The sequence below is a fragment of the Staurois parvus genome, unplaced genomic scaffold (genome assembly GCF_062004578.1).
Source record: "Staurois parvus isolate SC_StPar_1 unplaced genomic scaffold, SC_StPar_1.0 ptg000256l, whole genome shotgun sequence".
NCBI lineage: Eukaryota > Metazoa > Chordata > Amphibia > Anura > Ranidae > Staurois > Staurois parvus.
Window position 1 is genome coordinate 1 of NW_028318052.1, and position 987,500 is coordinate 987,500.

Sequence of the window (987,500 nt, forward strand, 5' to 3'; positions counted from 1 at the left end):
GGGCAGTGACATGGGGGGGCATATGTGGAGGACAGTGACATGTGGGGGGCCAATGAGGTGGGGACTGACATGGGAGGACAGTGACATGAGGGAGAGAAAACCATGAGGAGGACAGTGACGTGGGGGGGTCAGTTACATGGGGGACCGTAACATGGGGGGGGGGGGTCAGTGACATGGGTGGGACATGTGACATTGGAGGGGGGGTAGTGACATGGGGAGGACAGTGACACAAGGGGGTGGGGTCAGTGACATGGGGAACCGTGACATGGGGAGGACAGTAACATATGGGGGGGGGGGGGGGGGTCAGTGACATGGGGAGGACAGTGACATGAGGGGGGGGGGGAAGTGACATGTAGGGGGGGTCAGTGACATGGGGAGGACAGTGACCTGGGTGGGGCTGACATAGGGAGGACAGTGACACGAGGGGGGGCACTGAGAGAGGACAGTGACATAAGGGGGGGGGCAGTGACATGTGGGGGCCTGACATAGGGAGGACAGTGACAAGTGCTGGGGTCAGTGACATGGGGAGGACGTGACATGAGGAAGACACTGACATGTGAAGGGGTTCAGTGACATGAGGGGGCATGACATGCAGAGGACAGTGACATGTGGGGGGGGGGACTGACATGGGAGGACAGTGACATGTGGGGGAGGAATGACATGGGGAGGACAGTGACATGTGGGGGGGGGGGGGCCTGACATGGGGAGGACAGTGACATGTGGGGGGGTCAGTGACATGTGTGGGGGTCAGTGACATGGGGGGGGCGCGACATTTGGAGGGGAGGGTCAGTGACATGGGGAGGACAGTAACACGTGGGGGGGGGGCTGACATGGGGAGGACAGTGACATTTGCGGGGGAGGTCAGTGACGGGGGGGGGACAGTGACATGTGGGGGGCCAGTGACATAAGGAGGGGGGGACTGACATGGGAGGAAAGTGAAATGTGGGAGGGGGACAGTGACATGGGAGGAAAGTGAAATGTGGGAGGGGGTCAGTGACGTGCTGGGGTCAGTGACGTGCTGGGGTCAGTGACGTGCTGGGGTCAGTGACGTGCTGGGGTCAGTGACGTGCTGGGGTCAGTGACGTGCTGGGGTCAGTGACGTGCTGGGGTCAGTGACGTGCTGGGGTCAGTGACGTGCTGGGGTCAGTGACGTGCTGGGGTCAGTGACGTGCTGGGGTCAGTGACGTGCTGGGGTCAGTGACGTGCTGGGGTCAGTGACGTGCTGGGGGAGCGTGACATGGGGGAGCGTGACATGGGGGAGCGTGACATGGGGGAGCGTGACATGGGGGAGCGTGACATGGGGATAGACACTGACGTGGGGGGGTTCAGTGACATGGGGCGGCCATATGTTGGGGGGGGCAGTGACATGGGGGGGCATATGTGGAGGACAGTGACATGTGGGGGGCCAATGAGGTGGGGACTGACATGGGAGGACAGTGACATGAGGGGGAGAAAACCATGAGGAGGACAGTGACGTGGGGGGGTCAGTTACATGGGGGACCGTAACATGGGGGGGGGTCAGTGACATGGGTGGGACATGTGACATTGGAGGGGGGGTAGTGACATGGGGAGGACAGTGACACAAGGGGGTGGGGTCAGTGACATGGGGAACCGTGACATGGGGAGGACAGTAACATATGGGGGGGGGGGGGTCAGTGACATGGGGAGGACAGTGACATGAGGGGGGGGGGGAAGTGACATGTAGGGGGGGTCAGTGACATGGGGAGGACAGTGACCTGGGTGGGGCTGACATAGGGAGGACAGTGACACGAGGGGGGGCACTGAGAGAGGACAGTGACATAAGGGGGGGGGCAGTGACATGTGGGGGCCTGACATAGGGAGGACAGTGACAAGTGCTGGGGTCAGTGACATGGGGAGGACGTGACATGAGGAAGACACTGACATGTGAAGGGGTTCAGTGACATGAGGGGGCATGACATGCAGAGGACAGTGACATGTGGGGGGGGGGGACTGACATGGGAGGACAGTGACATGTGGGGGAGGAATGACATGGGGAGGACAGTGACATGTGGGGGAGGAATGACATGGGGAGGACAGTGACATGTGGGGGGGGGGGGCCTGACATGGGGAGGACAGTGACATGTGGGGGGGTCAGTGACATGGGGGGGCCGCGACATGGGGAGGATAGTGACATGTGTGGGGGTCAGTGACATGGGGGGGGCGCGACATTTGGAGGGGAGGGTCAGTGACATGGGGAGGACAGTAACACGTGGGGGGGGGGGCTGACATGGGGAGCACAGTGACATTGGAGGGGGGGCACTGACATGGAGAGAACAGTGACATGAGGGGAAGGCCTGACATGGGGAGGACAGTGACATTTGCGGGGGAGGTCAGTGACGGGGGGAGGACAGTGACATGGGGAGGACAGTGACATGGGGAGGACAGTGACATGGGGAGGACAGTGACATGGGGAGGACAGTGACATGGGGAGGACAGTGACATGGGGAGGACAGTGACATGGGGAGGACAGTGACATGTGCTGGGGTCAGTGACATGGGGAGGACAGTGACATTTGGGGGGGGGGGGGTTAGTGACATGGGGAGGACAGTGACATGAGGGGGAAAAGTGACATGGGGAGGACAGTTACGTGTGGGGTTCAGTGATATGGGGGGGTCGTGACATGGGGAAGACACTGACATGTGGGGGCCATAACATGTGGGGGGCCTGACATGGGGAGGACAGTGACAACATGTGGTGGGGTCAGTGACAAGGGGGGCTGTGACATGCGGAGGACAGTGACATGCGGGAGGACAGTGACGTGTGGGAGGACAGTGACGTGTGGGGAGGACAGTGACGTGTGGGGAGGACAGCGACGTGTGGGGAGGACAGCGACGTGTGGGGAGGACAGCGACGTGTGGGGAGGACAGCGACGTGTGGGGAGGACAGCGACGTGTGGGGAGGACAGCGACGTGGGGGGAGGACAGCGACGTGGGGGGAGGACAGCGACGTGGGGGGAGGACAGCGACGTGGGGGGAGGACAGCGACGTGGGGGGAGGACAGCGACGTGGGGGGAGGACAGCGACGTGGGGGGAGGACAGCGACGTGGGGGGAGGACAGCGACGTGGGGGGGAGGACAGCGACGTGGGGGGGAGGACAGCGACGTGGGGGGGAGGACAGCGACGTGGGGGGGAGGACAGCGACGTGGGGGGGAGGACAGCGACGTGGGGGGGGGGTTCAGTGACGTGGGGGGGGGGTCAGTGACGTGGGGGGGGGGGGGACAGTGACATGTGGGGGGACAGTGACATGTGGGGGGACAGTGACATGTGGGGGGACAGTGACATGTGGGGGGACAGTGACATGTGGGGGGACAGTGACATGTGGGGGGACAGTGACATGTGGGGGGACAGTGACATGTGGGGGGACAGTGACATGTGGTACGGTCAGTGACATGTGGTACGGTCAGTGACATGTGGTACGGTCAGTGACATGTGGTACGGTCAGTGACATGTGGTACGGTCAGTGACATAGGGGGCAGTGACATGGGGAGGACAGTGACATGTGCTGGGGTCAGTGACATGGGGAGGACAGTGACATGTGTAGGGGTCAGTGACATGGGGAAGACACTGACATGTGGGGGGGGGGGGGTTCAGTGACATGGGGCGGCCATAAAATGTGGGGGGTGGGGGGGCAGTGACATGGGGGGGCATGACATGTGAAGGACAGTGACATGAGGGGAGGGGACTGACATGGGAGGACAGTGACATGTAGGGAGGACAGTGACAAGAGGGGGGCCGGTGACGTGCTGGGGTCAGTGACATGGGGAGGACGGTGACGTGCTGGGGTCAGTGACATGGGGAGGACGGTGACGTGCTGGGGTCAGTGACATGGGGAGGACGGTGACGTGCTGGGGTCAGTGACATGGGGAGGACGGTGACGTGCTGGGGTCAGTGACATGGGGAGGACGGTGACGTGCTGGGGTCAGTGACATGGGGAGGACGGTGACGTGCTGGGGTCAGTGACATGGGGAGGACAGTGACAAGAGGGGGAGGGTCAGTGACATGGGAAGGACAGTGACAAGAGGGGGAGGGTCAGTGACATGGGGAGGACAGTGACAAGAGGGGGAGGGTCAGTGACATGGGGAGGACAGTGACAAGAGGGGGAGGGTCAGTGACATGGGGAGGACAGTGACAAGAGGGGGAGGGTCAGTGACATGGGGAGGACAGTGACAAGAGGGGGAGGGTCAGTGACATGGGGAGGACAGTGACAAGAGGGGGAGGGTCAGTGACATGGGGAGGACAGTGACAAGAGGGGGAGGGTCAGTGACATGGGGAGGACAGTGACAAGAGGGGGAGGGTCAGTGACATGGGGAGGACAGTGACATGGGGAGGGGAAGTGACATGTGTGGGGGTCAGTGACATGGGGGGGCCGCGACATGGGGAGGACAGTGACATGAGGACAGTGACATGTGGGGGGGTCAGTGACATGAGGACAGTGACATGGGGAGGATAGTGACGTGGGGGGGCATTGACCTGGGCGGGGGGCTGACATAGGGAGGACAGTGACATTTGGGGGAGCAGTGGCATGGGGAGGACAGTGACACTTTTGAAGGACAATGACACGGGGGTCAATGGCATGGTGAGGACAGTGACATTGGAGGGGGACCATGACATGGGGACAGTGACCAGGGAGGGCATTGACCTGGGAGGGTCTGACATGGGGGAGGACAGTGACATGAGGGGGGCAGTGACATGGGGAGGACAGTGATATTTGGGGGGGGGGCAGTGACATGGGGAGGACAGTGACATTTGGGGGGGGTCAGTGACATGGGGAGGACAGTAACCTGGAGGGCATTGACCTGGGGGGCTGACATGGAGAGGACAGTGACATGAGGGGGGGCACTGATAGGGAGAGGACAGTGACATAGGAGGGCCTGACATGGGGAGGACAGTGACATTGAGGGGGGCAGTGATGCCCCCCCCTCCCCCCACATCACTGTCCTACCCAAGTCATGGCCACCCCCCCAATGTCACTGTCCTCCCCATGTCAGGCCCTCCCATATCACTGCCCCCCCTCATGTCGCTGTCCTCCCCATGTCAGTGCCCCCCCCCCCCATTCCACTGTTCTCTCCATGTCAGTGCCCCCCCCCCCTCATGTCACTGCCCCCCCATGTCATTGTCCTCCCAAAGTGTCACTGTCCTCCCCATGTCACTGTCCTGCCCCATGTTAGACCCCCCCCCCCAGGTCAATGACCCCCCGGTCACTGTCCTCCCCATGTCATGGTCCCCCTCCAATGTCACTGTCCTCCCCATGTCAGTGCCCCCATCGTGTCACTGCCCCCCAATGTCATTGTCCTCTCCATGCCAGCCCCCCCCCCAGGTCACTGTCCTCCCCATGTCACTGACCCCCCCCCACGTCACTGTCCTCATGTCAGTGACCCCCCCACGTCATGGTCCCCCCTCATGTCACTGACCCCCACACGTCACTGACCCCCACACGTCACTGTCCTCCCAATGTCACTTGCCCCCCCATGTCACTGACCCCACCAAGTCAGCCCCCCCCCCCCCGTCACTGTCCTCCCCATGTCATTCCCCCCCTCATGTCACTGTCCTTCCATGTCAGTCCCCCCCCCCCATGTCACTGTCCTCCACATGTCATGCCCCCCCATGTCACTGAACCCCCCACGTCAGTGTCCTCCCCACGTCAGTGTCCTCCCCCCCCCCCCTCATGTCATGGCCCTCCATGCCACTTCCCCCCCCTCATGTCACTGACCCCAGCACATGTCACTGTCCTCCCCATGTCACTGACCCCAGCACATGTCACTGACCCCAGCACATGTCACTGACCCCAGCACATGTCACTGACCCCAGCACATGTCACTGACCCCAGCACATGTCACTGTCCTCCCCATGTCACTGACCCCAGCACATGTCACTGTCCTCCCCATGTCACTGTCCTCTCCACGTCACTGTCCTCCCCCCCCCTCATGTCACTGTCCTCCCCAAATGCCACCCCCCCCCCATGTCACCGTCCCCCCCTCATGTCACTGTCCTCCCCATGTCACTGTCCTCTCCACGTCATTGTCCTCCCATGTCAGTCCTTCCACCCCTCATGTCACTGACCCCAGCACATGTCACTGTCCTCCCCATGTCATTCCCCCCCTCATGTCACTGTCCTCTCCACGTCACTGTCCTCCCATGTCAGTCCCCCCCCCCCCTCATGTCACTGTCCTCCCCAAATGTCACCCCCCCCATGTCACCGTCCTCCCCATGTCATGGTCCCCCTCCAATGTCACTGCACCCCAAATGTCACTGTCCTCCTCATGTAATGGTCCCCCTCCAATGTCACTGCACCCCAAATGTCACTGTCCTCCCCATGTCACAACCCCCCCATGTAACTGTCCTCTCTCCGATCCACGATGCTCCCCAATACGCATCTTTGATCCATCTTGCTGGAGCATCGGTGGCTAGTGATCCGCGGTGTGTGTAAGTGTAGTCAGCGGTGCAGTAGAAAAAGGGTTAACTGTGACAGCTCTGTGCTATGGTTGTTGATCGGCTTCTTATGCCTGAAACCATGACATGCACAGTTGCTTCAAGGGAGACAGATCTTGCCGCTACACCGGCAGCTCTCACAATTCACACCGGATCCAGGCTTACCGTAGCTTTACTGATGAGGAAAACCGACTCCTGACTAGCCAGTGATAACTCCGGGTCAGACTTCATTAACGCTTTCACCCGCGACAACGGCAACTTCACCAGCTTCGGTACCGGGGCTGCGGCACAGTCGGACTTCTCACCCGCATGTTTGTCACTTAGGTCAGCTTCAGAAGTGTCTGCATGCTTTACAGCGGAATCTAACACTACTGTCTCTTCCTCAGCTGCCATCATATAACCTCAAATACACATTCCAGCGCCGGGAAACTCCTTCCAATCACTAGTGAGAAAACCTTGCTACACGCGCCGAACGAGGATGACGTTGAAAGCGCGCGCCAAACTGGTGTGTTTACAAGGTGCTGTCCGGAAGGTGTTGCTAACACGTGATCTAGGCTATGTTGTCATATATCGGCAGAAGGAAGGATTAGTTCGCTAAACTGTCTCTGTTTTATTTCTTCTTATTTTCTCATCCAAACATTCAATTTATATTTCAAAATATTGTGTAGGTGTAGAACGTTTTTCATACTTATTTACATTTGACTTCTGAGTATATATATAATATATATATATTATTTTGCATAGTTCCAGTGGTGTAGCTTTTGCCTAATGTAAGAATGCATTTTCCATACTTGTGGGTTCCCTGTGGAAGAGGAGGATCACTGTAGCACTGCAGCTACTACAGTGATCGCTTGTCTTCTGGATCCAACACTGACCATCTGCCTCGCTACATTGAAACCAACCACAGGGGTGTTACAGAACAATAAATGCAAGGCATTCTCTAATTGAATGAGGTGAGATTGTGAAATCATCGCTTTATCTCTCCACCCTAACCAGTCAGAGAATTCCTTGTGAATGGCACCCCTGACAAGCAAGCAACCCCCCTATGCCAGGGCCGCCACTCAATATGGGACCCAGAAGACAGCAGTGATCACTGTAGTAGCGGAGACTGCTACAGTAATTTCCAGTTTCCACAGGTATGATATAGGTATATTTTCATTAGCCCAAATTTAATATAGCACCATTTTGCACAGACCAGCCCCAATCCTCTTCAGATCCCCTCCGGCACTCCTGGCTCCTCCTCCTTGAGCAGTGCCCCCAGGGAAGCCACTCACCCTGAAGGCACCTCTGTGTGTTCGTCCCCAAGCTGCTGTTCTCTCCTCATTGGCTCACTGGCTGTGATTGACAGCCAATAGGCTCCTACTGCTGTCTCAGCCAATGATGAGGGAGAGGATCGCTGGATCAGAGAGGGCTCAGGTAAGGATCAAGAGGTGGGGGCTGCTATACACAGAAGGTTTTTTACTTTCAGGTATAGAATGCATGAAGGTAAAAAACCTTTAGCCTTTAGAACCATTTTAACTGCATTCCCACCCCCCTATAGCAGATATACTGGAAAATGCTATATAAACGTGATTTTGCTTCTCCCGGTATTCGCGGCCGCGACTGTCAATCACCGGGTTCCAGACAGTCAGTACTCACCAGCGGCGGGTGAATGCCAAGCATTGTAAACAAAACAGTTCTGCTCCTTGTCAGCTCGTGCAGACTGCTTTGCAAGGCTGTACATAGCACAGCCATGCAAAGCACTGTGCTTACAGCGAAGCACAAACACACAGCCCCTAGTAAAACAGCACACAGTTAACCCTTTGATTGCCCCACATGTTAACCCCTTCCTGCCCAGTGTCATTAGTATAGTGTTGGTGCTTTTTATTAGCACTGATCACTATTGGTGTCATTGGGGATGTCAGTGACACCACGTTAGTTCCCCCCCCGTGTCAGAATGCCTACCGCAATCCCGCTATAAGTTGCTAATCGCAGCCATTAGTAGTAAAAATTAAAAATAAAAAAATCACAGTATATATACCGCCATTTGTAAATGTTTTAAACTTTAATGTAAACCAATTTACACGTATTGGGATTTTTTTTTCTAGCAAAGACATGTCGTAGAATACATTTTGGCCTAAAATTATGACGAAATTTGATTTTGTAAATTTTTTTACTGGACATGTTTAATATGTTTTTTTTCTCAAAATTGTCAGTATTTTTTTTTTATAGCACAAGAAATAAAAACCGCACAGGTGATCAAATACCACCGAAAGAAAGCTCTATTCTTGGGAAAAAAAGGACATAAATTTCATTTTGGTGCAGCGTTGCATGACAGCGCAATTGTCAGTTAAAATAATGCAGCGCTGTAATGCAAAAAATGGCCTGGTCAGGAAGAGGGATAAATCCTCAGGAATGCAAGTAGTTAAAGCAGAACTAACCCCATTGATTTAACCACTTCCAGACCGGACACTTTTACCCCCTTCCTTACCAGGGCAATTTTCAGCTTTTAGCGCTATCACACTTTAAATGACAATTGCGCGGTCATGCAACACTGTACCAAAATGAATTTTTTACCATTTTTTTGAGATAGATAAAGCTTTATTTTGGTGGTATTTATTCACCACTGGGATTTGTATTTTTTTTGCTATGTAAATGAAATGGCCAAAAAATTTGAAAAAAAGTGTTTTTTTTTATAAAATTTTGCAAATAAATAATATTTCATCATAAATCTTAGCCAAAATTTATTCCGTTATCTTTTTAGTAAAAAAAAAAATCCAAATTAGTTTATAAGCAAAAATTATAATTTTTAAACATTTTTTTTTACATTTTTATTTTATTTTTTTATATTATTATTTTTTATTTTATTTTATTTTTTTTTACATACTGTCACCCTAGCAGTACAGTGTCACCATGGTGACACTGTACTACTTGTGAGGGGTGATGAAGATTTTTTTTTTTTTTTTTACACTGATTGCTTTTACACCCATATAGGATATAAAAGCAATCATTTCTCTTTCTCTCTGTGTGCATTCTTGCACTCATTGAGAAGAACTGAGTGAGCTGTGATTGGTCACAGCTTGTCACATGGTACAAGGCTTTTGTGAATAGCCTTGTACCATGTGACCTCTGTGATCATTCACAGATTTCACACGTAGTAAGCAATGATGTCAGAAGTGACATCTTGCTTACTACTTTGCATGTGATCACTGATTGGCCAATCAGTGATCACATGATCGGGACCTCGTACAGAGGTCCCGTCTGACGATCGGTGTTTCACTGTGTCCGGAGGACACAGCGGGCACCGGATCGCGGTGCTGCACGCTCCCAGGGAGCGCGCACAAGCAGGGTGCGGGGAGGCCGTTTATAGACGGCCACCCGACCCTGCAGTGCCACCGTCCGGCCGTTTATATACAACGGACGGTCGGGAAGTGGTTAACATTGCCGGGAATGTTAACTGTCACATTTGCTTGTGCTTTCAACCTGTCAAACCATCAAATGGCTGGTGTCATAACTGATCACGTGCAGCACCATGGCAGTTGCAGATCAAACAGAAGCTTAGATGGCAGCCTCCTTGGGTGCAAAGGATAGGAGGGTTTAGTTCCACTTTAAGCTCCTTTATAGTCAGTGGAGCAGCTGTGGATTACTTTAGCCTGCTCAATGTTTCACAGGCTGCTGGTATGATTATTTCTGACTGCATTCAGGAGAATACTAGAATCACAGTGGGAGGAAAGACAGAAGGGCAGCCTGACTATCTATGGGGACTCAGCCAATCCCTGGGAAGGTGTTCTCATATCAGGTACGTGGTGAAGACTGGAATGTTAGGGAGGCCTCTCTTAAACCTCCTGCCCAACACTGCTGAAAGTGGAGAAAGAGAGTGCGAGGGCAAATAGTGGCAGGAGTGCCGAAGTAGCTGGTTGGTGATGTTCACTCTGTAGGTGGTTAGAGCTAGTAGTCACAGTCTTCGGAATGGGACGCAGGAGCAGCTTGGCACCAGAACCGAAGATGAAAATAAGACAAGAAGGCAGCAAGGGACTGAATTGGTAGGCAGAGCAAGTCCAGGAGGTAGGTCAAGGTCAGTAACAGCCGGGCAAAGCGGTACAGAAACAGCAGGCAAAGGCAAGTCCAGTAAACAGGCCGAAGTCAGAGTAATCAGGTGAGCAGAGTTTAAGCAGGAGCAGGAGTGAAGTCCAAGGGCAAGCCAGGTCATACACAGATAAGCAGGCACAGCGGATCAGGTCACAGGAACTAGCTGAAGACCATTCAAGAACTGTTCATAATGACAGACCAGTTTAAACAGGTCATTGGGTGCAAAGTGTGCACGCTAATTGGAATGCGCGCGTGCTCGCTTGCATATCGATGAACTGGAACAGCACATCTTTTGCTTCTTTGCTCATGAGTATGAGCACATGAGCAATGCATACGAATATGAGCATAAGCCTGTACTGGTTTTATGTTGCTAGGAATTCGGTTTCCCTTACCTTGCCCCCCCCCCCAACGGGCAGCCTCAGGATGCCCATCTGAGACATCTTTGCAGTGCGGGCTTGGAAAAACGTTCTCACCAGTCTTGGGGCATGAGCATTGCCTTCTGGCTCCCATGAGTTTTTCTCAAGACTATAACAATTCCACTTGATTAAACACTGAATGAGGCTTTTCCTTCTACAATCTACAATAAAATTATATAGGATCAGCAACAAGGTGAAGATGAATTATAGAAAGTTTTATTCAGATTCGGAGTAAAAATAGTTCCAGAATGCAAACAACACTAACGTGTTTCAGTCAAACAAGACCTTACTCATTGTTGTCATTGTTTGACTGAAACGCATAAGTGTTGCTTGCATTCTGGAGCTATATTAACTCCGCAGCTGAATAAAACTTTCTACAATTTTTTTTCACTTTGTTGCTGATCCTATATGATTTGATTTACTAGTTCATCGGATGTAAACCACAGGAGTCGCACAGTGAGAGATACACTCTTTATGGAAAACATGCTATGAGGGTTGAAGCTCCTATTCCTTAACCATGTCTCAGTTTTAAGAGCTTTCCAGAGTTCTTTCCAGAATTTGGATGTAAACTGAACTCCTCGGTCAGAGATTATATGTGCATATGTGTGCACATATACTCACTCCTGCTCACAACAGTACGAGCACCTGCAGATCCGCGCCTGCGCATTCGTGTATGAGCCAGCATGATCCTGACATTGCCCTCCCTCTTCGGACAGCCTCCGAATGCCCGATTGGATTTTTTTCTGAAGATGACTGTGGAAGAAGGCATGAATAAGTTCTTTGGCATGGACATTTTGTTCAGGTTCCCAGGAGTTCTCTAGACTGTACCCCCTCCATTTATAAGCTATTGCAACTGGTTCCTCCTTTTTTTGCAGTCCACAATGGCTTCCACCTCATATTCCTCATCCCCATTAACAATTACATGTTCAGGTGGGCCAGATCTTCTATTTGGAAAAGGGTCTGAGACTGCAGACTTTAACAGCGATACATGAAATACTGGGTGAATTTTGAACGATTCTGGTAAAGATAATTCATAAGACACTTCATTGAGCTTCCTCCTTACCGAGAATGGACCCACGAATTTAGGTGCAAGCTTCTTCGATAGACAGGCTAGCTTAACATTTGCCATGGACAGCCATCCCCTATCGCCAGGCTGAAGAACCAGTTCCCCCCTTCTTCTTTTGTCAAAATCTTTTTTATTGCCTGCTTGTGCCTTAGTCACAGCTTCTTGCAGCAACTTGTTATTGCGGCTGAGGAAATCCACGGTGCTCTGAACAGCTGGGACCGTAGTTTCTGGAACAAGATCAGGCAAGAAAGATGGATGGAAACCATAGTTGTCAAAAAGGGGGACTGTCCTGTGGCTGACTGGCGTTGTTATAGGCCAATTCCGCCAAGGGTAACAGTGAAACCCAATCATCCTGGATGAATGAAGTAAAGCACCTAATGTACTGTTCGAGAATCTGATTGGTCCTCTCAGTTTGCCTATTAGTCTGTGGATGATAGGCAGAAGATAAGAAAAGCTTGATTTTCAAGACCTCGCACAGGGCTCTCCAAAATTTTGAAAGCATTTGGACTCTCCGATCTGAGGCAGACTTCACAGGGTCCCTGTGAATATTAACAATTTCTTTGACAAAACCCATGCAGTCTACATGGCCGAGGGCATATTCTTCAGAGGAAGGAAATGAGCCATTTTAGACAGCTGATCCACAACCACAGAGATGGAAGTGCATCCTGCAGATGGCGGAAGCTCCACTATGAAGTCCATGGAGATCATCCTGCAAGGTCTGTCCGGAACTGGCAAAGGTAAGCCCCAGGCTCGGCTTCTGGCACTCTTGTTTCGGGTACAGGTGGCACAAGCATTGACCTACTCTTTACAGTTCTTTTACAGATTCAGCCACCAGAACTTGCACTTTACCAGTTCAAGGGTCTTGTGGATTCCAAAGTGGCCTGCCAAGGCATGGTCGTGACAAAGCCCCAGAACAGCTACCCAAATCTCTTCTGGCACAAAAACCTTATCCTCCTTCCACAACATCCGTTCCCTAGCCTCCAAAGTGAGTCCGTGAGGGCCGGGAATATTCAAGGAAGTTTGCTTCTAGATGAAAGATGAGCTTGCAGCAACAGGAAGTTACCAGCAGACAGAATAGTATCTGGCACTTATGGTTCCTTGGGATCCTTGAACATGCGGGAAAGCACATCCGGCTTAACATTCTTTGATGCAGGCCTGTGGGTAATGTCTAATACAAATCTTGAAAATAATAATGTCCACCTAGCTTGGTGTGGCTTCAAATGTTTGGCAGCCCTTAGGTATTCAAGGTTTTTATGATCAGTGTAGATGAGTATTGGATGGGCTGCAAATATCTCCATTAACTCAAGGGCAGCTTTGATGGCAAGAAGCTCCCAATCCCCCACATCATAGTTCCTCTCTGCTGGTGTGAGTTTGCAAGAAAAGAAAGCCACTGAATCAAGTTCTTGAGCCCCTGATGTTGAGAAACCACTGCCCCTACTGCAGTCTCTGATGCATCTACAGGATGTAAGGCAGAGTGCTATCCAGATGACTTAAAATAGGGACTGAGGTAAAAAGTCCTTTTAGGGTTTCAAAGGCAACCTGTGCCTCAGGAGTCCAATGGTCAGCTGTGTAATGGGGGAAATTATAGCAGAGAATCCCCTGATGAATCTCCTGTAGCAAACTCCACAAAGTGCTGCACCCCCTTTTTTCTGTGGGTGCAGGCCAATCCAGAATGGCACAGACATTCTGTGGGTCCATCTTATTTCCTAGAAATTACTAAACCCAGGAACTGAATGCTCTGCCACTCGAATTCACACTTCTTGGGTTTAGCATATAGTCAGTGTTGTCGAACTATGTAAGGACGATGTGGAGGAACGATGTTAGCTCCCCTTTTACTGAACACATCCAGGTATTCACAATAGGCCTTGGGCACCATCTGATGTGTCTCGTCAGAGTCAATTCAAAACAGGGTCACTGGCGGAGTAAGGGGTTCAGACAGACAGTGTTCTTGGCAGTAAGTCGATTCAATTTGCAGATTATGCACCTGCAGTCATGGTAGCCCCAAAATGACAGGAAACCGGAGAAGAAATAGCATTCAGACTTAACAGTTCTTTGTGTTTAGTGTGAGTGATAATGAGTAATGGTAGCGTCTCTTGAGTTACAAGTCCTGATTAAATGCAAGAACCATCGGCTAGGTATACCGAAAGTCTTTGGCTGTAGCGGAATATGCTGCTCTGCTGGGAAGGCCAGGTCAGTAAAGCAACTACAGGCCCTAGAGTCAATAATGGCGGTCACTCAAATTGCTCCTCCTGGAAGCTGAAACGAGATTGGGAGAGCCAGGTCAGTTGCACTGGCAATCAGGAGGGGCTGGTTAGTAGCACCTGGCTGTAGGCACACATCACTGCAGAGCAGACTAGCCGCAGGTGGCACAGCAGAGCAGGCTGGTAGCAGGCAGGCTGAGAGTGGGCAGATAACACAGTGGAGCAGGCTGATAGCAGGTGGAGCAGAATGCAGGGGCAGATGGGCCAGATCGGTAACAGATGGGCAGGTCAAGCATAGACGACATGCAGGAGAGAAGTCAGGTCACAGGCCAATGTCAGCAGCAGTGAGGCAGATCAGGAAGATACCGTAGGCAGAGACAGAATCCAAGAAGCAAGCTGAGGTCAGTGCAGGTAGTGTTCAAGCGAGGTCAGGACAAGCCAGGTCAATCAGGGGTATCAATACAGGAACATAGGGAGAGCTGCAGATCAGACAGTAATTCACTAGTGCAACTGCTACACTTATATTACGCCAATAGGCACCAGAATTAGCCAATGCGCATTTCCATTCACGCACGCCCATGCATGCGCATATTGGGATAGCAAAAAACATGAGATTCGCTATAGAAGACAGAATGGTGGACCCAGAAGGGCGATTTTTGTTGTTGAGGGGGAAATTATATGAAATGGAATGTACACACAAATATTTACAGTCCAAATAAGAACCCAATCATGTTTTTAGAGGACACGTTAAGGAAATGGATAGATTTTAAGAAAGATAACTTGATTGTGGCAGGGGACTTTAACTTTTGCATGGATCCTAAGTTCTATACATCATCACATGTACAGAGGGATGGAGGTAGACGTTTAAGACAAATAAAAAAAAAATTACATCAATACCAATTGGTAGATACATGGAGAATAAAACTTTTTGGTGCTGACGATTATTTGTTTATATTCTAGGCTGGATTATATGATGATAGAACATAGATTATTGGAGTCATTGATTAAATCCAATATCGTGGTTACATCATTGTCAGATCAATGAGGCTGAAAGTGAGGAATGAACAAAATAAAATGTATGCATGGAAACCAAATGGAACACTCATACAAGATCAGGAGACGGAAGTAAGAAAACAAAAAGAAATAAAACAATATTTTCAACTAAATGAAATGGAAGAAGTTTTGATTGCTAGGGTTTTGGAAGCCCATAAGGCAGGGCTTAAAATTTCAAGTCTAGACCTACTAGCCAGGCACAAACCTTACTCTCCACCAGTTGCCCCACCCAACCTCGCCCAGGTCTGCCTCCAACCCCACCCCCCGGCCCGTTCCCCAACCCCACCCCCAACCACACCCCTTTAAAGCTTATGAAATTAAATTTTTCTTTAGAATAAAGAATTTAAAATATAAAAAACTGCAATTATACCATAGCTTTTATATGTCAATTTAAACATAGCGTTTGCAAATGGCGGTATAGATACTGGAATTGTTTTCTTTTAATTTTATTTTTACTAGTAATGTAGTAATGGCGGCGATCAGTGACCTATAGCGGGACTGCGGCGGCATTCTGACAATGGGGGGGAACTGACTTGGTGTCACTGAGCCACAGTGACACCAATACAGTGATCAGTGTTAATAAAAAGCACTGATACTGTACTAATGGCACTGGGCAGGAAGGGGTTAATGGGGGCGATCAAAGGGTTAACTGTGTGCTGTGTGTGTTTTATTATGGGGCTGTGTGTGTGCTTTCCACTGTAAGCACACTGCTTTGTATGGCTCTGCTATGCTGACAGGGGAGAGATCTGTGTGCTTTACATACAGGTCTCTCCCTCGTCTGTAATATTTGGCAATCACCATGTGCCGGCGAGTAATCACCGGCCGGGACCCGGTGATTGACAGGGAATGGTGCCGCAGGTAGGGCGCGCGTGCGGCCCATACATGCTCCCTACCCGGAAACAAAAAATCACATATATATACACGTGATTTTGCGCACTCCTGCTGCCCTGTAGCAGGATTTCTGCTATAGGGTGGCAGGAAAGTGGTTAAATTACACTATTAAACTTTTTATTCAGAAGTTACAAAAATAAATAGTAACAACAACAATGTAAACGTAAAAGGAAAATACGTGCTTTACATTAATAGGGACACCAACGCTGAGACACTAATTCCCCTAGTGATACCAAAGCTGAGGCACCATTCCTCCCACTGACACCAACAATGGGGCACTATTCCTCCCACTGACACCAACAATGAGGCACTATTCCTCCCACTGACACCAACGATGGAGTACTATTCCTCCCACTGACACCAACAACGGGGCACTGTTCCTCCCACTGACACCAAAAATGGGGCACTATTCCTCCCACTGACACCAACAATGGGGCACTATTCCTTCCACTGATGCCAATGATGATGCACTATTCCTAACACTGACACCAACGATGTGGCACTATTTCTCCCACTGACACCAACAGTGGGACACTATTTCTCCCACTGACGCCAATGACGTGGCATCATTCCTCCCACTGACACCAATGACATGGCATCCGTCCTCCCAATGACACCAATGACGTGGCACCATTCCTCCCACTAACACCAATGATGCGGCACCATTCCTCCCATTGACACCAAGCATGGGGCATTGTCCCTTTTACTGATACCGATGATAGGGTACAATTCAACCACTGATACAAATGCTGAGTCCCCACACAATGATGGTGTGTCCTGGCACAAAGATCCACAGTTCGGGGCCCTGGAGAGGTTCTTTCTTGTGTTGTCAGTGGCTGTCATCCATCCGAGTGGAGTGTCCTCCGTCCTTTCCCCGAGTACCTGGGCTCCTCATCCCTCCTTCAGCTCCAGGAACAGCAGTGCCATGCGGGGTGAAATGTTAGGGTCCTGGCATCCGATTCTCAGGATCAAAGTAGCCACTGCATGCCAAGTCACACCCATCTTGACCCTGTACACCGGAGTGGAGCCCACCCACTGCTCTAGAATTGGTCAGAGAGTCAGTGCAACTCATGGCCCCACCCGCTCCTTCCTCTCTGTGGAATAATATACAGCCCAGCATGCCGCTGCCTGTCTCCTGTCTTGTGCAGAGTGTCAGCACACACTCGCCCCCACATTATTTCCACTCGCCAAATGCGAGCAGGCGAGTGGAAATTTCAAGGCCTGCCATACGGCGTATATAAGAGGTATCTTGATTTCCATAGGAGCGGAAAAAAAGAAAACACGGCGAAAAAAGATAAAAACAATAATAGAAGAATTATATGAATTAGAACAAATATATAACAAAAGAATGGAGACTGTAATACAACAAAAGATAATATTAAAGAAAGAATTAAGTAGTCTGATGGAACAGGAGACAAACAAAGCCTTTAATATGGTGCTGAGAGAAAGATATCAATGGGGAAATAAAATCAGGAAACTATTTGGCAAGGATGGTAAGGAAAAAGAAATCAGTAAATTATATAGAAAATATCAGAGATAAAACTGGAGAAATAGTATATTCAACCAAAACAATTGCTAGTATATTCCAAAAATATTATAGCTCTCTTTATGTGGTAACCTCAAAGAATTCAAGAGAATTGGAGGAGGTTAGAAACAAAAAAATCCAGACATATTTAGAGAATGTGGCACTACCTAAATTAGAAGAAAAACTGGCAATGTTAGATAGACCAATAACACAAGAAGAGGTGCTTGAAGCTCTCAGGAGCACACAAGGAGGGAGACAACCGGGGGCCAGATGGATATACTATAAGATATAGAAAGTTTAAAGAACAATTAATCCCAAAAATGTGTGCATATATGAATGCATTAGGAGAGGGAATGCAAATAAGGAAAGAATCTCTGCTGGCACATATAACAATCATTCCTAACCACTTGAGCTTCTGAGGATTTACCCCCCTTAATGACCAGGCCTCTTTTTGCTACTTATATATTTCTCAAATGCAAAGGATGGAATGGATGGAATTCTACAAGCTAAGGAGATTTGTATCAAGCCCTGTTTTTGGATATATAGGGTAATTATCCATCTAGCACATGAGTTGGAGATCATTTTTGGGTTGGGGATGTGTGTAGGATCACTGATATATTAAGTGTGGTGTCACAAAGTTGCAGTGTTGCAAGTTTCACAGATTCACATAGTGGATGTGATATGTGTGTGTTTCACTGGTTATATATTTGGTGACACAGAGATCTAAAAATATATGTGTATATGTTGATATTCACATAGAGAGTAATTTTTTTTTTTTTTGTGTGTTTTGGAGTGTTTCACGAGTATTGCATGGAGCACTGTAAAGGGCACGTGTGTTTTTATTACCAAAAAGATATGACACTATGTTAAGTTTTTTCTTTTTGAGGTATATGGGCATCAGAATTTGCGGGTGTTGAGAAAAAGAATTTTTTTCGTGGAAAAGAAGAAAAAAAAGACTTTATTGAACATTTGTTTATATGAGTGGGGTTTGCCTTGATATTTGGGATATTTATATGGTTTTATTTAAAAGAAAAGTCTTTATATATAATCTTTTTGCTACTTGGCGCTGCACTAATTCAACTGATAATTGTGCGGTCATGCAATGCTGCACCTAAACGAAATTTATGTCCTTTTTTTCACACAAATAGAGCTTTCTTTCAGTGGTATTTGATCACCTATGCGCTTTTTATTTTTCACGCTATAAACAAAAAAAGACCAAATATTTTGAAGAAAAACAATATTTTTTCCTTTCAGCTATACAAAATATATAGTAAACTCAAAGTTAGTTATAAATTTAGGCCAAAATGTATTCTGCTACATGTTTTTGGTAAAAAAATCCCAATAAGTGTATATTGATTGCTTTGTTTGAAAGTTATAGCATCTACAAACTATGGTATAGATACTGAAATTTACGCCATTTTTTTGCTATACAGCGCTGTGCTAGTTTAACGGACAATTGCACGATCATGCAATATGGTACATAAATTAAATTTATGTCCTTTTTTTAACACAAATAGTGCATTCTTTTGGTGGTATTTGATCACCTGTGTACTTTTTATTTTTGGCGCTATAACCAGAAAAATTTTGAAGAAAGCTTTTTTTGAAAAAAACAATATTTTCTTATTTTGGTCATAAAAAATATCTAAAAAAACTAAAATTTCGTCATAAATTTAGGCCAAAATGTATTCTGCTACATGTTTTTGGTTAAAAAAAATCCCAATAGGTGTATATTGATTGCTTTTTGTGAAAGTTATAGCATCTACAAACTATGGTATAGATAATGGAATTTACATAGCTTTTAACTTTCTGACTGCCCATCACAGTTCTTGAGGTGCTAAAATACCAGGATAGTACAAACACCCTCAAATGACCCCTTTTCAGAAATTAGACACCCTAAGCTATCTGCTGAGAGGCATATTGAGTCCATGGAAGATTTATTTTTTTTCCACAAGTTTCTGGAAAATGACAAAAACTATTTTTTTTTAACACAAAGTTGTCATTTAAATGATTTATTTCTCGCAAAAGCCATGGGTATATGTGGAATTACACCCCAAAATACATTCTGCTACTTCTATTGAGTATGGGGATACCACATGTGTGAGACTTTTTGGGAGCCTAGCCACATACAGGAGCCTGAAATCCAATGACCACTTTGAAAGCCTGAAGGTGCGTAACTTCCTCATTACACTTCCTCACTACCTATCACAGTTTCGAAGGCCCTGACATGCCAGGATAGCCCCAAACCCCCCAAATGACCCCTTTCTGGAAAGTATACACCCCAAGAAATTTAAAAAGAGGCATGGTGAGTATTTTGCAGATCTAATTTTTCTCACAAGGTTTTGAAATATAAAAAAAATAGAAAAAATATGTTTTTGTTTTTTTTCTTCATTTTCCAAAAACTTGTGGCAACAAATGAGATCTGCAAAATACTTACCGTGCCTCTTATCAAATTCCTTGGAGTGTCTACTTTCTTAAAAGGGGTAATTTGGGGGGTTAGGTGCTATCCTGGCATTTCAGGGCCTCGGAAACTGTGATAGGTAGTCTGGAAGTGTAATGAGGAAATAAAGCCCTTTAAAAGCCTGAAGGTGCTTATTGGATTTTGGGGTCCTGTACTTGGCTAGACTGCCAAAAAGTCTCTCACATGCGGTACCCCCATACTCGGGAGAAATAGCAAAATGTATTTTGGGGAGTAATTCCACATATACTCATGGCATGTGTGAGCAATATATCATTTAAGTGACAATTTTGTGTAAAAAAAATATATATATATTTATTTTTGTCATTTTCCAAAAACTTGTGGTAAAAAAATAAATTCTTCTATTTATTCAACATTCCTCTCAAATAGTTTGGGGTGACTACTTTCCAAAAAGGGGTCGTTTTGGGGGGTGGGGGCGTTTTATGCCCATCATTAGAAGTTTATGCCACACATCATTCATTCACTCTTCTAACCCTTAAGACCAAGCCTTTTTGTTCACATGAAAAAAATCAGTATTTTTTGCTAGGAAATTAATTTAAACCCCCAAAGATTATATATTTTTTTAAAGCAGACACCCTAGTAAATAAAATAGTGGGTACTACAATTTTTTATGCCACATAGTACTTGCGCAGCGATTTTTCAAAGGCAATTTTTTACTTTTAATGCACAAAAACACAATATATTGGCCAATTTTTTGGTAAAATATAAAGGATAATGGTATGCCGAGTAAATAGATACCAAACATGACATGCTTTAAAACTGCACATGCCCCGTGCAATGGCGACAAACTGCAAACATTTTTAATATCCATAGGCAGCGCTTTAAAAGCCTTTAAAAACTACCATTTTAGATTTACAGAGGAGGTCTAGTGTTAGAATTACTGCCCTTGATCTGACATTCACGGCAATACCTCACATGTATGGTGCAACCGCTGCTTACATAACGGCACAGGGTCAAGGCTTGTGCACACAGGTGTGCGCGCATGGGAGGGGCAATTATTTTATTTTTTCTTTAGTTATTTTGATTTTTTTAAAATTATTTTTACATTGTACCTTTCATTTTTTTTTTTAATCACTTTTAATGCTATAACAGGGAATGCAAATAACCCCTATAACTTCAATGGGCATTGTCATATTCTTTTTTGAGAAATCTGGGGTCTATCAGACTCTGGATATCTCCTCTACCCTTACATTATCTAATCAAACCAAAATCGGTGTGATCAGATGCTTTCCCAATTTACAAATGGCGCTGTTTATATCCTGCGAAACTGAAGTGATGAAATGCTTGTAGCTTCCGAATTCTTAGACTATAGAGATGACTGGCACCATTCTGGTCTCCAATCAGCTCTATGGTCAGCTGGCAGAAACACCGGCTGCATTCTCAGGTTCCCCTGATGGCACGGGACTGCCCGAGAAGGCCGTAGAAGGCAGCGGGGGAGGGGGGACATCATCTCCCACTGCTTGTAAAAGCATTCTTGCAGCTAATTAGCCACTAGGATTGCATTTACATGAAAGCCGATCGCCGGCTGAAAAAAACGATACCAGGATGATGCCTGCAGCTGTAGGCATCATCCTGGTATAACCATTCAAATCCAGTGATGTACCAGTACATCGCTGGTCCTTGTTGGTTATATATGCTATGTTCTTTTTTTTTTTTTGTATCCAGCCTGTGGAATGAATGAAAAAATGAGAAGAAATCTCTGCCAGAAAAAGTGTGTGGTATGCCCACCATTAGAATATACCGCCCTGCATCCACCCACTTCTAATGGTGGGCACACATTAAGTCATACTTTGCCACAAGTACCAGTTCCAAGATTGAATAAATGTCTAAATAGTGGCACACTTGAATAAAAATTGTCCACGTATAAGTGGTACCCCATATGGAGAAATGATGACACCAAGTCCCAAACTATCTTGCCACTGCTCCCCACGTAGTCTGGGCATCCGGGCGGGCTCCACGTGACTATCTTTTCCCTCAAAAAATCGAAACTTATAAGTATAGCCTGTTGTCCTCTCACAGGTCTTGACCCCATATCTGGCACGCTTGCAGGGGAGAAATTGTTTGAATGCAAGACGGCCAGAAAAATTAATGAGGGACTCCTCAACGCAGATGTTTTGCTGGGGAGTATAGACATCTGCAAATTTTAGGTTAAGGTGATTTGTGAGGGGCTGAATTTTGTGGAGCCGGTCAAATTCAGGGTTACCCCAAGGATGACAGAGTGTATTGTCGTTGAAATGCATAAAACACATTATACTCTCATATCTATGCCTGGCCATGGCAGCAGAGAACACGGCATATGATGAATCGGGTCTGCGGACCAATACAACAGCAATTGATTTCTTTTATTAATGCCCATGTTGAGAGTTAGGCCCAAAAAAAATGTAAATTTGAAAACCGTAATGAGTTTCCATGCAAATGGTCTGGCAAGGTTTGAATTTGGGTTGGCGGCAATAAATTGTTGTGCATATACACTGCTTTGATCCACAATCAACGCATACAGATATTCCGTGAAAAACAGCTTCAAAAATCAAGGAGGTATGTGAAAAACCAAGATGTACTAGACCGCTGGTACTCGCCAGTTCACCAAAAGGTAGAGCGGCACTAGTACTGGCACTCTGCTGCATATGAGAGTCATCAAAATTTACCGGCAAGTGCTAACAGAGATCAGGCCTGATTCTGTGAACACTGCGGTTTTGTGTGCAATGTATCAAGTGCCAGTGACCTACTGACACTGCACTTGCTGGGGGAGAAGGGGGGGTAAGCGTAGGGGCTAAACGCAGGTGTTGGCAGGTGCAGGGGCTGATCCCGCTAATGCTGCGTTTTTGGGGACGCTATACTAATGTGAACGCTGGTATAGTGCTGACCTGATCAAAGATATTGACCCGTTCAGACACTATACTAGCAATGGAGGTTTATTGTACATGAGCGTGCTCCTGGCAATCAAGGGGTTAAATGTGATGACTGGTGTACTGACGGGCAATCTGACGCTATCTGGGAGGGGTGTGAAAACCACGGGAGCGCAAATCACGTATATATATATATATATATATATATATATATATGTGATTTTGCGTATCCATGCCGCCCTGTAGCAGTATTTCTGCTGTAGGGTGGTCAGGAGGCGGTTACAGAAGAGGTTTGTGTTACGGCGCTGCGTTACTTTAACTGACAATTGCACCGTCATGCAACACTGCACCCAAATTAAATTTACATCCTTTTTTCCCACAAATTGACCTTTCTTTCGGTGGTATTTGATCGCCTGTGCGGTTTTAATTTTTTGCACTAAAAAAAAAAGGCTGACAATTTTGAGAAAAAAAAACAATATTTTGGTCTTTTTGCTATAAAACATGTCCAGTAGAAAAAATAAAAAAATCAAATTGTGTCACAAATTTCATCCAAAATGCATTCTGCGACATGTCTTTGCTAAAAAAAAATCCCAATACGTGTAAATTAATTGGTTTACATGAAAGTTATAGCATTTACAAATGGCGGGAAAGCTACTGGGATTATTTTTTTTATACTAATAATGGCGGCGATCAGCGACATATGGCGGCGATCAGCGACTTATGGCAGGACTGCAGCGGACATTTTGACACTGGGGGGGAACTGGCTTGGGGTCACTGACATCCCCAGTGACACCAATACAGTGACCAGTGAAAAAAAACCCACTGACACTGTACTAATGGCACTGGGGAGGAAGGGGTTAACATTTTTTTTCACTGAAAGGGTTAGGGGAGTGTTTTACTAGGGGGCGGGGGGGGTGCTGGACGGGCGGGGGGGGGGGTCAGGCTGATCGGGAGAGATAAACTCTTCTCTCCCTCTTCAGCTTGTCAGGAGCTGACAGGCAACTGACAGATAGCAGGGCTGTGTGTAAACAATGCAGCCCTGCTCTCTGTCAGCGATTACCGCTAATCGCGGGGAAACGGGCGGTAATGACCCGCCGTGACCCGGTGGCTGAGACCCGCTGCTGACACTCGTGGGACAGGTAGGGCGGGCGCGCGCCCCCTACCTGTTTTGCAAAACTACATTTTAAAACGTGGTTTTGCCCAGCCGTGCCGCCCTGCAAACGTACTAATGCAGTGGCTGGGGCTGAAGCGGCTAAAGAAGGTAAATATCTATCTCAATGTGCCAGCTATAGACCAATAGCATTATTGAATATAGATACAAAACTGTATGCAAAGGTTATTGCTAATAGGATGAAAGACCCAATGCCAGAATGGATTCATATAGATCAATTGGGGTTTTTTATTGGGAAGAGAAGGAAGAGATAATGGTCTGAGGTCATTGCTATTGCTACAGAAAAGCTTACTTCTGTCAATAGACGCTGAAAAAGCATTTGACACGGTAGACTGGAGATTTATGATGAGCACTTTCGAAGTGATAGGACTAGGACCAAAAATGATTAAGGGGATAAAATCTTTATATAGTTACCCTTCTGCAGCGGTAAAAGTTAATGGCTCATTGTCAGATCCCTTTGACACAGGGGCGTATTTACCACATGGCAAACAAGTCACTTGCCTAGGGCAGCAGTATTCAGGGGGGCAGCACCTCCCCCCAGAAGAAGGGATGAAAGCAGGGACACGCTTGCCTTTGGAACCAGGCAGGATCTGAGAGAGGCTGCAGGCTGCTTGATGGTGTATGTAGAGCCTGACTATCGTTCCTGGGGATGTCCAGAGCTGTGAAGATGAGTGTCTTTTTCTCTATCGCCAAGGAAGGGGGGAAGTGGAAGGCTCTCCTGGGTGGGGGGCAGGGGTGTTGTTGGTAAATGTCAACATTGTCAGGTTCTCTCTGCGGCAGGGGGAAGGGGGGGTGATGTTGGTCGGTGTCCGTGGGGGCAGACGATTTTTGTGTTGCCTAGTGTGATGGTGCGTGGCGTCAGACCCCAGCCCTTCTCACCAACTCGTGACCGTAGGACCAGCCGATCTCACACCGCGCTGTCACTTGCGTAACAATGCCACACTGCACAAAGATTTTCCAGCTCGCGGGACCACAATCTATGTGCCAACAGCCTGAGAGCGATTGTTACTGGGTCAGGTTAATTACGCAATTAACCCGTCACACTGCCACCACTACCTTTTTACAGAGAAGGAGGAAACTCACAAATCTTAGCAGTAACACTATGATATTAGTATAAGCATCTGTAATACATACTGTCACCACAGACAGATGTATTCAGAGGATTATTACATACAGTAGCACTCTTCAGAGACAAGGATTCTTTAGTTTGCATTAAAAGCTTTAGAGACAGTTCAACACTTTTCAGAAAATAGGATTTATTACTAAAAAGGTCAAAATGGTGCAATTAAAATATTTACAGAAAAAGATGTAACAAAGATATAAAGAGAGCAATAAAACAACAGAGAAATAAAAGAAAGAAGTTCAGAAGGCAGAATACTTGCAAAAGTCCTTGGTTTGAGCACAGTCCAATTGTCCGAGCAAAAGGCTGCTTTGGCTCTCAAGTCTCTTAGATGTTTCCTGATCAATGTTAAAGGAGAGCTCCTTTTTTCTCCAGGCTGTCAGTTTTTTTTCTATAATCTCAAAGGGGTGTCTCCTGAGAACAAATGGCCAATCATCCCGTTTGGGGATGGGTGTTACGCGGTAACCAAGGTTATGACCAAATCCCTTACAATTTCATACTACGGTCAATAACCTTCAATAGGTACAGGTAGCATCCTAGCAACTGGCAGATTACTATTTAGAATTATATTCCAAAAGCAAAGGTACCAAACATAACATATCCTTGCCACTCAGGATAAAGGAAATTGCTTTCTACTCTCTTGTAGGTGCTAACATAGGGATGTAAGGTCTCATGTGACTCATATTAAAATGACCTATCCAAATATACAGTATACTAATGGCCTAACAGGTCATGACTGACTGAGTTATTGTTTTACGATCGGGCAGAGGAAAGTGGTTTTCAAGCAGACCCCCTGGAACCAGACTAATTAGTGGTTTACAGCCATGGAGCTCATCTAGCTGTGTTTTATTTAGGATAAAAGGCCCTTTTGACCTCCGTTCACTTACAGCCTCACATTCCATTCAAAAGGGAGGAGGGAGGACAGGAGAGACAACATGGCTGTGACCTAACAAGATGGCTGTCATGTACAGCATCCATGCCTCTATTGTGCACAATCGTCACACCTAGGGCAGCACAAAACCTAAATACGCTACTGCTTTCACATGTACAATGGAACAAGACAAGGATGCCCACTCAGGTTTAATTTGAGGGTATGTATATCCAAATTGGAGGAAGGCTTTAGGAATTACAGCTCTTAAGAGTAGCCATCCTCCCTTTTTCAAAGGATCAAAAGTAATTGCACAATTGAATCAAAAGCTGTTTCATGGCCAGGTGTGGGCTACTCCATTATTTCTTCATCAATAAGCAGGTAAAAGGTCTGGAGTTGATTCTAAGTGTGGTACTTGCATTTGGAATCTATTGCTATGAACCTATATCATGCGTTCAAAGGAGCTGTCCATGCAGGTGAAACAGGCCATTGTAAGGCTTCAAAAATGAAACAATTCCATCAGAGAGATAGCAGCAACATTAGGAGTGGCCAAATCAACAATTTGGTACGTTCTGAGGAAAGAAGAACACACTGGCGAGCTCAGCAACATAAAAAAAATGGACGTCCACGGAAGACAACAGTGCTAGATGATCGCAGGATCCTCTCTATGGTAAAGAAAAACCCATTCACAAAATCCAGACAAGTGAAGGACACTCTCCAGGAGGTGGGCATATCATTGTTAAAGAAGATACCTGATCACGTTTTGAAAACGTGTGTGTGACACGAAACGCGTCAGGGAGGTGCCCCCACACTGTCTGGACATACCATTTAGCTGCCCCATGTTCCTGTGACCTTTATTGTAAGTGTGATTTTTTTCATTTGAAATTACTACTGAATAAATACAATACTACACTATCCAAGCTTCTGGCCTGTGGCTCTCTTTTTTGGAGGGAGCCCGGGTTTTTTGAAGGTGCCTGGTTCCTCTTGGTCTCCTGTGTGTTGCTGGCTGGCTTGCTGGATTCATCTTCCTATTGGCTGATGTATATTTCTGGAATCATCGTCCTGCTGTCCTGGGAACATGACATCTAGTGGCGAGAGATCAGATGACATCATCCCCTCCAGTGGCTTCATTTCAGAGTACCAGGAGTAGGTCTTAATTACTCCATGCTCCATGTGCTGAGACATCTGGTTAGTGCAAGCTATTATTCAGCATTTTCAACACAAGAGTCACGAACTTTCCTCTGGTTTTCCAACCCTGGATGCACCACAGAAGTCACGAGTTTAACATGCTTTTTATTTAATTTACAATTTATTATGAATTCCGTTATATTGAATTCTAAATTAATTCAGTTTCATGATATGTGATCAGGTTTCTTTGATATATGATATCTGATTTATGAGCGCTGCATATTTCTATGACATACTATCTGAAGTTTTTTTGAGGTTTACTTTCTATGCCAGCAGCTCAACTAATTATCTCGATAACCTACACACTCATCCACTTGACTAATTACTAGACACCTAGCGCTGTTGCACCTCATATTATTATATCATTGTTAAAGTCTAAAATCAAGAGAAGACTTCATGAGAGCAAATACAGAGGGTTCACCACAAGGTGCAAACCATTCATAAGCCTAAAGAATAGAAAAGCCAGATTAGACTTTGCCAAAAAACATCTAAGAAAGAAAGATCAGTTCTGGAAAAGCGTACTTTGGACAGATGAAACTAAGATAAATCTGTACCAGAATGACGAGAAGAAAAAAGTGTGGAGAAGTCTTGGAACAACTCATGATCCAAAGCACACAACATCATCTGTAAAACATGGTGGAGGCAGTGTGATGGCATGGGCATGCATGGCTTCCAGTGGCACTGGGTCATTGGTGTTTATTGATGATGTGACAGAAGACAGAAGCAGCCGAATGAATTCTGCAGTGTTTAGAGAGATACTGTCAGCCCAGATTCAGCCAAATGCAGCAAAGTTGATTGGACAGCGCTTCACAGTACAGATGGACAATGATCCAAAACACACTGCAAAAGCAACCCAGGAGCTTTTGAAGGAAAAGAAGTGGAATATTCTGCAATGGCCGAGTCAATCACCTGATCTCAACCCAACTGAGCATGCATTTCACTTGCTGAAGACAAAACTAAAGAAAGAAAGACCCACAAATAACAACTGAAGACAGCTGCAGTTAGAGCCTGGTAAAGCACCAGAAAGGAGGAAACCCAGTCTTTGGTAATGTCCATGGATTCCAGACTTCAGTTGACTTCATTGCCAGTAAAGGATTCTCAACAAAATATTAAAAATTAATATTTTATTTATGATTATATTAATATGTCAAATTACATTTGAGCCCCTGAAAATGGAGGGACTGTGTATAAAAATAGTTGCAGTTCCTAAAATTTGTACTTGATATTTATGTTCAACCCTTTGAATTAAAGCTGAAAGTCTGCACTTCAGATTCATTTGGATTGTTTCTTTTTAATTTATTCTGGTGGCATACAGAGCCAAAAGTATGAAAATTGTGCCTGTGTCCAAATGTATATGGACCTAACTGTATATGCCTTCAATTTTCTTCCAAAAATACGTGTGTCACCTCCTGTGTTGTTTAAATACCTACGTGTATCCACCACTGTTCAATCTTGCACTCACCTCACCTGTCTTCTAACAGGTCATGAGTACTTGTTTCCCTTAAATGTGGTCGTTAGGTCTGCTCCTCTCTTATATTCGGACTCCCCTTTCTTCAATATTTCATCTTAGGTCCACTCAGTGTCATACTTTGAATCCTTAGTAGCCTAGCCCTTTAAATGTGCGATCCATGTTTCTGAATTTCATGATCTTCTTCTGTGCCATCCCTTGCATAGATATACTGAAAAATTAATAAAGGGTGTTGTAGCCTTCTTCACATATGCGGCACTTTGAAAAAAAATATGCTGCCCTTTTAATGGACAATCTGGCAAATGGAAACAGGAAACATAATCCTGTTTGAATGGCAGTTACTCAGTCATGCAATACTGTACCCAAATGAAATTTTTGCAATTTTTTGAGCCAGGTAGAGCTTTCTTTTGGTGGTGTTTAACCACCACTGGGTTTTTATTTTTTGCTATATAAATGAAAAAAATACTGAAAGTTTTAACCACTAGCCTACAGGGCACTTATACCCCCTTCCTGCCCAGGCCAATTTCCAGCTTGCAGCGCTGTTGCACTTTGAATGACAATTGCGCGGTCATGCAACACTGTTCCCAAATGAAATTTTTATTATTTTTTTGTGACAGATAGAGCTTTATTTTGGTGGTATTTAATCACCTCTGGATTTTTTATTTTTTCTTACACAAACCAAAAACCACAGAAAATTTTGAAAAAATTTTTTTTTCCCTAGTTTTTGTTATAAACGTTTATAAATAAGTGATTTTTCTCCTTCACTGATGTCCGCTAATGAACTGCAGTGATGGGCACTGATATGCTGCACTAATGGACACTGATAGGTGGCACTGATGGGCACTTAGGAGGAGGCACTGGTGGGTGCCACTGGTGGGCATTGACAGGCATCACTGATGGGCGCTGAAAGGCAGCACTCATATATGGCACTGATAGGTGGCACTGTTAGGTGGCACTGACTGGCACTGTTAGGCGGCACTAATAGGCAGCACTGATGCACACTGATAGGCGGCACTGTGGAATACAAAAAACATGCAGCACCTGATCACGAAGGGTAATAAAATCACATAGAAAATGTAGGTAGTGAGTCCCATAAAATAGTACTATAGTACTACACTATGGGAATCTTCCCTGTTTGGCTCATTTATTGCAAGCCACCCCCCCCCCCCCCCCGTTAAGGCAAACCTTGGTGACTCTTGCATTACCTGTGTGCCTGGTTCCCCCTGCTGGTGAGAGAGTGTATTCCTGGTGCCTGGAGACCCTGATGGTGTGCTACCTGCCTAGCTGACGCTTGCCAGATGACCCCCATTGTTTCCAGTTCCCAGATGCTGATGACCAGGAGTTGGTCTTGATTTACTCAAACAAATGCGTATTAATTTGCGCTTTCTGGTTAGTGCAATCTACACTCATTACTCTAATAACACCATGGTCGCGGATTGTTACCATTTACTGTTACTGAAGTTTGCTGTACATCTTATTGTCATCACTATATGCACTTTATCACGTCAAGTTGGGACGTTCTCACGTGTCATTATTTGCAACGCTACCGAGCGTTTATTCATATCTATGGTTATTGAAGCCGTTTTGATAATTCAATATTATTCACTTTAATATTTTATGGGACTCACGACCTACATTTTCTATGTGATTTTATTACCCTTCCTGATCAGTGCTGCATGTTTTTTGTATTTCATGGTTTTATAGAAGGTTTTAGAGGTTTTTACCTTTCATGTCAGTAGCTTTATGCTCATATTCATTTTATTTTATCCAGCGCTCGTTTAATTTGTATGATTAATTAATTTGATTAATTAATTTGATTTGTATGATAGGCGGCACTGATTGGCACTGATAGGCGGCACTGACTGGCACTGATAGGTGGCACTGACTGGCACTGATGGGTGACACTGAAAGGCAGCTCAGATGGGCACTGATATGTGGCATTGATGTGGCACTGAAATGTGGCACTGGCAGGTGGCATGGATGAGCACTGAGAGCTGGCACTGATGGACACAGACAGGTGGTGCTGCTGGTCTACACAGATCATCAGGGCACACTGATCATCAGTGCTCTGATGATCTGTGTACATGTCTCCTCCGAGAAATGCTGATTACCGGCTCTCCTCTCCTCACGAGCTGTCATTGTGACAGCTCATGGGGAGAGAAATGCCGATAACCGGCATTTCCTTGTTTACATGTGATCAGGTGTGATTGGACACAGCTGATCACATGACCGAGCTGACATCTTTGGCTCTTTCCGTGGATCGCTGATCCGCTGTGTCACAGCGCACCGCCGATCGCAGCGCGGTGAGAATGGGAGGACGTCATATGACGTCCTCCCAGAATGAGAGAACCACCTTGCATCCGTCATATTACTATATGGCGGGCGGGAGGTGATTAAAAAAAATGCTTCAAAAATAATGGCTTCATTCATGATGCCATCCATTGTATACTAGTGCCTAGCTGTGAATGGTCACAGCTAATCACATGCACATGTCATGTGATTAGCTGTGACCAAATCACAGCTAAGCACAAAAAAAAAAAAAAAAAGCTGAATGAATCGATTTCATTCAGGTAAATGCTTGCTTATAGCAAAGTACCGTATTTTTCGCTCCATAAGACGCACCTGACCATAAGACGCACCTAGGTTTTAGTGGTGAAAAACAAGAAAAAAAAATATTCTGAACCAATGGACTGCAGACACAGTACAGGGGATGACCAGAGACTGCGGACACAGTACATGAGATGACCAGAGACTGCGGACACAGTACAGGAGATGACCAGAGACTGCGGACACAGTACAGGAGATGACTAGAGACTGCAGAAACAGTACAGGAGATGACCAGAGACTGCGGACACAGTACAGGAGATGACCAGAGACTGCGGACACAGTACAGGAGATGACCAGAGACTGCAGAAACAGTGCAGGAGATGACCAGAGACTGCGGACACAGTACAGGAGATGACCAGAGACTGCAGACATAGTACAGGAGATGACCAGAGACTGCAGAAACAGTACAGGAGATGACCAGAGACTGCGGACACAGTACAGGAGATGACCAGAGACTGCGGACATAGTGCAGATGACCAGAGACTGCGGACACAGTACAGGGAATGACCAGAGACTGCGGACACAGTACAGGAGATGACCAGAGACTGCGGACATAGTACAGGAGATGACCAGAGACTGCGGACATAGTACAGGAGATGACCAGAGACTGCGGACACAGTACAGGGGATGACCAGAGACTGCGGACACAGTGCAGGAGATGACCAGAGACTGCGGACACAGTACAGGGAATGACCAGAGACTGCGGACAGTGCAGGGAATGACCAGAGACTGCGGACAGTGCAGGGAATGACCAGAGACTGCAGACAGTGCAGGGGATGACCAGAGACTGCGGACACAGTGCAGGGAATGACCAGAGACTGCGGACACAGTACAGGGATGACCAGAGACTGCAGACAGTGCAGGGAATGACCAGAGACTGCGGACAGTGCAGGAGATGACCAGAGACTGCTGACCTTTGGGAAGGGAGGGGGAGCGGTTACCTGAATTTGACAGGTACCCGCTCCCACTTCCGCGGAGTTGCCTTTCCTCTTCTTCCCGGGCCGGCTTCTGTGACAGCCGGGTGCCCACTGCGCAGGTGCGAGAAGCGCTTCGCTTTGTGAATGGCCCGGCGCCTTCTGGGACCCTTCATGTGTCCCAGAAGACACCGGATTATTCACAAAGCGCAGCACATGCGCAGTGGGCACCCGGCTGTCACAGAAGCCAGCGCGGGAAGACTGTGCAGCGCTGGAGCGAGGAACAGGTAAGGCCCTGCAGGAGACAACAGCTGAGCGGCCGGCCCGGTATTCTGACATGGTGGCCGCAAAAATACCGGACCGGCCGCTTTATATTCGCTCCATAAGACGCACTGACATTTTCCCCCCTTTTTGGGGGGGGAAAAAGTGCGTCTTATGGTGCGAAAAATACGGTAATTCTTTGCTATAAGCAAATTGTGTAAGAAAAAAAAAATACTGATCACTTCCCCAAAGTAGTACAATGTTACTATGGTAACATTGTACTACTTTGGTCATAGTAAAATATGAAAAAAATAAAAATAAATATAATAAAAAAATAAAAAAAAATTTAAAAAAAAAATATATTTTTTTTTTCATACTGTCACCAGTCAGTGTCCCTGTTCACCGCCATGCCAGTTATATGATGACGCTGTACTGCACTGGTGACAGTATGTAAAAAAAAAAAATAGTGAAAATAATTTTTTTAATTTTTTAATTTTCCGAAAAATTATGACAAAAAAAATACAACTTCAAAAAACTCGTCATGCCTCTTATGAAGTACGTCGGACTGTCTACTCTGCAATAAGGGGTCATTTGGGGGATATCTGTACTGTTCTGACATTCTTGGACCTCAAGAAATTAGATTGGCTGTCAGTACTTCAGGATTGATCAATATTCAGATCTATACCATAGTTTGTGAACTCTATAACTTTCCTACAAACTAAAAAATACATCCTAATTTGGGTTATTTTCACCAAAGACATGTAGCAGAATACATCTCGGCCTAAATTTATGAAGAACAATTATTTATTTGTAAACTTTTATAACAGAAACAAAGAAAAATGTGTTTTTTTTTCAAAATTTTTGGTCTTTTTTTGTTAATTTAGCAAAAAATAAAAACCCCAGCGGTGATTAAATACCACCAAAAGAAGCTCTAGTTGTGTGAAGAAAATGATAAAATTTTAGTTTGGGTACAGTGTTGTATGACCGCGCAATTGTCATTCAAAGTGTGAGAGCGCTGAAACCTGAAAAATGGCCTGGGCAGGAAGGTGTAAAATTGCACGGTATTGAAACGGTTAAAAACCAAAAATAGTTGTAGTTTGTTTTGTTGTTGTTGAGTTACTGTTCAATTGTTACAGTTTTACTGTTTTATTGTCAACCATTGCTGTTTTCTTTGCAGGAATGCCATTCAGCTGCAGCACCGACCTGTTTATTCTGACAGCAACAGGGTCTTGCTCTCAGAACATGCATAAGTAAGTGTGTGCAGCGCTGTTGGATGAGATTTGTCATCTGCAGTTAAAAACGAGCCTATATGCCCAAATATGGGGCCCTAGGGTGGCCAGTGGGCGGATGGCCCCTATGCTTTGGCATATATAATTTATAATATTTTTTGGCACATATTTCAATAAAAAAGTTGTTTTATTGTTACTGTTTTATTGTTAACCATTGCTGTTTTCTTTGAAGGAATGCCATTCAGCTGCAGCACTGACCTGTTATTTCTGACAGCAACAGGGGGTCCTGCTCTCAGAATATACATAAGTAAGTGTGTGCAGTGCTGTTGGATGAGATTTTTCATCTACAGTTCAAAAAGAGCATATGTGCCCAAGCATGGTTGCCTCGGGTGGCCAGTGGGTAGATGGCCCCTATGCTTCGGTATATATTTTTAAAAACATTTTGGAACAGAGATTTCTTCATCCACATCAACCGATGTGAATAGTGGAATCTGTTATGTTCTTTTATTTCCTGACAAATGTGTGCCCGCCATTAGAAGTGGGTGGATTCAGGGTGGTATATTCTAATGGTGGACATACCACACACTTTTTCTGAGATTTCACAGGCTGCATAAAAAAGGAACATAGCATATATACCCAACAAGGACCAGCGACGTACTGGTACATCACTGGAATCTGAGTGGTTATACCAGGATGATGCCTGCAGCTGGAGGCATTCTTTTTTTCAGCTGGCGATTGGCTTTCATGGAAAAGCAATCATAGTGGCTAATTAGCTGCACAATTGCTTTTACAAGCTTCAGGAAAATATGCCCTCCCACTGCCTTTTACGGCCTTCTCGGGCAGTCCCGTGCCATCAGGGGAACCTGAGAATGCAGTCGGTGTTTCTGCCAGCTAGTCGCCATTGCAGTGTGTGTACAGTTTTAAAGCATGTCATGTTTGGTATCTATATACTCTTTTATATTTTACTAAATTGGTCAATATATTGAGATTTTGTGCATTAAAAGTAAAAAAAAGTGTATTTTTTCCAAAAAAATTGCATTTGAAAAATTGCTGCACAAGTACTATGTGATATAAAAAATTGCAGCACCTACTATTTTATTCACAAGTGTGTCTGCTTTAAAAATATATATATAATGTTTGGGGGCTCAAAGTAATTTCCTAGCAAAGAATATTGATTTTTTCATGTGAACAAAAAGTGTCAGAAAAGGCTTGGTCTTCAGGTGCTTAGAAGAGTGAGTGATATGTGGCATAAACCTCTGATGCTGGGCATAAAATCCCCCCCTCCCCACCAAAGACCACTTTTTGGAAAGTAGACACCCCAAACTATTTGCTGAGAGGCATGTTGAGTCAAAAGAAGAATTCATTTTTTTACCACAAGCTTCTGGAAAATGACAAAAAAAACTAAATTGTCATTTAAAAGATTTATTGCTCACACATGCCACAGGTATATGTGAAATTACTCCCTAAAATACATTCTGCTACTTCTCCCAAATATGAGGATACCACATGTGAGAGACTTTTTGGCAGTCTAGCTGCATACAGGACCCCAAAATCCAATAAGCACCTTCAGGCCCAAGGAATTTGATAAGAAGCATCATGAGTATTTTGCAGATCTCGTTTGTTGCCACAAAATTTTGGAAAATGAAGAAAGAAAACAAAAACATATTTTTTCTTTTCTTTTTTTATTTTCAAACCTTGTGAGAAAAAATTAGATCTGCAAAATACTCACCATGCCTCTTTTTAAATTCCTTGGGGTGTCTACTTTCCAAAAATGGGTCATTTGGAGGAGGTTTGGTGCTATCCTGGCATTTCAGGGCCTCTGAAATTGTGATAGGTAGTGAGGAAGTTATGCATGTTTAGGCTTTCAAAGTGGTCATTGGATTTTGGGCTCCTGTATATGGCTAGGCTCCCAAAAAGTCTCACACATGTGGTATCCCCATACTCAGTAGAAGTAGCAGAATGTATTTTAGGGTGTAATTCCACCTATACCCATGGCATGTGTGAGCAATATATCATTTAAGTGACAACTTTGTGTAAATAAACTACATTTTTGGTCATTTTCCAAAAACTTGTGGGGAAAAAATAAATCTTCCATGGACTCAGCATGCCTCTCAGCAGATAGCTTAGGAAGTCTACTTTCGGAAAAGGGGTCATTTGGGGGTGTTTGTACTGTCCTGGTATTTTAGCACCTCAAGAAATGTGATAGGAAGTCAGAAAGTAAAAGTTGTTTAAATTCCAGTATCTATACTATAGTTTGTAGATGCTATAACTTTCACACAAACCAATTAATATGCAGTTATTGGGATTTTTTTTACCAAAGACATGTAGTAAAATACTTTTTGGCCTAAATTTATGATGAAATTTTTGTTTTTTGGATATTTTTTATGACAGAAATGAGAAAATGTTGTTTTTTTTTCAAAATTTTCTGTCTTTCTTTGTTTATAGCGCAAAAAATCCCCCCAGAGGTGATCAAATACCACCAAAAGAAATCTCTATTTGTGTGAAAAAAAGGACATAAATTTAATTTATGAACAGTATTGCATGGCCACGCAATTGTCAGTTAAACTAGCACAGTGCTGTATAGCAAACAATGGTGTAAATTCCAATATTTATACCACCATTTGTAGATGCTATAACTTTTACACAAACCAATTAATACACACCTATTGGGATTTGTTTTTACAAAAGACATATAGCAAAATAAATTTTGGCATAAATTTATGATGAAATTTGAGTTTATTGGATAAATTTTATGACAAATGAGAAAATATAATTTTTTTTCAAAATTGTCGGTCTTTTTTTTGTTTATAGCACAAAAGAAAAAACCCAGAGGTGATCAAATACCACCAAAAGAAAGCTCTATTTGTGAGAAAAAAAGGACATAAATTTCATTTATGTACACTATTGAATGACCACACAATTGTCAGTTAAACTAGTGCAGCACTGTATAGGAGAAAAGGCGTAAATTGCAGTATCTATACCAGTGTTTCTCAATCTTCTTCCAGTAAGGGCGCCTTTGAAAAGTTTTTTCAGTCACGAGGCACCCCTGTCCAGGGCTTGGTTCACGTTACTGTGTGTTGCGGAACGCACGTGAAATTGCGCTCATTCCTGACACGCAGACAAATTCTCTGCTCTTTAGGGGTACCCCCATACATTGGCAAATGCGGGGTGTTTTTGGTGTGATGCAATTTTAAAACTAAGGTCAGGAACGGCGTTCCCTGCATTTCTACGGGTAAGGCAGCCCATTGAAATGAATGGGCTGCCCTACACACAGCCACACAGATGTGAACCAAGGGCCTGTTCACCTGTGAGGTTGGAGGGTGGTAAAACCACACAATTGAGCTGCTTTTACCACCCCCAACTGCTCCCCCATTAGCTGCCGAAGCACCAGCTGGGGGAATACACATGCTGTTGCCGCAGCTGGAAGTATACCTCCAGGTGACTGGGGTTGAACTACAACCACCCCGCAACTGTGTGCGCATTGCACACAGTTGTGGTGTGGTGGAAACTCCTAAATTGTAAGCTCCAAGGAGCAGGGCCCTCAAATCCCTCTTGTATTGAACTGTATTGTTGCTGTATTGTCTCCCGTTATATTGTAAAGTGCTGAGCAAACTGTTGGCACTATATAAATCCTGTATAATAATAATAATAACTGCAGGTAATGCGCACAAAAGACTCCGTGCTGCACCCACACTGTGGCCAAACTGCAGCAGGACAACATGTAAGCAGAATACAAAATAAAAAGAAGTGCAGTATAAAATTTTAGAAAGTAATGAAAACCACATAGCAAAAATAAAAAATAATAATAATAAAATATATATATTTTACCAACATACGGAACGGGGGCGTACCTGCACCGTCAGGATTCATGGCATTCGTGTAGTGTCAGGGAGCGAGGAGCCAGACACACAAGGAGGTGCAATTAAAGGTAGGTTTATTAATATACAAATAAGACAAGAGTCTATGCAAGTCCAACAGCGGAAATCTTAGTCAAAGCCAGGGTCAAGAACCAGGAAGAATCGTCGCCAGAGTCGGGATCAGGAGCCAGGAAGAATGGTCACCAGAGCCGGGATCAGGAGCCAGGAAGAATGGTCGCCAGAGCCGGGATCAGGAGCCAGGAGGAGTCTTAGCCAAAGTCGAGTCGGTATCCAGGAAAGCAATGAGTAGCTAAACAGGAGCTGGCTGTTGTGCAACAGACAGGACACGAATGCAATGGACAGCCACAAACAGCAGACTTATATGTGATAAGCCGCCACCTCCTGGGGGAGGAGCCGCAGAGGGCTGAAAGCATAAAGGATCCCACAATGCTTTGCAGACACCTAAGATGGATGCCAGCACATGGAGCAACACAAGGTCAGAGGAAAGGTAGGACCTTGACAAAGCCACAGGTAACATGCACGAAAAACATGGGTACCCTGCGCTGCACCCACACTTTGGCCAAACTGCAGCAGGGCAATTTGCATGAAGCATACAAAATAAGTGCAGCACAACATTAGAAAGTAATGAAAACCTCAACCTCAGTAATGAATCACCATCATAGTGTGTACCTCCCAGAGCTCAAATGCAGTGTACCAAAGAAAAGCTGTCTTTTTCTGCCCTCTCACACACCAGCATGTGCCGCCTCAGCTGCCGACAGAAGAGCACCGAAGAAAAGCTGTGTTTTTCTGCCCTCTCACATGCCAGCATGTGCTGTTTCAGCCTCAGCTGCCGACAGAAGAGATCGTCCACCGCAGCTAGAGCAGGTTTCTTACTGCACTCCCAGAAAGCCACGTGGGACGTGATGATGTCATCAGCTGCCAGGACGCGGGCGGGGTGCCCCCAGAGCTTCCTGTGTGCCACGGCACCCTGGTTGAGAAACGTTGATCTATACCATAGTTTGCAGACGATATAATGTTTACACAAAGCAATTAATATACACTTATTGGGATTTATTTTACCAAAGACATGTAGCAGAACACATTTTGGCCTAAATTTATGACTAATTTTGAGTTTTCTATATATTTTTTTATAGCCAAAAGTAAAAAATATCATTTTTTTTCAAAATGTTCGGTCTGTTTTTGTTTAGAGCGCAAAAAATAAAAACACAGGTGATCAACTACCAGTGAAAGAAAGCTCTATTTGTGTGAAAAAAGGAAATGAATTTTGTTTGGGAACAGTATTGCATGACTGCGCAATTACCATTTGAAATAGCTCAGTGCCGAATAGCAAAAAAAGGCCTGGTCGGGGGGGTTAATCCTCTGGAGGGCAACATAAGGTTGCTGCGTGCACCATAAAAGGGTTTCACTCCACCGTAAATAGTGCACCAATAGATAGATAAGCAACCCACAAACCTTCACTATAAAATAATAATAACGTTCAAAACATAAAGTCCAGAGTGGTAAGATGATCCATGAGTACCACCAAATTATGTCTAATTATCTCTGTGCACCAATATCTTCTATAACTGATCATCAGTGCTGCTCATTCATACACCTCCCATAAACAATATATGCTCATCTCCAGACTAGACCCTGTTGGCTAGTCAAGGGTCACATGTGCTTTTTCCCTCTTCACGGCCTACAAATAGGATGATTCCAGATTCACTCCACCACAGATGGCTCTCACTGTTCTACAAATCCTCCACTCACATAAGAAGCATTACTTCATTCATGAAAAATAAATAGGGATTGACAGTGTACAGTAAAAACATTTATTCAATATGTAAAATGACACTCACATGTCAGTGCACACACAGTGCTATGTACAGAGCATATCAAACAAAGGCAGCTCTCTGTCTCTCCTCCACTACCGACATCAAGGTGGCTGCCGACTGACCCCGCTCCACTCCTATACATGTTACACCCAATTAACAGGCATCCTCAATAGCCTACAAAGAGTTAATACTGTTGATGACTTAATATGGTAATCATAAACCTCTTCAAACCTCTTCTTAAATCTGTGATATCTCGTCTCTTTACCCTGACTAAGATATTAAACAATTTGGAGAATCAGTCTCAACAGAAAAACCTCAGAGTAGTGGGCTTTCATGATGATGTTTACCCCTCAAACCTGGGTCTCTTTGGGTGGTTTAGAATGGAAAGATGACATTGCTTCGGCCTCCACTGAACGATAACAACCAGTCAAGAATGGTTATTGTCTGATTGAGTACAAATACTATTTTTACGACTATACAACCAATAGAACACAATGAAACCTTGTAACCTGGAGACACAAACGCTTTTTATTTGCTGACTATTGTGCTGTATCTTAGCAACTTATGTAAAAGAGGGGGAAATTGAAATATGCCCAATGGTAACACAACATCCTTCACATCCCTGGAAGTGGCAATGAAGGAAGTAGCCACCTTGGCAGAAGATCCTTCTGTCGCCCAGCCTAAAGCCTCCGACTCTCCTGACAAGTTCTATGCCCAGATAGCTGAATCCACACAGTTCTGATGCTTCTCAGATATGGGCCATACAAGAATACAAGAAACTCTAGCAACACAGAGAGACATGATCCCAGCTGTTTGGTAATACACCTACTGATCTATGCTTCCCATAATGAAAAAAAGAGTAAAATAAAAAGGGGAAAATGTATCAGAACTAAAGCATGCAGAATCTGGAACAGCTGTGCATAGTATCTAACGTTTATTTTCAGTCCATTCAGATTCCAGTCAAGCTGGTGAATTTTGGGGAGGTGCATGGTTATCTCCAGGTAGAAGTTTACTTAAATCCCAGTAAAAATCATAGCTTACAGTGCAGGGGTTACATTTTTGTTTATGTCTAGGGGACTGGGAAAAGCAGTTTCACTTATCTGTTCCTCCGTTCCTGCAGGCTACTCCATGTTGCAAGACTGGTCTCTGCAGCCTCTTCTCTGCTGCACTCCCAACAGTGGGATGCCCTCTGTGATGTTATCAAGACCAATGCAAGGCCTATAGCTTGCACTGGATGTGAGGACGCTGAGGAACAGTCCACTATCAAAGCATAGGGGAGTGTGATCTGGGGGATCAGGTATATAAAACTGCTTTCCCCGTTCCTTGGATGCAGCCCCACGGAGGATGTTTACGTTTACCGAAATTGGACTTTAAGGAGTGAAAAAATCTACCTGAAGATGACAATCCACCACCCCAAAAATCACCAGTTCAACCAGAATCTGAATGGACCTAACTAATTACTTTGATCCCTTTTCTGTTCAGTGCACCGAGGCTCTCAATTGCAGTGTTTCCAGTAAGGCCCATTAGAGGGAGCCAAAGGATAGTTTGTGTTTTTCAATACTGTTACTATTTGCTTCTCAAGACATACACTGTAAGTAGTCCATGCTTCCCATTTGTTTCAGATTTTATTTTTTCTCAGGTTGTTTTTAACTGTTAGTTATTTACAGCATTTTATACTCTTGACCAGTCATTTTGTTTCCAAAGAATAACTTTTCTCTTTGCTTTGTGTCTTCATCTCCACTTTACCTTTTTGCTTCCACTGCAGACTCTCAGGAACATAAACCTTCCAATCTACTCAATGAATACCTGGACTCTCCATACACCACTATTTTTTACTGACCATGATGGTAAACTCCATTACTATTTACATAGCTCAGCAACCACTGAGATCTCATACATCTGTAACGCTACCCCCATTGGAGCCACTTGAAAGATGCCCAGGATTTTTTCCCATTATTATATACCACAATGTGCCATGCTTCACTTAAAACTATAATTATACATCAGTTGCCATTACTTATGTTTTTTATATCAAAAATTTAAACAATATTGTGAAATATGAAAAAATAAAGAAATAAGAGTGAAATAGTAAAAAGCAGTGTCAATATCCAATAGCAGTGTCCATATGTTTAACAAAAAAAGTCCATATATGAAATTTCCTCAGAATTGCATTGTTCACTTTAAAATGCAGTAACTCATGCTTCCAAAATAAAATATTATGTGCAGAAAAACTTGCATAGACGTGCCCCCCCCCCCCCCATCGGTTGTGCTCTCACCTCAGGTATATAACCAAACCGTTAAGTGAGGTCACATAATGCTTGTGTTCCTTTAAATGTTCCAAATTATGGATGAGATGATATCCTGCTGTTTGGGGTGCTTCTCCACTCAAACAATAATCTTCCCTGCCATGGTGGTTAATATAGAAGAATGAATCAAATCATAGTGTATTATCCTTTAAAATGCCTTTTTATTAATATAAGTAATACACTCACATATACTCTTTGTATAAAACCGCTTTGTTCACAAAATGTTTCCTCCAGAACTTTTTCCTAGAATTCCCTAAAAATTGCCAGCTGGTGTCAGTGTGGTACTTTCAAGCATTGTGACATCAAAGCCCCTGATTCATTTCCTCCTGATGAAGCCACATGACCGATGGCGTAACATGTAGGGGAGGGGCTTTTACAGGGAAATTTCATATATGGACTTTTTTTGTTAATCATATGGACATTGCTATTGGATATTGACACTGCTTTTTACTATTTCACTCTTATTTATTTATTTTTTCATATTTCACAATATTGTTTACATTTTTGATATGCAACATAAGTAATGGCAACTGATGTATAATTATAGCTTTAAGTGAAGTGCGGCACATTGTGGTATATAATATTGATTTAGCACTCTAGTATGAGTATGTGTTAGGTGCAGGCGATTCACCATTAGCACTCAAATAGCAGCTCAGAAGTTTCACATTTTTTTTAATTCTTTTTCATTAGTTGCCCCACAGCCAGTTACACAGTTCCAGTCACTCTTCAGGCTTATGAACCAGTCTAGGGGTATTTTTTTGATACTTTAATTAAACTGGATAGGTGAACTGAACTGGATAGGTAGAGAGTAACTGTAGGATACTGCAGTATCTCCTAGTAATGAAATTGAGGACACTACTCTTCCACTTAGAAATATGAGCATGAATTCTTGCTTGCAGCATATATTGGACTGAGCTTTTCAGGAACATTATAATAGTGCATTCCCTTTAGGTAGAACTGACTAGGCTGACTGTATTGCAAGAGGTATAGCAGCAGCGCACAGTCTCAGGGATCTCTCACACAGGTCTGTACTCACTAACGTTCTTAAATAATTGGCTACCTCCTTCCAATATCTTCCAGACTCTTTTTTCAATTATACCAGACTAGATCCCCAATGAGAGGAATCCTCTTGGTCAGCTTCAGCAAAGTAGCTGTACAATGGCCAACAGGGCTGGGACCTTAATGCACAGCAAAAAAGTAGAAGCACATACTGACTGCCCAGGAGGGCAGCATACCCTATAGGCTTTACTTACCCTCTCCAGGACAAGACAAGACTGTTGAAAGTCTCAAACTATGTATATAGTTTAGCTTCCTGGCGGACTCCTGCACATCTGTTAAGACTAAGATCCAAACATGCCCATGCCCATCCCTATGGCTTCTCCTACATACTGATATCAAAATCTATTCCAAAACAAGGTTATTACATATTCTTCCAAAAACTAAAAGCACCAGACCAGGGGAGGGTAGGCAAGCCCCAGATGGAATATGCCTTTACTGCTTCTCTATTTGGACACTAGAAAAGTATTTGATTAAGTACACTGGGGATTCATAAACTAAAGGCAGCAAATGCAGTACCTTCCTTCCACTGCTCCAGTCCCTTGCTGGTGCTGTCATCTTCTTCTGTGTGCTAATTTTCAGCCATCTTCAGTGTGTGGCACAGGATGATGTCTTTCCTGTGCATGTGTGGGAGGCCATCTTTCGAGCACACAGTGTGTGGGCCAACTGCTGTAAGCTGAGCTGCACATACACAGCTCAGTATACATGCAGGGAATTGCTAAGAGCATGCATGTAGGTGAATTGTATGTGTCTTCTTCAATAAAAAAAGCTGCCTTCATGAATTGGCAAGTAAATCTGTCTGTCACTTATTTCTACTACTTCCCACCTCCCATACTTTATTTCTTTTTCTTTCCTTCCCTGCTGCATCTTATTTGCTTTTCTTTCGAGATTCTGCACCAAAGTTTTACCTAATCTACCGTTTGTTGGTACTCATCGTCTATCTGTCTACTACCTTGTTTTTGTATAACATTCCACACCTTACTGCAATGCGCTATGTTATTTCTCCAATTGTCAGTATACTTGAAAATCAATAAAAAAGATTGTGCAATAACAAAACCTACCTGCTCCCAGTGAATAACAGGAGAACTTTAGTTCCGCTTCAAGAGCTGCCTCACAAATTTGTTTTTTTATAGATGGATTGTGATAATTGTGAGCACAGATTGGACGCGAACAACCAGTTTGTTAAAGATCTTCCATCTTGTGTCATACTCTGCAAATATCATTTGCTCTCCCTCCAGCCCCCTCCCCTTGCAAGGAATGTAGTCTGTGTGTGTACTGAGTTCAGGAGTGGACGGCACACAGCTGGATATGCTTCATGGTTGTAAACCCAATTAGCTGGTTCCAGGATGTCTGTCAGGCTCTTGCTTTGGCCTGGTCATAAAGCTATAAATCAGTCTGTCACTGGACATGAAAAGCATTCCAGAATGGCAGTAAAACATACATCCCACTTGAAACCACTGTTTCATATAATTTCATAAATACCGGCAGGAACAAGGTACAATAAAACAAAGCATATATTCAGATAGGTCAGTTTAATACGAGTCACCTGACACCTTACTCCCCTATGTGGCACCTACACGAGAGTAGAAAGCAATATGTCTTTATCTGGAATGGTAAGATATGTCATATTTGATGTCTGGACGTTCAGGATATCATTCTGCATATTAATCTACCAGTGGCTAGGCTGCTACATGTAACTAGTGAAGGTTATTGACCATGGTATAAACATGAGAGGGATTTGGTCATACCCGGTGTCCCCGCCTAAACACCCCTCCCCAAAGAGGCGATTGGTTCTCTGCTTTAAGGAGACACCCTGCTGGGTTCCTAGAAAAGAGGCTGTCATGCCTGGAGAATGATGAAGAGATTCTCCCTTTTAACATCAGGAACCAACTGTGGGAGAAAAGGCACCCTTTTGTTCGGACACTTGAACCAGGATTTCTGCAGGTATCCTACCTTCTTAAACTTCTTTCTGTTATCTCTCTGTTGTGTTGCTCTCTCTCTCTCTATATATATATATATATATATATATATATTTGTTACTTCTTTTCTGTAAATATTTTTATTGCACCATTTTGACCTTTTTAGTAATAAATCCTATTTTCTGAAAAGTGTTGAACTGTTTCTAAAGCTCTTTAATGCAAACTAAGAATCCCTGTCTCTGAAGAGTGCTACTGTGTGTTTTAAAACCTCTGGATACATCTGTCTGCGGTGACACTGTGTATACAGACGCTTATTCAAACATCATAGTGTTACTGCTAAGATTTGTGAGTTTCCTCCTTCTCTGTAAAAAGGTGGTGGTGGCAGTATGAAGGGTTAATTGCGTAATTAACCTGACCCAGTAACAATCGCTCTCAGGCTGTTGGCACATAGATTGTGGTCCAGTGAGCTGGAAAATCTTTGTGCAGGGTTCAGCTGAGAGTTACGTAAGTGGCAGAGTGGTTTTAGATTGGCTAGTCCCTCAGTCACAAGTTGGTGAGAAGGGCTGGGGTCTGACACCACGCCCGTCACATATTGGGTGGCAGTGTGCTTGGAATAGTTGGCATTAGAGCATTCAGTGCATTGTTAGGAATTAGCTCTGCACTGAAGGATTGTAACCTTTGTGGAAAAAGTCCTTAGAGACAAGCGGTGCATATTTTTTTTTATATATACAGTTGCAAGAAAAAGTATGTGAACCCCTTGGGATTACGTGGAGTTTTGCATGAATTGGGCATAAAATGTGCTCTGAACGTCATCTAAGTCACAACAATAGAAGAACACAGTCTGCTGAACATAATACTACACAAACATTAGATGTTGCCATGGTTTAATTGCACATAACATGTAAACATTCACAGTGCAGGGAGGAAAAAGTATGTGAACCTTTGGACTTAATAACTGGTTGACCCTCCTTTGGCAGCAATAACCTCAACCAAACGTTTCCTGTAGTTGCAGATCAGACCTGCACAACGATCTGGAGTAATTTTGGACCACTCCTCTTCACAAAACTGTTTCACTGTAGCAATATTCTTGGGATGTCTGGTGTGAATCGCTCTCTTAAGGTCATGCCACAGCATTTCAATCGGGTTGAGGTCAGGACTCTGACTGGGCCACTCCAGAAGGCGTATTCTGTGCTGTTGCAGCCATTGTTTTGTTGAATTACTTGTATGCTTTGGGTCATTGTCCTGTTGCATCACCCATCCTCTGCGGAGCTTCAGTTGGCGGACAGATGGTTGTACGTTTTCCTGCAAAATGTCTTGATAAACTCTGGAATTCATTTTCCCATCAATGACAACAGTCCATCCAGGACCAGAGGCAGCAAAGCAGCCCCAAACCATGATGCTCCCTCCGCCATGTTTTACAGTGGGGATGAGGTTTTGATGTTGGTGTGCTGTGCCTTTTTTTCTCCACACATAGTGTTGTGTGTTCTTCCCAAACAACTCAATCTTGGTTTCATCTGTCCACAGTATATTTTGCCAGTAGTGCTGTGGAACATCCAGGTGCTCTTTTGCAAACTTCAAACATGCTGCAATATTCTTTTTGGACAGCAATGGCTTCCTCCGTGGTGTCCTCCCATGTACTCCATTCTTGTTTAATGTTTTCCTTATTGTAGATGTGTCAACAAAAATGTTAGCATGTGCCAGAGATTTCTGTAGGTCTTTAGCTGACACTCTGGGATTCTTATTTACCTCATGCAGCATTCTGCGCTGTGCTCTTGCAGTCATTGTTACGGGATGACCGCTCCTAGGGAGAGTAGCAACAGTGCTAAACTTTCTCCATTTGTAGACAGTCTGTCTTACCGTGGGCACATGAACATCAAGGCTTTTGGAGATACTTTTGTAACCCTTTCCAGCTTCATGCAAGTCAACAATTCTTGATCGTAGGTCTTCTGAGAGCTCTTTTCTGCAAGGCATGGTTCACATCAGAAAGTGCTTCTTGAAACCAGTAAACCCAAAACAGGTGTGTGTTTTTTAAGGGCAGGACATCTGTCAGCAACACATCCAATATCATCACACTGATTGGAGTCAAGGTTGCCTCACTGCTGGCTCCAATTAGCTCTGGGAGAAGTCATTAAGCTAGGGCCTCACATACTTTTTCCTCCCTGCACTGTGAATGTTTACATGTTATGTGCAATTAAACTATGGCAACATCTAATGTTTGTGTAGTATTATGTTCAGCAGACTGTGTTCTTCTATTGTTGTGCCTTAGATGACGTTCAGAGCACATTTTATGCCCAATTCATGCAAAACTCCACGTAATCCCAAAGGGTTCACATACTTTTTCTTGCAACTGTATATATATAGAGAGAGAGAGAGACACATATAACAACAGCTCCTTCCTTTTTCTGCTTTCTATTCTACATTTTCTTGCAATTATGCCTGATTTAGCAGAATACAAGAAAATGAACAAAAATGATTTAAATACTGAATGTGAGGCACGGGGAATTGACGTTGGTGGCAAAACTCGTGAAAATTGGATTCGTGACCTACAGGAGCATGATATCCGGGCAGACCAGAACTCGGGGAACTTTAAAATGAAGTGGCTCAGATATGGCCTCGCAGGATGGGCATACAGAGACTGACACTGGAGTATCACCAAATGTTACCTTCACACCACAGCCTGAGCAGGCCAACACTGGAGTGCCCGTAACCAGCAGAGACTCTCCTTAGATGCAGGAAGCCCTGAAACGCATCCTGGAGGCAGATCCTCTGGCATACCTGCAGTTCATGGAACGCCAGGGTGAGAGAGAGGCTGCGGAACGCCAGGCAGCGGCTGACCGAAAGGCAGCGCAGAGGGAAGCTGATTGTCAGCACGAACTGGAGATGGCTAGGCTCCAGCAGCAGCGACAGGCGCAGAACCTCGGGTCCCTACAGCACAGAGACGCCTTTCCGGCCGTGGGCACAGCAGCCAAGTTTCCAGTGATGGAAAAAGAGAGTGACATTGACATGTATTTACTGTCATTTGAAAAAACTTGACGCCAGTACCATCTGCCCCAAGCACAATCGGCTCGGTAACTGACACCAGGGCTACGAGGCAAGGTCCTGGATGCATTTGTTGAATTGCCAGAGGAGTAGGATGACAATTGTGAAGTTCTAAAAGAAGCCATTGTCTGGAAGTACCAGCTGACCTCGGAAGTGTACTGCAAGCGGTTTAGGTCCTTGCAAAAGTGACATAGGGACTCTTACACGGATGTGGTAAGTTGCTTATGCACCACATTCCGGCAGTGTACCAGAGGACTGAAAGCTGACTCCTATGAGTCCCTGGAGGATCTCATGATACGAGATCAACTACTGCACCTCTGTCTGGCAGACATCAGACAGTTTGTATTGGAGAGAGAACCCGCATCTGCCAAAGCTGCAGCAGACCTGGCCGACACCTATGTCCACACGTGGGTGTCTGACCATCGCAAGGCTCCTCTGACCAGCTGGAAAGGAGGGAAATCACCCATAGCAACCCCTCCTACGCCGGTGAGTCAAGCTTTCCATCACCCAACACCTGCAGTACTTGGGGCCAAGCCATTCCTGACTGACAACTGCAGATGTTACACCTGTGGGAAATCCGGACATCTCAGGACGCAGTGTCCCGAGCAGAAGAAGATGACATCACCGGGCCAACTGGTCTGCAACTCTTCCTCCATGCTGTTTGTCAATGGGAAACCTCGGGAACCAGCACCAACCTACAGCCAGTCATAGTCGGCAACCGGACCGTAACTGGTTTCTGTGACACCGCAGCCGAAGTCACCTTAGTCCGACCAGAGGTGATAGAGGAAAAGGACATCATCCCAGAGAAGTTCCTTACCCTCACCGGAGTGGGGGAAACTCGTTCCCGCATACTCCGTGCCTATGTGTTCATTGATTGGGGTGTAGGAAGGGGGATGAGGGAGGTGGGAGTCTCGGATGAAATCCCCACAGCCGTCCTATTGGGTGCTAATCTAGGCATTCTTATCTCCTACTATGCACCTGCTAAGAACACCCCGGATGCCCCCCTGGAACTCTCTGGACATACCAAGGTACTGTGTGCAGATGTTGGGGTGATATCTGGGCAACCTATGGATGGACAGAGGGAGGAGGCTGGGAGTGGAGTGGGGTTGCAGAGTCCTCCATTACCTGGAGCAGGAAAGGAGATCCCCTTGCAGGGGAAGGTAATGAACTCCTGTGTCACTAATGTTACAAATGTACATAAGGATGATAATGATGATATTGATAATGATGATGATAATAATGATGCATTACCAATATTAGTGGTCACCCGCAGTGCTGCAAGGGCGGATGAAGCACAGGCTCTGGTCTCAGAACAGCAGGAGGATATCTCTGACCCCTCCCCTTGTTCTGACCCAGTGGACTCTGCCTCCATTGAGTCTCAGCAGCTGTCATTGTTTGCTACAGGACCGCTGGCTGGGACTTGTAGTTCCACCTTCAAGGCAGTCTGCAGACAGACCAGACCCTAGAGCAGCTCAGAAGTCTGGTTAATCGCCCCCCTGCAGAGAATGACAAACAAAAGGTTTACTGGGGCCAAAGAAGGCTGTATAGGGAGGGCTTGCCCACTGAGGGGAGCAGGGCTGACATTGGTAAGAGACAGCTTGTTGTGCCTAATCAATTTAGAGGAGAGCTGCTGAAAGTAGCTCACGAACTTCCCTTAGCAGGGCACCTGGGGATCACTAAGACCAGGGCTCGATTAGTTCACAACTTTTACTGGCCTACCATGCTCACTGACATAGCCGATTACTGTCGGTCCTTTGTGTCAGGGATCGCGGCAGCGCGCGGGTCTGCGCAGGCGCAGAACGCCCATACATTGTAACCGGCAAGCGCTAGGACCTAGACAGCCACGGTAACGGCCGCGAATGCGCACTCGCGATCGCGGACGCGTGCCTGGCACCAATGACAGTGCAGGGCGCACTATTTAAACCAGCCCTACACAGACTCTGTTCCTGCTCGTTTTGCCTGCTGATTGACCTTGTTGATGACCCTGCTTGATCCTGACCTTGCTGACCATCTCTTGCTCTGACCCCTGGCTCATTTGACTACTCTCCTGCATACCCCTGATTATCTGACCTCCTGTTACTGGACCTGGCATGTGACCCCACTACTCTCTGTCTGCTGCTCTGTACCATTTTGTCTCCGCTGTTACCGACCCGGCCCGTCTGACTACGCTACACTACCCTGCCATCCATCCGACCATCCATCCTGCACGAATCCGGTCACTGCTGCCCAGGTATATCCGCATCTTCACATCAGGCTCTCTTCCAGTACATACCTCTGGCGGTTCCCTCTACCATGGGCGGGTGCACTCAGGGGTCGCGACCTGGTCACAGTCTGCTCCAAGTCCATCCCCACCATCAGGGGCCCTGGTGAATAAGCAGACTGGAACTTAGACCCCGCGCCCTGGGGAATTCTGTCCTGTGGGTTGCTAGAGATACCATCAGGCAGTACATGACAGAACCATACGGCCATGACTGAGCCTGGAAGAGACCGTCCCCGCTGGATGATATATGCCAACATCTGGCGGCGCTTACCCAAGCCATCAAAACGCTACAGGAGGGTTACACACACCTCGAAAGTCGTATCCAGCATCTACATCCCAGCATACGGTTACTCCATCTTCGACCGGAGACCCCTCGGAACCTCCTGCCAGAGCAGTGGTCTCGATACCCCCACCTGAACCCTGCGTACCGTTGCCAGAATGTTTCAATGGGGATCGAGGGAAATTCAGGGCATTTCGCAATGCGTGCCAACTATATTTTGATCTGCAGCCGCGGACATTCTCTACAGAATCCGTGAAAGTGGGGTTCATTATCTCCCTACTGATGAACCCCAGGGTTGGGCCCACCGACTAATGGAGACCCGCAATCTGCATCTGGAGTCGGTAACAGCATTTTTTAATGCGATGGCAGTATTATACGATGACCCGCAGCGGGAAGCATCAGCCGAAATGGCCCTGTATACACTCAGACAGGGTCGCCGAGCAGCGGAGGAATACGCTTCTGAGTTCAAACGCTGGATGGGGGATACCCAATGGAATGATGCAGCCCTGTGTCACCAATTCAACATGGGCTTATCCGAGTCACTCAAGGATGAGCTAGCCAGAGTGGGCCTACCCGATACCCTAGAAAACCTCATAACTCTGGCCATCCAGATCGAACGCAGGTTGCGGGAACGTAGACTAGAAAAGTCCAGCCAGGGTCAGAGACCAACATGGGTACTACCTCGTGTTCCAGTCCAGTCTTCTCCTGTTGGAAATCGGAACTCGGAAACTGACGACATACCTGAACCCATGCAATTAGAATTGACACGACGATCATTAACGTTTGAGGAACACCAGAGACGTCGGGTTAACAATTTCTGTCTCTACTGCGGAGAAGCAGGTCATGTGGTACGTTCCTGCCCAGCGAAACTGAGTAAGTGTGCCTCTGTTTTTTCCACTGTGTCTCCCACCTGTCCCAATAATTCAAACTACTTTGCCGTGCCTATTTCTTTCCAGCTTCCCGGAAGGACCATGTCAGCGACGGCAATCGTTGATTCAAGAGCTTGTAGTTGCTTCATAGATATAGACTTTGCAACTCGACAACAGATCCCCCTACAGACAAGGGAATGTGGGTTGAATATCTTCCTGGCCGATTGGTCGTGCATTAAATCGGGGTTGGTAGATAGGGAGACCCCACCTGTCTGCACTACGGTGGCTGACCACCATCGGGAATTCCTTTGCCTGCATTGCATCCCCTCTATTTCCAATTATTCTGGGGTTTCCCTGGTTGCGTGCACATGATCCCCAGATTAATTGGAAGACCGGGTCAATTCAGTTTCGATATCACTACTGCCAGGAGCATTGCTATTCCAAGGCTTCCTCAATTCCACAGTCCCTCCTATGTATGGACAAGGACGCAGAACTAACCCAAGTCATTCCCCCGGCCTACCACAGCTACCTCAATGTGTTTAGTAAACGAGGGGCATAAATTCTCCCTCCACATCGAACTTATGACTGCCCAATCGACCTTCTACCGGGATCTGAGATTCCTTTCGGGTGAACATTCCCTTTATCTGAGCAGGAGCTGGGGGTATTAAAGGAATATATAGATGAAAACCTCCAAAAGGGTTTCATTCGCCCCTCCACGTCACCAGCCGGAGCCGGAATCTTTTTTGTAGAAAAGAAGGACAAATCCTTAAGGCCCCGCATGGACTATCGGGAGTTAAACAAGATAACGGTGAAAAATCGCTACCCACTTCCTTTGGTTCCTAAGCTATTCCAAAGGCTGAAATCGGCAGTGGTTTTTACCAAGTTAGATTTTAGGGGTGCTTATAATTTAGTCCACATAAGGGAGAGGGATGAGTGGAAGACTGCATTTCACACCAGGTTTGGGCACTTTGAGTACCTGGTCATGCCTTTCGGACTATGAAATGCACCAGCCACATTTCAGCACTTTATAAACGATGTGTTCAGAGATTATTTAGACATCTTTGTTGTCATCTACTTAGATGATATCCTAATCTTCTCCTCCTCCCTGGAAACACATAGAGGTCATGTCAGGAACGTGTTGGAGCGACTTCGCCAAAACAGGGGTTGTATGCCAAGGCAGACAAATGTAGCTTTGAACAGCACAGCATTGCCTTCTTGGGGCTGATTATCTCCACCACGGGAGTTGCAATGGACCCCCAGAAAATCTCTGCAATTTTGGAATGGCCAGTACCCACTGATAAAAAAGGTGTTCAACGGTTCATTGGCTTCGCCAACTTCTATAGGAAGTTCATTAGGAACTTTTCGGGTCTCGTGTCCCCCATTACCCAGCTCACCAAGCAGGGGGTTCGCTTCTGGTGAACACCTGATGCACAGGCGGCATTTGAAGCCCTGAAGAAATTATTTACCACAGCCCCTGTTCTAAGCCACCCAGATTCCTCTTTAACCTATATATTGGAGGTGGATGCGTCTGAGAACGCAGTGGGGGCAGTCTTGTCCCAGAGAAGGGGTACCAAAGAACTCATGCACCCAGTAGCCTTTTCTAGAAAACTCACGTTAGCAGAGAGGAACTATGACATTGGAGATCGAGAACTCTTGGCAATCAAGACGGCACTGGAGGAGTAGAGGTACCTGCTAGAGGGGACTACGCATCCGATCTTAATTTTCACGGACCATAAGAATTTAGAATACTTGAGGACGGCTAAGTACCTGAGACCACGTTAGGCCAGATGGGCACTATTCTTCTCCAGATTTGTGTTCCATATAACTTATAGACCTGGATCCAAGAACACAAAGCCTAATGCTCTCTCGCGCATGTTCAAGGACCCTGAAGAGGTCCCTAAACCAGACACCATTCTGTCTACTGGAAATTTACTCGCCCTCCAATCCGAACTACGGTCCAAATTACAGACTGCATCTGTAGGAATGCCAAATCCACCCAGGGTTTCCCTGCAGAACAAGGAAGGAATTTTTTGGAAAGAGGGACAGATCGTGGTACCCGAGGAGGTCCGTACCTTGGTCCTGGGCTACTGCCATGATCATCCATTGGCAGGTCATTTTGGAGCATGTAAGACTTTAGAATTATTACAGCGCATGTTCTGGTGGCCGAGTATGTTCAAAGATTGCGAATTATACGTGAAAACTTGCGCCATTTGTCAGAGCAACAAGCCCACCAGAAACAAGGCCTGGGGTTTACTACGACCTTTACCCATACCTGACAGGCCATGGAGAATGATCTCCATGGACTTTGTAGTGGAGCTCCCACCTTCTCAAGATCACACGGCATTGTGATTGTGGATCGCCTTTCAAAAATGGCCCATTTTTTACCATTAAGAAACACGCCCTCGGCTCTTGAGATGGCACAAATCTTTGTGAAGGAAGTTGTAAGACTCCATGGGATTCCGGAAGATATTGTCTCAGACCGGGGGGTCCAGTTCACTTTGAAGTTTTGGAAAGCTCTATGTGAAGTCTTAGGAATCAAACTTTCTTTCTCATCCACATACCATCCACAGACGAATGGGCAAACCAGACATTGGAACAGTATCTCAGATGCTATACCTCGCTTCTCCAGGATGATTGGCTGACGCTCCTGCCTTTAGCCGAATTCACCTACAATAAACGCAAGTCATTCTGCTACCAGACAATCCCCATTTTTTGCTAATTATGGGTTCCATCCCACGTTTCTGCCTGATCCCAGAAAGTTTGGTTCCCGCTACACAAGACATGCTAAATTTTTTTTCTTCCAACAACAAGGTGTTACAAGAAGCAATTGCAAAGGCCCAGGAGGATAATAAAAGGGCTTTTGACAGAAGAAGAAGAGGCAAACTAATCCTGCAACCGGGGGACCAGGTCTGGTTAGCTACGACTAATCTAAAAATGTTATGCCCATCAAGGAAATTGGGACCGAAGTTTATGGGTCCATTCCAGGTGAAATGGAAAATTAATGAAGTCGCTTATGAGCTCACACTTCCCGAATCCCTTAAGATACACCCAGTTTTTCACGTGTCATTGTTAAAACCGGCAACACCGGATCCCTTTCCAGACAGGATGTCCAGACCCCTGGAGGCCGTGACCATTGACGAAGAAGAGGAATTTGAAGTGGAGGCAATCTTGGATTGTAGAAAGAGGGGAGGCCAGAAGCAATTCCTTATTAAATGGAAGGGTTATGGTCCAGAGGAGAATTCATGGAAACCAGCCTAAAACATTCATGCCTCTAGACTAGTCCAAGAATTTTTCCGCAGCCACCCACAGAGGAGAAATCAGTTGGGCATCCGGAGGATGCCCATGGGGGGGGGGGGCAATGTCAGGGATCGCGGCAGTGTGCGGGTATGCGCATGCATAGAACGCCGATACACTCTAACCGGCGGGCGTTAGGACCTAGGCAGCCACGGCAGCAGCCACGCACCAATGACAGTGCAGGGCGCACTATTTAAACCAGCCCTACACAGACTCAAATTGCCGTATGGTCTACATTATCTGTTCCTGCTCGTTTTGCCTGCTGATTGACCTTGTTGACGACCCTGCTTGATCCTGACCTTGCTGACCATCTCCTGCTCTGACCCCTGCCTCGTTTGATTACTCTCCTGCATACCCCTGATTATCGGACCTCCTGTTACTGGACCTGGCGTGTGACCCGACTACTCTCTGTCTGCTGCTCTGTACCGTTCTGTCTCCGCTGTTACCGACCCTGCCCGTCTGACTACACTACACTACCCTGCCATCCATCCGACCATCCATCCTGCATGGATCCGTTTACTGCTGCCCAGGTATATCCGCCACTTCACATCAGGCTTTCTTCCAGTACATACCTCTGGCAGTTCCCTCTACCACGAGCGGGTGCACTCAGGGGCCGTGACCTGGTCACAGTCTGCTCCAAGCCCATCCCCACCATCAGGGGCCCTGGTGAATAAGCAGACTGGGACTTCAGCCCTCCAAATCAACCCCGACCTTACCCCCACTTAGTTACATGGGCTGGAGAGAGTACTGGCAGTATATGGGGGCAGGTTTATTGGGAAGCCTGGAAGAACACACCTAGCTGTCCACAAAGTGGATACAGGGGCCCATCCCCCTATTAAACAATCAGCCTATCACGTCTCTTTGGAGGTGCTGACTGATATGAAAAAGGAGGTTGAGGAAATGTTGCAGCTGGGGGTGATTCAGAAGTCTCACAGTGCCTGGGCATCCCCTGTCGTCCTGGTCCCCAAAAAGGATCAGACGACCAGGTTCTGTGTGGACTACAGGAAGTTGAACGCCATCACCACTGCAGACGCCTACCCCATGCCCCGGATCGATGAATTGTTAGACATCCTGGCGGCTGCCCGCTATATCACAATCATGGATCTGAGCAGGGGGTACTGGCAAATTCCTTTGGAGCCTGAGGATCGGGAAACGTCTGCCTTCATCACCCCATTCGGCTTGTTCAAATTCACGGTCATGCTATTTGGGATAAAGAATGCCCCAGCTACCTTCCAGAGAGTCATGAATGATTTGCTGGAGGGGCTGGAACCCTTTGCAGTAGCCTACCTGGATGACATCACCGTGTTCAGCCCCACCTGGGAAGAACATCTGGTGCATCTGTCACAGGTTCTGGACAAACTGACAGCCACCGATCTGACCGTCAAACCCAGTAAGTGTCAGATAGGCATGACGGATGTCCAGTATTTGGGACACCAGGTAGGAGGAGGAACCCTGAGGCCCAAGACAGAGAAGGTGGAGGCCATCCTGGCCTGGCCTACCCCGCAAACCAAGAAACAGGTCATGTCATTCCTGGGGACAGCCGGTTACTGTAGGAAGTTTGTATGTAACTATAGTAGCCTGGCAAAACCTTTGGCTGACCTAACCAAGAAGAAACTACCCAAGGTGGTGTCTTGGACACCCGATTGTGAGAAGGCATTTCAGGCCTTGAAAGAGGCACTGGCCAGCACCCCTGTGCTACAGGCTCCAGACTTCACCCGCCGTTTTCTAGTGCAGAGGGATGCCTCTGCATATGGACTGAGTACAGTCCTGAGCCAGGTGGATGGTGCAGTAGAGGAACATCCCATCCTCTACCTGAGCCAGAAGCTGCTTCCCAGGGAGGTAGCCTACGCCATGATCGAAAGAGTGTCTTGTGATCTTGTGGGCTCTCCAGAAGTTGCAAATATATCTTTATGGGCGGCACTTCACAGTGATCACCGATCACAATCCTCTGAGCTGCTTAAATCATGTTGCTGGGGAGAATGGCAAACTACTTCGGTGGAGCCTAATTCTTCAGCACGAATTCACCATACAGCATAAGAAGGGCAGCACCCATGGCAATGCTGATGGATTATCGAAACAGGTCAAGCCAGCAGAAGTCAGTTGCATCAGGAGGGAGATTGCAGTTCCCTCCCATGCAACCACCTGAGAGGGGAGGTGTGATAATTGCATGCACAGATTGGACGCGAACAACCATTTTGTTAAAGATCTACCATCTTGTATCATACTCTGCAAATATCATTCTCTCTCCCTTCAGCCCCCTCCCCTTGCAAGAAATGTGGTCTGTGTGTATGCGGACTTCAGGAGTGCACAGGGCACAGCTGGATATGCTTCAGGGTTGTAAACCCAATTAGCTGGTTCCAGGATGTCTGCCAGGCTCTTGCCTTGGCCTGGTTGTAAAGCTATAAATCAGTCCGTCACTGGACATGAAAAGTATTCCAGAATGGCAGTAAAACATACATACATCCTTTAGATTGTAAGCTCCATGAGCAGGGCCCTTCTATTCCTTCTGTACTGAAATGTATTGTAATTGTACTGTCTCCCTTATATTGTAAAGCGCTGCGCAAACTGTTGGTGCTATATAAATCCTGTATAATAATAATAATACATCCCACTTGAAACCACTTTTTCATACAATTTCATAAACCCCATCAGGAACAAGGTACAATAAAACAAAGCATATATTTAGATAGGTCAGTTTAATACAAGTCACCTGACACCTTATGTGGCACCTACACGAGAGTAGAAAGCAATATGTCTTTATCTGAAACGGTAATATATGTCATATTTGATGTCTGGACGTTCAGGATATCATTCTGCATATTAATCTACCAGTGGCTAGGCTACTGCATGTACCTAGTGAAGGTTATTGACTATGGTATAAATGCGCGAGGGATTTGGTCATAGCCGGGGTCCCCGCCTAAACACCCCTCCCCAGGCGATTGGTTCTCTGCTTTAAGGAGACACCCTGCTGGGTTCCTAGAAAAGAGGCTGTCATGCCTGGAGAATGATGAAGAGATTCTCCCTTTTAATAACAGGAACCAACTTTGGGAGAAAAGGCACCCTTTTGTTCAGACATTTGAACGCTGCTTAAACCAGGATTTCTGTAGGTATCCTACCTTCTTAAACTTCTATCTGTTATCTCTCTGTTGTGTCATTGCTCTCTCTATTTATATATATACAGTCAGGTCCATAAATATTGGGACATTGACACAATTCTAACATTTTTGGCTCTGTACACCACCACAATGGATTTGAAATGAAACAAACAAGATGTGCTTTAACTGCAGACTGTCAGCTTTAATTTGATGGTATTTACATCCATATCAGGTGAACGGTGTAGGAATTACAACAGTTTGCATATGTGCCTCCCACTTATTAAGGGACCAAAAGTAATGGGACAGAATAATAATCATAAATCAAACTTTCACTTTTTAATACTTGGTTGCAAATCCTTTGCAGTCAATTACAGCCTGAAGTCTGGAACGCATAGACATCACCAGATGCTGGGTTTCATCCCTGGTGATGCTCTGCCAGTCCTCTACTGCAACTGTCTTCAGTTCCTGCTTATTCTTGGGGCATTTTCCCTTCAGTTTTGTCATCAGCAAGTGAAATGCATGCTCAATCGGATTCAGGTCAGGTGATTGACTTGGCCATTGCATAACATTCCACTTCTTTCCCTTAAAAAACTCTTTGGTTGCTTTTGCAGTATGCTTTGGGTCATTGTCTATCTGCACTGTGAAGCGGCATCCAATGAGTTCTGAAGCATTTGGCTGAATATGAGCAGATAATATTGCCCAAAACACTTCAGAATTCATCCTGCTGCTTTTGTCAGCAGTCACATCAATAAATACAAGAGAACCAGTTCCATTGGCAGCCATACATGCCCACGCCATGACACTACCACCACCATGCTTCACTGATGAGGTGGTATGCTTAGGATCATGAGCAGTTCCTTTCCTTCTCCATACTCTTCTCTTCCCATCACTCTGGTACAAGTTGATCTCGGTCTCATCTGTCCATAGGATGTTGTTCCAGAACTGTGAAGGCTTTTTTAGATGTCGTTTGGCAAACTCTAATCTGGCCTTCCTGTTTTTGAGGCTCACCAATGGTTTACATCTTGTGGTGAACCCTCTGTATTCACTCTGGTGAAGTCTTCTCTGGATTGTTGACTTTGACACACATACACCTACCTCCTGGAGAGTGTTCTTGATCTGGCCAACTGTTGTGAAGGGTGTTTTCTTCACCAGGGAAAGAATTCTTCGGTCATCCACCACAGTTGTTTTCCGTGGTCTTCCGGGTCTTTTGGTGTTGCTGAGCTCACCAGTGCGTTCCTTCTTTTTAAGAATGTTCCAAACAGTTGTTTTGGCCACGCCTAATGTTTTTGCTATCTCTCTGATGAGTTTGTTTTGTTTTTTTAGCCTAATGATGGCTTGCTTCACTGATAGTGACTAGAGATGAGCGAATTATTCAAAAATTCGATTCGGCTGATTCGCCGAATTTCAGGAAGAAATTCAATTCGATGCGAATTTATTCGCTACGAAGTTAATTTATAAAAAGGGTTTCTAGGCTTCAGAGAGCCTTTAAATTAGTGCAGAACACTGTACCTTTAATTTAAATGCCCTTGGAGATGAGGAAGGAGAAGGAGAAGGATGAGAAGAAGGAGAAGGAGAAGGATGACAAGAAGGAGAAGGAGAAGGATGACAAGAAGGAGAAGGAGAAGGATGAGAAGAAGGAGAAGGAGAAGGATGAGAAGAAGGAGAAGGAGAAGGATGAGAAGAAGGAGAAGGAGAAGGATGAGAAGAAGGAGAAGGAGAAGGATGAGAAGAAGGAGAAGGATGAGAAGAAGGAGAAGGAGAAGGATGAGAAGAAGGAGAAGGAGGAGAAGGATGAGAAATAGGAGAAGGATGAGAAGAAGGAGAAGGAGAAGGATGAGAAGAAGGAGAAGGATGAGAAGAAGGAGAAGGATGAGAAGAAGGATGAGAAGAAGAATGAGAAGAAGGAGAAGGATGAGAAAAAGGATGAGAAGAAGGAGAAGGATGAGAAGAAGAAGGATGAGAAGAAGGAGAAGGATGAGAAGAAGGAGAAGGATGAGAAGAAGGAGAAGGATGAGAAGAAGGAGAAGGATGAGAAGAAGGAGAAGGATGAGAAGAGGAAGAAGGATGAGAAGAAGAAGAAGGATAAGAAGAAGAAGAAGGATAAGAAGAAGAAGAAGGATAAGAAGAAGAAGAAGAAGGATGAGAAGAAGAAGAAGGATGAGAAGAAGGAGAATTCCAAGCCGGCAAAAAGTGTATCTGCAGAGCTCCGCTATTTCTTAGCGGAGCTCTGCAGATACACTTAGCGGAGCTCTGAAGATACACTTTTTGCCGGCTTGGAATTCTTCTTATTTTCATCCTACTTCTTCTTCTTCTTCTTCATCCTCATCCTCATCCTCTTCTTCTTCTGAGGATGAGGATGAGGATGAAGAAGAAGAAGTAGGATGAAAATAAGAAGAATTCCAAGCCGGCAAAAAGTGTATCTGCAGAGCTCCGCTAAGTGTATCTGCAGAGCTCCGCTGTTTCTGACAGTTCTGTGACATTCCCGCCATACAGCGGTTGAAACATTGTATCTATTTGTTTCCATAAATGGAAACAAATAGATACAATGTTTCAACCGCTGTATGGAGGGAATGTCACAGAACTGTCAGAAATAGCGGAGCTCTGCAGATACACTTAGCGGAGCTCTGCAGATAGATACAGCGGTTGAAACATAGGCTATGTTTCAACCGCTGTATGGAGTGAATGTCACAGAACTAACAGAAATAGGCTATTTCTGACAGTTCTCTGACATTCACTCCATACAGCGGTTGAAACATAGCCTATGTTTCAACCGCTGTATCTATCTGCAGAGCTCCGCTAAGTGTATCTGCAGAGCTCCGCTATTTCTGACAGTTCTGTGACATTCCCTCCATACAGCGGTTGAAACATTGTATCTATTTGTTTCCATTTATGGAAACAAATAGATACAATGTTTCAACCGCTGTATGGAGTGAATGTCACAGAACTGTCAGAAATAGGCTATTTCTGACAGTTCTGTGACATTCACTCCATACAGCGGTTGAAACATTGTATCTATTTGTTTCCATAAATGGAAACAAATAGATACAATGTTTCAACCGCTGTATGGAGGGAATGTCACAGAACTGTCAGAAATAGCCTATTTCTGACAGTTCTGTGACATTCACTCCACACAGCGGTTTCAACTGCTGTATGGAGGGAATGTCACAGAACTGTCAGAAATAGCCTATTTCTGACAGTTCTGTGACATTCACTCCATACAGCGGTTGAAACCGCTGTGACAGTTCTGTGACATTCCCTCCATACAGCGGTTTCAACCGCTGTATGGAGGGAATGTCACAGAACTGTCAGAAATAGCCTATTTCTGACAGTTCTGTGACATTCCCTCCATACAGCGGTTTCAACCGCTGTATGGAGGGAATGTCACAGAACTGTCAGAAATAGCCTATTTCTGACAGTTCTGTGACATTCACTCCATACAGCGGTTTCAACCGCTGTATGGAGGGAATGTCACAGAACTGTCAGAAATAGCCTATTTCTGACAGTTCTGTGACATTCACTCCATACAGCAGTTGAAACATTGTATCTATTTGTTTCCATAAATGGAAACAAATAGATACAATGTTTCAACCGCTGTATGGAGGGAATGTCACAGAACTGTCAGAAATAGCCTATTTCTGACAGTTCTGTGACATTCACTCCATACAGCGGTTGAAACATTGTATCTATTTGTGGAAACAAATAGATACAATGTTTCAACCGCTGTATGGAGGGAATGTCACAGAACTGTCAGAAATAGCGGAGCTCTGCAGATACACTTAGCCGAGCTCTGCAGATAGATACAGCGGTTGAAACATAGGCTATGTTTCAACCGCTGTATGGAGTGAATGTCACTGTTATGATCCGCCAGGCGGAGCCTTCCGGCTGCCAACTGATAGACCAACCCAGAGCGTGGGGTCCAAGCCCGGGCTGTGCCTTCACCAGGGCCCCTGATGGTGGGGATGGACTTGAAACAGTCCCGGGCCAGGTCACGACCTCTGGGCGGGCCCACCAGCGGCTGGGAAGGCCTCCGGGGATGCGTGTAGGTACCGGGAGAGCCAGATATGAGGCGGATGACGGCCCCAGCAGGGTGGCACGGATAGTGGTTCCGTGGGGGGTAAGCGGGGTACCAAATCAGCGGGCAAGGAGTAGTCAGGTCACATGCAGGGTCAGCCAGGTAAATCAGTCCGTAGAATAGTCAGGATATCCGAGTCAAAACGCAGGAGCAGGCAGAGTAGTCAGGACAAGCCGGGTCAAACACAGGGGCAGGCAGCGTAGTCAGGGTCGAAAACAGGGTCACAGAACAGGAGCAGGTATCCAGGATCACATAAGACCTTGCGGCAATGGGTGACAGTGCAGGGCATCTTTAAATAGTGCGCCCTGCACTGTCATTGGCTGGCTGGGACGCGCCCCCGGCTGTCATTGGACGCCTGAGGCGCGCCCTCGACTCTCTACTGCGCATGCACGGCGTCCTGTCAGCCGCGGCTCGCCGCCAGTGCGCATGCACGGGGGGACGGCGCCGTGATGCAGGATTCCGGCGCCGTGATCCCTGACACTGCCCCCCCCCAATGGGCACCCTCCGGGAGCCCCACTGATCTCTCCACCGCGGGTGTCCACGAAAAAATTCCCGGATGAGCCGGGGAGCGTGAATGTTCTGGGCGGGTTCCCATGAGTTCTCCTCAGGGCCATAACCCTTCCATTTTATCAGGAACTGGGTCTGGTTCCCCCTCCGTCGGCAACTGAGGATAGTCTCCACTTCGTATTCCTCCTGGTCATCTACGGAGATTGCCTCGGGAGGTCTGGACTCACGGTCCGGGAAAGGATCCGGTCTGGATGGCTTCAGGAGAGACACATGGAACACAGGATGTACCCTGAAGGTCTGCGGAAGCTCAAGCTCGTAGGCCACCTTGTTGACTACACGCTTTACCGGAAATGGGCCAATGTACTTGGGTCCCAGCTTCCTCGAAGGATGCAGCATCTTCAAGTTGGTCGTTGACAGCCATACCCGATCCCCTGGTTGAAGCAGTAATTCTCCTCTTCTTTTCCTGTCGAACGCCCTCTTACTGTCCCCTTGGGCTTTGGCGATGGCTTCCTGAATTGTCTTGTTATTGACAGAGAAGAAGTTTAAGACGTCCTGAGATGCCGGTACCGGGTTTTCAGGCATCAGGTCAGGGAGAAATGTGGGATGATACCCGTAATTGGCGAAGAACGGGGATTGCCCCGTTGCAGAGTGACTCGAGTTGTTGTACGCGAATTCTGCGGACAGCAACAACGTCAACCAGTCATCCTGAAGGTAGGACGTGTAACATCGCAGGTATTGTTCCAGCGTTTGGTTGGTCCTCTCGGTTTGGCCGTTGGTCTGTGGGTGGTAGGCGGATGAAAGCGACAGCTTGATTCCTAGTGCTTTACACAAGGAGTTCCAGAACCTGGAGGTGAATTGGACTCCCCGATCTGACACTATATCTTCGGGGACCCCATGAAGCCTGACTACTTCCTTAATGAAGATCCGTGCCGTTTCAGGTGCCGATGGGGTTTTCTCCAGGGGTATAAAATGTGCCATCTTTGAGAAGCGGTCCACGACCACCATTATTGCTGTGTAGCCTTGGGATGGTGGGAGTTCGACCACAAAGTCCATGGCAATCATTTGCCAGGCCCGCTTGGGTATTGGTAATGGACGTAACAATCCCCATGCCCGGCTCCTGGAGGGCTTGTTCCTTTGACAGGTGGAGCAGGTCTGGACGTAACGCTCGCAGTCCTTATTCATGTTCGGCCACCAGAACGAGCGCCGTAGTAGTTCCAGAGTTTTCGCAACCCCGAAGTGACCTGCCATTCGATGGTCGTGGCAGTGCCCTAGGACCAGGGTTCGCACCTCTTCTGGGACCATGATCCGGTCTTCCTTCCAAAACAGCCCGCCGTGGTTCAGGAGGGGTGACCCCGACGGAACTGGTAGTCCTGTAGAAGCGTCGAGGAGTCTGGAACGAAGTTCTGTTTGTAGAGCAAGGAAACTTCCGGAAGGTAAGATGGTGTCAGGTGCCACTGTGTCATCGGGGTCCTCAAACATGCGGGACAGAGCGTCTGGTTTTGTGTTCTTAGTACCGGGTCGGTACGTAATATGGAGAGTGAATCGCGAGAAGAAAAGAGCCCATCTTGCCTGGCGAGGTCTCAGTCGTTTCGCTGTTCTTAAATATTCCAGGTTCTTGTGATCTGTGAAGACTAGGATTGGGTGTGTGGCTCCTTCCAGTAAGTACCTCCATTCTTCTAGAGCGGATTTGATGGCCAGGAGCTCCCGATCTCCAATGTCATAGTTACGTTCAGCCGGCGTCAACTTCCTGGAGAAGAACGCCACGGGGTGCAGTAGTTCCTTGGTTCCATTTCTTTGGGACAGAACCGCTCCTACCGCGTTCTCAGAGGCATCCACTTCCAAGACATATGGGAGGGAAGTATCCGGATGGCAGAGGATGGGCGCAGACGTGAATAATTTTTTGAGCTTCTCGAATGCCGTCTGGGCTTCGGAAGTCCACTTAAAACGGACCCCTTGTTTCGTCAGTTGCGTGATCGGGGAGACCAGACCGGAGAAGTTCCTAACAAACTTTCTATAAAAATTGGAAAAGCCGATGAAACGCTGTACCCCCTTTTTGTTGGCGGGTATTGGCCAATCTAAGATCGCCGTGACTTTCTGGGGATCCATCGCGACCCCCGCGGAAGAGAGAACCAGTCCCAAGAACGTGATTTCGCGCTGTTCGAAACAGCACTTTTCTGCCTTGGCGTATAGCCCGTGTTGACGCAACCGTTCTAATACCCGTACTACGTGACCTCAATGAACCTCCAGTGAAGGGGAGAAAATTAGGATGTCATCCAAATAAACTACTACAAAGACATCGAGGAAATCACGAAAAACATCGTTGATGAAATGCTGGAAGGTTGCCGGTGCATTACAGAGCCCGAATGGCATCACTAGATATTCGTAGTGACCGAATCTCGTACGGAAGGCCGTCTTCCACTCATCCCCCTCCCTGATACGGACAAGGTTATAGGCCCCCCGCAGGTCTAGTTTAGTGAATATCATTGCCGATTTTAATCTCTGGAGGAGCTCGGGGACTAACGGTAAGGGATAACGGTTCTTTACCGTTATCTTGTTTAGATCACGGTAGTCTATGCAGGGCCGTAACGATTTGTCCTTCTTCTCTACGAAGAACAGCCCGGCCCCGGCTGGGGATGTGGAAGGACGAATAAACCCCTTCCGCAGGTTCTCGTCAATATATTCCCTCAGTACACCCGATTCCGTTTCTGACAAGGGAAAGATCCGGCCGAACGAGATCTCAGATCCGGGTAGGAGGTCTATAGGACAATCGTAAGAACGGTGTGGGGGAAGAACGTCAGCCCCTCGCTTACTGAAAACGTCCAAGAAGTCATGGTAGGCCGGGGGAATAGTCTGGGATAGATTGGCATCACCGTCCAAGCACAGGAGGAACCGGGGACCCACGGATCCCGTGACCTGGCAGTGATTCAAACAGTAGGGTGACCTAAATTGAATCGTCCCCCTTTCCCAGTCAACCTGGGGGTTATGGGCCCGCAGCCAAGGGAGCCCCAGAATGACTGGAAATAGGGGTGATGCGATGGCATCCAAACGGAGGAACTCCTGGTGATGGTCTGCTATTGTGGTAAAAATGGGTGGTGTCTCCTGGTCCACCACCCCTGATTTTATACTGGAGCCGTCTGCCAAGAAGATGTTGAACCCCCTTTCTTTGGTCTGCAGTGGTATTTTTTGCCGGTGGGCAAAAGTCAGGTCGACAAAGCAACTACAAGCTCCAGAGTCAACGATTGCGGTCACCGATAGTGTTCTTCCCGGGAGCTGCAAAGACACAGGTATGGCCAGGTAATTGGACTGATCATCCCTTCCTGCGGGTAAGGTAAAAGAAAAGGAAGCGGACTTACTCATCTTTGCAGGACAGGAGCGCACCTGGTGACCAGCTTCCCCGCAGTACAGGCATAGGTTCAGCGATCGTCTCCTTTGACGTTCCTCAACCGACAAGTGGGAACGGGCCAGTCCCAGCTGCATGGGTTCCGGGTTGTCCCCCGATTCCGTGCCTCGGGGATGGTTCCCTGGGGTTGGAGCTGTGTCTCTCGGTGGGATCCATGCCACCCTTTGACCCTGGCTGCTCCTTTCCAGCCGACATTCCCTTAACCTACGGTCAATCTGGATGGCCAACTCAATCAGTCTTTCCAGGGAGTCTGGTAGGCCTACTCGTGCTAGTTCGTCCTTGAGAGACTCAGACAGCCCGATGCGGAACTGGTGACATAAGGCCGCATCGTTCCATCTGGTGTCTCCCATGCATCGCCTAAAGTCGGACGCGTATTCTTCGGCTGCCCGGCGGCCTTGCCGCAGAGAGTATAGGGTAGCCTCTGCGGAGGCAGCCCGCTGAGGGTCGTCATACAATACTGCCATGGCCTGAAAGAACTTGGTCACGGAGTCAAGCTGGGGGTCACGCCTCTCCATCAGACGGTGAGCCCAATCCTGGGGCTCATCCTGAAGGAGAGAGACTATAAACCCCACCCTGACGGTCTCGGAGGAGAATGTGCGGGGCTGCAAGTCAAAATATAGTGTGCAAGCATTCCGGAAGGCTCGGAAGCGGCTCCGGTCACCACGGAACCGTTCCGGCAGGGGAACGCGGGGCTCAGGAGCTAAGGGTGTGGCAACCGCTCCGGATGTCGGGGTAGCGGGAGGTTCCACAGACGGGGGACTCTGAGCAGGGGGAGTCTGGGGGGCTAATGTCTCCATGCGGTCTTCCAGTCGGGCGCAGCGACTGTGGAAGTTCTGGAAGGCCTGGGTCAAAGTTGCCAGGTGCTGGCAAATATCCTCTAGGGACGCCGGTCCACCTCCTGGCTCTGTCATGGCCGCAAGGTACTGTTATGATCCGCCAGGCGGAGCCTTCCGGCTGCCAACTGATAGACCAACCCAGAGCGTGGGGTCCAAGCCCGGGCTGTGCCTTCACCAGGGCCCCTGATGGTGGGGATGGACTTGAAACAGTCCTGGGCCAGGTCACGACCTCTGGGCGGGCCCACCAGCGGCTGGGAAGGCCTCCGGGGATGCGTGTAGGTACCGGGAGAGCCAGATATGAGGCGGATGACGGCCCCAGCAGGGTGGCACGGATAGTGGTTCCGTGGGGGGTAAGCGGGGTACCAAATCAGCGGGCAAGGAGTAGTCAGGTCACATGCAGGGTCAGCCAGGTAAATCAGTCCGTAGAATAGTCAGGATATCCGAGTCAAAATGCAGGAGCAGGCAGAGTAGTCAGGACAAGCCGGGTCAAACACAGGGGCAGGCAGCGTAGTCAGGGTCGAAAACAGGGTCACAGAACAGGAGCAGGTATCCAGGATCACATAAGACCTTGCGGCAATGGGTGACAGTGCAGGGCATCTTTAAATAGTGCGCCCTGCACTGTCATTGGCTGGCTGAGACGCGCCCCCGGCTGTCATTGGACGCCTGAGGCGCGCCCTCGACTCTCTACTGCGCATGCGTGGCGTCCTGTCAGCCGCGGCTCGCCGCCAGTGCGCATGCGCGGGGGGACGGCGCCGTGATGCAGGATTCCGGCGCCGTGATCCCTGACAGTCACAGAACTGACAGAAATAGGCTATTTCTGACAGTTCTCTGACATTCACTCCATACAGTGGTTGAAACATAGCCTATGTTTCAACCGCTGTATCTATCTGCAGAGCTCCGCTATTTCTGACAGTTCTGTGACATTCCCTCCATACAGCGGTTGAAACATTGTATCTATTTGTTTCCATTTATGGAAACAAATAGATACAATGTTTCAACCGCTGTATGGAGTGAATGTCACAGAACTGTCAGAAATAGGCTATTTCTGACAGTTCTGTGACATTCCCTCCATACAGCGGTTGAAACCGCTGTATGGAGGGAATGTCACAGAACTATCAGAAATAGCCTATTTCTGACAGTTCTGTGACATTCACTCCATACAGCGGTTTCAACCGCTGTATGGAGGGAATGTCACAGAAGTCAGAAATAGCCTATTTCTGACAGTTCTGTGACATTCACTCCATACAGCGGTTGAAACATTGTATCTATTTGTTTCCATAAATGGAAACAAATAGATACAATGTTTCAACCGCTGTATGGAGGGAATGTCACAGAACTGTCAGAAATAGCGGAGCTCTGCAGATACACTTAGCGGAGCTCTGCAGATAGATACAGCGGTTGAAACATAGGCTATGTTTCAACCGCTGTATGGAGTGAATGTCACAGAACTGACAGAAATAGGCTATTTCTGACAGTTCTCTGACATTCACTCCATACAGCGGTTGAAACATAGCCTATGTTTCAACCGCTGTATCTATCTGCAGAGCTCCGCTAAGTGTATCTGCAGAGCTCCGCTATTTCTGACAGTTCTGTGACATTCCCTCCATACAGCGGTTGAAACATTGTATCTATTTGTTTCCATTTATGGAAACAAATAGATACAATGTTTCAGCCACTGTATGGAGTGAATGTCACAGAACTGTCAGAAATAGGCTATTTCTGACAGTTCTGTGACATTCCCTCCATACAGCGGTTGAAACCGCTGTATGGAGGGAATGTCACAGAACTGTCAGAAATAGCGGAGCTCTCTGCAGGGACACTTTTGCCGGCTGATCGGGAAAAATCCGATTCGCGCACCCGAAGTAGGCAAATATTCGGATTCGACGCGAATCAAATTTTTCCTGAAATTCGTATCGAATTCCACTTCGCCTGGTTCGATTCGCTCATCTCTAATAGTGACAGCTCTTTGGATCTCATCTTGAGAGTTGACAGCAACAGATTCCAAATGCAAATAGCACACTTGAAATTAACTCTGGACCTTTTATCTGCTCATTGTAAATGGGATAATGAGGTAATAACACACACCTGGCCATGGAACAGCTGAGAAGCCAATTGTCCCATTACTTTTGGTCCCTTAACAAGTGGGAAGCACATATGCAAACTGTTGTAATTCCTACACCGTTCACCTGATTTGGATGTAAATACCCTCAAATTAAAGCTGACAGTCTGCAGTTAAAGCACATCTTGTTCGTTTCATTTCAAATCCATTGTGGTGGTGTACAGAGCCAAAAATGTTAGAATTGTGTCAATGTCCCAATATTTATGGACCTGACTGTATATATATTTGTTACATCTTTTCTGTAAATATTTTTATTGCACCATTTTGACCTTATTTACAGAAAAAGATGTAGCCAATATATATATAAATACAGAGAGCAATAACACAGCAAAGAGATAACAGAAAGAAGTTTAGAGAGGTAGAGTACTTACCAAAAGTCCTGGGTTAAGCAGATCAAGTTTCAGAGCAAAAGGTTACCAGCTCCCAAGTTGGTTCCGATATTAAAAGGGAGAATTCTTCAACTTTCTGCTCCAAGCATAACAGCCTTTTTCTAGGAACTCAGCAGGGTGTCTCCTTACAGCAGAGAACCAATCGCCTCATTTGGGGAGGGTTGTTGAACGCGGGGAACTCAGGCTATGACCAAATCCCTCACAAGTTATACTATGGTCAATAACCTTCCCTAGGTACATGTAGCAGCCTAACCACTAGTAGATTAATATGCAGAACGATATTCTGAACGTCCAGACATCAAATATGGCATAGTTCACTATTCCAGCTAGAACTATATGGCTTTCTGCTCTCCTGTAGACTTCAACTAGGGGTGTAAGATATCAGACGACTCGCATTAAACTGAGCTATCTGAATATATGCTTGGTTTCCTGGTAATAATTTCCCATCTCCAGATATAAAATTATATGGAAAAGTGGGTTTTAAATGTGATGTCTGTTTTACTGCTAGCTGGAATGTCTTTTGAAGTCCAGTGGAGGACTGGTTTATGGCTTTACGATTATCTCAGATTGAGAAGCTAACAGACACCCGGGCACCGGCTAATTTGGGATTTATAACCATGAAGCTGTCCCGCTGTGCCTGATTGCCTGTGCACTTCTGAATCCAGCACACAGGGACCATGTGTCACTCAACAGAGAGGGAGGGGGGAAGCTGATTTGGAGTAGAAATGATACAAAATGGAGGCCCTTTGGCAAAATGGAGGTTCTCATCCATCTCTGCACGTACAATTGCTACACTGACCCCTCCAACGCCCTAATAGGGATACAAAATCTCAATACCTGGTTCCACTCAACTTTGTACTACAAAATGAATGACAAGTCCAAAATACTAAGGGGGATATTTACTAAACTGCAGAGTGCAAAATCTGGGTCAACTCTTCATAGAAACAAATCAGCTTAACACCCTGGTCACATCGCGTGCGACTTGGCATGTGATTTGCATGTGATTTGCATCTGTGTCAGATGTCTTGCAATTCTCACCTGAAATCGGCATCTCACCTGACTTTGAAATCGACTTCACTGTAAGTCGCACGATTTCAAAGTCGGGCTTGATGTGACCTGGGGGTCAAGGTTTCATTGCTAGAGCTTGATTGAACAAGCTGAAGTTAGAAACTGGCTATAATACAGAGCTGAACCAGATTCTGAGTGGACCAGTGTTAGTAAAGCTACCCCTAAAAGTCTCCATATCCCTTCTGCGTTGAAGGATAACCGATCACAAAAGTTTCCATATACTTGGAAACCTGCTCTCATAAACGTTCTAGGTATACAGTACAAATTTCAGCTTTCACCTCCCATCTAGATTATTTGAATTTCAAACCATCTTCACATTCCTTATCCCAAGAACTTAAGTGACCTAAAACCCCATGAATTCTCCAGAGCAGACAAAATAACATATCTTAAAGTAGAATTCCATGTTTCAAGCCACTTCATATAGTTTGTTCTAGTGGCACTGTGTTCTGACAATACCATGGGCAATTTTCCATCTGCTGCTGGAATTAAAGAGAGTTGGGCTGAGTGGTTCCCTGCCATTCAAGAGGAACATTGAATTTTTTACAATGAATAGATGGCTTCCTCTGAAAGGCTGATGGAGAGGCGGACAGATGATATCACAATTTCCACCTTGACCAGTCAGAGATCTCTTTAGTTCCAGAAGCAGACTCGAAAGTCACCCATACTGCTGCTGGAACACAGTGCCACTTATTGTACATAACTAATGCTACTACACTGCATTACAGTACACACAGTGGCCACATTGTTTAGTAATGGTTATAGCTAGTTTAGGTCAGCGTGGCCCAAAAATATTAAAGGAACACTTTGAAAACACATCAGATTTCAATGGGGAAAAATATCATGCTGCATATATATACTTATATGGACTGGGTAATGTGTTAGGACTGTAAGGATGCCCCATCATTTGATGGAAATGAAAATTAGCAATCTTTAGAGGACTGAGTTCAAAGACACCCGAAAATCAAAGTGAAAAAATGATGCAGCAGGCTAGTCCATTTTTGCTGAAATTTCACTGCAGCAACTCAAAATGGTACTCAGTAGTTTGTATGGCCCCAAAATGCTTGTATGCATGCCTGAAAATGTGGGGGCATGCTACTAATGAGAGGATGGATGATGTCCTGGGGTATTTCCTCCCCAATCAGGAACAGGGCATCACTGAGCTCCTGAACAGTCTGAGGTGGAACCTGGTGGCATCGGATGGACCGAAACATGATATCCCGGAGGTGTTCTATTGGATTTAGGTCAGACGAGCGTGGGGGCCATTCAATGGTATCAATTCCTTCATCCTCCGGGAACTGCCTGCATACTCTCGCCAACATGAGGCTGGTCATTGTTGTGATCTAGGAGGAACCCAGGATCCAGTGCACCAGTGTAGAGTCTGACAATGGGTCCAAGGATTTCATTCCAATACCTAATGGCAGTCAGGGTGCCATTGTCTAGTCTGTGGAGGTCCGTGCGTCCCTCCATGGATATGCCTCCCCAGAACATCACTGACCCACCATCAAAACAGTCATGCTGAACAATGTTACAGGTAGCATAATCTTCTCCATGGCTTCTCCAGACCCTTTCACCTCTGTCACATGTGCTCAGGGTGAGCCTGGTCTCATCTGTGAAAAGCACAGGGTGCCAGTGGCAAACCTGCTAATTCAGGTGTTCAATGGAAAATGCCAATTGAGCTAAATGGTGCTGGGCAGTGAGCACAGGGCCCACTAGAGGACGTTGGGCCCTCAGGCCACCCTCATGAAGTCTGTTTCTGATTGTTTGGTCAGAGACATTCACACCAGTGGCCTGCTGGAGGTCATTTTATAGGGCTCTAGCAGTGCTCATCCTGTTCCTCCTTGCACAAAGAAGCAGATACTGGTCCTGCTGATGGGTTAAAGACCTTCTACGGCCCTGTCCAGATCTCCTAGAGTAACTGTCTCCTGGAATCTCCTCCAAGCTCTTGAGACTGTGCTGGGAGACACAGCAAACCTTGTGGCAATGGCACATATTGGTGTGCCATCCTGGAGTAGTTGGACTGCCTGTGCAACCTCTGTAGGGTCCAGGTATTGCCTCATGCTACCATTAGTGACACTGACCCTAGCCAAATGCAAAACTAGTGAAAAAATGAGTAGGGAAAAAAAAGTCAGTTGTCTCCACCTGCAAAACCATTCCTGTTTTGGGGATTGTCTCATTGTTGCCCATCGAGTGCACCTTTAATTTTATTAACACCAAAGCAGCTGAAACTGATTAACAACCCCCTCTGCTACTTAACTGACCAGATCAATATCCCAGGAGTTTCACTGACTTGATGCTATACTCTGATTAAAAAGTTTTCATTTAATTTTTTTAGCAGTGTATTTAAAGTGAATTGAAACATGGAATTTTTTTTTTATATTTATTTAAAGATATTCAAGAATTTACAGCAGGGGTCTCTAAACATTCTAAACAAAGGGCCAGTTTACCATACCAAACTTAAGGGGGGCTGGACTGTGCCCAGTGGGAGTGAACAATGTCCCATCTTTTGTTCCCCATCGTTGTCAGTTGGAGAAATAATGCCTCCTCATTGGTGTCAGTAAAAGGAAAAGTGCCTGATTGTTGGTGTCAATAGGAATGATAGTGCCCTATGGTTGATGTCAGAGGCAGGAATTATGCCCGATTATTGATGTCAGTGGGAGGAAAAATGCCTCAAGGGCCAAATATAGGAAAGCAAAAGGCCACATCCAGCCCCCGGGCCACAGTTTGGAGACTACTGATTTATAGAATGTCAAACAATACAGTGTTTCTGTGCCATCAAAAATTCAACAGACTAAAGGAAAATACTAAACAACTACAGTGAAGGAAATAAGTATTATCATATCCGCTGCTAATTTTGAATGTTTGCCCACTCACAAAGAAATGATTAGTCTAAAAATCGAATGGTAGGTGTATTGTAACACAGACAGAATAGCAACAAAAAATTCAAAAGAAATGCATGTCTAACAAATTATGCACCGATTTGCATGTTCATGAGGGAAATAAATATTTGATCCCCTATCATTCAGCAGGATTTCTGGCTACCAGGTGTCTTTCATACAGGTAACAAGCTGAGATTAGAAACAGTCTCTTAAAGGGAATGCTGCTAAACTCACTTTGTTACCTGTATAAAAGACACATGTCCACAGGATTAATCAAACAATCAGATTCCAAACTCTCCACCATGGCAAAGACCAAAGAGCTGTCCAAGGATGTCAGGGACAAGATTGTAGACCTACACAAGGCTGGACTGGGGCTACCAAACTATCGCCAAGCAGCTTGGTGAGAAGGTGACAACAGTTGGTGCAATCATTCGCAAATGGAATAAACACAAAACAACTGTCAGTCTCCCTAGGTTTGGTGCACCATGCAAGATCTCACCTCATGGAGTGTCAATGATCATGAGAACAATGAGGAAGCATCCCAGAACTACATGTGAGGATCTTGTCAATGATCTCCAGGCAGCTGGGACTTTGGGTGGGGGACCCATGGAACCCAGCTCACTTTAGAGGTGGGGAGACCCCTGTCTCAGCTCTCCATATCCCTCTTATGTATAAATCAACCTGTGCCTGTTAGGGGTACAGGGTGATCTGTCCTAATATTGTGTGGGATTTGTCTCAGACTGTGTAGACGTGTTTAGGAGATAGGTGGGGGTTGTTGATTGTTTAATGTTATGTGGCTGCATCCCATTGTTCTATTGTTTGTCTGGTGTGGGAACAAACTATTATGGGATGTATGTGTTTATGTGTATTAGCTTAGTGGGGGGGGGGGTCTCCAGCAGCCCTCCCTCCTGATGGGACTGTCTGCTGGTGTGAAGTTTGAATACTTGTGTGTCTCGTTACTAAATGTAGATTACCCTGCCCTGTGTCATGATGCAGGGAGGGGGGGATTGTCCCCTGAGTGTATATATCTTGTATCTGTGTTCAAATATAGAGTCTACCTCCTGGTTTACTTCAAGACTGGTGTTGTCTAGTTTTGTATGGTCAGCTGACATGTCTGTTGTCGGTGTTCGGACGGGGAAGCGGTATTCTAATGGAAGTACTCAAGCGCAGTCTGGGTCAGTTCTGTTACAGTCACCAACAAAACAATTGGTAACACACTACACCAACAAGGATTAAAAACCTGCAGTGCCCGCAAGGTCCCTCTGCTCAAGAAAGCACATGTCCAGGCCCATCTAAAGTTTGCCACTGAACATCTGAATGATGCAGAGGAGGACTGGTTGAAAGTGTTTTGGTCAGATGAGACCAAAATCGAGCTCTTTGGCATCAACTCAACTCGCCATGTTTGGAGGAGGAGGAATGCTGTCTATGACCCCAAGAACATCATCCCAACTGTCAAACATGGTGGTGGAAACATTCTGCTTTTGGGGTGTTTTTCTGCTAAGGGGACAGGACAACTGCACCACATCAAAAGGGACAATGGACGGGGCAATGTACCATCAAATCTTGGGTGAGAACCTTCTTCCCTCAGCCAGGGCATTAAAAATGGGTCGTGGATGGATGTTCCAGCATGATAATGACCCAAAACACATGGCCAAGGCAACAAAGGAGTGGCTCAAGAAGAAGCACATTAAGGTCCTGGAGTGGCCTAGCCAGTCTCCAGACCTTAATCCGATTGAAAATCTGTGGAGGGAGTTGAAAGTTCAAGTTGCCAAACGTCAGCCACCAAACCTTAATGACTTGGAGAGGATCTGCCAAGAGGAGTGGGCCAAAATCCTGAGATGTGTGCAAACCTGGTGGCCAACTTCAGGAAATGTCTGACCTCTGTGATTTCCAACAAGGGATTTACCACCAAGTAGTAAGTCATGTTTGTGAAGGGGATCAAATACTTATTTCCCTCATGAACATGCAAATCAGTACATAATTTTTTAGATAAGCATTTTTTGAATTTTGTGTTGCTAGTCTGTCTCTCACTGTTACAATACACCTACCATTAGATTTTTAGACTGATTTCTTTGTGAGTGGGCAAACATTCAAAATCAGCAAGAGATCAAATACTTATTTCCTTCACTGTAAGTAAGACAGCAATGTCTGACAATACAATGCTTGTATCAAAACTTCTGGGTATCCAACCTTGAGGGCTGTGGGTTTTAAATGCCCAAACGATACTCTAGAATGTAGGTGGAGGTACGACAAACCAGAAGTACATGTCGGAGCAGATCAAGGTTTCACCGTACGTAAAGGCTACGAGCCAGGGTAATGTGCATCCAGGATTTTAAGGTGTACATGAATGAATAAGTTAAGGGGGGAGGAGAGAGAAAGAAGACAAAAAAATAAATAAATAGGGGGTGGGGGGGGGAGGGGGAAGGGAATTGGTTGAGAAAGGGGGGAGGCAGGTACTTTAAGGTAGGTGGGGGGAGGAAGGGGAGGGAAATCCAGCAGGGTTACATGTAATGCAAGTACACGTATCACCATTGGGATATCCATGGCAGAGCAGTAGCTCATATGTATTGGGAGTATTCATTGGAGAAACTAAACTGATCCCAGTAAAACCAACTGGTCCGATGTTCTTCCAATTGTTCTCAGATGGCAGGAGGTCAGATGTTCCATGTGTTGCATGTCATTCACTCTCGCAAACCATTGGGCTCTGGTCGTCGGAGAATGTTGCTTCCACATGGCCAGGATAAAGGCTCTGGCTGTGTTGAGGAGGTGTTTAAGCAGGGATTTATGATATTTTTTCCTAGACAAAGGGGTCAGATTGAGGGGGACCACTGCAGGATCATACAAAAGAGAAAGGTTCTGTGTAAAGTGCAGGACTTGCTGCCAAAATGGGCGGATATCAGGGAATTCCCAAAAAATAAGAAGGCGCGTGCCTGAATGGGCTCCGCATCGCCAACAGCGATCGAACATTTGTGGGAACACTTTGGTCAATGCCACCGGGGTCCTGTACCATTGGGCTATGATTTTATAAGTTTTCTCTTGATATTTGCTGCATAACGTAGATTGCGAAGAAGAGGATCTGATCTTTTTGTGCTTCAGAAAATGTGGTTTGTAGGTCTCCTTCCCATTTCCCAAGGAACGGGGGGTCAGTACTAGCATGTAGTGCCAGTAAGTGTTGGTCCGTTTCCCAGGCAAAGTTCCTCAAACTGAGTTAGGGTTCTCTGAAAGAGATGTGGTTTGGGTAGTGTGCATAGAAAATGTGATATCTGAAGGGCCATCCAGTGGTTCAGATGCTGGTGACCTGAATTGATGAAGAGATTGGTACTTGGTATACATCCTGTTGTTCGAAGAACGAAAGATGCATGCAGTAGCCCCTGAAGGGCTTGGTCATTGAAGCCAAGGTCCAAAAGACCAGGGTGAGATGCAGGCTGGCCTATACAGTAATTGGTGTCATCAGGGAAACACTATAATGACACGTGTTTGTGTCAGTAGGTAAGTAGAGGCTTGCAGACCTTTCATGTTTGGTTTGTGTGTTTGAGAAAAGGTTCTAGGGTAAACACAAAGAGGAGAGGTGAAAGAGGGCAACCCTGTCTAGTGCCATTAGAAACTACAAAAGGGCCGGAGTTAAAGTCATTTACCCGGACGGTAGCAGATGAAACTTGGAATTCTACATTATGAAGCTAGCACTTCCTGATCTATTTTATACATTTCAAACTATAGCCATTTCCCTAACATCTATATGCTTAACTTCCATACAACACATCTTCACCCAATATTTCAGGAACACAAAACATCCTAGATGTGCATTCTCCATAATCTCAGGACACAAACATATGGGAAGCATGGGACTTCCAAATATCCACTATTACAAAAAGGCAGCCTTACTCGATCTTTAACACACAAACTACAGTTGATTATGGGAATTTCCCTTTTGCCAAACAGAAACCCAGAACACTACTCAGAACTACCAAATCGGGTAAATTTGGTAGATAAATCTCCTTGACAATCCAACTATTCAGGCGACTCTTTAAATCTGGTCCAAAATTTCTATTTGATTTCCCAAATCAAATTTGAGATCCCAAATTAATTATAAAACTTATACCTCCAATAGAGATCTAAGGCCATTTCATCCCAAACCTCAACTTGCAGTAATGGAGAATTATTGGCATCACCTCTCTAAAACTTATTTCATTGACATTCCTTAAAATCTTTGACACTTTCTAAAACTAGTTCAGGGTACCCCTAGCAAAAACCTACCAGATCGGATAGTACCTAAATTCCGTTAACAATTTTTTCAGTGATCCCTTTCATCACACTGAAGGGCTCTCCATTTGTTTTACACATTGCTACGCAATAACCAGGCTTCTTTCACACCCTCCATGATGTACAATAAGAGGTAGAACTGGGGTACCAATTCACAGAAGTCACATGGATGAATGCTGTTTCTATAACATATACAGTGTTGCACTGTAAAAATCACCGGGGACAAGTGGTGATCCACACATGGAACATGACATCCTATAAACTATCCAAGTTTGATCCCGTCACTGCCGGAGAATCTGTTGGTCCAACGGCTCATTTTCCCACTTTCTTTGGTCCTCACTGAACCAAATAATTTACCTCATACAGCAGTATATGAAATCTCCATAATGCCTGTGCATCCTACCCCTCATCTCACTCTTTTACATTTGAGAACACTTTCCACCTGATAGACCTATTATTGTCCAATACTATTAGTGATTGAATTGAATATTTTCAGATTGTGCAATAATGTACACTTTCCAGAATTGTTGGATTGTTATTAACAATTTAAATCTAAAATGTGCTATGGAAAGGATGGTAGCTTTCAAAAATGACTTCTGTATAAAATTTTATTACCTTTGGCCTGCATGGTCAGACAATCCTAAATGCAATATTTAATTTGGCACATTATCGTGCCTATTCAACTTATTTGACGTGTTGTTATTTGTTACTCTTGTTCTGGTCAATGTTCTGTGACTTCATTCTTAGCACTTTATGATCATTTTTTCTCTTTCCTTCTCCTCCTTCCCCTCTCCTTTTCTTCCCCCACTTCTCTTTCCCCTACTCCTCAAGGTTACTATGCTCCATGTCAAGAATTGTTTTATATGTTGCTTACCAATACCATATGTAAGCATTCATATTATGATAAAGTAGACATTGTAATCCTTTATTTCTCCTTCTCAAATCATCCCAAAAAGAACAATTAAATCATAAAATTAAGAAATATACATTAGAGTGTAATTTCTTAGCTGAAAAAAAGCCCCCCAAATATTGTAATGCTTATGAGCATAGTATTTCAGTATGTGTATTAGGTCCCATTCTGAAAAGGGCCCAACCAGCCACTTTAAAAATCAAGAAACCTCGTTCACACAGGTCGGATCCAGTTTTGCTTAGCAGGGAATCCGTCAGCTGATCCCCTGCTGAGCTGATAGGAGCTCTCAGATGAAAGGTTTGTGTCTGTTCCGTTTATGCAGAGCAGACATGGACACAGCCTGCTCTCCTCTAATGACAGTCGGATGTAAACAGACCAGCTGTCATTAAATATTTATAAAAGTGTAATTTATTAGCTGAATAAAACCCCTAAATATTGTAGTGCCTTTGTGCACAGTATTTATTCACTATGTCCTATTTTAAACAGTTTAATATCAGCCATTTTAGAATCAAGAAATATACATTGGAGTGTAATTTTTGTTACTGAAAAAAAAATCTCAAAATATTGTAGTGCGCAATTTTAAAACAGTGTGATTGACTGCCTGGCACCCCACCTGAGTGCCTCTGCCAAACGGTGCCCCCTGCCTTCAAACCCTTCACGTAGACTGATAGCTAATACCAGCCATTTACCCCAAGCATTATACACAGACAAGATGTTGAAGTAAAAAACCAAAGGAAAAACTTTATTGAACAGAAATACAGGTTTTTATACACTTCAAAAATAGGGGCAGTCAGCACAATAACAATAAAAACAAATATTACACATTGGGGTAAACATACCACATTTGTTAGGGAACAAGGTGATATTACCACCAGACTAATCACATCAGGAGGATTAGAAAACAATCCGAAACAATAGGTTACTCAATTAACAATTGGAATTCACACCTAGGAGGCACACAATGGGGAAATTACACAATGGGAGAAGGGAGAAAGACACTTCACACTTGGATAGGATAGACAAACACAGGTACACATTATAACAGTAAACACATAACACCTTAATAAACAGATTACACATAACAGCAGGAAACCCCAGCATCAAGTTGTCTGAGTGTCAGGAATGGACTTGCCAGTAATGGTGGGACTCACCTGCCTTGTGGGCTGCAGTACCAGGGCTGGCCAGCGGGTGCTCTCAGCAATCAGAGACTCAACCCTGCAGCCAGCCAAACACCTGAAGCTGATTATGCAGGTGTATTTAAGGGATGGCCAGACCTGCAGTCTGTGCCTTGGTGTGTGTTTGTCTATGGGCCCCTGTATCGTGTTACCTGCATTCCTGTTCCTGTTCCTGCCTGACTCGTTGCTGACCCTGCCTGGTCCTGACCTGTGCTGACTTCTCCTGTTTTATCCCTGGCTTGTGACCCCGACCATTCTCTGCCTGACCCCCTGTACCTACCTGCCCGTTAGTTGCTGTACCCGGCTCGTGACCTGACTACTCTCTGCCTGCTCCTCCTGTTCCTACCTGCCCGATTATTATTGACCCGGCCTGCCTGACTACGCTTGCATTGTATGTCTTGTTATCTGTGGGTGGTTTGGTTTGGTTCGTTTGCACTGTGTTTATGTTTTAGTATTGCACTGCGTTTTGTATTGTTAGTGTTAATAAATTGTATTGTCTATAACATATCTGAAGCCTGCGTTTCCCTGTGTCAGTTCACATACCTCTGGTCATACCCGGAGCCCTGACACTGAGCCAATTATATTCTTCTGCTTTGAGTCTCTGAGTCGGGAAGGTGGGGGGGCACTGAAGCAGTCAATGCTGGTTTGGGCTGTTTATTCTATACCACAACAAAACACAGAAGCCCCAATCTGTATCGGAGTCCTCCGGTTCTCAGAGTCTGTGTGTTTCAGAGGGGACATGGACCTGATTCCAAAGTAAAACTACTCCAAAAGGCCCCCCAGACACACGCCTCCAAAGAATAGAGTCCTCTCAAAGCTAGGGGGCCATAGTCAGCAGGCAAGAGGCTAGCCTGCAGTCCCATTCAAAAGCCCCTGTCCCAGTTGGGTCTGTCACACTCAGCATTAATCACTTGTACTAGTGCAACATATTGAACGAGACTTACACAGTGTAAGAATTTTGCAGAAAAAAAACCCAAAATACTGTATTGTCTATGTGCACTGTATTGAATCCAGTGGCATATAATCCATAGGTGCAAAGTGTGCAGTAAACATGGGCCCTGAGATAGATGGAACCCACTGTGTTCTGACCCAATCTGCACCCATGGATGAGTGGGGGGAGCCAGTGATGTAATTCACTGGAGCCCAGGACAAAAAAATCTCCCATGCCTGGGAGAGAGAGTTATCTGAGGCACTGATGTGAAGTCTGTGAATTTAGGGAGGGAAGGGAACAGTTCAGATGACCTGAAGGGGGGCCTGATAAGACTGAGAAAGACTGAGAAAGAAGGGGGGTGGCTGGGAGAATTTAGGATGGAGAGGGCTGGGAAGACTGAGTATGGGGGGACTGAGAAAATTGAGTATGGGGGGGACTGAGAAAATTGAGTATGGGAGGATTGAGAAAATGGAGTATGGAGGGGACTGAGAAGACTGAGGATGGAGGGGACTGAGAAGACTGAGGATGGAGGGGACTGAGAAGACTGAGGATGGAGGGGACCGAGAAGACTGAGTATGGGGCAGACCGAGAAGACTGAGGATGGGGGGCTGTGAAGACTGAGGATGGGGGGCTAAGAAGGCTTAGGATGGGGGGCTAAGAAGGCTTAGGATGGGGGCTGTGAAGCCTGAAGATGGGGGGGCTGTAAAGCCTGAGGATGAGGGGGCTGTGAAGCCTGAGGATGGGGGGTGGCTGTGAAGCCTGAGGATGGGGCGGACTGTTAAGGCTTTCTCAGTTCTGCACTATATACAGTTGCAAGAAAAAGTATGTGAACCCCTTGGGATTACGTGGAGTTTTGCATGAATTGGGCATAAAATGTGCTCTGAACATCATCTAAGTCACAATAGAAGAACACAGTCTGCTGAACATAATACTACACAAACATTAGATGTTGCCATGGTTTAATTGCACATAACATGTAAACATTCACAGTGCAGGGAGGAAAAAGTATGTGAGGCCCTAGCTTAATGACTTCTCTCAGAGCTAATTGGAGCCAGGAGTGAGCCAACCTTGACACCAATCAGTGTGATGATATTGGATGTGTTGCTGACAGCTTTCCTGCCCTTAAAAAACACACATCTGTTTTGGGTTTACTGGTTTCAAGAAGCACTGTCTGATGTGAACCATGCCTCGCAGAAAAGAGCTCTCAGAAGACCTACGACCAAGAATTGTTGACTTGCATGTAGCTGGAAATGGTTACAAAAGTATCTCCAAAAGCCTTGATGTTCATGTGTCCACGGTAAGACAGACTGTCTGTTACGATCCACCTGGCGGTACCTCTGGCAGTCCACCAGACAGGATTTCCCAGAGCGTGGAGTCTAAGTCCTGGTCTACTTGTTCACCAGGGCCCCTGATGGTGGGGATGGACTTGGAGCAGACCAGGACCAGGTCATGACCTCTGGGTACTCCTACCCATGGCAGAGGGGTCCGCCGGGGGATCTCCACAGGGGGAGAGCCTGATGTGAAGGGGCCAACAGACCTGAGCGGAGTGGATGGATGGATGTTTGGTAGTCAGACAGGCCAGGTCGTTACCGTGGGAGCAGCGAGGTACAGGACAGCAGGCAGGGGAGAGTCGGGTCACACGCAGGGTCAATACCAGAGTTGTCAATCCAAAGGGAAATCCAAGAGAGAGGTCAGGCAAGCCAGGGGTCAGGATAGGAGAAGGCAGCAAGTCAAGGCAATCCGGGTCAGCGATCAGGCAGTACACACAGGAATCAGAGCAAGGGGACACAGGGAAACCTAACGGCAATCAGTGACAGCGCAGGGCATCTTTAAATACCACGCCCTGCGCTGTCATTGGTGCCCAGTGTGCACCCGCATGCGCGAGCTTCCTTCTGCCGCGGTCGGCCGGGACCTAGTGCCCGTATCCTGGCGCGACCCGGCAAAACTGCGCATGCACCAGATCAGATGCCGCGGCGGACCCTGACACTGTCTACAAATGGAGAAAGTTTAGCACTGTTACTACTCTCCCTAGGCGTGGTCGTCCTGTAAAAATGACTGCAAGAGCACAGCGCAGAATGCTGCATGAGGTAAAGAAGAATCCCAGAGTGTCAGCTAAAGACCTACAGAAATCTCTGGCACATGCTAACATTTTTGTTGACACATCTACAATAAGGAAAACATTAAACAAGAATGGAGAACATGGGAGGACACCACGGAGGAAGCCATTGCTGTCCAAAAAGAATATTGCAGCACATTTGAAGTTTGTAAAAGAGCACCTGGATGTTCCACAGCACTACTGGCAAAATATACTGTGGACAGATGAAACCAAGATTGATTTGTTTGGGAAGAACACACAACACTATGTGTGGAGAAAAAAAGGCACAGCACACCAACATCAAAACCTCATCCCCACTGTAAAACATGGCGGAGGGAGCATCATGGTTTGGGACTGCTTTGCTGCCTCAGGGCCTGGACGGATTGTTGTCATTGATGGGAAAATGAATTCCAGAGTTTATCAAGACATTTTGCAGGAAAACGTACGACCATCTGTCCGCCAACTGAAGCTCCGCAGAGGATGGGTGATGCAACAGGACAATGACCCAAAGCATACAAGTAATTCAACAAAACAATGGCTGCAACAGCACAGAATATACCTTCTGGAGTGGCCCAGTCAGAGTCCTGACCTCAACACGATTGAAATGCTGTGGCATGACCTTAAGAGAGCGATTCACACCAGACATCCCAAGAATATTGCTACACTGAAACAGTTTTGTGAAGAGGAGTGGTCCAAAATTACTCCAGATCGTTGTGCAGGTCTGATCGGCAACTACAGGAAACGTTTGGTTGAGGTTATTGCTGCCAAAGGAGGGTCAACCAGTTATTAAGTCCAAAGGTTCACATACTTTTTCCTCCCTGCACTGTGAATGTTTACATGTTATGTGCAATTAAACCATGGCAACATCTAATGTTTGTGTAGTATTATGTTCAGCAGACTGTGTTCTTCTATTGTTGTGACTTTCAGAGCACATTTTATGCCCAATTCATGCAAAACTCTACGTAATCCCAAGGGGTTCACATACTTTTCTTGCAACTGTACACTATATTGTACATTACATACTTCTCATGAAAGTGTTAATTGTCTAAACAGTTGCTGGTAGTTGAGCAGTCCAAGACTATTCTAGTGAAGTTATTCTGTAAGGTAGGCTCAGATAAAGTGTTAACTCTCTGACTATTTTCAGTGTACACAAAATCATATGTAATGGAAGTGTTTTATTTTTTACAAAATGATCATGCTGAGCTTTATACATGTCTGAGACTCATGCTTGTAGCACTGCAATCTAATTTTATGGGTACAAGAAGGCTTTAGTTTTAGATAACCATGCCCCTTTAAGCCCTTCCCACTTTTAATGCAATTTGGCAACACTCACCATTTGCCTTTGCGCTCTACACGTGTCGCATTGCTACTCCAGTTAAGGTTCCTAATCATGCCCCAGGTCTCTTGCAAACTAAGCAACACTCCAGCCACAATGAATACCATGCCCACTCTTCACCCCAGTGCATTAAGCATGCCATTTTTTTTAACAAGCAATGGGGTCCGTTTATGATCTTACACACAGGCCCACTGATTTCATAATACGCCCCTGATTGAATGACTTGTACTAGGCAACATATTGAACAAGACCCACAGCAGCCATTTTAAAATAAAGAAAATCTACATTAGGGTGTAATTTATTCACTGATGAAAGCCTCAAAGGATTGTACTGCCCATTTCCACAGCATTTACATACTTTGACTAAGTATTTTGTGAACAAGACCCACTATTCTGAATGAAGAAGTCAAGTTAAGACTATGTATTTCACTGAGTGCTGGTTCGCAGATTGGATGCAGTTTGCACTGCATTCAATTTGTATGATGTGAAAAAACATTGCTTCCTTTGGTGCCTGTTCATATATGTCCTGTGCACTGGTGGTGCAGATTCAGTATGGTTTGAAAAAGAGTCATGTACAATTTCTGTGATGTGCCTTCAGGTTCAGGTGCGAATTACAGGCTATTGACTTCTATGGGAACAGTTTCCTGACTGTATATATGTGAACAGGATAAAATCCTGAGCTAATCCTGTCCTGAACCTGATGTAAACCTGACATGAACCGCTGAACAACCACTGTATCAATTAGCTGTGAAACCTGAGCTTCATTCCGCACCACACATGTGTGAATTAGCTCTGAAAGTTCCCAAAATATTGTGGTTGGTAGGTGCACAGTCTTGCAATATTTAACTAGTATTCTTTGTAATTAGCACCCAAACATTTATTTTTAAAACAATAACCCAGCATGAGAGTATACTGTATCTAATTCACTGAAAAACTTCCCCCAAATATTGTAGAGAATAAGTTTACAGTCTTCACAAACTTTGACTGGGCCTGCTGTTTGAATAGGAATCACATCAGCTATTTTAAAATCAGAAAATCTACATGAGTGTCTTTTTTTTATTTTTCTAAATCAGTCCCCAAGTAATTGTAGTGGGCACATGCATAGTATTTAATAACTATTACTAGGCCTCATTTTAAACAGGACCCACACCAGTCATTTTAACAAGATATCAAAAATTAAGTGTAACGGTTTCACTAAAAAAAGTCCCTAAAACATAGTAGTGCCTATGCTCACAGCTAGATTTTAGTGATGAAACCAACATTAAATGTTCATAATTTCACAGAAAAAAAAAACTCTCCATTATAATTACATAGTTAGTCTGGCTGAAAAAAGACAAAAGTCCATCCACTTCAACCATAAAAAAAAAAGTTATAATCCTACACCCACAGTTGATCCAGAGGAAGGCAAAAAACCCAGCAAATCATGATTCAATTTGCACCTGCAAGGGAAAAAATTCCTTCCTGATCCCACGAGAGCCAATCAGAAATTCCCTGGATCAACTTTACCTATAAATGCTAGTAAGCAGTTATATTCTGTTTATCCAAGAAAGAATCCAGGCCTTTTTTAAAGCAATCCACTGAGCTGGCCAGAACCAACTCTTGAGGGATTCTATTCCACATTTTCACAGCTCTTTCTGTGAAGAAACCTTTCCGTATTTGGAGATTAAATCTATTTTCCTCCAGACGTAAAGAGTGCCCCCTTGTCCTCTGTGATGACCTCAGGGTGAATAGCTCTACACCGAGTATACTATATGAACCACTGATGTATTTATACATGTTGATTATATCCCCACTTAATCTCCTCTTCTCAAAAGAGAATAAATTCAGTTTCTCTAATCCTTCCTCATAGCTGAGCTCCTCCATGTCTCATATCAGTTTGGTTGCCCTTCTCTGTACTTTCTCCAGTTCCCCAATGTTTTTTTTGTGAATTGGTGCCCAAAACTGAACTGCATATTCCAGATGAGGTCTTAATAATGATTTGTACAGGGGTAATATGATATCTCTCTCTCTGGAGTCTATACCTCTTTTAATACAAGAGAGGATTTTGCTCACTTTAGAAACTGCAGCTTGGATGCCATTATTAAGCTTATGATCTACCAGAACTCCCAGATCCTTCTCCACCATTGATTCCTCCAGGTGTACTCCCCCTAGTATGTATGATGCATGCATATTCTTAGCCCCCAAGTGTATAACCTTACATTTATCAACATTAAACCTCATTTTCCACATAGTTGCCCAATTAAACAGTGCATTGAGGTCGGCTTGTAAGTTGAAGACATCCTGTAAGGATGTTATTCTACTGCACAGCTTGGTGTCATCTGCAAAGACTAATATGGTATTTGTAATCCCAGACCCTAAATCATTTGTAAATATATTAAAAATTAAAGTGTCCCAACACTGAACCTTGGAGTACACCACAGTAAAAAATAATAGTAGGTGGAGATCCTCCTGCGCTGCTGAGAGTGAAGGAATAATGATATAAGCAGCCAACACCCTATCCTATACCTAAATCAGGACAATGCAATATAATAAATATATGCTAATGGCAAGAGTAGCACAATAATTTTCTCCTTATACGGGTGCTCCTTCCCCAATACAATATTGCAATATGGAGGATCTTTGTTTTGTCCTTATATGATTCCTACATGGTCTTTACGTATTGGTAAGCCTATGGTCACCTGCACATGGAAGAGGAGCTGGAAGGGAAGGAGAGATCAATCAGGGGCTGTGATATCTAACCTAGCTGGAGATTGTGGGCAGGATCCAGGGAGATCTGAAGTGTTTTGACCCTTGTAGGGTCGCAGCAGGAAGGTGAGCGGGCATGCTGGCCATTTAGGATTTACACTCACCGCTTGCACTAACACTGGAGCACCCGTATAAGGAGAAAATTATTGTGTTACTCTTGCCATTAGCATGTATGATGGTACTATATGGACATTTATGCTTCCCACTTGATTTATAACAAATGTGAATGGTACACTGAGCACTTGTTTGCAATATATATCCCTGTATAGCAGCGGTTCTCAACCTGTGGGTCGTGACCCCTTTGGGGGTCGAACGACCATTTCACAGGGGTCGCCTAAGACCATCGGAAAACACATATTTCCGATGGTCTTAGGAACCGAGACACCGCTCCTCTGTCTCAGGCGATGTGTGGGTGGGATGATATGCTGCCCCTGTCACCTGGCCACACCTCCGGGATCACTCAACAGCTACGCCTCCTCGCCGCTGATTGGCCACCGGAACTGTAGCTCAGGAGAGGCACACAGGCAGCCAATCACCGGCGAGGAGGTGGAGCTTGGAGAGGAGGAGCCGAGCGGCAGCGCGCGTAGATCAAAGAAGATCGAGGGAGCTGCCGGAGCAAGTGAAGAGGAGAGCGGCCAGAGAAGGAAGACAGCTGACAGGTAAGTGCAAATTTTGCTGCTGCAGCCAGGTATGCAGGCTGTAGATGGGAGAGGGAGAGAGCGAGCCCAGGCTGGAGCAGGGGTCAGCAAGGTAAGTATCATTGGTGTCAGTGGGAGGAATAGTGCCCCATCATTGGTGTCACTAATACCAACGATGGGGCACTATTTCTGCCACACATACACCAACGATGGGGCACTATTCCTCCCCCCACTGACACCAACGATGGGGCACTATTCCTCCCCCCACTGACACCAACGATGGGGCACTATTCCTCCCCCCACTGACACCAACGATGGGGCACTATTCCTCCCCCCACTGACACCAACGATGGGGCACTATTCCTGCCACTGACACCAAGAATGGGGCACTATTCCTCCCCCCACCGACAACAACGATGGGACACTATTTCCCCCCCCCCACTGACACCAATGATGGGGCACTATTCCTGCCACTGACACCAAGAATGGGGCACTATTCCTGCCACTGACACTATGCTGTTACACAGTTAATATTTATGTTAATGTACATGAGAATTCATATAGTTTATTCTTTGTACCAGCAGAACTTCAGCAGAACTGACCAGGACTGATGCACTAAACCAACAAAGGGATCTTGCAGTGAAAAATGCTAAGTTTATAGCAGAACTCCGCATTACTCAACTGCAGGAGACCAGATCTCACAGATCCACCTCAACCAAGCGCACTACACTTTCTTCTAGATCCTCTTGCTCCAGAAGTTCTACGTTAAGCTAATAGAGGCTCGCGCTGATGCTGAATCAAAAAAGGCGCAAGGCTCTTTTACCAGAAAGCAAGCAGAGATGGAAGCTAAAAGCAAAGCTCAACAAGCAGAGATGATGGCTCAGCAAGCAGAGATGGAGGCTCAAACAAAGCTCTCCAAGCTCAAATGGCTTCTCAACAAGCAGAGATGATAGCTCAACAAGCAGAGGCAGATTCCCAAATAAAGATTCTGCAGATGGAAGGGGAGGAAGCAGCTTCCCTAGCAAGGCTGAAAGTCCTTGAACAAGCAATGGGACAAAGTACTAATTCAGACTGCCTTATTCCAGTAGAACTGGAAGATCCAGTTGAACGTACCAGTGAATACGTATTAAAGCATAACATTTGCGAAGATACAGAGTCATCTCCTGTACCTCCTACTAACAACACTGTTCTGACTCTCAACACAGAGACCTCTCAGCTCCATATGCCTAAGCCTCTTCAAATCTACAACACAAGTACATCTATGCAGCAAACCACATCAACTCCTGCCAACAACAAGGTGACTTGCAGTGACAAGTTTCAGCTCAAGCCACAGCCAGCACAAGCCTTAGAGACTACACCACAGTTAAACGCTCATGCAACATCATTTTACCCTGGTAAACCTCACCCTACATCACCAGAGAACTTTCACACCCAAGGGGTTCCACAAGTTACTTTGGCACCAAAGAGTGAGAGATCAGACTTGAATGACTTTGCCAGATATATGATTCGCCGTGAGCTCATTAACACCAGCCTCTCAAGGTTTGACGACTGTCCAGAGAGCTACAGGGCCTGGAGATCAACCTTCAAGGCTGCTATTGCTGATCTCAACCTTACTACTAAGGAAGAACTTGATTTGCTCATAAAGTGGCTGGGACCAGAATCTGCAGATCGTGTTAAAAGACTGAGAACAGTACATGTTGACCACCCAGACGCAGGTCTTGTTGCTGCATGGGCAAGACTTGAGCAAGCCTATGGCAGCTCTGAAGCCATAGAGAGTTCTCTATTCAAGAGACTGCAAAACTTCCCAAAAATAGGAAACAAAGACTATCGCAAGCTCCAAGATCTAAGTGACCTCCTCATGGAGCTAGAGTTGGCAAAGACAGACCCATGTCTATCTGGACTAAGCTTCCTGGACACCGCTCATGGTGTCAACCCAGTGGTGTCTAAACTGCCATACGGCCTGCAAGAGAAATGGGCACAACAGGGCTCAAGGTACAAAAGAGACTATAATGTTTCCTTTCCTCCATTCTTATACTTTTGCAGGTTCATTAGTGATCAAGCCTGGACGACAAACGATCCCAGCTTCAGTGAACCAAACTTGCCTGCTTCATCCTCATCAAGGTATGATAACACAGCAGCTAAACGTAGAGACTGTACTAGAGCAATATCTGTTAACAGGACAGACATCTCACCCTCCACAACCTCACCTACTGACCAAGGCATTATGGATGCCAGAGATAAAGACCCTGATCGTCAGTGTCCTATTCACAAGAAGCCTCACCCTCTTAAGAAATGTCGTGGGCTTAGGGCAAAGACTTTACAAGAGCGCAGGGAGATTCTCCAGAAACTTGGAATATGCTACAAGTGCTGTGCTTCTTATAACCACTTTGCTAAAGACTGTAAAGTTGTCATCAAGTGCACAGAATGCGGTAGCGACAGACATGTTATAGCCATGCATCCTACTCCACTTCCAGACAACCCGCAGTAGCTACCTACCTCAACCCCTGTCTTAAATTATGGCGGGGAGCAACAAAGTCATGCTCTAGCCAAAAGTAATGTTTCTTCTTCACGCACAGAAGTCTGTGGAGAGGGACTGGATCACAAATGCTGTGCCAAGATATGCCTAGTCAAGATATACCCAAGGGATCATCCTGAGGAAGCTGCTAGGATGTATGCCATAATAGATGAACAGAGCAACAGATCCCTGGTTAAGCCTAAATTCTTTGAGATCTTTGGCTTAGAAGGTCACGCCACACCGTATACTCTCAGAACCTGTTCTGGTCGTGTAGAGACCTTTGGCAGAAGGGTCGATGGATTCATGGTCTCTCATATTAAGGATGGAGAAGGCATACCCCTCCCAACATTAGTTGAGTGTGATCAGATACCAGATGAAAGAGGAGAGATTCCTACTCCAGAAGCTGCATATCATCATCCTCACTTAAGGCACCTTGCTGATGAGATTCCTGCGATGGACAAGAGTGCTGAAATCTTGGTCCTGCTAGGAAGAGACATTCTCAGAGTACATAAAGTACGCGACCAATGCGATGGACCTAACTATGCCCCTTATGCACAAAGACTTGACCTAGGCTGGGTAATAGTGGGCAATGTATGCCTGGACAGAATGTCATCTCAGATCCACTCCTTCAAAACTTACATGTTGGGAAATGGACGTGCATCCCACTTCAAACAGTGCCCTCACCATTATGAAGTAAAGGAGAAGCCTCTTGACATCATCCAAGTACCTGATGTTACTCCTGTTCTTTGTGATGACAACCTAGGTACCACAGTGTTTTGTACTACAAATGATGACAACAAAATAGCCTTGTCAGTCGAAGATAGAGAGTTCGTCAAAATAATGGACGAAGAATTCTTCCAGGATGAGTCTAACAGCTGGATCGCACCATTACCTCTTCGTGCTGCAAGGGCCACACTCCCAACCAATCGTGAACAGGCTCTATCCAGATTCAACTCACTTCAACGAACACTAAAGAACAGGCCTGAAATGAAGGAACATTTCATCGCTTTTATGAAAAGGATCTTTGACAATAATCACGCCAAACCAGAGCCACCACTTCAAAGACACGATGAGTGCTGGTACCTGCCTTTCTTTGGAGTGTATCATCCACGTAAGCCAAAACAAATCAGGGTAGTATTTGACTCCAGTGCCAAGCATCAAGGCATATCCACGAACGATGTTCTTCTCACTGGCCCGAATCTAACCAACAACCTTGTAGGTATACTTATGAGATTTAGAAGAGAACCAGTTGCCATAACTGCTGATATTGAGCAAATGTTTCATTGCTTCATTGTACGTGAAGACCATAGGAACCTCTTAAGGTTTCTGTGGCACCGTAACAACAACATGGACAATGAGATAATTGAATACCGCATGAAGGTACATGTTTTTGAAAATAGTCCCTCACCCGCTGTTGCAACATATGGTTTACGAAGGACTGCCCTTGATGGAGAAAAGGAGTATGGTGCGGATGCTCGACACTTCGTTGAGAGAGACTTTTATGTTGACGATGGACTTAGGTCTTTACCTACAGACGAAGAAGCCATAGACCTGCTCCAAAGGACACAAGGTATGCTTTCCGAGGCTAACCTCAGACTACACAAGATTGCCTTGAATAGTGTCGCTGTTATGAAAGCCTTTCAACCTGGCGATCATGCCACTGGGTTTAAAGATTTAAATCTTGGGATGGACATGCCACCTGTACAGAGAAGTCTGGGCCTATGGTGGGACTTATTAAAAGATACCTTCGGCTTTCAAGTCGGCTCTGCAGACAAACCACCACCAAGCGTGGTGTTCTGTCTGTGGTGAACAGCTTATACGATCCATTGGAATTTGTGGCTCCCATCACCATACAAGGTAAAGCCTTACTTAGACAGTTCTCAGAGTCTATAAAAGATTGGGATGCTCTGCTGCCTATAGACAAGCTTCCAAAGTGGGAGTCCTGGAAACAATCTCTACATGCCTTAGATGGAATCAGTATACCACGCTGTTACACCTCAGCTTCCCTTGCTACAAGTCAGGGAAAAGAGCTTCACATCTTCTCAGAAGCATCTGCCATAATCAATTCAAGACCACTTGTTCCAGTTTCTACAGATCCAGAGACCCCAACTATCCTTACCCCAGCTACTCTACTTACCCAGAAGCTTGGGTCCGTTCCTGTTCCACCTGGAAACTTTAAAGCGGGAAATCTGTGCTATGACCAGTGGAAGCGAGTACAACACCTCTCCAACTGCTTCTGGAATCGTTGGAGAATGGAGTATATTTCTACTCTGCAAGGACGCAGAAAATGGCAACGCCTGAACCCTAACATTAAAGTTGGAGATCTCGTTCTGCTGAAGGACCAGCAAGCTGAAAGAATTGAGTGGCCTATGGGACTCATTGTAAAGAGCATTCCTAGTGATGACGGCAAGGTACGCAAGGTGGAGGTGAAAGTTGCAAGACAAGGGACTGTAAAGACTTTCAGCAGACCTATCACGGAACTTGTTCTGCTCTTGCCATTTGGAGAATGAACTTGCTTGCGTATGCTGCTGGATCCAACCTGTGACTTCAAGAAGGAAGTGTCTTGAAGTTTAATTGATACAACTTGAGGCCTTACATTATAATTGTTGCACTATATGCATGTTCTCTTTTTTATGTCTTTCAGGTCTTCAAGACATCAAGCAAATTGCACTGTTGTTTATTTGCAATTGTATAACTACCGTTATGGTTTAAATAGTGACATTTACAATGCCAGACGGGGAGTATGCTGTTACACAGTTAATATTTATGTTAACCACTTGCCTACCAGGCACTTATACCCCCTTCCTTACCAGGCCAATTTTCAGCTTTCAGCGCTGCCGCACTTTGATTGACAATTGTGCGGTCATGCAACATTGTACCCATATGAAATTTTGATCATTTTTTTCTCACAAATAGAGCTTTCTTTTGGTGGTATTTAATCGCCACTGGGCACTTTACTTTTTGCGCTATAAATTAAAAAAAGTGCAAAAAATTTGAAAAAAAAAAAAAGTTTATTTGTTTCTTTTATAAAATTTTTCAAACAGGTATTTTTTCTTCTTCACTGATTTGCGTTGATGAGGCGGCACTGATGGGCACTGATAGGCGGCACTGATGGGCACTGATAGGCAGCACTAAAGGGCACTGATAGGCAGTACTAATGAGGTGGCACGGATATGCGGCACTGATATGCAGCACTGATAGGTGACACTGATTATGGGTACTGATAGACGGCACTGACTGGCATCACTTCTGGGCACTGACTGGCGGCACTGACTGGCACAACCCCTGGGCACTGACTGGTGGCACTGACTGGCAGCACTGCTGGGCTGCACTGGTGGGCGGCACTGGTGGGCAGCACTGGTGGGTGGGCACAGGTGGGTGGCACTGGTGGGCACAGGTGGGTGGCACTGGTGGGCACAGGTGGGTGGGCACAGGTGGGTGGCACTGCTGGCACATGTAGGTGGCACTTCTGGGCACAGGTAGGTGGCACTGCAGAGTGGCACAGGTGGGGGCACTGCTGGGCACAGGTGGGTGCACTGCTGGGCATGGGTGGGCGGGGCTAGTGGGTGCACTGCTGGGCGGAACTTGCGGGTGTCACTGCTGGGCACCGATCATCAGGGCACTGATCATCAGTGCCCTGATGATCGGTGCCGATCCCCACTCTGACAACTGCCGGTTCTCGGCAGTACTTTCCTCACGATCTGACAGCGTGAGGAAAGTGCAGCCGAGAACCGGCACTTGCATTTTCCTGTGATCAGCGTGTCATTGGACACCGCTGATCACGTGGTAAAAGGCCGGTGGGATCGGCCTTTCACCATATCTCGTGATCAGCTGTGTCCGTAGGACACAGCGATCACGGAGATCGCCGGGTGCGCACCCCCTGGGGCGCGCAGGAGAGCGCGTTCTGGGAGGACGTCATATGATGTCCACCCAGAACTAGCCGGCCGCGGTGCAGCCGTCATTCGGCTATGCGCGGTCGGCAAGAGGTTAATGTACATGAGAATTCATATAGTTTATTCTTTGTACCATTTCCTATGGACATTTCTATAGTTAGTTATGCTGCCATCCAGTGGCCTTATTTGGTAATGCATTTGTTTTATATTACCTCCCTGAGATCTATGACACAGTTCCTTTGTATATGAAGCTCCTCCCTTCTTCTTGAGTACAGCACTTCCTGTGTCATGGAGGCAGCTAACAGACCACATGTAACAGGGACACATGTATTCTGCATAGTACGCTACAGAAAGTATCATCTTTTGACAGCATAATACTGGAAACCATTCATTCTGCTGTATCCTGTTTCACATGTACAGAATAAAGCAACTTCTGGATGAACACAGTATTGGTGAGTTCAAGCTATCTGATAAGGATTGTCCACAGTGATTATATCTGCTTATACAGGCTAGGCATAGAGATCTCACAAGGGATAAATTGCTATCACAACAATCTGAGTCAGAATAGACACCAAGAATGGGGCACTATTCCTCCCCCCACCGACACCAACTATGGTACACTATTTCCCCCCCCCCACTGACACCAATGATGGGGCACTATTCTCCCCCCAACCCCAATGATGGGGCACTATTCCCCCCCCTGACCCCAATGATGGGGCACTATTCCCCCCCTGACCCCAATGATGGGGCACTATTCCCCCCTCCACCACACTGACATCAATGATGGGGCACTATTCCTCCCACTGACACCAATGATGGGGCACTATTCCTCCCACTGACACCAATGATGGGGCACTATTCCTCCCACTGACACCAATGATGGGGCACTATTCCTCCCACTGACACCAATGATGGGGCACTATTCCTCCCACTGACACCAATGATGGGACACTATTCCTCTCACTGACACCAATGATGGGGCACTGTTCCCCCCACTGACACCAATGATGGGGCACTATTCCCCCCACTGACACCAATGATGGGGCACTATTCCCCCCACTGACACCAACGATGGGACACTATTCCTCCCACTGACACCAATGATGGGGCACTATTCCTCCCACTGACATCAGTGATGGGGCACTACTCCTTCCACTGACACCAATGATGTGGCACTAGTCCTCCCACTGCAAAATTACAGTTATGAAGTAGCAACGAAAATAATTTTATGGTTGGGGGTCACCACAACATGAGGAACTGTATTAAGGGGTCGCGGCATTAGAAAGGTTGAGAACCACTGCTGTATAGGGACCCACTTTCCTTTTTTTTTGTGCATATCACACCTGAATATTGGGGATTGGTCCCAGTGAGGGACAGGTTTAAGTCACGCGTTTGGGTCCTATTGGACCGCATGTTTTTCTTCTGCACCTTTTATGACCTAATAGATCCTGGCAGATCTTACGCACCTGTACGTTTTATAACTGTATATGCGTTTATGTTTATTGATCTGTATCCACTGATTTTATAATTATTTGTATGTGTAAAAATAGCGCTGCACCATTCTGTTTATTATATTGGGGTACACCACTGACAACCCTAGACCATTCAGAGTATGAATCATTAACCACTACTCTCTGAATACAATCTTGTAGCCAGTTTTCTAACCATTTACATATTGATTGTTCCAAGCCTGTAGACTTTACGTTACACATTAGCCATGTGTGGGGAACTGTGTCAAACGATTTTGCAAAATCCAAGTATACCATGTCCACTGCCACCCCTCTGTCCAAGGTTTTGCTCACCTCCAATAATGTATTGCATTATACTGAAAACGGAGGAAAAAGGAAGAGTGAGTGTCTGTAAGTCTGGGAGGAAAAGATTGTTCACTTTCTCAAGAAGGAGAGACCATTTACCTCATATTTATCCCTTAAAGCGAAAAGTGCATCTAAACCTAATAACATTTGTTCTTGGGTCCATTTCTGGAGGTGAGCGCAGTGTTATTTAAGTAATGGGAGTAATGTTTGCATGAAGATGGCTAATGTAGATTCAATTAATCACGTATGGGAAGAAGATGCATGTGCTGCACCAAGGAGGATTTGTTTGGACTGTCACAGATTGATTGAATTGAACTACTTGCTTTACTGTCACTCATTAATTACTATTTATTGTATTATATAACACTTGAGGTTGTATTTCCATTTAATATTTTAGCACATGCGTTTATGTTACATGCATTTATGATTTAGTTTAGATGTGAAGGGAGCACCGCATATATCTTTTTAATTTTAATTTATATTAAGTGTGGGAACACACATTGATGTGAGCTGCACCTGATCACAAATTTTTCACCAGTTTTCTAACACATTTACACTTTAGATATATTGGGTAGCGCAGACGTCACATTGCACTATAGATTTGTCTATTAGGAATGTATGAACCATTCTCTCTTTGTACTGTAGAACACATGGATTTGGTCACATGTGTCTTTTTAACTTTTGTATAATAAAATCTGAATTTTTTATTATATATATTTTTGTACTATCACTTTTCACTGATATGCCCTCGAAAAAAGTCCTTTGTGCTAAACAAAACCTTATTCTATGGAATATAGGATGTGGGAACATGTGGTACAGAACTTCTTTTTTCCATGTATTCTAAATGAGGTCTAACTAAAGAGCTAATAAAAAAATTAAGTGGCACCAAACCCAACCAAACTGTGAACAAAAATAAAAAAAATATATATAAAAACAAATATAGGCAGCTGCCCCTTTAAGTGAAACGACACTTTACATAAATGTGCAATTGATAAAAATAGGCGCTCACCAAAATAATTATACAAAATAAATATGAAACAACATAACATAAGTAGAAAATACTGTGTCACAAAAAAAGTGAAATCCAAAATCCTAAAAGTCATTCTAATGTGACGGTCCAACTTGTGTCTCTTTCAATTCAAAATTGTGTTCCACCCCCATGTACGGCTAAAGTGGGAACTCACCAGATCAACTCAGCCAACAAAGTAGCCAGCAAGCTTGTAAACACAGATCCTGTATGCCTTGGGTAGGATGCATAGTCCTGCATAATCCTTCAACCTCCTCCAATCACATGATATTGACCACCTTCTCCATTCAAAGTGTCCCAGAAAAAGGCCAAGGAAAATAATCATAGTGCAGCAAATTCTAGATTCTAGAGCACCAACCCAAACAGCTCACTAGGGGAGTCTCTCCCTCTACACTGCCATTCGTCTTGTGGTCGGCGTGCATTCCAATGCCCGGAAGTGATGTCAGAGGAAGCGGAAGTTTGTACGACTCAAGTCTCAATGCATTTTGTGCATTGCTTTTCTTCAGTAAGCTCAACTAACGCTAAGTAAAGATCTTTCTATAGCTTTCCTTTCCCTTCCTCTGGGGAGTGGAGGATTGCATAAGAAACATTTTTAATTGGCATGAAATTAGTAAAAACATCCACTTGACTATGATAATCCACTTCCCCAAAAGTTACCAGCTCAAATGGAATCTGAATGGACCTAACAAATAAAACTGATCCCCTTTCTATTCACTGCATTGAGGCTCTCACATTGCACTATTTCCAATAAGGCCCACTAGAGGGAACCAAATAATAGTATGTGTTTTTCATTTCAATATTTTTTATTGAATTGTGAGATGTAAAAAATTATTGCATAGTTATGCCCTGGTATTACCAGTTTCCGTTAGGGAAAAGGGAAGTGTCGAAATCTGCAGAGGAGGAGTAGCATTTAGGAAAGGAAGGGGTAAAAGGGGGTAAAGACGGAAAGCGAGGAGGGGACTAGATAGGGGTACTGCTTTAGTTTTGTTGTCATTAAGCTTTCCATTCCTAAACTGGCACATATTCAGGGTGCATATGGGAAAAAAGTAGGAAATTAGATATTTTATGTAGGCGTATAATCCAGATGTTTGGTTGTAAATACAGGAAAGAAAAAAGAATCGAAGAAGAAAAGGCATAGCACAGGGGCCCCCACAACAGAATTCCTCATAAAGCTATTAAACTTGGTGGTATTTAACCCATGGGTCCCATATCTTGAGGAATTTGTCATGTGTAATTGTGAGGACACAGCTTTTCATTAATACAAATGTCATTAATGTGGTTTCTAGCCTAAGAAAATAATGTGAACCATTTTTTCCCTGTCCAAGCTATTGACAGTGTGGAGGCCAAAAAATAAAGGCGGCCATTTAAATTGAGTTTTAGTGAAGGTTGGAGGTTTGAAATGTAGTAGGGCTAGCCAGGTGTCTTTGGCGATCTGGGTATTGAATAATTTATTCAAAAGAGTAAAGACCCTGGTCCAGAAATGGCTTTGCATCAAGTAGGTCAACCAAATGTAAAGAACATCTCCAACAGTCTGACAACCTCTAAAGCAAAAGCCTGAATGCTCGGTATATATGTGGGTGAGTCTGAAAAGTAGTAAGTGCCATCTGGTTAAATCCTTGAATGATGATTGAAGAGTAGTAACGTTGATAGTACAGGTAGCCATAACAGACCAAGTTTCTTGCCAATCATGAATAGAATGCATGAAGATAAAAACCTTCAGCCTTTAGAACCACTTTAATTGAATAAGCTGAAGTTAAAAGCCGATTGGCTACCATACACAGCTGCACCAGATTTTGCACCCTCCGGTTTTAGTAAATCAACCCCATTAAGTTTAGATGATAAGGGTGTATAATTACAGATGTGTTCCAAAGTGGTTACATGTGTGGAAAGGTCTTTGTCCTGTATGAGTAACATAATTTAGTGTTTGAGTTGCAAGTACCTAAAAAATTCTGAGGAAGGGGCTTTGAATTCTTTTTGACAGTGAACCACACAACATTGAAACATTTTCAAGGTGAAGCCTTATGTTGTCCACTAAATGAAGGCAGTGGGGGATTCAAGTCCCTGTATGAGTGGGAGAGATATGGTGATATCAGCTTACTAGAGTACCTATATCTCATTGGGGGGCTCATTGTATGTGTTCTTAAACTGGGTGGGGTCCAGGGTAATGCTGAAAACTGGCCAGTTCAGCAAGGACCTGGCAGGCATTCTGTCAGTATGTACAGCTGTCTGTACGAAAGAAGGCGCTCTAACCACCAGCTTTTGTTGAAGGCTCATTCTGAAAAACCAGCATCTAATCAGTGCTTGCAGCCAATGACTACAAGTGCTAATCAGTGTATTCTGGAGTCTCCCTGTCAGAATACAAGGGCACAGCAGGGGAGATCGCCACACAAACATCACTTGTGTTTGTACGCTGATATGGTAGTTTAATTTTGTTCAGTCCGCTGGATTGAACAAAAAAAAATGGCAGCGTGTACCAGGATTAAGACTTTCAAATTAACAGATGGAAAATGAGTGGCCTCTAGGTCCACCCAAAGAGGTGCCTCATTAGCCATGTATAATGCAAAGAGATTTTGTAAAGGTTTAAAGTAGAACTATAGGCAAAACTTTTTTTTCATCTTGGATAGATCAAGGGAGGATTATAACCCCTGTCATATTTTTTTTTTTTGACATCTGTGTCCCATTGTGGAGATTTCCCCTCACATCCTGTCCCATAGCCAAACAGGAAGTGGGAGGAAATCCCTGCAAATTAAAGAAAATTCCTTGGGGACCCCTAGGTCACCAGAACTAGTGTCCCCATTGGAAGATTTCCCCTCTATTACATTTCTGGGGGCAACCCAAAATTTGGGATTCTTTTTACTTTCACTTTCAATTATGACGGTAAACAGGAGAGATAGAGAGCGTGAATCTCCTTAACTGGGGCACAGACAGATTTAAAAACTGATAAGTGTTTTAATACCTCTCCACTCTATCAGAAACAAAGAAAAAAAAAGTTTTTCCTTTAGCTATACTTTAATGGCAGATGAGGAGGGTACGGAATTGGTAGAAGAGTTTTGATAGCATGTTAATTTTGATAGAGTTAATTCTTCCATTCCTAGAGTTATCATGTTGAGTCTCAGATGTTATTTGGGTTTTTAAAGTATGAATGATTGGGATGTATAGATCAGAAGAGTTGGAAGTTAGTTTGATGCCTAGGTATTCCAGTTGTTTGTCAGTCCAAGTGAAACTGAAAGTAGATTTAAGCATTTCAAGTGTTGAATTGGGCAAGGAGGCATCGAGGGCAAGTGATTTTCCTCATTTATGGATAGGCTGGAGACCTGGGAGAATACATTTAGGATGGATAGTAAGTTAGATAAGGATGTAAAAGGTTGGGTTAAGGTTAATAATAAAAATTATAACTCTGCGCTCAGAAAAAGCAATCAATAAATCACTGTGCAGACATAAAAAGGAAGATTAATGAAAATTGATGAATTAAAGAACAGGTAAATACAGTAAACGAATGAAAAAATTAAAAAGTTGGAAGCAGCACTCATTTATACCCAATACAAGAAACATTAATGTTGTGCTACCCCTTTAAATTAAATATATCAATCATCAAGAAGCAATATTGAATCAATAAATCAGCACACCAACATCACAGTGAATAGTAAATAGAAAATAAAGACAAACATATAATCTGGGGAGTGAAAAAAGTTCAATCAGCACTTGTCAAGCGAAAAAACTCCTTGTGCAGATCCGCTCTTCAAGCGTGCTGAATTCTGTGCACCACCACCATGGGTTAAAAAGCCTCTAACCCAAGATATATGACACCTTAACAGCCAAAGTCATAAGCAGTACTGAATATACCATGAAGGTAAATATGGCCAGCTTGATATTGATCACAGATACTGAAAACGTTATGTAGATGAACTTGGCCAGCTTGGTACTTGGCCAAGCTGGTCACAGCCTAGACCTCAAGCACTTCCACAATATGTGTAAGCAGCAGGAGACATGAATAAACAAAGACTAGTGGATAAAGTAATGTATGTGCGATGGCCTGACCTCAGGCCATGAATGCTTGGGTTTAGTCTAAATAAGATGTGCCAGGGCTCCACACCTAATACAAATAGAATTGGGGAGAGAGGATGGCCTTGTCAAGTTCCCCTTTCTATGGGAAAGGGAGTGAAATAATAAAATATTTGACACTGGATGAAGGATGGCAATAAATAGACTTCAGCCTGGAGTGATTTCTGAACCGCCACTTCAGTAATATATAATGCATATAATCCCAAGAGGTAGAGTTGAAAGTTTTGTGTATGTTTAATGATAACAGTATTCCCTGGAGTTTGTGTTGCATTTGTTGTATCAGGTGGGTGACCGTGCAAGTATTGTTGGGAGCCTGCCTATTGGAAACAAAGCCCAACTGGTCTTTGTGAATGAGAGTGGTAAGAAAAGCATTCAATTTAGTGGATAGTACCTTGGATAGTAATTTAATACCTACATACAGTAGAGAGATAGGTCTAACGTTATGTGGGTCTAGGAGGTCTTTACATGGTTTCAGTAGCCAGGAGTTTGGGGTATTTCTTGTAGTACAGGACCGAGAAGCCATTGGGCCCTCAAGCTTTTGAAGGTTTGAGAGACCTAAAGTGGAACTTTAGCTAAAAAAAATGTAATGCAGAAGAGACATGCTTTGTTTCCTCTGCATTAAAGATACTCACCTGCCTGTTCTCTCCTGTACAGTGAACTGTGCATGTGCAGCTCACTGTAGAAATTCAGCAATACTGAAGCTGACTGCTCTGCTATGCATTTGTAGGAGTGACATCACCCTCACACGGCCAATGAAAGTGGCTGGCAGTTGAGACCCAGAAGCTGCCCAAAGATGTCAGGGAGTTCCAGGACACTGTGTTGCTAGATCCAAGGTGAGTATACTTCCGCTTTCATATCAAAAACATTTTCAGGAATTGTGATGTCAGAGGAGACGAATATCTTTAAATAGCTGGTCTAACAAAGTGCGTAGGAAAGGTGAAGGTTTTTTGTACAAAACAGATAGTGACTCCTTTTTTAAGATGCTACACAAATTGAATAATCAGATTATTACTTTACATTCCAACTATGGAAGGGAGTGTTGCATTCTTACCACTATAATAATAAAGAACCAGTTTGAAAATGGACGAGAGGTGGTTGAATCTCACTGTGTATCTTTTTTTACAGACCTAAGATTAAATCATTTTCTCCCAAGGTTGGAGTCACCAATCAAAGACCTATATATCTTAATCATATATCCTCTTAAGCGTCTCTTCTCCAGGGAGATGTGCAGTCCTTCCTTATAACTGTGGTCCTTCAGCCCCTTTATTAGCTTTGTTACCCTTTTCTAGACTCTCTCTAGTTCAAGCACATCCTTCCTGATGATTGGTGACCGCACTGGACAGCATACTCAAAATGTGGCTGAACCAGAGTTTTGTAAAGAGGTAGAATTATAGGTTTATCTCTTGAGCAAATACCTGTTTAATACATGCTATTAGCCTGCTAGCCTTGCTTGCTGTAAATTGACATGCTATTGTTGAGTCTGTCATCTATATGACCCCCAAATCCTTTTCCATCCTAAATTGCCCCAGAGGTTTCCCATATAGCTGCCCACCCCTTTAGTCTATGTACGTCCTCTTGTAAAGTTCCTGTATCCTGCTGCTAAGTTATTGCCATGCTTAGCTTTGTATCATAAGTTAACTCTAAGATCAAACTATTTATTCCAACCTTTAGATCATTTATGAACAAGCTAAACAGAATGGGTTCCAAGACAGAGCCCTGGGGTACCTTTCTTACAACTCTAGATCATTCAGAAAGTAAGCCATTAATCAATAATCTCTGGACAGGATCCAGCAAACAATTTTCTCTCCTGGCACACCTGGCACATATGTTATCAATGACAAAAGACCCTAATTTATGAATTCAGCATTTGTGGGGTACTGCATCAAATGCCTTTGCAAGCTCCAGATAAACTACATTCACAAGTCTTCATCTGTCCAAATGCAAATTATCTCCTCATATTTTCAATATTAAAAGATTGGTCTGGCAAGAACAGTTTTTCATAAAACCATGCTGGTTGCTACTAATGATACTATTTTCATCAGCAAATTCTTGGATATAGTCCCTCACCTACTCCTTCCAATAATGTACATACTATTGATGTTAGGCTGACTAGTCTTTAGTTTCCAGGTACAGTATACATCTTGGCCCTTTTTTTAATATTGATACCATGTTTGCTTTTTGCCAATCAGCGAGTACCATTCCAGTCAGTAAGCTATCTTAAAAAGAAGGAATAATGGTCTGGCAACAACATGGCTAGGTTCTTTGAGAACCTGGGGTGTAAGTCATCCAGTTCTGGTGAATTATTTACATGAGTTTTTCTAGTCAATTTTGGTTTCTGTCAGCCACACAGATACATTCAATATACTGTTATTCACATCCCTGCCTTGTTTGTCATACCCCTCCTTTTCATTGAAATAAACTAAGGAGAAGACTCAGCAGCATTCCCAGAATTGATCTTGAGGGGGCGTGGCCATGAGCGGCATGTGAACTGACTCATTTTTCCTGATGATCATCTTGCTTTGCTCCAGTTCCCAGACCTGCAGACCCTTTCTTTTGGTCCCTGGCAGTTTTCTACCACTGTGCCTACCTACAATATCTCCCAGAAGTGAGTCCACCCCTCACATTTTTGTCAATATTTTATTCTATCTTTTCATGTGACAACACTGAAGAAATGACACTTTGCTACAATGTAAAGTAGTGAATGTACAGCTTGTATAACAGTGTAAATTTGCTGTCCCCTCAAAATAACTCAACACACAGCCATTCATGTCTAAACCGCTGGCAACAAAAGTGAGTACATCCCTAAGTGAAAATGTCCAAATTGGTCCCAAAGTGTCAATATTTTCTGTGTCCAGCATTATTTTCCAGCTCTGCCTTAACACTCTTGGGCATGGAGTTCACCAGGTTGCCACTGAAGTCCTCTTCCACTCCTCCATGATGACATCACGGAGCTGGTGAATGTTAGCGTCCTTGCGCTCCTCCACCTTCCATTTGAGGATGCCCCACAGATGCTCACTAGGGTTTGGTCTGGAGACATGCTTGGCCAGTCCATCACATTTACCATCAGCTTCTTTGTCAAGGCAGTGGTCGTCTTGGGGGTGTTTTGGGGTCGTTAGCATGTTAGAATACTGCCCTGCGGCCCAGTCTCCAAAGGGAGGGGATTATGCTCTGCTTCAATATGTCACAGTTGGCAAGCATTGTTCCCTCAATGAACTGTAGCTCCCCAGTGCCTGCAGCACTCATGCAGCCCCAGACCATAACACTCCCACCACCATGCTTGACTGTATGCAAGACACAATTGTCTTTGTACTCCTCACCTGGTTGCCTCCACACATGCTTGGCACCATCTGAACCAAATCAGTTTATCTTGGTCTCATCAGACCACAGGACATGGTTACAGTAATCCATGTCCTTCGTCTGCTTGTCTTCAGCAAAATGTTTGCAAGCTTTCTTGTGCATCATCTTTTGAAGAGGCAAACAGCCATGCAGACTAATTTGATGCAGTGTGCGATGTATGGTCTGAGCACTGACAGGCTGATCCCCCACCCTTTCAACCTCTGCAGCAGTGCTGGCAGCACTCATACATCTATTTTCTAAAGACAACCTCTGGATATGACACTGAGCATGTGCACTCAACTTCTTTGGCTGACCATGGCGAGGCCTGTTCTGAGTGGAACCTGTTGTGTTAAACCACTGTATTGTCTTGGCCACCGTGCTGCAGCTCAGTTTCAGTTTCTTGGCAATCTTCTTATAGCCTAGGCCATCTTTATGTAGAGCAACAATTCTTTTTTTCAGATCCTTAAAGAGTCCTTTGCCATGAAGTGCCATGTTGAACTTCCAGTGACCAGTATGAGAGAGTGAGAGCGATAACACCAAATTTAACACACCTGCGTTACACCATTTACACCTGAGACCTTGTAACATTAACGAGTCACATGACACCGGGGAGGGAAAATGGCTAATTGGGCCCAATTTGGACATTTTCACTTAGGGGTGTACTCACTTTTGTTGCCAGCGGTTTAGACAAGAATGGCTGTGTGTTGAGTTATTTTGAAGGGACAGAAAATTTACACGGTTTTACAAGCTGTACACTCACTACTTTACATTGTAGCAAAGTGTCATTTCTTCTGTGTTGTTATATGAAAAGATAGAATAAAATATTGACAAAAATGTGAGGGGTGGACTCACTTCTTGGATATTCTGTATCTGCTCGAACACCATGGTGGCCTGCAAAAACAAGGACGCCCCGCAGTCTGGGAGTCTACATGGCACTGTGGCAGCCCTTCCACAGCGCACTCATCGTGGTTTGGAGAAGCTGAAAGAAACGGTCAGTAAGCAAACCAAACCCCCTAAAGCCTCTTGCAAACTGCCTCAGGACATGCAGTTTTATGCCCAAAAGCTACCGCTCCCATCAGAACAGCTTGGGGAGGCCGACACTGAACGGGCCCCGGAGCTATCTGATACTGAGTAGGGGGGCTGAATGTGCTTCAGGCCTGGTTTCCATTATTGGCCAGTTAGATCCTCACCAGGAGGACATAGTGGAAGGAAAGGCAGGGGGCGAGCAGCCCACTCTGGCTGAAATTCTACGGACGGTCCATAAATGCACGGCCTCAGTTAATACTTTGAAGGATCATTTTGGTGGGCTGAAAGAAGACGTAAACACCAAGTAATATCACATGGATGGGTAAAGCCCATTCCATGAGACAAGTGGTTAATTGGACAGCAAACGAGACCGGGGTGGACTGAAAACTCATGGGGCCCCCGGGCAATTGGGGATCATGGGGCCCCTGTGTCCTCACCCATATTCAAACCACACCTAAAAAAACCTATGAAAGGTACCAGGGGCATCTCATGGGGCCCCCTACTGACCCCGGGCAGTGCCTGAGTTCCCAAATGGTCAGTCAGCCCCTGAACGAGACTTGTATCAGACTGTAATAAATAAATAACTATATTTATATAATATTAGCAAATCATTTGCAGTAACATAAAAAAACTAACACACAGTGTTCAGCAATCACATGTAGACATACACAACTTAAATTTAAAAAACATGTCAACTGAGGACATCCGGACGTCAATAATGGTATATGTGTATATAAGTCTTGCGGAAACGCAACCCAAATTGGGTATACAGTATTACGTTATCAATAAATAAACATTAGAGCTCTACAAGAGTATCATGCATACATATTTACACCCCTGGGCCCACCTAAATACAAGTGCACGGATGTAATGAAACAAGAGAGTTGAGATCTCGGATACGTAATGTACAAGCATAGCTTCATCAGGATTATGTGTAGGTGGCACCATTACTCCTTTTAAATGTTGGTTTGTCCCACCTCTCTCTACACTATATTGTTCTCTTAACGTGACATTGAGTTTTTAATACCTGACCAGGTAAACAATACAATGTTATTCAAACCTAAATCATTGAGTAAAAAATCAAGTGGATATAATTTCTAGGTTCTTCAAATGCGGAGGATATAATTATAGCATACATCATCCTCTAATATTGATTTCACTGTTTATATTGGAGAAAAATTAAAATACCAATTCTGATTCTCAACAGCAAATAAAGAATATATTGCATACAGCCTATTCTTCTTAAAATACCTGAAGATTCAGTTCGGTATTAAGGCCAAGTGGAGCCAGTAATCTCAATTTATAGATCCACCATTTTTCTTTTTTAACTAACACCATATTGAAATCACCTCGTCTCTGAGATAGTTTCAGAGTAAAAATGCCCTTAGTTTTCATTCCTTCTGGGCTACCTTAATGGAATTTTTTAAAATGTTTAGCAAGTGTTTTTTCCTGATTTTTAGGGTTCCTATTTTTAATTTCTCATAGATGTGCTCCTATTCTGATTTTCAATTGTCTCTTAAGTCTTACCAATATAGATTTTATTACAATGACCGGTGATCATATACAGTTGCAAGAAAAAGTATGTGAACCCCTTGGGATTACGTGGAGTTTTGCATGAATTGGGCATAAAATGTGCTCTGAACGTCATCTAAGTCACAACAATAGAAGAACACAGTCTGCTGAACATAATACTACACAAACATTAGATGTTGCCATGGTTTAATTGCACATAACATGTAAACATTCACAGTGCAGGGAGGAAAAAGTATGTGAGGCCCTAGCTTAATGACTTCTCCCAGAGCTAATTGGAGCCAGGAGTGAGCCAACTTTGACTCCAGTCAGTGTGAGGATATTGGATGTGTTGCTGACAGCTGTCCTGCCCTTAAAAAACACACACCTGTTTTGGGTTTACTGGTTTCAAGAAGCACTGTCTGATGTGAACCATGCCTCACAGAAAAGAGCTCTCAGAAGACCTACGATCAATTGTTGACTTGCATGAAGCTGGAAAGGGTTACAAAAGTATCTCCAAAAGCCTTGATGTTCATGTGTCCACGGTAAGACAGACTTTCTACAAATGGAGAACGTTTAGCACTGTTGCTACTCTCCCTAGGCATGGTCGTCCTGTAAAAATGACTGCAAGAGCACAGCGCAGAATGCTGCATGAGGTAAAGAAGAATCCCAGAGTGTCAGCTAAAGACCTACAGAAATCTCTGGCACATGCTAACATTTTTGTTGACACATCTACAATAAGGAAAACATTAAACAAGAATGGAGTACATGGGAGGACACCACGGAGGAAGCCATTGCTGTCCAAAAAGAATATTGCAGCATGTTTGAAGTTTGCAAAAGAGCACCTGGATGTTCCACAGCACTACTGGCAAAATATACTGTGGACAGATGAAACCAAGATTGAGTTATTTGGAAGAACACACAACACTATGTTTGGAGAAAAAAAGGCACAGCACACCAACATCAAAACCTCATCCCCACTGTAAAACGTGGCGGAGGGAGCATCATGGTTTGGGGCTGCTTTGCTGCCTCAGGTCCTGGACGGATTGTTGTCATTGATGGGAAAATGAATTCCAGAGTTTATCAAGACATTTTGCAGGAAAATGTACGACCATCTGTCCGCCAACTGAAGCTCCGCAGAGGATGGGTGATGCAACAGGACGATGACCCAAAGCATACAAGTAATTCAACAAAACAATGGCTGCAACAGCACAGAATATGCCTTCTGGAGTGGCCCAGTCAGAGTCCTGACCTCAACCCGATTGAAATGCTGTGGCATGACCTTAAGAGAGCGATTCACACCAGACATCCCAAGAATATTGCTACACTGAAACAGTTTCGTGAAGAGGAGTGGTCCAAAATTACTCCAGATCATTGTGCAGGTCTGATCTGCAACTACAGGAAACGTTTGGTTGAGGTTATTGCTGCAAAAGGAGAGTCAACCAGTTATTAAGTCCAAAGGTTCACATACTTTTTCCTCCCTGCACTGTAAATGTTTACATGTTATGTGCAATTAAACCATGGCAACATTTAATGTTTGTGTAGTATTATGTTCAGCAGACTGTGTTCTTCTATTGTTGTGACTTGGATGACGTTCAGAGCACATTTTATACCCAATTCATGCAAAACTCCACGTAATCCCAAGGGGTTCACATACTTTTTCTTGCAACTGTAGATCACCCTACTGGTAAAGCAAATGATTAGATCTCTGATTTGAAAGGTATTTTCCCTTTTTGAATCCGGAAAGATGTTAGTCCAATCCACATATTGGCAAATATGACACTTCCAACATGGGTACATTCCTCTTGTCCTAGGGTGGTCAGAACACTGTGTGTTACTTTTTTGATGCTACTACAAATGATTTTGCTATTACTGAATAAATATAGTTTTTTATTTATTACAATTTGATACAAGTCTCATTTGCTGTCCAATTACCAAATGTGTCATGGAATGGGCTTTACCCATCCATGTAATATTTCTTGGTTTTTGATCTGGTTTATGGTTTAGACGGCAACACTTTTAAAGTGAGGAGTGTTGTGGACCTTTTGAATTATGTCTCAAAAACATGACTTTATCAAGACATAACATTATATGACAAGCAGATCAGTATAGCCGGATGCTAAGAGTTAATTTTGTCTTGGTTGAACCCTCGAAGGATCCTAGTTAAGAAATGGATAGAATGGGGGAAGTGAGACTTTTCCAAGACAATAAGACTGTTTGGACTGTCAACAAGTACTATTTGTATATTGAGGTTGAGAAGAATGCATACACAAAAAGTCAAACAGATAGCCAGATAGGACTTCGACTTTCAAACATTTTAACAATAATGAGATGGGAACTCAACTGGTTGGAAGTTTACCCAAACCTTGTAGAGTGTGATAAACCAACAGACCTCTGAAACTATCACAATATACTATTGTCCACTAAGGGTGAAAGCATTAACAGTTGTTTACCATGATTCCAATACAAGAGCCAGGCAAACAGAGAGTTTTTCCCTACACATAGAAAATGTTGGTTCTAAAACAAAGAAGTGAAATTCAGGACATTTAAGTCTAAAAATTAACTGTATATAATCACAAAGATATACTACAAAAACATATTATAAATGAGATGTTATAGGTTTTACACACCACTAAATATTCAGCAATGGGAACTATATATCACTAACTTGAGTATTGAGATGATGGAAAGTAAGATGTATTACAAACTAGCATTAGTTACATGTCTTATCAGGAAACAAACAGGATGGTATTTCAAGAAGGAATAACTGAATATACACCTATATTCCATGGTCCCTATTTAGAATATTATAGGTATGATCACTTATATCTGGAAAAAGACGTATATTTGATCCCTGAAATTACCTTAAGATTCCACCCAAGGTATGAGTCATCTCAAATACTCAAATTGTTCTATGATACATGACCGCCACCTGGCGGGCAGGTGAGAAATAGCTTATGTACACACATTTCTCAACTAGCCAATCAAGAAGCCTGGTGGGAAGGTATCTTAGAACAATGGATTAGTGGATATAAAAGCCCTTGTACCTTTAAGAAAAAAAAGACCTCATCAAGAAAAAACTCATCAGAAGAAAAGACCTCAGCAAAAGAAAACCGGACTGTAGAAAGACCTGATTCTGAATAACTACTCTTCAATACTTTCAAACTTCCTAAAACTTTACTAAATTTCTAAACCTCTATCCTTATAACTTCCTACATTCTCCCATACTAAATATCTATCACTTGCCCTATAATATCATTTCTAAAGGCGTTCCACTGCCAGCTAAATCCACGGGAGAGTTGCCTAGTCTGAATGCCGGGTGCGGTGAGATTGTTTATTTGATTTTATATTACCTATTTTCTCTGTTGTGTGGAATCATAAAATTACCTTAGTGTATCACAACAATATTGGGTAGTTAGATATATGTAGAGAGATCCTGTTTTACTGTTAAAAATTGTTTGTTGCCATATTATAATTTTTTTTTCATATTTCATAATTTATTGAATATTAATAATCAGAGTATAAAATATCAAGGGCTAGCTTCTTGCAATCCTATGGCCACGGCTTGTGAGAATATAACCTTTGAGATACTCGAAATTATTAATTATTAATAAATTTAATAAATAATCAGATCATTTAAAAAATTGTGATATTGATGTAATTAGTTAGAAACCTTATTATTGTATATTACATTGGTAGGGTATATTTTTGATTGTGTGTACCAATATTCATTTATCACCAGTCTTTTGCGTTTTGTGTTAATATATATATAATTTTTGTACATAAATAAATTTTTATATTTATCTATTATAAGGCAAATTTTGTGTGTATGGTACGAAATCATATTGGCTAAAAGAATTCAAGGTATAATAATAAGTGGTGATCAAATTATCAAGGTGTCCAAATTATTGGTTTACTAAATATTTGCCGTATTTTAACGGCTGGAGGCACTGTAATATTTCATCTAAGGGAAAGGGACACGCCCTTTATAAATAAAATATATCCTTACATAAACCACCACAGGAGGCAATAAGTGAATGTTCCTATTTTTCCCTCATTTTTTCTGTTAAAATATGAAAAAATTAGCTATAATCTGCTAGGATCTGCAAAAAATAAGGGAGAGGACTCCTTTCTCCAAAAGACTGCCTGGCTTGCCAAAGCCACCGACATGTGGGCTGAGGACATCTAAAATCGCCTAAGGCGTAACAATGTTCGTATCATAGGGCTACCGGAGAAGGCGGAAGGGAAAACCCCCATTGATTTTGTGAAGCGATGACGGCTTGATATTTCTGGCAAAAAGGCGTTTACATCTCTATATGTGGTGGAGCAAGCTCACTGAGTTCCTCCAAGGCCTATGCAACCTGGCCATCCACAGCGAACCATGTTTGTGCACCTGTTCAACTACTGGAAATCATCCTGTGGCTAGCCCAAGAACGTCAGAACATACAATTTATTGGGGTGAAGATCTCATTTTACCTGGATTTCTCAGCTGAAGTTCAGAGGAACTGTGCCAAATTCTCAGCTGTTAAACAAGGCCTGCAGAAGTTACTGGCCCCCTATGCCATGCTTTACCCTGCTAAGTTTTGTATCATAGCAAGGGGCAAGGCTAACTTTTTTGAGAAAGCTGAAAAGGCCTCCGCTTGGCTTGATGCAAATGAACATTTATTCTACCCAGTCCATAGACCAGAGGTGGAAGTGGATTGAGCAGACTGGTTCTTCTAGCCATCTGCCTCACCAACTATGAAGAGATTGAAGTATCAATGTTTTGCTTCTGTCTACAGGACTTCCTGGGAACACTTAATTACTGCTTTTCTTAAAGAGAGCAACAGAAAGGCTATTGGTCTGCAAGCTTGCTATTTCTACTTCATCCAGTCTTTCCTTGCAGAAAAAAATGTGATGCCAGCAGCTGGAGAGACCTGTTGTCCTCCATAATGATGTTTACTGTTGGTTCTATGGTATTCTCTGTTGGTGTGCCTTAGGCAGTGCTTGGGAGGCATGGGCCCATGTATTCACAGCTGTTCAACCAGGATTCCCAGCATTGGCCAACTATTCAAGTTAGGGAGCAGTAGAGATCCCATATTGTTTGAATATTGAATCTTTTTTCCAGAGTACCACATCCTTTGCATCTTAGTTTTTTAGAGATCTTATCTACGAAGCAGTTGCATCTACTTGGAACTCCTTAAGCTATCTTCCCCTCAGCCACCATGCTGACCTCATCAAGGTCCACTAGGATTACCCAGATTATTCCATATCTATGCCACCAAAATGGTGACAGTATCTGTTGTTTCCTGGAACGTCAGAGGACTGCATGACCCTCTTAAGCACACTATGATGTCTACCTCAGTGCGCAAACACTTACTCGACATATGTGTTTTACAAGAGACTTACCTTATACAGGACTGTGTCTCATGATTGAATTTTGCTTGGGTGGGAAAGGCGTATCACTCCACTCACACCCCATATTTCAGGGGTGTGAGTGCCTTGATACACAGTTCACTTGATTTTCAGGAGGTTGATTGCTCCATAGATGCAGAGGATAGTTATGTATTCCTGGTTTGCTGTTTATATACCTTGAAATGTATATTAGCATTTGTCTACGTTCCTCCACATACAGCAGTGTCATCTTGCGTGCCTTTTTGTCATACCAGCTGGGCTACACCCATGTTGAACAGAGGCACATCAGGGATTTCAATTGCTAACTAAACCCTGCATTAGACAAACGTCCCCCCATCCATGGGGAGCAGTGCCTGCCCAACAGCATTGTTTAAATTTTTGAAGGAGGTGGGATGGGTTGATCCCAGTGGGAAGGCATTTCTCGTGTTTTTCTAAAACCCCCTCCTCATTATCCAGGGTATGTCTGTGCTCCTTGATGGCTGAATGCTATGTTTCAGATATCACTTATAACCTTAGGGGCATTTCTGATCACTCGCCATTACTAATAGGCCTTATGGTTCAGCTTTTATCCACCCTGCCTAGGGCTCCCTGGAAGCTTAATGCATTTTGGCTCCACCATTTCCCACGATAACATCATTACTGAAATTTTTGCATTGGGGATATTCATGCTGATCACCCCAATAAAGGTATTGTTTTTAAAACTTTCAAAGCCTTCCTTCGGGAGTCTTCATTTCAGAGGTCCAGGCCATTAAACGGGGCACTGCAGCCCAAGGGGAACAGGCAGAACATATTGGATATATGAAATGAATTCTTTAAAACCTAATGGTTTAAATATAAGACATCGATTTGAACTTTATCACAAATTTTTAACGTTATATTTTGTTTTCTAGTTGAGGAACTCATAGTTAGAGTTTCATATGCTATTAACCTGTTGCCGACCAGCCACTGTATTAAAACGGTGGCAAGGTGGCACGGATGCGCAAAATCACGTTTTTAAACATGTCCCGCGCTCCCGAGGTTTTCACAGGTTATCCTGTCCTGTGTTGACAGTTACACAGGACAGGATATGATGTCATTCTTCTCTGCCTGGGCACATTCCGTTCCAGACAGAGAAGAAGACATGCAAATTGTGAGTACAAAGCACTACACTTTCAGTTAAACACACCCAGGACACATTTAACCCCCTGATCGCCCCCCCTTAACCCCTTCACTGCCCTGTCACCAGTGTCATTTATTACAGTGAACAGATTTTTACTGATCACTGTATTAGTGTCACTGGTGACTTCCGATAGTGTTAGCATCAGTTAGCGCCCCTCCCAGATAGCGTCAGATTGCCCTAGTACACAAGTAATCACATTTGACCCCTTGATTGGCAGGAACACACTCACTTGCACACTAAACCTCCATTGCTAGTATAGTGTCTGATTGGATCAATATCTTTGATCAGATCAGCGCTATACCAGCGTTCACATTACTATAGTATCCCCAAAAACGCAGCGTTAGCGTGATCAACCACTACACCTGCCAGCACCTGCGTTTAGCCCCTATGCCCCCCCCTTCTCCCCCAGCAAGTGCAGTGTCAGTAGATAACTGTCACTTGATACATTACACACAAAACCGCAGTGTTCACAGAATCAGGCCTGATCTCTGTTAGCACTTGTCGGTAAATTTTTTGTAGCGGTTCAAGCAGTCCCTGACAGCCAGGCGCTCTTTTTCCCGAGAGTAGCACTAGGTACCTAAAAATTTAGTGGCCAAAATGTCCAAGCAATGGTACACTAGTGAAGAGGCCTACAGGATTCTGAGCTTGTCAGGTGAGAGTGAAGGGGAAGACTCCCTGACAGAATCAGGCTCAGAATACGAACCTGTAGACAGCAGCGGCACCCTGACAGATAGCAAAGACGACGGAGAAGAGGTCCCTGCTAAGATCAGGCATACCCGACCCCATTTCCAGGTTGCTGAGGTGGTACAAACGCATGATGACTCTCATATGCAGCAGAGTGGCAGTACTAGTGCCGCACTACCTTATGGTGAACTGGCGAGCACCAGCGGCCTAGTACGTCCTGGTCTTATACATACCAGCACTGCAGTATCACTTGGTGACGTGGCGAGTCCCATAAGTGCAGTACAAGCTGGTGCGTGGCGAGCACAAATAGTGTCCCGTGGCCACCAAGAATTCGCAGACAGGCCCGTAGAGCCCCTAGTATCCTCCCGGATGTGTTTGCAAATCCTGATTGGCAGCCCACAAATTCTGAAGCACACTTCCCCCATTCACTGCCCAACCCGGAATTCAGGTGGAAACAGCAAATTTAAATACTCCCCTTAATTTTTTTTAGCTGTTTTTCACAGATGATCTTTATGCATTGATTGTGGATCAAAGCAATTTATATGCACGACAATTTATCGCCGCCAACCCAAATTCAAACCTTGCCAGACCATTCGCATGGAAACCCATTACGGTTTCCGAATTTAAAGTTTTTTTGGGCCTAACCCTCAACATGGGCATTAATAAAAAAATGAATTGCGGTCGTATTGGTCCACAGACCCGCTTGTTCACATGTCCATGTTCTCTGCTGCCATGGCCAGGCATAGATATGAGACGATATTGCGTTTTATGCACTTCAACGACAACACACTCAGTCGTCCTCGGTGTGACCCTGAATTTGACCGGCTCCACAAAATTCGGCCCCTCGTAAATCACTTTAACCAAACATTTGCAGATATGTATACTCCCCATAAAAAAATCTGCATCAATGAGTCCCTCATTCAATTTTCTGGCCGCCTTGCAATCAAACAGTATATCCCCAGCAAGCGTGCCAGATATGGGATCAAGATGTATAAGACCTGTGAGAGGGCAACAGGCTATACATGTAAGTTTCGGATTTACGAGGGAAGAGATAGTCATGTGGAGCCCCCCGGATGCCCAGACTACATGGGAAGCAGTGGCAAGATAGTTTGGGACTTTGTGTCATCCTTTTTCCATATGGGGTACCACTTATACGTGGACAATTTTTATTCAAGTGTGACATTATTTAGACATTTGTTCAATCTGGAATTTGTGCATGTGGCACTGTGCGACCTAATCGCCAGCGCTTCCCCCAACGGCTTGTAAATACCCGTCTTAGAAAGGGGGAAAAGGTCTGCTTGAGAAACGAAGAATTGCTTGCAGTGAAGTGGAAGGACAAACGGGATGTTTACCTCCTGTCTTCCATTCACGCAGATACGACCATACAGATTGCCACGGCAGCTGGTGCTGTTGAGAAGCCCCTCTGTGTCCATGATTATAACCTTAACATGGGAGGGGTGGACTACAACGACCAGATGATGAAGCCGTACTTAGTTTCCCGAAAAGCCAGGCGCTTGTACAAAAAAAAGTGTCTGTTTATTTATTTCAATTGGCTTTATATAACGCTTTTGTTCTCTACAAAGCAACTGGACATAATGAATCCTACCTAAAATTCCAGTTAGAGATCATCAGGGCCCTTTTGTATCCAGAAGGTGCTATGCCCCAAACCCCCAACCCAGATGCAGTTAGCCGGCTGCTTGAGAGGCATTTTCCTGATGCCATTCCTGGTACCCCAACCCAAAGAAGACCCCAAAAAAGATGTCATGTCTGTAGCAGACATGGAATTAGGCGTGACAGCCATTTTTGTTGTCCCTCCTGTCCTGACCAACCTGGCCTCTGCGTCAAGGGCTGCTTCCGCCTCTACATACACTAGTGGACTATTAGTATAGGGTACAGCACAGCACAGTTCAGGGCACATTTACACAGGGTCTCAAGAGATGTTAGGTAGTCAGGAAACTGGCTATCGCATTTGGAGAGACCCTACCATCTGTTTTTAACATGTTAAAAGTTTGAAAAAAAAAAGTTGAAAAAATAAATAAATAAAAAGTACAAATCCCCAAAAAAATTAAAAAATTTAAAAACCAAACATAGTTATAGTTTTTTTTTGTTGTTGTCATTTTTGTTATTGTTCTACTTTTACTGTTTTTTTGTTACTGTTTTATTGTTAACCTTTGCTGTTTGCAGGAATGCTTTCAGCTGCAGCACAGGAACTTGCTCTCAGAATATACATAAATCAGTGTGGGCAGCGCTGTCGGATGAGATTTTTCACCTGCAGTTAAAAAAAGAGCATATATGCCAAGGCATGGGGGGCTGGGGTGGCCAGTGGGTGGATGGCCCCTATGCTTCGGCATATATTTTTTATATTTGTTGGCACATTTCATGTGTGCCCACCATTAGAAGTGGGTGGATGAAGGGAGGTTTTCTAATGGTGGGCATACCACCACACACTTTTCCTTGAAGAGATATTACATTTATAAAGTTTTTTATTGCGTTACTATTTTATTGTTACCATTGTTGATTTCTTTGCAGGAATGTCAAACTGCAGCACTGACTTGTTTATTCTGACAGCAATAGGGTCTTGCTCTGAGAATAGACATAAGTAGGTGTGTGCAGTGCTGTTGGATGACATTTTTGATCCGCAGTTAAAAAAAAGAGCATATATGCCGAAGCATGGGGGCCTGGGGTGGCCAGTGGGTGGATGGCCCCTATGCTTCGGCATATATATTTTATATTTGTTGGCACATTTCATGTGTGCCCACCGTTAGAAGTGGGTGGATGCAGGGAGGTATTCTAATGGTGGGCATACCACACACTTTTTTCGGCAGAGATTTCTTCTCTTTTTTTCCCATTCAGCCCACAGGCTGCATAAAGAAAAAAAGAACATAGCATATATACCCAACAAGGACCAGCGACGTACTGGTACATCACTGGACTTTGAATGGTTATACCAGGGTGATGCCTGCAGCTGCAGGTATCATCTTGGTATTGTTTGTTTCAGCCGGCGATAGGCTTTCATGTAAAAGCAATTCTAGTGGCTAATTCGCTGCAGAATTGCTTTTACAAGCAGCAAGAGAAAATGCCCCCCGCCCCCGCCTTCCACGGCCTTCTCGGGCAGTCCCGTGCCATCAGGGAAACCTGAGAATGCAACCGGTGTTTCTGCCAGCTGATCATAGAGCTGATTGGAGACCGGAATGGTGCCAATCATCTCTATACCAAATTAAAAAAATAAAAAGCGCCACTTACAAAAAACACCAAAATGTCAGCAGCATATCCCACCCAAAATACATTTTGGCAACAATAATCCTAATTAAAAAGGTATGCGCTAATAACAAACTTATACAAAGGTGTATATCATCATCCAAAAAACATTAGTGTTTTAAATAAATAATTATAGTGTCCAAACATAAATTAGTGTCCAAAATATATATATATATCTTCAGTGACTTGAACCAATTGTGAAAAATCCACCACCAAAGAAGATTAAATGAACTCACCAGAGCTAATGGCTGGTCAGATTATAAACCAGCAACAGCGCTTGTGCTCTGGGAGCAATGAACCCGATGTCCAAATAGATATGGTGATGTTTCAAATACTTCCAGATAATAATAATAATCACAGACAAACAACTTTGCAGCCCAAGCTCTTGTGATGAACTTCTCCACTCTTTCTCATACCTCCATGAGAGCATGCAGTACACTCAGGGACAAAAAAGAGAACATAATGGTGCAATATGTTTTTTTCATTTATCTCTTTAATAAAAAAGGTATAAGGAAACTCACAAACAAGGTGTCCAACAGACACCAGCTTCAATCACAAAAAAGGGTTGAGATACAGTTAACGCTCACCGCGGATCTCTCCCATACAGCACAGAACAGCAAGGCTCTCTAACGTCCACATCGAGTAGGCTACGCCCAACCGGTTTCATTACACCGACGTCATCAAGGGGCGGATTGAGAAGAGGAGCTTAAGGGGGAGGTATGATCAACATGTATAAAAACATCAATGGTTCATATAGGGAACTCGGTATAGAGTTATTCACCTTGAGGTCATAACAGAGAACAAGGGGGCACTCTTTACGTCTGGAGCAAAAAGAGATTTAATCTCCAAATACGGAAAGGTTTCTTTATGGTAAGAGCTGTGATAAATGTGGAATAGACTCCCTCAAGTGTTGGTTCTGGCCAGATCTGTGGATTGCTTTAAAAAAAAAAACTGGATTCTTTCCTAGATACACATAATATCACTGGTTACTAACATTTATAAGTAAAGTTGATCCATGGAATATCCGATTGCCTCTTGAGGGATCAGGAAGGAATTGTTTTCCCCTGCAGGAGCAAATTGGATCATGGTTTGCTGGGGGGGGGTTTGCCTTCCTCTGGATCAACTGTGGGTTTAGAATTATGACCGTTTTTTTTTTTGGTTGAACTGGATGTACTTTGGTCTTTTTTCAGCTAGACTAACTATGTATCTATGATATGGCATAACACATCTCCACTATATTTTCTCAGATGGCACCCTTTTCAGGGCTCCGAAAGCTGTTTAGTCTCCATCAAACAATGCAGTTTTATTATCTACAACTTCAGCATGCTGTACAGACACAACAGGGTGTGGATATTTGGGTGCAATCACCCACCCCCATACTTAATTACATGTATGAGGTACTGTCTTGAACTCGCTCCCCATACTCCTGGAGTCTATGGGAGGCTATTCAAGCAGATAACCTTCTCTGCATACACAATAATAGACGGTTCTAAACTTGTCTGTACTTTATTGGCACGTTGCAGATAAATGGTAAAACTATAACAAGAAAGATAATATGCAATCACTATACGATAAACATAACATAGAAAAAATAACACTCGGTATAGCTATACTCCTCTACTATACAATCCTAGATACCTATAGCAGAGAAAAAGGGACATTAATTACCTCCGATGCCGTCAGATGCAAAGAGATAGTTTGGTTGCTTCTCTCATGTAGAGAATCATGGTTTCCTATGAGGTGGTTTACTTCCTGTAGTTCACTTCCTGTATTGTGGAAGAAGTAATGACCTTTACATCACATCATGGCCTAGCTAAATAACACAGCTCTACATATGCTGATGTTTAGTCAGTAGGTGGCATAAGAGAACAGTTAACTAATCTGTAAATAAAACATGACTACAAATCAAATGCAAAACAACATATAATTATTATACAGGTCAATCTTGATCTTGAAGTCCTTGGAAGGGAATATATTCTGGGGACAGGACACTCCCCGTCTGGCGTTATCCAACGCCACTGACATCGTCGTTGGGCACCAGTAATATCAGGTCTGATATTGGTCTGAGGAACAGTCTGACTTCACCCTGTTTGGAAGTCTTAACTTTGTGTCAAGGTCCTACCTTTCCTCAGAGATTGTGTTGCTCCATGTGCTGGCATCCATCTTAAGTTCCTGCAAAGCATGGTGGGAGCCTTTATGCTTTCAGGCCTCTGCGGCTCCTCCTCCAGGAGGGTGTGGCTGATCACATTTAAGCCTGCTGTCTGCAGTTGCTCTTTGCATTCGTGTCCTGTATGTTTCATTGCCGCAAGCTCTTGTTCAGCTCTCGTTGCTCTACTGGAAACCGACCCGGCTTTGACAAGACATTTCTCTGCCTTATCCCATTACCTGACCTCCCGTTGCTGAACCTGGCCCATGACCTGAGTATTCTTGTCTATCGTCTTGTACGGTTTGCTCCGTTGTTATCGACCCGGCCTGTCTGACCGCGCTATACGTTTTCCATCTGGCTCTCACCAGCTGTACGCCATTGGCGGCAGTCGTTACCACAGCTGGGGTTACTCGGGGGCCGCGACCTGGTCTCAGGCTGCGTCAAGGCCATCCCCATCATCAGGGGCCCTGGTGAAGTGCAGCCTGGGGCTTAGACTCCGCGCCCGAGGGACTCTGGTCTGTGAGCAGCGGCTGTCGTCATTCGTTGCGTGACCTTACCATTAGGCCTGCCTGCCCATTCCACCGCTCCTGCCCTGACACTTTGACCTTCCTGACATGTCCATCTTTGCTTAGGAACGTCTGGGTGATAAGTCCCAAAGGCCAGTCATTCCTGCGTGTTTGGCAGTCTTTAACAAGTACCACATCGCCTTGTTTCAAGTCAGGTTTGGAAACTTGCCACTTCTTTCTGGGTTGTAGGGTTTGAAGGTACCGTTTCTTCCACCTGTCCCAAAAGGTGTTAGCTAGGCATTGCACCTGTCTCCATTGGCGTTTGAAGAGATGTTTTGTAGTAAACTCTCCATGTGGGGCACTGACCGTGCCAGTTTTTTGAGTAAGTAGAGTAGCCAGGGTCAACAGCATTGGGTCCTCTGGATCGGTTGAAACCGGAACCAACGGTCTTGCATTTATAATGGCTGAGACTTCAGCCATAAAGGTTGTCAAGCACTCATGAGAGAGTCTGGCATTTCCCATTTGTAGGAAAATAGAGTCCAGAATCTTGCGGGCTACATCTATCATCCTTTCCCAAACACCGCCCATGTGGGAAGAATGAGGAGGGTTGAATGTCCAGGCACATCCTTGTCCATTGAGATATCTTTCCACACTGTTATTGTCTAGATTGGAAAGGATCTGGAATTCTTTGACTGCTCCAAGGAAATTAGTGCCTCTGTCGGAGTGGATGTGTTTAACAGGACCTCTGATGGCAATAAAATGTCTGAGAGCATTGATAAAGCTGGAAGTGTTCATCGATTCAATCAACTCTATGTGAACAGCTCGAATGGTCAAACAAGTAAATATAACTGCCCAGCATTTGCTGCTGGCGTGACCTCCTCTGCTTTGTCATGTAGTAACAGACCAAGGACCAAACACATCAAGGCCCACATTTGTAAAGGGAGGTAGTAAGTCTGTCAGATGGAAGGTCAGTCATCTTTTATTATTTATTTATTTATTTATTTATTTATTTATTGAGTTTATATAGCGCCAAAGGGTTTGCTCAGCGCTGTACAATAGAGGGGGGACAATACATGAAACAGTACAGTAACATCAAACAGCACACAAGGGGTAAGAGGGCCCTACTCTTTCGAGCTTACAATCTAGGAGGGAGGGGGTAGAGGTACAGGAGGAAATGGCTGTGGGGGATGGAGTGGAAGGAGGAGGGAAGGGCAGCGGCTGTTAGGTGAGGGTGGGGTAGGCTTCCCTGAAGAGGTGGGTTTTCAGGGAGCGCCTGAAGGTGAGGAGGGAAGGTGACAGTCTGATGGGTTGGGGTAGTGAGTTCCAGAGGATGGGGGAGGACCTGGAGAAGTCTTGCAGTCGTGCGTGGGAGGAGGAGACCAGGGAGCAAGATAGAAGGAGGTCCTGTGAAGAGCGAAGGGTACGGGTAGGGTGGTACCTGGGAATCAGGTCGGTGAGGTAGTTAGGGGCAGTGTTGTGAATGGCTTTATAGGTCAGAGTGAGCAGTTTGAATTTAATGCGTTGGGCAATGGGGAGCCAGTGGAGGGAGAGGCAGAGGGGGGTGGCAGAGGTGGAGCGGCTGGTGAGGTGGATGAGTCTGGCAGCTGAGTTCAGGATGGTCTGAAGCGGGGTGAGTTTGCACTGGGGTAGGCCGGTGAGGAGGGAGTTGCAGTAGTCAAGGCGTGAGATAATCAGGGAGTGAACGAGTAGTTTAGTGGTGTCTGGGGTAAGGAAGGAGCGTATCTTGGAGATGTTCCGGAGGTGGAGCCTGCATGAGTTTGTGAGAGATTTGATATGAGGTTGAAAGGAAAGGTTTGAGTCCAGAATGACGCCAAGGACCTTGGCTTGCGGGGCGGGATTGATGGTGGTGTTGTTGGTAGTGATGGAAAGGATGGGGGGGGGGGCACGGGAAGGGGGAAAGACGAGAAGCTCGGTTTTGGAGAGGTTGAGTTTGAGGAAATGGAGCGACATCCAGTCAGAGATGTCGTTTAGGAGGTGAGTGATGCGGGCGGAGAATGTGGGGGTGAGGTGAGGGGTGGATAGGTAGATTTGAGTATCATCAGCATAGAGGTGGTAGTTGAAGCCGTGGGAGTGTATGAGTTTGCCAAGGGAGGAGGTGTAGATGGAGAAGAGAAGGGGTCCAAGGACAGAGCCCTGGGGGACCCCAACAGAGAGGGGGAGGGAAGAGGAGGTGGCGCCGTTGTAGCAAACGCTGAAGGAGCGTTGGGATAGGTAGGAGGAGAACCAGGAGAGAGCGGTGTCTCTGATGCCAAGGGAGAGTAGTTTATTAAGGAGGAGGGGGTGGTCGACTGTGTCAAAGGCCGCAGAGAGGTCTAGGAGAAGGAGGACAGAGTAGTCGCCTTTGGCTTTGGCGGTTAGTAGATCGTTGGTGATTTTGAGGAGGGCAGTTTCGGTGGAGTGTAGGGGACGGAAGCCGGACTGTAGTGGGTCAAGGAGGTTGTTGTCAGTTAGGTGGGCGCTTAGGCGATCGTAGACCAAGCGCTCAAGGAGCTTGGACGTGAGTGGCAGCAGGGAAATTGGTCTGAGGTTGTTGAGGTCAGTGGGGTCCAGGGAGGGCTTTTTGAGTATGGGGGTGATGTGCGCATGTTTTAGGGGGGAGGGGAAGACGCCAGTAGCGAGGGAGAGATTGAAGATGTGGGTAAGGGAGCGGATGAGGGAAGAGGGGGGTGACCGGAGGAGTTGGGAGGGGATAGGGTCCAGGGGGCAGGTAGTGAGGCGGGCTTCTGAGAAGACTCTGGTGGCTTCCTCAGTGGTAGTAGGGCTGAAGGAGTGCAGTGATGGGGGGGTTACGGTAGGCAGGGCCTTGGGTGTGGTGGGGGGCAGTGCCGTTGCAAGGTCAGAGGAGGGGAGAGATGAGAGGATGATGGAAGGGGGGAGGCTAGATGGGGAGGTAGACTGCAAGTTGACTATGTCCTTGCGGATTGCGTCAATCTTGCTATGGAGATGAGTGGCAATCTCGTGGGCGGTAAGTGAGGTACTGAGTGGAGGAGGGGGGGGAGAGAGCAGGGAGTTGAAGGTGGAGAAGAGTCGGCGAGGGCAGTTTGAGAGGGTGTTGATCAGGTCAACGAAGTAGGCCTGCTTGGCGGCGTGGAGGGAGGAGGTGTAGGTGAGGAAGGCAGATTTGTAGAGGGAGAATGCATGAGGGGACCTGGTTTTGCGCCATAGTCTCTCCAGCGCACGACTGCGACGTTTGAGGCATTTAGTGTGGTCGTTCTGCCATGGTTGGAGCGGTCTGGGTTTGATGTTGCGTGTGGTTAGGGGTGCCAGAGAGTCTAGGGTGGCTGATAGTGAGTCGTTGTACGCGGTGGTGGCTAGGTCAGGACATGACAGTGGAAGGATGCTGTCGTGCAAGCGGTCGGCAGCCGAGTGGAGGGGGGCCGGGTGCAGGTTGCGGAGGTTGCGGCTGGTGATGGTTTGGCGCACTGGGGGGGGGGAGTTAGGGGAAGGGGAGATGGAGAACGTGAGGAGGTGGTGGTCGGAGAGAGGGAAGGGGGTGTTAGTGAAGTGGTTAAGGGTACAGAGGCGGGAGAAGACGAGGTCCAGGGTGTTCCCATTGATGTGGGTGGAGGATTGAGTGTGTTGTGTGAGCGCGAAGGAGGTGGTTAAGTGGAGGAGTCGAGAGGTAGCTGGGGTGTTGTCGTTGATGGGGATGTTGAAGTCCCCGAGGATGATGGTCGGTAGCTCAGAGGAGAGGAAGAAGGGAAGCCAGGCGGCGAAGTCATCCAGGAAGCGGGCTATGGATCCGGGGGGCCTGTAGATCACTGCGATCCTTAAGGGGGTGGGTGAGAAGAGCCGGATGCAGTGAGCCTCGAAGGAGGAGAAGGTTAGGGAGGGGGGGTTAGGGAGGACCTGGAAGGTGCTCAGCGGTGATAGGAGCATGCCGACACCACCACCTTTGTGACCGCTCAGTCTTGGTGAATGGGACCAGATGAGACCTCCATGAGAGAGTGCCGCAGGGGAGGTAGAGTCGGTGGCCTGTACCCAGGTTTCGGTGATGGCTAGGAGGTTGAGGGAGCGGGAGATAAAGAGGTCATGGATGGCAGTTAGTTTGTTGCAAACCGAGCGGGCGTTCAGAAGTGCAACCGAGAGAGGGGGGATGGATGTGGGGAGGAGGTGCACAGGTATGAGGTTGAGGGGGTTGCGGCGGCTGGCGGGAGCAGGGGGGTCCCTGGAGGGGGGGAGAGGTGGTGAGGGGCCAGGGTTCGGGGAGATGTCCCCAGCGGATAGGAGAAGGAGAAGGGTGAGGAGGGTGGCATGGGAATGGGAGGTGCAGGAGCGTGTGGGTCTGGTAGTGGTGGCACGTGGGTCGACCGAGGAGTGGAGTACCAGGAGGAGGTGGTGAGTGCCGTAGTGGGGAGAGGGCAGAAGTGAAGGGGCAATGTAGAGCCGTTTTGGGGGGGTGGGCGGGTAGAGGGAGGCGATTTTTGGGATGGAGGAGAGGAAAACGAGGAGGAGAAGTGCAGGTGGCATGCTGGGGTGAGTGCAGTGCTGTTCGGGTCAGGGGAGGTGAAGGGATACGGGTCAGGGCGAGGTGATGTGGAGAGTCTATATCACCGTGGAGGAGTCCACTAGAGTCCTTCTGTAGGGGGAGAGTGGGAGTAGAGTCCAGCAGCTGGCTGGCTGCAATCTGTGGGTGCAGTATGCTGGCGTCCGAGGGGGCATCAGTGGGTCTGGTGGATCGGCGAGTGGAGGGGACGTAGGGTGCGATGTTGGGGGGCGTTGGCAGGCAAGGCGTCTGGTGATGCTGGCGGCTCGGTGACTGGAGATTCGCTGGGTGGTCCGGGTCCGGGAGATTCGCTGGGCGACGTCTCGATTCGCTGGGCGACGTCTCGATTCGCTGGGCGACGTCTCGATTCGCTGGGTGGTCCGGGTGTTGGGTGACCAGAGGTGGTAGCTGGGTGCCCGGTAGCTGGGTGCTGGGTGTCCAGGGGTGGTAGCTGGGTACCCGGTAGCTGGGTGCTGGGTGTCCAGGGGTGTTAGCTGGGAGCTTAGACTTCGAGTTGCCAAGCAAAGGCCAAGAGATGGGAAGGACGGGAGAATCCTCATCAACAATGCATTGCAATATCTGGAACGGCGTTAAAGACCCATGGTTTTTCGGAATCCCCTCGATGCAGGTAGCGGAGGTGCGGCGTTGTCCTGGAAAGGTTCCTGGTCTGGGGCTGGCTGGTGCAGGGTGGCCCGCAGGGTGCTGGGAGGCCTGAAGCAGTTCCCATGCAGGGTGGCCGGGTGCGAGCAGCTGGGTGCCCCGAGGTGGCGGCTGGGTGCCGGGTGGTCTGGGGTGGTCCCAGAGCTAGGGAGGGCTCCAGGGAGACCGTGAGGCCATGCCGGTTCCTGGTGGTCCAGGGTGATCAGCAAGGACCCAGGGCTGATGGGGAGGGCCCTGGGCAGGCAGGCAGGTCGGCGGGACCCGGTGGGCAGAGCGGTGACGGTCCGGGTAGATGTCCGGCGATCCGGTCCGATCGCGGCTCGGCCGCGGCCAAAATCGAGGCCGCGGCTTCGGGTGCGCGGGTAGGCCGCGATTTCCGGGGCTCCGGGAAAAGGTCCAGAAGTGGTCCCTGGTGGTCAGGCTGGGCCGGGAGTGTCTTAGGGGCCCCGCTGGGTTCCGCTGCGGCCCGGATGGCAGCGGATTGGGGCTAGGAGCGCAGGAGCTCCTAAAGCGTGTCTGCTCCCGCCGCCATCTTGGGTTTGTACAAGTCCATGACGCTTGCGGCAGGCGACACAATTAAAGATACACCTGTTCACACCTCTTTTTGCTCCTACTACCCACAGTCCAGCAGCTCTCAAAGCTCCTTCCGTGAATAACTGGCCTTGGTGTTTTACTTGACTGTGGTAGTGCTGTACAAGCAGAGCAGTGACATGATGGTGAGCTGGAAAAATCAGAGGGCGTTTCTCATTGTAATCTAAACTTGCTCTCTTAAGACAACCTCCTATCCTTAACAGGCCATTGCTATCAAGAAATGGATCGAGTCTCCTTGGGACACTGTCTTTAGAGGTTGGCTTTTTGCTGTTAATATAGTCAATTTCCTTAACAAAGTCTCTTGTTGCACAATACGGATGATCAGATGTTTTGATTGCTCTAGATTGGTCACTGTGTAAGCATTTTTACAGTGGTGCCAGCCTTTGCAGTCAGTTTCTATTTCAAAGGAACGAGCTATATGTGATAAGCAAGCGATGGCTCTAATAAGTGATCTTCATGTAGAAAACCTGCTAAATCGATGAGATCTGAGCTGGCGGAGTGAAGTCACTGTGACTAATGTAGACACTTGTGGACGGACCTCTGCATCCTCGTTTGCATCTATCAAGCAGAAGGCATCAGAATCAGAAGTGCTGTGTTCTGAGTTGTACAGAAATGCAGGGCCTGTGAACCACGTTGTATCCTTAAGACGGTTGGCTAGAATGGCACTGGTTGCTAAGTCTGCACGATTGTGGTTGGTTGATACAAAGTGGCACTGTTTTGGATGTGTGGATCTCCTAATCTGCAACACCCTGTTACTGACATAGACATAGAAGCATCTGGTTTCATTGTAGATGTACACCAGGACTACTTTACTATCTGTGTAGAACTCAGTGTCTTTGATTTCTAGGCCCATCTCTCTAGTTATCATGTCAGCTAGCTCCACGGCTAACACTGCAGCACAAACTTCTTGCCTATGTATTGTGTGTTCTGGGAGTGGGGCAAGTTTCGCTTTTCCCATAACAAAACCTATATGGTAATGTCCTGTGATGTCCTTAGTCTTAAGGTAAGCTACTGCAGCAATTGCCTTGACGGAAGCATCACAAAAAACACAAAGTCTTTGGCTTTGGACCTCTGTACTCAGTACATAAGCATATGAGCGAGGAACCTGGAGGTTAGACAAGGCTGTTAAGGAATTTATTCACTCTGTCCACTGATCTCTTTTTTCAGGGGGAAGTGGGTCTTCCCAGTTCACTGTCTTTTGAGTCAAGTCTCTTAGAAGTGCCTTACCTTCAATGGTGACTGGAGCTGCAAATCCCGGAGGATCATACAAACTGCTTATGGTTGACAGAACACCTCAAAGGGTTTTTTTTCTTGACTAACATGGAAGGTTAAGGAGTCTGATTTTAAGTCCCAGAGCAGTCCAAGGCTACGTTGCATTGGGAGAGAATCAGAACTGAAGTCTAAGTCTTTGAGCTCACTGGAGTGATCTTGAGAGGGGAAGGCCTCCATCAATTTTATGCTGTTAGAAACGATCTTGTGGAGCCTCAAGTTAGAACAGGCTAGCATCTCCTGTGTTCTCTTGAGGAGACTGATAGCTGCTTCATTGGTAGGTAGAGATTTTAGGCAGTCGTCTACATAGAAGTCCTGTTCTACTAAGTGTTTCACGTCCAACCCGTAAGTTGACTCACCTTCACAAGCCGAATGTCTGAGTCCGTAGATGGCCACTGCAGAGGAAGGGCTGTTCCCAAATATGTGGACTTCCATGCGGTATTCCACAATCTCGTTGGAAGGGTCGTTGTCTCTAAACCAGAAAACAGTGGAACATCTGCTGGATGTCCGCCATGAATGCAACATAGTCTTTGCGGAAATGGAGGAGTACTCTATGAGTCTGTTCAGGTCTGGGCCTGAGAGAAGGACATCATTTAATGACACTCCTTTTTCTTTAGAGCTAGAGTCGAACACCACTCTAATCTGTCCTGGTTTCTTAGGGTGGTATACCCCGAATATGGGTAAGTAGCAACACTCCTCGTTGTCTTTAAGAGCAGAGCTAACTCTGCGTGGTTGTTTTCAAATACCTTGCCCATGAAAGTAACAAAGTGGTCCTTCATTTCTGGTTTTCTCAGAAAATTATGTTTGAGGGAGACAAAACGCTTAAAGAACTTGTTCCCTGTTTTTAGGCATACGTTGTCAATGAGGCCTAAACGGGGGAGAGGCGACCCAATTAATTGACTCTCCCTTGGCTCTCTCTTTTTCCATCATTTGCAGGAAGAGTCCGTCTTCAAGAGACATTGCTGCCTGTTGGTCTTCCTTTGTTCTGTGGAAAACTGTACATCCTAGGTGGTCTGGGTCATTATCACAGGCATGGCCATCTCTGTCTAGGTCTACAGAGGCACAGGGCATGTGAGTACTACCTGGCAGTTCCTTTATGACAAAGCTGTTGTGACACGGTTGAAAAAGGGAAGGACATCCTTTTTTAAGTATGTTAGTGAACATGCTATTGACCGTGGGGGGGCTTACACATACTTCCTAGGCAAACGTTCCCTATGATGACCCACCCAAGGTCAAGTCTCTGTGCTAAAGGAGCGTTGTCGGGACCCTCAATTTGTTCCCTTACTTTGTGGACCTGCAAGATGTCTCTCCCTAGGAGCAGTATCACCTGACCTTGTTCATCATATTTTGGCAAGAAATGGGCTATGCGCTTCAGATGAGGTTGGTGAATTGCTCTGTCTGATGTAGGAATCTCTGTTCTGTTGTCTGGAACCTGGTTGCACTCAATTAGAGTGGGTAAAGGTAGGCAAGTCTGACCATCTAAGGATTCTACAAAGAAGGCTGTAGCTCTCCTCCCCGCTGTCTCAACAGTACCTGCACAAGTCTTTAGGGAGTAGGGGAAGCCAGAACCAGTAATGCCAAAGGTGTCAAAGAATGTAGATCTGGCTAGAGATGAGTTGCTTTGATTGTCTAGGAGTGCACACATCTTAACAGCTTTGTTCTTGTGGCCCTTTGGATACACTTTAATGAGACAGACCTTTGAACAGGACCTTCTACCTGCAGGATCTTTGCATTCCTCAGTACACTGTGAGGTAACTGCTGAGGTGCTGGAACCAATTACTTTTTGCTCCCCGCCGTGCTCGTTGGTATCGCTAGCTGGCTGGACGGACCAAGGAGCAGGACTAGGATGAAATGCTGAGTTGTGGTTTTTGCTGTCACGCTCAGTGCATTATACACTAACCTTGCAGTCTCTGGTGAAGTGTGATGTGGCAAGCAGCACTTGAAGCAGATGTGGTTCTCTTTTAGGAAAGCTTTGCGATCTTCTAGAGATATCTCCCTGGAGGATCTGCATTTCGGAAGAGGATGCAACTTCCTGTGTAGAGGACACTGCTTGCTAGGATCTCTGACTTTGCCCTCTGGGCAAGTTGGGTGACTTGTTGGAAAGATCTGTAGGACAAATGTTAGTCTTGTGTACTGTCACCGGCATCCTGTGTTGTTTGAGGCTAGGAGGTGTGGCTTGTGGCAGTGTAAAGTCAAAGCTGGGGTCATTCAAGATCTTCACTTGCTCTGAAACAAAGTCTTTAAACACTTCAAATGGTGGGAATGGTAGCTGGAACATTTTCTTATGCCTGGAACCATATGTTACCAATTTCTGTTGTAAGTCATAAGGAAGCTTCAAAACTAAGGGTTTAATCCCTCTGGCTGCGTCCAAGGTGGCAAGGCCTGGCAGGTCTCCTTCAGCTTTGGCAAATAGTAGTTCCTCTAACAAGTCAGCTAGTTCTCTGAGTTTATGATAGCTCTTGCTTGGTATTCTGGGAAAGTCATCAATCCTCTTAGACAGTGCATTCTCTATTGCCTCTGTTGAGCCATAGCACTCTTTTAATCTGCTCCAGATCTTTTTGAGCCCAGTGTCTGGATTTTTTATGTTAATGCTCCTGATCCTACTAGCGTGTTCAGCAGAGTCTTTCCCAAGCCATTGGACTACGAGGTCTAGCTCCTCGGTGTGGGACACGTCTAGACCCTTTAGAGCATTTTGAAAGGATGACCTTTACAAGTCCCTTGGCGATCAGGTCACGTCTAGCAAAGAACTTAGCACAGTTCAATATAGCTTGGTTGGCATTAGAGCATGCTGGCAATTCACTGCTGCAATGAGAGTGTGGTGTGTGATCGTACCTGTCAAGGAGGTTCTGCTTTGGGTCAGCCTGTCTCATACCGTTTTGGGGTAGAAGGGTTGTTCTGACACTGGTATGGAGGTTGAGAGTCATGGCGTGCAGAGAAGTAGGCTTGATCTGTTACATACTAACGAGAGTTCTCCTGCTTGCAGCACTGAGGATTTTGGTTGTTTTTATGCTCTGTTACTTGCAGAGTCTGGCTTTGTCAGGAATGGATTCAGCACTGGTGGTGGGACTCTCCTGCCGTGTGGGCTGCAGTACCAGAGCTGACCAGCGGGTGCTCTCAGCACTGGTGGTGGGACTCTCCTGCCGTGTGGGCTGCAGTACCAGAGCTGACCAGCGGGTGCTCTCAGCACTGGTGGTGGGACTCTCCTGCCGTGTGGGCTGCAGTACCAGAGCTGACCAGCGGGTGCTCTTAGCAGCCAGAAGCTCACAATCAGCCAAACCTGGGGCTGATTACAGAAAGGTGTATATAAGGCATGACCAGGTCTGTGCTCTGGGCCTTGGTGTATGTTTCCCCATGAGCCCCTATATCCTGTTCCTAGTTCCTGTGAGAAGATACCTTGTTGCCGACCCTGTCTGATCCCTGTTGACCGTCTCCTGTTCTGACTACTGGCTCATCCCTGACCATCCTTCTGCCTGATCCTCTGTACTGCGCTGTCCGTGAGTTACTGAACCCGGCTTGTGACCTTGACCATTCTCTGCCTGCTCCTTTGATACCTTGCTGCCCGCACGTTGCTGACTTGGCCCGTCTGACCACGCTCACTACTCTGCCTTCCATCCATCCTGCATGGATCCAGCCGTACCTGCACATACCTCTGGCGGATCCCTCTATCACTAGCAGGTGTACTCAGGGGCCGCGACCTGGTTCCTGTCTGCTCCAAGTCCATCCCCACCATCAGGGGCCCTGGTGAATAGCAGACTGGGACTTAGACTCCGCGCCCTGGGGAATCCTGCCCTGAGGACCGCTAGAGGTACCACCAGGCAGTCGTTACAGAACCCTACGGCCGGCCTGACCATTCCACCTCTCCAGCCCTGACTACGCCTGTGTTCCTGCACCTCCTAAGATTAGTGGAAGGTTAGTTTGCTCACTGTGCGTTTATATATATATATATATTTCGGGTGGCTAATAATAACCTGTATTATACTATACCTGAAACCTGCGTTTCCCTGTGTCAGTCCACACCTTTCTGGTCATTCCGTGATTCCTGACAGGCTTGTTTCTCTGAGGACATTGTCTGTTTCCTGTGGTAAGGGAGTGTCGCTGGTTGGTCTGAAGTGGATTGCGAGGGATCTGGCTCTCCTTGATCAGGACCAAGAACATTGCTGCGGTCGCTGCATTCACTACTGAGCTTTATGGCTGCTTCTAGGGTTTCTGCTTCAACCATGGCAGCTGCAGCTTCCTTTTCTGCAGTGAGTTTCTCCAGTGTCACTTTTAGGTGTGCTTGTTCAAGGTTCAAAGAGATTCCTTGTGACTTGTTCTGCTTCTAGGCGTGCCTTTTCTAACTTCAACTGCATTTCTTGTGCGGTGAAGGCAGCCCATGTCTTTGCTGCTTCAGCTTTTGTGCGTGCGATGGCGGCCGCATCACTGGCTGACACCGACTTGGCGGAACCAAAAACTTGTGATCTCGTTTTGCGTGAAGATGAGTGGCTGCGTGACATGGCTGCTTAACTGTGCAGCAACTTGTGGGAGCTGTATGCGTGTAGCTGCAGTCTCTCTGTGTTGCTTGGCTGTATGGAAGTGGCTGTAAAGTCGATTGCAGGCTCTCTGCAGACTGTAGCTCTTCTGTGTAGCCAATCCTTTTCTCACTCTGCATTAGCCGGAGTTTTACTGTCTTGAACTCGCTCCCTCTATGGGAGGCTATTCAAGCAGATAACCTTCTCTGCATACACAATAATAGACGGTTCTAAACTTGTCTGTACTTTATTGGCACGTTGCAGATAAATGGTAAAACTATAACAAGAAAGATAATATGCAATCACTATACGATAAACATAACATAGATAAAATAACACTCAGCATAGCTATACTCCTCTACTATACAATCCTAGCTACCTATAGCAGAGAAAAAGGAACATTAATTACCTCCAATGCCGTCAGATGGAAAGAGATAGTTTGGTTGCTTCTCTATTGTAGAGAATCATGGTTTCCTATGAGGTGGTTCACTTCCTGTATTGTGGAAGAAGTGATGACCTTTACATCACATCCTGGCTAGCTAAATAACACAGCTCTACATATACTGATGTTTAGCCAGTAGGTGGCATAAGAGAACAGTTAACTAATCTGTAAATAAAACATGACTACAAATCAAATGCAAGACAACATATAATTTTTATACAGGTCAATCTTGATCTTGAAGTCCTTAGAAGGGAATGTATTCTGGGGACAGGACAGGTACACTAATATAAAGGATTTATATCACAATGTTACTCCATGCTACTGAATATTTTTCTTAACTATTATCCTCTTAGAGTTGCTTCCAGTTGGGAAAAAGATGTGGGGGCTTTTAAGGAGGAACAGTGGGATGAGGCTCTTTTAGCAGTCCAGCAATGCTCCTTAAATGTGGCTCAATGGCTTACACAATTATATTTGCTTTTGAGAGTGCACTATACACCTGCAAAATTATTTTGCATGGAAATGAAGGACAGTGTCAGGGCAGGAACGATGGAATGGGCAGGCAGGCCTATGGTAAGGTCACGCAGCGACTGACAACAGCCACTACCCGCAGACCAGAGTCCCTCAGGGTGCGGAGTCTAAGCCCCAGGCTACCCTTCACCAGAGCCCCTGATGGTGGGGATGGACTTGATACAGCCTGAGACCAGGCCGCGGCCCCCCGAGTAACCCCAGCTGCGATAATGACTGCCGCCAATGGCGTACAGCTGGTGGGAGCTAGATGGGAACACGTGTAGCATAGTCAGACAGGCTGGGTCAATAACAACGGAGCAGACAGTATTAGACGGTAGGCAAAGAATACTCAGGTCACGGGCCAGGTTCAGCAACGGGAGGTCAGGTAAAGGGTTAAAGCAGCGAATAGTCTTGTCCAAACCGAGTCAGTAACCAGGAGAGCAACGAGAACAGAACAAGAGCTTTCGACAAGGGAACATACAGAACACGAATGCAGAGAGCACTTGCAGACAGCAGGCTTAAATGTGATCAACCACACCTTTCTGAGGAGGAGCCGCAGAAGCCTGAAGGCATAAAGGTTCCCCCCATGCTTTGCAGAAACCTAAGATGGATGCCAGCACATGGAGATGCACAAGCTCTGAGGAAAGGTAGGACCTTGACAGTACCTCCTCCTCAGGGGTCCCTCCCCCTCCCCCTCCGTGACTCAACAAAAGGTTTCTGAGGAAATCGGGCATGAAAAGCGCGGAGGAGGGCAGGAGCATGAACATCCATGGAAGGAACCCAGGAACGTTCCTCGGGACCATAACCACACCAATGAACCAGGAACTGCACCCGACCGCGGACCAGCCGAGAATCAAAGATGCGGCTCACCTCATATTCCTCATGACCATCAACCCGGATAGGACGAGGCCGAAGCGGAGAGGCAGTAAAAGCGATTACAGACCAGAGGTTTCAACAGGGATACGTGGAAGACATTGGAGATACGCATCCCAGGAGGAAGAGCAAGGGCATAGGCAACCGGGTTCACCCTCTCGAGAATGCGGAAAGAACCAACAAAATGAGGGGCCAGTTTCAGTGCGGGCACCCGAAGATTGAGATTGCGAGTGGACAACCACACCCGATCAGTGACCTGGTATGAAGGAGCGGGCAACCGTCTATGATCAGCCTGGAGCTTCTGGTGCTGTGCTGAGTCCTTCAAGGACCTCTGGATCTGACCCCACGAGGAGCGCAGGGCAGCCAGGTGGTTATCCACAACCGGAATGTCCTGTGGCGAGAACAACTCAGGCAATACAGCGGGTTGGAACCCATAGTTGGCCATGAAGGGGGACATCCCGGAGGAGGAGTTGACAGCCGAGTTCCTCGCAAACTCTGCCCATGGCAGGAGATCGACCCAATTGCCCTGATGATCCGATATGTAGCAACAAAGGAATTGTTCCAGGACCTGGTTGGAACGCTAAGTAGCCCCATTGGACTGCGGGTGGTAGGCCGAAGAGAAGGAAAGCGCGATACCCAACTGGGAGCAGAAGGCGCGCCAGCACCTGGACACAAACTGGCTCCCATGTTCCGAGACAATCACCTTGGGCAACCCATGTAAGCGGAAGATCTCCCTGGCGAAAACCGTAGCCAGTTCTTGCTCAGTCGGCAGTTTTTTGAACGGGACACAATGGCACATTTTGGAGAAACGATCAATGACCATAAAAATGACCGTATGGCCTTGAGACGCAGGAAGGTCCACAATAAAATCCATGCCCAGGTGTGACCAGGGACGCTCCCCATTGGGAATGGGTTACAGAAGACCCAATGGAAGATGCCGAGGAGATTTATTCTGGGCACAGACAGAACATGCCGCTACATATGAGGCGATGTCAGAACGGAGAGATGGCCACCAGAATAACCGAGAAACGACTCAGGACAACTGGTTCCTACCAGGATGACCGGCAGTCTTGGAATTATGGTAGGTACGCAGCAAGCGGGTACGCAATCCCTCAGGTACGAAACATCTTCCAGCCGGTCTCTCAGGGGGAGCGTTAGTTTGAGCCGCCAAAATCTGCTCCCCAATGGGTGAAGTCAGGTTGGTACGAATGGCAGCCAGGATCTGGTTTGGAGGAATAACCGAGGTCGGCTCAGTGTCCTCCCTGGACAGCTCAGAGTATTGCCGCGACAAGGCATCAGCCCTGACATTCTTGGAGCCAGGCAAATAGGAGACCACATAGTTAAAACGTGACAAGAACAGAGCCCATCTGGCCTGACGGAGCGTCAACCTCTTAGCCTCAGAGAGATACGTCAAGTTCTTGTGGTCAGTGAGAATGAGAACCGGAACCACAGAACCCTCAAGCAGGTGCCTCCATTCCTTGAGAGCCAGAATAATGGCCAACAACTTCCTGTCTCCAATCTGGTAGTTGCAAGCTTCCTGGAGTAGAACCCACAAGGAAGTAGGGGTCCCTTGGGTGACCGACGCTGAGACAAGAGGACATCTACTCCTGTCTCAGATGCATCAACCTCGAGGACAAAAGGCAACCCAGGATTGGGATGAGACAGAATCGGGGCCGAAGCGAAGGCGGATTTCAGAGCCTCGAAAGCTGAGATGGCCTCGGGTGGCCACTTGTGAGGATTACTGCCCTTCTTGGTCAGATCTGAGAGAGGCTTGGCTAGCGTGGAGAAGTTCCTGATAAACTTCCGATAATAGTTGGCGAATCCCAAAAAGCGCTGAATGGACCGAAGACCACTGGGACGAGGCCACTGCAGAACCGCCGAAACCTTCTCAGGGTCCATGGAAAAACCCACCGCGGAAATGATGTAGCCCAAAAAGGCAACCTGGGATCGGTGAAATTCACACTTCTCGAGCTTACAGAAGAGCTCGTTCTCACGCAACCGTTGCAGCACCCGCTTGACATCCTGGATGTGAGACTCCATAGACGCAGAGTAAACCAGGATGTCGTCCAAGTAAACCACCACGCACTGCTGCAACAAGTCACGAAAGACATCATTAATAAACTCCTGAAAGACCGTGGGTGCGTTACACAACCCAAAGGGCATAACCAGGTATTCATAGTGGCCGGTTCTGGTGTTGAACGCGGTCTTCCACTCGTCGCCCTCCTTGATCCGTACGAGGTTGTAGGCAGCCCTAAGGTTGAGTTTAGTAAAGACCGTTGCTCCCTTTTGGCGGTCAAACAACTCGGTAATCAACGGAATAGGATAAGTATTTTTAATCGTGATTCGATTGAGGCCCCTAAAATCAATGCAAGGTCTCAAATCACCGCCCTTCTTTTTTACGACAAAAAAACCCAGCTCCTGCTGGAAAAGTAGACTTGCGAATGTGCCCCCGGGAAAGCGCATCTGCAACGTACTCCTCCATGGCCTGATTCTCTGCCACCGAAAGAGGATACACCCTGCCATGCGGAGGAGTGGCACCGGGTTGTAAGGTTATGGCGCAATCGTATGGACGATGAGGAGGCAGAGCACCGGCGTGCACCTTGTCAAACACGTCCAGGTACTCCCCATATTCAGTGGGCAACACAGAGTCCGAGGAGGTGCACAACACCTTAACCGGACCACGGATGCAACCGGCCCCACACTGTGGTGACCATGAGAGAATCTCGGCCGATCGCCAATCAAAGGTCGGATTGTGCTTCTGAAGCCAGGGATAGCCCAAAACCACGGAGTAGTGTGGAGAAGCAATTACCTGGAAACAGGCCAACTCCCTGTGTTTTTTTTTTTAAATTTAAATATTTATTAAATTTTTCATATTAATACAAAAACCCAAAAAGGGAAATAATTCTCATACAAGTAGACACTTGTATAACATTTCTACCTTTCCCTTACTAAGAACTCTTTTCCTTCCCGTCCCACTACCCCCCCCCCTCCCGCCCCTCCTCCCCCTCTGCAGACTCTAACCCTTTCTAATCTCTTGAGGCTTATTAATTTTTTTGCTAACATCCTAGTTCATATCTTCCTATATTTCTCTTTCAATCCTGCTCTTTCCCACTTTTCCCATCTCCTGGAATAAACTCCCATCCTATCTTCTTGCATATGGTATGATCTTTCCATTCTACCTATCTGGTTTACTCTATTAATCCAGTCTACCTCCTTCGGTACCTCAGCTTTCCGCCAAAACTTGGGTATCAACCCTTTCGCCGCATTCAAGAAGTACCAAATACCTGAATCTTTATATTTATTTACAGATGTCTCCACATTGTGTAGGAGGCACGTCGTTGGGTCTAACCCTATGTCAATTTCAGTTATTTCTTCAATTAATTTAACTATTATCTTCCAAAAAGCCTGGATTTTCGGACATTCCCACCATATGTGAAACACCGTGCCTATCTCTCCACATCCTCTCCAACACATATTTGAGTTTTCCCCATTCATCTTGTGCTCTACCCTCGGTGTAATGTGCCATCGTGTCACACACTTATAATTAACCTCAACCTCTCTCATACTAACATTATCGTGTATCAATCTAAACATCTTTCTCTGTCTATCTTCATCAAACCCAACTCCCATATCCCTTTCCCATTTTGCCATAAAAATTAACTTTGTGTTTGTGTCTAATTCAGTGAGTATTCTATACACTTTTGAGATACTGTGCTTCCCATCCCTTCGTGTCTCTAACAACCTTTCAAACATATTCCACTCCTGTTTTATTCTCAGGGGTTTCGGTAGATTTCCAATAAAACTTTTCAATTGATATTTCCACTCATCTATTCTAATAAAAATATCTCCCTTCTTCTCTATTAACTCTTTAAGTGATCTCAATTCTCCCTCCACCAAAACATCTCTCAATTGGGTATCCTCCTTTCTAAACCATCTCCCTGATATCTTATTCTTTCCCGGGGGGAAGTACTCAGTATTTGTGAGAGGCATTAATATAGAATTAAATTCCCATTTCATGTTTTTGTGTAAATTGTCCCATACCCTAAAGACATTTAAAGTATAGATACTTGTGCTTTCTTTAATTCCCCTGAACTGTGGTGGAACCCATATCATCTGACTCAATCTATTGCCGCTAAGATCATTTTCAATTGTTACCCAACTTTTCCCCTTATGGTTAAATGTCCAGTCATATATTCTTGCTAAAACCACTGCTTTATAGTATCTCTTGACATCTGGTAGGCCCAATCCCCCTTTCTCTTTAGTCCTACTCAATGTTTCATATGCTATTCTAGGTTTTTTATTCTTCCAAATATATCTTGTTAACATTTTTTTCATTATCTTAAAGAAGGCTGCTGGAATTTTAATTGGTACCATTTGAAATCTATACAGTATTTTAGGCATAATTACCATTTTGACTAGGTTTATACGTCCTATCCAGGATGGATTTCCTCCTTCTAGTCTTTTTAAATCTTCCCTGATCTCATTTATCAAAGAGATATAGTTTAATCTATACAAATGCTTAGATGAGGCAGTGAGTTTTATTCCTAGGTATTTTATCTCTTTTTCTCTCCATATAAAGGGGAATTCTTTTTGTAGTTTTTCTTTTTCATTCTTTGGTATATTAATATTCAGGATCTCTGTTTTCGTTGGATTAATTTTTAAATTTGATAGTTCACCATACTCCTTCAGAATCTTCATTATATTTGGGAGAGTTATTCGGGGATTCCCCACATAGAACAATAAGTCGTCCGCAAAGGCCGCTACTCTATGTTCTATGAATTCCCTTTACCGATCCACTATTTCTTATTATTGACAACAGAGGTTCGAGTGACAATACATATAGCAGAGGGGACAGTGGACAGCCCTGTCTTGTACCATTAGACATTCCGATGGGTTCTGATCTCTCCCCATTTACCGTGATAATTGCAGTAGGCTCCCTATATAATTTACTTATCCACTCTCGCATTCTATCACCTATCCCCAGCACTTTTAAGTTGTCCATCATAAAGCCCCAGTCCACTCTATCAAATGCCTTTTCTGCATCAATTGACAAGAGCACCACCGGGGCTTTCCCTTTTTCTACTTTTCTGAATAAGCATCAGGGTTCTCAAGCCGTTATCTCTACCTTCTCTCCCCGGTACAAAGCCCACCTGGTCTCCATGGATCCATTCAGGCATCAGATCCCTCAACCTGTTTGCTAACACCTTTGCATACAGTTTAGTGTCTGCGTTCAATAATGAGATAGGTCTATAGCTGGAGCACTGAGATGGATCTTTTCCCTCCTTGTGAATAAGTACTACATGGGCCTGTAGGGATTCTCTCCTCACTTCCATCCCACCTCCCAGAGCATTCATATATTTCTCCAACTTGGGTAGCAGTACTTCACTAAATTTCTTATAGTACTTAACTGTATATCCATCCGGGCCTGGGCTTTTTCCCCCCCCCCTGTGCTTCTTAATGCTATTTTAATTTCTTCCTGGGAGATTTCTGCATCTAGGGAGTTCAACTGTGCTTCACTTAGTTTTGGTAATCCCGCATTTTTTAAGTATGTCATCTTTTTTTCATTAATTCCCTCTTGGGCTTCTTTTAGGGGGCCTTGGGGGCTAATATTATATAACTTTTTGTAATACTCCGTAAACACTTTAATAATCTCTTTATTTGAGTGGACCAACTCCCCCTTTGAACTTTTTATCTTTTCTATATAGTTCCTATTTTTCTTTTTATTCAAAGCTCTCATTAAATATCTTCCTGGTCTGTCTCCCCATCTATATCTCTCGTTCAAAACCCTGTTGTATACTCTTCTCTTCATCCATCAACCTCTCTAGCTCATCTTTTTTATCCGATAACCTCTGTCTCGTATCTTTTGTTATTTTCTTCTTATGGATCTGCTCCAAGTCCAATATTTCTTTTAAGAGCCCACTGACCCTCTCTCTTTCCTTTTTCTTCCTTGCTCCTGCCGCAATCAAGATTCCTCTTATGAATACCTTATGGCTTTCCCAGACTGTAGCTATCGATACTTCCTCTGTTTCGTTCTCCTTAAAGTATACCTTAATCTCTTTCTCGATTTTCTGAACTACATCCTCATCCAGAAGAAGACCCTCATTTAACCTCCACCCTAATCCTCCCGTCCACCTTCTTCCCCATCCCATTTTCATTACAACCGGGGCATGGTCCAAGAACGTCCTTGTCTCTATGTCAATTTTAAACAGATGATCTAAAGGTTGATGGTCTATTAAGATGTAATCTAATCTCGAGTATATCTCATGTGCATTAGAGAAGAAGGTATAGTCTCTGTCTTTCATATGCTTTATTCTCCAAGTGTCCACTAGTTGATATTCATGCATCACTTTTTTCAGAGCTCTCAGAGACCTACTCCCCTCTCTTTGCACAGAAGAGGTATTATCCTTTTGTGGGTCCATACAGAAATTTAGGTCTCCAGCTACTATCAGGCGCCCTGTTTTAAATTCCATTAATTTTTTGAGCAGACCCTTCATATACATCTCCGGGTTTTTATTAGGGCAGTATATATTGGTTAAAGTACACTCAATCCCCTGGAGTCTACCTTTTAAGAATAAAAACCTCCCCTCAGGGTCGGTTCTTCTATCCTCCAGCTCAAATCTCATATTCTTTGCAAAACCTATTGCAACCCCTTTTGCTCTTTTAATTGGAGGATCTGCATAGTACCATGTTGGGTAGTGTTTGGATTTCAATTTCACGTTTTACCTCTATCTCAAAATGCGTCTCCTGTAAAAATACCACTGACGTAGCCCTATGATGTAACTCATTAAACAACCTAAATCTCTTCCCTGGACAACTCAACCCGTTCACATTATAGGTTATAAACTGTATTTCTTCCATCATTCCCAATTAACTCCATCTCTCTTCCAGATTGCCTCTTCCTCTTTATCCCTTCTGTCATGCAGAGTATTGACCCAATACCTCCTCCCCTCCCTCCCACCCAACTCTCGTCCCCTCCCTCCCCCCTTTCCCCCCACCCCTTTTTAGGCTTGTAAAGTGCCTACTAATCATTTGTGGGATCATTCCCACCCTTGATTTAAGACTTTGGGGTTGACCTCCGCCCATGGGCGGCTCACCTCTCCTCCATCCTCCCCAGTTTACCTCTCTCTAAAAATTTGAAAAAAAAAAGATGAAATCAGTCCAGAAGAAATACCCTATTTTCAGAAGGGGGTGGGTGGGAAATGAGGAGAGTGGAAGGGAGAGAAAAAAAAAAAAAAAATTTGAGTCTCTATTTCTCCCCTCCCTCTCTCCCCCGCCCCAAACCGCCCCCTCTTCCTCCCCTAACCCGCAGCCAGTCCTCTTTTCTTATATCTTCTAATTCTCCTTTTTTCTTCTTCCCATCCTTCTATTTCCATTCTTTGCAAGTCCAATCTCTCACAAAAGACTCTCCGTTCCTCTGGAAATCTCAGATAGGCTGTGACTCCGTTTCTCCATCCAATTAGGCATTCTGGGGTTCCCCATCTATACTGCACCTTCTGCTTTCTCATTTGTTCCAATAAAGGTCTCAAGGATCTTCTTCTCCATAGGGTCTCTGATGTTAAGTCCGCATAGATTTGGATATCTAAATCTCTATATTTAATTATTGATCTTCCTTTAATCTTCCTCCAAATCTTATCTTTGTCCCCAGATTTTTGAAATTGAACAACTGTATCCCTCGGTCTCTCCTTCCCCATGATCTGTTTGAACTTTCCTGTTCTGAACACTCCATCCAGATTAATCACTTCTGATTCCGCTCTACCCATTATGGAGTTTAGAATTTTACTAACTAGTTCATACAGTGATTCCCCTTTTACAGACTCTGGGATTCCTCGTACCCTAAGATTACTCCTTCTTTCTTTATTCTCTTGAACCTCCATCCTATAAAGAAGTTTTTTCTGAATAAAGTCCATATTTATTATCTTCCTTTCTAGTTTAACAATGGTTTGGGCCTGATTTTTAACTTTCTCCTCTGTTTCCTCCACTCTCAGCAACAGGTGCCCCAAATCATTCCGAATAGATGTTATTTCTTGCTTTATCATTTTCTCCAGACTTTGAAACATTTCTGTCATCTCTTTTTTATTTGGTACATGTAGTTCACCCTCAGGTTTGTTTTTCTCCAGCCTTTCCACCGTTTGTTGACTACAGCTGCTATTCATGTCCAGTGATAATCTAGGGTTACTTCCCAGACTGATTTCCATTTCACCTTTTTCACTAGTATCTTGGGGCCTTTCTGGAGTACTATTTCTGTCAGGGATCCCCTCGATCCCCGCCGCGTTGGTCCCGGCGCAGGCGCAGTATGCCGCCCGGCGCAGGGACTCGAGCACTGGTTCCGGGCCGGCCGCGGCGTTCGAGTTCGCGCATGCGCAGTAGAAGCCGCGGCCGCCCGCTGGGCACCAATGGCAGCGCAGGGCGGGATATTTAAACGACCCTGAGCTGTCATTCAGTGCCTTCTGGTCTTTCCTGCATCCTGAATCCTGTGAACCTGTACCCTGTAAGTTATTGACCCGGATTGTACCTGACCTTGCTGTTTTCTCCTATTCTGACCCTTGCTTTGCCTGACCTCTCTCCTGAATGCCCCCTATTGGATTTGACCTGCTGTTGCTGACCTGGCGTGTGACCCGACCATTCTATGCCCGCTGCCTTGTACCTTGCCGCCCTCTCTGTTACCGACCCGGCCCGTCTGACCTTGCTCATCCATCCATCCCGTGCAGCGGGGTCTTCTGACCTCCTCACATCAGACTCTTCCCCGTGGGAGCCCCTTGCGCATACTACTACCACTGACGGGCGCACCCAGTAGCCACGACCTGGTCTCAGGAAGCTCCAAGTCCATCCCCACCATCAGGGGCTCTGGTGAACAAGCACCCTGGGACTTAGACTCCGTGCGCTGGGGACGCCTATTCAGTGGAGTGCTAGTAGTACCGCCGGGCGGTCCCTTACAGTACCAGAAGGCCATGACTGAGTCTAGAGGAGGTCCCTCTCCGCTGGAGGAGATCTGCAGGCACCTGTCCAATTTGACACAGACCGTATCGGCCCTGCAGGATAGATGTCAGCGGATTGAAACTCAATTCCAGGCCTGCACTATATCCGCTCCCGCCCCACAGGCCGCGGTCACCACATCTCCAGCTGTAGCAGCCCCTGTGCTGGTGTCTGGGGCATCCGCACCACTCCCGGCGGCCGACCCCAGAGTACCCTTACCGGAACGTTTCCACGGGGACCACACACGTTTTAGATCATTCCGCGAGTCCTGCCTCCTCTATTTTGAGCTACAACCCCGAACCTTCGTGACTGAATCCGTGAAGGTGGGGTTCGTCATCTCCCTCCTGCAGGGTGAACCCCAAGACTGGGCCCATCGATTACGGGGAAAAAACGACCCTCACCTCAGTTCGGTTGACAGTTTTTTTTGATGCTATGGCCATCCTTTATGATGACCCACAGCGGGCAGCTTCTGCTGAAGCTACTCTGTACACGCTCCGGCAAGGCCACCGAGCGGCGGAGGAGTACGCAGCTGATTTTAGGCGATGGATGGGGGATACTCGCTGGAACGAGTTCGCACTCCTGCATCAGTTCCGTATTGGCCTATCAGATGGCCTGAAAGACGAGCTCGCCCGGGTGGAGGTACCTGAGACTTTAGAGGACTTAATAGCACTGACCATCAAAATTGACCGTAGACTGCGGGAACGCAGGTTTGAGAGGTCCGGCCAGGGTCATGGAAATCCCTGGGGATCATTTCAGGGTCCCAGTCAAACATCTAGGCCAGTCGTCCAAAACCGGCCACCTGGAGACAACCCCGAACCCATGCAGCTCGGCCTGGCACGGCCTAAACTATCCCCAGAGGAACATCTGCGCAGACGATCCCAGAACCTGTGCCTCTATTGTGGCGAAGCTGGTCATATGGCGCGTTCCTGCCCGCAGAAGCTGAGTAAGTGCACCTCTTCTTCCTTATCCATTGGCAATGTTGGCCCATCCCAATACTTAGTGGTACCCCTTTCCTTTCAGCTTCCAGAAAGGACCGTGGAAGTATCGGCCATAATTGACTCTGGGGCATGCAGCTGCTTCGTGGATATTAATTTTGCTCACCAGCAGGGTATTCCCCTTCAATTGAAACAGAAGGGGTTCAATATTTATTTGGCCGACGGTTCCCGACTAAAATCGGGAGTAGTGAACCAGGAATCCCCTCCATCACCACTGTCATTGCCGGCCAGCACCAGGAATTCCTCCGCCTGGATGCTATAGCTTCACCCCTCTTCCCAGTCATTCTGGGGCTCCCATGGTTACGGGCCCATAACCCCCAGATTGACTGGGAGACCGGAGTAATCACGTTCCCTTCCCCATACTGTCGGATATACTGCCGCACTTCGGGCCCGGGGGCCCCCCAAATCCTCCTGTGCTCTGAGGGGGAAGCGGAACTAAAACAAGTAATCCCTGCGGTCTACCATGGGTTTTTAGACGTATTCAGCAAACGGGGAGCTGATACTCTACCCCCCCACCGCCCTTATGACTGCCCAATTGACCTGTTACCCGGCTCAGAAATTCCTTTTGGGTGAATCTTCCCCCTTTCAGAGCCCGAATTGGGGGCCCTAAAGGAATATATCGAGGACAGCCTCCAGAAGGGGTTCATCCGTCACTCCACCTCACCGGCGGGGGTGAGAATCTTCTTTGTTGAAAAGAAGGACAAAACCTTAAGGCCATGTATCGATTACAGGGAATTGAACAGGGTCACGATAAAAAACCGTTACCCACTACCATTAGTACCTGAGCTGTTCCAAAGTTTAAAGTCAGCAGTGGTTTTTACCAAGCTGGATCTGAGGGGGGCGTACAACTTGATTCGCATAAGGGAGGGGGACGAGTGGAAGACTGCCTTCCGCACCCGCTTCGGTCATTTTGAATATCTGGTCATGCCGTTCGGGTTGTGCAATGCTCCGGCCACTTTTCAACACTTTGTAAATGATATTTTTAGGGACTTTCTGGATGTCTTCGTGATCGTTTATTTAGACGACATTCTGATTTTCTCCCCGTCTTTGGGGGAACACAGAATACATGTAGCAAAAGTATTGGGGCGGTTGCGGCAGCATGGGTTGTACGCCAAGGCAGAAAAATGTTGTTTTGAACAATCCAGCATTGCCTTCTTGGGCCTGATTATCTCCACCGCGGGGGTCGCGATGGATCCCCAGAAGGTCGCTGCAATACTGGATTGGCCTGAACCCACAGATAGGAAAGGCGTCCAACGATTCATCGGCTTTGCAAATTTTTACCGGAAGTTCATCAAGAACTTCTCGGGTCTGGTCTCCCCCATTACTCAGCTAACCAAGCTGGGAACCCGATTCAGATGGACACCAGAAGCGCAGGGAGCTTTCGAAGTCTTAAAGAAGCTGTTCACTTCGGCACCCATTTTGGGTCACCCAGACGCCGCTCTGCCCTATATCGTGGAGGTAGATGCATCGGAGAATGAGGTAGGCTCCATCCTCTCCCAACGAAAAGGCACCAAGGAACTGCTCCACCCTGTAGCGTTCTTCTCACGGAAGCTGACCCCAGCGGAGAAGAACTATGATATCGGTGATCGAGAGCTACTAGCGATCAAAACGGCGTTAGAGGAATGGAGGTACCTGCTGGAAGGTGCGGTGCACCCCATCTTAATATTTACTGACCACAAGAACCTAGAGTATCTGAGAACCGCCAAGCGTCTACGCCCGCGACAGGCGAGATGGGCACTATTCTTTTCGAGATTCAACTTCCATATTACGTACCGGCCGGGATCAAAGAACACTAAGCCGGATGCGTTATCACGGATGTACGAAGACGCCAAGGAGACCCCAGTACCTGACACCATCCTGTCCTCGGGTAACTTCTTGGTCCTTCAGTCGGATCTTCGTTCCAGGCTAATGGAGGCATCCACAAACTTCTCTACCCCAGGCGGAGGGCCGCTCCGGAACAAGGGGGGACTCCTATGGAGGGATGACCGAATTGTGGTGCCGGAAGAAACCCGAACCCTGGTCTTGGGGCATTGCCACGACCACCCAATGGCGGGGCACTTTGGCCCAGAAAAGACCCTGGAACTTCTCCGACGCTCATTCTGGTGGCCAGACATGGCTAAGGATTGTAAGGGCTATGTCAGGTCCTGTGTCACCTGCCAGAAGAACAAGCCAGCAAGAAACAAGGTTTGGGGTCTGCTGCGACCCTTACCTATTCCTGAACGGCCTTGGCAAAAGATCTCACTAGACTTTATAGTCGAGCTTCCGCCATCCCGAGACCACACGGCAATCCTGGTAGTCGTGGACCGCTTGTCCAAGATGGCCCACTTCATCCCGTTGAAGAAAACCCCCTCGGCGGCCGAGACCGCGCAAGTCTTCATTCGTGAGATAGTCAGGTTGCATGGGGTCCCTGAAGACATTGTCTCGGACCGAGGGGTCCAGTTCACGTCCAGATTCTGGAGGGCACTGTGCAAAGCCCTGGACATCAAGTTATCTCTCTCCTCTGCGTTCCACCCTCAAACTAACGGTCAAACCAAAAGGACCAATCAGACCTTGGAGCAATACTTAAGATGCTATACCTCGTTTACTCAAGATGACTGGCTGCCACTTCTTCCTTTAGCGGAATTTGCGTATAACAACGCCCGCCACTCAGCAACAGGGCAGTCCCCGTTCTTTGCCAACTATGGCTTTCACCCAGTCTTCCTCCCGGATTTGGTGTCGGAATGCCCAGTACCTGCAACACAAGATGTGGTAACGTTCTTCGCTGCGAACAATAAGAAGCTTCAAGTGGCCATCAGTCGGGCCCAGGAAGACTACAGGAAAGCATTCAACAGGAAACGGAGAGGAGATCTGGTATTGCGGCCTGGGGAGAAGGTTTGGCTGGCGACGTCCAATCTAAAGATGCTTTGCCCGTCAAAGAAATTGGGACCCAAATTTATAGGCCCCTTCTGCATTAAACGGATGGTTAACGAAGTAGCCTACGAACTCGCCCTCCCTGACACGCTCAAGATCCACCCGGTCTTTCATGTGTCCCTTCTGAAGCCTGTGGTCCCAGATGCCTTCCCTGACCGGGAATCTAGACCCCCGGAAGCGGTAACGATCGAAGGAGAAGAAGAGTTCGAGGTTGAAACAATCCTGAAGTGTCGAAGGAGGGGAGGCCAGACCCAATTCCTTATCAAATGGAAGGGCTATGGTCCTGAGGACAATTCTTGGGAACCAGCCCATAATGTCCATGCACCCAGACTTGTCCGGAGGTTCTTTCGCGATCACCCGTGGTGGAGAGATCGGGTGGGCATCCGGAGGTTGCCCGTAGGGGGGGGGCAATGTCAGGGATCCCCTCGATCCCCGCCGCGTTGGTCCCGGCGCAGTATGCCGCCCGGCGCAGGGACTCGAGCACTGGTTCCGGGCCGGCCGCGGCGTTCGAGTTCGCGCATGCGCAGTAGAAGCCGCGGCCGCCCGCTGGGCACCAATGGCAGCGCAGGGCGGGATATTTAAACGACCCTGAGCTGTCATTCAGTGCCTTCTGGTCTTTCCTGCATCCTGAATCCTGTGAACCTGTACCCTGTAAGTTATTGACCCGGATTGTACCTGACCTTGCTGTTTTCTCCTATTCTGACCCTTGCTTTGCCTGACCTCTCTCCTGAATGCCCCCTATTGGATTTGACCTGCTGTTGCTGACCTGGCGTGTGACCCGACCATTCTATGCCCGCTGCCTTGTACCTTGCCGCCCTCTCTGTTACCGACCCGGCCCGTCTGACCTTGCTCATCCATCCCGTGCAGCGGGGTCTTCTGACCTCCTCACATCAGACTCTTCCCCGTGGGAACCCCTTGCGCATACTACTACCACTGACGGGCGCACCCAGTAGCCACGACCTGGTCTCAGGAAGCTCCAAGTCCATCCCCACCATCAGGGGCTCTGGTGAACAAGCACCCTGGGACTTAGACTCCGTGCGCTGGGGACGCCTATTCAGTGGAGTGCTAGTAGTACCGCCGGGCGGTCCCTTACAATTTCCTTGAGTAGTATATTTCTTGATCGTTCCCATTTGGGACCCTTTGAGCCCTGCTCCTTTAATTCCTTTATTCTTCATGTCCTCTATGGGTCTTGTTTTCTTCTATGATCCCTTATACAAATGTAAGTCATATGTCTATGGCTTGTTAACCCAGCCTTGCCTTGCTATTTTTCCTTTTATTTTACTTTTCTGTATCTCCTTATTCCTCTTCTCTTCTCCACCTCTTCTTGATCCTTGGGAATCCCCCCTCCTCTCTTTCACCTTTTTCCTCCCCTCTGCCACAGGAGATTATAGTACACACACAATATTCCAGTATGTAAAAAGCCCCAGCCGCTCTCACTCACCCGTCTCTTTACTTGTAAGAGGCTCTGGTCGTCGGGTAGAGGGCTTTTCTCAGTCCTAGGGGGATTCCTCCGGGTCTCCTTTGGCTTTTCGGTCACTTGGAGGTCATCACAAGGCTACAGGCTGCTTCTCCTAATTTTCCAGGGTCCAGGGCCAGTCTGCGCGCCGGGGAACAAGGCCAGGAGTGAGCCGGCACTTCCCTCTCTGCTCGGGATGCCGGCCGGTCACACCTCCTCCCAGAGATCCTCCGCGGCTTGTCACATGGTCCCGCCGCGTCTCCTCGTCTCCCGGCTAACCCGGCTCCTGCCTCTCTTCACGGGCCACTCACCTCCCCTGCTCTCCGGCCTCTCCTGCTCGGCCCACCTAACTCCGGTGAGTCTGCCCCTTCATTTTTTTGTTTCCGAGGGTCCCTGGGAAGGATGGAAAGCGGAGCCTAGCAGAGTGCTAGTGCCTCACGCTCTCCTCGGCCGCCATGTTCGGGCTCCTCCCCCGAGGCCAACTCCCTGTGAAGAGCCCCAATAGCTACTTCCACCGGCAGGGTCTCGTGGGTAACCTGCGGCGGTTGCAAGGGCCTGCCATCTATCACCTCGAGGACCAGTGGAGTAACTCGAGCCTGCAGAGGAATGGAGTACTGGGCAACAAACGAACTGTCCATAGACAACCCGCCAGCCCCAGCTCTCTCTGAGCCTGGTGTCTGTCAGGAATGGACTTGCCAGTAATGGTGGGACTCACCTACCTTTGGGCTGCAGTACCGGGGCTGGCCAGCGGGTGCTCCCAGCAATCAGAGACTCAACCCTGCAGCCAGCCAAACACCTGAACCTGATTATGCAGGTGTATTTAAGGGATGGCCAGACCTGCAGTCTGGGCCTTGGTGTGTGTTTTTCCTGGGCCCCTGTATCTGATCCGGACCTCTGCTGACTTCTTCTGTTTTATCCCTGGCTTGTGACCCCGACCATTCTCTGCCTGACCCCCTGTACCTACCTGCCCGATAGTTGCTGTACCCGGCTCGTAACCTGACTACTCTCTGCCTGCTCCTCCTGTTCGATTGTTATTGACCCGGCCTGCCTGACGACGCTTGCATTGTATGTATTGTTATCTGTGGGTGGTTTGGTTCGTTTGCACTGTGTTATGTTTTAATATTGCACTGCGTTTATGTATTCTTAGTGTTAATAAATTATATTGTTTATAACATATCTGAAGCCTGCGTTTCCCTGCATCAGTTCACATACCTCTGGTCATACCCTGGAGCCCTAACAGTGTCAATCAAGATTAGGAAGGAGATGAGTGCCTCTAGCTCCACAGGCAGTTCTTTGGCTGCAATCTCGTCCTTCAACGCTTCTGAGAGACCATGAGAGAAAGCAGCCACCAGAGCCTCATTGTTCCAACCCATCTCTGCCGCCAGGGTACGAAATTCGATGGCGTACTCGGCAACGGTTCGTGAACCCTGATGCATGGACATGAGCAGCTTGGCAGCAGAAGTGGAGCGAGCAGGCACGTCGAATACCGTACGGAAGGAGGCAACGAAACGGGCAAACTCGTGAATCACCGGGTGCAGATGCATGAAGGTAAAAAAAAACCTTCTTGAGGTGAGGAGGGAGTATGGACGTGGCTGAGTAATGCTCTATGTGTCAGTGGTCACGCAGAGGGCAACTCGGGAGCAAGCTGGGGGAAGGAGCCAGGAGAACTGGTGGGAGACAAAACCATTGCACAGAAGTGGTAAGTAGGACATGTTTGTTACCTAAACAAAAACTACCACGTTCTAAAGTTTGCCCACTGCTCATCCATAGCGAGTAAATACCAGGAATTGGGGCACAAGATTCTTGTTGGCGAGCAGTGCTGGGACTAGGGGTGTGTAGGCGGGGGAGGAAGTAATCTCCAGTATGGCTATCAATAAAGCAGCTTCCTTCCTTTCACCCACCCCTCCCTTCCTTCCTTTCTCCCTCCCTTTCTTCCTCCCTCCCTTCCTTCCACCCATCCCTATCTTCCTTCCTCCAAACCATCCCTTCCTCCCTTCATTCCTCCTTTCCAGCCACCCCTCCCTTCCTTCCTTCCACCCACCCCTCCCTTTCTTCCACCAACCCCTTCCTTCCTTCCACTCCTCCCTCAGTTCCCTTCACCCACCACTTCCTTCCTTCATTCCTTCCTTCCATCCATCCGTCCACCCACCCCTCTCTTCCATTCATCCATCCCTTCCTTCATTTCTTCCATCCACCCTCCCTTCGTTCCATGCACCCTTGTTTCCTTCCACGCACACCTTCCTCTCTTCTTGCCAACCACCCCTCCTTTCCTTCATTCCAAATACCACTGCCTTCCTTCCTTCCACCCAGCCCTTCCTTCTTTTCTTCCATCCAATACTTCATTCCACCACTCCCTTCCTTCATTCCACCCACCCAACCACCCCTTCCTTCATTCCACCCACCAGTTCCTTCCACACTTCCATCCCTTCCTTCCACCCACCCACCCTTCCCTTCCTTATTTCCACCCACCTCTCCCTTCCTCCCTTCCGTCCACCCAAGCCTTCCTTCCGCCCTTGCATCTACCACTCCCTTCCTCTCTTCCTTCCTTACCACCCACCCCTCCTCCTTCCTTCCTCCCACCCCTCCCTTCCACCCACCCTTTGCTTCCTTCCTCCCACCCCTCATTCCTCCCTCTCTTCCACCCACCCCTCCCTTCCTTCTTTCCACCCACTCCCTTCCTTCCTTCCTCCCTTCCCTTCCTTCTCCCACCTCTCCTTCCCTCCCTTCCACCCATACCTCCCTTCGTCCTCCCACCCCTCCCTTCCTTCCTTCCACCCACCCTTCCTTCCACCCTTCCCTTCCTTTCCTCCTTTCCATCCACCCCTTCCTTTCCACCCACCCTGCCTTCCTTCCACCCACTCCTTCCTTCCTTCCAACCACTCCTTCCTTCCAACCACTCCATCCTTCCCTTCTCCCTTCCTTCCACCCCTTCCTTCCTTCCATCCACCAACCCTTCCTTCCTTCCATCCACCAACCCTTCCTTCCTTCCAACAACCCCTTCCATCCTTCCTTCCTTCCACCCACCCTTCATTCCAATTACCCCTCCCTTCCTTCCTTCCACCTACCCCTCCCTTCCATACTTCCACCCACCCTCCCTTCCTGCCTTCCATCCACCCCTCCCTTTTATCCACCCACCCACCGTTCCTTCCTTCCTTCTTTCTTTCCAACCACCCCGTCCTTCCTTCCTTCCTTCCACCCACCTCTCCCTCCCTTACTGCTACTCGATCCTCCCTTCCTATCTTCCTGCATTCCACCCACCCCTTCCTTCATTCCACCAACCCCTGCCTTCCTTCCTTACACCCACTCCTCCCTTCCTTCCCTCCACTCATCCCTCCCTCCCTTCCTTCCACCCACCCACCCCTCCCTTCCTTCCACCCCTCCCTCCCTTCCACTCACCCCTTCCTTCCACCCACTCCTCCCTTCCTTCCTTCCACCTACCCCTCCGTGCATCCTACCACTCTTCTTTCCACCAACCCTTCCTTACACTTACCCCTCCTTTCCTTTCTTCCACCCACCCCTCCCTTCCTTCCATCTACCCCGTCCTCTCTTCCCTCCACCCTTTCCTTCCTTAATTACTTCCAACTCTTCCTTCCACCCCTCCCTTCCTTCTTTCCTTCCTTCAACCCATCCTTCCTTCTTTCCAACCATCCCTCCCTTGCCACCTTCCACCCACCTTTCCTTCCATTTACCTATCCCTTACTTCCATCCATCCCTTCCTTCCTTCCACTCACCCTTCCTTCCACCCCCCTCCCTTCCTTACACTCAGACCCTCCCTTCCTTCCACGCATCAACCCCTTCCTTCTTTCCCTCTACCCACCCCTCCCTCCTTTCTTCCACCCACCACTCCCTTCCTTCCATTCACTCCTTCCTTTCTTCCTCTCACCCTTCCTTCCACACACCCATCCCTCCCTCCCTTCCTTCCTTCCACCCACCCATCTCTCCCTTACTTTCTCCCACACTGTCCTTCCTTCCAACCACCCTTCCATCCACTTACCCTTCCCTTCCTTCCATCCACCCCTTCCTTCCACAAACCCATCCCTTCCTTTCATCCATCCATCCACCCTTCCCTCTCTTCCTCACACCCACCACTCCCTTTCTTCCACCCACCCACCCCTTCCTTCCATCCACCCCTTCCTTCCTTCACTCCTGCTTTCCTTCCATCAAGCCACCCCTCCCTTCCTTCCACCCACCCCTACCTTCCTCCCTTACTTCCACACACCCCTCCCTCCATTTTGTCCACCCACCCTCCTTTCCTTCCACTCACCCCTCCCTCCCTTCTTTCCACCCACCCCTCCCTCCCTCCCTTCCTTCTACCCACCCACCTTTCCCTTCCTTCCACCCACTACTCCATTCCTCCCTTCCACCGACCCACTCCTCCTTCCCTTACTTCCTTCCTTCCACCCACCCCTCTCTTCCTTCCACCCACCTCTTCCTTCCTTCCTTCCTTCCACCCTTCCTTCCCTTCCTTCCACCCACCCACCCCTCCCTTTCTCCCTTCCTTCCTTCCTTCCTTCCACCCATCACTTCCTTCCTCCCTTTAAACCTTCCACCCACCCTTCCCTTCCTTCCACCCACACCTCCCTTCCTTCTTTCCTCCCAGTCCTCCCTTCCTTCGTTCCTTCCACCCACCTCTCCCTTCCTTCTTCCCATCTCTTCCTTCCTCCCTCCCTTCCAACCATCCCTCCCTTTGTCCTCTCACCCCTCCCTCCCTATCTTCCACCAACCCCTTTCTTCCTTTCATTCTTCCACCCTTCCTTCCACCCACCCCTCCCATCCTCCCTTCCTTCCACCCAACCTTCCTTCCTCCCTTTCTTCAACCCACCCCTCCCTTCCTCCCTCCCTCCCTTCCTTCCACCCACCACTCCCTTCCTTCCTCCCACCCCTCCCTTCGTCCCGTCCACCCACCCCTTGTTCCCTTACTGCTACCCAATCCTCCCTATCTTCCTTCCACCCACCCCTTCCTTCCACCCACCCCTTCCTTCCACCCACCCCTTCCTTCCTTCAACCCACCTCTCCCTTCCACCCACGCCTGCCTTACTTCCACCCACCCCTGCCATCCTGACTTACACCCACCCCTCCAATTCCTTCCCTCCACTCATCCCTCCCTCCCTTTCCTTCCACTCACCCCTCCCTTCCTTCCTTCCACCCCTCCCTTCCACCCACCCCTTGCTTCCATCCACCGACCCCCTCCCTTCCGTCCTTCCTTACACCCACCCCTCCATTCATCCTTCCATCCACCCACACTTCCTTCAAACCACACCTTCCTTCCATTCTTCCTTCCACCAACCCATCCTTCCACTTACCCCTCCCTTCCATCCACCCCTTCCTTTCTTTCATCCACCCCTTCCTTCCATCCATCCACCCATTCCTTCCTTCCTTCCACCCCTCCCTTCCTTGCAGTCACCCCTCCCTTCCTTCCATCCATCCACTCCTTCCTTTCTTCCCTCCACCCCTTTCTTCCTTAATTCCTTCCAGCCCTTCCTTCCACCCGCCCACCCCTCCTATTCTGCCTTCCACCCACCCCTCCCTTCTTTCTTCCCACCCCTCCCTGCCTCTCTTCCTTCTTCCAACCCCTCCCTTCTTTCCTTCCACCCACCAATCCCATTCTTCCACCCACTTCTCCCATCCCTTCTTCCACCCACCCCTCCCTTTCTTCCACACCCACCTCTCCATTCCTTCCACCTCTCCCTTCCTTCCTTCCAGCTACCCCTTCCTTCTTTCCACCCACCCCTCCCTTCCTGCCACCCACCTTTCTCTTCCTTCATTCCACCCCTCCCTTCCTCCCTTCCACACACCCTTCCCTTCCTTCCTTCCTCCCTTCCTTCCTCCCTTTTTTATTTCCACCCACCCCTCCCTTCCTCCCTCCGTTCCTTCCACCAACCCCTCCCTTCCTTCCTCTTCCCTCCTTCCCTTCCTTCAACCCACCCCTCCCTTCCACCCACCTCTCCCTTCCTTACTTCGACCCACCCCTTCCTTCATTCCAACCCTTCCATCCTCCCTTTCTCCTTTCACCCACCCCTCTCTTCCTTTCTTGCTTCCACATATTCTCCCCCTTTCTCCCTTCCACCCACCCCTCCATACTTTCCTTCCACACACCCCACCCTTCCTTACAACCCTCCCTTCCTTCCACCCACCCCTCCTTTTCTTCCTTCCTTCCACCCACCCCTCCTTTTCTTCCTTCCTTCCACCCACCCCTCCTTTTCTTCCTTCCTTCCACCCATCCCTCCTTTTCTTCCTTCCTTCCACCCATCCCTCCTTTTCTTCCTTCCTTCCACCCACCCCTCCTTTTCTTCCTTCCTTCCACCCACGCTCCCTTCCTTCCACCCACCCCTTCCTTTCTTCCTTCTACCCCTCCCTTCCTTCCTGCAACCCACTCCTTCTTTCCTTTCAACCACCCCTCCCTTTTCTTCCACCCACCCCTCCAATCCTTCCTTCCGTCCACCCACCCCTCCCTTCCTTCCGTCCACCCACCCCTCCCTTCCTTCCTTCCACCCACCCTTCCGTCCCTTCCTTCCACCCACCCCTCCCTTCCTTCCTTCCATCCACCCACCCCTCATTTACATTTCTCCTCCCACCCCTCCATGCCTCCCTTCCTTTCTCCCACCCCTCTGTTCTTTCCTTCCACCCACCCCTCCCTTCCTTCCACTCCTCCCTCCCTTCCTTCCACCTACCTCTTCTTCCTTCCTTTTACCCACCCCTTTCTTCTTTCCACCCACCCCCTCCCTTCCTTCCTTTCATCCACCCCTCCCTTCCTTCCATCCACCCTTCCCTTCCTCTTTCTTAATTCCTTCCACCCCTCCCTCTCTTCCTTCCTCTCACCCTGTCAGGGATCACGGCGCCGGAATCCTGCATCACGGCGCCGTCCCCCCGCGCATGCGCACTGGCGGCGAGCCGCGGCTGACAGGACGCCGCGCATGCGCAGTAGAGAGTCGGGGGCGCGCCTCAGGCGTCCAATGACAGCCGGGGGCGCGTCCCAGCCAGCCAATGACAGTGCAGGGCGCACTATTTAAAGATGCCCTGCACTGTCACCCATGGCCGCAAGGTCTTATGTGATCCTGGATACCTGCTCCTGTTCTGTGACCCTGTTTTCAACCCTGACTACGCTGCCTGCCCCTGTGTTTGACCCGGCTTGTCCTGACTACTCTGCCTGCTCCTGCGTTTTGACTTGGATATCCTGACTATTCTACGGACTGATTTACCTGGCTGACCCTGCATGTGACCTGACTACTCCTTGCCCGCTGATTTGGTACCCCGCTTACCCCCCACGGAACCACTATCCGTGCCCCCTGCTGGGGCCGTCATCCGCCTCATATCTGGCTCTCCCGGTACCTACACGCATCCCCGGAGGCCTTCCCAGCCGCTGGTGGGCCCGCCCAGAGGTCGTGACCTGGCCCGGGACTGTTTCAAGTCCATCCCCACCATCAGGGGCCCTGGTGAAGGCACAGCCCGGGCTTAGACCCCACGCTCTGGGTTGGTCTATCAGTTGGCAGCCGGAAGGCTCCGCCTGGTGGATCATAACACACCCCTTCCTTCCTTCCACCCACCCTTCCATCCACCCCTCTCTTCCTTCCTCTCACCCCTCTCTTCCTTCCTCTCACCCCTCTCTTCCTTCCTTCCATCCACCCCTCCCTTCCACCCACCCCTCTCTTCCTCCCTTCCACCCACCCCTCCCTTCCTCCCTTTCTTCTTTCCACCCACCCCTCTTCCTTCCTTCCTTCCACCAGCCCCTGCCTTCCTTCCACCCATCCCACCCTTTCTTCCATCCACCCACCCTTCCCTTATTTCCTTCCACCCACCCTTTTTTCCTTCCACCCACCCCTCCCTTTCTTCCTTCCTTCCACCCTCCCCCTTCCTTCCACCCACCCCTCTCTTCCTCCCTTACACATACCCGTCCCTTCCTTCCTTACACCCACCCCTCCCTTCCTCTTTTTCTTCCTTCCACCAACCTCTCTCTTCCTTCCTTACACCCACCCCTCCCTTCCTTCCACTCACTCACCCCTCCCTTCCTTACACCCCTCCCTCCCTTCCTTCCACTCAACCCTTCCTTCCACCCACTCCTTCTTTCCTTCCACCACTTCCTTCCTTGCTCCCACCCCTCCCTTCCTTCCACCCACCCTTCCTTCCTCCCACCCCTCCCCTCCCTTCCTTCCACCTACCCCTTTCTTCCTTCCACCCACCCCTCCCTCCCTTACTTCCTATCACCTACCGCTTCCTCCCTTCCACCCACCCCTCTCTTCATTCCTTCCACCCACCCTTCCTTCAATTCCTTCCACTCCTCCCCCTCTTCCTTCTGTCCACCCACCCCTCCTTCCTTCCTTCCACCCACCCTTCTCTCCCTTCCGTCCTCCCACCCCTCCCTTCCTTCCATCCACCCACCCCTCATTTACATTTCTCCTCCCACCCCTCCATGACTCCCTTCCTTTCTCTCACCCCTCTGTTCTTTCCTTCCACCCACCCCTCCCTTTCTTCCACCCACCCATCCCTTCCTTCCACCCCTCCCTCCCTTCCTTCCACCTACCTCTTCTTCCTTCCTTCTTTCCTTCTTTCCTGAAAATAGCAGAAATTTAGATGTGATTTCCTTTTGGAAATATCTTACCAAAAAAATCTGAATTATATCTTAGTGCAAGAATTCTCCATCCACATCGATCAATGTGCATGAAGAAATCTCTGCCAGAGAAATGTGAAAATAAATTTATGCAGAGCATAGGAGCCATTGGCATATACCATGCTCCTAATGCTGGGCATGCAAGTTCCTTTTTTTTTTTACTGCAAATGGAGAAATCACCCCCTGCAGTGCTGCAGACACTGAAGTATATATACTGAGAGCACAACCCTGATGCTGTCAGAATACACAGATCAGTGCTGCAGCTGCTTGACATTACTGCAAAGCAAACAACAACAGTTAACAACAGTTGGCGAAGCTAGGCATTCTTTCACCTAGGGCAAAGACAAAGTTTGGCATCCCCACCCAAGATAGTAGTTCTCCATCCACACACTCTCAGCCCCCTGCTCAAAAGGGTTACTAACCCCCCCACAGATTTATTTTACTGACAAAACAGGGGAAATATACTAACACAGAGTATTTATTGGTGACGTTCTAAAATATGTTTGAAACTCCTATTGAAAATTAACCAATCAATGTTTAAACAATATAAATACATTGTAAATATTAACAATAGCCATAACAAGTTATCTTCCTAGCTTAACATTTAAAAAGTCAAACAGTGTAAAAATGTGAGCATGGCTAGGAGTATAAAAACCTGGGGCACCTCACATGGAACATAAAGACCAGGGAACAGTGGGTCTGACAAGAGGGGAAAAATAGAGAACGTGAGAGGGGGGGATGAGAAAGTAGAGGGGAAGGGAGGTAGGAATAAAGTTAATGGGGGGAGAGAGTGAGATACGGGGGGGGGGGGGATAGAGAAAGGAGTGAGGGGGGAGAAGATAAGAGGGAAAGCGAGGAGACAGAGGGAGAGAGGAGAGCGAGAAACAGAGAAGAGTGAGACAGAAGCAAAGACAGATTAACGCAGCAAAAGTGACAGAGAGAGAGAGGCAGAGAAAAAGGCAGACAGAGAAAGTGGCAGAGAAAGAGAACCTAACAGATTCCTCCATCCACATTGATCATTGTGTATGAAAAAATCTCTGACAGAGAAAAGTGAGAAAAATATATGCCAAGCATAGAAGCTACCGGCATATACCATGATCCTAATGCTGGACTTACACATTCTTTGTTTAACTACAGATAGAGAAATGTCCCCCTGCAGTGCTGCAGGCACTGACATATATGTATACTGAGAGCAGCACCCTGATGCTGTTAGAATACACTGATCAGTGCTGCAGCTGATTGGTGTTCCTGCAAAGCAAACAACAGTTGAAAAAGCTAGGCGTTCTTTCACCCAGGGTAAAGACTCAGTTTGGCACTCCCCCCCCACCCAAGAGAGAAGATCTTCATCCACACAAGCCCAGCCAGAGACGGAGAGAAGCAAAAAGGGATTAAGGAAGAGAAAGACACAGAGGGAGAGGGGCAGAAAAAAAGAGAGAGGGGGCAGAGAAAAAGACAGACACAGACAGAGAGGCAAAGAAAGAGACAGAGGGGGGGAGAGAGAGAGAGGAGCAGAAAGAGGCAGAGAAAGAGAGAGATAGGCAGAGGAAGAGAGGCAGAAAACAAAAAGAGACAGAGAGAGAGAGGCAGAGAAAGAGACAGAGAAGCAGAGAAAGAGAGAGAGGGACAGAGAAAGAGACAGCGAGAGAGAGACACACAGAGAGAAAGGAAGAGAAAAAGACACAGAGAGAGTAGCAAAGAAAGAGACACCGAGAGATAAAGGCAGAGAAAGAGACAGAGAGATGGGGCAGAGAAAGATAAAGAAAGAGGCAGAGAAAGAGAGCGAGATCCTTACATTAAATATCTCTTCCCTGTTCTTGAAATTACTAGCTAAATCAATGAATCTCACTCTCCTCCCAACTCAGCTCCTTCCCTCCCTCCCCCAGGCAGCTCAGCATCTTCTCCAGCCCATCTCTGAAATTCTCTTCTTGATCAAACCTGGCGGGCTTGGCAAGGGGGCAGGTTACACCAGTGCCCACTGGCTCAAGAGGCAGCAGGAGGGAGATCAGCTGTAGTTAACCCCTCGGTTTCTCCCTCCTAGTAATGCTGTCTGGCTGCTGCTGTTCCTATACAATTTTGGGCTGATTCCTTCCTGCCACTTCTACTGTTGGAGCGATTTACTGACAGTTTACTTTTCTTATGCAGGGACAGTTGTAAAATTTTCTGATTTTTACAAGCTGTTAGTGAATTTATGGACAGCAAAAGGAAGGGGAATAGGAGAGGCAGCATGTGGGAGCAGCATTTACTAGAACCCATCGACAGTGTTTTCCTCCTGCTGCAACTAAATGCCAGTGGGAGGGAGAGGAAGTGAAGCTGACTGTCAACTGCTGCAAGAGGAAAACACTGCTGATGGGTTCTAGTAAATGCCGCCTCGACCACTGCTGCCCCTCCTGTCCATATGTGACAGAGATGGTGGTGCCCCTCTCATTTCAAGCACATGTCCAACTCCCTCCCAGTTTCTGCCCTGCTTAACAATAACAAACTGTAACAATAGAACATTAACTCAATAACACAACTTTTTTCTTTTACTTTTTTTCAACTTCTTTTGTAATTTAATTCTTTAGAACCAAACCCTTTCCAGCCTTTTATTTTAGGGTCTCTTAAATTGTAATAGGCAGTTTTCTGACTAACTAATATCTTTAAAGACCCTTTGTATGCAAAATTGTGTGAACCTCCATAATGTGCCGTGCTGTAACCTAGACTAATGGTTCACTATGGTGTGGTAGCGACAGAAGCAGTCCTTGATGTAGAGGCCAGGTTGGTCAGGACAGGAGGGACAAAAAAAACTTGTGTCACACCTTATTCCATGTTTACCACAGACATAACATTTTTTTAGGATGACCTTTGTGTTGGGGTAGATTGGAGGACATCTGGAAAATGCCTCTCATGCAACCAGCTAAATGCATCTGGATTTGGGTTGTGGGCCACATCACTTTCTGGAGACAAAACAGCTGAGATGATCAATGCCTGATATTTTAGGAAGCATCCATTTCTTCCAGTAGCTTGGTAAACAACAAACGAAGTTGACAAGTATTATTGAAAAAAATATTTGAAATAAATATATAGACAATTTTTTGTATTAGTGTCTAGATATGCAGGAGGTTAAATACGGCTTCATTATTTGGTCTTTGAAGTCGACCATATTTAGATTATAATGGTGGATGCAGAGAGGCTTTTTCAACGACACCAAACAACATGAGACATCGTGTCTGGGTGAATCTAAGAGAGGATGAATCCATCACGTCGGTCCTTCCATTTTACTGCTAGTAGTTTTTCATTCCACAAGCAGGCTTTCTCCCCCTTTCCAAGTGGGGTGTTAACAAACTGTTGGGGAAAGCAGGGGTGCCACAGCATCCAATTTCTTTATTGAACAAACGTCATGCTTGCATAAAAGTTGTCCATGTACACATGGTACCCCATATGGAACAAAGATGACAGCAAGTCCTGCATCTTACAACTGCTCCTCATGTAGTCTGGGTATCCCAGGCTCCACTAAACTGTCTTTTCCCTCATAAATTCTAAAGCGGTATGCATAGTCTGTGGCCCTCTCCCAGAGCTTATATATTTTTAACCCCATATCTGGTACGCTTGCTGAAGGAGATATTGCTTTATTACAAGCCTGCCAGTAAAGGACTTGTCTATGCAGATGTTTTGTTGGGGCATATACATGTCTGTAAATTTCTGGGACAGGTAATTTTATGTGGAGCAAATAGTCAGGGTCACATCGGCAGTGACAGGGGTTTTTGTCACGGAAATACATAAAATGCATTATTATCTCGTATCTTTTCCTGGCCTTTGCATCAGAGAACATGGGCATATGATGAATCGGGTCTGTGGACCAATATGACCACAATTACCATTTTATCATTTTTTTTTAATAAAAAAAATAGGTGTACAGCAATTATGGAGAATTTTTTGCTGCTGCTGGAAAACAAAATAAATACAAAAATTCAGAAAGCAAAACAGAAAAAAAAGGGAAAGACTGCTGACGCAGAAGGAGGAACACTTTCGATAAAGAAGGGGGAACAGCAATTATAGCCAAACTATTTTTGCTGCTGCTCTGGCAAAAAAGATAAAATAACCTACAATTGAAAAAAAGAAGACAAAAGAAAAAACAAAACAAACCCACTGCTGACTCAGAAGGAGGAACAGCAGTTATGCCCTAAATATTTTAAGTACTGCTGCGGAAAAAAAATTCAATTCAATTTAAAAAAAACAGCAAACAAATAAAGGAAACCACTGCTGATGCAGAAGGAGGAACACCTGCAGCACAGAAGGGGGAGCACTAAAGATGCAGCAACAAAATCTGATGCTACAAAGAACACCCCCAAAAAACTGAGAAAAAAAATGGGAACAGCGGTGACTCAGAAGAGCCATAAAAAAACACTGACGCTTCACTGCTCTTCACAACACCGCACTACACTGACTACACTACATTGTCTCCTAACACACCACTAATTACACTAAACGCCACCAACACACTATACAAGGCTGCTGATATGAGACTTTAGCCTATCATGGCTCTCACAGTGAATTTAGCTGTGACTGGCCAAAGCATTGCACCTGACCTGTGGTCAGGTGCATTGCTTTGGCCAATCACAATGCGCAGTGCATTGCTGGGCGTGTTGGGAGAACAGCCCGCTGAATGCCCCTTACTATTCATGTGTTCACCGCACACACAAACACCTGATGTTCAAATCAAACTTATGTTCGACTTGAACATCAAGAACACCACTACTGAATGTTGATGTACACCACTAACAACCTTAGACCGTTCAGAGTATGAATCATTAACCACTACTCTCGAATAATGGTCTTTTAGCCAGTTTTCTATCCATTTACATACTGAATTTTCAAAGAATTTACAAATAGCCATGTGTGAGCAAACGCTTTGACTAAATCCAAGTATATACTGTATACTATGTCCACAAGCACACATTTGTCTACAGAGTTCAGCTCTTTAGGGACTCTGAGTGCAACTATATTCCTATACTTTTACAGTCTTCTAGATATATGTAATCTTTTTTAATATGTATCATCATATTGTATTTGTAATAAACTTATTCTGGTTTTATATATAAATGTCTCATGGTGTGTCTATAAAGTCCATATATATTTGGAAGCGGTTGGAGAGTAGTTGTCTCCCTCGGGTCCTCTTTTCCTTTGTTGTTCTCTGAAAATGTAAATGAACCCTTACTGTTCTGAGCCCCCTATAGAGCTGCTTTCTCACTGATGTGCTACAGTTTACCTGTGCATCTGCGACTTTCCTGGGTTAGCTGCGCTTTGCCATAGACTTCTATTACATCCTGCAGGTGTGGTGCACTTTCTGAAAACGCACCAAAACTCCTGCATTCAAAAGTTTTGGTGCACTTTCACAGAGTGCACCAAAGCCACAGGATATAATAGAAGTATATGGCTGTAAATATAATAGAAGTCTATGGCTAAGCGCAGCAAACCCGCAGGAAACTATATCAATGCCGACATTAAAGATTATTGCAGACATCAGAAAAATGGAATATCTAACCGCTTTACATGCCGATTCTATAATCGTATTTGAAGCAGTATGGAACCCATGGGACACTTACATCTGTGCTCAACCTGCTCAAAATGTACGGGTTTGATTATCCTTCCACTGTTGTTTTATTGACATTGTATGTTTTTTTTTTCTCATGTTATCATCATCGATGAGCCTTTCTTTTTTTTCTCCTTTCCTTAAATTTCATGTATGTATGTACATGTGAAAACGTAATAAAAATGTTAATTACAAAAAAACCCGCAGGAAAGCTGCACTGCACCCGCGGTGTGGATAAACTGCAGCACATCAGTGTGAAAGCAGCTCTATACTATTATGCCCAGTGTATTGCTTCACACTGACCTGAAGATCTCTTCTTTCCTGCTGCTGGCACTACTCTGGAGACCACTAGCAGGGATAAGAGGTGGAGTGCAATTGGTATCACTCCGCATGGGACAGGAGCCAGCACTACAGAGGAGACTTCGGCTTATGTGACTCGCTCCCTACTACAGCTCCAACTTTACAAGTAGTTCCTCTACACTGCACTCTGTTTGATGCTCTGGGTAGAAGGGGTCAGCAAGCCTAGACCATGATCTACCAGATTGCGATCTACAGGTCGCTGACACCCATTTAAGCCTACTTAATGCCCATGGGAATACCTTTTGCAGACATTCCCATTTCTGTTATGTGCTCTTTAATGACAACATTCCCTCCCAGTCTAAATCTTGGAGAGCTGCTGTCAGAGATATGTGGCCTGACACAGGGAATATCAGGCTTTAGGAGTGATGTAGATAATATAATTTATTGTGAGATACACCAATATACAAAACGCACCGTGCAAACAAAAACCAAATAACCAAAACCTTCACCCAATATATATATATATATATATGTACAGAAATACAAGCGTAGTAAGGACTAGCCGGGGTGATACATTGGAGAGGTAGAATAGTCAGGCTGGCCGTGTCAGAAGAGTAGGCAAGCAGATAGTCAAAGGGAAAGCTGGGTCGGTGCAGGCGAAGTTCAATTGTTGTCAGAGTCAACAGAGTGCCCGCCCTACCCGTCCCGCCGATCTCGGCAGCGGGTGTCCTTCACCAGGTCACGACCAGTCATTACCCGCCGGGTCCCGACGATTACCGGCAATCACTGACAGAAAGCACAACTGCAGTGTTTACACTGCAGCTCTGCTATCTGTCAGTTCCAAGCACACGCTGATCGTGAGAGAAGAGTTTATCTTGGGATCAGCGTGTTCCCGTGAAGCGCACACCCCCACCCCCTAGTAAAACACTCCCCGTACACAGTTAACCCTTTCATTACCAAAACAATTTTAACCCCTTCCTGCCCAGTGCCATTAGTACAGTGTCAGTGTTTTTTTTTTTTGCACTGATCACTGTATTGGTGTCACTGAGAATGTCAGTGACCCCAAGTCAGTTCCCCCTCAGTGTCAAAATGTCCACCGCAGTCCCGCCATATGTCGCTGATCACTGTCATAAATCGCTGATCACCGCCATAAGTCGCTGATCGCCGCCATTATTAGTATAATAAAAAAAAAAATACCAGTATCTTTCCTGCCATTTGTAGACACTATAACTTTCACGTAAACCAATTAATTTACACATATTGGGATTTTTTTTTAAAATAAAAAATGCACAGGCGATTAAATACTATCGAAAGAAAGCTCAATTTGTGGGAAAAAAATGATGTAAATTTAATTTGGGTGCAGTGTTGCATGACCGCGCAATTGTCAGTTAAAGTAACGCAGCGAGGTAACAGAAACCGCTTCTGTAACCGCTTCCTGACCGCCCTATAGCAGAAATACTGCAACAGGGCGGTACGGGTGTGCAAAATCGTATATATATATATATATATATATATACACGTGATTCACGCTCCTCCCAGATAGCGTCAGATTGCCCATCAGTACACCAGTCATCACATTTAACCCCTTGATTGCCAGGAGCACGCTCATGCACAATGAACCTCCATTTCTAGTATAGTGTCTGAACGGGTCAATATCTTTGATCAGATCAGCACTATACCAGCGTTCACATTAGTATAGCGTCCCCAAAATGCATAGTTAGCGGGATCAGCCCCGGCACCTGCCAGCACTTGCGTTTAGCCCCTATGCTTACCCCCCCTTCTCCCCCAGCAAGTGCAGTGTCAGTAGGTCACTGTCACTTGATACATTGCACACAAAACCGCAGTGTTCACAGAATCAGGCCTGATCTCTGTTAGCACTTGCCGGTAAATTTTGATGACTCTCATATGAAGCAGAGTGCCAGTACTAGTGCCGCTCTACCTTTTGGTGAACTGGCGAGTACCAGCGGTCTAGTTCATCCTGGTCTTTCACATACCTCCTTGATTTTTGGAGCTGTTTTTCACGGAATATCTGTATGCGTTGATTGTGGATCAAAGCAATTTACATGCACAACAATTTAACCCAAATTCAGACCTTGCCAGACCATTCGCATAGAAACTCATTACGGTTTTCGAATTTACATTTTTTTGGGCCTAACCCTCAACATGGGCATTACTAAAAGAAATTAATTGCGGTTGTATTGGTCCACAGACCCGATTCATCATATCCCATGTTCTCTGCTGCCATGGCCAGGCATAGATATGAGAGTGTTTTAGTCAAGGACTGAAATCGTCCGCTGCTTATCTGTTCCTGTCCTAATTTATGACGCTAGCTTTGGAATGTGCGCACATTGGAAGAGACTCACGCTGACACACAAGTTCAGTCTATGAACACTTCTAGTTTATTATAATGAGAAAGTGAGCTTATATATGCAAAATGATGCAAGAGTCATGTGAGAACAGCATAAGCATTATATTAGTCTTTGATTGGTCATTTCCACATGAAAACAATCTCCGTCATGGTATAGGTGTGATCTTCCAGGCCTTATCTCATAGGAAAACAACATTCCTTTGTTACAAGTTGGCACGGTGGGAGGGGGGCAGTGTGTGTGAGCAGACATTTCTTAAGCAAAGATTTCTTATAGTACCACAAAGCCCAGCAGGCAGAAAATATTCACACAACATATGTATTAAAGTATAAAAGTAAATATTTATAAAACTTATAGAAATAGCGTATATATATCTATATTCAATAGGAAACGAAACAGGCATTTTACCAAATCCATCACAGTCCCCCCTTAAAATGACTATTTTTACTCTGTCCCTATAAGACCTCGCTCATCTGTCCTTATGTACCTTGGAACTCTTTTATGCTGTACGTTAGACAGGTGATGACTATTTCATCACCTCCCTTGCCACAGACTTTGTACATAAGGAAGTCAGATGCTATCCCTCCAAAATTGTGAGATTACTATTGGCGGAGAGGGACTGTAATGGGGTATAAGGTTTTTCTTCATCTACCATATGGAGATCCTCTTGCTCCTGGTTCAGGAAGGTAGGTGTTCTGTTGTCTACAGCTTTGCTCATCAATTTCCTCACACATGGTATAACACAGCATACAACCAGGGCCAGGAGAATCAGAATTATTAATACAGTTACCCCTATTTGGGCAAGTATCTTTTGCCACCCACTCATCCAACTGAAATATTGATTCCACAAGTCTGTGATCCCTGAATTCTTTTTCAACTCAACTGACAGGTCTTCTAATTTCTTTATAGCCAGAGTAACCTTACCATTCGGGCCAGTATTGTCAGGAATATATGTACAACATGTTCCGGTTCCTTCTATCATTTTACAGACACCTCCTTTTTCTGCTAAAATCATGTCCAGAGCCATTCTATTCTGGAATGTCATGTAGGATGTAGGGGCTAGCTGGTCAACGATTCCTTGAAGGGCATCCCTGGTGTAATTCACAAACCTCTGTTGGTTGTAGTACATGTAATTTATCTAATCTACATTTTTATTAACAGTTATCATGGGAATCAGGGATTCAAAGCCTGCTTTACTTGGTCTCTGGCTTTAAATTTATTAGGCACCCCCCTTGGGACTCCAATGGCATCTATATACACGTCGGTCAAAACTGCCACTAGGAGCTTTTCGCTTCCTCCTACCACCAGGCATTGGGTCATGAGTATTTTCTGCTAGGATGTGGAGAGGCATAATGGCCTTTGCAAGAGCATACTCACCAGTCCAAATCCCTTCCAATCTGATTCTTTTGGTCCCCAGTAATCATCCATGACACATATGTATACCTGGTCACTACTACTGGAACATGCTCGTTGTGTCAAGATCATATGGATTATGGTCATAGCACCACATGGGATCTATACTACAGAAATCAAAGGTGAAAATAGCTACATGAGTGTTGGATGAGTTGTACCACAATATAGTGGTGTCACCTATTCAGTGATATCCACCTGTTGAGCCTCTGTCAGACTTATAAGAAAAAGGATATACAACATAGTTGTCATGGTGTAGATGACGCCTTTCCCTCAGGGTTTGGGACTTTCTTGCATTGGGAGGCGTGTATCCAAGTGTTATTCCCGGCCACCTTGTCAGAAGTGGCTGTGGTCAGCAGAACTTGGAATGGACCATCATATCTTGGCTCAAGGGAATGTTTCCTCATAAATGTCTTTACTAATACCCAATCTCCAGGTAATAGGCTGTGAGTTCCTGTATCTGACTCAGGATCTGGAATGGAGAAAACACTTGGACATAGATACGGGTTAATTCACGTGATAATACAGTCACATAATCAGTTAACACATTAGACTGTAATTACAACTGTTGTGGAAAATAACAACCAAGTCTGGGGGCTGAGCTAAACAAAATCTCATAAGGGGATAGGGAGTGTTCTCCCCTTGGTGTGTATCTGACACTAAATAGGGCAATAAACAGACTGTGTGGCCAACTCATGCCAGTCTTTTGGGCCATTTTTAGCATTCTGGCTTTCAGAGTGTCATTCATTCTTTCTACTTTTCCACTACTTTGGGGGTATGGAACGCCAGAGTGACTCCTAATGCCGCCTATATTCCTTTGGTTACTGAAGCTGTGAAGGCGGGGCCCTGGTCACTCTCTATCACCTCTGGAAGCCCATATCTGCATACAACCTCAGTGAGGAGTTTCTTCGCAGTTGTTTTAGCAGTCATGTTAATTACAGCAAAGGCCTCTGGCCAACTGGAAAACATGTCCAACACCACTAGAGTGTACTCAACCGCCCACTCTTTGGCATATGGATATGATCAATTTGTATCCTTTGAAAAGGGTATAGGGGTTTGGCCAAGTGTTTCTGTGGTGTCTTCTCTGTGCATCCCGGATTGCATTCTGCACAGATGGCACATGTTCTGCAAAAATTGTTCGTCAATGTGGCGATTCCAGGCGCTATATAGTACTTGTTGATGAGAGAGTTCATGAGGCTCTTTGACAGATGGGCTGCTCCTTGTGCCCACTGGACTACAGCTGGAAACATATTCTTGGGTAAACAAAACCTCTTGTTGCACTCAAACAGACCGTCTTTGAGAATAGCTCCTCTCCGTCTCCAGCTCTCTTTTTCTTCTGGACTTGCTGCTTCTTGGAGTTCCTTGAGGTAGTTTCTGTCCACAGGTAAGGTCTGTAAGGTGAATATTGGTTCCCACTCTCCGGTCACCTCTCCTTCCATTTCTGGTGGTCCCATGGGCGCTCGTTTTGCCGCCAAATCTGCCAGATTATTGCCTTTGGCTTCTGAGGAGTTTATTTTCCCATGAGCTTTTACCTTCAGCATGGCCACTTGAATGGGTAGAAGGAGTGCTTCCAGCAGTCGTCCAATGGCTGCTCCATGTCTTATGGACGTACCTGCCGCAGTCATAAATCCTCTTGCCTTCCATATGGGTCCAAAGTCATGGGCCACCCCAAAGGCATATCTGGAGTCTGTGTAGATATTGGCCCTTTTTCCTTCCATCATCTGGCATGCTGTTGTGAGTGCTTGAAGTTCAGCTCCCTGTGCAGATATTGCTGGCGATAGGGCTCTTGCCTGTAGGACTGTGTCTGCAGTAGTGACTGCAAATCCTGTATAATATTTGCCTCCATCGTCTGCATATCTGGAACCATCAACAAACAAGGTGAAGTCTGGGTCCTGCAGAGGTGTTTCACTCACTGTGGGAAGATGGAAGGTTTCCATTTTCATCACTTCAAGACAATTATGAGGCTCAGTGGCTCCATTATCATCTCCACTTTCTTCATTACCTTCATTACCCCCCTCAGCAATTGGGAGGAGAGTGGCCGGATTCAGGGTTTGGCAACGTAGGAGAGTGACGTTATCAGGAAGTTGGAGGGAACACTGTAGTCTAAGATGCCTCGCTGTGGACAAATGTTTAGGTTGGACTTGGTTTAAAATGGCAGCAATGTCATGCGGCGCCAGAAGAACAAGTTCATGTCCCAGTACGATATCAGAGGTCTTATCCAGCAGAGCTTGAGCAGCGAAAACTGCACGCAGACATGACGGTGCTCCTCTAGCCACTGGGTCTAAACGGCATGAGTAGTAGCCTATGGGTCGTAGGTGGTCGCCATGGGACTGGGCCAATACTCCTGTGGCATGGCCTTGGCGTTCAGACACGAACAGTTTGAAAGGTTTCTCGTAGTCTGGTAGACCTAGGGCTGGGGCTGAAGAAAGTAAGCATTTTAGAGCCAAAAAGTTGGAGGCGGCCTCTTCGGACAGATGGAAGGGCTCAGCCTTGAGAGCATCGTAGAGTGGTTGCATAAACCAAGATGCATCAGGAATCCATGACCTACAGTAGGATATGAGGCCAAGAAAGGCATGGAGTGGCTTCTGGCCTAGCGGCAGTGGCAGATTTTGGATGGCCTTAACTCTTTCCTCCGTAAGATGTCTTGTTCCATGTGAGAGGCAGTGGCCCAAGAATACGACTGTTGTAGAGCACCAATGCAACTTCGGTTTAGAAGCCTTACAGCCTTGGTGTGCCAAATAACATAGTAAACTCTCCGAGGCTTCTTTAGCCGTGGGCAGGTCATCAGCACAGAGGAGAAGGTCATCCACATATTGAAGAAGGACCACTGCTGAATGTTCCTTTTGCCACGTGTCCAGTATGGTGGTCATGGCCTTGGCAAACTGGCTCGGAGAATTTTGCGCCCCTTGTGGCATAACTGCCCAGGTGTATTGCTTCCCCTCATGGGTAAAAGCGAAGAGGTATCTGCAGGAAGGATGCAAGGGAACGCTGAAGAATGCATTTGCCAGGTCCACCATGGTGAAATACTTTGCTGTTGGAGGTACCCCTGTGAGTAAAGTGTGGGGATTTGGAACGATAGGTGTCTCTAGGACAGTGGCTTCATTCACTGCTCGGAGGTCTCGTACCATCCTGTACTTCTCTGGTTCTCCTTTGGGTGTCTTCTTTTTTATCCAGAACAAAAGTGTATTACATGGAGAGGTACAAGGTATGAGTGCACCATTTGCCACAAGGGACTTGACCTGCTTCGAAATGGCCTTGGATTGCGCTGGTTTCAGTGAGTACCGTGGTTTCCTGGGTAGGGGAGCTCCAGGCTTCAGTTCCACCATAATTGGGGGTACCTTTTAAACATCCAATATCTTCAGGTCCTGTGGACCATAGACAACTTGGGATTCTGCTCAGCACATCCGGTGTTACGTAGAATGTACCACTGACTTGTAAGACCGGACACACTGGGTAGAGGCGGCTCACTCGAGGCGTTGGCCTTCCAGTTGTCTAATTTGGTGTACCAATATGGCCGCCTCCGGGAAGTGTACTGGGCTGGGCAGGAAGGGACAAAGAAGGTGCAGCAAGATGGCTGCCATCAGGAAGTGTACTGGGCTGGGCAGGAAGGGACAAAGAAGGTGCAGCAAGCTGGCTGCCATCAGGAAGTGTACTGGGCTGGGCAGGAAGGGACAAAGCAGGTACAGCAAGATGGCTGCCATCAGGAAGTGTACTGGGCTGGGCAGGACTGTTCCTGGCCTCCTTTGTTCTGGATTCTATCATCATAGGGTGGTGGTTTTAGCACACTTCCATTTTCAATTTTATGATACACATACATTATACAATCGCCATTTTATTGAATTTCTTCCAACCATCCTTCTTTATGCAACACTTTTGCAGTTTTTTTTTTTTTTTTTTATACCTCCTTATCTTTAATTCCACATACTTTTCCTCTTCTCTCTCTGCAACCAGGTCACGTGCTAACATTCCTTTCTAGGGGTCTTATCAGCGTCTGACCCATCTCCTCCCCCCTGCTCTGTCCTTCCTAACAGAAATCTAAGACACTTCACAGGCTGCTGTCCAAACTTTCCTTAACCCTTAACAAACCCCAACCTTCTGTTATAAATGGCAAACATTAACTTACAGACACACATTTAGGACATAACATAGCAGTCTATCTTGGTGGGCTATGAGTACAGATCACTGAGTAAATCTTCGTAACCCACACAAACACGGTTACGGCACCCGCTGTCACACTACCGTGACGCGTACCTGACACCTCCTCTCTTGTGGTCAACACACAAGGTTACCACACACCCAAGAAAAATTATGTGTCAAAACCCTCAGTAGGTCCACTCCTCTTCCACCTCAAGACTGATACATAAAAACACACAACAGAGACCCAGGTAATAGATAAGCACATGCAGGTATATTTAAATAAACTCCGGGCAAGCAAGGTTACCTGCCTTTAGTGACTTTTAGCAGCCGTACTAGGCACAGGTATGAATCAACAACAAAGACAGGATAAGCAATGGTAAGATAGCAAAATATATCTTAGCATGCTCCAGAGGTGATCAATCTCCATCCCGTCCAGTTTGACTGACACTTAATGCCCTTTCAGGTCGGCTGGCTGCAGGTTCATTACTCAGAGTTCCCGGGTTTCTTGGCACCAGTTGTTTTAGTCAAGGACTGAAATCGTCCGCTGCTTATCTGTTCCTGTCCTAATTTATGACGCTAGCTTTGGAATGTGCGCACATTGGAAGAGACTCACGCTGACACACAAGTTCAGTCTATGAACACTTCTAGTTTATTATAATGAGAAAGTGAGCTTATATATGCAAAATGATGCAAGAGTCATGTGAGAACAGCATAAGCATTATATTAGTCTTTGATTGGTCATTTCCACACGAAAACAATCTCCGTCATGGTATAGGTGTGATCTTCTTCCAGGCCTTATCTCATAGGAAAACAACATTCCTTTGTTACAAGTTGGCACGGTGGGAGGGGGGCAGTGTGTGTGAGCAGACATTTCTTAAGCAAAGATTTCTTATAGTACCACAAAGCCCAGCAGGCAGAAAATATTCACACAACATATGTATTAAAGTATAAAAGTAAATATTTATAAAACTTATAGAAATAGCGTATATATATATATATATATATATATTCAATAGGAAACGAAATAGGCATTTTACCAAATCCATCACAAGAGTATAATGTGTTTTACGCATTTCAATGACAATACACTTTGTCATCCTCGGGGTAACCCTGCATTTGACCGGCTCGACAAAATTCAGTCCCTCACAAATCACCTTAACCAAAAATTTGCAGATGTCTATACTCCCCAGCAAAACATCTGCGTTGATGAGTCCCTCATTAATTTTTCTGGCCGCCTTGCATTCAAACAATTTCTCCCCTGCAAGCGTGCCAGATATGGGGTTAAGATGTAGAAGACCTGTGAGAGGACAACAGGCTATACTTATAAGTTTCGGATTTACGAGGGAAAAGATAGTCACATGGAGCCCCCTGGATGCCCAGACTACATGGGGAGCAGTGGCAAGATAGTTTGGGACTCGGTGTCATCCTTTTTCCATATGGGGTACCACTTATACGTGGACAATTTTTATTCAAGCGTGCCACTATTTAGACATTTGTTCAATCTTGGAACTGGCGTTTGTGGCAAAGTGTGTCCTAATGTGTGCATACCACACACTTTTTCTGGCAGAGATTTCTTCTAATTTTTTCATTCAGTCCACAGGCTGCATACAAAAAAAAAAAAAGAACATAGCATATATAACCAACAAGGACCAGCGATGTACTGGTACATCATTGGACTTGAATGGTTATACCAGGATGATGCCTACAGCTGCAGGCATCATCCTAGTATCGTTTTTTTCAGGCAGCGAACGGCTTTCATGTAAAAGCAATCCTAGTGGCTAATTAGCTGCAGAATTGCTTTTACAAGCAGCGGGAGATGATGCCCCCCCTCCCCCGCTGCTTTCCACTGCCTTCTTGGGCAGTCTCGTGCCATCGGGGGAACCTGAGAATGCAGCCGGTGTTTCTGCCAGCTGACCATAGAGCTGTTTGGAGACCATAGTGGTGCCAAGCATCTCTATAGTCTAAGAAGTCGGAAGCTACAAGCATTTCATCACTTCAGTTTCGCAGGATATAAACAGCGCCATTTGTAAATTGGGAAAGCATCTGATCATACCGATTTTGGTTTGATTAGATAATGTAAGGACAGAGGAGATATCTAGAGTCTGATAGACCTCATATTTCTCAAAAAACAATATATGACAATGCCCAATGAAGGTATAGGGGATATAGGGGACATTTGCATTCCCTGTTATAGCATTAAAAGTGCTCAAAAAAAAAAATGAAAGGTACAATGTAAAAATAATTTTAAAAAATCAACATAACTAAAAAAAATCGTCCCTCCCATGCATGCACACCTGTGTGCACAAGCCTTGACCCTGTGCCGGTATGTAAACAGTGGTTTCACCATGCATGTGAGGTATTGCCATGAACGTCAGATCAAGGGCAGTAATTCTAACACTAGACCTCCTCTGTAAATCTAAAATTGTAGCTAAAATGGTAGCTTTTAAAGGCTTTTAAAGCGTTGCCTATGGATATTAAAAATGTTTGCAGTTTGTTGCCATTGCACGGGGCATGCACAGTTTTAAAGCATGTCAAGTTTGGTATCTATCTACTCGGCATACCATTATCTTTTATATGTTACCCAATAATTGGCCAATATATCGTGTTTTTGTGCATTAAAAGTAAAAAAAGTGTATTTTTTTCAAAAAATTTGCATTTGAAAAATCGCTGCACGAGTACTATGTGCCATAAAAAATTGTAGTACCCACCATTTTATTCACTAGGGTGTCTGCTTTAAAAAAATATATAATGTTTGGGGGTTTAAATTTTTTTTCATGTGAACAAAAAGTGTCAGAAAAGGCTTGGTCTTCAAGTGGTTAGAAGAGTGAGTGATGTGTGGCATAAACTTCTAATGCTGAGCATAGAATGCCCCCACCTCCCAAAATGACCCCTTTTTGGAAAGTAGACATCCCAAACTATTTGCTAAGAGGCATGTTGAATCAATAGAAGAATTTATTTTTTTACCACAAGTTTTTGGAAAATGACTAAAAAAAAATTTTTTTTTTTTACACAAAATGATTTACTGCTTACACATGCCATGGGTATATGTGGAATTACTCCCCAAAATACATTCTGCTACTTCTCCCGAGTATGGGGGTACCACATGTGAGAGATGTTTTGGCAGTCTAGCCAAGTACAGGACCCCAAAATCCAATAAGCACCTTCAGGCTTTATTTCCTCATTACACTTCCTGACTACCTATCACAGTTTCGGAGGCCCTGAAATGCCAGGAAAGCACCAAACCTCTCCAAATGACCCCTTTTTGGAAAGTAGACACCCCAAGGAATTTGATAAGAAGCACAGTAAGTATTTTGAAGATCTCATTTGTTGCCACAAGTTTTTGGAAAATGAAGAAAAAATACAAAAACATATTTTTTCTATTCTTATTTTATATTTCAAAACCTTGTGAGAAAAAATGAGATCTGCAAAATACTCATCATGCCTCTTTTTAAATTCCTTGGGGTGTCTATTTTCCAGAAAGGGGTCATTTGGGGGGGTTTGGTGCTATCCTGGCATGTCAGGGCCTTCGAAACTATGATAGGTAGTGAGGAAGTGTAATGAGGAAGTTACGTACGTTCAGGCTTTCAAAGTGGTCATTGGATTTCAGGCTCCTGTATGTGGCTAGGCTCCCAAAAAGTCTCACACACGTGGTATCCCCATACTTGGCAGAAGCAGCAGAATGTATTTTGGGGTGTAATTCCACATATACCCATGGCTTGTGCAGGAAAAAAAATCATTTAAATGACAACTTTGTGTAAAAAAAAAAAAAAGTTTTTGTCATTTTCCAGAAAATTTTTGAAAAAAAATAAATCTTCCATGGACTCAATATGCCTTTCAGCAGATAGCTTAGGGTCTCTACTTTCCGAAAAGGGGTCATTTGAGGGTGTTTGTACTATCCTGGTATTTTAGCACCTCAAGAAATGTGATGGGCAGTCAGAAAGTGTCAGGGCCGGAGCGGGGCAATGGACAGGCAGGCCTTATGGTAAAGTCACGCACCGACTGACGACAGCCACCACCCACAGTCCCTCAGGGCGTGGAGTCTAAGCCCCAGGCTGCTTTTCACCAGGGCCCCCGATGGTGGGGATGGACTTGAGACCAGGTCGCGACTCCCGAGTAACCCCAGCTGCGGTAACGGCTGCCGCCAATGGCGTATAGCTAGTGAGAGCCAGATGGGAAGACGTATAGCGTGGTCGGACAGGCCGGGTCGATAACAGCGGAACAGACAGTACAAGATAGTAGGCAAGAATACTCAGGTCATGGGCCAGGTTCAGCAACAGGAGGTCAGGTAATGGGACAAGGCAGAGAAATGTCTTGTCAAAGCCGGGTCGGTTTCCAGTAGAGCAACGAGAGCTGAACAAGAGCTTGCGGCAATGAAACATACAGGACACGAATGCAAAGAGCAGCTGCAGACAGCAGGCTTAAATGTGATCAGCCACACCCTCCTGGAGGAGGAGCTGCAGAGGACTGAAAGCATAAAGGCTCCCACCTTGCTTTGCAGAAACCTAAGATGGATGCCAGCACATTGAGCAGCAAGCTCTGAGGAAAGGTAGGACCTTGAAAGAAAGTAAAAGCTGTGTAAATTCCATTATCTATACCATAGTTTGTAGACGCTATAACTTTCACACAAAGCAATAAATATACACTTACTGGGATTTTTTTAACCAAAAACATGTAGCAGAATACATTTTGGCCTAAATTTATTACGAAATTTTAGGTTTTTTGGGATATTTTTTATGACCAAAATGAGAAAATAGTTTTTTTTCAAAAAACATTTTTTCTTCAAAACTTTTTCTCGTTATAGCGCCAAAAATAAAAAGTGCACAGGTGATCAAATACCACCAAAAGAAAGCTCTATTTGTGTGAAAAAAAGGACATAAATTTCATTTATATACCGTATTGCATGACTGCGCAATTGTCCGTTAAACTAGCACAGCGCTGTATAGCAAAAGAAAAGTGTCGTAAATTGCAGTATCTATACCAGCAATGGGCAAACTACGGCCCGCGGGCCGTATACGGCCCGGCGGACCTTTTAATCCGGCCCGCGGAGCATTATACTGTCAGGATGGCTGTCAGGATGTGTGTAGGCGGGGCAGCGTGACGAACGCGAGGGGAGCTAGGCTCCTCTCACAGTCCGCCCTGAAGACCGTTGTAGCATGAAAATCTGTCTCCTATGAGGATCTGTCCCCCTCGACGTATCTGCGCATGTGCCGGAGATCGCCGATCGGCTGCTAATGCCTGAAACTGGCACATGCGCAGATACGTCGAGGGGGACAGATCCTCATAGGAGACAGATTTTCATGCTACACTGGAACGGCGCGGGAACACGGCGAGAGGAACGCGCGGAGCAAAGGTAAGTGAATTGACACAGGGGGGACTTAATATGGGGGATGAATTACTATATGGGGGATGAATTACTATGGGGGATGAATTACTATATGGGGGATGAATTACTATATGGGGGATGAATTACTATGGGGGATGAATTACTACATGGGGGATGAATTACTATGGGGGATGAATTACTATATGGCGGATGAATTACTACATGGGGGATGAATTACTATGGGGGATGAATTACTATATGGGGGATGAATTACTATATGGGGGATGAATTACTATGGGGGATGAATTACTATATGGGGGATGAATTACTATATGGGGGATGAATTACTATGGGAGATGAATTACTATATGGGGGATTAATTACTATATGGGGGATGAATTACTATGGGGGATATGAATTACTATATGGGGGATATGAATTACTATAGGGGGGATGAATTACTATATGGGGGATGAATTACTATGGGGGATAAATTACTATGGGGGATGAATTGCTATATGGGGGATGAATTATTATGGGGGATGAATTACTATGGGGGATGAATTACTATATGGGGGATGAATTACTATATGGGGGATGAATTACTATGGGGGATTAATTACTATATGGGGGATGAATTACTATGGGGGATGAATTACTATATGGGGGATGAATTACTATAGGGGGGATGAATTACTATGGGGGATGAATTACTATGGGGGATGAATTACTATATGGGGGATGAATTACTATGGGGGATGAATTACTATATGGGGGATGAATTACTATGGGGGATGAATTACTACATGGGGGATGAATTACTATGGGGGATGAATTACTATATGGGGGATGAATTACTATGGGGGATGAATTACTATATGGGGGATGAATTACTATGGGGGATGAATTACTATGGGGGATGAATTACTATATGGGGGATGAATTACTATGGGGGATATGAATTACTATATGGGGGATGAATTACTATAGGGGGGATGAATTACTATATGGGGGATGAATTACTATGGGGGATGAATTACTATATGGGGGATGAATTACTATATGGGGGATGAATTACTATGGGGGATGAAATACTATATGGGGGATTAATTACTATATGGGGGATGAATTACTATGGGGATGAATTACTATATGGGGGATGAATTACTATAGGGGGAATTAATTACTATGGGGGATGAATTACTATGGGGGATGAATTACTATATGGGGGATGAATTACTATGGGGGATGAATTACTATATGGGGGATGAATTACTATGGGAGATGAATTACTATATGGGGGATGAATTACTATATGGGGGATGAATTACTATGGGGGATGAATTACTATATGGGGGATGAATTACTATGGGGGATGAATTACTATATGGGGGATGAATTACTATATGGGGGATGAATTACTATGGGGGATGAATTACTATATGGGGGATGAATTACTATGGGGGATGAATTACTATATGGGGGATGAATTACTATGGGGGATGAATTACTATATGGGGGATGAATTACTATGGGGGATGAATTACTATATGGGGGATGAATTACTATATGGGGGAGTAATTACTATGCTTACTATGGGGGAATATTACTATACTTACTATGGATGACACATACACATCATTCATCTACTCTTGGTCCGGCCCCCGGGTCCAATATATGAACCCATTGCGGCCCTCAAGTCAAAAAGTTTGCCCACCCCTGATCTATACCATAGTTTGTAGACGCTATAACTTTCACACAAAGCAATCAAAATATACTTTTTGGGATTTCTTTTTACCAAAAACGTAGCAGAATACATTTTGGCCTAAATTTATAACTAACTTTGAGTTTACTATATATTTTTTATAGCTGAAAGTAAAAAATATTGTTTTTCTTAAAAATTTTGTGGTCTTTTTTTGTTTATAGCGTGAAAAATAAAAAGCGCACAGGTGATCAAATACCACTGAAAGAAAGCTCTATTTTTGTGAAAAAAGGATGTAAATTTCGTTTGGGTACAGCATTGCATGACCAGTAGCAAAAAGAGGCCTGGTCAGGAAGGGTGGTAAATCCTCAGGAGGGCAAGTAGTTAAGTACACCTCTTGCAATCAGCCTCAGGTGATAGCTTGATTGCAGGAGGGGAGATCCTGGCTGCTGAAAGGCACCTGCTGGTAAGTCCCGGTACTGCAGCCCATAGAGCAGATGAGCCACAGCACCATCAGCAGTGAGCCCTTTCCTGACAGCTGCCCTCAGCCTTGGAAAAGTGTTTTTATCTTTCCAGTATGTGTTTGTTGTTTACAGCTTGTATTAAATTAGATCATGTTATAGTCACTGGTACCCAGATGTTCCCTTATATAAACATTAGTAATAAGCTCTTCATTGTTTGAGATTAATACAGCCAGCAGACCATCATCTAGTCATTGCCAGTACTCCAGTCAATTTCAAGGAAGGTAAAAATGCTCATTATTATCACTGTCCAAGCTCTTGCAGCCTTTTCTATCTGTGCAAGGAACTTAAAGCGGCGTTCCACTCACGCTGTCAAAAAATAAAAGTCAGCAACTACAAAAACTGTAGCTGCTGACTTTTAAAAAACACACACTCACTTGTCCCTCAATCCCGCGGTGTTTCCCCTGCAGCCCGTTTTACCAGCTGTCTTCTCTCCCTGGGCGACGTCATCTTCAGTGTGGGTACCCAGCTGTGACAGCTTGCGGCTTCACAGCATGTGCGAGTAGCGCTGCGCTTCACAGCCGGGTACCCCCTGCGCATGTGCGAGTAGCGCTGCGCTTCCTGAAGTCTTCTGGGACCTGTCACGTGTCCCAAAAGTAACTACAGGGAGAGAGGAAGGGAGGACACCTTCCACTTCTGATCGCCTAGGCGATAGGAGCGGAAGTCGGAGCGTGTACCTGTCAAATTCAGGTACCCGCTCCCCCCCCCCCCCGCCCCCCAAAGGTGCCAATTCTTAATGGGGAGCTGGGGACCAGTCTTTAAAGCAGAACTTCCCCTTTTGGGTGGAGCTCCACTTTAATTGTCACCTCCTCACTAACACTGGGTGGCCTGTAGCAAACTGCAATAATAACTGAAGTACGCACATCCAGATGCAGTTCCACCCATAATGCTTCAGCATCATCACATTCTCCATCAACAAGGTCCCCATGCAGTTGGTATGTAGTTGCGAAGTGATTACTGTAGGGACAGAATCCTAGATAGGGACAGTATACTTTGTTTTAGGGAGAGGTTCTTGATAAGGAGAGACAGACTAGGGACATCGCTGCAAACTCTTGAAATCCCAGGAGTCCTGTACTGAGACTTAGAACGCAACTGTCAGGGAAAGCACATATTTATGAGCAGGTGCAGGATGCCTGTTAGGTCTGCTCTTGGCCATTTAGCGGGGTCGCATTGGCGCCAGGCAGGCTAGTTAAACTGCCCTAGTTCCTTGTGTGAGTGCCGTTTGGTCTAATACGATCCCTAGCATATGTGCATCTGTTCCTGTGTTGCTCTTCTGTTGCCAGCCTGAGCTGCACCTGACTCCACCTAAACGCTGCCCGCACTGACCCCTGGCTTGACTCCTGACTACTCTTCTGCCTGCCGCTTATGTCTGATCTGCCTGCTAGTTGCCAACCCGGACAGTCTGACCTTGCCTTTATCCCGCTCCCTGTACCTTAACCAGCTGAGCCCTGCCTGTCTCCAGCTTCTGCTCTTCTGCCTTTGTTCTTGTGTATGGTGTAGTTGATACCACATTTCTTTGAACTGTTAAGCCAAGTACCTTGTCACTGATACTTCTTTTGTTGTCTATTTACTTACAGTGTAAACAAATAATATTTGTGCCATTTATCTTGGTCTCTTTGTGCCATGCTTCTACATTTGGTACCAATCCATTGGTCCATGCCAACATATTAATAGCCCAATCATGTGAAGAATGAAGCCAAGATTCAGCAATACCAATTAAATCATAATTCTCTTCGTGCACCAAATCTTACATCTCTCCTATTTTGCTTGGCAGATTTCTGGCAATGTTGAACAAACAATTTAATTCATTGTCACATTTTGCACATTTGTTTTACTTATCTTTTTTAGTATTACAAATAGTATTATATTTGCCATTGGTTGTATGAAAAATGGGAAATGCCTTATCATCTGTCATAACCCTCTTCCTCCATTCCACCCTTCATTAATGTCTGACCCCTGACTGACTTGCCTGCCCTATTATGTTCTAATTCACCCTCTCACCGCAATCCTAGTTTAAATACTCATCTAGCCTTCCCATAAACCTCTCCTCCAGCACAGCAGACCTCCTTCCATTTAGGTTCAAATCATCTTTAGCATATACACCCTAATTATGGGAGTAACATGTGAACGTATACTTTAAGACTTTTAGGGTTTTGTCGTGGAAGTAGCGTGTGGGAGAAATTTGATGAGTTTCAGAACAAGCCAGATAGCCCCTGCAGGGAAATAGGAGTGAATAGCTGGGAATTTAGAAGGAATAAAAAAAATAAGCAAGGACTAAGGGATAACAAAAAGTGATATATTTCTGCAGTCACATATGATTGTAATGCACAAGGGCATCAAATAAAATAGAGGGGGCAGAGGGAACTGGTGATGAACAGGAGTAAGGTGAGTATAAATATGTGTTTCTGGTTAGGGAATGGTTAAAAAAAACAACAAAAAAAACTAAATAAAAAAGTATCAACAGAACAATATCTGTAAACTTTTTTTTTTTTATTTGTAATATTTTTGGGGATTAGATGACGTAGGCCTCAGGGTGTTAAAGCAGCAACGGAGTGTAACTCATGGTATTTCAGGTTTCAATGTAGATAACCAAGGATGGATGAGCTATATGTCAAGGTCCTACCTTTTCCCAGAGGTTTTGTTACTCCATGTGCTAGCATCCATCTTGGATTTCTGCTGAGCATGATGGGAATCTTTTATGCCTTCAGGTCTCTGAGGTCCATCCCCCAGAGGGGTGTGGCTGAGTACATATAAGCCTGGGATCTGCACATGCTCTTTGCACTTGTGTCTTGTGTCTTGGTCTTGCTACAGCTCTGTGTATACGCTCGTGACTCTTCTGGTATTCTGACTCGGCTTGTACTAAGACCATTCTCTGTGTTTCCCTTTGATCTGACCTTCCGTTGCTGAACCCGGTCCGTGACCTGTGATTCTCTGTCTACTGTTCTGTACTGTTTTGTCCCGTTGTTATTGACCCGGCTTGTCTGACTACGCTATTGTCATTCTCACCAGCTACACGCCATTGGCGGCGGCCATTACCGCAGCTGGGGTGTCTCGGGGGCCGCGACCTGGTCCCTGGTTGCGTCAAGTCCATCCCCACCATCAGGGGCCCTGGTGAAGGGCAGCCTGGGACTTAGACTCCGCGCCCTGAGGGACTTCAGTCTGTTGGTGGTGGTTGTCGTCAGCCAGTGCGTTACCCTGCCACTAGGCCTACCTGTCCGTTCCACAGCCCTGCCCTGACACTATATAAGAACAGGAACATGAAAGAGTATAAAACCTTTCAAGGACATTCAGATAGTTTGTTATTCAATATTATTCTATGCTGCTCATTTTTTGGGGATTTTATTTTTTAGTTGTTTATATTCTATTCCTGAACAGTTGAATTTCTGCCAAATACTTACTTTTCTCTATGCTTTTTGCTCTCATATCCACCTGACCTTTTCCCCTCCATTGCAGACTCTCGAGAGTATGAGCCTCTCAACCTACTCCACAAATACCTAGGCTCTCTATACGCCACTACTTGTTAACTGCCTGTGAATGTAAACTCCCTTCTTATGACATAGATAATGTCAGAAATTATGTTACTATATTACTTACCGTTAACCAAAGTATTCTCAGAAGGCATGCTATAAGATTAGGGTTGCCACCTGTCCAGATTTTACCCGTACAGTCCTGGATTTGAATGATGTGTACGGGTATCCATCTGCCTGAGATCCGGACACATTATTCTGAATGGATTGTGCCGCAAACGTCGGCAGGGTCATACTAACCTGGGACAAGTCTGCTCTGCATTTCACAGTGTCCCGCTTGTCCATCTCATGAATGTCTCCCCTCCCCGCTGTCAGCCCATCTCACTTCCAGCAGAAGAGAACGAAGCGGCCTTCTCTTTGGCTCTGTTTACACACAAAGGAGGAGGGACAAGCGCTGATCTGAGGTCTATAGAAAGATTATTATACTCTGTAGATCGACAGGGGAGGAAGACAGAGTGGCTGGGAAGGGGAACAAGTTAAAAAAGATGTAGTTTTCGTGGAGTGATTGGAGGGTGGGGGGCTAAGTGTATATGTGCTGATGGGGTGCTTTGGCAGGGAAGAGGACTTATGCTAGAAGTGTGGGTTTGAATCTGCCCCCCCCTTCTAGCACAAGCCCTCTCCCCTCCCAAAGCACCCCTTCCAGCACATATCTGAACCCAGGGGGGGACTGACAACTCATGGGGCCCCTGGGCAAAAGGGGATCATGGGGCCCCTGTGTCCTTGCCAAAACTCAAAAAAGCCTATAAAAAAGGTACCAGGGGCATCTCATGGGGCCCCCTACTGACCCGAGTTTCCAAATGGTCAGTCCACCCCTGACTGAACCCCCCCGCTAGCACTCTTCCTTCCAAAGCTCCCCCCAGCACACATCCAATTCCCCCTGCTAGCAGTAGCCCTCTCCCCTCCTAAAGTGCCCCCCAGTACATATTCCACCCCCCCATCCCCCATGCTAGCACTAGTCCTGTTTCCACACAAAGCACCCACCCATCACATATCAAACCCCCACCACTAGCACTCTCCCCTGTGAAAGCACCCCCTAGCACATATCTTCCCCACCTCCCCCAAATCAAAGAGATGCCCGCTGCCACAGAGGAGATGATCATGGCATCTGGAACCCAGGCACCCGAAGAGAGGCAGGGCATTTGCCCCAGCTGCCCTCGCTAGCGCCCTCTTGCTGGGCAAGTTAGAGGAGCCAAGTACCAAAACTTGTTCCAGGTCTCATCCAGCCTGGATTCATGGGACGCTGGGATTTTGTTCAAATCTCAGGAAAGGCCCATGAAAATCAGGATGGTTGGTAGAAACCAATTTGCATTAGAAGGGGGAGAGGATTTGTGTTTGGAGGGAAGAGTTTGTATTGGGAGGGGGGATTTGGGATGGAAGTGGGGTACCCAGAGGGAATACGTGTCTGTTTGATGCATAAATTACTATTCCTGGATCTGTCAGTGAGAGTGTCAGCCTGGAGTTTTGAATACATAAGCTAGTATGATCTCTATAGCTAGAGATCAGTTTGGTCCAATAAGAGGCTTGCCAATTTTTAAGGAGCACTTTTTGAAGACTGAAGCACTTTATTGGAAGTATTCCTTAGCATTGAGCACTTTTCTTCACATTGGATGTGGGGACTTTCATTTATATATCTGAATAGGGCAGCACAGTTTTAAATGGTTAGCACTTCTACCTTGCAGTACTAGGGTCGTTGGTTCAAATCCCATCCATGGCACCACCTGCCTGGAGTTTGCATGTTCTCCCTGTGTCTGCATGGGTTTCCTCCACGTTTTCTGCTTTCTTTCCACACTCCAAAGACATGCTGGTAGGTTAATTGGATCCTGTCTACATTGGCCCTAGTATGTGTATGTATGAATATAAGTAGAGATGAGCGAAGAAATGAAAAATTCGATTCGACTGATTCGGCGAATTCGTGGACAATATTCGATTCGAGTCGAATAAATTCGCTGTGAATTTAACTTAAAAAAGGGTGTTTCTAGGCTTCAGAGAGACTTAATATTAGTGCAGAACACTGTACCTTTAATTTAAATGCCCTTGGAGTCTGCTGGGGAAGAGAAATAATACTGTCTGTCAGTATGACATGCAGATGAGTGCCGTCGATCTTAGAATCACTGCACACTTCACTCCTTTGGCCAGTCACGGGGCCAAAACCAGTGTTTGGAGCCACAGTGTGGCGGTGGAGGCAGCAGCAATGGGAGGCCATACAGCAACCTATGACAAAATGGAAACCAGCAGGAGCGTGAGGAGACCTGAAAGTGGCACATGGCAGAGTGGGAGCAATGGGAGGCGGTACAGGGACCCAGGTCACACTGTGGGCCCAGCAGCAGCGTGACCAGGCGGTACGGGGGCCCATGGCCGATATGGGGCTTGGTGGCACCTATGGAAGGCCTGTAATCTGCCAGCAACCTATGACAAAATGGACAACCGCAGGAGTGTGAGGAGATTTCAAAGTGGCACATGGCAGAGTGGAAGCAATGGGAGGCCGTACAGGGACCCAGGTCACACTGTGGGCTCAGCAGCAGCGTGACCAGGAGGTACGGGGGCCCATGGTCGATATGGGGCCTGGCGGCACCTATGGAAGGCCGCTAATCTGCCAGCAACCTATGACAAAATGGACAACCGCAGGAGTGTGAGGAGATTTCAAAGAGGTACATGGCAGAGTGGAAGCAATGGGAGGCCGTACAGGGACCCAGGTCACACTGTGGGACCAGCATCAGCGTGAACAGGCGGTACGGGGGCCCATGGCCGATTTGACCTCATTCATCCCATAGTCCTGCCGACTCACGAATAGCGTGGCCTCCTCAAAGGGCCTGAGCAAGCGCAGGTGTCACACATGAGCTGACAATGGCTGACATCTAAGTTACACAGGGAGTACCTTTATCCGCTTTTAACATCAGGAAATCTGTGATGGCCTTTAGCTGTTCGTAAAGGCGGTCTAACATATGTAGGGTTGAATTACACCTTGTTGCAACGTCACAGCATGAGGAGTCGGTACGGGGGCCCATGGCAGATTACATGTCTGGCAGCAGCAATGGGAGGCCCGTAATCTGCCAGCACCCTATGTCAAAAAATTAAACACACCAGCAGTGTGAAGAGACCTGAAAGTGGCACATGGCAGCAGAGTGTGGCGATGGAGACAGCAGCAATGGGAGGCCGTACAGGGACCCATGAGAGACTCTGGACTTGGCAGCAGCATGAGGAGGCGGTATATAGGGGCCCATGGCAGATTAGGGGCCTGGCAGCAGCTATGTGAGGCCCGTAATCTGCCTGCACCCTATGTCAAAAAATTAAACACACCAGCAGTGTGAAGAGACCTGAAAGTGGCACATGGCAGCAGAGTGTGGCGATGGAGACAGCAGCAATGGGAGGCCGTACAGGGACCCATGAGAGACTCTAGACTTGGCAGCAGCATGAGGAGGCGGTATATAGGGGCCCATGGCAGATTAGGGGCCTGGCAGCAGCTATGTGAGGCCCGTAATCTGCCTGCACCCTATGTCAAAAAATTAAACACACCAGCAGTGTGAAGAGACCTGAAAGTGGCACATGGCAGCAGAGTGTGGCGATGGAGACAGCAGCAATGGGAGGCCGTACAGGGACCCATGAGAGACTCTGGACTTGGCAGCAGCATGAGGAGGCGGTATATAGGGGCCCATGGCAGATTAGGGGCCTGGCAGCAGCTATGTGAGGCCCGTAATCTGCCTGCACCCTATGTCAAAAAATTAAACACACCAGCAGTGTGAAGAGACCTGAAAGTGGCACATGGCAGCAGAGTGTGGCGATGGAGACAGCAGCAATGGGAGGCCGTACAGGGACCCATGAGAGACTCTAGACTTGGCAGCAGCATGAGGAGGCGGTATATAGGGGCCCATGGCAGATTAGGGGCCTGGCAGCAGCTATGTGAGGCCCGTAATCTGCCTGCACCCTATGTCAAAAAATTAAACACACCAGCAGTGTGAAGAGACCTGAAAGTGGCACATGGCAGCAGAGTGTGGCGATGGAGACAGCAGCAATGGGAGGCCGTACAGGGACCCATGAGAGACTCTGGACTTGGCAGCAGCATGAGGAGGCGGTATATAGGGGCCCATGGCAGATTAGGGGCCTGGCAGCAGCTATGTGAGGCCCGTAATCTGCCTGCACCCTATGTCAAAAAATTAAACACACCAGCAGTGTGAAGAGACCTGAAAGTGGCACATGGCAGCAGAGTGTGGCGATGGAGACAGCAGCAATGGGAGGCCGTACAGGGACCCATGAGAGACTCTGGACTTGGCAGCAGCATGAGGAGGCGGTATATAGGGGCCCATGGCAGATTAGGGGCCTGGCAGCAGCTATGTGAGGCCCGTAATCTGCCTGCACCCTATGTCAAAAAATTAAACACACCAGCAGTGTGAAGAGACCTGAAAGTGGCACATGGCAGCAGAGTGTGGCGATGGAGACAGCAGCAATGGGAGGCCATACAGGGACCCATGAGAGACTCTAGACTTGGCAGCAGCATGAGGAGGCGGTATATAGGGGCCCATGGCAGATTAGGGGCCTGGCAGCAGCTATGTGAGGCCCGTAATCTGCCTGCACCCTATGTCAAAAAATTAAACACACCAGCAGTGTGAAGAGACCTGAAAGTGGCACATGGCAGCAGAGTGTGGCGATGGAGACAGCAGCAATGGGAGGCCGTACAGGGACCCATGAGAGACTCTGGACTTGGCAGCAGCATGAGGAGGCGGTATATAGGGGCCCATGGCAGATTAGGGGCCTGGCAGCAGCTATGTGAGGCCCGTAATCTGCCTGCACCCTATGTCAAAAAATTAAACACACCAGCAGTGTGAAGAGACCTGAAAGTGGCACATGGCAGCAGAGTGTGGCGATGGAGACAGCAGCAATGGGAGGCCGTACAGGGACCCATGAGAGACTCTAGACTTGGCAGCAGCATGAGGAGGCGGTATATAGGGGCCCATGGCAGATTAGGGGCCTGGCAGCAGCTATGTGAGGCCCGTAATCTGCCTGCACCCTATGTCAAAAAATTAAACACACCAGCAGTGTGAAGAGACCTGAAAGTGGCACATGGCAGCAGAGTGTGGCGATGGAGACAGCAGCAATGGGAGGCCGTACAGGGACCCATGAGAGACTCTAGACTTGGCAGCAGCATGAGGAGGCGGTATATAGGGGCCCATGGCAGATTAGGGGCCTGGCAGCAGCTATGTGAGGCCCGTAATCTGCCTGCACCCTATGTCAAAAAATTAAACACACCAGCAGTGTGAAGAGACCTGAAAGTGGCACATGGCAGCAGAGTGTGGCGATGGAGACAGCAGCAATGGGAGGCCGTACAGGGACCCATGAGAGACTCTAGACTTGGCAGCAGCATGAGGAGGCGGTATATAGGGGCCCATGGCAGATTAGGGGCCTGGCAGCAGCTATGTGAGGCCCGTAATCTGCCTGCACCCTATGTCAAAAAATTAAACACACCAGCAGTGTGAAGAGACCTGAAAGTGGCACATGGCAGCAGAGTGTGGCGATGGAGACAGCAGCAATGGGAGGCCGTACAGGGACCCATGAGAGACTCTGGACCTAGCAGCAGCATGAGGAGGCGGTATATAGGGGCCTATGGCAGATTAGGGGCCTGGCAGCAGCTATAGGAGGCCCGTAATCTGCCAGCACCCTATGTCAAAAAATTAAACACACCAGCAGTGTGAGGAGACCTGAAAGTGGCACATGTTTGAGGCATGATTCATGGCGGATTTAGTCAGTTGTGTCAGGAACTGGTGGTTTGAAATCCAGACTAATCCACGCCTGATTCATTTTCACAAACGTGAGTCTCTCCACACTTTGGGTGGACAGTCGTGTCCTCCGCGGAGTTACAATACCTCCTGCCGCACTAAACACGCGCTCCGATGCCACGCTACTGGCCGGGCATGACAGCCTTTCAAGGGCAAATTCAGCTAGTTGGGGCCAAAGGTCAAGTTTCGTTGCCCAGTAGTCAAGGGGATTGTCTACCTCGGTTGGCAGGGTGCTGTCCAAGTAGGCCCAAGCCTGTTGTTTGAGCTCCTGCTCCAGGTCCACCTGATGCTGCTGCTGCTGCTGCGGCTGGTTAGTAGTTTCCTCACTGCGCTGGTGAAGAAAGCTACTCATCATCGACTGCAGACTGAGGCAGCCGCTGCTGGTGGAGCTGCCACTGCTCCTACCACCCCACCCCTCCCCTGCTGCCATGCCAGCGGAACGCGAGCGCACAGGGCCCACAGTGTCTGAGGATGGACGTTGGCGCACAAAGGCAGAGACCAACTGACTACATAGGTGGTTTTTATAGTACGTAATTTTGGCCTCCCTCTCAGCAGGTGTGAAAAAGGCCACCATTTTGGACCGGTAGCGAGGGTCCAACAAGGTGGACAGCCAAAAGTCATCCCTCTGTCTGATGGTTATTATTCGGCTGTCGCTACGCAAGCAACCGAGCATGCTATGGGCCATTTGTGCCAAGGAATGCGAGGGACTCCCTGCCTCCATCTCCACAGCATACTGCCACGGTGCGTCTGGGTCCTCTGTCTCCTCCTCCTCCTCCTCTACCAGATGCTCCTGCTCCTCCACTCCTGTCCGCTGAGTGGAAAAACCACCCATTTCACTCAATAATTCCTGAGCACAAATGTCCTCCTCTACCTCCTCCTCTTCTTCCTGTCCTGCCCCCACAGGGGTCATGTGGCGTTGAGATCTGTGCGCCACGTCTACCGCACCCTGACCAGCCATTGTTAACAGCATTTGTTCCAGGACGTGCAACAGAGGAATGACGTCGTTCATCCCATAGTCCTGCCGACTCACGAATAGCGTGGCCTCCTCAAAGGGCCTGAGCAAGCGGCAGGTGTCACGCATGAGCTGCCAATGGCTGACATCTAAGTTACACAGGGGAGTACCTTTATCCGCTTGTAACATCAGGAAATCGGTGATGGCCTTTCGCTGCTCGTAAAGGCGGTCTAACATGTGTAGGGTTGAATTCCACCTTGTTGCAACGTCGCAGATCAGGCGATGCTGTGGAATTCCGTTCTGCCGCTGCAGCTCAATGAGGGTGTTCTTTGCGGTGTAGGAATGGCTGAAATGCATGCACAGTTTACGTGACATTTTAAGGATGTCTTGCAGTGGGATGGTGGATTTTAGGAACCGCTTGACAACCAGATTGAACACGTGAGCCATGCATGGCGCATGGCACAACCTTCCTTGACGCAGAGCAGACACCATGTTCTTTCCGTTGTCAGTCAACATGGTTCCGATTTTTAGTTTGCGCGGAGACAGCCATCTGTCGATTTCTCTGTTCATTACACTCAGCAGTTCCTCCCCTGTGTGACTACGTTCGCCAAGGCATACCAGGTGCAGCACAGCGTGACACCGTTGCGCCCTGCACATGTGATATGCCGGTCGGGTAATGGGACTTGGCACGGGGGTGGCGGCTGAGGACACGGCGGAAAAAGAGGTGGTAGAGGCGGACATGCTTGCTGGACCAAGGACGTGCAAACGTGGAGGCAAAAGCGTCGTGACCTGTCCAAGTTGCTGGTGCGGCTGTGCCGGCACCACGTTCACCCAGTGGGCCGTAAATGACATGTACTGTCCCTGACCGTAGTTACAGCTCCACACGTCGGCGCTGCCGTGCACTTTGGCAGAGACCGACATGCTCAAAGACTGGCCCACCATCTCTTCTACATGTGAATGCAGGGCTGGCACTGCCTTTTGGGCAAAGAAATGACGGCTTGGCACTCTCCACCGCGGCGCGGCACAAGCCATCATTTCTCGGAAAGGTGCTGAGTCCACCAGTTGGAAAGGGAGGGACTGCAGCACCAGCAACTTGGACAGGAGGACGTTCAGCTTTTGCACCGTCGGGTGCGTGCTCGCAAACTGTTGTCTCTTGGATACGGATTCCAAGAAAGACTGTTGACGGAATCCGAGAAGAGGAGTAGCAGGAGAAGGAGCATCTGAACGAGCGGAAGATGCCAACGAGCGACAACTCCCCTCAGCAGAGGTGTTGGAGCCTTGACTGGCTGATAGAGGGCGATTGACGACGTCGGGTGACGGAGCAAGTAACGGAGCGGGTGATGGAGCGGGGGCTGGGGCAGGCAGAACCGCCGTATGTTTATCACGGTTTTCCCAGGCCACCGAATGGTGACGCTGCATATGCTGACGCAACGCTGTAGTCCCAACATGGGCCCCCTGGCCACGCTTGCATTTCTGGCCACATAGTCGACATACGGCTACGTTTACTTCCTCGGGCGGCTTGAGGAAAAATTGCCACACCACCGAGTAGGAAACTTTGCCCCCGCTACTCTTCACTGGCTGACTGCTACTTCCTCCGTGCGCACCGGCACCACTACTGGCCGTGGTGGTAGGCTGCAGTGGAGCTGGTGCTCTACTCCGTGGACGTTTGGCTCCACTGACACTGATGCGACCCTGCTGCTGTCTCCTGGGCAACCCACCGACTGTTTTGCTCGCTGCCAAGCTGCCACCCTCTTCTCCTGATGATGCGGAAGAAATTGCCTGATGACGACGAGGCTGCCAAGTGCGATCAACCTCCTCATCATCAAGTAGGGTCTCCGCCTCACTACTAGCCCCCTCGGCTGCGTCTGGGTCAGGAGACAGACCTGTCTCTAGACCGGCTACCGAGCCACTCTCCTCACCAGTACTTGTTCGCTTGGCTGCTGAAAAGGCCGATGTCTCCCCCCGTTCCTGACCGCCCTCTGTTAGCTCTTCCTCACTGTACAGTGGGGCTGAGCCCACAGCATGCGATACTTCGCTTGGTGAGGGAACAGCAAAGGACAGGGGCAGGTAGAGGACACGTGATTTCAGTGGGCTTGCTCCCGGGCCATGCCAACTAACGGTTGTGTCTGACGTACCCACCGACCGTTGGCTGTAGGTGTCAGAGGTGACCTGGGAAGAGGAAGACGACCGAGCCAACCAATCAATGACGGCAGGGTTGTCGGTGGAGACACGACCGCTGGATGACACCGGGAGCACTGGCCTCTGGCTGCGAATACTGCTGCCTCGACCCCTTCCTCTGCTGCCACGTCTGCTCGCTCCTAAAACATTGCCTCCTCTGCCACTCCTCTGCATGTTGTCTGACATACTATTTAATTCAACGATTAGGTGTCCCTGAGTAACAATTCTCTGGCACTCAGTAACAATTCTGTCTGTCCCTGAGTATGAATTCTGTGGCCCTGAGTAACAATTCTGTGTCTGTGCGAGTAACAATTCTGTGTCTGTGCAAGTAACAATTTTGTGTCTGTGCGAGTAACAATTCTCTGGCACTCAGTAACAATTCTGTCTGTCCCTGAGTAAAAATTCTCTGGCACTCAGTAACAATTCTGTCTGTCCCTGAGTAACAATTCTCTGGCACTCAGTAACAATTCTGTCTGTCCCTGAGTATGAATTCTGTGGCCCTGAGTAACAATTCTGTGTCTGTGCGAGTAACAATTCTGTGTCTGTGCAAGTAACAATTTTGTGTCTGTGCGAGTAACAATTCTCTGGCACTCAGTAACAATTCTGTCTGTCCCTGAGTAACAATTCTCTGGCACTCAGTAACAATTCTGTCTGTCCCTAAGTAACAATTCTCTGGCACTCAGTAACAATTCTGTCTGTCCCTGAGTATGAATTCTGTGGCCCTGAGTAACAATTCTGTGTCTGTGCGAGTAACAATTCTGTGTCTGTGCAAGTAACAATTTTGTGTCTGTGCGAGTAACAATTCTCTGGCACTCAGTAACAATTCTGTCTGTCCCTGAGTAACAATTCTCTGGCACTCAGTAACAATTCTGTCTGTCCCTGAGTAACAATTCTCTGGCACTCAGTAACAATTCTGTCTGTCCCTGAGTATGAATTCTGTGGCCCTGAGTAACAATTCTGTGTCTGTGCGAGTAACAATTCTGTGTCTGTGCAAGTAACAATTTTGTGTCTGTGCGAGTAACAATTCTCTGGCACTCAGTAACAATTCTGTCTGTCCCTGAGTAACAATTCTCTGGCACTCAGTAACAATTCTGTCTGTCCCTGAGTAACAATTCTCTGGCACTCAGTAACAATTCTGTCTGTCCCTGAGTAACAATTCTCTGGCACTCAGTAACAATTCTGTGTCTGTGCGAGTAACAATTCTGTGTCTGTGCAAGTAACAATTTTGTGTCTGTGCGAGTAACAATTCTCTGGCACTCAGTAACAATTCTGTCTGTCCCTGAGTAACAATTCTCTGGCACTCAGTAACAATTCTGTCTGTCCCTGAGTAACAATTCTCTGGCACTCAGTAACAATTCTGTCTGTCCCTGAGTATGAATTCTGTGGCCCTGAGTAACAATTCTGTGTCTGTGCGAGTAACAATTCTGTGTCTGTGCAAGTAACAATTTTGTGTCTGTGCGAGTAACAATTCTCTGGCACTCAGTAACAATTCTGTCTGTCCCTGAGTAACAATTCTCTGGCACTCAGTAACAATTCTGTCTGTCCCTGAGTAACAATTCTCTGGCACTCAGTAACAATTCTGTCTGTCCCTGAGTATGAATTCTGTGGCCCTGAGTAACAATTCTGTGTCTGTGCGAGTAACAATTCTGTGTCTGTGCAAGTAACAATTTTGTGTCTGTGCGAGTAACAATTCTCTGGCACTCAGTAACAATTCTGTCTGTCCCTGAGTAACAATTCTCTGGCACTCAGTAACAATTCTGTCTGTCCCTGAGTAACAATTCTCTGGCACTCAGTAACAATTCTGTCTGTCCCTGAGTAACAATTCTCTGGCACTCAGTAACAATTCTGTCTGTCCCTGAGTATGAATTCTGTGGCCCTGAGTAACAATTCTGTCTGTGCGAGTAACAATTCTGTGTCTGTGCAAGTAACAATTTTGTGTCTGTGCGAGTAACAATTCTCTGGCACTCAGTAACAATTCTGTCTGTCCCTGAGTAACAATTCTCTGGCACTCAGTAACAATTCTGTCTGTCCCTGAGTAACAATTCTCTGGCACTCAGTAACAATTCTGTCTGTCCCTGAGTAACAATTCTCTGGCACTCAGTAACAATTCTGTCTGTCCCTGAGTAACAATTCTGTCTGTCCCTGAGTATGAATTCTGTGGCCCTGAGTAAGAATTCTCTGGCACTCAGTAACAATTCTGTCTGTCCCTGAGTAACAATTCTCTGGCACTCAGTAACAATTCTGTCTGTCCCTGAGTAAAAATTCTGTGGCCCTAATAACGTTTCTGTGGCCCTAAGTAACAATTCTCTGGCACTGAGTGAAAATTCTGTCTGTCCCTGAGTATGAATTCTGTGGCCCTAACTAGCGTTTCTTTGTCCCTAAATAACGATTCTGTGGCCCTCATTAACAAGTCTGTGTCCCTGAGTAATGGTTCTCTGTCCCTAAGTAACTTCTCTCTGTCCCCAATTCTCGTTTCTGTGGCCCTAACTCTGTCCCTGTCCCTAGTACAGAGCGGTCTGCCTCTGTTCAATGACTGCAGGCAAATGAAGATTTCCAAAATGGCCGCTATATATACCTCGACCATTACACAGTGCTGGCTGGCTGGCTGCTGATTGGCTGATGCGATCACATGTCGTTGAGGAATGCATTATGGGGCAGCGCGCCTTGTCTGCGCGCCTTCCCCGACATCCCCGCTCCGTCGCCGCACATGTCAGCCGCCATTTTCGGAAAAATTTCGATTCGCGCGTCCGAATTAGGCTGTTTTTCGGATTCGGCACGAATCGAAATTTTTCCGATATTCGACTCGAATTCCACTTCGGATACTTCGATTCGCTCATCTCTAAATATAAGTTATGGACCTTAGATTGTACCCTCCTTGAGGGTTAGGGACTGATGTGAATGTACAATATATACTGTATATGTAAAGCGCTGTGTAAATTTGACAGCACTATATAAGTACCTATAAGAAATAAATATTTTGTATTGATTTGAATGAAGTTTGATGCTACACATATTTGTAAATGTATATGAATTGCGGATTATTTGCTTTTGTACAGACGATTTACAGTATGTATGGATATTTAAAGTGAACAGCACACTGTTTTATTTTGCGGGAGAAATTATTTTTGCTGGGGGGGGAGGTTGAACATAAAAATGAGTGCTGGATTTTTTCTTTTTGTGAGAGGAGTGGGGATTTTTGATGAAAGGGTAAAGTAGGGGAAAGTATTGCTCAAGGAGGGAATTTTGCACTCTTCCTACCCCTACACTGTGCTTTATACATCCCTGACTCCTGCATTCTGTACAATAATTATTCCTGACCTCTGCATTCCATGCATAATTTGGCCACACTGTTCGGAACAGTGCACTAAGCTACATTACTAGTCTCCTTGGTTCACCCAAAAGTGTCCTAGGTCTTTTACAATCTTATAGTGTATACTCCAAAAAAAAAATGCTCTGCGCTGCTAAAATGTTCAGGTTTGGCTTGAAAAAAAGTTGCCAACCCTATATAAGAGTTGATCATAAGTATTGGAGCCAGTCAAGGATGGCACCTTTCCTCAGTTAATTTTGCATCGGTTGTGGGGCCTTTCCATGAACACATTAGATTCTTCCCACACATCAAAGACATAGAGCTACATGGCTACACCCAGGGGCGGACTGACAACTCATGGGGCCCCCGGGCAATAGGGGATCATGGGGCCCCTGTGTCCTGGCTACACCCCAAAAATTAGCATGTTCACTGACAATGTAATCCTTATAATATCTGACCCCTCCAACTCCCCACCAGAGATACAAAGTTCAAACTGTTTTTACAAAACCTGCTGCATTGAGTGAAAACTTTTACATTTTTTATGTTTAGCTATGTTTATAGCCATGCTTAGTTATGATAGTCCCAATGGCAGTTCTTGTCCTCTGAGAAGCAGAGGCGGACATTGCACTTGCTGAAAAGTGTGTTGGTATATCCTTTACCACAGTGTCTGCAGCATCCTCTACTTGTTTTTATAGGGAAATGTCCATACATGTTTTTGCAAATGTCTTTTGGTGGATGTACAGTTGACCTTTTGTCTGGGGTGCCATTTTAAGGACTCCCTTTCTCTGTGGATGGTCTCTTCCTGTTATCTAAGGGGCTCCCTATCTGCAGAATTGAGCTCCCATGGATTAAACATGGTCGCCCTCTCTTTGGTTTTATGACAGTTGTGCTGACTAGGATAAGAGAGGATGCTAACTCACTTCTCTGCCTTTTGGCTAAGATCAAGTGTAGTATCTGTTCTTATCAGTGTCCAGTAGGGGTGCTCCACCATCATTCCTGCTTGCAGGGATGATTGGTTGTATAGTACTCCTGCTGGAAGGATGGGGGTCCTGATGGTTGGTACAGGCTGGAACAGAAACCAAGGCCCCCACATGCAGTTGGGGCCCGGGAGTAATTCTCCCTGGAAAACCTGGTTTGAACGGATCTACCTTGTCTGGCTAGGGGATGGGGGGGCAGAGAGTCCGCAGAACAGTGCCCCCTGAGAGTGGTCGCCTCAGGGGTGCTCTTAGTAACACATGGGGGTGGGATCCCAAGTGTGAAACGTGCACATGGTCACTGTTCTAAACACTTTTTCTGCACTGCACCTTTTAGGGCTAGGCCTTTTGGCTAAGTCCAGGGCAATTTTTATGCTACGGGCCTCAGAGCCTAGCCAGTGCACAATTGCACGGCCACTTTTTTATTTTTACTTATGTATTTAATTTATTTTTTCTCCCATGTTTTGTCACTTTTCACATGTGTGTTTTTTTCCTCACGGATTGTAGGGTGTGGGTCCTCGGGCCTAAACCTGAAGTCTAGGGGGAGGATGTGTGGCCTTTTGGTTCCTTCCTCTCCTGTCCTAGGGTGGCTTCTCTTCGGGAGAGCCCCCTGACTAAGTACTTGGTGGCTGGTTTAGGCTAGCCACAAGGAAAGGGGTCCGCCAGGCCTTTTGGCTAGTTGGACCACATGGGAACCTTAGTCACTGTCAGAAGCTTCGTGCCCCGGGGGATCAGGGTAGAGGTCCTACCCCTTCGGGGGGTGGACAAAGCACACCCCTAAGTGCACTTTTTTGTGTTGGTTTTGCACTAGAACGTTTTTTGTTCACTTATGGGTTTTCGTTTTTCACACTTCCGCGGACTTGAAAAAAAAAAAAAAAAGAGGATGCTAACTAGGCTGGAAACATTCAGTGCTTTGCAGTCCCGTTTGTACAGCAGCCATGCATTGATCATAGCTAGGATGATGGTGTGCCAGAAGATGTAAATGTACCAGCAGGCGTTCAAAGGAAACATATTTTGCTGCAAATGAGTCCAACATATCCACACCCCCCATGAATTTGTTCTAGACACCCACAATGTAAGGCCTCTGAACTTCAACATATCTTTTGGTGGCTTTGTTCCATCGTTGAATCTTTTCCACAGGTTCTTGCCCAGCAAAAGGATGATGCAACTGTAACCTCCCTGTTGTCATACCATTTCACTGCACAGATGTTGTGGCTCACCCCCACTCTGACATCAAATCTTCCTCTGCCCTTTTTCTTTAGGCTTTTCTCACCATCAAGGTTACAGTTGGGAAGGAGTACCTGTGTGGCTGTTCCAGTGCAATTAATTCCCTGGTCAAGCAGCTTAGCAATCAGTGGGATGCTGGTGAAATAGTTGTCTGCATAGATTTTGTAGTTGTGACCTTGTGGAAATGTGGAGGCCAGGTTCATCACAACATCTCCTGACAATCCAAGTTCAGATATAGCACATATTCCATTCACACTGCCTTGGTACACATCACAGCCACACAGTATGCCAGAGATGCCTGTCCTTACCTACACCTTGAACCCCCATGGATGTGTCTTGCCACACATGTATTGCTTGATGCTGCTAAATTTCCTCCTAAAAGGAATCATCATTTCATCCACAGAGTTGTGTTCTTCTGATCCCAACTGCAGGCATTTCTCCCTGAATGCAAGAATCTCAGACACTGCCAAATTGTTTACAAAATGTAATGATTGCAAGAGAGACTGGAATCTGTTCTGTGATATCACATCTGAAACTGGTGTAGTTCGTGTCTGTTTCCTCATAAATATGGACTTCAGCTATTTGAACTAGTCCCATCTTCAGATACATGCCAATCATTTGTTCTATTTCCTTTGTGTTGGTATTTATTGATGCTCCTTTTCTAAGAACGGAGGGGCAGTCATTTGTTTTTTTATGTTCCTTTTCCATTTCACAGGCAATTTCACATTCTTCTTCATCACTTATATCACTGTGCTCTGAGTCCAACTCAAAGGCACTGTCCCCATTTTGGATGGCATCAATAACATTAAAAACATTGTAGACATTTCCCTTTGCTGGTGGCATTCTAAGATGGAAATAAACACTAATAGATTTCCAGGCTAAACAATCTCAATGTAAATTAATGCAATTCACACCTATACTACCTCCACAGGCAAATTCTGCTACTCCTTTAACCCAACCTTGTAAAATTGCAACACAGACATAACAAGCTCTAAATCTAATATTATCAATGCATTCAACAGTACCTTAATATATGCATGATCTAGACATGTTATTAATCACAGAAAAAATATTTCAGGCAGTTTACTTACTTTAATTATCCTTTCAAGTCCAGTTGTGCACTTCAAGAAAGGTTCACAGGTTGCCTGACTTCATGTCCAGGTAAACAGGCCTATTTACATATTTTACCATCCATTTGCAGTGCTAGGCTGGACAATAGGACCTACTAATTATGTAAATTTGGCCTTTAGGTGAAAAAAATGTGGGTTAATTTTAGATGAATAAAATTTATGTTGTAATATTACCACATAGGGCCTTACTGGGTTAAGCACATACAGTTGCAAGAAAAAGTATGTGAACCCCTTGGGATTACGTGGAGTTTTGTATGAATTGGGAATAAAATGTGCTCTGAACGTCATCTAAGTCACAACAATAGAAGAACACAGTCTGCTGAACATAATACTACACAAACATTAGATGTTACCATGGTTTAATTGCACATAACATGTAAACATTCACAGTGCAGGGAGGAAAAAGTATGTGAACCTTTGGACTTAATAACTGGTTGACCCTCCTTTGGCAGCAATAATCTCAACCAAACGTTTCCTGTAGTTGCAGATCAGACCTGCACAATAATCTGGAGTAATTTTGGACCACTCCTCTTCACAAAACTGTTTCAGTGTAGCAATATTCTTGGGATGTCTGGTGTGAATCGCTCTCTTAAGGTCATGCCACAGCATTTCAATCGGGTTGAGGTCAGGACTCTGACTGGGCCACTCCAGAAGGCATATTCTGTGCTGTTGCAGCCATTGTTTTGTTGAATTACTTGTATGCTTTGGGTCATTGTCCTGTTGCATCACCCATCCTCTGCGGAGCTTCAGTTGGCGGACAGATGGTTGTACGTTTTCCTGCAAAATGTCTTGATAAACTCTGGAATTCATTTTCCCATCAATGACAACAATCCGTCCAGGCCCTGAGGCAGCAAAGCAGCCCCAAACCATGATGCTCCCTCCGCCATGTTTTACAGTGGGGATGAGGTTTTGATGTTGGTGTGCTGTGCCTTTTTTCTCCACACATAGTGTTGTGTGTTCTTCCCAAATAATTCAATCTTGGTTTCATCTGTCCACAGTATATTTTGCCAGTAGTGCTGTGGAACATCCAGGTGCTCTTTTGCAAACTTCAAACGTGCTGCAATATTCTTTTTGGACAGCAATGGCTTCCTCCGTGGTGTCCTCCCATGTACTCCATTCTTGTTTAATGTTTTCCTTATTGTAGAGGTGTCAACAAAAATGTTAGCATGTGCCAGAGATTTCTGTAGGTCTTTAGCTGACACTCTGGGATTCTTCTTTACCTCATGCAGCATTCTGCGCTGTGCTCTTGCAGTCATTTTTACAGGATGACCACGCCTAGGGAGAGTAGCAACAGTGCTAAACGTTCTCCATTTGTAGACAGTCTGTCTTACCGTGGACACATGAACATCAAGGCTTTTGGAGATACTTTTGTAACCCTTTCCAGCTTCATGCAAGTCAACAATTCTTGATCGTAGGTCTTCTGAGAGCTCTTTTCTGCGAGGCATGGTTCACATCAGACAGTGCTTCTTGAAACCAGTAAACCCAAAACAGGTGTGTGTTTTTTAAGGGCAGGACAGTGGTCAGAAACACATCCAATATCATCACACTGATTGGAGTCAAGGTTGGCTCACTCCTGGCTCCAATGAGCTCTGGGAGAAGTCATTAAGCTAGGGCCTCACATACTTTTTCCTCCCTGCACTGTGAATGTTTACATGTTATGTGCAATTAAACCATGACAACATCTAATGTTTGTGTAGTATTATGTTCAGCAGACTGTGTTCTTCTATTGTTGTGACTTAGATGACGTTCAGAGCACATTTTATGCCCAATTCATGTAAAACTCCACGTAATCCCAAGGGGTTCACATACTTTTTCTTGCAACTGTACTCACATCAACTTTCTGGGTATACAAATCAAGATCTCAAATGAAACATAAAACGTATACCTCCAATAGAGATCGTAGGCCATTTTATCCCCAAACTTAGCTTATAGTCATGGAAAATTCTTGGGAGCACCTCTTTCTAAAACCTTTTTACCCTACTTTTATTAAAAATGTTAATACTTTCCAAAGTGTCTTCAGAGTACCTACACTGAATTTTACCAATACTTACAACTTCAAACACTGCATTCTAACAAAATCCTACCAGTTCTGATAGTAGCCAATTCCATGGTCTCGTTTTTAAAAAATAATAAATGCACATTTTTGCAGGAAAAAATATGAATATTATTTTTTTCACAGGAGCTCTTAAAGCATTGCACTTATGATCAGTGAATCATGGGTATAATGTCAGACTTCTGCAAACTCTTCCTCCAGCATTCAGACTTTCAGTTGCAGATCTAGAGGAAGTGTCAATGGTCTACGAGTGTGTCGATTACCACACTCGCATTCCACTGAGAACTACAAGTCTGTCTGTGATCATTTATTCACAGATCTCTGTGAATGAATGATATGGCTGTGTGGACAGAGCTGTCAAATTGACAGCTGCTGTGGAGGAGAAGGTAAAGGTGGAGTTCGCCTTTAATAATTTTAATCATCCTTTACATTACACAGGTACTTTCCTTTTTTACAGATTGCTAAGCAATAATTTATTCAGAAGCTCCATGATTCCAAATGGAAGGTGCTACTGGCGAACCAATTCACAGACACTGCATGGAAGAACATTATTAGTAAAAAATATGTAGTGTCTCACTGTACAAACCACTGGGAACTCAAACAAAGTGTGATCCATGCATGGAACATGGCATTCTTTGCCAGTTGCCGCCTGGCCTATAGCCAGATGGTGGCCGGGTGAACAGCTTGTCCCTCCATATGTCAGTTCAGGAAGGCGCATTGCATATGCCCGCAGAGCCGCACTGCAGCGAGATCTGTCACCGGCCGTGTACCTCGGACACGGCCGATGACAGATCTGTGTTCCGGCCCTGTTGCCAGTACCATGTGACCTGCTGTGACCAATCACAGCAGGTCACATGACAGTTGTATACAATGAATGGCTTCCTTTCATGCCATCCATTGTATACAAGTGTATCTAGCTATGAATGGTCACAGCTAGAGATGAGCGAATCGAACTAGGCGAAGTGGAATTCGTTTCGAATATTAGGAAAATTTCGATTCGCGCCGAATCCGAAAATTAGCAGACTTCGGATGCGCGAATCGAAATTTTTCCTAAAATGGCGGCGACATGTGCGGCGACGGAGCAGGGATGTCTGGGAAGGTGCACAGACAAGGCGCGCTGACCCATAATGCATTCATTCATGACATGTGATCGCATTAGCCAATCAGCAGCCAGCCAGCACTGTGTAATGGTCGAGCTATAAATGGCGGCCATTTTAGAATTCTCCATTTGCCTCCAGTCATTCAACAGAGGCAGACCTGGCTGTATTGAGGGAGAGAGTTAGGGCCACAGAATCGTTACTTAGGGACACAGAAACGTTAGTTAGGGACACAGAAACGTTACTTAGGGCCACAGAAACGTTACTTAGGGCCACAGAAACTTTACTTAGGGACACAGAAACGTTACTTAGGGACACAGAAACGTTACTTAGGGCCACAGAATCGTTACTTAGGGCCACAGAAACGTTACTTAGGGCCACAGAAACGTTACTTAGGGCCACAGAATCGTTACTTAGGGCCACAGAAACGTTACTTAGGGCCACAGAAACGTTACTTAGGGCCACAGAATTGTTACTTAGGGACAGACACAGAATTGTTACTGAGGGACACAGAATTGTTACTGAGGGCCACAGAACCGTTACTTAGGGCCACAGAATCGTTACTTAGGGCCACAGAAACGTTACTTAGGGTCACAGAATTGTTACTTAGGGACAGACACAGAATTGTTACTGAGGGCCACAGAATTGTTACTGAGGGCCACAGAACTGTTACTTAGGGCCACAGAACCGTTACTTAGGGCCACAGAAACGTTACTTAGGGACACAGAATTGTTACTTAGGGACAGACACAGAATTGTTACTCAGGGACACAGAATTGTTACTGAGGGCCACAGAACCGTTACTTAGGGCCACAGAATCGTTACTTAGGGCCACAGAAACGTTACTTAGGGTCACAGAATTGTTACTTAGGGACAGACACAGAATTGTTACTCAGGGACACAGAATTGTTACTGAGGGCCACAGAACCGTTACTTAGGGCCACAGAAACGTTACTTAGGGACACAGAATTGTTACTCAGGGACAGACACAGAATTGTTACTGAGGGACACAGAATTGTTACTGAGGGACACCGAACCGTTACTTAGGGCCACAGAAACGTTACTTAGGGCCACAGAATTGTTACTTAGGGACAGACACAGAATTGTTACTGAGGGACACAGAATTGTTACTGAGGGCCACAGAACTGTTACTTAGGGCCACAGAAACGTTACTTAGGGACACAGAATTGTTACTCAGGGACAGACACAGAATTGTTACTGAGGGACACAGAATTGTTACTGAGGGACACAGAACCGTTACTTAGGGCCACAGAAACGTTACTTAGGGCCACAGAAACGTTACTTAGGGCTACAGAAACGTTACTTAGGGCCACAGAATCGTTACTTAGGGACACAGAAACGTTACTTAGGGACACAGAAACGTTACTTAGGGCCACAGAATTGTTACTTAGGGACAGACACAGAATTGTTACTGAGGGACACAGAACTGTTACTGAGGGCCACAGAACCGTTACTTAGGGCCACAGAAACGTTACTTAGGGACACAGAATTGTTACTCAGGGACAGACACAGAATTGTTACTGAGGGATACAGAATTGTTACTGAGGGACACAGAACCGTTACTTAGGGCCACAGAAACGTTACTTAGGGCTACAGAAACGTTACTTAGGGCCACAGAATGTTACTTAGGGCCACAGAAACGTTACTTAGGGCCACAGAAACGTTACTTAGGGCCACAGAATTGTTACTTAGGGACAGACACAGAATTGTTACTGAGGGACACAGATTTGTTACTGAGTGCCACAGAACCGTTACTTAGGGCCACAGAAACATTACTTAGGGACACAGAATTGTTACTCAGGGACAGACACAGAATTGTTACTGAGGGACACAGAATTGTTACTAAGGGCCACAGAACTGTTACTTAGGGCCACAGAAACGTTACTTAGGGACACAGAATTGTTACTCAGGGACAGACACAGAATTGTTACTGAGGGACACAGATTTGTTACTGAGGGCCACAGAACCGTTACTTAGGGCCACAGAAACGTTACTTAGGGACACAGAATTGTTACTCAGGGACAGACACAGAATTGTTACTGAGGGATACAGAATTGTTACTGAGGGACACAGAACCGTTACTTAGGGCCACAGAAACGTTACTTAGGGCCACAGAAACGTTACTTAGGGCTACAGAAACGTTACTTAGGGCCACAGAATCGTTACTTAGGGCCACAGAAAGGTTACTTAGGGCCACAGAAACGTTACTTAGGGCCACAGAATTGTTACTTAGGGACAGACACAGAATTGTTACTGAGGGACACAGATTTGTTACTGAGGGCCACAGAACCGTTACTTAGGGCCACAGAAACGTTACTTAGGGACACAGAATTGTTACTCAGGGACAGACACAGAATTGTTACTGAGGGACACAGAATTGTTACTGAGGGCCACAGAACCGTTACTTAGGGCCACAGAAACGTTACTTAGGGACACAGAATTGTTACTCAGGGACAGACACAGAATTGTTACTGAGGGACACAGATTTGTTACTGAGGGCCACAGAACCGTTACTTAGGGCCACAGAAACGTTACTTAGGGACACAGAATTGTTACTCAGGAACAGACACAGAATTGTTACTGAGGGATACAGAATTGTTACTGAGGGACACAGAACCGTTACTTAGGGCCACAGAAACGTTACTTAGGGCCACAGAAACGTTACTTAGGGCCACAGAAACGTTACTTAGGGCTACAGAAACGTTACTTAGGGCCACAGAATCGTTACTTAGGGCCACAGAAACGTTACTTAGGGCCACAGAATTGTTACTTAGGGACAGACACAGAATTGTTACTGAGGGACACAGATTTGTTACTGAGGGCCACAGAACCGTTACTTAGGGCCACAGAAACGTTACTTAGGGACACAGAATTGTTACTCAGGGACAGACACAGAATTGTTACTGAGGGACACAGAATTGTTACTGAGGGACACAGAACCGTTACTTAGGGCCACAGAAACGTTACTTAGGGCCACAGAAACGTTACTTAGGGACACAGAATTGTTACTGAGGGACACAGAATTGTTACTGAGGGACACAGAATTGTTACTCAGGGACAGACACAGAATTGTTACTCAGGGACAGACACAGAATTGTTACTGAGGGACACAGAATTGTTACTGAGGGACACAGAATTGTTACTGAGGGACACAGAATTGTTACTCAGCGAGAGACACAGAATTGTTACTCAGGGACAGACACAGAATTGTTACTGAGGGACACAGAATTGTTACTGAGGGATACAGAATTGTTACTCAGGGACACAGAATTTTTACTCAGGGACACAGAATTGTTACTGAGGGACACAGAATTGTTACTGAGGGACACAGAATTGTTACTCAGGGACACAGAATTGTTACTCAGGGACAGACACAGAATTGTTACTCAGGGACACAGAATCGTTTAATTAAAGAGTATGTCAGACAACATGCAAAGGAGTGGCAGAGGAGGCAATGTTTTAGGAGCGAGCAGACGTGGCAGCAGAGGAAGGGGTCGAGGCAGCACTAGTCGCAGCCAGAGGCCAGTGCTCCCGGTGTCATCCAGCGGTCGTGTCTCCACCGACAACCCTGCCATCATCGATTGGTTGGCTCGGTCGTCTTCCTCTTCCCAGGTCACCTCTGACACCTACAGCCAACGGTCGGTGGGTACGTCAGACACAACCGTTAGTTGGCATGGCCCGGGAGCAAGCCCACTGAAATCACGTGTCCTCAACCTGCCCCTGTCCTTTGGTGTTCCCTCACCAAGCGAAGTATCGCATGCTGTACAGTGAGGAAGAGCTAACAGAGGGCGGTCAGGAACGGGGGGAGACATCCGCCTCTTCAGCAGCCAGGCGAAGAAGTAGTGGCGAGGAGAGTGGCTCGGTAGCCGGTCTAGAGACAAGTCTGTCTCCTGACCCACACGCAGCCGAGGGGGCTAGTAGTGAGGCGGAGACCCTAATTGATGATGATGAGGCTGATCGCACTTGGCAGCCTCGTCGTCATCAGGCTATTGCTTCCGCATCATCAGGAGAAGAGGGTGGCAGCTTGGCAGCGAGCAAAACAGTCGGTGGGTTGCCCAGGAGGCAGCAGGGTCGCAGCAGTGTCAGTGGAGGCAAACGGCCACGGAGTAGAGCACCAGCTCCACTGCAGCCTACCACCACGGCCAGTAGTGGTGCCGGTGTGCACGGAGGAAGCAGCAGTCAGCCAGTGAGGAGTATCGGGGGCAAAGTTTCCTACTCGGCGGTGTGGCAATTTTTTGTCAAGCCGCCCGAGGAAGTAAACGTAGCCGTATGTCGACTATGTTGCCAGAAAGTCAAGCGTGGCCAGGGGGCCCATGTTGGGACTACAGCGTTGCGTCAGCATATGCAGCGTCGCCATTTGGTGGCCTGGGAAAACCGTGATAAAGATACGGCGGTTCTGCCTGCCCCAGCCCCCGCTGCATCACCCGCTCCGTTACTTGCTCCGTCACCCGACGTCAATCGCCCTCTATCAGCCAGTCAAGGCTCCAACACCTCTGCTGAGGGGAGTTGTCGCTCGTTGGCATCTTCCGCTCGTTCAGATGCTCCTTCTCCTGCTACTCCTCTTCACGGATTCCGTCAGCAGTCTTTCTTGGAATCCGTTTCCAAGAGACAACAGTTTGCGAGCACGCACCCGACGGTGCAAAAGCTGAACGTCCTCCTGTCCAAGTTGCTGGTGCTGCAGTCCCTCCCTTTCCAAGTGGTGGACTCAGCACATTTCCGAGAAATGATGGCTTGTGCCGCGCCGCGGTGGAGAGTGCCAAGCCGTCATTTCTTCGCCAAAAAGGCAGTGCCAGCCCTGCATTCACATGTAGAAGAGATGGTGGGCCAGTCTTTGAGCATGTCGGTCTCTGCCAAAGTGCACGGCAGCGCCGACGTGTGGAGCTGTAACTACGGTCAGGGACAGTACATGTCATTTACGGCCCACTGGGTGAACGTGGTGCCGTCACAGCCGCACCAGCAACTTGGACAGGTCACGCCGCTTTTGCCTCCACGTTTGCACGTCCTTGGTCCACAAAAGATGTCCGCCTCTACCACCTCTTCTTCCGCCGTGTCCTCAGCCGCCACCCCCGTGCCAAGTCCCATTACCCGACCGGCATATCACATGTGCAGGGCGCAACGGTGTCACGCTGTGCTGCACCTGGTATGCCTTGGCGAACGTAGTCACACAGGGGAGGAACTTCTCAGTGTAATGAACAGAGAAATCGACAGATGGCTGTCTCCGCGCAAACTGAAAATCGGAACCATGTTGACCGACAACGGAAAGAACATGGTGTCTGCTCTGCGTCAAGGAAGGTTGTGCCATGCGCCATGCATGGCTCACGTGTTCAATCTGGTTGTCAAGCGGTTCCTAAAATCCACCATCCCACTGCAAGACATCCTTAAAATGTCACATAAACTTTGCATGCATTTCAGCCATTCCTACACCGCAAAGCACACCCTCCTTGAGCTGCAGCGGCAGAACGGAATTCCACAGCATCGCCTGATCTGCGACGTTGCAACAAGGTGGAATTCAACCCTACATATGTTAGACCGCCTTTACGAACAGCGAAAGGCCATCACCGATTTCCTGATGTTACAAGCGGATAAAGGTACTCCCCTGTGTAACTTAGATGTCAGCCATTGGCAGCTCATGCGTTACACCTGCCGCTTGCTCAGGCCCTTTGAGGAGGCCACGCTATTCGTGAGTCGGCAGGACTATGGGATGAACGACGTCATTCCTCTGTTGCACGTCCTGGAACAAATGCTGTTAACAATGGCTGGTCAGGGTGCGGTAGACGTGGCGCACAGATCTCAACGCCACATGACCCCTGTGGGGGCAGGACAGGAAGAAGAGGAGGAGGTAGAGGAGGACATTGGTGCTCAGGAATTATTGAGTGAAATGGGTGTTTTTTCCACTCAGCGGACAGGAGTGGAGGAGCAGGAGCATCTGGTAGAGGAGGAGGAGGAGGAGACAGAGGACCCAGACGCACCGTGGCAGTATGCTGTGGAGATGGAGGCAGGGAGTCCCTCGCATTCCTTGGCACAAATGGCCCATAGCATGCTCGGTTGCTTGCGTAGCGACAGCCGAATAATAACCATCAGACAGAGGGATGACTTTTGGCTGTCCACCTTGTTGGACCCTCGCTACCGTTCAAAAATGGTGGCCGTTTTCACACCTGCTGAGAGGGAGGCCAAAATAAAGTACTATAAAAACCACCTATGTAGTCAGTTGGTCTCTGCCTTTCTGCGCCAACGTCCATCCTCAGACACTGTGGGCCCTGTGCGCTCGCGTTCCGCTGCCATGGCAGCAGGGGAGGGGTGGGGTGGTAGGAGCAGTGGCAGCTCCACCAGCAGCGGCTGCCTCAGTCTGCAGTCGATGATGAGTAGCTTTCTTCACCAGCACAGTGAGGAAACTACTAACCAGCCGCAGCAGCAGCAGCATCAGGTGGACCTGGAGCAGGACCTCAAACAACAGGCTTGGGCCTACTTGGACAGCACCCTGCCAACCGAGGTAGACAATCCCCTTGACTACTGGGCAACGAAACTTGACCTTTGGCCCCAACTAGCTGAATTTGCCCTTGAAAGGCTGTCATGCCCGGCCAGTAGCGTGGCATCGGAGCGCGTGTTTAGTGCGGCAGGAGGTATTGTAACTCCGCGGAGTTATATTTAGTAATAACCTAGCCGTTCAAGCCGCTCACTGAACACCTCGGGAATTGCTTTGTATATCTGTCGCCTTAGGGGCCGCTGTCTGGCGACATAATTTTTTGTCACTGTGTAGACATCTATTTATAGGCCGATGTTTGGCCACAAAAATATATTTAGTAATAACCTAGCCGTTCAAGCCGCTCCCTGAACACCTCGGGAATTGCTTTGTATATCTGTCGCCTTAGAGGCCGCTGTCTGAACAGCTCATGAATTGCTTTCTATATGTGTCGCCTTTGAGGCCGCTGGCTGGACAGCTGATGAATTGATTTGTATATATGTACTTATTGTCCGCTGTCCGGACAGCTCATGAATTACTTTTTGTATATAGCCTTCCAAACCACTCTCAGAATAAGTCATGATATTCATGCTGTGTATAGCCTTATAGGCCAATGGTCAATCAAGTCATGATTGTTATAGTGTGTATAGCCTTATAGGCCGCTGTCTTTACAACTTTATAATTCCATGCAGTATATAGCCCTATCGGCCACTTTCTGGCATCCAGTTGCTGTAGCCCCCATCACCACACTGTGCCACGGGCCCCTGTACCGCCTTCTCATACTGCTGCCAGATCCATCCTCTGCCATGTGCGTCTTTGTCGTCTGCTCACACTGCTGGGTTCCAGTTTTAAACCTAGGCCTGTGTATGGCTTCCGAATACTGCTGCCTCCACCGCCACCCTGCGCCATGTGCCTCTGTCGTCTGCTCACGCTGCTGACGGCTTCCGCTTTTTAACCTAGGCCTGTGTATGGCTTCCGAATACTGCTGCCTCCACCGCCACCCTGCGCCATGTGCCTCTGTCGTCTGCTCACGCTGCTGACGGCTTCCGCTTTTTAAACTAGTCCTGTGTATGTCTTCTGAATACTGCTGCCTCCACCGCCACCCTGCGCCATGTGCCACTTTCGGGTCTCCTCACACTGCTGCCAGGTCCATACTGATTCATGGCCCCCTGTACCGGCTCCTCATGAACGTGGTTCAGCGGGTTTGCATCACTTAACGGCAAATCGTTGACAAATGCTGGGACGTTCAGTGTTGTGCGCATTAAGCCAGACACCAAAGGGCAGCACAGACCTGTTATTACTCGCTCAAGCATGGCTGAACAAAACCAGTCTCTACCACAAATTGGACCCAGACCTGCCCAGGGTCTCGTAACTAGATTGCACGGAGGAGTAGAGTCCGTTATCGGAATTAAATAGACAAAACGCCACACCAAAAAGAGTGGCCATTTCCAACACTTATTCCAGAAAGAGGAACAACCCGTTTCATATACGGCCCATAGACGTTTCACGTCTGCCACATTCAGTCGATTTAAGACGCAAGCTCCACTTCCTGTGGTCCCTGACCGTCGATATACCTTTAAGTGTCAGCTTTGAAGCTATATTCCCTCCGGAGCACTGACACTGGTGCACTTCCATCAACATGCCTTTAAGTTTCAGTTTTCAACCATATTCCCCACAGAAGCCAAACTCTTGGGTATCCCAGAAGCTGCTCAGCGGGTCAGGGCAATAAAGCTCCCGGTTCGCAGGTTGTTCCGTCTTATGGATGGAAGTACGACGGTATATGATCTTCTTCGCACCCACGGCATTACCTCATAAAATTTCTGCATTGCATCTGCAATCACAACGCTGACTTCCCGGATCGCCACTCAGCCATTGGACTCTTGATAGTCGTCTCCCCACACTGCTGCTGGGGGAACTTTTTAACCTAGGCCTGTGTATGGCCTTCAATTGAAGCTGCTTCCGCTCCGCCACTCTGCCATTGGACTCTTGATAGTCGTCTCCCCACGCTGCTGCTGGGGGGACTTTTTAACATAGGCCTCTGTATGGCCTTTAATTGAAGCTGCTTACGCTCCGCCACTCTGCTATGGGCCTCTTGGGTATCCCAGAAGCTGCTCAGCGGGTCAGGGCAATAAAGCTCCCGGTTCGCAGGTTGTTCCGTCTTATGGATGGAAGTACGACGGTATATGATCTTCTTCGCACCCACGGCATCACCTCATAGAATCTCTGCATTGCATCTGCAATCACAACGCTGACTTCCCGGATCGCCACTCAGCCATTGGACTCTTGATAGTCGTCTCCCCACACTGCTGCTGGGGGGACTTTTTAACCTAGGCCTGTGTATGGCCTTCAATTGAAGCTGCTTCCGCTCCGCCACTCTGCCATTGGACTCTTGATAGTCGTCTCCCCACGCTGCTGCTGGGGGGACTTTTTAACATAGGCCTCTGTATGGCCTTTAATTGAAGCTGCTTACGCTCCGCCACTCTGCCATTGGCCTCTTGGGTATCCCAGAAGCTGCTCAGCGGGTCAGGGCAATAAAGCTCCCGGTTCGCAGGTTGTTCCGTCTTATGGATGGAAGTACGACGGTATATGATCTTCTTCGCACCCACGGCATCACCTCATAGAATCTCTGCATTGCATCTGCAATCACAACGCTGACTTCCCGGATCGCCACTCAGCCATTGGACTCTTGATAGTCGTCTCCCCACACTGCTGCTGGGGGGACTTTTTAACCTAGGCCTGTGTATGGCCTTCAATTGAAGCTGCTTCCGCTCCGCCACTCTGCCATTGGACTCTTGATAGTCGTCTCCCCACGCTGCTGCTGGGGGGACTTTTTAACATAGGCCTCTGTATGGCCTTTAATTGAAGCTGCTTACGCTCCGCCACTCTGCCATGGGCCTCTTGGGTATCCCAGAAGCTGCTCAGCGGGTCAGGGCAATAAAGCTCCCGGTTCGCAGGTTGTTCCGTCTTATGGATGGAAGTACGACGGTATATGATCTTCTTCGCACCCACGGCATTACTTCGTAGAATTTCTGCATTGCATCTGCAATCACAACGCTGACTTCCCGGATTGCCACTCAGCCATTGGACTCTTGATAGTCGTCTCCCCACACTGCTGCTGGGGGGACTTTTTAACCTAGGCCTGTGTATGGCCTTCAATTGAAGCTGCTTCCGCTCCGCCACTCTGCCATTGGACTCTTGATAGTTGTCTCCCCACGCTGCTGCTGGGGGGACTTTTTAACCTAGGCCTGTGTATGGCCTTCAATTGAAGCTGCTTCTGCTCCGCCACTCTGCCATTGGACTCTTGATAGTCGTCTCCCCACACTGCTGCTGGGGGGACTTTTTAACATAGGCCTCTGTATGGCCTTCAATTTAAGCTGCTTACGCTTTGCCACTCTGCCATGGGCCCCTGTACCGCCTCCTCTTGCTGCTGCCAGGTCCAGAGTGTGTCATGGGTCCCTGTACGGCCTCCCATTGCTGCTGACTTCATCGCCAGACTCTGCCATGTGCCACTTTCAGGTCTCCTTACACTGTTGGTGGGTTCCATTTTGTGATAGGGTGCTGTATGGCCTTCCATTGCTGCTGCCTCCACCACCACCCTGCGCCATGTGCCTCTGTCGTCTGCTCACGCTGCTGACGGCTTCCGCTTTTTAACCGAGGCCTGTGTTTGGCTTCCGAATACTGCTGCATCCACCGCCACCCTGCGCCATGTGTCTCTGTCGTCTGCTCACGCTGCTGACGGCTTCCGCTTTTTAACCTAGGCCTGTGTATGGCTTCAGAATAATGCTGCCTACACCGCCACCCTGCGCCATGTGCCTCTGTCGTCTGCTCACGCTGCTGCCAGGTCCATACTGATTCATGGCCCCCTGTACCGGCTCCTCATGAACGTGGTTCAGCGGGTTTGCATCACTTAACGGCAAATCGTTGACAAACGCTGGGACGTTCAGTGTTGTGCGCATTAAGCCAGACACCAAAGGGCAGCACAGACCTGTTATTACTCGCTCAAGCATGGCTGAACAAAACCAGTCTCTACCACAAATTGGACCCTTACCTGCCCAGGGTCTCGTAAGTAGATTGCACGGAGAAGTAGAGTTCGTTATTGGAATTAACTGTGAGGGACTTTTAAACCTAGGCCTGTGTATGGCCTTCAATTGAAGCTGCTTCTGCTCCGCCACTCTGCCATTGGACTCTTGATAGTCGTCTCCCCACGCTGCTGCTGGGGGGACTTTTTAACATAGGCCTCTGTATGGCCTTCAATTTTAGCTGCTTACGCTCCGCCACTCTGCCATGGGCCCCTTTACCGCCTCCTCATGCTGCTGCCAGGCCCGTAATCTGCCATGGGCCCCCGTACCGACTCCTCATGCTGCTGCCAGGCCCTTAATCTGTCATGGGCCCCTGTACCGCCTCCTCATGCTGCTGCCAGGTCCAGAGTGTGTCATGGGTCCCTGTACGGCCTCCCATTGCTGCTGTCTCCATCGCCACACTCTGCCATGTGCCACTTTCAGGTCTCCTCACACTGCTGGTGGGTTCCATTTTGTCATAGGGTGCTGTATGGCCTCCCATTGCTGCTGCCTCCACCGCCACACTGTGGCTCCACACTCTGGTTTTGGCCCCGTGACTGCCCAAATGAGTGAAGTGTGCGGTGATTCTAAGATCGACGGCACTCATCTGCATGTCATACTGACTGACAGTATTATTTCTCTTCCCCAGCAGACTCCAAGGGCATTTAAATTAAAGGTACAGTGTTCTGCACTAATATAAAGGCTCTCTGAAGCCTAGAAACACCCTTTTTATAAGTTAAATTCGCAGCGAATATATTCGGCTCGAAGCGAATTTATTCGGCGAATTCGGCGAATCAGCCGAACCAAATTTTTGAATAATTCGCTCATCTCTAATTGTATGCATCCGACGATCAGTCTAATGTTAATAACACACCAATTTTAAAATTGTTTCTACTATTGTATTTATAAGCTGCACTTTTTAAGGTATTATGTATTATTTACCATCTATATACATTTTATATTTATCTATTTTAATGTTATTAATTTTATGGTTGTATTTATCTGGATGACCATTGATTAATTATTGCACTTTGTTGACACCCGGGCCCCTCCCCCCTGCCCCGGACAGCCCAACCCATTTGGGAGGGTCCTATTTTAGTCTGTGGGCATAAATGGGAGCATACACTCTCAGTCCAGTCAGCTCTGAGGAAGAAGGCATGACCTTCGAAACGCGTCAGCTGGACTGAGTACCTATACCCATGATGGGATTCGCGCTGGCCTCTTACCTTTGAAGTCCGTGGGTGGACTTACATGCCTATTTTTATTCGCTGTTTGTGAGTACTTTTCCTTCATTTAATAAATTTTCGTTACTGAGGTAATGCACAAGGTTGGTGCGCTTCTTGTTGTTTCACCACCAGTTCATTTGCCAGCTTTCTTGGGTCCCACTGAAAAATTTGACTTGTATCATGTTTGTGCATGCTACCTCTCAGCTCACATTTTCAGGATTATTGGACAATATTATTTACTTGAATGTACAATACTCTGTGGAAAGGATGGTAGCTTTAAAAATTACTTCTATATTTAATATTATTACCTTTGGTCTGCATGTTTAGAAATGCAATATTCATAAATCCAATATTTAATTTGGCACACTATTGTGCATATTCAACTTATTTGACTGGTTGTTATTGTTGTGGTTGTTCTGGCCAATGTTCTTTGACCTTATTCTTAGCACTTTGTTATGTTCTTGTCTCTTTCTCTCTCTTCCCTCCCATCTCCCTCTTATCTAACTTCCCTCTCCCCTACCAATCGTTACTATGCAACCCTCTCAAAAAGTTAGATTTTTCATGAACTATCACTCCCTGAAATTTCACATAATTTCTTTCTTATGTGCCTGAATCTGTATTATCATATTATATGTTGCTTCCCTATGACATACAGTATGTAAACATATGATTTTAAAGTAAACACTGTAACCCTTTATTCATCCTTCTAAAAATGATTTAAAAAAAGAAAAATTAAACATTACATTTTACTGTAATTTATTTGCTTAAAAAAGTTCTCAAAATATTGCAGTGGTACAGTATCTAATCTCTTGTACTAGGTCCCATTTTGACCAGGATCTCCGGCAGCCATTTTAAAATCAAGAAATCAACTTTGGAACATAATATATTCGCTGAAAAAAGGTCAAAACATTTTGTGGTGCCTAAATTCACAGTATTAAATACCATATTTTTGGCTCCATAAGACACATTTTTTTCCCCCCAAAAAATGGGGGGAAATGTCTGTGCATCTTATGCAGCGAATATGGACCAGTCAGCCCAGTATTCCCCCATCGCCACCGCCATGTTAGAATACCGGGCCTGCCACTCGGGTGTTCTGTGGCAGCGGCAGGCAGGGCCCAAAGCAGCTGCTCCTTAAAGTGGAGTGGAGAAGCTATGGACTTTTTCCTCTTTTGTATGAGCTTGTTGCTATGGACATTCTCCAATTTCAGGTTTGGGCAGCGCCGCTTCTAATTATTTCACCTTTGTCCTTCTATGCACCACTAGAGGCAGTTAGCTCATGAACACACAGCCTATGCACTGCCATTATAGGGCCAGAATTCATTTGCAATTTCTTTTGTAAACCAGTGTTCATTGTGAATAAAGAGAATGTGATGTATATGTGAAGAAACCAAACTACAGTAAGATGGAACTTTATTCAACAAGAAGTTGTTGGTGTAATTTACTGAGAGGAATGTCTTTTACTAGTGTAACCTTGGTGTATCTAGTGAACCTCACACTGGGAGCCAAGCCATGCAATCCTACAGGTTGAACAGCCTTGCGCTGTTACAGGACATTGTACAAGGGAAAATTATCTGAGTTAAGTACATCAGTACTCTGGAGGTGGAAGCTAGTGACAGTGCCCCTTGTTGGAGATGGGAGGACAGGTGCACTTTAACTCCCTCACCTCATGGTTAGACATGCTATATTGGGATCCACTGTGGCAAAGGGTCCACCTAGGCACTAGTACTGGGTGGTCATGGAGCAAGGTCTTGCAACAAGTGTAGATGTTGAGATGACTTCATTACACAAGTGCGTATGGAGTTCATGTAATAAGTGTCTGTGTACATGTACGAAAGAATGGCGAGGTACAAGGTATGCTCTGTGCCCCCATCCTGTAACAGGTTACTCACCTTGGAGAAGAAAAGGAGGAAGAGGAGATTATAGTATCTATTGGTCTAAGGAGGGAACTGAAGTGTGAACAATTAATTATGTGGCTGTTGGTTTCAGACCTGCCCTAGAGGGCGAACTCTCAGTGTCAAATGAGCATCGACCTTCTACAACCTTATTTATGTATTTATTTATTTCAGGTCCTTATACCTTGGTTGCCCTTCTCTGCACTCTCTTTAGTTCTCCAACATCCTTTTTATAAACTGATGCCCAAAACTGAACTGCATATTCCAGATGAGGTGTTACTAATGATTTGTAAAAAAAATATTCTCTCTCTCTCTCTTTCTCTCTCACCATTGACTCCCCCAGTTATTCTCATTCTATGTAGTAGAATGTATGATGCTTGCATGTTTTTAGCCCCCCAGTGCATAACATTTGTGATATACATTGGCCATACATTATACAATTTTCTTGTACGATATTCCTTTAGATTTACCAAAACCATATAATATGAGGTCAAACTTAAACACTTTCAACTTGTATGCAATCAGACAGGCCCTTGCACTAAATAGTTGAAGGTAAATCTAAAGGAAATTGAACAAAAAAATTGTATAGTGTTTTGCCAGCTGTAGTCCTTTCAACTGCAACAGCTTGCTGCATGGGTCCATGCCCTGGCCTCTCGATAGTGAATTTCTTGACATGCCAAGCTTTCTCAGACCCCCAAAGCTCTTTGAAGTCTCCAAATTTCAGAACCAAATATGTAAATACCAAAATCCGGAGATAAAAACACATCCGCTCAAAATCAATATTCCGGAATCCCGCACTCTGTATTCATGCAAACCATGTGTCCCTTTTGCCTACTTTTACACAGTGGCAGGGCCTCACACTATCACACTAATATTACATTGAGTTCAGCTTGTAAGGAAGGTATTCTACTACATACAGTAGCTTAGTTTAATTTGCAAACACAGAAAAGGTACTTTTAATTCCAAACTCTATATAATTTTTAAATATATAAAGTAAAAACTCCATTCTAATTTGAGAGAAAAATCAACACAGAAATTCCCCCCCAAAATGTACAAATATATGGCACTGTTGGCATGATACACCTGGCTTGGCTCCCCCTCAGCTGACATTGCTACACGTTTGCAAATTTAATACCTTTTGAGATTGTTCTATGTTAATGTATGGTGCTTTTCACCTGTAACAATGTCTAATCTTGAATTACCACTGCTTTGTCACCCCTCAGACTCTTTGATTTCTGCCTGTTCTGCATATTGTATATTATGATTGTGTTGAGTAGAGAGCCATCTATTGGGTGTTCACTGCAACTGCACCTGTTCTTATTATTCCCCTTCAACAAGAACAGGAAGTATTCATTAAAATAAAGATTTCCTATCTACCATTGCAGTTCCAATTTAGCTTCCAGAAGAATACCAGTGAAGGCCTTCTTCCTCCCTTTGATGCACATATGCCTGTAAATTGTTCCATTGTGTTTATAAGTCACATACATAGCTAGATCACATTTACATGTTTTCAGTGTGATTTGTAGGTAGTGGTTTGCAAGAAATGTATTCATTGCATACATTTGTGAGAGACATGTATACAAATATATTGCAATTTCAGTTTATGTGATTGTTTTGCAGTTTTACAGAACTATTCACAGAACTAAAAACAGTTTTGGAATGAAACACAACGCTGCTTCTGTCAGTTTTGTTAGCTCCTGACTAACTATTAGTAGGACAGAGTAAAAAAGCATCTGTATACAGGCGAAGACAGAGGAGCTTCATAGTAAAAAGGCATATGTATACAGGCGAAGATAGAGAAGCTTCATAGTAAAAAGTTATCTGTATACAGGCAAAGACAGAGGAGCTTCACAGTAAAAAGAGAACTGTATACAGGCAAAGACAGAGGAGTTTACCAGTGAAAAGGTGTCTGTATACAGATGAAGATAGAGAAGCTTCACAGTAAAAAAAAAACATACGTATACAGGAGCTTCATTTGAAAGTGAAAGAATCCACATGAAAACTGCATTTGGAACTATACTCCACTTTAGTTCATACATCATGGATCTATCTAGAAGTGTGGACATTCCACATCAAACTTCAGAGACCCGGTCTCACATGTCTGGCTCCAGATATTCAGTGCATTCCAGCAGATCTTGAGTCACTCTGCAGGCCTCAGAGCGAGAGCAAAGGCGGAAGAAGTGTGCAGAGGTGTTATACGCTTAAAAAGAAGCTGACTTGATGAAGCAGAATTAGGAGCCAACTCCTTGCAGCAGAAAAGCAGAGCTAGAAGCTAGTATGCATGTGCTGCAGACTCAAAGGGCGGCAGCAGCAGCAGCAGCAGCAGCAGCAGCATCAGCATCAGCAGAAGCTGTGGTATACAAAACTATGGTTGGTTCAGAAGGAGATCCGCTCTAAGATCTTGAGGAAATAGTAGCTCACGATTCAGTGAAAAGGACTTAGGAATAGTTACAGAACCATGCTCTAGACCAAGTTATGGCAAAGTATGCTTTTTTCAAGCCTATCTTCAACATATTCCCACAGTTTCCTGATTTGACATACCGAAAGCCCTCTCCAGATATGTACTGCCTGTGCTGTCCCCCACTTTCCACATTAACTCTGAAGCTGTCCCAACACCAAGGGTACACTTTCAAGAAAACAAAGACAATGTTAACCCTTAGCATCCATCACTTGACATAGGTTATCATTTATCCTCCTTCAAAAATGGCCCATTAGGATCCTCAAGGACAACTGATCTAGCAAAGCACCTAATTCGGCAAGAATTAGTGAGCACCAGGCTACTAACATTTGATGATTACCCGAGAACCACTGGGCATTGAAGGCATCGTTCTAAGGTATCATCAGAGATCTCAGTCTTATGGCTGGAGAGGAGCTACTATAGATCTGCTAACAAAGTGGCTCAGACCATAGTCCTCTTGACAAGCCAAGAGAGTCAAGTCTGCACACATTCACAATCCAGCTGCTGGGGTTAAAATGGTATGGCAGAGATTAGAGGACTGTTATGGCAGCCCTGAAGCTATTGAGAATTCTCTGTTGATGAAACTAGAAAACTTCCCTAAAATCTATAACAACGGCAGCCTAAGGAAAATGTCAGATCTCCCACTAGACAGACTTTCAACAGCCCCCCCATTCTCATATGTAGGTCTTGATATATAATCAGGCCTTGGAATATAACATCTTGTCATACTAGGGCACACTCTGCAAAGAGTAAGAGATGGGCTGTGATGTTTACTTGTTTAAGTACTAGAGCAGTTCATTTGAAAGTGCTTGAATCAATGTAATCTTCAAGCTTCATTGTTGCCTTGAGAAGATCCCTGTCCCTCCATGGACCAGTGAAGCAATTCTGATGTGACAAAGGAACAAACTTTGTAGGAGCCTGCAAGGAACTCCAAACAGACTCAAAGATACTGAGATCCAGAATTACCTTCTAGGTCAGAAATGCACTTGGACCTTCAGTTCCCCCCACTTACCCCATATGGAAGGAGTGTGGAAAAGAATGATTGGCATAGCTAGACGTATTCTAGACTCCATGTTGGTGCAAAACAAAAACACTCGATTGTTGCATGAAGTCCTTACTACATTGTTGGCCAAAGTTGCAGTCTTAATTAATGCAAGGCCATTGGTTTCCATCTCAACAGACCTGAAATTGTTATGTCAGCAATGCTCTTGACTCAGAAGGCTTGTGCAACATCAGCACCACATGGTGAGTTCACTTTAAAAGATCTTTACATGTGTCAGTGGAAGCAGGTTCAGAACCTTGCTGATACATTCTGGAAATGCTGGAAGAAAGAGTATCTGTCAACCCCCCCCCCCCCCCCCAAACAAATAGAAAGTGGAAAGGGGAGAAACTAAAAAAAGAGGAGAAACCAAAGTTCAAGTAGGAGACCTTGTTTTGTTGAAAGACTCTCCAGCAAAGAGCAATGTTTGGCCAATGTGTCTTATTATGAAAGCTACAGACAAAAGATATAAAAAAAACCCTTCCGAATTTCTATTATGAAAGCTATTCCCAGTGGTGATGGTAAAGTTCGCAAAGTAGAGGTTAAAATCATAAATTAGGAGATTGCTAAAGTATACCTCTGACCTGTCACAGATTTAGTGGTCCTTTTCAAGAAAAAAGAGTTACCTAGTTAAACATTACAGTAATTGAAAGATATATAATAGTGGTATATGTTTATACCAGGCGGAGAGCGTTCTGTATGTCATCATTGTGTTGAGTAGGCAGCATCTATTAATAAAATAGGGAGTGCAGCGCTACAAAAAGTGATAAACAGGTTGAACCTATCTTCAGCAGATAAATAAATAAATAGCAATAAATGTCCAATAAGCAATATCAGGTAAGGTGAATAGTCCAAAAATTGTGGGCGACTTCGATCAATGCCGGTATGATCCTAGTATCCTGATGTAGAGATATAGATAGATTGCCTACTGACCAGAAGTGCAATCTCAATGCGCATGTCAAGATCACATGTAGCCTGGGGTCCTGGGTGGATACTGCCTGGTAATGCAATCCTCTGATGGTCACTCAGTGGCGTGTGATAAGGATACCAGTCTGGTCATAACGTACTTACTCTTCAAGTCTGCACAGATGCCTGGAATGCTGGGGCTGAGTTGTGGAGGCTCAGTGCCAGGTATAGAGAATAAAGGTGCTCATAGTGTAGTATTGATTAAAAGGTTTATTAAATCGAATTAAGCAGAATATACACACATGACAATGACTGTGGGTAGTGGTAGAAAGCTGCTTGTAGATAATGATAAAAGCACCTAAAAAGCACTGACCAGTAGAAATCAAAGGGTGGCCGCCGGACCTCCTGATCCGACGGCGTGACGTCAAGGCGTGCAAGGGCTCCTCCTAGACGCGTTCCGTGTAAACACACGTCTGCTGTAGGGGTGATGCCATGCAGGCCGGACGTCACATTGCTCATATATATAGTGAAAAAACGCGTCCAAATGCGCCAGCGCCATCTTGCCGAAGATCTGCGTACTGCGCATGCGCGAGCGCCATATTTGTGGTGATTTTTCCCAATTCTAAAATGGCCGCCGCGCATCCCACTGCGCATGCACGAGTGTTCCGGCCGCCATTTTGTTGGTTAGGAAGTCATGTGAGAGCGAGCCAAACGGCCACCATTTTCTTGAAGATGGGGAAGCATAACATTGTGCCTTGTACTCGGCTGAGATAAATTGGAAATCTAACCCCAGGCATAATTTCCCAGCCTAACAGAGGGTACTATAAGTGACGGGTAAGGTATGAAATACCCCAGGACGTGTAGGTAAATGCGCATGCGCAGGAAACACGGTCGCCATTTTACTGGTGTTTCCTGCAAACCTAACACAGGCTTGTTGGCAATGTTAAGTAGATATCACAAATGATACAAATTGGTGCATTTTCTTAAAAGTAGGATATTTTAACAAATAAAGTGTAAATAAAAGGTTACACAATCATATAATAAAACATAATAAAATCTAGTATAGCGGCCACAGTATTATGGCACATAATAAAAACAAGTGATAATAGAAAAAGTGCATAAAAGAAAGATCAGTATAACCATAGGCTATATCAATAAATATACAGTCAGGTCCATAAATATTGGGACATCGACACAATTCTAACATTTTTGGCTCTATACACCACCACAATGGATTTGAAATGAAACGAACAAGATGTGCTTTAACTGCAGACTGTCAGCTTTAATTTGAGGGTATTTACATCCAAATCAGGTGAACAGTGTAGGAATTACAACAGTTTGCATATGTGCCTCCCACTTGTTAAGGGACCAAAAGTAATGGGACAGAATAATAATCATAAATCAAACTTTCACTTTTTAATACTTGGTTGCAAATCCTTTGCAGTCAATGACAGTCTGAAGTTTGGAACGCATAGACATCACCAGACGCTGGGTTTCATCCCTGGTGATGCTCTGCCAGGCCTCTACTGCAACTGTCTTCAGTTCCTGCTTGTTCTTGGGGCATTTTCCCTCCAGTTTTGTCTTCAGCAAGTGAAATGCATGCTCAATCGGATTCAGGTCAGCTGATTGACTTGGCCATTGCATAACATTCCACTTCTTTCCCTTAAAAAACTCTTTGGTTGCTTTTGCAGTATGTTTTGGGTCATTGTCCATCTGCACTGTGAAGCGGAGTCCAATGAGTTGTGAAGCATTTGGCTGAATGTGAGCAGATAATATTGCCCGAAACACTTCAGAATTCATCCTGCTGCTTTTGTCAGCAGTCACATCATCAATACATACAAGAGAACCAGTTCCAGTGGCAGCCATACATGCCCACGCCATGACACTACCACCACCATGCTTCACTGATGAGGTGGTATGCTTAGGATCATGAGCAGTTCCTTTCCTGCTCCATACTCTTCTCTTCCCATCACTCTGGTACAAGTTGATCTCGGTCTCATCTGTCCATAGTATGTTGTTCCAGAACTGTGAAGGCTTTTTTAGATGTCGTTTGGCAAACTCTAATCTGGCCTTCCTGTTTTTGAGGCTCACCAATGGTTTACATCTTGTGGTGATCCCTCTGTATTCACTCTGGTGAAGTCTTCTCTTGATTGTTGACTTTGACACACATACACCTACCTCCTGGAGAGTGTTCTTGATCTGGCCAACTGTTGCATAGGGTGTTTTCTTCACCAGGGAAAGAATTCTTCGGTCATCCACCACAGTTGTTTTCCGTGGTCTCTTGGGTCTTTTGGTGTTGCTGAGCTCACCGGTGCCTTCCTTCTTTTTAAGAATGTTCCAAACAGTTGTTTTGGCTACGCCTAATGTTTTTGCTATCTCTCTGATGGGTTTGTTTTGTTTTTTCAGCCTAATGATGGCTTGCTTCACTGATAGTGACAGCTCTTTGGATTTCATCTTGAGAGTTGACCGCAACAGATTCCAAATGCAAATAGCACACTTGAAATGAACTCTGGACCTTTTATCTGCTCATTGTAATTGGGATAATGAGGGAATAACACACATCTGGCCATGGAACAGCTGAGAAGCCAATTGTCCCATTACTTTTGGTCCCTTAAAAAGTGGGAGGCACATATGCAAACTGTTGTAATTCCTACACTGTTCACCTGATTTGGATGTAAATACCCTCAAATTAAAGTTGACAGTCTGCAGTTAAAGCACATCTTGTTCGTTTCATTTCAAATCCATTGTGGTGGTGTATAGAGCCAAAAATATTAGAATTGTGTTGATGTCCCAATATTTATGGACCTGACTGTATATGCCAAACGCAATATATTCTATTAGATGGTCCTAATGTCATGCTACCAGGTATATAGTCTAACCATGTGTAGGGGTAGGGGTTCAGCTGTTATCGATGAAGCAGTTTAAATCTAATTCCACGTTGTGGCGCATTTGGGCGCATTTTTTCACTATATATATGAGCAATGTGACGTCCGGCCTGCACGGCATCACCCGTACAGCAGACGTGTGTTTACACAAAACGCGTCTAGGAGGAGCCCTTGCACGCCTTGATGTCACACCGCCGGATCAGGAGGTCCGGCGGCCACCCTTTGATTTCTACTGATCAGTGCTTTTTAGGTGCTTTTATCATTATCTACAAGCAGCTTCCTACCACTACCCACAGTCATTGACATGTGTGTATATTCTGCTTAATTCGATTTAATAAACCTTTTAATCAATACTACACTATGAGCACCTTTATTCTCTATACCTGGCACTGAGCCTCCACACCTCAGCCCCAGCTCTCCAGGCATCTGTGCAGACTTGAAGAGTAAGTACGTTATGACCAGACCGGTATCCTTATCACACGCCACTGAATGACCACCAGAGGATTGCATTACCAGGCAGTATCCACCCAGGACCCCAGGCTACATGTGATCTTGACATGCGCATTGAGATTGCGCTTCTGGTGAGTAGGCAATCTATCTATATCTCTACATCAGGATACTAGGATCATACCGGCATTGATCGAAGTCGCCCACAATTTTTGGACTATTCACCTTACCTGATATTGCTTATTGGACATTTATTGCTATTTATTTATCTGCTGAAGATAGGTTCAACCTGTTTATCACTTTTTGTAGCGCTGCACTCCCTATTTTATTGATTTACACAGAAAGGTTTGTGGTTCCTTTTTAGTGCAATAGCCGCTTTTCAGAGTGCGCTCACTAACCTACATACAAACAGGGAGCATCTATTGGGGGTTCACTGCAATTGCACCCTTATCAATAAAGAACAGGAAGTGTCTCTTTGTTAAAATAAAGATTTCCCATCCACCATTGCAACCATTCAGCTTCTAGAAGAACAGTGAAGGTCTCCTCTATTCCCTCTTTGATACACATATGCCTGTAAGTTCTTTAATTGTGTTTGTTAAAATCACATGCATACATAGATCGCATTTCAATGTATTCAATGTGATTTGTAGGTAGCTGTTTGCAAAAAATGTATTCATTGTATGCATTTGTAAAAAGACATGTACAAGCATATTGTAACTTCAGTTTATGTGATTGTATTGTACTTTTACAGAACTATTCACAGAAGTAAATTCAGTTTAGGAATGAAACACAACGCTGCTAGCTGTCAGCTAACTGTTAGTAGGACAGCATAATGCTTGTGCAGAAATATTACTTAGGCAACAATAATAGCTGGCTGTGTTTATGCCCCCTGGTCACTGGCTCTAGGGTCACGCAGAAAGTATGTTGGTTGGACTTTTTTTTTTTTATGAGGATAGCTGTCCCTGGATGATTGATAGCAATACCAACAGAAGAGATCTGACAAGAATGGAAAAAGTCTTTGGGGATATTTACCAAAGGCAGACTGTGTACTTTGCAAGTGCACTTGAACTCTTCAAGTGCAGTTGCTCCAGAACTTAGTAAACGAGGAGAGGCTGTGCTAACTTCCATCACATAATCATGTGCAAACAAATTTTCCTTGCATGTGACTGGGTATTCTTTGCAAAATAAAGCTTCATCTCATTTACTAACAACTGTGCTTGCAAAGTGCACAGTCTATTTGCCATTAGCAAATCCACCCCAGTAAGTCCTAGGTGTCAAAGGCATTTGTCCAGTATGGTTTGATTAGGGGCAGCTCCACCAAATGTGTCATGTTAATACCTTGGCTTTCTCACTGCTGACAGATGTAGGCATTCTGTGGAAGCATTTTATGTAAGATTTGTGGTCAACTATACCAATAGAAAAGTATCTTGACGTTTCTCTCTTATGATAGCTAGCTATTCTAAGTTTGTATATAAGTGTGAAGATTTCCCATTTGTGCAATGTAGTGAGAGTGATTAGTTTAAATCTGAATCGGTAAAAAAATTGTACAGTGTAGAAATGAGGTGAGTAGATCTCAAATCTTGGAGGCATAGATTTTCTAAAGGATCCAGAGTCAGATGTAAGTGATATTAGTAAGTGACTTCTGTTGCCAGGGAGATTGCAGAGAGTTTAGCAGAGAAGCAAAAGAGCAGTCCACGCCTGGTAAAAACTCCAGGTTTCCTAGCAGTGGGTCATAGAATCCATGCAAAAAGAGAGATTGTTTTTTAAGGAGGGAGTCCCAGACCTTAAAGTGGTTCCACAGACAAAACATTTTTTACTTTAATGCATTCCTTGCATTAAAGTAAAAAATGTCCCAGTAGCAGTATTGCCCCCTCAGAATGAGAGAACCACCTTGCGTCTGTCATATTACTATATGGCGGGCGGGAGGTGGTTAAAAAAAATGCATTTTCCTAGTTTTTGTTATAGAATTATGCACATAAAAAATATGTCTTCATAAATTTAGGCCAGGTGTATTCTGCTACCTTTTTTTGGTATAAAAACAAAAAACAACCCAAATCAAAGTGTAATAATTAGTCTTTGTTAAAGTTTTAAAGTCTGCAAACTATGGTAAATACAGGTGAAACTCGAAAAATTAGAATATTGTGCAAAAGTTTTTATTTCAGTAATGCAACTTAAAAGGTGAAACTAATATATGAGATAAACTCATTACATGCAAAGCAAGATAGTTCAAGCCGTGATTTGTCATAATTGTGATGATTATGGCTTACAACTCATGAAAACCCCAAATCCACAGTCTCAGAAAATTAGAATATTGTGAAAAGGTGCAATATTCTAGGCTCAAAGTGTCCCACTCTAATCAGATAATTAAGCCATAACACCTGCAAAGGGTTCCTGAGCCTTTAAATGGTCTCTCAGTCTGGTTCAGTAGGAATCACAATCATGGGAAAGACTGCTTGAAGTCCAGAACAGACAAGAACCGTGCTGCCAATCAGTGCCACCTATCAGTGCCAGTCAGTGCCGCCTATCAGTGCGCATCAGTGCCAGTCAGTGCCGCCTAACAGTGCCATATATCAGTGTCATGTATCAGTGCTGCCTTTCAGTGCCCATCAGTGATGCCTGTCAATGCCCATCAGTGCAACCTATCAGTGTCCATCAGTGCAGCCTATCAGTGCCTATCACTGCAGCCTCATTAGTGCACATCAGTGAAGGAGAAAAATCACTTATTTACAAAACTGTATAACAAAAACTAAGAAAAACATTTTTTTTTCAAAATTTTCAGTGGTTTTTGGTTTGTTTAAGAAAAAATAAAAATCCCAGGAGGTGATTAAATACCACCAAAAGAAAGCACTATCTGTCTCAAACAAATTATAAAAATTTCATATGGGTATAGTGTTGCATGAGCACGCAATTGTCATTCGAATTGTGACAGCGCTGAAAGCTGGAAATTGGCCTGGGCAGGAAGGGGGTATAAGTGCCCTGTTGGCTAGTGGTTAAGATAACAAGGTAATACATATATTGTTTATTAAGGAAAAACAAGCCTTTCTTTCCGTGATATTGCCTTATGACAGTGATTTTTTTTTTCTCTCTCTTCACTTAAATCGTTTTACATTTGAACAGATAAGCGTTTTCAGTTCTCAAAACTATTGAGATCACAAAGCTCCAGCATCTATGTGTGTCATGAGTCAAGTGAAACAGAAACATTCCAAATGTTGTTCCCAACATCTTCAGAGGGTTTGGTCCAGCAGTTTGAGGTGATTGTAGCCACATTAGTGCACAGCAGTTCACAATTGAGAGCCCGGGATACCTTGATAGTCAGCTTAGGGAACAATCTTGATTCTCTGATTTGTGGAGCTTATGAGTTCCTCCATCAGTGTGATTTAATTGATATTAATGAGCCACAGGCTGACAGAGTAATGGTTTGTTTCCAATATAACTTAATACGTCTGTGCTGAGTAAATGCATTGCTAGTATAGCGCTACCCACTTGACAGCCGCTGGTCTTGGGTCCCCCTTATTTCCTACACAGCCAGGCAATACGCATTTTCCTACTTGTATCCAGAAACATAGAAACAGTCTATTAGCTTGGTTTTTAAAATGTATTAGGGAGTTAAACTTGGATAGGGTAAAGGGATTATGGGATGCCCAACTTGATTGAAGAATAACAAAATGAGGACAATTTCCTTCTCTGGAATATTGAAAAATTACACACATTTGACTGTGTTCAAGCCAGGACCACAACAGTCTTTAGTCTTCCCGTTCTAGGAATTTTGTGTCCCTGAGTAGACACAACTTGAAGGAGCTCTTGGTCCCCTTAGTGAACAAAATACCAGCCCACCTGGTTACGGTATCTGATCACAGGGCAAGGGATTTGATAAGTACTAAACTGTCCCCTGAAGACTTGCCAGGTACCTGCATCTAGAAGATTTCTCCCTTATAGACCCTGGGGGTGTAGAAGTCCTCAAAATGTCCTTGTCCTGCAGCTGGGATTAGAACTGCTTTCAGGCCTTCCGCCGGGCTGGTTCTTCTCCAGGTTATGCAGGCTGTCCTTACCCAGTGGGCTGCAGGGTAGTGGAACTCGCTCCTTCAGCTTTCCTCCAGCTTGGAGGCAGAACCCCCCATCTCCGAGGCCCCCCTCACAGGCTACACAGCAGCACTTTAATTCTCCATCTTCCACCTGACTCCCCTGCTGGCCAGGCTCTGGGCCAGTCTGCCACACTGCCAGTCCTCCTGACTGGGATTAGTCAGACTCTCATAAATATGCAGATCAGCCCCTCCTCACCTTTGCCTACTGACTTCTAGAAGCGTCTCCAAGGTTCTAGAGCAGGGGGAGGTACCAGAAAACTGACCTGTAGAGCCCTCCAGCTTAACCTGAAATAACCTTCTGTCTAAACCCAGGCTTCTAGCAAGCCTCTAACTACACTCAACAAACTATGTACACAAGAGGGGGCTACATCATTAAAAGTTTGTAGCGCTTCAATAACATAGGGGTTACATACAGGAGGAAGGTAGCAGCATCATTTGAACATCATTTGTATCCCATCTCTTGGGTTTTACATGAAATATATGCTCTGTGGGTCATTTGTATAATTATTTTCTTGTTGATCGGTGAAGGTGGTATTTAGGTCACTCTCCCATTTAGTAAGGTTCTCCAGTGGTGGAGAGTGATTTGGGTAAGCTGCTATACTGTGTGACTGTGAAAGGCTATGTGGAATCGTCTCCTTGGATAAGCAATGTTTTTCAAACTCTGTAGAGGTTTGGAAAGAGATCAATTTGCCCATTTGTAGACCACAAAGTGATTTAATTGCATCACTTTCTACATTGGAAGGGGGTTTCAAGCATTGCTTTGGATTTCCCACAGTCAACCCCGTGTGAAAACTTGGTACTCAAAATTGTTGCTGTTGTAGAAAGAAACAACCCATCATGCATGCCTGGGGAAAAATGTGGGTGGGAGATGGAGTGTGTAGTTGTCCTAAGCAACATTCGGGCCATATGCATCGCTTGTGATATTTGTACACATCAGGTAAACCAATCCCCCCCAAGGTCTGGTCAAAAGTAGTTGGTTGATCCTATGCACTTTACTAGCCAATAGAAATCTCCCAAATGCACTTCTGATTTTTTAAGGAAGTCTCGGGATACATAATGGAAAAGTCTGGAAAAAGTATAAGTGCCAGGGCAGCATGTTCATCTTGAGTGCAGCAGTCCTCCTGAACCAGGATATCAGTTTTGTAGACCACTTAGAGCAGTCCCTCCTAACATGAGCCAAATATTGTGAGGAAGACCCCCAGGTATCTGAGTTCTTTCAGGGTCAATTTGAATGGGAAATGTACCCATAAATTGTCAAAGATCAACCGAGGTAAATTGACGTTCATGGCTTCCAATTTTTTTAGGTTTACTTTAAAATTAAAGAGCATGCTACAGGTCTGGAATTCTATCTATGGACTAGGAAGGAAAATTGGGGGTTCAGTGATAAAAAAAAAAACCAATAAATTGTCTGCATAACCATCTGCCTTGTGTTCTCCCAGTTTTGTAGGGATCTTCCTAATATTTGGATTGCCTCTGATCCACCCCAAAAGGGCCCCCAATGTTATTATAAAGATAACTGGGGACAAGGGGGATCCCTCGCTAGTACCAATATGAAGTTCAAAATGTTCAGACACCATCGGGCAAGAATAGGTTGCATCTATCCACTTGAGGAAATTCTCCCCTCAGACCAAGGAATTTAAATACCGCCTTCATGAAGGAACAGTCTACGAGATCAAACACATTTTTTTTGCAGCGGTTGAGAGCAACATAATCGGTGTTGCCTTAGAGTGGGAAACCTGGCTCTACCAACAACTGATTCTATTTCGTTTCTCTTGCAAACCCTGAGTGAAACCTAGGGAGAAGAACTATACAGCTGCCTGTAGAAATCTCTAAACCATCACGCAATATCAGTGGTGGTATGTAATAATCCCCAGGGGCGTATTTTCCACAAGGCAAGCAAGGTGTTTGCCTAGGGTGGCACTTTCCAGGGGGGTGGCGCAGCGGTGCCACCGCCCCCCCCCTTTCCCACAGAAGGCACACTTCTGTGGGAAAGGGACAAGGGCTGTTGTGTCTTACCTGACACCAAAACTCCATGTCCCACTTCGATCTGGTCCACGAGGAGCTGCTGGAGGATGTCCAGTCTGGTGTCTTCACCTCCCTGGATCTTGGATCGTGATGTGGGCAGGATGACATGCAGCCCCTCTCATCTGGCCACACCCCCAGGATCACTCGGCACGCTAAGGCAGCCTGTCCCTCTCTCTCCAAGCTCCGCCTTCTCGCCGGTGATTGGCTGCCGGATCTGTAGCTCAGGGAAAGCACACAGGCGGTCAATCACCGGTGAGGAGGTGAAACTTGGAGAGGAGGAGCCGAGCAGCAGCGAGAAGATTGAAGAAGCTGATCGAAGAGAGGGACCAGCCAGAGCCGGTGAAGAGAATGAGAGCGGCTGGAGAAGGAAGACAGCTGATCGGTAAGGTAAGTGTCTGTGCAGCCGGGATCTGGGCAGAGCAGATGGTGCTGCTGCTGCAGCCAGTTATGCTGGCTGTGGATGGGAGAGGGAGGGAGCCCGGGCTGGAGCAGGGGTCAGCAATGTAAGCATCATTGGTGTCAGTGGGAGTAATAGTACCCCATCATTAGTGTCAGTGCCCCATCATTAGTGCAATGTGTGAGGAATAGTGCCCCATCATTAATGTCACTGACACCAATGATGGGGCACTACTCCCCCCACTGACACCAATGATGGGGCACTATTCTCCCCACTGACACCAATGATGGGGCAATATTCCTCCTTCCACTGACACCAATTATAGGACACTATTACCTCCACTGACAGCAATGATAGGGCACTATTCCTCCTTCCACTGACAGCAGTGATGGGGCGCTATTCCTCCCACTGACATTAATGATGGGACGCTATTCCTCCCACTGACACCAATGATTTTACACTATTCCCCCCCACTGACACCAATGATGTGGCACTATTCCTCCTTCCACTGACACCAATGATGGGGCACTATTCCTCCTTCCACTGACAGCAGTGATGGGACACTATTCCTCCCACTGACACCAGTGATGAGGCACTATTCCTCCCACTGACACCAGTGATGGGGCACTATTCCTCCCACTGACACCAGTAATGGGGCACTATTCTTCCACTGACACCAGTGATGGGGCACTATTCCTCCCACTGACACCAGTGATGGGGCACTATTCCTCCCACTGACACCAGTCATGGGGCACTATTCCTCCCACTGACACCAGTCATGGGGCACTATTCCTCCCACTGACACCAGTCATGGGGCACTATTCCTCCCACTGACACCAGTCATGGGGCACTATTCCTCCCACTGACACCAGTGATGGGGCACTATTCCTTCCACTGACATCAATGATGGGGCACTATTCCTTCCAGTGATATGTGATGGGGCACTATTCTTCCACTGACACCAATGATGGGGCACTATTCCTCCAGATGACACCGATAATGGAATAAAATAAGAGGTGTAGCTCTAATAGGAAGAGGTGCAGTGTAATTAGGAAGGTTGGAGTTTACAGATGAAGGGGTGGATCTTAAACAGGAAGGGGTGGGATAAATTTAGATAGGGGGATTCCAATTTTAGTCTTGCCTAGGGCAGCACAAAACCATAATACACCACTGATAATCCCCCAACTGGAATCAATAAGATCAAGCCCTCAACTCACTCAGTGCATTTGATAAAAGCCTATCCAGTTTATTCTCTCATTCGTAGAACCTTTGCCATTCTCTAGTAAGGGTTACTTTGAGTTTGTGGAGGAATAGTTTGGTTAGTCTGTCTCAGAGTATGTAAAGTTCAGAAACAACAGGAACGGTCAGAGGTCTTTTATGCATAGTTTCCAGCCTGTTTTGTGCATTCATTTTTGAACTGGGACCCCTGTGAGATTGCTATTCCCCTAATGACACATTTGTGTGTCTCCCAGATTGTCATCAGTAATGAGGTGGTATCATTGGGAGCCAGGAAAAATGCCCTGATCTCAGGTTCCACCAAATACTTTATTTCAGGTTCTTGCAGTAAGGACTCATTTAATCGCCACACTTTGCATGAGTAAGTGTGAAGAATAATATCTGAACATACTGTACCAGAGAATGAACTGACAGAGTATGGGTGACTCTGACTGAGGTGGCTTGCACTTAGGGTAAATCAGAGTGCTTGAGCAAAAATCTATTCGAGAATATAACCCATGTGGTGTTGAGTAGTATGAACAATCTCTTTCTTTACTGTGGAGCAGGTGCCAGGCATTTATAATCTGTTAGTTGTGTAAGGCTTGCTAAAAACATAGCAGGAATGCACAACAAAGATGTGAGGTGGAGCAGGAGACATCTAACAAGGGACCTGGTGCTACATTAATGCAGTAGTAAAGTCTGATTTTTTACTTGTACCTACAGGTAAGCCTGTAATAAGGCTTACCTGTTGGTATAGTGAATATCTCCTAAACATGCACCCTTTTTGGAGATATCACCTATAGGAAACGGCCACCCCCATCTGTTCTATGATTTTTGAATACCCAATTGACTGTGGTGTCCGTTTATGACACAGAGAATAGCTGCGATTCAACAGATCTCAGCTATTCTCTGGTCATTCACAGTTTATGACACTCAGGAGAACATGTCAGCCCTTCTCTGGAGATCTGTGTTCTCCCTCCAGATTCTCCAGCTCAGAGCTGGAGAATCAGAGGGACCGAAAACTAAGCAGAGATAATTTACCTCTGTTTAGTAAACTGATCTTTTACTGTAATCTCGAGAGATTATAGTAAAATGAGCCGTTTTTCAGAGTTTGTAGACCGTTATCCAGCGTTTGGAGACCGTTCTCCCTTCGTTCGGAGAACTGCTTCATAAACTGCATTCACAGGAGAACTGTGTTCTCCGAGAATGCCGGAGAACTGAGCAGCGATCTATTACCGCTGGTTCACAAACGGACACCTATGTGTGATATAAGTATGTTCACCCACTTACAACTCCTGGCAAAAAGTAAGAAACCACCACTCTTGGAAAATGTTCATTCAATTGTTTGTGTAGAAAAAAAAAACAATCAAACACATGTCTCAAAACTATTTTTATTTAACATTTCAACCTTCTGGCTTTCAGAAACACTTAAAAGAAGGAAAAAAAAAAAGAAAACTAGTCAATTTTCAACTGTTTTTGCAGATCAAGCAGAGGAAATAAATATGACTCAATTCTGAGGAAAATATTATGGAATCACCATGTACTTTGCAGTTCTAAAACAAACATCTGCATCAGATTACACCTGCTAATTAGTCTGCAGTTAAAAAAACAGTGCTTGCACACCTTTTGTGAGCTGTTGCTCCAAGCTGATTGACATGAATCATGGCTCCAACATGAGAGATGTCAGTTGAAACAAAGGGAGAGGATTCTAAAACTTCTTCAAGAACGGAAATCATCATGGAATGTTGCAAACGATGTTGGTTGTTCCCAGTCAGCTGTGTCTAAATTTTGGACCAAGTACAAATAATATGGGAAGGTTGTAAAAGGAAAGCGTACTGATAGACTAAGGAAGACATCAAAGTGTCAAGATAGAAAACTGAAAGCAATATGGCTTGAAAACAGAAAATGCACAACAAAACAAATGGGCAGAAACTGGAGTCAATGTTTGTGACCCAACTGTAAGACATCGCCTAAAGGAAATGGGATTTACATACAGAAAAGCCAAACAAAAACCATCATTAACACCTAAAAAAAAGAAAAAACAAGGTTACAGTGGGCTAAAGAAAAGCAATCATGGACTGTGAATGACTGGATGAAAGTGATATTCAGTGATGAATCACAAATCTGCATTGGGCAGGGTGATCATGCTGGAACTTTTGTTTGGTGCCCTTCCAATGAAATATATAAAGATGCCTGCCTGAAAAAAACATGCAAATTTACACAATCATTGATGATATGGGGTTTGCATGTCAGGTATAGGTACGGGGGAGATGACAGTCATAAATCTTCAATAAATGTACAAGTTTATATTGATTTTGGACACTTCTTTTCCATCAATTGAAAGGATGTTTGGTGATGATGACATTATTTTTCAGAATGATATTCCATCTTGCCATTGGGCTAAAGCTGTGAAAACTTTCCATCAAGAAAGATATATAGGCCCTGATTTACTAAGAATTGAGTCTACCAGCAGACGCTGAACATTCAGGCAGACTCAATTCAATCAATGAAGACCTGCCATTCTTCAGAAAGGCGTCTAGCAAGCTCATTGAAAAGAGTCTACTTTGTAGACTCTTTTCTGTTCATAAATACGGAATCACGTCAGCACATTTCTAGATGCAATGCCAGATATGTTCGCTAGGTGGCGCACAACCGCGGGCTTTGTCCCGTTGGCGTTTATCTGTTTGCATATGAGAATACTTATAATTTAAAATAAAAACTACATCTATATTAAATTTTTTTTTTTTTTTGGTTGCTGTTTCTCCAAAAATGATCGGACAGCTAATGCATTTCCTAATGAATGTCATACATTCTATTTTCAAATGTCAAACATTTTCACACTTATAGCTCAAAAAATTGGGAATGTCTAGTTCTAAGTTCCCAATATAATTATATATCTTCATTCTCTTTAATCATGTAACTATTCTACATTCCAGTTCAAACTCTGTCTCCTAGAGTGGCTTAGTGGTTAGAACTCAGAACTGACAGCACTTCCTTCTATTTATATTTCATTACAACTTTGTTTCTCTTCTTTTAGGCTACGTTCACACTAGCTTTGTCAGCAGGCGTCAGACAGGCATTTGGGAAGCATTTTTAACGCTTCTCAAATGCCTGTGAAAATTCTGCACATGGCAGCACACAGTGCTGTTCACACTGAAGCATTAGTGTTGCGTCGCGGCAAAACTGGTGCCTCTTGTTGAGTCAGGAAGAGTTGGAGCCTTCACAAAACCAAAAAATAGATTTGCAAATTACCACTAAACACTCCTAACTACACTCCCATCCACTAACACTCCCCACTACCACTTCCGGGTGTGTGCAAACGTCCTTCTGCAAACATCATGACAGCTGCTCTAGCGCCTCCTCCAACAGCCATCTTGGCGTTTATTTGTGCACCATAGCAATTTTCCACGTGGCTCCATTGTGTATATGACATTTGCAAATATGTTTGCAGTTCTATTGTTCTATTGTGGATTTGGCATTGGTGAATATATGTTTGCCAGTAAAGGCCCAAAGTCAACATAAATTGGGGGCCTAATTTATTACTGTTAAGAGGATTGTAGAAAAAGAATAGCTAGCAGCACATTTTACACAACCTATTCATTGGCACATAACATCGTCTTGTGGTGCAATAGGGGGCTTTTGGTTTGTTAGTTTGGACATACTTGCATATGTGCACTCTAACAACCTAGATTTTGGCATATTATATAAGTGTTAGGGGTGCTAGTATATTGAACTTGAACATGAAATAACCCCCCCCAAAAAAATATACATAGTCCAAATGTTTATTGATCAAATACATATTCCACATTTATTTGGACAGCAGCAACAAGTAGGTAGTCAGTTTTTTGGTGGGAAAAAAAAGCAGGATTGATGCTGCTAAAATAGAACAGTCCTGCTCATAAGAGCTTACAATCTAAAAGATTATACTTCTAATGACTTGTGCTTTCACAGGTTACAGCAGGAAACAAATGGTTAATATGAATCACTTAGTAGGATCATCTATTATTATTATTATACAGTATTTATATAGTGCCAGAAGGTTTGCTCAGCGTTGTACATTATAGTTGGGGACAGAACATGAGACAATACAGTAACAAAACAGTACACCCACAAAACAGGCTGCAGATTAAAATAGCAATATAAAAATACATACGTGCCAAAATAACAAACACGTCCCCAAATCCCCCACACATACATTTTATATATTTACATCAGGTTTGTCCGAAAACTGCATTTCAGTATAAATAAGCAAGCAAACTATACTCAAGTGCAGATCTGGAAGAGGATATATGTGTATAGACGCTGGAAAAGCGTTTAGTTCTTGACTGTCATGGATTCCTTTAAAAAACAATTTTTTACACATTTAAAAATTTTTTTGAAATGTAAGATATTGTTTAAAGTGAAGTCCCAATATTTGTGAAGGCAAATTTCAATGTGAACATGTCTCTGCAGTAACTTTTCATTGGGTTAGACGTGCTTCTTAGCACGTCTGCTTTCTTAGACTGATTCCTAGATTGTGCCTGGTTAGTAAATTCGATTTCGTGTCTACTTGTTGACGCTTTCTTTAGTAAATGTCTTTGCTGTCTAAAAGTAGACTGTCGCTATTGAAAAGTAGACGTTAGTCCACGGAAATGCGCCTAGGCACATTAGTTATTCAGGGCCATAATGTCAATGGCATGGCCTGCAAATAGTCCGGACCTCAATCCAATTGAAAATCTATGGTGGAAATGAAAGAAAACCGTCCATGACAAGGCTCCAACCTGCAAAGCTGATCTGGTAACTGCAATAAGAGAAAGTTGGATTGATGAAGAATACTGTTTGTCGATAGTTAAATCCATGCCTTAGAGAATTCAAGTTGTTATAAAAGCTGTAAGTGGTGCAACAAAGTACTAGTGGTATACTGTAGTGTTTATCTTTTCATGATTCCATAATATTTTCCTCAGAACTGAGTGATTCCATATTTTTTTTCCCCTGCTTGATCTGCAAAAATAGTTGCGACTAACTACAGTTTTCTTTTTTTTTTCTTTTTTATTTTTTAAGTGTTCCTTAACCGCTTCCCCTCCGCCCTATAGCAGAACTACTGCTACAGGGCGGCAGGGGTGCGAAAAATCATATATATACGTGATTTTGCATTTCCGGGTAGGAAACCCGTGCCGCCATTTGCATCCTAAGCTGTCAATCACCGGGTCCTGGCCAGTGATTACTTGCCGGACATGTTTAATAGCAAAAAGTAAAAAATATTGTTTTTTTTTCTCAAAATTGTCCGGTCTTTTTTGTTTATAGCGCAAAAAATAAAAACCATACAGGTGATCCAATACCACCGAAAGAAAGCTCAATTTGTGGGAAAAAAAAGGACATAAACTGAATTTGGGTGCAACGTTGAATGACCGTGCAATTATCAGTTAAAGTAACGCAGCGCTATATCGCAAGAAATGGCCTGGTCAGGAAAGGGGGTAAATCCTCAAGAGGGTAAGTGGTTAAAGCCAGAAGGTTGGAATGTAAAATGAAAATAGTTTTGAGGCATGTCTGTGATTAATTGTTTTTTTTTTTTACACAATTAAACAATGGAATGAACATTGAGTGGTGATTACATACTTTTGGTAGAGGTTGTAGATTCTGTATCAGCACCAGTGCTAAGGTAGGCAACAGGGGCGGACTGACCATTTGGAAACTTGGGCACTGCCCGAGAGCCCAGGCTCAGTAAGGGGCCCCATGAGATGCCCCTGGTACCTTTTTCATAGGCTTTTTTGAGTTTGGGCAAGGAGACGGGCCCCATGATCCCCTGTTGCCCGGGGGCCCCATGAGTGGTCAGTCCGCCCCAGTAGGCAATCAGGTACCAAAAATTGCTTAGGGTGATCATTTTCCCTAAACGATTCACTTGTAAGATTGTTATGTTAGATCTCTCTCCACATGATCTCAAATGATGCTCAAAAGAAGGTGTGATTAGAGAACAATAAAGTAAAAAAGAACACAACAAGAAAAAAGGAATCTTAAGAAAAATGGGTTGACAAATGCAACCCCTTAGTTTACATTGGGATTGTAGGTTAAATAGCTTCAAACCTACAATGAACTGGTGGAGTGGCTTATGTGGGAAAACCAAAATCAATCGCAATAGAGCCTTGGAGACATCACTAATCATAGAATGCTGAAGAAATCAACTAACACAAAAGAAACTAGCAAGTCGGTATAGGCCCCATCAAACTGGAAACAGACGCATTTTATAACATTGTGTGGATTAACAGAGCTGTGTCAAATGGCTGGTGTCCTGGAGGCTTCCCATTACACATCTGCAACCCTCTCCAAGTGAAACAAAACAGGACTGATTTAGGCTATGAGATATACAGCCACTTCTCCCCCTTAGGGCATAACCAGCCTAGAGAAGGGATCCCCAGGTCATTCCAGAAATAAACAGGAAGCAATCATGGCTCCCATAAGGCTTAATAGGCAAAAATGATCAAGGATTGCATATACATAAGAAAACAATAACAGCCTGAAAGTGACATTTTTAACCACTTAAGTCAGCACTATAGCAGTTTTACTGCTACAAGACAGACTCCCTGCGCAAAACCAAGTATATTTACGTGATCCGCGCTCCTGTAGCATTCCTGAGCCGTGGGCACGAGCCCACAGCCCACACCCACCAGCCCGTTGGTGCTGTGATTCGGTACAGCACCAAACACTCACAAGATCTAGGCCAATGATGTTTGGCCTGGACCTGCTGATTGAGTGTACCGAATCAGAACTCAGCCTTTGCCTGTGTTTACAGAATGGGCAGGATCAGCCGTGACACCTGCAAGCACTTGTGTTTAGTCCCTCTGACACCCCCCCCAACCTCAGCAAATGCAGTGTCAGTAGATCACTGTTACTTAATACATTGCACACAAAAATGCAGAGTCAGCAAGATCAGGCCTGATCTCTGCTAGCACTAGCAGGTAAAAAATTTTTTGTACCGGTTCAAGCACTCCCTGACAGCCAGGTGCTCTTTTTCCTGTGAGTCACACTAGGTACTGTGAGAACTAACATCAAATGTAGAGCTTTTACAGCACACAGCCACTCGCTTTCTTCTTTGTTAAGGGCCTTCTAGTCCAATTTTATTTAAAGTAAAGTTCCATAGAATAGGTTTCCCATGCAGGGGTATCCACCATCAATACAACTGAAACAAATATTCAGCCTCCTGGCTCTCTCAGATATACAGCCCTTGCTGCTCTGGCTCCCACCTCTCCTGGGCAGTGACCTCCTGTCTCCTGGGGTGGAGCCCAGAACCATGGTTAGGCCTCTAGAAAAAGGCCTGCACACACCTGTGCAATTAGTGTGCTGGCTGTTCATAAAACATGGACCCAGGATTGGAGACTTCATCCCTCCCAAATCACTTTGAAATCTCCGGGCCCCAGGTCCCAAAACGGGCTTTACATACTACAGAGGAAACTGACAAACCAGTTTCCTCTGCATTAAGCAAACTGCCTGGAGCCCCTCAACCTGTATAGTTGAGTATCCTGGGCTATAACTTTGCTTTAGACCGTGGCAGGATACCGTACTGCCACAGTACCTATAAATTTAATGGCCAAAATGTCCAATGAAAGGTACTCTAGTGAAGAGGCCTACAGGATTCCAAGTATGTCAGATGAGAACAAAGGGGAAGCCTCAATGACAGAATCAGGCTCAGAATATGAACCTGTAGAGAGTAGCAGCACCTTTACAGATAGCTCAGACAATGGAGTAGAGGTCCCTGCTAAGGTCAGGCTTACCTGACCTCATTCCCAGGTTGCTGAGGTTTTAGCAGAGTGCCAGCACTAGTGCCGCATTACCTTTTCGTGAACTGGTGAGCTCCAGCGGCCTAGTACACCCTGGTCTTTTAATACCAGCACTGGTATCAGTTGGTGATGTGGCGAATCCCATAAGTGCAGTACAAGCTGGTGCAGTGGCTAGCACAAGTAGTGTCCCGCAGTCATCAAGAATTCAAACACAGGCCCATAGAGCCCATAGTGTCCTTCCAGATGTACTTGCAAATCCTGCTTGGCAGCTTACAAATACTTCCCCCATTCACTGCCCAACCCAGAATTCAGGTGGCAAGAGCAAATATAACTACTCCCCTTGATTTTTTGGAGCTGTTTTTCACAGATAATTTGTATCATTTGATTGTGGACCAAAGCAATTTATACTCACAGCAATATATCGCCGCCAATCTAAATTCAAACCTTGCCAGACCATTATTTGCATGGAAATCTATTTCGGTTTCTGAATGTAAAGTCGTTTTGGCCCTAACCCTCAACATGGGCATTACTATAAAGATTCAGTTGCGGTCATATTGGTCAACACCCCTGATTCATCATATGCCCGTGTTCACTGTATCTATGCCTGGCCATGGCAGCAGAGAAGGAAATAAGTATTTGATCCCCTGCTGATTTTGACTGTTTGCCCACTCACAAAGAAATGACCAGTCTGAAAATTGAATGGTACAGTAGGTGTATTGTAACACTGAGAGACAGAATAGCAAAAAAAAATTCAAAAGAAATGCATGTCTAACAAATTATGCACTGATTTGCATGTTCATGAGGGAAATAAGTATTTGAACCCCTGTCATTCAGCAAACTTCGGCCCTTTGTAAATCACCTTAACCTAAAATTTGCAGATGTCTAGACTCCCCAGCAAAACACCTGCGTTGATGAGTTCCTCATTTATTTTTCTGGCCGCCTTGCATTCAAACATTTTCTCCCCAGCAAGCGCGCCACATATGGGGTCAAGATGTATAAGACCTGTTTGAGGGTAACAGGCTATACATATAAGTTTCGGATTTACAAGGGAAATGATAGTCACGTGGAGCCCCCCTGATGCCCAGACTTCATGGGGAGCAGTGGCAAGATAGTTTGGCACTTGGTGTCATCCTTTTTCCATATGGGGTACCACTTATACATGGACAATTTTTATTCAAGTGTGCCACTATGTAGACATTTGTACATTCTTGGAATTGGCGCATGTGGCACCGTGCGACCTAATCGCCGGGGCTTCCCCCAACGGCTTGTAAATATCTGACTTAGAAAAGAGGAAGAAGCCTGCTTGAGAAATGAAGATTTCATTTAGCTGCAGCACCGACTTGTTTATTCTGACTGCAACAGGGTTTTGCTCTCAGAATATACATAAATAGGTGTGCGCAGTGCTGTTGGATAAGATTTTTCATCCGCTGTTAAAAAAAAGAGCATATATGTTGAAGCATGGGGGCCTGGGGTGGCCAGTGGGTGGATGGCCCCTATGATTCGGGCATATATTTTATAATATTTTTTGGTTCATTTCATGTGTGCCCACCATTACAAGTGCTTGGATGCAGGTTGGTATATTCTAATGGTGGGCATACCACACAGTTTTTCTGGCAGAGATTTCTTCTCTTTTTTTCATTCAGCCCACGGTCTGCATAAAAAAAAAAGAACATAGCATATACACCCAACAAGGACCAGCAATGTACTGGTACATTATTGGACTTTGAGTGGTTATACCAGGATGATGTCTGCAGCTGCAGGCATCATCCTGGTATCGTTTTTTAAGCCGGCAATCGGCTTTCATGTAAAAGCAATCCTAAAGGCTAATTAGCTGCAGGATTGCTTTTACAAGCAGTGGGAGAAGATCCCCCCCCCTCCTTCCACGGCCTTCTCAGGCAGTTCCGTGCCATTGGGGGAACCTGAGAATGAAGCTGGTGTTTCAGCTAGCTGACCATAGAGCTGATTGGAGACCAGAATGGTGGCAATCATCTCTATAGTCTAAGAAATCGGAAGCCACAAGCATTTCATCACTTCAGTTTCACAGGATATACACAGCACCATTTGTAAATTGGGAAAGCATTTGATCACACCAATCTTGATGAGATTAGATAATGTAAGGGCAGAGGAGATATCTAGAGTCTGATAGACCCCAGATTTCTCAAAAAACAATATATGACAATGCCTATTGAAGTTATAGGGGCTACTTGAATTTCCTTTGACAGCATTAAAAGTGATTAAAAAAAATGAAAGGGACTGTGTAAAAATTTTAAAAATCAAAATAAGTTTTAAAAAAATAAAGCACCCTTGCCCCCCCCCCCCCCGCGCACACCTGTGTGTGCGAGCGTTGACCCTGTGCCAGTATGTAAACAGCGGTTGCACCATGCATGTGAGGTATTGCTGTGAACGTCAGATCAAGGGCAGTAATTCTAGCACTAGACCTCCTCTATAAATCTAAAACGAAAGCTTGTAAAGGCTTTTAAAGCAGTTTGCCACCATTGCATGGGGCATGCGCAGTTTTAAAGCATGTCATGTTTGGTATCTATTTACTTTGCATACCATCATCTTTTATAGTTTACCAAATAGTTGGGCAATATATTGTGTTTTTGTGCATTAAAAGTAAAAAAGTGTATCTTTGTAAAACAATTTGCGTTTGAAAAATCGCTGCGCGAGTACTATTTGACATAAAAAATTGCAACACCCACCATTTTATTCACTAGGGTGTCTGCTTTAAAAAAATATATATAATGTTTGGGGGTTAAAAGTAACAAAAAAATACTAATTCTTTTCACGTGAACAAAAAGTGCCAGAAAAGGCTTAGTCTTCAGGTGGTTGGAAGAGTGAGTGATGTGTGGCGTAAACTTCTAATGCTGAGCATATAATGCCCCCACTCCCCAAAATGACCACTTTTTGGAAAGTAGACACCGCAAACTATTTGCTGAGAGTCATGTTGAGTCAATAGAAGAATTTATTTTTTTAACACAAGTTTTTGGAAAATGACAAAAAAAATAAATAATTTTTTTTTGTTACACAAAATTGTCACTAAAATTATTTATTGCTCACGCATGCCATGGGTATATGTGGAATTACTCCCAAAAATACCACGTTAGAGACTTTTTGGCAGTCTAGCCAATTTCAGGACCCCAAAATCCAATAAGCACCTTCAGGCTTTTAAATGGCTTTATTTCCTCATTACACTTCCTGACTACCTATCACAGTTTCTGAGGCCCTGAAATGCCAGGATAGCACCAAATCCCACAAAATTACCCCTTTTTGGAAAGTAGACACCCCAAGGAAATTGATAAGAAGCATGGTGAGTATTTTGTAGATCTCATTTGTTGCCAGAAGTGTTTGGAAAATGAAGAAAGAAAAAAACATATTTTTTCTTTTCTTTTTTACATTTCAAAACCTTGTGAGAAAAAAAAGAGATCTGCAAAATACTCACCATGCATCTTTTTAGATTCCTTGGGGTGTCTACTTTCCAAAGGGGGGTTGGTGCTATCCTGACATTTCAGAGCCTCCGAAACTGTGATAGGTAGTGCGGAAGTGAAATGAGGAAGTTACACACCTTCAGGCTTTCAAAGTGGTCATTGGATTTCAGGCTCCTGTATGTGGCTAGGCTCCCAAAACGTTTCACACATGTGGCATCCCCATACTCGGTAGAAGTAGCAGAATGTATTTTGGTGTGTAATTCCACATATACCCATGGCTTGTGTGAGCAATATATCACCTTCGATTGTACACCCCTTGAGGGTTAGGGACTGATGTGAATGTACAATATATATGTGTAAAGCGCTACGTAAATTGATGGTGCTATATAAGTACCTGAAATAAATTTAAATGACAACTTTGTGTAAAAAAAAAAAGTTTTGTCATTTTTTCCAAAAACTTGTGGAAAAAAAATAAATCTTCCATGGACTCAATATGCCTCTCAGCAGATAGCTTGGGGTGTCTACTGTTGGAAAAGGGGTCATTTAGGGGTGTTTGTACTATCCTGGTATTTTAGCACCTCAAGAAATGTGATAGGCAGTCAGAACGTAAAAGCTGTGTAAATTCCATTATCTATACCATAGTTTGTACATGCTATAACTTTCACACAAAGCAATCAATATGCACTTTTTTTTTATACACTTTTTTTTACCAAAAACATGTAGAATACAATATATTGGGGGTTTTTTTTTCAAAATTTTCAGGCTTTTTTTGTTTATAGTCGAAAAATAAAAAGCGCACAGGTGACCAAATACCACCGAAAGAAAGCTCTATTTGTGTGAAAAAAAGACATAAATTTAATTTATGAACAGCATTGCATGACCGCGCAATTGTCAGTTAAACTAGTGCAGCGCTGTATAGCAAAAATGGCGTAAATTGTAGTATCTAGACCATAGTTTGTAGGCGCTATAACTTTCACACAAAGCAATCAATATACACTTATTGTGATTTTTTTTTTTTTTTATAACCAAAAACATATAGCAGAATACACTTTGGCCTAAATTTAGGACTAAGGGGTCATGCACACTGCAGCTGATAAACTGACATTCAGGAGCTGTTCAGTGTTTTTTTTCCAGCAGCCCCTGAACTCGCCTTAATGTTTTTTCCTATGTGTCCACGTACACATGTTCAATTACAGTTGTTTACAGGCATTTGAGTTTACAGTCATTTTTTTGAACACAAAAAACTTGCGTTCAGCAGTCAATTTTATCAAACGTAAAATGCTTGTAAACGCGGCAAATTGTGTTTATAAGCGTTTGCGTTTGAAAATTTGTTTTAACTCTTCCAGTTCCCGATGCTGTACAGAGACTTTTTTCATCATGACAAATGCATGCAAAGCATTTTTAAGGTACTCAGATGGACAAAACACTGAACACAGGATGTTCCTAGCAAGCTTGTCACACATGACCAATTCACACCTCAGACCTCTCCCACCCTTGAAAACAAAACATATGTTAATGACCTGTCACACCTCAAATTCCTCATGAAGACCCCCTGCCAGGTGGCCTTAATGATTCACTCCACCAGACACCTTTCCCACACTTGGAAACAAAAGAAATGTTAATGAGCAACTCACGCCTAAGCTAATCTCAACACATACTGCTCTCTCTGCTTCTATTTTCTGTATTTCTCTGAAACAGTCTGAAATAGTTAATAATTTACCACTTTTCAGTGCACTCTGGGCATTTGGGAGGTTCTCCTGTGCTTATCTTTAAAAAAACCCTTCTAAACGCAAATGCGCATAAACGCACATAAACACGTTATGAAAACGTGGCTAAACAGACTTTTTAACCTACGTTTTCCAGCAGTCAGTTTCCATCATTCAGAAGTGTCCCGTGTACATGGGGCTTAACTTTCAGTTTACTCTATATTTTTTATAGCCGAAAGTAAAAAATATTGTTTTTGGTTTTTTTTTTCCAAATTTTCGAACAATAAAAAGCGCACAGGTGATCAAATACCACTGAAAACTGTATTTGTGTGAAAAAAGGACGTAAATTTTGTTTGGGCACAGCATTGCATGACCACGCAATTACCAGTTGAAATAGTGCAGCGCCGAATAGCAAAAAAAAGGCATGGTCAGGAAGGGGGGTAAATCCTCAGGAGGGTAAGTGGTTACCATAGTTTTATTACATGGTGTTACACCCAGTAAGGTAATATTCACGCAAGAGTTTATGTGTGGCTGCCTGCATGAATCAGTAGATTCCTGCTGGTGGTTGTAAACACTGCCATTACTGGGGTTGATTTAATAAAGGCAAATAGACTGTGCACTTTGCAAGTGCAGGTGCACTCATTTTCCCCAGAGCTTATTGAATGTGGTGAAGCTCTGCTGATTTCCATCATCCAATCCTGTACAAGCAAAAATGCTGTTTTTTTGTTTCCTTTCACCTAATTGGGTATTCTTTACAAAAGTGAAGCTTTACCACATTCACTAAGTTTGGGGCAAAATGAGTGCAACTACACTTGCAAAGTGCATCGTTTATTTGGCTTTAGTGAATCAACCCCCCTGTGTGCAAACAGCTGCAGGTGTCAGTGGCGGTTGTCAGATGTGTACTCTGTACAAATCAATGTCTGGCACCGGGTGCTATTCACATGTACCCATTCGTCTGACCAGTTACATGAAAATACCAACCCTGGACGCAGTCAGTGTGCGTCCAGTATCAGTGTTTATGGGTAGTTTTGGCCACACAGAAACTGGCCGTAGGTAATTAGGCACTTTGCATGCGGCCATCGCAAAAACTGATGCCACCTCTGAACGCAATTCCCATGTGAATGTAGCCTAAGTCTGTTGTTTTTCATCTTCCTTTAAAATAGTGCCCAACTGTTCCTGATTTGGAGGTACTGTCCCTCTGCCTCTGTTTCCTCCTCATTTGTTCCTCTTTTCAGATCTTTTGGATCTGATGTATAGACCTTAACACCTCATTCTCACCTAGCGTATTTGAAAAGTGCACTTTTTGTGCATGTTTTTTCAATGGGCTGCCCTATGTGCAACAAATGATGGCAAAGTAGCTCATGGAGCTTTTGCCATGCTCATGTCTGCAAGTTTTTTGCTGTGTCTTGCTGCGATTGTTGGACTTTTTTGCGCACAGTAAAATGCAGGCTTGCTTCCCACATTTGGAGTGTCATTGACAATTATTTGCACTGCGTGAGCATCATCTGTATTTCATGTGTTTTGGGACTGCACGTGAAAATGAGAATTTCTACGCTCGCTATTGGACAAGTGGCAGAATGGTCTCCACTCCTGGTTCTGGAAGAGTAACATAGTTGAAATGTCTATTTTACCAAAATGTTTATGTTTGTGTTATGTACCTTTTATAGTGAGTCTGACGTGAAGAGTAAGGCCTCTCGTACAGCTCCGGCTCGAGGGCTACTGGTAGTGAAACAGCAGCTACAGGAGCACAGTGAGGTATGAGTGCCTGTGATCAGTCCAGTTGTCCATGTGTCAGTAGTAGTCAGCAGGCTGATGTAGCAGCAGGACAGGCTGATGGCAGATGACCTGGCATGGAGCTTAGCTGGCAGCAGACTGTGGGTGTGCAGCAGGAAGCAGGATCCAAATGTGGACTTGAAAGTCTGAATAGCTGCAGCAGGCGGGATGAGAAGATGCAAAGTCAGATGACTTTGGCACTTTTTGTTTGCTGATATCTAAAAAGAGTCGGAAATCTGAGTGGAGAGTGAAAACAGTTTTACTTTTGACTGATGGTGATTGCTGGTGCTTGTACTTGTTTTATTTTATTCAATGGGTCTTTTACTTTTTAAAATCACTTTTTCTGTCACTTTTTAAATAGTATTTTTTTTCTTCCTTTCCTTGCCTTCCTTCAGTCTGCTAATTAAGGGGAGCGGTTAATTGGTCACAGGTGCTCCAGGTATTATATAACTTGCTGTAGAGCTCACTCTTAGCTTGCTCATCCTTGAGCTTACCTGTATTTTTCTTGCTGGACCTTTGATCAAGTGGACATTTGATAAAGTGGAGTTTAAAAACCGGAGTGGAAAATAGGAGATTATATCAGGAGTCTACTAACCTGTAAGTGACAACATTTCCTAGTAGAAATATTAACCACTTTACAACTGCTCTTATAGCCAAATGATGGCTACAGCGTGGTTGTCCAGTTCTGAGAGGGCATCATATGATGCCCTCCCACTGCCCCGGTGATTTCCGTGATCGCTTTGTCCTATGGGCACAGCTGATCACGTGATGTGGTAAAACGCCAATCACAGTGGCCTTTTACCACGTGATCAGCCGTGTCCAATGACACAGCAGATCACCGGTAAATGCAGTTGTCGTTTATCGGCTGCACTTTCCTCATGCTGTCACAGCATGAGGAAAGTACTGCCAATAACTGGCAAATGTCAGAGGACGGATCGGCACCGATCATCAGGGCGCTGATGATCAGTGTCCTGATGATCAGTGCCCAGCAGTGCCACCCAGCAGTGCTGCCCACAAGTACCCAGCAGTGCTGCCCACAAGTGCCCAGCAGTGCCACCCACCTGTGCCCATCAGTGCCGCCCAGCAGTGCCACCCACCTGTGCCCATCAGTGCCGCCCAGCAGTGCCACCCACCTGTGCCCATCAGTGCCGCCCAGCAGTGCCACCCACCTGTGCCCATCAGTGTTGCCCAGCAGTGCCAGCCATCAGTGCCCATCAGTACCGCCAATCAGTGCCCAGCAGTGACATCAGTCGGTGCCATCAGTGCCCATCAATGTTGCATATCAGTGCAGCATCATCAGTGCTGCCCATCAGTGCTGTCTATCAGTGCCCATCAGTGCTGCCTATCAGTGCAGCCTCATCAATCAACATCAGTGAAGGTGAAAAATTACCTGTTTGCAAAATTTTATAAGAAACTTTTTTTTTTAATTTTTTGCTTTTTTTTTGCTTATAGGCCAAAAAATAAAACACCCAGCAGCAAGTAAATACCACCAAAAGAAATCTCTATTTGTGTGAAAAAAATTATAAAATGTCATATGGGTACAGTGTTGCATGACCGCGCAATTGTCATTCAAAAGTGCAACAGCACTGAAAGCTGAAAATTGGCTCGGGCAGGAAGGGGGTATAAGTGCTCAGTAGGCAAGTGGTTAATATTGTAACTGGGATTTGAGTGCTAGCAGGGTTGAAGGTTTTGTGCAGTGCACAGTGTGCCACATGTATGTAACACTGGAGCAAAAGCTCCAGGATGGATACCACTGCAACAGATGTGAGCAGGTTGCCCTTCTGGAAGCTCGCATTAAAGATCTGGAGGAGCAAGTTGCAACACTGGGCAGAACCGACAACCTTGAAAGGGGTCTTCTGCTCCCTAAGCAGGTAGCTAATTGGATTGATGTGGAGGGTGGAGGGGCTAATCAGGATTATCGGGTAGGAAGATGGGTTACTGTAGCGAGAGGGAGTAGTAGGGGCTCACAGAAAAGGAAGGCCGGCCCTGGGTTTGTGCACCCAAACAGATTTGCCAACTTGGGTGGAGATGTGGGGGTGGCAAGCTCAGGGATGGCAGCCCTGGATGTCATTGCTTTCCCTAACAGTCGAGGGGGCAGACTATCTGGGAGGGGTGGTGAGGGTAGTGCAGGAAAGCCTAGACAGTTGGTGTTAATAGGGGATTCTATAATCAGAAGGGCTGATAGAATAATTTGTCGCCAGGATCACCTCAACCAAATGGTTTTCTGTCTCCCTGGTGCCAGGGTTCGGCATGTGGTGGACCGGGTTGATAAATTACTGGGAGGGGCTGGGCATAACCCAGCTGTCTTAGTCCATGTTGGAACCAATGACAGAATACATGGAAGGTGGAGGCTCCTTAAGAATCAATTTAAAGAACTAGGCTGCACGTTGAAGGGAAGGACCTCCAAGGTGATATTTTCTGAAACATTACCTGTGCCATGCGCAACTCAGGAAAGACAGGGGGAGATTAGAGAACTAAATGCATGGTTAAAGACCTGGTGTAAAATGGAAGGATTTGGGTTTCTAGAGCACTGGGCTGACTTTTCATTGGTGTGCAACCTATATGCTAGAGATGGTTTGCGCCTAAATGGAAGGGGGTCTGCTGTAATGGGGTATAGGTTTATAGGGAGGCTGGAGGAGTATTTAAAGTAGGATCAAGGGGGAAGGGAGAATTCGATTATAATGGGGTAGACAGATCAGACGGGTCAGTTCTTATTGGTGGATGGAATGGGGGAGGGCTATGGCAGATAAGAAGCTTCCCATGTTACAATCATTGGAACTGGTACCATTTGTATGAAAATAAAAAATATGCAAAATACGCGCACACAAGGTGTCAACAAATTAAAGTGTTTGATCACCATTGCCAGAAGTCTGCCAAGCAAAATAGGTGAGTTGGAAGCTTTGGTGCATGAACAGAACTTTGATTTAATTGGTATTGCTGTGATACGAGTGTGACAAGTTTGTATAAGAGTGAATGTATAGATTATAATTGAACACTTGGTTTCCTTATTACCGGAATAACAGGTTATTACAGTTCTTGGTTTTGCACTGTTACAGGTATAACAGGTTATTACAGTTCAGATTCGTTTGTGCAGAAGGGAATGAAACTTGTTTTATCTGGAATTAAGATAAAATTGTTATGAGATGGGGCACACCGTGAGAACAAACAACTGAGCATGAACCCATGCCATGTTCACACGCTGGAACTTATCTACTGCGCAGATACACACGTGAAATAACAATTTTGTCTTATAAGAAGGGGGGATTTCTGAGGAGAAAACGGGACTTAATCTTGGTGCGACAGACGTGTCTTGCGGTGTTTTCTCCCAGTTTCCTCCTCGCTGATTGCTGGAAGTCCCCCAATCAAGGCGAAGGGTGATGCTACAATATCCGGTGATGTATTGATGCTTACTCTTTATGATTTATTCTATATATGATTAGCTATAACCTGTAATAGGAAATATTAAATATCAATAAATATACTTTTTTTATTTTACCTAAAAAGACTTAGTCTTTGCCTATCTAGTATGATAGTGAGTGAGTTGCAGACTTAATTTTGAGCAGGTAAAACATAAATTGGCGTAGTCGGCAGGATTATTTGGGGAAAATGTTGTTGTTTTAAAGTATTTTGCTTTGGGATTTTCAGCGGAGACCTCTTTTGCGCAGAGGAGTCTTCGTGCAAAATCTTGCCAATTGGCTTTTTGCCAATAAGGTTCAAATGTTTATAGAAGGACAGCAGAATGTGATATTGAAAAATTAAGAACAGAAATTGAAAGTGAGCATTCAGATGTTTTATTTGAACCTGTTGGCACTTTGCCAAAAGTTTTGAATTAGTATATTTTTGACATCGATGTTAAGAGAGGGATGGGACTTGGGGAGGTTCAACTAGTAAAAGAGGGGAACCTCTGGCCAGAGTCACACCCATTTGGCATTTTGCCAAAAATTTTGAAACACATAACTACTATCCCCGTTTAAAAGAACTAACAATGTTTAGGAAGAAGAATAAAGATAAAAGTGAGGAAAAAGTGGAGGTACCTGGCTGGACCAAGGCTCCATATAATATTGTTGTTAGAGAATTAGTTATACAGGGTTTGGCTGAATCATGGGAGAGTAAACTAAAAGAGGCAGAACCCCTTGATGTTGTAAATGTACTCAAGGGGGTCCCTGTAAAGACAGGTGATGCAGTGGCTTTAGGCCGGAGGGGCTGGATATTAGCATCCACCTATCGAAAGGTTCATAAAAGGTTGCAGAAGTTACAAAAAGCTTTTCATCAGGCAGAGCAAAGGATGATAGAATCAGAAGGGAAAATGGTGGTATTGCAGTGTAACCAAAAATTATTGAAGGATAAACTGGAGCATTATCAGAATATTGCAGAGAAGGCTGCAGTAAAAGTTGCCCAAAATAAATACAGAAAGAGGAAGGGAAGAGTTAATAAGAGTAAGGTTCATAAAGCAATAGCCTCTGCATCAGTGGATTGGAATTCTGATAAGTGGGATGCTGATGTGTGGGATTCTTTATCTAAGGATGATTGGGATAATTGCCCCAGAGGACCAAAGGCTGGGAAATCCATCCGGCCAAAATACAAGATCCGTCTCAGGTAGTGAAATTCCTGGGGATACAGTGGAATAAGGGGCACAGAGAGAGCTTGCCCAAAGCAAGAAAAGAGAAAAAAAAATGTGAAATATCTTAGTAAATGGACAAAGTGTTATGATTTGGATGCATCATTAGACAATGATTATTGTGTTAGGTTATGTAGGAGAATTAAAACTGAAGCCGGCACTAAAAACATAGGAAACAGGTGCTCATGAATGAAATGAAAACAGAACAAATGGGTATAGCATTGACCGAGTTGTGTGAGTTCACTACTGACTATGAGTGTTGTATATGAATACATAACATATCTGTTTAGACCCCAGACTGCTATGAAGTCATAGAGAACCATAGAGACCTGGTAAATGGTTTATAAGCTTGATGGTTTAAAAAAAAAAGTAGAAATGCTGATTTTGTTTTTTTTTTACTAACATTCGTATTCTATGTTGCTAAACTTTGTATGTGCATTTGTAACATGTTTTTAAAGAATCCGGATTTAACTATATTGATAAGAATGAGAGAAGTGTTTAATAAGAATGGAATGGATGTGTATGTTGTTGAGAAAGATACATAGTAAGAAAGTGTGGGAAAAAGAGGTGTGGCAGGACTTTGTTTAATTGTCAAGCAGACACTGCTGCAGCCATATCCAAAACATCAGATGCAGAAAGAGAAGCTGAAATTCAGGAAACATGGCTGCAGGGTACAGCCCTTTGGGCTCATTAAAAAAAAGTGGACATTTTGGAGAAAAGGCCATTTACAGGTGGGCACAAGTGAGAGGCATACCTCTGACGTTAGACATTATTAAGCAAACAATAGCACAATGTCCAGTATGTCAACAAACCCAAAAGAGGGAGGTTCCATATACTGTGATGGGACATATAGGGAGAGGACAGCTACCTGGACAGATTTGGCAGATGGATTTCATTGGGCCTCTCCCAGAAAGCCAAAGATGTAAGTATGTATGCACAGCAGTAGACACATTTTCAGGATTAATGATTGGTTTCCCTTGTCAGTCTGCCACTCAATGGAGTACATTGAGAACTTTGGAAAATATCACACAGTATTATGGTACTCCCCTACAGATTCAGACTGACAATGGATCTCATTTCACAGGACAACAGGTAAAGGAATATGCGAAGGAGCATAATATTGAATGGATATATCATATACCTTATTACCCACAAGCTGCAGGGTTTGTGGAAAGAATGAACGGATTACTAAAATCCACTTTGAAGAAGATGACAGGAACAGAATCCTATGGACAATGGAGGGATAATTTAACAGAAGCTTTACAGATAATAAATAATAGGCCCATTACCGATTCCATGACACCTCTGATGCGGATGTTAACCCCTAATTTGAGCATTAGGGCAGCAAAAGTTGAAACTATAATATATTGGAAACTGAATAAAGAAGCTCAGACACCCTACCGAGGAACACCCACATCAGCTGGTCTGGATCTTTATTCGATAGACATGATTGTTATAGGACCAGCAAAGGTAAGTACCATCCCTACTGGAATAGGTTGTAAGATACCTGACAATCATTTTGGACAGATATCAACTAGGTCTAGTTTTGCACTTAGAGGAGCCGTAGTCATCGGAGGAGTGATTGACTCGGATTATCAGGGGGAAATAAAAGGTAATTATTATCAACCTAGGAGGAGAATCCTTGACTTTCAGCAAGGGAGAAAGGATGGCACAGTTGCAGTTAATACCCATATACCTGGCCCAACCGGAGGAAGGGCAGGCTCCAACCGAATTGACAGTGCGGTGGGGATAAAGGATTCGGATCCACCAACACAGTCAATGTAGGTGTCAGGAATGGACTGGCCAGCAATGGTGGGACTCACCTGCCTTATGAACTGCAGTACCAGGGCTGGCCAGCGGGTGCTCCCAGCAATCAGAGACTCAACCTTGCAGCCAGTCAAACACCTGGAACTGATTATACTGGTGTATTTAAGGGATGCCTGATCTGACCTCTGCTGACTTCTCCTGCTCTGACCCCGGCTCGTTCCTGACCATCCCTCTGCCTGACCCTCTGTACCACGCTGCCTGCTACCTGCTGAACCTGGCTTGTGACCCCGACCATTCTCCGCTTGCTCCCCCTGTACCTACCTGCCCGATTGATATTGACCCAGCCTGCCTGACGACGCTTGCATTGTATGTACTGTTATCTGTGGGTGGTTTGGTTCGTTTGCACTATGTTATGTTTTAGTATTGCACTGCGTTTATGTTTGTATTGTTAGTCTTTACTAAATTATATTGTTTATAACATATCTGAAGTCTGCGTTTCCCTGCGTCAGTCACACACCTCTGGTCATACCCGGGAGCCCTGACATTACACCAAGGCCAATCCTGACCAGAAGTGGCTGCACAGGGAAGCCATCTTGGTTTGTTGATGGGAAGGATGGATCTTGATGAGGTTGTGTATTTATATCTGCTAGTGTTTGATGACAGGGAGTATGCTTATCAGACTCTGAAGGAGTATCCCCGGGATGAACTGCTAGAATGTATACGGCTCGCTCATGTTCTAGTAGATCAGGGCACAGAATTCTCTGAGGTGCAGCCACTGATTCAGATTTGTGCGGAGTTGGTTTCATCTGGTACCCCCGAATGCAGGGATGAATTTTTGCCGCCATTTAGTGCCGACCAGGTAGAGTCCCTGGTATGGTTATTAGAGGATGATGTGGATTGCTTCTTGGAGCATTATGCTGCATGTTCACCACAGGTACTAAGAGATTGTATAAACGCAGTGCAGTCTTTGGTCAGACAGGCTTTGTGTAAGCTCAGCTTTGTTCAACCCATACTGCAGACATGGACAGATTTGTTGCACCCAGCCTCAGTCAGCTTACAAAAACCCAGTCCTGCTTCTAACCTATTTCCTCAAAGCTCTATTCCTGCATTCCCAACAGCTCCTCCTGCCCTGCTATCTACCGCATGTCAGTACCCTGTTCCCACTCGCTGCACCTATCCTGCCTTTAACCCTGTAAAAAAGCCCTCTGTAGCAACTGCTCCCTCCTCTGTTCCATCCTCCAGCTCTTCTCTGTCTCCAGCTGCTCCATTCGTTTGCAGACCTGCGTTTACTTGCAGTGCTCCAGTAGTTAAAACCAGAAAAAAGCGAAAATTCTTTCCAACCAGTACCATCCTGCCAGTATCCAAACCGGAGAACCTGCCTTCCGTGGTTCAGCCTGGTGCCTCGGCACCCGCACTTCAGCCTGATGCCTGTACCCGGCCGGATGCCTGTCTTCAGCCGGATGCCTGTCTTCAGCCGGATGCCTGTCTTCAGCCGGATGCCTGTCTTCAGCCGGATGCCTGTCTTCAGCCGGATGCCTGTCTTCAGCCGGATGCCTGTCTTCAGCCGGATGCCTCCACTCAGCCGGATGCCTCCACTCAGCCGGATGCCTCCACTCAGCCGGATGCCTCTACCCAGCATGATGAACTGATCCAGCCTGATGATCCTATTAGGCCAGTTGACTCGATGCCCGCTGCTGATCCAGATGATCCGGTACCTGATCCGGTGCCCGCTGTCGTGCCAATTGACTCTGAGCCCGCTGTCGTACCTGGTGACTCGGTGCCCACTGCCTTGCCAGATGACGGAGTGCCCGCTGGCGAGCCAAATGACCTGATGCCTGGTGACCCAGTTCCCGCTGTCATACCTGGTGACCTGATGCCCGCTGTCGAGCCAGACGATCCAATGCCTGGTGACCCGGTGCCAACTGCCTTGCCAGATGATGCGGTGCCCGCTGACAAGCCAAATGACCTGATGCCTGGTGACCCAGTGCCCGCTGTCATACCTGGTGACCCGATGCCCGCTGTCGAGCCAGACAATCCGGTACCTGATGACCCGGTGCCAATTGACTCAGAGCCCACTGTCGTGCCTGGTGACTTGGTGCCCACTGTCTTGCCAGATGACGCGGTGCCCGCTGTTGAGCCAAATGACCCGATGCCTGGTGACCCGATGTCGCTGTCCAGCCAGACGATCCAATGTCTGACCCAGTGCCCGCGGTCATACCAGTTGACTCGGAGCCCACTGCCTTGCTAGATGACGCGGTGCCCGCTGTCGAGCCAAATGACCTGATGCCTGGTGACCCGATGCCCGCTGTCCAGCCAGACGATCCAATGTCTGACCCAGTGCCAGCGGTCATGCCAGTTGACTCGGAGCCCACTGTCGTACCTGGTGACTCGGTGCCCGCCGCTCCGCCTGGGGGCCCGAGACCTGTCGCTCCGCCTGGGGGTCCGGCGCCCGTCGCTCCGCCTGGGGGCCCGAGACCTGTCGCTCCGCCTGGGGGTCCGGCGCCCGCCGCTCCGCCTGGGGATCAGGCACTCGCCGCTCCGCCTGGGGGCCTGAGACCTGTCGCTCCACCTGGGGGCCTAAGACCTGTCGCTTTGCCTGGGGGCCTGAGACCCGCCGCTCCGCCTGGGGGTCCGGCGCCCGCCGCTATGCCTGGGGGCCTGAGACCTGTCGCTCCGCCTGGGGGTCCGGCGCCCGCCGCTCCGCCTGGGGGCCCGAGACCTGTCGCTCCGCCTGGGGGTCCGGCGCCCGCCGCTCCGCCTGGGGGTCCGGCGCCCGCCGCTCCACCTGGGGGTCCGGCGCCCGCCGCTCCGCCTGGGGGTCCGGCGCCCGCCGCTCCGTCTGGGGGCCCGAGACCTGTCGCTCCGCCTGGGGGCCCGAGACCTGTTCGCTCCGCCTGGGGGTCCGGCGCCCGCCGCTCCGCCTGGGGGCCCGAGACCTGTTGCTCCGCCTGGGGTCCGGCGCCTGTCGCTCCGCCTGGGGTCCCGAGACCTGTCGCTCCGCCTGGGGGCCCGAGACCTGTCGCTCCACCTGGGGGCCCGGCGCCCACCGCTCCGCCTGGGGGCCCGAGACCTGTCGCTCCGCCTGGGGGTCCGGCGCCCGCCGCTCCGCCTGCGGGCCCGAGACCTGTCGCTCCGCCTGGGGGTCCGGCGCCCGCCGCTCCGCCTGGGGGCCCGAGACCTGTCGCTCCGCCTGGGGGCCCGAGACCTGTCGCTCCGCCTGGGGGTCCGGCGCCCGCCGCTCCGCCTGGGGGCCCGATGCCCGTCGCCCCCGCCTGGGGGCCCGATGCCCGTTGCCCCCGCCTGGGGGCCCGATGCCAATCGCCCCCGCCTGGGGGCCCGGTGCCCGTGGCCCCTCCTGGGGGCCCGGTGCCCGTCGCCCCTCCTGGGGGCCCGGTGCCCGTCGCCCCTCCTGGGGGCCCGGTGCCCGTCGCCCCGCCTGGGGGCCCAGTGCCCGCTGCTTCGCCTGGTAATCCAATGTGCCTCTGCCCGGAGTCCAGCCCGATGTGCCTCTGCCCGGAGTCCAGCCCGGAGTGCCGCTGCCCTTTGTGCCGCTGCCCGGAGTCCTGCCCGGTGTGCCAGTCTTTGATATCCCGCCGGTTACCAGACCCGGGCGGTGGAACATTTTGCCCAGCTAGGACTGTTTGGAGCGTCCTGAGGCCGCTCCTTGAGGGGGGGGGTACTGTCAGGAATGGACTGGCCAGCAATGGTGGGACTCACCTGCCTTATGAGCTGCAGTACCAGGGCTGGCCAGCGGGTGCTCCCAGCAATCAGAGACTCAACCTTGCAGCCAGTCAAACACCTGGAACTGATTATACTGGTGTATTTAAGGGATGGCCAGACCTGCAGACTCTGCCTTGGTGTGTGTTTTTCCTGGGCCCTGTATCCTGTTCCTGCATCCTGTTCCTGTTCCTGTCTTGTTGCTGACCCTGCCTGATCTGACCTCTGCTGACTTCTCCTGCTCTGACCCCGGCTCGTTCCTGACCATCCCTCTGCCTGACCCTCTGTACCACGCTGCCTGCTACCTGCTGAACCTGGCTTGTGACCCCGACCATTCTCCGCTTGCTCCCCCTGTACCTACCTGCCCGATTGATATTGACCCAGCCTGCCTGATGACGCTTGCACTGTATGTACTGTTATCTGTGGGTGGTTTGGTTTGGTTCGTTTGCACTATGTTATGTTTTAGTATTGCACTGCGTTTATGTTTGTATTGTTAGTGTCAATAAATTATATTGTTTATAACATATCTGAAGTCTGCGTTTCCCTGCGTCAGTCACACACCTCTGGTCATACCCGGGAGCCCTGACAGTAGGAGCCAAAATATGGGTACAAGATGTGAAAGGTGTGCCTGCCCCTGCATAAGTAATAGCAGTTGGCAAGGACCGAACCCTGCTAATCATGAAACCTGGGATAGAAAAATGGGAATATGTTTCTCAGGAAAAATGTTATTTGAGAGAATAGAGCTGAAATTTGTTTCTGATTACAGATCAAGCTAAAACATGTTATCGTTTTTGGAATCCTTGGTATCGGGTGGTCGGCCACTTTATCTGTTGAAGCCTGGACACCAGGAACTAAAGTAACTGACACTCATCAAAGTAAGGTGGGGTGGAGATGGAAAAACTCAACTAAAAACTGGCAACAGGATTCTTTTTCTTGTCCTGCTAATCAAGCTTGCAATATTTTGAATATTACCTTCGATGGAAGTATGTGAGCTGGGGCTCCTGACCCAGCCAGAAGCGGATACTGTCCGACGTATGCATTGCATAAAGACAATAGAAAAGTGAATATAACGGCTCGAGTGAATGTTAGTTGTTGCCAACAATCTTCTCTCTTCCTTTTCCACAATAAGACTGTTCAAGACATTTTGTATAAGAACTGTACTAAGCACGGAACTAACTTTCTTTTTTATTTAAATGAGACTGAGGTGGTGACGTGTGCCAACAGCACAATCATACAAAGTAGAATTTGGTGGGCACAACATCTGGTTTTTGTTAACATTAATATGTCTCGTATTGATTCGGGTCATATCAAAAGACTCACATCTATTTGTGAAAAAGTGGGGCAACATACCCAAAAGACTATAATACATGCTCAAATTGTTTTTCCACGGTGTATGAACTGTCCAAAGTCTGCACATACTAAACGGGCATGGTAGGATACCATGCTTGGAGGTTATGGGATATTAACAGGGACTTTGAATGGTTTTGATATAGAAACATTAGCCAATAGATTACATAATGCTGGTAGCAAATTAAATGATGCTTTAACATTATAAGTTAGATGGATGCTGTCAGGGCTCCCGGGTATGACCAGAGGTGTGTGACTGACGCAGGGAAACGCAGGCTTCAGATAAGTTATAAACAATATAATTTATTAAAGACTAACAATACAAACATAAACGCAGTGCAATACTAAAACATAACACAGTGCAAACGAACCAAACCAAACCACCCACAGATAACAAAACATACAATGCAAGCGTCGTCAGGCAGGAGAATGGTCAGACAAAGCCAGGGATCAGAGCAGGAGAATGGTCAGACAAAGCCAGGGATCAGAGCAGGAGAATGGTCAGACAAGCCAGGGATTAGAGCAGGGTCAGCAATGAATCAGACAGGAGCAGGAACAGGAACAGGGTAGCAGGAACAGGATACAGGGCCCAGGAGAAACACACACCAAGGCAGAGTCTGCAGGTCTGGCCATCCCTTAAATACACCAGTATAAGCAGTTTCAGGTGTTTGGCTGGCTGCAAGGTTGAGTCTGTGATTGCTGGGAGCACCCGCTGGCCAGCCCTGGTACTGCAGCCCATAAGGCAGGTGAGTCCCACCATTGCTGGCCAGTCCATTCCTGACAGTACCCCCCCCTCAAGGAGCGGCCTCAGGACGCTCCAAACAGTCCTAGCTGGGCAAAATGTTCCACCGCCCGGGTCTGGTAACTGGCGGGATATCAAAGACTGGCACACCGGGCAGGACTCCGGGCAGCGGCACACCGGGCAGGACTCCGGGCAGAGGCCCATCGGGCAGAGGCACACCGGGCAGAGGCACATCGGGCTGGACTCCGGGCAGAGGCACATCGGGCTGGACTCCGGGCAGAGGCACATCGGGCTGGACTCCGGGCAGAGGCACATCGGGCTGGACTCCGGGCAGAGGCACATCGGATCACCAGGCGAAGCAGCAGGCAGCGGGCCACCAGGCGGAGCAGCGGGCCACCAGGCGGAGCAGCAGGCAGCGGGCCCCCAGGTGGGGCGACAGGCATCGGGCCCCCAGGCGGGCGACAGGCATCGGGCCCCCAGGCGGAGCGGCGGGCGCCGGGCCCCCAGGAGGGGCGACGGGCATCGGGCCCCCAGGTGGGGCGGCGGGCGCCGGACCCCCAGACGGAGCGACAGGTCTCGGTCCCCCAGGCAGAGCGACAGGTCTCAGGCCCCCAGGCGGAGCGACAGGTCTCGGGCCCCCAGGCGGAGCGGCGGGCGCCGGGCCCCCAGGCGGAGCGACAGGTCTCGGGCCCCCAGGCGGAGCGACAGGTCTCGGGCCCCCAGGCGGAGCGACAGGTCTCAGGCCCCCAGGCGGAGCGGCGGGCGCCGGACCCCCAGGCGGAGCGACGGGCGCCGGACCCCAGGCAGAGCGACAGGTCTCGGGCCCCCAGGCGGAGCGGCGGGCGCCGGACCCCCAGGCGGAGCGACAGGTCTCGGGCCCCCAGGCGGAGCGACAGGTCTCGGGCCCCCAGGCGGAGCGACAGGTCTCGGGCCCCCAGGCGGAGCGACAGGTCTCAGGCCCCCAGGCGGAGCGGCGGGCGCCGGACCCCCAGGCGGAGCGACGGGCGCCGGACCCCAGGCGGAGCGACAGGTCTCAGGCCCCCAGGCGGAGCGACAGGTCTCAGGCCCCCAGGCGGAGCGGCGGGCGCCAGACCCCCAGGCGGAGCGACAGGTCTCGGGCCCCCAGGCGGAGCGGCGGGCACCAAGTCACCAGGCACGACAGTGGGCTCCGAATCAACTGGCATGACCGCTGGCACTGGGTCAGACATTGGATCGTCTGGCTGGACAGCGGGCATCGGGTCACCAGGCATCGGGTCATTTGGCTCGACAGCGGGCACCGCGTCATCTGGCAAGGCAGTGGGCTCCGAGTCAACTGGTATGACCGCGGGCACTGGGTCAGGCATTGGATCGTCTGGCTGGACAGCGGGCATCGGGTCACCAGGCATCGGGTCATTTGGCTCAACAGCGGGCAAAGCGTCATCTGGCAAGACAGTGGGCACCAAGTCACCAGGCACGACAGTGGGCTCTGAGTCAATTGGCACCGGGTAATCAGGTACCGGATTGTCTGGCTCGACAGCGGGCATCGGGTCACCAGGTATGACAGCGGGCACTGGGTCACCAGGCATCAGGTCATTTGGCTCGCCAGCGGGCACCGCGTCATCTGGCAAGGCAGTGGGCACCGAGTCACCAGGTACGACAGCGGGCTCAAAGTCAATTGGCACGACAGCGGGCACCGGATCAGGTACCGGATCATCTGGATCAGCAGCGGGCATCGAGTCAACTGGCCTAATAGGATCATCAGGCTGGATCAGTTCATCATGCTGGGTAGAGGCATCAGGCTGAGTGGAGGCATCAGGCTGAGTAGAGGCATCAGGCTGAGTAGAGGCATCAGGCTGAGTAGAGGCATCAGGCTGAGTAGAGGCATCCGGCTGAGTAGAGGCATCAGGCTGAGTAGAGGCATCCGGCTGAGTAGAGGCATCCGGCTGAGTAGAGGCATCCGGCTGAGTAGAGGCATCCGGCTGAAGAGAGGCATCCGGCTGAAGAGAGGCATCCGGCTGAAGAGAGGCATCAGGCCGGGTACAGGCATAAGGCCGGATACAGGCATCAGGCTGGGTACAGACCTCAGGCTGAAGTGCGGGTGCCGAGGCACCAGACTGAACCACGGAAGGCAGGTTCTCCGGTTTGGATACTGGCAGGATGGTATTGGTTGGAAAGAATTTTCGCTTTTTTCTGGTTTTAACTACTGGAGCACTGCAAGTAAACGCAGGTCTGCAAACGAATGGAGCAGCTGGAGACAGAGAAGAGCTGGAGGATGGAACAGAGGAGGGAGCTGTTGCTACAGAGGGCTTTTTTACAGGGTTAAAGGCAGGATAGGTGCAGCGAGTGGGAACAGGGTACTGACATGCGGTAGATAGCAGGGCAGGAGGAGCTGTTGGGAATGCAGGAATAGAGCTTTGAGGAAATAGATTAGAAGCAGGACTGGGTTTTTGTAAGCTGACTGAGGCTGGGTGCAACAAATCTGTCCATGTCTGCAGTATGGGTTGAACAAAGCTGAGCTTACACAAAGCCTGTCTGACCAAAGACTGCACTGCGTTTATACAATCTCGTAGTATCTGTGGTGAACATGCAGCATAATGCTCCAGAAAGTAATCCACATCATCCTCTAATAACCATACCAGGGACTCTACCTGGTCGGCACTAAATGGCGGCAAAAATTCATCCCTGCATTCGGGGGTACCAGATGAAACCAACTCCGCACAAACCTGAATCAATGGCTGCACCTCAGAGAATTCTGTGCCCTGATCTACTAGAACATGAGCGAGCCGTATACATTCTAGCAGTTCATCCCTGGGATACTCTTTCAGAGTCTGATAAGCATACTCTCTGTCAAACACTAGCAGATATAAATACACAACCTCATCAAGATCCATCCTTCCCATCAACAAACCAAGATGGCTTCCCTGTGCAGCCACTTCTGGTCAGGATTGGCCTTGGTGTAATGTCAGGGCTCCCGGGTATGACCAGAGGTTTGTGACTGACGCAGGGAAACGCAGGCTTCAGATAAGTTATAAACAATATAATTTATTAAAGACTAACAATACAAACATAAACGCAGTGCAATACTAAAACATAACACAGTGCAAACGAACCAAACCAAACCACCCACAGATAACAAAACATACAATGCAAGCGTCGTCAGGCAGGCCGGGATCAACAACAGGAGGTGAGAACGTATAGGGTTAAGCAGGAGAATGGTCAGACAAAGCCAGGGATCAGAGCAGGAGAATGGTCAGACAAAGCCAGGGATCAGAGCAGGAGAATGGTCAGACAAAGCCAGGGATCAGAGCAGGAGAATGGTCAGACAAAGCCAGGGATCAGAGCAGGAGAATGGTCAGACAAAGCCAGGGATCAGAGCAGGGTCAGCAACGAATCAGACAGGAGCAGGAACAGGAACAGGATACAGGGCCCAGGAGAAACACACACCAAGGCAGAGTCTGCAGGTCTGGCCATCCCTTAAATACACCAGTATAAGCAGTTTCAGGTGTTTGGCTGGCTGCAAGGTTGAGTCTGTGATTGCTGGGAGCACCCGCTGGCCAGCCCTGGTACTGCAGCCCATAAGGCAGGTGAGTCCCACCATTGCTGGCCAGTCCATTCCTGACAGATGCCCACTATATGGCAGCCAGTGTAGATACTATAATGGCCGATTTATAAGCTGTTTCTAATATATTCAATTATGGTTTTGATTAAAATTTTGCTAATTTTGTAAATTGGACAGTATGTTCACTGCAAACTATATATCAACAATAACAGAAAGGAGTTTTTCAGGCCATGCTGATGGCCGGAAATGAACAAATATGGAGGACCGTGTTTAATCAATCGATTGATCCAAAGTTTTGGGTACATTTGGAATCTCAGAAGATGGTTTGCAATGACACATTCTGTTCGGGAACAATCCATATGTATAATGTGACCAAATCTAGTGAAATGTGCAAATTTGTGGTAATGCCTTTGATTCTAGGAGTTCCCAGAGATTTACATTATTGGGCTCCAGAATTTTATGGCACATGTGGATGGTGAAAATAGAATGCATGATCTTTCCTTCTGTGATAATACTTTAGAGGGAAAGATATGTAAGTTGCTGTCTGCTGTATATGAACATTGTTTATTGCAAAATACTGTAAATATTTGTAAATGAACAATTTTATTTTTGACATATAAATATATGATTGAAATTGCACCCCAAACTGTCTGTATGATCACAAACGTGCCCGCCGTACCGAATATGCAAGTCCCCTTTTCAGGGTGTGTAAGTAATATGACAACAGTACACTGGGAAAATGAAATTTTTATTTTAAAAGCAGACACTGAAGTGGATGTACAGACATATTGGAGACATATTAGTTTAGAAGTGCCTAATTGGGATTTTAGCCTATTAAAGTTGGAAAAGATTATTAGCCAATCATCTGAAGTTAAGAAACATATATTAAATTGCTAAACAAATCAATTGCATTGCATATACAGTTGTGTCCAAAATTATTCAACCCCCAATGCTGTAAAGGGGTTTAGGGACTATAGTGTACATTTGGAATTGTATTCAGAATCAAATCCTACAAGGACGTTGTAACTACCCAAATGCAACTAAAATGACATCAATTGTTTATGTAATACAGTAGTAAATGGTTCTTATGTGGTTTCTTCATTGCCACAATTATTCAACCCCTTAAAGACTACCACTCTGAAGAACAGAGGTTCATACAGGTGCTTTCCATCAGGTATTGAAAACACCTGTGGATGTCACCGAGCAGCAATCAAGCATAATAAGCACCAATTAGGCAGCTTTAAAATGACTGTGATACTCAGCTCCTTCTAGACATTTACTGGTGTGGTTACAAACATGGTGAAGGCAAGAGAATGGTCCAGGAAGACAAGAGAAGAGGTGATTTCTCTTCACAGGAAGGGCAATGGCTATAAGAAGATTGCAAAGATGTTAAACATACCAAGAGACACCTTAGGAAGCATCATTCGCAAATTCAAGGCAAAGGGCACTGTTGAAACGCTACCTGGTCGTGGCAGAAAGAAGATGCTGACTTCGACTGCTGTGCGCTACCTGAAGCGTAGAGTGGAGAGAAGTCCCCGTGTGACTGCTGAGGAACTGAGAAAAGATTTGTCAGATGTGGGTACAGAAGTTTCAGCCCAGACAATAAGACGCACACTGCGTAATGAAGGCCTCCGTGCCAGAACTCCCAGGCGTACCCCCTTGCTGTCTCCAAAGAATAAGAAGAGTCGACTGCAGTATGCCAAAAGCCATGTGGACAAACCACAAAAGTTGTGGGATAGTGTTCTGTGGACTGATGAAACAAAATTAGAACTGTTTGGGCCCATGGATCAACGCTATGTTTGGAGGAGGAAGAACAAGGCCTATGATGAAAAGAACACCTTGCCTACTGTGAAGCATGGTGGAGGGTCAATCATGCTTTGGGGCTGTTTTGCTTCTGCAGGTACAGGGAAGCTTCAGCGTGTGCAAGGTACCATGAATTCTCTTCAGTACCAGGAGATATTGGATGGAAACGTGATGCAGTCCGTCACACACCTGAGGCTTGGGAGACGTTGGACCTTTCAACAGGACAATGATCCCAAGCATACCTCCAAGTCCACTAGAGCATGGTTGCAGAGGAAAGGCTGGAACATTTTGGAGTGGCCATCGCAGTCACCAGACTTAAATCCGATTGAGAACCTCTGGTGGGACTTAAAGAAAGCAGTTGCAGTGCGCAAGCCTAAGAATGTGACTGAACTGGAGGCCTTTGCCCATGAAGAATGGGCGAAGATACCCGTAGATCGCTGCAAGACACTTGTGTCAAGCTATGCTTCACGTTTAAAAGCTGTTATAACTGTAAAAGGATGCTGTACTAAGTACTAAGATTGAATGTCACTTGGGGGTTGAATAAAACTGATAATGCTGTGAGCACAGAAAAGACATTTGTGGTTATTTCATTATAACTGTTATGTTATATTTGTCTGACCTACAAGTGCCTCTTTAATGTAAATGTAAGCAAGATGACTGAATGATCAAAAGCAATGTCAAACTGGCCAAAACACTCAATTTCAGTGGGGGTTGAATAATTTTGGACACAACTGTAATAGGGACTACTATTGTTAAAGATAAGCTTGTCAAGGTGGGCTCTAGCATAGCTGATGCAACTTCCAACCATTGGTGGGATTTATTTACTGGTTATTCTCCTTCTGCAACACGAGTCTTGAATTTTCTGATACACCCTGTATTGGTTATGTCTATTGTGGTAATTCTATTATCACTTTGGAATTGTTTCATGGCTTATAAATTGTTTTGTAAAAAACCAAGAGTATTGATGGTGACATATGGAACCTAAGTGTTCAATTAAGGACCGATTGTGATACGAGTGTGACAAGTTTGTATAAGAGTGAATGTATAGATTATAATTGAACACTTGGTTTCCTTATTACCGGAATAACAGGTTATTACAGTTCTTGGTTTTGCACTGTTACAGGTATAACAGGTTATTACAGTTCAGATTCGTTTGTGCAGAAGGGAATGAAACTTGTTTTATCTGGAATTAAGATAAAATTGTTATGAGATGGGGCACACCGTGAGAACAAACAACTGAGCATGAACCCATGCCATGTTCACACGCTGGAACTTATCTACTGCGCAGATACACACGTGAAATAACAATTTTGTCTTATAAGAAGGGGGGATTTCTGAGGAGAAAACGGGACTTAATCTTGGTGCGACAGACGTGTCTTGCGGTGTTTTCTCCCGGTTTCCTCCTCGCTGATTGCTGGAAGTCCCCCCAATCAAGGCGAAGGGTGATGCTACATTATCCGGTGATGTATTGATGCTTACTCTTTATGATTTATTCTATATATGATTAGCTATAACCTGTAATAGGAAATATTAAATATCAATAAATATACTTTTTTTATTTTACCTAAAAAGACTTAGTCTTTGCCTATCTAGTATGATAGTGAGTGAGTTGCAGACTTAATTTTGAGCAGGTAAAACAATTGCTGAATCTTGGCTTCATTCTTCACATGACTGAGCTATTAATATTCCTGGCTCTCTTTTGGAGAGACAGGGTAAAAAGGAAAAGTAGTGGTGTCTGTCTCTATGTGAGAAGTATCTCAGAGCAAGTGTGAAAGAGGACTTGGTTGATGGAGAGTGTGATGAGGCTGAAGCTTTATGAGTGGAACTGCACATGGTGGTGCGTACTACAAAGGTAATCATTGGAGTTTTATAGGCCTCCCAGTGTTAATGAGGAGGTGGAGACTCAGCTCCTTGAACAGATTGAAAGGGCTTCAAGGACTGGAACAGTGATAATAATGGGGGATTTTAACTACCCAGAAATTGATTGGAGTAATGGTACTGCAGGAACAGTTAAAGGGCAAAAAGTTATGAACCTACTACAGGACAAGTTTATGGTATAGTTCATAGAGGCTCCAATTAGAAATGCTCTGCTGGACCTGGCAATCTCAACCCATTCAGAGCTTATTACGAATGTCCATATGAAAGAACATTTGGGTAGCAGTGACCATAACATGATTTCATTTATTGTTAGTTGAAAACAGTAAGCACATACGGGAAAAATAAAAATGCTCAATTTTAAGAGGGCTAATTTTCCAAGACTGAGAGCTGCTTTCCAAGACTTAGACTGGGAGGGAATATTGGCATCGATGAACACAACAGAAATGGGAATTCTTCTAAAAGACTTTATGTGAACACACTGCAAAATATATTCCCATGGGCAGCAAGTTTAAAAGGCTAAAACGTAAACCTATATGGCTTACGGCCAAAGTTAAAAAAGCTATAGATAATAAGAAAAGAGCTTTTATTAATTATAAAAATGAAGGAACGCTATCATAGTTTAAACATTACAAAGAATAGAACATAATATGCAAAAATGAAATAAAGGCCGCAAAAATTGAAAACGAACGACAGATTGCAACAGATAGCAGGACAAACCCCCCAAAATTTCAAATATATTAATAGTAAAAAGGTCAGGACCAAGCATGTAGGCCCTTTACAAAATAATCTAGAGTGCGTGACTTGGGACAAAAAGAAGGCAAATTTATTAAATACCTTCTTCAGCTCTGTGTATAAAAAGGAGTATGGGGGAGATCTTTTCCATAATGGGCATGGTATTGACACAGCTCCAGATGATCCACATTGGCTCACAATTGATATGATCCAGAAATATTTAGACAGAAAAAAAGTAGAATAAAGCACCTGGACCGGATGGCATACACCCATGGGTCCTTGGAGAATTGAACTCTGTCATTTCAAATCCATTGTTTCTAATTTTTAGGGACTCTTTAATGACTGGTATAGTACAACTGGATTGACGGAAGGCCAATGTGGTAACAACATTTAAAAAGGGGTCAAAATCTTTACTAAGTATAGACCTGTTAGTTTAACATCTATAGTTTGGAAGATACTGGAGAGTTTAATAAAAGACCACATAGATGAGTTCTTGCTGGGAAAAAATATATCAAGCATCAGAAAGCATGGATTCATGAAAGACAGAAGTTGTCAAACAAATCTGATTTCTTTTTATGAGGGGGTGAGCAAAACCTTGGACAGAGGGGTGGCGGTGGACGTGGTATACTTGGATTTTGCAATAGTGTTTTCCAGATTTCCCCACACATAGCTTGTGTGTAAGGTAAAGTCTACAGGCTTGGAAAAATCCGTATGTAAATGGATAGAAAACTGGCTAAAAGATCGTATTCCGAGAGTAGTGGTTAATGATTCATACTCTGAATGGTCTAGGGTTGTTAGTGTTGTACCACAAGGTTCAGTGTTGGGACCCTTATTTTTTAATATATCTATAAACAATATAGGGTCTGGTATTAAAAATTCCAATTCTAGGTGAGAAGAGAGTCTCTACCAGGTTCTATACATATATCATTCCCACTTGCAGGTGGGGGGGTCACTCCGTCTGCTGAGGGGTCTTGAGCAAAGAGCCAATCACCACACGTATAAAAATTCCAATTCGGTCTTTGCAGATTACACCAAGCTTTATAGTGGAATAATGTCCTTACAGGATGTCTCCAATTTACAAGTCGACCTCAATGTACTGTTTAATTGGGCAACTATGTGGCAAATGAGATTTAATGTTGATAAATGTAAGGTTATACACTTGGGGGCTAAGAATATGAATGCATCATACATACTAGGGGGAGTAGAACTGGGGGAATCAATGGTGAAGGATTAGAGAGTTCTGGTAGATCACAATCTCAATAATGGCATGCAATGTCAAGCTGCAGTTTTTATAGTGAGCAAAATCCTCTCTTGTATTAAAAGAGGTATAGACTCCCGAGAGAGAGATATAATTTTACCCCTGTACATATCATTAGTAATGCCTCATCTGGAATATGCAGTTCAATTTTGGGCACCAATTCACAAAAAGAACATTGGGGAACTGGAGAAAGTGCAGAGAAAGGCAACCAAACTGATAAGAGGTATGGAGGAGCTCAGCTATGATTACAGGAACTGAATTTATTCTCTCTTGAGAAGAGGAGATTAAGGGGGGATATGATCAACATGTAAAAATACATCAGTGGTTCATATGGTGAACTCGGTGTAGAGTTATTAACCTTGAGGTCATCACAGAGGACAAGGGGACACTCTTTACGTCTGGAGGAGAAGAAATTTAATCCCTAAACACGGAAAGGTTTCTTCACAGTAAGATCTGTGAAAATGTGGAATAGACTCCCTCAAGAGTTGGTTCTGGCCAGCTCTGTGGATTGCTTTAAAAAAGGCCTGGATTCTTTCTTGGATACACAGAATATAACTGGTCACTAACATTTATATGTAAAGTTGATCCAGGGAATATCTGATTGCCTCTCGGGGGGGAGGGGGGGAATCAGGAAGGAATGTTTTCCCCTGCAAGAGCAAATTAGATCATGCTTTGCTGGTTTTTTTGCCTTCCTCTGGATCAACTGTGGGTATAGGAGTATAACTTTTTTTTCTATGGTTGAACTGGATAACTTTTTGTCTTTTTTCAGCCAAACGAACTATGTAACTATGAGCCAGGTTGGTAATAGTTGGGCAGATCAGGCATAGACTGTAGGCAGCAGAATAGTTGGGTCACAGGCCGCGGAGGATTAATCAGACAGGAACAGGAGGCAGAAGAAGAATACAAAGACAAGCTGGGGTCAGGGCAGGTAGCAGACAAGCAGAGGTCAGGAACAAGACGGATCAGTATTAGCGGTCAGGCACAAGAATACAGAACAACACACAGAAACTTTAGACCAAACAGCAATGAGATAATACTGCAGCCTGTTTAAATGGCCCATTTGGAGCCAGCATTAGTGACTGGCATGCTCCTGAATTCACGAGTGTGTTCGCACGTGCGTGCGCCTATGCCTATGTCCCTGCACATTGGCCTGGTCAGTTGCTGTCTGCGCATGTGCATATTTATGCCCCATGAATTTTCACCTGTATTATGGGCAAGCCTTCCCTGACAATCTTTCAACCGTTACCCATCTTGTTGCCCTCCACTTATTTTTAAAAAGTCCATACCCTTCTTACCAAATTTATTTGAATGAACAAAAAGCCTTGCCTCTGCTGCTGCCTTCTGACTTTCCTTTAAACAATTTGGGGGTCTGGCGATCTCAGAACTTCATAAATACTATCAGGCAATGCACCTTTGGCCACCTCATTGATTGGTGTCATCATGTGGAGATTAAACTTTGACCGTGTCTAGACAAGACTCAAAGCTCTTCACTGCTCTGCCGCTTGCTCTGGTGCTACAGAGACCTTCCACCGACTCTGAGGATATTTCCATTGGTGGGAACCACTGCACATATCTGTTTTCAAGTGTTTATGACAACTGACCTGCCCTCTGTGCATTCTCTGTTATTCCCCATCCTGGGTAATCCAGCCTTTGTTCCAGGCCATCAAGACAGCACTTTCAGATTGTTGTCCTCTACCGGTCGATTCCAGGCCTCTCACTTTTTAGTGCCCAGAGAATGGCCTTCTATTTTCTGTCTAACAGATCCAAGGGGATCTTTCCGCTTAGATTCCTGGAGGATGGGTCAGTTGCACCACTTTTTATGTCTTTTTGGGAGCCTAGCCACATACAGGAGCTCAGCACTTCCCTCTAGTGGAACAAATCCCCATAAAGTCTGAACCTTGGACAAATGTATCGTCCATCCAGGACGCAACCAGGTGATTTCACCTGCCTACTGTCACATACCCCCCCCTCTTGTTTCAACCTTGGGGTTGTAACACCAGTAACCAGGCAGGCATGAACCCGGGATAAAGCATCCACATTTCCTATCTGAACACCAGGGCGATGCTTTACCATGAAGGTAAATTCTTGTAGGGCCAGAAACCACCTATTTACCCTTCCTTTGGTCTCCTTATTTTGAGCCATCCATTTCAAGTGAGTGTGATCCGTGATCAGGTCAAAATGTCTGCCTAGCAGATAGTACCGAAGGGAATCTAGGGCCCACTTTACCGCTAAACACTCCTTCTCAATCGTGGCGTAATTTTCCTCGTGAGATTTTAGCTTTCTGCTAAGGTAAATTACCGGGTGCTCCTCCCCCTTCCAAACCTGGGACAGCACTGCTCCTAAGCCAACAATGGATGCATCTGTCTGGACCACAAAGTCTTTTGAGAACTCTGGTGAGTATAGCACTGGCTGGCTACATAAGGCCCTTTTTAAAGACTGGAAGGCTGCTTCAGCCTCTGGGGACCATTTAACCATGACCGACTCCTTCCCTTTTGTCAGGTTGGTTAGGGGCACTGCCAGAGAAGCAAAATGGGGGAATCGCCGATAGTTGCCAGCAATTCCTAGAAAAGCCCGTACCTGCTTCTTGTTGTTTGGGCGTGGCCAACTCTGTATGGCTTTAACTTTGTTGATCTGGGGTTTTATTACTCCTCTCCCAATAGTGTACCCAAGGTACTTGGCCTCTTCCTGTCCAATAGTACACTTCTTTGGGTTGGCCGTAAACCCAGCTTTCTGTATTGAGTCTAGTACAGCCTGAACTTTTGGTAAATGTGAGGCCCAATCTGTGCTATAGACAATCACATCATCCAGGTAAGCTGAAGCATACTTCTGATGGGGGCGAAGAATTTGATCCATTTTGCGCTGAAAGGTGGCCGGTGCATTCTGTAACCCGAACGGCATTCTTCTGTACTGGAATGACCCGTCCAGGGTTACAAATGCAGTCTTCTCCTTTGCTGACTTAGCTAAGGGAATCTGCCAATAATCTTTTGTCAAATCGAGCATTGTCATGTACCGGGCTGCTCCCAGTCGGTCGATTAGTTCATCTATCCTTGGCATGGGGTAGGTGTCAAATTTTGTAACTTTAACTGTCGAAAGTCGTTACAAAATCGCCAGCTCCCATCTGGTTTGGGCACCAATACTATGGGGCTGGATCAGTCACTCTGGGACTCCTCTATCACCCCCAAATCCAGCATTCTCCGTACTCCCCCACGTATTGCCTCCCGCCGGGCCTCTGGGATTCTATAGGGTTTTAGTTTTACCCTTTTACCCAATGGGGTGATAATGTCATGCTCCACCCCCAAGGTTTGTCCCGGCAGCTCAGAAAAAAACGTCTGTGTTGCGGAGCACAAACTCTTTAGCTTCCTGTTTTTGAGTTGTAGACAGCGTGACTGCTATTCCAACCTCCGGAACCAAGCAGTCAGATGGTGCTGGTGGCAAAGCCTCAGCAACTAGGGATTCCCTGTCCCTCCAGGCCTTTAACAGATTAATGTGGTAGATCTGTTCAGGTTTTCACCTTCCTGGTTGTCTGACCCTGTAATTCACCTCGCTCACTCTCTCAATTACCTCATATGGGCCATGCCATTTGGCCAGGAATTTGCTTTCAACTGTAGGGATTAGCACTAGCACTCTATCTCCTTCGGCAAACGACCTGCCTGGGCCCCCCGATTGTACACCCTCTGCTGCGCTAACTGTGCTTGGGCCAAATGTTCCTTTACGATAGGCATTACCTGGGCAATTCTATCTTGCATTTGAGCGACGTGCTCAATCACACTCCGGTGGGGAGAACTCCCACTTTCCCAAGTTTCCTTGGCAATATCTAACAGTCCCCTTGGGTGTCTCCCATAGAGCAACTCAAAAGGTGAAAACCCTGTAGAGGACTGGGGTACCTCCCGGATGGCAAACATCAAATAGGGTATTAAATAATCCCAACCCTTTCCATCCTTATCTACCACCTTCTTTAGCATTTGTTTCAGGGTTTTGTTGAACCTTTCAACCAACCCGTTGGTTTGGGGATGATACATAGAGGTGCGCAATTGTTTTACCTTGAACAGTTTGCACAGCTCTTTCATCACCCGGGACATAAAGGGGGTTCCCTGGTCCGTAAGCAGTTCCTTCGAAATACCCACTTGGCTGAAAACGAGAAATAGCTCCTTAGCTATCATCTTGGCAGAGGTATTTCGGAGCGGAATTGCCTCTGGATAGCGGGTGGCATAGTCGAGTATGACCAACATGTACTGATGCCCCCTAGCGGACTTCACTAGCGGACCTACCAAATCCATTGCAATCTTTTCAAAAGGGACCTCAATGATGGGAAAAGGTACAAGTGGACTACGGAAATGGGGCATAGGGGCCGACTTCTGACACACAGGGCAAGAGTAACAGTAATTTTCTATCTCCTTAATGACCCCAGGCCACTAGAACCGCTGCAATACTCTTTCCCGTGTTTTCTCTGCCCCCAAATGACCCCCAAGGATGTGTCCATGGGCCAACTCCAACACAAACTTCCTGTAAGGTTTGGGCACCTCCAGTTGCTCAATGGTTTCTTCTGCCCCTTGAGCGACTCGATAGAGTAGGTCCCTTTCCACAAGGAAGTATGGATAAGCACAAGTTTTCTCGGGGCTCACTAGTTCGCCATCTAGTTTTACCACATTTTCCCATGCTGTTATCAGTGTGGGGTCTTTCAACTGTTCGGTGGCAAAATTTTCCCTATGCACCTCTAAGTCTGAAAACTCATCTGAAGAGGCGGGTGTGGCAAACTTGCTCATCCTTGTTGGAGCGGAGTCCCCCTTTACACTCTGCTTTTCAGTGTTCTATCTGTTTATCTGAGGCATTTTCAAATCACTCCTCACATCCCCCCTGCATTCCTGTGAGGCAGACTTTATCTCCTGGCAAATGGTGTGAGACAACCAGGAAGACATGAGAAGTGGAGCCATCCAGTCTGAATGAGGTGTCATTTTTATCACCCAAAACTATGTAAGCCCACTCATTATCAAACCAACCAGAATAAGTGCACAGTCCTCAGGTCAACTGTATGGTTCATATCACGGGATATGAGCTAGTAATTTAGTGTAGAGTTCCCCAATGACCACTCCCAAAATGGGTAGTCAGAGCCCCCCTTCCCCTGAGAGGGACCCTTGAAGACTTTTAAGTGAGTTAGAGAAACTCTCACACACACACACACAGGGATCTCCCAGCAACATCGTAACAAGGGGAGATCAAAGAAGCTTTCTGCTCACAACTTGAATTTGCTAAAACCAGGCAAGGCAAGTAACTTATCCTGTATTTTCCCGCTATTCTATGTTTGCTGTGTCTTTGTATACATATATATATTTTTGTGATATCTCTTTGTACATATTTATTTTGCATCCAACGCTTTTAGTAATAAATCTTTCTTTCTGAAAGTGTTAAACTGTTTCTAAGCGCTTACTTGCAATTCACGAATCCCTGCCTTTGAAGAGACGCTACTGTTTGTATATCTCTGTATAGCAGGTCCGCGGGCCGTGCTATATAGACCAATATTTCAATCATTATAGTGTATATTTAGTAACGGGAGTTTCCCAGTCTCCGACAAATGTGGTGGTGGCAGTATAGGGTTAGTTGCGTAACTAACCTGACCCAGTAACAAGCGCATCCAGGCTGCAGGCACCAATTGTAGTCCATTAGCTGGGCAATCGCTGTGTAGGGTGCAGCTGGGTGGGGCCTTGTTACGCGCGTCACACCGCGGTTTTGGATCGGCCGGCCCTTCGGTCATGAGTTTGGTGAGAAGGTCTGGGGTCTGACGCCGTGGGCGTGACGTATTACTGTTAGTCGCGGCTGTGCGATTGTCGCCTGTTGGTGGCGGCGACCGCGGGTCGTGACATATTGGTGGCAGCGTACGTGGGATAATTGCAGTAAGAGCTTCAGTGCAGTGTTAAAAGTTGGCTCTGCACTGAAGGATTGTAACCTTTGTGGAAACAGTCCTTAGAAAACAAGCGGTGCATATTTTATTTTATATATATGTGTGTATAGAGAGACACATAGCAACAGCTCCTTCTTTTCCTACGTTTTTCTTCTATCTTTGCTTGCAATTATGCCTGGTGAAGCAGATTATGAGAAAATGAGCAAAGCTGATTTGAAAGTTGAATGTGCCTCACGAGGATTGGACGTCGGTCGCAAAACTCGTGAAGATTTGATTAGTGATCTAGTGGAGTATGATATCTGAGCAAATCAGAACTCGGGGGAACTTGAACATGGAGAGGTTCCCATTACCCACATTGCCAGTGGTTCAGAGACAGCCTCACAGGATGGGCATACAGAGACTGACACTGGAGGATCACCAAAGGTTAACGTCACACCACCGCCTGAGTGCGCTAGCAACGTGGTGCCGGTAACCAGCAGAGACTCTTCTCAGATGCAGGAGGCCCTAAAACGCCTCCTGGAGACAGATTTGGAGGCATACCTGCGGTTCATGGAACGCCAAGCAGCGGCTGACAGAGAAACTGCAGAGCGCCAAGCAGCGGCTGACAGAGAAGCTGCCGAACGCCGGGCTGACAGAGAAACTGCGGAACGCCAAGCTGAGAGAGAGGCGGTGCAGAGGGAAGCTGATCGTCGGCACGAGATGGAGATGGCAAGGCTCCAGCAGCGACCGGGTCAGAACCTCGGGTCCCTAGATCACAGGGACGGCACTCTTTCCGTGGGCGCAGCCAAGTTTCCCGCAATGGAAAAGGACAGTGACATTGACACGTACTTACTGTCCTTTGAAAAAACGTGCCGTCAGTACCATGTGCCCCAAGCTCAATGGGTTCGGTACCTGACACCAGGGCTACAAGGCAAGGCCCTGGAAGCGTTTGTTGAATTGCCAGAGGGGCAAGATGATGACTATGAACGTTTAAAAAATGCCATTATCCGGAAGTACCAGATGACCCCGGAAGTGTACCGCAAGCGGTTCAGGTCCATGCAGAAAGGACCTGGGGACTCTTACACGGATGTGGCAAGTCGCTTACGTACCACATTCCGACAGTGGACTAAGGGACTGAAAGTTGATTCTTATGAATCTTTGGAGGATCTCATGATCAGAGATCAACTCTTGCACAGTTGTCCAGCAGACGTCAGACAGTTTGTCTTGGAGAGGGAGCCAGCATCTACTACAGCTGCAGCAGACCTGGCAGATACCTTCGTCCACACGCGAGTGCCTGAACCTCGCAAAGCTCCTCCGAACAGCTGGAAAGGGGGGAAGTCGTCCCTAGCAACCTCTCCTACTTCGGTGAGTCAAGCTTCACCTCCGCCCAACCCTGCAGCGCTTGGAGCCAAGCCATTCCTACCTGACACCCGCAGATGTTTCACCTGTGGGAAAGCCGGACATCTCAGGACGCAGTGTCCTGAGCAGAAGCAGATGACATCATCTGGCCAGCCGGCCAGCAACTCTTCTTCTGTGCTGTTCGTTCGCAGGAAGATGCGGGTAAACCCCGCCAACTTGCAGCCCGTTACCGTGGGCAACCGGTCTGCAACTGGTTTCCGGGACACCGGGGCAGACGTCACTTTGATCCGACCAGAGCTGATTGAGCCACAGAACCTCATCCCAGGAAAGTTCCTGACCCTCACAGGAGTTGGGGGGACCCGTTCACGCACACCCTGTGCAAAGGTATTCCTAGATTGGGGTGCGGGGAGGGGGATGAGGGAGGTGGGGGTCTCGGATAAACTGCCCACCCCTGTTTTGTTGGGTGCTGACCTAGGCACTCTTGTTTCATATTACGCCCCTGCCGAGAAGACCCGGAAGGGCCCCCTGGAACTCTCTGGACAAGCCAAGGAACTGTGGACAGATATTGGGGTAATGTCTGGGCCACCGGTGGATGGACAGAGGGTGGGGGCTGGGAATGGTGTGGGGCTGCAGGAGTCTCCATTAGCTGGAGAACCAGAAGAAATCCCCTGGCCTGGGGAGGTATTGGACTCATGTGTCCCTGATATTATGAACATGACTGTTGAGGATCGTTGTGGTGACACTGAGGGTGATCTTACTAATGTTAGAAACATTGGGAATACAGTCTGGAATGTCAGTAATAATATCAGTAGCATTGATAGGAATGTCGGTAATAACATCAGTAGCATTGATAGGAATGTCATGGGTCATATCAGTAGCATTGATAGGAATGTCATGGGTCATATCAGTAGCATTGATGGTAATGTCATTGATAATGTTTGTATTGTTGACGACAATGTTGGTAATGCTAACAATGAGATTTGTGATGAAACAAAGGATGCGTTTTCAGTGTTGGGGGCTGAGGTACAGTCTCTGGAGGCTGAGCAAGGGGATTGTCTGGATAGGTCTGTCCCTTGCCCAGGCTCAGAAGATTGTGCCTTGATAAGTGCCCAGCCGTTGGCCTTGCATAGGACTAGGCAGCTGGCTGAGACTTATAGTTCCACGCCTCAGGCAGCACTGAAAAGCGATTCCCAAAGGAGCTTCAGAGGCCCGCTAACTGTGAGTTGCCCTACTAAGGAAGGCACACCACAGCTGGCTGGGACTTGCAGTTCCCCACTTCAGGCAGCCCTGAAAAGTGAGTCCCAAAGGACCTTCAGAGGTAAGCTGGCTGGGACTTGCAGTTTCACACTTCAGGCAGCCCTGAAAAGTGAGTCTCAAAGGACCTTCAGAGATAAGCTAACTGAGCTTTGTAGTCCCACAGGGAAGACTGCTCTGGAAAGCCATTCAGATGGAAATTTTATTCCAGGGCTAGGTGTGAGCCCCCCTGCTGGGGAGAGTAAACAAACGAGCAAGGAGGCTAGAATGACTGGCCTAGTCAGTGGGGGCTGGGAGCCTGAAAGCCTGTCAGTTAATTTCACTTGTCAAGGTGTGTTCACAGGCAGACAGACAGAGGTCAGAGGCAGCAGGCCTGGATTACAAGTGGAAGGAAGGTTGATGCTTGGGTTACAGAGAGAGGGCCTCCGGGCCCAGACCCAATCACCCTTCCCTAGCACTCGGGGTCCGGAGCAGCTGCCCAGGCCTCTGATAGATGGTGTCTGGATTCAGAAGGTGCCAGCTGATTGGGCCACAGAGGCAAAGGGAATGGCACAGTCAGGAATCCAGGGATCAGCTAGAGTCTGGGCAGTCCTAATGGTCGCGGTCCTCCAGCAGGATACGATGACCAGGCTTTCTGAGAGCCTTGGGAAACTGAACACCAGCCCTGGGTTTGTGGCATACCCCATGCCCAGGAGCCATGAGGCAATGGAGCATCCGGAAGGTGCCTACTGTTTTGCCATCATGGGCCTGAGCAAGGAGCCTGGGCCACCATCTCTAACCCAGCAAGCTCCAGACGAGCCAGCCTTCACTACCCCATGTGGCTTGCCTGAATCCTTGGGAAAGCTAGTTGGGGTTGAGAAGGCACTGACAGCCACTCCTGTGGTCAGGAGTGGCCCGCAATGCACAGTGGACCTGGGTGCCGTTGTCCACTGTAGGGGCCTCGCGGTGCTCAGCCCTGTCTGGGAAGAGCCACTTGCGCCCCTGTCACTAGGCGGGAACAAACCGCCTGTGCCCAGTCCGACAGCCCAGAAGGGTAACTGTCAGAGGGGCATGTCAGTGGTTCAGTTTAGGAACCCATCAGTAAGAAGAGACCCCCAGAGGTCTGGGCGTGGGGAGACTGAGGCAGTTGAGGCCTGGTCTGCTCCCCAGGCCAAAAAGCAGGTTACGTCAGTCGCGGGTACAGCTGGCTACGGTAAGACGCCTGGATGCGAGGATCATGGCTCCGCTGGACCTGTGACTGACCTGGCAGACAGGAAACTGGAGGAACTGGTATCCTGGATGCTAGCAGGTAACGAGGATTGTCCATCTTGGATGAAGGTACCTGTGGACACCACTGGAAGGCGAGGCCCAGAATTCGCCTGTCCGGTTCCGGTGCCCACAGGCGCTACTACCTTCAGGCCAGATGTAGTCCTAAGCCTGAGGAAGAAGGTAGGAGAGGGAAATCTTCTTCTCTACCTCGACAAGAAGCTACATATTAATATGGTAGCAAAGGACACCCCTGAGCCAAAGTGTTTTGTGAACAGGTGGGCACCCCGGCAGTTGCCACGGGATTCGGATAGCTACAGCCGACTGGTACCCACCCGTGACCACTCACTTGGTCGGCCCAGCAGTGCTGCTGGAGAGAACGGCTTCCTGTTCAGACGGAATTTGGTCCTCCCGCAGTACAGCGGTACCAGGACGTCCCAAGAGGAACCTCTGGACAGAGGTCGGTTGCGTCAGGAGAGAACTTGTAGCTCACTCCTTGGCAACCACTTAAGGGGGAGGTGTGGCAAACTTGCTCATCCTTGTTGGAGCGGAGTCCCCCTTTACACTCTGCTTTTCAGTGTTCTATCTGTTTATCTGAGGCATTTTCAAATCACTCCTCACATCCCCCCTGCATTCCTGTGAGGCAGACTTTATCTCCTGGCAAATGGTGTGAGACAACCAGGAAGACATGAGAAGTGGAGCCATCCAGTCTGAATGAGGTGTCATTTTTATCACCCAAAACTATGTAAGCCCACTCATTATCAAACCAACCAGAATAAGTGCACAGTCCTCAGGTCAACTGTATGGTTCATATCACGGGATATGAGCTAGTAATTTAGTGTAGAGTTCCCCAATGACCACTCCCAAAATGGGTAGTCAGAGCCCCCCTTCCCCTGAGAGGGACCCTTGAAGACTTTTAAGTGAGTTAGAGAAACTCTCACACACACACACACACACACACACAGGGATCTCCCAGCAACATCGTAACAAGGGGAGATCAAAGAAGCTTTCTGCTCACAACTTGAATTTGCTAAAACCAGGCAAGGCAAGTAACTTATCCTGTATTTTCCCGCTATTCTATGTTTGCTGTGTCTTTGTATACATATATATATTTTTGTGATATCTCTTTGTACATATTTATTTTGCATCCAACGCTTTTAGTAATAAATCTTTCTTTCTGAAAGTGTTAAACTGTTTCTAAGCGCTTACTTGCAATTCACGAATCCCTGCCTTTGAAGAGACGCTACTGTTTGTATATCTCTGTATAGCAGGTCCGCGGGCCGTGCTATATAGACCAATATTTCAATCATTATAGTGTATATTTAGTAACGGGAGTTTCCCAGTCTCCGACAAATGTGGTGGTGGCAGTATAGGGTTAGTTGCGTAACTAACCTGACCCAGTAACAAGCGCATCCAGGCTACAGGCACCGATTGTAGTCCATTAGCTGGGCAATCGCTGTGTAGGGTGCAGCTGGGTGGGGCCTTGTTACGCGCGTCACACCGCGGTTTTGGATCGGCCGGCCCTTCGGTCATGAGTTTGGTGAGAAGGTCTGGGGTCTGACGCCGTGGGCGTGACGTATTACTGTTAGTCGCGGCTGTGCGATTGTCGCCTGTTGGTGGCAGCGACCGCGGGTCGTGACAGCGGGCTCCTCCCCAGTTCCTTGGGTCTCCCCGGCTAGTACCGACAAGGGAACTTGGGAGAGCCCTCACCACACTCAGACGATTTCTGGGATTCATCTTCCTGGTCTGCAGGGGAGACAGTGGGGGGGTCAGGACAATCCGAGTTCCCAGAATTTTGGAAAATCCCTCCCCACAATGGCATGATGTGGTAAGTGAGGCACCAATCCTACCTGATGAGACAGGTTACCTTTGGGGGTCTCAAAAAACACGGTTGCCATGGAATACTCCCTGGTGTCCCCATGCACACAAATAACAGCCACCTTTTTACACCCGGGGACCTCTGTAGTGACTATCTCCTCTCTTATCAAGGTTACCAGGCTACCTGAATCCAGCAACACAACAACATTCTGTCCATTAACAGTCATTTTACACAAATGTTTCTTGGTGCCCAGGCTGGCAGTGCATACCACTGTCGCAAACAGAGACTGACGTCTGTCCCTCAGAAAGTCACACTGCATAGGCTCATCCACCAGTGGGCAATTTGCTGCAATATGTCCCTCTTGCCGGCAGCGGTAACAAATAACCTTTTTCGCCACCTCTTGTGGCCTTGACCTTCCTGGCCGCTCTTGCCAGACATTGGGTAATACTCCCACCCTCTCACTCTCTCCACCCTCACCCCTTGGAATCATCTTACCCGCTGCTGGGGATGGTCTGGTCTTAGGGTGGAAAGTCCATGAGTCTCTGGAAGAGGAGGAGGTCAGGTTCTCCGTAGCCAAGTATCTCTCCACGAGATCCACAAGCTTGTCTGCTGTCTCTGGGTCTCCATGGCTGACCCACTTTTGAATGGCATTAGGCAGAGACCTTAGGAACCGATCCATAACGACACGTTCCACAATTTTTGGGGCGGGCAAAGTCTCTGGCTGCAGCCACTTCCTGCTCAGGTGAATGAGATCATACATCTGTGACCTGGGAGGTTTCCCAAGCCGAAAAGTCCAATTATGCACACGCTGAGCACGGACAGCAAGGGTAACACCCAATCGTGCCAAAATTTCTGCTTTCAGCACATCATAGTCTTTGGCTTGGTCTGGCTCCAGGTCATAATAAGCTTTTTGCGACTCCCCAGTTAATAATGGGGCCATCAATCCAGCCCACTGTTCTTTAGGCCACTTTTCCCTTTCAGCAGTCCTTTCAAATGTGGTTAGAAACACCTCAGGATCATCATCTCCAGTCATTTTTGGCAATAAACGGCCCACAAAAAATGATGGTGTTTTACCAGAATCATCACCAGCCTCAGTCTGCTGACTCTGCTGGAGCTGCTTCATGACGGCCTCCAGGACTTTCTGCTGGGCTACAATGCTCTGCTGGAGACTTGCATTAGTCTGTTGCTGATTGGCATTTGCCTGCTGTTGATTGGCATTTGCCAGAGCCAGCTGTCTTATTATCTCCTCCATGCTGGCCTTTATTTACCACGAACTGCTCGCATCCTCCACCATATGTAAAGGGATTAGCTCGGCAGTGGGTGTGTGTGACCCCCTGGATGGGTGCACACCACAAAAAGACAGACACAGTACAACAACAGTGGAGGTGAAAAAACAAAAAGGTGCAGTTTATTTACAATATGTACAGAAAATGTCAAACCAAAAAGAAACATAAAATTAAATCCTGGCCAACTTGGCTACTTACTGTACCAACAGCTTTCCCTAGCTACCCACTAGGTACAGCCTGATGCTATACCTAGTTGCCAGTAGTTGGAGGCTAGCCACACAGGCTTTTGTCTCCCTGCACACAGATAGGATGTTGCTCCCCAGTCAGTTCAGGCACATATCTGGTTCCAGGTTGGAGCAACTCCCTAAGCAAGCTGGGAAGTTTTATACCAGCCTTAATGATTCCAGTACCTTCAGCTGGGCTCTTTACCTCAGTGCTGAAGGACTCAGCACTTCCCTCTAGTGGAACAAATCCCCATAAATTCTGAACCTTGGACAAATGTATCGTCCATCCAGGACGCAACCAGGTGATTTCACCTGCCTACTGTCACATTGCACATAAAGTTACAATAAAATTATAGTGGTCTTCAGTGAAAAACCGCTAGAAAAAGTCAAGGGAGGTTGTTAAGTTGGCTGTTTCCACCTGAACCCTGGGCTGGGCTGTGAATGAGGGGATAATGGGTGCTCCTGAATCTGGGGGCAGCCAATTAGAGTTTGCAAGCACCTCTGGAAGAACACTATGAGCACCACGGGCCTGTTCTCAAATTCTTGGTTGTGGGACACTACTATTGCTAGCCACGTTACTAGCTTGTACTGCATTTCTGGCGGTCACCACTTCGGCATGAAATACTGCAGTGCTGGTGTCGAAAAAGCCAGGATGTACTAGGTCACTGGTGCTTGCCAGATCACCAAAGTGCAGTGCTAGTACTGGTACTGTGTCTGAGAATGACTATGCATCTCTAAATAAATATTCCCTTAATAGTTCATCATTAATTGTGCAAAAATAGATGAATAAATAAAAAATGAAAAAATACATATGCCAGAGGTTGAAAAAATATATAAATATATATAAGTGTCAGAAATAATTCATATAATACATATACTAAAAACGTTCAAAAAGTTCATTTAAAATGCAAACATGCAGTTCTTATAACAAGTGGGTCCACAAGTGCTGTAGTGCCAATAAACTGTTCAAAAGTGACTTTCCACTTGGCAAGAGTTGTTTATATTCAAAATAGGATGACAGTATCATCATTTGGACTTTGTCTGATAATTGTCTTTCTCAGCTGGTGAGTACACTGAGTGCAAAGGGTGAGGACACATAGTAATTACTAAAGAATCTGGATGGCACTTTTGAACAGTTTTTTTTAACTACAGCACAGTTATTTTAAACGCACGTTTGCACTATGTATGATATTTTGGGACTTTTTTAGTATATGGAATATATGAATTATTTTTTACATATACACTATATTGCCAAAAGTATTGGGATGCCTGCCTTTACACGCACATGAACTTTAATAGCATCCCAGTATTAGTTCGTACGGTTCAACAATGAGTTGGACCACCCTTTACAGCTATAACAGCTTCAACTCTTCTGGGAAGGCTGTCCATGAGTTTTAGGAGTGTGTCTATGGGAATGTTTGACAATTCTTCCAGAAGGGCATTTGTGAGGTCAGGCACTGATGTTGGATGAGAAGGCCTAGCTCACAGTATCTGCCCTAATTCATCCCAAGGCCAGGACTCTTGCAAGCCAGTTAAGTTCCTCCACCCCAAACTCTAACATCCATGTCTTTATGAACCTTGCTTTGTGCACTGGTGCATAGTCATGTTGGAACAGGAAGGGGCCATCCCCAAACTGTTCCCACAAAGTTGGAAGCACACAATTGTCCAAAATGTCTTGGTATGCTGACACCCTAAGAGTTTCCTTCACTAGAACTAAGGGGCCAAGCCCAACCTCTGAAAAACAACCCCACACCATAATCCGCCCTACTCTACACTTGGCACAGTGCAGTCAGGGATGTACCGTTCTTCTGGCAACCGCCAAACCAAGACACGTCCATCGAATTTCCAGACAGAGAAGCGTGATTCATCACTCCAGAGAACACATCTCCACTGCTCTAGAGTCCAGTGGTGGCATGCTTTACACCACTGCATACAATGCTTTGCATTGTACTTGGGGATATCAGGCTTGGATGCAGCTGCTCAGCCAGGGAAATCCTTTCCATGAAGCTCTCTACGCACTGTTATTGTGGTAATCTGAAGGCCATATGAATTTTGGAGGTCTTTAGCTATTTAGTGACTTCTGCACACTGTACGCTTCAGCATGCACTCACCCCGCTCTGTTATTTTACGTGGCCTACCAGTGTTGTTCCCAGTTGCATCCGCTTTGTCATAATACTCCTAACAGTTGACCGTGGAATATTTTAGTAGCAAGGAAATTTCACGGATGGACTTATTGCATGGGTGGCAACCTATCACGTTACCACACTTGAATTCACTAAGCTCCTGGGAGCAACCCATTCTTTCACAAATGTTTGTAGAAGCAGTCTGCATGCCTAAGTGCTTGATTTTATACACCTGTGGCCATGCAGGTGATTGGAACACCTGAATCCAATGATTTGGGGTCTCCCAATACTTTTGGTAATATATATATATACATCTATTTTTGCACCATTAACCACTTACCCTCCTGAGGATTTACCCCCATTCCTGACCAGGCCTTTTTTTTGTAATTCGGCGCTGCGCTATTTCAACTAGTAATTCCACGGTCATGCAATGCTGTACCCAAACAAAATTTATGTATTTTTTTTTTTTTACCCAGCTTTCTTTTGGTGGTACTTGATCACCTGTGTGCTTTTTATTTTTTGCACTATAAACAAAAAAAAAATCTATAGTAAACTCAAAGTTAGTCATAAATTTAAGCCAAAATTTATTCTGTTACATGTCTTTGGTAAAAAAATCCCAATAAGTGTATATTGATTGCTGGTATAGATACTGCAATTTACGCCATCATTTGCTATACAGCGCTGCACTAGTTTAACTGACAATTGTGCGGTCATTCAATACTGTACATAAATTAAATTTATATCCTTTTTTTCACACAAATAGCGCTTTCTTTTGGTGGCATTTGATCACCTGTGGGGTTTTTTTTTGGGCAATAGACAAAAAAAGAGAACATTTTAAAAAAAATGATATTTTCTAATTTCTGTTATAAAAAATACCCTATAAACTCAAATTTCTCCATACATGTCTTTGGTTAAAAAATCCCAATAACTGCATATTAATTGGCTTGTGTGAAAGTTGTAGCGTCTACAAATGGCAGTATAGATATTGGAATTTACGTCACTTTTTGCTATACAGCGCTGCGCTAGTTTAACTGACAATTGTGCGGTCATGCAATACTGTACATAAATGAAATTTATGTCCTTTTTTCACACAAATAGAGCTTTCTTTTGGTGGTACTTGATCACCTGTGGGTTTTTATTTCTTTGCACTATAGACAAAAAAAAGAACATTTTGAAAAAAAACATATTTTCTCATTTCTGTTATAAAAAAAATATTCTATAAACTCAAATTTATCCATACATTTAGGCCAAAATGTATTTTGCTACATGTTTTTGGTAAAAAATACCAATAACTGCATATTAATTGGTTTGTGTGAAAGTTATAGCATCTACAAACTATGGTACAGATACTGGAATTTACACAGCTTTTACTTTCTGACTGCCTATCACATTTCTTGAGGTGCTAAAATGCCAGGACAGTAAAAACATCCCCAAATGACCCCTTTTCGGAAAGTAGACACCATAAGCTATCTGCTGAGAGGCATGTTGAGTCCATGGAAGATTTATTTTTTTCCACAAGCTTTTGGAAAATGACTACAATTTTTTTTTTTTACACAAAGTTGTCACTCAAATGATATATTGCTCACACATGCCATAGGTATATGTGAAATTACACCCCAAAATACATTCTGCTACTTCTACCGAGTATGGGTATACCACATGTGTGAGACAAATTTATATCCTGCGAAACTGAAGTGATTAAATGCTCATAGCTTTCGATTCCTTAGATTCCTCTATAGATGATTTGCGTGGAGATTCCGGTCTCCAATCAGCTCTATGATCAGCTGGCAGAAACACCGGCTGCATTCTCAGTTTCCCTCGATGGCACGGGACTGCCCAAGAAGGCAGTGGAAGGCAGCAGGGGAGGGGGGTATCTTCTCCCACTGCTTGTAAAAGCAATCCTGCAGCTAATTAGCCACTAGGATTGCTTTTACTTGAAAGCCAATCGCCAGCTGAAAAAACGATACCAGGATGATGCCTTCAGCTGTAGGCATCATCCTGGTATTATCACTCAAAGTCCAGCGATGTATCAGTTGAGTATATATGCTATGTTCTTTTTTTTTATGCAGACTGTGGGCTGAATAAAAATAAGAGAAATCTCTGCCAGAAAAAGTGTTTGGTATGCACACCATTAGAATATACCGCCCTGCATCCACCCACTTCTAATGGTGGGTACACATGAAATGTTCATTTTTTGTCGTTCAGCCCATGGGCAGATTCCTGTATTCACATTGATCGATGTGAATGAATAAATCTCTGCCAAACATTTTTTAAAAATAAATGCCGAAGCATAGGGGCCCTCCACCCACTCCAGGCTCCCATGCTTGGGCATATATGCTCTTTTTTTTAACTGCGGATGAAAAATCTCATCCAACAGCGCTTCACACACTGACTTATGTATATTGAGAGCAAGACCCTGTTGCTGTCAGAATAAACAGATTGGTGCTGCAGCTGAATGGCATTTCCTGCAAAGAAAACAGCAGTGGTTAACAATAAAACAGTAACAGTAAAACCGTAACAGTATAACAGTAACTCTTAAGTATGGCTTCATCATCTGGTCTTTGAAGTCCACCCCTCTCATATTAAGGTTATAGTCGTGGACACAGAGGGGCTTCTCAACACCAGCTGCCGTGGCAATTTGGATGGTCGTGTCTGCGTGAATAGAAGACAGGAAGAAGACATCCTGTTTGTCCTTCCGCTTCACTGCGAGCAATTCCTCATTTCTGGAGCAGGCTTTTTCCCCCCTTCTAAGATGGGTCGCGCAGTGCAACATACGCCAATTCCAAGATTGTACAAATGTCTAAATAGTGGCACACTTGAATAAAACTTGTCCGTTTAAGTGGTACCCCATATGGAAAAAGGATGACACCAAGTCACAAACTATCTTGCCACTGCCCCACTATCTTGATGCCCCATGTAGTCTGGGCATCAAGGGTCCTTCACGTGATCTTTTCCCTCATAAATCTGAAACTTACATGTATAGCCTGTTTCCCTCTCACAGGTCTTATACATCTTGACCCCATATCTGGCATGCTTGCTGGGGAGAAATTGTTTGAATGCAAGGCAGCCATAAAAATGAAGGAGGGACTCATCAACACAGATGTTTTACTGGGGAGTATAAACATCTGCAAATTTCTGGTTAAGGTGATTTATGAGGGGCCGAATTTTGTGGAGCCGGTCAAATTCAGGGTTACCACAAGGACGACCGAGTGAATTGTCATGCATAAATCGCATTATATTCTCATATCTTTGCCTTGCCATGGCAGCAGGGAACACGGGCATATGATGAATTAGGTCTGTGAACCAATACAATCGCAATTAATTTTTTTTAGCAATGCCCATGTTGAGGGTTAGGCCCCAAAAAAACGTAAAATTCGTAAACTGTAATGGGTTTCCATGCAAATGGTCTGGCAAGGTTTGAATTTGGGTTGGCGGTGATAAACTGTTGTGCATATAAATTGCTTTGATCCACAATCCATGTATAAAGATCTTCTGTGAAAAACAGCTCCAAAAAAATCAAGGGGGATAGTTAATTTGCTGTTTCCACCTGAATTCCGTGTTGGGCAGTGAATGGGGGAAGTACAGGTGCTGCAGAATTTGTGGGCTGCTGTGACGGGAGTCACTTTGGGTGGGGGGCTCATGGAACCCAGCTTACTTTGTAGAGGTTGGGAGACCCCTGTCTCAGCTTCCCATATCCCTCTTATGCGCAAGTCACCCTGTGTCTCTTAGGGGCACAGGATGACCAATGGATGCTGAGAATGCGGTTGGAACTACTTCAGATGGGACATTAATATTTATCAGCCATATGAAGACTATTCCTGGTTGTTGATTCAGAACTAGACATGTGACTTGTAGGAGCCGGACCCTCTGCTCTATAGTGAGATCCTAATTCATCAAACCATTGTCTAGGTGTGAATTCCCATTCACCTTTTGTTTAGGTCACCCAGATAGCTAACCTAATTAACTTATTGTTTAGAGTGTTAAGTCTATTTCTGTATATAGCTGCATTTGCATATGATCATGTGATCAGTCTCAGTGTGTATTGTATAAAAAGCCCCTTTGAGTTTAAAATAGAGTTCCATGTTCAGACAGACTGGTGTCATCTAGTCTTGTATGGTCGGCTGTGGTGTCTGTTGTCGGTGTTCGGACAGGGAAGCGGTATTCTAACGGAAGTACGGAAGCACAGTCTGCGTCGGCTCCGTTACAGCTGCCAATCAGGATTTGCAAGCACATCCGGAAGGACACCATGGGCACTACAGGCCTGTGTGTGAATTCTTGATGGCTGTGGGACACTACTTGTGCTCTCCACAACACCAGCTTGTACTACACTTATGGGACTCGCCATGTCACCAAGGGATACTGCAGTGCTCTATGTATAAGACCAGGATGTACTAGGCCGCTGGTGCTCGCCAGTTCACTAAAAGGTAGAGTGGCATTAGTACTGGCACTCTGCTGCATATGAGAATCATCATGAGATTGTAACATCTCAGCAACCTGCGAATGGGGTCGGGTATGCCTGACCTTAGCAGGGACCTCTTCTCCATCATTTGAGCTATCTGTCAGGGTGCCGCTGCTGTCTACAGATTTGTATTCTGAGGTTGATTGTGTCAGTGAGTCTTCCCCTGCGCTCTCATCTGATATGCTCAGAATCCTGTAGGCCTCTTCGCTAGAGTACCTTTCCATTGACATTTTGGCCACTAAATTTATAGGTACCTAGTGCAACTCACGAAAAAGAGCACCTGGGTGTCAGGGACTGTTGAACCGCTACAAAAAAATTTACTGGGAAGTGCTAGCGGAGATCAGGCCTGATTCTGCGACCACTGCGGTTTTGTGTGTAATGTATCAAGTGACAGTGATCTACTGACACTGCACTTGCTGGGGGAGAGGGGGGTTAAGTGTAGGGGCTAAACACAGGTGCCAGGGCTGATCCCGCTAACACTGCATTTTTGGGGACACTATACTAATGTGAATGCTGGTATAGTGCTGATCTGATCAAAGATATTGATCCGTTCAGACACTATACTAGCAACGGAGGTTTATTGTGTATGTGAGCATGTTCCTGGCAATCAAGGGGTTAAATGTGATTACTGGTGTACTGATGGGCAATCTGACATTATCTGGGAGGGACGCTAACTGATACTAATGCTATCTGAAGTCGCCAGTGACAATAATACAGTGATCAGTAAAAAAAATCTGTACAGTGTACTAATGATACTGGTGATAGGGCAGTGAAGGGCTTAACTAGGGGGCGATCAGGGGGTTAAATGTGTCCTAGAGTGTTCTGTGTAAGTGTGCTGTTTTACTCACGTGTGTCTGCTTTTTTCTCTGGGTCGGAATATGCCCAGAGAGAGAAGATTTCATCAATTCCTGTACCTGTGTAGGTGAAAAAACAGGTATAGGAAGATCTGTGATAGGGCAGGAATCGATCATCCGATTCATCACTGGCCTAAATCGGATGATTGATTCCGTGGTCACCGAATCACAGCAACCACAGGTCAGCAGGCGCGTGTGCCCCAGACCCGCAATCACCGCGGGAGCGCGAATCATATATATATAGAGAGAGAGAGATAGTGTGTGTTTGTGTGTATATATATATATATATATATACAGGTGAAACTCGAAAAATTAGAATATCATGCAAAAGTTCATTTATTTCAGTAATGCAACTTAAAAGGTGAAACTAATATATGAGATACTCATTACATGCAAAGCAAGATAGTTCAAGCTGTGATTTGTCATAATTGTGATGATTATAGCTTACAGCTCATGAAAACCCCAAATCCACAATCTCAGAAAATTAGAATATTACATGCAATCAATAAAACAAGGATTGTACATAGAACAATATCGGACCTCTGAAAAGTATAAGCATGCATATGTACTCAGTACTTGGTTTGGGCCCCTTTTGCAGCAATTGCTGCCTCAATGCAGCGTGGCATGGACGCTATCAGCTTGCGGCACTGCTGAGGTGTTATGGAAGACCAGGATGCTTCAATAGCGGCCTTCAGCTCTTCTGCATTGTTCGGTCTCATGTCTCTCATCTTTCTTTTGGCAATGCCCCATAGATTCTCTATGGGGTTCAGGTCAGGCGAGTTTGCTGGCCAATCAAGCACAGTAATCCCACGGTCATTGATCCAGGTTTTGGTGCTTTTGGCAGTGTGGGCAGGTGCCAAGTACTGCTGGAAAATGAAGTCTGCATCCCCATAAAGCTTGTCTGTGGAAGAAAGCATGAAGTGCTCCATAATCTTCTGGTAGACAGCTGTGTTGACCCTGGACTTAATGAAGCACAGTGGATCAACACCAGCAGATGACATGGCTCCCCAAATCAACACAGACTGTGGAAACTTCACACTGGACTTCAAGCATCTTGCAGTGTGTGCCTTTCCATTCTTCATCCATACTCTGGGTCCTTGGTTTCCAAATGAGATGCAAAAGTTGCTCTCATCAGAAAAGAAGACTTTGGACCACTGAGCAACAGACCAGGTCTGTTTTTCTTTAGCCCAGGTAAGACACTTCTGACAATGTTTGTTGTTCAGGAGTGGCTTGAAAAGAGGAATACGACATTTGAAGCCCATGTTCAGGATCCGGCTGTGTGTGGTGGCTCTTGATGCATTGACTCCAGTCCACTTCTTGTGAAAGTCCCCAACACTTTTGAATGGCCTTTTCCTGACTATCCTCTCCAGGCTGCGGTCATCCCTGCTGCTTGTGCACCTTTTTCTTCCACACTTTTCCCTTCCACATAACTTTCTATTAATGTGCTTTGATACAGCACTTTGGGAACATCCAACTTCTTTTGCAATTACCTTTTGAGGCTTTCCCTCCTTATGGAGGGTGTCAATGATGGTGTCAGGTCAGCAGCCCTTCCCATGATTGTGATTCCTACTGAACCAGACTGAGAGACCATTTAAAGGCTCAGGAACCCTTTGCAGGTGTTATGGCTTAATTAGCTGATTAGAGTGGGACACTTTGAGCCTAGAATATTGCACCTTTTCACAATATTCTAATTTTCTGAGATTGTGGATTTGGGGTTTTCATGAGCTGTAAGCCATAATCATCACAATTATGACAAATCACGGCTTGAACTATCTTGCTTTGCATGTAATGAGTCTATTTCATATATTAATTTCACCTTTTAAGTTGCATTGCTGAAATAAATGAACTTTTGCACAATATTCTAATTTTTCGAGTTTCGTGTGTGTGTGTGTGTGTGTGTGTGTGTGTGTATTGTGGCAGTGCAGTGTCCTGCCACGGTCAAACTCAAGTCGAAAACCCTGGATTCTCAACCAGGCAGGTTGAGGGGCTCCAGAGAGTTAATGTATTGCAGAGGAAACTGACTTTTCAGTTTCCTCATTTATTCAGTAAGTTTGTTTTGGGATCTGGAGCCTGGAGATTTCGAAGAGATCTGGGAGGGATGAAATCTCCAATCCGGGGTCCATGTTTTGAGAACCCCCAGCACACTGATTGCACAGGTGTGTGCAGACCTTTTTGTAGAGGCCTAACCATAGTTCTGGGCTCCACCCCAGCAGTTAGGAGTCAGGCGGACTCCACCCCGGCAGACAGGAAGTCTCTGCCGTGGAGTCAGGTGGGCTACACCTAGGAGAGGTGGAAGCCAAAAGCAGCAAGGGGCTGCTACAGAATAGCTGTGTGCTAAAGGTTCGCTGGGTGCCAAAAGAACCTTTTGGGAAGAGTCTGCAGGAGGCAGACTTAAAACAGGGTACAAGCCAGGAGGCTGAATATTGATTTGCTTGATGATGGATACCCCTGCGTGGGAAGCATTTTTGTTGTTTGAACTTTCTTAAATAAAAGTGGGCAAAAAAGCCCTGAAAAGAAAGCGAGTTGCTGTGTGTTTTGAAGAAGAGCTCTACCACTTGAAGCGAGTTCCCACATATGGTGGAGGATGCCGTGGGCAGAACTAGAGATCCCAGCAAGGAAGTAAGTTTATGTGTTGAACTGTGTTTGGTGCATGACTCTGCACTATCAGTGTGTGCAGGTGAGGAGATCCTGCAAGAGAAAAGGAACTTGCCTTAAAGAGACAGTGCTCCATTGTGTACCTGGACTGTGCAAAAGTGTTGTGGAGTGACTGCAAAGATGGGGCGGTCAAAACTCAAAAAAGAAGCAAGCTTTTCTGAAATGAGAGACAGAGCCCTGTTGCTGGAGGGGTTATTACCACCAGAACAAGCCCCATACATGGCTGCACAGAGTTTGCCACAGTGGGAAGTGCATGCTGTTGTCCCTGGCAATGCTGGTGAAAGGAAACCAGTTTTCTGTGTGCAGAGTACTAAGCCTGAAAGAGGATGCAGTGTTGGAAGTTCGGCCAAGATACTGCCGCAAGAGCGCTGTTTGCGGTGCAGTGAATGGGGGCACACTGTCTCCAAGTGCCCTTTATCCCAGCTTCCAGTACAAGGTGACAGAACCAGACAAAGGTCTGGGTATGCAATTGGGAAGCCTGCTTGGAGTTCCAGGAAGGAGCAGCAGGCTGCCTCAAAGTTTCAGGAGAATGTGGTTGCCCATAGCAACACGTGTGACTTCAGGCCTGCGGACCCTGTGAGAGAAGTGTCGTCTGCAGAGGATTGTGGCAACGCGGAGATGAGAGTTCAGCGCATTTGGAGGAACCCACAAAGTTCAGCTGGGAGAGTGCCATCTCCCATAGCAACAGGAGAAAACCTGACAACCAGGAGAAGGGGCTACAAGGGAGATGAGGTTCCATATCCCAAGAAGGTTATCTGTGGAACCATACCCTGCCTGGAATGTGGTCAGTTTGGGCATGGTATCTTTACCTGCCCCAGATTATGGAATACCACTGATGAGGGTGCTACTGGGCAAAAGTCTTCATCTGCAAGCCCAGGTTTGTGTTTAAAAATTTTGGCAGCCACCTCTAGCAACAGTGAGGAAGTACCTGTTGTGCCTGCAGGGGGTGCCAAGGAGTCAGAAGTGCCTGCCACAGTATCATCCTGTAGCTGCATGGATGAACTGGCTGGCCAAAGCCAAGCAGAGGAGATGACCGAAAGGATCCAGATTCCACGCACTCAAGTGAAGGTGAAGCCTGTTACAGTGGTGGGTAAGACTGGTACTGTTGAGATAAATGTGAGAGATACTGATGCACTGATTGAGACTGACTTTGAGACTCTCTGCTATAAATTTGGGATACTCCCAGTTGGGAAACCCACTGCTGTTGATTGTGAGAAAGACTTGCCTCTGTATAATGCTTTTAGTGGGGAGGCAACTGTTAAAAATATCAATGTGAAGAGTACTGATATTGGGGTTGCACCAATGTCATATAAACAGAATGCTGAATTAAATGTAGTAGGGGTGACCACTAAGCAGGATGTGTTATCTCCCCTAGCAACGGTGGTTAAGGTAACCCAGGATAATTATGATGTTGCTCTGGTGGACCAGACTGTATCTGAGTTGAGTGATGAGAATTTGTTATTTCAGTGTGGCAATGGTGAGTCTAAAAGGTATGAACATATTCATAATGATGGGTTAATGCAATCCACTAATGCAAAGGTTTTTGTAGTGAATGACACGCCACTAGGTCACAGTGGTGAGAGTAGGAAATTGCAACCTGTTGTGCCTAGAAAAGGAGTCTCCCATTGTGATATGGATAATGAAGATATAGGTAATGGGTGTGATACAGAGCCACTCTGTCCCTCTGTGTCTCCTTCAGCGGTTGGAGTGGTGCTGCGTAGTACCTCTGATGGGATCACAGGGACGATGGACTGGGACAGATGGGCAACAAGCTTGTTGGCATTAATAAAAGATACCTCTGTTGCCAACAATGAAGTGGACACAACTTCTGCTGTGCTGAATAGAGGGACTGTGGAGCAGTTATTAGTCCAGGGCGCTCCTATCACTGCCAAAATTAACCCACCGCTGGTAAGAGGCACCATTGAGGATAAACGCTCAGCAGAAGTTTTGCCCACAGCCCATAAAATAGTTAATGGTGTAGTATACCAAATTGATATCCATAGAGAAGATGTGGAAGAGCTCATTGACACTGAGCCTCAGAGTATTTGGGTGAATCCCACACCTGGTTACGGTCTGGGAGAGCCCCAGGTTATTGTGTTGGGTACCTCCAGCCAAGAGGAAGCCTCGTTAAGAAGCACCACCTCTGAGGCATCAGTAAATGAGTGTCTCCATGTCCCCAGGAAGGTCTTATGTGTGGAATCAGGCTGTCTTTTTATAACAGACCTGCTGAAGGAAATGTTAGCCTTCTGGAGTGTACAGCCGGTGTATACCATACTGTCTCTTCCATGTTCGGGAGAGCTGGTACAGTGGAGTCCCGCTAATCGGAGCTGGGTATTACAGGCTATACAAAACAAAGATGGTCAATATAGGAATTCTGTGATACCATCCTTGTTGGTGATGGTGAAAATTGTCTTTCAGTGCATTGCTGGGTTGCTTCATAGCAGTAATCTGTATGAGAGGCACACCAGAGTACTGTTGGACAGGACAGAGGTTTGGGCAGAAGTGCCGGAAGACGCATGTAAATGTGATGTGGTTGGGGTCGTCTACCCAAATGCAGAATTGTGTAAGGAAGGTCACTCTGGAAAAGTTTTCCAAAGGTCCACTAAACGCCCAAGTTATAAGAATGAAAGGTCTAAGGGAAATGGCCCAAAGCTTAACGAGGGGATGTTAAAAGAGTTTGATGCCACAATAAAAGAGCCCATGTCTGTTACTAAAGGGTTTAAAAATCTATCCCCTGTAAAAGTAAATGAAGCAAAAAGGGATGGTCCAGAGGAATTTGAGAGAGCACGTTGTAATATGACAGGTACCAGGCATTTAAAGCTTAGGAGTCAACCCCAGATTACAAAGGGTACTGAGATTTGTAAACCCCCTAGTGGTAAAAGGACTAGCATAGTCTTAAGAAAATTAGAAAGACCGCGCTTTTGGAAGTGCACTCGTAAAAAGGCACGGGGAAGTAGTAGAGCCCAAGTTAGGGGAGACAGGGGAAGTCACCTCTTGGGGCAGGGAGTAGTGTCTCCCTTAGATGAAAATGAAGTCAGCCAGAATTGGACCTTTACAGGTGATAGTCGGCACAGAAGGGCTAAAGGACGGGTTTTAGGTTTGTGTGTTCTGCCCCCTACGGGGTCAAAACAAAGGGGGGGGGATATGTGGCAGTGCGGTGTCCTGCCACGGTCAAACTCAAGTCGAAAACCCTGGATTCTCAACCAGGCAGGTTGAGGGGCTCCAGAGAGTTAATGTATTGCAGAGGAAACTGACTTTTCGGTTTCCTCATTTATTCAGTAAGTTTGTTTTGGGATCTGGAGCCTGGAGATTTCGAAGAGATCTGGGAGGGATGAAATCTCCAATCCGGGGTCCATGTTTTGAGAACCCCCAGCACACTGATTGCACAGGTGTGTGCAGACCTTTTTGTAGAGGCCTAACCATAGTTCTGGGCTCCACCCCAGCAGTTAGGAGTCAGGCGGACTCCACCCCGGCAGACAGGAAGTCTCTGCCGTGGAGTCAGGTGGGCTACACCTAGGAGAGGTGGAAGCCAAAAGCAGCAAGGGGCTGCTACAGAATAGCTGTGTGCTAAAGGTTCGCTGGGTGCCAAAAGAACCTTTTGGGAAGAGTCTGCAGGAGGCAGACTTAAAACAGGGTACAAGCCAGGAGGCTGAATATTGATTTGCTTGATGATGGATACCCCTGCGTGGGAAGCATTTTTGTTGTTTGAACTTTCTTAAATAAAAGTGGGCAAAAAAGCCCTGAAAAGAAAGCGAGTTGCTGTGTGTTTTGAAGAAGAGCTCTACCACTTGAAGCGAGTTCCCACAATATATATATATATATATATATGCACCTGTGCCACCTTGCAGCAGTAATTCTGCTATAGGGTGGCGCGGAAGCAATTTAATTATTTTTTCACTGATTTACTGAGTGTGTAGTAATCCCCGGCCACATATAGTGCAGTTACACTTTATATTACATACACAAACTTTTCACTCTTTAGTAACTGCAGCTTATAACCGTTCTATTCACATTTTTCCAGGTGGTGCAGATTTCTGTATTTGTATATTGTTTTTTAAAAATTGGAGGGTTATCAAGGCTTTAAAAGTGCCTAAGTAGTGTTGGCTGGCTTCACTCCACGAATGAAAAAAGCTCATGGAGGAAGATCCGGTCAGATTCTGTGTGTAATGTTTGTAAACACAGGGGATCTGTGTACTGTGATTGGTCACAGCCAATCAGCAGGTTTACAGCTGAAATCACTGGCTGTTGATGAGAGACTTGTGCTGTGACCTATAACAGCACAGTTTGGTAGGGGGAGTGTGTTGTGCCTGACAAGCTGGGTTGTGGGCATAACATACAGTTAGCCTATCCATTAGTACATGTACTGTGGGCGGTCCAGAAGCAGTTAAAAAAAATAAAACAGCTTGCAGGTCTCCTCCTGGGGTCTGGTAAGGATTGGGGTGTCTTGTTTACATTCAGCTGTCAGTGAGGAAAGCCCTGCTGACAGCAAGGATGAGCCATGGTTGTTATGACGCTGGCGGGTGCTGGCTCCTCACAATCAATGCAAAAAATGCAATCCATGTAAAAATGAACCGTTGTCTGTTTACATCTGTTAAGGTTCACTTCTGTTTGTTTAACCCCTTCCTGTTTTACCCTGGCATCCCCTTTAAAAGTTCTTAACACCCAAGGGAGCGAGAAGGATTGGCAATCATGTGACCACTGTGATTGGCACAATGGTCGGAAGCCAGTCCCACCAGCTACCGATGTTTTCTCGAGACCAAGAGTCATGTTTGGCAGCTCAATCTTTGTGTTGGGAGGGGCTCCCAGAACAAAAACATTGCCCACCCAGCGACACATATGTGCAGTGTGTGGTCGTTACAGCCCAGCTTTTTCAGATTTTTGCCACCACATATACTGGGGTGTAAAAGGGGTTAAAAAGGAAACAATTGAGACCTGTTCCTTTTTTTAAAAAAAAGGACCTGAATGGATGCAAATGTAAACTGATTATCATCTGTATAAGTTCGTTTTCCCATAGGAGTGCAGGAATGCATTGCTGTACTTTTTTTATTTGTCAATGGATGGATGAAAAACGGCCAGACGGAACACCCCTGTAAAAGGGGCCTAAAAAAACAGACCTGAATGGACACAGATGTCATCAGATGTAAACATGGTTATCTGTTTACATCTGCCCACCCATAGACATACATTGTGGTTCAGTCTAGATCTTTCTGAAAAACTGACAGACAGAAGTAACTGAGAAAAAACAAATCACGTGGGTTTAACCAATCGTTTTTTGAGTATCAGTTCTGCATGGATAATGTTTCTTGCAGCATTACACAAATGCGTAATTTGCCTTCATACTTTAGGCTAGGTTCAGATCTATTCTGGTTGCAATTTGTCTGTTTTTCATTTGCGTTGTGCAGTGCATTTTTACTCCTGCGTGTTTTATGGATTTTTTTCTTTTTTTGGGGGGGGGGGGGGGTTCAATTTCGTTGGACAATAGGAAAAAGACACTGGTATGGTGTCACAGGATGTCAGGTAGCATTTTAACTTCCTGATTCCTGCCTATAACCTTTGCATGCTGCAAATCTGTCACCATCATGGCTGCAATCTCCTTATTACTTGCAATTGCGACATTGACAGCTGCAGTCATGCAGGAAGAGGAAGAAGAGGAACAGAGGAGAAGATGCAGATATTGGATACATCTGGTGATAGCCAATAGACAGCAGAGATGACAATTTTGGATCACATATAATGATCAGAGAGCACATGAGGACAAATTTCTCCAATACACACGGATGTCTACAAAAAGGTGAGCACAAGTTTTTTGAACTTTTATTGTAGGTGCATATGTTTGTTGTAACCTCCCTCTCCCCCTTCCTTATTTTTTTTTTGTCTTATGCTTTCTTGGTTTGTGTTTCTTCTCTTTTTTTTCTTCTAACTTTTTTTTTTTTTTTTTATCAGTAACAGTTTTTTTTTTCTAAACAGTTTTGATGAATTGCTGGGTCTACTCAGCGGCAAGCTGGAGCGACAAAACACCTTTTTCCGGGACTGCATCCTACCAGTAGAAAGGCTGATGATCACATTAAGTGTTCATACTCTAAACTGTACAAGTAATAATAATGTATTTTGAAGTACAAAAAAAATTAGTTTTTTACATAAAGTTTTTTTCAATAAAATAGTAACATGCAATTAAACTGTAACAAATTTTTCTGTAATTTTTTAGGGAAAAGAAATACAATACAATACTCTGCAAAGTGCGGTGGTACTGAAGCATGATAGCGATATTAGCGATAGTGATAGTGGTGCCTGATAATTTGGCCATACAGGAATTTGGTAAGCACCATGCATGGAGAATGACACATAAAAAGAATGAGGTGGTGTCTGCTGGGGCAAGCTTGTGGGTGGGGGAGGGTTGGCAGTGGGTATAAAGGAGGTTGGGCACTGCATCATTACAATTCCCATCTCCTCATCTTTCAAGAGGAATTTGATCAACAAAGGGAACTAGTGTGTTTACATACTGCTGGGACAGACATTTGATTTTTAAATAGAGCTACCAGCTCATTAAATGTATCCAGCATCCTTCATTGTCAGGTTTTGGGATCCCAGCGATAGAAGCACGTAACATGTCCTGTGGGAGAACATGTCCCTCTAGTATGGTGTTGAAGGAGGACACAAAATGAGATGCTGCAAAAAAAAGATTCCAGTACCAATAGTTGGTTCGTATTGGGAAGGTAGATGCTTGCTCGGGTAAATGTTTGAGAATTAAACATCCCTTTCAGAAGAACCTGCCCTCTGGATCTCGTTACTCATCAAGGAACTGCCAGGACAGGGTTTTTGCTATAACAATGCTCGTTCCTTTGGATTTAGAGGTTGAGGATGGGCAATGGTAGACCGATGGAAAATATTTATTGGTATGTTTTGTGACCTTGTCAGCTCAAAAGTGGGTCTCTTGGAGGAAGGCTACATACACTCTATTTCTCCAGAATTCATCAAGACAGCTGGTATGCTTCTCAAGAGAATTCAACCTCTTAACATTCCAGGAAAGGAATTTAGGGGCCATCGTGGCAAAGGGAGAGTAACTGGGTTTGCCTTCTCGCTATGCTAGGGGACAGAAAATAAGGAGAGTTGGTGGGGACAGAAGAGTGTAGAGAAGAGAGAGAGAAAGAAGGGGGGGACCCCCTTTAGAGATGAAAAGAGGGAGAGAAGAAAGAGAGGGAAGGAAAAGAGAGAAACATCTACAAAGGTTCCCAAAAGGAAAGCTACTGACACCAGGGCAGAGTGACCCAAGTGTGGGGGGTGGAAAGGCACAAACAGGTACAGAGTCCCAGCTGTTTGGACTCCCTATAACAGCAATAACCAAGATTCAGTGATCCAGCATAATAGGCAAAAAACACATTACATGAAAGACAAAGTTAACCTTTTAACGCTATGTAACTGAGTGTATATATATATATATATATACAGTTGTGTTCAAAATAATAGCAGTCAGACATCACTAACCTGCTCAATCACTGTTTTTGGTAGAAATGATATTTCTACATGGCAAATAATTTACTAGCAGGTGTAGTAGAGTAATAGAAATCCAACAGACCCAACAGTCATGACATGCATGCTGCTGATTCTGTGTAATTGAATCACTAATTGAAAGGGGCATGTTCAAAATAATAGCAGAGTGGAGTTCTATTAGTGAGGTCATTCATTCTTTGAAAAACAGGTGACAATTATTGCCCTTATTTAAGGAAGGAAGGCAGCAAATGTTGTACATGCTGGTTACAGTGCATTTCTCTCTAAAATTCTGAGGTAAATGGGTCGTTCCAGAATTTGTTCAGAAGAACAGCGTACCTTGATTAAAAAGTTGATTGGAGAGGGGAAAACATATAAGGAAGTGTAGAAAATGATAGGCTGCTTAGCTAAAATGATCGCAAATGCTTTAAAATGGCAACCAAAACCTGAAAGACGTGGAAGAAAGTGGAAAAACTACCATTCGAATGGAGAGAAGAATAGCCAAAATGGCAAGTACTCAGCCAACAATCAGCTCCAGGAAGATCAAAGAAGGTCTAAAGTTACCTGTGAGTACTGTTACAATTAGAAGACTAAACATCAGACCCCGACCGCTCCAGCCTTGGCAGACTGATCACACCAAAACTCTCAAACGACACAGTCATGCCCTGGAGCGACTATGGCTCAGAACCAGATCCCAACAAGCCTTCACCCGCTATAAATCTGCCTACCACACCTACACCTCCTCCCTCCACGCTGCCAAACAAGCCTACTTCCTAACCCTCATCAAGACCCTCTCCTCCAATCCTCGCCGACTCTTCTCCACCTTTAACGCTCTACTCTCTCCACCCCCACCTCCACCCAGCACATCACTCACTGCCCTTGAGATTGCCAATCACTTTAAAAACAAAACTGACACAATTCGCAAGGACATTGCCGTTGCTCAAACTCCCTCCAAACCCGTCTCCTGTCACACAGCTACACCCTTATTGCCCCTCTCCCTCAACCTCACCACTGCTCTGACCTCCACCCCACCTGACATTCCTCACAATGTAGCCCCCTCAACACTCCACACCCTCGACTTTACTACCATCGAGGAGGTCACCAAGATCCTCTCTGATGCCCGCCTCACCACCTGCCCCCTCGACCCTATCCCCTCACAACTCCTAGGACCTCCCTCCCCCTCCATCCTACGTTCCCTCACCCACATCTTTAATCTCTCCCTCTCTTCTGGCACATTCCCCTCCCCTCTGAAGCACGCGCACATCACTCCCATACTTAAAAAGCCCTCCCTGGACCCCAATGACCTGAACAACCTCAGACCCATCTCCCTGCTCCCATTCACATCCAAACTCCTCGAGCGCTTAGTCTACAATCGCCTAAGCTGTCACCTCAATGACAACAACCTCCTCGATCCTCTCCAGTCTGGCTTCCGTCCCCTACACTCCACCGAAACTGCCTTACTCAAACTCTCCAACGACCTCCTAACCGCCAAAGCTAACGGCCACTACTTAGTGCTCCTACTACTTGATCTCTCCGTGGCCTTCGACACAGTCGACCACCCCCTCCTCCTCAAAAAACTACACTCTCTCGGCCTCAGAGATTCCGCTCTCTCCTGGCTCTCGTCCTACCTATCACAACGCTCCTTCAGCATTACCTATAACACTACCACCTCCCCCTCACTCCCCCTTTCTGTTGGGGTCCCTCAAGGCTCCGTCCTTGGGCCCCTTCTCTTCTCCATCTACACCTCCTCCCTTGGCCAACTCATACACTCTCACGGCTTCAACTACCACCTCTATGCCGACGACACACAAATCTATCTCTCAACCCCTCGCCTCACCCCCGCAATCTCCGCCCGAATCACAAACCTACTAAACGACATATCAGAATGGATGTCACTCCACTTCCTTAAACTGAACCTCTCCAAAACTGAGCTCCTAGTCTTCCCCCCAGCCCGCACACCACCCCCTGCTGACTTCTCCATCACGTCCAACAATGCCACTATCAGGCCCACCCCGCAGGCCAGAGTACTTGGGGTCATTCTGGACTCCAACCTATCCTTCCAGCCCCATGTCCAATCACTAACTAACTCATGCAGACTCCACCTCTGTAACATCGCCAAAATCCGCACGTTCCTAACCCCAGAAACCACTAAACAGTTCATCCACTCCCTCATCATATCACGACTCGATTACTGCAACTCCCTCCTCACTGGCCTGCCCCGCCACAGGCTATCCCCGCTTCAGTCAATCCTGAATATGGCAGCCAGACTCATTCACCTTACCAACCACTCCGTTTCCACCACCGCCCTCTGCCATTCCCTCCTTTGGCTTCTGATTGCACAACGGTCAAATTCAAAATCCTAACACTGACATACAAAGTTGTCCATCATACTGTCCCAAACTACATCACCGACCTAATATCCAAGTACCACCCATCACGCACACTCCGCTCCTCTCAAGACCTCCTTCTCTCTAGTTCCCTGGTCTCCTCCTCCCATGCCCGCCTCCAGGATTTCTCCATCCTCTGGAACTCCCTACCCCAATCCATCAGACTATCACCTACTCTCCTCTCATTTAGGCGCACCCTGAAAACCCACCTCTTCAGGGAAGCCTACCCCACCCCCTGCTAATTGCCGATCTCCTCCTGTCAGGGATCTCCTCGATCCCCGCGCAGGCGCAGTGCACTGCCATGTGCAAGGACATAGGCACTAGGTTCGCGCATGCGCAGTAGAAGCCGCGGCCGCCCGCTGGGCACCAATGGCAGCACAGGGCGGGATATTTAAATGACCCTGAGCTGTCATTCAGTGCCTTCTGGTCTTTCCTGCATCCTGTGATTCTGCGAACCTGTACCCTGTAAGTTATTGACCCGGATTGTACCTGACCTTGCTGTTTTCTCCTATTCTGACCCTTGCTTTGCCTGACCTCTCTCCTGGATGCCCCCTATTAGATTTGACCTGCTGTTGCTGACCTGACATGTGACCCGACCATTCTCTGCCCGCTGCCTTGTACCTTACCGTCCTCTCTGTTACCGACCCGGCCCGTCTGACCTTGCTCATCCATCCATCCATCCGCCCATCCCTCGCAGTGGGGTCTTCTGACCTCCTCAAATCAGACTCTTTCCCATGGGAGCCCTTGGCGCATACCGCTACCACTGACGGACGCACCCAGTAGCCACGACCTGGTCTTGGGGGGGTTCCAAGTCCATCCCCACCATCAGGGGCCCTGGTGAACAAGCACCCTGGGACTTAGACTCCGTGCGCTGGGGACGCCTATTCAGTGGAGTGCTAGTGGTACCGTCGGGCGGTCCCTTACAGTACCAGAAGGCCATGACTGAGTCTAGAGGAGGGCCCTCGCTGCTTGAGGAGATCTGCAGGCACCTGTCTAATTTGACACAGGCCGTATCGGCCCTGCAGGACAGATGTCTGCAGATTGAGAATCAGTTCCAGACCTGCACTATATCCGTTCCTGCCCCACAGGCCGCGGTCCCCGCACCCCCGGCCGTAGCAGCCCCTGTGCCGGCTTCTGGGGCTTCCGCACCACTCCCAGCAGCCGAACCCTGAGTACCCTTACCTGAACATTTCCACGGGGACCGCACACGCTTCAGGTCGTTCCGTGAGTCCTGTCTTCTCTATTTTGAGTTACAACCACGGACCTTTGTGACTGAATCTGTGAAGGTGGGGTTCGTCATCTCCCTCCTGCAGGGTGAACCCCAAGACTGGGCCCACCGACTGCGGGGAAAAAATGACCCTCACCTTAGTTCGGTTGACAATTTTTTTGACGCAATGGCCATCCTATACGATGACCCACAGCGGGCAGCTTCTGCTGAAGCTACTTTGTACACGCTCCGGCAAGGCCGTTGAGCGGCGGAGGAGTACGCATCTGAGTTTAGGCGCTGGATGGGGTACACACACTGGAACGAGTTTGCACTCCTGCATCAGTTCCGTATAGGCCTATCAGAAGGCCTGAAAAATGAGCTCGCCCGGGTAGAGGTGCCTGAGACTTTAGAGGACTTAATCGCGCTGACCATTAAGATTGACCGTAGACTGCGGGAACGCAGGTTTGAGAGGTCCGGTCAGGGTCATGGAAATCCCTGGGGGTCATTTCAAGGTCCCAGTCAAGCAACGAGGCCAAACTTCCAGAACCGGCCACCTGGAGATATCCCTGAACCTATGCAACTCGGCCTGGCACGGCCTAAACTATCTCCAGAGGAACACCAGCGCAGACGATCCCAGAACCTGTGCCTCTACTGTGGTGAAGCTGGTCATATGGTACGATCCTGCCCGCAGAAACTGAGTAAGTGCACCTCTTCTTCCTTGTCCATTGGCAATGTTAGTCCATCCCAATACTTAGTGGTGCCCCTTTCCTTTCAGCTTCCAGAAAGGACCGTGGAGATATCGGCCATAGTTGATTCGGGGGCATGCAGCTGCTTCTTGGACATTAATTTTGCTCACCAGCAGGGTATTCCCCTTCAATTGAAACAGAAGGGGTTCAATATTTATTTGGCCGACGGTTCCCGGATAAAATCGGGGGTAGTGAACCAGGAAACCCCCTCCATCGCCACTGTCATTGCCGGCCAGCACCAGGAACTCCTCCGCCTGGATGCTATAGCTTCACCCCTTTTCCCAGTCATTTTGGGGCTCCCATGGTTATGGGCTCATAACCCCCAAATTGACTGGGAGACCGGAGTAATCTCGTTCCCTTCCCCATACTGTCAGGTATACTACCGCACTTCAGGCCCGGGGGTCCCCCAAATCCTCCTGTGCTCTGAGGGGGAAGCTGAATTAAAACAAGTAATCCCTGCAGCCTACCATGAGTTTCTGGATGTGTTCAGCAAACGGGGAGCCGATACTCTACCCCCCCACCGCCCATATGACTGTCCCGTTGACCTGTTACCCGGTTCAGAAATTCCTTTTGGGCGAATCTTCCCCCTGTCGGAGCTCGAATTGGGGGCCTCGAAGGAATATATCGAGGACAGCCTCCAGAAGGGGTTCATCCGCCCTTCCACTTCACCGGCGGGGGCGGGAATTTTCTTTGTCGAAAAAAAGGACAAAACCTTAAGGCCGTGTATCGATTACCGGGAGTTGAACAGAGTCACAATAAAGAACCGTTACCCACTGCCGTTAGTACCGGAGTTATTCCAAAGTTTAAAAGCAGCAGTGGTTTTTACAAAGCTGGATTTGAGGGGAGCGTACAACTTGGTTCGCATAAGGGAGGGGGACGAGTGGAAGACGGCATTCCGCACCCGCTTCGGCCACTTTGAATATTTGGTCATGCCGTTCCGGTTGCGCAATGCCCCGGCCACATTTCAACACTTTGTGAATGATATTTTTAGGGACTTCCTGGATGTCTTTGTTATCGTCTATTTAGACGATATTTTGATTTTCTCCCCTTCTTTGGGGGAACAGAGAATACATGCAGCGAGGGTATTGGGGCGATTGCGGCAGCATGGGTTGTACGCCAAGGCAGAGAAATGTTGTTTCAATCAATCCAGCATTACTTTCTTGGGCCTGATTATCTCCACTGCGGGGGTCGCGATGGATCCTCAGAAAGTCGCTGCAATACTGGATTGGCCTGAACCCACGGACAGGAAAGGCGTCCAACGATTTATCGGTTTTGCAAATTTTTACCGGAAGTTCATCAAGAACTTCTCGGGTCTGGTCTCCCCCATTAATTCAGCTAACCAAGCTGGGAACCCAGTTCAGATGGACACCAGAGGCCCAGGAAGCTTTTGAAGCCTTGAAGAAGCTATTCACCTTGGCACCCATTTTGGGTCACCCAGACGCCGCCCTGCCCTACATCTTGGAGGTGGATGCATCGGAGAATGCAGTAGGTTCCATCCTCTCCCAGCGGAAAGGCACCAAGGAATTGCTCCATCCTGTAGCATTCTTCTCACGGAAGCTTACCCCAGCGGAGAAGAATTATGATATCAGTGATCGAGAACTACTGGCGATCAAAACGGCGTTAGAGGAATGGAGGTACCTGCTGGAAGGCGCTGTGCACCCCATCTTAATATTTACTGACCACAAAAACCTGGAATATCTGAGAACCGCCAAGCGTCTACGCCCGCGACAGGCAAGATGGGCACTATTCTTTTCAAGCTTCAACTTCCACATTACATACCGGCCTGGATCAAAGAACACTAAGCCAGATGCGTTATCACGTATGTACGAGGACGCCAAGGAGATCCCAGTGCCCGACACCATCCTGTCCTCGGGTAACTTCTTGGCCCTTCAGTCGGACCTTCGTTCCAAGATAATGGAGGCATCCACAACCGTCTCTACCTCAGTCGGAGGGCTCCTCCAGAACAAGAGGGGACTCCTATGGAGGGAAGATCGGATTGTGGTGCCGGAGGAAGCCCGAACCCTGGTTTTGGGGCATTGCCATGACCACCCGATGGCGGGGCACTTTGGCCCAGAAAAGACCCTGGAACTTCTCCGACGCTCCTTCTGGTGGCCGGACATGGCTAAAGATTGTAAGGGCTATGTAAGGTCCTGTATCACCTGCCAGAAGAACAAGCCATCAAGAAACAAAGTTTGGGGTCTGCTGCGACCCTTACCGATTCCTGAACGACCTTGGCAAAAGATCTCGTTAGACTTTATAGTCGAGCTTCCGCCATCGCTAGACCACACAGCAATCCTGGTGGTCGTGGATCGCTTGTCCAAGATGGCCCACTTCATCTCGTTGAAGAAAACCCCCTCGGCAGCCGAGACTGCGCGAGTCTTCATTCGTGAGGTGGTAAGGCTGCATGGGGTCCCCGAAGACATTGTCTCGGACCGGGGGGTCCAGTTCACGTCAAGATTTTGGAGAGCACTGTGCAAAGCCCTGGACATCAAATTATCCCTCTCCTCTGCATTCCACCCTCAAACTAACGGTCAAACCGAAAGGACCAATCAGACCCTGGAGCAATACTTGCGGTGCTACACTTCGTTTACTCAAGATGACTGGATGCCACTTTTACCCCTAGCGGAATTCACGTACAACAACGCTCGCCATTCAGCGACGGGACAGTCCCCGTTCTTTGCCAACTATGGTTCTCACCCCATCTTCCTCCCGGATTTGGTCTCGGAATGCCCAGTACCAGCAACGCAAGATATGGTAACGTTTTTCTCCACGAACAATAAGAAGCTTCAAGAGGCCATCAGTCGGGCCCAGGAGGACTACAGGAAGGCATTCAACAGGAAACGGAGGGGAGATCTGGTGTTGCGGCCTGGGGAGAAGGTTTGGCTAGCGACGTCCAATTTAAAGATGCTTTGCCCGTCGAAGAAATTGGGACCCAAATTCATAGGCCCTTTTTGCATTAAACGGATGGTCAATGAAGTGGCCTACAAACTCGTCCTTCCTGACACACTCAAGATCCACCCAGTCTTCCATGTGTCCCTGCTGAAGCCAGTGATCCCAGATGCCTTCCCTGACCGAGAATCTAGACCCCCGGAAGCCATAACGGTCGAGGGAGAAGAAGAATTTGAGGTAGAAACAATCCTGAAGTACCGAAGGAGGGGGGGCCAGACCCAATTCCTTATCAAATGGAAGGGCTATGGCCCTGAGGACAATTCTTGGGAGCCAGCCCATAATGTCCATGCACCCAGACTTGTCCGGAGGTTTTTTCGCGATCACCCGTGGTGGAGAGATCGGGTGGGCATCCGGAGGTTGCCCGTAGGGGGGGGCAATGTCAGGGATCTCCTCGATCCCCGCCGCGATGGTCCCGGCGCAGCGCAGTGCACCGCCCTGTGCAGGCACATGGGCACTAGGTCCGGGCCGGCCGTGGCGTTTGAGTTCGCGCATGCGCAGTAGAAGCCGTGGCCGCCCGCTGGGCACCAATGGCAGCGCAGGGCGGGATATTTAAATGGCCCTTAGCTGTCATTCAGTGCCTTCTGGTCTTTCCTGCATCCTGTGATTCTGCGAACCTGTACCCTGTAAGTGATTGTACCTGACCTTGCTGTTTTCTCCTATTCTGACCCTTGCTTTTCCTGACCTCTCTCCTGGATGCCCCCTATTAGATTTGACCTGCTGTTGCTGACCTGGCGTGTGACCCGACCATTCTCTGCCCGCTGCCTTGTACCTTACCGTCCTCTCTGTTACCGACCCGGCCCGTCTGACCTTGCTCATCCATCCATCCATCCGCCCATCCCTCGCAGTGGGGTCTTCTGACCTCCTCACATCAGACTCTTTCCCGTGGGAGCCCTTGGCGCATACCACTACCACTGACGGACGCACCCAGTAGCCACGACCTAGTCTCGGGGGGTTCCAAGTCCATCCCCACCATCAGGGGCCCTGGTGAACAAGCACCCTGGACTTAGACTCCTTGCACTGGGGACGCCTATTCAGTGGAGTGCTAGTGGTATCGTCGGGCGGTCCCTTACACCTCCACTCTTCCTACCACTCCATCCCCCACAGCTATCTCCTCCTGTACCACTATCCCCTCCCTCCTAGATTGTAAGCTCGAAGGAGCAGGGCCCTCGAACCCCTCGTGTATCACATTGTATTGTTATGGTACTGTCGCATGTTCTGTCTCCCTTTGTAATGTACAGCGCTGAGTGAACTGTTGGCGCTTTATAAATACTGTATAATAATAATAATTAGAAGACACCTATGTGAAGCCAAGCTATCTGCAAGAAGCCCCCGCAAAGTCCCACTGTTGAAAAAAAGACGTGCTGAAGAGGTTACAGTTTGCCAAAGAGCACATTGACTGGTCTAAAGAGAAATGGCGCAACATTTTGTGGACTGATGAAAGTAAGATTTTTCTTTTTGGATCTAGTGACTGGAGACAGTTTGTCAGACAACCCCCAAACACTGAATTCAAGCCACAGTACACTGTGAAGACAGTGAAGCATGGTTGCGCAAGCATCATGATATGGGGATGTTTCTCATACTACAGTGTTAGGCCTATTTATTGCATACCAGGGATCATGGATCAGTTTGAATCCATCAGAATACTTGAAGAGGGGGGCGTGTCCAAGATGGCGTCGTGAGCGGACGTCTTCCTCTGAGCTCCGGCATCCTGAATCCCCATCCGCCGCCATCGAAAGAAAAGCGGCCATCAGCTGAGGATCCCCCGCTGCCCGGACCTTGTTTGAAGCCTGGGGAGGGGTGCTGAACTGTTCTGCTCTTTCCCCGAGCATCCGGGGCGCTGGGCGATTTGCGGCCTACCGCGGCGTGTGAAGCCGTGGTGTTTCCTGAATCCGCGGCCGGGGGGGATCGCCGCCGCTGCTGAACCACCGCACCACCGCTCTGCCCATCCGACTCAGGAGACAGATCAGCTGCTGGGACAGGCTGAGGGAGTCCCCCTGATTCTCCTGGTGGCCCTGTAGCTGGTACCATATCCCACAGCAGTCCAGAGAGATACTGGGGATCTGTATAAGGGCAGGAGTGATGCTGGATGGGTGAAGAGGCTTTTTTTGTTGATCCCCTCCCCATGTGGACAAATCAGGGGTGCCTGGGGTATCGTTTGGCAGCCAATATAAAACCTGCATACCCGGCCTTGCTGCTATAGCCATCTACATTTCACTGGCTGCAGCGCCAGGAGTTGGCCCCTGAGATTCCCATGGAACGTCTGGAGTTTGACCGTATCCACAGAGCTCTAGCACCCAAGCCTACAGACGGTCCTCCCAGAGACATTATTATTAAATTCCACTTTTACCGCACTAAAGAACGGAGATTCTTTAGAGATTCTTCATTCTGCTGACATAAAGTACAGATGGGGCTTCCCTTTCAAGCTCACATTCTCCTATCAAGGCCATCAATGCCAGGCCTCCTCACCAGCGGATCTTCGACGTCACTTTCGGGAGCTTAACCTGGAACTGCCGCAATCCCAGAGTGAAGAGACTTCAATTCCTATGCGTCTTCGAAATTCCTAGTCTTCGCGTAAATCTCCTCCTAGTCAAAGTGGTTCCCAGGCTCTTCGATCCCTACAAGCCCAGCGCTTTCAGGAAGTCTCCGCGACTTGATGTTTAGTGGCTGGCCGCCAGTTTATAGCTTCGTTGCGTGCGGATTTTTGCTGCCACTTTCTAGATTTGACTCTAGATTTGATCAGGGATTTCATACCTTTGGGTGTTTTGTCTCTTCCAATCCGGAGTGGATGTTAGTATTCTCTGCACTGATTGGTTGAGATATCCATAGCCCTGCGAGTTTCGAATTGCTCATTCATAGGTGTATTAGCCTAAGTTGTTTGTATAATGTTCTTTATATTCTATATTATTGCCGAGTTGTTCCGGTGGACGATCGTGTCCCCCTCCGAGCTGGCTAGCGGTCTGGTTTTTTTTTTTTGTCCCGCTCGCTACCTATCCTCTATGTGGGTGATTTACCCATAGTTGATTATTATAATGTTTAAATCAATCTCAATGCTTCAAAGATATCTTGTCTGTATATCAGATGTCTTCTTGTTTTCTCCTTTCTTTTTCGTTTCTTTCTTCTTGTCTCTTGCTATGTGTATTTCAGGCTAATGACACCACTAAACAGAGAGGCGTCTTGGTCGCCTTTCATAGTAAAACTCTGTTTGTGTGAGGCGTATTGCTGATCCCAATGGCAAATACCTTCTGCTTCAGGGCACGATTAATGGCATAGATGTTACCATACTGTCCTACTACGCTCCCAACGTTAATCCTAGACCTTTTCTGTCACATTTATGTTCACTCTTGGCTACACATCAACAGGGTACGCTTTTGATGGCAGGGGATTCAAATTTAGTACTAAATCCTACCTTGGATAAATATCCAGCGGAGCGTTCTGACCCTTCCGCGTCAGCGAAGTCCTTTGTACGTGCGTTTTAGATACCCATGATTTAGTAGATTTATGGCATGAATTTCATCCTCGGGGGAAAGACTATACTTACTATTCACACCCTCATCATTCTCATTCCAGAATTGATCATGCTTTCGTTTCACGTAAACACCTCCCTTTAGTTCGCTCTATTTCTATTTTAACGGTCCCATGGTCAGATCATGATCCTATTTTGGTGGTCTGTCGATCTCTCCTATATAGGCCGGCCTTCTCCTCATGGATAATGAATGACTCTTTGCTTTCGCTGAAGGAAATTCAGGCGGAACTACATCGTAAATCTCAGGAATATTTCCAATTAAACTCGGGCTCTGTCTCTTATTCAGTAACAGTTTGGGAAGCGTACAAGGCAGTTCTTAGGGGACATATTATCCAAATAGCTTCAAGGCGAAAGAAGGAAAGACAGTTTAAACAGCGTCAGTTGGAATCGAAGCTAGCCTCTGCGTCGACCCAATTTTAAACAGTTGCCTTCCCCGTCGAATCGTAGACTGTTGGATCAGGCTCGTTTGGAATTGGATCTTTGCTTAACGGATGAGGCTGAGCGCTCCTTACGTTGGACTCGCCAGAAGTAGTATAGTAAAGGAAACAAACCGGACTCTATGTTGGCCCGTAGATTGCGTTCTTTCGCGCAGCATCCCAAACCGATATCTTTACGTACTCATCACAATACCCTTACGAGCAATCCTGTGGCGGTTTTGGAGGAGTTCCGGTATCGACTAGCTAAACTTTACTCTGATCCTACCTGGGCTGATCCTCAGTCCATTTCTGACTTTTTATCCCGTCTGCCCCTGCCAACTTTAACGTCGGCGTATAGGGACTTGATGGACCGTAATATTCAAGTATCTGAGGTTTTGCAATGCATAGCAGACCTGAAAACGGGTAAGCACCCAGGTCCTGATGGATACACAGCACTATACTATAAGAAATTAGCTGATGTTCTCGCTCCTCACCTTGCCGCTGTGTTTAACGCGGTGAAGGGAGGTTCAAATTTTTCCTCGGATGCTTTAACTGCTAATGTGGTTATGATCCCTAAACCGGATCGAGATCACTCTTCCTGGGCAAATTATAGGCCTATCTCTCTCATCAATATTGACATGAAGATTCTTACTAAGATTTTGGCTACTCGATTGAACTCCTTCCTTTCTCGCCTGATCAAAAAGGACCAGGTGGGATTTGTTCCCCATAGGCAGGCCGGAGACGCTATCAGACGTATTTTACAACTGCAACATCTTGCCCATACTCGTAAACTCGATATGATGCTCTTATCCTTAGACATCAACAAGGCCTTTGACACTCTATCTTGCCCATACCTCCTATCGGTCCTTCACCGCTTTGGCTTTGGTCCTTCGTTCCTACGATGGATCTCTTTGCTATACACATCCCCTCAAGCGAAGCTTAGATACTATGGATTTGATTCCTCTACGTTTTCGATTGCCAGAGGTACTAGACAAGGCTGCCCGCTTTCCCCTTTGCTTTTTATTTTAGCCTTGGAACCGTTGGCTGAAGCCATTCGTATGCATCCTGATATTAAGGGGATTGATGTGGCGGGCTCCCATCATAAATTGTCTTTGTTTGCAGACGACATACTGTTGTCAATCTCGAACCCGGGGGTTACGTTGCCCAATTTGCTCGCGGTCCTCGATTCTTTTGCGATCCTTTCAGGCCTACATGTCAACCCTGCTAAATCCAGGGCTATGTCAGTTACCATTCCACCATCACTTTTGACTACTTTGAAACAAACATTCGCTTTTCAATGGCTTTCGGCCTTGCCATATTTAGGAATTAAGCTTACCCCGACATATGACGGACTGTATCAGGATAATTTTCCCGCTGTCTTTCATGAGCTGACTGAGCTATTGTCCTCCTGGTCTCATTTCCAAATTTCTTGGTTTGGCAGAATTAATGCAATCCGTATGACCTATCTTCCGAAACTATTGTACCTATTTCGTGTTTTGCCGGTTCCAGTACCTTCGCATATATTGCGTATCCACCAGCGAAAACTTTTGTCCTTTATTTGGGGTTCTTCTCGACCCAGAATTAGCAAACATATCCTATTTGCACGACGGAGTATGGGAGGGTTGTCGGTTCCAAATCTCCAGTCTTACTATTTGGCAGCTAACATTGCCCCCCTAGCTCATGTTCATGCATCTCACCACTTCCCCCTGTGGGCTGTGGTAGATATGATGGACTCCCACCCGATACCACTCTCCTCTCTGCCATGGCTTCCTATCTCTCAACGTCCATCTACTCTTAGCCCGACGCTGACGTTTTCGCTATGTCTTTGGGATTCTATCAAATATTCCGCTGGCCTCATTTCTTCTCACCTGCCGTTGTTACGTCTATTGCATAACCCATTATTTTCTCCAGGTAAGGACAATCTCAAACAGTTTGCCTGGTGGCAGACACATGGTTTTTATGATATTCACTTGCTTCTAACTCCCACTAGAATAATTACCTTTGAAACTTTGCGGTCTTCTTATAACATTCCTCTACGAGAACACTTTGGCTACCTCCAACTTCACCACTTTATTAATACATTAATACGCACGCATTCGGGACCTTATCGTTTGTCCCCCTTTGAAAGTCAGTGCAGACATAGACCTCATGCCCCGGCTTTGATTTCCTTGATTTATTCTTCCATTATATCTTATAGAACTCCTCCGCTTAGTTCCTATCACCAGCGTTGGCAGTCTGAATTAGGGGGGATTTTGAATCAACAGGATTGGCAGACCATGACCCAAGCACTATCTAAGTGTTCTAGGAAGGTCATTATCCTTGAGATTGCCTACAAAATTCTTTAACGATGGTACTATACGCCTGCCCGTCTAGCTAGTTTTATCCCTACGTATTCCCCGGTTTGTTTTCGGGGATGCCAACAATTGGGTACCATGGCCCACATCTGGTGGACTTGCCCTAACGTAAGCAGATTATGGATTAGGGTGTATGCCCTCCTTCGCACTATGCTTCACACAGACATTAAGCGTAATCCGTATGAAGCGCTTGTATTTAAACCATTGGAGGGCCTCCTCCGTTCTGAACGGCAGCTGGCATCACACTTATCTGTGGCAACGAAGTTGACAATTGCAAGAGCTTGGAAAACTCCTCTTCTTAGTTTTGAAGCTGTCAAAAACCGGATGAATTTCATAATGGTTAATGAAAATTTGACGGCCATATTGTTGGATACCCATACAAAATTTCTGCAGGTATGGCGTCCCTGGCTGGATATATCTCAACCTTCGAGATTCGACCAGTCCCTTCTTTCGATATGAGGATGGATTCTGCCGTGATCACCTCGGAGCCCCTCTCGGGTTTGTTTTTGTTTTGTTTTTTGTTGTTGTTGTCCGTGTCTTTCTACTGTTTGTCCAAACTGTTCTTAATCATATTTTACGGATTGAGTTTACTGTTTTATGTGCTACATCTGTAATACTATCTATGTATCCTAGACTTCTTTATGTACCTAAGGTTTGGAACATGTGCCATTCTTCGGAAGGGCCTCTTTTCGTACCTGTCCTGTCTTCTGTAATGTTGATGCAGCAAAACTCTCTTTTGAGCTTACATTATTATTGACCCACAAAGGTTTGCCAATAGTTCCTCACCAACTCCCTCCCTCATCCTTTTTTGTTTATGAAGCACGTATGTAAATCTTTCAACTTATGCCTCTATCAGTGCATGACTTGAATTGGCTTCCAGTTATCTGGTACAATTTATATTTGTTGGTCATTGAATCTGTGATCCGAATGTTTGTTTATCTTTGCTTCATCTACAATAAAACTCTTTGTAAAAGAAAAGAATACTTGAAGAGGTCATGCTGCCTTATGCTGAAGAGGAAATGCCCTTGAAATTGGTGTTCCAACAAGACAACGACCCCAAACACACCAGTAAACGTGCAACATCTTGGTTCCAGACCAACAAGATTGACATTATGGAGTGGCCAGCCCAATCCCCGGATCTTAATCCAATAGAAAACTTGTGGGGTGACATCAAAAATGCAGTTTCTGAGGCAAAACCAAGAAATAGAGAAGAACTGTGGAATGTAGTCCAATCATCCTGGGCTGGAATACCTGTTCACAGGTGCCAGAAGTTGGTTGACTCCATGCAACACAGATGTACAGCAGTTCTCAGAAACAGTGCTTATACAACTAAATATTAAGTGATTCAAAGGAAAGCAAAATCTTCAATCATTTTTCAGTTTATATAGTGAATGTTTGAGTTTGTAAAGAAGAATACAAACACTGCTATTTTTTTTGAACAGTCTAATATTCACTTTTCTTCAATTTTTTTTTTAGAGGAACAACACAAATTTGATATATTTTTCTTCATGTTTTGATTTGGAATAGAATGTGTAGTGTTCCCAATGCATTTGTGTGTATGGAAATAAAAGCTATTAGAAGGATTTTGAGCTTTATTCACTTTTTTCAACACACTGCTATTATTTTGAACACAACAGGTACGCACACAGTCGAACCCACTTGCAGATGCACACTCAAACGTGGTCTAGCACTCACACGACCTTCCATCTGGGTGAACAGAAAAAGACCCATGGGGGTTTATTTACTAAAGCTGGAGAGTCCAAAATCAGACTCCCTTCTGCATAGAAACCAATCAGCTTCTAACTTCAGCTTGTTCAATGAAGCTTTGGCAATGAAACCTGGAAGCTGATTGGTTTCTATGCAGAAGGGAGTCTGATTTTGGACTCTCCAGCTTTAGTAAATAAACCCCATGTTGTCATACACGTCTTACCAAGTATGGAAATCAGAATCAATACTTAGTAAATACAGTATTTACTGGACAGAAAGGAAAAGCCTCTCCATTGCCACGGGGGTCTAGTGTCCACATGCTCGTCCCACGGAGCAAAGGAAGTCCAGATGATGGTGAAGGAGAGAACTCTCTCCCCTTCCAGCAGGCGGGATAACGTAGTGGCAGTTCCGGTATGTCCAACCCTCCAGGCAGAGGGTGGACGCCCAAGCATGTCACTGTTCCTCTAAAGAGGTCAGTGTACAGCCAGATGTGGAAGTACCTCAGCTGGCCATGGGACAGGTGCGTGGACAAAGACATGTAGGAGGAGAGCCGCCCCCCTCAGATGTGATTAAAACCCTGAACCAATTTTAGGGTTCCTCCACAAAACCCTAATAGGTGTACGAAGGGGACCTGATGACCCAGAATAGGCAACAAATGGCAGCCAGTTATAAAACAGTAGAACAGTTTTATAAATGATGCAGGAGAGTTCAATCAGTAGCCTCTACAGCCCCCACTGGGTGCTGCGGGGCTGATACCATGCGGGCCTGCAAGGGGGGGCCTGACACTGCAGATTCTGGGGTACTGACATTAGTAACCAATTGGGTACATGAATTGCGTCCACCTCAGCAAAGGTAAACAAATCTGGTATTTCCAATGGATGGCGTAGGGGAAAAGTATGCGTGCCCTTCCGGACCACAAGGTGGAGTAGATTGCCCCATTTGTAAGTGAGTCCATGTTCCCCAAGACCATCAAGAAGTGGTTTAAGTGTCCTGCGCATCATCAGAGTTTTCCTAGAAATGTCTAGGTGGATAGCTGCACCATCGAACTCCAGAATGCCTACTTGCTAGACCCGCTGTAGAATTTTTTACTTAAGGGTGAATGAATGGAGACAGCATAAAACATCCCTGGGTCTATCAGGGGAAGAGATCTGCTGGCCCAAGGTACGGTGGACCCAGTCAATGACAATGTGAGTGTTGCGTGGGTGGTCCAGATAACGGTTGAAGATGGCAGTTACCATTGAGCGTAATTTTGACTGTAGAATGGATTCGGGGATCCCCTACAGTCTAATGTTTTGTCTGCGGCTGCAATTTTCAAGGTCATCTAATAATAGCTGCAGCTGTAGGACTTGGTCTGTGAGCTCACTGTTGGAGGTCTGTACAGTGTGGGACACGGAGCCCTGTCCCTGCTCCAGCCCTGCAACCCTAGTATCCAAGGAGGCCATCTCCTGTTTAAGGCAATGAATCTCTCCTCTCATGGCAGCTTCCATTCTAGCAGCTAGGGACTCAAAATCTGATCTTGTAGGCAACTGTTGTAAAAATGCCCAGAGTTTGTGTTTCGTTTCCCCCCTCAGGGAAGGCCCTGGAGATTGAGGAGTAAAAACTGGGTTACTCACTGAGTCCTGGTGTGGGGTCCAGTCTCCTGGAGCTTGCATCCACTGCCGGGGCTGGGCCATTGAGGTCACCTCCATGACCCCCTAAAGTAGAGGGAGAGACCGTGCGTCCCAAGCCCAGTAAGCCCTCCTCTGCATCAGTAGAGACTGCCAGGGAGCATGGGAGGTAGGGAGAGAGGTCACTGAGAGGAGAGAATAGTGGAGAGAGGAGAGAATAATAATAGAAGTAATCGTCTGGGGGCCGTTGGGATGGTCTGTGTGCGTCCGTGGCCTCCTCTGTATGTAGAGCCGCAAGGCGAGCCAGCGCCATTTTTGAGATTGCTGGGGTGGAGACTGCCTGGAGTTGTGGCTTCAGGTAGGTAGTCCATGGCACAACAGGCAGTGGCAGAGCGATGCACCGGCTTTCTGGGCTTCCGGGGACCCAGCTAGTACCAGTAATGTGGGGGTAATGTGACGGTAATGTGACAAAGTTTACCCCCTACCAATCTCAGGGTCCTCTGCACATGCCTGAGATTGGTAGGGGGTAAAATTTGTTGCACCAGACCCACTTCTTGCTTGCCATTCCATATGCAACTGTCCATTGTAGGAGCCTTTTGCGCTCCGCCATCTTGTATGCAACACTTTAACTGCAAAACATAAAAATGTTTTTTTCTTTTTAATTTCAGATACCTTGCAACAGGAGATTAGCCAGTCCACATGTTCATTTTATGGTGGGGACATCAACTGCAAGCTATATTGTTTGTGACACCTGCTCTGTCATATGGGAGGACATATGTGATGTAGTCTTCAAGAAACCAACAGCGGAAAAAATGGAGCAACATAGCTGCTGTGTTCCAAAACTGCTGTAATTTCCCAAATTGCCTGGGTGCGATACAAGGGAAACACATTCACATAATAAAGGCAGTAGCTAGTGGCAGCAGTTTTTATAGCTACAGTAAAAAAAATTTTTTCATTTGTGTTATTTGCAGTGGCACATGCTAATTATCGTTTCACTTACAGAAATACTGAGTCTTATAGGAGCAGCTCAGACTTGAGTATTTTCTCACACTCCTTATTTGGCCAGATGCTTCAAAACAATGACCTGGGACTTCCACCAGCCTGCTACCAGAAACAAGGGGTCTTGCTCTACCATATGTATTTGTAGGTGATGAGGCATTCACCCTCAATGAACATCTGCTAAGGCCCTTTACCAGTCGCTTCTTGGATGCTTAACTATCGCCTCGCTAGGGCCTGTAGAGTTATGGAGTGTGCTTTTGGCATCCTTGATAATAAATGGTGTGCAATAAAAGCTGTTAAAGCAGCATGTGCCCTGCATGATTTTATTCTGGAATGGGATGGATTTTAGTTGGAGGGCACAATTACTTATAACATGGTAAGTGCAGATTTACCAGCACCTCAGGGCAGCAGGAGTAGTGTCGCTATCAGAGGTGCATTCTGTGTCTATTTCATGTCTCCAAATAGTCATATGCCATGTCAACTTGAGGATATTTAGTATTTTTGGTCAACTACATACATCTTTGAATACAAAAATACTGCTATGTAATTTTCCTTAATTGCTGTGGAGGGTTCTGAACATTATTATTGTTCACAACCCTGTATGATCATTTATGTATTATAAAGTTGGTTCTTATGGTAAACAATTTTTTTTTTTTGGGAGAAATTAAGATAATGAAAAAATATTTAGTATATTTTGGTATTTTTTTTGCTAATCTAAAAAAAAAAATATACAGCAAACACGAGCTAAAAAGCTGAAACCAGATAATACAGATAGTGCTCACTTTTGTTTTCTTTCTGTCTCTTACTTAAGGAATTCCATTTAGAATAGAATTTTGCAATTTTCACCCATCTCTAATGCTGCTTTGACTTGTTCTTATGTTCTGGGTCGGCAGAGCTGTACAGATAATTCCGGGGCCTCACCAGCTGTATGGGCACCTCTGTTTTCACCATGTTGCCCTGTCTTGGATCCAATTTCCTGGTTTGCAAGGCAGCATGGGAAGTCTGTTGTCAAAGGGAGGTGTTAGTAGTGAAGCATGTAAAAAACACAAAACGCAGCAAAAACGTGTCAAAAGTGCATGCAAAACACAGGACTTGCGTTTTATATGAGGTTCCATTGAAGTCTGATAGACCAAAAATGCAAACTACTGCGGGAAAAGAAGTCCCTGACCATTTTCAAAACATGCATAGATGTGAACGTGATACCTAGGAAATCATGGCATGCACTGTGGTGCTGCATGACGCATAAAAAAAGCACAGGTGTGAACCTGGCCTTATACAAAAAGGTGTCTCTTTTTATCATCACAGAAAGTTGGGAGGTATGCTTTAACACAACAAGCTGTCCAGAAAAGGTAGCAGTTAGAGGATTGAGACAAATCATACTGACTGGGGTTCTTACAATGGTCATCTTTTTCATTTATGTAAAGATCTTATATCAAACTAACTGTAACTGCTTAAAAAGTGTAACGTCCATCTAAATCTACTGATCTAACAATACTCTCTCCACTGATTGACAATGCTGCGGTCCAAGGGTGAATCCAAAGATACAGTGGAGGAGTGAATGTAGCCATTCTAAGACAGGTGGTGTGTTAATGGCTGATCACCAGCTTAAAATAAAGGAATAAAAGCCTGAAAAAATGTAAACTAATGCTGCCACCACACTCACTGATAGGTAATCTGCATTATATTTCATTTTTGCTTTTGGGTTTAGTTGTGCTTTAATAGTTTCCCAAAACAGTTACATTCAAGGCATGCTGTGAATTATAACTGTTACAGTTGCTTGTGCTCTCAACTTAACTGTCAAGCCATCAAATGGCTGGTGTCACCAATGTGCAGCACCATGGGAACAGTAGATCAAACAGAAACTAAGATGGCAGTTTCCTTGGCTACATAGGATAGCAGGGTTTAGTTCCACTGTAATGGATTTAAATATTAGATATGCAAATCCAACATTTCATATTCCTGATATGTGCCTGCTGTATCATGTACTTGTATGAAAAAGTTTCCTGTTCTCTTTGCATTGCTTCCTTTGTGTGAAATCCTTGATATCCTGCCAGGCCCTCTGCTTCTATCTAGCAGAAGCCAGAAGACATATATATACATTATATTGCCAAAAGTGTAGGGACACCGCTTTATATCATTGGATTCAGGTGTTCCAATCACCTCCATGGCCATAGGTGTATAAAATCAAGCACTTAGGTATGCAGACTGCTTCTACAAACATTTGTGAAAGAAGGTTGCAGTACCTATGCAATAAGTCCATTCGTGACATTTCCTTGCTACTAAATATTCCATGATCAACTGTTAGTGGTATTCTAACAAAGTGGAAGCAACTGGGAACAACAGGAACTCAAAGTGGTAGGCCACATAAAATGACAGGGCAGGGTCAGCGCATGCTGCAGCGCAAAGTGCACAGAAGTTGCCAACTGTCTACAGGATCAATAGCTAAAGACCTCCTACGAGATGGCACATTGCACCGAACGTGGAACACAGGATGAGTGGGGAAAATACTCCAGAGTGCTGGAGGGGATGTGGAAAGATAGGTACCTTATATCATTTATGGTGGGAGTGCCCAATGATACAAGCCTTCTGGGAGAAAATAGTTCAATTAATTGAGACAATCACTGGGATAAAAATAGGATTGAACCCAGAGGTGTGTCTACTACATAGTACAGATTTATCAGTAAATAGATATAAGGACTCTGGTGTATGGCATTACCTGAATGCGGCAAAAGGTCTGATTCCTAGGTTTTGGCATAGACCAGAGACGCCGAGGGAGGAGGATTGGGTAGAGAGAACAAATCAGATATGTAAGATGGAGAAATTATATTATACGCAAGAAGACAAGATGGGGCTATTCTATAAGAAGTGGAGAAAATGGGAAGATTTTGTAGCGAAATCAACGAAGTAGTAATGTGTAAGAGGAGGAAGAATTTGTATATACTATTTAGGAAATGAGTCAATAGAATTATGCAGAGTGGGAGGGTTTATTAATGGGAAATGTGGGTACCCTGAGGTGGGTGGTGGGGTTTTAGACAGGGGCCGGGAAGGTAAAGGGAATAAATTATAAGTAATTAAGGGTTTGGAAAATGATTTTTGTATATGAAAATAATGAAGAAATGTGTATATTACATGGAAAATAAATAAATATTTAAATTAAAAAAAAAAAAAAAAAAAAAAAAGCTAAAGACCTCCCAAATTCGTGTGGCCTTCAGATTAGCACAACCACAGTGTGTAGAGAACTTCATGGAATGAGTTTCCATGTCTGAGTAGCTACATCCAAGCCTTACATCACCAAGTGCAATGCAAAGCATCGGATGCAGTGGTGTAAGCCACGCCGCCACTGTACTCTAGAGCAGTGGAGATGTGTTCTCTGTACTGACGATTCACGCCTCTCTGTCTGGCAATCTGATGGATGTATCTGGGTTTAGCAGTTGCCAGGAGAACGGTACATGCCTGATAGCATTGTGCCAAGTGTAAGGTTTGGTGGAAGGCGGATTATGGGGTTTTTCAGGGGTTGGGCTTGACCCCTTAGTTCCAGTGAAGGGAACTTTTAAGGCATCAGCATACCAAGAAATCTTGGACAATTTCATGCTCCCAACTTTGTGGGAACAGTTTGGGGATGGCCCCATCCTGTTACAACATGACTGCACAACCAGTGCACAAAGCAAGGACCATAAAGACATGGATGAGTGAGTTTGGGGTGGAAGAACTTGACTGGCCTGCAAGAAGTCCTGACCTCAACCCAATAGAACAACTTTGGGATGAAATAGATCGGCGACTGTGGGCCAGGCCTTCTTATCCAACATCAGTGTCTGACCTCACAAATGCGCTTCTGGAAGAATGGTCAAACATTGCCACAGACACACTCCTAAACCTTGTGGACAGCCTTCCCAGAAGAGTTGAAGCTGTTATAGCTGCAAAGGGTGGGCCAACTCAATAATTGAACCCTACGAACTAAGGCTGGGATGCCATTAAAGTTCATATGGGTGTAAAAGCAGGTGTCTCAATACTTTGGGCAATATAGTGTATACAGGAGCATCTCAATATATTAGAATATCATCAAAAAGTTAATTTATTTCACTAATTCAAAAAGTGAAACTCATATGTTATATACAGTCAGGTCCATAAATATTGGGACATCGACACAATTCTAACATTTTTGGCTCTATACACCACCACAATGGATTTGAAATGAAACAAACAAGATGTGCTTTAACTGCAGACTGTCAGTTTTAATTTGAGGGTATTTACATCCAAATCAGGTGAACGGTGTAGGAATTACAACAGTTTGCATATGTGCCTCCCACTTGTTAAGGGATCAAAAGTAATGGGACAATTGGCTTCTCAGCTGTTCCATGGCCAGGTGTGTTATTCCCTCATTATCCCAATTACAATGAGTAGATAAAAGGTCCAGAGTTAATTTCAAGTGTGCTATTTGCATTTGGAATCTGTTGCTGTAAACTCTCAAGATGAGATCCAAAGAGCTGTCACTATCAGTGAAGCAAGCCATCATTAGGGTGAAAATACAACACAAACCCATCAGAGAGATAGCAAAAACATTAGGCGTGGCCAAAACAACTGTTTGGAACATTCTTAAAAAGAAGGAACGAACCGGTGAGCTCAGCAACACCAAAAGACCTGGAAGACCACGGAAAACAACTGTGGTGGATGACTGAAGAATTCTTTCCCTGGTGAAGAAAACACCCTTCACAACAGTTGGCCAGATCAAGAACACTCTCCAGGAGGTAGGTGTATGTGTGTCAAAGTCAACAATCAAGAGAAGATTTCACCAGAGTGAATACAGAGGGTTCACCACAAGATGGAAACCATTGGTGAGCCTCAAAAACAGGAAGGCCAGATTAGAGTTTGCCAAACGACATCTAAAAAAGCCTTCACAGTTCTGGAACAACATCCTATGGACAGATGAGACCAAGATCAACTTGTACCAGAGTGATGGGAAGAGAAGAGTATGGAGAAGGAAAGGAACTGCTCATGAACCTAAGCATACCACCTCATCAGTGAAGCATGGTGGTGGTAAGGTCATAGCGTGGGCATGTATGGCTGCCAATGAAACTGGTTCTCTTGTATTTATTGATGATGTAACTGCTGACAAAAGCAGCAGGATGAATTCTGAACTGTTTCAGGCAAAATTATCTGCTCATATTCAGCCAAATGCTTCAGAACTCATTGGACGCCGCTTCACAGTGTAGATGGACAATGACCCAAAGCATACTGCAAAAGCAAAGAGTTTTTTAAGGGAAAGAAGTGGAATGTTATGCAATGGCCAAGTCAATCACCTGACCTGAATCTGATTGAGCATGCATTTCACTTGCTGAAGACAAAACTGAAGGGAAAATGCCCCAAGAACAAGCAGGAACTGAAGACAGTTGCAGTAGAGGCCTGGCAGAGCATCACCAGGGATGAAACCCAGCGTCTGGTGATGTCTATGCGTTCCAGACTTCAGGCTGTAATTGACTGCAAAGGATTTGCAACCAAGTATTAAAAAGTGAAAGTGTGATTTATGATTATTATTCTGTCCCATTACTTTTGATCCCTAAACAAGTGGGAGGCAATTATGCAAACTGTTGTAATTCCTACACCGTTCACCTGATTTGGATGTAAATACCCTCAAATTAAAGCTGACAGTCTGCAGTTAAAGCACATCTTGTTCATTTCATTTCAAATACATTGTGGTGGTGTATAGAGCCAAAAATGTTAGAATTGTGCCGATGTCCCAATATTTATGGACCTGACTGTACATTCATTACACACAGTGATATATTTCAAGCATTTCTTTTAATTTTAATGATTATGGCTTACAGCAAGTGAGAACTCAAAATTCAGTATGTCAAAAAATTATCATATTGTGAAAAAGTTCAATATTGTAGACTTATGAGGGTAGATTTACTTAAACTGGTGCAGAGTCTGGTGCATCTGTACATAGTAATAAATCAGCTTCCAAGTTTTATTATATTATAGAATCTGATTGGTTACAATGTACAGCTGCACCAGATTCTGTCTGTGCCAGCTTTAATAAATCTTCCCCATGGTGTCCCACTCTAATCAACTAATTAACCCAAAACACCTGTAAAGGTTTCCTGAGCCTTTAAATGGTCTCTCAGTCTGGTTCAGTAGGTTACACAATCATGGGGAAGACTGTTGACTTGACACCCTCCACAAGGAAGGTAAGTCACAAAAGGTCGCTAAAGAAGCTGTCTGTTCACAGAGTGCTGTATCCAAGCATAGTAATGGAAAGTTGAGTGGAAGGAAAAAGTGTGGCAGAAAAAGGTGAACAATGAACAAGGATAACCGCAGTCTTGAAAGGATTGTGAAGTAAAGGCCATTCAACAATTTGGGGGAGATTCACAAAGAGTGGACTATGGCTTGGGTCAGTTCTTCAAGGGCCACCACACACAGATGTATCCAGGACATGGGCTACAACTGTCACATTCCTTGTTGCAAGCCACTAATGAACCAGAGACAACATCACAAGCTTCTTACCTGGGCTAAGGAGAAAAAAGACTGAACTGTTGCTAAGTAGTCCAGTGTCCTATTTTCAGATAAAAGTACATTTTGCATTTCATTTTGAAATCAAGATGCCATAGTCTGAATGAAGAGTGAAGAGGCACAGAATCCAAGTTGCACGAGGTCCAGTGTGAAGTTTCCACAGTCAGTGATGATTTGGGGAGCCATGTCATCTCCTGGTGTTGGTCCATTGTGTTTTATCAAGTTCAAAGTCAGCGCAGCCCTCTTATCACGAAATTCTAGAGCACTTCATGCTTCCCTCTGCTGACCAGTATTATGGAGATGCTTATTTCATTTTCCAGCAAGACTTGGTACCTGCCCACACTGCCAAAAGTACCAATACCTGGTTTAATGATCATGGTATCACTGTGCTTGATTGGCCAGCAAACTCGCTTGACCTAAACCCCATAGAGAATCTGTGGGACATTGTCAAGAGGAAGATGAGAGACACCAGACCCAGCAATGCAGAGGAGCTGAGGGCCACTATCAAAGAAACCTGGGCTTTCATAACACCTCAGCAGTGCGACAGGCTGATCGCCTCGATGTCACGCCGCATTCATGCTGTAATTCATGCAAAAAAAGCCCGACCAAGTATTGAGTGCGTACTATACTGTACATGGATATACTTTTCAGTAAGCCAACATTACTAGCTGTAAGCCATAATCATCAAAATTAAAAAGAAAGAAATACTTGAAATATATCACTTTATATGCAATGAATATATATAATATATTGGTTTCACTTTTTAAATTGAATTACTGAAATAAATTAACTTTTTGATGATATTCTAATGTACAGAGATGCATTTGTATATATACAGTATATATAAAAATAAAAAAATAATGATGTAATGATGGCCAATCAATACAGGACAGTACAGATGTTCCCCAAATTACCCCTTTTTTGTAAAGTAGCTAGTCCAAGGTATTTAGTAACAAGCATGGTAAGGTTTTTGAAGTTGTACTGTTTTTTGTCATAATTTTTTTGAAAATGAAAAAAACATTCTCTCCATTTTTTTTTACTATCACCAGTGCAGTACAGCATCATTATATACCTTGTGTGGCAGTGATCAGGGACACTGACTGGTGTGATCAATATTTGATGAATTTCATTGCTATAAGCATTTTACTGAATGAAATTGATTCATTCAGTTTTTGTTTGTTCTGATTAGCTGTGATTGGCCACAGCTAATCACATGGCACAGATGGGCTGTGATTGGCGCAGTCTGAACCATGTGGTCATGTGACCAATCATAGCTACCAACACAATGGATGACATGAAAGGAAGCCATCCATTGTTTACAACTGTCATGTGACCTGCTGTGATTGGTCACATGGTACCAGCAGTGGGCCAGTACACTGTTCAGTCATCCACAGCTGGTGACAGATCTTGCCACAGCGTGGCCCCATCATATGATGTCCACCTGGATCAATGAAAGTATTGTCCAGCTTTCATTCTGCTATAGGCTGGGCAGGAACAGGATCTTAGAGACTCTGTGCTACTTTAACCCCTCTGGTGCTAGGGAGTCAGGTGCAGATCTAGCTAAAGGGAACTCCGGCTGGTGTTCCTGAAGAACTTTGTCCACTTAATCTCCTGCCTAAAGGGACTCTGCTTTAGTTGGTACTACTAGAACTACTGCCTTAACCTCCCTAGCGGTATTCCCGAGTGTAGCTCGGGGTAGAGTTTCAGTACCAAAAGCGGTAACCCTGAGCTACACTCAGGCTTACCATGCAGCGTTTGCATAGGGAGTCCCTGCAGCGCTTACCTTGTCCTTCGCTCCCGTGATGCGTCCCCGGCCATCTCCTCCGGCCGATGCCGGCATCCGTGTTCCGGTCCCTGTGATGTTGGGACGTACGGGCGCCGGAACCGGCGGCAAATTTGAAATTTTTTAAAAATTAGATTTTTTTTAAAATGATTATTACATAGTAAAACATTGCTGTTTCAAAGCATTTCACATACATTCTGTCCCGAGTGCTTTGTCCTGTGCCCTGCCTGCATTTTTACTGTTCTTTCTGCCTGGAAACTTAGAAAAGTCCATGGCGTCCAAAAAGTGTCCCTTTATGTCAAAAGCGGTTTTAGACCAGCTAGAGAACAGCGATAGTAAATCAGAACTACTTGCAGAATTGAGTGATAATGATTCGTGGGGGAAATTCATCATCAGACACTGAAAACGATTCTGCAACTTTGCTCAGTGATGTGTGAATTTGGCGCTATATTTCAAATTTCAGTGTTTTTGGTTTGATTATATTATTTAATTAAATTTATTATTATATTATTATTTTTTATGATTATTTATTAAATTATAATTTATGATTTTGTGTTTCAAGTTTTATCATATCCGGAATGTTTACTAGACTCTTGTTCGGACAGATTTCAGTAAGTTATTCCTAAATTACAGGCCTACAATAAAAACAAATACATATTTCCATGCAAAAAAATGGTACCGCTTTCAGCACCAAAAATCTGAACTAATCAGACTGCTAGGGAGGTTAAAGATGAATTCTACTGTTTGTTTCAAGCACAGATTTCGGCATTTATTATTTCAGGTACTTATATAGTGCCGTCAATTTACGTAGCACTTTACATATATATTGTACATTTACATCCATCCCTAACCCTCAAGGGGTGTACAATCTAAGGTCCCTAACTCACATTCATACATACACATATTAGGGCCAATGTAGACAGGATCCAATTAACCTACCAGCATGTCTTCGTCATAACTTATCTGGAAGAATACCTAAAGTCCTCAACGGTACATAGTTCTTGTTTTTGGAGTATCCCACCTAATTCCCTATCCAAGTTCTCTAAAATAAAAATAACATCTATAGACCAGTCATTGCAGAAACATGTGAATGAGCCTTTGTGCCTGGCTGTGGGGCAAAGCTTTTGGGGGAAATTTGGACAGTACTCCTGCAGCTCCGAGAGTAGCGCTACCAGGGTCGGACTGACAACTCATGGGCAATAGGGGATCATGGAACCCCTCTGTCCTTGCCCAAACTCAAAAAAGCCTATGAAAAAGGTACCAGGGGCATCTCATGGGGCCCCCTAGTGACCCCGGGCCCTCGGGCAGTGCCCGAGTTTCCAAATGGTCAGTCCGCCCCTGAGCGCTACATATATTTTCACAGTGGTAAAACCTTGTACTGCCTCATGATTGGGGAGTTGATAGGAGGGCCAGTTACTAAAGACCGGGAGCACGCTCTCAGCAGCCATGGACGTGTATGTGCGGCACGTGGGCACTAATGCCCCCCTCCTTGCCGACGCTTTATGTGAGCGGTAAGAGGTTATACCCCAAAAGCACCAAAGCCGTTTGATGGTGTTGGCCCGGTGACTAGCCTTCTCAGGAAGCCAGCAATCATCACATGTCCTAATATCATCCAATCATCGAAGCTGTATGTTTTTTCTGGCCTTAGGGCTCCTTGAAATGTTGGCACAGTGAGCTGTGACAATAAGCCGCTTTTCTTTGCTCGGTTCTCCCACACACTGGTAATAAATCAGCAAATAAATGGATCCATGTGAACATGCATTCCCCTCGTCATGTTCCACCTAGCCTGCGGCACCACAAAAATCGCCACAATGGCCCCTGGGTGCGGATGACAGGTCTCATCATCTAACGGTGATGTAGTCACCATGGCACCGCCTTGGCAATGACAGGCTCCGCCCCGCTTGGTAAAAGACAGGCACACACCATCTGAGCGGAGAAGGACTGCAACAACAGGGGTAAACAGCGCTCGGCTCGCCAGCTTGATTGTACGCAGAGGGAGCCCTGAGAGAACCGCTCCCTGCCAGACACCGCCTCGGCCGCGCACGCTCCGCCCCTCCCGTTATTCTCTGCTGGGTCATCGCCTTAGGCACGGTATTTCCGGTGACCGTGCACCTCGCTCGGATGATTGATTGATGTTCGGAGAGCGGACCGCGGCTCCTTCTTCTTCCCCCCGATGCTGCCGGTGAGAAATGAGACTAGCGCAATAGGGACTGTATAGGTTGTGGCCAATTCGGTAACGGTGGCTGCTTGGTGACCAGCTCACGACAATGGCTGGCTTGTGATGGAGACTTCTTTTCTTCCCTTCACTCCTTCCTCGCTTCATATGTCTGTTCTTATGATGTAATGGTTAGCGGATTGGGCTGGGAAAGGGAGGTCAGAGCGGTGCCATTTATATATTTATTTAGCTGTGCCTTTCCATTGGAATAGCAGCCACATTGAGCAGGGCAGTGGTGCAGTCTACCTGAGCCTGGCTGCAGGAATACAATGCTTCCATATAGGAGCCGCTCACTAGTCATTATTGCATAGTCATAGATTTCTTTTTTATTGGGGGGGGGGGGGGGGCAGTGGTTGCATTGTGCTGTGCGTTGACAGATTTTTTTTCCAAGTGCATCATTTGTGGGTTTTCCCTTTTTTTTTTTTTTTTGTAACGCCCATACCGTTGATATAACATACTCTAAAATCTGATTTTGCTTGCCGCTGTCACTTTCTGGCAATGGAGAATGGAAAGCACTGCTGTCGCTCTTTGTAAGAGAGAGAAAACCTGTTAGGTCTGATTGGCTCAAATTAAAAGAAAGCTGTACGGTAGACAAAATCGATGCTAAAAGAAAAAAAAAATGACAGATTATAATGACACAGTACTGATTCCTCCTCTCCAATTACATGTTAACCTTGACCTAAAGAGTATGCCACCTGGATCATGAGAACAATTCGAATTTCATTTTAGACATGAATGAATTGGAGTACAAATGGATAGAGGAAGCAATTAAACAACTGATTGAAAAAAAATGCTTTGCTTGGAGGTGATTCTAGTAGAGAATACAGCTTCTTGTACTCTTGAGTGGTATCCTCATCACCCACTCTGTAAGACCATCTGTTGTTCTGCTGGGGGAGGGAAGTGAATAGCTGATAATTCTGGATAGCTGCATTCCTCCTACCAGTGAATGGGAGGGGGAGAAAACCATTAGAAACATCTCCATTGTAGGCCGCAAACAGAAAGGGAGCACTACACCTTTCAATCTGCACCGTACAGTCTTTTATGCCTTTTCCGTGTAGCGCAGGCTTCGATATTTTAGGGGGAAATTTGGACAGCTGGAATTGTTTATAAAATATATTCTTGTTCAGTTATATGCATTAAAGCATATGGAAGGGTTGCTTGAAGATCTCTAGTTTTATTAGTTAAATGTTTTGATTGTATTACATTGGATTTTTCTAGATATATGGGTGTAATAACCCACAATCCCAGAATAAAGCATGATTTGTAGATAATGGCAGTTGGCATTGTAAACAATAGATGAAGAACCCCACGGTTGGATGGTATAGTCCATGTATGATGTCATTGATGCTTTAATGCAAGTCTATTTCAACCTGTTACTCAATCCATGCAGCATCAAGATTATCATCTATATAAAGTTATACTGTGTGTGTGTTTGTATATGTAATATATATATATATAATTTTTTTTAGGGTTAAAGTGGTTATAAACACAATTTTTATTTTCTTTAAAAAATAACAAACAGGTTCATACTCACCTGATCTGTACAATGGAATTGAACAGAGCGGGCCCGAACCTCCTCTTCTCAGGTTCCCAGATGGTGCTCCTGGCTTCTCCCCTCTGTTCAGTGCCCCCATAGGAAGCTGCTTCCTACTTTGTCACTTGTGCGGGTTCGCTCCCAAGCTCTGCTGTCTGCATCCATTGACACAGACAGCAGGACTCAGCCCCCCCCACTGCCTGGTTACTGGTTTTGTTTACCAGCGGGAGCTGATGGCTCCCAGTGCCCCAGCAAAGCCTGTGAGACCCAAAACTGAGGGGAGAGAAGAGCTGTAGACGTGCACAGCGCTGGATCGAAGGTAAGTAAAAGTGGTCGGGGGGGGGGGGTGAAGGGGGATACTGATGCCTAAACATTTTTTACCTTAATGCAAGAAATGCATTGAGGTAAAATATGGTTAGGCTTTATAACCATTTTAAAGTAGATCTTCACGTTCCCTACCCCCCCATTTTTGTAACCCCCACTTAGCTGGTTGCAGGTCCTGATCATTTAGGGTACTCGCCCGCCAAGCAGATCCAGCATTATCCTGCTAAGATCTGCTTCTTTTTCCCTCGATTCTTCTGTGACGCCATCAGTAAGCTGCTGCCTCTTCCAGGTTAAGCCACCTAGCGCCCATTCTCTTCCTTTCCCAATGAAGGACTATGTATCCTGGGATGTGTGAAGTACATATCCCAGGAGGTGGAGAGAGCAAAGTACACGTCATTCGCTTAGGCGAATGATGTGAATGGGGAGGCTGGCCAAGGCTTTGTAAAAATAAATAAATAAAAGACAAAAAAAAAACCACGCCGGATTTCTGCAGTGGAGGGGAGGAGGGGTGTATGGGAGGCAACATGCCTTGGAGGGTAAAGATCTGCTTTAAAGAAGAATTCCAGGTAGGGATACCTATGCCTGTACCATACCTGTGGAATCACGTGAAGCTAGATATCACTGTATTAGATACCACTACTCCAGCGATCTCTTTTAGCTGCCAGGTCCTGTGCAGAGCTGCTGCACTGCTGTATTGTGAACTCAGGAGGTCACCTGCTCGGCACAGGCGCCATTCATGGATCACTTTGCATTTTCTCAATGGATGCAAAACGTTCTGTAGACGAGATGGAGAGGTAGGGTGGAAATGTCATGCTCTCCACCTCATTCAATCAGAGAATGTTTTTCATTTATTGAGAAAATGGAAAGCAGTGCTGTATGGTGCCTGTGCCCAGCAGCTCACCTCTTGTGTTCATGATGCAGCTGTTCAGCACGAGATCCCGAAGCAAGTGGCAATCACTGGATTAGTGGTGTCTACTACAGTGATTTCCATCTTCTAGAGGGATCCCATAGGTATGGTACAGTTTTGTTCAAAATAATAGCAGTCAGACATCACTAACCTGATCAATCACTGTTTTTGGTAGAAATGATATTTCTACATGGCAAATAATTTACTAGCAGGTGTAGTAGAGTAATAGAAATCCAACAGACCCAACAGTCATGACATGCATGCTGCTGATTCTGTATAATTGAATCACTAATTGAAAGGGGCATGTTCAAAATAATAGCAGTGTGGAGTTCTGTTAGTGAGGTCATTCATTCTTTGAAAAATAGGTGGCAATTATTGCCCTTATTTAAGGAAGGAAGGTAGCAAATGTTCTACATGCTGGTTACAGTGCATTTCTCTCTGAAATTCTGAGGAAAATGGGTCGTTACAGACATTGTTCAGAAGAACAGCGTACCTTGATTAAAAGTTGATTGAAGAGGGGAAAACATATAGAAGTGCAGAAAATGATAGGCTGCTCAGCTAAAATGATTGCAAATACTTTAAAATGGCAACCAAAACCTGAAAGACGTGGAAGAAAGCAAAAAACTACCATTCGAATGGATAGAAGAATAGCCAAAATGGCAAGGACTCAGCCAACAATCAGCTCCAGGAAGATCAAAGAAGGTGAAAAGTTACCTGTGAGTACTGTTACAATTAGAAGACGCCTATGTGAAGCCAAGCTATCTGCAAGAAGCCCCCGCAAAGTCCCACTGTTGAAAAAAAGACGTGTGCTGAAGAGGTTACAATTTGCCAAAGAGCACATTGACTGGCCTAAAGAGAAATGGCGCAACATTTTGTGGACTGATGAAAGTAAGATTGTTCTTTTTGGGTCTAGTGGCCGGAGACAGTTTGTCAGACGACCCCCAAACACTGAATTCAAGCCACAGTACACTGTGAAGACAGTGAAGCATGGTTGCGCAAGCATCATGATATGGGGATGTTTCTCATACTACGGTGTTGGGCCTATTTATCGCATACCAGGGATCATGGATCAGTTTGAATACATCAGAATACTTGAAGAGGTCATGCTGCCTTATGCTGAAGAAGAAATGCCCTTGAAATGGGTGTTCTAACATGACAACGACCCCAAACACACCAGTAAACGTGCAACATCTTGGTTCCAGACCAACAAAATTGACGTTATGGAGGGGCCAGCCCAATCCCCGGATCTTAATCCAATAGAAAACTTGTGGGGTGACATCAAAAATGCAGTTTCTGAGGCAAAACCAAGAAATAGAGAAGAACTGTGGAATGTAGTCCAATCATCCTGGGCTGGAATACCTGTTCACAGGTGCTAGAAGTTGGTTGACTCCATGCAACATAGATGTACAGCAGTTCTCAGAAACAGTGCTTATACAACTAAATATTAAGTGATTCAAAGGAAAGCAAAATCTTTAAACATTTTTCAGTTTATATAGTGAATGTTTGAGTTTGTAAAGAAGAATACAAACACTGCTATTTTTATGAACAGTCTAATATTCACTTTTCTTCAATTTTTTTAGAGGAACAACACAAATTTGATATATTTTTCTTCATGTTTTGATTTGGAATAGAATGTGTAGTGTTCCCAATGCATTTGTGTGTATGGAAATAAAAGCTATTAGAAGGATTTTGAGCTTTATTCACTTTTTTCAACACACTGCTATTATTTTGAACACAACTGTATATGCATAGTTACATTGTTCCAAGCAGGACCAATCTAACTAAGCAAAAATATCCATATTTGTAATTCTTCTTTAATGGCTCAAGTTTTCTTGGACAAGATCTATAAATGATAAGAAAAGGGTAGTATTTGAGTCAGCTTTTTTTGATCCTTACTTGGCAAACTTGTTAAGATTTTCTATAGCTTGAGGAAATCCTGAGATTTAAAAAGACATGTTTATAAATGACTTACAGTTGAATTCCAGGTATGGATTTTATAATATAGTAACATTGGTCCAGCTTCAACCAGTGGACATATATATATGCATGCCATAGCTGTGGGATCTGTGTGGAAACTGGAAATCACTGTAGTCTCTGCTACTGCAGTGATCATTGCTGTCTTCTGGACTCTGTGCCAGGTGGCTCCCCTGCTGCATAGTAACCAAAGGTTTGTCTGCTCAGCACGGGCACAGAACACCTTGCATTTTTTTCAGTGAATTTAAAGTGCTACCTGATCAAAATGGAAAGGTGGAGAATACCCCAACTCAGAGTCCAATCAGAGACCACCCTGCATTTGCTGAAAATAAATGCAAGGCACACTGGTGGCAGAGCGTGTAAACCTCTGTATTCTATTTGCAGTAGGGCACAAGAAGACAGCAGGCATCACTTTCCTAGTCCCATTGGGAAGTTTTTCCTTAATTTCTTGTCTCGAGACACAAGAAGTAAGGTGGGGCTCTTTAAAGTAAGGAAGATCATATCTTAAACAGTTGTCATCAGAGCAAGAGTCATCATTGGAAAATCTAGCCTCTGTTTCTGTTATGTGACAACTCAAAATTTGTGATTTTTTTTTTTTTCTTCCTTTGCATCCCAATGTCAGCAGTCACCAGGGTAAAGAGAATATCCACCACAGGTAAATGTGCAGCAATAAAAATGTGACGGAGCCTATTTCTTTTCCACACACCATCCACAATGGGGCAGAAAAGTTGACTTTAGATATGTATGTTAAAGCAGAACTCCAGGCAAAATTTGTATTTTGCCATGCAGTGGGGCTGTGCCTCCACTGTATGGGTTAACCGCTCGTTTTGTCCAGGGGCATAAGGAAAAGCTATACTTACCCAATCCTCTGATCCTCCAGAATACAGCACTCTCCTACATCCAGAGGTGGATTATTCCTGTTGTCCTCATGTCCAGAGCCGCCTATGGGTGTGATGACATCAGGAACAGTCCATTCACAAACCGCTAGCGTGTGGGGGGCAGGAACAGCGGGGACCAGTCCTGCGCTCGGAGGATCGGTGGATTATTTAAGTATATATCTGCAATCCCCTAGATGAAATGAGCAGTTAACCCATGCAGTGTGGGTACAGACCCATGGCATGGAAAAATACACATTTTGCCTGGAGTAGCTCTTTAACCATTTTACAACAGTGCTATAGCTGAATGACGGCTACAGCGCGATTGTCCAGTTCCGGGAGGGTGTCATATGACGGCCTCCCAGAACGCACCCTCCCATGCACCCCCAATGGTGTGCACCCGGCGATCTTCATGATTGCTGTGTCCTACGGACACAGCTGATCACGTGATGTAAAAGGCCAATCCCAGTGGCCTTTTACCACGTGATCAGCTGTGTCCAATGACATAGCAGATCACTGTGTAAATACAGTTGCCGGTTATCGGCTGCACTTTTCAGCGTGAGGAAAGTACTGCCGATAACCGGCAGCTATCAGAGAACAGATCGGCACTGATCATCAGGGCACTGATGATCAGTGCCCTTATGATCAGTGCCCAGCAGTGCCACCCACCTGTGCCCATCAGTGCCCCCCACCTGTTCCCACCTGTGCCCAACAGTGCCACCCACCTGTTCCCAGCAGTGCCCACCAACAGTGCCCAGCAGTGCCGCCCATTAGTGCTGCATATCAGTGCCACCTATCAGTGCCCATCATCAGTGCTGCCTATCCGTGCCACCTTATCAGTGCCCATCAATGCTGCCTATCAGTGCCCATCAGTATTGCCTATCAGTGCAGCCTCATCAAAGCACATCAGTGAAGGAGAAAAATTACCTGTTTGCAAAATTTTATAATAGAAACAAAGAAAAACTTTTTTTTCACATTTTTTTTTGCTCTCTTTTTTTGTTTTATAGTGCTAAAAATAAAGCACCCAGTGGCGATTAAATACCACCAAAACAAAACGTCAATTTGTGTGAAAAAAAAAATATAAATTTCATATGGGTACAATATTGCATGACCGCGCAATTGTCATTCAAAATGCGATAGCGCTGAAAGCTGAAAATTGGCCTGGGCAGGAAGGGGTATAAGTGCCCAGTAGGCAAGTGGTTAAACTTTTTTTTGCTGCTGGACCAATTTTTCAAATTTTTTTGATGGTAAAATGCTTCAAAAATGACAAGGCTCCCAAAACTGTACAGTGGGAAAAAAATGTATTTGATCCCCTGCAGATTTTGTAAATTTACCAATTTACAAAGAAATGAAGGGTCTATAATTTTTATGATAGGTGTATTTTAAATGATAGACATGGAATATCAACCAAAAATCCAGAAAAAACACATGATACAAATGTTATAAATTGAGTTGCAGTTCAGTGAGTAAAATAAATATTTGGTCCCCAAGCAAAACATGACTTAGTACTTGGTGGAGAACCCCTTGTTGGCAAGCACAGAGGTAAGACGTTTCTTGTAGTTGGTTACCAGGTTTGCACACATCTCAGGAGAGATTTTGGTCCACTCTTCTTTACAGATTTTCTCTAAATCCTTAAGGTTTCTTGGCTGTCACTTGGCAACCTAAAGTTTCAGTTCCCTCCATAAATTTTCCATAGTATTAAGTTCTGGGGACTGACTAGGCCACTCCGTGACCTTAATGTGCTTCTTCTTAAGCCGCCCCTTTGTTGCCTTGGCAGTATGTTTTGGGTCATTGTCATACTGAAAGACCCATCCAAGATCCTTCTTCAGTGTTCTGGCTGAGGGAAGAAGGTTCTCATACAAGATTTTACAATACATGGCCCCGTCCATTGGCCCCATGCGGCAAAGCCGGCCTGTACCTTTTAGCAGAGAAACAGCCCCAAAGCATAAAGTTTCTACCTCCATGCTTGACTGTAGGGATGGTGTTCTTAGGGTCATAGTCAGCATTTTTCTTCCTCCAAACACGGCGTGTCGAGTTAATGCCAAAGAGGTCAATTTTTGACCACAGCACTTTCTTCCAATCCTTCTCCGAATCATTAGGTGTACATTGGCAAACTTCAGATGGGCCTGTACATGTGTCTTCTTGAGGAGGGGGACCTTGTGGGCACTGCAGGATTTCAATCCATAGCGGCTTATTGTGTTGCCATTGGTTTATTTGGTGACTGTTGTCTCAACTGCCTTGAAATCATACATAAGCTCCTGTAGTTCTGGGCTGATCCCTCACTTTTCTCATGATCATCCTTGCCCCATGAAGCAAAATTTTGCATGGAGCTCCAGATTTAGGGCGATTGATGATTGTTTTGTATTTCTTCCATTTGCAAATAATCACTCCAACAGTTGTCTCCTCTCCAAGCTTCTTGCTGATGGTCTTGTAGCCTATTCCAGCCTTATGCAGATCTACAATCTTAAGCAAAAAAACACTTCAAAAAAGTATTCCAGTGGCGCATAAATCAATTGTCAGTGTAAAAAATTACTTGTTTTATATATATATATATATATATATATATATATATATATTATATTTTCCACATAAAAAATATTAATGGTATAACAATAAATAATTGATGATATTCCAAACGAAAAGTCCAAATAACTCAGTCCATAAAACAATCACCCCGTGAAAAAACTTGTACAAAAATATATACATATATAAATGTGTGGTGCTCCCCTCTCAGGTGTGCACTCACCAAAAAGTGTTGCGTCCCACTCTCATGGTTGGCACAGTAAGCTTTCATTGACAATCTTTCAAGGACTAAATCAGATCATTTGTGATATTTTATGCTCCTTAATCTTGAGACAATGGAATCCCAGGACAAATGCTTCCAAACTCCAGCACACAAATTTCTCCTCCCAATGCTCCACACTCCAATCATCCCAATCACTTGTTCTGATCTCACTGGCTACGACTGGATCCAGGACAATCCCTCCAGAGAAGAACCTGTGTGTTGGGAGATCCGTTGATGAAGGTACAAAGTTAGGAGAACTAGTGAAGAAAGTCCAGCATCCTCCACACAATAGAGGCAACACTTTTTGGACTGAGTTATTTGTTTTTTTCGTTTGGAATATTATTAATTATTGTTACACAATTAATATTTTTTATGTGGAAAATATTATATATATATATTTTTTTTTATAAGGAATTTTTTACACTGACAATTGATTTATGCGCCACCGGAATACTTTTTTTAAGTGTTTATTTGCTTATGTTTATTATATTTTAAAGTGGCAGCATAGTGGTTTATACACATATATAGTTAGTCTGGCTGAAAAAAGACAAAAGTCCATCCAGTTCAACCATAGAAAAAAAAAAGTTATAATCCAATACCCACAGTTGATCCAGAGGAAGGCAAAAAACCCCCATCAAAGCACGATCCAATTTGCTCCTGCTGGGAACAAAATTCCTTCCTGATCCCCCGAGAGGCAATCGACTATTCCCTGGATCAACTTTACCTATAAATGTTAGTATCCAGTTATATTCTGTGTATCCAAGAAAGAATCCAGGCCTTTTTTGAAGCAATCCACTGAGCTGGCCAGAACCAACTTTTGAGGGAGACTATTCCTCATTTTCACAGCTCTCAATGTGAAGAAACCTTTCCGTGTTTGGAGATTAAATTTCTTTTCCTCCAGATGTAAAGAGTGCCCCCTTGTCTTCTGTGATGACCTCAGGGTGAATAGCTCTACACCGAATTCACTATATGAACCACTGATGTATTTATACATGTTGATATTCCCCCTTATTTTCCTCTTCTCAAGAGAGAATAAATTCAGTTCCTCTAATCTTTCCTCATAGTTGATCTCCTCCATGCCTCGTATCAGTTTAGTTGCCCTTCCTTGTACTTTCTCCAGTTCCCCAATGCTCTTTTTGTGAATTGGTGCCCAAAACTGAACTGCATATTCCAGATGAGGCATTACTAATGATTTGTACAGGGGTAATATGATATCTCTCTCTCTCTGGAGTTTATACCTCTTTTAATACAAGAGAGGATTTTGCTCGCTTTAGAAACCGCAGCTTGGCATTGCATGCCATTATTAAGCTTGTGATCTACCAGAACTCCCAGATCCTTCTCCACCATTGATTCCCCCAGTTGTACTCCCCCTAGTATGTATGATGCATGCATATTCTTAGCCCCCAAGTGCATAACCTTACATTTATCAACATTAAACCTCATTTGCCACATAGTTGCCCAATTAAACAGTGCATTGAGGTCGGCTTGTAAGTTGAAGACATCCTGTAAGGACGTTATTCCACTGCAAAGCTTGGTGTCATCTGCAAAGACTGAAATGGGATTTTTAATCTCAGACCCTATATTGTTTATAAATATATTAAAAAGTAAGGGTCCGAACACTGAACCTTGGGGTACACCACAGATAACCCTAGACCATTCAGAGTATGAATCATTAACCACTACTCTTTGAATATGATCTTTTAGCCAGTTTTCTATTTATTTACATACAGATTTTTCCAAGCCCGTAGACTTTACCGTACACATAAGTCGTGTGTGGGGAACTGTGTCAAAACGCTTTTGCAAAATCCAAGTATACCACGTCCACCTCCACCCCTCTGTCCAAGGTTTTGCTCACCCCCTCATAAAAAGAAATTAGATTTGTTTGACAACTTCTGTCTTTCATGAATCCATGCTTTCTGTTGCTTAAAATATTTTTTTCCAGCAAGAACTCATCTATGTGGTCTTTTATTAAACTCTCCAGTATCTTCCCAACTATAGAATTTAAACTAACAGGTCTATAATTACTTAGTAAAGATTTTGACCCCTTTTTAAATATTGGCACCGCATTGGCCTTACGCCAATCCAGTGGTACTATGCCAGTCATTAAAGAGTCCCTAAAAATTAGAAACAATGGCTTTGAAATGACAGAGCTCAATTCTTTAAGGACCCGTGGGTGTATGCCCAATTGATCATATCAATTGTGAGCCAATGTGGATCATCTGGAGCTGTGTCAATACAATGCCCATTATGGACAAGAGCTCCCCCATGCTCCTTTGTCTACACAGATATAGTAGTGATAAACTATTAATTATATACACATTTAGCACAGTTTGGTCTTATACCTTCACTATTTTCATATTTTAGATCTACAATATTGTCCCTGACGTCCTTTGACAGCTCTTTGGTCTTGCCCATGGTGGTACCCAAGAAAGAGATTTTGTGGACAGGTGTCTTTTATACACATAACAATTTGTTGTTAGGAGCACCTTCCTAAATTGACAGGACTAATCTGTGGGCCACATGAGCGCATAGCCAGTCTGTGGGAGCCAGAATTATTGATGCTTGGTAGGGAATCAAATACTTATTTTACTCACTGAACTGCAGCTCATTTTATAACATTTGTATCATGTGTGTTTTTTTCTGGATTTTTGGTTGATATTCTGTCTCGATCATTCCAAATACACCTATGATAAAAATTGTAGACCGTTCATTTCTTTGTAAGTGGGCTCAAATACATATTTTTTCTATTGTAAATTTTTTGAAAGCAGAGGTTCTGCAAAATGTAAAGATATTTAAATATGAATTCATTAAATTTATAGCTTCTGTACAAATACACAAAAAAATGATTTCAGTACAATCAAACACAATATAATTTCCAACTTTTTTTCTGGATAATGAGACAGTATCAAATGTGTAAATACTTAATATGTTATGTTTTAAAATTGCATGCACCCACAACTACAAAAAGCTACAGTATTATACCCAAAACTTGTACAGTATGTAGGTGACGCTTTAAAAAAAACTTTACAGCTCATCAGTTTAGAATAAAGTGGATGTTAAGGTAGAAAGTTTTTACCTTTTATGCATTCTATGTATGAAGGCTGTGTGCTGCTCCTCCTAATACTCACCTGAGCCCCCTCTCGATTCAGTGATGTACACAGGAGCCTTGGCTGTCCCGAGTCTTTCTCTTCTCAATGTGTCAATCACAGCCAGTAAGCCAATGAGGAGAGAGGGAGCTCAATATGTGTTAATATGTGTTATAGACGCATAGGACGGGCTTGGGAGTGATCACACACCAGTTCCCCAAACAGCAAGTGGCTTGCTATTTGGGGAACTGGTCAAAAGGGGGGGGGGGGGGCAGGAGTACTGGCAGGGGACCAGAGAAGAAGAGAATCGGAATTGCACAGAGCAGGTAAGTGTAACATGTTTGTTATTTAAGTCCTGGGTCACACTGGATGCGAATTGGCATGTAATTTGCATGCTATGCGATTTGAAAATCACATGCCAAGTCGCACCCTATTGTCTGCAATTAGAGCAGTCATATCGGTTTCGTTTCGACTTTGTTGGAGCCGCACCGATTTCTAAGGTAGTGCAAGCACTACTTTTGGTGCGATTTGCATAGACATCTGTGTCAGAAGGCTTGCAAATCGTACCTGAAATCGACATGCCACCCGACTTTGAAATCGTGTGACTTCACTGTAAGTCGCACGATTTCAAAGTCGGGTTTGAGGTGACCATAATGTAAAACAACAAAAAAAACCTTAAGTATCTCTACCTATAAATGTTTGCCCTAAAACTATCCTTCCCTGTTTGCTGTGTGTGGCTTTACCTAATGTGTATTGTGCAATCGGTGTTTCTATATGCAAAATTATGCCCAAGGTGTGTGCAAATTTTATGTGTGTGTGTAGACGGGGGGGGTTTCTTAAACATTTAATTTTTTTTTGTTTTATTACTTTTTTCGCTTAATATATATTTCAAGGTGCTGACAAATGTGGGTGACAGGTACTCTTTTGAGTCATCAGAGGTCTGGCCATTGTGGTTCCTCCTAATCCCTAGTCACAGCAAGACACATTAGTGATGTAGGGTCTGCCTGGAGGACCCACAGTGCCCAGCGGGGGGGGGGGACATGCTTCTCCACAAACCTGGAATAGGACCGATGCTGGAAAACTGGCTACAGAGGAAAGTTTCTGCAAACAGGCCACTAAACAGGAAAGTTTAAAGGTGTTTTCATTAAAGGATAGCGCTACTGAAAATTTTAAACCCCTTGACAGGGTGGCTTTAAGCAGATATTTGTGCTGATCTGTGCTATTCACAATTAGTGCCTTCCAACCAGCTTTTTATTAAAAAAAACAATCAAACTGATTGAATGCAGCCATCACTTTTAATTTCTTACATTCTTCAACAAGGACAATGAGATGATTTTAAAGTAGATGTAACGCTAAATTGGGGGTCCCCGAACTCTTCAGCTCATTGACCCTTTCATGATGTTTCAAATATACATCAACCCCCCAAACATGGATTGTATAGAAATTATTTAATAAAATATACTTTAATAACTGTGCTACAGATATTCATCTTGGGAAAGCAGTTGGCATTTCATCTTAATAGCAGCTGCCATTATGGTTCTAACAATGCTGAATTTTTAATAAATGCACAGCACTCAGTTCTTTGGCACATCTCCTATTGCTGTGGGTTTACTCCATGGCCTGGCTCTCCAGGAGGGTGAACACATCCATACAGTATATCCCTTCTGGAAGAGAAAGGCACACTGGTAAAGAATAGGCCAGGAGCCTTCCCTTTAGAAGTAGGGACTGGCGTAAAGCTTTACAGAGCCCAAAAAAGATGAATTGTTCCAAATCAACCTTCCTTTTTTTTTGAACAACTATTATCTCTTTAAGGTGGGTTTTCTGAAGTTTGCTAAATATATCGTCCGAATCCTTTGCCTGTGTTGCTGCCTGGTGTTGATGACCTGTGGTCCAGCATTGCTGTCCATGCAAATGCTAACTAGTCACCTCTTCATGGTGTCACTGCGCTGCTGCATTCTTCTAGCGCTTCAGAGGATGCCAGCTCTGCACAGTCAGTAGGCAGTGTACACAGGACTGTATGTCTCTGCAGGAAAGGAGATAAAAGACTTGTGAACTTAGGTTTTCTTTTTACCTAGCTTGGAGATTAGTTATGGGTGGGTGTTATGCCTGGAATTCAGCATTAATGTGTTAAAGCATATACAGCCATGGACAAAGTTGTTGGAACCCTTCCACGAAATAAGAAAAATGCATAATTTTCTCAGAAATAACTTTAACTTGACAAGAGTAACTGGCTTCAATCTTTGCTTATTCTATGCTTAAAATAACAATGAGACTTTGCTTTTGATTTTAGATTAACCACTTGCACTCTAGAGGATTTACCCCCCTTAATGACCAGGCCTCTTTTTGCTACTCGGCGCTGCACTAATTTAACTGATAATCGCGCGGTCATGCAATGCTGCACCTAAATGAAATTTACATCCTTTTTTCACACAAATAGAGCTTTCCTGTGCGCTTTTAATTTTTCGCGCTATAAACAAAAAAAGACCAAAAATTTTGAAGAAAATCAATATTTTTTACTTTCGGCTATAAAAAATTTATAGTAAACTTGAAAAAAAACAACATTTTCTCATTTGTGTCATAAAAAATATCCAAAAAAACTAAAATTTCGTCATAAATTTAGGCCAAAATGTATTCTGCTCCATGTCCTCGCTAAAAAAAAATGCCAATACGTGTAAATTATTTGATTTATGTGAAAGTTATAACATTTACAAATGGCGGTATAGATACTGGATTTTTTTTTATACTAATAATAGTGGCGATTAGCGACTCATGGCGGGACTGCGGGACTGCCACGGACATTCTGACATGGGGGGGGGAACTGACTTGGGGTCACTGGGGACATCCCCAGTGACACCAATACAGTGATCAATGCAAAAAAAAAAAAACACTTCACACTGTACTAATGGCACTGGGGAGGAAGGGGTTAACTTTTGGAGATAATCAAAGGGTTAATTGTGTGAGGGGAGTGTTTTACTATGGGGCGGGGGTGTGTACCTCTCTGTTACACACTGTTCCGGAAGGCTGTAATTAGCGATCCCAGAACAGTGTGCTGAAAGCTGATAGGGAGGAATGCTCCATTGAAAACAATGCAGCCTTCCTCTCTGCCAGTGATTGCCGGCAATCGCTGGGCTCCGGCGGGTAATCACCAGCCGGGACCCGGTGGTTGACACTCGTGACCGCGATCGGTGCTGCAGGTAGGGCGATCGCGTGTGCCCCCTAACCCCGGAATGCAGAATCACGTTTATATACATGATCCTGCGCACAGGGGCCGCCTTGTAGCAGTATATGTACTGCGGGCGGTCCCCTAGTGGTTAAACAGAATATTTCACAGAAAAAAAGAAAATAGACCACAGGATAGCCAAAATAATGAAAACCTTAATCTAATATTTAGTTAGGCAGCACAGTGGCTAAATGGTTAGCACTTCCGCCTGGCAGTACTAGGTATGTTGGTTCAAATCCCAACCACGGCACCACCTGCCTGGAGTTTGTATGTTCTCCCTCTGTCTGCGTGGGTTTTCTTCGGGCACTCCAGTTTCCTCCTACACTCCAAAGACATGCTTGAAGGTGAACTGGATCCTTTCTAAATTGGCCCTAGTATATGTATGTATGAATATGAGTTAGGGACCTTAGAGTGTATGCCCCTTGAGGGTTAGGGACTGATGTGAATGTACAATACCTGTATAGTTGCACAATACTTAGGCTGGCCATACATTATACAATTTTCTGCCAAATTTCCTTTAGATTTACCTTCAACTATGTAGTGCAAGGACCTGCCTTATTGGATACAATTGAGAATGTTGTTTAGGTTTGGCCTCATATATTATATGGTTTTTGGTAAATATAAAGCAAAGTTCTCAAGAAAATTGTATAATGTATGGCCAGCCTTAGAGGTAATCACAACAACTGTTGTAGCTCTCAATATGATTTCTGACCTTACAACATGTATTTTGTCCCACTCTTGAGCAATATTCTCTAATTAGGTTTGAGGGATGCCCTCTTACTACCACATGTTTTAGCTCTTGCCATAGTCCAATGATTTGTTCTTAGCCATTCTTGGGTGCTTTTAGCTGTTTGTTTTAGGTCATTATGCAGTTGGATGACCCATGACCTGTGATTTAGACAGATCTTTCTGATAGTAGGTAGTATGTTTTGCTCCAGAATTCCTTGATAGTTGTGAGATTCTATTGTGCCTGGCACAGATTCAAGGTACACTGTGCTAGATGCAACAAGACAGCCCAAATACATAACCAAGCCTCCTCCATTTTTCACATTTTTCTTCTTCTAAAGCTTAAATTTTTCATCTGTGAATATAGAGCTGATGTGACTTGCCAGTTTTGTCTCTTGTGTCTATTTTCCCAGAAGCATTGTGGATTGTCTGTATGCAAATTAGTAAATTCAGTCTGGCTTTTTTATGTTTTTCTTTTGGTAGTGGAGTCCTCCTGGGTTTTCTTTTGTCCACTGTCTGTCAATAAAAGAGATGAATGGTGTGAATCTCTTTAGTGTTTTACCTTGGCACTTTGTCTACCATTCAAACTATCTTGTTCAATTAGAGTTTGATTTTCCTCTTATGGCCAAGTCCAGGGAGATTGGCTACACTCCCATGGAACCTAAACTTTTTGACAATATTTGCAGCTGTATCCTCTATCTATGACATGCAGGTCTATAATTTTCTTTTTGGTCCCCTCAGACAGCTCTATACTGTTTGATATCATTGTGTGCACCACACTGAACAAGGACCAGAGAAAGCAAACAGGGAAGTGACTACTTTTCGCCATTTAAATTTTCTGCATGACCAATTGCCAGTTTGAAGACGTGTGATTCTCATGAAAACTGATATTTTGAAATAACTTCATTGTGATCCAATTTTTTATATAATCTTTTTTAGGTGTTTTAAAAAAATCAGTCCAGGCCATTTAGAATATCTTTGTGCAGTCAGCAATAATCTATTTTTGCACTTCCTTTTGTTTTTCTTTTTCCTGGGCTGTTTCTCTTAGCATTAAATGTTCTGGTGTTATTAGGGAATGTTACATTCACCGTGTAAAAGAGAACCTAAATATCATAAAATAACATTTCATATACATTAAAAACATTTGCAAAGTGCATTTGTGACTTTTTCACAAATACTGCTACTACAAATTGTGTATAAATAGAACCCAAAGTGTTAGTAGTAGGTTGCCTTGATCTGTTTGGTTTTTGTGTGAATGTGGTGGAAATTTCTTCAAATTTGTCTTATGTGGCCATAGTTAAAGTGGACATATAGTCTAAGGATAGGTTCACACCTATGTAGTTTACGTTTGAGCCATTTCTGCATTGCGTTTTGCGTTTTTGCATGTGCGTTTTTGCCACGTTTTTGATGCAGTTTGCAGGGTTTTTTTTTTTTTTGTTGCTGGGCAGATTTAAAAACGCATCAACAGATTCTGTTCCTCCATCAGACTCATGGCTGGATTCTATACCCCTTCCTGCTCTAACACCTTCTCAGATTGCCTCTCTTAATGCCCCCTGTACTTTAGAGGAAATAACATGTGCGATAAGCGCGCTAAAACGCTCTACTGCACCGGGTCCTGATGGATTTACCGCTAGCTATTATAAACATTTTGCCTCTACGTTGGCTCCATATTTGATAACTTTATTTAATGATGTTTTACAGGGGGGTAAGTTCCCCGAGGAGATGTTGTTGGCTAACTTGTTTCTAATACCCAAACCACAGAAAGACCACTGTTTGCCACAAAACTATAGACCAATCTCAGTAATGAATAACGATCTGAAGATATTTAGCCGTATTTTGGCAAACAGGTTGGCCCCTATCATCTCCTCTTTGGTTTCTCCAGACTAGTCGGGTTTTATCCCCGACAGATTTATTACTGATAACATTCGTCTCACTCTAAATGTTATTCAAGACGCCAATTTACATTCCAAAGAGGTTCTGTTGATGAGTTTGGACATAAACAAGGCCTTTGACAGTGTTCTTTGGCCCTACTTGTTCTCCTTGCTACAGAAAATGGGCTTCAGTGATGGGTTTTTGGCTGGTATACACGCCCTATACGACTCTCCTAAAACAAGAATAAGGCTTCCTGGCTGTAACTCTGACTTTTTTACATTGGGTAGAGGTACCCGTCAGGGTTGCCCTCTTTCACCCCTTTTGTTTGCGCTGGTGTTGGAACCTTTGGCATTGGCGATCAAATCACATTCGGATATTTCTGGCTATTCATTATTAGTTTCACATTTTAAGCTGAACATGTATGCTGATGATGTTATGCTTTTTATTACTAACCCGTTGACTTCTTTGCCTAATTTGTGTGCCGTATTGAACGATTTTGCTAAAGTGTCAGGTCTCACTGTTAATTTTACCAAATCAGAGATTATGCCTATTAATGTTCCTGACTCCCTCAGTGCATCTCTCCGTAGTTCTTTCCCATTTCGCTGGGCCAAGGACAGGATATCCTATCTGGGGATTAATCTCACTCCCAGATACTCGGATATGTTTACAGCTAATTATCCACCATGTGTGTCACGTCTCTCTACTCAACTGAAGATTTGGCATGGTTATCATATCTCCTTTCTGGGTAGAGTCACGGCGGTTAAAATGAATATTTTGCCCAAACTGCTTTATCTTTTTAGAGCACTTCCAATTCCGGTCTCAAAAATGTTTTTGGATCACTTTCAGCGGACTATTAACAATTTTATTTGGGGAAATAAGCATTCACGTTTTGCCTCATCCATTTTGTATCGCTCACAACAAACGGGAGGTCTCGGTCTCCCCAGCTTTTGGCTATATTACCTCTCATGAGTACCTTCGTTATAGACAGATTAGGCACTTTTTTAATGCGCACTTTGGCCTTACCCCATCTTCTCCAATTTCCTTTTTTGAATGTATCAGCCGTGACTCTCCCAGAGGTAGGGGTCTTATTTCAGATCTTTATCACCAATTTTTGATCTGTCTTTTTCATGCTCCCCCTTTGTACAGACGAAAATGGGAGGAGGATTGTGGTATCACTTTTTCAGATGAGGATTGGGATTCCATGGTGGATAATATATGCAAGAGCTCTAGATCTCTTTCGGTTCGTGAGACGGCCCTTAAAGTTTTAACCAGATGGTATTATACCCCGTCAAGACTACATGTATTGTTTCCACAAACGTCCCCTTTATGTTTCCGGGGCTGTGGCCGCACAGGTACTTTGGTTCATGTATTTTGGGATTGCCCGGACATATCTTTGATCTAGCGTAAGATATCTGAGGTGGCTACCTCACTGTCGGGCACCCCGATGCGATTGTCCATACAGACCTGTTTATTGGGGGCCCATATCCCAGGGGTCTCAGATGCCAATCTGAGATTGATACATACATTATGTATTGCCACTTTATGGTCTATTGCCTTACATTGGAGGTCCAATGCTGTGCCCTTGGACTCTGTTCTACACAGAATTGATACTGTAATGCTCATGGACCGCATTCATTATACCCTACTGGATAAGATGCACTTATACGATAAAAAATGGGAGTCATGGAGAGATTGTAGACATTTATTGCATGCTTAACAACATTCCCAGTAAAAGCTGGCTGACATATACTGTTGATAGATGTATCACTCAACCTACTTTATCGTTTACGCATTTCATGCACTCGTAACTTCCTCTTTTCTTTCATCTTCTTTTTTATGTTAATACAATTTTATGTAATGTACTTTTCAAAAATGCCTTGTTTTTGTTGACAATATCACTTTAAAAATGTGCTGTTGTTTTACTGTCTACTCATGTACAATAAAATCGTTTGTAAACAAAAAAAAAAAACGCATCAACAATGCTGCAAAAACGCATCAAAAACACACTACATGCTTTTTTGCAGCTTTTCCATTGACGTCTGTAGAACCAAAAACGCAAATTGCTGTGATTGCAACACGCAGGTTTTCGGTGTCATTATTTTCAATGGCACCATAAAACTTGGTGCGGTTTTGCCGTGATTGTCATGTGCCAAATCGCATCACGTGAAGTCCCGGGCTCTGACAACCCATGCTACGCTAAAAAAAAACCCGGCTCCTAACTTTTTTAGCCGCCTCCTAGATTCAAAGTAAATTTGTCAAGCCCTGAATTAAGCAATTGGTGGCATTGCTGGTGTGTGGTTGTTTGTCTCTTCCGTAGTATGCTTGAGGACCAGACAGCTCCTTTTTGGCCTGGCACCCATTTCTCATATACAGATGAATACTAATTCAGGTTACATCAGTTTACATCAATTTACACATCCATCTTCAGTTCAGTTTACTTCAGTTTGACCTTCATTTCAGCTGAGTTCACATGCGTTTTTGAATCCTTTTTTTTAGTTGTTGCAGAAACCAACTGCAGGTGATAAGTAGGGATGCACCGATATATCAGCGACTGAAACATGTCGATCGAAAATAACGTTATCGGCATTTTGTGGATAGCGATGCCGATACATGCAAAGTCGTGTCTAGACTTTCATGAAAATATGCCCCCTAGTGACTTCAATGCAAAATCGCGTCTCATAGACTTATGTGCAGATTCGTGTCCCCATTGAGTTCAATGCAAAATTCCCCCTAGTTACTTCAGTGCAAAATTGCCAGCCACATTAATTTAATTATATTTAAACATTTTTTTTAAAAACTGTCCATTTTGGTGTTCGGCCAAGTGCATCCTAATATTTTGGTGTTGCGCCAGTGTTTTTGTTTTGGTGCACTACTAGTGACAAGTATAAATGAAAAATGTTTCTTGTCTAAAATAGACATTAAATGAATGGCATCCATTTCCATCTGTTCAAATTGATTGAAATGGTGGACACTTACTCGTTCCTTTTAAAAAACAGGGCTGAACGGACATGGATATAAATGGATGATCATCCATTTACATGCGCCCGCCCATAGACATACATTGTGGTTCAGTTTGAATCTGTCTGAAGAACTGACAGACGAATCTAAACTGAACCCCTGTGTGAAAGGGCCCTATATCAAACTGGTAGAAAGAGTTTGTCACAAATTATGTGAAAAGTAGCAGAAACCTATTTATCTTGGTACCACAAATGTATTGTGATAGTGTTACTTTATATTATTGCCTCTTCTAATTTGTCACCTATTTCCAAACCGTTATTCTGGTGATGAAGGGATCATGTTTCTGGTTACCTAAAATTAAATCTGTAAATTAGGAGTTTGAAAAAACTTTGTGTGGTATTTTGTATACGCAGACTAGAAAGGTCAGCAGTGCATGCAGTTATAATATAGTCAGATTATAGATCGCATTCTAGCCTCTTTTTTCTAGATTTTGAAAAAAAAAGACTAGAGATCAGGACTCCTATCAGTAATTTATTTCCTAATATTATTTCCTATAATTAATTTAAAGCATTCAGATTGTATTCAGGCCCCCTTTACTTTTTTCAGTTTTGTTATGTTGAAGCCATATACTAAGGTTGTTTAAATTCAAACTTTTTCTCATTAATCTACACTCAGTACCCCATAATGACAAAGCAAAAACAGAATTTTAGAAATGTCTGAATTTATTTAAAAAAATGAAATATCACACTGGCATAAGTATTCAGACCCTTCGCAAAAACACTTGTAATTTAGCTCAGGTGCCTCCCATATCTCGTTGCTAAGATTGCTACACCTTGATTACAGTCCACCTCTGGTAAATGAAATTGATTGGACATGATTTGGAAAGGCACACCCCTCTCTATAAAAGGCCTCACAGCTGACAATGCATACTGTATCAGGAAAAAAAAAAGCCATGAGGTCAAAGGAATTGCCTGCAGAGCTCAGAGACAGTATTATTGCAAGGCACAGATCTGGGGAAGGCTACAAAAAAATGCTGCTGCACTGAAGGTTCCCAAGAGTACAGTGGACTCCACAATTCCGAAATGGAAAAGTTTGGCACAACCAAGACTCTTCCAAGAGCTAGCCCCCTGGCTAAACTAAGCAATCGATCCAGAGATCCTGTATGGAGATATGACAAAGCATTTGCAAACTCCAAGCGGGCTTTCATATACAGTATTGTGCACTGAGGAGAGGCTTCCATCTAGCCACTCTGCACTAAAGCCCAGATTGGTGGATGGCTGCAGTGATCGTTGTCCTTCTGGAACTTTGTCCCACTTCCACACAGGATCTCTGGAGCTCAGGCAGAGTGACCATCATGTTCTTGGTGACCTGTCTTACTAAGGCTCTTCTCCCCCGATTGCTCAGTTTGGCCGGTGGACCAGCTCTTGGAAGAGTCCTGGTTGTACCAAACATCTTCCATTTGAGAATTATGGAGGCCACTGTGCTCTTGGGAATCTTCAGTAAAGCAGAATTTTTTGTAGCCTTCCCCAGATCAGTGCCTTGCAATAATCCTATCTCTGAGGTCTGCAGGCAGTTTCTTTGACCTCATGGCTTTTGCTCTGATAACGTATGCATTGCCAGCTTTAAAGCTTTTTTTAGAGAGGGGTGTGGCTTTCCAAATCATGTCCAATCAATTTATTTTACCATAGGTGGACTCCAATCAAGGTGTAGAAACATCTCAGCAATGATTAAGAGAAATGGGAGGCACCTTAACTAAATGTCAAGTATGTCCATTTCATCCACTGTGTGCACAAGTATTAGGCAAGTATTTTGACCAAATCATCATTTCTTTGCATATTGTCCAGCTCCAAACTGTATAAACTTGAATGCTCATTGAATTTAAGCATATCAGGTGATGTATATTTATGTAATGAGGGAGGATGTGGCCTAAGGAGATTAACACCCTCTATCCAGTGTGCATAATTATTAGGCATCTTCTTTTCCTCAGGCAAAATTGGCCAAAAAAGAGATTTAACTGACTCTGAAAACTCAAAAATTTTAAAACGTGAGGGATGCAGCACTTTTGAAATTGCTAAAATATTGGGGCATGATCACAGAACCATCAAACGTTTTGTTGCAAATAGTCAGGGTCGCAAGAAACGTGTTGAGAAAAAAAGATGCAAATTAACTGCCTAAAATTTGAGAAGAATAAAACGTGAAGCTGCCAGGAACCCTTTATCCTCCACTGTTGTAATATTCCAGAACTTCAACCTACCTGGAGTGCTTAGAAGTACAAGGTGTTCAGTGCTCAGAGAGGTGGCCAAGGTAAGAAAGGCTGAAACCCGACCACCACTGAACAAGACAGATAAGTTGAAATGTCACGACTGGGCCAGGAAATATCTTAAGACAGATTTTTCAAAGGTTTTATGGACTGATGAGATGAGAGTGATTCTTGGTGGACCAGATGGATGGGCCCTTGGCTGGTTCAGTAACGGGCACAGAGCTCCACTTCGACTCCAATAAGGTGGAGGTGGGGTACTGGTATTGGCTGGTATTATTAAAGATGAGTTAGTTGGACCTTTTCAGGTTGAATTTGGACTCAAAATCAACTCCCAGACCTACTGCCAGTTTTTAGAAGACACTTTCTTAAAGCAGTGGTACAGGAAAAAGTCTGCATCTTTCAAGATATTTATGTAGGACAATGCTCCATCGCATGCATCAAAGTACTCCATTGTGTGGCTAGCCAGTAAAGGCCTTGAAGATGAAAGAATAATGACATGGTCCCCTTCCTCACCTGACCTAAACCCTACTGAGAACTTGCGGTCCCTTTAAACGGTACGTTTATGGTGAAGGAAAACAGTACACCTCTCTGAACAGTGTCTGGGAGGCTGTGGTTGCTGCTGCACAGAAAGTAGATCGTCAACAGATTAAGAAACTAACAGACTCCATGAAGGAAGGGCAGCTATATTGGTCACTGATAGATAGATATATATATATATATATATATATATATATATATATATATATATACACAGTGGGGATCGAAAGTTTGGGCACCCCAGCTAAAAATTTGTATTAATGTGCATAAAGAAGCCAAGGAAAGATGGAAAAATCTCCAAAAGGCATCAAATTACAGATTAGACATTCTTATAATATGTCAACAAAAGTTAGATTTTATTTCCATCATTTACACTTTCAAAATAACAGAAAACAAAAAAGTGGCGTCTGCAAAAGTTTGGGCACCCTGCAGAATTTATAGCATGCACTGCCCCCTTTGCAAAGCTGAGACCTGCCAGTGTTATGGATTGTTCTCAATCATCGTCTGGGAAGACCAGGCGATGTCAATCTCAAAGGTTTTAAATGCCCAGACTCATCTGACCTTGCCCCAACAATCAGCACCATGGGTTCTTCTATGCAGTTGTCTAGAAAACTGAAACTGAAAATAGTTGACGCTCACAAAGCTGGAGAAGGCTATAAGAAGAGAGCAAAGCGTTTTCAGATGTCAATATCCTCTGTTCGGAATGTAATTAAGAAATGGCAGTCATCAGGAACAGTGGAAGTTAAAGCAACATCTGGAAGACCAAGAAAAATATCAGACAGAACAGCTCGCAGGATTGTGAGAAAAACAATTCAAAACCCACGTTTGACTGCACGATCCCTCCAGAAAGATCTGGCAGACACTGGAGTTGTGGTACACTATTCCACTATAAAGAGATACTTGTACAAATATGGTCTTCATGGAAGAGTCATCAGAAGAAAACCTCTTCTACGTCCTCACCACAAAAATCATCATTTGAACTTTGAAAATGAACATATAGACAAGCCTGATTCATTTTGGAAACAAGTTCTGTGGACCGATGAGGTTAAAATTTAACTTTTTGGCCGGAATGAGCAAAGGTACGTTTGGAGAAGAAGGGGCACAGAATTTAATGAAAAGAACCTCTGTCCAACTGTTAAGCATGGGGTTGGATCAATCATGCTTTGGGGTTGTGTTGCAGCCAGTGGCACAGGGAACATCTCACGAGTAGAAGGAAAAATGGATTCAATAAAATTTCAGCAAATTTTGGATGGTAACTTGATGCCATCTGTGAAAAAGCTGAAGTTAAAGAAAGGATGGCTTCTACAAATGGATAATGATCCTAAACACACCTCGAAATCCACGGGGGATTACATCAAGGGGCGTAAACTGAACGTTTTGCCATGGCCTTCACAATCTCCTGACCTCAACATAATTGAAAATCTATGGATAGACCTTAAAAGAGCAGTGCGTGACAGACAGCCCAGAAATCCCAAAGAACTGGAAGACTTTTGTAAGGAAGAATGGGCAAAGATACCTCAAACAAGAATTGAAAGACTCTTGGCTGGCTACAAAAAGCGTTTACAAGCTGTGATACTTGCCAAAGGGGGCAGTACAAGATATTAACTCTGCAGGGTGCCCAAACTTTTGCAGACGCCATTTTTTTGTTTTCTGTTATTTTGAAAGTGTAAATGATGGAAATAAAATCTAACTTTTGTTGACATATTATAAGAATGTCTAATCTGTAATTTGATGCCTTTTGGAGATTTTTCCATCTTTCCTTGGCTTCTTTATGCACATTAATACAAATTTTTAGCTGGGGTGCCCAAACTTTCGATCCCCACTGTAGATATAGATAGATATAGAGAGAGAGAGAGAGAGAATTATTATAACTTTTTTTTTTGTCAGAAATGTTTATTTGTACATTTTGAGTTGCTTGTTTATTATTCTCACTTTACTGATGAAAATAAACAAGTGAGATGGGGAAACTTTGTTTTTCATTTAGTTGCATAATAATTCTGCACACTAATAGTTGCCCAATATTTGTGCACACATAGATATTCTCCTAAGAAAGCTAAAACCTGACTTTTTTACTTTATTAAATATTCAGGCTTGAGGTTTATTAACATTTTGGATTGACTGAGAGCACTGTAGTTGTTCAAGAATTAAATTAATTCTCATAAATACAACTTGCCTAATAATTGTGCACACAGTGTATTTCAGGTTTTTATTTTTAGTAATTTTACAGACATTTCTAAAATTCTGTTTTCGCTTTGTCATTATGGGGTACTGAGTGTAGATTAAAGAGAAAAACAATGTAAACAATCATAGTATCAGGTTGCAACATAGCTACATTTACAAAAGTAAAGGGGGTCTGAATACTTTCTGAATGCACTGTACAGTATAATACCACAGTAGTGGTATGCTCCCACTAGAAAATATAAATATACAAAAATGCCCCAATGTTTTTGGGGATATCTCTTGTGTGGATTAACCACTTCCAGTCCGGACACTTTTACCCCCTTCCTGATCAGGGCAATTTTCAGCTTTCAGCGCTATCACACTTTGAATGACAATTGCTCAGTCATGCAACACTGTACCCATATGAATTTTTTACCATTTTTTTGAGAATGCGGGGATCGGATGCGGGGATAGCCTGCGGCGAGGCAGGCCAGTGAGGAGGGAGTTGCAGTAATTGAGTCGTGATATGATGAGGGAGTGGATGAGCTGTTTAGTGGTTTCTGGGGTTAGGAACGTGCGGATTTTGGCTATGTTGCGGAGGTGGAGTCTGCATGAGTTAGTTAATGATTGAACTTGGCTGGAAGGATAGGTTGGAGTCCAGAATGACACCAAGTACTCTGGCCTGCGGGGCGGGTTTGATGGTGGCGTTGTTGGACGTGATGGAGAAGTCAGTAGGGGGTGGTGTGCGGGCTGGGGGGAAGACAAGAAACTCGGTTTTGGAGAGGTTCAGTTTAAGGAAGTGGAGCGACATCCAGTCTGATATGTCGCTCAATAGGTTTGCGATTCGGGCGGAGACTGAGGGGGTGAGGTGGGGGGTTGAGAGATAGATTTGTGTGTCGTCGGCATAGAGGTGGTAGTTGAAGCCCTGAGAGTGCATGAGTTGGCCAAGGGAGGAGGCATAGATGGAGAAGAGAAGGGGCCCGAGGACGGAGCCTTGAGGGACCCGAACAGAGAGGGGGAGTGAGGGGGAGGTGGTAGCGTTATAGGTAACGCTGAAAGAGCATTGTGACAGGTAGGATGAGAGCCAGGAGAGAGCGGAATCTCTGAGGCCAAGGGAGTGTAGTTTATTGAGGAGGAAGGGGTGGTCGACGGTGTCGAAGGCCGCAGAGAGGTCAAGGAGTAGGAGCACTGAGTAGTGGCCATTAGCTTTGGCGGTTAGCAGGTCGTTGGAGAGTTTGAGTAAGGCAGTTTCGGTGGAGTGTAGGGGACGGAAGCCAGACTGTAGGGGATCGAGGAGGTTGTTGTCGTTGAGGTGAGAGCTTAGGCGGCTGTAGACTAAGTGCTCGAGGAGTTTGGATGTGAATGTGAGCAGGGAGATGGGTCTGAGGTTGTCCGGGTCATTGGGGTCTAGAGAGGGCTTTTTAAGTATGGGGGTGATGTGTGCATGCTTCAGAGGGGAGGGGAATGTGCCGGAGGTGAGGGAGAGATTAAAGATGTGGGTGAGGGAGCAAAGGATGGAGGGGGAGGGAGGTCGTAGGAGTTGTGAAGGGATAGGGTCGAAGGGGCAGGTAGTGAGGCGGCCATCAGAGAGGACCTTGGAGACTTCCTCGATGGTAGTAAGGTCGAAGGTGTGGAGTGTTGAGGGGGCTTCAGTATGAGGAATGTAGGGTGGGGTGGAAGTGAAGGTCAGCAGTGGTGGGGCCATGGGAAAGGGGTGATGAGGAGTTAGCTGTGTGAGAGGGGATGGGGTTGGAGGGAGTTTGAGCAGTGACCAAGTCCCTGCGGGTTGTGTCGAAGGAGAGGGGTGATGAGGGGGTAGCTGTGTGAGAGGGGACGGGTTGTGAACGAGTGTGAGTTGCGGCGATGTCCTTGCGAATTGTGTCAATCTTGTTTTTGAAGTGATTGGCAATCTCAAGGGCGGTGAGTGAGGTGCTGGGTGGAGGTGGAGAGAGTAGGGAGTTAAAGGTGGAGAAGAGTCGGCGAGGATGGGAGGAGAGGGCCTTGAAGAGGGTCAGGAAGTAGGCTTTTTTGGCTGCGTGGAGGGAAGAGGTGTAGGTGTGGAAGGCAGATTTGTAGCGGGTGAAGGCTTGTTGGGATTTGGTTTTGCGCCATATAGTTATATAGTATATATATATATATATAGTAGTATAGTTTAGTTTATCTTTGATAAATATAAATGCACATAAATGAGAGCCATCTAAAAACATACCAAAACCTCCCATGTGGAGCATAGCTACAGAGTAATACCAAACATCTGTAATATTTATCTGGATTGTATGTCTAGTACGTTCTCTAAAAATACCAGCATCTTTCAATTGTACTTTTGGGAGCTGATATGGATAGAACAGGATAAAAAAAGCCTGGTGACCTCATAACATTGGATGTTACTTTTTTTGTGTATGTGTGTGTGTTTTGCATTAAAATGCATTTTTTCCCCCTGAAAATGTGTTTGATATACAGTTGAGCATCATAAATTGTTAAGCAATGTGCAAAATTTTTTTTTTTTTTAAAATACGGAAATCAAGCTGCTGAAATAGCAGGTATTTGGCTACTGGAACAAGCATTGCTGAAATAAAGCCAATTAACTACTAAAATGAGTACATAAAAACTAAAAAGTACTAAAAGACAGAGACTAAACTGCTGAAATACTGCTAAATGGCTACTGAAATACAAAGAACAAATAAGAGGCCAATATACTAAAATAAGCAATTGTGCTAAGAACCCAAGCTGTTATGTGTTACTCATTTTAAATTTCACGTTTTCGCTGTCTGGAGTGTTTTGCTATTCCTGTCACTCTCTTGTGAAACCTGACAATGGAATAGAAGGTTTGTGTAGTTAATGAGGGAAAGGTATCTTTAGAATTTATAATCAAAGAGCAAGAGGGTCTGATTTGAAGTCGGTTTGCTAGAAAACGTTATGACAAATCAGAGCAGGTCAAGGTAAGCGCACGTAGGTGAGGAATATAATTCTAAACTAAACCAATGTCTTGTATACAACTTTAGTAGCCAGTTTGGTTGTGCTCACATAACGTATTGAGGTAAACTTAAGCCAGCCATCCATGGATTGAAATTCGACTTGGATACAATCAGCCTGCCCATACATGGTTTGAATCTTGATAGGTTCCTGCTGAACCTGTCGAGATTCGATCCATGTATGGTCAGACTGATTGTAACCAAGTCAATCCATCGATCAGCTTAGGTACAGTCAGTGTGCTGGATTTGTTTACTTGCGATTACTGTTAGTGGCTATAGCCGTTAGCAGTAATCCTTGTATTCTGCCGACCAAAAAAGCAGCACACATTAGCTTTGCAGTCAGTGTTAATGAAGGAATCGAGCGATTTTCTTTCCTTTCACCTGTGGTGGAAGGATAGTAGAACGAATCACCTATGGGCTGCATTACGTAAAAATGCAGACATGCTGCATTTTTATGAAACACACCTGTATGGTATGAATAAAGCACATAAAAAAACTTTTTTTTTATGTGTCCTTGCATTGACCAGTGCATAATAACACACTTCAACTGACATGGTGTGAACAAGCCTTAAAGGTGGCTGTGCCACTCCTCTTTTGTACCTATGGAGAATCAGCATAGCAACCCTTGGTCAGCAGCAGTGTCAGTATGTTTTTAGATGGACTAATACACTAATTGATTTAAGAGATTAAAAATTTCAAGCCTGACTTCATTAAATACTTTTAGGCAGTTATTTTTTTTCCTTTTGAGATAATTAAGTTTAAATATATGTATAAAAGCTAGCCATCTGATTTGGATAAAGTCAATCATTTTGTTACCCAACACCTTTGATTTTTCAATAGATGGATATTGGCTAAGGGGTGGCCAACAGGACCTGGTCACACAATGTATGGCCAGCTGTAACGCTCAAACTGCATCTATTGTTGGACTTCTTGGTCTGATAATGGAAATTGAAAAATAAGAATAAGACTTACTATGAGGATCAATAGGTAATATATTTATTTTTTTTTCCCATTGATCCACTTTACATGTGTTTTCCAGATCATTGATTCAAGAACATTCTAAAACCAGCCAGGCAACTAGTGTTGTCAACTGTGATAGACTTCATATCCCTTAAATTGCAGGTTTACTTTAAGCCAGTGTTAGGATATCCAAGGTTCCTATGTAGAAGAGCAGGAGCCAGACTCAGTAAGCAGATCCAGTTTGCAATGAAGTTGATGGATTAAAAGGGTGCCATTGTTTTTACTTGTACCATCTTGAGCATCACCTCCTGGCAGCTGCCTACCTTGACCCTGATGAGGCTCCAGATCCCTTAAGAGTGTTTGAGTGAGCTCAGGAAAAGCCACTGCCTGTGCAGACAGGGTGGGGTTAATGTGACCTCCTAAGTTTGCATCCACACACTACACTCACCAACTGACGGTCTGTAGCCCCACCATGTCAGCGCTGCCCAATGGCCTTCTAGCTCCTCAGTGAAGCCACTGCTGGGGAATAGAAGTCTGCTGGAATGATGGCAGAGCCCTAGTTGAGAAACCCTTTCCTTATGTTTTGTTAGACTGACAACTCTGTTGCACTGAAATTCCAAGCAGTGTTGTCAGCCCTAACGGTGTTCTCCCTTGTCAAACTTCAGAATACTCTTCCTCATTCAGGACACCTCCATAATATAGGGCTTGGCAGGGCTTACAAACTACTTGGGATTTCAGTGCAGCAGAGGCAGTGTTGTTGACTCACTACAGACAAATAAAAGTTCTTCAGATTTCTTTCAGGATCAACAGGGTTTTCAGTACTTGCAGAATTATTAAAGAAAACTTTGCTTTAAAGACGCAAGCATTTGTTTTGTCCAAGCATATACAGTACTTTATGTTAAAAAATATGTTCGCATAGCAGATAACAAATTACAGCAAGTATTGGATTCGTTTGGCAGTTGTTGGTGAAATGAACGGGTGGATGTTTGGGAAAAGGATAAAGAGACTTTTTATTGCCCTGACGTAGAGCAACATTGAATCTACTGCTCAAGCATTTGGAATATGTGTTTGCTCTGACAATCTCTCTGTGGATGTGTGTGCACTTTATATGTCAGTAAATATTTTTACTACATTTCCATGCAGACCAAGCTGTCCAGCAAAAGTGACAGTTTCTGTGTTACATGGGTTGGGACAACCCATATAAAACTGCTAGGGATGCTTGCAATGGTCACCTTTTACTCATATTGTTCAAATCTTTTTTCCAAATAAAGAAATGTAATCAGTCACTACTTAAAGTGGTTCTAAAGCCAAGACATTTTTTACTGTAATGCATACCCTGCATTAAAGTGTTACTAAACCCACAACAGTAAAATCAGTCTGTATATGCAGTAAAGCATACTCACTGTGGAATCGAAGGGGTTAATCTTGTGCATTGTTTAAAAATGCTGTTGGAGCCTGAACTTTCTAGCCTCCCCTTCTTCCAGTGTCTCCTTCTTATTTCCTGATAAGACATATCATGCGGAGAAACTCTGCACATGCTTAGTTTAGTGTGTATTACTAAAGAGTTTTTTTTTTCTTTTCTTGGGAGGGTGCATGTGATCAGCACAAAGCCAATCAGCACTGTCCAGACAGGTCAGTGGTTTTGCATCCTCCTAGAGCAGAAAGAAAACTCCTCCTACAAGCTTTATCATGTGCTCTGCTGGACACTGATAGAAGTCAGAAGACTGCTCTAACTGCTGATGAGAAAAGGTATTTAGCTGTTTATATTTACTAAAATAATTGCATTCCCATGTTCTGTGTTCTGTGGGAGACCAGATATAGTGAGTGTAGAGTCCTGGGTTTAAGGAAAAAATGTCCCACTAGCAGTATCGCCCCCTCACTCCCTAAATACTTGACTCCTCAGGTTCGGGCCCTCTGTTCAATTCTGTTTTACAGAGCAGGTAATTATAACATGTTTGTTATTTTAAGAAAAAAGAAAATCCCTTATAGTTACATAGTCTGGCTGAAAAAAGACAAAAGTCCATCCAGTTCAACCATTTAAAAAAAAAAAAGTTATAATCCTATACCCACAGTTGATCCAGAGGAAGGCAAAAAAACCCAGCCATGCATGATCCAATTTGCTCCTGCAGGGAAACAATTTCCTTCCTCATCCCCCTAGAGGCAATCGGATATTCCCTGGATCAACTTTACCTATAAATTATAGTATCCAGTTATATTCTGTGTATCTAAGAAAGAATCCAGGTCTTTTTTCAAGCAATCCACTGAGCTGGCCAGAACCAACTCTTGAAAGAGTCTTATAACTACTTTAAAACTGTTAACTGGAGATAGACTGTAATTTGTCACTTACTGGGCACTTTTACCCTCTTCCTGCCCAGGCGAAATTTCAGCTTTCAGTGCTCTCACATTTTGAATGACAGTTACTCAGTCATGCAACACTTTACCCAAACTAAATTTTTTAAATGTTTGAGACATATAGAGCTATCTTTTGTTGGTATTTAGTCATAACTGTTTTTTTTTTTGCGAAATAAATGAAAAAGTACCGAAAAGTTTGAAAATAAAACCTGTTTTTCTTAGTTTCTATTACAAGTTTTTGCAAATAAGTAGTTTTTCTTCATAAAGTTTGGCCAGCATATATACTGATACATTTCTTTGGTAAAAATAACACAAATCAGTATATGTTATTTGGTCTGTGTGAAAGTTAGAGTCTACAAGCTATGGTATGTATCATTGAAAATTGATCGTTCCTGTTGTTCTGACTGCCTATCTAATTTCTTGAGGCCCTAAAATGCCAGGACAGTGCAAATACCCCCCCAAATGACCCTTTTTGAAAAGTAGACAGTTCAAGGTATTTATTAAGAGGAATGGTGAGTTTGTTGAAGTTGTAATTTTTTTCACACAAATTCTTTGGAAAATAAAGATATTAAATAAAATCAAATAATATTTCTCTCACGCGGCATAGGCATACTTGCAGTTAAACCCCAAAATACATTCTGCTACTCCTCCTGAGTATGGCGATACCACACGTGTGAGATTTTTTTCACAGCCTGGCCATGTAGAGAGGTCCAACATGCAAGCAACACCTTCAGGTGTTCTGGGGCCATACTGTAAATTGCACATCAAATTTCCTGACTACTTATCACACTTGTGAAGGCCCAGAAGCACCAGGGCAGTGGAAACACCCACAAAATTATCATATTTTGGAAAGCAAACACCCAAATGTATTTTCTTTTTTTTTTTTTTTTTAATAAATATTTATTGATTTTCCAACATACAAAATATACAGCCTTATTCTCTTAAAAACATAGAAACACTAACACTTTTAAATATGTTCCTCTTGCTCCAATTTCATCCCTACCCTCCCAAACACCCCACCCTAAAACCCCTATCTATCCATCCCCCCTTCCCCCACCCCTCCCCCTCTATCCCCCCCCTCCCCCACTCTGCATTTATCTACCTCCCTCACATAAGAGTAAAGGTATACTCTGAACATGGTATACATGGAGGTATAGGGTAAAAATGCTTAATTTAAAATGCTTCCCATTTGTTCCATCTCTCATAATATCTCCCCATCATATCTTCGTTCATATGGTGAAGTTCCTCCATCCTACGTATACTGTCTACTTTGTCCACCCAGTCCTCTACTCTCGGCACCTCCTGCTTCCAAAACTTGGGAATCAGACCCTTCGCTGCATTCAGATAGTACCAAATACCAGATTCTTTATATTTATTCACTGAAAACTCTGTACTATGGAGAAGACATATCTCTGGCTCTAATCTCAAATCTACTTCAGAAATCATCCGAATCAGAAACACTATTTTCTCCCAGAATTTTTGTATTTTAGGACACTCCCACCATATATGGAACATCGTACCTCTCCCTCCACACCCCCACCAGCACAATGGTGAATTCTCCCCACACACCCTATGTGCCACACTTGGTGTGATATACCATCTAACTAAACATTGATAATTCAATTCCACCTCCCGCATACTAACATTTCTGTGTATTAATCTATAAATCTTTTTCTGCTTATACTCATCTAAAACTACATCTATATCCCTTTCCCATTTCTCTATATATAGGCTTTTTATTTGTGTCTATTTCCGTGAGAATTTTATACATTTTAGTGACTCCATGTTTCCCATCACCCCGCATTTCCAATAATCTTTCAAACAGGTTCCAATCTTTTTTAGATCTCAGTGGTTCGGTAATTTCCCCAAAAAATGTTTCAATTGACAATAATGCCACTCACCTATCCTTATAAAAACCTCTCCCCTTTCCAAATCCTTAAATGCACTCAATTCCACCCCCATCACTATATCCCTTAACTGTGCATCTTCCTTCCTAATCCATTTTCCTGCCATATCTTCCCTACCCGGAGGGAAAAACTCTGTATTCCTAATTGGCATTAATAGTGAGTTAAATTTCCAACCCATCTTTTTGTGCAACTTATACCAAACTCTCAAAACATTTAAAGTGTACACACTTATACTATCTAATAAACCTCTATGCTGAGTGGGGACCCATATAATCCTACATAAATTTGCTCCACTTAATACATTTTCCATTTTGACCCAGCTTTTCCCTTTTAAATTATGTGTCCAATCAAAAATTCTCAACATTATTACCGAGTTATAATACCTTTTAAAATCTGGCACTCCCAGTCCCCCCTTTTCTTTCTTTATTTCTACACAACATTTCATAACTTAATCTAGGTTTTCTCTTTCTCCATATATATCTTGTTATCATGTTTTTAATTATTTTAAAATAAACCCCTGGAAGTTTAATTGGAATCATTTGAAATTTTTGTAAGATTTTAGGAACAATTACCATTTTTATCAAGTTTACACGTCCTATCCATGATGGGTTACCTCCTTCTAATTTCCTTAGTTCCCCCTTAGTTTCATTTAACAATGGGATATAATTTAATTTATATAAATTCTTATATGAATCAGTGAGTATTATCCCCAAATATTTTAATTCTTTTTCTTTCCAGATAAAGGGAAATTCCTGTTGTATCCTATCTTTCTCTCCTTTGGGAAGGTTTATATTCAAAATGTCAGTTTTCGTTGGGTTAATTTTCAAGTTTGATAACTCCCCATATTCCTTCAATGTTTTCATTAGATTTGGTAGTGTAATCCTGGGATTCCCTGCATAAAATAACAAGTCATCCACATAAGCAGCCACCTTATGTTCTGTATCTCCTACCCATATTCCCTTTATGTCTATATTCTTCTTAACTGCAGACAGCAAGGGTTCCAATGACAAAACATACAACAATGGAGACAAAGGACATCCTTGTCTCGTCCCATTTGACATCCCAAAAGCCTCTGAAATATCCCCATTAACCTTAATAACTGCCGAGGGCCCACTGTACAACTTTCTTATCCACTCTCTCATTCTAACCCCCAACCCCAGAATCTCTAGAGTCTCCATCATGAATCCCCAATCAATTCTATCAAACGCCTTTTCAGCATCGATTGAAAGTACTACCGCTGGGGTTTTCTCTTTTCTACTCTTATGTATAAGTAATAAAGATCTGAACCCATTGTCCCTACCCGCTCTCCCTGGGACAAATCCCACCTGATCCTCATGTATCCACTCAGGCATTAGATCTTTCAATCTATTTGCCAATACCTTTGCGTATAACTTAGTATCTGTGTTCAGCAATGAAATCGGTCTATAACTTGAACACTGGGTGATATCCTTCCCCTCTCTATGGATAAGAACCACATGTGCCTGTAGGGATTCTTGCCTCATTTCCATCTCACCCCCCAGGGCATTCATATATGTCTTCGACTTGGGTACTAATAATTCTTTATATTTTTTAGAATACCTCACGGTATATCCATCTGGGCCTGGACTTTTCCCCACCTTGGTACTCTTCAATGCTGCCTGTATTTCTTCTTGTGTTATTTCTATTTCTAACGATTCCAGTTGTATTTTACTTAATTTTGGCAATCCTGCATTTTTTTATATAGGTCTGTTTTTTTTTCTATATTCCCTACTCCATCGTTACTTATAAGGTTATGGGGGGCAATATTATACAACTTAAAGATAAATATACTAATAGTGCCGCGCTCCTATATAAATTAACTGTAATAGTTTGTGTTATGATTTCCAAATCAATTGATAAACAAAATCAATAAATTAAAATATAACATATAAAATATAATATATGATGCAGGAATTGATCATCTATTGCCTATAACATCATATAAAAATGATAAAACATAACTGTGCTTGTGATCATTTGTGAAATATAATGGTGAGCAGAAATCAATAAATATGTGCTCATAAAAAGTCCTCTTCCAATGTAAATTGCAATGGTGAAATACTACTCCCACAATCCAAGTGCAGTGTGGTCTTAATATGCGCTCACCTTAAGTTTTGCCTAACTAAATAGGCAAAACTGGCTTTTTGTCCTTACAGGACTGATGAAATAATCCTCCTGTATGGGGTTTTCCAAATGGCAAATAAATGGTTGTAATTGGATCTTAATCCACCTGGGGTCTCTGCAGTGAATGTGACTGATGCTTGTCAGGAATGGATGGATGGATAGATATCTCCCTTTTTCCCCTCCAGGGATCTCCTTCCTCCTGTATCAATCTCTCTCCAGTGTATCACGGATGGATAACATAAGAGAAAAAGAAACCATGGTGCCGTATCCTTGCGCACCGTCCTCCCGTCTGGATAAGTATTTCCACAAACATTTGAACTTGATTATTTCTAGACTTTAAAAAATGGCTTGCATCTATTTGGCTTGGGCAAAGGAGGAGGGAGGAGAGAGGAGGAGGAGGATTTGACATCTATGGCTGCAACATTGTATCTATTTGTTTCTGAATAAAAACATCTGTATCCGAAATGGATACAAATAGATACAATGTTGCAGCCACTATAAATGTCAAAGAAATAGCCGAGCTCTCTACAGAGACACTTTTTGCCGGCTGTAGACGGGATGAAAATCGGCCGATTTTTTTTTTTTTTTACCGTTCCTGGTGAAATTTAAAAACAGTTTAACTACTTGCTTTCCAGAGGATTTACCCTCCTTTCTGACCAGGCCATTTTTTGCATTATGGCACTGCGTTATTTTAACTGACAATTGTACGGTCATGCAACGCTGCTCCCAGATTAAATTTGCGTCCTTTTTTTCCCCACGAATTGAGCTTTCTTTCGGTGGTATTTGATTGCCTGTGCAATTTTTTCCAGTAAAAAATTTTTAAAGAAAACTTTTGTCATAAATTTAGGCCAAAATGTATTCTGCTACATGTCTTTGCTAAAAAATAATCCCAATACGTGTAAATTAATTGGTTTACGTGAAAGTTATAGTGTTTACAAATTGCGGTATAGATACTGGGATTTTTTTTCCTTCTAGTAATGGTGGCGATCAGCAACTTTTAGCGGGACTGCGGCTGGCATTCTGACACTGGGGGGAAAAAACTTGATGTCACTGACATCCCCAGTGACACCAATACAGTGATCAGTGCTAAAAAAACTGCACTACTGGCGCTGGCCAGGAAGGGGTTAATGTGAGGGGTGATCAAAGGGTTAATTGCGTGTAGGGCGTGTTTTACTAGGGGGTGGGGGGGGTGTTCTTCACTGTAAGCACACTGAACGGGATGGCTGTGCCCAAGCTGACAGGGAGGAAGACTAAACAAAACAGTCTTCCTACCCACCAGTGATTGTAGGTAATCACCGGCTGGGACCCGGTGATCCGTGGCTGCGAATAGCGGCGCAGGTAGGGCACGCGTTCCCTACCCGGAAATGCAAAATCGTGTATATATACACGTGATTCTGTGTACCCGTGGCACCGTGTAGCAGTATATCTGCTATACGGCGGTGGGTAAGTGGTTAAAACAAGTAAATATGATATACTTTCCTATCAATTTACTGCTAGTAGCATAAAGATTCAAAATAGTCAATGTTGACTGAGAGGGTGAAGTTCCACTTTTAAGTAAAAAACCTTCTGTGTGCAGTTCTCCCCCACAGCCCCCCCTTTATACTCACCTGAGCCGATCTCAATCCAGCAATGTGCTCTCTTGGCTCTCTCCCTTCTCATTGGCTCAGAGGCAGCAGTGGGAACTATTGTCTCCTGCTGCTGTCAGTCACAGCCATTGAGGATTGGGGGAGTGGCTGAGCTGGACTGTGTGTGTCAATGGAGACACAAAACACAGCTTGGGAGCAAGCCCACATGGGTGCCATTTATAGCAAGCAGCTTGCCATGGGGGCATTCAGCAGGAGGGAGGAGCAAGGATTGCTGGCAGGGGACCCAAGAACAGGATAGGGGCTTCTCTGGGGAAAACCATTGCACAGATCAAGTAATTATGACATGTTTGTAGGGGTGCACCGAAATTTCGGTGGCCGAACCGTTTCAGCCTAAAATACCCCTATCGGCCGCTGGGTAAAAAAAATCACCAATACAGGTGCTGAAAAAAACCCACCCCCTCGCTGCTGGTCGCTGCTGCCACCGGCCGCCGTTTGGTAGTTCTCAGCTTTACCATTGAACGATCCCGGCATTGGGCATAGAGATTAGTGAAGGAAAGATGACCTCCATTCATCTCTATGCCCTTGGAGGACCGGAGCGATGTCACTTGTTTCCAGCCAATTTTTTTTTTTTTTAAAAGCACTAGATCAATGCTCTTTTTGATCTAATGCTTTACATTGCAGAGGGGAGATGTGGGGTCTTATTGACCCCACATCTCTCCATAAAGAGGACCTGTCACTAATTATTTCTATCACAAGAGATGCATGAATTCCTTGTGAGAAGAATAAAAGTGATTACATTTTTTTTAAAGGGACAATGCAAAAAAAAAAAAAAAAATTGTTTAACATGCCCCTGTCCCCCCGTGCTAGCACGTAGTGGCGAACGCATACGTAGGCCATGCCCACATATGTAAACGGTGTTCAAACCACACACGTGAGGTATCGCCATGAACGTCGGAGCAACAGCAATAATTCTAGCACTAGACCTCCTCTGTAATGTTACACTGCTAACCTGTAGACATTTTTAAAGCATCACCCATGGAGATTTTTAAGTACCGCAGTGTGACGCCATTCCACGAGCATGCACAGTTTTAAAGTGTGACATGTTGAGTATCTATTTACTCGCTGTCACCTCCTCTTTCATATTTTACAAAACAATTGGGGTATATATATATTTTTTTTTTTCAATCGAAGTGTATTTTTTTTAATAAAAATATATATTCATTTTTAAAAACTGTGCATTTCGGTTTTCGGCCAAGTGCATTTTGAACTTTTGGTACCAGAATTTTCATTTCGGTGCACCACTACATATTTGTTTAAAAAAAAAAATCACTTTAAGGCCTTGGTGCCCAACCTGCAGTTTTTTGGCACTTATTTTGTGCCTAAACCCCTTAAAATAACTTTCATTTTAAGAGATGTGGGGAGCACAACGATTTGGAAGCATTGTTTTGTAAAGGAACTGTAGTATTGTTGACCTCTAGCAGTTTCATATAACATTTCCAGTCTGACCATCTCCTGTGGCATGTCAGTCGCCTTTGACCATCTGTTGTTTCATGGTTCCAGCTTGACAGTTTTTTGTTATATATATACAAAAAATGCAGCACTATTAATATATCATGAATGGTAATGATGAGACACAGTCCAGTAAAAGGTGCTCGTTGATTCCCGGTGCAAATGATAGAAATGCGCACTAACCAGAAGCGTATAGGTAATATGCATGTGAATAAATATCCTGTGTCGACACGAAAAGCGGCAGCGGAGCGGTCACGTGACGTTATTGCTTTTTCCCTGGGCCCTTCTGACAGCAGTCACCTGTAACAGCCCTGAGTGATTCCTGTGTCAGCTCCTGAGAGGGGGAACTATATCTTGGTAGAGATTTCTCTGACCTGCTGGACCACATCTTCACCACACGTGGGCGCTTGATCTTCATTCTTTCCAGCTATTCCAGAAAGGAGAGGGGAATCAGACCAGAAAGGAGAGGGGAATCTTCAGGATATTTATTCACATGCGTATTACCTATACACTTCTGGTTAGTGCGCATTTCTATCATTTGCACCGGGAATCAACGAGCACCTTTTACTGGACTGTGTCTCATCATTACCATTCATGATATATTAATAGCGCTGCATTTTTTGTATATATGTATTTCTTGGGACTTTTATGCGTTTTCCTCGAATGTTCAGCTGCTAATTATTGAGAGCACTCACTATATTTTTACAATTTTCCTTATCAGTTTTTTGTTATGTTCACAAAATATTATGTGTAGCACTTTCGTAATGCCAAGGGCCACACTGAATCCCCCCCATATCAAAGTTAACCACCACTGGTTTAAGATATTTGTAAGAAAATGCAAACTCCAGAGTGTCCATTTTTTCATTGAATAATGTTTTTGGTTTCTTTTATGAGAATGGACAATATGGATCATAGAAGGCATATTTGCCTTTTATGGGCTAAACATATTTGTGTCTTTTCTCTTTTATGCATAATGTGCAAAATAATTTTTTAGTATATGCACATAAGAATGACCTTAGTTGCCTATGCATGGAATACAATGTGCATAGCTCAATTTATTTTGTTGCTAAGCAACACTACATAGCGTAACCCAGCCAACCAAGCTTAGTTCTGGGAATATGATTTCTGTCACTGGCATTGTGTTTGTGGGTAATTTAAAGGCTGATATTGCTTCAGGAGCAGCAGAATCTGGAGCTTTCAGCCTTTTAGGTGACTGAAGATAGAGGTGTCTGTTGCACAGCAGTGCTACTGTTTTAGGGCTCATTCCCTCTGTTGCTCAGCCCCATAGAGTGTGGAGAGCCATTTATTTTCTCTGCATGCATGCAGGCAGCACATACAAGTGAATGGGAGTGCATCGTCTCTACACACAGCTGTGTTTCTCGAGTATGCAGGGAGGATGGATGCACTTCAACTCACACTACTCTGGTAAAAAAAAAAAATCTTAAAGTGATTCTAAAGCTTTATTGTTTTTTAAAGAAAAAAATAACAAACATGTCTATACTTACCTGCTGTGTGCAGTGGTTTTGCACACAGCAGCCTGGATCCTCCTCTTCTCCGGTCCCCTGCTGGCTCTCCTATCGGGTTCCCCCACAGCAAGCAGCTTGCTATGGGGGCACCCACTGCTCCGTGTGTCCATGCACACACGGAGCCTCGGCTCGGCCCCACCCCTTCTTTTTTTTCATTGGTTCACTGGCTGTGATTGACAGCAGTGGGAGCCAATGGCTCCTGCTTCTGTCTCATCCAATGAGAAGCGGGAGTCCTGGAGTAGTTTTGGAGAGACAGGGTAAATAGGAAAGGTGGTGGTGTATGTCTCTATGTGAGAAGTGATCTCAGAGCGAGTGTGAAAGAGGACCTAGTTGATGGAGAGTGTGATGAGACTGAAGTATTATGGGTGGAACTGCACATGGGGGTGCATACTACAAAGGTAATCATTGGAGTTTGTTATAGGCCTCCCAGTGTTAATGAGGAAGTGGTGACTTAGCTTCTTGCACAATTCGAAAGGGGAGAAATGGATACCCTTAGCAAGATCAAGTCTGCGTCAGTCTCTGTTGCGCACATTTGTGACACTAACATTTATAGGTAAAGTCGATCCAGGGAATATCCGATTGCCTGAGCAATATCTGAGAAAATGGGATCATGCTTTGATGGTTTTTTTTGCCTTCCTCTGGATCAACTGTGGGTATAGGATTATAACTTTTTTTTTTTTTTTAATGGTTGAACTGGATGGACATTTGTCTTTTTTCAGCAAGACGAACTATGTAACTTCGTAATAGCGGAGACTCCAGTGCACATAGCTGGATTGAGAGGGGGCTTAGGTGAGTATTAGGGGGGACTGGGGGGATGCTGCACACAGAAGGTTTTTTACCTTTATGCATAGAATGCATGAAGGTAAAAAACCTTGAGCCTTTAGAACCACTTTACGTATATATTCAAACAATTACCTTTTATTGCTCTCAGCCTCCTCCACATTTTTTTTTTTTTTTGCTGCTATGGTCAAACTTCCTGTGGAAAGGTGACTAGATTTGGGGTCCCGATGTATGTAGAAATACAGCCACGCACTATTGCATGCTACCAAGATGGACTAGGGACTATGAACTATGAATCATGGGATTTGTAGTGTGCATACAGCAATGCTCAGCTAATGTGCACTGCTCATTCCAAACAAATATTCAGGAGCTCATGGAGGATGCTACAGAAGGAAAGAAAAAACACAGTAAGAAATGATTTACTTAAGAAAAGATTACAGTGCCATTATGTAGTGGAGGTGTAGAGATTATTTTGGTGAACAAGGACATTGTTTATTGTCTTTTAAAGTAGATCTAAATTCAGTTATCACAATCTTATAGCTGTAAAATGTTAAATGTCAGTTCAGATTTGTTCCCAGTTTTTTCAAATTTGCATCTTTTATTAAAGGAATCCATGGTGATTCCTATTCAGTCATATTTGGTTGTAGGGAGACAGCTTTCTGTCTTCCGGTTGTTCTCCTGCATTGCCACCCTGTCATATGCACACCTGTAGGAAATTCCAAACAGCCAACACACATTGCCCAGCTATGGTCCATTATTGACAGCCAGTCCAGTGCATGTGAGTGCATGTACACAGGAAGTGCCTAAAAGGCATGGGGAGTTTTGCAGCTTTGAAATAAGGGGAAAAACCCTTGAAACATGTTCTTATTCTTTAGAAGTTTTTTCAACTACATGCCTAGTGGGGCAATTTTTAAATATTTCATATACATGTTAAAATCTGCATTTGTTTCGTAAGAACATTTTTTAGAACTGCCAAATATCATATTTTTTTGAAAGTATAGGCCCTGGAAAATAAAATGATGGCTTTTGCAATTCTTTATGCCACAGGATATGTACGTAGCTGTTTATCAAATGCAAATTTTCAGGAAACAATACACCTAATTGAATTTTAGTGCACACAAACATTATATAATACCCATTTTTTGGTAAAATATAAAAGATGATGTTGTGTGAAATAAATAAATATCAAACATGTCAAGTTTTCAAAACTGTGTACACCTGTGAAATGGTGACAAACTACAGTACCTAAAATTTACAGGTTGTAAATTTAGAGTTGAACATGAGTTATGGTGCTAGATTTATTACTGTCACTCTGACATTTGTGGTGACACCTCACATCTCCTATGTGGACAGCTGACTCGACCGCTTACCTGTAGTCCTGGTCTCCCCAGTGGATTGGGAGAGCAAGGAGAGAAAGGTAGTACACTGCAGGGGGTGGGGGCAGCTTCGGAGTGCTGTAAAAGCAAGTGATCCCTCTTGCAAGCCTTTTGCAGGAAAGCTAATCGCTGGCTGGCTAAAACTGTACCATGATCCTGGTATAACTGACTGCTAGCTGCCCAGGCTGTATATATACGTATGCTGGACAGCAAGTGGTTAAGGAACGCAGGGTCAGGAGGAATTTTAACTGCTTTCCTGGCACCCTATAGCAGATATACAGCTACAGGGCGGTAGGGGTGCGCAAAATCACGTGTATATATATACGTGATTTTGCATATCCGGGTGGGGGCATGCGTGAGCCCCTACCTACGCTGCTATTCGCAGGTCCCGGCCTGTGATTATTCACTGGCACCCAGTGATCGAGGAGCAATACTGATGGAGGGAGGGAACTGTATGTAAACAATACAGTTCTCTCCCCTGTCAGCTCCTGCACACTGCTTTGCATGGCTTTGAATAGCAGAGCCATGCAACGCAGTGTGCTTACAGTGAAAGACACTAACACAGCCCATAGTTAACCCTTTCATTGCCCCACATATTAACTCCTTCATGCCCAGTGCCATTAGTACAGTATCAGTGCTTTTGTTTAGCAATGATTACTGTATTGGTGTCACTGGGGATGTCAGTGACACCAAGTCAGTTCCCCTCAGTGTCAGAATGTCCGCCGCAGTCCCGCAGTCCTGCTATAAGTTGCTGATCTCTGCCATTACTAGTAAAAATAAAAAAAAAATCCCAGTATATATACTGCCATTTGTAAACTCTATAGCTTTCACATAAACCAATTTACATGTATTAGGATTTTGTTTTTAGCAAAGACATGTAGCAGAATACATTTTGGTCTAAATTTATGACGAAATTTGATTTTTTTTCTAAATTTTTTTACTGGACATGTTTAATAGCAAAAAGTCAAAAATATTGTTTTTCTTCTCAAAATTGTCTTTTTATTTTTTTCAATATAGCGCAAAAAATAAACGCACAGGTGATTATTATTATTATTATTATACAGGATTTATATAGTGCCAACAGTTTGCTCAGCGCTTTATATGATCAAATACCACCGAAAGAAAGCTCTATTCGTGGGAAAAAAAGGACATAAATTTCATTTGGGTGCAGCACTGCATGACCACGCAATTGACAGCTAAAGTAATGCAAAAAATGGCCTGGTCAGAAAAGTGGATAAATCCTTTGGAGGGCAAGTGGTTCAGACAACTGAAAACCAGTATGCCATTATGTTTCAGTTTTTTGCTAGTGTCCTAGGAGAATAGTCTTTTTTTTTTTTTTTGTATCCCTGAGACAAAAGAAAAGCTATTTCTGTGCTCAAAGAGCTGTGAGAGCTCATTATGCTGATTTCCAGATCAGATGATCTTTGACAGTGGAGGTTGTACCTGGCCTTGATGAAAACATGGGGCTTGTCTGTAATGTGACCTTCAAGTGCTTGGTTCTGCTTGTGACACTCTCCAGGTACCTAGTGTTCTGTTTTATTAGCTGTAGAGACCTTTCTAGGTTTAGGACCCAGATGCACCCAAGGGCATAATCCTGTTCCTGAGTACTGCCTTGGGAGTGTGCCCACCAGAGGAGTGAAGACGGTCTGAAATGCAACTTAATCAGTGGGCCCTGCATTTGGACTTTCCATTACCTTGCTGCTGTGTCTGTTTGCTGCAGGACGCGCTCTGGACCACCACTGCATTTGATAGTGGGGATTGCCCCCTTTTTTGTGGATCCCGGCGAGTATACTTTGTTTTTTGCTGTAGTGTAAGAGGTTAACATTCTGCTTATTTTGTGCTGCGACATTTTGTGTGTGTCACCAGCACTCTAACTGTACAGTCATTGTAACATTTTTCAAATGTGATGCACACACTAAGGAGTAAGCTACTTGGTCTGCTGCTGTATCCACTGTGGGGTTGATGCTGTGGAGATTCTGTGCTTTGAGACAATAGGGGGATTTACTAAAACTGGTGTACATAGAATCTGGTAAGGTTGTGCATAGTAACCATTCAGCATTTAGGTTTTATTAAGGCTCAACTCAACAAACTAAAGTTAGAAGTGGATTGGTTACTATGCACAGCTGCACCAAATTTAGTGTGCACCAGTTTTAGTAAATATCCCGTAATATCTGTGTTGCAACCACTTTCTGGTAATACTGTGGTTTTGTGCTTTAAAATCTGTCGCACACGTCCATTCGCATGCTTGCCCCTTCTGGGAAATTCAGCAAGTAAGCAGTATGATGGAGTTCACATGCTCTTCAGAGTCTTTTCTAGCATTACTCAGAGTGATTCCCTCTTCCGTGTTATCCAGGGAAAAATGTCAGCTTTTATGCACAAGACCACTGCCGTTATAGCCGACTCAAAACACAGGGGCCGCAAGCATAATTCTACACATTCTCCCTCAGACTGATTTGTCCGCAGCTGCTTTTGCACACTTGGCTGCAGAAGACAAGTGTAACATTTTTAATGATTTTGTACCTGAGGTTGTTAAGTCTACTGACATAACTTCTAGTCTCTAAGATACCATTTTGTTTTTGACACATACATACATGTCCCTGTGTTTGAATTCTCTAAGATTATTAGTCTGTGCTCCTTTAAAAACTCACCAACCTGTCAAAACCTTACTGGCATACTTGTTACTGCATCCTGTTTTGTATGGTGACTGGTCTACTGGCAATCTATTTCGCCTCTCAAGTGTTTTGCTGAGCAATATTGAAAAGGCATTTATTAAAGCGGCAGTAAACCGCATCCAAAAAAAAAAAAAAAAAACTCTGCAAGGTAAAGGCATAATGTGCTAGTATGCATTGCATACTAGCACATTATGAAGGACTTACCTTGAAACAGCTCCCCAGGTCTTCCATCTTCACCCGTTCTTCCTTCCGGGTTTATAAGCTCTGGTTGGCTGACTGGCCACGGCTTAGTGCTCTGAAGGAACGGTACGGATATGCCATTCCTTCGGAGCACATGCGTCAGCTATCAAAAAGGGCTAATATCTCCTAAACGCTTCACATTTAGGAGATATTCAATTTTACCTACAGGTAAGCTTTATTATAAGCTTACCTGTAGGTAAAATTATTAAAGAAGAGTTTACTACCACTTTAAGAAGTAGGCCTTTCCCATTGTAGACCCTGCCATATTTTTCGCTTAGCAAAACATTTACCATTCCAGTTAAGGACATTGCATTGTTTAAGGACCCAGTAAACAAAAGACTAAAATCCCTTTACATACTCTTGTTCCCCCTGATAGTCCCTGCCAGTCAATTTGGATCCTGTATCTTCAGAAATAGGCACTGGAATTGATACATCATTTGGAATACCTAAGTTTATTTCTACATATTGCTCAGTACCATATGCCAAATCCAACTCCAGACTTGCATTTCAACATTCTGGCTGCATGGGACAAGAAAGTACAGTCTCATGATTTACCAGTGGTTCTGACACCCAGGACCATGTTGGCCCTGGCCTGGTGGCTTATGAATCTGGACTTGGAGTTGAGGAAATCCTTCCATCCATTGGTCTAGAAATTTCCCATAATAGACGCCAGCTTTGTCACCAGAGGAAACTCATTTGTCAATTAATATACTAGAGCTATAAAGAATTTGGTTGGCCATTTAATGCTAAACTTTGATTGCAAGGTTAACCAGTCAAGAGTCAGTTAAACAATGCCACAACATTGAAAAATATCAAAAGTCTCACTGCTCAAAAAGAACGCATCCTGGTTCTGCCCTGGGCAAAACTTTGTCCCAGCACTGTCCATCGTACAAATTTCAGGTGTGGATAATTGACAAGCAGACTTCCTCATTCAACAGCAATTGAACTCAGGGTAATGGTCTTTCCACCTGGAAATATTTTAGGACCTCTGCTACAGGTGGGGAAGGCTGGACATGGGCCTCTTGGCTTCCATATTTAACAACAAGGTAAGTAACTTCGTCTCCAGGTCCAGGGATCCCCTAGCCATTGTAGTGAATATTTTGGTGACTCCATAGGATCAGTTCAGCCTGAACTACACCTTTACTTTGTCTGTAGAGTTGAGAAGGATGGTATTCCAGTGATATCCATAGCACAAAACTAGCCAAGGAGGGTGTGCTTGGGCCTCATTAAGCTTTTGACAGACTCTGTTTACTCCCAAATCCTTTGATGCAGGGATTGTTTTACCACCCTGCTTCATAGTCGCTGGCTTTGACAGGCATGGCTGTTGAAACCCAGGTACTAAAGGGTAGGGGCATATTGAATTCTGTTGATCCTTTGATGTTCAAAGTTAGGAGCTTTACCTCTTGCAAGGTCCTCCATCCTACTTGAAAAGCGTATTTCTTATAGTGTGAGGCAAGAAGTTTAATTCCACAAAATGCTCTGGAATGAATGCTGACCTTTCTCTAGTCTGGTCTGGCTCTAGCCTAGAACAACATTCTACTTAGCATACAATCAAAGGTCAGAACACAGCTCTCTTTAAAAGACTGCTTGCCTCTCATTCTTTTGACTTGTACAAGGTGTAGCTCACATAGTTCCACCTGTGACTTTGGGGTATATTAACCTGGTTTTGTTGGCTCTTCAAAAATTACTTTTGAAACCAATGTAGATATTCTTCTGTTGACACAACGTTGCCTTCCTTATTGCCTTCACCTCTTTGAGGCAAGTTTATGTGGGGTTAACTGACTGCAGGGATTGGGGGAAGAGCATGGTACCCTGGCAGTCTGTACATGCAAGGTTAACTGGCTGTAGGGCGGAGAGAGAGTGTCAGCGCTGGTGGCCTTGTCCTGTAGGTCTCCTTATTTAGTCTTGCACAATGATAAGTTGGTGCTTCCTCTGTGTCCTTCCTTTCTTCCTTCCAAAGGTGATGTCTAATATTCATTTGAATGATGACATTGCCCTGTCTTCCCTATGTCTGCGCCCCTCACATCCTAAGGACGTCAGGTATATCTGTCTGCTACAGCTTCCTTTCAGATATCGGATATTCTTTGTGTGGTCACGGACTGGCCGAGAAAGGCCTGGCAGCCTCCTCTGACCCCATTTCTAGGTGGATCAGACATATGGTGGTTCAGGATTACATTAAGGGTCTTATTTCTCTATTCCATGTTACGGCACATTCTACCAGGACGATTAGTGCCTCCCTGGGCGTTCCAACATCAGACTTCTGTGTCTCAAGTTTATAAGGTGGCTACCTGGTTGTCTGTGCATACATTCACAAGGTTTTATGAAGAGAATGTTTTTGCATTTTCAGATGCTTCCTTTGGCTGGAAAGTTTTTCAAGCAGTTGTTTTAGGTTTTCTGTTTCTGTTCATGGGTGTTTCCTTTTGGGTGATTTTTTACCTGTTTGCCTGTTGGGAGCATGTTGTCTGTTTTGACTCCTATTTCCCACCACTCTGTTTTGGATTGTCCCTATGGTCGAGAATAAGAAGAAGCTGTGTCCGTCAATGAACTCAGAGAAAGAGATTTTACCGTAATGAAAAATTCAGTTTTTAGGCCTCATTCACGCTGGCACTGTCTCAAACCTGCATTTTATGTGTTGAGAACATTTCTAAATACATATAAATGCATGTAATGACATATCAATGGTGTCATTCACACTGTGTTTTACTTGCAGTTTGATGTGATCAGTTAAGCTGCCTTTAACCACCTTCTGCCCGCCATATAGTACAATGACGGGCGCAAAGTGGTTCTCTCGTTCTGATAGGACGTCATATGACGTCCTTCCATTCTCACCGCGCATGCATGGCTCAGGGAGCGCGCAGCGAGGCGATCGCCAGTGCGCTGTGTCCCTCGGATCACATGTAAACACGGAAATGCCGGTTATCGGCATTTCTCTCCTCTCGAGCTGTCACGCTGACAGCTCGAGAGGAGAGCCAGTAATCGGCTTTCCGCGGAGGGGAACTGTACACTGATCATCAGGGCACTGATGATCAGTGTGCCCTGATGATCAGTGTGGCCCCAGATGTGCCACCTGTCAGTGTCCATCAGTGCCAGCAGTCAGTGCTCATCAGTGCCATGTGCCAGTGCCCATCAGTGCCACATATCAGTGCATACCAGTGCACATCAATGCCAAATATCAGTGACCATCGGAGCTGCCTTTCAATGTCACCGATCAGTGCCACCTATCAATGCCAATCAGTGCACCTATCAGTGCTGCCTATCAGTGCGCGTCAGTGCCGCCTATCAGTGCCAGTCAGTGCTGCCTAACAGTGCCATATATCAGTGTCACGTATCAGTGCTGCCTTTCAGTGCCCATCAGTGATGCCTGTCAATGCCCATCAGTGCCTCTTCATCAGTGCCCATCAGTGCCACCTATCAGTGTCCATCAGTGCAGCCTATCAGTGCCCATCACTGCAGCCTCATTAGCGCACATCAGTGAAGGAGAAAAATCACTTTACAAAATTGTATAACAAAAACTAAGAAAAAACGTTTTCTTTCCAAAATTTTCAGTGGTTTTTGGTTTGTTTAAGAAAAAATAAAAATCCAAGAGGTGATTAAATACCACCAAAAGAAAGCTCTGTCTCAAAAAAATGATAAACATTTCATATGGGTACAGTTTTGCATGACCGCACAATTGTCATTCAAAGTGTGACAGCGCTGAAAGCTGGAAATTGGCCTGGGCAGGAAGGGGGTATAAGTGCCCTGTAGGCTAGTGGTTAAAGAAAATAGAATTATCTGTGTGTGGATCACACTAGACACTCTAGATCAGCGGTTCTCAACCTGAGGGTCACGACCCCTTTGGGGGTCGAACGACCATTTCCCAGGGGTCGCCTAAGACCATCGGAAAACACATATTTCCGATGGTCTTAGGAACCGAGACACCGCTGCTCTGTCTCGCGATCTGTGGGCGGGATGATATGCTGCCCCTGTAACCTGGCCACACCTCCGGGATCACTCAACAGCTCCGCCTCCTCGCCGCTGATTGGCCACCGGAACTGTAGCTCAGGAGAGGCACACAGGCGGCCAATCACCGGCGAGGAGGTGGAGCTTGGAGACGAGGAGCCGCGCGGCAGTGCGCGCAGATCGAAGAAGATCGAGGGAGCTGCAGGACCGAGTGAAGAGGAGAGCGGCCAGAGAAGGAAGACAGCTGACAGGTAAGTGCAAATTTTGCTTCTGCAGGCTGTAGATGGGAGAGGGAGAGAGCGAGCCCAGGCTGGAGCAGGGGTCAGCAAGGTAAGTATCATTGGTGTCAGTGGGAGGAATAGTGCCCCATCATTTGTGTCACTAATACCAACGATGGGGCACTATTCCTCCCCCCACTGACACCAACGATGGGGCACTATTCCTCCCCCCACTGACACCAATGATAGGCACTATTCCTCCCCCCACTGACACCAACGATGGGGCACTATTCCTCCCCCCACTGACACCAACGATGGGGCACTATTCCTCCCCCCACTGACACCAACGATGGGGCACTATTCCTCCCCCCACTGACACCAACGATGGGGCACTATTCCTCCCCCCACTGACACCAACGATGGGGCACTATTCCTCCCCCCACTGACACCAACGATGGGGCACTATTCCTCCCCCCACTGACACCAACGATGGGGCACTATTCCTCCCCCCACTGACACCAACGATGGGGCACTATTCCTCCCCCCACTGACACCAACGATGGGGCACTATTCCTCCCCCCACTGACACCAACGATGGGGCACTATTCCTCCCCCCCCTGACACCAACGATGGGGCACTATTCCTCCCACTGCAAAATTACAGTTCTGAAGTAGCAACGAAAATAATTTTATGGTTGGGGGTCACCACAACATGAGGAACTGTATTAAGGGGTCGCGGCGTTAGAAAGGTTGAGAACCACTGCTCTAGATGCAGCTAAACCTTACTAAACATACATAAACGGGGCTAAGCCTAAACCTCTAAATGCTGGAAAAAAGTCACTTGAGAAGCATAAAAGTTGTTGATACTTCCCAGATGACTTCTCCTGTGTTTAGAAAAGCTAAACGCTGGATACAAATCTAGACCATGATAGACTTGCCCACCTGGGGATTTACCCCCCTTAATCACCAGGCCTTTTTTTGCTATTCGGCACTGCACTATTTCAACTGGTAATTGCATGGTCATGCAATTCTGTACCCAATGAAATCTGTCCTTTCCCCCCCCCCCACACAAATAGAGTTTTCTTTTGGTGGAATTTGATCACCTGTGCACTTTTTATTTTTTGCGCTATAAACAAAAAAAGACTGAAAATTCTGAGAAAAATAAATATATATTTTATAGTTTCGGATATAAAAATTATATAGTAAACTCAAAGTTAGTCATAAATTTAGGCCAACATGTATTCTGCTACATGTTTTTGGTAACAAAAATCCCAATAGGTGTATTTTGATTGCTTTGTGTGAAAGTTATAGCGTCTACAAACTATGGTATAGATACTGCAATTTACGCCATTTTTTGCTATACAGCGCTGCACTAGTTTAATTGACAATTGCACGGTCATGCAATACTGTACTTGAATTAAATTTATGTCCTTTTTTTTTTTTTACACAAATAGAGCTTTCTTTTGGTGGAATTTGATCACCTGTACGCTTTTTATTTTTCGCGCTATAAACAAAAAAAGACCGAACATTTTGAAAAAAAACAATATTTTCTGTCATAACAAAAAATACAAACTCAAATTTCGTCATAAATTTAGCCAAAATGTATTCTGGTACATGTGTTTTTGTAAAAAAAAATACTCCCAATAAGTGTGTATTGATTGCTTTGTGTGAAAGTTATAACATCTACAAACTATAGTATAGATTATGGAATTTACACAGCTTTTACTTTCTGAGTGCCTTTCTTGAGGTGCTAAAATGCCAGGAGAATACAAACAACCCCAAATGACCCCTTTTTGGAAAGTAGGCACCCTAACCTTCTGCTGCTGAGAGGCATATTGAGTCCATGGAAGATTTTTATTTTTTCCACAAGTTTCTGGAAAATGACAAAAATGTATTTATTTATTTTTTTTTACACAAAGTTGTCACTTAAATCATATATTGCTCACACAAGCCCTGGGTATATGTGGAATTACACCCCAAAATACATTCTGCCACTTCTACCGAGTATGGGGATACCACATGTGTGAGACTTTTTGGGAGCCTAGCCACATACAGTAGCCTGAAATCCAATGACCACTTTGAAAGCCTGAAGTTGCGTAACTTTCTCATTTCACTTCCTCACTACCTATCACAGTTTTGGAGGCCCTGAAATGCCAGGATAGCACCAAACCCCCCCAAATGAGCCCTTTTTGGAAAGTAGACACCCCAAGGAATTTAAAAAGAGGCATGGTGAGTATTTTGCAGATCTAATTTTTTCTCACAAGGTTTTGAAATATAAAAAAAGAAAAGAAAAAATGTTTTTGTTTTCTTTAATTTTCCAAAAACTTGTGGCAACAAACAAGAAGCATGGTGAGTATTTTGCATATCTCATCAAATTCCTTTGGGTGTCTACTTTCCAAAACAAAAGGGTCATGGGGAGGGGGGTGCTATCCTTGCATTTCAGGGCCTCCAAAACTGTGATAGGTAGTCAGGAAGTGTAATGAGCCCTTTAAAAGCCTGAAGGTGCTTATTGGATTTGGGGTCCTGTACTTGGCTAGACTGCCAAAAAGTCTCTCAAACGTGGTATCCCCATATTCGGGAGAAGTAGCAGAATGTATTTTGGGGAGTAATTCCACATATACCCATGGCATGTGTGAGCAATAAATAATTTAAATGACAAATTGTGTAAAGAAAAAACAATTTTTTTGTCATTTTTCAAAAACTTGTGGTAAAAAAATAAATTCTTCTTTTGACCCAGCATGCCTCTCACCAAATAGTTTGGGGTGTCTACTTTCCAAAAAGGGGCCATTTTATGCCCAGCATTAAAAGTTTATGCCACACAGCACTCACTCTTCTAAACACCTGAAGAACAAGCCTTTTCTGACACTTTTTTTTCACATGGCAATTACTTTGAACCCCCAAACATTATAGATTTTTTGTAAAGTAGACACCCTAGTGAATAAAATGGTGGGTGCTGAAATTTTTTATGTCACATAGCACTCGCGCAGCAATTTTTCAAATGCAGATTTTAGGAAAGAAATACACTTTTTTTTACTTTTAATGCACAAAAACACAATATATTGGCCAATTATTTGATACCAAACATGACATGCTTTAAAATTGCACATGCCCCTTGCAATGGCAACAAACTGCATACATTTTTAATATCCATAGGCAACGCTTTAAAAGCCTTTACAAGCTACGATTTTAGATTTACAGAGGAGGTCTGGTGCTAGAATTACTGTCCTTGATCTGACGTTTGCGGCGATACCTCACATGCATGCTTGAACCGCTGTTTACATACTGGCACAGGTGCTTTTTTTTTTTTTTTAAGTTATTTTGATTTTTTAAAATTATTTTTACACTGTCCCTTTCATTTTTTTTTAGCACTTTTAATGCTATCACAGGGAATGCAAATATCCCCTATAACTTCAATGGGCATTGTCATATAATCTTTTTTTTAGAAATCAGACTCTGGATATCTCCTCTGCGTTATCTAATATCACCAAGATCAGTGTGATCAGATGCTCTCCCAATTTACAAATGGTGCTGTTTATATCCTGCGAAATTGAAGTGATGAAATGCTCATAGCTTCCAATTTCTTAGACTATAGCGAGGATTGCCACCATTCTGGTCTCCAATCAGCTATATGGTCAGCTGGCAGAAACACCGCGTGCATTCTCAGGTTCCCCCGATGACTGCCCGAGAAGGCCGTGGAAGGCAGCGGGAGAGGGGGGGGCATCTTCTCCCACTGTTTGTAAAAGCAATCTTGCAGCTAATTAGCCACTAGGATTGCTTTTACATGAAAGCCAATCGCCGGCTGAATAAAATGAAAAATGCAGCTGCAGGCATCATCCTGGTATAATCGCTCCAGTCCAGTGATGTACCAGTACATTGCTGGTCCTTGTTGGGTGTATATGCTATGTTCTTTTTTTTTTTTTTGTTTGCTTAATGTAGCCTGTGGGCTGAATGAAAAAAAGAGAAGAAATATCTGCCAGAAAAAGTGTGTGGTATGCCCACCACTAGAGTATACCACCCTGCATCCACCCACTTCTAATGGTGGGCACACATGAAATGTGCCAAAAAATATTATAAAATATATATGCCGAAGCATAGGGGCCATCCACCCACTGGCCACCCCAGGCCCCCATACTTCGACATATGTGCTCTTTTCTAACTGTAGAAGAAAAATCTCATCCAACAGCGCTTAACACACTGACTTATTGATATTCTGAGAGCAAGCTCCTGTTGCTGTCAGAATAAACAGGTTGGTACTACAGGTTGGTGCTGCAGCTTAATTGCATTCCTGCAAAGAAAACAGCAATGGTTAACAATAAAACAGTAAAATTTTAACAGTAGAACAGTAACTACAATGACAACAAAAAAAATAACTATTTTTGGTTTTTAAAATTTTACATTTTTGGGGGATATTAAACTTTAACTTTTTAAAACAGATTGTAGGGTCTCGCAAAATATGATAGCCAGTTTCCTGAGCTTTCGAGACCCTGTGTAAATATGTGCCCTGAACTGAGCAGAGGCAGAGAGCAGGCTGGCTTGGACAGAATGGACAAAAAAAAGCAGGTGTCACGCCTAATTCCATCTCTGCTACAGACACAAAAATTTTTTGGGGTGTTCTTTGAGTTGGGGTACCAGGAATGGCACCAGGAAAATGCCTTTCATGTAGCCGTCTAACTGCATCTGGGTTGGGGGTTTGGGCCACAGCACCTTCTGGATACAACGGGGCCGTGATGATCTCTTCCTGGAATTTTAGGAAGGATCCACTTCGGTTGCTTTGTAAAGCACAAAAAGCATTATATAGAGCAAATAGAAATAAACAGACACTTTTTTATACCAGCGCCTGACTTTTCGGGAAACTAAGTATGGCTTCATCATCTAGTCGTTGAAGTCCACCCCTCCCATGTTAAGGTTACAGTCATAGACATAGAGGGGCTTCTCAACACCAGCTGATGTGGCAATTTGGATGGTTGTATCTGTGTGAATGGAAGACAGGACGAAAACATCCCGTTTGTCCTTCCACTTCCCTGCAAGCAATTCCTCATTTCTCAAGCAGGCTTTTCCCCCTTTCTAAGACAGGTATTTACAAGCCGTTGGAGGAAGCCCCGGCGATTAAGTTGCAGGTTGCCACATGCACCAATTCCAAGATTGTACAAATGTCTAAATAGTGACACGCTTGAATAAAACTTGTCCACGTATAAGTGGTACCCCATATGGAAAAAGGATGACACCAAGTCCCAAACTACCTTGCCACTGCTCCCTATGTAGTCTTATATGTACAGCCTGTTGCCCTCTCACAGGTCTTATACATCTTGACTCCATATCTGGCACGCTTGCTGGGGAGAAATTGTTTAAATGCAAGGCTGCCAGAAAAATGAATGAGGGACTTATCAACGCAGATGTTTTGCTGGGGAGTATAGATATCTGCAAATTTTTGGTTAAGGTGATTTACAAGGGGCCGAATTTTGTGGAGCCAGTCAAATTCAGGGTCACCCAAAGGATGACAGAGTGTGTTGTCATTGAAATGCATAAAACGCATTATATTCTCATATCTATGCCTGGCCATGGCAGCAGAGAACACGGGCATATGAAGAATCGGGTCTGTGGACCCAAACAACCGCAATTCATTTTTTTTTTATTGTAATGCCCATGTTGAGGGTTAAGCCCAAAAAAACTTTAAATTCGTAAACCATAATGGGTTTCCATGCGAATGGTATGGCAAGGTTTGAATTTGGGTTGGTGGCGATAAACTTGTGAATATAAATTGCTTTGATCCACAATCAATGTATACAGATCTTCTGTGAAAAACTGCTCCAGAAAATCAAGGGGAGTATTTAAATTTGCTGTTTCCACCTCAAATTCCGGCTTGGGCAGTGAATGGGGGAAGTACAGGTGATGCAGAATTTGTGGGCTGCCAATCGGTATTTGCAAGCACATCTGGAAGGATACTATGGGCTCTATGGGCCTGTGTGTGAATTCTTGGTGGCTACGGGACACTACTTGTGCTCGCCACCGCATCAGCTTGTACTGCACTTATGGGACTCGCCACATCACCAAGTGATACTGCACTGCTAGTATGTGAAAGACCAATATGTACTAGGCCGCTGGTGCTCGCCAGTTCACCAAAAGGTAGAGCAGCACTAGTACTGGCACTCTGCTGCATATGAGCGTCACCATGCATTTGTAACATCTCAGCAACCTGGAAATGGGGTCGGGTATGCCTGGTCTTAGCAGGGACCTCTTCCTCATGGTCTGAGCTATCTGTCAGGGTGCCGCTGCTGTCTACAGTTTCGTATTCTGAGGCTGATTGTGTCAGTGAATCTTCCCCTTCGCTCTCACCTGACATGCTAAGAATCCTGTAGGCCTCTTCACTCGAGTACCTTTCCATTGACATTTTGGCCACTAAATGTATAAGTACCTACTGCAACTCACGAAAAAGAGCACCTGGCTGTTAGTGACTGTTTGAACTGCTACAAAAAAAATGTATCAGCAAGTGCTAACAGAGATCGGGCCTGATTCTGCAACACTGCGGTTTTGTGTGTAATGTATCAAGTGAAAGTGATCTACTGACACTGCACTTGCTGGGTGAGAATTGGGGGGGGCGGGGGGTAAGCATAGGGCTAAATATAGGTGCTGGCACGTGCAGGGGCTGATCCTGCCAACGCTGCGTTTTTGGGGACACTACACTAATGTGAACGTTGGTATAGTGCTGATCTGATCAAAGATATTGATCCGTTCAGACACTATACTAGCAATGGAGGTTTATTGTGGATGTGAGAGTGTTCATGGCAATCAAGGGGTTAAATGTGATTATTGGTGTACTGATGGGCAATCTGATGCTATCTGGGAGGTTCGCTAACGCTATCTGAAGTCGCCGGCGACACTAATACAGTGATCAGCAAAAAATATGTACACTGTACTAATGACACTGGTGACGGGGCAGTGAAGGGGTTAACTGGGGAGGGTGCTCAAGGGTTTGAATGCGTCCTAAAGTGTTCTAACTGTGAAAAGTGTTCTGTTTTACTCACGTGTCTTGATTTTTCTCTCTCTGGGACGGAATGTGCCCAGAGAGAGATTATCACTTCCTTTACCTGTGTACCTGTAAAAACAGATACAGGAAGATCCCTGATAGGGATCGATCATCTGATTTAGGCCGACCATCACTGGTCTAAATCGGATGATTGATCCCTTGGGGATCAAATCATGGCACCCGCGGGTCGGGTCATGGGTACATATATACAGTTGTGTTCAAAATAATAGCAGTCAGACATCACTAACCTGATCAATCACTGTTTTTGGTAGAAATTATATTTCTACATGGCAAATAATTTACTAGCAGGTGTAGTAGAGTAAAAGAAATCCAACAGACCCAACAGTCATGACATGCATGCTGCTGATTCTGTGTAATTGAATCACTAATTGAAAGGGGGCATGTTCAAAATAATAGCAGTGTGGAGTTCTATTAGTGAGGTCATTCATTTTTTGAAAAACAGGTGACAATTATTGCCCTTATTTAAGGAAGGAAGGCAGCAAATGTTGTACATGCTGGTTACAGTGCATTTCTCTCTGAAATTCTGAGGAAAATGGGTCTTTCCAGACATTGTTCAGAAGAACAGAGTACCTTGCTTAAAAAGTTGATTGGAGAGGGGAAAACATAAAGAAGTGCAGAAAATGATAGGCTGCTCAGCTAAAATGATCGCAAATGCTTTAAAATGGCAACCAAAACCTGAAAGACGTGGAAGAAAGTGAAAAACTACCATTCGAATGGAGAGAAGAATAGCCAAAATGGCAAGGACTCAGCCAACAATCAGCTCCAGTAAGATCAAAGAAGGTCTAAGTTACCTGTGAGTACTGTTACAATTAGAAGACGCCTATGTGAAGCCAAGCTATCTGCAAGAAGCCCCCGCAAAGTCCCACTGTTGAAAAAAAAGACATGTGCTGAAGAGGTTACAATTTGCCAAAGAGCACATTGACTGGCCTAAAGAGAAATGGCGCAACATTTTGTGGACTGATGAAAGTAAGATTGTGCTTTTTGGGTCTAGTGGCCGGAGACAGTTTGTCAGATGACCGCCAAACACTGAATTCAAGCCACAGTACGCTGTGAAGACAGTGAAGCATGGTTGTGCAAGCATCATGATATGGGGATATTTCTCATACTACGGCGTTGGGCCTATTTATCGCATACCAGGGATCATGGATTAGTTTGAATACATCAGAATACTTGAAGAGGTCATGCTGCATTATGCTGAAGAGGAAATGCCCTTGAAATGGTTGCTCCAACAAGACAACAACCCCAAACACACCAGTAAACGTGCAACATCTTGGTTCCAGACCAACAAGATTGACGTTATGGAGTGGCCAGCCCAATCCCCAGATCTTAATCCAATAGAAAACGTGTGGGGTGACATCAAAAATGCAGTTTCTGAGGCAAAACCAAGAAATAGAGAAGAACTGTGGAATGTAGTCCAATCATCCTGGGCTGGAATACCTGTTCACAGGTGCCAGAAGTTGGTTGACTCCATGCAACACAGATATACAGCAGTTCTCAGAAACAGTGCTTATACAACTAAATATTAAGTGATTCAAAGGAAAGCAAAATCTTCAAACATTTTTCAGTTTATATAGTGAATGTTTGAGTTTGTAAAGAAGAATACAAACACTGCTATTTTTTTGAACAGTCTAATATTCACTTTTCTTCAATTTTTTTAGAGGAACAACACAAATTTGATATATTTTTCTTCATGTTTTGATTTGGAATAGAATGTGTAGTGTTCCCAATGCATTTGTGTGTATGGAAATAAAAGCTATTAGAAGGATTTTGAGCTTTATTCACTTTTTTCAACACACTGCTATTATTTTGAACACAACTGTGCGTATATATATATATTTATTTATTCCTGGTATAGGGAGGCATGGAAGCGGTTAAATCCATCTCCAGATGGTATATGGTCCCAGCCTTTTTACCACACCATTTACCTAACTCTTCCAGCACCTGCTTTCTAGGCTGCTCACTCGCAGGGGATGTACTGCACACATGGTGACCACCATGTGATCACCATAGATTTATTGCAAAAACTTGGAAACAACAGTTAGTATCCTCCGGGGAAGTCAATTGTTGCATAGACAATTAAAAAAAAAAAAAAAAAAAAAAAAATCTTCATTTATAAAATAAAGTATCCAACAAACTGCTTCAAAATAGAAACAGTAGCTTTGTCTTTATGTTACGAGAAGAACATAACAGACGTGCAAATATAACAATATAAACATCTACATAATGCCAGTATAAGACTACAAATCGAAAATGCTCAGGTATTCCAAGTGGGAAACACAGGGGTGTGGAGGATACCCTGTATACTTGCTGATAGCAGCGTGAGTCATTGGAATGGAGGCAGAATATGGATCATTAAAAGGAACAAGAAGCTTGTTACAAAACTGCCTGGGATAAGGCTGCCTTCCAGGGGCTGTATACAAGTTTTTTATTGAATGATAAGAGAAAGAGGGGAAAATAAAGAGGATGCAGAGGGAGAAAAGAAGAAGAAAAAAGGGGATGGGGAGGAGGGGGTTTGCAATGCTGGCATATGCAGGACCATAGACCATTTTTGTATTAGTGGACAGCTTACTAGCATTCTCCTGCACACACATAGGAAATTCTTAAAATTCTGGGCCTCGTGGATACAATATGCTCACCCCTCTATGCCCTACTATAGGCATTGAAAGCCCTGAGTTTCTGGCTGGGGTGTCCTTGACGTCCTTCTGTTTTCCTCTTCTTTCAATTCTGTTCTATTACCTTTCCTTTTCATTTTCTCTTGCCCTCTTCCTGTTCTGGGCGGTCTTGGCTACTATATTTTTTGACTATCCTCTGTGCAGGGCTCAACTCTCATATCTTATCAAATTGTGTCTCCTTTTTTTTTTTTTTTTTCAAATTGATAATTTTTCTGTAGTGTACAGTAACAAATCTCTTACTATGTAACTTTGGTGTTTTTTCTGTCCTCCCCTCCTGTTTAGTGCTAGTTAGTTTAGTCCTAGCTAGTCCCTCTCAATTTCTTTCATGTTCCCTCAGTCAGTATTAGTACTTTACAGAGATAGGGCTTGGGAAATTCATTGTCTTTTTTACAACTCAAAATGCTAGAAAAACATCCTCTGTACTGTAATTAGTAGTGGTGCACCGAAATGAAAATTCTGGTATCGAAAATTAAAATTAAAAAAATGCACTTGGCCGAAAACCGAAATGCGCAGTTTTTAAAAATTAATATGTATATTTTTGGAAAAAAATACACTGATTAAAAAAAACAAAAAAAATTAAAATATACCCCAATTGTTTTTGTAAAATATGAAAGAGGATGTTACGGCAAGCAAATAGACACCCAACATGTCACGCTTTAAATTGCGCACGCTCATGGAATGGCGTGAAACTGCGGTACTTAAAAATCTGCACGGGTGATGCTTTAAAAATTTCCTTGTGTGTGGTTTGAACACCATTTACATATGTGGGCATGGCCTACGTATGCGTTCACCATACGTTTGTTTGCACTGTCCCTTTTAAAAAAAAATGTAATCACTTTTTTCTTATCAAAAGAAATGCATGCATCCCTTGTGATAGAAATAATTAGTGACAGGTCCTCTTTATGGAGAGATATGGGGTCAATAATACCCCACATCTCTCCTATATAATGTAAATCATTGGATCAGAAAAAAAAAAAAGCATTGATCTAGTGCTTTAAATAAAAATAAAAAAAAAAATGACTGGAATGGGCCAGAAGACAGAAGCAGCTGGATGAATTCTGCAGTGTTTAGAGAGATACTGTCAGCCCAGATTCAGCCAAATGCAGCAAAGTTGATTGGACGGCGCTTCACAGTACAGACGGACAATGATCCAAAACACATTGCAAAAGCAACCCTGGAGCTTTTGAAGGAAAAGAAGTGGAATATTCTGCAATGGCTGAGTCAATCACTTGATCTCAACCCAATTGAGAATGCATTTCACTTGCTGAAGGCAAAACTAAAAGGCAGAAAGACCCACAAACAAAGAACAACTGAAGATATCTGCAGTAGAGCCTGGCAAAGCATCAGCATCAATTATTTATAATTATAGTCATGTGTCCAATTACTTTTGGTCCCTTGAAAAATTGAGGATAGCTACTCTTAAGAGCTGTAATTCCTAAACCCTTCCTCCAATTTGGATGTACATACTCTCAAATTAAACCTGAGAGTGTGCACTTTCAGCCCATATCCATTATATACAGTTGCAAGAAAAAGTATGTGAACCCCTTGGGATTACGTGGAGTTTTGCATGAATTGGGCATAAAATGTGCTCTGAACGTCATCTAAGTCACAACAATAGAAGAACACAGTCTGCTGAACATAATACTACACACACATTAGATGTTGCCATGGTTTAATTGCACATAACATGTAAACATTCACAGTGCAGGGAGGAAAAAGTATGTGAACCTTTGGACTTATTAACTGGTTGACCCTCCTTTGGCAGCAATAACCTCAACCAAACGTTTCCTGTGGTTGCAGATCAGACCTGCACAACGATCTGGAGTCATTTTGGACCACTCCTCTTTACAAAACTGTTTCAGTGTAGCAATATTCTTGGGATGTCTGGTGTGAATCGCTCTCTTAAGGTCATGCCACAGCATTTCAATGGGGTTGAGGTCAGGACTCTGACTGGGCCACTCCAGAAGGCGTGTTCTGTGCTGTTGCAGCCATTGTTTTGTTGAATTACTTGTATGCTTTGGGTCATTGTCCTGTTGCATCACCCATCCTCTGCGGAGCTTCAGTTGACGGACAGATGGTCGTATGTTTTCCTGCTAAATGTCTTGATAAACTCTGGAATTTATTTTCCCATCAATGACAACAATATGTCCAGGCCCTAAGGCAGCAAAGCAGCCCCAAACCATGATGCTCCCTCCGCCATGTTTCACAGTGGGGGTGAGGTTTTGATGTTGGTGTGCTGTGCCTTTTTTTCTCCACACATAGTGTTGTGTGTTCTTCCCAAACAACTCAATCTTGGTTTCATCTGTCCACAGTATATTTTGCCAGCAGTGCTGTGGAACATCCAGGTGCTCTTTTGCAAACTTCAAACGTGCTGCAATCTTCTTTTTGGACAGCAATGGCTTCCTCCGTGGTGTCCTCCCATGTACTCCATTCTTGTTTAATGTTTTCCTTATTGTAGATGTGTCAACAAAAATGTTAGCATGTGCCAGAGATTTCTGTAGGTCTTTAGCGGACACTCTGGGATTCTTCTTTACCTCATGCAGCATTCTGCGCTGTGCTCTTGCAGTCATTTTTACAGGACGACCACGCCTAGGGAGAGTAGCAACAGTGCTAAACTTTCTCCATTTGTAGACAGTCTGTCTTACCGTGGACACATGAACATCAAGGCTTTTGGAGATACTTTTGTAACCCTTTACAGCTTCATGCAAGTCAACAATTCTTGATGGTAGGTCTTCTGAGAGCTCTTTTCTGCGAGGCATGGTTCACATCAGACAGTGCTTCTTGAAACCAGTAAATCCAAAACAGGTGTGTGTTTAAGGGCAGGAAAGCTGTCAGCAACACATACAATATCATCACACTGATTGGAGTCAAGGTTGGCTCACTCCTGGCTCCAATTAGCTCTGGGAGAAGTCATTAAGCTAGGGCCTCACATACTTTTTCCTCCCTGCACTGTGAATGTTTACATGTTATGTGCAATTAAACCATGGCAACATCTAATGTTTGTGTAATATTATGTTCAGCAAACTGTGTTCTTCTATTGTTGTGACTTAGATGACGTTCAGAGCACATTTTATGCCCAATTCATGCAAAACTCCACGTAATCCCAAGGGGTTCACATACTTTTTCTTGCAACTGTAACTATAGTTTGAATTTGTTTTGGTAAAGCCCTGAAAAAATCTAAAATTATGCCTGTGTCCAAATATACAGTATATGGACCTAACTGTACTTCCCAGATGACTTCTGCTTTCAGAAAAACTAAACTCGGATGCACCAGTGTGAATGGGCCTGGCCCCCAGCCGTCTGCTCAGAAGCTGGTTTGACAGTTCTGAAATATGTAAGGGGCCATCACGTATGTGAGCACGCCCCCATGTGCCGTTAGTGACCAGCATGCCCCGGTCAATGATGTCACACCGGTGATGTCACCGGGTGGCCCCACCCCTTACATATTTAAGAACTGTCAAACCAACTTCTGAGTAGTAGGCCGGGGGCCAGTGTCGGTAGCAGAGCTTTTTTTTTTTTCCTTTTTGGACTGGTAAGGTTTGAGCTGGGGGGGGGGAAGTGTGGCGCTTGCGCTCGCTTCCCCCCCCGCCCCTTTACTGACCTGCTAGGCTGCATGCTCGGATAAGGGTCTGGTGTGGATTTTGGGGGAGAATCCTCACACTTTTTTTTTTTTTTTTTTTTTTTTGTGGGGCTTCCCCTTCTCCTCAAACCCACGCCATTTTTAAAAATTATTTTTAATTGCCACCAATTCTCTCTTTTACATTCAGCTGGCAATGGGAATCCTGCTGACAGCTGAAACATGATGCATGCCTTTTGTACTGAATTTACTATTTTTCTGTGCATTCTGGGCATTTGGGAGGGTCTCCTGAAGTTATCTTTTTAAACCGCTTCTAAACACAAATGTGCATAAACGCAGCTAAACTGACGTTTTTTACCCTGCGTTTTCCAGCAGTCAGTTTCCAACGTTCAGAAGAGTTTTCCAAACTCCCCGTGTACATGAGCCCTAACAAGTCCAATATCCCCACCCTTGTCTGCCTAGATTCATACAAGCTTGCATCTGTCATGAATATCTTTCATCACAGTAGAAGAAAGGAACTCCACATGTAGAACATTGGAGACATGAGACAATACTTCAGAGGGGCTGTGGTTTGTCTAGAGAAAGAAATGACCAGTCCCATTTGAAAGATTATCTGTAAGGTCCTTCTTAAATGTTGCACACATGCTGGAGGGCAACTTCTGCCATCCTTGTATTCAGAATCCACCCTAGATACTCCAGAAATGGTGGTTTTTGAAAGGAAGTGAGTTGACTGATGATGGCTATCAGACTGAGGACATCTGATGGCCAAAAAAAGTACTGAGGGGAAATCATAACCTTGAAGGTGTATATTACAGCAATAGCTGGTTTTGTCATTTTATCTTTAATAGGGTATTCATTTTTCTTATTTTATTTATTTTTTGCTGGAGATCTGCTTTACGGTTACAGCTGGAGCATGCAGAACAAAAATTCCACGTAAGCGAATTGCTCACCATAATTTGTCCTCTGTTGTCCAGGCAATTAAACTCAGAATGGCACAATATAGCGAGTTGAGTGACTCCCAGGGGGGTATGCAGCGTTGCTAGTGGTAACCGATGTTCTATGACAGGATTTAAACAGTGTTGCTACTGGTAACAGTGTAACTCCACAGGGGCTGTATCAGAATTCCTCCTCTCCTCCACAGGCAGTAAAGCAAGTATTGGCATAAATATAGAGACAAAAATGGATATCCCATAGTGTAAAACCATAAAGCTTTTAATATTGGGGAAATGTAAAAATACAACTCACAAGCAAAGTGCCCATAACCTGGTACTCAGTGTATTGCTTGTGAATGGAAACCAAGATGGCCGCCGCGTTTCAGCGTGCGTTCAAAAGGGGGCGGAAGTGACGCCCATGGAAACTGATGTGAACTTGTGTCTCTGCAAGTGAAATCTGCAGTGTTTTCCTATCAGTTCTTATGTACGTATATAAATTCGTGCAGCGCTAAAATAATAAAACAAATCACAAAATGAATAATGTCCTGATATGAGTCAATTAAATAGCAATATATAATGTTAAATACAATCAATGAATAAATTATACTCCTGAAATATTAAAATTAATAAAAAGATATAAATTAATATAATAGAGGCCCAAAGTGACACGGTTATTCCCGGTAGTGTATCAATCAACAAAAATTCTGTAAATGGCAACAAGTAGATAAAATGCACACTCACCAGATGCGCAAAGATAATGCACAATGTATAAATCAATGGAGGTCTGTCCGGAATCCTTCTTTAAGGTGTTGCAGGAAAAACAGCTCAGGATAGGTGAATATCATCAAAGTGGCGTTATATCCGGAAGTCACACCTCCGCCCTCCTACCGACAAGTCTCAGCATCCACAGGTATACCCATATGTACATATGGTGTGAAGATCTCTAAGAATCTATCACTACGGCAGCAACAGATTCCTAAACAATTACTGTTAATCGCCGGGTCCTGGCCAGCGTTTCATGGCCGGGACTCTTATCGGCAGAGCAGCTGACAGGGGAGAGATCTGAATGTAAACAACACAGATCTCTATCCTGTTGGCGAAGATGTGCTGCTTGTAGCTGATTGTCGCCTTTACTAGTATAAAAATAAATAAATAAAAATTCCATTATATATACCGCCATTTGTAAATGCTAGAACTTTCATGCAAACCAAATAATATACACTTGCGATTTTATTATTTTTACCAAAGACATGAAGCAGAATACATTTTGGCCTAAATTTATGAAGAAATTTTATTTTTGAAATTTTTTAGTAATATGTTTTATAGCACAAAAAATAAAAAACCCAGTGAAGATCAAATACTATCAAAAGAAAGCTGTATTTGTGTGAAAAATTTTTTTTTAAATTTAATTTGTGTACAGTGTTGCATGACCACGCAATTGTCAGCTGAATTAGCATAGAGCCCTATAGCAAAAAATAGCCTGTCTATACGGCGAGGCCACCCTTTAGGGATTCCCCCGTTCACATCTGGTGTTTTGTGATCTTGGGCAGAAGCGTTGCGATTCTGACCGCGATCCCAAAACGCACCACAATAAACAAAATGCACCATGCGTATTCAGGTGCCATTCGTTTTCAATAGCACCTAAATTTGGTGTGGTTTTGGCATGATATATCACTGATGCATCGTGCGGAAAACCGCGACGCATGAAGCTTGTCGCAAAAAGAAGCTCCTGCTCCTTCTTGGTTGACACGCTTTGCATGTGGGGGTTTGTCACGATTGCTGTGCAACAGTCGTGGCAAAACCTCACTGTGTTTAAGTGCTGTTGAAAATTAATGTCACCTGAACACTTGTGGTGCGTTTTGTCATTATTGTAGTGCAATTTGGGATCGTGATAAGAATCGCAGCTATTCTGCCCGAGATCACAAAACGCCAGATGTAAAGGGGCCTAATAGTCTAGAGCAGCTTTTCTTAACCCAAATGTTATGGAATCCTAGGGTTCCTCTAAAGATTGCTTGGGGTTCCTTGAGCAATAGGCAATTTTTGTCTGTCAGATAAGTTACCACTGACAACTATAATCTTCTTAGCTATCTAGAAGGAAGGTACTCTTCCCAATGACCGCAAATGTAATGTTTCCAGCTACCATCAAACTATTGTACAGTGAGCTGTAGATATAGTATTTATTAGCAGGACTTCCCTGAGCCAGGAAAGTTATTTCAAGTTCTCCTCCATGTTAAAAAAATTTAAGTGAAACTTTAGTCAGAAGATTAAGTCCTGCTAGATCACTTCAGGCTGGTCCCTTTTGCAGTTATAGCAAAGTAAAAAATTTAAAACAAGTACCTATACTGTTTAAAATCCAGTAATACATTGTCTCACCCTGATCTGCTCATGCTTAGTTGCTCTCTGTGTTTAGGCACTGCTGAATTTGTAGAGGCCGATCTGCTGACAGCCTAAAGATTTACTGCTGCTCCGGGGCTCTGGTCTTCAACAAAATGGCAGCCGCCAGTAAGAAGAAACAGGAACAATGCGGGAGGCAGTTTATTATTGTGGAATGTATGTTCCTTGCTCAGTGAAGCTCAATTTAGCAGCATTGTCTGACCCCAAACCCCCCTCATGCAGAATCAAAATTTCTGTAAGGTCTCATGCACCCAGTCAGTGAGAGGCTGAAAATATGATGGACGTTAAATTTTGGTCATTTTTTTGTGGCCGGGTACTGCATACAGCCTGCCATTCAAGTAAAATGTGCATGTAGTCTGCTAACACCAGTGCTTCTTTTCTGTTTACTTATACCTGTGCGTATGATGTATTTCCTGAACGCAAACTTTAATATGCATTTCCAAAACTTCTGTGCATCAGCATTTACATGATTACATCATGTACAGCTATTTAGTTATTTGGCAGGTTGTATATGGCACCTACTATTCCTTGGGTGTGGAAAATGACAGGAATCATATGTTTTCAGTCTCTTATCGTACGTGTTCCCGAAGCCATAGCCCAAGTTCACACCAAAAGTGACATTGAAATCGTGAACTTGAAGTAGCGATCTGAAATCCGTGGACCCGGTGCAATTTTATACATGGGTTGCCTGACATCTGTGTGATTTCTTGCACAGATGTCAATGCAAGTTGCACGTTATATCGCCGAAAATAGTGCAGGAACTATTTTCAAAATCAGCGTGACTCCGACGGACACCGTTTTCTGCGGTTCCATTGCTGACTTGTCATTCGAATTGAAACTGTCAAATCACATGACAAGTCGCACCAGTGTGAATCGGGGCTAAGTGTTGGAAGAGAGAAAGGTGGTTTATATGTGATAGTCTGTGCCTCTCTATCCTCCTCCACTGCACACACACCTGAGTGTTTAATTGGGCTTTAACCCATGAACAGTTATCAGCCCACGCTTATTACTTCCTCGTCCCCCAGTCCCAGCACATGTGTTTTTTCCTCAGCATCCAGTTTCCAGCCCATGTATGTAAATACCTAAGAGCAAGTATAAAACGTACAGTTGCAAGAAAAAGTATGTGAACCCCTTGGGATTACGTGGAGTTTTGCATGAATTGGGCATAAAATGTGCTCTAAACGTCATCTAAGTCACAACAATAGAAGAACACAGTCTGCTGAACATAATACTACACAAACATTAGATGTTGCCATGGTTTAATTGCACATAACTTGTAAACATTCACAGGGAGGAAAAAGTATGTGAACCTTTGGACTTAATAACTGGTTGACCCTCATTTGGCAGCAATAACCTCAACCAAACGTTTCCTGTAGTTGCAGATCAGACCTGCACAACGATCGAGTAATTTTGGACCACTCCTCTTCACAAAACTGTTTCAGTGTAGCAATATTCTTGGGATGTCTGGTGAGAATCGCTCTCTTAAGGTCATGCCACAGCATTTCAATCGGGTTGAGGTCAGGACTCTGACTGGGCCACTCCAGAAGGTATATTCTGTGCTGTTGCAACCATTGTTTTGTTGAATTACTTGTATGCTTTGGGTCATTGTCCTGCTGCATCACCCATCCTCTGCGGAGCTTCAGTTGGTGGACAGATGGTCGTACGTTTTTCTGCAAAATGTTTTGATAAACTCTGGAATTCATTTTCCCATCAATGACAACAATCCGTCCAGGCCCTGAGGCAGTAAAGCAGCCCCAAACCATGATGCTCCCTCCGCCATGTTTTACAGTGGGGATGAGGTTTTGATGTTGGTGTGCTGTGCCTTTTTTTCTCCACACATAGTGTTGTGTGTTCTTCCCAAACAACTCAATCTTGGTTTCATCTGTCCACAGTATATTTTGCCAGTAGTGCTGTGGAACATCCAGGTGTTCTTTTGCAAACTTCAAACGTGCTGCAATATTCTTTTTGGACAGCAATGGCTTCCTCCGTGGTGTCCTCCCATGTACTCTAATCTTGTTTAATGTTTTCCTTATTGTACATGTGTCAACAAAAATGTTAGCATGTGCCAGAGATTTCTGTAGGTCTTTAGCTGACACTCTGGGATTCTTCTTTACCTCATGCAGCGTTCTGTGCTGTGCTCTTGCAGTCATTTTTACAGGACGACCGCGCCTAGGGAGAGTAGCAACAGTGCTAAACTTTCTCCATTTGTAGACAGTCTGTCTCACCGTGGATACATGAACATCAAGACTTTTAGAGATACTTTTGTAACCCTTTTCAGCTTCATGCAAGTCAACAATTCTTGATCATAGGTCTTCTGAGAGCTCTTTTCTGCGAGGCATGGTTCACATCAGACAGTGCTTCTTGAAACCAGTAAACCCAAAACAGGTGTGTGTTTTTTAAGGGCAGGACAGCTGTCAGCAACACATCCAATATCATCACACTGATTGGAGTCAAGGTTGGCTCACTCCTGGCTCCAATTAGCTCTGGGAGAAGTCATTAAGCTAGGGCCTCACATACTTTTTCCTCCCTGCACTGTGAATGCTTACATGATATGTGCAATTAAACCATGGCAACATCTAATGTTTGTGTAGTATTATGTTCAGCAGACTTTGTTCTCGTATTGTTGTGACTTAGATGACGTTCAGAGCACATTTTATGCCCAATTTATGCAAAACGCCACGTAATCCCAAGGGGTTCACATACATTTTCTTGCAACTGTATGTGCATTCATTCTTCAGAAGCCAGTACCTAGCCCATGTGCATTTACTCCTTTCAGGGTAAAGGCAACTGCTTCCTGTCACCAGCACATGCTTTATTCACTCAGCACCCAGTCTCCAGAACATGTGCAGTTGAATTTTACATTTATTCAGGGCACCATGCTACATTTTAATCTCACCTCCTTTGTCACTGATCTATTTGTGATCTCAACTGCACTACTCCATTTTCTGTTTAACCTCCCTAGCGGTCTGATTATGTCCATATTTCTGTGCTGAAAGTGGTACATTTTTTTGCATGGAAATATGTATTTTTTTTATTGCAGGCCTGTATTTTTTAGGAATAATTCACTGAAATCTGTCCGAACAAGAGTCTAGTAAACATCCCAGGTATGTTAAAATTTGAAACATGAAATCATAAATTATAATATAATAAACAATCATAAAAAATAATTAATAATACATTTAATTCAATAATATAATCAAACCAAAAACACTGAAATTTGAAATATAGCACATCACTGAGCAAAGTCGCAGAATCGTTTTCAGTGTCTGATGACGAATTTCCCCACGAATCATTATAACTCAATTCTGCAAGTAGTTCTAATTTACTATCGCTGTTCTCTAGCTGGTCTAAAACCGCTTTTGACCTAAAGGGATGCTTTTTGGACGCCATGGACGTTTCTCAGTTTCCAGGCAGAAAGAACGGTAAAAATGCAGGCAGTGCACAGGACAAAGCACTAGGGACATAATGTATGTGAAATGGTTAGATACAGTAATGTTTTACTATGTTATTTTAGTGTTTTTGGTGAATGTCACTTTGTGTCATTTTCAAATTTCCCGCCAGTTCCATCCCCTGTATGTCCCGATGTCACAGGGGATGGAACCCAGATGACAGATGCTGGCATCTGCCGGAGGACATTACAGGGGACACTGCAGGAGGGACATCGCGGGAGCGTCGGACAAGGTAAGTGATCGAGGGATCCTGGAGCAGAAACCCATGGAAAGCTCGAGTGTAGCTCGGGGTTACCGCTTGTGGTACTGAAACTTTACCCCGAGCTACACTCGGGAATACCGCCAGAGAGGCTACACCACAAGAAAGCTCTTAACTTCTATGTCTACAGCATTGTCTTTGCTTATACCCCTTTTCATTTTTGGTGTCTTCAACCTTCATTGTCCCAAATGTCACAGTCCTCCATTTAATTCTCCTAAACATCTTCATAGTTTGTGGGGCTGTTGAACTGTTCCATGCCACCTCCTTTGTCCTAACCATGAATGGGGCAAGGTTTCTGGCCTCTGACTTTGATCTTTGTTTCTCCTCTGTAACATTCTTACAACGTCCGTTTTGTGAATCGGTGCCAAAAGGCTTCATGGGCTCACATTACTCTGTCATTCCCTTGTATTGTTATGACTATATTTGTGAGTGATTTTTCAGACCAGAAGTCACAGCACAAGGAGCTAATGCACGGTGCACCAGTTTACATATGCTAACAAGGAACATACTATTAGAAGAGAGTGACCAAGAGATGAACTTGGGTGAAAAGTCAAGATAGCAGAGCGGTATACCCTAACTATGATAAAGTATTGAGAATGTGTCTGGAGCTGCTTCAAACATGTGAGCAGCTATGAGCAGCAGTTAAGCCATGACTGTGCATTAGATCCTTCTATGGCCTGTTTCACATAGACTTCAGCTTGTGTGAACAGCAAGCTTTGACAAAGCATATTCAGCAGCAAGCCTTGTGTGAGTGTTGATTGCCACTCTAAAATAAACTGCTAGCAGGCTTCAGTGGACTTTCAGCAAGCTTCAAGAAGCGCTGAAACCTGCTAGCAACTTGTTTACAACCACTTGCTTACAGGGCACTTATACCCCCTTCATGCCCAGGCCAATTTTCAGCTTTCAGCACTGCCATACTTTGAATGACAACAGGCATACAACACTGCACCCATATGACATTTTTATCATTTTTTGAGACAGATAGAGCTTTCTTTTGGTGGTATTTTTCACCTCCTCGGTTTTTGATTTTTTGCTAAACAAACCAAAAACAGAAAATGTTTTAAAAAAAAGTTTTTTTCTTAGTTTTTGTTATAAAATTTTGTAAATAAGTGATTGTTCTCCTGCACTGATGTGCGCTAATGGGGCTGCACTGATGGGCACTGATAGGTGGCACTGATGAGGCACTGGTAGGTGGCACTGATGAGGAGGCACTGGTAGGTGGCACTGATGGGCATTGACATGCATCACTGATGGGCACTGAAAGGCAGTACTCATATATGGCACTGATGGACACTGTTAGGCGGCACTGATTGGCAGCATTGATAGGTGGCACTGAAAGGCAGCTCAGATGGGCACTGATATGTGGCATTGATGAGCACTAGTAGGCACAGATATGTGGCATTGATGTGGCTCTGATGGGCACTTGCAGGTGGCATTGATGGACACTGACAGCTGGCACTGCTGGGGCTACACTGATCATCAGGGCACACTGATCATCAGTGCCCTGATGATCAGTGTACATGTCCCCTCTGAGGAATGCCGATTACCGGCTCTCCTCACGAGCTGTCAGCGTGACAGCTCGTTAGGAGAGAAATGCTGATAACTGGCATTTCCTTATTTACATGGGATCAGCTGTGATAAGACACAGCTGATCACATGACCGAGCCGACATCTTCGGCTCTTTTCGTTGATCGGTGATCTGCTGTGTCCGCCCCCCCGGAACCGCGTACTCGCCGTGAGAGTGGGAGGACATCATATGAAGTCCTCCCAGAATGAGAGAGCCGCCTTGCGCCCATCATTTCCTTATATGGCGGGCGGGAGACAGTTAAAGTGGCAATCAGCACTCCCATCAGGATCTGTGTTCAGCGTTTACAAACTGGAGCTGAATGGTACTTTAAAAGCTTCAATAAAGCTTGCTGAAAGCTCTGCCTTTACTTTATCAAAGCCAGTTGTTCACACTCTTGTTATTCAAGCTGAAGCCCCTGTAAAGCAGGCCTAACAGAAGAAGAAAAAAAAAAAAGAGTGCCACAGTTCAATAAAAGTTTGTCGATTTAAAATTGAAGCAATATACAAAAAAAGGAAACCGTTAAAAAAATGTAACTAATGGTAATTAATGCAACCACCACATATAAAAAAAAAAAGCTGTAATATATTAAACTTTTGTTTTTGTGTTTAATACTGCTTGAAATCTTTAATTGTTATTAATGAAGCCTCCAGCCTGCATGTGATGCAATGTGATCAATCAGATTTTACGTGACAGCTAGGTTGCCCAAAAACTTAACAAAACACAGATTTAAGAACCAGCAGAACATTTTGGCTGTTGGCTGACAAAGAAAAGGATGTTTATTAAAGTGATACTAAAGGTTCAGATTTTTTTACAAAAAAACAACACGCGTGTTTATACCTACTTGCTCTGTACAATGGTTTTTTCACAGTGTAGCCCTGATCATCCTCTTCTTGGGTTTCCCTCCGGTGCTCCTGGCCCCTCCCCCCCACTGAGTGCCCCCCAGAGCAAGCTGCTTGCACCGGAGGGACTCGCGCATGCTCGCTTACAATCAAGCCCATAAGACACACAGAGGACGGCTTGGTCCCATACTCCCTCTTCCTCCTCACTGACTGTGATTGAAGTAAACCCACCTTTGGTAACTTTTACCTACAAGTAAGCCTTTAACCACTTCAATACCAGGCACTTTTACCCCCTTCCTGCCCAGGTCAATTTTCAGGTTTCAGCGCTCAAACTTTAAACGACAATTGCACGGTCATGCAACACTGTACCCAAACTAAAATTTTATAATTTTGTTCACACAACCAGAGCTTTCTTTTGGTGGTTTTTAATCACCGCTGGGGTTTTTATTTTTTGCTAAATTAACAAAAAAAAAAAGACCAAAAATTTTGAAAAAAACACACACGTTTTTCTTTGTTTCTGTTATAAAAGTTTGCAAATAAATAATTGTTCTTCATAAATTTAGGTCAAGATGTATTCTGCTACATGTCTTTGGTGAAAAATAACCCAAATCAGTATTTATTATTTAGTCTGCAGGAAAGAGTTATATATCTAAAAATTGATCAATCCTGAAGTACTGACGGCCAATCTAATTTCTTGAGGCCCAGAAATGTCAGAACAGTACAGATATCCCCCAAATGACCCTTTTTGCAAAGTAGACAGTCCAATGTATTTCATAAGAGGCATGGCGAGTTTTTCAAAAATATAATTTTTTTTTGTCATAATTTTTCGGAAAATGAAGAAATTAAAAAAAAAATTCAAATTTTTTTTTTCTTACATACTGTCACCAGTGCAGTACAGCGTCATCATATAACTTGTGTGGTGATGATCAGGGACACTGACTGGTGACTGTACTACTTTGGAGAAGTGAGCAGTATTTTTTTTTTTTTCTTTTTTTTACACAATTTGATTGCATATAGCAAAAAATTTCTTTGCTACAAGCAATCATTTAACTGAATGAAATCGATTCATCAAGGGGTTTTTTTGTGATTTAGTTGTGATTGGCGACAGCTAAATCACATGACACAGATGGGCTGTGAATGGCCCAGCCTGTGCATGTGATCGTTGTGACCATTCACAGCTATTCACACTAGTATGCAATGGATGGCATGAAACAAAGCCATCCATTGTATACAACTGTCATGTGACCTGCAGTGATTGGTTACAGTAGGTCACATGGCACTGGCAGCGGGGCCGGTACACAGATCTGTCATTGGCCGTGTCCGAGGTACACAGCCGGTGACAGATCTTGCCACAGCGCAGCCCTGTGGACATGCGCCAAGTGCGATCCGGGAAGAACATCATATGATGCACTACCGGAGGGACGAGAGGTTCACCCGGTCATCATTTTACTATAGGCTGGGCGGAAAGTGGTTAATAAGGCTTACCTGTAGGTACTGTAAATATCTCCTAAACATGCACCGTTTAGGAGATATTTACTGTAGAAGCGCCGATGATATCACTGACACAGGCGCACTGCACTACTATCCATTGAGAGAGCCATACCAAGGCTGAAACTCCCTTTCACAACGACATCGCGGCTCAAGCAATCACATGGCCGCAGCTTGCAAACCCGGAAAGAAGACTGAGTGAAGTTGGAAGCCTTGGTGAGCTGTGACAGTGCTCCGCTGGAGGGCTTCATTTTCAGGTAAGTCTTTCATAATATGCAATGCATACTAGCACATTGAGCTCTTAACTTGCAGGGAGAATATTTTTTAGAATTTTTTTGGGGTGGTTTAGTACCGCTTTAAAAGGTACAGTTAGGTCCATATATATTTGGACACAGACACAATTATAGTCCAATTACTTTTGGTCCCTTGAAAAAGGGGGGGTGACTACTCTTTGAGCTGTAATTCCTAAACCCTTCCTCCAATTTGGATGTACATACTCTCAAATTAAACCTGAGAGTGTGCACTTTTAGCCCATATCCAGTATACAACTATAGCTTGAATTTGTTTTGGTAAATACCTCAAAAATCTAAAAATGTATGCCTGTGTCCAAATATATATGGACCTAACTGTATCTGCAGCATGGGGCTGGGCAGATTGTTTGCTTTTTGAATTTTAACCAATGCATGAATGAGTAATTGGGTTCTTAGGAAAAGCCAACACATTCCCGAAATGTGTTGGATTTTCCTGAAAACCTTGCAAATAAGAAACTGCAGTTAAACTGCTTCTGGATTTCTGAAACTTTGTGGCACTCATCTTGAAAGTTATGAGCTCATCCGTGTGATACTTGTCCTTCTTGTACATGCACATGCTGGACGCAGAGAAAGAAAATAGCTTAATTACTTAACCTGCAGTAGAAAAAAGGTTTCACTCCCAAAACCATTGCACAGAGCAGGTAAGTATGACATGTTTTTATTTAAAAAAAAAAAAAAAAAAAAAATGAACTTTTACAATCACTTTATTGGTTTCATTATATTATTTTTATTTGCACCTGGTAATCTTTTCATGTCATACCTCTTAGGGGTGACGACATACGCACTGTACTCTGTAGTGTATCTATGAAGTAACAAAATTGTTGCCTCAGGAAAGAGACTACAGAATACCTTTCCTTCTACATACCATAGAGGGAAGGTGTTTTGTGCTCCAGAAAAATAGCTGGGAACAGTGTAACTGTTAAGAGTGCAGCACAGGCAGTTCACAAAATTTCTAGCAGGACCAAAAGGTTTTTTTTTTAATTTATCTTTAACAGATATAACAAAATTGCATATTTAACAGACCAAATAGGAGAAACAAAGACATTTATTGTTAGGGTTTATATACAGTCAGGTCCATAAATATTGGGACATCGACACAATTCTAAAATTTTTGGCTCTATACACCACCACAATCGATTTGAAATGAAATGAACAAGTTGTGCTTTAACTGCAGACTGTCAGCTTTAATTTGAGGGTATTTACATCCAAATCAGGTGAACGGTGTAGGAATTACAACAGTTTGCATATGTGCCTCCCACTTGGTAAGGGACCAAAAGTAATGGGACAATTGGCTTCTCAGCTGTTCTATGGCCAGGTGTGTGTTATTCCCTCATTATCCCAATTACAATGAGCAGATAAAAGGTCCAGAGTTAATTTCAAGTGTGCTATTTGCATTTGGAATCTGTTGCTGTCAACTCTCAAGATGAGATCCAAAGAGCTGTCACTATCAGTGAAGCAAGCCATCATTAGGCTGAAAAAACAAAACAAGCCCATCAGAGAGATAGCAAAAACATTAGGCGTGGCCAAAACAACTGTTTGGAACATTCTTAAAAAGAAGGAACGCACCGGTGAGCTCAGCAACACCAAAAGACCCGGAAGACCACGGAAAACAACTGTGGTGGATGAGCGAAGAATTCTTTCCCTGGTAAAGAAAACACCCTTCACAACAGTTGGCCAGATCAAGAACACTCTCCAGGAGGTAGGTGTATGTGTGTCAAAGTCAACAATCAAGAGGAGACTTCACCAGAGTGAATACAGAGGGTTCACCACAAGATGTAAACCATTGGTGAGCCTCAAAAACAGGAAGGCCAGATTAGAGTTTGCCAAACGACATCTAAAAAAGCCTTCACAGTTCTGGAACAACATCCTATGGACAGATGAGACCGAGATCAACTTGTACCAGAGTGATGGGAAGAGAAGAGTATGGAGAAGGAAAGGAACTGCTCATGATCCTAAGCATACCACCTCATCAGTGAAGCATGGTGGTGGTAGTGTCATGGCGTGGGCATGTATGGCTGCCAATGGAACTGCTTCTCTTGTATTTATTGATGATGTGACTGCTGACAAAAGCAGCAGGATGAATTGTGAAGTGTTTCGGGAATATTATCTGCTCATATTCAGCCAAATGCTTCACAACTCATTGGATGCCGCTTCACAGTGCAGATGGACAATGACCCAAAGCAGACTGCAAAAGCAACCAAAGAGTTTTTTAAGGGAAAGAAGTGGAATGTTCTGCAATGACCAAGTCAATCACCTGACCTGAATCCGATTGAGCATGCATTTCACTTGCTGAAGACAAAACTGAAGGGAAAATGCCCCAAGAACAAGCAGGAACTGAAGACAGTTGCAGTAGAGGCCTGGCAGAGCATCACCAGGGATGAAACCCAGCGTCTGGTGATGTCTATGCGTTCCAGACTTAAGGCTGTAATTGACTGCAAAGGATTTGCAACCAAGTATTAAAAAGTGAAAGTTTGATTTATGATTATTATTCTGTCCCATTACTTTTGGTCCCTTACCAAGTGGGAGGCACATATGCAAACTGTTGTAATTCCTACACCGTTCACCTGATTTGGATATAAATACCCTCAAATTAAAGCTGACAGTCTGCAGTTAAAGCACATCTTGTTCGTTTTATTTCAAATCCATTGTGGTGGTGTATAGAGCCAAAAATGTTAGAATTGTGTCAATGTCCCAATATTTATGGACCTGACTGTAACCTTCAGAGCGGTATTAAACCCAAAACCAATGTATAGCAGCTTAGCAATAATTAGATGCGGTGGCTGCATTAATTTTCTTTTATCTTTTTCTTTTTAACCCTCTGTCTCATCTGGGGATCTGACCAGTGACACACCTCCTGTATTAGGGTGCCTCCACTCTGGATGGAGGAGCAAAGTATCAGGGTAAGCCGCGCCATTCATTCAGCCTTGGCGGCTGTCGGTTTGTAGTTCTCAATGAACTACAATGGCGCTGTGATTCTTCCTGTTAGTATTTTTGCCTGCCCGTACATCAGATATACTGATAGATCTGCATTAGACCTGCATAGCACGAGCTATCTGCTGATCGCTGGTGCAATGCTTCACAGGCTTCTGCAACCAAAAATAATAAATTCACATTTTGTTTTTACCTGCAAAAAAAATGTGCATTTATTATTGGTCAATAGGTGAACTTATCCTTTAAGCTGGCCATACTTGGATTGAAGTTCAGCTGGATCAGAAGGGACCAGCCTAATTATGATCTATGATCAACTTTAGTACAACTCCCCTGTCTGATTTTTGCTGCTCGAGCAGTGCCTGATCAGTGTATTCTGACAGTGGGGTAGTTTTGGGTACGGTATTGTAATTTTTTTGTTGTTTCTCAGAGCATACACTTTTGCAGCTTGGAATATTTGGTATCTATTTATAAAACAAAGTTGGACATTATATTGTGTTCCTGTGCAATAAAATTAACTTTAATGTATTACACAAACAGAAATAGGTGCATCGCTCAAAAAATGTATATTATATTAAAGTGCAATACTCAAAATATTATCGATATGGAGATATTAAATACAAGTGATAACACAGAAGTGAATAAAGCTCTGCAATGAGCGCAATTAAACAACTGCAGCTGTGAAAGTCATTAAACAAAAAAGTGTTCATACGATGGTGAGGGTCTGACAAACACCGGTCAGAAAATTGTGCTGCACACTAATCCTATTGCATAGGTGGTATCAAATTATTCCATGTGACATTTATCCGTGCAGGGAATTGATAAAAAAAAGCGCACTCACCAGATGCGCATAGTAAAAGCGCAATGTGTTAAATCATATTGACCAATGATCTTCAGGAAGCCCCCTTTAACCTTTTTCCAGTGATACCAAACTAGATCTTCAGTAGACAGTCCTTCAGTCAGCTCCTTGTAGATTCAGCATCCAGGCCCATAAGGTCACCCATCTGAGGCCCTTCATGAGGGCCTAAAATCAGGGCACTGATAATCAGTTCCCTTATCAGTCCAGATGTCTCCGTTTGACAGTTGCCGATTATTGGCAGTACTTTCCTCATGCTGTGACAGCATGAGGAAAGTACTGCCAATAATCGGCAAGTGTATTTACATGGTGCTCAGCTGTGATTGGACACAGCTGATCACGTGGTAAAAGGCTGCTGTAATTGGCCTTTTACCATGTCATGTGATCAGCTGTGTCCAAAGGACACCGCTATCACCAACAGCGCCGAGGGCACATTCTGGGAGAAACGTCATATGACGCCCTCCCATAACTGGACGACTGCGCTGTAGCCATCATTTTGCTATAGCTCGATAGGGAAGTGGTTAAAAGAGAAGTTCAGTTTTCTGGAAAAGAAAAATTATACTCACCTAGGTGAATGCAGAATCGAGCCAATGTGGCATTTGTCCCCTACCACTTCTAAGACCAAGAACTGAGCAATAAAAGACTGTTGATTGCTCAGTTCTCAACCAGTGACTGTCAATCACGGATTTTCTGCTCTGATTCTCCAGCGCTTACTGGAGCACCAGGCTGTGAATGGGGTGGGAGTGGCTGGCTCAGTCTCCCAGTGGCTTACTGAGATGCTGAGCCAGCTTCCTGTCCAGGCTTCTGGGTGGATCCTGGCTGTAAAGTCGGGATCAGTCCAGAGCCTGGACCGGCTCAACGACGAGTCTTAGGAGTGCAGAACGGACTGCACTCCTATGATCCATACGAGAAGTATAGCCAAAAGAGCTTTGGCCATCCTTTAAACTATAAGCCAGTCTGCCACTACTTTATTAGCAGACACCGTAGCACAGGTTAACCCTTTCAGAAATTGAAAACCAATTAAAATATAAGAGCTTAATAACTCTGATGTGAGGAGAAAGATGGAATGAAGGAGGAAGTTTTGCTGTTCAGCATAGAAAAAGGAAGAAAACTGGGAAAAATTCCAAACAGCACATTAATTTCAAATAAAACACCCTTTAAACTGTGACTCCTGATGCATATTCCCCCCTCCCCCTCAGTAAGAAAAAGGATTCTCTCAAAATTTTAACATAGGGGGCATTACTAATCAGCAAGGTGTGTTTTTGAGCCAAAATGTGTCAATACTCAGTACCGACACCTCCCAACACCTGCTCTCTATCAGTTTACAGCACAGCGAAAAGCTGGGCCAAGCAATGGGCGGCGAGCAGCTGAGCCAACCAGTGGCAGGGGAGAAGCTGAGCCAATTATGATGAGGCAAGTGGCCTGGCCAGCAAATAATGGAAGCAGTGGCTTTGCAGAGAGCTGTTGCTGGATTGGAACAGATTGAGTGTATGGCTGAATATGGGTAAGTGTGAGCACAGTTCTGGTGTGTGTGTGTCCCTAACCACCATTACACACAGGTCTGCTGTCATATAAGCACTTACAGTTCCAATGTCAGCTGTGAATCCCCTGTGATGACAGCATGGATGAGTCATGGTTGTCAGGTTGCCGGCAGGTGCCAGCTCCTTAACAACCAACCAATGACTCATCCCTGCTGTTGACAGCAGGGAGGAGTAGTGAATAGATTACGTTAACTTTTGCATTCATTTTTCCATCTATTTTTGCCTTGGTTGTTAGGATGCTGGTTCCTAACAACCAATGCAAAAATAGATAGAAAAATGAATGCAAAAGCTAATGTAGTCGGTTTACATCTGTTTATGTCCGCTTCCTTTTTTTTTTTTTTTTTTTTTTTAAAGGGAACATTAATAGAGACTTATTTCATTTAACGAAAAAAACGACCTGAACAGATGCGCATGGAAATGGATGACTATCCAAATGCCCATAGAAATGCATTGCTGTCCATTTTTTATCTATTAGCTGATAGATGATAAATGGAGGACAGATAGAACGCCTGCGGTAAATGATCCAAAACTCAAGGAAGTGATAGATTTTAAACAATGTAGTCTGCCACTGCTTGATTAGCAGACTTCTAAGCACAAATTCACTCTCAGTGCTGGAATCAGGCCTAAAAATCATTTAAGTGTTAAGAGCTTAATTACCCAGTTATGTGAGGAAGATGGAAAGGAATAAAGAAAGAAATTGTGCTGGCCAGTACACAAGAAAATCGAAAACAAAAAAGGAAAGTCCAAAGAGCACAGGGATTAAGCAAGTAACACCCATTAAACTGTGACTTGTCATAGTATTCCAAAAGGATTCCCTTTGTATGAGTTCTGTCACAGTCACTGGGAAAATGTGGAACTCAGTCAATGACCATACCTCTAAATTCATGAATCCATTGTTAAGCTTGAACAGATTGAACTGCTAGAAGTGTATTAGGTATTCTAGTAAATGTTCTCAGGTGCCACCCTTATGCCGGTCCTGTCCTCTTGATACAGTGGTCTTTCTATTATAGACCAATGAACATGGATATTTAAAAATATACACAAATTAAAATACTCTCAGATATGATAAACATGTCCAGTGTGCAGATAACGCAACGGATGGAAACTGATGCTCAGATTTCACTTTCAGAGACAGTTTACTTCAGTTTTGATGAACGCTCCAATGAGTTTTATACACATTGCAGATTCCTGAGCAGAAAAAATCTGCACGTGATACCAATGTAGTGGTTTGAATAGGGCACATAGAGAACAATTGATTTTGTTGTTTCCTTGCAGAATGTGTGCAGAAAAACTGACGCCTCTGCACCATGGTGTGAACTAGCCCTTAAAGTGGTTGTAAACCCTTACACATATCCAGTGAAGTGACTGGCCTCAGGTGATACACAGAGATGAAACAATTTCTCCTACATACAGTAAGTTGTACCTGTTTATTTGTAGTATTCTCTTCTCTACATCCGTTCAAAGTGCAAAATTCACACAGGAGCTGTCAGCTCACAAACGCTGGGGGTGGAAAGCTGCATCAGTGTTACACGTTACATCAGCCAGGAGAGCTCTGAGAGCTGGGTGGAGGGAAGAGACACCCCCCCCCCCATTTACAAAGCTTGCAGGAACAGAGCTGAAGTTGTCAGTCAGTTGGAGGTCCCTCCCCTGTCACCATTTTTCACTTGATGCCAGAAAACCTTGTCAGGAATGATTCATGCTCTTAGCAGAGGAGCAAAGCAGTAGACAGAAATGACGCTCTGTTTGAGACACGAACACACTATAGAGGAATATGCTTTGTTCATACAGTATTTCATGCCTAAGGTTTACAACCACTTTAAATTTTCAACAAGTTGGCGAGGATATGCACTAGAAAGAGAAGATGAGGAGGATATGCACTAGACAAATATAAAAGTGTGTTCCTGTAAGTGGGTTTAGAGTATAAATTAGTAACTAGTGATCTATCTTCACAAGCAGACACAGCTATATCCAAAGAAGTGATAATTAAGCTAGAAGAATTTGGACTAAACTCGTGGGAAAAATGGAATTCAATAATTGTACAAAGTCTTCAATGCCAGAGAGATATAAAGAACACGAATGTATCAGAACCACAAATGTACATGGTCACAGTACATTGGCAAATTATAGATGCACTTTTCTTCAAGATAGCCCGAGAAAAGTTTGGCAAAAGAAGGGCCATCTGAGCTACCCATGGAGGGCTAAGGATCTGATCCCCCTATTCCTGTCCAGTATGGATGAGATCGATCAGGATAACAGTAGGACTGAAGCCATTTCCTATGCTGCACAGGGAGCCAGTGCTCTTATGCCCAGACTGATAGTGGAGCATGGGCTACAACATTTAATTTAGTGGTTTCAGCCTGGGTTCAGGACCAGGGGTGGGGACCTTATTTACCACAGTTCACTGCACCTGCTCAACTACAGGTTCCAGCCCTGCCTGCAGGAGCTTGGTCCTGTACAGCTTCAGGGTCCCTCACAAGGGTACAGTGTCTCTTGGCTCCTACTCCTTTGCACAACAGTGATCCATACACCTTACCTGGGTTCTTCTGCAGCTTGCCTGGTGCAGGAGGCTTTCCCCTCCCCCTCCCATGGTGATTTGGTTTTTTGACTTTGTCCTTGAGGCAGGCGTACTATTTGAGGAGCAGGTTGCCGGAAAAAAAATCGCTTTCATTTCAGATCAAAATAAGGTGCCTTCAGCTGAAATGTTCGTCCAAAATCAGGGATATCATTGCTGTAATTATTGATGCTGTATGCTCTTGGTCTCTTTACAGTTGCCCAAGCCTGCTAGGACCTTTCCAAACCAGCTACTCCTAAAGCCCATTTTGTATGGTGACAGGCCTCACACTGAGAAACTCTTTGCTCTTCCGAAGTGTTTTGCTCAGCAATATCAAGTTGAGGAAAGCTTCATGCAAAAATTGACAGTCCCTGCATCAGTTTCCCTGACCCTTGCTGTCTGGACTAAGGTCATGGGCCAAGACCTTAGCTCTATCTTAAGAGATCCTTTTGTACACAAACAGCTAGAGCTTTTACCTGTGGCCTTACACTACTGTGTGAACACCTTGGCGGATACGCCCCACCAGATTTCCAGGATCAGCCTTCTCCCTATTCATGTACACTCACCAGCCACTTTATTAGGTACACCTTTCTAGTTCTTACATAGTTACAGAGTTAGTCTGGCTGAAAAAAGTCCATCCAGTTCAACCATTAATTAAAAAAAAAAAAAAAAAAAGAAGAAGGGGTATGATCCTATACCCACAGTTGATCCAGAAGAAGGCAAAAAACCCCAGCAAAGCATGATGCAATTTGGTCCTGCAGGGAAAAAAAAATCCTTCCTGATCCCTCGTGAGGCAATCGGATATTCCCTGGATCAACTTTACCTATAAATGTTAGTATCCAGTTATGTTCTGTGTATCTAAGAAAGAATCCAGGCCTTTTTTAAAGCAATCCACTGAGCTGGCCAGAACCAACTCTTGAGGAAGTCTATTCCACATTTTCACAGCACTCACTGTGAAGAAACCTTTCTGTGTTTGGAGATTACATTTCTTTTCCTCCAGACGTAAAGAGTGCCCCCTTGTCCTCTGTGATGACCTCAGGGTGAATAGCTTACACCAAGTTCACTATATGAACCACTGATATATTTATACATGTTGATCATATCTCCTCTTAATCTCCTCTTCTCGAGAGAATAAATTCAGTTCCTCTAATATTTCCTCATAGCTGAGCTCCTCCATGCCTCTTATCAGTTTGGTTGCCCTTCTCTGTACTTTCTCCAGTTCCCCAATGTTCTTTTTGTGAATTGGTGCCAAAAACTGAACTGCATATTCCACATAAGATGTTACTAATGATTTGTACAGGGGTAAAATTATATCTCTCTCTCTCTGGAGTCTATACCTCTTTTAATACAAGAGAGGATTTTGATCGCTTTAGAAACTGCAGCTTGGTACTGTATGCCATTATTGAGCTTGTGATCTACCAGAACTCCCAGATGCTTCTCGACCATTGATTCCCCAATTGTGCCCCCCTAGTATGTATGATGTTGGTTTCTGGGTTGGACCCTCCCTTTGCCTTCAGAACTGCCTTAATTTTTTGTGGCATAGATTCAACAAGGTGTTGGAAACATTCCTCAGAGATTTGGGCCCATATTGACATGATAGCATCACAGTTGCTGCAGATTTGTCAGCTGTACATCCATGATGCAAATTTACTGTTCCACCACATCCCAAAGATGCCCCATTGGATTGAGATCTGGTGACTGTGGCAGCCATTGGAGTACAGTGAACTCATTGTCAGGTTTAAGGAACCAATAGAATAAAAAAGTGAGCGCTCTCAATAAAAGCAGCTATAGCACTACAGGTAACCAAATAAAACCTCAGTCATAAATATAGATAGAAGTTCAGCGCTAATAAATTAATAATATTAATGTCCGTATAAATATATAAGTAAGTTGGAAAAAATAATAAATAAATAGTTCTTAAGGTGACAATCTGTGCATATAGTGTCAACTGCAGCGATACTTCAGTGCTTGTGCTTTGAAACAGTGGGGTAAGAATACGCACTCACCAGATGCGTAATGGAAATACACATTTAAATCAATCTACAGAGGTCCCCTTTAAGGAAGCGGATTAAGCCAGGCAAAGGATTATCCTCCCTCTGGGTGGTGTGTGGTACATCAGGTACTTCTTGGTAGTAGGGGATCCAGTCAGCCAGAGGTCCCCTTTACGGGATGGATGGGAGTAGCAGCCTGTATGACAGGAACTCCCTCTGGATTCTGCAGTGGATCAGGTTCTGAGTTGGGCTCTAGAAAATCAATGGCTCCGCATGGGAGACATACAAAAGATGCCCATAGTGTAGTAGGTAATAAAAAGCCTTTTATTCCAGAAGAATTGATATAAAATACAATCAGATAGATGAGGTATATCAGCAGCAAAAAACCGGACTAATCGTCCATAAGCAAGATGGCCGCCGAACCTTCATGAAGCTTTGGCGGTGTGACGTCACGGCTTATTGGCTCCTTCTTACGCGTTTCATGCCATGCACGTCTTCAGAGGGAATGACAATACCGCCATGACATACGCCATCTAAATTTATAGCGAAGATGGCGCATGCGCATTACGCCGGCGCCATCTTGTTGGAGATAGAAAAGTGAACGTGCGCATCCGCGGGCGCCATTTTGCCATGGATATTCAGGAAGATGACAATGTCACATCGAGGGAGAATACATATTGTACTCGTAAACTGCTAAATATCAAGAATAATCCAACAATGACATTTAGATTTAATCAATAGTATTAATACTATCAATACTATTAATACTGGTGTATGATTATGTGACAATTAATAATTGTGGTACAATTCTCAAATGGTCATCGAGTACATTGTGAAGTACATCGTGGATATACTGTATTATGGGTAAAAAAGGAATAAGCCACAGTTGTGTGAACCAGGGCATAATATGTATATAAAAAGGTAATAATTAAATCCTTACACCCTGTTCCAAATTATTATGCAAATGATATTTCTCTCATTTACCTAAATAATTGATGTAAATAACAGCATAATTCTCATGTTATCAACTATTAAGAGTACAATTCACATTTTATTGAACAAACCTCCTAATGATAACAGTATTTTTTTTAAACATAAAAAACTTACAATGCACTGTTCCAAATTATTACGCACAGTAAGTTTCAAAACACTTTATAGGTTGTAAAGAACTGAAAATTGTCATTTGTTGTGTTTGCAGCATATTTACTGAAATCAAAAGCTATTTCAATCAAACTTTTAACAACATTTTAACTTTTTAAACATTTTAACAGGTCACGTTACATTTTAACATAGGACCCCTTATTTGATGAACTTGTGAGTTTTTGGACAGTTTCTGCTTGAATTTGTTTGCAAGATGTCAGAATAGCCTCCCAGAGCTGCTGTTTGGATGTAAACTGCCTCCCACCCTCATAGATCTTTTGCTTGAGTATGCTCCAAAGGTTCTCAATAGGATTGAGGTCAGGGGAGGATGGAGGCCACACCATGACTTTCTCTCCTTTTATCCCCATAGCAGCCATTGATGCAGAGGTATTCTTTGCAGCATGAGATGGTGCATTGTCATGCATGAAGATGATTTTATTATGGAAAGCATAGTTCTTCCTCCTGTACCAGGGAAGAAAGTGGTCAGTCATAAACTCCACATACTTTGCAGAGGTCATTTTTACACCTTCGGGGACCCTAAAGGGGACGACCAACTCTGTTCCCACGATTCCGGCCCAAAACATGACTCCACCACCGCCTTGCTGACATCACAGCCTTGTTGGAACAGGGTGGCTGTCCACCAACCATCCACTACTCCATCCATCTGGCCCATCCAGGGTTGCACGGCACTCATCAGTGAACAGGACTGTTTGAAAATTAGTCTTCATGTATTTTTCTGCCCAATGCAGATGTTTCTGCTTGTGAGCATTGATTAGTGGTGGCCGAATAGAAGGTTTATGCACAGTTGCAAGACTCTGGAGGACTCTACACCTTGATGTCCGTTGGACTCCAGAGGCACCAGCAGCTTCAGATATCTGTTTGCTGCTATGTAATGGTATTTTAGCAGCTGCTCTCTTGATCCGATGCATGGATCTGGCAGAAATCTTCCTCAATGTGCCTTTATCTGCACAGACCCGTCTGTGCTCTGAATCAGCCACAAATCTCTTATTAGTGCGATGATCACGCTTAAGTTTTCGTGAAATATCTAATGTTTTCATACCTCGTCCAAGGCATTGAACTATTTCACTCTTTTCGGCAGCAGAGAGATCCTTTTACTTCCCCATATTGCTTGAAAATGGTGCTCTGCTTAATAATGTGGAACACCCTCCTTTAGTAGTTTTTCCTTAAATTGGGCTCACCGGCCAATCTAATTATCACAGGTGTCAGAGATTGTTTTCAGTGGTCAAAAGAGCCCTGAGACACAATGCCATCCATGAGTTAAACTGAAAAACAAAATATTTAATCTTTGTGACACTTAAATAGAATTTGCATAATAATTTGGAATATAGGGGGTATATATACAAACATCAAGGAATCTCATAATAAAGATTACATTTACGGATTCCTGATGATAATAAACATTATTAAAAGCAAAGTGACAAAACAATATATAAATAAAAATCAAAACCCATATATGGTAAAAATTGAATTAAAATCCATGGCAAAAAATACCCATATAATCATGTAAAACACATAATAAATAGCAATCAAAATAGTATTAATAATAATAATGGAATAGTATAACCTCAAAATAGAATACACAAAAATCCATAAAAACATACCAAAATTAAAAACATATTATAATCAACATATAGACTAAAAAATTTAAAATATTAAACTCAGCATAAAGACTAAAAACAAGATAAAAGAGCAAATGCTGGGATAATAAACCCTATTCTTAAATATGGTGTAGACTCAGATAGGAATAAAATATATAAACTGCAAAATGTCTAGAGGTGCAATGGTAAGTAAAATATATATATAAACCATATTAAACCGGTAATACCATAGATGGATGGACAGATCTAGCTGTTATCAAAACAATTTACATCCACTTCAGTATTGTGTCCAGCAGGGTATAAGGTACCTAATTCGAAAATTATTTAGGCTTCAAGCTGTGAAACAGCCCTTTTCTTGTGTGTGCCCCTCCAATGTGGGGTTACAATATCAATACCCACAAACTTGAGTGTGGAGGGGTCTTTATTGTGAAAGCGCCTATAGTGCTTGGGCAGTGAATGTTCTTTGTAGCCCCTTTTAATATTATACACGTTCGCGAAGCCGGTCTCTCAATCTTCTAGTTGTGCGTCCTACGTATTGCTTGTGACAAGGACATTCAAGCAAATATACTACATACTGGCTGTAACATGAAATAAATTTAATCGTTGTTGTTATAAGATGTACCTGTATTATGGAATGTATAAGAAGTGATTTTCTGTTTTCTAGTATTTTTTATACAGATAACACACTTATTACATGGGTAAAATCCTTTTAGGTTAGAAAATACGGAAACATTTTCAAGTGGGTTGACCACATTAGGTGCTATTTGATTCCTAAGAGCAGTAGCCTTCCGAAATATAATTTCTGGTTTATCAGATAAGATTTGTGACAAAATTGGATCCGTTTTCAAGATCCCCCAATTATTTTTAATGATTTTACTAACAGCTCTGTGTTGAGTAGAAAAAGTAGTAACAAAAGGGCATACTCTCTTCTGCACCTGTTTAGTATTGTTCCCGAGCAAATCATCCCTGTTCATATCTGCCACCATATTAAGAGTTATCTAAAATTCTTTCATCATAGCCCCTTTTCCAAAAATATCTGCTTGAGGATCAGGGCCTGTGAGTGATACGTATTTAAATCTGTACAGTTCCTCCCGAACCTCATAAATTGGCCTTTAGGGATATTGGCCAGCCACGACGGGTGGTGACAACTATCTACCGGTATGTAACTGTTACGGTCTGTTTTGAAATATGATTTAGTAACCTTTCCATTATGATTCATAAGGGTTAAGTCAAGAAAATTAATCTCTTGTGTACTGTAACTGTATGAAAGATTAATATTAAGGTTATTGTTTAATATACCAAAGAAATTGATCAGTGCCTGTTCTTCACCATCCAAAAGGAGAAAAACATCATCTATATACCTTTTGTATAAGATTAATTCAGGCCAGTCTCTAGCATAGAGAAGATCCTCGTCCCAGTGTGCCATGAAGAGGTTGACAAAACTGGGGGCACATTTGGCCCCCATTGCTACGCCTTTAGTCTGCAGATAGTATTTATTATCAAACCAGAAATTGTTTTTATTCATGGCAAATTGCAGAAAATCCAGTATGAAACTTTTTTGTAGTAATGGTAATGTGCTATTGTTGGGGAGGTAAAAATCAGCTGCCTGTATCCCATCAATGTGGTTAATGTTGCTGTACAGTGATGCTGTGTCAGCGGTGACCAAGAATGTAGTGGGTAATATGGTAATGTCCTTTATCACATTAAGTACCTACTTGTTGTCCCGTAGGTAGGATGGGGTCTGTAATACAAGCAGCTGTAGAAAGTAATCAATATATTCACCAATTTTTGAGCATAGGGAACCTATCCCACTTACAATTGGTCGTCCTGGGGGTTTAATAGGGTCCTTGTGTATTTTCGGTAAAATATATAAAACCGGCAATCTAGGTGCTATAGGACACCTCTTTCTTATTAATGATTTTGCTGTCATAACCGGTTTTTATAATGGCTTTCAAAGAACGTTTAAAACTAGGAAGAGGGTCTTTAGATAATGGAGAATAAGTGGTGGTATCACTGAGAATGTTATATACCTCAGCCATATAGTCCGATTTACTAAGGATAACCACTCCACCACCTTTATCAGCAGGCCTGATAACTATATCCTTCTTCTCCAGAAGTGATTTGACAGCATTATCAGAGGACGAAGTATGGTATGAGCGCTTAATCGGTATATTCAGGTCTTTTAAGACCATTACCTTGAAAAGGCCCACATATGAGTGTGCTTGCGGTGGTGGATTAACTACTTGCCCTCCTGAGGATTTACCCCCCTTAATGACCAGGCCTCTTTTTGCTACTCGGCACTGCACTAATTCAACTGATAATTGCGCGGTCATGCAATGCTGCACCCAAACGAAATTTACGTCCTTTTTTTCACACAATTAGAGCTTTCTTTCGGTGGTATTTGATCACCTGTGCGCTTTATTTTTCACGCTATAAACAAAAAAAAAAAAAAGACCAAAAATTTGGAAGAAAAAAAATATTTTTTACTTTCAGCTATAAAAAATATATAGTAAACGCAAAGTTAGTTATAAATTTAGGCCAAAATGTATTCTGCTACATATTTTTGGTAAAAAAAAAATCCCAATAAGTGTATATTGATTGCTTTGTGTGAAAGTTATAGCATCTACAAACTATGGTATAGATACTGCAATTTACACCATTTTTTTTCTATACTGCGCTGCGCTACTTTAAACGGACAATTGTGCGGTCATGCAATACGGTACATAAATTAAATTTACCTCATTTTTTTCCCACAAATTGAGCTTTCTTTCGGTGATATTTGATCGCCTGTGCGTTTTTTATTTTTTGCGTTATAAAAGAAAAAAAAAAAAGGCTGACAATTTTGAGGAAAAAAAACAAACAAACAATATTTTGGACTTTTTGCTATAAAACAACATGTCCAGTAAAAAAAAAAAAATTTAAAAATCAAATTTAGTCATAAATTTCTGCCAAAATGTATTCTGCGACATGTCTTTGCTATAACTTTCACATAAACCAATTAATTGGGTTTTTTTTTTAGCATTTACAAATGGCGGGAAAGATACTGGGATTTAAAAAATTTTTTTATACTAATAATGGCGGCGATCAGCGACTTATGGCGGCAATCAGTGACTTATGGCGGCGAACTGACTTGGGGTCACTGGGTGGGGGGGAACTGACTTGGGGTCACTGACATCCCCAGTGACACCAATACAGTGATCAGTGAAAAAGAAAAAAAAAACACTAACACTGTACTAATGGCACTGGGGAGGAAGGGGTTAACTTTATTATTCAGTGAAAGGGTTAACTGTGTGAGGGGAGTGTTTTACTAGGGGGCGGGGGTGTGTACTGCACTGAGACATACTGATTCGGACAGATAAACTCTTCTGTCCCGATCAGCGTGTCAGGAGCTGTCAGGGAACTGAAAAAAAACACAGCTACTGCAGCTGTGCTCTCTGTCAGTGATTGCCGCTAATCGCCGGGACATAGCCGGTAACGACCGGCTGTGACCCGGCGACTGACATCCGCAGCAGTGATCGGCGGGACAGGTAGGGCGGCAGCACGCCTCACGCGCGCCCCCTACCTGTTTTGAAAACACACGTTTTAAACGTGGTTTTGCCCAGCCCTGCCGCTGTATTTCTACAGTGGCTGGGCGGCATGGGGTTAAAACTGGAGGCATTACGTAGATTGGAGTGGGTGACGTTACTGGCAATTATCTCATGCACAATAGGATTATTCACAAAATATGTTTTGATTGATAACTGTCTGGCAAACTTATGGACGTCGATGTAAGCTTGAAACTTGTTCAGTTTGTTTCTAGGAGCATATTTAAGGCCCTTATCCAGTAAGTTAAGTTCATGTTGGGTGAGGTCATTATTACTGAGATTAAAGATGCCTTCCCAGTTACAGTCTTCTCTTTTTCATAGTGTTCATTAATCCTCCTTCCTCCTTTCTTGCCTCTATGATGTCGCTTCATTTTCATATCCTTCCTTCGCCTAAAAAATGAGCCTGAGCATTATTTCCATTGTGTTGATAATGGTTATTGGTGCTAATCATTCTGGGTGTGGAAGGGGGAGCATGGTAATATGATCTGTCTTGAGGACCCATTGGGGTATGTTATAAGCTTGGTATGATAGCTCTCTATTCATTCGAGGAGAGGCATATTGTGTTAGAAATTCTTAAAATGATTTTTAGGTGCAGGTCTGCTTTGTTGATTAGAATGATAGGAACCATTGTGATTTGGCCTATATTGATAGCCAGATGCATGAGAACCTCCACGTGTATTGTCTTCACCAGGATGCCTGGACCCAATATTAGCATCCGATAGATGTGTCAAAGGGTCAAACCTAACAGGCAAATTGTAATTCCTGTTCTTAAATGGCTTAGCTGGGGATCTAGAGTAACCATTGGATAATGCTGATTTATGTTGGGGTAAATAGGGTTTAGGCCTCTGAGGTAAGATGCCCGGATTAGGAATAGATTCATGTTAAGGATCATCTTTAGTTTTCTGCCAGCTAAAAACAAGGACCAAGTTTGAGATGATTTGAGCTTTGTGACATGGTGCATTATCCTGCTGGAAGTAGCCATCAGAAGATGGGTACACTGTAGTCATAAAGGGATAGACATGGTCAGCAACAATACTCAGGTAGGCCGTGGCATTTAAATGATGCTCATTAGGGTACTAAGGTGCTCAAAAGTGTGCGGAGAAAATATTCCCTACACCATCACCACCAGCCTGAACCATTGATACAAGACAGGATGGATCCATGCTTTCATGTTGTTTATGCCAAATTCTGACCCTACCATCTGAATGTCGCAGCTTAAATTGAGACTCCTCAAACCAGAAACATTTTTCCAGTCTTCTATTGTCCCATTTTGGTGAGCCTGTGTGAATTGTAGCCTCCATTTCCTGTTCTTAGATGACAGGAGTGATACCTGGTGTAGTCTTCTGCTGCTGTAGCCCATCTGTTTCAAGGTTCGATGTGTTGTGCTCTTCAGAGATGGTATTCTGCATACCTTGTTTGTAACGAGTGGTTATTTGAGTTACTGTTGCCTTTCTACCATCTCAAATCAGTCTGCCAATTCTCCTCTGACATCAACAAGTAATTTTTCGTCCACACAACTGCCGCTCACTGGATATTTTCTCTTTTTCGGACCATTCTCTATATTCCCTAGAGATGGTTGTATGTTAAAATACCAGTAGATCAGCGGTTTTTTAAATACTCAGACCAGCCCTTCTGGCACCAACAACCATGCCATGGTCAAAGTCACTTAAATCCCCTTTCTTCCCCATTCTGATGCTGTTTAAACTTCAGCAAATCGTCTTCACCACATCTAGATGCCTAAATGCATTGAGTTGCTGTCATGTGATTGGCTGATTAGCAATTTTTGTTTCCAAGGAGTTGAACAGGTGTACCTAATATAGTTTATATAGGACTCTTTGGCTCAAATGCTGGTCAGATGACCTCTGGAGCAAGAAACAATTCGAGTGTCTGCCCTTTGAAGGAGAACATCTGTTTGGTCTCTGCTTGGATGACTAAATCAAATAAATTACAGGGGGAAGAATACTGTTTTGCTCCTGAAAAAAAGGCTCATGCTTCTGCAGGCAGATCTTCTACCCCTTTTCCTCTCATCTCTCTCAGGCCTCCAGCTGCAATCTGAAGTCTGATAAAAACTTTTGTTGGAATATGCAGTCCACCAATGCCTAGTACACGATAGGAAAATCGGATGACAAAAATCGCTTTCGGATGGACCACAAGATAATCTGATTGTTAGTATTCAGCTTTCAGCAGCTGATTATGACAGTTCATGCAACAATATTCGAAGGGGCAGGCACAAATTTTTTTTTCGTACAATAACAGAGTGAACGATTTTTGTTTAGTCAGTACAGTATTCGTTAAAAAAATTGCGAGACCTTGCATACTCGGAAACGAAAGAACACGTTACAATACAATACATTACTTCCAAAGTTGTATTCTGTCCTTTGAGATTTTTTGTAACTTTAGTAATTCTTCATTTTCTTTCATTTTTTGAGACTAGCATACAAAAAAACCCCCAAAAAAAACCAAACAAAAAAAACAAAAAAAAAAGAGGATGTCCATTGGTCTGATATTCTTATTGTGTGTACTAAGAATAATGAAGTGATAAAGCGAGCGCTAAACTTAATTGATGGAATAAGCAGCTGAACACACTAAAAGGTGAACCACAATGACTTCAGATAACAGAGTAAATATTGGTGCAGCGCTAAAAGTTGAACAAAAAGCCTAATGTATGTCTTATAGACGCATGTATGAAATAAATGCGTTATGCATATATATATATATATATATATATATATATAGTAAACATGAATAGTAACAAAAGTACACTGGAGGTGAACGAATGAATTAGTGTGTGAATGTTCATGAAAAACGCATGATCATGACATGCGTAGAAGTATTATAATGTCCAAATATCGTAAGATCAAGTGCAATCTTCAAATAACTTGTATGGAGTCCCAAAATGTTATTTCTCCTTGGGATGATGTATTAAATATACAGAGTGCGCACTTACCAGATACGCTAATTGAAAGCGCGTTGTATATTCCTGGTGTACAGGGGTTCCTTAAGTATGGATAAAGGTGCAGCCTGGGGGTGGATGATCTTCCTCAAAGTGCTGAGGTACGATGGTCCGTATAGATAGCTCAACCTCTTCAGGAGGAGCCCTTGTAAGCCGTTGACGTCAAGCCGTCGGATCACGGGGATCCGATGGCCACTTCATATTTCCAGCTGGTCAGTTGTTCATGTGTATTACATATGTGACTCTTATTGTGGCACTTTCATATATACTGCAGTTCCTTTTGTACGTTTTTTTAAAGATAACTTTTAATATTACCAATAAAGCACCTTCATAATACTACACTATGGGATATTCCTAATGTTTGCTCTGCATTGAGCACCTAAAATCCCCCAGCACCATTTCCAGTTGTTGTTCCAGCACCCTGAAGAGTTTGAGCTATCTATACGGACCATCGTACCTCAGCACTTTGAGGAAGATCATCCACCCCCAGGCTGCCCCTTTATCCATACTTGAGGGACCCCTGTACACCAGGAATATACAACGCGCTTTCAATTAGTATTATTTAGTCTGTAGGAAAGTTATAGAGTTCACAAACTATGGTATAGATCTGAAAATTGATCAATCCTGAAGTACTGACAGCCAATCTAATTTCGTGAGGTCCAAGAATGTCAGAACAGTACAGATATCCTCCAAATGACCCCTTTTTGTAAAGTAGACAGTCAGACGTACTTCATAAGAGGAATGGCGAGTTTTTTGAAGTTGTATTTTTGTTATAATTTTTCGGAAAATGAAAAAATTAAAAAAATTATTTTCACTATTTTTTTTTTTTGTGCATACTGTCACCAGTGCAGTACTGCATCATCATATAACTGGCATGGCAGTGAACAGGGACACTGACTGGTGACAGTATGAAAAAAATATATATATATATTTTTTTTCTTTTTTTTTTTCTTTTTAATTTATTACATTTTTTTAAAGATTTTTTTTCAGATTGTACTATGACCAAAGTAGTACAATGTTACCATAGTAATATTGTACTACTTTGGGGAAGTGATCAGTATTTTTTTTTTTTTCACACAATTTGCTTATAGCAAAGAATTACTTTGCTATAAGCAAGCATTTACCTGAATGACATCGATTCATTCAAGTTTTTTTTTTTTTGTGCTTAGCTGTGATTTGGCCACAGCTAATCACATGACATGTGCATGTGACCTGCTGTGACCATTCACAGCTAGACACTAGTATAAAATGGATGGCATGAATGAAGCCATCCATTGTATACAACTGTCATGTGACCTGCTGTGATTGGTCACAGCAGGTCACATGGTACCGGCAACAGGGGCCGGTACTCAGATCTGTCATCGGCCGTGTCCAAGGTACACGGCCGGTGACAGATTGCGCCGCTGCGCGGCTCTGCAACCACGCAAACTGCGCATGTGCGGTAGGACGCCAAATGGCGTACACCCCGGAAAGCTAATGCATTTTTGCGGCCGCCAAACGGCTATAGACCAGGCGGCAAATGGTTAAATTCAATGTAGGTCTTCACACTGGTCCGTTGCGCTTCCCTTGTGGTGTTAAAAATCCTGTTTGCCACATTTTTGGTGCATATTTGGCGAGTTTAAAAAAAACAAAAAAACAAAAAACCACACCAAAGACGCACCTCCCCATTGAAATGCGTTGAACACACATCAAAGATGCATATGTTGCGCTTTTGATGAATATTGCGTTTTTAGTCTGCCCAGCAACAAGTTGGCAAAAAAACCCATTAAAAAAGTAATGCATCAAAAGCGCAATGAGAAATGGACAAAAACGCAAACTGCATTGGTGTGAACCAGACCTGAAATGCATTGAAAACACATCAAAAACACACGTGTTGTCTTTTTGATGAGTTTTGCATTTTTAATCTACCCAGCAAAAAGTTGGCCAAACAACATTTTTTAAAAAAAAACGCACAGCATCAAAAACAGCTAAAAAATGTGAGCGCAAAAATGCAAAACTTCAAAATGGACAAAACACAAACTGCATTGGCATGAACCAGGCCTGCAATGCATTGAAAACACATTACAAATGCACATCTTTTTTGTTTTTGATGACTTTTACATTTTTAATCTGCCCAGGAACAAGTTGGCCAAAAAGAAAAAAACCCTGCAAAATGCATTAAAAAATGCTTCAAAAGTGCAAAACGCACTGCAAAACAGACAGAATGCAAACGGCATTGATGTGAACCAGGCCTCAAATGCATTGAAAACCCATACAAAATGCACGTATTACGTTTTGATGTATTTTTTGAGTCACATGACCTGTGAAAAAAGAACCCTAAATATAATATCGTGGGCAATATCATAGGCAAGAATCGCAGGTAAAATCGTATGTTTTCAGTGGCCATTATTGACACTGATAACACTATTTTCGGCTGATGCATTTCGGCTGCCGATGTTTGGTGCATCCCTAAATGATATACTCTGATCTCTTGAGTAAATACCATTTTTCATGCATACTCATAGTCTGCTAATTTTGCTTGCTGCAACTTGGCAGTGCATGCTATTTTGAGCCTGTGATCGACTAAGACCTTTATCCTTTATGGGCCAATATGCTCTGACCTTGCCTTTTTTACTGTTAACATTTAAAAATTTGGGTGATATGGTATATTACACCTAGTGTGGCACAAACAATGATCAGAAGTTTCTCCTTTATGTTGGAGGGGGTGTGGGACTAAGGTAACAATGGCACATATATGGTGGGAATGTCCTAAAATACAGAAGTTTTGGCAAGAAATAATCCAATGGGTTTGTTTATTCCATAAATCTGAGATTTCAGTGACACAATATAAAACTAGGGTGTTATATCATCTAATTAACATGGCCAAAGGACTTATTCCCAAATTCTGGCAAGTCCAAGAGCCCCCAAAAATAAAGGATTGCATAAATAGAGTTGAAATATATATATATATATATATATATATATATATATATATATATATATATAAGATGGAGGATTTTCTATCATATGGAGGAAGATAAAATGGAAAAATTCAGAAAAGGGTGGAGTGGATAGTACGATTTTAGAACATCCAAAAGATATCTGGAAAAATATAGGAGGAACTAGAAGTAAAGAAAATGGAATATGGGCAGGTGGAAATTTAATGGGGAGGGGTGGAAAGATGGTGGGAGGGGAAGGGAATATGTAAATTTATGTGAAAACTTGTATTTAATTGTTTGCTATAATGTTGATTTTTGTAGTGAAAAATTAATAAAAGATATAGTAAAATTTTTTTTAAAAAATGTTAGTTTTTTTTTTTTTTAACTCCTCTGCTATGTGTCTTGAAGTTTGTTTTAGCCACCCTGATCCTGCTCTTTTATTATCGCATTCTTTGTAGTGTTGGAATGTCGATAAAGCGTTATATTCTTTAACCACTTGCTAACTTCCCTGTATCAGTTTTACTTATTTTGTATCTCCGGGTGGGGGCGCACTTTGTCCCACCAGTGCTGTCATTGGCTCCTGTAGGTGTCAATCACCATGTCCCTGCCAGCGATTCATGGCCGGGACTCGGTGGTCGGCAGAGCAGCTGTCAGGAGATAGATCTGTGAGTATAAACAACGGGAGATAAAAAAACAGCTAGTCCCCTAGTAAAACAGCACACAGTGCACCGTTTAATCACCCCCTAACACACAGTTAACCGATTGATCACCCCAGATGTTAACCCCTTCTTGCCCTTTGTCATTAATACAGTGTCAATGCTTTTTAGTAGCACTGATCACTGTATTAGTGTCATTGGAGATGTCCATGGCAGTTAGTAGCTCCCACCCAGTACCAGTTAGTGTCAGAATGCCTGCCATACTACCGTCGTCACGCTGATTGCCGCCATTACTAGTATAAAAATAATTAAAAATTGCATTACATATAATGCCATTAGTAGACACTAAAATTTTCACGCAAGCCAATTAATATATACTTACTGAGATTTTTGTTTACTAAAGACGTAGCAGAATACATTTTGGCCTAAAATTATGAAAGTGTTTTATTTTTTTATTGGATATGTTTTATGGCAAGATAAAAATTATTGTGTTTTAAAAAAAGTGGTCTTTTTTCACTTATAACGCAAAAAATAAAAAACCCAGTGATGATCAAATACCACCAAAAGAAAGCTCTATTTGTGTGAAAAAATGATATAAATTATATAAATTTCATTTGTGTACAGTATTGCATGACCGCTCCATTGTCAGTTAAAGTAGTGCAGTGTTGTATAGCAAAAAATGATCTGGTCATGAAAGGGGGTAAGTCTCTCGAAGGGCAAGTGGTTAGCCACTTAACATCCGCCCTATAGCAGTATTACTGCTATAGGGTGGCATTCCTGTGCAAAATCACGTGTATATGGACGTTATTTTGCACTTCCGCCACATGGGAGCGCGCATACGCCACTGGAGGATCTCTGGAAGGTGCTGTGAAATGTCACAGCACAACCAATCTACAAGCCCCTGCAAGGAATTGGTCGCTGGCACCTTCAGATTGTCGGTAAGGGAGAAAGAACAGAGCTGTATCTAGGTTTACATGGGTGGAGTCATGAATGGTGTGCCTCTGAAGAGCTGAGAACACGATCCATAACTTCTCCTAATAAAATCACCACCTAGTGTACACCAAGCACATAGATAAGCACACATTTAACCCTTTGATCACCCTAGATGTTAACCCCTTCTCAACCAGTGTCATTAGTACAGTAATTAAATGTATATTTTTAGCATTGATCACTATATTAGTGTCACTGGTTCCCACAAAGTGTCAGTTAGTGTAAAAATCTCAGCCACAATATCACCGCCCCACTATAAGTCGCTGATCGCTGCCATTACTAATATAAAAAAAAAATTAAATTAATTCCAGTATATGTACCATAGTTTATAGCCACTAAAACATTTGCTCAAACTAATAAAAAAAAATTATATACAGTGAAGGAAATAAGTATTTGATCCCCTGCTGATTTTGAATGTTTGCCAACTCACAAAGAAATCAGTCTAAAAATCGAGTAGCAACAAAAAATTCAAAAGAAATGCATGTCTAACAAATGATGCATTGATTTGCATGTTCATGAGGGAAATAAGTATTTGATCCCCTTCACAAAACATGACTTAGTACTTGGTGGCAAATCCCTTGTTGGCAATCACAGAGGTCAGATGTTTCCTGTAGTTGGCCACTAGATATGTACACATCTCAGGAGGGATTCTGGCCCACTCCTCTTGGCAGATCCTCTCCAAGTCTTTAAGGTTTAGTGGCTGACATTTGGCAACTGAAACGTTCAGCTCCCTCCACAGATTTTCAATCGGATTAAGGTCTGAAGACTGGCTAGGCCACTCCAGGACCTTAATGTGCTTCTTCTTGAGCCACTCCTTTGTTGCCTTAGCCATGTGTTTTGGGTCATTGTCATGCTGGAACACCCATCCACGACCCATTTTCAATGCCCTGGCTGAGGGAAGAAGGTTCTCACCCAAGATTTGATGATACATTGCCCTGTCCATTGTCCCTTTGATGCAGTGCAGTTGTCCTGTCCCCTTAGCAGAAAAACACCCTCAAAGCAGAATGTTTCCACCACCATGTTTGACAGTTGGGACGGTGTTCTTGGGGTCATAGGCAGTATTCCTCCTCCTCCAAACACAGCGAGTTGAGTTGATGCCAAAGAGCTCGATTTTGGTCTCATCTGACCACAACACTTTCAACCAGTCCTCCTCTGCATCATTCAGATGTTCAGTGGCAAACTTCAGACGGGCCTGGATATGTGCTCTCTTGAGCAGAGGGACCTTGCGGGCACTGCAGGATTTCAATCCTTGTCGGCGTAGTGGGTTACCAATTGTTTTCTTGGTGACTGTGGTCCCAGCTGCCTGGAGATCATTAACAAGATCCTCACATGTAGTTCTGGGATGATTCCTCACTGCTCTCATGATCATTGACACTCCACGAGGTGAGATCTTGCATGGTGCACCAGACCTAGGGAGACTGACAGTTGTTTTGTGTTTCTTCCATTTGCGAATGATTGCACCAACTGTTGTCACCTTCTCACCAAACCGTTTGGCGATAATTTGGTAGCCCAGTCCAGCCTTGTATAGTTCTACAATCTTGTCCCTAACTTCCTTGGACAGCTCCTTGGTCTTTGCCATGATGGAGAGTTTGGAAGCTGATTGTTTGATTGCTCCTGTGGACAGGTGTCTTTTATACAGGTAGCAAGATTAGCAGCACTCCCTTTAGTAGACTTCTTCTAATCTCAGCTTGTTACCTGTATGAAAGACACCTGCTATCCAGAAATCCTGTTGAATGATAGGGGATCAAATACTTATTTCCTTCATGAACATGCAGATCAGTGCATAGTTTGTTAGACATGCATTTCTTTAGAATTTTTTGTTGCTATTCTCACAAACTATGCACTGATTTGCATGTTCATGAAGGAAATAAGTATTTGATCTCATTATTATGCCCTTTTACACTAGAATTTAGCCACCCAGGTTTAACTTTAGTTCTTTTATACAAGTTGCCCATTGGTATACACTGGTTAATGCCATTATGTAATATGTTCTTAAAGTGTTACTAAACCTACAACAGTAAAATCAGCCTGTATATGCAGTAAAGCATGCTTGTTATACTCACTGTGGAACCTAAGGGGTTAATGCTCCATATTGTATAAAAAGGCTGGTTTGGTCCTTCCTTCTCTGATCATCCCCTTATCTACGGTCCCCAATCCATCTCCTGATAGTACAGAGCCCTAGGAGCCACTCTGCACGTGCTCAGTTTGTTTTTTATTTCTAGAGTTTTTTTTTTTGGGGGGGGGGGGGGTGCCTATGATCAGCACAGGGCCAATCAGTACTGTCCAGACAGGTGATCAGGGGTTATGCAGCCTCATAGGACAGTCAGAGCAGAATGATAACTCCTTCTTCAAGCTTTAATCAGTGCTCTGCTGGACACTGATGGAAATCACAAGGCTGCTATATATACTGCTGATGAGAAAAGGCATTTAGCAGTTTATATTTATTAAAATAATTGCATTTCTATGTTGTGTGTACTGTGGGAGACCAGATATAGTGACTGCAGGGTCCAGGGTTTAGTAACACTTTAAAGGACTCCCATTTATCCTCAGTGTTCTTTGTTTCTAGAATTTGATTCCATTTATTGTCATGTAGTATGGAGGGCAGTTTAGTAAAGTTGACCCTTGACCTGACTTTTACCCCCGACCCAAACACTAACCTAGACCAAAACGTTAATCTAATTATTATTATTTTTTTTTTTTAACACACTTTTTTTTTCTCTAAAAAGGACAGAGAGAGATGCAGTGTATCTCTCTCCTTCATTCAGAGAGATAAAACCACGGGGCAGGCTTCACAGTGACTGATCACTGTGGTAGCCAATCAGAGGCTATCACAGTGATCAGGTGACCCAGAATCGGGAGTTTCGGTGCCCGACCATTACCAAGAGGCCCTGGGTTCTCAGCGAGACCCCAGTCTCGAAGACAAAATTAGCAAAAAAAGCCCAGTCCAGTGAGGCCGCATATTTGTGTACCGTAGGTGTGAAGGGGTTAAGTTTTCCCTTCCACATCTGCAAAAAGATCTATTTGATTTGTAATTAGTAGGTCTAGCAGAGCATTTTCTAGTTGGGGCATCCACCAATAGACATATGAAATTGTCTTGCTAGACATTTAAGAAATGATGAACCTTAGGTGACTGAGTAGCTCCATCTGCCTGGTCAGTATCTGGATAAGTGAAGTTCCCTATGATAATCACATTGCCCTGCCTCGCCACCATTTCTAACTTCATCCTTCAGGTTAGGGGGCCTGTAGCATATACCCACTATTCATTTTTGGTTTGTTTCTTCCCTTTGAAGCTCTGGACACAAGGATTCCACTTCCTCCCCTGCCCACAGATGTGAACAGGCAGCATAGGAAAAGTGTCTCCTGAAAAATCATACAGGTGTTTAGGAGCTAAAACTAGAAGATATTTTTGCTGCATTAGAAGTGACAAGGCAAACATGTCACAAAACAATTCTGTAATCTGCAGTAAGGCTAGGTTCACACTATGTCGGTTTCCCTGCTGCTGTGTTTGCATGATCTCAGCAGCTCATTCACTTGAATGGGCTGCTCACCTGGAAAAAGCACGAAAAATTTCCTGCGCCTTTTCCAAAATCACAGCGCAGGGAAACCACATATTGTTATGCGGTTCCCAGAATGGGAAAGCACGCTGCAATTTCCGATGCATGAGTTTTACATGCAATCCCGCCCCGGTAGAAGTGTAAACCTAGCCTTAATAGATGTAACATAATAAGTTGGTAGCAAAGTAAGTTACATTGGATTTTGACTGTAATAAGCTGTCCTAAAAGCTGGAGCTGCTGGTACAGGCTTCTGCTGACAGATCACGACTTTGGCTGTCAAGCTCACAGATGGTGCCGGTGGGGAAGTTCATGAGCAGGGAGAACATTTAAGCTAAATAGATTTGGATAGTTTTCTCAGTTCTCATTAATGCCTTTTATTCAATCTAGATGGAAGTATTACAGGTGGCGAGATCACTGCCTGGGTTCATTAGCTGTATTGCTAGTAAGTAAATCATCTGAGGTTTTTACAAGAGGTCATAACTGTTACTTTCTGAAAGTGTGTCTGTGTGTGTAAATGTATATACAGTGGGGATCGAAGGTTTTGGCACCCCAGCTAAAAATTTGTATTAATGTGCATAAAGAAGCCAAGGAAAGATGGAAAAATCTCCAAAAGGCATCAAATTACAGATTAGACATTCTTATAATATGGCAACAAAAGTTAGATTTTATTTCCATCATTTACACTTTCAAAATAACAGAAAACAAAAAAATGGCGTCTGCAAAAGTTTGGGCACCCTTGCCCCAACAATCAGCACCATGGGTTCTTCTAAGCAGTTGTCTAGAAAACTGAAACTGAAAATAGTTGACGCTCACAAAGCTGGAGAAGGCTATAAGAAGATAGCAAAGCGTTTTCAGATGTCAATATCCTCTGTTCGGAATGTCATTAAGAAATGGCAGTCATCAGGAACAGTGGAAGTTAAAGCAAGATCTGGAAGACCAAGAAAAATATCAGACAGAACAGCTCGCAGGATTGTGAAAAACAATTCAAAACCCACGTTTGACTGCACGATCCCTCCAGAAAGATCTGGCAGACACTGGAGTTGTGGTACACTATTCCACTATAAAGAGATACTTGTACAAATATGGTCTTCATGGAAGAGTCATCAGAAAACCTCTTCTACGTCCTCAACACAAAAATCATCGTTTGAACTTTGCACATGAACATATAGACAAGCCTGATGCATTTTGGAAACAAGTTCTGTGGACCGATGAGGTTAAAATTGAACTTTTTGGCCGGAATGAGCAAAGGTACGTTTGGAGAAGAAGGGGCACAGAATTTAATGAAAAGAACCTCTGTCCAACTGTTAAGCATGGGGTTGGATCAATCATGCTTTGGGGTTGTGTTGCAGCCAGTGGCACAGGGAACATCTCACGAGTAGAAGGAAAAATGGATTCAATAAAATTTCAGAAAATTTTGGATGGTAACTTGATGCTATCTGCGAAAAAGCTGAAGTTAAAGAGAGGATGGCTTCTACAAATGGATAATGACCCTAAAAACACCTCGAAATCCACGGGGGATTACATCAAGAGGCGTAAACTGAAGGTTTTGCCATGGCCTTCACAATCTCCTGACCTCAACATAATTGAAAATCTATGGATAGACCTTAAAAGAGCAGTGCGTGACAGACAGCCCAGAAATCTCAAAGAACTGGAAGACTTTTGTAAGGAAGAATGGGCAAAGATACCTCAAACAAGAATTGAAAGACTCTTGGCTGGCTACAATCCGTAATTTGATGCCTTTTGGAGATTTTTCCATCTTTCCTTGGCTTCTTTATGCACATTAATACAAATTTTTAGCTGGGGTGCCCGAACCTTCGATCCCCACTGTGTGTGTAATATATATATATGTATATATATATATATATATATATATCTCTATATCTATATCTCTCTCACACACATTAAAGATCACATGGGCAGCTAAATTGTAGTGTGGGTAATGTGTGTGAATCACTCGCTTGGCCGTACATATTTGAAACTGCATTTACAAGTAATACCTTACACTTTGTAGTTAAATAACAGCCAACATTTTGTACTTTGTTTTTTTCCTACAGATGCTGCTGCCAGTTTGAGCCCAGGCTATAGTAGTTGCAAGATCCAGGGAGTAACGAGCTGTTTGACCATGAGCGGTTCTGGCGTGGTGCTGTTTGTGTGTTTTGTTAGCCATCTTTTCTCTGGACTCAGGGCAGATGGTAAGTAAATAAACTGAAACAGTATGCTGAATGCTACCATTACAGCTTCATAGAACATTCTACTTTTAGGTAATTTATACTGGTGTGCTTTTACCATTGTATTTCCAGGATGACAAATGTACATGAAAACTGTTCATCATTTAACCCTTTGTAACTGTTCACACTGCAGGTGTGCTGTACTTTGAAAAGTCCTACATGTTACATCTTTGGTGGTTTTTCAAAAGCACATGAAAAAGGACCTTCCATGTAAGTCAATGGGAACACATCAAAAGCAATTCAGGGTGAAAGGGCTGTTATACAGAAAAAATTTAAAGATGAATTCCCAACACCCTTCCCACTCCTCTGACCCCCAGTGCACTTATCTGCCACCCACATTATTATACTTCATTTATATAACACCAACAGTTTGCACAGCACTTTACAATATGAGGGCAGACAGGTACAGTTATAACACAATTCAATATAGGAGGAATCAGAGGGCCCTGCTTGTTAGAGCTTATAATCTAAAAGTGCCGAGCAATGTCTAGCGTGTATTGGTCAGCAAAGTCATGTGATAGTGCTTACCAACGTGGGGCTTCTTTTCTGTCCCAGAAGTAAAAAGAATCTTATTGGACAGCAAGATCACATGACTTGACAAATTACTGCTGGCATTATGGAGTTGTGTACAGATTGGTACACCAGCTGACATGGATGGTGGAAGATTGTTGGCACTGGAGGTATTCATCTTTAATTTTTTGGCATAAAGGTGGAAATACCCTTTCATTTTTCTGATATGAATTGTATTGTATAAGGCAGATGTCAGTTTGAATTTACTGTTCACTGCCCCCCAAAATACAGTGCCTCTTCCTTAAAGGATAAGTTCACATTTTGGAACATTTTAGGTGTTCCACCCGTAGTTAGGATGGAACATGGTACGTACAACATGTTCCAGCTCCGGCAGCCAGTTCCACCTATCACCCCCTCATTGTGACAGCAGGCGTGGGATCTTCTGCCTGCACCGGTTGTCACAATTCAATAGCAGTGCGGCCATGCAAGGCTTTGCCCACATGGCCACATCATTCATTCACTGTTTCCTGTGAAAGCATGAACTACAACTGCCATCAGCCATTGCTGCTAATGGCTTGTAGTTCTAAATGGACTGTGATGTCGCTGATGAGCACTCTCATAGTTCATTCACAAGCCCTGCAGCTGCAACAGTCAGCCTGTATGAAGGTACGGGCTGAAAGCTGCAGGGCTCGTCTGCATAAGCCTTGACATTGCACCCTTGATCCAGTGATCACGAGTGCAATGCTTTCCAGGCTCCTTAGGAAAAAAAATAAATGCACATTTTTTTCCTGCAAAAATAGGGGCATTTAAATTTTTCCTAATAGGTTAACTTTTCTTTAAAGTCCAACTCTTGACACAGCAAAAAAAGAAAAAAAAAAACAAAACACTACAAGGGTTAGTTTTTTCTGTACCTGGATTTGAGCTTTAAGGTGTAGGAAAACTGTTGAATCTTTACCTGTAGAATGTGCGCACCTATGTTGGGCCATTTATTTGTTGAGCGGTTACATGGTCTCCCCAATGTAGACCTTTATGTCTAAAGCAGAGTACAGTCCTTTGGGCAAAACCTCCTTCCCTGGTTATGTAAGCACTCTGTTTGAAAGGTACTTTATCCACTTGTCCATATTGGGATGTTTCACTATCATCCTTTCCTTTCTCTTCCAAGCTAAAGCCTAATCTACGGCTATTATTGTAAATACTTTGTTTGGGCCAAGCCCAGGGGTGGACTGGGCCAGGGGACAGGAGGGCAGTTACCCTCTGGGCCGCTCTGATGTCCTGCAAAAACGCCGCACCAGGGGAAGGGTCCAAGATGGCGCCGGAGCTGGTGCTGCAATTGCTGAGCTCTGCTTCTGCACCAAGGATCAGACACTTCTGAAGCACAATACACCTGCCGGTCACTCTGCATAGGCTTTCACAGCCTCTCTACTAATCTTGGTGCCTTAAGGCTGTTTCTTGGCGCTGCACGCCAGTAAGCAGAGCCGGCACAGGCAGAGGTGAGAGCGTGCATGTATCTGATCACAGTGAGTCGGAAGCTCACATACAGAACTCCGCTCTCTCCCTGCGCTCCATCTGAACCTCAATACGACTATTACATGAAGCTTTCTGGCATTCCACAGGGCTCCTGACTATTATAACAACAAAAGACCCAAATGGGCATCTGTTTTGCTGCATTATATGAGACCTCCAGCAATATTATGGTTTTTAAATTTAATGTGTCACACATTACATCTATTTCATGTACTTTCTAAATATATTTGCAGAATCAAAAATCACGATTGTCAAGGTTGCATAACAATACTTTAATGTAAAGCAGGTGAGTATATAAATACACATAAGCATTCCCATAATATTCTCAAGCCCAGTTGTTGACAAGCAGATTAATTGGCATTATCTATAACACAGGCGCCCAGATCCCTTGCTATTGCTACTCCTCACCACCGGACTCTTACATTAAAAAAAAAAAAAAAGTCAAGTCCCTGGAAGCCAAAGACGCAGTAAACCGGAATCGGTGCAACAGTCTTCTTCTTTTGGGCTTGCCGGAGGGGGCTGAGAGCGCGGATCCAACTGCTTTCACTGAGAGGCTGCTAAAAACCTCAACTCTAATCAGTGCACCAGATTGTATGTAAGATTTGTATCTGCCAGTGTGTGGTCCACCAGCTGGATTGGAGTGGAGTCTCCATCTGGTGGTGGCCAAAAAGTAGTGCGGGCTGTGGAAGGATATCACGGCTGATCTTATATACGGTTTTATATATTCAAAGTGGAGTCCCCTTTATTCCCTCTTACCCCCAAGTCACGGCCGCATGTGTGCGCCTCGGTTAGCTAGTCGCTGTGGGCGTGGCGTGTGGTGGATCCGTGACACCCTGTCTCTCAGAAAGAGGACATAGCCAGGAATATTAATGGCCCAGTAATGTGAAGAATGAAGCCAAGATTCAGCAGTACCAATTAAATCATAGTTCTGTTCATGCCCCAAACCTTTTAACTCACCTATTTTGCTTGGCAGACTTCCGGCATTGGTGAACAAACACTTTAATTCATTGACACTTTGTGCACACACATTTTGCATATTTTTTATTGTCGTACAAATGGTACCAATTCCAGTGGTTGTTTGCAACCTGGGAACCTTATCTGCCATAGCCCTCCCCCCATCTTTTCCCATTCCACCCACCAATAAGAACTGACCCCTGTCTGATCTGTCTACCCTGTTATAATCTAATTCTCCCTCCCCCCTTGATCCTAGTTTAAATACTCCTCCAGTCTCCCCATAAACCTCTTCCCCTAGCACAGCAGACACCCTTCCATTTAGGTGCAAACCATCTCTAGCATATAGGTTGCACCCCAATGAAAATTCAGCCCAGTGCTCTAGAAACTCAAATCTTTCCCTCTTACACCAGGTCTTTAGCCATGCTCTTAGTTCTCTAATCTCCCCGTCTTTCTGAGTTGTGCACGGCACAGGTAATATTTCAGAGAATATCACCTTGGAGGTCCTTCCCTTCAACTTGCAGCCTAGTTCTTTTAAATTGATTCTTAAAGGAGCCTCCACCTTCCATGTATTCTGTCATTGGTTCCAACATGGACTAAGACAGCTTCGTCATGCCCAGCCCCTCCCAGTAGTTTATCAACCCGGTCCACCACATGCCGAACCCTGGCACCAGGGAGACAGCAAACCATTCGGTTGAGGCGATGCTGGCGACAAATTATTCTATCAGTTCTTCTGATTTATACAACCCCCTACTACCACTCACTGTCTAGGCCTTCCTGCACTACCCTCACCACCCCTCCCAGATGGTCTGACCTCCTGGCCATTAGGGATAGCAGTGACATCCAGGGCTGCCACCCCTGAGCTTGCCACCCCCACATCTTCACCTAACCTGGCAAATTTGTTTGGGTGCACAAACCCAGAGCTGGCATTCCTTTTCTGTGAGCCCTACCACTCCCTCTTGTTACAATAACCCATCTTCCTACCCAATAATTAGCCCCTCCATCCTGCATATCAATCCCATTAGCTACAGTTGTGACCAAAATTATTCAACCCCCACTGAAATTGAGTGTTTTGGCCAGTTTGACATTGCTTTTGATCATTCAGTCATCTTGCTTACATTTACATTAAAGAGGCACTTGTAGGTCAGACAAATATAACATAACAGTTATAATGAAATAACCACAAATGTCTTTTCTGTGCTCACAGCATTATCAGTTTTATTCAACCCCCAAGTGACATTCAATCTTAGTACTTAGTACAGCATCCTTTTACAGTTATAACAGCTTTTAAACGTGAAGCATAGCTTGACACAAGTGTCTTGCAGCGATCTACGGGTATCTTCGCCCATTCTTCATGGGCAAAGGCCTCCAGTTCAGTCACATTCTTAGGCTTGCGCACTGCAACTGCTTTCTTTAAGTCCCACCAGAGGTTCTCAATCGGATTTAAGTCTGGTGACTGCGATGGCCACTCCAAAATGTTCCAGCCTTTCCTCTGCAACCATGCTCTAGTGGACTTGGAGGTATGCTTGGGATCATTGTCCTGTTGAAAGGTCCAACGTCTCCCAAGCCTCAGGTGTGTGACGGACTGCATCACGTTTCCATCCAATATCTCCTGGTACTGAAGAGAATTCATGGTACCTTGCACACGCTGAAGCTTCCCTGTACCTGCAGAAGCAAAACAGCCCCAAAGCATGATTGACCCTCCACCATGCTTCACAGTAGGCAAGGTGTTCTTTTCATCATAGGCCTTGTTCTTCCTCCTCCAAACATAGCGTTGATCCATGGGCCCAAACAGTTCTAATTTTGTTTCATCAGTCCACAGAACACTATCCCACAACTTTTGTGGTTTGTCCACATGGCTTTTGGCATACTGCAGTCGACTCTTCTTATTCTTTGGAGACAGCAAGGGGGTACGCCTGGGAGTTCTGGCACGGAGGCCTTCATTACGCAGTGTGCGTCTTATTGTCTGGGCTGAAACTTCTGTACCCACATCTGACAAATCTTTTCTCAGTTCCTCAGCAGTCACACGGGGACTTCTCTCCACTCTACGCTTCAGGTAGCGCACAGCAGTCGAAGTCAGCATCTTCTTTCTGCCACGACCAGGTAGCGTTTCAACAGTGCCCTTTGCCTTGAATTTGCGAATGATGCTTCCTAAGGTGTCTCTTGGTATGTTTAACATCTTTGCAATCTTCTTATAGCCATTGCCCTTCCTGTGAAGAGAAATCACCTCTTCTCTTGTCTTCCTGGACCATTCTCTTGCCTTCACCATGTTTGTAACCACACCAGTAAATGTCTAGAAGGAGCTGAGTATCACAGTCATTTTAAAGCTGCCTAATTGGTGCTTATTATGCTTGATTGCTGCTCGGTGACATCCACAGGTGTTTTCAATACCTGATGGAAAGCACCTGTATGAACCTCTGTTCTTCAGAGTGGTAGTCTTTAAGGGGTTGAATAATTGTGGCAATGAAGAAACCACATAAGAACCATTTACTACTGTATTACATAAACAATTGATGTCATTTTAGTTGCATTTGGGTAGTTACAACGTCCTTGTAGGATTTGATTCTGAATACAATTCCAAATGTACACTATAGTCCCTAAACCCCTTTACAGCATTGGGGGTTGAATAATTTTGGTCACAACTGTACCTGCTTAGAGAGCAGAAGACCCCTTTCAAGGTTGTCGGTTCTGCCCAGTGTTGCAGCTTGCTCCTCCAGACCTCTTCCAGAAGGGCAACCCGCTCACATCTGTCGCAGCGGTATCCATCCTGGAGCTGTTGCCCCATTGTTGCATACATGCGGCACACTGTGCACTGCACAAAACCTTCAACATCACTAGCACTCATTTCCCAGTTACAATATTACTAATAGGAAATATCAGTTGTCACAAGTTAGTAGACTCCTGTTATAATCTCCTGTTTTCCACTCTGGTTTTTTCACTCTGCTTGTCAAAGGTCCAGCAAGCAAAATACAGGCAAGCTCAGAGTGAGCTCTACAGAAAGTTATATACTACCTGTAGCACGTGTGACCAATTAACCCCTCCCCTTAATTAGCACACTGAAGGAAGGAAAGGATGAGAAAAAAAATTCTATTTAAAAAGTGACATAAAAAGTGATTTAAAAAAGTAAAAGCTTTTAGCAAGACCCAAAGAAAAAAATAACAACTACAAGCGCCAGCAATCACGAGCTGTCAAACGTAAAACTGTTTTTCACTCTCCACTCAAATTTACCACTCTTTAGCTGTCAGCCAGCAAAAAGTGCCAGTGTCTTCGACCGCCTATCTCTGCAAACAATTACTATTAGAAACTTTTGCCACTTTAATCCTTCTCTTTTTTACTCTGCAGCTGACCACCTCTATGACAAAAGTCTCTCCTCTGTCCTGCAATGACCTGGTCACTTCTGACTGTCACTCTCATCCACACTGGACTCGCTTGCTCCTCACAGTACATGAAGTATCATGCCCCGACCATTACAACCTTGGCAGACTGAGGATACAAGAAATCTTAAAAGACATAGCTGTGCACTGGATTGATTGTGGCGTAAAACCAAATCCCAGCAGGCATTCCCCCTATATAAATCTGCCTTCTTAAAATACAATTCCTCCATCCATGATGCCAAACAAGCCTACTTTGTCACTCTCACCAATACTCTGTTGTCAAGTCCTTCTCATCTCTTCTCTACTTTTAACTCTCTACTTTCTCCACCCTCACCTCTACCCAGCAACGTTTTCACTGCTTCCAATATTGCAAATCACTTTAAACACAAGATTGATGCAATTTGTGGGGGCACATCCACTGCACAGATCTCTATCCCAGTTAACATACCCAGTACAAAACCATCCTCAGCAGTTTACTCTTTTGATCTTGCTGCTACCGAAGAAGTTACTAAAGTTTTCTCAGAAGCCCGACTTACCACCTGTCCGCTGGACCTTGTATCACAAAACTACTACAGTCACCCTGCTCTTCCATCCTATGCTTCCTAGCTCACATCTTCAATCTTTCCCTCTCTATTGGCACCTTCCCCTCTGCTCTAAAACATGCGCTGATCACCCACATACTTAAAAAGCCATCACTGGACCCCACCAGCTTGAACAACTTAAAGTGTTACTAAACCCACAACAGTAAAATCTGTCTGTATATGCAGTAAAGCATGCTTGTTATACTCACTGTGAAACCTAAGGGGTTATGCCTCCAGATTGTGTAAAAAGGATGTTTGATCCTGTCTTCTCTGATCCTCCCCTTCTTCCAGTGTCTCATAAAAATCTCCTGATAGAACAGAGACTCGGGGGCAAGCTGCTCATGCACAGTTTGGTGTGTATTGCTAGATAGTTTTTTTTTTTTTTCTTTGGGAGAGTGCACAGGGCCAGTCAACACTCTCCAGACAGAGGTCAGGCATCCTGCATCCTCCTACAGGAGAAAGAAAACTCCTCCTACAAGCTGTAACCAATGCTCTGCTGGACACTGATAGAAGTCACAAGACTGGTCTAACTGCTGATGAAAAAAGGTATTTAGCAGTTTATATATACTAAAATAATTACATTTCCATGTTCTCTGTACTGTGGGAGACCAGATATAGTGAATGCAGGTTCCTGAATGCTTCACACCTTTAATGAAATTGCAAATATAACATAGATCAGGATTGTAGTCAAAACAAAAGCCAGGGTTTGGATGCCAGAGCGGGTTATCAGACGAGCCAGAGTAAGGAAACCAAAACTCGAGCCAAAAAATTAGGAATAGGAATCGGAAGAGAAGTCAGTCAGACCGAGTTGTACACAGGAACACACTGGAGATCATAGACCACGCAAAGGTAAGGAAGAAAGGGTTGGCTGTAGGTAACTGGTAATTAACTGACATCTGAGCAGCTTCTGAGCACTAAAAGAAAAGAGCTGTTCGTTAAGTAGCAGGAGCCCAGCACAATGTTAACTATAACTCTGTCTTCTAGTCTCCACTTCTTCTTTCTGTAGCTTTCTTTTCCCCAAGGTTCTGTCCTCAGACCTCTCCTCTTCTCCATCTACAGCTTCTCCCTTGGTCACTTGATAAACTCCCATGGCTTCCAGTTTGATCTCTATGCCGATGACACACAAATCTACCTTTCTACTCCTCACCTCTCCTAAGACTCATTCGGTCTCCTCTTGCATTACTAACTTATTAAATGACATATCAGCATGGATGTCTCACCACTTCCTTAAACTCAATCTTTCTAAAACTGAGCCCATGCCCCCTCCCCTGACTTTTCCATCAAGATCAATGATACAACCTGTGACAATCTCGGCGTCAGACACCCAGCCCTTCTCACCAACTTGTGACCGAAGGACTAGCCAATCTGAAACCGCGCTATCACGTGCGTAACAATGCCACGCTCAGCTGCACCCTGCACAAAGATTTTCCAGCTAATGGACCACAATCTATGTACCTGCAGCCTGAGAGCAATTGTTACTGGGTCAGGTTAATTACACAATTAACCCTTCACACTGCCACCACCGCATTTTTGTAGAGAAAAGGAGGAAACTCGCCTATATTAGCAATACCACTATGATGTTTGAATAATCGTCTGTATACCACTGTCACCACAGGCAGAGGTATATAGAGGTTTACAACACACAGTAGCGCTCTTCAGAGACAGGGATTCTTAGTTTGCATTAAAGAGCTTTAGAAACAGTTCAACACTTTTCAGATAATAGGATTTATTACTTAAAAGGTCAAAAGGGTGCAATAACAATATTTATAGAAAAAGATGTAGCCAATAAATGTATATGTATGTGTATATATATATATATATATATATATATATATATATATAAATACAGAGAGCAATAACTCAGCAAATAGATAACAGAAGTTTTAGAGTGGTAGAGTACTTGCCAAAAGTCCTGGGTTAAGCAGATCAAGTTTCAGAGCAAAAGGGTGCCGTTCTCCCAAGTTGGTTCCGATGTTAAAAGGGAGATTTCTTCAACTCACCTCACTGCTCCAAGCATAACAGCCTTTTTCTAGGAACTCAGCAGGGTGTCTCCTTACAGCAGAGAACCAATCGCCTCATTTGGGGAGGGGTGTTGTAGACGGGGGACTCAGCCTAGAACCAAAATCCCTCACAAGTTATACCAGGGCAATAACCTTCCCTAGGTACATGTAACATGCAGAATCATCTGCTGAACGTCTAGATATCAAACATGCCATATTTGACTATTCCAGCTAGAACTATATGGCTTTCTGCTCTCCTGTAGACTTCCACTAAGGGTGTAAGATATCAGACGACTCGCATTAAACTGAGCTATCCGAATATATGTTTTATGTCTATGTAATTATTTCATACCTTAAGATATAAAATTATATGGAAAAGTGGGTTTTAAATGTGAGGTCTGTTTTACGGCTAGCTGGAATGTCTCTGAAGCCCAGTGAAGGACTGGTTTATGGTTTTACGATTATCTCAGATTGAGAAGCTAACAGACACCGGGGCACCAGCTAATTTGGGTTTATAACCATGAAGCTGTCCAGCTGGGGCCTGATGCCTTTTGAACTCAGCATACACACACAGACCACATTCCTGAGGAGGGGGATTGGAGGGAGAGAGAGATACAAGATGGAGGGTCTTGAGCAAGATGGATGACTGCGTCCATCTCTGTACGTACGATTGCTAAACAACCATCAGTCTCTCCCCTCATGCCAGGGTACTAGTTGTAATCCTGGACTTGGACTCGGACCTGTCCTTTCAGCCGCAAATCCAATCACTGTCCAAATCTTGAAGACTTCACCTCTGTAACATCTCCAAACTATGCCTCTTTTTAACCATTGAAACCACTAAGCTACTTATTTACTCATGTGTTATCTCTCACCCTAACTATTGTAACTTTCTTCTCATTGGCCTACCTCTAAGTAGGCTATCCTCTCTTCAGTCTATCATGAATGCTGCTGACAGACTCATCCTCCTAACCAACCGTTCAGTGTCCGCCACTCCTCTCTGTCAATCTCTCCACTGGCTTCCCATTGTGCAATGAATAAAATTCAAAACATTAACAATAACATACAAACCCATTTACAACTCTGCCCTGAGTTACATTACCAGTATTGTCTCCAGGTATCCCAAACTTGTCCTCTCCGCTCCTCCCAAGACCCCCTGCTCTCTAGCTCACTTGTCTCCTCCTCCCACGCTCGTCTCCAGGACTTATCCAGAGCCTATTCCATCCTCTGCAACTCCCTACCTCAATCTGTCTGCCTATCTTTTACTCTGTCCACTTTTAGGCAATCCATGAAAACTCATTTCTTCAGGGAAGCCTATCCTGCCTTCAGCTAATAACCAAATCCTTGATCTCTCCCGTCAGTTCATCCCTTACAGTTTTTACCTTTTGATCCATCAGCTCCTCCCTATTAGATTGCAAGCTCCCAGGAGCAGGACCCTCCTAAATCTCTTGTTATTTTTGCTATATTCTCTCATTTTATATTGTAAAGCGCTGTGAAAACTGTTAGCACTATATAAATCCTGTATAGTAATAATTTCTTATGAAGCACTAAATTCCCTTCCAGGTTTCTGCAAATGTCCGCAGAACAATTCAGTTGATCCAGACTTTCAGCTGGGTGATCAAGCTCAAAAACCTGCTCTCCAGTCTTTTCTTTGCCAGGAATACTTGGATCTGATCATGGACACATTGCAAGCAAAGGTTTTCCTTCTAAAGAAAAAAAAAAGCTCTTTACCAGAGCTCAGATTCAGGAATTGAGGTCAATGATATGCCTCTGTGAGGTTTCCATGAAAGTTTTGGGCTTCATGGTAGCCTTCTTTGTGGATGTTCCATTCAACCTCAAACAAGCTTCTCCTTCTACCTTTTATTGACCTACCAATGCTCTTGTCCAGCGAAGCAAAGCATTTCTTAGCTTAATGGATCTCTAGCCTGTCCATACCAATGGGGAAGTCTTTTCTTCCTTGGAAAGAAATGGAAAATGAAAACAGATGCCAGTCTTTCAGGCTGGGGAGCAGCTGCATTCTGTCTGTAAACCCCTTTGTTGTTGGGCGTCTTGTTGGATAAACAATTGCGTAAATAATTTGCGATATAAAATAATTTTGTTTGCCAGTATTTTTACATACATTACACAAGGCATTTGCTTTCAGAAAATATGTTTGGGTATTTTAAAGTACTATTCTAGCAAAAATGGTGGATTTCCACAATTAAAAAAGTAAACCTGGTAGGTAAGCGGTTAAAGATGGTAATTTATCTTTACCTCCACCTACTTGTAACTTTATCGTAACAGGAGAATGGTCAGAGATAGACATAACCTCTATGTTGGAGCCTATGAATGTCTCCAACTGTCTATGCTCTATCATTATATAATCGAGTCTTGAATACGAACCATACACATGAGAGAAGAAGGTGTAATCTCTTTCTCTTGGATGATTTACTCTCCATACATCTGCCAAATGATGTTTATATAATAACTTCTTTAATGATTTCAATTTCCTGTCCTCTTCTCTCGTTGTACATGATGACGCATCCCACTGAGGATCTAAACACAAATTAAAGTCCTCCGCCACGACCAAATACCCCTTTTTAAATTCAGCATGTTTCCTTAGCACGCCCTCTAAGAACTTGGCTGGATTTTTATTTGGACAATAAATATTAGCCAATGTGTATTCCTTTCCTTGTAACTTTCCACTGATAAACAGAAACCGACCCTCAGGGTCTTCCTTTCTGTCCTCCAGGGAGGACAGAACGGTTAACGGTTTTTGAAAACCCAATTGATACTCCTTTGGCCCCATTTACTGATGAATCAGCATAGTACCACATTTGATGATACTTGATGTATTTCGAGTTAAATGGGTTTCTTGAAGGAATATTACATCTATTGAATATTGCTGAACTTCCCTGGGTATCTTGTGACTTTTTTGGGGGAGTTTAACCCTTTCACGTTATAGGTCATAAACTAAATCAAACTCATTTCTATTATAGTTGTTTTGTCCTACTAACTTTCCTCACAGGATAAGAGATACAGACAGTTTATAATGTGGAACTTCTTCCCCCTCCCTATCCCATTCCCTCCCACCCATCCTTCCCTCCCTCCAACCCGCCTCCCACCTTTTCCCCTCCTGGCCTACATTAAGCCTTGGAAACTGACGAGGGAAATCCCTACTAACGATTCCTAGTTTAGGGTGAAACTCGAAACATGACCACCTCCCCTTCACCTAGACTGATGACATTCCTAGTTTGAAGGCAGCCATATGCTAAGCCTCCAGGTCCTCCAACCTGCTCTGTCAACAATGTCCCCCCCCCTCCCCCCCGTTAATCCAACTCGGGGGGTGAAGACCAATGAGAAACACCGGGACCCTGGGGAGGCCCAGTGAGGCCAAGGGAGAGAAGAAAAAAAAAGGAGGGTAAAAACAAACCCCTCTACTCTCTCCCCTAGCCCCCTCAGCGCCGCGTCCCCCTAATTCTTCTTCCTAGGTATCTGTTGCCACCTTCCTGGGCCCTGTCCTTCCTTCTCCCTAGCCCCTTCTGACCATCCCTCAATATTCACTCTCTGTATATCTAATTTTTCACAAAAGTCATTATATTCTTCTGGGAATCTCAGCCTTGCTGATCTTCCTTCTTTCCACCCGACTAAGCAGGCTGGGAAACCCCAGTTGTATCAAACTTTTTTCTCTCTCATATGGTTTAACAATGGTTTTAAGGATTTCCTCCTCGCCATTGTCTCTGGGGAAATATCGGCAAAGATTTGTATGACTGTTTCTTCATATCTTATTTCAATGAGGTCCCGCAACCCTTTCCATATCCGATCTCTGTCTCCTATGTCCTGGAATCTAGCAATCACATCTCTGGGACTTTCTACTGGAATTCCCTTTGGCCATCTAACTCTATACACTTTGTTCATTTTGAAATGATCCATCTTCGGTCTTCCCATTATTGGGTTACAGATTTTTTCTCATTTTCCCCAATAAGTCCTCTTCCTGCCCTCTTTCTTTTGGTAAACCTCTGATCCGTAAGTTGTTCCTTCTGTTGCAGTTCTTTTGGTCCTCCACTTTTAAATAGTAACTCTCTCTGTTCTATCCACCTCTCCTCTGCTTTCACTTCTAAGTTCTTAATTTGTTGTGCATATTCCTCTTGTTTTTCTCTTTATTTCTTCCAATCGAGTTACTATATGACCCAGGTCACTATGGAGAGTCCCGATCTCCTTTTTCACAACCATCTCCAATTTTGCAAACATTTCTATCAGATCATTTTTTAAGAGTGGTTGAGCTAAAAACCCTTCCTGTTCCACCTTTCTTTTTTCTCCTGTACTTTCCATACTTGGACTTTCTTTATCTTGGTTCTCTTCCAAATTACCAAATGACAGTCTAGATTGGTCTCCATCAAGATTAATGGGTCTTTCACGGTAATTCTCTTGGGTTTGCGACGCTGGGCATTTTTTTTTCTTGTACGGGCACTTTTTTTTTTATCGCTGAAGAATTCGCACTTGATTGGGGGTTTTAGAGCCACCCCCTTTAGTTGGTCTGCTTCTAATTTTTTCTTAGAACTTTACCTTTTATTTACCTCTTTACCTAAAGGTGAAAACACACTGCAGCCCGTATAGTCCTCTTTACCTTTCCCGCACAACAAATCGCTAGATAGTCTCTTTTGCGCCTTAAGGAAACAGTACTGCATAAACTTTAATACAGAATAGTGAAATGATGGATGACCCCACTGGACCCCTCTGTTTTATTGTCTCTTCTTCAGACAGCAAACACTTAGTATATTGGTATGTTGTAGAAAAGTGACAGTTCATAAACATATTTTACATAGTCTTGCTGCAACTCACCCTCCTCTTCGACCTGCTCCTGTGTTGCTGTCTCCTCCACTCTAAGGTCCCCGATGTTATCTGCACTTCAATGCTAGCAGGGTCCCCTTCAGATCCTGGGTCTTGGGGCCACTGTTGTTCTCTCCCACAGTGGGCTTTGGAGAAGCTATTATGGGTGCACGGTGTGGGTCTGTGAGGGGGATAGTGGGGCTCTATGGGTTATTTGCGTCCAGGGGGACACTGAGCTCCGGTCCTGCTGCTGCTTATTCCCGGGTGCTTCCAGGTTGTAGTGCTTCCACCGCTCAGGCAGTCCCCGAACACCTACGGGTCCCTCCGAAGTCTTGAAGTCCCCACCTTTCTCCGTCCTTCTGCCCTCACTCACCGCCAGTCCCCCGCCGGCTTCACAGAGTACCGGGGACCAGCCGGACACACCGCTCCCACACCTCCGTTGTACCAAGGCTCTGGTCCACCGATCACCCTCAGGCACGCTCCACTCCAGGTCCAGGCAAGGTTTCTTCAACCTAGGGCTTACACATACTAGCAGGCTGGCGTCCGGTGCTCCTAAGCCATGCTGCTTACGGCTCCATGTTGGGGCTCCCCCCCTCTTGGAGATTAAATGAAACGCTTATACAGGACCCCAAAGTAGAGAAAAGGTTGAAGCTGGAAATCAACAATTCTTTGAGTTTAATGAGACCAATGACGTATCTGCGGCAACAGTCTGGGAGACACACAAAACTTATATTAGGGGAATATTGATCTCTTCCACTCATAGAGTTACATGAAGTGTTATTTTAAATAAAGATTTTAAAAAAAGAACAAGTACTGCAATGAGTTTTAACAATGTATAACAACATACACACTGTACAGCAGCATGTGCATAACGCACGTCCTAACAATTAACTACTTCACAAACTCATGTTGACACATATGCTTTCATATAGTAAGAAATAATTAAAATCTTGTGTTTATTAAATACCACCAATAGAAAACTCTATCTGTCTAATAAGAGTAATTAGCTGTCTATCACAACCCTGGAAACTGGAAAATGGCCTGGAAGGGAAGGAGGTGTAATATGATGCTTTTAATGTAGGTAAAGCAGTTTGAAACCCAAATATATTGCAGCTTACAAATCAATAGATGTAGTGGTTGCATTTGGGTTTTTTTTTAGGCCTTTTCCCTCTGTTTTCACCTGGTAATCAAGCCAGTAACATACCACCTGTATTAGAGGGCCCCCACCCTAGATTAATGAGCACAGGGGGCACAGCAGAGAGCAGCACTGTAATGCAGGCCATAGATGGGTCGAAAATCGGCCGATTTTTCGGCCGAAAATAAAATCGGCCGATTTTCGGATCGTTAGTGGGCTATTTGTTCGGCCGTTTTTCGGTATTTTGGCCGTGTTTTTTTTTATCGGTGAAGTTGGAAAAAAAATCGGCCGATTTTGCCGATCGGCCGATTTTCGCGGCAATAATGGGCAAATCGGCCGATTTTTTACCGATAAAAAATCTGAGCATGAGCAGTGACCTGCAAGAGGAAGACAAAAAGAAGAGGAAGAAGAAGAGGATGAAGATGATGATGAAGAAGAGGATGACGATGAAGAAGAAGAGGATGATGATGATGATGATGAAGAAGAGGATGATGATGATGAAGAAGAAGAGGATGATGATGATGAAGAAGAGGGTGATGAAGAAGAAGAAGAGGATGATGATGATGAAGAAGTAGAAGAAGAAGAGGATGATGATGAAGAAGTAGAAGAAGAAGAGGATGATGATGAAGAAGTAGTAGAAGAAGAGGATGATGATGATGAAGAAGAAGAAGAGGATGATGATGATGAAGAAGAAGAAGAAGAGGAGGATGATGATGAAGAAGAAGAGGATGATGAAGAAGAAGAAGAGGATGATGAAGAAGAAGAGGATGATGATGAAGAAGAAGAGGATGATGATGAAGAAGAGGAAGAGAAGTAGAAGAAGAAGAGGATCATGATGAAGAAGAGGAAGTAGAAGAAGAGGATGAAGAAGAAGAGGATGATGATGATGAAGAAGTAGAAGAAGAAGAGGATGATGATGAAGAAGTAGAAGAAGAAGAGGATGATGATGAAGAAGTAGTAGAAGAAGAGGATGATGATGATGAAGAAGAAGAAGAGGATGATGATGATGAAGAAGAAGAAGAAGAGGAGGATGATGATGAAGAAGAAGAGGATGATGAAGAAGAAGAAGAGGATGATGAAGAAGAAGAGGATGATGATGAAGAAAAAGAGGATGATGATGAAGAAGAGGAAGAGAAGTAGAAGAAGAAGAGGATCATGATGAAGAAGAGGAAGTAGAAGAAGAGGATGAAGAAGAAGAGGATGATGATGAAGAAGAAGTAGAAGAAGAAGAAGAAGAGGAGGATGATGATGAAGAAGAGGATGATGATGATGAAGAGGATGATGATGATGATGATGATGAAGAAGAAGAGGATGATGAAGAAAAAGAAGAAGAGGAGGATGATGATGAAGAAGAAGATGAGTATGATGATGAAGAAGAAGAAGAGGATGATGAAGAAGAAGAAGAAGAGGATGATGATGATGAAGAAGAAGAGGATGATGATGATGAAGAAGAAGAAGAGGATGATGATGAAGAAGGAGAAGAAGAAGGATGAAAAATAAGAGGAATTCCAGTCCGGCAAAAAGTGTCCCTGCAGAGAGCTCTGCTATTTCTTTGACAGTTCCTTGACATTTATAGCGGTTGCAACAATGTATCTATTTGTTTCAGAATAAAAACATCTGTATCCTAAATGGATACAAATAGATACATTGTTGCAACCTCTGTAAATGTCAAGGAACTGTCAAAGAAATAGCAGAGCTCTCTGCAGGGACACTTTTTGCCGGCTGTAGACGGGATGAAAATCGGCCGATTTTTTTCACCATTGGTGGTAACGTCGGCCGCTTGAACGACCGATTTTTTGTTTTTTAAAAGAAAAATCGGCCGTTTTTCTCCCCGTCTATGGCCTGCATTAGTCTGTGGGAAATGGTAGTGTTAAATGTACTAGCAGACTTAGATACAATAACAGGTTGAAGCAAAATTCCAGCTAATAAAAGCAATTACAGCAAACAGGTTTTTTTCCTTTTGGAAATATATAAAAGCTGACCATTGTAAGCACCCCTGTCAGTGTTAAATGATTTGTCTCATCACACATCTGGAGGAAAGCTTGTTCTTTGAAAAAAAAGAACAGGTTTACCGGCCAGATCACCAGATGAAAATAGAGGAAAGAGAGCCTAAAAAAGAAAACTAATGCAGACATTACATCTAAGAATTGGTAAGGTGTTTCCAAGAGGACAGATAGCAGTGTGTAGGAGTTCATTCTAAGGGTCAACTATGCATATGAAGGCAATCTTAACTTGGCCAATCAACCTGCAGGATCCTTGCTGCTGTAAATGGTACACTCATGTACAACATACAGTATATATGAATACATGAAAACAGGCAAAAAACAGTTGCTTTGCTCACTGCTAACCTTTACTAATGACTGTTGGGTGTCAGTCCAAATGCAGGTTGGTGCCTTTACGTCAGCTCTGTTAACATGGACATATTGACTTTAAATGAACTTCTTAGCTAATGCCTTGCAATATATAGAGGTTATATACATGTTAAGTCTTTTTGAATGTATTTGTGATGTTTTTGATAATAGTATAAATATATATATATATATGTATGTATTTTTTTTAAGGTTCCCCAGAATTCATCAAAAAGCCCACAGATGAAATTGGTGTTTCGGGGGGTGTGGCTTCTTTTGTATGTCAGGCTACAGGTGATCCAAAGCCTCGAGTCACGTGGAACAAACGAGGCAAGAAAGTGAACTCCCAACGTTTTGAGGTAAAAATACCATGTCTACTTACTTTACATTACATTACTAATTTACAAAACAGTTTTTTGTTCCCTGAATTTCTTTACATTAAGCATTTTGGAAATGTCTCTAAATCATGTAACTTTATCAAGTTGACATTTTAAGTCACACTTCAACACAAAAAAGTGTTAAAGACAAATATATAAATGCTAAAATACAAGAAGATACATTTGAGGACTGAGTAACATTTTATGCCCTGTTACTTATAAGCACTAAAAATATTTCAACACCTTCGTAGTAAATGTATTTTTTTTTTGGGTGCAAACCCAAGAAAACCTAAGAGTACCCTAAGGGGTGGTGGACCAACCCCATGGATTAAACTTGGTCATTGGTCTGCTCGAGGACTAAGTGTAAAAATATATTTTTTTAATTATGCTTGTTATATATGTATTTTTAGGTGTGATAATAAAAAGCTGATTTTTATATACATGCTATTGGCTGTTATTGTGGTACCTAAAAAAACAAAAAAAACAAATCTGCTATTTCCACTTGTTGGTTATAAAAAAGTAGAAAAAGTAATATTCCACTCTTCATTAGTGTGGGCTTACCTAAAATACAGTGCCTATGGAATGTTTAGTCTTTACCAGGATCACAGTGTCATAGCAAGCCAGGGAAGATTTTCATGCACAAAAATCTTAGCTGTTGACCCACCAAAAAAAAAATGTATCCTAATCATTGAGTACAGGACACAGGCAGAGTATTCATAGACCCTGGGTTATAGGCCCTCAGGTGTGAATGATATAAAAACTCCTGCACTACCTCTAAAATTGTGAGACAAAATCCAAAAATATCGATGGCTGCAGCTGTTGTCATGTTTTCCCACACCAAAGAAATATATACAAATTAAACTCAGCACAATCAAAACATATGTAATCCCAAAGACCGAATAAAATCATGTGACTAGATAAAAATGCCATACAAATATTTTTCATCCACAACTTTTTTAATATATATTTATTATGCCAAAAAATAAGTCAGCAGCTACAAAAACTGTAGCTGCTGGCTTTTAAAAAACAGCCACTTACTTTTCCCTCGGTCCTGCTGTGCGTCCCCCGCAGCCCGTTTCACTGGCCGTCCTGTATTCTAGGAGGCTGGCATCTTCAGTGTGGGCACCCGGCTGTGATAGCTTGCGGTTTCACAGCCCGGTACCCACTGCACATGCGCGAGTAGCGCTGTGCTTCATGAATGGCCCTGTAGTCTTCTAGGACCTGTCACGTGTCCCAAAAGACTACAGGGAGGGAGGACACCTTCTGCTTCCGATCGCCTAGACGATCGGACCTGAAGTGGGAGCGGGTACCTGTCAAATTCGGGTACCCTCCCCCCCCCAAAGGTGCCAATCCTTAATGGGGAGCGGGGGAGCAGTCCTTAAAGCGGAACTGCACAGATGTGGATGTTTATATTTGTAAAGTAGTAGGTGTTTGGATTTGGCTCTTTATATCTAATGATGACATACATATACTGTAGATTCGTTTTTCAAGTCACATGCATTTAATTTTTATGCAGATGAAAAGCATTTGTATGAAGTTATTTATGTAGTCACATGACTTGATTTGGTCTGTAGGATTTTGATTGCGCGGAGTTTAATTTGTATATGTTATACCTTCAGGTGATTGGACACTGGCAAACCTTTTGAGGACACACTTCCTGGGCGCCTTCCTTATAACCCTACTCCACTTTGTGAGCCCTCAGTTTTTTGCTAGTGTTCTACAGTGAGGGGCCTCCACTCCCTTACAGAGAAATCACTCTTAGCTTAACTAGTTTATTATTTGATCTGGATTTAATTAACTCTTAAATCAGCTCTTCACTGTCTTCTAATGTCACAGTAGAAGCAGTGCATCCAGACTGGTGCAACCTTGATAAAGTTTTGGGAGCTGTTCCTGGTCCCTGTGCCAAGGGGTCATTCTGCAATGTTGCTTTGGGCACTGGATCCTGCACAAAACCGTGGTCCATTCCTATGGAATGAAGACCCTTTCAGGTGTATGTCCACAGTGATTGGCGAATCCTGAACTCTATATAGGGCCCAGCGTCGTAGACAAGTAAGACAGGGTTACCTTGTATCTCAGACCTTTACAACTTTACAATGTAAACCGTTCTAAATTGGTGCGAAAACTCAACCACTCAGAGCATAGTCTCAGGTGGATTAGCAGCTGTTACATTACACCACTAGTTGCACACTTTACTGCCACTTCCACCTACAACCCTTATAAGGTACTCAAGTACTTACTCCTGCCTTTTTGCAATGAGGGCTTTGCTACAGGACAGTCTGCACCCAGGTTGCTGCGTACTCTTTGTGGAGATGCTTGCCCTATATTCTGTACCCTACTTTGTGTGTACCGCACAGGGGATCATCCTTACTAGTAGCCATTAGTGATCTCCCGGTGTGTCACTTCTTGTTCCTGTTTAGTGACCCAAAGTATGGTTTTCACGCACTTACAGTCTGCTGTAAACCCAGGCTTGCATTCCAGCAGCCATTTACCGTGCTTCAGACATGGCAGAGCCTCTTACTAGCATTATATTTACATGTGTCATACACTCCACATGTTTTTACACGCATCAATTTATATACAGTGCTCAGCATAAATGAGTACACCCCTTTTTAAAAAGTAAGATTTTAATCAATATGCCACTGAACACAAGAACAATTTCGAAAATGTTGACAATACTGAGTTTTATAGAACATTTGTTTAGCTCATTACATGAATGTAAAGTTAATAATATAACTTATAAATTTTGTATGACCTCCATAATTTATATGGACAGCACTAAGTCTTCTAGGCATGGAATGAACAAGTTGGCAACATATTGCAACTTCTATCTTTTTCCAACCTTCAAGAACGACCTCTTTTAGAGCTTGGATGCTAGATGAAGAGTGATGCTCAACTTGTCTCTTCAGAATTCCCCATAAGTGCTCGACTGTATTCAGATCAGGAGACATACTTGGCCACTGAATCACTTTTGCCTTGTTCTTCAGAAATACAACAGTGGCCTTCGATGTGTGTTTTGGATCATTGTCATGTTGGAAAAGTGCACGCCGACTAAAGAGCACGGAATGAGGATAGCATCTTCTCTGTCAATATAGAATGCTACATCTGTAAATTCATGACACCATCAATGAAATTCAGCTCCCTGACACCAGCAGCACTCATGCAGCCCCACAGAAGGACACTGCTATCACCATGTTTCACTGTAGGCACTGTGCATTTTTCTTTGTACTCCTCACCTTTGCGACGCCATACAGTTTTGAAGCTATCAGTTCCAAAACACTTATCTTGGTCTCATCACTCCTTAGTACAGAGTCCCAGTAGTCTTCTTCTTTTTCAGCAAGTGCTCTGGCAAATACTAGGTGGCTTTTTTGTTCATGGGATTTAAGAGAGGCTTCGTTCATGGATGACACCCATGCATGCCATTCCTCTGCAGTGTACGTTATATTGTGTCACGGGAAACAATCACCCCAGTTTGGCTTTCTACTTCTGTAGCCAACTGCAGTGAACTTGCATGGCGATTTTCTTCAACCCTTCTCACCAGAAGATGCCCCGTTGAGGTGTTAACTTCTGTGGACGGCCTGGACGTCTCTGTGAGATGTTTGCAGTTCCATCTTTGATACATTTTTGTATCACTTTTGCTACAGTATTCTGACTGATAAGTAACAAGCCTTGCCAATCTTCTTGTAGCCTTCACTTTTCTTGTGTAAATAAATTATTTTCTTTCTCAGGCCTTGTGACATTTCTCTTCCATGTGGTGCCATTGCTGACAGCATGAAATGGGAAGGGGTTTTCTTTGTTAAGTAACGCCCTTTTATAATCAGCTGTCTGCTGGACACCTGTTTAGTGAATAATTAGGCTCATCTGTAGTTGAATTCTTGTTAATTAGGATTTTGTTGTCTAAAATTTAGCTTTGTTCCTAAGACTTTCATTGGGGTGTATTCATTTTTGAAACATGGTCTTGAATGAATGTGTTAGGAAAAATACTTTTTTGTGTGTGCAAATCTTGTTTGCAATCAATGGCCCGCATTTGTGGGAGTATTTTGTATTATAGTGTTTCATAGAAAATGTTGATTCTTAAAAGAAAGGAAAGGTTTTCTGACAAATCTGTTGGGGTGTACTCATTTATGCTGAGCACTGGATATATGGGCATATCATTGAATGATGTGATGTGGACCCCCACAGGAGACACAATGGATTAAGAAACTGGGGGCAGCCACCATTTATGAGGCATGACATGTATCCCTACTTTTATGTATTTTGTTTATATTTTTAATATATGTATTATTAGGACCATTTTATGATCTTTTATTGATAACATGCAAACATTTTGATGGTTAATTTTATGTAAAAATAGCAGGTGATCCGGATGGTTGTCTTTTCATTGTTGTCATTATTATTGTAGTTGACTTTTGATCCTGTCTGAGGCTGCATAGCTGCCTCTTCCTGTGGGTGTCACCAACTGTACTGTGCATATACAGTATATATGGCAGTGGTTGTAGCAATCGTACCCACAGAGATGGACGTGGTTCAACCATTTTGCTTCAACCTCCATCTTGGCAAAGGATCATCCATCCTGTACAAATATACCTCTCCTCATCCCCCTCCCTCTCTGAGAGCCACACAGTGACATATGGTCGGTGTGTGTGTTGGAAGTGTCACAGGCAGGCCAGAGCACAGCAGGTAGCTCCGAGCTATAAAACCACTCTGAGCTGGGTGCCGGGGCGGTCTAAGAAACTGTGCAATCTGGCACCTTGTAAAAGGATAACCCAAGCCTTCCCCTGAGTTCAAAGACATTCCAGGGGAGTCATAAACTAGATACCACTTTTAAAATCCATTTTCCCCCTATGTCTCATATCTTGGAATATGAGAGACTTACATAAAAACCATGCATATCTTCAGATTGCTCACGATCAGACAAACCGTTTGATATGTCACACTCCTTGGCTGGAATATAAAGAAAAGCAGAAAATTACATCTCTTGAACCATTCAAGTATGTATGTCATGTTTCATATCTAACCGTTCCTCAGATGCGTCTGCATATTAATCTAACAGCGGGTGGAATGTTACTTGTGCCTAGGAAAAGTTATGAGCCAAAATGTAAGCTAAGAGAGATTTTGGTTCTAGCTTGGGTCTCCGCCTAGACACCCCTCCCCAAATGAGGGATTGGTCCTTGGCTTCAGAGACACCTCCTGCTGGGGGACTACAAAATAGGCTGTCAGGCCTATTTGAACCAACTCAGAACCAACTTGGGAGACGGTGCCCTTTTGCTCTGAAACTTGATCTGCTTAACCCAGGACATTTGGCAAGTACTCTACCTCTCTAAACTTCTTTCTGTTACCTCTGTGCTGTGTTATTGCTCTCTGTGTATTTATATATATTGGTTACATCTTTTTTCTGTAAATATTGTTATTGCACCCTTTTGACCTTTTAGTAATAAATCTTTCTTTCTGAAAGTGTTGAACTGTTTCTATAGCTCTTTAATGCAACTTACAAATTCCTGCTGCTGAAGAGCGCTACTATGTGTGTTTAACCCTCTGTATAACCTGTCTGCGGTGATAGTGGTATACAGACGATTATCCAATCATCCTAGTGCTATTGCTGATATTGCCGAGTTTCTCTGTACAAAAAGGAGGTGGTGGCAGTGTGAAGGGTTAATTATGTAATTAACCTGACCCAGTATCAATTGCACTCAGGCTGCCGGTAGATCGATTTGTGGTCCATTAGCTGGAAAATTGTTGTGCAGGGTGCAGCTAGGCGGGGCATTGTTACGCACGTGACATTGCGATTTTAGATTGAATAGTCCTTCGGTCACAAGTTTGGTGAGAAGTTTCAGGGTCTGACGCCATGATCGTCACAGTTGTGCTGATGGGTTTAGCTTTGAAGAAGGCAGTGCGTCCCGCAAAATGCGCAAGCTTGCCACCGCAGCTTCACTGTGTGTTTGCACATATTCCCACACTGGATTGAGTTTTAGTGTCATACAACACCTCTATACATTTATTTTTGTGAGCATCCATTTGTTTCTATGGTTTGTTTTATACAATAAACCTTCAGTAATGCACTAGGCGTGTGCACCCTCCTGTGTGCTCTTTTACTGGTAGCTATGATGGAAACTAGGCAAAAGAGCCACAGCAAAAACTTAGGTGAGCATTAGCTCTGCTAAAGGCCTGCACATCACTCAACCTCAGAGTGACAAGGCTTCCCTTGTAATGGAGCAGGACTTTAACACCAGTGTCTGCATCTGACTCTGGTTCCATCTCAGGCATGCAACAAGTGGCCTACCTGACGAAGGCAGGTTTTCTGCAACTATGTCACAATTTCTCAGACAGCTAACTTTAATATAGTCATTTCTGTTGAGGGCACCAAAATAGTAGCCCCTTCTCTAGCTCCTCTGTCTCTGTCTGAGTTAGATCCTGATATACCTGGCCTAGAGAAGGTGGGCAATGAAAACACAATGAAGAGGACCCGGAGGCAGTGTTAGAGCAAGTTGAGGAAGGTTTCTTCCCTCCCCCCCGTCATCTATACAACTGAAGTTGCAATATGCTTGGCATGTTTTCACACTTGATTTTCCTCTGTCTTTACCTGTTCATGAACAAACATAATAGGCAATCTATGATGATTGGGTTAATGCAAAAAATATTTTCACTGCTAAAATCTAGTGGAAAAAGAGTTCAGTAATAAATGGTCCTTATGGTAGTTCATTCTGTCATCTCAGTTTGTACCAATTCCTTCATTCAAGGATTCTTTAGATAGGAAGTTCAAGATACTCTTAAAACCGTTGTATTTGTTTTAATAAAGAACAAGCATGGTATGCTGACCTGCCCTGTGCAATAGTATTGCACAGAGCAGCCTGGAACTTCCTCTTCTGGGGTCCCCCACCAGCATTCTTGGGTCCTCTTCTCTGTGTGCCACCATAGAAATTAGAGGTGCACCAAAATTTTGGTGGCCGAAATGTTTCATCCGAAAACACTGATATAGGTGCCGAAAATAACCCCGCCCGCTCACTGCTGCCACCCCTCACCGCTGCTCGGCAGTTCTTGGCCTTACCTGAGAAACCACCGAACGATTCCTGCGCAGGGCATAGAAATTAGTGAAGGAAAGATGGCCTCCACTCATCTCTATGCCCTTGGAGAACAGAAGCGATGTCAAAAAGGCCATTTTTTTGTTCTAATGCCTGGTGGCCCGCTGCCTGCCGCTCCGCCTGGGGGCCCGCTGCCTGCCGCCCCGCCTGGGGGCCCGGTGCCCGGTGCCCGCCGCTCCACCTGGGGCCCAGTGCCCGCCGCTCTGCCTGGTTCCCCGGTGCCTGCCGCCCAGCCTGGTTGCCCGGTGCCTGCCCCCCTGCCTGGTTGCCCGGTGCCTGCCGCTCCGCCTGGTGGCCAGGTGCCTGCTGCTCCGCCTGGTGGCCCGGCGCCCGCTGCTCCGCCTGGTGATCCGGCGTCCAGCCCGACGTGCCTCCGTCCGGTGCCCAGCCCAAAGTACCTCCGTCCGGTACCCAGCCCAAAGTGCCTCCGTCCGGTGCCCAGCCCGATGTGCCAGTCTTTGATATCCCGCCAGTCACCGGACCCGGGCGGTGGAACATTTTGCCCAGCTAGGACTGGTTGGAGCGTCCTGAGGCCGCTCCTTGAGGGGGGGCGGTACTGTCAGGAATGGACTTGCCAATAGTGGTGGGACTCACCTGCCTTGTGGGCTGCAGTACCAGGGCTGGCCAGCGGGTGCTCTCAACAACCAGAGGTTCACTTCGGCAATTAGCCATCACCTGGGGCTGATTGCAAGTGGTGTATTTAAGGGATGGCCAGACCTGCAGTCTGTGCCTTGGTGTGTGTTTTTCCATGGGCCCCTGTATCTTGTAACCTGCATTCCTGTTCCTGTTTCTGCCTGACTTGTTGCCGACCCTGCCTGATCCTGACCTCTGCTGACTTCTCCTGTTTGATCCCTGGCTTGTGACCCTGACCATTCTCTCCGCCTGCTCCTCCTGTACCTACCTGCCCGATAGTTATCGACCCGGCCTGCCTGACTACGTTGTGCTCTATATGTGTATGTACCTGTGTATCTATATCAGTTTAGGTTTGGGTTTGTTTCACCTTGTTGTATGTATTTGTTTTAGCTTGGGGTTTGGTGCACTGCGTTTATATTTGTATTGTTAGTCCTTAATAAATTGTCTTATTTATACCATATCTGAAGCCTGCGTTTCCCTGTGTCAGTACACACACCTCTGGTCATACCTGGAGCCCTGACACACGACGAGTTGTGTTTCTACCAAACAGTTCTATTTTGGTTTCATCTGACCATATGACATTCTCCCAATCCTCTTCTGGATCATCCAAATGCTCTCTAGCAAACTTCAGACGGGCCCGGACATGTACTGGCTTAAGCAGGGGGACACGTCTGGCACTGCAGGATCTGAGTCCCTGGCGGCGTAGTGTGTTACTGATGGTAGCCTTTGTTACGTTGGTCCCAGCTCTCTGCAGGTCATTCACTAGGTTCCCCTGTGTGGTCCTGGGATTTTTGCTCATCGTTCTTGTGATCATTTTGACCCCACGGGGTGAGATCTTGCGTGGAGCCCCAGATCGAGGGAGATTATCAGTGGTCTTGTATGTCTTCCATTTTCTAATTATTGCTCCCACAGTTGATTTGGTCACACCAAGCTGCTTGCCTATTGCAGATTCAGTCTTCCCAGCCTGGTGCAGGTCTACAATTTTGTTTCTGGTGTCCTTCGACAGCTCTTTGGTCTTCACCATAGTGGAGTTTGGAGTGTGACTGTTTGAGGTTGTGGACAGGTGTCTTTTATACTGATAACAAATTCAAACAGGTGCCATTGATACAGGTAATGAGTGCAGGACAGAGGAGCCTTTTAAAGAAGAAGGTACAGGTCTATGAGAGCCAGAAATCTTGCTTGTTTGTATGTGACCAAATACTTATTTTCCACCATAATTTGCAAATAAATTCTTTCCAAATTGGCCAATGTGATTGTCTGGATTTTTTTTTCTCATTTTGTCTCTAATAGTTGAGGTCTACCTATGATGCCAATTACAGGCCTCTCTCATCTTTTTAAGTGGGAGAACTTGCACAATTGGTGGCTGACTAAATACCCTTTTGCCCCACTGTAGTAATAGGCCAAAGTAAATTCAAAAATCGCTAATAAAGCAATTTAAATCGAATTCCACCTTTTGGCACTTGGGTCTGCATGGAAAAAATCCATCTTGATTCAGCTTGGCTAAGCGTTTGGACCTTATTACTACCTCTCCAATGCCGTTTATATTTTTTTATTTCGCAAAAGGTCAGGGAAGAGGGATTCTTGTTATGGTGTGTGGAGAAGTGTCTGGACAGGTTATGTTTGGGGAAACCTTTTTTGATGTTCTGAACATGTTACCTTAACCATTTCCATAACGGTCTTTGTCCTACCAATGTATTGTAATCCACACTTGCATTGTAATGCATAAATCACCCCTTCTGTTCTGCAAGACATAAAATCCTTAACCTGGAATAATGCCCCATTGCTGTGGGCAGAAAACTTTTTACGCTTAAAATTTTGTCCCATTGTGGCCTTACAGGTGTAACATTTTTTACATGGGAAAAAGCCTTTTTGGTCTAAGAATGTAATACTTTTGTGTGCTACTGGAGGATCTAAAATATTTTTGATTAATTTCGTTCTTAGTGTTGGAGCTCTTCTATAGATACACTTAGGTTTTTCTGGTAGTAGATCTGATAATGTTTGATCAGCTTTGAGTAAAGACTAATGTTTTCTAAAAACTTTTTCAACTTTTTGTAAAGTACATTAAAATCCAAAATAATAGCTAGCTGATCGTAAAAATCCACTTTTATCTTGTCGCTCAGCAGTGTACTTCGATCCATGCTGGTAAGCTCTTGTATTATCCCTTCGACTTTGTCCTGTTGGTATCCCTTATCAAGAAAGCGTTGACCAATAATTTTAATTTGTTCCATATAATCTTCTTTGGAGGAACAGTTCCTCCTAAGTCTGACACTTCCTTTGGGTATATTCAAGAGCCATGGGGGATAATGACACCTATCAACTGGGATATACCCGTTCCTGTCCACTCCTTTAAAAAACATTTTCGTCTTGATGTATCCTTCTTTTATAAGGCTAATGAGGTGCAGAAAGTTTATCTGTGCATTATTGTATTCCCAAGAGAATCTAATATTTTTATTATTATCATTCGGTTTATTAAAAAAATTTAATAAATCCCCCTCTGCACCTTCCCAGACTTTAAAAACATTATCTATGTATCTTTTATATAGTACTAACCCTTTTGGGGTGTGTTGGTAAACTGCCTCTCTCTCCCAGTGTGCAATGAATAAATTTGCAACACTTGGGGCGAAGAGTGCTCCCATAGCAACACCCTTGATTTGACGGTAAAAGGCTTTATTGTGCCAGAAATAGTTGTGCGTCGGACAAAAGTTCAAGCATTCAATCAAAAATTTCCTCTGGGTCCATTTGAGGTTCCCAAGTGTTCTCAACCCCCAGCTGGTTGCTTCTATGGCGTCATCATGACCAATAATGGTATAAAGTGATGATACATCCACACACGCCACAAACATTGAAGACGGTTTTCCCTGTATATCCCCCAATAGCTGAATTAGATGTTTGGTAGCTCTCAAATATGAACAAGTATTCTTAACCAATGGTTGTAAAAATGTATCTATGTACTGGCCTAATCTAGCAAGAACCGATTGTATCCCATTGACAATTGGGCATCCAGGTATGTTCGTAGGATTTTTATGAATATTTGGTACTGTATAAATTACAGGGATTCTACATGTGTTTGGAACCACAATTCTGGATTCCTTATTAGCAGACCGTTATTAGATCCTGTCTTAACTAACATATCAAGCTCTTTTTAATACTTAGTAGTAGGATCTTTACGTAGTTTCTGATAAGTTTCTGTGTCATTGAGTTGTCCTTCTAATTCTTTCAAATAGTACCCCTGGACAAAACAACAATTCCTTCTCCCTTGTCAGCTGGTCTAACTACTATATCTTGTCTTTTGGTTAGTTTTTTTATACCTAATTCTATTTTACTGTTTGGTTTGAGTTTAGAGATAAGCAGATCATGGTTAACCATTTTTTTTTAAAACTTCTACCTGACTGTTATTAGAAACTTGTGGGTTAAAAAGCGATTTGTTACGCATGTGATGTAAGCAGTCTCACTGCTTGGAGCACTCTTAATCATGCTTTTAGCCCCGAGTAATCCTAAGAAATATTTCTTAATATTTAATCTCCTAATATACTTCTGGGTGTCAACATAGATATCAAATTTATTTGCAGGTTTTGGTGGAGCATATTTGAGGCCTTTGTCTAACACCATGAGTTCCCCTACCGTAAGGTCAGATCCACTCAGGTTAAACACCCCTTCTCCTATCACTCTCTTTTCCTTTTTGGTCTTCCGTCCTGCTCTACATCCCCTCCTCTTTGGGATCAAGCAACCAGGATTGTGTAACGAGTGATTGGAATTTCAGTTGTAAACGTAGGTTGTTTTTGGGAGGAGGTTTACCCTCCTGTGTAAGTTTGTCAAGAGGAAGAAGAGTAGATTGAAATCTCCGCCTATCACCAAATAAGTATGGGTAAAGGTAGATCCTTTAGACAGCACTGTCCTTTGAAAGGAGATTTGTTGTGTTTTGGAAGTGTACAGTATTACATAACATAATTGTGTTCGATCCCCATTGACCGTGGAGAATGATGTATCTACCCTTTTGATCAAGGATGGTAGTGGTGGGAATAAAGAACCTTATATTTTTCATGAAAATTGCTATCCCTGCCTTTTCTCTTGCTTGTTAGATGGCTGAATATTTTCTTGGGAAGCGTTTGTGTATAAAATTGAAGCTGCTCTGCAGAGTAAAGTGGATGTCTTGCAGGAAGACAATATTGAGATCAAAAGTTTTACTTTCCCCCAAGGTTAATCATTGCTAAGTGTTTGAGTTTAGTCCCTTAACGTTAATGGATATAAATGTGTAATGTTTATGAAACTCCATCTTGTAATGCATGTGTGGTTTGGATGCTGTGTGATATATGAGAGTTCAGGCTTATCTAGTTGGTTTCTTGATTGAGTTGGTGAAGGTTGGGAAGAGAATGCAGTGAACATTTCACCTCAGAAGAGAACTAGAGAGGTCTGACAAGATGGGGTGTAAGGAACGATGATAGTGGGAGCAGGTACTGAAAAAAAATAGGGGAAACAAGATAAAACATAACCAAGGATGGATGGAAAGGATGAAGAGGTTAAAGCTGCATATGCATAGAGATGGGGGAATGATGGTTAATGTGCTTTAAAGAACCTCTAGGTACAATTAAAATATGTGATTTAGGAATATTTTTGGATCAGTAATTAGGAGTTTCTAGGGTCGTCCCAACTGGTGTTGTAATATGGGGTATGGTGGACTCAGAGAAAAAAAATCTAGAAAACATTCTTTCCTGACAGACTCCATGGCAGCATATGTATGGATTAGCTCTGCCCTCTCCTCTCCTATAGAACCCCACTCCCATAAATCTTTGCTCTTCCGAGGCTGTGTTCCTTTTTTTGTCCTCCTCCTATGAACCTAGCGCAGAACGAGCAAGGGACGCGCGCCTCTACAAGCCAGACCGCGAATTCAAGAGAAGATGGAGGAGAAGCTGGTCATCCAAGGGCTCGACCTCTGGAGGTCATGAGGCTACAAAGTCCTTTTGAGATTGGACCTGCTCAGGCAGGCCAGGTTGGGGCACGCCTTTGCCATTTTATGGCGTGTCTGGACAGCTTCAATCCAGGACTTCTGGGCCGTCAGCACTGTATATTCAGGGCATGCTTGGGCTTTCAAGAGCCCACCTCATTTCAAGTTCATCCCTGCAGCTCTGCCACATTCCATAGGGCCTGGTGCGTCCAGAGGGGGTGACTGCACACTCAACCAGAAGTGTGTCTACGTAATGGGCAGCTTCCTGGCATGTCGCCCCTGAGATGATCTGCAGAGCAGCCTCATGGTCCTCAATAAACTCTTTTATGGCTCATTACTGTGTAGAGCCTGCTTCCTTATCCTCTGTTAATTTTGGTTTGAAAGCCCTGTCAGTTGATGGGGCAAATTAATGTCTTTGTTTGAGTAACTGCCCACCCGTGTGTGTTTGGCTAGTTATTTCCCATATGTATGCTGCCATTGAGTCTGTCAGGAAAATAGAAAATTTCCTATAAAATACTTACCGTAATTTTCCTTTTCTGATGGACTCCATGGCAGCAGGAGTACCCTCCCAATGCTATGAGTAGGCTAGTTATGGAGCACGGCCTCTGGCGAGGAGCAAAGATTTATGGGAGTGGGGTCCTATAGGAGAGGGCAAAGCTAACACAGGGATGTTGAATTCTTATCGCCGCAGGGCAGGTAAATTTTTTTCTTTCTACCTTTAGCGCTGCTGCAGGCAAGCACCTATCAGGTGGAAGCATTCGGGTGGTAGCGCTGCCGCCGATTGCTTCCACACAGTGCCAGCTTCTCCCCTCTCCGTGAGGTCTCCCGGGCTCCGCTTGCCCATCTGGGGGCCTGGGACCCACTCATCGCCATTGGCTACAGGGGAGGGAGGAGAGCAGACGTGTCCGTTCCCCTCCCTTTGGGAGGTTTGGGAAAACCGTTTTCTCCAAGCCAAGATGGAGGTGCATGTTAGTAGTGGGAGGGAGCTAAGACTCAGGGGTCACCAGGTGTCTGCTAGTAAAAGGAGGTGTAAATTATTAGAGTGTGTAAGTGTAGTCTTGATATCTATCTGCAGTATATCCTGATGTATTTGGAACCCGTGCCTGAGAGGGACTAGCTGTGAGGCATGAAAGTAGTCTTCAATGTCTGGGAGTACGAAGCCACCTGCTCTTCTGTGTTTGATAAGATGGTGGTAGGCACAGTGTACTAATTTTCCCTTCCAAAGAAAGGTTGCCATTAAGATTTTAAGTGTAGAAATATATAGAAGTTGGTGGAATCGGTAAGGTACGGAAAATATAATAGAATTTGCATTTTGAATGTTGCTAGTCTCCCAGCCCATGATAACTCAGTTTAGGTAAAATGTTGTGTCTTGCTGTATTGTTGCAATGAGAGGTTTATTATTGGTTTCTGCTAGTTTAGTGGTAAAAGATGTTAAATTGATTCCCAAGTATGGGATGCTGTGTTCCACCCATGTGTAAGGTAATTGCGAGAGCAGGTATTTGCGTGTTTCCTTATGAATGCCAAGGTCTAATATTAAGGACTTTGCAAAATTTACTTTATAGTAAGATGCAGTGCTAAAATTTTGTAAAGCTTGATGGGCAAAGTTTGCCAGATTTCTGGTGAGTACATAAGGGTGAAGGTCCCACAGAAGAGGTGTCACCGCTGGATTGTTGTTGTATAACTCACAGCTCATAACGTTATTACATGATTCACTTGTATTTTGTAATTGCATATTGCTATATACAATTTACATGTAGCATTTGTAGCCCTGCACATTCTTTTTATTGGTTCTACAAAGTAATGACTCAGTAATGATATTTATTTGTAAAAAAATTTAGAAAACCATTTATCATTTTCCTTCCACTTCACAATTATGTGCCACTTTGTGTTGATAGATCACATAAAATCCCAATAAAATACATTCATGTTTTTGGTTGTAACATGAGAAAATTTGGAGAAAATTTCAAGGGGTATGAATACTTTTTCAAGGCACAGTAAGGAGTGAAGCTAGAATAAGGATTACATTGTCAGGAAAGAGCTTTATCAGATGTGATCTGCTGTTAAATTTGAACCTAGAGATGTGGGGATGAGATCGAATAGTTTCGGCTAGAGATTCAATCATTAACTCCTTTCTGCCCGGCTTATTGTAAGATGATGGCTGAGTGGGATCCCTATTATCCTGGGAGGACATGTATGATGTCTTCTCAGGATTGCGCCTCTCATGTGCCCCACGTGCCATGCTCTGGCAACACTGTCAGTTGATTGTTGTGACAAATCACAGCGATCACATGACAGTTGTAAACAATGAATGACTTCCTTTCATGCAATTAATTGCTTACAACTGTGACACTAGCTGTAATTGGTCAGTACAGACTGGGCCAATCACAGCCAATATGTAGCATGTGATCAGCTGTGGCCAATCAATCGGTTTCATTCAGTAAAAATGCTTGCTTATACCAATGAAATTCGTTGGTATAAGCAATCATAATGTGTGAGAAAAAAAAAATTCCTGATCACTTGCCCAGAGTAGTACTGTGTTACTATGGTAACATTGTATTGCTCTGGTCACAGGCGTAGAAAAAAAATCATAAAAAAAAAATGTAAAAAAAATTTTTTTGCTTTTCTTTACATACTGTTGACAGTTGTTTCCCTGATAACCACTGCACCAGTTACAGGTGAAACTTGAAAAATTAGAATATCGTGCAAAATTTGATTTATATCAGTAATGCAACTTAAAAGGTGAAACTAATATATGAGATAGACTCATTACATGCAAGGAAGATAGTTCAAGCTGTGATTTGTCATAATTGTGATGATTATGGCTTACAGCTCATGAAAACCCCAAATCCAAAATCTCAGAAAATTAGAATATTGTGAAAAGGTGCAATATTCTACGCTCAAAGTGTCCCACTCTAATCAGCTAATTAAGCCTTAACACCTGCGAAGGGTTTAAATGGTCTCTCAGTCTGGTTCAGTAGGAATCACAATCATGGGAAAGACTGCTGACCTGACAGTTGTGCAGAAAACCATCATTGACACCCTCCATAAGGAGGGAAAGCCTTAAAGGGTAATTGCAAAAGAAGTTGGATGTTCCCAAAGTGCTGTATCAAAGCACATTAATAGAAAGTTATGTGGAAGGGAAACGTGTGGAAGAAAAAGGTGCACAAGCAGCAGTTATGACCGCAGCCTAGAGAGGATTGTCAGGAAAAGGCCAATCAAAAGTGTTGGGGACTTTAACAAGGAGTGGACTGAGGCTGGAGTCAGTGCATCAAGAGCCACCACACACAGATGGATCCTGGACATGGGCTTCAATTGTTGTATATGTTGTCAAGCCGCTCCTGAAAAACAAACAACGTCAGAAGCGTCTTACCTGGGCTAAAGAAAAACAGACCTGGTCTGTTGCTCAGTGGTCCAAAGTCATCTTTTCTGATGAGAGCAACTTTTGCATCTCATTTGGAAACCAAGGACCCAGAGTATGGAGGAAGAATGAAGAGGCACACACTGCAAGATGCTTGAAGTCCAGTGTGAAGTTTCCACAGTCTGTATTGATTTAGGGAGCCATGGTATCTGCTGGTGTTGGTCCACTGTTCTTCATTAAGTCCAGGGTCAACGCAGCCATCTACCAGGAGATTTTGGAGCACTTCATGCTTCCTTCCACAGACGAGCTTTATGGGGATGCTGACTTCATTTTCCAGCAGTACTTGGCACCTGCCCACACTGCCAAAAGCACCAAAACCTGGTTCAATGACCGTGGGATTACTGTGCTTGATTGGCCAGCAAACTCGCCTGACCTGAACCCCATAGAGAATCTATGGGGCATTGCCAAGAGAAAGATGAGAGACATGAGACCGAACAATGCAGAAGAGCTGAAGGCCGCTATTGAAGCATCCTGGTCTTCCATAACACCTCAGCAGTGCCACAGGCTGATAGCTTCCATGCCACGCTGCATTGAGACAGTAATTGCTGCAAAAGGGGCCCAAACCAAGTACTGAGTACATATGCATGCTTATACACTTTTCAGAGGTCCGATATTGTTCTATGTACAATCCTTTTATTGATTGCATGTAATATTCTAATTTTCTGAGACTGTGGATTTGGGGTTTTCATGAGCTGTATGCCTTAATCATCACAATTATGACAAATCACAGCTTGAACTATCTTGCTTTACATGTAATGAGTCTATCTCATCAATTAGTTTCACCTTTTAAGTTGCATTACTGAAATAAATGAACTTTTGCACGATATTCTAATTTTTCGAGTTTCACCTGTGTATGATGAATCTGTGACATGGACATTGACATGACATTATGAAAACATTTTTTCCTTCTCTTTATTTTCTACAAAATGATGACAAAAAATTACAACTTCAAAAAACTCGCCATGCCTGTTACTAAATACCGCAGACTGTCTGTCTACTTTCCTAAAAAGCGGTCATTTGGGGGGGGGTATTTGTACTGTCATGGCGTTTTTGGGCATCAAGAATGAGGCTGTGAGTACATCATGATTTATCGCTTTTTAGATATATACACCATAGTTTGAGTACTCTATAACTTTCTTAACAACTAAATAATAAACACTGATTTGAGTTATTTTTACCAAAGAAATGTAGCAGAATACATTTGGCCTAAATTTGTGTAGAAAGATGATTGATTTGCAAACTTATAAAGAAACGAAGAAAAAACGCATTTTTTTTCAAAATGTTTGGTCTTTTTTCATTTATAACAGAAAAATTAAAAAAACCCTAGTGGTGATTAAAAACCATCAAAATAAATCTCTATTTATGTTAAAAAAACGGAGTTGAAAACAGGAGATTATAAAAGGAGTCTACTAACCTGTAAGTGACAACGGATATTTCCTGTTAATATTGTAACTGGGATATGAGTGCTAGCAGGGTTGAAGCTTTTGTGCAGTGCAGTGTGCCGCATGTATGCAGCAATGGAGCAACAGATCCAGGATGGATACCGCTGCGACAGATGTGAGTGGGTTGCCCTTCTGAAAGCTCGCGTTAAGAGGTCTGGAGGAGCAAGCTGCAACACTGGGCAGAACCGACAACCTTGAAAGGGGTCTTCTGCTCTCTAAGCAGGTAGCTAATGGGATTGATATGGAGGATGGAGGGGCTAATTATTGGGTAGGAAGATGGGTTATTGTAACAAGAGGGAGTGGTAGGGCTCACAGAAAAGGAATGCCAGCTCTGGGTTTGTGCACCCAAACAAATTTGCCAGGTTAGGTGAAGATGTGGGGGTGGCAAGCTCAGGGGTGACAGCCCTGGATGTCACTGCTATCCCTAACAGCCGGGAGGGCAGACCATCTGGGAGGGGTGGTGAGAGTAGTGCAGGAATGCCTAGACAGTGAGTGGTAGTAGGTGGTTCTATAATCAAAAGGACTGGTAGAGTGTTGCCAGGATCGCTTCAACCGAATGGTTTGCTGTCTCCCTGATGCCAGGGTTCGGCATGTGGTGCACCAGGTTGATAAATTACTGGGAGAGGCTGGGCATGACCCAGCTGTCGTAGTCCATGTTGGAACCAATGACAGAATACATGGAAGGTGGAGGCTCCTTAAGAAACAATTTAAAGAACTAGGCTGCACGTTGAAGGGAAGGACCTCCAAGGTGATATTCTCTGAAATATTACCTGTGCCATGCCCAACTCAGAAAAGACAGGGAGAGATTAGAGAACTAAATGTATGGCTAAAGACCTGGTGTAAGAGGGAAAGATTTGGGTTTCTAGAGCACTAGGCTGACTTTTCATTGGGGTACAACTTATATGCTAGAGATGGTTTGCACCTAAATGGAAGGGGGTCTGCTGTGCTGGGGGAGAGGTTTATAGGAAGGCTGGAGGAGTATTTAAACTAGAATCGAGCGGTTAGGGAGAATTAGATTATAATGGGGTAGACAGATCAGACAGGTGTCACTACTTATTGGTGGGTGGAATGGGGAAAGATGGGGGAGGGCTATGGCAGATGATATGAAGGTTCCCATGTTACAAACAACCATTGTAATTGGTACTATTTGTATGAAAATAAAAAATATGCAAAATACATGTGCACAAAGTGTTTGTTTACCAATGCCAGAAGTCTGCCAAGCAAAATAGATGAGTTGGGAGCTTTGGTGCATGAATAGAACTATGATTTATTTGGGATTGCTGAATCTTGGCTTCATTCTTCACATGACTGGGCCATTAATATTTCTGGCTATGTCCTCTTTCGGAGAGAGGGTAAATAGGAAAGGTGGTGGTGTCTGTCTCTATGTGGGAAGTGATCTCAGAGCGAGTGTGAAAGAGGACCTAGTTGATGGAGAGTGTAATGAGGCTTAAGCATTATGGGTGGAACTGCACATGGGGGTGCATACTACAAAGGTAATCATTGGAGTTTGTTATAGGCCTGCCATTGTTAATGAGGTGGTGGAGACTCAGCTCCTTGCACAGATCAAAAGGGCTGCAAGGGCTGGGACAGTGATAATAATGGGGGATTTTAACTACCCGGATATTGATTGGAGTAATGGTACTGCAGGAACAGTTAAAGGGCGAAAATGTTTAAACCTACTACAGGACAATTTTATGGTACAGTTCATAGAGGCCCCAACTAGGAATGATGCTGTGCTGGTCCTGGTAATCTCAAACCATGCAGAGCTTATTACGAATGTCCATATAAAAGAACATCTGGGTAGCAGTAGCCATAACATGATTTCATTTATTGTTAGCTGTAAACAGCAAGCACATACGGGAAAAATAAAAATGCTCAATTTTAAGAGTGCTAATTTTCCAAGGCTGAGAGCTGCTCTCTAAGACTTAGACTGGAAGGGAATATTGGAATCAATGAACACAACACAGAAATGGGAGTTCTTAAAAAAAAACTGTATGTGAACACACTGCAAAATATATTCCCATGGGCAACATGTTTAAAAGGCTAAAAATCAAACCTATGTGGTTTACGACCAAAGTTAAAAAAGCTATAGATAATAAGAAAATAGCTTTTATTAAATATAAAAATGAAGGACCAACCCTAAAAAATTATTTAAATATATTAATAGTAAAAAGGACTGGTCCGAGTATGTAGGCCCTTTACAAAACAATCTAGAGTGGTTGACTGGGGACAAAGAGAAAGCAAATTTATTAAATATCTTCTGTGTATACAAAGGAGCATGGGGGAGCTCTTGTCCATAATGGGCATGGTATTGACACAGCTCCAGATGATCCACATTGGCTCACAGTTGATATGATCCAAAAACATTTAGACAAAATAAAGGTGAATAAAGCACCTGGACTGGATGGCATACACCCACGGGTCCTTAAATAATTGAGCTCTGTCATATCAAAGCCATTGTTTCTAATTTTTAAGGACTCTTTAATGACTGGCATCTTACCACTGGATTGGCGGAAGGCCAATGTGGTGCCCATATTTAAAAAGCGGTCAAAACCTTTACCAAGTAATTATAGACCTGTTAGTTTAACTTCTGTAGTTGGGAAGATAGTGGAGAGTTTAACTTCTGTAGATGGGAAGATACTGGAAAGTTTAAAAAAAGACCACATAGATGAGTTCTTGCTGGAAAAAAAGATTTTAAGCAACAGACAGCATAGATTCGTGAAAGAAGTTGTTAAACAAATTGATTTCTTTTTATGAGGAGGTGGGCAAAACCTTGGACAGAGGGGTGGCGGTGGACTTGGTATACTTGGATTTTGCAAAAGTGTTTTTTTTTTATTATTTAAATATTTATTAAATTTTTCACATAAATACATATTACACTTATAATCACATAAAACCAACAAATAACTTTTATTCATTTCTATTCTCATTTTCCCATTCCCTCCCCACTTCCCTCCTCCCCCCTCCTTCCCCGTCACCTACCTTACAATACTTTCACCCCTTCTAATTAGAAACAAGAGAGATATTCTTACTATATAATCTATCCACTTCTATTCAATTTTAACTTGAACTCCTCCCACTTATTCCATCTCGGGTAATATGGTCCCATCCTATCTTCTTGCATATAGATCATTTTTTCCATCCTACAAATCTGATCGACTCTCTCCACCCAGTCCTCCTCCCTCGGCACTTCTACTTTCCGCCAAAACTTGGGTATTAACCCTTTTGCTGCATTTAGATAGTACCAAATACCCGTCTCCTTATATTTGTTCACAGAATACTCCGAACAATGAAAGAGACAAGTCGCTGGTTCCAAACCAACATCGATTTCAGTTATCCTCCTAATTAAATTCACTATCTCCTTCCAGAATACTTGGATTTTTGGGCACCCCCACCATACATGATACAACGTGCCACTCTCTCCACATCCTCTCCAACACCACCGTGATTTCTCACCATTCATCTTTTTTTCCACTTCCGGTGTGATATGCGACCTTGTCAAGCACTTATAATTAATTTCCACCTCTATCATGGATATGTTCTCGTGAACTAATCTAAATATTTTCCTCTGTTTATCCTCCTCAATCTCCACTCCCAAATCTCTTTCCCAATTAACTATGTACTTTGGCTTTGTATTTGTGTCTAACTCTGTGAGAATCTTATATATCTTTGCTGTTCCGTGTCTCCCATCTCCCCTTGATTCAAGCAGTCTCTCAAACAAATTCCACTCTTTTCTTGATCTTAGGGGTTTTGGGAGGTTCCTAATAAAGTGATTCAATTGGTGATATCTCCATTCATCTATCTTAGTGAAAACTTCTCCACCCTCCTTTTCCAAATCCTTAAGTGACTTCAATTCCCCCTCCACCATTATGTCTCTCAACTGGGCGTTTTCCTTCTTAATCCATTTTCCTACAGTCTTCTCCTGCCCAGGAGGGAAAAATGTTGTGTTCCTCAATGGCATTAATTGTGAGTTAAACTCCCATCCCATTTGTTTGTGCATAACATCCCAAACTCTCATAACATTCAAAGTGTACAAACTAGTGTTATCATCTAATTCTCTATATTGTGCTGGAACCCATACAACTTCCTTCAATATCCTTCCACTCAGTGTATTTTCAATTTTAACCCAACTCTTCCCACCTGGGTTGTGTGTCCAATCAAATATTCTTGACAAAATACTGCTTTATAGTATCTTTTAAAGTCTGGCACTCCCATGCCCCCCCTCTCTTTAGATCTACTTAAAACTTCATAAGATATTCTAGGTTTATTATTCCTCCATATATATCTTGTTATCATTTTTTTAATTATCTTAAAGTAGGCCTCCGGGAGTTTGATGGGAATCATTTGAAATTTATATAGGATTTTAGGTATGATTATAATTTTTATCAAGTTTATGCGCCCTATCCAAGTCGGGATTCCTCCTCCCATTTTCCTTACTTCTAACTTTATCTCGTTTAGTAGTGCCATATAGTTTAGTTTATATAAATTCTGATATGAGTTCATAGGTTTTATTCCTAAATATTTTAACTCTGTTCTTCCATTTAAAAGGAAATTTTCTTTCTACGTTTTCTCTTTCACTATTTGAGAGATTAATATTCAGAATCTCCGTCTTAGTTATATTGATTTTCAAGTTTGATAGTTCCCCATATTCCCTCAAACATTTCATTAAATTTGGGAGTGTTATTCTGGGATTTCCCACATAAAACAAGAGATCATCCGCAAAAGCAGCCACCTTATGTTCTCTATCACCTATCTGAATACCCTTGATATCCACATTCAACCTAATTGTAGACAATAGAGACTCAAAGGACAAGACATACAGTAATGGAGACAACGGGCACCCCTGTCTTGTACCATTTGACATTCCCAAAGGGTCAGACCTCTCCCTATTTACCATTATTACTGCTGAAGGTACATTGTACAACTTTTTTATCCACTCTCTCATCCTGACACCTATCCCAAGAACCTCTAAAGTATCTATCATGAAGCCCCAGCTTACTCTGTCAAATGCCTTTTCAGCATCAATCGACATCACCACTACTGGGTCCTTCCCTTTTCTACTATTCTGGATGAGCAATAGGGATCTCATCCCATTATCCCTGCCTTCTCTTCCTGAAACAAAGCCCACCTGGTCTTCATGTATCCAATCGGGCATCAAATCCCTCAACCTGTTTGCCAATACCTTTGCATATAACTTGGTATCCGTATTCAATAGTGAGATAGGTCTATAACTTGCACACTGGGATTCATCCTTTCCTTCTTTATGAATCAATACCACATGAGCCTGTAGGGATTCCCGCCTCATCTCCATCTCTCCCCCCAATGCATTCATATATATCTTCATTTTAGGTATCAACAATTCATTATATCTTTTATAATATCTCACCGTATAGCCATCTGGTCCTGGGCTTTTCCCAGACTTAGAGCTTTTCAGTGCTATTTTTATTTCTTCTTGCGTAATCTCTGAGTCTAAAAACTTCATTTGTACTTCACTAAGTTTTGGCAATCCTGCATTTTTTAAATATGTCTATCTTTTCTCTCTTTTTAACTCTCCCAGCTTATTTGTATTGTCATGTGGGGTGATATTGTACAAGTTACTGTAATATTCTCTAAACACCTTAACGATATCTTTAGTTGAATGTACCAATTCTCCCTTGGGGTTTTTTATTTTTTCAATATAATTCCTATTCTTCTTTTTCCTCAGATCTCTCATTAGTACTTTCCTGGTTTCTCTCCCCATTTATATCTCTCACTTAGGACTTTATTAAAAACGCTTCTTTTTTCCTCTTCCATTAATAACTCTAGTTCTTCTTTCTTTTTTTTATTTCCTGATTTGTCTCTTTTGTTATTCTATTTTTATGTATCTGTTCAAGTTCAAATAATTCCTTTAAAGGTCCATTCATATTTCTCCTTTTTTATTTCTAACCCCAATTGCAATAAGTATGCCTCGTATGTAGGCCTTATGCACCTCCCATACTGTAGCGATTGACACTTCTCCTGTATCATTCTCCTCAAAAAATCTCTTAATCTCTTCCTCTATCTTCTTATCAGTCTCTTGATCCAGGAGAAGTGCTTCATTCAACTTCCACGTCAAACCTCCCGTCTTCAGCCTACCCCATCCTATTTTCATTATGACAGGACCATGATCCGAAATCACCCCAACCTCTACATTTACTTTAACCACATATTCAATGAGTCGATGTTCTATTAATATATAATCCAATCTTGAATACATTTTTTGTGCATTTGAGAAGAAGGTATAATCTCTATCTTTCAAGTGCTTAATTCTCCAGGTATCTACCAATTGGCACTCCTGTATTGTTTTCTTCAATTGTCTCAGAGACCTACCCACCTCTCTCTGCACATTTGAAGATGAATCCATCTGCGGGTCCATACAAACATTAAATCTCCAGCCACTATCAAATAGCCTCTTTTAAAATCCGTCAACTTTGTTAAAATACCTTTCAAAAATATCTCTTGTTTCTTATTTGGACAGTAATATTAGCTACAGTACACTCGATCTCTTGCAATTTACCCCTTAAGAACAAAAATCTTCCCTCAGGGTCTGTTTCTCTCCCCTCCAACTCGAACCTTATATTCTTCGCAAACCCTATTGCAATTCCCTTTGCTCTTTTAATTGGGGAATCTGCATAGTACCAGGTTGGGTAATGCCTAGATTTCAGCCTAACTTTTGGTTCCATCTCTAAATGTGTCTCCTGCAAGAATACCACGGCTGATGATCTATGCTGTAACTCCTTGAATAATCTAAATCTTTTCCCAGTTCAATTTAAGCCATTTACATTATAAGTTATAAATTGAATTTCCTCCATCTTTCTTCTATATTTTTCCTTTTTTTTCCCCCTCTTTTTCTCTTCCTCCCTCCCCTCTCTTATTTCTTTTTACTTTTATATCTCCTCCCTCCATGTAGAGTGGTGACTTTACTACCCCCCCTTCCTCTCCCCCCTCCCCTCCCCTCCCCCCTCCCATACCTCTACCCCACCCAATCTTCTCCCCCCCCCCTCTTTTAAGGCTTCCAATATGCCTACTAATCATTTGTGGGAAATCCCACCTTAGATTTTAATCCTGGGGGAGTAACTCCGTCCATGGACGTCTCACCCTCTGTCCACCCTCCCCAGTGGCCCCCATGATATCTATTTAACTCAATAATTTTCCATCGGTTTCTCAAGTCAGTGTTCTAGCGGGGATATCACAAGGAAGTTAAGGCCAGCTGAAGGGAGAGAGAGAGAAAAAAAAAGGGACCCCCTCTCTCCCCCTTCCCTCCTCTCCCCTACCTTCCCCCTCTAACAGTCTGCCAGTCCTCTTTTCTTATAGTTCTAAGTTCTCTATCTTCTTCTTCCCATCCAGCTATTTCCATTCTTTGCAGTTCAAGCCTATCACAGAAGTTTCTCATGTCCTCTGGGAATCTCAAATACACAGTAACTCCATTTTTCCATCCTATTAGGCATTCCGGGATCCCCCATCTATAGTGCACATTTTGCTTTCTCATCTGCTCTAGCAGGGGTTTTAAAGATCTCCTCCTCCATAAAGTCTCTGGTGTTAAATCTGCAAATATCTGAATGTCCATTTCTCCATACTTAATTGTTGTTCTTCCTTTTATTTTCCTCCAAATTTCTTCTTTATCCTTAAAGTTATAAAATTTAACAATTATATCTCTCGGCCTTTCCTTCTCAGTACTTTGTTGGAGTTTTCCTGTTCTAAACATTCCTTCTATTTTAGTTCCTTCCATATCAGATCTATCCGTTATGGAGTTTAGGATTTTACATACTGCCTCATGCAATATTTCTCCCTTTGGATTCTCTGGGACCCCTCGTATCCTGATATTTCTCCTCCGATCTCTATTTTCTTGTATCTCCACCTTGTCTGAGGTTTCTCCATGTTAGCTATCTTCTTTTCTAATTTGGAGATGTCCTGGGCCTGATTTTTAACTTTCTCCTCTGTTTCTTCTACTCTCATTAACAACTGCCCAAGATCATTCCGAATATTAACCACTTCTTGCTTTATTGTTTTCTCTAGATCTTTGAACATTACTGCCATCTCTTTTTTATTCGGTACTTGTAGTTCTTTATCGATCTCCACGGTTCCTGATGTTTGATGATTGCTAGTATTCAGGCCCAATGATAGTCTAGGACTATTTTCCAGACTAAAATCTACTTCCCCTTTTCCATTTATGCCTTGGTACCTTTCTGGAGTCACATTTCCTTGGGACGTATATTTTTTAATTGTGCCAGTTTGGGACCCTTTAAGCCCACTTCCTTTTGCGCTTTTATTTTTCATATCTTCTGTAGGTCTTATGCTCCTTCATATACTCGGAATAGATGAGGATTAAATATATTTCTATACAGGATTCAACCTTATCAGGCTAATTGTCCTTTAATTTTCCTTTCAACAATCCTCTTCTCCTTTCCTCTCCTTCGTATACCCTGGGAATCCCCCTTTTTCTCCTTCCACCTCTGCCTTCTCACACAATACCATATATCATTTGCCACAAATCAAGCCTCGGCGCATCTCACTCACCCTCCTCATGCTTCTCTTCTTGCGAGACAGCTGCAGCCCCATATAGCAGTCCTTTCGTTGGCTCAGCAGGTCATATCTCCTGGGGGACTCCTCCGGGTATTTTCCGGTTATCACTGGATAGTTCCTCCTTGTCCTTGAGTACAGGCCAGGCAGCTTTCCGGGGAACGCCGGCCGGCTTTCTCGCTTCCCAGCACTCCTCTTCGGCCGACCACGTGGTCATGCCGTGCCCCCCCCCGTCTCCTGGCAACCTGATTCACTGACTCCGCCGGGCACCATACAAGCCCGGTTCCATCTCTCACCCCTGGTCCGTCGCTTCTGAGGACTAGCAAAGATCCTCCGGGACCCCTCATGCAGAGGTAGGTCCCACCTCTCCGATTTCCCGCATCACAGGGGTTCCTGGGGAGGACAAACAGTGGAGCTCGTCCGAGAGCTCCTACATCGAGCCCTCCTCAGCCGCCATGGTCAGGCTCCTCCCCACCACAGTCCCTTGCAAAAGTGTTTGACACAGTTCCCCACACACAGATAATCTGTAAAGTCTACAGGCTTGGAAAAATCCATATGTAAATTGATAGAAAACTGGCTAAAAGATCGTAGTCAGATAGTAGTGGTTAATGATTCATACTCTGCATGGTCTAGGGTCGTCAGTGGTATACCCCAAGGTTCAGTGTTGGGACCCTTACTTTTTAATATATTTATAAACGATATAGGGTCTGGGATTAATAATATAATTTCAGTCTTTGCCGATGACACCAAGCTGTGTAGTAGAATATCGTCCTCACAGGAGGTCTCCAATTTATAAATTGACCTCAATGCACTGTGTAATTGGGCAACTATGTGGCAATGAGGTTTAATGTTGATAAATGTAAGGTTATGCACTTGGGGGCTAAGAATATGCATGCATCATACATACTAGGCCCTCTGTTTCCTCTTGTACCAAATTGTATTGTAACTGTAATGTCTACCTTCATTTTGTAAAGCGCTGCACAAACTGTTGGCACTATATAAATCCTGTATAATAATAATAATAAATACTAGGGGGGAGTACAACTGGGGAATCAATGGTGGAGAAGGATCTTGGGAGTTCTGTTAGATCACAAGCTTAATAATGGCATGCAATGTCAAGCTGCTGTTTATAAAGCGAGCAAAATCCTCTCATGTATTAAAAGGAGGTATAGACTCCAGAGAGAGAGATATATATTTTTACTCCTGGACAAATCATTAGTAAGACCTCATCTGGAATATGCAATTTAATTTTGGTTACCAATTCACAAAAAGAACATTGGGGAACTGGAGAAAGTACAGAGAAGGGCAACCAAACTGATAAGAGGTATGGAGGAGCTCAGCTATGAGGAAAGATTAGAGGAACTGAATTTATTCTTATTATTATTCATAATTATTATTATGATTACCGTATTTGCCGGCGTATAAGACGACTTTTTACCCCTTAAAAATCTTCTCAAAAGTCGGGGGTCGTCTTATAAGCTGGTATACGGCATACTGACACTTTTTAGGGGGGCGGCGCGTTGCCGCCGCCGCCCCCCCCTTCCCCCAATGGAAGGGACACTAAGTACAGGGGTGGGCAGCGGCTGTTTCTTACCTGGTTCCGGTCCCACGACGATCCGGTCCAGGAAGCGCGGCTGCGCCTTCAGTTCAGTCACTGGATGTTCGTGCGGCTGCTCGGCTCCGCCTCCTCACCAGTGATTGGCCGCCAGAACTGTAGCTCAGGAAAGGCACACAGGCGGCCAATCACCGGCGAGGGGGTGGAGCCGAGCGGCCCCGCGAAAATCGAGTGCAGGACCAGCAGGTAAGTGGTCAGTGTAGAGGTGCTGCTGCAACCACATATGCTGGCTGCAGCAGCACCATACGAGAACAGGGTCAGCAAGTGTCAGTGGGAGGAATAGTGCCCCATCATTGGTGTCACTGATACCAATGATGGAGCACTATTCCTCCCACTGATACCAATGATGGGGCACTATTCCTCCCACTGACACCAACGATGGGGCACTATTTCTCCCACTGACACCAACGATGGGGCACTATTCCTCCCCCCCACTGACACCAATGATGGGGCACTATTCCCCCCCCCCACTGACACCAACGATGGGGCACTATTCCTCCCCCCCACTGACATCAACGATGGGGCACTATTCCCCCCCCCCCCACTGACACCAATGATGGGGCACTATTCCACCCCCCACTGACACCAATGATGGGACACCATTCCTCCCACTGACACCAATGTTGGGACACCATTCCTCCTACTGACACCAATGATGGGGCACTATTCCCCCCACTAATACTAATGATGGGGCACTATTCCTGCCACTAATGCCAATGATGGGGCACTATTCCTGCCACTGATACCAATGATGGGGCACTATTCCTGCCACTGATACCAATGATGGGGCACTATTCCTGCCACTGATACCAATGATGGGGCACTATTCCTGCCACTGGTGTGCATTGGAAGAGGGGTAGTCTTATACGGCGAGTATAGCTCAAACACTAAATTTTAGCAGGAAAAGTAGGGGGGTCGTCTTATACGCCCAGTCGTCTTATACGCCGGCAAATACGGTAACTGTGGGTGTAGGATTATAACTTTTTTTTTTATGGTTGAAGTGGATGGACTTTTGTCTTTTTTCAGCCAGACTATGTAACTATATGAAAAAATGATAACCATTTTGTGGGGTACAATATTAGATGACTGCGCAATTGCCATTCAAAGTGCAACAGTGCTGAAAGGTGAAAATTGGCCTGGGCAGGAAGGGGGCAAAAGTGTCCGGTAGGCAGGTGGTTAAGTTGAATATCTATGGGGATGTAGGGGGCATCCCTGATGGGTAATGTTGGAGATAGGGAAGGGCTTGGAAAGAATTATTATTATACAGGATTTATATAGCGCCAACAGTTTGCTCAGCGCTTTACAATATAATGGGAGACAATACAGCAACAATACAGTTCAATACAAGAGGGATATGAGGGCCCTGCTCCTTGGAGCTTACAATCTAGGAGGGAGGGGCTAGTGGTACAAAAGGTAGTAACTGTGGGGGATGGACTGGTTCGAAGAGTAGAAGATTCGATTATTAGCTGAGGGCAGGATAGGCTTCCCTGAAGAGATAGGTTTTCAGAGATCGCCTAAAAGTGAGCAGAGCAGGCGATAGTCTGATAAATTGGAGTAGAGAGTTCCAGAGGATGGGGGAAGCGCTGGAGAAGTCCTGGAAACGAGCATGGGAGGAGGAGACAAGGGAGCTAGAGAGTAGGAGGTCTTGCGAGGAGTGGAGAGTACGGTTTGGGTGGTATTTGGAGACAAGATCGGTGATGTAATTTGGGGCAGAGTTATAAATGGCTTTATATGTTATTGTTAATGTTTTGAATTTTATCCGTTGGGCAATGGGAAGCCAGTGGTGGGATTAGCAACGGGGTGGCAGATACAGAACGATTAGTAAGGTGGATGAGTCTGGCAGCAGCATTCATGATAGACTGAAGAGGTGATAGCCTGCGATTAGGTAGGCCAATGAGGAGGAAGTTACAATAGTCAAGGCGAGATATAACAAGGGAGTGAATAAGTTGCTTAGTGGTTTCCGAGGTTAGGAACGGCCATATCTTGGAGATGTTGCGGAGGTGAAGTCTACAAGATTTGGACAATGATTGGATTTGGGGGTGAAATGACAGATGGGAGTCTAGGATTAAACCTAGTACCCTGGCATGAGGGGAGGGACTGATGATTGTGTTATTGATCTTGATGGAGAAGTCAGGGGAGGGGGCACGGGATGGGGGGAATAAGAGCTCAGTTTTGGAAAGATTGAGTTTGAGAAAGTGGAGTGACATCCATGCCGATATATCACTTAGTAGGTTAGTAATGCGAGAGGAGACTGAAGGGGTGAGGTGAGGGGTAGAAAGATAGATTTGTGTGTCATTAGCATAGAGATGGTACCTAAAGCCTTGGGAGTTTATCAAGTGGCCAAGGGAGGAGGTGTAGATGGAGAAGAGAAGAGGTCCAAGGACAGAACCTTGAGGGACTCCTACAGAAAGAGGGAGTCCTACAGAAAGAGGAGGAGGCAGCGTTATAGGTAACGCTGAAGGAGCGCTGCGATAGGTAGGAGGAGAACCAGGAGAGAGCAGAATCTTGGAGGCCAAGAGAGTGGAGTTTTTTGAGGAGGAGGGGATGGTCAACCATATCAAAAGCCGCAGGGAGGTCAAGTAGTAAGAGTACGGAATAGTGGCCATTGATTTTAGCAGTTAGTAGATCATTAGTGAGTTTTAGTAGGGCATTTTCAGTGGAGTGTAGTGAGCGAAAGCCAGACTATAAAGAGTCAAGAAGGTTGTTGTCAGTGAGGTAGGAGCTCAGGCGATTGTAGACTAAGCGTTCTAGGAGTTTAGAGGTAAATGGCAGCAGGGAGATGCGTCTTAAGTTGTTCAGGTTGGTGGGGTCCAGGGAGGACTTTTTAAGTATGGGAGTGATGTGTGCATGCTTTAGAGCGGAGGGGAAGGCACCGTTAGAGAGGGAGAGATTGAAGATGTGAGTGAGGGAGCATAGGATGGAAGAAGAGGGTGACCGTAGTAGTTGTTAGGGGACAAGATCAAGGGGGCAGGTAGTGAGACGGGCTTCTGTGAAAAAACCTTAGTGACCTCTTCGGTAGTAGCAAGGTCAAAAGAGGAAAGTGTTGAGGGAGGTTTAGTATAAGGTATGCTAAGTGGGATGGATGTCTGTGCAGTGGAGATGCCCCTACGAAATGCATCAATCTTGTTTTTGAAATGATTTGCAATCTCGTGAGCAGTGAGTGAGGTACTGGGTGGAGGTGGAGAAAGTAGAGAGTTAAAAGTAGAGAAGAGACGACGAGATCTGGATGACAAGGTATTAATAAGAGTGACAAAGTAGGCTTGTTTGGCAGCATGAAGGGAGGAATTGTATGTTAAGAAAGCAGATTTATATAGGGTGAATGCTTGTTGAGATTTGGTTTTACGCCACAATCGCTCCAGCGCATGACTATGTCGCTTAAGATTTCTGGTGTCGTCAGTCTGCCAAGGTTGTAATGATCGGGGCCTGATGCTTCGTGTTGTTAAAGGAGCAAGTGAGTCTAATGTGGATGAAAGTGAACTGTTGTTGACAGAAGTGGCCAGGTCAGGGCAGGATAGGGGAGATATTCTGTCATAGAGTTGGTCAGTTGCAGAGTGGAAAGGAGCAGGGTTAAAGTTGTGAAGGTTTCTGTGGGTAATTGTTTGCTGCTTGGTGATGAGATTGTGATCAGAAAGAGGAAAGGGGGTGTTTGTGAGGTTGTAGGGAGTGCAAAGATGGGAGAAAACAAGGTCTAATGTATTCCCATCAGAGTGAGTGGAGGACTGTATACATTGTGCTAATGCAAAAGATGAGTTTATGTTGAAGAGTTGGGAAGTAGCTGGGTTGTTGACATTAATACGGATGTTAAAATCTCAGAGAATGATAGTGGGTAGTTCAGGAGGAGAGAAAGTAGGGTAGCCAGGTGGAGAAATCATCAAGAAAGCGTGACACCGGTCCAGGAGGCCCATAGATCACTGCAATCCTCAGAGAAAATGAGAGAAAACAGCCGAATGCAGTGAGTCTCGAAAGAAGAGAAGGATAGAGAGGGAGGGTTAGGGAGGACTTGAAAGGTGCTGAGTGGGGATAGAAGCAAACCAACCCCTCCTCCTTTCCGACCACTGGGTCTGAGTGAGTGGGTCCAGAGGAGGCCTCCATGGGAAAGTGCTGCAGGAGAAGAAGAATCTGCTGCTTGAAGCCAGGTTTCTGTAATTGCTAGTAGGTTAAGGGAGTGGGAGACTAAAAGGTCATGGACAGAGGTGAGCTTATTACAGACAGAGCGGGCATTCTAGAGTGCACATGAAAAAGGGAGGGTGGATTTTGGGAGCACGGGGACGGATATTAAATTGAGGGGATTGCGGCTATTCCTGGAAAAAAGAGGATGCCTGGTGTGGGGGTGAGATACTGGAGGACCAGGGTTTGGGGAGATATCCCCAGAGGTTAGGAGAAGAAGAAAGGTGAGGAAAGTAACATGGGAGCAGGATGTACACGAGTGCACATGCCTTCCAGTCCTGGTGTTTGGGTCAACAGGAGAGTAAAGTATCAGCAGGAGGTGATGAGAGCAGTAGTAGGGAGATGGTAGCAGAGAGGGTGAGATGTACAAGTTTTGGGGTGGAGCAGAAGGGTAAAGAAATGAGATTTTGGGAACGCAGGATAGTAATATGAAAAGGAGGAGTAGAGGGGACATATTAAAAGGTACACGGAGTGGGACTCAGACTTGTAGGAGATGTTTCCCAGGGTGTTTGCTTGCAGTCTGTCCAGCGTGCAGCAGAGTTTCTTGTTGTTGTATCTTCCTGCTGCTTGAGTTATCCTGCTTTAGTTAAACTGCTGTGTTCAACTTAAACAAGACCAGATGTAAAGACTTGAGTAGAGGGGTTAGAATAAACAGCTAAGATTGCTGAAATCGGTCCCTCAAAGCCAAATTTGGATAATATTGCAGACATGTATCCCCAGTGTACATGATCAAATGCCTTCTCATATATGGATAGAAGGAGAGAAGGAGCTTGGCATGTTTCTGTATGATGAATGATGCAAATTTTTCTTCTAGTGGCATGAGAAGCCTGCCTACTCTTGATAAAGCCTATCTGGTCTGCTTTGGTTAAAGTGGGTAATATGTTCATAAGCCTTATAGCCAGGAGTTTTGCATAGACTTCGCTGTCAGAGCTGAGTAGTGAGATTGGGCAAATGTTCACAGGGGTATTGGGATCTTTTCCTGGTTTAGGGAGGTTCATCACGTGTGCTGCTAGCATTTCTGAGGGAAATGAGGCAGTCTCAGTCACTCTAGTATTGTAGGAAGACAATTGTAGGTAGGGATTAACCGTTTCAATACCGTGCAATTTTATACCTTCCTGCCCAGGCCAGTTTTCAGGTTTCAGCGCTCTCACACTTTGAATGACAATTGCGCGGTCATACAACATTGTACCCAAACTAAAATTTGATCATTTTCTTCACACAACTAGAGCTTTCTTTTGGTGGTATTTAATCACCGCTGGGGTTTTTATTTTTTGCTAAATTAACAAAAAAAGACCAAAAATTTTGAAAAAAAAACACATTTTTCTTTGTTTCTGTTATAAAAGTTTACAAATAAATAATTGTTCTTCATAAATTTAGGCTGAGATGTATTCTGCTACATGTCTTTGGTGAAAATAACCCAAATTAGGATGTATTTTTTAGTTTGTAGGAAAGTTATAGAGTTCACAAACTATGGTATAGATCTGAATATTGATCAATCCTGAAGTACTGACAGCCAATCTAATATCTTGAGGTCCAAGAATGTCAGAACAGTACAGATATCCCCCAAATGACCCCTTTTTGCAGAGTAGACAGTCCGACGTACTTCATAAGAGACATGGCGAGTTTTTTGAAGTTGTATTTTTTTGTCATAATTTTTCGGAAAATGAAAAAATTAAAAAAATTATTTTCACTATTTTTTTTTTTACATACTGTCATCAGTGCAGTACAGCGTCATCATATAACTGGCATGGCGGTGAACAGCGACACTGACTGGTGACAGTATGAAAAAAATATATATATATATTTTTTTTAATTTTTTTTAATTTTTTTATTATATTTAATTTTTTATTACATTTTTTTTTTTTTTTAAGATTTTTTTCATATTTTACTATGACCAAAATAGTACAATGTTGCCATAGTAACATTGTACTACTTTGGGGAAGTGATCAGTATTTTTTTTTTTTTACACAATTTGCTTATAGCAAAGAATTACTTTGCTATAAGCAAGCATTTACCTGAATGAAATCGATTCATTCAGCTTTTTTTTTTTTTTTTTTTTGTGCTTAGCTGTGATTTGGTCACAGCTAATCACATGACATGTGCATGTGATTAGCTGTGACCATTCACAGCTAGGCACTAGTATACAATGGATGGCATCATGAATGAAGCCATCCATTGTATACAACTGTCATGTGACCTGCTGTGATTGGTCACGGCAGGTCACATGGTACCGGCAACGGGAGCCGGTACTCGGATCTGTCATCGGCCGTGTCCGAGGTGCACGGGCGGTGACAGATCGCACTGCTGCGTTGCTCTGCAACCGCGCAAACCGCGCATGTGCGGGAGCACGCCAAATGGCGTGCACCCGGAAAGCTGCAGCGCTTTTCAAGCTGCCAAACGGCCATTGGTCGGGCGGCTAATGGTTAAGAAGGTCTTTAAATGTTTTGAAATATTTGTTATTGTAATGGAAATGCTGGGTGTAATAACTAAAAGCAAGTCATATACACACACACAATCGACAGGTAGTCACACACAAGTACTTTTAACCAGCTTTTGCACCATTAAATATTCTATGCATGTGAAAGACCCTCTACCATATGAACACCTGCACTGGCACATCATAGCATTCACCTGGCACTCCAAGAAATAACAGAATCCAACTGCAATATTCTTGCACTGTCAAAACCTTTTATGATCACACGACACACAGGAGGATATATCTTATAGGCATCACGATCTGCAGAATAACACACACCAATAATAATGTGAGCATTACAGCATGTAATAGACACATTATTTGACAGCGTCACAGAATGGAATTAAATATATTACCAAAGCTATGTGAAGGTGGAAAGGACAAATCCCATCGGAAGCATACTGCCCAGGGGGTCACGGGGAAGCCGTAAAACACGACCAATTGATGAGCCTATATAGCCTTGGCAAGAGTCCCAGCGTCAAAGCGTCCTCGTCAGCTAGGGGGCTCCCCATCGATCCCGTTTAAACTCCCAGCTTTTAAACCATTTTCCTGCCAGATTTCCCAAAGTGCCACACCCACTCTAAGAGGAGCTAGCAGGTTCCCTGAGGATAACAGTGTCATGCCCAGCCCAGTCAACATCATTATCTAAAAAGTCACACGTTTGCTTCAGATGAGCTTCTTATCTACCCTATACTCAGAGATTTCTAACTTCTCATGCAAGTAGACATCTTTAAACAGATTCTTATCTTCTAATGTGACATTACTAGAGGTCATAAACACATTCAATCCCACAAACAAGTTCTTATCTTACTATAAGCAGTCTAATATCTTGTGACTCTGTTCCTTTAGCTTAGAGAAATGACAACAGTCATTTCCCATGCTCCTGGCATTTGGGCAACAATGCTTTATTGTAAAAATTACCCAAGAAACAAAGGGTTCAAGGCCAACACATTTCATAGGCACTACAGTTAGTTAGACTGTCAGGGCCTGTTGACTTTCCCATAGGTCAATGGTCTTGCCTATTTCCTCTGAAGTGAATGGGGTGTTAAGAAATTCTGGTCGAAAGGCAGTTGGTGTAGGGAGATTTACAGTAGTTTTCCTAGAAATTGTTGGATATCAGTCTGTGAGGGCTGGGACGTGTGACATGTGAATATCAGTTTTTAAATTATATTATTAAATCGTAATAATTGGCAAAAGCATCTGAAATTAACCTGGGGGTTCACAAATTTTTCATTGGTGGCAGAATGGATAATAAAAGGTATTCTTGTCTTTGTCCTCTGTTCCCACAATCTGTTTGCAAGGGATTAGCTTGCTCTGTTATAGGCATGGTAGTTCATTTTTAAGTGGCGTAAGTATTTGTTTTGATGTTCGCACAGCAACCTTCTCATTTTATTCCGTAAATTCAACAGATCTGTTTCTGTATTATGAGATGGAAAGGTTTTGTTTTGAGCATCTAAGGAGTGTATCTCCACTATAAGAGCATTGACTTTGGCTGGGTTTTTTTTTTTGGCTCTGGATCCCAACTGAAATAGCAAGCCTCTCACATATTCCTTATGGGTGTTCCAGAGCACAAATGCATTGGTTTCAGGAAGGTTGTTGTGTGAAAATAAATCCTGAACCTTTTTGTTAAGGATTGTTTGAGATTCGGGGTTTTGGAGTATGGAATTGTTACAACACCATATAAACACAACTGGACAGCTAGTGGAAGTGTTCTCTTCCACTATCATTATAAAAATAGCAGCATAGTCTGACCATCTGATGTCCGATATGGTGGAGGACACTTTCTGTAACAGCCGATTATCAACCAGAAATATACATGTGTATGAATTATGCCTCTGGGACAAATAGGTGAAATCACGTTCATTTGCATGATGGCAGTGCCACACATCATGGACATCTTCTGTGTGCCAAAGTCTCCCTAAGGAGGGAGAGTGGCCTTTCATTTGCGAGGAGGGGTCCATTACTGGGTCCGCTACAAGATTAAAATTTCCTCAAATAACTAGGTTTCCCTGTCGCACCTTTGAGATTTTACCAAACAATTTACACATTTATCTCATTTTGTGTGTTTAGGACATAAACTTTGACTAAGGTATAAGTACAATTATTGATGGTACAAATGAGTGTGATATATCTATCCTATTGATCTAAGATTGATTCTGTTAAAGAAAAGGATACCAAGTCCTTTATAGCAAACATTCCCCCCTCCCCTTTTTCGCAGGGATTAAGGCTAGAAATATATGTGGATAGTTATTGAATGAACAGTATGAAGTGAGATCCTTTTGGAAATGAATTTCTTGCACAGCAATTAAGTCAGCTTTGTTGGAGATTGCTTTTTTCCAAAGCAAGTGTCATTTTGTCAGGTGGTTTAGGCCTTAGACATTTAAGGACATTATTTTAACCACTTGCCGCCCTGCCACTGTAGAAATACGGCGGCAGGGCGGCACTGGCAGGCAAAACCACGTTTTAAAACGTGTTTTGTAAATAGATAGGGGGCGCGCGCTAGGCGCGCCGCCGCCCTGTCTGTCCCGTCAATCACCGCCGCGGATGTCAGTCGCCAGGTCACAGCCGGTCCTTAGCGGCTGTTTCCCGGCGATCGGCGGTAAGCAGTGACAGAGAACACAGCTGCAGTAGCTGTGCTGTCTGTCACTTCCTTGTTAGCTCGAGGACGAGCTGATCGAGACAGAAGAGTTTCTCTCTCTCGATCAGCCTTGTCCCGCCCAGCACACACCCTCGCCCCATAGTAAAACACTCCCCATCACTCAGATATCCCTTCCCTGCAAAATGAAGTTAACCCCTTCCTCCCCAGTGCCATTAGTACAGTGTCAGTGTTTTTCTTTTTGCACTGATCACTGTATTAGTGTTTTTGGGGGTGCCAGTGACCCCAAGTCAGTACCCCCCAATGTCAGAATGTCCGCCGCAGTCCCGCCATAAGTCGCTGGTCGCTGCCATAAGTCCCTGATCGCCGCCATAATTCACTGATTGCCGCCATTATTAGTATAAAAAAAAACCTAAAAATCCCAGTATCTTTCCCGCCATTTGTAAACGATATAACGTTCATGTAAACCAATTAATTTACACGTATTGGTTTTTTTTTTTTAGCAAAGACATGTCGCAGAATGCATTTTGGCAGAAATTTATGACTAAATTTGATTTTTGCATTCTTTTTTTACTGGACATGTTTTATAGCAAAACGTCCAAAATATTGTTTTTTTTTTCCTCAAAATTGTCAGCATTTTTTTTATAGCGCAAAAAATAAAAACCGCACAGGCGATCAAATACCACCGAAAGAGAGCTCAATTTGTGGGGAAAAAAAGGATGTAAATTTCATTTATGCACCATATTGCATGACCGCGCAATTGTCCGTTAAACTAGCGCAGCGCTGTATAGCAGAAAAATGGCGTAAGTTGCAGTATTTATACCATAGTTTGTAGATGCTATAACTTCCACACAAAGCAATCAATATACACTCATTGGGATTTTTTTTTACCAAAAACATGTAGCAGAATACATATTGTTTTTCTTCAAAATTTTTGGCCTTTTTTTGTTTATAGTGTGAAAAATAAAAAGCGCACAGAGGATCAAATACCACCGAAAGAAAGCTCTATTTGTGTGAAAAAAAAGACGTAAATTTCGTTTGGGTGCAGCATTGCATGACTGTGCAATTATCAGTTGAATTAGTACAGCGCCAAGTAGCAAAAAGAGGCCTGGTCATTAAGGGGGGTAAATCCTCTGGAGCTCAAGTGGTTAAGTACCAAGTTGATGGTGCTGGCTCATGTTTAAGGCGATAAAGATCTGGAAGAAAAGGCATCTGATGATCCTGAGATAGGCAGATGGCAAGGTGGTGCTAGCAATTAGAAAGGGAAGGAGCACATTGTGATCCTGAGGAAATGGTATTGTATATTAGCTCGGAATATTTTGCGTACATAACCAGAACAAAGTACAGAAGCGAACAAACATGACAGACATAGTCCAGATGAGCTTGGACCCCAAGTAGACCAGACAGGGCAATACTTGCTCCTGACTGAAATAGGCTTCTCCAACAATAGAGAAAACATGCAAAAAAAAACTGCTGTCAACCAGAAGCTATAAAAAACAAAGGTAAAAAAAAGGGGTTAATCAAGAAGGTGCAGTAATCACTGCGAAAAATGTGTAGGGTATTGGGTATCGAGGAAAGTACTCCTGTCTCCACAGTTCCATATCGGGAACTCGGCTGTACAGTAGAGTTGTGGCTTCTAGGATTTCCTTGAAGATGGAGATTTTTTTGGACATTATTTGCCAATACAGATCTACATGACCAGACATTTGGCATGGAGGCCGACCTTGGTGTTACTGCATCTCAGGGTATGATACCCCATGGTTTGAAGAGCTTGAGTCCCTCATCCAAGGTGGTGATTAAGTGTGACTTGCCCCTGTGGGTTACATTCAGATTTGCTGGATACTTCCATTTGTATACAGGTTTGCTGTTTTGTAGTGTTTTAGTAAGGGTATTCAGATTTTGTCTGAGCTGTAGAGTAAATTAAGAGAAGTCCGGAAGGACCTGAAGATTAGTGACCTGTGCTGGAAGTTGATCTACTAGGCAGAAGACTTCCAGTATTTTCTTTTACCTGAAAAAATGTGCACATAAGAGAGCACCTCTGGGGGAAGAAAAGATGTTTTTGGGATTCTATGCACCCTATCAATAGTAAGAGCAGCTGATGTAAGCTTTGGTATCACCACCCAGAATAATTCCTGGACAAAGTGGGGCAGTTGTCCCTGTATAGATTCTGGTTTTCCTCTGATCTTTAAATTACGGCCTGGTGAGATGTGTGGGAGTCAACTGCTGCATTGAAAGATGACAATCTCGTACATTTTATCTTCTATATTTCCCATGCCCCCTAACTCCTTTATGTCAGCTTTAAACTGGTGAAGAGATGAAATAATGTCATTATGAGGAGGCGCTTAGGGACATTAAAGAGGTTTTAAAGCCTCGAGGATTTTTACCTTAATGCATTCTATGCATTAAGGTAAAAAACCTTCTCTGCTGCAGGATCCCCCCAGCCCCCCCTTATTCTTACCTGAGCTCGATCCGATCCAGTGACATGCACAATAGCAGCGGCTCTCTACGCTGTCTCCCTTCTCATTGGACAGATTGATAGCAGCGGGAGCCATTGGCTCCCTGTCCTGTTAATCAACTCCAGTGACGAGGCAGCAGGGTGCTGGGCCGAGTCCCGCTGTCTCTGTCAATGAACGTAGCAGCGGGGCTCAAGAACGAACACGCTCAAGTTCCAGCATAGGACGCAGCTTCCTGTGGGGTAACTGGGCAGAGAGGAGGAGCCTGGAGTACCAGCGGGTGTAGGTTTGGGGCTGCTCGCTGCAATTCCATTGCACAGAGCAAGTTGTTAGATGTTTGTTATTTAAAAAAAAAATCCTTTACAACTGCTTTAACATGTGTTTTAAGGTTGTATCAGATACTGGTTGCTCTTTAGTTTGGGAGGCTGCTATTGGATTGGGCCTTGTGGTACTAGGTTGCTATTTAAGCATAGAATTGCTCACCTCCATCAGGGGATCACCATCTAATTCTTCAGCTGAGTCCCGTCTAGGTCTTGATTTGGCGGGGCTGTGAGTGGGTGGGGTAGATTTATTGCAGGGTGTCCACCCCGGTCCCATGCTTAGCTCTCTGTCTGGCTGTAATGCTGAGGCAGCTGCTAGATGTTCTGGGATCTCCTTGAGGCGAGTGCTTTTGTTCATTTTATTGTAGTCTGGGTTGCATGGTCGGAAAGAAACTAGGGAGTATCTTCACTGGCGCTTGTTCTTGCCGGCGTCACCACATACCCTAGGAGAGAGCAGAGGTTTGGATGTCCAAGGAGTTGTGGATTAGGGCTTTAGAAGAGCTGGAGGCAGCAGTGGCTGTAGGTTTGCCCAGGAGCAGAGCAGAGCTGTGGAGATAAGTGGCCATCTTGTCAAGCGGTCGCCATTCGCCCCTTAATTAATTTCAATGGCCAGCTTAATTTATTTCTTCCGGCCAATGAAATTATATAACAGGCAAACCATTGGTGCTGCTAAATGTGTCTGAACACACCTAAACCCCTTACACACTTTTACAAGTGTTAATTTTATTCCAAATTGCTGCTGTTAGGAGGAAAGGCTTCGAGGAGAGTTGAGAAAAAGACCTGTGTGCATGAGGCCTAAAAGGGGAAAAAAAAAACTTTGTTTATAAAATAACACTGCTGTATAATATTGCAACTGAAACTGATATGACACACAGTGCATCACTCCAAAATAATTAAAGCTTTTAAACAAACAAACAAACAAACAAACAAGGGTCTAGTCAAGGTTTCTGTTAAAACAAGTTAATTTTACAAACATCACAAATAGTACACAACTGTTATTCAATGGCTTTTTTTGTGTAAGAGCAAACAAAGCTCAACCGAGGTATACTTTTCAGACATATAATCTAGCTGCCAAAATAAGAATGTTAAGTGACAGGCTTAAGAAAATAGACTAACATTTTCTCTCTCACATATATTTAATCATTGTGATGCATGTACCAAACTCTGTCTGCCTGTTCTTTTGGCATTAAAAAACATGGCGTGCTTTAGGACATTGCATAAAAAATCCATCCTCCTTATAATACCCCCTTTTATGAAAAGTTCTGCTTTCTAAAATGGTGGAAAAAATGTGATCTTTAGATGGCTATTTTTTAGCATGAGTTTTTATTTAAAGAGTTGAAGATAGCACTTTTTAAATTAGTAATATTATACCTATTTACGTGTAGATTTATCTTTCCATCTTAAAAATAAAATTTCCAAATCTGGATTGCTTGTTCTGTTTAAGACACATGCATACAGTGCCCAAAGAAACATTTTACTCTACCATCCATTAGATCATCAATAGAATTATTAGGTTCAAGCATTACTGTATAATTTGTAAATAATTAAAATACCATCACCTTTTTGGACCCTTTCTCCGACAGAGCCTTATTTGCACAAGTTTAAAAAAATCATTTTAGGCCTGAAGATAAAGCCCCCATATTTTCAGACCGCAGACACCCTAAAGAATGAAATCATGGTAGGTCCAGATTTTTATGTCATAAGGTATTAACGCAACTGTTTTTCAAGCACAGAAGTTAAAGAAAAATACAATAAGGTTAATTTTAGTGCACACAAACGCAATATATTACCCAGTTTTTGGTAAAAATGTAAAGTATAAAAACCTCATAAAATATGAGGTTGCACTGAGTAAATAGATATCCCCAACAGCACCAGAAGAGTTCAGCACCGGGAAGAGTATTTGGCAGCCCTGCAGTGAAGATTTCTACAGAAACCAGCAGCTTGCATATAATGGGGCATACTTTCATTACAGGTATGTAATGTAACTAAAGCTGTAGAGGAAACTTTGATTTTAATCTACATTACACCTGCCAGACAGCACAGGTACATCTCAACTCCAGTACATTTAAAACTTTGTCAAAGACCCACCCCAGTTACCTGATAGCACAGCAAAGGAGTAGCAGCAAACTGATCAGGTTACCCTTTACACTTCTGTAAGCATGTTGCTAGTATGAGATTCAAAGCAAGTGATACTGGCTGCATTTGTGTTTACCTTCTTTCCCTCCCTTCCCCTACTTCTGGTAATCAATGAATTCATGCTGTCAAAAGTTTTCATTCATTTCAAACCTTGTGCCACAAAAACTGGTAAGCTTGATTGCAATCTAAGAGTATTAAGAAAATATTTAATGAATATAGAATATTTATTAATACATTATCTGAATACTTTGTATTTCTGTTTCTCTCCACAGACCATAGAATTTGATGAAGGTGCTGGTGCAGTTCTTCGTATTCAACCTCTTAGAACGCCGAGAGATGAAAACGTATATGAATGTGTTGCCCATAACAGTAATGGTGAAGCTACAGTTAGTGCCAAACTCACAGTCCTAAGAGGTAAACAACCATGTCGATTAAAATCATTTGCCCCCTAACAAACATCTGTTTATACTGTATAAGAGAGGCATTTTGGTTAATAGAAAAAGAGAAGAGTTTAAGCTGAGTAATTTGAAAAGTCCAGTGCCAAGCACTTTCTCTTCCTTGTACTAGAAGAATCCATTAAAACAGCATTTTTGGATTTTATTTTTTGTGTCTAAACAAATAGTTTCAGTTTAATCAAATAGTTTCCTCCTAAATGGAATTTATTAAAAGCCTGGAGCCATGCTTTTCTTGGCTTGGGTGACCAGAATACATTAATAATAGTAATATTAATAACAACTATCATTATAACATTATACTTCATTTTCTCCAACTGAGATACTATAATGCCCAACAAAAAATGTATTTTTAATGCATTTTTAATAAAACAGCTTATATATTAAGGCGTGCTTTGTACTTTGTTCAGGCCCTTTCAGCATTACTTGGCTGATTATCCTCTCCTGTTACTCCCCAAATCCTAATCTAAAAGCCTACGAATTTTACAGTTGCGTGCCTAGGTTTACATACCTCTGGCAGAATTTGCAAAATGTTACTATATATTATTACATATTGTGTGTAATATAAGGCCACCTATCAGCACAATTCATAGATCCCTAGGTCCCAGCCTTTTATAGAACATGGACACAGGAATACATTTCAGAAGACCCCTATGGAATTTACTGGTACTAACTTTACATATATGTAATCAAACCACCAATTATTTTCACTGGTAAAAAATGCATATATTTATACAATTAAAATTACAAAATGCTTGAAGTGTTACTAAACCCAGGCCCCTGCATTCACTCCATCTGGTCTTCCGCAGTACACAAAACATGGAAATGCAATTATTTTAGTAACTGTAAACTGTTAAATACCTTTTCTCATCAGCAGTCAGAGCAGTCTTGTGACTTCTATCAGTGTACAGCCAAGCACTGGTTAAAGCTTGTAGGAGGAGTTTTTATTCTGCTCTAGGAGGACATAGAACCCCTGATTTATGTCTGGACAGTGCTGATTGGCCCTGTGCTGATCACATGCACTCTCCCAAGAAACAAAAAAAACCTGTCTAGCGATACACACCAAACTGAGCATGTGCAAAGTGTCTTCACACGATATGTCTTATCAGGAGATAAGAGGGGGACACTGCAAGAAGGGGAGGATCAGAGAAGTCAGAATCAAACAGCATTTTTACACAACGCAGAGGGTTAACCCCTTAGGTTCCGTAGTGAGTATATCAAGCATGCTTTACTGCATATACAGACAGATTTTTACTGTTGTGGGTTTAGTAACACTTTAAATAGATAATACATTGTTCCAGTGACTAACCCCCCCCATAGGGGGAGAAACAAGAAGACAAACTAAAGGGATACTAGCCCCCAATACCCGTGGGTATATACCATCCGGTCCAGGTGCTTTATTCACCTTTATACTGTCTATATATTTTTGGATCATATCAACTGTGAGCCAATGTGGATCATCTGGAGCTGTGTCAATACCATGCCCATTATGGACAAGAGCTCCCCCATGCTCCTTTGTATACACAGAGCTGAAGAAGGTATTAAATAAATTTGCCTTCTCTTTGTCCCCAGTCACCCACTCTAGATTATGATGTAAAGGGCCTACATGCTCGGACCGGACCTTTTTACTATTAATATATTTGAAGAATTTTTTGGGGTTGGTCCTGCCATCTTTTGCAATCTGTCGTTCGTTTTCAATTTTTGAGGCCTTTATTTCTTTTTTGCATATTCTGTTATACTTTTTGTAATGTTTAAACGATGATAGCGTTCCTTCATTTTTATATTGAATAAAATCTCTTTTCTTATTATCTATAGCCTTTTTAACTTTGGCTATAAGCCGCATGGGTTTTATTTTTAGCCTTTTAAACTTGTTGCCCATGGGAATATATTTTGCAGTGTGTTCACACACAGTCTTTTTGAAGAACTCCCATTTCTGTGTTGTGTTCATCAATGCCAATATTCCCTCCCAGTCTAAGTCTTGGAGAGCAGCTCTCAGCCTTGGAGAATTAGCTCTCTTGAAATTGAGCAGTGTTATTTTTCCCGTATGTGCTTGCTGTTTGTAGCTAACAGTAAATGAAATCATGTTATGGTCACTGCTACTCAGATGTTCTTTTATATGGACATTTGTAATAAGCTCTGCATGGTTTGAGATTACCAGGTCCAGCAAAGCATCATTCCTAGTAGGGGCCTCTATGAACTGTACCATAGCACGTGGGGCAGAGCTGCAAAACTCTCAGTTCCCATAACTGACATTCAAGTATGAACATTGTGCATACTGCAGTACTATATACTAGACAAAATGCATAGGATGAGGTAGTGAGCACAGTGTTACTGAAAGGAATAACTGCCCACTATAGTACTGTCATATACGTTACCATAGCCACCAAGTATCCCTTTCATAACTAGAAAAAGCAACCCTCAAAAAAGAACTACATAGCATTTTCAAGGTACCAAACAAATACTGTATATAAAACTAGTTAATTTTATTTGTACACCGATAAAAAGTCATAATGGCATAAAATACCCTGTCATTCGGATACGAAGAGATACATCTAGACCGGGGTAGGCAGCCTTAAAGAAGTGGAGATCTACCCGAATATCATGGGAGAAGTCAAAGATCACCAGGCACAGTGTCGCCTCCTCACATCTGATTTAAACCTCTAATTGTTATACTACTATTTTGCAATCATGTGCATTGCACGGCAATCATAGGTTTAAATCAGGTGGTGAGGAGGCAACATATTGCTTCCTCACCACCTGTCAGGCACACTCAGATCATTTTTCAGAGGAGCAGTAGTGCCTGATGAACTTATGAATGAGCCCTTAGTTGCATTCAGCAGTGGCACTCTTAGGACTCATTCGCAGGTAAAGCTGGGGGGGGGGGGGTAAAACCCTGCAGTTGAGTCACGTTTTTACTCGCTGAGGGAGCAGCCAAAGTTGTACACATGCTGCAGCGTGAATAAAACCCCCTGTTGCTTTTGGTGGGTGCTACCACCTGCCAATCATGACCATTTAAGTAAATGGGACCAATGTGCAAGTGCCCTGCAGCTGTTTGCTTCTGCGGGGTCCAAGGGGTTAAAGCAGGTGATGAGAAAGCAACACAGTGCTGCCTGCTTTAACTCCTTGTTTGCTATCAGGGCACTTGCAGAGCAGCCTCATTAACTTGAATGGATATTCTTGGCAGGTGCTACACCCTCCAACCATGACAGAATGTATAACTCCTGCTGTGGCATGTGTACACCTATGGCCACTGCAGCTAAAGAGCTAAAAGGGTGTGTGATTGGGGTGTGGGTAGTAAAAACACAACTTAATTGTGGGGTTTTACTACCCCCCTTCCTCCCAAATCCATTATCCCATTTCATAATTGGCATAAAGCTTTCCTTTCAGCTGCGATCCAAGATTTCAAGATAATGTGAGCAATGCAATGAACCAAACTGTACGTTATATTTAGTATAGATAATACCTAGTATCCCATCAAAGTTGTGACAGTTCATAGATAATCACATACTAGTTTAGATCTCAGTATGGGCTAAGCCCTCTTGTGGTGTGCAGTATTCTGTACAATCCCTGTACAATCAGGAGATAATCTCCTGAACACTACAATTGTAGTCACCATTCTGCTGAAAATTCACAGCAGCTTAATTTAAGCAAGAAGGGGGGTTTGGGGGGGGGGAGCCTTCCCGGGCTGGTAAAGTACAAAATACAAGACGCTGGCAGTCATTTCATGTAGAAAGATCCAAAGTCGATGGGTTGACTTGAGTATAATCCTCCTGCCCATACATAAATCGCAATTTGGCCAGTCCCTGTTGAACCAGCTGAACTTTGATCCATGTATGCCCGGTTTTACACTCCCTTCAGCCAGTAGACATAATACTCACAGATTAGTGTCTTTCCTATCATCTTCCTGCTTTCATTAAGGAGTGCACACCCAAAACTTAAGACAAAGGGGAATCCTCTCTATCCACCCTCACTAATTGTAATGCCCATTGGCACAATCAGACTCCGACTCATACGTCGCACAAGATGTTATATGCATGTGATGACATCTTTACGCTTATGCGGTAATATCTGGCGGAGCCGGGAATTTTTCAGTTTTAATTGTATAAATCAGTGAAGATCATTCATGGTTTCATTACACATGTGGAAAATTGGTTCCTGAGGAGTTTCCTTAAATGTATTCCTGTGTTTTGTAAAATGTTAGCCATTTTTGCGGCAACAACGCAAAAAAACAGCCATTTACAATACACCACGTAGCACCCAGAAAAGCCTCAAAACTCCTGGAACATTTGAAGTGATGAGAACAAAATTAATCTGAAGGGAAGCACACCACCCCTACCATGAAGCATGGAGGTGAAACAGTTTGGAATGGGAGTAAGCTACAGTGGCACAGGCATTTTAGTCCAAATGAATGGCAAGATGGATGCTGAATATAATACGAAAATATTGGATTAATATTGAATTTATGAGCCAGGAGCTGTGCATGGCGTGCATATGGACTTTCCAACATCCTGATGGTGATGCAAATCAGATATGCAGTTCATGTGAGACAACCAGATAATTTACAGCTCCACTCGCATCTATCATACAAGAGAGCAAACCATCATTGATGCTGAAGGGTTAATACACAATATCAGGAATTAGAGGTATTCAAACTTTTGAACAGGACCAATTTATTATTTATTGGATCACATTCAATTAAAAAAAGAAATGTGTTTGGGTCTAATTATTCATTCAAAAAATTAGACACATCTTGCAAAATTTGCCAGTGCTATCAACTGATTAGCACAACTGTATACCTAGTGGTGATATGGCCTACAAATCTGAACCAGCTGTATTAAAAATAATTCCACGTATGAATACTTAGTTACATTGGTCGAGCCTGAAAAAGGTTAAAACACTAATGGGATTGAGTACTGCATTACTAGGCAGAGTGTTGCACACACACTCCCCACTCTTGTTTCTGCCATTCAGCCTAAGGTAACATCTTCCTGCCACTGCTTCTAATTGAGATATGCAGTTCAACCTTGGTTACTCCTTGCCACTACCTTTTTTATTATTATTATACAGGAGTTATATAGCGCCAACAGTTTGCTCAGCGCTTTACAATATAACGGGAGACAATACAGCAACAATACAGTTCAATACAAGAGGGATAGGAGGGCCCTGCTCCTCGCTTACAAGCTACCTGTAGGCACTTGGTCACCTCTGGCTGTCTGAATCTCTTCTGCTGCCAGCAGCCAGGTTATGAGGACTCCACGCATTCAGCCCTCCTGGTGTCCTGAGCAAAGTTGTCTCGCTGTATTTGGTCCCTCTAATTCAGGATCCGCTAACAGTTCTGGGGCAGCCTGCGGTGATCTTTCCCAAGGATCTGACACTGAAAACCTGAACTGCTGTCCACTTCTTGAATATCTACATGCCTCAGGGCCTTCATTAGCTCTTTCAGGTGTGGTGTCCTCCTCTGTTCTATCTTTTTAGGATTTCACCACAGTTATGCAGTATGTCTCAAATTGCAACTTTAATTGCTGAGGCTTTAATTGTTCCTTCATTGCCTCCTTGCAAAATCATTATCTAATCTGCTTGCAACCTCTGAGCCTCCTACTGCAGAGGCTTTGTCTGATGAGTCTCAGAATCCTTGACAGATGTTGCCCTGAGGAGTCGCAAGCAGCTGCCCTTGCTCCCAGGTTTAGAGAAACCTTTTAGGCACCTATTGTTGCACACCACCTTAAAAATGGAATGACAGCCTGTTGATTCTTTTTTTTTCAAAGTCTTTATTTTCAAAAAGTATGCAGTCAGAGAGACAAGTGTGACATAAAGAAGACTTTACACTTTGGCATATTAAAAAATAAAGTAGTTGAAGACTCCATGTAAATACTGGCTAAATAGTGACAGGTAGATATAATAAACTCCATATCTAAAGGAATAGCTGTAACGTGAATGTAGAGTCTAACTCCTGCTGTGCTACTTGATTTTCCATAAAATCAAGGGAGAAAAAAAAATTAGGGGGAATTAAAAGGGGGGAGGAAATCAAGAGACAACCTATAGATTCTACTAGCATTGCCACCTGTCTAGAATCCCTTAGAGGTCCTAAGACCACTAAAACCTTTCTGAAGCACCTGTTACACGTAGGCATTCTTTATGAAGACTGGGAGACTCCTGGTCACACCTCCCTATATTCATTTGAGGAGTCTTTAGTTAGGAAGTAAGTCTTTTCAATATTGATCCAACAGTTTCCCATCTTAGGCCTGGTTCACACCAATGCTTTTTTATTGCTTTTTACAGAAACAGACTACAGTCCATTTAACAGGGTTTCCTATGGGGCATCTATGCGTTTTACACAACTACGAGGCTGTTTTGAGGCCTAGAGCCTTCTTCCTTCTTACAGTGGTTTTGGTCCTTCACCTTACACCAGGACATTGTGCTTCCATACCTCTTATGAGGTTTCAGTACATCAGAAGGAGATTTCCCTTTGTCTGGACATAGTTCATGTTGTGTGTGTCTAGCTCGTAGCCACTGCTTCCATTAGAAATACTGACTCTCTTTGTTATTTCTGTTTGTCCCATGGGGGAAAACCAACTTCCCGCTCCACCATTTCTTACTGGTTTAGGAAGCCCCAAGTTCTGTTTTGTTTTGTAGCCCTGTTTAAATTTGTTAAATTTGAACAAATATATTTTCCTTTGTTGCATCAAATATTTGTTTGACCAGCATTCTCCTCCTATCTATCGCAGCGCTCCTTCAGTGTTACCTATAACGCTGCCACCTCCTCCTCACTCCCTCTCTCTGTAAGGGTCCCCCAAGGTTCTGTCCTTGGACCCCATCTCTTCTCCATCTACACCTCCTCCCTTGGTCACTTGATAAACTCCCACGGCTTCAACTACCATCTCTATGCTGATGACACACAAATCTATCTGTCTACCCCTCACCTCACCCCTTCAGTTTCCACTCGCATCGCTAGCCTACTAAGCAACATAACGGCTTGGATGTCACTCCACTTCCTCAAACTCAACCTCTCCAAAACTGAGCTCCTAGTATTCCCCCCTGCCCGCGCCACCCCCACTGACTTCACCATAAATATCGCTAACACCGTCTTCAGTCCATCCCCTCACGCCAGGGTATTAGGTGTAATCCTAGACTCCCATCTGCCCTTCCAGCCCCAGATCCAATTGCTGACAAAATCATGTAGACTTCACCTCCGCAACATCTCCAAGATACGACCGTTCCTAAACCCCGGAAACCACTAAGCAACTTATTCACTCCCTTGTCATATCATGCCTTTGACTACTGTAACTCCCTCCTCATTGGCCTACCTCATCGTAGACTATCCCCCCTCCAGTCTATCATGAACGCTGTTGCCAGACTCATCCACCGCACTAACCGTTCCGTATCTGCCTCCCCTCTTTGCCAATCCCTCCACTGGCTCCCAGTTGTCCAACGGATAAAATTCAAAACTCTAACAATGACATATAAAGCCATCCACAACACTGCCCCAACTTACATAACCGATCTTATCTCTAAATATCACCCAAACCGTACATTCCGCTCCTCGCAAGACCTCTTACTCTCTAGCTCCCTCATCTCCTCCTCCCATGCTCGTCTCCAAGACTTCTCCAGGGCGTCACCCATCCTCTGGAACTCCCTACCCAAATCTATCAGATTACTGGCGATCACTGAAAACCTCTCTTCAGGGAAGCCTATCCTGCCCTATGCTAATTCTGGAATCTTCTACTCTTCCAACCATTCCATCCCCCACAGTGACTACCTACTGTACCATTCACCCCGCCCTACTAGATTGTAAGCTCCAAGGAGCAGGGCCCTCAAATCCCTCTTGTATCGAACTGTATTGTTACTGTATTGTCTCCCACTATAATGTAAAGCGCTGAGCAAATCGTTGACGCTATATAAATCCTGTATAATAATAATAATTAAAGCTGAACTCCAGCCTTTCCTTCAGTGTTGCTCAGTTACAGTATACAGGCTCCCCTCTTGTAGGGAAGTTGCTTAGTTTGATTTCACTGCATACTGTGAGATTTTAACACTGTGTATTAGAAGCAAATCAAATAGAGCCTAGCTCATTTCCTGGCTGGAGGTGGTCTAGCATCTAGACCTTTCCGCTACAGCCTTACGGTCCCTGGCTCGCACGTTTCAATAATTGGATTTTAATTCTTTCAACCATGGAGGCTCAACATCACATGTGGGTGTTACCTAGGGAAGTTTGCATGCATGTACATTCTGCCATGGAAATAGCACTCCTCCACACTGACATCTTTCTATCAAGCCATTTTCATTTTTACAACTCCTCCCATGAGCAAGCTTATTGCTTGCATTAGGACTGAGGGCTCTTGTGAGGATTGCTGAGGAAGGGTGCTGTGATTATTTCAGGAAGCTACCTCTACCAGCTATGGTCTGCCTGCATTCCATACAGAAGTACAGAGATACAGTAGTGATGTTACTTGGTCCAAAATAATTTTTGGGATAAAACAGGTTTTGGTTAAAAATGTCTTTAGAATGTTAATGGGGTGGGGACAGAAAAGACAAGCATATAAGAAGATTAAACCTCATTTTTAAACATGAAATTCATGTATCTGTTGAAGATAAATTTATATATTTATATTTTCTTCTTTCCAATATTGAATGATCTAGCTTTGATGAGTTTTTGTATTGTCTGCTTAATGATTTTTGTGTGCAGAGGATCAGCTTCCTCCTGGCTTTCCCAATATTGATATGGGCCCCCAGCTTAAGGTTGTAGAACGTACAAGAACAGCTACTATGTTGTGTGCAGCTAGTGGAAATCCAGATCCTGAAATCACGTGGTTTAAAGACTTCCTTCCAGTAGATCCTGCTGCCAGTAATGGAAGAATCAAACAACTAAGATCAGGTAAGGGAGGAAACAAAGTTAATGGGGGAAAAAATTCAGATGTCTAAATGGCTGTAAACAAACACTCCTGTAACAGGCATGTGCATATGTGTGTGTATATATATATAAAATCTATCATGGTGGAGTAATGCAAGCTAAAACTGTTAACCTTTACCCCAGACCCACAACATTTTTATGGGTCAATAACTATACACACGCTAAACCCACTGCATTTTTTTTTCAGGCATTTTAAATGCAATCAAATGGAATCACATACGTCAAAAGTAAATAAAGTTTGCAAAGTAAATAAAAATTCAAATTAAATAAAATTTTATTTGTTAAAAGTTAATTCTTTATAGAACCACAATATTGTGTCATTTTAGAATCCACAATGAGAAATAATTGCCTACACTTAATAGACAAGAGGATTCTCTGCAACATTTATTTTTTACAAGTGTAAGTTTTAGTGTTGAGTAGATGCAGCTAGTTCAAACCATCTGCTACCTTACTATGTTTCTCAGTTTACTTGCAAGATTTCCATGCCAAGGTTCCTGGCTTTACCTCCTGTTACACTCTCACTTTTCCATTGTAACCCCCCCCCCCCCCCCCCACAATGTCCTTCTTCAAGTCAATGAGAATGTGAAGAGATGTCTTGCAGCAAAAATAGGTGCCATTTTGATGCTCAGTGCACTCAGATCATTTACTGTGTCTTACACCATACTGTCTTTGAATAAATCTCTTTATATTTTCTGCCATTCTTCTGTAACAATTAACCATTTTTAGGAGAGCGGCTATACCTCCAATTAGTACATGCCTATAATGCAAAAACTGTCATATGCCCACACCAAAAAAAAAAAAAATAATAATTATATAATATACATATGTAAATACACACACTATATGATCAAAAGTTTGTGGACACCTGGTAATCTCACATACAATATATGGCAAAAATGATGTGATACCCCCTTTTGAGTGCAGGTGTTTCCAATGAAGGTTCTTGTTAATGTTACAGCATACAAACAAATATTAAACAACTGTGTACTTCCAACCTTCTGATGATAGGATTAGGATGAGACTGTGCCTAAAAGTCAAGTCCAAAATTATATGGTTTGATGAGTTTGGGGTAGAAGAACCTGAGTTGCCTTCACAGAGCCTTGACCTCAGCACTATTGAAAATCTTTGGAATATACTCAAATGCCTATTGCATGCCATACCTTCCCGTTCAACATCAGTACTAGACCTCATAAGTGCTCTTTTTACTAAATGAGCCAAATTCCCACAGACACCCTTTCCAATGGAACCTGTTACAGCCTCAGAGTGTTGTTCAGCTGTGTATCAATGCTCATGGTTTTGGAATGGGATGTTTGTAGGTGTGATGGTCAGGTGTACACAAACTTTTGATCATATAGTAAGTATACACACACACACACACATATAAGTATTTGATCCCCTGCTGATTTTGAATGTTTGCAAATGATCAGTCTAAAAATCAATTGGTAGGTGTATTGTAAAACTGAAAGATAGAATAGCAACAAAAAACTCAAAAGAAATGCATGTCTAACAAATTATGCACCGATTTGCATGTTCATGAGGGAAATAAGTATTTGATCCCTTCACAAAACATGACTTCGTACTTGGTGGCAAATCCCTTGTTGGCAATCACAGAGGTCAGACGTTTCCTGTAGTTGGCCACCAGGTTTGCACACATATCATGAGGGATTTCGACCCACTCCTCTTGGCAGATCCTCTCCAAGTCATTAAGGTTTGGTGGCTGACATTTGGCAACTCGAACTTTCAGCTCCCTCCACAGATTTTTCAAATCGGATTAAGGTCTGGAGACTGGCTAGGCCACCCCAGGGCCTTAATGTGCTTCTTCTTGAGCCACTCCATTGTTGCCTTTACTATGTGTTTTGGGTCATTGTCATGCATTTTCAATGCCCTGGCTGACGGAAGAAGGTTCTCACCCAAGATTTGATGGTACATTGCCCCGTCCATCGTCCCTTTGATGTGGTGCAGTTGTCCTGTCCCCTTAGCAGAAAAACACCCCCAAAGCAGAATGTTTCCAGCACCATGTTTGACAGTTGGAATGGTGTTCTTGGGGTCATAGGCAGCATTCCTCCTCCAAACACAGCGAGTTGAGTTGATGCCAAAGAACTCGATTTTGGTCTCATCTGAGCACAACACTTTCAACCAGTCCTCCTCTGTATCATTCAGATGTTCAGTGGCAAACTTCAGACGGGCCTGGACATGTGCTTTAAGCAGAGGGACATTGCGGGCACTGCAGGATTTCAATCCTTGTCGGTGTAGTGTGTTACCAATTGTTTTCTTGGAGACTGTGGTCCCAGCTGCCTGGAGATCATTGACAAGATCCTCACATGTAGTTCTGGGACGATTCCTCACTGTTCTCATGATCATTGACAATCCACAAGGGGAGATCTTGCATGGTGCACCAGACCTAGAGAGACTGACAGTTGTTTTGTGTTTCTTCCATTTGCGAATGATTGCACCAACTGTTGTCACCTTCTCACCAAGCTGCTTGGCGATAGTTTTGTAGCCCAGTCCAGCCTTGTGTAGGTCTACAATCTTTCCCTGACATCTTTGGACAGCTCTTTGATCTTTGCCATGGTGGAGAGTTTGGAATCTGATTGTTTGATTGATCCTGTGGACAGGTGTCTTTTATACAGGTAACAAAATGAGATTAGCAGTACTCCCTTTAAGAGACTGCTTCTAATCTCAGCTTGTTACCTGTATGAAAGACACCTGGTAGCCAGAAATCCTGCTGAATGATAGAGGATCAAATACTTATTTCCCTTATGAACATGCAAATCAGTGCATAATTTATTAGACATGCATTTCTTTTGAATTTTTTGTTGCTACTCTGTCTCTCAGTGTTACAATACACCTACCATTCGATTTCTTTTCTTTTCTTTCTTTGAGAGAGGGCAAACATTCAAAGTCAGCAGGGGATCAAATATTTATTTCCTTCACTATATCTATATATATCTATATATATATAGATATATTTATAAAGTACATGTAAACCCTCTCTAAATGACATTTAGTTTACTAAACCATGATATATCATGGAGAAGGATCATGTATTTATTGAGAAAAAAAATACCATTTTCACATTTTACTTCACACACTTACATGATCTCCTCTAGTTTCTTTAGAGCTAATTACTGTCTGCATGTATGCACTCTAGCGACTGCTGCTTTGCCTCTCTGAGATAGTATGTTACAGGATGACAACACAGGGGAACAATTGAGAGATAGGAACAGAGCGTTATCACCCTGTAACAAGAAGTGCCTCAACTGGCAGAATTAATAGGTTCTTTTTTAGGGAAAGCAGCAGATTTAAGGATATTCAAAATTATTTTTTAAATAACTTTACCATGTTAGAACTTGAGTGGTTTACATTTGCTATAATTTTTTAAGTTTTCTTTTCTTTTTCTAAATCCATATTGTTTATCCCTCTCAACCAAGTATTGTACTGTATCTTTATATTTGTATTTTATGTTAATTAGAATGAACATATGACTGGGCTTTGGACATTCTACTATTTTCATATTCTTAAAGTGATACTAAAGTCTTGTGTTTTTTGTTTTTTTTTTAATAACAAACATGTCATACTTACCTGCTCTGTGCAGTGGTTTTGCACAGAGCAGCCTGGATCCTCCTTTTCTTGGGTCCCTCACAAGCGCTCCTGGCCCCTCCCTACTGTCTGGTGCCCCCACAGCAAGCAGCTTGCTATGAGGGCACCTGAGCAGGCGTGCTCCCGAGCCATGGATCTTCGTGTCCATTCACACTGCCTCTTCCTGCCCCCTCCCTCTTCTGATTGGCTCACTGGGTGGGCTTGACAGCAGTGGTAGCCAATGGCTCCCGCTGCTGCCTGAGCTGGGTCAAGAATGAGAGTCCCCATAGAATCAAGGCTCTCTTGGACTTCACTGAATCGGAATGAGGCTCAGGTAAGTGTTGGGGGGGCTGCTACACACAGAAGGTTTTTTATTTTCATGCATAGAATGAAGGTAAAAAACCTTGAGCCTTTAGAACCACTTTAAGTGGCAAATGATCTTTAAAACATGCCATGACTAGCTGCATGCATTGTGTAGTGCTTGATCTTGGTTTACAGGACATTACAAGGTTGGCCCGTAGCTGAAAGATGGAGCTGGGGAGCTAAAGTTGCTGAGAAACCAGTTATTTCAGAATCTGACTACATTGCCACTGTTTTGAATTTGAGAATGAATTGCTTCACAAAGCATGCAGTTGCAGGCCAGCAAGGACATTTTTAATGGTTATTTACTGCTTGTTAAGACAATGCAAATACTTGAATGTCTATAGCCGGTCCATAGGTTTAGGTGATCTATATAGTTGTGTTATATTTAGAATGCTTCTCCTTCTAATAACCACTCTGTGTGAGCAGTATTGCACTTGTCATACTGCTATGTTTTATATATTTAGAATGCTACTTTCTTATATTAAACGTCATTCTCCCTTCCCATATAGTGCTGGTGGTGTAGTGTTGCTCCAAATGAAAATTATAAGTGTTGTTTTCCTTGCTTGCTTGTTGCTGTCTTTATCTAATGCTGCTGTGCCAGTATTAAAAATTTTAGATTGTCTGCCTCCTGCTCTAATACTGCTACTGCTAAATGTCTATGCCTCTTCCCTACACCCCAAACAAGAATGTTTTATAGTTTAATAATTTCATTATTATTTTCTTACTTATCTGCTTCCCATGCACTTTTGCAGATAATGCTGTTTACCTTTTGGAAATTATGAGCTATATATAGTTCTCTTGTTTTTTTTCTTCTAGGGTAAACGTTTTGTGACCCATTTGGAAACTTTGTGTTATATACAACAATGAATCTAAATCTGTTTAAAATCAAATAGGTTTACTAATTTGCTTGTGAACTGTTTAAGAAGCAATTTTTTTCTGTTATCTATTGGAGCATTGTTTTTTAATATACAGTAATACCTCGGTTCTCCTGGCTCTCGTCCTATCTATCACAAGGCTTCTTCAGCGTTACCTATAACGCTACCACCTCCCCCTCACTCCCCCTCGCTGTTGGGGGTCCCTCAAGGCTCTGTCCTCGGGCCCCTTCTCTTCATCTACACCTCCTCCTTGGGCCAACTCATACACTCTCACAGCTTCATCTACCACCTCTACGCAAATCTCTCTCGACCCCTCGCCTCACCCCCTCAGTCTCCACCCGAATCACAAGCCTACTGAACGACATATCAGATTGGATGTCACTCCACTTCCTTAAACTGAACCTCTCCAAAACCGAGCTCCTAGTCTTCCCCCAGACCGCAGACCACCCCCAACTGACTTCTCCATCATGTCCAACAATGCCACCAGCAGGCCCGCCCCGCAAGCCAGAGTACTAGGTGTCATTCTAGACTCCAATCTATCTTTCCTGCCCCAAGTCCATTCACTAACAAACTCATGCAGACTCCACCTCCGCAACATTGCCAAAATACGCACGTTCCTAACCCCAGAAACCACTAAGCAGCTGATCCACTCCCTCATCATATCACGACTCGATTACTGCAACTCCCTCCTCACTGGCCTGCCTCGCCACAGACTATCCCCGCTTCAATCGATCCTGAATACGGCAGCCAGACTCATCCACCTTACCAACTGCTCCGTTTCCGCCACCCCCCTCTCCCAATCCCTCCACTGGCTTCCGATTGCCCAACGGATCAAATTCAAAATCCTAACATTGACGTACAAAGCTGTCCATAACTCTGCCCCAAACTACATCACCGACCTAATATCCAAATACCACCCAAAACGCACCCTCCGCTCCTCACAAGACCTCCTCTCTAGTTCCCTAGTCTCCTCCTCCCATGCCTGCCTCCAGGACATCACCCATACTCTGGAACTCCCTACCCCAATCCATCAGACTATCACCTACTCTCCTCTCCTTTAGGCGCACCCTGAAAACCCACCTCTTCAGGGAAGCCTACCCCACCCCCTGCTAATTCCCTCCCTCCTCCACTCTTCCTACCACTCCTTCCCCCACAGCTATTTCCTCATGTACCACTAGCCCCTCCCTCCTAGATTGTAAGCTCCAAGGAGCAGGGCCCTCGAACCCCTCGTGTATTGCATTGTATTGTTATTGTTCTGTCGCATGTTCTGTCTCCCATTGTAATGTACAGCGCTGAGCGAACTGTTGGCGCTTTATAAATACTGTATAATAAATCATAATAATAATAACAACAATAATAGCCGGCAATTAAAAAAAATTATTTAAAAAACAGCATGAGGTCCCCCCTCCCATACCAAGCCCTTCGGGTCTGGTATGGTTTTGAGGGGGAACTACCACGCCAAAAATAAAAAAAAAAGTGTGGGGGTCCCCCCCAAAATCCATACCAGACCCTTATCCGAGCATGCAGCCCGGCAGGTCAGGAAAGGGGGGGGGAGAGCAAGCGCCCCCCCCCCCCTCATGAACCATACCAGGCCACATTCCCTCAACGTGGGGGGGGGGGTTCTTTGGGGTAGAGTGGGCTCCCCCCCAAAGCACCTTGTCCCCATGTTGATGGGGACAATGGCCTCTTCCCCACAACCCTGGCCGGTGGTTGTGGGGGTCTGCGGGCAGGGGGCTTATTGGAATCTGGAAGCCCCCTTTAACAAGGGGGCCCCCAGATCCCGCCCCCCCATGAGTATGGGGTATGTGGTATCACTACTCATTCACAGAAAACAAAAAGTGTAGTGTGAAAAAAGACAGGACATGGTCTTTGACAAGTCCTTTATTAAAAGAAAAAAAAAAAAGAAGTCCCCCCAAACGTCAGTCAAGATGCCCGCTGTCACCACCGCTGCCACCGCCAACCCGAAAATAAACTTTAAAAAAGGCTCTGCTCCCGACGATGGCTTCCAGCCTTCTGCCTGCTCCGGTGATTTGACAGTTCTAAAATATGTAAGGGGCGGGGCCACCCGGGGACTTCACGCATGTGACCCTACAACATTTGACATCAATGTCACATGGGTTGGGGTCACTCGGGTGACCATACTCATTCACATGGGGGGGCTGGGATCTGGAGGGACCCCTTGTTAAAGGGGGCTTCCAGATTCTGATAAGCCCCCTGTCCACAGACCTCCACAACCACCGGCCAGGGTTGTGGGGAAGAGGCCCTTGTCCCCATCAACACGGGGACAAGGTGCTTTTGCTCGCCCCTCCCCCTTTCCTGACCTGCATGCTCGGATAAGGGTCTGGTATGGATTTTGGGGGCAACCCCCACCCCATTTAAAAATTTTGGCGCGGTAGTTCCCCTCAAAATCTATACCAGACCCGAAGGACTTGGTATGGATGGGAGGGGGACCCCACGCCGTTTTTTCAATTTATTATGGTGCTGCTTTTTAAATGTAATTACCACTTTTTTTTCTTCACTATAGCTCAGAAATTCAGCTGTCACTTTCCCCCCAGCTAAAAGAAAAAATTCTCTTAGTTTATTTCCAGGAGTTAAGAGAAACAATGTTTTCTCTTAGTTTCTTAGAAGAAACAAAGTTTGTTAACTCTGTGGAAAGTGACAGCTAATTCTGTGAGCTATAGTGAAGAAAAAAAAAAAAGCCGGTAATTGCATTTAAAAATCAGTACTGACATACACTTCGTATTGCGAAAAAAAAAAATCGTAAAAAAAGCGTAAACCGAGGCATTATTTTCAATAGATTTTTCATTCATAAACCGAAAATTACGTTAACTGAGTAGTTTGTAAACCCAGGTATTACGGTATAGTTATTAAGCATTAGGACTCTACAGGATATATGCCTCTTTACCAAATATTGATACCTACATCTCTATTTTAATTCTATGAATCAAACACCAAAAGTTGGGACTTCAGTGGTATGTAGTTCAGTTGCAACAAAACACCATTCAGATATAAAATGATTGTGTTTTACTGAACAAGACTAAACTTGTTCATGCAAGAACTTGTTTGATTATTGATTGTTATTGACAGATGTGCTGTGCCTTTATTGCCATATTGGCTACAACTGCAGTTCCAGAGTCTTGCATTAGAACCAGCTAGTGGCCATAGCTCCTCCTCAATACCAGCTGGGGTGGCTGATATTTATATCGCTGAATTTGACTAAAACCATTAACTATTCAACCTCTTCACCTACAGTATCTCACAGAAGTGAGTACACCCCTCACATTTTTGTAAATGTGTGCAGCTTGTATAACAGTGTAAATTTGCTGTCTCCTCAAAATAACTCACACTCATTAATGTCTAAACCGCTGGCAACAAAAGTGAGTACACCTCTAAGTGAAAATGTGCAACCTGGGCCCAAAGTGTCAATATTTTGTGTGGCCACCATTATTTTCTAGCACTGCGTTAGCCCTCTTGGGCATGGAGTTCACCAGAGCTCTACAGGTTGCCACTGGAGTCCTCTTCCACATGACGACATTACAGAGCTAGTGGATGTTAGAGACCTTGCGTTCTTCCACCTTCCGTTTGAGGAAGCCCCACAGATGCTGAATAGGGTTTCCTCAGGGTAGACTATTTACTCTAATATTTTTTATCTTTTTAAATGAGTCATGATGATTTTTGGTCACTAGGGGGAGCTGTACATTATTCACAATTAAAATACAGGGTATTTAAGCAGCCTTCACTGTCTCCTCCCTATTCTGAAGAAGTCTGCACTGATTGGCGGACGAAACGTGTCAATGTAACGTACTGACATCACACCCGGAAGCAAGGTCCCACGTGGACAATACCATGGACTGTTGAGAGCAGCCATGTTACTGCGCCATGCGATATGCCTCATGATCTGGCGGGAACTCTGCATGAGGAACAACTTGTAATATGAGGTCAGATCATTACCCTAACGGGAACTGTGTGGAAAACTCACTCTATATTTACAACATGAAAATCAAGTCTTAACAGGCTGATAATCTATTTCCTTGGAAACAGCTAGGTCATTAGCCAATATAACGGTGGTGAGTGTGGTGCATTGTCAAACATTGTTAATTGTTGCACACCTCGTCTGAGGTTTTGCAATTTATTCTCAGCATGGAATTTTCTTCTTGCACTACAAATGGACATACCCATTCCTTTTTTCAACCTGCATTTTATGATCATGATTATGCATATCTAAGCTATATACTTGGCTAATTTTTTGTCTCACTGCAACTATTGTGCATGTATGATATATATGTTCACAACACCAAGCCTTGTGATATACGGCTGAATTTTGGCTACCCTTGCTAATATGTTGCTGTATATCTCAAACCAGTCAATAGTGAATACCACAAGAAATATTCAAATGTTGCAATCCGGATTGCTTGTTTTTCATTGTTTTTAATGCGTATTCAGTGATTGTACTTGTCACCATCCACAGATATTACCTTTTTCTCCCTAAAAAGGGAATAATAAAAATGTGATTTTACATATAAGCTAAATTGCTTGGGTGTTTATTACCTACTTTGGTGGTAGGCTCATGGCAACTACTACTCCTTTTGCTCAATAGGGTTTAGGTCTGGAGACATGCTTGGCCAGTCTGTCACCTTTACCTTCAGCTTCTTTAGCAAGGCAGTGGTCGTCTTGGATGTATGTTTTGGGATCATTATGTTGAAATACTGCTCTGCGGCCCAGTCTCCGAAGGGGGTGATCATGGTCTGTTTCAGTATTTCACAGTACATCTTGGCATTCATGGTTCCCTCAATGAACTGTAGCTCCCCAGTGTCAGCAGCACTCATGCAGCCCCAGACCATGACACTCCCACCACCATGCTTGACTGTAGGCAAGACACACTTGTCTTTGTACTCCTCATCTGGTCACCACCACACACGCTTGACACCATCTGAACCAAATAAGTTTATCTTGGTCTCATCAGACCACAAGACATGGTTCCAGTAATCCATGTCCTTAGTCTGCTTGTCTTCAGCAAACTGTTTGCAGGCTTTCTTGTGCATCATCTTTAGAAGAGGCTTCCTTCTGGGATTACAGCCATGCAGACCAATTTGATGCACTGTGCGGTCTGAGTACTAACAGGCTGACCCCCCCCACTCCTTCAACCTCTACAGCAATGCTGTCAGCACTCATACATCTATTTCCCAAAGACAACCTCTGGATATGATGCTGAGCACGTGCGCTCAACTTCTTTGGTCGACCATGGCATGGTCTGTTCTGAGTGTAAGCTGTCCTGTTAAACCTCTGTATGGTCTTGGCCACCGTGCTGCAGCTCAGTTTCAGGGTCTTGGCAATCTTCTTATAGCCTAGGCCATCTTTATGTAGAGCAACAATTCTTTTTTTCAGATCCTTAGAGAGTTCTTTGCCATGAGGTGCCATGTTGAACTTCCAGTGACCAGTATGAGAGAGTGAGAGCGATAACACCAAATTTAACACTCCTGCTCCCCATTCACACCTAAGACCTTGTGACACTAACGAGTCACATGACATCCGAGAGGGAAAATGTCTAATTGGGCCCAATTTGGACATTTTTACTTAGGGGTGTACTCACTTTTGTTGCCAGTGGATTAGACATTAATGGCTGTGTGTTGAGTTATTTTTATGGGACAGCAAATGTACACTGTTATACAAGCTGTACACTCACTACTTTACAGTGTAGCAAAGTGTAATTTCTTCAGTGTTGTCACATGAAAAGATATAATAAAATATTTACAGAAATATGAGGGGTGTACTCACTTTTGTGAGATACTGTATATATATTTTCTCTACCTGTTTTGCAGGGAACTGGATGGGGAGTTCCTTCTCTTTTGAAAAAGCTGAAATAAATGTCTCTGCGACCATGTCTGTATGTCTGAAGAAGTGGACATAATATTCCAATAAAACACATAAGTATACTATATTAAACAAAATGTTCAAGATATATGAAATTATGTTTGGAGAAAGATTTCAAATTTATGCACATTCATCCATTTGTATACACAATATGAATGGAAGCATGTTGCCTAAAAGCAAGTGTAAATACAAATAATGTTTTGTTGCAATAGAACTAAATACCATTAAAGTCACACTTCTCATAGATTGCTCTATAAAGTATAAGATAATCCATAGATTTAGTTCTTCTATAGTAACTTACAAACGCTTATTGCATTTCAGTGGTTAAAGAAAGTGCTAGTTTTTACAGTGCTTGCCCTTACTGGATCCAACTCGGTGATCCTCTTCTCTTAACTTTCTCAGCTTAATATAAAATTCACAGCTTCTGCTAGGGGCTGCCAAGAGTTTTGCCTGGTGTATTTAGAATATATGCCTAGAGACTTTGTCATCATCTAAAAAGAAATAGCAGATAAAGGCACAGAAAAATCAGATTAAAAAAAATGTTTACTTCATGTTTTTCCTTTCCATAGACAATTTTTTTTATTCACTTGTGAATGTATGTGCCTTTGAACTTGCTAGGGAATTTGACCATTACAGGAAGTTGATTTCCTAGTACAGCCACAGTTGCTTTCTTCCTGCCTTGTAATAGGGCTCTCCTCTTCTGGGTGTGTCTGACTGTCTATGTTGGCCCAGCTCCCCAATCAGTCCCCCCCACCTCTCTATGTGACCTTTTTGTTTTGCTAACAGGCAATTTGTGAAGGTGTATAAGCTAAAGTGTCACTTAGCTGCTGAAATCACATTCAAGATGGTCACACTCAGTAACTGTCTCAGGCCTTTTGAATGTCAACAATAGTGATGTTTTTACAGGCATATACCATATGCATAAATCATGTAAATTGCACATATAGCCTTTTGGGAAGAACTCTTTTCGTGAATGGACTGGCGACAGGGATTCTTAAAATACCAGAGAGGTACTCTTATACCTAAAGCACATTTAAACTCAAAACAAAAATAAAATGTGTTGCTGCTTACCAGTCCCTAGATGTAGGGGCTGCATTTGTTTTCCTTTTTGTCAATTTTTTCCTTTTATGTTCAACTTGTAACCCTATGAATAATGCACTTCTGTCCCTTTGTGTCTAAACTCATTTCTTCTCTGTATCTTTAAAAGCCGCAATTATTAACATGCAAGTTGGACTTCATAAATTTCTGCCTTTGTCTTCATTAAATGGTGGAACTAGTAGTTTGCACAAGAAATATAAGGATGTTTGTGTTATCTTTTCATCTTACCAGAAGTCACAAGTACATTGCATTTCTGGCAAGAGCAGCAGAAATGATCTGTACTTGCTGAAAATGTTCTTAGCTTGGGAAAAAAAAAAAAAATCCGTTCTCAGATGTTCTTTCAGTGCATTAATGACAATATCTTTTCTTAATTTATTTTTTTTATTTTAAATATGAGTTGTGTTTAAGTATAAGCGCACTTCTAAAACCTCCTTAACTTAAATCCAGGCATTTTCATCTCCAGAAAGTTTCCAGATATCAGAACTGGTAATCTGATTCCTTTTCTCCTGCTGGTCGCTGAGAGCTTTACTGTAACGTCTAAAGCCAGCCATAGACGGTTCCTGTTAAACCGGCTGAGATTTGAACATGTATGGGAAGGCTGATTGATCAACTTGGTTACAACCATCCTGCCAGATTTTACATGCAACCATTGCTAGCACCTAATATAGCTACTAGCAGTAATCACTGCATTCTCCCAGCAGGAACAGCCCTCCCTGGCCCCCTGCCGAGAGAACACAATGACTCCACAGAAGGGATTCCCCCATTAACACTGATGAGAGAATCAACCTGTGGTTGCAGGAAAGAAAATTGCTCCATTTATGGCTGGCCTAAGACTCCTTTACTTTTACTTTTATTTACTGATTAACTCATCTGCAAAGGTCTCCTCTACCTATGCATTGTACTCCAGTGGGACTTCCAGTGCTGATGAGGTCTATTAAGCTAAAATGTGATGGTCCATTGATTGGCGATTTTCCCAGAAAAGACTGCATGATATGTTGAACATCCAATGGGTATAATGTTCAGTGAGCACAACTCCATCCAATGTTTTTTTCATTTTAAATTATATAGAGTGGGGAAAAAATACAATATCTATGAGGTTTATAGTTCTGTCTGTGACCTTTTTACGGAGACATTTTCACTTACATCGTGTGACACCCATACAAAATGGTGGGTTTGGTCATTATTTGGACAGAAAGATATGGGGCTCCATTCAATAAAGCAGATCACATGCGGTATTTAGGTGTCCGGACACATTTTTCATAAATATCGCATATGATCCTGAAGTTGTCAATTCACTAATCACTAGAGATTCAGTAAAAACCGCATAAAATGGTTAAAGTCAATTCACAGAAGGAAATAATTTAATGTATGCAGTAATTAAGTAGTGGTCCAGACATGCGGTATTTTAGGAATTTAAAAATATATTAGCAAATTTTGAGTACTCTGCCATTTTGGATCAGTTCTGTGAACAGTAATGCATAGAAACCTACTGTACATATTGAAAACACAGAATCATTGGGATTGATTTATAACTAAATGAAGTTCTAAGTATAACTAAAGGAAATTTTGTTTTCAGTTTTGGATAGAGTAGAGGTGGATAAGAACACCTGTCAGGTTTTTTTTTCTTGTCTGTGCCCCCTAGGGAGATTCACCCTTTCTAATTGTCCTGTTTACCATTATTGTTGCTAGTAAAAGTAAAAGAAAATAACAAATTTTGGGTTGTCCCCAGAATAGTAATAGAAGAGACACATTTTCCAGTGGGGACACTGATTCTGGTGACTTGGGGGGGGGAGGGGGGGAGGGGGCAAAAGGGATTCCTTTAATAGCATTTCCTCTCACTTTATATTTTGTCTATGGGACAGGAAGTGAAAGTAAATCTTCCAAATGGGACACAGATGGCAAAAAAAATAAAAAATAAACCCTTACAGAGCTTATAAATCTCCCTTATTCTATCCAAGATGGAAAAACGTGCCTAATTTTCTACTTTAGAGCAAATATACTGTGCACTTTGCAAGTTGCTCCAGAGCTTAGTAAATGTGACAAAGCTTCACTTTACAAAGAATACCCAATCACATGCAAGAAAAAAAAACTGCATTTTTGCTTGCACATGACTGGATGATGAAAGTCAGCAGAGCTCCCCCACATTTACTAAGCTCTGGAGCACCTTCACTTGCAAAGTGCTCAATCTATGTGATTTTAGTAAATCCACCCCATTACTTTTACTAAATCCACCCCATCACATCTAGTAAGATCTATCTATTTGTCACAGTCTGGGTCAGGTTCAGAGACCAGTTGCTACAGCAGTGTAAGGCTTACCTGAAACCAGTAGGATAGGTACACCAGTGGGTCTGCTTGAAAGTGTAACTAAAGACACAACTTTCTTTTTCATTCTGAATAGAGTAATGGAGTGTTCGAACCCCTGTCTGTTTTTTTTTTAGTCATCTGTGTCCTGTTAGGGAGATTTCCCTGTACTTCCTCTTCCATTGCCAAAACAGTAAGTGAGAATAAATCCCTGCAAATTAAGGCAATTCCCTTGCGGTCCCCCAGGTCACCAGAACTAGTATCCCCATTGGAAGATTTCCCCTCTCTTACTTTTCTGGGGACAACCCAAAATTTGGAATTTTCTTTAAATTTCAATATCATTGATAATGATATACAGGTCAAATAGAGTGAATCTCCCTAATGGGGACAAGCAGCAATACAAACTTAATAGGTATAACAGTTAATAGGTTAACAGTATAAACAAATCACACACATATAAATACCCTTCTTCCACCAATAGAAAAGACAAGGTTGTAGAAGGGTATTTATATGTATGTGATTTTTTTTTTTTAATACTATTTTCATTCAATATTTGACATTTAGAAAGATATTTTGTATCTACTTAATTTAACTTGTTTTTGATGCACCACGTATGTCCGGTACAAAGCAGCAGGAAGCTGGTATTCTGGTCACTTTCTTTTCTTTTCTATTTATACATATGCTGCAGGGACTGCACTGACCTAGCGAGTTAGCAGATTTCTATGATGTAAACCATTTTATCTCTTTATAAGCAATAAAAACAGACAGGCATTCTAAATCTTAACCACTGTATCCATTCCACTGGATATCGCATGAGATAAAATACCGTAGGGTTTCATGAGATAAATACTGCATATTTTGGAAAAATACCATATGTGGTATTTTAGAAGCTTTTTTTTGTGGATGCCAAAAAAACTTTTTGAAAAGCGCTCAGTGGTATTTTACTGCATTCTTTAAAGCAGTAGATACTGCTTCATGAATGGAGCCCATGACCATCAAAAAGAAGTTTGTCAAAAGTGCTAACCTATCCTTATGTGCCAAAAAAAATTGTTTTCTCTGTATTCCCTTTGGAGAGATTTCCTCTTACTTCCTGTATATCTCCCCAGTAGTGATACAGATGAAAATGAAATGGAAAACCTGGAAGAGGCTCTAACTCTCTTTTGCTCTATCCAAAAAAAAAAAAATGTGTTGGCTGGAGTTGAGCTTTAAAAGCTTGCTATACAAAAATCCAGGGAATATCAGATTGCCTCCTGGAGAATCAGGAAGGAATTTTTTCACCTGCAGGAGCAAATTGGGTCATGCTTTGCTGGGTCTTTTGCCTTCCTCTGGATCAACTGTGGGTATAAGGATATAACTTTTTTTTTTTTTTGGTTGAACTGGATGGACTTTTGTCTTTTTTCAGTCAGACTAACTGATGTAACTATATGTAAAAATTACATTTACCCAGAATTTTTTTTTTCCTTTTAGAAAGGGTTGTTTTGATACATCTCCCAGGATGTATTGTCTGAATTCTCCCTATGTATACTTTGTTCTTACATTTCTTTTTCAATTAACGGGTAGTGCACTTGTACAGAGCAGTGGCCTACTGGTTAGCACTTTGCAGCACTGAAGTCCTTTGTGTGAGTCCTGGTTAGGAGTCAGGACACTGTCTGCATGGAGTTTGCATGTTCTCCCTGCATTGGGTTGTTTTCCTCTGGGTACTCTGGTTTCCTCACATTACAAAGACATGCTGGTAGGTTAATTGGCTCCTGTCTAAAATTGGTCTGAATGATATTCTACTGAGCACATCCATGATGGCTTCCTTGCCATCTGCCCCAATGCAGATAAAATAAATTTGAGTCCCTAGGGAGAAAAACTCTATATAAATCACTTCTGTGGAATCAGCTTTACAATGACTAAAGACCAGACAATAGTGACAACAGTGTTGAAAACATAGTAATTATATGTACAGTATTCGCTGAAAAACACTGATGACTTTGTTCTTGGTTTGATGAATATCTATTTCTTCAAAACATATAAAGTGGTTTTACAGTGCTAAATAAAAATTCTAACAACAATTGTAACCATTTAGCAAAGTAAAACTGGGTTGTTTCTTTCCCACAACTCTATTTTGTTTTTTACCAGGTCCAGTAACTGATTGTGCTTTCAGGTGAAATGGGTCTTGCAGAACAACTGTTTTAATACTATATATGGCTTTATTCCCCTAGTACATTGTATATAGCTGTGTAAAACTATGAACAACAGTGGCAGAAAGCTTAATTGATGTAGCTGTCATAAATCACTATATCTTTTGTTTGCCACTCAATGAAAGGTTATGCATGTACCACAGTGCTGAAAACTGATTTTTTCTAGAAAGCCTATGAGCAGTATTGTCTCAGGCTTTGGCCTGTCAAACAGTATGGGTTAGTGCCGGTCCACATATATGCGGATTGGATGCGGTTTGAACCGCATCCAATCTTTATGACATGTGAAATAACATTGCTTCCTATGGTGCCTGCTCACATATGTCCAGTGCACTGACAATGTGAATTGAAAAAAAGTCCTGTACGATTTCTGAGCAGTGCGGTCCGGTTCAGGTGCAGATTACAGGCTATTGACTTCTATGGGAACCGTTTCTAAACCGCACATGTGAACAGGATAAAATCCTGACCTGAACCTGTCCTGAACCACTGAACAACTACTGTGTCAATTAGCTGTGAAACCTGAGCTTCAGTCCACAAAACGCATGTGTGAATCCACACTAAGGATAATTACTGTTGTGGAAAACTCCTTCAAAGCATATCTATGATCAAAATGCAAAATCACATATTCATGTGCACATTGTATTTGATTATTTCTAGCCTACTCCTATTAATCAAAAGGAGTTAGAAAACTCACTTTGTGAAGATCCCCACACATAAACTACCTATTCCCTTTGCCATGTTGTTCCACATGACTGTGTCACAGAGTTCACAGATGTGCAAAAACTAAAGATAGACAGTAGCCCTCACAAAAATTAGACTATAAGTGATACCATAGATAGATAATAAAATATTGCCCACAGCATAATTCAAAAACTAATATTCATATTGAATAATAAAGTCCAGCAGAATGAATGCATCTGAATGAATGAAGTCCCCAATCACCATGTTCGTGTAGAATAAAAGATGAAATGACTAAATCTTCATTAACTAACTATAAAAGTGCTCCCCCATGTGCGGAAATGATATCAGAGAAGGACCAGATGTGATGTCAGCAACTCAGCCAATGCATTTCACATTTAACGCATCCTCAGGAAGCACCAGAGAGCTGAGCCCCTGACATTACATCTGGTCCTTCTCCGAAGTTATTTCCGGTCTAGAATGCACGCCAGCTCCATGGTTATGAGTGGTGGTGTGAAAGAAAGGATCCCTCTATTGAGCTGTTTGCATTGGTGCCCCTATTGGCATCTGTTTCTTGTAAGTTCATCTAGTTTTTACTTTCTAACTCCTCTTTGGTGAATGAGTGGTGAGTGAGGAATTCATCTGAGCACATAGGGGAATACTTTTATAGTTAACGAAGATTGTGTCACTTCAGCTTTTATTCTACAAGAACACGGTGATTGGGGACTATATGCATTCATTATCTTGAACTTTATCATTGAATGTGCATTTTTTTAAATTATTACACTGTTGGCAATATTTTATTATCCATCTATGATATCACTTATATAAGTCTAATTTCTGTGAAAGGCTAGCCCCTATCCTCTATTTTTTTCACAGATTGAAAGTGTTTTTACACCTAAAGGGGCAGCTGACTTTTATATTTATATATTCTCCACATTTGTTTTGCATTTTTTTTATATATTTTGACAATTATGGGATGGTGCCCTCTTATGATTATTAGACAGAATTCACAGAGACTGCACTCTGAACTACAGAGGTGCTGGAAAGAGGAAATTTAGGATGTGGTGTCAGTACAGAAATCACACCTTTTGAGGCAGGAAGGTACCATGGGATATATAGCATGGGGAAAGTTGCAAAGCAAACGGGGAATCCAGGAAGTTGTGGAAAAAGATTGCCAGCAGACAGGCAGAACAATGCTGATGCTATAAAATGAAAGTGTTGTGACCATAGATTTCCTTTGAGTCTTCTTTCCTGTTCAGTTAGAAAGACATGCTGTAGTAGAAGTTTGTTTTTGTACCAAATATGTTAAAAGTAAAAGGAAACACCTTTTAGTTTTGCATAAAAATGTCCAAAGAGATCCTGAAACCATGAGCAGTGTGTACTTCTTAATGTTTTGTTGGCTTTATTTAGAGCAGTGGTCTCCAAACTGTGGCCCGGGGGCCGGATGTGGCCCCTTGCTTGCCTTTATCTGACCCTTGGGACACTATTCCACCAACTGACACCAATGCTGGAGCACCAATCCCCCCTATGGACACCATTAATGGGGCACTATTCTTCTAACTAAGATCAACAATGGGGCACTATTTTTCTCATTGATGTCAATATTGGGACACTATTCCTCCCATTAAAACCAATAATGGGGTGCTGATGCCAGGGCATTTTCTGCTTCCACTGGCCATAGTCCGGCCCCCCTAAAGCCTGAAGGACAGTAAACTGGCCCTTTGCTTGGAAAGTTGGGAGACCCCTGATCTAGAGTCATGACCCCTGTCATTCACCTAAAGCAGTTCCTGATGCTAGCTTAGTGGCCTCTGGCTTGGCTGGCAAAAGGTTCCATTGAGCAAAATGGCTCTGTACACTCCAGTTTACTTTGCTGTGTCACATTGCCCCAAACAATGTGTGCTCTTTGTCAGACTATACAGATGTGTTGATTTTGATTGTTCTTCCTGGCTTGAGTGAATTCAAAAGCCAGAGAGCATAGCACTTTATGTGCAAGCACTGGTTATGCTTCTTTATCCTGTACCATTATAAACAAAGCCTCATTCATTTAAAATAACAGTCAATATTTGCTTAACAGTGTAATTATTTCAGTTGTTAAATTAGCCCCTTGGTTACCGCAAAATGACATTTTAAGTCCAAATGTAAAATCCTTTTCATATGAAAATGTTAAATGATAAGTTCACCTTTATACACATTTCTCAAAAGGTCCTCATGTATCTCAGTGTCCCCAATATAATAAAATGATGTTCTCCATGTGTGTATAACAAGTTTAGCAGCATCAATATGCAGTTGGTGTTCATGTTTTCTTTATTATTATTAGTATTGTTAGTAAGTATAGTATTCAGTTTTATTTATACTGACTGCACAATCTTTGCTCCTTTACTGAAACAATTGCTGAGTTGTAAGGGACAGTGGGCTGCAATGGTAGAAAAGGAGGCTGTGTGTGCTGGTTGGTTGATTTCCGGGGCTGTGCTTCCAGAGCAGAGTGTGAGGACAATGGTATCAGCAGCTGAAGAGGTGGGGATTATTTTGCTGAGCACAGCATTTTGTATTTCAATATTTTTATCAATTTTTAAACAGTTAAAGACAGGAGTAACAAATCATGTCCATGCAGGGGCTATCAATTGCACATAAAAAAATAGAAAAAACTGTGCTCTAACACCAACAGAGCAAAAGGTGCGCCCACGCAGGGGCTATGAATGGCACATAAATGACAAAAACATTAGTATAACACTGACAGTAACTCAAACTAAAGGCAGCTATCCACTGCCACAACAAAAACAAACAAAAAAATAAAAAGGATGAGTACAAAAGAAAAAAAATAACAAAACCAAGAGCAGGGGTCCGAGAACACCAATACCTAACATCACATCCCCAGACTAGCCGGGGGGGAGCGTGGGAAAGGCATTTTGCAACCACGGCTCCCATATTTTCAAGAATTTACACAGTGAGTTGTTGCAGATACTTGACATCTTTTCATTGAGCATCATAATGGTCATACGGTCCCGCACCCCCTGAAGAGGGACAAACGGGCTCTTCCAGGCATGAGAAATCGTTCTAGTGGCCGACAAAAACAAATAGGAAGCCAACTTCTGCTGATGAGCCAAGAGGCCCGGTATGGGACAATGAAGCAAAGCATACCGGTTCAGGTTCGCCTGGGCCAAATGCGCCGGAACCCAATACCAACAAAACAATACTTTGTATGCCGCCTCCAACATGGTCGTATTAAATGACCAGGCCCTATTCCAGTCCTCCAGATCCACAACTGGTAGCACAGCATTTTAATATATTGGGGACACTGTGGTGCTTGGCGTTTTTTTTTTGGTTTTGTTTGTTTTGTTTTTTTAGAAATGTGTATAAAGGTGAATGTACCATGTAATTAATCTTGCACCAGAGATCTACGAATGTGCAACTATGTATGTTCATTTTTCTCAGAACTGTCAGTCAGAAAACTTAAAACTGAAGTATACCATTGCAGCTGAGGTCTTGGTTCTAAACTTCAAAAAATTCTTTGTATTAAAGGGTTAAACAAACTTGCAATTCTATATATCTGTCTGTCAACCTATTTAGACAGATTTACTATTAACTTGTGAATCCCTTGATCACATTCATGGTAAGCCTTAGTTAAGAGCTCAATCTTGCTGCCAAATTTTAGTAACACTTTGAAGAGCATAGCAAACGTTGGCTAGACAAATAGAAAAAATGGCTCCCCGTGGAGTAAATTATTTAACCCTTTTCCTGCTATCAGCATCACTACTATGCTGGTGGCAATGTGCACAGATTCATGGCCACAATAGCTGCCATGAGTTTGTTTTATTTTTTTGTGCAGACTGCAGGCTATATTGTAGAAGAGATTTTGCTGCTGCAAAACTTACCACTTACCTTATGGTCCTTTTTATGTGACCAACCATTCAGGCACCCCTCTTTTGGGTCCCTGGGCTCACCTGCTTATCCTGGGAGCCAAAAACCTAAACAATACACATCAGGATGGCGAGTGGGGGGAAATTGAGGAACATCTAGTTCTCTGTCTCTTCTGTGAAGTGTGAACCGAGAAGTGCTCAACTCTGACCACTTCGGGGTTGAGTTGCCTGTTCCCAGGTAGGGAAATGTAAAATATGTAAAATAGCTGATTGAGGATCTGAGTGCAAGAGAGGCATTAATTTATTGTGATAGCAATAAAGTAAAGAGGAAAAAGTGCCAAATTTTGTGTGTGTGTGTGTATGTATGTGTGTGTGTGTGTGTGTATATATATATATATATATATATATATATATATATATATATATATACACACACACACACAGTGAGGAAAATAAGTATTTGATCCCCTGCTGATTTTGAATGTTTGCCCACTCACAAAGAAATGTTCAGCCTAAAAATGGCAGATGTATTGTTGCATTGTAACACTGAGAGACAGAATAGCAACAAAAAATTCAAAAGAAATGCATGTCTAACAAATGATGCACTGATTTGCATGTTCATGAGGGAAATAAGTATTTGATCCCCTTCACAAAACATGACTTAGTACTTGGTGGCAAATCTCTTGTTGGCAATTACAGAGGTCAGACGTTTCCTGTAGTTGGCCACCAGGTTTGCACACATCTCCGGAGGGATTTTGGCCCACTCCTCTTGCAGATCCTCTCCAAGTCATTAAGGTTTGGTGGCTGACATTTGGCAACTCAAACTTTCAGCTCCCTCCACAGATTTTCAATCGGATTAAGGTCTGGAGACTGGCTGAGCCACTCCAGGACCTTAATGTGCTTCTTCTTGAGCCACTCGTTTGTTGCCTTGGCCGTGTGTTTTGGGTCATTGTCATGCTGGAACACCCATTCACGACCCATTGAGGGAAGAAGGTTCTCAACCAAGATTTGACGGTACATTGCCCCGTCCATCGTCCCTTTGATGCAGGGCAGTTTTCCTGTCCCCATAGCAGAAAAACACCCCCAAAGCAGAATGTTTCCAGCACCATGTTTGACAGTTGGGATGGTGTTCTTGGGGTCATAGACAGCATTCCTCCTCCTCCAAACACGGCGAGTTAAAGCCAAAGAGCTCAATTTTGGTCTCATCTGACCACAACACTTTCAACCAGTCCTCCTCTGCATCATTCAGATATTCAGTGGCCAACTTCAGATGGGCCTGGACATGTTCTTTCTTGAGCAGAGGGACCTTGCAGGCACTGCAGGATTTCAATCCTTGTCGGTGTAGTGTGTTACCAATTGTTTTTTTGGTGACTGTGGTCCCAGCTGCCTGGAGATCATTGACAAGATCCTCACGTGTAGTTCTGGGCTGATTCCTCAGTGTTCTCATGATCATTGACACTCCACGAGGTGAGATCTTGCATGGTGCACTAGACCTAGGGAGACTGACAGTTGTTTTGTGTTTCTTCCATTTACGAATGATTGCACCAACTGTTGTAACCTTCTCACCAAACTGCTTGGCGATAGTTTTGTAGCCCAGTCCAGCCTTGTGTAGGTTTACAATCTTGTCCCTGACATCCTTGGAGAGCACTTTGGTCTTTGCCATGGTGGAGAGTTTGAAATCTGTTTGATTGCTCCTGTGGACAGGTGTCTTTTATACAGGTAACAAAATGAGATTAGTAGCACTCCCTTTAAGAGACTGCTTCTAATCTCAGCTTGATACCTTTATGAAAGACACTTGGTAGCCAAAAATCCTGCTGAATGATAGGGGATCAAATACTTATTTCCACCAGACACATGCAAATCAGTGCATCATTTGTTAGACATGCATTTTTTTTTTAATTTTTTGTTGCTATTCTGTCTCTCGATGTTGCAATACACCTACAATTCGATTTATTAGACTGATCATTTCTTTGTGAGTGGGCAAACATTCAAAAACAGCAGGGAAGCAAATACTTATTTGCTTCATGGTGTGTGTGTGTATATATATATATATATATATATATATATATACAGTTGTGACCAAAATTATTCAACCCCCACTGAAATTGAGTGTTTTGGCCAGTTTGACATTGCTTTTGATCATTCAGTCATCTTGCTTACATTTACATTAAAGAGGCACTTGTAGGTCAGACAAATATAACATAACAGTTATAATGAAATAACCACAAATGTCTTTTCTGTGCTCACAGCATTATCAGTTTTATTCAACCCCCAAGTGACATTCAATCTTAGTACTTAGTACAGCATCCTTTTACAGTTATAACAGCTTTTAAACGTGAAGCATAGCTTGACACAAGTGTCTTGCAGCGATCTACGGGTATCTTCGCCCATTCTTCATGGGCAAAGGCCTCCAGTTCAGTCACATTCTTAGGCTTGCGCACTGCAACTGCTTTCTTTAAGTCCCACCAGAGGTTCTCAATCGGATTTAAGTCTGGTGACTGCGATGGCCACTCCAAAATGTTCCAGCCTTTCCTCTGCAACCATGCTCTAGTGGACTTGGAGGTATGCTTGGGATCATTGTCCTGTTGAAAGGTCCAACGTCTCCCAAGCCTCAGGTGTGTGACGGACTGCATCACGTTTCCATCCAATATCTCCTGGTACTGAAGAGAATTCATGGTACCTTGCACACGCTGAAGCTTCCCTGTACCTGCAGAAGCAAAACAGCCCCAAAGCATGATTGACCCTCCACCATGCTTCACAGTAGGCAAGGTGTTCTTTTCATCAAAGGCCTTGTTCTTCCTCCTCCAAACATAGCGTTGATCCATGGGCCCAAACAGTTCTAATTTTGTTTCATCAGTCCACAGAACACTATCCCACAACTTTTGTGGTTTGTCCACATGGCTTTTGGCATACTCTTCTTATTCTTTGGAGACAGCAAGGGGGTACGCCTGGGAGTTCTGGCACGGAGGCCTTCATTACGCAGTGTGCGTCTTATTGTCTGGGCTGAAACTTCTGTACCCACATCTGACAAATCTTTTCTCAGTTCCTCAGCAGTCACACGGGGACTTCTCTCCACTCTACGCTTCAGGTAGCGCACAGCAGTCGAAGTCAGCATCTTCTTTCTGCCACGACCAGGTAGCGTTTCAACAGTGCCCTTTGCCTTGAATTTGCGAATGATGCTTCCTAAGGTGTCTCTTGGTATGTTTAACATCTTTGCAATCTTCTTATAGCCATTGCCCTTCCTGTGAAGAGAAATCACCTCTTCTCTTGTCTTCCTGGACCATTCTCTTGCCTTCACCATGTTTGTAACCACACCAGTAAATGTCTAGAAGGAGCTGAGTATCACAGTCATTTTAAAGCTGCCTAATTGGTGCTTATTATGCTTGATTGCTGCTCGGTGACATCCACAGGTGTTTTCAATACCTGATGGAAAGCACCTGTATGAACCTCTGTTCTTCAGAGTGGTAGTCTTTAAGGGGTTGAATAATTGTGGCAATGAAGAAACCACATAAGAACCATTTACTACTGTATTACATAAACAATTGATGTCATTTTAGTTGCATTTGGGTAGTTACAACGTCCTTGTAGGATTTGATTCTGAATACAATTCCAAATGTACACTATAGTCCCTAAACCCCTTTACAGCATTGGGGGTTGAATAATTTTGGTCACAACTGTATATATATATATATAGATAGATATAGATAGATAGATAGATAGATAGATAGATAGATAGATAGATAGATAGATATCATTGGATTCAGGTGTTCTAATCACCTCCATGGCTACATGTGTATAAAATCAAGCACCTAGGCATGCAGACTGCTTCTACAAACATTTCTGAAAGAATGGGTCGCTCTCAGGAGCTCAGTGAATTCCAGCGTGGTACCATGATGCCACCTGTGCAATAAGTCCATCTGTGCATTTTCCTTTCTACTAAATATTCCACGCTCAACTGTTAGTGATATTATAACAAAGTGGAAGCAACTGGCAACAGCATCAACTCTGCCACAAAGTGGTAAGCCAAGTAAAATGACAGAGCTCTGTAGCGCACAGTGCGCAGAAGTTGCCAACTGTCTGCAGAGTCAATAGCTAAAGACAAACTTTGTGTGGCCTTCAGATTAGCACAACAGTGCGTAGAGAGCTTAATGGAATGGGTTTCCATGGGTGAGCAGCTGCATCCAAGCCTTACATCACCAAGTGCAATGCAAAGCGTCAGATGCAGTGGTGGAAAGCACACCGCTACTGGACTCTAGAGCAGTGTTCTCTGTAATGACGAATTACGCTTCTTTGTCTGGCAATCCAATTGATTTGATTTGGTTTGGCAGTTGCCAGGAGAACAGTACTTGCCTGACTGCATTTTGCCAAGTGTAAAGTTCCAGGGAAGGGAAGCATACCAAGACATTTTGGATAATGCCATACTTCCAACTTTGTGGAAACAGTTTGGGATGGCTCCTTCCTGTTCCAACATGACTGCGGACCAGTGCACAAAGCAAAGTCCATAAAGACATGGATGAGCGAGTTTGGGATGGAGGAACTTGCACTGAAAGTGAAAGTAAAAGAACATCACATATTTTGGGCTGTCCCCAGAAAAGTAATGGAGGGGAAATCTTCCAATGGGGACACTAGTTTTAGTGACCTGGGGGCCCCCAAAGAAATCCCTTAATTTGCTGGGATTTCCTCTCACTTCCTGATTGGTGATGGAACAGGAAGTGAGGGGAAATGTCCAAAATGAGACACAAAGGGCAAAAAAAAATCTGACAGGGATTATAACCCTCCCTTGCTCTATCAAAAATAAAAAAAAGTTTTTCCTTTAGTTCTGCTTTAATTAGAGATCTTGTGAGGTGGTTCACGTAATTATAATCTCCTCCTAATTCCCCATAACACTGCTTTCTCTATATATACTGTATGAGGTGTGACAATTTAATTCCCAAAATGGACTGTAAAAAGAAAATCTCAAACACCTCCGCATTCTTCAAAAGATCAGATGAAAGTTAAAGACAGTGTTTTCTCTGATCATCTGTCAAGATTTGAGGTGCTACCTTTGCAAAACTTTCTCATTCCCAAATCCTCCGTTAGAATCTGCCATACTGTTTCTCTGTGCATGTTCAATTCTTCTGCCATAATTCGCACACTCAATCTTCGATCTGAGTGTACGTGTCTACATTTGCATCTGTTCTTTGCATTTTGTGGCTGACTTCTTACATCATCTTGGACATCTTCCTGTCCCTCCTTAAAACACCTAATTCATTCAAAAACAACTGATTTCTTCATGGAGTGTTCACCATAAGACTGTTGTTACAGTTTCACTCATACTTTTGCCAATTTTTACGCAAAATGTGATCTTAATTTGCTGGTCCAGATTCTTGTCATTCATTTTACGCCAACAGTACAACACACGCACTGGTGTTATGTCTTCTAATACTCTGTATAGACTCAGTTAACTGGTCTGCAACCCAGGCGAGTGCAAGTTAGAATATGTCAGAACATGCTTGAATGTGAATGGCTGTGTGACTTACCACCATAGTGCTTACACTGCAGGCATTTCGGGCAACAAATTGTCACACCTCGTATACCATTTCCCCCCCCCAAATGCTTAAGGTGTTGCATCGATGAATAAGGAACTTAAACAAAAAAAAAATATATATATATATATATATCTATATATATATATACTGTATAAATATATACACATACATATACAGCAGGTAAAATAACTACTGTACACATCACCATTTTTCTCAGTAAATATATTTTCAAAGGTGCTATTGACATGAAATTTTCACCATGTGTCGGTAACAACCCATGCATCCCACACATACATACATTTCTTTGTATGTGTAGGTTGCATGGGTTGTTGCTGACACGTGGTGAAAATTTAATGAGAAAAATGGTGACATGTTCAATACTTATTTTACTTGTTGTGTGTGTATGTATGTGTGTGTGTATGTATGTATGTGTGTATATATATATACAGTCAGGTCCATAAATATTGGGACATCGATACAATTCTAACATTTTTGGCTCTATACACCACCACAATGGATTAGAAATGAAACGAACAAGATGTGCTTTAACTGCAGATTGTCAGCTTTAATTTGAGGGTATTTACATCCAAATCAGGTGAACGGTGTAGGAATTACAACAGTTTGCATATAGTGCCTCCCACTTGTTAAGGGACCAAAAGTAATGGGAAAGAATAATAATCATAAATCAAACTTTCACTTTTTAATACTTGGTTGCAAATCCTTTGCAGTCAATTACAGCTTGAAGTCTGGGATGCATAGACATCACTAGACGCTGGGTTTCATCCCTGGTGATGCTCTGCCAGGCCTCTACTGCAACTGTCTTCAGTTCCTGCTTGTTCTTGGGGCATTTTCCCTTCAGTTTTGTCTTCAGCAAGTGAAATGCATGCTCAATCGTATTCAGGTCAGGTGATTGACTTGGCCATTGCATAACATTCCACTTCTTTCCCTTAAAAAAACTCTTTGGTTGCTTTTGCAGTATGCTTTGGGTCATTGTCCATCTGCACTGTGAAGCGGCGTCCAATGAGTTCTGAAGTATTTGGCTGAATATGAGCAGATAATATTGCCCGAAACACTTCAGAATTCATCCTGCTGCTTTTGTCAGCAGTCACATCATCAATAAATACAAGAGAACCAGTTCCATTGGCAGCCATACATGCCCACGCCATGACACTACCACCACCATGCTTCACTGATGAGGTGGTATGCTTAGGATCATGAGCAGTTCCTTTCCTTCTCCATACTCTTCTCTTCCCATCACTCTGGTACAAGTTGATCTTGGTCTCATCTTTCCATAGGATGTTGTTCCAGAACTGTGAAGGCTTTTTTAGATGTCGTTTGGCAAACTCTAATCTGGCCTTCCTGTTTTTGAGGCTCACCAATGGTTTACATCTTGTGGTGAACCCTCTTTATTCACTCTGGTGAAGTCTTCTCCTGATTGTTGACTTTGACACACATACACCTACCTCCTGGAGAGTGTTCTTGATCTGGCCAACTGTTGTGAAGGGTGTTTTCTTCCCCAGGGAAAGAATTCTTCAGTCATCCACCACAGTTGTTTTCCGTGGTCTTCCGGGTCTTTTGGTGTTGCTGAGCTCACCTGTGCGTTCCTTCTTTTTAAGAATGTTCCAAACAGTTGTTTTGGCCACGCTTAATGTTTTTGCTATCTCTCTGATGGGTTTGTTTTGTTTTTCAGCCTAATGATGGCTTGCTTCACTGATAGTGACAGCTCTTTGGATCTCATCTTGAGAGTTGACAGCAACAGATTCCAAATGCAAATAGCACACTTGAAATGAACTCTGGACCTTTTATCTGCTCATTGTAATTGGGGATAATGAGGGAATAACACAGACCTGGCCATGGAACAGCTAAGAAGCCAATTGTCCCATTACTTTTGGTCCCTTACAAGTCGGAGGCACATATGCAAACTGTTGTAATTCCTACACCGTTCACCTGATTTGGATGTAAATACCCTCAAATTAAAGCTGACAGTCTGCAGTTAAAGTACATATTGTTCTTTTCATTTCAAATCCATTGTGGTGGTGTATAGAGCCAAAAATGTTAGAATTGTGTCGATGTCCCAATATTTATGGACCTGACTGTATATATACACAGTCATGGCCAAAAATATTTCCTTCCCTACATATCTTTCAGATAATTCACTACTTTGCCCTGAAAATTGTTGCAATTACGAATGTTTAGACATTTTCATGTTTACTTATTTTGTTTGTATTGGTATGACGCAAAAAGGTAGAGAAACAAAAATCCAAATCTGACATGTTCCATGCAGAATCCCAAAAATTGACCGGACAAAATAATTGGCACCCCCAAATTAACCACTTCAATACCAGGCACTTTTACCCCTTCCTGCCCAGGCCAATTTTCAGGTTACAGCGCTCTCACACTTTGAATGACAATTGCGCGGTCATGCAGCACTGTACCCAAACTAAAATTTTATCATTTTGTTCACACAACTAGAGCTTTCTTTTGGTGATATTTAATCACCACTGGGGCTTTTATTTTTTGCTAAATTAACAAAAAAACTGAAAATTTTGAAATGAAAGTTTTTCTTTGTTTCTGTTATAAAAGTTTGCAAATAAATAATTGTTCTACATAAATTTAGGTCAAGATATATTCTGCTAATTTCTTTTTGTCATAATTTTTTGGAAAATGAAGAAATGAAAAAAAAAAGTCACAATTTGTTTTTTACATACTGTCACCAGTGCAGTACAGTGTCATTATATAATTGGTGTGGTGGTGATCAGGGACACTGACTGGTGACAGTACGAAAAAGAAAGAATTATAATTTGTTTTCAATTTCTTTTATTACTATTTTTTTATTACATTTTTTCTCTTTTTTTAAGATTTTTTTTTCATATTGCACTATGCCCAAAGTAGTATATATAGTAACATTGTACTACTTTGGGGAAGTGATCAGTATTTTTTTTTTTTTACACAATTTGATTATAGCAAAGAATTTCTTTGCTATAAGCAAGCATTTAAAGCGGCGTTCCACTCAATCTGTTAAAAAATAAAAGTCATCAGCTACAAAAACTGTAGCTGCTGACTTTTAAAAAACAGCCACTCACCTGTCCTTCGGTCCCGCGGTGTGTCCCCCACAGCCTGGTTCACCAGCCGACCTGTATCCCTGGAGGCCGGCATCTTCAGTGTGGGCACTGGGCATGCGCGAGTAGCGCTGTGCTTCATGAATGGTCCTGTAGTCTTCTGGGACCTGTCACGTGTCCCAAAAGACTACACGGAGGGAGGACACCTTCCGTTTCCGATCGCCTAGGCCAGGGGTGGACAACTGTGGCCCTCCAGCTGTTGATGAACTATAAGTCCCATCATGCCTCTGCCTTTGGGAGTCATGCTTGTAACTGTCAGTTTTGCAATGCCTCATGGGACTTGTAGTTCTACAACAGCTGGAGGACCTCAGTTGCCCACCACTGGCCTAGGCGATTGGATCGGAAGTGGGAGCAGGTACCTGTCAAATTTGGGTACCCTCTCCCCCCCCGCCCCCCAAAGGTGCCAATCCTTAATGGGGAACGGGGTAGCAGTCCTTAAAGCAGAACTTCCCCTTTTGGGTGGAGCTCCACTTTAACAGAATGAAATCGATTCATTCAGGTTTTTTTGTTGTGATTAGCTGTGATTGGCCATGGCTAATCTCATGACACAGATGGGCTGTGATTGGCCCAGCCTGTGCATGTGATCGCTGTGACCATTCACAGCTAGACACACTTGCATACAATGGATGGCATGAAAAGATGCCATCCATTGTATACAACTGTCATGTTACCTGCTGTGATTGGTCACAGCAGGTCACATGGTACTGGCAACGGGGCCAGTACACAAATCTGTCATCAGCCGTGTCCGAGGTACACGACCGGTGACAGATCTCGCCAAAGCGCAGACCTGCGGGCATGTGCGATCCGGAGGGACGAAGTGTTCGCCCAGCCATTTGGCCATAGGCTGGGCGGCAACTGGTTAATATTTGGTAACACACCCCTTGGAAAAAATAACTGAAATAAATTGCTTCCTGTAACCATTAATGAGTTTCTTACACCTCTCTACTGGAATTTTTTTACCACTCTTCTTTCGCCAACTGCTCCAGGTCTCTCAGATTGGAAGGGTTCCTTTTTCCAGCTGCTGTTTTGAGATCTCTCCAACTGTGCTCTATGGGATTGAGTTCTGGACTCATTGCTGGCCAATTCAGTACTCTCCACCTCTTTGTCTTAAACCATTTCTGGGTGCTTTTTGACGTGTACTTTGGGTCATTGTCTTTGTAAGACAAATGACCTGTGACGGAGAATCAAATTTCTGGCACTGGACCCTACATTGCACCTCAGAATTCTTTGGTAGTCTTCAGATTTCATAATGCCATGCACACGGTCAAGGCTAGTGCCTGAAGCAGCAAAGCAACCCCAAAACATCAGTGAACCTCCACCATGTTTGGCTGTAGGGACTGTATTCTTTTCTTTAAAGGCCTCATTTCTTTTCTGAAAACCGTAGAATGGGGGGTTTTACCAAAGATTATAATTTTTGTTTCAGTTGTTCACAGCACATTCTCCCAAAAGGATTTTGGCTTATTCAGGTATGTTTTGGCAAACTCCAATCTGTGGGGTCCTCCTGGGTCTCCTACCATAGCACCCTTTTCTTTCAGATGGTGACGTATAGTGCAAGCTGACACAGTTGTACCCTGTGCCTGAAGGTCAGCTTGAATTTGTCTGGAAGTTGATCGAGGTTCTTTATCCACCTCGAACAATCCTTTGTTGCAATCTTTGATCACTTTTTCTCTTTCATCCATGTCCAGGGAGATTAGGTACAGTGCCATTGGCTGTAAACCTCTTGACAGTGTTGTGAACAGTGGACACAGAAACATTAAGATCTCTGGAGATGGACTTGTAAACTGAGATTGTCCATGCTTTTCCACAATTTTTGTTCTCAAATCCTCAGACAATTCTTCGCTTCTCTCCATGCTCCATATGGCATACAGAGACACAACGGAAAGGTTGAATCAGTTTTTTCATCATTTTAACTGGTTGCTGGTGTTATTTCTATATTGTCAGCACCTGTTAATTGATACAGGTGAGTTTAATTACAAATTACAGGAGCATCGTAAACTTGGAATGCAATTATTTCTTACAATTTCGAGAAAGTGGAAATCATTTTGTCCAGTCCATTTTTGGATTTTTACGTGAAATATGTCAGATTTGGCTTTTTGTTTCTCCACTTTTTTGTGTAATACCAATACAAACAAAAAAAATAAACATAAGAATGGCTAAACATTTGATATTGCAACAATTTTCTGGGCAAAGTGGTACATTATCTGAAAGGAATGCGGCGTTGACAATATTTTTGGCCATGACTATATATATTATTTCCAGAAAATAGATGAGAAACAATAAAAACCACAGTTAAGCAAAAATGTAAACAGTGTTACTTTTTTACGCCCAAACAGACACCTTAGAGCAGTAGTCATAACTGTAGCACCTCAAACGCAGAGAGGTATACCTGGGATACCAAACAAGAGCCGGGGACACAGGAACATTAGTGAAAAATATGTATATCCTAAAAGAGTAAATTTAGCCATCTTATCAACCTAAATTTGGTAACCTTTTATTTAAATGCAGATGAAATGTATTATTAATTAGGGAAAAGCAAACATCTCTTTACCATACCATCTCCTGTAATTTTTTTTATAATGTGTCTCTATTCCAGTAAATGTATATTTATCTTTTGGATGAAGTTAGTATTTATATTGAGTTCTATAAATTACAAAAACACGAATCGCAATCTCAACCAAGACATCACCATATATCAGCACATTTATATACACTTAGTTTATAATTAGTAATGATAATATTCTTTCTTTAAATGTACCAGCCTCCAATATGCTTGGAAAGGATATGTGCATTTAATCACCCTTTACAAAATTAAAGGAAAGTGTGGACTGCATTGAGCATTGAATGGTAAAACACTTCATTGAAGTTATGAAGATTAGTGGATGCTCTGCAATAATTAAAATGCAAGCAGTTGTCTAGCAGATCTAATTTCTCTTTTTTCTGCAGCTATCTGAGAAATGTACTGGCCATGTTACAGTTTGTAGCCTTCTGGGCTCCACTATTCCACTCCCTGAAGTACAAGGGGACCAGCAATTCCCCTTCATAATCCCCCCCCTCCCCCCGGTTCGGTATTCATGCTCACTCCGAGGACGCATGTGCCATCCACAAGGTTGCGGCACATGCTCATAAGGGCTGCATTGTAGATCGGCCACCTTGGTGGAAGAACATGCCCAGAATCTTGCGGATATGCTGATATAGGATGATATTTTAGTTAAGATTGATATGTATTTTTCTCTTTTGTAGAACACCAGATAGATACTAACTTCATCTAGAAGATAACTATACCATCTAATTAATGCTTATTAATGGAATAGAGATATATCTTTCCCTGGCATCCTCAAAATTCTTATAGGAGATGGTAAAACTACTTTTGATTTTTTTTAAATTAAATAATGCATTATTACAATAGTTTGTCCTGGGTGTGTGCAGTTTTGAGTTTTGACATATTTCTGTATCTATTCAGTGTAGATTTTATGGTGTTTATGTGCACCAAAATTTTTTCATTGAAAATACAGTTTTGATACAAAGCAATGCAAATATTGTGCAACAATTAAAAAGTGCAATTTTATTCTACAGGGTCTCTGTCTGCTTTCAGGAAATTTATATTTTTGGGGGGTGTTTAAATAATCCTCAGGCCTAAAATGTGCATTTTAATATGTGTAAAAAAAAAAAGAAGAAAGAAAAGGCTCTGGCAGTGAGTGTTAGCATTTATTAGTAATCCATTTCACATGCTTGCAATTGTCCTTTTCCCTTTACTCAATTGCTCACTACAAGATGCTACTTGTGTATCTAGTTCCTTAAGGAGTCATTTGTTGTTCCATTTGTTTAGCAACACCCAGTGAATAAATGGCTGGCAATTTTATTAGCTGGATTACGCAACCACTTATTTCCTTTGTAGCTACCTTTTTAAAGGCAAATTCCACCTTTTTCAAAAATGTAATAGATGCACCAACATTGATTTAAAAAACTGCATCTCTTGTATGTTTGCATTGGAGTTTGTAGAGCATTCCAACTGAGATCAGTAGATCAGTGTACAGGCTCCTGCAGGTGCAGTTTCCTGCCCCAGGTCTGTACCAAGGTACAATACTTCAGTGAACTGCTGGAAGCAAATAATGCACTATTGAATGGAGGACATGGCAGTATGGTCGGAGCCATGAACAGCCATGCTGAATTCAAAACTAAACAGAAGCATGCAGGGTGAAGCATACTCCGATTCTGGTAAATTTGGGAGGGGGTGGGGCACATTAGTATGATTCATGTTACACCCTAAGTAAGGTGGAATTGGGCTTTAGGGGGATTGCCAGCAAGTAGTTAATCCCTAATAACAAATGAGTAAAATAGCTAGTGTGTCTCCTTTCTGTTAGCACATAAATTTTCCCTCCTGCCTTAACTATAGATGCAGCCTTGCTTTTAAGATGTAGCAGAAGTCTCTTGACTGGTGTTTACAAAACAGTAGAATTCTACTGCAAAGTATTTTTGTTTATTATTTTAAAACCTATGTTTAGAAAAACAAAATCAGTACAAGGGACATTGCTATCAGTGTGATATGTCCCTTGTGCTGCGGTCTCTTGGATTATTAGATATCCTAACTCCTTTACTCCCCCCACCACCACCACCGCTGTACTTACCCTTTTTTGCCCTCCGGATTTGCTGTTAGAAACTGTACTATCACTTCTATGGACGAAAGGTGCTTTATGAATGGGGGATGATTAAAAGATCCACCTCCTCTGTTCATAGATCATGTTTCATTTATAGAAGTATGTATGGGGCAGGCATAGTCAGGTACTCTTGATGAATGCCTGTCTCAGCTCGCTTTTCTCTCCAGAAAATGTGTTGGGGGGAGGAAATCGGATTGGGGAAATTTCTGCTAAACCAGAAAACAGCACCAGAAGGGACAAATTATCCTGATGGTAAGTAATGTCCCTTGTGCCTTTTTTTTTCTTTTTTACACAATTTAGGATTTAAAGGTCTCTTATAATTTTTTTTAAAGCTAAACTATTATAAAACAGTGTTATTTCAGGATTTATATCATTAGTACAACAACATAGTTTATGTAAAAAAAAGTGTACATTTCTCAAAATGTAATTTTATATTAAAGAACACAGTGTATGTGTTTAATAATTTTTATTATTTTATTGCCTACTCTTTATATTGTACCAGAGAAATGGTTAACAAACTTTTTCTTTTCCTTTGTTTTACTCTTTTTAACACTCAGAGACCTTTGGTAAGTTGGTGAATAAACTAAAGACCCAAGTAAAGCAGATATGCCCTAACTAATTCTAACAAGCTTTGATAACGCATGCTTTGCATATAATACTAACATCTGTAATGGCTGCAATACTGAAGCAAATAAAACCCCCTTTTAACTAACATAATAACATACCTCATTAAATAAACTCTTTTCTACCCTCTTCCCAACGTATTTAAAATGTTTCTTTATCTGCACAACTGAAAACACAATTTGGTGGAACTTCTTCCAGTTGCTGGTTTACTAAATTTTTTTCCCTAGCTGTCATGTTTTTAAGTTTCTTTGCTGAAAGGGTTGTATTTACATAATTGTATTACACTGGGACTTCCGTATAACTGCAAAAAAAGGTGTAGGTTTTTATTGAATTATCCATAGCCATTGGCTTTAGGTGATCATCGTTCAATCTAGTTGGAGCAAGTAACCATTATAGGTACCTACTATATCAAATCAGCCCTCCCTGAGCAATTGATGTCTGGAGAATAGTTAACCTGTTGTGTTTGATTTTCCTGACCTATTGCTACTGTTTTCTGTAGATAAAGGGGCAATGATGTATTCTCCTTTCATAGACATTCACACAGCTTTCATATCTATGTACTTGTCGTTAACAACAAAAAAAGAAAATACTGGTTTACCTTTAGTACAATCAGTTATGATTGATTTTTGCTCTTTTCAGTTTTTTGCTGGAACTTTTGAATAAAGCTCCTAGTTTTTAGGCTAGCAAGAGGTTTAAGTAGGCATCTCTGGAAATGTACTGAATCTGAAATGCTCTCAAGTTATTTTGTTTAGGGCTTAGCAAGCATGTTCCTAGCAGTACATAGATTTCTGACATTTATTACAAAAATGTGAAATGCGTTTATTTTTAGCCATTCATGTGATGGTGACATATTCAGCAATGCATTACAGAGAACACTGTTCACATTTGTCCATATCCCAGTCAAATTAACCATTTGTCCCCACCACAGCTGGGAATAGTGAATAAAGAATAAGGCTACGTTCACACTAGCCTTGTGTGCAGGCGGCAGAGAGGCATTTGGGAAGCGTTTTTACCGCTTCCCAAACGCCTCTGCCAATTCTGCACATTACAGCACATGGTGCTGTTCTAACAGGAGCGTTTGCGTCGCGTGGCGTTGCGCCGTTAGTACAGCACATGGTGCTGTTCTAACAGGAGCGTTTGTAGTAAATTTCATTCAATTAAATGCTTGCTTATAGCAAATAAATTCTTTGCCATAAGCAATCATATCGTGTAAAAAAAAAAAAAAATACTGATCACTTCCCCAAAGTAGTACAATGTTACTATGGTAACATTATACTACTTTGGTCATAGTGTAATATGAAAAGAAAATCGTAAAAAAAGTAATTTTTTTAGTAATTTTTTAGTACAGCACATGGTGCTGTTCTAACAGGAGCGTTTGCGTCGCGTGGCGTTGCGCCGCGTCAAAACGGACGCCTCTGGTCGAGTCAGGAGGCTTTGAAGCCTCCTATTCTCGTCTATGGTGCCGCTCCGCAAACGCCCGGCCGGCGTTTGCAGTGCGGTTGCGGGGTGTTTGCGGAGCGGTAACACCACTCAAATGCATTATAGGCGTTTGTGGGGCGTTATTAACGCTCGGCAAACGCCTAGCAACCGCCGCTAAACCGCGCATGCGGCGTTTGCGGAGCGTTTGCGGAGCGTTTGCAGAGCGTTTGCCGAGCGTTAAAAACGCTCCGCAAACACCGGACCAACGCTTACCAAACGCTATAGGGGAGTTTGGCAAGCGTTGGCAAAACAGCCTAGTGTGAACGAGCCCTAAGACAGTTAGTTGAGATAGCTTTTATTCACCTAAAGGTACATTCCAGGCTAAATTAAGTCTTAAGATATACAAGCTACCAGCTAAGTATTTTTTTTTCATCGAAGCATTGCTGTATTTGTACCCCACTCCCATTTTTTGCAGTTTGGATTATCTGAAAATACATGTTTCTCATACAGAAAAGGAATTGACAAACACATCATCATCCTTGTGTTAAAAGTCAGTACTACCTAGTTTGTTACCTAGTTTGTTACAGCCACTGATTAAATTTTGATTGGTTTACAGGAAGCAGAATGAAGAAGTAAAAACAACATAGGCTTCAAGAAGTGTATTTGTAGTGATCCTGTTAGCACACAGTCACTTAGTATGTTGAAGCCCAGCTCTAGGAAAATATATAAAAAGTCCCTTGCAGTTAGGCTGCAAGGGTTAATTACTTTTTTTTTTCTAGTGGAGAAGAGAAACACTTACCTGATCCTCCTCCTCCCTAGCAGATAGTGCTCCCCACACTTTGGCAGTGGACTGTCCTTCGGCATCAACATGTCCACTGCAGGGCTATGGACTCTGCTTTGGTCTTGATGACCTCAAGATTCTAGACCACTAGAGTGTGGGAAAGAGGAGGCTGTGGGGACTGATCTAGCAGTGGAGAAGAGCAGAGAACTGATAAGAAAATAATTTGTTCCCCTAGACCTAAATGTGCAATTAACCCTTACAGGTGCAGCACCACATTTTTTTTTTCAATTGCCTGGAGTTGTGCTTTAATGCATATTTGAGATATGAGAAGAAGCAATATACTTTCCTTTGTGGTGGCTTGTTTGTTGAGAATCTACCTTTTTGCTTCTTTCTGACCACTGCTAGTATTTCCACATTTTCAGTTGCATGGCATAGCTGCTCCCCCTCTGCATGCTGTGGTTTCTTCCAACAGCTCATACTTCACTAGAAGACTTATGAGCAGGTATGAGGAACCACTGCTGCAAAAGGAGAAAGGAGGATCTGACCCATCTTTCTGGTCCAATGCTCGCAGCACAGCTAGGTAAAACTGAGGAGGCAGCATATTAACAAATGGGGCTCAGGAATGGTAACTATATTGCTTCTTCTATGCTTAAACCACTTTAGTACCAGCCTGTAATACCACTTCATCACGTGGCCATTTTTCAGCTTTCAGTGCTGTGATAATTTGACAGTTACTCAGTCATGCAACACTTTACCCAAATGGACTATTTTTTGATTCAGATACTTTCTTTTGATAATATTTACCAAACATTATTTTAGCCCATTTAGGGAGTAGACACGCCAAAGTAATCTCACTTTTTGCCACTTTTTTTTTTGAAATGGAGAAATATGCTTGCTAGCTGGGAGGTGGTTAAAACATGCAATTTGGTAATGATGCACTAGATGCAGTGCATGATTAATGAACAGGTCATCCATAGAGGGAGGAGGAGGTGAAGGGGTTAATTTACAGGTCACACACAGTGGGAGGATGGTGATTAGGTGGTTAATGTGCAGGATAAGAAAGCTGAAAGGTTAATATGGAAGTCATATAGAGATAGGATGAAAATGGAAGGGGGGGGGGGGTGATAGGGTTTAAAAAAATGATCCCAGATAATTCACATTCCTCAACATGAATCTGCTGCTGATCCCTTCATTCATTTAAACGTCATCACTAAATTCTCCTTCCTCCTCTTCCTCTGTTGTGAGAGTAATGGGAGTGCTCTCAAATGCAACAATCACAGCAGTCACAACAATCTGCTCTGTACTTTGTGTCTATGAGTCCTCTGAGGGTGACTCAGATCACAGCCATTCATGGACACAGTCATACTCTCCGAGCGTAAACGTCCAAGGTAATTTAATGATAAAATTGATTCATAGCAGAATAAAATCAATGCATTTTGGGGGCCAAACGCTCCCCTCCTTCATCAGGGCTACAAACAAGTGCAAAGGTCATAAATCTAAAGATAAAAGGTCATAAGTACAAAAACAATAATACAGATTAAAAAAATGAATACAAATGCAAAGGGTATATACCCATTTGTATGTAATATCTGATTTCAGAAATCAGCAGAATCAAAGATAATAATATGTTACATACAGTCATACGCCAGAGGTCACAGCACTTCATTAGTAAACAGTAAAAAAGAATAATAAGCAATATGTAAATAAAATTATGACAGTATTACATTTAATATGTACACTGCTCAAAAAAATTGAAGTAACACTTTGAAAACACATCAGATCTCAATGGGAAAAAAAATCATACTGGATATCTATACTGTTATGGACTGGGTAATGTGTTAGGAATGTAAGGATGCCCCAATTGATCAACCTACAGAGGACTGATTTCAAAGACACCACGAAAATCAAAGTGAAAAAATGATGCAGAAGGCTAGTCCATTTTGCTGAAATTTCATTGCAGCAACTCAAAATGATATTCAGTAGTTTGTATGGCCCCCACGTGCTTGTATGCATGCCTGACAACATCGGGTATGTTCCTAATGAAACTGCTCCTGGACAGTTTGAGGTGCAACCTAGCAGTGTCAGATGGACTGAAACATGATATCCCAGAGATGTTCTTTTGGATTTAGGTCAGGCGAGCTTAGGGACCATTCAATGGTATAAATTCTTTCATCCTCCAGGAACTGCCTGCATACTCTCGCTACATGAAGCCGGGCATTGGCGTGCACCAGGAGAAACCCAGGACCCACTGCACCAGCGTAGGATCTGACAATGGGTCCAAGGATTTCATCCCGATATCTAATGGCATCAGGGCGCCATTGTCTAGCCTGTAGAGGTCTGTGCATCCCTCCATGTATATGCCTCCCCAGACCATCACTGACCCACCACCAAAACGGTCATGCTGAACGATGTTACAGGCTGCATAACATTCTCTGTCTATCACATGTGCTCAGTGTGAACCTGCTCTTATCTGTGAAAAGCACAGGGCGCCAGTGGCGGACCTTCCAATTCTGATGTTCAAAGGCAAATGCCAATCGATTTCTATGGTGCCGGGCAGTGAGCACAGTGCCCAACTAGAGGACGTCAGGCCTTCATGGCCACCCTCATGAAGTCTGTTTCTGATTGTTTGGTCAGAGACATTCACACCAGCGGCCTGTTGAAGGTCATTTTGTAGGGCTCTAGCAGTGCTCATCCTGTTCCTCCTTGCACAAAGGAGCAGATACCGATCCTGCTGATGGGTTAAGAACCTTCTACGGCCCTGTCCAGCTCTCCTAGAGTAACTGCCTGTCTCCTGGGATCTCCTATATATTCTCTTGAGACTGTGATGGGAGACACAGCAAACCTTCTGGCAATGGCATGTATTGATGTGCCATCCTAGAGGAGTTGGACTGCCTGTGCAACCTCTGTTGGGTTCAGGTGTCGCCTTATGCTACCAGTAGTGACACTGACCCTAGCCAAATGCAAAACTTGTGAAAAACAGTCAGAAAAGATGAGTAGGGAAAAAAATGTCAGTGGCCTCCACCTGTAAAACCATTCCTGTTTTGGGGGTCGTCTCATTGCTGCCCATCAGTGCACCTGTTGTTAATTTCATTAACACCAAAGCAGCTGAAACTGGTTAACAGCTCCCTCTGCTACATACCTGACTAGATCAATATCCCAGGAGTTTAATTTACTTGATGCTATACTCTGATTAAAAGTGTTCTTTTAATTTATTTGAGCAGTGTACTATAAACAGTCTGTCAATGGAATTAAATTAATTGTTAGGTCTAGAACGGGAGTAGTCAACGTTTTGAGCTCAGTGTGCTGAAAAATATTTCAAAGAATTTGAGAGTGCCAGTCAACTTTACAATCTCAATCACGAAAAGACATTTCTATAAAAAATTCTGTAAACTACTTGAATAATAATAAGAAATTAATATTAAGCTTTCAAAGATCAATGCTAAGTGGTGAAGTAAATGGTAACTTTTCCAAGTGATTAGAAGTCAAGAATATTGGTTCAATACTCCTTTGAGTCCTAATTTCTGGACCTTCACACCTCAGATCAGGCCCAATTTCTGCAGCTTCAGTTCTCAAATGAGCCCCAGTGAATGCACATTTACCCCTCAGATTAGCCCCACTTTCTGAACCTTCACACTTCAGATCAGGCCTGATTTCCACACCTTCAGATCTTAGATCAGACCTGTTTTCTGCATCTTCAGATCTCATGTGAGCCCTAGTGCATGCACTTTCACACTTCAGATCAGGCCAGTCTGGGTTTTCTAAAAGAAATAGTTACCAAACCCTGTACTAAAAGTAGTAGTTTCTGCTATTGGGAACTACTACTTTAAAACAGGGTTTGGTAACTGCTACTTTGTAACTTATATTGGTTCTAAAGTTGTAGTTCCCAATACCTTTTCAACCAGTTAGCTGCATCCCAAAACAAGAACCGAGATAGAGCAGCTAAAATGGGTCCTCTTTAATGCTGCTGCTGAGGAAAGGGACTGGCCTTACGGTGTGAGCAGGCACACTGACAAGGAAGGCTCAGGCTAAAAGTTGCAGTCCTGCAATTACCTGTTCAAAGCCAGAGCACAACAGCAGGCAGCCTGGGATGTCAGACTTCACACTGCTTCAGGATCAATGCAGGCACAGAGTGAAGTGGCTGGGAGCCGAAGTTGGCAGGTGGGAACTGAGGCTGGTGGGAACCACTCTTCCTGTTTTCTATGCAGGTGGGCAGGAGCTAAGTGGGTGGGCGTGAACTGTGGCCAGCAGTAACCAAAACTGCTTTCTCTGTAGGTTGGCGGAAGCTATGCAGGTGGGTTGGAACTGTGGCCAGTGGGAAGTCAAGGAAGTCACCAGGGGAAAAGGCAAAATCTCCTACCTCAAAAAACCTCTCCTCCTTAGTCTAACCTCTCCTCCTTAGTCTAAAGAGAGTTCCCATTGTTTCTTAGTCCTCTACTGTCAAGCCCTAAAGCAAGTCCTCCTCACAATGAGGGGTGCCCCACTTGTCAGAGTAGGGGGACATCTGTTGGCCTTTGCTGTCATTTGTTCTCAGGACATTTCAGAGCATTGAGTCCTGAACACTGTATTCAAGGGCTACAAACTGGAATTTTGATCTATGCTTCCCCCTCACTTCAGGTTTCAAACTTGCCAACATCTCCACAGAAATTGTCACATCTTCACATTGCTCTAGTGCAGCTCCTTTCCTAAGGGGCCATTGTCTTTTTCTTAAAAGAAGAGAGGTTTCAGGGTTTCTTTTATAACCTGTTCACTGTCCCCATTGCAAAGGGGCCTCTATAGCACACTAAAGATTCTAAAAACCTTCCTACAAAATTTCCATATTGAATGCAACATTTGACATTATATCCCTCTATCCAGGTGACCTTCTTTGCTCTGTAGACATCAAAGATTTTGTGTATCCACATCTTCCCAGTCATCATTGCTGTCTGTGTTTTTCTTTGGGCACGCAACATTACTAATTTGTTGCCCCCTCTATTGAACTGTCCATTACACCTTCTTCACAAAGGTGCTAGCCCCTGTTTTTGCTTTGCTTTAGGCTCAGAACAATCACCATAGGGACAGCATTCTTACAGTGAAGGAAAAAAGTATTTGATCCCCTGCTGATTTTGAATGTTTGCCCACTCACAAAGAAATGATCAGTCTAAAAATCGAATGGTAGGTGTATTGTAACACTGAGAGACAAATTCAAAATATCAAACAATTCATGTCTAACAGATTATGCACTGATTTGCTTGTTCATGAGGGAAATAAGTATTTGATCCCCTTCACAAAACATGACTTAGTACTTGGTGGCAAATCCCTTGTTGGCAATCACAGAGGTCAAACGTTGCCTGTAGTTGGCCACCAAGTTTGCACACATCTCAGGAGGGGTTTTGGCCCACTCCTCTTGGCAGATCCTCTCCAAGTCATTAAGGTTTGGTGTCTGACGTTTGGCAACTCGAACTTTCAGCTCCCTCCACCGATTTTCAATCGGATTAAGGTCTGGAGGCTGGCTAGGTCACTCCAGGACCTTAATGTGCTTCTTCTTGAGCCAACTCTTTGTTGCCTTGACCATGTGTTTTGGGGCATTCCCATGCCCCGTCCATCATCCCTTTTGATGCAATGCAGTTGTCCTGTCCCCTTAGCAGAAAAACACCCCCAAAGCATAATGTTTCCAGGACCATGTTTGACAGTTGGAATGGTGTTCTTGGGGTCATAGGCAGGACATGTGCTTTCTTGAGCAGAGGGACCTTTTGCGCACTGCAGGATTTCAATCCTTGTCTGCATAGTGTGTTACTAGTTGTTTTCTTGGTGACTGTGGTCCTACCTGCCTGGAGATTATTGACAAGATCCTCACGTGCAGTTCTGGAATGATTCCTGTTCTCATGATCATTGACACTCCATTAGGTGAGATCTTGCATGGTGCACCAGACCTAGGGAGACTGACAGTTGTTTTGTGTTTCTTCCATTTGCGAATGATGCACCAACTGTTGTCACCTTCTCACCAAGCTGCTTGGCAATTAGTTTTGTAGCCTAGTCCAGCCTTGTGTAGGTCTACAATCTTGACCCTGACATCCTTGGACAGCTCTTTGGTCTTTGCCATGATGGAGAGTTTGGAATCTGATTGTTTGATTGCTCCTATGGACAGGTGTCTTTTATACAGGTAACAAAATGAGATTAGCAGCACTCCCTTTAAGAGACTTCTTCTATAATCTCAGCTTTTTACCTGCACGAAAGACACCTGGTAGCCAGAAATCCTGCTGAATGATAGGGGATCAAATACTTATTTCCCTCATGAACATGCAAATCAGTGCATCATTTGTTAGACATGCATTTCTTTTGAATTTGTTGTTGCTATTCTGTCTCTCATTGTTACAATACACCTACCATTCGATTTTTAGACTGATCAATTCTTTGTGAGTGGCAAACATTCAAAATCAGCAGGGGATCAAATACTTATTTCCTTCACTGTATGTGGGAACAGTTGACTCTGTGTGCCAATATTCAAGAGATTGTGGCAAGCCCTACAGAGGTTCAGGTATATCCACAATCTCTGGAACTCCTTGCTGCAACAACTTTCTTGCTTGGAATATCTGGGCCCGGTCTTAGGCAGAGCACTTTTCAAGGTTTTACTACGCTTCAACAAGCTCCAGCCTCTTTGCTTTCACATTCGGACTCTGCAGTCCAGGAGCCAACCAACCCCCTGCTTTTGTATGAAGGCCTTGGGCCTAATGGTGTTTTCCTTCAAGAGAGTTCCTTTATGCCGAATTTCATTCTAGATGGTTGCAACTCAACATTTTGGCAGCATGAGACAAGAGTGTGCAGTCTCTGGATTAACCTATATGGCCATATACCACTGGCCAGCAGAACCACATTTGCCCTGTCATGGTGGGCCACAAGTTCCTTACTCTCAAATGTTTGGAAAGTGCTTATGACCCTCTTGATACATGAGACTTGATGATCAAAGCAAGCTTGACTCCTAATTGATATTCTAGAAGCAGAGTGAATTACATGTCCCTTCAAAGCTTGATTTATTGTCTTAGAGGTTATATGACTAGTCCAACAGCACCATGGCAGTGGCTTACATTAATCACCTGTGAGACCCCAGAAGTCTTGCAGCTCAGAGAGAAGCTGATCTGATTCTGGCAGGGGCAAAACTTCACGTTTCAGCCCTGACTGCCATGCAGATTCTAGGTGTAGAAAACTGGCAGGCAGATTTCTTGAGACAACATATGGACTCTGTAGAATGGTCCCTTCACCCAAAGGTGTTTTTAAGACCTCTGTTGCAGGAGGGGAATGCCAGGCATGGACCTCCTGGCTTCCAGGTTCAGCAGGAGATTGAATGGGCTTGTCTCTCTGTGATTGATGTAGTGGATAATCTGGTGACTTCATGGGATCAATTCAACCTACCTACTTTGAAGTCTCGAGATAGAAGGTATTCTGGTCATTCTTATTACAGCAAACTGGCCCATGATGATGGGGTATTCTGACATTGTACGAATCCCCTCTAAACCCATCCAGATTGTCTAGATCTTCTATCCCAAGGACTGCTTTGCCACCCCTAGTCATTGCCTTTAACAGCTTGGCTATGGAAGCCAAGGCTCCGGGGGACTGGAACTCCTCATATTTGATCATCCCTATGCTCCTAAAATCTAGAAAATCAACCTTTCACAAATTCTTACACTGGACTTGGAAAGCATATTTCTTTTGCAGCAGCATGAGGGAGTTCCTTTTCAGGAAGAGATTAATCTCAGTGAGATGAATCCTGTCTTTTCGCCATTCTGGTCTGGATGGGTGTTTAGCCTCAAGTTCCATCAAGGGATAAATCTCGGCCTTAGTTCTTTGTTTTGCATAAGCCCCTTGCTTCTCTCTCTTTAGTAAAGGCCTTCATACAGGTTCACATTCTTCCTCCTGTACATTCTCCAGTGACTGCACGGGATCTCAGCCTGATTCTGTCGGCTCTTCAAAGACCACCCTTTGAACTTTTTGGTGATATCCATCTGTCTATCTTTACTTGCAAAGTTGCCTTTTTCATGCCACAACTTCTAAAAGGTGAGTTTATGAGTTGGCAGTCTTAACCTGTAAAGAACCATTTCTTGTGTTATTTAAGCACAACGTTGTTTTGCATCAGCCTATCCAGCACTAATTGCGGTGGGGCAAGCCCAGGTATTCCAAATGGTAAGAAAGCTACACTGGGCAATTTGGTGCTCTTTCAGTAATAAGGAGTTGACATAATCTACCCATTTCTGTCTAGTCGGGGGGGGGGGGGGGGGGATAGGGGGGTTAGATTCTAGCCAGAAATGGGCAATTAACTTCCTCGCAAGGTACAGCAGTCTCAGAATCATTATATAAACCCTGGGTTCATAGAGCTCAACATCCAAGGCTCCCAGCAATCAAATCAGTGGGTCTTGCGAATTGTCTGTTGAGCCACCAAGGAGATTGTTTGTAAAACTTCACTCCAATATCTAATCAGTTTTTGGAAGCGACATATCATATGGATAAAATCTCCCCCATGTACATTACATTTAGGGCAATCTATGGAATCCCATCTACCCCACTGAAATAACTTTGCAGGGGTTCTATAAACCCTATGAAGGATGAACAATTGAGTGAGTTTTGTGAGAGGCCAAGAGGGAAATAACAGGTACCGATTCTAAGGCTGCTTCCCAAGTATCACTCGGAATTTCACCCAAGTCCTGCGTCCAATGTCGTCTACAGTTTAGATTTGTGGGGTCTTGAATAGTGGCCAGAAGAGCAGGATAAATGCGAGATATCTCCCGTTTAATAGTGGCTAGAGTAACCTCTGACACCAATGGAGAGTCAGCTAAGGTAAAAACTGATATGACAGATTGTGCCTGCAGCACATGCCTAACCTTGACATATTGATAACATTGTTTATGTACCAATGCAAAGTCAGATTATAGATCCGGAAAGGATTTCAGTATGTTACCAGAGTATAGTTGTGCTACATTATTTATCCCTTTCTCCTTTGAATCCTGAAATCCCGTCAGCTTGGCCAATTCAATATTTGACGGGTTGTTCCACAGAGGGGTACTACATAGATAACCTGACACATTGCCAGAGCTTCTGCAAGAGTTCTGCAGTAGGGGAGTGAGGTGGGAGGGATGGGAGAGCCATTCAAAAGTAGGAGAGAGCAGTTAAGTCAGGTTGTGAGGAGGTTATTGAACCGACAACTGGGTCCACACTGCCCAGTATATCCCTAACTGTGAGTTGTTGGAACGGAGTTGCCCCCTCAGACACTGCCATACTGTATGGTAGATAATCTAATCCTGGCCTGTTGTTTTTTCCAAATCAGAGCTCAGATTTGTGTTTCTATTCGCTGGAACCATTTCCTGGTAATCTAGGCTGGGCAGTTGTGAAAAATATATAGTAGTTGTAGGGCCCATACCATTTTGATTAAATTTACTCTCCCCACCAGCAAGAGAAGAAGTTTGCACCAGCTGGTACATTTCAATGCAGGCTTTTGTAACAATGAGAGAAGGTTCAGTTGCAAGTATTGCTGCGGGCCAGGAGTGACCACCCCCAGATATTTAAAGGAGGTAACTATCTAAATTTGTGTAGTGCATGAGGGCAGAGGATGAACTATGATTTCTAACGTCATAAGGACCGACTTTTTCCAATTTACTCTAAATCCTGAGTATACCCTAAACTCTTCAATGAGAGACATTACAGCCTGCAGTGAGTTTGTTGTATCACTGAGATATAGCAGCATGTCTTTGGCATACAGTGAGATTTTTTTCCACCAGAGATTCACTAATGAACCCTGTAATATCCAGAGAGTGAAGAACCAGTGTGGCCAGGGGTTCCACTGCAAGGGCGAACAAAAGTGAGCGACAGCGGGCACCCCTTTCTTGTCCCCCTCTGCTGCCGAAAGTTCTCCGAAAAAGATCATTATTGACACGCAATCTAGCCATAGAGACTGCATATAATGTGCATACCAAATTAATTAATCGATCACTTAGCCCAAATCTATGCAATACTGACCAGAGGTAGGGCCACTCAGCACTGTCAAAAGCTTTCGCTTCGTCTAGCGAGAGACTGGTCCTACCCCCAGGATTGTCCACTGGCATCTGTAGGTTGACAAAGAGTCAGCGGATATTATTAGCCATGGCTCTAGAGGGAATAAAACCCAACTGATCACTGTGTATAAATTTACCAATAACTTTAACCAATCTAGAAGCCAGAATACAAGAGCTTAACATCAGTATGTAAAAGCGATAAGGGACGATACGAGTCCTGGAGTTGCTTATCTTTTCCGGGCTTAAGTAACATTATTATGATGGCGTCATTCATAGAGGGTAAACAACCTGTGTCAGCCGCCTCATGCAAAACCTTTAATAAAGCGGGAAGAAGTACTTACCCATATTTACTATAGACTATGGAGGACAGGTCATCTGACCCAAGAGATTTATTACTAGGGGCTACAGACAAGACTTCAATCAATTCCTCCATCTTAATAGGTGAATTTAATGCATCACGCTGTGTTTCAGAAAACTGTGGATAAGAGCATCTGTCCAAAAAGCTATCTAAGGCCGGGGGGGGGGGGGGTTTAATGCACAGGGAGGAATACATTGTTGCATAGAACTGGTAGAAAACATGTAGTTTGTCCTCCCAGGAACTGCAGACCCTGCCAACAGGATTGCTTAAAATATTTATGGTAGATGGTTCTTGTTGAGCTATAGCCACCACAGTTAGCAGGTGACCCGTATCACTCCCTCTCTTCAAAATAATTCTGTTTTAGGAAATAACATCTCTTATCAGCAGCATATAGTACCACAGAATTATATAATTTTTGAGCCTCCAACCAGCTTTTGTGGATCACAGATTTCGGATCACCAATCAAGCCAGCTTCTTTCTGTGGGACATCTAGCTTACAGTGTCTTACCACTTTTTCAATTTATGTTTAATTGTTAAAATATCCCAAATGATCAAGCCTCGTAGGTGCGCCTTAAGGGCATCTCACACAACGGCCACCAAGATCGTACCCTCATTCCTCACCAGAAAGTCTGACATCGCCTCTCGGACTAAATCCTGTTTCGGGAACAGTGTCAATCAAAAAGGGTTAACCCTTCAGAGGGGGCAAGGCAATAATGCAGCATAACCCAGACGTCCAAGTTTATTTTATCTCTGAGCTCCCCTTCAACAGTCTGATTCTGTTTGTTGTTATTGAAGATCCCCATAGGCTACACCTTGCTTCTGAATCCATTATTGCTATGTGAATTAGTCAGCTCTTTTTCATTTAAGCTTATCACTGGTTAAAGTACACCCCACCAGATTGGTTAGTGCTTCATGGGTTTTTCAGCATCAGGGCCCTGTTTCTTTGCAAAGCTGCCACCAGGTTTTCTTTCACAAGTTTTAAATTTTACCATGAATGTTCAGGCCACAGTTGAAGCTGGCTAAAGTCATGTGTCTTTAGGCAGTTTGTAGACTCTTTTGTACCCCACTGTTAACCTTTTAGTTTATATACCTTAAAGACCTAAAGCATGGGTTCTCAACCTGTGGCCCTCCAGATGTTGCAGAGCTACAAGTCCCATGAGATATTGCAGGGCTGACAGTTACAAGCATGACTCCCAAAGGCAGAGGCATGATGAAACTTGTAGTTGTGCAACAGCTGGAGGGCCACAGGTTGAGCACACATGACCTAAATTATAACTAAAGGCAAAACATTTTTTTTACTTATGGACTGTAGAGATGGAGTAGAACACCTGTTAAGTTATTATTGCTCCTCTACACCCCTTTGGGAGATTCACCCTCTCAATTTGTCCATTTTCCCATTATCACTGAAGGTTAAAGTAAAAGAAAATCCCAAATTTGGGATTGTCCCCAGAACAGCAATAGAGGGTAAATGTTCCACTGTGGATACTAGCTCTGGTGACCTGGGGGGCCCAGGTGAATCCCTTAATTTGCAGAAATTTCCGCTCACTTCCTGCTTTGGCATTGAGACAGAAAGGGAAGGTAAGCCTCCCCAATGGGACACAGATGGCAAAAACAAAAATGACGGGTTATACCTCTCTCCACAATGAAAAAACAGCATCTATAGATCTGCTTTATTTGTATATACCTTTAAAATGTTTTTCTTGGAGTGCATTATGGCTCACTGCTATTATTGCTTACTAACAAACCTGAGACTTTTGTGAGTCGGAGAATGTTATACTACTGCCCTTACAGCTTTGTTTTGCCAGTGTGCATTCTCCTAAAGGCGGCAACATAATTCAGTGTTCCTGAATACTCGCACAGTGTCCCGTAATATGCTCCCAAAACATTATTGTACAATAAGTCAAAAATTCTCTTTAACTGCTTAAGAATATGCAAATGTATTAATGTCCATGATCTGAAATTAGTTCACTTTAAAGTTTTTTAGTGCCGGACAATACTGTAGTAGCATAAGCATGTTCATTAGATTATATAAAAATATATTGTTTGTACTTTGTTTAGTATCCTCTATGAAACCATCTGATTTGGCATAATAACAAATTATGGTGACAATACATTTTTTGAAACTTTATATGTAATATTTTTATTTTATTATATCCAGGATTCTCTTTTTTCACTTTCCAAACCTAATGGAAGATTTTCCACCAAATGTGTATATACAGTATCTAATGTGCATAAACACAAACTATACATTTATCTCTGACCCTTAAATGTCATTCTAAAACCCCTTTCCTTTAAAAGCATCAGTCCTATTTTCCTTTTAAACCCGCTTTTTTAACAATAGCTATTCCCTGTTTTTTTCTTACTCTATGCTAACCAAGTTACTACCACTAGTTAGAAATAAGTGTTAATAACTTATAAAGAAAATCATTTGTATATTCCTGTATCCTGTAAACAGTAATACTGCATAATTTGTGTTCTAGGATGTGAAAAACACATAGAGTTATTATAGGTGGTCATAGCACCACACATTGTTAACATTTTGTGCTGTTTACAGGACTAGGGTAGTAAAAAATTGTGTAGTCAGGTGCTTGTGGATCTGGGAAAGAGTGAAGGCATGGAAACAATTAGACAGCCCTGACACCTGCATATTCTGAAATGAATATATTATAAGTGTTGTATTTTTACACTGTTGTAAAGGTGCTTTAAAAAAAAAAAAGTAGTATGCCCTATAATACTGCATATGATTTTTAGGTTGTAAATAAAAAAAAATTGACAATGCAGGGACACTATGATCACAATATATTTTGGTCTCTGCTTTCAGAAGGAATTAGATATGTATTTCATAAGGAATCTGTAGTTTTGAATTATTTTCCATATTTTTTGTTAAAAAAAGGCACGTTAGCTTTACTGTTTATTTTAAAGTAGTAGTAAACTCAAAAGCCAAAATTTATTATATTGCAGCTTACCAATTCTTAGATGTGATGGCTGTATTGGTTTTCTTTTTTAGGCTTTCTTTCTTTTCTTTTTACCTGGTGATTCTGGCAGTAGGTCCGTTGTTTTTCAACAGAGAAAGCTGTCCTGCAGGTGTAGCAGTTAGAGTTTGAGACAAGTCATATACCACTGTCAGGGGTGCTTACAATGGTCAGCTTTCATTTGTATATGTAAAACTTTTATCCCAAAAGGAATAAAACTTTTGCTGTAATTGCTTGTGTAACTGCAGTACTAGCTGGAGTTTGGCTTTCAGACTGACAATGCTGCTGTCCAGAGGTGCCCTCGTGCTCCTTCATTCATCCTTCATGGAGACACTCTAATACAGGTAGTGTGTTACTGGCCGAATCACCAGGTGAAAACAGAAGGTAAAAAGCCTGAAAAAAAACGAATGCAGCCACAACATCTGAATGATTGGTAAGCTGCAATATCTTAAATTGTTGGGTTTGGATACCACTTTAACAGAAAATAGAAAAGTGATGTGATAGCTTATTCTAGCAAATGCTACCTGTTCAGAAAGTTTGGTGAAATCACAGAATCCTTTTCAACATCCTGTGATGCTGTCTCTTCAAAACTTACTTGTTCTTCCATGACCTTAACCGTCCATAACACAGTCTTTAACACAAAATTTGCCTTTATTTACTTGCAAGAATGTATTTCATCTTCTCAGACATGGTAGCAATGCTCACTGAAGTCTTTGTTGCAGTCATTATATTTAATCTAAACGTGATACTAAAGTCTTGTTTTTTTATTTATTTATTTTTTAATTAACAAACATGTTGTATTTACCTTCCCTGTGCAAAAGCAGCCCGGTTCCTACTCTTCTCGGGTCCCCCGCGGGTGCTCCTGGCCCCCCCCTCCTGTCGGCACCCAAGCAGGCACAAACCGAGCCGAGGCTCTGCGTGTCCTTTCACACACAGAGCCATGGCTCGGCCCTTTGCCCACCCTCTCCTGATTGGCTCACTGACTTTGATCCTGGCCAATCAAAAAAGAGAGTCCCTGGAGAACCAAGGTTCTCAGGGACATCGCTGGATTGGGCTAAGGTAAGTGTTGAGGGAGGCTGCTACACACAGGTTTTTTGTACCTTCATGCATAGAATGCATGAAGGAAAAAAAACCTTGAGCCTTTACAACCAGTTTAAGGTGCTTGTTTTTATTGACCGTTGAAACTACTTCAGAACACACATTCCTGTAAGAAGATAACTGCAGAAATTAATAATTTTTCTTTAGTGCCGTTGAGAGACACAAGAATTCAGAAATTCTGAAACAGGTGGGGTATACTATGCTGCTGCCTACAGGATGTTCATACACTGGCAAATACAGCCTTCAACACAAAACCGTTAAAAGCCAGCCTCGTATAACCCCACGTCTAACTACCACCTTCTTTTTTTCCTAGTAGGGTGGATGACTTTCCCTCATTTCCTTTGAGGAAAAGGTCAAACTATGTTTTTACCTGCCATTTTTCTTTTATTAATGTTATTTTTTCATCAAAGTACTAGGTACTATATTATATTATTTTTTCCTTTGATGACTTCAATCAAGACTAAAAAAAAATACTGCTTGAGCTAGTCCCTACACAGCAGCCAGCCATATCATTATACAGTCATGGCCAAAAATATTGGCACCCCTGCATTTCTGTCAGAAAATTGTTGCAATTACAAATGTTTAGGCAATCTCATGTTTATTTCTTTTGTTTTTATTGGTATGTCACAAAAAAAGTGAACAAAAAGCCAAATCTGACACATTCCACGCAAAACCCCAAAAATGGACTGGACAAAATTATTGGCATCCCCAAATTAATATTTGGTAGTACACCCCTTAGAAAAAATAACTAAATCAATCGCCTCCTGTAACCATCAATGAGCTTCTTACACCTCCCTACTGGAATTTTTGACCACTCTCCTTTCACCAACTTCTCCAGGTCTCACAGATTGGAAGGGTTCCTTTTCACAACTGCTGTTCTGAGATCTCTCCATAGGTGCTCTATGGACTTGAGATCTGGACTCATTGCTGACCAGTTCAGTACTCTCCAGAGCTTTGTCCTAAACCATTTCTGGGTGCTTTTTGATGTGTTCTTTGGGTGATTGTCTTTGCTGTAAGACCCATGACCTCTGACGAAGACCCAACTTTCTGACACTGGAATTGCACCCCTACATTGCACCCCAGAATTCTTTGGTAGTCTTCAAATTTTATAATGTCATGCACAGGGTCAAGACATGCAGTGCCTGAAGCAGCAAAGCGACCCCAAAGCATCAGTGAACCTCCACCATGTTTGACTGTAGAGACTGTATTGTTTTCTTTAAAGGCCTTTACTAAAAAGCTGTAATTTTGTTTTGTCTGTCCACTGCACATTCTCCGAAAATGATTTTGGCTTCCTCAGGAAAGTTTTAGCACACTTAATTCTGGCTTTTTTATGTTTCTGTGTCAGCCGTGGGGTTCTCCTGGGTCTCCTACTATAGCGTCCCTTTTCAATCAGATGACGACGTATAGTGCGAGCTGACACATTTGTACCCTGTGCATGAAGGTCACCTTGAATTTGTCTGGAAGTTGATCGAGGTTCTTTATCCACCATTTGAACAATCCCTTGTTGCAATCTTTGATCACTTTTTCTCTTTCATCCATGTCCAGGGAGATTAGCTACAGTGCCATTGGCTGTAAACTTCTTGATAATGTGGTGCACAGTGGACACAAGAACATTAAAATCTGTTAATGGATACAGGTGAGATTAATTACAAATTACAGGAGCATCACAAACTTTGACTGCAATTATTTCTTGCAGTTTTGAGAAGGTGTCAATGATTTTGTTCAGTCCATTTTTGGGGTTTTGCCTGGAATGTGTCAGATTTGGCTTTTTGTTTCTCCAGTTTTTTGTCTCATACCAATACAGACAAAAGAAATAAACATAAGAATGCCTAAACATTTGTAATTGAACAATTTTATGGGCAAAGTGGTGCATTATGTGACAGAAATGCAGGGATGCCAATATTTTTGACCATGACTGTATATTCATCTACAGCTTTAGAAGCTTTCCCTGGAACCTGCTGGACTAAAAGCTTTCCAGCTAACTTGTATAAAACAAGGAGATAACAGCGAGCGCTACCTAAAATAAAATAGCCGTTAGAACACCAAAAGGCAACCATAAACCTCCCAATGTAAATATCAATAAAAATAGGTGCAGCGCTTAAAACAAGATAAAATACATTATTAGATGCATATATAGATAAATATAAAGTGCAAAGTGATCATCACCACATGGTGACAGTATTGGTGGTAGATTGCCCAACATATAAGAACGTGAAGATCTCGTTAGATCACAACCAACGTATTTGGATATCTAATCCAGGGGTGACAGATGATGTGTCTGAATAAGTGAAATGCGCACTCACCAGAAGCGCGCTTTAAACACGCATTTGAGATTAATCCTGTCTCATCAGGTATAATTAGGTCATCTGCTCCCAGGTCAGGCCAGGTTCCTATACACCATATCTGTTCAAGGACCCAGCCTTGAACAGGTATCACAGCGTCTGGCCACATCTATATTAGACTCTCTGGGTCCCTTGACAGGTATCACCGCGTTGAGTCATCTCTATAATAGGCTCTCTGAATAACGGCACTCACAGAGAGAGCCCAACAAAGGATTCACAACCAACGTATTTGGATATCTAATCCAGGGTTGACAGATAATGTGTCTGAAAAAGTGAAATGCGCACTCACCAGAAGCACACTTTAAACACGCATTTGAGATTAATGCTGTCTCATCAGGTATAATCAGGTCAACTGCTCCCAGGTCAGGCCAGGTTCCTATACACCATACCTGTTCAAGGACCCAGCCTTGAACAGGTATCACAGCGTCTGGTCACATCTATATTAGACTCTCTGGGTCCCTTGACAGGTATCACCGCGTTGAGTCATCGCTATAATAGGCTCTGTGAATAACAGCACTCACAGAGAGAGCCCAACAAAGGATTCCACATAGCGTGATACTGTGTAAAGGGGTTTCCTTATTTCACTAAATAAGGTGTATAGTAAAAAGGAAGGACACTGACCATATGTAATTCAGGATGGCCACCAGCGGTAGCGTGAGGTCTTGATGCTGTAGCCCCTCTGACACGTTTCGTGCGAAGCACTTAATCATAGGGTGCAGGCTTACAGCAGGAGACATCAGTGCAGGTCTATTTATTTTGAATAATGGCGCTCGTGCTTTTCACGCCCGCCGTTTTGCCGACTATCGACGCATGAGCAGTGCGCCGGCACCATTTGCCATGGACCAGGAAAGATAATGACATATCTCTGTGTTCAAGGCGGGTGCGCGCGCACTGCGGTGCCATTTTGTTGGCAGTATTTAGAAGCCAACAACTAAGCTTGTTTACCAGATGATACAGATTGCTTATGATTAATGAGGGCAGAATAGGAGATGTATAGGATAAGTATCCTAATCGAGCCATAAAGGGAAAAGGGGACTATATGAAGAGTGCCATTGTATGTTATTCCATTGTATGTTAATGAGGGGAAACTCAAGAAGGGGCCAGACACATTTTGATCCATCTATGGTCGTTCCTGTTAGCGAGGCATCGACCTAGTGATCAACTCCCCTAGAACGGAACTGTTGGAAAATTGAAATCAGTGCATGCAGCCAGTCAGCTCATCTTGATTTATTTTTTTAGGTATACTGGGCTCCATGCAGATCGCATGTGGTATGTGTGAGTAGGAACACATAGTGGGGTTTTCTTAAATTTAATTCCAAAAGTGTTAATAACAGTTCCACAAATTCTGAATTGTGTAGCAATTCTTTTTCCAGTAGCTGTTGTAACCTATAGTAGTCTTTTATCTTTATACCTCATATTTACTTTAATTTCCTTTAAAGAACAACTGCAGTATACTTTTTTTTAATCCAAAATTGCAGCTTTATAATTCTGTAGAATAATCACATAATTTTGAGCTTTTTGGTCTATCTACTGCTGCTTTTGAGGTTTTTTTCATTATAAAAAAAAAAGAATCCAGAATCTTTGTTTTGAGAATACAGTATCCCCCGTATTTCATGAGATGTTCATTGCATTGTAAGAGCAGTTTAAGTGACTTAGCAACTCTGTTAGAGATCAAATGCCATTACATATTCGCTAATTTATGTGTAACAGGGATAAGGATAACATTCGATAACATTCTGTGCCAAAAAAACCTATGCTTCCTTGCTCTCTGTTCTGGTTGTACAAATATGGACAAAATAAAGTTGTCAGGATGTTTGTAGCTGTAGGACTGCTAATTTGCCTGTTATACTCTTTCCCAGAGCCATACAACCAATATAACTGGTAATATTTTAAATATTGTAGCAGCTCCATTAGTGTCATCTATGTAAAGTGTATAGTTTACACTAGAGTCCTTCTTTAATCAGCCTTTGCAAATGCCAGCCCACAAAAGTGTCATCCTTAAATGTAGTTAATGGGTACTTTGCAGGTATTTTAGAAAAATATTCCATTAACTAAAATTCTTACCGTGAAACAAAAAAATGTTTGTGGATCATTAGCAGACGTTCTTCCTGGATACAGGCCCTTTTTTGGCTCTGTGCCTGGTAATCTAAACCTAACTTCCTCACCAATGTCACTCTTCTTCTTTGCTTTCATTACAGAAAATACACCAATTCGAGGTAAGGCATTTCCATATAGCAACACCTCCTGAAAATATTGAAATCCTTTTTCGCCTTGTCTATTTAGCTTTATATTTATTTGGGCCTTTTTTTTTTTTTCTTGAGTATAGGTTATATTTTCTTTAAGTACATTGTCATGTACTTCTGGTTTAGCAGTTAGCAGTATTATAGACCACTTAATTACAGTGCACAGACATTGTACGTTTTATCCAGAGCTTGGTAAGTATTACTGATCTAATACATTTCTTTAACAAATAAATGGACCTAATTATATAAAACTATTTTTTAAGAGCCACTAAATCTAAAATATTAGGTTATTTTTATAATAATTCTTGCCTAAAAAAAAAGTGTGTTGCATTAACTTAGCAAAATCGGAGACACTTAGCAAACTTAACTGTGTATGTATGTGTATATACAGTGTGTGTGTGTATTTTTATATATATATATATATATATATATATATATGTGTGTGTGTGTATATGTACCTTAGCAGCTGCTAAATTATAATCTGTTCTTCGTCTAAGTTATAATAGACAGTCTTTTCCAACAAAACTGCCTGAACTGTTTGCTGTGATAATCTTTAAGGCACCAAGAATTCCTCACTATATCAAGAAATTCAGTAGTAAATTAATTGAAATGTTTTGTTTGTAAAACTTTGTCCAGGTAAAAAAAAAAAAGTGATAAATGCTTATTATAAAGGACAGTCTTTAATTATTATGACTTCTGTGAAAAACAGATCACAGTTTATTGTACACGATAATGCAAATACACATCTGACTTTATCATTTAAATAGGCAAAGTTTTAGATTTAGTGGCATTTTAAATATTTTCCAGTCCTTCATACCTTATCTAGTTCTCCTTCCCACAACATACTTAGTAAAAAAATCTCAGATCAAAAATTTGTTAAAATAATTTCTCATATTCTAATTACTTTGTCTAGCTCAATTTTTAAATGTATTTAATTCTGTCTAACAGGTGTATGTGTAGTACATATTGTGTTACATTTCTGCAAGATGCTATGGTGCCTAAACTGTAATTACAAAAACTTAGTAAAGTTCAGTGGACTTTTTTTTACCATAATTTAAATCCTTACTGTCTTCCTTTTAAGCAAAGCCACAAAGCATATGCTATGTTGTTAATTTGAACTATAAGTACTATGTATGTATAGATAGATATGTTTAAACTGTTGCATTCTGGTTAGGATTGTCAGATGGTGGTTGCTAAATACTATATTTTATTTAATAGTAGGCATAACACAGGACTCCTTGTGTGATATCATTAGGTCTTAATACGCTAGAAAAATCATTTTAGTGCTTATATTAACTTGTGCTGCTTTTTTGTTTTTTCTTTTTTTGTTTGTTTTTGTTTTCTCTTTAGGTGCCTTACAAATTGAAAACAGTGAAGAGACAGATCAGGGGAAGTACGAATGTGTTGCAACCAACAGTGCTGGTGTTCGCTACTCTTCACCTGCTAATCTTTATGTGAGAGGTAGGGAGCAGCTGAGCTCTGCACACTGGTAATGTGAACATTCTGCAGGCCATACCTGCTTGTCCTCATATCTCCAGTTCTGGCTTTAAATCTGTAATGATATAAGATTTCTGAAAGTGGTCTGTCATATATTAATTGTATACTTTACTAGGAAATATTAGTTATGAACAGGTTAGGTATAGTCCTTAAGCACATTGCAGACATATAAAAGTGTACTTTAAGATACTATGTACTGTGCTAGGTTCTGTCTATTAATAATGGCAATACATGGCGTGTATATACATCAACACATATATATGCTTACTACGTGCTTTAATTGATACTTTGAAATGACAAAAGCTGTTAGTGTCAAGGATTTTTAAAGAATAAAAATATACACGTTGAACACTTCAAATTTTATTCAACAAAATGTGTTTTTTTTTTGGTCAGTGTAAACCCAACAAAAAGAATTCTACCACTTATGTACTTCTGCTGTGCTTCTGGCAGGTTACAAACATAGTAAATGCATAGCACAAAACAAATAATGGCAGACACATAACCAAGTTGTTTTGTGTATTGAGATTTAAGTGTCTGAATAATATCTTTTAAATATTAGGAGAATGCCACACAGCTGCAATAAGTATGTTGGGAATGTATAAATAATATAAATATAGGATATAAATTATCTAATAACCTGCATATGTATCATGAATAGTTATTGGTGGTTATAAATAATACTAGACAATAACATCTTAAATATGCCTAAATACTTGATCTTATTTTACTTTAGGGCATCTGCAATTGAGAAGTATATTTATGCTGCATACACAAATATATTATGACCTAATATTGTTGAGATCATTTTATACTTTCTCTGTTATTGTGATTAAAAACAACATTGGAGTTTATAATGATCATGACAAATTGGGCCTGTTGCTCATTAACAAGTATTACATACTGATCGTATAAAAACAATCATTATATTTATTTATGTGTCCAGTATAACATATGCTAGAAAGATGGAGTAAAAATGCAGGTAAAAATGCAGAAGATAAGTAAATATATTTGTTGCTAGTTTTAATTTACATATATATATATATCTATATATATATAGATGGATTAGTCACTTTGCAGCTGAAAGCCTGGAGAAGGTCTTTTTTTACTCTCTCTGTGTCTCCCCTATTTTTTCTCTTCTCCTCATGTCATTGTGTTCTGCATCAAACCCCTTAACATCCCTCAGAGCTACGAGAAGGTTGGTGTGTTTTTTTTTGTTTTGTTTTGTTTTGTTTTATTTTGTTTCTTTTTTACGTTCTTTACCCACATTTTTACATACAAAGATAAAAAAATAAATAACTAATTCTTTCAATGAAGGACAGTGCAACTGTCCATGGGCTTTGGGGATTGAGATGATATTGCATTGTGAGACACCTCTATGCATCCTTTGGTAATGTTGCTGGGTTTTTGCACTTTTCGTCGTCATAGTTATTGGGTGCTCGGGCAGTAAGTCTGATGCATGATAGGAGAATGTAACTTTATTTGCATGAAGTATTTTTTTTTTATTACTTTAATGTAACCTTTATTTGTTTTTGTTATTACTTTGTTGTTCTGTAGTTCAAATCTTAAAGTTTTGTGGTGTTGTAGTAGTTGCATGTTAAAAAAACAAAAAAAAAAACAAAAAAACTAAAACTTTGTTCCTGCCCTGTGCTTACTAAAAAAACTAAACTATATGTCATGTTACATAGCAAATACCACATTTCAGCAGTATTAAAATTAGGGAACATAATTTGTTCAAGAAACATGATGGTTTATTTAAAATAGTAATGAAAGCTATTACACCAACTTACTACCATATTATTACTTAAGAAAGCACTCAGGTGTTTCTGTGCTGGGAGATCTGCCCAGACTAATACTTTTGGTGATGCATAGTCTGTGATGCTTTTGTAGTTCTGTCTGTGCACCATTAAAATATTGGAGTAAGTAGACAAATATTTGCTAATTTCACTCATGGTGTTCATGCAAATCTATATAAGACTATTTGTGTGCTTTTGGACACATGTAAACATATGTAATGCTTTGTGTTTTAGCATACCCTCCCCTAAACAACAACAAAGTCTAAAAACAGTTTCTTTCAAGCAGAATTTTTTTTCTATTCATCACACTCAGGTTTATGTTACTGACAACTTGTCTTGTTAAAGGGTGCACTTGGCAGTAGAGAGAAACTTGCAGTATGTGGCCAAAGGTAAGTGGATGCCACCATTTGGACACCACTCCAAATGACTGAGTTCAGGTGTTTCCATTAAAGAGTACCGGTAATGCTGCAGCATACAGTACAAATACTTTTTAGGCAATTGTGTGTTTCCAGTCTTGTGACAAGATGTTAGGGAATGCCTTTGGGATGGACCAGATCTTCTTATCCAGCATCAGTATCTGATATCACAAATGTTCTTTTGTCGAAATGGGTATAAATTCTCGCAGACACACTCCAAACTCTTGAGTAAAGCCTTCACAGAAGAATGGAGTCTATTACAGCTCTAGAGGTGGTACCCATAAGATGTTCAAAAAGCTCATAAAGGCGAGATGGATAGGTGTCCATAAACTTTTGGCCATGTAGTGTGCAGTTACATTTGTATTGCTGCCTCCCCTGCCCCTGCACATCTGTTAGTCTTATACTCACCTGTCCCAGGTCGGGTGAGATATTTCCAACAAGGCTGCACAGCTGCTTGTAAAAATCCTGTAATTCAAGCCTTCTAATCAATCATATGAAGAGTTTGTACTCCTTGCTCTGACACGAAGATCAGAATGTAAGTGGAATTGCAGTTATGATTGAAAAGGTAAATCTTGACAATATTTATTGCACCAAGGGTTTGGACCATATAAACCTTACCACTTTCTATAGGAATCATTTGTGATTTCTTAGAGCCCAACAGAAAAAAGCAAACCCTTCAATATTTGACTATTTTCTTTCAAGGCTTTTATAAAAGGACATAGTTATATCAAAATAGACAATTCGATAGCATGTCATATTTTTTTTTAATCAGCATGCATTTCTAAGTAGCATGGCATAGTTAGAACTTGCACTGCGCAGGAACAAAGTTCAAAAGCAATAAACATGTATTTGTAAATGTTGTATGTTCTACTTGTGCATTACTGTGTGTTTGCATTAGATAAAATTAGATTAGATTACACCTTGTAAATTTCAAACTTAGGTGTATAATTTTGAGTTTTTTCCCTTTTTTTTTTCTGCTAACATGCACTGTTTTTAGTCTAGTTGACTATATAAGTACTAGTATGTATTGATTACAAACCTTTTTATGCAATGTATGCAACATGAACAGGTGTAATCTAAGCTTCAACTATGATGTAGAGGCTGCACATTTTTGGCACCCCTCCTCACAATCCCTTCCTTTACATTTTGGAATAAGACAGAACAACTCCTGTCTCACCAAAATGATAAAATATTTGTCTTCTCCCACCCTGTCTGGAGCCACCGCTTGCTGACTGTTGGAGTGCAATTTAATTACTAAATTCTGTTAGTGCTTCAGATGGTCATTTCATTATATTATGTTTTATAGTGATTATACTTTTACCATTTTTGTTCTCTAAATCGGAGCTTGAACGTTAGAGGTTTGACCGAAGGATATAATTTTAATTGTAATGAGTACTCACAGAGCATACTCTTAATTATGAAGAATGCAGTTCACAAAATCCATATCAGAACAAAGTACAATACAAAATCCATATTGGAACAAAGTACAATACAAAATCAAAAGAGGGAAAAAGTTCTGTCACAGCTGAATTTGTAACCTGCTTACAGATCGATACATAGTAGCATTGTTAAGCCAAAACGTTTCTAACGTGTACTGTCAGTTAATATTTAAATGGGAATGAAATAAAACCAGTTGACAAGGTTTATTATTGTTTTCTGCTTCAAATACTGTCTGTAAAATATACTTTAAATAACTACTGCAAAAACGGAGTTTGGTGCAAGAAGCATAAATTACAATAACACCTAGTCAAAGCTTATCCTATATATGAACACTAAACGGATATGACATTTAGACAGAAATAGTTAGTCAACAGCTTTCTTGAACCAAGATACTCCACCACGTCAGAAACCACGTGCCCAGTGCTTTAGCAGTGACTGGGTTTTTTTTACTAAAGCTGGAGAGTCCAGAATCAGGCTGCATGGAAACCAATCCACTTCTAACCTCAACTTGTTCAATGAAGCTTTGGCAATAAAACCTGGAAGCTGATTGGTTTCTGTGCAGAAGTGAGTCTGATTTTGTACTCTCTCACTGCTTTATTAAATACCCCTATGTGCCATTCGAGAGAGTACAGGTTGAAGATTTTCAAAAAGTTACATTTCAAGCTTACACGCTAACTTTTATATTTAGTGTGAACTTTGGTTTTTGATTCTATCCGAATTTTGAGTCTTTAAGATTTTTGCTTACTTTCCAAAAAGATATTGTTTTAGTGTGGATGAGGCGAAGGCTGCAGATCCATCTATACCTAATTTGTAGCCCCTTTTTTTGTAGCCAAAACTCCTAGAAATCTACCCTGCTTCCTGCTCTCACCGTCTTAAATACCAAGACAGCAGAACCCAAAGATGGCAGCATAAGCAGTCAATTTAAAAAAAATTCATGAGTGTTCATGTAAAACAAAACCAATCCAACTTTTCCTTGTGGTAATAGTTTTTATTTATGGAAAGCAGTAACATTTTTATTTAAAAAATAAAATCAAAGAAAGTTGGTTTTTTTTTTTATTTTTATTAACATACTAAACAGGAAAAAGCAGATTTAAGTTGGTTTACTGAAGATTACTTTTAGAGCTATTTGTAGTACCATTGGCAAGTTGTTTCCCACAGAAATGTGTGTTTTCTGAAAGATGCAAACAGTATTTAGCAGCTTTATCCTTCACATAAAACCAAATCAATAGAATTAGATGACTGGTGTATTTGCAATTAGAAAAGGAGAATGTGTGTACTTCATGTATGTTTTATGAATTTAGTTTGGCATTAAAGGTCAAATCTAACCTCTGTTGGGTCAGAGTCACTTGATGGCTTGTTATATGTTGCTACATGATGAGACAGTGATGAGATCTTCCTGTCTAACAATAGCTAGCTCTGTTCCCATTCACCATAGAGTAATGAATATTCTGATAGTCCTTGGAATGTTTTCAAGTGGCCTTTTGTGTTCTACATAGTATACAATAAATTAAAGATTAAATAAATGGAGTGAAACCTACTTTATCAGGGCTAATGAAAATGTGCATTAGCACTGGGTGTTAAGCATAAGAACCTCCCTCCACTCCCTTTTTATTTTTTGTTTGTTTGATATTCGGGAGGGGGGGGGGCATTTATTGCTGTGCAGTTAATTTAGTAGATGACTTGACTGGTTGGCCATGATTATAAATCATGTTGCCTTTAGAATATTAGTATCATGTCATGTTTTCAGATAAACAGTAAGCTATTTAGTAGTTGACCCTAATTTACAAGCTGACCTAGATGCACTGGTTAATTGAGCAAATGAGGATCCGTGTGAATAAATTTCAAGTTATGCATGTGGAGGCTAGAAACATGCATGCATTGTATGTGAGAGGGGGAGTAAAAATGGCTGGATCAATGAAGGGTTAGAGTGTCTTTGCAGATATTAGGCTAAATAGCAGCAGGTTATGTCAGTCTGGATCTTCGGAGTCTGCTTTCACACTGCCCCATTGCAAAAATGCAGTTTTTGCCATATTTTCTGGACTTCTGACTCCAATCATGCACTTGTGAAACCTGTGAATGCAATGGGAGATGCAGCATGCAGGGCTTCTAAAAATGCACTGCACCAATAGTGCACCGGGGTGAAGAGTTCCATTAGATTTAGAGGGATACATTTTTCATGCCTTTTTTTTCAAAAAGTTTTTACCCCTAAAACACATTAAAAAAAGATCAGTGTAAAAGGGCCCTAAAACTAGGAAAATAGTTGTTTAAAAGCGGCATAATCTCATGTAAGACTTATTTAAGATATAAAATTGCCTCTAGAAAACTTTAGTAAGACTTGATTATGTAATATGTACGTAAGCTGAAAGTGGAGAACAATTTCAAAATCTATGTTTTTAGGTAAAGTACTTACACTAAATACATTATGTATCTTCTGTCTAGCGTTCAGCTTTAACTACCCAACATAAAACAGAAGCTGAAATAGCAGTTTTGAATGAATTGGCTATTTTTCAGCTTGCACACGATCGTGCCAATTGTGTGTGCTCCTTTCCTAGGCAGTGGGAAACCCTAAAAAGCATCCTATGTGATGTGTTTATTTCCCACAGAGCCCACATTAAGTGAGAGAACTTGAAATAAATAGCATACCTATACAAGAAATAAATACAACCCTGGGGTCACACAAGTCTGCCTTATCTTCAAGCTTCTTTAGTCAAATACTCAAATACTAGTTTTCTGGTTTGTCAGTTTCCTTGTTGCGTAGGGCAACTTTGTAGATATTAATCCTGATTAGGTTAAAAAATTGACAAATTTCAATCTCCATTTTCACGACAGTATGTAGTTTTTAAACGATGATCTCATTTACTAAGGGAAAAAAGCTGTTCAAACCTGCCTGGCTCTGTGTGAAAAAGTAAACCTTTAGCCCTAAACCCTAATAACTGTTTGTGCCATCCTTTATGGGAACAACTGCAATCAAGCATTTGCGATAACTGGCAATGAATCTTTCACATCGCTGTAGCGGAATTTTGGCCCACCCTTATTTGCAGAATTGTTTTAATTCAGCCACATTGGATTGTTGTCGAGCATGAATGGCCTGTTTATGGTCAAACCACAGCATCTCAATCAGATTTAAGTTTGGACATTTACTAGGCCACTCAAAACCTTACTTTTTTTTTCTTTGAGCCATTCAGAGGTGGACTTGCTGCTGTGTTTCAGATCATTATCCTGCTGCATAACCCACTTGAGCTTTAGATCAAAAATTGATGGCCGGATATTCTCCTTCAGGATTTTCTGGTAGAGTGCAGAATTCATGGTTCCATCAATTATGGCAAGTTGTCCAGATCTTGAAGCTGCAAAGCAGCCCCAGACTATCATACTACCACCACCACATTTGACTGTTGGTATGATGTTCTTTTTATGAAGTGCTGTGTTAGTTTTATACCAGATGTAACACCTTCCACAAAGTTCAACTTTTGTCTCATCAATCCACAGGATATTCGCCCAACAGTCTTGGGAATATGTTTTTTGGCAAATATGAAACGAGCCTTTGTGTTCTTTTTGGTCAGCAGCCATTTTTCACCAGTCTCTTTTTTGTTGTTGAATTATGAGCACTGACCTTAACTGAGACCAGTTAAGCCTGCAGTTCTTTAGATCTTGTTCTGGGTTCTTTTATGACCTCCTGGGTGAGTTGTCATTGTGCTCTTGGAGTAATTTTGGTAGGTCATCCACTCCTGGGAAGGTTCACCACTCTTGTTTTCTCCATTAGTGGATAATGGCTTTCACCTTGGTTTGCTGTAGTCCCAAAGCCTTAGAAATGGCTTTGTAACCCTTTCCAGATTGATACATGTCAATGCTTTTAGAGATTTTTGAGTGTGCTTCACTTTGTCAGACAGCTTGTACTTATGTGATTTCTCGATTCAACAGGTCTGTCAGTAATCAGGCCTGGATGTGGCAAGTTAAATTTAACTCAGCTTTTAATTTAGTTAATCACAGTTCATTCATGACTTAGCAAGGAAGGGGGGGAGTCAATTACTTTTTCTCATAGGGCCAGACTGGTTTGGACAGCTTATTTTCATCATTTAAAAACTGCATTTTGGGTTATCTTTGAGTAATATTACAATTTGTTTGATGATCTAAGTCATTTAAGTCTGAAAAATATGCACAAAAAACAGGAAAGGAGCAAATATTTTTTCACAGCCCAATATTTTGACCCAAAAACCCACAGAGATTACATTTAAATTGCTCTATACCTAAGTATACAGTGTCAAAACCAAATGCTGTTTACTACCCATCCACATCCTTCAAGTGTTACTAAACCCACAACAGTAAAATCAGTCTGTATATGCAGTAAAGCATACTTGTTATACTCACTGTGGAGCCTAAGGGGTTAATCCTCTGCATTGTGTAAAAATGCTTTTTGATCCTGACTTCTCTGATCCTCCCTTCTTCTAGTGCTCCCCTTCTTCCACTTATTTCCACATATAACACATACCATGTGGAGACACTGCACATGCTCAATTTTGTGTGTATTGATATAGCATTTTTTTTCTTCTTGGGAGAGTGCATGTGATCAGCATAGGGCCAATCAGCACTGCCCAGACAGAGGTCAGGGGTTCTGCATCCTCCTAGAGAAAACTCCTCCTACAAGCTTTAACCAGTACTTTGCTGAACACTGATAGAAGTCGCAAGACTGCTTTAACTGCGGATGAGAAAAGGTATTTCGTAGTTTATATTTACTAAAATAATTGCACTTATTATTATTATTATACAGTATTTATAAAGCGCCTACAGTTCCCTCAGCGCTGTACATTACAAAGGGAGACAGAACATGTAACAGTACAATAACAATACAATGTGATACATGAGGGGTTCGAGGGCCCTGCTCCTTCGAGCTTACAATCTAGGAGGGAGGGGATAGTGGTACAGGAGGACATAGCTGTGGGTGATGGGGTGGTAGGAGGAGTGGAGGAGGTCGGCAATTAGCAGGGGGTGGGGTAGGCTTCCCTGAAGAGGTGGATTTTTAGGGTGCGCCTAAAGGAGAGGAGAGTAGGTGATAGTCTGATGGATTGGGGTAGGGAGTTCCAGAGGATAGGTGACGCCCTGGAGAAATCCTGAAGGCGTGCATGGGAGGAGGAGACCAGGGAACTAGAGAGAAGGAGGTCTTGTGAGGAGCGGAGTGTGCGTGTTGGGTGGTACTTGGATATTAGGTCGGTGATGAAATTTGGGGCAGTATGATGGACAGCTTTTTACGTCAATGTTAGGATTTTGAATTTGATCCATTGTGCAATCGGAAGCCAGTGGAGGGATTGGCAGAGGGGGGTGGCGGAAACGGAGTGGTTGGTAAGGTGAATGAGTCTGGCTGCCGTATTCAGGATCGACTGAAGCAGGGATAGCCTATGGCGAGGCAGGCCAGTGAGGAGGGAGTTGCAATAGTCCAGTCGTGAAATGATGAGGGAGTGGATGAGCTGTTTAGTGGTTTCTGGGGTTAGGAACGTGCGGAGGTGGAGTCTGCATGAGTTTGTTAGTGATTGGACTTGGGGCTGGAAGGATAGGTTGGGGTCCAGAATGACACCAAGTACTCTGGCCTGCGGGGCGGGTCTGATAGTGGCATTGTTGGACGTGATGGAGAAGTCAGTGGGGGGTGGTGTGCGGGCTGGGAGGAAGACTAGGAGCTCGGTTTTGGAGAGGTTTAGTTTAAGGAAGTGGAGCGACATCCATTCTGATATGTCGTTTAGTAGGTTTGTGCTTCGAGTGGAGACTGAGGGGGTGAGGCAAGAGGTTGAGAGACAGATTTGTGTGTCGTCGGCATAGAGGTGGTAGTTGAAGCCGTGAGAGCGTATGAGCTGGCCAAGGGAGGAGAAGGGGCCCGAGGACAGAGCCTTGAGGGACCCCAACAGAGAGGGGGAGTGAGGGGGAGGTGGTACCGTTATAGGTAACGCTGAAGGAGCGTTGTGATAGGTAGGACGAGAGCCAGGAGAGAGCGGAATCTCTGAGGCCCGAGGGAGTGTAGTTTTTTGAGGAGGAGGGGGTGGTTGACTGTGTCGAAGGCCGCGGAGAGGTCGAGGAGTAGGAGCACTGAATAGTGGCCATTAGCTTTGGCGGTTAGGAGGTCGTTGGAGAGTTTGAGTAAGGCAGTTTTGGTGGAGTGTAGGGGACGGAAGCCGGACTGTAGGGGATCGAGGAGGTTGTTGTCGTTGAGGTGAGAGCTTAGGCGATTGTAGACTAAGCGCTCGAGGAGTTTGGATGTGAATGGAAGCAGGGAGATGGGTCTGAGGTTGTTCGGGTCATTGGGGTCCAGGGAGGGCTTTTTAAGTGTGGGAGTATGGGAAGCGCATACTTCAGAGGGGAGGGGAATGCTCCGGAAGAGAGGGAGAGAATAAAGATGTGGGTGAGGGAGCATAGGATGGAGGGGGAGGGAGGTCGTAGCAGTTGTGAGGGGATAGGGTCGAGGGGGCAGGTGGTGAGGCGGGCATCAGAGAAGACCTTGGTGAACTCCTCGATGGTAGTAAGGTCGAAGGTGTGGAGTGTTGAGGGGGCTACAGTGTGAGGAATGTTAGGTGGGGTGGAGGACAGAGCAGTAGTGAGGCCGAGGGAGAGGGGTGATGAGGGGGTAGCTGTGTGAGAGGGGACAGGTTTGGAGGGAGTTTTAGCAGCGGCGATGTCCATGCGAATTGTGTCAATCTTGTTTTTGAAGTGATTGGCAATCTCAAGGGCGGTGAGTGAGGTGCTGGGTGGAGGTGGGGGCGGAGAGAGCAGAGAGTTAAAGGTGGAGAAGAGTCGGCGAGGATTGGAGGAGAGGGTCTTGATGAGGGTCAGGAAGTAGGCTTGTTTGGCAGCGCGGAGGGAGGAGGTGTAGGTGTGGAAGGCAGATTTATAGCGGGTGAAGGCTTGTTGGGATCTGGTTTTGCGTCATAGTCGCTCCAGGGCATGACTGTGTCGTTTGAGAGTTTTGGTGTGATCAGTCTGCCAGGGCTGGAGCGGTCGGGGTCTGATGTTTTGTGTGGTTAAAGGCGAGTCAAGGGCGGTTGACAGTGAGTTGTTATAGACAGTCATAGCCAGGTCGGGGCAGGACAGGGGGAGGATGCTGTCGTGGATTTGATCAGCTGCAGAGAGGAGGGGGTCAAGGTTCAGGTTGCAGAGGTTTCGGCTGGTAGTAGTATGACATTTGGAGGGGTAGGCGTTAGAGGACGAGGAGACAGAGAAGGTAATAAGGTTGTGGTCAGAGAGAGGAAAGGAGGTGTTTGTGAAGTTGTGGGGAGCGCAGAGGTGGGAGAAGACAAGGTCCAGGATATTTCCGTCGGAGTGGGTGGTGGATTGTATGCACTGTGCAAGTGCAAAGAAGGAGGTTAAGTGGAGGAGCTGGGATATGGCCGGGTTGTTGATGTTGACAGGGATGTTGAAATCCCCAAGGATGATGGTGGGTAACTCGGAGGAGTGAAAGAAGGGTAGCCAGGCGGAAAAGTCATCAAGAAAGCGGGATACGGGTCCAGGAGGCCGGTAGATTACGGCAATCTTCAGGGGGGTTGGGGAAAATAATCGGATGCAGTGGGCCTCGAAGGAGGAGATGGATAAAGAGGGGGGGTTTGGGAGGACTCAGAAGGTGCTCTGCGGTGACAGGAGCAGACTATCCCCACCACTTTTACAACCGTTGGGTCTGGGTGAGTGGGTCCAGATGAGACCTCCATAGGAGAGTGCAGCAGGGGAGGTAGAGTCAGTGGCCTGGATCCAGGTTTACGTGATCGCTAGGAGGTTGAGGGAGCGGGAAACAAAGAGGTTGTGAATGGCGGTGAGCTTGTTGCACACCGATGGGGCATTCTGGAGTGCACACGAAAACGGGGAGGTGGTTTTAGGGAGCAGGAGGACAGATACTAGGTTGAGGGGGTTGCAGCAGGATGTGGAAGCGGGAGGGTGCTGTGTGGGTGAGCGAGATGGTGGAGGGCCAGGGTTCGGGGAGATGTCCCCCACGGTTAGGAGAAGAAGGGTGAGAAAGGTGGCATTGGAGCGGGATGTGCAGGAGCTTTCAAGTCTACCAGTGGAGGTGTTCGGGTCAGTGGGAGAGTGGAGTATTAGGAGGAGGTGTGCTGTGTGCTGTTGGAGACAGATATAGTGAATGCAGGCTCCTGGGTTTAGTAACACTTTAAACAGCAAATTACAACCTATCTACAAAATACACTTCCAGGAAATCACTGATCTTTTGATATTTATTACAGAGAAACTTGTTATAGCCATTACAATTCTAGCTCTGGGTAAATGCTATGGTCCTCGAGGCTTCACTGCCAGATTTCTGCACTCTACATTTTGCCAGTACAAGATTAAAGTTTGTTTTGCTAAATCAGATTCTGAATATAACCCTGTTTTCAGACACTCAAAGCCAGTTACAGTTTTCCTATAAATGGAGGCTGATTTCTTCATGGATGTAGTAGACCCTCTGTGTTTCAAGGTATATTTGGGCCCTAAAAGGGTTGAGGTACATGGGCTAAGAAATTGCCCGGTGTTTACCAAAAGCACCCTGCAAGGGATGATGTGCTTTCCTGCGGACTCCCGGATTGCAGCCTTCAGCTGTACTCCGCAGGCAAGGCAACAACTGACAGCAGGGAGCATGGAAGCGCTGTACAAGGTCGTTAATAGGAATCAGTCCTGGAACAAGTCACATAAACAGAAGCCTGGGAACAGATACTCCGAAAAGGTAGGCATGCAGGCAACTCCCAAGCACACTGGGCATGGATAGCTTTCCCGGACAGGACCTCAACGGAAGTGTCCAGAAGTACTTTTCCTTAGTAACCAGTGGGGGTGAGGATTTGAAAAGACCTATGGCAGTTTTCCAGGAATTTAGAAAAGCTGTTGCACAGATGTATTAAGTTGTACTAAAGTATGGGACTTAGGTGCAAAAATGTAGACTGATCCTGTAGAGACTCAGTTGCAGCATAAACAGCTGTGGACATTAACCCAGTTCCATCGGAAAGGGGCAAGGGCTGCTGTGTCTTACCTGTCTATGCAACTCTGTGTCCCACTTCGATCCGGTCCACGAGGCGCTGCTGGAGATGGGGTAGAGAGGTTGTCCAGCCCGGTGTCATCCTCTCCCTGGATCTTGGATCGCGATGTGGGCAGGATGACATGCCGCCCCTCTCATGGCCACACCCCCAGGATCACTGGGCAGCCTATGGCAGCCTGTCCCTCCCTCTCCAAGCTCCGATGATTTGCCGCCGGATCTCTAGCTCAGGGAAAGCACGCAGGCGGCCAATCACCAGCAAGGAGGTGGAGCCTAGAGAGGAGGAGCCGAGCGGCAGCTTGAAGATCGAATAAGCTGATTGGAGTGAGGGACCAGCCGGGGCCGTTGAAGAGAAGAAGAGCTGCTGGAGAAGGAAGACAGCTGATCAGTAAGGTAAGTGTCTGTGTGGCTGGGATCTGGGCAGAGCAGATGGTGCTGCTGTAGCAAGGTATGCTGGCTATGGATGGGAGAGGGAGGGAGCCCGGGCTGGAGCAGGGGTCAGTAATGTAAGCATCATTGCTGTCAGTATGAGCAATAGTGCCCCCTCATTGGTGTCACTGACACCAATGAGGGGGCACTGTTCCTCCCACTGACACCAATGATGGGGCACTATTCCTCCAATTGACACCAATGATGGAGCACTATTCCCCCCACTGACACCAATTATGGGACACTATTCCTCCCACTGACACCAATGATGGGACAGTATTCCTCCCACTGACACCAATGATGGGGCACTATTCCTTTCTCTGACACCAATGATGAGACACTATTCCTTCCACTAACACCAGCGATGGGGCACTATTCCTCCCACTGACACCAGTGATGGGCCACTATTATTCCCAATGACACCAATGATGGAGCACTATTCTTACATTGACACCAACGGTGGGCACTATTCCTCCAAATGACACAGATAATGGAATAAAATAAGAGGTTGAGCTCTAATAGGAAGAGTTTGAGCCTAAAGAGGAAAGGTGGAGTTTACAGATGAAGCCGTGGATCTTAAACAGGAAGGGGTGGAGCTAATTTAGACAAAACCAAAATACTCCACTGCCTGGAAGAGTAATAGTTCAGGAGTACTGATTGAGCATCACAAGTTTTACTAGATGGACATGAAAAGTATTGTGAAGGTGGACAGAAGGTTTCAACTTAAGTTTATAAGTGACTGGAATAATTAGAGCCAACACAATGATGGGACCAATGAAATGAGGCACAAATGTGGGGTCCATGGAAGGCATCCTCAGACAGATGTGCTTTATGGAGAGCCAGAACCTATCCCCAGGAGCCAAGGTCTGAAGAGGAGTTAAGAGGGTTTCTTCCCGAAAAACTGCTGCAGGATGGTTCTAGCAGAAGATGCTGCAGAAACTGCAGACTTTTATTTTAAAAAATTGGCCAACAGTGACCTGAAAAAAAATCATCAAAATATGAGTCCAGGATTGCTCTGACATATAAAGGGAAAGTAAAACTACAGCAGGTTCCTTTCAAAGGACTTTATTTTGGGCCAGGTGCCCACACTAAAGATGCTGGCCTCCTGAAATGCACGGCTGGTGAAACGAGCTGCGGAGGACACACCTCGGGACTGGGGGACAGGTAAGTGGCTGTTTTTTAAAGGTCAGCAGCTACAGTTTTTGTAGCTGCTGACATTTATTTTTTGATAGGTCAAGTGGAACTCCGCTTTAAATGGTTTCTTTAAGTTTAAATAACATACTATACAATAGTGTGCCAGTAATCTTAGTCCTTAGTCCCAAATATCTGTTAAGAGCAGCCTTTCAGTGCATGTCTTGACTCTAGTACAGGTTGTCGGCATGTCCATGAAAACCATGCAATCAGGCAAAGTAAAATAGTACATTTAGTTTGAAAAAATACCAATTTAACCTAGACATAACTGGCTTTTTAGTTATAAAGTGATAACCCAATGCCTTTTTGAAGGAATAAAAAAATATCAGAGATGAACACCTAGCTGTTGTATAGTTTAAAGTAATCTGTTAGTAATGTGTTTGTTAACCATTTGCTGACAGCTCCATAGCAGATATTCTGCTACAGGGCGGCCGCCCTGTTCAAATTAAGATATATAAACGTGATTCTGCACTTCCCGGTCATGGGCATGCACATGCTCTGCCGGCTTTGCCCCTTCTGTTGTGATTTGTCACAGTTCTGTTATTGTCTAGAAGACTGACAGAACACAGCTTTGCCTATGTAAACAAGGCAGAGGTGTGTCCTATTGGTGGCAATGTACTGGATTTTCTTTCCCTGGCAGGAAATCAGGGAATAGAATCCAGCACATTACCTAGTGAAAGCAGCACACACAATAGCGATTACACTTAGCTAGGCACACAGTTAACTTCCTGATCACCCTAGATGTTGGCCTAGTTTTATGCAGCAATTTGATTTTTTAAATTTTGGGGGGGGGGGGTTTAGCAGAAAGTAGAAAATATTGTTACATTTTCTGTCTTTTTTTTTATAGTACAAAAAATGAAAACCGCAGAGGTGATCAAATGCCACCAAAAGAATGCTCTATTTGTGGGGGAAAAATGACACAAATTTTATTTATGTACAGCATTGCATGACTGCGCAATTTCCAGTTTAATGAACACAGTGCCATATTGCAAAAAATGGCTTGGTCATGAAGGGGGGTAAATCTTCCAGTGGTCAAGTGGTTAATGGTGCATTTTGCTAACTCTTTTTAGCTTATACGTTCTCACACATGGAGTCAACAATTTCTCTGTTGATGCAAGCTGTATGGTTTTAAAATTCCCATACATCGTGACAGATATAGAGGCTCAGATAGAGAACAAACCATCAGTCTTGGTAGTTCCTATGAAAATAATGTTTTGCTTATTATTTTGCAGGAAAAACGGCGTAGAAAAATGGGGTCAGTTCACTTCAAATGGTAGACAGTAGTTTGGGTGTTGTAATTTATCAATGCATATCATGTGACCATCACATCTGACAACAGATCATTTTACTTCCAAAGTGATTTAAATTTTATACAGTATATATACTGTGTATATATGATATTTTTTCCATATATATAGTGCTTTATTTATTTATATATTATCATGTAGTTTTGCGATAATTTTGTTTAAATCAATATTTTGTTTTACAATTGATATTGTCAGGATGTTTAATTTCTATTTTTCAGCAGTACTCTTTATTTGCTGACATAAACATTATAATATCGTTTCCATTATATACATATTTTAACGTGTAATGATATTTCTACTATTGTAGCCACTAAAAAAAATGATCTCAAAAAATGTTTAAAAGTGATCTTCATCTGAAAGAAAATCTAGTTTGTTAATTCAGGTACAATCGGTTATGCTACTGCTTTCAGGAGATTGGACACTGGCAAGCTGTAAGGACCTTCCACTTCCAGCTTACCTCAGTTTTGTTTTTGCTAGTTTCTAGGAGAGTGGATGTCTCCTCGCCTCCTTTTATTACTTTTTCATGCAAGTTTTTTCAGTAGCTGCAAAGTCAGAAGAGACTCATTTTGCAACTTTCTGAATTGCCTAAATTGCCTGTGTTGACACAGAAGTTGTATCCCAAACCCCTCTGAAAGAAACAGGACTGGCCTGTAATGTGTCTTTTGGCACTGCACTGTGCAGAAGGCGATTGTCTGGGTACTTTCATGAAGCGTGTGAGTCAGCGATAGAGTGTTGTACAGGTCCAGGGCTGTGGTGCTCTTATCTGGTGGAAACCCTTCCCTGAAAAACCCCTAGGGGGTATGCCTGTCAGTGGGACGGTGACTATCAGTAATGGCATGCTTCTTTGATCCTACCTCTGTATACCCAGATTTAGCCTCATTGCTCCTGTGATCCATTAAATCCTTGTTTACACTGGCGGTGCTCTCTGAAGCGCAATCCCTGATCAGATTGCTCTTCAGAGAACATTTGACAGGTGGCGATGAGGTTTTGTATCGCCTTTTCACTGCCTGTTTTATCCCCCTAAATGTCTGGACTACCACACCACAACTGCATGGTTCTGTTCACTTGAATGAGTCACTTTCAGCAGGCAGTAGTGTCCGCCAAATGAAACAGTGTGTATATTACCTGCCACGGCATCTGTACACCTCCAGTCCCTGCTTTTCCAGGTAAAAGGTGGGGGGAGGGGAGAAAAAGCACAGCCACAACCCCTAGTGTAAATGAACGCTAACAGTGCCAAGGGACCTACAGTATCTGCCTTAGGGGTCCTGACACCAATATTCGGGGTCAAAATCTCCTGTCCAAGCACTTATCTGAATCTTCCTTAACTCCTTAAGGGATAACTCCTTTCTTGATTTTATCTAGGAAAGAATTATCAGCCACAATGTCTGACTGTAGGTGGAAAATTGTATCTGTCATAGCTAAATCAAAATGCAGGGAACAGAAGCATCCTCCAGAGCCCATCACCATTTGACAGGGGTACCCCTTTGGCAAATCCATGAACAACATCATCAAGGAGGGAAGAGCATACCTTTTTCCCCAAAAAACAAAATAAAAATCAACATGCGAGAAACCACCTACTCCTTAGGCTAAGAAGAGTTCCTTATGTTTCTTTTAGACCTTCAGGTCTAAGGCAAAGCCTGGTACTCTGTACCACTGTAAGCTCTGGACCCACAAGTTCTCTAAATTCACAAGCAAATTTTCCTCAAAATAAGGGGAGGCACTTGATAGCGTAATGGGACATCTGTTCCAGGAATGTTTGGGCCCTGAACTTTGTTTCCAGAGGCTACAAACTTTTGTATTTTTTGTTTCAACAGAGTTGTTTAAACTTGCCAAGGTCTCTGCAATGATTGGGAGACCATTACACTGCTCTGATACAACTTCTTTCTCAAGGAGTCGTAGCCATTGTCTGAGAAAATTAGATGTTTCAAACCTGTTCCTCAGCATTTTCCTCTGGGTACAGAAATTCCCTATGTACATCAAAGATGCCTACTTACATCTTTTCTTCCCAGCACATCAATAATAGCTGTGTTTTTTGCTGTGGACTTCCAGCATTGCTAATTTGTTGCACTTTGCTCTGGTCTGTCTACTGCATCTCGGGTCTTCACCAAGGTGCATACCCTGTAGAGTTTTGGATGGATCCTAAATCTCCAGAAATCTGCATTGAAACTGTTTCATTGCTTGGTGTATCTGGTCCTGATCGTAGACACAGCCGTGTTCAAGGTCTTCCCTCCCTTGGACATACTCCAGGACTCCATAGTCTTGCATGAGAGGTTTAGGCCTGATGATGACCTTCTTTGAGGCAGTTCCACATGGACAGTTTCTTGTGCTACACAAATGGTGCTTCACATTTTTCTATCATCATTTTCTATCATCATCAACCTTCTAAGATGATTTTACCTTCTTTGCTTGGATATGGAAAGTGCTATTTGAGTCTGCCTTGCAGCTACAGCTGCCCTTAGACAGTCTGTTTGGTGTTCCTGAAGATCCCTGTAGGGGACAACCTGCTTCTCGTTTTATCACCATGTGGTTGTAACAAATCCTTATTCAAGCTTATAGCCTGAAAAGCGAGGTTATCCTTTTCCTGTCAAAGTGCGGTCCACTAGATCAGTTTTTCTGTTCTCAGGTTTGCAGGCTTCCATCTGCTTTTTTGTTCACATTTTCATTATGCTTTACGAGGTGGATGTTCAGACCTCAGCTGATGCCGGCTTTAGTTTTAAGGTTCTTCAGGTGTCTCTGTTGAGTTGCCTTTGCTAACCAGTTGTTTTTTTAGTTGGCCTGTTAGCCTTTCATTGATGTGTTGCCCACCCTTCAGTTTAACTGCTTTTGAGCATCCCAAAGTACTTCTTAACCTCATCCTGTATCCCCTTACAGAATGTGTGATTTAGGAAAATAGGACTTTGACTTACCATGAAATACTTGGAGAACATTAGACAGGTCCCTCCCCTTTGTTCTTATGTTTCACTATTGTTTGTTAAACAGGCTGGGACTGGCAATGGCTTTACTGGACAGTCTTTACCGTTCTTTTTTGCCAGTTTCCAGTCTCCTGAAGACGGCAGTATAACCCAATGTACCAGAATACTTCATCTTGTGTTGATTCAAATGGTTGTAAACCCTTATACTGTATATACCCAGTGAAGTGACAAGCCTGTGGTGATACACAGAGGTAAAACAAATCCTCCTACATACGTTGTACCTGTTTATCTGAAGCCCTCTATCTTCTACAGTCTTCCAAAACACATATTTTACACAGCATCTCTCGGGAATATGTCACACAATACAGATCTAGAGCACAGAGCTCTGTGAAATCTGAGATCTGATTGTAGGGAAAGGGCATACCCCCTTCTAACAGGCTTAAACAGAAAAACAGAGCTCAGTCTCTGAGTCATCTTCTGTGTGTTGGAGGGAGTGGGCTGTCTCCTGTGAGGCTGTCGGATTGGATTACAGTTCTATCAGTGATTCATGCAGAGAGAACAGATCAGAGAAGAACCACACTTGGTGCGTTGGATTCAGGTCAGTACCAGGGTTGCCAACCGTCGGTAAATTTAAGGACAGTTTGTAAAAATCTGATTTTTACAACTCTCTGTGAATTATCAGTGGCTGATATTTTGGCACACTGTGTTGACTTTTTAAGTGTAAACCAACAAATTACTAGTTATGGGTATTGTCATTGTTCCCATATTGTGTTTATACTGTTTAAATATCAATTGTCTTAGTTTTTTCATGTTGTCAGTAAAAAAAAAGTGCTGCATCAGCAAATTTTCCATATTTTTCAGTAAAAAATGCTGCGGGAGGTTGGCATCACTGGAAAGTACACACTATAGAGGCATGTGCTTTGTTCACTTTTAATGTCTGAGGTCTGCAACCACTTTAAACCTTTTGCTGCCACTGAATAAGGATTACGTTAGCAGCAGTACAGAGTATTAAACACATTCTTACACTTTTAAAGCCTATTCTCATCTTTCTGTTGGAAATTATGATTTACACACATCCTGGATGGTACAACCCAACTACCCCTGACATACAGTTGCAAGAAAAAGTATGTGAACCCCTTGGGATTTATTTGGAGTTTTGCATGACTTGGGCATAAAATGTGCTCTGAACGTCATCTAAGTCACAACAATAGAAGAACACAGTCTGCTGAACATAATACTACACAAACATTAGATGTTGCCATGGTTTAATTGCACATAACATGTAAACATTCACAGTTCAGGGAGGAAAAAGCATGTGAACCTTTGGACTTAATAACTGGTTGACCCTCCTTTGGCAGCAATAACCTCAACCAAAAGTTTCCTGTAGTTGCAGATCAGACCTGCACAACGATCTGGAGTAATTTTGGACCACTCCTCTTCACAAAACTGTTTCAGTGTAGCAATATTCTTGGGATGTCTGGTGTGAATCGCTCTCTTAAGGTCATGCCACAGCATTTCAATCGGGTTGAGGTCAGGACTCTGACTGGGCCACTCCAGAAGGCGTATTCTGTGCTGTTGCAGCCATTGTTTTGTTGAATTACTTGTATGCTTTTGTCATTGTCCTGTTGCATCACCCAACCTCTGCGGAGCTTCAGTTGGCGGACAGATGGTCGTACGTTTTCCTGCAAAATGTCTTGATAAACTCTGGAATTCATTTTCCCATCAAAGACAACAATCCGTCCAGGCCCTGAGGCAGCAAAGCAGCCCCAAACCATGATGCTCTCTCCGCCATGTTTTACAGTGGGGATGAGGTTTTGATGTTGGTGTGCTGTGCCTTTTTTTCTCCACACATAGTGTTGTGTGTTCTTCCCAAACAACTCAATCTTGGTTTCATCTGTCCACAGTATATTTTGCCAGTAGTGCTGTGGAACATCCAGGTGCTCTTTTGCAATTTTCAAACGTGCTCCAATATTCTTTTTGGACAGCAATGGTTTCCTCTGTGGTGTTCTCCCATGTACTCCATTCTTGTTTAATGTTTTCCTTATTGTAGATGTGTCAACAAAAATGTTAGCATGTGCCAGAGATTTCTGTAGGTCTTTAGCTGACACTCTGGGATTCTTCTTTACCTCCAGCAGCATTCTGCGCTGTGCTCTTGCAGTCATTTTTACAAGACGACCACGCCTAGGGAGAGTAGCAACAGTTTCTCCATTTGTAGACAGTCTGTCTTACTGTGGACACCTGATCATCAAGGCTTTTGGAGATACTTTTGTAACCCTTTCCAGCTTCATGCAAGTCAACAATTCTTGATCGTAGGTCTTCTGAGAGCTCTTTTCTGCGAGGCATGGTTCACATCAGACAGTGCTTCTTGAAACCAGTAAACCCAAAACAGGTGTGTGTTTTTTAAGGGCAGGACAGCTGTCAGCAACACATCCAATATCATCACACTGATTGGAGTCAAGGTTGGCTCACTCCTGGCTCCAATTAGCTCTGGGAGAAGTCATTAAGCTAGAGCCTCACATACTTTTTCCTTCCTGCACTGTGAATGTTTACATGTTATGTGCAATTAAACCATGGCAACATTTAATGTTTGTGTAGTATTATGTTCAGCAGACTGTGTTCTTCTATTGTTGTGAGTTAGATGACGTTCAGAGCACATTTTATGCTCAATTCATGCAAAAATCCACGTAATCCCAAGAGGTTCACATACTTTTTCTTGCAACTGTATTTTCTGGGCTCCACTGCCCTGTGTGCCCAAGACAGGTATGGCAAGTTTTGGCAGGTAGAGCAGAAAGAGATTGGTGAACATCAATTCGCTGAGTACCTTTCTGGTCAATGAAGCTGTAACGTTGAGCATTTCTTAATTTCCAGTGCCAGTACTGTCATTCTCCAGCATCTCTGGCTGGGGAATAAGCTGACCATTAACAATCTGTACTTGATTTTCTTAATTGGGGTCCAGAGGGTATGGGATCTTTGATCCCTGATGTCACCAGTCAAGTCCGTTAAGCCAGGTAAGCAAAAAAAAAAAAAAAGTTTCCAAAAATTTAAAGTAAAACAAAAAAAGTGTTTAACCGCCTCCCGCCCGCCATATAAGGAAATGACGGGCACAAGGCGGTTCTCTCGTTCTGTGAGGACATCATATGACGTCTTCCCACTCTCACCGCGTGTGTGCGGCTTCTGGGGCACGCAGTGCAGCGATCGGTGGTGCTCTGTGTCCCTCGGACACAGCGGATCACCGATCAACGGAAAGAGCCAAAGACGTCAGCTCGGTCATGTGATCAGCTGTGTCCAATCACAGCTGATTGCATGTAAATAAGGAAATGCCGGCATTCCTTTCCTCAAGAGCTGTCACGCTGACGGCTCGTGAGGAGAGGAGAGCCAGTAATCGGCATTCTTCAGAGGGGACATGTACACTGATCATCAGGGCACTGATGATCAGTGTGCCCTGATGATCAGTGTAGCCCCAGCAGTGCCAGCTGTCAGTGCTCATCAATGCCACATATCAGTGCCCATCTGAGCTGCCTTTCAGTGTCAGTCAGTGCCACCTATCAATGCCAGTAAGTGCCACCTATCAGTGCTGCCTGTCAGTGCCTCCTAACAGTGCCAGCCAGTGCCACCTAACAGTGCCAGTCAGTGCCACCTATCAGTGCCATATATGAGTGCTGCCTTTCAGTGCCCATCAGTGATGCCTATCAATGCCCATCAGTGCCACCTACCAGTGCCTCCTCATCAGTGCTTATCACTGCTGCCTATCAGTGCCCATCACTGCAGCCTCATTAGCGCACATCAGTGAAGGAGAAAAATCACTTATTTACAACATTGTATAACAAAAACTAAGAAAAAAACTTTTTTTTTCAAAATATTCAGTTTTTTTAGTTTTGTTTATAAAAAACCCAAAGGTGATTAAATACCACCAAAAGAAAGCTCTATCTGTCTCAAAATAAATGATAAAAATTTCATATGGGTAAAGTGTTGCATGACCGCGCAATTGTCACTCAAAGTGTAACAGCACTGAAAGCTGAAAATTTGCCTGAGCAGGAAGAGGGTGCCCTGTAGGCAAGTGGTTAAACAAAATAGAAGTGATTTACTTATAGGTTAGAAAACCTGCTCCCCCTCCTAAATTGTGTGCCAGTCCCACCTGTGTCTTGGGATATCCATAATCAGTGTCGAAATGGAGAGTGGCATAAGACCAATGAACTGCTGTTTAAACCCACCGCCACCCTGCCCTCATACGAATATAAACTCAATATGTGCCTGTATGTCGCACACAAGTAATTAAATGATTATGCAATATATATTGGGCATCATCACACATCCAAGTAACAGGATTTATTCTAGGGTCATCATTTATGCTTAGCTCAAAATTGATAGACTGTACAGATTTTTAAAGCATTGCCTATAGACAATTTTGAGTATTCTAGTTTGTTCCTGTTTAACAAACACACATTTTAAGGCTACGCTCACACTAGCTTTGTCAGCAGGCGTCAGACAGACATTTGGGAAGCGTTTTTAACGCTTCTCAAACGCCTCTGAAAATTCTGCACATGGCAGCACACAGTGCTGTTCACACGGAAGCATTAGCGTCTCGTTGCGGCAAAACTGATGCCTCTGGTCGAGTCAGGAGGAGTTGAAGCCTCCCATTCAAGTCTATGGTGCCGCTCCGCGGTTGCGGAGCATTAATACCATTTAAACTTCATTATAGGAGTTTGTGGTGCGGTTTTAACGCTTGGCAAACGCCTATCAACCGCCTCAAAACCGCGCATAGGGCGTTTTGGGAGCGTTTGCGTAGCATTAAAAATGCTTCACAAACGCCTGCTAACGCCTGTCAAACGCTATAGGGGCATTTGGCAAGAGTTAGAAATAAAGTCAAGTGTGAATGAGCCCTTACAGTTTTTAAATCTATTTACACAACTAGTCTAATCCTTTATAATTAACAGATTGTAGAGATTATATTATGTGAATGTTTTTTTTATTTAGATATGGTAAACAGATAGCAAATATGTGACATAAAATTTGAAGATTTCATTATTTTATTTTACAGGTCTTTTGTTTACAGAAAGTGTAGATTATTTTAGGGTTATAGGTGCATTTTCATGTAAAACAAAATCTGTGATTTGACTGTGAAAAAAGAAATTTTTTTCTAACTACCAAGGGGTGAGAACTCCCTGCTCAGTGTTAAAAGACATAAGGCTGGCACTTGAAAGGTACAGCAATGGGGGTACCAACTTGTTTACTTGGTGTCCTGGACTTATAGTTTGATGAGAAAGAGGTTGAATTTTAATATATTAAAAAAGCCAAAGTATTAAATATAGATGAATCAATAAATGGTCACAAATATATGCTGGGAATTGGCCCGGTGTAGGTTGAGTCTCAAATGTTGTGGATTAATTTCTGCATTTCAAGCTAGGAGCAAAATATAGTCTATATTTTAACAGGTACAGTTTATTGCATATTTACAGGGGTTACATTATGGAAACATCAGGTAAAAGAATTAAATTGTTACCTAATATGGTGTTAGACTGCCTTTGGCATCCAAGACGGCCTGAATTCTTCTGGAAATTGACAAATATAAGTCTTGGATAGTGGATAATGAAATCTGACATCACTCTTCATGCAAAAATCGTTTCAGTTTTCGTAGAGATGCTGGTGAAAAATGAGCCTTGTTCTCCAAAATTTACCATAGTAGCGCTATGATATTGAGGTCTGGCGACTGCGGCGCTCAGAGAAGGTGTGAGACTTCGTCTCAACAAACCAAGATTTGACAACACCAGCTGTGGGAATCGGAGCATTATCATCTTGGTAAATGGCGCTGTCTTTGGGAAACAATGTTTGAACCATGGGGTGCACATGGTCTACCAAAATGTGTACATAGTTGCTGGCAGTGAATCTACGTTTCAAGGTGATGATGAGGCCTGAAGAATACCAAGATATGGCTGCCCAAACCATGATTGCACCGCCACCATGCTGTACCATTGGCACAAGACAGTCCTGGTTGTAAGCTTGGGACTGTGTTTGTCACATGAAAACACATCCAGTGGTAGGGAATAGTTGGAAACTCAATTAATCAGACCATATTACAGTCTTCCATTGATGGATAGTCCATGACTTATGGGTGTTGCACCACCCTCTCCTCTTCTGATCATTAATATCAGTCACTAGTGGTTTGGCAATTGCAGCTCGCCCATGAATGTTTTGCTTATGAAGTTCCCTCCGCACAGTTTTTGTGGACATGGGCTTTGGAAGACTGTTCTTCAGTCACTTTTGCAGCAGATTGTTTTCTTATTCAGGGTCACAATCCTTTTGTCTCTTTCGGTCAGTTGGCCATGTCGACCGCACTTATGCTTATCAGATGACGGCTTTCCAGAAACTGTATATGTCATCATAACCTTTGATACTGTACCTCGTGACAGCGCAAAGAAATTGGCAGTTTCAGTCACAGAAGCACCAGCTAAGCAGACACCATTAAATTGTCCTCTTTGAGGCTCAGTAAGCTCTGTCATGACTCCATATTACTAGCACACTTTTGCATCGTTCACTAGGCAGGGGAGAAGTGGCCATACAAGCTGCTTCTAGGAATTTCAGCTGTATGAACTGTATGTCAGTATAATTCAGAATGCAGTACAGGTAACTTTTTATGCAAGATTTTGCTGCCAGCAAAAATATTGTTTGACCATGTGCATGAGGCCCCCTTGGGAGGTTTTCCTTCACTTCTTGTCCTGCAGAAGCAGTAGAAAATTGTGGGACCCCTTCATCATCAAAACAACTGTCCCCTGGGAAGATTTTCCCTCATATCTTGTTCTTGTGACAACTGTACAAGGTTTATTTTCTGTTGTAACTCTATAGAATATATTTTAAGTATATTATTGTGCCCAGGTTTAAATCTTTATGTTCTCAAATATATTGGGAGTTAAATTGATTCTAAAGGCTTATTTTTTTTAAGGAAAAATAACAAACATGTCTATACTTACCTGCTGTGTGCAGTGGTTTTGCACAGAGCAGCCCGGATCCTCCTCTTCTCGGGTCCCTTCAAGCTCTCCTGTCCCCTCCCCCATGTTGGGTGCCCCCACAGCAAGCAGCTTACTATGGGGGTACCAGCTGCTCCATGTGTCCATTCACACATGGAGATGTGGCTCGACTCTGCCCCCTCTCTTCTTATTGGATCACTGGTTGTGATTGCCAGTAGTGGGAGCCAATGGCCCCCCTTCTATCTCAAATGAGAAGAGGGAGTCCTGGGATAGCCGAGACTCCAGTGCACATCACTGGATCGAGAGGGGTCTTAGGTGAGTGTTAGGGGGGGCTGGGAGAACTGCTGCACAGAGAAGGTCTTTTACCTTCATGCATAGAATGCATAAAGGTAAAAAAACCTTCAGCCTTTAGAACCACTTCAATTACTAAAACTGTAAAGTGTAAAATCTGATGTAACTATGCATAGAAACCAATCAGCTTCCAGGTTTTATTGCCCAAGTTTAAATGAACAATCTGAAATTAGTCGCTAATTGGCTATCATACACAGCTGCACCAGATTCTGAGTTTTAGTAAATCTACCCCATTTATTCAGTCTAAAATTTATTTTCCTCTGTGAAATCACAGCTATAGGACTAGGGACTAAATTCTACCCACAAGGGTTTCTTACAAAGTTTCTTGTTTATTGAAAATGCTGTATGTTTTGTTTTAAAAAACGAAGGCAGGTGAAAAAGATGTGGTGTGTAATTTCTCATTTGCCTGTGTGTGCATGTAACATGTTTGCCTTTTGATGTCTATTGCTAGTGTTAGCACCTGATAAGGCACTTAGCAAGCCTGTAAAATCTAGGGGTTGTAGTGTGAAGTTGGTGATAGAGCTATTTGAGCTTATCAGTGGGCGAAAATTAGTTATTTATACAGGGATAATAGCTTAAAGCTAAGATGAATTAAATATTTGGTAAAGAAACTCTCCTGAAAATTAGGAAGAATTGGGATTCTGTATATGCACTATTAGCGTTATGTATGAAAAGTGTACTTCGAAAGTGACTAGTAAAGCCTTAATTTTTTCAATTTCACTTGCTACGTAGCATGGGCATTTGCAATATATGCTGCCTTTTGATGAATTAAACTTCTTTCCTCCTACTGTAGCTGGTCGTCTCAGTGATGGCGCCAGTAGGGTTACTCCTTTCCCTTGCAGGGTCCATCGGAGCCACTCTTTCATGTGCACCCCCGGCTAGGACTAGAACTGAATGTCATGCATCAATATATACAAACACCTTCACAGCAAGCCACTCCCCTGGTATTGCCTCCTCTCTCCTCAAAAATAATTGATGGAAAGATACTGAAGACTGTGATATTCCTTTATTCTGTTACAGAGTGAGCTCACTCCCTGACAGGAAGTTTAGGAAAGATAGGGGGTTTAGAGAGCTAGAGGTGGAAAAACAGCAGTACAGTGATTTTCCCAGTAAATGGCTGTGCAGGAAAGGCATGTCAGCACAAGTATTAGCTATTGGAGGACAGGCAGGCTGTGCTCCTAGCACATCTAGAAAACAGACTACACTTAGATAGATTTGCTTCTATGCCTAGCGTGGTCAGTTTGAAGTAGTAGAGCTGAGGATCACCAGGTATTTCACACACAGTAAGCAATACAGGGAAAACAGAATACTTTGCAACACAAGTACATGGTGCAACAGTCACATATCAGGAATATGAAATGTTGGGGTAACATATATGTATGTATGTATATATATATATATATATATATATATATATATATACTGCTCAAAAGAATTAAAGTAAAACTTTATAAACACATGAAATCTCAATGGGGAAAAATATCATGCTGGATATCTGCAATGTGTTAGGAATGTAAGGATGCCCCATCATTTGATGTAGATGAAAATTATCTACAGAGGACTGATTTAGAAGACACTCCGGAAATCAAACTGAAAAAATGATGCAGCAGGCTAGTCCATTTTGCTGAAATTTCATTGCAGCAACTCAAAATGGTACTTAGTAGTTTGTTTGCATGCCTGACAACATCGGGCATGCTCCAAATGAGACGAAAAAATGGTGTCCTGGGGTATTTCCTCCAGATCTGGGACAGTCTGAGGTGCAACCTGGCGGTGTCAGATGGACCGATACATGATATCCCAGAGGTGTTCTATTGGATTTAGTTCAAGTGAACGTGCGGGCCATTCAATGGTATCAATTCATTCATCCTGCAGGAACTGCCTGCATACTACATGAGGCCGGGCATCGTCATGCACCAGCAGGAACCCAGGACCAGCACCAGGATAGGATCTGACTATGGGTTCAAGGATTTCATCCCGATACCTATTGGCAGTCAGGGCGCAATTGTCTAGCCAGTATAGATCTGTGCGTCCCTCCATGGATATGTCTCCCCAGACCATCACTGACCCACCATAAAAACAGTCATGCTGAATGATGTTACAGGTAGCATAACATTCTCCATGGCTTCTCCAGACCCTTTCACCTCTGTCACATGTGCTCAGGGTGAGCCTGCCCTCATCTGTGAAAAGCACAGGGTGCCAGTGGCGAACATGCCAATTCTGGTGTTCAGTGGCAAATGCCAATTGAGCTAAATGGTGCCGGTCAGTGTTTCTGTTATAAAAGTTTGCAAATAAATAATTGTTCTTCATAAATTTAGGCCAAGATGTATTCTACTACATGTCTTTGGTGAAAATAACCCAAATTAGGATGTATTATTTAGTTTGTAGGAAAGTTATAGAGTTCACAAACTATGGTATAGATCTGAATATTGATCAATCCTGAAGTACTGACAGCCAATCTAATTTCTTGAAGTCCAAGAATGTAGGAATAGTACAGATATCCCCCAAATGACCCCTTTTTGCAAAGTAGACAGTCCGACGTACTTCATAAGAGGCATGGCGAGTTTTTTGAAGTTGTATTTTTTTTTGTCATAATTTTTTGGAAAATGAAAAAATAAAAAAAATTATTTTCACAATTTTTTTTTTACATATTGTCACCAGTGCAGTACAGCGTCATCATATAACTGGCATGGCGGTGATCAGGGACACTGGCAGTTGACAGTGTGAAAAAAAAAATATATATTTTTTTAAATTATTATTTTAAATTTTTTATTACATTTTTTTCTTTTTTTTAAAGATTTTTTTTTCATATTTCACTATGTCCAAAGTAGTACAATGTTACCATAGTAACATTGTACTACTTTGGGGAAGTGATCAGTATTTTTTTTTTTTTTTACACAATTTGCTTATAGCAAAGAATTACTTTGCTATAAGCAAGCATTTACCTGAAGGACATCGATTCATTCAGGGTTTTTTCTTTTCTTTTTGTGCTTAGCTTTGATTTGGCCACAGCTAATCACATGACATGTGCATGTGATTAGGTGTGACCATTCACAGCTAGACACTAGTATACAATGGATGGCATGAATGAAGCCATCCATTGTATACAACTGTCATGTGACCTGCTGTGATTGGTCACAACAAGTCACATGGTACCGGCAACAGGGCCAATACTCAAATCTGTCATCGGCCGTGTCCAAGGTACAAACTGCGCATGTGCGGGAGTGCGCCATGTGGCGGCCTCCTGGAAAGCTAGTGCATTGTTCCAGATGCCATAGGCTATTGGCCGGGTGTCAAATGGTTAACAACCCCCTCTGCTACTTAACTGACCAGATCAATATCCCAGAAGTTTAACTGACTTCATGCTATACTCTGATTTAAAAAGTGTTCCTTTAATTTTTTTGAGCAGTGTATAAATCCTGCATTGTGTCCAGCATGTAATGCTTCTTAAAAGCACCTTTAGAAGTGGTTATTTCTTAGGTATTGTGCTTGCCTTGTAAAACAAACCATAGTGCTTGAGTGCTGGTCTTAAATCTCAGTTTTTTACTTTTTGCCTCAGGAGCCACCTGATCCGTTCACTGAATATAGGCCTTTGACAAAGAATTATGTATCACCCTTTTCTGGCCAACAATCCAGGCACACAGCTGTTACTCACAACCAAACGGCTCCAGAAAACACTTACAGAAAAATATATCAGAAATCACAGGGACTGAGAAATTGTATAAGACTGCGGTATTAGAGAAATTGCTGCACTGTTCAGCCTCCAGGAATGAAGTGACATACTAGGCTTGGCTATTGGTGATTAGTCCAACAATGTCAGTGGAGATGGGGGGATATTCCCTATCTCTGTGTAAGCTCTGGTTCACAAATTAAAAAGCATCTGATGTTTTTGGTGAGACTCATCATGAGCTCAGTTTTAAATGCAAATAGGTGAGCCCACCAGTAAAAGGTTATTTGATTATACCAGATTTTGCATGTAAAGGGCATCATGAGAGCAGATTTCACTGCTCAGCCATGTCATACTGACAAAAATTTAAATGTTGACTTTTAAGGATATGGAATACAAAAATATAAATATATATATGTATGTATATATATATATATATATATATATATATATACCTATATATCTATACTATATATACTGTGTATCTATGTTTTAGATGCAAAGGTTGTAGATTTATTTTTGCTGAAAACCAATAGACATGATATGTGCATGTTAGAACAAATGATTCTAAATGGAGTTCTTTAACAAACTAATATTTATTCTGCAAGCAAAGGAATTATTGTACTAGAAATAATTGTAATTTCTTATCATTAAAACCTGTTAATAGGTAAGTAATTGTACTTTGTTTACATATACCCTATGCTATTGACATGACTGTTACACAACGACCATAGTATTCACCACTGTTCTGGTAACAGCCAAACAGTAAGGAAAGGTTGGTGTGCAGAATGCAGTATACAGATTCCAATTTTAATTGCCTGTAGTCAGTTTTGTTGTTTACCTCCTGAAGTCAGATCATATGAAACTTTCATCTTTCAAGAAATAGAATGATAAAGGTTGCATTGAGTGGCAACTTGAAATATTTGCATGTATAAAACCCAGTTTGAGTACAGTATGTCTTTGGTTAGGTGTATTTTTTAATCACACAGCAACAACCGACTATAACTGCACAAGGTGTCCCCAGTCACTTGTATGGCATTGTAGAGTCACTTTGAGACTCTGATGTTATTTTAAACTTGCGGGTTTCATAATGAAAGGCAGGAGCTTGGTAGATTCTTGAACAGATGGAAACTAAGGCTGCTTTCACACTGGTTCACCTCAAAAACGCTTGAAAAATGACTAGCGTTTTTGAGGCGTTTTTCAAGCGGAACATCCTGGACATGTGACTTACTTTTGTAGCTCAAATTGGGCAGATTTGCACGTTTTAATTCACTAAAAAACACTACTAAAATACAGCATGAGTTATTTTATCAAGTTATGAATGTAAAAGAAAGAATTGCCAGCAATTAAAAAATAATTAAAAAACGGCGTGGGGTCCCCCCTCCATCCATATCAAGCACTTCGGGTCTGGTTTGGATTCTGAGGGGAACCCCCACGGTAAAGAAAAAGAAAATGTCATGGGGTCCCCCCAAAATCTATGCCAGACCCTTATCTGAGCATGCAGCCCAGCAGGTCAGAAAAAGGGGGGGCTCCCCCCCCAAAGCACCTTGTCTGCGGGCAGGAGGCTTATCGGAATCTGGAAGCCCCCCTTTAGTAAGGAGGCCCCCAGATCGTGACACCCCCCCATATGAATGAGTATGGGGTACATGGTACCGCTACCCATTCACAAAGAAAAACTAGTGTGAAAAAAGACAGGAGACGGTCTTTGACAAATCCTTTATTAAAAGAAGGAAAATAAAAAAATGCCCCCCGAAGTAAATCCAAAGTCAATCACGATGCCCACCTCTGCCGACCGGAAAAAAAAAACGCTCCCGGCCGCCTGACTTCTGCGCTGGCTTGAAAGTTCTTAAATATGTAAAGGGCGGACCATCTTGTATGTGAGCCCGCCCCTGTGTGACATCATTGACCCAGCATGCCTGGTCGATGATGTCACACGAGGGGAGGGGGTCACGCGTGTGATGTCATCGGGTGGCCCCGCCCCTTACATATTTAAGAACAGTCAAGCCAGCAGAGCAGTCAGATGGCAGGAGCCAGCGTCGGGAGCGGAGCCACTTTTTTTTTTTCTCTCTTTTCCGATCGGCGGCGGGCATCGATGGATCTGCTGCGTGGGACATTCATTTTCCTTCTTTTAATAAAGGACTTGTCAGAGACTGTCTCCTGTCTTTTTCACACTACAGGTTTTTTTTCGTGAATGGGTAGTGGTACCATGTACCCCATACTCATTCACATAGGTGGAGCGGGTTTCCAGATTCCGATAAGCCCCCCACCCGCAGACCCCCCACAACCACAGCCCAGGGTTGTGGGGAAGAGGCCCTTGTCCCCATCAACAAGCCCCACCCCAAAGCATCCCCCCCATGTTGAGGCCATGATGTGGCCTGGCATGGTTTGGGGGGGGGCGCTCACTCGTCCGTCCGTCCGTCCCTTTTCCTTACCTGCATGCTCGGATAAGGGTCTGGTATGGATTTTGGGGGGGACCGCACGCCATTTTTTTTTTATTGCCGTGGGGGTTCCCCGCAAAATCCATACCAGACCCGAAGGGCTTAGTATGGATGGAGGGGGGGACCCCACAGCGTTTTTTGTATTATTTTTTAATTGCCGACAATTCTATCTTTTACATTCAGCTGTCAGTGGGGAACCCCATGAACCACTGAAACAGCCAGATCTGCCCACATGTGCAGTGCTTTTTTGGAGCGGTTTTAAGTATTTTTGGAAAGTTTTTGAGGTGGTTACCATTCATTTCGATGGGAAGAGGCATTTTTGAGGCTTTTTTTTTTTTAACTCCCCAAACATGCTTCAAAGATGCCTCAAGCAGGAGTTATTAAACCGCACTGCAAGCACAACTCCTCAGTGTGAAAACATACATAGATATACATTCACGTACACAGGGAAGCAGTTTTCTTGAGCTTTTCAAGTTGTTTTTGTTAAAGCAAAAATGCTTCAAAAACTCCTCAGTGTGAAAGCAGCCTAAACCGATTAGCTTTAGGGTGGCCTCAAACTGCCCTGGTGAAATCTCGCTGCAGTTTGGGCAAAGTGCAGCTAACCCACTGTTTTTTTGCGGGCTAGCTGCTCTTTCCCATAGACTTTCTATATTGTCTGGCAGTTTTGGTGCAGTTTCGGAAAGCATACCAAAGATGCAGCATGCAGAGTTTTGGTGCCCTTTTTGAAACTGTACCAACCCTGCAGGGCCTCATAGAAGTCTTTTGGAAAGCACAGCTAACCTGCACAAAATCAGCGGGTTAGCTGTGGTTTAGCAAAAGAGAAGCAGGGCAGTGTGAAGCCACCCTGAAACATGATCTGAGTAATCAGATGAGGCTTATTTAAATTTACCCTCAAATGGTAAATATTGTTTACACCACACCATCAAAGCAAGGCTGCATCCTTTATAATTACTGCTTATGTTTGTATCCATAGAGAAAACATTATGCTTTTATAAAAAAAACCCATTCAGTTTAAAAAAGAAATGAAAGGCAAATATTTGTGTATAAATATTCATTAAAAAAATTATAAATTCCTTTTTCTTTTCTTTTTTTATATGTGATCACATAACCTCTGTTCGCAGCTGCGTAAGGGGCTTTAAAGAGGTGGGAGTGGACAACTAGCACTACATTAAACTTCCCAATGAATGGCTGTGTAGGAGAGCATGGCAGCACAAGTCTTAGCCTTTTAACCACTTCAATACCAGGCACTTTTACTCCCTTCCAGTCCAGGCCAATTTTCAGGTTTCAGCGCTCTCACACTTTGAATGACAGTTGCGCGGTCATACAACATTGTACCCAAACTAAAATGTTATCATTTTCTTCACACAACTAGAGCTTTCTTTTGGTGGTTTTTAATCACCGCTGGGATTTTTATTGTTTGCTAAATTAACAAAAAAAGACTGAAAATTTTGAAAAAAAAACCCCCACTTTTTTCTTTGTTTCTGTTATAAAAGTTTTGCAAATAAATAATTGTTCTTCATAAATTTAGGCCAAAATGTATTCTACTACATGTCTTTGGTGAAAATAACCCAAATTAGTATTTATTATTTAGTCTGTAGGAAAGTTATACAGTTCACAAACTATGGGATATATCTGAAAATTGATCAATCCTGAAGTACTGACAGAAAATCTAATTTCTTGAGGTCCAAGAATGTCAGAACAGTACAGATATCCCCCAAATAACCCCTTTTTGTAGAGTAGACAGTCTGACGTACTTCATAAGAGGCATGGCGAGTTTTAAGTTGTACTTTTTTTGTCATTGTTTGGAAATGAAGAAATAAAAAATGATTTGCACTAATTTTTTTTTCCATACTGTCACCAGTGCAGTACAGTGTCATCATATAACTGGCATGGCGGTGATCAGGGACACTGACTGATGACAGTACGAAAAAAATAAAAATTATAATTTCTTTTATTTTTTTATTATTTTTTATTTTGTATTACATTTTTTTAAAGATTTTTTTTCATATTTCACTATGACCAAAGTAGTATAATGTTACCATAGTAACATTGTATTACTTTGGGGAAGTGATCTATATATATTTTTTTTTTTTACACAATTTGCTTTTAGCAAAGAATTACTTTGCTATAAGCAAGCATTTACCTGAATGAAATTGATTCATTCAGTTTTTTTTTTTCTTAACTGTGATTTGGCCACAGCTAATCACATGACACAGCTGGGCTGTGATTGGCCCAGCTTGTGCATGTGGTCGCTGTGACCATTCACAGCTAGCCACACTTGTATACAATGGATGGCATGATAGGAAGCCATCCATTGTATACAACTGTCATGTGCCCTGCTGTGATTGGTCACAGCAGGTCACATGGTACTGGCAACGGGGACAGTACTCAGATCTGTCATCGGCCGTGTCCGAGGTACACGGCCGGTGACAGATCGCGTCACTGCGCGGCTCTGCTGGCATGCAAACTGCGCATGCCTGAAAGGATGCCATATGGCATCCACCCGGAGGGACGAGGGTTTTTGCCGGCCGCCATTTGGCCATAGGCCGGGCGGGAACTGGTTAAAGACAGAAAGGCTGTTCTCCCAGCACAGCCAGAAAACTGACCACGCTGGGATGGATGTTCTTCTATGCCTAGTGTGGTCAGTTTAAATTGTAAAGCAGGTGGAATGGCAGGATTACCAGGTATTTCATGCAAAGGAAGCAATACAAGGAGAACAGGATACTCTTTAACACAAGTACATGGTACAACAGACTCATATAGGGAATATGAACTGTTGGGGTAATGTTATCTTTAAGCTAACTGTGTACCAGTTATACACCTTGCCCAATTCAGTCAGCCATGCCCCTTTGACCTCTTTACGACCTTCTGTCTTCATTGTACTGTGGACAGGCGGCCACTGTAGGCAAAACGACATACGGGTGTGTTACTGCCTAGTTTCGGGTGCATGTGCGCGCACCCCCAACCTCACAACCCGGCGGCACCCACTGACTATATCGCACTGCAACGCTGTATCCAAATGAAATGTATAATTTTTTTCACACAAAAAGAGCTTTCTTTTGGTGGTTATTGGTCACCGCTGGGCGATCTGTACACAGCAAGAGCTTATCAGTAAGTCCCCACCAATGATTCATAGCTGGGACCTGCTGACCTGCTGTGTGCAGTCACAGCCCTCAGCTCTGTGTTGACATTCAATACAGAGCTCTGTACATAGGGAGCAATCTGTCAGTTTCTCATCCCTTTGTAAAAGCAGCACACACATTACTCAAAGTTAGGCACACATTTAACCCCTGATCGCCCTAGATGTTAACCCCTTCTCAGCCAGTGTCAGTACAGTGACAGTGTTTACCATTATCACTGATCACTGTATTAGTGGCAGTCAGTGCCAGTAATTGTCAGGTTGCCCGCCACAATCCCACAGTCCCTTTATAAATTGCTGATCACCACCATTAGTAGTATGAAAAAAAATTTTCAGTACATATACCATAGTTTGTTGGCGCTATCACTTTAACGCAAATCATTTAATATACACTTATTGGGATTTCTTTTACCAAAGACATGTAGCAAAATACATTTTGGCCAAAATGTAGGAAGAAATGTGATAATTCAATTTTTGTATTTTATTGGATATGTTTTATGGCAGAAAGAAAAAAAATGTTTTTTTTTCAAAATGTTTGCCCTTTTTTTGTTTATATCGCAAAAAATCAATAACCCAACGGTGACCAATAACCACCAAAAGAAAGCTCTATTTGTGTTAAAAAAAATTATATATAAATTTCGTTTGGATACAGCATTGTAATGCGATATAGCAAAAAATGGCCTGGTCATGAAGGGAATAAAATCTTCTGTAGCTGAAGTGGTTAATGTGTATCTGTAGGTAATTGTTGCTTGTTTTTGCTGTGATTGATTTAGGAGATTTCCCTTCACTTTCTGTCCACAACATTAAGTGATAAGTGAAAGGATATCTCTCCAAGGTGAGGAGAGGTCCCCTCTTGGACAGTTGTTACCAGAGCAGATGTCCCTACAAAAAGAGTTTACCTTATTGGGAACTGTAAAGTTTGGCATTTTCTTACACTTTTTTCCTGGTCAGCAATACTGGGGCGTTTGGCTTTTGATATAATTAAATGTAGCTTAATTCAGATTTGAATGTCAAACTGTATAGAACTTATTAGTTATAATGCTCTGTGAGTGCCTTTCTTCTTTTTTCATATACTTAGAATAGCAGATCTAAATCTTCCCAAATCTCCAAAGTATTGTCATTTTCTCTTCTCATTCAGACTCCGATATTTTCTTTTTTGAACCAATTCATATTTTAAAACTCTATTTTGATTCAGATCTTTTAAAGTTTTTATTATGTTACTCCCGTGACAATACAGTGTATGCATCACATGCTACTGTTTGTCTGCAAATGTGTTTGCTGACCAGATTTTGTCAGCTTTTCTCTCATTTCTACTCTCTGCACTCAGTTATATGTTGGCCCCATCAGAAGACTTGCACCCCCTGTATTGTTGTTGGCATGCTCTTTTTTATTTATTTTTGTTTTGTTTTTTTTTGTTTTTCGTTTTTTTCTTCATTGTATGTTGGGTGTGCCTGAGGATTTGGTGGGGCCTCTGTGACTCTGTTCTTTGGAACAAGGAAATACTAGCACAAGTACAAAAGTATCAGCTTTAATGGCATACACATATATATTTATATAATTGCATATATATATATATATATATATATATATATATATATATATGCAATTAGAGTATTTAAATAGCTTAATTCCAATAATTGTTTTAATTTTATTTTACCTTTTAGAAATCTGGATTTTTATTTTTTTGATTTGGACAATTTTTAAGACAATATATATTCTGTTTGCTAAGTCTGTAATAAATAACACTTCATTTGTACAGTCAAAAGCAAGTCTATTGTGGGACCTAAAAAATTTGGATTGTCTTTACCAGGAACAGAGTCACAAAAAAAGGGGCTGCGTCAACCCCTTGATCCATGTTCTAACTCGCAAGGTCTGAAAACTGCATCCACCTATCAGCAAGGGGGATGCACAGAACATGTCACTGTTACTATCAACGTTAATCCATTACTTTATTTTACAATGAATAACCTTTTTTATATATCACCAAGGCTGGAAGCCTTCATGTGCTGAAACACATTTAGTCACATATGCTATAGCTTAACGCACTAAGTGGGTTCCCTGCCCTTAATCCCCTGATGCCTTTTTCTACATCCACTATTATTGCGGGCATTTGCTAGTTGCCCTTATGTTATACTCCTCTGCATTTTCTGTCTTTTCCCTCCCTTCCCTTTTTGTCGTTTCTTTTCCCTGTTTTTTTTTTTATTTTTATTTTATGTTTTGTTTTTTTTTAAGTAAATTATACTTCTTTTGCATGATGTTTGTGTTTCTGAAAGCTGCATTTATCGATGAAACCGTGTCAGATTCTAAAGAGGCTTTGTTAGGGTTTTTACACCCCAAAACCACAAAAATTTCATTAGAGTTTCTCATTTCTGCTGCTGGTATGTGGTACACCAAAATAATAGTTGTGAATACTAATATAAGCTTCATTTGGCTATCAGAAATAGCAGTAATAGTCAAGTCCAATGATTTTTTCTATCAATCTCGTTAATTGAAACTTTTGTAAGGAAGATATTTAGATGCTTAAGTATTCATTGTTGATAATGTGGGGATACTATAGTAGTGGATATGGATACATGTGGTCACTTTATTTAGTTTGTGAAACCCCATACCTGTTGATAAAGATGAGAAATTCCTAATAAATTTTTGTGTATTATATGTGCTGTGATGGGTGTACTCCTGATATATGGAACCCTTTTGGTATGAATAATGGCTTCATGTTTCTATATTCTCACTTTTTGTTTGTGTAGTATTTTTTTTTTTTATTTCAAAGTGTTTACATATATATATATATATATTTTAATTTCATAATATGTTTTCTTTAATATTCAGTATTTTTATTCAAGTCATTCTTCTGTATCCTTGTTAATTTTATCTGCAGTTCGTCGTGTAGCCCCACGTTTCTCCATTTTACCTATGAGCCATGAAATTATGCCTGGAGGTAATGTAAATATAACTTGTGTTGCGGTTGGTTCACCCATGCCCTATGTGAAATGGATGATGGGTGCTGAAGATTTAACCCCAGAAGATGATATGCCTGTGGGGCGTAATGTTCTGGAACTTACCAACGTTAAGGAGTCTGCAAACTACACCTGTGTCGCTATGTCAAGTCTTGGGGTTATTGAGTCGGTAGCTCAGATCACTGTTAAATGTGAGTATAGCTTTCTTTATTCACCTCTGAAAAGATACTGAAAATACATGCTATGCTATATGATATTTACAAAGAACTATCAGACGTATTCCCTAATTATACTGTATTAGGCTGTCAACTTCAGTTCATGTACCCTGTAGCTTTTTTTTCTAGTTTTTAAGTACGTATTTAATGCTTGTTAATTTTAATTCACAATAATTTTTTTAAAGGGAAATTGACCAGGCCTAACAAGTGTGCTGTTACCTTAGTTAGTCTTTGCCTGTCTTCTCTGTGCCCCTGTGGTGCTCACTTGGACACAACCTGGGCCTTGACTTCTGTACAAGTCAGGATTTAGCCCTCCCTTTCCTGATGCTTATACCAGTCTCTTTCATTTCATATGAAACCCCATACCCGTTGATAAAGATGAGAAATTCCTAATTAATTTTTGTGTATTATATGTGCTGTAATGGGTGTACTCCCTAATATATGGAACCCTTTTGGCATGAATAATGGCTTCATGTTTCTATATTCTCACTTTTTGTTTGTGTAGTATTTTTTTAAAGGGAACCCGGCCAGATCTAACAAGTGTGATGTTACCTTAGTTAGTCTTTGCCTGTCTTCTCTGTGTCCCTGTGGTGCCCCCTTTAATATAGCCGGGGCCTTGACTTCTGCCCAAGTCAGGATTTACCCCCCCCCCCCCCCCCCCGTTTCCTGATGCTTATACCACCCTTTTTCATTTGTCTGTCAAATGCCAGAACAGCAGTTTAAAGTAAAGCCTAGACTTATGCATATCTCACATTATAAGGAAGCATTTATACCCAACTGGTTAATTGAAAGCACTTGATTAAGCTGCTAAACACATATGCACTCCTGCCCATAGGCTTTGTTCAATTCTTTGAGATGCTAAAAAGACTTTTAGGTTTTCTCAGCAGGAGTTTTGGAGTTCACTGTGATGGCACTTTAATACTTTTTCTGAAGTGCTAGTATGTCTCGTCCTGGGCATGGGAAGTAATTTAATTTCTGTCTGGAAAATCACAAAAATTAAAGTGTTACTAAACCCACAACAGTAAAATCATTCTGTATATGCAGTAAAGCATGCTTGTTATACTCATTGTGGATCCTAAGGGGTTAACCCTCCACATTGTGTAAAAAGGTTGTTTGATCCTGTCTTCTCTGATCCCCCCTTCTTCTACTGTCCCCAAACCATCTGCTGATAGAACAGAGCCTTGGGAGCAAGCTGCACATGTTCAGTTTGGTGTGTACTGCAAGAGATTTTTTTTTTCTTGGGAGAGTGCATGTGATCAGCACAGGGCCAATCAGCTCTGTCCAGACAGAGAGTCAGGGGTTATGCGGCCTTATTGGATAATCAGGGGAGAATGAAAACTGCTCCTACAAGCTTTAACCAGTGCTGTCACAATACTGCTGTAACTGCTGATGATAGAAGGTATTTAGCAGTTTATATTTACTAAAATAATTGAATTTCCAAGTTCTATGTACTGTGGAAGATCAGATATAGTGAATGCAGGGTCATGGGTTTAGTAACACTTTAAGGGAGCCCTTAAAGAGACTTTGTCATAAAAAAAAGACTGGCAAGCTGCCAAGATTTTGTAATGGGAAAAGAACACTAAGATTTCAATGCTTCTGTTTAGAATTTTGAAGATGAATTTCTCCATAATGCTTAGTCTAGACACAGGTTCACTATAAAACTAATCAACTAGAACACCTGTGTAGATTATATATCTGTAATTAAGTCAGTTGATTAGGTATATTTTGGAGGTGTTAGCAATTAGCAGAGAAAAGACGGGGTTACCTTGTATTTGAGGAGCACTGATCCGACAGAATGGCGATTGTTTGATGTCTGGTTTTTGAAGACATGGTCCATAGAACACATCCTTTCTGGAAAGTGTCTTTTTCATATTACAACTGATTCTGGAAGTGTGAACCTTTATATAGCTGAAAAGTCTTTGATAAAAACATATCAGTAAAAGGCTACATCAGCTCATTTAGCTGTGTATTAGACAAGACATTCTTGTCAGAATTGATAGCCCTTTCAAAATTGTGGGCAACTGCAAAAAAGTTTACAAATCTTATATCATAACCTTTTCAGTACCAGAGCCTTTCTTTTCATTTTGGCGAGGTCTCTGTTCTGCACATCATATCTTTTAGGTTTTCTAGTCTACCCCAAAGTATTATACCCATATTTTTGGGACAGATAGGGCTTTTATTTAGATGCATATATTTTTATTTATTTGGTACAAAATAAGAAAAAATGCATCTTCTCCTAGGGCCAGTGGAAAAAAGGATAACAACACAGGTCTGAGGGCGCTCGGGACGAAACAGGAGAGAGGCAAATCAGGAGATAGAACCTGGAAAAAAACCCACCGCACATTATTCCAGTGGCAGAATCACCGGGCTCAGACATACAGAGTAGAACCAGCTGAGGGGAAGATCTAGGGGCCAAAGCGAGAGACCCAAGGGGGGGGGATAAAAAATCATGGGGAACCCGTACCTGGAGGAGAGTCAACCGGACCTTGCAGTTCCATAGAGTAGTATAACCACCGGGACCATATGTCATGAAATTTCTCAAGCTCATTTTTAACAGTATAGATCCATCGTTCGGCTTCATAGATCCTATCATCCTCTTGCTTCCACTCCGCAACAGTAGGGCATCAGCTCTGCTTTCAGAGGCATGGTATTAAGCTCTTAGTGGCTCTTGAATGCCACTAAGAGCTCTCTTAAGCTCTTAGTGGTATTCAAAAGGTGCGAGGTGACACTACGTTTGTAAATTTTGGAGTGCACTCTTGAGGGGACCACCGTCAGCATCTGTTATCAGCCCCAGGGAAAATCCAGGAAGGTGTCCTGTACCAACGAGACCAAAACTTATAGCACAACTCTTTTATTTTGGAACTGATGGAGGAGACATGGCTCATCTGAGTGATTTTCCGCAATTGCAGGGTTAATAGATCGAAGCCCAATTCAGCCTTCCATTCTCGTATATAATAGGGTGTCGTTTGAGAAACTAGACAGTAAACCATGGTACATCTGGGATAGCAAATGTCTAGGATCCACCAGTTCCATACACAAAGTCTCAAAGGAAGTCAATGTGTCACGGGTTCACACTCTAGGAAACAACCTCTGAAAGAAATCATATATCTGACAATAATGCCAAAAATCCATAAGGAAAGACCCAAAAATATCCTTTTTTTTTAGCTTCTTTTTATATTACTTTTTTTGTTCACTGCAGTGGAAGTGAATACAACAATCCCAATTTCCAACATCATTGGTATTACAAAGTTATATTTTAGGTTTGATAAAGCAATGCATCTTGATAGAGAAGGTTTGGTACGGTTAGGGATGTTAACCCACTTAATATAATATACAGTAAAAGAGAAAATAGTATAATAAATATAATAGGAAAAAACAGAGGTAAAAGTTCTGGTTTGAGAACTGTGTAACTATTCTTTAGATTTGAGTAAATCCTTTTTCTAGGTTTTTATTTTATAAAGAACTTTAGTCCTGCTTTAAACCACCACAAGTAAAAATGCATTGGTGGCCATATACAATCTAATTCCATGTCAAATTGGTGTCTCAGTGCAACAATTTGTTGAAAATTGGGATGTGTAAAGCAGAGTGTACTTGCAGAGGTTTGGTTGAATTAAAAAAAAAAACCCTCATAAATCCCTGCATCTGACAGTATGGACCACGGGTGCTGGCCTGCCTGTGTTTCCCGCAGGACTGTTCGATAGAAATTAGTCATTAGACCGGCTTTTGTTGAACAGGGAGTAGTACTCACATATTGAAATTCAATATGTTAATATCCAGCTTAAGGCTTCTTCAAAGAGCAGTAACAATCATTTATAACTGTTCAAGGAACTCATTATCATACATAGAAATTTCTTTATTGTACATCCCAGGACACAGGGTATCTTCATATCATTTACGATAGGGTTATGCTGCCACCTTCGGGTCATTGGACACTGGCAAACAAAAGGAATGAATCTCCTTCTAGGTATAACCTCTCCCACCTAGGCATAGCATCAGTTTTTTTGCTAGAGGCTTAGGTGGTGATCATAATTGTGCAGTCTCTGCACATTTACTTTTTCTCAGCTAGTTTTTTTCTCAAAATTCCTGTTGAAAACAGGAGTCTGAATATATCCAGGTCTGTTGAATACAGCCTAAAGGCAAGAGGAATGGTACCTGGAACCTGTGACAGAAGTGTGGGGACAGCCTGTAATGTTGCCTTTTGGCACTGGACCCTGCACAAACTGGAGCCTGTGTAATTTTATAGTGCCTCGCAAGCTGGCAGAGTGCTATATGTCAAGAATGGCAAGTGCCTCTGATGGGAGTCTTTCTGATGGTTGTACCTTCCCTGATTATCTGCCCTACGCTTCATAGGGTTTTCGGTTTTTACTGCACCATTCTTTGCTGCCACCCCGTGTGCTGCACTGTAGGAGCAGAGTTCAGTAGGGGCGGCCTGGTGGGGGGGATCGTGCTTCTACTTCCACTCCTAGCTTTAGATGGATGGCATGCATACACCTGTGTAGTGCACCTGTGCTGTCATCAGGGGCAGTTCAATTGCGGTTACCATCCTGGACTTTTTGCTCCATCAGCTCGGGAAGGCACAGGGTGGTCGGCGGTGCAAGCAAGCCTTCTAGGTGGATTGCTGGACTGAGGGCAGTAATCTACTGATTTCTCCAGAAAGTTCTACCACTGTGAGTGCAGTGATTTTGGTGGGTGTTGCTAACACTTGCCCCTCTCAGCTGATAGTGGGCTACTCATTACCAGAGTCCACTCATCGGCAACAGGTCATGTCTCAGCAATAGCAGAGAGGTAGGAGGTAGGGAAATTGAGGAAAATCCCTTTATCAGGTAAGGTGAGCCTCCCCCTGCAGTAATTCCCCTGGGGGGAGGAGTAGTGGGATCTTAGGAGATAGAGGAAGTTCTTCCTCTGCAGAGTCCAATCCTGTTGAACCCCAGGGCCCAGGTTTGTTGCAAACTCAAAGGGCATTTGCAGGTTTACTGACAGAAGTGGTTTGGACCTACTCAGTTACCACACCTAGAACATGCCTACCCAAACGGTTTCTGGTTTGGGGTCCTGGCACCACCAATTTTGGATGTCTTGTATTTGAACTGGACTCACCCTAAAAAGGTTTTTGTACCATTGAAGCAGTTTGCTGAACAATATCCTATGGAAAGCAAGTTTACCGAAACAGTAGCATGTCACCTGTAAATCTGTAAATCCTATCTTAACAAACCCTGACTGTTCCTGTGGACAAAGCACCAGTCTTTAAAGATGCTATGGATAAGTGCCTGGAAACCTTATATTCCCTTGTAGGGGCAGCCTTGTGACCTGCAGCAGCATCTGTGAGGTGTATCAGGCCCTTAAATTGTGGGCATGACGGATGAGAAAAGAATGGTGAGTGGCAGGATGCCAGATCAGGTAAATTCCTGGAGGATTTCAGTCTCACACTTAGTTTCTTAGTGGATGCCTTGAGAGACACTATTCAACACCTTTCTCATTTGGCCATGTTATCTTTGCATACGCACAGGATTCTTTGGTTGAAGTTTTGGTCAGCCAAACTGCCTTGCGAGAAGCAGGTTGAATGACTACCCTTTCAAATGGAATGCATGTTTCGCCATGCCTTTGATAATTACATGCAAAAGATAACTTTGGCTAAAGTACCCTATTACCGCTCAAAAGAAGGTGAAGTCTGTGGTACAAAAACCTACTCCTCCTAATTTCAAGAAGCATTCCTTTCACCCATCACAGATCTCCAGCTCTAAGCCTAAGCCCAAATCCACAAGAAGCTATGGACCTCAAAACCTTCAAGGATTGAGGACAAGTCCTCCGCCCAATAAATGGGTGTCCTCAGTCAATCAAGTGGGGGGAACCATTGCTGACGTTCGTGGACTGGGGAGATTGCAGGCAAATAGGCCTGCAGTGTGTTAGCTCAGGGTTACAAGCTTGCAACGTTTGCCCAATTCTGAATCTCAAAAGTCTCAGCAAGTTTCTTTGTGTGCAGAAAATCTAAATGTTATCCATACAATCAGTGGCCATCTTCCTACAGCAGGAGGATTTTCTGCCGTCATTAGATATAATGTGGTTTGCGGTGGAGAGCAGACATTTTCAATTTACTACTCTTCTAATTCAGCCTCTCCACGGGTACCAAGGGTGTTCTCAAAGGTGTTGGCTCTGGTCTTGGATCTCCTGCGTTCCCATGGTATTCCCATTGTGGATTACCTACGCAACCTCGTACTCCTCCATTTGACCAGTTACATTCTAGAACCCTTTAACTGATTGTCTGTCAGCATGGGACAAGAGGATGCAGTCACTGAATTCACCTGTGGAGATAAGGTTAGAATAGATTCTGGTGATATGAGTCAGCCTGGCCCAGGAGGATGTAGTACTCAGACATCAAACATCATAAACTTGTCGATGGACAAGCTGTGGACTCTTCTGGATCAACTCAACCTCCTTTTGCAGGTTCCGATATTCTGTGCTCCCTATGCTTCAGTAGGCTAGAAAGACAGCTTCACAGAAGATTTATCATCTGACTTGGAAGTCATATTTGGTGTGATGTGGGGTACATAAACTTAATTCTAGGGAATACAGAACATTGTGGGACACGTTCTGACATTTCTCTAATCGGGAGTGGCCAAAACTTCAGTCCAGAGTACCATCAAGGATCATATTTTGGCCTAGTTGGTTCCAGATTACCATTGCCTCTCATTAGTGCATGCCTTCGTAAAGGGTGTCATGCATTGCTCCACCGATCCGGACCCTGTTGACTTTGTGGGGGCCTCAAATTGGTACAGTCTGTGTTCCAGAAGTCTCTGTTTGAGCCCATCTGAGACATTCTTTTACTACTTCTGATGAGGAAGCTTGTCATTTTGGTTGCTGTAACTTGCAGGATTTTGAAGTTAGTGGCTCTTGACTGTTCATTCATAGAGACAGGTGGTCTTACAACCCAAGTCATCTTTATTTCTATCTTAACCAGGATATTGTGTTGCATTATTTTTGTCCTAATCCTCAGTTACAGAAGTAAGAGCTTTTCATACCTTGGATGTGGTTCGTAAGGTAAAAATATACCTGAAATCAACTGTGTTGATTAAACAATCTGATTTTGTTTGTCCTTCCTGATGGACAGTGGAAAGGGCAAGCAACTTCAAAGTGTACAATTTTTAGATGGATCTATTGGCTTTTTTTCCCCAGGCTTATTGTCTAAGAGGAAGAGAGCCTTTTCCTGTAGCAGCTCATTCTACCAGGAGTGTAGGTGCTTACTGGGCTATTCAACACTAAAATTATTGTAAACCCTTACATATACTGAGTGAAGTGATTGGCCTCAGGTGATACACAGAGATCAAACAAATCCTCCTACATAAGTTGTGCCTGTTTATCTGCAGTATCTCTTCTCTACATTTGTTCAAAGTCCAGAATTTAAACAGCTTGTCTAAACTTTTAGAAAACAGGGGGCAGGTAGATGAAATTACACTCTGAATAGCTCAGTGAGGAGAGCTGATTGGAGGGAAGGGACAGACCCCCTTCACACCGAAACAGAGATGAGACTGTCAATCACAGAGAATGCGTTGAAGCTCCCTCCCTGCTACCTCTTAATAGCAGAGGAACGAGTCGGCAACCAGAAATTACACTTAGTGCTCCGGATTGAGACAGTTACAACACCATGGGGTATATGCTTTGTTCATATTTCATGTCTGAGGTTTATGACTGCTCCTAGATTGTAAGCTCCAAGGAGCAGGGCCCTCGAACCCCTCGTGTATCGCATTGTATTGATATTGTACTGTCTCGTGTATTGTCTCCCATTGTAATGTACAGCGCTGAGCGAACTGTTGGCGCTATATACTGTGTAACAATAATAATGACTACTTTAACCTTCTGTAGCTTAAGTTTGTAAGGCTGTTACGTAGTCTTCAGTTAATTCTTTTACTAAGTTCTACCAGGTAGATGTTTGGGTCTATGCGATGTGAAATCCAAAACCTATTGTGGTTTTGGATTTTGGGGACTATTGACTTGTTGCTGTGTTGTAGTCTCCTCATATGCAACGCTTTGATAGATCCCATGAAGATATCCTGTGTCTTGAAATGTATGATAAAGAAAATAGGATTATTTTACCTGTAGGTACATGTAATGCATCACAGGACACAGGGATCACAACCCTTGTTATTGTGTTGTTCATGGCTTGCAACATAACTGAGGCTGTACTTAGTATGGAGGGGTTATGCCTGGGAGGAGTTTAAAGGACAAGTTTGGATTTTTTTCCCCCAAATTATACTTACCTAGGTGGATGCAGCATCCATGCCCCGTTGGTGTGAGAACTAAGCGAACCATTACTGCTGATTGCTGAGTTAGCTGAGCTGAAAACGGGTCACAGGAGTGCAGAACAATGCTTTTTTTTGCCAGTCAGCGTAAGGTGGCAGCATGATCCAATTATAATGGATAGGAAGATGCCCTGTGTCTTGTGCTGTACTCAAAGAAAAGGATTTTACAGATAAAACAAAAATACCATTTCTCCAACTGCAGTCTGGTCCGGCCTTATATATTTTCATTTAAAAAGAAAACATTAACTGTGCACTTCCAGTTGCTGGGTAAGTCATGTCAAAGCAGTTTATGGAAGGTTGGAGCACTGGCAAATGTTGCTGATCATCCAAAGTATTTTTACTTACTAAAAGGGCCATGCATTTAGCACAAAGTGTGCTGTTTTTGACTCTACTCCTTCCACACTTGCTAAATGCTAGGAAACGAAAAACAAATTGTAGTGAAAAAAAATACACCTTTCTTTTGGCTTCAGTGGTGTAAAGGTGATGTTATCCTCCATTGAGATCTTGGAGAATGCAGAACAGCTAAAATCTCAGTGGATGATGCAGCAGCTCTGGTAGCATCTTCTCAGTGAGAATTGAAGGAAGGAGTATAAAGTCACCATTGCCTTGGCACTGCGAGCAGAAACCAGAGAACAGGTGAGTTCAGGATGAGGGGCAAATTTCTACAGGACCTTGCATTAAGTCATGTTAAAGTTGAACTATGAGATGCAAATAAAAATCACCAGGGCATCAGCTACTGATGGCATGTAAAATTAAAGCCTGCTCTATAGTTTCTTAACAACCTTAAGGTTTAGCTGCTTATTCCAGAGCAAAAACGGTGACCTCATTAATGCCGTTGCAGTTGCTGCAGTTTATAAAATGCAACTTCTACTGAGCACCTTGAGAGAACATTACAGTAAGTCCTGTCCTGTCAGTCACAGTGCAACTTCATGGGAGGTGAAACAGACCAGGAGCCTTCAGGCCTGTCATTATAATGCACACAGCATACTCAGAATCTTCTGTGCTTTTTCTGTCAGATCCACCTGGATCCTTTGCTAGGTCCACAATCAGTTCTCCTTGCTGCAGCGATGCCTTGGTCATAGATGGCTATTAATCCCTCCTGCTTCAGTAGTTTTTTTGTGAGTGAATATCCATTAGTATGTATTTCCTCACGTTACATACTATTATTATGGAAGATCATAAGGGTAGTGGTTCTTCAGTCCATTCCTAACAGCTTTGGGGAGTCTTGCAATTTGAACTTCCTAAAGGTCCTGATATACAGTGAAGGCAATAAGTATTTGATCCCCTGCTGATTTTAAAATGTTTGCCCACTCACAAAGAAACGATCAGTCTAAAAATCGAATGGTAGGTGTATTGTAACACTGAGAGACAGAATAGCAACAAAAAAATCAAAAGAAATGCATGTCTAACAAATTATGCACTGATTTATATGTTCACTAGGGAAATAAGTCTTTGATCCCCTATCATTCAGCAGGATTTCTGGCTACCAGGTGTCTTTCATACAGGTAACAAGCTGGGATTAGAAGCAGTCTCTTAAAGGGAGTGCTGCTAATCTAATTTTGTGACCTATATAAAAGACACCTGTCCATAGGAGCAATCAAACAATCAGATTCCAAACTCTCCACCATGGCAAAGACCAAAGAGCTGTCCAAGGATGTCAGGGACAAGATTGTAGACCTACACAAGGCTGGACTGGGATACAAAACTATCGCCAAGCAGCTTGGTGAGGAGGTGACAACAGTTAGTGCAATCATTCGCAAATAGAAGAAACACAAGGCAACTGTCAGTCTCCCTAGGTCTGGTGCACCATGCAAGATCTCACCTCGTGGAGTGTCAATGATCATGAGAACACTGATCTCCAGGCAGCTGGGACCACAGTCACCAAGAAAACAATTGGTAACACACTACGCTGACAAGGATTGAAATCCTGCAGTGCCCGCAAGGTCCCTCTGTTCAAGAAAGCACATGTCCAGGCCCATCTGACGTTTGCCACTGAACATCTGAATAATGCAGAGGAGGACTGGTTGAAAGTGTTGTGGTCAGATGAGACCAAAATCAAGCTTTTTGGCATCAACTCAACTCACTGTGTTTGGAGGAGGAATGCTGCCTATGACCCCAAGAACACCATCCCAACTGTCAAACATGGTGGTGGAAACATTTGCTTTGGGGGTGTTTTTCTGCTAAGGGGACAGGACAACTGCACCGAATCAAAGGAACGATGGACTGGGCAATGTACCGTCAAATCTTGGGTGAGAACCTTCTTCCCTCAGCCAGGGCATTAAAAATGGGTCATGGATGGATGTTCCAGCATGACAATGACCCAAAATACTTGGCTAAGGCAACAAAGGTGTGGCTCAAAAAGAAGCACATTAAGGTCCTGGAGTGGCCTAGCCAGTCTCCAGACCTTAATCCGATTGAAAATCTGTGGAGGGAGCTGAAAGTTCGAGTTGCCAAACGTCAGCCGCCAAACCTTAATGACTTGGAGAGGATCTGCCAAGAAGAGTAGGCCAAAATCCCTCCTGAGATGTGTGCAAACCTGGTGGCCATCTACAGGAAACGTCTGACCTCTGTGATTGCCAACAAGGGATTTGCCACTAAGTACAAAGTCATGTTTTGTGAAGGGGATCAAATACTTATTTCCCTCATGAACATGCAAATCAGTGCATAATTTGTTAGAAATGCATTTCTTTTGAATTTTGTGTTGCTATTCTGTCACTCAGTGATAAAATACACCTACCATTCGATTTTTTAGACTGATCATTTCTTTGTGAGTGGGCAAACATTCAAAATCAGCAGGGGATCAAATACTTATTTCCTTCACTGTATATAGCCCACATCCCTGTCCCCTGCTTGCATCCACCCATTTCTCTGTGTCATTTTTAACTTCTTCAGGCATGGTTACCTCCTCTGTATTGTCCAAGAAGGAATTTTCTGCACGTATCAAGTTTATAGAAAAAATTTCAACAGGGGCTACAAGCGTGCCCTCTCCTTTTCTGCTTTCCTGCTTCTACACTTTCAGCTGAGGATGTCAGGGAGTGTACCCTATTTCCCAGGCCTCCAAGTTTAAAGTGTTATTAAACCCACAATGCTAAAATCAGTCTGTATATGAAGTAAAACATCCCTGTTATACCCACTGTGGAACATAAGGGGTTAATTCCATGCAGTGTGTAAAAAGGCTAGTTGAGCCTTCCTTTATTTGTTCCTCCTCTTATTTTACTGCCCCAATCCATCTGTCAACTGTACAGAGCAGCGGTGGTAAGTCTACGCGTGCTCTGTGTTGTGTGTATTGCCAAAGAGAACATTTCCTGTATGATCAGAGCTATTCAGGTCACATGACTTTGACATCACACATTAGGGCATATACAGTCAGGTCCATAAATATTGGGACATCGACACAATTCTAACATTTTTGGCTTTATACACCACCACAATGGATTTGAAATGAAACGAACAAGATGTGCTTTAACTGCAGACTGTCAGCTTTAATTTGAGGGTATTTACATCCAAATCAGGTGAACAGTGTAGGAATTACAACAGTTTGCATATGTGCCTCCCACTTGTTAAGAGAGCAAAAGTAATGGGACAATTGGCTTCTCAGCTGTTCCATGGCTAGGTGTGTGTTATTCCCTCATTATCCCAATTACAATGAGCAGATAAAAGGTCCAGAGTTCATTTCAAGTGTGCTATTTGCATTTCGAATCTGTTGCTGTCAACTCTAAAGATGAGATCCAAAGAGCTGTCACTATCAGTGAAGCAAGCCATCGTTAGGCTGAAAAAACAAAACAAACCCATCAGAGAGATAGCGAAAACATTAGGCGTGGCCAAAACAACTGTTTGGAACATTCTTCAAAAGAAGGAACGCACTGGTGAGCTCAGCAACACCAAAAGACCCCAAAGACAACGGAAAACAACTGTGGTGGATGACTGAAGAATTGTTTCCCTGGTGAAGAAAACACCCTTCACAACAGTTGGCCAGAGTGAATACAGAGGGTTCACCACAAGCTGTAAACCATTGGTGAGCCTCAAAAACATGAAGGCCAGATTAGAGTTTGCCAAACGACATCTAAAAAAGCCTTCACAGTTCTGGAACAACATCCTATGGACAGATGAGACCAAGATCAACTTGTACCAGAGTGATGGGAAGAGAAGAGTATGGAGAAGGAAAGGAACTGCTCATGATCTTAAGCATACCACCTCATCAGTGAAGCATGGTGGTGGTAGTGTCATGGCGTGGGCATGTATGGCTGCCAATGGAACTGTTCTCTTGTATTTATTGATGATGTGACTGCTGACAAAAGCAGCAGGATGAATTCTGAAGTGTTTCAGGCAATATTATCTGCTCATATTCCACCAAATGCTTCAGAACTCATTGGACGCCGCTTCACAGTGCAGATAGACAATGACCCAAAGCATACTGCAAAAGCAACCAAAGAGTTTTTTAAGGGAAAGAAGTGGAATGTTATGCAATGGCCAAGTCAATCACCTGACCTGAATCCGATTGAGCATGTATTTCACTTGCTGAAGACAAAACTGAAGGGAAAATGCCCCAAGAACAAGCAGGAACTGAAGACAGTTGCAGTAGAGGCCTGGCAGAGCATCACCAGGGATGAAACCCAGCGTCTGGTGATGTCTATGCGTTCCATACTTCAGGCTGTAATTGACTGCAAAGGATTTGCAACCAAGTATTAAAAAGTGAAAGTTTGATTTATGATTATTATTCTGTCCCATTACTTTTGGTCCCTTAACAAGTGGGAGGCACATATGCAAACTGTTGTAATTCCTACACTGTTCACCTGATTTGAATGTAAATATCCTCAAATTAAAGCTGACAGTCTGCAGTTAAAGCACATCTTGTTTGTTTCATTTCAAATCCATTGTGGTGGTGTATAGAGCCAAAAATGTTAGAATTGTGTCGATGTCCCAATATTTATGGACCTGACTGTATACAGATCATAATTAACAGCCCAGTACCTCCCTCCTTCATGCCCAGTAACTTAAAAAGTGCACAGTGGGTGAGATGTCATATTTTGATTAATGGAGGCAGCACCCCCCATAAAAGCTTGTGGACACAGGCTTTAGTGGAGGGTGCATGTGATGTGATCCTACCAGCAATGTCCAGACAGAGAGAGTCATGAGTCATGCTGCCTCTGCTGATGTACAGAGGAAACTCAGAGAAGAATGAAAACTCCCCATAGAAACTGAACCAGCGCTCAGGGGGAGACAGAAACCAGTCACATGACCGCTGTATACTGCTGCTAAGAAAAGCTATTTAGCGGTTGCACTTTGCTAAAATAAATGCATTACCATGTACTGTGGGAGACCTTGTATTGTTGATTCAATGTCATGAGTTTAGTATCACTTTAAGTCTGGAGCTCGATTCTATTGCAAGTTCTTGGACTTCCAAATTTTCCAAACCAGCGAAAAAGTCCTAACAATGAGGTGACATCCCCGCTTATCAGAGTGTTGGGGACATCGTTTAGTCTTTGTGGCTACAAAGTAGAATTTCAAATTCTGCCTCCACTGTGCTTCATATTTTCAAACCTGACAGCATCTCTTCAAAAACTAGCAGACCTAAACACTGCTCTGGGACAGTAAACATTTGTGTTCAGGTTCGGGTCACTCTTGCTATGGTAATGACATCTCTGGTGATTTTGTAAGATCAGTTTAACCTAAATTTTGCAATTCCACCATTGAAACCCTGGGTTGGAGTACATTTCCTTGATGCAGCATCAGACTCCTGGGGGACTCCTTGTGGGCTCCCCAAATTTCTGGCATTTTCTGTCCCAAGAACCTGTGTACCACCCTGAATAACTGTTACTGACTATATTGACTTGGCTGTTGAAGCCTAAGTCCTAAATGACAGGGGCTTACCTGAATCTGTTGTCCCTGTGCTTCTCAAAGTTAGGAAATCCATTTGCAAAGTCTACCATTGTACCTGGAAAGCCTATTTCTTATTTCTTGCGAAGCAAGGAGCTTCCATCCCAGGCAGTACTATGTGGGATGAATCATGTCTTTTGATCTGAGTACCATTAACCTTCATATTACAGCCCTATCAATTCTCTTTCAGAGACCTCTTGCCTCTCACTCCTTAGTGAAAGCCTTCATACAGGATGTCACAGACATTGCCCCCAGTGATGCAGTGGGATCTCAGCCTGGTTCTATTGGTCCTTCAACAACCACACTTTGAATCTATTAGGTATATTCCTATATCTACTTTTATTCACAAGGTTGCCTTCCTTGATCCCATTGCCCATGCAAGATGAGTTTCTGGATTGATGGCTTTAACTAATAACGAACCCTTGCTTTTGCTACACAGGGCAAGGTTGTCTTGAAGCCTCAGGTCTCTTTTCCATGGTGGCTTCTTTCCTTCACCTTTACCACGACATTGTTCTACCTTCTCTCTGTCCTGCTCAGAGAGATCACTTTGTGCCATTTGAGTCTCTCCCTGAGCTAGGTCTCTTTAGATGGACTGACTCTTGTTTTTTTTTCTGAGGGTCCTCGTAAGGGATTGTCTACTTCTCTAGGTGGATTCATCAGCTCATCATTCAAGCCTTTAGACTCATGGACAAGGTTCCTCCCTTTCCTGTCAACGCGCATTCTACTAGGTCAGTTAGTGCTTCATGGGCATTTTGGTATCAGACATCTGTGTCACAGATTTGCAAGCCTGCCACCTGGTTTTCTGTTCACATGTTTGTTGTACCAGGGGGATGTTCTGGTCTCATCTGATGCCAGCTTTGGTCTTATGATTCTTCCTTATTGAGCCCCTCTGTTATTTTTAACTTACGGTCATTTTGTTTGCTGTATTGTCCACGCCACAGCTGGACTGTTTTTAGACATTCCAGTGTCAGAATTACTGCTACCCTGTCCCATGATGAACAATTGTAATGTTTTTTTTTTTGGTCCCCAATAAATTGTTCTATAGATTCTATAGATTGCAATGTCATATTGCAGATTTTGATCTTTGACTGTTTTGATTGGTCAAGCCAAGATGACTTCACTTCATCTGTTCTTTTGACCCACTATCAATATTGCTTTTACATAAAACTGTAGTATTACTGAAGTTGCAGAAGTTATACCTTGCTCTCTTTCAACTTTGTTTGCCAGTGTCCATTCTCCTGTAGGAATCATCACAACCCTGTGTCACCTAATGAGCACCAAGAAGTTAAGTCAAACAATCCTGTTATGCGCACACACATGCGCGCGCGCACACGCGCACACACGCACACACACACACACACACACAGAAATTTTAACTGGCTACGGATTTTTTTCCAGGATAAAACCTGAACTGTTTCCACTTACAGAGATCTCGCTCTTAGGGCCCATTCAAACTAGCAATTGCATGTGAATGGCATGCCGGATAGTCGTGTTTTGCAGCGCTTTGCAGTCTTAGAGTGATTTTACAGCTGAAAAACCCATCTTCAAATTCAGTAGTTCTGCGTTTTTTTTCCAGCCTGAAAATGCCCCTGCCGAAAAATGCTGATAAAAGCATATGTGTGCATGAACACATAGGATAGCATGCTGGGGAGTTTATTGGCTGTAGAAAAAAACACCTGACACCCAGAACAGCAGCTGTAAAAACGCCCAATGTGCATGAGGCCTTAGAATTGCATGAATCTCTGGCTTGCTAGGACTTCCCGGGGTCCTTCTCTTTTGTGTCCCTGTGCTTGTCCCCAAGAATATTTTTATGAGCTTTTACGGGTTTGTGATCACACAAACATAGCCTCAATTACTCTTCTGAAAAAGCTGAGTTCATCTCAAATTGGTTTTAAGTTTGCAATCTTCAGTCCACTACCTAGCTATTAGTGATGGAAAATGTTATCATCTAATGAAATCTTGATTTATAGAAAATTAAGTGATCTATACTGTAAAATGCTAATTGGTCCTGGATATGAACAAATATGTGACTGAGAAATCACAGTGATTGTACTTGGATGTACAGTAAATATTTAAAGTAAATCATTCATTGTTTTACATTATAGTAATAAAATGGTTTTAGACTAAAGTAAGTTGTGTCTGGGTACCTCAAAAGTCTGCCTCCCACTCCCTCCCCCTTCTTTTCTGGATTCAAGTATGTACTCATTCTTCAGACATAGGCAAAATCTACAGCTATCCATTGCTGACCAATCTCAAAGAGAAACAGCATCTGGCTATGGTTGATTCTCTCCATTAACCCCACCCCCTTTACCCCAAGATAATCGAACACCATTGTGACTTGCTGCTGTCCACCATCCATAAGAACATTTTACAAGACCTTCTGTTTTTCAGTAATATCGTCTGAACAACTGACCACCCTGAGGTCTTTGTGTATAAATTTAGCTGTCAAATGCTTGACTCTCTTGTATAAGTCAATGAACTGAGTGAGGGCTGTGAATCCCTGAACAGTGAGTTATATGAAGGATCATGATTATTATTCTTGAGCCCTGGTTCACACTGATGTGGTGTGGCACATCACATGTGATTCGCACAGGAACCGCACCGCATTCCTGTGCAAATCACATGCGATTTTTGTGTGGTGCAATTTAAGCCATAAATATTGTATTGCTCAAATTGCACCGCATCTGCACCAAAATATTGCAGGACCCTTTTTTTTGTCCGCATCAGAATCAAATCACATGGGTGTTCACACCCATGCAATTGGATTCTACACATCACACCGCATTTTTTGCGAACCGATTTTGGGGTTTTGCTAACTTCAAATACACAGCCTCAGCGGTTCGTATGAATGGGGTGCGATTATGATGCAGTGCGGAAATCGCACAGAAACCAGTGTGAATTCCACACCGCATCGGTGTGAACCAGGGCTGAAGAACCTTTTTGAACCATGCTTTAAAAGGATTTTACCTTGCTCTGAATCAGCTGTGGATTTATTGTTTTGAAGATTTTTTTGTTTTTTTTAAATATTTTTTTGACATATTTTTCTTCTCTTATGTGTTTCGTTTACCCAATTTGTAGCCCTTCCTAAGGCACCTGGAACTCCCGTTGTAACAGAGACCACAGCTACGAGTATAACAATTACATGGGACTCTGGCAATCCCGATCCTGTGTCTTACTATGTTATAGAATACAAATCTAAAACGCAGGATGGGCCATATCAAATAAAGGAGGATATCACAACTACAAGATACAGCATTGGTGGACTCAGTCCTAATTCTGAATATGAGATCTGGGTGTCAGCAGTTAACTCAATCGGCCAAGGACCACCCAGTGAACCTGTAGTGACACGGACTGGAGAGCAGGCCCCTGCTAGTGCCCCTCGAAATGTACAGGCTCGGATGCTTACCTCTACTACAATGATAATTCAATGGGAAGAACCCGTGGAACCAAATGGGCAAATACGGGGATATCGTGTTTACTACACTATGGAGCCTGACCAGCCAGTCAGCAACTGGTTAAAATATAATGTGGATGATAATCTTTTAACCACTATAGGAAATTTACTGGAACATGAAACCTATACTGTCAGAGTCTTGGCTTTTACATCTGTTGGTGATGGCCCACTTTCTGATCCCATCCAAGTGAAAACTCAGCAAGGAGGTGAGTGGCAGTTTTCAAATATTAGTTACATTATAATGTATTTAAAATTGAACTGCTATCAACTTTTTGGTTGCATAGGAAATGTTTTTCTGTAACTTCAAAATAAAGACTAATTTTAGCTGTGTGTTGTATGGGAACAAATATGAATAGCGATGAAAGCATATTTTAAAATCCACTCTCCCGGGGATTTGTATGAATTAAGGTCTTGATCAGTTTTACCAAGAGTTGCAGATACTGTCTCCAAAATAAGATTTTCTAGAGGTGTAATGCTTTTCAATTTGCCTAATGCATTTTCTGTTCCTATAAATTAAACCGCATCAAACCACATGTAAATGTATGTCATGACACATGTGCACTATGATTTAATGTGTGGTGTGAAGTGCATTGCAGCACACGTGCATTATGTATTTGAATAAAAAATGCATCAGACAAAAAAAAAAAATACAGTATAATACAAAGGTGAATGGGCCCTAAAGTGGTTCTAAAGGCAGGACATTTTTACCCTAATGCATTTCTTGTATTAAAGTAACAAATGTCAGTAAATGTATCGCACTCTCACCTTCCCATATACATACCTGAGTCCTGTCTCAGTCCAGTGCTGCCCATATGCACTTCGCTGGTCTGTATTCCTCTCCTCACAGGACACAGAGGCAGCAGCGGGAGCCTTCGGTGGTTGTTAATCAAATTCTGTGAGAGACGGTCAGGGCTGAGTCTCACTGTGTGTGTCTATGGGCACATAAAACCTGGCTTGGATGCGAGCCCGCAGGTGTGCTTTTGTAGCAAGGGGCTTGCTACGGGGGCACACACAGAAGAGAATGCAGCAAGAGCACCAGGCGCCCAGAAGACAAAGTTTCAGGGCTACTGTGTGCAATATCACAGAGCAGGTAAGTAGAATGTGTTTATTATTTTAATTGAAAAAAAGGTTTTTCTGGGGAATAGAAGAAAAGGTTCTCCCTTTAGACTTACTGCGGATATTTTGGTCCTTTAATATATATGTGCAAAGGGGTGCAGATTATTTCATGCTGAAAAAGTATGCTTTGAGTTTAACAGGTACTTCAGTGGTAGGTTGGCTTCAGTGTTAGAGCTGTTTCCACCATTACCGTTCTTTGTTAATGACATGTCTGACATTCATTTGAATGTTCCTTAAACATGTTAAAATACATTGCAGGTATTTGCTGAATTCACAATTCTGTCAACTCTATTTAACCATATACAGATCTTGAACATATTACATTTGCCTGTAGGACCTTTAGGTACAGTAGAACTAAAAGCATTTTTTTTGTTTTGGAGAGAGAAGTGAGGGTTATAACTCCTGGTTAACACTTGTGCGTGCCATGCTGCCCTCATGGTCTTTTTGACCATGCAATTTCCCTGTGGTTCTTGTACCCGCAAATGTGTTGTAGGCTGAGATGCTTGGGGGTGCCATTCAGAATGAATGGCAGGCCCGTGTGTCTCATAAGAGCAGTGCGATTTGGCTGTGGGTGCGGCAACAGCTGTGATTCCCACACCCTCAACCAGCCCACACAGTGTGAACCAGGGCGTACTGTCCCATAGCCAAAACAGGAAGTGAGAGAAAATTTGCCCCCCCCCCCCCACAATGAGAGAATCTCTGGTTGTCTCCAGGGTAACTAGAACTAGTATCCCTATAAGAACGTTTCCCACCTATTACTGTTCTAGGGACAACCCAAAGTGTATGAATTTTCTTTTACTTTCACGTTCGATGATAATGGTAAACAGGACAGATGGAGAGGGTGCATCTCGCTAACGAGGGCACAGACACTTCCTGACAGGGGTTCTAACTCCCCTACACTCTGTCCAAAAAAAATAAGTTTAGTTATACTTTAAATGTTCAAGGCATACCACACCTTGCAGTGCCGCCCATACAGGTCCACATTTGCAAATATACTAGCTGATACATCAGCTTACTACATTACGGTTACATCAGCATAACAGAACCCCTGTCAGTGGCTCTTTCTGCACTGTTCACCATGTCTCAGTGTGTTTTACAAAGTACTAACTACAATGTAAAAAGTTTCTTATGTATTAGCTGCAGCGATCAGGAGCAGCTGATTACAATGTAATTTTGTTTTTACAATGTATTTCTGCACAGCACTATTGTAATGCGAGCGAGCTTGCTATTATCAAGACACCATGACTCATGTTATCTTCTCTATTTTCATACAAACAACTTCTGCTCTGTTCCGCCATTGGCTACATAATTGTCACTAGTAAAAAAAGTTAGAGAAAACCACAATGGTTGGCAACAAAAATGCTTTGTTTTTTTTTTTTTATCAAACCCTAGTTTGCTTGAAATTGCTGTCTGTATCCCGATTTGAGATTTTCAAACCCTTCCTTTCTTGGTCACAATTACCAGGACAATGAAACCAGGACAGGAAGTGATACCACAACTATAATATACCCTTGGTACAATAGTAAAATAGGAAAACATTTGATTGCATGTTAACTTTCGTTATTTTTTTTCTTTATGTAGTTCCTGGACAGCCAATGAATTTCAGAGCTGAAGCCAAATCAGAAACTAGCATTAGTCTCACCTGGAGTCCTCCACGCCAGGACAGTATTGTAAAGTATGAAGTGATTTACAAAGAAGGCGAGAAAGGGCCTGAGGTAGGTAAAGAATGGCTTTAAGAACTGCATGCATTGCATTTAGATACAGCAGGTGTCCATTTCAGAAAATATAAGTGCACATTCTACAGTAGGAATGCAGCAGGTATATATTACTAATAAATAGTATGTACTAAATTGTGTTTGTTGTTATGCTTTTACACACTAATAGTATGAGTGACAAATCTGCCCTTTCTGTATGAAGCTTCATTAGTATGATCAATCATTTCTACCATAAATGCAAGCAAAAAATGTTATTTACAAAAAAATATTTATCAGCTACAAGCGGTTAAACTGAACTGAAGCTCAGATATACTTTATCATGTTTAGTGCATGTATGCAATGTAATGTGTAAGTTCCACACTTGTGGTTATGTATCTCCTGTCACAGAGATCATGGTACTTGCTCTGGTAATATTTATTTTCTTAAGAATTTAAAGGCATATTTGTCTTTATTAAGTTTTACAAAATAGTATAGAGAAAAGAAAAACGAGGGGAACCAGCGATTACATATGCATGTAAACAATCAGTAGGCTCATCGAGGAGATGAGACAAAAGGGATAATATAAAAGTCCGTGAACTTCAACAGTCAAGTTAGGTAGGCCTGGATAAATAACATGAAATCCCCTAAGACATATATCTGGAGAATCTGTTCCAAAAAAGGGGCTTGAGGAGCAGCAATATATATCCGAGTGGAATCCACCAAATAAAATTAAAAAAAATAACCCAGGGGGAAAGAGGGGAAGAAAGAAGCACAGGAAAAAAGAAAAGAGGAAGAGTCGGGAGCCTGGGAAGACAAGGAGGCGAATCCATAGTGGAACAACTCCAAAGGGGCCCTAGGGGGGCAATCCAATGTCAAAAATCAAAAGCAAATACACCAATACAAGGCAGACAGCCGTGAGTCACGTAGACCAAACAGATAAGGTCTAAGGCGGCATAGCAGGCGCACACAAGTCTCGAAGGGTCGAGGAGGAGGAAAAATGGAGCCAGACTAACCATAATAATTTATGTTTTTCACAGGTATCATTGACAAATGCCAACATCTCTTCCATTCGCATGTTATCATTAATCACAGAAACCCACAGCGGTAGGGTGGGGGGTGGCCATTTTCCAAAAAAGAGGTTTCAATTGACGAGCTGCAGAAAGGATGAAACGTAATAAACACTTCTTCTGTGCCACCAGGAAGCCTGGTAAAATGGAGAGGAGAGCAATCTCCGGCGAAGAGGTCAAGGACTCAACATAAATTTTATTGTAGACTTCAAAAACTTGGTGCCAAAAGGGATGAATTTTATCACAATCCCACCAAATATGAAGCTGAGTGCCCACAGCCATATTAGAACGCCAAGAAAGATTGGACGTAGATGGAAAAATCCTCTGCAGGGAATAGGGGTCTTAATACCAGCGGTAGAGGAGCTTAAAATTCTTTTCTTGAGAGTAGCAAGAAATAGAGGATCTCTGTGTGAAGTGAAACGATGTAAACCATTCCTCAGCAGATATACCTCTGCCAATGTCTCGAGTCCACTCTCTAGTTTAGGGTGAAAGTTCAGAATGAGTTGCAGCATGCAAAACTTTGTAAAGAGAGGCCAGAACATGTCTCGGAGGTTCCGAAAGGGAGCACAATTGCTCAAACTCCGTAAGCGGCCGGTGAGTTTGAGAGGTGGAATGTAAATGTTTACAAAACGTAGACAAGTGTAAAGCAGTCAACCAATCCCTAGGGCTGCCCGGGAAGAGCGGGAGACCCGTCTGAGAGAGGATAAAGTCTTGGGCCACCGGCCAAGAGGTCCTGGCAAAGGGACCCAGGATAGAATTTCCCATCCCTTGGGGAAAGGAAGGATTATCAAATAGGGGAGATAAAGGGGAAGGGTCGGAGGGTAAAAGGGTAAGAAGACCGTGTTTATACCACAAGCGTAGAGCTGCCAAAGTCAAAGGAGACATGCCATGTAGACAATGAGAATCATGGCCATAGCCCCAGAGGAGAGCCCGAAGATCGGTTTGAGATAGGTCTTGTTCTACCATGCAGGAGGCTTTATGGAAAGGTCTGGAGAACCAGTCAAGCATACGTGCCAACAGGGCGGTCCGATAGTACAACTCAAAATCGGATAAACCCACTCCACCCCTAAGCTTCCGATAGGTGAGCAGTTTGTATTTCAATCTTGAAAACCCTTGATGCCAAATAAACCTGATTGATAGAGAATGATTGATAGAGAATGCAAAGAGAGAAAGAAACTCTTCGGTACAGAGACCACGATAGTCTGTGAAAGATATAATAGTTTCGGAAGGGGTGTCCATCTTAAGGGTGTTAATACGTCCAAACCAGGGCAAAGAGGAGGCTCCCCACAAAGCCAAGTCTTTACAGAGGTGCGTAAGCAGGGGCGGATAATTAAGCGAGTAGAGAGCAATAAGATCAGAATAAATCAGAACCCCAAGATATGGAATGGCCATTGAAACTAAAAATTGGAGCAAAGTTGAAACAATACGCAATCAGGTAAAGAGATGTTCAATGCCTCCGTTTTGGAAATGTTAAGTTTAAAGTTACTAAACGAACTCCTGGAGCAGGCTGGGGAGAGAGATGAGAGGCTGTTGCATATAAATTAGGAGATCATCTGCATAAAGAGACAGTTTATGATGTGTGGAAGGAGTATGAATGCCTAATATAGAACCATTGGTTCGTATAGCCTGCGCAAGCTGCTCCATAACCAAGACAAAAAGTAAAGGAGACAGAGGGCAACCCTGTCTGGTACCATTCGAGATAGAAAAGGATGAAGAGGCCGTACCGTTCTCGATAACCAAAGCCATGGGGTGAGAGTACAGGGACATAATCCGATAAAGGAACCGTGGACCCAGACCTATTTGCTCTAAAGTAAGGCGCAGGAAACGCCAATCAATACGATCAAACTCCTTCCCGGCGTCAAACGAGAGAAGGCATGCCTTCAAACGATGTTGCTTAATGTAGGAAATAAGGTGGATCGTTTTGGTAGTGTTGTCCTTAGCTTCCCGAGCGGGAAAAAATCCGACCTGATCGTGATGTATCAGCACCAGAAGAAATGGAGAGAGGCGGAACCCCATAAGTTTTGCAAAAAGCTTAACATCCAAGTTAAGCAGAAAAACTACTGCAAACAGAAGGATCTTTGCCAGGTTTGGGGATAACCAAAATATTAGCGGAAAGAAAGTCCGGGGAGGGTAAATGAGAGTCATCAATAGCATTAAAGGCTTGAGCCAAAATCGGGACTAACAGAGGGGCAAATGTTTTGTAGAATCTTGGGGTAAACCCATCAGGGCCCGGGAACTTGCCAGATTTAAGGGCCTTAATTGCTTCAAGAACCTCTGGAATAGAAAAGGGCTCCTCGATGTTGAGAGAGTCCTGCCCATCAAGGACCGTTAACACCATCTCAGCAATGTATTGAGTCATAGCCTGAGGGCAGGAATCCACAGAGACAGCTGGAGAAGCGGGGGACAAATTATAAAGTTGAGAGTAATAGCGTTCAAACACATTTAAGGGCCTCCCACTGGTTAAGGGGGCCACTTGTATCCGAGGAATGATCCACAACAAAGTTTTGTATAACCCTCGTGACCTCCGCGACACATACGGAATCTTTAAGCAAAGTATCATTCAAACGCCAGGAAGGGCGACGTAGAGGACTGGGGAGATTATATATAATTAGATGAATAAAAGCATGATCGGACCATAAGAAATGACCAATGGAAGCCGAAATAGGGGAATCGAGTAAGGATTGTGAAACAAAAAAATAATCAAGGCGATTATAGGACTCATGTGCCTCTGAATAATAGCTATAATCCTAATCTGAAGGGTGCAGGACCTTCCACACCTTCCACACGTCTACCAAGTGCAGATCATGTTTTGTGAAAATGATAAACCATCTGGCTCCGTTTTCCCGGGGTGTTAAATCCTTGAATATTAACAGAGAAAAAACCAGTGGGTGTCTGTCATACCTGTCATATCTGTCATATGGGAGATAAGGTAAGGGAAACATATACCACCAACAGAGCCCCTACAAGTCCCCCCCGACTTCCGAGAAGAAAAAAAAATAAATAAAAAAGGGAAAGGTGGGGGGGGGGGGGGGGAAGAGGGGATAGGAGGAAAAGGGGGGAAGAAAAAAAAAAGGAAAAGTGCCGAAGGTAAATAGGCAGAGGATAGGCGAAGGGAAACCAGAAATAAAGGGAGTTTAGAAAAGAGAATTTAATAGACAGAAAAACCAGCTAGATAACATACAGTGTGGTAAAAAAGTACACTGAGGGTCCTAGGTGGGGAACGTCAACAGCACAATGGTGCGGTCCCTACCGAGGGCAGTTGCCCAAAAAAGAGAGCGGCCCCTCATACAAAATGCATATAGTAAACCCTCATAATAAACAACATAAAAACACATTTAAAAGGCACATATTTGAATGCAGTGAAATAAGAGCAAGGAACCAGCAGAACCCAGAAACCAGCCAACAAGAACAGTGGCAAAGGCAGGTGGGAATACAAATGTATACACGAGGAGCCTCTCGCCCTGAACCAAGAGAATATCAGCCATCAGGAATCTTCTGGGAGGAGAACCTGGAACGATTCTTCCTTTCGGACCGCTGCCAAGGTGAAGTAAATGGAAGTCCTGGGGTTGGGAGCGGAATGGGCCAGTCTGGGAGAGACACTTGAGGCAGTTCAGGAAAGCAGGCAGGTTCCCAAGGGTACGGAACTGTGCATATTTACCATCCTGAAAAGCTCAGAGTTGGAAAGGAAACCGCCAATGATAGCGGATGTGTCTATCCTGTAGCAGCTGAGTGAGGGGGCGTAGGGTCCTGTTCATGGTTATGGTCTGACCGGAGAGGTCAGGGAGCAGCATCACTCGTATCTCATTGAATAGGTTGGTGTCCTGTGTGCTAGCCGCACGCATAATGATTTCTTTGACCTTGAAATAGTGAACCCTACATAGAATATCACGAACAAAGGAGGGGTCAGGATTTCTGGGGCTTAGAGTACGATGTGCGTGGTCCAGCTCAATATGAGTATCCTTAGGCTGTTGCAGTAGCTGGTTGAAGATGGCTCTAACCGCTGCAGCAAAGTCCTTAGATTCTATAGACTCTGGCACGCCCCTGATCCGTATATTGTTACGGCGGTTCCTGTTCTCTATATAATCCTGTTGATACATGAGTTGATGTAATAGGACCGTGTGAGAATTAAGGGTCTCTTCATGGGACTGTAAAGCAATGCATAGGCTATCCGCTGTATTTTCAATCTCTTCCATACGTACACAAATATCTTGTTTAAGGTCAAAGATCTCCTGCTTATATGTATTATCAATACGTTTCACACAAAGCTCAAAATTGGCCTTTTTAGGAAGAGATTTAAGATATGTATGAAGAGATTTGATGTGGGACTGCAAGTCCCAGCCATCCCCGGAACAGATGGAGGCCTGAGAGGGGCTGCAGGACCTCTGGGAGAGCTGGTCAGGATCCCCAGGAGAGGAGTGGCGGCTGTGAGAGCTCACCTGCACATCTGGTGATGGTCCTGTGTCCGGAGGAGAAGGATCAGGAGAAACCGGCACCATCCGAAGAACCGATCCAAATCGGAATCGGACCAACCCCCAACTGCTCTCCTGCGGGTCCGGTACTAGTTCCTGCCCATAACGGGGTTCGCGGTGGTGCCACAAAGAGGGTGAAAAGCCTCGCAGGAAGGTCACAGGCCGGGAGCTGCAGGAATGCACGTCCTACAATTCCATGCGCCAAGCCCCCTTTATAAAGTATTTAAAAGTAAAATAATATAAACTGATTTCTCAAAAGCTACATAGCCCCTGGAAGTTTACCATAGAATCTCCAAATTTAAAACTAAGGAGAACGGCTTTTGGGTAGTTTGGGTAAGGTAGTTTGAAGTCATAAAGTCAAATTTATCATCAGAACTGGCTCAACTTACAGTGTATGTGTGTGTATATATATATATATATATATGTTTTGTGAGTCATTACCCTTCTTATGAATAACTACTGTATGTGCCTCTAAAGTCTGTGGAGAAATGTGACACCCTTTGCTTAACCCCTTCCTGCCACCTCCCGACCCCTCTAAGATATGCTAAATGCTGGGAGGCGGAGTGGGCATTTCGATCATGTGACCGCTGTAAATTTTCAGTCACATGATCGGAAAGCTCTCAATCACACGTATACATTGTAGCTTTCCAGTCTATGCTGGTATCTGTACTGGGAGCACTCAGGGCGTCCACTCTCATCACAGAAAACAGTTTACATAGGACTGCAGATATGTGGCCTCTCGGCGTTAAAACCCACCCGCTGAGAGGCCACATATATGCATATCTCCGGCAGGAAAAGGTTAAGCTATTAAAGGTTTTCAAATAGTATGGAGCTATGTTAGTTTCTAACATCTTATAGTACTGTAAGAGAAGACCATCTGGTCCAGGACTTTGCCAGGTTTTGTAGTTTTTAAAAATCTGCATAGACAGGAAAAATTCTCCACTGATTAACTGCAGACACTGCGCTTAACTAAACCGCACCTGAATGGCTGATGATGAGTCCTGATGGGGAAATAGTTGCTGTGTAATAGTAAACAACAACCTGCTAAACAAATTGGGTGACTCAAAACGTGATAAAATAAAAAGGTTATTAGGATGTGAGTGAGTGTCCAAAATATACAGTATACTACTATAACAACTAGGTGGATGATGCAGCCCATAAGGGGGAAGCTCTGTCTACAGTGCACGCGGGAAGAGAAAAAACAGACAAGTGCAAAAGTCACCATAGTGTAGTAAATTAAAACCATACATTTAATAAAAAGATGAATATACACTCACAAGAGCATGAAAGGTGCAGGCAGGAATAACTAGCATGGTGGTATTGGGACTCAGTGACCTGGGATGGGGGATAGCCAGCATCAGACACAACCCAGAAGATGGCAGAACGTGCCGGGTCCTGCTGTGAGAGGTCTGGGGCTCGTCTGTCCCAGGGGAGTGCAGCTGCGATGTCAGGAATCACCTATGTTTGCTGTCACTCTTAGAACAAGTGCAGCCAGGAACACATTTCGAACCATGTGCACCTCTTCATGAGCCTCTGAGGCTGCACTCTGTGCACTTCTGCTGTGTAATTAAGTATTTTCTGTGGATAAGTTTGGAGTGCTGCCATTTTTAAAAATGTGGATAGTATACGTAATGTATGAAAAGTGTTCCAGGACCATGAATTCAGCCCACATACTTTGTATTAATATACAATTGTGCTATCTCAAAAAGGCCTGTAATCTAAAAATGGGCTTTTATAAGTTTTGCCTTTAGGCTCTTTCTAAATCTGTTGCCTGTTTTTAAAACCTAAAAACAGAACACCAGTATATTTTAACCACCTTCCGCCCGCCCTATAGTACAACGACAGGCGCAAGGTGGTTCACTCATTCTGATAGGACGTAATATGACGTCCTACCATTCTCACTGCGCATTCGCGGCTCAGGGAGCACGCAGCGCGGCGATCGCCGGTGCGCTGTGTCCGGATCACGGAAAGAGCCGAAGATGTTGGCTCGGTCTTGTGATCAGCTGTGTCCATTCACAGCTGATCACATGTAAACACGGAAATGCTGGTTAACGGCATTTCTCTCCTCTCGAGCTGTCACGCTGACAGCTCAAGAGGAGAGGAGAGTCGGTAATCGGCTTTCCGCGGAGGGGACATGTACACTGATCATCAGGGCACTGATGATCAGTGTGCCCTGATGATCAGTGTGACCCCAGAAGTGCCATCTGTCAGTGCTCATCAGTGCCACGTGCCAGTGCCCATCAGTGCCACATACCAGTGCACATCAATGCCACATGTCAGTGCCCATCTGAGCTGCCTTTCAATGTCACCCATCAGTGCCACCTATCAATGCCAATCAGTGCTGCCAATCAGTACCACCTATCAGTGCCAGTCAGTGTCGCCTATCAGTGCGCATCAGTGCCAGTCAGTGCCACCTATCAGTTCCAGTCAGTGCTGCCTATCAGTGCCGCCTGTCAGTGCCTATCAGTGCTGCCTATCATTGTCATGTATCAGTGTCCTGTATCAGTGCTTCCTTTCAGTGCCCATCAGTGATGCCTGTCAGTGCCCATCAGTGCAACCTACCAGTGCCTTTTCATCAGTGCCCATTAGTGCCACCTATCAGTGTCCATCAGTGCCACCTATCAGTGCCCATCACTGCAGCCTCATTAGCGCACATCAGTGAAGGAGAAAAATCACTTATTTATAAAATTGTATAACAAAAACTAAGAAAAAACGTTTGTTTTTTTTCAAAATGTTCAGTGGTTTTTGGTTTGTTTAAGAAAAAATAAAAATCCCAGAGGTGATTAAATACCACCAAAAGAAAGCTCTATCTGTCTCAAAAAAATGATAAAAATTTCATATGGCTACAGTGTTGCATGACCGTGCAATTGTCATTCAAAGTGCGACAGCACTGAAAGCTGGAAATTGACCTGGGCAGAAAGGGGGTATAAGTGCCCTGTAGGCTAGTGGTTAAAGCTACGTACCATATTAATAATTAAAGTGCACATATTTGTTCTGTAAGCTAAGGAGTCATCTTGTTTAGAATGTTTAATCAATTAAAGCGATTCTAAAGGTTCTTTTTTTTTTTTTTTAAATAACAAACCTGTTATACTTACCTACTGCATGCAGTGGTTTTGCTCAGAGCAGCCTGGATCCTCTTCTTCTCGGTTCCCTTGCCGGCGCTCCTGACTTCTCCTTTCTGTCGGGTGCCCCCACAGCAAGCAGCTTGTAATGGGGGCACCTGAGCAGGTGTGATCCCAAGCCACTGCTCCATGTGTCCATTCAAACACTGAACTGTGGCTTGGCCCCCTCTCTCTCCTCTTTGGCTGACAGGCTGTGATTGACAGCAGAGAGAGTCAGTGGCTCCTGCTTGCTGTCTCAGCAAATGAGATGGCAGAGACCTGGGATTTGTGCACATCAATGAATCGCGATGGGGCTCAGGTAAGTATTAGTGGGGTCTGGGGGCACTGCTGCACACAGAAGGTTTTTTACCTTCATGCATAGAATGCTTGATGGTAAAAAAACCTTGAGCCTTTACAACCACTTTAAGATCTGATGGAATTTCTGAAGCAATCTTCTTGCTGCTGTTATTGCTAAAGAATTAAATATTTAGTCTGTTCAATAAATTCTCTCCTGTTTGATGTACAAGAAATAACTGTAATCAATGAACAATGTTTTTTTCACAGATCAAAAAGACTTTTGACCCAACAACATCATATTTAGTGGAAGGTTTAAAACCCAATACAGAATATTTGTTTCGCCTTGCAGCTCGGTCTCAGCAAGGCCAGGGTGCTTGGACATCAGATGTTAAAGAGAGGACTATGCAGTCTAGTAAGTATATGTATATATATACATATATATTTTTTTTTTCATTTATACCAGCAGAAATTTATGGAAATCTCCGTGTACAAGAACTGTGGCCATTAGGTTAAAAACTGCTAGCACTGTATTGCATTAAAATTGCATTCATATTAAGCACTTGCAGTACGTTACTGTTTTTTTTATCTGTAGTTTTCAAATAATTTAAATATTTTTACTATGCACTGGATATATTACAACAGATTATCATTCTACATACCCCCCGTCAGCTGCCTTAGCAGCTAAAAGGGGAGCGGTTGGGGGACAGTAACACTGCAGCTTACCTGCTTGGCTTTAGCGCCCCCCTTCTTACCCCAAGGCATTTACAGGTCTAGTTCACAATATTGGTAACTATGAAAACTTTAATAAGGCTGAAGTTCATTGGATTTTCAATTGTGTTGTTATATTGTTTTCTTTTAATAATGTGTTGTGTTGTTCCTGTAACCCCTTAATCATCACATCCAAATTTGCAGAGGATTCCCGCACCAGTGATAAATTCTCCATTTTACATTTTAAGAGGTTGAAAGTATATTGTTTTTGTACCTAACGTAATGAAGTCTGCACATGAATATTCACAGAAGTGTACAGTATGTTTATGTGCTGTGTCCAGGCTCCTACTTACAGCCACAGTGAAGATGCTGAGAGCTAAATTTATATGCTTATTGCCTGTGATTGTTTTCATCTAACAGGAATTAGCTGACAAAGCAAAAACACTCCTGTGTCATTACCCACCCACCACCACCTTCCTTACACTGAAGCAGCAGAGTGAGATGGACTGCAACACTGTGTGCAAGTCAGTCGCCCAAATAGAAAAGGCATTAAAAAAATAATAATTTGACTGCATGACTGAAGTTACAAGGTGCAGAATATCAAAATATATAAAGATACGAAGATTCATATATAAGTGCCTGGAAATTCCAAATATATAGTCAAAAGAAAAAAATACATTGTGTGTGTGTATGTATGTATATATGTATGTGTATATATATATATATATATATATATATATATGTGTATATATATTTCAAAATAATATGTGTACTAAAAAAAGTTTAAAAAATCAACAGTGGATGAAATATATACAGACAGTCCCTGAGTTGCAAACTTATGACTTATGAACAACTCACACTTACAAGAGGAGGCTCCCTGCTGTCATATTAGCATGCTGCATTTCCCCCACAAAGACAGAGTCCGGCTCCAATCCGCCTTGTGTCCACAGCTAAGCTCTGTACTCCAGTACTCAGTTTCCACTTTGCCTTTTCCTCAGTCCACACCCCTCCTCCACTCTCATTGGCTGGGGAGAAGGCCGCTGGAATGGAGTGGAGGACTGAGAGCAGCCCAGGAAAGGGAAATGTGGCACTGTGCTGCTGTGTAGCTGACAACAATGGGGACAGTGAGCTTGGCTGCTGGTCACAGTGAAAGAAGCAGGAGAATGAGGAGAGCACTGCCTGATAGCCGGGACAGGACCATTGTAACTGAGATCAGACAACTCTTTGCTCAGTCAGGTCACTCAGTGTTTGTCACCTAACAAGAATTCTCTGTACCCCGCCATCCTAGGATGTTTGCTGGCAACACTGACAGCTTGGAACGGACACATTGCCCCCCACAACACCTTCCAACACTGACAGAAAAGTTAGTAGAAAATCACTTAACACCTTCCGAGGGGCCCCAAGGGGCTGCAGGTTCTGGGGGCCCAAGGTTTTATTTGTGTCAAATTGAGCAGCACCAGAAGAGGGGAGGGGCTGGGAGGAAGAATATGGCATTACCATCAGGGGCCATGTCATTACTAGGATGGTGGGGAGAGGGGGCATATCGTGTAGTTACCAGGAGGAGGGCACCAATCAATACCTAGAGGCCAATTTTTACCATGTCCGTAAATATTACAACAGGAAGTGAGAAGAAATCTACCCCTAGGAAGGGAAATTCACTCATGTAAGAGTTATCATGGGAAAAAGGTGTCTCCACTGAATGTTTATCACCAATCCTTGTTTCCACAACAAACTAAAATTTTCAAAATCCAATTGTCACAGGAACAGAAAGTGAGGTGAAATCTTCTGAACAGGGGGATAAACAGCAAAACAAACATTTAAGGGGTGTTGGCCCTTCCTTATGCTATCCAAAATGTAAAAATATTCGTGACCCAGGGACTGCCTGTGTAATGTGTCCAAAAAAGATATATATATATATATATATATATATATATATATCTTGAAACTTCTTAAAAGTATCACCCAGTGCTTCTTCAAAAGAATATATGAAACAAAGTTCACCTTAATCTGCAGTGCTCCCTTCACCACACAGGAAAAGCACTCACCAGATGTGCATGCCTGTCTTGTTAAAGATAGGCAAACACAGCTTTAATAACTCCAGGGAAAATGGTCAGCCACAGCCCAGACAGAACCAGGAGAGGCGATCCTCCGCTGTCTGTACACATGGTAACTCCAGAATCACAGGCGGATGGATAGATGATCACACAGGAAAAAGGAACATCACATAGTGTAGTACATTTATAACCAAGCATTTATTATAAATTATAAAATATACTCCCAAAAGTATAATAGACAGAGGACATATATTAAACCATGGACAAGATTACTTTGGATGAGAACAGCTAAGGAATCTGCTATCTGCTCATCTCTAACCTGCTCACAGACTATAACGATCACACAGCGCCAAACTGCCTGCAGTTTCTGGCTCCACCCCCAACGTGTTTCATCACATGAGGCTTTGTCAAGAGAGTTGCATATCTTTATATATTTTGGTATCTATAGTGTATTTAAAGGAAAAGTTCACCTTTAAAAAAAAATGAATAAATGCACATATTTTTCCAGATCATGGGTGCAATGTCTCAGTATAATGATCTGTTTGTACCCTCTGTACAGGCAGACAGTTACTAGAGAGCAGGAAGATCAATGAACTATGAGAGAGCTCACCAACACCCACACAGTTCATTGAGAACTACAAACTGCAATGGAAGATGATAGTTGTAGTTCTTTCATTCACAGAACTCTGTGAATGAATGGCGCTGCTGTGTGGGCAGAGCCCCGCATGTCTGCGCTCTTTTTTTAAAATTGTGACAGGGTGTAGGAAGGTGCTATCACAGTGGGGGATCAGAGGGGCGCAGGCAGGTGCTCTTTGGTAATGTTATACCCTAAATATGGGTGTAACTTTACCAAAGATAAACATATCCTCTAAAGTGATATTAAAGACATGGGTTTTTTTTTTAAATAAAAATGTCATACTTACTGCTCTGTGCAGTGGTTTTGCACAGAGCACCCCCGATCCTCCTCTTCTCGAGTCCCCCACTGACCTCTCCTTCCTGTCAGGTGCCCCCACAGCAAGCAGCTTGTGTGTCCATTCACAGAGGAAGTGTGGCTCTGCCTCACCCCTGCTGTCTCCTCTTGGTTCACTGGCTGTGATTGACAGTAGCGGGAGCCAATAGCTACCGCTGCTGTCTTGATCAGTGAGGAGGGAGTCTCGGGAGAGCTGAGGCTCACGTGCACATCACTGGATCTCGAAGGGGCTCAGGTACGTTTTAGGGCGAGCTGGGGGCACTGCTGCACATAGAACAGTTTTAGAATGGATGAAGGTAAAAAAAAACCTTGAGCCTTTACAACCACTCCAGTCAAGATGTAAAACAATAAAAGTCAGCAGCTACAAAACTGTAGCTGCTGACTTTTAAAAACAGCCATTCACCTGTTCCTCGATCCACCAGTGTTCTCAGCGCAGCTGGTTTCACCACCCGTCCTCTCTCCCCAGCTCCGGCATCTTAAGTGTGGACACCTGGCTGTGACAGCTTGCGGCTTCACAGCCAGGTGCCCACTGCGCATGTGAAAGTAGCATTGCACCTTGTGAATGGTCCCGTAGTCTTTTGGGACCTATCTCGTGTCCCAGAAGACTATGGGGAGGGAGGACAACTTCTGCTTCCAATTGCCTGGAAGCAGTGTGTGCGAGTAACTGTCAAAATCGGGTACCCGCTCCTCAAAGATGCCAGTCCTTAATGAGGAGCGGAGGATGAGGCTTTAAAGCGGAACTTCTCCTTTTGGGTGGAGCTCCACTTTAACTATAGCAGCTGACTAGTTTTATTATGACTTATTTATTTCACTTTAGCGCAGAGGTGCTTAGTATCATAAGGTGCAGAAGATGTTTGGCCATGAAGGAGATAACATCTCGTGATTTACCTAAATGTCTGATATAATTGTTCAGATTTGATGACCGCAGCTGAAGTGCACTTCATCTTTAGCAGCCAACATTTAGGTAAGCTTAATGTGCTTGCACTTTACTTAGGTGCCTCAAGGTGTGCTGAATATCAACAGACTAGCTGTTCCTAAATGAGGACTAGGCAGAGAATGTCTTCACAGGTTATAGTCAGTATCTGGGAGTCATTTAGTACAGACAAGTAAATCTGCAAGCAATCCAATTATGATTACTTTAAAGAAAGTGTTGGAAACTATTATCCGTACACTCAGCTGTACATACCATGCTCTTTGCTGATTATTAATTTTTCAATAGTCTTCTTTAAGTGTAATAGTGCTATACTAAATTAATTTTCCCTTTCCACATTTCATATTAAGGACATACATTATAATACTGTACTAAATAGATTTTCCCTTTCTACTTTTCATAGTAGGGCAGTTGGTTTCAATCCAAAATATTGATCTAATCTATATGCAGCGATGCTCCATAATTAGTTAAGGCCTCTCACTCCGTGTCCAGCATCCTGGACTAGTTTGTAACATGTTGCTCTGTAACTTTGTTTTATGTCTAATTAAAAGTTCCTTTCTTTCAGCACAAGTGAGCAGGGCTGCCACACTTATTGAAAAACAATATTGACAGCTGTATTGCTGGCTTAGATTTTAGAAATTACCAGCTTGCTGGCACAATGTTAAGTAGATTTTGAGTTTAAAGAATGCAGTAAAAGCAATTGCCTCTAAGTTTATAAAACATATTATTTTAGTTTAATGGATTGATCCTGGCAGTTTCCATGGGAGCAGATTTCCCCTTATTCGCAATTAACTAAAGCTTTTCACAGATTTTTTGCCTTTATATTAGTTCTTCACTGCATGAGCTGTGGCAGCTAGTCTGTGTGTGTCCTGTGTTTTTCCATCTCAAAAAATCACTCACATTACTGTTATGCTATCAAGAGTATGATACATTAATCTGAGGAACATTTTATTTTGGATTATTGAATGGACATAACTCATCATTGTTTATTCCGTTATTAGCATTTTCACTTGCAATATTTTACATGCTATAAGAAAATCTGATTCTTAATTGAGTGGTAACCTAATTTTATATGGGAGGTAATTGTAAAGTATCAATGTGTCTAGTGGTGTACCCACACTCTGCTTCAGGTCCCTAGAACTCACACTGCTTTGTGGAAAAAAGAAAGGTTCATATGCAACACAATATTGTGTGTGTTACCGAAAAGTTCAATTTAAAGCAGTTATTTTAAATTAGTTTCAAGCTTTGCAAGGTATTACAAATCTTAATTTTGAATTATGCCTGAATCTGGTACCTTTGCCTTGCTATGAGTTTAGGCTGAAAAACTCTGGTGTGGCTTGGTACAGACGCCAATATGTCTTTTTGTTTTCTTTTTTTTTTTTAATTTACCTCGCCTTTTCAGATTTTATTCTCAGCCTTAATATTTTGAGGGAGGCCTGCTCAGTCCATTGTTGTCCATTGTCTCTATTGTTTACCATCTTCTTGTTTCCTGCACTGGGGCTTTGCTGTACATGCATGGGTAGGAAACCAATGTTCCCTGTCACACTCTCCCACACATACACTTGCTTACTGTGCATTGTGCTTTCAGGAAACTCCTGTTTGTTCCCGTGCCTCACTCCAAATATATCTGCTAGGTTGTAGGCCCTAGCACCATCAAAGTTTAAAGTAAAATCCATTAAACTAAAGGTAAAGTATATTTATTTGTTTTCTGAAGACGCCAAATTTTAACTCCTTAAGTACCATTTTAGTACAACATCAACAGAACAATTTTCTGGTGTAAAAATAATCAGTACAAAATACAGCTTGTGGTACTTTAGGAGTTAAATGTTCAGTAAGGGTCTTTCTTGGAGCATGGAGATCAGCCTGCTTGTTGAAAAGCAGAACAGGTGAGTAAAGAACCCAAAGCTTCTCAAATGCAGTCCATCCTGTCAGGCCTTAAGAAAGTTCATGAACTGAGGATTTGCCAAGTTCACCTTTGTCTTGAATTGCCATGTAAATCCAGGTTTGAACAAATTTCAGTACCATGTTAAGTGCTCATGTGAATGTTGCTGGTAAGGCCATTTGGTAGCTGTGAGAATGTTGTGCTTTGTGTTGGACAAGGAACCCTGCCATTCTATTGAACCAAGCACTAATGCAAGGATTTATGAGGTCAGACAAACTTACAGTGGTTTGGAGTAGTACGATCTCAAATACCAAAATTTACTTATATACCTATTGATAATTCCTCATTGTTTCTTACAATGAATACTAATAGCAATCCCATTAATTATGAAACAAAAATAGGATTGGAACATAACAGAATCTTGTTCTGATTAAGTATTTACCCAATGCCACATAAGATGATCTGGCCTCTACCTTGCTTTCAGTTAATTCCAGAAAGTCTAATGTAAATATGATACAAAGGTAGGTGATGGAAAAATTGAATGCTGGTAATTTTAATTTATTTTATTGATTTATTTTATTTGTAACCTTTCATGCTCATTTTTTCAAATTAATTTTATCCTTTTCCTGCTTGGTTACCAAACTTCCCAAGGCATTATTTTGACAGGCTCATAGGATTAATAATCAAATCAAATAAACAAGGAGATAACCAACTAAAAGTAGCATTAGTCTTTGGATACAAAGATTAAATAACTAGTCATTCTACTAGCCCTTCTAGTTTCGAAACAGATACAGGCTAAGGCAGTAAAAAAAAAAAATTACAATAACCCAAAGTAGCTAATTGCATTTTACTTTTCAGTAGTAAGGTCAGTTAAGAATTTTGATTGGTTGACAGTATTACATCTAACCATATAGATATAATCATGTTTTATACCTTTTTAGTTTTCTACTAGTTCAATTTAAAACCCATGTGATTCCTCTTTGCCTACATTAACTCAATTGAAAGAAAAACATACGCTTTTACTCTTATGCTGTGTGTACACAGAGAAAAGTGTTTATAATAATAATAATGTAGGAGCCTTGTAAGGAAAAGGTTTATGGGCCTATAAGAATTTTGTAGATTTTTACATAAATCTTTCCCACAATGTTACTTAACGGTGCACTCAACCTTTTACATTGTCCTGTCTTTATTAAACACTTTATGCAATTTAAGTTGTTGATGGAAACACTGCGTGAACCCTTATTTTTAGTAAGTAGTAGGACTTTTTTATTACAAACAATCCCTATCTCCAGACATGTGCAGTAGTTGGGATGTATTCTAGCCCATTCCTACATACATGTGAAAGATTTATGGGTTGTGTTGCTTGAGCAGCTAATTGTTGCTACTCACTTGTTGATTTACATCTTTGTTTTGTTTTCTGCATGACTTTTGTGTTTTGGCTCACAGGAGTGTGCTCTAACGTTCTGCTGTACAATCTCCTGACACAGTTTGAAATTCTGTTTCTCTAGTAAAAGATTTTTTTGTAGTATTAGTGATTTCCTAAAGAGTAATCTTTTATAAACCCTACAATAGTATTTTGTTCTTAGCAGTGTTAATTTCATTGACAAAAATAACACTATTTTAGTCGACTAAAATACGACTAAAATTAAAATGGCATGTTAGTCAAAAGATTAAAACTTAATCGAAATTTGACATCAAAATTAACATTGGATATCACAACGGCTAAATCTGTGTTTGTAGTGCATGTTCAAACCTTAACACCAATAATAATAACATGTTATTAGATTTTTACTCCAGAAGTATATAATGAGTTTGGAAATTCTAGAGAAATGCTTAAATAATGTGTTACAATTTAACTATACCAATTAGATTTTAGTCAGCTAAAATTATTTTAGTCAACCAAAATTTGCTAGAGATTTTAGTCAAATAAATGTACAGATTTTAGTCGACTAAAATAGAACTAAAACTAAATTAGCATTTTTGTCAAAAGACTATGACTAAAACTAAATTGAAATTCGACGTCAAAATTAACACTGGTATTTAGGACACAGTGCATTAGTTGATTGGTGGTAGTATTTGGCACTAAAAACAAGTTAAAAGAACAGCAGTTACCTAACCACTACTAATCTCCTAACCTATCTCTATTAATAAAGTAGCACCTTAAAATTAACTTTTGCCCCACCTGAATCCTAAAATGACCCCTTAACACTAAACCTTGCCAGCACTTTACACTTAGCCCAAAGACCCCGATGATGGGGAACTATTCCTCCCACAGACACCAATGATGGGGCACTGTTCCTTTTTTGAATACCAACAATGGGACACTCTTTCTCCGACTAAAACCAAGGATGGTTTACTCTCAGTGGAGTTGGGGAATTTATAACTCCCGCTCGCCAAAGTCCGGCCCCTATGGACAATAAACTGGCCCTTTTATTTAGAACATTTGGAGACATCTGTTCTAGGATACCAACTCCTAGAGAGATGAGCAGTGGGACAAAGTCTAGTTTTTAAATCAAGATATAGATTGATGAACGCCTGTGTCTTAAGAAATTATTTTATTAACCTCATCAAGCTTTAACAACTGTTCCTTTAAGGACCACTACAAATTTTTGATCAGGCCTGACTGAAGAGTAGAGAACTAAAAGTGTACATTATTTATAGTGCAGGAGAGGAAATACTCACATTGAAGCACCTTGGTTAGGATACCTTATCCTCCTCAAGGTGTAATCCTGGAGATTTTCATACCATTTGACAATGTAGTTTGCTTAATAAGATTGTCTTTATGATTTTGTCTAAGGTGAAAATCGGGTCACACATTGGGATATATTTATGCATAAATCTAGGAAATTCTTAAGTTTGCAGATTTTGTTTCTCTAACATATCTACATTCTCAAAATCAGTTTACATGTGTTTTTTGAACCATGTGCCTGCTTTATTTCACATGGTTTACTTAGGCTGCCCTTATAACAAAATGTTATATAAACCCTGCCAATGCACGTTTTTTTTGTTAAGTAGGCAAATAGGATTAATAGAATAGAATGCTAATGCATATACAAAAGACAGACAGTTAAGATATAACTAAAGGCAAAACTTTTATTTTTATTTTTTTTTAGAGTGGAGAGGGATTAGAACAACTGTTTTCTATTTCTTTCTGCGCCCTCATTAGGGAGATTCACCCTCTCTATTTTTCCTGTTTACCATTAATGTTGACAGTGAAAGTAAAAGAAAATCCCGAATTTTGGATGGACACCAGAACAGTAATGCAGGCCATAGACGGGTCGTTTATCGGCCGAATTTTCATCCGCACGAAAAATAGGCCAATATTCACGCCGTTAGTGGGGCCAGCCCGTCAGCTGTTTTTTCGTGGATCTCCAGCATGACCGGAGCATTGGTGGCAGCATCGGCAACGGGGCCAACCGATTTTTCGTTTATCGGCCGAAAATTCGATCGATAAACGGCCCGTCTATGGCCCGCCTAAGAGAGGGGAAATCTTTAAATGAGGACACAAGTCTGGACATCTAATACCAAACACAAATAACAAATGAAGAACTAGCATGATATAAACAGAGGAACAGACTTGGAACAATGGAAGAGTGATAGGCAAAAGTTAAAACTACAGAAAGAACACGGACAAGATGCTGCGATGTGAAAACATTCACAAATTACACAATCAATCTAATTCTCGTGAAAGGGAAAGAGCTTGTAAATGCATAAAGAAAATTTTGAGACGCAGCACAAGTAAGGATAGGTTGATACACAGACTAAATGCATAGAGACTCAGATCGTTTACACATGCACTGAGAAATTGGCTTGGTTAAATAAATGGCTTCTGAAGCAGCATGATTCTTTTCTGGATCCATCACCTGTGGAAACAGGGATGAAAGGTAAAAGACTTGCTGTGAACCCATAGCATGGAGGGAAAAAAAGCAAAATGGGCACAGGCTAAACGATTAGATTCTGGAGGATTGTTATATCCACTGAAAAACTCTACAGAAGAGGTCATATGGTGACCGCATACATTGGGGTATGCAATAATAAATCACTGTGATTTACTCCATTGCCTGTTCAATATAGAGGTGCCTCTAACCTGTTACCATAGCAGATAGTGGCACATCACACCTAGAGTGACATAATAATTCTCCCATTTATAGTCACCTCAAAACTGTTGTAGTATTCAGCAGGTACAAAATGAAGAACTGTCAAAGAAAAAAGTAGTCTGTAGACCTTTACATTTTCATATAAAATTTAGTTAACCTGAAGAGACAAATTGCCTAGAGAATAGAACCTTCCCCATATAATTTGCCCATATTCATATTTTATTTTGAACTTATTTTCTGTTTACTCAAGTATTACTTTCTAACAGATCACGTTCTTAATTTTTTTTTTTTTGAGTTGTATTCCTTTTTTCTTTTTTATTTTATCTTTCCCATCTTTTGTTTCTCTACTTGCCCTATCCCTCCTGCCCTTAATTGTCCTCTCATAGAACCATCTGCCCCCCCTCAAGATGTAAAGTGTGTCAGCACAAAGTCTACCACAATACTGGTAAGTTGGCAGCCACCCCCACCAGAAAGCCATAATGGCATTCTTGCTGGATACAGTGTGCGCTATGGTGCTTTGGACTCTGAGGACCCAGAAGTAAAAGAAGTGAAGGACATTCCACCTGAGACCACTGAAATCCTTCTGGAAGCATTAGAAAAATGGACTGAGTATCGTATCACTGTTGTCGCACATACTGCAGTGGGACCTGGCCCGGAGAGCTCGCCCGTTGTTGTTCGCACCGATGAAGATGGTAATTTAATTCTTTATTTGTTTCTATTTTGCAGAATTAAACTAATGTATGTTTAGTGATAAGACATTAGTACATTATTATATAGTTAAACATTTGTCTTGTTTAATTTGTAACTAATGACCTAGTAACTGTGGGCAAAATGAAAAATGACATGTATATGATGCAGGCTGTCACTAGCATTCACCCTTTTGTTTTGTTTGTTTTACTGTTTTAAAGCAGGCTGTAGTTATATTTAAGAGAATGTGGAGAGGACCACAGGGCTTTGCCCTTTATTTGTGGGAACCTGGTGTGTGCTTTGCTGCTCCATGCAGTTCCCTAAGGTTTTAACCATTGCGTCAGTTCTGGTCATAGTACAGGAAGAGGTGTAGCGCACGTTTTTAAAACTGTCAGGCAGTATCCATTACTAACTGTGTCCCTCTACTGAGTGTGTACTGCCTCTCTTTGGGTTGTCTTACTGTGCATGCATGCACCACTTTCCATTGCTTGCACAGATCTTCTATGCCTTCCCAACATCTTCATAGCTGTACCCATACCATAGTCCTGTATAGCCGCTGGATCACTTCTACAGTGCTTTTGAACGCATGCAGGGGAGGCATTAAGGTTCCAAAGATTCCTGGTGTCCCAGTTAACAGCGCCTGTCACTCAAAAAGTATTATAACATGGGGAGCTTATCAGTCCCTTTATGATGGTAATAAAGTTAAGTAAATACAAAAGAAAAATGTGTAAAAAAATTAGTTAACGCTGTACATGCACGTGTACATAAATCACAATTGCGCAACACATTTTGTTTATCACCATGCACGGTGGAATGAGGGGAAAAATGCTGGAACCATTGTTTGTGGTCAAATCTAAGTTGATGACCTGTAAAAGCTGTTAAAGTGTCATATTCGCACAATTTGAAAACTTTTTACTCAACTCTTGTCTCATCTTTTCTATTTACAAAAAAAATTAGATTTTGTGCTCATGTGATACTGAAACTATATAGATTTGGTAACCGTTACACTAATATTGTGTGACATAAAAAATTGCAGCTATCCAGGTTTTTATACCACATGCTTTCTACTTTCAGAGTCGAAGTGAATTTTATGTAAAAAAAACAAAAGTGCATATTATGTATATGAAACATGAGGGGAAAAAAAGTCCGCAGTAAGGGGTAAAGTGTATGTAAACCCTAATAACTTCTGTTAATTGGTACCTTTGAGTCTGTTAAATATACCATTAGAAAGCAGTTTGTCATAGTTGTTGGATACAAAAAAAAACTTTATCCTGTCAGAAACCTTTTCAGATGTTAACTTCCTGTGCTCTCTGGCCTTATTATTTCTGAGGGCTATGGTAGTCCTGTCATAGGGTGACAACACTGTTCCTCCACAGATACAGTACAGTTAGTGTTGCCACCCTAGGACAAGAAGTGTGTTAATTTAATTGCAGGATCACCAGGTAAAAATAAAGGGTAAATGCCTTTAAAAAAAAACCTTAATGCAGCCACCACATATAAGGACTAAACTGCAGTATAGAACATTTTTGTTCAATGTTTAGATAAGCTTTAATACAGTTAAAATCGTTTTGCTTTTCTTAGAACCCTAGGTAATTTAGTTTTATTATTTGATTAACCTGTCAGTAGATCGGTTATTTTTCCGCTTTCTGTTAATGGGATGACAATGCTGTTCATTTTGTGATAAAATCGTGCAGCAATATATGTATTTTTTTCTTTTAAAAAAAGGTTTAACTCACACGGATAATAGCTGGCAGTTGAGAGCATCACCACCATTGTGTACTATTTTTCCTCATTTTGTAACTGCCATTTTTTGCTGGGCAACGTGGTCTTTTTTACAGGAAGCAGAAAAGTATTAGGTCTGCTGACAGGACCAACAGCTAATATAAACATGTAACAGTGCTGTGTTAATGCTATTGATAGACTGCATAATGCGTTTTTTGCCCATAGTTTTTATAATTTGCCTAAAACATGCTCATAATTTGTGTGAGTTGCAAATTGCAATAGTTCTGTATGTATGACACCATAAGAGTGTATATACACCTGTTTAAATTGGGACATTCGTGTGTATCTCGCCAAACAAGTGTCCTTGGAACCTGATTCAGCATATGATGTGTTGCCTAATTCAAAGAAGTGTTTAACAAAGTGTCAGGTTTTTTTTGTGTTGCTCTATAGTAAAATGGAAGTGGACTGCAGACCAAGTTTAACTTAATCTTTATAAACCATTGTCGAGTTTTTACTTCTTTCTATCCAGGGCTCCATTAGAGAGATTTCCTCTCATTTGCTACTTTATTAAATAGTTTATTCTTGTCTGGTCAAACTGGTGTCACCCGGGTTGTGAGGGGAAATCTCCCCAATGAATGCCCAAATAGCAGTAAGGCCCAAAAGAAGTGCTAGTCTTTCCTCACTCTATCAAAAAAAACCTCCTTATCTGTGTATACAGCCTATGAACTATCATTTGTGTTCAGTTGTAGTTCAGAAATATTTTTGTTCTAATGGAGGAAAAGCTATTTAAAATAAGTGATTGCAATTTTTTTCATTTCTCTTCAGTGCCCAGTGCTCCACCAAGAAAAGTAGAGGTGGAAGTATTAAACTCGACCGCCATTAAAGTATTTTGGCGTTCTCCTGTCCAAAACCGTCAACACGGCCAAATTCGTGGCTATCAAGTTCACTATGTTAAAATTGAAAATGGAGAGGCAAAAGGGCTTCCCTTTATAAGGGATGTTATGCTGACTGATTCGCAGGTAATTTGGTAAAAAAATACACAGTACATTTTTGCATATAGCTTTTGACAGCTAAGGATTAACCGTACACGCAAGTGAAAAATAGCTGCTATAGGTGTAATCTGGAATGTACCCAAAGATCACTTAAGCCCCTTTCACACTGACTGTCTGATCGGGTCCGCCTGTCAGTTTTTCAGGTGGCCGGAATCGGACCATCCATAGACTTCTAAGGACAGGCGGGTGTCAAGTATCCTCTGACACCTGCCGGCATCTGATCCAATCCTATACACCAAAAACAGACAGATGGGGATCGTTCCCCATCCGCCCGGTGGATCGGATGACACTCGAGTGGAAACAGACAGGTGGTCAGTTTCAATCCGACTGCCCCATAGGAAAAAGCAGGCTGTGTCTGTTTCTGCTCTGCAGCAGCAGAGCAGACACAGACCTGTGAGAGATCCCCCGCTGAGAAAACGGATCTGCTGGCAGGTCTGCCCCGTCTGAAAGGGTCTGAAACCTGTTGCCGTCTTAAGAGTTTAACAGTAAAAGATCTGATTAAAAGTGGGCACTTCAAGAACATTAAACTACTTTTATTTATTTATTTTAAATTCTTTTTTTTTCAGTGTATTTAGTAGTAGAATACAAAACAGAGCAGTTGGGCTTCCCCTGGCTCGGCACACATAATAAACAGCAATTATAACAACAGTACACAGGTAAAAACCTTAAGAACCAAACCATAGCAGCTGCTCGGCATAATCACATGGAGCTGAACTACTTTTATTAGTCAAAAGCACCTCCTCTGTGTACCTCTAATTTAGTTTCAGTGTCTTACCAGGTACTGAATTACCCTGATGTCTGGGCTTAGTAATGCACACCAGCCTGTACTCTGTCTAGTAATATTGCACACTTTTTCATGGCTTTTCATGGTTTATACCATTAACAAAAGCTACAAGTACAGAAATGACAGTTTATTCCTGTCATAAATGCAGTCAGCTCTTAACTGCCTGTGGTAACCTGACAGACCCCCCCCCCCCACACACACACACACACACACCACCCCTGACCTTATGTTATGGAGAGGAGGTGGCAGGTGTTCAGTAGTCCAGCAGAAGTAAACTGGGAAGGAGTCACAATACTCCTTAGGATTTCAGTGTAGCAAAGGCTCAAATAGGAAGTTAGGAGCACACTCCATTTCTGGCAGATCAGCAAGTATTCATTATTATATAGTATACAAATATTTTTTATTGTTGCTTTAAAGGGCACAGCATTTCAGGAGGATTAGATACTGAGCCAAAACTGTCCAGCCCCTTTGGACTATAACCCCTCCCCTCACCCTCTTGCTCAGTTTCACTTTGTGGTGGTCAACAAAACAAAATGGCACTGTCTAACAATTGCTGCTAAAAACAGAAGTTTTTGTTGTACACATTTGCAAGCATATGTGAAAGCCACACTGTCTTGTCAAGGTTCCTCTGTTAAGTGCTGTCCAAACACTTATATTTGAGAGTCTCCATAAGTTAAGGCACAAGGACACATTAGAAGCTCAGAAAGAGCATAATGGAAGCTGAAGGCATCCAATGTGTCTCCATGCCAATTCCAGTGAGCAAATGATAAAAAAATGGCAACCACCCCAATTTATAACTAGCTTTGCTTCAAAGGCTAGTTATAAATTGGGGTGGTTCCCATTTCTGTATAGCTTACTTTGTACACAAGGCTCTCTTTCATATGTCATGTCGGCGCTGGTCTGAGGTTTCTTTGTAGTGAATATTTGGTTCGCACCTGTGGCAGTTGCTTTGCCTGCCCTTTCCCTGTGAGTGTGCTGTGTGCAGCAGCACAGGCTGTACCAGGATTCCCTCATGTTTGTTTTCTTTCCCCTGAGGCCTGTGTTCAGCAGTTGGTGCTACTGTGATTAGTTTTACCATATCCATGACACGGTGAACATCCTCTTACCAGTACTGGAGTTGCTAGCTTATGCAGAAACTGAGCAGAACCTTCTTGGACAGTCACCATTTGGGCCTTCACCTTGCATGGGATACAGGGAAACCTTACTGTCTCACAATCTGTTGCCTGCACCAAAAATTGTTCACAGCCTGACTGCTTCGTCATGCCTTATGAAAGGGTCTATTCCAAGTAGGTTGCCTCTCCTTTTGAATGTTCTTTCTGAAGAATTACTTTTACCTGAAACGGGAGAGCTCATTTTGTAACATCTGTACACTGGCTAACAAGTTGCCCACCTCTGATCTGTATCTGAGACTTCTGTTGAGCCTTCTGATATGCCAGAGCATACATACCTTACCGCTGATGCTTTTTTCTTTGCAATGGAGGGCTTTATATATTACTCTTTTCCCAGTTTGTTATACAGCCTGACTACAGGTGTTATAAGTGTACTTCTTCCCCTTCCCCAGTGAACTCACATTCAGATACCACATGTCAGTCCTAACTGAATATCACATGTCAGCCCTAACAAAATGGGAAGTGGGGCTAGGGCCTTCCATCAAGCTGGCCTCTGATGCCAAATTCCTGCCCAGTCATAGTGATGACGACACCCAAAATGACTTTCCATTGCTTGACTTTCAGTCTAAACAGAGAGAAACAGTCACCGTAACTTTTTAAGGAGGTTAAGAACACTCTCTTTAAGTATTCATCTGCTCCCTCCTGGGTGTTGATCACCAGGATTCTTGATGAATGGGCCAAGTCCCTGAGCCTGAATGTAAGGCTTTGTTTTTCTATATGAGACACAATTAGCCACCAACTCACTAAGCTAGTTCTTTGTGAAAGGAATCACTGATATTGCTTTTGCCATCAGATCTCAAATTCAACTGTGGGATGTTAAAATTAGTTGTTTCAGTTCTTCCCTTTCCCACAAAGTAACTTTGTCTGTGGTAATTACTTTGGCCAGGAAGGTTTCTGAACTGTCTGCTTTGTCCTGTAAGGAACCTTTTTGTGCTTTACATGTATACTGTGAGTGGTGAGGCTTATGCCTTCCTTCTACTCAAGGTAGTCCCTGTGATCTAGGCAAATATCTTGTCTGCTTGTGTCCAACTCCCACACAGTCTACTGTTTAAATGTGGTTAGGGTCTATTTTTTTGCCATATTTTAATTTATATTCTTTGAAATTCTGAGGATCTGAAAAAGGGATCTCCAGCTTCTAGATCCACCATTTACCTTTGCAGTTGGAGTTAAAAGTGAAAACTTCCATTTTCCTTTCTGCATTCACTTTGCTATCAGGCTTCTGTGCCTCAAGTTTGTAAGGCTACAATGGAGCTTCACATATTACAAAATTTTACAACTGCATGTATTGCCATCAGAGGAAGCAGGTTTTGGTGACAAGATGTTGTAAGCAGACTGACGAGCTCCCAGTTTGGTTGTGGTGAGCTCTGGGTCACCTTTTTTGGGGGGGTTACCCGCCCCTCTGTTTTCTGAACTGCTTGGGGACATCCCATGGATCATAAATATTAAATGCTATATTTCTTAATAGATTATTAAAAAATTGTTTGTAATTGAGCAAAATGGTTAGAAGAGCGGGTAAAACACCTTGAGGCTGGCCTTCAGCTTTGGTCTACTATCAAGCCTCCTGTCTACCTTCTAGGTGGCAAAAAAAATCCACAGTTCCAAAAGTACAAAAATCTAATTTATTTTTTTTTATGTTAAGTTTTTATTTTGCTCTTTAGCCTCTTTAGCATAGTACATGATTTTTCTGTACTATCAGGATTTTAATGGGATAAAATTATAAATGTGCATTTATTGCATAGGTGTACTGATATTTTTTCCCCAGACATACACTGGCTGTTAAAATGATCTCGTATGCACAGGTCAGGGCTCCTATTAAAAAAGTGATTCTAAATCAAACATTGTTACAAAAACAGGTTTCCAGTTAACAACATATCATGCATCTTGTATTTGACATTTCAAGACAAGACTTTTAGTTGGACATGTTTACATTGTTTAACTGGTTTACTTTAACAAACTCTTCCTATAGCCAAGAGCTGTATGCAAATGACACTAACCTATACCACTTCCTTTTTTTTGCATTACCTTTTTGAATAAACACATTAGAAATATAGCTTGAAATAGTCAAAAGATTTCAAGTGAGGCAGAAAAAGTCCTGTGTATGTTTAAAGGAATGAATGCATTGTGGAAAAGTGCAGTATACAAAATGCAAAATATATTGGATTTTCCTTTCTATCGTATTTTGCTAGAAACATGAAGGGAAATGATTTCTTGCAATGGGAAAAGAGAATATTTTTTCCTATACACGCTTTAAATTATTGTGAGACCTTCTGTTTAGATTTCCAGTAGAGCTGGTCATCACCATCAGTGTAATTTTGCAATTCTTAATATTCTTTCTTTCTCTACCTGCCTTTCCTTACTCAGTGGGAAATGGATGATACAGCTGAATATGTAAGTAAAATGAGCCTCTCTTTGCCTTACGTTTGTGTATTCCATAATTTGACTGAAAGCATCTTGGAAACTTGGACTGAGAGAACTATTAAAGTTGCCATTGCTGATTTTCTTATGAAAATGCTAGTGGCTTGGTCACTAACGTGGGGTAAGCATGCAGGCAATGTGTTTAGAGTGGACTCCTTATTTGCGTTGTTAAAGATTGGGGAAGTAGTGAAGTCATTTGATCAGCAAGACAGCCTGGTATCTAGCGTTTTCTGAAGAAGAGGTCAGATGTAGCAACTTTTTTTTTTTCTCAGCACGGGTTTCCTTTAAGGTTTTACATATGGTTTGTGGATTTTGTGGATGATGTTTTAACAAACCTTCTTAAAAGTTGTCTAATGTATGGTAAAACGTGTTTAAGAATAATTTTACTTTAAAAGTGTCCTTAAAAAGTGTTTTAAAACAACCCTTCACTCACCTGTGTAGTTATAGGCATTTTTGAGAAATTCATCTCCTTAATGTTTACAACAGAAGCACTAAAATCTTAGCCTATTACTTTCTATTGCAACATGATCTTGGCAGTTTGCCAGCTCTTTAATGTAAAACATGTCCTGAATTCATTTTCAGCAGAATACATACTTGTTTATTATCCTTAGTTTCCATTTTTTGTGTTTGCTAGTGGATCTTGGAGAATTCAGTACTTCTTGTTACAAGTAGCTAGAGAGGTCAGGGAAGGTTTGTTTCAAAGCTGTTTTACTGATTGTTAAGAATATATAAATAATTTAAACTCCATAGTCTGGGTACAGATGCAGGTTAGACTCTGTTCACATCACATATTGGAGTTTTGAATCATTTGCCGAATCGAGATTCCTCCCTTGATTTCAAAACGCACTGTTAAAATGTGAAATCGGCAAGCGTGTTTAAGTGCCATTCATTTCAATTGCACCTAAATACGCAGGGCGATTTTTCGCGTGGCAAACATGCTAACAAGTTCCAGAATTTCCTTTTGGCCAACAAGCATTGCGCAATTTTGTTTGCATTATTGTTGCGCAAAAAAAATTGTACAGCAAAATCGCCCCACATTTTAAGGTGCCATTGAAATGCATGGCACCTAAACACAATGATGTGCGATTTTACATTTTAACAGCGTGTTTTAAAATCGCCAGACAGAATCACAGCAATTCCACCCGTGATGCAAAATGCCTACATGTGAACAGAGCCTTAATAAATTGTCCTGAGGTAATTTTCAGAAGAATACATACTTGTTTATTTTCCTTAATTTCCATTTTTTGTGTTTGCATGAAATGAATGCACGCTAACCAGCTATATCATTCTGATTAAAACTATTGCATATCTGAATACTGCTATTTCCATGAATTTCAGAATCAAAGTTCCTCTGTCTACAGACTGTGCCCGATCAGCAATAGGCAACTTTCTTTCATTCTGGCTAACAGTGCACAGTTAAGTTGTCATATCAGATCAATGGACAACTCTTGCCACTTTCCATCAAGGATTTAATACCCTTGTTTATATTATGGCTTATTTGTATTTATTTTATTACAACCCCTTCCCTCCACAGTCTGCCCTTTGTTTGCCTCATCAGCTAGTAATTTTTTATCTATATATACCGACTCCTACCACTTGTAATAGTATAACTCAAAATAATATTCTGTTCTTCAGTTTGTATATTCTTTTTTTCCAGATCAGTGTTTTCCATTAATCTGTCTTTTAGATGTTCCCATTGACATAAAATGAGCAATACTCACTTTGGGTTGATTTTTCTTCAACCAATAGCTGTTGTTACCTCAGGCCTAGACCAAAACAGTGGTGGCTGATCTCCACTCTACCTCCTCTATAGACTTTAACATGCATGAGTGAGTGGTTTGGTTATATATGATAAAAGAATAAGTAGGATAAAGATATATTTAGAACAGTCATTCAGAGTTTTACATTTGTCTGCACATCCAACTGCCATCTAACGTTGTGAATATTCTTTGGGATAGTTAAGTTGCCATTGGAAATGAGATGACCATCAAACATTCTGCCAGATTTCAACCAGATCAAGAAAAAATTCTTATATCTGTATTGCAGTATACTCCTGTAAATTATTTCTGAAAATCTAGCATCCAGTGGGATTCTCTATTTTTGAATAATGATGTTTTTTTTCCCAGGCATGCTATGAAATCGGTGTTGTCTGACTGCTTTTTACCCTGCCTCCTCTATGAAAAAATATTTGTGGAAAGATCATTTATAATAATTAATTTGTTGGCCATCGTTACTGTTGCTTCTTGGCACAGACATGGTTTATTTGGTAGTGGTTTCTATTAAATAACTATTCCAGCCTGCTTGCCCATTTTGTATGTCTTATGTCATTTTTCCTAATGTAACTCCTAGAGCTTGTATAGTAGTTTTTGCAATTTTGGCTTTAATTGAAGTAGAAGAAATTTTTGTTTTTGAATATTTTGCATCTGTGCTCACAAATGGGGGTATTCAAGTTACTCTGTTGCTAAATTTAAACTTTATATTCCATGCCCCCTGCAAGGAAACCATCAAAATATTCATCTCCCCTTCTACCTATGTCATTGATCTCTACAATAGTAAATAGAAAACCTCTGGCTGAATACCCAGCAGAATTTGACTTTTTCAGGATTGTTAAATTCGTGGTTCTTCACCACATGCTGTGGTTACTCCTACTGGGCTTGCATGTCGCTGCAGGACTGCTGGTGGATCCAGCCACTGAGTTCAATGACAGACCAGAAATCGGACATTTCCATCAGTGTCAGAATCTGCAGGAAATTTGTCTTTAGTACTGCAGAGACTGGTAGTGCAGGTAGCAAAAGAGGCAAGTAATGCCTTCTTGGCAGGAAACTATTGAAAATGATGTTTGATTAAAGCAACAGGATGCGAGACAATTGGCTTAGTAACTTTTAAACTAAAATATAAAGTGTTTATGTTGGTGTTATATAGCGGTATTTACAGTGGGGATTGAAAGTTTGGGCACCCCAGCTAAAAATTTGTATTAATGTGCATAAAGAAGCCAAGGAAAGATGGAAAAATCTCCAAAAGGCATCAAATTACAGATTAGACATTCTTATAATATGTCAACAAAAATTAGATTTTATTTCCATCATTTACACTTTCAAAATAACAGAAAACAAAAAAATGGCGTCTGCAAAAGTTTGGGCACCCTGCAGAGTTGATATCTTGTACTGCCCCCTTTGGCAAGTATCACAGCTTGTAAACGCTTTTTGTAGCCAGCCAAGAGTCTTTCAATTCTTGTTTGAGGTATCTTTGCCCACTCTTCCTTACAAAAGTCTTCCAGTTCTTTGAGATTTCTGGGCTGTCTGTCACGCACTGCTCTTTTAAGGTCTATCCATAGATTTTCAATTATGTTGCGGTCAGGAGATTGTGAAGGCCATGGCAAAACCTTCAGTTTTGATGTAATCCCCCAATGATTTCGAGGTGTGTTTGGGATCATTATCCATTTGTAGAAGCCATCCTCTCTTTAACTTCAGCTTTTTCACAGATGGCATCAAGTTACCATCCAAAATTTGCTGAAATTTTATTGAATCCATTTTTCCTTCTACTCGTGAGATGTTCCCTGTGCCACTGGCTGCAACACAACCCCAAAGCATGATTGATCCAACCCCATGCTTAACAGTTGGACAGAGGTTCTTTTCATTAAATTCTGTGCCCCTTCTTCTCCAAACGTACCTTTGCTCATTCCGGCCAAAAAGTTCAATTTTAACCTCATCGGTCCACAGAACTTGTTTTCAAAATGCAGCAGGCTTGTCTATATGTTCATTTGCAAAGTTCAAACGATGATTTTTGTGGTGAGGACGTAGAAGAGGTTTTCTTCTGATGACTCTTCCATGAAGACCATATTTGTACAAGTATCTCTTTATAGTGGAATAGTGTACCACAACTCCAGTGTCTGCCAGATCTTTCTGGAGGGATCGTGCAGTCAAACGTGGGTTTTGAATTGTTTTTCTCACAATCCTGCGAGCTGTTCTGTCTGATATTTTTCTTGGTCTTCCAGATCTTGCTTTAACTTCCACTGTTCCCGATGACTGCCATTTCTTAATTACATTCCGAACAGAGGATATTGACATCTGAAAACGCTTTGCTATCTTCTTATAGCCTTCTCCAGCTTTGTGAGCGTCAACTATTTTCAGTTTTCTAGACAACTGCTTAGAAGAACCCATGGTGCTGATTGTTGGGGCAAGGTCAGATGAGTCTGGGCATTTAAAACCTTTGAGATTGACATCACCTGGTCTTCCCAGACGATGATAGAGAACAATCCATGACACTGGCAGGTCTCAGCTTGGCAAAGGGGGCAGTGCATGCTATAAATTCTGCAGGGTGCCCAAACTTTTGCAGATGCCATTTTTTTGTTTTCTGTTATTTTGAAAGTGTAAATGATGGAAATAAAATCTAACTTTTGTTGACATATTATAAGAATGTCTAATCTGTAATTTGATGCCTTTTGGAGATTTTTCCATCTTTCCTTGGCTTCTTTATGCACATTAATACAAATTTTTAGCTGGGGTGCCCAAACTTTCGATCCCCGCTGTATGTTGTGTAGATTTTATTTATTTATTTAAAAGCCATTTTCTGACATATAATCTAGATTACATCTTGTTTGACATATAATCTATAGATTACATCTTTTTTTAATCAGTAATCATTAAAGTGGCACTATACTCTAGCTACATTAGTTCTCCATGGTCCCACTGTATGTAGGACAGTAGTCACCCTCTCTTTCTCGCTCCCAAGATGGACTAGGAACTGTGAACTAGGGGATTTGTACTGTGTATAGAGCAAAGCACACCCTGCACTCCTTGCCCTGTCACGATCTTAAAACTTAACATGTTTAAATACACTCTTGTTTCTTGGGTTTTTATAGATTTTGAGTAATCCTCGTAGACACCACAGTAAGCAATATAACTATCAAATCAGTCAATTCAGCTGCCTGCCTGTCTTTTAAGGAAACTTCAAGATGTGTTGGGTTCTAGAGGTTTAAGATGTACAAAGCTATAATGCTGGGGACAGACTGTTGTGTTTTAAAGTTTATTTTGAGTTGTTGAAACCATGTGTTCACACCATGAATTGCACAAGAATGAACTGTGTGTTCCGGTGCGATTCACATGCGATCCAAGCGCAGTGTTATTTCAGACCCCAGTGTGCATGTTACTACTGTACTATTCGATTCGGTGCAGGCAAATGCACTGTGTTTGTGACCTGTGTTTGGGGTGTTGTTAAGTTAACATTGACACCCGCTGCAGATAGCAACTGCGGTGTATTTTGAGAACGGGGCTGTGAAATGCACACAGAACGCAGGTTTCACGCACCGTGTTCTGGTGTGAACTGGCCCTAAGCTATGCAAAATGCCCTGCAATAAATAAAAATGCATAACAAATAGATATACACCATTACACATTTAATAAAAAGAACATCAAAATACGCATTTGGGGAAAAAAAAAACCTGTCCAAAAACCCAAAACAGGAAATGAGTGGAAACCCCTTCAAAGTGAGGGTATCTCTGGTTGCCACCAGGGTCAGGGTCACCAGAACTAGTGTCCCCATTGGAAGCTTTCTCCTCTGTCACTGTCCCTGGGACAACTCAAAATTTAGGATTTTCTTTCATTTTCGATATTAAAAGTAAACATGACAAATACGGTTAATCTCCCTAACGGGGGCATAGACAGCATTGAAAAAAATGTCTTTAGTTACACTTAAGTTATTCTAAAATACAGTAGAATATGCATGCTTTTCTTTTCATTTAAATTTTAATTAATTTCTCAAATGCGTTTTGACTGTTATCCATCCAGTGGTATAATACATAGGAACAACCAAGTACAGTCATCCAAATATAATATCAAATATGTTGTCAGATTGAATTGTGAAAGTCATCTTCCTCAAACATTACATATACAGTGTGTGTGTCTGTGAACAATATCTACAGTGAAGGAAATAGGTATTTGATCCCCTGCTGATTTTGAATGTTTGCCCACTCACAAAGAAATGATCAGTCTAAAAATTGAATGTTAGGCGTAACACTGAGAGACAGAATAGCAACAAAATATTCAAAAGAAATGCATGTCTAACAAATTATGCACTGATTTGCATGTTCATGAGGAAAATAAGTATTTGATCAAATCATTCAGCAGGAACTTCTGGCTACCAGGTGTCTTTCATACAGGTAACAAGCTGAGATTAGAAGCAGTCTCTTAAAAGGAGTGCTGCTAACCTCATTTTGTTACCTGTATAAAAGACATCTGTCAACAGGAGCAATCAAACAATCAGATTCCAAACTCTTCACCATGGAAAAGACCAAAGAGCTGTCCAAGGATGTCAGGGTCAAGATTGTAGACCTACACAAGGCTGGACTAGGCTACCAAACTATCACCAAGCAGCTTGGTGAGAAGGTGACAACAGTTGGTGCAATCATTCGCAAATAAATGGAAGAAACACAAAACAACTGTCAGTCTCCCTAGGTCTGGTGCACCATGCAAGATCTCACCTCGTGGAGTGTCAATGGTCAGGAGAACTGTGAGGAATCATCCCAGAACTACACGTAAGGATCTTGTCAATGATCTCCAGGCAGCTGGGGCTACAGTCACCAAGAAAACAATTGGTAACACACTACGCCGACAAGTATTGAAATCCTGCAGTGCCCGCAAGGTCCTTCTGCTCAAGAAAGCACATGTCCAGGCCCGTCTGAAGTTTTCCACTGAACATCTGAATGATGCAGAGGAGGACTGGTTGCAAGTGTTGTGGTGAGATGAGACCAAAATCAAGCTCTTTGGCATCAACTCAACTCGCCGTGCTTGGAGGAGGAGGAATGCTGCCTATGACCCCAAGAACACCATCCCAACTGTCAAACATTGTGGTGGAAACATTCTGCTTTGGGGGTGTTTTTCTGCTAAGGGGACAGGACAACTGCACCGCAGAACCTTCTTCCCTCAGCCAGGGCATTGAAAATGGGTCGTGGATGGGTGTTCCAGCATGACAATGACCCAAACCACACGGCCACAGCAACAAACGAGTGGCTCACATTAAGGTCCTTGAGTGGCCTAGCCAGTCTCCAGACCTTAATCCGATTGAAAATCTGTGGAGGGAGCTGAAAGTTCGAGTTGCTAAACATCAGCCACCAAACCTTAAAGATTTGGAGAGGATCTGCCTAGAGGAGTGGGCCAGAATCCCTCCTGAAATGTGTGAAAACCTTGTGGCCAACTACAGGAAACGTCTGACCTCTGTGATTGCCAATAAGGGATTTGCCACCAAGTACTAAGTCATGTTTTGTGAAGGGGATCAAATACTTATTTCCCTCATGAACATGCAAATCAGTGCATAATTTGTTAGGCATGCATTTCTTTTGCATTTTTTGTTGCTATTCTGTCTCTCACTGTTACAATACACCTACTATTTGATTTTTAGACTGATCATTTCTTTGTGAGTGGGCAAACATTCAAAATTAGCAGGGGATCAAATACTTATTTCCTTCACTGTATGAGGAGTATCTCCCCATTTACTGCTAGTATATCCAGGGCCATGCTCGGGTAGCACTCATGGAGGCACAGTGGGGTGCCACCTTGAGGTCGGAGTGTACATTGAGTACTATAGTCTGTTGTCAGTGCAGCTTAGTAACAGTGAGTCTGGTGAAATGACAGGCTCAGCATTATGGAAGTACCTGCCCAGCCACTCTGCCTTTCCCACAGGCAGACTCAACGGCTGAGCCTCCTCAGTGACACAGAGCCTATTAACAGTGCAGGCCTTGCATTACTGAGCACAGTGCTGCTTGCTATGAGGATGGGAGTTTTAAGGTTAAAATTCTTATTGCGATAATGCCAGAGGGAACTGTTATATTTTGAATTTATAGAGCAGTGATTATCTAGATCAGTGGTCTCCAAACTACGGCCCGAGGGCTGGGTGCGGCCCTTTTCTAGCCTTTATCCGGCCCTTGAGGTAATAGTTGAGGTAATAGTCCTCCCACTGATATGAAGCACTGTTCCTTCCACCAACACCAATAGTGGGGCATAATTCCTGACACTAATGGTGGGGCACTATTCCTCCCACTCATATTAATGGTGGGGCACTATTCCTCCCACCTATGCCAACGATGGGCCACTATTCCTCCCTCTGATATTAATGGTGGGGCACAATTCCTCCCACTGATATCAATGATGGGACACTATTCCTTCCACTGACACCAACAATAAAGTGCTATTTCTTCCAATGATACCAATGATTGGGTATTGTTCCCCCCAGTAATACCAATGATGGGGCACTATTCTTGCTCCTACTGACCACAGGTGCTATGTAACTGACTGCCAATCCTGTGGTAAGGTTTATTCTCACTGATGTTGGGCCCGGGACATTTTCTACCCCCACTGGCCACAATCCAGCCCCCCTAAAGTCTGAAGGACAGTAAACTGGCCCTTTGTAAAGTTTGAATTCTCCTGATCTAGATGGATTCCCAGTATCCAGAGTAGGCTGCTAGTGTGGATTGGTTGCAAAAGGTAAAATTCTGCTACTCTGATGAAGATAGTTAACATAATAATAGTAGTAGAGATTTGAGATAGAGAAGTTCCCCTTGTGCCCTACTGGCCTGAAGAGTCCTACCACTCATCCAGGGTCATCAACACTGCCATATTAACTTAACCATAGCCCTATGCAATGTTTCCAGTTCTGAGAACTAACAGTGAGGATGAAGAAGAGATATAAAAGTTTTATAAGTTCATTCAAAATTAACTCATCCTCCCCATCCACTATATGGCATAAAGAAGCTACCGTATTTTCCGGTGTATAAGGCGACTGGGTGTATAAGACGACCCACTAATTTTCCAGATAAAACATAGGTTTTGGGCTATACTCGCTGTATAAGACTACCCCCCTTCCGACGCAACACCATTTAAAAACATCAGATTTTTTAATTGAAATGGTTATGACTTACCAGTACTTAAAATCCTTCAAAATCCTCATGTTTATCCTCTGACATCATAAGTTCATGAATGACATCTTGTGATACATTTGTAAGACAGTCATCATATGGATCAAATTCCAAATCCGATGGTTACCGCTGGATGTGCGGTAATACGATAACTTCGGCTACATACAGTATACAGTATATATACAGCCCGCTGGATGTGCAGTAATGTACATACAGTATACCGCACTGAGCCAAGCTGGCTCAAAACAAATGTCCCTATGACAGATTAATCTGTCAGCTCACTGGATGTGTGGTATATACAGTATACTGAGCCAAGCTGTTTCAAAACGTACCGGAACGTCCCTACTGTAATCAGCGCGCTGGATGCGTGTATGTACGGTAGCTGCGGCTACATACAGTATACACTGGGCCAATCATGGCGAGTGATGTATTCTATTAATTAATACAAAGCCTGCTCGGATTGGCTGAGGTTGTGACTTCATCAGCCCACCTCTCTGACTCAGCCAATCCAAGCAGGCTTTGTATTCATTAGTAGAATACATCACTCACCGTGATTGGCCCAGTGTATACTGTATGTAGCCGCAGCTACCATACATACACGCATCCAGCGGGCTGATTACAGTAGGGACGTACTGGTACATTTTGAAACCGCTTGGCTCCGTGCAGTTTACTGTATATACCACACATCCAGCGGGCTGACAGATTAATCTGTCATAGGGACATTTGTTTTGAGCCAGCTTGGCTCAGCACGGTATACTGTATGTACAGCATTACCACACATCCAGCCAGCTTGACCCAAACAAACATAAGGTTCACATTTTATACCCCGCGTATAAGACGACCCCCAATTTTTGGGGTATATTTTTAAGTATAAAAAGTAGTCTTATACGCCAGAAAATACTGTAATTTAATCAGCGTTTGATGTATTTTTGTAAAAGGTGGACCAAAATTCTGCTCAGAGAACTTAAAGCGCAAAAAAATCTAATAAATATTCTCCCTGCAAGTTAAGAGCATAATGTGCTAGTATGCATCACATACTAGCACATTATGAAAGACTTACCTAAAAACGAAGCCCTCCAGCACAATGTTGTCACAGCTCCCTGGGGCTTCCATCTTCACCTAGTCTTCCTTCTGGGTTCCCAGGCTGTGGCCGCTTGACTGGCCGAGCCGCGGTGACATCACTCCCGCACTTGCGTGTGGTAGTCTCAGCCACGGCAGGGCTCTCTCAGTGGATGGCATACCGTCCATTAAGAGCGCAGTGCGCATGCACCGGTGACATCACTGGTGCTGCTAAAGTAAATATCTCCGAAATGTTGCATGTTTAGGAGATATTTACAGTACCTACAGGTAAGCCTTATTAAAGGCTTACCTGTAGGAAAAGAATAAAAAAAACTTTACTGCCACTTTAAAATGGAACTTCACTCTCTCAATCAACATTGACTATTTCTAATCCGTATACTGTTAGCATTAGTAAAAACTGTAGACAGGAAAATGTCATATTTACATGTTTTAAACTTTTTTTTTTTTACATTTCTTCAGTTACTTCCTGGTTTCCATGCTTAGTCAAATGATGTCATACATCCCAGAAGTCTTCAGGAGGGGAAAACAGGGAGGGGGAGAGAGAGCGCCACAGTCTAAGCATGGTATTGATAGGAAAATCGATTTAAAAAACTGGATGATAAGTATTGCATTCACGTACACATGAATAAAACAGTGTATCAGTATGCTAAGTGGAGACATCAATGGATGGCAGCTTCTTAAGAATACTCCGATAGATAGAAAACTATAAGAAAGGGGAGAGAGGAGGCACAGTGTAGTATTAATAAAGGCAATGTACAGAAAATTAAGAGATTTACTCACAGAAAGATGCTGTAACAGGTGGCACCCTTCTGATGGTTTCCAATGGATGTGTGGAAGGTGGACAGGGAGCTGCTCCTGGTGAATGGTCTCATCAGTGGGTGTAAGAATACAGTGCATAAAACAGGAACCAAAGGGAGAGTGGGCTGCCTTGAGTGTAGTATTATTTCTTAAATAAAAATGATAAAAGATAAAATTGCACTCACATTTAGTAAATAAAATAACAGGCAGTCTACCAAATACTTCCAGAGCCAGACAAAGGAGACTCCTCCTCCCAAACATGTAGCTTTGCCCACTCAAGCCCAAAGTGTGATATCATCACGGCCATCCCTTCTGCCCAGTGATCTTGTTTCCTGCTTTCCACAGTGGCCTGCAATCATACACACCAGTGTGAGTTCCTCCTGATATTCACTCTGAGAGACTGTAGTACTTTTTAGACAGTTAGGTAATGTGCTCCTCTGTAAACGTAATTGATCAAGAGATATTTTCAATGGTGTTGTTTCCAGTTCAGAGTAAATCATGGTGACATGGTATCTATGCTCCCAATAGGATTGCAAAAATTGTGGACTGACCAGAAGGATCACAAAACAAGTTCTTAGGTGAAGAGTATAGTCTTTTCAAGGCCCATAAAAGTTTTGTGTTTGGAGTGTTAAAAGGATAAAAGGCTAGTGAAACATATGGAAGGCCTTTTCAGCATCTAAGCTAAACCTTAGGTGGCTTTTTGTGATTAACATAATTAATTCATTGATACCTTTTTTGGCATTGTCCCCTGTATATTTGCCTAATTCATATCCAACCTGTTTGATGTATACATGAACAGTAAAATGTTAAAAAAAAAAAAAAATCAAGCCCCAATTTTAAACAGTAAGGCACTGAAGGGCATCTATACATTGTACTTTTTCCAGAGGTAAACTTTGATTTTAATTTAGAAAATAAATTTAAAAGGAAATGGGCACTAGACAACTAAGGTTACATTCATTATAATGCATCTCCCCATGGGATCCAAGTAGGTCTCAGAAAATGAAAAGGAGAATTTATGGAAAAGCAAATGCTAAGAAAACAGTAGGGTGTGCTAGGGAGCAGATATACCATGGTTTAAGGCAGGGGTCTGCAAAGTTTCAAAACAAAGGGCCAGTTGACTGCTGTTCAGATATTAGAGGGGCTGGACTGTGGCCAGTGGGAGTGGAAAATGCCCTGGCATCAGTGGGAAGAATTAATGCCATAGGCTTGGTGGTCAGTGGGAGATAAACAATTACATCATTAGTATCAGTGGGAGGAATTGTGCCCCATAATTGGTGTCAGTGGGAGCAATAATGCCCCATCATTGGTGTGAGTGGGAAAATAGTACACCATGGTTGGTATCCATGGGAGGAATACTGCTCTATCATTGGTGTCAGTGGGAGGAATAGTGCCCCGTCATTGGTGTCAGTAGAAGGAATACTGCCCCAAGGGCCAGGCCACATCCGGCCCATGGGCTGAAGTTTGGGGATCCCTGGTTTAGGGAATAAAAAATGAGTCTCCTTTATTAAAATATTGAAGGGTCAGATACCATTTCTTAATGGTGTTCAACCCCTTATTGTTTAAGAACACAGTAAGGATTATTTGGTTAAAAGTTGGTACTAAGCTTATAAAAAAAAACTAAATACAGTATCACAAAATATCACAGGCATATCAAGTTTGAACCACCTTATTATATGTAGTACCTAGTTGGATGGGGTGAGGGTGGCCAAAGAGGATAAGGAAAAAGACACAGGAAGGAAAACAAAATAATAGACATGCAGAAAATAAGGAAGGTGAGAGGTACAAGAGAGGCATCACTCTCTTTCTGTCCTGTGGTCAGATGAGATTTTGGTTTTGGTGTTTTTGACCTCTGTGATATTATTCACCCTGATCTTAGTGACTTTATCAACAAAAAAGTTTTTTTGTACTAAATACTGTTTTCCCTTATTGATTTTTGTCAGTTCAGTTCATAGTATTTAAAGCTCCTGCCCTTTTGTAGAACACATTTTAATTTTCAAGATGAGTTTTTTTAGTTGCTTGGAAAGCACTTCAGGTAGTGTGGAGATCTAACTGAATCTTGAGTTCTATGTATTTATTAATTATATATAAAGGCGCCTGCTTCTAAATTAAAGCAAATTGTGAAACTGCCCCTTTTGAAGTGAAAAAATAAATTATTCACTGTTATTGTGAAATTAAATAAGGATGTGTGAGGCGCTAACACTATCAAATCTCTACATGATTCAAAAATTAGAATAAAGTCCAAAATATGCACTACTGTGCATCCAGAAAGTATTCACAGCGCTTAACTTTTGCCACATTTTCTTATGTTACAGCCTTATTCCAAAATGGATTAAATTAATTTTTTTCCCTCAACATTCTACAAACAATACCCTATAATGACAACATGAAAGAAGTTCATTTTGAAATCTTTGCAATTTATTAAAAATAAAAAACGAAAAAAAAACACACGTACATAAGTATTCACAGCCTTTGCCATGACACTCAGAATTGAGCTCTGGTGCATCCTGTTCCCACTGATCATCCTTGAGATGTTTCCACAACTTGATTGGAGTCCACCTGTGGGAAATTCAGTTGATTGGACATGATTAGGAAAGGCATAAACCTGTCTATATAAGGTCTCACAGTTAGTGCATGTCAGAGCACAAACCGAGTCATGAGCACAGTGGCCTCCATCATCCGTAAATGGAAGAAGTTTGGAACCACCAGGATTCTTCCTAGAGCGGACTAACCGGCCATAATGAGCAATCAAGGGAGAAGGGCCTTATCCAGGGAGGTAACCAAGCACCCAATTGTCACTCTGAAAGAGAGTTTTTCTGTGAAGAGAGGAGAACCTTCCAGAAGAACAACCATCTCTGCAGCACTCCACCAATCAGGCCTGTATGGTAGAGTGGCCAGACGGAAGCCACTCCTCAGTAAAGAAAATGGCAGCCCGCCTGGAGTTTGTCAAAAGGCACCTGAGGAACTCACAGACCATGAGAAACAAAACACTCTGGTCTGATGAAACAAAGATTGAACTCTTTGGCCTGAATGCCAAGTGTCATGTCTGGAGAAAAAAAGGCACCGCTCACCACCTGGCCAATACCATCCCTACAGTAAAGCATGGTGATGGCAGTTTCATGCTGTGGGGATGTTTTTCAGCAGCAGGAACTGGGAGACTAGTCAGGATTGAAGGAAAGATGAATGCAGCAATGTACAGAGACATCCTTGATGAAATCCTGTTCTGGAGAGCTCTGGACCTTAGACTGAGGCTACGGTTCATCTTCCAACAGGTCAACGACCCTAAGCACACAGCCCACATAACAAAGGAGTGGCTACGGGCCAACTCTGTGAATGTTCTGGAGTGGCCCAGCCAGAGCCCAGACTTGAACCCGATTGAACATCTCTGGAGAGATCTGAAAAAGGCTGTGCACCGACGCTCCCCTCCCAACCTGATGGAGCTTGAGAGGTACTGCAAAGAAGAATGGGAGAAATTGCCCAAAAATAGGTGTGCCAAGCTTGTACCATCATACTCAAAACGACTTGAGGCTGTAATTGGTGCTAAAGGTGCTTCAACAAAGTATTGAGCGAAGGCTGTGAATACTTATGTACATGTGTTTTTTTTTTCCTTTTTTATTTTTAATAAATTGCAAAGATTTCAAAACGAACTTCTTTCATGTTGTCATTATGGGGTATTGTTTGTAGAATGAGGAAAAAAATGAATTTAATCCATTTTGGAATAAGGCTGTAACATAACAAAATGTGGCAAAAGTGCTGTGAATACTTTCTGGATGCACTGTATGTTCACCATACTGTAGGGTTTATTTACTAAATCTGGAGAGTGCAAAATCAGGTGCACTTCTGCCTAGAAACCTTACAGCTTACAGGTTTTATTGCCAAAGCTTAATTGAACAAGCTGAGGTTAGAGGTTGATTGGCTACCAAGCACAGGTGCACCAGATTCTGCGTGGACCAGTTTTAGTAAATGCTGTCCATTGAGAGAGCTGAACCACGGCCATGACTCCTGCGCACATGCATAGGAGTGATGTCATCGTGGCTCTGCTTTTAAAGCACCTATGAAAGCCCTATCAGCAGTGACAGGGCTTCATTTTAAGGTAAAGGTAAGGTAAAGTTTGCTTGTTTGTTTTTTCTGACAGTTTACTACCACTTTAAGTACGCGTTAAAAGTCTTGCCTATTTCATTTTTGATGGATTACAAAGAACACAAACCTCTGCTCAATCCCTCCCTCCTTGAGCACAGGCAGAGAGCATAGGAGGAAGTTACCAGCTCACAAGATTTCTAGCACAGTCAACAGGTACTTTAGCACTTTTTAAACATAAATAACAAAATACTGGGTAGTGGGGTTGAAAGCACAGTGGGTAAATGGTTAGCACTTCTGCCTGGCAGTACTAGGGTCACTGGCTTTAATCCCAACCACGGCACCATCTGCCTGGAGTTTGCATGTTCTGTGGGTTTCCTCCGAGTACTCTGGTTTCTTCCCACACTCCAAAGACATGCTGGTAGGTTAATTAGTTCCTGTCTAAATTGGCCCTAGTATGAATGTGAGTTAGGGACCTTAGATTGTATTCCCCTTTAGTGTTAGGGACTGATGTGAATGTACAATATACAGTCAGGTCCATAAATATTGGGACATCGACACAATTCTAACATTTTTGGCTCTATACACCACCACAATGGATTTGAAATGAAAGGAAAAGATGTGCTTTAACTGCAGACTGTCAGCTTTAATTTGAGGGTATTTACATCCAAATCAGGTGAATGGTGTAGGAATTACAACAGTTTGCATATGTGCCTCCCACTTGTTAAGGGACCAAAAGTAATGGGACAGAATAATAATCATAAATCAAACTTTCACTTTTTAATACTTGGTTGCAAATCCTTTGCAGTCAATTACAGCCTGAAGTCTGGAACGAATAGACATCACCAGATGCTGGGTTTCATCCCTGGTGATGCTCTGCCAGGCCTCTACTGCAACTGTCTTCAGTTCCTGCTTGTTCTTGGAGCATTTTCCCTTCAGTTTTGTCTTCAGCAAGTGAAATGCATGCTCAATCGGATTCAGGTCAGGTGATTGACTTGGCCATTGCATAACATTCCACTTCTTTCCCTTAAAAAACTCTTTGGTTGCTTTTGCAGTATGCTTTGGGTCATTGTCCATCTGCACTGTGAAGCAGCGTCCAATGAGCTCTGAAGCATTTGGCTGAATATGAGCAGATAATATTGCCCAAAACACTTCAGAATTCATCCTGCTGCTTTTGTCAGCAGTCACATCATCAATAAATACAAGAGAACCAGTTCCATTGGCAGCCATACATGCCCACGCCATGACACTACCACCACCATGCTTCACTGATGAGGTGGTATGCTTAGGATCATGAGCAGTTCCTTTCCTTCTCCATACTCTTCTCTTCCCATCACTCTGGTACAAGTTGATGTTGGTCTCATCTGTCCATAGGATGTTGTTCCAGAACTGTGAAGGCTTTTTTAGATGTCGTTTGGCAAACTCTAATCTGGCCTTCCTGTTTTTGAGTCTCACCAATGGTTTACATCTTGTGGTGAACCCTCTGTATTCACTCTGGTGAAGTCTTCTCTTGATTGTTGACTTTGACACACATACACCTACCTCCTGGAGAATGTTCTTGATCTGGCCAACTGTTGTGAAGGGTGTTTTCTTCACCAGGGAAAGAATTCTTTGGTCATCCACCACAGTTGTTTTCCGTGGTCTTCCGGGTCTTTTGGTGTTGCTGAGCTCACCGGTGTGTTCCTTCTTTTTAAGAATGTTCCAAACAGTTGTTTTGGCCACGTCTAATGTTTTTGCTATCTCTCTGACGGGTTTGTTTTGTTTTTTTCAGCCTAATGATGGCTTGCTTCACTGATAGTGACAGCTCTTTGGATCTCATCTTAAGAGTTGACAGCAACAGATTCCAAATGCAAATAGCACACTTGAAATGAACTCTGGACCTTTTATCTGCTCATTGTAATTGGGATAATGAGGGAATAACACACACCTGGCCATGGAACAGCTGAGAAGCCAATTGTCCCATTACTTTTCGTCCCTTAACAAGTGGCAGGCACATATGCAAACTGTTGTAATTCCTACACCGTTCACCTGATTTGGATGTAAATACCCTCAAATTAAAGCTGACAGTCTGCAGTTAAAGTACATCTTGTTCATTTCATTTCAAATCCATTGTGGTGGTTTATAGAGCCAAAAATGTTAGAATTGTGTCGATGTTCCAATATTTATGGACCTGACTGTATATACACACACGTAAAGCGCTGCGTAAATTGACAGCGCTATATAAGTACCTGAAATAAATAAAATGCTCTTAATGATATATTTAGTAGACCAAAAGGAAGTAAAATAAGAGATCTTTGTTAGGGTTTACATACACTTTTTAATAGATGTAGTACTTATTTGTTTTATCAAATTATAAGAGATTTATTCCTATGCTTATGTGAAGTGTATGTCCCTGGGTGTCATTATATCAGCAGTCTTTAATGAACACAATGAACACACAGATCAAGAATTCCTCTCTTTTAAATTGACAGGAAATGATTATAGCTGGACTTCAACCTGAAACCTCTTATTCCATCACAGTTGCTGCATATACTATGAAAGGAGACGGTGCACGCTGCAAACCAAAGGTTGTCACCACTAAGAGTGCTGGTGAGTACATACTAATCCTAAAGTCCAAAATTGCAGAGCATTTGCACAGCGTCGTATGTGGAGCACATTGACCCTACATGCAGATAATTGTTTGGTGCAATTCAATTTGACAAATACAGCAAAAACATTCTTGCCACAAAAATTATTACTAATGACTAATACATTTGAGAGTCAAAATGATTTTTAGAGTTGTTTGAAAAATTGTGCTTGCCATTTTATAACACAAATAACAAGCATAGAAGAGTATTATCTGTATAATCAACTGGAAAGAGTTTTGCAGAATAAAAATATAATATAAATCAGATATTGAAAATATCTGAAATTGTACATACTTGTTTCTTCTTGAAAATTTAAGTCTTTCCAAACTTGCAGCAGACAGTGTTGTGTGCTTGCTTGTGACCAAGTCAAATGCTAAGAATACTGGATGGTGGGGTTGAGAGCTCTGGGATGCAAAATGGGCCAGTTCAGACCACTGGTCCATTTTGCATGCCCAGAATTCCATAGAGCTTAATAGATTTGATGTGCCTTTCGCCATCCTTTTTGGTTGTTGCCTATGGCTTTGGTTTAGCACCTCATTCTAGCCCTCCAGCTTAACAAAAAAAAAAAAATAAAACATGTTAAGCAGTAATGATTCCTACTAATGGTTTTGGTGACACTGCTGTTTTTGATGCTGCAGAGAGGGAAGTATAAACTTTGAGGCAGGGAGGGGTTTGATCCTAGGAATAAATAAATCTATGGTACATTTTTCAAAAATATAATTGTTGGTTTCCTGTGACTAGGTAACCAGCAAAATGCATAGTGGTAGATTTACTAAAGGTAAGTAGACTGGGCACTTTACAAGTGCAGTTGCACTTATTTTCACCAGAGCTTAAGAAATGTGGTAGTACTTCTAATTTCCATCATCCAATTTTGTGCAAGCAAAGATGTTCTTTTTATTTTTCTTGCACCTGATTGGGTATTCTTAAAAATGAAACTTTACCATATTACATTTACAAAGGAAAATTGTTTTTACCCCTTCTAGCTGGAATTATAATTTTATGAAATAAATTACAGAATTTTAATTGCATGTTCCATAAATCAAATTTTTTCCTGCCAGTTAAACAGCAGAGTACATTTGATCAATACTTCCCTTCCTGGCTATAGTAATACAATTGAAGATGAACAAGAGAATAATGATTTGTTTCATTTCCTGTTTTTGCAGGCAAAGAAGATGGCCAGACCCTCTTGGTCATCTCCATATCAAAAACATGGTTAATGTGTACAGCTGTACACAGCTAGATTTGGTTGGAGACACCTAAATTTAGTCCCATGGTTACCATACGTTTAGAACACAAGAAATTGTGTACAAAAAGTATTTAGTAATGTTGCATAATTGCATATGTTTCAACACAAATACAAGAGTAAAATATGTTTTAGAATAGATTTGGAGATACACAAAAAAATTTAGTGACACATAGTTATATGAACCAATTAGGAAACTGCTTTAGTTTTATGCCAGATTATGAGGTTCTTGATTGTCTTCCAAAATTAAAAATTCTCATAATTTACTGTAATGGCCTTGCACTCTTCTTCTCACTGCCAAGGCAATGAACAAATTATACCTGGATAAAGGCTAAGTTCAACTTTGTGGAAAAAAAATAAATGCACACATTTTTGTGTCTTAATAAAGAAATACATTTTTTTTGCTGCTTTGGCCCTCATTTAACTGTTCTACTCTTCACCCTGTAGTGTTGTCATCTTTTTAAAAGGCAATTAGCGCTCACTTCAGGACCCCGTCTGTCCCTTCCTGCTGGCTGCTACAGGAAGTGGGTGGGTCTCTCCATTAATACATCTTAGCTGATCTACACCACTACATCAATACTTCTGTTTCTCTGATTCCCTTCTGCACAGAACATGCTCTGCATGCTACTGCAAGTCTTCCCTGTACATGACAACACGTGGCTTTGCTCTCTTACACAGGCGTAACTGCCTGGAGCCTCAGTAATTCTTAATAGCCTGATAGCTTGGTTCTTTCTATTCACCATCAGAAGCCTGTCAGTACCTATGTGTCTGTGTCCCTCTTGTTGAACTCCAATGTTGCGCTTGTTGTGATAGGCAGTGACATTTTTCCTCTTGAGAATTCCTATCTGCCAATTTTGCTTGACTGTTCCATCCTTCTTTGCAGCATGTCTGATGCTAAAAAGATAAATAATGGCTCTATTGTCACTGGCGACTCCCTCCAAAAGATCTTATTTTCTACTTGCACTCATTAATTCAGCAGCATTCATACAAACCTGTGATGCCTGCAGATCCTCTTCTCACCTGCCTACTACTGCGCTTATCTTAAAGCTGCCTTTGGAGCTTTCAGGCATACATGTGGCTACCTTCTCTGTCTTAAAGATGGTATATCTTGCTGCAATAGCTGGTTGGAATTTGGAAATTGCTAAAAAAATCCAACCTGGCTCATCAACCATCTGGCAGCATCAGCCGTGTCTCCTTTTACCCACAAGACATGTTTAATCCCAGTCATTGTTAGCTGCATATATAATTTAGAGATAGACAAATAGGAAATAAAACATATTATTTAAGATCCTTTATAGGAAGAGACATGACAGTGCCTGCAAAATAAAAGTTTTATTATTTTGCGCAATGCCAAAATAGTTTCTTGTATTTTGAAAAAAGAAGTGTAGATAAAAAGAAACAGATTTTTTTTGATCAGTGACTAAGGATATGATATTCTGTACATGGGATTGTAAAAAGATGGATTTGTTACTAGCTTGGAATTTTTGTTTCCTTAACTTGTTTATGACAAAGGTAAAAGAAATATTAATGCTTGAATACATTTTGCAATACTATTAAAGGAAAACTTGCACAGAATAGTAAAAAACAAAATATGATTTGTAAAATGTAGCTGTATATTTTTTGCTAATACCATAACCTACCAAAAAAAACAAACCAATTTCTCCTGCTCCTGATGATTGCGGTGATACCACATACACTATATTGCAGAACGTATTGGGACACCTCTCCAAATCATTGGATTTAGGTGTTCAAATCACCTCCATGGCCACAGGTGTATAAATTCAAGCAACTGTAAATTTATAAAAGATGCTAACACAAGGATATACCTCACCCAAAGAGGGGATGTCTCAAAGTTTTAGGATAGGTCACCGACTCACCATAAATTTAAGCGGTGGAGTCCTCCGAAGCCGGGATCATGTCAAAGAAAATGTGTTGGGAACCAAGAGAGGCCACCTAGAAAGAGGCTTAAAAGAGAACCGACCATGGTGTAACCAAACTAAACAACTTTATTGAGATCAAAAATATGTAAAAATTAGGCCAAATGGCCAACAATCCTCCAGTCACCATTAAAATAAGGTTAGATAACGTTATCACCCTAAAATACAAGCCCGGGCACTGCACATCCACTCACAAATGCTGCATTGCATTAACTAACGATCTCAAGACTGGCAGTCAGTGGGTGCTGATAAGCTGTAAGCTGACATGCTACCCAATCAACTAACAGTCAGAGAGTGATATAGTGACTAAGGTCAGAGAATGGTGGCCTGATCAGTATAAACAGCAACAACATGAAAAGCATAAGACATGTGCATCAAAATTTAATGTATAATAATACGTAACCACAATTGGGCCAGGTTTCAGCAGTATAGGCATATGGAAGTCCATGTCAGGCAACAGGGCATCAAAAAGGGTCATCCAGCACGTAGGCAGCACCAACGAGCTATGGGCCCCGCCCCCACTGGCGGCGATGTCTTCAGCCACCTGACACTAGAAATTCCCACATACTAACCACATATGGATCTCCTAATAGAGCCAACGGTTGTAAGCACAACACTTTGGAAGTTTCGGCTTGTACATGGGGACCGTTAATGGAAGGCACAGACTGGTAGAAGTATCACACTTATATCCAACTCTTCATATCCCCTAAGTGGAGGACTGGACATCACTGAGGAGTGCTCTATCTATACGCCGGAGTGGTGAGAGCCTGCGGGCAAACTATATGCGGCAGCTGTCACCATTTGTGCAAATCTTTACCACTAGACCCAACCATATGGTCATTGGCTTCACTACACTGCAAGGGTCCCACCTTTCTTTTACCCTACTGAAGATCCTTAATTATCACAATGGTGTTTCGTTGACTGTACATGACTTATAGCGATTTATGCTTAGGTCCTTGGCCGCATCTGGACACACTGATGTAGTTATCATGCAGCTCACCATTTACCACTACGCCCAGGTTGTGGGCTCTTTCAGCCTGCCCTATTTATCCGGATTCTATCTTGGCAGCCCACCGCCCCTTATGGATATGGGTATACAATCCTCTTTGATGCCCTGTTGCCTGACATGGACTTCCATATGCCTATACTGCTGAAACCTGGCCCAACTGTGGCTACGTATCATTATACATTAGCTCAGTGGATTCAAGCATGGTACCGTGATAGGTTGCCACCTGTGCAATAAGTCTATCCATGAAATTTCCTTGCTACTAAATATTCCATGGTCAACTGTTAGTGGTTTTATAACAAAGTGGAAGCAACTGGGAACAACAGCAACTTAGCCACGAAGTGGTAGGCCATGTAAAATGACAGAGCGGGGTCAGTTCATGCTGAAGCACACAGTGCACAGAAATCAGCAACTGTCTGCAGAGGCAATAGCTAAAGACCTCCAAACTTCATGTGGCCTTCAAATTAGCACAACAACAGTGCGTAGAGAGCTTCATGGAATGGGTTTCCATGGCCGAGCTGCTGCGTCCAAGCCCTACATCACCAAGTGCAATGCAAAGCGTTGGGTGCAGTGGTGTAAAGCATGCCGCCACTGGACTCTAGAGCAGTGGAGACGTGTCCACTGGAGTGAGGAATAACGCTTGAGGAATGAGCAATCTGGTGGACATTTCTGGGTTTGGCGGTTGCCAGAACGGTACTTCCCTTACTGCATTAAGCCAAGTGTAAAGTTTGGTGGAGGAGGGTTATGGTGTGGGGTTGTTGGGCTTGGCCCCTTAGTTCCAGTGAAGGGAACTCTTAAGGTGTCAGCATACCAAGACATTTTGGCCAATTTCATGCTCCCAATTTTGTGGGAACAGTTTGGGGATGGCCCTTCCTGTTCCAACATGACTGCGCACCAGTGCACAAAGCAAGGTCCATAAAGGCATGGATGAGCAAGTTTGTGGTGTAGGAACCTGACTGGCCTGCATAGAGACCTGATCTCAATCCAATAAAACCGCTTTGGGATGAATGAGAGCGGAGACTGCGAGCCAGGCCTTCTTGTCTGACATCATTGCCTAACCTCACAAATGTGCTTCTGGAAGAATGGTCAAATATTCCCATAGACACACTCCTAAACCTTGTGGACAGCCTTCCAAAAGTTGAAGCTGGTATAGCTGCAAAGGGTGAGCCATCTCAATATTGAACCCTACGGACTAAGACTGGAAAGCCATTAAAGTTCATGTGCGTATAAAGGCAGGCATCCCAATACTTTTGGGAATATAGTGTATGTGTATGTTATTTTTGTTTGTATTCATAGTAGGACTTAGAAGCAATAGTGCACATTCTGTTTTTTATTCTATCTAAAGCACACTGATACTAAATAAAAAAATGCTTTTTTTATCCTGCCTAAAATGCATTTTTAACCCTGACTTTGACTCTGACCATGACCTTTGACACTGACCTAGACCAAAACCTGATCTAGCTATTTTATCATTATTATTATTATTTTATTTTAGAGCATACATTTTTTTTTCCTGCATGGAGCAAAAGATACAATGTATATTTTTCAAAATGCAACAGGAGGAAAAAAAATACAGAGGTTGGCTATATAGTGAATGATTACTGTGATAGCCAGTCACTGGCTATATAACGTGAATGATTACTGTGATAGCCAGTCACTGGCTATCACAGTGATCAGGTGATTGAGAACTGCTCCTCCCGTTTCCTGATCATTGGTGTCAAACCGTGAAAATTCAGTCTCTGTGCTTGGAGGACGCATGGTATGCAGGAGAAGAGGAAATGTTTTTAAAGAGGAGCTTGAGGCCTCCCCCCACTTTTTAATAAAAGTACATTTACTAGTCCAGGGATCCAGCTCAGTCCTCAACCAGGCCGGTAATTTGCCGGTCTTTGGTTCCCCAGCACAGGCATGCTTATTTATTAGTTATTTTATTACAGGTACTTATACTGTATAGCACTGTCAATTTACGCAGTGCTTTACTTATATATTATACATTCACATCAGTCCTTACCCTCAAGGAGCTTACAATCTAAGGTCCCTAACTCACATTCTTACATACACGTACTAGGGCCAATTTAGTCAGGAGCATGCAAAGGAACAACAAGCAGGGCGCCAGGTCAGCATGGATAAAAACAGTTGTACTTTATTTGAAAACACTTACATCTAAAACTCCTTCGGCGTGTGTGGCAGGCATGGACACTGGAGCCAGGGGCATCAGAAGAGAGAAGCCGATGATCTGTGCAATGCCCGAGGAGAGACCTGCTGCTGTGGACTCTACGACGTTACTACGAGCCTTCCCACTGATGATAGGGAGAAGAGACAGGTGCCCTGAATGGAAAGGGGTTTGGGCCGCAACGCTTTTCAAAAGCTCCGCCTCCTTTGTCAAGTAAACCCGCCCTTGTGACAGCAGGGTATATATGAGCTGTCAGATCGTGAGAAGCCAATCAGAGGGGAAAAGGAAGGAAGGAGTGCAAGGAGAAGGAGACCGCTGTGCTCTCTGGGGATCGTGGATTAGAGCATGATAAAACATTATGTACATACGGTTAGAGTATATGAAAATGAACAAGATGGCCAAAATAATAGTGATTAAATGGATAGAAAAGGAAAGAGAAATTAGCTTAAGAGGAAAAAGAAAAAAGAGAGGGGAGAAAAAAACGGGGTGGATTATGTATGTAGAAAAAAAGGGAAAAACGAAAAACTGAGGACCATGTAGTGCACTTCCCTTGCACTCCTTCCTTCCTCTTCCCCTCTGATTGGTTTCTCACAATCTGACATCTCATACACACCCTGCTGTCACAGGGGCAGGCTTGCTTGACAAAGGAGGCGGAGCCACCCTTTCCATTCACGGCACCTGTCACTTCTCCGTACCATCCGCGGTAAGGCTCATAGAGATGCCGTAGAGTCCACAGCAGAGGTTCTCTCCTCGGGCAATGCACAGATCATCGGCTTCGCTCTTCTGATGCCCCTGGCTCCAGTGTCCCTGCCTGCCACACACGCTGAGGGAGTTTTAGATGTAAGTGTTTTCAAATAAAATACAACTGTTTTTATTCACGCTGACCTGGTGCCCTGCTTGTTGTTCCTTTGCATGCTTCTGTGGAATCCCCCCATCCTTGGTGAGGAGCTGCCGGTCTGCTTGTGTGATTCTTCAGTCTCTACGGTCCATCCCCCTCCCATTCTGCACATCTATTGGATGGACCTACTGACCGCTGCATCCTGATCACACCGGATTTTGCATAGAATCTTGTCTTCCATCTTTTTACCTTGTGGACTGGTTTTTATAATTTTTTATTCTCATATTCCACCTATTTTCCATCTTCTGTGCAAACGCTGAAGGGTTGCTCATAGTTACTGATGATCCTCCTATATGCCAATTTAGTCAGGAGCCAAATGCCCTACCAGCATGTCTTTTGGAGTGAGGGAAGCCAGCTGTGAATCCATGTGGTTTCACAGCTAGCTTCCCACTGCTCTTGCGTGAACCATGGAGAGCCAAGTGGAAGTAGGAGCAGGTACCTGTCAAAGCTAGGTACCCACTCCTTAAAAACAAAAATAAGTGCCCAGAAGTGGTAAAGGAGGGAGGAGGCAAAAAAGTGGAACTTCCCCTATTGTGTGAAGTTCCACTCTAAGAATAGTTGGTGTTAGGCTTTAATACCACTTTAAGTGTCTTTCTTGTCTTGTATCAGCAGTTGTATCTTTTTTTATTATCGTCTGTATATAATACAGTTTTCTATAATTATTTTGAATACTAGAGCCTAACGTTGGCCACACAAGTATTGTTTCAACCTTACACATAGTTAAAAAAATAAAAGTTGTTGATATAACAAATTTAAGGGGTTTTTACCTGAATCCTTTCTCTATCCAGCGCTGTACCCATCTGCAGCAACGCTGGTCTCTCTCACTGGGCTCATAAGACAGACTGAAAGCAGCGGGAGTTGTTGGTTCCCGCTGCTGTCAGTCAAATCCAGTGAGGAGGGGGAGGGACTGAGTCACACTGTGTGTGTTGATTGATGGACACAGCCCGGCTTGGGAGATCGCCTATGCGTGTGCCCCATAGTAAGTGACTTGCTATGGGGGCACACTCAGGAGAGGAGACGCGCACAGCGTCGGCTGAGGACCCCAGAAGAGGCGGTAAGGGGCCACTCTGTGCTGTATCCTTGCACAAAGCAAGCAAGTATGAACCTCTTTTTTATTTTAGCTAAATAAATGTTAGCCTTTAATATTACTTTTAATCTGAAGCAAAATATTGATGTGGCCAGAATTATACATGTTTAGAAAATTATGAACAGATCATCATGCAAAAGTTATTTTCAGAAGATAATGGCTTTTTTAATTTATAACCGTAAACAATGAATATTAGCACAAAAATATTCTTTTTTTGTGCATATTAACCACAAACACTTCAGTACAATGTCATATCTTGTACTTTATACAGTTCACTTTTTGAAAAAAAAAATTAATAATTTTTTTTTTTTTTTGCAGCCGTCAGCTGCAGTACTGATGGTACTTGTAGTCATTTCAAATTGTGACAGGGGGTGCTGTCACAGGGAGCAAGGGATCGAGGGGGAGAAGGTCCAGATGCTGGATCATGTTATATGTTCCACCCTAAAACCAGCTGGAACATGTAACATATTCCAAAGGTGAACTTTGTAATAAAGCCCAGATATTTTATTTGTAAAACGTAAGCCATTTATTCATGGACTAACATTATATGTTACATTTCCAACAAGCACCAGATCACCTTACTACTTAATTTGTTTATATAGGTTTCCTTGTTAGAACATATGTGCTGTGGTCAAACATTTATTGTGAGCTTTTGTGTAAAAAAAACAAGTAAATCAAGTGGTAATTCCGTGCTTAGTTAAGGTCAGATAAAACTGATCTTTGGAATGTTTTTGCCAATTGTAGTAAGTATTTAAATGTGAGTACATCTAATAGGCCTTGTGCATTCAGATTTTGAGATTAATTTGGCTGTAGAGGAAAGTGGTAATTAAAGAGTATCCTTAACTAGTAATGAAAAAATGTTTTTCTTCTTGCAGTTCCTGGAAAACCTGACTTTTCTGTGCATCAGACATCGGAGAGCAGCCTACAATTACAATGGGGACCACCAAGTGAGTCAGTTGAGCACATCCTAGGGTACCGCCTACAGTTTGGGCGCCATGATGCTAAAGTTTTGTCAACACTAGAGTTTGGACCTCAACAAAAGACATACACAGCAACCAATGTCCACAAAGGTGCAAAATACATTTTTAAAATGGCGGTCAAAGGCCGGGCGGGCTTTAGTGAGGAAGCTGTGAAAGAGTTTGTTATACCAGGGGAAGCACCTAAAGGTTACCCTCTTTTGATTGAGCCTGGCAATATCAGTTCTGTAACTATCCAGCTAAACTGGCTGCCTCCTGTTTTGGCCGAAAAGAATGGGGATATCACCAAGTATACAGTAGCCTACTGGGTTGCTGAAATTCCTGAAAAAGTTTTGGAATTGGACCTACCATCTTCTCAAAGCTCTTGCTTGCTGAGCAATCTGAAGCCTAGCACTGTGTATGAAGTCAAAATACGTGCACACACCAGTAAAGGGCCTGGGCCTTACAGTCCAAGTGTCCAGTACCGCACTTTTCATCTAAATCAAGGTAGGCCTTATCAGTCTTATTTCCTTGGCTTTTAGTTTTGGTTCTTGAAAGCAAGCAGCGCCTGAATCCTCCAGCTCCAGTGTGACTGTAATAATTGGAATGGTATTTTTTTATTTTACTAATAACTGAGTGAATCTGAAAGTGTGGTCAGGTAAGTGCTTTTTCATTTCTTAAAGTCTAGTTAAGACACTTCTCTTGAGTTTCTGGGTCCACCAGTGACATCCAAGGTGGGATGCCTTCTCTGTCACCTTTGTTTCAGTATGTGCCTTGAAATACACTTGTTTACATATTTCATTCCTAAATATTTTTTTTAATTAATCCATTTAGTGGTATAATAATGGTATTTCTGGTTTTAGAGTCATGAAGCAAAGTGTGGGTTTGTAGAGATGCTTGCAGCTTACGAAAAAGAACACTAACTCAATTTTTCTTTTAACACATTTCAGTGTGCTTTTAAAAACACTGGCTTCACAATGGAATTATCTGTTTTAATAACTTGTTCTGGTAATCTTTCTTTTGTCTTTGCTGTTTTTCAGTAATGCCAAAAAATTTCAAGGTCAGAATGGTAACAAAGACTTCTGTTCTCCTTAGCTGGGAGTTTCCTGAAAATTACAACTCAATAACTCCATACAAGGTATTAGGATGGATTATGTTTCTTTTACTAAATAGGTTTTTTGGTCTGGTGAAAGTGATGTACAGAGGGGTTTTTCTTTACACTTTTCTAAAAAGTCCCAAGCATCTACTGCCCTATTTCATTTTCAAAAACAGAAATTTCCCCTTATGAATCATTACCATTTCCACCCTGGTCAAGCAGTCTGCAAATCTTGGCAATTTTTTTTTTCATACCACGAAGACAAGGGCAGCAGCTTTAAAAGAAACATATAAAATCCCCTTTACCAAGCTTGGGATTAAACACAGGTTTACTGTCACCCAGTACACCAGGTTTGTTCTCATGTATTTATTTTTTAATTAAGAAAAGACATGGGGTTTTATTGAATTGTATCAGACCAATACATCAGTCATACAGTCATATTCTCATACGAGTGGCTAAAAGACCAAGTGCATGTGAGCCCTACGTCATGCAGATAATAGTTAACCACTTGCCTACAGGGCACTTACACCCCCTTCCTGCCCAGGCCAATTTTTAGCTTTCTGCGCTGTCGCACTTTGAATAACAATTGTGCAGTCATGCAACACTGTACCCATCTGAAATGTTTACAATTTTTTTCACGAAAGTAGAGCTTTCTTTTGGAGGTATTTAATCGCTGCTGGGTGTTTTATTTTTTGCGCTATAAACAAAAAAGGAGCAAAACATTTGAAAAGAAAAAAGGTTTTGTTTCTAATAAAATTTTGCAAACAGGTAATTTTTCTCCTTCACTGATGTGCGTTGATGAGGCTGCACTGATAGGCAGCACTGATAGGCGGCACTGATGGACACTGAAAGGCGGCACTGATGAGTTAGCACAGATAGGCAGCACTGATGGGCACTGATAGGCGGCACTGATGGGCGGCACTGCTGGGCACTGACTGGCGGCACTTCTGGGCACTGATAGGTGGCACTGATGGGGGGCACTGCTGGGTACTGGTGAGTGGCACTGATGGGCACAGGTGGGTGGCACTGCTGGGCACTTGTGGGCAGTATTGCTGAGCACAGGTGGGCGGCACTGCTGAGCACTGATCATCAGTGCCCTGATGATCAGTGCCGATCCGTCCTCTGTCAATTGCCGGTTATCGGCAGTACTTTCCTCACGCTGTGACAGCATGAGAAAAGTGCAGCCGATAACCGGCAACTGCATTTACCATTGATCTGCTGTGTCATTGGACACAGCTGATCACATGGTAAAAGGCCGCTGTGATTGGCCTTTTACCACATCACGTGATCAACTGTGTCTGTAGGACACAGCGATCACGGAGATTGCCGGGTGGGTGTGTTCAAGGAGGACGTCATAAGACACCCTCTCAGGACTGGACAACCACGCTGTAGCCGTCATTCGGCTATAGCGCTGTTGCCAAGTGGCTAACAAGCATTTTAGGACCAGTATAAAGTCTCATAAGGGGGCCCCAAAAATGTAGTAATCTCAAAACATCAAGTGGGTGCTGGGAATTGGGCTTTTCTAGAACCCCAGATGGCGATGTGAGCATTCAATGGATTAATTTACACCTGATTTGTTTCTGTGGCTTTAAAAGAGAAGGTATTATCCATTCCCTGGTGAACTAAGCTATGTGGACCACTTACCTACTCACATTACACAACAAGAAAAATGAAGAGAACTTGTCACGGGAGCAACAAAACTATTCCCATAAGACTGTATGTGTATTTAACATATTGTATGCATGTTGTTTACCTGTGAAAGCTTGTTTGTGTAGAAATCCAAATACCTTAAAGTGGTAGTAAAGTCTGTTTTTTTACTTGTACCTACAGGTAAGCCTATAATAAGGTTTACCTGTAGGTACTGTAAATATCTCCTAAACATTTACCATTTAGGAGATATGTAAAGCACAAGCTCATGCGCTCTGAAGGAATGGCATGCCCGTGCTGTTCCTTCAGAGCTGTGTGCCGTAAAAAGTGACTCTCGCATACATGCGCGTGAGTGAGGTCATCGCGACTCAGCCATTCAAGCTGCCGGAGCCCGCAAACCCAGAAGATGGGCCGAGTGAAGATGGAAGCCCTGTCAGTGGTGACAGCGCATTGCTGGAGGGTTTCGCTTTAAGATAAGTTTCATATAATGTGCCAGTATGCTATGCATACTGGCACATTATCACTTTGTCTTGCAGGGAAAACCTTTTTTTTTTTTTTCTAGAGTTTACTACCGCTTTAAGACTGATGCTGAGCACTGCCATCTTGGATGTGATATCCGCATCCCCAGCAGTATCAGGGTTGTTACTCAAGGGATCCTTTATAGTCTTTCTCCTAGCTCCTACCACAGCAACCAAATAAAAGGTTGCATAGGGAGTGGTGGGAGGACAGAGCGGGTAATTACACTTTTATAAGAGAAGGCTTTGACTGCAAGAAGAAAGATGGTTTTGCTAGGGAACTGACTAGTCATGTTTTCTTGCAAGTTCAAAGGCAAATTGAAAGTGAATAAAAATTATTTATTAAAAAGAGAAACACTGCAGGTAAACATGATTTATGTGATTTTGCTTTTAATTTTGTAAGTTAGTGACAGGGTCTCTTTAAAGGAAACACACCCAAGCATCATGCGTTCCAAAAAAAAAGATTCAAAGTAATACTCTTGAGTAATGTCATTGATTTCTCTTAGCACAAGTCTATTGATTATATAAGGAGCTCTGCATTCAGAGACCTGAGCCTAATTTGCCAGTTCTGAGGTGTCTTCTTATATCCTGAGTACAGGATATGTTGAATCCTCTGCTTCCTGCTTACAGCAACATAGTCTGCAGATTCTGCTTGTAGGCACAGTAATTAGTTGCTCAGCCATGCCAATCAGCTCACTCATTTACGAACTGCCGTTGTTTATGTATTATGTTTTAAAGAGAATGCTGATTTAACTTTACCATATAATAATACTTATGTTGCTGATACTACGTAAGGCTAGGTTTACATTATTGTCAGGAGTCAGGAACATGCACACCCATCACACTGCTGTTTAGCAGATGCGTGAGGGCCAGTTCACATCAGAAAATGGTGCTGGAAACCCACTTTGTGTACGGGTTTCCCACATAATGTTCAAAACTCACTGAAGCTGTAATCTGCAGCGAGTGTCAATGTTAAGTTATTGACCCCCAAATGTAGGTCACAAATGCAGGACATTTGTCCTAACCGCGTTGCATGATACAGAAGTACAATGTGATTCGGTTGAATTGAGTTTCCAAAAGTAGTACATGTGCTACTTTTGGTGTGATGTGATTTCAGCCTATTCAAAATGAATTGGTTGAAATTGCACCACAGAGAACTGCATGTGAAGAGCACAGGAACGCACAGCGTATTCCTTTGTGATTCCCGGTGCAAGCCGGCCCTCATGTATCAGCAAACCACATGGTGCCGCAGCACCATGCAGTTTCACATGGTGCAAATTTCAAAAGATGGTCAAGGAATTTTTTCCCTGAGTTTCTGTGAGTAGGGAAGCCAGTTGAAGTGACTGGGCTGCCCTACATGCAGAATGAAACTCACTCAGGTGTAAATCAGGCCTTACTGTCCCATACCATGTCTTCTCTTTCCTGCTGAAAAAAATGATAGTAGTAAACACGTACCTGTTCTAAAGCTTGTATAGTTAGTAATGTAACACCAGCTGCTAAATTATAGGCATGTAGCGGTATTTACAAAAACATTACTTACAGAGTACCCCAAGGACTCTTTAGTTTTGTGTGTTTCAACTTGAGGTCTTTGGTTCAACTCTAGCCCTCTTGTTTTTTGCAGTGTGTGCCTCACTATTATCAATAAAGAAATGTATCAGTTTAGGAGAAGTGGAAGTAGCCTGACTTTATAGCTAAAGGAATAAGTTGGCAGATTGGGTTTTGGTGCTTCATGGAAGATCTGAATGTCACTAAAGTTACATGCAGATGATTTCTGTTACCAAAGAAACTTTCAACAGTCCACCAGTTTGAACTTTAGTACGTTTACTCTAAGTTTATAGAGCGAAACTACTCCTATTCTGTAATTTCTGGCTTCAAAAGGACTGAATTTCCATTCACAGTAGTAAATCTACTTCAGATTAGTTCATTCACTCAGTTGCTTTTTTGATAAGTGAATATCCAGTTGTCTGTTTTATATTTAACAGAGTTTTTTTTCCTCCTACATAAGTCTTCTAATTTTGTGTCAGTTGAGCTCTTACCAGTACACTGGGAGTTTAACAACTTTGCCAGCAGGTTGGTTGCAAGTAAGAGTTTTCAGAGCCCACCTGCTTCTGAGGTACCAGAAGGGTGGAATAGTCTCATAATGTTTCTGCATTGTGATGGGGGTCTCATTTTTTTTCTCGGTTACACTCTTGATGGACCTGCCCAAAGAAGAAGGGTGTTCAGCGCAGTATGCACATGGTGAGGGCCCTGCACACTGACAGCTTCTGAAAAAACAAGCCCATATGGCTGGGTATATCAGCTGTTTTTTGGGGGCAGGGGAACTACCTTGTTAATTTTTTTTTTCTGTATTTATTTTTTAAATGACACAAAATATACGTGTGGATTAGCAGATTATTGACCCAAAGGACAGGATTAGACAACAGAGTAGATTTTCATTTTTTTTGGCCATTACGGACCATTCTGTGTTTAACATGGTTTAAAGAAGAACTTCTATTACAAATTGTTTATATTGTTCTGCTCCAATGTGACAACGTACATGTAGTATTTTGTTCCATGTAGCTAGGTACTTCTTAAATCAGGTTATGAAGTCTGACCTACCCCCCTCTCCTTGCTGCAAATCTATCTGCAGCTTGGAAGGAGACAGATCATTCATTGTAACAACATCTTGTATCAACATAGAGCACTGCAAAAGTTGCAGCAAGAAGAATGCAGAGATACAGGAGTTTAAAACACACCCCTCTACCTATGCATTCCCCTTGTCTCAAGAATGTGCCCTGAGCTGAGACGAGCTTCAATTACAATGGACCTGTTTCCTTCTAAGCTATTGTGAAATTAGCCGCACTTGGGGTCAGGTAGAACTTCATATTTTGTCTTAGGAGGCACCTAGCTACATGGAACAAGGTACTCCATGTGCCTTAGCCCAACATAAACCTGAGATGTTAACAACTATAACTAGACATACTGGTGTTCCTTTGTGACACAACGGCTTTTCACTTTAAATGGATAACATTTAGGTGAATAGAACTTAAATTCAGGTTGTTGGCATGTTTATAGTGTCAGCTAAAAAGTAATTATTGTTTGTATATTCTGTAATGTTTGTTGTTCATGCTGTGCTCTTCTGTTGCTCAAGATTCAGTATAATATGCAGACAGTGGATGTAGATGGACGGACAACAAAGAAGTTAATTACAAACCTGAAACCCAAAACGCATTATACTTTTACGCTTACCAGTCATGGAAACTCTTTGAGTGGTCTTCAGCAGAATGTCGCTGTCCGCACAGCTCCTAACATGTTGGGTGTGAAACCTTTGGTAAATGCAAAGGCTCAACTAGATGGTAGCATAACAGTAGTCCTGCCAGATGTGGAAATGTCTGAATCAGTGAGGTAAATATTTCAATATATGCTCTTTGTTTGCCTTTGTGTTGTAAAATAACATTTAAACATTTAGATGTTAGAGTATATTATCATTTACTCATTTAGTACACATACAGCTATACAAAAGTATGCACACATGCAGTTGTGCACGTATTTTTCAGGAGTATCTTTATTTGATATATGCTTGCATATGCATTTTATATAGCTCTAGTCAGTTTAAAGTGCAAGTTCAAATTTTCAGAAAAAAAATGAAAAGGTGAATTAGCATCCTCCCCACCACTTATTCGCCCCGCTATAACCAACAAGCCCCCTTCCATCCCCCGTTGCCCACTGTATTTACCTCACTGGGTAATGAACTGTTAGTGCCCCCATAGACATTGTAGCAGAAATCCCTGCTCTTCTCCCCTTTCTTTCTGCAGAGCTTTCAGGACTGCTCACAGTGATTCTGAATGGTCTGCGCCAGCACAGAGAATCACTCTGATTAGTCCCGGGAGCTCCACAGAAAGAAGAGGGGGAGGAGCAGAGAGCTGAAATCCCTGGATTGCTACACTGGCTATATGGCCACTGAAAGCTCAAACCCACATGAAGCCAAGTACAGCGGAGACCAGTGGGGGGAGGATATAGGGTGTTCGTTCACCTTTTTAATTTTTCCCTGAAAATGTAAACTGACCCTTTAAGCACTACCTTTTGATGGTATAATCTGATGCATGTAGTTTCATAAGCATCTACTCCTCAGTCAGCTACCTAAATACTCCCAACATTTTTGGTGCAGGGGAAAGCAAATTAAAAATCATTTTCTAGTATTAACCAAATTTACTTCTAAAGAGTTAAGGTGAATTTCTTACCTCAAAGTACTTTTAGATAATCTTGATTTCTAAATTATCTTAATGCTAGCATTTGTAGGAAAAGCATACTTCCTTCTTTTCGAATCCTGTTGCTTGTTTGCCTTCACTACCTCATGCATTAGCCAAGAAAAAAATAAAAATGTAACTAAATTGATATCAAAATCGTATTTTTACTACATGCAGTTGAAGCTGCTTTGTTTTTGGAATAAAATGGTAATTATGTAGATCTATGTATTTACCTTTGGTGTGAAAAACCATATGAATAGTCGACTCTTTCAACATATTTGCATGAGCAAACATGAGATTTTCAAATTAAAAAGTACACACAGATAAAGAAAATTTGCTCCATGGACCTTTTGATCAGGTCTGCCTTAAAAACTGAATGGCAGATCTGATCCGAACACCCGTGTGAAAGGGCCTTAACATTGACAGTTTTTGACCACTCCTCCGTGCAAATGTCCTTCAGTTGCAAGATGTTTGTGGGCTTTTGATCATGTACTGCCTATTTCAAATCCCCCAACACTTGCATAGGATTGAAATCAGGGCTTTGACTAGGCCAGTCCAAAACTCAATTTCCTCCTTCGAGCCAATATTTGGTGCATTTGCTAGTGTGCCTTGGTTTATTAAATTGGTTCTAAAGCCTAAACATTTTTTACCGTAATGCATTTCCTGCATTAGGTTAAAAAATGTTTAGATAGTAATATCGCCCCCTTAGCCCCCCTTATTCCTACTTAATCCCTCACTCGACCCAGCACTGTGCCTGTCTGTAACAGCTCTCCCTTCTCTCACAAGCTTTGCAGAAGCAGCGGAAACCATTGGCTCCCATTGCTGTCAATCTAATGGCAAGGGAGTGGGGGCAAGGCCGAGCTATGTTGTCTGTGTCTATGGATGCAAGCAGTGCGGCTTGGAATCAAACCCACATGTGTGCAGCAATAGGGAGGGGCTTCCTGTGGTTGCAGTCAAAGAAAAGGAGGAGCCATAAGTGCCGTCGGGGGGAGAAATAAACTTTACAATCACTTTAATGTCTTGAAAGATCCATTTTCAGTTCAACGGACAGATAGCCTCTCATGCAAACTCTGAAATGATTCAGGATCTATAGTTGATTCGATGACTCCAAGTTTCTCAGGCCCTGAATTGCTATTGTCAGTTTGGGCCAAACATGTCTACTGTTAGACTGTACTGTTATGTTACTGAGGCCAAACAACTCTAGCTTTAATTCATCACTCAACAGGACATTGTTCCAGAACACCTAGTCTTTGCCTATTTGTTAAATGCAAAATGTAGTCTTGCTGTAATGTTCTTTGTAGACAGCAAAGGCGTTTTCTTAAAATAGACCGGATTCCCCTTTTACTAAATATTTGCATGCTGATATAAAATCATATTACATTTATTAAACATTTTTGGCTTCTGCTTACAATTACTTTTTCATTGAGTGAGGCATTCGTGATATAACTAGGGCCTCGCAGCTGTATCCTGGGAAGTTTCTGTCACATGTTCCTGTAGGCAGACACTGATTTCTGGGCAGAATTCCAGGAAGTAACGGGAGATGGATTCATCTGTCCATAGTGAAAATGGCCGCTGTGAGAAGAATGGAGAAGAAAAAAAAAGGATCTGCAAAGAATAAAAAGCTTGCAATTATCTATAAGTATTTGTTGATTGCCATTACTAAATATTTTTAAAGGTGCCTTTTTTGTAATTTTTATGTTGAGGTTAAAATTCCTCTTTAACACAACTCCATCACAGGTTAAATTGGTGCAATCTCTTTATGATTGTAAAGTTATACAATTTGACACCAGCTGTTGCAGCCGTTACCTGCAAATCTCACAATGAACTTTTAGCGTACAGGAGTCCTTTGTAACATCAAATGACCAGCTCTTAGGCTGAATGTCCTGGCCCCCCTGAGCTTACCAGCCCTGGACAAATTAGGAGTTTTTTTAAATATACACTACTTGAAAATTAATTTCCTTACAGTGAAATGATTGATTTGGCAATTTTGTTAACTCCCTTGCCAAACTACTAAATCGCTTGCTAATCTTAAAATAGTATTAAACCCAAAACCAAAAATGTAATATATTGCAGCTTTCCATTCATCAGATGTGGAGGTTGCAGTAGTTTTCTTTTTTGGCTTTTTTCTCTCTGTTTGGTGATGTAGCCAGTGAAACCTTTTTGGCCAGTGAGACACCATTGAACAGCATCATTGTTAATCTGGGGGGAGTGAAGTGTACTAGCAGATTCAGATACACTAACAAATTGAAGCCATACTTCAGCTAACACTTTTTAAGCAGTTACAGAAATCGTTTTTTTTTTCTTTTGGGATAAAACTTTACATAAATATAGGGAGGGGGAGAGTGCAATAAAACCATGGATCAACTGCCTGCTGTCTTGACCACAAGCCTGAATGAGTCCCAAGAGAGCTCTTTTAATATTGACATGATGACACACCTGTCAATAGCAAAGATTGCATCAGATCCTAAATATCAGAGTATAAAATAAGACAGGCTTTACCTGCATACTAAAAATAAAAAAAAATAGAAACACTGCCCAATTTAAAGGCTAAGTTCACCTTTTACAAAAAAAATGTGCATATCTTTTTTCAGGTAAAAAAAAATGTGCATTTATAATTTTTTTACTCTGCGGCCTTCAATGCATTGCACCCGTTATCAGCAAATGGCAGGTACAATGCCAGGCTCCAGCAGATACTCAATACAGTACCTTGTACGAGCAGACAATTGCTGAATGGAAGGAGGAATCAATGAAATACAAGGATGCTCACCAGCGCCCTCATAGTTCATTGAGAACTACAAGCCATCGGCTGCATAGGCCGACAGTAGATGTAGTTCATTAATTCACAGAACTCTGTGCTTTTTTTATATTCTGACAGCAGGTGCAGGGAGAAGATTTCTTACCCACTGTCACAAGGAGGAGTGATTGGGGGAAAGAGGAGGCAGGAGCTGGAATGTTAAATATTCCACCCTAAATATGGGTGGGACATGTAATATGTTCCAAAGGTGAATTTCTCTTTTAACTAGTTAATTTTGTATCCAACCCTTCAGCTGCTACCATAAAAAGTGTTCCCCTATAGGAGACCCCAAATTAGAGTTAAAAGTGTAATTGGACAGCATGCAAATATATCATAAAAATATAGTCTTATATTATAAACCAACAATGAATAAAAAGTGCATCACTCAAAAAACATAATGCAAACAAATCAAATCCAGTCTCTGGTATGTGTGTAAACAACCTAAATAAAGTACATGATGCTCTGCAAGGAACAAAAAAGCATGAAGTGCTTCAGAAAATTTGTGCTTCTTTTTCTCAAAGTGCCAAACCGTACTTCAACAAACGATAAAGTGCTCCCTGTCTCTTCATCTTGTGCATTCAGGACACCAGCTGAGGACCATCTGCTGATCCTGGGTTACAGAGACCTACAAATCTTGGCACTAAATTTCTCCCCTATTACTTTATGGTGGTGTGGAAAGATAGGATGGTAGATGGGCTTAATAGCTCAGGGTCAGCCTTTATGTCTATTTAGGGTTGTTGTATATTAGTTCTAATGGTTGCCTCTATTTCCTTCCTCATTCAGCCAGTTCTTTGGCCTAGCTCATCCTTACTGTCTAGAGAGAAATTTTCTGTCAAAGGGTCAGAGTTCATGGGCAAAATCTCTGGCCTTGCTGATGCCTTAGGCTACAGGGATCATGTCTGTACCTAACTTCATTTTTAATTTTGACCTTGACCCAAATACAGTACTGGAGGAGGAGTTATCTGCTGAAGAAGGGTCCTCACCCTCTAAGGTTTAGTGCAGATGGATCAAAATTAAGCCAGTTTAGCAGGGACTGGCCTAATTTCAGTCTGTGTGTGGCCCTCCCTGTTCGACAGAAATTGATTTTTAAATTGACTTCTGTCAACCGTTTACACTGGAAAACTTTCATCAATCAATGGCTGCAGCCACAGATTAGTGTTTTCTGACAGCAGAGAGTTCTAATCCAAACAAGACCCTCAAAGCCCCGTGGAGGATAATCACTTGTTCAAAGATCCAATAGATAAGAGGTAAGAGTCCCTTCTTAAGGCTACCCATGGTGGGCCCTGCCATGCAACCTGCAGTTTTGTCTATGGCAGTTTGTCAGAACACTGCTGAGTAAGCTAAGCGTATGGCCCAGAATCTTGGCTTCACCCTTACAGATTCCTCTTTACATAATCAATTGGAACTTTTGCCTTCTGCCTTGTGCTATTGCATGAATGGTTTGGTGGACTCACTTTGCTAAATTTTTAGGATGAGCCTTTTCTCTGTAAACATGCACAGGATTCTCTGTCTTAAATGCTCTTCAGTTGCATTTCCCTGTTAGAAACATCTTGAGTGCTTACCTATTGAAGGCGAACGCCTCTTTGTTCTCTTCCTGGATAAGTTCATCCAGGAGATCACAGGGGATACGACTACTCTTCTCTACCAAAAGAAAAAGGCTTGTGCCTCTACCAGTAGGTCTTCTACTTCTGAGGTTAGGAATTGTTTCTTTTAACCCCCCCAGTTTTCCGCTGCCAAGTCTAAGTCAGGAAGATACTTTAGCAAAAAGACATAGCTTTCAAAACCAACCAACACTTTAACTAAGTCATCTGTACAGTGATGGAGCATCCCCAGTGTTCCTGTACTGTACTCTTGAAAATAGAGTTTACTGGTAAGTTGGATGGATCTGCATTTTCAGCCATTTGGATTATAAGGATGAACACACCATGTCATTTGATAATCACTTGCTGACAATCGTGCACCATGGAGGCAGCTATGCAAGCACAATCTGTGCTCGGTAAACTACATTGGTGAGCAGGGGAGACATCAGGGGTCTAATAGAGCTCTAATGTCTCCATAAAGAGTACAGGTATGTTTCATTGTCTGGCTGTGCCACCCGCTTGCAGTAAATCTGTGGGCGGGCGGCAAATGGTTAAATCTTGACATGTTTGCTATTTACTCAGTGCAAAATTGTCTTTTATATTGTACTATTGTATTTGTGTGCACTAAAATTCAATTTAGTGTATTTTTTACGTACATTTGCATTTGATAAACAGCTGCGCAAATATCGTGGGACATAAAAATTGCAACAGCCATCATTTTATACCCCACAGATTACTGAGCCACTGAGTATTATCTCTAGTGGCTAACTTATAAATCTATATATTTAATTCAATAACAAATCTACTGAAGTGCAAGTTTGTAAATGTATAAAAAGTATAAAACTTGGTATACATCACTGCTTCAGTAAGACTAAGATGTTTGTTGTGAGTGCATTGTATTGTAACAATTTTAGCACCATATAATATACACCTTTTACAAATTCTTTTTTTAGAAAATTAAAAACTCCCTGTACTACACATAATAAAAGCTACTAAAGCATACCCAAATTTCCAAAACCATACAGACCTTTCTCCTTTGCTTCATATTTGTAAATGCACTCTTAAATTGTATTGAACTCTTTATATAATATAAATAGGTAGCTGCCTTAGCTATATTAAGTCCAGGGATTTTGATTTCCTATTCTAGTTTAAAGTTCAGTTTGTAAACTCTAGACTTTATCCTAAAGCATTTGTTCCAGTTTGAGGTCGGAATGTTGACAAAGCTTCAACATGGGACCCACTTCCATCCTCATAAACCACTTGTCCCCTCCAAATCACTACTACTTCCACTGATGCTAGGTAAGCTTGGTTTCATATTACCAGTGTAGCAGAGAGCAGTCAAGCCACAGTCACTGTATGGTAAACACCATATCAAGGTATCCAGCAGTAAAATTGCAATAGATTTACAATAAAGGCAAGATCAAGCAGCCAAGTTGCAACTGCTGCATTATAAGCACTGAATCAAGCAGCCACGTTGTAGAAGCTTTGCAATAAATGCTGGAATTAGATGTCAAGTCACAAAGCTGGTGCAATGAGCATGTGACAAGCTGCAGCAGTCAAGCCACTGTTGTTATGCTGTAGATGCTAAGCATACAATAGCTTTACAGTACTATAGGACTATTCTGTGGTACATGGTTGTGGCTGTGAGACACCATACCAAAGTTTCAGGACCCCCTTGAAAAACTGGTAATGCTGATGAAACATGGGTATTGTCTCTGTCAAAAACATTTATGCTAGGTAACATCACATTGCCAGTCCCTGATGACGGCTAATTGGCTGAAATGCATTAGGAGCAGTGTTAATTTTGATGTCAAATTTCAATTTAGTTTTAGTCATAGTCTTTTGACTAAAATGCCATTTTAGTTTTAGTCATATTTCAGTAATCTGAATTGTTTTAGTCTACTAAAATCTTCAGTACATTTTAGTCGACTAAAATTTCCTACATTTTAGTCAACTAAAATCTAATGGGTTTAGCTAAATTGTAATGCATTATTTAAGCATTTCACTAGAATTTACAAACTGATTATATACCCTAACTTTATTAGGGTATTAAGGTTTTGTACAGACGCAGATTTAGGCTGCAAGTGAGGATGAGGAAGTAAATGTGTGAAGCAGTGCACAGGGCAGAGAACTGGAAGGTCTGGGAAGGCTTTTTATTTTACACAGTGCTAAGCGCTGCTACCTTTCTGGGACTGGAAACACTCGCCACGTCACATCCAGACGGACATGAATCCCATGGAGGAGTTCCTCTTCTGTGGTTTGCAGGGTATTGTTCCAGAACTCCCAGGCACAGACAGACAGAGGGAGCTTGCCGATAGAGTCAAGGGGCTGGGGCTTTAATATGAGGAAAGTGGAAGTTCAGGTAGGTAACATTCGATCCTCACATTTTTGTTCCATTTTCGTTTGTGGAATTGGAATTTTCATCATAATTTTCATCAGTTCACAAAAATTGGAATCAATGTTCATTTAGTTTTTGGCAGCGAAATTAACACTGATTGGGAGGAGCCCATGGAGTGATGTAGGACACTGAATTGGTTACAAAACCTCTGGAGCTTATATGTATGTTTTAATATTTTTATTACAATAAATGGTTTATACTTTTGGAGATCTGTTTTATGTGCTTATATTTACACTGATTGGCAACACTAAACACCAGAGGAACCGAGTGTAATGTGATTACATGGTCCCAAATGGGGAAAGAGCACCTGACTAAGAGCCTACATCTGATCCCTCTCATCTGACCTGCCTTCAGGTTTCTTCAGGGGTGTCTTGGCAAAATTCCTAAAAATTGCCCAAACTGTATACAAGTCTGCCTTTTAGCTACACAAAGTCACAGGTTTTCATTGCGCACCATTACAGATTCTAGCTGCTGGTGACATAACAACCAATGATGCCATCAGTGGATAAGAAATACATTGGGCACCAGTACAGCATCCTAGCTTGCCCCTCCCGTCAGCACTAGGGTCACATTAGCTGAGTGAGGGGGAAGAGAAACATTGGCATACTAGTCAGTACCAGTGTGCGAAGGTGTATTTGCTTTGGAAGAATATATTACCTCTAACGTTTGGTGTTCTACATGTGCAGATGATTTACAGTTATAATTAAAGTTGATCCAGGAAATATATCCAATTGCCTTTCGGGGATCAGGAAGGAATTTTTTCCCCTGCAGGAGCAAATTGGATCATGTTTTTTCTTCCTCTTGATCAACTGTGGGTTTAGGATTATAACTTTTTTTTTTATATCTGAACAAGATGGACTTTTGTCTTTTTTTTTCAGCCAGATTAGATGTGTAACTATCTGCAAATATATGTTGCGCTCCTAAATACTTCTCAATAAATAATAATTAAATTATTAACATTAAATTAATTCAAATTATGATACAAATAACTAATAAAAGTGTATACATACCAAAGAATATTTAAATAGATAATTTCAGCTAATCAATCTCCTCCCAATAAATATCAAAATAATTCCACATGAAATACTCCTAAAAAAATATTTTGCCAAGTGCTCATAAATCATCTATTAGTGACATGATGTGTTTACTAATACCCTCAATTTCATTTATATTCATAATACCCTCATTTAATATAATAAAAATAGTGAACCAACTAGTAACCCTCAACTAAAACACATTTAAATGATCCCCCATGTATAAACATAACCAAATGCTCATAAATAATTAATAGTGATTTGTATGAATCCAAATATCATCAAAATAATAGGCCCATTGAATAAACAATTGTTTATGTATAGTGACTTGGTGCTTGTTGTTCTTCAATTTGTGACTTTTGTGAATCCTTCAAATAGTGAAAATGTGCGCTCACCTCCTTTGATGCCTGCAATTAGGCTATACACGCTTTCGGTTCACTTTCCCTGGAACCTGCTGGACATATACTTTTGCTGGTAAAATTGGGAGATCCTTCCTTTAGGAGTAATGGATGTATCCTCTGGTGGCTGATTATCCCCTCAGGGATTACACACTCCTTTTGTTATCTTAGACCTCCTAATTATCCTCTCCTTGTATTACTCCGCATGCAGGAAGAAATAGAGGACATAGTGCTTTACCTTTTAAAACTTTTTTATTCCCACCATCCAAGTATTAAACTCACATTAGACAGTTTTAAATAACGCAATATCCCATTGGAAATCCTCTGCTGGCCTCTGAGATAATATCTCAGAGGTGGTGAGTGCACATCTTCACTATTTGAAGGATTCACAAAAGTCACAAATTGAAGAACAACAAGCACCAAGTCACTATACATAAACAATTGTTTATTCAATGGGACTATTATTTTGATGATATTAGGATTCATACTAATCACTATTAATTATTTATGAGCATTTGGTTATGTTTATACATGGGGGATCATTTAAATGCGTTTTAGTTGAGGGTTACTAGTTGGTTCACTATTTTTATTATATTAAATGAGGGTATTATGAATATAAATGAAATTGAGGGTATTAGTAAACACATCATGTCACTAATAGATGATTTATGAGCACTTGGCAAAATATTTTTTTAGAGTATTTCATGTGGAATTATTTTGATATTTATTGGGAGGAGATTGATTAGCTGAATTTATCTATTTAAATATTCTTTGGTATATATACAGTTTTATTAGTTATTTGTATCATAATTTGAATTAATTTAATGTTAATAATTTAATTATTATTTATTGAGAAGTATTTAGGAGTGCAACATATATTTGCAGATATTTCCAACACAGTTGTAGTTATGTGTTTCATGTTTGCGATCCTCTAGTAATTATCACACCTGTGGCTCGCAAGTCACTCTGATTCACCTATAGATGTGTAACTATGTTGCTGCATTTTGTAAAACGATTAGTTTAGTTTTTTTTAGTAATGGCTGCCTGAAGATTGTGCAGAATTTGAAAAGGGGCCTCAAGATTGTGCTGAATTTTAAAGGGTGCCTGGAACTGAAAAAAGGTTGAGAAGCCTTGGTTTAGATGTCTTATTATTTGATAGGGCACTAAATTCCTAAATCCACTATAGTTTACCTATAAATCTTTTATGAACTGTGTACAGGCTCCAGTATATTTGCATAGTGCGTTCATAAATTTAATGGAAAGGGAAAAAGATCTGTATGGCAAAATTTTCATGCAGTGGTGAGCTCTACCTTACTGACATAGCCCATGGAGTGTCGGTTCAAAAACTTGGTTCCTACATACTCATTCACTCTATTCAAAATTCTTTATTCATTAAAAGTTCACTGGATCATGTTTGTCATGCGCCAGTATAGGGCAGCCGATTCACTTGAATGGGCAGCCCTATGCGCAACAGATATGACAAAAGTAGTGCCTGTACCTTTTTGGATGGTGAGCTTTGCGTGATTTTGTACATTTGTGCATCTGCTAGCCACGTTTAGGGTGCCATTAAAGAACAGAACAGCAAAAACAATACATGTTTTTTTACAATTATTTACACATTTCCTGGAATGCGCAGGTGTGAATGTAGCCTTAGACGAAGGTTTTTTTTACCTGAAATGTACTTGAAAGGTCTGTATGACTTTAAGAAAATGTGGGTATGTTTATAGTGTTTTATTATGTGTAATAAGTGGATGTTTTATATTTTGAAAAAACTGGCTGGTAGTGAATAAACAACATGTAAATGCTGGGTGAATGCATGCTATAATTGCAAAATAAATAATACCATACATTTTGATTACAGCTTACAAAAGTTTTATGCTGTAGGTTCATCACTTTTTTTTATTTTTTCAGACATTATTATATTGTAGTAGTGCCTTTAAGGAAACTGCGTGGACAATTTCTAAACCCTTGGGGAAGCCCTGAAGAAATGGATTTAGAGCAGGTTAGTAAACCTATATATATGGCCATTGTTGACAGGAATTTGTTCAAGTTTGGAATTGCTTCCTTCCTCTTAAGTCTACAGGAATGCAGTACAGCTTGAAGCAGGTCAAATGTACCTGCAATGAAGCATCTCAAAAGCACATTGGATTTGACTATGAAGACAGTCGACACTGGCCGATAGCAGTTACATTTTCCCTCATTTTGCTAGGTCTTACTATATTTGTAACAGTTTTTGAGTGCCAACAACTTGGAACTGTCTTACAGAGTAGTATTTTTCATTTTCAGTAATTGACTTAGCTTGTTTTGTGTTGCATGCAGGTTTTTGGGGTACAGTTCATATACAGTACATATCAATATAGTGATGTATTAAAATGACAAATGTCTGTCAAGTTCAGACAAATTTCATATTTTTATTAATAATAATGGAGTGTAAATCGAAAGACATAGCACTAAGGCAGCTATCAGTTATTCATTCCACAGAAAAAAATCTTCCTGATAAATGGAGCTGCCAATTTTAGTCATATGAGAGCTTATTTTGCATTTATGGATATTTGTAGTACTAGCCACTATGGATGTCATTTGTAGAAAAATGTACTCTAGTTTCTCTTACAGTGGAGAATTATTTTTATTTTTGGTATCAAAAAGGTTTATTTTCATCAGTTGCTTAATTGTAGACATGAAACATTTATAAGAAAGTAAATTTTAGGCCATCTTTTAAATGGTGAACAAGCAGACAGCTAAATACTCAGTTGAAATACATGTAACTGAACTGTTTGCGTGCTAAAAGGTTTGAATTAATGTTTAATCACCCTTGTGATCCAGACACACCCTCCTGATAGCACAGTCAGATTGGACAATTCCCTTTTCTGCTGCAAACTGGTTGAGCAGCAACTTGCCCCAGCCATTGATCTGACTGCACAGTTAAACTGGTACCATATGGCTTTAGGATTTTGGTTATGTAGATAAAAAGAATGTGGGGCTTTGAGTGGCCATTTACATATATTAGTGAGACACAACTCTGGATAAATGAGCACAGGAGGCACAGCAGATAGCAGCATTGTCAAGGGAGGGTAGTGTTAAATGTATGAACAGATTTTAAATACGCTAAACAAACTGAAGCCAAACACCAGCTTACACTTTATAACTTTACAACAAACTGTTTTTTTTACTTTTGAGATAAAGGTTGTACATGATTAAATAAAAGTTGATCATTTTAATCACCCCTGCCAGAGTTAAAAGAAGTAGGGCTTCTTTTTTCCTAATTATACTTACCTAGATGGATACAGCATCGGCTCTGAGGGTGAGAACTCAAAGATCACAGTTCGTTCTGCAGTCTTGTGACCCAGTTTCAGATGACAGCAGACTGAATCCGCTGTCTGCTGACATCATTCAGGCAGTCCAGGCTGGGGAAAGATTCCAACTTCAAAGTTGGGATCCACCCCAGAGTCTGGAGCGGCACCTGGCTCAGGCTCTCAGCAAAGCACTAAGAGCCTGAGTCAGCCGCTCCCTCCCCCTCCACAGCCCAGCGCATGGTAGGCTGAGCAGAGAGTGGTGACTGACAGTCCCTCGTTCTGCTCAAAGCGGAGAGGAAAACTCAGTGGTCATATGATCGCTGAGTTCTCACCCTTAGAGCTGGCGAAAAGCAGATTCAGCATTGGATCGATGCTGCTTCCACTTAGGTAAGTATAAATAGAGGGGAAAAAAGCCTTGCTTCACTTTTAATGATTTTTAATGAAAACATGCCTGTATTAAATGGTGTATATTATTTTTGCCTGGAATTTAATTGCGCTCATGGAGATTAATCAGTATTTGGTGAAAAATTTAGCATGTAACAGTCTCTACCCCATGGCATTTGTGATAGGGTCTGTGTACAACATAACGATTGTTGTTCAATAGTTTATTTTCTGTACTTAGGCCTTGTTCACATGGATGCATTTAAGTATACACCCATGCAAGGCTATGTTTGCCTGCACGAGGATGCATAGGTGTTCTGGGCATTCCTGTGCAGTCAGTGTACGCCAGTGCAAATGCATTCCGCGCATCTCCGTACAGGCAGTCCCATTCATGTCAGTTGTGACACTGCAGCTTCACAGACACAGCTGCTGCTCCCAATTCGACAGCAGTGTGGGTGCATGGCCCCAAACTCACACTGTCTGCATTTGTGGCTGCATACCTGCATAGCTGTATCTGTTCAACCGCTGCATCCCGATTAACACAAATGGGACTGCCTGCATGGGGATGCATGGAACGCTTGTGCATCTCTGTCCAGAATTCACTCAGGTGTATACTTAAGTACGCCTGTTTAAACGAGACCTTACATCTATAAATTTCCATACCAAATTTTTCTATATTCAAAGTATATCTTTAGCCCAAACCGTTTGTTTATAAAGTTGGGAAGTGTTGGAAGCGCTTACTGATTTTTATTTACCCTCTCTATTTATTCTGGTTGCCATTTTTACCTAGACAGAAGTGATGTAAGATCTAAAATTCTGTGACTCAAAGATAAGGAAAAATCTACCAATGAAAATATTTGTTTTGGGGACAGTTGTCTAAAAGGGATTTTCCCCTCTTAAGTAGTTTTTCTTTCATTTCTTGTTGTGTCTCCCTTACAGATAATAAAGGGATATACCCAATGGGGCAGACACAATAAATGGCTATAGATACAATTTAATTTATGCTGTATTGCCCTATGGTTAATGTAAAAGGAAAACAATTATAATAAACCTTTCTTTTTACATCTCACAGCTAGTTCAGACTATAACAAAGCAGCACCGTCGTAGCTTGCGTTACCTAAGACACCTGGAGTACCCAAAACCATATGTAGCAGCTCGATTCCAGTCTCTGCCTGGACATTTCACACTTGGAGACCAAAAGAATTATGATGGCTTTGAAAACAAGGCATTGGAAATCGGACAGAAATATGTTTTCTTTATCATGGCCATGCTTGAAAGTGCAGAAGTGGTGAGAGAGTTTTTTATTTGTTTTTTTGTCGATTAGGGAAATCTGATATGGATATATACACAGTGCTGTTACTGAATTTACAGTTAAAAGACAGTATATAACTAGTTAAACTATAGTGAGATGAGTTAAATGGAAACAAAAGGCCCTCCATTAAGTAGAGCCATTTTAAAGTAAATAGTATGTAAATATCTCACTTCCATCACAAATCCAAAAATGAGGGTTTTGCAACCAGAACTGCTTACAGCATTGATACTGACTAACATTAGTCATAGCCAATAATGCCAAGCTGCATACGGCTGTTTCAGCCATCTAATTTAAACTGAAATGACCATCCTTGAACAAGTGTGAAGGCCTCCAACACCATCTGTCTTACACATATAGTGACATTTTAACATCTCTATCCCAGTGTTTTGGCAATGATTCATACCTTCAGTCTTGTGAATCAAAGGATTAACACTCTTATAGCCTTTCTGACACAAATGATGGGATTATATAACTAGTACAGGGAGGTTCCACAATTTTCTCCCCTCCTAACCTGCCCTTAGACAATAACATATAACTTTCCATGGTAATTGGATAAAGGTGTTGGTGCTGCCTGTTTGGATATAAATGCTTGGGTATTACTGACGTGTGTGTGTGTGTATAAATGCACATACAGTATTCAGACCTAGATTAGATCTGTTGTGATCTCAAAGTCACTGAGAAAGTGGGTGTTGCAAGAATTCCTTGAGCCAAGTGCTTTAATATGAGACCTGAATGGGAAGTGAATAGGCTAAAATTGTTATTTGTATTTTACTTTTTTTCCTACAGAAGATATTTGCTGCTAGTCCATATTCTGATCCCATTCAAGTAGAAGATCCAGATCCTCAACCAATAACTGAGGGTGAAGAAGGCCTGATTTGGGTTATTGGACCAGTTTTAGCTGTTGTTTTCATAATCTGTATCGTGATTGCTATACTTCTCTACAAAAAGTAATTAATTTAAATATTGTGATAATTGACAAGTGATGCATGTGGTTGCTTATGCTGCTAACATTTTTTTTGTTATTCATTCTGACCTATAATGTACCTTAATACCTAAGTTAGATAGTTTTTGATTTCTGAGTGAAAAATGTTTGGAGAACAGATTCTGCACGTTTTGGACAATATATTTCTTAGCCATTGTTTACAGGCATTCGTGAATCACCAGAATATCGAGGATCCTTCTACTGTAGGTTCATGGTGCTGAAGCCACCATGAACTTATAGCCTAAGAGAATGCAATGGACATAAAGGCAGTTGAGTCAGACAGCTGCAGGTAGTTCTGTTCTGCCATACCTCTTATGTCTGTGGCAGTAAAGGTCCCTAAGGCTAACTGTGTCAAGAATTATTTCTTCTTATCGGTAATAAGTATAGTTTAGAAATTGAATTCCAGTCTAACTTTTTACAGGCATTGAATTAAAATTAATGTGTAGGTATACTTTTCAAATAGATGCTTTTTTTAAAAGCCCAATTTAACTTTGAGTTGATTTCAACTTATAATATTCTAGGTGCATCTTAGAGCATATGTCAAGGCAGAAAACTTGTGTAGCACATCTCCGGAATACATGCACATTTCCTCATGTTTTATCCCTGCCAACAAGTTGAAAATGCCAAATTATCTCTGAAGAGGTCCTTTCCTGGTCTCCCTTATAAAATATCAAATTTGAAGCTGCCAGCACAAACTAAAAAAAAAAACAAAAAACATGAAAACAACTGAAATAAACCACACTTAATTACATAAAAATAAGTGTTGATGTGTCAGAAATATAACATGCACCTACCTTCCTCTTGTATTTTGTTTTTTTTTTATAAAACATGCACAGAGTTGAAAATCCTGTCCCTAGCCAGCATACTGTAGAAAAGTACCCTTGCTTTCTATGTGGAAGCAGTGGTCTTTCTACAGAAGTCTGACATGCCCCTAGCTGATTTAAAACTAGACCTGGCCGACTAGCAGGAGCATGAGTTTTGCTGTCTATGCTCTGACTTCTCTAAAGCATGTTTCTAGGGAACAGGCTTTTCTATTAACGATGTGACTGCTGTCTACAGAAAATTAACTGAAAGACTTGGCACACCCTTTTTTTTATCTGCCTCGAATATATTTAGCTGATTTATGGAAAGTTCAATTGGGCTTTAAACTGCGTTTGTTGCAAGCCCTCAGAGCTTTTCCCATATTGTGCAAGCATGCACAGCATAATGACACATATGACACACTTTACCTTCTAGTGTGCCCTCCTCCATGTCAATCTGTCACTCTATCACTGTCATAGGTGTAAAAAAAATATAAATTTGTTAGCAGGAAAGGAGAGGCTTTGCAGTAAAACAGGGTCTCTTATGCCATAAGTCTCTACCTACTAACAGTTTTTTAGTTCTGGTTACAAAAAACAAACCAACATGCCCCTAAAAAAGGTAACACCAGTGGGAAGTATGGGTAGCACAAATACCTGTGTTAGTCTTCAAATTGTTCCATGTCCATGTTAAGCTCTTTGGTCTTATATCTAGGTTGAGCTTAAGCCTTGCCTCCTCCTGTTTTGTTCCCATTCATTCAAGTATCAAATGCCAGAGCCTTAGTAGGCAGTTGAGCAAGGTCATTTTTCAGTTTTCAGTGCTGTGGTAGTCTGACTGACACTTTATCTGTCATCAAACACTGTACCCAAATTAATTTAATTTTTTTTTTTGAGATTGAGCATTGGTAGTATTTACCACTGTTTTTTTTTTTTACTATATAAAGGAAAATTACCACAATATTAGAAAACAGGTTCTTTTACTGTCAGTTCTAATACATCAAAAATGCCAGGACAGTTCAACCCCCCAAATGACCCATTTGTGAAAGGTAGACACCCCAAGGCCATCTCATTATTTGCCACATTTTTTGGACATGAGGCAACATGCTGTTATTGAGGGGTATAAAACACAGAGCTCAGCATTAGTGCACTAGATACATTAAATGTACAGGTCATACACAAGAGGAGAATGTGAAGGGGTTCATATACGGCAGCAGGATGGGGATGAAGGGATTAATGTAATCGTGCAGGATAAGGGAGGTGATGGGTTAATATATAAATCACATAGAGACTGATTGCAAAGTAGATATACAGGAAAGGAAGGGGAGGTGAAAGGGATAAAATAAAAAAAATCCCACACTCACCCCCACCATGGAGTGGCTGATCTGGAACTAATGAATGATTCACTTGTTAGTTTTCCTTCCTCCATTGTAGGAGGAAGTGATGGGCTCTCAGGTATATGACACACTGTTTATATGAGTGATCGCTGAGCTCCTAGTTTTCCCCCCAGCCCGTGCCCCCCCCCTCGACTTCTCCATCAAGATCAACAACACTATCATCAGTCCCACCCCTCACGCCAGGGTAGTAGGTGTAATCCTACACTCCAATCTGTCCTTTCAGCCCCTGGTATATTTGGCTGACAAACTCATGTAGACTTCACCTCCGCAACATCTCCAAGATACAACCGTTCCTAACCTCGGAAACCACTAAGCAACTCATTCATTCCCTTATTATATCACGCCTTGACTACTGTAACTCCCTCCTCACTGGCCTACCTCATCGCAGGCTATCCCCACTCCAGTCCATCATGAATGCTGCTGCCGCCAGACTCATTCACCTTACTAACTGCTCTGTATCTGCCACCCCTCTCTGCCAATCCCTCCACTGGCTTCCAATTGCCCAACGGATAAAATTCAAAACACTGACGTACAAAGCTGTTCATAACACTGCCCCTAATTACATCACCTACCTTGTCTCTAAATACCACCCAAACCGTACTCTCTGCTCCTCGCAAGACCTCCTACACTCTAGCTCCCTTGTCCCCTCCTCCCATGCCCATCTCCAGGATTTCTCAAGGGCTTCACCCATCCTCTGGAACCCCCTACCCCAATCTATCAGGCTATCGCCTACTACGCTCACTTTTAGGCGCACTCTGAAAACCCATCTCTTCAGGGAAGCCTACCCCGAACCCAGCTAATACTGGAATCCTCTACTCTTGCTACCATTCCATCCCCCACAGCTAATATCCTCTTGTACCACTATCCCCTCCCTCTAAGTTTGTAAGCTCCAAGCAGGGCCCTCTAATCCCTCTTGTATTGAACTGTATTGTTACTGTACTGTCTCCCTCCATAATGTAAAGCGCTGAGCAAACTGTCGGCACTATGTAAGTCCTGTATAATAATAGTAATAATAATAATAATGATTGGTCCTGCACAACAATCACATGATGTAGGGGTGCTTGGATCATCTCTGTACACTGTGTCTGTGAACCAAGTCATCCAGTAATGGCTGCCTGGGGGGTTTATAAACATGAGACTGCAAAAATATTTGCCCACCAGTTTACTGTTCAAAAACATATGATGGTACATAATTGGTTAATGTATACAATATATCACATTTTTATTGTTATTCACTGACAAATAATATTTGAATAGTGTTTTTAAAAAATGTATTCTAACTTGTTTTTCTTTTGTTATTTCCATATTTAGCAAACCAGACAGGTAAGAATATTTATTGCTTTCTTTATTTTACCAGTTATTTCTATTTCAGTTAAGTTTGAAGTTAAATATACGTAAATATTTCCTTTACTCTGAATTAGAATATACTGTATGTGGTCTTAAACGTCCATGCTTTGGGGAGTTAAGATGTGTAATAGATTTCTAAGCTGGTTCTTAGGGTTTCTGCAAGTATCGGATAATGGTCAGCTCTCAGGTGACACGGGGCACCGAAGTAAAAACTCACAAGCTCACTCAAAGAGCCTGGAATATATTAGCTAGCTATAAATTTAAGATCACTCCCTAAGTAAACTCTGGACAAGGTTGACATTGTGTCTAGTGGACAACTGAGGATGTGACTTTATATCCAATGTAGGCTTTTATTTAAAAAGTACCAAGAACAAAGCAGCAATTCATTATGCAATTTTTACATTTTTAAGCAAACGGAAAAATTCAGAACCCAGGACCAAATGTTTACTGAATAATGCTGAGATTACTCCTCACCATCCAACAGATCCAGTGGAGATGAGACGCATTAACTTTCAGACTCCAGGTAAGCGAAAAATGAATGCTTTACTAAGGTGACCCCTGGAAAAAATGTAGCTTGTCCATATTCATAAGTGTATTCATGAAAAGTACACATGTTCACATCTATACTGTCAATTTAGAGAGTGAATAAGAAGACAAATCATGTTTAATCCTGTACATTAAAGGTGACCGACCTGTGGATTGAAACCACAAAATGAGCTATTAAAATAATTTTTTGGGGTCAGTAGGTTTTTTGACAGTACATTTATTCTATTGGGATGTACTTTCTGGGTCTGAAAACAGTGACTAACTGACTGTAAGGTCCCAGCATGAAAGAGCTTGAGCACCATTGCTCTGGAACAAAACTACATTATTTATGGCTTAAATTTGGCTTCCTGACCATGCTCTTGTGCTCTATGTTAAACTGGTAAACATATGTGGATTTGTTCTGTGGTTTATTGAAAGGAGAAAACAAATTACAGTAGGCTTTTTTATAAAATATGTTTTATCCTTTATTATTTTATTGTATGTAGTCCACCAACACAAACAATTCATTAAGATGATTTTTATTTTCAAACTGATCAGATTTTTTTTTCTATATACTTGCCATTAAAAACGCATCATGGGGAAAAAAGTGTGTTTAAAAAAAGTTGTGTATGTGTGGAAAAATGCTGTGCTTATATGTTCCTGTCGGTGGTAGCCCAGAGTTGATACAGTATTGTGGCTGACAGTCTGGGAGTGCATTCAGTTCAGGGGAATATCTCATATAGAGATTGAACTAGGAAGCCAAAAAAAATACGCGCAGTCACACACCACCTGACCGTGGGTTGCAAGCTGACACCAAAAAGTGATTTTTGATCAACAATATAAGATATAGTGCCGCTCTACCCAAAAATGTTAAACTTATTTCTCTCACAAAACAATATTAGACATAAATATTCAAAATAAAAATGCATCAGTAGGTGCAAAATGCCACACTGTGCTAAAAAATGGTAAATAAAGCAATAAGCAAGTCCTTAAAGGAGAAGTACAGACAGTGCTTTTTTGGCGTTCTGCACTCCTATGACCCGTTTTCAGCTGACAGCGGACGTCACTCAGCTAGTCCAGGTCGGGGAAATATCCTGACTTGAAAGTCGTGATCCACTCCAGAGTCTGGAGTGGCACCTGGCTCAGCCTCTCAGCGAAGTGCTGACAGCCTAAGCCAGCCACTCCCTCCCCCTCCACAGCCCAGCGCTCCAATGGACGTGGTGGGGGGGAACTGTGATTGACAGTCCCACTCTCCGCTTAGAGCGGTTGTGAGAACTTGGCGATCAGCAGTCATGCTGATCACCCTTACAGCCGGCGTTAAGTCACCCTTACAGCCGGCAGGGGACAAATGCAGCATCGGACCGATGCTGCATCCACCTAAGTAAGTATGCACAAAGTGTAGAAAATAATAAAAAAAAGATAAGTGAAATAGAGTTTAAGGAGAAATCCACAACACATTAGTGTCAAAATCTTGTATAATAGTAATCCTGCTGCTCCATAGATACAAAAAGAGTCACAGTGCACCCAGTAATAATTGAGTCTGTTCACCTTCACACAACCTCTAGACACAAACAGGCTTTTTCCATCAATGAGCATAAGTCAATCATCTGCTTCTCTGCTTACACTCCTCTTCCACATATCACAGAAACTGTGTACATATAAGGCAAGAAAGGAAACGTACAGCGCTCACTACTGCTACTACTTTACTGAAGATAAAAGGTTGGTATACACTCACATAGTTTAATAATAAATTGTACTTTTCTACACTTTGTGTAGTTTTGCACATATTTATGCAATTTTGCACTTTATTTCACTGAAGGACTTACTTTATATATCATTTGTTATTTTGCACTTACTAATGCATTTTTGTTTTGTTTTGGGGTTTTTTTATTGATTTTAACAAATAATACACACAAAAAAGGTGCAAATAACACCCACGCAGGGCCTTGGCCCAACAGAACAATTGTGAATACCAACTAAGAATAAACCACTTTTATTTTGGTATTTATGTGTATTAGTGTTTTGTGAGGGAAACAAGTGTACGATTTTTGTGTAGCACTGCACTATTTCTTAAATTTTTGATCATAGTGAGATTGGGCACGCTGGGACTTTGTACTAGAAGTACAGATTCACGTCTATCAGTGTGCACTTTTGTCTGTTTATAGTGTGTTGTAATGTCCGTTGAAGCTCATTTACATACATTTTCTTCTAGTTTAATTCAACTGGACATCACAGCGCATGACAGCGCATAGAAAAATGAATATGCCTCATTGAATAGCATTACTTCCTAAGACGCATGTTTTGGGTTACAACTCATGCATTAAAATTTAATAGTGATGGTGATGAAATGCTGCACTTTGTAGTTGTTTAAAAAGGTACCTATCAGAAGAGCATTGTAGGAATTGTAGTTCTACAGAGGTAACATACTTAACAGTTTGGCTTGCTAGAACTTGCTAGAGTTGAACATTAATAGGACAGAAATGAATGATGTGTCCTAGGACATCACATATAAGGGAGAGGCTCTCATGGGAAAAGCTGAAATTGCAGTTTCAGAGATGGAAAAACTAAACTAAGGCCCCTTTCACATTGGGTGGGTTCCATTCCAATCAGCAGGGATCTACTCACAGATCCCCTGCTGATTGGAGCATAGTGGGTGGATGACACATCCATGTCCATTGCAGAGTGGACAGGGACAGGGCCCGTGCTGCTCTATGGGTGGTCAGGAGTAAACAGAGTCTGCTGTACATTTATGCCTGACCACCCTCCAATCCAATCTGGCTAAACAGAAGAGGACGGATCAGTCCCGGAGGTAGGCAGTTATAAACAGACGTAAGTCCATTTACACCCATCTGTCCATAGGAATTAGGACCTCGTCGTCCACTCTGCATTGTTGCCGTAGGTCTTGTTAGTTGGCATTCAGCCAAGCCTATGCTTCCTGGGCGGTCTCAAAAAACTGTGTTTGCCCCCTTGTTGTAGAAATTCTGAAGGAACCCTGTGCACACTGTTGTATACCCTTTCCAGCAAACTTTGCCCCCGTACCATAACTCAGAACTTGGCAGGGAAAAGCACTTGCCTCTGTCAATGACCTTTCCCTCTCCAACTCCCTCAATCTACTTGCTGTTACCAAAACCTGGCTCCAGGAATCTGACACTGCCTCACCAGCTGCCTTTTCCCATGGTGGTCTCCTCTGGGCTCACCCACATCTAGCAGACAAAAAGGAAGCGGAGTTGGACTCTGAATTCCAGGTTCTTCCTACACCTCCCTATCTTTCCCTCTGTTCTTTTGAAGTGCACTACAATTGTCTTTTTTCTCCAGTTTGTCTGAGGATTGCAGTAATTTTCTGGTCTTCTGCCCCTGTGTCACACTTTCTCAATGATTTCTGCGCATGACTACCGTACTTTCTCTCATCTGAAGTACCCGCCATCATCCTCGGTAACTTTAACATTCCAATCAATGTTAACACCTCAGCCACTTCTCAACTTAACCTCCTCTTTCAACCTCATACAATGGACACAAACCACCACTCACTCCAGCGGCAACTGCCTAGACCTCATGTTCTCCCACCTCTGCACTCCCTGCAACCTCTCCAGCATCCCTTTTCCTCTCTCCGATCACAGCTTTCTCAGTTTCACACTCTCCTTGTCCCCTACCTCCCATGCCTCCAACCTGCAAACCGTTACCTGCAGGAACCTTTGTCACCTCAACTCTTCCCTTCTTCAAATCGAACCCCTGTCCTGCCCAGACCTGGTCACTTCTGCCTAAAACAACATACTATCATCCTCCCCGGACACACTCGCTTCTCTCTCTACACGCAGAACCAGGCCTTGCCTGCAACATCCCTGACAAACAGATGACATCAGAAGTCTCAAGAGATGCAGCCATTGCTTTTGAGTGAGCGTGACGAAAAACTACGCAAGACTTTACTCTCTACAAATCTATTCTTCTCAAATACAACTCCTTTCTCCATACTGCTAAACAAGCCTACTACACCACTCATCAAAACCCTCTCATAGAAACCTTGTCAGCTCTTTTCTACCCTTGATTCCTTACTTCACCTCCCCCACTGCTTCGGGCCACCAACTTGCTTAGAGCCCAGGAGACTGCCAATCATTTAGAAAACAAAATCCAGCGCCATCTCCATCTCCTCTGGCACCTCTCCCTCCCCATTCAAATATGCACTGGTCACCCCCATACTTAAAAAAACCCTCACTGAACCCCATCTGTTTGAATAACTTAAGACCCATCTCCATTCTCACATTTGCCTTCAAGCTTCTTGAATGCCTTGTCCACAATTGTGTGAGTTGCTCCCTCACTGACAATAACCTTCTTGATCCCCTACAGTCTTTCTTTCACCTGCAAAACTCAATAGTGATATAAACTAACTGCTAAAAGCAATGGCCAGTACTCCATACTCATATTCTTAGACCTTTCTGCTGCCTTTGACACAGTTGACTATCCACTCCTCCTCCATAAACTCCACTCTCTTGGCCTCTGAGACTCTGCCCTTTCCTGGTTCTCCTCCTACTTATCTCATTGCATTTTCAGTGTCGCATACAATACCATCTCCTCTGCTCCTCTTCCTCTTTCTGTTGGAGTACCTCAAGCTCCGTCCTCAGGCCCCTTCTCTCTCTCTCTCTATGCCTCTCTCCTGGGACAGTTGATAACCTCCCATGGCTTCCAATACCACCTCTATGATGATGACACCCAGATCTATCTAGACTCTTCAACTCACCCCCTCAATCTGCTTACGCATCACAAATTTACTGAGCAACATATCAGTGTGGATATCACACCATTTCCTCAAACGCAAACTTTCTAAAACTGAGCTTTTAATATTTCCTCCTCCCCAATCCCTTCCCTATGACATTACCATTGAGATCAACAGCAAAATCATTGGTCCCTCCACACATGCCAGGCTGCTAGGTGTAATCCTAGACTCTGACCTCTCCTTCAGCCCCCACATCACTGGCTAAATCTTGCCACCTTAACCTCCGCAACATTTCCAGAATTCGCCCTTTCCTGACTTAATGACACCACAAAACAGCCTATTCACGCATTGGTTATTTCCTGCCTTGACTCCCTCCTCATTGGCCCTTCACTAACTTCCACTAGCCCAACGTATAAAATTCAAAATACTAACAACAATGTACAAAGCCATCCACAACAATAGCCCCAGCTACATCACCAACTTCATCTGCAGATATCGCCCAAACCATCCACTATGATCCTCCCGATACCTCCTGCTCTCCAGTTCCCTTGTTACTTCCTCTCACATTGGCCTCCAGGGCTTCTCTAGAATCTCTCCCATTCTCTGGAATACCCTGCCCCAGTATGTCCAGTTAGCTCCTACCCTGTCCACCTTTAGGTGATCCTTAAACTCATTTATTCAGGGAAGCCTACCCCACCTCCACCTAAGAACTGTACGTAAGTCACCTCCATCATATCCTCCCCTGCAGCTATTACCTTTTGCACCACCCTCCCCTCCCTTTAGATTGTAAGCCCCATGAACAGGGACCTCCTGTTCCTTCTGTATTGAACTCCGTATTAAACTGTATTGTAATTATACTTTCCCCTTTATATTGTAAAGTGCTGGGTAAACTGTTGGCGCTATAATATGCTTATGTGTCATGTAACATAAAAGTTGAAATACAAATGTATATAAAGTGCTCTCCCAACACCACATATAATGGTGAATCTAATACAGGGTATGGTAAAGTCCAAAAATGTAAATGCATGAGAGTCCCATAGGAGGGTGTCACATTGATCCAATAGGTTATTCTTCACCACTTGTGAGTAATAAATGAATTTCCCACTCGTCAGAAGGTGTTGACCCCCATTCTGGGTGGTCAAATAACACTAGGATATTCAAGTTTCCAGGCTTCCCTTCTTGCAGTAGTAGCTCTCAAAGAAGAATAGTTAAAGCTAAAGTCCCAGCTGTTTAGTCTTTTACAGATCAGTTAATCGCGATAAAATCAGTGTGAAAAATCACTATATATCACAGTCACAGTTGCACGGTCTTCCTCTGGCTGCATTCAATGATGATATAAACTTTCTTTTTCAATCTTCAGCTGCTGTAATTTTCAGTAAAATTCAATGCAACATGGCAGTCTAGAGGCTTTTTGCACACCATGGCTGTTGTATTTAAACATTAAAACATTCATTCAGTCCAGGCTTCAGTTTCCTTTACTGTGATCCAGAGATGCTGTCACTCCATTCTCTGCAGTCTCTGCAATTGTTTTTTTCTGCAAATTTAGCACGCTTCCACTATACCTCAGAGGAGAAGTCAGGGTAAAAGAATATTTGGCTCTCACGTGCAAGGCGTAAAATGATTTCACGATCCTTATAGTTAAGGAGGCATATTAGTATAGGTCTTAGCTGATTACCCAGTGGCAAGGGGAGTGTAGGTGTTTGTGCACCTACTCCACAGCAAAAAGGGATGTAAAGGCCTTTTTATCAAAAGTATCATGTAGCAATTTTTCAGTGAACTCTGTTAGATCTCTCCCCTCTTTTTCCTGGCATACCAACTGTGCATGCACTATTACATTGCAGATGGTTCTCAATGTCATCGTCCCAAATGTTAGTGACTTTTGCCAGCTGTGATGTAATCTGGGACTTTCAGATGAGTGGGGGCAGTTTGTCCTCTAGGTCACTGATCTCTGTAGTTGTTCTTTTCCTGATCTTTTGAAGGTCATGGCGGATCAACGCTATCTCCTCTTTAAAGTGGAGTTCCAGTCAAACTGTAAAAAATAAAAGTCAGCAGCTACAAAAACTGTAGCTGCTGACTTTTAAAAAACAGATACTCACCTGTCCCTTGATCCCGTGGTGTCCTGCCCGCAGCCCATTTCACCAGCCGTCCTGTGTTCAAGGCGACGGCATCTTCAGTGTGGGCACCCTGCTGTGACAGCTTGTGTCTTCACACCCAGGTGCCCACTGCGCATGTGCAAGTAACACTGTGCTTTCTGAATTTTCCCATAGTCTTATGGGACCTGGCACATGTCCCAGAAGACTATGAGGAGGGAGGACATCTTCCACTTCCAAACACCTAGGCGATTGCAGCAGAAGTGGGAGCGGGTACCTGTCAATTTCGGCCAAATACTTAACGGGGAACAGGGGACCAGTCCTTAAAGCGGAACTTTTTGGGTGGAGCTCCGCTTTAAAGCCTCTAAAGTAGTCTTTCAGCTTATTTACTGAGGCTTTGCATTTCTTCAGTGCTTTCAGGATGGCTGCTAAAGTAGCCTTTTCACTGTTCTCTGCTCCATTCTCCTCATCTTTTAGAGATATGCTTTCAGTGTCATCTATGTCTGTTGAAACCACAGCTGCTCCCACCCCCACTGTAGCAGGAGTGTGCAGAGCCACGTTAGATATCCAGCACCAATAATTGTTCTCTGTTCTTGCATGTCATCATGTTGCAAGAGCGCTGGGAGAGGGTATGGGCTTCTCCAGGAAGACTTTCCAGCTCTCAATTAAGTGCAGCAAAGTAAAATTTAGCCGGGTACAGGATCATTTTTAGGAGCTCTGTGAGATGCGACCTTTCATATTCCTCTCCTGGCCACGCCCCATCCAGAGGAATTCATTGACTTTCTGATCTGGCCCACCTGAAAAACTGAAACTGGAGGAGGACGTGATCGGCTCGCCCATGTGAAAAATACTAATGGGAAATATGGCGGCATGCAGGTCATAGTAATAGAAGAGGGGGCAGTGGGACATTCTGGTACCCATAGATCTAAAAAAGTAGGGAATATGGGAACAAATTGGCAACAAGAAGTGGTCTCTCTTTTTAAAATACTGAGAGATGAATATCTCTGCCTCAACCATATACAGATTTTTTGCTGTAGTCAAGTGAGTGATTTGTGCACCCTCCTCACATAGTATCTTGCTTACAAGGACATATTTAGAACAATATCAAATTCTATTGTAGACAACACTTTCCCAGTAGTAGGACAAATGCAGTTGAACTTCTGGAGCAACATATTACTGGTTCAGGAAGTGAGAACATGGCTCTTTAGGATTTAATTTGTTATTAGAACTGTATCACATCCCTCTTAGGCATCTAAGCTGGTTATAGAGATGATATGGACAGCATCTGTCCTATGACTGGTTGTTTTACGGCTTATATTGGCAACTGCTGAAACAAAAAAATCATGGGTTTGCCATGTGAAAGCCATTTTCTTTGTTGTGGCTTGGACTAAGACAAAAATACGGTTTCAAAAATATTTTTGTCAGGTAAATATTGCGGATTAATATGTAGTAATTTGTAGTCAGGTGGAGCTTAAATTCTTAAATCCTGTTTGCAGGCTCTGACAACTTTTGACATGTAAACTTCTCTTAGTTGTGAATAAATATTAAGTTAAAAATTCTACGTTATCATTAATAGACCTTAAAGTTTAAATGTGCCATGCAGGAAGAGATGTACAATTGGTATCTAATATGAAGGGACACATTGTTTAAAACCCTGAAACATCCACATAAGTTAGAGAAAATTCTAAATTATTAAAACTAAAATTATCTGCATGAAATCATATGTTTTGATAGAACCATCATCATAATCATTACTTTAGAAGATTTTTAAAAAACTATTACAACATGTTTATATTGATAAATCATCTGAAATCGGTGCCCATTTATGAACTCTCTCTCTCTCCCCATTTTTTTAAATTATTATTTTATTGATTTATTTTTTAATACCACACAGGACTTCTACACTTAGATGTGCTAAAAGCAGAGCTGGTCTGTGGTTGGGAGGGGAGATGTGGGAAGTATATGCCATCTATTTTATAAGTAAATGCATGGTGCTCAATGCTCTAGGTAAGGGAAGCAATGTTCAGCTATACTTTTAAAATGTGTATTTTATAAAAGAATATTAAAAGTAGTCCTTAAGAATCCAGCACTGAGTTCTTTATCCACATTATTAAAATAATATGAAATTAGTACAAGATACATAATAAAAGAGACAGCGAAGAGAGGCTGTGCTGGTAATCATCACAGATTAACACTAGGTGGTAGAGCATTAGCACACATAGAAGGATAAAATATAATGCTGAGGTGGCCTACTACAATGAATCATTCCTGAATTGAGGAAGGTGATCATTCTAGCAAAAGCTTTGTAATGCTTTAAGAAGAAATATTTAAAGTGGTTCTAGAGCCTAAATTTTTTTTTACCTTCATACATTCCTTGCATTGAGATACAAAATGTTTAGGTAACTGTATGCCCCCACAACCCTCCCCCCTCATACTTTTCTGAGTCCTCATTCAATCCAGGGCTGTGCCCATCTGTAGCAGCTCTCCCGCTATCACAGGCTTTTCTGAGGCAGCAGGAGCCATTGGTACTCACTGCTGTCAGTCAAGTGCTATGATGAAGAGCGGGGTGGCGGGACCGAGCCACGCTGTCTCTGTCTATGGACACAGGCAACACAGCTTGGGAGCGAGGCTGCTGTTGGCACCCCATAGGAAGCAAAGGAGCCAAGAGCGCCTGCTGAGGACCCAAGAAGATGAGGTTCAGATTCTCTCTGCAAAATCATTGCACAGAGCAGGTACGTATGACATGTTTTTTATTTAAATAAAATTGGCTTTACAATCACTTTAAGGCTAGACATACTGCATATAGCTGTCATCGCTGATCTGGTTTTTAACCACTTCCTGTCCGGACACTTTTACCCCCTTCCTGTCCAGGGCAATTTTTAACTTTCAGCGCTATCACACTTTGAATGAGAATTGCACGGTCATGCAATACTGTACCCATATGAATTTTTTAACATTTTTTTGAGACAGATAAAGCTTTATTTTGGTGGTATTTATTCACCGCTGGGATTTTAATTTGTTTTACTATGTAAATGAAAAAGTCCAAACATTTTGAAAAAAAGTTTTTTTTTTAATAAAATTTTGCAAATAAATAATATTTCATCATAAATCTTGGCCAAAATTTATTCCGTTATTTTTTTAGTAAAAAAAAAAATCCAAATTAGTTTATAACCAAAAATTATAATTTTTAAACATTTTTTTTTTCATTTTTATTTTTTTATATTATTTTTTATTTATTTTTTTTTTTTACATACTGTCACCCTAGCAGTACAGTGTCACCATGGTGACACTGTACTACTTGTGGGGGGTGATGAAGATTTTTTTGGTTTTTTTTACACTGATTGCTTTTATACCCATATAGGATGTAAAAGCAATCATTTCTCTTTCTCTCTGTCTGCATTCTTGCAGTCATTGAGAATTACTGAGTGAGCTGTGAGTGGTCACAGCTTGTCACATGGTACAAGGCTGTTGTGAATAGCCTTGTACCATGTGACCTCTGTGATCATTCACAGATTTCACATGTAGTAAGCAATGATGTCACAAGTGATATCTTGCTTACTACTTTGCATGTGATCACTGATTCGCCAATCAGTGATCACATGATCGGGACCTCGTACAGAGGTCCCGTCAAACGATCGGTGTTTCACTGTGTCCGGAGGACACAGCGGGCACCGGATCGCGGTGGTGCGCGCTTCCAGGGAGCGCGCACAGCTAGAAAAGGCGGGTGCCGTTTATGAACGGCAACCCGCCCCTGGACTGCCACCGCCCTGCCGTTTATAAACAGCAGGCGGACAGCAAGAGGTTAAAGGTGCAAGCTTCATGGATATCTTCCTCATATCGCTGAGCTGCTGATCTCAAACAAGCATGCATCCAGTGTGGTCTGAACTCCCATCATTCATACCTATTCCTCATAAGTGGCTTACAAGGCACTGAAGCAGGCATCATAACAACAACACCATCTTTAAAGCTGCACCTTTTAAAGCCAAATAAGCCAGTTTCTGTCTTCAAAGGTTCTTGTTAAACCCAGTTGTCTCACAGACATTTATGTTCAATTTTTTTTCTGTTTGAATATATTTTCTTGAATTTAAAGAGCATTATATTAAGTCCCTGTAGGTACAAATATATTTAAAAAGCCCCAACATTTAATGTGACAGTTTGTAAGAGGAATCTGCAATCTTTCAGTTCTTGTTTGTGCTCTACATTTATGAGGTAGCCTACATAAACATGTATAGCATATTTGACAGAGACCCTATATTTACATAATGAATTAAGATCGTCTTTATTTTTTTTTCACTTTTTTTATGTTGCAGCCTGATTTTACAGTTGTTTAAATTCATTTTTTTCTCATTAAGCTACACTCAGTACCGCATCAAAACAGAATTTTAGAAATGTCTGTGAATTTATTAAAAGGAAAAAACTGAAATATCACATGTGCTTAAGTATTCACCCCTGTACTCAGTACTTTGTAGAAGCACCTTTGACAGCAATTACAGTCTTTTTGAGTATGACATGACAAGCTTTGCACACCTGGATTGGGGGTTTTTCTACCCTTCTTTGCAAATCCTCTCAAGCTCAGTCAGGTTGGATGGGGACCATTGGTGAATGGCCATTTTCAGATCTCTCTAGAGATGTTCAATAGAGTTCAAGTCAGGGCTCTGACTGGGCCACTTTAGGACATTCACAGAGTTGTCTCTAAGCCACTCCTGTGTTTTGGCTGCGTGCTTGGCATCATTGTCATGTTGGAAAGTGAACCATCGGCCCAGTCTGAGGTGTTGAGCGCTGTGGAACATTGAGTATATCTCTGTACTTTGCTCCAATCAGCTTTCCCTCAACCCTGACCAGTTTTCCAGTTCCTTCTGCTGAAAAACGCCCCCACAGTAGAATGCTGCTGTCACCGTGCTTTACTGTTGGGATGGTATTGGGTATGCGATGAGCAGCGCCTGGTTTCCTCCAGACATACCTTTAAGAGCTGATGCCAAACAGTTCAATCTTGATTTTATCAGACCAGAGAATCTAGTACCTCACAGTCTGAGAGTCCTTCAGGCGCTTTTTTGCAACTCCAAGGGAGCTGTAATGTGTTTTGCACTAGCCACCGTGCTGTAAAGCCCAGATCAGTGGAGGGCTGCAGTGATGGTTGTCTTTGTGGAACTTTGTCCCATCTCTACACAAGATCTCTGGAATACAGTCACAGTGACCATTGGGTGCTTGGTCACCTCTCTTACTAAGTCCCTTCTGCCCCGATTGCTCAGTTTGGCCGGGAGACCAGCTCTTGGAAGAATCCTGGTTGTGACAAACTTCTCCCATTTGAGAATTGTGGAGTCCACTGTGCTCTTGGGAACCTTCAGTGCAGCACATTTTTTTTATCCTTCCCCAGGTCTGTGCCTTGAAATGTTGTCTCTGAGCTCTGCAGACAATTCCTTTTGACCTCATGGCTTTTGCTCTTATACAGTATGCTTTGTCGGCTATGAGGCATTTTATAGAGAGGTGTGTGCCTTTCCAAATCATGTCCAATCAATTTAATTTACCATAGATGGACTCGAATCAAGGCATAGAAACATCTCAGCAGCTATGAAGAGAAATGGGAGGCACCTGAGCTAAATTTCAATTGTTGTTGCAAAGGGTCTGAATACTTATGCCAGTGTGATAGTTTAGCTTTTCCTTTTTCATACATTTCCAAACATTTCTAAAATTCTGTGTTCATTTTGTTATGATGGGGTACTGAGTGTAGATTAATGAGAAAAAAATTAATTAATTAATTGAAACAACTGTAGTATCAGGCTGCAACAAAATTGAAAAAAAGTGAAAGGGGTCTGAATACTTCATGAAAGCACTGTATATGTCAAATATGCCATGCATTCTAGGTTCCTAAACCACAAAATAAATAAGTTTGGTGGCATAAATGGTATTTATTGTTTTGGGTTACTGCTTTTTTTTTATATTCTGTCATTAAAGTACTAATGTACACGGACATAAAAAACACCACTTTTACAGGCATACAGCATATTTTTTATGCCTTTAAACTCCGTTCTAGATCCCCTGTTCCAAAAAAAGTTGGGACACTGTAAAATCTAAATAAAACAGAATGCAATGATTTGCATATCTCAAAAACACATACTTTATTCACAATGGAATACCCCTATCAAATATTTAAACCGAGAAAGTTTATCATTTTAAGAAAATATAAGCTAATTATAAAATTGATGGCAGCAACATATCTCAAATAAAGTTGAAACAGGGCCATTATTATCACAGTGTAGCAACCCCTCTTCTTTTAACAACACTCTGTAAATGTCTGAGGGGACCAGTTATTGGAGTTTTGGGAGAGGAATGTTGTCTCATTCTTGCTTGATATAGGATTCTAGCTGCTCAACAGTGCTAGATCTTCTTTTTCGTATTTTTCATTTCAGGATGCACCAAATATTTTCAGTTGGTGAAAGGTCTGGACTGCAGGCAAGCCAGTTAAGCACTCATACTTTTCTACTACAAAGCCATGTCATAGATGTAGTTTAGCATTGTCCTGCTGAAATATGCAAGGCTTTCCCTGAAAAAGATGTTACCTGGATGGGAGCATATGCTGCTCTAAAACCTGGATATATCTTTCAGCATTGATGGTGCCTTTCCAGATGTGCAAGCTGCCTCTTGCACATGCACTAATGTATATCCATACCATCCGAGATGCAGACTTTTGGACTGAGCACTGATAACAAGCCAGAAGGTCCCTCTCCTCCAGAGGACACGGCACCTATGGTTGCCAAAAAAAAAATGTCAAAAATTTTGATTTGGCTTATCTAAGAACAATTTCCCACTTTGTATCAGACCATTTTAAATTAGCTTTGGCGTAGAGAAGATGGCAGCATTTTTGGATCATGTACAGATATGGCTCCTTCTTTGAGTGCTAGAGCTTTACCTTGCATTTTTGGATGGCAAAGCACATTGTGTTTACAGACAGGTAGTTTTCCTGAGCCCATGCTGTTATATTCATCACAGAATTATGCTTGTTTTTAATGTAGTGTCGTCTAAAGGCCACAAGATCATGGGCACAGGGGCAGACTGACCATTTCAAAACTCTGGCACTGCCTGAGGGCCCAGGGTCAGTAGGGGGCCCCATGAGATGCCACTGGTACCTTTTTCATAGGCTTTTTTGAGTTTGGGCAAGGGCACAGGGACCCCGTGATCCCCTATTGCCCGGGGGCCCCATGAGTTGCCAGTCCACCCCTGCATGGGCATCCAATATTTTGTTTTGGCCTTCTCCCTTGTACAAAGAGATTTCTCTAGATTCTCTAAATCTTTTAATAGATACACTGTAGATGTATATTTGAAGTCTTTGCAGTTTTATGTTGAGAAACATTATTCTGAAATTGTTTGACAATTTTGACAGCTTTTTGTTGCCCCTTCCCAACTTTTTTGAGACATGTTGCGGCCATAGGTTTACTTAAAGTTAACTTAATTTTTCTTCTTAACCATATCCAGTCCGGACACTTTTACCCCCTTCCTGCCCAGGTCAGTTTTCAGCGCTATCACACTTTGAATGATAATTGCGCGGTCATGCAACACTGTACCCATATGAATTTTTTAGCATTTTTTTGAGACAGATAAAGCTATAGTTTACTTAAAGTTAACTTAATTTTTCTTCTTAACCATATCCAGTCCGGACACTTTTACCCCCTTCCTGCCCAGGCCAGTTTTCAGCGCTATCACACTTTGAATGATAATTGCGCGGTCATGCAACACTGTACCCATATGAATTTTTTAGCATTTTTTTGAGACAGATAAAGCTTTATTTTGGTGGTATTTATTTTTTTTGCTATGTAAATTAAAATGTCCAAACATTTTGAAAAAAAGTGTTTTTCTTATAAAATTTTGCAAATAAATAGTTATTTCATCATAGATCTTGGCTAAAATTTATTCCGTTATATTTTTAGTAACAAAAAAAATAACCCAAATTAGTTTATAACCAAAAATTATAATTTTTTAACTTTTTTTTTTTTATTTTTTTATATTATTTTTTTTACATACTTTCACCCTAGCAGTACAGTGTCACCATGGTGACACTGTACTACTTGTGAGGGGTGATGAAGATTTTTTTATTTTTTTTTTACACTGATTGCTGTTACACCCATAAAGGATGTAAAAGCAATCATTTCTCCTTCTCTCTAGCTGCATTCTTGCAGCCATTGAGAACTACTGAGTGAGCTGTGATTGGTCCCAGCTTGTCACATGGTACAAGGCTGTTGTGAATAGCCTTGTACCATGTGATCTCTGTGATCATTCACAGATTTCACACGTAGTAAGCAATGATGTCACAAGTGACATCTTGCTTACTACTCTGCATGTGATCACTGACTGGCCAATCAGTGATCACATGATCGGGACCTCATACAGAGGTCCCGTCCGACGATCAGTGTTCCACTATGTCCGAGGACACAGCGGGCACCGGATCGCGGTGCTGCGTGCTCCCAGGGAGCGCGCACAAGCAGGGTGCAGGGAGGCCGTTTATAAAGGAGGTGGTTAAAATAGAACATTTTTTCAGTATCACCCCTTGACGTCGACATCACACAAATATGCAACCTCACAGAACTGAGCTTTTTTCTGTGGGGTTGCATATTTTCGTACCTGTCTTTGTGGTGGAAGCACACCACACAGCGCGTTCCAAGCACAAAGACCGGGTTGTCACTGAGAGCCCCGGGTTCCGTTCTAAAGTCCAGGACTCCCAATTCTGGGTCACATGATCGCTGTCATAGCCTCTGATTGGCTATCACAGTGATCAGTCACTGTACAGCCCGCCCCCTTTGTTTTTTTTTTCTCTGAATGGAGGAGAGAGATACATTGTATCTCTCTCTCCTTGCATAGAGAGAGAAGAAAAAAAAAAAATTTAAAAATAAAGAAAAATACCTAGGTAAAGGTTTATTCCAGTTCAGTGCCAGGGTTAGTGTTTTGGTCAGGGTCAAAGGTCAGGATTTTTTTTATGTTGGTATCAGTGTCCGTGTGTTTTAGGTAAAAAAATAAAACAAAATGCGCACTATTGTTTCTGGGCTGTAGTACAGGTACAAACAACATACACTTATTTATTTCAGGTACTTACCATCAATTTTACGTAGCGCTTTACATATATATTGTACATTCACATCAGTCCCTAACAAGGAGCATGCAATCTAAGGTCCCTAACTCACATTCATACATACACATACTAGGGCCAATTTAGACAGGAACCAATTCACCTACCAGCATGTCTTTGGAGTGTGGGAGGAAACCCACACAGGCACAGGGAGAACATGCAAACTCCAGGCAGGTGATGCCGTGGTGGGGATTCGAACCAATAACCCTAGTACTGCCAGGTGGAAGTGCTATCCTTTTAGCCACTGTGCTGTCCATACTTATATGGTATTGCTGCAATCGTCAAGAGCTGGAAAATTTATTGTGGGTTGTTCTTTAGTGGTAGGTTATGGTAGTAACAAGAAACACAGCTAAATTTAAAAAAAAATTTTTTTTGCACTATTTTGGGCCAGTTTTCCTTTGATAATAAAAAGAAAATCAGGAGATATCCATTACCATTTACCACCAAATGAAAGCCCAATTTGTCCTGAAAAAAAGCAAAGTATAATTCACCTGGATGTACAAAATAGTTGTGATGATATTTACTAACACATGTCAAAGTTGCAAAATTGTGCTTAGGCATTAAAATTTGTTTTACCCTTAGGCGTGAAGGGGTTAAACATATGATTTTATATTTTTTTTATTGCGAATAAAATATGGGATTATGAAATTTGCAAATCATTGTGTTCTCTTTTTATGTAGATCGTACACAACGTCCAAATGTTTTTGCAATTGGGGTTGTATGTTAGCTTATGTAGCCATGCACATCAGGCATATAGGTCAGTTTTCTAAGAGCTGCATTTATAGGCATAAAAAATGCCCCAAAACTGCATCCAGACATTAGCTCAGAAGGACAATTTTAAACCTGTATAAATGCACCTAAAAATGCATTTAGGTGCATTTAGGTGCATATGCTTGTAAATTTATTCCAGTGGTCAGAATAAATTAATATATGGGCAAGTAGAATGAGCTTACACTCAACACCATCCGCATTTAAACATGCTTAATTACACACCAAAACAAACATATTCTGTGCTTGATTTTTCTGCTATCTCCAGGCAGAAAGACCCAGCGTAGATAGTATTTTAATACGCCCATGTGCATGAGGCCTTTTGGGGTGAATAAAAATACATCACTCATTAAAACTTCAACTTCAGAAATACTATTACCCAGTGTGTAAAAATGTACATAGTTTGAAAGAGACACAAGTCCATCTAGTTCAATCAATAGGAAAAAAAATAAACAAATAGAAAATCTCAATATAGACAATCCTATACCCACAGTTGAAAGGTGACAAAACCCAATAAAGAATGATCCACATTGCTCCAGTAGTGGAAAAAATCCTTCCTGATTCCCCAGATGGTAATTGGATGTTCCTTGGATCAACTACACCTGGTGTTATTACTTATACATATTAGTATCCAGTTATATTTTATGCATTTAGGAATGCATTCAGCTCTTTTTTTTTTTTTAAACAATACTGATCTGGCCAGAACCAGTTCTTGTGGGAGTCGATTCCACATTTTCACAGATCTTACTGTGAAGAAACGTTTCTGTATTTGGAGGTTAAATCTCTTTTCCTCCAGACATAAAGAATGCCTCCTTGTCCTCTGTGATTACCTTTTATGTATATAACTCTACACTAAGTTCACTATATGGACCACTTACGTATTTATATATGGTGATCATACCACCCTTAATCTCGTCTTCTGAAGACATTTCAGTTAATCTGTCCTTATAGCTGAGCTCCTCCGTGCCTCTAGTTATCAAATATGCTTTTTGTGAACTGTTATAAGGATAACCATATAATTAGATGGTGGTTAATCATAGGATCATGATCAAACTACAACAGTTTATTTATTATTATTCAGGGTTTATATAGCGCCAACAGTTTGCTCAGCGCTTTACAATATAACGGGAGGCGATACAGCAACAATACAGTTCAATACAAGAGGGCTCTGCTCCTTGGAGCTTACAGTCTAAGAGGGAAGGGAGTTTATTTAAACAGTTGTTGCTATGACATGCTTGCTTTTAACACCCAAGCATGCATGTTAATCCATTCAGACTTATGGGGAAGACGGCCACATGTGTTGGTCTTATCCTGGGGAAATAACCTAAAAAATCTTAAAAAAAACCTTAGCAAATCTATATCAATACATTATCCCCCTGAAAATTGCAATCTATGTGTGTCTTCTGGTGTCCATAGATAATAACATTCATTGCCTGATACCTCGGGGCCTAAAGCATAAGGCATCTCTAACCTTCACATTACATATACTGTAGTAGATGTAGAAAAACAGTGGATCTGCAAAATTACAGGCTTGCAGTGTGATAAAATACTATAGAATGAATTAAAGCCCCAACATATATAAGTGGCAAAAACATCTACCTTCAGGTACATATAATTGCAGTCTTTGGAATCCTTAGAATTATTTTCTTTTTCATTTACTCACAATGATAAGATGGCTAATATCAGTCTGATCTTATTAAAGCCTTGGAAGTATGGGAAGAGCTAACTGATCTGGCTTTTGTCCCCACTGGAGTGATTTTCTTCCTGTTCCTTTGATACCAGGATAATACTATTATTGTCTTTGCTTATTCCAACAATAGAACTTCACATAAAGTTGACTCAAATACTAAATAAAATGTTTTGTTTGGACTTGGGCTATATAAAAATTAAAAGATGGTGTGTTTCCATTACAGTTGTAGGCTTTTGAGAACATGTAATATTTATTTGTACTTAGCACTTATTTAGTGATCATGAAAAATATGGTTTAAGGGTCAGTTCATACTACATGCGTTTCAGTGTGCTTTTTTTCAGCATCCAAAATGCACAGAAAGTAGGTTATATCGTTGTCAGTTATCAGTGCTTGCAGTTCCAGTGCATTTCCGATTGCAGAAAAAAAGTAGAACAGGCTGCATTTTTCCCGCACATAACTGTACTGGAACATGATAAAACACACCGGAAGGCACCAAAACGTACTGGAATGCACATGTCCCTATTTAAATTGAGAGGAAAAAATTAACTGGAAAGGATCAAAAACGCATTGGAATGCATCAAAAACACATAAAAAGTGCATGCAAAAACACATCCGGAACACATCTGGACTGCGTTTCTATAGTGTGAACCAGCCCTTGGGGCTGCTTCACACTGTATATTTTTGGATGCAGAAAAAAAGCACACTGAAACCCATGTAGTGTGAACTAGCCCTTAAGGCCAGTTCACACCACAAAGATGCACTCTGGATGCAACACACCACACGCTGTTCCAGTGCAGTTTTGATGCAGTTTGCTATGTTCCAGAACAGTTCTGTGCAGAAAAAATGCTTTTTTTCTGCATTGGAAACTGACTGGAACTGACTGCACTGGTGTGAACTAGGGCCATTGGAATACATGGAAAACACCGTTCCTTCATTTTTGATGCAGATTAAAAATGCACTGGACTGCATCTAATGTGAACTAGCTCTAAAACAAAAATATCTGTACACTTTTGAGAGACCATTTCATATTATACACATTTTATTACCAAAGCCCTAGCTCTTTTTCATTTCTTTCCTCATGTGCTGTCACCTTAAAATCCTCTACATTGTCATTCCAATAAGGTTCTGGTTGGGGTTGGTTCACACTATAGAAACACAGTCCAGATGCGTTCCAGATACGTTTCTGCATGCGTGTTTTTTTACGTGCGGGTTTGATGCATTCCGGTGTGTTTTTGATGCGTTCCAGTTAACTTTTCCCCCTGCTTTTTTCTGCATCTGTAACAGTGCTAGCACTGATGTGAACTATGACATTGACAACAATATAACATACTTTCTTGAATTTTGGATGCAGAAAAAAAGCACACTGAAATGCATGTAGTGTGAACTGGCCCTTGGACTTTGATATTTTGCTTGCTGTTTGGCACATTTTAACAAATAGATATTTATTAAATGTTTTTTTAAATATAGACATAAAATTATTGACTTACTAGTAAGTGTAAGAACAAGATTAATGTAAACAATCAGTAAATTAGCATTGCATATATCCTAAAACCCATTAGAATGAATATGTATATGCAAATTTTCTAGAAGTACATTTTTTGGGATTACATTTCTGCATATACATCTTAGTAAATAGGATTCATGAGGGAATGAGAAGCCAATTTAGTGGAATATGACAGACTTAGTCTGCTTATGAGAAGTTTTGCATACAAGATTTCCAGCATTCATCACAGACTCCTAATTGACTCATAGTTCTGGCATCTCCCATATAGGAGACATGGGACTTATTTACCTATCATAGTAACTTAGAGTACACAACCTGTAATAGAGTCTTAGATAATGTGGGTAAGAGGTCGAACCCTGTCAAGTTCTTTATTTCTGTCTGTGTCTTCTATACAGAGATCTATACTCACTAAATTTTGTTTTGGCACAGGAACAGCAGATGAGTGTAAATCTTCCAGTGGGTAAACCTGCTATGGTCACATCCCCTTTGAAAATTTTGGAGAGATTTTCATTTGCTTTCTGTCTCTGGGACAGGAAGTGAAGGGGAATAATTCCTGATGGGACAGACACAGAAATAAAAGAACTGGCAAGTGTCTTAAAGTGGTTCTAAAGCCTTAAAGTGTTACTAAACCCAGGAGCCTGCATTCACTGTATCTGGTCTCCCACAGTATACAGAACATGGAAATGCAATTATTTTAGTAAATATAAACCGCTAAATACAATCTCTCATCAGCCAAGAGCGGTAAAAGAAAAAAGAAAAGTTTTGGCTTCAGGGTTAGTTTTTTATGTTACTAATTCCTAAAAGGAGGTGGCAGGTCCCCTGTTCATTACTATGGGTAAAACCGGTTTTGTTTTTTCTTTTGACCTTGAATGTCCATTAGTAATTACAATTTTTACAGACTGTGTCAGAGCTACACTACTTACATGTAGCTGTTACATCTCACCATAAACAGAAACAAATGGAATGTCTTTGTTATTAATGTAATTCACTATCTGTTCTTGAATGTGAATAAGACATCAAAACAATTTGTTTTTATTTCTTTATTTACTGTTCTTTGCAGATTCTGGTCTCAGCAGTCCCCTCAGTGACCATGAATTTGACTTTGAAAGTTAGTTCCTGTCTTTTTGTTTCAAATTTTGTTGTTTTATTTTACCACTCCAACTACTGTTTAAAGGTCAACTTCATCCATAATTGGTATTTCAGTTTTGTGCGGTGACTGACGAAGAAATACAGGGCGACTTCTTTTAGCTCTTTCGGCCTTCACTAGCAGGGTATCTCTACCTGGATTTCCAGTTCTATCCAACTGCTTTGGCCACTAGTAAACCAACTGTATCAAAGTGGATTACCTATAATGCAAATTGAAAAGTAATTGATGAATCTGCCTGCAAGAGAATGACACCTTCATTATTTATGGCCAGTGAGGAGCTGGAGCTTGTTGGCACAATGGGAGGATTTCCTAAAACTTTTGCACACAGAATCTGGTACAGCTGTACATAGTAACCAATCAGCTCCCAGGTGTTATTATCAAAGCTAAATTGAACAAGCTGAAATTATAAGCTGATTGGTTACTATGCACAGCTGCACCAGATTCTGTGTGCACCAGTTTTAGTAAATCTGCGCAATTGTCTCATCCCTATGTTAGGATCGTTTATCATACACAGGGCTGTGCTTTTCTTTAGTGGGTCTAACCTAGCCTAGACTATATGATGATGCAAATAGAGTATCATGGACAGTAACTATGTAGGGAAAATCTACCCATTTCCCCTTGCTGCCTAGAAGCACAGGCCTAGTGTGCCTAATGGTAAATCTGCCCCTTTGTATTACTTCACAGATTTAAACTTACCAGCGAGCTGCTGTGCGAAAATCACACAACTGGAGGTCGTAAGAGATGCTAGAAGCCAGTGAGCCACTCATTCTTGTTGTGTTCACCCAGAACTAAAATATCAGTTTTGGGGGGGAGTTGACCTTTACGTTTTCATTGTTTTCTCTTTTCACCCGATTTGTTTAACTTTATGTCCTTTGAACCTTTCACATTCCATCTTTTATTGCAAAATATATGTGCTTGTCTCTGCTATTCTGCAGTTTTGGATATAAAATGTTGTATGTGCAGCGTGTTGTAATTTCTTAAAGAATTCTGCTCTGTTGCTAGTGTGTATTTCCACTGCATTTTCATGACTTCCAAAACCTAAATCCACATTATTCCTGACAGCACATTTGCTGCTTTGCTACTGGATGTGCAGTTTACCGTATTCATTTTTAATCTGTTGCAATTCAAAGTCAGGTACACTGCAGCCTAATACCCTTCCCATATACATATGTAAAAGACATGGAGAGATGTACAGGCATTCAGCAATATTCTGAATGCAGAAAAACCTTTTGCCTGCCAACACTCACTTACACATGCTTACTCACTTGGAATCTGCATGGTATACAGAGTACACAAACATCACATTTATCCTTTTTGTCGATGTTACACAAAAAAAAAGATCACAGGTGTTGTGCATCCTAACCGAACAGGCACCTACATTATGCTCTAGTTGATTACCGGATTGAAAGTAATTTGCATTTAGGAAATTCATTCAATTTATTTATTTATTACTTTTCAAGAGCTCCTATGTTTGTTTATTTTAAATGTTTACTGCATTAACATAGATCATCCCTTTATAGTTTCATATAAACATGACACGTGTAGTCTGTGTGGCTGTATGTTTGTGTTTGAGCCCTTGTAAGTGACCCAATGGCAGTACACCTGAAACTCTATAGTCTGATATACAGTAGTTAGTAATTATATTTCTGATTTAGATATCAATGGCATTTTGTATAGGTATGCAGTAAAGTTTTTTACGTTTTGAACAAAGCGGGGAGAGATTAGAATCTTTCCTGGGTTTCTGTTGTTGCCTGAGACTAAAGATACTAAAGAAACTATTTCAGTGGCACCAGGCAATGAGGGGAATTGGTGTCACTGGGAAAATAAGTCACATATATCAGTAGCAAAACTCAACAGAGGTTCTAACTTTTCCCCACTACCGTTAAAACATGTGGAGCTTTTATGTGTTTTTTATTTCTATTTCCCTGTTGCAGAGATTTCACATAATTTGCTGCCCCTCACAACTCCTGTCACTCAGACAGAAAGTGAACAGAATTATCCCCAATGGGTATACAGAAAGCAATAAAACCTGAGCTTCTAGCCCTGCCACTCTTTCTTCAAAAATGTATAATGATAATTGATGAGACAAAACATAATGAATTTGTTGCAAACACACATGTCCTTTTACTGTTTAAAGGTATGGTTTAGAGCACAAAACAGTGATAGTTCTAATTTAGTAGCGGAAAGCTCTGTTAACTAACATTCCCTAATAATGACTTCATAGTTGTTTGTTATTACCTACAGTGAGGAACAGAAGTATTTGAACACCCTGCGATTTTGCAAGTTCTCCCACTTAGAAATCATGGAGGGGTCTGAAATTCACATTGTAGGTGCATTCCCACTCTGAGAGACAGAATTAAAAAAAAAAATCAGGAAATCACGTATGATTTTTAAAGAATTTATTATTATATAATATTATATAATATAAGTATTTGAACACCTGAGAAAATCAGTGTTAATATTTGGTACAGAAGCCTTCGTTTGCAATTACAGAGATCAAACATTTCCTGTAGTTCTTGACCAGGTTTGCACACACTGCAACAGGGATTTTGGCCCACTCCTCCACACAGATCTCCTCTAGATCTGTCAGGTTTCGTGGCTGTCGCTGAGCAACACGGAGTTTCAGCTCCCTCCAAAGATGTTCTACTGGATTTAGGTCTGGAGACTGGCTAGGCCACTCCAGAACCTTGATATGCTTCTTCTGGCTGTGTGCTTCGGGTTGTTGTCATGTTGGAAGACCCTGCCACAACCCATCGTCAATGCTCTCTCTGAGGGAAGGAGGTTGTTGCTCAAAATCTCACAATAAATGGCCCCATTCATCCTCTCCTTAATACAGTGCAGATGTCCTGTCCCCTTCACAGAAAAGCACCCCTAAAGCATGATGTTACCACCCCCATGCTTCACAGTAGGGATTGTGTTCTTGGGATGCAACTCATCCTTTTTTTTCCTCCAAACATGACGAGTGAAGTTTAGACCAAAAAGTTCTACTTTGGTCTCATCTGACCACATGACTTTCTCCCATGCCTCCTCTGGATCATCCAGATGGTCATTGGCAAACTTCAGACGGGCCTGGACATGTGATGACTTGAGCAGGGGAACCTTCCGTTCAATGCATGATTTGAAACCATGACGGTGTAGTGTTCTACCGACAGTGACCTTTGAAACTGTGGTCCCAGCTCTCTTCATGTCATTGGCCAGCTCCTCCCTTGTAGTTCTGGGCTGATTCCTCACCTTTCTTATCATCAGTGATACCCCACGAGGTGAGATCTTGCATGGAGCCCCAGTCCGAGGGAGACTGACAGTCGTCTTTAGCCTCTTCCATTTTCTAACAATTGCTCCAACAGTTGATCTATTTTCACCAAGCTGCTTGGCAATTGCCCCGTAGCCCTTTCCAGCATTGTGGAGGTCCACAGTTTTGTCTCTGGTGTCTTTTGACAGCTCTTTGGTCTTGCCCATGATAGCAGTTGGCGTCTGACTGACTGTGGGGTGGACAGGTGTCTTTAAAGAGCTCAGACAGGTGCTACTAAGTTAGATTAATGAGTGGAGTAGAGGTGGACTTTTTAAAGGCACAGTAACAGGTCTTTGAGAGCCAGAATTCTTGCTGTTTCGTAGATGTTCAAATACTTATTTTCAGCAGTGCAAGACAAATACATTCTTTCAAAATCATACAATGTGATTTCCTGATTTTTTTTTTTAATTCTGTCTCTCAGAGTGAGAATGCACTTACAATGTGAATTTCAGACCCCTCCATGATTTCTAAGTGGGAGAACTTGCAAAATCACAGGGTGTTCAAATACTTCTGTTCCTCACTGTATGTCCTGTAAAAAGTATATAAAAAAGACCATTTTAGTATTTTAAAGAGAAATATGGGTTTTCTTTTTTTAGCTTTATCATATTCCCTGTGAGCTGCTAATACATAAATATATTTCCAGCCCTCTGTAAAGTGCACCCTTTCTGTTAACATTAAGGTAAATACCTGTGGGGGGGATTCCTATGTTAACAATCTTGTCTGGACATTCAACTATTTACATGTTTATTAAACACCTGCAGATGAGCTATAAAACTGTAACTGACCTCCGCAGCTTCATGCACCGTGGAGCAATTCATCCCCAAAGTTAGGACTCTGTTCTTCATTTTTATTCTGCACCTAGTCTATGTTAACAGACAAAAACTTACAAGGCTGGCAGGCTGTCAAGTCATTGTTGGAAGGGGGAACTGAAAGCACTGAACTGCTGACATGAAACTGAAAGTAATTTCTTCAGTGAACGTTGAAGATGAATTGTTCCATAGTGCCTGCAGCTACAGATGGCAGTAAGGTTTCATTAAAAATCTTAAAACAAAACAAAAAAGGGGACTAGTTATGGACTCAACCAAGATTTGTTTGTTTTTTGTAACATGGATATATGTTTAAATCATAAGGCTGGTAGTCAAAATACATGAACGACTCCTTTAATCAAACAGACATATTTAAAAACAACAACAGACAACACTCCACAGGTCTCACATTATTCCCCCCCAAAGGGTACAAATGAATTCCATCTAAATAAACTTAAATAGACATCAAGATTTCCTGTAATGACCATGAATGCTCAGCATATAGAAATCCAATATTAATGACGTGGAGTCCTCTTCAGAAAGGATATTCCTTGTATAATAAACTTGTGCCACTCAGGGAAAGATGTTATAAGTTGAAAATGGTTTAAACCCTATATAGATGATAACATGTAGTTCAGAGGAGGATATCCTGTGCACAATATGATTTGCAATGACCTCCCTCTTATACTGGAACAATAACCAAATAGATCTCGTTGGGGGCAACCATTAAATCATCGCAAACAGAGTGCCAGACTTGATGTAGTCCAGAGGAGGAAGTAGATTGAACAAGTTGAACATATATATATCTTCACCTCCCTCTAGTGCTAAACAGTGCAAGACGGCATCCAGGGGAGGATTTGTGTAGAGAATAATAACCTCCCCCATACATCAGTGTGCATAAAGTTTGGCCCAAATGTTAACCGAGTGGCATTTCCATAGAAAGTAGAAGGGACAGTCCTTAGATATATGAGGGTAAAGAGGTTCTTCAAAGATAATTCAAAATCTTACTTGCTGCTTGTTAAGGATCGGTAAATTTTTGAATGTTCATAGCCTGGCCATCAATCTATTTTAAGCACTGCCCACAAAATGTAATAAATTGTCATGTTTGTGTTGCTACTACTACTTAAAGCGGAGCTCCACCCAAAAGGAGAAGTTCCGCTTTAAGCCTTTGTCCCCCGCTCCCCATTAAGGATTGGCACCTGTGGGGAGCAGGTACCGAATTTGACAAGTACCCGCTCCCACTTCTGCTGTGATGGCCTAGGCGATCGGAAGTTGTCCTCCCCCCTCTCTCCCTTTAGTCTTCTGGACACATGAAAGGTCCCAGAAGACTACGGGGCCATTCACAAAGCGCAGTGCTTCTAGCGCATGCTCAGTGGGCACCCGTCTGTGAAGCCGCAAGCTGTCACAGCCAGGTGCCCATACTGAAGATGCCGGGAGAGAAGATGGCCGGTGAAACCAGCTGTGGTGAGGACACTGCTGGACTGAGGGACAGGTAAGTGCATGTATTTTAAAAGCCAGCAGCTACACTTTTTGTACCTGCTGACTTTTATGTATTTTTTTCAGCTGAAACTGTGCTTTAAGTCTGTTTTGCTGCATTTTGTGCATTTCTTTGCCATCCGTGGTATACTCAAAGCCAACACCACCAGTTTTTGATTTATCAGTTAAGTGGTGACAGTAGGGTTACATAGTCCTATACTGACAGTTGATCCAGAGGAAGGCAAAAAAACCCAGCAAAGCATGATCCAATTTGCTCCTGCAGAGAAAAAAATTCCTTCCTGATCCCCCGAGAGGCAATTGGATATTCCCTGGATCAACTTTACCTATAAATGTTAGTATCCAGTTATATTCACACATTTTCACAACTCTCACTGTGAAGAAACCTTTCCGTGTTTGGAGATTAAATTTCTTTTCCTCCAGACGTAAAGAGTGCCCCCTTGTCCTCTGTGTCGACCTCAGGGTGAATAACTCTACACCGAGTTCACTATGTGGACTACTGATGTATTTATATATGTTGATCATGTCCCCCTTAATCTCCTCTTCTCAAGAGAATAAATTCAGTTCCTCTAATCTTTCCTCATAGCTGAGCTCCTCCATGCATCTTATCAGTTTGGTTGCCCTTCTCTGTACTTTTTCCAGTTCCTCAATGTTCTTTTTGTGAATTGGTGGCCAAAACTGAACTGCATATTCCAGATGAGGTATTACTAATGATTTGTACTCTCTCTCTGGAGCCTAGTAAAATATCTGATAAAACATATTTATCTGTAACACAAAATGAAAGTATAACTAGAGGCAAAACCTTTTTTTTGTTTTATTTTGGATAGAGTATAGAGGGATTAGAACACATGTAAGATTTTTTTTATTGCTGTCTGTGCCCCTGTTAAGGAGATTTATCCTCTCTAATTGTCCCATTTATCATTATCACCACAAGTGAACGTAGAAGAAAATCCCAAATTTTGAGTTATCCCTGGAACAGGAATAGAGGGAAATTTTTCCTCACTTTCTGCTTTGACTATGGGACAGGAAGTGAAGGGAAAGCTCTCCAATGGGAAACACAAAAACCTTACAGGGTTTATAACCCTCCCTTACTCTATCCAAAATGAAAAAAAAAAGTTTACCTTTAGTTCTACTTTAAATGTATGTGTATTTATGGGGGAAAAAATATGTTTCAAGCATATTTAAGAGCCCAAAAAAATTACTGATCCTAAATATAATGTAAATTTTAAGTAAATATTTAATCCAGAGGATATTAAGGATGTATACATACTGCAAAAGTTTTTCTGTAAACTTGACCCTAAAGTAATCATGTCAGCTTTTTAAAGGGAAACAGAGAATGCATACCTAATAGTAAATACAAAAGATGCCGGTTATTACATTTCATATCAAGTTAAGTCTAACTTGTTTCTGGCTGCAACTGCACTATATTGCCAAAAGTATTGGAACACCCCTCCAAATCATTGGATTCAGGTGTTCCAATCACATCAGTGGCCACAGGTGTATAAAATCAAGCACCTAGGCATGCAGACTGCTTCTGCAAACATTTGTGAAAGAATAGGTCGCTTTCAGGAGCTCGGTGAATTCAAGCCTGGTACCGTGATAGGTTGCCACCTATGCAATAAGTCCATCTGTGAAATTTCCTTGCTACTAAATATTCCACAGTCAACTGTTAGTAGTATTATAACAAAGTGGAAGCAACTGGGAACAACAGCAACTTGAAGTGGTAGGCCACGTAAAATAACAAAGTGGGGACAGCTCATGCTGAAGCGCACAGTGAGCAGAAGTTGCCAGCTATCTGCAGAGTCAATAGTGAAAGACCTTCAAACTTCATGTGGCCTTCAGATTAGTACAACAGTGCTTCGAGAGCTTCATGGAATGGGTTTCCTTGGCTGAGCAACTTCATCCAGGCCATTACTTCACCAAGTGCAATGCAAAGCGTCAGATGCAGTGGTGTAAATCACGCCGCCACTGGACTCTAGAGCAGTGGAAACATGTTCTCTGGAGTGATGAATCACACTTCTCTGTCTGGCAATCCGATGGACATGTCTGGGTTTGGCGTTTGCCAGGAGAACAGTACTTGCCTGACTGCATTGTGCCAAGTGCAAAGTTTCGTGGAGGGGGGATTGGAGGGGGTAAGGTTTGGTCCCTTAGTTCCAGTGAAGGGAACTCTTAAGGCATCAGCATACCAAGACATTTTGGACAATTTCATGCTCCCAACTTTGTGGGAACAGTTTGGGGATGACCCCCTTCCTGTTCCAACATGACTGCGCACCAGTGCACAAAGCAAGGTCCATAAAGACATGGATGAGAGCGTTTGGGGTGGAGGAACTTGACAGGCCTGCACAGAGCCCTGACCTCAACCTGATAGAACACGTTTGGGATGAATGAGAACCGAGACTTGGAGCCAGGCCTTCTTGTCCGACATAAGTGCCTGACCTCACAAATGTGCTTCTGGAAGAATGGTCAAACATTCCAATAGACATGTTCTTAAACCTTGTGGACATCCTTCTCAGAAGAGTTCAATTGCTGTTATAGCTGCAAAGAGTGGGCCAACCCAATATTGAATCCTACGGGCTAAGACTGGGTTGTCAATAAAGTTCATGCACTGGCAGGCATCCCAATACTTTTGGCAATTTAATGTAGTTTTACTTTTGTTTGTGTGGGTCTGGCTTCAGAACTAAGCTCCAGCAATTGCCAATTCCCTGTCCAGTGAGACGGCTGCTGTTCTTGATCACTGAGAATTACTCATTGTACTCACCATAGGTATTACTATCACTTGGCACCCCTTACCCTCCGCCCTGAGTCCCAATGCCACCACCCCTTATCATTTCTCCACTGTTCTGGATGCATGACATGATTCTTCTGGGCAGCCACAGTTAAAGAAGCCAAAGTTAACTAAAGAAGCTGGATGGACCTTTTGCCAGCCAAATCACCAGTGGGTTTAGAAGAGGGAGGTGATGGGTGGTGTGCATGTGTTAGTGAATGTGTGTCTTAGTTTGTATATACTTTTTACCCCTACACTCTGTACATTACTTACTCCTGACCCTTGCACTCTGTACACTAGGCTGTACAGTACATACTTCTGACATCACTTGGCTCTTGTTCAGTTTAGCTATTCCCCTTTAAGCCACTTCCACTGTAAGTTGTGACTTCTCCACTGCCAGCTTTTTGTTCTGCAGGTCACAAGCTTCACTTCCTTTGTGCCCAGATCCTACACAATCCTGCCGAAGGCCCTGATACCCACCATTTCCTGATGTCTGCTTTAAGACGGGATATTCACTTTCTAAGTTAAACCAGTTGTGAACACTGAGTGCATGACACACAACCAAAAACTTCTAAGTATGCAGGATGTGTGTAGCACCTCCTAGCCCTTACCCCTGCTGCTGCTCAACCATTTGTATATGCAGGCAACTCCTGGCTGTCATAATGACAACTAAATTTGTTGTGTAAATACAGCAGTTAACTGTTACTGCTACTGTCAAAAATGAACCTCCTGACTGATTCTGTGTAATTATATTACACTGTTCAGCAGAATCCAGAGATATAAATTAACATTTTTGTTACTTTTATAGTTACACTGTTCCATTCATTCGCATATCAAATGGATGAGCTTCGATCTGCATATGTCCATTAAAGCAAACTGACAAGTATTTTTTAATGGTTTCCTATTCAACCCCTTGATCACCCTTATTTTACCATAATCAGCTTTAATCAACTCCTCTTCCTACTTAGCTATTATTTTCCTTCTGATTTTCCAGTGTTTTGTACCAGAATCATAATCTGCGTCATCCTAAACAATGTATAAAAATCTACAATATAGTAGAATTATAGAAATCTAAGTATATTATGTACAGTAACACTATTCTTTTAAATTAAGACTGATCAAAGTAGAAAAAATGTTTAACATAAAGTCCAAAAAACACATATATAAAACTCCAACGTGACAGTCCACAAAGGAGAAGAAGAAAGAAGAAACCGAGCAATATGTCCTACTGTGCTAAACGACTTTCCGGCTTTGACGTCACCTGGCTCCTCCCCACGCGTATCGTCACTCCTGATGAAGTCACGTGATGCGTGACGATACGCGTGGGGAGGAGCTAGGTGACGTCAAAGCCGGAAGGCCGTTTAGCACAGAAGGACATATTGCTCGGTGTATTGCCTAATCTCTACTATACTGCGGTTTTATTATTGTTACCATGTGAGTGCATATTTTAATAAATCATATGAAGTTTTAAGAAACGTGCAGCACTATGGTCGTTTTTTTAAGGTTGTTAAGTTCCACACACAGAGCCAGCCATATTGCTGACAGGTTCATTTGGAGGATACAGTGGTCACACATGAGGGGAGGATTATCCATAGAAGAGAAACCTATGTGTACCCCCACTAGAATGGGAGATGTTTGGTTGACCTGTCTCTCAGGTCGACGGGTCCATATGAGAAGGTGAGGGTCCACCTATATTATATGTTCACTGTGGTGATGCACACCATTTAAAGATTTACAGCACCCGGATTGTGGGTTCAGTCACCAGTAGGAAGATGCCTCTTTCCATCTCGATTTGCTGAAGAGTTTCTTCTCTTTTGTGGACTCTCACGTTGGAGTTTTATATATGTTTTTTTCATATTTCATGATTTTTGAGCAGCGCAGCACTTTATATTAGCTTTATATATTTTCACGTGATGAACACACATTTCACGTGTTTGCAGCAGCTTGTAGTTTTTGTTTTTATTGTTGATTTATTTGGCAGCGCAGTTTTCTCACTTGTTTTAATTAGATCTGTGTACAGAACACCTCCAGGTAGCCATATTGTATTGCATTTTACAGAAAGTTAAAGCGCTGCAGAGTGAAAAGGAAAGGTAATTTTTAATAATATTCAATTACAATAAGACTTGTGTGTCACAATTGTATATGCTAGAGTATTTTTTTTTGCTAATTTTTTTTCTCACGAAAGTGGAGTTACCCTTTAATTAATGACAAAGTTGTTGCTCAAAAAACTGGTCCATAGCATAAAATTTAAATATTGCTATGGTCCATAGGGGGTATACAGTTGTGAGAGCTGAAGTGGTTAAAATGGCTGGCTGATTCACTTAAGCTTCATTCACCTGGGCAATTAGGGGGATACATGTGCAAGAGAACAGTTGTGCTTGAGAAGCTTGTACACAGCAATGAAAGGTTGACAGGAGCCACGGTTGCATGCATTTATTCACTCATTCCTTGACTACCTGTTAGGGACAGATGTCTAGCATTGAATGTAATCTGTCTGCGGTGCACTGGGGTTTATTTACTAATCCTGGAGAGTGTAAAATTATGTGCACTTATGCATAGAAACCAATCAACTTCCAGGTTTTATTGCCAAAGCTTAATATACAGTATAAAGCTGAGGTTAGAATCTGATTGGCTTCCATGCACAGGTACACCAGATTCTGAGTGCTCCAGTTTTAGTAAATCTACCCCAGTGTGTTTAATGCGGAGTTCCACCCAAAAGGGGAAGTTCTGCCTTGAAGATTGGTCCCCCACTCCCCATTAAGGATTGGCACCTTTGGGGGGGGGGGGGGGAACGGGTACCCGAATTTGACAGGTACCCGCTCCCACGTCTGCTGCGATTGCCTAGGCGATCGGAAACGGAAGTTGTCCTCTTACCCTCCCTCCCCGAAGTCTTGTTGATCACGTGAAAGGTCCCCAAAGACGATGGGGCCATTCAGGAAGTGCCACGATACTTGAGCATGCGCAGTGGGCACCCGTCTGTGAAGCCACAAGCTGAAGATGCCAGCGCCTGGAATACAGGACGGCCGGTGAAGTGGGCTGTGGCGAGGGCAAGGCGGGATCGTGGGACAGGTGAGTGGCTGTATTTCAGAAATCAGCAGCTATAGTTTTTATAGCTGCTGACTTTTATTTTTTTGTTTACAAACGTTTATATTTTATTTTTTTGTCAAGAAATAGACTGCAGAATGGCAGTACAACATCAAATAAAATATACAACAGGAACAAGGCACATCTGTAATGTACATTTCAAATGGTACAACCATGTAAAGTAGAAAAAGAAAAAAAAGAGAAAAGAAATTAAGTACATGAGCAATATAGGTAGAAAGGTAGGCAGAGCTATACAGCTACCAAGAAAATAACTCAATCAACCAAAATATGAGTGGTCCTTAGTCATATAGTAAATGCCTATGAGTTCTCCAATTTTCCCATTTTATGTCAAATAAGTGCATCTTATCCAGTAAAGTATAATACATTTTTTCCATGAGTATCACCGCATCAACTCTATGCAGAACTGTGGCCAATGGTACCTTGAGGGATTTCCAATGTAGGGCTATATCCCATAGGGCGGCTATACAGATGGTATGGATTAGCCTTATAATCTCAGTCCGAACTCCCGAGATATGGGCTCCTAGTAGGCAAGATTGCATAGACAGATGCATCGGGGTGTCTGCCACAGCAGAGGCCACTTCAGAGATCTTACGCCATACCAATGAAAGGCTTGGGCAGTCCCAAAATATATGCACTAGGGTACCAGCAAGGCCGCAGCCCCGGAATCAAAGGTGGGACGTCCCTGGAAACATGACATGTAATCTAGATGGGTTATAATACCATCTGGTTAATATTTTGAGGGCTGTCTCACGGACAGAAAGAGATCTAGAGCTCTTATGTATATTATCCACCATGGATTCCAAATCCTCATCAGAAAAAGTGACACCACTATCTGAAATCTGAAATGAGACCCTTACCCCTAGGAGAATCACGACTAATACGTTCAAAAAATTAGATCGGGGATGAAGGTGTCAGACCAAAATGTGAGTTGAAAAAATGTCTAATCTGTCGATAATGATAATATTCACAAAGCTGGATATCAAAAAGTATGAGAAGCTTCTCAAAAGTGATATAAGATCCTCCTCTTTGAAAGTCAGATAACCTGATAAGGGATCTATCATACCACCAATGGATGGCTGTGGGGACAAGAATGCTGTGATAAAATTCGGGTCACCAACAAATGATGAACCTGGTGAGATAGAGGAGACAAGATTTAATTTAAGTTTATATCGGGACCAAAGCATCAGTGATTGGGCAACAATGGAATTATAGATCAATAACAAACAGGGGGGGGGGGCGTTTTTGACCATAATATGCCTGGAAGATAGAACGGACGTATAGACTGGGATTCAAATCTGATCCAAGGGATCTGGGAACAGGTAGTAAAGCCAGAAATTGGGAAGTCCAAGGCCTCCCGCCCGTTGTGATAGGTATAGGACCGATGAAGTAAAACGAGGGCATTTGTTGCGCCAAATAAAATTATTAACCATCTGTTGAAAGCGATCTAGAAATGTTTTCAAGACAGGGATAGGGAGTTTCCTAAATAAGTAAAGTAATTTAGGCAAGATAATCATTTTTACTGCTGTGACTCTGCCCAAGAATGAGATAGGGTATCCATCCAGATCTTCAACAGAGTAGCGAGGCGTAACACACATGGTGGGTAATTAACAGCAAATAGTTTTGAGTAGTTGGGAGTGAGGTAGATACCTAGGTATGATATCCGGTTTGTGGCTCAACGAAATGGAAAATAATTGTGAAGAGATGCACTCAGGGAATCAGTAACATTAATAGGCATAACTACTGATTTGGAAATTTACAGTAAGACCTGATAATGTTGCAAAGTCATTCAATAATGTGCATAAATTAGGCAATGACACTAATAGGTTAGTGAGGAAAAGCATAACATCATCTGCATACATACATAATTTGAATTGCAAAACCAATAATGGATAACCAGAAATGTCTGAGTGTGATCTTATTGCAATTGCCAAGTGTTCCAAAACAAGCGCAAATAATAAGGGTGAAAGTGGACAGCCTTGACGGGTACCCCTGCCCAGTGTAAAAAAATCAGAATTTCAGCCTGGGAGTCTTATTCTTGTTTTGGGGGAGTCGTACAAAGCATGTACACCAGACAGAAATTCGTCATTGAAGCCTATCTTCTGCAGTAGAGAAAACAAATAGGTCCAGAGGACACTATCAAAATCTCTTTAATGTCCAGGCTCAGTAACAAAACTTCTTTAGAGTGCAAATTGGCGTTCTGTATAACATTTGTGAGACAAATGTTGTCTGTGATAAGTCTGTTCGGGATAAATACCGATTGGTCCGGTGAGAGGATATAATAGGGGCCAACCTATCTGCCAGAATACGGCTGAAAATTTTCAGATCATTGTTCATTACTGAGATTGGTCTATAGTTTTGAGGTAGATGATGATCTTTTAAGGGTTTAGGCAATAGAGACATATTAGCCAACAGCATCTCCTCAGGAAACTTGCCGCCCTGCAAAACATCATTGAATAACGACATCAAAAAGGGAGCCAGTCTAGGAGCAAAATGTTTATAATAACTAGCCGTGAACCCATCTGGGCCCGGTGCTGTGGAAGTTCTTAGTGCGCTAGTCGCACGGGTTATTTCCTCCAAGGTACATGGGGCGTTGAGGGAGGATACCTGAGAGGGTGTGAGAGCAGGGAGGGGTATAGAATCAAGCCATGAGCCATTTGGGGGAGCGGAAGTTGGTTGTGGGTGGGCTAATAGGGTAGAGTAAAATGTTTCAAAAATAACCAAGAACTTCATGAGGCAAAGAGGAGATGCTTTTGGTTTTAGTTCGTAATTTATAGATATGTAGGGGTCATATAGAATGGTTTAATTTCCGTGCGAACATAGTAGACGCTGAGTTGCTATGTAATAAAAAAGGCTTTAGACCAATGTAGAGCTTTTTCAGTTTTATGGGACAGTAAAATATTCAGTTCTAAACGCTTTTGCATTATCGTTTTGTTCAAGAGAGATGGATTGCCAATATGAGCTCTGTAATGTGTTTCTAATTCTCGGGTAAGTTTCTGAATTTGTTTCCACTGCTCCCTATTCCTAGATGAAGCCATAGAAATAAGGCAGCCTCGCAGGACCGCCTTATGGGCCACCCACAGAGTAGCCGGAGAGATATCAGGTGTTCAGCTGAAAGTATTCCTGGATAGATGTAACTACTTCTTGGCAGGAGTTAGTATCCATAAGCATTGAGTCATTAAGGCACCAGGGATATGGAGTAGGTGCCAGACCTATGAAAGTGATAGACAATGCCGTTATATTATGGTCCGACCAGGGACTTAAATAAATACATGCCTTCCTAGCTAGCACAATGGGGGAGCAATAGATATAATCTAGTCTAGCATAAGAGTCATTTGGGTGGATGAATAATCTCTAGCTCCTACATTGTGTGCCCTCCAGGAGTCTACCAGTTGGAAGTGTTTCTAATTTTTTGATAAGGGATTTTGAGAAGGCCTGGGAAGATGCTGAGGTCGAGCTTCTGTCCAAAAGGGGGTTAGCTACCAGATTAAAATCCCCTCCCACCAAGAAATGAGGGGATAGAAACCTATCAAGAACTGTGAAGAAATGGGAAAAGAAGGATGCTTGCACCAAATTTGGTGCATAAACATTCGCGACCATGAGTTCATGACCCGAAAGTGTGCCTTTAATAATGATAAATCTGCTCTCATGATCACAATGGACATGTTGAATATCGAAGGGGAATGAGTTGTGTAAAAAAATTGCCACACCTCTGCTTTTAGTAGAGTGTAAGGTGTAAAACCCCTGTTTGTAAGATCTATGAAAATATGTCCAGTGTTTAGCGACTGCAAAATGAGTTTCCTGTAATAAAATTATTTTTGCCCCTAGGCGTTTATACTGGTGGAAGGCCGTTTTACGCTTATTTGGAGAGTTGAAACCCTGGACATTGTGTGAGATGCAATGAATAACCATGGCATAAAAGAATAGTGTCAGTCAACATTATTGTACCCAGCTGAAAAGTATCAAAAATAGCTTGTCTAGTTAGTGGAACATCCGGATCATCCGGATCCACATCATATAAGGTGAAATCCGCCTGTATCAGTTTATGGAGCATATCCCAATGTGGCGGCTGGGATGGCCACAAGTTCGTGTATGAGCAACATCATATACCAAAATTGTAAAAAAAAATAAAAAAAAAACATAAAGCAATAGAATTGGGGCCTTTAAGAGCCCTTACAACTAAAGAAATCACAATAAACCATGGATCAGGTAGGCTAGCTGCCTTCCCTGAAAAGACAGAAAAACTTAACAGCAAAGGGCCAACTGGGCCCAAACTCCGCCACCTTAAAACACAGGAAGCAGAGTAGTCACTCCATGTCTGGGCAGTGACATCTCCGGCCATGTTAGGTAGCAGGGTGGGGTCACGTGTCGAAGAGTCCTATGAGCAAATGGGCGGTAAAGTGAGGGTCCGAAGACCCATGCTAGGTTTTTGCACATACAGGTAACTAAAGAATAGATCAAAAGTAACAGATATATGAATATGTAAAATTTTGCAGCATCCTACAAAGGACCATCAAAACAGTGTATAATATGCAAATGAGCAAAGTCTTTTCATCCAGGTTTTTGTCTGATTCTCCTCCTATCCCTTCATGGAGATGGAGTATGCCAAATAGGAGATACCCGAAGGGTGGAAGGTGGACGGTGAGGTGAGGAGCGTCCACCAGGCCCAATTTAGCCAGGATTTCTCGGCCTTTGGGAAGCGATGTGGCTATGTATGTGCTACCATTATGTGGAACTATCAGCTTAAAGGGAAAGCCCCATTTGTAGCAGATACGAGCTGAGAAAAGGGCAGTTGTGATTTCCTTCATTTTTCTGCGTTTCTCCAACGTAGCCGGAGAAACATCCGGAAATATTTGCAAAGTTGAACCTTCAAAGGTGATCATTGGGGTATTACGGGCAGCTCTGAGTATGTCTTCTTTCGTCAGGAGATCCTTCATACACAGAACAATGTCCCTAGGCGGTTTATGATTAGGAGGTTTTGGACGCAGAGCTCTTTGGATGCGGTCACAAGCAAAGGACCTAAGGTCGTGGTCAAGAAGAAGAGACTTGAATAACTTAGTTGTGGCTTGTGAAAAGTCACAGTCTCCGGGACTCCACGAACTCGCAAATTATTCCTGCAGTTGTGATTGTCAAGATCCTCAACCTGTGCCTGCAATTGTGTAAAGGCCATTTGTAAATAATCGTGATCTCTGGAAAGCTTGCCATAAGCTAGGCTGAGCTCATCATGTTTTGTTTCTAAACGGTCAATTCTAGAGCCCAACGCGGCTATTTCCTGAGAGAGGACGTTTGTGCTCTTGTAGAGTTCTGATTGGAATTTAGCGGCTAACTTGGTGTACATAGTTTCCAAGCAAGATTCCAAGTCCCCCTTTGTAAGTTGCTGTGCATACTCACTGTACTGAGCTAATGGATGAGCAGAAGATTAGGTAATGAGGCGCCAGAGCTCAGGATTATGCAGCCGCTCCCGTCGCTATCATGGACACGCTCCAACTTTTTACAGAGTGAGTGGAACTCTGCTTTAAGCTAACAATTGGCTTCAAGTTTAGGACTAGGTTTTTGCAACCTAGTACATAAATAATAAAGCATTCACTTGAAATGCATTTTTACTCAGGTCAACCAGCACAGGTCCACTGGTGTATATCCTTTGTACCCTGAAATTTAGAAACATAGATTTTTAAATCACTGGCTATATGCTAATAATTTAAGGGTGTAAGGATCACTTTTAATAGTGTCTAGTTGCATAATGATAATTCTTGATAGACAGAGCATGTAATAATATTGTTGAACATAATAATATTTAATGGTATATATGGCTCGTTCCTGTTATCTGATGAGATATTGAGCTAATTCCCTTCCTAAATTGTACAAATGTACTACTAAGAACTTGCACTGTTTTACCTCCTCTAATACCAGTCTTTACCACTGCACATTCCCAAAGCACAGTGGATGATGATCTACCTCCCGGTCACAAAAATAAGATCATTGAACATAATAATAATATTTAATGGTATGTAGGGCTCATTCCTGTTATCTGGTGAGACATTGAGCAAATTCCCTTCCTAAATTGTACAAATGTACTACTAGGAACTTGCTTGTTATGAACTCTCCTTTATTTCCAACTGTGTATAAAATATAATACTGAATCATTATAAATGATTAGAGTTTCTTTTATTCTTACAAGAGTGACTAAGTCTCAGAATTTATGTTGTCATTTGCACATCTTTAGGTCTAAGCAGTCCTGATTTATATCGTCTCTCAAAAATGACTTGATAAACTGTGTACCCACTTGTAAAGAATTAAGACTAGGTATAAATAGCTTGAAATTTTGGAGCACCATAGCAATAGAAATGAAAAACACAGAAAAGAAAAATTAAAAAAAAAAACTGACTTTGTGCATTCTAGTTTTTAAAAGTATCAAATAGGTATGCTTATAAAACATCATTGAGACTCGGTAATATAGATAAAAAGTAGCACAAAATATAGCTATATCGCAAATACACCCAAAATAGTCACTCAGAGTGCTATGTATGGAAACCTCATATATATTAAAACCTCAATATATATTAACCCGTTCAAAAAGGTTTTGTATGTAGACCACCAAACTGAGCACGTTTAACTCCGGCTTGATAAATATAAAAATTAAATATGATATAATTAATGAATTAATAAAGTATGCTTATAATGTAACTAAGTTATAGAATATCTCTGCTTGTTCATGAACAATACTAAATCCAGAATGCAAAAATGCCAAAACATACATACTGTAAATCTTAAATGTAGATTAAGCAACATGCAATAAATCAAGCAACTAAGTTTGCAAGGTAGATCAACTTTAAATCATGTATATCCATCACTTTAATAATGCAAACCTGCAAATAGTGTAAAACATTCAGATGGAAAATAATTGTGAGCATAAATGGGAATAGTTTCACTGTTTGAAATGTGTGGATATTACATCTATATGGATTATATTTGCGGACAGCACATAATATTGCATGTAATTGCAGTAAAGAAACCCCTTTTCAGCTACCTAGTTTTAAAAACCTGCTGTTCAAATGCAGAAGAATTGCTCTAAAGTCAAAAACTATGTGCGAGCAATATCTCCAGAAAATGATTAATAGTCATACGGGAGGGCCATGCGTCTTTGCTAAAGGGAAATTGAACATACCAGTCCAAATTTTGCACCGATGGGAAAATAACTAGTGTGAAGCACACTGTAGTGCAGCAAAGCTGAATATGAGCAATAGTTAGCAAACAATCATTAATTAGAAAATAGTGAAAGCAAGTTGTGGGGAAAATGAACAAGCTGCTTCTAAATGGATCTCTTGTATATAAACTGCCCAGTACCCATATTTGCCCCTTATAAGGGGGTAATCCAAAGGGTAATCCAAACGTTCACACTGGTGCAGAAAAGCAGTCTGTGTATATCTTCCTGCAGCTGTTTGCAAAGTGAACCAGTTGCTTCCAAACAGATCTCTTGTGTACCAACTATCCAATATCAAGTGCACTCTATTGCCAGTATACTGTATACTCAATGATCAAGTAGATGGATGGCTGTTGGTAATAGGAACTGTACATGGATTCCAGATATCACACTGATAGAAAAAAAAGGTGGTTGCAAATCACAGACATACAGACAAATGAACAATGTAGTGCCACAAAGCTGTAGCTTAGCATTTGTTCGGAAGCAGGCTTAAATAGCTTAAAGCAAATGGTAGATGTAGGTAAAGTGAGCAAATTTCCTCCAGATGAATCTCTTGCATACAAACTGTCCAATAAGTAAGTGCACTCTCTTGCCAATATATAGCAGTTGCCACACATAGAGGTTGATTTACTAAAGACAAATAGACTGTGCACTTTGCAAGTGCAGTTTCATTTTGCAAATGCAGCTGCGCCAGAGCTTAGTAAATTAGGGGAGGCTCTGCTGACTTCCATTATCCAATCGTGCAAGCAAAATGCTGTTTGTTTTTTATCTCCCTTGCACGTGATTGGGTATTCTTTGCAAAGTAAAGCGTCACCTCATTTACAGTGTACTAAGCTCTTGAACAAATATTCTAGCAGAGTGCAACTTCACTTACAAAGTCTGTTTTCCTGTAGCACATCAACACAAGTATTTATGCTGGTGCAAAAACCCAGTTTGTGAAGGAGGCTTGAAGTTTATAAATAAATATCATTAGTGACATTTCATCGAGCAAAAAAAAATGATACCAGGTACCATAAGTAAATATGTGATTAATCTGTCAATAAATGTGGACACTCTTGTGGCTGTGGTTGGAAAGATCCCACCCATCTGCTGAGAATTTACTGTGCCGCTTTGCTGTGGAATTGGCAAGAATAGGCAGGGAAATTGCTGTGAGAAAACACTGGGAAGTGCTTCAGGGTAGTGTATACATTTTCTGGTAATTTGTAGGACACATTATTAATCTAGAATTCATTTTTAAATAAAGGTATTTGTTGGTACTATTTTATAATGATTATTCAATAGTTTACATATTTTATACAGTATATGAGTTATCTCATTTTCACTTCTCAAATGTTGCTTGAAGCTTTTTTAATTGTTTTCAGCAAATATGCTCAAATTTGAGGACAAGCCTTCACAATGGAAGGATTAAATTATTTAGTCTAAGGAGAAAATAAAAAGCAACTATACTTGCCTTATTCTTAGCCCCCACAGGCTTCCTTCTAACATAACCTTCCCCCCAAAGCCGCTTCTTTTGGGTGCTCTGTTGCATGACATCAGAGGCACCTTGACATCCTACATTGTAAGTGACAACCTGTAACATCAGAGGAAGAAGAAGAGGATGAGGAAGCAAGGGATACAGGAAGTATAGTTGCATTTTCTGTTGCCTTCAGATGAAACAAATGCTATGTAGTGCTGGGGAGCCATACCAGAACCTTGGAGAGAGGGAGCGGTGAGCCACCTTGGCTGTGACTTTTTATTATGGCAAATAAAGACTTACTGTATTTTTCGCTCCATAAGACGCAACTGACCATAAGACGCACCTAGGTTTTAGAGGCAGAAAACAGGAAAAAAAAATTCTGAACTAATGGACTGCAGACATAGTACAGGAGATGACCAGAGACTGCGGACACAGTACAGGAGATGACCAGAGACTGTGGACACAGTTCAGGGGATGACCAGAGACTGCGGCCACAGTACAGGAGATGACCAGAGACTGCGGACACAGTACAGGAGATGACCAGAGACTGCGGACACAGTACAGGAGATGACCAGAGACTGCGGACACAGTACAGGAGATGACCAGAGACTGCGGACACAGTACAGGAGATGACCAGAGACTGCGGACACAGTACAGGAGATGACCAGAGACTGCGGACACAGTACAGGAGATGACCAGAGACTGCGGACAGCACAGGGATGACCAGAGACTGCGGACACAGTACAGGGATGACCAGAGACTGCGGACACAGTACAGGGATGACCAGAGACTGCGGACACAGTACAGGGATGACCAGAGACTGCGGACAGCACAGGGATGACCAGAGACTGCGGACAGCACAGGGATGACCAGAGACTGTGTATAGTACAGGGGATGACTGCTGACCTTTGGGGAGGGGGGGGAGCGGGTACCTGAATTTGACAGATACCCGCTCCCACTTTCGCGGAGTTGTTCTTTCATCTTACCTGTTCCTCTATCCAGCCGCGCGCTGTCTTCCCGGCTTCTGTAATGGCGCTCGGCATGACAGCCGGGTGCCCAGTGCGCATGAGCGAGAAGCACTTGCGCTTTGTGATTGGTCCGGCGGCTTCTGGGATCTGTCATGTGTCCCAGGTGCCGCCTTACCATTCACAAAAAGCACCGCTTCCTGCGCATGCGCACTTGGCACCCGGCTGTCATGCCCACACTACAGAAGCCGGGAAGACCGCGCTGCTGGATAGAGGAACGGGTAAGATGAAAGAACAACTCCACGGAAGTGGGAGCGGGTATCTGTCAAATTCAGGTACCCGCTCCCCCCCCTCCCCAAAGGTCAGCAGTCATCTCTATAAGGTCCCGCTGTAGAGCTGAGCGGCTGGCCCGGTATTCTGACACGGCGGCAGTGGAAATACCGGACCGGTTGCTCCATATTCGCTCCATAAGACGCACTGACATTTTCCCCCCTTTTTTGGGGGGAAAAAAGTGCGTCTTATGGTGCGAAAAATACGGTAGTTTAAAACATATATTTATTTATTACAGGTGCTTATAAAGCGCCATCAATTTGCACAGCACTTTACATATATATTGTACATTCACATCAGTCCCTAACCCTCAAGGAGTGTACAATCTAAGGTATATATGGTGCTCTATTGCTAAAACACATTTACTACTGGATTTTTATTAAGTGCTTGCTATAGTGATAGGTTAGCAGAACAGAATATGTGCACATTTTTTGTGGGTAAGGAAACTTGGCAGTTCACCATTAGTTATCCTCCAGTCTATGCTTCATCCTTCATGCATGTGCCCCGGCCCAACTACAACTGAATGGCATAATTAGGACAGCTGGCACACCCTGGTTGATACTTAGGGTTGGTTTCAGTTGTAATATATTAAAAGAGAAATGGCCATTTTTTTTCTTTTTAACATAATTCTCATGTGAGTCACAACAGTGCACTTACTGGACCCAGAATCAGCAAACAGTGGGCTAAAGCCACACAGAGCCACTCAAGGCTCCCGACCATAATGTTAGGATCCACCCAGATGCCTGACCAGCAGCTGGCTCATCCTCTAGCGCTAGAGCACGGGTGTCAAACTGTCGGCCCTTCAGCTGTTGCAAAACTACAAGTCACATCATGCCTCTGCCTTTGGGAGTCAAGCTTGTAACTGTCAATCTTGCCATGCCTCATGGAACTTGTAGTTTGCCAACAGCTGGAGTGCCGCCAGTTTGACATCTGTGCTCTAGCGTGTCACTGAGAGACTTAGACAGCTGCTCCTGCCCCCTCCCCATCTCAATGCTTCAGTGAGCCCTGGAGAGGGACACAGTATAGAGTGGTGACTAACAGTCTTTGCTTAGAGCAGACCGAGACCTGACGGAACAGCAATCGTGATTATATACTGAGTATGTGTGTATGCTTTTTGGCAAGTCTACACATGTCTCATAGACATTGCTAAAGTTGACTACATATTAAATGTTTAGCTATCCAAAAGTTATATTTCAATTTTGGATGCTTGCTGACTTGTGTCTGTTGAGAGTTCCACATTTCCGATTACTCTTGTTAAAACAGGTTTGTTTTCACACAAATAGCATGGTTAATTTAAGTATGTGTTTTTGTAGTTTTGTGGCTTACATTGTGGTTTATAAATAATGTTTTAAATACAGCCTCAGAAACTTGTTGACCAAAGTCACACAGCCATCTTTGATGTGCCATGTGCTTTGTGGCCCTGAATGGGTTCTGCAAACACGGAGTATGTTTGCACACGTGCAAACAATTGCCACAGCTATCAAGGCATCAACACATCGTATAGGCTTCATTGATATTGTGACATTTAACAGACAACTCATCAAAGGAGGCTGCATGACTGTGGCACAGCTAATATATTGTCACCCTCTATATTTCCAAAGCCCTTAATTGCATATACCTGTTAAACGTTTATTCAGTAGCTCTTCATATTTTGTTAATGAATTGCATCACCTGTGCCATAAGCCAATTTTTTTTTTTGTAAGGCCTAAATGTCATAGATTTTTTATCACCCATAAATGTTAGGATATGTTGTCAGTGGATTCCTATAATAGAATCTGCAAAATATTTAAATGTAAGAAACTTGTTCCCTTCTAGATGTACATTAATTACATGACCATTGCATCCTGTTGCAGGATCACCTGAAAAACTGAAAACAATTGTTTTAAAGTCTCTGAGAGTTATTTACTAAAGCTGAAGAGTTCCAAATCTGGTGCAGCTCTGTATAGAAACCAATCAGTGTCCGGGTTTAATTGCCAAAACCTAAATGAACAAGTTGAAATTGGAAGCTAATTTGCTACCATGCACAGCTGAACTAGATTCTGAGTGCACTAGTTAAATCTCACCCCCTGAGTCATGTTTATGGTATATGGAATGCATCTGCATTTGCTTTGTGTGTATCTGCTTTCTGCTGTCTCACTTTGTTGTCACTTCAGAGTTAGTATTGGGGGCAAAGGAAGTGATGTCATCAAAACTAAGGAAAAACTAAGGAATAAATTCCCTCAGAATTAATTATAAGGAATTTGAAATTGAGTCCCTGAGAAACATTGGAGTACTGTTTTATTATATAATGAATATTGAAGATAAAAAACCTTTCCAATTTATTTTGGTGCTAAAGAAAATTATTATTAGGTTCCTACCACAAATTTAGGGTCACATGTGAGGGCCTGAAAAGCTAGTTATTCAAAACTATGAATAAATATTTATTCTCATACTAACTGTAGACTAGTGGTGCCCAACATGTGGATCGGTGTGCTTTAGACCTCAAACCTAGTCAAGAGCACTCCAGGCTGCACACTCCTCCAGGCCCCAGTCAGCTTTAGTGATAGCCATATGACAGTCATGGTCTCCAATGAAACAGTCAGCTCTTGGGCATCTGCTTCTGCTACGGGGATTTATTTACTAAAGCTAGTTAACTCAGAATCTTGTGTACCTGTGCACAGTAGCCAATCAGCTTCTAACCTCAGCTTGTTCAATTAAGCTTTAGCAATAACACCTATAAGCTGATTGGTTTCTATGCAGAAGTGCACAAGATTCTGAGTGAATAAACCCCACAGAGTGCTCAACCAACAAAACTTTGTAAGCAGAGAAGGTTTCTAAAGAAAAAGGTCCAATAGAACTTTAGAGAGCACTGTTGCGGACTGGAGATAATCCCTTTATCTAACTGATTTTAGGCATCCACCTCACAATGCCTTCACAGGTTGTCATGTATTTCTTTTTAAGTAGGCGAGGATGATTCCGTGACAGTGTGTGGTGTGAAATGATGTTTGTATACATCTGAATGCTAGGTCACCATACACAGTACATTCAAACTACAATCTTTGATTTATTAAAACTATGTAATAGGAGGACCTATCTAAACAATACAGTCAATACGTATACAATCAGAAAGGCCCCTGCACTACATTGGTAGAATTAAAGGAGATTGTACTGTATGAGATTGTATGATTGTAATGTGTTTGGTGAGATTTAAAATGTTCCATGTTTTTATACCAAAAGACAGCGCACGTATTTTATAATTCAACAGCTATGGCTATATTAATGTACATTTTTCCCATTCTCTAATTGATTGGTGGAATCTGTGTGAATACATTATTGGTATGTCGCAGTAGTATAATTAAAAGAAAAATGTCTTCAGTCAAAAAGCATTTCTCCCCAGAAAATATATTATAACTTTCTATCAGTTCCCAGGCTGTGAGCCAGCAGCAGGGGGCACATCTGTGTGAGAAATCCTTGCATAATTCCTAAGCATGCATTTTAGGCTGGAAAATTGATGCTTAAATTGGATTATGCCTAAACAAAGATGGCATGCTCCCATTCCTTCCTGCAAGCTGTTAACAACAAATGCATCTCTATTTGTTCCAGTAATTAGTGTCGTGAAGTAATGGAATTACTTGCCTCTGTTTCACTTTTGCAAGTCTGATTAGATTATTTTATTACTTTATAAAGTAAGAACATTTTGCAATAATGGGGCTTAAACCTGCCTTTCATGGTTCAAATTTTGGCAGATGCTTGCTGAATTGGGTGAAATTCAAGCCACAGTTGTGCTTGTCAGCACAGCAACCTTCACTTGAAAAATTGTAACTGGGTGGAAAATTGTTGCTGCACAGTGACTGCAACCAATCAGATGCAGTTTGGTTATTAAGAAAGCAATGGGTGCCAGCTGCCAGAATACAATAGCCAGCAGAGAAGATGCCTCCATCCATGCTGTTAATGGTGAATGGAGGAATCTACAAGAGCAGAACAAGAGAAATCTCTACTTTCATGGCTAGCCATAGTTACAGTGTGTGACCATCTTGGCAAACACATTCCACCATTATAACCATTATAGTACATCTAGGATTCACATTAATGTCTTTCATTGTCACTTTGGTATTTTGGGTGCTTTTTGTAGAAAAAAAAATATATATATATATATATATTCTGTTTGTCCCTTTCAAAAGCCTTTATTACAGTTTCTGATGAATATTGTTGGGATATGTAGGTTTCACGTCTATATTGAAAATTTTAGGATAAAACGATACAGGTTTGACTTTTAACTGGTTTGAACACTTGTCCTTCCACTGCAGATCTCACTTTCTTTCAAAGCCTTTTGCTGACCTCAATTGGATTACATAAACTAAATGTTTTTCCCATGCTTTCTTTTGTTTCAGGCATGCTTAATCACCCACCAATACCTATTGCTGAACTTTCTGAGCACACAGAACACTTAAAAGCCAATGACAACCTAAAATTATCTCAGGAGTATGAGGTAAGAATTTAAGTCAGTATACAGTTCTTTGGTTTACACAGCATCATATTTGTGATGGAAGACTTGTATGCCAGAGATAGCTTGTTTAAAAATGATATACAGCTCATCCATTAGAATAAAGTTCTTTAAAGCTAAATAGACAGTCAAAATAAAATGTTTCAGAATATTTTTACTTGCCAAAGAATACGTAAATCTATGCAGCCATACCTAAAATCTAGCCACCGAGTCAGGCAGAGCAGTGAGATCCTTGTCCCCCACTGCAGCAGCAGATATCATGATCTGTGATTTATTCAGACTCATTCATTCCGAAAATACAAAGCTGCTTACAAATGGCTGGGCAGTGCTCAGTCCAACTCAGTTATGTTCCAGGTGTGGGAAGGCAATTTCCCATCCCACTTCAGGAACACAGTGCTGTATACTGTATGTAGCTGGGACTACAAACTGTTCGTATAGGGCAGTGGTTCTCAACCTTTCTAATGCCGCGACCCCTTAATACAGTTCCTCATGTTGTGGTGACCCCCAACCATAAAATTATTTTCGTTGCTACTTCATAACTGTAATTTTGCAGTGGGAGGACTAGTGCCACATCATTGGTGTCAGTGGAAGGAGTAGTGCCCCATCACTGATGTCAGTGGGATGAATAGTGCCCCATCGTTGGTGTCAGTGGGAGGAATAGTGCCCCATCGTTGGTGTCAGTGGGGAGAATAGTGCCCCATCGTTGGTGTCAGTGGGAGGAATAGTGCTCCATCGTTGGTGTCAGTGGGGGAAATAGTGCCCCATCGTTGGTGTCAGTGGGGGGAATAGTGCCCCATCGTTGGTGTCAGTGGGGGGAATAGTGCCCCATCGTTGGTGTCAGTGGGGGGAATAGTACCCCATCGTTGGTGTCAGTGGGGGGAATAGTGCCCCATCGTTGGTGTCAGTGGGGGGAATAGTGCCCCATCGTTGGTGTCAGTGGGGGGAATAGTGCCCCATCGTTGGTGTCAGTGGGGGGAATAGTGCCCCATCGTTGGTGTCAGTGGGGGGAATAGTGCCCCATCGTTGGTGTCAGTGGGGGGAATAGTGCCCCATCGTTGGTGTCAGTGGGGGGAATAGTGCCCCATCACTGATGTCAGTGGGATGAATAGTGCCCCATCGTTGGTGTCAGTGGGATGAATAGTGCCCCATCGTTGGTGTCAGTGGGAGGAATAGTGCCCCATCGTTGGTGTCAGTGGGAGGAATAGTGCCCCATCGTTGGTGTCAGTGGGAGGAATAGTGCCCCATCGTTGGTGTCAGTGGGAGGAATAGTGCCCCATCGTTGGTGTCAGTGGGAGGAATAGTGCTCCATCGTTGGTGTCAGTGGGGGGAATAGTGCCCCATCGTTGGTGTCAGTGGGGGGAATAGTGCCCCATCGTTGGTGTCAGTGGGGGGAATAGTGCCCCATCGTTGGTGTCAGTGGGGGGAATAGTGCCCCATCGTTGGTGTCAGTGGGGGGAATAGTGCCCCATCGTTGGTGTCAGTGGGGGGAATAGTACCCCATCGTTGGTGTCAGTGGGGGGAATAGTGCCCCATCGTTGGTGTCAGTGGGGGGAATAGTGCCCCATCATTGGTGTCAGTGGGGGGAATAGTGCCCCATCGTTGGTGTCAGTGGGGGGAATAGTGCCCCATCGTTGGTGTCAGTGGGGGGAATAGTGCCCCATCGTTGGTGTCAGTGGGGGGAATAGTGCCCCATCGTTGGTGTCAGTGGGGGGAATAGTGCCCCATCGTTGGTGTCAGTGGGGGGAATAGTGCCCCATCGTTGGTGTCAGTGGGGGGAATAGTGCCCCATCGTTGGTGTCAGTGGGGGGAATAGTGCCCCATCGTTGGTGTCAGTGGGGGGAATAGTGCCCCATCGTTGGTGTCAGTGGGGGGAATAGTGCCCCATCGTTGGTGTCATTGGGAGGAATAGTGCCCCATCGTTGGTGTCATTGGGGGGAATAGTGCCCCATCGTTGGTGTCAGTGGGGGGAATAGTGCCCCATCGTTGGTGTCAGTGGGAGGAATAGAGCCCCAACGTTGGTGTCAGTGGGGGGAATAGTGCCCCAACATTGGTGTCAGTGGGGGGAATAGTGCCCCATCATTGGTGTCAGTGGGGGAATAGTGCCCCATCATTGGTGTCAGTGGGGGGAATAGTGCCCCATCATTGGTGTCAGTGGGGGGAATAGTGCCCCATCATTGGTGTCAGTGGGAGGAATAGTGCCCCATCATTGGTGTCAGTGGGAGGAATAGTGCCCCATCATTGGTGTCAGTGGGAGGAATAGTGCCCCATCATTGGTGTCAGTGGGAGGAATAGTGCCCCATCATTGGTGTCAGTGGGGGGAATAGTGCCCCATGATTGGTGTCAGTGGGGGGAATAGTGCCCCATCATTGGTGTCAGTGGGGGGAATAGTGCCCCATCATTGGTGTCAGTGGGGAGAATAGTGCCCCATCATTGGTGTCAGTGGGGGGAATAGTGCCCCATCATTGGTGTCAGTGGGGGGAATAGTGCCCCATCATTGGTGTCAGTGGGAGGAATAGTGCCCCATCATTGATGTCAGTGTGGCGGAGGGGGAAATAGTGCCCCATCTTTGGGGTCAGGGGGGGGAATAGTGCCCCATCGTTGGTGTCGGTGGGGGGGAGGAATAGTGCCCCATTCTTGGTGTCAGTGGGGGGAGGAATAGTGCCCCATCGTTGGTGTCTGTGGGGGGGAGGAATAGTGCCCCATCGTTGGTGTCAGTGGGGGGGAGGAATAGTGCCCCATCGTTGGTGTCAGTGTTGGGGAGGAATAGTGCCCCATCGTTGGTGTCAGTGCGGGGGGGGGGGGGAAGGAAATAGTGCCCCATCATTGGTGTCAGTGGGAGAAATAGTGCCCCATTGTTGGTATTAGTCACACAAATGATGGGGCACTATTCCTCCCACTGACACCAATGATACTTACCTTGCTGACCCCTGCTCCAGCCTGGGCTCGCTCTCTCACTTACCTGTCAGCTGTCTTCCTTCTCTGGCCGCTCTCCTCTTCACTTACTCCGGCAGTTCCCTCGATCTTCTTAGATCTACGCGCGCTGCCGCTCGGCTCCTCCTCTCCAAGCTCCACCTCCTCGCCGGTGATTGGCCGCCTGTGTGCCTCTCCTGAGCTACAGTTCCGGTGGCCAATCAGCGGCGAGGAGGCGGAGTTGTTGAGGGATCCCGGAGGTGTGGCCAGGTGACAGGGCAGCGTGTCATCCCGCCCACACATCGACTGAGTCAGAGGAGCGGTGTCTCGGTTCCTAAGACCATCGGAAATATGTGTTTTCCGATGGTCTTAGGCGACCCCTGGGAAATGGTCGTTCGACCCCCAAAGGGGTCGCGACCCCCAGGTTGAGAACCGCTGGTATAGGGCATCCAGTGGACACACCTGTTAATGTAGAAAATAGTTTGTTTGGGCCAGCTTGGCCCAGATGAACTAGTTAAAGTGACAGTAAAGGTGCAGATGAGCTTCAAGGCAAATTATGGTATTTATAGTAGCTGTGTTTAAATGTTTGTTTCATTTAATGAGCACATAGCTACGGTATTGGTATTTGTAATATCTGACCAAAGTTCTTTGAAGCCTATCCCTTTTTGGATAGAGAGGGGAAACACTTCTGTTAGGCTTTAATTTCTGCTTGTGTCCCTATTGTGTAGATTTCCCTTCACCATCAGAACAGAAAGTGATGGGAAATTTTTAGTGTACTGCGGAAGGGATATAACTTCTGGCAAGGTTTTTATTGCTGTCTGTGTTTTCCTATTTGGGGATGCCTGTACCCTCCGACTCCTTGTATGGTTGTTACGGGGACATATGGTATGACATGTGTGGTGTCAAAGGCATACATAAAAACCTGACTGAAATTTTAACTGTCCTCCACTATCCAAAATTAAAAAGAAATAACCCATCTTTCATTTTTGTAAGTCTGGTTCCCGCCCAGCCTATGGCCAGATGGTGGCCGGGCGAGCACCTCGTCCCTCCGGGTGGACGCCATATGGCGTCCTTTCAGGGCGTGCGCAGTTTGCGTGCCCGCAGAGCCGCACAGCGGCATGATCCGTCACCAGCCGTATACCTCGGACACGGCCGATGACAGATCTGTGTACCGGCTCCTTTGCCGGTACCATGTGACCTGCTGTGACCAATCACAGCAGGTCACATGACATTTGTATACAATGGATGGCTTCCTTTCATGCCATCAATTGTATACAAGTATGGCTAGCTGTGAATGGTCACAGCGATCACATGCACAGGCTGGGCCAAATCACAGCTAAGCACAAAAAAAAGAAAACCTGAATTAATTGATTTCATTCAGGTAAATTCTTGGGTAAAAGTAATTCTTTGCTATAAGCAAATTGTGTAAAAAAAAAAAAAAATACTGATCACTTCCCCAAAGTAGTACAATGTTACTATGGTAACATTATACTACTTTGGTCATAGTGAAATATGAAAAAAAAAATCTTAAAAAAAAGAGAAAAAAATTTAATACAAAATAATAAAAAAATAAAAAAAAGATCAATTTTTTTTTTCGTACTGTCACCAGTCAGTGTCCCTGATCACCGCCATGCCAGTTATATGATGGTGCTGTACTGCTGCTGTAAAAAAAAATAGTGAAAATCTTTTTTTTTATTTCTTCATTTCCGAAAAATTAGGACAAAAAAATTACAACTTCAAAAAACTCGCCATGCCTCTTATGAAATACATCGGACTGTCTACTTTGCAAAAAGGGGTCATTTGGGGGATATCTGTACTGTCCTGACATTCTTGGACCTCAAGAAATGAGATTGGCCGTCAGTACTTCAGGATTGATCAATATTCAGATCTATACCATAGTTTGTGAACTCTATAACTTTCCTACAGACTAAATAATAAATACTAATTTGGGTTATTTTCACCAAAGACATGTAGTAGAATACATTTTGGCCTAAATTTATGAAGAACAATTATTTATTTGCAAACTTTTATAACAGAAACAAAGAAAAACTTTTTTTTTTCAATATTTTTGGTATTTTTTTGTTAATTTAGCAAAAAATAAAACCCCCAGCGGTGATTAAATACCACCAAAAGAAAGCTCTAGTTGTGTGAAGAAAATGGTAAAATTTTAGTTTGGGTACAGTGTTGTATGACCGCGCAATTGTCATTCAAAGTGTGAGAGAGCTGAAACCTGAAAATTGGCCTGGGCAGGAAGGGGGTAAAAGTGCCCGGTATGGAAGTGGATAATTTTCTAACATGTTATTGTGTTCTAATGTCTGTCTTTAGCTGCATAATAGATATGAGATTAGCTTTTCTTTATTTTTTAATATGCCAATACACACATTTTCTAGCTTTTGTCCTAGCAAACAACAGTTCTGTTTGAGTAATATTAATAAATATATTCATAAACCGTATATGGCATTATATTCCACTGCTTTATGTTAAACTCTCTTTTCAGTCAATTGACCCTGGACAGCAGTTTACATGGGAGCACTCCAACCTTGAAGTCAACAAACCCAAAAATCGTTATGCTAATGTTATTGCCTACGATCACTCTCGAGTTATCCTTATGCCTGTTGAAGGTAAAGAAATGTGCAATACAGTAATATTAATTGATATAATAAGACTTATTTTTTAGAATTTTATGTGTGTGTGTGTTTGTGATAGATAGATAGATAGATAGATAGATAGATACACTGCTCAAAAGAATTAAAGGAACACTTCGAAACCACATCAGATCTCAGTAGGGAAAAATATCTTGCTGGATATCTATACTGATATGGACTGGGTAATGTGTTAGGAACGTAAGGATGCCCCATCGTTTGATGGAAATGAAAGTTATCAACCTACAGAGGACTTAATTCAAAGACACCCCTACTCAGTAGTTTGTATGGCCCACGCGTGCTTGTATGCATGCCTGACAACGTCGGGGCATGCTGCTAATGAGACAATGGATGGTGTCCTGGGGTATTTTCTCCCAGATCTGGACCAGGGCTTCACTGAGCTCCTGATGATATTCCAGAGGTGTTCTATTGGATTTAGGTCAGGCGAGCGTGGGAGCCATCCAATTAAATCAATTCTTTCATTGTCCAGGAACTGCCTGCATATTCTCGCCACATGAGGACGGGCATTGTTGTGCACTAGGAGGAAGCCAGGATGCACTGCACCAGCGTAGGGTCTGACAATGGGTCCAAGGATTTCATCCCGCTACCTAATGGCAGTCAGGGTGCCATTGACTATCCTGTAGAGATCTGTGTGTCCCTCCATGGATATGCTTCCCCAGACCATCACTGACCCACCACCAAAACGGTCATGCTGAACTGTGTTACAGGCAGCATAACATTCTCCACAACTTCTCCAGACCCTTTTACGTCTGTCACATATGCTCAGGGTGACCCTTCTCTCATCTGTGAAAAGCGCAGGGCGCCAGTGGTGGACCTGCCAATTCTGGTGTTCAGTGGCAAATGCCAATCCAGCTCTATGGTGCCAGGCAGTGAGCACAGGGCCTACTAGAGGATGTCGGGCCCTCAGGCCACCCTCATAAAGTCTGTTTCTGATTGTTTGGTCAGAGACATTCACATCAGTGGCCTGCTGGAGTTCATTTTGTAGGACTCGGGCAGTGCTCATCCTGTTCCTCCTTGCACAAAGGAGCAGATACCAGTCTTGCAGATGGGTTAAGAACCTGTCCAGCTCTCCTAGTGTGACTGCCTGTCTCCTGGAATACATGGAACCAATGTAGCGCTACTCACTTTAAAACATGTGAACCAAAAAAATAAATTAAAAATTATTTCCACTAAAGTGAAATCATGCACCTAAAGCATATATGTGAAAATGCTACGTAAATAAATTGAACTAATCATATAAAAATATTAAGTGCTCATTATAAATGTGCATATATATATATACACATATACATAACACATACAACTCCAATGTGTATTAACACATATATATAAACCCCATAAAGTGCAGAAACTCAAAAAGTGCATATATGTGAACTTGGTACATGCACCTAAACATCAAAAATAATATTTCCATGTATATAAAGTCCAAACTTAAAAATGACCACACTCAAGTGAACAAAAAACACTCGTGCTGTTATTTGTGTATAGAAGTGAGTTGATAGTTGAACTCATCCGAACACCGGCTGAATCAGCCTCTCACCTTAAGGATTCGACCCTTGCGAGTCAAAGCGCTTATTAGGATCCCTCTCACAGATCCTCCAGGTAAGTATCTCTCCAAAAACTGCTCACATAGTATCTGAAACTCCCCCCAGGGATCCGCACTTCAACACTGGCTCCTTTCTCCAAGTGGAATCAAATGCTGCGCCAATCACTCATATGAAACATAGAACACAAGCCTCCATTGTGTAATATGTTTATTATCAAAAGTCATAAGCACATAGAAAGCGCACTTACATAAAAAACGTTCAGGGCTCCAATCCCACGCTTTTGGATCCAATCTGCATGGGTGTAGAAGGGTATACAGAGGTGTACCAAAACAGGTGTTTTTGGTACACCTCTGTATACCCTTCTACACCCATGCAGATTGGATCCAAAAGCGTGGGATTGGAGCCCTGAACGTTTTTTATGTAGTTTCAGATACTATGTGAGCAGTTTTTGGAGAGATACTTACCTGGAGGATCTGTGAGAGGGATCCTAATAAGCGCTTTGACTCGCAAGGGTCAAATCCTTAAGGTGAGAGGCTGATTCAGCCGGTGTTCGGATGAGTTCAACTATCAACTCACTTCTATACACAAATAACAGCACGAGTGTTTTTTGTTCACTTGAGTGTGATTATTTTTAAGTTTGGACTTTATATACACGGAAATATTATTTTTGATGTTTAGGTGCATGTACCAAGTTCACATATATGCACTTTTTGAGTTTCTGCACTTTATGGGGTTTATATATATGTGTTAATACACATTGGAGTTGTATGTGTTATGTATATGTGTATATATATATATATATGCACATTTATAATGAGCACTTAATATTTTTATATGATTAGTTCACTTTATTTACGTAGCATTTTCACATATATGCTTTAGGTGCATGATTTCACTTTAGTGGAAATAATTTTTAATTTATTTTTTTGGTTCACATGTTTTAAAGTGAGTAGCGCTACATTGGTTCCATGTGTTTATGTTGAAGATCATTGGTATATGATTTAATGTGAGCAGCTTCTCGTAATTATTTAATTAATTAAGTTTTGAAAGTTTTTTGAGCGCAGGAGGTTCACACCATTACTGTCTCCTGGAATCTCCTCCATGCTCTTGAGACTGTGCTGGGAGACACAGCAAACCTTCTGGCAATGGCATGTGCCATCCTGGAGGAGTTGGACCGCCTGTGTAATCTCTGTAGGGTCCAGGTATCGCCTCATGCTACCAGTAGTGACACTGACCCTAGCCAAATGCAAAACTAGTGAAAAACAGTCAGAAAAGATCAGTAGGGAAAAAATGTCAGTGGCCTCCACCTGTAAAACCATTCCTGTTTTGGGGGTCATCTCATTGTTGCCCATTTAATGCACCTGTTGTTAATTTCATTAACAGCAGAGCAGCTAAAATTGATTAACAACCCCCTCTGCTACTTAATATTATATTATTATACTTAATATTATAATATAAAAATTTGTAAGATTATATTTTTAAAATAGGCAATTATATTTGGTTTTCTGCAACTTTTAGAATAATTAACATGGCATACCAAAGCATAAAATACAAAGGCAACTACTTAATGTACAAGTTCTTCCCAATCTTGTTAACTGTCAGTAGTTAATTTATATTCAAATTAGGCCACAGAAGAAAGCAGGTCATCTTCCTTCTTCCAGTTGCAGAATCATTTCACTGGAGTTACGTCTTGGTATGGCAGGTCATCCCATGATCTATAAAAGGGCCTTTAAAAACAGGTTACTGTTAAAAACTGTGCATCTGTGCTTAAATTATTAGTATGAATTATAAAATGTGAGATCCACAGCAGTATTAAAGTAAACTATAAAATAATGCCTATACAGAGGTTTCTTTCTGTAAACACATATGTTAAAATAATCCAGTAACGTTTATATGCAGTTTTTAACTTTTCATATAAACTTTACACTTTTACTTTTCCATCATATGCTGAGTGTATTTTACCCTAGTTTGAGACAGGTATACATAAGATAAGTAGCCTAATAATAATGTCATGGTAACCAAGGAGTTCCCCAATACCTCAAAGCACTCATTCCTATAGTAGATGTTTATCTGTAAAAAGCAAGCCCAGAAAAATATTAGGATTATAATGAACTGTGGTTTTGGAGATCCCCTTTATAATGTTATCACCATTACTAAACTGCTTAGCCTGTGCACAAAAAATTCCCAGCCCATAATTATGCAATAAAAAATTTGTATGTTAATTTTTCAAGCTATTTTAGTATTTCAGTGTGTTTAATAAATTATACACTCACCGCCCACTTTATTAGGTACACCTGCTCAATTGCGTGGTAATATAAATTGCTAATTTGCTAAACGCATGGCAGCAACTCAATGCATTTAGGCATGTAGACCAGGTGAAGACAACTTGCTAAAGTTCAAACTGAGCTCCAGAATGGGGAGGAAAGGGAATTAAAGTGACTTTGAACGTGTCATGATTGTTGGTGCCAGACGGGCTGGTCTGAGTATTTCAAAAACTGCTGATCTACTGGGATTTTCACACACAAACCATCTCTAGGGTTTACAGAGAATGGTCCGAAAAAGAGAAAATATCCAGTGAGCGACAGTTGTGTGGACAAAAATGCCTTGTTGAGGTCAGAGGAGAATGGGAAGACTGGTTGCTGCGACATGCAGATGGTAGGGTCAGAATTTGGCGTTAACAACCTGAAAGCATGAATCCATCCTGTCTTGTATCAACGGTTCAGGCTGGTGGTGGTGGTGATGGTGGTGGTGTAATGGCGTGGGGGATATTTTCTTGGCACTAGCAAGGTGTCCCTAATAAAGTGGTCGGTGAGTGTATATTTTTTCATTGTATTTTCAGGATCAATACTGTAGCGGACCTGATATTTGATAGCAGTACTTTTTTATAATTTGCAGTTTTTAAAAATTGCTTTTGTGGTTGATATTTTAATTGGATTATACAACCCCAATTCCGAAAAAGTTAAAATTTTTGGAGAATGCAATGATTTACAAATTTTATTCACAATAGAAAATATATCAAATGTTTAAACTGATAAAATGAACCTTTGAACCAAAAAAAAGGTAATTTTGAAATTGATGGAATCAGCATTTCTCAAAAAAAGTTGGGACATGGCCATGTTTACCACAATGTAGCATCCTCCCTTCTTTTAAAAACACTCTGTAAATGTCTTAGAGCTGAGGGGACTAGTTGTAAAAGTTTTGGGAGAGGATTGTTGTGCCATTCTTGGCTGCTGAACAGTCCTGGGTCATCTTTGTCGTATTTTTTGCTTCAGGATGCGTCAAATATTTTCAACTGGTGAAAGGTCTGGACTGTAGGTATGCCAGTTAAGCGTACAGACTCTTCCACTATGTAGCCATGTTGCTATAGATGCAGCATGTCGTTTAGCATTGTCCCGCTGAAATATGGAAGGCCTTCCCTGAAAAAGACGTCATCTGGATGGGAGCATACAGTGGGGATCGAAAATTTGGGCACCCCAGCTAAACATTTGTATTAATGTGCATAAAGAAGCTAAGGAAAGATGGAAAAATCTCCAAAAGTCATCAAATTACAGATTAGACATTCTTATAATATGTCAACAAAAGTTAGATTTTATTTCCATCATTTACACTTTCAAAATAACAGAAAACAAAAAAATGGCGTCTGCAAAAGTTTGGGCACCCTGTAGAATTTATAGCATGCACTGCCCCCTTTGCAAAGCTGAGACCTGCCAGTGTCATGGATTGTTCTCAATCATCGTCTGGGAAGACCAGGTGATGTCAATCTCAAAGGTTTTAAATGCCCAGACTCATCTGACCTTGCCCCAACAATCAGCACCATGGGTTCTTCTAAGCAGTTGTCTAGAAAACTGAAACTGAAAATAGTTGACGCTCACAAAGCTGGAGAAGGCTATAAGAAGATAGCAAAGCGTTTTCAGATGTCAATATCCTCTGTTCGGAATTAATTAAGAAATGGCAGTCATCAGGAACAGTGGAAGTTAAAGCAAGATCTGGAAGACCAAGAAAAATATCTTTTTGGCCGGAATGAGCAAAGGTACGTTTGGAGAAGAAGGGGCACAGAATTTAATGAAAGGAACCTCTGTCCAACTGTTAAGCATGGGGTTGGATCAATCTTGCTTTGGGGTTGTGTTGCAGCCTGTGGCACAGGGAACATCTCACGAGTAGAAGGAAAAATGGATTCAATAAAATGTCAGCAAATTTTGGATGGTAACTTGATGCCATCTGTGAAAAAGCTGAAGTTAAAGAGAGGATGGCTTCTACAAATGGATAATGATCCTAAACACACCTCGAAATCCACGGGGGATTACATCAATAGGCGTAAACTGAAGGTTTTGCCATGGCCTTCACAATCTCCTGACCTCAACATAATTGAAAATCTATGGATAGACCTTAAAAGAGCAGTGCGTGACAGACAGCCCAGAAATCTCAAAGAACTGGAAGACTTTTGTAAGGAAGAATGGGCAAAGATACCTCAAACAAGAATTGAAAGACTCTTGGCTGGCTACAAAAAGCGTTTACAAGCTGTGATACTTGCCAAAGGGGGCAGTACAAGATATTAACTCTGCAGGGTGCCCAAACTTTTGCAGACGCCATTTTTTTGTTTTCTGTTATTTTGAAAGTGTAAATGATGGAAATAAAATCTAACTTTTGTTGACATATTATAAAAATGTCTAATCTGTAATTTGATGCCTTTTGGAGATTTTTCCATCTTTCCTTGGCTTCTTTATGCACATTAATACAAATTTTTAGCTGGGGTGCCAAAACTTTCGATCCCCACTGTATGCTGCTCTAAAGCCTGGATATACCTATCAACATTGATGGTGTCTTTCCAGATGTGCAAGCTTCCCATTCCATACACAAAAATGCTCCCCATATCATCAGAGATTCAGGCTGATAACTAGCTATAAAGTCCCTCTACTCACACTCCAGAGGACATGGCACCCAAAAGTATGTCAAATTTCAATTCGCCTGACCACAGAACAGTTTTCCACTTTGCAACAGACCATTTTAAATGAGCTTTGGCCCAGAACGTCTTGCCACCGTTTCTGGACCATGTTCAGATACGGCTTCTTTTTTGAATGATAGAGCTTTAACTTGCATTTTTAGATGGCATGGCAACCTGTGTTCACAGACATTGATATTTGGAAGTATTTCTGATCCCATGCAGTGATGTCCCTCACAGAATCATGCCTGATATTAATGCAGTGGCGTCTGAGGGGCCCAAAGATCACTGGCATCCAATATTGTATTTCAGCCTTGTCCTTTGCTCAAGAGAGATTTCTCCAGATGCTCACATTCTTTTAATGTTATTATGTACTGTAGATGATTATATATTTACAGTAAAGTATTTGCAGTTTTGTGTTGAGGAACATTATTCTCAAATTGTTCAACAATTTTTAGATTCAGCTTTTCAGATTGGTGAACCTCTGCCCATCTTTACTTCTGATACACTCTGGCTCTCTAAGATGCTCTTTTTATATCCAATCATATTACTGATCTGTTGCCAATTGACCTAATTAGTTGCAAAATGGTCTTCCAGCTCTTCCTTGTTAGTACCAATTACTGTGCCAGCTTTTTGTTGCCATGTCACAATTTCATGTTGCTGCCATCAGTTCCAAAATTGCCTTATTATTTTTGTTTGTGTAAACATTTGATGTTTTCTGTTTTCTCTTGTGAATAAAATATGGGTTTGTGAGATTTTTTTATCATTGCATTCTGTTTTTGTGTAGAATTTACACAGCATTCCAACTTTTTTGGAATGGGGTTGTAGAGTGGCTTGTAATTAGGTAAGGAAAATGATGCCGCAAGTAATTGCAAATTAATTGCATGTAGGAAATAGACACTAGCTATGCTCAACAAAATTAAATTTGATTTGCCTTGCTATGAGACTTAAAGTGATTGTAAGCCCTTGCCTTGTAAAACAAACCATTCTGTTTAAAATAGACATAAAAGGCAAAACATTTGTTTATAAATATAAAAATTATATTATATACTTTTTCTTCCATTTTTGTTTTACTAACGATTACATACTCTCTGTTCTCAGCTGCATAAAAGCTGGGGGAGGAGAAACAGCAATACACTGATCTTCCCAGTGAATGGCTGTGCAGGGGTGGTGGGTGTCAGCAAAAGCCTAATCATTGGAGAAGAGCACACTGAATTCCCAGCACAGCCAGAGAACTGACCACGATGTGGTGTCATGCCTACCGTGGTCAGTTTTTTTTTGTTTTTTTTAAATAGGGAAGCAGAAGGATTGGCAGCCTGGTGGAACACCGGGGATTTTGCACAAAGGAAGCAATACAAAGAGAACAATATACATTATCAAACAAGTACATGGTACAGCAGGCACATATCAGGAATATGAAATGTTGGGTTAACATATTATTTAAAGGGTAGATATTTAGTTATAATCCCATTTTCCTTTTTTTTTCTTTCGTCTTTCTCGTGTTATAAGAAGTTATGGAGTGGGGTGTGAGACCAATTAATTAATAAGCTGTAAACAACAAGCGCATACAGGAAAGAAAAAAAATTAAATATTAAGACAGCCAATTTTTCAAGGCTGAGCGGATGTTCTGGGAGGGATTATTGTTATTGAAGAACACAGAACAGAAATGTAAATGTATCATATTGACTGTATGAAAACACACTTCAAACTACAGAGATCAGCCATAACTTTATGGCTATCCACATACCGTAGTATTGATTAGTCCCCCTTTTTGCTGCCAAAACAACCTTGATCGAGGCATGGACACCACTAGACTGAAGCTATGTGGTATCTGGCACCAGGCAGTCAGTACCAAATCCTGTAGGGTGGAGCCTCCATGAATTGGATTTGTTAGTCCAGCACATCTCAAACATGCTCAATTGGATTAAGATTTGGAAATTTTGTCAAACTTAAACCATTTTCATAGTGTTGCAAGACACATTAACCCGCTGAAAAAGGCAACTGCCACCAAAGAATACTGCTTCCATGAAGGAGTGTACTTGGTCAACAACAATATTTAGGTAGATGTTACATATCAAAGGAACATTCACATAAATGGCAGGACCAAGGTTTCCCAGCAGAAGATTGCGCAAAGCATCACGCTGCCTCTGCCTTCTTGCCTTCTTTCCATACTGCATCTTGGTGCCATCTCTTCCCCAGGTGATGCACTTACACTCCTCCATCCACATGATGTAAAAGGAAACATGTTTCATTAGACCAGGCCACCCTCTTCCATTTCTCTGTGATCCAGTTCTGATGCTCACTTTCCCATTATAGGTGCTTTTGGCTGTTTACACGGGTCGACATGGGCACCCAGACTGGTCTGTGACTATGCAGCCTCATACACAACAAGGCCTCGTGCACACTCATGTTTTTACAGCTGCTGTTTTTGGCATCAGGCAGTTTTCTTTTTGTTTTTTCTTTTTTTTTAGTTCATAAACCCCCCCAGCATGTTATCCTATGTGTCCAAGCATCCACAGGCTTTTATCAGTATTTTTTTTGGCAGGGGTGTTTTCAGGCTGGAAAAACCACCCAGACCTACTGTATTTAAAAAAGAGTCTTTCAGCTGTAAAAACAATCTAACTTGAAAACGTGGCTATCCAGCATTTCTGAGACTCAAGCTTTTTTTTTTAAAGCAATATTTATGGACACTGACATTTTTCTATAGTAGTTTCCTATATTTCCCAGTGTGCTTTGCTGCTCTTGTTTTTATTGTCTGACCTGTGCTGTATACAAACAGGAACATTTCCCAATGTCCTTTGCTTCCTCATGGTTTCAGCAGACTGAACTGTATGCAAACAGGAAATTCCTTTTATGGACATTTCCCAATGTCATTTGCTGTCTCATTGGCTCAGCTAGCAGAACTGTGTGCAAACAGGAAATTCCCTTTATGACAAATGGCGGATACACGACAGTATATCAAAGGATGGTCCAGAATGGTTGTCGACAGCTGTTTCTCTTCTCCAGCTGTCTCTGTCTCCTCACTATCCATAACAGAATCAGCAGCATATCCTCATTAATTTTCTGCATTACAGGATCCATAATGGACACAGCAAGAAAAAGAAAGATAGCTCCTAAAAAAAAAACAGTGCTCTCTCTGCTCTGAAAGTGGAGACTAAACAACTACACAATGAATATTCAGAGATGCATTGTGGGAAAGTGGGGGTTAAAAATAGCAGAGAGGTATTTTCTTGCTAAAAAAAAGCTAATACGGCAAAACGCTAAGAACCGCTAATAAAAAAACACTGCAAAACTCGTGTTTTTCACACAGCAACATAACTGGTGGTTTTATACTGTCCAGTGTGCATGAGGCCCAAATTGTGATATGCATTTTTCTGCTTTCATCACTTCTTGAACAGCAGGTTTACTTCCTGACTAATATATCTTTTGACTTCCGGGTGCCATTGTAATGAAACAGTGGATGTTATTCACTGAATCTGTCAGTGGCTGATTGGTGTATATTCATATGGACAATATGTTTAAAAGGCTAAAAAGAAAACATATGTGGCCCACATCCAAAGTTAAAAAAAAAATAAAGCAATAAAGAATAAGAAAAGGGCATTTAAAGAAATCTAAAAATGAAGGAACGCCATCAGAATGTTAAAGTTACAAACAATGTAACAGAATGTGTGAAAAGGAAATCAGGGCCGCAAAAATTAAAAACGAATCACAGGTTGCAAAAGAGGGTAGGACAAACTCCCAAGAATTTGAAAAAAATATTAATAGTAAAAAGATCAGTTCTGACCACATATGTCTTTCATAGATAATTTAGACTTGGTGACTGGGGACAAAGAGAAGGCAAATATATTAAATACCTTCTTCAGCTCTGTGTGTACAAAGAAAAATGGGGGAGCTCAAGTCCATAATGGGGTTAGTATTGACACAGCTCCAAAAGAACTCCAGTGCCTCAATACTGATATGGTCTAGAAGCATTTAGACAAATCAAGGTGAATAAAGCATCTTCGACCAGAATGCTTACACCCACTGTCCTCAGAGAGTTGAACTTATATTGAAGCCATTGTTTCTAATGTTTAGAGAATTTAAGATTCGCACAAGGCCAATGTGGTGCCTACAGTATAGTAGCCTCCCTGGCGGTATTCCCGAGTGTAGCTCGGGGTAGAGTTTCAGTACCACAAGCGGTAACCCCGAGCTACACTCGGACTTACCATGCGGCGCTGCTCCGGGATCCCTCGATCACTTACCTTGTCCTGCGCTCCCGCGATGTCCCTCCTGGATTGTCCCCGGCAATGTAATCCGGCGGATGCCGGCATCTGTCATCTGGGTTCCGTCCCCTGCGAGTGTCGGGATGTACGGGGGACGGAACGGCGGGAAATTTGAAAATGACAAAAAGGGACATTCACTAAAATCACATAGTAAAACATTACTGTATCAAGCCATTTCACATACATTTTGTCCCGAGTGCTTTGTCCTGTGCCCTGCCTGCATTTTTACTGTTCTTTCTGCCTGGAAACTGAGAAACGTCCATGGGGTCCAAAAAGCGTCCCTTTAGGTCAAAAGTGGTTTTAGACCAGCTAGAGAACAGCGATAGTAAATCAGAACCACTTGCAGAATTGAGTGATAATAATTAGTGGGGAAATTCGTCATCAGACACTGAAAACAATTTTGCGACTTTGCTCAGTGATGTGCGAACTTGGCGCTATATTTCAAATTTCAGTGTTTTTGGTTTGATTATATTATTGAATTAAATTTATTATTATATTATTATTTTTTATGATTATTTATTAAATTATAATTTATGATTTTGTGTTTCAAGTTTTATCCTACCCGGGATGTTTACTAGACTCCTGTTCGGACAGATTTCAGTGAGTTATTCCTAAAAATTATAGGCCTACAATATAAAACGCCAAATTTCCATGCAAAATAATGGTACCGCTTTCAGCACCAAAAATCTGAAATAATCATACCGCCAGGGAGGTTAAAAAGGGATCAATGTATTTAACTGTAGTTATAGATCAGTTTAAAGGATAAGTTCACCTTTTGGAATATGTTACATGTTCCACCCGTATTTAGCTGCTGCAGCCTCTCCCCCTGATCCTCTCCCTCAGCTGCTGTCACAATTCAAAAACAGTGAAGCCACGAGGTACTCTGCCCACACGGCCGCATCATTCATTTACAGTTTCCTATGGATGATCCTATAAATGTCTACAGAAGTCTGATATTGCACCCATGATCCGCTGATCACAGGTGCAATGCTTTCCAGGCTCCTGCAGAAAAAGATAATAAATGCAAATTTTTTTCTGTAAAACTATGTGCGTTTATTCTTTTTTCAAAATAAAGGTGCACTTATGTTTTAACTGCTATAGTCAGGAAGATCTTGAGAGTTTGATAAAGTTTTTGCTAAAAAAACAAAATTTTAAGCCATAGACAGCATGGATTCGCAAAAGACCAAAAGGGTGGCTGTACATATAGTACATTTGGACTGTGCAAACGTGTTTGACACATGGCTAGTGTGACAGTTAAAGTCTGTAGGCTTTGAAAGTTTCGTTTTTAAATAGATGCAGAATTGGCTAAAAACGGATTCAGAAAATAGTGATTAATGATTCATTCTCTGAATGGTCTAAGTTTGTTTGTTACTTAAGATTCAGTTTTGGGACCCTTCGTTTTTATTCATTTATAAATGATAGGATTAAAAGTATAATTTCTGTGTTTGCAGATGACACCATAGTAGAATAACATCCTCGCAGGATGTCTCCAACTTACAAGCAGAACTTTGTGCACTGTTTGATTGGGCATCAGTGGCAAAAAAAGTGTATAGCTATGCACCTGGAGGCAAAAACATGCATGCATTATGCATTCTAGGAGGAGCACAACTGGGAGAATCAATGGTTGAGAAGGATCTGGGTGTCCTGGTAGGCCAAAGACTTCACCTAGGTTCATACTATTACGGGCTGTGCAGCCCGTGTTTCATTTGAATGGCTTGCTGTTCCTCTGTTTCCCACAGAAAAAAGTGCATGCACCTTTTTAAATGCGGTCGGCAGGGAAATCGCATGGTCCTTTCATCCATGAAGTTTCCCTGCTGTTCCTGCATGCTCAAATGTGCTACGGTCTGAGATACATGGGAGTGCCATTCAGGATGAATGCCAGCCTTGAACGTCTTGTAAGAGTAGTGTGATTTGGCTGTGGGTGGTTGTGGGTGCGGGAGCAGGTGCGATTCCTGCACCCACAACCAGCCCACTGACTGTAGGCAAGTGTGATGCTAGGCTTAAAGGAGAAGTTTGGGGTTTATAAAAAAAAAAATAAACCTTCATACACATCTCTATGCTGCAGCATCGTTGTGACCTTTTGGAATATGTTCCATTCGTATTTAGGTTAGAATATGTAACATGCTCCAGCTCCTGCAGCCTCACCCCCTGTTCCCCACCTCAGGGTGACAGCAGGCGGGGATCCTCTCCCCGCAGCTGTTGTCACAATTCGAAAACAGCGCAGCCGTGAGGTAGTCCACCCACACAGCCCCCTCATTCGTTCACAATTTCCCAAACGTTTCTTAACCCCTTCAGGCCGGATCGTCCTGGCGTGAAGAGGAGTTCCTGCGCCGGGAGGTGGACGGGGCTTAGTGTCATGTGGCCGCCGTGACGTCACGGACGGTCACATGATCGGGAAAGGTCCCGATTGAAAGAGCGGACTGGGACCTTTCCGTGAGTACTGCACATGTGTGCTGGGAGCGTGCAGGGCGCGCGCTCTTAGCACATATGTTTTTTGTTACATGAACGCAAATGTGCGGCCTCCCAGCGTCTGCGGTCGGCGTGAAGGGGTTAAAGGAGAAGTTTGGGGTTTATAATAAAATAAACCTTCATACTCACCTCTATGCTGCTGCATCAATGTGACCTTTTGCAACATGTTACATGTTCTACCCGTATTTAGGGTGGAACATGTAACATGTGGCAGCTCCTGCAGCCTCTCCCCCTGATCCCCGTCTCAGTAAGTGAAAAAGTAAGTCACTCCTGTGAACCACAAGAGTAGTATTACCAAAATGGACATAATGTTGCCTCTACACAAATATTTAGTAAGACTCCATCTGGAAAATGCAGTTCAGTTTTGGGTACCAATTCACAAAGAAGGTATTGGGGAACTGAAGAAAGTTTAAAGAAGGGCAACCAAATTGTTAAGAAGCATGGAGGAGCTCAGCTATGAGGAAAGATTAGCTGCACTGAAGGGGGGATATGATCACTTTGTATAAATACATACTGTACGTGGTTCATATAGTGAATTTGGTGTAGAGTTATTCACAGCATCACAAAGGACAAGGGGGCACACTTTATATCTGAAGGAAAGAGAGGCCTCTTTCACACTTGTGCACTGTTTGTCCATTTTTCATCCACCCATTGACGGATGAAAAACGGACATCAATGCATGTCTGTGGACAAACAGTTGTAAACAAATGATTATCCGTTTATATGCGCATACGTTATGATCCTTTTTTTTTTTTTAAAGGAATCATAGCTTTACTTTTGCTCCATTTAAAAAACGGAAGTAGATCTAAGCGGGCAAGTGAGGGAGCCTGTCTGTACACTAAACTGATGACCTGTAGGGGCTTTTAAAGCATTGCCTATGGAAGTTATGGGGTATTTTTTTTTTTTTGTTGTAGCACGGGTGCACACAATTTTAATTCTTGACATATTGGGTATCTATTTACTCGGTGCAACTTCTTTTATATTTTACAAAAAATTGGGTAAATTATTGTTGTGTGCCCTAAAATAATTTTGAATGTATTTTTTACTTAAATTCTGCGTTCCATAAATTGCGCTAATATCATGTGACTTAAAAAATTGGAACAACCACTTTTTTCTTCTCTAGGTTGTCTACGTTCTGCAAATATATAATGTTGGGGGGGGTTTAAGTAATCTTTAAGCCTAAAAGTAGTTTTTTAATCAAGTCAACAAAAAATGAAAAGTGGCTAAGGATTCCAGATAGTGGATGTAAAAAGTTGATGTAAACTGGTCTGATGAAGCAGGCAGACTGCCCATGTGAAAGGGGCCTTAACCTCCACACATGGAGCGGCTTTGTCACAGCTTTGTAAGCTGTGAAAATGTGGACTAGGCTTCCTCAAGAACCAGTGGCTGGATGTATTCCTAAATACACAAAATATAACTGAATAGTAACATTTACAGTGGGGAAAATATGTATTTGATCCCCTGCAGATTTTGTACATTTGCCCACTTACAAAGAAATAAAGGGTCTATAATTTTTATCATAGGTGTATTTTAAATGAAAGAGACAGAATATCAACCAAAAATCCAGAACAAATGATACCAATGTTATAAATTGAGTTGCAGTTCAGTGAGTAAAATAAGTATTTGATACCCTACCAACCAACAATTATTTTGGCTCGCACAGACTGGCTATGTGCTCATATAGTACACAGATTAGTCCTGTCAATTTAGGAAGGCGCTCCTAATGACAGCTTGTAAAGAGCTGTCAAAGGAAGTCAGAGACAAGATTGTAGACCTGTACAAGGCTGGAATGGGCTACAAGACCATCAGCAAGAAGCTTGGTGAGAAGGAGACAACTGTTGGAGTGATTATTCGCAAATAGAAAAACTGCAAATTAACCATCAATCGCCCTCGGTCTGGAGCTCCATGCAAGATTTCGCCCCATGGGTTAAGGGTGATAATGAAAAAAGTGAGGGATCAACCCAGGACTACACGGGAGGAGCTTGTGAGTGATCTCAAGGCAGTTGGGACCACAGTCAGCAAACAAACCAAAAGAAAAATAAGAGAAGAGGAAAAAGAGGAGGTAAACAAAAGAAGCAAAATGGAGCAGAACAAACCGCTTATGGCATCATAAAAATATTCCATTTGTCTTCTAGAGCCCTTACCCAAGCTGAACTTTCTTTACTACAAAAGGAATTGTTTTTTTTCTTCCACATTCTATCCTAACACTTTTTAAAGATTTGACCACTTTACAACCATGCTATAGCCGAATGACAGCTACAGCACAATTGTCCGGTTCTGGGAGGGCGTCATATGACATCCTCCCTGAACGTGCTCCCAGCGGCGCACACACGGCGCTGTCAGTGATCGCAGTGTCCTACTGACACAGCTGATCGCGTGACATGGTAAAAGGCCAATCACAGCGGCCTTTTACCACATGATCAGCTGTGTCCAATGACATAGCAGATCACAAAGTAAATACAGTTGCCGGTAATCAGCAGCACTTTCCTCATGTTGTCACAGCATGAGGAAAGTACTACCGATAACTGTCAAATGTCACAGAGGACACACGCACTGATCATCAGGGCCCATAAGTGCCGCCTATCAGTGCCCAGCATTCTGCATATCAGTGCCTCCTCATCAATGCCCACCAGTGCCACCTCATCAGTGTAGCCTATCAGTGCTGCCTATCTGTGCCACCTCATCAGTGCTGCCTATCGGTGCAGCCTCATCAATGTACATCAGTGAAGTAGAAAAATTACCTGTTTGCAAAATGTTAAAATAGAAACAAAGAAAAACATTTTTTTTTTCAAATTCTTTGCTTTTTTTGTTTATAGTGCAAAAAATAAAAACCCCAGTGGTGGTTAAATACCACCAAAAGAAAGCTCTATTTGTGTGAAAAAAATGATAAAAAAATGTCATATAGGTACAATGCTGCATGATTGCGCAATTGTCATTCAAGTGCAACAGCACTGAAAGCTGAAAATTGGCCCGGTCATGAAGGGGGTAAAAGTGCCCTGTAGGCAAGTGGTTAAACAAGTTTGTAAGGAATTTGACCATCAAAAGATACTATCACATTCAATCAGGAGTAAGAGCACCCTCTGATCGTCAGAATAAAAATTCACCTGATATGCCAGTCAATCTCATTGAACCGCAGTTCATTTGAGATGAACAGGACATTCTTGGGTTAGACACGTTAGATGAATTAAAGATAAATATATATATATAAACCTGCACTAATAAGAACCACAATAGATAATCAATCAAAAATTAATTGTGAAACATACAGCAGCTGAACAATAAATACATAAAAGTGCAGTGCTTAAAAAAGTGACAAATAATCACAAGAAAACAGTGAAAAGTGTGTCAAAAAATAGTCTATCCAAAAACATAAGAAAAATCCCAGAGGCAGTGATGAAACAAAAAAAATCCAAGGACAGTTGTTGTGTCACCAACCACTACTACAGAAGGCAGGCTTACAGAAAGAGTGGTCAATCGCGCTTTGTTAAACAATCCAGAAAGCCTGACACTCCAATCTTCCTCCAGATCTCCAAAAGAGCAGATAAGGATCTTCCAAACAATGGACCTTAATTAGGGTACCTTAGCCACTCAGGATAAGGCTTGGACTCGTAGTGGAAAACATGCAAAGGAAGAGCACTCCACATAGTGTAAAACTATAATTACAACATTTATTTAAAGTATGGTTGCACTCACATGTAAGCAAACATCATTAGGCATTGATTGGCAAAAAAAATCCAAATTCCATACTGCACATGTGCGAACGGCCGGTGGCCATTTTGGAAACTGGAAAATTTGTATTTGACTATTTAGTTGTTTTGTTATTTAGAATTGGGCCATCTAGAGGCTACTATTGTTTCCAAAAATCACTTCAAATAATCTGCAGGTAACCCTTACCTTCATGCCAACAGCTACCATCACCCTGGGTACGAAACATAAGAGCAGAAAAACAGAAGTCAGTTCTTTAAATTAAAGGTAAAAATCTAAACACAAACACTATGTCAATCAAAGTTCAGTTCTAATACAGAAATTTAAAGAGAAAGGGTACCAAGAAGAAGACCTGCTGAAAGCCCAAACTAAATGTTTGGAAGCCCATCCCCTTCAGAAAAAATGCATAGGTGACAAACATAATAAGGTGGAACAAAATAAAATCAGGCTTTTCACACAATTCCACTGCAAATATCGCAATATGGAAAGGATAATAAAAAAGTATTGGAACATCTTCAAACAAGATTCAAAACTAGGAGATATTTTACCAAACCATCCTACATTCACATACAGAAAGGCCCCTAGCATGAGAAATAAATTAGCTTCCAGCCAGCTGAAACAGAATACTACTAACCCTTAAACCAGTAGTCTAACTAACTTTCTCCTTTTAAACTGTGTGAAGCAGTGTAAGGTACACTATTAGAACGGTTAGAACAAGGTTCGGTACACATAGAAGACTTACAGAAGCAGCAGAAGTTGAACATTGTGTTCCTAGGCACTTTACACCCAAACAAAACAAAGACACTAGTGGCTAAAAATCTGGGTTATTGAAGCCATTACAAAAACAGGATCTTTTGCTGCAAGATTACAAACGCTGTTTAACAGAGAAACATTTACGTTAGCTACATTGGCCCCCAAAGGATTGAATGAAGAATTGGAGGTCCATATGATTCTCTAATTCCAAATGCACAGATGCAAAGAAGCAATACAATTGATGTTTGTTCTACAGTTTACCAACACTGATAACCTTTTTTTTTTACATTCCTTTTAGTTTTTAACTATATATATATATATATATCATAATATTTATTTAATTTCATCATTTTTTTCTTTATCTGCCCTATGAACAGCAATCCATGAGTTTATTTCCTATAATAGTAATTTATTGTAGAATTTTTGCATTGGTGAAACGGGGTATATATGTGTACGTATATATATAACATTAGACCTATATACGTTTTAAAATGTGAGCCGTTTTTTAATTGATGTCCTCTACAATTTATGTTTTCTTAATCAATGTCTTCAACAATTTGTGTCTTTTGAAAAAAAATGCCGGTTTTATACTTGCAGTAAATGGGGCAAATAAGAGTCATATAGCCACTTTTATTTATTTACATAACTATTTCTCAGCACAGTATAATGTTTATTAATAACTGTAACTTTTTTTTTTTGTGTGTAGCACATTGTTTCATAAATCTGTTCTAGTATAACAGCTACAGCAATACAGTGCTCAAGTTCCCATTGAGAATCTGGTCCCCCACAATGATAATTACCCCTTGATCGTTCGGATCGCTATTTAAACCTACTTCCTAATCACTGGGGTAAGTTATGACAAAGGAGAATTTCCCTTTGAAATGCATTACCGCCCCCTACACCGCCCACCTCTCCCAGGTACACACGAGAATCACCAGAAGGCTGACTACAATGCTCCAGAACGCCAAGCTCCAGCGAGTCTCTGACACCTGTCAGATCACACATACACTCTCTCCCCTCTAGCACAAGAGGAATATGGTTTGCGACCACACACCACCAGCTGAGGATATCTCTGTGCTTCCCCTGTGCTAAACACCTGTATTTTAATATGTACAGTGCTCAGCAAAAAAGAGCACACCGCTTTTGAAAAGTACGATTTTGAACAATATCTCATCGAACACAAGAACAATTTCCAAAATTTTGATAAAACTGAGTTTTATAGCACATTTGTTTAGCTCATTACATGAAAGTAAGGTTAATAGTATAACATATTAAAAAATCTTCAGTTTTACTCAAGTTAGTTGATGCAAAAATGAATACATCCCACAACAAAAACTACTCCATGTAGTATTTTGTATGACCTCCATGATTTGTAAGGACAACACCAAGCCTTCTAGACATGGAATGAACAAGTTGGCGACATATTGCAACATCTGTCTTTTTCCATTCTTCAAGAACAACCTCTTTTAGAGCCTGGATGCTGGATGTAGAGTAATGCTCAACTTGTCTCTTCCAAATTCCCCATAGGTGTTGGATTGGGTTCATATCAGGAGGCATACTTGGCCACTGAATCACTTTCACCGTTTTCTACTTCTGAAATGCAACAGTGGCAGGCCTTAGATGTGTGTTTTGGATCATTGTCATGTTGGAAAAGTGCACGTCGACCAAGGGCACGGAGTAATGGTAGCATCTTCTCTTTCAATATAGAGCAGTACATCTGTGAATTCATGACACCATCAATGAAATGCAACTCCTCGACACCAGCAGCACTCAGGCAGCCCCACAGAAGTCCACTGCTATCACCATGTTTCAGTGTAGGCACCATGCATTTTACTTTTGTACTCCCCGCCTTTGTGCCGCCATTCAGTTTTGAAGCCATCAGTTCCAAAAACATTTATCTTGGTCTCATCACTCCAGAGTCGCATTAGTCTTATTCTTTTTCAACATGGACCCTGGCAATTTCTAGGCAGGCTTTTTTAAGCATGGGCTTTAAGAGAGGCTTCCTTTGTGGTCAACACCCATGCATGCCATTCCTCTGCAGTGTACGCCACATTGTGTCAAGAGAAACAGTCGCCCCAGTTTGACTTTCTAATTCTTTAGCTAACTGCAGTGAACTTGCATGGCGATTTTGTTTGTTTCTTCTCATCAGAAGACACTCCTGTCGAGGTGTTAACTCATGGATGGCCAGGACGTCTCTGTGAGATGGTTGCTATTTCATCTTTGTTAAATTTTTGTGACACTTTTGCTGACAGCATGAAATTGGAAGGGGTTTTCTTTGTTGAGTAACGCCCTTTTATAACCAACTGTTTGCTGGTCACCTGTTTAATGAATAATTAGACTCACCTGTAGTTATTCTTGTTAATTAGGATTTTGTTGTCCAAAATTAGGATTTTTTTGCTAAAATTTAGCTTTGCTCCTTAGACTTTCATTGGGGTGTACTCATTTTTGCAACATGGTCTTGAATTAATTTGATAGGAAAAATAGTTTTTTGTGTGTGCAAATTAACAAATCTTGTTTGCAATCAATGGCCCACATTTGTGGGAGTATTTTGTAATATAGTGTCCCACAGAAAATGTTGATTCGGAAAGGAAAGGTTTTCTGACAAATCTGGGTGTACTGATTTATGCTAAGCACTGTAACTGTGCTACGTTTTTTATTTCAAATAAATATGCTGATGGAGGTCTCGTGCTGTTACCACTTTTATCTTTGAGCTTCCTCCAATCTTCCTGGATCTTTGTTGACAGCTGCATGATTCCTCATCACATGACCAGCCATCCCTGACCCATATCCACCACAAGAAATTCATTTGGAGAGTTGAAACTTCCAGTGTGCTGGATTGGTCTGTTTCTTACCAAACAAACCATTGGTAACACAATACGCCACCATGGATTGAAATCCTGCAGCGCCTGTAAGGTCCCCCGTATCAAGAAAGCACATGTACAGGCCCGTCTGAAGTTGGCCAATGAACATCTAAATGATCCAGAGAAGGATTGGGAGAAAGTGCTGTGGTCAGATGAGACCAAAATTAAGCTCTTTGGCATTAAATCAACTTGTCCATTTTTGAGCAAGAAAAATGCTGACTATGACCCTAAGAACACCATCCCTACAGTCAAGCACTGAGGTGGAAACATTATGCTTCTGGCTGTTTGTCTTCTAAAGGTGCAGGTCGACTTTGCTGGATTGAGGGGCCAGGAAGAAGCACATTATGGTCATGAAGTGGCTGAGCCAGTGTCCAGACCTTAATCCTGTAGAAAATTTAGGGACGGCGCTGAAACTTCAGTTTGCCAAATGACAGCCAAGAAACCTTAAAGTGTTACTAAAACCAGTACCCTGCATTCACTATATGTGGTCTCCCACGGTACACAGAACATGGAAGTGCAATTATTTTAGTATATATAAACCGCTAAATACCTTTTCTCATCAGCAGTTAGAGCAGTCTTGTGACTTCTATCAGTGTCCAGCAAAGCACTGGTTACAGCTTGTAGGAGTTTTCATTCTCCTGTAGGAAGGATGCACTACCCCTAACCTCTGTCTGCAGAGTTCGTATTGGCCCTGTGCTGATCACATGCACTCTCCCAAGAAAAAAAATCTCTAGCAATACACACCAAACTGAGCATGTGCAGCGTGCCTCCGAACCTCTGTTGTATCAGGAGATATTTAGGAGACACTGGAAGAAGGGGAGGTTTGACGGGCGCAGTGTCAGACCCCAGCTCTTCTCACCAACTTGTGACCGAAGGACTAGCCAATCTAAAACCGCGCTGCCACTTGCGTAGCAATGCCACTCTCAGCTGCCCTCTGCACAGAGATTTTCCAGCTCACTGGACCACAATCTATGTGCCAGCAGCCTGAGAGCGATTGTTACTGGGTCAGGTTAATTACACAATTAACCCTTCACACTGCCACCACCACCTTTTTGCAGAGAAGGAGGAAACTCACAAATCTTAGCAGTAACACTATGATGTTTGAATAAGCGTCTGTATAAACACTGCCACCACAGACAGATGTGTGCAGAAGTTTTAAAACACACAATAGCACTCTTCAGAGACAGGGATTCTTAGTTTGCATTAAAGAGCTTTAGAAACAGTTCAACACTTTTCAGAAAATAGGATTTATTACTAAAAAGGTCAAAATGGTGCAATAAAAATATTTACAGAAAAGATGTAACCAATAAATATATAAATAGAACAATAACACAACAGAGAGATAAAGGAAGAAGTTTAAGAAGGTAGAATGCTTGCAGAAGTCCTGGTTTAAGCAGAGTTCAAATGTCCTGAACAAAAGGGTTCCTTTTCTCCTTTTCTCCCAAAATTGGTTCCTGATGTTAAAAGGGAGAATCTCTTCAACTTCCTCTCCAGGCATGGCAGCCTTTTTTCTAGGAACCCAGCAGGGTGTCTCCTTAAAGCAGAGAACCAATCGCCTCATTTGGGGAGGGGTGTTTATGCGGGGACTCAGGCTATGACCAAATCCCTCCCACATTTATACCATGGCCAATAACCTACACTAGGTACATGTAGCAGCCTAGCCACTGGTAGATTAATATGCAGAATGATATCCTGAACGTCCAGACATCAAATATGACATATCTTACCGTTCCAGATATTGACATATTGCTTTCTACTCTCGTGTAGGTGCCACATAGGGGTGTAATGTGTCAGGTGACTTGTAATAAACTGACCTATCTGAATATATGCTTTGTTTTATTGTACCTTGTTCCTGTTGGGATTTATGAATTTGTATGAAAAAGTGGTTTCAAGTGGGATGTATGTTTTGCTGCCATTCTGGAATGCTTTTCATGTCCAGTGACGGACTGATTTATAGCTTTACGACCAGGCCAAGGCAAGAGTCTGACAAACATCATAGAACCAGCTAATTGGGTTTACAACCATGAAGCGTATCCAGCTGTGCCCTGTGCACTCCTGAACTCAGCACACACACAGACCACATTCCTTGCAAGGGGAGGGGGCTGGAGGGAGAGAGAATGATATTTGCAGAGTATGATACAAGATGGTGGATCTTTAACAAAATAGTTGTCTGCGTCCAATCGCCTCAAGAGGATTAGAGAGGAGAGGATCCTCCATCCTTTTTACAAAATATGGAGGATTTACCCCTTAGTGAGTTTAACAAGCATACTTTACTGCATATACAAACTGATTTTACTGTTGTGGGTTTAGTAACACTTTAAGGATTTAGAGATCTGTTAAGAAGAGTGGACCAAAATCCCACCGGAGGTGTGCAAACCTGGTAACCAACTACAAGAAACATCTTACCTCTGTGCTTTCCAACAAGGGTTTCTCATCAAATACTAAGTCATGTTTTGCTTGGGGATCAAATACTTATTTTACTCACTGAACTGCAACTCGTGTTTTTGTATTGTGTGTTTTTTCTGTATTTTTGGTTGATATTCTCTCTCTATCATTTAAAAATTATAGACCGTTCATTTATTTGTAAGTGGGCAAACTTACAAAATCTGCAGGGCATCAAATAATTTCTTTCCCCACTGAATACTGTATGTAATAACACCGGGATTGTAGATTCAGGAAATATCCAATTGCCTTCTGGAGTATCAGGAAGGAAATAATTTTTCCCCTGATGGAGCAAATTGGACCATGCTTCATAGGGTTTTCTTTTTTCCTTCCCCTGGATCACCTATGGGTATGGGATTCTGTATGTGGAGTTTTACTATTAATCTGTTTATTATTATTTTCTGTTGCTTGAACTGGATGGACTTTTTTTCAACCTGATTAACTACAATATTTAACCATGAGGGATCTGTGTCAGTGGGCTTTGAGCTTATGCCAATGTTTAGCATCAGTTTAACACACTTCTAGGATTATTCAGAATGTAATACCAGGTACATTTGACCTATAGATGACCTTACTGATCTGTGCTAGGCCGGTTTTGTATTCCCATAGACTTGTATGGAAATGTAAAACTTCTTAAAATGAAAAAAAGCCCATTGACTCGGGCCCTAAGGTTAGTTTATTAAGGTAATACATTTGCTATACTTGACACAGAGACTGCTGAACTTTACAAAGTTGTTGCATTTTGCCTTGTTAAATAACCCTGATTGTCTTGTTAAATCATAACCCTGTGTTTCATATAGTGAAAGTTGATTGTATTTTTTTTTAATCTTTATGCCAATTATTTTATTCAGTCCTGCTTTTATCTTACAACAATACATAATGGATGTTGTGTTTTGCAGGAATTCTTGGCAGTGACTACGTCAATGCTAACTATATTGATGGATACCGAAAACAAAATGCTTACATAGCTACACAAGGTCCTCTACCAGACACCTTCGGAGACTTCTGGCGGATGGTATGGGAGCAGCGTTCTGCCACTATAGTGATGATGACACGACTAGAGGAGAAGTCTCGGGTGAGTATTTTTGCATGGTTTTTTTTTTCATACGTTAAGTACATATCATGCACCCCAAATTTTATTCCTTTCTGTTGCTTTCTTCATCCTCTGTATGTAGCAAAAATATACCTTAGAACAGATGATAATTGGATTCTAAAGCTAAAGCCTAGTGGTCTGGACAGTATTACTTTCTTCCAGGAGCTACCTTTCTGCTCAAGTTTGTATTTTTTACATAGAACTCAATAAAAAGCCTCTCTGTACAACTAAATTTCTTCTAACCCTTTACTCAGCAGCAACATGTTTGTCTGTGGCTAGCATGTATCCATCCTTGAAACTGGCACATACTTTGTTCTACCACTCAGACCAGCCAATTAATGAGTTCAGTTAATGTGACCTTTTGAATTGGAAGGGCTAAATCCAAAAACATTGGGCTTGGTCCTTCTTTAAAGTGGAAGGCTAAAGTAATATAATCATCCATGAGAGGCAGTACCCCAATGGGTCACTTTGGGTCAACTCAACAAAGTAGAAGAATGGAGCGGTACTCAGCATGTTATAAGTCCAAAAACTGAATATTCATTTCCTCATTTAATATAAGCCAACACATGTTAAGGGCTTTATATGTCACCTTTATCAGGACTAAGGAAAAACATTTTTTTTTAATGATTTTGAAATCCTCAGAAAAACCTTACAATATATTATAATAGCAAATCTGTAAAAATGGATAATACAGCACTAAAGGTACTAAATCTTAACTAGTATGTAAACAAGAGATATATATTAATAATAAAAATACATCAGTGTGTTAAAAAAATCAATCCAATTACAAAAACCAAATGAATACAAAAAAAACAAAACACGCAGAAAATGTCTTTCCAGTCTTTGTAAAGAGGCTCATAAAAAAAATTTCTCTTACGTTCATTGACAGACCCAGCTCTTCTTAATCTTGTCCATAGGTTTATAGCGTCACCTACAGGAGATAGAAAAGAACACAGCACCTCCTATGGGCAATCCTAGCTGGTATAAACCTGATCTCTGCTAAAGGCAATCCAGTTTTTTGCCTAGTGTTCAGAACTAAGGACTTGATTCTCTGCTGTAACTTGTGGTTCCATACCTTTTTCTTTTTTTTGTCTGATTTTTTCCTGCGGTGATCAACAGCTGGGCTGGGCAAGGGACTGGATAACTTAGAGTGATGACCCCAGCTTGGACAACGAACACGCACAGACCTTTAACTAAGTGCTGGGTTGGTCCTAACAAGCCCCATCCTGGACCGGGACCAGTGAGTTAAACATCTCCCGGACACACACATGACCTGGTGCCTGCAGTCCATGTCACATTGTTACCCTGGCCAACATCCCCTCCACTCTGGTGGAAAGAATGATTTGTCATGGGAGCCTTACCCACATGCTCTGCTGGATCGTCAAGTAGATGCCCCCTCCCTTCCCTACCCAGAAGCGGTGTGGGGTGCGGGTACTTCCCTGGTGTGGCCGATTCTGTGGGGTTCCCTCCTCCCCCAGCCTCTTGTGTTTCTCCTGTCCTCCCTGACTGAGCTTCCCTATAAATTTATTTTCAGCACCTTTCGGCCAATAGGCTGCTTTCACACTGAGCAGTTTTTGCTGCGCTTTTGAGTAAAAAAAAAAGAAGGTATAAGAAAAGCTCAAGAAAAATGCATTTCTTTAAATTCAATGTATGTCTTCACACTGGTACATTGCACTTTCCTTGCAGTGTTAAAAATCCTGCTTGCTGCATTTTTGGTGCATATTTGGAGAGTTAAAAAAAAAACACCAAAAACACACTTCCCCTTGAGGCCTGGTTCACACCAATGCATTTTTTAGGACTTTTTGCAGAAACACACTACAGTCCATTTACCATAGTTTTTCTATGGGACACGTTCACATCTATGATTTTTTGAACTGCTGCGTTTTTGGTTCAATAGACTTCAATGGAAGAGGTTACAGAAAACTCGTAAAGTGCGGTTTCGAAGTGTTTGCCGCATTCTGATGCACAAAACGCATTCAAAAAATGTGTAAAAAACGTGTGTGCAAAAAGCACTGCAAAATGGACAAAACGCAAACTGCATTGATGTAAACCAGGCCTGAAATGCATTAAATAGCCATCAAAAATGTTGCGTTTTGAGGCGTTTTTTTTTGAGTCACATGACCTATGAAAAATGCACCCTAAATGTAGTAAAATGTGGCCAATACATTTCGGCCACTAATATTTTGGTGCATTCCTACTGCAAACAGATATCACACTTTCCCACTTTACCATGTAAATCTCCTTGTGCACAATGACTCACTTTAAAAATGATCTAAGCAGCTTTACAGCTGTCCGATCACTTTTTCAGCGTCCGGAAGGGCCCGAAGCTATTCCCAAGCTCACTTGTTCCACATGGAACCTGGGACTGCTGTAATCAGTTAGGTTGGTTACCCACAGAGGAGTTCCCACAGAGGAGATGGAGGAACATCCATTCCCCAATCCCCTCTGTGACTAATGAAGCCAGAAGCAACAAGGACTTTGTCACTTCCACTTTCAGTGCTTTCATTCTCTGGCCAGTACAGTCAGGGAAGCATCTGATCAAACACAGTGTGTGTTTGATCAGATGCTGTGAAAGGCAGCATCAGAGCTATCACAAGGGGCTTGTTTACCGTTTGCGATAGCAACAAAGTTAAATAATTTAAAAAAAATAAAACATGTAAAAAAAGAAAAATGAGTTTGAGTAAAAATTATTTTAAAAAACGTAACAGATTTCTTTATAAAGAGCACCTGTCACTGCCGCGCTAACGGTCAGTTAAGCAGTCGATTAAACCAGCATTTGGTCAGCTGCTTTGGAGGGCTCTTTGGAGAGATCGGGGTCTAATTTAAAAACTGCCGCAGTAGGCAAACAGTTAAGAGGGCTTCTGTTAAGTGTATCACCCTTTTTCTGCAGCCAAAGTCCAGCTTTCTTTAACCACTTGCCTACCAGGCACTTATACCCCCTTCCTTACCAGGCCAATTTTCAGCTTTCAGCGCTGCCGCACTTTGATTGACAATTGCGCGGTCATGCAACATTGTACCCATATGAAATTTTGATCATTTTTTTCTCACAAATAGAGCTTTCTTTTGGTGGTATTTAATCGCCACTGGGCGCTTTACTTTTTGCGCTATAAATTAAAAAAAGTGCAAAAAATTTGAAAAAAAAAAAAAGTTTATTTGTTTCTTTTATAAAATTTTTCAAACAGGTATTTTTTCTCCTTCACTGATTTGCGTTGATGAGGCGGCACTGATGGGCACTGATAGGCGGCACTGATGGGCACTGATAGGCAGCACTAAAGGGCACTGATAGGCAGTACTAATGAGGTGGCACGGATAGGCGGCACTGATAGACAGCACTAATTAGGGGTCACGGATAGGCGGCACTGATATGCAGCACTGATAGGCGGCACTGATAGGTGACACTGATGATGGGTACTGATAGACAGCACTGACTGGCATCACTTCTGGGCACTGACTGGCGGCACTGACTGGCACAACCCCTGGGCACTGACTGGTGGCACTGACTGGCAGCACTGCTGGGCTGCACTGGTGGGTGGCACTGGTGGGCAGCACTGGTGGGTGGGCACAAGTGGGTGGCACTGGTGGGCACAGGTGGGTGGCACTGGTGGGTGGGCACAGGTGGGTGGCACTGCTGGGCACATGTAGGTGGCACAGGTAGGTGGCACTGCAGAGTGGCACAGGTGGGGGCACTGCTGGGCACAGGTGGGGGCACTGCTGGGAACGGGTGGGCGGGGCTAGTGGGCGCACTGCTGGGCGGAACTTGCGGGTGTCACTGCTGGGCACCGATCATCAGGGCACTGATCATCAGTGCCCTGATGATCGGTGCCGATCCCCGCTCTGACAACTGCCGGTTCTCGGCAGTACTTTCCTCACGATCTGACAGCGTGAGGAAAGTGCAGCCGAGAACCGGCACTTGCATTTCCCTGTGATCAGCGTGTCATTGGACACCGCTGATCACGTGGTAAAAGGCCGGTGGGATCGGCCTTTCACCACATCACGTGATCAGCTGTGTCCGAAGGACACAGCGATCATGGAGATCGCCGGGTGCGCGCCCCCTGGGGCGCGCAGGAGAGCGCGTTCTGGGAGGACGTCATATGACGTCCACTCAGAACTGGTTGGCCGCGGTGAAGCCGTCATTCGGCTATGCGCGGTCGGCAAGAAGTTAAACTATATACAGTATATAGATATATAAACTAGTTGAAGCGCTAGAGTCCTCCCAGCAACAGGGCTAGCTGTAAATAGTTACATAGTCATATATACTCAGTCCTATACCCATGGGTGGCCCAGAGGATGACAAAAAAAAACACCACACAATAAAGCATAATCCAATTTGCTTCAGCGGGGGAAAAATTACTACCTAGCAATGTTATTATCCAGTTATATTTTGCGTATTTAGGAATGCATCCAGCTTTTTTTTTAAAACAATCTACCGAACTGGGAGAGTCATTTCCAAAATTTCACAGCTATTACTGTGCAGGAGCCTTTCCATATGTGGAGGGTAGATCTCCTTTCCTCCAGATGTAAAGATGTACCATTGACTCCTCCAGCTGTTCTCCTCCTAGTGTATTTGATGCATGTATGTTTTTAGCCTCCAAGTGCATAACTTGACATTTATCAATGTTAAACCTAGTGGCGGAACTACCATGATCACAGAAGTCGCACTTTCTACTGGGCCCTGGAAGTTTGCCACTGTGGGGGGCCTAAGCAGTGTTGCCAACCACCCATTATGAAAAAACAGACTGAGTTCCCCTGTCCATAGGACAGTCACCAGTGGCCAAACAACCAGGGTTGCTGTCCTGCAATTGACAGCCCTGGTCTCTGTCTCCATGTTAGTAGCGGCAGCACATTAGGACCCAGTGCTGGCTACTTTATGGGGCTGATGGGCACATGCTCTGGAGGGCCAGCACAATTGGTTGTACACAGCTTAGCAGCGATGACGCTGCATAGCCTTCTCTGACATGCTGATCGGGATGCGATACAGGTGACACTCTTGATAGGATCTAATATTAAATATGATAGTGTTTTTATTGAACAGAGCCCTCACCTTACAGACGAGGAGTGCTCATGGCTACTGAACATATGGTTGATATATACAGTGCATTGACAAAGTATTCCTACCCCTTGAAATTTTCCACATTTTGTCATGTTACAACCAAAAACGCAAATGTATTTTATTGGGATTTTATGTGATAGATCAAGACAAAGTAGCAAATAATTGTCAAGTGGAAGGAAAATGATAAGTGGTTTTCAACAATTTTTCCAAATATATATCTGTAGCGTGCATTTATATTCAGCCCGCGAGTCAATACTTTGTAGAATCACTGCTGCAATTACAGCTGCAGGTCTTTTTGGGTATGTCTCTACCAGCTTTGCAGATCTAGAGAGTGAAATTGTTGCCCATTTTTCTTTGCTCAAGCTGTGTCCGATTGGATGGAGAGTGTCTGTGAACAGCAATTTTCAAGTCTTGCCACAGATTCTTAATTGGATTTAGGTCTGGACTTTGACTGCGCTGTTCTAACACATGAATATGCTTTGATCTAAACCAGTGGTTCTCAACCTTTCTAATGCCGCGACCCCTTAATACAGTTCCTCATGTTGTGGTGACCCCCAACCATAAAATTATTTTCGTTGCTACTTCATAACTGTAATTTTGCAGTGGGAGGACTAGCGCCCCATCACTGATGTCAGTGGGATGAATAGTGTCCCATCGTTGGTATCAGTGGGAGGAATAGTGCCCCATCATTCGTGTCAGTGGGAGGAATAGTGTCCCATCATTGGTGTTAGTGGGAGGAATAGTGTCCCATCATTGGTGTCAGTGGGAGGAATAGTGCCCCATCATTGGTATTAGTGGGAGGAATAGTGCCCCATCATTGGTGCCAGTGGGGGGAATAGTGTCCCATCATTGGTATCAGTGGGGGGAATAGTGCCCCATCATTGGTATCAGTGGGGGGAATAGTGCCCCATCATTGGTATCAGTGGGAGGAATAGTGCCCCATCATTGGTATCAGTGGAAGGAATAGTGCCCCATCATTGGTATCAGTGGGAGGAATAGTGCCCCATCATTGGTATCAGTGGGAGGAATAATGCCCCATCATTGGTATCAGTGGGAGGAATAATGCCCCATCATTGGTATCAGTGGGAGGAATAGTGCCCCATCATTGGTATCAGTGGGAGGAATAGTGCCCCATCATTGGTATCAGTGGAAGGAATAGTGCCCCATCATTGGTGTCAGTGGGAGGAATAGTGCCCCATTGTGGGTGTCAGTGGGAGGAATAGTGCCCCATTGTGGGTGTCAGTGGGAGGAATAGTGCCCCATCGTGGGTGTCATTGGGAGGAATAGTGCCCCATCGTTGGTGTCAGTGGGGGGAGGAATAGTGCCCCATCGTTGGTGTCAGTGGGGGGAGGAATAGTGCCCCATCGTTGGTGTCAGTGGGGGGAGGAATAGTGCCCCATCGTTGGTGTCAGTGGGGGGAGGAATAGTGCCCCATCGTTGGTGTCAGTGGGGGGGAGGAATAGTGCCCCATCGTTGGTGTCAGTGGGGGGAGGAATAGTGCCCCATCGTTGGTGTCAGTGGGGGGAGGAATAGTGCCCCATCGTTGGTGTCAGTGGGGGGAGGAATAGTGCCCCATCGTTGGTGTCAGTGGGGGGAGGAATAGTGCCCCATCGTTGGTGTCAGTGGGGGGAGGAATAGTGCCCCACCGTTGGTGTCAGTGGGGGGAGGAATAGTGCCCCATCGTTGGTGTCAGTGGGGGGAGAAATAGTGCCCCATCGTTGGTGTCAGTGGGGGGAGGAATAGTGCCCCATCGTTGGTGTCAGTGGGGGGAGGAATAGTGCCCCATCGTTGGTGTCAGTGGGGGGAGGAATAGTGCCCCATTGTTGGTGTCAGTGGGGGGAGGAATAGTGCCCCATCGTTGGTGTCAGTGGGGGGAGGAATAGTGCCCCATCGTTGGTGTCAGTGGGGGGAGGAATAGTGCCCCATCGTTGGTGTCAGTGGGGGGAGGAATAGTGCCCCATCGTTGGTGTCAGTGGGGGGAGGAATATTGCCCCATCGTTGGTGTCAGTGGGGGGAGGAATAGTGCCTCATCGTTGGTGTCAGTGAGAGGAGGAATAGTGCCTCATCGTTGGTGTCAGTGGGAGGAATAGTGTACAATCATTGGCATCAGTGGGAGGAATAGTGCCCAATCGTTGGTGTCAGTGGGGGGAGGAATAGTGCCCCATCGTTGGTGTCAGTGGGGGGAGGAATAGTGCCCCATCGTTGGTATTAGTGACACCAATGATGGGGCACTATCCCTCCCACTGACACCAATGATACTTACCTTGCTGACTCCTGCTCCAGCCTGGGCTCGCTCTCTCCCTCTCCCATCTACAGCCTGCATACATGGCTGCAGCAGCAAAATTTGCACTTACCTGTCAGCTGTCTTCCTTCTCTGGCCTCTCTCTTCACTCGCTCCTGCAGCTCCCTCGATCTTCTTTGATCTACGCGCGCTGCTGCTCGGCTCCTCCTCTCCAAGCTCCACCTCCTCGCCGGTGATTGGCCACCTGTGTGCCTCTCCTGAGCTACAGTTCCGGTGGCCAATCAGCGGCGAGGAGGCGGTGACAGGGGCAGCATATCATCCCGCCCACACATCGCCGGAGACAGGAGCGGCGTCTCGGTTCCTAAGACCATCGGAAATATGTGTTTTTCCGATGGTCTTAGGCGACCCCTGGGAAATGGTCGTTCGACCCCCAAAGGGGTCACGACCCCCAGGTTGAGAACCGCTGATCTAAACCATTCCATTGTTTAGGGGGGAGAATGAACTAGAAGGTGGTGTTTATTGTGTTACAATACACTTCTGATTTGTTTGGTTTTTTTCCAGATTAAATGTGACCAGTATTGGCCAAGTCGAGGTGCAGACACATATGGAATTGTTCAAGTAACACTATTAGATACCATTGAATTGGCAACTTTTTGTGTACGAACGTTCTCTCTTCATAAGGTAAGTTAGAATGCAAGTAAAGAGATCACTTTTAGAAATTTGTAGCAAGAAGTTACACGACAATTTTGTTCCTGCAGAACGGATCAACTGAAAAAAGAGAGGTCAGACAATTTCAATTTACAGCCTGGCCAGACCATGGAGTTCCTGAGTACCCAACTCCATTCCTTGCTTTCCTCAGAAGAGTAAAAACATGTAATCCTCCTGATGCAGGACCAATTATTGTTCACTGCAGGTAAGGGAGCCATAAGCTGGCTATCTTGACCACATTTTACTGTTTAGACCAAAACATTTTCATTACATTTTTACAGATATTTGTTTAGGCTACATTCAGATGGTCAAATATCTGTGGCTAGTTTGCTGCATTCAGAGGAAGCTAAACGCGCCTATGAACACAGCAACACTCTGTGCTATGGCTGGATACAAACCAGCAGATTAGTTGTGACCATTTTGTATGCAGCCAAAACTCATCAGAAATGCTGACCCTGGCGTTCACTGGCTGCGTCCAGGATTGGTCGAAGGACCTATCAGCGCATAACTGCTCACATGAGCAGATACATGCAAACTGCAGTGAGCTTGTTATTTATTTGTCCAGAGCACAAATCAGACAGTCATCACTGACAGCTGCTGCCAGTTTTCAACTGCCAGCAAGAATTTACTAATTCTTGCTGGCAGCCACCCCTGGCTGCATATATTTGACTGTTTGAATGTAGCCTTACTTGTTACATTGTTTGGGAAAAAAAACAAGTTTAGCAAGCTCAGCCTCTTAGGCCTCATTCACATGTTCTAAACTGATATAATGCAGCACGTATTCCTGCAGCCAGGATCCAAGGTGTTCCAACCAGTGATGGCTGCTCAGTCTCTATAACTGAATGACAGGCTGAAAGGAGCCAGGGCTGTCTGTGGTTGTAAGCAATGTATCCACACTTCCAGCGATTACCTCCAGTTAGGGACAGATGTCTGTACTTAGACGAAATTAAGTGGCATCCAGCGGTTGACATCTCTTCTGAATTAGAGGTTACCAGGGTTACATGTGCGAATACACCGGGATACATGCTTACAGCTGCAGACAGCTTTGGCCCTTTTAAGCTTGTCTTTCATTTGTACGGGCTGAGCAGCCACCGCTAATCAGAATAACTAGGATCCTGTCTGCAGGTATACTGACCACACCATGGCAGTGTAGGACTGTTGAATGAGGCCTTGCAGCAGTTTTGGTTCAGGGAAAGGCAAAACAGAAGCTATAGCCCATTTTCCTTCAGAGGGTTAGGAGAGTTAAGGAAAAAAAAACAATTGTATCTAATTTTATGATGTTATAGAATACCTAATTTTTAATCTGCCCAGAACAATCTTTGTATTGTTAAATATGTGAGAATAGTATGATCATAGTATGATGATGAATAGAATGATTAGAATGTTTTTACAAATATTCCAGACTAAAACATGTGATGTCTTTCAGAGCTGTGTATGTCATAATGAGTAACCCATGCCAGGATTAAATGCATAAGAAAAGAATAGAAAATGATATTCCATATAAATTTGACATTTCTCAGCTCAGCTTTAATATTAACTGTTTGACCTTTTTTTTTTTTCTAGTGCTGGAGTTGGGCGAACTGGGTGTTTTATAGTAATTGATGCAATGCTAGAAAGAATAAAACATGAAAAAACAGTAGATATTTATGGGCACGTGACACTAATGCGCTCACAGAGAAATTACATGGTACAGACAGAAGATCAGTACAGCTTTATCCATGATGCCTTGTTTGAAGCTGTGGCATGTGGGAACACAGAGGTTCCAGCAAGAAATTTATACACATATATTCAGAAGTTAGCTCAGATTGAAGTTGGAGAACATGTTACAGGCATGGAGCTAGAGTTCAAGGTAAGAACTGCACAGAATGTATATTGTAATGCCATGAAACTGGGAAATATTCCTAAATAATGTAATTTAATTAAATTCTCCTAAAAACTAGTTCATTCCTCAGATTGCAGGTTGGGTGATAAGTGATGTTCTCCTTAATAGACTTATATACAATAGACTTAATGTGAAGGAATTAAGGTAAAAAAAACTTTCTGCCATTCCCTTCTGTTCTCACTTCATCAGTGAGAGCAGCAGGAGCCATTGGCTTCTACTCCTGTCAGTTAAATCCAGCAATGTAGGGGCAGAGCCAATGCAGCCCTGGGTGTGTCAATGGACACAGATAGCATGGTTTTGGATTGAGCCCACACTTGTGGCACTGTAGGAAATGGCTTCCTATGAGGGCACATGGAAAAGGGAAGCCTTGATCACTGGCAGAGGACCTCAGAAGTGGAGGATTGGGGCTGCTCTGTTCAAGACATTGCACAGAGCAGGTAAGTATACCATGTTTATAAGAACAGCAGTTCAAGGTAAGAATTGCCCGGAATATATAGTATAATGCCATGGAACTGGAAAGTCTTCCTGATTAATTGGTTAATTAAAGTATTACTAAACCCACATCAGTAAAATCAGTCTGTATATGCAGTAAAGCATGCTTGTTATACTCACTGTGGAAACTAAGGGGTTAATCCTCTGCATTGTATAAAAAGGCTGTTTGATCCTGTCTTCTCTGATCCTCCCCTTTTCCACAGTCTCAATCAATCAATCAAATGCCCAGGGAACTTTAAATGAGGCATAACATAGATTGATTTATAATTAAAAAAGATCAATTTATTGAGCGTACATGAAGATCTCACAGATTACAACAAGCTGGTTAGTCATATCCAACATATACAGTCAGGTCCATAAATATTGGGACATCGACACAATTCTAACATTTTTGGCTCTATACACCACCACAATGGATTTGAAATGAAACGAACAAGATGTGCTTTAATTGCAGACTGTCAGCTTTAATTTGAGGGTATTTACATCCAAATCAGGTGAACGGTGTAGGAATTACAACAGTTTGCATATGTGCCTCCCACTTGTTAAGGGACCAAAAGTAATGGGACAATTGGCTTCTCAGCTGTTCCATGGCCAGGTGTGTGTTATTCCCTCATTATCCCAATTACAATGAGCAGATAAAAGGTCCAGAGTTCATTTCAAGTGTGCTATTTGCATTTGGAATCCGTTGCTGTCAACTCTCAAGATGAGATCCAAAGAGCTGTCACTATCAGTGAAGCAAGCCATCATTAGGCTGAAAAAACAAAACAAACCCATCAGAGAGATAGCAAAAACATTAGGCGTGGCCAAAACAACTGTTTGGAACATTCTTTTTAAAAAAGGAACGCACCGGTGAGCTCAGCAACACCAAAAGACCCGGAAGACCACGGAAAACAACTGTGGTGGATGACTGAAGAATTCTTTCCCTGGTGAAGAAAACACCCTTCACAACAGTTGGCCAGATCAAGAACACTCTCCAGGAGGTAGGTGTATGTGTGTCAAAGTCAACAATCAAGAGAAGACTTCACCAGAGTGAATACAGAGGGTTCACCACAAGATGCAAACCATTGGTGAGCCTCAAAAACAGGAAGGCCAGATTAGAGTTTGCCAAATGACATCTAACAAAGCCTTCACAGTTCTGGAACAACATCCTATGGACAGATGAGACCAAGATCAACTTGTACCAGAGTGATGGGAAGAGAAGAGTATGGAGAAGGAAAGGAACTGCTCATGATCCTAAGCATACCACCTCCATCAGTGAAGCATGGTGGTGGTAGTGTCATGGCATTGGCATGTATGGCTGCCAATGGAACTGGTTCTCTTGTATTTATTGATGATGTGACTGCTGACAAAAGCAGCAGGATGAATTCTGAAGTGTTTCGGGCAATATTATCTGCTCATATTCAGCCAAATGCTTCAGAACTCATTGGACACCGCTTCACAGTGCAGATGGACAGTGACCCAAAGCATACTGCAAAAGCAACCAAAGAGTTTTTTAAGGGAAAGAAGTGGAATGTTATGCAATGGCCAAGTCAATCACCTGACCTGAATCCGATTGAGCATGCATTTCACTTGCTGAAGACAAAACAGAAGGGAAAATGTCCCAAGAACAAGCAGGAACTGAAGACAGTTGCAGTAGAGGCCTGGCATAGCATCACCAGGGATGAAACCCAACGTCTGGTGATGTCTATGCGTTCCAGACTTCAGGCTGTAATTGACTGCAAAGGATTTGCAACCAAGTATTAAAAAGTGAAAGTTTGATTTATGATTATTATTCTGTCCCATTACTTTTGGTCCCTTAACAAGTGGGAGGCACACATGCAAACTGTTGTAATTCCTACACCGTTTACCTGATTTGGATGTAAATACCCTCAAATTAAAGCTGACAGTCTGCAGTTAAAGCACATCTTGTTCGTTTCATTTCAAATCCATTGTGGTGGTGTATAGAGTCAAAAAATGTTATAATTGTGTCGATGTCCCAATATTTATGGACCTGAGTGTAGCAGCCTATGTAACTAACCAGCTTGTTAGTAAGATCTCCATGTAGCACTCAATAAATTGACTTTTTTTATATATAATCTATTCAATGTTATGCCTCATTTAAAGTCCCATGGGTATTTCATTTGGTTTATGAATGTACTCATAAGGGATGGGAGGCATAGCATTTAGGCACCAGATCACACCTTGTTTATTTTATCCCCATTTTATATTACAGCCCACCGTTAATCACACTTTAAAGGCCCCAAACACCCCAATTACCCAGCAATACAGTTGTGAGAAAAATTTTCTAAACTCTAAAGGATTTTAGTGTCGTCTAATATTAGTACAAGTCATTATTTAAAAAATAGTTATTTAACAAACAACCAATATTTTACATTGTTGCACATCTCATATTTGCAAAAGACCTATGTTTCTGGGACAGCATTTCATGGATTGATGAGAAAAAAAATTACTGCATGCCAACACCCAAAACCTTCCATATTACAATCTTAAAGTGATACTAAGCCTAAAAATATCTTTTTACCTTAATGCATTTGCTTGCATATAATTAAAAAAAATAATTTGTATTTGTGTGTGCTCCCCCTTCCCTGTGTGAAGGGGAAAGAGATCCAGCGCTTTGCACAGCTGCATCTCTTCTCCCCTCTCTTCCTCTTCACACAGTGCAATTAGCTCCTGTTTCTGTCAATCAAATGCAGTGAAGAGGAAGTGGGGGACAGGGCTAAGTCCCACTGTGTGTGTCTATAGAGCGTGTAGACTTACAGGTCAGGAGCAAGCAGACTACATGTGCCCCCATAACATACGGCTTGCTATGGGGATATATGAAGAAGAGGAGGATCTGAGATCGCCTGCAGGAGACCCAAGAAGAGGAGGGTCGGGACTACTCTATGCAATACCATTGCACAGGGCAGATAAGTATAACATGTTTGTTATTTTCATTTTAAAAGAAAATCAGAATTTAGTAACACTTTAAATATGCTGTAAAGAACATTTAGCTTTGAGATTACATTGCTATTTCAAATCACTTTGAAATCAGATCTCCTGATCTGTGTGCGTGTTAGTGATTCAGAATGTATTGAATCTATTGGATCAGCAGTGTCCAGCCTACTAGCATTTTCAAAATGACAGGTAAGTAGTATGAGACTTTTTTGTTTAGTTTTTTTGTTTTCTTTTCCAAACAGATTTGATTTAAAAATAAGAAAAATCCTTTAAATAGCCAAGTTAAAAGTCTAGACCTTGACAGAGTTCAGCTGATGACCAAAAGAGACCTGCTCAGGCAAAAAAAACCTTAGAAAGATCAATAATAATATTTTTTTTCATTTTGGATAGAGATGAAGAAAAATTGTTTCCCATCCCAGTCCCATTAGAGGTATTTTCTTTATTTCCTGTCCTATACACACAACAGAAAGGAAGTAAAAATCTCTCCAAAGTTAGGGATATATACTTAGAGACAGTGGAATTGATTTACTAAAGGTGAAGATGCTGTTCACTTTGCAGGAAAATTTTGTTTCCCCAATAGATTTCCCCTCTAATACTGTTATAGCAATTTCGGATTTTCCTTCACTTGTTATCCCAGTGATTGAGGACAAATACAGAAAGTGCATCTTCTTATCAGGGGCACAGACAGCAATAAATACCAGGTAGAGGTTCTTTTTTTCTTTTTTTTTTTTAATTTAAATATTTATTAATTTTCAAAATAATAGGAAAGATAAAATCCACAGTACAAATTCTTTACATAAAAAATATACAATAATTTCCCTTATTTTCCTTATTTCTCCCATCCCCCCCCCTAACAAAATCACCCTTTCCCCTCCCCCCCCTCCTCCCCCCCATCCTGCACATCTCTTCACCTTCCGCTCTTAGGCAAGAGAAAAAGAGACTTGAAAAATGTTCTTATTACTAAAGGGACTGAAAGAAAGCAAACTCCTTCTTTATCTATTCAGATCCGATCTGAACTCTTCCCATTTTTTCCATTTCATGTAATATGTCTCCATCCTATCTTCCTGTATATAAAATAATTTCTCCATTCTACCAATCTGGTCCACTCTTTCTATCCAGTCCTCTTCTTTTGGAGCTTCTACTTTACACCAAAACTTTGGTATCAGACTTTTGGCTGCATTTAAAAAGTACCATACACCCGTTTCTTTATATTTATTTACTGATAATTCTGTAATATGTAAAAGGAATCCTCCAGGGTCCAAACCAATATCCATTTCCGTAATCATTCTAATCTGATGCACTACATTTCTCCACACCCCCGCCAACACATGATTTCTCCCCACTCATCTTGTGCTCTATACTCGGTGTAATATACCCTCTTATCAAACATTTATAATTCATTTCCACCTCGCGTGTACTTACATTCTCATGAATCAATCTAAATATTTTTTCCTGTTTAGCCTCCTCTATCACCACCCCCAAATCTCTTTCCCATTTTTCTATATACATTAGTTTTTTTTTTCCTATATCTAACTCAGTGAGGATTTTTTATATTTTAGCCGTACCGTGTTTCCCATCTCCCCGTGATTCCAACAACCTCTCAAACAAGTTCCAATCTTTTCTAGATCTCAAGGGTTTAGGCAAATTCCCAACAAAACATTTTAATTGATTATACCTCCAAACATCTATCTTAGTGAAAATCTTTCCCTCTTCCTTTTCCAAATCTTTAAGTGATCTCAATTCTACTCCTTTCATTATATCTCTCAACTGGGCTTCCTCCTTTTTGATCCATTTTCCTGAAATTTCCTCCCTACCTGGCGGGAAAAGCCCTGAGTTCCTTAATGGCATCAGAAATGAGTTAAAATCCCACTTTATCTGTTTGTGCATTTTATCCCACACTCTTAAAACATTTAAAGTATACACACTCGTGCTCTCTTTTAAACCTCTATGCTGTGTTGGAACCCATATACTCCTACTTAATTTATTACCACTGAGTGAATTTTCTATAGTGACCCAACTTTTCCCTTTTGAATTATGTGTCCAATCAAATATTCTAGCCAAAATTACTGCTTTATAATATCTATTAAAATCTGGCACTCCCAGTCCACCTTTTTCTTTATTTCTACTCATCACTTCATAAGATACTCTAGGTTTTTTATTTCTCCAAATATATCTTGTTATCATCTTTTTAATCATCTTAAAATATACCTCTGGAAGCTTAATAGGGACCATTTGGAATTTATATAGGATTTTGGGGACAATTACCGTTTTTATCAAATTTATACGTCCTATCCAGGAATGATTTCCTCCTCCTAATCTCTTTAATTCCTCTCTAATTTCATTTAACATTTCTATATAATTTGATTTATAAAGGTTTTTATATGCCGAAGTGAGTTTTACCCCCAAATATTTTAATTCTCTCTCTTTCCACACAAAGGGAAATTCCCCTTGTATCCCCTTTTTTTCCTTATTTGGAAGATTTATGTTTAATATCTCTGTTTTAGCCGGGTTAATTTTTAAGTTTGACATCTCTCCATATTCCTTCAATGCCTTCATTAAATTAGGGAGCGTTGTCCTAGGATTTCCAACATAGAACAATAAATCATCCGCAAAAGCGGCAACCTTATGCTCTATATTTCCTATACATATTCCCTTTATGTCTGGGTTTTTCCTTATTGTTGACAACAATGGTTCCAAGGACAAAACGTACAACAATGGAGACAATGGGCAACCCTGTCTTGTTCCATTTGTCATCCCAAATGACTCTGACATCTCTCCATTTACCATAACTACTGCGGATGGACTCCTGTACAACTTTCCTATCCATGCTCTCATTCTAGCCCCCACTCCCAGGGCCTCCAATGTATCCATCATGAATCCCCAATTAACTCTATCAAATACCTTCTCTGCATCCACTGAAAGAACCGCCACTGGAGTCCTTCCCTTTCTACTTTGCTGAATAAGCAAGAAGGATCTCAACCCATTGTCTCTACCCTCTCTCCCTTGAACAAAACCCACCTGATCTTCGTGTATCCATTCGGGCATTAACTCTTTCAGCCTATTCGCTAAGATCTTTGCATATATCTTCCTTTCTCTCTATCTTCTCCTCTCCTCCCCTCTCTCTGCCCTTATTACTCCTCTCTTTACGCAGGCTATCAACCCCACTCCCCTCCCCCCTCCCCCACCCCTCCTCCCTCCAATCCCCCACCCCTCCTCCCTCCAATCCATCCCCCCTCCCACCCCTCCCTTCTTTTAGGCTTGCATTTTGTCTATACATCTTTTGGGGGTCCAAACCCATCATAGATTTACCACCTTGGGGTTGAACTCCACCCATGGATGGTCCCCCCTACTTCCCACCACCTCAGATACCCCGTATCTATCTAGTTAGTTCGATATGGTCCCAGCAGCTCTTGAAGCCTAGGAGAGAGAAAGAGAGAGAGAGAGGGAAAGAGAGAGAGAGAGAAAAAGAGAGAGAGAGAAGAAGAAAAAAAAAAAACCACAACAATAACTATACCCATCTCCTTCCATCCCCTCTCTCAATTCCCTATCTCCCTCCTCTAACAAACCTCCAGTCCTCTCTCCCTCTAACTCCAAAATCTCCCTCTTCACCTTCCCAGCCAGGAACCTCTATCATTTGTAAATCAAGTCTGTCACAGAAGTCTCTTAAGTCCTCGGGGAATCTCAAATACGCTGTAACTCCTTTCTTCCATCCAATTAAACATTCCGGAATACCCCATCTATAGTGCACATTCTGTTTTATCATCTGTTCTAACAGGGGTTTCAGAGATCTTTTTCTCCATAGTGTCTCTGATGGTAAGTCCGCAAAAATCTGTATATTCATTTCTCCATACTTAATGATTGATCTTCCCTTAATCTTTCTCCATAGCTCTTCTTTATCTCCCAACTTCTGGAATTGGACAATTATATCTCTTGGTTTCTTTTTTCCACTTCCTTGTTGAATCTTTCCTATCCTGAATACACCTTCCAGGTTAACCAATTCTGTTTCTGGTCTGTCCATTATGGAGTTTACAATTTTACAGACAAGGCTTCGTGTTTCTTCTCCCTTTACAGACTCTGGTACTCCTCTTACCCTGAGATTGTTTCTCCTCTCCCTGTTTTCTTGTATCTCCATTTTATAACGCAACTTTTTTGGGTCTTTCCTGGTATCCCTGATCTTTTTCTCTAGGTCAGAGATATATTGGGCATGATTTTTAACTCTTTCCTCCGTCTCCTCCACCCTTAAGAACATCTGCCCCAAATCACTTCGTATATTTGCCATTTCTTGCTTTCTTGCTTTTTCTAAGTTCTTAAACATATCTGCTATCTCTTTCTTGTTTGGTACTTGTAATTCACTTTCCATATCTCTCGTCTCCAAATTTTCTGTAGCTTGCTGGCTACTATATTTCTTTCCCAGGGAGAGTCTAGGGCTGCCGTCTATACTCATTTCCAGTTCACTTTTTTCTCCAACACCTAGAGATCTTTCTGGAGTCACATTTCCTTGGGACGTATATTTTTTTATCGTACCAGTTTGAGACCCCTTTGGCCCACTATTTTTAACATTTTTATTCTTCATCTCTTCTATGTGTCTTGTTTTCTTCAATAACAGGACCACAAAATTACCACAAGTAAGCATCAGGGACCCAAATTTTATCCATGCTTATTATTATCCATTTTTCCACTTAGTTCTCCTTCCAGGCTACTTTAATTCCTCCTTATCTCCTTCAAAATCTCCTGGGAATCCCCCTTTTTCAAATTCTCTCCTTTACCCCGCACACAGTCACTATTGCATAAAAATGACCAGTCCAGGCTGCTCACACTGACCATCCAGTTGCTCTTCTTCTAATGAGACAGCCGCAGCCACCAGCAAATTCCTCAGCTTTCCAGTTCCATTGCTCTCTTCAAAGGGGGATTTCTCTGGTTCTCTTAAATCAAGTTCGCTCTCCTGTGGATAGATCCCTTCCACTCCGGGGGGGCATACTGCTGAGAGGCTTTTTTGCCGCCTTCAATAGCCATGCACTGGGGGGGGAGAACCGGCGTCTTCCTCTCTCCTCTGAACGCCGGCCGGCTTCTCCCCTACCCAGTGCTTCTCTGCGGCTAGCACGTGATCAAGCCGCGCCTCCTCATCTCCCCAGCAACCCTGCACTCAGCCTGCACCTCCTCCAGTGTATCTCCAGCATGTCTCCGTCCTGTCCCGATGTTGCGGTCCACCTACTCCTCACCGCTCCCGGGACCACCGTCTCCATTCCGGGACCCACCTCACTCTGGTAGGTCCCCCAGAAGTATAGGTATTTGAGGTGGGGAGAAGCATGGAGAGCTCACATTCCATGCTCTCCTACGCCGCCATAGTTAGGCTCCGCCCCCGTGTAGCCAACCAGGTAGAGGTTCTAACCTTTTCAGACTTTCAGGCATTATACAATTCTAAATCTTGATATGGAACCCACATATTTATACACAGGGTTAAAAAAGGGAAGTGATGAAATACAACCATTAATAAAATAAATTTTTTGGACATTGATATTTTTAGACACAGTGGTAATAGCTATGGTAAATAGTTAAAATATATTCAGAGCTTAGCAGTGTAATTGGAGTAAGTGGCTAGGAGATACCAGGTACATTTCTCACCTGAGTGAAAATAAATACCTTTGAAATGTTGATATATGATCAACTGCGGTATACCAAAGCCCAAAACTTGTCTTTCTCATTTTGAATAGAATAGGTGAAGGTTAGAACCGCAGTCAGTTTTGTTCTTTCATTTATATCCCATTAGGGATATTTCCCTTAATTTACTGTCCTCTACAGTCAACAGGAAGTGACAGAACATCTTTCCAATGTAAGGGAAATCCACTCTTAATCCCCACCCCATGGAAATGTCCCCTCTACATTTGTCCTGTGGCAATGCAAAATTATGAATTTGCCTTTACTTACATCCCCGCTAAGGTCAGGTCAATTAGAGAGGGTGAATTTCCCTAATGTGCACACAAGCTTCTATAAAAACAGTGCTCACTTCATCACTGTATCAGAATGTAAAAAAAAAAGTTTTGTCCATACTTTACAGGGAAGCAAGCTTTGTTGTCAAAGGTGATAAATGCAAGTGGTGTGGTGGCAATCAAAATGTATGTCCATATTTAGTCTAGAAGCTTGAATTTTTGGGTGACTACATTTCTATTTCTGTCTTTTCTATACTCTTCAGACGTGTAGCCTGGCTGGTACAGGAGTATCTGATTTGTTGCTGTTACTTATTTGTATAGGTTAATTCACTGGTGAGATTGTTTGATCCACATCCCATGCATTTATAACACATTAATTAGGTATACCATGTTTGAGGATCTATATCAAAAGGTACCCTGTAGGAGCAGGGCTTGGCCCACCTAAAAAGATAGCCACTTGAATCTGGAGTGCTACAGCACACCCAGCTCACACAGCTATACAAAGCAACTACAGCCAGCTACTGTGGATGACCTCCGACACCCCTCAAATCACTAGTATAGCCTATCTGCTTGATGATAAATGCAGTCAAATTATGAACACTCAACATATTGACAATAGCTTTGCAGAATTCTTTTCAAAGATTTATAGCATTAAAGGGGAAATATGATGCACTGAATTAAAATGTGTAATATATTTTTTAAGACAGAATAAACTAGTTGTTTGGTCCATCATCATTATACAAACCATTATCTGCTGTCCAGTTCCCTTAGCAGAGCGACCAACAGACATTGAATGGTCAGAGGGGGAGGTAACTGCAAATGACAAGCCTCATCTTTTGCTTCCTGGTTTGACTATGTTGTGTAGCCACTCTTTCCCTAAGCAAACACACCTCTAGTAGGAGCATGCACGCTTGTTATGCTGTTTCTGCTGCTAAGCTGTGCCACTGCCTGATCTTTCACTGAGCAGCATAGTTACTTGATTGAGCAGCAAGAATGAGGGGGGAGGAATATCTGCAACCAGGCTCTCAGTAATGGTGAACATAACCCATCAATCAAGAGGAGGAGAGAACATGGGTAGGATCCCTATATTGTCAGCATCTCACCCAAGAACTGACTGATACTTGATTGATATTTAAGATAAACTGTGTATTTTTAATAGGAATACATTAAAGGTACTCCTGTGTCATCAGCAAGTGCATAAAAAGAAAGGTATGCCCTGTACCTCTCATTAGACTTTGAACTGAATACGCCGATCATAAGGTACAGACTTTCCTGAACAAATTTACCCTGCCCCCAGGATAAGTTACCTTTCTATCACTTGCTATACAGAAATACATGCAGTTATACAGAAACTTTCACTCCACTAATCTCCTGGGCCTGATGGCTTTGGGTGTAAATATTGGAAAGCATACGGGGACTTGCTATCTCCCACCTAAAAGCAGTTATAATACCTGCACTGGTCAGCTGCCTAAGGAAGCTTTTGAAGCTTTAATAGTCACCATTTCTTAACCAGGCAAAATGCTGACATTCCCTGCAGCTACAAGCCTGGAAGACATCCTACCCCAATAAATTAATCTGTATCAGGTAGGCTCTGTAAAGGGTTGCAAGGCTTCCGATGGTACCAGGCAATTTCTGAATCTATTGTAATGGGCAGAAAACTGCTGCATGCCTTTCATTGGATGCAGGAAAGACATTCAGCCAGGTAAACTGTGGCTATCTGAGAGAGGTGCTTATTAAATTTGGATTGAAGAGTTTTATTGAATCAGCTATCCAGGTGTTGTACACTTCACCCAGTGCCAAGGTCTATACCCCAGAACTACTTATCTGCACCTTTTAATCTTACTAATGATACCAGACAAAGCTATCCCCTTTCCACATTCATATTTGCTCTAATTCTGGAGCCATTCACTGAAGCAATTAGGACCCTTCCAGAAATTATGGGGATAATGCTTGAATATAGGAAACACAAAATTGGATTGTATGCAGATCAAACTATATTGTCACTCACCAATCCACTTATATCACTTGCAAAAGAATCTGCAGGTTATAGCCAAATTTGGACATATATCACTTTTACTTGGGACAGAAGGATATCAGTAACGAAAATTTTCCTACTTCCTAATATTCAATACACCTTCCAATTGCTGTCTATGGCACTTCAAAGTCTTCTCTCCTCAAGCTACAATCAACATTGCACCACTGCTATGGCGGGAAATGCCCTAGGTTTAATTTTGTTAATGCCTAAAGCTTTTACTGGCATGGGAGCCCTAATATGTCTCTGTATTACAAAGTAATAGTGCTGGAACAATTGAAATATGAATGGTCCCCTACTACGGTTAACCCCTTTGCTGCCAGGCCCCATGCTCCAGTTTTAAATAATTTCTGCTGTTTTTCCATTGCGTTTTCAATTTTCCCTTAGAGCTTACAGAGTTTGTAAAAGACCCCCTAAACCAAATATTTTCTGAAAGCACACGACCAGTAGAATAGAAAGAAGGTGCTACTGATTTTTTTAGGCCCCACAATAGTTTTGCAAATGTTTATCAAATAACTATTTTCGCTACAAATACAACAAAACTATTAATAGCAGATACAAACACAGCTGATTTTACAAAATTGCTTCTAAATTCTTACTAAATATAGAAGCTTAACCTGTATTGAGCTAATAAATAACAAATACTTGTCAATTTTAAATTGCGCCTTTTTGTGAAGTGGTGAAATGGCAAAAAATTTGGAGGTTTTCATTTTTCACTTAAAACTTTCAGAGTTTGTAAAAGACCCCCCAAACCATACATTTTCTGAAAGCACATGACCAGTAGAATAAAAAAGAAGGTGCTACTGATTTTTTTAGGCCCCACAATAGTTGTGCAAATGTTAAGCAAATAACTATTTTCAATAAAAAAAAAAACACTAAAATCCTTATTTGCACACAAAACAACATAACTTGACATCAGTGGCACTGCCTGTGCAGCTAAAGATGGCCTTTCATGCCCCAAGTGAACAAGGCCTTAGACTTGCGGTTGGCGTTTGAAAAAAATTCACGGTTGAGCTGTGTTTTGCCACCTGCTAACCGCCCCCTCCCCCCCTTAAGCTGCAATAAGCAGTGGACAGGGTGCTGATGCTGTGATGTTTCGGGCCCGTGGCAAGGTTGACCCAATGTGTAATGGTGCCATCCACTACACGTTCATGTCAACGGGTAAAACCTCGTGCAATACATGCGGTTGCAGCACATTTGTTGGTAAAATGGGGTTAAAACAGGCAGTGAGGACGCATCGCAATGCTTCCTCACTACCTGTCAGTAGCCACTGGAGCACAATCTGAACGTGGATCAGCTTCAGAGGCAAGGGAGATTTAGACGCATGTCTAAATCTACCCTTACTATGTTTATTTTTTTATTTTATAATTTTTTCTTTTTTTGTAGAGGTACATTTTTATTAATATTTTTTTGGGGGAAGAGAGCTTTGCAGAGACACCAGGGGTCTAAACGGAAATCTACGGTCTCTTTTTTGAAACAGAGAAAGGGACTGAAGAAAGTCACTTTCTCTGCAGCCTGAGCTGCACTCTAGATGGATAGGATTATAAAATTAAACATTACACAGTGTTTACTATGTTTCATTAACAAACTGACACATAATAAACACAGTTTACTATGTGACAGTGATTAATGGATACCGATCTGTACTGATCGCTGTCTGTGTGCCTTCAGGAAACAAAGGGGACGGTAAAAACATGTTTACCAGACCCCCCCCCCCCACTATCAAGAAAGGGAGGGGGCTGGTAAACACATGATTACCCACTCTCCATGCTGACAGCGATCTGTCAGTGGCTGCAGCTGGCATGATATAGGGGAGGAACATATCCTGGGAGAGAGAGTGAATTACTACTACACAGGTGCTCCTTGCTGTTCTATTCATAGACAGCAAAATCTTGCTGTGCGTTTTCAATTATTGGTGGAGTAGACACATTTGGTGCTGTTTTCTTTAATGACAAGGTGGAGATTTCCTATAAAGGACATTGGGACTATTCACGTGGTTCATTAATATTGTTATCTTCTGTGAAGAGTTTGTATTCTATACAACAGAATTTTGGACTTGTTGTTTTTTGATCAATTTTTAACTATAATATTTTGAGGGTTTTATTTAGCACTATTTAATTGAATTTATATTGGTCTCCGTATTTAATTCAATACTAATATTTTTATTTTAGCAGTACAATTTTTGGTTGTTTTATCATATATGTCATTGGTGAGAAACACTAGATGTGGATCTGAATGCTTGCCATTTTATGAGGAAACTGGGTGGGTATATCACAAGATTCATGTATTCCCTGGTAGATGAAAGAGATGTTCTAGTGGTGCTGTGGGATCAGTACTCTCTGATTGTTGTGTTTTCTCCCTCTGAACATCATCTTTGACTAGGCTAGAGCACGAAAACACCTAGGTCATCCTCATCATTCCACACTCACCCAGAAGGGTTTGGTACTCAGACCTTCAAAGGCAGTGAAGTATGGTTCATTCTTATTAAATAGTGATACCTTTACCTTGGTTAAAGTGTTAGTTCACCTTTCATGAAAAATGTAAAGATGAACAGCAAACACCCTTCCCACCCCCCAGTACCCAATCTACCTTCCGTTGTTCATCTTTGTTTTTTTCTGTAAAGGTGAACCAGCCCTTTAAATTGCATAGCTTTTTTTTTCCCTCATACAGCACATACAAGCCAATATGTTTAGCAGCTTTTGGTAAATGTTTTACATTGCATAGAAGCTGGTCTAATTGAGGACCTTACATATTATCTACATATGTAAACTGTTTACCTACCAAAGGATTCATTCATTCATTCTGTTCAGCTATGACCTTCCTAGATTACACTGTATGAAAGCAATGTAGCTAAGCATAGACATTATAAGAGAAATTACATAATTGTGAGTATGTCCCTTTGCTCTTCACTGTAATATGCATGTTTATGTAATGCAGTCTGAAATGAGTCAAAGTGTGTTTTGTTCCAGTCTGAGTTCAGAGATTGCAGGAAGCTAATATCAAAATGGATTTCACTACTCTGTGTATTTTAACCACCTCAAGACTAGACACTTTCACCTCCCTCCTCCCCAGGCCTTTTTTCAGCTTTCAGTGCTGTCACACTTTGAATGACAATTACTCTGTCATACGACACTACCAAAATGAAATTTTTAGCATTTTTTGAGACATATCTTTCATTTGGTGCTATTTAATTACCACTGTTTTTTTTTTTTATTTTTTTGTTTATAAGCAAACAAATACCGTACATTTTGTTTAAAAAAAAAACACATTTTTCTTAGTTTCTGTTATAAAATTTTGCAACTAAATTGTTCTTCATAAATTTAAGCCAAAATATAATAATCTAAATTTCCCTGGTGAAAATAGCCCAAATCAGTGTATCTTATGTAGTAGTCTATGTGAAAATTATAGTTAGTCTACAAGCTATGATACAGTGAAGGAAATACGTATTTGATCCCCTGCTGAATTTGAATGTTTGCCCACTCACAAAGAAATGATCAGTCTAAAAATCGAATGGTAGGTGTATTGAGATGTGTGCAAACCTGGTGGCCAACTACAGCAAACATCTGACCTCTGTGATTGCCAACAAGGGATTTGCCACCAAGTACGAAGTCTTGTTTTGTGAAGGGGATCAAATACTTATTTCCCTCATGAACATGCAAATCAGTGCATAATTTGTTAGACATGCATTTCTTTTGAATTTTTTTTTTTGCTATTCTGTCTCTGTGTTACAATACACCTACCATTCGATTTTTAGACTGATCATTTCTTTGTGAGTGGGCAAACATTCAAAATCAGCTGGGGATCAAATACGTATTTCCTTCACTCTATATACAGAATATCTGAAAATTTGACCAATCCTGATGTAATGTCTGCCTATCTCATTTCTTGAGACCCTAAAATGCCAGGACAGTGCAAATACTCCCCCAAATTACCCCTTTTTGGAAAGTAGACAGTCCAAGGTATTTACTAAGAAGCTTGGTGAGTTTTTGAAGTTGTAATTTTTTCACATTTATTGTAAAGTGAAGACATTAAATAATTTTTTTCCACAAAGTTGTCATTTTAGTGATTTCTCACACACACACGCACAGACATGTGTTGTCATGGACTTAAAAAGCATGATCTACCTTTCATAGATGTATCAAGCTGCCCATTCCAGCATAGCTCCAGGTGACATGCAGAAAACGTACTTAAAAAAGTGTAACATTTATAAAAATGTGAGGTACTGCTTTTCCATGCCAGCACCACACTGCACTGAATTTTGCTTGTACCAGAACAGATGCAGACAGATCGCGTCATCCTGTAAGACATACTGCCTCTCACCGCAATGTAAAGGGGGTCTTTCCAATGGTTGTTAGGATTGAGAAAGACCTTGCGCACCCTGAGAAGAGCAATGATGCTGCAAATAGTAGGGGTATCCATAGTGCACTAATGGTGGGAGGGGCTTAAAGGAGCAAGCACAAATAGAACTTACATCTTTTCACTGTATGCATGGCATTGTACTGTACGCTGACACATTGCGCTAAGTATGAGATTTGATGGGTAAGTGACTCTTGACCACCTTTCAATTGAAAAATCAAAGGAGCAAAGCAGAAAATTGTTAGCTGAAAAGCTTGCATCCAGTGTATAGCCAGCTTAAAGCTATAGAGAGCAGAGTTTAAAAGTGTTTTGGGGGTTATTAACTTGGAGGTTAAAGTTCAGGCACAATTCTAGCTTCAAATGAGATTCATTTTGAAATGTCAGTATTCCAGAAAAGCAATATTATACAACTGTTAATGAAATACAACTATTTTTTTGATCACTTTATTAATAATGTTGGTAAATAGAGGATATATCAATAGTTATCCAAGCTTAAAGAAGATTTTAAGTCACCATTTTCAATACTGGCTTTGGCATTATGGTACATGCACAGATAAGCTGAAGGGCATTGTGCATGTGCAAAGCCTGCAAAAATCTGGGACTTCCATAGTACCTGTCTTTGCGTCATGCGTGTGGAAAAGCTGTGCATGCACAGATGTATTGCAAGTCTGTTGGGACCTGAAGCTCTGCCGCACATCTGCTCACGTGCACAATCCAGGATAGGCATTGAGGGTGCAGATGTCATTCTAACCTAACACAAAAAAATCTTTAAAAAAATAAATAAAAATATCCAATTCCAAAGGAAGGAGGCAGGGCAAGATGAGATTGGGTTTAGGGCAAAGGTCCGCTTTAAAAGTATTATTGGGCTAATTGGGAAAGACATTCAGACAAACCTATCAACCCAGTGCAAATGAGAGTCCTTTTGAAATATCGATATACTTTTGATCAAAGGCTTGGGGAGGGGGGAAGGGTTGAGACTTTATTGTCAGAGGTTAGAAATGTAGTGTTTTACATTTCTAGATGAATTTACATTCCTATTCCAGTCAAGTTCCCCATCAGTATTGTAAGGTCCTAATCTTTTATGCTGTGGTCTCTGCTGCAGAAATGGGTAGCTACAGGAATATCTGTCTTTTTTTATTAATTGTGAATGTGTGATAGGTCATTCGTTGGTGCAGGATTCGACCCATCCCCCAACATGGTCCTTCAGGGTATTTTGCACACACTTTTAGGTTTTCCCCATTGGAGAATCTTCAGCAAAAAGGACCCTGTATTATGTACCCCTGTTGTGATTCCAGTACTGGTACCCTATCGGTGCTGTGGATATAAATGCAAGTTTCACATTTCATAGGGAGAATATGCAGCACGTTTTAAATGCCATACATTACTCCCACACAAAGCATGTGCCCTTAGTGCTCTTCTTCGCAGATGCGGAGAAGGCATTTGACAGGGTTACATAGACATTTATTAGAGCCACCCTAAACCATATTGGCATGGGCACTGGGATGTTGCGCTGGATATCAGCTTATCAGCTTTGTATTCACGGTTCATGGTCAATGAAACGCTCTGATACATTTCCCATACGTAATTGGACTTGGCAAGGATGACCCCTATCCCCCCTAATTTTTGTTCTGATATTAGAGCCCTTCCAAGAACCATCAGAGCACATCTGGATATTAAGGGCATCTCTGCTAAGGGCACAGCACACAAACTGGCTGGCTATGTGGATGACTTGATTTTTTTATTTTTTTTTTTGATGTCTCCCGTGTTGTCCGCCAATCCCTGTTGTAAGAACTCCGCCATTATGAAACTTTTTAAATTTAAAGATAAGTTACTCTAAATTGGAAGCCCTAGGCATCGCCATTGACAACTTCCTCCAACAGCAGATAGCATGTCAGTTCCAGTAGACTTAGCCTCATAAAAGATACCTGGGAATGAATATCTCTGGCAACCTTCAAACTTAACTTTGCCCCTCTGGCCCGGAAAATTAAACTAGATCTCAAACGTTGGGACAGAGATGTATTCACATGGTTCGATCATATAGGCATCCTAAAAATGAATGTCCTACCCAGGCTTACCTACCTACTCCAAAACCTTCCAATTAAACTTGTATGTCTGCGCTCTGGAGATGCTCTCCAGTTTTCTGAGATTCATTTGGATAGGCAAACCAGCAAGGCTACAGAGATCCATTCTCTCCTTCCCAAGGTAAGGGAGATAACAGGATTTCACGGCCCTGTATAATATCATGCAGCCACCCACTTGGTTAGGGTGGTCGACTGGTGTGTAACGCACAACAAAAAATTGTGGGTTCACCTAAAACAAGCAACCACGGATTTGCCCCTGGCAGGACTCCCATGGCACCCGACCAGATCACGATCAACATTGATTATGGAGCATCCGCTTTTGGGAGTCACTCTACAGGTGACCAAAATGGTTTTTAACCACTAGCCTACAGGGCACTTATACCCCCTTTCTGCCCAGGCCAATTTCCAGCTTTCAGTGCTGTCACACTTTGAATGACAATTGCGTGGTCATGCAACACTGTACCCATATGAAATTTTTATAATTTTTTTGAGACAGAGCTTTCTTTCTCCTTCACTGATCTGCGCTAATGAGGCTGCAGTGATGGGCACTGATAGGCTGCACTGATGGACACTGATAGATGGCACTGATGGGCACTGATGAGGAGGCACTGGTAGGTTGCACTGATGGGCATTGACAGGCATCACTGATGGGCATTTCCGTGTTTACATGTGATCAGCTGTGATTGGACACAGCTGATCACATGACCGAGCCGACATCTTCGGCTCTTTCTGTGATCCGCTGTGTCCGAGGGACACATCGCACCGGCGATTGCCGAGCTGCACGCTCCCTGAGCCGCGCATGCGCGGTGAGAATGGAAGGACGTCATATGACGTCCTATCAGAACGAGAGAACCACCTTGCGCCTGTCATTGTACTATATGGCGGGCGGAAGGTGGTTAAGCGTACTATGATCTCGTCATACCCCAGCCCAATGACCTTGATATTGACCTAGATATTCAGCTCTTACTGGACTTCATTATCGCAGAGAGGTTATTTCCGGCTATTACACTTTGCCAGGAATCTCCATCTCATGATGAATCAAGAGGTCGACTTAGCCTTTCCACAAGACTTAGATTTTCTCAGAGAAGCACAGCTAAATGCATTTTTGCACTCCCTATCAGCTGAGTTTAGTACAGTGAGGGAACCATCCTTGTTCAAACTTGCATGTCTGGCAGGTGAACCCCTCTGACATTCGCTATCTCACCTGTACACCTCTCTGATAGCTTTGAATGTGGAAAAGTACCTCTCAATAAAACACACTGGCTTGCTTGAATTAATGAGATCCAAGAGATGGAAAACTTGACCATGATGCTAAGGGAACAAGAAGACAAGTACTGGAAAATGTGAACCCCCTACTTCTTTTATATTGATCAAACTATACTAGCTTCCCAACCATAATTTGGAATGGAACTTCGCAACAATCTGTTCAGTCCTTAGAGATGCGAGGTTTCTCAAGGTGACGGGCCAGGGGGATGGCTGGGTTTCTTCTTAATTCTACCCACCCCTTTACCCCCCCCCCCTTTTTTTCTTTTTCCCCAATTTTTTCTCTCCCCCCCCCCCCCCCCCTTTTCACTCTTCTTGTTCCTCCCAAAAAAATGTTTTTCTGTTTTCTTCTGGGGTTTATTGTTGATTTTTTCCCCCCTTTCATCAGGTGAAAAAACTAAAACAATCAAAATTAAACACTGAATGAAGAAACAATACATCTTAGCGCTGTGTACAAGAAGCCCTGCTGCGTATACAATCTACATATTGTCTGCACTGGAACTCAATGCCTATGATGTATATACAGCGGGTAAAATAAGTATTGAACATCATTACCATTTTCTCAGCAAATATATTTCTACAGGTGCTATTGACATGCAATTTTCACCACATGTCAGTAACAACCCATGCCATCCATACATACAAAGAAACCAAAACAAATAAGTTCTGAAATTAAGTTATGTGTAATAAAATGGAATGACACAGGGGAAAAGTATTTAACATGCTAACTGAAATTTATTTAATATATTGTACAAAATCTTTTGTTTGTAATGACAGCTTCAAGACGCCTATTATGGAGTAACTCTTCCATGCAAACAGCCTTCAAATCTTGAAGGCTCCTTGGGCCTCTTCTATGAACTCTGATCTTTTGTTCTTTCCATAGATTTTCTATTGGATTCAAGTCAGATGATTGGCTGAGCCATTCTAGCAGCTTTATTTTCTTTCTTTGAAACCAGTTGAGAGTGTCCTTGGCTTTGTGTTTGGGATCATTGTCTTGCTGAAATTTCCACCCTCATTTCATCTTCATCATCTTGGTAGATGGAAGTAGATTTTTATCAAGAATGTCTTGTTACATTTTTCCATTCATCCTTTCTTCCGTGATATGAAATTTGCCAGTACCGTATTCTGAAAAACAGCCCCACACCATGATGTTCCCACCTCCAAACTTCACTGTTGGTATGGTGTTTTGGGGGTAATGTACAGTGCCATTTGACCTCCGAACATCCAAAGAGTTCAATTTTGGTCTCATCAGACCAGACTATATTCTCCCAATATTTCATAGGCTTGTCTAAATGTTGTGCAGCAAACTTTAAATGAGCATCAACATGTTTTTTTGTCAGCAATGGAGTCTGCATACTGGCTATGGCGGTTGCATGCATTACTTACTGTTTTCTTTGAAACAATTGTATCTACTAATTCCAGGTCTATCTGAAGCTCTCCACAAGTGGTCCTTGGATTTTGGACAACTCTTCTGATAATTCTTTTCACTGCTCTGTCAGAAATCTTGTGAGGAGCACCTGGTCGTGGCCAGCAGTTTATGGTGAAATTATGTTCTTTCCACTTCCAGATTATGGTCCCAACAGCTCTCCTTCTGTAACCAATGCCATCAGTATGCTTTGGAACAATAAGGTTACTAAGGTCTTGAGAGAGCTCTTTGCTTTTACCCATCATGAAATGTTTCTTCTGTGACACCTTGGTAATGAGACACCTTTTTATAGGCTGTATCAGGTGATACTGAACCAGCTGATATTAATTTGCACTGACAAGGGAAAGGATTGCTTACTAATTACTAATAGATTTCAGCAGGTGTTTTGGCTTTCCATGCCTTTTTGTACTTCCCATTCTTCATGTGTTCTATACTTTTCCATGTGTCATTCCATTTTATTACACATAACTTAATTTCTGAACTTATTTGTTTTGGTTTCTTTGTAAGTATGGATTGCATGGGTTGTTACTGACATGTTGTGAAAATTTCATGTCAATAGCACCTTTAGGAATATATTTACCTAGATAAATGGTGACGTGTTTATTTTACTCGCTGTATATTTGCCTTTATGTTTCTGTTTACAATTATCTGCTACATTTGTGCTTTAAAGATATGATGTATGGATTCTTCTAAAGAATAAAAGAAAAAACAGTTTCATATTTCTTCTGCATGTGACAAGATGTTCCATTTAGTATTGGGCAGTATAAGGAACTTCTGTCTTGGATTGGGTGATTGTTTATATGCTAGTAGAGGTGATCCCATGAATATTTTTCATAGTCTTTCATCTTTACAGGAGAGGCTAAAGATCTTTCTTACAACGTCTAAGCGTTGGTTGTACTGGGCGACTACCAGTGAGACCTGATTATCCCTTTCAGTCTGTTTATATTTTAAAAGACTGGTTCTGGGGAAGATAATTGCTTTCTTGATCTCTGTGATGCTTGTCACTAAATCCCTGTTTCATTACATCCCTCTTGAGGGGTTTCAGTTGGGCATTTCTGACTGGTGTTTGAATAGATCCAATTTGTATATTATTATGGCTTTTTAATGAGCCTGGGATGAAAGCTATCATGCCTGAAGTATATGGGATGATCTGTTGGTTTTCTGTAGATTGATTTTTGCAAACTTTTTCTTTTAATGCATATCATACTGTCCATGAAGTTTTTTTGGTTTGTGGTTGATTTAATTTATTTTTTATTGTAGGGTAGAAGTTGTAGTTCCTGTGGCTTTACAGTCCAGATAATGTGCATATAGATTAAACAAAAATAGGCCAAAAGTTTGTAGAGGCCTTGTTCTCAGCAGACAAATTTTCGTTCACACTGCTCAGGCATCCTGTAGAGCCCAGCTAAGTATACATTCCTTTTGGGACCTTTAGGGTCTCTTTACTTATCAACCATCAGAAGCAGTATTTTAGTGGGCTGTGCACAGAATATTTGGAAGGGTTTGGGTTTGTCATAAAACATGTTTTGTTTGTAAATAGTTTTGTATTCTGTTTGCAAAGTTTTGTTACCATTTGTACAATGTTGTACTCCATAAATAGGGGTGTGACATGTAACATAGTACAAAAAGGTAGAGTTATCCTTTAAAAAAGATTTCTGTTGTCCTCAGTGGGGTCTTCCTGTGGAATGTAAATGATTGAAGGTGATGCAGAAAGAGTCATGCTGGGGTCTATACAGATGAGAAATGTGTTTTGTGATTATCAGCTGACTGTTGTGATGTTTGGGCCTGGGATCTTCCTCTATTTCAACATTGACTATGTTAATCCCTATGCTACTGGCATCAGGAAATAGAAGTATATCATATTTACTTGTTTTAAACTTTTTTTTTTTTTTTCAATTACTTTCTGGCAAATAATGTCATACATCCCAAGAGTCTTCAGGAGGGAGGAGGGATTTTCTCTGCTAGGCACACCCTCCTGCCTGCATGCCTGAGCTAAGGGCATATGGATTCCAGGAAGTAAATGTTACATGAATCATCAGCCTTTACTCAAGATGGACACTGCCAGAAATGCTAGGGGGTATTTTTCAAAGTGATTTCTCAGCAAAATAAAGCATGGAAACATTGGTAGATGGATTATTTTGCTTTAAGTATCACAAATGAATTAAAAAGCATTTTTGGTTTGTAGTGCTCTGATGCAGTGTAGTTCTGCTTTAAAATGGGTCAAACTCTGCCAATGAATGAACCTTTACAGACTTACAATTAACCGCAACAAAACAGATGTTTCTTTAACCACTAGCCTACAGGGCACTTATACCCCCTTCCTGCCCAGGCCAATTTCCAGCTTTCAGCGCTGTCACACTTTGAATGACAATTGCACGGTCATACAACACTGTACCCAAATGAAATTTTTTTCATTTTTTTGAGACAGAGCTTTCTTTTGGTGGTATTTAATCACCTCTGGGATTTTTATTTTTTCTTAAACAAACCAAAAACCACTGAAAAATGTATTAAAAAAAGTTTTTTCTTAGTTTTTGTTATACAATTTTGTAAATAAGTGATGTCTCTCCTTCACTGATGTGCGCTAATGAGGCTGCAGTGATGGGCACTGATAGGCTGCACTGATGGACACTGATAGGTGGCACTGATGGGCACTGATGAGGAGGCACTGGTAGGTTGCACTGATGGGCATTGACAGGCATCAGTGATGGGCACTGAAAGGCAGCACTGATACAAGACACTGATATATGGCACTGATATGCAGCACTGATAGGCAGCACTGACTGGCACTGATAGGCGGCACTGACTGGCACTGTTAGGCAGCACTGACTGGCACTGATAGGCGGCACTGATGCGCACTGATAGGCGACACTGACTGGAACTGATAGGTGGCACTGATTGGCAGCACTGATAGGTGGCACTGATTGGCATTGATGGGTGGCACTGACTGGCACTGATGGGTGACATTGAAAGGCAGCTCAGATGGGCACTGATATGTGGCATTGATGTGCACTGGTATGCACTGATATGTGGCATTGATGTGGCACTGATGGGCACTGGCATGTGGCACTGATCACTGACTGCTGGCACTGATGGACACTGACAGGTGGCACTTCTGGTGCCACACTGATCATCAGGGCACACTGATCATCAGTACCCTGATGATCAGTGTACATGTCCCCTCCACGGAAAGCCGAATACCGGCTCTCCTCTCCACTCGAGCTGTCAGCGTAACAGCTCGAGAGGAGAGAAATGCCGATAACCGGCATTTCCGTGTTTACATGTGATCAGCTGTGATTGGGCACAGCTGATCACATGACCGAGCCGACATCTTCGGCTCTTTCCGTGATCCGTTGTGTCCGAGGGACACAGCGCACCGACGATCGCCGCGCATGCGCGGTGAGAATGGAAGAACGTCATATGACGTCCTATCAGAACGAGAGAACCACCTTGCGCCCGTCATTGTACTATATGGCGGGCGGAAGGTAGTTAAGCTGCCAATTTTTGCAGCAGAGCAAAAAGCATAAATGATCTTAATATCATGGTACTGATTGAGTACTGTTAAACTGCAAATCACAGAAAAAGGATGGAACGGGAATGTAAATTATACAAAATGTAAAACTTTAGACTATGGTCTAAATAGGGACAGGAAGTTTATCACTGAGGTTTATATTTCTTCAAGCTTTTGATCAAAGGCATATGGACATTTAAAAGGGACTCTTGTCCTCGCTGAGGTAACAAGTTGGCCTGGATTTTTTATCTCCTAGCCAATAGTTCGCTTTGCTAACTTTGGATATATCCTAGCTATGTATGATAACCATTACCGTTGTAATGCAATGCAAATTAAATTTGTTGTATTTCATTAATCATTTTATAATATTGATTCTCTTGTAAATGAACATTTCAAGTTGATTCTCATTTGAGATGAGGATTGTGCATGAACTTATCTCTAAGTCAATTACCGCAATGACACTTCTAAACCCTGTTGTATGTCTTTATACCCTATTGCTGGCCATGCACACACACACACACTCCAAAAATAGCAAGAATCTTCTGAAATTTGACCTGTGGATGGCTCTTTTGATACCAACCTGATTAAAAACTTTGATCTGAAAAATGAACTTGGGTAGAAAGTTCTCAACCAACCAGTGGCAGCATCCACTCAGATGCAGTCTCCGTTCGGCAGGAGAGATTCTTTCATCCACACTGTTTAGCATCAAAACTGGGCCAAATTTGACATTTCTCACATACATGTGAAAACCTGCATTTTTTTTTCTTTTTCTTGAAAATTGCTTAGACCCCTCAAACATATATTTTTTACATAGAGGCCCTGGAGAATAAAATGGTGGGTGTTGCAATGTTTTACGTCATATGATATTTGCACAGCGGTTTATCAAATGCAGATTTTCAGGAAAAAATACACTTTAATGAGTTTTAGTGCACAAAAACACAATGTAATAATATATATATATTACATATATAGGTTACATAGAATGGGAGAAGCTTGGAGAAGTCCTGGAGTCCAGGAACTAGAGAGCAGGAGGTCTTGGGAGGATCAAAGAGAGTGGTATGGTTGATATTTTGAGACCAGGTTGGTGATGTAGCTGGGGCAGAGTTATAGATGGCTTTGTAAGTTGTTAGTATTTTGAATTTTATTCGTTGGGCAAGTGGAAGCCAGTGGAGAGATTGACAGAGAAGGGTAGCAGACACTGAATGGTTGGTAAGGTGGATGAGTCTGGCAGCAGTATTCATGATGGACTGGAGGGGGGATAGCCTTTATAAAGGAGAGAGTTGCAGTAGTCAAGGCGAGAGATAACCAGGGAGTGAATTAGGAGCTTTGTGATATCATTGGTTAAATTCTGGAGATGTTGAGGCGGCATGATTTGGACAGGGATTGGATGTGGGCCTGAAAGGATAGTTCAGAATCTAGGGTTACCCCTAGCACCCTGGCATGCGGGGATGGGTTGATAGTGGTGCTATTGATCCTGACCGAGAAATCAGGGGAAGTGGCACGCGGGGGAGGAAATACTATGAGATAGATTGAGTTTTAGGAAGTGGTGTGACATCCAGTCTGATATGTCTGTTAGTAAATCGGTGAGACGTGAGGAAACTGATGGGCTGAGCTGAGGAGTAGAGAGATAAATTTGTGTGTCATCAGCATAGAAATGGTATTGGAAACCATGGGAAGCTATCAGCTGACCCAAGGAAGAAGTGTAGATTGAGAATAAGAGAGGTCCAAGGACAGAATCTTGGGGGACCCCAACGATAAGAGGAGTAGGAGAGGAGGAAGTAGAGTTGTAAGTGACACTGAAGGTGCGGTGAAATGGGTAAAATTTGAACCAACGGAGAGTATAGTCACGGAGACCAAGCAAATAGAGTTTTTTGAGGAGGAAGATGTTGTTAAGCAAAAATAGATACCTAACATGTCATGTCATGTCATTAAAATGGGATATGCCCATGGAACGGTGACAAAGTACAGTACCTAAAAATCTCAATAGGAGGCAGGTTACCAGTTTAAAGTTACACAGGAGGTCTAGTGCTAGAATTATTGCTCTCACTCTGGAGTGCGGTCACTTTTTACATATACATGTGAGACCTACAGTATGTGCGCGTTCTCATTTGCACATGAAGACGGATACACTTTCATTTCTATCACAAGGGATGAACAACATCCCTTGTGACAGCATGGGCTGTGACAGTTCCTCTTTATGGAGAAATCGGGGATCTATTGGACAAAAAAACAAAACCAGAAGTGACAAAATCCTTGTTGCTTCCAGTTTCTGCTGTTACAGAAGAGAGGAAGGAATTTCCGTTTATTCCACTCTTCACAGTACATCCAGTGCAAACAGTTGCATCGGTCCGTTGTTCCCTGGTGGTACAGGAGAACCCGGGGGAGGGGGATAACCTCCATCTGTAAAAGTGATTTGCCACTCGGATCACTTTTACATTAAGGAGAATGAAAACAAAAAACTGGATCATGGCAGCAGCTGCAGCATCATACCACTACCCAAGGACGTGTATATAAGTACGTCAGTCGGGAAGTGGTTAAAGTACGTTGGTAGCCTAAACCTTTACAAAAGTCTTCAAGAAAAAATAATTGTATTCCTTAAAATATTTATAAATATATATCATTTATATTTATATATATCCTCCTAGCGCTGTGTATAAATTTGTGGGTTTCAGAGCCATTTTCAGAATTGTATAAAGCTTGTAGAAAGGATCTAAGGCATGCCAAAATTTCACACCCTAATAATTTAGAATATCCAATAAAGGGTATCATTGGAACGCCAGACATTCTGTATTAATCAATGGCTAACAGGGTACAATATTCTAACGCCTACTGTCTTGTGTAACCTAAAATAAAGATTTTTAAATAACCTTCATTGAGTTGCTAATGTCCTATTGATGTATTTAGTAAATATAGTAGATACTTCTAAAACTGTTGCAGACCTGGACAGCACACACTGAGCATATGGTAAAAATGTGTAAATGGAGGTTACTTTGTGTAATGATTAGTAGATCAAGAAATTATTTAGCATTTCATTGGCTGCATTTTGTTTTATTTTAATAAGACAGGCATGTAATGAAGGATTTAAAAATAGAAACAAGTGAGAAGTGCAATTTTACTGTTTACAAAAACGCAGTGCTGAAATAATTGAAAATCTAATATGCAAGTTTTGATTGTTTTATAAGGTAAAATGAAGTACAAATTATTCTCTGTATTTTAGCGCCTTGCCAATTCAAAAGCTCACACTTCCAGATTTATCAGTGCCAATCTTCCATGCAACAAATTTAAGAACCGCCTTGTTAATATCATGCCATATGAGACCACAAGAGTTTGCCTGCAGCCAATCAGAGGAGTGGAAGGTTCAGATTATATCAATGCCAGCTTTATAGATGGATACAGGTATGGCATATTTTAGTGAAGAAAAACTAGCTGTGTGATATCTGTGTGCAAACACTAATATATAACTTTGTATTTTCCAGACAACAAAAAGCCTATATTGCAACACAAGGACCTCTTGCAGAAACCACAGAAGATTTCTGGAGGATGCTTTGGGAAAATAACTCCACAATTGTTGTAATGTTAACAAAGCTTAGAGAAATGGGCAGAGTAAGTGTTTTCCTTTTATAGCTACATACTTTCTATCTCAAATTCTTATATGATTCATTCTATTAATGAAAATTAGGTGATTTGAGATTATAATCCACCATTGCATGAAGTTAAGAATGAAGGAAATAACAACAATATTTGCATAGTGAATTGTTTTTGTAGCTTCTTTGTTGTTTAAATCTGAACTATCTACAGACAAAAATTGAATGTAATACAGCACTCACTTCCTGTAGCATAAGCCCCCTGCGGTAGTTGCTGCGTTTGATGCAGCATTGCTGCGTTTAATGCAGCCTTGGCACACTAAGATCCTGCAGAGGAAAACTCCTCAGCCAGCACCTTGCGAGTAGGGTGGCCGATATATCCGTTATAGTGTTTATCAGGTAGTGCTGGAATCACTGTGTCTATACTGCCTGAGCTAAGGGGAGATCTTCATTCAAAAAAGCAAAAATAGCTATTAACTCCCCTTTAAGCACCACCCACTGTGCTGTTTCCACCTCTCCCTACTTCTCTCTGCGGTGTGGTTTTATACCTCCCAACCTTGGAAATTGAGAAACCGAGACTCTTTGGTACAAAGAAATATGTGGAGATAATAAGAATGGACTACATTGCAAAGAATATTGGGTTTAGCTTAAAGGGCCATTGTTACATTGAATCTGAACCTACCTATAGTATATACTGTCTGCAGTGCTTGTACCCACAAAATACTCCAAAATTGCATTGCTATGTGTGAGAGTCTCCGAGTGACATGTATATCTAATGGACTATTTTAAGTGTATCCTCATGTTTTTTTTCAGTAGCATAGGGAAGGGTGAAAATCCTGCCAGTTTTTTTTTTTACTGTGCTTGTGACCCATTGGGAAGGTCACCCTTTTGTTTTTATCTTAAAGATTCAAATGAAATTGAGAGAAAATCCTTCAAAGTGAGAGGTATTCCCCTTTTAGATAGTTGTCACCCAAGCAGATTACCCATTGGAAAATTTACCTATGCTTTCTCTTTTAGAGAAAACTCTGATATTTTGAATTGTCCATCACGTTCTGTATTGTGAAAAATGGTTACCAGAACAGAAAGAGAAGTTAAACCTACCCTACCAGCATAGTTAACATTTGCTGTAGAAGAGTCCCTGCATATGTTCTCTAGAGCTGGTTCCCCAGTCAAAATTGGCCCTCAATCTTAGTTATTCTAAAAACCACCTGAATCTGTGCACATCCAAAAAAAGTATTATTTCATGAACCCAGTTTGCAATAAATGGTATGGCACAATTTATCACTAATTTGTTTCTTAGAACAGATGCCATGAATGCAAGTGGATAGTTCTCAACAATACCTTAGGGAACATTTTGACACCACATTCAGATGGATAAAGAAGATAGGGAAGTGTGATTTAAACTTAGAGTGCATTCACACCTGGGATCAGATGTGAGACCCTCAGTGGGTTCTTCCAATTAGCTGTGAGTAGGAAGCCCTATTGAAATATCATGCAGCGATTACACGTGGGTGATCTGCCTTGGACGAAGACTGCCTGTGTCCAGGTTTGATCACTCGCATGTGATCACTGCCTGAGAGATTACATGCAAGTGGGCATGGTTAGCCGACAGCCTCCCATCATTTTCAATATGACTGCCTGCTCGAAGCTAATCGCAGGAATCCCCGCTGGGGTTCTCACTTCTAATTGCAGTCAGGGTGCATTCCCGGACTTAGGGTTATTTCATACAGGAGAGCATTGGTGTCTATGGTATTTGTGGAATGCAGTATGCAGCAAAAGCTCATTTTTTTTTCATTCAGGAGAAAATGAAGTCATTACCTGAAATAACAGGATCCTTTGAGGGTGGTTCTCAAAATTAACAAAATAATTTACAGTTGCACTCACAGTACATTGCGCCCCTCTGACATTTGCATGATTCCACACTGTCAACTGCCTAACAACAGCAGAGGGGAAAACAGAAGAAAAAAATACATCAGCCATTTGGGATGTGTCCTTTCATCAGTTGGCATTTCAGTTTTTAAAATAGAACTGCAGTTCAACCTTTTTTTAGTTTAGTGTAGTGGAGAAGGTTAGATATACTGTAAGGTCTATATTGCCTTTTATGGCATTATTCACCCCATTCCCTTCATGTCTGGCAATGGGACAGGAAGTGAATTGAATTTCTCTAATAGAAATACACACACAAATAAAACTACTTTTATTAGAAGGGTACAATGCTTTGTTGCTGTCTGTATCCCTTTTGAGGTTTCTTTGTTTCCAATTGTGTTGCCAGGGCAGGAAAGGGAAATAAATTATTTCAACAAGAACATAGGCAGAAAAAGAACTAAGGTTCTTATCTCCCCCTACTCTATCCAGAACCGAAAAAAAAAATGTTTTCACTGGTGGTCTGCTTAGACAGAATTACCATTTGTTACTGGCAGCTGATAAGCGGTTGCCTCTTTTTTATACTGTATGTTTTCCAACTGCTGCTTATTAGCAAGAGGGTTGAAAAGATGTATGAGAGGGGAGGTAACCCATAGCTACTATTCAGAATTATGAGTAGCTAATTCTTCCATGTTCGGCTAGATGAGGAGATGACAGAGTTTGATTCAGACTCTAAGGCTACATTCATAAGAGCGATTACACACCGTTCGATTCCCACACACATAATGCGTCCAGCTATGACCACTGCAACTAATAGCTAGCTGTGAGAAAAGTCACGAATAGCTGCAGCCACTCACAGCATGCCATTGCATAGCATGGGCTGAGCTCAGGTGAATGTAGTATTAAAGTGGTTGTAAACCTAAGACATGAAAAACGAACAAAGCACATCCCTCTATAATGTGTACTAACTTGAATCCAAAGCACTGAGTGTGATTCCTCTTTTACTGATTCCTTCTCTGTCTGCTATCTGAATGAGTTACTGAAATGACTCTGAACCCACACAACAGCCTAGAGGGAGATGGCCCGCTCCCTCTCCAGCACACAGTGAGTGACTCATGGCCTCAGCTGGCTATATTTTCTGTGGCAGTGTGAAGAGGGAGCGAGTCCCTGCCCTCCACTGAGGTTTCAGGTTTCACTTGAGCTCTATTCTCTAACTCTGTAATGTGTGACACATCATATCATATCCCCACCCCGTCTGATAGAGCTGAGAAAATCTCTTTAATCTCTTTAATCTGTGTGTTTTTGGAGGACTCTGCAGGGGAAATGGCTGCAAATAAAAAGGTACAACTTATGTAGGAGGATTTTTTTAATCTCTGTGTATCACCTGAGGCCAGTCACTTCACTGGGTATGTGTAAGGGTTTACAACCACTTTAAGTACTATTGGAGTTCTTTCAAACAGGAGAGCAGTGGTGTTTGTGAAAGTGCTGTGATGGATGCAGTTTGAGGGTATGGGGATGTGCTCAGATGAGTCTAGTGGCCCTGAAGTTGCATGTGTTGACTTGGTTATTGGGTTTAATTTGAACATGTACCAGATGAAATTCCTCACGCAGTTGAAATACTACTCCCTGGTAGTTCACACACCACTTTTGTATGGAGAAATTGCTTTTTTAGCGCCTAAAAAAACATGAAAACTTTCATGTATGTTTCTATTGCCCAAGTATTTTGTGTTAATATTTGCTAAAACTTAAGACAGAGCTCTAGCCAAAAAATCTTTTTATAGTTTTGGATAGTATGTGCAACGATTAGAATCTCAGCCATATTTATGTACTTCCTGTGTCCCCAGTAGGGAGCTTTTCATTTACTTTTAGGGCCACAGACATGAGGGGCAGAAAACATATCCTATGACTATAGGTGTCATTGGAAGATTTTCTATTTATAGGGGCAACTATTGCATTTTGGAATTCCCTTATTCTCTGTCTTGTTATTAATAGTAACTTTGACAAATCACAAGGGAGGCCCGGTTCCCAATCGTTAGTTTGAGACCCAGGGCTCAGCGAAAGTCCGGTCTGTGTGCTGGGAGCATGCTGTGCAGTGACCTTGCAGCACAAACACATATACACAGTGGTGGAACTACCAGGGTCACTTGTGACCGGGCCCTAGAGTTCTGCCACTGTGCAGGGGGGCCCCAAAATGGCTGTATCAAGTTTTGATACTGGGCTGCGTTCCTGTCCATTTCACCTGTCTTTCTGCCCGCCTCCCCTTGCCTTAATGATCTCCTTTGCAAGCAGACATTGGTGAAACTGATGACACGCTTTTGACACTGCACACACTGGAGGGGAGGAAAATAACCCTAGAGCCACAGCCGCTCCACCTCCCAGCCACAGCCCTCAACTACGGCTTCCTGCCTCCCGCACTTACTGGCTTGCAGCTGCTCCTGAGGCCCACCAGTAAGGCAATCCATGTGCTGATATAAGGGGGGTCTTCCTGCTGTAATGGAGGTCTCTAAGGAAGGTGGGGTGGGGGCACTGATATAAGGGGACTGTGAGCTAATGGGAATCCCTAGGGGGGGTGCTGACTGCTGCTCTAATGGTTAGTTACCCCTCCCCGTACAGACCCCCCCCATTGGATCAGAGTCTCCCTATATCAGCATCCCTCCTTAGAGGCCTCCCATTAGATCAGAGTCATCTTATATCAGCCGCCCCTTACAGACCCCCCCATAAGCTCAGACTCCCCCCCCCCCCAATTAGATTAGAATCCCTTTATATTAGCAACCCCCCCAGAGACCCTCCCGTTATATCAGATTTATATCAGAGTCCCCTTATATCACAGACCCCGCTTAGAGATCAACGATTGGTCCTCAGGGGAAGGAGGGTCACTGTTATAACTGGACTTTGATATTAAAATAAATAAAAAGCTCAGTAAATAAACTCACTGTTGGGTTTCTGCTAGCATCGATGTGTTCTCAAACTAAAAAAATTTTAAAAATGCAGTGCAACCTCCCACTATAATTATACTAATTCATATGTGAAAAAATATTTGAGAATGATGGTGGAAACCCCCAAAGGTAATCCAAGTATTAATACAATCCATAAAGTCCTTATAAAATCCTTTTGAGTTGGAGAAGTTGGATATTAGCACACCCAATTTTGGAATGGATTGGAGGTTTCTACCACCATTCATATAGTATATTTATGAAAATTGCACAGTATATATGTGTGAATGAGATTGGAATGTATTAATACTTACCCTTGAGGTTTCTACCATCATTATTTTTCACACATGAATTAATATAATTATAGGGGGAGGTTGCACTGTATTTTTTCAATTTGTAGCTTTTTGGGTCTCTAAGTGAAGCACTAATATAAGGGGACTCTGACCTAAGGGGGGCACTGAAAAAAGGGGACTCTGGTCTTCTTGGGAGTCTCTGGGGGGGGGGGGCTCACTGATATAAGGGGGACTCTGATCTAATGGGGGTCTCTAGGGGGGCACTGATATAAGGGGACTATAATCTAATGAGAAGGTCTCTATGGGGGGTTGCTAATATAAAGGGACTCTAATCTAATTGGGGGGGTGAGTCTGCACTTATGGGGGGTCTGTAAGGGGCGGCTGATATAAGATGACTCTGATCTAATGGGAGGCCTCTAAGGAGGGATACTGATATAGGGAGACTCTGATCCAATGCCGTGCTTTGATAAAGTGTCTGGTTTTGGCTTGAAGAAAAGGTGGCAACCCTATGCAGAACATGTGAAAGGGTCCCCCTGTGGGACTTAATAAAGGGGCCTGGGGCAGGGTCAGGGGGGCCCTTCACGGTTTCTTGCACCGGGGCCCTGAAGATTCTGGTTATGCCTCTGCATGTACACTTATATACGGCATCACAAAAGAAGGCCCACTTATGTGGATGGCGTTAATAATATCTGCATTACACCAAAGTTTTATAATTACCGTATTTGCCGGCGTATAAGACGACTTTTTACCCCTTAAAAATCTTCTCAAAAGTCGGGGGTCGTCTTATACGCCGGTATACGGCATACTGACACTTTTTAGGGGGGGGCGGCGCGGTGCCGCCGCCGCCCCCCCCCCTTCCCCTAACGGAAGGGACACTAAGTACAGGGGTGGGCAGGGGCTATTTCTTACCTGGTTCCGGTCCCAGGAAGCGCCTTCAGTTCGGCCACTGGATGTTCGCGCGGCTGCTCGGCTCCGCCTCCTCACCAGCGATTGGCCGCCAGAACTGTAGCTCAGGAAAGGCACACAGGCGGCCAATCACCGGCGAGGGGGTGGAGCCGAGCGGCCCCGCGAAAATCGAGTGCAGGACCAGCAGGTAAGTGGTCAGTGCAGAGGTGCTGCTGCAACCACATATGCTGGCTGCAGCAGCACCATACGAGAACAGAGTCAGCAAGTGTCAGTGGGAGGAATAGTGCCCCATCATTGGTGTCACTGATACCAATGATGGAGCACTATTCCTCCCACTGATACCTATGATGGGGCACTATTTCTCCACTGACACCAACGATGGGGCACTATTCCTCCCCCCCACTGACACCAACGATGGGGCACTATTCCTCCCCCCCACTGACACCAACGATGGGGCACTATTCCTCCCCCCACTGACATCAACGATGGGGCACTATCCCCCCCCCCACTGACACCAATGATGGGGCACTATTCCACCCCCCACTGACACCAATGATGGGGCACTATTCCACCCCCCACTGACACCAATGATGGGACACCATTCCTCCCACTGACACCAATGTTGGGACACTATTCCTCCCACTGACCCCAATGATGGGGCACTATTCCTCCCACTGATACCAATGATGGGGCACTATTCCTGCCACTGATACCAATGATGGGGCACTATTCCCCCCACTGATACTAATGATGGGGCACTATTCCTGCCACTAATGCCAATGATGGGGCACTATTCCTGCCACTGATACCAATGATGGGGCACTATTCCTCCCACTGATACCAATGATGGGGCACTATTCCTCCCACTGGTACCAATGATGGGGCACTATTCCTCCCACTGATACCAATGATGGGGCACTATTCCTGCCACTGATACCAATGATGGGGCACTATTCCTCCCACTGATACCAATGATGGGGCACTATTCCTCCCACTGGTGTGCATTGGAAGAGGGGTAGTCTTATACGGCGAGTATAGCCCAAACACTACATTTTAGCAGGAAAAGTAGGGGGGTCGTCTTATACGCCCAGTCGTCTTATACGCCGGCAAATACGGTATATTATGTTGCAATTGAAGCAAGTGTTCTATGTAAACTTAAAGTGGTTGTAAACCTCAGACATTAAATATGACCAACGTGTATCCCTCTACAGTGTGTACTTGTTAGGAGCACCAAGGCTGCTTTCACACTGATCCAATTTTCTTCCACTTTTGCGTTAAGAGTTTCATAGCAATACATGGTCACGTTTTCCTTCCGCTTTTTTTCACACTGATCCATTGTGGGTGCAATTTTTAAAATCTTCCTTGCTGCAATTTTGGTGCAATGAAAAAAAAATGCACCAAAAACACACCTCCCCATTGAAATCAATCGAATACGCAGCAAAAGTGTACCTGTATTTGCTTTCAGTGTGAAAGTAAACTTAATGTCAGAAGCACTGCGTGTTATTTCTGCCTATTGCTTCCTTCCTCTGCTATCATCATGACTCACTTCTGACAAGTTTTCCTGACACCAAGAGAAAAATGGTGACAGGAGAGAGGCCTCTACGAGATTGACAGCCTGAGCTCTGTTCCTGTGTGCAGTGTGAATGGGGGAGTGGGGGGAGGGTTGAGAGTCCCTTCCGTCTAGTCAGCTTAGAGAATTGTCCTCGCTGAGCTCTGCAGAGTGTAATTTCAGCTCACAGCCCCCTTTTTTTCTGAAGTCTCAGTCAAGCTTTGTTAAACTAATTCAGCACTTTGAATGGGTGTAGAGAAGGTAGATAGACAGGTACAACCTATGTAGGAGGATTTGTTTAATCTGTGTGTCACCTGAGGTCAGTCATTTACTGGGTATATATAAGGATTTACAACCATTTTAACAATTTAGCTACTACTGCATAAATACTTTTCTCTTTATAATGGCAGATTTACATGTATCTTTAATATTTTCTGTACCTCTTTTAATATACTGTCTATATTATACAGGAAAAGTGCCACCAGTATTGGCCAGCGGAGCGATCTGCTCGATATCAATATTTTGTTGTGGATCCAATGGCTGAATACAACATGCCTCAGTACATTTTAAGAGAGTTTAAAGTCACAGATGCCAGGGTAAGATTGTAAATGTTGCATGAAAAACAGCATGCTGGTTTTAAAAACATATATTCGTTAAAGTATATTTTGTTAAGCTAATTATGGTTTGGACTAAAAAACAGACTTTTTTTTTGGCAGGTGATTATGAAATATTGTATTGGACTGTTTTGCATTTTTACATATAGGCTGCAGATGAGATCTGTCTGCTTTTGTTCTTCCCCCCATTTTCTTAGCTTATTTGATTAAAAAGGTCTGCTATTTATAGAATTCAGCAGCTCAACCTCAATTTTACAAGTATTTACCCAAAGTAACGAGTCAGAGTCTTTTGGTCCATTATAGTGGTGGACCAACAGGAACGTGCAGAAGTTGGATGGGAATGAGCAATCTTCAAAAGGTCGGAGCTTTGTTTTTCAGAGTGACCTGGAATTTAGGCATAAAAGCAGAGACTGCTGCAGATATGACTTTCTACCTGACATCATTTTTTTTTTTTTCGTAAAAGTATATTGCTCCATTTTCCAGTCTTCCAAGGAACCATTTCAGCCAGGCATTGCAATGTTTTCTTATAGTAATGTCAGTCTTATGATTGTTAACCTGGCCTTTTTGCTTTTATAAATTTAAAATGGAGGAAACCAAAGAAAAGGTTTAGCTTTGTTACTAGATTTGTCATGATAAATTTTGTATTATGGGGACACATGATGTGTATTCAGATACATTGGGTTATGCTGTTGCCTTCAGGAGATTGTACACTGGCAAAACAAACCACAGCCCAGTATAACCCTTGCCACTCCCAGCATGCCGCGGCTTTATGGCATTGTCCTACGAGAATTGACATCTTGCCTCTTCTGAAAGAAGAAAAACTTTCAACGTTTTTCATCTAGCAAGTTTCTTAGGTCACTGTACACACAGAAGGGAGTTATTTTGCAGCTTTCAAGACTCATAGTTAGGATGAAAAAGACACAAGTCCATCTAGTTCAACCAATAGAAAAAAAATAAACTAATAGAAAACCTTCATATACACAATCCTATAACTGCAATTGATCCAAAGGAAGCCAATAATGTATAGTCCAATTATCACTAGCAGGAGAAAAAAAATCCATGAGACAATTAGATTCCTTCAGATCAACAATCCCTGGTGTTTTCACCTATAAATGTTATTATCCAGTTATATTTTGTGCATTTAGGTATGCTACATCCAGTTATTTAACACAGTCTACTGAGCTGGTTAGAACTAGTTCTTGAGGGAGTCTGTTCCACGTTTTTACAGCTTTCTATGAAGAAGCCTTTCCATATGTGGAGGTTAAAACTCTTTTCCTCTAAAAGTAAAATATGCCCCTTTCCCTCTGTAATGACCCGAAAGTGAATAACTACACAGTTCACATGTGGGCCACCTACAGTGGATATAAAAAGTCTACACACCCCCGTTAAAATGTCAGGTCTCTTTGATGTAAAAAAATAAGACAAAGATAATTCATTTCAGAACTTTTCCCACCTTTAATGTAACCTATAAACTGTACAACTCAGTTGAACAACAAACTGAAATCTTTTAGGTGGAGGGAAGTAAAAATAAAAAAGCAAAATAATATGGTTGCATAAGTGTGCACACCCTTAAACTAATACTTTGTTGAAGCACCTTTTGATTTTATTACAGCACTCAGTCGTTTTGGGTATGAGTCTATCAGCATGGCACACCTTGACTTGGCAATATTTGCCCACTCTTCCTTGCAAAAACGCTCCAAATTTGTCAGGTAGCAAAGGCATCTTCTGTGCACAGTCCTCTTCAGATCACCCCCCAGATTTTCAACCGGATTCAGGTCTGGACTCTGGCTGGGCTATTGCAAAATTTTAATCTTCTTCTGGTGAAGCCATTCCTTTGTTGATTTGTATGTATGCTTTGGGTTGTTGTCATGCTGAAAGATGAAGTTCCTTTTCATGTTCAGCTTTCTAGTAGAAGCCTGAAGGTTTTGTGCCAACATTGATTGTATTTGGAACTGTTCATAATTCCCTCTACCTTAACTAAGGCCCCAGTTAAAGCTGAAAAAAAACAGCTGCAAATCATGATACTGCCACCACCATGCTTTACTGTGGGTATGGTGTTCTTTTGGTGATGTGCAATGTTGTTTGTGCACCAAACATATCTTTTGGAATTATGGCCAAAAAGTTCAACCTTGGTTTCATCAGACCATGAAACATTTTCCCACATGCTTTTGGGAAACTTTAGAAGTGTTTTTCCAAACTTTTTCCAGGCTTGGATGCTTTTCTTCGTAAGAAAAAGCTTTCATCTTGCCACTCTACCCCATAGCCCAGACATATGAAGAATACAGGAGATTGTTGTCACATGTACCACACAGCCAGTACTTGCCAGATATTACTGCAGCTCCTTTAATGTTACTGTAGGCCTCTTGGCAGCCTCCCAAACCAGTTTTCTTTTTGTTTTTGGAGAGACGTCCAGTCTTGGCAATGTCATTGTTAAGCCATATTTTCTCTCCTTGATGTTGACTGTTTTCACTGTGTTCCATGGTATATCTAATGCCTTGGAAATTCTTTTGCACCCTTCTCCTGACTGATACCTTTAAACAATGAGATCCCTGTGATGCTTTGGAAGCTCTCTGCGAAGCCCATGGCTTTTGCTGTAGGATGCGACTAAGAAAATGTCAGCAAAGATCTACTAGAACAGCTGAACTTTATTTGGTGTTAATCAGAGGAACATTAAATGATGGCAGGTGTGTACTGACTCCTATTTACCATGATTGTGAATGTAATTACTTAATTCTGAACACAGGTACATCCCCAATTATAAGAGGGTGTGCACTCTTATGCAACCATAATATTTTAGTTTTTTATTTTTACTTCCCTCCGCCTAAAAGATTTCAGTTTGTTGTTCAACTGAGTTGTACAGTTTATAGTTCACATTAAAAGTGGAAAAAGTTCTGAAATGATTTATCTTTGTCTCGTTTTTTTACATCACAGAAGCCTGACATTTTAACAGGGGTGTGTAGACATTTTATATCCACTGTATGTATTTATACATGGTGATCATATTCCCCCTTAATTGCCTCTTCTCAAAAGAGAATAAATTCAGTTCAGTTAATCTTTTAATCCTCTAATCTCATAGCTGAGCTCCTCCATGCCGCTTATCAGTTTAGTTGCCCTTCTCTGCACCTTCTCCAGTTCTCTGATATCCTTCATGGAAACTGATGCCCAAAACTGAACTGCATATTCCAGATGAGGTATTAAGTGGGGTACACACTAAGAAAAATTTCCGTACGAAGCATGACCGTTTGATTTTTGTGTATTGTGTACACAACTTTCGACATCTGATTAGACTTTCCAAACAAAAATTTCCAATGGGACAAAAAATTTTCTGTATGTCAATAGAATTAATTATTTACAGTAGGTTTAATGTGTACTGTTTTTGTTTACTTTTCATACAAGAAAAATCAGATACAAAAGACTGCACATGATCAGAAACAATAAACAAAAAAAAGCCTTTGTCATACTAGAATTTTTGTACGGTTAGTACCATCTTTGGTTTCGACCTGCTGTGAAAAATTGAGGTAAACCAGACGAGCGTTTGATTTTCTTTTAGTGTGTACTGGGCTTTAATAATGATTTGTACAAGGCAAGGCAAAATTATGTCTCTCTCCCTCTGGAGTTTATACCGCTTTTATTACAATTTTGCTAGTTTTAGAAACTGCAGCTTGGCATTGCATGCACTTTGTGGTTTACCAGAACACCCAGATATTTGACTGTTGACTTTTCCAGCTGTCCTCCTCCTAGAATGTATAATGCATGCAAACTGTTTAGCTTCCAAGTGCCTTTACATTTATCAACATTAAACCTCATTTGCCAAATAGTTGCCCAGTTAAATAGTGCATAAATATCAGCTTGTAAATTGGAGACATCCTATAAAAACATTATTCCACTGCATAGCTTTGTGTCTTTTGCAAGGGTAAGGGTCCCAACACTGAGCTTTGGGGTACACACTAATAACTTTAGACCTTTCAGAGTAATAATCTTTAATCACTACTCTCTAAATAAGGTCTTGTAGCCAGTTTTCTATCCATTTCCAAATTGAATTTTCCAAGCCTGTAGACTAACTTACATATTAACCGTGTTTGGAAACTGTGTCAAATGCAATCAGGTTGACTGATTCTCAGCATTGCCATGGAAGCCATACATGAACCTGCTTAGAAAAAGCAGAAGGGCCAGCTTGTAATGTGTCTTTATGCAGTGGACTTTGTGTAAGGTACTCAGTTAGGTACCTATGTGCAACATGTTGAGTCAGCTGCAATCCTCTGAATGGTACCTGGGCTGCCTGCTACCTTACAAGTGACCAGGTCACAGACAACATTAACCCTTCCATCTTAGTCAGCGAACTTGTGAGCTGTCTCTTTATGTTCTGGCCAGCTTGCAACCTGCTAACTGTGCTAGGGCATTTTGCATTGTTCCCTCTTTCAAACTTTCCACTGTCCTCTGCCAGCTTCGCAGCACTCCTCTGAGTCTACCTTTACCCCTTTTAGGGGTTACCCCATCCTTGGTATTGTCTGGGGAAGAATTTTCAGCTCCTGAGTTTATGGGCAAAATTGCAGCCATGATAGTTGACTCAGAATGCAGAGGTCACAAGCATAATTCCACGCTAACTCCTCAAAAGTCCATCTCTGAATTCTCTGAAGCTGCAGTTGCTTTTGCATAGTTAGCCATAGATAAGGAGAGATTGTACTATACATTACTCCAAAATTTAAGGATACCACGCCAAATCTTTATTGATGCAGTCTGCACATTCCTGGAGTCAAAGCTACCTGCATTGGCTTTACCTAAAGATATTTGCCTGGGTTCTCTGAAGAGCCCTCAAAAGACTTTTCCAGTGCATGTCCCTATTGCATTTTGCCATCTAGATTGGCCCAACCTGGAAAAGGTCTTTGCTTCTCCAAAATGTTTTACCCAACAATAGCCTATAGAGAAAAGGTTCCTAAAGAAGTAGTCTGTCCTTATTGTATACAGAAAAAAATTAACAAGACTTTGACTGTCCCTGTTGGGATAGCCCCATGGTATTGTGAATATGTTCATCTGCTAAACCTTAGCTGTCTGGTCTAAAGTGATGTCCCAGGATCCTGAATCTATCCTAATGGACCTTTTTGTCCTCCAACAACTAGAATTCATGCAGTGGCCCCACTATATTGTACTGATGAGCTAGCAGATATTATATGGCTTAAAAAAATATGCAGGATGGGTACATATTCAGGATTCGGTACATATGCAAATGAACATCTGGCTCAAATATTGGCCTGAAGCATATCTGTGCAAGAAAGGCATATGCCCTTTTATTGGGAACACCATTTTGGCAAGTCTCTGGACAACTTTATTAAAGATGTCATTGGGTTGAAGTGTACTTTTTTTGCTCCAGAAACAGAAAATATCTTTCTGGGAAGTCCTCTACCCTGAAAAAGAGTTCATTTCTCTCAGGCTTCCAGGTCCACAAGCCTTTACCCCACACATTTCTTTGCTATGATTTTAGGGCATGCCCAAAGTGGGATATCTGGAAAACTTTCTTTTGTATTTCAATGTTTTTATTAATTTATAAACAGTTTAGGAAGACAGGAGCAACAAAACACACCCACGCAGGGGCCATCAAGTGCACATAAAAAAATAAAGAAAACAGTGCTCTAACACCAACAGAGCAAAAGGTGCGCCCACGCAGGGGCTATTAATGGCACATAAATGACAAAAACATTGGTATAACACCGACAATAACTCAAACCAAAGGCAGCTATCCACTGTTGCCACACCAAGAACAAACAAAAAAAGAAAAGGAAGGAGGCGTACAAAAGGAAAAAGATGACAAGACCAAGAGTAGGGGTCCGAGAACACCAATACCAAGCACCATCACAACCCCAGACTAGCCGGGGGGAGCGTGGAAAAGGCATATTGCAACCACGGCTCCCATATTTAAAAAAATTTCAGTTGGGAATCATTACAGATACTCGACATCTGTTCATTGAGCATCATAGTGGTCATACGGTCCCGCACCACCTGAAGAGGGACAAACGGGCTCTTCCATGCCTGACCAATTGTTCTAGTGGCCGACAAAAACAAATAGGAAGCCAACTTCTGCTGGTGAGCCAAGAGGCCCGGTATGGGGCAATGAAGCAAAGCATACCAAGCATCCCGGCGTATGGAGAGATGGAAGGAGGCCAAACACATGAGACCAAAAACGAAACAGTCTCGGGCATGACCACCAGATATTCAATACAATACCACGATGGCCACAACCCAGAAAGCATTGATCACTGCAGGCAGGGTTCGCCTGGGCTAAACAAGCCGGAACCCAATACCAACGAAACAATACTTTTGATGCCACCTCCAACGTGGTCATATTAAATGAACATTTAGCTATAAGCAACCAGGCCCTATTCCAGTCCTGAAGATCCACGACTGCCCCCCAGGTCACGCTCCAACTGAGTGACATATGAGAGAGAAGTATACATCGAACGTCTGTTCAAAGCTGCATAAAGAAGGGAAATAAGGCCCGGGGCGCCCGGACACTGTTGGCAAAGCAGTTCTGAGGCAGATTTCTGGTACGGCAGAGCAGAAGTGCCCCGCAGTGAGGTCAGCCAATGACACAATTGAAGGTAACGAAAAAATTCCGCCGGAGGGACATCCCGTGACTCCCAAAGAGAATTCCAAGTGGGGAAGAACCGAGAAGTCAAAAAGTGTCGCACCTGCGAAAAACCATTGCCCACCCACCAAGAAAACGCCCTTGGTTGATCTAAACCCGGTGGGAAGAGAGGGTTGCTAATCATTGGGAGAAAAGGTAGGAAAGGTGACATCAGGCCACTGGAGTAACGTACAGCCATGGAGCAAAAGCGGACTCAGTGCCATAGGGCGTAGGGCAGGGGGAAACCATAGAAGCGTCGCTGTCGCAATAGGGGCACAATTAGGTAGTTCCAGCAGGACCCAGAGAGGAACATCTGAGGAAGTGTGCAACATTGACAGTGGGGCAATCTGGCTCACCTGATAATACTTAGTTACATTAGGCACCCCAAGACCACCCTGGAGTCAATGAACAAAAAGCGTATTTCTGGAGACTCTGGGGCGCTTATCGGCCCAGATAAAACGCATAATCTTCGCCTGAATCAACCGAAGGAAATGAGGAGGAAGCCGCACTGGGAGGGTGCGAAAATAGTATAACAATTTCGTCAAGATGGTCATTTTCACTGAATTAACCCGTCCTATCCAAGACAGGTGCGGAAATTGCCATGAGTGCATAAGAGAGGACACAGAGCGAAGCAATGGATAATAACTTGCAGCATACAACGAGCCATAGGTAGGGGTCAAGTGACTGCCTCGGTATTCAAGAGAAGAGAAAGCCCATTTGTAAGGGAAGTGGGACTGTAGGCGCGAAACCAAATCTGAGGCCAAAGTAATATTGAGAGCGACAGTCTTATCCAAATTAATATGGATACCCGAAATCAAGGAGAAGCGCACAAGAACGTGTTTCAATTTGGAAGCGTCATCAGGGGATTAGTGAGAGTCAAGAGGGCATCGTCCGCAAGAAAGTTCAACTTCAACTCCTATCCACGTATTGAACACCCGATATATTACAATTAGCCCAGAGCGCTAAAGCCAGCGGCTCAACGCCAGGACAAAGAGCGCCAGGGACAGGAGGCAGCCCTGTCTCGTCCCTCGCCAAATAGGATATTGATCTGAGAAATACCCAGCGTATTTAACGGAAGCCAAAGCGGAAGAATACAAGGCTTGAATCCAAGAAAGAATAGAATCTCCAAAACCCCAACGAGACAGCACAAACCGCAGATATTCCCAGGATAGAGAATCAAAGGCTTTATATATGTCTAAGGACAGTAAGAATCCCGGGATTTTCCACTGTTGTTTAAAGTATATAAGATGGACCACCTTATGAACGATATCACCCGCCTGCCACCCAGGGACGAAACCTACTTGGTCCCTGTGGACCAGACTACGCAAATATTTATTGATACGAAGACTAAGGATCTTGCCCAGTATCTTCAGGTCTTCATTAAGAAGAGAAATGGGCGGAAGGCTTGCGGTTCCTGCACATCGGTCATTTTAGGAATCATGGAGATATGAGCTTTAAGCGCGTCCAGAGAGTGCAAAGAGCCTTGTCGTAACTCATTGAAATAATCAGCTAAGAAGGGCGCCAACAGGGTTGCAAATTTCTTATAATAGAGACCAGAGAAGTCGTCGGGACCTGTAGCCGCGGTGGACCGTAGAGATTTGATAGCTTGGAACACTTCCTATACAGTGACACCAGTGTTGAGGGCCATCTACGCTGCCTCGGATAATCCAGGAAGTCGCAGATCTTGGAAGAATGCCTCTGCCTGAGCCACAGGGAAGGGATCTGGTTTAGCGTAAAGGCGAGAAAGGAAGTCTGCGAAACGGGAAACAGCCACCCGCAGGAAGTCTCAATGGGATCAGTTTATGGGGTTTCCCTACGGAATTGAGTTTCCTGGCCAGCATCGGACCCAGCTTTTTAGCACAGGAATAAAATTTGTGTTTGGTCCAACGCAGGGCCCGTTCCACCTCCAAAGAAGCAAGTAGGTCCAACGCTACAGCCAGTTTGCATATGTGCCTCCCACTTGTTAAGGGACCAAAAGTAATGGGACAAAATAATAATCATAAATCAAACTTTCCCTTTTTAATATTGACTTGGCCATTGCATAACATTCCACTTCTTTCCCTTAAAAAACTCTTTGGTTGCTTTTGCAGTATGCTTTGGGTCATTGTCCATCTGCACTGTGAAGCGGCGTCCAATGAGTTCTGAAGCATTTGGCTGAATATGAGCAGATAATATTGCCCGAAACACTTCAGAATTCATCCTCCTGCTTTTGTCAGCAGTCACATCATCAATAAATACAAGAGAACCAGTTCCATTGGCAGCCATACATGCCCACGCCATGACACTACCACCACCATGCTTCACTGATGAGGTGGTATGCTTAGGATCATGAGCAGTTCCTTTCCTTCTCCATACACTTCTCTTCCCATCACTCTGGTACAAGTTGATCTTGGTCTCATCTGTCCATAGGATGTTGTTCCAGAACTGTGAAGGCTTTTTTACATGTCGTTTGGCAAACTCTAATTTGGCCTTCCTGTTTTTGAGGCTCACCAATGGTTTACATCTTGTGGTTAACCCTCTGTATTCACTCTGGTGAAGTCTTCTCTTGATTGTTGACTTTGACACACATACACCTACCTCCTGGAGAGTGTTCTTGATCTGGCCAACTGTTGTGAAGGGTGTTTTCTTCACCAGGGAAAGAATTCTTTGGTCATCCACCACAGTTGTTTTCCGTGGTCTTCCGGGTCTTTTGGTTTTGCTGAGCTCACCGGTGCGTTCCTTCTTTTTAAGAATGTTCCAAACAGTTGTTTTGGCCATGCCTGATGTTTTTGCTATCTCTCTGATGGGTTTGTTTTGTATTTTCAGCCTAATGATGGCTTGCTTCACTGATAGTGACAGCTCTTTGGATCTCATCTTGAGAGTTGACAGCAACAGATTCCAAATGTAAATAGCACACTTGAAATGAACTCTGGACCTTTTATCTGCTCATTGTAATTGGGATTATGAGGGAATAACACACATCTGGCCATGGAACAGCTGAGAAGCCAATTGTCCCATTACTTTTGGTCCCTTAACAAGTGGGAGGCACATATGCAAACTATTGTAATTCCTACACCGTTCACCTGATTTGGATGTAAATACCCTCAAATTAAAGCTGACAGTCTGCAGTTAAAGCACATCTTGTTCGTTTTATTTCAAATCCATTGTGGTGGTGTATAGAGCCAAAAATTTTAGAATTGTGTCGATGTCCCAATATTTATGGACCTGACTGTACTTTCAAAAGGGGTGAGGCTATGGCGGCATCAGCACAGCACGCTCACCAGAAAAAGCACAAGTCAGCCAACAATTTCCACTCCCAATGGCGGTCGGCCCATGGTGTCTCAAAACCCTGCATAAAACAAAAACAGAAAAATTAGAGAAGAAACGAAAACAAGAAAAGAAGAAAACGACACAAGGAGTATGTACAACAGTACAATCGTATCACGCCAATCGTGACGTGCATCCTACACTTGAAGGATACCAGTTGGGGGTGGCTCTACCACCAGACACATGGCTGCAAATTAAAACAGCAAAAACATAAGCCCTCGGGGCAAAAAGGCAATAAACACAACATAACGGGTACCAAAGTAATAAAAATATAAGTCCCAGAAGTGAGAACTACTGCGGGGACCTCTCCATTGGAGACCCAGCTAAACTTGGGGGCCAACCCCCTCCAGGAGGATGACTACAGGCCGCCGTGGTACCCCACAACACAGCCCAAGTGTTCCTCCACCAACCTCCCAGTATGACCAACACCCAACACGGGCCAACCTCCCACCCCAGAGCCCGAGGGAACCATCAACCCATTCCACCAACGGGAACTCGAACAACGTCAACCGGACCCGTGGTAGGCCACAACGGCAAAAAGTCATAATTAGAGATGAGCGAATTATTCAAAAATTCGGTTCGACTGATTCGCCGAATTCGCCGAATAAATTTGCTTCCAGCCGAATATATTCGCTGCGAATTTAACTTATAAAAAGGGTGTTTCTAGGCTTCAGAGAGCCTTTATATTAGTGCAGAACACTGTACCTTTAATTTAAATGCCCTTGGAGTCTGCTGGGGAAGAGAAATAATACTGTCAGTCAGTATGACATGCAGATGAGTGCCGTCGATCTTAGAATCACCGCACACTTCACTCATTTGGGCAGTCACGGGACCAAAACCAGAGTGTGGAGCCACAGTGTGGCGGTGGAGGCAGCAGCAATGGGAGGCCATACAGCACCCTATGACAAAATGGAACCCACCAGCAGTGTGAGGAGACCTGAAAGTGGCACATGGCAGAGTGTGGCGATGGAGACAGCAGCAATGGGAGGCCGTACAGGGACCCATGACACACTCTGGACCTGGCAGCAGCATGAGCTCTGCACTGCTGCCACGTCTGCTCGCTCCTGAAACATTGCCTCCTCTGCCACTCCTCTGCGTGTTGTCTGACATACTCTTTAATTCAATAAGCACCCCAAAAATAAAACCGGATTTAACTCTTTGAACGTACAATAGTGGTTGTGAAGCAGAAAGTCAGTTTATTTAGCACAATCGGTCAATTGCTGCTTGCCGTTGGCTGTAAACTGTACGTTTATGTCACTGGAATGCACTAATCACCCAAAAAATATTACCGCCACCCGGCGTGTATATGGATTTAACTCTTTGAACGTACAATAGTGGTTGTGAAGCAGAAAGTCAGTTTATTGTACACAATCGGTCAATTGCAGCTTGCCGTTGGCTGGAAACTGTACGTTTAGGTCACTGGAATGCACTAATCACCCAAAAAATATTACCGCCAGCCGGCGTGTAAATGGATTTAACTCTTTGAACGTACAATAGTGGTTGTGAAGCAGAAAGTCAGTTTATTGTACACAATCGGTCAATTGCAGCTTGCCGTTGGCTGTAAACTGTACGTTTATGTCACTGGAATGCACTAATCACCCAAAAAATATTACCGCCAGCCGGCGTGTAAATGGATTTAACTCTTTGAACGTACAATAGTGGTTGTGAAGCAGTAAGTCAGTTTATTGTACACAATCGGTCAATTGCAGCTTGCCGTTGGCTGGAAACTGTACGTTTCTGTCACTGGAATGCACTAATCACCCAAAAAATATTACCGCCAGCCGGCGTGTAAATGGATTTAACTCTTTGAACGTACAATAGTGGTTGTGAAGCAGAAAGTCAGTTTATTGTACACAATCGGTCAATTGCAGCTTGCCGTTGGCTGGAAACTGTACGTTTCTGTCACTGGAATGCACTAATCACCCAAAAAATATTACCGCCAGCCGGCGTGTAAATGGATTTAACTCTTTGAACGTACAATAGTGGTTGTGAAGCAGAAAGTCAGTTTATTGTACACAATCGGTCAATTGCAGCTTGCCGTTGGCTGGAAACTGTACGTTTATGTCACTGGAATGCACTAATCACCCAAAAAATATTACCGCCACCCGGCGTGTAAATGGATCTAACTCTTTGAACGTACAATAGTGGTTGTGAAGCAGAAAGTCAGTTTATTGTACACAATCGGTCAATTGCAGCTTGCCGTTGGCTGTAAACTGTACGTTTATGTCACTGGAATGCACTAATCACCCAAAAAATATTACCGCCACCCGGCGTGTAAATGGATCTAACTCTTTGAACGTACAATAGTGGTTGTGAAGCAGAAAGTCAGTTTATTGTACACAATCGGTCAATTGCAGCTTGCCGTTGGCTGGAAACTGTACGTTTGTGTCACTGGAATGCACTAATCACCCAAAAAATATTACCGCCAGCCGGCGTGTAAATGGATTTAACTCTTTGAACGTACAATAGTGGTTGTGAAGCAGAAAATCAGTTTATTTTGCACAATCGGCAAACTGCAGCACCAACTGTGCACGACAGCCACCAAAAAAAAAAGGGTGTATGTCACTTTAAATTTTCGATTCTTTGATAGCTGTGGCCCTAAGTAACGATTCTGTGTCCCTGAGTAACGATTCTGTGTCCCTGAGTAACGATTCTGTGTCCCTGAGTAACGATTCTGTGTCCCTGAGTAACGATTCTGTGGCCCTAAAGTCTCTGTGGCCCTAACTCTGTCCCTCAATACACAGAGGTCTGTCTCTCTTGAATGACCGGAGGCTAATGGAGAATTCTAAGATGGCCGCGATTTATAGCTCCACCATTACACAGTGCTGGCTGGCTGCTGATTGGCTAATGCGATCACATGTCATGAATGCATTATGGGTCAGCGCGCCTTGTCTGCGCGCCTTCCCAGAGATCCCCGCCCCATCTTCTCTGTCCATTTTCTCCGTCGCCACACATGTCGCCGCCATTTTTGGGAAAATTCGATTCGTGCATCCGAAGTTTGCTAATCTTCGGATTCGTCGCGAATAGAATTTTTCCAAATCTTCGGAACGAATTCCACTTCGTCATGTTCGATTCGCTCATCTCTAGTCATAATCCTCATGTACAGGAGGTGACACCCCCCCCCCCCCCCACTCCAGAATGGAACCCAAGGGAACAGGCTGGATCAGGCCCAACCTGGAACGCTAACAAGCTGGGAATGTCCTATGTGCCAAACTCACAGTCCCATCAGGAGAGTCCAACGGTGAAACACAACATGGGAGGTTCACGATACAGCTTCAGCCCGGAGAAGAGCAGGACAGACTTGATCGTAGAGGGGTCTGAGGGAGGGCCCTCTTTCTGTTGGATGACCTCTCCCAGAGGGGATCTGGATGAATGAGCTGGGCTGTAGCATCTCCCGGCAAAAAAAGGTGTGAAGATTCCAGGAGAGAGTGGGCCTCCTCTGTCGTGGCAACAGAGTGGCTGCGGCCCTGGTAGTTTGAAGGTGAGGCGGAACGGAAAGCCCCAAGCGTATTCAATTCTGCGGTTCACCAGGACCGAAGTGAAGGGCTTCACCTGGCGGTGCTTGGTCTGGGAGCGGTCCGCGAAGAGCTGGTAGCGATGCCACTGGAATCTAAGGTCTGGGTTGATTCTGGCTGCCAAGAGGATAGTTTCCTTAGTGCGATAGTAAGTGAACTTGATGATAATGTCCCTCTGGGGCCCATCCTGTCGTCTGGGGCCCAATACATGGTGTATGTGGTCATATTCGAGCTGGTCAATGGGAATGGCAGGCGTCAGCTCCTGAAACAGAACAGTAGCAGTTGAGGTGAGATCTGTGACAGTTTCTGGGATCCCCCTTAATCGCAAATTACCGCGGCGGGAACGGTTTTCGAAATCCTCAATCCAGAGCAGCGAGTTCGCCAATTCTTTCTTGAGGTCACACAGATCCTGTTCGTGACTTTAAATGACTGTGGCCACAGAGTCCATTTTATCTTCGAGATCATTCATCCGATTGCCGACTCCCGAATTTCTCGCGAAAGACGGTCGGCCAGCTTGGAAGTAGCAGAGGATCTTTCCGACTGCAGCATGGACTTGAAGCGGCGCAGGAGCTCAGCATCACTCAGAGCTGGAGTGGGAGACTGTAGGGAAGCCAGGTTGTCATCACCGCTGGGATCCGACCCACACGGGGGTAGCGGCGGCCCCGAAATTGAGGACGGGGCTTCAGATGCGGCCTCTGGTGGGTAGGCCGCAATTTCTAGCGTGGCCTGCCAAGCGCTGGAGGCGCAAGCGGCTGCAGTTTTCTTGCCCATCGGGGCAGCGGGGGACAGGGGGCTAGGGGGGGCTGGAGGGAAGGCAGCAAATCCCATTCCCCCCCCCCCGCAATGGCTGGTAGATCGGCCAATGTGTCCGGCGGCCAAGGAGCAGGCCTACAATGCGGCCATCACGATTGCTGCTCACGAGCTCCCCCCCTTCCCGGGAAACTTTCTTTTAAGAAAAGAGTTGAATCTTGGTCTGTTAGTGTCCAACAGACCATGCAGACCATACAGAGATTTGGGTGGATACTAAGTCTCCTGATTTCAGTGCTTGGAGTATCCGGAAATTATCTTAGACAGCCTTATCCAGGGTTTTCCTTTCTCTGGACAAGTCGTTAAAGCCAGCGACTGAAAAGCAAGGTGACAAACAAGTCCTTGGAACAGAAGATCTGGAGAATTAAAGAGGGCCTTCATATGATCTGTCAGGAGTATAACCCGGTCTAAATTTCCCTGGGCCTGTTCAGTGTAATGATAATCACCAAAATGTCCCTCCCCATCTTGATCCTGCAGAGTAGTTGAAGGGGCGTCAGAGGAGGAAAAGCATATATTGCGCTAAAATGATATGATGGAGTCAACAGAGTATCCACTTCAAAGGCTAGAGAATCCCTAGACATGGAGAAAAACCTGCTGAATTGGATGTTGAACTTGGAATCATAGAGGTCCATGTCCGCTGCTCCCCAATGTGTGACAGAGGTCTGTAAACACTTCAGGGTGATAAGATTATTCTTTGGAGTCCAGACATTGAGTGAGGAAGTCTGCTTATCAGATTTCCATGGCTAGGATGTGCATGGCAGTCAGGGCTGGAATGTGAAGTTCTTCCCAAGCCAATGCTGTTATATATATACAGGTGTGCTTCCTTCAAATGTCATATTATTATTATTATTTTACAGGATTTATATAGCGCCAACAGTTTGCTCAGCTCTTTACAATATAACAGGAGACAATACAGCAACAATACAAGAGGGTTAGGAGGGTCCTGCTCCTTGGAGCTTACAGTCTAAGAGATATAAAATACCGTATTTTCCGGCGTATAAGATGACTTTTTAACCCATGAAAATCTCAAAAGTCGGGGGTCGTCTTATACGCCGGAATACGGCATGCTGACACTTGGTTTCAGGGCGGTAATTTTTAGGGGGGCGGCGAGTTGCCGCCGCTGCCCCCCCCTTCCAACGGAAGGGACACTAAGTACAGGGGTGGGCAGGGGGCTGCTGTTACCTGGCTCCGGTCCCAGTCCCACGACGATCCAGTCCAGGAAGCGTGGCTGCTCCTTCATTCAGTTCGGCCCCTCGATGTTCGTGCGGCCGCTTGGCTCTGCCTCCTCACCGGTGATTGGGCGCCAGCTCAGGAATGGCACACAGGCGGCCAATCACCGGCGAGGAGGCGGAGCCGAGCAGCCCTGCGAAAATCGAGTGAGGGAGCGGCCGGTAAGTGTGCTGTGCAGAGGTGCTGCTGCAACCACGTATGCTGGCTGCAGCAGCACCGTACTGGAACAGGGGTCAGCAAGTGTCATTGGTGTCAGTGGGAGGAATAGTGCCCCATCATTGGTGTCACTGATACTAATGATGGGGCATTATTCCTCCCACTGACACCAACGATGGGGCACTATTCCTCCCCCCGACTGACACCAACAATGGGGCACTATTCCTCCTCCCCACTGACACCAACGATAGGGCACTATTCCTCCCCCCCCACTGACACCAACGATGGGGCACTATTCCTCCCCCCCCCCATTGACACCAACGATGGGGCACTATTCCACCCCTCACAGACACCAATGATGGAACACTATTCCTTCCCCCACTGACACCAACGATGGGGCACTATTCCACCCCCCACTGACACCAATGATGGAACACTATTCCTTCCCCGACTGACACCAATGATGGAGCACTATTCCTCCCACTGACACCAATGACGGGGCACTTTTCCTCCCACTGACACCAATGATGGGGCACTATTCCTCCCACTGACACCAATGACGGGGCACGATTCCTCCCACTGACACCAAAGATGGGGTACTATTCCCCCCACTGATACTAATGATGGGGCACGATTACTGCCACTGATACCAATGATGGGGCACGATTCCTCCCACTGACACCAATGATGGGGCGCTATTCCTGCCACTGATACCAATGATGGGGCACGATTCCTCCTACTGACACCAGTGATGGGGCGCTATTTCTCCCACTGACACCAGTGATGGGGCACGATTCCTCACTCTGACACCAATGAAGGGGCACTATTCCTCCCACTGACACCAATGATGGGGCACTATTCCTCCCACTGACACCAATGATGGGGCACTATTCCTCCCACTGACACCAGTGATGGGGCACTATTCCTCCCACTGACACCAATGATGGGGCACTATTTCTCTCACTGACACTGATGGAGTACTATTCCTCCCACTGACAACAATGATGGGGCACTATTTCTCCCACTGACAATAATGATGGGGCACCATCATTGGTGTCAGTGGGAGGAATAGTGTCCCATCATTGGTGTCAGAGCGAGGAATCGTGCCCCATCATTGGTGTCAGTGGGAGGAATAGCACCCCATCATTGGAATACCATATTGAAATCAAATCTGATGTTTTTTAATTTTTATTTGGTGTGTGTTGGAAGAGGGGTAGTCTTATACGGCGAGTATAGCCCAAACCCTATATTTTAACAGGAAAAGTAGAGAATCGTGTTATACGCCCAGTCGTCTTATATGCCGGAAAATACGGTAAAAACCGGGGAATAGTGACCACAACACACTGATTATGAATAAATATTAAATAAATATATACAAAAATGTGATGCAATTAAAATACTCAAACCATAATATCATAAATATGTGCAAACAAATGCATATCACACAATGCAAGTATAGCTGACATGATAACATCACCTTTTAGCGACCCCCCCCCCCCATCCCCAACATATTTCCCTGTCATCTAACTGCAATGTTGCTCCATTTCCCTTGAGAACACTGGATGACAGTGAAACATGCCGGTGACGTTTTCATGTCAGTTATACTTGGATAGTGTGGTAGCGTTTTTGCTTGTGCTTCTCTGTACTCATCAGCCTGTGTTTGCCTGTGCTTTGCTGAAATAAACCTGTGTGGCGGTTTCCAATATGCTGTCTCCTTTGGCTTCCTTGTGAGGATATATGCCTGGTTCCGTGATCCAATAACTCCTGAGTGTTTGGTTGGTTGAAATGGCAGAGGACTGCTTGGGCTCACAGGAGAGGCATACACACATCAAACACATTTTGATATCCTTAAATAGAGATCAACATCTTTTGGTAAGAGGCAAACTGTGTGGTGGAGGAACTATTGTGATGAACATTTTCTGCTCAGTGCGTCCTGAAGCTTGGATTTGCACTCCCTGCTCACTGGGTCTGGATCTACCTCATGGACTTAACTTTTTGTATTTCATCTTTTTCATACGTTGTGTGACATGCAATTGTTTGCACATACATATAATATCATGGTTTGAGTATTTTTGTTGCTTCACATTTTTGTACATATTTATTCACATTAAGTGTATTGTGGTCACTGACATGCATCTTTTGTGCCATGCATTTGTTTGCGCACATATATGATATTATGGTTTGAGTATTTTAATTGCTTCACATCTTTGTATAGATTTATTTTATTCACAATCAGTGTATTGTGGTCCCCATTCACAGTTATTTATTTATATGACATTTGAAGGAAGCGCACCTGCGTGTGTATACAGGTATTGCTTTATGGTTCTGTATTCCAACTGTCAGTGCACAGCATCCAGGAGTTCACTCAGCACAAAAATACTTTTATCCCTATGCTCTTGAAAGCTAGGAAATGGACTTCTCACAAAGTCTGCCATCACACTTGGATCTTCAAAGACCACCCTTTGAACCTACTAGATATTTCCCTTTTGTCTGTCCTTTCTACAAGTACAAGGTTGCCTTTCTAGCTTCCATCACGTCTGTGAGGTGAATTTCTGAGCTGACAGCCAATTGCTTGTATACACCATCATGTTTTTTTCTATTTTTGTTCAACCCAAAAAAATGTTAGTACAGTGATCTCCCTGCTGAGCTATTGTGCTCCCCTCAGCCATAACACACTGGTCAGATGCCGATCGGATGTTGGTTTTCCAGCTGTCGGATGGAAGCAGACAGGCGGTTATCCGATCCGCCAGATGGTCTGTTTTTAGCGGACGGGATTGGATGCAAGCGGGTGTAAATGGACACATGTCCGCTTACACCCGCTGCTCCATAGAGAGCAATGGAGTGTCCGATTTGGTCCGCTTGAAAAACAGACAAGCGGATCCAATAGCTCCGCTCATGTAAAAGGGGCCTTATACCCATGTTTAGCGTGGAACATGGAACATATTCCAGCTTCTGCTGCCAGTCCCCTCAATCCCCCTGTAGTGTGACAGTGGGTAGGGGGTCTTCTCTAAGCACCGCTATCACAATTCAAAACAATGTGGCTATGCAGGGTTTTGCCCACACGGCCATATCATTCATTCACTGTTTCCTGTGAATGAATAAGCTACAGCTACCGTCTGCCACCAAAGCTGATGGCTTGCAATTCTAAATGGACTGCGAGAGCTCTGATGAGCGTTCTCCTAGTTAATGTGTATAGAAAACCCTCAGCGCTATAGACCTCCTAAAAAAACTTGTGCGGCTAGCATATAATGTGTTCCCAAATGTACAACATAAATAAATAAATGGAAAAATGCAGCGCAACAATATATATACAAAATATAGTGCTAAATAATAAATACATGCAAAAGCAAAAGACTATGGTTGTGAAAATCAATGTGTGTTATACCAGACGTCTAATCAATACATACATATAGGACTCCATAAACTGCACATAACCAGTGCTCTAAATGAATTGTGCACACAAATAACAAATAAATATCCTTAATAGTAAAACTGTCCCTTTAAATCTTGAATATCAGCACGTGGTGGACTTGTGTGGTATATATCCCATAAATCGTGATCCAAATACTCTCAACTATAAGTGTCATCGGAATATGGTCTCAAAAAATGGTGAACCGTCCCTTTAAATCCACTGTACTTCAAATAGACCAGTGTAACACACTACTGTATACACGTGTACAGTGCTCCTGTGTCACCTCCAGGTTTGACCCGTAATGACAGGTCAAACTGCGCTTTCCCTTTAACCCGGGAGGGTATACTGGTACATAGATCTTCACCACCGTTAGCCAGCACTTTTAAACATCTCCAGATCGCTCCGCATCCATTTGAAAAAAATGCTTAATATAGTGTAATATTTCCACTCAAAACTGCCTTTATTTAAATCAGTCTAGTAAAACTCACATTAAAATGTGTCCTCCTGGGACACTACAGGGTTAAAGCTCACTATACAGTGTTTGCTGTAAGAAGTGTGAAGAAATCCCTTATCCAAAATGGCTCTCGTAGTTAATTCACAAGCCCTGCAGTTCGCAGTCAGCCAGTATGCAGGTATGGTCTGAAAGCTGCAGGGCTTGTCTGCAGAAATCTGACATTTTACCGCTGATCTAGTAATCAAGGTTGCAATGCTTCAGGGCTCCTGTAAGAAAAAATTATAAATGCAAGGTTTTTTTTTTCTGCAAAAGTACGTGCATTTATTATTTTTTCTGAAAAGGTGAGCTTATTCTTTAAGAGAATAGGATTTTTTAAACTTCAAATAAAATCCTTTTCTTTGAGAGTATTACAGGACATACAGTCAGGTCCATAAATATTGGGACATCGACACAATTCTAACATTTTTGGCTCTATACACCACCACAATGGATTTGAAATGAAACGAACAAGATGTGCTTTAACTGCAGACTGTCAGGTTTAATTTGAGGGTATTTACATCCAAATCACGTGAACGGTGTAGGAATTACAAGAGTTTGCATATGTGCCTCCCACTTGTTAAGGGACCAAAAGTAATGGGACAATTGGCTTCTCAGCTGTTCCATGGCCAGGTGTGTGTTATTCCCTCATTGTCCCAATTACAATGAGCAGATAAAAGGTCCAGAGTTCATTTCAAGTGTGCTATTTGTATTTGGAATCTGTTGCTGTCAACTCTCAAAATGAGATCCAAAGAGCTGTCACTATCAGTGAAGCAAGCCATCATTAGGCTGAAAAAACAAAACAAACCCATCAGAGAGATAGCAAAAACATTAGGCGTGGCCAAAACAACTGTTTGGAACATTCTTAAAAAGAGGGAACGCACCAGTGAGCTCAGCAACACCAACAGACCCTGAAGACCACGGAAAACAACTGTGGTGGATTCTTTCCCTGGTAAAGAAAAAACCCTTCACAACAGTTAGCCAGATCAAAAACACTCTCCAGGAGGTAGGTGTATGTGTGTCAAAGTCAACAATCAAGAGAAGACTTCACCAGAGTGAATACAGAGGGTTCACCACAAGATGTAAACCATTGGTGAGCCTCAAAAACAGGAAGGCCAGATTAGAGTTTGCCATTGTGGTGGTGTATAGAGCCAAAAATGTTAGAATTGTGTCGATGTCCCAATATTTATGGACCTGACTGTAGATCCCTCACCTCTGTTCTTACGATCCACTTCTACTATTGCTTGCTAACAAAACTAAGGCATGCTGGGAATGGGAAGGGTTATACTAGGTTGTCCTTACAGCTCTGTTTTGCCAATGTCCAATCTCCTGATGTCAGCAACATAACCCTGTGTACCTGAGTACTCATTCTGTGTACTGTAATGCACTTCAAGAAAAAGGTTTTACAGGAAGTTAGATATCCTGTTTTGGTGAGTTTCAGTCTACCTGAATGGAAATTATGATTGCAGAGAAATTTTACAGTGACAGGAAAATAGCTATGGCAAAATAGCATTGTAAGACTATAATGAAAACAAGTATACTGTCAGTTTACCTTACACTACTATTTTTTCTGTTATTGCAAAAAAAATAAATCAATTTGACAATTTAATGAAAAAAAAAATGAACTAGTCAAACATTTATTTGTTGTCAGTTTTTCTCTGTTTAATCTAACCAGACTCTGTAACATGTAATGTCTCTCCACAGGATGGTCAGTCTCGTACAGTACGACAATTTCAGTTTACGGATTGGCCAGAACAAGGCGTGCCAAAATCAGGAGAAGGTTTTATTGACTTCATTGGCCAAGTACACAAAACTAAGGAACAGTTTGGTCAAGATGGACCAATATCAGTCCATTGCAGGTACAGTCGGAAATAAACCAGTAACCACCAGTGATCACTTGCAAAGAAGTCATCTGTTTTCATAGGTGTTGTGTACTCTGTTTTTTTTTGTTTATACCGATCGATAGATAAAAAAGCAATAATACATTTCTGCAAAGTGATTTAAATTAAGTACAATAAAAACCCACAAATACATGATTACATTTGTAAACATCCCTTTTAATCACCAGTGCACCCAGCTATTTTCCAAAATCACATCATTAATTAACTGGCAATTACCTGCATGCAGTTAGTTGGTTTCCAGTGCTTGTAGTATAAAAACATGTTTTTGGAGTGTTCGACTGGTGATTTAGCATTGTGCCACAATTTTCACCTCAAAGAAAAAAAAAACACTCCAAGCAGCTCTGTGGAAAGATGACAAAAAAATACATGTCTATTCTTCAAGTTTTTGAATATCTCTTGGATTCAGTTAAATAATTCACTGAGAAATGGAGAAAGCTGTAAATCCATAAATATTTATATACAGAAAAGTGAGCAAGGAGTTAAAAAGAAGACAAGTGAGGGTTGCCATTCTGAAAGAGATACAGTCTTAGTACCTTGTTGCTTCAGAAGCACAATGGTAAAATGGTAAAAGAAAGTAACTGTTAACTAAAAGCTCACATGATAGTTGAGAGGAGACATTTAAAGGGGGTCTTATTATCTTGTATGACGACGTAAATGTTCCACATAGTAAACTTTACGCATAGTTGTTTATTTTAAGATCATTGCAAATAACAAGGGAGCACTCTGCATTTGGAGGAAAAGAGGTTTAATATGGAAAGGATTTGTTACACAGAAAGCTTTGAAAATGTGGAAAAACTTAGCATGAGCTAGTTTTACCCCTTCATGACAAAGGTAAAACAAATCCAAACTTCTGAAACCACTTTGGCATGTGTTGGTAAAATTGTATGTGTCATACTTAGTAAATCCAAGTGAATTATAACTTGTTTTCTTTCAGGACAAACTGGGCTTTATTTGGTGGTAAATCGTAGTGAATATATCTTATTTTTGTAATAAAAAAAATATGTTCCAAAAAAAATATTGGAATTTAGCTGTATATTTCTTGCCATTACCATGATCTACCACCAAAGAACAACCCAAAACAAATTCTCCTACTCCTAACCATTACAGGTATACCACATATGTGAATGCTGTGCCCAGACTGCCAGGAAAAAGATGAGAGAGCAGCATGTAAAGTTGCTGCAGGCTCTGGATCGGTGTTTGGCACTCCTTTAGGCACAAAGTGCAGTGCAATACAGTGAGTTAGCCACAAGGTGCTATACAGGTCCAGGGCTGTTTTCCATTTGCCAATAGAATCTTGTCTCTGAAGACCCCTTAGGGGGTATGTCCAACAAAAAGTTGAAGATCCAGATGGGACATAGTCACAAATCTCCATTATCCCCAAATCTGCTATCTCTGAACAAATAGTGTATACAGTCAGGTCCATAAATATTGTGACTGTGCTCCCCTATATGTGACCTCCCCCTATGAGCTAATCTAAATTTATAGGGAGATGGTCAAATGAGCAACTTTTCTCTGCCCCAATTAAGAACTGATAAGGATCACATGAATTGGGGGGATGTTTCTCAAACACAAACCAGACACAGGCCAGAGTAATAAAAGAAGTTCAGGAAGAGGTGAGAATCAATCAACAAACAGACCAAAATATACAGTCAGGTCCATAAATATTGTGACATCGACACAATTCTAACATTTTTGGCTCTATACACCACCACACTGGATTTGAAATGAAACTAACAAGATGTGCTTTAACTGCAGACTGTCAACTTTAATTTGAGGGTATTTACATCCAAATCAGGTGACCGGTGTAGGAATTACAACAGTTTGAGGAAGATTTCTGCCAGATCCATGCATCGGATCAAGAGAGCAGCTGATAAAATACCATTACATAGCAGCAAACAGATATTTGAAGCTGCTGGTGCCTCTGGAGTCCCAAGGACATCAAGGTGTAGAGTCCTCCAGAGTCTTGCAACTGTGCATAAACCTTCTATTCGGCCACCACTAACCAATGCTCACAAGCAGAAACATCTGCATTGGGCAGAAAAATACATGAAGACTAATTTTCAAACAGTCCTGTTCACTGATTAGTGCCGTGCAACCCTGGATGTTCCAGATGGATGGAGTAGTGGATGGTTGGTGGACGGCCACCCTGTTCCAACAAGGCTGCGACGTCAGCAAGGCGGTGGTGAAGTCATGTTTTGGGCCGGAATCATGGGAACAGAGCTGGTCGGCCCCTTTAGGGTCCCCGAAGGTGTAAAGATGACCTCTGCAATGTAGGTGGAGTTTATGACTGATCACTTTCTTCCCTGGTACAGAAGGAAGAACTATGCTTTCCGTAATAAAATCATCTTTATGCATGACAATGCACCATCTCATGCTGCAAAGAATACCTCTGCATCAATGGCTGCTATGGGGATAAAAGGAGAGAAAGTCATGGTGTGGCCTCCATCCTCCCCTGACCTCAATCCTATTGAGAACCTTTGGAGCATACTCAAGCAAAAGATCTATGAGGGTGGGAGGCAGTTTACATCCAAACAGCAGCTCTGGGAGGCTATTCTGACATCTTGCAAACAAATTCAAGCAGAAACTGTCCAAAAACTCACAAGTTCAATGGATGCAAGACGTGTGAACCTGCTATCAAATAAGGGGTCCTATGTTAAAATGTAACGTGACCTGTTAAAATGTTTAAAAAGTTAAAATGTTGTAAAAGTTTGATTGAAATAGCTTTTGATTTCAGTAAATATGCTGCAAACACAACAAATTACAATTTTCAGTTCTTTACAACATATAAAGTGTTTTGAAACTTACTGTGCGTAATAATTTGGAACAGTGCATTGTAAGTTTTTTATGTTTAAAAAAAATACTGTTATCATTAGAAGGTTTGTTCAATAAAATTTGAATTGTACTCTTAATAGTTGATAACATGAGAATTATGCTGACTGTTATTTACATCAATTATTTAGGTAAATGAGAAAAATATAATTTGCATAATAATTTGGAACAGGGTGTAAGACAAAACTGCCCTGGTCTTACCTAGCTACCGAACTAGTTTAACTGGACCTGTTGTCTGCTTACATATATACTGCTACTTGCTTAGCCCAGACTCCACCTCTGTTCCTTCACATCTCCAAATCTCAGATGTCTGTCTGGCTCTCCAGCCTGTTTGTGTAGACAGACAGGAATAAACACAGGCTTCCACAATGTCAGGTTTCAAGTTGCTCTTGCAGTATATAGGAGCAGTGACTCGCTAGGGAATGCTGTCCTTTGTGAGGACACACCCACCTGACTCCAATCAATTTCCTACAACTTCAGGGAACCTGAAGATCTGTCTTTCACATATTGGACCTTACTGTACCCCCCATTTTGATCTGTGACTATGCGTTGGAGTACAGAAACCCCAAAGCAATGGTCAACTCCTCTTACCTCACTGTATCCACAGGAAGACGGTAACCTTTCTCCCTCTTTCCAGGACAATTCTGCTATCTTTCACTCTCTTCATGGGTACCCATAACCTTTTGCTAATCCTGTCCTGGCAAAAGTAAGCTCGACCACGAGAGGACTTGCCTGGCATTTCTTGATAATCTTTTCTCCCATGCCTTTTCAGTTTGGAGATACCTCTGTTGCTTGAATGGCATTTAAAGGGGAACTTTTCAATGCATCCAGGTATACATTTTAAACGTACCTGTCTAGAGCTATTTCAAAGAGTTTTTACAAGTATATTTCCAAGAGTGATTTCTAAGTAATCTGGGTTAAACCAGCCCTATCACAATCAGGAGATTTATGAACCATAGTATCTTTGTTGGTGTAACCAGGACTACTAAGCAATGACATCATTCCTTAAGCTCTTCTTGCTTTATAGACTTTATGGATTCTCACAGTAGCATAAATCCTCATGTTGACTGAGCTTTGAGTGTCTGGGGCAAATATACTTACAAACCTCACAATAGGACATTTTCTTTAACACCATCACTTTTACTTTAATTCAACTTTGAAGGAGTGAAGCTTTTAATCACTTTCAGACATTTTATCAAGCCCATTTTTAAAGGGTTCAGTACTCCTAGGTCTTCCCTTTAGCTCAACATTAAAGAGCTCTGGGCTACATCCCTTAACCATTGAACAATATGACTCAGTTTTACTCTCCTGGAGATTGCAAAATTGTGAGACATGCTTCCCACAAAATAACCTCCTGTACTAGTGCAGGGACTATCCCATCTAAATCAGCACTTTGCTTTAGCGGCCAAATCCCAAAAACTCAGAGTATTTTTCATCATGCAATGCAACATTTTCAGATTCATTTTTAGCCTTTGTCTTCCCACTGCACAGAGGGAAAATTCTCTCTGTGTGCAATGTCCATTTCACAGCACACAGTTTTACTGCTGATCTCTCCATAATGACTGACGATTTGGGAATGCCATGGTTATAACAAAGCAGGTAATTCCTCTTTCTGTGGAGCTACCATTCTTCCAGCACGGCCAGAGGGCACAATAACAGGAACAAACTCGTTACCCCCTGCCAACTTAATTTTAACTCTTACACCATTGCTAGGGGTGACTATAGACACATTCTCAATACAAACTGGGCAATCAAACACACCTGATTAAAAGTCAGGTTAGTTTGTGCTGTAGGCAGAGAAATGCCATATTTGGCAACAACATGCCTCCATTTACTGCATCTCAAGCAAATCCTTTGCTTCTATGCTTTGTCAGGAATTCCCATAGAATGTCTCCCTGGAGGCTTAGGCCTATCAACATCCTTCTGGGACCTCCAGGAACCACGCTCTTTGGAGCTTTTCTTTACCTTAGAACTATGCCTGTTGCTGGAGCAGACAGCTTTCCCCCAACTTGGACGCTTACATATCTTCTAATCCTCTGAGACTTCATTAATCCAGTAATTAATTTTATCACTTGGTGACATAATCTGAATTCTCTGGGGCCAGAGTATTCATCAAGCAGTACAGGCAATAGAACTACTGAATTCCACACACTTCAGAATTTCCTCTTTTAACTTGTCATAGTCATCTGCCTCTGGTTTCAGATAGACCAGGCATTCTGCAATTTTGATATCACAAAAGGTGCCAGAAACTTGCCCCCATGTACCCTTTGTTCAGACTCCATATCATCATAGGGTAACATCATTTGTAGCATGACACACACTTTAGCCCACCTATTAAATACTGGCAATCACAAGGGCATCCATACATCAGGCTTACACAAAACCACAGCAGCTTGCACAGATCCAGCATGTGGTGCACTGTTTAAATGCTGTTAGCACATTTGCCCAGTTCCCAAGGTTATGGTACGGACACCTGCCACAGTTTATCAGGAGAGAACAGCAGACTCCAGCAGAGGGAGCTTCACTTTTACCATTCACACCCTCCACTAATTGTAAGATTTAGCTTCAGATGGAGTTTTTTCAAAAGGGCTATTTTGACCCATTTTTATTTATCCACATGTCAAAGTAACACATTGTGGTTTATTTACTAAAGCTGGAGAGTGCAAAATCAGGCTCACTTCTGCGTAGAAACCAATCAGCTTCTAACCAGCTCCTTGAACAGATCAAAAGGGCTGCAAGGGCTGGGACAGTGATAATAATGGGGGATTTTAACTACCCAGAAATTGACTGGAGTAATGGTACTGCAGGAACAGTTAAAGGGCAAACATTTTTAAACCTACTACAGGACAATTTTATGGTACAGTTCATAGAGGCTCCTACTAGGAATGATGCTCTGCTAGTCCTGGTAATCTCAAACCATGCAGAGCTTATTACGAATGTCCATATAAAAGAATATCTGGGTAGCAGTGACCATAACATGATTTCATTTAGTGTTAGCTGTAAACAACGAGCACATACGGGAAAAATAAAAACTCTCAATTTCAAGAGAGCTAATTTTTTAAGGCTGAGAGCTGCTCTCCAAGACTTAGACTGGAAGGGAATATTGGCATCAATGAACACAACACAGAAATGGGAGTTCTTCAAAAAGACTGTATGTGAACACGCTGCAAAATATATTCCCATGGGCAACAAGTTTAACCAATTTAACAGCTCGTCCCTCCGGGTTGATGCCATATGTCCGGAATGCGCATACCCGCAGGGCCGCGCTGCGACGCGATCTGTCACCAGCAGTGTACCTCAGACACGGGCGATGACAGATCTGTGTACTGGCCCTGTTGCCAGTACCATGTGACAGTTGTATACAATGGATGGCTTCCTTTCATGCCATCCATTGTATACAAGTGTATCTAGCTGTGAATGGTCACAGTGATCACATGCACAAGCTTGGCCAATCACAGCCCAGCTGTGTCATGTGATTAGCCATGGCCAAATCACAGCTAATCACAAAAAAAAAACCCTGAATGAATTGATTTCATTCAGGTTAATGCTTTATTATAGCAAAGTAATTCTTTGCTATAAGCAAATTGTGTAAAAAAACAAAATACTGATCACTTCCCCAAACTAGTACAATGTTACTATGGTAACATTATACTATTTTGGGCTAAGTGCAATATGAAAAACAAATCTTAAAAAAGAGGAAAAAATTTAATAAAAAATTACAAATAATAAAAAAATTAAAGAAAATTATTTTTTTTTGTTATGTACTGTCACCAGTCAGTGTCCCTGATCACCGCCATGCAATTTATATGATGACACTGTACTGCACTGGTGACAGTATGGAAAAAAAAATAATAATTTTTTTCATTTTTTTCATTTTCCAAAAAATGACAAAAAAATTACAACTTCAAAAAACTCGCCATGCCTCTTATGAAATATGTTGCACTGTCTACTTTGCAAAAAGGGGTCATTTGGGGGATATCTGTACTGTTCTGACATTTTTGGGCTTCAAGAAATTAGATTGGCTGTCAGTACTTCAGGATTGATCAATTTTCAGATAAATACCATAGTTTGTGAACTCTATAACTTTCCTACAGACTAAATAATAAATACTAATTTGGGTTATTTTCACCAAAGACATGTAGCTGAATACATCTTGGCCTAAATTTATGAAAAACAATTAATTATTTGCAAACTTTTAAAACAGAAACACAGAAAAACGTGTTTGTTTTTTGTTAATTTAGCAAAAAATAAAAACCCCAGTGGTGATTAAATACCACCAAAAGAAATCGCTAGTTGTGTGAAGAAAATGATAAAATTTTAGTTTGTGTATAGTGTTGTATGACCGCGCAATTGTCATACAAAGTGTGACAGCACTGAAACCTGAAAATTGGCCTGGGCAGGAAGAGGTAAAAGTGCCCTGTATGGAAGTGGTTAAAAGGCTAAAAATCAAACCTATGTGGTTTATGGCCAAAGTTAAAAAAGTTATAGATAATAAAAGAGCTTTTATTAATTATAAAAATGAAGGAACGCTATCATCATTTAAACATTACAAAGAACATACCAGAATATGCAAAAAGGAAATAAAAGCCACAAAAATTGAAAATGAACGACAGATTGCAAAAGATTGCTGGACCAACCCCAAAAAATTCTTCAAATATATTAATAGTAAAAAGGTCCAGTCCGAGCATGTAGGCCCTTTACAAAATAATCTAGAGTGGGTGACTGGGGACAAAGAGAAGGCAAATTTATTTAATACCTTCTTCAGCTCTGTATATACAAAGGAGCATGGGGGAGCTCTTGTCCATAATGGGCATGGTATTGACACAGCTCCAGATGATCCACATTGGCTCACAGTTGATATGATCCAAAAACAGTATAAAGGTGAATAAAGCACCTGGACCAGATGGCATACACCCACGGGTCCTTAAAGAATTGAGCTCTGTCATTTCAAAGCCATTGTTTCTAATTTTTAGGGACTCTTTCATGACTGGCATAGTACCACTGGATTGGCGTAAGGCCAATGTGGTGCCAATATTTTAAAAGGGGTCAAAATCTTTACCAAGTAATTATAGACCTGTTAGTTTAGCTTCTATAGTTGGGAAGATACTGGAGAGTTTAATAAAAGACCACATAGATGAGTTCTTGCTGTAAAAAAAATAATTTAAGCAACAGACAGCATGGATTCATGAAAGACAGAAGTTGTCAAACAAATCTGATTTCTTTTTATGAGGAGGTGAGCAAATCCTTGCACAGAGGGGTGGCAGTGGACGTGGTATACTTGGATTTTGCAAAAGCATTTGACACAGTTCCCCACACATAGCTAATGCATAATGTAAAGGATTGGAAAAATCTGTATGTAAATGGATAGAAAACTGGCTAAAAGATCGTATTCAGAGAGTAGTGGTTAATGATTCATACTCTGCATGGTCTAGGGTTGTCAGTGGTGTACCCCAAGGTTCAGTGTTGGGACCCTTAGGGCTCGTTCACACTTGAGTTATTTCTAACTCTTGCCAATCGCCCCTATAGAGTTTGAAAGGCGTTAGACAGACGTTTGGGAAGTGTTTTTAATGCTCCCCAAACGCCCTATGCGCGTTTTTGAGGTGTTTGCCAAGTGTTAAAGATGCAACCACAAATGCCTATAATGAAGTTAAATGGTTTTAACGCTCCGCAAACGCCTACCAGGCATTTGAGGAGTGGCACCATAGACTTGAATGGGAGGCATCAACTCCTCCGGACTCCACATGAGTCGTCAGTTTTGCCGCGATGCTAACACTTCAGTGTGAACAGCACTGTGTGCTGCCATATGCAGAATTTTCATAGGCATTTGAGAAGCGTTAAAAACGCTTCCCAAACGCTTGTCTGACGCCTGCTGACAAAGCTAGTGTGAACGTAGCCTTACTTTTTAATATATTTATAAACGATATAGGGTCTGGGATTAAAATCCCATTTCAGTCTTTGCAGATGACACCAAGCTATGCAGTGGCCTAACGTCCTTACAGCATGTCTTCAGCTTACAAGCCAACCTCAATGCACTGTTTAATTGGGCAACTATGTAGCAAATGAGGTTTAATATTGATAAATGTAAGGTTATGCACTTGGGGGCTAAGAATATGCATGCATCATACATACTAGGGGGGGTACAACTGGGGGAATCAATGTTGGAGAAGGATCTGGGAGTTCTGGTAGATCACAAGCTTAATAATGGCATGCAATGCCAAGCTGCAGTTTCCAAAGCGAGCAAAATCCTCTCTGGTATTAAAAGAAGTATAGACTCCAGAGAGAGAGATATCATATTACCCCTGTACAACTCATTAATAATGCCTCATCTGGAATATGCATTTCAGTTTTGGGCACCAGTTCACAAAAAGAACATTGGGGAACTAGAGAAAGTACAGAGAAGGGCAACTAAACTGATACGAGGCATGGAGGAGCTCTGCTATGAGGAAAGATTAGAGGAGATTAAGGGGGGGATATGGTCAACATGTATAAATACATCAGTGGTTCATATAGTGAACTCGGTGTAGAGCTATTCACCCTGAGGTCATCACAGAGGACAAGGGGACACTCTTTACATCTGGAGGAAAAGAAATGTAAATCTCCAAACATGGAAAGGTTTCTTCACAGTGAGAGCTGTGAAAATGTGGCATAGACTCCTTCAAGAGTTGGTTCTGGCCAGCTCAGTGGATTGCTTCAAAAAAGGCCTGGACTGTTTCTTAGATACACAGAATATAACTGGATACTAACAATTATAGGTAAAGTTGATCCAGGGAATATCTGATTGCCTCTCGGGGGATCAGGAAGGAATTTTTTTCTCAGCAGGAGCAAATTGGATCATGCTTTGCTGGGTTTTTTTCACCTTCCTCTGGATCAACTGTGGGTATAGGATCATAACTTTTTTTTTTTTTTAATGGTTGAGCTGGATGGACTTTGTCTTCTTTCAGCCAGACTAACTATGTAACCTCAGCTTGTTCATTTAAGTTTTGGCAATAAAACTTGGAAGCTGAATGCAATGCTTACAATCAATAGATTTTAATTATTTATGTAAAACCTCTATTCCAAAAGGAAAAGAATGTTTGCTGTAACTGGTTATAAAGTGTGAGCTGAAGTTTGGCTTCAATTGGTTAGTGTATATAGATCTGCTAGTACATCTAACACTCCCATACCCTCAGACTGACCATGCTGCTTGCAAAGGTGCCCCCTGTGCTCATTCATCCAGAGTGGAGCCACTGTAATACATGAAGTGTGTAACTGGCCAGATCACCATGTGATGATTGATTGGCTGCATTATATTACATTTTTGGTTTTGGGTTTAATGCCTTTATTGACATTCAGAAAGTATTTTACTAAAGTCAGTAGGTACTGAGTTAAACTCCAGTCTGAGCTGTATTTATAGACTTTCTTAGTGCCTCTGTTTTGTTCTGCCTCCTTCTTGCACTTAATATTTGTGGACTATACTAAAGTGAGCTAGTGTTTGTGCTGGCTTGAATCAGGACTGCTCAGTAGGGTAAAATACTGGCAAACGTAAGTATGTAACTGAAGAGACCACCAGTTACAGAATATTAATGTCAGGTTTAAAATTAGAGCCTTTTGGCAGCTAAACTCAAATGCAGAATGTTCGTGTTTGACGTGATCCTATTGTAGTTTTTAGTTTACATAAAATAAAATGCATATGAAAGGTTTTGGCTTTTTGCATCTGTTCTTCGGTGATCCTAATCCAGGTTTTATTGCATTATATTTTCTATTCTTATTTGCAGTGCTGGTGTTGGCAGGACAGGGGTTTTCATTACCCTCAGTATCGTCCTAGAAAGAATGCGTTATGAGGGGGTTGTAGATGTTTTCCAAACAGTAAAGATGCTGCGAACTCAAAGACCAGCAATGGTACAGACAGAGGTAAGATAAAGTACAACTTTATGCCACACATTTTCAGGGATATTTGACTTTTATCCGTTTTCATACAAGTAAAAAAATACATATCCAACATGCAACATGAAAGTGATATTATGAAGTATATGTGTGTGTATTGGATAGTTTTGGCAGCAACTTATTGACGCTACTTGCTTTGATTTCTTTGATGATCTCCACAGTCTCAACACAGGATAAGGTTAGGACTGATTTTTCAGCAAGGAAAGTATGGATTTGAAGGGGATAGCCTAGGGTTAGGGATTAAGTTAAAGAAGAACTATCACAAGAAAAAAATAAATCTTGTTAAACTCCCAAGGGAATCCTGTGCAGTTAGCATTTGTCCCTATCTAAATCTGTGCAGGGTTTGCTGAGCTAAGGAATTGGATATCTAACCCCCCCTCCACCCCCACCTAGCTATCCAACAGCAGTAATCAAAGGAGACTCCTTTCCCACTGACTGAGCTCCTGCTCAGGAGCAAAGATGCCAGGACAGGCTGTGCACACAAAATATGCACAGCCCTCTCTAAGTTGCCAAATGGAATTCCACAAGAGTGCTTTAATTCACAAAAAAACAACCCGACAACAGCACAAGCCAGGTACTATGCTAGGCTGTGTCCGTCAAGTGTTGTAGCCAATTTGTGCTGTTGTCAGCTTGTGTTTTTATGAATTAAACTGTTCTACTTCAGCTACAACCAGTCACTAAACAAGCTGACAGTTTCCACTCTCTATGTGCCCTAAATAGTAGGTGGCAGGTCTCAATTGTGTGTACTGAACAGGAGAGTTGAAGAGAAATGGTGCTGCAGAATGGAGAGGGGGCGGGGATCAGTGCTAGCTGTAATTCCTTTTCCCCTTCCCCATAAGATCATCCATATTTTTAGGCTTCACGGGGGTGGAGCTACAGCCAGAAATGCCAGAAAATAAATATTTAAAATAATCCACTGCTTTGAATTTTATGGAAACAATTGCTGTATGCACAGAGTTGGAGGCGGCAATATACACAGCTTTTTTTGTTCGGTTGATAGTTACATGGTTACTTTAAAAACCAACAGAAAAAAATATAGAAAACCTCTGTATACACAATTCTATACCCACTTTTGATCCAGAAGAAGTTCTTCCTTAAGGTTAGTGTTTGTGTCATGTGTGAGATTAGGTTTTAGGCTTCATGTGTATGAGCAGTTCCTAAACTCAAGTTTAGGAGCTTTTGGCATTTTTTTGCCAAAGCTCCTAAACTCGGCTCCATAAACGCCTATGTGTCTATGTACACACAGGCTTGTAGCAGAGTGTAGGAGCTGCTGCATTTAGGTGAAGTTAAACCTCCACGTTCAGGATAGGAACGTTTTGACAGCGGGAAACCACAAAATGTGGCAGAACCAAGGCAAAATCGCTGTTGCCGCCATTTGCGGTTTCCCGCGGCCAACGATTATGCTAGTCTCGTGTACATGGAGCCTTAGATGGTTAAGAGATTAGCCCTAAAGTTATTCAAAGTATATGTTTTGTCAGATTTAAGATGGCAGCATCAAATATATTTCTCACGTCAAGTGCAAGTATGCCAAGTAATGGGTAAATGTAATACTCTCAAGATGAATCCATCTTTGTTCAGGCTTTATCCACGGTCAGCATCTACTTCCTAGACTGAAATGCTGGCTCAGAGATAACAAATCTATTTATATTCTTTGCAGTTCTTTGCAGTGGTCACAAATTCCTGATACAGAACAATCCTCTGCTATAGGTGCTCTCACCTTGTGACTTGCTACAAAGCTACATTGTTGTAGTGTGATTACTGAAGAAGAGGAGATTAAACAAATTCATGTAGCAAACTGATGAAAGTATCTGTTTATGCAAAATCTTATTCTCTCTTTTTTTCTAAGCCGGCTCATGCGCTTTGAAGGTACGGCATTCCCGTGTCGTCCCTTCAGAGCTGTGTGCCGTGGTCTGGGACTCCCGCGCGCATGTGCAGGAGTGACGTCATCACGGCCCTGCCTGTCAGATGGCCGGAGCTTGTGAACCCGGGAGGAAGACCAGGTGAAGATGGAATCCTCTGTAGCAGTGACAGCGCGCCGCTGGAAGGCTTTCAGTTTAAGGTAAGTATTACATATTGTGAGTATGTGATGCATACTAGCATATTATGACATTACCTTGCGGGGGACTTTTTCTCTTTTCTGCGGTTTATTACCGCTTTAATAACAAAAAGGTACCTTTTTTTAGTTATCCAGTTTCTGTATACAATATTGTGACAGAAATTTATTAATTTTGATTATACAATTGTGCTCAAATGTTGGCAGAAATTGTCAAATTTTGATTATTGAAAATATGACTGATCATGCCAAAATAATTGTCTTTTATTTCAGGATAGCAATCATGTAATGCTATTTATTATCACATAGTTGTCTGACTCATTTTAAAATCATAATGATAACAGAAATCACCCAAATGGCCCTAATCAAACGTTTACATACCCTGGAATGTTTGCCTTGGTACAGACAAACAAGGTGACACACACAGATTAAAATGGCAATTAAAGGTTAATTTACCACTTCTGTGGCTTTTAAAATTGCAATTAATGTCTGTGTATAAATAGTCAGTGAGTTTGTTGGCTGCAGCCTAGGCACTGAGCCATGGGGAGTAGAAAAGAACTGCATATCAAGGTAGTGCAGCTATATAAAAATGGAAAAGGATAGAAAAAGATATCCAAAGCCTTGAATATGCCGGTCAGTACTATTGAGTCACTCAATATAAAATGGAGTTGATTTACAGTGCTCTCTGCAAGGGCATTTGCTCCAGAACTCAGTAAACGAGGGAGGCCAATTGTGCAAACAAAAATGCAGGGGTTTTTTCTGTTTTTTTAATTTTCCTTGCATGTGATTGGGTATTTTGTGCTATTTGGAACTTCACCTAATTTACTAAGCTCTGGAGTAACATGCGCAGTCTATTTGCCTTTTAGTAAATCAACCCAATTGAGTCTCCATAAATGCACCCTAAGGCCATGGTGATGTGAATCAGGGAGTAGTCTGATAGGAGGGTAGTTCCTGTTTCTGCATCCGTGATCAGGGATAGATATCTGTTGGAGGTGAATACATAATCTATGCAAGACTATGGTTAATGGTTGGAAGAGACATATGTGTAGTCTCTACTCTGTGGGTTGTCAAAGCATCAGACATCTACCATTTGCAGTAGTAGTAGTTCTTGTTTGAGTTTCTTTAGTTTGCATCCCTTTCTTTGAGTTCATTGAGGGACATACACTATATTGCCAAAAGTATTGGGACGCCTGCCTTTACACGCACATGAACTTTAATGGCATTCCAGTCTTAGTCCTTAGGGTTTCATATTGAGTTGGCCCACCCTTTGCAGCTACAACAGCTTCAACTCTTCTGGGAATGCTGTCCACAAAGTTTAGGAGTGTGTCTATGGGAATGGTTGACCATTCTTTCAGAAGCGTGTTTGTGAGGTCAGGCACTGATGTTGGACAAGAAGGCCTGGCTCACAGTGTCCGCTCTAATTCATCCTAAAGGTGTTCTATCAGGTTGAGGTCAGGATTCTGTGCAGGCCAGTCATGTTCCTCCACACCAAATTTGCTCATCCATGTCTTTATGGACCTTGTTTTGTACACTGGTGCGCAGTCATGTTGGAACAGGAAGGGGCCATCCCCAAACTGTTCCCACAAAGTTGGGAGCATTAAATTGTCCAAAATGTCTTGGTGTGCTGATGCCTTAAGAGTTCCCTTCACTGGAACTTAGGGGCCAAGCCCAACCCCTGAAAAACAACCCCACACCATAATACCCCTGAACAAAACTTTACACTTGGCACAATGCAGTCAGGCAAGTACTGTTCTGGAAACTGCCAAACCCAGACAGAGAAGCGTGATTCGTCACTCCAGAGAACGCGTCTCCACTGCTCTAGTGTCCAGTGGTCGTTTGCTTTACACCACTGCATTCGCAGCTTTGCATTGCCCTTGATGATGTAAGGCTTGGATGCAGCTGCTTGGCTATGGAAACCCATTCCATGAAGCTCTCTACACACTGTTGTGCTAATCTGAAGGCCACAGGCAGTTTGGAGGTCTTTAGCTATTGACTCTGCAGACAGTTGGCGACTTCTGCACACTGTGCGTGTCAGCATGTGCTGACCCTACTCTGTCATTTCATGTGGCCTACCACATCGTCGCTGAGTTACTGTTGTTCCCAGTTGCTTCCACTTTATCATAACACTAACAGGTGACCGTGGAATATTTGGTAGCAAGGAAATTTCACGGATGGACTTATTGCACAGGTGGCAACCTATCATGGTATCACACTTGAATTCACTGAGCTCCTGAGAGTGACCCATTCTTTCACAAATGTGAAATTTGTAGAAGCAGTCTGCATGCCTAGTTGCTTGATTTTATTCACCTGTGGCCATGGAGGTTATTGGAACACCTGAATCCAGTGATTTGGAAGTGTGTCCCAATACTTTTAGCAATATAGTGTAGCTACATACCCTATTGTACTGAATTAGTGGCACTGGAACCTTGAGATAACACTGGGCGTTAGCGATATAATTCAATTCTTGCCAATAGCATATTGATAGTCTCCATGTGGAGCATCCAAATAATAGGTAGTCATATTCTGCACACGAAGGCTTATCACAGTCACATTGAGTTGAAGGGAAAATTTTTGGATCTGTAATTGAAGCACTACACAGAAATGTTCATGTCCAAGATGAAATATATTCAAAACATAAATTGAGCCCTCTGTTAGGCATAAAGTTCAATTTGGGCATGAACATTTCTGTGTTGTTCTTTAATTCCAGATTCAAATACTTATCTTTTTGTAGCTTTTGCCATTGTTTGTTCATACTGCTTGCTGAAACTGAGCAAACTGCTTAGGGAAAGGGTTATGCCCCCTTGATGCTGTCCTGCAGTTTTTATACCTAATGTGCAATCCTCCTATAGGCAGAAGTTTAAACCATAGTTCACGAGTAGGCTTTGCTGTGTCCCTCACTGAACTCTAGGAGCCTCACATAGACTCGCAGTTGGGGAGTGCTAAAAACATGCAAACAAGCTGCATTTTTAGCAACTCAAACAAATGCCCCCCCCCTCCCCCTTAAGCTGCAAAGGAAATTAAGCCTGCCAGACGAGACCCATTCAGGTGAATGGGGAAGCGATGCAGACACCCTGCCGGCACACACAGTGCCAGCACTTGCGTGTTAGTCTGGGAACAATGGGGTTAAAACAGGCAGTAAGGAGGCGTCACTTTGCTGTCATGTCAAATACCTCTGAAAAGTGATCCGAACACTGATTATTTTCAGAATCAAGGCAGTTTAGACACAAGTCTGAACTTAGCCAAGAAAGGATTTTTGGGTCAGTGCAAAAAATCTATTATTTCTATGTTACATCTTGAATCATCTTATCTAGAAAATTAACGTATTATTATTTGTCCACCACATTGTTAGGTTTGTCTATGTAAAGTTCATTTGTGTAACAAAAAACATTTCTGACCATCAAAAAAAAAAGTTTCCTCAGCATTTTTATGCTTTTGACTAAGGCTAGGTTCACACTAGAATGCGGTGCAAGAAACCCTTGTTCCTTGTGAGTTTCCTGCACTGCGTTCAAAACACACTACAGTTGCGATCTGTAGTGGGTGTCAGTGTTAACAATGCCCCAAACGTAAAGCGCAAACACAGCACGTTTCCCTGCACCTGATCTTATTGTACAAAAAAATACCATGCAATCCAGTTGCAGTGCATTTCCAAAAGTAGTGAAAGCTCTATTTTTGGTGTGATGCAGTGTGATTTGAGCCCATTCAAATTGAATTGGCTCAAATTGCACTTCACTGAATCGCATGTGAACAGCACAGGAATGCACAGCAATTCTTGTGCAATTCATAGTGTGAACCGGAGCTAAATGGTATGTGTAAGGTTGCCTACAAAACATACATATTTGGAGGGGCCCTAGGATGAGCTTTCTTATTAAATGTTAGGTAATGATTGCCATTTCCCTTCAGGTAAGTTCCTATAGTTTTCAACCAAAATATACATTAAAAGAAAGTGTATAGAAAATATTTATATTCAATATCCCTCCTAGATTGTAAGCTCCAAGGAGCAGGGCCCTCCTATCCCTCTTGTATTGAACTGTATTGTTGCTGTATTGTCTCCCATTATATTGTAAAGCGCTGAGCAAATTGTTGGCGCTATATAAATCCTGTATAATAATAATATAATAATAATAATATAAATATATGTTGGGGTAAACCAGAGGTAACCTTTTTTCCTTTTTTCTGTTTTAGGATGAATACCAGTTTTGCTACCAAGCCAGTTTGGAGTATCTGGGCAGCTTTGATCACTATGCAACATAAGAAGCCATTATAATTGAACATGTTCAACCACTGATTTTGATGCAGTCTCTGCTGACCCTCTTAAAAAGACTAATCACATAAACTACACAAAAAAAAAAGGAAAAAAGGGGCTGGCACCAAGGGATGGGAGGTTACTGAAAACATTTTTACAGACTTCGCGTTCAGAACTCCGTGGTGCAGAGCTTACTTTTGAGACTTGGGTCAATTCTATTTCAAAATGCTTTTGGTTCTGATACCTCAAGCCCTTTTCTTGAGTATACATGGATCTCAAACCGGAAGTGGTGCTCTCAGATAGCATAACAATATATGTTCTTTATTAGAAGAATAGGAGAAAATAATGTGGCATCCCTGAGGTTCATGTTATTTGAGTATTTTAAAGTAGAACTGTTTGGGCAGAATAACAGCAATGTTCTTGTGAAATGGTAAAATTTAGTTATGTATGCTTGTGTCTTAACAGAGAGGCTTTGTTAAAAAAAGAAAAAAAAGAAAAAAAATGAAAAACACTCAAGCAAAAAGTGAAATTAAGCAGGCCCTTGGTGTAAACTATGGCATGGATTAATTGTAATTTACCTGCAGAGCCACTACAACCTGCCTCTGACTTGAAACATTCCTTGTAAATCGTGATTATGTTCAAACATATTACTAACAGCTCGCACATATCTTATTTAAGTCCTGCAAAAGGCCTCAACCTTCTAAATTTTACAGATCTAGTCTCACTATAAGAGTTCACAAAACTTTCATTTGGAAGAAAAGACAGAAATGGGCTGCAGACTTAACATCTGGCAGTTTTCTGACTGCAGCCAACTTGTGTTTTTCTATGTACATGATGCAGTGTCCACAACCACAAAAGTGTGGTTTGTATAATACTTTTGAGTGTATGCCAGTAGCTTGCTTTAAGTATTGTATTTGTATCCATTCAAGTGACATTAAAATTAGACTCCTTTTTTATATTGTGGTTCCTTTTGTAAATAGATTAATGTCCATGAAATGAAGAAACGTGCTGCTGTCCATATTCTGTTGAAATACTATTTTTTCACTGTGGAGATGTTAAGCGTGAAGGGAACTACATATACAGGTCAACTGCTCTTCACCACACTACTTTTATACTCCAGATTATAAAAGGATCCTCATACAAGCATACATATATGTATGTACATACATTTTTAGCATATCATTCTGACAGAGGAACTTGTCACAAATGTACCAAAAATATTTATTATAGAAACAGGTGGGGAACATAAAACAGCAGCTCAACTTGTATTGCAAGCCTGTCCTATTGAGATATATAATTTTTTTTTTTTTGCATTAGGGACTACCCATCTAAAACTTAATTGTGCTACTTGGCAACCATCTGAGACTGTTCTCACTGCCCCCCCCACGTGCGCACACACACATTAGTGCAATTACTGCAAACCTTAAGAGAAGTATGTCATGCAAAATTCATCTGTTGCTCAAAATTTTGCATTTTGTGGAACAATCAGTAAGATTCCATTAATCCTGTAGCTAAGCGAGCCATGTAAACCTAACAAAAGGGCATTCTGAATATGAAGAAAAAGGCACTTGCACTGCTTAATTTTTTTTGTTTTGGAAAAGTTAAAAAGGTGAGAAATTTGTTCCAGTTTAATGCATATTGCATCCAGCAATATGGAAGCCACTTTTATGATATAAATATTAGCTTCAACCCTCTGCTCATCTTAATCACCAAAAGCAAATGTCTTTATAACTGAAGGTACAGCAGAAATGTGATGTATTGATTATATTATACTGTACAAGTAGAAATATCAACTTTGTATTAAAGCCTGAAATTACAAATTTGACTAATTTTCTGTCTGAACAAACAAAAAAAGATGGGCTGATAATGTCAGAAAATGAAAGTGATTGAATTCAAGAATATTAAGAGCACCAACCATGTATTCAAAATATAAAAATGTATTTATAAAGGTTACATTCACTGCATGACCTGCAGGAGTATAGAAAAAACATGGATGTGAGAGTAAGGACATATTTACACATTGGCACCTCCTAAAAAAAACAACATATTTTAATGAACTTTATCACTGAAACTGTGAAACACAGTAATCTTAAACAAAAATTATTTGCATATTTAGCTTACAGTTTGAATTAAAACAATTCGGATAGTGGGCAGAGCCATGCAAATTTCCTCATTCCTCAGGCCTAATATTACAGAGCTACCAATTCTAATCTGTATACTGTTGTTAAAGGAATCATGGCTTCCACATACGGTGTAGTTATACTATTTGTTGGTTACTGTGCCAGTGAAAGCTTGAAAGATTCTATCAATTTAATTAGGAAATGGATACTGCAGCATTTCCCAGATGTCATTTTGATGCCTGAAATTGCTGATGATAGCCTCAGGGATGTAGCAATTGGGGGGAGAAAAGTAGGGCAGAGGAAATGTTAGTATGTGCAGTATATCCTACGACCCCTAAACTGGTTAATTTTGGCTGTTTCAATTCAAATAAGTTTTTCTTCAGACTTCATTAGGAGACAAAGCCTTTGGCCAGTTGGCCAACCAGAAGCAATAACCAAAAGTATGTTCGGTGCATACAAAAGCAACGGGAGCAACTCCTTCTGGTGGCTTCTTTTATTCCTGTGGGTCTGTTGCAGCTATTTAATTGTCCAGTTGTTGACCCTTTGGTTATTGCTTGTGGATGTCCCATGGTTTAATTATAAAATAAATTTTGACGTACCTGTAAATTCTGTATCCTGGAGTACAGTACAGGACATAGGTCCCTCCCCTCTCTTCTCTATAATCTTTCTATTGCTGGCTAACAAAACTGGAGCATCACAAATGAACGGGGGAAACCCAGCAAAGCTATTGCCGGTGTCCAACCATTTAAAGGTAGTGGCAAATAACTCATGGGGTCTGAATTGATTCCTGTACTGTAGAATATGCAATTTGCATGTATGTCAAAATTTTGCATCCAGAGACCTAAGAGCAGTTTGGAACTAGTTTCTTTAGCTTCTGCCGATAGCTACTCTCCTATTCTGCTGTAGAACAGTGGACATTAGGTCATGGAAGGGAGTCAGGACCACAGTCTTGACAACCCCAGTACCTCTGGTACTGGGCATGGCCGGATCTAGGGGGGTGCTTGGGTGGGCTACGCCCCCCCAGATTTCCGTTGTGCCCCCCCCAGGCCAGCCACCCGATGGATGTTTTGCCTGGCTACTTCCCTCTAGCCCCACAGTCAACACTGGTACAAGCCTACAAGAGGAGGAAAAAAGAGTGGCAGAGAGGGGAGAGACTGTAGAAGGGGCTGTGCTTTCCCTCCTATTAGAACAGTGTTCCTCCGTTTGACAGATAAGACAGGATTGCTTATCTGTCGGACTGCACACATGGTTTGATTACCCACTCCCTATGTCCTCCAATGGCTACTCGGCACCCGGCAGCAGGACACATGGGTGGGGAGCAGGTATTCAAACCATGTGTGCAACCCAACAGAAGAGCATTCCTGTGTTATCTGTCACACGGAGGAACGCTGTTCTGATAGGAGGGGAAAGAACAAACCCACACCTGCTTCTGGCTCTGTAGCAGTGTCCCCCCCCCCCTCCGCTTGTAAGGCTTGTGATAGGAAGGGGGAGTTGGAGATTTGGGAATGTGTGCTAGGAGGAGGAATGGGGAAGGGATGATATGTGCTAGGAGTGGGGTTTGGGGAGAATTGAGCCAGGAGGGGGGATTGGGGGGAATGTTTGTGCTGGGAGGTTGTGGTGGGATGGGGGGGGGGGGGATTTGTGCTAGGAGGGGGGATTTGGGTAGGGAGGAAGGATTTGTCCTGGGAAAGGTAATTTGTAAGGGGTTGTGCTAGGAGGAGGGATTGGGGGGAATTTGTTTGGGGGAGGGGATTGTGCAAGAAGGGAGGTGTCCGAATTTAGGCTAAAAGGGGGGATTGGGAAGAATGTATGTGGGGTGGGTTGTACTAAGGGGGTATCGGGAGAGATTTATGCTAGGAGGGGGGACTGGGGGGATTTGGGTAGGAAGGGATGATTTGTCCTGGGAAGGGTCATTTAGAGGGGTTGTGCTAGGGGAAGGGACTGGGGAGAATTTGTTCTAGGAGGAGGGATTGGGGGGAAATTTTGTGTTCGGAGGTTGTAGTAAGATGGGGGTATGCGCTGGGCAATTTTTGCTAGGAGGGGGGATTTGTCCTGGGAAAGGTAATTTGTAGGGGGTTGTGTTAGGTGGAGGGATTGGGGGGGGGATTTGTGGAAGAAGGGGGGGAGGGAATTTGGGCTAAAAGGAGGGATGGGGGGGATGATATTTTCTAGGAGGGGGTTTGGGGGAATTGAGCCAGATTGGGAGGATTTTTTGTGCTGGGGGGGGTTTTACTAAGGGGGTATTGGGGGGATTTGTGCTAGGGGGAGGGATTGAGGAGAATTTGTTCTAGGAGGGGGGGGGTTTGGGCTAAAAGTAAGGATGGGGGGGATGATATGTGCTAGGAGGGGGTTTGAGGGAATTGAGCCAGATTGGGAGGATTTTTTGTGCTGGGGGGGTTTACTAAGGGGATATTGGGGGGATTTGTGCTAGGGGGAGGGATTGGGGAGAATTTGTTCTAGGAAGGGGGATTGGGGAGAGAGGAGTTGTGCTGTGAGGGGGGATTGAGGGGGAGGGGGTGGGGAATTTGGGTTAATATGGGTGACTTGGGGGGGGGGATTGTGCAATTTGGGGGGGATTTATGATAGGAGGGGGGAATTTGTGGGAGCTAATATGTGATAGGATGGGAAATTTGTGAAAAAAAGAGAATGTGTGAGAAGGGTGATTTTTTGGGGCTGATGGAGATTTGTGCTAGGAGGGTGGAATTGGTGTGGGATTTGAGCTGGAAGGCAGGATTGGAGGACAAATATTTGAACTGGGAGGGTGGATTTGGACCTGGGAGGAGGGGGATTTTTGCATATTTTGGGTGAAAGAAGTTTAGCTTGCAGATGGAATTTATGCTTAGGGGGAGATTCTACTAACTAGTGCAGTCTTTTTTTTTTTTTTTTTTTTTTTGACGGGAAGGAATTTATACTGAGACAGATGTTCACACTTCAGAGGCGCAGTTTGTCATCTTCACTCTAGGTGCTACATGACCTTATCCCAGCATTGCCTGCGCTACACACAGGGCACTCAACAGATCTCCTCCTATCCACACAGTACATAGCTTAGATTGGATCCCTTACAGACACAGCCTCAATCTGCATAGTGTATAGCTGGCTGCCATGTTGCAGTTCTGACCTGTGAAATTCCCAGATCTGAATGGCAGCACAGCTGCAGTAGCCAGCTACAGACTGCAGATCAAAGCTATGTCTGTAAGGGAATCCGATCCAAGCTGTATCCTGTGTGGGGAGGAAGAGATTGGCTGAGTGCCCAGGCTATGTGCAGTGTGGGGATGAGAGTAGGAGCTCTGCTGAGTGATCTGCCACCAGTAAACCCAGTCCTCTGCTGACCCCTGTCTTCTGCCCTGATAACACCTGTTCTCCATCCTGCCGACCTCTGTCATCTGCTCTGTTGACCCCTGTTCTCTGCCCTGCTGACCCCTGTCCCCTGCCATACAGACCACCTGTACACTGTCCTTTTGTACACTCCACTGCTGACCTCTGTCCGCTTCCCTGCTAATTCTGCGCACTGCCTTGATAACCCACTGTATACTGCCCTACAAACTAACAGTCTCTGTACCCTGCCTTAAAAACTGCTGACCCGATTCTCTGCCTTGCTGACCCCTGTACACTGCTCTACTGCCTCCAATACACTGCCCTGACATTTTTTACTGCACCCCTACATCGGACAGGCTAGATCCGGCCCTGGTACTGGGTAAGAGGATGAGTGAATCTGCATAAATACTGCACTATTGCTTTGGAGTGGATTAGTGTTTGTACTATTCACTCCTCCATTCCTGATACTCTGGCAACATGTCTTTTGCTGAGTGCAGGTTGTTCTATGGCAGTTGTCCTGATTAAGCATATCACTTTCTGAGCATGTGCTGGTTGCCATACTGTATCCACAAATCTTACTATGAATCCTTACTCAAACACAAAATGCCAGAAATTCTCCTGTCCGCTCCTGAGCAAACACAAGATATTGGCTGCATTCTTTTCCTGAGAGATGTAGATGATTTTCACATTAATCCATAAAGTCCACAATATGCTTGGGATGAAAGACCCACCTGTTGCTTTTGCAGAGTTTCCCACTACCTTGGCTAGCACAAAGTGAAATGAGGTCTTTACCTACCTTTTATTTTCTGATGTCATGTATAGTCAGGTCCATAAATATTGGAACATCTACACAATTCTAACATTTTTGGCTCTATACACCACCACAATGGATTTGAAATGAAACAAACAAGATGTACTTTAACTGCAGACTGTCAGCTTTAATTTGAGGGTATTTACATCCAAATCAGGTGAACGGTGCAGGAATTACAACAGTTTGCATATGTGCCTCCCACTTGTTAAGGGACCAAAAGTAATGGGACAATTGGCTTCTCAGCTGTTCCATGGCCAGATGTGTGTTATGCCCTCATTATCCCAATTACAATGAGCAGATAAAAGGTCCAGAGTTCATTTCAAGTGTGCTATTTGCATTTGGAATCTGTTGCTGTCAAATCTCAAGATGAGATCCAAAGAGCTTTCACTATCAGTGAAGCAAGCCATCATTAGGCTGAAAAAACAAAACAAACCCATCAGAGAGATAGCAAAAACATTAGGCGTGGCCAAAACAACTGTTTGGAACATTCTTAAAAAGAAGGAACGCATTGGTAAGCTCAGCAACACCAAAAGACCCGGAAGACCACGGAAAACAACTGGTGGATGACCGAAGAATTCTTTCCCTGGTGAAGAAAACACCCTTCACAACAGTTGGCCAGATCAAGAACATTCTCCAGGAGGTAGGTGTATGTGTGTCAAAGTCAACAATCAAGAGAAGACTTCACCAGAGTGAATACAGAGGGTTCACCACAAGATGGAAACCATTGGTGAGCCTCAAAAACAGGAAGGCCAGATTAGAGTTTGCCAAACGACATCTAAAAAAGCCTTCACAGTTCTGGAACAACATCCTATGGACAGATGAGACCAACATCAACTTGTACCAGAGTGATGGGAAGAGAAGAGTATGGAGAAGGAAAGGAACTCCTCATGATCCTAAGCATACCACCTCATCAGTGAAGCATGGTGGTGGTAGTGTCATGGCGTGGTCATGTATGGCTGCCAATGGAACTGGTTCTCTTGTATTTATTGATGATGTGACTGCTGACAAAAGCAGCAGGATGAATTCTGAAGTGTTTCGGGAATATTATCTGCTCATATTCAACCAAATGCTTCAGAACTCATTGGACGCCGCTTCACAGTGCAGATGGACAATGACCCAAAGCATACTGCAAAAGCAACCAAAAAGTTTTTTAAGGGAAAGAAGTGGAATGTTATGCAATGGCCAAGTCAATCACCTGACCTGAATCCGATTGAGCATGCATTTCACTTGCTGAAGACAAAACTGAAGGGAAAATGCCCCAAGAACAAACAGGAACTGAAGACAGTTGCAGTAGAGGCCTTGCAGAGCATCACCAGGGATGAAACCCAGCGCCTAGTGATGTCTATGTGTTCCAGACTTCAGGCTGTAATTGACTGCAAAGGATTTGCAACCAATTATAAAAAAGTGAAAGTTTGATTTATGATTATTATTCTGTCCTATTACTTTTGGTCCCTTAGCAAGTGGGAGGCACATATGCAAACTGTTGTAATTCCTACACCGTTTACCTGATTTGGATGTAAATACCCTCAAATTAAAGCTGACAGTCTGCAGTTAAAGCACATCTTGTTCGTTTCATTTCAAATCCATTGTGGTGGTGTATAGAGCCAAAAATGTGAGAATTGTGTTGATGTCCCAATATTAATGGACCTGACTGTATATGTCACTTGAAACTGGTTTTCGATCTGTTATTCATTTTCAGAAGACCCCAACAAAAAAAGAAGACCTACACCACAAAGTGTAAGGACCCGACAAATTGTAAAATAGAGTCAATAGCATGATCCTTATACTCTATTTCTGGAGTACTAGAGTTACTGTTGCGGATGGTTTTTGCCTCAGCCATAATCTCCCAGACAATTGGCAAATAGGTTAGACTTTTGCACCAGGATTTGATTAAGGAACATGCTTCTTCTGGCTTAATTAAACACACGATGAGGGGTCTCTTGTGTAATGCAATGCTGGACAATAGCATGATTGTATCGTGCTTGGAAGCTTCTGTGTGGTGCTGCAGAGGATCCTCTATGGATCAAACCAAAAAGGCCCAGACATACTGCTTTTGGGAGAAATCTTATCAGTGCAATGATGAATGGGATCATAACCAATAACTCTGGATTAAGAGTACCTTTTAAAGTGGTTGTAAACCTCAGACATGAAATATGAATAAATCATATCCCTCTATATTGTGCACTTGTCTCACTTAAGTGTCATTTCTGTCTGCTGCCTCATTCCTCTGCTATCAGCATGTGTCACTTCTGATGAGTTTTCCTGACCTGTGTGCTTTGTGGAGGGGGTTGTGTCCCTATCCCACAATCAGCTCTCAGAGCTCTCCTCACTGATGTAACCCTCAGCTCCCCACCCCCCAATTTTCACAGATGAGAAATACTGTGTAAATTCTACACGTTGAATGGATGTGGAGAAAAGGACGGCTCTAGATAAACAAGTAAAACTTATGTAGAAAGATTTGTTTCATATCTGTGTATCTCCTGGGGTCAGTCATTTCACTGGGTATATGTAAGGGTTTACAACCACATTAGGGATGTTGAGCAGAAGTCTGTGCCTTCCCTTATGGCGGCTCATAGGTATTCTTTGCTCCCCAGGGGCATTCATGGTGCAAGCCCACAAATTCCTTCTTTCTCTTAAGTTCATTGATGGACATAGCTCTTCAATTCTTATAGCGCTACCTACAGAAGTAGGACACTAGGCAGAAAAAGAACTCAGCACCGCCTATGTGCAGTCCTAGCTGGTATAAACCCCCTCTCTGCTATACACAACTAATTTCTTTCTGGCTAGTGTTTCAGGAGTAAAGATCTTGTTCCCTGCTGGGATCTGTGGTTCCAAAGATTTTTTCCTGGGTTTTGTCCCATTGAGGTCCTCAATCCACAGTCGGGCTGGGTGACAGGCTGGATAATCTAGATCCAGTGGTCACCCCAGTCCAACGAGCATGCATATACCATTATCTCAGCATCGGTTCGGCCACAACAAGCCCCACCCAGCGAGTTAAGTCTCGTGGGGACTCATGACCGTACACCAGAGTCCATATTACCAACAGTGTTACCCTGCCCAACAACCCCCCCTCCCACTCTGGTGGAGAGCAAGATTATTGGAGCCTTACCCCTGCACACTCCACTGAATTGGTAAGTTATTGCCCCCTCCCCTGCCCAGAGGCGGTTTAGGGGTGTTGGTACTCCCTGGGTTTGTCTGCCCTGCCTGGTTTTCCTCCTCCCCTTCAGGTTTGGGTGGTTACCCCATCCCCCCTCCCCTCCCAGGACACAGGGCTCACCTGAGAATGGTAATTCAGCCTCTCCTATGTATGTTGACATCCCTGAATGCAGCCTCTCTGCTACTCAGCTCTACCTCTTGGTGGTGCTACTGCAGTAGAGTACCTTACCTTAAGTGTTGGTCCGCTGGCTGGATGTCTGCTCTGGTCTGGATGGCCTTGCCCTTCCTGGGTGAAAGTCTCTTTGGTGCTGCCTTTGATAGCATCATCAAGGTCCTTCCAAGAAGGAGAAAAGGTCAGTTTGTTCAGCCCTTCTTTCCCTTTCCGCTGGCTCCTCTGTCAAGGGCCTCAAGCCCTTTAGGCCCCGCAGGTGGTGCCATGCGTTCCTGGTCCCACAAGGTTCAGTTACCCACTGACTAGTCCTCGGCAGTGTGTAGGCCTGTCCACCCCACCACTCCCAGGGTGAGGCTTTGCAGGTCTTCTGGCCCTGGGTCCACGTACTGTTTGTGTCCTGCTACACAATGTGTTTTTATTCCTCTACACCAGCATAACTTTTTCTGTCCAGTCTCGCCTATGGTCCCTGGATGGAGTGGTGCATGGTTTGATTCTCCTGGGAGTGCCTGTTTCAGTCCCAGAGCAATTTCAGGGGTTGTTCTACCCTTTTATGGTGGAACTGAATGGGCGTGTGTCTTTTTTCAGCCAGACTAACTATATACAACTCTGCAGATTATGCTGTTTATGGTTCCAAGGGGGGTCAGAGTTTGCTGATCCTGGACTTCTAGGCCCTGCACTGCTGGTGCAGTGTGACAGTTAGTTTATTCGGGTACCCATAGACATTAACCCCTTGATGCTTACGTCACACAAATATGCGGCCTCAGAGAACTGGGCTTTTTTTCGTGGGGCCGCATATTTGCGTACCTGTCTTTGTGCTGGGAGCGAAGCACGTTCTAACGATCCGGACCCGGGACTCCCGATTCCGGGTCACATGATCACTGTGGCAGCCTCTGATTGGCTATCACAGTGATCAGTCACTGTGCAGCCCGGCCCCCTTGTTTTTTTCTCTCTATGAATGGAGAAGAGAGATATATTGTAACTCCTGGCATAGAGTGGAAAAAAATGTTTGTAAAAAAAAAAAAAAAAAAAGATAAATATTAAAAAATAAAGAAAAAATACCTAGATCAAGGTTTGATCTAGTTCAGTGCCAGGGTTATTGTTTGGGTCAGGGTCAAAGGTCAGGATTTAAAAAAAAATTGGCATCAGTGTCAGTTAGTGTCTGTCAATGTGTTTTAGTAAAAAAAAAAAAAAAAGACATAAACAAAATGCTCACTATTGATTCTGGGCTGTACTACGGGTACAAACAACCAATAACATACACATATATGGTATCGCTGCGATCGTCAAGAGCTGGAGAATTTATTTTGGGTTGTTCTTTGGTGGTCGGTTATGGTAGTAACAAGAAACACAGCTAAATGAAAAAAACTTTTTTTTTTACTATTGTGTGCCAGTTTTCCTTTTATAAGAAAAAAAAAATCAGGAGATATCCATTACCGTTTACCACCAAATGAAAGCCCAATTTGTCCTGAAAAAATACATGGTATAATTCACCTGGATGTACAAAGTAGTTGTGATGATATGTACGGTTTTAATAACACATGTCAACATTGCAAAATTGTGCTTAGGCATTTAGAGTTGTTTTACCCTTAGGCATGAAGGGGTTAAGGATGCATATATGCACATCCCCATCTGTGTTGGATATCTTCACTTCCCATGCTTTGCTGTTGGGGATGCACACTCTTAATGTGAATCTTCCTTTTCGCCTGCCTCCTTCCTGGCATTGCTGTGTCTACGGAGGATCACTGTCATGATTATCTGGACGACATGCTCCTGCTCGTAGAGTCTCGTTGTGTACTGGAGGGCAATGTGGGGATCACGATGTGCACTCTGTGACTATCTTGACTTCAACCAAGAGGCTGGAGTATTGAGCTCTGTTCTTGGCTCGACGCTGGCAACAGTGTTTTCTCCCAAGGAATACTCCAGAAACCTTGGACGGTGGTTCTGCTGCTCCTGTCCTTCAGGCTTTCTTTCATTCGGTATCACATGCAGGGTCTTGTCTGCACGTCTCTATTTGAGCATTTTGCAAAGGGAGATTCTGCCCGACTGAGACAACTCTTCTGCTTTCTTGGACATCCTGAATCATCTGGATTCATCCTGATTCATCTGGACTGGGACCTCCTCCCTCGGGTGGCTCTGGTCATCCTTCCTGCGGGCCAGGAAGTCCTCTTCTCCCCCTTTACTGGGCATTTTCATGGGTAGTTATGACAGATGCCAGCCTGTCTGGCTGGGGAGGGTCCTGGGATTGAGGTCGGCTGAGGATCATTTCGCTGCCAGAGGAGGCTCGGCTGCTCTTTCATGTCCTGGAGCTATGAACAATCAGGCTGAATCTGGAGCCTTGGGGTAACCTCTTCTGAGGATCCCTGGCCAGGATCCAAGAGGAAGGCACTAAAGCAGTGGTCTAAATCAACCTCCAAGGCAACGCGTGGTATGCAGCAATGGCGCTGGACACCTTATGTGTTCTTTGGTAGGTGGAACTTCAAATGCTGGTGTTCTCTGCAATGTGCATCCATGCATTGTGAATGGCAAACGGATTACATTCCTCTACCAACGCTGACTCAGGGACAGTGATCCCTACAACAGAATGTGCTAAGTCAGAGCTGGTCTCTGTTGGTGCTCTTGGACATGGACCTTCTGGCATCTTGCTAAAACAGGATGGTACTGAGGTTTATGATGAGAGTTGGGTAGCCCCTGGTGGACACATGGGATGTGCTAGTGGTGCCGTGAGGCTCAGTATCGGCCCCCAAGCTCCTTTTTTTTACGTCAGATGCACAGGATGAAGTCTGAAGGGATACAGTCTTTCTGGTAGCTCCAAATTGGCCTCATTGAGCTTGATACACTGATGTAGTGAGTCTGGTCACAGACATTCCCGAGCAGCCACCAAAAGATCATTTGCATCAAGGATCAATCTTCCTTCCTGTCTTAACAGTTGGTGATCAAAAGTTAGGTTCTGAGAGCTGCAAGTCGTTGGGCTCGGTGAGCCTTACTATCTGAAGTGGTGCAAGTCTACCTCTTAGATGTCTTGTCATCGCTGCTGGAAGGCTTACAGTATATCGCCCAGTGTGCACCTTGGGGGGTCCATCCCCTCTCATTCTTGGTGATTTGGGTGTTGGTCTTTCTCCAACAGGGTGTTGGCACAAAAGCTTGCCTTCAATGCTAATAAGTGCCAGATTTTGGCCCTAGTGACCTTCGCTCAATGACCTTTGGTCACCCTCCTTGGTTCGTAGTTTCTTCCACAGGGTGCACCATGTGGTTCCCTTTGTGCATTTCTCATTACTGGTGTGGGACCTGCCTTGTTTCTTTTGTTTTCTCAGCAGCCTTCCTTTTGAAGCATTGAGGAGATTCCCCTGTTAAATCTATCCCAGGAAGTTGCCTTCTTAGCTGCCTTCACTTCCGCTTCCAGTTACGGACCTAACAGTATTTTCCTGTATCTGTCAGGTACCTACCGACGGTAGCTCTAGAGCTCCACAGACCGGATTTCCCCAGGGCGCGGAGTCTAAGCCCCAATCTGCTTGTTCACCAGAGCCCCTGATGGTGGGGATGGACTTGGAGCAGACTGAGTCCCGGTCGCGGCCCCTGGGTACACCCAGTTGTGGTAGAGGGCACGTAACAGGATGAGAGCCTGATGTGAAGAGGCAGAGCAGGCCCGAACCGCAACGGATGGATCCGTGCAGGATGGATGGACAGAACACACTGGAACAATAGCGGAGTCAGACAGGCCGGGTCGGTAACAGTGGAGGCAGAGCGGTACAGAGCAGCAGGCAGAGAATCGTCGGGTCACAAGCCAGGTTCAGCAGCAGGAGATCAGATAATCGGGGACAGGCAGAAGAATGGTCAAACAAGCCAGGAGTCCGGGCAGGAGATGGTCAGCAGTAATCAGGTGCAGGCAGGGTTCGGCAACAACAAGATACTCTCACAGGAACAGGATAAACAGGAAGAAGACCATAAGGCAATGTGAGCATTGCAAGAGCTGGTTTAAATAGCCTGCCCGGCGCCGACAGGCGCGCCTGGGTCCTAGTGCCTGCCCGGCGCCATCATTGGTGACAGGCGCGCCTGGGTCCTAGTGCCCGCCGGCCTGTATGTCTTGTCGAGATCCTATGCATGTGCAGATTCATGCGCCGTGGCGATCTTCTCGTTCCCTGACAGTATCTCTCTCTTATTTGGTCATACACAGGGAGCTTGGTGGTTCTTCTCCCATGCCCTTCCTTCCTCTGTTGGTGGGGTCCGCTTTCCATTACATGAGGACATTGTCCCGCCTTCCCTTTGTCCCTGACCTTGGCACCCTGAGGGGTTTGCACTGCGCTTCTTGGATGTGGCCTTGGCAGTTTGTGTATCTTTGTCAGCATGAAGGTTTGTACTCTGTGAATCACAGGGGGAGGGGATGCCTTCTGTCTTTCATTAGCTACTGGACCATTCACAGCTGGGACCCTTTGTTTCATAAGGTTTACATAAGTTGAAAAAGAACCATCCAGTTCTACCAACAAAGAAAACAAAAACAAAAAAAACTCCATGTACACTATCCTAAAACCCCAGTTGATTCAGAAGAAGGAAAAAACCCAATAAAGCATTACCTAATTTGAGATGAAAAAAAATTCCTTCCTGTTCCACCGGGAAGCAATCAGATATTTCCTGAAACAACTACCCCTGGTGTTATTACCTATAAATCTTAGTATCTAGTTATACTTTGTGCATTTAGGAATGGATCCAGATCTTTTTTAAAACATTCTGCTGAGCTTTCCAGAACAAGTTCTTGAGGAAGCCTTTGTGAAAGAATGAGTGACTCTCAGGGACTCAGTGAATTCAAGCATGGTACCATTATGGGTTGCCACCTGTGCAATAAGTCCATTCGTGAAATTTCCTTGCTACTAAATATTCCGCGGTCAATTGTTAGTGGTATTATAACAAAGAGGAAGCAACTGGGAACAACAGCAACCAAGCCATGAAGTGGTAGGCTACGTAAAATGACAGAGCGGGGTCAGCGCATGCTGAAAAGTACAGTGCGCAGAAGTCACCAACTGTCTGCAGAGTCAATAGCTAAAGTACTCCAAACTTTGTGTGGCCTTCAGATTAGCACAACAACCGTGCATAGAGAGATTCATGGAATGGGTAGTCAGATGCAGTGGTGTAAAGCACACCACCCCTGGACTCTAGAGCAGTGGAGATGTGTTCTCTAGAGTGATGAATCACGCTTCTCTGGAAATCCGATGGACGTGTTTGGGTTTGGCAGTTGCCAGGAGAACGGTACTTGCCTGACTGCATTGTGCCAGGTGGAGGGAGCTTATGGTGTGGGGTTGTTTTTCAGGGGTTGGGCTTGGCCCCTAGTTCCAGTGAAGGGAACTCTTAAGGCATCAGCATACCAACATATTTTGGACAATTTCATGCTCCCAACTTTGTAGGAACAGTTTGAGGATGGCACCTTCCTGTTCCAACATGACTGTGCACCAGTGCACAAAGCAAGGTCCATAAAGACATGGATGAGCAAGTTTGGGGTGGAGGAACATGACTGACCTACACAGAGTCCTGACTTCAACCTGATAGACCACCTTTGGGATGAATTAGAGTGGAGACTGCAAGCCAGACCTTCTCGTCTGACATCAGTGCCTGATCTCACAAATGTGCTTCTGGAAGAATGGTCAAATGTTCCCATAGATACACTACTAAACCTTGTGGACAGCCTTCCCAGAAGAGTTGAAGCTGTTATAGCTGTAAAGGGTGGGCCAACTCAATATTGAACCATGCAGACTAAGACTGGGATGCCATTAAAGTTCATGTGCGTGAAAAGGCAAGTGTCCCAATACTTTTGGCAATATAGTGTATAGCAGTCTTCTGACTTCTATCAGTATCTGGCTGAGCACTGGTTAAAGCTTGTAGGAGGAGTTTTTATTCTGTTCTGACCTATGAGGCTGCATAACCCCTGACCTTTTGTCTGGACAGTGCTGATTGGCCCTCTGCTGATCCTGCTGATGCACCCTCTTTAAGAAAAAAAAAACTATCTTGCAATACACACTAAACTGAGCATGTGCAGAGTGACTCCTAGAGCCCTGTACTATCAGCAGATGGATTGGGAACAGAAGAAGAAGAGGAGGATCAGAGAAGACAGGATTACACAGCTTTTTTACACAATGCAGAGGTTTAACACCTTAGGTTCCACAGTGAGTATAACAAGTATGCTTTACTGCATATACAGACTGATTTTACTGTTGTGGGTTTAGTAACACTTTAAGTCTCTTTCCCTCCAAACATAAAGCTTGCTCCCTTGTAATGACCTGAAAGTGAATAACTCCACACCAAGTTCACTGTATGGACCACTTATGTATTTATATATGGTGATCATATCCACCCCTAGTCACCTCTTCTCAAGAGAGAATGAATTCAGTTCAGCTATTCTTTCCTTAAAGTTGAGCTTCTCCATAACACGTATCAGTTTGATTGCCTTTCTCTGCACTTTCTCCAATTGCCCAACTTTCCTTATTGTGAACAGGTGCTCAAAACTGAAATGCATATCTAGGGGTCAGGGGTCTCCACATTTTTCAAAGAAAGGGCCAGTATGCGGCCCTTCAGACTTTAGGAGGGCCGGATTAGGGCCAGTGAGGGTAGAAAATGTTCTGGCCCCAGCAACAGTGAGAATAAACATGACCTCAGGGTTGATGGTCAGTAGTGCTACCTCATTGGTATTAGAGGGAAGAATAGTACACCATCATTGGTTTCAATGGAAGAAGTGCTGCCCCATTGTTGGTCTCAGTGGAAGGAATAGTGCCCCAAGGGCCAGATAAAGGGCAGCAAAGGGCCATAACTGGCCATCGGGCCGCAGTTTGGAGACACCTGTTCTAGATGATTCTTACTAATTATTTGTACAGGGAGTTTATACCTTTTTTAACCACTTGTCTACTGGGCACTTTTACCCCCTTCCTGACCAGGCCAATTTTCATAGATAGACAGTGAAGGGATTAGCCCCTAAGTTTGATGTTCCACCATCTTGTTTCTCTTAGCCAAAGCCCGTCCATTTTAGGAATCAGCATCCATTTCAAGCCTGTATCTTAAAAGAATTGACTTTCTTGTTTTAAACGGTATTTTGTCAGGAGTTAGGAAGTTCCTCTTTTTCTTCCTTGTCCAGGTGCAACTTCCCCTTTTTCCCTTAACTAAGCCTAAGACTGAAAGTCTGCGGTGAGCTACATCCTGTTGAGAGTGTATTAATAATTTTAGGCCAACGGTAAAAAAGGAACTGTCTGCTTTCTGAGGTGTCTGAAAGTTCAAGCATTGACGTATATACTAATAATTAACATATATGCCAACTGATTGGGCATGAGTGACGTATGTAATATTCTAATTGGTTAAATGCATACCTGTCAATTGATTGGCTCTTATATTTCTATGCTTTGTTTTAAGTTTCATATATAAGTTTAAACACGGAAGAATAAATTCAGTTCATTCTGAGATACTACTTTGTGTCTGTCTGCCATTCCTTTGTGTCTCAGGTGAACTCCGGATCCGAGGTAATTTTTGGTCGATGCCAGGGGCTGACAGAAGTCAGTGCAGAAGGGGACGAGGTTCACATTCCTTTCAATTGGGGGCTCGTGTCCGGGATGAGATAATCATCTTTTTTGGTAAGTAAGATTTTTTGTCATTTTGCCAGATAGTCTCTTGCCAGAAAAGCTCTGATTGAAATCTCATGCCCTAAGGTAAGCACTGGGCTTCGTGTCTAAAGACGCTAGTGGCCAGGCGCAAAAAAAAAGTGCTGTGGGAAGCACAAAGGTCTTTTGGAAAAGACTAGAGGCAGTTTTGGGAACTGCACAATTTCTTATAAGAAGAGATTGGAAAAGAGTTTCTCTGAGAAGAAACCAGGAAAAGCCCGGGGTTGACCAATAATTCACCTGCAAACCTTTGCTTTTCTTCCTATCGCATAGAAGTATAAGATAATTTGTTTGTGTGACACAAGTGCCCAGGTGGTAAAGTGTATGGGCCAGTGGTCACTGAAGGTATTGTCAATTTCCGTGTGACATGCCCCACCCCACACAGATAAGCCTTATTGGTTGATGATCTGGGTGAGGTGATTGCGTGGTAACGCCGAGTTGGGTGCCTATGTAAATGTTTTGTTTAAATTGTGTTGTAAGTTAGAAAAGATTGGCAGAATATTATTAGAAAGTATTGTACACCCAGGTTATAATCTTCACTTTTATCAGTCACTAGAGAAAGACTAGAGAAAGTATCTTAGGTCCAGGCATTTTTATAGGATAAATTGTCATTACAGCCTATAGGACAGATTTGTGATACAGATATATTCAAGTGTAAGATATGGGGAGAAGTCAGAGTAGGAATAAGCCCCCTCTCCCAAAAGTTGGTGAATCGTGTATAGATTATGTAGCCCGTATCTGTGGGACAAATTATTCTTTAATTCATCCCTGGGTAGATAGATTAGCAGAATGGAGTGAAGTAATGGGCAGTGTGGATCCATTTCCCTATAGTGGAAGCAATGGTATCTTTCACATGGACATGGTTAGGGGACTCTGTCTGGGAGAAAAACAGTCATTTCCGTGGTACGAAGGAGATCCAATGTGGGACCCAAGGTATATGGCCAGGGGTGGACAGAATTGGGTGACGTTTGCTCCGCTTTGGTTTTATAGGAAAAATAAGCGGCAAAAGAAGGCGGAGGTGAGGAATAATGATGCAGCGAGAATACATTTATTAGAGTCAGAAATAGACAGATCCACACACCCTCTCATGTTACTCCCTCCACCATACGGTTATCCCACCCTTACAGAGGAAATTGTTGATTTCCTAACCAACCATTATGTAATTCCAAACCCCATTGCCACTGCACCGCCCGCATCACCGGTCTTAATATCTGCACAGACACACCAAATAACTAGTGCAGTCCAAATTCCTGCCACACAGCCTTCTACAGTTCAGGCTCCCGAGGATTCTCAGAGTGTAGTTCAGACTTCTGCCACACATGAAGCCGCAGGGAGAATTGTTCTCACTCCAATTACTGAGGAGGATTTATTTTTTGAAGAATCCTCTGGTTCAGGTTCCCTGGTATTAAGGGAGAGTGATAGTCTGGATGTAACAGACATCCCGAGTTCACCACCTGAAACAGTACGTGGAGAGGATTCGCTGAAAAAGTGGAAAACTCTCTATAAGAACAGGTGGGAAACCCACCGACATTTTTAAAGCACCACCTTTTTCAGTTTTTTTTGTTTTGCTGCTAGAGCATTTATTCAAAATCATACCCAATTGTCCAGTTGATTTGTTCTCTTGGGAAAGCTTAGTGTTAATCTAAAACTCTGGGAAAGGAGGTATTGTAACTTAATCTGCCGGGATACCAACTGTCCCTGTTATGACAGTGTTTATTGAAATATGACCCCTCACTCTCTGCTGAAACAATATAAAGTTTGAGCGGACAGTTCCTTGGATGTGGGATTCATTTCCTGCATTCCAATACAAGGCCACACTGTGTTTCATAGATAAGACCCTTTTGTTTAAAATACAGGAGCTAAGAATAGTGTCCGTGGTGGAGAATTTGTTTCAAGGCAAGAATCCTTGGAAAGATGATTTCACCATACAACAGCCCAATAAATCTAGTTGAGAAGCCAGACGGTTCTTACAGATTTGTGCAGGACCTGAGTGCTATAAATGTTCTTGTAATTCTCATTGTCCCAATAGTACCTGACGTACCAATACTCATTTCCTCCATCCCACCTGATGCCGAGTTGTTTTTTTTTTACAAGAGATTGATTTGACAAATTGTTTTTTTTTAGCAAATTCCTGTTGTTAAGGAGACATGGCTAATTTTTGCCTTTAACTTTAGAAGTAAAAGTTTTATCTGGAATGAATTTCTCCAGGATTATACTGTAGTCCTCCAGGCCCCAGGCCATGAACTCCTAGCCATGGTTTAGTTGGTTTCAGTGCGGACAGCCAGCCAGGTGGAGTGTGTATCTTATATGTGATCATAAAGTGTCTAAGCAAAGTTATAATGGTGTTAAGAAACTGTTGAATACCTTGGTTTTGTCCTCACAAAAGGTGATAGGAAATTCAGTCACAAAGAGAGCTGCGGCTCTTATGGGTCTGCCCCGCCCATTGACCAAGAAAGACATGCTTACCTTTCTTGACATGATTGGTTGCTGCCGCCAATGGATACCTGACTGTTCCTACTATGACAGTATTTTGAGACAAACCACAGGTTTAGAAATGTCAGATCTTGTGAAATGGTTAATTGAAATGTGTAATGTTTTTGTGTATCTGAAACATGCTATGGTAATAGCCCCTGGTCTTGGTCTGCCCGCATATGATCAAATGTTTTACCTGTATGCTAGGGAAAATTGTAAAGCTATGTCAGGAGTCCTGGCTTGGGGAGCATGGAGGTATACTCCGCCCTTTTGTTTTGTTTTTTTCTCAAAGATGGTTCTGGTACAGGTTCAAGGCATGCCTGTGTGTCTCAGAAGTTTGCTATTATTTGTGATGGTGATTCAAATGACTATGTCATTTACTCTTGGACATGAGACCACCTTACACACCACCACTTAGTGAATATGAGGTTATACTGTTGTTAAACCCCAAGTTGAGAATAAAATATATTCCTCCCACTTTAGATCCTGCTCCAATTTTAAATGTCACTGTTAGATCAAATATTGCAGTACATCTGCTACTTCTAAAAGATATTAAGTGGAATGTAGTTAGTGTGACCAAAGTTCCACTAACTGGACTTTGTGTCACAAGAGGGGAGACCATGTATTCTAGAAGCTAGTGCACCTCTGTTCATCTTACAGTATCATGGGGTAGGTCACAGCTCACAGTATTATGGGATAGGTCACAGGGGATGGCAGGTTACATGTGAACTGCTGGATTTTTTTTCATCCCTGGCCCCCCTTTTATGGTAAAATCATATGTGTCTAGATGCATTACATATATTAGGAACAATCCTCACAAGACAAGACATTAACATTTTTTATCCGCTCACAGGTAGATTTTACACACATGCCAGAAGTAGGAAAAGGACAGGAATATTTTTGGGTAATTGTGGATATGTTTAGCCGCTAGGTGGAAATGTCCCTCAGAGTTCAGGTATAGAGATAAGGATGATTCCTTCTAAGAAGACAGGTTACCCCCCTTTTTAGGTTTTAATGGATAGGTTTTTTCCCACTCCCTGGACCAGACAGCCACTCATGGTAGAAAGAGGGGATTTGGGATTGATTCAGGAAGAATATGTGAGAAAGTTTATTGAAACTTTGGACAAAGTTGAAAGAAATGTTGCTGGCACCTTTTTCTTTTTTTTCACAGGAACCAACTTGTTTCCGTGATCACTGTCACTAGGACCGCTGTTCTGACTGAGGATTCCAAGGCCTGGATCCATGCCAGCCGTGTAAAAAGGGTGAACCAAGCCCCTAAGAAGCAAGACAAAGGCAAAGACACAGATACAGAAGAAGCAGCCAGAGAAGTCCTGAGAGATTGATCTGAACTACATGGAGTGCTTCGTCAGCCCTGGAAACTTCAACCCATCCAAAGAACTTGAACTGAATGAATCTATAGCAAATGACAAACAATTCCAAATCCCTCAACAAGCCAACCCAGGTGAAACCTTGCATCAAAGGTTCTATGGCCTTTGGGTGGCGTTGCTAATTATTAACTCTTTTATTTTTTTGATGGGCATAATACTGAACAGTTTGGCCCTTTATGTGTTCTGTTTTCAGACCAAAGTAAGGACACCCTCTGTTATTTACACCATTAACTTGGTAGTGACAGACCTCTTAGTGGGTCTCTCTCTACCAGCGCGAATTGTTATGTATTACCGTAATGTAGAGACCTGTTATATCTGCTATTATGTTCACAGTTTTACGTACTCTGTGAACATGTATTGTAGTATTCTTTTCCTGACCTGCATCTGTGTTGATCGCTACCTGGCCATTGTGCAAGCCAGAGCCTCATGCAGATGGAGAAATCCCAGTTATGCCAAATGCATCTGTGTTTTGATTTGGATATTTGCTGTAATTGTAACTTTCATCATACTGACCACAACGATTAACCACAAACATTGTTGTTTTTTCCAGCTACTTATGCTGACAGGTTTTGAGTATTTTGTTCCCTTGGTGATTGTTGTTTTCTACACCCTGCGGATCATGTGGACTTTGTCCAAGTCAATACAAATGAACCAAAGCCGAGAGAGACGGGTGAGGGCGGTACAGCTCCTCATAATGGTGCTGGTCATCTTCACAGTCTGTTTCACTCCCATTCATGTTAGTCAAGTGGTTTTCTGTGTCCGCAGTGAGGTGTCTCGGGATGTCATCCTCATTGTGTACCATGTCACAGTAACTTTGAGTAGTTTTAATAGTTGTATGGATCCCATTGTTTATTGTTTTGTTACTAGCCATTTCCAATCCGCTAGGAATAGTATTTTCAGAGAACAACCGCCACCAGTTCCTTTTAACAGTCCCTGCCCCTGCCGTAGGCAGCTCGCCCTGGTGGCTAGGAGAACACAGGAGTAATGATGCAATCAAAGGATAGATTAGGCATTGAGACTGGTTCCCTTCTTTTTTCAGGAAAAAGAAACTAATATGTTCTGTCTAATTAGAGTGTACAAAGATAATATCACTGAGAAGGAATGTACTGATTTGGTTAAGAAAATTCCCTGTTACCAGATTATATAATTTACTTTTAAGTCTCTAAACCAGTATCAGGAAATTTTGCCTGATTTGAACATAGTAATGTTGTTACAGAATTTGTATTATATGGGTACAGTTTAGCGGGAATGTAAATTGGGTTAACTACATTGGCTATGGTTAACAAAAGTTTGGTAGAACCATACTGTTTTGATATGTTATTAGCTGATAAAGGGAAAGTATGTAAAATGTTTAACTCCTACGGTTGTACTCTTATTCCCCATAACACTGTTTCTGATGGAAGTATTATTAGAGCCCTTCACAACCTCCAAATATTGTTTGAAGAATTAGCTGAAAGCTCAGGAGTGGAAAATCCACTGGTCAGTTTATTTGAAACCTGGTTTGGTATATGGGGAACCCTGATTACCTACTAAGGGCCCCAGGTACCAACCTGTGACTAAGGTGTAAGGTCACGTGTGTGACCTAAGAGGGGGTTTGAAGGGATTAGCCCCTAAGTTTGATGTTCCACCATCTTGTTTCTCTTAGCCAAAGCCCGTCCATTTTAGGAATCAGCATCCATTTCAAGCCTGTATCTTAAAAGAATTGACTTTCTTGTTTTAAACGGTATTTTGTCAGGAGTTAGGAAGTTCCTCTTTTTCTTCCTTGTCCAGGTGCAACTTCCCCTTTTTCCCTTAACTAAGCCTAAGACTGAAAGTCTGCGGTGAGCTACATCCTGTTGAGAGTGTATTAATAATTTTAGGCCAACGGTAAAAAAGGAACTGTCTGCTTTCTGAGGTGTCTGAAAGTTCAAGCATTGACGTATATACTAATAATTAACATATATGCCAACTGATTGGGCATGAGTGACGTATGTAATATTCTAATTGGTTAAATGCATACCTGTCAATTGATTGGCTCTTATATTTCTATGCTTTGTTTTAAGTTTCATATATAAGTTTAAACACGGAAGAATAAATTCAGTTCATTCTGAGATACTACTTTGTGTCTGTCTGCCATTCCTTTGTGTCTCAGGTGAACTCCGGATCCGAGGTAATTTTTGGTCGATGCCAGGGGCTGACAGAAGTCAGTGCAGAAGGGGACGAGGTTCACATTCCTTTCAGACAGAGCTTTCTTTTGGTGGTATTTAACCCATTTACTGCCAAGTCCGTACAGTGTATGGACCTACAGCACTGCTTCCAGCTGGCCAGGTCTGTACGCCGTATAGACCTGATTCCTCCTTCTGCTATAAGCTCAGAGTCACTCCAGTGAGTGACAATCCACTGATCAGAGCTATTACCTAAAATGTGACACCCCCCACTTATACTACAGCTTCCCTGTCTCAAGCTTCTCCACCTCCCGCTGCCACTCTTTTTCTGTTAAATGTCCCCCCCATCTACTTTCTTAATTCACTCTCCCAGCAGAGATTTCCCCCGACCCCATGATCCGTACTTCCCCACATGCAAACCCGATCTCCTGCAGCTACCCCGCAGCAAGACATGTCCCCCCACCACTCCGCCTCCCCCCCTTCACTCCTCTCCCTCCTGCCACTTGCAGCTGCTGCTCTGGCACTCTGGGAAGCTGTCATCCGGATGGAGGGGGGGTGTGTTTATGAGCCCCCTCCCTTTCCTTCAATGGATACAGGCAGCAGTCACTACTGATCACTCCTGTATCCATTGATAGCTGAGCATAGTAAACTGTTTACTATGTTCAGTTTATGAATGAAACGGAGTTTCCATACAGATTCATTCATGTAATGTGCAGCTGAGGCTGCAGAGAAAGAGACTGTCTTCATTCCCTTTCTCTGTCTCAAAAAAGAGACATACGGGGTAGGTTTAGACATCTCATCAAAGTCCCCCCAGCCAAAAAAAGTATAAAATATTAAAAAGATAAAAAATATTAAAAAAAAATAAAAAAACATAGTAAGACCTTATTCACACAGGGCATATACAGTGTACACCCTGCAAGGCCATATTTACCCCCACAGGGATGCACAGGTGTTCCATTCATCCCTCTGCAGGCAGTCCCATTGATGTCATTTGGGATATAGCAACTGCACGAACACAGCCTTTGCTCCCAATTTGACATCCATGTGGGTCCACGTGCATGTCCCTCAGCTCATACTGTCTGCGTTCGGGGTCATGCACCCACACTCAGATGTCAGATTGGAAACTGCAGCTATGCCTGTGCTGCCCTTGTAAACCAATTGACATGAATGGGACTGCCTGCATGGGGATGCATGGAACACCATGAAGTTAAACACGGCCCTCTACGGGCATACACTTTAGTACGCCCTATGTGAACGAGGCCTTGGTAGCAATTTAGCAGGAATTTTGTAAGTTATGTTGTATTTGTGTCCACTAATGATTATATAGAGTATTTTTTGTGAAAATAGTGATTTGATAAACATTTACACAATTATTGTGGGGCCTAAAATAAATCAGTAGCACATTTATTTTATTCTGTAGGTCATATGGTTGAACTAGATGGACTTTATTTTTTTTTTAGCCAAACTAACTATGTAACAATATGCTTTCAGAAAATATATGGTTAGAGGGTTTTTTTTTATAAGTTCTGAAAGTTGTGTGTGAAAAATGATAGGCTCAATTTTTTGGAGTAAATTGTTTTGTGTATCTTCCGTGTTCTCCATTTCACAAGAAAGGCACAATTTTAAATTTTCAAATTTGTTATTTTACATTTAGTAGGAATTTAGCAGAAATTGTGGAAATGTTGCCATGTACAGTCATGACCAAAAATATTGGCACCCTTGCATTTCTGCGAGATAATGCACCACTTCGCCCAGAAAATTGTTGCAATTACAAATGTTTAGGCATTCTCATGTTTATTTCTTTTGTTTGTATTGGTATGACATAAAAAAGTGGAAAAACAAAAATTCAAATCTGAAACATTACATTCAAAACTCCAAAAACCTCAAATTAATATTGGGTAGAGAACCCTTGGGAAAAAAATTACTGAAATCAATTGCTTCCTGTAACCATCAATGAGTTTCTTACACCTCTCTACTGGAATTTTGGACCACTCTTCTTTCGCCAACTGCTCCAGGTCTCTCAGATTGGAAAGATTGCTTTTTCCAACTGCTGTTATGGGATCTCTCCACAGGTGCTCTATGGGATTAAGATCTGGACTCATTGCTGACCAGTTCAGTACTCTCCAGCACTTTGTCTTAAACCATTTCTTTTTGACGTTTGCTTTGGGTCATTGTCCTACTGTAAGACCCATGACCTCTAACGGAGACCGAACTTTCTGACATTGGGCACTACATTTTACCCCAGAATTCTTTGGTAGTCTTTAGATTTCAGATGCCATGCACAGGGTCAAGACATCTAGTGCCTGAAGCAGCAAAGCAACCCCAAAACATCAGTGAATCTCCATGTTTGACTGTAGGGACTGTATTCTTTTCTTTAAAAGCCTAATTTCTGAAATTAGTAGAATGATGGATTTTACCAAAATGCTGTAATTTTTGTTTTGTCTGTTTGAATTTGTCTGGAAGTTGATCGAGGTTCTTTATCCACCATTCGAAAAATCCTTTGTTGCAATCTTTGATTATTGTTATTATTATTATACAGTATTTATAAAGTGCCAATAGTTCGCTCAGCGCTGTACATTACAAAGGGGGACAGAACATGTGACAGAACAATACCAATACAATGCAAAACATGAGGGGATTGAGGGCCCTGCTCTTTCGAGCTTACAATCTAGGAGGGAGGGGATAGTGGTACAGGAGGAGATAGCTGTGGGGGATGGAGTGGTAGGAAGAGTGGAGGAGGTCGGCAAGTTAGCAGGGGGTGGGGTAGGCTTCCCTGAAGCGATGGGTTTTCAGGGTGCGCCTAAAGAAGTGGAGAGTAGGTGATAATCTGATGGGTTGGGGCAGGGAGTTCTAGAGGATGGGTGACACCCTGGAGAAGTCCTGGAGGCGGGCATAAGAGGAGGAGACCAGGGAACTAGAGAGAAGGAGGTCTTGTGAGGAGCGGAGTGTGCGTGCGGGGCGGTACTTGGATATTAGGTCAGTGATGTAGTTTAGGGCAGTATGGTGGATAGCTTTGTACGTCAGTGTTAGGATTTTGAATTTGATCCGTTGCGCAAACGGAAGCCACTGGAGGGATTGGCAGAGGGGGTGGCAGAAACGGAGCAGTTGGAAAAGTGAATGAGTCTGGCAGCCGTATTCAGGATTGACTGAAGCGGGGATAGCCAGTGGCGAGGCAGGCCAGTGAGGAGGGAGTTGCAGTAGTCGAGTCGTGATATGATGAGGGAGTGGATGAGCTGTTTAGTGGTTTCTGGGGTTAGGAACGTGCAGATTTTGGCGATGTTGCGGAGATGGAGTCTGCATGAGTTAGTTAAAGATTGGACTTGGGGCTAGAAGGATAGGTTGGAGTCCAGAATGACACCAAGTACTCTGGCCTGCGGGGCGGGTTTGATGGTGGCGTTGTTGGATGTGATGGAGAAGTCAATGGGGGGTGGTGTCCGGGCTGGGGGGAAGACAAGAAACTCTGTTTTGGAGAGGTTCAGTTTAAGGAAGTGGAGCGACATCCAGTCTGATATGTCGCTCAGTAGGTGTGTGATTCGGGCAGAGACCGAGGGGGTGAGGTGGGGGGTTGAGAGATAGATTTGTGTGTCGTTGGCATAGAGGTGGGATCAAGTTTTTCTCTGTCACAATGGACACAGGAATATTAACATCTGTTCATTGGTACAGGTTAGTTAAATTACAAATTACAGGAGCATCACAAACTTGAAATGCAATTTTGAGACGGTGCCAATAATTTTGTCCAGTCCATTTTTAGGGTCTTTTGTGCAATGTGTCAGATTTGGCTTTTTGTTTCTCCACTGTTTTCTGTCATAACAATACAAACAAAAGAAATAAACATGAGAATGGCTAAACAATTGTAATTTGCAACTATATTCTGGATGCATTTCTGACAGAAATGCAGGGGTGCCAATATTTTTGGCCATGACTGTATGTATCCACTAATAATGACTTTAGTGTGTTTTTAGCAAAAATATTGTTTTGATAAACAGTAGTGCAAATATCAGTAGCACCTTCCCTTTATTCTACTGGTCATGTGTTTTCAGAAAATACACTATGTCGCCAAAAATATTGGGTCACCCCTCCAAATCATTAGATTCAGGTGTTCCAATCCCCTCCATGACCACAGGTGTATAAAATCAAGCACCTAGGCATGCAGACTGCTTCTACAAACATTTCTGAAATATTGGGTCGCTCTCAGGAGCTCAGTGAATTCAAGCGTGGTACCGTGATCAGTAGCAACCTGTGCAATAAGTCCTTCTGTGAAATTTCCTTGCTACTAAATATTCCACGGTCAACTGTTAGTGGTATTATAACAACATGGAAGGAACTGGGAACAACAGCAACTCAGCCACGAAGTGGTAGGCCACGTAAAATAACAGAGCGGGCTCAGCGAATGCTGAAGCACACAGAGCACAGAAGTCGCCAACTGCAGAGTCAATAGCTAAAGACTTTCAAACTTCATGTGGCCTTCAGATTAGCACAACAGTGCATAGATAGCTTCATGGAATGGGTTTTCATGGCCGAGCAGCTGCATCCAAGCCTTACATCACCAAGCACAATGCAAAGAGTCGGATGTGAAGTGGTGTAAAGCACACCGCCACTGGACTCTAGAGACGTGTTCTCTGGAGCGACAAATCATGCTACTTTGTCTGGCAATCTGATGGATATTTCTGTGTTTGGCGGTTGCCAGGAGAACGGTACTTGCCTGACTGCATTGTGCCAAGTGTAAAGTTTGGTGGAGAGGGATTATGGTGTGGGGTTGTTTTTCAGGGGTTGAGCTTGGCCCCTTAGCTCCTGTGAAGGGAACTTTTAAGGCATCAGCATACCAAGACATTTTGGACAGTTTCATGATCCCAATTTTGTGAAAACAGTTTGAGGATGGCCCCCTCATCCTCACATGAGAGCTTGCCTCATGGTGACTCGCATTCCATTGCTGATAGTTGATACATTTTTTCTTTCCTTAAAATAGAGATTAATTTCAGCAGACACAAGTCTTTTCTCTGGAAGTGGAGTTCAATAGCATTGTGGTTCAACCACAAGGTGTGCAGGTTTGTAGTTAGGTTCATAAACAAAATGTCTGCAGCCGTGCTGGGTGGACTGTATGACCAGTTCACTCTAATGTATGCATCTCCCCCACTCAAGCTTCTTTGGAGAATAGAGCTGGAAAAAACTCTGATGATCCTAATTGCACTTGACTGGCCCAGGAATGCTTGGTATGCAGATCTCATTCATCTTATTGGCACTTTATTGAGAGGGACCAGATCTGCTGGCAAAAGAGCCAATTGGGCACCCTTTTTTCTAGTCCCAGGCTTCAATGACTTGGCTGTCGAAGCCCAGGCTCTAAGAGATTGTGGAATCTCAAAATCAGTTATTCCTGCTTTGCTTAAAGCAAGAAAATCTACCTTGTGCAAGGTATACCACCGTACTGTTTGTAAGACCACTGTGTGGTCGTGGGACCTGAATTTAGTTCTTTAGAAACCTCCATGCAAACCCATCTTCAAGACACCTTTGTAGACTTTGCCTCTCAAAAGAAGGTCTTTCTGATGGCCATCACCTCAGTTTGAAAGGTTTCAGAGCTGACAATGTTATTTTATTATCAGCTGTAGTAATATGGTGGAATTTATCAGCATAGGTACTATCACCAATACATTGATAATATAATACAAATGATACATAAGTTCAATTTATGCCTCTCGGTAGAAAACTGGTGATAAACGCACACACGTTCTGAAAAGCAACATTTACTTATTATGAATTACAAAAATTGAAATTTTGGCATCATTCCAGTCCAATCCTAAGCAAGGAAGGGGCATGGTTATAGCATGGAAGAGCAAACCATAGATTCTCAGAACTCTCAGATTTTTTAACTCTGCCACACACAAAAAAAATCTCACCTTACATGGGTTTTAAAAACAAGCTTTTAAAAATGAGCTTTCGGCACAAATTGGGTCCAGTCACTGATATTACATTTAAGGGCATCTCTAATGAGGAACAATAATACTGATTATATTGCACTCTGAAGAAAAGGAGCTTAAAGGCTCATTTGGCTGTACTTTTCTGGTTCATCACCGTAGTGCATTTGTTCTGCATTTCTGTTACCCGTTTTCAGCTGACAGTCTGCCGAAGCCCACTGTCAGCTGACATCACTCAGCTGGTCCTAATTTAGTAGAGGACTAAATTGTCCAGTGCTTATCTGTTCCTGTCCTAATTTATGATGCTGGTTTGGAATGTGCGCACACTGGAAAAGACTCACGCTGACACACAAGTTCAGTCTATGAACACTTCTAGTTTATTATAATGAGAAAGTGAGCTTATATATGCAAAATGATGCAAGAGTCATGTGAGAACAGCATAAGCTGATTTCATCACCCCCCTTGCCACAGACTTTGTACATAAGGAAGTCAGATGCTATCCCTCCAAAAATGTGAGATTGGCGGGGAGGGACGGTAATGGGGTATAAGGTGTTCCTTCATCTATCATATGGAGATCTTCTTGCTCCTGGTTCAGGAAGATAGATGTTCTGTTGTCTACAGCTTTGCTCATCAATTTCCTCACACATGGTATAACACAGCATACAACCAGGGCCAGGAGAATCAGAATTATTGGTACAGTTACCCCTATTTGGGCAAGTATCTTTTGCCACCCACTCATCCAACTGAAATATTGATCCCATGAGTCTGTGATCCCTGAATTCTTTTTCAACTCAACTGACAAGTCTTCTAATTTCTTTATAGCCAGAGTAACCTTACCATTCGGGCCAGTATTGTCAGGAATATATGTACAACATGTTCCGGCTTCTTCTATCATTTTACAGACACCTCCTTTTTCCGCTAAAATCATGTCCAGAGCCATCCTATTCTGGAATGTCATGTAGGATGTAGGGGCTAACTGGTCAACGATTCCTTGAAAGGCATCTCTGCTGTAATTCACAAACCTCTATTGGTTGTAGTATATGTAATTTATCCAATCTACATTTTTATTAACAGTTATCATGGGAATCAGGAATTCAAAGCCTGCTTTTACTTGATCTCTGGCTTTAAATTCATTAGGCACCCCCCTTGGGACTCCAATTACATCTAAATACACATGTGGGTCAAAACTGCCAGAAGGAGCTTTTCGCTTCCTCCTACGGCCAGGCATTGGGTCAGGGGTATTTTCTGCTAGGATGTGGAGAGGCATAATGGCCTTTGCAAGAGCATACTCACCAGTCCAAATCCCTTCCAACCTGGTTCTAATCTTTTGGTCCCCAGTAATCATCCATGACACATATGTATACCTGGCCACTACTATCGGAACATGCTCGTTGTATCAAGATCATATGGATCATGGTCATAGCACCACATGGGATCTATACTACAGAAATCAAAGATGAAAATAGCTACATGAGTGTTGGATGAGTTGTACCAAAATATAGTGGTGTCACCTATTTCGGTGATATCCACCTGTTGAGCCTCTTTCAGGCTTATAAGAAAAAGGATATACAACATAGTTGTCATGGTGTAGATGACACCTTTTCCTCAGGGTTTGGGACTTTCTTGCAGTGGGAGGCATGTATCCAAGTGTTCTTCCCGGCCACCTTGTCAGAAGTGGCTGTGGTCAGCAGAACTTGGAATGGACCATCATATCTTGGCTCAAAGGAATGTTTCCTCATAAATGTCTTTAGTAATACCCAATCTCTAGGTAATAGGCTGTGAGTTCCTGTATCTGACTCAGAATCTGGAATGGAGAAAACACTTGGACATAGATACGGGTTAATTCACGTGATAATACAGTCACATAATCAGTTAACACATCAAATTGTAATTGCAACTGTTGTGGAAAATAACAACCAAGTCTGGGGGCTGAGCTAAACAAAATCTCATAAGGGGATAGGGAGTGTTCTCCCCTTGGTATGTATCTGACACTAAATAGGGCAATAGGCAGACTGTCTGGCCAACTCATGCCAGTCTCTTGGGCTACTTTTAGCATTCTTTCTACTTTTCCACTACTTTGGGGGTGATAGGGGTTTGGAACGGCAGAGTGACTCCTAATGCCGCCCATATTCCTTTGGTTACTGAAGCTGTGAAAGCGGGGCCCTGATCACTCTCTCACCTCTGGAAATCCATATCTACATACAACCTCAGTGAAGAGTTTCTTCACAGTTGTTTTAGCAGTCATATTAATTACAGCAAAGGCCTCTGGCCCACTGGAAAACATGTCCAACACCACTAGGGTGTACTCAACCCACTCACTCTTTGGCATCTGGATATGATCAATTTGTATCCTTTGAAAAGGGTATAGGATAGGGGTTTGGCCAAGTGTTTCTGTGGTGTCTTCTCTGTGTGTCCCGGATTGCATTTTGCACAGATGGTACATGTTCTGCAAAAATTTTTGTCAATGTGGTGATTCCAGGCGCTATATAGTACTTGTTGATAAAAGAGTTCATGAGGCTCTTTGACAGATGGCTACTCCGTGTGCCCACTGGACTACAGCTGGAAACATATTCTTGGGTAAACAAAGCCTCTTGTTGCACTCAAACAGACCGTCTTTGAGAATAGCTCCTCTCCGTCTCCAGCTCTCTTTTTCTTCTGGACTTGCTGCTTCTTGGAATTCCTTGAGGTAGTTTCTGTCCACAGGTAAGGTCTGTAAGGTGAATATTGGTTCCCACTCTCCGGTCACCTCTCCTTCCATTTCTGGTGGTCCCATGGCCCCTTGTTTTGTCGCCAAATCTGCCAGATTATTGCCTTTGGCTTCTGAGGAGTTTAATTTCCCATGAGCTTTTACCTTCAGAATAGCCACTTGAATGGGTAGAAGGAGTGCTTCCAGCAGTCGTCCAATGGCTGCTCGATGTCTTATGGACGTACCTGCCGCAGTCATAAATCCTCTTGCCTTCCATATGGGTCCAAAGTCATGGGCCATCCCAAAGGCATATCTGGAGTCTATGTAGATATTGGCCCTTTTTCCTTCCGCCATCTGGCATGCTGTTGTGAGTGCTTGAAGTTCAGCTCCCTGTGCAGATATTGCTGGCGATAGGGCTCTTGCCTGTTGGACTGTGTCTGCAGTAGTGACTGCAAATCCTGTATAATATTTGCCTCCATCGTCTGCATATCTGGAACCATCAACAAAAAAGGTGACGTCTGGGTCCTGCAGTGGTGTTTCACTCACTGTGGGGAGATGGAAGGTTTCCATTTTCATCACTTCAAGACAATTATGAGGGTCAGTGGCTCCATCATCCTCTCCACTTTCTGCATTATCTTTATTACCCCCCTCAGCAATTGGGAGGAGAGTGGCCGGATTCAGGGTTTGGCAACGTAGGAGAGTGACGTTATCAGGAAGTTGGAGGGAACACTGTAGTCTAAGATGTTTAGGTTGGACTTGGTTTAAAATGGCAGCAATGTCATGCGGCACCAGAAGAACAAGTTCATGTCCCAGAACAATATCAGAGGTCTTATCCAGCAGCGCTTGAGCAGTGAAGACAGCTCTTAGACATGAAGAACCACCCCTAGCTACGGGGTCCAAATGGCAAGAATAGTACCCAATGGGTCTGGTTTGCCCTCCATGTTCTTGAGCTAGGACCCCCGTGGCGTGGCCTTGGCGTTCAGACACGAACAGTTTGAAAAAATTTCTCGTAGTCTGGTAGACCTAGGGCTGGGGCTGAAGAAAGTAAGCATGTTAGAGCCAAAAAGTTGGAGGCGGCCTCTTCGGACAGATGGAAGGGCTCAGACTTGAGAGCGTCGTAGAGTGGTTGCATAAACCAAGAAACATCAGGAATCCATGACCTACAGTACGATATGAGGCCAAGAAAGGCGTGGAGTGGCTTCTGGCCTAGCGGCAGTGGCAGGTTCTGGATGGCCTTAACTCTTTCCTCCATAAGATGCCTTGTTCCATGTAAGAGGCAGTGGCCCAAGAACATAACTGTTGTAGAGCACCATTACAACTTCGGTTTAGAGGCCTTACAGCCTTGGTGTGCCAAGTAACATAATAAACTCTCTGAGGCTCCGAAAACATTCTTTTGTCTTCCAAATCACACGGTGGGAGGGGGTCTGTGTGTGTGAGCAGACATTTCTTAAGCAAGGATTTCTTATAGTACCACAAAGCCCAGCAGGCAGAAAATATTCACACAACATATGTATTAAAGTATAAAAGTAAATATTTATAAAACTTATAGAAATAGCGTATATATATATATTCAATAGGAAATGAAATAGGCATTTTACCAAATCCATCACAGTCCAGGCTGGGGAAAGATCCTGACTTTAAAGTCGAGATCCACCCAGATGTCCGGACCGGCTCCTGGCTCAGCCTCTCAGTGATCCGCTGAGAGAGTGAGCCAGCCACTCCCACCCCCTCCACAGCTCATCTCTCCAGTGAGCGCAGGGCGGGGGAGCAGAGAGTGGTCTTTGATCGCTCAGTTCTCAGTCTTACAGCCAGCAGGGAACAGATGCAAATATGATTTCTAAAAAAAAAATCAAAAAAAAAAAAAAATCGAAAAAACACATTTCTTTTTTCAGTTGGGATATGAATACAATGTACAATTATATTAATGGTGACTATAGTAACTGTAATAGAAAAAAAATTTAAATTCTCTTTATTGTGTTTTTTGCATGAAAATAAAAGAAAACACAGGTATAATAATGACCTGTGGTGATTATACATTGTGCTCCACTCCGAATCCCATCTAAACAAACATTAATGTTCAGTGTAAGAATCCAAAAAACAATGTCAATAACAGAAGGCAAGCAGACTAATATAGTACAAAAGGATACTAGATACCAGAATAAACAGTATATTGAACCAGGGACAATTAAAACTGTGCCTCAGCAGCAGGAGATGTTCCAAATGGGACCTCAGGTAAATTAGGAAAGGTCCTGGGGAAGGGGGTATATATTGTACAAGGTGATCAGATGTAATTAGGTCAGAGAAGTGGGCAACAAAGTGTTCAAAGCTGTATCTAAGTTAATGATGTTGTGTCAGAGGTCACCAACCTAGGAGACCATGCTTTCTCAAATCCTCTGCTGCTGTAAGCAGGCTAATATAATAGAAAGGCTGAGTTAAGTGCCTTCCATTTGTCCAAAGTGGGAGGGGCTTGTGCTTTCCACTATAACACAATCTCCTTCCTGATAAATATAACAGAAGGCCAAGAAGTGTCCTTAGAGCTTTTTTAACAGTCATAGGTTCCACCAAGCCTAAAAGGCACACCCTGAGGTCCAAGTGAACCATGATGTTGGTTAGCTAAGAGATACATTTCAGGACCACAGTCCAGTATCCAGAAATCACCTCACAAAACCAGAAAATATGGATAAAGTCTGCAGAAATGGAAGAGCATCTCCTGTATACATAGGGGATTCCACACGATAACTTTCCTAATATAGCAGGTGTAGCATAGCTGTCACGGATCCGGGTATGACCAGAGATGTGTGGGCTGACACAGGGAAACGCAGGCTCAAGTATGGTGTAAACAATATAATTTATTAGAGGCTATACAAAAATATAAACGCACAATATAAACAAAACCAAACCTCCAACTGATAAGGGAAAGTACAAGCACACAGACAAGAGTAGTCAGGGCTGATGAGGTGGAGTGGTCAGGCAGGCCGGGTCAGAAACCATCGGGCAGACAAGGTACCAAGGAGCAGGCAGAGCGTAGTCAGACGGGCCGGGTCAGGAACAATCAGGCAGACAAGGTACCAGAGGTGCAGGCAGGAGAGTGGTCAGGAATAGCCGGGGTCGGTGAAGGCAGAGTTCTATCAATGTCAGGAGTCAGGCAGTGGGATCAGGAAGACAGGCAGATGACAGGTTCAGGCACAGGAGCTCATGGGAACAATACACCAAGGCCCTGATTGCAGGCGTGGTCCTGCTTAAATACACCTCCTGCAATCAGCCTCAGGTGATGGCTTGACTGCAGGAGTAAGATTCTGGCTGCTGAGAGCACCTGCTGGCCAGCACTGGTACTGCAGCCCACAAGGCAGGTGAGTCCCACCACCAGTGGCGAGTCCATTCCTGACAATAGCATTGGTGAACAACTTTAAATAGGATCAGTCAATCCCTAGCCGAAATTAGCCTTTGGATTGGGTAGTGCTCAGAGTCTAGATTTGGGATATCCTGTGACCCTTTCTCCCTAAATTTCAGTATAACTGGATGAGCAGGGTGTTGTAACACTTCATAAATGGTCAAGTGGCTCTTAGTAAATCAGATTGTAGGTAGATGCAGTCTACTTTCTCCTCTGCAGGTGTTGCTAAACCACAGCGGCATTGCAGAGGGAGAGGAAGTCAGGAGGAACACCCTCCTCTATTGTTTCCTGGGTTACTGGGGAGGGAAGCTATCCAGTTGGATGCTGCCACCCCAAGTTACTCTGGTGGCCATCGTGGGTCAGGCTGTTCTATTTAAGACCCTGGTTCCCGGTCTTGGCACGCATTTCTGCAAAGTGGGAAGTGTAAGGACATGCCACCCGTCTGAAAAGTACAGTGAACAATGGTAGGGAAAGGTTCCAGATGAGTTGGGAACGGATAGGGTCACTCCATCCTTTCTGGAATCCTCCCATTTGGGTACAGACCGGCCAGGCTGCATTTCACCCTCCAAGACATGGCACATCCGACACCTGCTCCATTCTAAATTGCTGTTACATCTGTAAGTTTCCCAGTTGGGTACCTTCTCTCTAGGTTGCTTGTGAAGTTGAACTCTGACTTTAAGTTCTGTTTACTGCAACTGAACTCTGTGTGTTTACTGCTACCACACCATGCTGCAACTCCCAACACTTGTTAGCAGTCAGCAGGATATGTCCCTTGTTGCAACAGATGTGGAAGGAGGAGCAGGGTCCATCATGGTACCATTAGGACCGGCCCTGGCACTAATGCCCAAACTTAGCAACTCCAACATTCCTCTGGCTGAATGGGAGGAGAGATTAGAGAGTGTTGCATGCCTGTATCAGATTCCTGCCCAGCTGATCACGGAGCTAGCCATCAACACCCACCAAGTGGTGATTGCGCTGCCAGAAAAGGAACAGGCCACCCTGGAGCACATTGTGGCGTGCCTGGAGAGCCTGTTTGGAGAGAACGTAATGGTCCGGAGTTGACGTGAAGATTTTGTCCAGAGGTAACAGGAAGATGAGAGCCACACTCATTTTGTGGTAGCACTCAGAATCTCTGAAAACTCCTGGAGAGAAAAGAGCTGTGCCGATATTACCACATCCGATCATCTACTGAGGGATCAGTTTGTGGCGGGCATGAAAGCCATCCCAGTTAGGAGAGCACTGCAAAAGTGAATTAGAGCACAAGCCACCATCTTTTTCTATAACATTGTGGTGGAAGTGGTTGCACGGGACCAAGGAGATGCAGAAGCAATTGTGGCAGTGGCAAAGAAGTATGAACCATTGCATCTTAAAGAGGTCTTGGCTCCTTCACCCATGTCAGCCATACAGACAACATTGAAGGAACTCACCCAAGACATGAATCAGGAAATGTCCTAATTCAAAACAGGACTCAGCCAACCCCTCAAAGGGTAAGAATCCATTGTGGAGAGACCCAGAGGAAGACCAGAAGTGCTGGCAGCGCAGCCGCTTTGGTCAAGTGGCCAAGAGCTGTAGTTGGCCTGAATTCAAAAACACATAGGCCACCATTAAACTAGTGGCTCCTGTGGAAGAGGGACAGCCCCCAGGATAGGCAATGTAAGGTCCCAGCAAACTGGAGTCCCTGGTTCCACCAAGCCCAATAGTGTGCATCCTTGTCAATGACCCCTCTAAAATATCCAGCTGGATCTGGCTTTTCTTTGTAGAGAAGAAAGATCACTGTCTTTGTCCCTGTGTGGACTATCATGAACTGAACAAAATAACAGTTAAGAACCGTTACACTTTACCCTTGGTGCTGGAGTTTAGAGACTCTGATCAGCTACAATTCTGACAAAATTGGACTTACGTGGGGCATACAATTTGGTGTGTATACGGAAGTGTGACGAATGGAAATGGAATGGTGTTTTGCACCTGATTCAGGCATTTTAAATATCTGATCATGCCCTTTGAACTATGCAATGCCACAGTGACATTTTAGCACTTTATAAATGACATTTTACAAGCTTACTTAGAGTTATTTGTCATCGTGTATTTAGATGACATGCTGATATTCTCTGCTTCCTTGGAGGTCCATCAAGGACACATCAGGAGTGTTCTGGCCTTACACAGACAGCATGGCTTGTATGTTATACCTGAGAAATGTGAGTTTGAATGCCAAAATTCTTGGGTCTAATACTCTCCACAGCGGGCAACAAAATGAACCCCTGGAAGGTTTTTGCTATTTCGGACTGGCCAGCTCCAACAGTGTACAACATTTTGTGGGGTTTGCATACTTTTACTTGAAGTTCATTAAAGGATTCTCAGCAATCATTTCTCCATCACCCAATGACCAAGCAATTAAATAATTTTCATTGGACCCCAAGACTTTTGAAACCCTGAAAGGACTCTTTACTCCCACACTTGTACTCAGGCACCCAAACCCTGCCCTACCTTATTTCCTGGATGTAGATGCTTTGGAGACAGCAGTAGGGGCAGTATTATCACAACATCAAGGGGCCAAAGCTTTGCTACATCCTGTTGCATTTTTGTTCACGCAAACTTTCTACAGCAGAAAAAAATTACAATGTAGTTGATCGCAAATTCTTGGCAATTAAAGCCGCTCTTGAAGAATGGAGCAATCTTCTGGATGGGGCAGCTTATCCAGTATTGATATACACAGACCACAAGAATCTGAAATACTTGCAAGCTGCAACATACCTGAAACCATGGCAGGCCAGGTGGGCACCATTCTTCTCAAGGTTTGTTTTTTATATCGGAGGACCCCACTGCTTAAATTTATGGTGAGTCGGTGACCAATCTTAACACTTTGGATTATTTTCCATTTTTTGATAAAGGATATACTTATTTATATTGTTATATGATCCTCCATTCACACTAACTTTTTAAGGATTGGTATTATTTTAGACTGGACATATATAAAATTAACTTTATTCCGAATGGCATTTATTATTGGTGATGATATTGAGCAAGAGATTAGAGCGGCTATTAGCCAAGAGATTAGTGAACAAGACGCCCCAGAAGGTGATATAATTAAGACCCTTTTTAGGGAACATAGAAAATTAACAGTAAAATCTTTGAATAGAAAGTGGGACATTCTCTCCTTGGAATCTTATATTAATCATAAGATTATTCGAAGGGGTCTAGGGGAGTGGGTTATTCCAGCCACTCATCTTCAGACGGATAGGTTTCTAGAGAAGTGGAAACAGTCATGTATTAACCATGGGCTGGAATGAATTGAGTCTAATAGTAGAGGAAGAAAAATTACAGCTTGTTGACCTCTAAACTCAGATTGATGAGATTAAACTGAGATTGGAACCACATAAAGATAAACCCGATTTTCTGAGGTTCAATGACCTACTTAAAAAAAGACATAAAGTACAAAAAGATCTTAAGTCTACCAAACAGTCTAGATTTAACAGAGACTTGGATGACTGGGCTAAAGGGAAAATCTTTGATCTTACTCCGAAAAGTAGAAGTAGACCTAGGAGGAGACGACGCTCACAAACCAGGTCTCAAGTGGGTGTTACCTCCTCTGAAAGTGAGGAAGAAGAACAAAGATCAGTCATTTTTTTAGACGAGGTGCCTGTGATCACGGAGGACCCAGTAGTGCTCAAAGGGATTTTGAAAGGAGGCCAAGCTCAAGGAATCGAAGGAGGAAAAGGGAAAGGGAATCAAAAAGAAGTCAGCAATATCAAACAAGTAGAACGAACACGTACCTGGAGTCAGAGGGGTCGGAAACCTTAGGTACTGTGGGTTCTTGGTATGAGACCAGTACGTGGTTATATAGTTAGTCTGGCTGAAAAAAGACAAAAGTCCATCCAGTTCAACCATCAAAAAAAAAGTTATAATCCTACACCCACAGTTGATCCAGAGGAAAGCATTACAGCATGATCAAATTTGATCCTGCAGGGAAAAAAAATTCCTTCTTGATCCCCCAAGAGGCAATCGGATATTCTCTGGATCAACTTTACTTATAAATGTTAGTATCCAGTTATATTCTGTGTATATAAGAGAGAATCCAGGCCTTTTTTAAAGCAATCCACTGAGATGGCCAGAACCAACTCTTGAGGGAGTCTATTCCACATTTCCACAGCTCTCACTGTGAAGAAACCTTTCCGTGTTTAGAGAATAAATTTATCTTCTTCCAGAGATAAAGAGTGCCCCCTTGTCCTCTGTGATGACTCAGGGTGAATAGCTCTACACCGAGTTAACTATATGAACCACTGATGTATTTATACATATTGATCATATCCCCTCTTTATCTCCTCTTCTCAAGAGAGAATAAATTCAGTTCCTCTAATCTTTCCTCATAGCTGAGCTACTCCATGCCTCTTATCAGTTTGGTTGCCCTTCTCTGTACTTTCTCCAGTTCCCCAATGTTCTTTTTGTGTATTGGTGCCCAAAACTGAACTGCATATTCCAGATGAGGTTTTACTAATGATTTATACAGGGGTAATATGATATCTCTCTCTCTCTCTCTGGAGTCTATACCTCTTTTAATACAAGAGAGGATTTTGCTCGCTTTATAAACCGCAGCTTGGCATTGCATGCCATTATTAAGCTATTGATCTACCAGAACTCCCAGATCCTTCTCCACAATTGATTCCCCCAGTTGTACCCCCCCTAGTATGTATGATGCATGCATATTCTTAGCCCCCAAGTGCATCACCTTACATTTATCAACATTAAACCTCATTTGCCACATAGTTGCCCAATCAAACAGTGCATTGAAGTCGGCTTGTAAGTTGAAGACATCCTGTAAGGACATTATTCCACTGCACAGCTTTGTGTCATCTGCAAAGACTGAAATGGGATTTTTAATCCCAGATCCTATATTGTTTATAAATATATTAAAAAGTAAAGGTCCCAACACTGAACCTTGGGGTACACCACTGACAACCCTAGACCATGCAGAGTATGAATCATTAACCACTACTCTTTGAATACGATCTTTTAGCCAGTTTTCTATCCATTTACATACAGATTTTTCCAGGCCCATAGACTTTACCTTACACATTAGCCGTGTGTGGGGAACTGTGTCAAACGCTTTTGCAAAATCCAAGTATACCTCGTCCACCGTCACCCCTCTATCCAAGGTTTTGCTCACCTCCTCATAAAAAGAAATCAGATTTGTTTGACAACTTCTGTCTTTCATGAATCCATGCTGTCTGTTGCTTAAAATATTTTTTTACAACAAGAACTCATCTATGTGGACTTTTATTAAACTCCCCAGTATCTTCCCAACTATAGAAGTTAAACTTACAGGTCTATAATTACTTACCTCTTTTTAAATATTGGCACCACATTGGCCTTACGCCGATCCAGTGGTACTATGCCAGTCATTAAAGAGTACCCTCAGTGATATGAAGGTGATTAACCTCTCTGACTACCCACTTGAGAACAGACATATAAAACTCCTTAGTAAGGGCCTTAGTTTCTCACCTGCATGTAAGATGGATCATTTTGAAATTTACAAGGATTTGTGCTTTTTTTGAGGAAGGTATATCTAAAATTAACCCACTTAGACAGGTCTGAAAATCTGAATGTGGGTGATAATCTGGGAGTTGATGAACAGGAGGCATTGGAAAATCTAGTGTCTTTACTAGAGGAGAATGAGGACTTTAGAGATGCTGGGGACCCCCATTTAGATGGTGAATTAAGGAGGTCAGCGAACCTCCAAATTAAATCAACCTATATGCCACAGTTCAGGAAAAACATTTAGTCTAGGAAGACCTCACCAAATTAGACTGGGATAATCACATATTGGATAATCTCACTGTTGATGAAAGAAGAGCCCTAAAAGAACTGAGGGAAGCCAAAAAATTTGGTAGTTAAGAAAAGTGTGGTAATGTGGTTCTTATAACTGAAGTACTATATGAACAGGAAGTTCTTAGACAGCTAAGTGATAGCTCCACCTACTTTAGACTTTAATTTAACCCTTTCTCAGGACAAGCCCTATTAAATGAGAAATTGACCTCTGCTTGTGAGGCAAGCTTGATTTCTAAAAAAAGAGTTGGAGTATTTAAGTGTATTTACATTATTCCAAAGATACACAAGAATGCTATTAACCCCCCAGGTAGACCTATCGTCTCGGCTGTCAAAGGCCCATTAGAGAGAATCAGCAGGTATATTGATGCTCTGATCAAAGATATGGTAGTTGGTTTACCGTCATAAGTGAAGGATACTAAAGATTTCCTCGATAAAATTGAGCATATTCTAGTGACTGAAGGGGCACTACTTGTGGGCATTGACGTCAAGTCGCTATATACATCGATACCACACGAATGGCGGTAGAGATGGCACTGCATAAAAATGTATTTCAATTTGGTGGTGTAAATTACCAGCAGATTAGAGGTCCATTTATGGGGGCCCCCTGGGCCCCAGCATATGCCTGCCTCCATCTCGGGTGGTGGGAGGAGGAAGGAGTGTACACTTAATCAATGTACCTCAGCCATGCGTTTTTGTGGCTGAGGTACATTGATGTTCTTTTGATGCTGTGGAATGGCACTCTATATGAGTTGAAAAGGTTCATGGAGGAACTTGGAAATAATTCTCATAATAGCAAGCTGACCTACACTGTAGATGCCAATGAGATATAATTCTTGGATCTGTTCATTAGGATTGAAACTTGTAGACTTAAGACCAAAACCTTTAGGAAACAAACTGCAGCGAATACGCTTCTCCATGCCTCCAGTCACCACCATAGCTCTCTGATTAGAGGCATATCAGTAGGCCAATTTATGCAAATTCTGAGAAATAGCCCCGAGGATCATGATTATAGGAGAGAAGCAGGGGATCTCTATAGTAGATTGAAAGAGAGGGGTTATTTACATTGATCACTTAGAGAGGCCAAAGAAGAGGACTGCCACTAGGGATAGACATGACCTGATAAGATCGAGGGAGGCTGTGAAAGGTAAAGATTTATCTAATGATGGTCCATTAAGAATCAACACCAAACTTTGGACCCAGTGAAATGAGGTACATGAGATTTTTAATAGGCACTGGCACATACTGACACATTCACAAGATTTACAAGCAATTGTTGGTCCAAGACCATTTATAAGAGGACCAAAAATGTAAATGATATGCTTTTACAGTCTGGGTTTATTAGAACAACAGGTAGAACCTGGTTGACTGACCTTGCAGAATTAAAAGGAATGTTTCCCTGTGGGCATTGTAATATATGTAAATTTGTGGAGAGGAAGAAAAGCTATCAAATAAGTCAGTTTATAAATTGTGCCACAACAAGAGTACTTTACATTATCGAATGCCCGTGTAAAAAATACTATGTGGGCAAGACTAAACGCCAACTTCGTATCAGGATGGGTGAACACCTTAAAAGCATTAGGCTAAATGATGATACACCATTAGCCCTACATTTTGCTGAATTCCATGGAGGTCAAACAACAGGTTTGAAAGTTAAGGGCTTTTTTGCCCTTAAACTGTCTCGTAGGAGAGGAGACTGTAATACTGTGTTACTGAAAAAAGAAAAGGGCTGGATTTTTAAACTTCAAAGTTTGACTCCCCAAGGACCAAATGGCGAAATGAGTTTAAAGGTGTTTTTTGAACCATAAACTCTCCCGTCCCCCTTTTTTTTTCCTTTTCTATTTCCCTTTTTGGTTGAGTTCATTGCCCAAGGTTACACTTTTCTTCCTATTGCCCTTCTCCCCAACTTTAAGACCCTATATTTGAGTCTGTCATCCGTTTCATCCAATACCTTCCTTAATGTCATAAATCGTTATATCCAGTTTTGACTCTAATGTGACGTAGAATGGGTGTTGTATTTAGGCTCTGTTGTAGTCTATGAGTATAGATAGTCTTGTGAGACCTGTAAGAATCCACAGGCACTTAGTTTACCTTTCCCCTTCATTATTAATCTGTGTATTTTAGGACTGCTGTTGTTTTAAACATGGCACCGCTCCTGGCAACTGTTATTGGTTGAAAGGGCTGTCATCCCCTTTAAGAGGCTGGCGGAGTGTACATTCTGATGTCCTGACGAAGCTCACGGTCACCTAGATGAAACGCATTGACGTAGGCAGCGTCAACGAGCTCCGAGCCATTGGCGGCGTTGTCTCTAGCCGCCCAACACTAGTATTTTGGATGGCTGAAATCCCAGCTTACTAACTATTGCTGGATCTCCAATAGAGCTATTGCTTGGCAGCACGATACTCTGGAAGCTTTGGCTGGCTTAAGGAGGCTGAAATCGGAAGGCATCGATCACCAAAAGTACTACCATTTCCTCGACTTTTCCATATCCTCTGAATGGAGGACTGGACATCACTGAGGGGAACTTGATCTGCACGTCAGAGTGGTGAGAGCCTGCAGGCACACTTATTTGGCGTTGGTCACCATCTGTGCAATTTCAACTACCATACAAGATCTACGATCCTTTGCTCCACCACGCCATAAGGGTCGCACCCTGTTCATCACCTATTGAAGGTTTTCAATCATCACTTTGGTGCTCCATAACTTTTATGTGACATACAATGCTATATGCATAGGGTGTTGGCTGTATCTAAATATTGGTGATATCACCATCTAGTTTATTGTTTACCATCACGCCCAGGTTGGGGGCATTATCAGCCTGCCCTTTCTATCAGCACTTCACGTACAGTAAACCCCCCCCTTTTTTTGATGCCTTATTGGCCCTTCTGTGGCTATGCATTATTTCCCTTTGATTCTGAGATACAGGTTATGCTTAGGATGCTGCGATGGTTATATTCAATCAGGTCACCATTCTCAGACCTCAGTCAATATATCACTCTTTAGGTATTAGTTGATTGGGTAGCAGCCCAAGAACAGTATATTGCCTACTAATAGCCATTGATTATCAGTCTGTAGATTGTTGGGCTGAAATGTTATGCTCCTTAGGAGACCTATATATCATTTAGCGTATGTAAGTGTATGAGCGGTTGCCCGGGCTTGTATTTTAAGGTGATAACGTTTTCTATCCTTATTTTAATGGTGATTGGAGGATTGTTGGCCATTTGGCCTAATTTTATACTGTTGTGATCTCAATGTAGTTGTTGAATTTGGTTACACCGTGGTTGGTTCTCCTTTAAGCCTCTTGATATGGGGGCCAGTTTTGTCCCCATTACCTTTTCTAATTTACATGACCCAGGTTTCAGAGGACCCCACTGCTTACATTTATACTGAGTCGTTAACCAATCTTAACACTTTGAGACCTCCGCTGTAGGGTGAGAGATATCCCTGTGTCAGCTGTTTTATTAAACTATTGTTTTTCATATCACTTACAGACCGGGGTGAAAAAACACAAAACCAGACGCACATTCTCACATGTTTGGTGATACAGAAGAATTTGCTCCTCCAGATACCAATCTGTCTTCTGGAAACACTCCTCTGTTGCAGAACTGTTGTCTCAAATCAAGCAGGCATGTGTAGGATTTTCATCACTTCCTGGAATAACTGTACAAGTGAAGGACGGACTGTTATGGTGTGAGGATAAAATCTTCGTACCAGAAAATTTATGAATCACTGTTCTTGGTCTCTGCCATGACCACGCCCTCATGGGACATTTTGAAATTCACAAAACTACCGAACGGTTACAGCATACCTTTTGGTGGCCCAGTCTGGAGAAGGACTATAAAAAATATGTTGAGGCCTGTGTTACGTGTATCCGAAACAAGACTAACAGGATTAAGGTTTGGGGTTCTGCTTTAGCCTCTGTTGGTTCCAGACAGGCCTTGAGAATGATATCAAAGGACTTTATTGTGGAACTTCCCATCCGATGGTTACACTGCCATTTTTGTGGTCGTGGACCATTTATCCAAAATGGCACACTTTGTATCCATGAAGGGCACACCATCAGCTTTGGAGATGGCACAAACTTTTGTTAAAGAAATAGTGAGACTGCATGAGTTCCTGTTAATATCATGTTGGATCGCGGGGATCAATTTACCTGTGAATTTTGGAAAGCGTTGTGGGAAACTCTTGAGATCAAGAGTCATTCTCCTCGGTATAAAGCCCCCAAACTAACAGTAGAATGGAGCAATATTTACGCTGCTTTTCATCCTTTTGGCAAGATGATTGGGTGTCACTGCTAACGTTAGCCGAGTTTGCGTACAACAATTCGGAACACTCTGCCACTAAGCAATCTCTATTTTTCCCCAATTATGGGTTTTACCCTTCATTCCTGATTACTACAGCTCCTGAATGTCCAGTTAAAGATGCTGGTATAGGGTATAGAGGTGATCAGGGCACTGGTATGGTGTATGGTGGTGATTAGGATGTTGGTATGGTGTGGTTGGTATGGCAGTGCTATTGAATGTAAAAGAATTGCCAGCATTGCCTGGCAATTAAAAATTTAAAAAAAGAAAATGGCGCAGGTTCCCCCCCCCCATTCATGCCAAGCACTTTGGGTCTGATATGGATTTTGAGGGGAACCCTCGTGCCAAATTTTTTTTTTAATTGTGTGGGGGTCCCCCCAAAATCCATACCAGACCCTAATCTGAGCATGCAGCCCAGCAGGTCAGGAAAGGGGGGGGGGGATGAGTGAGTACCCCTCCCTCCTGAGTCATACCAGGCCACATGCCCTCAACATGGGGGGGGTGTTTGGGGGCAAAAAAGAAAAAAAAATAACTGTTCTGCTATTGACGCTGCCTCCCACCAATCTGACAGATGTGCCAGAATGACAGCTCTGTGTGACATCATAGTGCGCTGTGATCGCAATGCACTGTGAGGGCGCAATGCATTGTGGGGTGCGGCAGGCAAGTAGCCTGCCTGCCGAATACGTGTGTTCGCCAAACATGAAGCCCAACCCCAATTACTACCATACCCATACCTGCATCCTGATCATTGCCATACCCCAAACCAGCATCCTGATCACTGCCATACCCCATATCAGCATCCTGATCACCCCATATGCCATACCAGCATCCTTATTACCGCCATACTCCATACCAAAATCCTGATTACCAACATACAACATACCAGAATCCTGATCACCGCCATACCCTATACCAGCATCCTGATCACTGCCATACCCCATTCCAGCATCCTGATCACTGCCATACCAGCATCTGATCACCACCATACCTCATATCAACATCCTGATCTTTGCCATAACCCTTACCAACATCCTGATTACTGCCATATGTCATACCATGGCATTTTAGGGTCTTAACTGATCAATTTCCAAAAATATATCCCATAGTTTGTGGATGCTATAACTTTCTCACAGACTAAATAATATACACTGTAATGGGTTGTTTTTACCCAAAAATGTAGTAGAATACATTTTGGCCTATATTTATGAAGAAAGAGTATTTATTTGCAAAATCCTTTTTTTCTAAATTTTTGGTATTTTTTCATTTATATGGCAAAAATATTCCCCAGGGTTCAGTGTTGGGACCCTTACTTTTTAATATATCTATAAACAATATAGGGTCGGAGATTACAAATCCCATTTCAGTCTTTGCAGATGACACCAAGCTGTGCAGTGGAATAACGTCCTTACAGGATGTCTTCAACAAGCCGACCTCACTGCACTGTTTAATTGGGCAACTAGGTGGCAAATGAGATTTAATGTTGATAAATGTAAGGTTATGCACTTGGGGGCTAAGAATATGCACACATCATACATAATAGGGGGTGTACAACTGGGGGAATCAATGGTGGAGAAGGATCTGGGGTTTCTGGTAGATCACAAGCTTAATAATGGCATGCAATGCCAAGCTGCGGTTTCTAAAGTGAGCAAAATCCTCTCTTGTATTAAAGGAGGTATAGACTCCAGAGAGAGAGATATCATATTACCCCTGTACAAATCATTACTAAGACCTCATCTGGAATATGCAGTTCAGTCCAGACTTGAAGTGGTTAAAATGCATCTTTTTTTTTCATGTAACATTGCTAAAGCCTGTGATGCTGGACACATTTCCTGATCGGAATAGTGGTCCTCTTGAGCCAGTAATGGTTAATAGTGAAGAATAGTACAAAGTGGAAGCAATTCTGGATTGCATGAAAAACCGGAATCAGATTCAGTACTTGCTTAAGTGGAAAGCGTACAGACCCAAGCAACATTCTTGGGAACCTGACAGCAATAGTAGCCTCCCTAGTGGTCTGATTATGTCCATATTTCTGTGCTCAAAGCAGTTCATTTTTTTGCATGGAAATATGTAGTTTTTTTTATTGTAGGCCTGTAATTTTTAGGAATAACTCACTGAAATCTGTCCGAACAAGAGTCTAGTAAACATTCCGGGTATGTTAAAATTTGAAACACGAAATCACAAATTATAATTTAATAAATAATCATAAAAAATAATAATATAATAATAATAAATTTAATTAAATAATATAATCAAACCAAAAACACTGAAATTTGAAATAGAGCGCCAAGTTCGCACATCACTGAGCAAAGTCGCAAAATCGTTTTCAGTGTCTGATGACGAATTTCCCCACAAATCATTATCACTCAATTCTGCAAGTAGTTCTAATTTACTATCGCTGTTCTCTAGCTGGTCTAAAACCGCTTTTGACCTAAAGGGATGCTTTTTGGACGCCATGGACTTTTCTCAGTTTCAAAGCAGAAAAAACAGTAAAAATGCAGGCAGGGCGCAGGACAAAGCACTCGGGACAAAATGTATGTGAAATGGTGATACAGTAATGTTTTACTATGTGATTTTAGTGTATTTTGTGAAAGTCACTTCTACAACTTTCAAATTTCCCACCAGTTCCGTCCTCCGTACGTCCTGACGTCGCAGGGAACGGAACCTGGAAGACAGATGCAGGCATCGGCGAGGGGACATTGTCGGAGGCACTGCAGGAGGGACATCGCGGGAGCGAAGGACAAGGTAAGTGCAGAAGAGATCTCGAAGCAGCGCTGCAGGGTATTCCCGAGTGTAGCTCGGGGTTACCACTTGTGGTGCTGAAACTTTACCCCGAGCTACACTCCGGAATACCTCCAGGGAGGTTTATGTCAAGAGGCTTATCCAAGCATATAATCGTAACCATCCGGAAAAGCTAGCCTAGCTGAACATCCAGAGGCTGCCCATTGGGAGGGGGCAATGCCTGAAAGAGCATGCCAGTGGACAAGATGACTCCCCTGGGTGGACTTCTGTGCATAATCATAGGATAATCCACAATTTTTCTTGCTCACATACTGTAGAAGATGGGCACGTGCTTATGCATGTGAGCATACCTGTGTACATTGGCTTGCTCACAAGCACTCGTGACAGATGATGGTGACAAATGGACTATTTAAGTGCTGTTTTGTCTACAGCATTCCATGTGTCCCGAGACCCTGTGAATCTGTATCCTGATTCCAGTTGCTACTCCTTGAAATCTGCCTGTACTGATCTCAGCTTGTCTTCTGACCATCGCTTCTGGCTGCCTCTTTGGCTACTGCTCCACTGATTGGCTCCTGACCTGGCTTGTACCTTGAGCATGCTTTTGCCTGGAGATCAGTAACTGATTTTCCTGCCAGTGTATGACCCAGCCTTCTGTTGCCAGTACCAGACTGTTTTAGTCTGCTGCTCACCAGCTGCCATACAGTCTTCCTGCTTCACTGAAGACTACTGAACACTAACCCTGCCTGGCGTGGACATCTACAGGTGCTCGTGCCACTTTGTACTCATGTGCCTCCTATTCCCACTATCAGGGTCCCTGTGTCAGAGGTGTAAAAGAGGCCTTTTTCATCATATCAGGCTCTTCTACCAGGTATGTAATACTACCATAGCAGACCTCTACGTTGTGCCTTCTCACTGTATCCCAGAAGCCCAACTGGGGTAGAAGCAGTATGTGCCCCTCTACAGGCAGCCATGGCTTCGTTAGATGAATCCAAAGACAAACTACTACAGATGGACATCCACTTCCAGGACTACTATCTACATCAGCAGCTGCTTCATCAACTGCTGGAGAAACATCTACTGATCTTCGCCACCAACCCGGAAGGTTCACTGAGGTCATCGATCACCCAATCTATATGGGACACTCCACTCTTGGAGCGGTACCATCACATTCTCCAGCCCTGTGCCAAGAGGTAAAAGACTTGCAACATGCTGAGCAGGGTGATTTGGGAGATCTGCAGCCCCTGGACTGCCCCTGTGGTCCTGGTTTAAAACAATGATGTAAGCCTGAAAATCTGTGTGGGCTACCACATACTAAATGCCTCTACACAACGGGATACCTACTCATTGCCCAGTGTAGAGGAGTCACTGGGACAAGCCAAATACTTCTCCACCCTTGACCTGGCCAGCAGTTACTGGCTAGTCCCAGTAAAGAACCAAGATCATGAAAAGACTGCCTTTATCACACCCCTGGGACTGTTCAAGTTTAACTACATGCCCTTTGGGCTTAGTAGTGCCCCAGGACATTCCAAGGTCTAATAAAAAGATGCCTGAAAGATTCCAATTTGAGACTGTATTAGTCTACTTGGATGATATCATTATCTTCTCCAAAACCTTTGAGGATCATTATGTTAAGCATGGACCAGGTGTTGGTGAAAAATGCCGAAAATGCAAGGGGCAGCAAATTGGAATCCAAGTGGGAGCATAGCCCATATCAGATTGAGAGACAGCCCTTTCCGCCAACTCCAGTGTACAGCATGGTCGCAGAGGGGTCTCCACCTCAACCTTCTGTGACCCTGTGTGCTAAGTGGCGACTGCTCCACCAGGCTAGCTGGGGACCAGGAGGTACTCGACTATATGTGCATATTCCACCTATTATAATAAAAAAAAAGCACAGCGCTTAAAAGATGAATAATCAAAAATAATAAAACTCCACCAAAGAAAGTCCATGCTCAAATAAATGTCCTCAATAATAAATGTGTCTGCAACCATCAAAAGAAGAGAAGAAAGCACCCACTTATCCAATGAGGCCACAGAGAGAAAGTGACACTTCAATATTCTTCAACCACAAGTGAGTGAAAGCTCTTACTGGAGCTGTTGGGCTTTCAACCCTAAACATGTCCGCGGCAGTTGACAATACTCCAGTCCTGTGGTTCCACTTTAAACTCCGCTCTCCATCAGTTAAAGCATGCAAAATATATAAAGGCTAATAGTGCAGTATGTTCTATATAAAAATGTATTAAAAATGCATATTATTTAAACAGAAAAGCCATCAAAGATCATCACGGGGCTGTAGCAATCCCAGCCACTCAGCGTGGTGATGTCACCTCAAGCTCCAGCAAACGCGTTTCGTCATATGGTTGACATCATCAGGGGCGTGGCCTATCAGCAGCCACCACGCACTATATATACAATACAAGCAGAGGGGGAATTTCCTATTTACGTGTGGACAACAGGAAGTGACCAGCCAAGTGACTGACCAAGTCAGCATCACCCCGATCTTGTGGAGAAACAGGATAACGCATCCAAAACACATAAAAAGTATATTTTAATTAAAAAAATTAAATAAAAATATATAAAAAATCCCCGTATGTATAAAATGTATTATCTGCCCATATTGTATAAACATGTATAAATACATACAAAGGGGGCACTCTTTACTTTTGGAGGAAAAAATATTTAATCTCCAAATACGGAAAGGTTTCTTCACAGTAAGAGCTGTGAAAATAGGGAATAGACTCCCTCAAGATTTGGTTCTGGCCAGCTCTGTGGATTGCTTCAAAAAAGGCCTGGATTCTTTCTTAGATACACAGAATATAACTGGATACTAACATTTATAGGTAAAGTTGATCCAGGGAATATCCAATTGCCTCTCGGGGGATCAGGAAGAAATTTGTTTCTCTGCAGGAGCAAATTGGATCATGCTTTGATGGGGGTTTTTTTGCCTTCCTCTGGATCAATTGTGGGTATAGGATTATAACTTTTTTTTTATTGGTTGAACTTGATGGACTTTTGTCTTTTTTCAGCCAGCCTAACTATGTAACTATGTAATTGAATCAAAAGCTGTTTCATGACCAGGTGTGAGCTACTCCTTCATTATTTCTTCATCAATTAAGCAGGTAAAAGGTCTGGAGTTGATTCTAAGTATTTGCATTTGGAATCTATTGCTGTGAACCTACATAATGCGTTCAAAGGAGCTGTCAATGCAAGTGAAACAGGCCATTGTAAGGCTTCAAAAACTAAACAAATCCATCAGGGAGATAGCAGCAACACTAGGAGTGGCCAAATCAACAGTTTGGTACATTCTGAGGAAAGAAGAATGCATTGGTGAGCTCAGTAACATAAAAAGGCATGGACGTCCACAGAAGACAACAGTGGTGGATGATTGCAGGATCCCATCTATGATAAAGAAAAACCTATTCACAACATACAGACAAGTGAAGGACACTCTTCAGGAGGTGGTCGTATCATTGTCAAAGTCTACAATCAAGAGAAGACTTCACAAGAGCAAATACAGAGGATCCACCACAAGGTGCAAACCATTCATAAGCCTGAAGAATAGAAAAGCCAGATTAGACTTTGCCAAAAAAAACATCTAAAAAAGCCAGACCAGTTCTGGAAAAGCATTCTTTGGATGGATGAAACTAAAATTAATCTTTACCAGAATGACGGGAAAAAAGTGTGGAGAAGGCTTGGAACAGCTCATGATCCAAAGCACACAACGTCATCTGTAAAACATGGTGGAGGCAGTGTGATGGCATGCGCATGCATGGCTTCCAGTGGCAGATGTGACAGAAGCAGCCGGATGAATTCTGCAGTGTTTAGAGATATACCGTCAGCCCAGATTCAGCCAAATGCTGCAAAGTTGATTGGATGGTGCTTCACAGTACAGATGGACAATGATCCAAAACACACTGCAAAAGCAACCCAGGGGCTTATGAAGGAAAAGAAGTGGAATATTCTGCAATGGCCAAGTCAATCACCTGATCTCAACCCAATTGAGAATGCATTTCACTTGCTGAAGGCAAAACTAAAGGCAGAAAGACCCACAAACAAAGAACAACTGAAGACAACTGCATTTAGAGCTTGGCAAAGCTTCAGAAAGGAGGAAACCCAGTCTTTGGAATTGTCCATGGGTTCCAGACTTCAGGCAGTCATTGCCAGTAAAGGATTCTCAACAAAATATTAAAAATTAACATTTTATTTATGATTATATTCAATTGTCCAATTCCAATCACAGACAGAGCAATGCCTGCTGGAAAACAAGCCTAAATGGCCAAAACCAGATCCCCTCAATGTTCCCAAAAGTGTATAACAGTGTCCCAGAAAACTCAAGGGCTGAGTAACTTCTCTAGTTGCACTAAGGACCATATTAAGGCCCAAGGTAGCCCCTAAGAACCTCACAAAACCTGGGCTACTGAGGAAGTCTTCAGCAATTGGACACACAAAAGCATAGACAAGATCAGATCTCACATGGAAAGTCCTAGGGCTTGCATAAATGTAGGCAACACCTGGGCAGGTCTGGTCAGAGGCACTTTCTGGACATACTCAGGTGAAGGTAACATACGGGAATCCTGGGAAAGAAAAAACCCCAGAATGACACTTGGAACTCTCAGCAACAGAAACAATGCTTGAACAGTTACCTGTGTTAACAAGCTGAGAGTGGGTGACTAACTGGAAAGTGGAGGGAACCTGGGAGGCTTCAGACATGGCAGAAAAAGGCTCACAAACAGAAGACAGTTCAAATGTCAGATTCATGGATACTACACTGCAGGAAGTCATATTGGAAGAATTCCTTAAAGGAAAATTGAGCTAGACAAGGCTTGAGAGGCAATACACAAATAAAGTCTCTGAAGGGTGTAAAGCTGTCAGGTATTAGAAGTGCAAGATACTGTCTTAGTTGTGGGGCTACCGGGCACTTATAGTCTTATAGTGAAAAAGGGGGGTGGCTATTCTTAAGAGCTGTAATTCCTAAACCCTTCCTCCAATTTGGATGTACATGCCCTCAAATTAAACCTGAGAGTGTGCACTTTCAGCCCATATCCATGATATACTGTAACTATAGCTTGAATATGTTTTGATAAATACCTGAAAAATCTAAAATTGTGCCTGTGTCCAAATATATATGGACCTAACTGTAACTCTAAGGACCTTGGTGCTGCTGGACTTCACTACTATGATTTCTCTGTACATGGCATTTGCTGCTATTCCTTCCCTTAACTCTAAATTCTGCTTTGGTCTTCATGCCCTTCAGTTTGTAAAGCATAGTTTCCCAGAAGGCCAAGGGGTCCCTTTCTAGGGTGGGGTCCTAAGAGAGTGTATTGTCAACTCAGCTGCAGAGCTGATCTGTCACCTGTGGTTCCACAAGTTTGTGGTTTGTCATTACTTATTTGGTGCTGGGGTTCCACTGGTACCTCTGGTTCTACAAGCATGTGCTCTATTTATGCTCCCTTGCTGCACAGAGCTGGTAGATATGGGTGTTGCCCATCTCACTTGCAGATTAATATACCATTACCTGCCCAGCTTCCAAATCTTCCTCATTATTCTAGTCATGCTCAGATGAACGCCCATTACTTGAACAATAGGTTATACCTAGCCCTAGCCCCCTGTTCCTAGAGTTACCTGTTCCAGTCTGAGCTCCTATCTTCAGTCAGTGTCTCTACATGCCTGTTGTTCTGGATTTGCTTGTCTTGCATTTGTCCTTTTGGGCTGTTTCTTTGTCTACTTCATCTCCACCGCTACTCCTGCTCCACTTCCACCCTACATTCCTCATACTGAAGCTCCCCCAACACTCCACACCTTTGACCTTACTACCATCGAGGAAGTCTCCAAGACCCTCTCTGATGCCCGCCTCACCACCTGCCCCCTCGACCCTATCCCCTCACAACTCCTACGACCTTCCTCCTCCTCCATCCTACGCTCCCTCACCCACATCTTCAATCTCTCCCTCTCCTCAGGCACTTTCCCCTCCCCTCTGAAACATGCACACATCACCCCCATACTTAAAAAGCCCTCCCTGGACCCCAATGACCCGAACAACCTCAGACCCATCTCCCTGCTCCCATTTACATCTAAACTCCTCGAGCGCCTAGTCTACACCCGCCTATGCTCTCACCTCAACGACAACAACCTCCTCGATCCCCTACAGTCCGGCTTCCGTCCCCTACACTCCACCGAAACTGCCTTACTCAAACTCTCCAACGACCTGCTAACCGCCAAAGCTAATGGACACTATTCAGTGCTCCTACTCCTTGACCTCTCTGCGGCCTTCGACACAGTCGACCACCCCCTCCTCCTCAAAAAACTACACTCCCTCGGCCTCAGAGATTCTGCTCTCTCCTGGATCTCATCCTACCTGTCACAACGCTCTTTCAGCGTTACCTATAATGCTACCACCTCCCCCTCACTCCCCCTCTCTGTTGGGGTCCCTCAAGGCTCTGTCCTCGGGCCCCTTCTCTTCTCCATCTATACCTCCTTCCTTGGCCAACTCATACACTCTCACGGCTTCAACTACCACCTCTATGCCGACGACACACAAATCTATCTCTCAACCCCCCACCTCACCCCCTTGGTCTCAGCCCGAATCACACACCTACTGAGCGACATATCAGACTGGATGTCGCTCCACTTCCTTAAATTGAACCTCTCCAAAACCGAGTTTCTTGTCTTCCCCCCAGCCCGGACACCACCCCCCATTGATTTCTCCGTCACATCCAACAACGCTACCATCAAACCCGCCCTGCAGGCCAGAGTACTGGGTGTCATTCTGGACTCCAACCTATCCTTCCAGCCCCAAGTCCAATCTTTAACAAACTCGTGCAGACTCCACCTCCGCAACATCGCCAAAATCCGCACGTTCCTAACCCCAGAAACCACTAAACAGCTCATCCACTCCCTCATCATATCACGACTCGACTACTGCAACTCCCTCCTCACTGGCCTGCCTCGCCGCTGGCAATCCCCTCTTCAGTCCATCCTGAACACGGCTGCCAGACTCATTCACCTTTCCAACCGCTCTGTCTCCGCCACCCCCCTCTGCCAATCCCTCCACTGGCTTCCGATTGCGCAACGGATCAAATTCAAAATCCTAACGCTGACGTACAAAGCTGTCCACCATACTGCCCCGAACTACATCACTGACCTAATATCCAAGTACCGCCCAGCACGCACACTCCGCTCCTCACAAGACCTCCTTCTCTCTAGTTCCCTGGTCTCCTCCTCCCATGCCCGCCTCCAGGACTTCTCCAGGGTGTCACCCATCCTCTGGAACTCCCTGCCCCAACCCATCAGATTATCACCTACTCTCCTCTCCTTTAGGCGCACCCTGAAAACCCATCTCTTCAGGGAAGCCTACCCCACCCCCTGCTAACTTGCCTCCCTCCTCCACTCTTCCTACCACTCCATCCCCCACAGCTATCTCCTCCTGTGCCACCACCCCCTCCCTCCTAGATTGTAAGCTCGAAAGAGCAGGGCCCTCGATCCCCTCATGTTTTGCATTGTATTGGTATTGTTCTGTCACATGTTCTGTCTCCCTTTGTAATGTACAGCGCTGAGCGAACTATTGGCGCTTTATAAATACTGTATAATAATAATAATAATAATAATCCAGATTCATGACTTTAACTCTGCAGCTTGAGCAGGATGAACCTGGGGGTTGCGACCTGGCACCAGCATGCAGCGAAGCCTATCTGCACCTTTAGGAGTTCTGGTGAACAACGCCTGATGCTTAGACGCTGAGCCCCAGGGGATCCTGAATCTTCTGCTCACCTTCACCATAGTGGGTCCACATTTCTCCAGTGATGCCACTGGCCACCATTGCAGGTGTCAGAAAAACTGAGCTCAAGCCCATGCTCAAAGAAATGCGCACGTGTGCAGAATGGTCCACAGTACTGTGATCAGAATTAGGATCGCGCATACATCTACAAGGGCATTAGCATGCATGTTTTAATTGATTTTGGTGCCCAGTGGTCTATTTGAAGCACAACAGGACTCAGGATCATTGCTGAGTGGTCATCAGCTCCTTCCACCTGTGACCTGATCCTGTGTTTATGTCTGTAGCCTGACCCAACATGTTGACTCTGCTTGTTCCTGAATCCCTGTTGTGTCTCTAGTTTGTGATCTGACCTTGCCTCCTGCCTACTGTTCCGGTATCTCCTCTGCTAGCCCAATGCTGACCTTGGCTTGGCTCTGCTCCTGGTTCCTGAATATGTGCCTCTGCCACTTGATTGTTACCAACTTCTGCCCGCCTGACCATGCATCTGAGATCTTGCATCTGCCAGCTTGCCTGCTGCACGGTCTTCAGCTTCGTATCTGCTACAAGATCTCCTGGGACAAAGTACATGTAGTGTTTTTTCCCAAGTTGTCAAGTGCTTTCTAACCTTGCCACAGTCAAGCAGCAGCAAGAGGAATGCAGAGTGTGAAATGAAAGCCTTCCCACTGCATTCTTTCTTGCCGCTGCTTGTCTGTGACAAGTGTTCACTGCTAACACAAGCTTTACTGGTAAATCAGCCATCTCCTTTAAAGGAGATGTGGCAGGAGAGGAGAGGGGCAGGTCGGACCTCATTACTATGGTTAGAAAGCAATTAGCAACATGGGACAAAGTACTACATGTACTTTGCCCCATAGGAGACATAACCGTAACAAAAAAAATCTTTAAAGTAACATTTAGGCCTCATTCACAAGGGGGCTGAAGCCTGTACATTCTGAATCCAGTGTATACAGTCAAGTCCATAAATATTGGGACATTGACACAATTCTAACATTTTTGGCTCTATACACCACCACAATGGATTTGAAATGAAACAAACAAGATGTGCTTTAACTGCAGACTGTCAGCTTTAATTTGAGGGTATTTATAGCCAAATCAGGTGAACAGTGTAGGAATTACAACAGTTTGCATATGTGCCTCCTACTTGTTAAGGGACCAAAAGTAATGGGACAGAATAATAATCATAAATAAAACTTTCACTTTTTAATACTTGGTTGCAAATCCTTTGCAGTCAATTACAGCCTGAAGTCTGGAACACATAGACATCACTAGGCGCTGGGTTTCATCCCTGGTGATGCTCTGCCAGGCCTCTACTGCAACTGTCTTCAGTTCCTGATTGTTCTTGGGGCATTTTCCATTCAGTTTTGTCTTCAGCAAGTGAAATGCATGCTCAATCGGATTCAGGTCAGGTGATTGACTTGGCCATTGCATAACATTCCACTTCTTTCCCTTAAAAAACTCTTTTGTTGCTTTTGCAGTATGCTTTGGGTCATTGTCCATCTGCACTGTGAAGCTGCGTCCAATGAGTTGTGAAGCATTTGGCTGAATATGAGCAGATAATATTGCCCAAAACACTTCAGAATTCATCCTGCTGCTTTTGTCAGCAGTCACATCATCAATAAATACAAGAGAACCAGTTCCATTGACAGCCATACATGCCCACGCCATGACACTACCACCACCATGCTTCACTGATGAGGTGGTATGCTTAGGATCATGAGCAGTTCCTTTCCTTCTCCATACTCTTCTCTTCCCATCACTCTGGTATAAGTTGATCTTGGTCTCATCTGTCCATAGGATGTTGTTCCAGAACTGTGAAGGCTTTTTTAGATGTCGTTTGGCAAACTCTAATCTGTCCTTCCTGTTTTTGAGGCTCACCAATGGTTTACATCTTGTGGTGAACCCTCTGTATTCACTCTGGTGAAGTCTTCTCTTGATTGTTGACTTTGACACACATACACCTACCTCCTGGAGAGTGTTCTTGACCTGGCCAACTGTTGTGAAGGGTGTTTTCTTCACCAGGGAAAGAATTCTTCGGTCATCCACCACAGTTGTTTTCCGTGGTCTTCCGGGTCTTTTGGTGTTGCTGAGCTCACCGGTGCGTTCCTTCTTTTTAAGAATGTTTCAAACAGTTGTTTTGGCCACGCCTAATGTTTTTGCTATCTCTCTGATGGGTTTGTTTTGTTTTTTCAGCCTAATGACGGCTTGCTTCACTGATAGTGACAGCTCTTTGGATCTCATCTTGAGAGTTGACAGCAACAGATTCCAAATGCAAATAGCACACTTGAAATTAACTCTGGACCTTTTATCTGCTCATTGTAATTGGGATAATGAGGGAATAACACACACCTGGCCATGGAACAGCTGAGAAGCCAATTGTCCCCTTACTTTTGGTCCCTTAACAAGTGGGAGGCACATATGCAAACTGTTGTAATTCCTACACCGTTCACCTGATTTGGATGTAAATACCCTCAAATTAAAGCGGACAGTCTGCAGTTAAAGCACATCTTGTTCGTTTCATTTCAAATCCATTGTGGTGGTGTATAGAGCCACAAAATGTTAGAATTGTGTCGATGTCCCAATATTTATGGACCTGACTGTATGTGGCTGGAGACACCACATGCTGCGTGCAGGCCCCCCATGTGAACCTATGGGAATGCAGCAACTGTACAGACACAACCGCACACTCTATTTGAAAGAAGCACTGGTGAAGGTGAGTGAACAACACACATAATAATTTTGCAGTACAGTCCCATCGGCCGAAACACATGTAGGGCGGAGTTGCTGCCTCTCGACATCACACGCTGCTGATGAAATAGGCAGTAGCGTATTTGCAAGTGTATTGCCAGCTTTTCTACATTTTATGTGGTTTTAATAAAAAGTGTTTACATAATATACTGTAAGAATGTCTTACCATGTCCTTTCTGTTGTGGCACGGCCCTTGGCAGTGCTCGATCTCCTTTGGAAGCAGACTGGAGGGGAGTGAGCTCTGCATGGAGTAAGAGATTTACATATGTTGTTCGCCTCTGATTGGTGCAATAAATCTTGATGCTGCATTTGTCCTATAACTTTTAGGTGTTTGCATGTATCTTTGCAGGTTGCCTCACTACTCCTCATTAAAGTATTTTGAGTTTATATATTGATATAATTCATATATGGACAAACTTTACTTAACCCTCGATGGAAACTTTTTTCTTACTTTTGTGATACTTGTGTTTAGCACTATTTTACGTGTTTCGTGATTTTGTTTATGATGGTGTATTTTGGGTTGCACGTTTTATATACAGTGAGGAACAGAAGTATTTGAACACCCTGCGATTTTGCAAGTTCTCCCACTTAGAAATCATGGAGGGGTCTGAAATTCACATTGTAGGTGCATTCCCACTCTGAGAGACAGAATTAAAAAAAAAGGAAATCACATTGTATGATTTTTAAAGAATGTATTTGTCTTGCACTGCTGAACATAAGTATTTGAACACCTAAGAAAAAGCAAGAATTCACCTGTCCACCCCACAGTCAGTCAGACGCCAACTACTACCATGGGCAAGACCAAAGAGCTGTCAAAAAACACCAGAGACAAAATTGTGGACCTCCACAAGGCTGGAAAGGGCTACAGGGCAATTGCCAAGCAGCTTGGTGAAAATAGATCAACTGTTGGAGCAATTGTTAGAAAATGGAAGAGGCTAAAGACGACTGTCAGTCTCCATCGGACTGGGGCTCCATGCAAGATCTCACCTCGTGGGGTATCACTGATGATAAGAAAGGTGAGGAATCAGCCCAGAACTACAAGGGAGGAGCTGGTCAATGATATGAAGAGAGCTGGGACCACAGTTTCAAAGGTCACTGTCAGTAGAACACTACGCCGTCATGGTTTCAAATCATGCATTGCTTGGAAGGTTCCCCTGCTCAAGTCATCACATATCCAGACCCGTCTGAAGTTTGCCAATGACCATCTGGATGATCCAGACGAGGCATGGCAGAAAGTCATGTGGTCAGATGAGACCAAAGTAGAACTTTTTGGTCTAAACTTCACTCGTGTTTGGAGGAAAAAGGATGAGTTGCATCCCAAGAACACCATCCCTACTGTGAAGCATGGGGGTGGTAACATCATGCTTTGGGGGTGCTTTTCTGTGAAGGGGACAGGACGACTGCACTGTATTAAGGAGAGGATGAATGGGGCCATTTATTGTGAGATTTTGAGCAACAACCTCCTTCCCTCAGTCAGAGCATTGAAGATGGGTCATGGCTGGGTCTTCCAACATGACAACGACCTGAAGCACACAGCCAGGATAACCAAGGAGTGGCTCCATAAGAAGCATATCAAGGTTCTGGAGTGGCCTAGCCAGTCTCCAGACCTAAATCCAATAGAACATCTTTGGAGGGAGCTGAAACTCCATGTTGCTCAGCGACAGTCCCGAAACCTGACAGATCTAGAGGAGATCTGTGTGGAGGAGTGGGCCAAAATCCCTGTTGCAGTGTGTGCATACCTGGTCAAGAACTACAGGAAACGTTTGACCTCTGTAATTGCAAACAAAGGCTTCTGTACCAAATATTAACACTGATTTTCTCAGGTTTTCAAATACTTATGTTCAGCAGTGCAAGACAAATAAATTCTTTAAAACTCATACAATGTGATTTCCTGAATTGTTTTTTTAAATTCTGTCTCTCAGAGTAGGAATGCACCTACAATGTGCATTTCAGACCCCTCCATGATTTCTAAGTGGGAGAACTTGCAAAATCGCAGGGTGTTCAAATACTTCTGTTCCTCACTGTATATATATATAGCTGAGTTATTTGCACTATCCATAACTTTATCATCATTTTACTTTTTGGTGCTGCATTTACCCTATATCTCTTTTGTAACTGTATATGTGGTGAGATTTGTTAACTTTGTACAGTGTTGTGCCTTTAGGCCCCATTCACACCTGGATGTTTTGTAGCTCAAAGTTACAAAACACTAAACATTAAAAATCCCATAGTGGTGTTTCTTCACACTTGTGCATACAGGCACCGGTCGCTCAAAAATATACAGGAACGTCTTTTCAGGTTTCAGGTTTAGTTTCTAGCCCCACAGGTTTCAATGGCAGTACCTAAAATAATTCACAAAAAAGATAAGTGTATGGGGCCAAAAATGCAGAATCCTGCACCAAAGATGCTTGACTCCTAAAACCTGCAAAAAAAAAAAAAAAGCACAAAAAAGGCTTTTAAAAACACTTATTCAGCACTCAAGTGTGAAAGTGAACTTTTTGTTTGTTTTTTCTATGAAAACATCAGTAAAAGCATCTTTAAACAATTTAACTGTGGCTAGGCTATGGGCATTCAAATATTCTTAAAGCGCTACTAAACTCCGAAACATTTACTTTAGCTCCAATGGTCCGACGCCTGCAAGGTCCCTTCACTGGCTTCTTCTGGGTGTCAGTATTCAACCATCTTGATTGGCCAGATGTCATTGCTCCTGCACATGCACAGGAGTCCATTCACCCTGGCACACAGGCACAGTGCTGGAATTTATACTGAGCTCTGTATGCGCATTCTAAGGAAGACTGCCAGCAGGTAGGTAGGTTTATTTTATTGCAGAAGAGACATCAAATGTCTCTTCTGCAATAAATAGCCTCCCTGTTCGAACTCTTTTGTTAAATGTGTTTAATTCCACTTTAACAATGTCACCTTCTCACTGCTTATTCTCAACTCTACAATTGCCACTTCACTATGCCTCAAACATGTGCATTTCACCTGGTTGCAGGGCAGCTACATAAATAGGTCGCTTTTGGTGGCGATACTGCTTACCGAACAACAACAGGGGTATCATTCTTGCTGGAAACATGATGTGTAGAAACGTTTCCAGCTGCCTTTTCAGCTTAACAGGGCAGCAAATACGCGGCTCAACCGCTGGTTACTGCTACTTGTCTGCAAGGGTATTTGAGTCAGGTTGGTGAGCTAACCTTTTTCTACCTAGTTATGTGATCCAGCTAAGTCACCTCCCAGCTCCCTGACTGATAAGCACAACCCTCAGCTCTGCATTTTTCATCTGGCAGCATGTTTGTCAGAAAACATGCACACCTAAATGACATCCTGAAGTAATCCTCCCAGCTTGAGTTCTACTGTACAGGGAATTATAAGAACCTAATGCCAAGACAAATTCCAGCACTGACACTAGTTGCATTTAAAAAATACTTTTGATGATTACATAATACTGCCTTAGTCATGACTTCTAGCAAATGTTTTTGCAGAGTTCTACATGATACGGTTTATTTTTATATTGTTTTGAATGCCCACATGGATTCCTCTCATTTTCTACCTTATAAGTGCTGAGCGCAGGGTAGATAGTTCCTTTTGTACTCATATCATCAGTTCCACTGCTGTAACGGAAGCTACTAGGAACAGCAGTGAGCCAATCGCACGAGCTGCAAAATGAACTTCTGGGGTAGTTCTATTCACCAAAAAATGTACAGAACAAGAAAGCCAAATCTTTGGATTTATGGACATTTATCTAGAAAAGTATAACAGCTGAATGTTTTAGAATTTTTTTTTGTACTTTGAATTCTTTTGCCTAGGAAGAGTTAGCTGAAGTGCCTTCACAATGACAAGACCTTGGTGATCATTCAAGGAAGGTGATATAGTTATTGACAGTAACAGGACAGTTTCGGATAGAGTAAAGGATTAGACCTGTCAGTTTTATTGCTGTCTGTGCCTCCGTTAAGGAGATTCAGCCTATTTGTTCTGTTTACCATTATCATTGAAAGTGAAAGTAAAAGAAAATCCCACATTTTGGGTTTTCCTCGGAAATGTAATTAGAGGGAAAATCTTCCAAGGGGGACACTAGTTCTGATGACCTGGGGGTTCCCAAGGAGTTCTTTAAATTTGCAGGGATTTCTTCTCAGTTCCTGTTTGGCTATGGGGCAGTAAGTGAAGGTAAATTGCTGCGATGGGACATGTGGCAAAAAAACTGTCAAGGGGCTATGACCCACTCTTGCTCTATCCAAAATGGGAAAAAAAAGTTTTACTTTCATACTTTTTCACAGCTAGGATTTTAAATAAAAGCAATACACAATGTTTTTTTCCCCCATAACCTTTAAAGCAGTATTTAACCCAAAAAACAAAATGTAATACACTGCAGTTTATCCTTAGATGTAGTGACTGCATTGGATTTTTTTTAGACTTTTTTCCTTTTTTTTTACCTTTATTTTTTGGGTTTAATACCATTTAAAAGGCAGACGTCACCTTTTAAATGTTTGTTCTATACTTAGATTGTAGCATGTAACATAGTGCAAGTAGTCCCCCCACATCCCCAAACTGTTGCCCCTTCTGCTAGTGTGCATGGACTCTTCTTCTGGTGAGAGCTCAGTTTTGAATTTTGCACTGCTGTGTGGCATCTGTTAATGAATGAATTACAAGTCCCATCTGTCACTGGGGCAGATGAACTTGTAGTTCTCAAACTCTCCAATGAGGGTAAAAACTGTCCCAAAAATTAGGGCATGTGTGAAGTGTATGTTGTCTGTGCCTTCCTGTTCCATTGAGCCACATTGCCAATTTTGCCCTGGTGTCAGAGGGAGAATGTGAAAGGAAAATTTCCATATAGATCCACAAAAAGTAATAAAAACATACTGAGTATTCAAACCCTTCCTAACACTATATAGAAATCAAACAAAGTTATGTTTTGAATTGTGCTTTAATTCTTGGACTGCTGGAGCTAATCATTATTTCCCACAAGTGATATAAGGTTTTACAATCAATACCATTATCATCCAGGACTGGAAAAATTAAAATTATTCTAAAAATAATTACAAAGGTTTTTGCATGTTTAACACTTTCATACATGTTTCAATTTTAATTTTTAATTTGCAGTTTCATTTTCAGCATCATGATAAATGTTTGTATCACAATCAATTTGTGGCTCATTTGGTGAAAACTGGATGTTCATACTGTTTTGATTGCCTATTTGCACATTGCTGGCATGGCTGATCTGTATAACTGGAGTCTGTCCATGAAATGCAGAGTGAATTGGAGGTTGGGTTTGGTGTGGTGAAACAGCAGTGGCTTCACCCATCAGCCATTGTAGGGAAATATTTTGTGGTTGAAAATCTGACATAATTCTTTTCCTTTCCCACAGTTCATTCTGGTTCCTAATTACTTCCTGCTTGAATGTGTTACGCACTTTAGTTTTAAAGATAGGAGAACTTTCATCCAAGGCAATCAAGGTTCTTAGCCACATTGGCATTGTACAATCTGTTTTTCTTTTTTCTTGGGGATAAAAAGGAATGACACTCCCCAGTTTGTGAGCCTTTTCTATAGAATTCATCATTGCTGTAGTACTCTGGAAGTCACCCCATGTAGCGTTCAAAAAAGCATTAGTGAGCAAAAGTACAATATATGCACTGTTTTCTACCGCATTTTCAAGACACGTTAAAAGGCTAACTCCTGGAGTCTCAAATCCCTCACCAAACGTTGTACCTTTGCCAACCACATGGTGTTCTAAAACATTACAAACCCTGCTAGCTATCTCTTGGTCTTCAGGGGCATGAAAAATGACAAAACTGAAAAACTGGTCTGAAGAATTAATAGAAGGGGAAGAATTAACAGAAGGAGATGGAGTCATATCAGAACTAGAAAATATGTTACATATATGTGATGCTGGCTCAGACAAGACATTGCTTTTATGAATAGTTACGCCAAGAGATAATTCATGCATTTGTTCTGAAAGGTTTGAATTGGGTGGAACTGGAAAAGTTTGAGAACTATGCGAAAGAACTTGTCCATCAGTGTTCTTGTTTTCTGAGACTGCCTCCTCATTTCTCTTGCTTGTCAAACACAAATGACTAGAAGATTGCTGGATTTTCTCCTGATTGGTGGTACATAGATTGCTAGGGAGTTCTGAAGAGGCAGGCTTGCAGCTTGAACTTTCATTACAAATAGTACTCATACAAGGAGTCTGTGTGTCCAATACAGAGCACTGGCTCTTGCGTGGTTCATCAATTAAGGCTCTGGTAGGTGACTGGCTAATTTCCAAGGCATTGGATATAGGAGACAAAGAATGGTGTGATGGTCTTAGTATTGAAATCACTGGACTGCATAGATCTGAGCGTAAAGTATGTGGGGCCTCATCAAGATCTGTGTTTGAGGGATTTCTCAACATACTCATTTACTTTTTAATCTTATTATTATCCAGCTATTTTGTCACTTTTCTTAGAAAAATATATCAGAATACAAGATGGTAAGCAGAAGCAAAGTAGCACAAACTTGCAAGACATGCCATTAATTAGGAACTTTAAGCAGGGAGAGATTCACCAGAAGAGTTGCGAGTGCCCTGGTTAAATAAGCATAAAAAGAAAAAAAAAAAAAGTTAATGGTTCTATATAATGTATAAAAACACATTTTTTATATATATTTATAACTAGAATGCACATTTGAAGTGTTCGGATAGTCCAAAAGCATGTGAAAAAGAAGTATAGTACAATATAATTTCTGAGTGACTATACAAAACCAGTTACAGTATTTTCAAATGTACAAAACATAGGGTCACACTTGTCCTTACTGGGGTTCAAACATTTGACTTTGAAAAAATTTTGTGTTTAGCACTAAAGACACCTTCTGGTTTACCAATACACGTGTATCTATGGGAATTTAATGGGTAATTCTTTCTGCAATTATTTAAGACAAAAAATAAACATCAGTATTCATTTGCTATGGATAAAGCTTGCACCTATTGACTCTTCCTTGGATTGCAAGGAAGAAAACTGATCGATTCCCCTATCAACACTGAATGTGGGTGAATCCCTCCCATTGAGCTTTTGTATTCTGACAGCAGATTTCCAAGCCGTCAGAATACAATGATCGCTGCCAGATGCAATAGCCACCAGCAGTCACTGCATGTAAAAATAAAGAAGTACAGGCTGGTTGTACTGAAGTGTATTGAGCAAATCGGCGTCAGTACCCACCAACCTGCCAATAAATGTATCAAAATTCAGCTGGTTCAGCAGTAGCTTCCATCCATCCATGCCCGGCTTAAGTAACCTGCACATTCCCTTTTCATAGTCTCATATGTTTTGCATTTGCATTACAATACTCCTTCCTTTGTCTTGTTCTTTGATGAGAACTTTGTTGTCTATAAATGTATTTAACCCCTTCATGGCATAGGGTAAAACAAATCTTAACGCCTGACCAGTTTTTCAACTTTGACGTATTCGTAAAACTGCACATGTAATTGCAACCACTTAGTGTATCTAGGTGAATTACAGTGCATCCAGAAAGTATTCACTGCGCTTAACTTTTGCCACATTTTGTTATGTTACAGCCTTATTTTAAAATGGATTAAATTACATTTTTTCCTCAATATTCTACAAACAATACCCCATAATGACAACGTGAAAGAAGTTAATTGTGAAATCTTTGCAATTTATTAAAAATAAAAAACCCACATGTACATAAGTATTCACAGCCTTTGCTCAATACTTTGTTGAAGAACCTTTAGCACTCATTACAGCCTCAAATTGTTTTACGTATGATACCACAAGCTTGGCACATCTATTTTTGGGCAATCTCTCCCATTCTTCTTTGCAGTACCTCTCAAGCTCCTACAGGTTGGATGGGGAGCGTCGGTGCACAGCCATTTTTAGATCTCTCCAGAGATGTTCAATCACATTCAAGTCTGGGCTCTGGCTGGGCCACTCCAGGACATTCACAGAGTTGGCCCCTAGCCACTCCTTTGTTATGTGGGCTGTGTGCTTAAGGTAGTTGTCTTCTTGAAATATGAACCGTCGCCCCAGTCTAAGGTCCAGAGAACTCTGGAACAGGTTTTCATTAAGGATGTCTCTGTACATTGCTGCATTCATCTTTCCTTCGATCCTGACTAGTCTCCCAGTTCCTGCCACTGAACAACATCCCCACAGCATGATGCTGCCACCACCATGCTTTACTGTAGCGATGGTATTGGCCAGGTGGTGAGCGGTGCCTGGTTTCCTCCACACATGACACTTGGCATTCAGGCCAAGAGTTCAAGCTTTGTTTCATCAGACCAGAGTGTTTTGTTTCTCATGGTCTGAGAGTCCCTCAGGTGCCTTTTGGCAAACTCCAGGTGGGCTTCCATTTGCATTTTACTGAGAAGTGGCTTCCGTCTGGCCACTCTACCATACAGACCTGATTAGTGGAGTGCTGCAGAGATGGTTGGTCTTCCGGAAGGTTATCCTCTCTCCACAGAGAAATGCTGGAGCTTTTTCAGTGACCATCGGGTGCTTGGTTACCTCCCTGGATAAGGCCCTTCTCCCTTGATCGCTCATTTTGGCCGCGCGGCCCGCTCTAGGTAGATTCCTGGTGGTTCCAATCTTCTTCCATTTAGTGACAATGGAGGCCACTGTGCTCATTGGGACCTTCAACGCTGCAGAAAGTTTTCTGTACCCTTCCCCAGATCTGTGCCTTGATACAATCCTGTTTCGGAAGTCTACGGACAATTCCTTGCACTTTATGGCTTGGTTTGCACTCTGACATGCACTGTGAATTGTGTGACCTTATATAGACAGGTTTATGCCTTTCCTAATCATGTCCAATCAACTAAATTGCCCACAGGTGGACTCCAATCAAGTTGTGGAAACATCTCCAGGATGATCAGTGGGAACAGGATGCACCAGAGCTCAATTTTGAATGTCATGGCAAAGGTTGTGAACACTTATGTACATGTGTTTTTTTTTTTTTGCTCTTTTATTTTTATTAAATTGCAAAGATTTCAAAACAAACTTTCACGTTGTCATTATGGGGTATTGTTTGTAGAATGTTGAGGAAAAAATAAATTTAATCCATTTTGGAATAAGGTTGTAACATAATAAAATGTGGCAAAAGTTAAAACGCTGTGAATGGTTTCTGGATGCACTTTATACCTTATTATTCCTAGACAAATTGGGCTTTCATTTGGTGGTAAATGGCAATGTTATCACCGGATTTTTTTTTTTTTATTATCATCAAAGAAACCGGTACAAAATTGAGAAAATAAATTTTGTAAACCATATATTCCTGGCTAATACCATAACCTACCACCACACAACAACCCAAAATAAAACGTCCTGATTCCAGCAATATTACATATATGCAGAGATGCACATTTTGCATTTTTTTTTTTTAATCATACCTACAACACACGGACAATAATTGTCACTGATACTAAATGAAAATTATTTTTTTTAATTCTACCTAAAATACACTGACCCTGACATTAATGGCTGGTACATTAAATAGCGACCGGTATGGGCCAGTTCAACAGAAACAGACCAACATTCAGCCCTTGTGTACAGCAGCCTGTCTGACAGAAGCCAGTCTAATGACAGACTTTCATTGAATGGGTATGCTGTAAATGATTTTGAACAGAGCAGTCCAGATTCTTCTCAGGTCCCCGCCATTGCTCCTACTCCTCCTGCCTTTTGAGATGCTAAGGGGGCACTCGTGGGTTCAGTCCCGAGCCAGACTGTGTGCGTCTACTGATACACACATTGCTGCTTGGCCCTACTCCCTCCTCAAAGGATTTTATTGACAGCAGCAGGAGCCAATGGCTCCCTCAGCTGTATCTGAGTCCTGTGAGGAAGAAGAGTGAGAGCAGCACTGCTGCTCTCTGGGACAGCGATGGATACTTACCTGTATTTAGAGGGGGCTGAGTGAGAGCTGGTCAAAATAGGCTTTTTACTTTAATGCATTAAATGCAAAGTCAGAAAACTAAGTCCTGCTAGACCACTTCAGGCTGGCACCTTTTTTTATTTATAATGTAAAACATTATAAATAAGTGTCTACAGTGCTTAAAATCCAGTAATCGACTGTCTCACATTACTCTGCACATGCTCAGTTGCTCTCTATTTTATGACATTTTGCTGAAAATCAGAGGCACTAGAGGCTGTTCTGCTGACAGCCTAATGATTTTCTGTTTCTCAGGGAGTCTGGGTTCAGCAAAATGGCAGCCTCCAGCAAGAAGAAAGAGGAGTAATGGTAGAGGCAATTTACAGCACACACTAATTTTGGTAGCATAATTAAGAATGTGGAATCTACAGTATGTCCCTAGCTAAAGAACATTATTTTTTAGCACGTTGTCATGAGTAAATTCCACTTTAACCACTTGAGCTCCTGAGGATTTACCCCCCCCCCCCCTTAATGACCAGGCCTCTTTTTGCTACTCGGCGCTGCACTAATTCAACTGATAATTGCGCGGTCATGCAATGCTGCACCTAAACGAAATTTACGTCATTTTTTTCACACAAATAGAGCTTTCTTTAAGTGGTATTTGATTCCTGTGCGCTTTTTATTTTTCACGCTATAAACAAAAAAAAAAGACCAAATATTTTGAAGAAAAACAATATTTTTTACTTTCAGCTATAAAAAATATATAGTAAACTCAAAGTTAGTTATAAATTTAGGCCAAAATGTATTCTGCTACATGTTTTTAGCAAAAAAAAAAAATATCAATAAGTGTATATTGATTGCTTTGTGTGAATGTTATAGCGTCTACAAACTATGGTATAGATACCGCAATTTACGACATTTTTTTGCTATACAGAGCTGCGCTAGTGTAACGGACAATTGCGCGGTCATGCAATACGGTACATAAATGAAATTTATGTCCTTTTTTTAACACAAATAAAGCATTCTTTTGGTGGTATTTGATCACCTGTGCACTTTTCATTTTTGGCGCTATAACCAGAAAAATTTTGGGAAAAAAACAATATTTTTTCATTTTGGTCATAAAAAAATATCTAAAAAAACTAAAAATTTCATCATAAATTTAGGCCAAAATGTATTCTGCTACATGTTTTTGGTTAAAAAAAAAAATCCCAATAAGTGTATATTGATTGCTTTTTGTGAAAGTTATAGCGTCTACAAACTATGATATAGATAATGGTATTTTTCACAGCTTTTACTTTCTGACTACTCATCACCTTTCTTAAGGTGCTAAAATACCAGAATAGTACAAACACCCTCAAATGACCCCTTTTTGGAAATTAGACACCCTAAACTATCTGCTAAGAGGCATATTGAGTCCATGGAAGATTTATTTTTTCCCCACAAGTTTCTGGAAAATGACAAAAACTTTTTGTTTTTTTTTAACACAAAGTTGTCATTTAAAATGATTTATTTCTCGCACAAGCCATGGGTATATGTGGAAGTACACCCCAAAATACATTCTGCTACTTCTACTGAGTATGGGGATACCACATGTGTGAGACTTTTTGGGAGCCTAGCCACATGCAGGAGCCTGAAATCCAATGACCACTTTGAAAGCCTGAAGGTGCGTAACTTCCTCATTACACTTCCTCACTACCTATCACAGTTTCGAAGGCCCTGACATGCCAGGATAGTAGACACCCCAAGGAATTTAAAAAGAGGCATGGTGAGTATTTTGCAGATCTCATTTTTTTCTCACTAGGTTTGGAAATATAAAAAAAAAAAAAAAAAAAAAAATTTGTTTTTTTCTTCATTTTCCAAAAACTTGTGGCAACAAATGAGATCTGCAAAATACTTACCGTGCTTTTTATCAAATTCCTTGAGGCATCTATTTTCCAAAAAGGGGTAATTTGGGGGGGTTAGGTGCTATCCTGGCATTTCATGGCCTCCGAAACTGTGATAGGTAGTCTGGAAGTGTAATGAGGAAATAAAGCCCTTTAAAAGCCTGAAGGTGCTTATTGGATTTTGGGGTCCTGTACTTGGCTAGTCTGCCAAAAAGTTCCTCACATGTGGTACCCCCATACTCAGGAGAAGTAGCAAAATGTATTTTGGGGAGTAATTCCACATATAACCATGGCATCTGTGAGCAGTAAATCATTTAAGTGACAATTTTGTGTAAAAAAAAAAAAATATATATTTGTCATTTTCCAAAAACTTATGGTAAAAAAAATAAATTCTTCTATTGATTCAACATTCCTCTCAGCAAATAGTTTGGAGTGACTACTTTCCAAAAAGGGGTCATTTTGGGGGGTGGGGGCGTTTTATGCCCAGCATTAGAAGTTTATGCCACACATCACTCACTCTTCTAACCACCTGAAGACAAAGCCTTTTTGTTCACATGAAAAAAATCTGTATTTTTTGCTAGGAAATTAATTTAAACCCCCAAACATTTTTTTTTTTTTAAAGCAGACACCCTAGTGAATAAAATGGTGGGTACAACAATTTTTTATGGCACATAGTACTCGCGCAGCGACTTTTCAAAAACAATTTAAAAAAAAAAAAAAAAAAAAACACACTTTTTTTTACTTTTAATGCACAGAAACACAATATATTGGCCAATTGTTTGGTAAAATATAAAAAGATAATTATATGCCGAGTAAATAGATACCAAACATGACATGCTTTAAAACTGCGCATGCCCCGTTCAACAGCGACAAACTGCAATCATTTTTAATATCCATAGGCAGCGCTTTAAAAGCCACCATTTTAGATTTACAGAGGAGGTCTAATGTTAGAATTACTGCCCTTGATCTGACGTTCACGGCAATACCTCACATGCATGGTGCAACCGCTGTTTACATGGCACAGGGTCAAGGCTTGTGCACACAGGTGTGCGCGCATGGGAGGGGCAATTTTTTTTTTTTTTTTTTGTTATTTTTTACATGGTACCTTTCATTTTTTTATTTTTTAGCACTTTTAATGCTATAACAGGGAAAGCAAATAACCCCTATAACTTCAATGGGCATTGTCATATTCTTTTTTGAGAAATCTGGGGTCTATCAGACTCTAGATATCTCCTCTGCCCTTACATTATCTAATCAAACCAAAATCGGTGTGATCAGATGCTTTCCCAATTTACAAATGGCGCTGTTTATATCCTGCAAAACTGAAGTGATGAAATGCTTGTAGCTTCCGAATTCTTAAACTATAGAGATGATTGGCACCATTCTGGTCTCCAATCAGCTCTATGGTCAGCTGGCAGAAACACTGGCTGCATTCTCAGGTTCCCCTGATGGCACGGGACTGCCCGAGAAGGCCGTGGAAGGCAGCGGGGGAGGGGGGACATCATCTCCCACTGCTTGTAAAAGCAATCTTGCAGCTAATTAGCTACTAGGATTGCTTTTACATGAAAGCAGATCACCGGCAGAAAAAAAAAAGAAACCAGGATGATGCCTGCAGCTGTAGGCATCATCCTGGTATAACCATTCAAAGTCCAGTGATGTACCAGTACATCGCTGGTCCTTGTTGGTTATATACGCTATGTTTTTTTTTTTTTGTATCCAGCTAGTGGACTGAATGAAAAATCGAGAAGAAATCTCTGCCAGAAAAACTATGTGGTATGCCCACCATTAGAATATACTGCCCTGCATACACCCACTTCTAATGGTGGGCACACAGTAGGTCACACTTTGCCACAAGTGCGAGTTCCAAGATTGTACAAATGTCTAAATAGTGGCACGCTTGAATAAAAATTGTCCACGTATAAGTGGTACCCCATATGGAGAAATGATGACACCAAGTCCCAAACTATCTTGCCACTGCTCCCCATGTAGTCTGGGCATCCGGGGGCTCCACGTGACTATCTTTTCCCTCGTAAATCCAAAACTTATAAGTATAGCCTGTTGTCCTCTCACAGGTCTTCTACATCTTGACCCTATATCTGGCACGCTTGCTGGGGAAAAATTGTTTGAATGCAAGGCGGCCAGAAAAATTAATAAGGGACTCATCAACACAGATGTTTTGCTGGGGAGTATAGACATCTGCAAATTTTTGGTTAAGGTGATTTGCGAGGGGCTGAATTTTGTGGAGCCGGTCAAATTCAGGGTTACCCCGAGGATGACAGAGTGTATTGTCGCTGAAATGCATAAAACACATTATACTCTCATATCTATGCCTGGCCATGGCAGCAGAGAACACGGCATATGATGAATCGGGTCTGCGGACCAATACAACCACAATTCATTTCTTTTAGTAATGCCCATGTTGAGGGTTAGGCCCAAAAAAAAAATGTAAATTTGAAAACCGTAATGAGTTTCCATGCGAATTGTCTGGCAAGGTTTGAGGGACGCTGCGTTTTTGGGGACGCTATACTAATGTGAACGCTGCTATAGTGCTGACCTGATCAAAGATATTGACCCGTTCAGACACTATACTAGCAATGGAGGTTTATTGTACATGAGCGTGCTCCTGGCAATCAAGGGGTTAAAATGTGATGACTGGTGTACGGACGGGCAACCTGACACTATCTGGGAGGGGTGTGAATACCACGGCAGCGCGAATCACATATATATATGTATGATTTTGCGTACCCATGCCGCCCTGTAGCAGTATTTCTGCTGTAGGGTGGTCAGGAAGCGGTTACAGAAGAGGTTTGTGTTACGGCGCTGCTTTACTTTAACTGACAATTGCGCAGTCATGCAACACTGCACCCAATTTAAATTTACATCTTTTTTTCCCCCACAAATTGAGCTTTCTTTCAGTGGTATTTGATCGCCTGTGCGTTTTTAGTTTTTTGCGCTATAAAAAAAAAGCTGACAATTTTGAGAAAAAAAACAATATTTTGAACTTTTTGCCATAAAACATGTCCAGTAAAAAAAATTAAAAAATCTAATTTTGTCACAAATTTCATCCAAAATGCATTCTGCGACATGTCTTTGCTAAAAAAAAAAATCCCAATACGTGTAAATTAATTGGTTTACATGAAAGTTTTCAATGGCGGGAAAGATACTGGGATTTTTAATTTTTATTCATACTAATAATGGCGGCGAGCAGCGACATATGGCAGGACTGCGGCAGACATTTTGACACTGGGGGGGGGGAACGGACTTGGGGTCACTGACATCCCCAGTGACACCAATACAGTGATCAGTGGAAAAAAAACAAAACACTGACACTGTACTAATGGCACTGGGGAGGAAGGGGTTAACATTTTTAGAGTTTACTGTGTGAGGGGAGTGTTTTACTAGTGGGCGGGGGTGTGTGCTGGACGGGGACAGGCTGATCGAGGGAGAGAAACTCTTCTTTCCCTCTGCAGCTTGTCAGGAGCTGTCAGAGAACTGACACAGAACAGGGCTGTGTGTAAACAACGCAGCCCTGCTCGGTCTCAGCGATCACTGTGAATCGCAGGGAAATGGCCGGTAATCACCGGCCGTGACCCGGCGGCTGACACCCACTGCTGACACCCGCGGGACAGGTAGGGTGGGCGCCCCCTACCTGTTTTGCAAAACTACGTTTTAAAATGTGGTTTTGCCTGCCCGTGCCGCCCTGCAAACGTTTTAATGCGGTGGCTGGGCGGCAAGTGGTTAAGGTTAAAAAAAAAATTTGGCTTTTACAACTACTTTAACCCTTTCACCACCAGAGCCATTTTTACATTGTTTTGCAGACATGCTCATTTTAGAGTAGTTAAAACCCCCAAATACTTGAGAATAAATGGTTGTACTTGCAATTTTTTGTCACATGCTATTAGCGCTCTTATCAGAGGCATATTTTCAGAAATAAAGACGAAAAAGTTTTAGCGTATACAAACAAAAAATATTACCCTTTTCTTGGTAAAATATAAAAGATAATGTTCTCCAAAAAATCTATAAAATTCTGCTCTTACCTATCAACAGGAAAGTCGCTCAAATAATATCTTGATATAGGATAAAAAAACAAAAGTGATTCCCCAAATACACTGCAATACCACCTTAAATATAAATTGTGAATATAATTTGTGAATAAAGTCAACTAAATCGATCTAATGCAAATAACATACAAACAAAAAAGTGAAATTCCACCTCCCAAATGTCACCCAAATGGTTGGATGCCTCTGATGACATCACTTTTGATGAAACATCTTGGCTGTAGTATGGCATGCTGATGTCACTGCATTCTTTGTGAGATAGTGGGACAGTGAGAGGAGGAATTTGTTTGCAAGCTTGTACTTCTGTTGGTGAGTTTTTGTACTGGGTTTTTTAATGAACGTGAAGTTGTTTATCTGCACCATGTGAAACACTCTTTTTTTTACATATAATCATGGTATGCTGATGGTTTGGGGAGGCATCTTCATTCGATGATCAGCTGGCTGTGCCTTGTTTCCTTCCTGGAGAGCTCATCATTATGCAAGACATGACCTGTTATGATTTTGAGATCTAAATATTTAGGTAAAAGACCTTATAGTGCTTGTGGTGGTAAGACACAGAGGAGTCTCCTAATTAAAGATTTGGAAGTGGACTGTTTTGGATCAAATTTGGACCTTTTGTGTTGAACTACAATTATTTCATGTTTTCCTTTTTTGAATGGTATTATGTGCGCATTAAGTCAACTGGTACACTTTATTCACAATTTATATTTAAAGCGGTAGTACAGCATGTTTGGGGAATCATAAAAAGATTAAATTGCATCAGGTTTTAAAGGAAAAGTTCACCTTGTGATCAAAAATAATAAATGCACTTTTTTTGCAGCTAAAAATATGTGCATTTATTATTTTTGGTTGCAGTAGCCTGTAAAACATTGCACCACTGATCAGATCGCTGGTGCCATACAGGTCTACAGGAGACCTGTCAGTATATACATACTGAACAGGCAAGCAGATATGACGACAAGAAGATTCAATTAACTACCACAATGCTCCACAGTGCCATGGTAGTTCATTGAGAACTTCAAGCTGACAGCAGCTAAGGCTGTCGTGACTTGTAGTTCAGTCACAGGACACTGCGAATAAATGACGCGGCCATGTGGGCGGACCTCCCGTTTTTTAACCACCTTCCGCCAGCCCTATAGTAAAATGACGGACGCAAGGTGGTTCTCTCGTTGTGATAGGACGTCATATGACGTCCTACTAGACTCACTGTGCATGCGCGGCTCAGGGAGTGCGCAGCGTGGCGATCACCGGTGCGCCGTGTCCCTCGGGCACAGCGGATCACCAATCACATAAAGAGCCGAAGATGTCGGCTCGGTCATGTGAGCAGCTGTGTCCAATCACAGCTGATCACATCTAAACACGGAAATGCCGGTTATTGGCATTTCTCTCCTCTCGAGCTGTCCCGCTGACAGCTCGAGAGGAGAGCCTGTAATCGGCTTTCCGCAGAGGGGACATGTACACTGATCATCAGGGCACTGATCAGTGTGCCCTGATGATCAGTGTGGCCCCAGAAGTGCCACGTGTCAGTGCCCATCAGTGCCACATATCAGTGCATACCAGTGCACATCAATGCCACATATCAGTGCCCATCTGAGCTGCCTTTCAATGTCACCCATCAGTGCCAGTCATTGTCTCCTATCAGTGCCAGTCAGTGCCATATATCAGTGATGCCTGTCAATGCCCATCAGTGCAACCTACCAGTGCCTCCTATCAGTACCCATCACTGCAGCCTCCTTCGCGCATATCAGTGAAGGAGAAAAATCACTTATTTACAAAATTGTATAACAAAAACTAAGAAAAAAATTTTTTTTTTTCAAAATTTTCAGTGGTTTTTGGTTTATTTAAGAAAAAATAAAAATCCCAGAGGTGATTAAATACCACCAAAAGAAAGCTCTGTCTCAAAATAATTGATAAAAATTTCATATGGGTAGTGTTGCATGACCACGCAATTGTCATTCAAAGTGCGACAGCGCTGAAAGCTGGAAATTGGCCTGGGCAGGAAGGGGGTATAAGTGCCCTGTAGGCAAGTGGTTAAACATTGACAGCTAGTGCTGGGAACTTCACGGGGGGGGGGGGGGGGGGGGTGAAGGGGGAATCGGGCAGACGCTGCAGCATTGGGAACTGTTACACGTTTCAGCCTAAAAATGGGTGGAACATGTAGCATGTTCCCAAAGGTGAACTTATCTTTTAAAATTGTGCGCACCCATGAAACAATGACAAACTCAGTACCCAAAATTGTCTATAGACGATGCTTTAAAATCTTTTACAGGTCAAATGTTCAGTTAACTGAATATTTGCTAGAATTATTACTCTCACTCTGGCACCTGTAGCAATTTGATCATGTGTAATTTAAATTGTCATTTTCATATGTAGACACCACTGACGTGTTTTTGTATACATATACGTGAGGGTAGGGTGCTCTACATATTTTTTATGTGCTACTTTGATTTTCTTAAATTTTCCTTTTACTCAACATTATTCTTACCACATAGGAAGTCAATAGTGATCACTTTGGTAGTGTGTGGAAATGATAAAGCTGAAACACTTTCACCTGAAAGCTGCCAGGCAGCTTTACAGGTGTAAACACAGTCTCAGCTTCTACAGCAGCCAGCAGTGTATTTAAAAGCCCACACTGCTTACATAAGCTATATGCTGGTGGCAGCAAAAGGGTTAATCAATGTAAATAAGCTGGGGTTAAACTCAGGGGAAACATTTTGTCCCAAAAAGACAGAAACTGTTATTTAAAATGTGTAAAGATAAAGTTATATATTTTTACTGTACTGGTGATAGAGGTTCTGTCCATTTGATTTCCCTATTTGTCTTTCTTTCATTTACCCCTTCAAGTCTGACATTAACCATTTCAGCTCTTTGGAAATACTATATACATCCAAAGAGTGAACCTGTAATCACAAGCTGTCGCAGCCACCAGCTTGTGTGGGTTTTGTTTTTGCTGAACAGCTTGGTCTATGTCAAAGGAAGTCAAAAAGTAACAAAAATTCCTGGTAGGATAAACACTTTAAAATAAAAGAGAAGGACTTTAAAATATATAACTAATGCAGCTGCAAATTATTTATATATATATATATATATATATATATATATATATATATATATATTTATATTCAATTATTTTTTGTCGTAGGTACCACTTTATGTGTCCTTGCAGCCTTTACTATGTGGGGTGAACTATTAGAAACCTGTGTGTGCCAGTTTCTTACTGTACACATAAAAAAATGTGTAGGCCTTCTATTATTTACCGGTGGAGAGCGATAAAAAAAAAAAAAAAAAAAACAGAATCCACCGGTCTGCAAGGTTGCCAGTTGGCTTTGTGGCTGAGAACTAGAGCCAGCCATGCCAGCACCCTCCCCAGCCTGGCACTCCATTGAGCACTGGAAGAGCAGAGCTGGGTGCAGAGCTTATGTGATCGGTCAGCTTTAACCAGCCAGTCTTAGAACCAGCAAGGGACAGCTGCAGTGTCACATGGATGCTGCAACACTAAGGTGTGTATGTATATTTGTCTTTTTGCCTACCCCATAATTCTCATTTAACCGCTTGCCACCCATTCACAGTACCTCCACTGCAAGTGGGCAGCAGCTGCAGGCTAGGCAACGTGTATGTCACCTGCTGTTTCCAGGTTTTTGGGTGCGTGTGCCCCCCAGCTAGCCTGTGATTGGACACAGCACAAGTTTGTCAGCAGGTTTCAGCTGTGTCCAATCACAGCACAGAATTTTGTGTTTCCAAACACACAGAACTCTGTGTAAACAGAACAGCAATCTTGCCGTTTCTTCTCACTGAAAATCAGGAAGACAAAAACAGCCAGATCTGTGAGTAACAAGTGTAATATGTGCTGCTTTTAGGTACACAGATAACCCCTTGTCTCTTGATGTTAACCCCTTCCCTGATAGTAATACTGTACGCTGTACTAATGACACTGATCGCTGTATTAGTGTCATCAGCGTCAACTAGTGTCCCTCCCAGGCAGAGTTGGTTAGTGCCAGATTGCCCACCACACTATAAGTCACTGATTACTGCCATTATATAGTGTCTATAGCTGTGTATATTTCAGTATATATACACCATAGTTTGTAGAAGCTACAAAACTTCACAAATCAATTAATATCCACCTATTGGGATTTTGTTTTTTACCAAAGACATGTAGCAGAATACATTTTGGCCAAAATTTGAGGAAATGTAATGTTTTGATTTTATTTTGTTGGATATGTTTTATAACAAAGTAGAAAATATTTTTTCAAAATGTTTGGTCTTTTACTCATATAATAAAAAAAATGAAATATCCAGTTGTGACCAAATACTGCCAAAAGAAAGCTCTATTTGTGTGTAAAAACATTATATAAATTTACTTTGGGTACAGTTTTGCATGACCAAGCAATTGCCAGTTAAAAGTAGCACAGTGCTGAATAGCAAGAAATGCCCTGGTAAGACCTTCTGGAGGTCAAGTGGTTAATTCGTTTAGTAAATATGCTATACAAAAAAATACTTTGTAAACTTTGAATTTGTGAATGGATTGAGTGAGCTCATGAGAAATGAGTACGATGCTGCCATCTACTGACTATTTCACTTTATTACAAAGGACTACTCAATATATATTAAATATGTATAAATAAGTTTATTTCAGGAGGATATCAGTTAGTCACCTGGTAACTAAGTTTCCAAGAATCTTCCAGAATGGCATATATGACATGTGGTTCCACCCACTGGACACGAAACAACTCCCAAAACACTTTAAAAAGCACACCAAAATTAGAAACTGTAGCCTGGGAGGTGCAAGGTCAAGAGGCTAGGTACCATACATTAACGAAGCATAACAAGGAAATATACCGCTAGTCTTCACGTCTATAAAAACAAAACAAAAAGAAAGAAGCGTCAGAAAATATATTTACAATGCATAAAATACATCTTGTAAATTCATAGAACTCTTCATTGCAATATTTAAAAAAAAAGAAAAAAAAAAATCACTCCTTTGTTGAGTTTGCTCACTTAAATCTGCTATTGCCCAGTAATCTATAAACATCCAACTAAAAAAAAAAAAATTAACCATGGAAAGATCCATAAAAGAAAGCGGTTATCATTTAAGAACTCATTGTAGCATAACTCATACAAAGTTACCTCAAATCATTTTATTAGAAAAATGTATATCAAGATGTACCAGATTAAACATCAGATTACATCTATCAGTAGAAAAGATCTTTACCCTTCACCATTAAAATTGAAAACGTTGTCAAAGCACTCTAAATAATGTCTGGACATCCTCCTGTCATTATCAAATTAAATCTCCACATTGTCAAAATAGATGTTTAAATAAATGAGCATCATAGATGTACACAATTTTAATGGTTAAAGTGGTCCTAAAGCCTGAAGGTTGTTTTACCTTCATGCATTCTATGTGCACAGCACAGCCATCCATAGCAGTATGCTTACAGTGAAGCACCCCCCCCCCCTAGTAAAAACACTCCCTGCACACAGTTAACCCTTTGATCGACCCTGTTAACCCTTTCCTATCCAGTGCCATTAGTACAGTGCCTTTTTTTTTTTTTTTTTTAAAGCACTGATCAGTGTACTGGCGTCACTGGGGATGTCAGTGACACCAAGATAGTCCCCCCCAGTATCAGAATGTCCGCCGCAGCCCCGCTATAAGTCGCTGATCGCCGTCATTACTAGTAAAAGAAAAAAAAATTCCAGTATCTATACCGCCATTTGTAAACACTATAATTTTCACATAAACCAATTAATCTACATGTATTGGGATTTTATTTTTACCAAAGATATGTAGCAGAATACATTGTGACCTAAATTTATGATGAAATTAGTTTTTAAAAAAAATTTTCTGGACATGTTTAATAGCAAAGTCAAAAATATAGTTTTTTTTTTTTTTTTTTTTAATATTTCTTGCGCTCTAAAAAAAAACAAACAAAAAAAAAAACACGACACCGGCGATCAAATACCACCAAAAGAAAGCTCAATTCGTGGGCAAAAAAAGGACATAAATTTCATTGGGATGCATTGTTGCATAACCGTGCCATTGTCAGTTAAAGTAACGCAGCGCTGTAACACAAACAATGGCCTGGTCAGGAAGGGGGGTAAATCCACAGAAGGGTGGAGTGGTTAATATCACTTTGGAGGTGATGGGCTTTTCTACTGATAGATGTAATCTGATGTTTACTCTCGTACATTTTGATATAAATTTTTTCAGGTTATTTACAGTTACTTTTTATGAGTTATGCTCCATTGTGTCCTTAAATGGTAATTACTTTCTTCCATAGATCTTTCCATGGTTAATTTTTTAACTATACAATGTAATCAAAAATTAACTCAAACAGTTGTCTTCACTATAAAGATGAAATACCCAAAAACCAGTGAGGTGCAACAGTTGCAACTGAAAGGTTTGCAGACACCTAGTAAATATAGACATTACAACAGTGGTGGTAGTAAACTTGAAAATTATAGAGATCCCTAAAGCCCCTCATTTGGTAGATTTGGATATCCAGGACACTACTTAATATGCTATCATTTACCATATAGTTGCAAGAAAAAGTATGTGAACCCCTTGGGATTACCTGGAGTTTTGCATGAATTGGGCATAAAATGTGCTCTGAACTTCATCTAAGTCACAGTAATAGAAGAACACAGTCTGCTGAACATAATACTACACAAACATTAGATGTTGCCATGGTTTAATTGCACATAACATGTAAACATTCACAGTGCAGGGAGCAAAAAGTATGTGAACCTTTGGACTTAATAACTAGTTGACCCTCCTTTGGCAGCAATAACCTCAACCAAACGTTTCCTGTAGTTGCAGATCAGACCTGCACAACGATCTGGAGTAATTTTGGACCACTCCTCTTCACAAAACTGTTTCAGTGTAGCAATATTCTTGGGATGTCTGGTGTGAATCGCTCTCTTAAGATCATGCCACAGCATTTCAATCAGGTGGAGGTCAGGACTCTGACTGGGCCACTCCAGAAGGCGTATTCTGTGCTGTTGCAGCCATTGTTTTGTTGAATTACTTGTATGCTTTGGGGCATTGTCCTGTTGCATCACCCATCCTCTGCGGAGCTTTAGTTGGCGGACAGATGGTCGTACGTTTTCCTGCAAAATGTCTTGATAAACTCTGGAATTCATTTTCCTTTCAATGACAACAATCCGTCCAGGCCCTAAGGCAGCAAAGCAGCCCCAGACCATTATGCTCCCTCCGCCATGTTTTACAGTGGGGATGAGGTTTTGATGTTGGTGTGCTGTGCCTTTTTTTCTCCACACATAGTGTTGTGTGTTCTTCCCAAATAACTCAATCTTGGTTTCATCTGTCCACAGTATATTTTGCCAGTAGTGCTGTGGAACATCCAGGTGCTCTTTTGCAAACTTCAAATGTGCTGCAATATTCTTTTTGGACGGCAATGGCTTCCTCCGTGGTATCCTCCCATGTACTCCATTCTTGTTTAATGTTTTCCTTATTGTAGATGTGTCAACAAAAATGTTAGCATGTGCCAGAGATTTCTGTAGGTCTTTAGCTGACACTCTGGGATTCTTCTTTACCTCATGCAGCATTCTGCGCTGTGCTCTTGCAGTCATTTTTACAGGACGACCACGCCTAGGGAGAGTAGCAACAGTGCTAAACTTTCTCCATTTGTAGACAGTCTGTATTACCGTGGACACATGAACATCAAGGCTTTTGGAGATACTTTTGTAACCCTTTCCAGCTTCATGCAAGTCAACAATTCTTGATCGTAGGTCTTCTGAGAGCTCTTTTCTGCGAGGCATGGTTCACATCAGACAATGCTTCTTGAAACCAGTAAACCCAAAACAGGTGTGTGTTTTTTAAGGACAGGACAGCTGTCAGCAACACATCCAATATCATCACACTGATTGGAGTCAAGGTTGGCTCACTCCTGGCTCCAATTAGCTCTGGGAGAAGTCATTAAGCTAGGGCCTCACATACTTTTTCCTCCCTGCACTGTGAATGTTTACATGTTATGTGCAATTAAACCATGGCAACATCTAATGTTTGTGTAGTATGTTCAGCAGACTGTGTTCTTCTATTGTTGTGACTTAGAGGATGTTCAGAGCACATTTTATGCCCAATTCATGCAAAACTCCACGTAATCCCAAGGGGTTCACATACTTTTTCTTGCAACTGTACATCTCTCTCCTAAGCTGATCTCTATCATTTATTCCTAAAGTACCTGCTAAACCACACATATTAAATATACAGAAATCCCCCTGCGCTCCACAGAACCTAGTGAGTTAGCTGCTATCACCTATTCTCTATACCGCAAGATATGTGAAACAAAATTATATAAGTGGTGAAGCGCTCAACTTAAATAATAGTGACAATTATCTCATACCTAAATACACTTATTAATCAATATAAATGAAAATAGTGCAATATCCCCATATATAAATTGTACGTCCCTGGTGGTATAGTGATAAACAAATAATACCTCTTAAGCTATGCAAATATGCAAATATAAATAAATAAAAAACTAGTGCAATATCCTCATATATGCATTAAACATCCCTGGTGGTATAGTGATGGACAACTAATACCTCTTAAACTGTGCAAAAGTGATACTTGAATTCAATTAATTAAACCAATTAAATAAAATATTAATTACAATAAATTAAATTGTGATGCCACACTGTGCAAAATCATGAAAAAGTGTTCAAATAATGTCACTCCATGCTGCAATAGTGCTCTTCGTGAAAATCTTGACGTGACTCCCCTCAATAATAGCCAAAATGCCCCCTCACCTTCCACATTCGACCCTTGCGGGTCACAGAGCTTTATATATATATATATATATATATATATATATATATATATATATATATATATCTCTGCCAGATATTATTCTCCTCCACTGCCTCCACCGACCAAGATCCTCCTCCAGGCAGTAAGTTACACTCCAATAACTCCCCTCACAAAACGGACTCGGACACAAGGCGCATATGCAAAACAAAAGCAAACCTTCAAAAGCAAATGCAGGCAGGGCGCAGGACAAAGCACTAGGGACAATATGTATGTGAAATAGGTTGAGACAGCAATGTTTTACTGCGTAAAATGAAAAAAAACAAAAAAAAAAACCATTTTTTAAAATGTTTAAATTTCCCGCCGCCGGCGGCGCCCGTATGTCCCGACGTCACAGGGACAGGACACAGAAGCCGAATGCCGGCATCGGCCGGAGGAGATGGCCGGGGACGCTGCAGGGGACACATCGTGGGAGCGCAGGGTAAGGTAAGTGAAGAACACATGCCGGAGCAGCGCCGCATGGTATTCCCGAGTGTAGCTCGGGGTTACCGCTTTTGGTACTGAAATGTTACCCCGAGCTACACTCGGGAATACCGCCAAGGAGGTTAATGCACTCAACGATACAATGAAAAATTGCACTCACATATCCTCAAATCGAGAGAAGCAGTTCCCATGTACTATGGGTGTATACAGGTGTCCAAAGATGGCGTCCGAACCCGGAAGTACGTCACCCCTATGACCGGAAATACGTCCACGCGTTGCGCCACGATCACGTGGCTTCTTCAGGATCATGAAGAAGCCACATGATCGTGGCGCAACGCGTCAACGTATTTCCGGTCATAGGGGTGACGTACTTCCGGTTCCGGGTTCGGACGCCATCTTTGGACACCTGTATACACCCATAGTACATGGGAACTGCTTCTCTCGATTTGAGGATATGTGAGTGCAATTTTTCATTGTATCGTTGAGTGCATTAAAACAGTATTGCACTATGGAGGTTTGCTTTTGTTTTGCATATGCGCCTTGTGTCTGAGTCCGTTTTGTGAGGGGAGTTATTGGAGTGTAACTTACTGCCTGGAGGAGGATCTTGGTCGGTGGAGGCAGTGGAGGAGAATAATATCTGGCAGAGATATATTATATATATATATATATATATATATATATATATATATATATATATATATATATATATATATATATATATATATAAAGCTCTGTGACCCGCAAGGGTCGAATGTGGAAGGTGAGGGGGCATTTTGGCTATTATTGAGGGGAGTCACGTCAAGATTTTCACGAAGAGCACTATTGCAGCATGGAGTGACATTATTTGAACACTTTTTCATTGTTTTGCAGTGTGGCATCACAATTTAATTTATTGTAATTAATATTTTATTTAATTGGTTTAATTAATTGAATTCAAGTATCACTTTTGCACAGTTTAAGAGGTATTAGTTGTCCATCACTATACCACCAGGGATGTTTAATGCATATATGAGGATATTGCACTAGTTTTTTATTTATTTATATTTGCATAGCTTAAGAGGTATTATTTGTTTATCACTATACCACCAGGGACGTACAATTTATATATGGGGATATTGCACTATTTTCATTTATATTGATTAATAAGTGTATTTAGGTATGAGATAATTGTCACTATTATTTAAGTTGAGCGCTTCACCACTTATATAATTTTGTTAAACCACACATATTGACAATGCCTGTTTCCAAACGGGAACAAGACCTTTAGTGTACAGAAAGCAAGAAGGACTAGCAAAACATTTGTTCCATGACAACCTCAAAGTTCCATAACATAATCATGGCTGAATCAGCATTTAAAATTGCCACTATGGGGTATATAGTCCCTCCTCGATTAGCACACCTCCACCCTTCACTAACCACACGCTTTTGAGGATTCAATGCGATAGTAGATGTAATGCACAGTTGGTGGACATGTGCTATGCCCAGCAGATTCTGGAGCACAGAGATTTAAAGCGGATTTTCACTTTTACATTCATATTAGAGAAAGCCGCACTATGTGTGATGTGTTCCCATTCACACAACATACGAAAAAATTAAAAAAAATATATATTTCTTATTTTTCAGATGTTTCTCAGGAGGTGGTGTCACGGCTGACTGCAAGGTTTTGTGAACAAGGGAGTCTGTCCCGTTTCTCTTCATTAACATACATTGGTCTGGAATGATAACATGGCTGACTGTAGTTTTGCAATCATTTTGTGGAGTAACCCAAAAAAACTAGGTACACATCCTCTAAGTCTACGGATGCCATGAAGTAATTCCGTAAAAGCATATTTCTGACTGAGAAAATGTGTCCATGCGTACCTTCCTGTACAGAATGGATCTGTTCAGCAGTTTTAGATTTAAGATCAGGTGGTAATGCCCTGAAGATTTTTTTTACTAAAAAGTTATGGAATAAAATCCTGGCTCCTTCTTACATGGAGACACTAGAACAGCAATGGGCAAACTACGGCCCGCGGGCCGTATATGGCCCGGCGGACCTTTTAATCCGGCCCGCGGAGCTAGGCTCCCGCTAGGCTCCTCTCACAGTCCGCCCTGAAGACCGGTGTAGCATGAAAATCTGTCTCCTATGAGGATCTGTCCCCCTCGACGTATATGCGCATGTGCCGGAGATCGCCGATCGGCTGCTAATGCCTGAAACTGGCACATGCGCAGATACGTCGAGGGGGACAGATCCTCATAGGAGACAGATTTTCATGCTACACCGGAACGGCGCGGGAACACAGGGAGAGGAACGCGCGGAGCAAAGGTAAGTGAATTGACACAGGGGGGACTTGGGGACTTAATATGGGGGATGAATTAATATGGGGGATGAATTACTATATGGGGGACTTGGGGACTTAATATGGGGGATGAATTAATATGGGGAATGAATTACTATATGGGGGATGAATTACTATGCTTACTATGGGGGAATATTACTATACTTACTATGGATGACACATACACATCATTCATCTACTCTTGGTCCGGCCCCCGGGTCCAATATATGAACCCATTGCGGCCCTCAAGTCAAAAAGTTTGCCCACCCCTGCACTAGAACAACAGCTCTATGTGTAATCAGTTTCTGTAAAAAGAACTGGCCAGAGATTTCACAGGATGCTTCAGAAGTTCTGTGAGGAGAAAAAACAAAAACAAAAAAAGTCTCATGGGGGGGTTGGGTTAAGTAAGGGGAAAAAAAACTTGAGCCTGTAGCCTCGACCAATTGCTCCCTGAATAACAGAGTTGTATGTGATGTTGGTCCACTGTAGAAGAAAGGCAACTTGGAGGGGTGCTCAGAAGCACAGAAAAACACACACCCTTTCCCCCTGTTTGAGAGGGCCAGGACTTCTGGTTCTTCTCCTGGCTACCCTGAGGCTGTTCCCTCCTACCATGAGAGGCAATATCTTCACTGGGAAGGTCTTCTTTTATCTGCCATGTGGTGAAGGATTGTTTCCAGCTCTAGCACAAAGAGATCCCCTGAAAATGGAATGCAGCACAATTTGACCTTAGAAGCGGAGTTGCCTGGCCAAGTCTTCAGCCATAAGGCCCAGCAAGTGGAGTTGGTCAAAGAAGCAAACATAGCTGACGTGATGGGACTCTGCACAGGAATCAGCAATATACCCAACAGAATAAGAAAGAAATCCCAAATTTCTTCCTTAGGTGTTCCTGCGTCAGTATGGGCATCTAACAGTTTTAATCAATACTCTACGTTCTTGGCCACACAATTAGTGGCCAGGGCTGGCTTGAGGTTAAACAAGTTTGATTGTCAGGATCTTTTAAGAAGGGGAACCATCCTTTTAACCATAGCATCTTTCAGCATGCCCATATTTTTTAAGGCTAGGCCAATGTTCACCTGGGAAAAAAGCCACATCTAATTTAGGAATTTTATTCCATTATAAAGCTATATCTTCATCAAAAGAGGATCTCGTTTTATGAGATTTAATGAAGAAAGGTTTTCTCTCAGGATCCTGACATTCTCTTGATGTAGTCTGCGGGTAGATTATACACAAGAAAACAATTCCTCTTTTCTCATTGAGACCTTGGTACAAACAGTCATGGGAAGACAATTGTTTCTTCTGAATCTTCAAGCACAAATAGCCCTGAGAAGCTCATCCATCTCCTCCAGAGACAATTTATATTTGGAGGCACTCTTGTCTTCATTCTCACCCTCCTCCTTCACTCGTCCAGTTAGGTGAAAATTCCTCCTCCATAGACCCCCTCTGCTACCCTGGAGACAGCGGCAGAAAGCTGGGCCATAGGCGATAAACCATGAACACAAGACATCTGGAGGGACAAATACATTAGGTAACACCATTCTACCAAAAGGATAAGTTCACCTTTTACTAAAAAAATAATAAATGCATTTTTTTTGCAGGTAAAAAAAATTGGCATTTATAATTATTTGTTGTAGGAGCCTGTAAACAATTGCACAAGCATTCAGCAGATCGTTGGTGCCATGCAGGTCTCCTAGAGATCTGTCAGTATATCTGCTTGCCCGTACGGGATGTACGAGTAAGCAGATATACTGACAGGAAGAATCAATGAACTACCACAGCGCTCCACAGCATCATGGTAGTTCATTGAGGACTACAAGCTGACAGCCACTAAGGCTATTGTGACTTGTAGTTTCTCATTCACAGAGCACTTTGAATGCGTGACGCAGCTACATTTTAACAGCCAGTGGGAGGAGAAGATCCCCCACTAGCTTTCAAAGCAGGGGAGTTGGAGCTGGTCCGTCCATAACATATTCAGGGATGTTGGATTCCTATCACCCAACGTCCCGGACATGTAGTTCCGAGCGCCAGGCAGGTAGTTTCTTTCCTCCGTTAGCCCTGCTGCGGGCAAGCAGCAGGGCTCACCTGTCAGGTAAATCAATCGGCGGCAGCGCAACAGTGCCAGCCTCTCTGCGCTCCCGACATGAGGTCTCCCGGGCTCCACTCGCCCATCTGCGGGCCTGGCTCGCCGTCGGCTAGAGGGAAGGGAGAAGAGCAGACAAGTCCGCTCCCCTCCCCTTCTTGTGCTGACACGGAAGTGACGTTGTGATGCGACTTCCAGGTCCCCATTGAGAGACTGTAATGCAATCCCCAGATTGTAAGAGCGCTCCCCAGTGGAGCAGAGGGGAAACATCCAGGGTCTTTTAGTCCTTGGATCTCTCAGAGAACCTGTCACCAAAAATCATCACATTGGGGACTTTGTGATGTGATGAAAAAAAAAAAAAAACAGTAAAAAAACCAAGAAATTTAAAAAAAAGTTACACCCAATCACATACCATTCCCCCCCCAAAAAAAAAATATTGAGGCTTTCACCCCCACATATATGCACGTACAAACATAAAAGCACACGCTGGGGCGCCTACGCATGAAACAGTAGATTGCAATACATGTTACATATCGCCATGCATGCCAGAATGAGAGCAATAATTCTAGCACCAGACCTAATATGCATCGCCAGACTGGTGACCTATAAGGAGCTTTAAAAGTGTCGACCTATAGAAATTATAGGGTACTGAAGTTCATCGCCATTTCATGAGCACGCACAAATTTAAGGTTTGACAAGTTGGATATCTATTTACTCACTGCAATCTCACCTTATATATTTTACAAAAAAAAAAAAAACGGCAATTTATTGCTGTTTTGTGCCCTAAAATTAACTCACTTGTATTTTTTACTGAAATGTTGTGGTAATATGCGGCATAAAAATTTGGAACTACCACTATTTAATTCGCTAGGGTTTCTGCTTTCAGAAAATATATGTTTGAGGGTTTTATGTAAACTTCAGGCTTAAAATGTTTTTTAAAAGTGCAAAAAACAGCTTTGACAGGGATAAAGTATAAGCCCTGACCCACCCTTTCCTGATGAGCAGCCAGTCAGTGTTCATTACACTGCAAGGTCTCTCTCCTCCTTGCTAGTCCCCGTGTGCAGTGCTGGAGACAGGCAGGGAAGGGAGGAGATAAACAGAGCAATGTTAAAAATATTCAATGTTTAAGTCACCATAAAGCCTCTTGTTTTTAAAAGCCCCAGACATTCCTAAAATCACCTCCGATTTAAATACGGATCTGGACAAGTAGATTGTCATGAGGGATAAGTAGATTGGGGCCCAGATTTAGCCCCTGGACAAGTAGTTTTTTCAAAAATTTCCACACCCCTGATATTACATGTTATACCCTGAACATGGGTGTAACATGTTATGAAAAGGTGCACTTATCCTTTACCAGAATAAACAAGACTATTACAAACTGCACAAAACTCTATAACAAGAAAGGAAATGCAGCTTTGACATAGGCGTTTCTTCTGCATATCTCCCAGCCTCACTTCGTATGAAGCACACGGTTGCCAGGGGCTTTGGTCTGTACAGGAAGAAAAAAACAATAGACCAGCCTTAACAAAATGGAGCACTATTAAAGCCACCCCACAGTGCACCACCACAAACCTCCCAGTGCTAAAAAGACACATTCAGCATTCTACTGCCGAGACAAGCCTCAGACAACTTGAGGGAAAAATCAGACTGCATATGACTGGAATGGTACAAACTGACTGGCATACAGCAAATGTGGTGCCAATTTACAGAAAACGATCGAGAGGTATTTGAGGGAATGGAAAGGGACTATAAACAGAAATTTGTCTGTGAAAGGTATCATAAATGACAAAGGTTTATAAATGACCATTCTTGGCAGACCAACCTGTTATTGTTACATAGTTGGTAAGTTTGAATAAAGACACCAATCCATCCAGTTCAACCAGTGTTCACTAAGAAACTTCTAAAAGTTTTTGAATTCATCTACATTCCCTGCTGACACAACCAACTATGGAAGGGAGTTCCACATCTTTACTACTCTAATGATAAAGAACCCCTTATGCAGTTTGAGATTAAACTTTTTCTTGTACAACTTCGTTGTGTGGCCTCATATGTTTTTTTAAAGACCTTAGGTTAATTAGTTTCCTCCCAATGCAGGCGTCAACATTCAAGGTTGTGTATATAGCCTCTTTCCCAGGGACAGCAAGTTTAATATTTGTAGTTGTTATTTATATATCGCTTCTCGGCCTTTTGGCTAAGATCAAGTGTAGTATCTGTTCTTATCAGTGTCCAGTGGGGGTGCTCACGGTCATTCTAGCTTTGCAGGGATGACTGTTGTATAGTACCCTCACTGGTATGATGGGGGTCTGGAAGGCTAGTACCGGGGGGACAGAAACCGGGATGCCCACACGTAGCTGGGACCTGGGAGTAATTCCCCCGAGGAGACCGGAAGGACCCAGTACCTCCTGATTTGAATGGATCTACCTTGTCTGGCCAGGGGTCGGGAAGGCAGCGAGTCCGCAAACCAGTGCCCCCCGAGTAGTCGCCTCAGGGGTGCCACTAGTAACACCTGGGTGTGGGACCCCACTGTGTGACGATGGCACATGGTCACTGTGTTTTCAACTTTTTCTGCACAGCGCTCTTAGGACCAGGCCTTATGGCTAGGATCAGGGCAATTTTTGCTACAGGCCTCAGGGCCTGGTTTGTGCACAAATTGGCACGACCACTGTTTTATTTTCTATTTATTTAATTTAACACCTCCCACGTCTTATCACTTTTTTCTTTATTTATGTGTGTGTTTTCACAGGATGGAGGGTGTGGGTCCTCGGGCCTACCCTGAAGTCTAGGGGGAGGATGTGTGGCCTTTTGGTTCCTTCCACCCCTGTCCCTAGGGGGTTTTCTCTCCGGGAGAGCCCCCTGACCAAGTACTGGGTGTCTGGCTTTGGCTGGACACAAGGAACGGTGGTCCACCAGGCCTTTTGGCCAGGAGGACCAAATGGGAACCTTGTCCCGTCAGGAGCTTCATGCCCCGGGGGATCAGGGTAGTGGTCCTGCCCCTTTAGGGGTAGGACACAGCACACTCCTAAGTGCACTTTTTCGTGTGGTGTTTTGCACTTGCACTTTTTTTGTGATTCACTTACGGGTTTTTCGTTATAGTTGCACGTTTGCGGACTTTAAAGAACAAATAAAAAAGTTGTTATTTATAAATTAGGTCCTCCAGCCCCCTAATTGGCTTTGCTGTCCTTCTCTAAACTCTTGTTGGGGCCCGCATCTGAACTGAGGACCTCTGCTGTGTCTGGCAGTAACTCTTCTTGCCGAGGCACCTTAGATGCTGCACAGCTCCCTGTCTGATCCATTAGACAATCGTGCCTTGCTTCTTGTGAATCTTGAATGCTTTGCTCCTCCCATGAACTTCCTATTTAAGCCATGCCTTTGCACTTCCTTCCTGTTTGAGATATTGACTAGAGAGAGCACGATAATCTGACACTCTTATCTCTCTGCTGCCATTCGTATCTTCGTTACCACTCATTACAAAACTTTGGCTTGTTCTTCGACTATGCTTCTGCTTGATCCCAACCTGCAACCACTTGCTAATGACTTTTGGCTTGTTTACTGACTATTGATCCCTACCTGCTATATCTGCTTCTGGACCCTGGTTTGCTCACCTCCTGGTGTGGCAATCCTCAAGATCATGACTTGGTACTAATACACAGCAAAACGCATCTTCACAATCAGGAGCTCGGATGAATACCAGTTAGTGTTCAGACCCCGCACCTTAGGTGAGCTTGCGTCCTCCACCAGGGTGACCTGCATGTGCAACTATCCAGCTGGTCAGTGCCTCTCTACTGCTATACTTACTGGTCTCCGAGCCTGACCATGATAACTCTCCAGTTCAAAAATATCCTTGCTGAGGATTGATGACCAGAACTGGACAGCATATTCAAGATGTGGCCGAACCAAAGTTATGCAAAGTGGTACAAATATAGTTTTATCTCGAGCAAATACCCTTTTTAACCACTGGCCATTGGGGACAAATTTGACATTTCTCACTTACTCATGTTAAAATCTGCATTTTTTTGCTCTAAAATTACTTAGAACCTCCAAAAAAAGTTTTTATTTTAAAGCAGAGGCCATGGAAAATAAAATGTTGTTTATGTGACGCAATAGTTGAGATTTACTAAAACTGGAACATGCAAAATCAGGTTTTATTGTCAAAGCTTAATTGGGCAAGCTGAAGTTAGAAGCTGATTTGCTACCATGCACAGCTGCACCAGATTCTGAGTGCTTCAGCTTTAGTAAATCCCCTCCAATATGTGCAAGCCATTTATCAAACACAAGTTTTCTGAAAAAGATACAATTAAATGTATTTTAGTGCATACAAAAACAATATAATAAAATTTTTTTGGTAAAATATGAAAGATGTTGTGCCCTCTATATGTACTGTTTACCGCTATCCTAAAAAATGAAAGTACAAGAAAATCCCAAATTTTGGGATGTCCCCAGCATAGTAAGGGTCCAAGCACACTGGGCTTAAAAAAACGCTGCTTCTACGGGAGTTTTGCATTTTGTCCATAGATGCAGTTCAATTTTATTCTATGTGTGTGAACATTAGGAGATTTAGGTGGTATATTTAAGCTCCATGTTTAGAGGCAGAAAAAAACCCTTCTTATTTGCATTTTTGAGAGAAGCTTTCTGGGAGAAAAAAAAAAAAAAAAACGCTAAACGCTCCTAGTGCCTTAACAAAAACGCTCTATATAAGCTGGGTTTTTTTGCCAAAAAAAAATGGTGTTTTTTTTAAGCCTACTGTGCATGGACACAAATAGCGGACACTAGTTCTTGTGACCAGGGATTACCTCACTTCGGAGGGATTTCCTCTCAGTTCCTGTTTTGACAATGGAACATGAAGTGAAATCTTCCCAATGAGACACTGATAGCAACAAAAACCTGCCAGGGGATATACCTTTCCCCTACTCCAGGGGTGCTTAACCCTTTAAAAACAAGGGCCACTTGAGTGATTTGGAAACTGGTCGCAGGCCCCATTGAGCTATGGGTTTTACCACCCCCAAACCGTTTGATCGTGATCTGGGCTTGCCTACCCGCCATCCCAGAGCTTGGGCATGTGCTTCCCTGGCTTGAGGTATCATCTGTTGCATCATTTGTTGCTAAGTTTTTCAGATTTTCTATCAGATTTTTTAAAAATGATTATTCATTTATTTTTTTGTTAGGGTAAGAGGTTAGAGTTAGAATTAGGGGTTGGGGTTAAGTTTAGGATTAGGGGTAGGGGTTAGTATTTATTGTCTTATTTATTATTTTTGTTAGGGTAATAATAATAATAATAATAAATAAAAAAATAAATGTAAAATGAATAAAAATAATAAAGGTTAAATACAATAAATGAATAAATAATAATTACCCTCTAACCTTAACTTCCTAACCCAAAAAAAAAAAAAAAAAAAAAAATTAATAAAATAATAAACCCTAACTATAAAATTATTATTAATAATAAATTTTTTGTTCAGGTTTGGGTTTTTATGTAGTATTAATAATAAATTTAATTTTTTTTATAGGGTTAGGGGGTTAAGGTTAGGGCTTATTATATTTATTTACAATGAATTGTATTTATTTATTTTACATTTATTTGTTCATATTCAGGGGTGTGGAAATTTTTTACAAAACAACTTGTCCAGGGACTAAATCTGGGTCCCAATCTACCTGTCCTGCATGACAATCTACTTTCCAGATAAAAAAAAAAAATCTTAACCAAAATTTTAACCAAAACCGTATTTAAATCTGGAGGTGCTGTTAGGAATGTGTGGGACTTTTAAAATCAAAAGGGGCTCTATGGCAACTTATACAGTGCAATGTTAAAAAAAAATTAAATGTTTATCTCCTCCTCCCCTCCCTGCCTGTCTTCAGCACTGCAACCGAGGACTAGCAGGGAGGAGAGACACCTTGCAGTGTAAGCAGCACCTATTGGGTGCTCGTCAGGAAAAAGGGAGTGTCAGGCTTAGCCTTTATCCCTTTTGCTGCCAGAGCCATATTTGCACACATTTAAAAATTCATTTTAGGCTTGAAGATTATAGAAAACCCCCAAATATTATATATTTTCTGAAGGCAAAGACCCTACAGAATAAAATAGTGGTAGTTTCAATTTTTTATGTCAGACGATATTACCACAAAGATCTAGGAAATGCAAAATTTCAGTAAAAAGTACACTGAAATTAATTTTAGGGTACAAAAAAAAAAAATACCCTATTTTTTTGGTAAGATATAAAAGATGAGGTTGCACCAGTAAATAGATATCTAACATGTCAAAACGTATATTTGCGTGCACTCGTGAAATGGCGAGTTCTTATATTTTCTTTTAAAACCCCTTAAAGGTTATCAGTATAGTGTTATGGAAGAGGTCTTAGTAGGTGCTAAAATTATTGCTCTCATTCTGGCGTGCGCGGCGATATGTAACATGTGTATCGCAATCAACGCTTTCATGCGTAGGCGCCACACGCGTGCTTTTACTTTTGTACATGCATATATGTGCAGGGAGGTCTAAATTTTATTTTTGAAGGGATGTTATGTGCTTGGGTGCACTTTTTCATTTTTTTTTTTCCCATCACAGAGGACAAAAAGTCCCCTATGTGATGATTTTTTGTGACAGGTTCTCTTTATTGAGACATCAAGGGTCTAACAGACCCTGCATGTCTACTCTGTGCTCCCCTGAATGTTGCATTACATCACATCACACTGCATTACATTCTTTCCTGTCTGTGAACAGGGACCTGGAAGGGATGTCATAACGTCACCTCCAGGTCAGGAAAAGAAGGGGATAGGAGCAGGAGTGTTCGCTCTCCTCCCTCCCCTCTAGCAGCCGGCGCATACTGAACCAGTCCCAGACTCGCAGATGGGCTAGCAGAGCCCGGGAGACTTAGCGAGTGGGGAGAGGTTCACATGCAAGGGGGGTGGGGTAGGCTGGCACTGACTGTGATGGACTGTGTAAAAGCAATTGGGCGGCAGTGCAGCAACCCAAATGCTTTCACCTGACAGGTAAGCCCTGCTGCAGGGCTAAAGGTTGAAAAAAAGCTACCTGACCGATGCCCAGAACTACATGTCCTGGGTGTTGGGCGATACAAAGTCAACATCTCTGATTACCATTTTTTTTTTTTTTTACAAATGTTCATTTGAACACAAAAAACGCGTAATTTCTATGGGGATAAAAACGTGGCCAAAACACACAAATCTGCCCAATTTGAGCTACAACAAAAGCTGCAGAACTTATTTGAGCTTCAGGCATTTGGCTTCAGGCAACTTGGAAGTGGAGATGTGAACCATCTCCACTGAGAATAAATAATTTTGGTCCTCAAGAGTTTTGAAACTTCGAGCTACAAAACGCTCAGGTGTGAATGGGGCCTTAGGAGAACAAGTGTAATTTGCTTAACTAACAGTGTCAATCCCTGTGAGTATAAACCAAAATGTTCAATATATGTTTTTTTATCAATATAAGTCCATACATCCTATTAAATCTTCATATAGTCCCTCAGTACTTGGTGCTCCTTCAATTCTTTACCTGTGTACAGCAAACCAATTCATCCTCTTCTATTCAAAGGAACCTCAAAATAAATAAACTCAGCATTACTGCATTATCCTTAAATGCAAGTATAAGTGTGTGTGAATCACAATTCATATCCCCGTGATCACTTTTATAAATACCTCCCCTAACCAAATCTAGTGAATAGCTTAATGCTCCACACTCCTCATACACAGTATGTGCCACGCCACACTATAAATAGTGACCATACAATGCAATCAGGTGTGCCTCCTGTCAATCCATGTACCTTACTGAATCAACAAGTGCTGTAGGCTAAATAAATCAAATAAAGTGCTCCAGGATTCTGCTGCCACTACAAGGTCACCTATTACTCCTGTAATGTGAACTCGTGCCATGCCAAACTTTAAAAGTGGTCAATATCCTCCATGGTCTAAATATTAAGGCACCTGTTAACCTACATACCTTACCAGAAGACAGGTAATGCAAGCTTGACTCAGACCCAATAATAGCTCCAGGATCTTGCAACCAGTACTCCAAATCAGTGATGAGAATACCCAGAAAGTACAATATCATCGATCAAAACCTTCTTAAAAGTATTGTGAAACTTTATTAAAAGTGCTTACATCAATGCAGACTATATGCAGCTTTAAAATCAGGTTAATAGCTCACCATCTCCTTACGGCAGTCCAGACCTCATCCAAGATGGCCACCGCAATACTTCCGGCAAGGTCTGATGTCACTACCTGACACGCTAACGTGACCTCAGGCGTTACAGGAAGTATCGCGGTGGCCATCTTGGATGAGGTCCAATCTTTGCTGTACACAGAGAATTGAAGGAACACCAAGTACTGGGGGACTATATGAAGATTTAATAGGGTGTATGGACTTCTATAGATAAAAAACATATATTGAACACGGGGATGGACACTGTTATATGTAGGGTGACTGGATACTGTGTATATTGTTGACGTCAAGGGTGGAAGGATATACTATAGGGTCAGAGGGAATCATTGTGTAGGTGGGGGTGGTTGATTATATATAATTTGCATAACTGTTCCTCTTAGTTGAGGTGCTCTCTATTCATTTTATGAATTAATTAACCTGATTAATTTTGTTGCTCTATGCTGAGCTATTTCTAAAGTCTGGTATACAGTCACATTTTTTTTTTTCGTTCAACTCAAAAAAAATAAATAAATAAAAAACTGAGGAGCTCAACAATGCAATTTTAGTGCAGCGACCTCCCCGCTGAGCTATTGTGTTCTGGCAAGGGGCCCGGCATCCCGTCAGCCTACACAGGGGCTGAATGTCAGCCATCTACTGTACTGGCTGATTTGGGACGATTTTTGACCCATGTGTGCTGGGCTTAATTCGAAAACATGCTTTCTACTGACAGATGACCAAAGCTGCATTGTGTGCTCGAGAGGAGTCCGAGCCTCAAGGTACACAAACCTGTCGGCCACATCAACATTTGTCATGCATAGCAGTGAACAAGGCTAGGCCTTGTTCAAAAAAAAAAAAAAAAAAGATCTGAGGTGCGTTGTTAAGCACACAGGGCATTTGTGGGATATCTGTGATAAGCACACACAACGCGTATTATATATAGGCACCATTGTTCAGCGTCAGGATTGTGAGCAAGGCCTTATCCTCCAATGATTATGTACATTGTCCTTCCTTGTCAATATCAGGGCTGTGTCAGCACATACTGGGAGCTGTGGTTATCGGTGTCCTAGCACACGTATCAGACAATGACTAGACGGACCTTACCAGTGTGGCCAGCTCTGGTGACAGACCACTTTTCTGAAGGCTTCCAGACTTACTTTCAGCATACAAGACGGTGAAATCCTTGGACAGACGAGGAAGTAGAACTACAAATGGACGTTTGGCCTCCTGTGCGTCCTATTTCAGTACGTCCTTCTATCCCGCGCCTTACTAACTACAGCCCAGCGTTCTGTGCTCGCCGCTCATTACATTGTGCCAGCCGTTTCACTTCACTATTTAAGAAACAAAACTTCGCTAACAACTCTTCCAGAGTCTTCCAGCTACTAAAATAACCCAGAAGTGATGTCAGACGGGAACATCAAGTGGGCGGGGCATACACCGGCAATAGGTAGATTTCACTGTGCCATAGGCGCGTGCAGTGACCGGGGAGAGCAGGGAGGGGGCGCTGTTTGCCATGGGGACGTAGTGTCAGGGTTACAGGATGACATGGGGTGGGGTAGAGGTTAACAGGGTGTCACTGAGGGATGTGAGAGCTGGGTGGTAGGCAGTGCAGTGTAAATGCCATGGGTTTACAGGAGTGATACATGGGAAGGGGTATATGGGGGTGAGGGTGTTGGGTGACACAGCGTGCAGGGTATAGATAACAGCAGGTTGCCATGGGGACGCAGGGTAAGGAAGCTGAGTGACGGGGTGCAGTTTTTTTTCTGCAACAGTAGAGCTGCACACTTTTTTTGCAGTGAGTCCTTGCAAGTGCACGCTTTTTGCACATTTCTGCTATTCTTTACACATTTCCAGAAGGTAAAGGACTACATACTGACATATTTGTGCAGGATAAGGCAGCTGGGGAACGGGTGCAGTGCATGGGTGTCACAGGAAGTGCAGTGTAAGGGTTGCAGGGTGACATGGGGTGCGGGATCTACGTCACAGGGAGTGCAGTGTAAGGGTTGCAGGGTGACATGGGGTGCGGGATCTACGTCACAGGGAGTGCAGTGTAAGGGTTGCAGGGTGACATGGGGGTGCGGGATCTACGTCACAGGAAGTGCAGTGTAAGGGTTGCAGGGTGACATGGGTTGGCGGGATCTACGTCACAGGGAGTGCAGTGTAAGCGTTGCAGGGTGACATGGGGGTGCGGGATCTACGTCACAGGGAGTGCAGTGTAAGGGTTGCAGGGTGACATGGGGGTGCGGGATCTACGTCACAGGAAGTGCAATGTAAGGGTTGCAGGGTGACATGGGTTGGCGGGATCTACGTCACAGGGAGTGCAGTGTAAGCGTTGCAGGGTGACATGGGGGTGCGGGATCTACGTCACAGGAAGTGCAGTGTAAGCGTTGCAGGGTGACATGGGGGTGCAGGATCTACGTCACAGGAAGTACAGTGTAAGGGTTGCAGAGTAGAATGTATGTGCGGGATCTACGTGACAGGAAGTGCAGTGTAAGGGTTGCAGGGTGACATGGGGGTGCAGGATCTACGTCACAGGAAGTGCAGTGTAAGGGTTGCAGGGTGACATGGGGTGCGGGATCTACGTCACAGGAAGTACAGTGTAAGGGTTGAGGGGTGGTATGGGGGTGCAGGATCTACGTCACAGGAAGTACAGTGTAAGGGTTGCAGGGTGACATGGGGGTGCAGGATCTACGTCACAAGAAGTACAGTGTAAGGGTTGTAGAGTGGAATGTATGTGCGGCATCTACATCAGAGGAAGTACAGTGTAAGGGTTGCAGGGTGACATGGGGTGCGGGATCTACGTCACAGGAAGTACAGTGTAAGGGTTGAAGGGTGGTATGGTGGTGCGGGATCTACGTCACAGGAAGTACAGAGTAAGGGTTGCAGGGTGACATGGGGGTGCAGGATCTACGTCACAGGAAGTGCAGTGTAAGGGTTGCAGGGTGACATGGGGTGCGGGATCTGCGTCACAGGAAGTACAGTGTAAGGGTTGAGGGGTGGTATGGGGGTGCAGGATCTACGTCACAGGAAGTACAGTGTAAGGGTTGCAGGGTGACATGGGGGTGCAGGATCTACGTCACAAGAAGTACAGTGTAAGGGTTGTAGAGTGGAATGTATGTGCGGCATCTACATCACAGGAAGTACAGTGTAAGGGTTGCAGGGTGACATGGGGTGCGGGATCTACGTCACAGGAAGTACAGTGTAAGGGTTGAAGGGTGGTATGGTGGTGCGGGATCTACGTCACAGGAAGTACAGAGTAAGGGTTGCAGGGTGACATGGGGGTGCGGGATCTGTCACAGGAAGTGCAGTGTAAGCGTTGCAGGGTGACATGGGGGTGCGGGATCTACGTCACAGGGAGTGCAGTGTAAGGGTTGCAGGGTGACATGGGGGTGCGGGATCTACGTCACAGGGAGTGCAGTGTGAGGGTTGCAGGGTGACATGGGGTGCGGGATCTACGTCACAGGGAGTGCAGTGTGAGGGTTGCAGGGTGACATGGGGGTGCGGGATCTACGTCACAGGGAGTGCAGTGTAAGCGTTGCAGGGTGACGTGGGGGTGCGGGATCTACGTCACAGGGAGTGCAGTGTAAGCGTTGCAGGGTGACATGGGGTGCGGGATCTACGTCACAGGAAGTGCAGTGTAAGCGTTGCAGGGTGACATGGGAGTGCGGGATCTACGTCACAGGAAGTGCAGTGTAAGGGTTGCAGGGTGACATGGGGGTGCGGGATCTACGTGACAGGAAGTGCAGTGTAAGGGTTGCAGGGTGACATGGGGGTGCGGGATATACGCCACAGGAAGTGCAGTGTAAGCGTTGCAGGGTGACATGGGGTGCGGGATCTACGTCACAGGAAGTGCAGTGTAAGCGTTGCAGGGTGACATGGGGGTGCAGGATCTACGTCACAGGAAGTACAGTGTAAGGATTGCAGAGTAGAATGTATGTGCGGGATCTACGTCACAGGAAGTGCAGTGTAAGGGTTGCAGGGTGACATGGGGATGCAGGATCTACGTCACAGGAAGTGCAGTGTAAGGGTTGCAGGGTGACATGGGGTGCGGGATCTACGTCACAGGAAGTACAGTGTAAGGGTTGAAGGGTGGTATGGGGGTGCAGGATCTACGTCACAGGAAGTACAGAGTAAGGGTTGCATGGTGACATGGGGTGCGGGATCTACATCACGGGAAGTGCAGTGTAAAGGTTGCAGGGTGACATGGGGGTGCAGGATCTACGTCACAGGAAGTACAGTGTAAGAGTTGTAGAGTGGAATGTATGTGCGGGATCTACATCACAGGAAGTACAGTGTAAGGCTTGCAGGGTGACATGGGGTGCGGGATCTACGTCACAGGAAGTACAGTGTAAGGGTTGAAGGGTGGTATGGTGGTGCGGGATCTACGTCACAGGAAGTACAGAGTAAGGGTTGCAGGGTGACATGGGGGTGCGGGATCTACATCACAGGAAGTGCAGTGTAAGGGTTGCAGGGTGACATGGGGGTGCAGGATCTATGTCACAGGAAGTGCAGTGTAAGGGTGGCATGGTGGTGCGGGTTCTACGTCACAGGAAGTACAGTGTAAGGGTTGCAGGGTGACTTGGGGGTGCGGGATCTACGTCACAGGAAGTGCAGTGTAAGGGTTGCAGGGTGACATGGGGGTGCGGGATCTACGTCACAGGAAGTGTAGTGTAAGGGTTGCAGGGTGACATGGGGGTGCGGGATCTACGTCACAGGAAGTGCAGAGTAAGGGTTGCAGGGTGACACGGGCGTGCGAGATCTACGTCACAGGAAGTGCAGTGTAAGGGTTGCAGGGTGACACGGGGGTGCAGGATCTACGTCACAGGAAGTGCAGTGTAAGGGTTGCAGGGTGACAGGGGGGTGAGGGATCTACGTCACAGGAAGTGCAGTGTAAGGGTTGCAGGGTGGCATGGGGGTGCGGGATCTACGTCACAGGGAGTGCAGTGTAAGGGTTGCAGGGTGACATGGGGGTGCGGGATCTACGTCACAGGAAGTGCAGTGTAAGCGTTGCAGGGTGACATGGGGTGCGGGATCTACGTCACAGGAAGTGCAGTGTAAGCGTTGCAGGGTGACATGGGGTGCGGGATCTACGTCACAGGAAGTGCAGTGTAAGCGTTGCAGGGTGACATGGGGGTGCGGGATCTGTCACAGGAAGTGCAGTGTAAGCGTTGCAGGATGACATGGGGTGCGGGATCTGTCACAGGAAGTGCAGTGTAAGCGTTGCAGGGTGACATGGAGTGCAGGATCTATGTCACAGGAAGTGCAGAGTAAGCTTTGCAGGGTGACATGGGGGTGCGGGATCTGTCACAGGAAGTGCAGTGTAAGCGTTGCAGGGTGACATGGGGGTGCGGGATCTACGTCACAGGGAGTGCAGTGTAAGCGTTGCAGGGTGACATGGGGGTGCAGGATCTGTCACAGGAAGTGCAGTGTAAGGGTTGCAGGGTGACATGGGGGTGCAGGATCTACGTCACAGGAAGTGCAGTGTAAGGGTTGCAGGGTGACATGGGGTGCGGGATCTACGTCACAGGAAGTGCAGTGTAAGCGTTGCAGGGTGACATGGGGGTGCGGGATCTGTCACAGGAAGTGCAGTGTAAGCGTTGCAGGGTGACATGGGGGTGCGGGATCTACGTCACAGGGAGTGCAGTGTAAGCGTTGCAGGGTGACATGGGGGTGCAGGATCTGTCACAGGAAGTGCAGTGTAAGGGTTGCAGGGTGACATGGGGTGCGGGATCTACGTCACAGGAAGTGCAGTGTAAGCGTTGCAGGGTGACATGGGGGTGCGGGATCTGTCACAGGAAGTGCAGTGTAAGCGTTGCAGGGTGACATGGGGGTGCAGGATCTGTCACAGGAAGTGCAGTGTAAGCGTTGCAGGGTGACATGGAGTGCAGGATCTATGTCACAGGAAGTGCAGTGTAAGCTTTGCAGGGTGACATGGGGGTGCGGGATCTGTCACAGGAAGTGCAGTGTAAGCGTTGCAGGGTGACATGGGGGTGCGAGATCTACGTCACAGGGAGTGCAGTGTAAGCGTTGCAGGGTGACATGGGGGTGCGGGATCTACGTCACAGGGAGTGCAGTGTAAGCGTTGCAGGGTGACATGGGGGTGCAGGATCTGTCACAGGAAGTGCAGTGTAAGGGTTGCAGGGTGACATGGGGTGCGGGATCTACGTCACAGGAAGTGCAGTGTAAGCGTTGCAGGGTGACATGGGGGTGCGGGATCTGTCACAGGAAGTGCAGTGTAAGCGTTGCAGGGTGACATGGGGGTGCAGGATCTGTCACAGGAAGTGCAGTGTAAGCTTTGCAGGGTGACATGGGGGTGCGGGATCTGTCACAGGAAGTGCAGTGTAAGCGTTGCAGGGTGACATGGGGGTGCGAGATCTACGTCACAGGGAGTGCAGTGTAAGCGTTGCAGGGTGACATGGGGGTGCGGGATCTACGTCACAGGGAGTGCAGTGTAAGGGTTGCAGGGTGACATGGGGGTGCGGGATCTACGTCACAGGAAGTGCAGTGTAAGGGTTGCAGTGTGACATGGGGGTGCGGGATCTATGTCACAGGAAGTGCAGTGTAAGGGTTGCAGTGTGGCATGGGGGTGCAAGGTGAGTGAGCTGGGTGACAAGGGCTGCTGTGTAAAGGTGATATGTGGGTGCAGAGTGAGGTGGCTGGGTAACGGGGTACAGTGTATGGGGTGACAAGAAGGTGCAGTACCTGGGTGAAAGGATGCAGGGTAAGCGAGCTGGGTTTACAGGGATGCGTTGTAACGGTTGTAGAATATGGGTGAAGGAGCTGGGTGATGGAGTGCAGTGTTGATATGGCAGGGCAGAGGAGGGAACTGGGTGACAGGTTTCATTGTAAGGGTTACATGATGATATGGGGGTGCAGGGTACGGTAACTGGAAAATAGGTTGCAGTATAAGGGTTACAGAGAGACATGGAGAGGCTGTGGAGGAATAAGGATGCTGGCTGAAAAGTGTGCAGTGTTACATTTTCTAACAACTGTTTCAACTGGATTTCAAATCAAATAATTATTTACCCCACCATATATAGGAATCTGGGGTGAGGAGCTGAGTGATCGGGTGCGGTGTAGATATGGTGGATGCAGTGTAAGGTTTACAGGGTGATATGGGGGTGCAGGATGTGGGACTAGGAAGTTGGTGACATGGGGTGTGGGATGAGGGAGTTGACTGAAAAGTGTGTATTGTAAAGTTTGCTGGGTGACAGAAGGGTGCTGGATGGGGAAGCTAGATGCCAGGGGTGCGATATAAGTAAAAAGGTTGTGAGAACCACAATCGGGCTCAGGGTAGGATTTCTGCTGCTGCTCCTAATTTTGAGATATGGAGGGGTTTAAAACATCGCTCTGAGCAAAACAAGTTAAGGAGGACTGCAAAGCCCAGCAGACAAAAATATATATACGCACAACACATATATTTAGAAATATGAAAAAATATAAAAGTAAATATTAGAGATGAGCGAAGTATTCAAAAATTCGATTCGACCGATTTGGCGAATTCATGGACAATATTCGATTCGAGTCGAATATATTCGCTGTGAATTTAACTTAAAAAAGGGTGTTTCTAGGCTTCAGAGAGACTTAATATTAGTGCAGAACACTGTACCTTTAATTTAAATGCCCTTGGAGTCTGCTGGGGAAGAGAAATAATACTGTCAGTCAGTATGACATGCAGATGAGTGCCGTCGATCTTAGAATCACCGCACACTTCACTCATTTGGCCAGTCACGGGGCCAAAACCAGTGTTTGGAGCCACAGTGTGGCGGTGGAGGCAGCAGCAATGGGAGGCCATACAGCAAACTATGACAAAATGGAAACCAGCAGGAGTGTGAGGAGACCTCAAAGTGGCACATGGCAGAGTGGGAGCAATGGGAGGCGGTACAGGGACCCATGTCACACTGTGGACCCAGCAGCAGCGTGACGAGGCGGTACGGGGGCCCATGGCAGATTTGGGGCCTGGCAGCACCTATGGGAGGCCTGTAATCTGCCAGCAACCTATGACAAAATGGAAAACAGCAGGAGTGTGAGGAGACCTCAAAGTGGCACATGGCAGAGTGGGAGCAATGGGAGGCCGTTTAGGGACCCATGAAAGACTCTGGACTTGGCAGCAGCATGAGGAGGCGGTATAGGGGCCCATGGCAGATTAGGGGCCTGGCAGCAGCTATGGGAGGCCCGTAATCTGCCAGCACCCTATGACAAAAAATGGAACACACCAGCAGTGTGAGGAGACCTGAAAGTGGCACATGTTTGGGGCATGATTCATGGCGGATTTAGTCAGTTGTGTCAGGAACTGGTGGTTTGAAATCCAGACTAATCCACGCCTGATTCATTTTCACAAACGTGAGTCTCTCCACACTTTGGGTGGACAGTCGTGTCCTCCGCGGAGTTGCAATACCTCCTGCCGCACTAAACACGCGCTCCGATGCCACGCTACTGGCCGGGCATGACAGCCTTTCAAGGGCAAATTCAGCTAGTTGGGGCCAAAGGTCAAGTTTCGTTGCCCAGTAGTCAAGGGGATTGTCTACCTCGGTTGGCAGGGTGCTGTCCAAGTAGGCCTAAGCCTGTTGTTTGAGGTCCTGCTCCAGGTCCACCTGATGCTGCTGCTGCTGCTGCTGCGGCTGGTTAGTAGTTTCCTCACTGCGCTGGTGAAGAAAGCTACTCATCATCGACTGCAGACTGAGGCAGCCGCTGCTGGTGGAGCTGCCACTGCTCCTACCACCCCACCCCTCCCCTGCTGCCATGGCAGCGGAACGCGAGCGCACAGGGCCCACAGTGTCTGAGGATGGACGTTGGCGCAGACAGGCAGAGACCAGCTGACTACATAGGTGGTTTTTATAGTACGTTATTTTGGCCTCCCTCTCAGCAGGTGTGAAAAAGGCCACTATTTTGGAACGGTAGCGAGGGTCCAACAAGGTGGACAGCCAAAAGTCATCCCTCTGTCTGATGGTTATTATTCGGCTGTCGGTACGCAAGCAAGCGAGCATGCTATGGGCCATTTGTGCCAAGGAATGCGAGGGACTCCCTGCCTCCATCTCCACAGCATACTGCCACGGTGCGTCTGGGTCCTCTGTCTCCTCTTCCTCCTCCTCTACCAGATGCTCCTGCTCCTCCACTCCTGTCCGCTGAGTGGAAAAAAAACCCATTTCACTCAATAATTCCTGAGCACCAATGTCCTCCTCTACCTCCTCCTCTTCTTCCTGTCCTGCTCCCACAGGGGTCATGTGGCGTTGAGATCTGTGCGCCACGTCTACCGCACCCTGACAAGCCATTGTTAACAGCATTTGTTCCAGGACGTGCAACAGAGGAATGACGTCGTTCATCCCATAGTCCTGCCGACTCACGAATAGCGTGGCCTCCTCAAAGGGCCTGGGCAAGCGCAGGTGTCACGCATGAGCTGCCAATGGCTGACATCTAAGTTACACAGGGAGTACCTTTATCCGCTTTTAACATCAGGAAATCTGTGATGGCCTTTTGCTGTTTGTAAAGGCGGTCTAACATATGTAGGGTTGAATTCCACGTTGTTGCAACGTCACAGCATGAGGAGTCGGTACGGGGGCCCATGGCAGATTACGGGCCTGGCAGCAGCAATGGGAGGCCCGTAATCTGCCAGCACCCTATGTCAAAAAATTCAACACACCAGCAGTGTGTGAGGAGACCTGAAAGTGGCACATGGCAGAGTGTGGCGATGGAGACAGCAGCAATGGGAGGCCGTACAGGGACCCATGAGAGACTCTGGACCTGGCAGCAGCATGAGGAGGCGGTATATAGGGGCCTATGGCAGATTAGGGGCCTGGCAGCAGCTATAGGAGGCCCGTAATCTGCCAGCACCCTATGTCAAAAAATTCAACACACCAGCAGTGTGTGAGGAGACCTGAAAGTGGCACATGGCAGAGTGTGGCGATGGAGACAGCAGCAATGGGAGGCCGTACAGGGACCCATGAGAGACTCTGGACCTGGCAGCAGCATGAGGAGGCGGTATATAGGGGCCTAGGGCAGATTAGGGGCCTGGCAGCAGCTATAGGAGGCCCGTAATCTGCCAGCACCCTATGTCAAAAAATTCTACACACCAGCAGTGTGAGGAGACCTGAAAGTGGCACATGGCAGAGTGTGGCGATGGAGACAGCAGCAATGGGAGGCCGTACAGGGACCCATGAGAGACTCTGGACCTGGCAGCAGCATGAGGAGGCGGTATATAGGGGCCCATGGCAGATTAGGGGCCTGGCAGCAGCTATAGGAGGCCCGTAATCTGCCAGCACCCTATGTCAAAAAATTCAACACACCAGCAGTGTGTGAGGAGACCTGAAAGTGGCACATGGCAGAGTGTGGCGATGGAGACAGCAGCAATGGGAGGCCGTACAGGGACCCATGAGAGACTCTGGACCTGGCAGCAGCATGAGGAGGCGGTATATAGGGGCCTATGGCAGATTAGGGGCCTGGCAGCAGCTATAGGAGGCCCGTAATCTGCCAGCACCCTATGTCAAAAAATTCTACACACCAGCAGTGTGAGGAGACCTGAAAGTGGCACATGGCAGAGTGTGGCGATGGAGACAGCAGCAATGGGAGGCCGTACAGGGACCCATGAGAGACTCTGGACCTGGCAGCAGCATGAGGAGGCGGTATATAGGCGCCCATGGCAGATTAGGGGCCTGGCAGCAGCTATAGGAGGCCCGTAATCTGCCAGCACCCTATGTCAAAAAATTCTACACACCAGCAGTGTGTGAGGAGACCTGAAAGTGGCACATGGCAGAGTGTGGCGATGGAGACAGCAGCAATGGGAGGCCGTACAGGGACCCATGAGAGACTCTGGACCTGGCAGCAGCATGAGGAGGCGGTATATAGGGGCCTATGGCAGATTAGGGGCCTGGCAGCAGCTATAGGAGGCCCGTAATCTGCCAGCACCCTATGTCAAAAAATTCTACACACCAGCAGTGTGAGGAGACCTGAAAGTGGCACATGGCAGAGTGTGGCGATGGAGACAGCAGCAATGGGAGGCCGTACAGGGACCCATGAGAGACTCTGGACCTGGCAGCAGCATGAGGAGGCGGTATATAGGGGCCCATGGCAGATTAGGGGCCTGGCAGCAGCTATAGGAGGCCCGTAATCTGCCAGCACCCTATGTCAAAAAATTCTACACACCAGCAGTGTGAGGAGACCTGAAAGTGGCACATGGCAGAGTGTGGCGATGGAGACAGCAGCAATGGGAGGCCGTACAGGGACCCATGAGAGACTCTGGACCTGGCAGCAGCATGAGGAGGCGGTATATAGGGGCCCATGGCAGATTAGGGGCCTGGCAGCAGCTATAGGAGGCCCGTAATCTGCCAGCACCCTATGTCAAAAAATTCTACACACCAGCAGTGTGTGAGGAGACCTGAAAGTGGCACATGGCAGAGTGTGGCGATGGAGACAGCAGCAATGGGAGGCCGTACAGGGACCCATGAGAGACTCTGGACCTGGCAGCAGCATGAGGAGGCGGTATATAGGGGCCTATGGCAGATTAGGGGCCTGGCAGCAGCTATAGGAGGCCCGTAATCTGCCAGCACCCTATGTCAAAAAATTCTACACACCAGCAGTGTGAGGAGACCTGAAAGTGGCACATGGCAGAGTGTGGCGATGGAGACAGCAGCAATGGGAGGCCGTACAGGGACCCATGAGAGACTCTGGACCTGGCAGCAGCATGAGGAGGCGGTATATAGGGGCCCATGGCAGATTAGGGGCCTGGCAGCAGCTATAGGAGGCCCGTAATCTGCCAGCACCCTATGTCAAAAAATTCTACACACCAGCAGTGTGTGAGGAGACCTGAAAGTGGCACATGGCAGAGTGTGGCGATGGAGACAGCAGCAATGGGAGGCCGTACAGGGACCCATGAGAGACTCTGGACCTGGCAGCAGCATGAGGAGGCGGTATATAGGGGCCTATGGCAGATTAGGGGCCTGGCAGCAGCTATAGGAGGCCCGTAATCTGCCAGCACCCTATGTCAAAAAATTCTACACACCAGCAGTGTGAGGAGACCTGAAAGTGGCACATGGCAGAGTGTGGCGATGGAGACAGCAGCAATGGGAGGCCGTACAGGGACCCATGAGAGACTCTGGACCTGGCAGCAGCATGAGGAGGCGGTATATAGGGGCCCATGGCAGATTAGGGGCCTGGCAGCAGCTATAGGAGGCCCGTAATCTGCCAGCACCCTATGTCAAAAAATTCTACACACCAGCAGTGTGTGAGGAGACCTGAAAGTGGCACATGGCAGAGTGTGGCGATGGAGACAGCAGCAATGGGAGGCCGTACAGGGACCCATGAGAGACTCTGGACCTGGCAGCAGCATGAGGAGGCGGTATATAGGGGCCTATGGCAGATTAGGGGCCTGGCAGCAGCTATAGGAGGCCCGTAATCTGCCAGCACCCTATGTCAAAAAATTCTACACACCAGCAGTGTGAGGAGACCTGAAAGTGGCACATGGCAGAGTGTGGCGATGGAGACAGCAGCAATGGGAGGCCGTACAGGGACCCATGAGAGACTCTGGACCTGGCAGCAGCATGAGGAGGCGGTATATAGGGGCCTAGGGCAGATTAGGGGCCTGGCAGCAGCTATAGGAGGCCCGTAATCTGCCAGCACCCTATGTCAAAAAATTCAACACACCAGCAGTGTGTGAGGAGACCTGAAAGTGGCACATGTTTGAGGCATGATTCATGGCGGATTTAGTCAGTTGTGTCAGGAACTGGTGGTTTGAAATCCAGACTAATCCACGCCTGATTCATTTTCACAAACGTGAGTCTCTCCACACTTTGGGTGGACAGTCGTGTCCTCCGCGGAGTTACAATACCTCCTGCCGCACTAAACACGCGCTCCGATGCCACGCTACTGGCCGGGCATGACAGCCTTTCAAGGGCAAATTCAGCTAGTTGGGGCCAAAGGTCAAGTTTCGTTGCCCAGTAGTCAAGGGGATTGTCTACCTCGGTTGGCAGGGTGCTGTCCAAGTAGGCCCAAGCCTGTTGTTTGAGGTCCTGCTCCAGGTCCACCTGATGCTGCTGCTGCGGCTGGTTAGTAGTTTCCTCACTGCGCTGGTGAAGAAAGCTACTCATCATCGACTGCAGACTGAGGCAGCCGCTGCTGGTGGAGCTGCCACTGCTCCTACCACCCCACCCCTCCCCTGCTGCCATGGCAGCGGAACGCGAGCGCACAGGGCCCACAGTGTCTGAGGATGGACGTTGGCGCACAAAGGCAGAGACCAACTGACTACATAGGTGGTTTTTATAGTACGTTATTTTGGCCTCCCTCTCAGCAGGTGTGAAAAAGGCCACCATTTTTGAACGGTAGCGAGGGTCCAACAAGGTGGACAGCCAAAAGTCATCCCTCTGTCTGATGGTTATTATTCGGCTGTCGCTACGCAAGAAACCGAGCATGCTATGGGCCATTTGTGCCAAGGAATGCGAGGGACTCCCTGCCTCCATCTCCACAGCATACTGCCACGGTGCGTCTGGGTCCTCTGTCTCCTCCTCCTCCTCCTCCTCTACCAGATGCTCCTGCTCCTCCACTCCTGTCCGCTGAGTGGAAAAACCACCCATTTCACTCAATAATTCCTGAGCACAAATGTCCTCCTCTACCTCCTCCTCTTCTTCCTGTCCTGCCCCCACAGGGGTCATGTGGCGTTGAGATCTGTGCGCCACGTCTACCGCACCCTGACCAGCCATTGTTAACAGCATTTGTTCAAGGACGTGCAACAGAGGAATGACGTCGTTCATCCCATAGTCCTGCCGACTCACGAATAGCGAGGCCTCCTCAAAGGGCCTGAGCAAGCGGCAGGTGTCACGCATGAGCTGCCAATGGCTGACTTCGAAGTTACACAGGGGAGTACCTTTATCCGCTTGTAACATCAGGAAATCGGTGATGGCCTTTCGCTGCTCGTAAAGGCGGTCTAACATGTGTAGGGTTGAATTCCACCTTGTTGCAACGTCGCAGATCAGGCGATGATGTGGAATTCCGTTCTGCCGCTGCAGCTCAAGGAGGGTGTGCTTTGCGGTGTAGGAATGGCTGAAATGCATGCAAAGTTTACGTGACATTTTAAGGATGTCTTGCAGTGGGATGGTGGATTTTAGGAACCGCTTGACAACCAGATTGAACACGTGAGCCATGCATGGCGCATGGCACAACCTTCCTTGACGCAGAGCAGACACCATGTTCTTTCCGTTGTCGGTCAACATGGTTCCGATTTTCAGTTTGCGCGGAGACAGCCATCTGTCGATTTCTCTGTTCATTACACTCAGAAGTTCCTCCCCTGTGTGACTACGTTCGCCAAGGCATACCAGGTGCAGAACAGCGTGACACCGTTGCGCCCTGCACATGTGATATGCCGGTCGGGTAATGGGACTTGGCACGGGGGTGGCGGCTGAGGACACGGCGGAAGAAGAGGTGGTAGAGGCGGTCATCTTTGCCGGACCAAGGACGTGCAAACGTGGAGGCAAAAGCGGCGTGACCTGTCCAAGTTGCTGGTGCGGCTGTGACGGCACCACGTTCACCCAGTGGGCCGTAAATGACATGTACTGTCCCTGACCGTAGTTACAGCTCCACACGTCGGCGCTGCCGTGCACTTTGGCAGAGACCGACATGCTCAAAGACTGGCCCACCATGTCTTCTACATGTGAATGCAGGGCTGGCACTGCCTTTTTGGCAAAGAAATGACGGCTTGGCACTCTCCACCGCGGCGCGGCACAAGCCATCATTTCTCTGAAAGGTGCTGAGTCCACCACTTGGAAAGGGAGGGACTGCAGCACCAGCAACTTGGACAGGAGGACGTTCAGCTTTTGCACCGTCGGGTGCGTGCTCGCAAACTGTTGTCTCTTGGAAACGGATTCCAAGAAAGACTGCTGACGGAATCCGTGAAGAGGAGTAGCAGGAGAAGGAGCATCTGAACGAGCGGAAGATGCCAACGAGCGACAACTCCCCTCAGCAGAGGTGTTGGAGCCTTGACTGGCTGATGGAGGGCGATTGACGTCGGGTGACGGAGCAAGTAACGGAGCGGGTTTTGGAGCGGGGGCTGGGGCGGGCAGAACCGCCGTATCTTTATCACGGTTTTCCCAGGCCACCAAATGGCGATGCTGCATATGCTGCCGCAACGCTGTAGTCCCAACATGGGCCCCCTGGCCACGCTTGACTTTCTGGCCACATAGTCGACATACGGCTATGTTTACTTCCTCGGGCGGCTTGACGAAAAATTGCCACACCGCCGAGTAGGAAACTTTGCCCCCGATACTCCTCACTGGCTGACTGCTGCTTCCTCCGTGCACACCGGCACCACTACTGGCCGTGGTGGTAGGCTGCAGTGGAGCTGGTGCTCTACTCCGTGGCCGTTTGGCTCCACTGACACTGCTGCGACCCTGCTGCTGTCTCCTGGGCAACCCACCGACTGTTTCGCTCGCTGCCAAGCTGCCACCCTCTTCTCCTGATGATGCGGAAGAAATTGCCTGATGACGACGAGGCTGCCAAGTGCGATCAACCTCCTCATCATCAAGTAGGGTCTCCGCCTCACTACTAGCCCCCTCGGCTGCGTCTGGGTCAGGAGACAGACCTGTCTCTAGACCGGCTACCGAGCCACTCTCCTCGCCACTACTTCTTCGCCTGGCTGCTGAAAAGGCGGATGTCTCCCCCCGTTCCTGACCGCCCTCTGTTAGCTCTTCCTCACTGTACAGTGGGGCTGAGCCCACAGCATGCGATACTTCGCTTGGTGAGGGAACACCAAAGGACAGGGGCAGGTAGAGGACACGTGATTTCAGTGGGCTTGGTCCCGGGCCATGCCAACTAACGGTTGTGTCTGACGTACCCACCGACCGTTGGCTGTAGGTGTCAGAGGTGACCTGGGAAGAGGAAGACGACCGAGCCAACCAATCGATGACGGCAGGGTTGTCGGTGGAGACACGACCGCTGGATGACACCGGGAGCACTGGCCTCTGGCTGCGAATACTGCTGCCTCGACCCCTTCCTCTGCTGCCACGTCTGCTCGCTCCTAAAACATTGCCTCCTCTGCCACTCCTCTGCATGTTGTCTGACATACTCTTTAATTCAACGATTCTGTGTCCCTGAGTAACAATTCTGTGTCCCTGAGTAACAATTCTGTGTCTGTCCCTGAGTAACAATTCTGTGGCCCTAAGTAACGGTTCTGTGTCCCTCAGTAACAATTCTGTGTCCCTCAGTAACAATTCTGTGTCTGTCCCTGAGTAACAATTATGTGGCCCTAAGTAACGTTTCTGTGGCCCTCAGTAACAATTCTGTGTCCCCCTGATTAACGTTTATGTGGCCCTAAGTAACGGTTCTGTGGCCCTCAGTAACGGTTCTGTGGCCCTCAGTAACAATTCTGTGTCCCTGATTAACGTTTCTGTGGCCCTAAGTAACGGTTCTGTGGCCCTCAGTAACAATTCTGTGTCCCTGATTAACGTTTATGTGGCCCTAAGTAACGGTTCTGTGGCCCTCAGTAACAATTCTGTGTCCCTCAGTAACAATTCTGTGTCTGTCCCTGATTAACGTTTACGTGGCCCTAAGTAACGGTTCTGTGGCCCTCAGTAACAATTCTGTGTCCCTGATTAACGTTTTTGTGGCCCTAAGTAACGGTTCTGTGGCCCTCAGTAAAAATTCTGTGTCCCTCAAGAAACAATTCTGTGTCTGTCCGTGAGTAACAATTCTGTGGCCCTAAGTAACGGTTCTGTGGCCCTAAGTAACAATTCTGTGTCCCTGATTAACGTTTATGTGGCCCTAAGTAACGGTTCTGTGGCCCTCAGTAACAATTCTGTGTCCCTGATTAACGTTTATGTGGCCCTAAGTAACGGTTCTGTGGCCCTCAGTAACAATTCTGTGTACCTCCAGTAACAATTCTGTGTCTGTCCCTGATTAACGTTTACGTGGCCCTAAGTAACGGTTCTGTGGCCCTCAGTAACAATTCTGTGTCCCTGATTAACGTTTCTGTGGCCCTAAGTAACGGTTCTGTGGCCCTCAGTAAAAATTCTGTGTCCCTCAAGAAACAATTCTGTGTCTGTCCGTGAGTAACAATTCTGTGGCCCTAAGTAACGGTTCTGTGGGCCTAAGTAACAATTCTGTGTCCCTGATTAACGTTTATGTGGCCCTAAGTAACGGTTCTGTGGCCCTCAGTAACAATTCTGTGTCCCTGATTAACGTTTATGTGGCCCTAAGTAACGGTTCTGTGGCCCTCAGTAACAATTCTGTGTACCTCAGTAACAATTCTGTGTCTGTCCCTGATTAACGTTTACGTGGCCCTAAGTAACGGTTCTGTGGCCCTCAGTAACAATTCTGTGTCCCTGATTAACGTTTCTGTGGCCCTAAGTAACGGTTCTGTGGCCCTCAGTAAAAATTCTGTGTCCCTCAAGAAACAATTCTGTGTCTGTCCGTGAGTAACAATTCTGTGGCCCTAAGTAACGGTTCTGTGGCCCTCAGTAACAATTCTGTGTCCCTGATTAACGTTTATGTGGCCCTAAGTAACGGTTCTGTGGCCCTCAGTAACAATTCTGTGTCCCTGATTAACGTTTATGTGGCCCTAAGTCACGGTTCTGTGGCCCTCATTAAAAATTCTGTGTCCCTCAAGAAACAATTCTGTGTCTGTCCGTGAGTAACAATTCTGTGGCCCTAAGTAACGGTTCTGTGGCCCTCAGTAACAATTCTGTGTCCCTGATTAACGTTTCTGTGGCACTAAGTAACGGTTCTGTGGCCCTCAGTAACAATTCTGTGTCCCTGAGTAACAATTCTGTGTCTGTCCGAGTAAAAATTCTGTGGCCCTAAGTAACAGTTCTGTGGCCCTCAGTAACAATTCTGTGTCCCTGAGTAACAATTCTGTGGCCCTAAGTAACGGTTCTGTGGCCCTCAGTAACAATTCTGTGTCCCTGTGTAACAATTCTGTGTCTGTGCGAGTAACAATTCTGTGGCCCTAAGTAACGGTTCTGTGGCCCTCAGTAACAATTCTGTGTCCCTGAGTAACAATTCTGTGTCTGTGCGAGTAACAATTCTGTGGCCCTAAGTAACAGTTCTGTGGCCCTCAGTAACAGTTCTGTGTCCCTGAGTAACAATTCTGTGTCTGTGCGAGTAACAATTCTGTGGCCCTAAGTAACAGTTCTGTGGCCCTCAGTAACAATTCTGTGTCCCTGAGTAACAATTCTGTGGCCCTAAGTAACGGTTCTGTGGCCCTCAGTAACAATTCTGTGTCCCTGTGTAACAATTCTGTGTCTGTGCGAGTAACAATTCTGTGGCCCTAAGTAACGGTTCTGTGGCCCTCAGTAACAATTCTGTGTCCCTGAGTAACAATTCTGTGTCTGTGCGAGTAACAATTCTGTGGCCCTAAGTAACAGTTCTGTGGCCCCCAGTAACAGTTCTGTGTCCCTGAGTAACAATTCTGTGTCTGTGCGAGTAACAATTCTGTGGCCCTAAGTAACAGTTCTGTGGCCCTCAGTAACAATTCTGTGTCCCTGAGTAACAATTCTGTGGCCCTAAGTAACGGTTCTGTGGCCCTCAGTAACAATTCTGTGTCCCTGTGTAACAATTCTGTGTCTGTGCGAGTAACAATTCTGTGGCCCTAAGTAACAGTTCTGTGGCCCTCAGTAACAGTTCTGTGTCCCTGAGTAACAATTCTGTGTCTGTGCGAGTAACAATTCTGTGGCCCTAAGTAACAGTTCTGTGGCCCTCAGTAACAATTCTGTGTCCCTGAGTAACAATTCTGTGGCCCTAAGTAACGGTTCTGTGGCTCTCAGTAACAATTCTGTGTCCCTGTGTAACAATTCTGTGTCTGTGCGAGTAACAATTCTGTGGCCCTAAGTAACAGTTCTGTGGCCCTCAGTGACAGTTCTGTGTCCCTGAGTAACAATTCTGTGTCTGTGCGAGTAACAATTCTGTGGCCCTAAGTAACAGTTCTGTGGCCCTCAGTAACAATTCTGTGTCCCTGAGTAACAATTCTGTGGCCCTAAGTAACGGTTCTGTGGCCCTCAGTAACAATTCTGTGTCCCTGTGTAACAATTCTGTGTCTGTGCGAGTAACAATTCTGTGGCCCTAAGTAACGGTTCTGTGGCCCTCAGTAACAATTCTGTGTCCCTGAGTAACAATTCTGTGTCTGTGCGAGTAACAATTCTGTGGCCCTAAGTAACAGTTCTGTGGCCCTCAGTAACAATTCTGTGTCTGTCCCTGAGTAACAATTCTGTGGCCCTAACTAAAGTTTCTGTGGCCCTAAGTAACAGTTCTGTGGCCCTCAGTAACAATTCTGTGTCTGTCCCTGAGTAACAATTCTGTGGCCCTAACTAAAGTTTCTGTGGCCCTAAGTAACAATTCTCTGGCACTCAGTAACAATTCTGTCTGTCCCTGAGTAACAATTCTGTGGCCCTAATAACGTTTCTGTGGCCCTAAGTAACAGTTCTGTGGCCCTCAGTAACAATTCTGTGTCTGTCCCTGAGTAACAATTCTGTGGCCCTAACTAAAGTTTCTGTGGCCCTAAGTAACAATTCTCTGGCACTCAGTAACAATTCTGTCTGTCCCTGAGTAACAATTCTGTGGCCCTAATAACGTTTCTGTGGCCCTAAGTAACAATTCTCTGGCACTCAGTAACAATTCTGTCTGTCCCTGAGTAAGAATTCTGTGGCCCTAACTAGCGTTTCTTTGTCCCTAAGTAACGATTCTGTGGCCCTCACTAACAATTCTGTGTCCCTGAGTAATGGTTCTCTGTCCCTAAGTAACGTTTCTCTGTCCCCAAGTATCGTTTCTGTGGCCCTAACTCTGTCCCTAATACAGAGCGGTCTGCCTCTGTTCAATGACTGCAGTCAAATGAAGAATTCCAAAATGGCCGCTATTTATAGCTCGACCATTACACAGTGCTGGCTGGCTGGCTGCTGATTGGCTGATGCGATCACATGTCATTGAGGAATGCATTATGGGTCAGCGCGCCTTGTCTGCGCGCCTTCCCAGACATCCCCGCTCCGTCGCCGCACATGTCCGCCGCCATTTTCGGAAAAATTTCGATTCGCGCGTCCGAAGTAGGCAATATTTTTATCAAAATTTTTCCGATATTCGACTCGAATTCCACTTCGGCTACTTCGATTCGCTCATCTCTAGTAAATATGTATAAAATGTATATTTTAAACAGGAAACAGAAGAGGCATTTTACCAAATCCATCACAGTCCCCCCTTAAAATGACTATTTTACTCTGTCCCTATAAGACCTCGCTCATCTGTCCTTATGTACCTTGGAACTCTTTTATGCTGTACGTTAGATAGATGATGACTATTTTATCACCCCCCTTGCCACAGACTTTGTACATAAGGAAGTCAGATGCTATCCCTACAAAATTGTGAAATTGCTGTTGACAGGGAGGGACCGTAGAGGAGTGAAAAGGTTTATCCTCTTCCATCACAAAAGGGTCCTCCTCTTCTTGATGGAGAAATGTAGGTGTGCTGTTGTCTACAGCCTTGCTTATTAACTTCTTTACAAATGGTAGAATACAACATACAATCAGAGCTAAAAGAACTAGAATTATTAATACCGTTACACCTATTTGGGCGAGCACTTTTTGCCACCCACTCATCCAGCTAAAATATTGATCCCACGGGTCTGTAATACCTGAGTTCTTCTTCAGCTCCACTGACAGATCTTCTAATTTCTTTATAGCCAGAGTAACCTTACCATTCGGGCCAGTATTGTCAGGAATATATGTACAACATGTTCCGGTTCCTTCTATCATTTTACAGACACCTTTTTCCGCTAAAATCATGTCCAGAGCCATCCTTTTCTGGAATGTCATGTAGGATGTAGGGGCTAACTGGTCAACGATTCCTTGGAGGGCATGTCTGGTGTGATTCACAAACCTCTGTTGGTTGTAGTATATGTAATTTATCCAATCTACATATTTATTAACCATTATTATGGGAATCAGGAATTCGAAGCCTGCTTTTACTTGGTCTCTGGTTATATTTATTATTTAATTTATTAGGCACCCCCCTTGGGACTCCAATGGCCACATGTGGGTCAAAACTTCCAGAGGGAGCTGTTCGCTTCCTCCTGTGCCTAGATGCTGAGTCAGTGTGTGTGTCAGGGGTATCTTCTGTTAGGATATGGAGAGGCATAATGACCTTTGCAAGAGCATACTCACCAGTCCAAATCCCTTCCAATCTGATTCTAATCTTTTGGTCCCCAGTAATCATCCATGACACATATGTATACCTGGTCACTACTATCGGAACATGCTCGTTGTGTCAAGATCATATGGATTATGGTCATAGCAGCACATGGGATCTATACTACAGAAATCAAAGGTGAAAATAGCTACATGAGTGTTAGATGAATTGTACCAAAATATAGTGGTGTCACCTATTTCGGTGATATCCACCTGTTGAGCCTCTGTCAGACTCATAAGAAAAAGGATATACAACATAGTTGTCATGGTGTAGATGACACCTTTTCCTCAGGGGTTGGGACTTTCTTGCAGTGGGAGGCGTGTATCCAAGTGTTCTTCCCGGCCACCTTGACAGAAGTGGCTGTGGTCAGCAGAACTTGGAATGGACCATCATATCTTGGCTTAAGGGAATGTTTCCTCATAAATGTCTTTACTAATAACCAATCTCCGGGTAATAGGCTGTGAATTCCTGTATCTTACTCAGAATCTGGAATGGAGAAAACACTTGGACATAGATACGGGTTAATTCACGTGATAATGCAGTCACATAATCAGTTAACACATCAGATTGTAATTGCAACTGTTGCAGAAAGTAACAGCCAAGTTTGGGGGCTGAGCTAAACAAAATTTCATAAGGGGACAGGGCATGTTTCCCCCAGGGGGTGTGTCTGACACTAAACCGAGCAATGGGCAAACTGTCTGGCCAACTCATGTTAGTCTCTTGGGCCATCTTTAGCATCCTGTTTTTTAGAGTCCCACTGCTTTGAGGGTGATATGGGGTGTGTAGGGCCAACTCGACCCCCAGTGCTGTCCAAATCTCTTTTGTAAGGGTTGCTTTGAAGGCTGGACCCTGATCACTCTCTATCACCTCTGGGACCCCAAATCTACAGACTACATCACTCAGTAGTTTCTTAGCCGTGATCTTGGCTGTCATGTTTGTAACAGCATAGGCTTCCGGCCAACCAGAGAACATATTCACCACCACTAGGGCATATTTATATCGGCCACTTTTTGGCATCTGTATATGATCAATCTGTACCCTCTGGAATGGATAGAGGGGTTCCGCCAGATGTTTCTGCGGTGTCTTTTCCGTCCTCCCCGGGTTGCATTTTGCACATACTACACACAAAGCGCAGTCATTTCTAGTTAAAATGGTTATCCCTGGAGCTCAGTAATACTTGCTAATCAGTGAGTTCATTAAGTTCTTAGAGAGATGTGCATGTCCGTGCGCCCATTGGACAACTGCTGAATACATATGTTTTGGTAAACATGTTTTTCCTTTCATCGAATACAATTCTCCATCGTAGTCTGCTCCTTTATCAATCCATTCCAGCCTTTCTTCTGTATAAGCAGCCATTTGCATAGAGATCAGGTATTGCTTGTCAGATGGCACATGCACCGCCAAAAGTATCTGTGCTGAGGTCTCACTCTCCTCTTCGGCCACCTCAGACATTTTTCGTTGGTTTTTCGCTGCTTCTTTGGCAGCTATGTCTGCCAAGTGGTTCCCTCTGGCCTCTTGAGAATCCAGTTTACCATGTGCTTTAACCTTCAAGACAGCCACTTGGTCAGGTAGGAGCAGTGCATCCATTAAATCCTTGATGGCTGGGCCGTGTTTTACCGGTGTTCCAGCCGCTGTCAGAAACCTTCAGGCTTTCCAGATGATACCGAAGTCATGAGCTACTCCAAAGGCGTACCTTGAGTCTGTGTAAATATTGGCTCTTTTGCCTTCTGCCATCTTACACGCTGTAGTGAGGGCTTGAAGCTCTGCTTCCTGGGCACATAAAGTTGGTGATAATGCTCCTGTTTGTAGAATTTCAAATTCCGAGGTCACAGCATAATCTGTGTGGTACTTGCCTCCTTCATCTGCATATCTGGAGCCATCCACAAAAAGTGTGTAATCATGGATTTCCAGAGGAATTTCACTCACTGTAGAGAGATGTGTGGTTTCCATGCGCATCATTTCAAGGCAGTCATGTGGAGTAGTGCAGGGGTCTCCTTCTTCACCTTCGCCTTCTTCTCCCTCCTCGAAAAATGGCAGAAGGGTGGCTGGGTTGAGGGTGAGACACCTTTGGAGGGTCACATTGTCAGGAATGAGGAGGGAGATTTGCAACCATAGATGTCTGGCCGTGGACAGGTGTCGGGGTTGTACCTGATTCAGGATGGCAGCAATGTCATGCGGTGCCAGAATAAGCAGGTGGTGTGCTAAAATGAGGTCTGAAGTTTTGTCCAACAGTGCTTGAGCAGCGAAGACAGCTCTTAGACATGAAGAACCACCCCTAGCTACGGGGTCCAAATGGCAAGAATAGTACCCAATGGGTCTGGTTTGCCCTCCATGTTCTTGAGCTAGGACCCCCGTGGCGTGACCTTGCTTTTCTGACACAAACAGTTTGAAAGGTTTCTCATAATCTGGAAGTCCCAAGGCAGGAGCGGTGGATATTGCTTGCGTCAGCAGAGTAAAATTGTCCAGGGCCTCGCTTGACAAGGTAAATGGCACAGACTTGAGAGCATCATAGAGTGGTTGCATAAGGACCGATGCATCAGGGATCCATGCCCTGCAGTAGGATATTAGTCCAAGAAAGACATACAGTTGTTTAGCTGATTTAGGTTGGGGAATATCCTGGATTACAGCTACACGGTCCCCCAGTCTTGTTTGAGGATACTGCCAAAAGGGGTGACACGTGTTTGCCCATTTCCTAACGAGAGTTGGGGCGTGGTGGTTGATATCCGCGCTGCCCTTCCCGGGGGTCCCTGTCTTGTCTGGGATATCTTGGGGCTCTACATTCTCTTCTAAAGTGTCCCCGTTTCCCACAGTTATAACAGGTGATCCTTTCCCTGATATTGGGCAATGGTGGTGGACGAGTGTAGGTGGGATCTTTGTCATTGACTACCATAAGGGGCGCTGCTTTTTTCCCTTTTTTAGTTTTCTATGCCTCTGGCCACCAACAGTAAGTCAGACATCTTCATAGAGCGGTATTCAGGGCGGGCCACCATCAGACTTTTCCCGATATCCTCTTTGAGCCCTGAGACAAAAGCAGTTGAGAGCATGTGTGTGTGTGCCTTTTCATATTGAGAGAAGCTCAGATCATCCAAGGCCTGTATGAATCTGGCATAATACTTCTCCACAGACTCCCCTTTATCTTGGGTGATGTCTTGAATCGTGGTAGTCTGATCTGCCAATTTCTCCTTTGCCCAGTCGTGGAGCTGGGCACAGAACTCCACGCCTGAAGAATAGGAAATAACACTTGTCAGACAGGCATCATTGAAGGCCATCTGCATAACTGGCCAGAAAACATGTCCTGCTTTAATTTGGCATAGACTGAGCAGGTCTTTACAAGCAGCTGAGTAAGTTTCTTGTATCTGCACTACCCTGCGGTAAAAGGGCATTGGCTGTTTCTCTGGGTCAGGCAGACTCATCACTAAGGCCGCTGCTTGTGATGGGGTAAAAGTGACATACATTACCGGTCCCCCTTCCGGTAATCTTGAATGTCGGGGCTGTCTTGTGTACTGTTCCTGTTTAGGTTGTACTCCACTGTGCGTGTGTTTGGGAGTCAAATCTATTGGCGCCCTTGTTGCTTGCAGCTGTCGATCACTCCATTCAGATGCATCGTCATTCATGTATCCGGCTTGTGAAGGTGACGCTTCCATATTGGGAAAAACGGGAGTGTGGGTAGGAACCATCCTGGTTTAGAACAGGGAGAACTGGGTATATGCCTTATTTAGGCCTTCCGAGTGTACCAAGATGGCCACCAGGCGGAAGTGCACTGGGCTGGACAGGAAATGACAATACAGGTGCAGCAAGATGGCTGCTAGTGGGAAGTGTACTGGGCAGGGCTGGGGTGGTGGGAATAAAGTAGGCGTTAGACGAAGGGCAGGGCTGTCCCTCCCCTCCTCTGCCCCACATTCCAACATAGGGCGGTAGTTTTAGCACACTTCCATATACATACAATGTACAATCACCATTTTCTTGAATTCCTTCCAACTATCCTTCTTTATGCAACACTTTTCCAGTTCTGTACCAAACTTCTGTCACGTTCAGCAAACCTTTATCACATAAAATTCCTCTCTGTTCCTGCAATAATTTACGCCAGTCCTCCGGCTGAAGTCAGGCAACGCTGACCTTCAGCTTACAAACTTTCGCTACTTTAGATAGCTTTTTAACTGCTTCACTTCCTTCTCTCCTCTTCACAATATCACATGCTAGCAATCCTTTCTGGCTTGGCTGTCTTCTGACCCATCTTCCCCCCCTCTCTCTGGGTCACCCAACTCGTAGCCAAACTCTTCTCACTCTGTTTTATTTTTTCACCGTAGTCTCAGCTAACGGTTTCAGAGGCAGCGCGGGCAACTATTAGATTAATATCCCTACTCCACTGCTTTCTGTCTTATCTCAGAACAAACAGTAATCCACAAATACACTCAGAACAGGACATTACACCTGCCGCCCCTCGCTCCGTGAAGCCTCAGCAGCTGAACTAAACCCTCAGGGGTCTCCCACACTGTCAACCCCGAGTCACCATCCATAGACGCTTGTTGCAAGGTTCTGTCTTCCAGGGGCCGACAGCTCACCTGGTCAGGACACTCATTGCAACTTATCTTTCAGGCTACTGAGTTATCACAGTCGCACAGGACGACAGACACTGAACAAATACACAGTCAGCAGAGATCCAATGGCAGGTTTGTTAAACAGCCCCAGGCAAGACCACTCTCGATGCCCTCCAGAAGCCGACAAGACTGGCGCCAAGACTGGACAGAAACAAATCGTACAGTGGTAAGTATAAAAAGTACCTACCGTACTTAGGGTTGCGCAGGCCATTTTGGTCTGTCCTGGCCAGCTGCTCAGTCCCTCAGTCCCCGGACTTCCATCGGTCAGAACCTGGGGCCCCTCGTTGGGCAGCCAGCTAAAAAGGTTGTGAGAACCACAATCGGGCTCAGGGTAGGATTTCTGCTGCTGCTCCTAATTTTGAGATATGGATTGCGTGCACGCCGGAAAATAATTACACGGACAACTGTCCAGTACAACCACTTTCACATCATCTCTGTTTATTGCAGGGCGGTGCTTAACCTTTTATACATAGAAAACAATAGAGTATACGTCACTATTACGTAAATACAGTCACATTCTAAAAGGCACATTTTGCTTGGCTTCTCGCCCGTTATCTTTTTCACTCCCTCTCACATACTCAAAGCCCAAGTATAAGGTCCTCTCAGTGCGAAGGGAGGGGTTGAAAGCATCGCTCTGAGCAAAACAAGTTAAGGAGGACTGCAAAGCCCAGCAGACAAAAATATATATACGCACAACACATATATTTAGAAATATGAAAAAATATAAAAGTAAATATGTATAAAATGTATATTTTAAACAGGAAACAGAATAGGCATTTTACCAAATCCATCGCATAAGGGTGATATAGGGTGAGGGAGGTGAGTAAAAGGTAATGCACGATAGGGTTGCAGGTTGAGTGAACTGGGGTCTGGCGTGAGTTTGATGACAATCGTGTGGTGTAAGAGTTGCAGGGTGAAATGGGTAGGCAGAGTGAATGATTTTGTTGATGAGGGGTAAAGTTTTGGTGAGAGAACTGGTTAAGAGTGTGAAGTATAAGGGTTACAGGGTTACATAGTAAGGTTGACAAAAAACACAAGTCCATCTCGTTCAACCAATAGAAAAAATACAAAGAATAAATAGAAAATATGTAAAGCATAGTCCAATTTGCTCCAGAATTAGAAAAATACATTCCTTCCTGAACCCCCAGAAGGCAATCAGATATTCCATGGATCAACAATCCCTGGTGTTCTTGCTTATAAAAGTTAATATCCACTTATATTTTGTGCATTTAGGAATGCATCCAGCTCTTTTTAAAAAAAATCTACTGAGCTGACCAGAACTAGTCCTTGAGTAAGCCTTTTTAAAATTTTCACAGCTCTAAATGTGAAGAAGCCTTTCCATATGTGGAGGTTAAATCTCTTCTCCTGTAGACATAAAGAGTGCCCCCTTGTCATTTGTAATGACCTTAATGTAAATAACGCTACTCCAAGTTCACTATATGAACCACTGATGTATTTATACATGTTGATCATATCCCCCATTAATCTCCCTTTCTCAAGAGAGAATAAATTCAGTCCCTCTTATCTTTCCTCATAGCTGAGCTCCTCCATGCCTCTTATCAGTTTGGTTGCCCTTTTCTGCACTTTCTCCAGCTCCCAAATATCCTTTTTCGGATTGATGACCAAGATCGAACTTCATATTCTAGATGTGTTTGAATTTCTAGTCGTGTTGAAAACAGGCACAAGTCCATCTAGTTCAACCAATTGAAAAAAATAACTAGAAAACCTTCATGTAAACAATCCTTTACTCACAGTTGATACTGAGGTAGGCAAAAAAAACCCAATAAAACATGCTCCAGTTTGCTGCAACTGAGGTAAGAAATTCTCTCCCAATCCCACAGGATCCAAACAGATATTCCCTAGACCAACAATCTCTGGTGTTATTACTTATAAATGTTGATATGCAGTTATATTTTATGCATCTTGAATGGCACCCCAATGCATTTAAATAACATGACTGACTACATTAAATGCATAGTTACATAGTTAGTCTGGCTGAAAAAAGACAAAAGTCCATCCAGTTCAACCATTAAAAAAAAAAATTATAATCCTATACCCATAGTTGATCCAGAGGAAACCAAAAAAAACTCTGCAAAGCATGATCAAATTTGCTCCTGCAGGGGAACAAATTCCTTCCTGATCCCCCAAGAAGCAATCGGATATTCCCTGGATCAACTTTACCTATAAATGTTAGTATCCAGTTATATTCTGTGTATCCAAGAAAGAATCCAGGCCTTTTTTAAAGCAATCCACTGAGCTGGCTAGAACCAACTCTTGAGGGAGACTATTCCATATTTTCACAGCTCTCACTGTGAAGAAACCTTTCCGTGTCTGGAGATTAAATTTCTTTTCCTCTAGACATAACGAGTACCCCCTTGTCCTCTGTGATGACCTCAGGGTGACTAGCTCTACACCAAGTTTACTCTATGAACCACTGATGTATTTATACATGTTGTTCATATCCCCCCTTAATCTCCTCTTCTCAAGAGAGAATACATTCAGTTCCTCTAATCTTTCCTCATAGCTGAGCTCCTCCATGCCTCTTATTAGTTTGGTTGCCCTTCTCTGTACTTTCTCCAGTTCCCCAATTTTCTTTTTGTGAATTGGTGTCCAAAACTGAACTGCATATTCCAAATGAGGTCTTACTAATGATTTGTACAGGGGTAATATGATATCTCTCTCTCTGGAGTCTATACCTCTTTTAATGCATCAATACCTATTTTTAATACACTATAGCCCTTTCATTTTTTGAACGGGCTGCCTAATGCAACACCCTAAAATGCGTGCCTGATTGTTCAGTTCTCTCCCTCCACTCCACTCCACTCCACTCCACAGAGCTGTCAGTCTCTGGCTCTTTGCTCTGCTCCCCCAATGCTCACTGGAGCACTTGACTGTGGAGGGGGCAGGAGTGTCTGGCTCAGGCTCTCGGCTGATCACTGATAGCCTGAGTCAGATGCCAGTCCAGGCTTCTGGGTGGATCTCGACCATATGATAGGGCTCTTTTCAGAGCCTGGGCTGGCTCTGTGATGTCAGCCAACAACGGGATTTAGCTCAAATGAAATTTATATAATTTTGTTTACACAAAATGGTGGTATTTGATTACTTGATCACTACTGGGTTTTTATTTTTTGCTTTACAAAAAAAAGCCAAAGATTTTGAAAAAAAAAAAAATTTTCTACTTTCTGTTATACAACACATCCAATAAAATCTAATTTCTGCATATATTTAGGCCAAGATATATTCTGCTACACATCTTTGGTAAAACAAAATCCCAATAAGTGTCTATTAATTGGTTTGTGTGACTGCTATAGTATCTATAAACCGATGTGTGTGTGTATATATATATATATATATATATATACAGTCAGACATCACTAACCTGATCAATCACTGTTTTTGGTAGAAATGATATTTCTACATGGCAAATAATTTACTAGCAGGTATAGTAGAGTAATAGAAATCCAACAGACCCAACAATCATGACATGCATGCTGCTGATTCTGTGTAATTGAATCACTAATTTAAAGGGGTTCAAAATATTAGCAGTGTGGAGTTCTATTAGTGAGGTCATTCATTATTTGAAAAGCAGGTGGTAATGATTGCCCTTTTTTAGGGAAGGAAGGCAGCAAATGTTGTACATGCTGGTTACAGTGCATTTCTCTCTGAAATTCTGAGGAAAATGGGTCGTTCCAGATATTGTTCAGAAGAACAGCGTACCTTGATAAAAAATTGATTGGAGAGGGGAAAACATATAAAGAAGTGCAGAAAATGATAGGCTGCTCAGTAGGCTGTGCACAATAGAGGCATGGACGCTGTACATGACAAGTCATCTTGTTAGGTTGCGGCCATTTTGTCTCTCCTGCTCTCTCTCCTCCCTTTTGAATGGAATGTGAGTCTATAAGTGAACTGAGTTCAAAAGTGCATATCATCCTAAATGAGCACAGCTGGATGAGCTCCATGGCTGTAAACCACTAATTAGTCTCGTTCCAGGGGGTCTGTTTGAAAACTACTTTCCTCTGCCCAATTGTAAAACAATAACTCAGTCAGTCATGACCTTTTAGGCATTGGAGTGTGCCATAAAACATACATTCCACATGAGTCCTTTTTCATACAAATTCATAAACTTCAGCAGGAACTGGGCACATTAATATGAAGTATATATTTGGATAGGTCATTTTAATATGAGTCACATGACACCTTACATCCCTATGTAGCGCCTACAAGAGGGTAGAAAGCAATTTCTTTTATCCAGAGTGGCAGGATATGCTAAAGTGTGGTATCTGTGTGTTTGGAATATGATTCTAAATATTAATTTGCCAGTTGCTAGGATGCTACCTGTACCTATTGAAGGTTATTGACCGTAGTATGAACTTGTAAGGGATTTGGTCATAACCTTGGTCACCGCCTAACACCCATCCCCAAATGGGGTGATTGGCCATTTGTTCTCAGGAGACACCCCTTTGAGATAATAGAAAAAGACTGACAGCCTGGAGAAAAAATATCTCTCCTTTTAACATCGATCAGGAGCCATCCTGAGAGCAAAGGCAACCTTTTGTTCGGACACTTGGACTCTGCTCAAGCCAAGGACTTTTGCAAGTATTCTGCCTTCTGAACTTCTTTCTTTTATTTATCTGTTGTTTTATTGCTCTCTTTATATATTTGTTACATCTTTTTTTGTAAATATTTTAATTGCACCATTTTGACCTTTTTAGTAATAAATCCTATTTTCTGAAAAGTGTTGAACTGTCTCTAAAGCTTTTAATGCAAACTAAAGAATCCCTGTCTCTGAAGAGTACTATGTATGTAATAATCCTCTGAATACATCTGTGTTTGGTGACAGGGTGTATTACAGATGCTTATACTAATATCATAGTGTTACTGCTAAGATTTGTGAGTTTCCTCCTTCTCTGTAAAAAGGTGGTGGTGGTGGCAGTGTGAAGGGTTAATTGCGTAATTAACTTGAACCAGTAACAATCACTCTCAGGCTGCTGGCACATAGATTGTAGTCCCGTGAGCTGGAAAATCTTTGTGCAGGGCGCAGCTGAGAGTGGCATTGTTACGCAAGTGACAGCGCGGTGTGAGATTGGCTGGTCCTTCGGTCACAAGTTGGTGAGAAGGGCTGGGGTCTGACGCCGTGCACCGTCACATGGTGCACATTATTAACTGCATCAGGAAGAGCAACAGGGTTACACAAATCAGGAGAACAACAGGGTGGAGTTAAATGTTTAAGAAAGCTGTGGCACCTTCTGGATACAAAAGTGCAGTGATGATCTCTTCCTGGAATTTTAAGAAGGATCCACTATGTTCAGTTGCTTTGTAAAGCACAAAAGCATTATACAGAGCCAACTGAAATAAATAAACAGACACTTTTTTTGTACCAGCTTCATCATCTGGTCGTTGAAGTCCACCCCTCCCATGTTAAAGTTATAGTCGTGGACACAGAGGGGCTTCTCAACAACACCAGCTGCCGTGGAAATTTGGATGGTCATGTCTGCGTGAATGGAAGACAGGACGAAAACATCCCATTTGTCCTTCACTGCGAGCAATTCCTCATTTCTCAAGCAGGCTTTTTCCCCTCTCTAAGATGGGCATTTACAAGCTGTTGGGGGAAGCCCCGGCGATTAGATCGCACAGTGCCACGTGTGCCAATTCCAAGATTGTATAAATGTCTAAATAGTGGCACGCTTGAATAAAACTTATTTGGAACCCATATGGTAAAAGGCTGACACGAAGTCCCAAACTATCTTGCCACTGCTCCCCATGTAGTCTGGGCATCTGGGGGGCTCCACGTGATCTTTCCCTCATAAATCCGAAACTTACATGTATAGCCTGTTGTCCTCTCACAGGTCTTATACATTTTGACCCCATATCTGGCATGCTTGCTGGGGAGAAATTGTTTAAATGCAAGGCGGCTAGAAAAATTAATGAGGGACTCATCAACACAGATGTTTTGCTGAGGAGTATAGACATCTGCAAATTTCTGGTTAAGATGATTTACAAGAGGCCGAATTTTGTTGAGCCGGTCAAATACAGGGTCACCCTGAGGACGACAGAGTGTATTGTCGTTGAAATGCATAAATCGCATTATATTCTGATATCTATGCCTGGTCATAGCAGCAGAGAACACGGGCATGAATTAATCGGGTCTGTAGACTAATACAACCGTAATTCTTTTTTTTCAGTAATGCCCATGTAGAGGGTTAGGCCCAAAAAAACTTTAAATTTGGACATCATAATAGGTTTCCATACCTGTGGCCTGTGTTCGAATTCTTGGTGGCTGTGGTACACTACTTGTGCTAGCCACTGCACCAGCTTGTGCTGCACTTATGGGACTCGCCATGTCACCAAGTGATACTGCAGTGCTGGTGTGTATAAGACCAGGATGTACTAGGCTGCTGGTGCTCACCAGTTCACCAAACGGTAGTGGCACTAGTACTGGCACTCTGCTGCATATGAGAATCATCATGCAATTGTACCACCTTAGCAACCTGGGAACGGTGTCTGGTATGCCTGACCTTAGCAGGGACTCCCCTTTGCCTTGGCCCTTGCCCTTTTCACTAGAATACCTTCCATTGGACATTTTGACCAATAATTTATAGGTACCTAGAGTGACTCACAGGAAAAAGGAGCACCTGGCTGTCAGGGACTGCTTGAATCGCTACAAAAAATGTACCTGCAAGTGCTAGCAGAAATCAAGCCTGATTCTGCGAACACTGTGGTTTTGTGAACAATGTATCAAGTGACAGTGATCTACTGACACTGCACTTGCTGGGGGAGAAGGGGAGGGGTTAAGCGTAGGGGCTAAACGCAGGTACTGGCAGGTGGCGGGGACACTATACTTTTGTGAACGCTAACGTTGCGTTTTTGGTGACACTATACTTTTGTGAACACTGGTATAGTTCCGATCTGATCAAATATATTGATCCATTCAGACACTATACTAGCAATGAAAGTTTAGTGTGTATGTGAGCGTGTTCCTGGCAATCAAAGGGTTAAATGTGATGACTAGTGTCAAGCAATCTGACACTATCTTGGAGGGATGCTAACTGATGCTTACTGACGCTAATGCTATCTAAAGTCGCCGGTGACGCTAATACAGTGATAAGTAAAAAAATCTGTACACTTTACTAATGACACTGGTGACAGGGCAGTGAAGGGGTTAACTGGGGGGTGATCAGGGGGTTAAATGTGACCTAGCTGTGCTTTTACTGTAAAAGTGTAGTGCTTTGACTCATGTGGATCTGCTTTCTTTTCTCTCTGGAACAGAATGTGCCCAAGGAAAGAAGATTGCATCATTTCCTGTACCTGTCAGGAAAGGGCTCAATGTGGTGGTGCTGTGGCTCACCTGCTCTGTGGGCTGCAGTACCAGTCCCTACCAGAGAGTGCCATTTAGCAGCCAGGATCTCACCTCCTGCAATCAAGCTATCACCTGAGGCTGATTACAGGAGGTGTATTTAAACAGCAACCAGGCCTGCGATCAGTGCCTTGGTGTTTTCCTTGAGCCTCTGTTACCTGCTCTATGTCCCGTGTATGACCCCGGCTGGCCTGACTACTCTTGTTGCCGTTTGTGTTTGTATTGGGTGTAGGGTTTGTTATTGAGTTGTTGTTGCACTGTGCGTTGTTACTGTGTCTCACAAATAAATGGTATTATTTTCATTACTCCTGAAGCCTGGTGTTCCCTATGTCAATCCACACGTCTCTGGTCATAGCCAGGTTACTGACATAACACCAAGGCCAGTCCTGACCAGAAGTGGCTGAACAGGGAAGCCATCTTGGCTTGTTATTTGTGAAGGATGCATCTTGAGGAGGTTGTGTACTTGTCTCTGCTAGTCTTAGAAGACAGAGAATACGGCTATCAGATTCTGAAGGAGTGGGCCAGGGATCAGCTGCTAGAGTGCATGCGGGTTGCTCATTCTCTAGTAGATCAGGGCAGGGTGTTTTCTGAGGTGCAGCCATTGATCCAGCATATTCACAACATGTGATAGTGGATTGTATAAACGCAGTGCAGTCTTTGGTCAGACAGGCTATGTGTAAGCTGAGCTTTGTTCAACCAGTACTACAGACATGGTCAGATTTCTTACACCCAGCCTCAGTCAGCTTGCAACAACCCAGTCCTGCTTCTAATCATTCCTCTGCTCAAAGCTCTCTTCCTCCATTCCCCACAGCACCCCCAGTTACAGCCCAGAATGCTCTGCTACCAACCACATGTCAGTACCCTGTTCCCACTCGCTGCACCTATCCTGCCTTTAACCCTGTAAAAAAGTCCTCTGTGGCAACTGCTCCCTTCTCTGTTCCATCCTTAAGCTCTTCTCTGTTTTCAGCTGCTCCCTCCGTTTACAGCCCTGCATTCACTTGCAGTACTCCAGTAACTAAACCCAAGAAGAAGTGAAAATTCTTTCCAACTAGTACCATCCTGCCAGTATCCAAATCAGTCAACCTGCTGTCTGAGAACCCGCCTTCTGTTATCCCGCCTGATGACCCCATGCCTGCTATCCAGCCTGATGCCTTGATGCCTGTTATCCAGCCTGCTGCCCAGCCTGATGTGCCTCTGCTCGCTGCCCAGCCTGATGTGCCTGCTGCCCAGCCTGATGTGCCTCTGCTTGCTGCCCAGCCTGATGTGCCTCTGCCTTCAGCCCAGCCTGATGTGCCTGCTGCTCAGCCTGATGTGCCTGCTGTCCAGCCTGACGACCCGGTGCTTGCTGTCCAGCCTGATGACCCGGTGCTTGCTGCCCAGCCTGATGTGCCTCTGCTTGCTGCCCAGCCTGATGTGCTTTTGCTTGCTGCCCAGCCTGATGACCCGGTGCCTGCTGTCCAGCCTGATGACCCGATGTCTGCTGTCCAGCCTGATGTGCCTCTGCTTGCTGCCCAGCCTGATGTGCCTGCTGCCCAGCCTGATGTGCCTGCTGTCGAGCCTGATGACCCGGTGTCCACCATCCAGCCTGATGCCTGATGACCCGGTGCCCGCTATCCAGCCTGATGACCTGGTGCCCGCTATCCAGCCTGATGATCCTATCCAGTCTGATCCGGTGCCCGCTATCCAGCTTGATGATCCTATCCAGCCTGATGACCCGGTGCCCGCTATACAGCCTGATGACCTGGTGCCTGCTATCCAGCCTGATGTTCCTATCCAGCCCGATGACTCGGTGCCTGATAACCCAGTGCCTGCTGTTCCGCCTGATGACCCGGTGCCTGCGTTTCCGCCTGATGACTCGGTGCCTGCTGTTCCGCCTGATGACCCGGTGCCCGCTGTCGAGCCTGATGACCCGGTGCCCACTGTCGAGCCTGATGACCCGGTGCCCGCTGTCGAGCCTGATGACCCGGTGCCCGCCGTCGAGCCTGATGCCCTGAATCTGCTGATTGATCGGTCAGGCACCGAATCACTGCACTACCGGGTCGGCGGGCATGAACGATCACGGAGGGAGCACAAATCATGTATATATGCATAATTTTGCGCAGATAGTCCACCCTGTAGCAGTAATCCTGTTATAGGGTGGAGTTAAAGTGATTAAATATGGATTGTCTTTGTTTTTAATAGGAGTTCTGTCATTTTTAGGATGTCAGTAAAAAATGTGCTCTGTCAGTAAATTTCCAAAGTTTTGTCAGTAAAAAAAATGCCCCTGTAGATTGGCAACCCTGCATCTGGTCCAGGTGCTTTATACACCTTTATTCTATCTGAATAATTCTTGACAACATACATTTTGAGCAATAGTGGTTCATTTGGGGCTGTGTCTATACTTTCCCCATTATGGACTTGAGCTCCCCCATGTCCCTTTGTACGCACAGAGCTAAAGAAGGTATTTAGTCAATTTGCCTTCTTTGTCCCCAGTTACCAACTCTAAATTGTCTTGTAAAGGGCCTACATGTTCAGACCTGACCTTTTTACTATTAATATATTTTAAAAAATTTTGGTGGGTTTGTCCTACTCCCTTTTGCAACCTGTCATTCGTTTTGAACTTTTTCAACCTTGATTTCCCTGTTAGATATTGTTAGATTCTTTGTACCTTTTAAATGATGATAGTGTTCCTTGATTTTTATAATTTTTAAATGAATGTAGGCAATTTAATATTATAATTTAATATAGGCAAAATGTTTTATTTAATTTTGAATAGAGTAAGGGAGGGTTATAACTCTGTGTCCTATTGGGGAGATTCACCTTTATTTCCTGTCCCATAGCCAAAACAGAAAGTAAGAAAATCTCTGCAAATTAAAGGAATTCCTTGAAGGCCCCCAGGTTACTAGAACTAGTCACCCCATTAAAAAATGTCCCCTCTATTACTTTTCTGGGGACAACCCAAAATGTGGGGTTTCTTTTACTTTCACTTTTGATGATAATGGTAAACCGGACAAATAGAGAGGGTGAATCTCCCTAACGGGGCACAGATAGCAATAAAAATCTAATAGGTGTTAATCCCTCTCCACTCTGTCCAAAACAGAAAAAAAGTTTTGTCTTTAGTTATGCTTTAACTTTTATATTTCTAAAAAATTTTTACCTTTGGCCATGAGCGACATACAGTAGATTTTATTTTTAGCTTTTTAAACTTATTCCCCATGGTAATATATTTTTCAATGTGTTTGCATACAGTCAATTTGAAGCATTCTTTCTTCTGTTCCGTGTTCTTCGGTGACAATATTGCCTCCCATTTAAGTCTTGAGTAGCCTTCAGCCTTGGAAAATTTGCTTTCTTAAAGTTAAGTGTTTTTATCTTTCCAGTTTTGTGACTGACAGAAGTACTTTGAGAGTATATCCAGCACCAAATATTTGCTTAAGCATAGGTTTTACACCAATGTGAAATCTGATTGCAGGGACATTTCTTTGTTCAATAGAAGATCTAAAACTAGATTAAAAGCCCTGCAAACAATATTGGTGCATATAACTATATTGCTGTATACATTTACACAGCATATACAGTAGATCCAAGCTCCATTTCTGAGGATGTAACTCTGCTGCATCATCCTTGCATCTCTACCAGCACTTAGGAATGCAGTTTTGCCCTTGGCATAAACCACCTTCTGTGTTGCTTAGGTTAATTCACACAGTAAATCAACCCCAATGTCCACTGTAAAATAACCTAAAATGTAGGAATAACCTTTATAAAACTATCACAATTCATCTATAGACATCTACGATTTGTTTTGTTACGAATCGAAATTCGGACAACATTTTCGTTATTAGGGGATTCAGATGTATCCAGATTTTCAAATCACAATAGTGACAAATTTCAACAAATCTGAAATAAAATATATTGAAGCAAATTATTTGAATTCCACAGTGAATTTGAATTAAAAAATAAATTTGAATTTGAAATGGAAACATGTTGCAATAAATATAGTAAGGTATAAAAGTGAAATAAAATGATGATTCCTACTTAGATTGCTTTATTGAATAATATATAAAAGAATAGAATTAAAAGGGAAGGAAAAAATAGAGTAGAAAATAAAGGAATTGAATAGCATAAAACAGAATATTATAGAAAATAAGACAACAGAATAAAATAGAATAGAAAATAATAGAATAGAAAATAAAAGAATAGAATAGAAAAAATAGAATAAAATAGAACGAATATAGCCATATTCCGAAATTTGAATCTCGAATCGATTTGAAAATAACAAATATACAAAACAAATCCAAATACAGTATACGAAATGATATTCTGAAAAGGAATCATTATAACTTAATGAATATCACAAAACAAAATTATTAACTTAACAAACAAATCTGAAATTAAACGAAAACATTTTTTCCGTCGAGCACATCTCTATTCATCTTTAAAAAAAAATAGAGCTTTTTTCTTGATTTGTTTTCAACTCAAAGTTAAAACAGCTTGGAAACATCTGCAACTTACTGTGGATATTTATGTTGTGAACTCAGTCACAAGGTAAACTGAGATAGACCACCAGCAGGGAAGGTTTTAAAAAGTTTGCTTATCTTTAGCCACTGTGAAGATAAATTAAGTTCTGCAATTAAACTTACCATACCCCTTTGTGGGACTGTTTCATGTAAAAATGAGCCCTGGCAATTACAGGGTTAATATAACTAATCTTCCCTGCTCTTGATGTACTTATGTGACACTTGGGCAATCCTATTAAAGAAAAGCTGTTTTTGACCATGACAGCCGTTGCTAAATCATCTCTTCTATCCGGTTTTATTCCAGAAAAGGATTACATTAGATGGGAAAAAGAACAGTTGTTAAGACATGCAAAGAAAGCAACCATCCACTGCTACAATATTCTTGTCTCCAACGTACACATTTTTTGCTGTATCATAAAGGTTTTGACCATGAAGGAAGTATGTATCAGACGAAAAGGCCCTTATGCTAACATAAAGATTGGTGATCACACTCACAGCCTGATTGATCTATACACTGGAAATTGTTGCTTCACTGTTCCAGAGAGGAGTTCTGACCAAGAAAAACCCAGCTTTGTTTATTCAACAACAAAAACAAATTATCTTCTCCTCAACCTCAACGTTGGAGGAAAACAGTTTCAGATCAACTGCCATGCAGCAGCACGATACCCTGTTACTAGAATTGGAAAAATGGCAACTTGTGTTGATCCAATCAAGAGGCTGGACTTTTGCGATGACTTCTCAGTGCAGAGGAATGAATATTTTTTTGATCGGGATCCATCTGTTTTTTGCTATATTTTTAATTTCTACCACAGTGGTATTCTATGGATAATGGATGAGTTGTGCCCAGCTAACTTCCTTGAGGAAATAGAATACTGGGGCATTAATTTAAACTACACACAAAAATGTTGTAGAAGTCTTTTTGAAGAACATCAGGATGAGCTGAATGAGCATCTTAAAATACAAAGGGAACTTCAAGCCGAAATTGACTATCTTGACCATGACAAGTACTTTGAAGGCAAGTGGTTTGGTGGTGTAAGGAAAAAAATGTGGAATCTAGTAGAAAACCCCTACTCATCCATCCCAGCCAAAATCATTGCAATACTATCCAGCATTTTTGTTCTACTCTCTGTTGTTACTATGTGTTTAAGCACAGTAGAGGAACTGAAACACTTGAATGTTTATGGTAAATCCTATATGGAACATGTGGAAGGTGTTTGTGTAATTTTTTTCACCACAGAATATATCATGAGATTATTTTCAGCTTCAGATATAAAACGATTCCTGAAAACAGTGCTGAATATTGTTGACCTTATTGCTATTTTGCCATTTTATATCCAGGTCATATTTGAGAGGTTCTCAGAAGAAACAGACATACATGTGCACCGTGATGATATTGAAAAAATGGAGCGAGTGGGACAGTTTGGAAAGGTGCTAAAAATTATCTGTCTAATGCGCATATTTCGAATTCTAAAACTGGCCCGTCATTCCACAGGACTTAGAGCTTTTGGTTTCACCATCCGCCAATG

General features: G+C 43.1%; 4 protein-coding genes and 4 pseudogenes across 9 annotated transcripts in view; 6 read left to right on the forward strand and 2 right to left on the reverse strand.

The window, feature by feature from the left end:
• Window positions 1-6,583: 6,583 nt before the first annotated feature.
• Window positions 6,584-6,958, reverse strand: POLE4 (DNA polymerase epsilon 4, accessory subunit). Its single transcript, XM_089681029.1, has one exon. It carries the CDS (start codon window positions 6,843-6,845, stop codon window positions 6,594-6,596), a length of 252 nt encoding a protein of 83 aa, XP_089537155.1. The 5' UTR covers window positions 6,846-6,958; the 3' UTR covers window positions 6,584-6,593.
• Window positions 6,959-193,583: 186,625 nt separating this feature from the next.
• On the forward strand, window positions 193,584-193,700 carry LOC149459495 (U2 spliceosomal RNA; annotated as a pseudogene).
• A 60,304-nt stretch (window positions 193,701-254,004) lies between these two features.
• Window positions 254,005-259,543, forward strand: LOC149459496 (uncharacterized; annotated as a pseudogene).
• Window positions 259,544-293,049: 33,506 nt separating this feature from the next.
• On the forward strand, window positions 293,050-313,154 carry LOC149459497 (uncharacterized; annotated as a pseudogene).
• Window positions 313,155-323,041: 9,887 nt separating this feature from the next.
• PTPRS (protein tyrosine phosphatase receptor type S) lies at window positions 323,042-854,068 on the forward strand. The gene is made up of 37 exons (XM_089681016.1): window positions 323,042-323,322; window positions 426,620-426,757; window positions 444,236-444,381; window positions 486,484-486,625; window positions 495,347-495,535; window positions 530,239-530,247; window positions 551,490-551,507; window positions 552,885-552,995; window positions 590,935-591,204; window positions 608,475-609,056; window positions 611,548-611,681; window positions 620,862-621,006; window positions 631,623-631,928; window positions 634,471-634,664; window positions 639,012-639,038; window positions 656,397-656,514; window positions 665,769-666,356; window positions 666,890-666,987; window positions 672,238-672,491; window positions 683,449-683,539; window positions 686,284-686,499; window positions 687,310-687,470; window positions 691,008-691,019; window positions 691,454-691,566; window positions 712,504-712,551; window positions 738,368-738,465; window positions 743,888-744,011; window positions 767,931-768,106; window positions 775,978-776,097; window positions 776,175-776,329; window positions 777,688-777,973; window positions 805,240-805,418; window positions 805,499-805,625; window positions 813,621-813,746; window positions 835,004-835,158; window positions 845,784-845,919; window positions 852,188-854,068. The coding sequence occupies exons 2-37, from the start codon at window positions 426,688-426,690 to the stop codon at window positions 852,254-852,256; spliced, it is 5,793 nt and encodes a 1,930-aa protein (XP_089537142.1). The 5' UTR covers window positions 323,042-323,322; window positions 426,620-426,687; the 3' UTR covers window positions 852,257-854,068.
• A 61,647-nt stretch (window positions 854,069-915,715) lies between these two features.
• On the reverse strand, window positions 915,716-949,797 carry LOC149459499 (TIR domain-containing adapter molecule 1-like). Of its 6 annotated transcripts, XM_089681020.1 has the most exons (4): window positions 949,540-949,797; window positions 939,553-939,669; window positions 931,253-931,451; window positions 915,716-917,369 (listed from the first exon to the last, which is right to left on the reverse strand). In XM_089681020.1, exon 4 carries the CDS (start codon window positions 917,202-917,204, stop codon window positions 915,900-915,902), a length of 1,305 nt encoding a protein of 434 aa, XP_089537146.1. In that variant the 5' UTR covers window positions 917,205-917,369; window positions 931,253-931,451; window positions 939,553-939,669; window positions 949,540-949,797; the 3' UTR covers window positions 915,716-915,899. The 6 variants fall into 6 exon arrangements, with proteins under 6 accessions (XP_089537146.1, XP_089537143.1, XP_089537145.1 ...); XM_089681017.1 differs by lacking the exon at window positions 939,553-939,669; XM_089681019.1 differs by lacking the exon at window positions 939,553-939,669 and having other exon boundaries at window positions 949,487-949,797.
• On the forward strand, window positions 942,414-942,529 carry LOC149459500 (U2 spliceosomal RNA; annotated as a pseudogene).
• A 36,606-nt stretch (window positions 949,798-986,403) lies between the features above and the next one.
• The window catches only part of LOC149459501 (potassium voltage-gated channel subfamily V member 2-like), a 28,089-nt gene continuing 26,992 nt past the window's right edge, over window positions 986,404-987,500 (forward strand). The window contains exon 1 of the mRNA XM_089681024.1: window positions 986,404-987,500. This exon is cut by the window's right edge and continues 136 nt beyond it. Within this exon, the coding sequence (XP_089537150.1) occupies window positions 986,404-987,500 (1,097 nt within the window).

Bases quoted from the DNA above. Each gene is read 5' to 3' on its own strand.
- POLE4 (XM_089681029.1), bottom strand. From the start codon at position 6,845: ATGATGGCAGCTGAGGAAGAGACAGTAGTGTTAGATTCCGCTGTAAAG.
- PTPRS (XM_089681016.1), top strand. From the start codon at position 426,688: ATGAGCGGTTCTGGCGTGGTGCTGTTTGTGTGTTTTGTTAGCCATCTT. The intron at 444,382-486,483 runs GTAAAAATACCA...TTCTCTCCACAG, and splicing joins TGAACTCCCAACGTTTTGAG to ACCATAGAATTTGATGAAGG. The intron at 768,107-775,977 runs GTGAGTATTTTT...GTTTTTTTCCAG, and splicing joins GACTAGAGGAGAAGTCTCGG to ATTAAATGTGACCAGTATTG.
- LOC149459499 (XM_089681017.1), bottom strand. From the start codon at position 917,204: ATGAGTATGTTGAGAAATCCCTCAAACACAGATCTTGATGAGGCCCCA.